The sequence below is a fragment of the Schistocerca serialis genome, chromosome 4, assembly GCF_023864345.2.
Source record: "Schistocerca serialis cubense isolate TAMUIC-IGC-003099 chromosome 4, iqSchSeri2.2, whole genome shotgun sequence".
Lineage (NCBI taxonomy): Eukaryota > Metazoa > Arthropoda > Insecta > Orthoptera > Acrididae > Schistocerca > Schistocerca serialis.
In genome coordinates this window covers 590,475,598-591,629,030 of record NC_064641.1, presented here as the reverse complement: position 1 = coordinate 591,629,030, position 1,153,433 = coordinate 590,475,598, and the positions used below count along the sequence as shown (strand labels likewise).

The window sequence follows — 1,153,433 nt, the reverse complement described above, 5'->3', positions numbered from 1 at the left end:
CCTCGCTCGGCCTAAGAGACCATAAACACTGTGTCAGACTGGAGAAGCTCAAAATTAAATTTGATACCTACGGTGCTACACACACCCAACAATAATGAAGACAAAGTAGTGGAATATATGTTCATAGAGATCACGTGAAATTCGGTCCACAAGCTACTCTGTGAGCTGCAGTCCTTAATATGGGAACGTAGGCTGGGATTCCAGTTAGTTCTCACTAGGCTTCAGTTTCAAATAATACTCTTTACTACTGCCAAGTAATTAACAGAGAACTGTACGAAAGATGGGGTTCGTCGTAGGTGCAAACCCAGAAAAGGTGAAAACTATCGTAACTGAGAATGTCGTGGTCCATCACAGTAGATGTAAACGTATTATTATAGCACCTGCCCCACCGTTAGTAGTATACAAAAAAGGCGTGCAGCATCGAGTCTCATCAAGGCCTGGTAGTAACACCTTGAGCGCTCAGACTGGGCACGATGTATCTGTTTTATTGGGTGAACCACTTGCAAATGCTGGTGCGTATTTCCTCTTTCGTGGTGAATGACAACAGTTGTGGGTTTGGTTACTCTTTCCATGAAGGCTATATGATTACAAAATGTTGAAAGTAAGTTGCTTCTTGCTAGAAGTTCTTTAAACGTCTGAACGATGCACGCATATTAAAAACGTAGCATGCCACTCTAAAGAATCAAAACAGGGAATACAATGACGAGCACACGTTTTTGTGTGATCAAAATATTTTTACCGATTTTAATCACAATATAATGTTCAGTAGTTTTGCACATAATATTTCACATTCATCCGCTTTGATAATCGTTCTTTATGGTTTCTTTCGTAAATCGTTGAATATTTAAAAACTGTCATTCAAGTCACATCTCAGCCTTACTTCCAGAAGACGATTATAATGTTATCTGTACATGTCAATTTCACATTTATACCATAAAAATTGCAATATTTATTTGATTGAAATACGCTATCACAGCAACAAAAAATAAGTCATAAATAGCACTGCTGTGTAAGGATGTCCGATCCTTCCATCAGTGCTTTATAGTGACAGCAAAGGAAAATTATGATGACAATGTATAAGATTATTTTTTGGTCCAGCATTGGTTAGATAAAGTGGGGGTAGAATTTCGCAGTATAAAATAATAGGGACGGTGCTGTATGTGTTACTTAAAGACACTTTCGCAATATTTAGATCATCCACAATGAAGTTCTCTCTTAGATTTTGCCACCCAGACTAAGAGGTCCTGCCTGACTGTAAAAAAAGAATTCGGTTTCTTGGAATCAGTCTCTGGTAAAATTAACTGAAAGTTTTTACTCCAGACCTCTTATGAAAAAAAAAAACAAAAAAAACTGAAGAACCACTTGGTGTATAATGTTAGCTATCTGGTGATCTAGTGGAGCTCAGAGTGATTAGTTAGAGAATTGGGCACCCTCTCCATAAAAAACTGAGTGTAGTTCTCATGGGTTGAGTTTGAAACATATTGTGCAACATCCGCACAGAGCCACAGACGAAAAAGAGACGTACGAACAGACCAAAAGAAAGTAGGTAAAAAAGTGGCAAACATCGTTGCCTCTACTTCCTGGGCTCCCTAATTCGATTCGTGGTCGAGTGAGACATTTTCTTCTCTCAGGGACTAGGTGTTGTGTTGTCCCTATAATTTCATCTCGCCTTCATCAACGAGGCCGAATTGGCGTCAAATAGAAAAATTGCAGCAGGTAGGCGAACTACCCCAGACGAGGTCTACAGGCCAATAATGCCATACAATTATTTTACCAAGTTATCCTTACTGAATTTTTTTACAGAGGAGAAGCTAAACATGTCAACTTCTGTGAAAAAAATGAAGAAATAAGAATGAGAGTAGAAGATAAAGAGAGAAAGAAGAGGGGGGGGGGGTTGAGAGGACGATGGAGTAGGAAGGAAGATTAAGAGATTTAAGGTCTGAAGCCCCGTCTTCGACGAAGTCATTAGGGACGGTTCACAAGCTCGGATTATCGATAGAGAAGCAACTCGGCCTGGTCCTTTGCAGACGAGCTGTCCTGGCATACAACATGAGCGATTTAGGGAAACAATGGAAAACTTAAATCTCGGTTTCCGTACTGGGATTTGAACCCCAGTCCACTGCTTTAAGCTACGCCACAAGAAGGGCTATAGAGACATTGGTAGAGACATGGAAGGAAAGAAAAAACAACCGAACGGACGTAGCGTAGTTCCTCTATAGTGTGACGTTGGGTACTGAGCGAATAAGTCTAAGGTGTTTTCGCTCCAGGGCCGCTTTTATTCCCCTATTATGACAGCGAGTAACAAGTTACCGCAACTACATGCATGGTGTAAAGCGCCACCTTTATGCAGATATCATGCACGTAACAACTGAACGCTAAACTCATGGCCCGATAAAGTAGTTCGCCAGTGGCGTTTTCAACGGCTTCATTATCACCTCTTCACCGTGAACAGATCTGAATTATCCGTAATCTAAGCAAAATGACGCCTCACTCAGAACCAACACAATTGCGAGACGCTGCAGCCATAGGTTCATGAATTTTGATGAACGGTTTAGTCCATATTGGACAAGCATCATCAGTTTAATAATAACACGACTCAGCACTATAACGGAAACATGGCGGTCCTGCCGCGCATACTCCAGCCAATTCTGCTAATGCACGTCTCTAGCCTATCTACATTGTTATAATTGCACGCCGAGTGCCGAATCAATTACGAGGCTATCTAAGCGAGACGCTAGTTGAATTATTTACTTTACACCATTCATGAACTCAACAGCGTGCGGCAGCAGGCGAACTTCTGCTGAAGCGGCGTTACTCTTCATCATGTTATTTAACACATCCTTCAGGATCTCTGTTATTGTCGATCGAAGGTTTACTGACTCTATGTTTCAACTGGCAAGAATAGTATTCTGATTACAAACTGTCCACGTCACATAAATAGCGGCAGTTAGACTACCATATCCATCCCTTCTCCCTTTCTCATACTTCCACGCTGTCAAGAATGTAAACCTGACATAAGGAAACCGACTTACTTTGGAAGGCCCAAAAAATAAATAAATAAATTCTCTTTTTCAAATATTATAATTTGCCACTCGTCAGTGACTTATCTACGGCAACGGCAGGTAACGAAGTTGTGTCCTCTACCGCACATCCATTCTAGACGTGCGTCAAACTTGACGTGGCCTCATTGTAACGAAAGTTAAATATCGACAAACATTTGCCTAAACTGTCCCATCCAAGCAGCTAGCTGAAGCCTAAAATACAATAACATACTTGTTTGCAGGCCCATCTTCCGCAGAACCTGTTGAAAACGATTATCAATGGTTTCTCCGTCTTACGCTTACTGCAATTTAATTAAAGAGAGTTTTTGCACCACATGCATTTCGCTTTTACTAACAAAGTCGTCTTCTGTGATTATTCTGCAAATTCGATACGTATCTTTACACATTTTCTGTTGTTTTAGATTAATAACATCTTTTTGTCTATAAAGTTGCTGTGCAGTTTACTTTCGTTGTTTCTTCCTCTTGTTTACATATTCTCCAAACCACTGCTTCTTCCCTCTGTGTCAGCAGAGGTTGATGTCGGAAGACTTAGTTTTATATACACATTTGGCAGATTTTGCCGCTGCACTTTCTCTTACGCTGCATTTGCATTATTTACACTTCACCTCATTCTTGGAGATCAAAATGAAATTACGTGTGTTCTCACTCAGCACATTATTACGCTGTTATGTCTGTTCGTTTGTTTTTATGTAGGTTGTGAGCATTTCCAAGCTGTGAAAATATACTTTTTTTTTTAAGTATAACTTGTGTGTGTGTGTATGGGGGTGAGGGGTGGATGGAGAAAGAGAGAGAGAGAGAGAGATTAGTAACTGGGGGAGGGTAGGCGGTGAATGTAAATTAATGAAAAGTCACACACACACACGTATATATATATATATATATATATAATCCATCTCCCTCCTCATCTCCCCCCCCCCCCCCCCAACACACACACTAATTGTAAATTAAAAAGAGCATATAGCTTCACAAGTTGGCTATCCTCACAGCGAGTACAAAAACAAACGAACAGACATAAACACTGCAGTTAAGTGCTGAGTAAGAACACACATAATTCCAGTTCGACTTCCAAAAGTCTTTCGACATCAACCAGTGCCGACAAAGAGGGAAGAAGCAGTAGTTTTAAGACTATGCAGACAAGAGGTAAGTGCACACCAACTTTATAAACAAAAATGCTGTTTTTTATATAAAACAACAAAAAATGTACAAACATATGTGTCCAGTTTGTAGACTTACCCCAGAAGATGCTTTATAAATAAAAGCGAAACGTGTCCGATACAAAACTCTCTTTCATTAAATTGTAGTAAGTTAAGACGGAGAAACAAATAATAACTAAAATACGATAACTGTTACCTGCCTTATTCCAGCGACCAAGATACATACAGCTGAAATCTTGAGAAGTTTCCTTGCCTGGATATTTCGACACAATCATACGATAATGGGAAAATCAGAGAAGTACACAAACCTTCCAGGGAAATATGGAAAACAAGAATAAAATAAGAGAAATTTTTTGAGCAAGTTATTTTCCATCACAAAAGAAACACCAAAAAATAGTGCTCAGTAAATAAACGTAAATCCACAAAATCAACTTTTTTTAATGCCGTGAGAAACAATACGCCTAAAAACTGCTAATCCCAAATAAAGCCTTTTTTTCCGGCATATTTTCGTATCTTCTCGACAGGTTTCTGTTACCATACGAAAAAAGGAAAAGAAGGCACAGAAATCTCGTAATAATTAATCAGCGGAGAAATGACATTCATACGCCGTTCACTTTCAAAACGCCGCCAATTTAAAGAGAAGGCAAACCACCGAGCTCTGCTCTACTTAAGTTCAGGGCTTGAATTAACCTTGAGTTAATGACCCTCTAAGCGACATTCTGCTGTCCCCTGCACATTCTCTCCTTCCACCTCTTTCTCCCCCCTCTCTCTCCTCTCACCCACCCCCCTTCTCTCCGCGGCTTTCTCTCTGCTGTTCTACCATCCCAGCTCTGGAAAGACGGATGTCTACTCACATACGCATAAGTAATCTAACTTTCTTGGCTGGAAATAACTTTCAGAAAATCTTCAGTAACAGAGCATATTCTCGTACGAAACGCTCTCTTGTAAGTTTAACAACGCTCACAACTTTATGGGAGATAAATAACTGAAACGAATGTACCTGCTCTTTTTTTTCAGTTACTAAATTAATTTTCTGTATCTGTGCGACTGACAACTGTCTTTTCCAGATTCCTTAAAACCAATGAGATATTTCGATAGTAGTATCTGGCATGCGTAGATATTAAGATCAGCAGCTGAAGAATCCAAAAGCAAAGGAAGCTCTTTGAGTAGAAATTACTTGCATTTAGCATTATGCTTTTGAAATGCAGTGGTCAAAAAAATTTGCTTAAAAACAAATGTAAGTACAAGCTGCACATGATGGTGTGTGCAATCTGATCTTCATTGATAAATAAGAATCTTTGCAGTCGAGATCGCGTGTTCGGATATTTTTATTTCCTCACTAACCATTTTCAACAGATATAGCTGTCATCTTCGGATTTTCTGGAAATAGTATGCACAGTAATATTATTTCCAGAAAAGCTGAAGATGACAGCGGGACCTGCCGAAACCGGTCATTGATGATAAAACATGCAATCTTGGATGCAAAAATTCTTATTTTCGAGCAAATGTACATATAACAACAAAATGACACTACACAAACTGTGTGAAATAGCTGTGTTTGGTTTCCACATGGGCGTTACAAAGCACCACCATTGCCCCATCAAATACTGGCGCGCCTACGATGAACAAGAATTCAACAACAGCGGACATGTTATTAAAGAAATTATGTAAAGTACATAGATCAAGATGCACTGCGTTCTAACGAAGCAGCCATTTGGGCAACGTTTGGATACACTTTGCCCTGTAGCACATCAGTAATGGGAAGTTTCTGCATATACCAAATAGCTTCAGCTGGTTTAGACAGTCATATTTTTAAAATCGAGTCATTTGTTGGAGATAAAAGGAAGAAGTTTAGGTGTTTACGTCCTGTCGAAAACGATGCCGTTAGTCTCGAAGAGGACGGAGATTGAAAACGGCCATGCTCACTTCACAGGAACCATCCTGGCTTTCGTGTTAATCGGTCTATGCAAACCACGGAAACCCTAAACTCTAAGTACTGAGGTCCGAACACCTTTCTTAGAGATTGGAAGTGCAGTTTTTGGTCACTGTGTCATCTCACTTTGTCTGTCTTATAGAGTAGAAAATATTTTATTGACATGCGCATTATGGACAGTAAATGAATTCCACCGACAAGGGATATTCGAATAGTAATGGATAATGTGGATGAATGTGCTGGGTAGTTTTAAGAACCCCTGTCCAAAACCTGATAGGCTTCATTATTAAGGAACAATAGGAGTATCTGTATCAGCGCAAAAGCTCTCAGCATCACGCGATTGTCATCCTTAGCACTTTAATATCCCAATGAAACAAAGGCTGCTAGAGGTCGGTCGACCGCGATATCGGCCCACTGATTCATTTCTCTCGTCATTTTTTTATGTGCGTTATAAATCAGCCTGTTACAGACATACGTATTAAGAAAATTCAATAATAAGCCACTGCCTATTAGTATCGTCACAGACTTGAAGAGGTGACGCTCAGTAGCAGATACACTGTAATCAACATGTTTGACGGGTGAGGTGTCAGTATGTTAACCATGTCCCGCCAAATTTTGTTAATGAAATGATTGAATGAACTTTTCCATTCTTTTATATATTTAAGTCCCGCATCCATCTGCACAAAATTAGAGATCTCAGCGATTTATTTGCAGTGGTAACAGGGAAATCAACATAAAACAGCATACAAATTTTAAGAAATAAAATGAATACAAATGTTGAGCAAAATGAAGCGCAGACAGTTACTATCGATGGACGCATCAAAGATGACAAAGAATTTCTTGACAGTCTCTCACCTTTTCCTCTTCGTCGCTTCTCCAGAAAAAGCCTCGACAGGGCATTAAAATAATTGCATCATTTGCTGACGTTTCTATCATGCCAAAAGACTGGAGTTATTAACAGATATTTCATCAAAGCGTTGTCCGCGACTTTGACTTGTTTGTAACACATAATTTTTTTCGTGTTGTAGTCCAACACGTCTGGAGCTACAACTCCATTTTAAAGGATTAAACTGGCGATTTTAGGCGTCACGTGTATCTCAAGACCTAATAACAAACTCATGCTGTAAAAAAATATAGCAACTGGTAAACTGAAGCAGATTTAAAGACGCAACAAGTCCTTGAAAATGGAGCTGTAGTTCCAAAAACAATTGGACTAAAACAGAAAAATAAAATATTTTGGCTGACAACAGCGCATTACTAACAAAAATATTTCCAACCTAAAAGACAATATAAGTTGCAGCTTACGTTATGAATACCGCCATTTGCTCAGGTATCCTAGTTTATTCCTAAAACTCCCAATAAAAATATATCTGAGTAAACAACCTGAAGACCTGCCACAACTGATGAATCAGTAAGTCAACCAGGCGATCGGACATCTACGAAAAAGAATGAATCGTGAAAATTGTTAAGGCTTTCGTGGCCACTTGTTGACAACTTGTCTGTTGGCCTCTTTCTTGCGTTCTTCAGCCGACGTATGTTAGACGATCTTTCTGACATGCGGGTGAAAGATCATAAAAGGAAATCGATGAATCGAGTTCTGTCGAGGCATGGCTATGAATGCCTCCACACACAGAGAGTGTTACGCGCAGCGTAGCAAATCAGAATGAAGATCGTAAAATTAAGACACACATGCACAAAGGAACGCGACTGAACTGTGTAATCGTAACAGAACTATTTGGAGGCTATCGACTTGTCCTCCTGCTGTAGATATCTAGTCGTACACACTTGTGTTCTGATTCATGGAACTGTAAGACCGGTTACTGAATAACAGTGACCGCCCGCAGGGAAAGGGCGCATGCGTCTTCTGGAGCCCTCATTAATATTTATTCTCCTTCAACGCGGTAGAAGGGGGAAGTAACATCACACATCTCTTTTCCAAATACCTGCAATTGTACCTCCACTTTCCTGCTATTTAATTTTTGTCAAAGGGTAAAAGGTAGAGAAGCGTAACATACAAAGATTTGTCACAACACAGTCACGCATCCTAAAATCCAGAAGAGGAACATAACTGAGGTAAAAAAATCAGACAAGACGAATATTGTTTGTTGATTGCGAAAATTTTCATCGAAACAAATTCACCTCCACTGTATTGTCACTATTACGAGCAAGAACTGCGAATTATGAAGAGATAAATAACAGATATTCGTTTCAAATCGAAAGCTGAATGGTATATTTTGAATTTAAAACATTTTTCCACCAATATTATGTAATTATTGATAATAACTTCTATTCTGTGTCACACTGTTTGGACTACTGAATCGTTTTCAAGTTGTCTGTCACAAATGTATGTCATATGGCATTCCAAGTTACGACAATCATAATTGTAAAAGAGCTCCATATGCGACAATCAAAAGTAGCATAATTATAATTTTTTATTTCATCCATCAGAAATAGTCGGTGAGAGACTGCGGCTGTAAAAACAATGGTTTTGTTTGTTTCTGCTTCCAGTCACTATTTTCTTTTATTTATTCTGTGTACGACGCGTTTCAGGAAATAGTACCCATTATCGAGTGCTTTGTTCTTGTCTTAAGACATTTTTTGCGTGATGTTTGTGATGTTTGAGTTGTTGCATTATTGTGGTGCCCTTGGATATCTCGTTTCCCTCTTATGCAGAAACTTACAAATATTTTATATCACTTACAGTTTTCTTCAGTATTTTCAGTACTCATTCGCAGAAAATGACAAACAAATGTCAGAATGCAAAAAAAAAAAAAAACGCACTTGACAATGGGAATTAATTCCGGAAATGAGTCATGCTTGAAATAAGTGAACGAACACGTAAGTGAGAGCAGCAAATGGTATTCTGTAACAAACAAAATCAAAATTAGTGTAGTCACGACTACACATAACCAATCGCATTTTTGTTTCGTGCGAAGGAGCAGAACTCTCAAAATCTTATAAATGGACAACAACACTCGTTTTCACTCGTGTTCGTGAACAGGCATTTTAAATAACTGTACAATTCTTCGCGGAACATTGTAACATTTATAGGGTATGGAATCATAACTGAGAACATTTGTTTGAAATATATAGATTGACCGAGAATAACCGACAAGTTGTTCAGAATAGGTTTCCTTCTACAAGTAAGATATAGGGAATATAAAAAAGTGTGGGTGGATACTTTCAATGGATGTACAACAAGCGCGAGTAGCTCTGAAATTCAGACCGTTCAAAGGAGAAAAGAGAAAGAATACCGTAACCCTACTCAAATAGAAGCAAGCAAAGGCAAATGATAGTTTTAATTCTGCTATTATGGCAGGTGTAGCAATACAGAATGTGCCAACTAGAAGCTATAGCATGAAAGCTCCAGTCTTACACGCTTTCTGACAAAAGCAAATTTGCATGGCTACTTATTAGGTATTTGTGAATAAGCTGTGTATGATATAGATCGGTTGTTACATATCTGGAGTATTCAGCTACGTGTGCATAACAGATAAATGCTTAAGAGCACTACTGCGACACTTTACATTTTCAAAACATCTGCAACCGTGAGCTAACTCTACTACAAATTACCTATGACGAAAAGTAATGAAGGGAATATAAATCATTAGTTTTGAGCCTACTAGTAACAGGTTGTGTCAGTTGGTTTGTCGTATAATCACCGAAGAAAATAGTTTCTTCGGTTTTGCAGGGCTTTGAAGAACCGAAACCGCAGCTAACAGTTTTTCTTCATATGTCTTACTATTTTAACGCTTGTTTACCGCAACCTACATATCAGTCCTGAGGCAGACGTATGAAATCACTTCTTTCTTTAGATTGTTATTCAGTGAACACATACAAAGACTGCAACTGTCACATTCTCGTTTTCTGGTTTTGTAGAACATCCTAATACCTTGTTCGAGTACTGCTGGTGCAACCAAATCACTGTGGCGGCCGATATGTTCATTCATTTATTATTTCACTTGTACACAAGTTAACATCCGTTCCTACTGCAAGGCTAAGTTTCAGAAACAGCGTCATTACTTAACATGTTGAAAGTATGAAGCCTTACCACAAGGAATTAAATACTGAAATTTGTCAGTATTGGAACTTGGTGAAAGTAGAAATACGTAATAGTTTACTTCGAAACTACAGATTTTAAAAAGAAATCTTCGTTGTGACGGAACGTAATCATGCAGGTACAATGCAATACAACTACCGTAATAGGCAAACTAGGCACTTGAGAGTAAATTTCATTAGTGATTAGAAAGCTGTAACTACGTTTTAATCGTCTGAGTTTTGTTGGGAGACAGCTACTCTCCAATAAACTTTGTGAGTTCGTTGCCTTCATTTATATTACGTAGATGATAGGAAATCACAGTTATTTTGTAGAAACTAACAGACAGCAAGTTTGTTTCGATGCACAGAAATTATTGAAGACGTATGAGAATTTTACTGCGACTGAAACACTAAGTGGACGCTATATATCATTCAAAATCTCATCTTCACCCCATTACACAACGAAGAAATTTCAAACCTCTCGTTAAGTCTCGTTGCTCTACATCATTATGGTAGGAAATATCTGTCGGGTTATATGGGGAAAAATTATAAACAGCTGGGAATGTATCATCACAGCTGTATGCGTTATTTTTTATAATTTTTTCAAAGGATTCAAGAGCCTTACAACATCTCGTAGGACCACTTATAAGATTGATATGAATTAGACCTTTGCAGACAAGACATACACTATCGATTGTACAAGACGATCACAGGGCTGAGGACCGGAAAGTCAACATTTTATCAGGCGACGATGTTTCAAAAAAAATTCAAGTGGCTCTGAGCGCTATGGGACTTACTGCTGAGGTCATCAGTCCCCTAGAACTTAGAACTACTTAAACCTAACCAACCTAAGGACATCACACACATCCATGCCCGAGGCAGGATTCGAACCTGCGACCGTAGCGGTCGCGCGGTTCCAGACTGTAGCGCCTAGAACCGCTCGGCCACTCCGGCCAGTGATGTTTCAAAAGACTCGCTATCTAATATGAAGTTCTTACCACACAAAAAATGTAGTTCCTGTAGATTGGTTTCTATGTTCAAACGTAGCAGCACCTCAATTCTGGTCAAAACTGTGCATTACAATATAAGCAACTGACGCACAATCGCGACGGGAACTCACCCTTGGCTCATTACATATCCTCTAAGGGCTCGTCATTAATGAAAATGTATACCATTAAGCCTATTCATAACATTTACATTTTCTTCTCTTCGATTAATATAATCAGAAAGCGATTCTTTGCTCAACAACAAAAGTCATTAACGAAGTGGAAGTATTATGCATAACGTCATTTTGTACTTTGTTTATTGACATATATGTTTGTCATAATTATTATAATTTTACATTTCCATTGCGCTGAACCACATTCCAATGATTTTAATCCACTCTATTCACAATTCATAATACACTTCATTTAAGAATGGCACTTATCAGCTCAAAATAAATACTGTATATTCCTGACAGTGTGCCAGAATGGGGCGATCTGCAGTTTAATTAAACTCAGAAGAAAAACTTCAAAAAGCCAGGATAACTAGTAAAGCATTTATTTCGGTTACCGTTTTTGGCAAGGCTACGTTAGAATATTCGGATCTTAAATTCTACAAATTCACTTAATCTCCTCCACTTGTGCTATGTATCGTATCACATGTGAAGTTCACGAAGACCACTGGATATCGGCACGTCAAATTTATAATAAAGAATATATACGATTCCAGTGATCTTCGTTATCTTCACATGCATATTCCTGATGTGACACGATACAGAGCACAGGTGGAGGGGCTTATGTGAATTCCCAGAGCCTGAGATTCGAAGAAGATGGTAGCGTAGCCTTACCGAAACCGGTTGTCGAAATAAATGCTTCACTAGCGATCTTGGCGTACTGAGATATTTCTTCTGAGTTCAAAATAAATACAATAAAAAATTAATATACATGTTGCACTTCTTTTTCCTAGTTTACTGGCGCAATCTTGTTTACCTTAATGGAAGGGTGGACCTGCTGGAAACGGTACGACTTTTCTTTCCTCAGTCTCACCAATCCAAATTGATTTGCCATTCAAAGCACAATTTGCACATATTTAATAAAATACGGCGTTCTGCGAACGAGAACAAATGTGATCGACAATTTTTCAATGAAATTTTTCTATGATGGCCTGTAGACTACAAAAACTACCCCTAATAGTGATCCAGTTTGACAATGAACATCTCGTTTTCTCATAAACAGAGATGAAGAGTGAAGTACGAGAAAAAAGCATCAAGGGTATCGACTGTTTCTTTATTCCAAGAACTTTTCGACTGAAAGCATTACACATACTGTTATAAAGAGTTATAAATTTCCTGAGACAGCCGAACTGGAATGGCAATATTTCCAATCACACTGCTGCCTTGCTTTAATTTTATTTATTCTTTCGATTATGTCATTCTCAGTATGGCTTTGTAATATGGTTACCGAGGCCTGGACAAGTTAAAAAAAAAATTAAATCTGGTGCAATGTACTTGTTTTCGGATTACATAATATTACCTTATCTATTACGTCCCTGCACAACCTTTTTTTAGTCCTTTTCTTTAATCATTAAATTTATTCTTTATAATTAATTTTGCACACAACCACTAATGTTTCGGGAGTGAAGTTCTCAAAATCTAGCTCTCTCCGTCAATCCTACACACAGTAAATATGCATGTAAAAAGCGCACAATGTCATAAAATTAAAACAAATAACGGGAACACCTGAGTCTCTGTTCCTTTCATTCGTGTTATGGCCTATTCACCAAAAATAGTAAAGAAACACTTTAAATGTATTATAAATTATAAAAAGGCGTCACTTAAAATTGATTTATAAAAGTTTTCTTAAATTTTTATTTATTTTTACGATTTATTTTGTTAGTTTCCCTTTAACAGTGGACTTCCTAAGCATCCCACATAAACTTGTACCTACTTCAGTAATAAGTTGACAAAACAGACGACTCATAGCTTTGTTAGTAGCAAGGATTCATTTTCCCTATTCTTATTACTGTTTTATTTCTTTATGAGTAAAAATTTAAAGACAATACGCTTTTTGCTTGTGAGATTTAGGGAGAATTTTACGTACAGAATCTGGATATAACCGCTACGTAGCTCTCAATGCGGAATATAACTGTTTCGATCTATACATTTATGGAGGGGTAGAATAAATAGCCCGTTTAGATTGGAAGAAACCGTTTTAGCGCATGAATGAGTACTTTAGTACTGCATAACTGCGGTGATGTCTTGCCGCGTACGTTGATCAAATTTAGTAGAAGAATCTGAGCAGCTTCCATCTATTTACTGCGCGTGAATCTCATTCGCTTTAACTATAGCGTCTAAATTAGGACTTCCACTGTTATAATTACCTTTAACTTCACAATTATCAATTATAATACTGAAATATTTGCGAACTGGTCGTATTTACTCGATGCGCTTCAGAGCCTTTTAAAGCTGGTAATTGACAACTTTCTAAAAAAAAAAAACTTAACGGTGGCACGATGGGGCAAGATTGCTAACCTTGACTAATTTGCAAAAATATCAGTTTCTTAAGATAAACATGTAGGCCTCCGCGGTCAGTGTCAAGCTGATTAAAATTTTGCTGGATGTGCTGTCTTATCAGATACTTAAAACGCTAAAGTACCGAAAGAACCGACAACTCCGCCGTTTTGCAGCGATCTGCCTCAGTGCATAATGAGATCGGTTTCCATCTAATAACCCCCAGAGTTTGATCCAAACAACTACAATGTGAAACCTGGCATGTCACTTTTGGGTAGAGTAAGAAATGCAAAAGTAATGAAACAACATACTGCAGCTAATGTGCCGACAGAAACTCATTCTACGAAGCAAAAATGAATTTGCACATAAAAAAGTCTAATGGAATTATAACAACACAAGAAATTCTAAAATGTTATTAAGTCGTACCCTTACTACTGCTTACGTTAGACGACAGAAAAAAAAACTGCAAATACTTTACGAGCGAAAAGATAGCACATTTGGTCGATATCCTGTTTGGTACAGAAGAATTACGTAAATGCCTCGGTTTCTTGCAGAAGCTGTACAAATATGTGGTAATTATGTGCTGCCGTTAGGTACGAGAAATAAGTGATACAGAACCGCACAATATGGTGTATGTGTACGCTATTCCTCCGAGGTTCTTCCAAGTATAATTTAGCGTTTTGAAGACTTTTACACCTCGCCATTCATTCTAGCAAATCTTTTGGGTTATTCTGTAGTGTTAAAGACTATAGAAAGCATAAGAGCACATTTTCAACCATTTTCCTTGTCTACACATAATAATTACAAAAATAATTTCGTAGAAGCGTTACTAAATAACTTTTGCAGCGTTTCTGTTACATCTAACTAAGAGTTTTCAACAAAATGTGCTGAGTGAGGGCTGGGAGGCATGTTTAAAATAATATTGAGAGGAACAATTTTTCCGATCGACATAATACAATATTAGAGTTTGTAACATGAAACTTTCTACCGTGTTTCGAATGCTGGAGGGAGGTACTTGACTTTTTTTGCCGGTTTCTTTTGAGTTAAAGAGTACGCTTCAGCCATTAACAAGACCTCGAATATTCTTTTCAGAAATTCGCATGGAAGATAGACGATATCATCAGAACAGGACCGCCCTCGAAAAGAGAAAGAAGATTAATGACAGGGAAGACGATAATTTGTCTGGATGACAATTAGCTGCTCATTAAGCCGCCATGAAAAGTACTGAGAACGGACTAAATTAAATCTCGTACAATGTAATGTGACGTAATTACTTTGCATTGGAGATCTCTTGAAGCTTCAAGAGCCCTCCGCTAGATGCTGCCACGAGCGTCCCTGGCGATGATAGCTTTCCGCACTTGCCGGTAGAGGGCAGACCAAGAGCCTCTCGGTGAGCGTCAATACTGTTACCACACGCAGCATTGCTTTTTAGCATAGACACCCATTTATTACTAAATGTGCCCGTGTTCCTTTAGGTGCCAGCTATCAAACTATTAAAAATGTACAAAGTGTTCAGTTGATTTATTCGTTCAAAAGCATCTGTATTAAAACCTTCGTTTTCTTGCTGTGCGGAGTCAGAAAAGAATCACCACTGTTGAGTTTTGTTGCTAACTTCGCCGCGAATACTCATTTTTTGTAAATTATAGAAAATATGATTCATAGATCTCTTAATATTCTGAAATACCCGAGCTCGTTCTTGGTGTTTCTCTCCGGTTTATCTACCGTCACCTAAAATTTAAACAAGGAGACGCGGATCGGCAGTGGCTTCTCTTGATAGAATAATATGATACCGAGTGGTTGAAAGAATGGAGTAACGTTTATTTCAGTTCTCATACACCATTTGACTGCAGAGCAAGAGAATGGTTTATGCTAACGCCATACAACTACCATTGACTTTGGACTAACTTTGATTCCATTAACGATTTGTGTGTATTTTAGTACCTTTCACTGTAAATGCTGCAAGTCTGTGTTTGGATTACGAAAAGATGAAAACTGCATAAAGAATCGAACGATGATAACATCTACATTTTGTATATTAATTAAATTCAGGATTTATATTTAACATAGTATTTTATATTAATTTTAAAATTCTAAGTTAAGACCTCTGGCGCAAAAGGCACACAAACCCTATGCTCGTTCCACTTACCATTTCAGACATCAGATATCGGAACATGAACAACTGCACCCTCCGGCAATAAGCTGCTATGTGCAACGACATAACAAGGTAAGAAGCGAGCCATGAGCAATATCGCTGATGAAGGTTAATGAAGTTGCGCTGCGTAGGTTCTGAAGTTTAAAATTTGCCGCTCAGAAATGAACAGGCGGAAAGATTATAAATTGGTACACACACAAGCCAGTGAATGTCTTTTCTTGCACGAACCGGACATGGTTAATGAGACCAGTCAGCCATGTCATACAAAACACGGGGGTAAGAACGTGTGACGCCTCAAGTGCAAGCAGGAACCAGCCTTCATTACAGTATACGACTGCATCAGTTTTATTGGCGAGCATTTCTAAGAAGAGCAGCGGGGATGTTACAATTTCTGTGGTGGCGGATTCTCAGATGAATGATTAATAGCTCATGAACACTTCCTTATATAATTTCATGAACTGGTTTTAGGGCGAGAATTTCCATTTTTTCCTTATTCGATTGCATCCTGTTTATTTCTGTACCGTGAAGCAAAAAATTAGGTTAATAACAGCTAGTTGGGGGTATTAAAATGTTAATCCAACGCTTCAGAAGGAGCAGAATTGATAATACCTCATGTTGTACATCTATTTATTTATTGCAATAACAGTCTAGGCCTGTTGTCTTGTTAGGTAATGCGGGATGAATAATAAAAATCGTATTTGTGCAAATAACCAAAACTGTGAGTCTATAAATCAACTGTCGAGTATTGAATTTCTTTATTGCAGCTAAATTACGACTAAATACCATTACATAAGATGATTCGGCTAAACAGTTTACCTCAAATATTTTCGGCACCCTTTAAGTTATCGTAATTCTGTTTCAGTCAAATTAATTGTGAGAAAGTACCTTATCACAGCTATATTAATTACAAAAATATAGGTACAAAGTTAATATTTTAAAATGGAACTGTAGTAGCTTCTGCTACTGGTATCACAATAATAAGAGACGGATTCAACAGCGATTCATCGTTCAAAACGCGATTACTAGTTACCGAGAAATTGCAACATTTATAACTTATATTTGTCGCTTTTGAACATGAAACCGACTGCTGTCTTACACGGATTCCTGATTCCATATCACAATAAGAAAAGACATCACCTAGGATGAGGAATAAACAGTGTGTGCCAACGCAGCATTGCCGGTGTTAAAGGGGCAGAGAGGAAATTTAGGTTTCATTCCGTTAGTATCGTTCACGGGTGTGGAGTGTTGGTTAGTTTGAAAAAATAAAGTAGATATGCTACTCCCTTATGAAGAATTCGTACCAGACAGGACTGACTGAGAAACTAGGGAAGATCCAAAGAAGAGAAGCACGTTTCGTTACAGGAATTTAGTAAGCAGTGGTGGATGTGGGGAGAGAGATGGCAGAATTTCGAGAGCAGACGATCTGGACGTGTGTCTACCAGAAAGAGTAAATTTGTAATACTCTGTATCATGAACTGATATATATATATATATATATATATATATATATATGATGACTTTTGAATATTATTAAGGTAAATATATCGTTTGTTTTCTATCAAAATCTTTCATTTGCTAACTATGCCTTTCAGTAGTTAGTGACTTCAGTAGTTAGGATCTTTTATTCAGCTGTCAGTATTGGCGCACGATTTCCGGTAAGCTTCTGTATGGGCTCGAATCTATCTGATTTTATATTTACGGTCTTTTCGCCAAATATACACAGGAGAAAGCACTACATGTGTTGACTCTTCTAGCAGCGCACGCTCTCTGAACTTTAACGGTTAAGCACAGTGGCAGACGCTGCAACAGAAGCGTTCTGCATCGTTCTTCTAGCGAACTATTCGCAAGTGGAACAGGAAAAAGGGAAGTAACAGTGGTACACAAACTACCCTCTGCCACACACTGCAATGGCTTGCGGAGTATAGATATAGATATAGATGTAGATGTAGATGTAAGGGACGTATAGAGAACAGTAGAGTTGTACGCTTAAAGATATCCCAACAGATGGTGTCGAACAAGAATGACACTTTTGCGAAAGTGCAAAATATGGTTACTGGAAAGATACTGGGATATTACGCAGAGGGTAAGGAACAAACCTGCAGCGAACAGAGATAGCGTGATAGATGTTCTGTCAGCTGTTGCTCATAATCCTCATGTTCCCGCCAGAGAATTTGAGTGTGGCTCTGGAATAAACCAGCCGAGTGTTGTTTGCGCGCAAACAGCTTCCATTCGTATCTCGGGTCGCATCACCAACAGGTTAGCCAGCGGGACTTCCGAAGAGACATGGAATTCTGATGCGACATTAGGACTGTAGATTCTTTCTTGAAACAGTTCCCTTTACTTTTACAAAGCACGAGAACCGGAATGTAAAAAGGAGCGAGCGGTAGGTTCCTACGCTGTCTAGAAGAGGCAGAGGCCATCTAGTGCTTTCAAAGCCAGTGCGATGAAGTGCTGGAGCTGAAATCGCTCGTGACTTCGGCAAACAGAAACATGGGGAAATTACACTTATTCCTGCATGAAACAAGTGTAAGTAGGCTGCTAAGGTTTTTATGGTGGTAACGCCACGTAGCACTCTGTATGAAAATCACTGTGTGCAGTCTGTGGCTGGTTTGCATTGTTGGAATATTTGCTATTGTAGTGTTGGGCAGTTGGATGTGAACAGCGCGTAGCGTTGCGCAGTTGGAGGTGAGCCGCCAGCAGTGGTGGATGTGGGGAGAGAGATGGCAGAATTTTGAGAGCGGACGATTTGGGCGTGTGCCTACCAGAAAGAGTAAATTTGTAATACTGGATATCATGAACTGATATATATATATATATATACATATATATATATATATATATATATATATATATGATGACTTTTGAACATTATTAAGGTAAATACATCGTTTGTTTTCTATCAAAATCTTTCATTTGCTAACTATGCTTATCAGTAGTTAGTGACTTCAGTAGTTAGGATCTTTTATTCAGCTGTCAGTATTGGCGCACGCTGTATTGCAGTAGTTTGAGTAACGAAGATTTTTGTGAGGTAAGTGATTCATGAAAGGTATAGGTTATTGTTAGTCAGGGCCATTCTTTCGTAGGGATTATTGAAAGTCAGATTGCGTTGCTCTAAAAAAATATTGCGTGTCAGTTTAGTGAATGTTTGAGTACGCTCAGTTTTGCTCAGCTGTTTGAAAATAAAATAACGTAGAGGTTTTCCAGCACTGTCATTTATAAAAATTTTCTAAGGGGAAAATTTTTCTAAGGGGATGTTTCACAAGTAATTGTTATTAATAAATATTTGCTAGCAAAAGTTGCTTTTTGCCATTCAGGAGTCTGCGGGTCATAAATACCATCGTTCAGTAATTTTACAATACCAGAAAAAGTTGATATTAATAAATAAAGGAATAATCTTGTGCGAACTATACAGGTTGTATTCTCAAGTTGCGCCATAGTCGGCAACCGTCGGTAGTATGGTTTTCGATCTAGTCATGCGCTAGACCATGCTCTCGTACCGTTAACAGTTACCTTAAAATCTGTGTGAACAAGTTCATTTTACGGTGATTTTAAATAAAAGCACCATAACGGCATCCTATGCAAAAATTACATGCACAGTAACTTCTTCCCTCTTCATTACGTGAAATATAGACGGTAGTATTGCACTTTCAGAATCCGACGGCGTTGCTACGGCTCTGCAAGAACACATAAAACTAAGAAAGCATCTCCACATAACAGGTAGGAAGCATTCCTAAGCAGCAACTCCGTAAGTCAGTTCAAGGACGGAATTATGGCAATACTCGGGTGGGAATGCTTAGCCAGTTACATTGTACGGCCCTTATACCACCATCTACGGACGCACTGGCTAAACTGAGACATTTCTGGAGGTTTAGTATTAGTGGGGGTTTCTTGCAATACGCGACGCTGTAGCGCTGAAATCTGCGCTTGCTGAGGCGGACTGCAAATCAGAAGTAATGGAATGTGAACATTTGATGTATGGTTATTGGAGACTACGTGGCTGGGCCCTACTTCTTAAAAAAACATTAACGCGTAAAAAATGCGCACAGTTTCGTACCGAAGCGCTACCGGCTCTCCTAGAGATAGTACCACTTGAAATATTCAGATGTGTTTCGTCTCAGCATTGTGGTGCCCAGCTCACTAATTGCTTGTGGCCAGGAAAGCGCTCACCCAGCTCTTTCGTGGTCGCTGGACCGGATGTGAAGGCGCAATCAGTTGGACTGATCGCCTGATTTGACGCCAATCGACTTCTTTGCCTGTGCTAAACTCAAAGATGAAATTTATGTCACATTATTCGAACTCGACACTCCCATGTAATAAAATGAACTTCCACAAAAGAGAGCAATCGGTTTCGTGTTAAAACCATAGAAACCGTAAGTTATAAATATTGAAATTACACAGGAACTAGTGATAAGATTTTGAGGGGTGAAGTACCGTTGGATTTCTCTCTTTTAGAACGGTAACATTGACAGCAAAAATTACTATAGTTTCATTTGCAAAAGTGAAATTGATACCAATATCTCTGTAATTAACACGTCATACAGCAGAGGAATTTTTCATGAATAATTTCTGTGAAAACAGAATTATGAGAGCTCTAACGGTTCAGAAAATATCTGAGCTAACGAGCTTAGCTGATACATGCTATACTTTGAGCTACTTTATACAGATGTGCCAAGTCACATAGCAATTACGACCTGATTTTCTTGAAGCTACTTGTACTGTGCCACTCGAAGTCTATATTAAACTAATCAAAGATGATTTATGACTACTCACTGAAACTATATTGCTCCATTGAGGCTACTGTTCGATTTTTCTGATCCATGTCACATCATCGAATCTGCTGAAAGCGCTTCCGCTGCAAACTGTTTCACCCTTTTATAAGCTCCCGTCTCCTTGGAGATTATATGTGTTAATTAATGATTATTATGTTACAATCCTCTTGTTGTAGTTGACTTCGTTCATTGTTAAATGCAATGGTGTGGTACTAACTGATGGAGACGCATTAAGAACTGGTAAAATTTAAGTTATTTCCTTTATCACACTGCACAAACATAAAATTATTCAAACTGTGTGCCACTACCATTAAACATAGAGGTAGATCCTTCGCAACGCAACCGCCTTTGGCTCACGCAGCCTACACCTCCCGCAGCCTCTCAACAACTGCCTCTGCTTGCGACTCTCTGCGCCACTTGGCATTGTCGCCCTCCAAAGAACAACCACTGACAGATACTACACACCAGTACCCTCACACTTTGAACGTCAAAGTTATCTCAGTATCTGATACATGGTCCCACAATGTTCGTCTAACAGACTGTCTCACATCTCGATGAGCCACAAAATAAAGACTGTCTGCATAGCAGCGTATTGATGTGTCACCAGTCAACGACACGAATCCCACTATTCCCGAAAATTACGGGCCAGGAGTCCGTGGGAGCAGAGATGGAGACCCGCCTGATAGCTTCCCAGATGTGTTTCATTGGAATTCAGAACAGGCAAATTTGGTACCCAAGAAATCAACATAAACTCACTCACCACAATGCTCCTCAAACCACTATAGCACGATTATGACCTTGTGGCTCAGAGACTTATCGTGCTGGAGGATGCTATCGCCTTCGGGGAGGATATCGAACGTGAAAGGATGCAGGTGGTCAACAATAATGCTTACTTGATCCGCAATTTTCAAGATGCCTTCGAGAACTGTCGCACGTCCGAAAGAATCCCAGGTGAATGTACCTATAGCATAATACTACTCCCATACTGGCGCAATGCATGTCTCGAGTCACCGTTCGCCTGGTTGATGATGTATGTGGGCACGACCATGACCTAGTGTAACCAGAAACGTGATTCATTCGACAGGTATCCAATGATCCACCACCCAGTATCGAGGATCCTGTGTCCTCTGCAGTCGTAACTGACGATGTCCTTGGGTCAACATGCGAACACGTAGTTATCGTCTGCTGTGGTGTGGTACAAAACGCTTTTAGGCTGCACCAGCATTGTACCCTCACAGATCGCCGCCTATCCTAATTTACAGAGTGAGCAAGCCTCCGTCTTCCACACTCCATGAGGCTTGGACATCTAACACTTACTTGTGGTTTCAGCACCCTTCGACCAGTTTCCACAGTTGCTCACGACAGTAGGATACGGATAGGCGACTAGCTTCGTCGTCTGTGAGATGTTCCTTTCCAGATGCCAGGTCATAACTGTTTCTCGTTTGTCAGTTTCCCCATTTCTGCGCCATATGGTCGGCAGAATTATCCCTTTTCGTCTCCACTTAAACGCTTACCCTAAGCAGCTAGCTTTGACGTGTACACAGACCGGATATTCAGTACTACGAGACGCTTTACCGTCGGCACACGTGACCATCTGGTTAACATAATTTTGCGCTCTCAGCGCTCTCCAACGGCAATTGTCGGCTTTATTTGACTTTCAAAACACAGTGTTTGATCACGGAAGGAGACGCGCGTAGAATTCATACGTTGGCTCTATTTAAACGTACGTTTCCTCCCTTGTCCATGCATTGGTCATGCTGTTAAGACTGTGGAAAACATAAATGAAAACTTCAACGCCAGCTGGCCATTATGGCCATGCGGTTCTAGGCGCTTCAGTTCGGAACCGCGCTGCTGCTACTGTCACAGGTTCGAATCCTGCCTCGGGCATGGATGTGTGTGCTGTCCTTAAGTTAGTTTGGTTTAAGTAGTTCTCAGTTCTAGGGGACTGATGACCTCAGTCCCATAGTGCTCAGATCCATTCGAACCATTTAACATCAAATATTAAAAAATTATTTCTGTTAATTTCATAATAAAATCCAACAATCTTTTAGAAAACCCGAATCTCCCACAAGTTTACCCTCTGTTCTATAACATGGCGCCTCTGCTGACAACGCTACCCTGAAAATCGGAAATGAGTGACCTTGTATTTCATGTTACGGTTAAAGGCTTTCATTATTAAATGGCATTAACTGACATTTAATTATAACAAAGTCTTCCAATAACGATGTGCTTTTCATTAATCTTCAATTTTGCCGTTGTCTTAAAACGGCTTACTTTCACAACATGCGAGTTACAACGCGAAAAAAAATTAAATGCGAAAATTCTTTAACCATCAATACCACGTTTCCTGCAATTTTATCATAACATATCGTACCAATGATGATTCTTTCTCGAGACATTCAATGTGCTGGTACTTAGAAATACCATATATTCTTAGAGTGTAAGGTGTAACGTAAGACCCACCGAATATCGGTTTCTACTGAACACGACAAGTAGAGTATGGCGTCTTGCTTTCTGCTTGTGACTTGCGGGCCGTTCTTGCTTCCTATTGGTTCACCTTGCCGAAATATTGCAGAACTCAATTTGTCTTTTAAGTGACGAAATGGCTCATCAACGTGAAATATCAACAAGTGACGTCACAAAACTCGTGGAGCGCCACGTCAACGTTAGCTATCTCGTTCCGTGTGTCGGCGGCTTTACCGCGTCACGTGCCTGCAACGCAACGAGACAGTGATCTCTCAGAAGCCAGTAGTCACAATTTTTTGGATCGTCATTGTGAGTTCCACAGTGGCGCGATGCCATCAGTCAACATCTCATCCTCACTTGAGTCATCAGGAGACATTTTTCCTGAAATTCCATATGAGATAGCGGCACTGTGCGGACGAATCTCTCATCCTCTTCTCTTATTAGTTAACTGTCACTGTTACGGCTGCCGTTATCGTTTGAAAGGTCACGTATATAGATTTTGTTATAAATTCCAGCTACATTTCTCTTTCTGCAACGGTAGCCAAAATTTGCTGGACCGCCATTGCAAGTGGACAGTGTCGACTTCTTAAAACTTGCTAGTCCTTCGTTCCTAATGGACTCTTGCTGACTGACTTGCTGGAGACCATTTGTGTTTTGATACAATTGTCATTTAATTGTATCTATATTGTTCGCCACAATATAAATCTCCGTCCCTTCATTTCGGACTAAACATACACAGTTGAAATGCAGTATATTTGTCACGTACGACGTGTGTTCATATGTGCCTACCATTATTTGTCCCGATTTTTTTAACATCTGCATCCACAAATTTATAAATCACTGTAAAGTAAAGGCAGAGGATGTATTTCATTGTGCTTTCTTCCTGTTCCATTCGTGTGTGGAGCATTGGAATGCTGTCAGCTCAAATTCTTTTGTACATCATGTAATCTTCTTCACGGTTCTCGATTCCTCACTCAAAATATTGAAAATTTGCAGATAGGCTATCTTCAAACGTCTGTCGGGTCAGGTTTTCCAGCATTTACGCGTGGGCGCTCTCTCGTTGATCAACAACTCTGTGACCATCCATGCAGTCCTCCTTTGTAGACATTCTTTATTTCTTACTGGTCCTACATGGTGTAGATCTCATATAGTGTAGCAATACTATAGGCTGGGTTGCACGAGAGTTTTAAGCGACCCCCTTTGTAGACTGTATTTTTTTAGTATACTTCCACTGAAAAGTACGCCATTAGCTTAACCTACGACTGAGCATGTGTGATCATTCCATTTTTTATTCCCACAAATTACTGCATTTAGATATTTTTATAAGAGTCGACCGAGGCCAGTTGTGACGCATTTCGTGTTGTAGTCACTGGTTATTACGCTTTTGCGTTTGTCAAAATGCTCAGGTTTACTTTTCTGAACATTAAAATCATGTAACCAACCTCTGCACCAACTTGTAACGTTGCAAAAATCTGATTGATATTTGTGCAGCTTGTTTCATTTGGTCTATCATTACAGATAATTGCATCATGTGCTAAATGCTTGAGATTACTGCTGACATTGTCTGCCAGGTCATTAGTATGCAATACTACTTACATGATACAACTAAAAATCGTCTGCTAGAATCCCTGGTGAAGTTATCACAGAATAAATGGAGAACTTCTGATGTGCGATTATTTTTAACGACAGAACAGGTAGCTATAGCTATTGTTCGTCTGGAGGATGGCTCGAGATATTTTTTTCGATGCGATCAAATGAATTATGTTCCTTGAGTGCTAAAGGTGAATCTCCAATTTTGATGTTAAGTTTAATTTCATTTTCGCTGTCCCTCCGTCAAATAGGTCCTGCAATTTCTTCTCAGTTTCCCACAGAATAGCCATATCATCAGCAAAACTCAGCCGCGCGGAGTGGCCGCTCGGTCTCAGGCGCTATGTCACGGATTGCTCGGCCCCTCCCGCCGGAGGTTCGATTCCTCCCTTGGGCATGGGTGTGTGTGTTGTTCTTAGCATAATTTAGTTTAAGTAGTGTGTAAGTCTAGGGGCCGATGACCTCAGCAGTTTGGTCCCTTAGAATTCACACACATATGAACAGAAAAACTTACCATTGATATCCTTTCACTCGAAATTTTAATCTCACTTCCGAATCCTTTTTCTATTTTCTTCGTTGCTTCCTCGATATAACGTTTCACGGCAGAGGAGAAAGAAAGAATCACTTATGCTCATTTTAATATGAGCTCCTCTCTCCCCGTATTTTATTTTTATTTTCTTAAAGCAGCTGATGGCGCCCTGAAAGATCTTCAACTTTCTTTTTTATTCTGTTGTGTGCTGCTCTGATCAGCAGTTTCCGCTGTCAAGCTGACTGTACGACGGCATTTATGTCCTTTCTATCTTCGAGATATTGTACTATATTATTATTTTTATTACTATTCATGTTTGGGCCCTGTACGACCATGCGATGTACGACAATGGGAATCTTCAGAGTTTTATTTCAGCTTTTCTTTTGTGCCCATATTACGTATTATTTCAGAATGAGCTGTTTTCGACTCTTCATACGAGGTTGTTGTGCTCTTCTTGACTTTTCCTGATAGGCTAGCGGTCCTATCACGAATTTTCTGTCTATTTTCTTCTCTTTGGCACATGAAATTATGGCTTTCCTGCTTCCTTCAGGTCTTCTTTCACTGCGCCGATCCATTTATTTCATTTTTACTTTTACTATGACTTACGTAAAAGTCCACAAGCTGTTTACTTATTCTGGTTCATCAGATTCTTTTATTATGCGAATAGAATTGTACTGACATTGTTGTTGTTGTTGTTGTGGGCTTCAGTTCTGAGACTGGTTTGATGCAGGTCTCCATGCTACTCTATCCTGTGCAAGCTTCTTCATCTCCCAGTATCTACTGCAGCCTACATCCTTCTGAATCTGCTTAGTGTATTCATCTCTTGGTCTCCCTCTACGATTTTTACCCTCCAATACTAAATTGGTGATCCCTTGATGCCTCAGAATATGCCCTACCAACCGATCCCTACTTCTAGTCAAGTTGTGCCACAAACTCCCCTTCTCCCCAATACTATTCAATACCTCCTCATTAGTTATGTGATCTACCCATCTAATCTTCAGCATTCTTCTGTAGCATCACATTTCGAAAGCTTCCATTCTCTTCTTGTCTAAACTATTTACCGTCCATGTTTCACTTCCATGCATGATCACACTCCATACAAATACTTTCAGAAACGACTTCCTGATACTTAAATCAATACTCGATGTTGACAAATTTCTCTTCCTCAGAAACGCTTTCCTTGCGACTGCCAGTCTACATTTTATATCCTCTCTACTTCGACCATCATCAGTTATTTTGCTCCCCAAATAGCAAAACTCCTTTACTACTTTAAGTGTCTCATTTTCTAATATAATTCCCTCAGCACCACCCGACTTAATTCGACTATATTCCACTATCCTCGTTTTGCTTTTGTTGATGTTCATCTTATACCCTCCTTTCAAGACACTGTCCATTTCTTTCAACTGCTCTTGCAAGTCCTTTGCTGTCTCTGACAGAATTACAATGTCATCGGCGAACCTCAAAGTTTTTATTTCTTCTCTATGGATTTTAATGCCTACTCCGAACTTTTCTTTTGTTTCCTTCACTGCTTGCTCAATATACAGATTGAATAACATCGGGGAGAGGCTACAACCCTGTCTAACTCTGTTCCCAACCACTGCTTCCCTTTCATGTCCCTCGACTCTTATAACTGCCATCTGGTTTCTGTACAAATTGTAAATAGCCTTTCGCTCCCTGTATTTTACCCCTGCCACCTTCAGAATTTGAAAGAGAGTATTTCATTCAACATTGTCTCTAAGTCTACAAATGCTTGAAACGTAGGTTTGCCTTTCCTTAATCTTTCTTCTAAGATAAGTCGTAGGGTCAGTATTGCCTCACGTGTTCCAACATTTCTACGGAATCCAAACTGATCTTCCCCGAGGTCGGCTTCTACCAGTTTTTCCATTCGTCTGTAAAGAATTCGTGTTAGTATTTTGCAGCTGTGACTTATAAAACTGATAGTTCGGTAATTTTCACATCTGTCAACACCTGCTTTCTTTGGGATTGGAATAATTATATTCTTCTTGAAGTCTTAGGGAGTTTCGCCTGTCTCATACATCTTGCTCACCAGGTGGTAGAGTTTTTGTGGCTCTCGCAAGGCTGTCAGTAGTTCTAATGGAATGTTGTCTACTCCCGGGGCCTTGTTTCGACTTAGGTCTTTCAGTGTTCTGTCAAACTCTTCACGCAGTATCATATCTCCCACTTCATCTTCATCTACATCCTCTTCCATTTCTATAATATTGTCCTCAAGAACATCGCCCCTGTATAGACCCTCTATATACTCCTTCCACCTTTCTGCTTTCCCTTCTTTGCTTAGAACTGGTTTTCCATTGTTACATTACAGAATAAATGTCGACGTACTTTCCCGTTCCCTGGCATGTGGATCAAAAAATTTCCTGATTTCTTTTAGTTCTCTGTTTGTGGATTTCTGAATTTCAACAATAACTCTCTTTCTGTTCAAATGTGTTTCAACCACGTAAAGACCCTGTAGTTCGGGGACTGTTGTTGTATATTATATTTACAGGGTGTTATGACTATAAGTGCAGATATTGTAACCACTGAATATGTATCCACTTCAGTTGTTAGTTGTTTTTCCGTCTACATCCGTCTTCCCAGAAAGACGCTACGTAAGTTACTATCTGATGTTTTCTGCTCAGTCGTAACTGCACCACTAAGCCGACAACACCTGTCAGTGTGGACTAACCATTTTGCGTCCGTGCACCCACACTTCAACATCTTACCTGATAATAAGCATTAATATCTTGCTCTTGCCACATGTACTTGGTGGTACTAGCCAACCTAAAAACATACTAATCCTAACAGCTACAATTATTAGTCCGCAAACGAAGTAAATACTGATGTAATATTGTTCAGTACACTATCCTCAATTACCAAGAAAATGTCTGCACTTATACCCCAACACTCTATATACTAACATCTTCAACGTTTGTAGCCCTGTCTTCCTTAGTTGCGTGTAATATTACGGTATACTGATAATTTTTACTTTATGGACCGTCTGACAGCAACTGAATGAAACACAATTTCATGCCATATGCGTTTCGCCTTTATTTTCTGCAAGGCATCTTCAGTGGCCTGGAATATGTACATATGTTTGCTATTTAGTTTACATTTTGGTCACTGTACCTATAGGTTATTAACAGTTCTGGTCGTTGGTTTCAACTTTTGTGCTGTCGGACGGTCCATAAAGTAAAAATTATCAATATACCGTAGCTCTGTATATTATTTTATGTTATATTTGCTCCAGTTACCAGACTGAATTAATTTTTATCTTCTTGTCCAAGAACAGGGATCCACCTCTGTACAGCTACACTGTCGATGACAAACCGTTGGAAACAGTATCTACTGTAAAAAATTTAGGAGTAACAATTCAGAGCGACCTTGAGTGGAATGAACACATGAAACAAATAGTGGGAAAAGCAGATGCCAGACTCAGATTCGTAGGAAGAATCTTAAGGAAGAGTAACTCATCCAAGAAGTAAGTGGCGTATAAGGCGCTTGTTCGACCGATTGTTGAGTGTTGTTCATCTGTCTGGGATCCCTACCTCGTCGGACTAATAGAAGAGATAGAGAAGATCCAACGACAAGCGGCGCCTTTCGTCACGGTATCGTTTAGAAGGCACGGCAGCATTACAGGCAGAGATGCTCAACAAACTTCATTGGCAGACGTTACAAGAGAGCCATTGTGCGTCACTGAGAGATTTACTATTGAAATTTGGGTAGATCACTTTTCGGGAAGAGTCGCACAACATATTACTTCCACTCACGTACGTCTCGCGTATTGACCACGAGGAGAAAATTCGAGAAATTACAGCCAATACAGAGGCTTACCGACAATCATTCTTCCCACGTACTATTCGTGAGTGAAAAACGATTGGAGGGATCAGTTAGTGGTACGACAGGTACCCACCACCACACACCATTACGTGGCTTGCGGAGTACGACGTAGATGAAGAAGAACTGTTTTAACCGAATATTAATTACAACATTAACAGCTTTCCAGCTAGCAATGTCTCCTTTGCTTTATTCCTGATATTAATTTGTACATATTGAAAATGAAGTGTTTTCATGTGTGCAGAGATTTCAACGTGCTTTTTACCTTGGTTTTAACTGTATGTGTAGTCTATACGTATTAATGTATTCATAATAAATTTTGCTAGTAGAGAGGTCGCTTTATCAGGTTTGTTCCTCGATCACTTGTTCTAAATATGGCTCGTTTTTGTCTTTGTGAGTCAGCGGTATCCGTACTTGAAGTGTCTTCACTGGTTCCCCTGGAGCTGTTTGAGGTTTCTTGTCTGTATTGTCTACATAGTCTTATGGATAGGTCACTTGCAGGAGTCTCTGTTTCCGTCCAGTTTTCTAGCGACTCTTCCTGAGTGTTTTCGTGTAAGGAATGCAGATGTCTTGCGTGATCTAGGATGTCATAGAGGAAGAGAGTGCGGTCTGGAGGCCCATATTCTCCGTTTGCACTTTCAGGCTTCTGAGGTCCCCACGATATGTCTCTATATGAAACAACCCAAATTCTCTTACCACTCTGTAAAAAATCTACGTATTACCAAAACTATGTACCCAAAAACTGTTATGCAACTTAAAAGCGTATGCTAACCTTTGACTAAAGAGAACATAATTTGAATTGAACTGTAACTGGTCTGAATACAACTTGTCTTTATTTTAAATGGGCAGCTCAAGTAAAACAATTATCTGGTTCTAATCAAAATTTCCATTTACCTCGCGTCTTTTTCAACATTGCTGCAGATTTCTCAAAAGCACAACAGCACAGCAAGCAGGAAGTATTAAGCTGGATTTCTGTTCTTAAATTAAATTTCAGAAATGTCTCTGAGCACTATGGGACTTAACATCCGAGGTCATCAGTCCCCTAGAACTTAGAAATACTTAAACCTAACTAACCTAAGGACATCACACACATCCATGCCCCAGGCAGGATTCGAACCTGCGACCGTAGCAGTCACGCAGTAAATAAAATTTCCAAACAATATTCAAACTGTTCGCATACCATATGGTAACATGTGGTAATGGGTAATGATGAATCTTCTTTAAACAGTGGGGCTGTGAGAGCAATTATTCCTACGAAATGATATTCCAAGTCAATAATTTTAGAATGAAGTATGCATTCAAACGGATAGAGTAAAATTACACGTGATCACACGTAACATTGGTCTGAACAATACCGTGGTTAAACAAAGTGAACAATGATTTGAAAAGGGTACAATGTTAACAGAGAATTTCTATAAAAACCAATGAGCTTAATCAGTTTCTTAATGCATAACTCAGGTAAGGAGGGTGGGGGGGGGGGGGGGTGGTCTTTCTCACAGCTCAACTCTGAGTAAGTTAACCAGCTGACAGTAATCACTCAGACAAACTAGCTGCGCAGTGCTGCAGACATCCATCAAACGTCTCTTCAAAAAATAATAACGATATTCAAAATTTGCATTCTTCTCGCTTTCCAATGTATACATCATATTCATCCGTGTTGTCCTTTACAACAAGGCTTTCTTCATCTAACAGATACAATTACAAGTCAACACAGCAATAGTGAATACGTCCATCACCTACCACATTTCAACTAAGAATGTATCAGGCTGCGCAGAGGGAAAGACTGTGTCACAAAATCACCAAACATCGTTTAACAGTAATATAACTTGCTCTCTCTCTGACGTGCACTCCGACAACTTACAAAAATCAAAATGCCTTGACCACCCTACAAGGATGGGGAAGGAAACATGCCGCGTCCTTTTCGACGGAACCATACTGGCATTTGCTTTAATCGGTTTGGGGAGTCCACGTAAAACCTTAAGCTGGACGGCCGGGCGGAGATCCGATACGCCGATTTCCCGAATGTGAGTCCATCATCTTATCTGTGCGCCACCTCCCTCGGTGGTCCAAGAGTAATTCTTCTGAACTATGGCGTATTATGGTTTATACCATATGGTTTAGACCATATTACACACATCAAAAACAGTTTTGCATCACCTCGGTTCCGAGAGTTCCGGAACCAGTATAGAGAAATGGAATCGAGATCAACATAAACATCATTTCTGCCCTTTTTATTGCTCATGAAAACCACACATTGCATGTTGTACCACCATACAGCGAGACCTTCAGCGGTGGTGGTCCAGATTGCTGTACACACCGGTACCTCTAATACCCAGTAGCACGTCATCTTGCATTGATACATGCCTGTATTCGTCGTGGCATACTATCCAGAGGTTCATCGAGGCACTGATGGTCCAGATTGTCTCACACCTTAACGGCGATTCGGCGTAGATTCATCAGAGTAGTTGGTGGGGCACGTCGTCCATAAAGAGCCCTTTTCAATCTATCCCTGGCATGTTCGATAGAGTTCATGTCTGGAGAACATGCTGGCCACTGCAGTCGTGTGAGCTCGTTATCCTGAAGGAAGTCAGTCACAAGATGTGCACGATGGGTGCGCGAATTGTCGTCCATGAAGACGAATGCCTCGCCAATATGCTGCCGATATGGTTGCACTATCGGTCGGAGGATGGCATTCACGTATCGTACAGCCGTTACGGTGCCTTTAATGACCACCAGTAGCGTACGTCGGCCACACATAATGACACCCCAAAACAGCAGGGAACCTCCAACTTGCTGCACTCGCTGGACAGTGTGTCTAAGGCGTTCAGCCTGACAGGGTTGCCTCCAAACACGTCTCCGAAGATTGTCTGGTTGAAGGCATATGCGACACTCATCGGTGAAGAGAACGTGATGCCAATCCTGAGCGATCCATTCGGCATGTTGTTGGGCCCATCTATGCCGCGCTGCATGGTGTCGTGGTTGCAAAGATGAACCTCGCCAAGGGCGTCGGGAGTGAAGTTGCGCATCATGCAGCCTATTGCGCACAGTTTGAGTCGTAACACCACGTCCTGTCGCTGCACGAAAAGCATTATTCAACATAGTGGCGTTGCTGTCAGGGTTCCTCCGAGCCATAATCCGTAGGTAGCAGTCATCCACTGCAGTAGTAGCCCTTGGGCGGCCTGAGCGAGGCATGTCATCGACAGTTCCTGTCTCTCTGTATCTCCTCCATGTCCGAACAACATCGCTTTGGTTCACTCCGAGACGCCTGTAACCTTCCCTTGTTGAGAGCCCTTCCTGGCACAAAGTAACAATGCGGACGCGATCGAACCGTGGTATTGACCGTCTAGGCATGGTTGAACTACAGACAACACGAGGGAACTGGTCTGCTGTCGGATCCCCTCCGTCTAATAGGCACTGCTCATGCATGGTTTTTTTTGTTATGGTTGTAGGGCGCAAAACTGCTACGGTCATTAGCGCCCGGCGCATGCATGGTTGTTTGCATCTATGGGCGGGTTAAGTAACTTCTTTGAACAGTCAAAGAGGCTGTGCCTGTGGTACAATATCCACAGTCAACGTATATCTTCAGGAGGTCTGGGAACCGGGGCGGAGCAAAACCTTTTTGATGTGTGTATTATTAAGTGAATTGCCACTTAAAATGGTGCCTAGTTTGCAGGGTAAGACTTTAGAACGAAAATTGGTCTATTCCCTTAAGATAATCACATTAAGAAAATGTTCTCCCAAAGCCTACAATCATTTGACAAAACAGTGTACTTTGTCCTGTTTTTGAACAAAGTTGGACGAAGCAATAAGAGCGTAGTTTGGGGAATTTGGAAGAGGTAAGCTTTACAGCTACAGCAGAATTATTTGAATCATTCGAGGTGGTATCTGTTCCTACCCTTCACAGTCGAATAAGTCACTATTCATCTGATGATGTGTTACTGCACTTCAGGTGATGGTGCCTCGCAGCTCGCTTGTAATGTGGAAGCAAGCAGTGTGGTACTACTTTCGCGTCGCTATGACTAAAAAGATTAATAAAAGAACCTTGACTTCTCATTATAACTGTTGCTTGTTACATGCGATGCAAGAAATTTGAAATTATGGGTGCAGCTTGAGCTGCCCGCAAGTAAAACATGTTTCTAAAACTCAGGAGATCAGGACTATACGGTATGGTATCCAGTGACGTGCTCTATTTGTTGAAATGCCAAGAAATAGATTACTATGCAGAGGGCTCGTATCCCAAGAAGTCAAAACAAGATCTGGAAGGTGATCCCTCAGTTATGATTGGATCCCATGCAGAATCTTACTCCACAGATCCTAAGAAAAAGAAGGAATGTAGCAAGAGACTTTCAAACCATTTGCTGTTACCGAAATTACTTCATTAGTGTGTTGTGTGGCCCCAAAAGAAAAAAGAAATGGAAGAGGTCGAAGTCAAAAAACACAAATTGGAGAATTTGTCAAAAAAATTGACTCAAGAACGAGAAAAGCTTTAAGCAACATCGGGAAAAAGAATAAGCCATTGAAGATGTGTAAACAAGGCTTATAAATAAGTGAATGTAGGCTTCCCCGGTGTATACTTCTGATAAAATCTTCTCGGGCTTCCATCAGTGTATCTGCGTCGAAAATCCGCGACGTTTCGATGAGTGTCACTCTCATCATCTTGTGGCTCAAGAAGATGATGAGAATGACACTCATCGAAACGTCGCGGATTTTCGACGCAGCTATCCGGATGGAAGCCCGAGAAGATTTCATCAACAAGGTTTAAAAATTGCTTTAAAAAACTATATGAAAAATCTGGATAGAACTGTGGTATAGAAGCGCAGATGACCTCGGCGTTGAGCGCCCACAAACTCCTGGGGGTTAACATGAGGTGAACCTGAGTGTTTGTGATCGTACAGGGTGAAACATGAGACTGCTCAGTTCCTATTGATAAGCGTCAGTCCATTGCTGTACTGGTACGCCTCATGTTTCATTCATAACTGATTTAAACTCATCACAATCTCAGTCCCGTCCGTCCGTGTCCGGTCAGGCATTCCTGGGAGCTTGGGCTCGCCTTACAGACGAGAAAGCGAGGGCGATGAACCGAAGCATCTACTCGCGGCAGGTATTGTATGGTCTAGGCGCCCAGAAGTCACACTCCCGCAGTTTTTCGCACTATGTGCCTGCGCAAAATGGGGCCCAGGCCTCTATTCAGAATAGTCGTATTAAGTGCCGTGACGACCACCTGCGCTCCTGCAGAATCTTGCTTTTTACAAGGCGTGCCATCTGGTCAAAACACGTTTCAAAAGAACTTTGTTCGTTGCTGACAAATCGTCTTCCTGGAACGCTGTGGAGGTGTCAGTTCGCCACAGATACTGATCTCTGCATTCCGTGAGAAGCGACACCAGCTGCCTTTTGTGGATTAAGTAAGTCTCACAATGCTTTTCCCGAGACATTGATGACTCGATCGATGATTTTTCATTCTTCTGGCGCAATCAGGCAATCACTGTGTGCCCAACGCAGATTTGTTTCTCCATAACTCTTTGTAAGATAGGTCTTCTAAGTCTTAACAATTGTCAATTTTCGTGTTCTCTGGATTTTTAAAGTTCGAGTAGATCTCGTGAGTGTTTCTTGTTCATGATTGTGTTGGGGAAATTTATAATGAATGGAGGTTAATGTAGACAAGTGTTTAATTTGGTAGTTATATGATCCCTCTGTTTGATATCTTTTGTTAGGCGCAGCATACGTTGCAAGTTGGTGATTCAGCAGTCGAATACTTTGTCTGTACCCTTGACGCTGGAAATTAGCAACGGCCCCTTGTGTTGCACTCTTGGGGTTTTGTGGATGAGATCTTACGTTTGCTTTTCTTCTAATTGGTTTGAATCAGCCCGCCACGAATATCTCTCCTGCGCTAATTTCTTAATCTCAAAATAGCACTTGCAACCCATGTCCTCAGTTATTTGGCGAATGTATTCAAAACACTGTCAGCCCTACAGTTCTTATGCTCTGCAGTTCCTTCTAGGACCATGATGTCATAATACGTGTCCTGTCACTCTGTCCCTTCTTCCTGTCAGTGTTTTCCATATGTTTCTTCCTTCTCCGATTCTGCAGAGAACCTCCGCGTTCCTTACCTTATCGGTCCACCTGATTTTAAATAATCTTCTGTAGCACCACATCTCTTCTGTTCCGGTTTTCTCGCAGTACATGTTTCATTAGCATACAATACTGTGTTCCAAACGTACATTTTCAGAAATTCCTTCCTCAGATTAAGGCCTATGTTTGATACTAGTAGAATTCTCTTGACCAGAAATGCCCTCCTTTGCTTATGCTAATCCGAATTTTATATCCCGTTTGCTTCGTTCGTCATGCTTAATTTTGCTTCCAGGGAAGAAGCATTCCTTCGTCTATTTCGTGACTCTCAATTTTGATGTTAAGTTTCTCGCCATTGACATCACCTTTGCTTTTCTCCGATTTACTCGCAATCCATATTCTGTACTAGAGTTGTAAAGCTACCGTGGGATATTGTAGACTGTGGTAATTTTCCTTGTAGATTTGGTCATTACCTGAATATTGGGCGAGTTGCGTACCTATGGGCCGTTTCCTCATAACGATCGCTTTCTTTACCTATGCGATGATTGTCTTACTAGATACTGCTTACTAGTACTGGAAGTAGTGAACCTTCTAGAAACTGAGTGAGGATATATGAAGGGCTACGTATCCTATGGAACATTTTTGTTCTTCATAGGTATTCTCCTGTCTACTACTAAATAATAAGCAGTATTTACAGAATAACTGAATTTTTCAATGTTTATTTAAGGTTTTATTCGAAAACTGTTGATTTTTAACGTGAAATGGAGGAATATTGTAGTAAAAATAAAGAAAAATACAAATTTATCATGTAGTGCTAGATAACGCACTTTTCTTCAAAAAATGTAAAATAAAAAAACTGCAAAACAAAAATATGTCAAACATCGCTTCAATACTTCGTCAAAGACATACCAAACATGTTTCTTTCATTCATAGACAACTTGGCATTTATCAATAATAAAGGAAGACTCTTGCCTTCGATCATGATTAAGAACACCTACTCAGTACAAAAGAACAACAATAAGTATATGTATTTATGTGCTTGCAAACTGTATGTGCATCAAGGCCCACAAGTTATACGACCAGCCGATTTTTAGTACTTATAAAATGCAACTTTGGTTCTGTACGGATATAAAATACACAAATGGACTAACGTTGAATGATGTGTTTCTCTCCCTACCATCTCTGCCAGCACTACTGGTAATACTAGCATTTACTACGTCTTTTATTTAATGTACCAAATCTACGGTTTTGGTAGCGCGCAGCTCTATTCTGTATTCATTATACTGTTCATTCAATACAATAGATCTTGTAACTCTCCTTCACATTCAGTGAGGATGGCAATGTTATCAGCGAATCTTATCGCTGATATCCTTTCACCTTGAATTTTGATCCCATTCTTGAAAGTTTTTGTATTTCCGCGATTGCTTCTTCGATGTATAGAGTCAACAGTAAAGGCGAAAAACTGCACTCCTGTCTTACGCTCTTTTTAATCCGAGCACTTCGTTCTTTATCTTCCAGTCTTATTGCTCCCCCTTGGCTATAGTACATATTGTATAGCGTTTCCATAATTAAAGTTACAATTTCAATACACTGTAGACAGAACCACTGCTCAGAATTACGTCAATATTGAAAGCGTGTTATTGACGAAGGGGGAAACGTCATGGAAAAACAATAACGAAAATTTTGACCTACAGATGGCGCTGTAAGTATACACACCACCAGACGCGTGGAAAACGGCTGTTCCTCAGTTTGAGTCCGAGACAGCCAACTTGCTTATTTCTAAGAAGGATGGCGCGCTGCTGGTAAGACTCTTTTACAAGAACGGTGACTGTGTATCAGTAGCCCTGCAGAAGTACCGGACACTTAACAGTATGAAAAAAGGAATTCCTCTGATGCCTGATAACAGCTGGAGAAAATGATTACAAAATTCGAAAATACAGGTTCATTTGGAGTGCAGTGTGGTAGAGGGAGGAAAGTAATTGATCTGACGTCTGTCGAAGATGTGGCCATATCATTGCAGGAGGGGTCAGGAGGGGTCGAGCGGTGTTGTACAAACGTGTAATATACGGGTAATTGGTCCAGTGTTAGACATACCTGCAGGCACGGTACATAAAATCCTACGAAACACCTTTCATTGCTATCCATACAATATCACCAACGTTCAGGAGTTGCTCCCTGCTGACCTGACTGCAAGACAAACGTTCGCTCTGGAACTTCTTCCTCTCATGTAAATGGTCAGTGAATGACCATGGAACATTCTGTGGAGAGACGAAGCCCATCTCCAAGGACATGTCAATACGCAGAATTGCAGAATATCGGCGATGGAAAACCCGCACGTGCATCAGCCGGTACCACTTCATTCTGCAATGGTACTTGTGTGCTGCGCGTTGTCGGCATGGTATTATTTCGAGGAGTTGAGTGCTGAAGATCCTGTTACCTGTAGCGTCACTGGTAAACGCTGTGAGAGGCCTTTACACTTGAGCGTCATTCCAATACTTCAACATCGTGGATGTGTGTGTAGGATCATGTTTGTGCATGGTGGCGTTCCTCCGCACATTGCACAGCCCGTGAAGTGGTTGCTGAAGAGCCATTTCGGAAATGCTAGAATTGGCAGCCGTCATTTCCCCGCAGCCTGGCCGTGTAGATTAACCGACCCTGATCCATGTCACTGAAAGACTTTGTGTTCAGTGTCCCAGTTACGAATGTAACTGAATTGGAGGCACGCATTGCGCAATGCATTCTGAACGTGACTTCTGAGACACTTCGATATTTTGTGGAACAAGCTGTTTCTCGATTTCAACTTGTTGGCGGTAAACGTTGAACAGCAAGTTGAATATTTCTTGCGCCAGTTCCCCCCCCCCCCCCCCCAACATTTGCTTTTAATCTATTTTTGGGTCTCAGTAAATTAAAAACCGATGTCACTTTGCTTTTTATGCGGTTTTTGTACTCAAGAAGATTAAAAAACATTTTTCCCATCCGATATGGTACGACCTTGCTATGGTGGATGTGCTTACCTAACAGTGCCAGAAATGTTGACTGCTGAATTTGGGTAGCCTATAGCGTACTCCTATTTTTCTCAGAATTTCGGACGTATTGCACCCTTTTACACAGTCGAACGCTTTTTCTAGGTCGACGAATGTTGTTAGAGTGTCTTGATTTTTCTACAACCTTGTTTTAATTATCAAACGCAACGTGAGAACTGCGTATCTGGTGTCTTTACCGTTCCCAAAGCCAAAATGAGCGTCATCTAACTGTTCCTCAATTTCCTTTTCCATTTTTCTGTTTATTACACTTGTCAGCACCACATCTCAAAAGCTTCGATTCTCTTCTGTTCCGGTTTTCCCACAGTCCATGTTTCACTACTATACAATGAGGCGCACATTCTCAAAAATTTCTTCCTAAAATTAAGGACCTAGTTTAATACTAGTAGCCTTCTCTTGACCAGTGCTTTTGCCAGTGCTAGTCTGCTTTTGATGTCCTCTTTGCTCCGTCCGACACGGGTTATTTTGCTGCCTAGGTAGTAGCATCCCTTAACTTCATCTACTTCGTGACCATCAATCCTGATGTTAAGTTTCTCGCTGTTATAATTTCTGCTCCTTTTCATTACTTTCGTCTTTCTTCAATTTACTCTCAATCGATATTCTGTACTCATTAGACTGTTAATTCCATTCAGATCATGTAATTCTTCTTCAGTTTCACTCAGGGTAGCAATGTCATCAGTGGATCGTATCACTGACATCCTTTCACCTTGAATTTTGAACCCACTCCAGAGTCAGCTTAAAGGGATGAGCTGTTAAGCTGATTATACTATAGGTGTTGCACTGATCTGCTCTCTCTAGTGAATACTATGAACGCAGTGTTAATTGTACAGGGAGGGAAGTGGACAACAACGATCCATATGACTGGAGATATTTCGACATTGTTGGTTTCGCAGAGGCAATACACCTGAGCTAAACACGTGAACTACCACGTGATCATAGAGGGAAGCCTCCGAAACACGTCGTAAACAAATAAAAAAACTTAATATTCAGTGAACGGTTACGCCGTGCTTTTGCCAATGTTTCCTGATCTCAGGCGCTGTGGTGTCCACTCCAACCACGCCCGCCCGCTGCCGCCGAGGCGCGCAGGCTTTCCCGAACTTACCAGACGACTTCTTCAACTGGGTGGCGTCACCCGCTGGGCCAAGATTGATGTGAGCGATTCCGTGAAGCGCCGACGTCTTGTCCCCTTTTTTTTCTCTATTTCTGTGTTTTTACGTAATACGTGGAAGCGGCCATTCGTCTTCGTCAGACCGACAATCGCCCGAGCCCCCCCGTCGATATTTCTTTGCGCTGGGAGGTGAACTGCAGGCGGTTCAGAGGGGCGTTTATCTCTCAGCCTTCGTATTGGCACGCGCATGCAGCTATGCGGCCGTCAGAGATGTGAAATGACGCAACAGAGCTGCGCGGAATGATGTAGTACAGTTTATGAAGGTTCCAGCGAGACAGGAGGAATGTTGGTCTCTGGAATGCGGCAGCTGGCTATCAACAGTCACTACAAAATAAAGACCTGACGGAAATGTTGCCATGTCAACAAGTTCAGCAGAATAAAAAAGCTATCGTAGCTAAAAGCATTGCGTTAACTACGCTGACGGAAAAAATCACAACACTAAAAAATAATTAATCTAGAGCAATGAAATCTCGCCAATACATTTGTCTAGTTAACATATTTAAGTGATTAACATCATAAGAGCACAGGTTAACGTAAGCGCGAGATAAGCGTTTGCAATTGTGACACGCTGCTACAATAATAACCGGTGTAACCACTAGAGTGTTGAATGCAGAAATGCAAACGTGCATGCATTGTGTAGTTCTGGCGCCGGATGTCAGCTTGTGCGATGGAGTTCCATCCTTGTTCCACTTGTCGCGCAATACGGTTAATGCTGTTTATGGACGACGCTGGAGTTGTCTGATTTTGTCCGATGTGTGCCCGTTTAGTTACAGATCTGGTGATCGAGCAGGCCAAGGCAACATACGACACGCTGGGTTACAAGAGCGGTATGTGAACCAGCGTTATCCTGCTGGAAATCTCCCCTCGAAAGCTGTTTATGAATGGCGGTAGTACAGGTCGAGTCGCCGGATTGAGATACAATTTTGAGGTCATTGTGCGTGGGATAGCCATGAGGGTGCTCCTGTTGTCATACGAAATCGCACCCCGAACCATAACTCTTGGCAAGGACCAGTGTGTCTAGCTCGCAGACGGGTTGGTTACAGGCACTCAGCTGGCCTCCTTCTAACCAACACACGGCCATCCCTGGCACCGAGACAGAACCAGCTTGCATTAGAAAACACGACAGAACTTGATGCTACCCTCCAATGAGCTCTCGCTTGACACAACTAAATTCGGAATGCTGGAGGTTTGAGGTCAGCGGAATACACGCTACTGGGCGTGTGGCTCAGAACTGCCCGTGAAGTAACCGACTTGTAACAGCTCGTTGTGCCACTGTGGTGGCAACTGCTGCTCAGATTGCTGCTGTAGATTGGGATGCGCACGGTGAACTTCCCTCTCGGTAGTGTCACGTGACCGATTGCAACCTAGTCTTCTTGTGACTGTACATACACGTGACCACTGCTGCCGGCAATCATGCACAGTGGCTACGTTCTACATCTACATCTACATTTATACTCCGCAAGCCACCCAACGGTGTGTGGCGGAGGGCACTTTACGTGCCACTGTCATTACCTCCCTTTCCCGTTCCAGTCGCGTATGGTTCGCGGGAAGAACGACTGACGGAAGGCCTCCGTGCGCGCTCGAATCTCTCCAATTTTACATTCGTGATCTCCTCGAGAGGTATAAGTAGGGGAAGCAATATATTCGATACCTCATCCAGAAACGCACCCTCTCGAAAGCTACACCACGATGCAGAGCGCCTCTCTTGCAGAGTCTGCCACTTGAGTTTGCTAAACATCTCCGTAACGCTATCACGCTTACCAAATAACCCTGTGACGAAACGCGCCGCTCCTCTTTGGATCTTCTCTATCTCCTCTGTCAACCCGATGTGGCACGGATCCCACACAGATGATCAATACTCAAGTATAGGTCGAACGAGTGTTTTGTAAGCCACCTCGAGTGTTGATGGACTACATTTTCTAAGCCAATACCGCCAAGTCTTCCCGCAGCATCGTAGAACGTACATGCAGTTTCTCGTAGCCCTATTACATGACTTCTTTCAAACTCAGTGTGTTGTTGATTATGGCGTTTTTATCGCCTTAAAGGCATTCTTGACTAACATCAACTCACCACGTCCAATCTCAAAGGTAACTAACGCTCATGACCATTACAGCGTGTATTTGAAGCAAATATAATGTGCACTCTCTTAGTGGCGCTATTAGCGCCACTCTTATGCGACTGGCGCGAAAGCTGAATAGACATCATCCTGCAAATGTGGAAACGCGTCTACCAACTTCCGTTTACGTCGCGCAACTCCTTCTTGGTGCTGCGATTTTCTTCCTTCAGTATGTTTCCGATAAATTTTCCCATTTAAAAAAGATAACTAAAGTAGTCTTCGCTCTGAATATTTGCTTTCTAATCCACGATACCTTATTAGGCACGGACCTGTTACAGGAGTTCTCTAGCCAGTGAAGCGCTCATATAGCCATTGATAGAGTGACGTGCAACTCAACGTGTAATTCGAATTGCAGTGTAATTTAGGTTTTCTGACCTTCATTGCCAGAAGTAAACATCACATTAAACGACTTTTTTTACACCGGCCGGTGTGGCCGAGCGATTCTAGGCGCTTCAGTCTGGAACCGCGCGACCGCTACGACCGCAGGTTCGAATCCTGCCTCGGGCATGGATGTGTGTCATGTTCTTAGGTTAGTTAGTTTTAAGTAGTTCTAAGTTCTAGGGGACTGATGACCTCAGATGTTAAGTCCCATAGTGCTCAGGGCCATTTCAACCGTTTGAACTTTTTTACACTTTTGGATATTGTAACTTTTCTGACTACAAATCAATAATAAGTTGATACGTTGAAATATTGTGAACTATAACTACTAAACTGAATTGGTTTTCTGTCATTAGCAACTTGTGTGTGTCTGTGTTGTAATACTGCACAATGCAAATGGTGTAGCTGCAAAACGGTGTCTGATAAAATGATTCGTCAAACTATCTGAAATTGTTTAGCTGTATTTGAATAAACCTTTACCAAAATAATCATAAAACTCAACACGGTATGCTAAAGAACCTGTACTGTAAAGTTCTGCGTTGTGCAATGCAATGAACAGTGCTTAAATACGTGAAGTTACAGTACGTGACTTGCAATTCTTACACACAAGACTAACAGAATAAAAATGCTACAGAAATTACAAAACTAATTTTTGAATAATGAGTGACCACAGTGTTTCAGTAAAGAGTGCCCTGTCATTTTACGTAAGCAACTGACTACATAAAATTCCAAACGTTGGATAATACACCCGAAAATGTAACACTGCACAATAAGAATGAGTCTGCCTGACAGGAAATGTAATTTCAACTCAGTTTCATCTAATATGGACCTTATATTAATTCTGAAATGCAATCATTAAGTTAAACTTAACAGAAGAGATTGCAATAATATTTCTTTATTAACTGGTTTCGGCTTATCTACAAGCCATCTTCAGAATATTTGCCCCCCTATAGCTGTTCCTGGCGGCTCGTCTGATTTCTTGTGATCACTAGCCGAAACCAGTTTATAAACAAATATTATTGCGATCTCCACTGTTTATTTTAACTTAATAATTGCATCAGGTCACTGCTCTCCACAGACTGAGTTGTCAAAATGTATGTGCAATACTTAACTGAATGATCTTACTAGCTTCTGACTATGAAGTAAAACTGTCCCTGACTGATTTTCATGGCTTACCTATGAGAACTGAAGCTCGGTAGTGCTCGATGTGATGAACATAAGGATACGGCGCAGCAACAAAACCAGCTAAAGAAAAGGATACCTCGCTCAGTGCAATGCAAGGACACGCAACTATTCTAAACAGATCATGCTTTGCCTCTGGTTAGGCCGGCCAGGGTGGTACAGTCTGGAACCGAGCGACCGCTATGATCGCAGGTTCGAATCCTGCCTCGGGCATGGATGTGTGTGATGTCCTTAGGTTAGTTAAGTTTAAGTAGTTCTAAGTTCTAGGGGACTGATGACCTCAGATGTTAAGTTCCATAGTGTTCAGAGCCATTTGAACCATTTTGCTCTGGTTACTGTGTTCCGCCCAGTGCAATGCAGCACTGCTGGAAAACAAATTTTCTTGAGAAGACGGTGAATTCAAATCTATTAAATGATTGAAAAGACACTGGCGTTCAAAAACTATATTGAAACTCTAACTTCTTAACAAATGTGACCATCTTCACAAAAAGTTGCATTACGTTGCCATGAGATTAGCTACTGAAACGATAAACGAGAGGTAAACCTACAGCTTCTGAGTGCAAGCCAAGTGAACTAATAACTTTACTTAATCACGTCTGAGCAATGAAACTAAGTGTTTATTCATCGTTTAAGTAGGTGGTACACAGGACCGATCCTCGAATATTTTACCACACGAACGACATACTACTGCCTGCCCCCTCCTCTCCAGAGATTAGTTTCCTTTCCTTGGGGTTTTACCCATTTACTTTACTCATGTCGTAGATAAAATAATTTTCCTCCCCACCCCACCAGTAGCTGAACAGTAGTGTTCACGCTTTTAATGTAGTGGACTTATGTTCGATTTCTGCTGTCGGGTCGGCACCAATTTAATGTTACGTACCTATCGCTGGAATGGTGCCAGATGAAACTAGTTGCCCCAGGCTGTGAGCCACACGAGATCTATCACATATTTTAATTACCTGCATAGTCAGACCGCAGACGGCGATCTGTAAACTTGATTGTTGCAGATTTGGTGAAAAACCTTAATTTGGCCAGGATTACAATGCAGAGAAGACTGATTACAATCGTACAAACCATTAAACGGTCACCTTGAAACCGAAAAACAACCTTGTGGTGCCAGAATGAGATTTTAACTCTGCAGCGGTGTGTGCGCTGATATGAAACTTCCTGGCGGATTAAAACTGTGTGCCGGACCGAGACTCGAACTCGGGACCTTTGCCTTTCGCGGGCAAGTGCTCTACCAGGGGCGTGATTTGTGCTTGGGTAGCTCAGTTGGTAGAGCACTTGCCCGCGAAAGGCAAAGATCCCAAGTTCGCGTCTCGGTCCGGCACACAGTTTTAATCTACCAGGAAGTTTCAAACTTCTCGTGCTAAATCGAGGGAATAAGTGAGACACTTTGTCAATATATTATTACATCCATAAAGGAAACGTAACAGTCGTATTTACAAGTAGTTGAAAACCTGGTATTGCCCTGGTATTTAAAAAAATGGCTCTGAGCACTATGGGACTTAACTTCTGAGGTCATCAGTCCCCTAGACTTTGAACTACTTAAACCTAACCTAAGGACATCAAACACATCCATGCCCGAGGCAGGATTCGAACCTGCGACCGTATCGACCGCGCGGTTGCAGACTGTAGCGCCTAGAACCGCTCGGCCACCTCGGCCGGCCCTGGTATTTATGTACAGCTGTGCCAAACACTTCATTCGCATGGAACTTATGTTTGATTTATAAAGCTTCCTTTTATACAACATTTAAGGTAGTATGATTGAGATATGAACGAAGAGCTTTTTTGCTTCACTAACGGAGGAGAGCGATCTGGGACTGGCCGTGCGATAAACAACTAAATCCAGGCACGCAACACGTAGCGTCTGGCCTTGTGCTTTGTTTATCGTCACCGCATGACATAACTCCGTCCGAACAGGTCTCGGAAAACCTAACGGTACCGACCGACCGCCGTGTCATCATCAGCCAATAGGCGTCACCACATGCAGATATTGAGGGGCATGTAGTCAGCACACAACTCTCCCAGCCGTAGTCACCTTTCGTGACCAGAGGCGCTGCTCCTCAATCAAGTACACTACGTCATCAAAAGTATCCGGACACTTAGCTGAAAATGACTTACAAGTTCCTGGCGCCCTCCATCGGTAATGCTGGAATTCAACATGGTGTTGGCCCACCATTAGCCTTGATGACAGCTTCCACTCTTGGGGAATGGCAGCCCATTCTTCATGGAATGCTGCACTGAGGAGAGGAATCGATGTCAGTCGGTGAGGCCTGGAGCGAAGTCGGCGATCCAAAACATCCCAAAGGTGTTCTATAGGATTCAGGTCAGGATTCTGTGCAGGCCAGTTCGTTACAGGGATCTTATTGTCGTGTAACCACTCCGCCACAGGCCGTGCATTATGAACAAATGCTCGATTGTGTTGAAAGATGCAATCCCCATCCCCTAATTGTTCTTCAACAGTGGGAAGCAAGATGGTGCTTAAAATGTCAATGTAGGTCTGTGCTGTAATAGCGCCACGTAAAACAACAAGGGGTGCAAACCCCTTCATGAAATGATGACAAATGGGTGTCGAAATATGTTAGGGTAAACAGAAAAAAATAGATTATGTTGCAAAACATAATGTATTTTTTCTTTACTCTAACATATTAAAAAAACTATTATATAAACTGGTAGTGGGGCAGGTGATGTTTGGTTTGTATTTTGCCAAATAACGTACTTTTTTTCTCTTTGCCCTTACATATTTCAACACCTGTTTGTCATCTTCTATGGGATTAAGTTTGTGAAGTGTATCATACAAAATTCATGGCTGTTGTTCTGTTACAAACTAACAACATCAGTGCCTGTACAAAGTCCCAATTTCTTCACGCTTCATTTTTTTTGCTCAGTCCAATCTAGCCACTATCAAGAATGATGATGATGAAATGATGAGGACAACACAAACACCCAGTCCCCGGGCAGAGAAAAATCCCCATCCCGGCCGGGAATCGAACCCGGGACCCCGTGATCCAGGGGCAGGTAGTGGGGCAAAGAGAACCCCGGTGAGAATATTTGGATGGACATTTCAATATACGGCATTTGTTTTACAATCAAGGAAAAGCAAAAACTACAGTTGCCAGTATCGACGGATGGAAACACTATTTTATATTTAATTCTGGGAAAACACCTTCCAAAAAAATATGAAAGTGTATTTTCTATTGCAAGTGAACTGAGAAGAGTCAATGAATTTCTCTACATGAGCAAGGAAAGAAGATTGCAATCGTGTCTTGTATTGTGACGGCTACTTTGGCCATCTCGTAAATTTCCCTCCAAGTTTGGTATAGATGCAAGTACGAGATGTTCACAAAAGGCACCTAAAGTGACGTGTAAATAAAAGTGTTGTCATTATTTTCAGTCATTAACGTAGAGTTACCAGCTGCTGGACCCGTTGTCGTAAACATGGCTGTTAGAGAGCGATGTTATTATAAAGTTTTACTTAGTCGCGCCTGTCCCCCCGTTCGGAAGACGGGGGAAGTTGCAGAGCCGGCCGCCCTTCTTTATCCGTGCAGCTGGCAGCTGGCGACATCTAGCCGTGGCCCCACAAACTCACTCCGGCCGAGCATCACCCCGCGAGCTGATAAATATTCACAGCTCAGAACTGTTCAGCAGCAAGAAATTCGCTCCAAATAAACTCTTTATTCCTGAAGACCTCTTCCTCTTCTCGCGGAATGGGCTGCCGAGAATTTTAATTCGTCTTCCACGAGATGCAGTTATCTTGCGGCTAAGAAGTCGTTTCCGGCAGCTCGGATCTTAATGAGCGCACTGCGACATCGTAAAGTGTCGCTTTTACCGCGGTTAATTGTCTGCTGGGTAATTTTCTCAATTACTCGTAATGCAGGCGCGGAAATTTACCGGCCACCTGTGGCTACGTTTAATCTACGCGTTAAGGCCTCTTTTCCTCCGCTCGACGAGCAAACTGCGGACTGTCGTCGCCTTTTGTCTCCGCTTAAATGGAGTTGGAATCGTCGTAAAGCGTCTTCGCGGAGCGCTTAACCGACTTCCATTACAGGTGGCGAGACAATTTGCGGTAATTAAGCTCAATTTGTCTTGCCCCACACCAGACTGATTAGATGCCAGGAGGATCTTAATAGTTTACTCCGATAAACTTTCTACGGTTCTTGCAGGTGCTCTGTTGTATGCTGAGAAAAACTTAACTCTTCTCTAACGTAAGTTGCAGATGTTCTGGGTGCGATCTGGTCTTGGGTGATTAATAAGAATTTTTGGAGCCAAGATCGCGAGTTGAAATATCGTTAATTCCTCAACGACCGATTTCGATTGACTGTAGCAGTCATCTTCTGGAAACAATATTACTTTGCATGAATCGCACAACCATAACGAGAACTCACTCCATTTGAAAACGCAAAGATGAAAAATTGGTTTGACAAATTCATAAAACAGAATAAATCAAAAATCCATTGCACCCCCAATGTGCCTCGGAGCACGTAAATTTTAAGGCGTTTTCGCACATGCAGGCTAAATCATCCAAACGCCATTTAAGATTGACCTGCTGGTCGCGGTTTTAACTGGATACACAGTTAGGTATTTTGAAAATACATCAAAAAGAGCTACCATATACTTGCGCACTCCTCTTGCTCTTGGGAGCGGGCCGCAATCGTCGACACATACGATTACAGTATCAAGTGGTTTCTTTGGAATGGTGAGGTGTAGCAGTCCCTTACTACCTTGACTATTAGGTTTTGCCTTCTGACATGTTACACACTTTTTTAAAAATTCGTTGTACTCTCCTTCCGAAGGTGACAGCTAGACTGTCGTAACCGGTCAGAAATTCTTATTTCCTTAACAGCTCCCCTCACACCACGAGACTATGTGAAAGGTTTCAAAATATATGGTTCAAATGGCTCTAAGAACTATGGGACTTAACATCTGAGGTCCTCAGTCCCCTAGACTTAGAACTACTGAAACCTAACTAACCTAAGGACATCACACACATCCATGTCCGAGGCAGGATTCGAACCTGCGACCGTAGCAGTCGCGCGCTTCCGGACTGAAGCGCCTAGAACCGCTCGGCCACCGCGGCCGGCTCAGTGTTTTCCACATATTTCTTTCGATTCTGCGCAGAACCTCCCCTTTCCTTACCTTATCAGTCCACCTAATTTTCAACATTCTTCTGTAGCACCACATCTCACATGCTTCGATCCTCCTCTGTTCCAGTTTTCCCACAGTCCATGTTTCACTACTATACAATGAGCTGCTCCAAACGCAAATTCTTACAAATTTCTACCTCAAATTGAGGCCAGTGTTCGATACTATAATAGTAGACTTCTCTTGGCCAGGAATGCCCTTTTTGCCAGTGCTAGTCTGCTTTTGATGTCCTCTTTGCTCCGTCGGTCATGGGTTATTTTGCTGCCTAGGTATTAAAATTCCTTAACTTAATCTACTTCGTGACCACCAAACCATAATATAAAGTTTCCCGCTGTTATCATTTCTGTTGCTTCTCAATACTTTCGTCTTTCTTCGATTTACACTCAGTCCGTGTTCTGTTCTCGTGATATTGTTCATTCCATTCAGTAGTAGATCATGTAATTCTTCTTCACTTTCTTTCAGGATAGCAATGTCAGCAGCGAATCGTATCATTATATCTTTTCACCTTGAATTTTAACCCCATTTCTGAATCTTTCTTTTATTTCCCTTATTACTTTTTCTATGTATAGATTGAACAGTAGGGGCGTAATACTACTTCCGTGTCTTACACTCTTTTTAATCCTTCGTTCTTGGTCGTCCACTGTTATTATTCCCTGTTGGCTATTGTACACATTGTATATTTCCCGTCTCTCCCTATAGCTTACCCTTATTTTTCTTAGAATTCCGAACACCTTGCGTCATTTTTACTGTCGAACGCTTTTTCCAAGTCGACAAATCCGACGAACGTTCTTGATGTTTCTTTAATCTTGCTTCCATTATCAAACGCAACGTCCGAATTGCATCTCTGGAGCATTTACCGTCCCTAAAGCCAAACTGATCGTCATCTAGCGCATCCTCAATTTTCTTTTCCATTCTTCTCTATATTATTCTTGTCAGCAACTTGGATGCATGAGCTGTTAAGCTGATTGTGCGATAATTCTCACACTTGTCAGCTCTTGCAGTCTTCGGAATGTTGTGGATGATATTTTTCCGAAAGTAGTATCGTATGTCGCCAGACTCATACATTCTACATGCCAACGTGAATAGTCGTTTTTCCTGCCACTTTCCCCAATGATTTTAGAAATTCTGATGGAATGGTATATATCCGCCTTATTTGATCTTAAGTCCTACTAAGCTCTTTTAAATACTGATTATACTGTATCCTCTATCTCTTCTAAATCGACTCGCGTTTCTTCTTCTATCACATCAGACAAATCTTCCCCCTCATAGACCCTTTCAACGAATTCTTTCCACCTATCCGCTCTCTCCTCTGCATTTAACACTGCAATTCTCGTTGCACCCTTAATGTTACCGCCATTGCTTTTAATGTCACCGAAAGTTGTTTTGACTTTCTTGTATGCTGAATCAGTCCTTCGGACTATCTTTTCTTTTTGGATTTCTTTACATTTTTCATGCAGCCATTTCGTCTTAGCCTCCCTGCACTTCCTATTTATTTCATTCCACAGCGACTTGTATTTCTGTATTCCTGTGTTTCCCGGAACGTTTTTGTACTATCTTCTTTCATCGATCAACTGAATTATTTCTTCTGTTACCCGTGATTTCTTCACAGTTACCTTTTCTAAACCTATGTTTTTCTTTATAGCTTCCGCGATGGCCCTTTTTAGACATGTCCATTCCTCTTCAGTTGTACTGTCTACTGAGCAATTATTTATTGCTGTATCTATAGCCTTGGAGAACGTCAAGCGTATCTCTCGCCATTCCTCAGTACTTCTGTATCGCACTTCTTTGCATATTCATTCTTCCTGAATAATGTCTTAAACTTCGGCCTACTCTTCATCACTACTACCTTACGATCTGAGTCTATGTCTGCTCTTGGGTACGCCTTACAGTCCAGTATCTGATTTCGGAATTTCTGTACGACCGTTATGGAATCTAGCTGAAAATTTCCCATATGACCCGGCCTTTTCCAAGTATACTTCCTCCTCTTGTGATTCTTGAACAGAGTAGTCGCTATTACTATCTGAAATTTATTACAGAATTCGATTAGTCTTTCTCATTGCTTGTCCCAAGCACATATTCTCCTGTAACCTTTTCTTGTACTCCTTCCCCTACAACTGCATTCCAGTACCCCATGATTATTAGATTTTCATCTCTTTTTACGTATTGTATTACCCTTTCCATATCCTTATATGCTTTCTCTATCTCTCCATTTTCAGCTTGCGACGTCGGCTTTATTACCTGAACTATCGTTGTCGGTGTTGGTTTGCTGTAAATTCTGATCAGAGCGAACCTATCTCTGAACTGTTGACAGTAACACACTCTCTGCCCTACGTTCCTATTCATAGGGAATCCTACTCCAGTTATACCATTTTCTGTTGCTGTTGATATTATCATATACTCATCTGACCAGAAATCATTTTCTTCTTGCCATTTCACCTCACTGATCCCTACTATGACTAGACTGAGTCTTTGCATTTCCCTTTCCATATTTTATAGTTTCGCTACCAAGTAGAAGCTTCTGACATTCCCACCCCGAACGCTATCCTTTTGTTATTTATTCAATCTTTTACTCATGGTCAACTCCCCCTTGGCAGTTCCCTCCCTGAGATCCGAATGGGAGGAGTATTCCGGAATCTTTTGCCAATGGTGAGGTCATCATGACACTTTTCAATTGCAGGCCACATGTCCTGTGGATACACGTTACTTGTCTTTAATACAGTGGTTTCCATTGCCTTCTGCATCCTCACGCCGTTGATAATTGCTGATTCCTCGGCCTTTAGGGGTAGTTTCTCACTCCTAGGACAAGAGAGTGCCCTGAACCTCTGTCCACTCCTCCACCCTCTTGACAAGGCCGTTGGCACAATGAGGGTGACTTCTTATGCCGAAAGTCTTCGGCTGCCAATGCTGATTATTAATCAAAATTTAAACAGTGGGAGGACGACTCACTGTAATTAATACCTTCAGTGGCTTCCGTATTCAACAGTACGGTAAAATCCCTGCAGTATGCTTTTGCATCACACTTAGCTCACTCTGAAAAATTACCCTGTGTTTAAGTTAGGAATTTTCATCATTCCTGCTTATAATTAGAATACTATACTCATTTGAGAACGGGAGCATTTTAGCTCTCCGTCTGGTCACCTTAGAAACTTGAGGTAGTGCTGGAGTTTTACCAAGTATTATTTCATTTTCTTTAAAAATTAAATGACATTCGAAACTATACTGTTTCTCTGTTCGTCTCTTTTTACGTCTGAACTGCAACTGCTCACATCATTGCAGGTTAGTTGGACCAGCTGGCTGGCCAGTGCTGTCCAAGTTTAATGCGCCGGTAAGGCTGTTGTCCTGCATTATTGCGCAGTCTATGTGCGCGTAACACAGCATAAAACGTATCCTTACAATCGTACTTGACTGTACCGGGTACAGCTTGGCTTCCGCTCCACGTGAAACGAATTCCAATGAGACTGAAGCAAAGGCGGAAGAATGCGTGGCATAATGTTTGTATCAGGTTTATTATTATGATGAACAGAGTATAGTCTACAAGTGCCATTGCTCCATTGCTTACTACCACAGGTCCCCAGGAAATTTAGATGAATGTCTTCCATATTATAATACTGCCCTCGCGCCTGCGTCCGTAGCGTGGTGCATTTATCGGGCAGGCGTTCGACTGGATGAGACGCATACGGACACAACCATTGGCGGCCGGCCGTGGTGGCCGAGCAGTTCTAGGCGCTGCAGCCCGGAACCGCGCGACTGTTAACTGTCGCAGGTTCGAATCCTGCCTTGGACATGGATCTGTCTGATGTCCTGGGTTAGTAAGGTTTAAGCAGTTCTAAGTTCTAGGGGACTGACGGCCTCAGATGTTAAGTCCCATAGTGCTCAGAGCCATTTGAACCATTTTCGAACAACCACTGGCCTAGTGTATAAAAAGGTGATGCGTCTGTTACGCACGGATCAGTCTCGATGATCCGTTGCCCACTGCAATTCCAAATTGTTGGGTCACAAATGTCTCCTTCTAGGAAGCCCCACATCCAACAATGTACGCTGAGCGGTGCACACCGAATCACTATATGCCTGCACCAGCACTGTGCTCTGCATTGTCAGATTAATCACATCTGCCACAGATTACCGTCTACCCTATTCTGCAGACCGGGAAAACCCTCGACATTCACGTTCTGGGATGAGACGAGGACGTCCAACACATTAGCACCTACTTGCGTTTTCACCGCCTTTCAACCACTTTCCGCAGCTGCTCACAACAGCAGGACGCGAGCAAGTGACCAGCTTCGCCATTTCCGAGATGTTCATTCACAGCCGTCAGGCAGTAACAATCTTTATTTTATAAAAATCATTTATGTCGGTGGATTTGGGATACGTATCATCGCTAGAACGGTTCCGTGCTTCCTTATTACACGGTCCTGACCGTCGCATATGTTCGACGCTAACGCGCGATAACCATTCACAAACGTCGGGTGACAGCACTGGCAGGGGAGGGTATAGAAAGTGTTTCGGGGGACGCGGAAAACAGTGCAGTCGTTGTCTGACTTTCAAAAAGGCGTGATCATTGCTTTTCGGGGCAAGGGTGGAAGTATTTCCGAAACGGTTAAGTCCGTAAACTATTTACGTACCGCTGTTGTTAAAGTATACCGTGTATAGCAAACTGACGCTATCCAAAATCGGCGACGAGGCAACTGTGGCGCACCGTGGGCCGTAGATGGTTCAAATGGCTCTGAGCACTATGGGACTTAACATCTATGGTCATCAGTCCCCTAGAACTTAGAACTACTTAAACCTAACTAACCTAAGGACAGCATACAACACCCAGCCATTACGAGGCAGAGAAAATCCCTGACCCCGCCGGGAATCGAACCCAGGATGGGCCGTAGATGACAGGGCTGAACGACGACTGCGGAGATGCGTACAGTCAAACAAACGTGCAGCTGGTGAGCAACTGACCGCCCAGATGAACAAAGTGGCAGCGTCTTCGCAACGACCGTTCAACGAACGTTGCTGAGTAGGGGGCCTCCTTAGCAGGCGCCTGGTTCATGCACCCATGATGAGTGCTGTTCATCGACGACGAAGGTTGGAATTTTCACGTCAGTATCGCAATTGGTCGTCCACTGAGTGCCAAGAAGTGGCCTTTTCAAATGACAGATGATCGCTGTACAAAAATGTTCAAATGTGTGTGAAATCTTATGGGACTTAACGGCTAAGGTCATCAGTCCCTAAGCTTACACACTACTTAACCTAAATTATCCTAAGGTCAAACACACACATCCATGTCCGAGGGAGGACTCGAACCTCCGCCAAGACCAGCCGCACAGTCCATGACTGCGGCGCACTGGACCGCTCGGCTAATCCCGCGCGGCTATCGCTGTACAGCGCGAGACGTCTGAAAGCAAACGCACTGGGACAAACGTCGGAAGGTTCAAAGCAGGAGGAGGTATATCTGGGGGAATGTTTCCGTGACATTCCTGGGTGATCACGTCATTCTGGAAATCACAATGGATCAACAAAGGTATCTGGCCTTGGGGCCATGTCCACCCCTAAGTGTTCCACTGCACGATGGCATCTACCAGCAGGACAATGCGACGCATCACACAGCTAGCAGTGTGCGTGTGTCGTGGAGGACCAGGACGAGTTTACCGTGCTCCCCTGGCCACCAAACTCTCCACCTTTAAACCCCAACGAGAATCTGCGGAACCAGCTCGACCAGGCTGCTCGCACATGGGTCCTCAATCGAGAGACACACGCATCTGCCCACGGCACTGCAGTCGGCGTGTCCCCACACCCCTGTCGCTCCCTCGCAGAACCTCACTAACTCTCTTGCTGCGCGTCTCGCAGTGGTCCGTGCTGCAAAAGGTGGCTTTTGATAGGTGGTCACACTGCTATTTTGTCACAAAATTACATTTTGAGCCTGTGGTTGGGTACAAAATATAGGTTCACTCTTAACACAGAAGATTACAGCAACCAGCCAATTTTTACCATGCTATATATTTATTTATGCATTTAAACAGCGCCGCTACCGGTTTCTAACCGATAGGTTCATCTTCAGACGGCTAGTTCACGTTTTACGTTACATTTCGTGTTTTGTTTCCCCACCTGATGAAACTTCCTTGGGGTGCTAAAGCCAATAAAAAAAAGAAAAATGGAAATGAGCGTACTGCATTGTGGGCGGAGAGTTCCCCGTTGGGGAAGTTCGCCCACCGAGGGCAAGTACTTATGGCATTCGGCACCACATTGGGTGACTTGCACGTCGGAGATGAAATGACGATGAGGACAACACAAGACTCAGTCCCTGGGTGGAGTAAATCTCTTGCCCCTGCCGGGAATAGAACCCGGGCCTCTTGGCGTGGCCTTCCGCCGCGCTGACCACTCAGCTAACGAGGCCGGACTTTGCCAATGAGGAATCCGCGCCATTGCGTTCCAGTGTTGGTTGCTTATCATCTTGCAGCCTCGAGAACTGTATAATGCACTTTTGTGTGTATATATATGCACATAATGTAACGCACCACTCACACACTTATATGTTTCATGTAATGAAACTCACACACTTAAAAATTTCATCACATGGAGGTAATGCCTCCATGTGATGAAACTTCTATGTGTGTGAGTGGTGCGTTAGATTATGCGCATATATATACACACAAAAAAGTGCATTATACAAGAGATGCTATTGGCCTGTTAAGAACTATAGGGGAAAGATATATGTGAAAAGGTAGAGAAATCTTCGCTGTTTTTATAGATTTAGAAAAGGCTTTTGACAGAGTTCAGTGGAACAAGCTGATGGATACTTTGAAGAGGAAAGGAATAGATAGGAAAGATAGACTACTGCTATAGAATCTGTATAGGATAAGGACTGGAAATGAAATGTCGGAAGCAAGCAACATTGGACGAGGTGTTAGACAAGATTGTTGCCTTTCCCCACTGTTGTTTAACACATACCTTTAAGAGATTATTGCGAAAGGCTTAGATGGGAAAAGAGGAATATGTATTGGTGGCAAGAGGACAGAATGTATAAGATTTGCTGATGGCATGGTATTAGTGGCAGAAACTGAGCGGACCGTGAATAACATGCTGAAACATCTGAATGAAGCTTGTCTGGAATATGGGATGCAAATAAACGCAGCAAAAACAACGAATATGGTCATCAGTACAAGACGCAGACTGTCCAATATTAAAATAGGGCAATCTACCATTAGCCAATTAAGTGCATTTAAATACCTTGGAAGTACAATAACTGAAGAGTTGAGATGTCACCAAGAGGTGAACACTCGAATTGCCATAGCGAAGGAGGCATTCAACAGAAAGAGGAGGTTCATATGTGGCAAGTTAGATAAAGGTGTAAGGAAAAGGCTTGGCAAATGTTTTGTCTGGAGTGTGGCACTATGTGGGGTAGAAACATGGACGTTGAGAGGAGAGGATGAAAAAAGATTAGAAGCATTTGAGCATAATGTGGAGCAAAATGGAGAGAATAAGCTGGATGGAAAGAATGAGTAATGAAAGAGTATTGCAAAGCGTCGGTGAGAGAAGATGTCTGCAGAAGGTTGTAAGTGAAAAGAAAAAGAATTGGTGGAGACATTCATTGAGAAGGGAGTGTTTGCTAGCAGATGCTTTGGAAGGATTGGTTTATGGGACAAGACTGAGAGAACTACCATGTAAAAACCTGCCTTTTTGCAGAACACTGATGATGATGATACAGTTTTCGATGGTGCAAGATGATAAGCAACCTGCACTGGAACGTAATGGCGCGGATTCTTCATTGGCATCACCACCACAGGAAGTTTCGTCAGGTGGGGAAACAAATACGAAATGTAACGTAAAACGTGAGCTAGCCGTCTGAAGAGGAACCTATCGGTTCGAAACCGCTAACGGCGCTGTTTAAATAAATAAATAGCATTGTAAAAAGTGGCTGGGTGCTGTAATCTTCTGTGTAAGAGTCAACCTATAGGTGATCACATTAATGTGACTGGGCTGTGTATATGTGCTTTCCTTAACGCATTAAGGACCTGCGGCATTCATTTTCGCTGTGGGAACTCTCCAAAATATTTTGGCTCATCAATGTACAGAGTTGAGTGCGGAGAACAGATATTGGCTATGTTTGCTGTTTTTCTTTATTTTATTTTTTGTTTCAGCCGATACGCAAAGAAGATAACATGGACAACATTTGTCGTTAGAGAGTTATATGGATCATGGGTATGAATGATGTTATTCGGTAGTCGTTAATTTGATACGCTTCGTTGGAATTCTGTAGTGCGAAAGTCCTAAATTGCAATCGGATTTCAGACTGAGCCCCCCGAGCAATAAACCGAAACATAATACGACATTCACCATTGCCGAGGGTAGAGAGAAATACGCCCCACCTGTTCCAACGCATTCATCGAATCTCGTGTTCGCTGTGTCGGAGCCGCATTTATAGCGATAGAGGACGGATGCTGCCACTAAATCTGCGTCACTGCTCTGAGTTACAAACGCATAGCTCTCTGTCCTCTGATACAGATCTGTAGCAGAGCAGGGTTCCCCATTCTGCAAAAGCATCAAAGGGAATCTTTTTCAGCACGATGAGCTTAGTGACATATTTATTGTATTTTAGTGCCGCCATTTTCTAAACTCAGTGCAAAAGTATAGTGTTCTCTGCTGGTGAAGCGTTTCTTACTAGACACTCTAACTGTTTGAAGTTTCAGATCTCGCTCCATAATATTCATCTATCGTTGCAAAAAAATACATTGTTTTACAGGTACATACGTAGATAAGGTTGCTTAGCCATGTATAGCTTGACCTCCCTGTCTAAATTTTCCACATCTATGTGGACATAATTCCAAGAGCTTACTTACTGTGCTCAAATAATGTATGGAAATGCAGCTTTGTAACGTTCGAGATACCGACCTTCACTTCAACAGTGCGGAAACCGGATGACAACCCACAACGTATGCAGTTCGCTGTGGACGTTCTTCACCGTTTAGAGGAAGGTGGACATTTTCTAAAGAACCTAGCATTTTCTGACAAAGCATCATTCCTCGTGCATGGTAACGTAAACAAACACAATGTTCGCATCTGGGGCACAACCAGTTTGCATGATGTGACAGAAGAGCTACGTGACACCCGAAAGTGAATGCGTGGTGCCAAGTGATAAGTCATCGCATTGTGGAACCATTAATTCCCCCCCCCCCCCCAGTTAATCGTAAGAATTACCTTGATATGCTGGTTCTGTTTGCGTTAGCACACCCGTATGACCGCCAAGACACAATCGTTTTCCAAGAAGGCGGTGCACCGCCACATTGGACACAGGCTGTGCGAGATGTTCTAAACTATGTGGTTCCAGATCGCTGGATTGATAGCGGTTGTCCAAAGCCCTGGCCTCCTAAGTCGCCTGACATTATACCGATGGACTTCTTTCTATGGAGGTACGTCAAGGACAGAGTCTGCTAAACGCCTGTCAACTGCATCAACAGAACAGAATCGTTGCCGCCATTGCCATAGCCCGAGTGTGGACAGAGCTTGAATACAAACTGGATGCCGTGCATATCACCGAAGGTGCGCATGTTGGAATTGACTGAGTGGAACAAAAACTTGTAAGGTAGTGTGTCACATAATCCTTACATGGTGTGAATATCTTAATGCTGTAACAAGTTAACGTTGTATCGTAACTTTTGAAACACCCAGTACTGCCGATTTATTCACGTTAGAATGATAAGTTTGATGTTGATACTCCCTTGCCTTATTAACACCCAGTTGACGAAGTGTCCTCTTAACATGGACAATGCTTTGTGTATTTTGAGCTGAAGGTGGTAGGTAACGGTAGAAACTAGTTATCAGATTTCCTTGCCTAATAATGATTTTACAAGAATTATCAACAATTATCGAAATTACTAATCGTGTCTCCATAGTGACAATATCAGGTAGCTGCAAGTAACAGCATTATTCCCAGATGCCGTAACACGTGTCCTATCTTCCTGCCCTTTTTTATCGTTAGTATTTTCCAAATATTCTGTTCGTCCTCGGTTCCGCGGCAATTAAAATCTCATATTCGGTGAATGGATTGAAGAAAAAGAAGGTAATAGGTTGTCTCGTTGACAGCGTGATAGTCAGAGACGGGACACAATCCTGGATTACGAAAGGATAGATAAGGAACTCGGCCTTGCCCTTTTCAAAGGAACCATCCCGGTATATGTCTGGAGTGATTTAGAGAAATCACGAAAAATCCAATCTGAGTGACCGGACGGGGATTTGAACCATCGCTCTCCCGAATGCGAGTACTGCGTGAGAATTACTGCACCACCTCGTCTTGTGAATGGATTCGGTAAGATTTTTCATCGTGAAAACATTAACTCCGAGGACCTGAGATACACAGGGTGATTCCATGATGATGTATCAATCTTTTAGGGATGACGGAGTGAGGTAAATGTATCAATATGAGGTAAGGGACCCCGGTCCACAAACGAGTGACTCAAAATATAACAGAAAACCGTTCTGGTACCATTGACAGTGCAATTCATGTACCGGTACTGTCGTTAGGATTGTAGAGGTATGCACTAAAACATGAAAAGAACGTCTAGTAAATACGGACTCTGAAACGCACAGCGTAAGACGTATGAGCACTTGCTCATCCTCGCTACTGTGAAACACACGTCCTCTACTGAACAAGTGCCCGCTATTGGAACGACTTTGGCTTGGGCGCATGATTTTCGACTCGGTCGATTCCAGCCCACAGTGGCTGACATCAGATTGAGACATTTATCCTCCTCCACTCCTACATCTCCTTCACACCATGGAATCATCCTGTGAAAGAAAAAACGTAACTAGCTGACACTGTTGGGAACGGTTGACATGTAGTAAATAGCGGTAGAAGAAGAAAATCGTTTTACGATAGTTGTTCTTTTGGACGGTGCGAGATACGGAAACCCTTTCAAGGAACGAGTCTTTTCCGCGCTTTTCTGTCCTTCGAGTGAATATTAGCGTACAGAAGCTCGTATGCTTTCGTAGTAGACAGTATCGGCAGCCCTTCGTTAGTATAGTGTCTGAAACGGTGTAAGATGCGGGGACCCAGGAGTGATAAACAACTGGGCCCAGACTCAGTAGAAAAATTAAACAATTTTATTTCAGCATCATGAATTTACATCAAGCACACACTGGCAACCCGAGCACCTTTATTAAAGCAATACAGTTACTGCACTGCAACGTCCCCAAAATCAAAATATTACAAAGACGCTGCTAAGGAACAATATGACAATGCAGAGACGCCAATAAGTGACAATTTCAAGTATTCATTCGAATACGGTACGCCAGAAAACAGGTAGTACCACTTAAAAATTTAAAAAAATATATAATTAAGATAAGATAGTTCAGACGCGCCAGTAAGTGATAGAATCAAAAATTATTTCAATTATCTCAAAAAACAAGTAATGCAAGAAAGCTCAGAGGTGCCAGTAACAGATCTGATAGGGAGACATCCAAACCAGTGTTTAAACCGCTGCTGATTAAAGCATCAGCTTAACATTAAAATTTATTTAAAACTTCAGACACTTAAGCATACAGTTTAACACCAAAACTATTTAAAATGGTGCCAATAATTGAATGGGAAGTCGCTATTAACGAAGTACTTTACAGACGCCAATATATGGTTTGGCCTAAAAACCTTCAAGAAAATTTACAAAAACCAAGTTGGACAATGCAAAGCAAAAAATTGTTTTAAAAAGGCCAATTATAAGATAGTTTCACATCAACAGACCTGGAAGGCCAAATTAAGCAATCTAATATTAAAATCTGTTTTATTGTGCCAGCAATAAGGAAACTGTACCGTTCCATCAGTTTAAACTTTTAGTACAAACAACTTCGAATGACGCAGATTACATTACAAACACGGATTCATACCAACGAAAAACGCCAAGGCCTCACTCAGGAATTTTTCCCAGCTGGCAGTTACATTTGACACGGTCGCACCTCTAGTTTTACGCAGGTGGAATAAGAACATTTAAGTTTTAGAGCTCTAAAATAAAAGAAAAAACAATGTTACCACACGTATAATAGGACCTTAAAAACAATGACATATCATTTGAAACAAGGAGAAATTTTAGCATATGCAACATTTCTGAACTGCCCAAATAAACTCAGCCACGAATAAACAGTTACTGCACGGCGCCTTTTCCTGGAAAGCACGTATTTAAGCATGTTTATGGCAAAATACCGGCTAGTTGGTGGGGTAGTTACGGGCGCATTCAAATCCCAAAAAACACACGCAAGTTATCGTTGGCAGGTCCATAGCAGTTTGTGTATACAGCATGAATGGGGTACCCGAACTCGCATGACAGCCAAAAAGTCCATTCGCCTTTGGTACAGCTCAGTTATCGTGCAATACTGCAGATAGGTGCTCACCATTAATTTCCGTTGTATGAGGCTGATAACTGCCACACAACCTCACAGTGGGTAAACCTCCACGTAGTACTGTCTTGGCGGTATTAAAATCTAGCTCCAGCATATCGCATGTTCCACAACGGCCATGGAGATGGCCGTAAGAAGCGACTACTTTACATGTGTCTACCCACCACGTAGCTACCTCCAAACAGTAAAAGGTCGCCTACCAAAACCAACACTGGCCACAGTCCTGGGCCACCTTCACGTGTTGCGGCTGCTAGCAGACTCGTCCCTCTGTACTGCTCAAGCCCTCCTCTCTCTTCCTGGTCTCGTCTTACCGTCAGCAACAGCGCCCGTCGCGGTGTATCAAAGAGCTCCACGTTAAAGCACCGCCGCCATCTTACCCAAAATATACCTAAGACGAGAGTCCTGATGTAAGTATATGATTAAGAGCTACTGTGTGAAACGGAACGCTTGGTAGTGTCTTTCAAATTTGGTATTTTTTTGATTTCATTCGTTCTTTGAGTTTTTTCGAGAACTAGAGTTACATACACTAACTCTCATGTATCAGTGTCATTGTTGTGAGGCTTAAATTAATGAGCTACAATTGAAAATTTGCGGTTGAACCCCTCTACCATACTCCACATCTACAAATCCTTAATCTATCCCATCGTCTGTTATGACAGTCCTCCTGTATATCCACTCCCCCCAAATTCTATAAGTCCCTCCAGATCCTCGAGCGCCATGCTCTCCACCTCGCCTTCTGTAAACACCTCCCGTCCCCCACGCAGATCCTCTATGACCTGATTCCTTTCCCCCATCTACTTCTTTTCCTCGAACATATCCACGTCCTCTGCACCTCCTGCTGCCTTGATCCCCCTAATCCGCTGGTTGCTTATCGCCTCTCCAACCCCCACCCTCTGCCGTGCCTTCACCGTTGTGTCCACCCTATCCTCCACCTCTATGCCCTTCATCTCCTTTCCAAAGGTGGCTTCTGTCGACCCCCCCTCCCGGATGATATTCTTTCTCCCTCCAGTTATCCGTCCTACCAACTCTGATCCTCACCTCCCCCTCCTTCCTTTGTCCTTTTCCTGGGTTCCCCCCCATCCCCCATTCCATCCTTATTTTTCCCCTCATAACCTCTCTCTGCCTCTCTTCTCTCCATTGAGTCCTTTTGCATTCCCCTCCTCTGCCTTTCCCCACTCCCTCTCGTGTCTGCCCTGCCCCCCCTCCCCTATGAGTCCCCTCCCTCTGTCGGCTCCTCACCCCCCCACTTCGTTTTTCCTCTCCTTCCCCCCTTTTTCCCCATCATCTGTCCAGGTTCCACCCCCCCCCCCCATCTGCCCTTGTCTGTGGTGTATCATCTTCGTGCCAACTTTTTAGTGCAGTGTTTTAAGTGAGTGTTAAGTGTTGTGCGTCTTTTCCGAAGTGTTGCGAACAGAAATCTTACTGTCGCTGGGTGTGATTTTTATACCTCTTTTTTTAATTGTCTGTCTACTTCCTGTGTATTTTATTAGCATCGCCAACTCTTTGTTTTATGTTTTAACTTCGACAATTTTCCGCCATTTTACAATTTAAGTCACCATTTTTATTGCCTGCTTTTATTGTTATTATCTTCTTCTTCTGTTTTAAAATTCTGTAGGCTGAAGAGCGGCGTACTAAGCTGCTGCCAGTCCGCCACCTTAAACTCAATAAAGGAAAAAAAATTGAAAACTTTGCCGAGGGGTGCTTACTGTAGCCACGATGCTGCATTTGTGCAGAAAGATCACTATACAGTACTTACCCACGGTCAGTCCTTCAAGTTCGTTCTTGTTCTGTTTCTGAAGTAATCAGCCTATTTTACCTACCACTGATTTTTATATCTCTGTTAATAATAAATTTTCTTATCGCTCACCGGTTCCACTGTAATGGTGATTTACGAAGTAAGGAAGCAACCTACTGCATATGATTTACGCTGAGGTGACAAAAGCCATGGGACAGCGAATGCACATAATTATGCAGATGGCGGTAGTATAGCGTACACAAGGCATAAAAGCGGAGCTGTCATTTGCATTCCGGTGATTCATGTGAAAAGGTTTCAGACGTGGTTATAGCCGCACAAGGGCAATTAACAGACTTTGAACGTGGAATGAAAGTTGGATATTGCATTTCGGTAATCGTTAGGACACACAATATCCCGAGGCTCACAGTGTCAAGAGTTTGCTGAGAATACCAAATTTAAGTTATTACCTCTCACTAAGGACAACGCAGTGGCCGATGGCCTTCAATTAACGACCGAGAGTAGCGGCGTTTGCTTGGAGTTGTTAGTGCTAATAGACAACCAACATTGCGCGGAATGGCCGCAGAAATCAATGTGGGACATACGATGAACATATCTGTTAGGAGAGTGGGGTGAAATTTGGTGTTAATGGGCTATGGTAGCAGACGACCGACCTCAATGCCTTTGCTGTTAAATACGACATCGCCTGCAGCGCCTCTCGTGGGCTCGTGACCGGTTGGACGCTAGACGACTGGAAAACCGTGGTCTGGCCATATGAGATCCGGTTCCAGTTGGTATGAGGTGATAGTAGGGTTCGAGTCTGGCGCACATCCCACGGAGCAGTGGACCCAAGTTGTCAGCAAGGCATTGAGCAAGGTGGTGGTGGCTCCATAATGGTGCTGGTTCTGTTAATATAATATGGACTGGGTCCTCTTATCCAGCTCAACCGATCGTTGACTGAAAATGGCTACGTTCGGCTAATTGGAGACCATTTTCAGCCATTAATAGACTTCAAGTTCCCAAACAACGATGTCATGACAGCCAACCACAACTGTACACGCTTCCTTTGAAGAACAGTCTAGACAGTTCGAGCGAATGATTTCGCAACCCAGATCGCTCGACATTAATCCCATCGAACATTAATGGGACTTAATCGTGCACAACATCCAGGGCCAACAATACTTTCCCAATAATCGACGGCAACAGAGGCAGCATGGCTCAATATTTCTGCAGCGAAGTTCCAACGGCTTGTTGAGTCCATGCCATGTAGAGTTGCAACACTACGGTGGACAATAGGAGGTCCCACAGATTACCTCAGTGTGTATTGCAGAGTTGTTGTTGTTGTTGTTGTGGTCTTCAGTCCTGAGACTGGTTTGATGCAGCTCTCCATGCTACTCTATCCTGTGCAAGCTTCTTCATCTCCCAGTGCCTACTGGAACCTACATCTTTCTGAATCTGTTTAAATCTATACTCGAAGTTAACAAATTTCTCTTCTTCAGAAACGCTTTCCTTGCCATTGCCAGTCTACATTTTATATCCTCTCTACTTCGACCATCATCACTTATTTTGCTCCCCAAATAGCAAAACTCCTTTACTACTTTACGTGTCACATTTCCTAATCTAATTCCCTCAGCATCATCCGACTTAATTCGACTACATTCCATTATCCTCGTTTTGCTTTTGTTGATGTTTATCTAGTACCCCCCTTTCAAGACACTGTCCTTTCCGTTCAAATGCTCTTCCAAGCCCTTTGCTGTCTCTGACAGAATTACAATGTCATCGGCGAACCTCAAAGTTTTTATTTCTTCTCCATGGATTTTAATGCCTACTCCGAACTTTTCTTTTGGTTCCTTTAATGCTTGCTCAATATACAGATCGAATAGCATCGGGGAGAGGCTACAACCCTGTCTCACTCCCTTCCCAACCACTGCTTCCCTTTCATGTCCCTCGACTATTATAACTGCCATCTGGTGTCTATACAAACTGTAAATAGCCTTTCGCTCCCTGTATTTGACCCCTGCCACCTTCAGAATTTGAAAGAGAGTATTCCAGTCAACATTGTCAAAAGCTTTCTCTAAGTCTACAAATGCAAGAAACGTAGGTTTGCCTTTCCTTAATCTTTCTTCTAACATAAGCCGTAGGGTGAGTATTGCCTCACGTGTTCCAATATTTCTACGGAATCCAAACTGATCTTCTCCGAGGTCGGCTTCTACCAGTTTTTCCATTCGTTTGTAAAGAATTCCCGTTAGTATTTTTCAGCTGTGACTTGTTAAACTGATAGTTCGGTAATTTTCACATCTGTCAACACCTGCTTTCTTTGGGATTGGAATAATTATATTCTTCTTGAAGTCTTAGGGAATTTCGCCTGTCTCATACATCTTGCTCACCAGATGGTAGAGTTTTTGTGGCTCTCCCAAGGCCGTCAGTAGTTCTAATGGAATGTTGTCTACTCCCGGGGCCTTGTTTCGACTTAGGTCTTTCAGTGCTCTGTCAATCTCTTCACGCAGTATCATATCTCCCATTTCATCGTCATCTACATCCTCTTCCATTTCCAGAATATTGTCCTCAAGAACATCGACCCAGTTACAGAGTTACAGCAAGTTAAAACATATAACCATAATCACTTACCAGGTACTTGATGTCAAAATTTTATGAAAACATGATGCAAATGCCTTTCTTGCTCTAGAGGTCTCTGCACCATCGCGGCGTACGCCGTGGCGGGGCGCGCCTCCTGGCCCACGTCTAGTGTGAGGGCGCCACAGGGGAACACGTGGTCCCAGCGGCCAATAGCGGCGCTCCCGATCATGCACTGCCTCTCGCTCAGCCAGTCAGTCTAATCTTTGCGTGCGTCTCTTGACATATCGCCTCGACAACAGACAGCGTGTTTACCGTTCTTTGTTTTCGTTACTAGTGGGAGTCTTGGATTCCTTTGGTTGTCTCTGTCACGCCGTTGTTTCTTACGTGTTGTCGTCGTAAGGTCACGCTGGATCGTCCGTCGTTGTTTCGTGTCCGTCCTTTCGGTCGTTTGTTTGTTCGCTTTCTTGGCCACCCCGCGACCGTTCCGGTCGCGATTACCAACAGTCGCATACCGTCCGTCATTAGAGCTGGGCCGGCCGGAGTGGCCGAGCGGCTCTAGGCGCTACAGTCTGGAACCGCGCGACAGCTACGGTCGCAGGTTCGAATCCTGCCTCGGGCATGGATGTGTGTGATGTCCTTAGGTTAGTTAGGTTTAAGTAGTTCTAAGTTCTAGGGGACTGATGACCTCAGAAGTTAAGTCCCATAGTGCTAAGAGCCACTTGAACCATTTGAATTAGAGCTGGAACGGCCACTAGTGGGCGTTAGGGACCACATTGTTTACGACTGTTCTATTTTGTAACAGAAGGTGCCAAGGGACAGTGCTTGGTGCATGCAGTGAAATCGGCCACAGCCCGCTGACAGACTGAAGCTGCGTTGGTCACATTCCATAGGCTTCAAGCTGCTGGTCTGTACTGACGCTCTGGATGACTGCTGAGACTCGTCTCATGTCGCTGGCGGTATCTGAAAGGTCCGACGCTGACGCGGCACCAGAGACGTGTGTCCTCGCCAAACCGTCGTAAACCCTGCCCAGGTCGCTGGATCCTTAGTTGGTGCTGTACGCATCAGCAACAGGCTGAGGTTTTGAGGTCTGTTCGAAACTCGTAATACACTTTCTTGCGAAACGAAAAGACGAAAGTAACTTTCCCATGTGTGTCACTGCTAAGAAACGTTGCTTGGTGAAACTTGAACCACACGTACAAAGAACATCTACAACAGAGCACAGATGTTAACTGTGAGAAATACGAAATGAGATGAAAAGAAATAACACGTCTATTCAAAGACATTAATTACAGCGAAGTCATCGCAATTTACGATGGTCTCCTGGACATTATGAAAGATGGACATGGCTCTTCAAATGGTTCAAATGGCTCTGAGCCCTATGGGACTCAACTGCTGTGGTCATCAGTCCCCTAGAACTTAGAACTACTTAAACCTAACGAACCTAAGGACATCACACACATCCATGCCCGAGGCAGGATTCGAACCTGCGACCGTAGCAGTCGCACGGTTCCGGACTGTACGCCTAGAACCGCGAGACCACCGCGGCCGGCGGCTCTTAATAGGGCGTGTGGTCACGACAGACGACAATGCATGGTCTCCAAAGCCCCATGCAAGCCATAAGGTTGATAAGTAGTTGTTGAGGTAGAACGTTCCATTCCTGAATTAGCGAGGTTGACAACCGTTGGATGGTTACCGGTGCATGTGCAGTACATCTCCGCAACAGGTCCGACACGTGCTCCACGCGAGTTAAGTCACGCAGTCAGCAACATCGGCTGTTGGTAAGCTCAAATCTCTCTATATTCCTCGTCATTTTGCGAGGTATTCTCAGGAGGGAGTATCGTGTTTGTTCACTCTTCTTGGAACGTGTGGTCTCGGAATTTTTACAGAAAACTACACCTTGATGCACAGCGTATACAACAGAACTTGAGCCGGCCGTTGTGGCCGAGCGGTTCTAGGCGCTACAGTCTGGAATCGCGCGAATGCTTTGGTCGCAGGTTCGAATCCTGAATCGTGAATGGATGTGTGTGATGTCCTTAGGTAAGTTAGGTTTAAGTAGTTCTAAGTTCTAGGGGACTGATGATCTCAGAAGTTAAGTCCCATAGTGCTCAGAGCCATTTCAACCATTTTGAACAGAACTTGACAGAGCATCTCCGTGATGCTTTCACACATACTAAATGAACCTGCCACGAAACATGTTTACTCTTCTTTGTATCTTATCTATTTCATCATTTTCCTGTTTGGTTAGGGTCTCAGACCTACAAGTAACGCCGGTGGAACGATGGTTTCCTCGTCCCGAATATATCAACTGTATTGAGTATTGTAAACTTCATCCTGGTGAACTATCTTTTTGATGAACTATACAATACATTTGTGGCATTGGGGTATGGCTGAAGTTGCTTTTGCAGCCGAAGATTTCTATCCGTTAAGAATGGGACGCTGTGTTTTGTTTGCTACGTCTCCGAGAGAAACATTTAGCTGTTTAGAGGAAGAATAATCCTTCTCAACGCCTTATGCAAAAGGGAAGGATGAGTTTAGTACACTATGTACACTCCGCTACACACTGAACGGTGGTTTGCGAAGTAAAGATGTAAATGTATCATGCTTTATACGGCAATCTATTTCGTCTCTCTCTCTCTCTCTCTCTCTCTCTCTCTCTCTCTCTCTCTCTCTCTCTGTATCTCTATGTTTCTTTTCTTCCTGTTTTCTTTTTATTTTAAGAAAGTAATTTTGCTCATTTCCACGCTTCCTCTGTGAGATTATGACTTCATGCAACCCCCTTAGGAAAGGGCATTAGGGGAGTAGAAGACGCAGGACGAAGGAAACGCCAGTAACGCTCAACCAGAATGTATGTTCTTCCTCATCATATAATTTCACTCTCGAATAATTTGGAACAATTCTTTATTTGAATGAAGAAGCTACGGCAGATGTACACTATCTCACCAAAAGTATCCTAAACGCCCATAAGCGGACATTATTGTTATTCACGTATGGGCCCAAGAGGACCACGCGAGGCACAATCAGTCACTGTCGCTTTTCATGGTTGGCCTTCCTTTGCGTCCAAATTTGTTTCATCCTTTCACAATGAAGTCTCTTTCTTTCGTCAGAACACGGTGTTACAGTCCGTTTTCTAATTTCCCTCCGACCAACTTTCCAATCAAATATCTTTTGTCTGAATGTTTTTCTGTCTGTAACGTCTGCCTGAGTTATACCGGCTACTTTAAGATCCACCTTAATCGCAGCGACCCATTTAATTGGCTCAGTTTTGGTCTTACTTTTACTTTCGTAGAATTCTTCTATTTTTTTTTTTGTCAACCTAGTGGGTGCCATTCTTTTAATGTGCCCGTAAAATTTAAGTCTTCGGTTTCTCATATCACCATGTATTGCGTGTATTCTTCTCCATCAGTAATTTTGGGGCCTAATATTTTTCTAACAGTCTTTCTTTCTTTTCTTTGAATTTCTTCAATATCCCTCTTTCTGTTTAAAATTTAAGTTTCTACTCCATCAAGACATTCAGGTTTAGTTACAATGCCGTAATTGCTAAGTTTACTGAATTTAGAGAATGAGTTTTTGTCATAAATATTTTGTGTTAATCTGAATGCAGCTGCCATTTTTTGACAACGAACTTCGTTTGCAACTTTTTCCAGACCGTTTTCTTGCATGAATTCCCCTATTTAAATTGAGAAACCATTTTCATTTTTCCATATTTCGTGTTCAAAAAGTTTGGTCCTTATTTCTTGCATGTCATATATTCCGTTTTTATTTATTTGGTTACACGTCAAGTTCCGTAGGACTAAACAGAGGAGCAAATCTCCAAGGTCATGGAACGTGTCAGTACATGAAATTACAACATAATAGTAATAACAGATAAAAATAAATATTTATGAACCCGAAAAAGTCATTGCGTAAGTTTAAGTAAACGCAATCAATAGTACAACAAGAATCAGCTTAATTTTTCAAAGAACGCCTCGACAGAACAGAAGGAGGAAACTCTTTAGTTTCGATTTGAAAGCGCGTGGATTACTGCTAAGGTTTTTGAATTAGAGTGGTAGCTTATTGAAAATGGATGCAACAGTATGCTGCACACCTTTCTGCACAAGAGTTAAGGAAGTCCGATCCAAATGCAGGTTTGTTTTGTAGCGAGTATTAACTAAGTGAAAACTGCTTATTCTTGGGAATAAGCTAATATTGTTAACAAGAAATGACAGTAAGAAATATATATATTGAGAGGCCAATGTCAAAATACCAAGACTTGTGAACAGGGGTCGACAAGAGGTTCGTGAACTTACATCACTTATTGCTCGAACCGCTCGTTTCTGACCCAAGAATATCCTTTTATAATAGGAAGAATTACCCCAAAATATAATACCATATGACACAGGCGAATGAAAATAAGCAAAGTAGACTAATTTTCATGTCGAACGATCACTCACTTCAGATACCGTTCGAATAGTAAAGATCCTGAATGTGGGCTTTCCACAGCTTTTTATCTATCTGAACCCTTAGAAATTTGAGCTGTTCAGTTTCACTAATCATATGCCCATTCTGTGAAATTAAAACGTCAGGTTTTGTTGAATTGTGTGTTGGAAACTGTAAAAACTGAGTCTTACTATGATTTAGCTTTAACTTATTTTCTACAAGCCATGAACTTAGGTCATGAACTGCACTATTTGAAACCGAGCCAGTGTTGCACACAACATCCTTTACTACCAAGCTAGTGTCATCAGCAAACAGAAATATTTTAGAGTTACTCGTAATACTAGAGGGCATATCATTTATATAAATGAAAAACAGTAGTGGCCCCAACACTGATCCCTGGGGCACCCCCCACTTGACCGTACCACACACAGACCATACATCACAGCCATTCTCAACATTGTGAATAATGATCTTTTGCTGTCTGTTGCTAAAGTAAGAGGTGAACCAATTGTGAGCTATTCCCCGTATTCCATAATGGTCCAACTTCTGGAGCAATATTTTCTGATCAACACCATCAAATGCCTTAGCTAAATCAAAAAATATGCCTAGCGTTCGAAACCTTCTGTTTAACCCATCCAGTACCTCACAGAGATAAGAAAATATAGCATTATCAGTGGTTAAACGGCTTTTAAAGCCAATCTGTACATTTGATAGCAAATCGTGTGATATAAAATAATCAATTATCCTTACATACACAGCCTTTTCAATAACTTTAGCAAACACTGATGCCATTGAAATAGATCTAAAATCATCTACATTATCCCTTTCTCCCTTTTTATAAAGCAGCTTTGCTACTCAGTACCTTAATGGCCCAGGAAACTGACCGTTGTATTTCGAATGATATTTGTAGTCCTGCTTTCTCCGCAACTTCTTTAAGAATTTCAGTTTGTTTTTGAGATGTGATAATACACCTATTTAAAATTGACAGATCATCTGCGAGGGCGAAGCAATAAGTGGGCATTAATACAGAGCGTGCCACATTTGACTTTTATGAATGCTTAAACTCTCCTGGGAAAAGTTTCAACGATGTATCTAAAAGTCTGTGGAGAAATGACAGCCCATTCTTCCCCAAAAGCCGAGACAGGAGACATTGTAAAGTTGAAGGCTGGGGTCTGGAGCGAAGTCGACGTTCTAACCGACCCCAAAGTGTTCCATTTGGCGCAGGCTGGAAATCTGGGCAGGCCAATCCATTTCAGCAATGTTATCGTCTACAAATGATTGTCTCGCGCATGCTGGTTTATGCCAGGGTGCATTGTCATGTTGCTACAATCATCGTCTCCAAGCTGTTCCTCCAGTGTAGGCAGTACACAGCGCTGTAAAATGTGTTCATATCCTTCCGCATTCAGCTTTTTCTTAAACACAATCAGGGAGCCACACCCAAACAACGAAAGGCATCTCTTTACCGCAACGCCACCTCCTCTGTACTTCACTGTAGGCCGAGCCGAGTGGCCGCGTGGTTAGAGGCGCCATGTCACGGATTGCGCAGCTCCTCCCGCCGGAGGTTCGAGTCATCCCTCGGGCAGGTGTGTGTGTGTGTTGTTCTTAGCATAAGTTAGTTTCAGTAGTGTGTAAGTCTCGGGACTGATAATCTCAGCAGTTTAGTGCCTTAGGAATTCACACACATTTGAACATTTGAGCACTACACGTGATGGCAGGTCACGTTCTCCAGGCATTCACCAGACCCACACCCTTCCATCGGATTGGCACAGGGTATAGCGTGATTCACCACTCCAAATCACTCGCTTCCAGTCATCCACTGTCCATTGGCGTCGCTCTTTACACCACCTCAAGAGTCGTTTGGCATTGGCTACAAAAATGTAGGTTCGATGAACCCTCTGCCAGGCACTTAAATGTGATTTGCAGAGTATCCATGTAGCTGTAGATGTAGATGTGTGGATTATGAGGATCTGCTAGCCCACTGTACCACATTCTTTTTAGCTCCCTACGCACAGTCATTACGCTAGCCAGACTGATAACAGCTCTTCGAAACTAGTAAGTCTTCTCACTGATTTCTTGCGCTTCTATACAACCGCCTTCCGTAATGTTCGACGGTCCCTGGCCTTGTTTTGGCTGTGGTTGTTCCTTCGCGTTTCCAGTTCATAATCACATCAACAACAGCCAACCTGGGCAACCTTAGAAGGGTTGAAATGTCCATGGTGGATCTATTAGTCTGGTGACATCCAATGACTAGTCCGCGTCCGAAATTATGAGTGGCGTTCAAAAATAAATGAGCCAGAGTCATAATTACAGAAACCAGTACCTATACTTTAGAATTATTGACCCTGGCTGTTGACACACTTGTCCCACTGTGACACAAGGCGGTGTATGGCTGTCTCATAAAATTCCCGGGGCTGCGTTGTTAATCAGTACAGCTTGACATGGTCGTCCGATGTGAATCGTTTGCCCCTCAGAGCTGACGTTCTTCTTTGACCAAGATGGCCCCCTTTTGATTCACTTCCAGCAGCACGGTACAACAGTGAATGCCCAGCACTACTCGCAAACGTTGACCACCCTTCGCTAAGCGATCAAATCAAGACGACCAGGCAATCTCACTCATGGGGGCATTCTGCTCCACGACAATGCAAAGCCTCATACGGCCAACACAGTCGCGGCACTCCTGCAGAAATTCAAATGGGAGGTTCTCGGTCACCCTCCATACAGTTCGGACTTTTCTCCCTGTGATTACGCCTTTTTTGGTCCCCTTCGCAGTCGTGATTCATGAGAATACATTTGCACCGATCCACGATTTCTACTATCATATAACTTCGCTTGAATCACCGCTCTTTTCCTCAACATCTACTTGAGATTAATGTTTACGCTTCGCAGGCATGTGAGTGTGGTCCAGAGTCGGAAGCTGATGTGAACCGCATCGTGTTTGTGTGTTCCAAATTTGAGTGCGAACGGTTGTACCTCCTGAAGACGCTGCTGCGTATGGGCTAACACATTCCTCAATAGGCTACTTGTCTTTCATTCCCCAAAGAGATTAGCCTTTATAAAGTGTTAAGTTCCTTAAGAGTACTGGGCACAGCCTGTAGGTTTTAATTGTGTACATTTTCTGTTTTTCTGTCTTATTTCTGAAGATATTTCAGGAATAGTGTGAACTGTAATTCAACATAATTTAACTACCTCTTAGCTAATTGTTTGCAAAAGTATAGTGGACACAGCTTTGACGTTAAGAGATTTTTCTACCCGTAAATATACATTTCTGTATTCTTTTATTCAATTCTATGTACATTGTAGCTATGTGTTATAGATGGATAAATCGAGATGCTACTCGGAAGGCCAAATAAATAAAAAAGAATTGTTAGGAGAGTCGAAGCCGTTTCTCTCTGTCAGCAGGATTTCCGCCTATGCAATGTTGACCATTTCATTCGATGCCAAGCAATGTTCTATCTCCAGAGGTGTGTGTGTTCTCCTTTTAACCTGCCCATGCTTGCCTGTTCACCAGTCAGGCAAGCTGCCACATATCAGCAGAACGGGCAGACTGATTTACTCCCATGCACGCTAATCCATGCCTAATCTGAGCAGGCTAAAGGAACCTGGCTTGCCTGCCAGTCTTCCCGCTGTGCTACGCTACGTAGCAGTTTATTCTGCACGCTTTCATTGTAGTGTTGTGTGTAGGGTTCTGAAATTGATGAAAAGTATTTTTTTTTAACCGAGTATCAGAAGACGAGGCTCAGTGAAATATTTGTTCACTTTGGGTGTATTTAATCCAGAAAACGGTGGATTTTCTTTGTCCTTTTCGATGTATTGCTTCTCTTTTTATTTCGATATGAACGGTTTTCTCTGCAGTTTCACCCTCTTTTGACTAGTACTGGATATTCTCAATTCTAACCATAGCCAGGTCACCTCTAATACATATTTTCTATGGCAAGCAGAACCATCTCCGAAAGCCGAGATCCTTTGGACCTAATAATTTGAATATGTATATTATACTGCAACGCATACTAAGTAACGTTTTGGAAGTCTAGTTTCCTGTGACCTTAGAGTCTTTCAGCTAAATACAGAATGACTCCAGTTATACCAATTTTAATTACTTTTTCCAGGATGTGTATTGCGAGTTCCCTGAATTCATTCTACGAGGTGCCATCCAAAATTTTCGGGACTGGTACTACCATCTGTTGAAAACCTTACCTTTGGACTAATGGTCAACATCACCCTCGAAGTAGTTCCCATCCGCACGTACACACCGCTCCCGGTGCTTCTGGCAGTGGCGAAACGTTTTCTGGAAGTCCTATTCTTTGAGGCTGTTTATCACTACCAGCGATGCTTCTTGAATCCTCTCTAGAGTGTCGAACCGACGGACTTCCAACTTGAATTTCAGTTCTGAGGATCGCGCGAAGTCGCAAAGTGCCAAATCCGGCGAGTACGGTGGGTGGGGTGCAGCCGCCATGTTGTTTTTTTTCCAAAAAGGTCCTGGTGAGCAAGGACGTGTGTCAGGGCGCGTTGTCGTGATGGAGCAGCCAGTTCCCTTGACGCCAAAGTTCGGGCCGTCGTCGCCGCACGTTTTCAGGCAGTCATCTCAAAAGGTCACAGTAGTACACGGAATTCACTGTTTCGTTGGGTGGGACGAATTCTTTTTGTACAATTCCCTTGGTATCAAAGAAAACGATGATCATGTTCTTCACTTTGCTCTTCACCTAGCTCGTTTTTTTTTTTTTTTTTTTGGGTCTTGGAGAGCCCGACCTCTTCCACTGGGACGATTGTTGCTTTGTCTCTGTGTCATAACCGCAAATCCAGGTCTCGTCGCCAGTGATAACCCGTGACAAGAAGGCTGGATCATGAGATGCGGTCTGATGAAGGTCCGGGCACACTTCATTCAACACGCTGTGCCTTCTGATCGGCAGTCTAGATCCTTGGCACAAATTTTGCGGCGACACTATGCATGCCCAATTCATCAGTCAATATTCGTTGACATGTCCCATAACCAATGCCCACTTCATCCGCAAGGTCTTTAATGGTTCTACGTCGATCCGCACGTTGTCTATCTAACTCATTCTAAATTCCCCAAATGTATTTTAGAAAACACGAAGTTTGTTGTCTGTTATTCTAAAAGGTATATGCCTCAGGTAAGAAGCTTTTCTTTCATACTGAGCTTTCTTTGCATTATGCTGCGTACCACCACAATGTGGTTTGTAATATCCACTGAGCCATTATTTTTTTTCTATTTTAATCACTGTTCGCCTAAATTTAGAAAGCTTATATACTGCTAAATGGCCTCAAGTCCTTAGCACTCATTTCCACATACTTGTCAACCATTAAATTTTTATCATCTTTCAAAATATTTATGGAGCGACTAAACTGCTGATCAAATTTTCAAACATGTCGTGACGTACTCGTGGTTCCCAAATGAGGTTTTAGTAACTTTCTACACAGTTTTCATTATGAGAGAGCTACCGATTTATTTGAAGCTTCCCCGCAAATACACTACAGCTTTTACCATCCTGGACTTGAGCTCTGCTGGCCGGAGTGGCCGAGCGGTTCTAAGCGCTACAGTCTGGAACAGCGCGACCACTAGATCGAATCCTGCCTCGGGCATGGATGTGTGTGATGTCCTTAGGTTAGTTAGGTTTAAGTAGTTCTCAGTTCTAGGGGACTGATGACCTCAGAAGTTAAGTCCCATAGTGCTCACAGCCATTTGAATCATTTTGAACTTTAGCTCTGTTTCGTGACTGGTATATATTCAACAACTCTTAATTTCTCCTCAATCTCGCTTACGTTTGGTTCGTTCGTTTTGCTGCTCCCACCGTTACGATGCCTGGCTAGTCACATTGGATTGACAGTGCAACGTATTGTCAGGTGTCTCAGGCTGAACAGGTCCAGTGAAGCTTGCCAGGCTTGGTGAAACCCAAAGTGGCCTGCCTTAACCAGTGTGCTTCAGCACACACGCACTCTTGGGTTTCCGTTGCAGCAGGTTCAGCTGCTTCAGTGGTTGCGGCGGAGGTGGGGGCAATCAGGCTATATGCAGAATTTGTGCACCTCTGTCCGTCTTCGAATTCCGGCGTCGTCACGCACCCTGTAGAGCCGAGGCAGGGTCAGCCGCGAAATGTATGTTTGCGCAGCTGCTGCCTTAGTACGGGCCGTGTCTATCACGGCACACATTTCGTGCTACACACTGAAAACACCGCACCACAGTACCGTAGCGTGTCGCCAGAAGGGGAAAAGCAAAATGACGAGGTGAGTGTCATACAGTAGTTCGTTCCCTGTCTATGAAGGATAACAGTTGTGAAACAGTCCACTCTTATTTTGTGTAAGTGTACTGAAATAATACACCATAGTAATGACACGTTGGTTATGAGGCGCAGACGATACCAGTGCGGTCAAATAAATTTGAACGACGAAGAATGAAGTGGCGTATCATCTGGCTGTGAAGAATCGGTAATTGCTGCTTAAGTGGAGGTTCTGCTGCGTGAAGTGTATCACAGCCCAGAAGATGATCGGAAAAGACAAAAATGTCAAGGGGCAGTTCTCAACGTCTTCCACGACAGTTTGAAGGTGGAAAAGTTCACGGCTCGCTGAGTTCCGCGACTTGTCACACTCACTGAAAAACACCCCGAACCGAGGCAGCAAGAAAATTGTCGCCACTGTGTCCGGCTAACGCAGATGACTTCTTAACGCGTGATGGACGAGTGCTGGACACGTCACTGAGACTCCGAGACGAAGCAGTAAAGCAGTGGGGTGGAGACAAAAGACTAGAAGTGCGCTTCGGTCACGCAACGAAATTATTTTTACAAAAGGCGTTCAAAAGTTTTGCACAGTCCTCTCTAAATTTTTTATTTTTTTTCAGGAGGAGATTGGAATTTTTTGTGAACATACTCGGAACATTTAGCTATAAATTTTTCCTACACAATGTAGCCTCCATCAGCTGTGACGCATCTTGCCCAACGCTCTTTCCACGATGTAAATGCACTTTAGTAAAATTCTGGGAATTGACTTTTACACCATCGCTTGATATAGGAAATAAGGTCTTTCTCACTATCAAATGTTTTACCGCGCAGGCCAGCCTTCAGACGACCAAAGAGGTAGAAATCAGACGGAGCCAAGTCCGGACTGTAGGGAGGATGAGGAACAGTTTTCCGACCCATTTTCCTGATATTCTCCCCCATCATAAGGGCTGTATGGGGTTTGGCATTGTCATGGTGTAGTCTGATGAGCTGACCCTAAAGCTGTGTTCTGTAGGTCTTGATGACACGTCGCAGCTTGTCCAGCGACAAACAGTAACGGTCTCGGTTAACTGTAGAGCCAGGTTCCCAAAAGTCAATGAAAATGACACCACACTGATCGCAGAAGAAGGAGGCCATCACCTTTCGGCCTTTCACCATCGTGGGTTGTCCAGTAGAGAGAAATCACCTTTTTTTAAGCCCCTGCAACCACCGTTGGATACTGCTGCGATCCACTGTGTCCTCCCCAGAAATAGGGAGCAACTTCCTGTGAATCGATGTGGCAGAGTCATCGCCAGTCTTGAAGGGGAACCCCAGCACCCACCGTTGTCGCAACGTGACATCTATTTCACGGTCCATCATGGCTCACACGTAAATAAAAGAATATACTTTCATATACCAACTCATAGCTAAATGTTCCAAGTATGTTCACAAAAAATTTCATTCTCCTACTGCAAAAAATAAAAAAATTGGAGACGACTGTCCAAAACTTTTTGAACGCCCTTTGTAAAAGATCATTATTTTCTTGTACCAGTTCCCGCATTGTCGCAGCGTCAACTATGCTAAGGTCGCATTTGGCAAGGTTGGTTTATGGGGTGGCTGGATGCCCTCAGTCCTCCGAGACGGACTAAGTGCACCCCAACTTTGCCTGTAGTGTTATTCATATGGCCGAGCGGCTCTAAGCGCTTCAGTCCGGAGCCGCGCTGCTGCCACGGTCGCAAGTTTGAATCCTGCCTCGGGCATGGATGTGTGTGACGTCCTTAGGTTAGTTAGGTTTAAGTAGTTCTAAGACTAGGAAACTGATGACCTCAGATGTTAAGTCCCATAGCGCTTAGAGCCATTTGTTATTCATGTGAAAATTAGCGAAAGTTCTCCAAATGTTTGTGAGTCATGTAACTGGGGCAGGACTTTGGTAGCAGACAGGTATTCACCTGTTGGGATGTGGGAAGACGCCTAAGGTTGGCCGCCACACCGACCCTTGTCGTTAATCCGCCAGGCGGATTTGATTCGCGGCCGGCGTACCTCCCCGTCCCGGAAGCGGGACTTTAACACGCAAGGCTATCCGGGCGGATCAGAAGATCACTACCATTATCACTATTTCATAAGATTGTAATAGTGAGTACATAAATGGCCAGTAATAATTTTTAATACTACCGTTAAGACGTGGCACAGTGTGCTGGACGTTACAGCTTGGGAAACGAATGAATGAACATCATCTTAATCACATAGTCCATAGTATACCATGCATGTATTACAGTGAAATTAAATATACGTCACATACGTTTAAGTATCTCATGCAAATGCCTTATCCTAATAGTAAATATTCCCGCAGTGGAGAAATTGCTTCATTATTCAGTCAGCAACAGGCAAAGGAACTAATTGCCATAGCCGGCCGGAGTGGCCGTGACGTTCTATTCACTACATTCTGGAGCCGAGCTACCGCTACGGTCGCAGGTCCGAATCCTGCCTCGGGCGTGGATGTGTGTGATGTCCTTAGGTTAGTTAGTTTTAAGTAGTTCTAAGTCTAGGGGACTGATGACCACAGATGTTAAGTGGCATAGTGCTCAGAGCCATTTGAACCTTTTGAACCAACTAATTGCCATAGTGAGCGAGCAGTGTTATTTTTATTGTTAGACTTTTATGAGTGACAGTGGCCTTATGCAAAGTATTGGCAGCCTGAAGTCTTCAGATTCTGCGAGTCCAGAAATAGGGAGTCCAGCAATCACCTGATTTACATACTACGTATAGTGCACACGTTTTAAGTTGATTGATTTAAAATGGGGGGAGGGGGGGGGGGTGCAGATTAAGAGCGAAGCAAGTGTGGGCAGGGAGATGAACGGTGCAGAGGAGGAATGTTCTGCAACAAGTGTACCAATAGTCTCATTGACTCATTAGTTTGTGGTTTCATAAAACATCTACAAAAACAAAACATAATTTGTCTTTTGTAGTTTTGAAAATAAAAGTGTTCAAGGAAAATTCTTTTTCATTGTAAAGTTTACTTGGGCTCTAATGTTGATGATGGTGGTGGTGGGGGGGGGGGGGGGGGCATTTGCACTCAGAGAGACTGGAAACATCTGGAGTAAAGGAAGCTGTGGTAACATATGGATTCACCTCTGCCGAAAAAGGCGAAGACTCAACCATCATCCCGCAAGAAAATGCTCACTGATTTTCGAGCTGGTGTTAACAGATTATTCTCGTAAGGGATTAACCGTCACAAGAGCACACTAAACGGAATGTCTTGACGAAGCTACAGGTGGGTGTAAAGACGTAGCGTCGTTGGGAGCTGGTCAGGCTATTATATTTCCTGCACAACGACACACCTACTCATTCTGCACATGACAGTCACACATGCTGCTCCGTTGTACTATCAAATTTTGCCTCGGCCCCCTTCTATTTTGCTGACATAGTACCTCTTTCCTCGGATGAAGATGCCATTGCGTGGCAGGCAGTTCCAAGATGATTAAGAAGTGATTGTCGTTGGGGAACGTATCCTGCACAGCCCGAACAGTGACTTCCACAATCAAGGTGTCTACATTCATCGACGGCGAAAATTTGTCGCATTGAAGAGTGGATGTGCAGAGATGGACTACTACCAAGTTTTATGACACACATTGATTATTTTGTGGTTATTATTGAATCTGTATGAATATCTTTCGGCTTGGTATTTTTCAGACCTCTTATACAGCAGTTAGGGCAGTGATTCCCAACCTTACTGAGTTACTGTCGTGCTGTCAGTTAGTTCATTTACCTGTTACGAGGAGAATAACGAAGCAATTTCTGGTCCATTGCGGGAACTACTTACAACTCGACGAAGGTATTTTCATGACATATTTAAGTATCTGTAATGTATATCTTTCAATTTTACTGTCATAGATGCATGGTACAAAATAGAAAGAATGTATGTCATGGGTCAACTATGCGAGGAAGATGTTGTTCATACATTTGTTTCACAATCTGTAAGCTCCATCACACTGTGTCACGTGTTAGATTTTGAAAAAAAAATTACAGTCTGAAGAAGTAGTGATAATAGTATTGACATTTTAAAAATAATTTAGTTTCGTGATGGAAAGAAAATCGAAACCTCTTTTTCCACCCCTCCGAAAATTTCATTTTACGTGTCAGGGATAATAACGCCGGGGCTGGAAACCACTGAGTTAAGGGACGGAATGTACACTTGAAAAACAAGGAAAAGTGGGTTGACCGCAATAGATGTTTTGGAAGTACTGTTAGTTGGACTGTCTAGTATTCGTCTTCACGACAGTGGAAAACGAAAAGTAATTTACGGTAACGAGATCAACAGACGGTTTCCGATTGTTGAAATGCCGTGAAATCTGGAGCCACACCCACACCTAAAAATTGGCGTTGCAGTTTGGGGATACCCATCTCACTTTGCCTGGGAGCTATGAATAATTCCACAGGATGCCAGCTGTCCGTAATGAGACGACTGTCGGCGGGGTATTAAACATCCGAACCATCTCCGTCTCTAGCCGCAGCGCCGCGACTGCAGAGAAGAATTGCGACATCAAGCAGAAGACGGACCGCAGTTCCAGCCACTCCACAACACACACACACACACACACACACACACAGAGGGCGCGACCCCTGCGTGGCGAGAGGCCGCCTGTGCTGGTGTTTCTGTTTTTCCTTAATGACCCGGAGCGGCACAGCGCCGAGCGGCGGAAAGTTTGCGGCAGATGGGGGAGGGAAGGGGGGGGGGGGGCAAATTGGCGCGGGCGGGTGGCCATTATCGCGTCGAGTGTTGCGCAAACAGCGCCGGGCCCACCCGCCTTTAATTCGTCATTTGCCACCCGAAGGGCGTCCCGGCAGGAACTCTCACACCGTTTAGCAAACTTATAATGACTGCGCTCGTCCGCGCCATCTTTCCTTCTTTTTCTTTCCTTTTTTTTTACGTCCTCATGAATTCGTGCGAAAGAGATACAGTCGTTTTTCTGTATATTTCTTGGCTCCATTCTCGCTTTCGTTCGGCGCATTCACATAGCTCGGAAGTTACCTGAAGGACCGTGCCGTCGCAACGGAGCGTTATCGCAAATACTTCTGACGTCATTCTCGTTCCAACAGTGATATCTCACTACTACCAGGGTTGTTGTTGTTGTTGTTGTGGTCTTCAGTCCTGAGACTGGTTTGATGCAGCTCTCCACGCTACTCTATCCTGTGCAAGCTTCTTCATCTCCCAGTACCTACTGCAACCTCCATCCTTCTGAATCTGCTTAGTGTTTTCATCTCTTGGTCTCCCTCTACGATTTTCACCCTCCACGCTGCCCTCCAATGCTAAATTTGTGGTCCCATAATGCCTCAGAACATGTCCAACCAACCGATCCCTTCCTCTAGTCAAGTTGTGCCACAAACCCCTCTTCTCTCCAATCCTATTCAGTACCTCCTCATTAGTTATGTGATCTACCCATCTAATCTTCAGCATTCTTCTGTAGCACCACATTTCGAAAGCTTCTATTCTCTTCTTGTCCAAACTAGTTATCGTCCATGTTTCACTTCCATACATGGCTACACTCCATACATATACTTTCAGAAACGACTTCCTCACACTTATATCTATATTCGATGTTAACAAATTTCTCTTCTTCAGAAGCCGGCTGGTGTGGCCGTGCGGTTCTAGGCGCTTCAGTCTGGCACCGCGTGACCGCTACGGTCGCAGGTTCGAATCCTGCCTTGGGCATGGATGTGTGTGATGTCCTTAGGTTAGTTAGGTTTAATTAGTTCTAAGTTCTAGGCGACTGATGACCTCAGACGTTAAGTCGCATAGTGCTCAGAGCCATTTCTTCTTCAGAAACGCTTTCCTTGCCATTGCCAGTCTACATTTTATATCCTCTCTACTTCGACCATCATCAGTTATTTTGCTCCCCAAATAGCAAAACTCCTTTACTGCTTTAAGTGTCTCATTTCCTAATCTAATTCCCTCAGCATCACCCGACTTAATTCGACTACATTCCATTATCCTCGTTTTGCTTTTGTTGATGTTCATCTTATATCCTCCTTTTAAGACACTCTCCATTCCGTTCAACTGCTCTTCCAAGTCCTAGTATATTCTTATTTCCCTCAGTTATCATCACGCACTTTAGTGAAATATGTTTTACTTATTCTTATACGTGCAAATAAATGCAGGAGGTTCAAATGGTTCAAATGGCTCTGAGCGCTATGGTACTTAACATCTGAGGTCATCAGTCCCCTAGAACTTAGAACTACTTAAACCTAACTAACATAAGGACAGCACACACATCCATGTCCGAGGCAGGATTCGAACCTGCGAACGTAGCGGTCGTGCGGTTCCAGACTGAAGCACCTAGAGCTGCTCGGCCACACCGGCCGGCTAAATGCAGGAGGTATAGAGCATCAAAACAAATATACACTGAGGTGACAGAAGTCATAGGATAGAGGATATGCACATATTCAGATGATGGTAGTATCGCGTACACAAGGTATAAAAGCGCAGTGCATTGGCGCAGCTGTCATTTGTATTCAGGTGATTCATGGAAAAAGTTTCCGGCAAGATTACGGCGGCACGACGGGAATTAACAGATTTCGAAAGTAGAATTCTAGTTCGAGCTAGATGCATGAGACATTTCAGATCGGAAATCGCTAGAGAATTCAATATTACGAGACCCACAGCGTTAGGAGTGTGCCAAGAATACAAAATTTCAAGCATTACCTCTCATCACGGACAATGCAGTGGCCGACGGCCTTCTTTTAACGACCGAGAGCAGCGGCGTTTGAGCAGTAATGTCAGCACTAACATATAAGCAGCACTGCGTGAAATAACCACAGTGATCGGTGTGGGACGTACGACGAACGTATCTTAGGATAGTGCGGTGAAATCTGGTGTTAATGATCTATGGCAGCAGACGACCGTCGCGAGTACCTTTGCTAACAGCACGGCATCATCTGCTGCGCCTCTTCTGGGCTCGTGATCTCATGGATTGGACTCTAGGCGAGTGGAAGACCATCGCCTGGTCAGATGAGTCCAGATTTCAGTTGTCAAGAGATGATAGTAGCATTCGAGTGTGCCATAGGAGCCACGGATACAAGTTGTCTTCAAGGCATTGTGCAAGCTGGTGATGGCTCCATAAGGTTCAGGGCTGTGTTTACATGAAATGGACTGGGTTCTGTGGTCCAGCTGAACCGATCACTGATTGAAATGGTTATTTTCGGCTACTTGGAGATCATTTTCAGGCATTGATGGACTTCATGTTCCCAAACAACGATGTCATGTTACCCAACTACAGCTGTTTGCATTCCTTTGAAGAACATTCTTAACAATTCGAGTGAATATTTGGCCATCCGTATAGCCCGATCGAGCATTTATGGGACATAATCGAGAGGGCAGTTCGTGCTCTACGTCCTGTAACCGGAAACATTTTCAAAATTATGGACTACTGCAATATTTCTGCAGGGGCCTTCCAAAGACTTGTTGAGCATCGAGTTGCTGCATTACGCCCGGAAAAAGGAAGTCCGTCACGATATTAGGATGTATCCCATGTGATTTGCCACCTCAATGTATTTCCATGTGGTCCCTGACACCAGTTTCTGATGCTAGGGACGATTTGTGGAGAAGGCAGTTTAGCGTGTTAATTGCAGCAGCGCCATTCACAGAAAGTGCTCGAATGCGCAACCATTGGCCTTTATGCCCCCAGTAAATCGTCTGAGAATTGATTGTCGTGCCCGTTCGAAGGTTCCTGGCATGTCCACAATGGTACCAGCAGCAACGGCAACACTAGCGACGAAGTCTGCTTCTCTTTCCACAACCGTTTCATAACTAGCTTCTTCATACTACCCCAGAGGACAGGTGACCTGAGTGGCCAGGCCACAGAGCTACCTCGGCCTATCCATTGATTTCTGAAAGTGGCTCTCAGATGATTCCCCACAGCAGTGTTGTAATGGGCTGGCGCCCCATCGTTCTCGAGGTACAGCCTTTGTCTAACATTCAGAGACACGTCCTCCAGTGTTTCTGGCAACACACTTGCCACGAAGATGCGTCCGTTGAGACAGAATGGGAAGAATGCACGGTCCAGTCAGCCTATCACCGAGAATGCCAGCTCGCACATCAACACCGAATTGCTGTTGATGAGCACGAGATCGAGTAACTCATGAATGCTGGAACAGCCTTCACGAGTAAACAATGCCTCGTACAGAACCTCGGCCGGAAATAAGCGGTGCCGGGGAGTCTGCTGTAAAAACCATTTGTTCGACCTGCACGCGTTGGGGAAAATCTTCAGTTGCTGGAGCTGCGACGCGCTGAAGGTGGAAAGGATGAAGCTGCTGGTCGTGTAACACATTCCACACGACGCTATGTCTGACGCCAAGGATGAACAATGCGTCGTGCACTTGCAGACTGAGTGTCCCCAACATACCGCAGAATCTCGTCTTCCATTTCGGGAGTTGGCGCTGTTCGATTTCGATGTATATCATGCGTACTTGCACAGCAAGTGTCTGTTTCACGTAGCAGGCGATGCAGAATGTCGAATTTTTGGTGTTGTGGAAATCATCGGTTGGGAAAGCGCTGTCGATAACTCATTGCAGACCGTCCATTCGCATTCACAGACCCGTGTACCAGATGTCTGTCAGCCGTTTCAATGTACGTAAACAGCTCCATGATCACTAGTGTTGTCACAAGGCGATGATGGCTGCGACTGAATCAGAGTGTTTACAAGGAAGTCACTGTTGTGACAAGGTGGTGTTGCTTGGGAATGAATCGGTGAGTTTCCAGGCAGACCTCAGAGCCAACCATTCGTACACAGAGCAATTTTGTATGTCAATACACATTCTCAGGCAGCGACACCGACACAACATCTTACGTCAGTACCACCAACAAAATGTTCCATAACACTACAGTTTCCCTCCGGAGACCATGTGTTCCTGGTCGAAATATGTTACTGACGATGTTCTTTACCTTCTGTTTTAAATTGAGAGAACTGTTTCGAAACACCGTATTTATAGAGAGTGGAACAGCTAAAGTAGGCTGCTTTTCTTTCAGTTGCAGCCGACAGCGTGCGGAATATCTGACATAAGCAAGTAATTTTCAGCGTTGTAGCTGCCTAATTTGAGACCAGCTACGTTTTATTAAATGGAATCATATACGTTTTTCTATGAAATTAGAAAGAGCTTCGAAGAGCAGTTAGAGAGAGCGAGCGAGAGAGAGAGAGAAAGAGAGAAAGAGAGAGAGAGAGAGATAGAGAGAGAGAGAAAGAGGCAGAGACGTAAGAAGAAGAAGGAGAAGAAGACAGTGGTGACATTTTGGAAGTCTCATTTAAATACTAAAACATGGATTTTTGTAAATAAACATGGTTTTGTGGTCAATGCTTGCGAAACTAGGGGGTCTGCTTATACAAGATGAGTTCCGTGTTATTCGCGGCCGTGCCCGCATCACCTTTTAATATGGGACACCCCGCTTTCATCAATATGTCGAATGGGTTGTTGTTTATCAATGACTTGAAGCACGGGAGAGTCTCAGGATAGCATAAAATTATGTTGTGGACAAGATTTATATCACGTGTAGATGCGCCGAAATTGGCGTGAAAACGGCAGTGGTTTTGGTAAAAGCCTTTATAGAGGCAGAGTGATTTTTTTTGCCTTCTTATAACAAAATGAAGAGTCCAAACTGTTGAGGATAGGGAGTTCGTGTCAAGACCGTTAACAAATACTATATCAACATATTTCCAGAAATGTATACTGTACCACCTAAATGTACTAATACGCCACTAAATATTGCTGCGTATTCCACATTTTACATTCCTAACAGTGACGAGTTGGGTGCTACATCTGTTTTGTAGTAGCAGTAAATCACTCAACTTCAATGCAACTCCGCACACGTGCCTACTGCACCCTTTCAAAAGTTTCAGGCTGGTCGCGAATAATTTCACAGGCTTTCACAACACAGTTCCATTCGCACGTACACCTACGAACCATTTAAGCATCTCCACAAAATTACATCTATTATTTGTGGCTGAAACGATCCGTATCCGCAACCTGCATGTACCATAGTTTGGGCGCACACAACGAGATAAATACAATTATCATTTATAAGCTTGCATGGGGTCGACAGAGTTTGACGTGAGGTAGCGGAATGACCCAGCAGCTTGAATTCATCCAACATAAAATAAAGCTCAACTGTCGTGAGACTTCACTAGTCAAATTTACAAAGAACTTGGCATTATGAGCCCACTCATCAGTATGACACTGCATCCCTTCTGACCTGAATGCGTGCACCGGTTCGGTTTGGAAGGGCGTCATAACACCGTTATATCCTTTCCTGAGATAAGCTGGTCCATAGCTGTTTGTTACTGGTCATGATACCCTGAATACTGGCGCAAGCACGGAACTGACGTCGAAGCTGACCTACCACATGTTCTATCGGTGACAGATCCCCGAACCTTGCTGGCCACGGAAGTGCCTGGCATACAATTCATAGAGACATTTGTCATGCGTGGATGAGCATTGTTGTGTTGAAAATTGGACCCAAGATATTGTCGCACGACCAATAACGCTGGAGGAAAGAAGATGCCCTTGACGTATCGTTGTGCTGTCCAAGTTCTCTTAGTCGCTACCTGCCGACGGTGATATGAAGCCATACCCAATGGCCCCCAACCCCATGTCGCAAAGAGTAATACCACTGTGCTTTCTAAAACACTGGAAGAATGAGGCCTCTCCTCAGGACGCCGCCATTATCGCTGACTTTGGTCATCCAGTGAAGTCCAAAATCACGACTCAACGCTGAATGCCACGCGATGCCATTCTCCAGCAGTTCTAGCTTAATGGTCAAGGTACCACTCCAAACGCAGCCGTTTATATTGTGATGTTAAGGGCAGCCAACGCTTGGGGAGGTAATTCTCTAGCCCAGATGCTCTGCTGGGTGTCCACTATTTGTGCTTGCATGGTAAGCGCATGTGGGGTAGAGTTATTACGCTGTGCATAGTGGGCGGTACGGCGAACCTCCCTTGTGGTGATCATACGCTGACGACCAGATCTTTGACCACCAATATGTCTGCCCTAACGTTCTCGTGCAGTCCAATAACGGGTCACTACCACATCTGGACTCCCACAGAGCTGGATATAGCGCGATTCGAGGAGCCGGCCAAATGGAGGCCCACAGTGAAGCCCCTTTCAAATTCTGTCGAGTGCTGATAATGTTGACTCACACGAGTAAGCAGCATCTCTATGTCGTTCACTCAATACAGTGTTGCTCACGCCCCTTGTATAACCTAGCAGTCGTGCTAACAAAACTAAACACGAACATCACTAATGATGTCTGACGGCCATTCTCCCTGCCACAGAGAATTGCACTCGTATAATCATTTACATATCTCCCAATAGTGTGAAAGCATACAAAGTTACACTGACATCCGAACATGTCTTCTGGGTGCTTCCCTAGCTTTGTCTCTCTAAAAAGAAGTCGTCAAGTGCGTTTACCAGTTTTCCGGTAGATATTTCAACTTCATTTTTGCAATGTGTAACTGTAGTCAGACGAAGCAAATACTGGTCATAACATGTGTTATGCAACGCCCAGAGTCAACAGAAAGCATCTGGTAGTTTCCCATTACAAACGAAATAATATTTAAAGCGGTATTTTACGTGGCCATTAGATTGCTTTAGTGCGATTACGGTTTTATCTTTATTTATTAGCTGGGTGAATAAACTGCGAAGAATGAGCAGTACTCCAGCGGCGAGTGAGCAGCGCTGCCCCACACTGTCTTCTAGCGCCATACAGCAGCGCTACTCACTCACTGCTGGAGTGCTGTTCATTCCTCGGCTTCCATTGTCCCTCTTAATACGTATCGACAAAACGAATATTGCACTAAGTTGATCTGATAAATCCTATGAAGAATTCCAGGCCATGTAGTTGTGATACCACATATTCTGTTAAAAGGTCTAGGTAAAGATTTGCAGTTACTGATGTCTCGACGAGGAAAGTCGATCCCTGATCCGGTTACACATAATCCCACATCGTACATTCAACTTTGGACTTTCTCGCTGACGCTCGCGAGAAGCGTGGGAGTTTTATGATTGTGCGTGTTCAGATTTCCTGAAGGATGGAAGTTTGCCTCGTCACTGAAACAAATTCGGTTGAGGATTGTTTCAATGGCAGACATCCGCTGCAGCATATTAACTATTTTCGTCCCGCTTAATCATTCGGCTCCAGCATTCATAACAACTGCACTGCGTACAGTCGCAAATTTTCATATAGGACGTTTTTTGCACTGTTGAACGTGATAGCCATACGGAAACACCTTCCGGGAGAATAGTAGACAGTTGCTTTTACTCCGTCAGTGTTCCTTAGCTCCTCTTGCCCGGCCACTCCTCCGATTGTCGAAAACCTTCTTTATAAATTTCTTGTTCCATACACGAACTAGTGAGGGCGACAGAGAATCTCTTCTGGATTTCGTTTCGAAGTTTCACTGAACGCACATCCAGTTTTGTTTTAAGAAGCTAAGGTACACACTTTATTTTCTCTTGAAGGATTGGCCATTGTGTATGATTTCACAGTATGTTGTCATTCAGGAGGGCACCTGAAACACAAAAATGCACAGTGGTAAAATTTTTTGATAGCCAATGAGTGCATAGTACAGATCTGACGGGGACAACAAATCTGTTACCTTCTTAATAAACCTTTAAAATTATAAAGTGATTTTATGGACACACCGTAAATCTTATTTTGACGTGAGTATCATATCCTTCTTGTGTGTTGTAGCTGTCAAAATTTCGGAGTTTAGGATAGTAAAAGTGATTTAACGTCTCTCTCCTTTCTCTTTTCAGCTGTGTAGTGGCATGGGGGAAAGCATTTGCCGTGTTCGAGTAGAGATCCACAAGCGATGGCAGTCAGCAGTTCTCGTGATGGGGCACTCCCACCGCACGAGGTGGGCCAGAGATGCGGGTTGCGGCAGCCAAAGGCCACACGGCTCAACACTTCGGCCGTGAAGCACTGTACATCAGTAGAGGTTTGTTTTATACTGTTTCTTTACCGCCTCATTGTGCTGCTTTCTGCGAGCAAAACACTGATGTTCTAATATTACTGCCTGATGCTATGTTCTTCTACAACTGTGCAACACATTTGGCGAATTTACTTTTAGACTTAAGCTCTGACTTCCTACTGCTTTGCACAAGAAATCATTTAGGAGGTAAGCGACAATTTTAAAGCATTTACCAAATATTGTGCCTTGATCGGAACTTTTAGCTCTCTCTTAATCTGTAATGGTTCAAATGGCTCTGAGCACTATGGGTTCAAATGGTTCAAATGGCTCTGAGCACTATGGGACTTAACATCTATGGTCATCAGTCCCCTAGAACTTAGAACTACTTAAACCTAACTAACCTAAGGACATCACACAACACCCAGTCATCACGAGGCTTTCAATCTGTAACTTAAGACACATTTCGATAGCACACCTATGTTATAACGGCAGATGGATGCTACATTAAGAGCGGTAGACTGAAATTAGCTACCTACCGAGGTGGCGTTGTGGTTAACACACTGGAATCGCATGCTAGAGGATGATGGTTCAAATCTCCACCCGGTCATGCACATTTAGGTTTTCCGTTACATCCCTAAACTGTTCCAGGCAAATGCTGGGATGGTTCTTTTGAAACGGTTGTAGCGATTCCTACTCATCCCTCATTAATTATCTAATTAAGATGAGATATGGACATGCTAACTGCGCAAGTTGTTCTTTGCACATTGTTGCATGTGGAGGTCTATGTTGAGCAATTCGTGAGCAAACTCCGGCGTTTTACTCGAATCGTCTCCCTCTATAGCTGTCTTGGTTATCCTCACTGAATTTCTTCTTCGTCTGTCGCAGGTTCTACCTTCCATTCACTAAATGCGAATCTTTCGAGTATCGTGTAGGAATATTTAATACTGCGACAATGAAAGTTCAAAATAGTGGGACGCCATCTGAATTTTATTGTTTTTATCTTAAAAACAATAAAGAGCGCCGGCCGCTGTGGCCGAGCGGTTCTAGGCGCTTCAGTCCGGAACAGCGTGACCGCTACGGTCGCAGGTTCGAAGCCTGTCCCGGACATGGATGTGTGTGATGTCCTTAGGTTAGTTAGGTTTAAGTAGTTCTAAGTTATAGGGAACTAATGACCTCAGATGTTAAGTCCCATAGTGCTCAGAGCCCTTTGAATTCGAGAACCACAATAAAATGTCACAGCTGTTATCACACGAGTTTGTCGACATGTAAAAACCGCACAAGAAGTGATTATATAGTGTAGGTGATATTAATTTCATTGCTGTCATTACCTTTGTAACAACGTACTTATGCACATACATCACTGTTTCAGTACGATAATGTACTGATAGTCCTATAAGGGTCTTAACTTATGCCAGTATATTTTATGTATTTGTCTTTTTCATCATCTCATTCTATATTCGTTGTTTCGCACGGTGTGTTTCTGTTAGTAATTTCAATGTGCTTACGCTTAGTGGCTGTTCAGACCATCAAGTGTACATGTCTATGGGCGCATGCGCCTCAGGAGTTGTTTTCCTGGTATCTACGCTCTCCTCTCTTCCTCAGTCGGCTTGTAGCTGCTAACAACGTCTGTTATTTTAAGAAATTGGTTTTACTGATGTGAGCCCTTGATTGTAGGGGCCTTAATTTTTACACATGGACATACAGACCGTTGCCGACACATGACATGTAGGGACAGCATTACTGACTGATTTCTGTTGTGAAGTTTGTAAGTACTACCTGCATAATGTTGGCATATACCATGTCGTTTGTGATGTTCTTACACTTGTCGTAGAAAGTATTTTCTGTTTGAAACGTTAGCCATGGCGTTTTCATTATAAGTTATGTTATCGCATTATATGCAGGTTTGTCCCCCTGGGGAATTCTGGTCAAAATCTGTCGAAATCATGGTAAAGGTTATTTGAAAACCACCGTTTACTGGCCAGCCGGGGTGGCCGAGCGGTTCTAGGCGCTACAGTCTGGAACCGCGCGACCGCTACGGTCGCAGGTTCGAATCCTGCCTCGGGCATGGATGTGTGTGATGTCCTTAGGTTCGTTAGGTTTAAGTAGTTTTAAGTTCTAGGGGACTGATGACCTCAGCAAAAAAAATGGTTCAAATGGCTCTGAGCACTATGGGACTTAACTTCTGTGGTCATCAGTCCCCTAGAACTTAGAACTACTTAAACCTAACTAACCTAAGGTCATCACACACATCCATGCCCGAGGCAGGATTCGAACCTGCGACCGTACCAGTCGCGCGGTTCCGGACTGACCGCCTTAACCGCGAGACCACCGCGGCCGGCTGACCTCAGCAGTTAAGTCCCATAGTGCTCAGAGTCATTTGAACCGTTTACTGCAACTGGTTTGCTGTTTATTATACCTGCTGTTTTATAACCGTTGCTGCATTGCAGCCATGTTCAAATTGTTTTAAGTAAAAAATCAGTTTTTTGGTAAATAATGTAACATCCTCCGCACACGCACATCACCTGTCGAAATACTAATTCCAAAGTGTGCTTACGAACGTGTTCAGGGCTAGCAGACTTCGTAAGGTGATATGAATAAATTGTGAGACTGTTGCCAGCGCGCCAAGCTGATTAAGGAGTTACCAAAAAGTAGCTCACGAACGAGGTCGACTCGTTTCTGTGAGGAGCAGAGTTCAGATCCACGGTGGACCATCCAAACTTTGTTTTTGTTTTCGTAAATCACTCAGTTGAATGCTGGGATAGTTCCTATGCTCCTTTCCGTCTCACATCCTCGTCCACGTGAGCTAGTAGTGTGTCTCAAATAACCCACATGTCGAGTGGACGTTGACGCTAATCTTCCTCTTAAAACAGACATGGAAAACATGTTAGTCCATTGCATTTTCTCCGCAATGAATACTTCGTTTTTAAGAGCAAAATTGCACCATATTAATATTAAAAAATGGCGTATACGTGCAAAATAGGAGAGCTGATGGTATTTTCAACGTATAATTCTGCATACTCTCGCAATAGTTGAAATACTACACTAGATAACGTCGATACTATGGGGTATTATAGCTCCACTAGCTATGAAAGTTTACAACCAAACAATTGAATGTGGTTTGGTTGATTTGTTTTTTGTCCATTCACTATTTTGTAAAAAAATGGCTCTGAGCACTATGGGACTTAACTACTGTGGTCATCAGTCCCCTAGAACTTAGAACTACTTAAACCTAACTAACCTAAGGACATCACACACATCCATACCCGAGGCAGGATTCGAACCTGCGACTGTAGCGCCTAGAACCGCTCAGCCACCCCGGCCGGCTGTATTTTGTAGCCAGCCAGGTGTAGCTACACGTTTGTCTTTCTTCATTTTTATCCTAGTCACAATCAAAAATTTTGTTTCACGATCATTGCAAATCGTCTGTGTCTCTCTTAGGCTTGGTTTTTGTCTGTTGCTAAAAAGAAGAAAAAAATCTATGAAAATCTCCAGCGTGTGTCTGTTCATTTGTACAGGGTAACTAACATTTCATGGCCTATTCACGATAGAAAACAAGTACATGATATGATTAACCCGCATAACTCTTTTATACTACGATGTCTGAAGTAACTACAAATATTACGAGTATTATAAATATCTTTAAGGTGTCAAAAGTTATTTCAGTTGACAAAGGTTAAGCGCCTAAACCCGTTTATCGCTTCAGATCTCGGCAGATAAAGTTACGAGTGTTAATAACGCAAGAACTATCCACACATTTAGCACCATCACTGATCGAAAACTTTGGTACGACGACTTGCTTCGAATTAAATAGCCTGTGAAGGTCCAGCCTGCATGGGTCTCTGCAACCTACCACAGGAAAGGGAACAAAACGAACACAGTACTCTATAAAACATAGACTGTGATTTATCTGAAGTCGAAAGTGTATGATTTAATCAGCTTGATAGAACTGAAAGGCAACGGCCTTACCGAAGTGGTTACACCAGTTCCCGTGAGATCACCGAAGCTAAGCGCTGTCGGGCGTGGTCGGCACTTGGATGGGTGACCATCCAGGACGCCATGCGCTGTTGCCATTTTTCGGGGCCCACTCAGCCTCGTAATGCCAGTTGAGGAGCTAGTCGACCGAATTGTAGCGGCTTCGGTCAAGAATACCAACATAACGACCGGGAGAGCGGTGTGCTGACCCAACGCCCCTCCTATCCGCATCCTTTCCTAAGGATGATACGGCGGTCGGATGGTCCCGGTAGGCCACTCGTGGCCTGAAGACGGAGTGCTTTGATAGAACTGAAAAACATACATTAACGGCATTTCTGCGGAAAAATAGATGCTTCTCAAACACACGGTTCCCCAGAGTCTAGTATTTAGACTTGTTGACCTCCAGCGTGGCGATCACGAGCAACACCGACTCAAAGGAAGGCCTCGGCGCTTGTTGGTGACGTCACGTCAGCTAGGCACGGCGAACGCCAGGTCTGTTCCAGGCAGAAACGCCTGGGCGTGCTTATCTCTATAACTCTCTTATTTTTGGACAAAATGTTTGGTATTGTTTTGGATTCTGCAGTTTTATTTAGATGAAAGATTTTATTACTATCGTGAATCTACAAATGAAGATCATTGTTCTATATTACTGAGTCCTGTCGAAACAAACGTAGATGAATATGAGAAGACGCTTTGCCCCATTGCAAGCTTCGGAAATTTTACATTCTAGTAACTATATTTACTTGATCCATTTTGCTATCGAAACTTACCCCAACCCCGTTACAATGAACTCGTTTCTTTTATTTATTTTCGTTTGACATCGTCACTGGAAATGTGAACTAATTTACATGTGTAAATGTCCAACTGTTGCCAGTCATTAGATTACAGTCGTTTTCAAAGAAAGGAATTCTAAACAGGAAACAAAATAGCTTCATACATCGAAAATACTGCTGAGCTTAAACTTTTTTTAACACGCACATTAGAAAAGATAAATATTCCCCCCCTCTTGCAACTGAAAGGAGAAAGTTTATAGGATAAAACAATTTTATTTGATAAAACAAGTGTCTCTCTTTCGCCTCTTCTTCTGTCCCTCACCCCCTCCCTCAACGTGTAAAATCGCAAGATATTTCATTAACATTCAGTGCTCCTCACCCCATAGTCAACCAAGATACCTAAAGAAGAGACCAATATGTTCATAGTTTCTAGTAAAAGCAACCCAGTACAAACGTAACTTCCTCAGATTTACAGATAAGGTAAAGAAGCACGAATTCTGTTGCTGCTGGACCATGAAGTTGTTTTTGTGTGTCAATCCTTAAAACAGGTGGAAATTTAAGTTCAGGAGAACACTATTTGTTAAGAAGTGTAATGAATTGCACGATTAATTGATTGCAGAAATCTCTCAGAACAATGTGTGTTGGTCAACTACCGCCAATAGTTTCACATTTTCCTGTGTCAGGGAGGGAGACACCACCATTATGAGTATGCCTGAAACAGACCTGGCGTTCGCCGTGCCTAGCTGACGTGACGTCACGAACAAGCGCCGAGGCCTTCCTTTCAGTCGGTGTTGTCACTATACGGCGGACACTGCCGCGCCGCAGCCGGCGGGCCCTCAGTGCCGCCCCGCTGACGTCAGCTGGTGCCGGCCGCCGTGCGCTGACCTGCGCTGCGCGTCGCCGCGGGCGCGGACGCCGCCGGCCGCCCACAATGCCTGGCGCCATCTTGTGTGCGCCCCGGCGTATTGATCTCGCGCCGCCGTGACGTCATACGTGCTGTGGTGTGCTGCGCCGCGGCACGACTTGCTGGACCCTCGGTGCTGCGGCCTCTCGCGCTCCGGAATGCCTCGGCGCGCACCGCACATTTATCCCCCCGCGGAACTTCCTGCCGTTCCAACTTACCCATCATCCTAATCGATATTAATTTGTGACCTTGTTCTAGAAGTGGCTGTGCCACTCACCTTACAGGCAATCTTCTGAATTTTTTATCATTTATTTGTCGTATTTCAGTTTCATCCTTGCAATTGCTAAGAAAAGTATTTATTTTAGCAGAGCGTTTCGTCTCATTCATTTCAAACATCGTCAGGAGTAGCATTTTGATCTGATTTCCGCTGCATCTCGAAGTATTGTCTGTATATCTATTTTCCAGATATTCTATCTCTTGGCATATATGTTCGTGGTCTACTTTAACCTTTGCTTGCACCTCTCTAGATATAAAACACCACAAAATATCTACATCTACATACATACTCCGCAATCCACCACACGGTGAGTGGCGGAGGGTACCTTGTACCACAACTAGCATCTTCTCTCCCTTTCCACCCCCAAACAGAACGAGGGAAAAATGTACAAGCCCTAATCTCTCTTATCTTATCTTTGTGGTCTTTCCGCGAAATATAAGTTGGCGACAGTAAAATTGTACTGCAGTCAGCCTCAAATGCTGGTTCTCTAAATTTCCTCAGTAGCGATTCACGAAAAGAACGCCTCCTTTCCTCCAGAGACTCCCACCCGAGTTCCTGAAGCATTTCCGCGACATTCGCTTGATGATCAGACCTACCAGTAACAAATCTAGCAGCCCGCCTCTGAATTGCTTCTATGTCCTCCCTCAATCCGACCTGATAAGATTCCCAAACGCTCGAGCAGTACTCAAGAATAGGTCGTATTAGTGTTTTATAAGCGGTCTCCTTTACAGATGTACCACATCTTCCCAAAATTCTACCAATGAACCGAAGACGACTATCCGCCTTCCCTTCAACTGCCATTACATGCTTGTCCCACTTCATATCGCTCTGCAATTTTACGCCCAAAAACGTTTCTACGTTCTGATGGCTAAATATAGAGGATGGTTATGATTAAAATTACTATACTTGACACTGCCGCCACGGAATACGAACGATCGTAGGACGATGAAAGTTTGAGGAAGCACTTCCAAGAACACGCGGAAGGGAAATAACGAATAAACCCTTGAAAGGAACAAGTTTTAAATTCCACATGGGAGGGTGACGATTTTTATCTGTGTGCAATGTTTACGTTCCAGGATACAAACGTTGCTCAGTGTGACGATCATCTACATCCACGACAGCCTGGAACCGTGCTACAGATACCATTTCATAGAATATTCAGCTTTCGTGTCACAGTTCATGCACTACTTCAAGATCGCACATTTGCAGAGTTATCAGCTACGGCAACAGTAACTTCTTCAACAATCTGTGGCACAATTGGCCGTCGGTCCCTCCCAGGGGCAATTGCCGCCCAGAGTGGCCGAGCGGTTCTAGGCGCTTCAGTCTGGAACAGCGCGACCGCTACGGTCGCAGGTTCGAATCCTGCCTCGGGCATGGATGTTTGTGATGTCCTTAGGTTAGTTAGGTTTAAGTAAATCTAAGTTCTAGGGGACTGATGACCTCAGAAGTTAAGCTCCATAGTGCTCAGAGCCATTTTAAACAGGAGCAATTCCCAAATCAGCAGTTAATTCGAACTTCCGAATCATGTTCTTCAATGCCGGTGGTGAAAGAAGATATCTCCGTATAGCTTTAATGTGACGGTACTCGAGAAGGGCAGCAGTGCTGTCGCTGTTGTTTTGATAAAACAGGTTTACAAGTAAGGCTGTGCTCGCTAAAGATGTCTATTTAGATGTAAAATAGGGCCTTAAGTCTCTAAGCTTGCCAGTTGAAGTACATTTATAAATAAATAAATACAAATAACCCAAGTAACGTAGATATTCTATTATTTCATAAGTAGTTTAGATGCAAGAAACAATTTGACAAAGCCGGCCGCGGTGGTCTCGCGGTTCTAGGCGCGCAGTCAGGAACCGTGCGACTGCTACGGTCGCAGGTTCGAATCCTGCCTCGGGCATGGATGTGTGTGATGTCCTTAGGTTAGTTAGGTTTAAGTAGTTCTAAGTTCTAGGGGACTGATAACCACAGCAGTTGAGTCCCATAGTGCTCAGAGCCATTTGAACCATTTGAACAATTTGACAATTGTGAAATTTTCACTCTGCAGAAGAGTGCGAGCTGATGTGAAACTTCCTCGCAGATTAAAACTATGTGCCGCACCGAGACTCGAATTCGGGTCCTTTGCCTTTCGAGGGCAAGTGCTCTACCCAAGGAGCTACCCAAGCACGGCTCGCGACACATCCCCACAGCCTTACCTCCGCCCGTGCCTCCTCTCCTACCTTCCAAACTTCACGGAAGTTCTCCTTGCCCGAGAAATGCAACGGTCCGGAGTTCTAGTCTCATCCGGCACACAGGTTTAAGTTATCATGAAGTTTCATGTTGGATATATGAAAAGAAGTAATACGTGTTTAACAAGTAACTTCTAGTTAATCGGCCGCTATTCAACGACAGGGTAAAAAAAAGAAAAAAAAGGAATTTCAGGGTTTTTCATTAGGAATGGAGCACAAGCTTCGGTAGAACAGGATGGAAAAGAAAATCAGCCGTGTCCCTTTCAGGGGAACCATATAAGGATTCAGCTTTATCGACAGGAAACACGGAAGGTTGGTGGGTATCTGAGAGTTCACTGTTTGCACCACCTCGCTCTTTATACTTATCGGATTTCAGTACTTCTTCAAACAAGAGGGATGCTGCTGTCTCCTATGTTTGGAGAGGAAAGATTGTTGGGAAGCACAATTTAACCATTAAACACAAGATGATGGCTGGAAACTGGTCAGTGTCAGTTCTCTTTCCTTGAACTTAAGGATCTTTACGGCCTGTAGCTTGCTACAAGATCAACCAAGCGTTAAAAAGCGTCGTATCACTGTACTCGTTCCTTTATAAACATTATATAGTTGTGTTGAAAACCAAGTTCCATTCGAAAAGCATCCTGTCCTTTGCTTCCTATCGCTTGTCGAAACCTCGTTTCCATATCTTTAACTAGTTCTGCAATTTTAAAACTGTTCGCATTTAATATGACTCCCTGTGTATCACTAAAGAGTTGGGAAAGATTGGATTTTCTGTTGTTCGAATATGTTAACATAATTTTTTAAGAGAACTTTTAAATATAGTGTTGTTTACAGTCTAAAACCGTACTGAGAATCCTACTTAATTAACAGAAGCTAGGCTGGCGTGTCTCTTTCTCTTTCTTTTCTCGTTTTCATCTTTCATTCTCTACCCAAGTTAGCTGGTCCGGCCATAGAGGGCGTTAATTTTATCAAATACCAATGAGCTGGGAGCAGGGCAATTGGATTTTTAAGTGAGAATACTTGAGAGGCGATTACCAGTTCCAGCTTCTGCCTAACAACCAAGTGCAATCCTTAAAAATCTCGCTCGGACAGTGGGCTGGGAGCTGTTTTGCATTTGCTGTTAGGTGTCTTTTGGCATTTGTTATGCATCTGAGGTGCAGCTTGGTGTATGTACTTTGTGGCGTGCGTATCCCTTGTGCGTTGCCTATAATCCATTCATCTGCTCCTTATGCAAGAGGGTACAAAATTAAAGTTTCCGGTTCTAAAATATCTCTTGTTGAAAATTGCTATTAATTTACTGAAGGAGTTAGTATGGCGTACACCTGGTTATTAGACCCAGCTAGTTGAGTGAAATCTCGTCGTCCCAGCGCCAGCGAATGTTAAAGGACGCCCAGCGTCGCCGGGAAATATCAGCAAACATTTTGTCTGTAACAAAAATTTTTCCTTACGACGTGATGTGTTAACCCTACACGTTCGATGCAGTGACTTTGTTATAAGCGCGTCTCTTCTAAGAGTCGCCAGATCAACTTTCTCTGGTGACTTGGTGGAAAATTGCAATTTGGTTTTTGTGTAGTGTAGCTGCAGTCAGCCCAAACAGCGCTCGTAACCTCAGTCATGCAACGCGCAAGTGTCGACAGAATGCGCCGGTTTGTTTCCCGTTAGAAAAAAAAAATATTTATACGTCGAATTTTACGTGCCCATTCGATAGAGCGTTCCCAGACTACAGTGGGATATTTGTTTTTTCTATATGTGTTAATAGGGACAATAAAACACGACGGATAATGAGTACTCCAATAGCGCCTCAATAGCGCTGCACGCTTGGCGGTAGTAATCAGGGCGGGTCGGATGGTGCTGTCCCTGCTGGAGTACCGGTTATTTATCGATATTTACTGTCCCTGTTTATATATATCGATAACATGAATATCGCACGAGACTAATGTGGGATCGCTGTATCAAATGGGCTCGTAAAATTCCATTTCAAAAATCATATTGTTTGTAATGGGAAACAAACGGACACCTTCCGCCGACACTGAGCGACGCATGATGGATATGATGTGGTATTTGTTTGGGATGACTCAATCTACAGAGTGCAAAAACGAAATTGCAAATATCTACTGAAATACTAGAGAAAGTATATTTTGTGTGCGTGAGAAAGTTCCTGGACGTGCGACGAGCTCAACACGGACTGGGATGTACGAACTGAAGAGCTGGTGTTTACTTTTTGCACGTCATATCGATTACTTACTCGACATCGACAGACAGAAACGTTTATTTTCTTAGGAAAAAGATCTACGTTGATGAGTCACATAATTCGGTACTGCCAGAAGAGATAGTCAGGATGCCGAGAACTGAGCTGGAAGCTTCGAGCTTACGTGAATTTATCCAGACTGCACCGGTTTTCTTGAAAATTTTCACATAATTTTGCACGGAATTCGTTTCGTGTTTAACATTAAAATATTTTATTTTCACAAAATTCCAACATGACACACGGCCGACACTCTTTACAGTTGCTCTTAGGGATCAGTTTCATGGGTTATTTGCTGCAAGATGAAACGGTCGTAGTAATCTTATGACGAACTCGATAAAGAGATTCAATGACGATGGGATTTTTTTCTTTTTTCATCTTTGGATCTCCATATTTAGGATAATTCAGACAGAAAATTCTATTTGGTAGCATTTTTGTAGACGCTTAGGATGTACTCCAACCTCATTCGCTACCACTTCGTTTGCTGTAGTTCACGATATCGTTGCGCAGTATGACGTCAACATCGTGCTCGACTTTCAGTTAAAAGTGTGTGAAGATGAGTGCCATGAAATCTAACCTACATCTACATCTACATTAATACTCTGCAAGCCATCCAACGGTGTGCGGTGGAGGGCACTTTACGTGCCACTGTCATTACCTCCCTTTCCTGTTCCAGTCGCGTACGGTTCGCGGGAAGAACGACTGCCGGAAAGCCTCCGTGCGCGCTCGAATCTCTCTAATTTTACATTCGTGATCTCCCCGGGAGATATAAGTAGGGGGAAGCAATATATTCGATACCTCATCCAGAAACGCACCTTCTCGAAACCTCGACAGCAAGCTACACCGCGATGCAGAGCGCCTCTCTTGCAGAGTCTGCCACTTGAGTTTGTTAAACATCTCCGTAACGCTATCACGCTTACCAAATAACCCTGTGACGAAACGCGCCGCTCTTCTTTGGATCTTCTGTATCTCCTCTGTCAACCCGCCTTCGTATGGGTCCCTCACTGATCAAGTAGAGGTCGAGCGAGTGTTTTGTAAGCCACCTCCTTTGTTGATGGACTATATTTTCTAAGGACTCTCCCAATGAACCTCAACCTGGCACCCGTCTTACCAACAATTAATTTTATATGATCATTCCACTTCAAATCGTTCAGTACGCTTACTCCCAGATACTTTACAGAAGTAACTGCTACCAGTGTTTGTCCCGCTATCATATAATTATACAATAAAGGATCCTTCTTTCTATGTATTCGCTTAGTTGGTTGTTGATTTCTTTAATGTAAGAATTAATGTGTGAATAGTGACTGTCTACTTTGTGTGTACTTCCGAGACTCTGCCGGCAGGTGTATGACGGTTTGTCGCGAAATACCCTCTGCTGCAGTGCAAGGGACGGAAGGGCTAGGATGGGAGTCGGCGTGGGACCGGGCCCAGACGGACTGGTCCCTCGCGAGTGTATGTGTGAGTGCGTGTGTGTGTGAGAGAGAGAGAGAGACGGCTGTGCAAAGCAGGCGCAGCTGCCGGCGACCGTGCATTGTTTGCAAGAAATTCGTCTCGCGCCTGCGCGCGCTTCTCACCTGCGCGGCCCTTCATATGCAGATGCGCCTCCCTGCTCCCGGCCTGCCCTGCACCAACGCCAAACCGTGGAGCTCGCCTTCTGCTGCCGGCCCCTTGCGGAGGCCAAACAGCCTTGGCGGTTCGACGTGCTTCGCGAAAGACATCCACCACATTTCACTGTCTATAGGTTATAAGTACACTACTGGCCATTAAAATTGCTACACCAAGAAGAAATACAGATGATAAACGGGTATTCATTGGACAAATATATTATACTAGAACTGACATGTGATTACATTTTTACTCAATTTGGGTTATTAGATCCTGAGAAATCAGCACCCAGAACAACCACATTGGATGGCGTGTATAGGCACAGCTGCCCATGCAGCTTCAACACGATACCACAGTTTATCAAGAGTAGTGACCGGGTATTGTGAAGAGCCAGTTGCTCGGTCACCATTGACCAGACCTTTTCAATTGGTGAGAGATCTGGAGGATGTGCAGGCCAGGACAGCAGTCGAACATTTTCTGTATCCAGAAAGGCCCGTACAGGACCTGCAACATGCGGTCGTGCATTATCCTGCTGAAATATAGGGTTTCGCAGGGATCGAATGAAGGGTAGAGCCACGGGTCGTAACACATCTGAAATGTAACGTCCAATGTTCAAAGTGCCGTCAATGCGAACAAGAGGTGACCGAGACGTGTAACAGATGGCACCCCAAACCATCACGCCGGATGATACGCCAGTATGGCGACGACTAATACACGCTTCCAATGTGCGTTCACTGCGATGTCGCCAGACACGGATGCGACCAACCTGATGCTATAAACAGAACCTGGATCCATCCGAAAAAATGATGTTTTGCAATTCGTGCACCCAGGTTCGTCGTTGAGTAAACCATCGCAGGCGCTCCTGTCTGTAATGCAGCGTCAAGGGTAACCGCAGCCACGGTCTCCGAGCTGATAGTCCATGCTGCTGCAAACGTCGTCGAACTGTTCACGCAGTTGGTTGTTGTCTTGCAAACGTCCCCATCTGTTGACTCAGGGATCGAGACGTGGCTGCACGATCCGTTACAGCCATGCGGGTAAGATGCCTGTCATCTCGACTGCTAGTGATACGAGGCCGTTGGGATCCATCACGGCGTTCCGTATTACCCTCATGAACTCACCCATTCCATATTCTGCAAACAGTCATTGGATCTCGATCAACGCGAGCGGCAATGTCGCGATACGAGAAAACCGCAATCGGGATAGGCTATAATCCGACCTTTATCAAAGTCGGAAACGTGATAGTACGCATTTCTCCTCCTTACACAAGGCATCACAACAACGTTTCACCAGGTTGACGCCGGTCAACTGCTGTCTGTGTATGAGAAATCGGTTGGAAACTTTCCTCATGGCAGCACGTTGTAGGTGTCGCCACCGGCGCCAAGCTTGTGTGAATGCTCTGAAAAGCTAATCATTTGCATATCACAGCATCTTCTTCCTGTCGGTTAAATTTCGCGTCTGTAGCACGTCATCTTCGTGGTGTAGCAATTTTAATGGCCAGTAGTGTACATAATGGCCTGGTTATGATCAAATATGACGCACTACCCCACCACGGTACTAATGCACTTGGCCTCCCATGGCCGTTACCGGAAACGAGCGGTCACATCATAGTAAAGGAAAAAACTCATCAATTTTTAGCATGTCGTAGAAGTCCGGTCAATTTGTCTGGTCTTTAAAACAGCAGAGCACATTCTGATCGGCTTCAAGCGCACAGGTAAACACACGATCAGACCAAAGCGCTCTCTCTCCCAGATGCAAAAATATTATGGTCAACTAATATACACTGAAATGCCAAAGAAACTGGTACAGGAATGCGTACTCAAATACAGAGATACGTAAACAGTCAGAATACGTCGCTGCGGTCGTTAACGCCTATATAAAACAACAAGTGTCTAGCGCAGTTTCTAGATCGGATTCTGCTGCTACGATGGCAGGTTATCAACACTTAAGTGAGTGTGAACGTGGTGTTATAGTCGGCTCACGATCAGAGGGACACAGCATCTCCGAGGTAGCTATGAAGTGGGGATTTTCCCGTTCAACCATTTCACGACCATGTATGTCAGAAATCCGGTGAAACATCAAATTTACGACATCGATGCGGCTGGGAAAAGGTCCTGCAAGAATGGGACCAACGACGACTCGAGGCTCGGTCAACGTGACAGAAGTGCAACCCTTCCGCAAATTGCTGCAGATTTCAATGCTGGGCCATCAACAACTGTCAGCATGCGAACCATTCAACGGAACATGATCGATAGAGGCTGTCAGAGCCGAAGGACCACTCGTTTACACTTGATGACTGCACGACACAAAGCTTTACGTCTCGCCTCGGCTCTTCAACTCCGACATTGGACTGTTGATGACTGGAAACATGTTGCCTGATCGGACGAGTCTCGTTTAAAACTGTACCGAGTGGATGGACGTGTCGGGTATGGAGATAACCTCACGAATCCATGGACTCTGCACGTCAACAGGAAACTGCACAAGCTGGTGGAGGCTCTGTAATGGTGTGGGGCGTGTGCCGTTGGAGTGATACGGGACCTCTGTTACGTCTAGATACGACTGACAAGTGACACGTACGTAAGGATCCTGTCTGAACACCTGCATCAATTCACGTCCATTGTGCATTCCGACGTACTTGGGCAATTCCAGCAGGACAATGCGACACCCCATATGTCCAGATTGCTACAGATTGGCTCCAGGGACACTCTTCTGAGTTTAAACGCTTCCTCTGGCCACCAAACTCTCCAGACATGAACATTATTGAGCATATCTAGGATGTCTTGCAGTGTGCTGTTCTGAAGAGATCTCCACCCTCTCGTGCTTTTACGGATTTATGGACTGCCCTGCAGGATTCATGGTGTCAGTTCCCTCCATCACTACTTCAGAAATTAGTCGAGCTCATGTCACATCGTGTTGCGGCACTTCTGCGTGGTCGCGGGGGCCACACACGACAACAGGCAGGTGTACCAGTCTCTTTGGCTCTTTAAGTGCATGTCATAAAGACCTCTGTTTGACAAAAGCAGCTCCCTTTTAGGTCAATGTACTTCCGCACTGCGTCAATTTTATCTCTGAAATGCGACTCTGGGAAGTTTAAAAGATGCCTTTCAACAACTGCCATACCCTCCAGAGCTTTGATCAGTACACTGCAGGAGAGCAAACAATGAAATTTTACTTATTATATGTGTACAGCATAATGGGAAGAATGTATGATTAAATTTTTACGTGTTTTGGGGCGCACATAAGGCGAAATTTAGTAAGTTAACACAGAGACGCAATCTCATGCAGAAACAGTGGTTTTAATCCGGCTGGGAATCTAATCGAGGTTGAATGACAGATTCTCTTCGTCACCTGTGTTGCTTCACCACTGTGCCAAATGTCATCAAAGTAGTGGCTGGAGACTGATATGGCGCCAGTCTCTTGGCGACGCATAACCAGGTGTTTTAAGTGGCTGAATGATCTAAGAAAGTGCTAGGCAGAGTTCACTTCGAAGCGGGACCTATCACTGAAGACAATTCTACTTCAGTCAACTAGATTTCAGGCCCCAATGTCCAGCGAATACGTGTTTGAAGACCCCCTGGACACCAGTGGAACACCAACCTCCCATATAACCCGACAACCGCGATTGATGTTCTGAGTTGCCATTTCATTTCACAGCACGACCTATTTGGTTATCGCTCACAGCGCCCCTACAGCGCAGCCGTTCGTCGTCGATATTCTGTGCCCCATTTTGTTACCCTTCATGGCAAGCCATCCTGGGCTTAGGTTTTAGCAAGATAATACCTACCCGCTCACAGCGAGAGTTTCTACTGCTTTTTTTCCGTACTTGCCAAACTCTACCTCGACCAGCAAGTTCGCCGGTCCTCTCCCCAACTGAGAATGAATGGAGCATTATGGGCAAGACCTCGGGATAATGACGATCCAAAGCTCCAATTGATCAGATCTCTCAGGAGAACATTCAACAACTCTATTTATGCCAAGCCGAATTTCTGCTGGCAAAAGAGCAGGGGATGGACCAGTGCGTTATTGACTTCCTCAGTTTGTAAGGCTCTTTCTCTTGAATAAATCATCCAGTTTTCTGAAATTGTAATCATTTGTTTGTCTGTACACGTACGACAAGTCTGCCGATATCCGTCCCATTTGGAGAATTCCTTCGTGCCGCGTGTCTTTTCCTAGGGATTACAACAGCTGCTCTCCTTGGGACCTCTTTGTGTGTTAGAGTTTATAATGGCTGCTCTCCAAATTACATGCTATGTAATCGTTTTGTGTACCCAGTGGCACTGCATACCACCGCGCCAGGTGCTGCGCCTTTATGGGAATGGCGTATGCAATCTCGCAACGTTCGTTCTGTTCTGCCCTGTGCACAACGATACGTACATCGTCACGTCTGAAACTACGACGCAGAGCGACTCCTGCCTTCAATATTGGCGCTGGGTGCACCACTGTCCGCTCGCTTCTCCCTCCTACCGCCTCACGGGAAGCCGTCACATGCCGTATTGACAGTCCATTGTGCTCCTCACTGCGCTGTATTGTCCACGTGGATACTCGCCTTGCTGCAAACAAGCCCTTCCCTGGCTCAAATAGCCTGACATGTCTGTAAGATGCTCAAATAGCCTGACAAGTCTGTAAGATGCCTTTCCTTAATCTATTTTCTAAGATAAGTCGTAGGGTCAGTATTGCATCTACATCTACATCCATACTCCGCAAGCCACCTGACGGTGTGTGGCGGAGGGTACCCTGAGTACCTCTATCGGTTCTCCCTTCTATTCCAGTCTCGTATTGTTCGTGGAAAGAAGGATTGTCGGTATGCTTCTGTGTTGGCTCTAATCTCTCTGATTTTATCCTCATGGTCTCTTCGCGAGACATACGTAGGAGGGAGCAATATACTGCTTGACTCTTCGGTGAAGGTATGTTCTCGAAGCTTTAACAAAAGTCCGTACCGAGATACTGAGCGTCTCTCCTGCAGAGTCTTCCACTGGAGTTTATCTATCATCTCCGTAACGCTTTCGCGATTACTAAATGATCCTGTAACGAAGCGCGCTGCTCTCCGTTGGATCTTCTCTATCTCTTCTATCAACCCTATCTAGTACGGATCCCACACTGCTGAGCAGTATTCAAGCAGTGGGCGAACAAGCCTACTGTAACCTACTTCCTTTGTTTTCGGATTGCATTTCCTTAGGATTCTTCCAATGAATCTCAGTCTGGCATCTGCTTTACCAACGATCAACTTTATATGATCATTCCATTTTAAATCACTCCTAATACGTACTCCCAGATAATTTATGGAATTAACTGCTTCCAGTTGCTGACCTGCTATTTTGTAGCTAAATGATAAGGGATCTATCTTTCTATGTATTCGCAGCACATTACACTTGCCTACATTGAGATTCAATTGCCATTCCCTGCACCATGCGTCAATTCGCTGCAGATCCTCCTGCATTTCAGTACAATTTTGCATTGTTACAACCTCTCGATACACCACAGCATCATCTGCAAAAAGCCTCAGTGAACTTCCGATGTCATCCACCAGGTCATTTATGTATATTGTGAATAGCAACGGTCCTATGACACTCCCCTGCGACACACCTGAAATCACTCTTACTTTGGAAGACTTCTCTCCATTGAGAATGACATGCTGCGTTCTGTTATCTAGGAACTCTTCAAACCAATCACACAATTGGTCTGATAGTCCATATGCTCTTACTTTGTTTTGTTCATTAAACGACTGTGGGGAACTGTATCGAACGCCTTGCGGAAGTCAAGAAACACGGCATCTACCTGGGAACCCGTGTCTATGGCCCTCTGAGTCTCGTGGACGAATACCGCGAGCTGGGTTTCACACGACCGTCTTTTTCGAAACCCATGCTGATTCCTACAGAGTAGATTTCTAGTCTCCAGAAAAGTCATTATATTCGAACATAATACGTGTTCCAAAATTCTACAACCGATCGACGTTAGAGATATAGGTCTATAGTTCTGCACATCTGTTCGACGTCCCTTCTTGAAAACGGGGATGACCTGTGCCCTTTTCCAATCCTTTGGAACGCTACGCTCTTCTAGAGATCTACGGTACACGTGTTCCAAAATTTCTGCGGCTTCTACCAGTTTTTCCATTCGTCTGTAAAGAATTCGCGTTAGTATTTTGCAACTGTGCCTTATTAAACTGATAGTTCGGTTATTTTCACATCTGTCAACACCTGCTTTCTTTGGGATTGGAATAATTATAGCCTTCTTGAAGTCTGAGGGTTTTTCGCCCGTCATACATCTTGCTCACCAGATGGTAGAGTTTTGTCAGGACTGGCTCTCTTAATGCGGTCAGTAGTTCCCCGGGGCCTTGTTTAAACTCAGGTCTTTCAGTGGTCTGTCAAACTCTTCACGCAGTATCGTACTGGAACTATAACTTACCGCAAAAAAGGGGATCACCAGACCTGTTAATTACAGTTTCTGGCGAGAGATATGTCGTAGAGGGACCTGTCCCGAATACCTGGCTAATGCCTTTTCATGAGATGCCCTATAGTTTACTATAGGAAACTGATGTTGAAGTTTTATGGCTTCACTTCCATACCCGCAGCGTTGAGCATTCTGCGATCAAGTGAGTGTAGCACAGCGGCTACGGTTCTCGGCTACCACGCTGACGGTAGGGGTTCAAATTTTGAACGTATATGTGACGTAAAATTATTAATTTCATCAACAAAGCAATCATTATAGCAAAATTTCTTCAAATGTATATTCCCTTGTTGTTGCAGACTCGTCCTATTCAGTAAACTTGCATGAATTTCTATGCTAGAATGAAATTCCGGAGATATTTGTCGTACAAGAATTTAAACAACCTGTGTTTTCCGGTATAGTTTTCTATGAAATCCATGTGCCAGCAACGCAACAGCTTTCATTAAATGTGCAAGGTGCTCTACGAATTTGTGTTTCGGTTGCTGCTGCGACAAGTTCCATCCGGGATATTGTTTTAAAAAGTGACACGATTCTGTAAACTATTCTGTAACAAATGGAATACCCACTTAAAGTTTGCTGTAACGGTTGATTTGTTATTGAAATTACTACGGCGAAAATGACTAGTTTTGATTAAATTTGCGTGACATACACTATTTAATGATATAATGTACGGTAAAATTGGAAAATAAAAATTATATGAGCAAGATTTGAACCCATACCGTTAGCCTGGTAGCCGTGAACCGCAGCGTTACACTTCTCTCGCCTGGTCAAAACGTAATTAACTTTTCAGGCACAGCAAGTGCAACATAAAACTTCAACTTAGATTTCCTGGGAACTAGGGGTCGTCACAAGAAAAGCAGCTGGCTACGTACTAGGGACAGGTCCCCTTACAACGTACCTAACACTCCACGCTACACACGCGCCGCTGGTCTCCACAATGAATACCGCCTTGAAACCCTCAAGGAAGTATTCAAAAAACACGTCACACGACTATGCAGGAACTCGAGAAACTCGGACAATCCTTTTATCCTTACTCTGGGAAACCATGATCACAACCATAGGTGGAAGCATAAGCGGCCAAAGGCACTACTAGCTAGGGCATAACCATCTATGGCAAGCTAACATACACCAACAAGCGACAAACATCGGCAAGCCGCTGCATATCAGCAACGTTGACTGGATAAACCAGCTGCTATTAAAGCTGCAGCAGGGAAACCGACGAGCTCGCCCACTGACGCACAAACAAATCACCAACATCAGCCTACACTTTGCATCTGATATATGACCTATCGGACACAAGACGATGATGAACCTAACTGTTACAGGTATGCTGACGCTGACCGAGATATCAACACGGGCACCCAGCGGCAGACGCCGAGTAACAGCACCGCACGTCACAGGTATCGACATGCATGATACCCACTACTAACAAAGCCTACCCTTCCATGATCTGTCGCAGGCAGAGAGACATACACTACTGCTCTTACTACCTGACGATTTTAACTACCGCCTACATGTTTATCGTACGCCTATTAGAGGCCACATTAAAGTAAAGTAAGGTAAAGTAGAGTTAAACAAATGTTTACCAACGGTGATTTATCGTTTCTTGTTGAGTTACCAGTAGAATTTTTATACCATACTACTGTACCTCTGTGTACCCTGTGTTACATTTTCATCTTGTTTACGCGTTTCAGTAAACTGTGGTTGTAAGTCTTTTTTTACTTCGGAATTAGTTCTTTGTTAAGCCTACGTTACTTCGTACCAGTCCGCAGCTCGTGGTCGTGCGGTAGCGTTCTCGCTTCCCGCGCCCGGGTTCCCGGGTTCGATTCCCGGCGGGGTCAGAGATTTTCTCCGTCCCGTGATGACTGGGTGTTGTGTGCTGCCCTTACGTTAGTTAGGTTTAAGTAGTTCTAAGTTCCAGGGGACTGATGACCATAGATGGTAAGTCCCATAGTGCTCAGAGCCATTTGAACCATTTTGAACTTTGTACCAGGGTACGACTCAGACTAATACCTACTCTGAATTGTCACAAATAACTGTAATATACCTTTTACCGTGTTCAGACGGCTGTACGGCAGTGTCCCGAAAGCCAATAAATAGAGAAAAAGTGCATTTAAGTCGTATGGCATGGAGGGCTAGGAGACCCTGAAGAGCAAGCTCAGCCGCCGCCTAATTAGAAAACGTCATTCCTATCCGCCGCGCCTGCAGGCATCTTTTCGTCGAGAAGTATATGCTTTGTGTGGGGAAGTGTGTCTGTTGAGTGTAGAGGGACATAGCTACTCCTCTTGAAAAGCACGAAAGGGGTCGCCGATCATAACGCTCCTATCGGACGGACGGATCGTCGTTAACAGCGACACTGCGGAGAGGTTTGACGTCCGGGACAGTGGCACAGCCGGCCTGAGTGGCCGTGCGGTTCTAGGCGCTACAGTCTGGAGCCGAGCGACCGCTACGGTCGCAGGTTCGAATCCTGCCTCGGGCATGGATGTGTGTGGTGTCCTTAGGTTAGTTAGGTTTAATCAGCTCTAAGTTCTAGGCGACTGATGACCTCAGAATTTAAGTCGCATGGTGCTCAGAGCCATTTGAACCATTTGAACAGTGGCACAAAGACTGGTGATAAGAAACTCTGCGGCACCGCTTCTCCTCCCCTTGCCGTCCAAATATCGGCAGTGCAAATTTCTTTCGTCCTAAGGATTCGCACCGGCTTACCTCCGAGTCGAGCGCCAGCACACAGGTTTGCGTTAGCGACCTCGGCTACGGAGACACGTCAATAGCACATTGACCATTTTTTAAAGGAAAATATTAACTTTGTCCTTCTGCGCTACCCCCTGCCTCAGAATGAGAGGTAAATAAAGTTAATGGACTCTCAAAAGTGCGGCATGAATTTGTTGTTGTTGTTGTGGTCTTCAGTCCTGAGACTGGTTTGATGCAGCTCTCCATGCTACTCTATCCTGTGCAAGCTTTTTCATCTCCCAGTACCTACTGCAACCTACATCCTTCTGAATCTGCTTAGTGTATTCATCTCTTGGTCTCCCTCTACGATTTTTACCCTCCACACTGCCCTCCAATACTAAATTGGTGATCCCTTGATGCCTCAGAACATGTCCTACCAACCGATCCCTTCTTCTGGTCAAGTTGTGCCACAAACTTCTCTTCTCCCCAATCCTATTCAATACTTCCTCATTAGTTATGTGATCTACCCATCTAATCTTCAGCATTCTTCTGTAGCACCACATTTCGAAAGCTTCTATTCTCTTCTTGTCCAAACTATTTATCGTCCATGTTTCACTTCCATACATGGCTACACTCCATACGAATACTTTCAGAAATGACTTCCTGACACTTAAATCTATACTCGATGTTAACAAATTTCTCTTCTTCAGAAACGCTTTCCTTGCCACTGCCAGCCTACATTTTATATCCTCTCTACTTCGACCATCATCAGTTATTTTGCTCCCCAAATAGCAAAACTCCTTTACTACTTTAAGTGCCTCATTTCCTAATCTAATTCCCTCAGCATCACCCGACTTGATTAGACTACATTCCATTATCCTTGTTTTGCTTTTGTTGATGTTCATCTTATATCCTCCTTTGAAGACACTGTCCATTCCATTCAACTGCTCTTCCAAGTCCTTTGCTGTCTCTGACAGAATTACAATGTCATCGGCGAACCTCAAAGTTTTTATTTCTTCTCCATGGATTTTAATACCTACTCCGAATTTTTCTTTTGTTTCCTTCACTGCTTGCTCAATATACAGATTGAACAACATCGGGGAGAGGCTACAACCCTGTCTTACTCCCTTCCCAACCACTGCTTCCCTTTCATGTCCCTCGACTCTTATAACTGCCATCTGCTTTCTGTACAAATTGTAAATAGCCTTTCGCTCCCTGTATTTTACCCCTGCCACCTTTAGAATTTGAAAGAGAGTATTCCAGTCAACATTGTCAAAAGCTTTCTCTAAGTCTACAAATGCTAGAAACGTAGGTTTGCCTTTCCTTAATCTTTCTTCTAAGATAAGTCGTAAGGTCAGTATTGCCTCACGTGTTCCAGTGTTTCTACGGAATCCAAACTGATCTTCCCCGAGGTTGGCTTCTACTAGTTTTTCCATTCGTCTGTAAAGAATTCGTGTTAGTATTTTGCAGCTGTGACTTATTAAGCTGATAGTTCGGTAATTTTCACATCTGTCAACACCTGCTTTCTTTGGGATTGGAATTATTATATTCTTCTTGAAGTCTGAGGGTATTTCGCCTGTTTCATACATCTTGCTCACCAGATGGTAGAGTTTTGTCAGGACTGGCTCTCCCACAGCCGTCAGTAGTTCCAATGGAATATTGTCTACTCCGGGGGCCTTGTTTCGACTCAGGTCTTTCAGTGCTCTGTCAAACTCTTCACGCAGTATCATATCTCCCATTTCATCTTCATCTACATCCTCTTCCATTTCCATAATATTGTCCTCAAGTACATCGCCCTTGTATAGACCCTCTATATACTCCTTCCACCTTTCTGCTTTCCCTTCTTTGCTTAGAACTGGGTTTCCATCTGAGCTCTTGATATTCATACAAGTCGTTCTCTTATCTCCAAAGGTCTCTTTAATTTTCCTGTAGGCGGTATCTATCTTACCCCTAGTGAGATAGGCCTCTACATCCTTACATTTGTCCTCTAGCCATCCCTGCTTAGCCATTTTGCACTTCCTGTCGATCTCATTTTTCAGACGTTTGTATTCCTTTTTGCCTGTTTCACTTACTGCATTTTTATATTTTCTCCTTTCATCAATTAAATTCAATATTTCTTCTGTTACCCAAGGATTTCTACTAGCCCTAGGCTTTTTACCTACTTGATCCTCTGCTGCCTTCACTACTTCATCCCTCAAAGCTACCCATTCTTCTTCTACTGTATTTATTTCCCCCATTCCTGTCAATTGCTCCCTTATGCTCTCCCTGAATCTCTGTACAACCTCTGGTTCTTTTAGTTTATCCAGGTCCCATCTCCTTAAATTCCCACCTTTTTGCAGTTTCTTCAGTTTTAATCTACAGGTCATAACCAATAGATTGTGGTCAGAGTCCACATCTGCCCCTGGAAATGTCTTACAATTTAAAACCTGGTTCCTAAATCTCTGTCTTACCATTATATAATCTATCTGATACCTTTTAGTATCTCCAGGGTTCTTCCATGTATACAACCTTCTTTCATGATTCTTAAACCAAGTGTTAGTTATGATTATGTTGTGCTCTGTGCAAAATTCGACCAGGCGGCTTCCTCTTTCATTTCTGTCCCCCAATCCATATTCACCTACTACGTTTCCTTCTCTCCCTGTTCCTACACTCGAATTCCAGTCACCCATGACTATTAAATTTTCGTCTCCCTTCACAATCTGAATAATTTCTTTTATTTCATCATACATTTCTTCAACTTCTTCGTCATCTGCAGAGCTAGTTGGCATATAAACTTGTACTACTGTAGTAGGCGTGGGCTTCGTATCTATCTTGGCCACAATAATGCGATCACTATGCTGTTTGTAGTAGCTTACCCGCATTCCTATTTTCCTATTCATTATTAAACCTACTCCTGCATTACCCCTATTTGATTTTGTGTTTATAACCCTGTAGTCACCTGACCAGAAGTCTTGTTCCTCCTGCCACCGAACTTCACTAATTCCCACTATATCTAACTTCAACCTATCCATTTCCCTTTTTAAATTTTCTAACCTACCTGCCCGATTAAGGGATCTGACATTCCACGCTCCGATCCGTAGAACGCCAGTTTTCTTTCTCCTGATAACGACATCCTCTTGAGTAGTCCCCGCCCGGAGATCCGAATGGGGGACTATTTTACCTCCGGAATATTTTACCCAAGAGGACGCCATCATCATGTAATCATACAGTAAAGCTGCATGCCCTCGGGAAAAATTACGGCTGTAGTTTCCCCTTGCTTTCAGCCGTTCGCAGTACCAGCACAGCAAGGCCGTTTTGGTTATTGTTACAAGGCCAGATCAGTCAATCATCCAGACTGTTGCCCCTGCAACTACTGAAAAGGCTGCTGCCCCTCTTCAGGAACCACACGTTTGTCTGGCCTCTCAACAGATACCCCTCCGTTGTGGTTGCACCTACGGTACGGCTATCTGTATCTCTGAGGCACGCAAGCCTCCCCACCAACGGCTACGGCATGAATTTAACAATTAAAAAATACTGCAGTTTAAAACAGTAGAGCAGCCACGACATGGAGGCAACACCCATTGAGGACGGATGATTTTACTTAGAAGTGCGCAATTTAGTGCGTCACAGGAAAGTTCCCTACTTTTATACAAGGATTTACCTTATAGAAATCCACTCTCTTGTGGTTTATTTGCCTATGTGCGTGGTATTAGGCCACTGATTTGGCTGGCAGAAGTCGTTGCTTGGGAACGGAAACCGATCAGATCCGCACAGTTTTAATTTCAAAACATTGAGGGGTGTGGGGGCCTCGGATGCTTGGTTTAAAAGTAGTTAACGAAAGGACATTAATTATGTCCGGCAGTTCGTATCCGAAGATTCCGCCGCCTAACTCGCCTATTTTTGTTGTAACACATGGAAACCATAACGCAAATGGTTAAGAGACAAGGTAATGGCTTGGATCAATAACGGAGCCGACACAACAAATAGATTCAAACAATCCTTATCGATCAAATACACTAACAACTACGAAACCTACACCTTCTCGGCTTGAGCTCCAAACGACAAAAAGCGGTAACGTAAGGAGAAGATAAAAAAGCACTTCCCCTCCACTTATCTCACTGGCTTTGCATTCACCAGTTTTACAACTTGTGGAAGTTGTGTTAAATGCAATCTTTGAACATACAGCGAATACGTTTTGCACGAACATATTTCTCTCTTTACAGGCGAAATATGTTTTTCTTATTACACAGCATTACATTGCCATTTATGAGAATGAAAAGTAGAGTAAAAAATAAACGATAATAGGAAACACTTCAGTTCCTAAAATGTATCTGTAAAAGGACTCCAAAGCTGTAAATCTGTTACTGCATCTTCGAGTGAATGGAAATGCTTATTCGTCGTGTTAATATTTTAACTGCATTATACAATAAGTGTCCTCAAAGCGCTTAGTGTCATGAAAATTGAGTAGCGATTGACACATATTAACGTATTTCGTATAGGTGTTAAAAATTCTGCAAATGTATTCTTTACACAGCTACTAGGAGAACAGCGACTTTGACAACAAGCTGCTGCTTTTTCAATTATCCTGCATAGGTGCGTCTTTATACCGCACCTCTCTTAATATTTACATAACAGAAGGTGCGGCGCGAATGGAGCTGCAGATACGCACAGATCGGCGGGCGCAGCCTGGGGAAGACGCGGCACTCGTTCCAGGAAACGGGGGGAGGAACAGGGGAGCCGGGACCTCCCCCAAAGGCGCCATTATTACTGTGCCAAACCGTCGGGGATCTTCACACCGAGGGAGCAGATCGATACATCGCACATCACACGGACGCACACAAACAACGGCCCACGCCCACCAGACGTAACACATTCTGTTACACTTGCCATTAACACGTTGGACTACTCAAAAAGGACTGAGGTTTTTAAGTTGTCGGGTTACTCGGAGAGAAAGCAGCTGTGAAGACTGTTTGGAATTGTATCTAGTCGAACTTAAGATACTCTTCACACACAGGCCAATGAGCTATATGAGAAAAAACTTTCTACGGCGTCATGCGAAATGTGTTCAAAAAGTAAGGGAAATTTTGTAATTGGACATGTTGTATTGGACCGATCGTGCTTTTTCATTCTTGTATTGGTAGCAATATCTGGAGAGTGCCTCTACAGTGTTAGTTATATCACATATTAAGCCTGCTGTCAGCTGTAAAAATATTCTATGTATTTTGGTAATATCTGCGGTTATTTATGTCGTATAAACATTAAATTTTGCTTTAAGAATGGAATACAGTGCAGCAAAGTTTTAGAAATATTAAATACTTTTATTCCTTTCTCAAGTAAAGATCTGCTGCCTGTTATTACATAGCACTCGTGCATTGTGTGATTTTACATGTTATATTATACAAATTCAGTTTTATTACATTTTTTTGTTGAAAATTTTGCACCACAGGGTGGTCGGAAATTCCCGTTACAAACTTCTAGGACTTGTAGAAGGTAGTGAGTACGTAATATTTTGAATAGGAACACATGTCCGGAAACGTACCGTTTTCGTGCTGCAGCCGTTTGAAAACATGTTTGCTAGGTAGGTTTGCAACAGGATAGTCATATTGGTGGGTGCTTACGTCAGATGGGCTGATGTCATTTGACATCCTATCCTACCTCACTGACCTGGTTGAGCCTCATTCACGCGTCTGTCAGTGTTGGAGCAACATGGCTGAGTACAAGTTTGCAGGAAACACCTACATTGATCTTCCTGAAAGGCGAAGCTCCCGGCAATGGAAGAGATGTTCGTCGCCTTTATCAAGGTAGTTCTCCACAACTTCAGACTACATCGCGTACCTTTTGCGCCAAAGTCACGCTGCGATTTCGAGGAAGGGTATCTTCACCAGCAACAGGCGTGACTGTGGCGCTCCAGGGCGGCCCCCTACGCCCGAACTGGAAGAGGCCTTAGTGCATCACGTTGATGAGAACCCGTCAACAAGTACACCAGCAGTGTCATAGTCTATTAACGAGCGTAACTGTAAAACAAGTGATTTACTGGATCACGCCCAGTCAACTACTTGTAAAAATGGTCGCAGTAGCAACACGTTTTCAAATGATTGTACCACGGAAATGGTACGTTTCTGAACAAGGGTTCCTCCCCAATACAAGTCCAGAAGTTTGTAACGGTAATTTCCGACCACCCTGTATATATAATAAGTACAAATGCATATATACACTTTTATTTAAACTTATTGCTAACTTAGACATTGGCGGCCGCGGTGGCCGTGCGGTTGTAGGCGCTGCAGTCCGGAACCGCGGGACTGCTACGGTCGCAGGTTCGAATCCTGCCTCGGGCATGGATGTGTGTGATGTCTTTAGGTTAGTTAGGTTTAAGTAGTTCTAAGTTCTAGGGTACTGACGACCTAAGATGTTAATCCCATAGTGCTCACAGCCATTTGAACTTAGATATTGATAATAAATAATATACGTAATAGGTTATGGATTTATTTTAAATTAAAATTAAAAGTCGATTTCATGGAAGAAACAAGAGATGGCAATTTGACTTGGATGTGATGTGACAATTCTTCCCTTTATACCTTCTGCGTGTAGGGTTACGTTTGTTACATATGTTGTCTTCACAGTGGTGATAATTTAATGTGTTGATTAGTTAGTTAGTAGTTAGTTAAATACTCCTTTCGTTAAGTATGCTATGACCAATACAAGCGCTTACGGGGTAGTATAAGTATTTCGAGGAGAGGCACGAATATGTTGAAGATGGCGAACGCCCTAGGTGCCCCAGCACATCATCAACAGATGGTCGCCGGATCACAGTTAGAGAAATTGGTGTATCAGTTGTCTCATGGCATAAATTTTATCGGATGTTTTGGGCATGAAAAGTGGAACATCAGTATTTTTTTCTAAATTCAGGCATAAACTTTGGCAAACACAGTTCGGTCATGAGTCTCTAAATGAAGTCAACAACTATGCAGAACCACTGAGACGTATTATAACATGGGATTATGGATCGATGTCGCCGGATGCTGTGACCGAGCGGTTCTAGGCGGTTGAGTCCGGAACGGCGCTGCTGCTACGGTAGCAGGTTCGAATCCTGCCTCGGGCATGGATGTGTGTGATGTCCTTAGGTTAGTTAGGTTTAAGTAGTTCTAAGTCTAGGGGACTGGTGACCTCAAATGTTAAGTCCCATAGTGCTTAGAGCCATTTGAACCATTTTGATACGATGTCGATTCTGAGGAGCAATTGTCCTAGTGGAAGCACTCTGAGTCACTCAGACCGAAAAAAGCTTGACAAGTGCTCGATGGTGGGCTTCGATATTAATGGCAAGGTACGCCATGAATTCTTGTCACAAGGCCCGACCATCAGAAGGGAGTGTTACAAAGCCTTTTGCATGAAACAATCCAAGAAAAGCGCCTGGATTAGTGGCGAAATAATTCATGCATGGTTCCTGCACAACGGTAATGTACCCGCCCTTACTTCGTTACTCGTTCTTGATTTTTTGGTCAAAAGCAATACAGTAATGGTCCCGCAGCCTCCGCAGTCAGTTTGTTCCTGCGAATTTGTACGACGTTCCTGCATATGAAAGTACCGTACAGACTGTATGTTCATGTGAGGGTTAGTTCTACGTAGAGAAACGATATCATCATCAGACCTTTCACTAGCTGAATCTGGACTACCTTGACGGGCAAAATAAATACCTGGGAGCTGAGCCACCCAGTGTAAGGCTTCGTTGTGTTTCCATGAAACAGACAGACTCAACTCAGGAAACGAATCTAACGCCATCTGTTGTAGAGATTCCCATGGCAGCCGCCAGTTTCTGAAAACGTACGAATCTGAAAATCCGATACACTATAAAACACAGAATTAAATTTACAAAATACAAAGCAGTCCAGGCCACTGAAATTGTTTTACATGGTGACCGAATGAGTTTTATCACAGTTGTGCTTTCTGAAAGGGTAGTGTATAGACTGTAAATAAAAGCACATTAACAGGTTCGTTTGTTAACTATAGAGCATGCGAAGAATTGCCGATATTCCGTTCTGAGATGCTTCAAATGTTACTGGTTTTTTTTAAACAATAGATACATATTTCACCAGCTGCGGCCTTATCACTTTAGGAAATGGTGTAGAAAAGATCCGAGGATGGTCATTACTGACTGAAACCGGTCATCGTCAAAAGAATTGATATTGTGATCAAAGACTGGAATAAAAAACATTTGAGATACATATTTACCTATTAACCCTATTATGAAATAAAACAGAAAATGTATTTGACACGTTCATACGATGCCCATGTTGGTGTGTTCCTTGACTTCCAGAAGGCATCCTATACAGTTATGTACTGTTGTTTATCGCAAAAACTCGAGGTTACAGAGTACTGACTGAGATTTATAACTACAATCAGGACTTCCCAGAGGTATAACGCCAAACTTCGTCCTTAATGGGACGAAATGATCAGATGGAAAAGTGATTTCAGGAGTACAGTAGAGTCCGTTATTGTTTACAGTATTGTAGATGCTCTGGAGGGTAGTATAGGAAGCTGTTCGCAAGCGGTGCTATTGCCTGTATGAAGCCTGTAATGCCAGAAGACTGTAGCGAAGCGCGCGAAGTTCTGCAAAGGGTCTACATCTACATCTACATTTATACTCCGCAAGCCACCCAACGGTGTGTGGCGGAGGGCACTTTAGGTGTCACTGTCATTACCTTCCTTTCCTATTCCAGTCGCGTATGGTTCGCGGGAAGAACGACTGTCTGAAAGCCTCCGTGCGCGCTCTAATCTCTCTAATTTTACATTCGTGATCTCCTCGGGAGGTATAAGTAGGGGGAAGCAATATATTCGATACCTCATCCAGAAACGCACCCTCTCGAAACCTGGCGAGCAAGCTACACCGCGATGCAGAGCGCCTCTCTTGCAGAGTCTGCCACTTGAGTTTATTAAACATCTCCGTAGCGCTATCACGGTTACCAAATAACCCTGTGACGAAACGCGCCGCTCTTCTTTGGATCTTCTCTATCTCCTCCGTCAGACCGATCTGGTACGGATCCCACACTGATGAGCAATACTCAAGTATAGGTCGAACGAGTGTTTTGTAAGCCACCTCCTTTGTTGATGGACTACATTTTCTAAGCACTCTCCCAATGAATCTCAACCTGGTACCCGCCTTACCAACAATTAATTTTATATGATCATTCCACGTCAAATCGTTCCGCACGCATACTCCCAGATATTTTACAGAAGTAACTGCTACCAGTGTTTGTTCCGCTATCATATAATCATACAATAAAGGATCCTTCTTTCTATGTATTCGCAATACATTACATTTGTCTATGTTAAGGGTCAGTTGCCACTCCCTGCACCAAGTGCCTATCCGCTGCAGATCTTCCTGCATTTCGCTACAATTTTCTAATGCTGCAACTTCTCTGTATACTACAGCATCATCCGCGAAAAGCCGCATGGAACTTCCGACACTATCTACTAGGTCATTTATATATATTGTGAAAAGCAATGGTCCCATAACACTCCCCTGTGGCACGCCAGAGGTTACTTTAAGGTCTGTAGACGTCTCTCCATTGATAACAACATGCTGTGTTCTGTTTGCTAAAAACTCTTCAATCCAGCCACACAGCTGGTCTGATATTCCGTAGGCTCTTACTTTGTTTATCAGGCGACAGTGCGGAACTGTATCGAACGCCTTCCGGAAGTCAAGAAAAATAGCATCTACCTGGGAGCCTGTATCTAATATTTTCTGGGTCTCATAAACAAATAAAGCGAGTTGGGTCTCACACGATCGCTGTTTCCGGAATCCATGTTGATTCCTACATAGTAGATTCTGGGTTTCCAAAAACGACATGATACTCGAGGAAAAAACATGTTCTAAAATTTTACAACAGATCGACGTCAGAGATATAGATCTATAGTTTTGCGCAACTGCTCGACGACCCTTCTTGAAGACTGGGACTATCTGTGCTCTTTTCCAATCATTTGGAACCCTCCGTTCCTCTAGAGACTTGCGGTACACGGCTGTTAGAAGGGGGGCAAGTTCTTTCGCGATGATTATTGCAGAGTCATGCAGTTGTCCTGAACGTAAATAAATTTAACATATGGCTCATAAACAGGCAAAAAGATCCATCACACCACTAGCGACAAATCACTGGAAACATTACCGAGTCCCAAATATCTAGGAGTAACCATTCGGAATAAACTCATAAAACTTGTTAGTAAAAGCTCATGGCAGGCTGTAATTCATTGGATGAATCTTAAAGAAATATACTACGTACACAAAAGAAGTGCCTGCTACTACTCTCGACTTTTTAGAGTGGCTTGTTAATCTGGGATGATGTAACAAGGAAGATGGAATGAAGACTGGCACGTTCGTTACAAGTACGTTTAGTAAGCGCAAAAGGGTTACAGAGGTGCCCAACAAACTCCAACGCAGGCGCTGCAAGGGAGGCATTGTGTATCACGCAGAAATTTAATGTCGAAATTCCTAGAGCGTACGTTTTAGGAAGAGTTAAAGGGGTAGCCCTCTTTGAACGCGTGAGAAATAGTTGATTTTCGTAATCTTTTAAGTAAAATAAAAAGTAATACTCTCTTTAAGAAATCATTTTGTATCCACATCGGGCTCTCCTTGTAACATCTACACCAGATGCATGGAACCCTTGGAGCCGTATCGTTGGTCATCAGCGAGAATTCCCAAACCCTCCAACTGGACAAGTACGAAAATAGTTTTGTATAAGTCATTTTCATTATATTTTCTATCTGTATACATACGACAATAGGAAAGTAATTCTAACAAAACGATGTGTTGAAACAAATGGTATTTTCTTTGCCTGCTAAATCGAGACAAAAGTGTGCACCAGAAATAGACTTTTGACAATATCACAAAACGGCTACATACACTGATAGAGAATTCTATTTAGTGAGCCGACATCAAAATCCGATCAAAATTGCATGTACCGTTCTCAAGTTATGTTTCCCTCCAAAAAGTGCTTAATGATTTGGGTTACATTTATTGTAGTTAAGTAAAACATACTTCTAGTGAGCGATGACTGGACCATACAGCAATCTTCCCAGATCCAAAAGGAGAGCCTCTCCCGTCTCCTTCGTGCCCCTGTTGGCCCTGCGGGCCTCTTTGGCAGCTTCTGTCATCCGCTGTTCTGCTCGCTCGATGCGCTTTTCCTCCACTTCTGTGCAGAATTTGTAACTGAGTGGTCCGATCTCAAGTTCGAGCACGTATGATTTCCTTAACGTCTGTTAGGCTGTTGTTGCAATTACATGTTGTCTGTTTTCTCCGACTGTGAATGGTTCTCGGAGAGCCTTTTTCACAAATCGCTTTGTACCTCAATAACGGTGTTTCTGGGAAAGCTGAGATGAACACTAGAATAAATTAGATATCCCACAAAACATTTTAAGCCAAAAGAAAAATTAGATTTTTTGAAATTTTGAAAGACAACTGCCCCTAAAAGAAAAATATTGTTTCCTCACATTTACTCCTCACGAAATGTCCTCGGTGAAAAAATCAGAGAAATCGGAGCTTAGAAGAGGGCTCACGGGCAATAATTTTCTCTGGCACACTTGTAAAGAGGTAACATGTATTGAAAGAAGGTCCAAAATCACTACTGAGGAAACGGCATTTTGGTGATGACGAGGCTTTAACTTCGAGACTGGTTGTGACTCAATATCCGCCGTCTGACACTAAAAGTGATGCACCCAGGTGACGTGGTCAGATGTCAATGTAAATTCATACATGTACACGCCATGGGCGGTTGCAGTTACAATTCTGTGTGACATAGCCACCAGAAAGCGCTAGTGTTTGTTTGTGTTCACGGTTGATAGTAGGCCTGGTAGCTTGCTTAAGGGGCGTGAGGAGCGTTAAATATTGAGGGATCACTAAGAAATGACACGGAGATGCCGCGTACTCGTTTGGAACTTTGTTATCATCCCTTGAAAGAATTTGAAAGGGCGACAAGAAGGGCATCCGACCACTCCTTAAACTAACCATCCCAAATGCGTTATTAAGCATGCCGATCCTACGCAAGAAACGAAGACGATTGAGCCGTTGCCAAGCATTTACAAATGTTCGATTCCATTTCACGGCAAGTTACAAGTAACGGTACTCTTGTAGAATTGTGACCACTTTACAGCAGTGGAGATAATACAGGGTGACAATTATTGACTATATGAGAAAAAGTAAATTAGTTACAAAATACGGCGTGCACACACTTTATTGAAATTGTAAACGGCACTACGTATATCCGGATGTGGTTATGACAGGTTCGATATGCCTGCCATCGTTGGTGATGATGTGGCGCAGAGGAATGGCGAAATTCTGACTGATCCGGTGAAGTGTTGGAGTATCGATGCGGTCGACGACCTCATGAATGCCTGTTTTCAGCTCGGCAATGGTTTTGAGATTATTTACGTATGCCTTGTCTTTAATATAGCCCCATAAAAAGGAGTCGCATGTGTTCAGATCCGGAGAATATCGCACCCAATCGAGGTCCATACCAGTGGCGTCTGGGTATTCCAGAGCCAGAATGCGATCCCCAAAGTGCTCCTCCAGAATATCAATCACTTCCCCGCTTCGATGGGGTAAAGCTCCGTCTTGCATGAGCCACATCTTGTCGAAATCAGGGTCACTTTGGATAATGAGTACGCAATCATCTTCCAAAACCTTCAACGTATCCTTCTGTAGTCACCGTACCATCAACGAATATCGCACTGATTATTCCGTGACTTGACATTGCACACCACACACACCCGTTGAGGATGAAGAGACATCTCGATCACGAAGTACGGATTCTCAGTCTCCCAAAAGCGCCAATTTTGCTTATTGACGAACCCACATTAATAAAAGTGAGCTTCGTTGCTAAACCAAACAACAAAGCACATACTAATTCCCGTCATGCGCCGCGGCCAACCGCGCATTTTCAACGTCCTAACGCAAACCGTTCAGAAGTTATGAGGATTTTATTGCATATAGTTCAATAATTGGCACGCTGTAGCTGTAACTACGACACAAGTAACATAACGCCCAACTTGTGTTATGCACGTGCCTTTATGAGCTTCATCACACTTGTGTCAGTTGTCACAGCTATTGCCTCCATTGCCATAAAGTACAACATAACCCTATTTATATCTGTGGCTTGACAAGAGATTGGATATCTGTAAAGGTCTGGGAATGGCGTAATGGCGGAATTGCAACATCAGAATGAAAACTACTACCTTAAGCGGAAAATCAAGTCCTTAAAACAATTCATACAGACTGCAGATCAATAATATCAGAATTCAAGAGGGTATACCATGCGATAAATTTTTTTCCTGATTTTTATTGGCTTAAAATGTACCTTAGAGAATCAATTTTTAAGATTAATTCATAAAAAGTGTGCGATAAATAAAATATGTTAAACCCGCGATTTACTGTTTGGGTCTGGCGCATCCGAGTTCTCGAATGCAGTCAATTTAATACTATAAGAGTTATCGAGGAGGTAGTGGTCCTGTTAGTTTCGGATAGTATCTCGGAGGGCATCAGTATCAACTGAAATACTATTCTCAACTAGATTAATCTTCATACATGATCCATTTAAGGGTAAACAGTCTGAAAGCACGTACTTGTCATTTCTCTTGTTTTTATATTTTTTATGAAGTAAAATGTGAGTGCTTGAAAATGACAAACAAACTAAACGTATTTATACGGATAGGAAAGTTTCGAAAAGTAATCCCAGTAGTGCAAAGAATGCTTCGATTGCTAATAGAAAGCCAGTTAATCGACATAGTTCCATCAAAACGAGAGTATTTAGACATGGGGAGGGGGGAGGGGGGGGGGGGAAGGCCAACCGTGTGGTACTGGCATTGGCGATTAGAGGTTCGTTTAATATTAAGAATCACAAATTGAAACTTCAAACGACTGTTTTTGGAAAAGCACATTCTTCACGTTGGTGGGAGCTATAACTAATGAAATACACACGCAATTGCAGTATAGCTTCGTCTAACATGTGAGTCGGCGTTTATTCTACTGTAGTCCGTAGGAGTTTTGCGATATATTTTAATTTCGATTTTTTGTGCGCGTTTTAACAACGACTTCCTTTGTTGAAAAAATTGACTTTTATTTCAGAATGCCGTCATTTTGTTAAAAACTATTCTTTAAAACATCCCTACGTACTATGTTAGACAATATCATCAGTTGCAAAGCAGTTTTTGAAATTTTGTTCTAAGCTGAAAATTTTGACTTTCAGAGCTATCATTGACCACCTCCGCACTCTTCGAAGGCCTTTCGTCGGTGTCGTGTAGTGTCTTCCAGAACATGTTCTTTATTCAAAAAATACGTAATACGGTCTTAAGAGTATACAATAACAGTCTAAAGTCAGTTTTGTAATCTGTCATTTTATTGAATAAAATCACGAACATCAGTCCCAAAATCGAGCTTCATCCTGGTCTGTCCCCTTAATGATTTTAGTGTATGTTTCCATTTATACCTATTTCTGGCATGCTTCACAAACTTCGGCAAAGATGCACCCAACGTTTCCGAAACGTTCACAGTTGTTTGGCCATCCAGTGTTACGGTAGATGCAACTGCCGAAAGAAACCGCAACCAGACTTCGTGAACAGCCCCCGCCGTGGGCTTCACCAGGGAGGCAGCAGACAGGTTTCCCCGTGGAACGTCGAAAGCGCGCGCTGGGAAGCTGGCGGCACGCATCAATCTCGTAATGACGGGTAAGCAAAAACTTGAGCTGCTCCGAAAAGCAATCACTGGTACCGTCGGAACACGCCCAGCCACAAAGAGGCCCGGTGATTAATAAGGTACACCGACAAAAAGAAGAGCTAAACTCCACGAAAAAATACTCTCCATCTATCGATTAATGCGGCAACACCAAAAGGAGCAGTGAACGCCGCAGCTCTGTCTCCCACATGCAGATAAATTTAATTTATGGCTTAGCGCGTCAGCTCCGCCGGCAGTGTGGCGGATCGCGCCGCAGGCACGCCCGTAATGAGCTCTTAGCGAAGCTGTCAGTGTACCGCGATATCGGCAGGCGTCCAGCCTCTGAAAATAGGGGCGTGCCACGTGTGTTACGGCTTGTCTGGCTCCGCGACGGCGGCATACAATTAGTTTCACTTCAGCCAGGAAGTCACTCAATGCTTCCTAGTATTGCTTCAACCCCTCTCCTGGCACCTCTTTAGATAGTGAACGACTTGAACTATCGTCATCTACACCTACATCTACATACATACTCCGCAATCCACCATACGGTGCGTTGATGAGGGTACCTCGTACCACAACTAGCATCTTCTCTCCCTGTTCCACTCCCAAACAGAACGAGGGAAAAATGACTGCCTATATGCCTCTGTACGAGCCCTAATCTCTCTTATCTTATCTTTGTGGTCTTTCCGCGAAATATAAGTTGGCGACGGTAAAATTGTACTGCAGTCAGCCTCAAATGCTGGTTCTCTAAATTTCCTCAGTAGCGATTCACGAAAAGAACGCCTCCTTTCCTCCAGAGACTCCCACCCGAGTTCCTGAAGCATTTCCGTGACATTCGCTTGATGATCAGACCTACCAGTAACAAATCTAGCAGCCCGCCTCTGAATTGCTTCCATGTCCTCCCTCAATCCGACCTGATAAGATTCCCAAACGCTCGAGCAGTACTCAAGAATAGGTCGTATTAGTGTTTTATAAGCGGTCTCCTTTACAGATGTACCACATCTTCCCAAAATTCTACCAATGAACCGAAGACGACTATCCGCCTTCCCCACAATTGCCATTACATGCTTGTACCACTTCATATCGCTCTGCAATGTTACGCCCAAATATTTATACGACGGGACTGTGTCAAACGCTACACTACAAATGGAGTATTTAAATATTACGGGATTCTTTTTCCCATTCACCTGCATTAATTTACATTTATCTATATTTAGAGTTAGCTGCCATTCTTTACACCAATAACAAAACCTGTCCAAGTCATCTTGTATCCTCCTACAGTCACTCAACGACGACACCTTCCCGTACACTACAGCATCATCAGAAAACAGCCGCACATTGATATCCACGCTATCCAAAAGATCATTTATGTACATAGAAAACAACAGCGGACCTACCACACTTCCCTGGGGCACTCCAGATGATACCCTCACCTCCGATGAACACTCACCATCGAGGACAACGTACTGGGTTCTATTACTTAAGAAGTCTTCGAGCCACTCACATCTTTGGGAACCAATCCCATATGCTCGTACCTTAGTTAGGAGTCTGCAGTGGGGCACCGAGTCAAACGCTTTCCGGAAGTCGAGGAATATGGCATCCGTCTGATATCCTTTATCCATGGTTCGCAAGACATCATGTGAAAAAAGGGCGAGTTGCGTTTCGGAGGAGCGATGCTTTCTAAAGCCGTGCTGAAGCATGGACAGCAGCTTCTCTGTCTCAAGGAAATTCATTATATTCGTCATGTCACGGACTCCGCAGCCCCTCCCGCCGGAGGTTCGAGTCCTCCCTCAGGCATGGGTGTGTGTGTTGTTCTTAGCATAGGTTAGTTTAAGTAGTGTGTAAGTCTAGGGACCGATGACGTAAGCAGTTTGGTCCCTTAGGAACTCACACAAATTTGAACATTTTTGACTTGAACTATGAAGTTACAGCAGTTTCGCAATCGTCACAAATACCGAAATAATATTCTGTTGTGTGATCAACGGTCGTGATTTCTTTTTTTGTCCACCGTGAAACCGTAGGGACTGTGATGATGGAGAAGGAATTTCATTTTTCAGCGGTGTTGCTCATCCCTTGAGAACAAGCATATAGCGAAGTGCGCTTTTGCATACTCTGGCTAGGTGGTCTACATCTACGTGATTACTCTGCTATTCACAATAAAGTGCCTGTCAGAGGGTTCAATGAACCACCTTCAAGCTGTCTCTCTGCCGTTCCACTCTCGAACGGCACGCGAGAAAAACAAGCACTTAAATTTTTCTGTGCGAGCCCTGATTTCTCTTATTTTATCGTGATGATCATTTCTCCCTATGTAGGTGGGTGCCAACAGAATGTCTTCGCAGTCGGAGGAGAAAACTACTGATTGAAATTTAATGACAAGATCCCGTCGCAACGAAAAACGCCTTTGTTTTAATGATTGCCACTCCAATCCACGTGTCATGTCTGTGACACTATCTCCCCTATTTCGCGATAATACAAAACGAGCTGCCCTTCTTTGTACTTTTTCGATGTCATCCGTCAGTCCCACCTGATGCGGATCCCACACCGCACAGCAATACTCCAGAATTGGGCGGGCAAGCGTGGTGTAAGCAGTCTCTTTAGTAGACTTGTTGCACTTTCTAAGTGTTCTGCCAATGAATCGCAGTCTTTGGTTTGCTCTACCCACAATATTATCTATGTTATCCAATTTAGGTTATTTGTAATTGTAATCCCTAAGTATTTAGTTGAATTTAAAGCCTTCAGATTTGTGTGACTTATCGCGTAATCTTAATGTAGCTGATTGCTTTTAGTACTCATGTGAACAACTTCACACTTTTCCTTTCTCAGCGTCAATAGATACATTTCGCATCATGCAGATATCTTATCTAAATGATGTTACAAGTCGTCTTGATCATCTGATGACTTTAAAAGACACTAAATGACAGCATCATCTGCAAACAATCTAAGACGGCTACTCAGATTGTCTCCTACGTCTTTAATATAGATCAGGAACAATAGAGGGCTTGTAACACTTCCTTGGGGAACGCCGGTTATTACTTCTGTTTTAATCGATGACTTTCCGTCTCTTACTACGAACTGTGACGTTTCTGACAGGAAATCACGAATCCAGTCGCACAACTGCGGCGGTACTCCGTAGGCACGCAGTTTGATTAGAAGACTCTTGTGAGGAACGGTGTCGAAAGCCTTCTGGAAATCTAAAAATATGGAATCAATTTGACATCCCATGTCGATAGCACTTTTTACTTCATGAGTATAAAGAGCTAGTTATGTTTCACAAGAACGATATTTTCTGAAACCGTGCTGACTATGTGTCAATAAATCGTTTTCTTCGAGACACTTCATAATGTTCGATTACAGTATGTGTTCCAAAACCCTACTGCAAATCGACGTTAGTGATATAGGCGTGTAATTCAGCGGATTACTCCTACTTCCCTTTTTGGGTATTGGTGTGACTTGAGCAATTTTCCAATCTTCAGGTATGGATCTTTGGTTCAAATGGTTCAAATGGCTCTAAGCACTATGGGACTTAACATCTGAGGTCATCAGTCCCCTAGACTTACAACTACTTAAACCTAACTAAACCTAAGGACATCACACACATCCATGCCCGAGGCAGGATTCGAACCTGCGACCGTAGCAGCAGCGCGGTTCCGGACTCAAGAGCCTAGAACAGCTCGGCCACCGCGGCCGGCTATGGATCTTTCTGTGAGCGTGTGGTTGCATATAATTGCTAAATATGGAGCTATTTTATCAGCGTACTCTGAGAGGAAGCTGACTGGTATACAACGTGGACCGGAGGCCTTGCCTTTATTAAGTGATTTAAGCTGCTTCGTTACTTCAAGGATATCTACTTCTGTGTTTCTCATCTTGGCAGTTGTTCTTGATTCGAATTCAGGAATATTTACTTCGTCTTCTTTGGTGAAGAAGTTTCGGAAAACCGTGTTTAATAACTCTGCTTTAGTGGCATTGTCATCAGTGACTTCACCATTGCTATCGCGCAGTGAAGGTATTGATTGCGTCTTGCCACTGGTGTGTTTTATGTATGACCAGAATCTCTGTGGGCTTTCTTCCACATTTCGACACAGAATTTCGTTGTGGACGTTATTAAAAGCATCTCGCATTGAAGTACGCGCCATATTTAGAACTTCTGTAAAACTTTGCCAATCTTGGGGATTTTGTGTTCTTTTAAATTTGGTATGTTTTTTGCGCTTCTTCTGCAACAGCGATCTGACCCGTTTTGTGTACCATTGGGGATCAGTACCAACAGTTATTAATTTATGTGGTATATCTCTCTCAATTGCTGTCGATACTATCTCTTTGAAAACATTCCACAACTTTTCTACACTTACATGATCAGGAAGGAGTGAAGACTGTCTCTTAAAAAGTCGTTAAGAGCATTTTTATCAGCTTTTTTCAATAGATATACTTTGCGTTTCTTTTTTGTGGTTGTAGGTGTTACGGTATCCAGCCTAGCAGCAACTGCTTTGTGGTCGCTAATCCCTGTATTCGTCACAATACTCAATATTTGTCCAGGATTATTTGTTGCTAAAAGGTCAAGTATGCTTTCGCAATCATTTACTTTTCGTAAAATTAGGGGTGAGCCGTGCCGGTTGGCATCGATCAATCTATCGCTGTAGCGGGCCACGATCTTTGGTGGTTCTTCACGCAAGGACGTTTAACCAGTACGAAGGTTGACAGAATTGGCGGGCCGAAGGAGCACATGCAGGGCGTGAGGCCAGTTTACGTACGCTGTCTGGAGCTGATAGCAAACGGCTTTTGCAGAACGCGGACCTCGTTCCGCGAAGACGGCGTGTTTGGTTGGCTGTAGTGGCGATGGGACTCTGAAAACCTGCCTGCGCCGAGCGGGTGGAGATTCTCAGTGGCATTTCGCTACCGATTCACCAAATATTTTGGTGAGATTCTTTCTGTTGCTTCTGCGCCTTGCTTTGTTCAGATTGTACCGTTGTGAATAGTTTCTCCTTACCCGTTGGTCTGCTGTGCTTGCAGTTTCTGGGTGTTCGCTCCGACAAAAATAAAGTTTACCTTAATGGAATCAACTCTGATTTATTACGACGCCTAGAGACAGAGACAACTGTGCCACCCATCGGACAATAAAGTTAGAGCTTCGCCATCGTCGGCCGCCCCAGCTACCTGCCGATATACACTATGTGAGCAAAAGTATCCCGACACCCCCAAAAACATACGTTTATCGTATTAGGTGCAGTGTGCTGCCACCTGCTGCCAGGTGCACCATGTCAGCGAACTCAGTAGTCATTAGACATCGTGAGAGAGCAGAATGTGGCGCTCTGCAGAACTCATGGATAGGTGATTGGGAGTCACTTGTGTTGTAGGTCTGTACGCGAGATTCCCACACTCCTAAACATCGGTAGGTCCACTGTTTCCGATGTGATAGTGAAGTGGAAATGTGAAGGGACACGTACAGCACAAAAGTGTAGAGGCCGACCTCTGTCGGCCGGCCAGGGTGGCCGATCGGTTCTAGGCGCTACAGTCTGGAACCGCGCGACCGCTACGGTGGCAGGTTCGAATCTTGCCTCGGGCATAGATGTGTGTGATGTCCTTAGGTTAGTTAGGTTTAAGTAGTTCTAAGTTCTAGGGGACTGATGACATCAGAAGTTAAGTCCCATAGTGCTCAGAGCCATTTGAACCGACTTCTGTTGACTGACAGAGGCCGCAGACAATTGAAGAGGGTCGTAATGTGTAATAGGCAGACATCTATCCAGATCATCACACAGGAATTCCATACTGCATCAGGATCCACTGAAAGTACTATGACAGTTAGTCGGGAGGTGAGAAATCTTGGATTTCATTGTCGAGCGGCTGTTCATAAGCCACACATCACGCCGGTAAATGCCAAACGACGCCTCGCTTGGTGTAAGAAGCGTAAACATTGGACGACTGAACAGTGGAAAAACGTTGTGTGGAGTGACGAATCACGGTACACGATGTGGTGATCCGATGGGCGGTGTGGGTATGGCGAATGCCCGGTGAACGTCATCTGTCAGTGTGTGTAGTGCCAACAGTAAAATTTCGGAGGCGGTGGTGTTTGGTATGGCCGTGTTTTTCATGGAGGGGGCTTGCACTCCTTGTGTTTTGCGTGGAACAATCACAGCACAGACCTACATTGATGTTTTAAGCACCCTCTTGCTTCCCATCGTTGAAGAGCAATTTGGGGATGGCGATTGCATCTTTCAACACGATCGAGCACCTGTTCATAATGCACGGCCTGTGGCGGAGTGGTTACACTACAATAACATCCCTGTAATGGACTGGCCTGCACAGAGTGCTGATCTGAATCCTATAGAACGTCTTTGGGATGTTTTGGAACGCCGACTTGGTGCCAGGCCTCAACGACCGACATCGATACCTCTCCTCAGTGCAGCACTCCGTGGAGAATGGGCTGCTATTCCGCAAGAAACCTTCCAGCACCTGATTGAACGTATGCCTGCGAGAGTGGAAGCTGTTATCAAGGCTATGGGTGGGTCGTCGCCATATTGAATTCCAACATTACCGATGGAGGGCGCCACGAACTTTTAACTCATTTTCAGCCAGGCGTCCGGATACTTTTGATCACTTAGTGTATGTATCCGTGCTGCCGTGTGTCCGTCCTACCATTGTCATCCGAATATTTATGTTGCCACCGAAACGTCATCCCTTGTACGACCAATAGTTCCACTTTGTGGTCGTGTGATTTTAACGTGGCCGACGCTGATTCTATACCGTGCTAAGTTGGTTCCCTGAGTCCCTGTTCAGCAGATTAGTCGAGCTACGAATTTTCATCGCTTCTTAAATAACGCTATCACAGTCCGAAGGCGTTGACAGGATAATTTTGTTGGTCTTGTACTCCACACAATGTTCTGTATTGAGAAAAAGATCGACCACTGCGGATTTCTCTCTCATAGCTGTCTCTCTCGCTACTGATCAGGTTATTTGCGCTACTGGTTGCCCGTTTCGGTACGTTTACGTATTCAACGCACCTGAAGATGTCGGTCAGATGCACCGGTGAAATATTGTGGATATTTCACATCGACACATGACGTCTCGCCTTAGAACCATGTTTACGATTAGTCTGTCCTGAATGCCTCAAGCAAAACAATGTGATCTTTTATTTTTAATTATACTAAAAATAAAAAAACAGATTAAACATGCCTACGTATACGTCGCGCATGATAGTGTGTCCGATGCGCAGTGGCCAGTTTTCGTCCAGAGTTCAACTGTTTGTTCACAAGGGAAAGCCTATAAGCACTTGCAACCTTTCGGCCGGTCAACGATGACAGAATCGACGCTCATGCCCTGCAATCTTTTTCAAACGATTTTACGGAAAGCATTCAGTAAAAAAATCATTTTTGTTTTACTTGTAGCTTTGTATTTCAGGTTCATTATGATGTGCCCATTATATCGTTATAGCTATTGTGATATTTACGTGGAAGTAAGACACTGCGCGAAATTTGAAGAGGTTTGCAATGAAAAATACGGGTCGCTATGATTTTGCGTCTGGTGCATACTACTTAATGTGTTACTGCGTAAGAAATTTAGCTAACATATTGAATTTTTCTTTAGACTTGGTTGGAGGTCTCTGTCTGCCACCAATATCGAGAAAATTGATCTGACGTAGCGCAGTCATTTCCGATCGCACCGCGCCAGCGATGAAGCAAGAGTGAGATATCCACAACATTCCTCATATTTCATAAACGGTTTGAGATATCGAAATGAGATTTTGGAAAATCATAGCACATAGAGAGGAGGGTATTTTTCCGTATCGTTATCATGCAAAACTTCACTACCTTACCGTGTTATTCCACTAACTACAGACTTTTTCGATGAAAGAATGTAATTTTTAAGGGCCACCGATAGCTGTTGAAGCGAGAAATGATATGAGATTTGGAACAACATATGTGACGTCATTACACGTTTATTTTGCACCGAGGATGTGCTTTTTCATAAGATGCTGACCTTACTTTTTGTCATTTCCTCGTTTATTAAAATCAATAAACCACTGTTTCAGAATGCTATCGCAATTGCGTCTGCACAACATGTTAGTGTGGTTCAAATGGCTCTAAGCACTATGGGACTTAACATCTGAGGTCATCTGTCCCCTAGACTTAGAACTACGTAAACCTAACTAACCTAAGGACGTCACACACATCCATGCCCGAGGCAGGATTCGAATTTGCGACCGTAGCAGCAGTGCGGTTCCGGACTGAAGCGCCTAGAACCGTTCGGCCACAGTGGCTGGCCATGTTACTGAGATGAGGCTGTGTAAACTCCGCTGAGTTTTGGCAAAAGAAGCAAATTTTAACCTGGCAGAAAGAGAAGTGTGCAGGTTTCACTCAAAATTCCCCACTCGTGACTCTTTTCTGGAAGTTACAAACGGTTAACAAGCCAGATGAAAATAAATCGTTGCATTTTCGACGGAATTCAGTTTAGATACTAACCAAAGAAGAGGCGACAGATCTTTTGCAATAGTCACCAGGCAAGTGTGGGCGTGGAGGGGCGCCGCTTAATATTACGAAAGATGTGAGTGTAGGCTTGAGTTTAGAACGGCACTTCACCTACAGCGCTCTGGGTGACCCCCACCACTGCTGCTCTCTCCGCACTTCTCCAGCCGACTGTGCATCTAGCGGCCAAGGCATTCTGCGCGCACTGTACTATGTGCACAGCCAGTCCCAAGCATGAATAAAATGCCAAGGGATGTTATTATTACAAAACGGCAGGCAAACCCACGGCTAACGCAATCAGTTCTGCACCGTGGTATTTCCGGCCAGAGCCTACCCCACAGTTGCCGATTCCTTGGATGGTCGGCAATGACACGGCTCAAATATCTGTGGCCCGAAACATCACGTTCATGTCACCAGTCGCGAAGTCCCTTTTGGCTCACGATGGTAACCTCCGCATCGCAACCCCCTCAGATTTAGTTATAAGTTGGCACAGTGGATAGGCCTTGAAAAACTGAACACAGATCAATCGAGAAAACAGGAAGAAGCTGTGTGGAACTATGAAAAAAATAAGCAAAATATACAAACTGAGTAGTCCATGCGCAAGATAGGCAACATCAAGGATAGTGTGAACTCAGGAACGCCGTGGTCCCGTGGTTAGCGTGAGCAGCTACGCAACGCGAGGTCCTAGGTTCAAGTCTTCTCTCGAGTGAGAAGTTAACTTTCTTTATTTTCGCAAAGTTATGATCTGCCCGTTCGTTCATTGACGTCTCTGTTCACTGTAATAAGTTTAGCGTCTGTGTTTTGCGACCGCACCGCAAAACCGCGCGATTAGTAGACGAAAGGACGTGCCTCTCCAATGGGAACCGAAAACATTTGATCGCAAGGTCATAGGTCAACCGATTCCTTCACAGGAAAACATGTCTGATATATTCTATACGACACTGGTGACGGCATGTGCGTCACATGACAAGAATATGTTGTCGACCCACCTAACTTGTACACTTGGCGAATGCGTAAAAAGATTCTTCTACCTTGCCCGATTTAGGTTTCCGTTCGCTGTAGTCGACTGACGTCGTGTGTTTCGATGTTCGTTTAGGTGTAGCGTCCCCATACTACGGCGCAGTTACCTCGTATCGGACGAACGGACGGACAGATAATAATTGTCTGAAAATAAAAAATTAAACTTGTCACTCGAGGGAATACTTGAACCAAGGACATCTCGTTCCGTAGCTGCTCACGCTAACCACGGGACCACGGCGCTCCTGAGTTCATACTATCCTTGATGTTGCTTATCTTGCACATGGACTACTCAGTTTGTATATTTTGCTTATTTTTTTCGTAGTTCCACACAAGTTCTTCCTGATTTCTCGATTGATCTGTGTTCAGTTATTCAAGGCCTATCCACAGTGCCAACTTATAACTATATCTGAGGGGGTTGCGATGGGGGGGTTTCCTTGTGAGTAGACATGGAGTCGTCCTGGACGATCTGCAACGAGGATAAATCCTCGCCCCTACCCTGGGCTGAACCTCTGGGGCCAGAGTCTAATTCTCTTCCCGCTAGAATCCCACAGCTGATAGGTACTTGAATAAAGTCGTATTTCAGAGCTGTCAAGAGCTGCTGATGAAATAATTCTGTATCAATTATCGTTTCTACCATCCGATCATCTTCAGGTATAAAATAATTTACGACAGCCTGCACTGCACATTATTACTATACCGGTTTAAAAATAAAATAGAAGCCATTCTACGTCAGTGCCATGAATAGTAAAATAATTTTACGATACGTTCAAGTTCGGTAGCCAGTAAAAAATTTACTGGTCAGATGGCGAATCTCATATATGAGTTTTTTTACGATGCAGCGCATCACAGACAGTGCTCCTGTCGTAACGACCTTAATTTGTGAAACTGTGAAAGCGTACAGTCTGCGCAGAATCCAGGTAGCTAGCAACTCGTGCGAGTGAGGGTGGGACGTGAAGAGAGAGGTAGGGGATGGGAATAGGATGGGGGCGGGCAACCAGTGCGCCGTGCGAGCAGACGCGTGAACGAGAACGTAAAATAAGAGGCTTCCAGCGGGAGAAAGGAGCCACAGTAAAAACAAAATAAGCGGGACGCGGCGGCCGAGGAAATGAGATACAGGCGGCGCGGCGCGCGAAATGGAATGAGTGGGAGCGCCGCGCCGCGCGGGCGCCGCCCTGGGATTACCATAATAAACAAGGCAGCCGCAGGTGGCCGCGACCGCCCGCGGGCTGCGCGCACTTTGCGCGTCTTCGCTGCGCGCCTTACCGCTGCGGCTCCCCAACTACGCAGTGGACAGTCACCGTTGTCACCCACCAGCACCCAGAGTCACCGCTGTATGGCAATGAGAGCTGGAAGCAGACCGGTGGAATTACACTACTGGCCATTAAAATTGCTACACCAAGAAGAAATGCAGATGATAAACGGGTATTCATTGGACAAATATGTTATACTAGAACTGACATGTGATTACATTTTCACGCAATTTGGGTGCATAGATCCTGAGAAATCAGTTCCCAGAATAACCACCTCTGGCCGTAATAACGGCCTTGATACGCCTGGGCATTGAGTCAAACAGAGCTTGGATGGCGTGTACAGGTACAGCTGCCCATGCAGTTTCAACACGATACCACAGTTCATCAAGAGTAGTGAATGGCGTATTGTGACGAGCCAGTTGCTCGGCCACCATTGACCAGACGCTTTCAATTGGTGAGAGATCTGGGGAATGTGCTGGCCAGGGCAGTAGTCGGACATTTTCTGCATCCATAAAGGCCCGTACAGGACCTGCAACATGCGGTCGGGCATTATCCTGCTGAAATGAGGGGTTTCGCAGTGATCGAATGAAGGGTAGAGCCACGGGTCGTAACACATCTGAAATGTAACGTCCAATGTTCAAAGTGCCGTCAATGCGAACAAGAGGTGACCGAGACGTGTAACCAATGGCACCCCATACCATCACGCCGGGAGATACGCCAGTATGGCGATGACGAATACACGCTTCCAATGTGCGTTCACCACGATGTTGCTAAACACGGATGTGACCATCATGATGCTGTAAACAGAACCTGGATTCATCCGAAAAAATGAAGTTTTGCCGTTCGTGCACCCAGGTTCGTCGTTGAGTACACCATCGCAGGCGCTCCTGTCTGTGATGTAGCGTCAAGGATAACCGCAGCCACGGTCTCCGACCTGATAGTCCATGCTGCTGCAAACGTCGTCGAACTGTTCGTGCAGATGGTTGTTGTCTTGCAAACGTCCCCATCTGTTGACTCAGGGATCGAGACGTGGCTGCACGATCCGTTACAGCCATGCCCATAAGATGCCTGTCATCTCGACTGCTATTGATTCGATGCCGTTGGGATCCAGCACGGCGTTCCTTATTACCCTCCTGAAACCACCGATTCCATATTCTGCTAGCAGTCATTGGATCTCGACCAACGCGAGCAGCAATGTCGCGGTACGATAAACAGCAATAGCGGTAGGCTACAATCCGACCTCTATCAAAGTCGGAATCGTGATGGTACGCACTTCTCCTCGTTACACGAGGCATCACTACGACGTTTCACCAGGCAACACCGGGCAACTGCTGTTTGTGTATGAGAAATCGGTTGGAAACTTTCCTCGTCAGCACGTTGTAGGCGTCACCACCGGCGCCAACCTTGTGTGAATGCTCTAAAAAGTTAATCATTTGGATATCACAGCATCTTCTCCCTGTCGGTTAAATTTCGCGTCTCTAGCACGTTATCTTCATGGTGTAGCAATTTTAATGGCCAGTAGTGTACAAGCTCAGCTGATATAAGTGATGGCATACCTTCTAACATCGCCTCGGATCTCTTTTTGCCCGGTGTAGTGCAGAAAATCGACGTGGCATGGACTCAAAAAGTCGATAAGAGTCCCTGGAGAAGTACTGAGTCATGATGCCTCTATAACCGTCAGTATGTACGAAAGTGTTTCTGGTGAAGAATTTTGTGCACGAACTGACCTCTCGAATATGTCCCATAAATGTTCGCTGAAATTACTGTCGGGCGATGTGGGTGACAAAACCATTTGCTAGAATCGTCCGTAATATTCTTAAAACTCATCTCCAACAGCTGTGGCCCGATGACATGGTGCATGGTGATCCATAAGAATTTCATCATTGTTTGGGATCATGAATGCCATGGAAATGGAAATCTACATCTACATCTACGTGATTGCTCTGTTATTCACAGTAAAATGCCTGGCTAAAAATGGCTCTGAGCACTATGGGCCTCAACATCTTAGGTCATAAGTCCCCTAGAACTTAGAACTACTTAAACCTAACTAACCTAAGGACATCACACACACCCATGCCCGAGGCAGGATTCGAACCTGCGACCGTAGCAGCCCCGCGGTTCCGGACTGCAGCGCCAGAACCGCTAGACCACCGCGGCCGGCAAAAGTGCCTGGCAGAGGGTTCAATGAACCACCTTCATGCTGTCTCTCTATCGTTCCACTCTTGAACGGCACGAGGGAAAAAACGAGCACTTAAATTTTTCTGTGCGAGCCCTGATTTCTCTTGTTTTATCATGATGATCATTTTTCCCTATGTAGGTGGGAGACAACACGATGTTTTCGCAATCTGAGGAGAAAACTGGTGATTGAAATTTCATGAGAAGGTCCCGTCCCACCGAAAAACGCCTTTGTTTTAATGATTGCCACTCCAATTCACGGATCATGTCTGAGACACTATCTCCCCTATTACGCGATAATACAAAACGATCGGCCCTTCTTTGTACTTTTTCGATGTCATACTTCAGTCCCACCTGATGCGGATCCCACACCGCACAGCAATACTCCAGAATAGGGTTGACAAACGTACTGTAAGCAGTCTCTTTGGTAGACCTGTTGCACCTTCTAAGTGTTCTGCCAATGAATCGCAGTCTTTGGTTGGCTCTACCCACAATATTATCTATGTGATCGTTCCACTTTAGGTTATTTGTAATTATAATCGCTAAGTATTTAGTTGAATTTACAGGCCTCAGATTTGTGAGACTTACCGCGTAATCGAAATTTAGCGGATTTCTTTTAGTACTCATGTGAATAACTTCGCACTTTTCTTTATTCAGGGTCAATTGTCACTTTTCGCACCATAAAGATATCTTATCTAAATCATTTTGCAAGTCGTTTTGATCATCTGATGACATTACATGACGGTAAATGACAGCGTCATCTGCAAACAATCGAAGACGGCTACTCACATTGTCTACTATGTCGTTAATATAGATCACGAACAGTAGAGGGCCTGTAACACTTTCTTGGGGACGCCGGATATTACTTCTGTTTTACTTAATGACTTTCCGTCTATTACTACGAACTGTGAACTTTTTGACAGGAAATCACGAATCCAGTCGCACAACTGGGGCGATACTACGCAGGCACGGAGTTTGATTAGAAGACCCTTGTGAGGAACGGTGTCGAAAGCCTTCTGGAAATATAAAAATATGGAATAAATTTGACATCCCCTGTCGATAGCACTTATTACTTCATGAATATAAAGAGCTAGTTGTGTTTCACAAGAACGATATTTTCTGAATGAGTGCTGACTATGTGTCGATAAATCGTTTTCTTCGAGGTACTTCATAATGTTGGAATACAGTATATGTTCTAAAACTCTACTGGAAATCGACGTTAGTGATATAGGTCTGTAATTCAGCGGATTACTCCTACTTCCCTTTTTGGGTATTGGTGTGACTTGAGCAATGTTCCAGTCTTTAGGTACGAATCTTTCTGTGAGCGAGTGGTTTTATATAATTGCTAAATGTGGAGCTATTTTATCAGCATACTCTGAGAGGAACCTGACTGGTATAGAATCTGGACCGGAGCCTTGCCTTTATTAAGTGATTTAAGCTGCTTTGTTACACCGAGTATATCTACTTCTATGTTTCTCATCTTGGCAATTGTTCTTGATTGGATTTCAGGAATATTTACTTCGTCTTCTTTGATGAAGGAGTTTCGGAAAACAGTTTGGCGTCATTGGTAGGGAGGCGCATTACGGGGCAAGTCGGGCCGCCTTGGTGCAGATCTTATTACATTCGACGTCACATTGGGCGACATGCGCGCCGAATGGGGATGAAATGATGATGAAAACAACACAACACTCAATCCCTGAGCGGAGAAAATCTCCGACCCAGCCGGGAATTTAACCCGGGCCCGTAGGACGGCAATCAGTCACGCTGACCATTCAGCTACCGGGACGGACATGAAGTCCACGAATGATTGCAGGTCTCAAAGAAGCTGAATATAACCATTTTCAGTGAATGAGCGGTTCAGTTGGACCAGGGATTGCCACATGACAGCGGGTGGCTTACACATAAATGCTCCATTTGTTGAAAGAAAATGTACAAATCGCTAGTGCCACTTTAGTATATCATTATTAGAAAAAGGGAAAACGACTATTGGAGAATATCGACATGCCACGACTGTGATTTATGGCTCAAAATAAGTAGGTTTGAAATCACATTCGTTTTTTGTAGGGGATCCTTGATATTTTGAAAGATGCAACCGAGGTGACCAATTCGAGCGATTCCTTTGTTTCACAATACGATGTACAGTTTCCAGTAAGACAATAGATTTTTATAAATGATTTGTATTTAGAACATATTCTCACAATTCTTCATCTATATAAAACTTTCATTGTCTTGTTTAAGCTGGCCGGGGTGGCCGAGCGGTTCTAGGCGCTACAGTCTGGAACCGCGCGACCGCTACGGTCGCAGGTTCGAATCCTGCCTCGGGCATGGGCGTGTGTGATGTCCTTAGGTTAGTTACGTTTAAGTAGTTCTAAGTTCTAGGGACTGATGATCTCAGAAGTTAAGTCCCATAGCGCTCAGAGCCATTTGAACCATTTTTGTCTTGTTTAATTCGTCCGTTTGAAACCATATTAAAATTTAAACTTTTGCCGCCTGCAGAAACCTGCTGCCTTCGACCGTGGCACAGCTCGCCATGCACTAAAGCCGGTCCTGGTTGCTATTGTGACTGTTCCTGTACCGTTCGGAAGGTCTTCCATGACGTTGTTTATAAACATGCACACAGTTACCATGAGCGCTACCTACAGGTAGAATGGCACACTAGAATGGACTACAGTATTTCAGACGAAAGTAAAGCAGCAGCAGGGACGCAGTACAGACGTCTATGGAACAGTAAATTATACTGCTACTCGACGTATCCCTTTTCCTTTTCCACTCGCCAGTGGAGCAAGGGAAAACCCACGGCCTTTTTGCTTCGGTACGAATCTCATTTCTGTTGTCGTCATAGTCATCATGCGAGACGTATGTTGCTAGCAATAGGATCGTTCTGCAGTCTTTCACAAATGCCTATTCTCTCAATACTTTTCCGTTCCGTGGGGGCACCATCGTCTTCCCTCCTGTGATTACCGTTATAGTTCACGATGTATCTCCGTAATACTCAATTATCGACCCTACCAGTTACAAATCTTGGAATATGCCTCTGAACTGCTTTGAAGAAGTCTTCCTGCAGTATCGCGCATCGACACCACCCCATTAGTACCGCGAAATTGGTAACGGAATTGCAGGTTTCAGTCTGATCCTGATAGCAGTCAAGTTGGATCTGGCGGACCCAATGGTGCGCGCCTACTGAGCCACGAGTCCAGCGGCTCTGAACTATGAGCGCCATCTGCCGCGCCAATGTAGGATGGCCGGCGGCAGCTACTCACCTTACTCGCACTTCTAGCCTCTTTGTTGTGACACCACGCTCATGCTTACTACAGGGAGCTTCATTCTTGTGGTGGACATTGAGAACTGGACTTCATTTCTTGCTGCCTTATTTGTAATGAGTCATCGTACACTTAGAGAAACGTAAGTAAATCTGTTTACTGTGTTAACTTTTCGCTGACCATTTCCGCCCCTGTCCAGCTTTCTTACGACGACAGTTGCCACACCACAGTGTAGCCCTCCTCTCCTTACCGTTGTGTATGAAGTCGTACACAACACTTCCTTTAATCCGATGTGCTAGGGATCCCAAACATCCGAGCAGTATTCAAGAATAGTTCACCCTAGCGCTCGATACGCAGCCCCCTTAAGCGATAAGCTGCCCTTTGCCACAATTCTTACAATAAACCAAAGTCGACCACTAGCCGGACTTAAAACTGGTATTAAGTGCTCGTCCCATTTCAACTCACTTTACAACGCTGCCGCCGGCCGAAGTGGCCGTGCGGTTAAAGGCGCTGCAGTCTGGAACCGCAAGACCGCTACGGTCGCAGGTTCGAATCCTGCCTCGGGCATGGATGTTTGTGATGTCCTTAGGTTAGTTAGGTTTAACTAGTTCTAAGTTCTAGGGGACTAATGACCTCAGCAGTTGAGTCCCATAGTGCTCAGAGCCATTTTACAACGCTGCCCTTGGATATTTAATCGACATGGCTGTGCCAAATATCACTGTATTGATTTTCCTACTTATCTGTGTTAAGTTTTTCCAATTTAAAGGAAGCTGCCATTCATCACGCCAAACAGAAATACTATCCAAGCTATTCTGTATCCTTCTATAGTCACTTAAAAAAACACTTTCCAGTACACTATAGCGTCATCAGTAAGAAGTCACATATTGCTGCTTACTCTTTACAGATGTTTCCCAATTCCTATTGCAGGCTTCTAGGAATTGTGGAGGTGACTTGTCTGGAGATGTGGCGTTTGGATGTCTAATAAGTCGGAAGATCGAATCACTCTCAAATCTCCCGCTTCACGGTACACACAAGCGGAAACATCACCTCTGACCTGAGTGCTCAACTGGAGTCCATGACATGAGCAGTGTTTCTAGCACTCGTCGTCGGATTTACTCTACACGGCGAAGGACGTCCTCTCCGAGGTCGAGAGTGCGGTTCGTCCATGCAGCACCTCAACCATCCTCCTATTTGCAAATGTATCATTTTCTTGCAGCCTTGTAGTCGGACGAAAATGCTATGTTATGTTAGATTTACAACAGGACTGGCTACGGCGCCTCTTCCCAATCAGCGTGCTTACCACGATGTGGGAGATTTGAAAGTGATCTGATCTGAAGACTTATTTTATATCAAAACGGCACATCTCCGGTCATGAGTTAACTATCAAAAATCTACCAAATGCACTCTACAGCCTTTAGAAATCTGTAATAAGATCTGTGAAACACCTTAGTAGAGAAAAAGAGCGATCCTATCACACGTCACTAGCACACTACTGACGATACCATCCATAACAACGTATTGGGTTCCATTACTTAAAAAAGTCTTCGACCCACTCACATCTGACAAACAGTTCCTTATGCTCCGATCTTCGTTAGTAGTCTGTGGTGAGTCACTGTGTCGAACGACTTCTATTTAGTGGCCAGGCGCACGCATGATGAGGGCAAATTCAAAAATGAGTAAAGAATCGCATCAAGGGCGACGAAGTGGAATTTGTATTCTTTACTGTGTCACTACCTACTCGGTCCAAATTGCGTGCGCCGCGTTGTTTCCCGTTGCTGACTCGGCCCGTACTGTGAGTAACTAGAGCCGTTTCATTGCTCGTTACCCACTCGGACACCTGTGACGAACTGTTGGATAACGAAAGCTACCAACTCGATCCAAGTTGAGCATGAATTTCCCTCGAAAAAGACGACACTAACTTACGGAATACCGAGTCGGTAGAATACTCTTTACTTAGTAACGAATACATATGATTTGCGACAGGCGTAGCTGGAACTGACTCAGTTGAACCTCAGCGGAACTCCACTGATACCTAGAACTATGCTCTCTGCTGCGATTTCTTGCGCGACCCCTCCCGCTTGAGGATCGAGTCCCCCCTCCCCCCCCCCCCCCGGGCATGTATGTGTGTGTTGTTCTTAGCGTAAGTTAGTTTAAGTAGTGTGTAAGTCTAGGGACCGATGACCTCAGCACACACATTTGAACATTTTCTACTGCAATTTCGACAGCGGCTTCAGTATACGCGACAGAAGATTCACAACAGCAAACACGAGGATTCAGGTGGTCACCCGGATTTCATCAGATCAAGATCCGTGTTAGTTGTGGGTCAGGTTTGATGATTCTACCCTGACCATTGCCATTCACTTCTAGACATGTAACCACGCGCACTGCCTCACTGAATGGTTCCACTTCCAAAGAAACACGATCCTGACGTGCATCATAGCACTTTGCGTTGGATTCCAACCAAACAGATAAAAAAAAAATCTTCTATGGATCGAAACCTTTCACAGACATTTCTTCTTCCGTGAATGTATGAGGAGTGTCTTGTTCCTGAGTAACATTTCTCGCCTAGTAATACTAACGTCTGCCCCTCGTGGAGTTGTTGCTGTTGTTGACGTTGTCTTTACTCGAATAGCGGTTTGATTCAGCTGTCCACTATAGTCTATTCGTTGCAAGTTTTTCATCTCTTCATTCCTAAAACCTACCTCCACTTAAACCTCCTTACTGGTGCCTTGACCTCCCTCCACAGTTTTAACTCCAATACTTGACATCATTATCGGTGGTTGCTTGATACCTTTGGATGTGTCCTTTCAATCTATCCGTTCCATAAGACGAGTTGTGCCGCAATTCTCTTTTCCGCCTGATTCTATTCAGCATCTAATCGTTAGTTAGTCGAGCAATGTATCTCAACCTCAACCGTCTTCCATTACATACCATTTCAAAAGCTTCTATTCTCTTGTCTGTACTGTTTAATGTCCACGTTTCGCTTCCATATGACGGAAAACCCCAGGAAACACTTTCAGAAACGGGGACTGATGACCTCAGATGTTAAGTCTCATAGTGCTTAAAGCCATTTGAACCATTTGAACTTTCGTAAAATATTTGTTAAAGCTTAAATTTGCATTCGATGTTGACACACTCATCTTTTTTCAAGATTTGCTTCCTCTTGTCATTCTTCATTTTATATTCTGTTTACTTTTGCTGTCAGTTATTTTTCTGTCCAAGCATCAAAACTAGTCTACTACTCTCCGTATCTCATTTCCTAATCTAGTTCCGTCAGGATCGCCTGACCTAATTCAGCTACACACCATTGCAGTTATTTTATATTTATTGATCTTCACCTCATAACTTGCTTCCAAGACACTATACATTCCATTCAACTGATATTTCAAAATCTTTGACATCATCATTATATCGTCGACGTATTTCTTGTCCTTGAACTTCATTTCCTTTTCTCAGTTTCTCCTTGAGTTTCCTTTACCAGATTTGTTAACGTGTGGCATAGATCAAAACCCTGTCTCACTCTCTCTCTCTCATGTTCTTGGTATCTTATTGTTACAGTTTGGTTTCTGTGCAAGTTGTGCCATATCCCTGATAACTTCAGAGTATCGATGATTGTGTTTTAGTCAACACTGAGAAAAATGGTTCAAATGGCTCTGAGCACTATGGGACTTAACTTCTAAGGTCATCAGTCCCCTAGAACTTAGAACTACTTAAACCTAACGAACCTAAGGACATCACACACATCCATGCCCGAGGCAGGGTTCGAACCTGCGACCGTAGCGGTCGCGCGGTTCCAGACTGTAGCGCCTAGAACCGCTCGGCCACACCGGCCGGCTCAACACTGACAGAAGACTTTTCTAAATACCCTTCCTTTAGTGCTCAATTCTAGGACTGATTGATATCCTTCCTTTAATACTCAATCCGAGGCCTGGGTTGGAAACAATTCTCCTATCTTCAGGTCCTTCATTCTGTAGTTCGCTTTTACAAGGATATCGGATACTTCATTGTATAAAATTTTAAGAACAAGAAAGTAACAAGATTTATGTTTACGCTTAGAGGCGCACCTACTAGTCTAATTTGATAAGGATGCGACAGATAGTCTCCTGTGACCTTGTAGTAGTAAAAATCCCGACATTTGCCTGAAGTAATTTAGGAAAACCACGGACAACTTAAATCAGGATGGTCGGATGAAGATCGAATCTCCATCCTCGGAAATATAGGGCCTGTCTTTTTATAACAGTGCTATGTCATTTGGTTTATCCCTAGAGTGGAATACTGTTTTGCAAAGACGTTATTTAATAATGTAAAAGGCAAATGTTACACTGTTCATTCGTTTCTCACACCCAGTCACTGCACACACTACACACACTATCTACACATGATTTATAATTTCATCTACATACCTCACTCTCCTTCCTCTATCTCTAATTCCATTGTCCACAGCTCGTGGTCTCGCGGTCGCGTTCTCTCGTTCCGAGCACGGGGTCCCGGGTTCGATTCCCGGCGGGGTCAGAGATTTTCACCCGCCTCGAGATGTCCTCATCATTTCATCATCATGCATGAAAGTGGCGAGTTTGGGCTGAGCAAAGGTTGGGAATTTGTACGGGCGCTGCTAACCGAGCAGTTGAGCACCCCACAAACCAAAAATCATCGTCATCATCTATTTCCATTGACATACGCACCTGTCATTGCTTTTACGATTCGTTTATTTACAATACATGACTAATAATACGAACTCTTATTTTTACGATGGTTTTGAATAAACTCCTGTTCTCTCCCATTGTTTCAAGGCCGACGTCATTCATGAACTTACCAGCACATTTCATTTTCAGATCATAAAAGAACTTAGTCTTTTTCTTTCCTCAGCCCTGTTTGATTAGTCAGATTTTTTTCTATATACGAGGGCAGTTCAATAAGTAATGCAACACATTTTTTCCTGAAACAGGGGTTGTTTTATTCAGCATTGAAATACACCAGGTTATTCCCCAATCTTTTAGCTACACAACACTATTTTTCAACGTAATCTCCATTCAATGCTACGGCCTTACGCCACCTTGAAATGAGGGCCTGTAAGCCTGCACGGTACCATTCCACTGGTCGATGTCGGAGCCAACGTCGTACTGCATCAATAACTTCTTCATCATCCGCGTAGTGCCTCCCACGGATTGCGTCCTTCATTGGGCCAAACATATGGAAATCCGACGGTGCGAGATCGGGGCTGTAGGGTGCATGAGGAAGAACAGTCCACTGAAGTTTTGTGAGCTCCTCTCGGGTGCGAAGACTTGTGTGAGGTCTTGCGTTGTCATGAAGAAGGAGAAGTTCGTTCAGATTTTTGTGCCTACGAACACGCTGAAGTCGTTTCTTCAATTTCTGAAGAGTAGCACAATACACTTCAGAGTTGATCGTTTGACCATGGGGAAGGACATCGAACAGAATAACCCCTTCAGCGTCCCAGAAGACTGTAACCATGACTTTACCGGCTGAGGGTATGGCTTTAAACTTTTTCTTGGTAGGGGAGTGGGTGTGGCGCCACTCCATTGATTGCCGTTTTGTTTCAGGTTCGAAGTGATGAACCCACGTTTCATCGCCTGTAACAAACTTTGACAAGAAATTGTCACCCTCAGCCACATGACGAGCAAGCAATTCCGCACAGATGGTTCTCCTTTGCTCTTTATGGTGTTCGGTTAGACAACGAGGGACCCAGTGGGAACAAACCTTTGAATATCCCAACTGGTGAACAATTGTGACAGCACTACCAACAGAGATGTCAAGTTGAGCACTGAGTTGTTTGATGGTGATCCGTCGATCATCTCGAACGAGTGTGCTCGCACGCTCCGCCATTGCAGGAGTCACAGCTGTGCACGGCCGGCCCGCACGCGGGAGATCAGACAGTCTTGCTTGATCTTGCGGCGATGATGACACACGCTTTGCCCAACGACTCACCGTGCTTTTGTCCACTGCCAGATCACCGTAGACATTCTGCAAGCGCCTATGAATATCTGAGATGCCCTGGTTTTCCGCCAAAAGAAACTCGATCACTGCCCGTTGTTTGCAACGCACATCCGTTACAGACGCCATTTTAACAGCTCCGTACAGCGCTGCCACCTGTCGGAAGACAATGAAACTATACGAGACGAAGCGGGAATGTTTGAAAATATTCCACAAGAAATTTCCAGTTTTTTCAACCAAAATTGGCCGAGAAAAAAAATGTGTTGCATTACTTATTGAACTGCCCTCGTACAAATGGTACAAATGTGGGTTTGTTTTTCTTCAACCTATCTTCTATTATAAAACGCGGGATAACAGAATCCATTCTCAGTATCACGGAACAGTCCTTGATGGCAGCTTGCCTCGGCTTTTCTTTAAAACTGCACCTTTCACCCCGTGCTAAACTGTGTGTGATTTAAACGGTGCGGACGCGGGTGCATTCTCCGCGCGCAGTTCCCCACAGCTTGAGCTTCCGGCACCGCGCAGTGTCCGGCGCCAGGCGCCATTCTGCCCGGTAACGGCCTCACCCCAGACCCCAAGCGCCGTCATCCCACGTACTGCGCATCTCGCTTCTACTCACATTACAACTCCGCTGCTCTGCAGTACAGACCATACTTCCAGGGACGACTACAGAGGTTCCGAGACAGTAATAATGTTTAGGGTGTTGACAAACATACGCTACCATTCACAATAGAAGGGGATATTGTTTAACAAAGAAATGGTTTCGGGTTTCTGCCCATCTTCAGATGGGTTACATTCACCTACATGGTTCCATAGTCGCTGGTCGCTGTGACCGAGCGCTTCTATGCGCTTCAGTCCGGAACCGCGCTGCTGCTACGGTCGCAGGTTCGAATCCTGCCTCGGGCATGGATATGTGTGATGTTCTTAGGTTAGTTAAGTTTAGGTAGTTCTAAGTCTAGGGGACTGATGACCTCAGACGATAAGTCCCATAGTGCTTAGAGCCATTTGAACCATTTTTTTTTCCATACTCATTGCAGGAGATCACTGTTTAAATTGAAAAGTAAATAACTGGTGATGACCAAATAGACAGAAATGAAGCATCTGGAAGTGGCTAAGCGACATGTGTTGTACAATTTTACAGCACTTATATACAGCTGGTGTATCTATATCGTTTACACATTACATTTATCACTTTTTTACAAAAATATTTCTGCTTTTACATGTTAACTATATATTAGTCACCATACTAATTATTAGTTCTTACATACTGTATTTTTGATAAAGTAGTGACACTTTAAATGCACATGCACTCACAGCATCCAGAGTGTTTACACAGGACAACAGAGGTTACATACTTATATGGATATGGTGTCTGTTCTTTCGGACTTGTCCGAAAGACACCATATCCATATAAGTGTATAATTCTGGCAACACCGGCCATGACCTACTTCTTCTGTGCGGATGCACACATATTCCCCGAACTCTTACAGGACTTGGTAAGGATGTCTTCCACGAGTAATGAGTGTGTTGGGGTGGGACACTACGAATGTAGCGTGTGGACAAATAAGGTGGGAATGTGGGTCTCGCGGGAGGCATGCGCGAGATAGTCCCTGCAGTCGCGCTATCCTCTGTGCCCTCGGTGGCTCAGACGGATAGAGCGTCTGTTATGTAAGCAGGAGATCCCGGCTTCGGGGCCCGGTCGGGGCACACATTTTCACCTGTCCCCGTTGATATATATCAACACCCGTTAGCAGCTGAAAGAATCAATTCAATTCTAATTTCGTAACAGAGATTAAGGAGCTTACGTCTAAGAAGTCCAGAGACGTTAACACATACAGATGGATGACAGATGTTGCAAATTATGGGAATGAAATTGTTACTTAATTGTGGAACCACTCTGTCTTTTACAATATCTAAAAGTATTGCTGGTAAGTTATATAAGGTTAAGTAGACATGGTCCTTTTTCGCAAAAATTGCTAGTTGCGAGGGGACAGTCAGTTCTATTGTGGCTTCTAGCGGTTATTACTCTACACCGTATAAAGGAACAGTTACGGAGTCTAGCTGCATTTATTATGGAAAAAATACAGTCATAATGTTTACCGCTTGTACACGTGATAATTTCCTGAGTAGTACTATCATGAAGACAATAGTGTCCTCATCCCGAAGATTTTATATGTGCTCCTCTCGATAGTGAAAGTTCTACAATTGAGCAATATCCAGCTAAACGACGTTAAGAGCTGCAAATGATTCAAAATTTCTCTTGCGTGTTTATGTCACGTCTAGGAGCGGTGGGATTTTTATCCTATAATAGGCATTTTCTATAAGCAAGCTGTCATTATCTGAAAAAATGAAAGGTTTCATCAGTGTTTCCCAACGCCGAAACATAGAAAGTGGTTACGTTTCAGACCAACATATTCTGGTTGTCTGCCGTCATCGTTCAGTGACACGCGACCGTGATAATTTAATAAAAATTCATACGCTAAAATAATACAGAAATTGAGTTAATCGGACTATGACACTGATGAAGATACGTTCTTAGTCTGTCAATAGAAAGATTAACGAAAGAGCACAAATAAAGCTCGAATTGTTTGGTCAGTGAACATTGCGACTCTAACCGTCTGAAAAGCGGTCTGTGTTAACATAAAGAGAACATATAGTACACGAAATACGATTTCAAATAGGTGTGTTACCTGAGCTTAAGAAATAAAACCTATTAAATAGTTAGTCCTCGACTTATTATTCCGTAAGCGACAGTACAAATAACCTACGTGGTGCTTCTGTAACGACCCGACAGAGAAACATGACTGAGTAAGGAAGTGACAAACGAAAAAGAATTTTGACAAAACACTGTGAAGTGCATATATCTAGCCTCTCAGTATTCTAAGTCAAAAATATACATTGGTATTCAAAATCTTCACATTTTCGCATCACACACACAGAAAAAGAAATTAATTGTTCTGTAAATTTTAAATTGTGATTTAAAAAGAAACGATATATCGCCCCCTCGAATGCTAGAAGTTAGTGTTATCAACAACGCTTACTTCGATCATTCATTTATATCTTATTTGGGGAACAGAGTTAAATATTTTAGCATATGATGGGATCTTGATCGAATTAACTGTCACAAACTAATATTTTAACTGTAGCCTCGCTAATCGGGCGATAGACCATGTAACACTGTGCTTAAAAACTGGATCGAGGCCTTCGGATCACATCTTTGATCCATTACAAAATTTTGCTTTAAATCGATACAAAGATTAATCATGCAGTCAACGAACATAGATGAACGTTTAGAATTCGTATTATTTTTTACAAATTTAATTTCGATGCTTTTGCTGCATATGCTGTGTTCAGTGTGTTGATAAACAGATAAACAATCGGTGTAGGAATTTCTTCCGCGTGTGACAATATTCTCTTTTACAAAGAGAATATTATTGACATTTTGTTGTTTGACGGCTTGGAGTGCGTAGCGTCTGGTTCGGTGAGTACTGCTGGAAAGGCGACGCCATGGGACGTCGGTCGTCGATGACCCACGACGAATCAGCAGGAATATGGACGCTGAGGCTGGTGATATAGCCGATGGTCGGAAACATCAGGTCGGATTTGCAGATGTTCTCAGCAAGTCTTGTTGCGCAACTCATCAAGAGTGAATATGTAACAAAAATGGTTCAAAAAATGGTTCAAATGGCTCTGAACACTATGCGACTTAACTTCTGAGGTCATCAGTCCCCTAGAACTTAGAACTACTTAAACCTAACTAACCTAAGGACATCACACGCATCCATGCCGGAGGCAGGGTTCGAACCCGCGACCGTAGCGGTCACGCGGTTCCAGACTGAAGCGCCTAGAGCCGCTCGGCCACTCCGAACATGTAACATTAAATGCGCAGTATCAGAGCTACGTAATAACAAAATCATTGTAGGCTGCCCTAAGGTCTTTGTCAATAAAGTTAAAACATTTAAAATTATTGCTTATTTACGAAACGTTTATGTGATCTGTGTGTTTTGGGGACTTCCGTCTCTCTTTTATTTTTAGCTTATAAGCGTGCTTCCAGACGACGACCCAGAGCATTATTTCAGAAGTTTAACTGTCCCTCTCGGGTATACTCTTCAGCGAATAATTTATTTCCATAAACATTCATAACAAGCACTCAATAAGCGTCTTCGTTGAGCATTTATATCATGTTCTTGCACAGTCGTCAATTGGAACGTTCAAACTTCTAATAGTTACACAGAACTACCATATACTCGACGACAGTTAAATATGCTGCACTGATCGTTGTTGCGCTCCGCCATAACAGTCGCTGGACCGTAACTGCAGCAACCGCGTTCTCTCGCTTATGAGTTCGGAAACGTCAGTGCTCCACAAGTCGTGCAGTATTTTCACCAGTCAGAGACTGTCCATGGATTAACTTCACGATAACGTCACCCTTCCAGTTTGTCTGAGGTAAGTGTACTTTCACGGGCACCTTCTTGTCTTTTTAAAGTTTTGCCGTTCATTACAACACTCAGAGAGCACTCGAATGAGCGTTCGGATCTACTGAAGCACGGGATACAACCCGACGGTTTGACTAATGACGTCATACGTTGCTCACAGATATTAACGTCTTTACTTTCAAGCCATAGATAATAAATCGGTTGTCTGCTGCGGATAAGTGCCATCATTGTACATTAAAAAAATTGAATGTGGTTTTAAAAGACAGCGCTAGATATTGCGTAATTTTTTTCCGTTTGCATAGATTTAAATAATTCGTTGTCTGAAATTCATTCGGTACTTAATTTTATTCATAGTGAGTTTGAGATAATTTGAACTAATAGTTTTTTATTTTAGGAGAATTTTTAGTTTTTCATTTTCGTTTGCAGGTACGGATTTGTCTATTCCAATGAATCTGGATGATTTAAAGGAGGCTATGGGCGTAGACATGATGGCCACGATGGGATTTTTACAAATATGTGGTCTTGTTGCCGATTACGTTCGATGTCGTGAGTGCGGCGAACATATTCGCCTGACAAGTGTGTCTTCTCGCTGTACTCACGACCTATTCGTATGGCGCTGCAGCAAAGATCGGTTGTGGCGGTCCATTAGACGGGGAACATGGTACGAGAAATCTAAGCTCGCCTTGAGGGATATCAAAAAATTACATACTGTTGGTGTTTGAGGTATCCTGTGTGGCAGCGTGTGCATGTATGTCGTGTGAGTGAGCGTACAGTCGTAGTAGATTGGTACTCTTTTTGTGGGGAAGTTTGTGGGGAATATTTTAAGTATATGGGGCCATTGGGGGGCCCGGGTGTTATAGTCGAAATCTACGAGTCGCATTTTGGCAAAAGGAAGTACAACAGCGGGGGAACCTCCGGTAGGATTATGGGTTTTGGGGGCTGTAGTTTCAGGTCAAGAATGTGACGATGTAGTTTTTAAAGTAGTTCAAAGGAAGTTTTGGTCACATTAATTGAAGATCATGTTGCAGAGGGTTCCGTAGTGATTTCAGATGGTTTTTCTTCATATAGTGATTTGGGAAATAGGAGTTATCAGCACCTTGTTGTTAATCACAATATTGAATTCAGATCTTTATCCACTGGGGCTTGTACAAATAGCATAGAAGGTTATTGGTCAGCTATAAAATCTGTTGTAAGGAGGGGAAAACGTCGGATTTCGACACTACAGAGTCACTTAGATGAATATTCATGGAGGCGTAGTGTACCCGATACATATTGCCCGTTTAAGTGTTTTCTTAGGCGTGTTGGGCAAATGTATTGTCCAAAATTTGTTAATTAATTTCAGATTGGGATGGGGTGAGGGGTGAATGTGTGTGTGTGTGTTTTCGTAATGTTGTGTTTCTTGTGTCTCTGGATATGTGTTTTTTGTTGATGTCTTTCTAGGTGAGCTTCGGTTTTCTTGCGGAGGAGTTCTGTGTGGTAAGTTCAGTTTTTTATTTTTTTGTTTTACTGCATTTGTCTATTTTGACGTATTTCGTTGTTGTATAACACCGTTACGTTTGTTTTCGTCAACTGCAGTACGTAATACAAATTTTGCAGCTGTTGCTCTTCTTCCCTTTCCCAGCACTAGTATCAGCACAATTTTTCCAGTCTATACTAGCACTACTAAAGGCGAAAAGACCGACACACGTAAGATGTGTATCCCGTACTTCAGTTGACGCATAAAGGTCAGCTGAAGTATGGGATACTGGTACTACCTACACGAAAAGAGCGATATATGAAACAAAGATGTGATTTACCTATATAGGTCAACTGAAGGGCAGGATACAAATGCTATTTATGGCGCTATTTTTCGTCTTCCTTAGCACTAGTATCCCATTCTTCAATTGACATACATAGGTCAATTGAAGTACAGAATTCGCATGTTATAAATGTCGTTATTTCCCATTCGCTAGTACAATTTTTGTATTCTTCAGTTGAACTGTATAGCTCAACTAAAGAACGGGATACAAATTTCACTGGTGTTAGTTTTCTTGTAGTTGCTAGCAAGACTATAACTATCAGTCGATACTATTAGCACCCAAGGCAAAAAAAAGAAAAACTTGTACCCCATACTAAAGTACGGGATACAAATTTTATGTTTGTTGTCTTCTTGCGCCTTCGCATTTGTATCCCGTACTTCAGGTACAATGTAACGTACGTCGATTTCCTCGTTTACGTTAGCAGTATATATACATAGATCAACTGTTGTATGGGATACAAATATTATGTACGTAGATCTTTCCGCCGTAGGTAGTAGTGCTATCTACGTAAGAATAGACTATTAGTGGTAGCGGAGGCGAAAGAAACAACACATGTAAAATTTGTATCAAATGGTTCAAATGGCTCTGAGCACTATGGGACTTAACTTCTGAGGTCATCAGTCCCCTAGAACTTAGAACTACTTAAACCTAACTAACCTAAGGACATCACACACATTTATGCCCGAGGTAGGATTCGAACCTGCGACCGTAGCGGTCGCGCGGTTCCAGACTGCAGCGCCTAGAACCGCTCGGCCACTCCGGCCGGCTAAAATTTGTATCCCGTACTTCAGTTACCCTATATAGTTCAATTGAAAGACAGGATATTAATGCTAACGAAAACGAAGAAATCGACGTACGTTAAATTTGTATCCCTTACTGCAGTTAACCTATACAGCTCGACTGATGTTCAAGATACAACGCATATATATGTGATTTGAGGTACTCTATGCTACCGCTGCTACTATCCCCTATTTTTCCCTTTATTTTCCACAGAACTAATAGGACACGAACAATCTATATTCTTATTAAGGTCGAAATATTACTCGCCTTGATATATGTCTTCCATTTTTTTCCTCTCCTGTATTCCTTTGTTTCAGAACACTCCTCTCAGCTGTTACATCTGTGTAATAAATGATCTCTGGCAAATTCTGACGTCATTGGTCAAAGCCCATGGGTTGTGTCCCGTTCTTCAGTAGGCCTGAGCGTCCTACTTTATGAGCTTCCGTAAAGATGAGCACTTATTTAGCTACTTCAAGTACTCGTTAACGCTTATTTCGCATTTGCTTTTACGTAGAATGATTCGTCTTGCACTTATTTCCACGCATGTATTTGCCTAGTGACCTTCAAATGGAATCGAAAATTGTCTCTTTTTGCTTCAAGGATAGTAAATTCTTCTTTACAGATGGTTTAATTAACATATGACTTTTGCAAAATTCACTCGTGTGCAAATCTTTTCTTAATTATTTTCTGCATGGCCGTGTCGAATTACATATTGAACACATTGGCCTAGAACTTGCAGATAAAAGTATTCTTTTTTTAAAATCAAGCACACTTATTGATAATGAAGACATCATTGTCTCAACTAGGAACCGAAAATCCAAGAACATTCCTAAGTAAAACGGAACGTGCAGCAGAGAAAAGCTCCATCTTCATGAAACGAAATGCATCTGAAATTGCAAGAAAAAATATGTCTGACATAAGTATTGTTAAACATATACTAGACAACTCATGGCCCATTACTGAACACAGTACCATGACATTGAATCATCTCAAAAAAGGGGAAAACGTATACTCATTAGTAACTATATACGTTGCAAACCATCAATCTTAGATTATACAGAACAGAGAAGTATAAGAATATGGACAATTACAAATAGAATAGGTTTGTTCATTCTCTCAACACTAAAATGACCCGCTTTGAATTCCCTCTTGTATTAATGGCTCCAATAGGACGAGCCACTTATTTACAACATTTCGAATCTCCAGTGTGCCTATGAAATAAGACATTATTATGTAGACCTGTCTTATAATGTCGTGACAATTTATTAGGTGACTTCAAAGTCAGATATCGTTTCAGGTCTGCATTTTGCAACGCCTCCTTCTTGCGACACATCTCTGAACAATACTGCCTATGTGTCAAGTCTTTCATCAACAGTACCTTGAAATCTGACTCGTGATCAACAAGCTCTGTGGACTCGGGCAACCACTGTGGTAAACATGATAGCACACTTTGCAGTCACATTTTCCTTATTGTTTACATGAATAAGCTCAAAATCTTATTCTTATAAAGACAGTGACCATCGTGGAGGTCATGGATGAAGTAGTTTACAACTTAATAAAAAACGTAATGACTGATGGTCATGTATACCTTGACACGTTTAAACATAATAATTGCATTTTTTTGAATGCCCACATGAAGGCTATGGTTATACAGGGTGGTCCCGAATTCATGGTACAAACTTTAATGGTAGGTACAGGACATTGTAACAAGGATTTATTGTATAGGAATGTATAGTCGCAGGTGACGCGGTGAGGCGTAAACAGGGGAAAGAGAAATGGAGTGATCGGTTGGTGTCACTGCCGGTAGAGGGCAGTAGATGAACATGATGTATCGCAGTAGGGACAAGCGCCATTCACAATTGTGCTGCCGTAGACGATGGGTGACTTTACGTATGCAGAAAAAGCAGACATGCATTACATGTACGGCCGTGCAAATGGTAACGCCAGAGCTGCGTTACGAATGTATCGCGCGGAGTATCCTAATCGACGAATGCCGGATCATAGAATTTTTCAACGGTTACATCGTCAACTTTGTGAAACAGGTACGTTCGACGTCAACAGACATGACGCTGGTCGATTAAGAGCTGTACGCACTCCAAGACTGGAAGAACGCATCTTGAACATAGTGGCTGATAGACCCGAGTCAAGCACAAGAACTGTTGCGCGTGACGTACATGTGAGTCATCAGACTGTATGCAGAGTGTTAAATGAAAATCGCTTACACCCCTTCCATTTTCAAAAAGTACAAGCATTGAATCCGGCAGATTATCCTCTTCGCGTGAACTTCTGCCAGTGGTTGTTGCAGCAATGTGCGTTGCAGCCGGATTTCGTAGGTCATGTGCTATTTACAGATGAAGCGACATTTTCACGCGAGGGTGTCTTTAATGCGCACAATTCCCATGTGTGGGCAACAGATAATCCACATGCAACGCGTCCACATGCGTATCAACAACGTTTCGGTATTAATGTGTGGGCTGGTATTGTGAACGACTTTTTGATTGGGCCATACTTACTACCCACGCGACTCTGTGGCGAAAGCTATCTTATTTTTCTGCAAGAAGTGTTACCAGAACTGCTGCAAGATGTTCCGCTCGCCATTCGTAACCGCATGTGGTTTCAGCACGATGGAGCGCCAGCACACTTCAGCACTGCTGTACGGAATTACCTGAATGCCACGTTTGGTGCTAGATGGATTGGGCGTGGTGGACCAGTCCCTTGGCCACCCCGATCTCCTGATTTCTCTTGCCTCGATTACTTTTTATGGGGACATCTTAAGAGTCTTGTTTATGAGACTCCAGTTGACTCAGATGAGGATCTCGTTGCTCGCATATCTGTAGCTGCTGCAGGTGTGCGTGAAATACCAGGCATCTTTGAACGTGTACGCCAATCGCTGCACCGACGCTGTCAAGCGTGTATCGCTCATGGTGGACGCAATTTTGAACACTTACTGTAAACATGACACTTGTCAACAACGATTTCAATAAAATCTTTCGTTTTCCTTTCGGCCGTTATTTCCCCTGTTTACGCCTCACCGCGTCACCTGGGACTATACATTCCTATACAATATATCCTTGTTACAATGTCCTGCACCTACCATTAAAGTTTGTACCATGAATTCGGGACCACCCTGTATAACAGTAACTACAGTCTTATTACCATATTTTACAACTTCAGGTCCAGAACAGGACGTATCAGCGGCTGTACAAATGTATTTGGTCATATATGGGTAGTATACGATTTTTTACGAAACTGAAACATGCCTGATTTGATCAAACGCTGCCTGATATTCCACTGACCAAAATCAGGTGGTATTTTTATGTAATAATTTTGGGTACAATACCAGTTTGTGAGGCGTTGATATTATCTTTACCGAATTTAGATTTTTCTCGGTTAACAGATACTCTTGAGTTAAAAAATTTTTTCATTACCTTTTCTAATAATTCTGAACGTTCTTCCCAAGTAGGACTAGCTATCAGTAAATCATCTACATACAATGTGACCGGGTTTACATTTCAGGGCCAAGTACTGTATCTAGAGATGTTATAAAAGACTTCAGAACTCACATTTACCCCAAAAGGGAACACTTGAAACTGATAACTGCAGCTTGAGAAGATAAAAGCTTAATAATTTTGTTAACTATCGGTAAGTGCTACCTTCCAATACGAATATTAGATATCTATCCTATCACAGAATTTCTGCACCTGTTCTTTTAGTATTTCAGACCTAGTTCTTACTGGGACCATGATGCTTATATACGTAACTCTAGCATCTAGGACTAAATGGACATATCCTTCAGCCTTAGTACACTGAAATTTCTGCTTGTCTGTGCAATATAAATTGAACTGTAATTCTGACATGCCAGTTGGAAAATACGAGATATGCTGTGTTTATCTCTGTTGGAACTGATTGTCCGTAGCTTTCTCTATACTGAGTTATCTGTTCTGTATCCTACTTCAGTCCTTGTTCTGTAAGTATGTCGCCCGTCTTGTGGGCTGCTTGGTTGTTGTAAGTGTAAGCGTACTATCTGCATGTTGTTCTGGGTGCTTTCCGTTCATGTCTGCGTTCTTTGTGTCTGTGCTTATATGTTAGTGGTGATCTGTTTATTTTGGTGTGCTAGGTGGTCCTTCCATTTCCGTTTTAATTTTGTAATTCAGTTCGTCTATAGCATTTCTGTCACACTCGTTCTCTACAGCTATTTGTTGTCTGTTTGTATGGTTCTTAATGCCGTTTATCTCTGTAGACAGAGGGTACATTTCAACTGAAGAACGATTTGGTTAATATTTATAGGAAAACCATCAGTTTTTCCATTAACAAAATACCGTTCTGAGGAGGTGATGAAATATCTCCTTCGTAGTCGAACTCTTTAGCATCCAGCCAGTTTAGAAAGCTCGAGTAGTATTCGCCAGATCATACTTTACCGTTTGCAAGATAATTAGTAAGAACGATCGTTGTTGTGTCTCTGAAAACACTAATCATAATTTTCCGGGAAATGATTTCTTTTTTTCAGGATGATCACCAACTTCCAGCCGCTGCCATCGTTGTTGTTTCACTTATGGCGAAAAGTGACGGACAGACGTCCCATCAACAGCAACAAGCCAGCGCATAAAATTAATATAACTCTTGTCCAAATCCTTGATACGCTGTCGAGAAATTTATCTTCGCACAGGCTTTACATGAGCACTCGACTAGTGAGTCACCTTCATACACCATTTGAATTTTTAATTCTTCTTTACCTTATTACGCCTTTGGTATCAGCGCTTTCCTGGACTTGTAATGACAGATCACTGATCTCATGTTGTGTTCTGTCTCGATGTTTTCATCCATGTTCGATTTTTTAGAACGTCCTTCGAATGGAGCATGTCGAGTGGAATTACAGCCACGTTTAAATTCATCGTTAACTGCTGAAGAGGCAAGAACAGATTCCCTAGATAATCTGCATTACCGTTGCAAAGAAATCGTTAAAAACAAAGAATTTTGTATCGTTATGGCATTCTAGTTCATCTGCTTGAAAAAAACACACGCCGTATCTCGTGTAATGTCCACAACAATAAAGTTAATTAAATTCAGCTAATAAAGAAGGTTATCGACAGTCTTTTTTTACCATGAACCGAATACGAAAGGAACAGAAACAGGAGAAAGTTAACCTGGTACACTATACAGGGTGAGTCACCTAACATTACCTCTGGATATATTTCGTAAACCACATCAAATACTGACGAATCGATTCCACAGACCGAACGTGAGGAGAGGGGCTAGCGCAACTGGTTAATAGAAACCATAAAAAAATGCACGGAAGTATGTTTTTTAACACAAACCTACGTTTTTTAAATGGAACCCCGTTAGTTTTGTTAGCACATCTGAACATATATACAAATACGTAGTCAGTGCCGTTTGTTGCATTGTAAAATGTTAATTACATCCGGAGATATTGTAAGCTAAAGTTGACGCTTGAGTACCACTCCTCCGCTGTTCGATCGTGTGTATCGGAGAGCATCGAATTACGTAGGGATCCAAAGGGAACGGTGATGGACCTTAGGTACAGAAGAGACTGGAACAACACATTACGTCCACATGCTAACACCTTTTTATTGGTCTTTTTCACTGACGCACATGTACATTACCATGAGGGGTGAGGTAAACGTACACACGTGGTTTCCATTTTCAATTATGGAGTGGAATAGAGTGTGTCCCGACATGTCAGGCCAATAGATGTCCTAATGGTTCCCATGCTTTCCGTTAGTTGCATGAGAATTCTGTAATGCTTTCTGAAAGAAGCCCACGGTCGAATACTTTCCATAGCCTTCTCCATCGGAGCTAATGAACACAATGTCGACAGCATACTGAAGAATAATTTTCCTTTTTGTTTCGTTGCTATTTGTATTTCGAGCGATGTTCCAATAATTAGGACTGTAGACTTTCATTGCCACACCATATCATTCAATGTGACTTCGTGTTAGGAATTCTAATCGTCTCTGAAAATCGTAGTCGAGCAAAATCTGCGAAGACCATTGTCTATTGTGTATCGAACCGGGGACCTAGAAACGACGGAGAGGCTTCGTCCCCGCCATATCCTTCAGTGTTCATAACCCCACAAAAGGCTACAGCAGTCCACTCACCTCACCGCCGCCCACACCGAACCCAGGGTTACTGTGCGGTTCGGCCCCCAGTGGACCTCCCTCCCCCCATCCCCAACCTCTCATACCAAACAAGTGTAACCTCAAATGTTTGTGTGGTAGAATAGTGGTATCGATAGTTACGATGACACAACGTAGATCCGCTCTGCTAGGTTGGCACTACAAGAGACACCGACGACAGCACCCTCTAGCCAGTGCTGTCGAGGTCTACGAGCTACGCAGCTGCTTCTCCCAATTTGATCAGTGCAGCCAGCCAGGACACTTCGCTTCAGCATCGCACCTACGTACAAAGCTATGTAATCGTTTATCACCTTGTTTTTGCACCAGTAAACCACGTTCTTGCAGTACCGACTTGTATTACCTTTTCCCGTTCCTATCCACGCGCCGCCTCCCAGGCCGGATACAAAAGAGTAATTATAGTGTACGCATATGTGCAGACAGTTTTTGCGCAGCAATCGCCGACATAGTGTATCTGAGGCGGAATAAGGGGAACCAGCCAGCATTCGCCGAGGCAGATGGAAAACCGCCTTAAAACCATCCACAGGCTTGCCGGTACACCGGACCTCGACACTAATCCGCCGGGCGGATTCGCGCCGGGGACCGGTACGCCTTCCCGATCGGGAAGCAGCGCGTTAGAAAGCGCGGCTAGCCGGACGGGCGCGAAGACCAGTAGCTGGCTAAATTCTGCGAACGAAAATTTACAATCTTATATCTCATGCCAATGGAATGCAAATAATTTGTTACGAACCACAATATTACAGGCATTAAATATCAGCGACTGCGGAATTTCGAGCTATTAAGTGTGGACAAGAAATTTTATTTGTTAATAAAATAAAATTACGCTGTGACATTGTACCAGTACAGCAGTCACATGAGAAATACAACGACGTCATAGAATGAGTCGTAAGTTGAAGATCCGAACGAGCTCTCGTCCAATCGTTATTCCGAGCAGCTTATTCTGCTATGCTGCCTAAGGTGTAAGACGTCCCTTTCCGCGCTCAGAACAGCGAAACCAGTGTAGTGGTGAGCGATCGTCAAGTTTCAGTATAGAAGCCGGACAATAAATCCGCGTCGTTATGTTTTGATGAGCTCGCATGACAAGCTATTGCTGCCTGGTACTACGCACAGAGAACTTTATGCGAGAAGAAAATACAGTTTTATGAGCTATGTTAGGTGCCGGGCCGGCGACCGGTTTTATAGGCAGTTTTAAGGCCCCGAAAGGCGACCGGTCTTATAGCTACTGCAGGGTCCCCACTCCCCTACCCCCTACCCCCTCCCCACCTCATCCACCCCTTTCTATTGCCCAAGGCTCTTAGACATACACTGCTAGAATTCAGAGAAATGGATGTGACTTAACTGAAATTCAAAGGAAACGAACACTCACATTACGAGACCCTTGAGGAAAATCTTCCACCTATGACGTCAAAAGGAAGCCAGAATTATCTCTGAGGAGGCTTCCACTCCGTCCCACAAAATAATTACTTATGCACACAATACATCGACGCTTCAGAGAGAATGCCAAACCGTACACTAGTTAGACCGTTAAACGTAGTAAGGACATTATTCACTGGGAACTCTATCACCCTTATCATGAAAGAATCTAAGAAAGTAAAATTATCTTCTTGTAGAAATAGTAAACAACTGCAATAGTAATAGTAATCAGCTTCAAATTGGAAAGTTTATCAAAATCCCTCTACCATGGTTTCAACGTTTATAAAAACATATTCTTCAGCAGGAAAAACAGGCAACTGGATTATGTGGTGCGACAAAAGTACGTTAAAACATAGCCGAAAGGCTTCAGTCAAATATCAGATTTCTCTAGCTGTACTTTGGTGAGGAAACGCCATATAACATCAACGATGTTATGCATGTTTTAATTTATTATGGAGATGAAATTTTCTATTTGACTGACGCCTTTCGGCTATGTTTTAACTTACCTCTGCCACAACATGTAATCCAGTTGTCTATTTTAATAACTTTTTATTATTTTCGACATTCCGTCATTTTCGGACGCTATAAAATACAACACAAAACATGTATCAAAAGATATGAAACAACGTACATTTCTTCATTGATTAAAGGCATAGCATAATGGGTAGAATATGGCTTTCTAGTTTACCAGTGTTATTTCAGTCGTACAAAATTTTTCAGTAGATATATTTTATATGACTGACACAATACTTGTAAGCTAGAAATCCATATTCTACTCATTACACTATGATATAATCAATGGTGAAGTGTAGCTTGTTTTCATATGTTCTGATAACAGTTTTGTGTTGTATTTTATAGCCTCTGAAAATGACGGAATGTCGTAACTCGTAACGTGATTTTCGAAATAGTAAAAAGTGTGGTCAAGACATCAGAATGTTATTAAAGTGTATCCAAATGGCTGCTACGTCTCATAGGATTTTGATGCAAACTGCACCAGTTGTCTATATTTCCTTCTGGAGTAGACGTTTTTATAAACGGTGTAAGGTGCCAGGACATGGGAACTTACACGTTTGCTTACCAACATTAATATTAATAATAAAGGGACTGGCAAGGGCATCAGATCATGACTCTATTGAATTATGATAAATATGAGGCACTCTCGAGCAGTATTCCTACATGTCTGCCACTAACTTAAGGCCTTGGTGAAAAGTGTCGGAAGTTGAGAGTTGTGGAATATAAAGTCTGCAGATGGCCGTAACTCGCCGGGCCGCTTTGGGCGGCAGGTAGCGGTCACCGGAAACGCGGGACAATACGGCGCTTCTGGGGGTAGCACGGCATCCGGAGCCACCTGTGCTGGGCAACACGTGTCGAAGAGGCGAATTTCGTTTGCCTAGGGGCGTTATGACCCACTCGATCATTGGGTAGACCTCAGAAATGCCGTTGGAGGGATTTCGGCGATGATAGAGCGTTCGACATTGGCCGAAACAGAGTATTCTTCCGCCGCGTTTTCGTGCGCGTGTGAGACTGGAGAATTATGGAGAGAGTGGACTTTGCCTTCAGCCATCGAGCGGTACGGACTTGCAGACGGCATCTTGGCCATCGTCTTCGAAGGGAGATATACGGTCTGTATCGCAGCACTGCACCAACGCGTGTTCCGTGCAGAGTTCTGCGATTAGAGCTCTTTGTGGGCTCAGCACCGAGATTTTCACCAACGCTTAACCACTTCCAACAACTTACCTAATATTCTTGATCTGGTAGTTATCCTTGCGAGGTGCCGACTATTTATCAACGCAGCTGCCGGTAATAGGGGCGCGTAATCGCAAATTGTTAATGTGCCATTCTCAGGAGTGTGTGGGTGGACAAAGAAATTCGCATTTTTTGTGAATTTTGTCAGTTGTGGGGATATCAAATTAAAATGCCAGTATTACAATCGAATTATCGACTTCATTGTACTTGATGACTGGGTGTTGTGTGATGTCCTTAGGTTAGTTAGGTTTAAGTAGTTCTAAGTTCTAGGGAACTGATGACCACAGATGTTAAGTGCCATAGTGCTCAGAGCCATTTGAACTTCATTGTAGCTGGCATTTACCCTGTCCCAGTAAGCTTTACATGTACTCTAATCACTGCACAGCTTTCCCAGACGGGAAGGAAAGAAGGTTTGCGGTCTTCTATGTCAGAGACGGACAAATAAGTTTACAACGGTGAAGCCACGGTAAAGGGGTTTCGATGAACCTTCTAATATGCAACTGACTGACTGTCTACTATTTCTACAAGAAGATTTCATTCTACGTTTGTTGCTTCAGCAATGTACAAAGTTTTAAGTAATGTTAGAAGTTCGTCGCACATAAACTAAACACCTGAAGGATACTGATCACTTGGGTAAAGGAAGAGGTCTATGACCGCCCTTACTAGGAGGCATCCATTCTGGTCTGGAACTGCCAAAAAACGGGCCAACTTAAAAATATATATTGCTTAGCGAAAAAGTTGCTAATTAACAGTTGATTAAATTTACATAACTATTTGTAACGTATTCCCACGACGACGAGATTGAGACACAAATTAGATAGCGTTATCCGTTAGGTACGGAAGCGCTCATGAATATCTCTGTGTGAAGGTAACTGACCGTTAAGACCATTCACGTAATGGCAACTTACCAATTTTGTATAAGGGTCGGATCGAGAAAGTTTCCGTTCGAAGGCTATACACCAATAAGACAAAACCACCGTGAGCGCAGAGGCAACCATCCCACCAAGGCACTACGCTGAAAACATTGGAGTGGTAAAACACCGTACCCTGATGCGTGAAGAGGACCATAACCACCGGCTGGACATCCTCGTCCGACAGGCATCGTCGGCCCTTCAAGGCCTTTTTCAAGGGACCGAATGAGCGATAAACGCATTGGGAGAGATCTCGACTATAGGGTGGTTACTCGAGTGTCTCCCAATGGAGTTGGCGTAGCTTCTGACCTCTCCCAGAGTGACCTGCGTCCTGTGTCAAATCGCGACCAACATGGAACTTGCTGCACCACTCCACAACGGCAGTTGTCGACAGACGAGCTGCCCCATAGGCATTCTTCATTCTCCGATGGATGTCTACCTGTGCTTCCTCTTCGGCAACCAAGAAAAGTCCTGATCCTGCTTTGCCGCGTTTGGTAATTACGTTGCCATAGTTCAAGTTTTAGCATTTATCGAGCGCACATTGGAAAGACACAAATGCCACACTAATAACTTGCCTACATTTCGGTGCTTCTATACCCGCATCGGAGTTGCACTATGTTGCATACACGCTGAAGCAACGACCTCAAACGGGAACTTTTTGATCGCACCTTGTAGAAACGGCTGTAAGCACTATGGGACTTAGCACCTGAGGTTGCCAGTCCCCTGGACTTAGAACTACTTAAACCTAACTAACTTAAGGACATCACGCACATCCATGCCCGAGGCAGGATTCTAACCTGCGACCGTAGCAGCAGCGCGGTTCTGGACTGAAGCTCTTAGAACCGATTGGCCACGGCGGCCGGGATTGCACCTTGTCTCCGAACGCACTTGTAAAATTGATCTTTTGGGAAACAGAAAATAGTGGCAACCATGGCATTATCCTGGGTCAAGTCTTTAAACAGGACCCAACAGGACACTCACCATAATGTTTCTCAGTCTTCTAGAGTAGGCAAGACGTAAAGCTCGCTCCGTGTAGTCTGCGTTGACGTCAATGAACCTCGTGATAGATGTCATGTTGGCGAGAGTTAGACACCGACGGCACACTCGCACAAAGCAGTTCTAACAACATGTAAGATATGTCTTGATATTTGTTGTTCGCAAAAATTAAAATTACTTTCATAATTTACGTCACCGGTAGATCCGAAGGAGCCCCGCACTCTGTACACGGTGGCAAGTTACCGCCTACGACCTAAGTAGCAAATCGGCATGTTCATGACACTTTTCTCTGCGTGCAGTTCTCTCCTTCTCACTGTCTAGCTCCTTTCAAGGGCTTGACATCTTCTCAAGCATCAGAAGATATTCATTTCGTAACCTGCTCTTGACTGTTACCTTTATTAATCTGTGATACTTAGTAATCAAACTAGTGCAGACTTTTCTCTGATTTCGGTGCAAATTACCTACTGCTTACGTGAAATATGCACAATATGGTCAATACTATTCAGTTATTAGATTACATTTGCTCCCTTCCCGTTGTACCAATTGTGGTGTGGCCCTTCTCGTTCACCCACATCCTCATGATTAACCTCGAGTAACCAATGTGGGAGGATAGGGCTTGTTTCACAGCAGCAAAGTTACACAGAAAGAACATATTTTCTTAGGTTTCACTTGTTAAAGGAACTGGTGATTAGAGTGGATAAACCACCACAACCATTTGCTGCGTATTGAATGTTACCAACGTTCGATGCGAACATACATGGGAATGACCCGCACATCTCATATCCACATAACCAACATGGTACACAAGAACGACCGGTACAGCTCAGAATCTAAACAAGCATAAGTCAGGCAGTTTCGCCTTTACCTTAGAGATGCTACATGGGCAGGAGAAACGAACAACAACGACCACTGCTAGTACTACCTACGGCGTCTAGCTGAAGAACCTCCAAAATCCTGCGATCAGTAAAACCCCAGGGCTAGTTAATTATACCGGTGCTTGACAACGTCGTCCGACTATGTGTTGCCCATTCAACTGTTTTACCATCAAAGACATAAAATTTGACTTTTATGCCTGCTAATGTATCAGATCTTCCACTCCGTACACTTTCCTTGTCCTCGGAGCAATGGAAGAGAAAGAGGAAAAAGAACCACTTCTGGTCGAACGAAGACATTACCAAAGTTTTAAGTTCTGATAAATAGTAACGTCTCGTAATCGACAATATTAGCTCATATTAAGGACTTTTAGGTACGATGCAATACCACTAGTCTTCTTTGTTACTTAGGATGACGCACAAAAAAGTAAATGGACCTGTCTCTGGACCACAGAGAGGGGAGTCAGCGGCGTGAGCCGGTGCCTACATGGACCTTAGTGCTACTTATGATGCAATAAACTACTAACGTGTAAAGTTTACCAAGCAAGGAAGGCTTATCGTTTTATGACACGCTGGAGCACCTATGTTGCATTGACGTGCGCTGCAGTGCAAGTGGGGATTGAACCGTGCCGTGAAATGGCAGTTTCATGCCACAGTATACAAGAGAGAAATGGTAGGTTGCGATGCACACAGCTCTGACTGAGACAAGAAATCCATGATTCAGCAAATATTAAAAAGTGATGGCTAAAGCATGCAGTGTGTGTGTGTGTGTGGGGGGGGGGGGGGGGGATGGGGAGGGGGGAAGCGATTGGCTGGCACTGGTTACTACGAGCTGACTTAGCACAATGTGCCATCTACCCAGGTACCTCTCTTATTTCTCTGGGAGACATACTATTTTTCCCTCATTGCAGCCGGTCGCTGTGACCGAGCGGTTCTGGGCGCTTCAGTCCGGAACCGCGCTGCTGCTACGGTAGCAGGTTCGAAATCTGCCTCGGGCATGGATGTGTGTGATGTCCTTAGGTTAGTTAGGTTTAAGTACCTCTAAGTCTAGGGGACTGATGACCTCAGATGTTAAGTCCCATAGTGCTTAGAGCCACTTGAACCTCATTGCAGGTTGGTCATTGCATATTGGTATCAGTCTACAAAAGGTGTTCAACAAATATTGCAACTTTTTTCCTCAGCCGATTTGGGTTTAAAAAATTCCGAATTTGTAGTGAAGCTTCGTGGAATATTCCTGCTTCAGCCCGTATGGTTTCATGAAGCTGCGATCTTTGGCGGTGCTACAAATAGCCTTCAAAATGTCGTCTGTAATGGAGCTGCGTTCCAAACAGAGAGCTATCATTGACTTTGTTTAGGCGGAAAAGTAGAGCATCACAGATGTTCATAGGCGCTTTCAAAATGTCTAAGGGATCCTAGCAGTAAACAAAAGCTCGGCGAATCGTTGGGAGAGGCGTCTGTCATCATCGAAACAAGATCGCTCAAACTTGTCCGATTTGCCGCGTGCCGGCCGATCACATAAAAGCTGTGATCCCTGCAATGTGGAAATGTGCAAACATTCTCATTCGAAGCGATGGATGGATCACAATCAAACATCTCGCTGCACAGCTGGATGCCTCTGTTGGTGATGCTGACCAGTTGGGGTATTCAAAGGTGCGTGTCCGCTGTGTTCCTCACCACCTAACAAAGACCATAAAGAGCAACGAAAGACCATCTCATCGCAATTAGTTGCATGTTACGAGGCTGATCGTGACAATTTTTTGTCAAACATCCGCACGGGCTATGAAACCGTTTCATCAACTCGAACTGGAAACAAAACCGCAATCCATGGATTGGTCCCACACCACACCACCTTTCGTCTTCCATCTGCGTGCTGCAATGAAGAATGCATTTCGTGGGAAACACTACGTGGATGTGTGGAGGCAATAGGTGCAACAAAATGTTGTCTCCGACGGTCATCTAGTTGAGTGGTACCATGCGGACATATAGGCTCTCCGACTAAGATGGCGTAAAGCCGTCGCATTGAACGGAGACTGTGTTGAAAAATAGGATTTTGTAGCGAAACCAGCGGGGAATAATATGGTGTAATGGAATCCTGAATAAAACCAATCTGCGTTCAGAAAAAAATGAGTTGCATTACTTATTGAACGCCTTTCATATGTAGAGGGTGATTTTTTTTTTTACCGTGTACAAACTCTAGGGATTGATCGACGAGAGAATACGCAACAAAAAAGGTCTAGTGATCTTATGTCCGGAAATGCATGGTTTTCATGCTAGAGACCATTTATACAGTCATTCATTGTTACAGGGATCGCGGTCTAATGCGCATTGGACAATGCAGTCCAGGCTGCGTCCGAACAGTGTCAAAGGCAGCATAAACACTCTGCTCAAGTATCTCCACATCTGGAATGGTTCCGTAACCAGAAATTGCACGGGTTGAGATCGCGTGAACGAACAGGCCATGCAACCCCCGACCCCTCGTTCGATCCATCGACCAGGGAAGACGCTATTGAGATACGTCCGACATTAACGGCGAAGTGGTCTGGAGCACAATCATGTAGCGGCCACATAACCCTTCGAATCATCAATGGCACTTCTTCCAGCAGGGGAGGCAAAGTTACCGGCAAGAAACACCGATAGTTCCGGACTGTTCGACGACGTGGGAGGAAGACTGGTCCCGAAAGGCGACAGTCAGTTATCCCAGACCACACATTCCGGCTGCTCCGATGCTGATGATGTTCTGTCACCATACCATGGGGGTTCTGCATACTATACCACAGATGACTGTTATAAAAGTTTTAAGATACCACTCCGCGTAAAGTGGCCTCATCCTGTGAGTAGGATGAATGACAAAAATCCCTGAATCGTGGTTGCCTGGTGAAGAAACAAATGAAAAAACCGCTTCCGAGAATGTCCCACATGGTCACTTTCTTACCCTGTACTGACGGGGCAGCTGCCTGGTACTGACGCGGCGGCTGCCTTCCACAGTGTTAGTGACATTTTCCTCCAAGTCTGATGTCCGAACATTTCGGGTTCGTCCTTCATGATTTCCTGCTTCCTGAAACGACCCTGTCCCAGACAAACGGCGAATCACTGTGCAGCCGCGCGGGATTAGCGCTGCAGTCATGGACCTTAGCAGTTAAGTCCCATAAGATTTCACACACATTTGAACATTTTTTTGAAACACTGTACAAACATTGAATGCTCTGGTTGTTGTCGGCGGGGTATGTCTCCTGATATAACCACACTGCCTGCTGCCCGTTGCCATTTGCCTTTCCTTCGAGTTCTCGATTCGAATACGGAACCATTGTGTACAACTCTGTACCACGTCGACACCAAGGTGAGTCAGCAAGAGAAGTGAATCGGACACAACAATACCAATTATATGGCAGGAGAGGGCGCTAGGGCATGCCGTATGAGGAACAGTACCACCGTCTGGGAGGAAACCCCACATACTCTAACTGTGCCTGCGTGGTACAGCGGGTATTAGACCGCAGTCTCTGTAACAAAGTATGATTGAACAGATAGTCTCTAGCATGGTAACCATGGATTTCCGAACATAAGTTCATTACACCTTTTCTGTCCCGTATCCTCTCCTTCCCTAGAATTTGTACACGGTGGAAACAAATCGCCCTGTATAACCCTGTATAAGCATTCGCACTAAGGCATTGCACACTAAAGCTATGTTCATATAGAAGTGACAAAGCTATGTTTGTAGCTACATGATGGCAAAGCGAAGTTCGAAATATATTTTTTATTATATTATTTTACATTATTGATGCATTATTATAATCCTTATATCGATGTATTGTAATTTGTAGGTGCATCTGAACACGAAGGGAGCGCGCGCGGCCCATAGTGCACGTGAAATGTGGTCAGGGAGCGGGCGGCGGACGCCGGGCCCACCGCCATAGGTGTGTCGGTCGTAACCTTTGTGTGTGGGATCAATAGCGGCCGCGATTCAAGTTGATAGGCCCAGATGCTGCGCCGCGCAGCACCGCGCCGCGATTCTTCCGCTGCAGAGTCACAGGTGGAGCGCGCGCCGTTGGCCGGGGTGCCGGCAGCCAGTTGTCAGCTCTGGCGTCTGTGGGTCGATCGCTCTCAGTGGACTAACTCGAGCTGTCACTGCACTAAAGGCTACGGCAACGTGGTCATTCAGCGTCGGAAAGAACGATTGAAATAACGTATGACACCAGTGTCTTCGGTCTTACATCGCGGATTTAAACACCCATCAGGCGTTCGTAATTAGTTTTTTATTTGATGATGATGAGGTTCCATACTCTGAGGTGCGTAGGGGACGATGCGGGAGACCCACACCGCGGAGGTCCTAGCGGAGGTGGTTTGCCATTGCCTTCCTCCTACCGTAATGGGGATGAATGATGATGAGGAAGACGACACAACACCCAGTCATCTCGAGGCAGGGAAATATCCCTGACCCCACCGGGAATCGAAGCCGGGACCTGGTGCCCGGGAAGCGAGAACGCTACCGCAAGACCACGAACTGAGGACAGTTTTTAATTTAGGGGCGACTAGACACTTCAACAAGAACAACAAACAACGGGATTAGCATTGCCACAACTTAACAAATAGCATCTAGTCCCCTAATGTTACATCAATGCCCGTTCCCAACTGGCCATGATTGATTGGCTAATGGAGATGGATGCCTTCAATAACTGCTTGCTTACACAACATTACTGATTTACGTAATTTATTAATAATAGTTCACTGAAAAAGAAGTCTTAAAACACTTCATAGAAAGGCTGGTTAAATAAATATTCCATTGATTAATCGAGTAATAAATTATCAACCACCGGCCGCAGTGGCCGAGCGGTTCTAGGCGCTACAGTCTGGAAACGCACGACCGCTACGGTCGCAGGTTCGAATCCTGCCTCGGGCATGGTTGTGTGTGATGTCCTTACGTAAATTAAGTTTAAGTAGTTCTAAGTTCTAGGGGACTGATGACCTCAGAAGTTGAGTCCCATCGTGCTCAGAGCGATTTGAACCATATTTTCTTTTTTTTAAAATTCTCAACCAATAACAGTAGCAAACAACTTAACTTCCAAATAAAAACTTACAGAATCATAATGGTAGAAAGGTACCTTACAAACTTCAGAATTCACGTTCATTTTACACGCAAATATAAAAACATATCCAAAACTCACAGTTGGCATATTTGCCAAATTCCAGTATTTACAACCCGCTGAATTACAGCGCAGAACTGACGATTTCAAATCTGTCCAATGAGTAATCCTGATAACTGAAAATTATGTTCACAAATAAGAAATATAATAACTTTATGACAACGCCCATCTGGCATTGGCCATACTTTTACACAATTGTAAATTCCGTTGAAAAGTGACAGTTACTTCTCAATCTCCACACGGTTAAGTAAACTAACACCGCAGAAGTCACTGAACGTTAATACACGTACCGTATTCCACTGCTTTCTTCTCCAATATCATGACATCCTTATTGTGGGCGAACATGCTACAGCACAGCGTGTTCAGATTGAGCCCATTCTGTCTTGTTTATCTGCCGTGGCAAAACATCCACAAACGGCATCGGCCACAGCTTGCCGTAAATTGCGTCCCTACAATTGCAGAGCCCACGGCTTATCGTTCCACAGCAGCGTTGAATTCCCAAACGTCTCGGATTCACCCTCAGTTCATTACCACAGTGTCAAAGTTATAAATGCACAATTCGGAGCATCCGGACCTCAACACACTGCCTTCTGTCCTTCTCGCTCGGTACTCTACAACCCTCCTCTCCTGGCCGCTAGAGGGCCACTCGCCGCCAGCTCGGCGCCCCAGGATCTCTGGCGGGGCCAATATCGACCATAACACTCGCGGCCGGAACACAATCGTGCCGAAAATCAGCACACAGGATATTTGAAGACTGAGTAGTTGTGTTTCCACAGAATTACGTCAGGGAATTGTAGAGAAGATTTTTCCAGTCTTTTTTGCGTTGTATATGCAGCGGCGCATGTGGTTTGAAGATGACACGGCGGCCGGTCGGTACCATTGGGCCTTCACGGCCTGTTCGGGCGAAGTTTAGTTTTAGGTTTTGGGTTGTATAGCTGAATCTTGCCTGCTGCTAGGGAGAAATGTACTTCCACATTTCCTTCTCAAACGAAAGTGCCTTCCAGCCGGTTCCCCCAACTTACGAGTGTGCTTTATTTTATTGTGACAATATTGGTGAACCGTTGCGCGATCGGTAGGTTGCGCCACAGTCTCTACTAGAACACCTAAGCCTTAAGAGGGCGTGGTTTCGCGTGGAGATTGGAGGCACGAGGGGAGTGACAGTGAGACCGGGAAAGCGAAACGTTTCGTTCGCGGTGGGGCGACCGAGCTGGAACCAGGCGGTTGATGGCTGGTACAAGTTCGGTAGTTAATTGTCATAGGCTTTGAACGCAGCAACCGACCGACCGGACCTGGAGGCGGGCGGGGGACCGACGCTGTATTGAAGTTCCGTGTCGTCTCCACGTTGTCCTCCATGGATAGTTGTACGGGTGTGTCCGGCAAGCTTTAGATTTGGTGTATCGGTTCCGAGTGAGACGAACATCGGCAGTATCCATAGCTACACTACTGGACATTAAGATTGCTACACCAAGAAGAAATGCAGATGATAAACGGGTATTCATTGGACAAATATATTATACTAGAACTGACATGTGATTACATTTTCACGTAATTTGGGTGCATAGATCCTGAGAAATGAGTAACCAGAACAACCACCTGTCGCCGTAATAACGGCCTTGATACGACTGGGCATTGAGTCAAACAGAGCTTGGATGGCGTGTACAGGTACAGCTGCCCATGCAGCTTCAACACGATACCACAGTTCATCAAGAGTAGTGACTGGCGTATTGTGACGAGCCAGTTGCTCGGCCACCATTGACCAGACGTTCTCAGTTGGTGAGAGATCTGAAGAATTTCCTGGCCAGGGCAGCAGTCGAACATTTTCTGTATCCAAAAAGGCCCGTACAGGATCTGCAACATGCGGTCGTGCATTGTCCTGCTGAAATGTAGGGTTTCGCAGGGATCGAATGAAGGGTAGAGCCACGGGTCGTAACACATCTGAAATGTAACGTCCACTGTTCAAAGTGCCGTCAATGCGAACAAGAGGTGACCGAGACGTGTAACCAACGGCTCCCCATAGTATCACGGCGGGTGATACGCCATTATGCCGATGACGAGTACACGCTTCCAATATGCGTTCACCGCGATGTCGTCAAACACGAATGCGACCAACATGATGCTGTAAATAGAACATGGATTCATCCGAAAAAAATGACGTTTTGCCATTCGTGGACCCAGGTTCGTCCTTGAGTACACCATCGCAGGCGCTCCTGTCTGTGATGCAGAGTCAAGGTTAACCGCAGCCATGGTCTCCGAGCTGATAGTCGGTGCTGCTGCAAACGTCGTCGAACTGTTCGTGCAGATGGTTGTTGTCTTGCAAACGTCCCCATCTGTTGACTCAGGGATCGAGACGTGGCTGCACGATCCGTTACAGACATGCAGATGAGATACCTGTCATCTCGACTGCTAGTGATACGAGGCCGTTGGGATCCAGCACGGCGTTCCGTGTTACCCTCTCGAACCCATCGATTCCATGTTCTGCTAACAGTCGTTGGATCTCGACCAACGCGAGCAGCAATGTCGCGATACGATAAACCGCAATCGCGATAGGCTACAATCCGACCTTTATCGAAGTCGAAAACGTGATGGTACGCATTTCTCCTCCTTACACGAGGCATCACAACAACGTTTCACCAGGCAACGCCGATCAACTGCTGTTTGTGTATGAGAAATCGGTTGGAAACTTTCTTCAAGTCAGCGCGTTGTAGGTGTCGCCAACGGCGCCAACCTTGTGTGAATGCTCTGAGAAGCTAATCATTTGCATCTCACAGCATCTTCTTCCTGTCGGTTAAATTTCGCGTCTGTCGCACGTCATCTTCGTGGTGTAGCAATTTTAATGGCCAGTAGTGTATAATTGCCGTTTCCTGTACCAGTGCTGTGACTGCTTGGATCGGTGGTCGTCTTGTTGTTTGTTAGAGGTTCAAGACCCGTTCCATATTAGACTTCTGGTTACTAACACCGCTAGGCAGGAAGGTTGTGCGTCCTCTCGTACAAAACCACTGAATTTGTTTCTTTATTTAATGGTACAATCTGTGTGCTATTTTCTGTAAGGCGTCAGATTTGTGGAGGCGCGCATTTAAATTACTGCATGTACTATTACTGCAGCGCACAATTTCGTCTGTTGTCTCACTGGGTCTTTACACTATCAAGTTTGAAGTTTTTCTTTCTTTTTTTTTTACTGTTCGTAAGGCTGGGCATATTAATATTAAGAATAAAGTCTCTCTCCGTAAGGACTTTATTTTGCGCTGTGCTACTGTCTTATACGTGGCTGTGATGTTGTTCAAAAGGTTATTTTCTACGTGCTGTTAGTCATGGGTTCGTTAGGCGACCGAACGCGTTAGCTTGGTGTTTAGTGCACCGCTCCGCGTGGTGGTTACTTGTTTACCCCTCGCCCACGCGGCGCGAGTTTGGTACAATTTTGGTTGTTAGTCGAACTTTCTGCACGGTAACTATGTTTCACCGTAGGCTGACTCACAAGTATCGTTCGCGGCGGAGGTTCGAGTCCTCCCGGGCATGGGTGTGTGTGTTTATCCTTAGGATAATTTAGGTGAAGTAGTGTGTAAGCTTAGGGACTGATGACTTTAGCAGTTAAGTCCCATAAGATTTCACACACATTTGAACAGTTTTGAACAAGTATCGTTGATTTGACTCCTTATTTACTTGTTTCCTTGTTGCTGTAGTGTTGACACTCGTGCGGCGGCATTCGGACTGTAGTAAAGGTCTGGCGCAATTCCTCTGCTAAATTCTGCGTTTCTCTGTTAATTAGGCTACCATTTGTGTTCCTTCTGGTGAGACTTGGTTGAAATCTGCGTGGCTGATAGATCAGGCACAGCCTCCGAAAGCGGAACCAAGTCCGCGTCCGACCGAACGGCCAACCGGGTGCAGGTTGTCCTCCACCACTTAATCTCTCAGAGTCCACTACGTCTTGCCAAGACGGAGTTGTGTAACACGTCGGCGTATTTATTTGTGTCTTAAGACTTGCGTACCTACTGCAGTTTTCTTTTTGATTTGTTTGTTACTTCTGTTTCATCCAAATTGTTGAAGTGTTACCCGGCTAATTTATCAGTTGAGTAATTACTAGATCTATTTACTTTAATGTGTTTACGCAGGTGTGGCTCGGCCAACTGAATGGTTATTGATCTTACTCCTTGTATGCAGGCCGACCGCAGTGTCCGAGCGGTTCTAGGCACTTCAGTCCGGAACCGCGCTGCTGCTACGGTCGCAGGTTCGAATCCTGCCTCGGGCATGGCTGTGTGTGATGTCCTTAGGTTAGTTAGGTTTATGAAGTTCTAAGTAAAGGGGACTGATGACCTCAGATGTTAAGTCCCATAGTGCTTAGAGCCATTTGATTTGAACCTTGTATGCATTGTCAGTTTTTGAACTGGCCAAACACTAGAAGATGTAAGATGTTTTAATTTCATGAAGATTCTCAGGAGATACTTGTACCATTTATGACGCAATAATAAACACCAATTTTGTATGGCTATTTGTTTTACGTGCCTTGCGCACCTTCGCTATCCAGCCGTATAGTAATGTTCTCATGTGGTGCGTGTTTTCGGAGCGTACTTCTATTTTGCATTCTAAATCTTAAAGTTTCTTTCAGGAAAATTTTGTAACTATTTTCTTGTACTGCTGCACTTTTTATTATTGTGTTAAATCTGTTTGCTGTTAATCAGTCTGGTACGCTTTTGTGATTGTAGATTATTTTGTTTCTTAGTAGTCAGTGCAATTGGAGATATTTTCCAATATATATTTAATAAACCTTGCTTAGTTCGTTCTGTTAAAATAAAATTCACAACACGAATGATGTTCAATCTCCCTTTGGCCTTGTCTCCTACGATAGATAGCCTGATGCGGGTACCACCTACTAATTGGATTGCAAGATTTTGAGAAACACTTTCCATTACGATATAAATCTGTTGATAAATGTCAGAGAAGCAGTCCAAAGTTTGGAGGTTCGATCTCGGATTTATCCTGGCTATCAAAACTTCTTCTTCTCTCTCGTGTGTCTACAATCTAAAATGTGACTATGCAATTTTGAAACGAATCTTTGGCCTGTTGGCTGCTTTATACACTTTTGGTCTTCGCGTCACCAGCGATGACTGGAAGGAAAAGGATAGAACGTAGTGCCGGCACTTAGCTACTGATGCAACTTGTTGACGAAATCGCGGTTATGAACAGCTTTTCGTACAGTTGACGCTCCGATGACGGAGGTCGAAGCGCCAACATGGACCAAAATCAGTCCTTCTGGTCCGGAAAATTTCAGGTGACTGAAAGACAGCTCTGTAGTAACCAGTTAGTTATCAGGAAGAAAGATTTTGTTTCAGGGCGGGTAATCAGTGGCATTCCTGTTTCCTATGTACATATAGTCTGTAAGCCACTCTCCAGTGCGTGCCAGAGGGTACTTCATGTACCACTTCACTTCAGAAATGGTTCCAATGGCTCTTAGGCACTATGGGACTTAACATCTGATGTCATCAATCCCATAGTCTTAGGACTACTTAAATCTAACTAACCTAAGGACATCACACACATCCATGACCGAGGCAGGATTCGAACCTGCGATCGTAGCAGCCTCTTGGTTCCGGACTGAAGCGCCTAGAACCACTCGACCACAGCGGCCGGCACTTCACTTCTCTCGCTTTCCAGTAACGGACGGTGTGCGGTAAGGACGATTCTTGGTAACTCTCCGTGTTAGCTCGTATCTCTCTAATCTCTCATACGAGATCTATTCGCGAGCTGCGCTGATTGCCACTTCTACGAACCTCCGCTCTCGGAATTTTAACAGTAAACGACACTGTGACGCACAGCGCCTCCCACTTGTAACGTGTCTCACTGCCGAGACGCTTTCGTGCTTACTAAAAGAAGCTGTGGCGAATCGCTCTGAAGTTCCTTGTATCTCGTCTATTTCCTCTATCAATCGGATTCCAGACTGACAGCAACACTCAAGTATTGGCCCAACGACGGTTTTACAAGCTGCTTCCTTCGTGAGTTGACAACACTTCCTGAGTGTTCTTCTATTGAATCTCAGTCTGGCATCTGATTTACCTGTGAGTATCTGTGGTCATGCTGCTCTAAATTGCTCCGTAAGCATACTCCCAGATAGTTAACTGACATCACTGCTTCAAGCGATTTTTCTACAATCGTCTATTCATACAGTTATGAATCTTTATGCCTATTTATGCTCAATACGCCAATTCCTCAACAACGTACCGATCTTCTACAGGTCTTCCTGCAATTCGTTACAACTTACTAACGCCGCGATTTCTCTATATACAGGGCGAATCACGTAAAACATTGACACCCCTTTGATATCGTAAACACAAATATCGAAACGAGATCTTTGCCCAACAATGGTACGCAAAGGAGCTTGTACTTTTGTCTGTGATAAAGAGTCTTAACTCTTCCATCGATCGAGGTATTGAAACATATATGTTTTATTACATAGCCTGTTAAATTTTAACACTATCCGAAAGCGCTTCAAAACAAGAGTACGGTGATATGATGGTTGTTAATTTTAACGTTGAAAGTCGTGGCAAAAGAACCCGAGGAATATTCTAAAACTGGAATCGGCTACGGCGCTATAAACACTCTCATGTCATGCTAGGCCGTTGTATCGAGTCTTTAGACTTGTCTGCACTGCAGAACTAACAGGAACTGTGTCATCTATTCGCAGGTCATTTCTGCTCCAACATTCCTTACGTGCAGATATGTACACCAATGAGGAGGAGTTAGACATGCTACTTTTATGCTGCGAATGTCAAAGAAATTCTCTCGAAACGGTCCGGCGGTATAGAGAAGTCTATCCCAATCGAAGTTGTCCATCCAGCCAGACACTTGCAGGAATTATTAAGTCACTATTACGAACAGGAAGCTTCAACGTCAGAGTACGAGGATGAAGATTCCAACTGCAGAGCACATGAAGAAGCTGTTCTGGTTACGATGTTTATCTGTCCGCATGGAGGCATGAGACGTATTACCAAGGAATGTGGGGTCAGCCACACGATTGTCATGTGCATATTACATCGACATAAATTCCACCTTTATCATCTGTCACTACATCGTCGAGGTCTACGAGAAAGATAGGCCGCGGCGCGAACGTCACGGAGTTAGGCCGAGCTCGGTCGCTCGCTCAACTCAGCAGAAAAACTGTGTTTCTACACCTGTTGACTCGTAAATGTGTGTATGTACAAACGAGAAATGCATCTTCTACTGGAATCCACTAATATGAAATCTTGCTGTTATTAGTCTTACAATGATAGAAAGTGAATAGGCCAACTAATAATTTGTTACGGCTGTACTGGTGTACAATAAAATGAAAATCATCTCAAAATGTTTATCACTTGCATAAGACACCACATTTTGTATGAAATGAGGACTGTTAGGCAGAAGAGACTAAATGCTACAAACAAACCGTTATACCATTTATGAGCTGCGCCGAGTGGCCGCGCTGTTTTAGGCATGATGTCTCGGATTGCGCGGCCCCTCCCGCCGGAGGTTCGAGTCCCCCTTCGGGCATGGATGTGTGTGTTGTTCTTAGCATAAGTTTGTTTAAGTTAGTTTAAGTAGTGTGTAAATGTAGGGACCGATGACCTCGACAGTTTAGTCCCTTAGGAATTCACACACATTTGAAACATTTGTGTCGAGAATTGATATTAAATTTTGCTGTACGACTAGCAATCAGTAAGAGTTCATAATACCAGATGCAAGTAGAAGACGCAATTTTCGTTAGTTCGTACACGCCAAGTTGCGAGTTAACAGGTTCAGAAACAGATTCTGCCTGCTGAGTAGAGCGAGCGAGCGAGCTCAGGCCTACCTTCGTGCCGTACGCGCCGCGGTCTGTCTTCCTCGCAGGCCCCGGAACGTCCTCTAGAATTTTGTCGGTTTGCTCTGCATCGCCTGGTAGACGATCCGACGTTTGTCCAAACTATGGGCTTTATCGGCGAAGCACCATTTACGAGCCGGCCGGAGTGGCCGAGCGGTTCTGGGCGCTACAGTCAGGAACCGCGCGACCACTTCGGTCGCAGGTCCGAATCCTTCCTCGGGCATGGATGTGTGTGATGTCCTTAGGTTAGTTAGGTTTAAGTAGTTCTAAGTTCTAGGGGACTGGTGACCTCGTATTTTAAGTCCCTTAATGCTCAGAGCCATTTGAGCAATTTTTGAACCACTTACGAGGAGAGGCAATGTAAATTTAGGTAACATACACCACTGGGCAGCGTAAAATCCGCATTGGCTTCATGAAGTACAACACCAACGACCGTGGAGCACACACGTGCGTCGTATAGAAAATTCCATTGTGGGACCTTACTTGATTCCAGGGGTGATATATGAAAATATTTAAGCAAAATTTCTTACGAAATTTCTACCCATCCTGCAAGAAGTGGTGCCACAGGATAAACGATAGTGCGTGTGATCCCAACACGACCGCTGTCCAGCTTACTCTTAGCATGTTACAAGGAACTCAGGTGCTTCGTGTAGTTCAGGTGTAACAGGAGACTCGTTTGGTATCTTGTCAATGAGAGTTACGTTTCAGAACAAGGTGTTTGGTTTGAGAATGGGCGAGTCAGTTCGAAACCGGTAACACCTGCAGCATTAAACCGTATATTCATGCAGCTGAGACGGACAAAACAGAAATTTATCAGACGTTCCTCATCTACAATTACGATCAGTTTCTAGTCAAAACTTCCACAGAGTCATGTTCTGAAAGAATGTTTTGTTTCTTCACTAGACAGTGCCACAGGTTACCTCAGAGTCATAACACACACACACACACACACACACACACACACACACACACACACATACACACACACACACACACACACACACCTACATCAACACGTCATTTAAACACATGTAAATCTACCTGATTATTGAGGATTAAATCTTTCTAACCCATTGTGGATATAATAAACAGTGACTGGTAACACTAAATTTGTTGGTTCATTCGACTTTATATTTCATCCTAAAACGTCATTGATCATAAGGCTGCAACAATTTTAAGAAGTATCGTGTTTCGTCCTTAGCTGCCTCAAATTCTTCGTTTCATCGAAGTATTGGATGAGATATATATTTAACTGCCATTTCTCATGAATACAACGGTCACAGAAAGTTAATTTGCCATTAATGAGCCACCATAAAGCATCTCTGTATATAACTTCAGTACACTGAAGACCTCTATGAGGGTAAGGACTTGTCTGATGGCGTGGTAGAAAAGAAGTAGGAGTAGATAGGTAAGAGATAGGGGATCCAATGTTAGACAGAATTTAAAACAGTTTTGGAGGACTTGAAATCAAATAAGGCAGAAGGCATAGATAACATTCTATCGGGATTTGTAAAATCACTGGGGGAAAGGGCAACGAAACGACTGTTCACATTGGCGTGTAGAATGTATGAGACTGGCGATATACGATCTGGCTTTCTAAAAACAAACGTCATAGACACAACTCCGGAGATAGCTAGAGCGGACTAGTGCGAGAATTATCGCTTGGTGAGATTGACAGCTCATGCACTCAAGTTGCTGACAGGAATAACACACGGAAGAATGGAAAAGAAAATGTAGCATGTGTTAGTTCACGATCAGTTTGGCTTTAGGAACGGTAAAGACACCAGAGAGAAGTTCTGACGCTGCGGTTGATACTGACAACAAGAGTGAAGAAAAATCAAGACCCGTTCATAGAATTTGTCGACCTGGAAAAGCTTTCGAAAAAGTCAAATGATGGAAGATGTTCGAAATTTTGAGAAAATATGGCTAAGCTACAGGGAAAGACGGGTAATATACAATATTTACAAGAACCGAGAGGGAAAAATAAGAGTGAGAGACCAAGAACGAAGCAAGACAGGGGTTGTAGTCTTTCGCCCCTACTGACCAATCGATACGATAAAGAAGCAATGACGGAAATAAAAGAAAGATTCAAGAGGGAGATTAAAAATCAGAGTGAAAGGATATCAAAGATAAGATTCGCTGATGACATTGCTGTCCTCAGTGGAAGTGAAGAAGATTTACAGGATCTGTTGAGTGGAATGAGAAGCCAAACGTATACAGAATATGGACTGAGAGTAAACCGAAGAAAAAAGAAAGTAACAAGAAGCAGCAGAGATGAGAACAGAGAGGAACTTGACAACAGGACTGATGGTGACGAAGTAGATGACGTTAAGGAATCCTACCTCGGCAGCAATATATCGTATAACGGACGGAGCAAGGAATACTTAAAACGTAGACTAGCATTGCCAAAAACGGCATCCCCGGCCAAGAGAAGTCTAAGACCTTAATTTCAGGAAGAAATTTGTTATATATGAATATAGTAACTGTTCTCGAAAGAACAGATATGACTGATGACCGTGCAGCTTCTCAAGAATAAATGATCATTAACTGAAACCCTCAGCTCTTGAGTGGAAGGGCAAATATCTATTAGATTATGTTACGTATGTAGATTGTGGACAGTTGGGAACGTGGGTCTCACGGGAAGTGTGCAAGGGATAAGTCCCTGCAGTCGCGCTATTCATCTGTGTCCTCGGTGGCTCAGATTCCCGGTACGGTAGCTCAGCGTGTTCGGTCAGTCGGCTGGTTGGCCTGCGTAATAAAAAAACTGAGTTGAAGGATCAACAAACGAACTTTAACGGCTGTCATGTGACGTCCGCAACGGCCAAACACAACGATAAAAAAAAATGGATAGAGCGTCTGCCATGTAAGCAGGAGATCCCAGGTTCGAGACCCGGTGGGGACACACAATTGCAGCTGTCTCCATCGAGGTATATCAACAACACCTATCGGCAGCTGAGGGTTTCAATTAATGATCAGAAATTTCTTATAATGTACGTTTGGAGCATAGCAGTGTATGGTAGTGAAACATGGACTGTGGGAAAACCGGAACAGAAGAGAATCGAAGCATTTGAGATGTGCTACGGACGAAATTTGAAAATTAGGTGGATTGATAAGTTAAGGAATGAGGAGGTTCTCCGCAGAATCGGCGTGGAAGGGAATATATGGAAAAAGTCAAATGATGGATGCTGTTCGAAATTTTGAAAAAATATGGCTAATATGTGAAGTTTTGAAGGTAGGAGACGAGGTACTGGCGGGTCGTGAGTCGTGATTGGGTAGCTCAGTCGGTAGAGCATTTGCCCGCGAAAGGCAAAGGTCCCGAGTTCGAGTCTCGATCCGGCACACAGTTTTAATCTGCCAGGAAGTTTCATATCAGCGCACACTCCGCTGCAGAGTGAAAATCTCATTCTCCATTTTCATTGTCAGATGCTTGGTACAGCGAATGGCAGTTACTGTCATACTGGCCGTGCAGTGATACTACCGCTACGTAGGGCTGCTACATCAAATTTGGGCGTCCAGTGACTAAAACCCTGGCGTCGCTTCACCTCTTCGTATCGGTTTAGCGGAGCCCAGGTACTGCTAAGACAGCGTGCTGACGTTGTCAGGCGGCAGCGACAGCCAGCTGAGGCTAGTGCAGGGGTCTTGCAGGCAGGAGCGACTGCGCTTGCGAGGAGAACACGGCAAGTGCCATAACTTAATTTACCAAAAACTTCTTTCAGTGGAAAATGGATTAAAATAAGCGAACACGTGTCTCGGCTTATCCGTAGATGCTCGACCGCTTCTGAGAAAACGATGTTCAAAACTGCGTGTCTCCCGTGTGTCACCCTGTAGCACATCTGTTAAGACGTAACGGAATAACTTCCATGGTACTGGAGGGAGCTGTAAAGGGAAGACATAGATTGGAATATATTCGGCTAGTGATTGAGGACATAGGTTGCAAGTGCTGCTCTGTGATGAACAACTCCGGGCAACGTTTACAGTGTTAGCTCGTGACAATCGCTCTCGGAGAGCCTCTCTCCCTTGACTCGAACCGTCGTACCCTGATAACGTGTACAGCAAGAGCGCCGTGCAGTGCAGGTGGGCGCGGCGTGTGGCCTGCAGCCGGCCTGGCCGGCTATCCTCACGTTCGGCGCGGCGAGGGGCCCTCCTTATCTGCGCAGCGGGGCGTCGCGTGCGGGCACGCCGCTGCCCGCCTGTGTGGTCCGCGCGTCCAGCCCGGCTATCAGCCGCGAGCTGCCGTCGCCGCCGCCGCGAATCGCAACGAGCCGTCCAGCCGCCGACAGCGCTTCCTGAGTCGGCGGGCGTCCCGGGCCGCTGACCTCGCCACCGGCTGCCAACCACCAGCGTCCTGCACGCCGCCCACATGGTCCATGTGTAAACTGCAGGAGTCGCCCTTGTAGTGTCTGCGAGGCATGCTCCACTACAACCGGTGATAGGGCTTTTAACCAGTAAGCCCTCGATTCTTTATCTGCGCTGCACAGATGAGGAAGGCGCCACTCTGAAAGTGGGGGAGACACTGTTAGCTGCCAGCCGGGGTGGCCGAGCGGTTCTAGGCGCTACAGTCTGGAACCACGCGACCGCTACGGTGGCAGGTTCGAATCCTGCCTCGGGCACGGATATGTTGTAAGACGTCGTGGTCTCCTGACCTTCATTGCTTACATATTCCGCCCTCACAATCATATTCCGCACATCAAGACGCTTCATTCGAACCCAAACTGGATAAGATGAAGTCGATGTTGTGCGAATTCATGTAAACGATATGCAAATAACTAATAAATCGCAAGTGCGCACCGTGGTTGAAATACTCGAGGCTGGCGTGCACACACACACACATTCGAGACACGACGGTCATAAATGCTTTTAGTTCAGGAGAGGCAAACACCGCACGCCAGGACGCCGGTCCCTTCAGATGTTTTCACAGGGAGCTATCTATGTCGGCCGGCGGCCGCCCGTGGAGCGGACAGCGTGTACCCAAGTGAAAGGGGGAACGACCCCGTGTTCGACTTACAAGCAAATTCCACTACATTGTGTGGGAGCGCTCAACCTACACATTCTTTACAAATATAACTCGCAGTTTCAGAGATTTTCACAGGGAGACAGCAAATGCCAAACGCCGATGCTACAGATTTCCGGATTGGTCCCCTTAAACGAAACGTCATTCTCCCATTTTTGAAGAACAATGCTGATTGGCAGACGATATTTCTAACGCCTTGAGCTGTAGGAGTAATGGAAGAGACCAAAAGATATACCCCTTCACGTCTGGCGTGGAGAGGGGCCGTTCTGTTGTCAATCTTGGAGCGAGAACACGTAACGAGAGCGTGCGCGCTCGTACGTGTACTCAAAGAGCGAGGAACAAGTCTCTCCTCAGTACTTCACTGGGAGAGCACCTCTGTCGAGAGCGAATCGGAGTGCGACTCTATATTGAGTCCTTGCGATTAAGCATTGTTCACTGTGTTGGCCACCACACTTATTGTGCGGTGTGAACGGACAGAATTACAGTTAAACGCCTGCGAGCGAATTTTTGAGTGGCATCGCGGTGGACTGTTTATCTGACAGGTGTACCTCGCCAATAGTTAGACTAGGGGCGAATAGGAGTCCTTGACTTCATCAAGGTGTAGGGAGAGTTTGATTGGCGAAGGTCAATTAAGATAGAACCAGAGTTATCTTATTTGTCAGCAGCGAGCGGTGCAGACAGCAGTCATTGCAACTTACGGTATTGTGAGCTACAGCTCTTGCGAGCCCCATATTTCCTCCACAACAGTACACTTCACTGCATTTCACACGTGACAGCCTCGACTGTACCTAGCAACATTCTAACGGATAATTATTCAAGTTGAGCAGGCGCGGATCTCAGCCATTCTGCCAAGTCAATATCAATCTTAAACTTTGTATAGAAATTTCATTAGCGAATCCTATCCTAGAGAGGTAACTTCACATTCCGAAAAGAACGTGGAAATAACGTGTTCAGTTCATAACTAAATGTGCCATTGTGATTTCTCAGAATTTTTACAAAATAAATAATAATTTTCGTTAGTTTCATGTTTTTCTTACACTAGTTAGCACTACTCCAGTACCCAAGTATCCCACTAGTTACGTAAGGAATTTTGTGAAATTTTGTGTCATTTCCTTACAGTGGACGACTCCAGAAGATATTTATTGCTGAAAGTTTTTCAAGCATTTCTCTTTAGAATGTTAGGAGCGTCTGTCTGACTTCTGTAGTAGTGTGGGGGTGGAAATTGCATCTTGCAGTAGCCACAGGGTAAAGGGTACATCTCAGATTAATTCATTGCGCAGAACAACAGAATAGCACTTAGCTTAGTTAGGTTTAAGTTGTTCTAAGTTCCAAGGGACTGATGACGTCAGGAGTTAATTCCCATAGTGCTCAGAGCCATTTGAACCATTTTGAGCCACTGTCAGCTTCGGCCGCATGTCGTCTGTCTGCAAGAATCGAACACCCTCCCATATATGAAGCAGCTCCGAGCTTCTGATTAATTTACAAATGAGTTGATGTGCTAAACATTTCAAATTAACCATGTAAGCGGCCAAAAGTTTAGGAAAGGTTTGAAATTACGCTTATTGTTGGAAGTCGCTAAGTTGTCTCATTCTCAAATATTGAATGAATGAAGCCCGTGTACTTACGCGCCATCAGTTACGCTGCCTCAGGATGAACACACAGTTTTTAACTGTAATACTTGTCTTATTGTGATAAACTTTCAACATAAGAATGTATCTTAGATTATGACAGCATTTTAAATTGTTCAATTCGGTCAATAGTTACGCGGAATGTTGAAAAATCAAATTTTTGTTGCCCCTGGAAGCTCCTACATAGATAACTTGTCACCATAATGGATTCCGGCATAACACTCAGTAATACCGATGGAGTTGGGAAGGAAGTTACGTACTTTGTCGGGCGAAAGTGTTAGTGATTCTTGAGTCGATCTCTGACTACTCCTCGGTTCACACCTTCTGTCGTATCTGTAGGTCGACCGCTTTCTTCTTGATCCATTTCTGCCAACATTATCGAATAATGGCATCGCTCCTATTCATCTACACCTACATCTACATCCATACTCCGCAAGCCACCTGACAGTGTGTGGCGGAGGGTACACTGGGTACCTCTATCGGTTCTTCCTTCTATTCCAGTCTCCTATTGTTCATGGAAAGAAATGTTGGCGGTATGCCTCTGTGTGGGCTCTAATCTCTCTGATTTTATCCTCATGGTCTCTTCGGGAGATACACGTAGGAGGGAGCAATATACTGCTTGACTCCTCGGTGAAGGTATGTTCTCGAAACTTCAACAAAAGCCCGTATCGAGCTACTGAGCGTCTCTCCTTCAGAGTCTTCCACTGGAGTTTATCTGTCATCTCCGTAACACTTTCGCGATTACAAAATGATCCTGAAACGAAGCGCGCTGCTCTCCATTGGATCTTCTCTGTCTCTTCTATCAACCCCATCTCGTACGGATCCCACACCGGTGAGCAATACTCAAGCAGTGGGCGAAAAAATGTACTGTAACCTACTTCCTTTGTTTTCGGACTGCATTTCCTTAGGATTCTTCCAATGAATCTCAGTCTGGCATCTGCTTTACTGATGATTAATTTTATATGGTCATTCCATTTTAAATCACTCCTAATGTCTACTCCCAGATAATTTATGGACTTAACTGCTCCCAGTTGCTGACCTGCAAAATTGTAGCTAAATGATAAAAGATCTTTGTTTCTATGTATTCGCAGCCCATTACACTTGTCTACATTGAGAGTCAATTCCCATTCCATGCACCATGCGTCAATTCGTTGCAGATCCTTCTGCATTTCAGTACAATTTTCCACTGTTACAACCTCTCGATATACCACAGCACCATCCGCAAAAATCCTCAGTGAACTTCCGATGTTATCCATAAGGTCATTTATATATGTTGTGAATAGCAACGGCACACCTGAAATCACTCTTCCTTCGGAAGACTTCTCTCCATTGAGAATGACATGCTGCGTTCTGCTATCTAGAAACTCTTCAATCCAATGACACAATTGGTCTGATAGTCCATATGCTCTTACTTCGTTCATTAAACGACTGTGGGGAACTGTATCGAACGCCTTGCGGAAGTCAAGAAACACGGCATCAACCTGGGAACCCGTGTCTATGGCCCTCTGAGTCTCGTGGACGAATAGCGTGAGCTGGGTTTCACACGATCGTTTTTTTCGAAACCCATGCTTACTCCTGCAGAGTAGATTTCTAGTCGCCAGAAAAGTCATTATACTCGAACATAATACGTATTCCAAAATTCTACAACTGATCGACGTTAGAGATATAGGTCTATAGTTCTGCACGTCTGTTCGACGTCCCTTCTTGAAAACGGGGATGACATGTGCCCTTTTCCAATCCTTTGAAACGCTACGCTCTTCTAGAGACCTACGGTACACGGCTGCAAGAAGGGGGGGGGGGGGGGGGGCAAATTCCTTCGCGTACTCTGTGTGAAATCGAACTGGTATCCCATCAGGTCCAGCGGCCTTTCCTCTTTTGAGTGATTTTAATTGTTTTTCTGTCCCTCTGTCATCTATTTCGATATAGCGGCCTTTCCTCTTTTAAGTGATTTTAATTGTTTTTCTGTCCGTCTGTCATCTATTTCGATATCTACCATTTTGTCACCTGTGTGACCATCTAGGGAAGGAACTACAGTGCAGTCTTCCTCTGTGAAACAGCCTTGGAAAAAGACATTTAGTACTTCGGCCTTTAGTCTGTCATCCTCTGTTTCAGTACCATTTTGATCACAGAGTGTCTGGACATTTTGCTTGATCCACCTACCGCTTTGACATAAGACCAAATTTTCTTACGATTTTGTGCCAAGTCAGTACATAGAACTTTACTTTCGAATTCATTGAACGCCTCTCGCATAGCCCTCCTCACACTACATTTCGCTTCGCGTAATTTTTGTTTGTCTGCAAGGCTTTGGCTACGTTTATGTTTGCTGTGAAGTTCCCTTTCCTTCCGCAGCACTTTTGTAACTCGGTTTTTGTACCACGGTGGCTCTTTTCAATCTCTTACGATCTTGCTTGGCACATACTCATCTAATGCATACTGTACGATGGTTCTGAACTTTGTCCACTGATCCTCAACAGTATCTGTACTTGAGACAATACTTTTGTGTTGAGCCGTCAAGTACTCTGAAATCTGCTTTTTGTCACTTTTGCTAAACAGAAAAAAACTTCCTACCTTTTTTAATATTTCTGTTTACGGCTGAAATCATCGATGCAGTAACCGCTTTATGATCGTTGAATCCCTGTTCGGGTCTGTTTGTCACCAGAAGGTGTAATATGTTATCGCCACGAGTCGGTTATTTGTTTAACTGCTCAAGATAGTTTTCAGATACTGCACTTAAAAAAATTTCACTGGATTCTTTGTCCCTGCCACCCGTTATAAACGTTTGAGTCTCCCAGTCTATATCCGGCAAATTAAAATCTTCACCCAGAACTATAACATGGTCTGGAAATCTACTCGAAATATTTTCCAAATTTTCCTTAAGGTGCCCTACCACAACAGCTGCTGAGCCAGGGGGCCTATAGAGACATCCAATTACCATGTTCAAATGAGCGATTCGCCGATTATTCCAACTAGCTTCTTTGAGCCCAACTAACACGTGTTCCCTCAAATCCTGACATCTGCGAATATCGTTCACCCCCCTGTCTGCGAGACATAGTTACTGTCCAACTCAGAGGAGTATCGATATGTCCCCCACGCCCTTTCTTATCCTTGCCAGCTGCGTTGTGGAAATGTGCTGCAGTGTCACACATTCATCCGACGGCGGCCAAAGTTTACAGTTTTGCATTTCCCGTCGATACCTGTGTGACTATCAATTTATAACCAATTACATATCTCCTTCGTGGCGTGTCGTTTGTTTTGACTTAAACTATATAAAGTACGATGAAAAAGTTTCCGTTCGAGGGCCACACTAAGCCATTGCCTACATGTCGGTGCTTATATATCCTTATCGGAATCGCGGTGGGTTGCGTACTTTATTCGTTGCAGCGTCTCCCTGAAACGGGTCTTTTTTATCGCTCCTCATATCCTCACATGATCAGTCAAATATTGTAGTACGTAAAGCAATCGATAACTAAGACTCAGAACTTCACTGTCTTTCAGCACTTCGCTACAATTTTATTACTTGCGATTCATCCGTAAATCTTGTACAGTAACGGTCGTGCGGCAAAAGCCACTCACGCAACTGTCGATTACTCTCCTATTATACTGGGGTAAAGAGTTGTAACTGCTAGAAAACCTTCAAACCTCCAACAGAGCTAGTCCAATACTTGGTAAGATCGCATTTAGCTCACTAGCCGACTGTACGGAAACATTTCTAACGCCTTAAAGGAAATTTGCATCAGTGCGGTGCCACGCCGTTATTTGTTGTCTTCTGCATCTTATTGACGAACAGAACGAGTTAAGTTTTACTGCCGGCTCTGTGGCCGAGCGGTTCTAGGCGCTTCAGTCCGGAACCGCGATGCTGCTACGATCGCAGGTTCAAACCTGCCTCGGGCATGTGTGTGTGTGATGTCCTCAGGTTAGTTAGGTTTAAGTAGTTCTAAGTCTAGGGGACTGATGACCTCAGATGTTAAGTCTCATAGTGTTTAGAGCCATTTGAACAATCTTTTTTCTTTCTTTCTTTTTTTTTTTTTTCTTTTACGACAATTGCTTGCGAAATCTATATCGATCGCTACAGAAGTGATTTTCGGTCTGCAATAAAGTAGTAATACTTGAACATAAAACACCGCAGTTCTACAAGAAAATGACTTCTGTGTGCCCTTTAGTTACATGCATCTGCTCACGGGAACCCCTCCTCAAACCGGGAAAACAACGCGCCTTTATCATTTCGATTCGCAGCTCCAGCGACGTACCACAGACTGCTGTCAGAAGCCTTTCTTCTACTAGCCGATATACGTGTTCCATGGTTTGAGACAGTACACTTACATCAGATAACGTAAGGATTCAAACCACATCCGGCCATTCAGACGTCGGTTTGCCGTTTTTTCCCTAAACAGACTGGCTGGATTTCATTCTTCGTTATGCACTAACCTGCTTGAGATTCTTTCCTGTTGACCTCATCGGTGACGGAATATTAATCGTTTCACTTCTTTTCTTCTTTCTACTGGCTGAATGATGTTGAATTCCACTATCATTTTTCTTGGTGTATGTTATTTAACATTCATGAAGTGGCTGAAAAGAAGGATTGTAATACGATTTTCTCCACTGCAACCATTTCAGAGGGAGAATGCAGCATTTCAACCTCTTCTGATAAATGACCGATGGATAGTGGATTTTTATCCGTTCACTGATTTTTTTAGTACCGAGATTTCTTAGGGGTTTTCTCCAGTTTCCCATATATGTTACTGTTTTTGAACTTAGAACTACTTAAACCTAACTAACCTAATGACAGCAGACAACACCCAGTCATCACGAGGCAGAGAATATCCCTGACCCCGCCGGGAATCGAACCCGGGAACCCGAAAATGGTACTCATGAACGAAATATTGCCAGCAGTGCCATGAGCTTTGAAGTGTTTTCGGAATATAGGCAAACAGAAAAAAACGTATGTGCTCAACTGCTTCGTAAATGAAAGAACAATTTCGATAATTACGACTGCAATCTTGCATAACTACTGCTGAACATTCGAGACTCATAACTCTAATAAAATGAATATGACTTCGTTGTAAGAAATTTAATGTAGTTGAATTTTGTTCTGGGTGCGGTTTTACTGGAGGCCACTGTTTTCGACTTATTTAAGAAAAACGAGTTTGAAGAATACTTGTGTACGTTTTTCTTGAATAATTCGAGAATTACAGCTTCTAGTGGAAACGTATTACACAATTTAACTACATTAAATTTCCTACAAAAATGTCCTGTTAATTTTTTTCAGTCGGATTAGTAGTTCGTGTGTAGCATGTGAGAGAAGATTAAAATCTCGCTCATGGTTTTTGAAGGTGTTGTGGGTTGCATAAGACCCACATGTAGGGGCAACTCAATTACTCTGTGTACAAGACGTTCCAGGAGTGTAAAGTATCGACCACTTTCCGAATGCACACAAGTGCATTTGTAACTTGTGAAACTTTATTTACCACACCTTTCACCTATGTAATGTAGTGTAGCGAACCCACAGATTCTGTCGAAAGCGGCTAGTGGGTGGCTGAACTGTAAACTACGCAGAGCTGAGTAACTTCGATAATCTGTGTTCGTGTAACAGTCTCGCCCACTCGGAATTGAGCATATTCGCTCACTTCACTTTCAATGCGCCACGAGTGATTTTCGGGCGCGTTGCCCATCCACCAAAAAACGTTTTACTATCGTATCAGCAAGGACAGGAATCCGCTAAACCTGCGGGTAAGTTACACAACCATACATCTTAGCATGTATAATTGAGAGGATATGTCTCCAGTCACGGGAGGAGGGGAAATCCTTTTAACCATTACCAGTTTCTACACATATACCTTTCACCGTTAATAACTCCTAAGAAAAATTCCTTTTAAATGAACCAAAGCTTCAAAAACTGAAATCATTATAAATTTATGCTTACGGACGAGCTGTTTTATCGCAGTAACATTTGTACAATGAATACAAGGGAGAAGTTGAGATACAGCCAGCCTTTTTATTGCCACTGAGAACTGTCAATACAAAAAGGCTAGACCATTTAGAACGATTATGATAAATTCTACTTGATGTATAAAAAATTATCCAATTTCCTCAGTACTGAACAGATGCGGAAAAACCATCCCGTAGCAGCACATCTCGAATAAGCAAGGATGTAAAAGGCTCCTATATTGGATACTCATTAAAAAATATACACAGTATCCTTCTATAAAATAACATTTGCGAACCCAAACCAGTAATTCGACATGCTGTACGATGTACCTAAATTGGTTCCCACGTGCCATATACAGCGTGTCCCAGCTGTCTTGTCCACCCAAAGTATCTCTGGAACAATAACAGCTATTAGAAAACGACTTTCACCGGTATCAATTCAGGGCTGGGGCCCATGAATGTACATATTTGGAAACATTCTAAAACGAAAGCATATGTGTTTTTTAACACAAACTTATGTTTTTTTAAATGGACCTCCTATATTTTTTCTTCAGCAATCCATAGCATGACAAAGCACATACACAATGGCGTTGATTGCATCGCAATATTCCCATTACATCCCGAGATATTAAGACGCGAAGTTGACGCTTGAAACACCCGACATGGGCTGCTAGCGCACGTCCTGAGGCTCAGGCGTGAACCCCATGCTGCCCGTAATCGCGATGTGATTGACATGCGTAATCACATTTCCATACTTATCAAGAGGTCCGAAACGAATAATACGGTCTGCTGCCATCCTGCATTAACGTCGTACATTCCAGCAGGTATTTATCCCATAGGCTAGGGGTGATGCGGTTCTGTAACATATCTGTGTACCGCAACGTTAGTCACAAAGTTAACTTCGCTTATCGTTAATCCGTTACTAAAAAGGTAATGCCGTTCAACGTTAAAACTTTGCTTTACTGTAGATCTAGCGCAAGTGGCAGTTAATCATTCACTCGTAATAGTAAAATTCATGTTGATGGTTTTAGTGAAACGAGCAAGTGGACTAAAAGCTTTCCCGCTGTTTAGGTAAAAATGTTTTGATTTGGGAAGTTCAGGTAGGACATAGAAGATGAATGTAAACATGTTTAACCAATTAGTTTTATTATCACATAATTATCAATGTTATGTTTATCTAATGCGTTAAATGACAAATTGTTGCAAACACATGTTTCTTAACATCACTGGGTAAAATGGCCCTTTGTAGAAACTTCCACTGTGACACCAGCACTACATACTAAACATAGCGTTCACGTCTCATGCTCAAAGTGATGCCCATTGGCTTGCATACATAGGGTCACTCTGCGGATGAAGGATGCCCTACTTCGTGCTACTGTTTCCTCTTTGATGGCTGTACAAGCATCAATAATGCGTTGCTTCATGTCCTCTGGTGTTGTTGGTTCATGTTGGTAAACAGCATCCTTCACTGCTCCCAAAAGAAAATAATCCAGCGGTGTAAGGTCCGGAGATCGGGCAGGCCACCTAACAGGGCCACCTCGTCCAATCCACCTACCAGGGAACTTACGGTTCAGAAGTCGTCGTGCTCGTAAGGCGTTATGTGCAGGGCATTCGTCATGCTGATACCACATGACCATTCTCCGGTTCAGAGGTACGGTGTCCAAGAGAACAGGAAGATTGTGTCGTATAAATCTGGAGTATTGTCTGCCATTTTGGATGTCATTTATAAAGAAAGGTCCGATAATGGTATCTCCAATAATCCCACACCAAACATTAACTTTCCACGGACGTTGATGCTCTACCTGACGGAGCCATTTGGATTGTCTGCGGACCAATAATGCATATTCCTCATATTGACAGTTCCTTTGTTGGAGAATGATGCCTCGTCGGTAAAGAGAACACCTGCAAAAAAATTTGGATTAGTCAGAAGTTTTTGCTGAGCCCACCGACAAAATGTTACCCTATTGCGGAAGTCATTTCCATGAAGATCCTGGTGTAAATGAACATGGTAAGGATGAAATTTATGACGTTTAAGAATACGCTGTGCACTTGATTTCGACACACCAACTTCACGTTCAATTTGACGTGTGCTGATTTGAGGATTCACAGCTATGGTAGCGAACACAGCAACTTCAGCACGTTCATCTGTGCGTGCTCTAGGACGATCTCGAGGTCTTGGATTTAAGCTTCCCGTTTCACGTAGACGAGATGTGAGACGACCAAACATCCGGCGCGAAGGCGATGGCTTGTCAGGGAATCGTCTTCTGTACAGTCGTTCTGCCTGAACAGCATTTCGTCTACCTACAACAGGGTACAGTACAGGTATGTAGAGTAGGGTAGAAAACAGACATATTAACATTAATAATCATAATGTTCGCTAACAGAACTACCAATAAACAACGTATTTCCCGTCAACGTACATTCTCCATAGATCAGCAGCATTTCTACCATATCTTCATGTGTGTACATTATACTGTACAGTATAAGATCCAAAACACAACGTTTATTCACAATGTGTACTACCTCCGTGCCGTCACTAGATTACTCTGATGCACGACTACACTGGCAAGCGGTGTACTGCACGCCAAAGCAACAACAAATGGGATACTCGGAGGGTGGTGGAGTACAGGAGTTTGCATGTGTCGCAAATCATAAACAAGGCGAAATGGTAACTGTGGCAGTAGTGGGAACTACGTTGGACACTTGACTAGGTAGAGACAGGCCCTGCGCGACAGGCACAATGGCTCATATAACGCATTAGATAAACCTTATTTTGGGTGAGCAGGATAAATTAGACAACCTGACGGGTGTACTCCGATCGGTACTGGTTCATATTGTGTACGTAGATACGTAAAACGTGCAAGAGGGAAACCATTATGTGCTTATGAGAGTTGATGGCAGCAGATCGTATTATTCGTTTCGGACCTCTTGATAAGTATGGAGGTGTGATTACACATGTCAATCACATTACGATTACGGGCAGCATGGGGTTCACGCCTGAGCCTCAGGACGTGCGCTAGCAGCGCATGTTGGGTGTTTCAAGCGTCAAATTCGCGTCTTAATATCTCGGGATGTAATGAGAATATTGCGATGCAATCAACGCCATTGTATATGTGCTTTGTCATGCTATGGATTGCTGAAGGAAAAATATAGGAGGTCCATTTAAAAAAAACATAAGTTTGTGTTAAAAACGCATATGCTTTCGTTTTAGAATGTTTCCAAATATGTACATTCATGGGCCCCAGCCCTACATTGATACCGGTGAAAGTCGTTTTCCAATAGCTGTTATTGTTCCAGAGATATTTTGGGTGCACAAGATAGCTGGGACACCTTGTATGCAACACAACCATCCTTACCAAAGTTTCTCGTGTTAAACATCTACTGATGAAGGGCTGCAGAGCGGTTCTAGTCGCTTCAGTCCGGAACCGCGAGGCTGCTACGGTCGCAGTTTGAAATCCTGCCTCAGGCATGGATGTGTGTGATGTAGTTAGGTTTAAGTAGTTCTAAGTCTAGGAGACTGATGACCTCAGATTTTAAGCCCCGTAGTGCTTAGAGCCATCTGAACCGTTTTTTAAAGGGTTGTATTAAAGTTTGAAATATTATGGTGAATTTTTTTGTCTTTGTAACGTGTCGTATCGTTTGTAGTTTTTAATACCTTAATTCTCAAACCTAGGACCATCGTTTATTCTTAATTCTACAGGGCGAGCAAAATAAAACTAGGCCAAGAAGTACTTGATGCACCTTAATGTAGGCAACCCAGCTCACACCTTCTGCACTTAGGTAAGTTGGGTTGCCTGTCTTTAGGTGCATGAAATATTTCCTGGGCTAGTTTTATTTTGCTCATCTCATACTTGCACTACATATTTACTTACATTAGTAATCTACATCATGTGTTAATGGTTACCTAACCTTTTTCGTGTTTCATCCTTACCTGCAGGGATAAAGTTTTTTTATTATTATTCCTTTTTCGGTTTCAGCCATCTGTAGTGCAAATATATGTGGAAATTTGTGGTAAGGACTATGGAACCAAACTGCTGAGGTCATCGGTCCCGAGGCTTATGCACTACTTAGTATAACTTAAACTAATTTACGCTAAGGACAACACACACACCCCTGCCCAAGGGAGGACTCGAACCTCCGACGGGCGGAGCCGCGCAAAGCGTGACAAGGCGCCCGAGACCGCACTGAGATCACAAGAGATATCGTGTGAGAAGGCAGTGGACAGGTGTAACTTACTAGTCGGTCAAGAAAATTAAGAAGTTCAAAAAATTAAAAATATTATACATTGTCAAGATGATGTGTTGAATTTTCCTGAACATTTTATTCTGTAAAATGTTGGAGTCTGCTATAACCATAGGTTATATGAAAAGTATTTTTAAGATGTTGACAAAATGAGATGAACCACTATGCTGATGTAATGTCTTCTTGTTTCCACTTACTCTTCTTACGTATATGTACTACGATGTAAGATACGGTATGCTTTGTAAGTTGCTTACAAAAGGGTGTTAACTGGTTGTTTGGATGCCGTGGTTACGTTTGTTTAAAAAAAATTTCTATACAGTCTTACATTCTACCGTAGGTCATACCCAAAATTGTTCATGACTTCATGTTTCCCACTTCTCCTCTTTATTTTGCCATTGTGACAACAGTACGAAGGTGATTTAAAATTGTAGAGCGCTCTTTTGTTCTGGTAGTCACGGGAGTCTTTGACGGTGTATTCATTGCTGAGGATCACATGTTACATCAGTTTTGTTAAGTGCTACGCTACAGAAATGCTGCGCGCTATATAGCGCCTGATTAATAGAGGAATGGAGAAGATAGCTTGTGGCATGATGACTGATAACATTTGATCCGATTTCACATTATACAGGTTCTCATTATACTATAGATGTTGAGTACTACATTTATCTTTTTTTTGTAACGACTTATTTGCCTTATTTTGGTCTTGTGCTATATGTAGACACCCGAAGACATCTGATAATGACTGAAACTGATCGACTGATAAACTGATTAACATAGCTGCGTACAACCATAGTTTTTTAACTGTTCTTACAAGTTATAAATCATCGCCTTCTTAAAATAATGTCTCTGAAAATATTTTAGAAATTTTGTTGTTTCAGAAAGTTTGGGTACATGGTCATATAACCTTCTACTTAATAATATTGTCAGTAACCTTAATAGCTTCGAAGATGTACAGTGCAATTCAGATGATACATGCGAGTCTTTCTGACTCTTACTGTATAATCGAATAACTTTTTCTGTCTACGTAAGTCCACTTTTCTTCATATATCAGGATTGGTCATAACATAAATGATAAAAAAAGTTGTGGTTTTCTTTCTGTGTTTACATTACTGTGATTCTAATTTGTGTAATCATCGAGCGAAAGATTCCTTTCTTCGTAGCAAAGACGTACAACTTTCGAAGGAGGAACACCTATGGCTCAAGCCATAGGAAATACAGTTGTGAGGCACGCGCTCAGAGTTAATTCCTGACGACGTCAGCAACAGCAACAGCTTGTCTAAGCTCTGTCTTGCGAAAATCATTCATTTCTGTAGATACATATGTCAGAGCAAAAAAGGTAAATATCATTACCTATAGAAGTCCTACACTAATGATCAAGAGTATTAAAGGTTATCGTAAAAATGACTGCTCTATAGGTTCCCGTAAAAACGACTGCTCTGTATGAAGCGAACACTTCGCTGAATGCGGTGGCGCAAAATTGGAGTATTAGTTGCTGTCGTTCCTGGTGAACTAATTATACTTTCATTACATGTATGATTAAAACATCGTGTTACAAATAACGTTTGCTGCATGTATAGAGACTTTCAATTGACCGAGAGCTGAAAAAAGAACTGGTACCGTATTTTAATTTAGACTTTATTAAACGAGGTTTTTTATTGTTCTGACATGTTATTGAAATTGTTCCCTTGTAAAAAAGTTAATAACGAACTTTGAGTGGCTGTTGTCCGTTCTCAGTGTGTCGTCACCAGTGATCACCAATTCTGATTTAAACGTAATGTACTGCCGCTACATCGAGATAAATTATGCAAGAGCCTACAAGCCTAGGAATTCATATAAGATGTATCACGTGTCAAGACGGCAATTACTCGACAAACAATCTGGTATCGTACGTTGGGATAAAGAATGAGTCTTAACTACACGGCTGAGAATAAACCTTTCTGTCTGCACTGTCATTGATGCGTTCCTTGATGCTCAGTCGGTTAGGGGACTGCAGTCGTGCAGAAAAAGTCAGGGTTCGAATACCGATCGAGTGCACAGTTTTAGTAGTCAGGGAGTGACATTCTGAAGTGTTAATAAGTTGTGTGTGCACCTCGTCTTCCGCTGATACCATATGTTGTCGAGAGTTTCTAAAACGGAGAAGTCATCTTTTGCTCTGCTTGACGTTCTCGCTGATCGACAGCAATTCTGTCTTACATGCGAAGGTTACTTCTTGGGGATTTTCTTGTTACATGCGTATTAAGAGAATGGAGAAACTCCAGAAATACTGATACTACACACGTGCTTCGTTAAATTATTTCATACGAATTCCTTGATAGATCTTTCAACAACATGACGATCGTTTTCCATTTATACAACCTACCTTGTAGAAATGACTTAAATACTGAAGAAACCGGACGTTTTGAATGCTCAAAAGCATCATCTTCCACGAATTCCTTGGCTGCGTGATTTCACCAAATCATTATTTTGAAATCAAGCGATTTAGAAACATCGCATGATACCTTGATATAAACTGAAAAGCATCGCTAAAAAGATTTGGAATTTTACCGCCTCTGCAAACTCGGGCAAATTCCCTTCACAGTAACCGCTAGGTGTTGGTGTGCTGTTAACAGCCAGAGGGGCCGTGTAGGAGATGTTCAGTTTAAATGCAGCGTACATCTCCTAGAACTAAATCACGTAATTTTGTCGTGGGCGCAATGCCACTTGTGCCAACTGAGATACCGAAGCAAGTCCGTTATCTTTAAATGGAATCACGTACATTTTAACGTCATTCGAAAGCTCTTGAAAATAACGGTTCCGTGGTAAGTAACGCTTGTTTGTGATGGCGTTGAAATTTTTCGCAAAAACATCCGAAAGATGCACTCGACTGGGAAGGCAATAACGCCAAATAGTACTCTTATGGCAGTTTCTGTCGTTTTATAAAGCCATTCTACTACTAAATACACTCCTGGAAATGGAAAAAAGAACACATTGACACCGGTGTGTCAGACCCACCATACTTGCTCCGGACACTGCGAGAGGGCTGTACAAGCAATGATCACACGCACGGCACAGCGGACACACCAGGAACCGCGGTGTTGGCCGTCGAATGGCGCTAGCTGCGCAGCATTTGTGCACCGCCGCCGTCAGTGTCAGCCAGTTTGTCGTGGCATACAGAGCTCCATCGCAGTCTCTAACACTGGTAGCATGCCGCGACAGCGTGGACGTGAACCGTATGTGCAGTTGACGGACTTTGAGCGAGGGCGTATAGTGGGCATGCGGGAGGCCGGGTGGACGTACCGCCGAATTGCTCAACACGTGGGGCGTGAGGTCTCCACAGTACATCGATGTTGTCGCCAGTGGTCGGCGGAAGGTGCACGTGCCCGTCGACCTGGGACCGGACCGCAGCGACGCACGGATGCACACCAAGACCGTAGGATCCTACGCAGTGCCGTAGGGGACCGCACCGCCACTTCCCAGCAAATTAGGGACACTGTTGCTCCTGGGGTATCGGCGAGGACCATTCGCAACCGTCTCCATGAAGCTGGGCTACGGTCCCGCACACCGTTAGGCCGTCTTCCGCTCACGCCCCAACATCGTGCAGCCCGCCTCCAGTGGTGTCGCGACAGGCGTGAATGGAGGGACGAATGGAGACGTGTCGTCTTCAGCGATGAGAGTCGCTTCTGCCTTGGTGCCAATCATGGTCGTATGCGTGTTTGGCGCCGTGCAGGTGAGCGCCACAATCAGGACTGCATACGACCGAGGCACACAGGGCCAACACCCGGCATCATGGTGTGGGGAGCGATCTCCTACACTGGCCGTACACCACTGGTGATCGTCGAGGGGACACTGAATAGTGCACGGTACATCCAAACCGTCATCGAACCCATCGTTCTACCATTCCTAGACCGGCAAGGGAACTTGCTGCTCCAACAGGGCAATGCACGTCCGCATGTATCCCGTGCCACCCAACGTGCTCTAGAAGGTGTAAGTCAACTACCCTGGCCAGCAAGATCTCCGGATCTGTCCCCCATTGAGCATGTTGGGGACTGGATGAAGCGTCGTCTCACGTGATCTGCACGTCCAGCACGAACGCTGGTCCAACTGAGGCGCCAGGTGGAAATGGCATGGCAAGCCGTTCCACAGGACTACATCCAGCATCTCTACGAATGAATAGCAGCCTGCATTGCTGCGAAAGGTGGATATACACTGTACTAGTGCCGACATTGTGCATGCTCTGTTGCCTGTGTCTATGTGCCTGTGGTTCTGTCAGTGTGATCATGTGATGTATCTGACCCCAGGAATGTGTCAATAAAGTTTCGCCTTTCTGGGACAATGAATTCACGGTGTTCTTATTTCAATTTCCAGGAGTGTAGTTCCTGCAAAAAGCGTTCCCTAAAGTAAGACCTGTACTCACATGTAAAACACATCTTCTAAGCCCCTTCTGCTGTGCTAAAAGTAACGTATAATTCAATTTATAATAATCGTTGCTTACCGTGTTTCCATGTCGTATAAATTAGTGCCAATAGTTGTCGAAAGCCGTTGAAAAAGTAAACCGTTTCATAAAAAAAATATTCTTACCTCAAAATCTCGATTGCTGCAAGAGTTAAGAGAAATAAATATACAACAAAATTACGTTCACTTTGCCTACTATCACCTGCCGAAATCTTCGTTTCGATGTCTTGAGCAGGTCACGTAACAAAAAGGGTGCAGGTTTTAGGTGATTCGCTCTGCCAACAACACTGTGTATATATTTTTTCTTTTACGAAGATGAGCTTCTTTTCAGACAAAAATAGCGAAAGAATTGGTTCGTTCTCGGATATGAAATGTGAAAGACAAGCTCCGATTATATAAAGGAAACAAATTTAAAGACAATGTTACAGAAAGAGAAGATGAGGTGACCGAAGATGAGATGGGAGATACGATATTGCTAGAGGAATCTGAAGGCGGACTGAAAGACCAAAGTCGAAACAAGTTCCCTGGAGTAGAGATTTCTTCATAATTATTGAGATCCTTGGGAGAGACGGCCATGATAAAACCACTCCATCTTACATATCAGACGGGCGCAATACCACCAGACTTTAAGTGAATGTAATAATTGCTAATTCAAAGACAGCAGTTACTGAGAGGTGTGAATATTGCCGAAACATAAGTTTAACAAGTCATGCCGCAAAACACTGTCACGAATTATTTGCAGAGGAGTGCAAACACTGGTAGAAGCCGACCTGGAGAAAGGTTATTTTGGACACCGGAAAAATGTAGGAGCGCATGACAGTATCCTCACTTCAGGGGCGGATTTAGAATATTTTTCTGGCCGCGGGAGGGGGGCTGGGAGAGGGGGCATAAGCTTTCACACGTCAATAATTATCCATGTCATGGTAGAGAACGATGTATCAGTTTATCATATGTCGCAGGTCTGTTCCGATACTCCGTAAGCTCGTACTGCTTTCATTAAACGGCAATGCGGGAGTGTTGCTTGGGATTGGGCGACAGAGTTCGTGTAAAAGGGAAACAGTCGGTTGGATTCAGTTCAGTGAGAGAGAATCTTGACCTAAATATATTGTCCACAAACACTACGAGAACTTTACGGGTTCTGAATTTATTCAGAAAACAGTATCAACTTCTGATACACAGTGATGAGCCAAAACATTACGATCAACTAGTTAAAAGCTTATTAGTCCACTTCTGGAACGCAGTTGAACAGTGATTCTGCGTACTACAGATCCAACAAGTACTTGATAGGTTTCCAGAGGTTTGTGCGCGAGATGCCTACGCACAAGCCATACACTTCCAGTAATTTATGGGAAGTTGGTTTGTGGGAGCAGAGATGGCACTAAGTAGCGTCCTAGCTGGGTTTCATCGCGATCAGATAAGCCTAATTTGATGGCCAAGACATCAACGTGAGTTCGCTAATCATGCTCCTCAAACCATTGCAGCACGATTCTGGCCTTGTGACAAGGGCAGTTATCCCGCCATCGCTATTGAGGAAGACATCAGGCATAAGGGGCTACAGGTGGTCCCTAATAATCTTCACGTAGTCCACAGCTGTAATGGTGCCTTCAATTACTACCGCAGGTCTCGTGGAAGCCCAGGTAGATGTCCCCCATAAAATAATTCTGCTCCCATCGGCCTGCCTCCATGGCTCGCTGCATGTTTTGTGCAGCCGTTCGCCCAGATAGCGGTATATCTGGACGAAAACATTGACTTGGTTCAATAATAAACGGGATTCATCGGACCAGGCGATGCGATTCCATCGATCTGGGGTCCAATCTCGATGACCCCTTGCCCACTGTAATCATAATTATTACTACACTACTGCCCATTAAAATTACTACACAAAGAAGAAATGCAGATGATAAACGGGTATTCATTGGACAAATATGTTATACTGGAACTGAAATGTGATTTCATTATCATACAATTTGAGTTCATAGATCCTGAGAAATCACTACCCAGAACAACCACCTCTGGCCGTAATAACGGCCTTGATACGCCTGCGAACAAGAGGTGACCGAGACGTGTAACCGAGGGCACCCCATACCATCACGGCGAGTGATTCGCCAGTATGGCGATGACGAGTACACGCTTCCAATGTGCGTTCACCGCGATGTCGTCAAACACGAATGCGACCAACACGATGCTGTAAATAGAACCTGGACTCATCCGAAAAAATGGCGTTTTGCCATTCGTGCAACCAGGTTCGTCGTTGAGTACATCATCGCGGGCGCTCCTGTCTATGATGCAGCGTCAAGGGTAACCGCAGCCATGGTCTCCGAGCTGATAGTCCATGCTGCTGCAAACGTCGTCGAACTGTTCGTGCAGATGTTTGTTGTCTTGCTAACGTCCCCATCTGTTAACTCTGGAATCAAGACGTGACTGCACGACCCGTTACAGTCATGTGGATAAGATGCCTGTTATCTCAACTGCTAGTGATACGAGTCCGTTGGTATCCAGCACGGCGTTCCGTATTACCCTTCTGAACCCACCGATTCCATATTCTGCTAACAGTCATTGGATCTCGACCAACGCGAGCAGCAATGTCGCGATACGATAAATCGCAATCGCGACAGGCAACAATCCGACCTTTATCAAAGTCGGAAACGTGATGGTACGCATTTCTTCTCCTCACACCAGGCATCACAACAATGTGTCATCAGGCAACGCCGGTCAACTGCTGTTTGTGTATGAGAAATCGATTGGAAACTTTCCTCGTCAGCATGTTGTAGGTGGCGCCACCGGCGCCAACCTAGTGTGAATGCTGTGAAAAGCTAATCATTTGCATATCACAGCATCTTCTTCCTGTCGGTTAAATTTCGCGTCTCTAGCACTTCATCTTCGTGGTGTAGCAATTTTAATGGCCAGTAGTGTATTATTACAGGATTAACCAATACAAAGATTAATTTATAACATCTTATTGTATTCCTGTTATCCTCCGCCTAGCCTCTTTATCCAGCGCATCTTCCTTAACGATGCTGCGATGTCTCATTACTCCGCTTATGTGGGCTGTCCAAGAAAGTCGTGGTCTTCCGCGCTTATGTCTGCCTGGTGGTTTCCATTCATAAACATTCTTTGGCCACCGATGATCTGGCATTCTCATCAAGTGTCTGTACCATTTTAATGATTTTCTTTCTATTCTATCAATCACTGTATCATTTGCCCTCATTACTTCATCATTAGTTTTTCTTTCGATTCTTGATATTCTGGCACTCCTACGCAAATAATACATTTCCACAGCTATTAGCTTTCTTTCGAGATCCGCATTTAATATCCATAGTTCTGATCCATAGCATAGCACTGATTCAACCATTATCTCACCTACTCTTTTCTTATTGCTCTTGGAAATATTCTTATCTGACCAAAAAGAATTCATACACCCTAACGCTTTTCGGCTTTGCTGTATTCTATATTTTACTTCTGTATGGCCTAATCCATTTTTATCAATATGTGTCCCGAGATATTTAAATATCTCTACCTGTCTCATAAATGCTTTGTCATTGATGCCTACTTCAAATTTGATATCACTATTGACCACCAGATACTCTGTTTTTGTTAGACTCATTTGTAGCCCCCATCTGTCGTATCCTGATATAACTGCCTTACCATGAATTCAAGGTCATAATCATCTTGTGCTATAACAGCTTGATCGTCAGCAAAACTTAACGAAAATATTTGTACGTTGTTGACAGTGATTCCCATTCCTGTGCAGCTGTTCTTCCAATTTCGGAGAGCCACTTCTACATATAAATTGAACAAGATGGCTGACATACTGCAACCTTGTCGCAGCCTTTAGTGAAATTAAAGGTTCTGATAATTTTGAACCTCGTTTAATATGTACCACATTATCTCTCTACATTTCAATAACAATGTGTAAGAGGTGATCATCCGTACCTATATCTTTCATAGCTTCCCACAGCTTAGATCTAGGGACTGTATCGTAAACTTCTGCTAAATCTACAAAGGCAGTGTGTAGCTCCTTCCCTACTGCTATAAATTTCCCCATTAGTTGTTGTAAAATAAATAGCTTATCTGTACATGATCTGTTCTGCCTAAACCCGCCCTGGTCTTCCCCAATATGGTGGCCAACATTTTGTCTAATTCTTTCAGACATTATCTTGCCAAATAAGCGACTAATTGTAGAGTTGACGCTAATGCCTCTATAGCAGCTTGTGTCTTTTCTATTCCCTTTCTTGAAAATAGAAATCATATATGACTTTCTCCATTCTGAGGAAATTTCAATCCTTTTACAACAGTTGTTCATCAGGCAGGTTATTCGTTTCTTCAGATATCTTCCTCCAGGCTTCAATTATTCAAAAGGAATGTTTCCTGGACCAGGTGATCGTCCATTCTTCATTTTAATTTATGCTCAGTTCACTTCCTCTATTGTAATGTTTGTATCTCGATCAGTTACTTCCATCTTCTCTTCATTCCCTTGCGTGTAATATGGCCTATCTTCTGTCAAAAGGTCTGCATAGTGCTTTTTCCATTCTTTTAAGGGAAAAAGGTTGTCTACTGCTTTGTTTACTTGTGTTTTCTTCGTACTGGTAATTGTCGTCCACACATCTGTTGTTTCTGAGCCACTTATTGGACTCTCAGTTTCTCTACAATTCTGTTCCCACATCTTGTTCTTTTCTAATTTAATTCTGTTTCTTAATTCGTAATTTATTTTCTGGTAGTTTTGCCTGTCCTGTAGTGATTTAGTTGATTACCATTTTTTGTAGAGATTTTTCTTTTCCCTAATCAACATCTTCAGGCCATCAGACATCCATGGAGGTTTCCGTTTACCTAGACTCTTACTCTCAGTCCCTAGTGCTTTTCAGTATTTTCATATTCTACTTCAACATTGTCATCTCCTGGAATCGCTTTTAGTTCATTTTCTAATCTACGTTGAAATAAATCCTTGATGCTGAACTGCTTCGGGACAAAGAGCTTATACTTTGCCTGCTCTAATTTCTCATGATTTCTGTGGTCAGCCACTCGTCCAGTTGTTGATGGTTTTCTCCTAAATGGGCATGTCAGCTTTTCTAAAAGTAAGTAATGATCACACACACAGTTGGCTCCCCGCATATAATCATGACTAACGATGTTGTTGGGTCGACATGGGAACACATAGGGATCCTCTATTGCGGAACACAAAGTTCTGCACTGTACGCAGAACGGTGCGCTTCAAAATACTTGTGCCTGCGACAGCATTGTACCCTGTCGTCAGACCTGCCGCAGATATACATCTTCATCTACAACCATACTCCGCAAGACACTTGACGGTGTGTGGCGGAGGGTATCTTGAGTACCTCTATCGGTTTTCCCTGCATTCCAGTCTCGTACTGTTCGTGGAAAGAAAGATTGTCGGTAAGCCTCTGTGTGGGCTCTAATCTCTCTGATTTTATCCTCATGGTCTCTTCGCGAGATATACGGAGGAGGGAGCAATATACTGCCTGACTCGTCGGTGAAGGTATGTTCTTGAAACTTCAACAAAAGACCGTACCGAGCTACTGAGCGTCTCTCTTGCAGAGTCTTCCACTGGAGTTTATATATCATCCCCGTAACGCTTTCGCGTTTACTAAATGATCCTGTAACGAAGCGCGCTGCTCTCCGTTGGATCTTCTCTATCAACCCTATCTGGTACAGATCCCACACCGGTGAGCAGTATTCAAGCAGTGGGCGAACAAGTGTACTGTAACCTACTTGCTCTGTTTTCGGACTGCATTTCCTTAGGATTCTTTCAATGAATCCCAGTCTGGCATCTACTTTACCGACGATTAATTTTATATTGCCATTCCATTTTAAATCACTCCTAATGTCTACTCCCAGATAATTTATGGAATTAACTGCTTCCAGTTGCTGACCTGCTAAATTGTAGCTAAATGATAAAGGATCTTTCTTTCTATGTATTCGCAGCCCATTACACTTGTCTACATTGAGAGTCAATTCCCATCCCATGCACCATGCGTCAATTCGTTGCAAATCCTTCTGCATTTCAGTACAATTTTCCGTTGTTACAACCTCTCCATATACCACAGCATCATCCGCAAAAAGCCTCAGTGAACTTCCGATGTTATCCACAAGGTCATTTATATATATATATATATTGTGAATAGCAACGGCACACCTGAAATCACTCTTACTTCTGAAGACTTCTCTCCATTGAGAATGGCATGCTGCGTTCTGCTATCTAGGAACTCATCAATCCAATCACACAAATTGGTCTGATAGTCCATATGCTCTTACTTTGTTCATTAAACGACTGTGGGGAACTGTATCGAACGCTTTGCGGAAGTCAAGAAACACGGCATCTACATCTACATCTACATTGATACTCCGCAAGCCACCCAACGGTGTGTGGCGGAGGGCACTTTACGTGCCACTGTCATTACCTCCCTTTCCTGTTCCAGTCGCGTATGGTTCGCGGGAAGAACGACTGTCTGAAAGCCTCCGTGCGCGCTCTAATCTCTCTAATTTTACATTCGTGATCTCCTCGGGAGGTATAAGTAGGGGGAAGCAATATATTCGATACCTCATCCAGAAACGCACCCTCTCGAAACCTGGACAGCAAGCTACACCGCGATGCAGAGCGCCTCTCTTGCAGAGTCTGCCACTTGAGTTTATTAAACATCTCCGTAACGCTATCACGGTTACCAAATAACCCGGTGACGAAACGCGCCGCTCTTCTTTGGATCTTTTCTATCTCCTCCGTCAACCCGACCTGGTACGGATCCCACACTGATGAGCAATACTCAAGTATAGGTCGAACGAGTGTTTTGAAAGCCACCTCCTTTGTTGATGGACTACATTTTCTAAGCACTCTCCCAATGAATCTCAACCTGGTACCCGCCTTACCAACAATTAATTTTATATGATCATTCCACTTCAAATCGTTCCGTACGCATACTCCCAGATATTTTACAGAAGTAACTGCTACCAGTGTTTGTTCCGCTATCATATAATCATACAATAAAGGATCCTTCTTTCTATGTATTCGCAATACATTACATTTGTCTATGTTAAGGGTCAGTTGCCACTCCCTGCACCAAGTGCCTATCCGCTGCAGATCTTCCTGTATTTCGCTACAATTTTCTAATGCAGCAACTTCTCTGTATACTACAGCATCATCCGCGAAAAGCCGCATGGAACTTCCGACACTATCTACTAAGTCATTTATATATATTGTGAAAAGCAATGGTCCCATAACACTCCCCTGTGGCACGCCAGAGGTTACTTTGACGTCTGTAGACGTCTCTCCATTGATAACAACATGCTGTGTTCTGTTTGCTAAAAACTCTTCAATCCAGCCACACAGCTGGTCTGATATTCCGTAGGCTCTTACTTTGTTTATCAGGCGACAGTGCGGAACTGTATCGAACGCCTTCCGGAAGTCAAGAAAAATAGCATCTACCTGGGAGCCTGTGTCTAATATTTTCTGGGTCTCATGAACAAATAAGGCGAGTTGGGTCTCACACGATCGCTGTTTCCGGAATCCATGTTGATTCCTACATAGTAGATTCTGGGTTTCCAGAAATGACATGATACGCGAGCAAAAAACATGTTCTAAAATTCTACAAGAGATCGACGTAAGAGATATAGGTCTATAGTTTTGCGCATCTGCTCGACGACCCTTCTTGAAGACTGGGACTATCTGTGCTCTTTTCCAATCATTTGGAACCCTCCGTTCCTCTAGAGACTTGCGGTACACGGCTGTTAGAAGGGGGGCAAGTTCTTTCGCGTACTCTGTGTAGAATCGAATTGGTATCCCGTCAGGTCCAGTGGACTTTCCTCTATTGAGTGATTCCAGTTGCTTTTCTATTCCTTGGACACTTATTTCGATGTCAGCCATTTTTTCGTTTGTGCGAGGATTTAGAGAAGGAACTGCAGTGCGGTCTTCCTCTGTGAAACAGCTTTGGAAAAAGGTGTTTAGTATTTCAGCTTTACGCGTGTCATCCTCTGTTTCAATGCCATCATCATCCCGTAGTGTCTGGATATGCTGTTTCGAGCCACTTACTGATTTAACGTAAGACCAGAACTTCCTAGGATTTTCTGTCAAGTCGGTACATAGAATTTTACTTTCGAATTCAATGAACGCTTCATGCATAGCCCTCCTTACGCTAACTTTGACATCGTTTAGCTTCTGTTTGTCTGAGAGGTTTTGGCTGCGTTTAAACTTGGAGTGGAGCTCTCTTTGCTTTCGCAGTAGTTTCCTAACTTTGTTGTTGTACCACGGTGGGTTTTCCCCGTCCCTCACAGTTTTACTCGGCACGTACCTGTCTAAAACGCATTTTACGATTGCCTTGAACTTTTGCCATAAACACTCAACATTGTCAGTGTCGGAACAGAAATTTTCGTTTTGATCTGTTAGGTAGTCTGAAATCTGCCTTCTATTACTCTTGCTAAACAGATAAACCTTCCTCGCTTTTTTTATATTCCTATTAACTTCCATATTCAGGGATGCTGCAACGGCCTTATGATCACTGATTCCCTGTTCTGTACATACAGAGTCGAAAAGTTCGGGTCTGTTTGTTATCAGTAGGTCCAAGATGTTATCTCCACGAGTCGGTTCTCTGTTTAATTGCTCGAGGTAATTTTCGGATAGTGCACTCAGTATAATGTCACTCGATGCTCTGTCCCTACCACCCGTCCTAAACATCTGAGTGTCCCAGTCTATATCTGGTAAATTGAAATCTCCACCTAAGACTATAACATGCTGAGAAAATTTATGTGAAATGTATTCCAAATTTTCTCTCAGTTGTTCTGCCACTAATGCTGCTGAGTCGGGAGGTCGGTAAAAGGAGCCAATTATTAACCTAGTTCGGTTGTTTAGTGTAACCTCCACCCATAATAATTCACAGGAACTATCCACTTCTACTTCACTACAGGATAAACTACTACTAACAGCGACGAACACTCCACCACCGGTTGCATGCAATCTATCCTTTCTAAACACCGTCTGTACCTTTGTAAAAATTTCGGCAGAATTTATCTCTGGCTTAAGCCAGCTTTCTGTACCTATAACCTGGGAACCCGTGTTTATGGCCCTGTGAGTCTCATGTACGAATAGCGCAAGTTGGGTTTCACACGATCGTTTTTTTCGAAACACATGCTGATTCCTACAGAGTAGATTTCTTGTCTCCAGAAAAGTCATTATACTCGGACATAATACGTGTTCCAAAATTCTACAACTGATCGACGTTAGAGATATAGGTCTATAGTTCTGTTCGACGTTCCTTCTTGAAAACGGGGATGACCTGGGCCCTTTTCCAATCTTTTGGAACGCTACACTCTTCTAGAGACCTACGGTACACCGCTGCAAGAAGGGAGCCAAATTCCTTCGCGTACTCTATGTAAAATCGAACTAGTATCCCAACAGGTCACCTATCCTGCTTTAGAGAGCGGGCAAACCTCCGATACCTGTGTTCTGTGGTGAGATATGGACGTCTAACTTCTTGTCGCCTACTCGTGGTTTCAGCATTCTTCAACCACTCTCCACGGATGCTCGCGACAGCAGTACCCGAACAGCCGACCGGCTTCGCCGTTTCCGAGATGTTCGCTCCCATGCTATGGGCCACAACAATCTGGCATTCTTCGAAATCGCTTAAATCGGCTGATTTCCGCTTTTTTGCCTGTTATTGATTTCCATTTCAGCTCTATTCCGCTCATACACTTCTCTTAGCCCGCCATGTTCCCTCAGCACCCCCAGACAACGTACAACCTCGCGGCGGGCCGTCGTTGTAACGCTTTAGCTCATCAGTGTATTCAATCCAAAACAGTTGTGCCCACGAAAAGACCAAGTATTTACACAGACTGACAAAATGAAACTGTCAATATGAAATGAGTCAGCGTTCACTACACAACACGCTGAAATCTCTAGATAAACAACTAGGATTCCATCAGCTGCGCTGTTCATAACTCTGCTTAGCCCCGTCCGGAGCCGGCCGATGTGACCGTACGGTTCAGGCGCTTCAGTCTGGAACCGCGTGACAACTACGGTCGCAGGTTCGAATCCTGCCTCGGGCATCGATGTGTGTGATGTCCTTAGGTTAGTTAGGTTTAATTAGTTCTAAGTTCTAGGCGACTGGTGACCTCAGAAGTTAAGTCGCATAGTGCTCAGAGCCATTTGAACCAACCCTGCCCGGTTACACTCTTCGGCTGCTGATACCACTGCCAACTTCCTGCTTTGACTGCAACAGACCTCTCCCAGTGTCCTAATTCAGAGTTTTATTCGGGTTTCAGCTTCGTGCCTGACAATCCCTGACATAACGTGTTGTCTCATTGGCTCTAATTGTGCATGGTCCGCCCCCGGTAGCTGAGTGGTCAGCACGACAGAATGTCAATCCTAAGGGCCCGGGTTCGATTCCCGCTTGGGTCGGAGATTTTCTCCGCTCAGGGACTGGGTGTTGTGTTGTCCTAATCATCATCATTTCATCCCCATCGACGCGCAAGTCGGCTAAGTGGCGTCAAATCGAAAGACTTGCACCCGACGAACGGGCTACCCGACGGGCGGCCCTAGTCACACGACATTGTGCACTATCCTTTGGAGGCCGAATGGAGGAAGGTAGGCGTCTGCCGTTGGATCATTTCTCAGGCCTGCTATAGGTTTGTCATGACCTATAGTTGCCCCTTACGAAGACTGATTACTTTTATCCCCCCCTTTCGCTCGCTCCTTATCAGCAGTTATTTCACTCTTATTTTTACACCTTATTTTATGTAACCTCCCTCCAAGGTCTGTCTGTTGTCGTGCCTAGGTGGCCAGTACCCTTGTCTTGTAAGTTTCCCTTTATGTTTCGAACTCACAAGACTTGCCATTTCCTGTGTGTACTACAGTAGCAAGAGGAGTGGTTTTGTGGAAGAGAACCTGTTAACAAAGAATATAAATATAGATGTACGGAAATCTTTATGAAGGTATTTGTCTCGAGGGCAGCCTTATACGGAAGTGAAAGATGAACGATGAGCAGTTCAGACCAAAAGGTAATAGAAAGTTTTGAAATGCGGTCCCACAGATGAATGTTGATGATTAGGTGGGTAGATCGAGACACTATTTGAAAGATACTGAAACGAATTCGGGGGAAGAAAATAAATTTATGGTACAACTTGGCTAAAAAATGGGCTAGGCAGATAGGAGGCATTGATGAATTCTCAATTTGCTAATGGAGGCAAGAGTGTTTGTGTATGTGAGGGCGGGAAAACAAGGTATGACCACAATAAGTGGGTTCAAATATAAGTTGGTTAGCACTGTGTTGCGAATGTGAACATTGTCGTGAAACAAGACTTTAAAATTAGTGGAATCCTCAATTTAATGTAATGAAAACTAATCTAATTAAATGCCAACAATTGTGTACTCAGTAAAAATTATTTAACTAAAGCTCAGTATCGAACTGCGTTATGAAAATTACGTGACATGACTTGAAATGTACGCAAAATTAAAATACTGGTCAACTCAGAAGAAAAATAACTGTTAGAAATTAACTACACTGTTCACTGTAAATTAATCTGCTGACTTAGCACATCACCTGATAATTCTGACTTCGAACTGTTTCCTCATAAGAATGCAAAGTGAGATCTGCCCTCAAATATGGCGCTGCGGTCGGAACCGCCTTTATAAGACAACAATAGTCTGGTGCAGTTCGATTGGTTACTGCTGCTACAATGGCAGGTTATCAAGATTTACGTGAGTTTGAACGTGGTGTTATAGTCGGCGTACGAGCGATGGGACACAACATCTCCGAGGCAGCGATGATTTTGGGCTATTCCCATACAGAAGTGCAACTCTTCCGCAAATTGCTGCAGATTTCAATGCCATCAACAAGTGTCAGCGTGCGAACCATTCAACGAAACATCATCGATATGGGCTTTTCGAGCCGAAGACCCATTTGTGTACCCTTGATGACTGCTCGACACAAGGCTTTACGTCTCGCCTAGGCCCTTAGCACTGTCATTGGACTGTTGATGACTGGAAACATATTGCCTCGAGGGTCGATTCCCGTTTCAAATTGTATCGAGCGGATGGACATGTACTGTTATGGAGACAACCTCATGAATCCATGGACCCTGCATGTCAGCAGGTGACTGTTCAAGCAGGTGGAGGCTCTGTAATGGTGTGGACCGTGTGCAGTTGGAGTGATATGGAACCCCTGATACGTCTAGATAAGGCTCTGACAGGTTATACGTAAGTAAGCTTACTGTCTGATCACCTGTATCCATTCATGTTCGTTATCCATTCTGTCGGACTGGGGCAATTCCAGCAGGACAATGCGACACCCCATACGTCCAGAATTGCTGCAGAGTGGCTCCAGGGACACTCTTCTGAATTTAAACACTTCCACTGGCCACCAAACTTCCCAGACATGAACATTAGTGAGCATATCTTGAATACCTTGCGACGTGCTGTTCAGAAAAGATCTCAATCCCCTCGTACTCTTACGGATTTATGGACAGCCCTGCTGGATTCATGGTGTCAATTCCCTCCAGCACTACTTGAGACATTAGTCGAGTCTATGTCACGTCGTGCTGCAGCACTTCTGCGTGCTCGAGGAGTCCCTATGCGATATTAGTCAGGTGTACCAGTTTCTTTGGCTCTTCAGTGTAAAATAACTTACCTGATACTCAGCATGTTGTTTTGAGTGTGGTGTAGTGAGGTTCTCCGAATCAAAAAGAAATGAGCAAATGAAGCGGGTAAAAAATAAAATGAAATAAAAAACAAGCTACTTTCTACGAAGTTGGTTTTTTTTTTTTTTTTCAGAAACAATCTGTTGTTTGGCTCCATGTGACGTAAGGTGCAATGCACAAACGACAAAATATTCAAAACTTTACTAAGGATGATGAAGGAGGGTTTTACTTAAAAAGAAATTGTTCTTGAAAAATTGAACTCTGATTATTGTCTAAAAAGCCTGTACAACATAACAAGACCCTAACAATTGCGAAATTCTATCAGTACAACGATTACAGGCGTTCTAATCAGTTGCATTATTTGTGATATAATGAAAACAAAGACAGCAAATTAACACTTACTATAAATTAATTAGTTATCTGAGAGGTAAAAATTTCCTTCAGTTAGTAGTTCTGCACGCATTGGTTACCTTGAAGAATTCCTCCAAAAAGTCTTCCCCATCAATTAGAAGCAATAAATTAACAAATAAATGTCGTTTGAGTAGGGCCTTCCGTCGGGTAGACTGTTCGCCTGGTGCAACTCTTTCGATTTGACGCAACTTCGGCGACTTGCGCGTCGATGAGGATGAAATGTTTATGTTTAGGACAACACAACACCCAGTCCCTGAGCGGAGAAAATCTCTGACCAGCTGGGAATCGAACCCGGGCCCTTAGGATTGACATTCTGTCACACTGACAACTATTTTTTTTAATCATTGTGTTTTGTCGTTCCGGACGTCACATGACACCCGTTCAATTTCGTTTGTTGATCCTTCCACTCAGTTTTTTTTTTTTACAGAGGCCAACCAGTTCTCGCTGAGCTACCGTGCCGGCGACCACTCAGCTACCGGGGGCGGACAATAGAAGCAATAACATACGTTTAGAAACAAGTTCAAAATGGCTCTGAGCACTATGCGACTTAACTGCTGAGGTCATCAGTCGCCTAGAACTTAGAACTAATTAAATCTAACCAACCTAAGGTCATCACACACATCCATGCCCGAGGCAGGATTCGAATCTGCGACCGGAGCGGTCGCTCGGTTCCAGACTGTAGCGCCTAGAACCGCACGGCCACTCCGGCCGGCTTAGAAACAAGTTTTCGTCTCTATAATGATTTCAGATAATTTCTCTCACACAAACATATATCAAATCACTTTCTCAATAAACTCAACTGCTGGCTGCTGTGCCTGAAATAAGAATGCCCCATCGCTAGACAACTGACTGGTGACCAAGCGCACTAAAGGTTACATTCCGCACTCAAGGACCTTATTCACTACTCGTTTTGTTCCAGTACAGAAAAGTTGGATTTTTTCAATGGCACAGAGTATATGAAAAGCTTACAAGATGAAGAGCCTTGCGCTGAACAGACTGATTTGGACAACTGCGTCAAACCAGTCCTCGGACCGAATACTGCACTGACAAGCCCAAACTCGGATATGTCCTACGCCGTAATCAATACTGAAAGGATAATTCCACTTTACGATCCCTTAAAGACGGCGGGAAGGAAAACGGGTGGAAGGTAGAGTGGACATAATAACAAGCAAATAAAGTGTAAAAAGGCAATTCGCGAAGTATTGGAGTTGAAAGTGAAAACGTGGTGCTGATTTGAGCCATATTTTGGTCGCGCCGCCGTAAGTGATGAGCGCGCTTTGACCTGATGATGGGCGGCCGCTGCGAAACGCCCCCTTTGTCGGGTGGCGGCTCAGCCGCTGCCGGGGCTGCTCCCGCGCCGCCGCTATCTCGGCCGGCGACTCATCCATCACGCCGTAACGACTCGCACAGTGCCTGCGCCTGCCGCCTCCCCCGCAAAAACCCCGCAGATTGCAGCTCCCGGTCCCGCCCGCTCGATACGCCGGCGTCTCCTTCTTTCAGAGCACGTACGTGCTGCTGCTGCTCCGCGCCTTTAAAATATAATGCGCCGTTTGCTCTTCCTGTCCCGTTAACACTGGAGCAGGGTGAGGTGACCACACTGCCTGTGGGACTTACCACCTGCAGCGTTGTCGCACCTTCTTATCTTCTTCCGCGAAAGCATCTAAAGGAGATTCTCATCTATCGTAACCATTGTCAGCAGTAGTTTCTTCCATGAGGTAGTTGCTATGAGGAGACGATGCTAATGAGCTAAGCGATACCATCAAATTATTAAGCACTCGGTGCATCTTTAATATAGAGACGTATCACAGTTGTTTATTTACATTCGAAGAAGATATCGCAATGTGACTAAGGCGAGAGATAGAGAGAGAGAGAGACAGTTAATACAGCGCACGACCCAATGTGTCGCAGTACTCAAAGACGAAACGTGGTAGTACCCTGGTTATGGAACTGGACTCGCATTCGGGAGAGTCGGGGTTCAAGTCCGCGTCCGGCCATTCAGTTCTAGGTTTTCCGTGGTTTTCCTCCATCCCTAAGGTAAATATCGCAATGAATACCGCAATTCGGTTCCTTTCAGAGTATGTAGATGCAGTAGCTCCATACTTAACAATTATATACAAGATCCGTAGCCAATGACTGGAAAGTTGCACAGGTCACACCAATATTCAACAAAGGCTATAGGAGTAATCCACTAAATTACAGGTCCATATCGTTAATGCCGATATGCATCGATATGCAGAAGGATTTTGAGACATACATCGTGTTCGAACATTATGAATTACCTCGAAGAGAACAGTCTATTGACACATAGTCAAAACACGTATTTAGAAAACATCGTTCTTACGAAATACAACTAGCTCTAGCGCTATCGACAAGGAATTTCAAATTGATTCCGTATTTCTAGGTTTCCAAAAGGATTATAACACCGTCCCTCACAAAGGGCTTGTAATTAAATCGCGTGCTTATGGACTATAGTCTTAGTTATGCGACTAGATTCGTGATTTCCTGTCAAAGAGGTCACTGTTCGTAGTAACTGACGGAAAGTCATCGAGTAAAAGAGAAGTGATTTCTTGCGTTCTCCAAAATAGTGCTATAGGCCCTCTGCTTTTTTTTATTTATATAAACGATTTAGGAGACAATGTGAGCAGCCGTCTTTGGTTGTTTGCAGATGCTGTCGTTTATCGTTTAGTGAAATCAACAGAAGATCAAAACAAATTGCAAAACGATTTAGAAAAGATATCTGTATGGTGCGAAAACTGGCAATTTACCCTAAATAATGAAACATGTGAGGTCATCCACAAGTGAGCTAAAAGGAATCCCTTAAACTTCGGTTGAACGATAAATCAGTCAAATCTAAAAGGCGTCAATTCAACTAAATACCTAGGAATTACAATTGCGAACAGCTAAAACTGGAAAAACACACAGAAGCCAAAGACCGCGTCTTATTGGCAGAACACTTAGAAGATGTAACACCCGAGATATAAGGGAGAGAGTGTCACGGACATGATACTGGGTTTGGGATGGATATCATTTAAAAGCAAGGCGTTTCTCGTTGCGGTGGAATCTTCTCACGAAACTTCATTCACCAACTTTCCCCCCGAACACGAAAATATTTCGTTGATACCGATCTACATAGAGAGGAAACACCGTCATAATAAAATAAGGGAAATCAGAATTACACGGATAGGTGTAGGTGTTCGTTCCTTCCATGCGCTGTTCGAGTATGGAACAATAGAGAATTATTGTGAAGGTGCTTCGATGAAGCCTCTGCCAGGCATTTTAAGTGTGATGTACAGAGGATCCAAGTAGATGTTGATATAGATGTTGATATTTACTTCCGTACCGAACCCAACAATTAACTTTGTGCAACAAACTAAGTGATCTGAAACACCAGTTTCCCTAAAGCATCACCATTATGTTCGCATCAGAAAATGTAACAACTCACGGAATAACCATGGACTTTTTTAAAAGACTGTAACGTGCAGATTAAGTAGAGAAACAATTAATATCTGCAAAGAGACTGTAATAAGCTGATTTAATAATCTAACTGCACTGAGATCTTCTGTAGCGTATCACACATTGTTTCTAGGGCGAAAGTGTCACATCAGCTTTTAGCGTGTTTGTTGGGTGTATAGCTGTAGCTGTGGCTGGAGTTTCCGTCGTCTCCCCTGAGTTAATACAGATGGAACAGATGGAAGATACGGCCTTCAGAGTTGTACTAACTATTATTGTTCCCTAGCAGATCACTTACCTGCAGATCATCTCCCAGGCGTCGGACTATTATCTTACATCAAGTGTTTCTCCGCCTACTAAATAATATATTAACAGAAAGGGAAGCTACAGGCCAGTGAAAGTCAATATAGTACAGCAAGGCATCTGTTTATAAATGGAGACGTAAATGAGAGGTATCCCTGCAACAAGTTTCAAAAATGGTTCAAGTGGCTCTAAGCACTATGGGACTTAACTTCCGATGTCATCAGTCCCCTAGAACTTAGAACTACTAAAACCTAACTAACCTAAGGACATCACAGACATCCATGCCCGACGCAGGATTCGAACCTGCGGCCGTCGCTGCAGCGCGGTTCCGAACTGAAGCGCCGAGAACCGCTCGGTCACAGCGGCCGGCTGCAACAAGTTTCCTAAACTGTAACTCACAATAATGCAGCCGCTTGGCGAGCAGTGTACTTGCTGTAGGGCAGATCAAAATATCTAAAGGTCACACGAACAATAACGTCTTCAGAATAAAGACCAGTCTCTAGAGAGAGCATGGAGAAGAATTAACGTGAATCACTATGGACTATGGGTCTAGAATGCAGTCTCAGTGTCAGGGGTCGAACAATAGAACCTCGCATTCTACGTGACTTGCAGCGCCTTTATCTCGTAGTGCCTACGTGGCGGCAGCACGGTCGCAGCCGCAGTAATTGCGGCGTTCTTCGTAATTCTAAACATCAAGAGCAGCTCGCAGATGGCTAACACAAGACTGCTTCGATGGTAATGGTAGACGACACTTGCCACAAAATGGCGGTGACTGCAGCACGACGAACCTCGTGATGTCGACACCTTCAGAAACTGCAATGGAATGCATGGAAAGCTGCTCTCCAGGGTAGTTAAAGACTAAGGCGCCGCGCGGAGGAACTGCGCGGTTTGAGGCGCCATGTCACGGATTGCACGGCCTTCCCGCCGAAGGTTCGAGTCCTCCACGAGCACGGATGTGCGTGCTGTTCTTAGCATAAGTTAGTTTAAGTAGTGTGTAAGTCTAGGAACCGATGACATTAGCAGTTTGGTCCCTTAGGAATTCACACATTTGAAAGACTTAGGCGATAAACTACAATGGACCTCCGCAGTATGCGGAAATGTCCTTGAAACCAACCTAACAGGAGTTGGAAGTATAACGTCCCTGCTGTTCTGGCCGACTGGAGCGGCTAAGTTCCTGCCTTCAAGTTGGGTGGGCTGAACAGGCGCGGATTCCCAGAACGCGGGAGACTTCCTATGTCACGGCGTGGCTTCAACGACGATTGGGAATAATGGCCAGGAAACCAAGCTAGATTTCGCCTAGATTTCGCCACCGTGGGCGTTTTCTATATTATATAAACGCGGAAAGCCAAAATTAGCCCCCTCCCCCCTCACCCCCCCCCCCCCCAACCAATGATCTCCTATGTAGACAATACCTCGGTAGTGTCTGATGGCCTGGGAAAATTAGTTTAGTAGGATTAAATGCGTAATTAAAATTGACAAGTCATTTAATTAACTGACCGGTTTGGTATCAATTCACTCGGAATTTTATTGGGAATTAGAATCTGTGATCAGAATTAAAGGTTTAATTTAATATTCTCTCTTCCTTTGTGGTGGTGACTGGTCTGGACGGAGGCTGTGGCTTCGCAACGTACGTTATGTGTTTGACAAAATCACTCCGTTACAAGCTTTTTGGACAGACTTTTCCTTTTGCAATTTAGAAGATAACTTCACAGTGCCGCTTTGAAATGCTTTACCTTTTCTATGGTATATATAGGTAGCTACAAGCATCCGCATGTGGTAAAACACTATGCCAGACTCTTCAAATAATCTTAAACAATTGTATTTAGAAACAACAATTCCACAAACAACCCATGTTGGTACTTCGAGCATAGAGCCAAACAATATGAACTGAAATTTTATAATTAAAATATCCAGGAGAGCAACAGCCACTGGGCTTTATAATTTTACAAAAACTAAAAACTAAGTTATAAAGGTGCAATTCAAATTGCTTTTACACATTCACTAATCTATAAAACAGAGTTCTGTACAGCCCAGAGGCTCGTAAGAATTTATTAACAACCAAAAAAGGAAGACTAGTTACTTACGCAACATGAAATGGATGGCGGCCGTACATGTTTACAGTGAAGGATAGTTCATCTAATTAAACAACATGAATGCCGCAAAATGCCGATGAAAATTTACAACAAGCAAAAGCGAACATCACATGTTTCTGATTTATTTCAGTTTACTTGATATACCACTCTGCGTAATATTCAAGAACAAAAGACCACAGCCAATGTCCTAAGTTACTTAAACCAAACTCGGCCAAGTTTTACTAAACTCGACAACACTTGACGCTATAAACACGACCAAGGCATTAAAAAAATATCACAGCAGTTTGTTAATGGAACATTAAAATCACTTGACCTCAACATAAAGTTTTTAATTTAAAATCGTTTCTTATATTATCAAAGTTTTAATAAACGGGAAAGACAGATTGTTTAACGGCAGGTTGCTTAGACCACCAGCGCCTGACGGTCACGGCATATTAAGAAACCGCAATTGGTACAAAATCTACTGGTCCACAAAGGACCTTTGCCACCTAAACTTAGTTCAGAACAATAACAGCTCAGAACTCTATAACAAAAGGCACAAGTGTAAATACAAACACCACATATCGGAAAGCAGTTATGCATTTATCATCAGAGGTATCCTTGTGACAATTTACTGCGCATGAAATTGAAAGTAACTCGCTCGCTAATGAACTCCGCTCAACTGACTGCTAAATGATAAATCTTTGATAGAAAACGCGGCGATCTTGGCCTGCTCACACTAAAACGCGAAAGTGACAGTACATGTGCCTGCAGCTCAATATTAACTGTACATGTATTTTAACCCAAACACTGACACGTTAGGAAGGCAGACATTAACATGTCATACCAAGACTTAAATAGTAAATTTAGTATATCAGTTAAAGAATAAACTCCCGCGGACGATCGATATTAAGCATAACCACAATCAGGGTATCCCCTTTGAGCCCAGCGTAACGTAACTCTATTTAAAGCAGTTAGAAACGGAAGCTCACCACTCATCCGAACAGACTGAGAGAATGAACGTAGCCACCAAGGATTCGCAGCACACTGCGGTACTTGCTCCCCACACCGCGTCTTCCCGTCTAACGTGTGCTCGCCTCTCGCTGATTCTGCACTGTTAGGCTCGCTGTCTGACCATACCCGTCAAAATCAGTATGGGCGTGGCAGCGTTCACGTGAGCACCGATTCTGACTTAATTGCCCGTCGTTCTCGAAGAGCCAAAAGCTCTCCTTCGCACTCATCCACAGCCTTCAATTTGTCTCTTCCCCTCGCGTGCTCCATGTCGACGCACTTGCAGGAAGCACAAGTGCCGCGCAAGCCGTGGTGGGTGGCGCCGTATCGTTGCATGGTTTGTACACCTAAAGCACATGCACAAATGCAAAACAGCGAGATTTTCCAAAGTAACAGCAATTATTACTCATTATAAAACGATATACAGGGTGTCCCAGCTATCTTGTCCACCCAAAATATCTCTGGAACAATAACAGCTATTGGGAAACGACTTTCACCGGTATCAATGTAGGGCTGGGGCCCATAAATGTACATATTTAGAAACATTCTAAAACGAAAGTATATGTGTTTTTAAACACAAACTTCTGTTTTTTTTAAATGGACCTCCTATATTTTTTCTTCAGCAATCCATAGCATGACAAAGCACATACACAATGGCGTTGATTGCATCGCAATATTCCCATTACATCCCGAGATATTAAGACGCGAAGTTGACGCTTGAAACACCCGACATGCGCTGCTAGCGCACGTCCTGAGCCTCAGGCGTGAACCCCATGCTGCCCGTAATCGCAATGTGATTGACATGCGTAATCACACTTCCATACTTATCAAGAGGTCCGAAACGAATAATACGGTCTGCTGCGATTACGGGCAGCATGGTGTTCACGCCTGAGCCTCAGGACGTGCGCTAGCAGCGCATGTCGGGTGTTTGAAGCGTCAACTTCGCGTCTCAATATCTCGGGATGTAATGGGAATATTGCGATGCAATCAACGCCATTGTGTATGTGCTTTGTCATGCTATGGATTGCTGAAGAAAATATATAGGAGGTCCATTTAAAAAGACATAAGTTTGTGTTTAAAAACACATATGCTTTCGTTTTAGAATGTTTCCAAATATGTACATTCATGGGCCCCAGCCCTACATTGATACCGGTGAAAGTCGTTTTCCAATAGCTGTTATTGTTCCAGAGATATTTTGGGTGGACAAGATAGCTGGGACACCCTGTATATGCTCAAAGATCTCAAAAACAAATTACCATTACACCCACATCCTGTTAAATTATTACTTAACTCTATAAGATCCTCTCCCCCCCCCCCCCCCCCCCCCCATGAACCATGGACCTTGCCGTTGGTGGGGAGGCTTGCGTGCCTCAGCGATACAGATAGCCGTACCGTAGGTGCAACCACAACGGAGGGGTATCTGTTGAGAGGCCAGACAAACGTGTGGTTCCTGAAGAGGGGCAGCAGCCTTTTCAGTAGTTGCAAGGGCAACAGTCTGGATGATTGACTGATCTGGCCTTGTAGCAATAACCAAAACGGCCTTGCTGTGCTGGTACTGCGAACGGCTGAAAGCAAGGGGAAACTACAGCCGTAATTTTTCCCGAGGGCATGCAGCTTTACTGTATGATTAAATGATGATGGCGTCCTCTTGCGTAAAACATTCCGGAGGTAAAATAGTCCCCCATTCGGATCTCCGGGCGGGGACTACTCAGGAGGATGTCGTTATCAGGAGAAAGAAAACTGGCCTTCTACGGATCGGAGCGTGGAATGTCAGATCCCTTAATCGGGCAGGTAGGTTAGAAAATTTAAAAAGGGAAATGGATAGGTTGAAGTTAGATCTAGTGGGAATTAGTGAAGTTCGGTGGCAGGAGGAACAAGACTTCTGGTCAGGTGACTACAGGGTTATAAACACAAAATCAAATAGGGGTAATGCAGGAGTAGGTCTAATAATGAATAGGAAAATAGGAATGCGGGTAAGCTACTACAAACAGCATAGTGAACGCATTATTGTGGCCAAGATAGATACGAAGCCCACACCTACTACAGTAGTACAAGTTTATATGCCAACTAGCTCTGCAGATGACGAAGAAATGAAATAAAAGAAATTATTCAGATAGTGAAGGGAGACGAAAATTTAATAGTCATGGGTGACTGGAATTCGAGTGTAGGAAAAGGGAGAGAAGGAAACATAGTAGGTGAATATGGATTGGGGCTAAGAAATGAAAGAGGAAGCCGCCTGCTAGAATTTTGCACAGAGCACAACTTAATCATAGCTAACGCTTGGTTTAAGAATCATGAAAGAAGGTTGTATACATGGAAGAACCCTGGAGATTCTAAAAGGTATCAGATAGATTACATAATGGTAAGACAGAGATTTAGGAACCAGGTTTTAAATTTTAAGACATTTCCAGGGGCAGATGTGGACTCTGACCACAATCTATTGGTTATGACCTGTAGATTAAAACTGAAGAAACTGCAAAAAGGTGGGAATTTAAGGAGATGGGACGTGGATAAACTGAAAGAACCAGAGGTTGTACAGAGTTTCAGGGAGAGCATAAGGGAACAATTGACAGGAATGGGGGAAAGAAATACAGTAGAAGAAGAATGGGTAGCTTTGAGGTATGAAGTAGTGAAGGCAGCAGAGGATCAAGTAGGTAAAAAGACGAGGGCTAGTATAAATCCTTGGGTAACAGAAGAAATATTGAATTTAATTGATGAAAGGAGAAAATATAAAAACGCAGTAAATGAAGCAGGCAAAAAGGAATACAAACGTCTCAAAAAAGAGATCGACAGGAAGTGCAAAATGGCTAAGCAGGGATGGCTAGAGGACAAATGTAAGGATGTAGAGGCTTATCTCACTAGGGGTAAGATAGATACTGCCTACAGGAAAATTAAAGAGACCTTTGGAGATAAGAGAACGACTTGTATGAATATCAAGAGCTCAGATGGAAACCCAGTTCTAAGCAAAGAAGGGAAAGCAGAAAGGTGGAAGGAGTATATAGAGGGTCTATACAAGGGCGATGTGCTTGAGGACAATATTATGGAAATGGAAGAGGATGTAGATGAAGATGAAATGGGAGATACGATACTGCGTGAAGAGTTTGACAGACCACTGAAAGACCTGAGTCGAAACAAGGCCCCCGGAGTAGACAACATTCCATTGGATCTACTGACGGCCTTGGGAGAGCCAGTCCTGACAAAACTCTACCATCTGGTGAGCAAGATGTATGAAACAGGCGAAATACCCTCCAACTTCAAGAAGAATATAATAATTCCAATCCCAAACAAAGCAGGTGTTGACAGATGTGAAAATTACCGAACTTTCAGTTTAATAAGTCACAGCTGCAAAATACTAACACGAATTCTTTACAGACGAATGGAAAAACTAGTAGAAGCCAACCTCGGGGAAGATCAGTTTGGATTCCGTAGAAACACTGGAACACGTGAGGCAATACTGACCTCACGACTTATCTTAGAAGAAAGATTAAGGAAAGGCAAACCTACGTTTCTAGCATTTGTAGACTTAGAGAAAGCTTTTGATAATGTTGACTGGAATACTCTCTTTCAAATTCTAAAGGTGGCAGGGGTAAAATACAGGGAGCGAAAGGCTATTTACAATTTGTACAGAAACCAGATGGCAGTTATAAGAGTCGAGGGACATGAAAGGGAAGCAGTGATTGGGAAGGGAGTAAGACAGGGTTGTAGCCTCTCCCCGATGTTGTTCAATCTGTATATTGAGCAAGCAATAAAGGAAACAAAAGAAAAATTCAGAGTAGGTATTAAAATCCATGGAGAAGAAATAAAAACTTTGAGGTTCGCCGATGACATTGTAATTCTGTTAGAGACAGCAAAGGACTCGGAAGAGCAGTTGAATGGAATGGACAGTGTCTTGAAAGGAGGATATGAGATGAACATCAACAAAAGCAAAACGAGGAGAATGGAATGTAGTCGAATTAAATCGGGTGATGCTGAGGGAATTAGATTAGGAAATGAAACACTTAAAGTAGTAAAGGAATTTTGCTATTTGGGGAGCAAAATAACTGATGATGGTCGAAGTAGAGAGGATATAAAATGTAGACTGGCAATGGCAAGGAAAGCTTTTCTGAAAAAGAGACATTTGTTAACATCGAGTATAGATTTAAGTGTCAGGAAGTCATTTCTGAAAGTATTTGTATGGAGTGTAGCCATGTATGGAAGTGAAACGTGGACGATAAATAGTTTGGACAAGAAGAGAATAGAAGCATTCGAAATGTGGTGCTACAGAAGAATGCTGAAAATTAGATGGGTAGATCACATAACTAATGAGGAAGTATTGAACATGATTGGGGAGAAGAGAAGTTTGTGGCACAACTTGACCAGAAGACGGGATCGTTTGGTAGGACATGTTCTGAGGCATCAAGGTATCACCAATTTAGTATTGGAGGGCAGCGTGGAGGGTAAAAATTGTAGAGGGAGACCAAGAGATGAATACACTAAGCAGATTCAGAACGATGTAGATTGCAGTAGGTACTGGGAGATGAAGAAGCTTGCACAGGATAGAGCAGCATGGAGAGCTGCATCAAACCAGTGTCAGGACTGAAGACCACAACAACAACAACAACAACAACATAAGATCTTCTGACTATTCCACACATATCTGATACAAATTTCAAGAAGACTCTCTTATATACACTCACGAGCTAAAAAACCTGGTACACCTGCCTAATATCGTGGAGGGCCTCCGCGAGCACGCAGAAGTGCCGCAACATGACGTGACATGGACTCGACTAATGTCTGAAGTACTGCTGGAGGGAACTGACACCATTAACCCTGCAGGGCTGTCCATAAATCTGCAACAGCACGAGGAGGTGGAGATCTCTTCTGAACAGCACGTTACAAGGCATCTCATATGGTTCAAATGGCTCTGAGCACTATGGGACTTAACATCTATGGTCATCAGTCCCCTAGAACTTAGAACTACTTAAACCTAAGTAACCTATGGACATCACACAACACCCAGTCATCACGAGGCAGAGAAAATGGTTCAAATGGCTCTGAGCACTATGGGACTCAACTGCTGTGGTCATAAGTCCCCTAGAACTTAGAACTACTTAAACCTGACTAACCTAAGGACATCACACACATCCATGCCCGAGGCAGGATTCGAACCTGCGACCGTAGCGGTCGTGCGGTTCCGGACTGTAGCGCCTTTAACCGCTCGGCCACTCCGGCCGCCAGGCAGAGAAAATCCCTGACCCCGCCGGGAATCGAACCCGGGCGCGGGAAGCGAGAACGCCACCGCACGACCACGACAAGGCATCTCAGATATGGTCAATAATGTACATGTTTGGGGAGTTTGGTGGCCAGCGGCCAAGTGTTTAAACTCAGAATAGTGTTCCTGGAACCCCTCTGTAGCAAATTTTGGACGTGAGGGGTGTCGAAGTGTCCTGATGGAATTTCCCAAGTCCGTCGGAATGCACAATGGACAGGAATGGATGCATGTGACCAGACAGTATGCTTACCTACGTGTCACCTGTGAGAGTCGTATCTAGACGTATCAGGCGTCTCATATCACTGCACCTGCACACGCTCCACACCATTACAGAGCCTTCACCAGCTTGAACAGTCCCCTGCTGAGATGCAGGGTCCATGGAATCATGAGGTGTCTCCATATTCGTACACGTCAATCCGCTTGATACAATTTGAAACGAGACTCGTCCGACGGGCCAACATGTTTTCAGTCATCAACAGGACAGTGTCGGTGTTGATGGGTCCAGACGAGGAATAAACTCTATGTCGTGCAGTCATCAAGTGAACAAGAGTGGGCCTTCGGCTCCGAAAGCCCATGTCGATGATGTTTCGATCAAGGGTTCGCACGCTGACATTTGTTGATGGCCCAGCACTGAAATCTGCAGCAAATTGAGGAAGTGTTGCACTCCTGTCACGTTGAACGATTCTCTTCAGTTGTCGTTGGTCACGTTCTTGCAGGATCTTTTTCCGGCTGCAGCGCCGTCAGAGATTTGATGTTTAACCGGATTCCTGATATCACGGTACACTCGTGGAATGGTCGTACGGGAACGTCCCCACTTCATCGTCACCTCGGAGATGCTGTGTCCCATAGCTCGTGCGCCGACTATAATCTTGATAACCTGCCATTGTAGCAACAGTAACCGATCTAACAACTGCGCCAGAGACTTGTTGTCTTATATAGTCGTTGCCGACCGCGGAGCCGTATTCTGCCTGTTTATGTATCTCTGTCTTTGAATACGCATGCCTATATCAGTTTGTTTGGCGCTTCACTGTAGTTAATATTATTCAATACCTTGGAATAAAACAGCTGAATTAATAATTGTCCTGTCACACTAATGTGACCACCTGTCAGAAGCCCGAATAACAACGTTTTGCAGCGAGGACTGCTGCGAGACGTGTATGAAGACAGTTAATGAGATTCTGGAAGATACCGACAGGGACATGGAGCCGTGTTGGCTCCGACGCCGCGGCCAGCGACGCTATGTTTTGAGGATCCATGACGCGAACAGGCGGATCGAGGTGGTCCCACAGATTCTCGATTGAGTTTAAATCCGTGGAGTTTGGTGGCCAAGAGAGTTCGGTGAATTCTTCCCGGTGCTCTTCGAACCACGCACGTACCCTGTGAACTATGAGACCAATTTTTTTGTCCTGCCGAGGAAAAACTAACTGAATGTAGGGATGGACATGGTCCTCTGGGATAGATGCTTACTTGTGTTGTTCCATTCCGCCTTCCAGAATAACGAGACCACCCAGGGAACCCATGCAAACGTTCCCCAGACCATAATACTCTCTCCTCGTTGCAAGGTGTTTGCTTTCAGACGTTTCATGGCGTAAACACCAAGGACCATCTACCCAGTGGAGCACAAGGAGTGATTTACCTGAAAAGAACACCTGTCACCACCCAGTGGACGTCCAGTTGCGGTACTTAGGTGCAAATTTCAGACTTCGTCCCCGATGAACAGCAGTCAGCACGGGTGCATGAACCAGAGGCCTGCTGCAACGGCCCTTACATCTACATCTAAATATCCACGTATATATTCCGCTAGCCACCAAGCGGTGTGTGGCGGAGCGGAGGGCACAGTTTGTGAGAAAGTATTATTCTCTTCCCCCCCCCCCCCCCCTTCCCAATCCTCTGTTCCACTTGCGGATCGTGCGAGAGAAAAACGACTTTGAAAGTTGGTGGTAATAATATATGCTCTACATTCTCGGAATTTAGTGAGCAGCTCCTTCCCTTTAGCGCGTCGTCTATCTGCAAGTGTGTCCCACTTCAAACTTTCTATGAGATTTGTAACGCTCTCGCGATGGCTGAATGTACCAGTCACGAATCTTGCCGCTCTTCTTTGAACCTTCTCAATCTCTTGACTCAGACCCAACTGGTAAGGGTCCATACAGACGAACAATACTCTAACACTGGACGAACTAACGTATTGTAAGCACTTTCCTTTGTTGAAGGACTGCATCCCATCCGGATTCTACCAATAAACCGCAGTGTAGATTTCGCCTTGTGTAATCTGATCATTCCATTTGAGATCAAAAACGTTCAAATGTGTGTGAAATCTTATGGGACTTAACTGCTAATGTCATCAGTCCCTAAGCTTACACACTACTTAACCTAAATTATCCTAAGGACAAACACACACACCCATGCCCGAGGGAGGACTTGAAACTCCGCCGGGACCAGCTGCACAGTTCGTGACTGCAACGCCTTTGACCCCTCGGCTAATCCCGCGCGGCCCATTTGAGATCATTTCGAATAGTCACACTCAGATACTTGACGGATGTTACCGCTTCCAAAGACTGGGCGTTCATTTTGTACTCGTATATCAATGGGGATTTCCGCCTTGTTATACGCAGTACGTTACACTTACTAATATTGAGCGATAACTGCCAGTCATTACACCACGCGTTTATTTTCTGTAAATCCTCATTGATTTGTTCACAACTTTCGTGTGATACTACTTTCCTGAGACTACAGCATCATCAGCAGTCTAATGCCGCTGTCAATACCAACAACCAGATCGTTTATGTAAATCGTAAAAAGCAGGGGACCTATTACGCTGCCCTGGGGCACACGTGAAGTTACGCTTGTTTCTGTTGAAGTCACCCCATTCAGGACGACATACTACTCCCTTTCTGTTAGAAAACTTTCTATCCACCCGAATAAGTCATGGGATAGACCGTAAGCGCTCAGTTTTGTGGAGCAAGCGACAGTGCGGATCTGAGCCGAACGCCTTTCGAAAGTCGAGAAATATGGCATCAAACTGGGAGCCGGTATCTAGAGCCAGTTGTATGTCATGCACAAAGAGGGCCAGCTGTGTCTCGCAAGACCGCTGTTTCCTAAAACCGTACTGGTTTCTGCAAAAAAAAGATTCAAATGGCTCTGAGCACTATGGGACTTAACTTCTGAGATCATCAGTCCCCTAGAACGTAGAACTACTTAAACTTAGCTAACCTAAGGACATCACACACATCCATGCCCGAGGCAGGATTCGAACCTGCGACCGTAGTGATCGCACGGTTCCAGACTGTAGCGCCTAGAACCACTCGGCCACTCCAGCCGGCCTGGTTTCTGCAGATAAGCTTCTCAGAGTCTAGAAAGGTCATTATGTCTGAACACAAAATATGTCCCATGATTCTACAACAAATCGAAGTCAGTGAAATTGGCCGGTAATTGTGTGCAACGTACGTTGAACGGTCGTTGAGAAGACACTGTTGTTAGCTCATTGTTTCATCTAGGCAGCCCGTCGCTCAAGAGTTGCACGTCTGTTCGCCCGTACACATCTCCACAGTCGCCTTTCACCCGTGTCATCCATAACCAGTAGTGTACCACAGTTCCCTGGGAGCCGGTTTCGGGTTGCCTCATGTTGCACGGTACACTTTATCCGTGGCGGCATGCAAACAGCTTACAAATTTAGCCATTTCAGAGATTCTTCCACCCTTGGCCACTTCCGCGTTACGACAACGACTGCGGTGTTTTAGCGTGCCTCCGACATGCCTTATATACCGTCCATTGCTAGCGCCGCCCCTATCGTCCTATCGTCTGTGGGTGGTTGTTGCACATTGACGTCGAACATAGGCGGCGCTCACAGTGTGATTGCACCGTATACAGACCTATGCAACAGATTAGCATTTCAATGTAACTGCAGATGCTTGACGGATGTTACCGCTTCCAATGACTGGGCGTTTATTTTGTACTCGAAGTACAGTGTAGTAGAGTGTGTAAGTAGAGATCAGGTAGAAAGTCTCTGATTCAGAAACTGCATTTCAGCGTTGGTGATTTGTAGAAAGTCTGCAATGCCTCAGGTAAACAAGAGAAAAGTCTACCTGTCGTTATCAGAAATGGACAGCGACAGGATCGTACAAAGATAAATATCTTTGTACCTGATAATGACGAAACAGCCGATAACCGGTTGGTGAAGTAAATACACTCCTGGAAATGGAAAAAAGAACACATTGACACCGGTGTGTCAGACCCACCATACTTGCTCCGGACACTGCGAGAGGGCTGTACAAGCAATGATCACACGCACGGCACAGCGGACACACCAGGAACCGCGGTGTTGGCCGTCGAATGGCGCTAGCTGCGCAGCATTTGTGCACCGCCGCCGTCAGTGTCAGCCAGTTTGCCGTGGCATACGGAGCTCCATCGCAGTCTTTAACACTGGTAGCATGCCGCGACAGCGTGGACGTGAACCGTATGTGCAGTTGACGGACTTTGAGCGAGGGCGTATAGTGGGCATGCGGGAGGCCGGGTGGACGTACCGCCGAATTGCTCAACACGTGGGGCGTGAGGTCTCCACAGTACATCGATGTTGTCGCCAGTGGTCGGCGGAAGGTGCACGTGCCCGTCGACCTGGGACCGGACCGCAGCGACGCACGGATGCACGCCAAGACCGTAGGATCCTAGGCAGTGCCGTAGGGGACCGCACCGCCACTTCCCAGCAAATTAGGGACTCTGTTTCTCCTGGGGTATCGGCGAGGACCATTCGCAACCGTCTCCATGAAGCTGGGCTACGGTCCCTCACACCGTTAGGCCGTCTTCCGCTCACGCCCCAACATCGTGCAGCCCGCCTCCAGTGGTGTCGCGACAGGCGTGAATGGAGGGACGAATGGAGACGTGTCGTCTTCAGCGATGAGAGTCGCTTCTGCCTTGGTGCCAATGATGGTCGTATGCGTGTTTGGTGCCGTGCAGGTGAGCGCCACAATCAGGACTGCATACGACCGAGGCACACAGGGCCAACACCCGGCATCATGGTGTGGGGAGTGATCTCCTACACTGGCCGTACACCACTGGTGATCGTCGAGGCGACACTGAATAGTGCACGGTACATCCAAACCGTCATCGAACCCATCGTTCTACCATTCCTAGACCGGCAAGGGAACTTGCTGTTCCAACAGGACAATGCACGTCCGCATGTATCCCGTGCCATCCAACGTGCTCTAGAAGGTGTAAGTCACCTACCCTGGCCAGCAAGATCTCCGGATCTGTCCCCCATTGAGCATGTTTGGGACTGGATGAAGCGTCGTCTCACGCGGTCTGCACGTCCAGCACGAACGCTGGTCCAACTGAGGCGCCAGGTGGAAATGGCATGGCAAGCCGTTCCACAGGACTACATCCAGCATCTCTACGATCGTCTCCATGGGAGAATAGCAGCCTGCATTGCTGCGAAAGGTGGATATACACTATACTAGTGCCGACATTGTGAATGCTCTGTTGCCTGTGTCTATGTGCCTGTGGTTCTGTCAGTATGATCATGTGATGTATCTGACCCCAGGAATGTGTCAATTAAGTTTCCCCTTCCTGGGACAATGAATTCACGGTGTTCTTATTTCCATTTCCAGGAGTGTATTAGTAGTGTAGAATATTACAATAGTGTTGTGTTTTTTCATTCATAATGTAAATGAAATTAATTACATTTCCAAGTTTTGTTTGTTCAAATCCTCCTTTAAATTTCACGGTGGATGGAAAGCGAGACCATTCACCTTGCTGTTCAGTGGACCTCGCCCCGCTTAGAGAGAGTAGACGACTGCAGCAACATCGTAGGCAACCAGCGCAACAAGGGAGCAACGCTTTGCTGTCTCCCTCAAACTGATTACTTGTTCGTGATGTGTGTACAAATACTCGTTAGCATTTCGGGTCGCATGCTGACAGTTTCGTTATCGGAAAGAGGGCAACACACAACGCTAGATGTAAAACGTTTCTTAGTTTTCCTGTACTCCACGTGCATCCAAGAGGCGTCTCTTGCGCTTAGAGATACAAAGAATGGAGAGTGCATTAGCTTCCATAATAAGTCTAAGATCCACACTAATCTCTAGCGCTACTGCGGACGTTCGACATACGGAAGTTATCTAAATATGGAATGAATTTGCAAGTTGGAACTACACTACTGGCCATTAAAATTTCTACACCACGAAGATGACGTGCTACAGACGCGAAACTTAACCGACAGGAAGAACTTGCTGTGATATGCAAATGATTAGCTTTTCAGAGCATTCACAAAAAGGTTGGCGCCGGTGACGACACCTACAACGTGCTCACATGAGCAAAGTTTCCAACCGATTTCTCATACACAAACAGCAGTTGACCGGCGTTGCATGGTGAAACGTTGTTGTGATGCCTCGTGTAAGGAGAAGAAATGCGTACCATCACGTTTTCGACTTTGATAAAGGTCGGATTGTAGCCTATCGCGATTGCGGTTTATCGTATCGCGACATTGCTGCTCGCGTTGGTCGAGATCCAACGACTGTTAGCAGAATATGGAATCGGTGGGATCAGGAGGGTAATACGGAACGCCGTGCTGGATCCCAACGGCCTCGTATCACTAGCAGTCGAAATGACAGGCATCTTAACCGCATGGATGTAACGGATCGTGCAGCCACGTCTCGATCCCTGAGTCGACAGATGGGGACGTTTGCAAGACAACAACCGTCTGCACGAACAGTTCGACGACGTTTGCAGCAGCATGGACTATCAGCTCGGAGACCATGGCTGCGGTTACCCTTGACGCTGCATCACAGACAGGAGCGCGTGCGATGGTGTACTCAACGACGAACCTGGGTGCACGAATGCCAAACGTCATTTTTTCGGATGAGTCCAGGTTCTGTTTACAGCATCATGATGATCGCATCCGTGTTTGGCGACATCACGGTGAATGCACTTTGGAAGCGTGTATTGGTCATCGCCATAGTGCCGTATCACCCGGCGCGATGGTATGGGGTGCCATTGGTTGCACGTCTAGGTCACCTCTTGTTCGCATTGACGGCAGTTTGAACAGTGGACGTTACATTTCAGATGTGTTACGACCCGTGGCTCTACCCTTCATTCGATCCCTGCGAAACCCTAGATTTCAGCAGGATAATGCACGACCGCATGTTGCAGGTCTTGTACGGGCCTTTCTGGAGACAGAAAATGTTTGACTGCTGCACTGGCCAGCACGTTCTTCAGATCTTTCACCAACTGAAAAACGTCTGGTCAATGGAGGCCGAGCAACTGGCTCATCACAACACGCCAGTGACTACTCTTAATGACCTGTGGTATCGTGTTGAAGCTGCATGGGCAGCCGTACCTGTACACGCCATCCAAGCTGTGTTTGACTGAATGCCCAGGCGTATCAACGCCGTTATTATGGCCAGATATGTTTGTTATGGGTACTGATTTCTCAGGATCTATGCACCCAAATTGCGTGAAAATGCAATCACATCTCAGTTCTAATATAATATATTTGTCTAATGACTACCCGTTTATCATCTGCATTTTTTCTTGGTGTAGCAATTTTAATGGCCAGTTGTGTATTATGGCGAGTCAAAATGATATGACCATTTGCTTAATAGGGTGTTGGTCCACCTTTAAACAACGCAAAAAAGCAGAGATTACGCATGGAATACATCCGACAACTCCTTGGTTGGTATCAGGAGATATGTGGTATGTGGCGCAAGAGTACTACGCTCAGGTCATGTAATTCTCGGAAACTTCGGGCCAGTGGTACGTGGGCGCGGAGCTACCGCCTGATAGCGTCCTAGATGTGTTCCAGTGGTTCTGATCAAATGACTTTCTTGGCTAAGACATCAAAATGAGTTTACTATAAAGCTCCTAAAACTACCGTACCACGATTCTGAACGACAGTTATCCTGTTGGAAATGTCATCGCCAATGGGGAAGATATCACGCATGGACGACGGTAATGTTACATTGTGCATGTTGGTTCCTTCGATTGCTACCACAGTTGAATGCTCCCCATTGTATATACTGCCCCCAGCCTGCGTGGGTGGCGCTGTGTACGTTTCGATCAGTCATTTGCATGGATGACAACGTATTGACACATGACCGCCGACCTAATGTAACAATAAGCGTGATTTATCCAATCAGGCGACACGCTTCCACTTATCCACAATCCAGTTTTGATGATCAAGTGTCCACTGCAGCGACAATTGACGATGTCGTTGGGTCAACACGGGAACACCGTACGAGTTGCCTGGATGGAGCCCCGTGTCCAAAAATGTGCACTAAACGGTGTGTTCCGAAAAACTTGTGCCTACAGCAGCATTGTACTCTGTCGTCATATCTGATACAAATCGCCACCTATCACTTTCTACAGAAACCTCCGACCTCCTCGGTCCGCTGAGCGTGGACGTCCAACTCCTGGTCGCCTACTCGTGTTTACCATCCTTCAAACAATGTCCTTACTTTATCATGACAGTATCATGCTAACGGCAGACCAGCTCTCCGCTTCTGAGCCACAGAACCGTAACAATCAGCCCTTATATAAGGTGCGACGACCAAAGAGCCATTCTTTCAGTACTGATGCACTCCAAGTTCGATCTCTTATGCTGTAGAATCCGTGGGACGTCACTGATATTGGTCTGTAATTCTGAACAACCATCTTACTTTTTTTGTAAAGAAGAGTGACCTGCGTTTTTAAGCTTTTTTCTGTCTGCTGTTACAACACGACACAAACTGACGAGAGACTCGTCGGAAAATTTCGAGTCTTTCATTGACTTTCCATCCGTGTAGATGAAAAGTTCATTGTAGCTTGCCTTTAACTGGAACGGACTTCATGAGCTGATAGCGTAATAGCTTATTGGCTAGTTTTTCTGGTCCACGTAATGACACATTTTGCTATTTTCCACTAGGCTGGTTCAAATGGTTCAAATAGCTCTGAGCACTATGGGACTTAACATCTGAGGTCATCAGTTCCCTAGAACTTAGAACTACTTAATTCTAATTAACCTAAGGATATCACACACATCCATGCCCGAGGCAGGATTCGAACCTGCGACCGTAGCGGTCGCGCGGTTCCAGACTGAAGCGCCTAGAACCGCTCGCCACTTCGGCTGGCTACTATACTGGTAGTCCAAGACTGCATGTGGTAGTTACCCCTGTTGTCACACCGCATTACGTCAATTGGACATCTCCGCGTGTGAAAAATACTTATTAAATATACCGCTCCGGGTTTTCCGTGTGTTCAAATTTTGTATATGCCGCAATATTGCATAAAGTTATCTTATGACACACCCACAATAAACTAACTAACATTATTATCGATCATGACAAAGTGCCTAACTGTAATGGTTTTTGGTGACGTTACTGATTGTACTAATGTGATTTCAAAATTTGCCGAAATTAGTCATCACTGTGCAAACAATAATTGCGATCTTGGGAAATAAAGTGTTCGTATAAGAAATCTTCAAATTTGGAAAGATTTTGTTCAGCCCAATTAGACATTTAGGTAACCATTCGTTGAACACCCTGGAACGTAATTAATGACGTCTTTATAGTATGTCTGAGAAGGCTCCTCATCCCTAATTCAAAACATTACGAAGTATATTATATAATGGAGTCTTTACAGATAAAAAGTATGTCTCGAGTGGCTCATTTTATCGAGCATCTCAGTTGCGTTTCGAAAGATTCCTCAGAACTTGTGCTTAGTTCTTTGCTGGTCTTAAACTGACGTTGAACCGCATGGGACATTTTTATTCCACACAGTGAATTATCTGGCATTGGAAGTTCCGGCCTTCGTAATGGTCAATCTAGTTGGGATGGTTTTAGGTACGCAGCCTTTCACACTGACCTATTCAAAAGCATGTTGCATTTTGCTTCCTGTGAAGCAGGCTTGCTTTACGAGGTGGAGGCCTCACGAAAGCGATCTCTAAACCTGTTCCTTATCTCTCTCATTGTTTATCCTGTCAGCGGACGTTGGTCCACTCGCTTTCATACCACTGTAGATGTGTCTGCTCACTTCAGCTACAGCTTCACAACACAAACAATTCAGAACTGAAATAAAAAAAATACAACTGTAACAACAGTGCTCTCCAGAACCTCCGTAGTAGTAGTACTAGCAAAAAACTATTAGTTTCCCCAATTGTACAAATTCAGAAGGGACATCCTGCAAACTGAGTCTTACAAATGTTTATTTGAAACAGCATTAATACTTGCAGTCACTAATAATGTAGAATTCCAAATTCACAACTTGTGTGGATATACTTACCACGAGGTAGCTGCTTGCCCAGGTTTGTCGGTCTATAGATCTATTTTTTTTTTGTTAGAGTCTTTTTAATTTTACAAATAACGAACCAAAAGTTTGTGGAATCTTCGTTTATTTGGCTTCCAGGCATAAACAGTAGAACACGTGAGATGCACTCAGCTATCTCGCTGCATCAGTGTTTCCACCTTCACATTAGGCAAAAACAATGCAGCGTCGTCTAAAAAAAAATATCAGCAATTTTATCTGTCAAAGCGTCTGCTTGCTTCATCCGTCCATATCAGGCTATTATTCTGTGGCCTTAATGCCATCTCCGTTGCATCAGAGGTGTCCGAGGACAAAATTACGACGTGTCTTATGTATCAAATTAAGTTGCACGTAATTTAAAGCTATGCTGATCGCCTGTTTCATGAATAATTCAGTGCATCTAAATTACGTTTGAAATGGCTCACAAACTGCCGGTTCCGTTCGCATTTAAAACATCGTCTTTAAAAAAGCTAGTTATCAGAATTATGACCTCGTACTTCGACTGAAACACCTCAGTTGCTTCAAAACCTTTTTCTTAATAAAAGTTAATAAGAGTGGTGCACTGATACCAGGATGAGCTGTCTTAGTTCAAGAAAGCTATCTGCCACGAAACGTATCCTACTTCCGAGAATAAGAGATGTCTCTGACTTCCAGTACTTGTAAGTAAAATTGATAATAATTTCTGATAGACAGACCAAATACGATAACTTGAACCATAGCAAGAAAGCTGATAAAAAGTAAATATAGATAAAATCACCGATATGGAAACAGGCAGTTAACTGGTAGCAAATTTCTGTAATGGCCGAAAGTGTTCTATTGCACGAGAACCAACTTTAATTACGCGAAATTTGCGGTTATGCTTTACAAAGGTACTTTCGTCTGCAGGCCGCGAGTTTTCAATTAACCTTAGACTGACTAAAAGCGCGGATAACACGTAAGCAGTACACGGTAACACGTACGTAGAGGGCTGTTGTGTGTTCCTAGATTTACCAGTTAACGCTGGTTCTTGAAATTTTGTAATTTCTTTCTCGGGATAGCATGAGTCTATCTTCGAGCGTCCGCCTATTCAGTTTGTTCAGCATCTCCGTGACGCTCTCCCATGGGCCAAACACACCTGTGGCCATTCGTGCTGCCTTTCTTTGCTTACATTCATTATTCCCTGTTTATTCTATTTGGTATGGGTACCACACACTGGAGCAAATATTCCAGGAATGGTCACACAAGTGTTTTGCAAACAATCCCCATTTCAGACTGGCTGTATTTCCTTGGCGTTCTACCAACGAACCGATATCTACTATCTGCTTTACCTGTGACTGTTTTATGGAATCGTTCCATTTCACATCCCATCATCATTTATTGCATTAACGGAATTTAAGGCCTACAGCAGAAGAACAAAAGAAATAACCGCACTACAAATAAAAAAAATCACACTGTCAAAAATACAAAAGTACTCATTACAAAACACGTGATAACAAAGGAAATTAGTCACAATAGGGGGGATATCTACTGCAGATGGTAGTCCATCGTTGCTAGTCTCCAGCTCCATCTCCCACCGCTGTCGGCTCCAGTTATTTAAGGATTCTTAATACTCGTTCCATTCACCGCATTCTTGGACGTCCCCTGAGCGTTTTCCAGCAGGTTGAGAACGGTTTGGGAGGGCTCTATTGGCTCGAAGATTGTGGACACTGTAGCCTTTTTTGCTCTAATATTCGGCCAATGCGTGGCTGTCATGGCTGCTGGTGCAGGTCTTCTTGCGTTCTTCGTTCCCATTTCCCCTATAAGGTATTGTAGACGGATCCATAGGTCTTTCGAAGTACCTTCTTCTCAGAGGCACAGGTTGCTTCTTCTGCTGTAGCTGATGTCGGCGAGGTTTCAAAGCCATATAAATATACCGGCTGTATTAGTGTCATGTACAGTTGGATTATGTTCTTCTGAGGTATCGGACGTGATTTGAATAAACTTTTCGGACAACAGAACAAACGATTAGCATTTATTATTCGTTGAGCATTTCTTTCACTACTTCATTTTTATTAGTCAGTACGGTTCCCAGGTACTTGAATTCCGAACTCGTTCTAAGCAATGCTTGTTAATAACAATGCCAGAGAGGAGAGATGGATGACGTGATAAAACGAGATATTTGGTTTTATCATCATTCACCAGCAGCCCAATTTTCTTCGCATTATGGAGAATTCAGGCTCTGTCAGTGGATGTTCGTTCCAGCGTGTCGCCAAGAATCAGAACATCGTCAGTAAACGCCAGAATTGTCTGCTACCACATCTCCATTTCTTTGATTCGATCAGTGTCACGGTTTACTTCTGCCAAGGCTTGAATAGTAGTGGCGCCGTCGTATCTCCTTGCCTCGGTCGATTTCGAATACTGAATGGTGGCTGTAGCTGATTGCCGAACAGTACTTGACAAGTTGATTGAGAGCAGCAAGCTGCAATTAGGTGGATGTATATACACTGAAGGAAAAAAGATCCCAACACAAGCAGGAGCTATGTGAGATAAACAAAAGTTGGTAGGGTGTTTCTATAGTGAATCTGAAAGATGACGTCTATTCAAACTTTACCCCAGTCACATAAGAGAGGCGCTAGTAGCGCCATGATGAGGATGTAAATCAGGTTTTCTTAAAAAACGCGCTGTAACGGTAGTGAGCTTTAGTTAATTTTGAAATTGGACATAGTGAGTTGACTTTTTTTTTCCTTTATAGCGGGCTGGCAGCAGCGTAATATGCTGCTCTACAGCCTACAGAAAAGTTAAAAAACATAATGAGAATATAAACAAACAAGAGAAAAGGCGATAAAACGTTTAAATTATTAAAAAATGCAAAATGGCTGAAAGTTGTGGAATTTAAAATATAAAAACATTGTGGCGACGATGAGGATGAAGACACACAATAAGTACACAGGCACAATTAAAAAACAAGGCGATAGTCTGGTTTCTGTTCGCATGAGATAAAAAACACACGAGCGACAGTATGGTGGCTGTTCACAACACTGACAGGGGAAGCACAACACTCACTTAAATCAGCACTATACAGGTGACACAGTGGCAGATGGAGGGGGGGGGGGTGAGGACCCGGACGGATGAGGGGAAAGAGGGGGGAGAAGGGGAAAAGAAAAACGGGGGAGCCGATGGAGGGAGAGGGCATAGCAAAGAGTGGGAGGCCGAACACGAGAAGGAGTGGGAAAGGCAGTGGAGGGGAGAGCAAAAAGGACTAAGGAGAGAGAAGGGAGGCAGAGAGAGGGTAGGTGGGGAAAAAACAGGATGGAACTGGGGGCAGAGGGAGTCTGGGAAAAGGACAGAGGAAAGGAGGGGGAGGTGAGGGTCAGAGTTGATAGTAGGGATAAATGGAGGGAAAGAGGACATCATCCAGGAGGGGGAGTAGACGGAAGCGACCTTTGCAAAGGAGATGAAGGGTGTGGAGGTGAAGGGTAGGGGGGACACAACAAGTTGCAGCAGAGGGTGGGTGTTGGAGAGGAGAGGAGCAGAGAGGAGAGGAGCAACCAGGGGATGAGGGGGATCAAGGCAGCAGGAGGTGTAGAGGATGTGGATATGTTGGAGGAAAAGGTGCAGATGAGGGAAAGGAATCAAGTCATAGAGCATCTGCGTGGGGGATGGGAGGCATATACAGAGGGTGAGGCAGAGTGCATGGCGCTCAAGGATCTGGAGGGACTTATAGAATTTGGGGGGGGGGGGCGGATATCCAGGCAGGACTGGCATAACAGAGGATGGGACGGATCATGGATTTGTAGGTGTAGAGGATGGTAAAGGGGTTCAACGCCAACCGTAGAGAGGAGTTTGAGGCATCTGAGGCGGTTGTGGGCTTTCGATTGCATAGAGCTGAGGTGAGGGATCCAGGTGAGGTGACGGTCAATTGTGAGGCCAAGGTAGGGGAGGGTGGGTGAGCTTGATGTTAGCCAAGAACGCCTTTAAAACAATGAAGAACAGAGTTTGAACGAGAGCGTGTAAGAGGGCTAGGAGTAGCTGGATGTTCCCTCCACGATACTGCACAAAGACTTGGCAGGAATGTAGGCACTGTACATGACTGCTGGCAGCGGTGGTAATGGCGAGACTGCACAGTCGCAAGAAGACCAGGCTTCGGACGGCCACGTAGCTCTGCAGAGAGGGAAGGCCACCGTGTTCGGCGTATCGCTATGGCGCATTGTACTGTGTATGCAGCAGCAATTCGAGCAGCAGATGGCACCACAGTGACACAACGAACTGTTACAAAACAGTTACTTCAAGAACAGCTGCATTGTGCATTCTACTGACTCCAAACCACCATTATTTGCAACTTTAGTGGTGTCAAGCGAGAGCTCATTGGCTGGCGGAGTGGAGATCTGTTGTGTTTTCTGATGAAAGCCGGTTCTGTCTGGGTGCCAGTGGTGGTCGTGTGTTGGTTAGGAGGAGACCCGGTCAGCTCCTGCAAGCAACCAGTCTGCATGCCAGACACACACTTGGAGCTATTGTCTGGTGTGTGATTTCGTATGACCACTGGAGAACTCTAGAGGTTATAAAAAAAAAAAATGGTTCAAATGGCTCTCACAAGGGAACCTCCCCATCGCACCCCCCTCAGATTTAGTCATAAGTTGGCACAGTGCATAGGCCTTTAAAAACTGAACACAGATCAATCGAGAAAACAGGAAGAAGTTGTGTGAAACTATGAAAAAAATAAGCAAAATATACAAACTGAGTAGTCAATGCGCAAGATAGGCAACTTTAAGGATACTATCAGCCTAGGAGCGCCGTGGTCCCGTGGTTAGCGTGAGCAGCTGTGGAACGAAAGGTCCTTGGTTCAAATCTTCCCTCGAGTGAAAAGTTTACTTTTTTATTTTCGCAAAGTTATGATCTGTCCGTTCGTTCAGTCACATCTCTGTTCACCGTAATAAGTTTAGTGTCTGTGTTTTGCGACCGCACCGCAAAACCGTGCGATTCTATACGAGACTGGTGACGCCATGTGCGTCACATAACAGGAATATGTTGTCGACCTACCTAACTTGTACACTTGGCGAATGGGTAAAAAGATTCTTCTACCTTGCCCGATTTAGGTTTTCTTGTGGATGTGATAATCACTCCCAAAAAAGTGATGCTAACATAAGAGTTTGTCACATAAACTACAACAAATGAATACAACAAGTTTCACTGTCGCACAGTTTTCCCTGTGCTCTGTCAAAACATATGTTTCTAACGTTTTCAAATTTTTCCGTTTAGGTGTAGCGTCCCCATACTACGGCGCAGTTACCTTGCATCGGACGAACGGACGGACAGATAATAATTGTCTGAAAATAAAAAATAAAACTTTTCTCCCGAGGGAAGACTTGAACCAAGGATCTCTCGTTCCCCAGCTGCTCACACTAACCACGCGACCACGGCGCTCCTGGGCACACAGTTCCCTTGATGTTGCATATCTTGCACATGGACTACTCAGTTTGTATATTTTGCTTATTTTTTTAATAGTTCCACACAACTTCTTCCTGTTTTCTCGATTGATCTGTGTTCAGTTTTTCAAGGCCTATCCACTGTGCCAACTTATAACTAAATCTTAGGGGGGTGCGATGGGGAGGTTCCCTTGTTAACACTATGGGACTTACCATGTAAGGTCATCAGTCCCCTAGAACTTAGAACTACTTAAACCTAACTAACCTAAGGACATCACACACATCCATGCCCGAGGCAAGACTCGAACCTGCGACCGTAGCAGTCGTGGGGTTCCGGACTGAAGCGCCTAGAACCGCACGGCCACCGCGGCCGGCAGAGGTTATCCCACGCACCTTGATTGCAAGTTTGCACGGCAGTCTGGTGACTGCACCTGTTCTGCTGCTATCCATGAGCAGCATTCCATGCGGTGTTTTCCAACACATATCGCTGTCGTATCCCAAGATGCTCTGCAGACTGTCGACATGTTGCTCTGGCATACTCGATCACCAGACCTGTCTCCGGAGAATCGACCAGGTATGGGACAACTCCATTGTCATCAACAAACAGCAGTAACCGTCCCTGTACTGATCGACCAAGTGCAACAGACATGGAATCCCCTCCCAAAAACTGACATCTGTCACCTGTACGACACAATGCATGCGCGTTTGCATGGTTGCCTTACACCGTGTATTAATGTACCAGCATTTCACACTTGCAATGGCTTCTCTCGTGCTTACGTTAACCTATAATCTTGCAATATCTGTAATATTAATCACTTACATATTGTGGTGTCACCGCCAGACACCACACTTGCTAGGTGGTAGCTTTAAATCGGCCGCGGTCCATTAGTACATGTCGGACCCGCGTGTCGCCACTGTGTGATCGCAGACCGAGCGCCACCACAAGGCAGGTCTCGAGATACGGAATAGCACTCGCCCCAGTTGTACGGACGACATTGCTAGCGACTACACTGACGAAGCATCGCTCATTAGCCGAGCAGATAGTTAGAATAGCCTTCAGCTAAGTCCATGGCTACGACCTAGCAAGGCGCCATTAGCCTTACATAGCAATTGATAATTATCGTCTAAAGCATGTCTCAACAAGAACGATGTATACAACAAGGATGGATTAAAGTTAAGTATTCCAAAAGCACCGCACTTTTCTTTAGAGCATTCATTGAGCGTCCTGTTTCAGACTTCCAGATATTCTGCGTGAGATTATAGCTTGCATATCGGCCCCCTCAAAATAACACTGTGTCGGCACTTCTGTCGACACATCACATATTTTACCTAGACAAAAGTATTCCCGAAATTTCATTACTCTACATTAATTATTTCTTGGTATTGGGATTTTTTCCTGTCAGTGTATATCACAACACGTAACGTAGACATTTCAGTTTGCTTTAAAAGTACTAACGGCATCGCTTTTAAGAGAATGAATCTTTCACTCTGCAGCCAAGCTGCGCTGTCCTGAAACCTGCGGACTGAGCCGTGCTGCGGCTCGCGTTGGTGCCGTTGCTAGGTTGGCATCGTTTAGTTGGTATAGTTACGGTTGTCGTCTTCTTCTTGTGTTCACTGGCGCCACTCCGTTTGCAAGCGTTGTCTGTCCGCTACTGGCAGCAACGGCGGTTATCGATATCTAGTAACGGTGGTACTATCTTTGGGGCGACGTTGTTGTGTTTCCGTGTGGTGTGAGTCGGCAGTTCTGTTTGGGGACGGACGAGCAGCCAAGTCCACACAGCGCGCGAACACGCCGGGACCACTGGGGGCACGCATGCACTGCCGGATGGAAGGATGGTAGTCGCGAGGACTACAGCCTTGTTGTCAACTGGACCCAGGAAGTTTAAGTTGAGTGAGCCTTAAATCAAGTAGTGAAACCTCCACCATTGTGAGATCTCGCCATTCGATTGCACGTTGCTGCTCGCAGTGACGCCGAGACGAAGAGCAGCGAGTCGAGCGTTTGGGGAAGGCGAACCTAATTAGCCTTCCTCCACTTCTTATTATTAATTATTGCATTCCATATGTTATTCTTTGTGAAGTTCAACTAGTGGTATTTTTCCTGCCTAGTGGCCGCTAACGCCCCAGTTACCTGTCCTACAGTCATGGACTGTGCGACTAATCCCGGTGGAGGTTCGAGTCCTTCCTCGGGCATGGGTGTGAGTGTTTGTCCTTAGGACAATTTAGGTTAAGTAGTGTGTAAGGTTAGGGACTGATGACCTTAGCAGTTAAGTCCCATAAGATTTGACACACATTTGAACATTTTACCCGCCCTGGAGCTTAGTGTATGTTATGCAGTGAACTGTTCCTCGCCTTGCCGCTGCTGTCCGGTAAGGCGTGTAGTTCGACAGCTTCCTTGACTTGTGGGCCGGGTGGTGCATTTTTCTTTTTTTTTTTTTCCTGTTCTGGTAGTAGTGGTTCCTTTCTGCTTCCGAATGCTCTAAAACCTGGAGTCTGAAGGCGTAGTGCTGACCGCCGGTACCGGCTTGAGTGTGTTATTACATTGTTACGTTGGTCATCGGACGTTAGGCAGATTCGGCAACCGATTACTGGTCATGCGTTTAAACTACCACTAGTCTGAGTTACCATCTCGTGAAGTGAATGCAACTCTTGGCTGCCTGTCTCATTGCTTGTGAAGTTTTGAGGGACTTTCCCACGTCGATCCTTGGGGCAACGTCTGCGCCCTCGCCCCCCCCCCCCCTTTCTCCTTGGTTTGGTCAGATTTGATAATTGCCTCTTTTTAACTTTTATAACTGTAATTTCAAGTCTGAAGATGCTTAACTGGTTCTTAAAAGATTGCTATTCAGTCCCTCAGCGGTGAAACAGTTTTTAAATTATTACTATTGGGGCCTTCAGCCAAGAAATAGTTGAATTTGTTGTCATTAAGGCCTTCAGCCGTCTGTGTTACTTGTCTTAAAATTTAAATTAGATAATTGTATTCTAGCAGTGAGATTTTGATAATTGTTCTTTTAAAAATATTTTAATAACTGTAATTGCAGGTTGAAGAAGTTAACTGGTTTTTAAAAGATTGCTATTCAGGTCTTAAGTCGTGAAACAGTTTTTAAATTATTACTGTTGGGGCCTTCAGCTGAGAAATTGTTTGAATTTGTTGTCATTAAGGCCTTCAGCCGTGGATGTTACTTGTTTTAAAATTTTATTTAGACAGTTGTATTCTAGCAGTCAGATTTTGATGACTGTTCTTTTAAAAATATTTTAATAACTGTAATTGCAGGTTGAAGAAGTTTTAACTGGTTCTTAAGATTGCTACTCAGGACTTCAGCCGTGAAACAGTTTTTAAATTATCACTATTGCGTGCCTTCAGCTGAGAAATAGTTTCGAATTTGTTGTCGTTAAGGCCTTCAGCCGTAGAACACTTCTTAATTTATTGTCACCTTTTATTTGTTGTTGTTTCCAAATAAAGTGTACGTGATTGAAAAATAAACTAACCAACAGTAATTGATTACGGCCCCGTCCACAATCGTAGCCCAATCCTGCCTTCCTTGGTACCAGGTCTCACGGACAGCTTAAAGCTGTGTGCCAGATTGGTACTAGACCCTGAAAGTTCGCCTTTGCCAGAAGTGCCGCTCCCAGTACGATCAACGTCTACAGCCTCCCGTTTCGTCATACATTTTGAATGTGTTAGAAAGTAACATCTGTTACACAACTGTAAACAACCACTGTTGTTCCTTCACTCATCACGAGATTTCACAGCGAACAGTAGCAAGTGACGAGTGCGCACGTGGAAGTAAATAAAGAATTAAGAATCGATGTAAGGACGGGCCTCCACGGTGCTGCCCGATGCATCTGCTAAATCCGGAGCGCAGCGGCGGGAAGAGGCAGGGCAGGGATTTGCGTCCGAATGAATAAGTAAGGCGCGGCGTGTTTATCTTCGCAGATGGCCCTCGCTTCCTTCCGCAGAGCAGAGCGCCGCCCGCAACGGCCGTGATCAATAGGCCGCGCGTCGCGGGCACAGCGCGCCAGACTCTGCTCGCAGAATCGCCTTTGTACGCTCTTCCGCCACTAATTCCGACAGAGTGCGCCGAGCGCCTCAATCCGCCCCAGTGGCACTGCCTTCCAACTCGTGGACTGCCGAGATTTTTTTTTTTTTTAATAACAGAGACAGTGACCAAATGCCGACATCGCAGTTGGCGTCAAATATCGCGAGACAATGTTGTTATTGTTGTGGTCTTCAGTCCTGAGACTGGTTTGATGCAGCTCTCCATGCTACTCTATCCTCTGCAAGCTTCTTCATCTCCCAGCACCTACTGCAACCTACGTCCTTCTGAATCTGCTTAGTGTATTCTTCGCTTGGTCTCCCTCTAAGATTTTTACCATCCACGCTGCCCTTCAATACTAAATTCGTGATCCCTTGATGCTCAGAACATGTCCTACCAACTGATCCCTTCTTCTAGTCAAGTTGGGCCACAAACTCCTCTTCCCCCCAATGCTATTCAATACCTCCTCATTAGTTATGTTATCTACCCATCTAATCTTCAGCATTCTTTTGTAGCACCACATTTCGAAAGCTTCTATTCTCTTCTTGTCCAAACTATTTATCGTCCACGTTTCACTTCCATACATGGCTACACTCCATACAAATACTTTCATAAACGGCTTCCTGACACTTAAATCTATGCTCGATGTTAACAAATTTCTCTTCTTCAGAAACGCTTTCCTTGCTATTGCCAGTCTGCATTTTATATCCTCTCTACTTCGACCATCGCGAGTCATTTTGCTCCCGAAATAGCAAAACCCATTTACTACTATAAGCGTTTCATTTCCTAATCTAATTCTCTCAGCATCACCCGATTTAATTCGACTACATTCCATTATCCTTGTTTTGCTTTTGTTGATGTTCATCTTATATCCTGTTTTCAAGACACTGTCCGTTCCGTTCAGCTGCTCTTCCAGGTCCTTTGCTGTCTCTGACAGAATTACAATGTCATCGGCGAACCTCAAAGTTTTATTTCTTCTCTATGGATTTTAATTCCTACTTCAAATTTTTCCTTTGTTCCCTTCACTGCTTGCTCAATATACAGATTGAATAACATCGGGGATAGACTACAACCCTGTCTCACTCACTTCCCGACCACCGCTTCCCTTTCATGCCACTGCAATCTGCTTTCTGTATAAATTGTAAATAGCCTTTCGCGAGACAATAGACACAAAAAGACACTGACAGAAAAAACAAAATCACAAAACCAAAAAACATTTAATGTAGAGTAATGAATGGATGATGCTGGAGTTGTCATCAGTCCCTAAGCTTACACACTACTTAACCTAAATTATCCTAAGGACAAACACACACACTCCCATGGCCGAGGGAGGGCTCGAACCTCCCCCGGGACCAGCCGCACAGTCCGTGACTGCAGCGCCCATAGACCGCTCGGCTAATTCCGCGCGGCTTTTGCATTCAGGGTGCATGGGACAACCACGGGAGTTTCTTCGTGTCTTGTGAAAGCGCATCCCAGAGTATAACCCCAGGTGTAAGTCGAGTGTGTCTAGCACACAGACAGGTTGGGTGCAGGCCTCCATCCAACCAACACAGGGTGCTTGACACCACTGAAGTCGCAGATGGCGTTGGCTTGGGATCAGTGGAACGCAGGCTTCAGGGTGTCTGGTTCGGAGCTGTCCTTGAACAGTTCACCACAGAGCCAACTGTTGCTCAGATTGCTGCTGCAAATGCAGTACGATGCACCAGAGCCGTACACCTAACACGACGGTGGTGTCAACATCCAGCTTCTCGTAGCCCTATTACAGGACCTCGTTCAAATTCAGTGAGGTTTGGACGATGGGATTCTTGACAAACATCAACTTACCACGTCCAATCTCAAAGGTGTCTAACTGTCAGTGTGTACTTAAAGCAAACCTGATTTGCCTCACTCCTATGCGACTGGCCGGAAATCTGGATAGACATCATCTTTTTGATGTAGAAACACGTCTACCAAATTCCGTTTATGCCGCACAACTCCTTCTTGGTACCGCGATTTTTTTCTGTCATTGTAAATCAAAACACACAATTCACACTTTGGAATGTGTGCCAGAGCGAGCTGGGTTGTGTTGGGAGCGATAAGGTGCTAGAGCACAATAACAATAAATATTCAGTTTAAACAAACAGAATTTATTAATTAATACTGCTGCACAATTTATAACTGAACAATGCCAGTGGACATCGGCCAAGTACGAATTTAAGAAAAGAGTTAAGATCAAAATCCAAAAACTCTTCACTGAACGGAAACAAGAATACAGTATGTAAAAGAAAAAACAAACAGTTCCATGAAGATCGCAGGGACTCAGGTTATAAATCAGAACACCACAACACAGTATCAACAATGTATCTCGAATTTTCTGTTACACAGGAGGGCAAGCGTTTACACGAGACACACAAACTAAATCAGTCTATCTAGGCCTCAGCGTACGTGTAATGTTTCAAGAACTGAACTCAACATGTAAACTGCATTTTTGGGAAAGAAGTGAGCCCTTTCGCCCTCAAAAGAATCAATTTTTCCCAGAGGATGGAATAATCCTGCACCGACTTTCTCTTGCGCCTCTACGATGGCGGTGAGACGGTGAGAATCGTGATGCTCAGCCTTGAAATCATACAGCTCTCGTATAGCTAGGTGGGGAAAACGTTTCACACGTACTAAATAGACACAAAAAGGCTTCATGAAGTGGCATAAAGAGCGTCAGTGAAACCAGGGAATGATTCCACATCCCCACAAGCAGGCGCTAGTGATGCAGTGTAGCGCGACTAAGAGAAAGGTTGCCTACCCACAGGCACCTAGGAGTCAGTCAATGGTTGTCTCTGTACAGGTACAGTTGTAAAGTGCTCAACAAAGGTACGCATGTAGCATCGATGTTGTTACTGAACTGGGGGTCTTAGAAGGACCCTTTGTCGTTTTAGTTACACATGTGTTTATGTTGCAACTTCCTGTACCCGCGCCACAAGAGAATGTGAAACAGAAGGGCTTAAAATGTGTAAATACTCTTTGCTACTTCGGATCATGTTAAAATTTCGTCGAATAGTTCCACCCTGTATACCAGAGCAAAACTTGTAGTGATGCTACATTTCAAAGCGGTCATATCATGTCAGAGAGGCCGCAGGACTTCAATGACCTTAGGGAAAGTCTGAATCGTCTGAGGGGTGTCAGCAATCTCAAAGTTTGTCGAGAACGTCGATCTGTTATTAATCGCACTGTCACCATCATTTCTGACTCCGAAATGTCCGTTAAACGAACGCCCTAAGGGAAGGAGTGGTTTCATTCACGACATTTATGCCACCTCCTGAGGCCTTTTCGGGTCAGCTCTGAGCGGTGGCGTGACTGAAATGTTTTTCTCATCCACCCGTAAGAAAAAAGCGGCAGTTCTGAAGTCCATCGCAGAGGCGCCAAGAGCAGAGATGAGATGTGGGTAAGGGGGGGGGGGGGTGAGAGGGAGGGGGGACTACTGACTCGACTATAGTGGCGTTGCCAATGTGTTATCATTAACCCACCATAAGCATTACGTGAACTTCAGAATTCTGGTCTTTTTTCGCATGTGTCGGCACCTTGCTCTTTGGAGCGTCGTCGAACCCTAGGTTAACATCGCAGGGCGGCGGCACGCTTTTGGACCATTTCAGAGGAAGGTTGTACGCACCTTTGGCCCAAACTTCAAACTTCTGCTTCGCAATGACGTAAAACGACGGTGTTCCAAAAAAAATCAGCCTTCAATTCTTTTTCTCAGTCCATAAATACTCATCTGTTTACGAATGTTGTTTTTCACTAGCTGCGTGATGAATTTCCATGACCTAAGTACAATTCCTTGGAGTCATCGTCGACTGCTCAAAAATAAACTTTCTACTGGAATTAAGCCTCACAGCTTATACTTACGTATAGTGTGCTATATCTATTAGTAGAGAAAAATATTTGCTTAGACTGTTTCCCTTCCTACTTAGTGCTGCTCAAAACGAATCTCCTTCTTTAAAGTAGCAAGTTAGTTACTGCACCTAAGGAGAATTTTTCTGCCACCGATACACTGTTACACAGGGTCATAAAAGGAGTGCATAGTAATCTGTGGCGCCTAGAATCTATATGAGTTTACCGATAGGTTACAAATCAATCTACTGTTTTGTGTCTACATTTAGCAGCGGGAGTACAGACTAAAAAAATACCAATTACAAGATATTGTCGACGCCTGCTTTCCAGACTGTCTGAAGAAGAGGGTTACTATTTAATGAATTTTGGTTATTTAGTGTTCAGTCTGAATATAACGACGCTCAAGTTTTAAGAAGAATACGTCTGTCGTCAGTAATAGTTTTCAGTAAAATTAGACAATGTATTCAGTCTCAACACTCATTTTCTTTTCGCAAAAGAATGCTTTAATTTTCGATTCAGCGTTACAGAAGGCCATTCACTAAATGTCTAAAATCAATCTTTTGACAGTACATTTTGTATGAATTTAAGCACAATAAAAACTCCGTATGCTGACGAGCAGCGTTAGTCTATTAGGAAACGAAACGAAAAGTGTGATGGTGCCGGCAGACTTCCAGTGGTTCAGTGGTCGCATTCCTCCAGGTAGGCGGGCTACGGCTTCACCGGGAGGAACTTGAGGCGCAATTCCTTCAGCACAGCCTCCTGGATGAAGTTCACATCCTCTGGGGGGCAGTAGTTGTCCTCACTGCACCTGCGAGCAGAGACGTGCGAATGGATGTCAGCAGGGCTTATGTCCAAACGAACACAAGTATTTAAATGCTAAGTGCATGGAAAATAACGCAAAATATGCTTCAGGTAACGTGTGTTCTACGAATTAGCAACGTCCATAACCATCAGAAGCTGTTCGGCCCTGCGGCAATGCCCCTCGTGATCTTTCCTCTTTGGCTCATGGAATGAAGGCTTCCACCTGTTGACTTCATTGCTGGTGAATCTTCCGAGTTGTTTGGTCGACTGTCGGCAAGGCTCAGGGAAACCAGGAGCACCTCCGAAGGTGTCCAACGCAGCTCTGGACGAAACATCAGGAACAATCCAGATTTATGGACCACGACCATACAACACAGAAGATTCACCAGTAACTTTCATCTCTGGTTCCACGCATTTATTGCCAATACTAAGTATCCAAATACAGCGTAACGAGTATAAGCGCAGTTGTTTCTATTGCCTACTGAGGAAGGTGTACTGGACAACATTACATACACTATTGGCCATTAAAATTGCTACACCACGAAGATGACATGCTACAGATGCGAAATTTAACCGGCAGGAAGAAGATGCTGTGATATGCAAATGATTAGCTTTTCAGAGCATTCACACAAGGTTGGCGTCGGTGGCGACACCTACAACGTGCTCACATGAGCAAAGTTTCCAACCGATTTATCATACACAAACAGCAGTTGACCGGCGTTGACTGGTGAAACGTTGTTGTGATGCCTCGTGTAAAGAGGAGAAATGCGCACCATCACGTTTCCGACTCTGATAATGGTCGGATTGTAGCCTATCACGATTGCGGTTTATCGTATCGCGACATTGCAGCTCGCGTTGGTCGAGAGCCAATGACTGTTAGCAGAATATGGAATCGGTGGGTTCAGGAGGGTAATACGGAACGCCGTGCTGGATCCCATCGGCCTCGTATCACTAACAGTCAGGATGACAGGCATCTTATCCGCATGGCTGTAACGGATCGTGCAGCCACGTCTCGATACCTGAGTCAACAGATGGGGACGTTTGCAAGACAACAACCGTCTGCACGAACAGTTCGACGACGTTTGCAGCAGCGTGGACTATCAGCTCGGAGACCATGGCTGCGGTTACCCTTGACGCTGCATCACAGACAGGAGCGCCTGCGATGGGGTACTCAACGACGAACCTGGGTGCACGAATGGCAAAACGTCATTTTTTCGGATGAATCCAGGTTATGTTTACAGCATCATGATGGTCGCATCCTTGTTTGGCGACATCGCGGTGAACGCACGTTGGAAGCATGCATTCGTCATCGCCATACTGGCGTATCACTCGGCGTGATGGTATGGGATGCCACTGGTTACACGCCTCGGCACCTCTTGTTCGCACTGACGGCACTTTGAACAGTGGACATTACATTTCAGATACGTTACGACCCGTGGCTCTACCCTTCATTCGATCCCTGCGAAACCCTACATTTCAGCAGGATAATGCACGACCGCATGCTGCAGGTCCAGTACGGGCCTTTCTGGATACAGAAAATGTTCGACTGCTGCCCTTGCCATCACATTCTCCAGATCTCTCACCAACTGAAAACGTCTGGTCAATGGTGACCGAGCAACTGGACCGTCACAATATGCCAGTCACTACTCTTGATGATCTTTGGTATCGTGTTGAAGGTGCATGAGCAGCTGTGTCTGTACACGCCATCCAAGCTCTGTTTGACTCAATGCTCAGGCGTATCAAGACCGTAATTACGGACAGAGGTGATTGTTCTGGGTACTGATTTCTCAGTATCTATGCGCCTAAATTGTGTGAAAAAGTAATCACATGTCAGTTCTAGTATAATATATTTGTCCAATGAATACTCGTTTATCATCTGCATTTCTTCTTGGTGTAGCAATTTTAATGGCCAGTAGCGTAAATATTCACATTTGTTGACTAATTTTATAGCTATTACAACTCGTATGTTTTTAGATAGGGTAGTACTTCCAAGCACATGCGGCAGGACTAAGCCATCAACGCTTACTTCTGTGATGTTACACCAGGCACGGTTAACAGACACGAAATTTTATATCACATATTGTATAGATGATAATCCAGAAAAGAAAGCTTTTTTTAGTCTATAATTGTAGGTTTGTATTATTCAATCTATTTTCTATGATACATCGTACAGTCTGTATTGCCCATCGTTTCTATGAATGAGAAAACTGAATCTGCTACCTGCCCTAGCCACTGTTTTCTATCCATAGATACCTGCTCGGAGTAGAAAAATGCTATCCTCGTCCCCAAATGCACTTCTCGCATCTGCCTCCGCAAGTCATTTTTTTCCATATCTTAAGCTATGTATACTGAGATATTGTAAACCACTTCTACCCGTTTGATTCGCTGGAAGTCTGACGCTAAACTTGCATCTGGCCTGAATTCTCGTCTACTTAAATCTGAGTCCTAATTTTCAATCCATATACTTGAAATGTAGAGACAGATTATGAACACTTTTTAATACAGTATAGTCTGTCTAATTCTTGATGCATTCCTTAGCTTGCAACTTCCTGTGATCCTTCCGGCAGAATATTTCCTCAGAACTGATAAGTCAAATGAAGTTGTGCTATGTTCTTTCGCTCCATTTTCCATATGGTATGAATGCACATATTTTGAATCTACTCGTGCAGTTCGTTTATCGAAAGCACATAACCTCAAATTACACAGGTCTGCGACAGAAAAATTGTTTCAAATTTATTAAGGGATTTTTATATAGTTTTCAACGCTGATTTCGGGAAAAATAGTGAAAAAATTCTATCACTTACAGTTATTTCACAAACTGCTTGTCTAGTTTAAGCTTTTTTCGATATTTCAGCACTCTAGTGAGTTTGTATATTGGTTTTTAGGATCATCATAAACAGTTATTTAGCCGTTTTTATACTATATATACGTAAAATACAGAGTAATTAGGAGAAACCAGCAGTACTTTCATATCAGTGCCTGTCTGTCGCGCTGCCCCTTCCCCCACCATCACCAAGAAGTGAGCTTCTGCTCTTGTCCTTCAGTTCACAGTACCTCTTCATTCTGTGCTATTCACGTGTTGTTGTTACTAGAAAGTATTGTTACTAGAAAGTAATGACTGTTTTCTTGTGTTGTGAATTTGTTTTATGGACAATGGCTACCAGAGGTTGTATAAACGTGCCAGATTGCTTCTGCTGCATTTGTGATAACTCTACCGTTAAAAAGCAACAAAGAAACATTTACGATTTTGTTGAAAAAGTGTATTTCGCCAATTTTTGTATAAAGTTAGGCGATCAAGATAAGCCTTGGGCCCCACACATAGTTTGTTCAGTGTGTGTTGAAGAACTGAGGCAATGGTTTCGATGTAAAAAGCAGTTCTTACGTTTTGGAATACCAATGGTTCAGAGGGAGCCCAGATATCATAGTGATGACTGCTATTTTTTATCTTGCAACGTACGAGGTTTCAATCTGAAAAACAAAAAGGATATTTCTTACCCTAACATTCAATCAGCCATTCGCCCTGTTCCTCATAGACCTGAAGTACCAATACCCTCTCTTCCAGACTTATGATCACGAGCCATTGGCTCAGCAAGGTGATAGTGAAGAAGACAGAGATTGCTATGATCCTGGCGCAACCGACCCCATTCCATTCTCACGATCTGAACTGAACGATTTAGTTAGAGACCTAGGCCTTTCTAAAGAATCGGCAGAAGTTTTAGGATGTAGATTGAAAGATAAACATATGTTGGCTCCTGGCACATCCTTTTCTTGGTATCAATCAAGGGAAAAGGAGTTTGTATCTTTCGTCTCTCAAGAAGGTGACTTGGTGTTTTGCAGCGATGGTTCAAAATGGCTCTGAGCGCTATGGGACTTAACATCTGAGGTCATCAGTCCCCTAGAATTAGAACTACTTAAACCTAACTAACCTAAGGACATCACACACATCCATGCCCGAGGCAGGATTCGAACCTGCGACCGTTGGACGGTCGCGCGGTTCCAGACTGAAGCGCCTAGAACCGCTCGGCCACTTCTTCGCTGTGATGTTCCTGGACTTACGGCACGTTTCAAAATAGAATATGCTTTTTAGTGATTCTTCAGAAAGAAGCCTTAAAGCAAGACTTCTACACAATGGCAATAAGTATGCTTCTATACCAGTTGGACACTCGCTTCACTTAAAAAAATGTTACGAAAACCTTGAACTAGTTTTAAGCAAACTCTGCTATTCAGACCGCAATTGGACACTATTTGGCGATTTAAAAGTGATTTCAATGCTGTTTAGTCAACAAAGTGGATATACAAAGCCCCCTTTCTTTCTCTGTGAATGGGACAGTAGAGACAGAAAGCAACACTACATAATAAAAGCTTGGCCCTTGAGAAAAACCTTACAGGTGGGAGTTAAAAATGTTGAGAGGAAAAGCCTCGTGGATTCCAAAAAGGTGTTACTTCCACCACTTCACATTAAGTTGGGGTTGATGAAACAATTTGTTAAGGCATTGCTAAAAGAAGGGGAGTGTTTAAGATATCTTTGTGGACAGTATCCTGGTTTATCCGAGGCAAAGCTAAAGGAAGGAATCTTTGTTGAACCAGACATTAGAAAACTAATGACAGATCCCAACTTTGTGGACAAATGGAAACAAAAGAAAAGGCAGCATGGACATCTTTTAAATTAGTAGTTACCGGTTTCCTAGGAAACAAAAGAGATCCAGACTACAAGAAAATCGTCGCAGACTTGCTCGACAACTTTAAGAAGCTGGGCTGTAACATGAGCATTAAAATTCACATTCTCCACTCACTTTTTGACTATTTCCCTGCAAACCTTGGTGATGTGAGTGAAGAGCATGGCGAATGATTCCACCAAGACATCAAAGAAATGGAAAGAAGATATCAAGGAAGATCGAATGTCAACATGATAGCGGACTACTGCTGGATGATAAAAAGAGATGATCCTCAATGAGTCCACAGCCGGAATAGCAATAAAAGAAACTTCGACAGACAGCGAAAGCGTTATTATAAGGACTTATGAGCTTAAAGAGAAACGAAAGTGTACTGGAAATGTAGTTTAAAACATGATTTATAAATAAAATAAAATTTTAAAACGTTGGAAAAAATGTGATAAATTGCTTAAATTTTGTTATTATACCCAAAAATACTCCCTTTTTGTGAGAAAACCTGACGCGATAGAAAAAAAAATGGATTGCATTTTTGAAATCAACCCTGAAAAGTACATAAAAGTCAGTTATCAAATTTCAAACCACTTTCAAAAAATATTTTTGTGCAGACCTGTGTTATTTTAAAGTGCAACACTTCCCAACGTAATAAGCATTGCACTGCCTACTCGTAAATATGTTGAAGAGAAACATTGATAGCATCGCTGATTTTATACCGAATATGAGACATGCGATACACGAAAAGGAGAGAGGCCGTGAAGTAAGTATTGTAATGGATGCAGTGGTCTAGGATGGCCTTCATGTGGATTTGTGGCAGCTTTCGTAATTACGTAAGTGACCTCTATTGAGGCTGACGTAAGGCGGCTCGTAAGAGCGGAAGCAGGATGTAGGTATTGTTGTGGAGAAAATGAAGAAATCGCCGTTGTGCCATCTTTAGATCGTGCAGACCCCATCTACGATCTGTCCTCTCCAGGACACTCTACGTTGAAACCATGACAGCAGAATTCAGTCCAAAATGAGTTACAATAATGGCTTAAACAGTAATTATCATTACTATCGGTCGGTTGTATTCGAAAAATAGAAGCAAATCAATATTAATTGATACTATCCTTTTAACAACAAAGAAATTGGTACTGTTGATTCCCATGGGTGTATATGACGATAACCGCATGGCACAGGCATTTATCCACAGAGTCAAAGTTCTACGGATATCCGAAACGCCCCGAGCATATGCGCAGCTGTCTATCGTCCCAGAGAGACACAAGCAACTCCGGCACCCGTCTAGTGCTGTTCAAGGACTTTGGCTCTACTAAGAAAGTCTGCAACGGCGGGGGAGGGGGGGGGGCAGGGTCAAACGGCTGGACATGGCGATATGGAATATTTTTCATATTTAATGGCAACTTGTAAGTAGCCATAAAAAATTTTCACATCCGACCTTGTTAAAATCCGGCCTAGTGACTTATAAATCATTTTCTTGAAATAAAAACACGTGACTACACTATATTTTTTTCCTGAGTTTGGGGGAGGTGGGGTGGGTACCTCCTCCCCCCTCTCTTTGCCACTGGTTGTGGGCGCACTTGATGTCGTTGCGTATCTGAGTAACGAGTATTCCAGTAGACTCGATGTACCTCCACTTATTTTGGCGCGCTACGGTTTCCGCCGTACGAAAAATGTCCGGCTTTTTATTAACACACAGCGTTAGAGAGTCGTTTTAACCGTGCTATGGCTGATGGCTAACTGGAGGGGCGCCGTTTCGATTCTGGGCATAGTCGGAAATTATCTCCGTTCGGGGACAGGATGTTGTGTTGTCCTTACATTCGTACCGTCATAAGTGACATTCCACTGTTGAAATGACTGTATGACCACATACAGAAAACCAATAAACAAATGAAAACTGGCCAGAACACAGCTACTGCCGTATGGCGGGAGAGTCTACGTCGCCGTGCCTTGCCGCCGAGCGATGTGGCGCAGTCGTTAGCACACTGGACTCGCAGTCGGGAAGACGACGATTCATATTCCCGTCCGGCCATCCAAATTACAGTTTCCTATAGTTTTTTTTTAAATTCCATCCAGGGAAATGCCGGGATGGTTTCTTTGAAAAGGGCGCAGCCGATTATCATCCCCCATTCTTTCGTAATCCCGAGCTTGTGCTCCTTCTCTGATGACCGTGCTCTCTATCGGACGTTCAGCTCTAAACAAGCATCTGTGCTGGCCATTTTCACAGCAGCTCTCTATTAATTACAGTAGTTCGAAACGCCTTTTCTAGATTGCCCATTAAGGTTTTTATTTATCTTGTGTACCCAGACGCGTTACGCCTTAGTTACGAGCCATCTTCAGTGGGTGTCTGTGAAAATAGGAGTTAAAGTGATGTATTTTGAAAACAGTGACCAAAAGAAAACTGCCAACTTTCAAGCAGTTTGCCACGTGAGAGAAAGCTGTTTGGCTCCGAAATAATGAATCAGACGCTGATCTAACACCCACGAAAGATGGCTTGCAACCAAGGCGAAATGCGTCTGGCTGCACAAGATAAACAAAAAAAACTTAATGCGCGACATACAAAAGACGTTTTTATTTGGGACTGCTGTAACTGTAATCTTCCTTCCGTGCCTTGCCGCTGCATGGGCCGGCCGCCGTGCGGCAGAACTGCCGTGTCTCTCTATAGTGGCCTACGTGAAAACAACGGCGTGGAGATTCATTGCATCCTCGCTTTTTGTCATTTATGCTAATACAGCCATGGTGACCGTTCGTCAGTATGTAGAAGAGAAAAATATGTTCAGGTAACAGAACACACGTGAAATGGCGCATTCGAGAGTACGGTTAACCAACAACATGTTTTCTTTATTGTCATTTTGTCATTATATTCTCTCAACTTGATAGGTTATTTGTAATGGGTACGTCAGAAATAACATTCACTATCTAAATTGCCCCTTTCTGGAACCTGCGTTGTACTGTTTATTATTTACAGAATTCTAGCCTATTTCGGCAAATGATTGTCTCTCACTCTACTCAAGCTGAAGATTTAGCACTGCCGAACACTAGGAGAAACACTATCGCTTTAGTTAACACTGCATTGTTTAGTTGAGCTGTTGTTCACAGAAAATTGTACCATTTTCCTGTCGTGGCGGCGGTTTAGTTGAGCTGTTGTTCACAGAAAATTGTACCATTTTCCTGTCGTGGCGGCGGTTCCGACGTTGTTTTGCAATCTTTGTGGATGTGAATATTGGTAGGACATTGCCGAAACAGAGTACCCGATCTTTGCATTGTAGCTTCCTTGTGCTGCCCTTAACGAGCTGCAGTAAGGGACAATTCCAACAGCCAGCACACTACAAATATGGCTTCAGTATTACTGCCCGATACCAGTCTCCAGTTCATACAAGAACAGCCCCCTCGGCTCAACAATAGGTTTGCATTTCACCCGTGAAAGCGAGCTGAGACTTTATTCAGTTTTAAACCGTAGAGAGACTGTAGTAGAGTATGAAGAGTGTAGTACTGTAGGTATATTCACGTATACTTCTATGGACCCAAATGCAGGAGAAATACAAGTACCAATTTATGGGCTGAAGAGAGGGAAAAAAGGTGAGATTCCGAGGTTTAAAAGTATTTGAACCTTCTGAAATTATACGGTTCTTAAACAACGCAACCCCACACGAAATATAGCTATGAGATCTGTGGTCCATCTGATATGGCTGCAAGATAACGTGTCAAAACACGGAGATGAGGACCATTTCAGTTCAGTCTTAGGCTGTTAAGAGTTGGTTGCAACTACGGTGTTGTCGAGTATTGAAAGCGGGGCAAGACTTAACGAGCACCGCAGCGATACCGTACAGCATCACGAGGGGCCAATGAAATGCTAGGAAGCCGGCCGAAGTGGCCGTGCGGTTCTAGGCGCTGCAGTCTGGAACCGCGAGACCGCTACGGTCGCAGGTTCGAATCCTGCCTCTGGCATGGATGTGTGTGATGTCCTTAGGTTAGTTAGGTTTAATTAGTTCTAAGTTCTAGGGGACTAATGACCTCAGAAGTTGAGTCCCATAGTGCTCAGAGCCATTTGAACCATTTGAAATGCTAGGAAGAAGTCGCGCCTCCCGTAGTTCCGAGGCGCCACCGTCGCCCCTCTGCCCTGAAATATGCCCTGAAATAGCACTGCCAGAGGCCAGGTGGGCAGTACTGTCCACTTCCAGGAAGATTCTGTCGTATTAACGTCGTCGTGCTGCCAACTCGCCTGAAGAGCCCGCATCAACCGATGGGCACTTCAGTCCGGAACCGCGCTGCTTCTAAGGTTGCAGGTTCGAATCCTGCCTAGGGCATGGATGTGTGTGATGTCCTTAGGTTAGTTAGGTTTAATTAGTTCTAAGTTCTAGGGGAATGATGACCTCAGATATTAAGTCCCATAGTGCTTACAGCATTTGAACCAACCGTTGGGGAGTGAAGAGACTCTTCCGTCTCCGGCGAACTGTGCCTATGCGCCAACGCTATCAAAACTAAGTCAACAAGTGTCTACGAGCTTGTGTTCTCTAGTGACTGTAGAGAAGTGATGGTACGGCCATTCTGCACTTGTATCAAATCGTGGCTCATTTAATGTTCGCACAAACAAAGTTGACACTCGGTGCAGTGACTGTTGAGAGCGACTGTAAATGGGAAATAGGTTTACGAGACGCTCGCATCAGCCATAACACCGAAGTCAACTTTGTTTGCGCGTATGTGACTGTTTTCTGAACAGGAAGTGTACGTGTGCGCTTTCATAGCAACAGCTGAGCCGGTGGAGCAAAGATAAGTTTGTTGTAAATAAAGAATTGCTTATGTGGAGTGTTCTAAGTCGTTGTATTACGAGGGTCATACCAAAAGAAATGCACACAATTTTTTTTTTAAATCCATCTTTTATTCTACATGTTTGAAAGTCTTACAGTGTGTAGATACATCCCTTAGGTACAATATTTTCGTTTCTCCACATAATTTCCATCCGTCTCAACTGCCTTACGCCATCTTGGAACCAGCGCCTGCATACCCGCATGGTAAAATTCTGGACCAACCTGTTGGAGCCACTGTTTGGCAGCGTGCACAAGGGAGTCATCACCTTCAAACCTTGTTCCAAAAAAAGAGTCTTTCAGTTTCCCAAAGAGATGGTAGTCACATGAAGCCCGGTCAGGACTGTAAGGCGGGTGTTTCAGTGTTGTCCATCCGAGGTTTGTGATCGCTTCCATGGGTTTTTGACTGACATGTGGCCGTGCATTGTCGTGCAACAGCAAAACAACCTGCTTTTGCCGATGTGGTTGAACACGACTCAGTTGAGCTTGAAGTTTCTTCAGTGTCGTCACATATGCATCAGAATTTATGGTGTTCCACTGGGCATGATGTCCACAAGCAAGAGTCCTTCGGAATCGAAAAACACTGTAGCCATAACTTGTCCTGCAGAAGGTGCGGTTTTTTTTTTTTCCTTGGGTGAATTGATGCCTTTTCGTCTCTGGTGTAAAATGATGGAGCCATGTTTCATCACCTGTCACAATTCTTCCAAGAAATCCATCCCCACCATTCTCGTACTGTTCCAAAAGTTCGCTGCATACCGTTTTCCTTGTTTCTTTGTGAGCCACTGTCAACATCCCGGGAACCCACCTGGCACAAACCTTTTTTAACACCAACACTTTCAGTATTCTGCAGACACTTTCTTCCCCTATCCCAACGTAGCGTGACAATTCGTTCACTGTGATGCGTCTGTCAGCAGTCACCAATTCGTTAACTCTCTGGACATTGTCTGGAGTGTGCGCAGTACGAGGCCTGCCGCTGCGAGGACAATCCTCAATATTGCCGTGCCCGCTTTCATCACGTAACCTGCTTGCCCACAGACTAACTGTACTGCGATCGACAGCATTATCTCTATACACCTTTTCCAACCTCTTGTGGATGTTTCCCACTGTCTCGTTTTCACAGCACGGGAATTCTATGACAGCAAGTTGCTTCTGACGAACGTCAAGTGTAGCAGCCATCTTGAAGACATGCTGTGCTGGCGCCACTCACGGGAACAGGTTGAACTAAGTTTTAAAACAAGCGGGAAGGATGTAAAACTTTCACACATGCAGAATGAAAACTGTATTTTACAAAAATAGTGTGCATTTCTTTTGGAGTGACTCTCATATTTAATAGCCACCTCAGTTTCCAAGAAGTCGGACACAACACTAACGCCAAATTGATGGTTGTTTCAGAAAGTTTCCCACACACAAATTCATACTAATGATATAAAATATGTACTTTAGATTTTCAAATGAAATATGCCTACCTTTACAGCATAACAGTTATCAACACTGCAAGAGACTGGGTAACCACAAAACGTTTAAGATACTTTCTGCTTTGTGTACTTGCTACCAAATTTATTTCTCGGGGCACGACGCGTTTCAAAGTCAGTTGATCAGCTCTCTCAACAATGACACGTTTGGAATCTTGTCCCCTCTTGGACAAATTTCTGCGGACCCCAACGCACACGTGTTGCTCTTCTGCCGAAGATATGTATAGCTTTAGTCACACCCGCCGTCCTTTAATGGACAACGAGCATTCCTCGATACGTAGTAAACGCAGGTTACCTGCCGCGCGGCGCGTTCCTGGAGTGGACAGCCGCCTGCGTGCATAGACCGCGCGCGGTGCCTGCTGGGTAATGGAACGCACTGCGTGTGGCGCGCGTGCGGGGGGACAGCCGGGAGAGCCCGGCGCAGTCGCAGAAGCTGCAGAGGCGCTCGCCGCCACAAAGGCTGCAGCCAGCCCAGATTAAACAGCTGGCGGGCTCCGTTTGATGTCGCCTCGCCTCGCCATTATTTAAATTTCCCTGCCGGCTTGCTCAAGGACTTCTTTCTGTCCACCCTGTTCTGACGCGTTTCTGCACGTTTACGGAGCACCTTTTGCTGAACGATTTGTCATCAAATTAATGACCAACGCTACAAATCCCGTTCTTGCATTACCTATCTCTAGAAGATGAAGAATAACTCTCCACATTAGCCATGTTCAGCATTCCGGCGATAAATTATGCTGGTGCGTAAGTTCGAAGCGATTTTTTTTACATGTTGGTATTCCCGTTCCTATGGGTTATTTACCGATTGTCCCTTTGTTCCCTCTTGCTCTATGAGTTGTCATTTTGTCATTTGGAGATAGTTAGTGGAGCTGTGCAGGCTAGAAAATGGAGTGCCAAATGGAGGAATCGGAACATTTCCGACATATTGTTCTGTTAGGTTCAAATGGCTCTAAGCACTATGGGACTTAACATCTGAGGTCATCAGTCCCCTAGACTTAGAACTACTTAAACCTAAAGACATCACACACATCCATGCCCGAGGCAGGATTCGAACCTACGACCGTAGCAGCCGCCTGGTTCTGAACTGAAGTGCCTAGAGCCACTCGGACACAGCGGCCGGCTGTTTGAGTTCAATAGAGGGACGACAGCAGTGGAGGCAGCCAGAAACATTTGCGCCATATATGGGGATAATGCCATTGGACAGAGCACGGCAAGAAAATGGCTTTCTCCTTCTAAGGAGGATCGTTTTGACGTTAGTGACTCTCCCCGTTCAGGAAGACCTTTGGGGTTTGACGAAGATCGTTTAAACGCATTAATCCACAATGATTCATGTCCGTGTACTCTAGAACTGGCAAATGTGGTGAAAGCATGCTCTAACACCCAAACCTCGAGATGTTAGACACTGGAATCGGTACCAAACGTTATATGTCGATAGGGTATCAACCAAAACTCCGATTTTGTTCGCACTATGTGCTCTGGTCCAGCAGAACGGACGTAGACGTTAATTAAAAGCAACGCCGTAACTATGGAGAACAGGAAAAGCTTAACTGTAAGTAACACATACGTATAGCTTCTGCGGCGAAGTTGGCAGAGCGTTAGGTCGTAGTACCAAGGCTCATGGGTTCATACCTCAATCATGACAATATTTTTACTATACTGTGTGTGAAAGTGTTATATGGGATTATTAATACTGCCGCACAAATGATGCAATTATATATTTATTCTACTGTTCCGATTGTTTACGTTTATTCTGTGAAACCACAAATTGACTAGCTGCATCATCACGAGTGGTGTCTGTTCTGTCGCATATGTCCGTCAGGACACCACACATATCTATACAAATGTACTCTAAAAGTTTGCTGCTTTCAATTAGCGAATAGAAAGCAGACTGCGATACGAACATTGCTACAAACTCGGAAAAACGCTTTTACACGTCAGGAAAAGTTCTTCCATATAAGAGTGTAACGCGCAAATAGTTAAAACAAATTGTTATCATAAGGGATTTCAACGAACGATCTACGGTATGACGACGTCACGCTATATGAACTCCCCCAAGCGATATCTAGAAAGTATCACTCACAAATATACATTACTGGCCATTAAAATTGCTACACCAAGAAGAAATGCAGATGATAAACGGGTATTCATTGTACAAATATATTATACTAGAACTGACATGTGATTACATTTTCACGCAATTTGTGTGCATAGATCCTGAGAAATCAGTACCCAGAACAACCACCTCTGGCCGTAATAACGGCCTTGATACGCCTGGGCAATAAGTCAAACAGAGCTTGGATGGCGCGTACAGGTACGGCTGCCCATGCAGCTTCAACACGATACCACAGGTCATTAAGAGTAGTGACTGGCGTATTGTGACGAGCCAGTTGCTCGGAAACCATTGACCAGACGTTTTCAGCTGCCTGAGTAACAGCACCAGGAGCTGGGTTGGGAAGTCATCCCGCATCCACCTTATGCATCTGATGTTGCGCCTTCAGATTTTCACCTATTCCGCTCTCCATCGAATAATCTCCAAGGAACTTCCTTTCTGGATGGCAATGCGGTCCGAAAATGTCTCGACGAGTACTTCGCCTCAAAACCAAGTAGTTTCTACAGTCGTGGAATCGAAAAGTTACCGCAGCAGTGGCAGACTGTTGGAAACGGTGAAGGAGAATATACGAGGGTCACTCCAAAAGAAATGCACACTATTTTTTTTTAAATCACTCTTTTATTCTACATGTTTGAAAGTTTTACAGTGTGTAGATACTTCCTTTAGGAACAATATTTTCATTTCTCCACATAATTTCCATCTCTCTCAACTGCCTTACGCCATCTTGGAACCAGCGCCTGTATACCCGTACAGTAAAATTCTGGACCAACCTGTTGGAGCCACTATTTGGCAGCGTGCACAAGGGAGTCATCATCTTCAAACCTTGATCGACGAAGAGAGACTTTCAGCTTCCCAAAGAGATGAGAGTCACATGGAGTCAGGTCAGGACTGTAAGGCGAGCGTTTCAGTGTCGTCCATCCGAGTTTTGTGATCGCCACTGTCAACATCCCGGGAACCCATCTGGCACAAACCTTTTTTAACACCAACACTTTCAGTATTCTGCAGACACTTTCTTCCCCTATCCCAACGTGGCGTGACAATTCGTTCACTGTGATGCGTCTGTCAGCAATCACCAATTCGTTAACTCTGCACATTGTCTGGAGTGTGTGCAGTACGAGGTCTGCGAGGACAATCCTCAATATTGCCGTGCTTGCTTTCATCACGTAACCTGCTAAACCACCGACTAAAAGTACTGCGATCGACAGCAGCATCTCCATACACCTTTTCAACCTCTTGTGGATGTTTCCCACTTTCTCGTTTTCACAGTACTGGAATTCTATGACAGCACGTTGCTTCTGACGAACGTCAAGTGTAGCAGCCACCTTGAAGACATGCTGTGACGGCGCCACTCACGGGAACAGGTTGAACTGAGTTTCAAAACAAGCGGGAAGGATGTAGCTACACACTGTAAAACTTTCACACATGTAGAATGAAAACTATATTTTTACAAAAGTAGTGTGCATTTCTTTTGGAGTGACCCTCGTATTATTACTGACTAAAGTCTCTGTTATGCGTATCTGTTGTGTTTATTAAACTTAGGTAAAATGATACGAACTTAATGAACGAATCTAAAAGTTCGATTGTGGCGTCCGAATTCTCCATGCCGCGCTGGCATTCATATTTACTTCTACACCTGCAGTCGTCCAGTACTTTACGGTGTGTCCTGGAAGGCATTTCGTAGAGAGGAAGGTACGCTAAACTGGACTCCTTCCGCCCTTCTTGGCTCTTGATTCTCCTTAACTCTAGTGGGACAAAGTACAAATAAAATACTTTACTGCTCTGTAGCGGAACGCAGAAAGCTCTCGCTTCACTTGTTGACAACGGAGAAACTTTTACATTGTGCTAAACTTGCTGTTTCTCCTAGATACTTGCGGGTAAGTCTTTCAAGCTATGTGCATCCTTGAAGGTAAGGTTTATGAATAATGTTTATAACTAAACCGTTTCATTTACATGGTTGTTTAAAAATGTATAGAGTTAACAAAATACAAGCTATAGTTGCGTAAACTAGGTTCTCCCCCCCCCCTCCCCCTCCCCCTCTTCATTGCTTGAACCTAACCCCTTATTTTTACATCTTTGAAGTCGGTCTGTAATTGGTACACCTTATTATTCTCTTCCAATTCTCTTTCAGATTCCAAGTGGATTATGAGGAAGGTTGTTCAAAGACAGTGGAAGCCCTCTAAAATGACTAAAGCTAGTGACACAGTTCAGAAGAGAAAGAAGAAAAGGAAGAAGGTAAGTAAACACTTCAATGTTCCCAAAAACAACACTAATGAGGTTGTGGAACATGAAGTACGGTACACGTATGGAAGCAGCAAAAAAAGAAGGCAGATCTACAGTTTTGGGTAAAGATCTTGAAGATGAGCTTGTTTAGTATTATCTTGCTATAGTAGTTTCTTTCTTTGGGCTGACTTGCAGCGATTTGTGAAAAATGCCTGAGGAATTGGCGAAGAGAAATAACATTAAATGCCCTTTTCAAATACGAAATTTCTGGGAAAAATGGGTTAGTATTTTTCTTAAACGCCACAAAACGGAACTGTCAGGAAGAAAGCCTGTAGGAACATTGTATATCAGGGCTCTTGGGTTCAGCATAGGAAAACATAGACGAATTCTATAATCTTCAGAAAGGTGTTTATTAAGTCTACTTTGAAACTAGATTGTGTTTACTCTTATTTAATACCATTTTCCAGTTATATTTAGTACCCTCTGATTATTTTTAGAAGTGGTTCGATTTTGGCAACTATTATTCAAACACGCTAACCACAAGGCTTTTGAAAAAAAATTTATAATAAATTTTAACTATACAAGTATTTTCTGAGAGCAAATGTAAATGCATCATAACATTAAAACTTAAGTATTAAATGCTTCTAAAACAAAATTTTTTTACTACTTTCTACATTTTTAAACTAAAAACAATATGAGTGTCCAGTATGGACCCTCCCCTCTACCACTGTGAATATCCCCCACCCCTTCCCCGCTCACCACCCAAACAAACACACCCTACCCTTTACCAGTCACAAATGGTGCGCAACAGGAACGAATATTGGTAGGCCCCTGTGTGAGTTACAACCGCTCTAAATTTACCTCCTTCGTCTTTTTCTGAGACATCTTCAGGAAGAAGCAATATGTTTCTTTCAATCTTCTGCGAAAAGTGGAGTCGGAAAGTAACTTCGAGCCGCTTTCGCGCCTGCTAAATAAAATAATCTGCTCCTTTTTAGATCTTATCTATTTCCTCCACCAATCCTACCTGCTAGGGTTCCAATACTCAAGTTGTCGTTCGAAAGAGGGTTTTTTAAGCTACCTCCATCATGGGTGGACAAAATTTCCCGAGGATTCTTACAATGTATCACATTCTAAACACTTGCTTGTTCTGCTATAAATATTGTATGGTAGTTTTACTGTAAATCGCTGCGTACGCAACATTTAACGCTATTTACTTTGTATCAGAGATCACGTATTTTAGATAGTGATGGTGCTATTACGCATTTAATCCTCAGTTCAGTGACATAGGTTGTGATCAGCTTAGCGTCAGGGTCGTCTTTGTACATGCCACTGCTTCAAAATCGTTCCCCAGTAAGGAAATCAGTTAATAAGGGGCTATTGGCCAATAACAAAGCAGTTCCTTTGAAAATTTGTAGTGAGAGCAATGTATTAATAATCAGCATTCTTAGCAACTGAGTACATGAACCCTTTATGCCAGTACCGAACTACGTGGCCCCTGGCCTCGCATTCCACAGTACGAAGGAACAAATTCTTGTCCATCGATCTAAAATTAAGTTTTCCGTTATTTTCCCAAATCGCCTGATGCAAAAGCAGGGACGTTTCCTTTAAAAGGTCACGACCGATTTCCTTCCCAGCTTCCCTCAGTCCTAGTTTGTTGTGCTATGTTTGTAACGATCTCAGCCGGCCGGAGTGGCCGTGCGGTTCTAGGCGCTACAGTCTGGAACCGCGTGAACGTTACGGTTGCAGGTTCGAATCCTGCCTCAGGCATGGATGTTTGTGATGTCCTTAGGTTAGAAAGGTTTAAGTAGTTCTAAGTTCTAGGGGACTTATGACCACAGCAGTTGAGTCCCATAGTGCTCAGAGCCATTTCAGCCATTTGTAACGATCTCGACGTCAACGGGACGTCAAACTAAATGCTACCACATTGTTCTTCTTTATTCAACATACACATATACATATACACATACACTGAGGTGGGATATCGATATGCGTATATACATATGGCGGTAGTATCGCTTACACAAGGAATACTAACGCAGTACTTGGCGGACCTGTACTTTGATGATTGATGTGAAAAGGTTTCCGTAGTGATGAGAGCCGCACAAAGGGAGTTAACACACTTTGAACGCGGAATGGTAGGTGGTGCTATAAGAATGGGACATTCCATTTCAGAAATTGTTAGGAAATTTAATATTCCTAGATCTGCAGTGTCAAGACTGTTCCGAAAATATCAGATATGAGGCATTACCTCTCACCACGGACACCACAGTGGCCTTAACTTAATGACAGAGCAATGGCGTTTGTGTAGATTTTTCAGTCCTAATAAACCAGCAACACTGCGCGAAATAGCCGTAGAAATCACTGTAGGACGTACGACGAACGTGGCTGGGACAGTGTGGGAAATTTGGCGTTAGCGGGCTATGGCAACAGACGACCGACACGAGTGCCTCCGCTAACAGCACGGCATCGCCAACAGCGCCTCTGCTGGGCTCGTGATAATATCTGTTGGCGTGGCCGGTCCAGATGAGTACTCATTACGGTTGGTAAGAGCTGATGGTAGGGTTCGAGTGTGGCGCAGGTCCCACGAAGTCACGGACCCAGCTTGTCAATAAGGCACCGAGCAAGCAGGTAGTGGCTCCGTAATGGTGTTGATTGTTGACTGGTAATGATCGCATTCGGCTACTTGGAAATCATTTGCAGCCATCTATGGACTTCATGTTCCCAATGCATGACAATATGCCGTGTCATAGGGCCCCAATTGTTCACGATTGGTTTAAAAATACATTCTGGACAGTTCGAGTAAATGATTTGGCCAACCATCGAACACTTATGAGACGTAATCGAGAAGTCAACGGGTCCACAAAATCCTGCAACACTTTCGCAATTATGGAAGGCTATAGAGGCAGCATGGCTCAGTGCTTTTGCAGGAATTTCCAACGACTTGTTGAGGCCATTCCCCATCGAGTTGTTGCCGCCGGGTAAAAGGAGATCTGACAAGATGTTAGGAGGTATCCCGTGAATATTAGGGGGCAGCCCGTGACTTCTGTCGCCTCAGTGTACACACAAGCACGCACGCCTAAGCTGCAGTCGCTGGTGCAGGGATTTATTTTCTCCATTTCTTGCTCCTGCTGAATATACAGGGTTATTACAAATGATTGAAGCGATTTCATAAATTCACTGTAGGTCCATTCATTGACACATGGTCACGACACACTACAGATACGTAGAAAAACTCGTAAAGTTTTGTTCGGCTGAAGCCGCACTTCAGGTTTCTGCCGCCAGAGCGCTCGAAAGCTCAGTGAGACAAAATGGCGACAGGAGCCGAGAAAGCGTATGTCGTGCTTGAAATGCACTCACATCAATCAGTCATAACAGTGCAACGACACTTCAGGACGAAGTTCAACAAAGATCCACCAACTGCTAAATCCATTCGGCGATGGTATGCGTAGTTTAAAGCTTCTGGATGCCTCTGTAAGGGGAAATCAACGGGTCGGCCTGCAGTGAGCGAAGAAACGGTTGAACGCGTGCGGGCAAGTTTCATGCGTAGCCCGCGGAAGTCGACGAATAAAGCAAGCAGGGAGCTAAACGTACCACAGCCGACGGTTTGGAAAATCTTACGGAAAAGGCTAAAGCAGAAGCATTTCTTAAACAGGAGATTGGAAAACCGATGGATCGGTCGTGGTGGAGATCATGATCAGCAATTCATGTCATGGCCTCCACGCTCTCCCGACTTAACCCCATGCGATTTCTTTCTCTGGGGTTATGTGAAAGATTCAGTGTTTAAACCTCCTCTACCAAGAAACGTGCCAGAACTGCGAGCTCGCATCAACGATGCTTTCGAACTCATTGATGGGGACATGCTGCGCCGAGTGTGGGAGAAACTTCATTATCGGCTTGATGTTTGCCGAATCACTAAAGGGGCACATATCGAACATTTGTAAATGCCTAAAAAAACTTTTTGAGTTTTTGTATGTGTGTGCAAAGCATTGTGAAAATATCTCAAATAATTAAGTCATTGTAGAGCTGTGAAATCGCTTCAATCATTTGTAATAACCCTGTACTTTTGTAGCACTCTGTCCCCTCCCGGGGCTGTGGTTCAAATGGCTCTGAGCACTCTGGGACTTAATATCTGAGGTCATCAGTCCCCTAGAACTTAGAACTACTTAAACCTAACTAACCTAAGGACATCACACGCATCCATGCCCGAGGCAAGATTCGAGCCTGCGACCGTAGCGGTCACGCGGTTCCAGACTGAAGCGCCTAGAACCGCTCGGCTACACCGGCCGGGCACCAGGGCTGTCCAGAGTATACTTCCAACACGTTATGGAAAACACTTGCAATCCTTGGAAATGCGCTCGCCCCTGATATCAGCATAATAGGTCCAGGTCACAACTCATTTAGAAGTATTGCGGAAAAAACGGACCATTATGTCGAGGTTGGGCGAAAGTCTCAATCCCCTTGGTACCGGTATCTGAAACCGACGGTAGCGTATACGATGTCCAAGGACGCAGCCAATAAATGATAAGTTATAAGGGTCCGCTAAATAAAGCTGGCAGCGAGAGTCTACGAGGCAAGCTAAGAAAATAACGGATGTGTTTTTGAAAGTATTATATTTACTCATCTACATCACTTGTATGGCATAAACAAACAAATAACACGTCATTTAACGCTAAACATAAAATACTATTGATTGCCGGCCGATGTGGCTGAGCGGTTCTAGGCACTTCAGTCCGGAACCGCGCTGCTGCTACGGTCTCAGGTTCGAATCCTGCCTCGGTCATGGATGTGTGTGATGTCCTTAGGTTGGTTAGGTTTAAGCAGTTCTAAGTCTAGGGGACTGAAGACCTCGGATGTTAAGTCCCATAGTGCTCAGAGCCATATGAACCATTTTTTGATAGGAAATACACTCCTGGAAATTGAAATAAGAACACCGTGAATTCATTGTCCCAGGAAGGGGAAACTTTATTGACACATTCCTGGGGTCAGATACATCACATGATCACACTGACAGAACCACAGGCACATAGACACAGGCAACAGAGCATGCACAATGTCGGCACTAGTACAGTGTATATCCACCTTTCGCAGCAATGCAGGCTGCTATTCTCCCATGGAGACGATCGTAGAGATGCTGGATGTAGTCCTGTGGAACGGCTTGCCATGCCATTTCCACCTGGCGCCTCAGTTGGACCAGCGTTCGTGCTGGACGTGCAGACCGCGTGAGACGACGCTTCATCCAGTCCCAAACATGCTCAATGGGGGACAGATCCGGAGATCTTGCTGGCCAGGGTAGTTGACTTACACCTTCTAGAGCACGTTGGGTGGCACGGGATACATGCGGACGTGCATTGTCCTGTTGGAACAGCAAGTTCCCTTGCCGGTCTAGGAATGGTAGAAAGATGGGTTCGATGACGGTTTGGATGTACCGTGCACTATTCAGTGTCCCCTCGACGATCACCAGTGGTGTACGGCCAGTGTAGGAGATCGCTCCCCACACCATGATGCCGGGTGTTGGCCCTGTGTGCCTCGGTCGTATGCAGTCCTGATTGTGGCGCTCACCTGCACGGCGCCAAACACGCATACGACCATCATTGGCACCAAGGCAGAAGCGACTCTCATCGCTGAAGACGACACGTCTCCATTCGTCCCTCCATTCACGCCTGTCGCGACACCACTAGAGGCGGGCTGCACGATGTTGGGACGTGAGCGGAAGACGGCCTAACGGTGTGCGGGACCTTAGCCCAGCTTCATGGAGACGGTTGCGAATGGTCCTCGCCGATACCCCAGGAGCAACAGTGTCCCTAATTTGCTGGGAAGTGGCGGTGCGGTCCCCTACGGCACTGCGTAGGATCCTACGGTCTTGGCGTGCATCCGTGCGTCACTGCGGTCCGGTCGCAGGTCGACGGGCACGTGCACCTTCCGCCGACCACTGGCGACAACATCGATGTACTGTGGAGACCTCACGCCCCACGTGTTGAGCAATTCGGCGGTACGTCCACCCGGCCTCCCGCATGCCCACTATACGCACTCGCTCAAAGTCCGTTAACTGCACATACGGTTCACGTCCACGCTGTCGCGGCATGCTACCAGTGTTAAAGACTGCGATGGAGCTCCGTATGCCACGGCAAACTGGCTGACACTGACGGCGGCGGTGCACAAATGCTGCGCAGCTAGCGCCATTCGATGGCCAACACCGCGGTTCCTGGTGTGTCCGCTGTGCCGTGCGTGTGATCATTGCTTGTACAGCCCTCTCGCAGTCTCCGGAGCAAGTCTGGTGGGTCTGACACACCGGTGTCAATGTGTTCTTTTTTCCATTTCCAGGAGTGTACATAAAACTTATCGTATCTCAAACGTCTGATAGTTATTCACTCAAAATATTTTTGTAGATAAGAGTACTCTGATGTATTTCTTGAGTACATGAAAAATATATTTACATTATTAATATCTTTATGATTTAACAGTCAAAAATTACTTTCTCATTTGATTCATCTCAGTAGTCAAAAAGAAAGGAAGAAAACATACGAAAAAAGCCCTTTTTATTCATATATCAGTAATGTTTTTAGTAAAATGTTAAGATGTGGAATAGAGGAAAAACATATCCATGGAAGAAATCTTTTCGAACACACAAAAACAACCAACAAAAAAATCTACTGATGCTTCTGAAAGTGGAAAATAAAATAAACTTACAAAATAATGTTATTCACCTTAGATGCCTTCTGAATAAGTTTTTTTGTTTAAAAATTGTACAGGGCGTTAGGAGTATAAGTGCAGATATTTTTATTGGCGACTGAGCACAGTGTACTGAAAAATATTACAGCGGAATTACTTCATTTACAGACTAATAATTATAGTAATTTGGAATAATATGTTTTTAGGTTGGTTAATGCTTAGTTTCCACTGGGCAACAGGTCAGATGTTGAAATGTGAACGCGCGGACGCAAAACGGGTAGGCTACACTGATGAACCAGAACTTTATGATCACCTGCTTAATAGTTGTTTTGTCCGTCTTTGGAACACTTATTCTGCGCCCCAGGGATTCGACAGTTTGTTGGTAGATTTGTGGGGATATGTGGCATTAGCTGTCTACACACAGGTGATGTAATTCGAATAAACAATGGACCGCTGATTTGCGATGTCGTCCGATAGCGACCCAGACTGGTTCCATAGGATTGACATCAGACGAATTTGGTTGCCGAGACTTCAACGTGAGTTCACTGTAATGTTCCTCAAACCGCTGTAGCACGGTTCTAGCTCCGAGACACGGACAGTTATGTTGCTGAAAGATGACATCGCCTTCGAGGAAGACATCAGGCATGATGGGATTAAGGCGATTCGCAGCCGTCAGTGTGACTTCGATTACTACCACAGGTCCCATGCAAGCGCAGAAGAATGTCTCCCGTAGCATAATACTGCTCCCACCAGCATGCATCTGTGGCACGCTGCACGTTCGAGCCGCCGTCCACCTCGATGGCGGCGTTTATGGAGACGAACATCGACCTAGTGTAGCAAAGCCGTGATTCACCCGAAGAGTCAACACGTTTCCATTGATCGACGGCTGGATGCCGATGGTTCCCTGCCCACCGCAGTCGTAACTGACGATGTCGTTGGGTCGACATGTGAACACGTAGGTGTGATCTGCTGCAGAGCACCATGTTCAAAATGTACAATGAACGGCGTGCTCCGAAACACTTGTGCGTGCCCCAGCATTGTGCTCTTTCGACAGAGATGCCACAGATCACAATCTGTTCCACTTTACGGAGCAGACAAGCTTCCGAAACCCACGTTCAGTGAGGAGCCGTGGACGTTCAACCATTTAGCGCCTAGTGGTAAGTTTCACTGTCCTTCTACCTCTTTCTGTAGATGCTCACGACCGTAGCAAATGAACATTCAACCAGCTTCGCCGTTTCAGAGACAGACGTTCAGAGACTCTGCCCAATAATAACGTGTCCTTTCTCAAAGTCGCTTATCCCTACGGATTTCGCCACTTGCGGTCAATATCTTCGCTAGAGTGATTTCCGTCCGTGTGTGCTCAGCTTACACACTTTCGTTACCACGTCACATGCCCGCAAAGCCACCAGGTGACGTCCAAAGTCGCGGGACAGTGTTCCTACTGTTTTGGTTTATCAGGGTATACTGACAGGCAGAAAGCATCGGGTAATAAATTATGTGACGTGCGTGCAGGAAGACTGTTAGATACAGGGGGAAAAAACAACTAACAGACTGGAGTAGGTATATATTAAGGTACCAATGATCTCAATATCTGCACTTATACCCATAACAACCTATACATCTAATCGTGTTAATGCACTTATTGCATTATTTTATTTACTACTATTTTTAATGCCGACTGGCATCATAAAACCTGAACAAATCTTCATGGCCTAGGACTGAGGTAGACTTCATCTTCACCCATTTGGACACATTACTGAGCAACCATGTCAACTGGCTTGCACAATCCGTTACATTAAGATTGTATGTTGTACTGATATGATGTGAGCTGTATTTTGGTAATGTTCTGTAAATATTTACATTAGTCACAACTGAAAAACAGCGCCGAAACCACCGCCGCACTAGGGACGCTGCGTAATTTACCGCCAACAGTCTGGCAATCACGGAAACCTAAGTTATGTGGTGCGTCCTAAAGCCTAGATTGATTCGTTGTACTTGGCAATGTTAAATCAGCGGTTTGTGAACATTACAGTCATAGGTGAGAATTCTATAACGAATAAGAAGTCGGCTACAGCGAGTTGATGATGTTAAGGAAATCTGCTACGTAGGCAGCAAAATAACCAATGACGGACGTAGCCAGGATGACATAAAAAGTAGACTAGCACTGGCATAAAGGGCGCTCCTGGCCAAGAGAAATCTACTAGCATCAAACATAGGCCTTAATTTGAGGAAGAAATTTCTGAGAGTGTACGTTTGAAGCAGAGCATTGTATGGTAGTGAAATATGGACTGTGGGGAAACCGAAACATAAGAGAATCAGAGCATTTGAGATATGGTGCTACAGAAGAATGATAAAAATCAGGTAGACTGATAAGGTAAGGAATAAGGATATTCTCCGCAGAGTCAGTGACGAAAGGAATATATGAAAAACACTGACAAGAAGAAGGGACAGGATGGTAAGACATATGGCCGGCCGGTGTGGCCGTGCGGTTCTATGCGCTTCAGTCTGGAACTGCGTGACCGCTACGGTCGCAGGTTCGAATTCTGCCTCGGGCATGGATGTGTGTGATGTCCTTAGGTTAGTTAGGTTTAAGTAGTTCTAAGTTCTAGCGGACTGATGACCCCAGATGTTAAGTCCCATAGTGCTCAGAGCCATTTGAACCATTTTTAAGACATATGGTAGGACGTCAGGGAATAACTTCCACCTCTTTGCTAAAGGGAGCTGTAGAGGGTACAAACTGAAGAGGAAAACAGAGACTGCGATACATTCAGCAAATAATTGGGGTCTTAGATTGCAAGTGCTGCTCTGTGTTTTTGATGAAGAGGTTGGCACAGGAGAGGAATTCGTGAAGACCACATCAAACCAGTCAGAAGACTAACGACTAAAAAGAAAAACGCAGTTTGCAAGATTCGATCATTAGATCGAATAATGAAATGATACGAAATGAAATGGGGGGAAAGAAGCAATTCGTGGCAAAACTTCACTAAAAGAAGGGATAGGTTGATAGGACGCACCCTAAGGCATCAAGAAATCGTCAATTTTGAAGTGGTACGTTGGTGGGAAAGATCGTAGAGGAAGACCAACGCTGGAATGCAGAGAGCAAGTTCAGATGGATGTACGCTGCAGCAGTGAAGCAGAGATGAAGAGACCTGCACAGACGTATTTTTCTTCGGTAGATTCTGTACTGGAGCATCCATGGTGTTCATTTAAAATGTCTTCACGGCCTTATTCGAAAAACTTATAGCATTCGTAAACCCTAGTTTCACTCTTAGCAGGCTCAGAAAAAGCTATATTTAACATTTCTAAAACTTAAAATCATTTTTAAATAGTATTCTGATCGATTTTTAAACAAAATAACTAATCACCGATACTGAGAAATTTTCGTATCTTTTTTTGGAGCTAACAATGGAGTAAATATTCGAACTGGTTAACTATGTACAGATATTTACGGACCTCTTTACCAACACAACAACGAAACATCACTCGAATCGAACTAATACAACACGTGAAATAGTGCACAAAAGTCCCAACACTTTTTGTAGACACCTCAGAAGAACACTCGCTTGGTATTGGGCTGGTGTTACTGTGTGCAGCAGGTGTGCCGCTTACAGCCATCGGCTGTCGGCCTCTGAGAGCCCGGACTACCAGCCGCCTGCCCCCGCAACCCGCCCCCACCGCCCGCGCCTTCCTCCAGCCGCCCCCGTGCCACTGCCAGCTGCTGCGACTCGCCCCGGCCAAGTTGTGCCAACAGCGCGGCCGCAAGTTGGCGCTCAGTTTAATTGAATTGTGGATTAGACCAACGTTTCGCCGCAGAGGCACAATCGGCTGCAAAGCGAGCCACATCGTGGCCGGAATCACGTGCGCTGAACGCGCAGCTTACGTACGTCTGAAAGCAGCCTGCATAATCCGCCCAACGCTGCAAACAGATTTTCTTCAAGCCGATCGCGACAACCCATTATCAGCAGCGTCCATCATCAGCTAATTGGATAATATCGCCCGTTAGCAATTACATTTCCGTCAGTCATTAGCGACCACTGTGTGGTTTATTATGCCTTTTATATTACTGTTGTTTTCACCTTTCATCCTGCGTCACTTAGAAAAGACTTAACACACCCACCTTTGCTATTTCACTACAAACTACTGCTAACGCATAAAGAGGGAAAGCTTTTTCTTGTTTTAGTTGTTTGCTGATTTCGTGCAGCTCTGCACGCTAGTTGGTCCTATGCAAATCTCATCTCTCCACAATTTTGGTAAACCGTGATCCAGTTGAATCTAGCTTCGGTTCGTCCCACGTACTATGTTTACCTACGATACTTCTCTCCATTACCAAATCAACTATTGTTTGAGGCCAGGAGGTCAACCTATCTCTAGTTTTAGTCAAGTTGTACCACACATTTCTTTTCTCCCCGATTCGATTCGGTACCACTTCAAAAAAAAAAAAAAAAGGATCAAATGGCTCTGAGCACTATGCGACTTAACTTCTGAGGTCACCAGTCCCCTAGAACTTAGAACTACTTAAACCTAACTAACCTAAGGACATCACACACATCCATGCCCGAGGCAGGATTCGAACCTGCGACCGTAGCAGTCCCGCGGTTCCGGACTGCAGCGCCTAGAACCGCACGACCACCACGGCCTGCGGTTTAAGTAGTTCTAAGTCCTAGGGGACTGATGATCATAGATGTTAAGTCCCATAGTGCTCAGAGCCATTTGAACCATTTCTACTGGTGTGAGCGCTTCAGTGACATTGCAGATCAGGGGAAATGAGTAACGAGGGATAGGGAGTGACTAAAAGAAGTCACAGAAAACTGACATTAATAACAGAGTTACAGTTTTTGTGGTTGCTGGGCTGATTAGTAACATTTCAGTGACATTTTGCACCTTACAGATGTGGACAGACAGGGGGGGGGGGGGCAATGTGAAGTAATAGAGTACGATGAATATTAGTTTCGACGCCATAGGTTTGGCCCCGTAGTAAACGTTCTTGCTATGCAGGCAAGACATAAAGACATAAAGTTTTAATCCATCAGACTGATTCAAAATGGCGCTCTCACCGTTACAGAGTGAAAAGCAAAGATTAAGCTACTAGTATTCCATTCTCCGTTGTTTCTTCCAGACATGCTAGTCCAGCAAATTAAGAGACCCTCTATGGATTCTAACGAGTGAGGCGTGTGTAAGAGTGAAATGGTTGCATGGCTCGGATGGCCAGGAGCCCCCACCTGGGGAAGTTCGCCTTTGAGTTGCGAGTCTTTTCAGTCGACACCATATTGGGCGACTTGTGTGTTGATGATTACGATGAGAACAACGCAACGCTCAGTCCCCGAGCGGAGAATATCTTCGACCCAGCCGGTTATCGAACTCGGGCCCGCATCATGGCATTCAGACACGCTGGTCACTCAGCTAAGGGGGCGGCCGTGGTGAGTGAGGGCGCGCAGTGGTTAAGACGCTGTATCCCCATTCGGAAGATTCGGGCCAGATTTATTTACGTTTTTCGTTATTTCACTAAATCGCTGTAGGTAAATGGCGGGGTGGTTGCTCTGAAAGCGCACAGCCGATTTCCATCCCTACCCATCCCCCGTCCGGGCTTGTTCTCCGTCTATAATGACCTCGTCGACGACGGTACGTTAAATTGTAATCTCCTTTCCTTCCTAATGTTAAATTTCTTAAGTAAGAGAGAGAGAGGTAATGACAGAAGCGAATCTGGGTTGTGGGGGCCGATCGCGCGTTTTACTTGTATAACAAGTCAATAAGAGAACTCCTAGCGAAAAACAAGATTTCGTGTTCAGATCCCGACTAAGCACACACCTTAAATCTGTCAGGAAGTTTCAGTCAGTTATATACTGTTATGGTATTTCAGTTGATCGATTTCGAATGAAACGCACATAGAAAAAGGCGTTTTAACAGAACTGTGCAGCAGTGCAAGTTGGCACGTGATTTACATTTGTAAGGTTCCTAATAAGTTTGAAAAACTATGAAAGTAAGTCCCAGTACGCCCTGGGTTAAGAAAAACATCCCCTCACATACAATATTTAGACTCGTGAAACGCGCAGGTGTTGCGGAGTACTACCTAGGCAGAGAAAAGCGCTACGTTAACAAAGAGCACTTCATCTCAGACTCAAGAGGAGTAAAAACCTAAGTGACAAACAAAAGCTGAAGGAAGCGAAAATGAGCGTAAGGAGAGCAACGAGTGACGCGTTCAATGATTTCGAAAGTAAGACGTTGCCAACCGACCTGAGTCAAAACCCTAAGAGATTTTGGTCATATGTGAAATCAGTAAGTGGGTCAGAATCATCTATTCATCCTCTCAGCGACCACACCGGCACAGAAACGGAAGATAACAGAGGGAAGGCTGAAATACTGACTTCGGTCTTCCGAAGTTGTTTCACCGCGAAAGATCATAACACTGTCCCTCCTTTCAATCGTCGTGCGAACGTCGAAATGACGGATATTGAGATAACCGATCGCGGAATTGAAAAGTAGCTACAACCGCTTAGTAGTGGAGAGGCTTCAGAAGATACCTATAAGATTCTATAAAGATTACGCGAAAGAACTTGCTCACCTTCTAGCAGTAATTTATCGTAGATCGCTTGAGCAACGAAAGGTACCTAACGACTGGAAAAAAGCGCAGGTCATTCCCGTTTCTAAGAAAGGCCGTAAGACAGATCCACGCAATTATCGACCTATATGTTTGACGTCAATGGTTTATGCTTAATGACGTTTTTGGAAATTGAACAGCTCCTCTGTAAAAATCAACATGGATTCAGCAGACAGAGACCCTGCGAAACTCAGCTCGCTCTCTTCCTCCATTAGATCCACAGCGCATAGGACAACGGCGCTCAGGCTGATGCCGTATTCCTTGATTTCAGGAATGCGTTTGACACCGTCCCGCATTGCCGTTTAGTGGAGAAAAAAAAAAAAAAAAAAAAACGAGATTGCGGAGTATCGGAGCAGACCTGCGATTGGATTCAAGACTTTCTTGCAAATAAAACTCAACACATTCCTCTTAACTGAACCAAATCGACAGATGTAAAGGTAATGTCCGGAGTACCACACGGAAGTGTGATAGGACCGTTGCTGTTCACAATACGTATAAATGATCTAGTAGAAAGGGTCGGATGCTCTTTAAGGCTATTCGTAGATGATGCAGTTGTTTATAACAAAGTAGCAACGCCAGAAGATAGTAAGAATTTGCGGAACGACCTGCAAAGAATTGATGTTGGTGCAGACTCTGGCAGTTGACCCAGAACGTAAATAAATGTAATACACTGCGCATACATAGCAAAAGAAATCCACTACTGTACAGTTACACTATTGATGACAAACAACTGGAGACAGCATCTGCCGTAAAATATCTGGGCGTAACTATCCAGAGCGACCTTAAGTGGAATGACTATATAAAACAGATAGTGGGTAAAGCAGACACCAGACTCAAATTCATCGGAAGAATGTCAAAGAAATGTAACTCATCCACGAAGGAAGTGGCTTATAAGGCGCGTGTTCGCCCGATTCTTGAGTATCGTTCATCTATCTGGGACCCCTATCAGGTAGAGCTGACAGAGGAGGTAGAGAAGATACAACGAAGAGCGGTGCGTTTCGTCACGGCATCGTTTAGCTGGCGAGAGAGCGTTACGGAGATGGTAAACAAACTCCACTGGCAGACGCTACGAGAGAGGTGGTGTGCATCACGGAGAGATTTACTATTGAAATTTCGAGACAGCTCTTTTCAGGAGGAGTCGGACAACATATTACTTCCTCCCATATACATCTCGCGTATTGACCACGAGGAGAAAATTCGAGATATTAGAGCCAATACAGAGGCTTACAGACAATCATTCTTCCCACGCACTATTCGCGAGTGGAACAGGGTAGGAGGGATCAGATAGTGGTACCGAAAGTACCTTCCACCACACACCATTAGGTGGCTTGCGGAGTATGATGTAGATGTAGAATGCTTACTTGGGGCAATGACTTTTAACGTTTTTTTTTTTGTTTTTTTTACGTCATTGTGAGTAACCGTATCAGACATGTTATCGCGTATGGAAATGTGTAATAGAATTTGGCTTACAATGCCGCAATCCCACGCAATGTGATCCTTTACCTTTATAAAGGGTAGGCAAAACATTTGAACAGTCTTGGTTTATTACTGTTCTGAACGTAAACAGCAACATGAGATTGATGCCCTGAAACATCTCTTTGCCTCCGCCAGTCAGTGTTGCCATTTACACCCGAGGCAGAAACAATGCAGCAGCATTTTTGAAACATATGTACGTCTGTCGTCTCCTAAAGCGTTTGCCAAGACCCTCACAACAGCAACCGCCCAACAAGCGGTACTGGCAAAAGGTGCTCCCTTCAGCTGAGACTGCAGCAATTATTCTAGTAGCCTGTGACGTCATTGCCATGGCGTCAGAAAAGGCCTACGTCAGAAATACGACATACAATATGAATCAAATTAAGTTTCGCGTGAATTTATGCTATGTTGACAGCTAACAACACAGATAGTATTTCAAAATGGCTCTGAGCACTATGCGATTTAACTTCTGAGGTCATCAGTCGCCTATAACTTAGAACTAATTAAACGTAACTAACCTAAGGACATCACACACATCCATGCCCGAGACAGGATTCGAACCTGCAACCGTAGCGGTCGCTCGGTTCCAGACTGTAGCGCCTAGAACCGCACGGCCACTCCGGCCGGCCACAGATAGTATTTCATTGCATCCAAATGGTACTGGGAGTCCCTCAGAAAATGCCGGTTCTGGTAGCATGCAAATTAAATTTATGATGTTCTGACTGATGCTGAAAAGGAGACGAAGGACTGAAAACATTCAAAAACAAAAATCAGTAGAAAAAATACAAATTAAATATCAACGATAATGTTACAGTTGTGTACATCGAAAATTATGTACATTATTACGTACATCGAACAAGTCTGTACAGTCAGAGGATTACAAAACTATTTCTGTGTCTCGATCACATATTTAAGTTATTAACATTGCAAGATCACAGGTGCCAGAAAAGTCGTAGTAAATATGAAATGCTGGTACATTAATAACCGGTATATCCGCTAGACTGTTAAACGAAAGCATGCCTCGGGCATGGATGTGTGTGATGTCCTTAGGTTAGTTAGGTTCAAGTAGTTCTAAGTTCTAGGGGACTGATGACCTCAGAAGTTAAGTCCCGTAGTGCTCAGAGCCATTTGAACCATTTTGTATTCGCAACACGGAAATAATGGGTAGTATTTCTCATTTCCTTGATTCATCTCGACTGAACATGCGTCGCACTCTCTAGAAAATCTAGTCACGTCAAAGGAGAAAAAGTATCGGAAACAAACCGTGCAGTCGGAAATTTTTGCACCTCAGAGTGAGAGTGCGTAATGAATAACACACTAAAACTCTCCACCAGCGGGCTGTGAGTGTCACTAGAAGGAACTACAGGGTATTTCTCAAAGCTACTTCAGTGAAGTTATTTTCTCCGCTCCCGGAAGAGATCTGTACAGGAAGCTGTTGTGCAGGATGATTACGAATCGATTTCCTCTCTAGCAGTGTAGTACACAGTGCGTTTCTTGCGTTAGTGTAACTGAAAAACACTGCGGTGACGAAAGTCATGGGATAATGATGTACACATATACGGATGACGGTAGTATCACGTACACAAGGAGTTGTCATTTGTACTAGGGTGATACATGTGAAAAGGTTTCCAACGTGACCATGGCCGTACGACGGACATTAACAGATTTTGAACGCGGAATGGTAGCTGGAGATAGACGCATGAGACGTTACCTTTCGGAAATCATTAGGGAATTTAGTATTGCGAGATCTACAGTGTGAAGGGCGTGCCGAGAATACCACACTTAAGGGATTACCTCTCACCACGGACAAGGCAGTGGCCGACGTCCTTCTGCGAATGACCGCAGCGGCGTTTGTGTAGATTTGTCAGTGCTAACAGACAAGCAACACTTCGTAAAACAACCGCAGACGTACGGCGAACGTATCCAATCGGACAGTGGAGCAAAATATGGCGTTAATGGGTTATAACAGCAGACGACCGAGGCGAGAGCCTATGCTAACAGCTCGACATCGTCTGCAGAGCCTTTCCTGGGCTCGTGACCATATCGTCTGGACCGTAGACGACTGGAAAATTATGGCCTGGCCAGATGAGTCCCGATTTCAGTTGGTGTCAGCTGAAGGTGGGATTCGAGTCAGGCGCTGATCCTACGAAGCCATGGACTCAAGTAGTCAACAAGGCACTTCCAAGCTGTTGGTGGCTCCATAATGATGTGGGCTGTGTTTACATGGACTAGACTGCGTCCTCTGGCGCGACTGCACCGATTATTGGCTGGAGATAGGTACGTTTGGCAAACTGGACATCATTTACAGCCATTGGTGGACTTCATGTTCCCAAACAACGACGGACATTTTATGGAACACAGCGCGTCATGTCACCTGCCCATTCGCGATTGGTTTGAAGAACATTCTGAACAGTTAGAACGAATGATTTGGTAACTCAAATCACCTGACATAAATCCTACTGGATATTTATGGGACGTAATCGAGAAGTCAGCTCGTGCACAAAATCATACACAGGCAAGACTTTCGCAATTATGGACGGCTAAGGTGGCAACATGGGTCAATATTCCTGCAGCGGACTTGTAACGGCTTTTTGAGTCCACGCTATGTCGAGCTGTTGCACCACGCCGTGCAAAAGGAGATCCGACACGACATTTGCAGGTATCTCACGACGTTTGTCACCCAGTGTATGTATTCCACGTAATGTTAACACCCCCAGGCAAGTCCCCACACAGCATCGCCACTGATTCATAAAGCGAGCTGCGGAGTTTCTGAATAACCTTGTGGAAAGCCCCGTAGTTGCTTTCTGTGATGTACTTACTGTCTTGGAACCCAGTGAAAGCTTTGGAATGCCATAAACGACAAGGGCAGGCGATGCACACGCACCAAAGTTCAGCTAGGTTGATATACTGTTTACTCAACAATGTTGCACAATATGTAATGTGTTTAAATTGCGACCACTACCTTCAGCTCAGGAATTGCGACGACTAAATTCAATTCTGGTGTAACATCTTTGTCGAGGATTCTGTCTAAGTCTAGCAAGTACATCAGGCATCGCACAAACGGAAAAAAAGAAAACAAAAAATATCCAGAGGGTTGAAGGTGGCCGTGCAATTTGACCTCCCCTTCCGATCTAATGCTGGGATATGTGGCATTCAGCATGTCACGTATATGCACGGAAAAATGTGCAGGTGTTTAGTTTCATTGCTTCCAACCGCATGTAGACATACACAGTGTACTGCAATATCCGATAAAAGTGTCCCGAGTTGTAGTAATGGCCGGCCGCGGTGGTCTCGCGGTTCTAGGCGCGCAGTCTGGAACCGGGCGACTGCTACGGTCGCAGGCTCGAATCCTGCCTCGGGCATGGATGTGTGTGATGTCCTTAGGTTAGTTAGGTTTAAGTAGTTCTAAGTTCTAGGGGACTGATGACCACAGCTGTTAAGTCCCATAGTGCTCAGAGCCATTTGAACCATTTTGTAGTAATGGATACCAGTACGGGATGTCAAACCTTATTCTTCATGGTGGTTGGAACTGCTGGGGATACTTTCAATGAGGAGTCTGCATGTCTGTGGAGTGTTGGCAGTCAATTCTTGAGGGAATCCAGAGAAGGTAGTGATGTTGGACATCACGTGCAAAGTTGACGTTGTAGCTCATTCCAAAATTCCAAAACTGTTCCAATGAGTTTACGTCATCACTCCGGGCAGACTAGATCATTTCAGGAATGTTCTTGTCCGCAACCCATTGGCACAAAGATGCAGCTTCATGGCAGGCTGCGCTATCGTGCTGATCCAACCATCGCCTCCAAATTGTTCCTATACTGTACTTAGTGCACAATGCTGTTAGATGTGTTTATATCCCTCTGCATTTAGTGTTTTCTTAAGCACAATAACGGGACCACACTCTCATCGCGAAAAATACTCCAATACCATAATACCAACTCCTCTGTACTTCCCTGTCCACACCAAACATAATGCCACGTAACGTACTCCAGGCACTCGCCAAACCCAAAACCTTCCGTCGGACTGCCACGTTTACAGCGTGATTCATCAGTCCAAACCACTCATTCCAAGTTGTTGTTTACACTGCCTCAAACGTTGCCTTACACTACATGCAGAAGTGTGTCGCTTATGAGAAGCTACTCGACCACCGTATCCCGTTTTTTCGACTCATTGTGTCAGATGAACTGCTAATAGTGTGGACTTTTACAGCCACTGTCCGTAATGCTCGATAGTTTCTGTCTGTCAGTACACGAGGTCCGCCTGGTCTTAGCTTGGCTGTTGTTGTTCCTTCGCCTTTCCGCTTCACGTTTGTATCATCACCAGTGACTTGGGACGCTTTAAAATGGTTTAAATAACGTTGAAGAATGTGTTACTGAGGTTACGTAAAATGAATAGTCCACGATCAAAGTTCTCCTTACTGGCCTCTTCTGATGTTACTTCTTTTCCACTCACAAAACAATACTCTGCACCTGATTTTATATTTGCCGGTCCGCCCCTCATGACATCTAGTGGTGAACTTCGCGTTATATACGGGTGTCCGGATACTTTTCATGAGATAGTGTGTTTTTTGCTGAACTTCAAGCGCATTTGTTTTGATTAACCTTGTTGTACTTGACATTTCAGAGCTTACAGTTGCTCAGGATTACTTCCAAGACCGAAAATCGCTATTCCAAAGTCGTTGCATTTTGACTCCTCTATCTCCCTTGACTTACAAATCGGAGAAGCCGATAGAGGAGTCAAAATGCAAAGACTTTGGAAATTAATTAATCCTGTATAATAATCCAAAAAAGGTCCTGTGGGACCAAAGATTCTAAGGAATAAGACCTGAATACACTACTCGCCATTAAAATTCCTACACCACGAAGATGTCGTGCTACAGACGCGAAATTAAACCGACAGGAAGAAGATGCTGTGATGTGCAAATGATTAGCTTTTCAGAGCATTCACACAAGGTTGGCGCCGGTGGCGACACCTACAACGTGCTGACTTGAAGAAAGTTTCAAACCGATTTCTCATACACAAACAGCAGTTGGTCGGCGTTGCCTGGTGAAACGTTGTTGTGATGTCTCGTGTAAGGAGAAGAAATGCGTAACATCACGTTTCCGACTTTGATAAAAGTCGGATTGTAGCCTATCGCGATTGCGGTTTATCGTATCGCGACATTGCTGCTCGCGTTGGTCGAGATCCAATGACTGTTAGCAGAATATGGAATCGGTGGGTTCAGGAGGGTAATACGCAACGCCGTGCTGGATCCCAACGGCCTCGTATCACTAGTAGTCGAGATGACAGGCATCTTATCCGCATGGCTGTAACGGATCGTGCAGCAACGTCTCGATCCCTGAGTCAGCAGATGGAGACATTTGCAAGACAACATCCATCTGCACGAACAGTTCGACGACGTTTGCAGCAGGATGCAGACCATGGCTGCGGTTACCCTTGACGCTGCATCACAGACAGGAGCGCCTGCGATGGTGTACTCAACGACGAACCTGGGTGCATGAATGGCAAAACGTCATTCTTTCGGATGAATCCAGGTTCTGTTTACAGCATCATGATGGTCGCATCCGTGTTTGGCGACATCGCGGTGCCGGCCGTTGCGGCCGTGCGGTTCTAGGCGCTTCAGTCTGGAACCGCGTGACCGCTACGGTCGCAGGTTCGAATCCTGCCTCGGGCATGGATGTGTGTGATGTCCTTAGGTTAATTAGGTTTCAGTAGTTCTAAGTTCTAGGGGACTGATGACCACAGATGTTAAGTCCCTTAGTGCTCAGAGCCATTTGAACCATTTTGACATCGCGGTGAACGCACATTGCAAGCGTGTATTCGTCATCGCTATACTGGCGTATCACCCGGCGCGATGGTATGGGGTGCCATTGGTTACACGTCTCGGTCACCTCTTGTTCGCATTGACGGCACTTTGAACAGTGGACGCTACATTTCAGTTGTGTTACGACCCGTGGCTCTAACCCTCATTCGATCCCTGCGAAACGCTATATTTCAGCTGGATAATGCACGGCCGCATGTTGCAATGCCTTTCTGGATACAGAAAATGTTGGACTGCTGCCCTGGCCAGCACATTCTCCAGATCTCTCACCAATTGAAAACGTCTGGTCAGTGGTGGCCGAGCAACTGGCTCGTCACAATACGCCAGTCACTACTCTTGAAGAAGTTTGGTATCGTGTTGAAGCTGCATGGGCAGCTGTACCTGTACACGCCATCCAAGCTCAGTTTGGCTCAATGCCCAGGCGTATCAAGGCGGTTATTACGGCCAGAGGTGGTTGTTCTGGGTACCGATTTCTCAGGATCTATGCACCCAAACTACGTGAAAATGTAATCACATGTCAGTTCTAGTGTAATATATTTGTCCAATGGATACCCGTGTATTATCTGCATTTCTTCTTGGTGTAGCAATTTTAATGGCCATTAGTGTACTATACAAGACTGATGATGGCACAAATATGCTGAAACTTGTTCGGGTATAAAAATAAATAGCTGTTTACACAACAGGCGGAGCTGAACTCCAGTTATTTAAGCAGTTTATATGCGCGCGAACGTAAAAGTGGTGCACGTGCATCCAGATGTACGCGCTCTTGAGCCGTGTCTCCGGCGGTGGATTTCGAGGAGTCGGCCCGCCAGGCGTGGAGGGCGCAGATCCGCGAGCGCTACCTGGCAGCATTGTGCGTATGCTAAGCGCGCAGTAATTCACGGCCAGCGAGAATGCCGCCAATATATCTCGCGCACGGATGGCCCGACAAGGATTTCGCCGTGATGGGTGCCCAGATAAGCGAGCCGTCTGCAAACACCCGATTCGTGCTTATTAATATGGCGGCGCGGTCCTCAGTCCTCGGGTGCAAAAAAAGAAAGGGGGAAAGTGTGGGGCGGAGTGTTGGGGACGCTGAGAAATTGTGCCGCGTCTCGAGCTGTGGGAACGCTTTCATGTTAATGCTGCCGGCTGTCTCACGCCGTACACGCTGCTTATGTAAGCGTTGCAACGGTGCTGGAAGCGACATTTGTGGAGGAGCGACAGCTGTAGTGTGGAAACTTGTTAGCTTTGCGCCTACATACTAACGCCTTCTTAAAAGTTCTCCCTCTTTCATAGAGCGGGGAAGAATGAGGCCGAAACACTACGACCCCTGGCAAGTAAACATTGGGTAAAATCTTGATCATCCCGCTTAGAAGCACATACTGGTCAAGGCAGTGAAGTGTGGTGCGGTGTGATGTGACGTGTGTGTGTGTGTGTGTGTGTGTGTGTGTGTGTGCGTGTGTGTGTGTCAGTCAGTTGCGTCGGAACAGAGTAGTGGGATGAGTCGACGAGGAGACACGACAGAAAGACAGAATGGAGTTATTGTAAGGGGCCGGCAAAAACATCTCCCGTATTTGGAGAGGCTACTATGCGAGTTTTGGCGGGGATACCGATGAGGATAATTCCAATCCCAAAGAAAGCAGGTGTTGACAGATGTGAAAATTACCGAACTATCAGCTTAATAAGTCACAGCTGCAAAATACTAACACGAATTCTTTACAGACGAATTGAAAAACTAGTAGAAGCCAACCTCGGGGAAGATCAGTTTGGATTCCGTAGAAACACTGGAACACGTGAGGCAATACTGAACTTACGACTTATCTTAGAAGAAAGATTAAGGAAAGGCAAACCTACGTTTCTAGCATTTGTAGACTTAGAGAAAGCTTTTGACAATGTTGACTGGAATACTCTCTTTCAAATTCTAAAGGTGGCAGGGGTAAAATACAGGGAGCGAAAGGCTATTTACAATTTGTACAGAAACCAGATGGCAGTTATAAGAGTCGAGGGACATGAAAGGGAAGCAGTGGTTGGGAAGGGAGTAAGACAGGGTTGTAGCCTCTCCCTGATGTTGTTCAATCTGTATATTGAGCAAGCAGTAAAGGAAACAAAAGAAAAATTCGGAGTAGGTATTAAAATCCATGGAGAAGAAATAAAAACTTTGAGGTTCCCCTATGACATTGTAATTCTGTCAGAGACAGCAAAGGACTTGGAAGAGCAGTTGAATGGAATGGACAGTTTCTTGAAAGGAGGATATAAGATGAACATCAACAAAAGCAAAACGAGGATAATGGAATGTAGTCGAATTCAATCGGGTGATGCTGAGGGAATTAGATTAGGAAATGAGACACTTAAAGTAGTAAAGGAGTTTTGCTATTTGGGGAGCAAAATTACTGATGATGGTCGAAGTAGAGAGGATATGAAATGTAGACTGGCAATGGCAAGGAAAGCGTTTCTGAAGAAGAGAAATTTGTTAACAACCAGTATTGATTTAAGTGTCAGGAAGTCATTTCTGAAAGTATTTGTATGGAGTGTAGCCATGTATGGAAGTGAAACATGGACGATAAATAGTTTGGACAAGAAGAGAATAGAAGCTTTCGAAATGTGGTGCTACAGAAGAATGCTAAAGATTAGATGGGTAGATCACATAACTAATGAGGAAGTATTGAATAGGACTGGGGAGAAGAGAAGTTTGTGGCACAACTTGACCAGAAGAAGGGATCGGTTGGTAGGACATGTTCTGAGGCATCAAGGGATCACCAATTTAGTATTGGAGGGCAGCGTGGAGGGTAAAAATCGTAGAGGGAGACCAAGAGATGAATACACTAAGCAGATTCAGAAGGATGCAGGTTGCAGTAGGTACTGGGAGATGAAGAAGCTTGCACAGGATAGAGTAGCATGGAGAGCTGCATCAAACCAGTCTCATGACTGAAGACCACAACAACAACAACCGATGAGGAGGAGACATCAGTCTAAAGCGGTTTACGTGCCATTTTCAGCAGGCGTAATGGCGTGGCGTGGTAAGCATCGTGCGTTTGTTGTGGAGAAATACATTCATGATGGTGATTATTTGATTACTACTTTGCGAACATTTCGCATTTCGTTTGAACTAGGCTGGCATGATTCTGCTCGGGATAGAAAAACTAAAGAAAGTTTGGGTATCAAAATTTAGAGCATCAGGATCTGCACTGTTAAGAAAATCTACTGACCTCGAACAGTAACGAAACTGGAAAATGTGGCGCGTGTAAGAGCGTCCGTCCAGCAATCTCCAAAATGGTCAGCACTTAAAAATTCAGCTGCCCTGGGACTGTCTGATAGGAGTTTAAGAATAATCCTGCACAGAGGTCTTCACATGTACCCACAGAAGCTGATGGTTACGCAAGAATTTTGAAACTCGCGGAGCTGTTTGTGAGGAAATACTTCAGAACAGCCCCCAAGCGCCATTTCGATGTATTCTGCTGAGGCTCAATTCCATATGTCAGATACTGTAAATAGACAAAATTTTCTCTACTGGGCAGCAGCAAACACTCAGGAACTTCACCAACGACCACTTCACAGCCATGACAGTTTGCTGCGTCGTTGTTGAATTTGCTGTTGGGGTCCATAGTTTTTCGAAGAAGATGGTGTAACGTTAATGATTCATTCAAATCGCTACTGACACACGATAGAGACCTTCCTCCGACATAAGTCAAAGCAGATTGTTTGGGACCATTAAGACCAAATAGTCTGGTTCCAACAAGACGATGTCACGGCGCACACTGGTTGGCATTCTTTGTAAATTTTGAGAAAGTTGTTTCCTGGACGTCTTCTACGTTCGCGAGGAGACGTCAGCTTGCCCCCAAGGCCACCCGATTTAACACCTTGCGATTCTTTTTCCCTTGGGGATACTTAAAGGCCTAAGAGTACAAACATCGCCCCGGAACCCTACACGTACTTGAGGAGGTAAACCCAGAAGTGGCTGCTATTCCACCGGAAAAGACTCGAAGAAAAAAATATTGTTCAAATGGTTCTGAGCAATATGGAATTTAACATCTGAGGTCATCAGTCACCTAGACTTAGAACTATTTAAACCTAACTAACCTAAGGACATCACACACATCCACGCCCGAGGCAGGATTCGAACCTGCGACCGTAGCAGCAGCGCGGTTCCGGACTGAAGAGCCTAGAAACGCTCGGTCACAGCGGCCGGCTGACTCGAAGAACTATGGAGAACTTCCAGAAAAGGCTTCGTCAATATGTCAACAACTGAGGACGACATTTACCCGATATAATTTTAAATCCAACTAATGAAAAATGGCACAGTATTTGTTGCTCACAAACAAAAGTATTTCCTCTGTATCTTCGTTTCTTTGTCACTACCTTTTGAAATACGGGAGGTCTTTTGTCGGACAGTGTATTTCAGAGTGTACGTTACTAATCTGTGAATGAAGTTTTCTGATTTGTTGACTTATCATCACTGACTGTCCAAAGGGTCTGCAAAGATCCTAATTGACGTGGACCGGAGACTAGTGCCCCATCTTGCCGGCGCCAGATGGTTTCAAATCCTACAGGAATTGCTGCTGTCAGTGAGTGAAGGTTAATTTCAACCAGTTCTCGAGCGAACTTTGGGAAAGAATTGCGTGCAGCGGATATCTGGAGTTGGGTACCCCTCAAAAGGCCAATACCCACAGCGGCACGTGAAGCTGCACGTCTTCAACAAACACAGAAACTGGACAGTAGCTGACTGGATGTACGTATTTTCCGACAAGCCCCAGTTTTACCTCTTTTCAAATGATGCGTGACGTCAAGGGTACAGAAGTATCAATGAGGCATTTAGCTCGAAGTGTGCGGAGTCGCAGGACACAACCTATACTTCAACTACGCGTTACCAATGGTAACGTTACCGGTCACAGTGCCGCTAAAGTTGAGTTACTAAATGAGCTTTCCCGAAATTACTCCACCAGACGAAGCAATTATTCCGGAATTTGAATCAAAAACAGATATCAACATGAGTAACTTGAAAGGGTACAGTACCGCCCGACATTGAAAATATGTACAACATTCGTCGTTATTCTTGTCAGAATAACATATTTTTTTGTAATAATAACTCAATTTCACTTATTACACCGAAGCCGGATACCAGTGTGGGAAAGAAGGACAATTTATTTATTTAACTGATCAAATGTGCACTCCCACAAAATAAATCCCTACTTCCAATTTGGTGAGATCTGCGAAATGAATGAATGTATGGTCGTCTGCTAACTGCAGGTGGTGAATGTGCAATATATGATCATGTTTGAGACGGTCCTTTGGTCACCTTTGGTGGAAGCAAAGAGATGAAATTTACCTGAGCTTTGAGCGCCTGAAATGTGGCTGACCAATACGGTAGCAAGGTGCTCCCCCACCTTGGAGTAGGTGCGAGATGACCTGAAGAACGACCATGTTTCAGCAGTCTGGCGCTGGATCTTGTGTTGGTAAGACTTGTCTTAGGTGTGCTCCGTAAAGACAAAAGAGTGGAGAGAATGGTATGCATGTGGAATACTTAAGAGTAGTTTGGAATAATTATTTCTCTATTTCAGGAACTTTTGGTGGGAGAATTAAATGACAGGCAGGTAATATTAAGGGGATCATAGTAATCTTCGGAAGTGACCAACGGTCACAATGAAACCACGTGTAGCAATAAGCTGAAATACTTGCGAGTGCTAGTACTAAGTTGAAATACTTCCGAGTGGTAAAGTTAAGCTGAATTACTGCCGTATGTACTATAAGTTGGAAATATTTAAGAAATGGCGTGTGCAGGACTTGAAATTAGAGACGAGCACTTCCACGTGGTGAGTTCTGTGTCAGTCTCAGTCTGTGTATGAGACAAAGGATAAAGAGAAGTACTCTTCCAAGGTATCAGTTGAGGACTCGCGTGTGTGACGAATATGATCTTAATATTACTTTGCGTGTTACGTTTCCGTGTGACGCTAGATTCAAACTCTAATACTCTGAGAGAGAAGCAAGGTGAGTCAGCCGTCTATCCAGCAACGCCACTTGGCTTGCATTGCACAGGAAGACGTGCATATATCCTCCAGAGTTCGTGGTAGGAAAGAAAAGTTACGAAGTGGGGCAGTGTCGTGTGAAACTGGGATGAATAGTAATTGAAGTGGGAAAGCTGAAAGTGAAGTAATTCTAACGTTGTGACTATTCTTTGTGACGTATTCTATGTTGCCAGTGTGATGTATTTCATGTAATTTAAGTATGTGTGGTTTGCATGGGAGAGTAGCAAGATAGGTTCAGAGGCAGTGGGTTATGCATGTTCCTTTTTGTACCGCTCGGTCTGGAGTAAATTTTCGTGATGATGGGTGTCAGAGTCGAAGTGTGAGATATAGCAAAAGATCCACCATCCTATCCAGAAAGTGCACTGTATCGTTAGATAATTACAAGAACATAAGATAGAGAATCCCCGATGTAAAGCCGTGCCCACTGGGCGGAGTTTCTCATGTGCAATTGTTGTATAAAATGTAATAGTGTGTTTAGGTTATCTTTGAATCATAATAGAATTTGTCGGAATAAAAAAGATAGTGAAAAGAAAAAAAATTGGTGGCCTTGTTCTTCGAATAGTGTGTAGTCATGATATCCAGAATTTATAGTGTGTTCGCCATTCATATTCAGTGCGATGTCCACGTGTTGATCAAAGCCGTTGGGTAAGAAAGAAAATGTGGTATTTCCAGAGCGTAGTGAACAATCAGAGTTGTGTAAATCCCTAATAGTCAGATGTGCGTTATCCGTTTCCGTTGCGCAATATTCAAACAGGAGATTAATTTGTAGCTTAATTGTGGGTACTAGAGCTCATAATCAGCCATTGATGTTAATCGAGAAATTAAAAAAAAAAAAAATCCACTCGCTTGGCAGACCACTCATCTTGCAGGCCTGACTGCTTGATGCCACAGTATGAGCAAGGCATGTGGGTGCCTCTCAAGCTTAGAAGTAGATATCCTTGGTGTAGCGAAGCAACTCAAATCACTTAATAAAGGAATGTCTTACGGTCCAAATTGTATACCAGTTAGGTTCTTTTCATGGTATGTTGACGTAATAGCCCCTTCTTAACTATCATGTATAAACTCTCGCTAAACGAAAGATCCGTACCTAAAGACTGGAAAGTACCACCAACACTCAAGAAAAGAAATAGGAGTAATCCGCGAAATTTCAGACCCTTGTCACTGTCTCGATTTGCAGTAGGAGTTAGGAACATATATTGGTGTTCCAACATTATGAATTAGCTATAAGAAAACGATCTATTGACACATATTCAAAATGGATTCAGAAAATATCGTTCCTGAGCAACACAAGTAACGCTTTACCCTCAAGAAGCAAAGAGTGTTGTCGACAGGGGATTATATATTTCTAGATTTCTAGAGGGCTCTTGATAGCGTTCCTCACAAACGGTTTCTTATCAAACTGTGTGCCTATGGAGTAAATTCTTAGCTGTGCGACTGGATCCGTGTCCTTTTCTGTCAGAAAGGTCTCAGTTCGTAGTAACTGACGGAAAATCATGGGGTAAAACTGAGGTGTTATCTGGCATTCATCAAGAAAGTGCTGCAGGCCCTCTGCTGTTCCTAATCTGTATAAATGATTTAGGAGACAATCTGAGGAGTCTTCTTAGATTTTTTGCAGCTGATGCTGTCATTTACTGCCTAGTAAAGTCATCAGAGCATCAAAACCAATCTCAGAATGATTTAGACAAAATATTTGTATGTTGACATAATAGCTTCATCCTTAACTAGCGCCCTACTGCATCTCGACTAGCTCGCTAAATATTTCGATATTTATCCCATAGAAAATAGCTATGACTACACTGGCGTGCAAAACTCAAGGACGAAAGTGACTTTCGCATTGTCGGAATCTAATTGAGTGATGCTTACAGTCTAAGTCTCAAATGTCAGAACTATTGGCGGGGAGTCCTATGTTTCACTCTCGAACGAACTGAAGGATACCGTTGTTCTTGTGGATTTCAGTCCGAAGAGAGGTTTGGTGCAGCTTTCCAAGTTAGCTTTAGTGACCTGTGCAAGCTTCTTCATCCGTGCATAACTATTGCAACTTACATTTATTTGACTCTGATTACTATAGTGAAACACTACATACGCTTCCATTCATAACCAAATTGACAATTCCTTGATGCCTCGGGATATACCTCTAAGTAGTTAGTGTCAACATTTTGCAACCATAAATTATTGAACTTTAGCTAAAACTTACCCATGTTGGAACAGGAATAATTATATTCTTCTTCAAGTCAGACGGTTTTCCCTTGTCTTCCTTATCTTGTATAACGGATGTAATAGTTCTACCACTTTATGTTCTCCCAAGAGTCTTAGTAATTCTGTGGGAATGTTGTTTACTCTTGAGGCATTGTTTCCAACTTGGTCTTTCAGTGCTCTGACAAAGTCTTCTCGTAGTCGATGTTCTCGTATTATTTTTCTCCTATTCCCTTTTCTGCTGTCGAATTCCAGTCCTTCGTCACAGTAAATTTTCATATCGCTTAAAACCACCACCTGCGAAAAAAAAGAAACAACAACAAGTAGTAAAGAAGAGAAATAAACTTAACAGGTTGAGAGGGTATGAGATGTTATTTCAGTGCTTACAAATTGGAATCAAATTTATGAAGCCCACTTGTCTGCACGACGTTGAACCCCCCCCCCCCCCCCCCCCCCCCCCCGCTGGACTTGATGGATGCACTGATTCGGTTGGGAAGGGAGTCATAAAGCAGTTGTATTCTCTTCCGAGGCAAGCAGGTTACAAATATTGCAGCTGGTCCTGGATATCATTGGGACGCAGTTGCAATCCGAAGGAAGGAAGGAAGATCAGAGCTTAAAAGTCCCGTCCGCAACTAAGTCATTGGAGACCGAGCACAAACTCATAAGGGAAGTTTCACAGCGTTTTTACGATCTCAAATTTGAATAACATACTAACTAATTGCGGAACGAAGGTGAACATTTTATACAAGGCACAACATTTATTCAAGTTTACGTACGAAATTCTGCATCTGACAAATGACGACCATTCGCGGCTACACAATACTCAAGGCCTTTCGCCCAGTTTTTCTACATCTACATCTAAATGGGTACTCTGCAAATCACATTTAAGTGCCTGGCAGAGGGTTCATCGAATCACCTTCAAAATTCTCTATTATTCCAATATCGTATACCGCGCGGAAAGAACGAACACCTATGTCTTTCAGTACGAGCTCTGATTTCCCCTATTTTACCGTTTCTCCCTATGCAGGTCAGTGTCAACAAAATATTTTGGCATTCGGAGGAGAAAGTTGGTGATTGGATTTTCGTGAGAAGATTCCGTCTCAACTAAAAACGCCTTTCTTCTAGTGATGTCCACCCAAATGCCGTATCATCAGCCGGCCGGAGTGGCCGAGCGGTTCTACGCGCTACAGTCTGGATCCGCGCGGCCGCTACGGTCGTAGGTTCGAATCCTGCCTCGGGCATGGATATGTGTGATGTCCCTGGGTCAGTTAGGTTTAAGTTGTTCTAAGTTCTAGGGGATTGATGACCTCAGAAGTTAAGTCCCATAGTGCTCAGAGCCATTCGAACCATTTTGAACCTGTACCACTTCTGTGACACTCTCTCCCATATTTCATGATAATACAAAACGTGCTGCCCTTCTTTGAACTTTTTCGATGTACTCCGTCAGTCCTATCTGGTAAAGATCCCGCCTAGAATCGCCATTCGACACAAGCGCACTTCGAAATTATGCGGATACCAAACGCTTCACGGAGAACTTGCAAGGTCTTGCTGGACGTGTGGCATTATCGCCGTCTTGTTGAAACGTGTTCGTAATGAGCGACGAGAGCTCGCCTGTAAACTGCTACGCACACGTTCTTTGTTCTCGGGAGCAGGGACGGTTTTCCGAGAGCCGGTGACTTTGAATTCGATGCCGGCGAACTTTCTTACCCAATTAAATATTGTTCCACGAGCAGAAAATTGATGTGGCGGCTGAATCTTGAAATTCTTACGAAAGACATGTTGCACGCGCACGACAAGATTCACCGTAGCGGAAACAGCACTACATCGCGAACGCACGACATTGCTTTGACCAGTGCTACATGTTTACTGACCTGTACCTGGGCACTGCTAATAGACGGCGCCATAGTCACCGTATCTTGTTTTTTGCGTGTTATTCAAATTTAAAATCGTCAAAATATTGTAAACACCGTGTATTACGGAGGGATGAGGAAGGAAAGTGAACCCCGACTTTAGAAAGGAACCGTCCCTGCATTTGCCTTAAATAATTTAGGTCACAGAAGACCTTCTTATGGATGTCCAGAGCAGGCTTCGAAAGTCGACCTCCTGAATACGTGTCTACTGTGGTAACCTCTGCACCACCTCACTTGGACTGACTCCCGAGCTGGGAAGCTGACTGTTCAAAATCAAATGGCTCTGAGCAGTATGGGACTTAATATCTAGGTCATTAGTCCCCTAGACTTAGAACTACTTAAACCTAACTAACCTAAGGACATCACACACGTCCGTGCCCGAGGCAGGATACGAACCTGCGACCTTAGCAGCAGCGCGGTCCCGGACTGAAGCGCCTACAGCCGCTCGGTCACAGCGGCCGGCAGCTGACTGTTCGCACGAGTGCTTCACACGTATACAGTTCGTGGAGACACGTACGGATAAGCATTGCCGGCCGGTGTGGCCGAGCGGTTCTAGGCGCTTGAACCTGGGACCGCGCAACCGCTACGGTCGTAGGTTCGAATCGTGCCTCGGGCATGGATGTGCGTGATGTCCTTAGGTTGGTTAGGTTTAAGTAGTTCTAAGTTCTAGGGGACTGATGATCTCAGATGTTTTTAAGTGCCATAGTGCTCAGAGCCATTTGAACCATTTTTTGATAAGCATTGTTCTGATGAAAACTGGCACCACGATACGTTTGCAAGAGAAATAACACTTTGGAATACAGAATGTACTTGACGTACCGTTGTGCTGACAGAGTTCGCTCAGATACTACCAGCCTGACCTAAAGGAATACGCAAGCGGTCCCCACTCCATGAAGCCAGGAGTGACGCCACCGTGTGTCTCCAAAAGCCTCGAAGAACAGGACCTCCCCCAGGTCGCTGCCGTATCCGCCGACGATAGTCATCCAGGACAGTGCAGGACGGAAATTAGTTGCTGAATGCAGCTTCGCCCCATTCATCGGCAGTCAACGCTTCCCAGTCGCAGCACCACCCGAAGCGCGGCCGTTTGTGTTGTGTTGTCGACGACTGCCTACGCATGGGACGGTAATTCTCCAGGCAGCTTCTGCTAGTCTCCGAACGGTGGTAAATAAATGTAAATGTCGTGTAACTAGGGCCTCCCGTCGGGTAGACCGTTCGCCGGGTGCAAGTCTTTCGAGTTGACGCCACTTCGGCTACTAGCTCGTCGATGGGGATGAAATGATGATGATTAGGACAACACAACACCCAGTCCTTGAGCGGAGAAAAATCTCCGGCACTGCCGGGAATCTAACTCGGGCCCTTAGGATTGACATTCTGTCGCACTGACCACTTTTTTTAATCTCATTTTGTTCTATATTGTTCGTTGTATTCGTTCATGGTGGACGTCCGCTGACACCCGTTCAGGTTGTTCGTTGATCCGTTCACTCAGTTTTTTTTTTTTTTTATTACAGAGGGTAGCTAAGCCCTCTGACCGAACACGCTGAGCTACCGTGCCGGACTGGGGGCAGACACCGGCCGGTCGATGGAACTCAGGTATTTGTTCTTGGGCAGTAAGCATAGATCTAAAGGGTTACGTTGTGTTTGGTGCAAAGTACAGTCATCCTCCATTGTTGTCGATCGAAACTTGACGGTGAGTAGGCCTGCCCTTACGTTCCCATACCACTGTTACCTGCAAATGCTTCACAAATCTGGATACTGCATGATTCAAAAAGTTGGCCAAATGGAAATCCACAATGGGACCCCTTTCAAACTCTGTCAGGCGTTGATAACGTTGTCTCACACGAGTAGGTCGCAGCATTTCCGTGTTCTTTATAGAATTCTTTCAACAATTGACACTGTTCACGCCCGTTATATACCCTACCAGGCCTGGTAACAACACTAAACACGAACGAGAATCTGACGGTTCCTTGCTTCGTGGTCTGCAGTATCTTACATTACTCTGTATATTTGAATATTAACAAAGTTACAGGCAAGGGTGGCCATTTCTTTCGGTAATTTATTGGAGAATCTAGTACGTCTCGTTTATATTCTACAGTTACTGAAGTTACAAGCCGGCCGCTGTGGCCGAGCGGTTCTAGGCGCTTCAGTCTGGAACCGCGCTGCTGCTACGGTCTGAGGTTCGAATCCTGCCTCGGGCATGGATGTGTGTGATGTCCTTAGGTTGCTTAGGTTTAAGGAGTTCTAAGTCTAGGGGACTGATGACCTCAGATGTTAAGTCCCATAGTGCTTAGAGTCATTTGAACCATTATATGGTACAAACTAGTGTCTGCCCTCTTCTGCATGTTCACGGGTGAAGAAGCAATAAAATGCAGACCGTTAAGCCAACGCAGAGTATCATTTTCTTATCACAATCCTACGATGCCTGCAGAATCTCTGGAACAGTTCTGAAGCGAATGCCAGGAAGCCAAAACCGAAGCGCCAATCCAACGAATGGCGTCGTTATGGGTCGCCGCGAAAGTCGAAAGTCCGTCAGAGTTCCAGAATGGTGAAAGTTATGGTGATTCTCGTGTACGACTGTGATGGTGTTACCCTGACACATTACATTTCTTTACGGCAGACCGTCAATGCACAGTATTATTGTTTGGTTTTAGAGAATCACCTGGAACCAACTTTGCGAAAGAAGCGGCGACACTTTCTGCGCAACCCATCCATCATTTTGTAGGACAATGAACGGGAGCAAACAGCGCAAGCTGTGGCTGTTCTGTACGGTCCATGGGACTAGGGAGTACTGTACCATCCACCATACTCCTCGGAGTTAAGGCCTTGTGACTTTGATTTGATTCCGAGGATGAAGGAAGCACTTCATGGCATTCATATCAGAACTGTTCCATAGATTTGACAGGTAGTAGACCGCTCCATTCGCACCATCAACAGAACAGGCTCTGCTAACGGTGTACTACGCCTTCCACATCGCTGGCAACGGGTTCTACGCAACGCTGGTGACTACTTTGAAGGACAGTAACAGGTGCAAACGTGTAACTCTTTTCTATCGGTTGTGAATAAATAGTTCCCGCTATTTAAGTTTCAACCCTCGTATCTATCTCCATAGCCTAACATCCAAATCATTCTGTACTGTCTCCAACCACAAGGACAAGAAAATTCTCAGTTTTAACTTGCCGTCTCACTCCTGTGCGCAGACATTCCCTTGCCAAGAAACTGATGACCTTAAATTCCACGTCACGTTTGATCTGAGTGTGGCCTTCCGAGTACGTATGTTGTGACCATCGTCGGGTAACGACAACACACACACACACACACACACACACACAAAACGCCCGGGAACACACACCAGACGAAAAATATAATCACACACGTAGGGGAATAGTAGAAGCTGCCAGACTCACGACAAAAAATGTTGTATTCCTCTACATAAAAAAGTACACGAGCTGTAAGTGGATCAACATGAAGAAGAAAACATATTTCGCTTCATAGAGGTTTGTTGTTGTTGTGGTCTTCAGTCCAGAGACTGGTTTGATGCAGCTCTCCATGCTACTCTATCCTGTGCAAGCTTCTTCATCTCCCAGTACCTACTGCATCCTACACCCTTCTGAATCTGCTTAGTGTATTCTTCGCTTGGTCTCCCTCTGCGATTTTTATCCTCCACGCTGCCCTCCAATACTAAATTGGTGATCCCTTGATGCCTCAGAACATGTCCTACCAACCGGTCCCTTCTTCTAGTCAAGTTGTTCCACAAATGTCTGTTCTCCCCAATTCTATTCAATACCTCCTCATTAGTTATGTGATCTACCCATCTAATCTTTAGCATTCTTCTGTAGTACCACATTTCGAAACCTTCTATTCTCTTCTTGTCCAAACTATATATCGTCCATGTTTCACTTCCATACATGGCTACACTCCATAAAATTACTTTCAGAAATGACTTCCTGACACTTAAATCTATACTCGATGTTAACAAATTTCTCTTCTTCAGAAACGCTTTCCTTGACATTGCCAGTCTACATTTTATATCCTCTCTACTTCGACCATCATCAGTTATTTTGCTCGCCAAATAGCAAAAATCTTTTACTACTTTAAGAGTCTCATTTCCTAATCTAATTCCCTCAGCATCACCCGACTTAATTCTTCTACATTTCATTATCCTTGTTTTGCTTTTGTTGATGTTCATCTTATATCCTCCTTTCAAGACACTATCCCTTCCGTTCAACTGCTCTTCCAAATCCTTTGCTGTCTCTGACAGAATTACAATGTCATCGGCGAACCTCAACGTTTTTATTTCTTCTCCATGGATTTTAATACCTACTCCGAATTTTTCTTTTGTTTCCTTTACTGCTTGCTCAATATACAGACTGATTCATGGAGGTACAGCGTATGAAAAACAAACAATTATGTGTAGAAGAACTTTAGAAAAAAGTGAGATAATATGATTTTGACGTTATTTAGTAATAGTTATTTAAAATATGATAACTGTTTGCTAATTTGGCAGAGTGATTTGTAAGAAAAATCATGTCGTTTACCGACGATCGAAAATTCTGTAAAATGGATCTAAATAAGACTCTTACTCCTGTCGTAAACGACGAGATGTAGGCTATATATTTCTTGTCAATATTGTTTTCACTGTTGCTCGGCTATTTCACGTTAATACTTTTTTGACAGTTGTGTTTATCGTTAGTTAAAAATTATATGCCAATTAGGCTGGCTATCCCACTCGACAAGGTAAGTTGCCCAGGAGAGTTTTCGCTTCACACGCACACACACACACACACACACACACACACACACACACACAGAGAGAGAGAGAGAGAGAGAGAGAGAGAGAGAGAGAATATTTGTGTCGCCTTACAAGCGCGTAGAAAGTGGTCAAAATGTAAAGGGAGGAAAAAGCAAGGAAGGAAAGGGGGTGACGTAGCCCCCGTTTAAAAAAGAAAAAAAAAGGAAGAGAGAAGAAAGAGCGCTTTGTGCAGCAAAAATTAGCGTTGGGACTGGGATGCCTGCCGGCGAGCCTAAATTGCATTAGGGCGGCGCGCTCGAGTTTAACAAGTGTTGATGCGGCGCGGAGGCGGCAGAGCCACCTGTTGAGCGGCGCCGCTAATTAATTTAATGTGCGCGTGCGCGGCTTAATGAGCAATCAGCGCCACTCCGCGTCCGGCGGCCGCGGCGGCAAGTCGGAGGCGCCGGGGAGCAGCGGTGGCGGCAGCCGCCTCCGCCGACATAACCTCAACGCGGCCTGCGCCCTTCGCCCTGGCCACGTCTGCGCTCTCCGCTGCCTCCAAAGGCCTTCCGCTACGATACACGTAAGCAGATCCAGTATTGTGATGCAAGTTTGCTTAGTGATACTTAGAACTGCGATTAACAGTTACGGTTTTTTGTGCCTCAGCTGTAAGATCATCATTGTATGTTCGTAACTGCTTTAGCTCTTGCCGAAACTAAGAGGGCAACAAGCTAAAAATTTACTGTGTTTACTTTAACGTAACAGAGTCGTTACGAGTTTCGAACATCAAAGCTTCATAATCAGGAGCTAGCGTAAGTTTCGTACTATGTCTTCTATATTCATATGTCGACTGTGGTGTGATGTTTCCTATCCACAGCTTCGTGCTGCTGTAATCAAATGCCAAGTGATCCGTTATACCTCTCTCCGAATCCATATTCCATCGTCGAACAACAGAATATACGAGACACGCTGCCGATCGTAAACCTCTCGCTGACGATAGACCTTTCGTGTTCGAAAAAGGCAACGACTCTTGTAATTTAAGATAAATGCAGTAAATAAAGTGGCTATTTGCTGTCTTAATTTGAGTAAGAAAGTATTCCTATCGTCAGTGACGTTGAGTTATCGACAAGACAGTGTTAACTATTTACTTCAGTAACAGATCTTTCTCGCTCGAAATAGGATTGAGTACCTGATGCATTATTGTAAGTGATGCAAGTAGGATTATTGTAGAGTTCTTGCTATCTGTAAGTAATGAACGATTCAGAGGCACGACACTAAATACGTACCTATTAATTACTGGTAGAGACAGCAGCAATGCTATTATTTGCCGTTAAGTTCGAAGTAAACCTCAAAATATATGGCGAGAAACATGCTGTCAAAGTGAATGACAGTGATGTAATCGCACTGTACTACACACTTTTGTTTTAAGAGCGCTGATTGTACTAAGCTAAATTCTGAAGTTCCATGTAGAAACGTTTTTTTAATCAAAATTGTCTTGACCGCATTTTGTGGTTATTTCACACTGGACTAGTTTCAGTCTAATGAGTTATCTTCAGAATCAGGATATTGTTGCGAAAGTTACACATCAAGTCGCTATCAAGCTCTCATCAAGGTTGCCGTTGATTATAAGCTAGCACTGTCAGCGCTATATGACGACTTGATGCGTTTCTTTCGTAACGACACCCTGGCTCTGACGATGACTCATTAGAGTCGAAACCAGTCAGCTGTCATGAATCCACAAAATATGATCAAGACAGTTGTGAATAGAAATTGGTATTATCCAAAATATAAGGAGCGATCACAAAGTTTCTGTTCGAAGGCTGCACAGTCTAAAATCTGTACGCTAGTCAGGCAAAATCGCAATGAGATTCGAGGCAATCATCCCAGGTTCAAATTACTCGTTTGATAAAACACCGTGTCGGGCTGCATGAAGAAGTTCGTAAGTTGCGGCTGGACCTCTTCGCCCGATGTGAATCGTCGACCCTTCATGGCCTTTTTTAGGAACGGAAGGCGTGATAATCGCACGGAGAAAGATGAGAAATATAAAGTGGGTGCTCGAATGTTTCCCACTTGGGCTGGCATAACGTCTGTTTTACGAAATTTGCGATACGGGGACGTACGAACTTGGTGTACCATTCCGGAACGGTGGTTTTCGAAAGACATGTTGTCCCAATCATATTTTTTATTCTCGGCTGGATGTCTGCAGCCGGCCGCGGTGACCGAGCGGTTCTGGGCGCTTCAGTCCAGAACCGCGCGACCGCTACGGTCGCAGGTTCGAATCCTGCCTCGGAAATGCATGTGTGTGATGTCCTTAGGTTACTTAGGTACAAGTAGTTCTACGTTCTAGGGGACTGATGACCTCAGATGTTAAGTCCCATAGTGCTCAGAGCCATTTGAACCATTTTTGGATGTCTGCAGGTGTTTGTCCTTCGGAACAAAAAAAAAAAAAAATTATAGCACGATGATCCTGTTTGGATGCATCTGGCTATAACATCGACGTAGTTCACGTTTCGGCATTTACCTCATGCTCTTCAGAAAAACACCAATGCTGCAGTAATCCCTTGTTTATACATCGGTGCTCTATCGGAGTGGTGTTGCTTTGCATATGCTGCAGCAGTGCCCTCAAACGGTAACTTTTTGATCGCTCCTTATAGATAGCTTGCTCTAATTTGACAACGTCAAATTTCATGTGTAAAACTTCGTTTTACTGTTTCATTAATCTTTACAATGGGCCTTACGGAGTTGGTTCAGCAGCGTGATAAAATACTGGAACAAGCAAATTTGCAAGGATTTTTGTTTCTGTACTTTGCGCCCAGCAGCTACAAGACGTAACGTCTCCGAGCCGGTGCGGGCCCAGAAGAAACGCGCGGGAGCTGCATCGGAGAGCCATTCCGGAGGGAAAGCAAACGTCGATATTTGCGAGCGAGGCGGTACTTGCTGGTCGCCCTGTGCCGCTGCTTACTGGAGCCCAAATTATATCAAGATAGAGGGGCTGAAGCGGGGCGGGGTGGGGGCGGAGAAATGTATTTCGCTGCTGATGCGGTTAGCGAGCGGGGGCGGGCGGCGGCGGAGGCGGCCGCCTGCACTTTCTGATCCCGCGGCGAAATATTACGGCGCGCGCTGAAAGACGCCAAATGGGATGCTGCCGGCGGCGCGGGCACAGTCGATACGCGCCGACCTCGGCGCCCACAGCCGGGGCCGGGCGCAGCGGCTGCAGCGCCTTCCCCCCCCCCCCCCCCGCCCCCCCCACTCCCCCCACCACCCACCCCCTGCCCATCACCGACTTCTCCAGAGTACCACTCTTACCTGCACCACGATTCCTTAAGCCACTGCATCGTGCAGTGGTAGAGGGTACAGACACACTCCGCACCTGTATCATTTCCGCCCTGTCCCTGCACTTTGGGTTGTACACTACTGGCCATTAAAATTGCTACACCACGAAGATTACGTGCTACAGACGCGAAAAGTAACCGACAGGAAGAAGATGCTGTGATATGCAAATGATTAGTGTTTCAGAGCATTCACACAAGGTTGGCGGCGGTGGCGACACCTACAACGTGCTGACACGAGGAAAGTTACCAACCGACACAAACAGCAGTTGACCGGCATTGCCTGGGGAAACGTTGTTTTGATGCCTCGTGTAAAGAGCAGGAGTGCGTACCATCACTTTTCCGACTTTGATAAAGGTCGGATTGTAGCCTATCGCGATTGCGATTTATCGTTTCGCGACATTGCTGCTCGCGTTGGTCGAGATCGAATGACTGTAAGCAGAATATGGAATCGGTGGGTTCAGGAGGGTAATACGGAACGCCGTGCTGAATCCCAAGGGCCTCGTATCACTAGCAGTCGAGATGACAGGCATCTTATCCGCATGGCTGCAACGGATCGTGCAGCCACGTCTCGATCCCTGAGTCAACAGATGCGGACGTTTGCAAGACAACAAACATCTGCACGAACAGTTCGACGACGTTTACAGCAGCATGGACTTTCATCTCGAAGACGGTGGCTGCGGTTACCCGTGACGCTGCATCACAGACAGGAGAGCCTGTGATGGTGTACTCGACGACGAACCTGGGTGCACGAATGGCAAAACGTCATTTTTTCGGATGAATCCAGGTTCTGTTTACAGCATCATGATGGTTGCATCCGTGTTTGGCGACATCGCGGTGAACGCACATTGGAAGCGTGTATTCGTCATCGCCATACTGGCGTATCACCCGGCGTGATGGTATGGGGTGCCATTGGTTACACGTCTCGGTCACCTCTTGTTCACATTGACGGCACTTTGAACAGTGGACGTTACATTTCAGATGTGTTACGACCCGTGGCTCCACCCTTCATTGCCGGCCGGAGTGGCCGTGCGGTTCTGGGCGCTGCAGTCTGGAGCCGAGCGACCGCTACGGTCGCAGGTTCGAATCCTGCCTCGGGCATGGATGTGTGTGATGTCCTTAGGTTAGTTAGGTTTCATTAGTTCTAAGTTCTAGGCGACTGATGACCTCAGACGTTAAGTCGCATAGTGCTCAGAACCATTTGAACCATTTGAACCACCCTTCATTCGATCCCTGCGAAACTCTACATTTCAGCAGGATAATGCACGACCGCATGTTGCAGGTTCTGTACGGGCCTTTCTGGATACAGAAAATGTTCGGCTGCTGCCCTGGCCAGATCTCTCACCAATTGTAAACGTCTGGTCAATGGTGGCCGAGCAACTGGCTCGGCACAATACGCCAGTCACTACTCTAGATTAACTGTGGTATCTTGTTGAAGCTGCATGGGCAGCTGTACCTGTACACGCCATCCAAGCTCTGTTTGGCTCAATGCCCAGGCGTATCAACGCCGTTATTACGTCCAGAGGTGGCTGTTCTGGGTACTGATTTCTCAGGATCTATGCACTCAAATTGCTTGAAAATGTAATCATATGTCAGTTCTAGTGTAATATATTTGTCCAATGAATACCCGTTTATCATCTGCATTTCTTCTTGGTGTAACATTTCTTCTTGGTGTAGCGAGTACTGTAATAGGCTTTTGGAAGATGCATTATCTGATAAGAAGCATCTCACCTATTAGTGGACATTATGACGGGTTGAACTCTGCTGGTCACATTTTCAGTAAGGAGTAAGAATGTCTGTGGACGAACGGCAGCCAATACTTCCACAAGAGTCGAAATGAGGAAAGACTGTGACGTTGGACGCTGTGCTCTGAAACGAAGTCAACGTTCTAACTCATCTCAAAGGTGTTCCATTGGGTACAGGACCGAGCCCTAGACAGGCCGGTCCATTTCAAGAATGTTATTGTCTAGAAATCATTGGCTCATAGGTGCTGGTTTATGACAGAGCGCATTTTCGTGCTCATACAAATAGTCATCGTCTCCGAACTGTTCCCCTACTGTACGCAATACACAGTGCCGTAAAATGAGTTCATATCTTTCGGCATTCAGCGTTTTCTTAAAGGCAAAAGGGGGGCCATACTCCACCACGAGCAACACTCTCATGCCGTAACACCAATTTCTCCGAACTTCACTGATCGCAAGTAAGGTTCTCCAAGTATTCGCGAAACCCGCACCTTCACATCTGATTGCTACACGTATAGTGCTATTCATCACATCAAATCACACATTTCAAGTCATCCACTGTGCAATGGCGTAGCTCTTCGCACCATCTCAAGCGTCGCTTAGCACTGACCGCAGAAAAGTGTGGCTTTTCAGGTGCAGTTCGACCACTGCACCCCATTCTTCTTACTTACCTGTGCAATGTAATTGTGTAGCTGGACTTCCGGTAGCGGTATCGAATTTATGAGTCACACCTTCCTCGATTTCGTGTGATTTTATACAACAATCCTTCGCAATGCTGGAAGGCTACTGTCCGTCATCATGCGAAGTCTGCCTGTCTTTGTTTAGCTGAGGTTGTTCCTTGGCGTTTCCACTTCACATTCACGACATCAATACGCTATTTGGGAAGCTTTACAAGGATTGAAATGTAATTTGTCCCTCAGGTGACATCCAATGGCTAGTCCACGTTCAAAGTCACCACGCTCTCCTGACCGACCCGTTCTGCTGTTGCAGTTTCTCTATTGACAACTCAGTACTCGCAGCCTTCTTTTATGCTGGCTGGTCCACCTCACGTGACATCTACTGGTCAGTTCTGTACTGCACAGGGATATCCGGATAGTTTTGATCAGACAGGTTGCAATGTGTTCAGCAGTATCAAATACCTGCAAAAAACGATCTATTGACACATACTTAGTCAACACGCATTCAGAAAGTATCGCTCTTTTTTCGCTCGGAGTAATGAATGCTATCCACAAGAGGGCCTTATGTTAAAGCCGTAGTTCTAGATTTCGAGAAGGCTTTTGCCACCATTCCTCACATGCAGCTTCCAATGATATTGCTTTACAATGGAGCACCATTTCGGCTGTGCAAATCGATTCATAATTTCCTGCCAGGAGGGTCGCCGTCCGTTCTGTCATTAAGTGAAACCGAAGTTATATATGAGGTGTCCGCCCCGATAGCTGAGTGGTCAGCGTGACGGATTGCCGTCTTACGGGTTCGATTCCCGGCTGGGTCGGGGATTTTCTCCGCTCACGGACTGGGTGTTGTGTTGTCTTCATCATCATTTCATCCCCATACGGCGAGCGAGTTGCCCAGTGTGGCGTCTAATGTAATAAGACCTGCACCAAGGCGGCGGGACCTGCCCCGTAAGGGAAACGCTCTGAGGTTCCCCAAAACTCTCCGCTGTTCTTAATCTAAATAAATGATTTAGGAGACAATCTCAGCGCCCCTCTTAGTTTGTTTGCCGTCCAATAAAGTCATAAGAAGATCAAATCAAATTACAAACTGATTGCATGAAAAGTGGAAACTGACCTGAGCACTAAAAACTGTAATGTCCCCAAAGTGTCTGCTAAAAGCAGTTCATTTAAATTTCGCTTTCACTAAGAACTATCGAAATTTGAAGGTTGTCAAGTAATAACTAATGACCAGCAACTGTCCAGGCCTGTGATGACGATCAACTTAATTGTGGAGAGTGCGAACCAAAATAGCTGAAAGTCGTAAGCAGATCTACTAAAGACACGGCCAACACTACGCTTCTCCGTCCTCCTCTCGACTATTGCTGCGCAGGATGGGATTCTTACGAAATAGGATTGACGGAGGACATTGAGAAAGTTCAAAGAAGTGTAGCAGTTTCTGTCAGAGACTTGGTAAGTGACCTGGGGTGACAGTCATCATAACAAAGGCGTTTTCCTCTCCGGCGGCAACTTTTCGTTAAACACAATAACAAACTTCCTCCTCCGAACAGCATCCTGAATTGCTGTTTCCCATCTGCTTACGGAGAAATGGTCATCGAGATGATACAAGAGAAACCAGACTTCGCACGGAAAGATTTAGGAGATCTCCTTGACAAGTGCTACCACGAGTGGAACTGTAGAGAAACTGCATTATTGTTAAGGCTTTCGTGGTCAGTTGCTGATAAATTTCCTTTCGACTTGTCTCGGGCTCTTCGGCCGACGTTTGTTTGAAGATTTTTCCGACGTTCCGCCACCACGAGGGGCTGACAACGTCAAAGCTTCACTCTCCAGTCCGCCACCAGCATTCGAGAGTGAAGCTTTAAGAATGTTAGCTACTCGTGCTGGAGAAACGTCGGAAAAATCGTCAAACAATCGCCAGCCGAAGAGCCCGAGAGAGAAGCCAATGAGTAGAGACATCGTCTGAAAATGGGTCTATGAACATTCTGCCCAACATCTGAGTGTGAACTGCAGAGTAACCGTGTAGATGTCGAATTTGTGGACAGCACATATACTGTCCATATCGCCGCCATATAAACCCGACTGTTACGACATTGTAACGAAGAGTAGAAAAAACTGAAAAGCATAGACGATTTTTGCATGAAATGGCAGCTTACAACGAACTTCGATAAATGTCACACATTGCGCATGTATAAGTGAAGAAATTTACTGCTATAAAATTATACTATTGCCAACAAATTGCTAGATACAATAGGTAGCGTACAATACCTAGGAATAACGATCCAGAACTACGTGAAGTGGAATAACCACATAAAACAAATTGCAGAAAAGGCAGATGCCGGGCTGACATTCATTAAGAGACTGGTATGGAAATAAGTGACTCATTGAACACTTGTTGGATAAATACTTGAGTGTTCACATCAGTTTGGGAAACTTGTATGGCATCCTCACCAGATTAGATTAACAGGAGAGATAGAGAAAGCTCAGAGCTTTTCATCACTGGATCGTTTACTTGAGGCGAGAGCACTACAAAGATAACCAACTCCAATGGCAGACGCTTAAAGAGAGGCATAGCGCATCACGGAGGTGTTTACTGTTGAAATTCCGAGAGCTTACGTTCCAGTCAGAGTCGCGAAACTTTGGTTGTAGGAGAGGGGACGGTGATGAGCAGATTGAACGGGCGTTGCAGTCACAACTAACTACAACTGAAGAAGAGGTTGAGACTGAGGAAGCATTAAAGCTAAGAACCGTTTATCTGTGTTTTGCTGGCCCACTCCCCAGAAAAATTAGAGACTCCTATGGAAACGTGTCATCCATTGCGTTTCGCTTGCATCAACTACGATAAAAAGATCTTCATTATAATGTTAAAGACGATCTAGGCCTCTAAAGGCCGGTGGCATATCATGTATAGAACATTCTGTTAGAACACTCGAGAACAGGTCCAATGAACATTAGCGACACATCAGATTAAAATAACAGAACAGATGAGCTATCATCGAACATTACCTCGTGTATGCTCATGAAATAAAATATGACGAGACCACCATCACTGTTCAAACACCAATTTTCGTAACCAAGCAATCAGTCGAAATAAATAAGCGGGAAAACAGAAGAAATGGAGGAGGAGGCTACAATTTAAGCAAGGCTAGGGATCCAGCAATTAATTTATTTATATCTCGTTTGCAATCTCCTTCATTAGAGCTCGAGAAGGCTGATAATTTGTTTCACGGAATGACAAAGTGGGCTCTGAAATACAAATGAGCTGCAAAAGGGGAGCGTCAAAGCACACAACGGGCGTCAGAAGTCGAAATCAGCTATAAATAGTCACACGACGCCAACACCACCTCATAGCCTGGTGAGAGTCCAAGCAGCGACTCCACGAAATAGAACAGCTTGCAGCAACTGAAGAAAACGACTGACCCGGTCGTCGAAAGACGCTGCGTAACAAAAACAGTGAAGCACCCAAATGACAGTCACATGCCAATCAACGTAACTTCATGCACATACCACACTTCAATCGGATATATACATTATGTGATCAAAAGTATCCGGACACCCCCAAAAACGTACGTTTTTAATATTATGTTGGACATCGTGAGAGAGCAGAGTGGGTGTCATTTGTGTCACTCATATGTACGCGAGATTTCCATACTCCTAAACATCCATAGGTCCACTGTTTCCGATGTGATAGTGAAGTGGAAAGGTGAAGGGACACGTACAGCACTAAAGCGTACAGGCCAATATCGTCTGTTTGCCGACAGGGACCACCGACAGTTGACGATGGTCGTAATGTGTAAATAGGCAGACATCTGTCACACAGGAACTCCAAACCTCATCAGGATCCACTGCATGTTCTATGACAGGTAGGCGGGAGGTGAGAAATCTTGGATTTCATGGTCGAGCGGCTGCTCAAAAGCCACACATCACTCCGGTAAATGCCAAACAACGCCTCGCTTGATGTAAGGACCATTGAACAGTGGAAAAACGTTGTGTGGAGTGACGAATCACGGTACTCAATGTAGCGATCCGATGGCAGGGTGTGGGTATGGGAAATGCCCGGTGAACGTCATCTGCCAGCGTGTGTAGTGCCCACAGTAAAATTTGGGGGCGGTCGTGTTATGATGTGGTCGTGTTTTTCATGAAGGCGGCTTGCACCCCTTGTTGTTTTGCGTGGCACTATCACAGCTTATGCCTACATTGACGCTGTAAGTACTTTCTTGCTTCCCACTGTTGAAGAGCAATTCGGGAATGGCGACTGCATCTTTTAACACGATCGAACACGTGTTTACAATGCACGGCCTGTGGTGGAGTGTTTACACGACAATACCATCCCTGTGATGGACTGGCCTTCACAGAGTCCTGACCTGAATCCTATAGAACACATAACCCCTGGAACCGTGAATTTTCACTTCATTACCTCCTCCCCTTGTGGGTGGTTCATTGTTTTCGTCATGCAGCTTATCTTGTACAATAATGGAATCAACAACCAGGCTGAACACAGAGAAGCAGGTAATTAATCAATAACGCTGAGAGATCGTAATGAGTTTCTATAAAGTTCGCTTGTGAGAGCTGATGATACGCCATCAGGTGCTAGGTGTCCCATTTTACTCCATATAAACGGCCCGCACATGACATCACATCCACCACATGTCTGAACTTTGTTCTGTTGGCACATAGACTGCATTACCTTATATGATTTCCAACTCACTTGCCCCCTGCCTTCGGCGTATATCGAAGTATACCGAGACTCGCCAGTCCAGGTGCTTCTAGGGTGTGATCGCGAAGTTCCTCCGACTTACTAATCGTGCGCTGTGACGTGTGATGAGAACAGCTATTTGTTTAGGACTGTAGCTACTACACCCCATATTAACGAGGTAGGTTTGGATGTTATGACTGTTCACCATTTGGTGCTAACCAACATCGAATTGGCAAGTGATTTTCTTCACTGTGGCCAGTCTATCGGCTGTTAAAATCCACGATACTCGACTACTACGCTGGCTTCGGTTTTCCCTGTACAGAGGTATTCACGGTATATCCGTCATAACGTGCCATGTTGAAATCCCAGTGGCTGCACGATCTCAGAGGCAGTGGTCTTTGCTTTGTAGATACGCGATTTGGGTACGACGAAGCGCGCTTATGTCGAATCCTTTGCGCTATCACACCCTGCTATGTTCCTCAGTTCTCACAGTCCCAAGTGGCATAAATGGATAGAACTTGACCCTGTTTGCGGGCAACAGATTTTAACAGACCGTCGGAAGTCCAAATCGATTTCCTGTCCTGTGGACCATCCCTTGAACGACGCTTGTAGGTTAATCATCGAATGCATAGAACCCATCTCTGTTGGAAAGATATACGAGAGCTGTTCGGACAGTATGGTCCAATCGGAAACGAAATAGAAACCACAATGAAAATCCGTTGAACATTTGCAGTGTCTCTAGTATGCCCGTCAATCGCTCTTTTCAGTTCTGTGCGCACAATCAACACTTAAAGATGTCCAGAGAGTGGTTTCTCCCGTCTAGAATGAGGGTTTCGTGAGAGATTTCGTCTGATGTCATGCAAACCACACAATGTACCTGTCATGTGTTTCCTTCTTCATGACAATTCTTGGCCGCACTCTGCAGGGGCAATGTAGATGATCCTGCAGCGTTTTCGATGGCAAGTGTTTGATCGCCAACCATACAGCCCGTAATTGGCTCCCCCTGAGTTTCACACCTGCCCAATTGAACCGCTGGCTACGAAGACAACATTTTGGCATAGACAACGATCTGTTTACAGCGTAGAGAATTGGTACACGTGACTTCCTTCCAAGACGAGAGTATAGGAAAGTTGGTACAGCGCTACGACAGATGTCTAAGTCGGACCGTGGACTGTGTGGAGTAGTAGCTGGAAGGTGTAGCTAACTGTTGGAAATAAAACATTTTTTATTATCACCGTGGTTTCCATTTCGCGTCCGATCGAACCTTACTTACCTAACAGCCCTCGTTCTGTCTTGCTGGTGTGAACTGCTGAGGCGGCATACACAGCTGAACCCAGCAGCAAAGTGGTCAGCATAACCAAGTGCCTCACAGGGGCCATGAATAAGTCCAATGCCTTCTACGGGAAGGGATATCCATTAGTGTGACGTCTGGATATGGGGGGAGCTCAACCTTGTCGCGATAAACAGGGAGCTACTTGAAGGACAATTTTTTCTTTCGAAAATAGACATAAATGGACAGCACAGAAAACACTTCGGTTTAAGCGGTAGTTGGGCCGAAAAACGAATCATTGGTACTGTGAATAATGTGGTAGGAAATCTAGCCTGTAAAAGATGCAGAAATTTCCCTACAAATAACCTTTTGCTCTTTTATTTGAAATCATACATGTGTTTTCAGGTGTCTCGCAATCCGACAGTAATTGTTTATTACCTCTATTCATAGACAGGTGAATGATTCACACTTGTTCTGTATACTAAAAAAAAAATAACTTACTTAATCCAAGTTAACCTTACTGCTCCAATAGGTCCCAAGTCTTGTCAACGACATATCAGTTATCTCCCTCAGAAATTTCGCTTCTAGTTATCAGACGTGCCCTCTTCGCTGTGCGTTTGTTGACCACTCACACTCTCTATTTGCAGGCCATTGGCATCCTCCCTCCAACCCTCCCCTCTTTACGTAGAATCTAAGAAGTGTCATTTTTACTGCCCCCATACTACTACCAGGTCGTGAATATGTGTTCCTGCAGACTTTCTGTAACGCGTTATCGTTAAACGTTTCAGAGCAGTCGCAGATGTCAACAAAAAGTTAGAGAAGTTACCATGTTAGTTACAGTTACACACGCTGTTGCAGGGGAATGTATGGATTTTGAACCACCGTCAGTAATATTCTGGTATTCTCCTGAGATTATTTAGAGAAGTTATGGATGGTCTAAAGTGAAATGAATGGACGCTGAAATATTGAACATACTAATACCACCCGCTGGCACTTCCCCATAAAGTCATCAAAATGGTTGGTATAAATAGCTCAGGGAAATCTGCATTCACCACAACTAATATTTCGTATTCATATTCATTGGCTTCGTAAAGTCACAACCTAAGTCCTACCCTCCAACCCAACCTAGGTCTGGGGCTACGCTGCAGAGCTGCCCGACACCAAAACCCACCTTTAAAAAAAAGAACAAAAAAAAAGTCGTTCTTTTCTGTCTGCGTTCGTATGACGTCACGCGCCACATCAACCACCCAAAAAATGTACGTAACAGACGTACATGACCACAAGTAACGAGAAGAAAGGGGGAGGGTAAAAATTTGCCCGTGCGACTTCCATATCGTTACCATATAGCAAATGCTAAGTTGCGCGAGGATAGTGAGGACAAAAAGTAGTGTAGCTCACATAAAACACGTTTGGGGCGAATTCAATGACATTGAACAACCCTCTCAGCGTGCTTTCTTATGTGTAAACAGAGCTGCATTGCTGTCTTCCGAAATCTTCGTCTTCTTTTCCTGTGTCTAGGGGACGTGAGATATGAGCGAGAGGTGGTGTTGCAGGTGTCGTCTATTTGGATGCAGTATTGCAGTCTCGCCTACAGTGAGTTACCAAGTCCTCCAAACACCCCTGGATCATATCGTAAAGCCTGGCAAGACTATACAAATCACTGTCTGTGTTCTTTAATTGCATCAATGGAAGTGATGTGCGTTTCACTTTTGAGATAACCCGAGACAGAAAATACCAGAGGATTGAGATCAGGCTATCTTGCAGGCCAAAGTACAAATTCTGCTCGACTGTTCTATTTCGGACCACATTGGCGCTTTAGAAATCGTTTTCCATCATCAGCAGACTGTTATGCTACCTCACAACGCATGTAGCACGTTCCCCAACTTTGAGCTTGGGCAACATCCCAAGCAACCGAGAGATTACCCGCCACAGAAACTGGAAGCACCCTCGTTCGTTTAGTTTTGTTGAAAGAATGTCTGCCGAAATGAAACGATAGCCTGTTACCCCGAAGTACACATTCAGTGTTATTCGTTACCGGACGATGGAGAGTATGTGTGCTTATTTGAAACTGAGCCCAACTGGCTGGGGTTCAAATCGACAATTTACATTTCAAATGTACATTCCCTGACACAAAAAGCGAAGCAAACAGAAGACCTGCTCGGGTATCAAAATAACTTCGTACACACGCACATCATCGGCGGGTAAATGATGATTAGAATTGCGATTGTCTGTAGTAGGTAGAAAGGACAGCAGAGAGCATTAGTGTTCCCGAAATGAAATTTTCGCTCTGAAGAGGAGTGTGCTCTGATATGAAACTTCCTGGTAGATTAAAACTGTGTGCGCGACCGAGACTCGAACTCAGGTCCAAGCTCAACTCATGACCTGTCCTCACAGCTCGACATCCCCCAGGCTATGGCTGTGGCTATTGCTATGCTACGTATCCTCAATGTCCTGTCTTCCAAGAGTGCTAGTCTTGCAGTTTTCGCAGGAGAAGTTCTGTGAAGTTCAGAAGGTGGGAGACGAGTAAGTGCAGCTTTGAGGATGGATCGTGAAGTGTGATTGGATAGCTCAGTCCGTAGAGCACTTGCCTCCGATAGGTCTCGGTCCAGCACACAGTTTTAATCTGCCAGGAAGATGCATTAGTGTTACTGGTGTCTAGTGTTGTTAGGAGGTCCGTGGACGTGGTCAACATTAGGTACTGCACTCAGCAGCACCGTGCTGGTCACGGAGATGCCGCCTTACTCGTATGAGATAGAGTACCTGACGCAGCTTGAAAAGTGCCAAATTGTGGACCTTCCATTGACGGTGTTGTCGAATCATGCAGTATCGCCGCGCAGAGTGGCCGCGCGGTTTGAGGCGTCATGTCACGGACTGCGCGGCCCCTCTCACCGGAAGGTCGAGTCATCTCTCGGGCATGGGGGTGTGTGTTGTACGTAGCATAAGTTAGTTTAAGTAGTCTAGGGACCGATGATCTAAGCAGTTTGGTCCCTTAGGAATTCACACATTTTTTTGAACGTGCAGTGTCCTGATGAAGGACATACTGTTGTGGTCACTGCATGAAAGAGTGATGGCATGCATTCCTGTCTCTGACTTCCAGTCGAACACGTCTGACCATCGCAAGGGAAGGGATTCCGGAAACAGCGATCGTGTGAGACCCAACTCGCTTTATTTATTCATGAGACCCAGAAACTATTAGATACAGGCTCCCAGGTAGATGCCATTTTCCTCGACTTCCGAAAGGCGTTCGATACAGTTCCGCACTGTCGCCTGATAAACAAAGTAAGAGCCTACGGAATATCAGACCGGCTGTGTGGCTGGATTGAAGAGATTTTAGCAAACAGAACACACCATGTTGTTCTCAATGGAGAGACGTCTACAGACGTTAAAGTAACGTTTGGCATGCCACAGGGGAGTGTTATTGGACCATTGCTTTTCACAATATATATAAATGACCTAGTAGATAGTGTCGGAAGTTCCATGCGGCTTTTCGCGGATGATGCTGTAGTATACAGAGAAGTTGCAGCATTAGAAAATTGCAGCGTAATGCAGGACGATCTGCAGCGGATAGGCAGTTGGTGCAGGGCATGGCAACTGACCCTTAACATAGACAAATGTAATGTATTGCGAATACGTAGAAAGAAGGATCCTCTATTGTATGATTATATGATAGCGGAACAAACACTGGTAGCAGTTAATTCTGTAAAATATCTGGGAGTATGCGTGCGGAACGATTTGAAGTGGAATGATCATTTAAAATTAATTGTTGGTAAGGTGCGTGCCAGGTTGGATTCTTTGGGAGAGTCCTTAGAAAATGTAGTCCATCAACAAAGGAGGTGGCTTACAAAACACTCGTTCGACCTATACTTGAGTATTGCTCATCAGTGTGGGATCCGTTCCAGGTCGGGTTGACAGAGGAGATAGAGAAGATCCAAAGAAGAGCGGCGCGTTTCGTCACAGGGTTATTTGGTAATCGTGATAGCGTTACGGAGATGTTTAACAAACTCAAGTGGCAAACTCTGCAAGAGAGGCGCTCTGCATCGTGGTGTAGCTTGCTGTCCAGATTTCGAGAGGGTGCGTTTCTGGATGAGGTATCGAATATATTGCTTCCCCCTACTTATACCTTCCGAGGAGATCACGAATGTAAAATTAGAGAGATTCGAGCGCGCACGGAGGCTTTCCGGCAGTCGTTCTTCTCGCTAACCGTACGCGACTGGAACAGGAAAGGGAGGTAATGACAGTGGCACGTAAAGTTCCCTCCGCCACATGCCACTGGGTGCCTTGCGGAGTATAAATGTAGATGTAGGTGTAAATTCCCTGTACTGTGCACCAAGCACGTGCCAACACCTCCACACCTGCGCCTGCTATCCGAGAAGAAGTAAAGGACTCCAACATTCTGTGTCATGACACACCATTGGTAGGATACAGACCAATGCATAGGCTACCGTTAGCACCACAACACGAGAGGCTGCGTTTGCAATGGTGGCGGTGCAACCAGCCATGGGCTGCTGATAAATGGCATCGTATTTTATTCAGCGTTGAATCACAGTTCTACACTACCTTGGATGGTCGTGGACCCGTTCTTCCAATGTTTTGTAGATGCACAGCGCTTTTGGTCCTTGTGTCATGGTATGAGGTGCCATCGGGTATGACTTCAGATGACAGCTGGGCGTGGCTCAGGGATCTCTGACGGCATGTAACGGACATCCTGCATCCTGATGTGTTACCTCTGATGCGACGGTACGGTGTGCAATTTTTCAACATGACAGTGCTCAACCATGCATGGCAATTGTCTCTATGACCATCTGTGACGTGCTCAAATGGCCAGCTAGATCCCCAGATTCGTCCCCTTTAGAATATGTATGGGACCACTACAGAAGTGTCAGGATCTTGGATGTCAAGCACCGGTTACAACAGATGTGGACCAGCTTGCCTCATGAAAAAAATGTAGCGGTTTTATGAGACCCTTCTCTACCGAATCAGTGCATGCATCCAGGTCAGAGCGGGTGCAGCATCATATCCATAGTTTGGCTCATACTGCTGAGTTCTCTCTAAATTGGACTATCTTGTAATCACTGAAATTACACCACAGTCTGTCAACCCGCGAAGTTTTACTTCGCTTCCTCCTCCTCTTGTGGGTGCTTCACATTTTTTGTCAGATTATGCATTTGCACAAAGACATCATTTCCAACCGAAGTGAGTGGCGGCTGCTAAACATACATTCGCAACTATTTCGCCAACGGCATTTCTGCGGACATGTTATTATTCATACGTTTCTGGTTCTGTCATTATATACTTCCAGCTCTACATCTACATATATACTCCGCTAGCCACCAAGCGGTGTGTGGAAGAGGGCACAAATCGCGCCAAAGTCATATTCCCCCCCCCCCCCCCCCCCCCTGTTCCACTCACGGATCGCGCGAGGCAATTGAACGCCTCAGTACGAGCTCTAATTTCGCTTATCACTGAATGGTGATAATTGCGCGATGTGAAAGTTGGTGGTAATAATATATGATCTACATCCTCGGAAAAGATCGCATTTCGGAATGTAGTGAGCAGCCCCTTCCATTTAGTGCGTAGTCTATCTGCAAGTGTGTCCCACTTCAGACTTTCTATGACATTTGTGACATTTGTAACACTCTCGCGATGGCTAAATGTACCAGTCACGAATCTTGCCGCTCTTCTTTGGACCTTCTCAATCTCCTGAATCAGACCCAACTGGTAAGGGTCCCCTACAGACGAACAATACTCTAAGACTGAACGAACTAACGTATTGTAAGCTATTTCCTTTGTTGAAGGACTGCAACGCTTCAGGATTCTACCAATAAACCGCAAACTAGAGTTTCTCTTACCCGTTACTTGTGTGATCCGATCATTCCATTTGAGATCATTTCGAATAGTTACACCCAGATACTTGACGGATTTTACCGCTTCCAAAGACTGGGCATTTATTTTGTACTCGTACATTAATGGGGATTTTCGCCTTGTTTTACGCATTAGGTTACACTTGAGAGATAACTGCCAGTCATTACACCACGCATTAATTTTCTGCAAATCCTCATTAATTTGTTCGCAACTTTCGTGTGATACTACTTTCTTGTACACTACAGCATTACCGGCAGTCTAATGTCGCTGTCAATACCATCAACCAGATCGTTTATGTAAATCGTAAAGCAGCGGACCTATTACGCTGCCCTGGGGCACACCTGAAGTTACGCTTGTTTCTGTTGAAGTCACCCCATTCAGGACGACATACTGCTCCCTGTCTGTTAGAAAACTTTCTATCCAACTGCGTATGTTATCGGATAGACCGTAAGCGCGCACTTTTTGGAGCAAGCAACAATGCGGAACGCCTTTCGAAAGTCGAGAAATATGGCATCAACCTGGGAGCCGATATATAGAGCCAGTTGTATATCATGCACAAAGAGGGCCAGCTGTGTGTCGCATGACCGCTGTTTCCTAAAACCGAGCTGGTTTCTGCAAATGAGCATGAGCTTCCCAGAGTCTAGAAAGGTCATTATGTCTGAATGCAAAATATGTTCCATGATTCTACAACAAATCGATGTCAGTGAAATTGGCCGGTAATTATATGATTCCGATTTTCTACCCTGTTTAAAGATTGCTATGACCTGGGCCTTCTTCCAGTCCCGTGGAACTTTCCGCTCTTCCAATGATCTCTTATAGATGATGGATAAGAATGGTGCTATTATTTGTAGGTATTAATTATAATACACCTTGGACAACTTGTCTTCTGCTAGTGGCATCCACGACAGGAGTTTGATGGAACTACAGTGACGACGGTAAGAGACAACGCATGCTGGTGTGGTGTGGGATGCCCGGCTGTGTCCCCCTAATGACTGGCGGTGGGAGTGGCCCAGCCTTGCCATTTCGCGAGCGCCTCCCCCGCCACGCCACGCACGCGGGGGAGGCCACGCAGGGTGGGCGGGCAGCCATTTTGTGCGTGAGTGCGTTAGGGTGGCCTGTGGGGTGCCGTGGGGTGGGTGGCGCCCACACAGGGGAGGGACCGCGGGCACGCCGCCCCCTCTCTCGTGCGAATCGCCTGCTGGAGGCACAAACAAAACCCTCATTTCGGTCATTCTTCTGTGTCGCACTAAACAGCCTTCGACTAGTAGCATAATAAAGAGCTGATAGTGTGTTTACGATTTTTTAACTGGACTGACATTCCATTTTGCGCACAGTGTTTTGACCACAGATCCAGTGGTCTTCTTCCGGTGCTGGGAGCTACAGCCTTTTACGAGGGGCGTTTGAAAAGTCCGTGCAAAGTCGGAGAGATGACACAACCGGCGCTTATTGAAGTCATTTTTTGTTAGTAGCATCTTTGGAATGAACTCACACCAAGTTTTAGCCATATTGGTCTATTTCTTGGTGTTTATCAGGAAAGTCGCGTGATTGTCAACAAATGGACGAAAAAGAATTTCGTGTGGTGATTAAACATTACTTTATGAAAGGCGAAACGCCTCAGGAGACTAAAGAGAAGCTTGATAAACAGTACGGTGACTCAGCACCTTCGATAAGAACAGTTTATAAGTGGTTTCAAAATTTTCGGAGTGGCCACATGGGCACAAGCGATGCTGAACGTTCTGGCCGGCCTGTGGAGGTTACGACTTCAGAAATTATTGATAAAATCCATGATATGGTGAGGGATGACAGAAGAGTTAAGGTGCGTGAGATTGCTGGTGCTGCGGACATCTCGAATGAACGGGTACATAATATTTTGCATAAACATTTGGGCATGTGAAAGCTATCCACAAGATGGGTTCCGCGATTGCTCATGCTTGACCAAAAACGGAATCGTGTGAAGAGTTGCAAGGATGGTTTGCAGCTGTTCAGGAAGAACCCGCAGGACTTTAAGCGACGTTTTGTCACTGTGGCTGAAACACAGATACATTACTATACTCCTGAGATCAGACAACAATCTAAACAATGGGTTACCAAGGGAGAATCTGCACCAAAAAAGGCGAAGACCATTCCTTCGCCCGGAAAGGTTAAAATAACGCTTATAAATTATATCTTTCCTCACAAAGTATTTGAGGTAGGAAGTTGAACTTTTTACAGATTATTTATTGGAATATGGGCTACAACTTAACACAGGGATTTTACAAAATTTTAGTTCAATTATTAAAGATGATTTTTTTTCATTGTAATGAAAATTCACAACATTTTTTTGCAATTTTTTATTTATATATTCAAAAATATACAGTTTTTTGGAAAAAGGCTGTGTTAAATTATGCAGAAGGTCCTGTGTAACATTTACTGAAAGTTTGAAACAAATATGTTTGGAAGATCCTTAGAAAACATGTAATTAGTATGAGAAAATAAAAGTTTTGGGAATCGAGCGACAAAGATTGGATTAACTTTTTAGTGCATTCCATTTATCTTCATCCTCTGCAAACTCCTCCTCCAGCTTCCTCTTGTTCCTCCTCCTGTTTACTCTTGCTTGTATTTCTAGACTCTTTACAGCCCTGTCTGCAGCCCGAAGGCGTTCCTTGTCTAAATGGTTCAAATGGCTCTGAGCACTATGGGACTTAACATCTATGGTCATCAGTCCCCTAGAACTTAGAACTACTTAAACCTAACTAACCTAAGCACAGCACACAACACCCAGCCATCACGAGGCAGAGAAAATCCCTGACCCCGCCGGGAATCGAACCCGGGAACCCGGGCGTGGGAAGCAAGAACGCAACCGCACGACCACGAGATGCGGGCCTTGTCTAAAGCAAGCATCGCTCGTTGTTGTGTTCGTAAATTTTGCTACCATTTTCTTCAGTTTCAGTTACTGCAACACTGTTCCAAAAGGTGGTCATGTATGAACACTTATCACATTTCAGTTGTATTTCACTAGCAAGTCCTACGTGCTTTATTATGGAGAGTTCCAGACCAACTTCACTACAATGAATACATCTTACACAGTTTGAAAAAATTCCTTTGAGAACCGACATATCAAATATTTCATTCACATCCGATTCGCCCATAAAACATTCATAGTTTTCACTCATTGAACCAAGCTTCTTCTGTAAAGTATTTTCTTTCCCACTTTGACTGCTATGGGCAGGTGTACTTGAGAGGTTAGGTTCACTCACTTCGTTATCGTCTTTATTGTTTACAGTAATAACAGAAACCTTTGGCTTTGCAACATTTCTCCTTTTCTTAAAAGCCTTCAGAGGATTTCTAATAACTTTACTTTTACTCATTATTGTACATCAACAAAACAGAGACTCAAGAAACAGAATTAATTACGAATATTTTCGCCGGCCGAAGTGGCCGTGCGGTTAAAGGCGCTGCAGTCTGGAACCGCAAGACCGCTACGGTCGCAGTTTCGAATCCTACTTCGGGCATGGATGTTTGTGATGTCCTTAGGTTAGTTAGGTTTAACTAGTTCTAAGTTCTAGGGGGCTAATGACCTCAGCAGTTGAGTCCCATAGTGCTCAGAGCCATTTGACCCAACGAATATTTTCGAGATAACGACAGAGTAAATAAACATGAAACAATCGACAATCACACCAGCGATATATATTGAACCATCACAGGTTAGCCACAACACATACTTTATCTCACATCACTAAAATGTACCTGATGAACACGGACGTTAATAATAACACCATTTGACAGCAGTTTAACAGCGCCACAGTGGGTCACGCCCATGTAGAACACATTTCAAAAAAAATTTAAAAATAGTTGTAGTCTTCGGAATTGAATAAATTATATATCTATTAAAAGGTAATAGTCTGCAGATTCAGAAAACGCAAAAAAGTAAAAATTGAACTTTTCATGATTTTGAGCCTTTCCGGAGCCCCTTAACGACGACGGCCGGTGTGCCGGCCAGCCTGGATGTGGTTTTTAGGCGATTTTCCACATCCCCACGCTCCGCCTCAGTTACACGCGTCGCAGACATTTGAAAACACGTCCGCACTATTTCACGATTTACACTAGACGCAGACAGCTCGGGTACACTAATTCCGTCCTGGGGGGTGCGGGGTGCGGCAGGAAGGGCATTCGGCCATCCCTAACGCTAACATTGCCAAATCCGTTGTAACCACGCCGACCCTGCGATCGCTGTGGAACTATGGCGTACGCGAAAGGAGAAGAATAAAAGTGTAGAATTTTAATAACGTATATTTTATTTAAAAAGCTACAAGATTTCAGTAAGAAATTCGTAGGCATTCCTTTTCAGCAAGCCCACATAGAGAGAGGTACATAATCTTTTGACTGCGGTAGCCGTTGCCTCGAAACGTACGGCGTCATATTTAATGCATATCGTTCCGCACTCACTGTAATACCTGAGTATGCGGCTTACTTGAGCACGAGGAGAGTCAGCAGCTCCTTCTGCAGAGTGAGACCGAACTGAGAGAGTTCAGCTGACTTTGGCTCGTATATCTGGAATGTTAGACGGCGCACAAGGAGTTTGTCTTTCGTGATGCGGGGATATCACGCCGTGTTACTCACATGTACAACTATGTGACGTATTGTTGGTGCCGCATCACTATTTACAGCTGACTTCGGCTTTTTCCGCTCGCTATGCCCTTCTTCGTGCTTTTATTTTCTTTTTCTTTGTTTCATACCTGCCGTTATTCCGCGAAATTTTCATCTCTTCGGTGTTTTCCAGCTCTCAGGGACGAAGCGGTCGGTGAGTTGTCGCTACATTGAGTGCCATATCCCACACCCTCTTGAAATTGTCAACACTATCCACGATTCCCTTATTCCTATATTTTTCTGCTTTCTTCGTTCTTCGTTTGCTGATCTTGCCGTATTATTTCCCGTGCTTCCTCTAACCACTCAAGTAAGTATCCACTTTGATACCTTCTGTAATGCTGTTACCCATTTCTGCTTGATTTCATTGCTCACATTCGACAAGACGTAATGACGAAGGTACTTAACGAAATGAATATGCATGAAACATGATTATGATTGTTATTATTATTTCTACAACATTGCTCTCTCGATTTTTATCGAAGCTCGAGGCTTCATTGTGAAAATCTTACAATTCATGCACGATTCAAAGTATTGGCCATCGCTGACCACTTCTTTCTCCCATCTATCGGGCAGTATGCGAATCTAGCGACGGAAGAATTGGGCGCCTTTTGAGGAGATCCATGTATCGATCCACTTTTGCACTTGTTAATAAGACCGGAAGTGATGATCTGCCAAACATTGTGCCATTGATCGAAAAAGGTGATAGTCAGTGGGAGGAATATCTAGAGAATACGGTGGGTGGGGTAGGAATTGCCATTGTAACGTTTCCAAGTATGTTTTGAGGGATTCTGCCACACGGGGTCTAGTATTCTCATGATGAAAAATCAGCTTTTCAAGTCTGTCGCTATATCTTGGCCGTTTGTCTTTCAAGTCTCGGCTGAAATGCATCAGTTGCTTTTGATAACGATCTCCTGTGAGTGTTCCCGTCGGTTTCAGTAGCTTCGAAAATCTCTCTTCCACCGCCAAGCCGGTCTTCGACGTCAAAATCTTAGTTCGTGGAGCGTTTAAATCATTTTCACTAACGGGTGCCTCGCGATAGGTGTTATCTCAGCCTCAGCCGCAGCTACTTCGTGTTAATGCAGAAAATTAAAATTCCCGCAAATGACGAGAATTAGCCTCGTAAGTTGACATATTCAGTTGAGAATAACTTTATGACGCAATAGCAAATGGACGATGGCATTCTGTTTCCAAACGCCTCAGCTTATTGTATGACACCGCCTGCACTATATATGGCGATACTACCATGTGTTGCAATACGGCGAAGCGAAGTTGTACACCTATTATTATTATTAGTTTTTGTTGTTAGTTTTTCTGTTGTTCTCATAATACATTTACCGTGACTTAGTGTGTATTTGTGGTTATATGTAAGAGAGGTCGCGAAGGCCATAATCCTGCAATGTGAAAAAAATACAGAAACAAATAAAAATTAAAGAAGTAACTAGAAGTAAGGAGGAGATCACAAGAGAACAAGTGAAATGGAAAACATAAATATTACTGTAACGATAACGAAATGGAAAAAATGTCGAAATCGTGTGGCGTTGTTGACTAGGAAACTCGACGTGGTGGGTTCAGCCGCTGGTCGGAAAGCGTGTTCTTCCACCGCCCACATTGGCCCATTTCTTTGTGGATATGTGAGATTGCGTCGTACGTGTATTAACGGAATGTGGTTGACTGTAATCATTGCCTGTAATTTTTTTGTCTTGTATGAGAATGTTGATGAGACAAGGGAGAGGATGAAACCCAGTGCCGGCAAATAGTCTGCTCCTCTCGAAGTGCACATTGGGGACCGCAGAGCTTAATGTATCCATCCGGCGGTCGGATCACTATCAACAGTGTCACACGCCCTCATTTCGTGAGACATTACGAAGATGTTTGGACTTTAATCAAGGACATTGGCGCAAAGACTGGCGATCAGGAACTTTGCTCCATCGCTCTTCACCTTTCCGGTCAAATACTGGCAGAGTAGATTTTATCGACCACAAGCACTCGATCTGTTGTACCTCCGAGACAAGCGCCACCGCATTCGAGCGCGCTAGCGACTTTGGGTACACAGGGAGGTTCCTCGGGATGACAGGTGGACGGCAGCTGAACCGAGGGCGTTCTTTGTTGGATTCTAAGAGATAATAAAAGATCAGATGGTTAACCTAATTGAAGGTGGGTATACAGATGACATAAATGATAATTAATTGGAACCCTCAGCTGCCGACAGGTGTTGTTGATATACTTCAATGGGGACAGCTCAAAATGTGTGCCCCGAGTGGGACTCGAACCCGGGATCTCTTGCTTACCTGGCAGTCGCTCTATCCATCTTTTTTTTCTGACTGCTTGTAGCTCTTTCACAGAAGGGATAAAAACGTCAGCGTGGGCAAGACTGGAACCGCGAACCAGAACAGACGCCCTTTCACAGGTCAGCGGGTTCCCACTTTTTTTAACACCCAGTCCCTGAGCGGAGAAAATCTCCGACCCAGCTGGGAATCGAACCCGGGACCTTAGGATTGACATTCTGTCACGCTGACCACTCAGCTACCAGGGCCGGACATCCATCTCAGCCACCGAGGACACACGTGAATAACGCGACTGCAGGGACTGATCCCTTGCATGCTTCCAGTGAGATGACATAAGAAGACATTCAGGAGCGTCTTGAATGCTTATAGCTTAAGGCTACAACTTATGGAATAGCTATGGCTGTGACGAGAAAATGATTCAAAGAAATGTTGTTTCCAAAGGCCTATCTGCCTGCTACCGAACATCACGTGAGAGAGATATTCTAAAAGCTGCACTCTAAGAAAAAAAAACTGGTCACAAATTGATATTCGTACAAGTATCGACGGAAAACGCAAAATTGTTAACTTTGAATCTGTGTGTGACGCTGCAGCGCGGTTTCACCGCACATCCCGCATGGGCAGTAAACAGGGGACGTTTTGGTACCGGGGCATAAAATCTTTGCGAATTTCATTCCGTGCACTCAACGGACATTAACTATGTCTCGCAGACAGGCACGTGAACAATGTACGTACATATCAACATTTGAAAGAGTGAGTGTAACTGGGCAAGAAGAATCTGGTTGGAGTAATCGACAATCGCTCAGCATTTGAGTAGGTGCAGTGCTGAGAGGGATGGGTGAATCACGTGGAACACGGCGTCAGTAAGGAAGCGGTCGACCTAGAGAAACGAGGAACGAGCAATCGTCAGAGAGTCACACATAGCCCCGGATTCCTCATCAATTCGTCACCATTAATCCGACGTGCAACTGGTGCTTCAGTCATTAGAGGAACCATTTAGAGGCGGCTCACAGAAACGGGGCTGAGCTCTGTACACCAAGAAGCCCGCCCTTTGCCGTGGTGTCGGGCATATTCTGCCCGGAATCTCATTGACCGGAGCAGAGTTGTCTTCAGTGATGAGCCCCGCTTCGAACTCAGCCCACATGACAAGCGAAGACGTGTCTGGAGACGCCACAGCCAGCGGTGGGTCACCAACCCCACTGTCACCCACCATACGGCCCGTCAAACAGGAGGGATGGTCTGAGGTGCCATTACAATTCATCCGCGCCACTGTCACAGTACAGCGGTACGCCAACGATATTCTAAGCCCCGTTCCGTTGCCTTTCATGGCAGACCATACTGGGCTTATATTTCAGCAAGATGTACCGACCCACATACGATGAGAGTTTCTACTGATTGTCTTTGGGCTTTCCAACCTTACCTTGGCCAGCAAGGTCTCCGGATCTCTCCCAAATTGAGAACGTTTGGAGCATTACGGGCAGGGCTCTTCAACTATTTCGAGATTTTCACGCTGTAACTCCGGAGAACAACCAACAAATCTCTCATTCAGTGCCAAGCCGAATAACTGCTTGCATAAGGGCCAGAGGTGTACCAGCGCCTTACTGACTTTCTCAGTTTGTGAAACTCTTTTTCTCAAATATATCATCCAATTTTTCGTCCGCCCCCGGAAGCTGAGTGGTAAGCGCGACAGAATGTCAATCCTAAGGGCCGGGGATCGATTCACGGCAGCGTCGGAGATTTTCTCCGCTCAGGGACTGGGTGTTGTATTGTCCTAATGGTCATCATTTCATCCCCATCGACGCGCAAGTCGACGACGTGGTGTCAAATCGAAAGACTTGTATCCGGCGAACGGCCTACCCGACGGGAGGCCCTAGTCACACGACATTTTTTATCCAGTTTTTCTGAAACTGTAATGATTTTGTTTTTGACTTAGAGTGTATAAATGCCAATCAAATGAAAACGAGACATAGTAAAAGTGCAAGTAAACTGTTTATTATTTCAATAAGTATTCACCGTTGGTGTTGGTACATCTATCGGTTAATGCCTCCATGGAATAATGTTGGCGGTTGCCTACGAAAGTCTGATTGCACCCAGCCGTGTACATCGTCCTCCGAAAGAAAACAGATGGTCACAAATGTCTCTTTTCGAAATACTGAAGGAGCGTAGGGAGAGATTTTGACTGTATGGGGGATGTGTAATGGCTTCCCAGCGAAACTTCTGTAGAATAAACAATCCGTCAACAGAAATGGCCGCCCGCATGTTGCCTAGGTTGTTTCGGATACGCTGCAGAAGTTTCGCCGGAAAGCCATTACACATCCTCCATGCAGTAACGATTTCCAAATTTTTGGAAAGAGAGACATTCGTGGCCGTCGATCTGCAATCACGGTTCCGTAGCAACTGCAAACATTTTTCCATGAAGACATTGAACCGTCTTGTCTCGCAGTGGAATAAATGTAGCCGCGCGGGATTAGCCGAGCGGTCAAAGACACTGCAGTCATGGACTGTGCGGCTCGTCCCGGTGGAGGTTCAAGTCCTCCCTCTGGCATGGGTGTGTGTGTTTGTCCTTAGGATAATTTAGGTTAAGTAGTGTATTAGCTTAGGGACTGATGACCTTAGCAGTTAAGCCCAATAAGATTTCACACACATTTGAACATTTTTTGGATAAATGTATTAACAGCTATAACGATTGCTTTTGAAATGATAAACAGCTGACTTACTATTTTTCCATCTGTCTAGTTTTAATCCAACTGCCCTTCATACTACAGCCACTAACATTTTTGCAACAGCGATAAAGGTATCTTCTGCGCCAGAATAGTGGCTCTGTATGACACAAATTCCGTCAAATAACTCTTTCGTATATAACTGGGAAGAAATTATGGAGTAGAAGTGTATCGGGTGTGGGGATTTTTTTGGCTGTCATTGCAGCCGTTTGAATGGCTTGCCGCCAAGAAGTTTACTCCACTCTCTGCACAGAGCAGAGTACGTAAGTGGAGACGACTTTAGCAACCAAAGCGTCTTCTTGTCACATTGCAATTAAAATGGTTTCTGCAGAAAAAATGGTTCAAATGGCTCTGAGCACTATGGGACTTAACATCTGAGGTCATCAGTCCCCTAGAACTTAGAACTACTCAAACCTAACTAACCGAAGGACATCACACACATTCATGCCCGAGGCAGGATTCGAACCTGCGACCGTAGCGGTCACGCGGTTCCAGACTGAAGCGCCTAGAACCGCACGGCCACAGCGGCCGGCGGTTTCTGCAGATGTAAGGTTTAGGTAGGATGCCTTATTTATCTAACATGTGTGAGCAATAACTTCTGTTAGATAGAAAATGTTCTCTGACCCTTCCCGGCAACTCAAGGCGGTTTTTTACTATGGCTGTGCCGGTGAGAGGTGACAGGACGTAGGCACTCCACGGCGTGTGTGTGCTATGTGTGTTGCCCTTTAATCCAGTCATCTGCTCAGCGTGAAAAAAGACTAAAAAATGGTAAAGTTCAGCGTTCTGATCCTAGACGCGCCAGCCGGCCGTGGTGGCCAAGCGGTTAAAGGCGCTACAGTCTGGAACCGCGCGGCCGCTACGGTCGCAGGTTCGAATCCTGCCTCGGGCATGGATGTGTGTGATGTCCTTAGGTTAGTTAGGTTTAAGGAGTTCTAAGTTCTAGGGGACTGATGACCTTAGAAGTTAAGTCCCATAGTGCTCAGAGCCATTTGAACCATTTGAACCTAGACGCGCCAATCAAGTATAACCGACGGCCATGTCGTCCTCTCCAATGGCGTCACTTGGAGGGGTATGGAGGGGCTTATGGCCAGCACAGCACTCTCCCGGTCGTTGTCGGGTTTCTTGACCTTGAAACCGATGTTAGCCGGTCGGGTACCTCTTAAAGTGGACTCATGTGGCTGAGTGCACCCCGTAGCAATCCTCCCATGAAGGAAAAGTCACTGGCATTAGCGAAAGTCGAATCCGGGTCCTCCGCATGACAGTCAACCACGCTTTCCATTCACCTAAGGAGGCGTTCGTAAAAGTAGGTAAGTCGAGCAAAATTAAAGTTGATGATTCGCTTCTAAAATATCTTTCTCCGCTGAGACAAACTCATTCCTAAGATATTCTAACTCAAATCACGCTATCAATTTGCTGGGATAGATAGTATGCAGCACACCACGTTAGAAGACCTTGCTAGATCCGTTTAATACGTTCGTCGCAGGGCCAGTGAATTCAATAAAAAAACGACTAGCGACGCCGGGAAACGTCAGCGACGAACTTGTCTCTAACAAAAGTGCTTCCTCATGAAATAATCTCTCGCTAGTCGACGTTGATGTAAAGATACATTGCTCAAATGTATTAGGGGAAAGTGATTTTGGGCGTCTGCCATATCCCACTGAGAAGTAATTGAGAACTGGTGTTACCAAATTATACCTCTATCTTTCACAAATTAAATACGCAACAAAACTTCATTATATCCTTGATCGTTTACGTGTAAAGAACTAAAATGCCCGACATCTGTCGAAAACAAAGTGGAAACAGTCATTCATGCTGTCATCTTGGGTTCTTTTCATTGGACTTTGAGAGGTTTAATAACGCGTATGCTCTCCGTGAGCGTTTATCATTGCCTGATACCTATGTGGCACACTCTGTATAAATCTATGGCGGTCACCCTGTGGTATCCGTTTCCTTTCTTCAATGAGAGGCTACGAGGTTCTTAGAGAGTCTATGTTGGAACAGTACGACAATGAATACATCTGTCAAGCATGACACCCATAAGCACGATAGGGTATAGGTCGGGACTCACCGCCGACCATTCCATCACATGGACGTCCAGGTTTCGCAAGACATCCCTGTCGATTCCCGCCACGTGGGACTTGGCATCAGAAGCAATTCAAGGCCACCACCGTATGCAGCAGCCACCACATGATCCAACAGTGTCTACTCGGTGTACCGCCTGGCGCTAAGGCTATACGGACAGTGACAAGATCCGTATGGCTGCCAACATTGAAGCCTCCCCGCAACATCGCAGAACCTTGACGGAATCTGCCGATTTCCTGGACAACATTTGGCAGGTATCGCTCACACCGATCTCCGTTCGCGAACACTACCATCATCCTGCGTCAGAGGATATCTGCGCTCGTCCATGAGTGACACGTTCCGCCACTGGCAATGATGCTAGCTGACATGGGAACGGCAGAACTGAAGACGAGCTGCAAGATGTTGGCGTGACAAGCGGGGTACTCGAACAATACCTCTCTGGGTCGTAAGGTCCTTTCATGTAACCTATTCTTTACAGTCTGATCGGACACTGCGGCTCCACAGGTTCTTCTGTGATCGTCTTGCACTGCTCTGGCGATATCCACGCGACGCCGCAACGCTTAGATGGACTGACATCAGTCTTCATGTGATTTTTTTTAACGCGTTAGCGACCTTGTCCAACGCGCATTGTTTACTGATCTGCCTCCCACTCGCGTGTCCATAACCTGTGGATGAGACAGAGATATTGGCATCTGCCGCAACACGGCCGTAAGTCAATCCCTTTTGGATGAAAAGATCTAGGTTGTATATTGCACTCCATTAAGATGTCGTAGTGCATGTGACTGACTGAATACCATGCCCACAAATGACAGCTGCTATCTGTGCAGCTCACTGTAAAACATTGGAACACAGGCCCTCAATTCCATCTGAGGGGTGGCCTGTTACCGTAACGCATAAAAAAGCCAATAGATGACGAATGATTTCCATTGCTGCCTACATCGAAAACGAAGATCTGAAGCCATGCAATAAAACCCGAGGTACAGCCTGTATCATAATAGATTTAGTATACCGGACCTTGATGCACGTTTTCCCCTAATGCTCCTGAACGATATACACTGACGGGAAAAAATGCGATACCAAGAAGGATTTGTGCCACATAAACAAAAGTTGGTTTCCGCGTTTCTACATCTGAAAGACGATGTCTGTTCAAATTTCGCACCACTCGCATAATAGTAATGCTAGTAACGCCACTGCGGGGATGCAAAACAGATTTGCTTTAAATACACACTGTAATGGTCGTGAACGTTAGTTACCTTCGAGACTGGACGTAGTGAACTGACGTCAGTCAAGAATCCCTTTGACGCGAAAAAGACGCCCTTATCAACACCTCACTGAGTTCGAACGAGGTTGTGTAACAGGGCTACGAGAAGGTGGCTGTTTCTCTTGCGATATTGAACAAAGATCTGGCAGGAACGTAGCCACTGTACAGGATTGCCTGCAGCGGTGGTCACGAGAATGTACGGTTTCAAGAAGACTGGGCTCTGTATGGCCAAGTGGCACTGATGAGAACTAAGGCCTTCGTGTTCGATGTATGGCTCTGGCACATCGTACTGCTTCTGCAGCAGCAATCTGAGCAGCGGTTGGCTCCGCAGTAACACAACGAACTGTTACAAAACGATTACTTCAGGGACACCTCAGAGCCAGACACCCTGTAGAGTTCATTCCACTGACCCAAGTCGCCACCATTTACAACGTCAGCGGAGTCAAGCGGGAGCTCACTGGGGAGTGGCATGGCGGTTTGCTTTGTTTTCTGATGAAAGGTGGTTCTGCTTCGGTGTCAGTGATGCCGTGTGTTGGTTAGAAGGAGGCGTGGAACCAGCCTGTCTGCATGCTAGACAGACTGGACATACACCTAGAGCTGTGTTCTGCAGAGCACTCTCTCTGTTATCCCGCGCACCCTGAATGGAAATCTGTACGTCAGTCTGGTGATTCGACCTGTTGTACTGCCATTCGAAAACAGCATTCCGGGGGGGGGGGGGGGGGGAGGAGGAACTGTTTTCCAAGAGGATAACGCCCGCCCACATACCGCTGTTATAACCCAACCTGCCCTACAGGGAGTCCACATGTTACCTTGGTCTGTTAGGTCACCAGATTTGTGTCCAGTCAAGCACATATTGGCCACAACTCCGGCGTCATTCACAAACATCATTAACCGTCCCTGTATTGACCGAGCAAGTGCAACATACACGAAACTCTGTTCCACAGCCGGACGGTGTGGCCGAGCGGTTCTAGGCGCTTCAGTCTGGAGCCGCACGACCGGTCGCAGGTTCGAATACTGCCTTGGGCATGGATGTGTGTGATATCATTAGGTTAGTTAGGTTAAAGTAGTACTAAGTTCTAGGGGACTGATGACCTCAGATGTTAAGTCCCATAGTGCTCAGAGCCATTTGAACGATTTTTCTGTTCCACAAACTGATATCCGGCACCTGTATGACACAATACATGCACGTTTGCATGCGTGCATTCAATATTCTGGCGATTACACAGGTTAGTTACAGTACGTACCAGCATTTCATATTTGGAATGGCTTACCTCGCGCTTACATTAACCTGTGACCTTGCAATGTTCATCACTTACGGGGAGGTTTACTATCTTTGGTCCGAAAATAGCATGTTCCGAGAATTTTTTTCTCTGGATGTATTATAGATACCAATGTCAAAATGTTTATTGGTATTTCCTGTACAAACTGGTATTTTTTCGACCGGAAATGTCGAAGAGCAAAGATGGAAGTGCCGTCTGATCGAAACAAAATTTCGATGTAGACCTCCAGGCGCGGTATGTCACAGGTCAGCCGGCTCGTCTGAAATCAAAATTGAGTTGTCGTTAGCGAACTAAATAAGATTCTTTACGAGTTGTACCTCACTTAAGTTATTTGAACCATAGGAAACAAAATGGCTGCCATTTGAAAAAATAGGGTTTTTTTCATCGATTTTTCGACTTCGTCGGCCAAGTAAAAATATATATAGTCGATGGATAGGAATAAAAGTGGTACAACTCCTAGACAATTTAGATAGCTTCGTTGGAAACAAAGAATCATGCCAATCGGTTCAGTAGATTTGAAGTTACCATACCGCGCGATAAAAAAAAATGTTATTTCGAGAAAAACGCGTTTGAAGTTTTGACTACATATAAATGCAATATTACGCAACGTACGTTCAATCTGATATTCCGATTCCATAAACTAATCCTTCCTCTTCCTCATAGAGGGCGTTCTGCTCGATCTGGGCCATCCTGCGCTGCTCCAGAGCCGCTGGTACGGCCGGTGACTAACGGTTTTCGGCCGCTTGAATCCGGTGGTCGTCCGAATGCTTGGCGAACTGCGTCGAATAGAGTCCCAGGGTGACATCCACTTTTGTTGTGGTCTTCAGAATTGCTGAGTACCCTTCGTTGAAGCTGCTCACTGCCAGAAAGGCCGCAATCTCCACAGTCTTCGCACCAGAGTAACAAATTCTTGGGGCGTAACTTCCAAACACACGCGTTCAAAATTTGAATTTTATGTGATTCCTCCCAAGCACCGGTACAATAACTCGTCCTGTGAAAGAAAAGAACTGGTGCGTGAAAAAGGCCGATTTCCGGGAGGTGCATTTTTTTTGTTCAACCGCGAATAACAAACATTTCCGTTCCGTATTCGGAAAAACTGTTTCAGGGGTGGATTCTAAACACTTTCATGGGTCCAAAAATGCAATTTAAAAAAATCGATGTTTTGAACAAAAGATATTAAACCCCCCCTTAAATACGTTACCTAGACAAATGTATTCCTGAAATTTCATTACTCTGCATTGATTATTTTTTGGTACTGCGACTTTTTTTCTCAGAAGTGTACTTTTTAACGTCATTCGAAATCTTCTGAGAATACGATGTGTAATGTCTCTCATGCATCTTAACTGCAGCTGTCTTTCGTAACTTGAGAACGAATCCTTACTTCTTTTTGTTGACAGGTGAGACAGCTGTTAACGTCACCAAGTCGCCTTAGGGAAACTGAAGCTGCCCGCCGTCGCCGCGCCGCGCCGCGCCGCGCCGCACGTGTCGTACACAGGAGATGGGGTGCGGAGGGAGTGGAGAAGAATGAGACGCGGCGGCGGCGGCGGCGGCGGCTCCTCCATCCTTGAGGCTGCCCGGCCGAGCGCTCTTTGTGCCAGGCGAGGCGGCCCGGGCGCGCCGATCAATACGGCGACGCCCCGCGAAGGCTGCGGCACCTGCCAGCACAAAAGTCGCTACACTTCTTCCTCTCCCGGCACCCTCGCCTCCACGGAGGCTGCGGCCTTCTCTCAGAAGCGCGCCGCGCTCCAGCTACTGTCACTACGGTGTCCGAGAATTCCCAACTGCCTCTAGAGTGAGCAGAGTTGACAAGTCGTGTTCTGCAAGAAACACAAAGCTGTACTGGCCTTTATTTCTACATCTACATCTACATCTACATGATTACTCTGCAATTCACATTTAAGTGCTTGGCAGAGGGTTCATCGAACCACAATCATACTATCTCTCTACCATTCCACTCCTGAACAGCGCGCGGGAGGAACGAACACCTAAACCTTTCTGTTCGAGCTCTGATTTCTCTTATTTTATTTTGATGATCATTCCTACCTATGTAGGTCGGGCTCGACAAAATATTTTCGCATTCGGAACAGGAAGTTGGTGACTGAAATTTCGTAAATAGATCCCGCCGCGACGAAAAACGTCTTTGCTTTAATGACTTCCATCCCAACTCGCGTATCATATCTGCCACACTCTCTCCCCTATTACGTGATAATACAAAACGAGCTGCCCTTTTTTGCACCCTTTCGATGTCCTCCGTCAATCCCACCTGGTAAGTATCCCACACCGCGCAGCAATATTCTAACAGAGGACGAACGAGTGTAGTGTAAGCTCTCTCTTTAGTGGACTTGTTGCAACTCCTAAGTGTCCTGGCAATGAAACGCAACCTTTGGCTCGCCTTCCCCACAATATTATCTATGTGGTCTTTCCAACTGAAGTTGTTCGTGATTTTAACACCCAGGTACTTAGTTGAATTGACAGCCTTGAGAATTGTACTATTTATCGAGTAATCGAATTCCAAGGGATTTCTTTTGGAACTCATGTGGATCACCTCACACTTTTCGTTATTTAGCGTCAACTGCCACCTGCCACACCATACAGCAATCTTTTCTAATTCGCTTTGCAACTGATACTGGTCTTCGGATGACCTTACTAGACGGTAAATTACAGCATCATCTGCGAACAACCTAAGAGAACTGCTCAGATTGTCACCCAGGTCATTTATATAGATCAGGAACAGTAGAGGTCCCAGGACGCTTCCATGGAGAACATCTGATATCACTTGAGTTTTACTCGATGATTTGCCGTCTATTACTACGAACTGCGACCTTCCTGACAGGAAATCACTAATCCAGTCGCACAACTGAGACGATACCCCATAGGCCCGCAGCTTGATTAGAAGTCGCTTGTGAGGAACGGTGTCAAAAGCTTTCCGGATATCTAGAAATACGGAATCAACTTGAGATCCCCTGTCGATAGCGGCCACTACTTCGTGCGAATAAAGAGCTAGCTGCGTTGCACAAGAACGATGTTTTCTGAAACCATGCTGATTACGTATCAATAGATCGTTCCCTTCGAGGTGATTCATAATGTTTGAATACAGCATATGCTCCAAAACCTTCTTAAACACTGGTGCGATCTGCGCAATTTTCCGATCTGTAGTTACAGATCTATCGGTGAGAGAGCGGTTGTATATGATTGCTAAGTAGGGAGCTATTGTATCAGCGTAATCTGAAAGGAACCTAATCGGTATACAATCTGGACCTGAAGACTTGCCCGTATCAAGCGATTTGAGTTGCTTCGCAACGCCTAAGGTATCTACTTCTAAGAAACTCATGCTAGCAGCTACTACCTATTTACCCAATGTTGTCTGGTTACTCATGTGTCCCAAACGTGCATTGCACACGACAATCTTCGTTCATAATGGCACCACGTGTTCCACATTTAAGCTTTGCGTGTCAACACTTTTCCACTACCACCCACACAAGTTTTGAAGGCCTAACATATCTGTGCTGGAATACGCTGAAGCGACAAAAGTCATGGGATAAGTCCTAATGCTTCCTTTTGCCCGGCGTATGCAGCAACTCTTCGTAGCATGGACTCAACAAGTCGTTAGTGCTCCCCTGCAGAACTACTGAGCCATGCTGCCTTCATAGCCGTCCACATTTGCGGAAGTCTGGCCAGTGTAGGATTTTGGGCACAAACTGACCTCTCGATTATGTCCCATAAATGCTCGATGGGTTTCATATGGGGCTATTTGGGTCGCCAAGCCAACGGCCTTGCCGCAGTGGTAACACCGGTTCCCGTCAGATCACCGAAGTTAAGCGCTGTTGGGCTGGGGCTAGCAAATGGATGGGTCACCATCCGTTCTGCCGAGCGCTGTTGGCAAGCGGGGTGCACTCAGCCCTTGTGAGGCAAACTGAGGAAATACTTGACTGAGAAGTAGCGGCTCCGGTCTCGTAAACTGACATACGGCCGGGAGAGCGGTGTGTTGACCTCATGCCCCTCCATATCCGCATCCAGTGATGCCTGTGGGCTGAGGATGACACGGCGGCCGGTCGGTACCGATGTGTCTTCATGGCCTGTTCGGACGGAGTTTACTTTTTATTTATGCGGGTAGCCAAATCATTCGTGCGAACTGTCCATAATTTTCTTTAAACTAATCGCTAACAGTTGTGGCCCGGTGCCCTAGCACAATGTCACACATAAAAATACCATCGTTGTCTGCGACATGAAATCCATGAATGGCTGAAAATTGTCTTCAGGTAGCAGAACATATCCATTCCCAATCAATGATCGGTTCAGCTGCGTCAAAGAACCCAGTCTATTCCATGTAAACACAACCCACAACAGCTCATGGAGCCTCCACCATCTTGCACAGTGCCTTGTTGACAACTTGGGTCCATGGCTTCGTGGGGTCTGCGTCACACTCTAACCGCACTATCAGGTCTTACCAAATGAGATCGGGACTTATCTGACCAGCCCGCGGTTTTGCACTCGTCTAGGGTCCAACAAGCCCAGGACAGACATTGAAGGCGATGTCGTATTGTTGGCAAAGTCATTCGCGTCGGCCGTCTGCTGCCGTAGCCCGTTAACACCAGATTTCTCCCCACTGTACTAACGGATACGTTAGTCTTACGTCCCACATTGATTTCTGCAGCTATTTCACGCACTGTTGTTTGTCTGTTAGCACTGACAACTCTACGCGAACGTCGCTGCTCTCGGTCGTTAAGTGAAGGCCGTCGGCCACTGCGTTGTCGGTGATGAGTAATGTCTGAATTTCAAAAAACTGGTTTAAATGGCTCTAAGCACTATGGGACTTAACATCTGAGGCCATCAGTCCCCTAGGACTCAGAACTACTTAAACCTAACTAACCTAAGGACATCACAAGCATCCATGCCCGAGGCAGGACTCGAACCTGCGACCGTAGCAGCAGCGGCGGCCGGCTGTCTGAAATTTGGTACTCTCGGCAATGCTCTTGATGCTACGGATTTCGGACTATTGAATTTCCTACCGATATCCGAAACGGAATGCGTCTATCTCCAACTACCATTCCGCGTTCAGAGTCTGTTAACTCCCGCCGTGTGGCCGTAGTCACTTCTGAAACCTTTTCGCATGAGTCACCTGAGTAAAAAAGACACATACGCCAATGCACCTTGTGTATGCGACACTACCGCCAATTCTATATGTGTATATAAGCATCCCATGACTTTTGTCTCCTCATTGTATACACATGTAGGGCCTATATCTATTTTTATACATAAAGAATATAGTCTCTTGGAACTTATGAAGGTATTAAGGATGAAATGCAGGGCGAAAAGTTAACTATGAGTTGAACGGAGATCAGACTGCAGTTAGAAAATTCGAAGGGCATTAAAGAGGACCAATAGCTGAAAAGAGGGTTAGTGACCAAACAGTTAAGGAAAGCAAGAAAAAAATCTGTGTGGGAATTAAAGTTCAGGGAGAAAAAATTAAAACTCTGACGTATGTCGATGACACAGTAATCCTGTCAGAGATGACAGAGGACTTTCAAGAATAGTTGAATGAAATGGATTGTGTCTTCAAAAAAAGTTAGAAGATTTATATCAGAAAAGAAAAACACGGGTAATGGATTATCGTCCATGACGAGCTAATTAGTATACGAAATGAGTTGACGATTTCTGCTATTCGGGCAGCGAAATAAATGATGATGGCCGGTGTAGAGAGGGTATAAAATCCAAACTGGGAATACCAGAAAAAGAGTTTGTGAAAGTTAGAAATATGTTACCATCGAATAAAAATTTAAATGCTACGAAGTCTTTTCTGAAGCTATTTGTCTGGAGTGTACCCCTGTACGGAAATGAAACGTAGACGGAGTACGGGCAAGAAGAATATGGAAATGAAAATGAAGTTCAATGCTTCTTGATAGAGCGTAGGGGAACGATGCGGGAGACCCGCACTGCCGTACTAGGCAAGGTCCTAGTGGAGGTGGTTTGCCGTTGCCTTCCTGCTATCGTAATGGGCATGAATGATGACGAAGACGACACAACAACACTCAGTCATTTCGGGGCAGGTGAAAATCCCTGACCCCGCCGGGAACCGAACCCGGCACCCCGTGCTCGGGAAGTGAGAATTCTACCGCGAGACCACGAGCGGCGGACAAAAATAATATAGATTTTGAAAAGTGGTGCTGCATAAGAATGCTGTAGATTAGGTGCGTAGATCGGATAGTTAAAGAGGAAGTACTCAGTTGAATTAGGCAGAAAAGAAAAAAATTTATGGTACGTCTAAAACAAGACATCGCTTTAAAGGACACGCCTTGAGGCATTAAGGAGTCGTCAGTCTGGTAATGGAGGGATGTATTCAGGATTAAATTTGCAGACGGAGACCAAAGAATGACTACAGTAAGTAAGTTCAAGTGGAAATAGGATGAAGTAGATATGGCGGAGATGAAGAGGCTTCACATAGGTTGTGTGGAGAGGTGCGGCAAACCAACCTTCGGACTGGCGATGATATGGAATGAGAAAATTACTGAGTCATAAATTGAGTAAAGGATGACGTATAAAGGCGTCAGAGTAACAATGCTTGAGTATATAAAGTGGAAAGACTATATGAAACCGACTGTAGTTAACACAGATGACAGGCTTAGATTCATTAGTAGTGTACGGAAAAATGGCATTTCATTAACATCTGTGCTTATGACACACTTTTAGAGCGTCTACTGAAATACAGATTAAGTGTGTGGTTCCGGAAGCCGAATTAAAATGAAGAGTCATCTAGATTATATAGGATGTTGGTTTTAATCTGGAACAATAAATATCTCAAAAATTCGGATCATATGAAAAAACTACCGGGATGAAAATTAGTATTTTGAAAGGGAACATCTGTCTGGGCTAAAACTGGTCACCTCGTAAAAGAGTCTACCCCCCCCCCCTCTCGGGGGTCACCTTGTTTTTCATATTGGCACCTCCCCTTTTTCAGAGCAGGTTCGAACTCTAAGACCTAGGGCTTATCCATTCGTGGTAGATGCCACTGTAATCGGCGCGAGAGCCACGGCGGTTGGACGGAAGAAAACACCGAATCAGTCACCCCGATGGTGATATTCGAGAGAGGACACGGAAATCAAGCATCCTGTTGATGGACGCACTCGCAAAAACCCACCCCGAAGGGAACAGAAAACTACGTTACGTTACATATAGTTGACTTGCCGGACTTGTAAATGGTTAAACGTAACAGTTTTACTATACAGTCAAGTTTTCAAAACTAAATTAAATTCTAAACGATAATGTCAACTGCTTAGGACAACCCATTTACCAATGTGATGGGGTTAGTGGGTGGGCAGCCCAGACAGATGTCCGCCTTGAAAACATTAATTTTTCATCTGGCACATTTTTTTCGTGCGGTGCGTATTTTTCGAGATATTTAGTTGTTCCGAGTTAAAACGAACACCCTGTATGAAGAAGGGCAGTCCGAATTACCACAGCTCTCTGGTGAGCGAGTGAAACAGAAATTCCGCAGACTCTCAACCGGCGGACACTCACGAAAACCGACATAATAAACTATTAAAACAAGATTATCTTCAGCTCGGAATCTACAGATATTCCTAAGCTGCAACAGTATTCTTTACGTTAACATTACGGTAATAACTTAGCTACACAGTGTGGTCAGAAACAGACTAGAAAACTCATATAGGAGTTGCAGAGTAGGGTGTGCTGAGAAACAACTGTTAAGAAAAAAATCGATACGTAGCGTCGTTTCCGAGTTCATTGCACTGAAGTTAGCTAATCAGGCCGTTGCGCGCAAATTCAAGCGGCCCGCCAGAAACGGTGTCGCCAGACGTGTTCTTGGATGGTTTCCTAAACCTGAACAAGAGAACGATACAAAAATTGGACATGCTACGGTAATAAGTATCGAATGTGAAGCAAAGTATGAGGAGTTTCGTGCGCTGTCATCTACGCATTGAGAACAAATTACACAGCCGCCTGAATCTGCGCATGTAACGGCGTCATTGGCCAACTTCTATGCTAATTAACGCGCAATCAGCGCTAAATATTGAACTTATTTTTAAACAATTATTTCATAGCACAACCTCCCCTTCAACACCCTTACAGTCTTCTCAGACCTGTTTCTGACCACCCTGCATAATCGGTCAACATGGAAGGAAAATTTAAAATGTGGTGCGGTTACTGCTTACGAAACAATTTCTCGATATGTACTATAGAACACAGTTTGCATTGCAAAGGAGTTTTTTCATAACGTAACCCTATAGATCACAAGTCTACCTTTGCGGAAGTTAAGCTGGTTGTAGCGCAACGAACTGTCAGTGGGTAGTCACTCTTCCCTCTGTGGGAAAGAAAATACAAAAATTCTATTAGAGCTTTAGACCTCCTTTCTTCTTCTTTTGCTAGTGCCTTGTCCCTCGCTTACGCAGGGTCGGCGTGGTTAGAACGGATTTGACAAGGTTAATTTTTAAGGGGTGGCCGGATACCCTTCCTGCCACCACCCCATAACACCTCCCCTGCCCCCAGGGACGGAATTAGTGTACCCCAGCTGTCTGCGTCGAGTGTAATTCATGGAATAACGCGAACGTGTGCAGATGTCTGCGAGTCGTGTAACTGAGGCGAATCGTGGGGACCAGCCCGGTATTCACCTAGCGGGATGTGGAACACCGCTTAAAAACCACATCCAGGCTGGCCGGACGGATTCGATCTGGGGCCGGCGCGCCTACCCGAGTCCAGGAAGCAGCACATTAGCGCTGTTACCCTGGCGGGTGAGCTTTAGACCTCCATTTCTCGTATTATGCGACGAAACATTCAGGAACATTACAAGGGGATTACAATTTTAAAAAAGGTAGGAGGTTTCTACTGGAGTTCCTCATAAGCAGACAAGCCCTTTAAAAGGAAATAGTGCAGTATCTTTGACTTGTGAGACCACATGACACATTTTGTGGTTCACCTGTCTGTGATCAATCACAGTGGTTAAGACACTGGCTTCAGATTACAGAGGACAACGATTCAAATCCCCATTCGAACATTCAAACATAAAACTAAATCTCCGTCGACGGGCCCTGCCATTCATTAACAACCGGCCGCCATGTCATACCTGCCAGTGACGTCATTAAGATGCGGTATGGAGTGGCACGGGGTCAGCATACAGCTCTCCCGGCCGTTTCCAGTCTGCCAGACTTTGAAGCCGCCATTACTGGATCAAGTAGCTCCTCAGTCGGCAACACGAGGCTGAGTGCATCCCTTTCCGGTCCTCCCACCAACAAAACAGCCGTGGTAGTGCGGGAAATCAAACCCATGTCTCCCAGTTCCGCATAGCAGTCATACACGCCATACATATAGATCACTGCAGACAGTTGCCAAGAATTTCCTCTGAGAGGCTCAGGGCCATTTCTATCCCTAAACCGAGACTGTGCTGCGTCACTAACGACTTGGTCGTCGACGGGTCGTTAGTTTCTAATCTCCCCTTTTTTTGTCCTTGCAAATCATTACAATGAATGTCATGTGTATAAATCCCCCATCAAGGTGTTTTGGTTAGTACTACACCCTCTATTACTTTATTAAGGACAACGATCTCTTTCCTGGCGCGGGTCGTGTTATTAGAGGTACAATAGTTTTTAATATGCAATTTTCACTGTCAATAATATTTATACCATTACTCAATTCAGTTGGCGAAGTATTGCCTTCAAAGTTGCGTGCTCTCATGACACCAATTACAGCATCACTCGAACACAGCGGACGGAGTTCTTGACCGCAACACTATTTCTTTCCTGTGACCAAGTACATACCTTACAGTACGAACTACCAAGTGTTGTTTACCTAGAAAGGGAATTTGCCGAAGAAATTTTCTCCTTGAACAGGCGTGATAGTTTGCTGCAATTAAATTTACTGACAATGACGAAGACAAAAGTCTGAAGGATTAAAACTGAGTTGGACGGTTTTGCACAAATTTAAAAGGGACACGATATGGAGGGTACCGAGATCAACTACCGGATCCGCGGCAGAAGACACGATAGTGCTGTGACTATAAGGAATACTAACTGAGCAAGACTTTACAGTTTTTGTGGATAGGGAGTAGGAATTCTAAGATAAATAATGCTCTAAAAGGGATTCGAGTGTAAGGGTACAATACTAAAAGAAAGAAATTTGTTGCCAAGAGGACAAAAAAAAATGGCTCTGAGCACTATGGGACTTAATATCTGAGGTCAGCAGTCCCCTAGAACTTAGAACTATTTAAACCTAACTAACCTAAGGACATCACACACATCCATGTCCGAGGCAGGATTCGAACCTGCGACCGTAGCGGTCACGCGGTTCCAGACTGTAGCGGCCACAGTTAAGTCATAGCAATCATCGAAACAACAGAGGACTAAAAACAGTTACATCAGGGGTTTCGTTAAAGCAACAGAGGCCTGAAAACAATTGTACCAGAGATATCACTACGGTTTCTGAACTTAATAATGATCTATACGTGTGGCTGTAATACCCAAACCTGGTTGTTGTATACTGTAATAAAGTTCTACATAGATGGTACTTATAGAACTGCGCAAACATTCGATTCTCTGTCCGTAGCTTTTGAAACAACTCTTAGAGGGCATAAAAAAGAACATTTTAATTTACATACATAGTCGTTAATGTGCACTGTATTGGAATTTCCCGAATGTGTACAAACGGCGATTTATCATTTGTTATTGTGTTACAAGCAGCATTTTCAGAGCAGTGTTACATTTTCGTCTTATTCACTGGTTTCAGTATACTGTGGTTGTAAGACTTGTTTTACGCCGGAATCAGTTTTCTGAATTGCCACAACAAACTGTAACATATTATTTACGATTAGATTCCACTTTTAGAGATGCTGACTGCTGCATTTCACCCGCTGTTCCAGACGGTCTTGGCCATTTTCTATTCCATTAATATCGGGTGATTCAGCGGGCTACCTGGGTGTTCGTCAAACTACGGACGTATCCGTGTAGCCGAGTGAGCACTCCTGCTGTGATCTCGGAAGATGGGAGTCTCCGCAACACATTCATCATTAAGATGTAGAAGTAAAGACAGCACATGGTCACCGAGAATATTGAAATGAACATGCTGTTCCACGTTCACGGTGACGTGAAACTGAGAACCCAAGTTATGGAATGAAATATACCCTCGAAACATCACAGGCACACTTCGGCCTGATGTACACCCTCCATCCACTGTGTGTTAATAACGTGATTGCGCCGTCGATGCGATCGACGCCTTTCAGAATTTGTAGTAGAGACAAAACTGTGGCGTCGTATTACGCTATACTCATACTTTCATATACTGTCCAATTTCCGTGTAGTTTAGCACATGGAAGACGGGCACCTTGATGTGTCGGTGCGAGCAATGGCCTTTCGTGAGGTACCTGACCCCAAATGTTCACTCCAAGCAGGTGCTCCCGCAATTTTCTCTCGGAAACGGCTTGAGATGGAGCTGCATTCGTTGCCAATGGAAATTTTTGTCGAGTTTCAAAGCAGTTATGAGGAAAAGGCAAGACACTACTTAGGGTATTTTTACGAACACTGTGGTTACACTGTGTTATATTGCAGTGAGTGGTAGACGATTTCTTATAGAACCGCTGGACAGTCCGTGTTGATACACCAGTGAATCAGGTAAGGAGCTCGCCCAGACACGAAAGCTGTTTTCCGCCGTTCTAGCACATTTCCACATCGAGCCGTCCTACTTTGCTGAGTCCATATAACCCACTAGCACATGCACTATCTCAAAAATGGTTCAAATGGCACTGAGCACTATGGGGCTTAACATCTGAGGTTATCAGCCTCCTAGAACTTAGAACTACTTAAAGCTAACTAACCTAAGGACAGCACACACATCCTTGCCCGAGGCAGGATTCGAACCTGCGACCGTATCGGTCGCAAGGTTCTAAACTGTAGCGCCTAGAACCGCTCGGCCACCCCGGCCGGCAAAACAAAGTTGACATTCTAAGTCATCCTAAATGTGTTCCAATGGGTTCAGAGAGGCCTTCCGGACAGCGCAGTCCATTTCACGAATGTTATTACCAAAATGTGTGTGAAATCTTAAGGGACTTAACTGCTGAGGTCATCATTTCCTAAGCTTACACACTACTTAACCTAAATTGTCCTAAGGACAAACACACACACCCATGCCCGAGGGAGGGCTCGATCCTCCGCCGGGACCAGCCGGAATGTTACTACCCCCAAACCATCGCCTCAGAGATGCTGCCTTACTGTCGTGCTGATACAAAGAATCATCGTCTCTGGTCTGTTCGTCTACTGTTCGCAGTGCACAGTGCTGTAAAGTGTGGTTCCGCCGCTCCGCGTTTACCGCTTTCATAAGCGCTGCAGGGGGACCGCACCGAAACCACGTAAAACTCGTCCATACATAAAGACGCTTGCACCGTACTTCACTGCTAGCATAACACATAATGGCAGATAATGTTCTCTGTCGGTCGTGGTCGGCACTTGGGTGACCATCCAGGCCGTCATGCGCTGTTGCCATTTTCCGGGGTGCACTCAGCCTCGTGATGCCAATAGAGTAGCTACTCGACCGAATAGTAGCGGTTTCGGTCAAGAATACCATCATAACCACCGAGAGAGCGGTGTGCTGACCCCACGCCCCTCCCGACCGCATCCTCCTCTGAGGATGACACGGCGGTCGGATGGTCCCGATGGGCCACTTGTGGCCTGTAGACGGAGTGGAGGAATCCACAAAATCCTTGCAACGGATTGTTATGGGATTGTCACAGGATACATTGTGATTCATCACTCGTTTGCGGTCAGCCACTGTGCAGTGACGTCGCTCTTCACAGTAGCTCAAGCGCTTAGCATTGACCACAGAAACGTGTGGCTCATGAGGAACTGCTCGACTATTCTACCCCGTTCCTTTTAACTCTCTGCGCACACTGATTGTACTAGTCAACTGCTGGCAGTACTCTGGAAGTCACGAATTATACCTTCTATTGATTTCATGCGATTTTTTTATAACCACCCTTCGTAATGCTCGACGGTCTCTGTCCAGCTCATGAAGTCCCGCCAAGTCTTCGTTTATCTGCGGTTGTTCCTTCATGTTTCCACGTCACGGTCACATCACGAACATTTGGGCACTTTTAGAAGAGTTGAAATGTCCCTAGCCGGCCGAAGTGGCCGTGCGGTTCTAGGCGCTGCAGTCTGGAACCACGAGGTTCGAATCCTGCCTCGGGCATGGATGTGTGTGATGTCCTTAGGTTAGTTAGATTTAACTAGTTCTACGTTCTAGGGGACTAATGACCACAGAAGTTGAGTCCCACAGTGCTCAGAGCCATTTGAACCATTTGAAATGTCCCTGTCGGATTTGTTACTCAGGTAACATCCAGTGGTATTCAATGTCACTGGGCTCTCTTGACCGACCCAGTCGGCTGTTACGCTTCTCTTCCGACAGCATAGTACTCCCTGCCGCGCGGGATTAGCCGAGCGGCCTCAGGCGCTGCAGTCATGGACTGTGCGGCTCTTCCCGGCGGAGGTTCGAGTCCTCCCTCGAGCATGGGTGTATGTGATTGTCCTTAGGATAATTTAGGTTAAGTAGTGTGTAAGCTTAGGGACTGATGACCTTAGCAGTTAAGTCCCATAAGACTTCACACACATTTGAACATTTTTGAAAATACTCCCTACGCCTCCTCTGACACATTTAGTGGCATTACATAGTGATGTCCGGATATTTTTGATCAGATATCTACACACCATTTCACTGCCACGAATTGCGCCAGTGATGGACGATCACTTGGTACCAGTTCTAGAACAACTACATCTCTGAAAAAAGATTTGAGAGGTTGACTAATATTCTGACGGATGAAATTATTTTGTGCAAGCTTCCACGTACACAGTCCAGTTGTGTTGCGGTGCTCGTCCGGTACGTCACACAGAAGACACTTGCAAGCCGAGAGCTGAGAGCCCGCCGTCTGTGTGTGTGTTGCAGTGGCAGCGACGTCCGACATCGCGGCGGCGGCGGCACCAGCTGTGGACGGCGGCCGCTCGCAGAAGTCTGCAGCCGCCGAGTCGACTCGCCTGGCCTCGCAGCCGCCATTGGCCGAGGAGCGCATTTCGCGATTGATGGCGGGCGGGCGCCGCGTCGCGGCTCCCGGAATCAATATGGGAGGCGGCGGGGGCGGATGGAAGCTGGAGGCGGGGGCGGCGGTGGCGGCAGCGTTGCGAACAATACCGCCCCTCGCTTTCTTTGTAGCGCCGGAATCAATCACACCGGCTGGCGGCAGATTCGCTCGATACACACCTGCCAGCCGCGCGTCTCCCGAGACGTCGGCACAGGCACCAAGCAGGGAAGCGACGGCGCTCTCCACGCTGCTCCAACTGCTCGGCCTAGACAAGTCGCGCTGCGCCCACGCGCTGCTCTTATGTTAGAAAACAGTCAACTGCAACTCCACTCCCCAGAAAAGCTGGTACTAGGATCGACACATTCGATACGAATCGTACCGAATCCACTAGCAAAGTCTTGTTTAACGACGCATAGTGCGAATCGAGAAAATTGTGGATGGTGTTACGAGATATTTTCAGAGTGCTTCAGTACAAAGGACTGCGGTACCTCCTTACAGGATAAGGCTCCAATTTCTTTTTATTTCGTTTGTTAAGCCAAGCTAAAATCCAACACAACTAAAAGAGGGATAATGGAATATAACAGAATTATATCATTTTTTTATCGAGCATGTTGGATATGGTTTTTCAGGGTCAGTGACTGTACTAGTTATATGGAAACAAGTAACAGCACGAGATGCATTTTTTTAAACAGAAACAGCCAGTCCAGATATCATCAGTTATTTATTTATTACACTACTGGCCATTAAAATTGCCACACCACGAACATGAGGTGCTACAGACGCGAAATTTAACCGACAGGAAGAAGATGCTGTGATATGCAAATGATTACCTTCTCAGAGCCAGAATGAGATTTTCACTCTGCAGCGGAGTGTGCGCTGATATGAAACTTCCTGGCAGATTAAAACTGTGTGCCGCACCGTGACTCGAAGTCGAGACCTATACCTTTCGCGGGCAAGTGATCTACCAACTGAATTACCCAAGCACGATTCACGCCCCATCCTCACAGCTTTACTTCCGCCAGTACCTCGTCTCCTACCTTCCAAACTTTACAGAAGCTCTCCTGCGAATCTTCAGATCAGCGCACACTCCGCTGCAGAGTGAAAATCTCATTCTGTAAACATCCCCTAGGCTGTGGCTAAGCCACGGGACGTGAGTCGTGTTTGGATAGCTCAGTTGGTAGAGCAGTTGCCCGCGAAAGGCAAAGGTCCTCAGTTCGAGCCTCGGTCCGGCACATAGTTTTAATCTGCCAGGAAGTTTCAGCTTCTCTGAGCATTCACACAAGGTTGGCGCCGGTTGCGACACCTACAACGTGCTGACATGAGGAAAGTTTCCAACCGATTTCTCATACACAAGCAGCAGTTGATCGCCAGCAGTTGATCGCCGTTGCCTGGTGAAACGTTGTTGTGATGCCTCGTGTAAGGAGGAGAAATGCGTACCATCACGTTTCCGACTTTGATAAAAGTCGGATTGTAGTCTATAGCGATTGCCGTTTATCGTATCGCGACATTGCTGCTCACGTTGGCCGAGATCCAATGGCTGTTAGCAGAATACGGAATCGGTGGGTTCAGGCGGGTAATGCGGAACGCCGTGCTGGATCCCAACGGCCTCGTATCACTAGGAGTCGAGATGACGGGCATCTTATCCGCGTGGCTGTAACGGATCGTGCAGCCACGTCTCGATCCCTGAGTCAACAGATGGGGACGTTTGCAAGACAACAATCATCTGCACCAACAGTTCGACGACGTTTGCAGCAGCATGGGATATCAGCTCGGAGACCATGGCTGCGGTTACCCTTGACGCTGCATCACAGACAGGAGCGCCTGCGATGGTGTAGTCAACGACGAACCTGGGTGCACGAATGGCAAAACGTCATTTTTTTCGGATGAATCCAGGTTTTGTTTACAGCATCATGATGGTCGCATCCGTGTTTGGCGACATCGCGGTGAACGCACATTGGAATCGTGTATTCGTCGTCGCCATACTGACGTATCGCCCAGCCTCATGGTATGGGGTGCCATTGGTTACTCGTCTCCGTCACCCCTTATTCGCATTGACGGCACTTTGAACAGTGGACGTTACGTTTCAGATGTGTTACGACCCGTGGCTCTACCCGTCATTCGATTCCTCCGAAACCCTACATTTCACTAGGATAATGCACGACCGTATGTTGCAGGTCCTGTACGAGCCTTTCTGGATACAGAAAATGTTCGACCGCTGTCCTGGCCAGCACATTCTCTAAATGGTTCAAATCGCTCTGAGCACTATGGGACTTAACTTCTCATGTCATCAGTCCCCTAGAACTTAGAACTACTTAAACCTAACTAACCTAAGGACATCACACACATCCATGCCCGAGGCAGGATTCGAACCTGCGACCGTAGCGGTCGCGCGGTTCCAGACTGTAGCGCCCATAACCGCTTGGCCACTCCGTCCGGCCACATTCTCTAGATCTCTCACCAATTGAAAACGTCTGGTCAATGGTGGCCGAGCAACTGGCTCGTCACAATACGCCAGTCACTACTCTTGATGAACTATGGTATCGTGTTCAAGCTGCATGGGCAGCTGTACCTGTATACTCCATCCAAGCCTTGTTTGACTAAATGCCCATGCGTATCAAGGTCGTTATTACGGCCAGAGGTGGTTGTTCTGGGTACTGATTTCTCAGGATCTATGCACTCAAATTGCGTGAAATGTAATCCCATGTCACTTTCAGTATAATATATTTGTCCAATGGATACCCGTTTATCATCTGCATTTCTTCTTGGCGTAGCAATTTTAATGGCCAGTAGTGTAATTTCGATAACCAGTTTCAATCTAAGTGGCCACGTCAAACCAGAACCTGCTTGATGATGTGTGGAGATGGTTAACAAAATTGCTGTGCACACCAAAGAGTACCAAGTCTAAACTACCTTCTTAAGATCAGAAGCTCCTAGATGATGTGTGGAACTGGTTCACCAGCCCGTGGTGCGCACCAAAATGTACCGCTCATGATGACATGTGGGGCCAGTACACAGTTCTGTTATATATACCAAAAAGTACCAAGGCTAAGCGACTATCTAAAGAACACAAGCCCTTTGATGAAGCGTGGACTCTGTTCCTGGATCCGCTGTGCGTATCAAAAAGTACCAACTCTTAGTGACTATTTAAAGAACACAAGCTCCTTAATGATGTGCGGATACAGTTCATGGATCTATTGTGTATACCAAAAAGTACCAAGTCCAAGTGACTATTTAAAGAATACAAGCTCCTTGATGATGTGTGAGGCCAGTTCACGGATCTGCTGTGCGCACCGAAAAGTACTAAGTGTAAGCTGCTATTTAAAGGACACAAGTTTCTTGATGACTTATGTAGTCGGTTCACAGATCGGCTGTGCGTGCCAAAAAGTACCAGTCGACTGACTTTTCGGCATGTACAGCAGCTCTGTGAATCGGTTCCATGCGTCATCAAAGAGTTCCTGGTCTGAAAGATGATCGCTTGGACTGTAACCAGTTTCCGGAATTAATAAATACTTAATTGTTTCGATCTGGACTGACTGATTCTGTTACACTGTTAAATACGATTACTGTCGCTCCGCTTTGGCATTATAAATTATTAGATGCAGTTTTGTTATCAGACGCCACGGCTAGCTTCAGCCACCAAGGCCATTTTCAAATGTTTACGAGCCTAGCGTCTTGTAGGTATGCAGACACACTCTGTGTACCCGCATGACGTTGGACTCATACAGCTGAAAATGGCCTCGGTGGGGGAAACTAGCCATTGTGTTTGAAAATAAAAATGGAGCCTCTGCTGCATCTGTCTCCAACGAGTTCAATCGGATGATGGTGATTAGATTACTATATCAGAAACTAGGAGTCTGTAGATGGGTTTCATTATTTGGGCAGCAAAGTAACAGTTGTTGGCCAAAGCGGAGAGGATGTAAAATACAGAATAGCAACAGCTAGAAGAGCATTTCTGAAAATGAGAAATTTGTAAACGTCTAACATATATTCTGACGTGAATCAAATGACCGTTATTAACAAATATTTGCTGACAAAAGTTTCCTTCTGCCACTCAGACATTAGGAGGAGTCTGCTGGTCATAAATACTATCTTTTAGTAATATTACAATGCCAGGAAACGACAGTAATGATAAATAAATGAATAACTTTGGCATAACCTAAGAGGTGTATCTTATATGAACTGTACCGATTGTACGCTCAGCTTACAGACCGTGCACCATACTCGGCAGCCGTCGATAGGATGCCTCTAGATTTAGTAATGTGGTAGATCAAGCTCTTGCACCATTAACTGTTAGCTTATAATCAGTGTGACCTAGTTCATTTTAGGGTGTATCTCAAATAAACGCACCCTGATGACAGCCTGTATAAGAATTATTTGCACAAAAAAAATCTTCTTCCCACGTCATTACAGTAAACATAGTAGTATTGTCTTTCAGAATCCGATGGCGGTGCTACAGCTCTGCAAGGGGTCATAAAACTACGAGAGCATCTCCACGTAACAGGTAGGAAGAATTCTTACCGGGCGTCTGAGTAGTTCAGTTCAAGGACGGACTGGTTTAATTATCGCAAAATTCGGATGGGAAAGCATGTCCAGTCACACTGTACGCCCCCTATACCACCATCTACGGACTCATCGGCTAAACTGAGACGTTTCTGGAGATTTAGTGCGAGTGGGGGGGGGGGGGGGGGGGGAGCTATAGCAAGGTACTAAGTCTGCAGCGTAGCCTTGTACAGAAGTTAAACGTGAAGAAAGAATAGTTCAGACAAGAAGAGGATAGAAACTTTTGAAATGTCGTACTAGCTAATGAAGAGGTGTTAAATGGAATTGGTGAAAAAAGAAATTTCTGGCACAACGTGAGCAAAAGGCAGGAAAAGTTGGTAGGACGCATCCTGAGGCATCAAGGCGTAGTCAGTTTGATAACGGAGGGAAGTAGAGGGAGCGGTGTACAGACTGTAAAGGGAGACCAAGGCTTGCCTGCAGTAAGCAGGGGCGAGTGGATGTGGTCTCACAGAGACGGGGAGACTGTCTCAGGCGAGTCTAGCGCGGAGAGCTGCATCAAACCAGTCTGTATCAGGTATCAGCAGTGTGGTCACAGGTATCCAGAGTGCCCACAAGCGAAACGGTGGACGATGATAAACACTTAACGATCGATGGCTTTTATGTTATGTGACGTACAGGTTTAATATTGGCCCGTAATTTGTTACCAGCTGTAAGACACATGAAGATCGAAAGAGAGTGTGAATAAAGAATTATTTATCATTAACTCTTGGGAACTGAAATACAACGTTCTTCATTTTCAAAGAAACTGTTCCCTTCAGGGCTGGCAACTTTCTATTGTAAGACACCAGGAGACCCATGCTAAACTTTTGCACTGCTATAGCTTCAGATAATGACAGTGTTTGGGATAAGTGTAGTAGTTGGGATGAGTGTAGTTGTGGGAACGAAGAGAAAACGTCTTTGAAAATGAACAGAACGCCGCGCGGGGCAGCCGCGCGATCTGAGGCACCTTGTCACGGTCCGTGCGGCTCCCCCCGTCGGAGATTCGAGTCCTCCCTTGGCCATGGGTGTGTGTGTTGCCCATAGCGTAAGTTAGTTTAAGTTAGATTAAATAGTGTGTAGGCTTAGGGACCGATGACCTCAGCAGTTTGGTCCCATAAGCCTTTACCACAAATTTGCAATTTTCCAATGAACCAAACGACGAGAAATGATAGTCAAGAAATTATGTCCTTGTATATCCACCTTCATGTGTCCAAAAATGTGTTTTGCATTCGGAATGTTTGTCCCTTCTTGTACGACTGTCAGTACGGTCACATAACCTATAACTTGTCCGCCCCAAGTAGCTGAGTGGTCAGCGCAATAGGATGTCAATCCTGCGGGCCCAGATTCGATTCCTGGCTCGGTCAGAAAGTTTCTCCGCTCGGGGGCTGGGTGTTTTGTTGTCCTAATCATCATCATTTCATCCCAATCGACGCGCAATTAGCCGAAGTGGCGTCAAATCGAAAGACTTGCACCCGGGGAACGGTCTACCCGACGGGAGGCCCTAGTCACATTTACCTATAACTTTAACTCGACAAACATGTTCAGTTAGAATAACCACGTTTGGCTGTAGCAGCTGTAGGTAAATCACAATTCAAGGTGCCGGCCGGAGTGGCTGAGCGGTTCTAGGCTCTACAGTCTGGAACCGCGCGACCGCTACGGTAGCAGGTTCGAATCCTGCTTCGGGCATGGATGTGTGTGATGTCCTTAGGTTAGTTTGGTTTAAGTAGTTCTAAGTTCTAGGGGACTGATGACCTCAGATGTTAAGTCCCATAGTGCTCAGAGCCATTTTTGAGAATAAGGGGTATTGACTTGAAAAATAATATGCTTGATCCGCTCTAGTTTTAATGTGGAAATCTGGGGCTCATATCATTGGGAAGTTATAAATGCACTATTAAATACTTCAAATAAAGAATACGTCTCATTACAAAAACCTAGAAAACGATTATTCATCTGCTAGTACTGCAGATTTTTCTGGTAGTTACAGAACGTGCGGTGTTTACGTATAGATTGTACCTTCATTACGAAGATTCTGTTTAAATACGTCTGCCACAGACATATCTATAGTGTGAAACTGTCCTCATAGATTAATGGCTTGACTGCGTGGTTTATGTTACGTGAGTATAACAGAAATTGGGAACAAGAAAGAGGGTCTGCTAATGCAGACATTTTTAGATCGACAATTTACGAATAGTTGCGAGACTACTGATGTTTTCAGAATACAATACCATCGTCGAAACCACAAGTGACCAAGAAAAATCCTAAACCTTTCCCGTTTTTCCTGTTCCTAAATTTGTACATTAAGTTCCTATTAATGCATTTATATAACTCATAACCTCACAAAAATCTCTGTCAACTCATTACACATTAACGAAGAACGGTTTACAGTTTATAATTGTTATCGTTGGTAAATAAGGAACGTTTGTTTCGAAATTTGCATCCACATCCTCGCTAAACACACACGCACACGAAACACTCGCAAACAGGCACGAATGTACACAAGCAACTGCATTTCTTCTGAAAGAGAAACTATAGAGTATCGATAGTAGTAAGCCAGTGTACATCATCTAAAAGGAATAGATAATGGAAGAGCAAGGGTGATATGCGATTATTAAAGTGGAAGAAATAGGAGTTGGAGGAAGAAGTGTGTGTGTGTGTGTGTGTGTGTGTGTGTGTGTGTGTGTGTGTGGGCGAGGGAGGGTGATAGATGACTTTTTTTTTTTTTTTTGGTACACGTATGTCATCAGAAGGCTAGCCGATAACACTGCTGCTGTGGACACAATGTATATAATCTATACTAATATACTTCAAAGAACGTTACTGGAGCTACCACTACATCTGCTGCCATGTCATGCAGAATAGCAGCATATCTATGTGTTAATTCTGCATTAATGTTCGATGCAATGAACAAACGCGCTTACTGCAGCAATCATCAGTTGTGAAATGGTTTCTTTTTCAGTGATGGAAAGTTAAGGGCCAGAAAAATTTCCTGGGGTTTAGCAGGGATCGATCTAAACTCTTTAGTCTTGTAATAACTGACACACAGGCCTACTACATGGCTGCGATTTAATACTCGCCTGACAGTAACAAGGCTTTAGAGAGGAATCTGCAGGTTTTAATATTCTTATGTTATGTACAGCTCATCCAATGATGAAACTCATAATTGTAACTACTAGTGTAATTCCGACAAATTGTGCTTCTGTGGGCTCAAAAGGCTTCCATAAACTAATAATGAAATAAAATCGTTTGTTGATATGTACGGTGCGACGAACCGCTGATTTCACCTGTCTTTCCTCTGCTGCAGTGGAGTGAGAGGGCGAATTTACTTTTTCCGGAAGAACGCGCCGGCCGCCATGGGAACACAAAACAGCGGCCGCTGATCATGCACTGACGTCAGCTGGACCGAGCGCGAGAGTTACGCATCTGAAATAGACTTTCCTCTCTCCTCCCACAGGCAAGTTACAACTCCGGTAGCGTCTCTCCACTGCACCAGCACAAAATACGAAATTAAAACTTCTTACACGTAATTTGCAACTTCTTAACGCAATTTCCGGCGAACGAGTGCTACCGAATTGGATTTCCTAATCGGTTTCGTACCTTTTTCTTTTCTTTTTTCTTCTGCTCTGGCCGCCGTTAAAGACGACAGTCGTTTTGGAGTGGAATGCGGTAACTGGAATGGGAGAGGGAAACTAAGTAATCAGTGCCTCCTTAATTCCATCAATTTTCGGGACAGAAAACAGACACGACCAAAGAGATAGATGTAACTGTTTTGTAAGTATTACTAGGAGGGAAGAGAACTGGTTTCGTGTAATACCAAGTTCTTGCCGAGTGCGGCGTTTTCGTTGGCTGTAATGGTTCCGCACGAAAGCGACTGTGCAAACAAGGGTACAAGATGCAAATGGAGACCAGATGATTTTAAGTTCACAAAAAGGAACGTGCACGCGCGAGCTTCTCTTCATCGTTGTAGAACGACAATGCTATCTGAGGGGCTATATTAATCACACATGAGTTCTAACCGCCCATCAGTGAGACAGTATAAAAACCTGGGGTATAAGCATATAGCCACAACTTCTAGTTCGACGCTGACATCTCATGCAGAACATTACTTAAAAGTAAGCAACCCATTTCGTAACTGCCCACTGCTTGACTCTTATTGTAACATATCCATCGGGTTGTACGGCTTACGTTGACGGGTCGTTAGGCCCAGAAAATTACGCAAAAGTAAGCAACCCATTTCGTAACTGCTCACTTCTTGACTCGGACTTTAACGTACCTATGAAGTTGTACTGCTTACGTCGACGGGGCGTTAGGCTCAAATTTTTCTCCTTATTATAGAATGTAAATTGTTTGTCGAATAATTAAGCATCATCACTAAAACTGCATGGTTTTAAACAGTATGTGTATGCCAAACGGGTGAATACGGTAATATAAAGCACTTCAGTTGAAGACAACGAAAATAATTCAACTTCTTAATAAAACGAAGCGAATACTAGGCCATCAGTATCATCAATGCATGCAACAAACTCATGACAGAATGAGATAAGGACACACATTCCGGACCAGCAACAATGAAAGGCGCGTTTCCGAAGCAGTATGGACACGGGAACATCGTGGTATAAGAAAAGACCAAAAGTAAGATGCCACAGCGGACTATTAAGGAGTTCTCCACACTGCGTTTCTGCGCTCACTTACGACTTTGCGTTTCGATACTGAGGAATTCCTCATTGTATGGGAATCAACTGACAATGGTATATAGATTAACCGTGTGACCTATTGCCATCTGCAATGTTAACAAATGATGTTCGCCTCAGAGTCAGGTCTAAATATCGCTTTCGGACACTGTTGTACATTAAATTTACACAATATGAAAAAAGCATATTGAAAATTATATATTAAATATACCCTTACGTACCCTAAATTCTAAAGCAACAGAAAATCACAAATATTTATTATACTCTCTTGTAACAAAAGTTTACAATATGGAAAACATAAGATATATGTTACGGAGTATTTTTAGTTAATCCAAACTCACAATGTCACTTCATACATTGCTTAACAGTGACACCCACTGTTCTCCACTCCAAAAAGTATGAATTTTGACAGAAGGGCCATTCTGCACAAAATAAAAAGCTTGAAAAAACACAGTGCGGGACGATAAAACCGCTAGGTGTAAGATGGACAAAATATAATGCCGGCTGCCTCTTGTCAAAACTACTTGTTTCATATCGAATGAAACGATAGAATTAAAAGACCGCTACATGCAGAGATGACTGCATGAACAATGTTCAAAAATTCAAATGTGTGTGAAATCTTATGGGGCTTAACTGCTAAGGTCATCAGTCCCTAAGCTTACAAACTACTTAACCTAATTTATCCTAAGGACAAACACACACACCCATGCCCGAGGGAGGACTCGAACCTCCGCCGGGACCAGCCGCATCAACAATGTTAACTTATAAACTTAAAGATGAAACTACAGAAACCATAACATCACAGCTACATGAGACACGACGCTCAAGGTCGAGAGACAGTGAGAGAGGGGGGAGGCAGTATCCTACAACTCGGTCAGTATTCCTTTAGTCCTATCACAGAGGGGAGCAGAAAACAGAGGGAATTACCTTACCTCCATGTGGGGCTGCGGAAAGGGAAGTAAATAAGCAGCATTTGCTTCGTGCTGTGTTGGAAACAATGTTTCGTTCTTCTTCGGAGCAACAATCTATGTCAACCGGCTTCCATGGTTAATGAACACTTAAATATTTGTTGTAAAGGTGATATGGATTTCCGATTCTTAAATACAGCTCTAAGGAACGACACAGAACAATGTGAACAATTGCACTAAAGCTGCTTCTTTGCCACTACACTGCTTATCCACGAAAGTTGTCAAAACACGAATCACGCAGACATTATTTATCCGAAGACTCCTGGATTATGCCGGTTACGATGTAGAGAGCCCATTAGTAAAGAAAAACCAAACAAATACAAGCGCTGGGATGTCAGAGTAAGTTAAAAGTCCTGTCCGCTTTTACGTGCATCTTTCGTGACCGTAAATGAAGTGACGGAAACCAGTAACGTTGAAAGACTAAGCAACGATCGAGTCATGAATTACGGTGGAAATCAGTCGTATGAAGTTGAAAGACTAAGCAACAATCGAGTCATGAATTACGGTGGAAATCAGTCGCATAAATCACTTTTATAGGAGACAGAATTAAGGTAGTTGTCACTGGTGACGATGGAGACGCAGCGTGACCCAGTTTAGCTGAAAATCTAAGGTACAACTTTCTATGTGTATGGGCTCCATTAATTATTTTCTGATGCCATCAGATTGCACAAACTAGACATCAATAACGTAGCACGGTGCTGACGTTGCTGAACGTAAGTTCTTATAACTCTACGTTCTGGGTGAGCTACCAAAACTATAAACGTCTTCTCATATTTCTGCATCCGTAGAATACACCGAAACATGGTTTCGTAAATATTATTGTACGCACATTTTGTATTTCATTGCTTGATTCGTACTTGCAACATTTACTTTATCAACCAAGATGTAGACAGACCTCGTAGCTTAATAAGAAAGCGGCGATGGAGACTTATTTTTCCATCAAGCAAGAATTGTTGGCAAAGGGAGTACGGTAATGTGTCGCTCGTTCTGATGTACAGTGAAAACTTCGTATAACAAAGTGGAAAATGTTACGAATGTAAAGGCTAAGGCTGCGGAAACACCGCAGACTGCGCTCCGTTAACCGAAGTTTACGTGGCAAAGCAGGACCCAACGACACAGCGCTAGCCGTTTAGGGCATCAGATTCACCACAGGTCCCACCTATTTTTGCGAAAACGTACATAATAGCAACGAAGAAAATTGTAGTTGCTTCTCTACCTAGATGGCTAAAACTTTAAAAACGTTGATCACGCCTCAAGTCACCCAGCCTTTTGCGTAGTTGTCGAAGACCTTGTTTCGGTGTCTGCAGCTCTTCCGGAAATTCAGGGTGCATCATGGTTAAGAGCGAAAGCTGATAAGGATAACGGAAGCTATGACTCTGCAAACGACCTATTTACGGGGTAGCTGCGAATATGTGGTTACGAACAACCAATGACCTCAGCATGAAACATTAATGTATTTAAAATGGAAACTTTTAGGTTACTTCCCGAATCTATTTTTACGAAGTACCACATCGTCGCAAAGAAAGACTGCGACCGAGGAAGCACAGAATTTGTTTCTTTAATGTCATTCGATAATCAAAAAAGTTGTCGATACATTTCAGTTCACAGTGGCCATTTTCAGGCCTCATTAGAACATACGAATTATCGCAGTGTAAATAAGTCCAACATCCACTGGCAAGCGATATAAAAAAAGCTAGGTATCGCCCAGCTCAACTATTATGCAAACTAGGCCATTCTGTTTGCATTACCTGACGATGACACTTCGGCTTATTTACGTTAGCATAATATTAGGGTTCGTATGTTTTAATCAGATCTGAAAATGGCCACTATGTATCGAAATCGATACAACAAGTTAAGCGATTAAGGAAGTAACTTCCCCTCTAACTGCGCTGAAATGTCACCCACGGACTACCTAAGCAAAAGATACAATACTACTATAGAACGTTCATGTTACAATTATCCGTTCTTTAGTACCTGTTACAGGACGTGTTCTACTTGTCGTCCTCACACTTGTATCAAACACCGCACTCATTTTTAAAACGAGTCACGAATTCTTTCAAACACCGTTGGATCATCTCGTAAATCTTGACAGTACTGAACGATCCTCTGCTCCACCTCTTCAAAGTTACCAGCGGGAGAGCTGTGCACTTTCTGAGATGACCCCAGATAGACTGAGGTCAGGTGATTGTGGAGGCCAAGGTAGATGGCCTGCTCCACCTTTCCATCTTGGGCTATACCGGCGCGTTGGATGTTGTCCTCATCAACAGTAAGACGTGCCGGTGCCCCAACATACATTCACCGCATGAGTGAAATTTTATCCCAATTAGGTGGAAATTTAACCGAAAAGTACTACTATAGCAGACACATTCGCCTCCAGAGAATGATATTTTAAATTATTATCATTTATTCTTCAGTCTGAGATGCACATTTTTGATTAGATTACATATTCCGATCACTCTGTGGACAATTTTCAGATCTGTGTAGTTTCGTCAGCAAACCGTCTCGTACAGTACTCAGACATGAGATTCTGAATAGAAGAGATGGGTTGCTGACATAGCTACATGGATCAGACGATAACCCAGAGTGATCGATAAGTATCATGTGCCTGAAAATGTGCAAGAGACTAAGGAGTAAATGATAATTATTTTAAACATTCCTACTCCATTTTACATTATCTTATACATTATTTTGCTCAGACAATTTTTCTGGCAGAGCACTACCCGATAAAGTGTTTTGGAAACAGGCTTTTCATAGCCTCTCTGCTCTTATTTTATTTATGTACCTTTCGTTCTTGCAACTAGTTTCGCGGTTGTAGCCCCATACTTCGAATAATCATCGGTTTTGTTATGACTAGTGACGATACTGGATTCTTGGCTGGCGGCTTGAGCGATGACACGAATGATTGCTCCCAAATGGGGGTGCAACCCCAAAATTAGTCACAAATAAATAAAGATATGTAAATAAAATTAAAACATCGTAAATATGGACATCTGTTTCCAAAACAAACATCTGAACTAACTAGGACAATACTTCATGCTAAAGTCAGTGCTGACTCGTAATCACACGTAATTATCTCACAAACTGCTAATTTGCTTCTATTATCACATTATTTCAACCTTTTTGTGCGAAAATAGCCGTCCAGGTTGTTCAAGGTATTTCTTTATTTATAATGACTTTTCGGCTACTGCCACAATCGGATCAACGCCTACAACTCGTAAAACAACGTTCAGTGTCAGTTGCCTAAGTGGACGCTTTTATTGCAACTGACGCTGAATGTTGTCTGACAGGTTTTCAGTTTCGACGTGTTGGTGGCACTATCCAAAACGACGCTATAAGCAAAGAAATGTACTAAGCGATGTAGACGGCTTTACTTACCAAAAAAAAAAAATCCACACGATCGCAGACTACGTCAGGAAATTTATTTCCTACCAACCCCATTTGCAAACGATTTCTATAGGATATTTGAATGATGCGCAAATTGCCAGTTGATGCTAAATAACGAAAAGTGTAAGGTTATCGACTTGAATGCTAAAAGGAATCCGTTAAACTTCGGTTACACTATGTATCAATCAAATCCAAAGACTGTATATTCAACTAAATACCTGGGAATTAGAATTATGAATAACTTAAATTGCAAAGAGAGTATAGAAAATGTTGTGGGGAAGGCGAACCAAAGACTCTGTTTTACTGGCAGAATACTTAGAAGATGCAACAGATCTACTAAAGAGAATGCCTACACTGCGCTTGACCGTCCTCTTTTGGCGACTGCTGCGCCTTGTGAGATCTACATCTACATCTACATGGATACTCTGCAAATCACATTTAAGTGCCTGGCAGAGTGTTCATCGAACCAACTTCACAATTCTCTATTATACCAATCTCGTATAGCGCGCGGAAAGAATGAACACCTATATCTTTCCGTACGAGCTCTGATTTCCCTTATTTTATCTTGGTGATCGTTCCTCCCTATGTAGGTCGGTGTCAACAAAATATTTTCGCATTCGGAGGAGAAAGTTGGTGATTGGAATTTCGTGGGAAGATTCCGTCGCAACGAAAAACGCCTTTTTTTAATGATGTCCAGCCCAAATCCCGTATCATTCCTGTGATACTCTCTCCCATATTTCGCGATAATACAAAACGTGCTGGCTTTCTTTGAACTTTTTGTACGTACTCCGTCAGTCCTATCGGGTAAAGATCCCACACCGCGCAGCAGTACTCTAAAAGAGGACGAACAAGCGTAGTGTAGGCAGTCTCTTTAGTAGGTCTGTTACATTTTGTAAATGCCCTGCCAATAAAACGCAAATCCTTACCAGATAGGATCAACGGACTACATCGAGAAATTTCAGAGTATGCTAGCACGTTTTGTATTATCGAGAAATAGGGGAGAAAGTGTAAGGGACATGATACAGGATTTCGGGTGGACATCATTAAGACAAAGGCGTTTCTTGTTGTGGCGGGATGTTCTCACGAAATTTTAATCTTCAAATTTTCCCTCCGAATGTGAAAATATGTAGTTGATACCGACCTACATAGGGAGAAAAGATTACCATAACAAAATAATGGAAATCAGAGCTTGCACGGAAAGATATAGGTGTTCGTGGAATGATCGTGTGAAGGTGTTTCGATGAACCCTTTACCAGGCATTTAAGTGTGAGTTTTGGACAACATGGTTGTGGAGAGCAGCAGCGATTAGTATGATTAATCAATAATTCAAGAACAGTCTTAGTCGCATTTATTATTGTTATAATTTATAATATAGTTTCCTGCCGTTATGTAGACAGGAGTGACACCACCAGCAGTCGACCAATACTTTAAACGCCCAGAAGATGACTCCTACGTCGGGTTGAAACCGATTGGCGGTATTATAACAATAATAAATTCGCCGGCCGGGGTGGCCAAGCGGTTAAAGGCGCTACAGTCTGGAACCGCGCGACCGCTGCGGTCGCAGGTTCGAATCCTGCCTCGGGCATGGATGTGTGTGATGTCCTTAGGTTAGTTAGGTTTAAGTACTTCTAAGTTCTAGGGGACTAATGACCTTAGAAGTTAAGTCCAAAAATGTGCTCAGAGCCATTTGAGCCAATAATAAATGCGATTAAGACTGTTATTGAATTATTGATTTAAGTGTGATTTGCGGAGTAGCAATATAGCTGTAGATGCAGATGCAGATGAATAGTAACTTGCACTCATGCCAGTTGTCACTGTTATTTGTGATATACCGTACGTACGAGGTTAACAAAATTCAAATGGTTCAAATGGCTCTGAGCACTATGCGACTTGACTTCTGAGGTCATCAGTCGCCTAGAACTTAGAACTAATTAAACCTAACTAACCTAAGGACATCACACACATCCATGCCCGAGGCAGGATTCGAAGCTGCGTCCGTAGCGGTCGCTCGGCTCCAGACTGTAGCGCCTAGAACCGCACGGCCACTCCGGCCGGCACGAGGTTAACAGCTGCTGCGACTCACCTTGTACACAGACTACCGTATGCCTGATGACAGGCGGCGCACTGCAGCCACTGTGATGAGGTTACGTGAGCGTATCCACCGGATCCCCGATCAGTCCCGCTCTGCCTCACGGAACGTGGTGCTCTCCAGCTCCGGAGTGTGTCACTGGAGCGAAGGCCCTTGACACAGTAGAAGTGGTAACAGAGACTCCCCGATGCACTCGACACTGTAGGACAGCCGGAGGCAGACTCGAGACTCGGCGGCAGGCGGCACGCAGCCGTCGACTGGCGCGGGGCGCGAACCGCGGCCGGCCGCCGCCATGTTCCTCTGCATCTGCATCTGCATACGGGCCCAAGGAGGAGGAGCCGCGCTGCGCCGCGCACACCCCGGCACGACCCCCCCAGCCCCGGCCCTTGTCTATAATAATATAAATACGCGGCCCTTTGTAGGCAGCGCGTCGGGGCTGAAAATATTGAAGAGGCCCCTCCAAATCGTGTCCGTCACGGACGCTCTTTGCATACAATTAGAAGCGGCGCCGCTGCATTCGTTATTTGCGAGCTGCCAACGGACGGCATACATTTCGGCGGCGGCGCCGGGACCAGATGGGATGGGGTGCCGACATGCCAAGCCGAGCCGTACCCTTCCGGTCCGACAGCCGCTGCCTGCTGGCTTCACTTCTTTCCCACACTTTGCTCTTCCTGTGCGCTACGCTTCCTCGGAACCATGCTCCAGCGCAAAAAACGCCGTAAGGATCCATCTAGGAAAATTTTGACAAACACAGCCCTCAGTCGCGAACATAATTAATTTGCAACCTAGGTTTCGGTGTCACAAGGGACACCTTCTTCGGACATAATTAAAACTAAATGTTACAGCATTACGTACCAAAAAATATCAAAGCTGCGGTCATACCTGACAGCATCAGATAGTCAGAATTAAAATAAAATGCAACAGAGGTGCAAGCCACTAGGGGCTGCCATGTGTCCTCTGCTACAGTCAACACAAAACTGAAACATCATGTGACTTGTGCGCCACGGCAACTTCAAGGCAATACGGCCCTCTGGTGGCTAATTGGTAAAACAAGCTATTTTGTAAACATCTCTCGTAACTGCAGAGAGGGAATTAAACAAACACCTGAACGGCGTACATGAAGTAATTACAATAGCGGGATACTGAATGATACAAAATACAACTAATGAATGACTGGCTCTGTTTTTCAAAATTTTGTATTATACAACAGTCGCTGACTGACAGCCATGTTAAAAACCTTTTTCATCTACGAATATCCCACTACACAGTCATTTTTTTTTCACATTCTTCTCTTCGTTTATTCTCTATCAGCTTATTGGGGTTGGACAAGAATAATGGAAAGAACTTCTCGAGAATTTATTTCACTGTGACTGCTTAGAAGCGGTGTAGTTTTAACCTGTGATTTGGTTATCTATTTTATTCCACAACCATATCAAGTGAATTCAAGAAGAATATAATAATCCCAGTTGCAGGGCAAGCAGACGTTGAAAGGTTTGAAAATTACCGAAAAATCAATTTAATAAGTCACGGGTGCAAGATACTAAAACGAATAATTGACAGAAGAATGGAAAAACTCGTAGAAGACGACTTCCGGGAAAGTCAGTTTGGATTCCCGAGAAATGTGGGCAATACTGACCCTACGACTTCTCCCTGTAGATAGGTTAAGGAAAGGCAAGCCTACGTTTATAGCATTTGTAGACGTAGAGAAAGTTTTCCACATTGCTAACTGGAATAACCTCTTTCAAATTCTAAAGGTGGAAGGGGTAAAATGCAGGGAAGCAAAGGTTATTTACAATTTGTACAGAAACCAGAGGGCAGTTATAAAAGTCGAGGGGCACTTAAGGGGAGCAGTGGTCGAGAAGGGAATCAGACAGGGTTATATCCTATCCCCGATGTTACTCAGTCTGTATATTGAGCAAATAGTAAAGGAAACAAAAGAAAAATTTGGAGTAGGAATTAAAGTCCAGTGAGAAGAAATAAAAACTAAGCGATTTGCCGATGACATTGCAATTTCGGCAGAGACAGCAAAGGACTTGGAAGAGCAGTTGAACGGAGTGGGACATAAGATGAACACCAACAAAAGCAAAACGAGGGTAATAGAATGTAGTCGGATTAAACCATGTGATACTGAGGGAATTATTTAGGAAATGAGACAGTTAAAGTAGTAAATGTGTTTTACTATTTGGGAAGTGAAATAACTGATGATGGTCGAAGTAGAGAGGATATAAAATGCAGACTGGCAATGGCAAGAAACGCGTTTCTGAAGAACAGAAATTTGTTAACGCCGAGTAGACATTTAGGTGTCCGGAAGTCCTTTCTGAAAGTATTTTATGCAGTGTATGGAAGTGAAACATCGACTGAAAACAGTTTAGACAAGAAGACAATAGAAGCTTTTGAAATGCGGTGCTACAGAAGAATGCTGAAGATTAGATGGGTAGATCACGTATCTAACGAGGAGGTACTGACCAGAATTCGGGAGAACAGAAATTTGTGGTACAACCTGACCAAAAGAAGGAATCGGTTGGTACGACACATTATGAGATACCAAGGGATCACTAATTTAGCACTGCAGGAAGACGTGGCCGGTTAAAAATCGTAGAGGGAGACCAAGAGATGAATGCAATAAACAGATCAGACGGATGTCGGTTGCAGTGGTTACTCGGAGATGAAAAGGCGTGCACAGGATAGAGTAGCGTGGAGAGCTGTAGCAAATCAGTCTTCAGACTGAAGACCACAACAACAACACAAAGTGAATTAGTCATGCTAATTGCCAGTAAATTAGCCTATTACTTTTGACAAAATTGGTTTATATTACCGAAGATACAGATATTGACGATGACTTGTGTTCTACTCAAGTCTAATGATACTTGTAACTCTTAAAAGTGACCTAAGGCCGAAATCTAGATCGTAGAATAAAACCTATTGTACAGTCAAATGTCGAGTATATCTCTCAACAAGTTTTATACGACTGAGGCTCCCCACCAAAGTGAAGTCGTTAGTTAGTGAGCTTGGCTTCTTCAACTCCATAAGCGCCAATTCGCCGAAATTCTCCGCACTGCCGCGACGTTTGGTCTGGTGCTTGTCGAGCGTACCGCCAACGTTCCTGAGCTCACGAATCAACCAAACCCGCAGATGATCTACAGATCTCTTCCGCACTGCGAGAAATGCGTGCTTGAGCGTAAATGGGGACGCTAGCCAACCCTGCAATTGGCGCTATTGTATTTAATCCACGAACGGAGCCTGTCCTGAATAAGTTTCAAGTGTCAGCCGTGGTCAGAACAGAGTTCTGCGTAGTTGTGAGTGCGTTGTGTTGTAGCAAAGTGGGCTGCAACGTGGGCAGTTCGTTGGTGCTCGTATGGTGTGAGCTTCCGTAAGCAACGGAGCCGAAGTGTCTGGTGTTTCAAGAGGCACCGCGTAGAAGATTTATGCCGCATACACGGAAAGTGGAAAAAACGCCAGGTCACAACCTTGATGAAAGTGTGTACTGAGTGATCGTGAGAGACTGTCATTGAAGATGATTGTGACGAAAAGTTAGCGGACGACAGTTGCAGAACTGAATGTCGCACACGCGAACCCTGTCAGCACCTAAACAACACGAAGGGGGCTCCGTTAGCACAGAATTGCAGTAAGATGGAATTCCAGAACCACTCACTAGTCGTGAAAATTCCCGTGACAGGGTACTTGGTGGCGAGGCCATAAGGCCTGGACTGCAGAGCAATGGAAGAAATTTGATCGTATGACTCTTATTTCACACAGTTTCCAGCTTCTGACAGAGTTAACGTTGCAAGAGTGAAACATGACGGGTGTTCGGTGATGATTAGGGCAGTCATATCGTGCTACTCCAAGGGCCCCATGTTTACTCTGCAAAGTCTCATTACTTTCAAGGATTATGTGACCAGTTCGGCTGATCAGGTCAAAGCCATGGAACAATGTTTGTGCCCTAGCGATGAAGCTGTGTTCCAAGACGACAGAGTCCCTGTCCACACAACTCACATCCTCCAGGACTGGTTTTTTAGCACGAGGATGAATTATTGCATCTTAGCCACCACGGCCACCAGATCTCAATATTATCGAGCTTTCGTGGTGCACATTGCAGAGAAGGGCGTGTGAAGTGGGGAAGTGACATCTGCTACTCAGACTTGAATTTTTGGGTTAAATTTAACCGAAAAATTTAAAACGTACTTGTAATCTGGTATATATACACACACATCAAAAAAATTTTTGCATGACCCCGGTTCCCAGAACTCCTGAAGACACACTTTGCCTGTGGATGTTGAATCACAGACACAGCCCCGTTGACTGTTGAGAGATGTCACTAAACCCGCCCAAAGATGTAAACAACCAGGCATGAGCAGAGCCTATTAGACGGAGGGGGTCCGACAGCAGATCAGTTCCAGTCATTCCACCAAGAAGGAGGTACACAGCTCATGTTTTCTGTAGTTCAACCATGCCTAGACTGTCAATACCGCGGTTCGATAGCGTCCGCACTGTTGCGTTGTGCCAGGAAGGGCTCTCAACAAGGGAAGCGTCGAGGGGTTTCGGAGTGAAACAAAGCGATGTTGTTCGGACATGGAGGAGATACAGAGAAACAGGAACTGTCGATGACTTGCCTCGCTCAGGCCGCCCAAGGGCTACTACTGCAGTAGATGACCGCTACCTATGGATTGTGGGTCGGAGGAACCCTGACAGCAACGTCACCATGTTGAATAATGCTTTTCGTGCAGCTGCAGAATGTCGAGTTACGACCCAAACTATGCACAACAGGCTGAATGATGCGCAACTTCATTCCCTATGTGAATGGCGAGGTCCATCTTTGCAACCACGACACCATGCAGCGCGGTACAGATGGGCCCAACAACACGCTGAATGGACCGCTCAGGATTGGCATCACGTTCTCTTCACCGATGAGTGTGCCATATGCCTTCAAACAGGCAATAGTCGGAGACGTGTTTGGAGGCAACCCGGTCAGGCTGAACGCCTTAGACACATTGTCCAGAGAAAGCAGCAAGGTGGAGGTTCCCTGTTGTTTCGGGGTGGCATTATGTGGGGCCGACGAACGCTGCTGGTGGTCATAGTAGGCGCCGTGATGTCTGTACGATACGTGAATGCCATCCTCGCGCCGATAGTGCAACCATATCGGCAGCATACTGGAGAGGCATTCGCCTTCATGGACGACAATTCGCGCCCATATCGTGCTCATCTTGTGAATGACTTCCTTCAGGAAAACGACATCGCTCGACTAGAGTGGCCAGCATGTTCTCCAGACATGAACCCCATCGAACATGCCTGGTATAGATTGAAAAGGGCTGTTTATAAGCGACGTGCCCCACCAACCACTCTGAGGGATCTAGGCCGAATCGCCCTTGAGAAGTTGGACAATGTCGACTAACAGTGCCTTGATAAATTTGTGGTTAGTATGCCACGACGAATACAGGCCTGCATTATTGCAAGAGAACGTGCTACTGGGTATTCGAGGCACGGGTGTGTACAGCAATCTGGACCACCACCTCTGAAGGTCTCACTGGATGGTGGTACAACATGCAATGTGTGGATTTGATGAGCAATAAAAAGGGAGGAAAAGATGTTTATGTTGACAGCTATTCCAATTGCCTGTACTGGTTCCGGAACTCTCTATACACACTACTGGCCATTAAAATTGCTACACCACGAAGATTACGCGCTAGAGACGCGAAATTTAACCGACAGGAAGAAGATGCTGTGATATGCAAATGATTAGCTTTTCAGACCATTCACACAAGGTTGACGCCGGTGGCGACACCTACAACGCGCTGGCAAGAGGAAAGTTTCCAACCGATTTCTCATACACAAGCAGCAGTTGACCGGCGTTGCCTGGTGAATCGTTGTTGTGATGCCTCGTATAAGGAGGAGAAATATGTACCATCACGTTTCCGACTTTGACAAAGGTCGGATTGTAGCCCATCGCGATTGTGGTTTATCGTATCGCGACATTGCTGCTCGCGTTGGTCGAGATCCAATGACTGTTAGCAGAATATGGAATCGGTGGGTTCAGGAGGGTACTACGGAACGCCGTGCTGGATCCCAACGGCCTCGTATCACTAGCAGTCGAGATGACAGGCATCTTATCCGCATGACTGTAACGGATCGTGCAGCCGCGTCTCGATCCCTGAGTCAACAAATGAGAACGTTTGCAAGACAACAACAATCTGCACGAACAGTTCGACGACGTTTGCGGCAGCATGGACTATGAGCTCGGAGACCATACATGCGGTTACCCTTGACGCTGCATCACAGACAGGAGCGCCTGCGATGGTGTACTCAACGACGAAACTGGGTGCACGAATGGCAAAACGTAATTTTTTCGGATGAATCCGGGATCTGTTTGCAGCATCATGATGGTCACATCCGTGGTTGGCGATATCGCGGTGAACGCACATTGGAAGCGTGTATTCGTCATCGCCATACTGGCTTATGAATCGGCGTGATAGTGTGGGGTGCCATTGGTTCCACGTCTCGGTCACCTCTTGTTCGCATTGACGGCACTTTAAACAGTAGACGTTACATTTCAGATGTGTTACCACCCGTGGCCCTACCCTTCATTCGATCCCTGCGAAACCCAACATTTCAGGAGGATAATTCACTCCGCATGTTGCAGGTCCTGTACGGGCCTTTCTGGATACAGAAAATGTTCGACTGCTGTCCTGGCCAGCACATTCTCTAAATAGTTCAAATCGCTCTGAGCACTATGGGACTTAACTTCTCATGTCATCAGTCCCCTAGAACTTAGAACTACTTAAACCTAACTAACCTAAGGACATCACACACATCCATGCCCGAGGCAGGATTCGAACCTGCGACCGTAGCGGTCGCGCGGTTCCAGACTGTAGCGCCTATAACCGCTTGCCGCGCGACTGCTACGGTCGCAGGTTCGAATCCTGCCTCGGGCATGGATGTGTGTGATGTCCTTAGGTTAGTTAGGTTTAAGTAGTTCTAAGTTCTAGGGGACTGATGACCACAGATGTTAAGTCCCATAGTGCTCAGAACCATTTGAACCATTTTTATAACCGCTTGGCCACTCCGGCCGGCCACATTCTCTAGATCTCTCACCAATTGAAAACGTCTGGTCAATAGTGGCCGAGCAACTGGCTCGTCACAATACGCCTGTCACTACTCTTGATGAACTGTGGTATCGTATTGAAGCTGCATGGGCAGCTGTACCTGTCCACGCCATCCAAGCTCTGTTTGACTCAACGCCCAGGCATATCAAGGCCGTTAATACGGCCAGAGGAGGTTGTTCTGTGTACTGATTTCTCAGGATCTATGCACCCAAATTAAATGAAAATGTAACCACATGTCAGTTCTAGTATAACATATTTGTCCAATGAATACCCGTTTATCATCTGCATTTCTTCTTGGTGTAGCAATATTAATGGCCAGTAGTGTACATATATTTTAAATTGTTATAATATTAAGTAACTGACTAATTTACAAGTTTTTCAAAAGATGGGGGTCATAAAGTACCCCCCTCCTTGGTATTCCGAGGGTTAAAACCGAAGCACAGTGCACAAGGCGGCGTCGCAGCGCAACTCAGCGCAGGTGTCTGGCTGCTTCCCACGGAGCAGTGCCCACGTGCGGCCCGCGGCCCGCCTAACGGTAGCCCGAGTCCCGGGTAAGACAAAAAGCCCCTCGTGAGGCAGCGGCGCCCCTCATCTGCATACACGTACCGCCACAGCTGCCGCCGCAGGCTTCTGCTCGGCTGCGAAATGTACGCCTGCCGCCGTTCCTACACACTGCGGAAGGTCCTCGAGGATCACCCCAGACTAATAACTTACCGCCATTTTTCACAAATGTGCACGGCTGTGCCGTAACTGCACATTTACGTTAAGCCCATATTATGCTGCTCCGTCCGCGAGTACAATCATTTATCCGAACAGATCCTCCTTTTGCAACATTCTACCTCGTTTCTTTTCAAAGTCAGCTTGTTTTTCTCTGCCACTAATCCCGCTTTCTGAGTTCCGCACCTGCTGAATCTGTGTTTGGAGCTGATGCTTGTTCTCTGGCTGGATATCGCACAGTCACTTTAAGCTTTGGGAACGAATTTACGGATGATGTCTGCCAAAGTCCAGCGTGTAGCTATCTAATTTAAAAGCTACATACGGTATCACTGGGGTTGGCCTAATAATTAAACAGTCCTTCGTATACAGGACATTGCCATGGTTCCAATTAGGCTGTTGATATACTCTCCGGGATGTGAGGTCGTGGTCCAAGAACTTTTCTGCTCCTTACGTTTCGTCCAGGACTTATTCACAATGATTCCTGTTAACGAAGTTATGATTTTCATAGCGGATATTTTTCCAGAAGATTTGACTGTTCTTTTCAGACATTGTCTTACATCAAGTCAGTTCCAGTGGGATAATGAATTTTATGAACAACTTGATGGAGTAGCAATGGGTAATCCATTAGGCCCTGCGATTGCCAATCTTTACATGGAGAAATTTGAACAATCAGCCCTAGACAAAGCTAATAACAAACCATCTCGTTGGTATCGATATGTAGATGACACATTTGTGGTTTGGTCCCATGGCAGAAAGGCCACCATTTGATTATCTAAATAAAATTCACCCAAAAATACAGTTTACCATGGAAATAGAAAAGGATAACAGAATATCTTTCTTGGATGTCTTAGTTATGAGACGGTCCGATAGAAGCTTGGAATATAAAGTTTTTCGGAAGGCAACACATATGGACGGATATTTACACAAAAATTCTAATCATCATCCACAACAAAAAAGAGGTGTCATAAAAAGTCTTGTCGATCGAGCGGAACGGATATGTACACCTGAACATTTGGATGCTGAAGTGAAACATCTGAAGCAGGCTTTTGAAAAAACGGCTACTCAAGAAAAGAGATAAATAGAATTTTGCGTCCAAGGAATAGAAGACCAAAAGATAAGAATGAACCACAACGACAGAAAAATACAGTAGTTCTCCCTTTTATTAAAAAAGTAACAGATCGGATCGGTAAGATTTTACGAAAACATGACATAAAACCTGTCTTTAAACCAACAAAGAAAATAAGTCAAGTACTACGATCTGTGAAAGATAAACGCCCTCCCCTGTCGACATGTGGTGTGTATAAAATAACATGTACCTGTGGTAAAGTTTATATTGGTACTACCAAAAGAAGCGTAAACACGCGACTGAAAGAGCATAAAAGTCTTTGTCGACTTGGAAAAATAGAAAAATCAGCTGTAGCGGAACATGCTCTTCAACCAGGCAACCACCAAGTGGAGTTTTCGGATACCGAAGTTTTATCTACAACGTTAAATTATTATCCACGGCTATATTGAGAAGCTATTGAAATTTATAAACATCACGATAGTTTTAATAGGAAAGAGGAGGCTATGAAACTTAGCGATATATGGACAGTGGCTCTACAAAATTGCTAACAATTTTTATCTTTGACAAGGTGGTAATCGATAGTCAACCTTATGGATTATCACTGCTCATCACGTGTCACCTGAACCACGCCCCCATTTCTCACAATATATAAGTCGCTCTCAGACACTCGACCAGTCAGTCGGCAAGACTCAACGGAGCAGCGCCTCTGAGGAAGTCCAGCGCAGTCCTGGAGGAAACGTAAGGAGCAGAAAAGTTCTTGGACCACGACCTCACACCCCAGAAAGTATATCAACAGCCATGTCATCCGGTCGTGAAAGCCTTCATTCTACAATCCAATTAGGCTGTTGCTTAATTCACAGTTGTTTACTTCATTACGTTTCGCACTATTCGGCAGTATACAGTGTGAGTCCAGAGGAAAGATACATGTTTCGTTCGAAACAAAAAGATTCATATGCACGGATGCCCTATTCCGAATGGTTTCCGAGGCGGAAAACACTTAATTTACATCGTTGTTACTTCCTGTATTATTCAAACATTGTAATTGTTTACAACGTACCACATTAGTATAGAGAAAGTCAAAACGAACTATTTGATAAAGGACACTTGTGGTCCATCAAGTCGGAAAACTACATTAAACTAGTCTACAAAAACTACCTAAGGTACAGTGTATGCGAGCCGCTCGAGAATTGCATCATTCTCGCGTTGTCTTCGCGCATACTGTTAGTTCTACAGAAAAAATGAACAGGGCCTCTTTCGTAGGAAATTTAATGTAGTTCAATTTTGTACTCCAACACGTTTTCGCTGGAGCGTGTGGTTTTCCAGTTATTCAAGAAAGACGTAAAAAACCGATATCAAGTGTTTTCTATCTAGGAAACCATTCGGAACAGTACATATGACGATAAGTTCTCTAATAAGAATAACTATCACCCCTCAAAGCACGTACCTTTCCTTCTGACTGAATGAACATAGTGCAGTCTATCGGCATATCCATTCGGCAGTAGACATTGTATATGCTCTCTCTCGCAGTTGTAAACTGAAAATGAGCACATATACTATCTATGAAGGGGATTGCGGTAAAGGTTGTTAAAATCATTTAACGGTATGGGAAGTATCTGCGTTGATACATGTATCCAACTGATACTGTGAGGTGATGATACGTCATTTATTACTTTGGACTAGAGATGGGCAAACTGGAACACCTAACTGTTTCGAAACAAATGAAACAGTACAATGTGATGTTTCGATACGCTGTTTCGAAACAGTGAAACAGTTTGTGTTTAGTAATCTAATAACCCCACACATTTTATCATCTTGAATGTCTACTCTATAAGTATGTCCATATAAACACAAATGAGGTGCGAGAGCGTTATGGGTATCGCAGAAAGCATGAAACTATCACTTAGGTGTCTTGGCAGTTTCGTACTTCCTGCAGCAAATGAGCTACTTTCGTGTCGTGTGACTTTCATAGTTTTCAATTGGCTGAGGACAGCCATAGCTGAAGACAGAAGAACCACCACGAACGGAACTGGAGGTGGGAGCAAACTGCAGAAACAACGGATATGCTACTGGGATTCCCATATTCTGTTAGTATGGGTAATATACCCATCCTGCTAATTTCCATTCACACAAAGGGAATCATTGTGGATAATAGGCACAGTGACTATAGACTCACAAATAACGCCAAATAATTCGAATAAATAACAAAATATAACAGAAAAAATTTTGTCTTTCAAGGTGTTTCGAACCGTTACTATAAATTCACCATGCTTCCCAGCCCTTCCCGTTCACCATTATAGTATAAGTGATACGTCAAACAGATTGCTAGCAATTATACCTACATCAAATTTATGTATATGTCTAATAACTGTCACTCTATGCCTTTTTTTATTCAAAATGTTGTAGGCTTACTTCCGTTTCTTAATGTGATTACTGTACATGAACAGAGAAGCATATGTTATAAAAAAGTGTAATTTAACTGAATGATTTTCACATATTTATTATTTTGAATGTGAATAGTAGGCGTTGTTTTATTGTTTGGTTAGTGTTTATAAAGCAGATGTTGTAACAGGACAGTCAGCTAGAAACGAAGCTTTATTTTCGGATATCTTAAGCTTCATGCTATTGCTTGTCAAAAAGATTTCGACACTCTTGAAAGTGTTTCATAAAGTGTTATGTTTTGTTTCAGTACCTGTGCCGAGCCCGAATCTCGTCCGACACAGAGCGGAATGAAACATCACTGTTTCGATACAATTAGTCCGTTCCAAACACAGGTGGACTGAAACAGCCTTATTTTGAAACAACGATACAGTTTCTGTGTCTGGCTCGAGATCGAATCTGGTCCGGTTATCCGAGACAGGGGCGGAATGAAACACCACTGTTTCGAAACAGTGAACCACAGCCGTTTCGAAACACTGAAACAGTTCCACGTATCGATACACTGTATCGAAACATAGATACAGTGGCCAAGTCTACTTTGAAATTTCTCATTTGGCTGATACTGATCTGATTGGGAACAAATGTCACGGATGACGTCTGCCAGTCAAGCGGGTAGCCATCTAATTTAAAAGCTACATACGGAATCATTCGGGTTGGCCTAATAATTAAATAGTCCTTGGTGTATAGAAAATTGTCATGGTTCCAATTTGGCTGTTGCTTAATTAACAGTTATTTACTTCATTATAATAATAATGATGATAATAGTAATAAAGCAAGCAACAGCCGACGTGGCACGGTGACAGTCATTTTAAGAATATGACGGATGTAATAACGCACACGAAGAAATGGTCGGTACAATGGTACGTTCACTCAACGATTACATCGGTATTTGACACGCCGCCTTGCTGTGAGTGGCAGAGGGCACTTTTTGTGTACCGATGTCGTCGTCCCCCCCCCCCCCCCCCTTCCCATCATTTTTGCTGATACAGTCGCGAAAGGTCTGCCGGATGAACGATTTTCGGTAAATATCCATGTGAGCTCCATCCAGTCGCTCTAATCTTTCCCTCGTGGTCCTTCCTTAGCGAGTTACAGACGGGAAGAAACAATTTACTGCTCGACTGTTCTTGTAACGTACGCTCTCGGAATTTGGACAGTAGACAACACCGTGACGCAGTTCGCCTCTCTTGTAAATTCTGCCACTGGAGTTCGATGATCATCACCATAGCGCTTTCCTGTTTAAGGAATGAACCTGTAACGAAACGTGCTGCTCTTCTTTGGATCTTCTCTATCAATAGTATCTGGTACGGAACGCAGATTGAAGAGTAACAATGAAGTATTTCTCGAAAAATGGTTTTGTGGGTGGTTTACAGTTCCTGAGGATTCTACCAACAAATATCAGTCAGGCCTCTGCTTTACCTTCGATTAGTTTTACGTAGTCGTTCTTCTTTAAAAGGTTCCATACGTAGATACGTGAAGCTAATCATGTACGATGACAGCCCGCAGTGGTCAAAAATTGTGCACAGATATGAAATTATCAAATCGGCTGCTAACCTGTACACACATCATCAATCAAACAAACGAGAAATCCTCATGAACCACATGCCATCGGTCTCTGATATTCCGATGCAAAGCGGGCTACGGGCGAGATGAGGCTTAGCGCTGTAATATACTCGAATGTGAGCAGTTAACTTTGGACTTATTTGTATTTGAAATAAATTTAAGTCACGACCGACGCATACGAAAAGGATTGGCCTGAATGGTACGAATTGTAATATTAGAAATGGGAGAACGTTGATGGCTCTCTCCCGTGGCCGAGAAAACTACTAGACGTCATGGATGGGGGAGTGGGCTGAAGGGGGAAGGAGAAGGAGAAGTACGCAATCGATTTAAATGTGCGAGAGATCGTGCCCGAAGACCATGATAGCCGGCCGGAGTGGCCGTGCGGTTCTGGGCGCTTCAGTCTGGAACCGAGCAACCGCTACGGTCGCAGGTTCGAATCCTGCCTCGGGCATGGACGTGTGTGATGTCCTTAGGTTAGTTAGGTTTAATTAGTTCTAAGTTCTAGGCGACTGATGGCCTCAGAAGTTAAGTCGCATAGTGCTCAGAGCCATTTTGAAGACCATGATACCTGCTTTCGATGTTGAATTTTTTTATTCGTTGTTGAGAATAATGCATCGGCCATTAATTGTGAAGCTTCGATAACAAATATTACAACAAATTTTACCATTATGGGCGCACTTAAGAAGTATAGGTGAAATGCGCACGGCGATACAATGGTGGATAGCTTCAGTAAATAACTGGTAACCAGATTTTTGTCGCTTTTAGCGAGGTGGAGTTGGCATCTCTGCGCTCGCCTGTGTTTAATATGTAACTGACAGAAGTTTCATTTTTTGTATGTCTGTTAGTTATTCTTCAGTGCTGTATCGACTAGAATCATGTGTCGCACAGTTCGCGAATTTCGAGATGGCAGAGTTAGAGGAGCAACACGTCTGCATTAAATTTTGTGTGAAACTCAAGAAAACCTGTACATAGACACACCAAATGATGCAGGAAGCCTACGGTGATGAGTGAATAAGCCGCACCCGTTTCACACGGTTTAAAAATGGCCGGACGTAAGCTGAAGGTGACCCTCGTTCAGGACACCCTTCGACGTCTACCGGCGATGCTCTTGTCATTAATGTCAACGAAATTGTGCACGCCAATCGAAGACTGACTTTCCGAGAAATTGCAAAAGAATGTAACATTTTAGTTCGATTATGTCATGAAATCCCGACACAGCGTCTTGGCATCGTGTTGCCGCCAAGTACGTCCCACTGCTCATGAGTCAAGACCAGAAAGAACTTCACCTCTAAATCTGTGAAGAGCTTTTGGAACTCGCAAATAAGACGTTTCTTAAGAAAATCGTAACTGGTGATAAGACGTGGGTCGACGGTTATGATGTTGAGACCAAATTTCAATCTTCACAATGGTTCGCGAAAGGTTCTTCAAGATAAAAATAAAGTTCCTCGGGTCAGGTCAACATCTGTTGGTGTAACAGATAGTGGGAGACATGAAACAGAATGACGATACAGACTGATTCGTAGTAAAAACAGGTAACAGACTCAGTTCATTGGTAGGATGCTGGGAAAACACTAAACAGTCTACAAAGGAGTTTCCCTACGGAGTTATCAAGCGAAACATCCCAAAATATTGTCCAAGTGTGACGGAGCCATACTAAGTACGACTAACAGGCGACATTGCACGTATACTAAGAACAGCAGCTCGAGGGGACGCTGGATTGTTTGATCCACGGGTGAGTGTCACGGAAACGTTGAGTAGGCTGAATTAGCAGTCGGGTGAAGATAGACATCACCTATCCCCTGAAATCTTGCTTACAAGGTTACGAGAACCATTATTAAGTGAGGACTGTAGGAATATACAACGGCATCCTACGTATTGTCCCTTTAGGTCTGCTACGAAAAGTTAAGGTTTATTACAGCACACACAGATATATTTGAACACTCAGTATGCGAATGGAGCGGGTAAGAACCCTAATACGCGGTAACCTCTCTTACGCGCTTCACGTTATGCGGATGTAGATGTCGAGAGGCAAAGAAGGGTGTCTACAACAACAAGAAGTAGCCTATAGTGGACTCACTGCGGTGATGATGCGTCAGTATAGGGGTACAGTTCCTGGTCACTAGCCGTCGTCCAAGCGTTCTGGGTAAAATTCTGAACCTCTACACAACGTGTAGAAAACATGGTGAGACTCGCTTGCGGACGGTTAACGGTTGACGGCTTCCTTGGTACTGCTCGAGAGAGGTGCAGCTATGCTGCTTGTTAGCACCGGTTTTCGCCGTTTCCCTTCTCTCTCTCGTGACGTCATCGACAACAGAAACACGACAGTCGCAGATACCTGTCAGACATCAGACAGCCACCTCAGCAATGCAGTAATGGTCCAAAACGTTAATCAGTTAACTGCAGCACTGCTATTCACGGGAGCAATAGACTTTAAGATCTACTGTCAGGCGTCTTATCCATGATATGTTATATTTCTTGTAAGTGAATGAATGTACGGTATAGGCTACTCATTGTAGGAAATATAAAAATATCACGGCTAGCGCAACCTTGGAAAAAGGTAATAATAGGACTCCAAACTAAACTCAACGATTCTGTGAAAATAAGCACGAGATTCGGATTGACGATTGCTTCGCCCTCTCTCTAAACGTCGATTCAGACCAGACATCACCGAACGGAACGGAACATCCAAAGAGCCCACAATACATTTCCAGATGCGGCATTTGCACAGGTCGTCAACAGAACGAAGCGGACGTAACGCCAACGACGGTGATAATAGGGTAAGAAAATTTGACGCTGTCAGATACGTTGACGTCGTCCGTTAACACAGAACGTTCACCTATTCTCGCTGCACTCACTCGCGTTATACGAGGGCATACTGCGAAGTAATGTCTCCGAATTTTTAATGTGAAAACTGTTAAAACTTTTTTTAATAAAACGAACGTTATTAACATTCTAGGTCCTTATTCTCCACGTCTACAAATTTATTTCTCAACATAGTCTCCCTGGCGACGAACATATTTCTTCCAACGAGAGACCAGTTTGTCGATACCGTCACAATAGAATGTTTGACTTCGTTGTCCAAACCACAACCCCGCGTCGGCTTGTATCGGTTCATCACTATCGAAGTGAAGTGTTCGAAGATGTGCTTTAAGTTTCGAAAACAGATAAAATCGGATGGATCCAAGTCAGAACTGTATGAAGGATAATCAGGGACAGTGAATCCAAGACGACGCACTGCTGCAGATGTCGGAGCTCTCGTGTGCGGTCTGGCATGATGTGCTGGAGAAGGGACTCTTCCACTTCGAAACTCGTTTACTTGTTACTCCCCACAGTTCGGAGCCCTCAAGCTACAGAGGACAGCAAATACGTAGACACGAACAATAAAAATGTAGAATGCTAATAACGTCCACAAAAAAAAATTAGAGGTTTCACCTTTCAGCGCGCCCTCGTAGTCGCGCATTTTTTCTAACACATTGCGGAGGTTGTTTGTAAACTTGATAATTTTCCTGCCAATGATCTCTCACAAAACAGATCAAACATCTGAAAGTGAAACAAAGGAAAATCCTGTACTGCGTATAAATAGACGAGAAAATCATTTTAATGAAGTTGTCAACTCTATTCAGATAGAAAAATACAGTTTTTTCGACGGTGTTTATGAGTTTGAAATGAAATAAGGCGCAGTCGGTGAAATGGGAAAGTATTACGTACTATAATGTAAAAACTTTTTGATACGTTTGTACGAATACGAGAAAAATAGATGTTGACCCTTTGAAACATTTGTACGACAATTTTTCGTCACTCTCAGTTTCCACGTGGGTGAAAAATTTACCATACGACTGTTGTCAATCACATCCAGTATAAATTTTGATTTTGCCGATAATGAACTCCATTGCCTTCACTTGTTACGTAATACTGATTGTATAGACCGACTTTATGTAAACATCCTCTTCCGGATCTCTCAACCAATGAAAACATCTGATCATGGGGAGACTGATACTCAATCACTTCACCATCTGATGAACTCTGACATATAGCTGAAGCATCACGGAATCACGCCATGTGTACTCTCTACTCACCTTCATATTTAATAATGAGTTATTCGTAATGTATACCGAAGAGCCAAAGAAACTGGTACACCTGCCTAATATCGTGTATGTTCCCGTCGAGCACGCAGAAGTGCCAAACCACGATGTGGCATGGACTCGACTAATGACTGAAGTAGTGCTGGTGGGAGTCGATACCATGGAACCTGTAGGCCAGCCCATAAATCCGTAAGAGTACGAGGGGGTCGAGATCTCTTCTGAACAGTAAGTCGCAGGGCATCCCAGATATGCTCAATAACGTTCATCTCTAGGGAGTTTGGTGCCCAGCGGAAGTTTTTAAACTCAGAAGAGTGCTCCTGGAGCCATTCTGTAGCAATTCTGGACATGTGGGGTGTCGCATTGTCCTGCTCGAATTGCCCAAGTCCGTCGGAATGCACAGTGGATATGAATGCACGCGGGTGATCAGACAAGATGCCCATGTACGTGTCACCTGTCAGAGCCGTAACAGGGCTTCCGTATCACTCCAACCACACACTCCCCAAAACTTTACAGAGCCTCCATCATCCTGAACAGTCCCCTGCTGCCATGCAGGGTCCATGGATTCATAAAGTAGTCTCCACACCCGTACATGTCGATTTGCTCGATACAACAAGGGTACACGAGTGGGCCTTCGGCTCCAAAGCCCATATCGATGATGTTTCGTTGAATGGATCGCGCGCTGACACTTGTCCATGGCCCAGCACTGAGATCTGCAGCAATTTGTGAAAGGGTTGCATATCTGTCACCTTGAACGATTCTCTTCAGTCGTCGTTAATCCCGTCCTATCAGGATCTTTTCCGGACGCAGAGATGTCGGAGATTTGATGTTTTACCGGATTCCTAATATTCACGGTACACTCGTCAAATGGTCGTACGGAAAAATCCCCACATCGTCGCTACCTCGAAGATGCTCTGCCCCATTGCTCGTGCGCCAACTATAACACCACGTTCAAACTCAGTTAAATCATGATAACCTGCCATAGTAGCAGCAGTAACCGATCTAACAACTGAACCAGACACTTGTTGTCTTATATCGGCGTTGCCGACGGCAGCGCCGTATTTTGACTGTTTACGCATATGCGCATTTGAATACGCATGCCTATACCAGTTTCTTTGGCGTTTTAGGGTGTAATGGTTATAAGTGCAGATATGTCTATTGGTGACTGAAGATGGTATATTGAACAACATTACATTAGTATTTACGGCACTGCAGACAAATAATTATAGCTACTGCAATTCGTATATTTTCAAATTGGTTGGAACCTCCAAGTATATGTGGCTACAGCAAGCCATTAATACTTCCTTTAACTTGGGGAGCAAGTCAGATGCTGACATGTGGGCATGTGAACGAAATACCATTAGTCTATGCTGACAGGCGTGGTGGTGCAGTTACGACCATGCAGACAACATCAAGTCGTAAAGATTGCGATGTGTTTATACGAAGACTGTTCGACGTAAATAAAAAAAAACAAAAAACAAAAAAAACAAAAAAAACCTCACTGATATATGTACAGTCGTGATCAAAAGTATACGAACGACCTGAATTGCATTTCGACTGATTCGCATGCAACCCACATAACGCAGCTGTCTAGCAGGTCCTCTAATCGCTCCTTGGTACAGTCGTTTGACTATTGAAAATGGTTCCAACAAGTCACCACTAGAAAACACTGCTCTGTATCGCAATAACTCAAGATGTAAAGTAATACCACGATACAACAAATATCAGGGAACGCCTTATCACAGATAGTACTGTCCTTAAGGCTTGTAAGCTCACATTTATTACAATAAATAACACACCTGAAATGTTACCACTCTCATTATTACGTCAGACAGGTAATGCACGTAGTAAGTTCGTCGTATTCATGATTTCCTCTTCAAAGTAACATACCGTACTTACTATTTAATACAAAAGACATTAAAAATTTAAGTTATTCACGAGCAGCTAGTTGAGAATATGTATGAACTTTAAACGACACGACGAACCGTCTCATTCTGCATATGGATTGAAACCCAGGTCTTGCAGACTAAGCAAATATTTCGTGACTGACGGATACTAACAGTCATTCTTGATTAGGCATACAGAGAGTGATATACCTCGATTTTAGACAGTATCATTTAGCAAATATCAACTTTAAATTACACAACGCAATCATTTTTAACGGACGCGAATTCCTACCCAGCACCTTTTGTCCCTGTTAATGAACTACGAGAGATGTTAAATATTGCTTCTTAACAAGTAACTTACTCGAAACGCTGTGAGGTAAAGCTTTGTGTTGGCCAGGGATTCGAACCCAGAACCTAATCGGATAGATATCGAAGCACAATCAACTGTGACATTTCGGATTTTCTCGGCAGTAGCTAGATATTTTAACTGAAATGACGAGACGAAACATTAATTTTTTCCTTCCCAGGACTCCAACCTGGCACCTATCACTGTTATATTCTAGAGAAATAACGTTAAATATGGGTTTGTAGCACCAGCAGCGACATGTGAGCATGTTTGAACTAGAAATAATATGACGAAGAGTTCAGTGCTGACTGGGAATAGAGCTCCACACATATCGTTGTTGACTACACACAAAGAGACGTCAGCTACCTAATTTTTCTCCACCAGCAGCTCGGAATAACATCTTGAACTTACAGTGATCTCGCAAATAGTTCTGTGTCTCACTGGGAGTCAAAAACGTCACATTTCGTTAGTGTTGACAACGAATGAAAATACATTAAAAATCAAAGCTATTATCCACCAGCAAATAGGTGTTCTCATGCTAGAGCTTGATAATACATAATGAAATCTTTAGTGCCGAGCCAGGATTCGAACCCATTCACGCGCAATATGTGAAGATGTTCCTTCCTGATGTGCACGGAATTAAGCCTCAAAGTTCACTTGATTTTATCTGTTCAAAAAATGGTTCAAATGGCTCTGAGCACTATGGGACTTAACATCTGTGGTCATCAGTCCCCTAGAACTTAGAACTACTTAAACCTAACTAACCTAAGGACATCACACACATCCATGCCCGAGGCAGGATTCGAACCTGCGACCGTAGCAGTCGCGCGTCTCCGGACTGAGCGCCTAGAACCGCGAGACCACCGCGGCCGGCGATTTTACCTGTCATTTCCATTGAATAATCTGAGTTATTATCGCTTGAGGTGTAACAAAAGATTGTAAATTTACAGTTTTCATCCCAGGAAAGTCGTTGCACGTGGAAATCGCAACTAATCTCGTCCTTTCATAGCTGTTTACGAGTTCTATCCACTATTGGCCTCGCAAGAGAAAGCTAAGTCACATACTTCGTCGCCAGCTCTGTGGCAACGTGCTGAACTGTGAAAAAGCATCCGTTATGGTTCGCAGTTTCAGTCTCAATGACTGTAGCGTTTTATCCCTTCTGTGAAAGAGCTACAGACAGTCAGATCAAGCATCGATAAGGAAATCGCAAGAAAATACTTTCGGCTCATAGTGCAATGGTGAAAAACTTACAATGCTGCACAACAGGTAACGCCTCTTTCCGCTGCTGACAAGCATTTTTCGGGTTTCTAGGAATACATAACTTTATTTATGAAATGCCACATTCGCATACCTCTTGAGTATAACACAGCATACCAATTAAACACAGACCCAATCAAAATCTAAGTGAGTAGTATTTTACTAATGCGTGTCGACAGAGGCACGCTTGTGTACAGATATTAAGTTTTATTAAAGCAGACTTTCGTCGTAAGATTATCGTGGGTAGTTTTATTTCATTTTTTATAATACAGTTCACAATTTTCGTTAGGTTTCCTTTAGTGTTGTTAAAACAATAGTAAACGTGAGAGAGAAATTAATCATCAACGATATATGCAAATTCTCTGATGTTATCTATAACAGTCTGAAGATGCACTTACAGTTTATTGATTACATGCATGTAGAAAACTTGTTCTGAGTTAAAGCTGTCAAACAAGGTTTGAAGAAGAATAAAATGCCACTACCAGACGACAACTAATGTAGATAATACTTTTCCGACGTATTTTGGCACGATGCTCTCTCCCCATACATAATACAAAAGTTTCGAGATGCATCTGCTGCCTGGCAGTCTATTAAACCTGAAAAGAACAAAATGTCGCAGAAGTTAGCCCTTTTTCCACATGCGAATATTTTGGGTTGAGAAGTGAAGGAAATTATGTTACAAGTTCCATTACATTGATAACTTCATCAGACAGTAGAACTGAGTTTTAAAAAATGTAGCACTGTATGTACTCGAACTCGTGACATCTTATCTACGGGTCGCGACACTTACCATTACACTGCTAACTGACGTATAGCTGCAACAGCTCCAGAACTCAAAAACAATTCCTCCAGAACTTCTGCATTCCACAGCGCTGTGAGATAATGCATATGGCCGGGTTTAGACTTCTGAGAGACAAACAGTTACACCTTTTCTTTTGCATTGCACGATGTTTTCAACAAACAGATAGCGCGATAGAGTAGCTCAAGTGGAAAGGAACACTTCCTATTTAAATTTCTTCATCCTACACTGTTGGCAGTTCTGTGTAGGTGGCAGTTACATGATTTTATTTTGGTGATTCCAAAACAGAGACGAATGTATGCACTGGGTAGCTGAGGCAGCTAGTTCATGGTGATTCGGTCAACCAAGTAAATGAATTTACTGAACATGCTGCAAATTACTACAGGGAGCCTGTGTGTCAGAATTCTCATCCAGTGTAGCCCAACGGCGTTACGACAGAAAAACGAGCCACAGAGAAGAGGTTTTGGTGGTCTGTTGGGCTGATGGTAGGTTCATATATATATGATCTGGGTTCTATTCCAACTTCGGTCAATGGTTTTTAGATAGGGAGAGACAGATTCCATTCTCTTCTGGCTACACCAACTGAAGAAGATATAATGGCATTGTGGTTTGAAATTCACATTAAAAATGATATTCCTTGTCTACCAAGTAGACGTTAGGTTGAACCACAACAAAGTCTAGAGTGGCGACGTGTAGAAACTCTATCACCAGTAATCTTTCTTATACTAGTTATTTATTTCTAGTGACGAAACAAACGCTATGTAGGCTCACAGGAACACTTATTCCATCTTTTATCTGAGCTTCTGTATGTCGATAAAATTGGTTCTGAACTGGGAATGCAACTCAGACCGCCCTTAACGCGGAATTTGATCCCTTCGTGACAATACAGCTCGGCTAAAATTTGTTGTTTGTTCAAAACTACAGATTCCTCAACATCTCCACATATTGCGCGTGAATGGGTTCGAATCCTTGCTCGGCACTAAAGATTTCATTACGTACTATCAAGCTGTAGCATGAGAACACCTATCTGCTGGTAGATAATAGTTTTGATTTTTAATGTATTTTCATTAGTTGTCAACACTAACGAAATGTAACGTTTTTGACTCCCAGTGAGACACAGAACTATTTGCGAGATCACTGTAAGTTCAAGATGTTATTCCGAGCTGCTGGTGGAGAAAAATTAGGTAGCTGACGTCTCTTTGTGTGTAGTCAACAACGATATGTATGGAGCTCTATTCCCAGTCAGCACTGAACTCTTCGTCATATTATTTCTAGTTCAAACATGCTCACATGTCGCTGCTGGTGCTACAAACCCATATTTAACGTTATTTTTCTCGAGAATATAACAGTGATAGGTGCCAGGTTGGAGTCCTGGGAAGGAAAAAATTAATGTTTCGTCTCGTCATTTCAGTTAAAACATCTAGCTACTGCCGAGAAAATCCGAAATGTCACAGTTGATTGTGCTTCGATATCTATCCGATTAGGTTCTGGGTTCGAATCCCTGGCCAACACAAAGCTTTACCTCACAGCATTTCGAGTAAGTTACTTGTTAAGAAGCAATATTTAACATCTCTCGTAGTTCATTAACAGGGACAAAAGGTGCTGGGTAGGAATTCGCGTCCGTTAAAAATGATTGTGTTATGTAATTTAAAGTTGATATTTGCTAACTGATACTGTCTAAAATAGAGGTATATCACTCCCTGTATGCCTAATCAGGAATGACTGTTAGTTTCCGTCAGTCACGAAATCTTTGCTTAGTCTGCATGACTTGAGTTTGAATCCATATGCAGAACGAGACGGTTCGTCATGTCATTTAAAGTTCATACATATTCTCAACTAGCTGCTCGTGAATAACTTAAATTTTTAATGTATTTTGTGTTAAATAGTAAGTACGGTATGTTATTTTGAAGAGGAAATCATGAATACGACGAACTTACTACGTGCATTACCTGTCTGACGTAATAATGAGAGTGGTAACATTTCAGGTATGTCATTTATTGTAATAAATGTGAGCTTACAAGTCTTAAGGACAGTACTATCTGTGATAAGGCGTTCCCTGATATTTGTTGTATCGTGGTATTACTTTACATCTTGAGTTATTGCGATACGGAGCAGTGTTTTCTAGTGGTGACTTGTTGGAACCATTTTCAATAGTCAAACGACTGTACCAAGGAGCGATTAGAGGACCTGCTAGACAGCTGCGTTATGTGGGTTGCATGCGAATCAGGCGAAATGCAATTTAGGTCGTTCGTATACTTTTGAGCACGACTGTACATATTAAGGCACCAATTTCATAAATATCTAAAATTAGAGCCGTTACACCCTATAAATGTAAGTTTGGTTATTTCTATCATTCCTGGTGTTGAAATTTTATGAAAGGTAAACAATCTGCAGGGAGGCACCAGTAAAGTTGTAACAGCCTGGTACATAGGCACTACACTCCATGAATATACCACATGAATACTGGCGCGCAGTACTTGATACATTTCAAATGACAGGGGAAGTCGATAATGAGAAGAGCGGTGCTGTGCACTGCGGAAGTGTTTGTAGACGTGTCGGCGCCCGCAGGACAGTCCATCGTCCACACACTGCTGCCCTGGGCTGAGCTGGGGGCCCCGGCGGCGAGATGGAACGCCCTTTGTGGGGCTGATGGACTCCTTTTGAGAGCGCCTGCTGCCAGTTAGCGCAGGCGCTGGGCCCATCAGCTGCCGTCTCCACCAGCTCTCGCCCGGGTCGCTGTCACTGCCACGTACGTAGAGAGTCGAAAATTATGGCAGCTATCAATAACGAGATGAAAAAGATCCCCATTTTTCGCCATTACTGATTACCTTGTCGTGGGAAACGTACCTGAAGCCAGATTAAGCCATCGTGGTCAAAGAATTTTACTTTCATTGCGTGGGATGTTCCCCTCTATAACTTTTTTTTAATATAAATGAAACAGCACAAGCATTTACTAGCAGTTAAATGTGAGCTGAAATTATGTGTCCTTAAAACAGAAACAACAAGTGTATTCATGATTACGACGATGGTCAGGGTCTGTACGTGAACATTTTTCTACACAGGGGACACATTCGTTTAGTGCCACCCCTCCCCTCCCCAATTTTCCAACACAAGCGATGTAATATTTGGAGCACCAGCGCCCCCTTCCCCTTTCCCCACCAGTCTTCCCACCCTCCCTCATACACTGCTTGGCGTTCCTTGGGCTCTTGGCAAGGAAGACCAAAATCTATTACGAGGTTCACTCCAAAAGAAATGCACACTATTTTTTTTAAATCCGTCTTTTATTCTACATGTTTGAAAGTTTTAGTGTGTAGATACATCCTTTAGGAACAATATTTTCATTTCTCCGCATAATTTCCCTCCCTCTCAACTGCGTTACGCCATCTTGGAACCAGCGCCTGTATACCTGCACAGTAAAATTCTGGACCAACCTGTTGGAGCCACGGTTTGGCAGCGTGTACAAGGGAGTCATCATTTTCAAACCTTCTTCCACGAAGAGAGTCTTTCAGTTTCCCAAAGAGATGTTAGTCACATGGAGCCAGGTCAGGACTGTAAGGCGTGTGTTTCAGTGTTGTCCATCCGAGGTTTGTGATCGCTTCCATGGTTTTTGACTGAATGTGGCGGTGCATTGTCGTGCAACAGCAAAAAACCTGCTTTTGCCGATGTGGTCGAACACGACTCGGTCGAGCTTGAAGTTTCTTCAGTGTCGTCACATATGCATCAGCATTTATGGTAGTTCCACTTGGCATGATGTCCACAAGCAAGAGTCCTTCGGAATCGAAAAACACCGTAGTCATAACTTTTCCAGCAGAAGGTGTGGTTTTGAATTTTTTTTTTCTTGGGTGAATTTGCATGATGCCACTCCATTGATTGCCTCTTCGTCTCTGGTGAAAAATGATGGAGCCACGTTTCATCAGCTGTCACAATTCTTCCAAGAAATTCATCTCCACCATTCTCGTACTGTTCCAAAAGTTTGCTGCCTACCGTTTTTCTTGTTTTTTTGTGATCCACTGTCAACATCCTGGGTACCCACCTGCCACAAACCTTTTTTAACGCCAACACTTTCAGTATTCTCAAACACTTTCTTCCGCTATCTCAACGTAGCGTGACAATTCCTTCATTGTGATGCGTCTGTCAGCAGTCACCAATTCGTTAACTCTCTGCACATTGTCTGGAGTGTGTGCAGTACGAGGCCTGCCGCTGCGAGGACAATCCTCAATATTGCCATGCCCGCTTTCATCACGTAACCTGCTTGCCCACCGACTAACCGTACTGCGATCGACAGCAGCATCTCCATACACCTTTTCCAACCTCTTGTGGATGTTTCCCAGTGTCTCGTTTTCACAGTACAGGAATTCTATGACAGCACGTTGCTTCTGACGAACGTCACGTGTAGCAGCCATCTTGAAGACGACGCCACTCACGGGAACAGGTTGAACTAAGTTTGAAAACAAGCGGGAAGGATGTTCAAAATGGTTCAAATGGCTCTGAGCACTATGGGACTCAACTGCTGAGGTCATTAGTCCCCTAGAACTTAGAACTAGTTAAACCTAACTAACCTAAGGACATCACAAACATCCATGCCCGAGGCAGGATTCGAACCTGCGACCGTAGCGATCTTGCTGTTCCAGACTGCAGCGCCTTTAACCGCACGGCCACTTCGGCCGGCGGGAAGGATGTATCTACACACTGTAAAACTTTCACACGTGCAGAATGAAAACTGTATTTTTACAAAAAAAATAATGTGTACTTCTTTTGGAGTGAGCCTCGTAGGTGTGGATTGTTTTCGCTACTATAAGTGGCATTCAAACGAAAACGAGACAGAGGGAAAAAGGTAAGTAAACTGTTTATTATTTGAAAAGTAATCGCCGTAACTGTTAATACATTTATCACAATGCTTTCATGGAAATATGTTTACGGTTGCCTAAGCTACCATGACTGTGCCCAGGCGCTCGCCTCTTCGCTCGAAGCAAATCGCCGGCCAGGGCAAATGTCTTTCTGCAGGGCTCTAAAAATTTGAAAATCGCAATCGGAGGGATCGGGAGCGTATGGAGCCTCTGTAAAGGCTTCCCAGCGAAACTTCTGCAGCGCAGTCGAAACAACCTTGGCAGCATGTGAGCGGGCATTATCATGCAACAGAATGTGCTGTCCGTCAACATTCCTGCTGGGACGTGATGGCGCGCTCCAATTTTTGCAAAGTGTCTACGTACCGCTGTGCGTTAATTGTGGTGTCATGTTCGAGAACGTCAATGAGCAGCGGGCTCTTGCAGTCAAAGAAAAATTGATCATGGCTTTCCCGGGGGTGGCGTCCCTGTTACTTCGATTTCACTGCGGAATTTCGCTGGGAAGCCCTACACATCCTCCATACATTCCCCAGCTCTCGCCATCCAATTTCCATATTTTTGGAGCCCTGAAGGAAGACATTCTTGGCCGTCGATTTCCTTCGGACGAAGAGGTCCACGCCTGGATATAATCATGGTTCCGTAGGCTAATGGCTCTGAGCACTATGGGACTTAACATCTTAGGTTATCAGTCCCCTAGAACTTAGAACTACTTAAGCCTAACTAACCTAAGGACATCACACACATCCATGCCCGAGGCAGAATTCGAACTTGCGACCGCAGCAGTCCAGCGGTTCCGGACTGCAGCGCCTAGAACCGCACGGCCACCGCGGCCGATTCCGTAGGCAACCACAAACATTTTACTATGAGGGTGTTATCGTCTTGTCTCATACTGCAGTATACGTAGTAACAGATATGGCTATTACTTTTGAAATACTAAGCAGTTTACTTACTTTTTCCCATCTGTCTCGTTTCCATTAGACTTTTCCTTATAATTATGATGACTCTGTGTAGAAATTCTCAGCTTGAAGCCCCAAGCGGGCTGGTTTAAGCCCCTGTAGGCAATACATCTCCTCACATTCTTTTGATAATGGAAGCATATATGTTCGTCGGAAATTTCCGAGACTGATTTTACTCCTGGACTATAAGCGATGTCAGCGCTGTAACTACGGTAGCAGCTTGAATTCAAATGGTTCAAATGGCTCTAAGCACTATGAGACTTAACATCTGAGGTCATCAGTCCCCTAGACTTAGAACTACTTAAACCTAACTAGCCTAACGACATCACACACATCCATGCCCGAGGCAGGATTCGAACCTGCTACCGTTGCAGCAGCGCGATTCCGGACTGAAGCACCTAGAACCGATCGGCTACAACGGCCGGCTTAAGTTCTGGAAACAGGTTAAAATCGGATAAGCAACACGTATGTATTCAGCCAGTCAGTAGTGAGCAGGTGGTGTTACGTAATGAACGTGCGATCGTAGCGTGTCAACCGTATCACTTCACAAATCACAATGGAGCAGTAATTAGATTTCACGTTTTATTCGGTAAAACGGCTACACATCTGAGTTCATGAAAAATGCTTTTATTGATAGTAGCTTAGGTCGTGAACGAGATTTTCAGTGGTTTACAAGTTTTAAAGGGTAGGTGTTCGAAAACAATTTAGAGAGCAGGACGTCCCACTTCAATGTCATCCGACGGAAACACTGCAAAAATTTGTGATCTTTTCAAAACTGACCATCGTCTTTCATGCACGGCTATCACTAAGGAATTGAACATCTCAATGCCATTGAAGTATATCGGGTCGATATTTCGATAGCTAGTGAGATGCGGGGGAGTTGAAAAGTGTGCACTCTCAGCTACAAGACTTAATTTCAAAAATTTGAATTGACACAGTTTCAGAGACATTACTGGCCTCATACACACATGAGACATAAAATAATATCTGTATGAGATCAATAAAGTCTCTGGAACCGTTTCATTTCACTTGTATAAGAACCTGCACCAGTGTTTCAGGGTGGATCCTCGATTTACGTTCGTTGCTGAGGTGCTATTCCAGAACATGGACAGCCTCAGCAGTTCTGATCGTATGTAAGGGGGAATTTAAAATGGTTGGGACGGCAGCGAGAATTTGGATCGAGGAGGCAGGTGTGCCAGGGTAATTCGTGCGGTTGTGTGAAGTGCAGTGCCAACGTCGGCACGGTAGCTCAGCGTGTTCGGTCAGAGGGTTAGCTACCCTCTGTAATAAAAAAACTGAGTGAACAGATCAACGAACAACTTGAACTGGTGTCATCGGACGTCCGCCATGAACAAATTCAATGGACAAGATAGTGCAAAATAAGATCAACAAAACAAAAAAAGAAAAGGTGGCTTAGTGGTTAACGCACCTGCCTAGGAAGCAGGAGACATGGGTTCGATTCCCGGCCTGGGTACATATTTTCACTCTCCGCTTCAGTCTATACACTTAAAGATTTGAAATTGGGCTGTGGGAGACACCGTTCTCAGGACACCTGATAGATCAGGAAGGAATCAGACCTGACCTGTACAAGCTGAGGTTTATATGAGGTTCTCTGATAAAGAAAAACATGTAACAATTAAGGAGACAATGATCTACATCTACATCCATACCCCGCAAGCCACCTGACGGTGTGTGTCGGAGGACACTTTGAGTACCTCTATCGGTTCTCCCTTCTATTCTAGTCTCATATTGTTGAATATCAGAATTAGACTCCAACTACGTTTGACAGTCACGAAGGTATAGTTTTATCGTATTTAGGGTTACATAAGCCTTTTTAAAGACGATGTTGTGCATTTATTTTAACTTTGTTATTGAATACAGAAAAGAAGTGCAGTATGTGTATACATGAAAGGACATATTAATGTACGCAGCAACTTATTTAGACTGTTGCAATAAAGCACAGTGATGCAGTGGTAAGAAGGGTGTATGTTCGGCACTGGCAACACTTATTAGCTCTGTGGGAGGTGCAAACGGTTGTAATGTACAAGGGCGCGCTGAAAAGTAATGCCTCAGAATATCTGTGTGATCTCTCTTAAAGCTTTTTAAATAAAATAAACATTATTAACATCCTACATCTTTATTCGTCATGTCTACATATTTATTTCTCAATATAACCACCCTGGCGACGAACGCAGTACTCCCAATGACAGACCAGTTTGTTGACACCATCACTGTAGAATGTTTGACTTTGTTGACAGGACCACAACCTCACTTCTGATTTTGCCGCTTCATCAGTATCAATTTTAAGTCGTTAAAGGTGGTCTTTAATTTATGGTTCAGAATGGTTCAAATGGCACTAAGCACTATGGGACTTAACATCTGAGGTCATCAGTCCCCTAGACTTAGAACTACTTAAACCTAACTAACCTAAGGACATCACACACGTCCATGCCCGAGGCAGGATTCGAACCTGCGACCGTAGCAGCAACGCGGTTCCGGACTGAAGCGCCTAGAACCGCTCGGCCACCGCGGCCGGGTTAAGTTCTAAAAACAGGTTAAAATCGGATGGCGCTAAGTCGATGCTGTATGGAGGATGATCGATGACATAAGATGTCGGATTGTTACAAATATAGCAGCGCTAGTGTGTGGTCTGTCGTTGTAATGCTGAAGGAGAGAGTGCTCCACAGCGGCAGATGATTGCTGATACGTAGAACATGAAGAATAAAGGTGTAGAAAGTAACGTTTGCTTTATTTAAAAAGCTTTAAGAGTTTTCACATGAAGAGTTTTGACGGATTACTTTGCAACACGGCCTCGTGTCTACTAGGAGGAGCCGGCCAGGGTGGCCGAGCGGTTCTAGGCGCTACAGTCTGGAACCGCGGGACCGCTACGGTCGCAGGTTCGAATCGTGCCTAGGGCATGGATGTTTGTGATGTCCTTAGTTTAGTTAGGTTTAAGTAGTTCTAAGTTCTAGGGGACTGATGACCTCAGAAGTTAAGTCCCATAGTGCTCAGAGCCACTTGAACCATTTTTGTAGGAGGAGATGACGGCGCGCCTTGCTTATTGCTTCCATTACACAAGGCGAGCTGAAGACGAGAGGGGGCAGCATTCAACCGTGGCAGCGGAGACAACCGGGCAGCGCGCGGCGATTGCCTATGACGGCGTTCGGAGGTTCGGGCAGCCCTGAAAGCGAGGAATGGAAAGGAAAGCTTCGAGCCATCAGTGGACGCCTTGCAGCGGGGCGCAGCGGATGACATCGATCAGCTGGTCCGCCGAACAGCGTGCTGCCTCATCGCCGTAATTACGCAGCACGCCGCCGTGCCAAACGGCCTGCGAGAAAGGTGGAACGGCAGCTCACAGGCGATGAAGTGTTTGTGCGTGTGCGGCCTCCCTGATACCACCTTGTGCGTAGTTTTCAGGGAAAAGACGTTCTACTGAATGCATAAACTCAGTGGAAATTCTTTATTGTGTTTCCATTCCAGCAATACCGTGTTTTTCAGTTTTCAAACTCTTAAATTTTGTCTTTAATGTATACTAAATTTTCCACTGTTAGACTGAAGAAGGCTGCTTAGAAAGGCACAGACTGATGCCTTTGCATATAATTCAAAATACTCCACTATTAATGTGAACCTTTTGTAAGTGTTGCTAATTTCATTGAAGTCTGTTTTTTCAATTTTGATTCTTTTGGCTTGTGCCCGTTTTCCCGCGGAGACGCAGGGTCGGCATGGTTAAATCGGAGGTGGTAATATGTTAATTTAGGGGTGGCCGGATGCCCTTCCTGCCTCTCTTGCAGCGTCTGACACTGGAGTTGGTTGACCATTACTATGAAGCTTTCTGTAACGAAACGTGCTTCTCTTCTTTGGATCTACTATATCCTCTGTATCAATCCTACCTGTATAGATTCCATACTACGAGCAATATTCAAGTATTGTCCGAACGAGTGTTTTGTAAGCTAGTTCTTTTCTTCATAAACTACATGTCCTCACGATTCTTCCGTCTCAGACATGCATCCGCCTTAAGTGCAATAGTTTTATGTTGTTACCAAAAACAAACGGTTCAAATGGCTCTGAGCACTATGGGACTTAACTTCTAAGGTCATCAGTCCCCTAAAACTTAGAACTAATTAAACCTGACTAACCTAAGGACATCACACACAACCATGCTCGAGGCAGGATTCGAACCTGCGACCGTAGCGGTCGCGAGGTTCGAGACTGTAGCGCCTAGAATCGCTCGGCCACCCCGGCCGGCTATGTTGTTACACTTTCGGTCGCTCCATACACATTTTCGTAGATAATGTGAGTAACTAACTGCTTCCAGAGAATGTTCTGCAATCGCGTAATCATGTAACAATTTCTTTCTGTCTACGATTATGCATTCACAATACGGTTACATTTATTTATGTTGAGGGTCAATCGTCCCAGCACCAAGCGTCGTTCCTCTGCAGCTCTTTCTGCATTTCGCTGTGATTTTCTAGCGTTGTGACTTCTCTGTAAGGGACAGTATCATCCGCGAAATGACTCGTGAAAGTAATGGTCGTATTACCCTAGCGTGGGGAACGCTCGGCGTTACTTCACGTCTGAAGACCTCTCTACGTTGAGAGTCCGACTCCGTAGGGCAGCGCCGGCCGGTGTGGCCGTGCGGTTCTAGGCGCGTCAGTCTGGATCCGCGAGACCGCTACCGTCGCAGGTTCGAATCCTGCATCGGGCATGGATGTGTGTGATGTCCTTAGGTTAGTTAGGTTTAATTAGTTCTAAGTTCTAGGCGACTGATGACCTCAGAAGTTAAGTCGCATAGTGCTCAGAGCAATTTGTACCATTTGAACCGTAGGGCAGCGATTGCGTTACCGTCTACCACGCAAGGGGGCCCGGGTTCGATTCACGGCAGGGGACTGGGTGTTGTGTGTACTTCATCATCATCATTGACACGCAAGTCGCCGAAGTGGCGTCTACTAAAAAGACTTGCAATACGGCGGCCGAACCCCGAAGGGGATATCCCGGCCAATAAATGCCATACGAACATTTCATTTTCTACGTTGAGAATGATATGCTGTCCTGTGAAGGACTCTTCAGTCCATTCACACACTTGGTGTAATATTCCGTACGCTCGTTCTTTTTTCATTAGGCGGTAGTGCAGAATTGTTTCGAGCACCTTCCGGAAGTAAACGTACATGGCACATGTGTGGGTGCCTGTATCTACTACATTCTGCGTCTCTGGGTCCTTTTCATAACTCATGTTGAAAACTACAGAGAAGATTTACAGTCTCGAGAAATGTCATAATATGCGAGCATAAAACGTGTTAAAAATTCTACAACAGACACTGATACAATACTTCGTAGGTAACTGAACCTTTTTGTATATGAATGCACGTAAAATATACAGGGTGGTCCGTAACAGCCTGAAAAGCTTTAAGGGAGAGAAATATTTCAGTCAATAAAATTCTTCTGGATTTGAGGCCGCATTGTCAACTATAAAATTCCGACGTTTCGGCGATTGTTGCAAGGCGCCTTCCTCAGGGTGTATTACTTGACTGTGACAATGGCCGCGGAAGCCTACGTTTACGTGAGAAATATTTGTTAGAAGAAAATTCCGTACGTTACGCCGTTTCCGAGTTATTAGCATTGAACTTACGCAACCAGGCTGCTGTACACACAAATTCAAGCGGCCCGCCAGATACAGATAATTGTCCAAATGGCTCTGAGCACTTTGGGACTTAAAATCTGAGGTCATCAGTCCCCTAGAACTTAGAACTATTTAAACGTAACTAACCTAAGGACATCACACACATCCATGCCCGAGGCAGGATTCGAACCTGCGACCGCAGCGGTCGCGCGGTTCCAGACTTTAGCGCCTAGAACCGCTCGGTCACTCCAGCCGGTTGTTCTTAAAGCATAGGTGACAGCGGACCAGATGACTCAGCCTCTGACTTCGGTTCGATCGGAACTACCGTCCCAGTTTTTTATCGCTCTCTTGTTCGGTTTTATGAAACCAAACGAAAAATACGTTTGGTGACAGTCTCTGGTGCGCCAATTAAATTTGCGCGCAACTGCCAGATTGGTAAACTTCAATGCGAATTAACTCAGAAACGGCGCAACGTACCACTTCTTTATTCTTAACAATTATTTCTCAGCACAACCTATCCCGGGACGCCCTTACAAACTTTTCAAAATGGTCCTGACCACCATGTATACCGTTGTAAAATCGGATATTTTTCCTCAAAAGAAAAATTTTGTAATTCGTGCGTAAGTTAATGGTACATCCTAAGTTTCTACCGTCATTCCTGTTGAAGATACGGTCTTGTGAAATTGGATGAATCCCTCTGAAACGTCCTGTCTTTCTCCGAGTTTCTTCAGTAAGTAGAAACAGGCTACGCACAAGCGGCTCCGTGGCTACACTGCGGAGAGCGTGCGTGGCGATGCGTGCCGCGTGGTTTTAACTGGGCCTCCCCTACACGCCCGTACGCTGCCGCCGCCACCCCTGTGTCTCCGGCCAGTGGCAGTCGCAGGCTAGAATTACTGCGCCTCATCTGCATGGCCCTGCGCGACAATGCGCCGTCTACCTGGCCAGAGACAATGCTATGCAAATCTCCACATTAAAAATATTACGCATAATAAGGGCGCGCCGTGACGGGGAGCCGGGCATAATGCACGCGCGCATGCGTAATGAGGCAGCGCGCCACCTCTCTCTTTGTGACAGGTTTTTCGGGGTCAGGCGGAAAGGGCCGAGACAAAGGGCGCGCGCCCTTCCGGGATTTGCATAGCGCCGCTGCCAGCCGGCTGCGAGAAGACGGCCGGGCTCCTCCGCCGCCGGACCGACTCCCCACAGCCAGAGGGCCAGAGATCCAAACGGCGGCCGGGTCAGCTGACGCCGCGGAGTAGCCGAGCGGTCGCGCATAGAGAGCCTGTATAGGGAGAGAGTGGACAACCGGACGATACGGCGGCCATTTTTCTGCCAAACTGCGCGCGGGACTTTTGAATGGCCAGTAATGGAGTAGTGGAGTACACACTCACCGAATCTAAAGCACAAGACAATATGGCGAAATCATTCGTTAAATTCCTTTCTTTACAAAAATGGCTCTGAGCACTTTGGGACTTAACTTCTGAGGTCATCAGTCCCCTAGAACTTAGAACTACTTAAACCTAACTAACCTAAGAACATCACGCACATCCATGCCCGAGGCAGGATTCGAACCTGCGACCGTAGCGGTCGTGCGGTTCCAGACTGTACCGCCTAGAACCGCTCGGCCACCTCGGCCGGCGCTTTCTTTACAGCTATAATGTACTCATAGTAGCCTACTACATACAGCACAGGAAAATTTGATACAGTGGCTGTAAAAATTATTCGATACTTGCATATATCTCCTTTAAATTTCGTTTACTAGACACATTGCAATGAAAGTAACGTAAATAAAAAAAATGTAGTGTATAGCAATTGTTTTGTATCGGAAGTGCATAACGCTAAAGATTTAACGTACCTGTATTACGTCAGATGAATGAAAGTCGTAAGCAGTTGTTAACTTGTGACATGCAAAAACTGTGAGGCGTATTAGTACTTCTTGTCACGTCTTCAAACTTTTTGCATGTCACAAGTAAACAACTGCTTACGACTTATAACAAACGAAAAAGATTACAAAAATCAGGTAATGTTAAATGTAGGCTACTGTGATAACGATCAAATATAACAAGAAAACTACCGTATCCCTTTTACCCCACAGTAAGTAGGCCTATTAAAAACTGTTTTGCCCGCAGCTCGTGGTCGTGCGGTAGCGTTCTCGCTTCCCACGCCAGTGTTCCCGGGTTCGATTCCCGACGGGGTCAGGGATTTTCTCTGCCTCGTGATGGCTGGGTGTTCTGTGATGTCCTTAGGTTAGTTAGGTTTAAGTAGTTCTAAGTTCTAGGGGACTGATGGCCACAGATGTTAAGTCCCATAGTGCTCAGAGCCATTTGAACCATTTGAAAAACTGTCTTCAAGAGTACCTACAATTATTTACTACGAATAATGTAACAGCAACCACGACAACCGCGGAAAACGTGCTTACAACTTGCCTACGTCAACAGTCAGGGAATAATACTGAAACCAAAATAATGCCTAGTGTTCTGATTCGGAACGAAATAAAGTTTGACGCTATAAAGTCGAATGAGCATGGCACAACAATTACGGGAACTTTCCGTTTCCAGCAAGGGCTGTCAGATATCAGCTTCAGAAAAGCTTGTGATGCAACCAGTATGCACGAACTGTTAAAGAAATAAGAGCTTAAAAATGCAGTAAATTGTAATAGGTCTACCTGTTTTGCGTGACTAAAGATATTTAAAAAAAACTGACACCTTAAAATCAGAGTTCTCTGAGCAAAGTGAAGAACCAAACATTTTTATAGGCGTAACTAAATAAATATTTCGGGTAAAATACATCATTAAGAAAGTTGTACCTGGACTTTATTACAAGAGTTACTCATTCCTTCCTGACTGGGCATTTCAGACTGCAACAAGAAGTTACATTATTTCAAATCGTATTTAAGATCGCAAACGCTAATTACGTACTGAAAACGATATACAACTTAATCAAACATGCATGCACAACGCATAACAAGTCTCTCAATAATTCAAGTACCTTTTAATCGTTTCCAAACGTCCTCTGAACTTCAATTCAACTCAAAAGCACGGCGAACATAGGAAGCGAGAGAGACGTTTGGCAGCAAAATGGCGCCAAAGCTAATCAACCAATCATGGGCAAGTTCACCTATGGCCACTCTGTATACAGGCTCTCTAGTCCCCCAGCGGGCTTCTCCGATGTCTTCTGTCGTCTTATAACCCAGCTAGACGTTATCACCAGTTTCGTAGACTTAATTAGAAGAACACAGAGATAATAGATTCGTACTTCCAGGCTGTAACAACTTAGTATTACTAGAAGAAATACGAGAACCAACTACTTTTCATATCCACTATCTGACCAAAGTATCCAGACACTTAATAGTCGACATTAATACTGGGTGTGCAGACCATTGCCGCTTCCGACGGCTTGAACTTTGCTGGGCACATTTTCAAAGAGGTGTCCGAATTAGGGCTGTTGATAAAATGTCGATGTAACGATATTTCTATGCACCGATATTTCAGAGCTACATCAGAAATGTAAGGACTATGGTATGAATACTAGCATCTCCCAAACGAAAGTAATGTCAGTGAGAAAGAGATACAAACGGATTGAGTGCCAAATATGAGGAACAAAGTTAGAACGGGTGGACGGTTTCAAGTACTTAGGATGTATATTCTCACAGGATGGCAACATAGTGAATGAACTGGAAGCGAGGTGTAGCAAAGCTAATGCAGTGAGCGCTCAGCTACGATCTACTCTATTCTGCAAGAAGGAAGTCAGTACCAAGACTAAGTTATCTGAGCACCGTTCAATCTTTCGACCAACTTTGTTGTATGGGAGCGAAAGCTGGGTGGATTCAGGTTACCTTATCAATAAGGTTGAGGTTCGCATATGAAAGTAGCTAGGATGATTGCAGGTACTAGTAGATGAGAACAATGGCAGGAGGGTGTCCACAATGAGGAAATCAAAGAAAAACTGGGAATGAACTCTATAGATGTAGCAGTCAGGGCGAACAGGCTTAGATGGTGGGGTCAAATTACACGCATGGGAGAAGAAAGGTTACCCAAGAGACTCATGAGTTCAGTAGTAGATGGTAGAAGTCGGGGTAGACCAAGGAGAAGGTACCTGGATCCGGTTAAGAATGATTTTGAAGTAATAGGCTTAACATCAGAAGAGGCACCAATGTTAGCACTGAATAGGGGATCATGGAGGAATTTTATAAGGGGGACTATGCTCCATACTGAACGCTGAAAGGCATAATCAGTCTTAAATGATGATGATGATGTTGATGATGACCTATATTTTTTCCAAAAATATATCGGCGATACTTCTGTCACCTATATGTCTATATCGAAATGGCAATGTCGAGTGTCGACATTTTTATTTGCAATTTTCGGTAGATGTTTGAGGTTATTCTTTTGAAATTGTAGTTGAACATAATTTTACTTTCACTGTGCGAAGGGGTCTTACTACTATTTGAGCTTTCATCACGTTCATTGTTTCTCTTTGATTATGTGAGGTTGTAAGTAGGCTGTTTAGGTTTTTATGTTGGTAACGCCACGTAGCGCTCTGTATGAAAATCCCTGACTGCGCTGTGGGCAGTCTGTGACTGGTTGAAATCATTGTTGGAATATTCGGTATTGTAGTGTTGGGCAGTTGGATGTGAACAGCAAGTAGTGTTGGGCAGTTGCAGGTGAGCCGCCAGGAGTGGTGGATGTGGGGAGAGAGATGTCAGAGTCTTGAGAGGTTACTATAAGCGGACGATCTGGACGTGTGCCCGCCAGAAAAAGGAAATTTGTAAAGATGGTTGTCATGAATTAATAGATATATATGATGACTTTTGAACATTATTAAGGTAAATACATTGTTTGTTCTCTATCAAAATCTTCTGCGGAGCTAAAGGTTCATTCCTGACAGTACCCGCAGAAATGACATGTAGCACTGCATGTGCACTGCCCATTCTGCTTGCAGAAAACACTCACTCACTGAACCAACCGTCTTACGAGTATTCACGTACTCTGAATATAGAATTTTTAATTAAACACCACTGTCGCATTATGATTAAGATCATGCCTGGCACTGTGCCAGTACTAACACTGTGTGTCAAGATACCGTAAGTAGACTTCTACTCTATATTATTTACGAAGGACACAATAAGGAACTGAAGGAACTGAACAACGGCCTAGCCAGTGTACGAGTTCATGTAGCGCGCAAATAATCAGAGAAGACAAGCTAACTCAATCAGAGTGGCCATTTGACGTTACTGCTGCCATCTTGCTCGCAATACGTCGCAATGGCGATTGTGGATGGGCGAATCATGACAATACATGTAACCTGTCAGCATGTCTTTTCAGCGTGGTGTAACACACCAATTTCTTAAATTTAGTATTTTGGCCTATTTTGACCCAGAACAGTCCGTTGATTGAGGGACAAGAAAAATAGCCTCGAGTCCAGTGATGGGTGCACCGTTGTCGGCGCTACTGTCTGTGCTGCCGAGTCAAAGGGAACAGCAACGTTGGTCGGTTAAGGCTGTGAAATATTCAGAGCATCCCAGGAATATGTTCGGAATGAAAATAAAACAAGTCCAAAGTGCTGTGCTATCATTCATATAATGGAAGAAATCCCAATATAGCATCAGAAAATATTTCTGTGTTACACATCTAAATGTTAATTGTTTGTGGTAATATTATTATGTACAATAACTTGTAAAGTCATTAATAAATATATGTTGTACAAAAAAATATTTATATGAATGTTGATTTTATTCAGAACTTCTCTTTATCCTCCTAAGTGTAGAAATCCCATAACAGAGCACGGTATATTTATTTGCGCGTTATATATAGATTCTTCTTATTCTCATGACTCCTTCGCTGGCAGTGAAATGGTCGAGGTCTTCAAACACACGTTCTCTTAATTGTCACACACTACTTCTCGCATACTAGTTCTCTTAAATTTGAAAACACCGATCCGTTACGATCCTAGCAGTACGTCCCTTCGTTCAGCGCCTACTACCATGCTTACTTTGGGGGGACTCCAAATGCTGGAGCACAGAATCGGCAGCAAAAACTTGTACTCTTTTTACTCCACAGAGGCACCACACTTTCGCAGAAGCCGAGTCTTCCTTCCGCCTTCCTTATAACAGACTTAACGCTGTCGTTCCATTCTCAGTGTGTTAGCTCGAATACTCTAACTGAAAATCACACAATCTTGAGTGGAAGCTACTTATCACTGGAGATACATGTCTATAATTCAGCTTGCTCTGACAGCTGTCACGAGCATTCTAATACATTTTTTCATTTTGTTTAAGAGTGATTTACAAAGAAATAAAATACACTAGAGTGCAGAAATTCAGGATGAAAATCTCGATGAAATTTGGGATATACATGGAGAGGACTGCTATAGTACACGAGGGTTGCACAGGTCACCCGCTTTACACAGCGACATACGGTCAACGCAGGGGGCTAAAACACCAAGAAGAATCGCTTCTCGGCTTTTGGCAAGATCAATGTGTAGTATTTGTGGCCCTTAAAAGGGCCGATTTGAGAACTGCTTTCAGTGATTAAATAAAGTACAATGACCAACAATACGACAATCTTCCAAAGAAGAGGGACCACTAGCCTTCACCCATAAGTGAATACTGGAATCGGAATTTGTCTTACAACGTCTACGACAAGACAAAGACAAACTCCCATGCGGTAAAAGGTAAGAACCCTCACTAGAAATAATAATCTCAGAAACAGGGATAGTACGGTAAGCTAGAATTTCCCCAGTTTCAAAGGATTCCAAACCTGCTCTTCCTGCATTGTTACAAGCAACGAAAGCTACAGTTATCCATCCGTTACCCAAACTGGAAGAAGAAGAAACTTTCATTAAAGAAAAATTTAACTTCGCACCACAAAATAAACTAGGTCCATTAAGAAGAACAAATTGAGTAGTTTTACCTACTCCTCTAAGTTCATTCTTTTTACCCTTCGCAGAAGATGTCGAAGCACCAAGAGTGCCGTCCACATTAACAAGTGATTTGTAAACCAGCATTCGCCGGCGGCGACGAAAACAACGTTTATGGATGTGTGCGTTGACCGTATGTCGCTGTGTAAAGCGGGTGACCTTGAGCGGGACTTGGCCGCAGAACAAGGCTGTTACGCAACACGGTCCCTAGTATTACTAGGACCCTGTTGCAGAATAATTCAGTTCCGGTTGCGCTACGGCGCTGATAACTGCCGCGTGACGTCCTATCAGTGGCGTCATCCGGTCCTGAGGCAGCTGCAGGCTCATTCGACTCGAGGCAGCCGCACGCTGCACATCGCCATGCCGTACAGGAGGAGAATGTATAGAAGAAGGAGCAGATTGCCAGTGTACAAGACAGTGGACACCTTTTCAATTACACCAAATGACAAAAACAATGTAACGAATGCGAAACGTTGCGTTTGTATTATTTGAAGTCTCCTGAGTTAGCGCGCCAAGTTTCCGTCACTTCCGACAGATAGCGTAGCTGCAGGACAGTTTCAAAATGGTGTCTGTAGATGATGTGCGTTACAAGAAACGTGCCGTCATTGAATTTGTCACTGCAGAGAAAGAAAGTGCGGGGAATACACACAAAAGCTTGTGCAAAGTCTATGGAGCATCTGCTGTCGACAGAACTATGGTTAGACGCTGGGCGGGGAGGGTGAGGTCATCAGAAGGCGGTTCGGCGGAGTTCTGCTATTTGCAGCGGTCCACGGCTGTAACACCTGACATGCTGCAGCGAGCTGATGTTGTTAGCCGCCATTAAGACATTTTGAGAAGGATGAGGAGGTGATTCACTCCGCCACCAGGACAAGGATTGGTAGCGACAGGGCATATACGCCCTTGTTTCGCGCTGGAGGAAAGCCGTAGAACGGGATGGAGATTGCGTGGGAAAATAGGGTGTCTAGATAAAACACCATTCTTTCGTGTGTGTAATTCTCATTATGTTCAATAAAGACTTAGTGAAGAAAAAAATGTGGTGCATCACTTTCTGGGCAAACCTTGTAGTATGGTTGGTAACTCGCTTTGTGCATTACGTCTTCCCACCTGTTGCATTATCGAACTTGATTGTTTTGGTGGTCCAAGTGCTATAGTGTTGGGAGGTGTAATGTTGCATGGGCGTACTCACATTGCCACCCGCGTCGCTCCCGCCAGTCAGCCCGCATGCTATTCGTTCTTTTCTTTCGTCAGGCGATTCAACTGACTCGATTTCCAGAAGGCTTTTGATATCGTTCCTCACAAGCGACTATTAATCAAATTGCGTGCATATGGAGTATCGTCTCAGTTGTGTGACTGGATTCGTGGTTTCCTTCCAGAGAGGTCACAGTTCGTAGTAACAGACAGTAAATCATCGCGTAGAACAGAAGTGACATCTAACGTTCCGCAAGGTAGTGTCATAGACCTTCTGCTGTTCCTGATTTACATAAATGATGTAAGTGATAATCTGATGATGTAATTTACCGTCTAGTAAAATCATCAGACGGTCAGTTCCAATTACAAAATGATCTAGAGAGAATTTCTGTTCGGTGCGAAAAGTGGCAATTGGCACTAAACAAAGAAAAGTGCGAGGTCATGCACATGAGTACTAAAAGAAATCCGATAAATTTTGGGTATACGATAAACCTCACAAATCTACGGGCAATCAATTCGACTAAATACCTAGGAATTACAATTACGGGCCACTTAAACTGGAAAGACCACATAGATGATATTGTGGGGAAGGCGTAACAAAGACTGCGCTTTGTTGGCAGAGCACTTAGAAGATGCGACAAACCGACTAAAGAGACAGCCTACATTACACTTGTCCATCCTCTGCTGGAATACTGCTGCGCGGTATGGGATTCTAACCCGGTAGGGTTGACGGAGGCCATCGAAAAAGTACAAAGAAGGGCACCCCGTTTCGTGTTATCGTGCAATAGGGGTGAGAGTGTCACTGATATGATACGAGAGTTAGGGTGGCGGTCACTGAAACAAAGGCTGTTTTCATTGCGGCGAGATCTATTTACGAAATTTCAATCACCAACTTTCTCTTCCGAATGCGAAAATATTTTATTGACACCCACCTACGTACAGAGAAATGATCATCATAATAAAATAAGAGAAATCAGAGCTCGAGTGGAAAGATATAGGTGTTCCTTTTTCTCATGCGCCATTCGAGAGTAGGATGGTAGAGTAGTAGTATGAAAATGGTTCGATGAAGCCTCTGCCAGGCACTTAAGTGTGAACTGCAGAGTAACCATGTAGATGTAGATGTAGAGAGTTATCGAGTAGTTGCACTTTCCTACGGTACCACGCGCGTGCACGTTACCGTATTTTAATTTGTGAGATTCTTCAATACAAGCAAACGAGCATAAACGCCCTTAATGACCGTGATTCTGTTATGTAAGTGTTGTCCGTTTGTCCTAGATTTGACTATCCTACTTTTCACACGCTATACAAAATATTTGCTTGTCTACCTGCATCTATTGCTGCACTAGAAAGAGGTTTTTCAACATTGCGGCGTACAAAGACATGGCTGAGATCGACAATGAAGGAGGATCGACTTAATGTTTTAGCTGTGTTGACATTGATTGTCCTATTGACGATGTAATTAACCAATAATCAGTTTAAATAAAATTTCCTTAAACTTTGCATGTGACTCGTTTTTTTTTATTGCGGTAAAAGTAAAGGTAGCTCAAGATATCTTTAGCGCCCCCACCTTGTGGTTTTTCTACAACCGCCACTGGGGCGTACTGACGTCTAAATTTTCGAACACGGAACAGTGACCAGTCTATGTTATTCTGACACTGTACTACTCCATCATGTGGAATGCCGTCCGTGGTGGTGACACACCCTGCTTTTGTAATGTCCATGGGACAATCGTGAATCGCGTTGACCTCAATGTACTTATTGACTTTGAATAAAAGTATCATTTCTGTGTTTGTCTCATTATGTATTTCCTTTTGTTCCCTTATGTAGTATGCTGTAGCACTTCTTGCTACTCCGACATAAACATTGCAACACCAAGAAATAATTGATTTAGAGTAATGAAACTTCAGGAATACATTTGCCGACGTTAGTCTGTGGGATGGCGTTCCATGACTGTTGCACTTGTTCGGTCGCTTCAGGTTTGGTTAATGCTGTTGTGTGGATGACGCTGGAGTTGTCGTCCGATGATGTCCCGTATGTTCTCAACTGGAGGCAGATCTGGTAATCGATCAGGTCAAGCCAACATATCGATAGTCTGTAGGGCATGTTGGTTACAACAGCGGTTCACGGGCGAGCGTTATCCTGTTGTAAAATACCTTGTGGAATGCTATTCATGAGCGGCAGCAGAACAGGTTGAATCACCAAACCGACAGAAAAGCCGGCCGCGGTGGTCTCGCGGTTCTAGGCGCGCAGTCCGGAACCGTGCGACTGCTACGGTCGCAGGTTCGAATTCTGCCTCGGGCATGGATGTGTGTGATGTCCTTAGGTTAGTTAGGTTTAAGTAGTTCTAAGTTCTAGGGGACTGATGACCACAGCAGTTGAGTCCCATAGTGCTCAGAGCCATTTGAGCCGACACAAAAATGTGCAGCCAAGGCCATCATCATCAGTTATCTGCTATATTAGCAGGTCCTTTCCCTCTCCATTTTCTGCGATCCATTGCTTCCTTCTTAAGGCTGCTGTATGTTGTACCGTCCATCATGTCATCCAGTATCTGGAATCTCTTCCTTCCTCGCTTCCTTTTCCCTTCTACATAACCTTCTAAAACTGTTTTTATCCGTCCGTCATTCTTTCTTAATATATGCCCAATCCAATTTCATTTTCTTCTCTTTATTACATCTAGTAACTGCCTTTTCTCTCCCACTCTTCCAGTACCTCTTCATTTTTTACTCTGTCCATCCAACTTATTCTTTCCATCTTCCGCCATGTCCAGATCTCAAAAGCCTCCAGCCTTTCTCTGTCTTTTTTCCTCATAGTCCATGTTTCAGCGCCATATAGAAGAACACTCCATACAAGACACTTTATGAGTCTCTTTCTGAGTTCTCTGTCCGTACCGCTGCAGAAGATTCTCCTTTTCTTATAAAACACCTCTTTTGCCATTGCTATCCTTGTTTTAATTTCTGTGGTGCACTTCCAGTCCGGCCCGCATCTCGTGGTCGTGCGGTAGCGTTCTCGCTTCCCACGCCCGGGTTCCCGGGTTCGATTCCCGGCGGGGTCAGGTATTTTCTCTGCCTCGTGATGGCTGGGTGTTGTGTGATGTCCTTAGGTTAGTTAGGTTTAAGTAGTTCTAAGTTCTAGGGGACTGATGACCATAGATGTTAAGTCCCATAGTGCTCAGAGCCACTTCCAGTCGGTGTCTATCCTGCTTCCAAGATACTTAAAATTTTGCACCTGTTCTAGTGTTTCTCCATTCAGCACAATTTTTATTTCCTTATTTCCTCCTATTGCCAATACTTTTGTTTTATTTGTGTTAATTTTCATTCCATATTTTTTTTCCGTTAGTTGCAATGGTGTCCACCAAATCCTGTAATTCTTTTTGCCCTGTGGCTAGAAGGACCATGTCATCAGCAAATCTCAAGCACCCTACTCTTCTTCCTCCAACTTCTACTCCTTTGTCATCTAATGAGCATTGGTCAATCATATTTTCCAAGTACAGGTTGAAAAGAGTAGGTGATAAACAGCATCCTTGTCTTACTCCTTTCCCTAGCCAAGGTGTATGGGATAATTATGGGAGTGCTCCTGCTGTCGTACGGTATCACACGCCAAACAATAACTCCAGGTCTAGATCCGACACGTATACCACGCAGACAGGTCGGCTGCAGGTCTTCAACTCACCTCCATCTAACCAACACACGGCCATCACTGGCACCGAGGCAGAACCATCTTCCATCAGAAAACACAACAGACTTCCACTGCACCCTCCAATCAGTTCGCGCTTCACGTTACTGAAGTCGCAAGTGGCGGTGGTTTGGGGTCAGTGGAATGTACGCTACAGGGCGTCTCGATCGGAGCTGTCCTTGGAGTCATCGAATTCATTGCGTCACTGTGGTGTCGATCGCTGCTCAAACAGCTGCTGCAGATGCAGTTTATGATGCGCTAGAGCCATACGCCGAACACGATGGTCTTCCCTCGCGGTAATGCCACGTGGCCGTCCGGAGCCCGGTCTTCTCGATACCGTACAGTCACGTGACCACCGCTGCAAGCAATCATGTGCAGTGGCTACGTTCCCGATAAATCTTTCTGCAGTATTGTAGAAGGAACATCCATCTTCTCACAGCCCTATCACACCACCGCGTTCCAACTCAGTGAGGTGTTGAAAAAGGCATCTCTGTCGCCTTAAAGGCACTCTTGACTGACATAAACTCACGCCACGTCCAATCTCAAAACTTTTGCAAACTCCTTCTCAGTTGCCGCTGTCCGCCTCTGGAACAAACTGCCCCTTACCTTGCGCAAAATTCGATCTCCTGCTGCTTTTAAGAAGAAGTTGAAGCATTTCCTACTATCATCCTCACAAAGTTCTCCACAAAATTAATGTACAAGGACAATCCCCTCATCTGTCAAATAGCAAAGCTAGCGTCTCCTATCTTGCTCCTGAGATGCCTTCCTCTTCATCTTTCTCTATTAGCCACGCAATCTTCTTTTCCTTTATATTTCCTTAATTATGTTTCATCATGTCTCTATTCTTCTCCTCCCTTCACCATGAGTCTCCCTCATACTCCCTGCTGCCGGCACTCCTATCTAAAATCTGTCTCTTCAGTAATGTCTAATTATAACAGTACTTGTGACCTAAGGATATAAATTCTATATGTATGTATTTTTCCGGGTGTACCTTTCAAATTTTTTATTTCACTTTTTGTACTAGATGTAGTTTAACATGCCTACTAAAACATATGAATGTAAAATAAGTAGAATGCCTGGTTAGATGTAAGAGAGGGCCTGATGGCCCTAATCTTGCCAGGTTAAATAAATCAATAAATAAAAAAATAAATAAAATAAATAAATAAATCTCAAAGTAAATGACGCTCGCGGCCGTTACAGCGTGTTTTTAAAGCATACCTGATTTGCATTCTTATAGTGGCACTACTAGTGCTACTCTTATGCGACTGGCGCGAAATATTAATAGATATTGTTGTGACTTGGCAAGACAGCCAAGCCACTATGAGGTAGCCGAAAGGCACGCGTTTAAGCTCACGCAGGCTGGCGTGACGTCTGTAACAGTTAAAGGAGTTGAGTCTAGTAAAGAAAGTACGTAGCTTCTGGAATACTTAACTTTAATCCATAATTGGTAAACATCGGTCTGACGGTACATGCATCACAAGATAAATAGCAAATGATAATGGCGCCTTGCTAGGTCGTAGCAAATGACGTAGCTGAAGGCTATGCTAACTATCGTCTCGGCAAATGAGAACGTAATTTGTCAGTGAACCATCGCTAGCAAAGTCGGCTGTACAACAGGGGCGAGTGCTAGGAAGTCTCTCTAGACCTGCCGTGTGGTGGCGCTCGGTCTGCAATCACTGCTAGTGGCGACACGCGGGTCCGACGTATACTACCGGACCGCGGCCGATTTAAAGGCTACCACCTAGCAAGTGTGGTGTCTGGCGGTGACACCACAGATATCATCTTTGAGATGTAGAAACTTTCTTTTATATCACTCAACTCCTTCTTTGTGCAGGGATTTTCTTTCCGTCAGAGTGTCTATGGTCCAAGTTTCATCGAGCTATGGCATTTGGTAGTGATACAGTATGCTGAAGTTACTTTCGTCCGTAAGTGGTTTCTTCTCATCGATTCTGTTACTGGACCCTCAGAAAATCTCTCAGGTTCTCAATGAAAATTTTAATGCGTTTCCAGTCGCCGTCTACCAGCTGTAGCCAGTAGGACGCCACTAGGACGCTCTTTCTGAAATGTTGGTGTCCGCCGGCCGGTGTGGCCGAGTGGTTCTAGGCGCTTCAGTCTGGAACCGCGCGACCGCTACGGTCCCACGTTCGAATCCTGCCTCGGGCATGGATGTGTGTCGTGTCCTTAGGTTAGTTAGGCTTAAGTAGTTCTAAACTGAACTGAAGGCGGAATATTTTCACCAGGAGCTTATGTACCCCATGCGTTTATTCCAGTACGCAATAAAAGTCTAAAATTTCCGTTTCAGCAGGTTGACAAGTTTAACAAATAACTGCTTGAGCAGCATTTTAACTTTGCATTGAGTTATTTCTGGGGTCTGCCACATACTGGAATAGGAAATGTATCTTAAGTTGTTAACACTAGTAAAGAGAAGAGATAAATTTTCTAGTAGGTAACACAGATTTATGTCAAAAATGAAAGAATAAGAAATTCTTTTTATTTACATCTCGCCAATTACACAGGTATTTCACTATATCTGAGCAGTCGGTTGTAGAAATCAAATTAACTGTGCTGCATATTTACCTTTACTACGGTAACGTGAGAGGGCAAGTATACAACAATACATCAGCGAACCACCTTTCCGTGTCATAGACTTCGTATCAAAAGTAAGCATGCATTTCTCCCTGAATTTAAGCATTTTCAATGTAAACATTGTATTGTGGCCCGTATATACCATCCGGGTCATGATATTTTGTAGTCTAAATACAGAGAAAAAGTTGCACTAGGGTAAAATGGACTTCCATTAATTAAGTGAGCTCAAAACAGTGGGAGGAGGGGACCGGCAAAATCTCATCAAATCTTATTTAAAGGGGTGGAGTGGGCAATGAAAATCTCAGGTCAGTTTTTTAATTCAGAGAATATTCATTATCATAATGGGTAACATTTTGTTTTATATAATTAATTCGGGGCATAGACAGTATGAAAGTGCCCATTAGTCTGTAGGCCTCTCTGAAGTGAAATGAATGCTTTAATGTGTGGAAGCCTAGGATGCTCCGATTGGAAAGAAGTCTCACCCAAATGTTAAATTTCATTTGAGGACTTTTCTGCCGCGCCGGTCGAAATCACCCATGTCAGTGAGTCATTCGTGATCACTGCGTGTCCGTCAGTGAGTCAGCCGTCATATTCTGAACGTTTGTAAGGCCCATGTTACTGTGTCCCACATGAATTTGTATCAAATCTTTTATAGTGCGTAAGTTAAGCAGCATACCGACAAATCAAAGTACGCATGCGAGCGAGAAGTTAAACGTTTGTGGAAGGAACCTAAGCTGAAATCACCAACAAGAATTCTCTTAGTGGTCACGTTAGTCTAGAGACTGAAAGCTACGTAATTATGTGGTTCAAAGGAAGGTACAAACGATGTTGCCATTCATCCATAAGGTAACAACTGTCCAATGACGTTTAATTTTTATATTATTTACCAATAAAAGGTTAGTATTTTAGGGATCCATCAAACGGTTAATACTATTTCTGCGGAACCTTTTTGTCTCTCTCTGTTCTGTCCGTCCAAATATTACTCAGAGTTGGAGTGTTTAAAATAAAGTATTTTAATCACGTGTTAAAAAAACTTTTCAATTCAACTTATAAATAAATCATGGTTTGACTAAAGCGTTTTAACCAGTGTTTAGAAGAGACAAAATGATTTTACAATTTACGTGTTTTTACCGGATTACAAGATGACTCTCACATAGGGGAGGGACAGGGGTGACCACTTCTCACCAAGTCTCGCCTACGGGAAGAGAGGAGTCCAGAGCAAAAACGCCTTCACGTAATTTGTTGACGTCTCCCTCACACATTGTGACCGCGAAAGACGTGAAAAAATATTCCGGAGCTGGCACAAATGGTAGCTTATGTATTTTCAGATTTCAGCTGAAGAAGGTCAATGACACAGGACGATTGATGTCTGGAAACGCGCGCACGGAGAATCTGCTGGTGATGGAATTCACGCATCGATTACACAAAGCTGCGCTGGTAGTGATTCCAGAAAGAAATCGTAAGAGAGCGCGCGTGTCGCGACTGCAGAGCCACCCTGCGGCCCCTCCGCGAACTGTCCGCGGAGTACCGCTTTGTACCGCCAAACTTGAAAAACACGGCAGATTATGTTTGCTTCGTAGCCACTTCCGAATGCCTGAAATACTCAGCAGGAAATTAAGAATTTAGAGAGTTTCATGAACTGTTAGCTTGTGTCTCCATCAAACGAGAAGTATTTGAAAAGCTATGCGCTGTTAGACTCCAGATGGACAATTCATATCCTCTTTGTGTGTGTGTTTATTGCTGACCTCGCAAGTACGATTGGGGGGAACTCCACCATTTCAGTTGTGCCATAAGTGGCTGTCATTTAGCATCTACAAATATCAAGGTGAAACCTTTTATTAGCAAGCACATACGAAGGAGTTTTTTTCTTCCTCGATGACTGACAACGATCAGTTATAGGAAGATTTGTCCTAGTGCTTGAGTGCTTGCTTAAGAATACCTACGTAGAAATCCTTGTTAAACGTTTCTCGAAGTTTCATGGTAGTAACCCTACATTCCAGGGCTCTTCCTGCTCTGTTCGACGTTTTTCATCGCTCACAGAAAAAAATCGTTGAAGAAAGGCAAATGTTCGTCACCAGCATGCAAAGGGAGAGCATTCTTTCCTAGTAACTGTACAGTAACGTACGCTTCTCAGGTTACGAAGGTATCAGCTGTGTGTGTTTCGATGAGGAGTAGATGGAACTAACGAATACAGTCTAATTCAGTTAGCAAATACACAAGTTGTCGTTCTTTCTCTCCCTTTCCTAAAGGTCAGAATTAAAGCTTTCACACTCATTATGCGATGAAACATGTACTGCACTTTTCGAGAACAGTATGTCTCCTTCTGAAGTCCGGTAAGACAGCTGTTAATTAATAACGCCTTCTGAAACCCAATCACCTTAATACCGTTATTAGCTAATAACAAGCTTTTCATACAGATGTGTACATGTGCCACACGTTAAACAGTGGTCCACGGGAATGAGTAATGGGCATGTAACAATCTCCCCCCCCCCCCCCTACTATTTGACAAAATGAAGGATTAGGAGAGACTGCAGTGAAGCATGGCTGTCATCTTATCTGAGAAGTAAATACGTGACTTCCCCTGCTAGATCGACATTTCTCTATCCATTTGCGTCTACAACAGCTGAAGGCTCACACAAAGAAAGAAACACGTAAATAAAAGGCTTATTATTAAGATCAAACCTACGGATGGACACGAGCAGTGGTGAGAATGCATAGCACTGCAGCTGTTAACTCAAAATTACATGAATTGACACGCATCCTTAGCGAGTTAGGAAAACCAGCAGATAAAGTACCCTGCTCCAGTCTTTCCTGATTCGAAATAATGCGACCTGGTACAGGTGCACAAACAAAGTAATTGATAGTCAAGAAGAACAGGCTACGCAACTGATTACTCGAACAACATTGTCTACTGTAAATCTGAAGAAACCCGGCCCTTCTTAGTAAATAACATAGAATAAGACTCTTACGAATCTTAAGACAGAGATTTTTCCCCAATGTTAATACGTATAGGATTTTTCAGGTATGGACAATGATTTGCCACAGACGCGATATAATATGTATTTTTATATACGTATACAAATGCTAAAATTGAAAATGTTACCTACAAATATGTAAATGTGTGTACGTCATGTTTCAGGTCAACTTTATGCAAATTCTGTGTAATATTGATAGAATGGAAAGTTCTACGGTTCAATAGGTTAAAATTTATCTTTGTAATTAACAATGAGGATGCAGACAGTTGACAGTCGGAGTTAAGAGAGGAGAGAGATGGACAAAGACATGGAAGTTTGCTGCCGGAGAAATGAGTGGTCTTTGTGGACGCGAAGAAGAATTTTGTGTAATGGATGGACGGGTAAGGTGTAGAGAGTGGTGAGTCAGAGGTGCTTTTTTGGCTAGATTTGTCTGAGAGTAATGAAGAATTTGCTGGAGACTCATCATGGCCTCGTTGTTGGAATTGTACTAGCAATTATAGTACCAGTTTTATGGATGTAAGCTATTCAGTACCCTGAAGGAACAGAACAAGAACGGATGGCTGTGTGAAGGAAATCGATGCAGAAGATCATCAAGAGCGTAGAAATCAAGACATAGGAAGAACAGGTATTGTGTGGGTTTTGTCAAAGAAGCTGGAGTACAACAATAGCAATGGCTGTCTGTGAAGATGATGTCAGCTATTTATTTGACCGAGAGAAGGACAAAGTCGATGAACTACAGCAGATTAGTGGGTTACGTAAATAGAAGAGGCGATTACGCGAAATTTGGTGTTACGGAAGACGAACATGAAACGAACCAGTGATTTTCAGAATAATTAATTTTTGGGGCCAAGCACTAACTTGTTTTGAGAGTGAGAATTCAACAAACAGACACCACACTACGTAAATAAAGTATCGCATAGATGTCCATTTTGCCCGCATCTCGTGGTCGTGCGGTAGCGTTTTCGCTTCCCACGCCCGGGTTCCCGGGTTCGATTCCCGGCGGGATCAGGGATTTTCTCTGCCTCGTGATGGCTGGGTGTTGTGTGCTGTCCTTAGGTTAGTTAGGTTTAAGTAGTTCTAAGTTCTAGGGGACTGATGACCATAGATGTTAAGTCCCATAGTGCTCAGAGCCATTTTTTTATGTCCATTTTTGTGAAAATTATCTTTTGAAGCAGCTTTTAGAAGGAGAATATTTTTTATAAGTTTCATCGCTTGAACTGAAGTCTCATTGTCATACTGCGAGCATCCGGGTCCAGCGAAAACATCTGCCGCACCACAGATCAGCGATCATCTTCCGTTGTCGCCACTGCTACCATCTCAGGTGAGAGGAATGACTTTACATCTCTGCCGCAGCCACTTTCATATCACAAGAGACGAGTGTGTGTATTTCATTGACAATATTTCTATACGTTTAGTAGTAAAGTGCACTGGTACTGTATTAGCTACTCCACAACTCAGTAATAAAAACTAAACACTTTCAGTTGTACAGGAAAAGCTTTAAAACCAGTGATAAAGTAAATATCAGCAAAACTCAAGATATCACTCGCAGCCAGATACATTGTATTCTTATATAAATTGAGGCAGATTTAGTTGCACCATGTGTTGAAATGAATGTTGTAATGATTCTGAAGACATTTCTTTGGGGTTAGTTTTTGACTATTGTTCATACCCAAGTGTTGTAAATACAATTACTTTGCGAGAATTGTTGATTGTCAATCACTTAACAAGTGCGCCAGAAGGTCGACAGGAAATGAGAGTATGGGAGGTTGCTGAGTTAACCTTCTATGGGATGAATGTATTGCAGTTCGCAAAATGGACAACGTCGCCAGTAAAGAAATGTTCAAAACAAACCGTTTACTTGCTCCATGAACACCCAATGAAACGTGTCACGCCACAGAGATCACAAAGGTTCGCACCATGAAGGTCGAAGATGAGCTCCTTGGGAGTTACAAACCATGTAGGAAGTTCAACTACGTATCCGCACATAACGGAATGCATATAGAATCATATGTGATGAGAACTGATGGAATGTGATGGCATGCAACAGAATGCGAAACAGCCTGTCGCGGAGCTTATCGTGAAATTGGCTATCCTTTAAGGCAGAGACGGGCAAACGTTGCACGCGGCTCGTGAGCGCACAGCGCTGCACGTGTGCTGCTCGCGTGCAATCGCCGAATGGGGCAGTGGCGACAGCCGGCAGGTTGCGGCAGTGTAGTACAAGGCTAAGCCGCGGACGTTGATGCGAAGCGACCACTACGTAGTGAACGTTGTATTTCAATGCAGAATGAATCAAGGAAACGGAGACGTGGAATTTGCTATCTTTTAAAAAGTAATGGGAGAATCATTTTTTCTTTGTGCAAAGACGCGAAATTTCGAAATGTTTAATATGTGGCAGTATTCTCGCTGGTCAGCGGAAGTTTAGAATTGAAGGCCATTATAATAAATTTCACAAGGACGAGTACAATTGACTGAGCTTAAGAAGAGCGACCTGACGATATTAGATGCATCTGTCCTAGTTGCCGTTGTCACGAGAGATCTGCGACTTTCTCTCGTCATGTCTCTCATCTAACTGATTTAACATTTTATGGAGCACTGTTTTCAATTTTTCAGGACGACAACAATAATAGCCCAGCGGTACGTGGAAGCTATAAAATTGCGCTTAGTATAGTGAGAGCTGGAAAACCATTTGCTGAATTAACAAGCCTCGGTTAAGAGCAAACATAAGTGATGAAAATTTACGTAACTGTTTACGTTTGTCTGTATGCAGAAATTTTGTTCCAGATATTAAACGTATTGTAAACTCCACCTGTGATAATTAAATAAAACGTATCGTAGTTAATAGGTACTCTTTCAAACCATGATTTATTTCAAGCACTCCTGCTAACCTTATTCCATCATTCATTAAGCAAGCTAGAAAAACAAAACGCATTACAGAGGAAGGAGTGGTCAGAAGTTATGGTGGGGAGGGGAGGTAAGCGGGAGGCCAGCTTGCCCCTGTGTGCACGCAGAACACCTGTTAACTGCACGCGTGCAAGTGCACCGCACACGTGCAGGATTCCTGACCGCCCCTGCTTTAAGGCGTAGTTGCTGATAGTGCCATAAAATGTTTTATAGGCATGGAAAAAGGAAACATCCAGAGGCTATATTTTTACAGTGGACCGGGTGGTATGAAATGCAATGTCAAACACTTTTCAGGAGGGATAGCCTACTCTAAAGGAGGGTGAATTTATACGCAGAGTAGGAATCAAGCAAAAGCAAGTTATTTTGACCAGCTATTGGCCAAAATCAGTGCTCATACCATAGCTGTAGTTCTCTTACGCCCATTTTCCCCCTGTTGCTTGTGTGACATAAATATTCCATACTGCCCTTGCAAGGACACGCACACGAGAAAGAAAAATAGGGGGTATTGCCTCACCTCCGACTCCTCGCAGGACAATAAACTAGCTTTCCAGTCAATTTACCATCCAGATTAACAGTCAATATAATTATATACGAATGCGTTAAGGCACTGATGTTCGTTGATCTTGATACAACTCTCTTCGTACCTCTAATTTCCAGGGTTTCTTTCACATTAATTTCCTCTTCAAATCCCGATTGGTCGAAGCTGAAAACAAATTCCTCCATGATGATGGCATAAGTTTGTTTATCTCATCTACAAATTTTCGGGCCGATTCCGCAGTTTGCAGTGCCTATCAAGTTGACGCTTTGTTTGAAATTTCGTTATGTTACGTCTTCCGATTCTGTAGCACTGTTTGAAGTTATGCAACCATCCACTGCTTCCCTTGAAATCACTGTAATCTATGTCGAACTTAATTTGATGTGCATATTGTAGCAGATTACTATCAAGCACACTTGTAACTAGTATCGAGTACCTTGAAACGAGCAAAACCAGTTTTCGTTACAAGTGCTCATTGTCCTCCCTTGAATATCCGGAGTTTGTCTTATGCACTACGCGGTCATATTGCTGTAGACTTATTCGAAGTCTGTTCATAATTATTATGCTACGGATGATCTTCCATGTACGTCTTGCATTCTGTGAATGTTTGTTTCACATACTTGGAACACCATATCTACGTGCAGTAATCGCTCCTGATGATGGTGAAACGTCCCCATAGAAAAATTAATGAATTACTGTGCTGGTAAACCCCTTACGTTATTTGATTTTCAAACAGCTGAGCAAAACTGAACGTACTCAGACATTTCTCTCTTTACTTATTCTAATCATCACTAAACTGACACACAATATATTTAGCGCAACGCAATCTGACTTTCAATAACCCCTTCAAAAGAATGGCCCTTTCTAACAATAACCTATACCTTTCATGAATCACTTACCTCACAAAAATCTTAGTTACTCGAACTACTGCAATACAGCGAGCGCCAATACTGCCAGCTAAATAAAAGATTCTAACTATTGAAGGCACTAACTGCTGATAGGCATTGTTAGCAAATGAAAGATTTTGATAGAGAACAAACAATTTATTTACCTTAATAGTGTTCGAAAGTCAACATATATATGTATCAGTTTATGACATCCATTCTTACAAATTTACTCTCTCTGATGGACGCACGTCCAGATCATCCGCTCTCAAAACTCCGCCATCTCACGCCCCACATCCACCACTGCTGGCAGCTCACCTCCAACTGCGCAACGCTACGCGCTGTTCACATCCAACTGCCCAACACTACAGTAGCGAATATTCCAACAATGCCAACCAGCCACAGACTGCACACAGCACAGCCAGTGATTTTCATACAGAGCACTATGTGGCGTTACCAATATAAAAACTTAAACAGCCTACTTACAATGGATAATTTCCGAAATGCGTCTTATGACCAGTAATGTCATCAGCCTTAACGAAGAACTACTGATTATTATAATAACGGTCGCCTGAAATGAAATGTCGCGTGACGAAGGCCTCCCGTCGGGTAGACCGGTTGCTTGATGCAAGTCTTTAGTTGACGCCACTTCGGCGACTTGCGTATCGATGAGGATGACATGATGATGACAACACAACACCCAGTCCCAGAGTGGAGAAAATCTCCGACCCAGCCGGAATAGGACCCGGGCCCCGCACATAGCATTGTGCCGCGCTGACCACTCAGCTATGGAGGCGAATCATGGTCGCCTGCCTCCTACATGACTTTATGTTACATTTATATCACTGAAATTAAAACATTCTCGAAAATATTGAAGTCCCTGGGACAGATATCTTGTCAGTATCAATGTCGATAACAGGCAGAAATGGTCGAGATTCTCGATTCTCGGAATGAATGAACTGTCTATGTACATAATTAAGTTTGTACAAAACCTCCAGTGCGCGAGTCCTCCGCGCACATGGTTCAAATGTCTCTGAGCACTATGGGACTTAACATCTGAGGTCATCAGTCCCCTAGAACTTAGAACTACTGAAACCCAACTCACTTAAGGACATCACACACATCCACGTCCGAGGCAGGATTCGAACATGCGACCGTAGCGGTGGTGCGGTTCCAGACTGAGGCGCCTAGAATCGCTCGGCCACAGCGGCCGGCTACGCGCACATGGCCAATTTTTTAAGTATCTTATGTGATCTCCAAGACTACAATGGAATCCTGCAGTGAAGCATACAGACGATCTACGAGTCTTACGATAAGTCGTTCCACGTTACTTCCCGCAACTGGTCAAGAGCTGTGCCGTAACTCGTACCCCTCCATACGGGCGGAAAGAATGAAAGGCGAACATGCCTCGTAAAATGTATCAAGGAACATATCTCAATCATCACAAACATTTGGTTTAAGTATTGTGAAAGAAGACTATGCATAGAAGAGAACTGAATTATGTAATGGCAAGGGAGATTTATAAACTAGTTTTCAAACTGCAAAACCTTTCCAGTGAGTGATGGTGTTTCTAACAATTATTTATTGGTTAGAAAGCGTTGGAAGAGGTTCGTCACCAGGATCCGGGAAACTGGAGGTACGAAATGATGATGAGCTGCATAGTAAAGCTGAAGAAATAGCATGAAGGTTTGAAATTAATGAGCTGGAACCGGGATAATTTACAGAATCAATGGTTGCTGAGAGTTTAAGGCAAAAATAGAATGACATAGAGGAAGTACAATAGAGCACAAAAGAAGACGAGTTGAAGTAGTAAAGTTAGACCGTGGGAATTAGCGAAGTTCGGTGCCAGGAGGGTTGGGTTGGGTTGATTTGGGGGAAGAGACCAAACAGTGAGGTCATCGGTCTCATCGGATTAGGGATGGATGGGAAAGGAAATCGGCCGTGCCCTGTCAAAGGAAACATCCCGGCATTTACCTGAAGCGATTTAGGGAAATCACGGGAAACCTAAATCAGGATGGCCGGACGCGAGATTGAACCGTCGTCTTCGCGAATGCTAATCCAGTGTGCTAACCACTGCGCCACCTCGCTCGGTAAAGTAGTAAAGCATTGGATAGCCAAGAAGATAAGACCGCACAGATATTCTTGAACAGCACGCCAGATTTAATTGACGGAAGGGGAAAATATGGAAACTATAATTTAACTAAAGTTCAGTCTTGGTCACAACGCTTATGTGTCAATAACATAGGTGACCGGTTTCAGTTATATTTATATAACTGTAGTTAAAGTAAGACGATTCTGCAACATCCATCAAAGATGCAATTGTGATGTAGGCGACTCGGTATAATCGATATATACCACAACTCCAAGGACTTTTACATCTTTGATTTAACTGGCACTGTAATAGTATTAAGGTTGCCCATAGAGGGCACAGCTATTACACATCGTAGTTTACCGTTTTTATCTAAAATATAAATAAGTTTTACACATACTATCTGTTAATCAGACATTTTAAATGAATCAATTTTATGTTATTAGTGTATTTCGTACTTTATACTTTAACGATAGCATCATATTATGAACGCTGATTGGCAGTTGTGAAGAAGTGTGAGAGGAAGTAGGCGGAGCCTTTGCATATTTAAGCTCATGCTCAGCACTCATAACCATCAGTTGACTACGTAGCAGCTGAGGAGAGCTCTGCTTACCATCCTCCAAGGAAGTCATGGGTGTAATAAGTTTTGTTTTATCTTGTTAAAATTTTGTCGTCATTAGACACTTTTCATTTTATTTTAAGATTGGTCTCTAGTATTTTCTAAAATTAATTCACAGGTCTGAAGATGGTTATATAAATATAACCGAAACCGGTCGCTTACGTTATTGAGACATAAGTGTTGTTCAAAAATGGTTCAAATGGCTCTGAGCACTATGGGACTTAACATCTGAGGTCATCAGTCCCCTAGAACTTAGAACTGCTTAAACCTAACTAACCTAAGGACATTACACACATCCATGCCCGAGGCAGGATTCGAAACTGCGACCGTAGCGGTCGCGCGGTTCCAGACTGAAGCGCCTAGAGCCGCTCGGCCACACCGGCCGGCATAAGTGTTGTGATCAAGACGGAACTTTAGTTAAAATATAATGCTTTATTGATCACTGTTTAAAAAAATGTTTACCAAAATTGAACAAATATGGAAACACTAGTGAAGCCAGAAGAGAAGAATACAGACGTCTTAAAAATGACATTGACAAAAAGTGCAAAATGGCTAAGCGGGAATAAGCAGATGAGGAACTGAAAGTGTAGAAGCATGCATGACTAAGCGAAAGGTGTGAAAGAAGAAGACGCCTCTTATATGAAAATTAAAGAAAACTTTGCGGTAAAGAAAAGCAGCTCTGATAATAAGCAAAGACGGAAAGGATGAAATTAAGTGTGAAGAGAATGTATAGAAGAGCTATACAAATGAGATGAACTTAGAAAGGGAAGTTAAATTACATGAGGATGAAATGGATGACGCGTTACTGCCAGGAGAATATCACAGAGCAGTGTGAGACGTAAGTCGAAACAAGGTACCTGCAGTAGACACTCTCTCTCTTTCCTCCCGAACAGACCATGAAGCCCCAAAAGTACCGACCGGCCGCCGTGTCGTCCTCAGCCCACAGGCGTTACTGGATGCGGATATTGAGGGGCATTGGTCAACACACCGCTCTCCCTGCCGTATGTCAGTTTCCGAGACCGGAGCCGGTACTTCTCAATCAAGTAACTCCTCAGTTTGCCTCACAAGGGCTGAGTGCACCCTGCTTGCCAACAGCGCTCGGCAGACCGGATGCTCACCCACCCAAGTGCTAGCCCAGCCCGACAGCGGTTAACTTCGGTGATCTGACGGGAACCGGTGTTACCACTGCGGCAGGGCCGTTGGCTTGCAATAGACTAGGTTACCTCAAAATTATTGTGACTCTTAAGGCAGCCACCTGTGACACGTAGGGGTGGGCAGAAATATCGAAATAACAAAAACACAACACATTTCCATGTCTAATGTGATGCGGAAACTCCATCGGCATTCCAAACCGAAACCAGTCATCTCAGAGTGATTAAATACAGATCCTGTATGGTTTTCAAGGGAATCTTATACCATCCTTCCTGCAAAATAGTGGCAAGTCCAGTTGACGATTATGCAGGTACATAGCGATCACACACCGTTCTTCCCAAAGTAGATCACGAAGGCTCAATAATGCCGAAATCTAGCGACTGTGGGCACCAGGGGAGATGTGGCAAAATATCCTTGTGCTCAGAGAAGCAGTCCTGGACGATACGAGCTATGTGAACATGAGCTCCATCGCCTTGAAATACAGCATCACCCTGGTCAAACATTATACCATGAGACGGACCTGTTCAACCAAAATGGTCACATAATCCTTGGCAGTAATGAGACCTTGCAGAGTAACCATGGGACTCGTGAAACGACACAATATGACTGCCCGCCCAAATCATCGCCTGCTTGCCGCCATGTTTCACTCTTTAGACGTAAACTCGGCCAAATGTTGGAAGCAGTGTACAAAAAGATTCCTTCAAGCAAATGACTTCAAAATGGCTCTGAGCACTATGGGACTTAACATCTATGGTCATCAGTCCCCTAGAACTTAGAACTACTTAAACCTAACTAACCTAAGGACAGCACACAACACCCAGTCATCACCAAATGACTTCCCCATTGCTCCGTAGTCCAAATGACTTTTTCCATTGGTACATAGTCCAGGTTTTCCTATCACGTGCATTTGCATCCGCTGATGACTGGTTTTAGAATTCCAGTTCGACCTGCAGTTCACTGCTTTTGGGACTCCCTTCATGTTGTTTTGATGCTAACAGGGTTTGCGAGTGCGACATTCAGTTCTGCAGTGACTTCTGCGGTTGTGGTCCAGGTATTTTTTGCCGTCAGTGACCGTCCAACACCATCACGCAACGCACGCTTTCACCCGCGTCGCGACTTAGCGGATTGTGTTTTTCCTCTTTCCCTGTAGGCAATATAAATCTTGGATATGGTGCCTCTTGAAACATCAAACCCTTCGGTTACCTTGTTTACAGATCTTGTGATTTTTTTAGATTAGGTTCCTCCCCACGGGAAACAAACCGTTGGCCTGAAAAATTACCAGTTCATGACACTGATGTAGGTGTGCCAACTGTAAAAATTGTTAGTTCGCCCAAACAGGTCATTCCAAAGGATTTAAATGTGCTAAATCTCGTGTTAGTAAATTGTCGATGTGTCTGCAGCAAGATCCCCGAGTTACTCTCCGAAATAAACAGTAGCAATGCCAATATTGTATTAAGTACCGAAAGCTGGTTGAAACCGCACATAAATAGCAGTGAAATTTTGAACTCTGATTGGACAATGTTTAGGAAGGATAGGACTGATGCTATGGGGGGTGGCGTGTTCATTGCAGTTAAAAGCTGTTTAAACGCAGTTGCGATCGACACTGGGTCGGACTGTGAAACAGTCTGCATAAAGCTGTCAATCAGACAAGGATTGACCACTGTATTAGGATGTTTTTATAGACCACCAGCATCCGCAACAAACGTCGCAGAACGTCTCAGGGAAGGTCTTGAGTACACAGGAAATAAATATCCAAATTATCCATTAGTTATAGGTGGAGCCTTTAATCTGGCTTCCACTGACTGGGAAAATTACACGTTTATCACAGGGGTCAGAAGGAAAGACTCGTGTGAAGTTATTCTAGGAGGGCTCTCAACATACAACCTTGAACAATTGCTTAGAAAACCAACTCGAGATGGGAACTATTAGATATCTTGGCCACAAACAGACCTGATCTTTTTGAGGAAGTTAATATATAAGAAAGTATTAGTAACCACAATGTCGTTGTGGCTTCTATGTCAGTGGAAGTTGCAAAGAAACGGCGTGTAGTTTTCTTGTTTGGGGAAGCAAATGAAGTGTCATTAATGAATATCTTCAGAGTCGGCTCCAAGCACTCACCGCGGGACACAAGGATATTGAGCATCTTTGGTCGGAATTTAAAGGTATTGTCCACCACGTGCTAGAGAAGTATGTGCCTAACAAAAATATAGGGGAAGGAACGGATCCACCGTGGTACAACAAACATATTAGGAAGTTGCTGAGAAAGCAGAGAATTTTGCACAGTCGTTTTAAACGTAGTCACTGCCCCGCTGACAAACAGAAATTATGCGAAAAGCTGTCGAAAGGTCATTGAGAGATTCTTTTAATGAATTTGAAAGCAATATTTTATCTGCAGATTCTAAAAATAAGCCCAAAAAATTTTGGTCGTACGTAAAATCTATGAACGCTACAAACAATTCAATACATTCTCTTGCCGACAGTACGGATAATGTAACGGATGATGATAAACAGAAGGCCGACATTCTAAACCTAGCTTTCAAAAATTCGTTTACGGCAGAGGATTGCAGCACCGTTACCCCTTTCAGTTATCGAACAAACACAAGGATGGATGACATAGTGTTTAGTGTATCTGGGATTGTAAAACAGTCAAGATCCTTAAACGCCACAAGGCATCTGGCCCAGACGGTATCCCTGTAAGGTTATATGTTACAAATGCTACAAATACAGCACCATTCTTATCCATCATCTATCAGAGATCAGTGGAATAGCGGAAAGTTCCACGGGACTGAAAGAAGGCCCAGGTCACAGCAATCTATAAAAAGGATAGAAAATCGGATACACATAATTACCGGCCAATTTCACTGACATCGATTTGTTGTAGAGTCATGGAACATATTTTGTGCTCAGACATAATGACTTTTCTAGACTCTGAGAAGCTCGTCTGCAGAAACCAGCACGGTTTTCCGGAAACAGCGGTCATACGAGACACAGCTGGCCCTGTTTGTGCATGATACACAACAGGCTCTAGATACCGGTTGCCAAATTGATGCCATATTTCCCGACTTTCGAAAGGCGTTCGACTCGGTTCCGCATTGTCGCCTGCTCCAAAAAGTGCGCGCTTACGGCCTACCCGATGACATATGCGGTTGGATAGAAAGTTTTCTGACAGACAGAGAGCAGTGTGTCGTCCTGAATGGGGTGACTTCAACAGAAACAAGCGTAAATTCAGGTGTGCCTCAGGGCAGCGTAAAAGGTCCGCTGATTTTTACGATTTACATAGACGATCTGGTTTATGGTATCGACAGCGGCCTTAGACTGTTTGCCGATGATGCTGTAGTCTACAGGAAAGTAGTATCACATGAAAGTTGTGAACAAATCAATGAGGATTTGCAGAAAATAAATGCTTGGTGTAATGACTGGCAGTTATCTCTCAATAGTAGTAAGCGTAACCTACTGCTTACAACAAGGCGAAAATCCCCATTGGTGTACGAGTACAAAATAAATGCCCAGTCTTTGGAAGCGGTAACATCCGTCAAGTATGTGTGGTGTGACTATTCGAAATGATCTCAAATGGAATGGTCAGATTACACAAGTAACGGGCAAGGCAAACTCTAGATTGAGGTTTATTGGTAGAATCTTGAAGCAAAGCAGTCTTTCAACAAAGGAAAATGCTTACAATACGTTAGTTAGTCCAGTCTTAGAGTACTGTTCGTCTGTATGGGACCCTTACCAGTTGGGTCTGATTCATGAGATTGAGAAGGTCCAAAGAAGAGCGGCAAGATTCGTGGCTGGTACATTTAGCCATCGCGGGAGCGTTACAAATCTCATAGAAAATTTGAAGTGGGACACACTTGCAGATAGACGACGCGCTAAACGGAAGGGGCTGCTCACTAAATTCCGAAATCCGATCTGCGCCGAGGATGTAGAGCATACATTATTACCATCAGCTTTCAAATCACGCAATGATCACAATTCAAAGATAGGGAAAATTAGAGCTCGTACTGAGACTTTCAGACAGACGTTTTTCCCTCGCGCGATCCGCGAGTGGAACAGTGAGGGGGAAATGTGACTTTGGAGCGAATTGTGTCCACCGCCACACACCGCTTGGTGGCTAGCGGAGTATATATGTAGATGCGGATGTAGAAGCGTGCACCATACGAACACGAACAATGCTTCCGCGTTCGAACGCAATTAGCATCAACATAAACAACTGCGCAAGACACTGTTCTGACGATTACTGTCGCTTGCAACGTATTGAGAACTTTGCACTGGTGCCGTTCGTGGTCAAATACAACAGCGCAATCTGCAGGCTTCGCTAGTATCTGTATTTATGGTCAAGCGTGCATTTCTCGTTGTGTTTCTGCGTTTTTGTCAATCCCCAATAGTTATACTCCTGGTACGCCGGGCAAAATATCCTCAGACTGAAATAAAATAACCCCAATTTCAAAGATGGCAGATGCTGAGAAATACGAATATTACGGGATTATTAGTTTAATAACTTACGGACACAAAATAGTAACACCAATGATGAAGCCATTATAAAAATTTATTTACGTATTGGAGACATCTACAATCCTCTAGTACTTCAATGGCCATATCATGTCCTTCATACACATATCCACCAATCTATTTACATGGGTGATTTCAACAGCCACCAGGAACAATGGAAGTATAGCTCCAACGACTCCAATGGAAGAGGTTTAGTTTCATGGACAGAAGAAAATCTCCGCCCAATTTTCCATGCCAAGGGCCGTTCCACATTTAGATCAAGTGCGTGGAGACAAGGGTACAGTCCGGATCTACATTGCCGGAAAAAATTATTTCACCCCTTTAGAGGTTTCCATTTCACTGAAGATCTATTGTTGCAACAGTGCATGTGGAGTACAAAAATTATTACATTTACAGATGAGTAGCATAAGCGGTTCTGAGGTACCAAGTATCGACCCTGCTGAAACTCCTATATTAGTGCCTGGTGTAGCCTCCACGAGCGGCAATGCAGGTGCTGTCTGTAACATCCAGTCGATAATACAGGTGGCCAGTACTATCCTGGGATACATTATGCCACACCTGTATATGTCCGAAAAAACAGACACCATATCCATATAAGTATATAGTTCTGGCAATACCTGCCATGACCTTCTTCTTCTGTGCGGATGCACACATATTACCCGAACTCTTACGGGACTTGGTATGAATGTCTTCCACGAGTAATGAGTGAGTTGCGGTGGGACACTACGAATGTAGTGTGTGGACATAAAAGGTGAGAATGTGGGTCTCGCGGGAGGCGTGCGCGAGAAAGTTCCTGCAGTCGCAGTGTCCTGTGTGTCCTCGGTGGCTCAGATGGATAGAGCAGAGCGCCTACCATGTAAGCAGGAGATCCTGGCTTCGAGTCCCGGTCGGGGTACACATTTTCACCTGTCACCTTTGATATATATATCAACGCCCTTCAGCAGCTTAAGGTGTTAATATAATTCTAATTTCGTTCTAGACGGCTGCAGGGCATCAACGGTGTCTGTTCTTTCGGACATGTCCATAAAGTATATCTTTCTATTTCAGCCAATTTCTGTTTAATAAGAGGAAGATAATTTTAAAATGATTACTAGTCTTGATGAATATTTTTGACGTGAATGAGCAATAAGTCTTACATTCAACGTTAAAAAACTGCAGTTTCAGGATATTTATCGTTGAACAAACAGTGTGTGCTACAGCATTATTGGGCAGATCAAAATACAAAAATTAAAAAAAATTTCACCTAGACCCAGAATCAAATTCACGAACTCGACTATTCTATCGCAAAACACTACCCTCCACACTAACAGAGCAGCACAGCCACAGATTACTGAATGAAAGTATATGTCATACACTTTCTTATAGTGATGCTAAACTGTCTTGGCACCCACTTTCCAAAGAAAACGTATGTGTCACAACATTTTAGGGGCCTTTTTCTGCTATTATTTTGATAACAATCACAAACTGTGGTATCCCAGGGCGTGAATTTTAATTCACTCTGTGTAATGGAGGCTGTGAATAGAAAACAAAATCCGCCTTTGAAAAAATGAAATATGTTAAAATATGGTATAACTAGGTTATCCACTGTGCGTTCACCCACATATGCATTCGACACATCTACTGAGCACTTCTCCCCCTCCTCCTCCTCCTCCCACTCTCTGCGTCCACCTCATCCTTCTATCCCTACCTGTGTCCTCCTCCTCACTTTATTCATCTCCTCCTACCTCTCTCTTTGTCTATTTCCTCCACCAACTCTCTCTGACCATATCTTTCTCCCCCCTCCCTCTGACTGTATACTCATCCCCCTCTCTCTTTCCATCTCTACCTTTCCTTCTTCCTTTCCCACCTGCGCATCATCCCTCTACACCTTCCATCTGCCTCATGCATCGCTCTCTGTCCATTTTCTGCTCCTTCCACTCTGTCCATCCCCTCCTCTATTTGTCTCAACTGATCCATTGTCATACCCATTGGCACACATGGCAATGTAGTCCCTGCAGTAATTTCATAAAGCATGCCAACACTACTCCCCCACACATCTGTCATGCAGGGCAGGCTACACATCGGGGACTTGAAAATCATTTATTTTCCCCTTATGTAGAGGCTGCCATACAAAGTAAGTTGATAAAGCAGACACACAGCACATCTGTCATAAAGGGTAGCCTGCATGTCAGGGCCTGGAAATACGGTTTTTTGCCAGTGACATGTAGACGGCCCTACAAAGCAGGTTGATTCGACAGACATATACTATCCCCACTCAACATGCCCGTCATACAAGGCAGCCTGATACCAACAGCTTGAAAAATAAACATTTTTTCCTATATCTCTGCTCCTATTGGAGCTAAGAGGTTATGAATACCACATTGCTGATACTCATGGCACTTGTCGTTTCTGTGCTAAATTTGGCTGAAATCGATCGAGGGATTTGGGAGGACATCACAGACATACTCACACAAAAATGGCTCTGAGCACTATGGGACTCAATATCTTAGGTCATCAGTCCCTTAGAACTTAGAACTACTTAAACCTAACTAACCTAAGGACATCACACACATCCATGCCTGAGGCAGGCCTCGAACCTGCGACCGTAGCAGCATTGGAAGTGAAATGTGGACAATGAACAGAATAGACAAAAAAAAAGAGTAGGAACTTTTGAAATGTGGAGTTAGTGCAGAACTGTGATGATTAGGTGGGTGGAGCAAATAACCAACAGAAAGGCAATGACTGGAATTGCAATGAAAATGGAGTTACAGCAAAGTTGACTAAAATAAGGGGTCAGTTGATAGGACACATTCTGAGTCATTAACGAACAGTCAGTTTTGTTATTCAGGGAAGTAGTATGTTTGTTTGTGTGTGTGTGTGTGTGTGTGTGTGTGTGTGTGTGTGTGTGTGTGCGCGCGCGCGCCCATGTGCAGACTGCATTAGAGTTTCATTGTCCCCATCTTCATTGTCCTGCAGTTCTGTGTTGTGTACACTGACACAGTTTTTTTTAATCTGGTTTAATTAAAAAAGGCAGTCGTAAATTATAATATTGGTAGGTTTGGAGAAAGCTTTTGAAACTGTCGGTTGCCACTCTCTCACCAAAACTGTGACTGTAGTGGGATAAAACATAGCAAGTGAATGGTTAGTTAAAAGTTACAGCAGAACCAAACTACACTTATAAGAATAAGAACTTCGAAGAGGGACCGTAGCTGAGAAGAGAATGAGAAATCTTTGGTGCCTATCCCCCATGTAATCCAATCGTTACGTTGAGCAAGCAATAAAAGAAACTAAAGAGAAATTTGAAAAATAATTGTAGTACAGGGAGAAGAAATAAAAATTTTAAAGTGTCCGATGACACTGTAATTGGCAGAGTGAGGAAAGGAGGAGAAAGATCAGTTAAGCAGAGTAGATAGCTTCTTGAAAGAAGGTTATCAGATGAATATCGACAGAAGTAAAACATTGGTAATGGGCTGTAGTCGAGTTCAATCAGGTGATGTTGAGGAAATTAGAGCAGCTAATGATACACTAAAAGTTGCAGTCGAGATTTGCTATTTGGAGTGCAAAATAACTGATGTGGGCTGAAGTAGAAAGGATATAAATGCATGCTTCCCGTAGGAGGAAAGACTTTTTCTGAAAGATAAATATGTTATCTTTCAGGACATGCTTAAAAGTAGTGCCTCTGAATTTTTATGTGGAAACTCTCCAAGCTTTCTCAATAAAACTAATATTTACAACATTCTATATCTTAATTTTTCAAGCTCACATACCAACAGCCGTCTGCCACTAGAGTGCTCCGATCTGTAGTGTGTAACACGATGGTGTGTAACGTAACTGTGTCAGTGAGTGAGAAACAACGTGCTGCAATCCATTATCGAGTATGAACAGTTCGTCCACACACTTTATTCTTCAGCATGACAGTACCAGACACATGAGCAATGCAATTCTGCAACAATCTGACACCTAGTATTCATTGCCATCAATCATCCGCCATATAGTTCTAACTTGTCCCCTCGTGATTGTCATTTGTTTCCATATATTAAAGAACGCCTTTGGGGACTCCACTTTGAAGTGATGAAGCAGTGCAAGCAGAGCTGAGTTTGTGGTTCGATCAACAAAGTCAAACAGTGTAGAGCGATGGCATCAACAAACTGGTGTTTCACTTGAAGAAGACTGTTCATTGTTAGGATGACTGACCAACTGACTGACTGACTCCGTCTGCATAGGACACGGCCAAACGGTACCGGCTGACAACCGTGTCATCCTCAGCCGACAGGCTTCACTGGGTGCAGATATGGAGGGGCATGTGGCCAGCACGCTAATTTCCTGGCCCTTGCCAGTTTCCGCGACCGGAGTCGCTACTTCTCAGTCAAGTAGCTCCTCAGTTTGCCTCACAAGTGCACCTCACGGCACTCGGCACACCTGGCAGCCACCAATCCAAGCGCTAGCCACGCCTGACAGCGTTCAGCTTCGGTGATCTGATGGCATCTGGTGTTACCATTGCACGGAGGCTACTGGCTCAGTATGTCTGTGGCGAAAAGTAAAGATTAAGACATGAAGAACAAAGACGTAGAATGTTAATAACGTTTGTTTTAATTAAAAAGCTTTAAGAGTTTGCACTTTCCAGTACGCCCTCATAATATGAATTGAAGTATTAAGAAATCTTTTCTGATAGTATTTGTCTGTAGTGCAGCCCATTCAGAAGTGAAACATGGACTATAAATAGTACATGCAAGATGAGATCATGAGCTATTTGATTGCTCTGAACAGAAGAACACTAAAAAGTAGATGGGTCCATTGGATAATTAACAGAGACACGCTGAATCGAATGGTGAAAGAGAGAAATCTGTGACGTATCTTGGCAAAAAAGTGATATGTTGATTAGGCGCATTCTGATCCACGGAGGAATCGTTAATTTGTTAATGGATGGGCATGCGAGAGGTAAAAGTTGTAGAGGGAGAGCAAGCCTTGGCTACAGAAAGCAGATTCAAAGGAAGTTGCGGTGGTTATGCGGAAATGGAAAAGCTTGCACGAGATAGAAGAGAGTGGAGAGCTGCATCAAAGCAGTCTTCAGAATGAAGACCACAACACCAGTGATGCATTTGCGACATGCGGGGGACTGTGTCGTATAAACTCCTGTTCGAACTCCACTTGGAAACAGTTTGTGGGAAAGTCATGAGCACTTTCATGCTCACAAGAATCACTTTTTCCCAGAATACAGGACTTCACTGCACCAACCGCAGGGACTGCTGAACATTCAGTTTCACTTCATTACGAAAACAATTCTTCACAAGTTGCATCATAAATTTCTATGGCCTTTGGATATATTCTTGCCAGTCCTCATTCCATTGCTCTAAAGTACCATAAGGATTCTACAAAAACTAAATAAACCTCACGCTAGCCACTTAACTGTATTGTGGCACGTTTGTTTCTTAGTAAATGTATTCACGAGGGTGGTTTGATAAGTCAGTAAATTTCCGTGAAAGAATGGAAAATTTTTGTTACGCCTTAATCGTTGGTGAAATTGATTATTCCAAGCATCCTAATAAAGAATTTTAAATCTTAGCAATGAACAACGTCCCCAAAGGCGTTCTTTAATTTATGGAAACAAACGACAATCACGTGGGGACAAGTTAGAACTATATGGCGGATGATTGATGGCAATGAATACTAGGTGTCAGTTCATTACTGACAGCCGTCTAGCTTGGTCAGTGTGACTGCGACTGAAAATGGAGAAAAAAGTTTCGTCCCATTTTTAAATATTTTAATTCGAAGGCTTTGGCAGCCTCACAAATCAAAACAGAATCGAATGACGCAGGTTCTGCACCATCATTTATTTTGGATTAATGAATTTAAATGAGGCTGGACAAGCACCGAAGACGAAGTCCGCTCCGGTGTTCTGTTGAGGTCACCACAAAGGAAACCATTGACAAAATCCATGTTACCGTAATTCAAGGCCAACGAAGAAGAATTTTTTTAATTGTGAGGTTGACAAGACTGTGGACATCTCAATTCAGCGTGTACACTCTATCTTGCACGGAGAATCGCCTACAAAGAAGCTGTGTGCGAGGTGGGTGCAGCGACTGCTCGTAGCGACCAAATGCGCATCCGCAGCAGCAATGGCTCTGAGCACTATGCGACTTAACTTCTGAGGTCATCAGTCGCCTAGAACTTAGAACTAAGTAAACCTAACGAACCTAAGGACATCACACACATCCATGCCCGAGGCAGGATTCGAACCTGCGACCGTAGCGGTCACGCGGTTCCAGACTGAAGCGCCTTTAACCGCACAGCCACAGCGGCCGGCCCGCAGCAGCATTTCAACACAACGTCAGGCTGTGTTTAATAGCAATTCGCAAGAATTTTTGACTTTTGATGAAGCCTGTACGTATTAGTACACACCAGAGTCAAAAAGACAGTCAAAACAATGGAAAAAGGCTGGTGAGAGCGAACAGAAAAGGGCAAAGACCATTTTTTCAGCTGTTAAGGTGATGGCCACAGTTTTTTTTTTTACAATTTCCAAGAAATAATCCTCATAGATTACTTGAATGAAGGCAGAACCACAACTGGAGCCTATTATGCTTCATCGCTGGATCGTTTGAAACTTGCGTTGGCTGAAGAAAAGCCAAGGAGGCTAAGCAAAAAAGTGCTTTTTCATCAGGATAATGCACCATCCCACACATCAGCAATAACAATGGCGAAAGTGCGTGAGTTAGGTTTCGAATTGGTTCCTCATCCTCACTATTAGCCAAACTGAGCCCAAAGTGACTTCTTCCATTTCCGAACTTGAAACTATGACCTGCTTGGAAAAAAATTTTCGTGAAATGAGGAAGTGATAGTTACAGACACCGAGCTCTTTGCAAAGTTTGATAGAATCTGTTTTTCTGATAGGATGAAAAACCTGGAGGATTGCTGGACCAAGCACATATCCCTCAAAGGAGAGAAGTGAAATGTGATATTTACGAAACTTGTTTTTGCTTTTTTACCATATATGTATTCAAAATGCTTCCTTTCCTACTTAAAGGTACTGAAAACCGTTTCCAAAGATTAAAAGAACACACTAACTACTGCATTAAGGGTAATTTTTCTGTCAGCTGTGCACAGTTACACTGCTTGATTATGAGGAACGTGTGTTGTAAGATATGTGGGGCACAGAATCAACCCGACTTTATCATTAGATAACAAACCACTCTATTACTAAGTGTGAAAATTTGTCACAGGTACGTCCAGATAAGACTGTATCAAGTGCAAGTTTTAGTCGGTTCTTGACTTCCGGAATTTCTAGAGATGAGGGTTACATTTATCGATGTTTCGTTGTATACTGTACCGTAGAGTACTGGTTTAGGAATAGTAAGGCTGTGGTCAGTAGTAGTTTCTAGATAAATTACACAACATACTCAGGCACAACATACCTTTACTTGTCACAAAAAAAGTACATTAATTTACGATTCTGCTTACAAAATACCATCACCAAATCCCCGTGACTTATATCTAACATCAGTCTTTTGATAGGAAAATGTATAAAATTATGCATGGTAAAAACTACTAATGCTGACTATAAGCGTCAACATCACACGAAACTAAATGAAAAATGGCGTGCTAGTGGATGTCTTCCAGTTGTTCACTGGTCTCCCTCCTCCAGGTAGGCGAGCTGCAGCTTGACTGGGGAGAACTTGAGGCGCAGTTCCTTCAGCACCGCCTCTTGAATGAAGTCCACGTCCTCTGGTGGGCAGTAGTCGTCCTCACTGGACCTGCGAACAGAGGTAACGGAACTGATGTCAGCGGGGCTTATCTTCACACGGACACAAATATTTAAACGCTAAGTGCATGTAACATAACACAAGATACGAGGTGCATTAAAAAAATAATGGGAATTTGTTTCTTGGGAAGAATTCTATTTATTCGACCATATCACGGATATCGCCCTCCAAGTAGTCCCCATTAGATTTTATATGGCAGAGGAGAAGGGATCGGTTGGTAAGACACATCCTGAGACATCAAGGGATCACCAATTTAGTACTGGAAGGAAGCGTGTAGGGTAAAAGTCGAAGAAGGAGACCAAGAGATGAATACAGTAAGCAGATTCAGAGGGATGTAGGTTGCAGTAGTTACTCGGAGAAGAAGAAGCTTGCACAGGATAGAGTAGCATGGGGAGCTGCATCAAACCAGTCTTCGGACTGAAGACCACAACAACAGATTTTATACACATATTCCAGTACTTTCTCCAAGCCTCGAAACACTTCCTGGACTAGATTCTGGTATAGCTTTAAACTCTCTCCTCGACGCATGTTTACTCTCATCTATGCTTGTAAACGATGGCCCTTCAAGGCATTCTTTAGTTTTGGGTACAGAAGAAAGCCACACGGGACCATTTCTGGCGAATACGAAGGCAGGGGCATAGTTACAATATTAGTTTTGGCCAGACATTAATGGACAAGCAGTATAGCAGCGAAAAAGCTAGGAACTGTTTCACCACAAAATAGATAACTCTTTTTGGAATTCTTACCGCAAACGGCGTTAAACTTGTAAGTGCTGTAAAAAAAAATGTCGTGTGACTAGGGCCTCCCGTCGGGTAGACGCCACTTCAGCGAATTTCGCGTCGATGGGGATGAAATGATGATGATTAGAACGACACAACACCCAGTCTCTGGGTGGAGAAAATCTCCGATCCAGCCGGGAATAGCACACAGCCGTAGCTGCAGCGGCTAAGAGAACACAGCCATGCAAGAATACCCACCCACCTCCCCAGGGGTCGGAACCCCTGCAACCCACGATAGATTATGATGTATAAACAATTAATTAATAGATCTAAAAGATAAGAATTTTAAATGATAATTAAAGTAGTCTTTAAAAAAAAATCTCACGAGATAGATAAGGATGGTTAAGATCTTTGAACTGATCAATAAAGTAAATGAATTGTACAAGAAAACATCCCAGAGTGCCCAGAGAGCATCCCAGAATCGCTTCTCGGCTTTTGGCAAGATCAATGTGTAGTATTATAAGATGTCGAGATGACCACTTGTCGTGTTTGGTCGTTGCGGACATCACATGACATCCATTAAAGTTCGTTTGCTGACCCTTCCACTCAGATTTTTTATTAGAGAGGCCAACCAGCTCTCTGACCGGACACGATGAGATACCGTGCCGGCTGTGTACTACTTCAAACGCAATAGTAAGGGGTGGTGGGTTGCAGAGTGGTGCAGCAGCTGTCGCCATAGAGAAGCTAGACATGGGCAGAAATGATTAGTGAAATGCAGTAAACAGAAGTTTTGCTTATCTTGTAGCTTCCTCTAAGAGTTGCAAAGAAATTTTACAAAAGGAAAAAAACAGCAGCAGTGTCCAGCTATTGCAAGAAGCAAAAGAGCGTTGTACAGTGTGAGGCTCCCGTTAGTAACACACGACCAAAGTGACGAGGACTGACTAAAACAGAAGACTGGGACTGAGAGTGGGCGGCATCCTACTAGTATATTGTGGCGGCAGAGGGCGCTCGTGCCGGCCGGAGTGGCCGAGCGGTTCTAGGCGCTACAGTCTGGAACCGCGCGACCGATACAGTCGCAGGTTCGAATCCTGCCTCGGGCATCGATGTGTGTGATGTCCTTGTTAGTTAGGTACTCGTATAAGCAGTTCTAAGTCTAGGGGACTGATGACTTCAGATGTGAAGTCCCATAGTGCTCAGAGCCATTTGAACCATTTGAAACATCATTGTTAACTTGACTCCATCAAGAACCGTTGTGCACAGCGACCGTTGATTGTAAGAAAGGAGAGGCAAACAGGTTTGTAGGCAGGACATATACACCTCTCAGAACATATGTTGACATGAACTGCCGCGAGTTTGTCGAGCTGTAACGAAAATGTTCTGAATATGGCTATTTATAGCCGAAACATAGATTCGCAGGTGTACTAAAAACTAATGGAACTGCGACTGACTGCTGCGTGCTTCTCCTTCCTTTCATATAGACACTCATGAGCAACTGGCATTCGTCGCTGCTTTTGATCGAAATTCAAGTATTCTGGAATAAATTTTATTGTCACACGTTTAATACCAACAACATACACGAAAATTTCATGGCACGAGCCGGCTGATACGTCAACATGATCAGCGACTTCTCTGATTTTATTTTCGCGAATGTTAATTATCACTTCTTTCACATTTTCCACGATTTCATCGGTTGTTAACGTGTTGGGGCGACCAGGATGCCCGCCCACCTCGGCTTCACGTCCTCTTCAAAATTCTCGTCTCACTTGTAAAATCTTGTTTTACTCTTAGCAGCCGACCACTGCGGCCGAGCGGTTCTAGGCGCTTCTGTGCGGAACCGGGCTGCTGCTACGGTCGCAGGTTCGAATCCTGCCTCGGGCATGGATGTGCGTGATGTCCTTAGGTTAGTTAGGTTTAAGTAGTTCTAAGTCTAGGGGACTGATGACCTCAGATGTTAAGTCCCATAGTGCTTAGAGCCATTTGAACCATACACTTAGCAAGCTCACAAAAAGCAATATTTAAAATTTCTAAAACTTCGTTGCGCTTTATTTTTTCCTTATAGAAATATTTAACAGAAATACTCAAATACTCTGATCCCTTTATCTTTTTTGTTCATCAGTCCACTGACTGGTTTCATGCGGTCCATCACGAATTACTCTCTTGTGCCGAACTCTTTCATCTCAGAGTAGCACTTGAAAACTACGTGCTAGATTATACGTAGGATGAACTCCAGTCTCTGTCTACCCTAACAGTTTAGCCTCTGGTACCACGAATGTACGTCTCTGACAACACACGTCCTATCATCCTGTCCCCTCTTATTGTCACTGTTTTTCATACGTTCCTTTCTTCGTCGATTCTCCAGAGAACCTCTCTCTTACTAGGCCATCCAATCTTCAGTATCCTTCTAGAGCACCAAATCTCTCCGCCTCTTTTTGTACTGTATTCCCACAGTCCATGTATCACTACCATACAATACTGTGCTCTAAACATACATTCCCAGAAATTCGTTCATATACTAAAGACGTGGCAGTGGTAAGTCTCTGTATTGCACACGCCAGAGTTTATAGAGCTGATAGGTGGTAACAATGAAGGAGAGAAGGAGTCAGGTTGAAACACACTGTACCCTTCCCACAAAAGTGACGCAACACAAAATTCTTCATTTTTCGGTTGTTACTATGACAGTATTGAAACAATACCTGATCAATTATCAAAAGTGTGTTTCTGTAGCTTCATAATTTGGCCATTAACGAACAGTTGCGTCACTTCAATTGTATGGAGAAGGAGCGTACTCCTAACTGCAACAGCGTTGCACTGTTAGTTGAGCAGTGAATTCCATACTGAACGAATCGTTGTTAAGTGCTCCAAAACTGTGTTATTTTTAGTTGTGTCGTTATTTTGGTTTGAAGTCATAAAAGCACTGTCATATTTCCCTTGCTAGACTTCAGTTAACCAATGTAAGCGTAGAACGCTTAAATAATTTAAAATATGCCAGTTTTGAAGACTCATTTCCGGGAATATGGAGTCATGTCTGTTTGAATGACTAGAGTAAAACGTTCCATTTATGTGCTTTGGTCGTAAAAAGTCCGTTATTTTCTAATTTAACCAGCGTTGGCCCTCCCACGTAAAACAGCACTGTTGACTTCAGTGTGAAATGTAATGTTTGCGATGATGTACTGTTGATGTTTTGAGCTGCTTCACTTTAGAAGAAATCTAACGTTCTCAGTTTTGTCGTTTTTGAAGAAGTAGATAGGATATTTAGATTGTGTCACTTTTTAAGAAAATACTCGTACATTTCCTTTCCTGTTCCCTTTTCACGCAGAATAATGAATGATGTTGTCATCAGGGCGTTCGCCTGTCACATTGGACAGTAATGCAGAGGATGGACATCCTGCTAATCTGGAATGTATTCAAGGGAAAGAAGTCCATGAAACAAATCCAAGTTATGAGGTAGCAAATGGAAGAACGTTATACAATACTTCATGAGCTACATTTTCACAGAACTACATCATCCTTAATGATACCCTATAATGAAATCGGATCGACTGTTGTTGCTACTAGTTCAGAAGGAAACAGAACTGACATTTTTGTTGTTGCATGTAGGTCAGAAGGTACTGTCCGCATGCGTCTGACAAAAATGAAAGGAAAACAACAATACTGTATTTCTCTAGTAGACTGTGGCCATACTGACGTATTAGATGATGACTCAATAGAAGATCGAAATTTTACTGTCAGTTCCTGTGACGTTTATAGGTCTGAAAGTACAGATGAAGGTAACTTCCTAACTGATGTCGAAACTGAGATGAAGAAAGGCAAGAAACAGAAACAGATTCTCGAAAATTGGGCAGTTAGAACAGCTAAAATAATGAGAAATTCTGGAAGAGCACGTATGGCGTCCTTAATGACAAAGGCAGAATATCCAGAAGAAAAGGGCCCCACCATGTGCAGCGAATTTAGACTACTGAATTGGGAAAAAATTAATGACGTTCAACAAGAAATATTTGATAGCTATTGGGATCATTCAGATTTACAGAGGCAATGGGGACATATAGCTGCATACGACGGGCCTGCTAAAACGAAGCATCGCTATTCAACCACACAAGAATTCATAAACTGAATACAGCGTTTTATTTTGAAATGAATGATACGCGTATTAGGGTTTTAAGTACATTTTTCAGGACAGTTATTGAAATAAACGATCGACCCATCCGAATGGATTTGATGAAGAAATCTGAAATCGAATCTGTTGAGGCTGAGAAAAGAGAAAATCATGAAAAACATCCCACATTAGATTCTGAAATAAAAGGCAGTGTAAGGAGTTTTGTTAATGCTATATACTATTTAAGGGCTCAGACTACTTTTGAATTTACTGAGTGCGGCAAAAGTTTGGCAGATTTCCATCACGACTATAAAGAACATCTTGAGAAGCAGTGTTTACCATTTGTTAATGCAGTAATGTTTAATCGCATATTCGGTGGTAAATAACATTTAATCGCATATTCAATCGTAAATTTAACACGTGTATTTATATTCTAAGAAAAGATCAGTGCGACAAATGTAAACTTTTAAAAGTGCAGATGACAAGTGCAAAAACATTTTGCTTGACTCTTATAATCAGCATCAAGAAGAGAAAATCTTTCCCATAAAGAGAAGGATGCTGATAAGTACAAACTAAATATCGCTGTTTATGACCTTCAGGCTATTATGTCGCTACCTGAAGGTATGGTTCAAATGGCTCTGAGCACTATGGGACTCAACTGCTGAGGTCATTAGTCCCCTAGAACTTAGAACTAGTTAAACCTAACTAACCTAAGGACATCACAAACATATATGCCCGAGGCAGGATTAGAACCTGCGACCGTAGCGGTCTTGCGGTTCCAGACTGCAGTGCCTTTAACCTGAAGGTATGGCTACAATGTTTTATTATAAGAGTACAATTTTACTGTTAGTGATCTCGTTGCAAACCAAGCCGAATTTTTTTTATCAGTAGGGATACAAGGAGCTGTGAAAATTGGAAGTTGCGTACTGCACTGTATAGCACTGCTAGATGAGAGAGCTGGAAACTCTGAGGATAAAGAGCTTATTTTCTGTTCAGATAAATGGTATGAACAGTGGAGGAATAAGTATCTTTCTGCAGTTACTGGCATGCTTTACATTAACAAAATAGTCATAGTATCACTTATTAATTTTTGATACAAGGGCATTCGCAGAATGAAGGCGACAATGTACGTTGCATAATTGAGAAAAGGTGAAAAGGCGTATGAAATCTAGGGCTATCTATGTGCCAGAACAGTGTGCTACATTAATCAGTAGGACAAAGAAGAGGGGAGCACTTACATCGTATACATCAATTGACTTAAGATGATTTTTATGACATGAAAGCTTTGCAGGAAGAGAGGGGTACGAGATTTAATCTGGGCATGGATAAGAAGAAACTGAAGTGGCATGTCTTTAAGGTATTAAATGTCAAAAGAGAAAGTGCCGATGCATTCTTTTATAAGGCTCTGTCTCAGGCTGATACTGATCTTCGGCCTGACATGGCTGCTTGTCCTGTTCCAGAGGTTGCCCCTCAGTCTGCAAGATCCGGGCAGTCGCAGAGGGTGGGCTTACTGGTAGTTGGGAGCTCCAACGTCAGGCGCGTAATGGGGCCCCTTAGGGAAATGGCAGCAAGAGAGGGGAAGAAAACCAATGTGCACTCCGTGTGCATACCGGGGGGAGTCATTCCAGATGTGGAAAGGGTCCTTCCGGATGCCATGAAGGGTACAGGGTGCACCCATCTGCAGGTGGTCGCTCATGTCGGCACCAATGATGTGTGTCGCTATGGATCGGAGGAAATCCTCTCTGGCTTCCGGCGGCTATCTGATTTGGTGAAGACTGCCAGTCTCGCTAGCGGGATGAAAGCAGAGCTCACCATCTGCAGCATCGTCGACAGGACTGACTGCGGACCTTTGGTACAGAGCCGAGTGGAGTGTCTGAATCAGAGGCTGAGACGGTTCTGCGACCGTGTGGGCTGCAGATTCCTCGACTTGCGCCATAGGGTGGTGGGGTTTCGGGTTCCGCTGGATAGGTCAGGAGTCCACTACACGCAACAAGCGGCTACACGGGTAGCAGGGGTTGTGTGGCGTGGGCTGGGCGGTTTTTTAGGTTAGATGGCCTTGGGCAAGTACAGAAAGGGCAACAGCCTCAACGGGTGCGGGGCAAAGTCAGGACATGCGGGGAACAAGCAGCAATCGGTATTCTAATTGTCAACTGTCGAAGCTGCGTTGGTAAAGTACCGGAACTTCAAGCGCTGATAGAAAGCACCGAAGCTGAAATCGTTATAGGTACAGAAAGCTGGCTTAAGCCAGAGATAAATTCTGCCGAAATTTTTACAAAGGTACAGACGGTGTTTAGAAAAGATAGATTGCATGCAACCGGTGGTGGAGTGTTCATCGCTGTTAGTAGTAGTTTATCCTGTAGTGAAGTAGAAGTGGATAGTTCCTGTGAATTATTATGGGTGGAGGTTACACTAAACAACCGAACTAGGTTAATAATTGGCTCCTTTTACCGACCTCCCGACTCAGCAGCATTAGTGGCAGAACAACTGAGAGAAAATTTGGAATACATTTCACATAAATTTTCTCAGCATGTTATAGTCTTAGGTGGAGATTTCAATTTACCAGATATAGACTGGGACACTCAGATGTTTAGGACGGGTGGTAGGGACAGAGCATCGAGTGACATTATACTGAGTGCACTATCCGAAAATTACCTCGAGCAATTAAACAGAGAACCGACTCGTGGAGATAACATATTGGACCTACTGATAACAAACAGACCCGAACTTTTCGAATCTGTATGTACAGAGCAGGGAATCAGTGATCATAAGGCCATTGCAGCATCCCTGAATATGGAAGTTAATAGGAATATAAAAAAAGGGAGGAAGGTTTATCTGTTTAGCAAGAGTAATAGAAGGCAGATTTCAGACTACCTAACAGATCAAAACGAAAATTTCTGTTCCGACACTGACAATGTTGAGTGTTTATGGAAAAAGTTCAAGGCAATCGTAAAATGCGTTTTAGACAGGTACGTGCCGAGTAAAACTGTGAGGGACGGGAAAAACCCACCGTGGTACAACAACAAAGTTAGGAAACTACTGCGAAAGCAAAGAGAGCTCCACTCCAAGTTTAAACGCAGCCAAAACCTCTCAGACAAACAGAAGCTAAACGATGTCAAAGTTAGCGTAAGGAGGGCTATGCGTGAAGCGTTCATTGAATTCGAAAGTAAAATTCTATGTACCGACTTGACAGAAAATCCTAGGAAGTTCTGGTCTTACGTTAAATCAGTAAGTGGCTCGAAACAGCATATCCAGACACTACGGAATGATGATGGCATTGAAACAGAGGATGACTCGCGTAAAGCTGAAATACTAAACACCTTTTTCCAAAGCTGTTTCACAGAGGAAGACCGCACTGCAGTTCCTTCTCTAAATCCTCGCACAAACGAAAAAATGGCTGACATCGAAATAAGTGTCCAAGGAATAGAAAAGCAACTGGAATCACTCAATAGAGGAAAGTCCACTGGACCTGACGGGATACCAATTCGATTCTACACAGAGTACGCGAAAGAACTTGCCCCCCTTCTAACAGCCGTGTACCGCAAGTCTCTAGAGGAACGGAGGGTTCCAAATGATTGGAAAAGAGCACAGATAGTCCCAGTCTTCAAGAAGGGTCGTCGAGCAGATGCGCAAAACTATAGACCTATATCTCTTACGTCGATCTCTTGTAGAATTTTAGAACATGTTTTTTGCTCGCGTATCATGTCATTTCTGGAAACCCAGAATCTACTATGTAGGAATCAACATGGATTCCGGAAACAGCGATCGTGTGAGACCCAACTCGCTTTATTTGTTCATGAGACCCAGAAAATATTAGATACAGGCTCCCAGGTAGATGCTATTTTTCTTGACTTCCGGAAGGCGTTCGATACAGTTCCGCACTGTCGCCAGATAAACAAAGTAAGAGCCTACGGAATATCAGACCAGCTGTGTGGCTGGATTGAAGAGTTTTTAGCAAACAGAACACAGCATGTTGTTATCAATGGAGAGACGTCTACAGACGTTAAAGTAACCTCTGGCGTGCCACAGGGGAGTGTTATGGGACCATTGCTTTTCACAATATATATAAATGACTTAGTAGATAGTGTCGGAAGTTCCATGCGGCTTTTCGCGGATGATGCTGTAGTATACAGAGAAGTTGCTGCATTAGAAAATTGTAGCGAAATACAGGAAGATCTGCAGCGGATAGGCACTTGGTGCAGGGAGTGGCAACTGACCCTTAACATAGACAAATGTAATGTATTGCGAATACATAGAAAGAAGGATCCTTTATTGTATGATTATATGATAGCGGAACAAACACTGGTAGCAGTTACTTCTGTAAAATATCTGGGAGTATGCGTACGGAACGATTTGAAGTGGAATGATCATATAAAACTAATTGTTGGTAAGGCGGGTACCAGGTTGAGATTCATTGGGAGAGTGCTTAGAAAATGTAGTCCATCAACAAAGGAGGTGGCTTACAAAACACTCGTTCGACCTATACTTGAGTATTGCTCATCAGTGTGGGATCCATACCAGGTCGGGTTGACGGAGGAGATAGAGAAGATCCAAAGAAGAGCGGCGCGTTTCGTCACTGGGTTATTTGGTAACCGTGATAGCGTTACGGAGATGTTTAATAAACTCAAGTGGCAGACTCTGCAAGAGAGGCGCTCTGCATCGCGGTGTAGCTTGCTCGCCAGGTTTCGAGAGGGTGCGTTTCTGGATGAGGTATCGAATATATTGCTTCCCCCTACTTATACTTCCCGAGGAGATCACGAATGTAAAATTAGAGAGATTAGAGCGCGCACGGAGGCTTTCAGACAGTCGTTCTTCCCGCGAACCATACGCGACTGGAACAGGAAAGGGAGGTAATGACAGTGGCACGTAAAGTGCCCTCCGCCACACACCGTTGGGTGGCTTGCGGAGTATCAATGTAGATGTAGATGTAGATGTAGACAAAGATACGAAGTTGAAGAGCGTTACTGTGCATAACTTGAATACTAGGCTTTTGAAGTCTTCGGAGATCTTTAGGCAGATTGTCAGCATGCCTTTAAGTGTTCATATATATAACACTGCATATATATAACATATATAACACTGCATTTTGCTCATTTGTTTGCTAGTCTCATGACTGTTTTCGTTTTCAGACGGGTTAAAGCTTACTCTAATCAGTTTCCTCTGCTTGAAATAAGAAGAAGTATATTCAATCTCATCGATAAAAACATCATTCCAAAGAATTATTATATTTCTTATTCTTAAGATGTTGAGTATTTGAACTGTTAATTATGATTCAGTCATTTTAGCGTCTCAAAACTGTTAGACTTTTATAAGGCTAAATGAAACTATCGTTTTACTTATTTATACCTCTGAATTTGTGAGAATTTTTTAAAAATATATCTAATTTACAGAAACGTATTGTGTTTCCAGCAATGGACGCAAAAACTTATTAGTCAAAATCTATCCTCCACAATGGATGACTTAATTAGAAATAAAAATTATTAATAAACATAAACTGAACATCAAAAGAGTCATACGTATATGTTTTATTCCAGAAATGTGACAGAACTCTAAATAATCACAGCTATCTCTGATCAAAGCACCAAAAGTGACACAATTAAAATAAAGGACAGTGCTTTAGGGTTCACACTGAAAATGACTGAAATAAATATGATCCTGGTTTTATATACATTCCCGTTAATCCTGATAAATTTGTTTGCCTTAATAATATTGCATTGTTACCAAAAATAGTTTTATTGATTAATCGAAAACCTGACTTTTGGGTTCTCACTTTTGTAGCATGCGTGCGATATGTAGATGAACGTGAAGTTTTACGATCCGAACTAGGAATCACGAAAAATTTGAATTTTTATTGAGCATAGTGATCCGGATTCATGGTAGCTGGCGGTGAACGAGAGAAACCATTGTCACGCAGTAAAACGTTTGTGCTCATAAACAAAAATGCAAGTTAGCATGGCGGTAATTAAGACTGAGGCGTCTGGAGCTCAGAAAGCCTGGTGTGATAATACTAACAGCGACCAAAAACGAAAATATGGTGTCGTTTCCGGGGCTGAACACCTCTCATCAGCTACAGCTTCGTGGAACAACCCAAGAGAAGGCAGAAGAGGAAAGAAAAAAAAAAGAGTCCCTCATACGATTACGGACTGTCGGAGTTACGACTTAGGAGAAAATAGCTCATGCATCAATATGAGAGCGTCTCCATTGGAGTCTCTCATTTAAGCCAGTACATATGAGAATCTTTAATATTCTTGTAATGAATGGTTTGATGTCATTGCAGCATAGAAATGTTAGCAGTGGGGGTTGGCAAGCCATTGTTTGGGAAGAGTGCAGCTGGTGTTGCAAGTGCGGCTGACATCTACTCCAGCCCTTATAGCAAAATAAGCTTTGTTTTCCTCATATTGAGGTAATAACATTTCATCATATAGAATCACACAGGCAGTGATAAAGTATATTTTTATTTGTGTCAGTCTTTTCAGATCTTGAGGAGGCTTTATGCCGCCCCCTAAAATAATCTACACAGAGTAAGATGGTGGCCGATAATGAGTAAAGCTTACCGCATGCGATGCACAGTCACTCCAATTCACGTCGGTAAGTAGAATACTGTGGCTAACTCAGTTTTTACTGCTCCAGTGTTAACGATTATATCGTTGGTGAGGACCACTTGATCGCGACGATGGGCTCAGGTTATTTTTATGTCTTGGGGAATATGGCGTTGTTAATCACCAGTAGAGCCTAAACTATCCCAGGGGTGTGGTTTTAAGACCCGCATGACAGAGAGCATAAATTATACCTGCACGCCGCACAGCATAGCACAGCTATGGCGACTTATAAGTCTAAATTCATACGTGAGTAATTTTTCCTTTTTTGTTAATATTTGCAACCATTTTTTTCAAGCTAGTAGTGTCGTGTTGATCGGAAGCAATTACGGTCGCGTGGGTTTGGTGGATTTTGTTAAACACAATTGAACACGGACTGGTCAACGAAGACGAGACTGATTTTTTTCGAAGATGTTCATTAGCCCATTTCAATATTTAGATGATCAATTTCAGAATACCCCCCCCCCCCCCCTACTTCAATGCACTTCTTATGGCGTCTCTGCAAGTCGTCGAACACCTGGTGAACGCCATTCTTTGTCAGGTCTTTGAGAACTGAGCCGCCTCACTTTTCTTCAGCTCTGCTTCAGAGTTCTCAAATCGAATGTCCTGAAGCTTTGCCTTTAGTGATGAGATTAAAAACGCAGGATGATAGATCTGGGCTAGAAGGCGAATTAAGTACACAGGTAATGATGAACTGAGCATGAAACTGTATGACTTGATTAGCAACGTGAGGCCACGCGTTGCCATGATGAAGTCACCAACCAATACGAGAAAGTTCTGGTCGTTTCCTCGCGATGTTCTTCCTCAGTTTAGCCAATACTGACGCGTAGTATGCTGCTGTGAAAGTAGTTTGCGTGGGAAATGCGCGCTTGTAAATCATTCCATGACAGCTAAAATTTGTCATCACCATCACTTTCCCTGCAAATGGAACAAGTTTCACCGAGTTTGTTATTGGAGTACCCGGTGATTTCCACACTGTGCTGGCTCTTTTTCCTTCAGGACCATAATAATGCAGTCACGACTCATCACCGGTGATAATGGATAAGCCGGTCGGAGTGGCCGAGCGGTTGTAGGCGCTACAGTCTGGAACCGCGCGACCGCTACGGTCGCAGGTTTGAATCCTGACTCGGGCATAGATGTGTGTGATGTCATTAGGTTAGTTAGGTTTAAGTAGTTCTAAGTTCTAGGGGACTGATGACCTCAGAGTGTTCACTTTATGTCTCTTCGTGTTTGGTTTGTTTACGTACATGCTGCCAACCTAACGAAGTATACACTGAAAACTAACGTCTATTCATTTCTGTTCTCTCCCTCTCTGTGTCTGTGGAATGTAAGAAAGTTTACATATAAGTCATTTAGAACGAGCTGCAGAAAGTTGAATATGAATGTAATAGTTGTCAGAGAGTGGCTAAAACTTTCGGTATTCAGTGGATTTGAGTTTTGGTTTAAATGTTTTGCGGAGGGGTTCATGGACGATTGCGTGGGTAGGGGACGGATGATATTATAATAATAATCCTCTGTTCGAGTTTTACGCTATTATTTTGTCTATTAATGTAAACAGTGAGTTATTTGTCTTGCGCACTTGATCAGTCAACAGGATTTTCTTTTCTGTTTTTTTTTATGTGGTAATTTTCTTGTAGCATTAGCAGATCGTTTTTATTGTTAATTTTAATTATTTTCATGTCTTCAACTCTAGAAGTTAGTTTGTGATTGTGTTCTCTTAGGTGTTCTGTAAATGTGGAGCAATTTTGTTCCATACTTGCAGGCTCTCATGTGTTCTCCCTTCTGACATGAAATGCTCTGTCTGCTTATCCTATGTATCTGCCATGAGAAGTGTTACACAGCAAGTGATATATATCTGCTTTCTGGTACATGTCTATGTCTTTTGTCAGGTTTGGCGTGCATTTTTGGATACAATTGTCTGTTGTGTACGCCTTATAAAGAAGGAAAACGAGCACTGAAAGTATCACAGTCTTTTCACGAACTTGGAAGGAATATCTCAATTCAGACACTTTGGCGAGCTGTTGCGCTAAATAATTAGAAGCAGGCGCAAACGCGTGTTTCGCTGTGAATGGATCGTTTAAACGGCACAAAGGCAGTCTAATCTTTTCTGGGCCTTCCTATCGACGCTTACCGGGTGCAGCGGCGCTGCCATGGGTGAGTAATGAATTAAGTCGAAGTCACTTTCTGTTGATCGTTTGCCAGCCGGAATGGCCGAGCGGCTCTAGGCGCTACAGTCTGGAACCGCGCGACCGCTACGGTCGCAGGTTCGAATCCTGCCTATGGATGCCTCTCTGCGCTAGGGATGCCTCTCTTTGTGTCCTCCGTAGAGAGTCCGTGCGATGTCATGGGCTTTCTGACGGTGGGCTTTGCGATCCGTGATGCGTCCGACCACAAATATTAGCCGTAGGTTTTTCAACGGTCAAAGGAAGCTGCAACAGCGGGGAAGGCTATTCTGAATAGAAATATACCTTCGCATTTTATCCACACTTAGGGACCGTTTTGCATGTAGCACATATTCATGCTTAAATGCTTTTTTGTTTTTTTATTCTTCCTTTTTTTACTTTTATCTTTTTTTTCTTTATACAATATTACAGCAGCAAATGATTAAACTTCTTGTCTTATATTACGGATTTTAATTTCTCATTCGTTTTTTGTAAGAAAATCGGAGAATTTAAACATGACCTTAAATCCTTATAGTGTCTTTTAGCCTTTTCTTAAGATCTGTATACCTTTCTCTTCTTTTTTTGAAGGGGAAGACCAATGGGATATTTTTAGTTTCAAATATAGCATTTACAGCTTCCTCCTTCAGCTTACACAGCAGACGAGTTAAGATTTCTATGCCAACCTTCGACAGAATTCGTGTTCCTGTGCCTCTCGTTAAAAACATTCCACGTTTCAGTTGGTATACTTGAATTTCCCATCAACTGATTCGTCATATACAATTTCATGACCTTCCTGCACAGGGAATTTCCTCCTTTATGACGATCCACCTTTATCAGCACTAGTTGGTGGAAGACATGCAACTGCAACAAAAATGAGGAGAAACATCGGAGTTCTTTTCTATCCCTGCATTCCTCCGTTAATGCCAGTTTTTGTATTGTCCTCCTCAGACAATGGTTAAAGGGATATATCGGGGAACACTGTTTCTATATATTTCATTGTAGCCATTTCAAAGTGTAGCACTACAGGTGCCAGCCAGGCATCTTATTTTTCATTCCATAAGAAAATCTTTCATATGTATTTTGACTTCTGTCTGGGAGCAAAGCAAATAAAACAAGAATTACCTTGATCTCTTCTTCTGTGCTTCCGATGTCAACGTGTATGATGTACAGCTGTGTGAATTGTCTTTAACATCTGTCAAATATTCCGCCCATAAGAAAAGTTCTATATTCACACAGGATCTTCTCTTCTTTGCAACAGAACATCGGAATTCTTTTGTCAGGAACAGACCGATCGTCAGTTCTCGAAAAAATTTTACCTGAAGTTAATTTCAAAAAGTCGTCACTCAGTCGAATCTCCAAACCAGTGCCGGGGTTGTGGGTTTTTTTTTTAGGAGGGAAACTTGCCATCGCATTTAGTGGTATGTTGGCCCAGTGGGTAGCCGTGAAAAACTGAAGACAGATCAAGCATGGAAACAGGAAGAAGGTGTACTGAACTGTGAAAAAAGAAGCAAAATTGAAACAGTGAACGGCCCAAGGCGAAGATGAGCAACATAGAGCGATGGCGTCGTGGTTATGTTGTCACAGTGTCGGACTGCGAGATGGGAGATACGTGATCAAATCCCCCTCGTGTCCCATTTTTTCCACAAAATTATGAACTATCCGTCTGATCATTGACGTGTCTGTTCGCTGTATTCAAATTTGTGTCTGTGTCATGGTGTAACGTTCGTCTGCAACGGCAAAGTGTAAGTAATGGGGCTCCAGACGTATGTAGCTTCTATTCGTTCAGAACAAGTACCAAGTACCACATGGGGACTCTTGTATTACGTTGTGGAAGTTTTGAATCTTGGATTCCTTTGTTGTAACATAATTCACACCCGTTTATTTGTTGTTTCTGTTTCTGTGAGCAGTCTATGCGGCATCTCGCCTGCTCTCACTATTCATCACATTTACTTGCGACGATAATATATTCTTACGGCATGATTCATATTCTATAACCACTGTATAGTATGACAATTGCCAAGACGGCAGAAGGAGAACAGACACATCAGTGATCGGACGGAAATTTCATAATTTCGTGAAAAAAAAAAAAAAATTGACACGAGCAAAATATGACTTTCATAGTGTCACCACATATGAAAGTGTGTGACTGTTTTCTAAATGTTTGCGATTTGTGTAACGGAAGCGGGACATGGGTACCAGCCTGGTATTCACATAGTCTGGTGTGGGAAACCACCTAACGACCTGAACCAGACTGTCCAGAACGCTGTCCCTTGTCGTTAATTTTTACGAAATATTCAGACAAGCATGTTATGTATCTTTAATGCATCTAATATATAAATATGTACGTAATATCTAACAGGAAGAAATTGTCATAAAAAATATTGACAAGTTCTTAGTCGACTTGCTTTAAATTTTTCCACGATACTCTAGTAAACGTTCAGACGGATATAGGCTCTATATCTTCTTAAATAACAACGTACTAGTTTTCTTTTAAACCGACTGCGAAGAAGAAAATGCTGTGTTGTGAAAATGAGATTTTTTGACACAGTCAGTTCTAGCAGGACATTTAAACCGCTAGACGAACTGTTTCTCCTACATACACTCTTCTTACTTGTGTATAATTTTAAGCAAAAGTTGTTTGCACAACTATGTATTGTTTTGTTTTTCACAGCAGTCGGTTTTAGCAGAAAATACGAAAGTTGTTTGTATGGCTTATAGCTTTATGATTAGAATACTGCTACGGAATCTGTATCGCGCCAAGTTTTGTAATCCTATCCGTATGCAGATTAAAACCATGCGAAATACTGTCTTTGAAGCTACTATCGTTACGGATCCAACAACTGGAGAGGTCTCTCTCAGTCGGCCGGGATGGCCGAGCGGTTCTAGGCGCTAAAGCCTGGAACCGCGCGACTGCTACGGTCGCAGGTTCGAATCCTGCCTCGGGCATGGATGTGTGTGATGTCCTTAGGTTAGTTAGGTTTAAGTAGTTCTAAGTTCTAGGGGACTGATGCCCTTAGAAGTTAAGTCCCATAGTGCTCAGAGCCAGTTCTCTCTCATACCCCGTATACCAGCGATACCAGCCGATTTACTCATCAGTTTTAAGCGACTACAATTCCCAATCAAGTTGTCGTTGGCTAAAACAACAAATAAGGCGCAAGAGGAGCGGGAGGGGGAAAGAAGGAAAGAGGGGATGGATGAAGAGGGAGGCGTACGGACATAGAGGAGCAGATGGAAAGAGAGAGAAAGGAGCAGGAGATGGACAGGGAGAGGGGGAAGTGATGATGGAGAGAGAGGGGGGGGGGGAGGAGAAGAAAATCAGGACTTATATTCCCATTCCCATACATATTTAGCAGTTACAAAACATTGGCGGGGTTCCTAGCGTATGCGGGGTTCCTAGCGTATATTGAGCCACTCTGTCTCTCTCCATATATATATATATATATATATATATATATAGAGAGAGAGAGAGAGAGAGAGAGAGAGAGAGAGAAAGAGAGAAGGAATGGCTCAGCTGAACAAGTATGGGGTAGGAACTGTCCCAGTATTTGCCTCAATTGATTTAGACGAATCATACAAAATTTGATGATCGGAAGTAGATTTGAATCCCAGTCAAACTCGATATAAGTACTCTTGCGTTAGCCACTGAGCCATTTCGTTAGCATGGCTGTCGACGTGACGCGAAATACTAAATCCTCCTTTGGAGAAGAGTGCTCTTGACACTGAAAATTAGTTATTTCTCATCCACACAAATTTGCCCCGAATTCTGCCCTCAATAGACTACCGCCTTACCCCGAAGACCTGGGCACACAAACGTGGGGAACAAGTTGAATGAGAAGCGGCAGGGAAATGGCAGTATCGATTTCCGCCGTTGTTAATGCAGGAGTTTGGCTACGTGCACTCACAATATCCTTGTTCGACAAAATATTGAAAGCAGCTCTTGTGTCGCCAGCGAGGGTTGCAACACGTTTCGGGCGCCCCCGTTCGTCCGTGCCTCAAAATTATGGCGGTGTTTCCGGGTGGCCGCGCGCGGCCCGCAGTTTCAGTTACACGCCGCCATAAATATTCAGCGCTATTGAGGCGCTGTTTGTATAAATATTTCATGACGGCCAGAAGTGCGCGCCATTGATCGCTGCGACAGGTGGCGAGCCCTGACCCCTGATCGCTACCTGCGCCACGCCGCCGGCTCACGCGCCGCCGAGCACGGCATCCAAGTGGCACCCGCCGGTTTCGTACCACCATCCAGCACGCCACACACCCGTAGAGCATAGTGATTAAAATTCTTCTGGGTGTTATGCCGCGTCATTGCTAAAAACTGACAACAATAATAAACTAAAAGCGACGTTTCGGCCGAATTGCAACGGCCTTCTTCAGGTTCTTACACGTAGAGCAATCTGGTGTCGTAGTAGAAGACACCAAAAGGAAAGCTGGAGATTTAAATTTCGTGTTTAAAAAATAATTCTTGCGGGAGAGACGTGCGAATATATAGACTAATGTCAGTAGTCAGAATATTATGACCACCGACCTACTATAACACACCCCTGCTTCCCAGAATTTGCGAAATTACAAGTTGACAATGACCGTGAATTATGAATTTTGTCCCGCGTCGGGATGAGGCATCCGAATCGGAAGTTAATAATGATTATTCCGCGGGAAACAGGAGACGTTATAACTTGATCGTTATTGAATGAGTAATTTCATTCAATAAAGATCGGTAAATGAAATAATTTGGAAATAAATTATGCCAGTGGAAATTTTGCCGAAACAAATGATTAAGTTGTGAAAGCAATTAAAAAATCGGTCGCCAGCTCAACTGATGAGCGACAGTACTGTTAAGTACGTGAATAATTGTGTCAAAAACAAATTTTACCTGTTTGTAGCGCAGCAGGTAGAACGGGAACTTTTACGTAAGTGCTGTGTCAGGCTCAGTAGTCATATAAAACAATGTCATAACACCCTTCACTTGAAACTTCCGGGCTGATAGGCCGTGGTCGAAGTATAAAACTGTCTCCTGACGTTTCGTCTCCGACTGCGGGAGACATCCTCGGAGGTAAAACGGCGAATTTATCCTAATTGCTAGTTAATTTTTAAGTTACTCATCTCCTCAGATCGAAAGATTGAAATATTTTCTTTATTACCATGCCGCAATTACTGTTTCAGAGGCAAAGTGATGTGATACAGCCTTGATTCACTCGCTATACTGCTACACTTTCATGTGGCCCTTAGGTTGTGGTGTATCGTAATTTCCTTGTCAACCTCCGACCTGTGAACCCGCACATCTAATTTTCTATGGTAAAATATAAGAGTTTAGCTTGGAATACGATCGTTATTGCTATTTCTAAAATTTGTTACCTATGGTGAAATTCATAGATGTGGCGTACCGTAAGCATTTAGCAGGAGAAAGGAATCTAAATTAGCGGCAATCAAAGCATTCACTGAAGTATAATGATAAAAATGCTGAATAAAGTCTTGATCCCTTCAGACAGATCCTTTGTTGGGATTTATCATCGCAAATCACATGGAAGCTACTATGTGTGGATCGAATCGGTCTGGCTGCTGTTGTATTAAATTCTAATGTCATGCTATCTGGCTGCGTGGGGTAGCCGTGCGGTCTGAGGCGTCTTGTCACGGTCCGCGCGGCTCCCCCCGTATGAGGCTCGAGTCCTCCCTCGGGCATGGGTGTGTGTGTTGTCCATAGGTTAAGTTAGTTTAAGCTAGATTAAGTAATGTGTAAGCTTAGGGAACGATGACCTAAGCAGTTTGGTTTCGTAAGATTCAACCACAAATTTACAATTTTTATTCAAGCTACCTGCCGCCACTTGTCAAGTGCGTTTGGAAAGTTTGAATGTCAAAAACTGTAATGCAGTATTTCCTGCCATTCATTATGTCTTGCCTTACCGAAGGTTCAATGTTCAGATAGAAGTTCCTTACGATCAAAGTTTGGCATAACGTTTCTCTGTGTCTTTTTCCCTCTCTCTCTTTCCTACCATTTACCCTTTCCTACTGAGTCAGTAGTTTTCAAGATATGTCAAATTTATTTGAGTTTCAAACTGTACCTGCCCATCTTTTCGCCACCGTCTTTAGTTAACCTAAGAGAGAGAAGTCGTTTGCGCCATCTGTCTGTGTGTTGTATTTTAACTACTTGTGTGTCGTATTCTCTGAGGCAGAGATGGAGGAACAACCCTGCATTTGGCTATACGAGGTGGAAAACCGCCTAAAATCCACACATGTCTGGCCGATGTACCAGAGTAACGGTCACTAATCCACCGTGCGAACTCCAACCTCGGCTGCGTCACCTCCCTGTCTCGAAAGGTACGGCGTTGCGCGTTATGCTATACGAAAAAAGGAAGAGTAGGGCTTAATGTCCCGTCGAGAACGAGGTCATTGGAGACGGAGCACAAGCTCGGATTGTGTCAAGGGTGGCGAAGCAAATTGGCCGTGCACTTTTAAAGGAACCATCCCGGAGCGAATTAGGGAAATTACGGAAAACCTAAATCAGGATGGTCGAAAGCAGATTTGAACCGCCACCCTCCCGAATGCGAGTCCATTGAGCTAACCAAGCTGCATTAGCGGGTTAGACTGTCAACGACTGTATGTTTTATGTAAAAGAATGCAGAGAAAGGAACGAAATTATTTATTTTCTCACGTTTCAGCATAGTACGAGGTTTATTCGGAAAGTAAGGACGATCGGTCGCGAAGTGGAAACCACAGTGAAAATCCGATGAAGTTTGCACAGGTGTATTGGGCAGTGTCTCTAGTACACCCGTCGATCGCGTTACGTCGTTCTTTTTAGTTCTGAGCACACAGAGAGCACATAAAGATACCTAGAACAATAGTGTCTCCCGCCAAGTACGTGGTCCTGGTGAGAAATTTCGCCTGAAGCTATATTACATAACCATCGTGCGGTTTCTTCTTCAAGACAATTCTCAGCCGCATTCTGTAGGGGCAATGAAGATGCTCCTGCATCGTTTTCAATTGGAAATTTCTGATTACTCACAATACAGCCCGTAATTGTCTCCCTCTGCGTTTCATCTGTGCTCACATGAACCGCTGGCTATGAAGACAACAGTTTGGCACAGACAACGAGCTGTAGGCCAGCGTAGAGAATTGGCGGATAGTACTGGAGGCTGCCTTCTATAACGAGAGTATTGGAAAGTTGGTACAACGATACGAGAAACGTCTAAGTCGAATCGGCGATTACGGAGATAAGTAGCTGGAAGCTGTAGCTAACTGTTGCAAACAAAACAGTTTTGATTTTCACTGTGATTTCCATTTTGCGACCTGCCGATCATTACTTTCCGAATAGCCCTCGTATATGTCGGTGTAAGACATTGTGGAAACGAATGCTCCAACCAGCTGCCATAAGGTAATACGTTTTTTCAGTATTTTACACGACTAGCCTGTTTCGCCTCATTGTCGTTTTTAAGTGACGTCTAGTTGGAAGTGACGACCATAATGCATATATAGCAAAGTCTTTCTGTCATGTCTCGGTAAATATAACACAGCCCTGGAAAAAAAATTGCCAAAGATATTCTAACACATTTAACATACACTCCTGGAAATTGAAATAAGAACACCGTGAATTCATTGTCCCAGGAAGGGGAAACTTTATTGACACATTCCTGGGGTCAGATACATCACATGCTCACACTGACAGAACCACAGGCACATAGACACAGGCAACAGAGCATGCACAATGTCGGCACTAGTACAGTGTATATCCACCTTTCGCAGTAATGCAGGCTGCTATTCTCCCATGGAGACGATCGTAGAAATGCTGGATGTAGTCCTGTGGAACGGCTTGCCATGCCATTTCCACCTGGCACCTCAGATGGACCAGCGTTCGTGCTGGACGTGCAGACCGCGTGAGACGACGCTTCATCCAGTCCCAAACATGCTCATTTGGGGACAGATCCGGAGATCTTGCTGGCCAGGGTAATTGACTTACACCTTCTAGAGCACGTTGGGTGGCACGGGATACATGCGGACGTGCATTGTCCTGTTGGAACAGCAAGTTCCCTTGCCGGTCTAGGAATGGTAGAACGATGGGTTCGATGACGGTTTGGATGTACCGTGCACTATTCAGTGTCCCCTCGACGATCACCAGTGGTGTACGGCCAGTGTAGGAGATCGCTCCCCACACCATGATGGCGGGTGTTGGCCCTGTGTGCCTCGGTCGTATGCAGTCCTGATTGTGGCGCTCACCTGCACGGCGCCAAACACGCATACGACCATCATTGGCACCAAGGCAGAAGCGACTCTCATCGCTGAAGACGACACGTCTCCATCCGTCCCTCCATTCACGCCTGTCGCGACACCACTGGAGGCGGGCTGCACGATGTTGGGGCGTGAGCGGAAGACGGCCTAACGGTGTGCGGGACCGTAGCCCAGCTTCATGGAGACGGTTGCGAATGGTCCTCGCCGATACCCCAGGAGCAACAGTGTCCCTAATTTGCTGGGAAGAAGCGGTGCGGTCCCCTACGGCACTGCGTAGGATCCTACGGTCTTGGCGTGCATCCGTGCGTCGCTGCGGTCCGGTCCCAGGTCGACGGGCACGTGCACCTTCCGCCGACCACTGGCGACAACATCGATGTACTGTGGAGACCTCACGCCCCACGTGTTGAGCAATTCGGCGGTACGTCCACCCGGCCTCCCGCATGCCCACTATACGCCCTCGCTCAAAGTCCGTCAACTGCACATACGGTTCACGTCCACGCTGTCGCGGCATGCTACCAGTGTTAAAGACTGCGATGGAGCTCCGTATGCCACGGCAAGCTGGCTGACACTGACGGCGGCGGTGCACAAATGCTGCGCAGCTAGCGCCATTCGACGGCCAACACCGCGGTTCCTGGTGTGTCCGCTGTGCCGTGCGTGTGATCATTGGTTGTACAGCCCTCTCGCAGTGTCCGGAGCAAGTATGGTGGGTCTGACACACCGGTGTCAATGTGTTCTTTTTTCCATTTCCAGGAGTGTATTTCAGAGGCCCTGAATCCGAATGTGGTTTTACTTTTCCCGAATTGGCTCTAGTTCTGAAGACATTTATGCTTTTGGATTTTTATTAAATGTTCCCATAGATACTGATTTTCCGTCAGTATCATTCATCTTTATTTTCATCTAACTTTTTACACTCTCGAATATTTTACAATTAAACATTCTATTAAATTCTTTAAAATTTACTTTGTATTTTTACTTTATCTGTTTCAGGAAAATATGAGTTCTTCACGAAGAAGATGAATAAAGAACCCCAATGTGTTCTGTTATATTTGCGGTGAATGTTGCCTATAGAAACAAAGAAGGCACATCTTGCATATTTTGGGATACAGCTTGGAGACCAAGATAGACCATGGGCTCCCCACACTGTTTGCAAAAATTGTGTGTAGTGTCTTCGACAGTGGAAAAATGCACAAAGAGAACATTTAAAATTCTATGCACCAATATTCTGGCGAGAGCCAGAAAACCATCACGATGCCTGTTACTTTTGTGTTGTACATGTCAAATGTTTCAGTCGATTCAAAGAAACGTAAATGAGAGCATCCACATTTACAATCAGCCAGGAGACCTCTGGCATACAGTGAAGAAGTTTCCATAACAGTGTTTACTAAACTACCTGAACTTGTAATGCCAGAATCTGAAGAACTACAGGATTTGGAATGCAAAATCAGCATCAGCAGTAGAAGTGAATACGAAGGGGAAATTTCGACACCTAAATTGTTCACTCAAGAGAAACTAAATGATCTGGTATAATATCTTTATTTGTCAAAGAATGGAGCAGAACTTCTGGCATCGAGGCTAAGGGGAAAAAACTGTCTTAGTCCAGAAGCGAAACTTTCAGTATACCGTTTAAGAGAAGCAGGTCTTCTGCAATACTTCAGCCAGGACTAACAATTTGTGTATTGCAGTAACATTCCCGGTTTATTCATTCAGATGGTATTACAGGAATATCAACGAAAATGCTGGCGGATTTTGGTAGACAGTTCCACCAGAATTCTGAACTGTGTATTGCTTCACAACGGTAACATCTTTGCGTACATTCCCATTGTCCACACAACAAAAGTGAGAGAGGAATATGATACTATCAAAATTATATTAAAAAACTAAAACCCCGCTTCGATTGCGAAAAAAGCACCTAGTGTTAAGTGTTAACCCAGGTTTTGGCGTAGATAACTACACCTTCTTCAGAACAACAATAAAACCCACAAGTGCCTAAGAAGACCTTTGTCAATGATTAAAAGAACACATCTGTGGTCATCAGTCCCCTAGAAATTAGAACTACTTAAACCTAACTAGCCTAAGGACATCACACACATCCATGCCCGAGGCAGGATTCGAACCTGCGACCGTAGCAGTCGCGCGGTTCCGGACTGAGCGCTTGAACCGCTAGACCACCGCGCCCGGCGCTTATGGGAAAGCAGAACAAATTATTGCAGCAAAATAACACGGTCTTTAAGGGAAAGTCTTACCGTAGGTGCACCTAACATCATTCAGGAGCCATTGGTTACGAGAAAGAAAATAATTCTCCTTCCACTGCATATAAAACTAGGACTGATGAAGCAGCTTGTCAGAGACCCAGATAAAGAAGGCAGTTGCTTCAAATACATATGAAGATTTTTTCCTGCACTAAGCACTGAAAATCTGAAAACACGTTTATTTTATTGGCCGCAGACTCGCAAACTCATGAATGATTCCAGCGTGACAAATTTCATGAAGGATTCAGAACTGCCGGCTTGGCGTATTTACATCTTAGTTATGAAAAACTTTTTGGGTAATCATAAGGCAGACAGGTACAATGAGGTTGTGCAAAACATGTTGATAGCCTTGAAGTAATTGGGTGTTAATACGAGCATCAAAGTGCATTTCCGCCACAGCCACTTATCAAGATTTCCAGATAACTTAGGCGATTACAGCGAGGAGCACGGGGAGATGTTCCACCAGAAAATCAAGACAAGAAGATATGAAGGCAGATGGGGCATACTTATGACAGCCCACCACTGTTCGTGCCTCCAACGCGATTGTCCTGAAGGCCAATACAGAAGAAAATCAAACCGGCATCGTTTCATGAAGGAGTAATTGCTGTAGCTTCACTGAAAGCAGGCATACAGTTTTGTCTGTTTGAAGTAATGCTACATAATTAGTTAGTTACAATGCTTAATTTGTCATTTTGGTGTTATTTGAGATAATAATCACGTGACGTGTGATCAGAATGCACCTACTTAGGCATGACATTGTCATATGTTTATATTCATCAATAAGTTTTAAACTGCCACAAAACGGGAGCCAATTTAGCATTCAGCAACACAAAGTGGTCCCAAAACCACTTAAAAATCATTGACAAAACGCATTGTTTAGCAGTGTAATAGTTCTTGTGGTTACGATCGTAAAAATACGTTTTTGTCAGATATTTTGACAGTTCGAAACTGAAATGTAAAAACCGAATTTCCGAAATATCTGCCAATAACGTATTTTACGTTTCGTTATCACAAGAACTATTATATTTACCGAAACATGACAGAAAGACTTTTCTGTAAATGCAATATGTGACAAAAAACATGAACCACATATATTAGCAGTCAATTTCCTGTTTGTGACACCTGATCTTGTCACACATACATGCTAAATCATCTTTAGTTCTGGAAATGCGGTGCATCTATACGTAAAATTCGAGTGTATTCGACAAAACGCTATAGACCTATATCGATTAAGAGTCTGAGATACGAGGAAACTGCTACAAAAAGCAAAAGGATTCATGACAGAACGAATGAAAGGCCACATTGATAAACGAAAGATCCACTAAACCCAATTGAGCATAAGGAGAGCAATGCAAGAAACGGTCAGTGGACCGATCTATCGAAAAATTACTAGAAGGTTTGGTTGGTCTCATACAATGGCAGTAAACCGATCAAGGTCACTATCCAGTCAGTCAGTGATGACAGCACAAGCCCCTAAATGACCGATATTAAGGTAAATGATCTCAAGATTAAAAAAAAGACAAGAAAAACGAAACACGGAGAGATTTGCCGTTGAAGATCTGAAAACATACGTTCCAAGAAAAGTCGGGCAACATATTTCTACAAACCTCACATATCTCAGTAAATTACCGTGTTGGTGCGATCTAATAAATTACAGTTACACAGAGGCTTATTGACAGCAGCGCAAGACAAGTCATCTCGCTATCTACATCTACATCTACAGCCATACTCCGCAAGCCACCTGACGGTGTGTGGCGGAGGGCTTTGGAGGCACACAAAACCTACACTGCATCCGAACTTTACAGTCAACTCTTCGAAACGCGCCAGGACTGATAAATATAAAACTTAGCGGCTGTTTACACCGTTTCTCCTATTTTAACAGTTTTAACAACGAAAAACCATAGGCCAAACTGTAAGCATTTCGAAAGCTGTTATTTGTGAAACAATTTGTAGCTCAATAAATGATGGTTGTGTTCGTAGCTGTGTGAGTATGTAAAAAAATAAAAAAGACGTTTTAGTGGACATAATATGTCTCGGCCACTCAGATCGAACTTCAGTCGACAATTTTTGTCTTTATTTTGTCAGTAGAGCTCCCACCAGAACGCTATTAGAATTCAGTTTCTCGTTGGGGGCTTACGGGCGCTCAAAGTGGAGGTCATCAGTGTCAGTTTCTCGTTGAAGAAGATAGAATAAAAGAAATTTATGATAGAAATATACTGCATTTAAGTATATGGTATCTTAACAGTACTGGGAATCGAACCCGGGTCCTCCAGATCGTAGCCATCTACGCTGGCCACTCGCCTTTGGAGGCACACAAAACCTACACAGCATCACAACTTTACAGTCAACTCTTCGAAACGCGTCAGGACTGTTAAATATAAAACTTAGCGCATGTTTACACCGTTTCTCCTATTTTAACAGTTTTAACAATGACTGCTTTGTGACATTACTATTAGATTGGCGCATAGGTTCGTAGCGTTTTTGTTTTGCATGTTGGTATTCCGGGTGCTATGGATTTATTTATCGATTGTCATTTTTTATTCATAGTTCACAGTCGCTATTTGAGTTTACATGTTGTCATTTTGTCGCTTGGAGACAGTGAACGGAGCTGTGCACGCTAGAAAATGAAGTGCCACGTGCAGGAATCGATAGATTTCCAACACATAACTTCAACAGAGGGGTGAAGCAGCGGAGGCAGCCAGAAATATTTGCGCCCTGTACGGCGATAATGCCACTGGATAGAGCACGACTGGGTGTTGTGTAATGTCCTTAGGTCAGTTAGATTTAAGTAGTTCTAAGTTCTAGGGCACTGATGACCATAGATGTTAAGTCCCATAGTCCTCAGAGCCATTTTTTGATAGAGCACGACAAGAAAATGGTTTTCTCATTTTAAGAAGGATAGTTTTGACATCAGTGACTCTGTAGGTTCAGGAAGAACTTCGTGGTTTGTTGAAGATCGTTTAAACGCATTAATCCACTACGATTCATGTCATTATACACGGTAACTGGCAAATGTGATGAACTGCGATCATTCTACCATCGCGCGACTTTTGTATGCAATGGGGAAGGTTCAAAAATCGGGTGGTTGGGTGTCACATCCTCTAAGCCAAAATCATAAAAATCAGAGAGTGTCCATACCTGCATCTCTGCTTGCTCGTTATCAATTAGCTCATGAAAAACAGCGACCATTTCTGTCCTGTATCGTTACTGGTGACGAGAAATGGTGTCTTTATGCTAACATAAGGAAAAGAAAGGAATGGTTGAGCCAAAACAAAGCAGCAGTTTCCCGTACAGTTGCGCGCAACCATAAAGGCTAATGTTATGCATCTGGTGGAGCAGCGACGGTGTGGTGTACTTGGAATTGCATCCCGGGGGTGTAACCGTCGCTGCTGACGTTTACTGTCTACAGCTGAGACCTGTGGTAGACACAGTCCGAGAACAACGACCAGGAAGACTGCGTGAAGTGATGCTACTCCACGAAACGTCCGCCCGCTTTCTCCTAGACTGTTAAACACTGAACGGGAGTTGGATTGGGAAGTCATTCCACATCTATCTTGCGCTCTCAGATTTTCATCTGTCCGCTCTCTATCGAAAAACGTTCGAGGAACTTCCTTCCTGGATGAAAATGCGTTCCGAACATGGCTCGATAAGTTCTTAGTCTCAGAACCACTCGTGGAATCGAAAGTTATCGCAGTGTTAGCACATTTTTATAAATAGTGAGGGAGAATATATTACTGATGACTAAAGTATCTTTTATGTGTATCTGATGCGTTCATTAAATTTACGGGAAAACGCTTCGAACTTGTGACCGACACAGTACATTCTGTAACGATTTTCCTTCTACCTCTGAAGCGTCATTTCGTTGCAAAATAGCTACGTACCCTATCCCGTACTCAGGATCAGTAGCTGTAATAGACATTCACTGAGGCCGCTAGCTTGTTTACAAGATTCTCAGCAGGAAGCATAACTCATACCTCGCAACCGATGTTAATCACTTGACAGGTATGAAATGTGTGAAGGAAGGCACTTTCTTTTAAAAATATTTCTTGTCTGATCGTTTGGTCCCATACGTCAGTCCACTATTATGCGATATCTACAACAGCCTCATTTCCAGATGCGGTAACACGCTGATAACTTTAATTACAAACCGCTCAAATAACAGCCGTTCTTTCACATCCGGGCAGAGTGCTAGTACTTCGAACATAACACATCTGAAAGTTATCTTCCCGCTAAATGCATCCTCCGAAACTTGTAATAATTAAAATTAGATAAGAAAATGACTACCATTTTAGTAATGTTGCATTATACGCCTCGTGCAGCTGTTCACGCGTATACAAAAATTTCTCCTGCGACCCACTCCAGACAAGTAGCTTGCCAGAAACCAGTTTGGCTTTTAAAAAACCAGATTAGTGCGATAGGACTCGCGCTGTGAGGGTTTCGTAGAAACTTAATTATATATACAGGTGATAATAATAATAATAATAATAACAATATCCAACCGGAGAAAGAAGACAAAGTTTCACGTGGAATCCGAACCACGTATTGTTTTCGTCAACTCTTCACATTGTCGAGAGGAGAAAGCTAGGTTACAACGAAGACTGAAAAGCGCTTTACCGATTCACTAACAGGACCTATATGTGAAACTTCCTGGCAGTTTAAAACTGTGTGCCGGACCGAGACTCGAACTCGGGACCTTTGCCTTTCGCGAGCAAGTGCTCTACCTAGGACCGATATGTAATAGGCTGTTCATCTGTAGGTTTGCGAGTATTTTCATTGCATTGAGTTAGAAGCTTAAATTTCTCACATTGCCACTTACTACCTGATATAACTCCACCCGTTCCTGTGAAAAAGGAGTCTTAATAGTCGGACAGACAGACAGACAAACCGACGAACAGAAAGCAAAACTATCATGTAAGAGTTCCGTTTCTGCCGACTGAGGCAAGAACCCTAAAAACACACAGATCAAGAGGCAGCCGGTTTTAAAAATTCTCTGGTAGTAACACAATGACTGTATATTGACTTTTGTATATATTGAGGACTACAGGAATTGATCACAATCGAGTATTTCAATACTATGGCATTCCATAAAGAGAAACAGCGCTATGCTAATTTTGATCCCCTTATTATTAGTTCGTTACATTTAACCTCACATTTAACGCCAGACCGTTAGTGTTAAATTAATATGACATTAGCTACCGAATAGAAATTGTTTGGCAAATAAATTTATTGTCAAGTGCTTGTATTCTTGAGACAAGTATATATCTGCGTCCGATAACTTGGTTTAGAGACTTTTACCACAGCAATCCCATAAGGTGGTAACATGGAACACGTCGATGAGAGACGTTAGTCAGCCATAAGCTAGGAGGAAAATTATACATCCTTGCATGCAGTTGACCAAACGCAAGACCCAAACTCTGACACTTCTCTAACTTCCAAGGTCGACATATTTCTAACAAATGTTACTCAGAGAACTTATATCGAAGACTGTTATTGGCTTAGGAGGAGAAAGTGAATCGAAGCGTGTCTGACTGATAGCTGTATCGGCAGCAACAAATCGTTCAAATGGCTCTGAGCGCTATGGGACTTAACTTCTGGGGTCATCAGTCCCCTAGAACTTAGAACTACTTAAACCTAACTAACCTAAGGACATCACACACAACCATGCCCGAGGCAGGATTCGAACCTGCTACCGTAGCGGTCGCGTGGTTCCAAACTGTAGCGCCTAGAACAGCTCGGCCACACCGGCCGGCCGGCAGCAACACCACCGCAGTATTGACAACGTATACAATTCGTAGCGAAACACATTTCATCAATATTAACAATGCTTTAAAAGGTTAAGACAACGATGGTCGCGAAAAAAAGAGTAAGATGATGAGACCTATGAAAAGCCGCAGCACAAAGACGTTACAATGTCGTATAAGCAATGTCGTGAGATGCGACAAGCAGGTAAGTAATACAAGAAAAACAAACACAAAAAGGAAAACGCTATGTTCCTGTTGAAGAGCAATTGGTAGAATGTTTGGTGATACTGCGAAATAAAGAACAATGTTTAGAGGCTTTCGAAATGTGGATCAGATAAAGGCAGAAGGCGTAAATTCTAAAGAAAAGATAAGAAATGAGATCATGTCTAGAAGGATGGATCACTAAAGATAAACAGCAAGGGTTATCAAGATTGGGAAAAGAAACTGGCACCGGCATCCCAAGAGAATAGAATGCTTAAGAATGCATTGGAACTAGCAGTTAGTGGACAAAGAGTTAAAAGAAGAACACACGCTAAAGGATAAAAAAAATGTGTGTGAAATCTTATGGGACGTAACTGCTAAGGTCATCAGTCCCTAAGCTTACACACTATTACACACTACTTAACTTAAATTATGCTAACGATAAACACACACACCCATGCCCGAGGGAGGACTCGAACCTCCGCCGGGACCAGCCGCACAGTCCATGACTGCAGCGCCCTAAAGGATATTAAGATAGCCTTATCATACTCCGAAACAAAGTCAGAATAACGCTGAGCTTACATCACAAGACCAGCCCTAAGAATAGGGTACTAAACGAAGTTATCAGCTGAGTTAGTAATGAAGAAGTTACAAAGAACTGGAGAGGTAACGTAATTGAAGTGACGTCAGAATAAATCAACACGGATAACATCATTATTCTACAGTCTGATGAAATTTTTATCAATATCGATCTTCAGACCTCTGTACACCACACTAGAAACAATATCGTTGCTGACGATGTGTACTAATTTCCCAACTCGTAATGAAGGCCTCCTGACTCCTAAATGAGAACAGAACCTGCAGACGAATTCTGCAGTTATTTCAATGAGATGGTTGTGGGTGTCCTTGCAAGATTCCATACTGCGTTAGTCAGCACCAAATGCAAAAATCTATGTTGTATATCATTTCCTGAACTATAAACTTCGTAGTCTAATCATACCTGTTATGATAAACGCATTCAGTAGTAGCGTGCTCTATTAAGGAATTCCTTAGCCCTTCATAACGAATTTTATTGAACACAAATTTATGGAGCGTCATGAGAAAAACGGCAAATATTTACAGCGTGAGGCAGTTAAGAAAACCTCCCATATTTCCAGAACTACTAAATACGAGGGTTAGAACTTAAATAGTGGCAACTATTTATTCACAACCTATACGAAAGAGTTACATGTTTGCACCTGTTACTGTCCTTCAAAGTAGTCACCAGAATTGTGTAGAACCCGCCGCCAGGGATGTGGAAGGCGTAGTACACCGTTAGCAGAGCCTGTTCTGTTGATTGTGCGAATGGAGCGGTCTACTGCCTTTAAAATCTCTGGAACAGTTCTGAAGCGAATGCCATGAATTGGTTTCCTCATCTTCAGAACCAAATCAAAGTCACAAGGACTTCAGTCCGGGGAGTAAGGTGGATGGTACAGTACTTCCCAGTCCCATCGACCGAACAGAGCAGCCACAGCTTGCGCTGTATGCGCCAGCGCATTGTCGTGCAAAATGATGTGTGGGTTGCGCAGAAAGTGTCTCTGCTCCTTTCTTAAAGCTGGTCGCAGGTGATGTCCCAAAAAAAAAAATCTTTGCGAAAGAAGCGGCGACACTTTCTGCGCAACCCACACATCATTTTGCACGACAATGAGCAGGCGCATACAGCGCAAGCTGTGGCTGCTCTGTTCGGTCGATGGGACTGGGAAGTACTGTAACATCCACCATACTCCCCGGACTTAGTACTTGTGACTTTGTTTTGATTCCGAAGATGAAGAAACTACTTCGTGGCATTCAGAACTGTTCCAGAGATTAGATAGGCAGTAGACCGCTCCATTCGCACAATCAACAGAACAGGCTCTGCTAACGGTGTACTACGCCTTCCACATCCCTGGCCGCGGGTTCTACACAATTCTGGTGACTACTTTGAAGGACAGTAACAGGTGCAAACATGTAACTCTTTCGTATAGGTTGTGAATAAATAGTTGCCACTATTTAAGTTCTAACCGTCGTATAGAGAGCTACGGCTTTCGTCAAGTTATATCGCACAACACGGGGATTTTTCTGAAGTTCGCAACCTACTCTAACATTTATAGCTGCGGAATTATGGCACCGACGTTTTTATGGAATTATACACCTTTTTCTGTGGTATTTGAAGGAGCGTTCGATGAAGACTTCATCTACATAACATGTATAGAACTTGATCAGTACTTATAAGATGGCAGCGCTGTAAACCGTTGTCCCATTGTCAGCATAAGAGGTCTACAAACATGTTGTCTGTGTGCCAAAGTGCCAAATGTAAGCAGACTCCCATCTTAACTCAGGCACGTTTCGTATGTTTCTTATTACACAGTCATATAAAATGCCCAAAATATTGACCTCGAGCACTAAAAAGTGCAGTAAAGTCGCATGGCAGGAATGGCAGGTTCAGCCGTCTAATTGGAAGTGATTTTCCCTATCCTTCGCGCACCTTTTCTTCGAGGAGTAGGGTGTGTGTGTAGAAGTGTATCTGTTCAGTGTCGATGACTTTACTGTGTGTGTGTGTGTGTGTGTGTGTGTGTGTGTGTGTGTGTAAGGAGTGGGGTGCTATGTTCGTGTTGGAGATGAGAGAAGGGAGGGCGTGAAACCCTGTGCCGGTAGGTAACATCTCCATCTGACGGACAGATCACCATCATTAGCGTCTCATGCCCTCATTTCATGAAACGCTGCGGAGAGATCCTATTGAATCCAGGACACTCGCGCGAAGACTGGCTATCAGGGATTATTCCACCGCCCATGCTGTCTCCTCTGCCGTAAAAGCAAAGAGAAAATTGTCAACAGCACGCTGCTTACCCGGGCGGTCACCCATCCAGTTACTGACCACGCCCGATGGTGCTTAACTTTGGTAATCTGACAGGGCTCCGGGTATCCACCCTCGGCATGACCGTTGACGCCTTGAGCATGGACAAATGCTATATAGCGATTCCGAACAGACAATACTGCTAGCTGAATTTGATCTAGACTTACAGCAGAGCAAGACCTTCTTAAACGGTATTTCAAGTGTTCTGGAATCTTCAGGGTTTCCTTGTAGTTATTTTGTTTTGATTATCCACAGACATAGAAATCCAGATGTGATACGTCTGGTGAGCATACAGCCGATATTATTTTTCTGACAGAGCCAAAGATCATCAAATCTTCCGCCAAGAAGGTCTATGCAGCATGGGCGGGACTTGTTGGTACCGTGTAGGTTGACTTATGTGCAAAGAGATGACTTCTTATAACTGCGGCAACATGTCTGTTACGAAATGTAGACACTTGTCGAAATTTAGAGTTCTATCAATGAAACAGGTACGAATGATCCAATTTTGAAAATCCCCCCGTCAGAGGTCGCGGTCGTTGTTCATCCACTTCTCCCAGGTAATGTGGATTTTCAGCTGACCAGTCTGAACACAGTGCATATCGCCAAGACTGATTTACCCAAGGTTTGTAAAACGTGCATCACACGTAAACAAAATCTTGCATAGAAATCCCGCGTAACCTGGAATGTTTCAGCAACACTATTCGGAGAATTACAACCGATCCTGGTCACTGCCGTACTCGCAGAACACTCCTATAGCTGATACCACACAAATTTAAACTGCATTGTAGTAACATGTGGATTGTGTGTTACCGATGCTAAAATGTTAGCTGCATTTCTCTCATCAGTTGCTGTTATTTTTCGTAGGAGTTTGTCTTCACACTTGCTTAAATAGAATTCATAATTATTTTCAAGGAACGACCGCTTTTCAGCCTACAAATGCATCCTCGCTCTACTAAAAGAGAACCGTACCTGCTTCCTCGACAGTCTTAAATCAACTTTTTCGACTGTCACACTCATTTTGGACGTCTGATCAGACTCGAGAGCAAGTTGTCCGATGGCTACAACCGGGGAGCACTGACTGATGAGCTCCAAGCGCACAGATAAACACGCGAGCCGAGCCTGAGTTACTTGTTTGCTCTCGTTTGGTACAGCAGGCATGCGTTTCTGGACCTCTTCTCCACATGTCTGGACAGTGGTTGCGATGCCGATATCTTGTCTCTATCTGATCAAGTTACACACATGTTAATTAGATTAAGTTCTCTCCCATTTCGGAAGGGGGAAGAGAACAAAGTCGATTTCATAATTCGACACCTGTAAATGACTTGCTTGCATACTTAAACTCTTCCAGATAGTCTGAATCTTCTCCTTGGGCTGCTGAAATGTTACCTGGATTTCTCTCACCAGTTGCTGTCATTATTTTTATTTTGTTTAATACTTCTTAAAGTTGACAGAGATCGTTTCTCTTGAATTGTTACCTGAGACTTGGATTGCAAAAAAAAAACTGGCTCTGACATTTCAGATCACAGTTTCTGAAGGTATTGCAACTCAAAAGTCTTCAAAAACTGTGTTTACTGATCACAGAATATCATAATGGGCACCTACTGCGTATACTGTACTTAACTGAGAGAAAAATCAAGACAGTTCGAATAGAAAAATATAAATTTTAGACCGCGTACTACACACAGGATACCAAGTTATTTGAGAAAGAATATTCTGATGAGATGAACTATCTGTTCACATAATTAAGGTAGCACGAGATCCTCGGTGGGCTCGTATTCGCAATTTTTCGGATTTTTTTTCTTAATATACGTCCTACACAGTTTATTTTCCTTATTTTTGTTACAATCAATAATTGTTTCCACTCTCCTGCTCTTCTCAGCACCTCTTCACTTTTCAATGTATCTATCCAAATTCTTTTTTCCTATGCTCCGTCACGTCCACATCTCAAATAGCCACCAGGTTTGCTGAATCCTTCTTCCTCATAGTCCACGTTGCAGAAACAATCAGGAGAGCAAGAATTTGTTTCTGCACGGCAAGTATTGACGCAGTGGTATCCATGACAAAACCGCCGCCAAGGCGTGAAGAAAACATGAATATGTCGTCATAATGAAAACATTTCTTTAAAAATAAATTGCATTCCTGCAGAGAAAATTGACAGATCTCTGACATCTGATCTGAAGGAATATGGAAGTGCTGCAAATTGCATCGAAAGTCTGCTTTATATGCAACTGAATAGTCAGTTGAGACTAAGGACCTATAATATAAGCCAACTTGTAAAAATCAACTTGTTAAGAAGGCTAGCTCTATAGAATATGATTACGCATATTCAAGAAGTTCCTAACGTATCACGAGATCTCTTAATGACTGTCCCAAAAATATCTCTTAGAAGAGAGAGAAGACAGCCGCGCGGAGTGGCCGCGCGGTCAGAGGCGCCATGTCACTGACTGCGCGGTCCCTCCCGCCGGAGGTTCGAGTCCTCCCTCGGGCATGAATGTGTGTGTGTGTTGTTCTTAGCATAAGTTACTTTAAGTAGTGTGTAAGTCTAGGGACCGATTACCTCTACAGTTTGGTCCCTTAGAAATTCACACACATTTGAACAGAGAAGACAGTTACTCTATCGGAAGAAAAAGCGCGAAGTGACTATGAAGGAGAGAGGGGGAAAAACAAATGCTAAGGAAGAAAGAATTAGAAGATTATTCCAGGACGCCTGAGTGAAAAAAGTTGGAAGAATAATAAGACATATTTCAAAACGATTAAAAAGATGATAAAGGATCTGATAATAGGAAGACTAAAGAGGATGGTTTTTATTCAACCACGAAGGAAGGTCGGATTTCGTTTTCGTTGCAAAAACGAGCCTACAACTCGTGTGCAGAAGCCGACAGTGAAAACGATGAATCAGTACTGATGTATGAATTCTGTAAGTAAATTAACTATTTACTTCTTTCTTATAATGTGTATTATCTGATTTTTTCGTATTTTACTTACCACATCGTGCCAAAAGGACGGAAAAATTTGCTTTAATCTCAACGTTGTTAATTAACAATCTCATTTCTCTAAAATCCTTGACAGCGACGTCCTAAAAGCTCTGTTGACCAAGATCTGCTCGAAACACAGCGAATATCCATCCTTCCCACTTCTTTCTTATTACGGTCTTCATCAGAGGACTGATTTGATGCAGTTCCCCACGTTGTATCCTGAACACAGTCACCTGAACCTGCTTACTGCAGTCGATCCTTTGTCTCATTCCACAATATTTATAACTGAAAATTCCGCCAATTACCAAATTGAATATTCCTGGATGCCTCAGGTCGTACCCTATCACCCTGTCTTCTTTTAGCAAAGTTATGCCACAAAATTGTTTCCGCCCCTATTCGATTCAGTGCGTCTTCATTAGTTATCCGATCTACTCACCTAATCTTTAGAATGAGTTTTCAAAAGTTTACATTCACTTCTTGTCTGTACTCTTTATCTTCCACGATTCACTTCAATCTGACGTTTCCAACCTAACAAATATTTTCAGGAAAGACTTTCTAGCGTTTAAATTTATATCAGATAACCCAGGGGACACAGCCTTCATGAAAGCAAATTCATTTCTGGGCAGAAGGGTTTGTGAGCTTCAATAGAGTCGAGGAGTATGCTGGCGCTACCGTATCTACAGCAGGGTCACCCAACTCGGACAGGCGTTGGCAGAGAAGCCAGACAATGTATGTCCCACAACATACGTACCTCCGCAGCCCTCACAAGGCGCCCACGCGAAATTAGAAATTGTTCCAAGCCACATTGGAGAAAAAGCTTGACGGAAACTCACACGACGAACTGAAAAAAAAAAGACTAGGACTTTAGTATATAATGTATATTAAACGTGGTGGAGGACCTGTGCAATAGAAAACTATCCGGAGGTGTTGGTATACGTATTTTGCTATGTTTTGAAGCCAACCTGATATTCAAACATAAATGAAATTGCAAGAGCCGTTATGGTTACAGACAGTCAAGACATGAGGAAGAGGTGCGTACTACCTACAAACGGGAATGATTCTTTGATGTTCCCTCTGGTCATTTAATTTTTCTCTTGCGGTTACACGCGACAAAACGGTTTATGTTACATTGACCTAATAATAAAACAGAGTCACATGATCATTAATCTACTTATGGGAGCGTTAATACCTCACACAAAATTATCGTGGGTGTGATCCACTGGGAAAGCACATGAGGCGAGAGAATTGGAAGTCCATCCATTCTAATAACTGGGGATAATGGCTCAAATAAACCGATAGAACCAGAAACAGCTGCATGGATCATCGTATTATGGATACGTGGAGGTTAATAACGCACCTAAGAGGAACCAAAGCCACCCATTTGGCGTTGGTATGAACAGTTCTTGAATACTGAAGATAGGAAAGTGAGAAGTTAAACAGCAGTCCATTCACAAACCAAGAATCAAAATCTCTGGGCAGGGACTGTTCAGGAGGACGTCGTTATCAGGAGAAAGAAAACTGGCGTTCTACGGATCGGAGCGTGGAATGTCAGTTTCCTTAACCGGGCAGGTAGATTAGAAAATTTAAAAAGGGAAATGGATAGGTTAAACTTAGATATAATGGGAATTAGTGAAGTTCGGTGGCAGGAGGTACAAGACTTCTGGTCAGGTGAATACAGGGTTATAAATACAAAATCAAATAGGGGTAATGCAGGAGTAGGTTTAATAATGAATAGGAAAATAGGAATGCGGCTAAGCTACTACTAACAGCATAGTGAACGCATTATTATGGCCAAGATAGATACGAAGCCCACGCCTACTACAGTAGCACAAGTTTATATGCCAACCAGCTCCGCAGATGACGAAGAGATTGATGAAAAGTATGATGAGATAAAAGAAAATATTCAGATAGTGAAGGGAGACAAAAATGTAATAGTCATGGGTGACTGGAACACGGTAGTAGGAAACGGAAGAGAAGGAAACGTAGTAGGTGAATATGGAATGGGAGTTAGGAATGAAAGAGGAAGCCGCCTGGTAGAATTTTGCACAGAGCATAACTTAATCATAGATGACACTTGGTTCAAGAATCATAAAAGAAGGTTGTATACATGGTAGAAGCCTGGAGATACTGGAAGGTCTCAGATATATTATATAATGGTAAGACAGAGATTCAGGAATCGGGTTTTAAATTGTAAGACATTTCCAGGGGCAGATGTGCACTCTGACCACAATCTGTTGGTTATGAACTATAGATTAAAACTGAAGAAACTGCAAAAAGGTGGGAATTTGAGGAGATGGGACCTGGATAAAATGAAAGAACCAGAGGTTGTAGAGAGCTTCAGGGAGAGCATTAGGGGACGATTGACAAGAATGGGGGAACGAAATACACTAGAAGAAGAATGGGTAGCTTTGAGAGACGAAATAGTGAAGGTAACAGAGGATCAAGTAGGTAAAAAGACGAGGGTTAGTAGAAATCCTTGGGTAACAGAAGAGATATTGAATTTAATTGATGAAAGGAGAAAATATAAAAATGCAGTAAATGAAGAAGCCAAAAAGTAATACAAACGTATCAAAAATGAGATCGACAGGAAGTGCAAAATGGCTAAGCAGGGATGGATAGAGGACAAATGTAAGGATGTAGAGGCGCATATCAGTAGGGGTAAGATAGATACTGCCTACAGGAAAATTAAAGACACCTTTGGAGAAAAGAGAACCACTTGTATGAATATCAAGAGCTCAGATGGAAACCCAGTTCTAAGCAAAGACGGGAAAGCAGAAAGGTGGAAGGAGTATAAGAGGGTCTATACAAGGGCGATGTTCTTCAGGATAATATTACAGAAATGGAAGAGAATGTAGATGAAGATGAAATAGGAGATATGATACTGGGTGAAGAGAGTGACAGAGCACTGAAAGACCTGAGTCGAAACAAGGCCCCGGGAGTAGACAACATTCCATTAGAACTACTGACAGCCGTGGAGAGCCAGGTCTAACAAAACTCTACCATCCGGTGAGCAAGATGTATGGGACAAGCGAAATACCCTCAGACATCAAGAAGAATATAATAATTCCAATCCCAAAGAAAGCAGGTGTTGACAGATGTGAAAATTACCGAACTATCAGTTTAATAAGTCACGGCTGCAAATTAGTAACAAGAATTCTTTACAGACGAATGGAAAAGCTGGTGGAAGCCGACCTCGGGGAAGACCAATCTGGATTTCATAGAAATGTTGAAACACGTGAGGCAACACTGACCCTACGACTTATCTTAGAAAATAGATTAAGGAAAGGCAAACTTACGTTTCTAGCATTTGTAGACTTAGAGAAAGCTTTTGACAATGTTGACTGGAATACTCTCTTTCAAACTCTGAAGGTGGCAGGGGTAAAATACAGGGAGCGAAAGGCTATTTACAATTTGTACAGAAACCAGATGGCAGTTATAAGATTCGAGGGGCATGAAAGGGAAGCAGGGGTTGGGGAGGCAATCTGTATATTGAGCAAGCAGTAAAGGAAACAAAAGAAAAATTCAGAGTAGGAATTAAAATCTATGGAGAAGAAATAAAATCTTTGAGGTTCGCCGACGACATCGTAATTCTGTCAGAGACAGCAAAGGACCTGGAAGAGGAGCTGAACGGAATGGACAGTGTCTTGAAAGGAGGATATAAGATGAATATCAACAAAAGCAAAACGAGGATAATGGAATGTAGCCGAATTAAATCGGGTGATGCTGCGGGAATTAGATTACGAAAGGAGACGCTTAAAGTAGCAGATGAGTTTTGCTATTTGCGGGGCAAAATAACTGATGATGGTCGAAGTAGAGAGGATGTAAAATGTAGACTGGCAATGGCAAGGAAAGCGTTTCTGAAGAAGAGAAATTTGTTAACATCGAGTATAGATTTAAGTGACAGGAAGTCGTTTCTGAAAGTATTTGTATGGAGTGTAGCCATGTATGGAAGTGAAACATGGACGATAAATGGTTTGGACAAGAAGAGAATAGAAGCTTTCGAAATGTGGCACTACAGAAGAATGCTGAAGGTTAGATGGGTAGATCACATAACTAATGAGGGGGTATTGAATAGAATTGGAGAGAATAGAAATTTGTGGCACAACTTGACTAGAAGAAGGGATCGGTTGGTAGGACATATTCTGAGGCATCAAGGGATCACCAATTTATTATTGGGGGGCAGCGTGGAGGGTAAAAATCGTAGAGGGAGACCAAGAGATGAATACACGAAACAGATTCAGAAGGATGTAGGTTGCAGTAGGTACTGGAAGACGAAGAACCTTGCAGAGGACAGAGAAGCATGGCGAGCTGCATCAAAGCAGTCGCTGGACTGAGGGCCACAACAGCAACAACAGCAACACGAACTCGCGTCTGAGAATGAAAGAGGCCTAATCGAAACTAACACACAACTCGCAGAGCAACGCTTACTATCAAGAAGTCGGGCCCTCTCAGAAGTCAGTACTGCCACTCTCAGGCACTGATTTCCCTGAAGTCCTTCAGCAGTGCTAGTAGTGCAGCTAACGTCAGAATTTTGAGCCTGCTGCGCTTAACGCTCGATGCTTGTGTCCTTTTACTTTAGTATTTAAAACGGGAATGTATTTCGTATTTCCTACCAGAGCTCGAATTAGGCTCGCCGTAAGAAGACTCGTATGTGTCCTAGCCAGTCACGCCTAACAAATGGATCTGCCGGTCAGGAGAGACACTATTTTCACTCCAGATCCGCTATACATTAAATTCTGAAGACTAGCCAATGAGGCAGATAGACGATGACATCTCGTCCTCCCCTCCTAGAGAAGTCGAGTGGGAGTTTCCACGACGTTTACTAGTGAGAGAACAAGACAAGGGGAAAAAAGAGTGCGTGTTTGCGCAACCGACTACATTAGCTCCTTTTTAGAAAATTTCCTATTGTTAAACTGGCCTCGATACTACAAAGAGTGTTTCTCATTCCGTTATTTAACCCCAAATGTGACCAAGTGTCTACCAAGAAGAGTTATTCCTTCGGCTCCGCCCCAATAGGTGTCTCCAGGCCGGACCGTGGGTTAAGCACCCATTATGTATTATACAATGAAGGTGGGCGCCACTATGGCTTGGTGTCTCCTCTCTGCGCCGTCCGCCAGTCAGACGCCCGTAGAAGGGCCGCACTTTCCGACTCACCTCACATCGTGCACATCGGACACGTGACTATGCTTCTTTTGCCCGAACGACTTCTCGTGCAGCCAGAGCGGCAAGGAGCTCCCTCCCATGACCGATCAGTTTCTCTTCCATAAGAGACTCACCGCAGCCATAGCCTATCTCAGGGCTGCAGCCAAAACCAAAATTAAATAATTAGCAAATTGAAACCTAAATTGAGCAAGGTAGACAAGGAAACCTATCTACATTACAATCAGAGGACTCGATGGGAAAATCTCATATACTGATCTTCTGCAATTACGTTGCTTTTCCCGCTCCGTTCCTATAACTATATTGCAGTGCTTGTGTTTTTACGACGTACTCTGGAATCTCCTTCAAACATGCATACAATATAATATTTCATAGCACGACAAGGCCGCGACAGTAACCATAAGTCTCTTCAGGTGCAGAAATCATAGCAGTTGTGCGGCTACAGGACGTAGACACACGGCTACATAAGGAAGTTCGGGTCGGTCCTGGAGGCGTGCCCGGATGGCCGAGGCGGTTAAGGTGACCGCTCTCTTAAAGCTGGAAATCCGGGTTCCAGTCTCGATCCGGCACAAATCTTCATTGTCACCAGTACAATGTGCAGCGGAGTCCGATGATATTCGCAGCTGCGAATGCATTTCTTGTTTTCCATTCGTATCAGAGGAGGCGGAAACTAAACAAGCAGTAAAGACTGCTCTCAGTTAGTGATCCAGCTGGCAGTTATCAGGATTCTTTCAGGGATAACAGAATGTGTAAACTTAATGACATGGAACTTCACAAAGATATTCAAAAAAAAGCTAGAAAAGATGAGATGTGATATATCAGTAATTACAGGAAAAAAAGCGAAAGAAACTATCGATCTAGGAAATTATACTACAATATATAGTGGGGTAGGACAATGCAGAAGACTCAAGTTTGAGTTGCCATAGCAATTAACAAAAACACTGAAGTACAGATTGGTAAGTTATACATGGATAAATGAAAGAAGATACATATAAAATGTAAGGTCTGTAGAACCGTTTATCCTGTATATCGGTGTATGCCGCAGAGGGAGGAGAAAGGAAATCGTTTTTTAAAGACTTACAGCAAACACTAGACAATATAAATAAGAAAGACTATATTGTAGCTGGTGAACACTACAATGCAAGAACGGGAAGGTAAAGGATAGATAATACAATTGGCTATGCTGGAGAAATTACGATCAGTAGCTATGGAATCTTGTTATGAGATTTTGCAACTTTCAACATCAGAGTCTTGAACTATTTCTACAAACACAAAGATATTCGCAAGTACACATTGTCCGCCTGAGAGTCTATAAATATGACTGACTATTTCCTAAATTGGAACTTTGTGGTAAGGTCTTCTGGGACCAAACTGCTGAGGTCATCGGACCCTAAGCCTACACACTACTTAATCTAACTTAAACTAACTTACTCTATGGATAACACATACATCCATGCCCGAGGGAGGACTCGAACCTCCGACGTGGGAAGCCGCACGGACCGTGACAGACCTCGAGGCTACCACGCGCGGCCACTGTATCCTACAAGACCAAAACCCTAGTTATATTGTTTGAGGAACGGCATTTATATAGAGGGTATAACGTAAATACCGGTCACTTACTAGTTGAAGTAAAAGCTACCTTAACGCAGAGATGGCATCAAATGCCCAAAAACCCTTAAAGATGCCAAGACAGATATATAAAATGTACTTACTAGAACATGTACTATCAAGATTCTATACCAAAGACGCCTAAACAATATAATGAGAAGATTTCCCGAAGCAGACAATACTGAACATGAACGGGAACAAATGAAAGCGTAACAGGAACTGCAGCCATTGACGCAATAGGTAAAATAGAGCAAAGGAAAGGGCACATCCGTTGGACAAAAGAAATGGAGATTGCGGCCAGAATAAAGAAAAAACTTTATATCAGATAATGCGACATCCACCTCAGGAGAATAAGGAAATGTATAAGAAGCAACTAGCACAGGTGAGAAAGGTAAGCAACAAGATTATATACCGACGAGGGCAGTTGCTGATTATGTGGATGGCCAATCACAGTGAAGACGAACTACTATGAGCTACATAAAATGTGTCAGATATAAACCTATCAATATCAATACAAAACACAAAAGCCATGGATTTCTACCGAAGCAGCTCGTGGTCGTGCGGTAGCGTTCTCGCTTCCCACGCCCGGGTTCCCGGGTTCGATTCCCGGCGGGGTCAGGGATTTTCTCTGCCTCGTGATGACTGGGTGTTGTGTGATGTCCTTAGGTTAGTTAGGTTTAAGTAGTTCTAAGTTCTAGGGGACTGATGACCATAGATGTTAAGTCCCGTAGTGCTCAGAGTCATTTGAACCATTTCTACCGGAAAAAACGGGTAAGCAAAAAATAATAAAAGAAAACAGGATCATAGAGCATGTACACTATGCGACCAAAGGTATCCGGACACATGGCTGAAAATGACTTACAAGTTCGTGGCGCCCTCCATCGGTAATGCTGGAATTCAGTATGGTGTTGGCCCACCATTAGCTTTGATGACAGCTTCCACTCTCGAAGGCATACGTTCAATCAGGTGCTGGAAGGTTTCTCAGAGAATTGCAGCCCATTCTTGACGGAGTGCCGCACTGAGGAGAGGTATCGATGTCGGTCGGTGAGACCTGGGAGACGGCCGCTGTGACCAAGCAATTCGAGGTGCTACAGTCTGGAACCGCGCTGCTGTTACGGTCGCAGGTTCGAATCATGTCTCGGGCATGGATGTGTGTGATGTCCTAGGTTAGTTAGGTTTACTTAGTTCTAAGTCTATGGGACTGATGACCTTAGATGTTAGTCCCATAGTGCTTAGAGCCATTTGAACCATCTTCTTTGAGGCCTGGGACGATGTCGGTGTTCCAAAACATCCAAAAGGTGTTCTATACGATTCAGGTCAGGAGTTTGTGCAGGCCAGTCCATTAAAGGGCTGTTATCGTCGTGTGAGCACTCCGTCACAAGCAGTGCATTATGAACAGGTGCTCGATCGTGTTGAAAGATGCAATAACCATTCCCGAATTGCTCTTCAACAGTGGGAAGCAAAAATATGCTTAAAACATCAATGTACGCCTGTGCTGCGATAGTGCCAAGCAAAGAAACAAGGTGTGCAAGTCCCCTCCATGAAAAACACGACCACACCATAACAACACCTCCTCCATATTTTACTGTTGCCACTACACACGCTGGCAGATGACATTCACCGGGCATTCGCAAATCCCACACCCTGCCACCGGGTCGCCACATTGTGTAACGTGAGTCGTCACTCCACACAACGGTTTTCCACTCTTCAATCGTCCAATGTTTACGATCCTTACACCAAGCCAGGCGTCGTTTGGAATTTACCGGCGTGATGTGTGGCTTATGAGCAGCCACTCGACCATGAAGGCCAACTTTTCTCACCTCCCGCCTAACTATCATAGTACTTGTAGTAGATCCTGATGCAGTTTGGAATTCCTGTGTGATGGTCTGGATAGATGTCTGCGTACTGCACATTACGACCCTCCTCAACTGTCGGCGGTCTCTGTCAGTCAACAGACTAGGTCGGCCTGTACGCTTTTGTGCTGCACGTGTCCCTTCACGTTTCCACTTCACTATCACATGTGGATCTAGACATGTTTAGGAGTGTGGAAATCTCATGCACAGACGTATGACACAAGTGACACCCAATCACCTGACCACGTTTGAAGTCCGTGAGTTCCGCAGAGTTCCCCATTCTGCTCTCTCACGATGTCTAATGACTACTAAAGTCTCTGATATGGAGTACCTGGCCGTAGGTGGCAGCAGAATGCACCTAATATGAAAAACGTATGTTTTGGGAGTGTCCGGATGCTTTTGATCGCATAGTGTAGTTAAATTTAAATTTTTAGGAGCCATGCCAACGAACAGAGGAGACCAGGAACAAAAAGTCAAAACTGAGAAGTATAATTACCTAAAGGGTACTATCAGAGAACCTTTCAAAAAAAAGTAGGCACATAAACTCGTATTAAACTAAAGTTATGTTGGTACCAACATTTCTATATGGGAATGTATCTAGGGTAATGAAAAAATAAAAGATAAAATAAGAATACAGGCCAACGAAATGAGGTCCCTCAGGAACATAGCAGGATATACAAAGTTAGATTATGAAAGAAATGTGGCTATTAGGCAGGAATTGAAAATATGTAATATAAACGAAGAGGTGGAAGAGAATAGTCAAAAATTAATATCCTATTTCTTGCGAATGGAGGAGTTATCACCACAATATTTTTGGCAATATGATCCGCCAGGTAAAAAATGCATTGGAAGACCAGCAAAAGGATGAAAGGATCAAACGTAGTTTTAAGAGCTCGAGCAAGGCTTAAAGCATGCAGAAGAAGAAAAAAAGAAGAAGATTAGAAATTAACGCTTCTCTCTTTTTTCAGAAAAGGTTTTCTTAGTATTGACAGCCTACACTTTACTCGTGCATCCTCCTTACTGCTGCCGTCCTCAGACATCTTGCTGCCCAAACAGCAAAACTCGTTACTAATTTTTGTGTTCGATTTTCTAGTGTAATTTCCTCAGAGTCGCTTGATTTAATTTGACTACACTCCGCTACCCTTGTTTCACTTTTACTGATGTTCATCCACTTCAATGCACTGTCTTTCGAAGTCCTATTCCGTCCCTGTCAGAACTACAGTGTCATCGACAAACCTTAAATATGTTGTTTCCTCTCCTTGAACTTCAATTTCTTTTTAAAATTTGACTTTGATTTTATTTACTACTTCCTCCGCATACTGAACAGCATGGCGGCTAGGCTAAGAACCTGTCTCATTCATTTCTTAGCTGCTGTCTTCTTCTCACATCCCTCGCCTCTTACAATGGCAGTCTCGTTTCTGCACAAGTGTCTGATGATCTATTGCTCCCTCTGTATTTTCTGTCTTACCTTCAGATTTTCAAATAGTGTATTCTACGGAATACAGTGGGAGGTTTTTTCTAAAACTACAGAAGCTATAAATGTAGCCACACTTTGATAACTATTCCAGTAGCTCCAAAGAAACCTTGGATGACAGAAGAAATACTTCAGTTGATTGATGAAAGGAGAAAGTACGAAAATGTTCACGGAAAGACTGGGATACACCGATATAAATCACTTAGAGATGAAGTAAGTGGGAAGAACAGGGCAGCCGAGAGGAAATGGCTGCAGGTAAAATGTGAAGAAGTGGAAACAGAAGTAATAGGCGGAAGGACTCACTCAGCATACAGAAAAGACAAAAACATCTTTAGGTGAAACTAAAGGCAAGGTTGTTAACATTAACCGTGCATTGGGAACTTCGCTGTTAAACGTAAAGGAAAGAGCGGATAGGTCGAAATAGTACACTGAAGGCCTCTAGAAGGTGGACAATTTGTCGGATGACTTGATAGAAGAAGAAACGGGAATCGATAAGGAAGAGTCAGAATTTAAAAAGAGCTCTGGAAGACTTGAGATTAAATAACGCAGAAGGTATAGATAACATTCCACTGAAATTTCTAACATCATTGGGGAATTGGCAACCAAACTATTAATTCAATTTAGTGTGCAGAATCTATGACACTGGTAACGTACCATCAAGGCTTTCAGAATAATATAATTCACACAATTCCGATAATAGCAATGGCAGATAGTGAGAAAACCATCGCACAATGAGAGTAACATCTCATGCATTCAAGTTGATGACAAGAATAATATACAGATGAATGGAAAAGAAAATTGAGGACCTGTTCGATGACGATCAGTTTGACTTTAGGAAAGGTAAAGGCATCATAGAGGCGGTTCTGACTCTGCGCTTGATAATGGAAGAAAGACTAAAGAAAAATCAAGATACGCTCATAGGATCTGTCGATCTAGAAAAAGCTATCGACAATATGAAATGGTGCAAGGGTTTCGAAATCGTGAGAAAAGTAGAAGTAAACTATAGGGAAAGATGGGTGTTGCACAGCATGAGAGTGAAGAAGAATTACAGGATCCGTTAAACGGAATAAACCATATGATGAGTGCGGAATATGGACTGAGGATGAACCGGAAAAAGATAAAAGTAATGGTTGGTTCAAATGGCTCTGAGCACTATGGGACTCAACTGCTGAGGTCATTAGTCCCCTAGAACTTAGAACTAGTTAAACCTAACTAACCTAAGGACATCACAAACATCCATGCCCGAGGCAGGATTCGAACCTGCGACCGTAGCGGTCTTGCGGTTCCAGACTGCAGCGCCTTTAACCGCACGGCTACTTCGGCCGGCTAAAAGTAATGGTAATTAGCAGAAATGAGAATAGCGAGAAACTGAACATGAAAATTGGTGATCACGAAGGTAGGCGAATTTAAAGAATACTGCTGCTTTAAAGCCAAATTACTAATGACTAACGAAGCAAGGAGGACATAAAAGGCAATTTATCAGACAAATAAAGCACTCCCGGCCGAAATAAGTTTTATGATGTCAAACACAGGCGTTAATTCGAAGAAGAAATTTTTAAGAATGTACGTTTGGAGCACAGAATCGTTTGAAGTGAATGATGAACAGTGGGAAAACCGGAATAGAAGAGAATCAAAACGTTCGAGATGTGGCGCTGCAGAAGAATGTTGAAAATCGGGTGGACTGATTAGATAAGGAATGAGGAGGTTGTCTGAAGAACAAATGGAGGCACTGAAAAGAAAGGGTAGGATGAAATGAATTGTTAAGGCATCAGGTAATAACTAGCGGGAACTTTGGAGGTTAAACATTGTTGGAGAAGACAAATATTGGATTAATACTTTTAGCACATACTGAGGACATAGGATTCAAGCACTGCCATGAAATGAAGAGATTGCCGCAGAGAGGGATTCGCGACGTGCCGCATCAAGCCATTCAGAAGACTGATGACTCAAGATGGAAAAGTTCTTATTATCAATAATTAGTTTCAGTTGAATGCGGTATACCTAAAGGACCTGTGGCGTCTCTTACTTTACATCTACATCTACACAGAGACTCTGCTATCTACCATACAGTGTAAAACAGGGGGTTCCTTGTACTACCGCTAGTCATTCCCTTTCCTGCCCCATCCGCAAATGGAGCGAGGGCAAAATGACTATCTCTACGCTTCCGTTGAAAGGGTACAGTACCGCACGACATTGAAAATAGGTACAACATACTTCATTATTTTGGTCAGAACAACACATTTTTTTGTAAAATAACTCAATTTCAATTAATACAGCGAAGCCGGATACCAGTGTGGGAAAGAATGACAATTTATTTATTTAACTGATCACATGTGCACTCCCTCAAAATAAATCCCTACATCCAGTTTGGTGAGATCTGTGAAATGAATGAATGTATGGTCGTCTGCTAACCGCAGATAGTGAATGTGAATATATGATCATCTTTGAGACGGTCCTTTGGCCACCTTTGGTGGGACCAAAGAGATGAAATTTACCTGAGCTTTGAGCGCCTGAAATGTGGCTGACCAATACGGTAGCAAGGTGCTCCCCCACTTGGGCAGAGATGCGAGAGGGCCTGAAGAATGGCCATGTTTCAGCACTCTGCCGCTGGACCTTGTGCTGTTAAGACCTGTCTTAGGTGTGCTCCGTAAAGACAAAAGAGTGGAGATATGGTATGCATGCGGAATACTTAAGAGTAGTTTGAAATAATAATTTCTCTATTTCAGGAACTTTTGTGGGGAGAATTAAATGTCAGGTAGGTAATATTAATGGGATCGTAGTAATCTTCGGAAGTGACCAACGGTCACAATGAAACCACGTGTAGCAATAAGTTGAAATACTTCCGTGTGCTTAAGTTAAGCTGAATTACTAGCGTGTGTACTATAAGTTGAAATATTTAAGAAATAGCGTCTGCAGGACTTGAAATTAGAGGCGAGTACTTCCACGTGGTGAGTACTGTGTGAGTCTCAATCTGTGTATGAGACAAAGGATAAAGAGAAGTACTTGTCCATGGTATCAGTTGAGGACTCGTGTGTATGATGAATATGTTCTTAATATTACTTTGCGTGATATGTTTCCATGTGATGCTGGATTCAAACTATAATACTCTGAGAGAGAAGCAAGGTGAGTCAGCCGTCTATCCAGCAACGCCACTTGGCTTGCATTGCACAGGAAGACGTGCATATATCTCCAGAGTTCATAGTAGGAAAGTAGAATTACGAAGTGGGGCAGTGTCGTGTGAAACTGGGATAAATATTAATTGAAGTGGGAAAGCTGAAAGTGATAATGTTGTGACTATTCCCTGTGTTGTATTTCATGTTGTAGTGTGGTGTATGTCATGTAATTTGAGTATGTGTGGTTTGCATGGGAGAGTAGCAAGGTAGTTTCAGAGGTAGTGGGTTATGCGTGTTCCTTTTGTACCGCTCGGTCTGGAGGAAAGTTTCGTGATGATGATTGTGAGAGTCGAAGTGTGAGATATAGCAAAAGATCCACCATCCTATCCAGAAAGTGCACTGTAGCGATAAATTATTACGAGACCATAAGGTAGAGAATCACCAATGTAAAGCCATGCCCACTGGCCGGAATTTCTCATGTGTTATTGTTGTAGGTTATAGAATTTGTGTGTTTAGGTTATAGAATTTATCGGAATAAATAAGATAGTGAAAAGAAAAAGATTGGTGGACTTTTCCTTCGAATTTTATGTTGTCATGACATCCAGAATTTATAATGTGTGCGGCACTCATATTCAGTGCGATGGCCAGGTGTTGATAAAAGCCGTTAAATAAAAAAAAGAAAATGTGGTATTGCCAGTGCGTAGTGAATAGTCAGAGTTCTGTAAATTACTGATAGTCAGAGGTACGTTTCCATTGCGTATTATTCATATAGGAAGATAATTTGTAACTTAATTGTGAGTACGAGAGTTCATGTTACTCGATAAATAAGAATGAATCCACTCGCTTGGCAGACCACTCATCTTGCAGGCCTGTCTGCTTGATGCCACAGTATGAGCAAGGCATGTGGGTGCCTCTCACCGTAAGACGCAGATTTCTCTTATATTGTCTTCGTGGTACTTGAGCGAAACGTAAATTGCCCTACCTTTCTGTTCATAATGAATCCTACTCCCGTTATATCATTTTCTTCTGCTGCTGATTTTACCTTTTTCTCCTCTGACCAGAAATCCTTGTCTTCGTTCAATTTCACTTCAGTGACCCCCATAGATTGAGCGTTAGTATTTCCCTTTTCAGATTTTCTAGCTTCTCTACCACATTCAAATTTCTGACAATCCACGCCCCGACTCGTAGAACGTTACCCATTCATTGGTTATTGAGACATTTTTTTATCGTCACCTCCCCCTTGGCATTCCTCTCCCGGGGATCCGAATGGGGAACTAGCCCGGAATCTTTTGCATAGACCATGTGTCCTGTGGATACGCACTGTGTGTCTTTAATGCAATGGTTTCCATTGATCATTGCTTATTTTTCCTCCTTTTAGGGGCAATTTGCCATCCCAAGTGCAGAACCTCCGTCCGTCTCTCCACCCTCTTTGACAAATACGTTGGCAGAACGAGGATGACTTCTCAGGCCGAAAGTCTCCGAGAGCCATTGCTGATTATTTTTATTCAAAATTTAAGCAGTAGCGAGGTTCGTACCCGTGACCTTGGACGTTTTGGTTACTAGTCAAAGACGCTATCGGTTTTTTTTATGGTAACAGGGGCAAACTGGGTAGGGGTCAATATACGAGGCCCGGCCACAAAGTTTGTGTCGCCAAACAGGAAGAAATGGAAGGATTAAATGACCACAGGAGAATACTCATTACTGATAGAAAATGAATCCGACTTCTCCATCTGTGATTTTAAGAAAGAAGGGATACGTGCTAAGTGCGAGAAAAAAAAGAAAGGGAGCAAACACAATGGAACACTTCTGACAACTTCCCACGCGGGGTCGATACTCCACGAACGTCGCCATCCTATCTTCATTGCATTTCTTCCTGTAATGTCGTGTAGGTACCGTTATCTGTTTAATCATGTACGTGTGGGTGTATCAAACTCATCTTCTGCCATGAATGATCCACCTGCGGTGCCGATAATGGAGGATGCTCTGCAAGAAGTTCGAAAAGTATCGGATGTATTTACGATTTTTCACAATAGCACAATGACGAGCGTTTAATAAATTCATTAAATGTATTCGCAATTGCGAATATGGACAACCATCAGCCGTTGAATGGAATGACAATTAAAATTTATTCTAGATCGATATACGAACCGGGATCTGCCGCTTATCGCCATCGGTCGCCTTACCATTTTTCTTTCTTTTTTTCCTTGCTCTCATTTTGTTCGCAATTCTTCGTTCTATTTGTTCGGGGCGGACGTCCCATGACGATTGTTCAAGTTCATCGTCGTTCCTTTAACTCAGTTTTTTATTAAAGAGGACGGCTAACCCTCTGACCGGACATGCTGAGCTAGAGTGCCGGCACCATTTGGCTATCCGTGCACGACTGACGGCCAGACCCAAATTTCAATATGTCGTCAACCATGCGTCTACGACCTGTATTCGTATATCCATTACGCGCAGGGTGTTTGTTAATGAATATCGGGGTTTTTACGCTTTATAATATTTATTATATTAAACTTACAGTTATAAATGATATGTCAAATGAAAGAGCAACTCAAACAATTTTACTAAGAACCTTATAAATGTTCAATGTGAGCACCATTTGTAACACGGCACACATCAAGTCTGTAACCGAGTTCTTCCCAAACGCTGATAAGTGCGTTTTCAGTGATTGTAGCGACAGCTGCTTCAATCCGGTTTCTTAATTCAGGGAGGTCTGCTGGTAGCGGAGGCACGTACACACGATCCTTGATGAAGCCCCAAAGGAAAAAATCGCATGGCGTTAGTTCGGGTGAACGTGGAGGCCATGCAAAGCAAGCCCTGTCATTGGGCCCCTTGCGGCCTATCCAGCGCTTGGGAAAATCTCGGATATAGACTTGATGTGTGCCACGTGACAAATGGTGCTCACAATGAACATTTATAAGGTTCTTGGTAAAACTGTTTGACTTGCTCTTTCATTTGACATATCTGTGTAAGTTTAATGTAATAAATATTACAAAGCGTTAAAACCCCGATATTCATTTATAAACACTCTGTATATTCCCGTACGGGTGAGGCATTTTAATTGAAAGTCGCTTTCCCTGTGCAGGCAGATAAATACGATATTGCAGTGCCTGTGTTACTCTGAATTACGATGCAATGTTCCTTTGTACGTACATGCATGCCCAAAGGAACTTTTCAGCGTAATTCAGAATACACAGGCACTAAAATATTGTGTCGTATCGTTTAAATTGTTCCAAACATTCGTTACACCTATGACAACACCTCCAAACAAATAATGAATCACATGGCCTCTGATCCACATGATGGCGTTATGTTTCGTCCTAAGGTAACACACATCGCCCTGGTTGAGGGGAGTGCGTCAATCGACAGAAGCGGGACTCCCGTAAACAGAGAGCCAAAATCTGACGCTCTCCCACTGGCCCAAAATGTAGCCGTTGTTCATCTGTATCCTGAACTTTGCAGTTGACGCATAAAGACAGTTAGTTAAGATGGGTTTTGTATGTACCGTATGTTAACCGGGGACCTAGGACCGATAGAGAGGCACCTTCCCCGCCGCAGCCGCAGTGCTCCACAACCCCACGACGACTACCGCAGTCCACTTCACCCCTCCGCCGCCCCACACCGAATCCAGGGTTATTGTGCGGTTCGGCACCCAGTGGACCCCCCCAGGAAACGTCTCACACGAGACGAGTGTAACCCCTATGTTTGCGTGGTAGAGTAATGGTGGTGTACGCGTACGTGGAAAACTCGTTTGCGCAGAAATCGCCGACATAGTGTAACTGAGGCGGATTAAGGGGTACCAGCCCGCATTCTCCGAGACAGATGGAAAACGCCTAAAAACCATCCACAGACTGGCCGGTTCACCGGACCTCGACACAAATCCGCCGGGCGGATTCGTGCCGGGGACCAGGCGCTCCTTCCCGCCAGGAAAGCCGTGCGTTAGACAGCACGGCCAACTGAGCGGGCTAAGATGGATACTATCAAATCTCTATCGGGAATCTGTTTTTCGTGCCAGGGGTACACGTGCGCTGTAACAGCTGTAAACAGCGGTCACTGACAACAGCGGCTACACGGGTAGCAGGGGTTGTGTGGCGTGGGCTGGGCGGTTTTTTAGGTTAGATGGCCTTGGGCAAGTGCAGAAAGGGCAACAGCCTCAACGGGTGCGGGGCAAAGTCAGGACATGCGGGGACCAAGCAGCAATCGGTATTGTAATTGTCAACTGTCGAAGCTGCGTTGGTAAAGTACCGGAACTTCAAGCGCTGATAGAAAGCACCGAAGCTGAAATCGTTATAGGTACAGAAAGTTGGCTTAAGCCAGAGATAAATTCTGCCGAAATTTTTACAAAGGTACAGACGGTGTTTAGAAAGGATAGATTGCATGCAACCGGTGGTGGAGTGTTCGTCGCTGTTAGTAGTAGTTTATCCTGTAGTGAAGTAGAAGTGGATAGTTCCTGTGAATTATTATGGGTGGAGGTTACACTAAACAACCGAACTAGGTTAATAACTGGCTCCTTTTACCGACCTCCCGACTCAGCAGCATTAGTGGCAGAACAACTGAGAGAAAATTTGGAATACATTTCACATAAATTTTCTCAGCATGTTATAGTCTTAGGTGGAGATTTCAATTTACCAGATATAGACTGGGACACTCAGATGTTTAGGACGGGTGGTAGGGACAGAGCATCGAGTGACATTATACTGAGTGCACTATCCGAAAATTACCTCGAGCAATTAAACAGAGAACCGAGTCGTGGAGATAACATCTTGGACCTACTGATAACAAACAGACCCGAACTTTTCGACTCTGTATGTACAGAACAGGGAATCAGTGATCATAAGGCCGTTGCAGCATCCCTGAATATGGAAGTTAATAGGAATATAAAAAAAGGGAGGAAGGTTTATCTGTTTAGCAAGAGTAATAGAAGGCATATTTCAGACTACCTAACAGATCAAAACGAAAATTTCTGTTCCGACACTGACAATGTTGAGTGTTTATGGAAAAAGTTCAAGGCAATCGTAAAATGCGTTTTAGACAGGTACGTGCCGAGTAAAACTGTGAGGGACGGGAAAAACCCACCGTGGTACAACAACAAAGTTAGGAAACTACTGCGAAAGCAAAGAGAGCTCCACTCCAAGTTTAAACGCAGCCAAAACCTCTCAGACAAACAGAAGCTAAACGATGTCAAAGTTAGCGTAAGGAGGGCTATGCGTGAAGCGTTCATTGAATTCGAAAGTAAAATTCTATGTACCGACTTGACAGAAAATCCTAGGAAGTTCTGGTCTTACGTTAAATCAGTAAGTGGCTCGAAACAGCATATGCAGACACTACGGGATGATGATGGCATTGAAACAGAGGATGACACGCGTAAAGCTGAAATACTAAACACCTTTTTCCAAAGCTGTTTCACAGAGGAAGACCGCACTGCAGTTCCTTCTCTAAATCCTCGCACAAACGAAAAAATGACTGACATCGAAATAAGTGTCCAAGGAATAGAAAAGCAACTGGAATCACTCAATAGAGGAAAGTCCACTGGACCTGACGGGATACCAATTCGATTCTACACAGAGTACGCGAAAGAACTTGCCCCCCTTCTAACAGCCGTGTACCGCAAGTCTCTAGAGGAACGGAGGGTTCCAAATGATTGGAAAAGAGCACAGATAGTCCCAGTCTTCAAGAAGGGTCGTCGAGCAGATGCGCAAAACTATAGACCTATATCTCTTACGTCGATCTCTTGTAGAATTTTAGAACATGTTTTTTGCTCGCGTATCATGTCATTTCTGGAAACCCAGAATCTACTATGTAGGAATCAACATGGATTCCGGAAACAGCGGTCGTGTGAGACCCAACTCGCCTTATTTGTTCATGAGACCCAGAAAATATTAGATACAGGCTCCCAGGTAGATGCTATTTTTCTTGACTTCCGGAAGGCGTTCGATACAGTTCCGCACTGTCGCCTGATAAACAAGGTAAGAGCCTACGGAATATCAGACCAGCTGTGTGGCTGGATTGAAGAGTTTTTAGCAAACAGAACACAGCATGTTGTTATCAATGGAGAGACGTCTACAGACGTTAAAGTAACCTCTGGCGTGCCACAGGGGAGTGTTATGGGACCATTGCTTTTCACAATATATATAAATGACTTAGTAGATAGTGTCGGAAGTTCCATGCGGCTTTTCGCGGATGATGCTGTAGTATACAGAGAAGTTGCAACATTAGAAAATTGTAGCGAAATGCAGGAAGATCTGCAGCGGATAGGCACTTGGTGCAGGGAGTGGCAACTGACCCTTAACATAGACAAATGTAATGTATTGCGAATACTTAGAAAGAAGGATCCTTTATTGTATGATTATATGATAGCGGAACAAACACTGGTAGCAGTTACTTCTGTAAAATATCTGGGAGTATGCGTGCGGAACGATCTGAAGTGGAATGATCATATAAAATTAATTGTTGGTAAGGCGGGTACCAGGTTGAGATTCATTGGGAGAGTGCTTAGAAAATGTAGTCCATCAACAAAGGAGGTGGCTTACAAAACACTCGTTCGACCTATACTTGAGTATTGCTCATCAGTGTGGGATCCGTACCAGGTCGGGTTGACGGAAGAGATTGAGAAGATCCAAAGAAGAGCGGCGCGTTTCGTTACCGGGTTATTTGGTAACCGTGATAGCGTTGCGGAGATGTTTAATAGACTCGAGTGGCGGACTCTGCAAGAGAGGCGCTCTGCATCGCGGTGTAACTTGCTCGCCAGGTTTCGAGAGGGTGCGTTTCTAGATGAGGTATCGAATATATTGCTTCCCCCTACTTATACCTCCCGAGGAGATCACGAATGTAAAATTAGAGAGATTAGAGCGCGCACGGAGGCTTTCAGACAGTCGTTCTTCCCGCGAACCATACGCGACTGGAACAGGAAAGGGAGGTAATGACAGTGGCACGTAAAGTGCCCTCCGCCACACACCGTTGGGTGGCTTGCGGAGTATCAATGTAGATGTAGATGTAGATGCAGCGGCACACGCACGTGGGTGCAGCGATACAGCCAGCCGCGAAACGCGGGCCCTACCTGGAGATGGTGACGATGGTGGGTTTGCCCGGGAGGCGGCCGAGCAGCGGCCGGAAGACGGCGGCGACCAGGCGCTCGATGTCTGGCCGCGTGGTGACGTGGTGCGGCAGCTCGGAGTCGTCGCAGGTGCAGCCGGCGTCGTGCACCATGGGCCAGTCCACCTGCTCGCCGGGGTACGCCTCGCGCACCGCCGCCACCAGCTCGCGCACCGCAGCCACTCTGCAACAGCGGCGCCGCCACCGTCAGATCCACTGCTGTGCAGCACTGTCTACACGCCACTCAAGAAAAGCATCGGAATTTACTTAACCATTAACAAACGTTGTAAGTCAGCTTGCGTCATGGTCACTATGTCTAAGTTGCGAAGAAAGTTGATCCTATGTGTAAGATGCGTGAAGCTCACTTTGAGTAAGAAAATGCTATCTGACACTGAAATCAACGTAAAAGATTGGGTCGTCACCAACTCTAGCCACACGACAAATACAGGATTTGGCTGAATCAGAAAATTAATTAATTTAATCATAAGAAATAATCATAAGAGAACGTTCATTGTACCATCACTCGTAAAGAATGGGATGTAGTTACTACATTACTGGCCATTAATATTGCTACAACAAGTACAAATGCAGATGATAAACGGGTATATTATACTAGAACTGACATGTGATTACATTTTCACGCAATTTGAGTGCATAGATCCCGAGAAATCAGTACCCACAACAACCACCTCTGGCCGTAATAACGGCCTTGATACGCCTTGGCACTGAGTCAAACAGAACTTGGATGGCCTGTACAGGTACAGCTGCCCGTGCAGCTTCAACACGATACCACAGTTCACCAACAGTAGTGACTGGCGTATTGTGACGAGCCAGTTGCTCTGCCACCATTGACCAGACATTTTCAATTGGTGAGAGATCTGGAGAATGCGCTGGCCAGGGCTGTAGCCGAACATTTTCTGTATCCAAAAAGGCCCGTACAGGACCTGCAACATGCGGCCGTGCATTATCCTGCTGAAATGTAGCGTTTAGCAGGGATCGAATGAAGGGTAGAGCCACGGGTCGTAACACATCTGAAATGTAACCTCCACTGTTCAAAGTGCCGTCAATGCCAACAAGAGGTGACCGAGACGTGTAACCAATAGCACCCCATACCATCACGCCGGGTGATACGCCAGTATGGCGATGACGAATACACGCTTCCAATGTGCGTTCAGCGCGATGTCGCCAATCACGGATGCGACCATCATGATGCAGTAAACAGAACCTGGATTCATCCGAAAAAATAACGTTTTCTCATTCGTGCACCCAGGTTCGTCGTTGAGTACACCATCGCAGGCGCTCCTGTCTGTGATGCAGCGTCAAGGGTAACCGCAGACATGGTCTCCGAGCTGATAGTCCATGCTGCTGCAAACGTCGTCGAACTGTTCGTGTAGATGGTTGTTGTCTTGCAAACGTCCCCACCTGTTGACTCAGGGATCTAGACGTGGCTTCACGATCCGTTACAGCCATGCGGATAAGATGCCATCTCGACTGCTACTGATACGAGGCCATTCGGATCTAGCACGACGCGAGCAGTAATGTCGCGATACGATAAACCGCAATCGCGATAGGCTACAATCCGACCTTTATCAAAGTCGGAAACGTGATGGTACGCATTTCTCCTCCTTATACGAGGCATCACAACAATGAGTCACCAGGCAACGCCGGTCAACTGCTGCTTGTGTATGAGAAATCGGTTGGAAACTTTCCTCATGTCAGCACGTTGTAGGTGTCGCCACCGCCGCCAACCTTGTGTGAATGCTCTGAAAAGCTAATCATTTGCATATCAACGCATCTTCTTCCTGTCGGTTAAATTTCGCGTCTGTAGCACGCCATCTTCGTGGTGTAGCATTTTTAATGGCCAGTAGTGTAGTTTGGTCCAGGCATTGTTCACGCGAATCAAATATTAAAATAAAGTAAATAATGCGTCTACACTGTGCATAAGAGCAGCTTGCAGCAGCGCTCCTGGAAACAACATCTAGTCTAAAGAATTTGTTTTAAATAAAAAGGGAACACTGATTAATGGACCTGTGCACATGGAAACGCTATGGATGGGCTAACAAGGCAACTACAAGGTAAATGGCGTAGGTAATAGAGACGTAACATTGGTACGCAGGATAAGATTGGTGGCAAAATTGTTTATTCCTGAAAACATTGATGTAATACATATACACAGCTCCTGTTGCCTGGTGACTAAGTACAATTTCTTGTGGAACGGTACACGATTCACAACACACTCGTATGCCCACGAGGTTTGCGGAGAGACAATTCCTACATTCGGTGGCCAAGTTTTGATCACATTATACCACGCAGCCGCGAACAATTAACATTTTTCAGAAGGCATATTTGAATAGACAAAGGGTGATGGCACTGGGCCAAAAAACTCTAATATTAAACCACGTGGATGGCTTCCAACGGACATAAGGTAAATGAGACAATGAAAATTCACGAAGAAGCAAAATTATTAAGATTCAGGGAAGATTAGAACGTACACAGACGCAATTGCAGGCAGACAAACACTTACACTGAACCGAGATCGCACTTCTTACATATGCAACACGTTTGTGTTACGTTCTTCTTACAGATCAAAGTGCATTACGAATCAAACTGAAAGTCTGCAGAAGCCTTGCATTCCTTGCTGCGACAAGGTTAAACAAGCTTTTTAACACGAGACGCGAGACTAAAAGCTAAAAGCTCTCCTCTCGCTACGCCACGCGGTTAAACCAACTCACCGTCCTTCGAAGAGAGCTCGGCTGCAGACCCTCGGCGCGCTGGAAGCAGACTGACCGTCTCACCCACTCCAACGTCTCACACGCGATTCCGTGGCCAGGAAAACCCAGAGATGAGGCTTCCGCCACCAACCTAACACCGGTAACTTTCACGCAAGGAGACCAAACCTCTTCGCCTACCTGAAAACTACAGGGGTTGGCCATTCTTTACGACTACTGCTCATTCTCTGCAGCAGACTAAACCACCGTATAGCAACATGAAACACACCCATATTCGCCGCGCGGGGTTAGCCGAGCGGTCTAGGGCGCTGCAGTCATTGACTATGCGACTGGTCCCGGCGGAGGTTCGAGTCCTCCCTCGGGCATGGGTGTGTGTGTGTTTGTCCTTAGGATAATTTAGGTTAAGTAGTGTGTAAACTTAGGGACTGATGACCTTAGTAGTTAAGTCCCATAAGATTTCACACACATTTGAACACACCCACATTCATTTGCTCACGCATGCCAGAGAGTTTTGTATCACTGGAAAGCAAATAAAATGATAGTGAAAGGGGTCTACAGGACCCTTTCAACGTTTACGATTAGTACTCTACCGGGCTGTCCAATTAGTTAGCTTGCATGTACCGCGATACTCCTAACATCGGTTTGGTCCAGAGTTCTCGAAGATATTCTCAGTTCGAATATAATCAAGTCCATTGAGACTGAGAAGCTTCTGTCCACAAATACGCACGGTTTCAGAAACCATCACTCGTGCGAAACTCAAACTGCCCTCTTTTCACATATCCCGCGAACTGTGGATGAAGGATAACAGGCAGATTCCACATTTCTAGATTTCCTAAAAGTGTTTGACACGCTGCGCCGCTGTCGACTGTTAACGAAGGTATGAGCATATGGAATAAGTTCCCAAATATGTGTGTGGCCCGAAGACTTCTTAAGTAGTAGAACTTAGTATGTTGTCCTCTACAGCGAGTACCCATCGGAGACAGGGACATCATCAGCAGTTCCCCACGAAAGTGTGAAAGAACCTTCTTTGCTGATGACGTTGCGGTGTACAGGAATAGGTCTTTGAGTGACTGTAGCCGGATAGAAGATGACTACTCGACACAGTCTGGTCGATGATTAAATACCTAGGTGTAAGGTTGCAAAGCGATATGAAATGGAAGGAGGGTGTAAGGTTTTTAGTGGTGAGATCAACTGGTCGACTTCAGTTTACTGGTTGGTTGGTTGGTTGGTTGTTTGGGGAAGGAGACCAGACAGCGTGGTCATCGGTCTCATCGGATTAGGGAAGAATGGGGAAGGAAGTCGGCCGTGCCCTTTCAGAGGAACCATCCCGGCATTTGCCTGGAGTGATTTAGGGAAATCACGGAAAACCTAAATCTGGGTGGCCGGACCCGGGATTGAACCATCGTCCTTCCGAATGCGAGTCCAGTGTCTAACCAGACTTCAGTTTACTGGAAGAATTTTGGGAAAGTGTGGTTCACCTGTAAAGGAGACGCACATAGGACACTAGTGTGACCTATTCTTGAGCACTGTTCGAGTATCTGGGATTCCTAACAGTTAAGATCAAAGGAAGATATGGAAACAATTGAGGCAGGTTGCTGGATTTTTTTATCGGTAGGTTCGATCAACACGCAGGTATTATGGAGACGCTTTGGAAACTCAAGTGGGAAACCCTGGAGGAAAGACGACGTTCTTTTCGAGGAACGCCACTGAGATAATTTAGAGAGCCGGCCATTGAAGCTCACTGCAGAACGATCATAATGCTGCCAACGTGCATTTCGCGTAAGGACCTACGAAAGCATGTAGACACTCGTTTTCCCTTCGCCCTATTTGCGAGTGGAACAGGAAAGGAAATGATTAGTAATGGCGCAACATACCGCCAACCACGGGCCATATCGTGGCTTGTGGAGTATGTAAGTGGATGTAGATAGGTGCGAAGCAAGGAGTAGTAACTGACTAAAAGAGAATCACAGAGCCATGCAGGCCGTCTCCATAGCTGAGTGGTCAGCGAGTCTGGCAGCTATGCAGAGGACACGGGTTCGATTCCTGGTACTGCCAGGGATTTTTTCCTTGGTGGGATGAGTGAGATGCACTCAGCTTCGTGATGCTTGAGAGAGAGATAGCGGCTCCAGGAACAAGACAGCCGACAACGGCTGGGAGGGCGGTGTGCCACCCCCACGCCTCTCCACCCTGCATCCACATGACCACATTGACAGTTCACGGGGCGATCAGTCGACCCCAATTGCCTTGTCTGAGCCAGATCGCGGAGCTTACGGTCCTTGTGCACGGGTACTGACACGTGCAATATACTCCTAAATACGAACTGTAGCAACTCCGGAGATCGCTCAGACGGATGATCTGGCACCTAACGTGCCTGAAGAGGGTTACAGTATCCCAGAATTTTTGCAGATTTTAAGAACAGGTAGATGGGTGGTGCGCATTGTTGGAGCGGCGTGGCGCTATTGGAGAACGTTAAACTTGCCGACACACAACGACTGCCGTTCATGCACGACGTTTTCTATACATCGTGCGACGGTACCTCACCACAACGTTTCATACGCTATCAATTGGTTTAGGATGTCCAGTAACATAGTCTTCCGTTCACCGTACCTGAAGCCGTGGGGATTTCTAGATACGGGGTCATTTAAAGGCATTGGTGTATGCCCAGCCCATCGACAGTGTGCTGGCGTTACAAGAGTGTGCGACCAATGGGTGTGATGCAGTCCAAATGGAGCCAGGCATGTTTGACAATGCGATTCACTGCGAAGAAGGGCTGAAGGATGTGTCAGGATGCATGATAACCACATGCTGCACTGCCTATAGTGTGCTTCTACGTAACAGGCAGATGGATATTAGAGGAGAGACTGGCCTCTATCTCAACAGGTATTGGTTTCCAGACACATCATTTCAGGAACTTTTCTTCATTTTGGACAGTACTACCTCCTGAAGTAATATGTGACACTTTTTTTAACTGCATGTCTAGTTAATTACTCGGTATCATCACGAAAGCGCTCTCAGCTCAAAGCCTTTCCAGAGTATCTGTGTCGATTAAAAACGGAGTGAAGTTTCCACTGCAGAATCCGAACATTCAGTTTCATTAAAACGAGAGATATGATATGGAGACATGGGAGGCTCCGAAAGATAATGGTATTTCAATACAAATTGTTATAGTCTTTTTTTCGTTTCCCGTTGTTCATTAGTTGCTTCAAAATTCATGGAAGTACATTTCGTCCAAGCAACTAAATAAAAGCCAGTTTGGTTTCTGCCATTCACGTTTCGTTTCTTTTATTTGTGAAGCACCTTCAGTGGCGATTTCCAGTGCTGTTAGTCCATATTTCCCCTTATGTGTGGCCCTGAAGATGTGTTCATTCAGTCCTGATTCTCCACCTGGCCGATTTGCGGCGTTTTTTCACCCATACTTACTACAAGACATCACTTGCAGTTTTAGTTTTGTGATATAATTAATTATTATTATATCACATTAATTATTATTACTGCTGAAGAAAAAATTATAAAATAAAGGAATACGCAAAATTATTTCCGTCGTTTTTTCACCCATACTTACTACAAGACATCAATTGCAGTTTTAGTTTTGTGATCTAATTAATTATTATTATATCTCATTAATTATTATTACAGTTGAAGAAAAAATTATAAAGTAAAGGAATACGCAAAATTATTTGTAGAATGTTTGAGAAAGAAGAATGAAGAATCAGGACTGAGAGAATTATAATTATTACAGCCTTGATGGATCCAATGAGTTTTTTTGATTCTGCGAACGCTTCCAGCAGTATACACAACTTCTCCAGGACATGGGAAAAACTACAGTATTAAATTTTAACTGACCAGCTGAAAATGCTCCTATCGGAATACAAAAATTGCGAACACGTTCCTGTTTATTTAAAAGACTGCTGAAAAAATGGAATACCAGATGCCTCATTCTATCCTCCTCAGCACCTTTTAAAGTAATCCCAAACATTTTGGTATACGAACATGTTAGCGCTCTTTATGACGTGCAGCTCACCTCTAAGTCCCACAATCTCCACTAACTATAACTCGCTCACACACATTGGTCCGTCCCTGTAAGTCTCTCACCCACTCACTCCTACTTGCCCATTACCACTCACCCGTTCAACCCAATCCATTGTCATTATGGACCTCTCCGACTATTTATGCACAATACGTTTCATTTACTAATGTTGAGAATCAACTATAACTGCCTGCAGCAGTCATCGATCCTTCGCACGTCTTTCTGCATTTCACTACAGTCTTTGTCTGTTGCAGACATTCTGTAGACAGTAGCATCATTTACGAACAGGCTCATGAAGCTTACAATATTGTCCACTAGCTTATGTATATGTGTCCCACACATTAACGATGCCATAACGCTTCCCTGGAGAACTCTCGACATTACCTCAACATATGTCCCTTTAAGAACAACGTGTTGAGTTCTGCTATGTAGTCCTGAAATCAGTCAAAAATCTGATTCTGTGCTATAGAACCTTTCATTTGGTCCACTAAGCGACAGTGAATCGAGCCCCTTCCAGAGGTCAAGGAACACGGAATCAAAGTGGGCGCCTTTGGTCTACGGTGCGCAGTTTTTCTTGGCCAAGCAACGCGGGCTGTGATTTCAAAGATTTCTGTTTACGGAATCCAGGATGGTTTTTGTGGACAGAATTTTATTTCTTCATCAATTTAATAATACTGCATGATTCTAGAATGGATTAATGTCAGCGCTATGGGCCTACATTGCCTGCATCTCTTCGAGAAACGTCATTTACGTGGGCTTCTTTTTCCGATCGAATTGGTACCCTTAGATACTCCAGCAAACTACGATGAATTTTTGATAGAAAGAAAGTAAATTCTTTCGCGTATCTCGGTAGAATCTCATCCAATGCAGACGTTTTTCCTCCATTGAGCGATAGTAGTTAAATTCGCATTTTTCGATCACTTACTCCAATATCTGCCGTTTAAGAGATCGCACTATGCTTGGGAAGAAGAATATTGTGTGAATTATTAACTCCAGCGGCAAAAGTGTTCCACAAGACCGAATTCATCATTTGAGCCTTTTCTTCCATTCCGGTACCACGACGTTCCCTAAATTCTGAATCGATTACTTTGGATGCTTGCTGACATTAAGCATGACCAAAACTTTTCTGGATTTTTCGTCGGATTCGATGTACAATGGGATAGGAATGATGATGGAAATAGGATCACATTTGAGGAAGTGGAGAAAATGGTCAATAGATTGCAGTGCAATAAAGCGGCTGGGGTGGATGAAATTAAGTCGGAACTCATCAAATACAGTGGAATGTCAGGTCTTACATGGCTACACAGGATAACTGAAATGGCGTGCGAGTCGGGACAGGTTCCATCAGACTGGACGAAAGCATCAGTCACACCAATCTTTAAACATGGAAACAGAAAAGGTTGTAACAACTACAGAGGTATCTCTTTAATCAGCGTTGTGGGTAAAATCTTCTCAAGTATTGTTGAAAGGAAAGTGCGAGTACTAGTTGAGGACAAATTGGATGAAAATCAGTGTGGGTTTAGACTACTTAGAGGTTGTCAGGACCAGAACTTTAGTTTACGGCAAATAATGGAGAAGTGTTACGACTGTAACAGGGAATTGTACAGTATCTATTCTTTATAGATCTAGAAAAGTCATATGCCTGGGTTCCTAGGAGGAAGTTCTTGTCTGTTCTACGAGATTATGGAATAGGAGGCAAACTGTTGCAAGCAATTAAAAGTCTTTACATAGATAGTCAGGCAGCAGTTAGAGTTGATGCTAAATTGAGTTCATGGTTCAGAGTAGTTTCAGGGATAAGACAAGGCTGCACCCTGTCTCCACTGTTGTTCATATTATCATATGTTTAAAAGAATAGACTGGCTGGGTGAGATTAAGATATGTGAACACAAAATAAGCAGCCTCGCATATGCGGATGACTTAGTGGTGATGGCAGATTCGATTGAAAGTTTTCAAAGTAATATTTCAGAGCTAGATAAGAAATGTAAAGACTATGGTATGAAGATTAGCATCTCCAAATCGAAAATAATGTCCGTGGGAAAGAGAGAAAAATGGATTGAGTGCCAAATAGGAGGAACAAAGTTAGAACAAGTGGACGGTTTCAAGTACTTAGGATGCATATTCTCACAGGATGGCAACATAGTGAAAGAAATGGAAGCGAGGTGTAGCAAAGCTAATGCAGTGAGCGCTCAGCTACGATCTATTCTCTTCTGCAAGAAGGAAGTCAGTACCAAGACTAAGTTATCTGAGCACCGTTCAATCTTTCACCCAACTTTGTTGTATGGGAGCGAAAGCTGGGTGGATTCAGGTTACCTTATCAATAAGGTTGAGGTTTGTTGTTGTTGTTGTTGTGGTCTTCAGTCCTGAGACTGGTTTGATGCAGCTCTCCATGCTACCCTATCCTCTGCAAGCTTCTTCATCTCCCAGTACTTACTGCAACCCACATCATTCTGAATCTGCTTAGTGTATTCATCTCTTGGTCTCCCTCTACGATTTTTACCCTCCACGCTGCCCTCCAATGCTAAATCTGTGATCCCTTGATGCCTCAGAACATGTCCTACTAACCGGTCCCTTCTTTTTGTCAAGTTGTGCCACATACTCCTCTTCTCCCCAATTCTGTTCAATACTTCATCATTAGTTATGTGATCTACCCATCTAATCTTCAGCATTCTTCTGTAGCACCACATTTCGAAAGCTTCTATTCTCTTCTTGTCCAAACTATTTATTGTCCATGTTTCACTTCCATACATGGCTGCACTCCATACAAATACTTTCAGAAACGACTTCCTGACACCTAAATCTATACTCGATGTTAACAAATTTCTCTTCTTCAGAAACGCTTTCCTTGCCATTGCCAGTCTACATTTTATATCTTCTCTACTTCGACCATCATCAGTTATTTTGCTCCCTAAATAGCAAAACTCCTTTACTACTTTAAGTGTCTCATTTCCTAATCTAATTCCCTCAGCATCACCCGACTTAATTCGACCACATTCCATTATCCTCGTTTTGCTGTTGTTGATGTTCATCTTATATCCTCCTTTCAAGACACTGTCCATTCCATTCAACCGCTCTTCCAAGTCCTTTGCTGTCTCTGATGGAATTACAATGTCATCGGCGAACCTCGAAGTTTTTATTTCTTCTCCATGGATTTTAATACCTACTCCGAATTTTTCTTTTGTTTGCTTCACTGCTTGCTCAATATACAGATTGAATAACATCGGGGAGAGGCTACAACCCTGTCTCACTCCCTTCCCAACCACTGCTTCCCTTTCATGCCCCTCGACTCTTATAACTGCCATCTGGTTTCTGTAAAAATTGTAAATAGCCTTTCGCTCCCTGTATTTTACCCCTGCCACCTTTAGAATTTGAAAGAGAGTATTCCAGTCAACATTGTCAAAAGCTTTCTCTAAGTCTACAAATGCTAGAAACGTAGGTTTGCCTTTCCTTAATCTTTCTTCTAAGATAAGTCGTAAGGTCAGTATTGCCTCACGTGTTCCAACATTTTTACGGAATCCAAACTGATCTTCCCCGAGGTCGGCATCTACCAGTTTTTCCATTCGTCTGTAAAGAATTCGCGTTAGTATTTTGCAGCTGTGACTTATTAAACTGATAGTTCGATAATTTTCACATCTGTCAACACCTGCTTTCTTTGGGATTGGAATTATTATATTCTTCTTGAAGTCTGAGGGTACTTCGCCTGTCTCATACATCTTGCTCACCAGATGGTAGAGTTTTGTCAGGACTGGCTCTCCCAAGGCCGTCAGTAGTTCTAATGGAATGTTGTCTACTCCCGGGGCTTTGTTTCGACTCAGGTCTTTCAGTGCTCTGTCAAACTCTTCACGCAGTATCGTATCTCCCATTTCATGTTCATCTACATCCTCTTCCATTTCCATAATATTGTCCTCAAGTACATCGCCCTTGTATAGACCCTCTATATACTCCTTCCACCTTTCTGTTAGACACTGGACTCGCATTCGGGAGGATGACGGTTCAATCCCGCGTCCGGCCATCCTGATTTAGGTTTTCCGTGATTTCCCTCAATCACTCCAGGCAAATGCCGGGATGGTTCCTCTGAAAGGGCACGGCCGACTTTCCTCTCTAATCCGATGAGACCGATGACCTTGCTGTCTGGTCTCCTTCCCCAAAAACAACCCAACAACCCCACCTTTCTGCTCTCCCTTCTTTGCTTAGAACTGGGTTTCCATCTGAGCTCTTGATATTCATACAAGAAGTTTTCTTTTCTCCAAAGGTCTCATTAATTTTCCTGTAGGCTGTATCTATCTTACCCCTAGTGAGATAAACCTCCAGATCCTTACATTTGTCCTCTAGCCATCCCTGCTTAGCCATTTTGCACTTCCTGTCGATCTCATTTTTGAGACGTTTGTATTCCTTTTTGCCTGCTTCATTTACTGCATTTTTATATTTTCTCCTTTCATCAATTTAGTTCAATATTTCTTCTGTTACCCAAGGAGTTCTACTAGCCCTCGTCTTTTTACCTACTTGATCGTCTGCTGCCTTCACTACTTCATTCATCAGAGCTACCCATTCTTCTTCTACAGTACTTCTTTCCCCCATTCCTGTCAATTGTTCCCTTATGCTCTCCCTGAAACTCTGTACAACCTCTGGTTCTTTCAGTTTATCCAGGTCCCATCTCCTTAAATTCCCACCTTTTTTCAGTTTCTTCAGTTTTAATCTACAGTTCATAACCAATAGATTGTGGTCAGAGTCCACATCTGCCCCTGGAAATGTCTTACAATTTAAAACCTGGTTCCTAAATCTCTGTCTGACCATTATATAATCTATCTGATACCTTCTAGTATCTCCAGGATTCTTCCATGTATACAACCTTCTTTCGTGATTCTTGAACCAAGTGTTAGCTATAATTAAGTTATGCTTTGTGCAAAACTCTACCAGGCGGCTTCCTCTTTCATTTCTTAGCCCCAATCCATTTTCAGCTACTATGTTTCCTTCTCTCCGTTTTCCTACTCTCGAATTCCAGTCACCCATGACTATTAAATTTTCGTCTCCTTTCGCTACCTGAATAATTTCTTTTATCTCATCATACATTGCTTCAATTTCTTCATCATCTGCAGAGCTAGTTGGCATATAAACTTGTACTACTGTAATGGGCGTGGGCTTCGTGTCTATCTTGGCCACAATAATGCGTTCACTATGCTGTTTGTAATAGCTTACCCGCACTCCTATTTTTCTATTCATTGTTAAACCTACTCCTGCATTACCCCTATTTGATTTTGTGTTTATAACCCTGTATTCACCTGACCAAAAGTCTTGTTCCTCCTGCCACCGAACTCCACTAATTCCCACTATATCTAACTTTAACCTATCCATTTCCCTTTTTAAATTTTCTAATCTACCTGCCCGGTTAAGGAATCTGACGTTCGACGCTCCGATCCGTAGAACGCCCGTTTTCTTTTTCCTGATAACGACGTCCTCTTGAGTAGTCCCTGTCCGGAGATCCGAATGGGGGACTATTTTACCTCCGGAATATTTTACCCAAGAGGACGCCATCATCATTTATCCATCCAGTAAAGCTGCATGCCCTCGGGAAAAATTAGGGCCGTAGTTTCCCCTTGCTTTCAGCCGTTCGCAGTACCAGCACAGCAAGGCCGTTTTGGTTAATGTTGCAAGGCCAGGTCAGCCAATCATACAGACTGTTACCCCTGCAACTACTGAAAAGGCTGCTGCCCCTCTTCAGGAACCACACGTTTGTCTGGCCTCTCTACAGATACCCCTCCGTTGTGGTTGCACCTACGGTACGGCCATCTGTATCGCTGAGGCACGCAAGCTTCCCCACCAACGGCAAGGTGCATGGTTCTTGGGGAAGGAGGTTGAGGTTACGGATTTGAAAGTAGCTACGATGATTGCAGGTACTAGTAGACGGGAACAATGGCAGGAGGGTGTCCACAATGAGGAAATCAAAGAAAAACTGGGAATGAACTCTATAGATGTAGCAGTCAGGGCAAACAGGCTTAGATGGTGGGGTCACGTTACACGCATGGGAGAAGCAAGGTTACCCAAGTGACTCATGGGTTCAGCAGTAGAGGGTAGGAGGAGTCGGGGCAGTCCAAGGAGAAGGTACCTGAATTCGGTTAAGAATGATTTTGAAGTAATAGGCTTAACATCAGAAGAGGCACCAATGTTAGCACTGAATAGGGGATCAGGGAGGAATTTTATAAAGGGGACTATGCTCCAGACTGAACGCTGAAAGGTATAATTAGTCTTAAATGATGTTGATAATGATGATGGTTAATGATGAACAGCAAGTAGCCTCTCGTGCCACTCACCACTGCAGCAGAGGCGTTGCTTATGACGTCACTAGGCTAGCCTCCACAAATGGGAAAGCTACAGGCCGGCGATAGGACAGCGCCCTGCCAGAACGGCGTCTCTCTGACACATCACAAAGACAATGAAGTCCGTGGATAAAAGCCAGATTTATGAGCGACACAAAAGCTAAGAAATGTGCTCCAAGCGTATTTGCCGCCCCGTGCTGTTTCATTGTGTCTCGTAATAAAAACACGCAGCCAGGCAGCTATTCATTGCGACATGAAGACGTTCCTCCGCGTTCCGGGAAAGACACGACGCGTGCGACACTCGCACAAAACGGGCCCGCGGCCGTCATTGTTCACGCAGCGGCTGGGCCGCCTGCGACACGAGAGGAGTAATGTCACACGGAGTTAGTCCCGTTACGGCGGGGAAATTACGGCAGGACAACGACGAGGACGCTACGGAGGAGTGCGAAAGACCGTCAGACAATGGCGGCGGAGACAAAGCGGGACAAAGCAGACCGCAGCGGCAATTACGGAAGCAGGTGACCGGCGGGCGGCGGGCGGCGCTCCGCCTAGACTTCCGGGATCAGCCGAGGTGACACCGGACCGCGCTGGACGACGTGATACCTCCTGCTGCCACTCGGCTGCCCGGATGTCGCTTTCCCACGCTGCCGGCCCAATTGTCCGCCGGACAGCTGTCCCTGCTGACGCCAACATTACCGCCGAGCGGAACTGCCGCCGTTTTGCTGCACGCTTCTTCCGCGTGTAGCAGGACGACGTGTGTCGCACAGGTCGGGCATCTAATCGACACAGACAAAAATTTAGTCATGCCAGCACCTTGTAAGAGGTCCATGACTAAGGAATTTATTGCTAGCGCACTCGAGCAGATGTAATTTCGATGGATTGCTCGCGCGCTGCCTGCCTCGGGCATGGATGTGTGTGATGTCCTTAGGTTAGTTAGGTTTAAGTAGTTCTAAGTTCTAGGGGACTGATGACCACAGATGTTAAGTCCCATAGTGCTCAGAGCCATTTGAACCAAACTTTTAATAATAATCTTTTTTATAAAATTAACTTTTGACAATCATTTCTCTGAATTTAAAGATTTTACTAATTTCTCCTATCCATGGTCACCGCGATTATCGTAAAGAAAAATCAGTTGTTTCTTTTTATACATGACAAATCTAGCGGCCAGCATTGCACTGGGCTGTGCCAAAAAATTTCTTATAGGAGCAGATATATACGCGTTAACCGGCGACTTCACTGAGGTAAGAATTTTCAGTTTATTCAGAATGATATTTAGGGCCATGACGCAGCACTGCTGACGTCCAAAATTTACCGGTTTACAGTCACAGTCAATTAATTATTGAAACGTTATATGTGAGTCACAATTTTATTCACAGGTTAGTCACATTTCATTATTCTGACGTTACGGAAGTAAACTGTTGGGAGGTTACAACCTTGCAACACCATCTCTACAGTCCGATTAAAATAACTGGACAGTTGATGTCTGTCACTTAAGTACACACTTGTGTTCGAAGTTGAGCGACTATCTATGTACATTGTAGAGTGACTGTCTATAGACATCTAGCTAGACAATGAATATAGACACTGCACATCAGTGGTTCCCAAATTTTCTTAGATTCTTAGTCATGACTGCAACCAGATATTAAACAGTAACCCCCCCCCCCCCCCCAATCCCACCCCACCCCACATTCCCCCTAATAACACTACCCGCACCTACACCAACTTTAGCTAGACTTCAGAACGAGAAAGACCTTCCTTTGAACACTTTTATTTTAGAAACAGTGAAAAATGAATGATATTTAGTTTTGTGGGTGTTTTATTAAGTCACAAACTAATGAGACAATTGGTAATACTTATGTCTACCAAACTTTTTATATTTCACTTGTTTCCTTATATCTGAGTTGTTTTCAGCAAGTGCACATCATAAATCACGCTCCAAATTCATTCAGTTACTTCTTTTAACAACTATATTGTTACTCATTTCTGGACTTTGCAATTACTTATTTTTGTTTTCACTGCTATCACAGCCAAATATCTAAAAAATCTACTGTATTACGAGTGCTAACGAGTCTACCTTCTCAGGTAAGTAAGCTAACAAGGAACATTGAACGTAGGCACTTGTTACAAAACATACTTCCTCTGCGCTACTACGAGGGTTACCCATAAAGTAACGCACCGCATTTTTTTCTTCAACAATTCTTTATTGAACACAATGAGAATTATTTACAAGAAGGAATCAAGATTTTAAACGTGGCTGAAAGAATGGTTTCTTTCTCTACATCCTGTTTTTCCATGCAATCTCCATCCCGTTCTATGGCCTTCCTCCAACGCGGAACTAGGGCGTGTATGCCCTGTCGGTACCAATCCTTACCCTGGTGGCGGAGCCAGGGATTCACTGTGTGAATCCTAGGTTGCTGTGGCACCGAAGTCACCAAAAGCGTGTCTCGAGTTTTGTTAATGCGTTGACATATGCTTCTGAATTACTCTCTTTTGCCTCTTGGCATCACATAAATGAGAATCACATCTTCACAGTCCCACAACACGGTGATCATTACCTTACTGGCGGAAGCAGTTGCTTCAAATTTCTTCGTCTCTGAAGAGTGGGAATGGCGCCATTCCATCGACTGTCGGTTTGTTTCTGGCGCAAAATGGTGAACCGACGTTCCATCATCTGTCACAATCCGGGACGGGAAGGCCACCCTACCCCCTCAGCGTCAAAACGTTGCAACAAATCAAGAGAAATGTTTTTTCTGTGCGATTTGTGATCCACCGTTTGACACCGCAGAACCCATTTTGCACATCCTTTCCAATATCGGAGAGTGCAGATAATTGCATCCACATTTCCTTTGCTGACTGAAAGACGCAGCGCCAACTGCCGTCTGTCCTCGCGAATGACAACATCAGCTCGCTGCAAGATGTCAGGTGTGACAGCCGTGGATGGTCTCCCCGACTGCTGCAAATCTTGGATCTGCACCGAGCCACCTTCTGATGACCTCACCCTCCGTGCCCAGCGACAGACTGTACTTCTGTCTACAGCAGATGATCCATGGACTTCGCACAAGCGTTTGTGAATGTTCCCCACAGTCTCTTTCTCTGAAGTGAGAAATTCAATGACGGCACGTTGCTTGGACATCACCTACAGACGCCATTTTGAAACTGTCCTGCAGCTACGCTATCTGTCGGAAGTGACGGAAACTTGGCGCGCCCACTCAGGAGACTTCAAATAATACATACGTAACGTTTCGCATTCGTAGCATTGTTTTCGGCTGAGAAAAAAAAATGCGGTGCATTACTTTCTGGAAACCTTCGTATTCTCCCTAGCGGCACATGCTTCACCTTCACCTCCATTTAAAAAGAACCAAGTTAAAAATGTGTGCACTGTACTTACTGTCTGTAAATCATTTGATTGATAGATTCCTTAATTATGAACTGACAGAAATTGGAAGACTTCAAATTCTTAATGCTTTGTGTCTGATCACTCATATAACAATTAATAATAATAATAACTGTAGTACTATGTACACCACTGCAGTAGCCATTACGTAGGGTGTCCCAAGAGTAATGGCCAATATTCAGGGTTACGACAGGAATGATCATTCGAAACCGAAAAGTGTAGTAAACATGGGCTCTAAAATGCATACCTTAAGAGCTATGAGCTTCATCTTCGATACTGTGAAAAAAATTCTTTTGTTGCAAGCTCCCTGTTTTCCATGTTTTGGGAGGAGGCAGTACGGATCAAAACATGAAAAAGTTGTTTAATACACATGGGCTACAGAGTATATAACTTAAGCATTATGGACACTCGCTCATAGGAGAGTTGTGTTTCACAGTAGCAGAGGTGAACCGGTGCTCATAGCTCGTAAGGTATGCACTTCACAGCCTGCGTTTACTGTACCTCTCAAAATATGGAAAGCAGAGGGCTTGACGTAGAAAAGATGTGTTCACAGTATCGAAGACGAAGAAGAGCTGATAGCTCTTACGGTATGCATTTTACAACCCATGTTTACAAGACTTTTTTGCACCAAATGACTGTGCCTGTCATAGCCATGAATGCTGGCCGTTCCTCCTGGGACACTCTGCATACTGTTGTCATGCTATCAATTAGTTTAATTATCTGTTTCGAAGTGAGCGATGAAGCAATTTGTGGTGTGTTGCCGAAACCATCTACAACTGGGAAAGATATTTCCATGAGATATTTTCAATATATTGTACAAAGCACAAAGTATGTGTGTAGTGGGTGGACTATGTGAGAAATCTATTATCTCCATAATGCTAGTAAATAAAAAAAATATAATTATTGACAACTGACATAGTCAATATTAATCTTACAAAACTGTAATAGTAGTAAAGATCTTTTAAAGAGAATTTAGTTTCATGACTGAATCTCAATGAAACTCTTTTGTTTTTACTCCCCAGAAAATTTCATTTTACTCCTCGGGGAGTAATTACCCCAGGTTGGGAACCGCTGGTCAAGACACTTTGTACCGAGTACACACTTGAATGCCTTGTACCTCGATATTTGCTAACTATGACTGACTTTGTAGGGATCGCGCCTTGCGCAAGAAATCAAAAGGGGATTACTATCGACTTTGAAAGTAGAAGCAATTCACCCATACTTAATATTTTTTGACCAGCTCTTTGATAACCGACTTCTTATTGTTGCAATTTTTATTTTCCGAATTACTTATTGTTGCAATTTTTATTTTCCGAATTACTAACTTCCCACAAACATGATGCTCCGTTGGCCACATCTCGATAAGTGACGTTTACCAATAATAAAAACAAAAGCAATAAAAAAAGACGATGCTTTTTCCAAGGCGCAAAGACAGTAACTGGGGACCATGTCTACCAACACGTCCACACTATCAATGGTGTGCAACATTGTCTGAGAATTGTGTCACGTCTCCCATTTCAAACGGGAGTCAGAAGTTCTGCGATTTCCTTGTAAAAGCGTCCAAAAGCGTGCAAGATATGTCTCTCAGTTGTCTACATACATAATCGCTCGATTGGCTATAGACAATGTCTAGAGACAAAAACTACTCGACTCTGTATACTAGTGTGTACAAGGCCCCACCGTAACAGTGTTGCCACATCAGCCTGCCGCTCGGCTAAAGACGACACGCGAACACGGAGGGTCACTACCCAAGTGCCGAAGTGCTGTTCAAATGGTTCAAATGGCTCTGAGCACTATGGGACTTAATCTGAGGCCGTCAACCCCCTAGACTTAGACTCTACTTAAACCTAACTAACCTAAGGACATCACACACATCCGAGGCAGGATTCGAACCTGCGACCGTAGCAGCCACGTGGTTCCGGAATGAGGAGCCTAGAACCGCTCGACCACAACGGCCGGTGGCCGAAATGCTGTTCACGTAACGCGGAACAATGTCGGAAGCGGCTGCCGTCAGTGTGATGTGAACGCGAGATGCTCTGTCCACAGGTGATTTTAAGTGACCAGCGACTACTTGCGGTAGACAACGCATTTTGTAGCCCTTGAAAATATCTGCACTCATGTCCTAACCTAACCACAACCTCGTGACGTGCGATGTACCCGAGAAAACGGTGGTCAACAACTTGCGGCAAAAGTATTAATCACGTAGGCTTTGTCCGTGGCAGTTTGTTAAAGCAAACCTCAACGAGAAATTAAAGATAGAAAAATTTCAGGTTCAGCACTAAACGCAAAACGGAAGTTCTCGTTTTCATCGGTTACCTAAAACCTCCCTCATACTGGCTATAGGAGCTGACGCGATACCAACCGATTAGCAGTCCTCGTTGGCACCCGGTAACAGATTATAGGTGACACGGGCATATTCCGAACGAAAAAATGAATGATAGAAAGAAAAAATAGGAGGAAATAAAAAAAGCCAATCCGATGATGAAAATAATAATAAGAATAGCTAATCTTATAAGATTTACAAATTAAAAAATTATATCACCTTACGAGACTGAGCCCACGACCTTCTGCATGTCAGGAATGTAACTTAACCATTGCACTACGGCATCACTTACCATTATGGTATTATATCAACTGCTCTACAAAACCAGTTGCATCGATGATTTGCTGCCCACAAAAAGTTTGGCATCATGCAATGTCGTATGAAGCTTATCTAATTCAGGCCAATCTCTGTGCTGATATGAATTGAATATGTAACATCGAATCGCGTCTTGTGAGAAAGGATCTGATAGTGTTTGTCTAATACTGTGTACGAAACATGTATAATTCGTTATCATAATTTTTCTGTGTGTTGTTTTTGAGGTGTCTGATGAAATGCGAAATAAAACGGCAAAACGCAGGACTCGGGTTCCAAACACATCAAGAATAAAAGCCGGACAAGGAACTGAAAGTAAAATGACGATTTGTTATGCCACTTTGGCCATGATGATGAGCGCTCTGATTGGAAGAAGACAGCTCCAACGCGCGAAGTGTCAACTATCAAATAGTTTTAATCAGATTCTGGTCTTGTTAGCGGCCGCTATTTGATGAGAAAGACAGTCCACAAATTTCGTCAAGTTTGGCGTATCCAGTTGAAGCCGCTCATTGATGATCAACTATCAATCTGCAGGTATGCCGATTGCTACATTTCACCCACTGTTCCAGACAGTCCAGATATTTTCTTTAGGATTTAAAATCGAGTGATTTAGATGACCAGCTGAGATGCGAAAGTGTTCGCCATACCAGGAGCGTGTGTGTGTAGCCCTCTGAAGCAACGTACACTACTGGCCATTAAAATTGCTACACCACGAAGATGATGTGCTACAGACGCGAAATTTAAACGACAGGAAGAAGATGCTGTCATATGCAAATGATTACCTTTTCAGAGCATTCACACAAGGTTGGCACCGGTGGCGACACCTACAACGTGCTGACATGAGGAAAGTTTCCAACCGATTTCTCACACACTAACAGCAGTTGACCGGCGTTGCCTGGTGAAACGTCGTTGTGATGCCTCGTGTAAGGAGCAGAAATGCGTACCATCACGTTTCCGACTTTGATAAAGGTTGGATTGTATCCTAACGCGATTGCGGTTTATCGTATCGTAACATTGCTGCTCGCGTTGGCCGAGATCCAGAATATGGAATCGGTGGGTTTAGGAGGGTAATACGGAACGGCGTGCTGGATCCCAACGGCCTCGTATCACTAGCAGTCGAGATGACAGGCATCTTATCTGCATGGGTGTAACGGATTGTGCAGCCACGCGTCGATCCCTGAGTCAACAGATGGGGACATTAGCAAGACAACAACCATCTGCACGAACAGTTCGTAAAATGTAATCACATGTCAGTTCTAGTATAATATATTTGTCCAATGAATACCCGTTTATCATCTACATTTCTTCTTGTTGTAGCAATTTTAATGGCCAGTAGTGTACTTTAGAAACTCGGCCTACGCGGAGCAGATGACTGGCCTATAGGCAACACACACTGTATACAAACGCAACTGAGTGCCTATACGGAAGTTTAGCTATTGGCTCTGAGCACTATGGAACTTAACATCTGAGGTCATCAGTCCCCCACAAACTAGAACTACTTAAACCTAACTAACCTAAGAACACCACATACATCCACGCTCGAGGCAGGATTCGAACCTGCGACCGTAGCGCTCGCGGGGTTCCAGACTGAAGCGCCTAGAACCGTTCGGTCACAACGGCCGGCGGGAAGTTTAGCGCCCCGTCGACAGGGTGATCATTAGAGACGGAATACAAGCTCTGATTATGAAAGAACCTGGATGAAATCGGTCGTACCCTTTTCAAAGAAATCACCCAAGGTTTTGCCTGGAGCGTTTTAGGGAAATCACGGAAAAAGTAAATCAGGATGGTCAGGTGGGGATTTAAACAGTCGTCCTCGCGAATGCGAATCCAGTCTGCTATCCATGGCGTCACCGCGCTCATTCTGACACCTCCCTGGTTGACAGTCAACTATTAAAGGCGACTAACGTCACCGGGAAAAGCAACCTCGAAGTTTCACGCAAGGGCTTTGAGATACCCTACACACCTGTACGATGTTCGAATATGACTACCCTGTTATGTTACCAAGTACGCACATTATTAATAAATTTATTGCATCGTAAAGCAACGATGCGTAGGTTCACGTATTCCACGGGCAGAGATATCTCACAACACTTTTGGGCTCGTAACTGTCGACTGAGTCGATTCCAGATCAGGCCTCCCCTCATCTCAAACTGATACATTTGCCCATCTCAATCTTCTTTGAAAGTTACATCCACCCCACAGAAACAAGCTTTACAGATTCAGGCGCTGAGCGCATATTAAATACGTGGAAGAATCGGTCAAAGTCTTCTTCTACTTAATAAGTACTTCACAACGTACAACCATTGCAAGAATGTTTGCAACCTTTACCAAACTGGTACCGGTTCAGAAAAACTGTCTTTGCGACTTGGATATACACTGTACAGCAGAATTAAAGGATCACGTTTTCGAAACCCTGTAGTTACCAACCATTGCGACGCTTAAGTCTCAAATTTGGCTCAAACGTGCGTACAACATTCCTCTGTAACGGTAAAAAAAGCGGTGCGCCCTGCGATGTCACCTTCTGGCTCGAGAGCCGGCCGGGGTGGCCGAGCGGTTCTAGGTGCTACAGTCTGGAACCGCGCGACCGCTACGGTCGCAGGTTCTAATCCTGCCTCGGGCATGGATGTGTGTTGTGTCCTTAGGTTAGTTAGGTTTTAGCAGTTCTAAGTTCTAGGGGACTGACGACCTCAGCACTTAAGTCCCATAGTGCTCAGAGCCATTTTTTTTCTGGCTCGAGAATGCTTCAAACAGCAAGGTGTCGACACGAGTGAAAAAAAGGCCACAGCTTAGAACTTCATGCGCGGTGTAAACTGAGTTCATGAGGTCACATTGACCCCAAATTTTACCAAAGTTTTGTCCAACGGCACTGTGGACGTGACACACAATCGGATGGTCGTCACACACCCTCTTACCAACATTTCACCCCTTCTTTCGAAGCCTCTGCGATCGACGTTAGAACTGCGACACCCAACACTGAAATCACATGGTTTTCTTATGGGTGGCTGAGAAAAACATTTCCCCTGTGGCGTTGATTCCTGCAGATTTCGAAGTCGAAAACGAGAGTTCGTAATGACCAACAGGTAGACGTTCTTGACTACCTTTAACACAGCTAACCCCCTCTGACGTACAACAATATCAGAAATTGAGTCCGCCTTGTTGCAAAACACCTTGTTATTCGTTTATTTCTTTATTTTCCCAAACTAGTTTCGGCGGCAAATATCACCATAAATCAGTGGGTTTTTTAATCTAAAACATGCACAAAATAACATAGTTATACAAACAAAATGGCACATTATTACATTTTTTATTTACGTCCCTGTGTGTGATGGGATAGTGGTTCTTTTGCGTGTGTGTGCTTTCTCTTCTGTGTCTGACACAGAGACATAATAAATGTAATAATGTGCCACTGTGTTTGTGTAACCATGCTATTTTCTGCATGTCTGACATTAAAAAACCCTCTGATGACGGTGATATTTGTCGTCGAAACTAGTTTGGAAGAATAAAGAAATAAACGAATAACAAGGTGTTTCGCATCAAGGCAGACTCCATTTCTGATATTGTTGTTTTTCTATGCAAACACGGACCAAATGGAAGAGTTCCAAGATAACATTATTGTCCCCTCTAACGTTTCAACCGTTCTCTATGGACATTGCGAAACTGCATCACATTAAACGTGATCTGACCCAATTCGAGCGCAGTGAAATCGCAATTTTTGCTGTAGTGTACATGTTTGAACCATTAGGGATCGTTCAACGTCATTTGACGGAATTTGAATGTGATACGAATTAACGAAGGGGGTTTATGCTTTTTCATTCCCCCCCATTTCGCGGTGTTCTGTATGCGTAATAAAAGGGGGGAGGGGGGAGGAGCTGAGTCAATGACACACGTATGAATAAAAAGGCAAAGGTCCTTATAACCCCCACTCCCAGTAACCTCGATGCCACCCACCCTTTGTTGAGCACCTTGGAAGTGTAAATGTACAGACAGACGCCGTGACGATAGTCCAAGGTGCCTGCAGACAGGATACGCTGCAGCTCTTTTGCTGCTACACTGCTGTTCTTGCGCCTAATGGGACATCCGGCATCGGAGTATGTCGAAAGGGTTGCCGGTCTGCAGGCACCTAGGGCTTCGCCAAGGGTTTTGATCATATACATCTACATCTACATCCATCCTCCGCAAGCCACCTGACGGTGTGTGGCGGAGGGTACCTTGGGTACCTCTATTCCAGTCTCGTATTGTTTGTGAAAAGGAGGATTGTCGGTATGCCTCTGTGTGGGCTCTAATCTCTCTGATTTTATCCTCATGGTCTCTTCGCGAGATATATGTAGGAGGGAGCAATATACTGCTTGACTCCTCGGTGAAGGTATGTTCTCGAAACTTCAACAAAAGCCCGTACCGAGCTACTGAGCGTCTCTCCTGCAGAGTCTTCCACTGGAGTTTATCTATCATCTCCGTAACGCTTTCGCGATTACTAAATGATCCTGTAACGAAGCGCGCTGCTCTCCGTTGTATCTTCTCTATCTCTTCTATCAACCCTATCTGGTACGTATCCCACACTACTGAGCAGTATTCAAGCAGTGGGCGAACAAGTGTACTGTAACCTACTTCCTTTGTTTTCGGACTGCATTTCTTTAGGATTCTTCCAACGAATCTCAGTCTGGCATCTGCTTTACAGACGATCAACTTTATATGATCATTCCATTTTAAATCACTCCTAATGCGTATTCCCAGATAATTTATGGAATTAACTGCTTCCAGTTGCTGACCTGCTATATTGTAGCTAAATGATAAAGGATCTTTCTTTCTATGTATTCGCAGCACATTACACTTGTCTACATTGAGATTCAATTGCCATTCCCTGCACCATGCGTCTATTCGCTGCAGATCCTCCTGCATTTCACTACAATTTTCCATTGTTACAACCTCTCGATATACCACAGCATCATCCGCAAAAAGCCTCAGTGAACTTCCGATGTTATTCACAAGGTCATTTATGTGTATTGTGAATAGCAACGGTCCTACGACACTCCCCTGCGGCATACCTGAAATCGCTCTTACTTCGGAAGACTTCTCTCCATTGAGAATGACATGCTGCGTTCTGTTATCTATGAACTCTTCAATCCAATCACACAATTGTTCTGATAGTCCATATGCTCTTACTTTGTTCATTAAACGACTGTAGGGAACTGTATCGAACGCCTTGCGGAAGTCAAGAAACAAGGCATCTACCTGGGAACCCGTGTCTATGGCCCTCTGAGTCTCGTGGACGAATAGCGCGAGCTGGGTTTCACACGATCGTCTTTTTCGAAACCCATGCTGATTCTTACAGAGTAGATTTCTAGTCTCCATAAAAGTCATTATACTCGAACATAATACGTGTTCCAAAATTCTACAACTGATCGACGTTAGAGATGTAGGTCTATAGTTCTGCATATCTGTTCGACGTCCCTTCTTGAAAACGGGGATGACCTGTGCCCTTTTCCAATCTTTTGGAACGCTACGCTCTTGTAGAGACCTACGGTACACCGCTGCAAGAAGGGGGGGGGGGGGGGGGGGCAAGTTCCTTCGCGTACTCTGTGTAAAATCGAACTGGTATCCCATCAGGTCCAGCGGCCTTTCCTCTTTTGAGCGATTTTAATTGTTTCCCTATCCCTCTGTCGTCTATTTCGACATCTACCATTTTGTCATCTGTGCGATAATCTAGAGAAGGAACTACAGTGCAGTCTTCCTCTGTGAAACAGCTTTGGAAAAAGAAAATTAGTATTTCGGTCTTTAGTCTGTCATCCTCAGTTTCAGTACCATTTTGGTCACAGAGTTTTGTTTTGTTTTTGTTTTGATCCACCTACCGCTTTGACATAAGACCAAATTTCTTAGGATTTTCTGCCAAGTATAGGTACAGGCCAAGTATAGGTACAGGCTGCGACTTGGGGGGTGGGGGATGGTGACAAGGGGGGGGGGCGGTTGCCGAACTGGCGGGTCTTAACAGGACCCTTCGCCGTTTAGTTAACGCGTGTGTTAATATCGCAACTCCTGTAATCACGCCACAGGAGGCCACACAATAGGAGCGGTGAAAAAGCAAAAGCACTCTCTGTAGCTTCGGATCAAGTTCAAACTGCGTCAAATGGTTTTGAACGGTGTCTACTGGTTCTAACATGAACACAAAAGCAAAAATCGTGGTCGCACTGCGCTCAAAATGGGTGCGATCACGTTCGATGGGCATGTACCCCACAACGTTCTTATGGAAGTGTTGAAACGCCCGAGGATGTCAGCAGTGTGAAAGGTTGTGAAAAACGTCTTCCTGCTGACATCGCACTGCGAACTGTTGTCTTCGACAGTGAAATGTGTGGAAATCAATACCTCCATGGAAAAGGTGGTTCCATTGACGCTTTTTATGTCACTCCCTCCCATCCCCCCACCTCTGCACCTTTGCATGCCACTTCTGAGCGGCGGTGTGCCTGGAATGTTTTCTTGGGTCACTCATAACAAAAAACGTAATTTCAACGCTGCGCGTCGGAGTTCTAACATCAATCGCAGAGGCGTCAAAAGAAGGGATGCAATACGGGTAAGATGTGATGACCTTCCGATCGTCATTGTTGGCATTGGGTAGAATTGTGGTAAAATTTGGTGTCAATGAGACGTCATTAATCCACTTTACAAGTCACAGGAACATCTGAGCTGTGGCCATTCTTCCGCTTGAGTCGACCCTTGTTGTTTGATACGTCGTCGAGCCAGAGGGTGAAGTCGCTGGGGGTCACGATTTTGCACGATTACAGAGGAAGGTTGTGCGCACATTTGAGCCAAATTTCAAACTTAAGCTTCGCAATAAGTGGAATTACGGGGTTTAGAAAAAGTAATCATTTAATTCAACTGCGCAGTGTATATAGCTAGGATGATTGATTAATATGCTGATATACACAGAATAGCCAAAGAAATTGGTACACCTCCATAATATCGTGTAGGGGGCCCCGAGAACGCGCAGAAGTGCCGCAACACGACGTGGTAAGGACTCGACAAATGTCTGAAGTAGTGCTGGAGAGAATTGACGCCATGAATCCTGCAGGGCTGTCCATAAATCCCTAAGAGTACGAGGGAGTGGAGATCTCTTATCAACAGCATGTTGCATGGCATCCTTGATATGCTCAATAATGTTCATGTCTGGGGAGTTCGGTGGGCGATGGAAGTGTTTCAACTCAGATGAGTGTTCATGGAGCGACTCTGTAGCAATTCTGGACGTGTGGCGTGTCGCTTTCTCCTGCTGGAATTGCCCCAGTCCGCCAGAATGCACAATGGACATGAATGGATGCAGGTGATCGGACACGATGGTTAATAACTTGTCACCAGTCGGAGTCGTATCTAGACGTGTCATGAGTCCCATATCTCTCCCACTGCACAAGCCCCATACCATTACAGAACCCCACCAGCCTGAGCAGTCCCTTGCTGACATGCAGCGTCCATGGATTCATGAGGTTGCCTCCATACCCGTACACGTCCATCCGCTCGAAACAATTTGAAACGAGACGACCAGGCAGCAAGTTTCCAGTCATCAACTGTCCAATGTCGGTGTTGACGGACGCTGACGAGGCGTGAAGCTTTGTGTCGTGGAGTCATCAAGAGTACACGAGAGGACCTTCGGCTCCGAAAGCCCATATCGATTATGTTTCGTTGAATGGTTCGCAAGCTGACACTTGTTGATGGCCCAGAATTGAAATCTGCAGAAATTTGCGGAAGGGTTGCGCTTCCGTCTCGTTGGATGATTGTCTTTTTGCGGCTGCAGTGACGCCGGAAATTTTATGATTTATCGTATTCCTTATATTCACGGTACACTCGTGAAATGGTCGTACGGGAAAATCGTCACTTCATCGCTACCTCGGAGATGATGTGTCCCGTTGTTCGTGCGCTGACTATAAAACCACGTTCAAACTCACATAAATCTTAATAACGTGCCATTGCAGCAGCTGTAACCGATTTAACAACTGCGCCAGACACTTGTTGTCTTACATAGGCGTTGCCGACCGCAGTGCCGTATTCTGCCTGTTTACATATCTCTGTATTTGAATACGTATGCCTGGACCGATGACCTCGCTGTCTGGTCTCCTCCCCCAAACAATGCAATCCAATCCTACGTATGCCTGTACAATATTTTTTGGCCCTTCATTGTATGAAGGTCGTTCAATAAGTAATGCGACACTTATTTCTGAAAGCAAGTAATTTTTATTTGAGATTGCAGTATACCATATTATTCCCCACTTCTTTGGCTCCGAAAACTTTGTTTTGCAACGTTACCTCCATTCAACGCGACGACCTTACGCCACATCACTGGGAGGGCCTGTGTGTCCACATGGAACCAGTCTACAGGTTGACGCCGGAGGCAACGTCTTGAAGCACCATTAACCTCTCCATCACCCACGTAAAGCTTCCTGCAAAGTGTATCCTTCATTGGGCCAGACTGGTTGCTCTTTACGGTCTTGTGTTAGGTGGCAGGAACCGAGCGGGCACACACGTTTGGATACCACAGCTGCTGGAAGAGTGTGCCAGCACTACCATGACAGACGTCGAGGCGGTCGCTGTGCCCGAGCGTTTCTAGGCGCTTCAGCCGGGAACCGCGCTGCTGCTACGGTCGCAGGTTCGAAACCTGCCTCGGGCATAGGTGTGTGTGATGTCCTTAGGCTTAAGTGGTTCTAAGTCTAGGGGACTGATGACCTCAGATGTTAAGTCCCATAGTGCTTAGAGCCATTTGAACCACAGACGTCGAGGTGTGCAGCGAGGTGTTTGTAATCTGTCGATCATCTAGAATAATAGTGTCTGCACGTTCCAACACTGCAAGTGTGTAGCCGGCTGGCAGTCGGGAGGTCTTCGCTCGAATTGGTGCGATGGCGACAGGCGCCTCGCCTAACGACTCTACGCGCTTTTGTTCTCTGAAATTTATCCATAGACATTCTGCAAGCGCCTGAATATCTGCGATGCTATGGTTTTGTGCCAAAAGAAACTCAATAAAAGAAAAAAAAGGCTCTGAGTCCTATGGGACTTAACTTCTGAGGCCATCAGTCCCCTAGAACTTAGCACTACTTAAACCTAACTAACCTAAGGACATCACACACATCCATGCCCGAGGCAGGATTCGAACCTACGACTGTAGCGGTCACGCAGTTCCAGACTGTAGCGCCTAGAACCGCTCGGCCAGTCCGGCAGGCCAATAAAAGCACTCTGCTTGGAATGCACCTTTCTTGAAGACGCCATTTTGAAGGCTACGCATAGCGCCCAACTTCATGAAACTGTAGGTGATATCCAACAGCTAATTCCGAATTTTTTCGACCGAAATTGGTACTTCTCTCAATGATTTGCAGACAGTTGAAAACATTTGTTGTTACACTTAGCTGATGTCGGATTTTTAAATATTTTGCAACTGCAAGGCCCAATTTGGTCGGAAGTGTTGCATGAAGGGACTATGGCCCACTATGGACTGCATACGGCGGCAACTGGAGAGAAAAAGGGTGGCCAGAGCTTTAGGCTTTAGTTGTGGGGGGGGGGGGGGGGATGCGGTCTCGGAACGGTATTTGAGTAGCGACGCTGTTGTGGCCGGCTTTGTGGGTGAGCTGCGGATGGCAGGCAGCTGGACCTGCGGCGGCGTCCGGCCGTGGGCGGGGCTAACGAGCCGGTGTTAACGACGCCGGCGCACGCACGGCGCGACAAGACGCGACGCGGCGCGGCGGAAAGCGTTTTCTCAGCTCCTCCGATAGCCATCGCCAGCGGCCCTCTGAAGTGTAAATTAATGCCCGCTTTATTTCGAGCTTAATAATTTGTAGGAGCTGTCCTCAGGTGCGATGCTGCGCCAGATAGCGGCCAGCCGGTCGGCCGCTTCCTGCGTCGTTAGCGCCGCGTCCGGAAGTCCGCCACCACAGCGCCACTAGCGGCTTGTCCACTGGGGCTGTTTCCTCGTCGCATTAACACTCACCTCATGCTGCTGTGTTCTCAGTTTTTTTAACATGTGCTGAATTGCATGCGAACCTGGAAGATGTGGAGTAGATAGTACATAGACTACTCCAGTGGGAAACCGACAAAATTGCAGTTATAATTACGAAAGGATGTCCACAGGGCTCAGTGAGTGGTCTAATTTTTGGGAATATTACACTTGACCTACTGTTAAAGACACATCTAGAGAGTTAATTCACTGATGGTGTCATTGCATACACTGATGAGATCGTGGTGACTGTATTCCGTGACTATAGTGAAAAGCAAGAGAGCCGAGCCTCTGATGCACTCCATTTGGTTCGCAATGGCGTTTACAGCAATTGCAATTACAAAAACACACATTCTACTTAAAAACAAGTTGTGAGAAATTCCACTACGCGGTTAGACAGTGTCTCCGTTCGGAGAAGTGAAAAGTTCAAATATTTTAAAGTTATTCTTTACGAAAAAGGGAATTCCTTAGCTCATGTTACGGATAGTAGTCAGAGAACTGTGATAGTTATGCAGGAGAATGTGACACTGTTTGCTAAGTTTTATTTATGCCCATCTTTTAAAGGAAAAGTGCACGAAAATAACACTACAAAGGAGCATGGAAAGAATCGATATGAAACCTCTCACTAAAATGAGCTTAAATGTTATTTAATGCGCACAAAAGTGTATAGGGGTGCAGGATGATAATTTCAAAAGCACAGTAATTTTTAAAAGTATTTTCATATTTTAAATTAATTCATCTAAAATGACAACAACACTGCCATTGATTGTATTTAGTGTTGACTTTCCATTATTGGTTAGTTTCGACTATTAAGTCAATCTGGAGTGGAAGTTCTCACCCCAGAGGAGAAGTCAGCAAGCTGTCCATCTACCAGCAAATGGCGCGCAAACCTAAGTCGGGGATGGCCAGACAGAGGGAGGAGGAGTAGACAAAGAGAGGGGTAGTGGAGATGGCCAGAGAGGGGGGATCAGGGCATGTATGGAGAGAGGGAAGAGGAGACGGACAGACAGGGGGCGCAGGATATGACCAGAGAGGTGGGGGAGTAGAAAATGGACATAGAGACAGAGAGGAGAAGATGGACAGAGTGGGGGAGCAGGCGATGGACAGAAATGGCACCGGGAGATGGTAAGGCAGGTGGAGGAGTAGGCAATGGACAAAGAGAAGGGGAGCAGAAGATGGACAGAAAGGTGATGTGAGGAGACAGACAGAGATGGGGAAGCAAGAGATAGACAGAGAGGGGGAGCAGAAGATGGACAGGGAGTTGGAGCAGAAATGGACAGAGAGGGGAAGCAGGAGATGGACAGAGAGGTGGAGAAGTAGGAAATAGACAAAGAGAAGAGGAAGAGGAGATGTACAGCATAGGAGGAGTTGGACAGAGATGGAGAGATACAGGAGATGACCAACGAGAGGCAAGAGTAGAAAATAGAGAAATGGAGGAGGAAATCAGTAGTGACTGGGGAAGGAGTAGATGGAAGGAGAGGAGGAGGAGGAGGAGGAGGAGGAGGAGGAGGACACAGATGAGAGGCAGTAGGAGATGTGTGCAATGTACGTGATATACCTCTACATTGGTGAAGCTGTGGGCAAAAAGCCATTACTTTATAACAAAGCATGTAGCCTGTGTGTGTATGTTCCACATATCTTCTTAAGAGCCTAGGTATATTTCGACCGAAGTTAGCAGACATCCCACTTATTGTCTGGAAAGAAATGCTGCTGTGGGCAATAGAACCACTAGGTTGGGGGGGGGGGGTTGAAATGAACCACTAGGTTGGTGGGGGAGGGGGGGGGGGTTGAAATGAAGACATAGTAGATGGACGGAGGGAAGTCGGAGAACATGTACCGAGAAAGGATGAAAGATGAGATGGACAAAGAGAGATGCATGGAGGAGATGAGTGCAATATATTCGACACACGCATACAAGGCCAAAGCCGTGGGTAAAAAACTAGTATTACAACATTTTGCAGTACTTCAAAAGTAGAACGTGTATGTATTTTTTGTTGCATGTGAGGCGACGAGATCTGGAAAACGTGGACGGATGCTTCGCGCAGTGTGTGATGACCCACGGCCGGATGCAGTGGCTAGTGTAATCGACGGCTGTCCAGCACAGAATGATGTCCGAGACACTGCCACATCTCCCGCGATGATTGTTGGGTTAAAAATAGTTTTCTAAAATTGGTTCAAACACACACTTATCGCCTGTGTTTTAAGTCAAGGAAACAGAAATTGTCACACAAGCCTGCGTAATGTGTTATATGTATCGTAATTAAAGCTGAAGTTCCGAGCATGTTATAGCGAAATCTGTGAACGTTTTGCTTAACGATAAGTGAATAAATCGATTTTTGAAGATAATTGAAGGTAACAGTGTGAGCGGTCACGTTCATCAAGAGAAATCCCGATATTTACCGAACGAGTATCCCAGAAGGAATGGCTAATATTCTGGGATATAACAAGAGTGATAAACCGAAGCAAACATGTTTAACACGCCGAAAATGTGTTCCGCAAGAGCTATGAGCTGTTCTTCACCTTCATTCTCTTCTACTCCAACCTCTTTGCTTTCCTTATTTTGGTAGGAGGCAATATGGACCAAAACAAGAAAACATCTAGTAAACATAGGCACTAAAATGCGTACCATAAGAGCCATGCGCACTCGTTCAGTAGAAGAGACCTGTTTCACAGCAGCGGAGATGAACGAGTGCTCATAGCTTTTAAGGTATGCATTTTAGAGTCCACATTTACTGGACCTTTTTGTTTTGTTTTGGTCCATAATACCACCCTAAAAATATGGAGAGCAAGGATCTTGCAGCGGAACAGATTTCTTAGACAGTATCGAAGATGAAGAGGTGATCGTTGCTCTCAAGGTATGCATTTCTGAGCCTACTTTTACTAGATTTTTTTGCTTGAAATGATTCTTTCTGGCATATCGCTGAATATTGGTCATTACTCGTGGGACAGCCTGTATATGAAGAAATATAGATTTTGTCTTTGGTCATATGTAACAAGAACGATTTGGTGTATATGAGAGAACACATATTCGAGTGTTAGTCAAAACAAGGGACTGTGGCTGATTTTTATGCCAACGACTTAATATTCTATATGGAAGTAATTTTTCATTTGAGATTCAGTAGTGAGAAATATTAATCTACGAGTTTAACCAAGCGCTTACGCTTCTAAACAATCTGAGACAAACTTGTCTTAGTAATCCGAAGACCAGTATCAGTTGCAAAGCGATTTAGAAAAGATTGCTTTATGGTGTGGCAGGTGGCAGTTGACGCTAAATAACGAAAAGTGTGAGGTGATCCACATGAGTTCCAAAAGAAATCCGTTGGAATTCGATTACTCGATAAATAGTACAATTCTCAAGGCTGTCATTTCAACTAAGTACCTGGGTGTTAAAATTACGAACAACTTCAGTTGGAAAGACCACATAGATAATATTGTGGGGAAGGCGAGCCAAAGGTTGCGTTTCATTGGCAGGACACTTAGGAGTTGCAACAAGCCCACTAAAGAGATAGCTTACACTACACTCGTTCGTCCTCTGTTAGAATATTGCTGCGCGGTGTGGGATCCTTACCAGGTGGGATTGACGGAGGACATCGAAAGGGTGCAAAAAAGGGCAGCTCGTTTTGTATTATCACGTAATAGGGGAGAGAGTGTGGCAGATATGATACGCGAGTTGGGATGGAAGTCATTAAAGCAAAGACGTTTTTCGTCGCGGCGGGATCTACTTACGAAATTTCAGTCACCAACTTTCTCTTCCGAATGCGAAAATATTTTGTTGAGCCCAACCTACATAGGTAGGAATGATCATCAAAATAAAATAAGAGAAACCAGAGCTCCAACAGAAAGGTTTAGGTGTTCGTTTTTCCCTCGCGCTGCTCGGGAGTGGAATGGTAGAGAGATAGTATGATTGTGGTTCGACGAACCCTCTGCCAAGCACTTAAATATGAATTGCAGAGTAATCATGTAGACGTAGATGTAAATGAACGTCAACACTGATCATAATTCAGGTGGACTTAGAACTGTTCATGAATACATCCTCCTCACAACACTTACGCATTGTCAAAGGAAAGAGATAACCAATCTAACTATTTTTTCTGAAAGCATTTTGGTTTTATTCAGGATTCCAATGCATTTTATTATTCTCCACTCTTTCGGCTACAAAACCCTATTTTTCGACGAACTCTCCGTTCAATGTGACGGCGTCGCGCCACGTTAGTGGGAGACCTGTATGCCCACATGACTACTCTAGTGGTGGACGCCCGAGCCAACGTCCTGCTGCATCAGTAACCTCCCACTTATCCACGTACTGCTTCCCGTAGAGTGCAGCCTTGATTGGACGAAACACATGGAAGTCGGGAAGTGCGAGATCCGGGCTGTAGGGTGGATGGAGAAGAACAGTCCAACGAAATTTTGTGAAACCCTCTCGGGTGCGCAGACTTGTGTGAAGCCATGCGTTGCCGTCGACGAGAAGAACTTCGTTTGAGTTTTTCTGGCGATGAACACGCTGATGTCGTCCCTTTCCTGAGGGTGCGGCAACACAATTCAGAGTTGATCGTTGCGTAGTGATGGAGGACATCAAACAGAATAATGCCTTCAGTGTTCCAGAAGACCGTCATCATGGCTTCACCGACTGAGGGTGCATCTTTGAAGTTTATCTTCGGAGGACAGATCGTGTGGCGCCACTTCACTGATTGCCGCCGTGTTTCCCCTTCGAAGTCATGAACTCATGTTTCATCAACTGTCACGCTGTTCGACAAAAATTTGTCACGACCAGCCTCGCAGCACGCAAGCAGTTCCGCGCCGATGGTCCTTCGTTGCTCTTTGCGGTCTTCTGTTAGGCGGTGAGGAACCAAGCACACACGCCTTTTGAGGCCCCCAACTTGTACACGAATGTGTCAGCACTACCAACAGAGACGTCCAGTTGTGCAGCGAGGTGTTTCTGATCCATCGATCATCAAGATTAAGAGTGTCCGCACGGTCCAACAATGAAGGAGTCACAGCTGTGTGCGGCCGGCCGGGACGCGGGAGATCAGACAAGTTTGCGCGAGAAGAAACTCAGTCACAACTCTCTGCTTGGAACCCACCTCCGTTACAGACACCATTTTGAAGGCTACATATAGCGTCGCCACCAATGCGAACTTCATGAAAATGTAGGGGGTGAAGGGATAATGTTCCACTGTGTTCCACAACAAATTCTGTAGTTTTTTCAACCGAAATTGTCCGAGAAAAAATGTGTTGCATTACGTATTAAACGCCCTTCGTATATGTCTTACTTTATTTTCAATTGATATCGGTGTGATTTTACACCATTCTCAGGTCCCTCTATGATACCACGAAATCGATTGCAAAAAAATAAGACCTATAAATACAACTGAAAGTATCATCCGTAAAAGCTGGCGTGTGTGTGAATTCCTAAGGGACCAAACTGCTTAGGTCATCTGTCACTACACTTACACACTACTTAAACTAACTTATGCTAAGAACAACACACACCCAAGCCCGAGTGAGGTCTCGAACCTCCATCGGGAGTGGTCGTGCAGTCCGTGACATGATGCCTCAAACCGCGCGGCCACTCCGCGCGGCAAAAGCTGTCGTCCCATTATTTATCGGAAGCTGGATGACTGGAGTATACCATCTCAAGTTTATGGCGTAAAAGTTGACATTTCAGACATTTTTGTACCTCTGTGACATCTGCCCGAAGCAAAGTAATAAAATAAAACGATGTTTGGAACTTCCTGGCAGATTAAAACTGCGTGCCGGACCGAGACTCGAACTCGGGACCTTTGCCGTTCGCGGGCAAGTGCTGTACCGTCTTAGGTACCCAAGCACGATTTATGAACCGTGCGCACAGCTTCAATTCTGCCAGTACCTCGTCTCCTACCTTCCAAACTTCACAGAAGCTCTTCTGCGAACCTTGCAGAAGCAGCACTTCCGGAGAAAAGGATATTGCGCAGAGATGGTTCAGCCACAGCCTGGGGGTAGTTTTCAGAATGAAATTTTCACTCTGCAGCGGAGTGTGCGCTAATATGAAACTTCCTTGCAGATTAATATTATGTGCCGGACCGAGACTCGAACTCGTGACCTTTGCCTTTCGCGGGCAAGTGCTCTACCAACTGAGCTACCCAAGCACGACTCACAATCCTTTCTCACAGTTTCAATTCTGCCAGCATCTCGTCTCCTACCGTCAAAACTTCACAGAAGCTCTTCTGCGAACCTTGCAGAATTAGCATTTCTGGAAGAAAGGATATTGGGGAGAGATGGCTTAGCCACAGCCTGGGGGATGTTTCCAGAATGAAATTTTCACTCTGCAGCGGAGTCTTCAAAGAAGAGATTTTGTGAAGTTTGGAAGGAAGGAGACCAAGTACTGGCACAACTGAAGCCGTGAGCGCGTGACGTGAGTCGTGCTTGGATAGCTAAGACGGTAGAGCACTTTCCCGCGAAAGGCAAAGGTCCGAGTTCGAGTCTCGGTCCGGCACACAGTTTTAATCTGCCAGGAAGTTTCATATCAGCGCACACTCCGCTACAGGGTGAAAATTTCATTCTGAAAATGGTGTTTAACTATGAATGTGCGTATTATTGACGCGGGGTCGCTTCTGTCGTGGAAACACTGTGGGTGACTACCCTATTCTCAAACGCTTTTCTGCGTTGATGCGGGCGTTCTCAGGACAAGCAGCCGTCTACGAATAATCTCCAACGCAAAGATATGCAAAATTAGTCGCGCTGCTGGCGTTGTGCGACGTATAGACGCGTCGGCCGCCCCTGAGAGCTGCAGGCTGGCAGGCAGGTAGGTAAGAGCGGCCCGCGCGGCTGCGATTGCGGAAGCGGCGCTCAGTCGCCCAGTGTTCTCCGGGAGGCGCGACACACGGCGGCGAGGCCTACCTGCATAATGAAGAAGGGCCGCTTATTAAGGGCCTGAATGAGCGCGTTCTTATGCAAATCCCCGACCGGTAACTCAAGACTTCCTCTGGCTATTCAATTAGCGGCCCTGGGAACGGCTTTGTGCGGGGCGCGTCTGCTCGCGGCCTTGGCAGTCGTGCCCCACATTCCGCGGCCGTCTGCTCCTGCTGCCGCCCGTTGACACAACGCTCAGCGCCGACCCTCAGCTGCGTACAGTTCTGCCGGTGCACCGTCGACGAGAAAAATAATTAGGAATCCCAGTTAGCAGAGCCAAAAGGAGAATTTCCAGAATGGAGCACTTTCATACAGGGCGATCCCGATTAATGTTTACAAATCATCGAGGCAACTTAGATGGCGCTGAGGCATGTAATTTAATACATGGGGCAGCAAATGTCGGGAAGTTTTCAAAATTGGATAACAAGTGTTGAACATGTGACGTTACAAGAAGACGTATCTCACGGCAGGTGCACCAGTCAGGCTTGTCTATCCTACCCTCGCTGGTAGGGTGCAGTGCTACACATCACTCCGCTAGGCTACTCTGTTTTCGGACACCTTTGGTAAATACGTTCTCTTCTAAACGTAAAAGTTACAAACTTATTGTCCTCGTTGCAACCAAACAAAACTTGTTATTATTTTGTGTTTCTTTCCTTTAATCCCTGTTTTTTACCGACTTTATTTAGTAAAGAACACGTAGGTACCGGCCGCTGTGACCGAGCGGCTCTAGGGGCTTCAGTCCGGAACCGCGCTGCTGCTACGGCCGCAGTTTCGAATCCTGCCTCGGGCATGGATGTGTGTGATGTCCTTAGGCTAGATAGGTTTAAGTAGTTCTAAGTCTATGGGACTGATGACCTCCCTTAGTACTTAGAGACATTTGAACCATTTGAACACGTAGGTCACTTACTGGTAGCGATGCAATTCGGAAACTTATACTAATTTGCTTGCGACGCAACACGGCAGGTTTTTGCTGTACTGTACTTTGCAGTTAGTAAAATAGTTGTAAATAAAATAATTCATCTAATTGCAAAGTAAACACGTAACTCTCTAACACTGTGAAAAAAAAATCAGCACTTCCTGCAAGATGTGAGACACGAACTCTAAGCCCCACGTACTGAAGTCGCGTACGTAGGCCCGAAGCCACACCGACGTGAGTATTTCACTTGGAGAAATGCATAATAACACACTGTGCCGACTTATAATGTATTTATTCACTAGCGTTTTCGAACATGGAGCATCTTCACAGTAGGAAAATATCTATTGTGACAACTTCACATGTCATACATATTATTTAACCAGAAAAGATACACCATTGCTGACTTTAAAACGTTAATATGACACTTAATGCCATCATATCGGCTTAAGCAAGCACAAAATATTTACAGATATTTTTCTACTATGAGGGTGGTCCATGATCAAAACCGGAGTTACACTGTGTTATCATGCATTTCTCCAAGTATATCGATGCTGCTGACAGTCGCTTGAAAAAATTTTTGCGAGTATTTCACTTGAGTTGGGATGATCAGGTAGAACAGACCGATTCCATCGCTGCACGTGCAGCCATGTACGTCATCTGGTGACGTCACAGTTTCAGCATTTGTCATCCACTTTCGGGATGTTTCCCGACATTGTGGCTCCATGTATCTTATATTAAATTGCTTGTATCAGCGTCATCTACTTCGCTTCGGGGATTTTAAACGACAATAAGAATCATCTTGTATTAAAACTATATATCTGCATGTGTACCAACATGCCTTACGACAGATATCTATGTGTCTCCATGCCCTCATTGACAGCTTGCAGCACATCTCAGAAGTTATGCATCGAAATACATGCCCAACACTTCTGCTCAATTAGTCTTGTAGCGACGTTAAGCCATAAGACGCTTGATCAATCCCCATAACGTCTACGCAGCCCAGCGGTTGGCACACGGGACTCGCATTTGGGAGTAGGACGGTTATTGCGATTTAGGCTTTCCGTGACTCCTCTAAACAGCTCCAGGCCTTAAAGGCCTCCTTTAAGTAAGATTTAGCCCTTTGTAGGTTCTATAGCAGCGGTCATCAAATAATTTTGTTCAAGAGCCAATACAGACATTGCGGGCGACACCTAGGGTCGCATATCTATCGACTTATTATTAACTGTTTGTTGTTGTTGTGGTCTTCAGTCCTGAGACTGGTTTGATGCACCTCTCCACGCTACTCTATCCTGTGCAAGCTTCTTCATCTCCCAGTAACTACTGCAACCTACATCCTTCTGAATCTGCTTAGTGTATTCATCTCTTGGTCTCCGATTTTTACCCTCCACGCTGCTCTCCAATATTAAATTGGTGATCCCTTGATGCCTCAGAACATGTCCTACCAACCGATCCCTTCTTCTAGTCAAGTTGTGCCACAAGCTTCTCTTCTCTCCAATCCTATTCAATACGTCCTCATTAGTTATGTGATCTACCCATCTAATCTTCAGCATTCTTCTGTAGCACCACATTTCAAAAGCTTCTATTCTCTTCTTGTCCAAACTATTTATCGTCCATGTTTCGCTTCCATACATGGCTACACTTCATACAAATACTTTCAGAAACGACTTCCTGGCACTTAAATCTACACTCAATGTTAACAAATTTCTCTTCTTCAGAAACGCTTTCCTTGCCATTGCCTGTCTACATTTTATATCCTCTCTACTTCGACCATCATCAGTTATTTTGCTCCCCAAATAGCAAAATTCCTTTACTACTTTGAGTGTCTCATTTCCTAATCTAATACCCTCAGCATCACCCGACTTAATTCGACTAAATTCCATTATCCTCGTTTTGCTTTTGTTGATGTTCATCTTATATCCTCCTTTCAAGACACTGTCCATTCCGTTCAACTGCTCTTCCAAGTCCTTTGTCTGTCTCTGACAGAATTACAATGTCATCGGCGAACCTCAAAGTTTTTATTTCTTCTACATGGATTTTAATACCTACTCCAAAACTTTCTTTTGTTTCCTTCACTGCTTACTCAATATACAGATTGAACTGGTAACCTACATAAATTACTATGTTATGAGCCACCAGTAGACTACATATGGTAAGGCCTGGATAAGTTGATCGCTGGCCCCAGGTACTGGTCGTTAAAAGCCGACATTGTTCGGAAAAATTCGTCTCGACTGTTCTGTTTCAAGCTGCTGCCACTGTCAATGCACTATAGTTGTTTCTGTGTAATTACTCGACGAAGGCTTGTTGCGTTTTCTATGTGAGCGAAAGATTAATAACAGTAACTGCGCTTATATATAAATGCTTTATGAAATAAGACACGATCATAAAAGTTTGCTAAATGTTTTAATGCCGTTTTTCTTCACTGATTGCACTGCGTTACAACAGTCTCAATTTAATTCCACATTCTTTTCTACAAATATGTACCGCACGTGACCGTCTCAGTAATGCGCATTCACGAATCCATGTTACTTCTCTTTGAGATTTATAACATAACAGCTGATCGGTACAAGGCACTCACACACCCATGAGTCGTCATGGCCAGAATACGAACAGCAAAACATCCCCCCTCTCACATCCTCTAAGGCAGCAATGGCCGCGCTACCTACCGCTTGCCTCTCAGGTAGGCGATCAATTTTAGCCTACTTAGCCCACCGCCGACTTCACCAACGTCTATTAACATTAAGTACATTTAAAATTTTACTGTCTCTGTAAGTATTTTCCTTTGTTACCGAGCATAGCCGACCGCTGTGGGCGAGCGGTTCTAGGCGCTTCAGTCCGGAACCGCGCGGCTGCTACGTTCGCAGTTACGAATCCTGCCTCGGGCATGGATGTGTGTGATGCCCTTAGGTAAATTAGGTTTACGTAGTTCTAAGTCTAGGGGAGTGATGACCTCAGATGTTAAGTCCCATAGTGCTTAGAGCCGTTTGAATCATTTTTATTGAGCATAAAAACAACACTCTTAACGTTAGTTAACGTTTTCGGATTCAGCTGTTACTTCATTCGGGCTACATGCGGCTCACGGCGCTCAGTTTCAAGACCACTGATCTACAGGGTTAGCACCCTCAAATCAGGGCCCTAGTTAACAGGGCACACCCTACACTAGTGTGTGAAGAGAACCCGATGCCACTGACCAGGTTCTATGCCTGCTGTTCCCTTTCTCACCTCCTCCACGCCCACGGTACTGGGATTTGTACAGTTATACAAACAAGACTTTCACAGAAAAAGTAGGGGCCTGGGAAGACTTTTGCAGAAAACACGATTTTCAAATAGATTTTCAAAATTAATACTAAGGAAAAATACAGACGTGAAATGCACATTGTAAGAAAAGACATAATAAAAACGTTTGTAACACAGTACTGGAATCAAGAATGTGTACGGTCCAATGTCTCTTGTCTTTTTAACTTGATGTTTCAGCACGCTCCTGCATCGGTGACAGCTGAGTCCACTTACTTTTGTACTTCGGAAAGTATGAGAAATACAGCCCGCACTGAAGGCAACACTATGTGTGACGCATTTGCGCCGCATTGTCGCTTTGAGAGTATGTCAACATTGTTTTGGGAGAAACCTAGCCAGCCTTTACTTAAATGGCATCCGACAGTAGAGACATATATTAAAGGAAAAATTTGGTGAAATTTGTGTCTATTTATCTCTGTGGTTAGGTCGTGTTGTGTTGACTCGCACTGAGTAGTGCGCCTTGTAATTTTGTCACGCCTAAACAGAAGTCCTCAAAAACTCGTCTTTTCCGGCAGAGAAATGGGGAAGGCTCCAATTTCACAACTAGCGGCAGAGTAATTTTTTTGACAAGGCTTAAAAAAACAAGTAAGTATACTCAGGTTACTTTTACCATCCCTTTTATCTGCCAAGCTTCTTGCTACTTCTCTTGCCTCGGATTTTCGAATCGATATTTAAAATAGTTTACTGGCATGCGTATCATATTCAACTAAAGCTAATTTTTCACATGACCACTTATTTACGTTGTAGTTTTTAGCGTTCTTTTGCTTTAAATTTAGGTAAGCCATGATAAAAAGTCACATTTCCTCCAACACAATGACTCCGCTACTCACATTATGAGCCTCACTAGGAAGAAGAACAAACAACAGCTTCAGCCATGAATTTGCTCTATGACAAGTAGTGCAGCTGACAGCTGTTGTTTGGACCTGTGTGAGGCGTTAGTGTCTGATAACGTGCCATGGAACGTGCTAAAGAACCATACATTTAAGGGCTTCCGGGAGAACAACGAGCGGCTGCAGTATACCAGATAAGGATGTTTAAAAAAATTTATTCGAAACACGCGTGTGAAAAGGCTATTGCTCATATTAGAACAGACATTGGTAAACACTATATCTGGCTTTTAGTCGACGAGACCGCTGCGTTGTAGATTTATAGCTAATGTTTTGGTGCGGAGATTAGATTTCACGGCAACAGGAAGACCCAACCTACTCTTGTGTAAAGAATGGGAGAAGACGAATCACAGTACTGTAGCCCCCACTGCAACGGATGCCCTGCGCATCCTATGGGCAGGAGTAGATAGGGACGAGAAATGTTTGTTGTTGATGACAGATTGTGCTGCCTATATGTTACAAGCGAGACAACACTGAAAGAGTTCTATCCTAGTGTGACCCACTGTACCTCCTTGCCCACTGCCTACACCGTCTACCATAAGAAGTCAGAAATAGTTTTCCTGAGGTTAACAGTGTCATTTACTTTGTTAAGCAAGTATTTGTCAAGCTACGACCCGCGTTCAGTCCTTTGAGGAAATAGCTCCAAACATTCCCCTCTCACCTGAATATATACTTACAAGTTGCTGCACCTGTCTCTTGGCAGCTTTATATTCTGCCGAACACTACCAAAAAGTCGGAGAGATGGTAGACACATTTGACCCTAGTGAATCAGATTTTATGAAAGAAGAATCTTACAACATCCATCAAAGTTACGATAGCAGTCATTTCTCAACTGTGACGGATATTCGAAGGAAAAAAAGAAAAGTTGCTGGTCCTATCCTTCATCAGTATGTTGGAGTTTCGTGGATCAGCTTCTATTGAAAATGCCAAAAAGGTCCTTAACAATAGCAAGAAGTTGCATCCTCGGCATTTCCAACTTCCAACATCCACCTGTTGCAAGCGCCAAGAATCAGCATCTCTATCACTGAAAGATGGTGTAGACGTGATCTCCGACGAGCAGATGTATCTGGAGGATCAATGAGAAGTGCGTGCATCACTAAATTAAGGAATCCTGGATATAAAAATATGAAGACAGTTTCCGTCATTATTCAGGGGGAGAAGATCGGATGTCGATTGCACTGTGGACCACGAGCAATTGCGTTGATGAAATATGCCTCACTGGTCTCTTGTGCTGTAGGGTGACCTTTCTCAGCGTACAGAAATGTACTGAGAGACAATGGAAAAAAGTTTCACCTTATAAAACTTAGAAACGTGGTTAACTGTGTACTGCAGTATAATTTTTTTGGAAATTTGTGGTAAGGTCTTATGGGAACAAACTACTGATGTCATCGGTCCCTAAGCTTACACACTACTTAATCTAACTTAAATTAACTTACGCTAAGGACAACACAAACACCTATGCCCGAGGGAGGACTCGAACCTCCGACGGGAGCAGCAGCGCGAACAGTGACAAGGCGCCTTATACGGCATGGCTACACCGCGCGGCTGTAGTACAAAATTTAATACAAAATTTCTTGTTAGTTGTAGGGTTAGGTCAAGGATTGTGTTCATACATAGGCACACATCTCAACTGTGTGTTTTTGTGCGAGTGACAAATGAAAAGAATTTTTTCAATGATAAACTTCTCATTAAAATAATATAGAAAATAATCGTAGTAATGGTAAATATCTTAACTATTTAGGCATATTTTCCAGTGCCGATACAAAGAATAGCTAACTGTTTACTTTCCACAAAGAACTGGAATAACTATGTCAAAATTGTAATAAAATTTTCTATGTTAATATTAGCGGTCATTACATTTTTCATTAAGGGCCTCCAGAAAGAGTGGCTAAAATCCATGTTACAAAAACCAAACACGCCTGGCCTTAATTGATGATTTGTCGTAGAAGAGTGAAGAGAGAGGTGCCCACACACACGGCTCTGACCCACATTCCCATGGGATCGGCAGACAAGTAAATCAGTTACGTCTTGTGCCAGCTGCTTCTGAATCTCAATTTTTTTTATTTACGCACATTATCACAAAGCTGCGTATCGCAATGTTTACTGGGGATGACTGTGATAGACGTGAGCCCGCGTTGTGTTTCTGTATTGTCGTTAAGCTGTGGGAAAATAGAACGTGGAATCTGGTGTTGACACCCAACCTATACTCGGCGATAAGGACCAATGGGCAAGTCACAATTAACGATAGTGTGATACTCTGATGCTGTGGCTCCGTAAAGGACTGTCAGTAAGTCTGATTCTTATTGGACATCAGGGCACTTTCTTGTATTTGCATTGTGCCACATCTATAAGGGTGGCATTTTCAGTATCAATAGAATTCGAACGAAAGATATTTGGATATCACCTTCACTTCATGGAGACAGGTTGCACTTTCAGTAGTACAGTTAACAGAGGTACTTTAGAGTGGCTCTTGCAACTGGATATTTGTTTTTCACTTCTGACCTCAAAGCAATAAATAACTTTGCTCTTAGAAGGTAAATTTCGACGTTTCGTGCAGATTGAGGAGGAAAAGTCTCTGTCTGTAACAATGGTAATTGTTACAAGCTCAAGTGACCCGCAGAAAACTGGAGCTTTGTAACATGAAGTTTGAATGAGAAGCATGCCACTTGGGAACAAGACTCTCTGGATACCTCCGCCAGTGGAAGACAATAGTTTCAATCCTACTTAAAGGTATTACTCCAATGTTGAGTTGCTGTAGATGTCTAGGAGAAAACTTACTGGTTTAAGAGTTCCAGAACGTAGTAGATAACAGAGTTCAGGTTGATGCCGTGATCTGTGACTCTCCTTCTAATTTCGAAGGAGAGACCGTCTCCAGCGCAATCGGGCATCGAAGTAATTCGATGGTGAAAGTTGAGAATTTAGGCCAGACGGGACTCGAAGCTGCATCTCCCGCTTAATGCTAGCGGTTGCCTTAACCGCCTCGGCCATCCGATCACGCTTCCCACCCGACTCAAATTCCGACGGAACAGACACCACACACATATATATTGTAAATCTCCTTCTTCTTCTTCTTCTTCTTCTTCTTCCTGATCTTACCTCGCATCTTGACAGAGTCGACATGTTAATTACCGGATCTGGCGGTGTTAATGGTAAAGGATAGCCCGATGTCATTCCTGTCGCCATCCTATTGCCCTCCTTCGCCTTCCCAGGACGCAATTGGTGAATCGCAACTGTCTGTCTAGTGTCACCACATGTGAAAGTGTGTGACTGTTTCCTACATGTTTGCGATTTGTGTAACTGAAGCGGGATGTAGGTACTAGCCTGGGATTCATCTAGTCGGGTGTGGGGAGCCACCTGCAAACTTCAACTAGGCTGGCCGCCACGCCGGCCATCGTCGTTAATCCACCGGGTAGATTCGATCCGAGACCGGCACGCCTCCCCGAATCCTGGAAGCGGCGTGCTAATACGCGCGACTACCAGTGTGGAAACCCTGTAATAGATTTCAAAAAGTCACCTGGGAAATAAAATTTGATCTTACGGAGTATCCGAACAGGTGTGCGATAGGTTGAAGACTTCCTGGAAATAAACAGTTACGCACGTCGTTCCAAATTTGGAAGACGCGTCTGACATTCCCCAAGATTGTGTACGAGTACCGTTACTGTTTGGATCTATGAGCACAGGTAATCTGTCGTATTACATGTGTAATCTCTGAGACTTTTCACAGGCGAGCGGGTGGTGATGTCGTTAGAACATCGTTGTGAAAAATTGATATTTGACCCATTCGTAAATAAATATAATTGGACAGGCGTAAATAGATGGAGTGACGCGACATCAGTTGACGATTGGGAATGAATCAGCCGTCATATCATGTCCTTGTGGTAACTTCCGAGCGACTTAAAGTGGAATACGTACATAAAATTAATTATAGAAACAGCAGCTGCCATACTGAGATGTATTCGAAGAATCTTAAGGAAATGCAATTCATCTATGTGCGAAGTGTCTTACAAAATACATGTTCAGCCCATTCTTGAGTGTTGTTCTGCAGTCTGAGAATATTATCTATAAGGATTAACAGGAGATTTAGAGACAATTAGCTGCGGTAAGGCTCAATGGCAGGGGCTGCAAGAAAGGCATTATGCTTAGCAGTGAGTCTTCCTCTCTCAAATTTCGAGAGCTCAGAATCCAATACGATTCAACAAACGTCCATCATAGATGTTGTGCAATGACCACGTCTGTTGAGTTAGAGATATTCGGACTTGCCGAAGGGATACAGACAGTCCTGCCTGAAATGTACCATTTTCATATATTAAATACCTTTCGCCACAAAACATATGTGGTAGATTTCGGAATACAAAATGTTCATGGAGATCGATAAGCACTGTCTTGAATACTGGTTGTGCAGCACATAATATCCATGTCTCACGTTTTATTTTGTACAGAGCGCAGAAAAAAAATTCCTTTTGTCTCAATTAGTAAAGCACATTTTTAAAATTTTAATGAATAGTTAATTGTTGTTAGCTGGCTAAATTTTATTATCCTTTTTGTACCATAAACTTATTTCGGAGTTATTGACATTTTCTTGTACAACCTGCAATAATAATACATAGTATAGATGTCGTCAATTAGATGGTATTTTATACAGAATATGTACAAAGCTATACTTACGTTAAGTTATTGATGACGACTGTACACACAGCATGTGTTTTGGTGGCTGTTTTCTTTCATTCTTATATTATGAACAAGTAGGTATTTTTCATAAGATTTGACACTTGGTTCTATTTTGACGGCTTGTTAACTTGATGTATATTTGTTGGCTTTCAGCTGTTATAACGAATTTATGTACGGCATTTTTATATGGTCGTAATTTTCTTGCTATCTTATGTTGTCAATAATTAGGTATTTTTCGTAAGACTTAACAGTTAGTTATATAACGACAGCTTTTTAGCTAGATCCAGAGATGCTGTATGGTTACATTTGTTTATCTGCATCATAGATACTGCTGTTGAGTTGTTATTTGTGTAATCTTTGGTGTATGCTGCAGTTTGGTTTACTGGTTCAAAATGCTAATAAAATTCTCCGAAACTATGTTTTAGGTCTGTTTGTTCGTTTAGAAATTTTTTTGGGTTGTTTTTATGTGTAGATAATTTTCCATTTCTTTTCGAATATTCATGCTGATTCCTTTAGGAATTTTGTGTAGTATCTGGATTACTGTTTCTATGTTTTCTGTTTTATGACTCTGCGGTTTTAGACATGTAAAGGATGTGAATGGATTAGAGTCAGAATATCTTTGTGTCTCCTATATCTGATGTAGAAGTTACGTCCCGTTTGTTCTATGTGATATTTTCCGCAGTTTCTGCAAGTAATTTTATATTCGTAATCCAGCTATTCTAAACGAAGAAACAGATGTAAAACAGATATCTGTCAGAAAACTATATTAGCAGTCTGAAGCAATCAACCAAATTACAAAATTCACCGAAGATTACACAAGCAACAACTCAAACCGCAGTAGCTACGATGTAGGTAAATAAATGAATAGATATAGCATCTCCGGATCAAGCTGTAAAACTATCAGCATAGAACCATCTATCAAATCTTACGAAATATACGTAATTATTGGCAGTATAACACTGTAAGAAAATTACGACCATATACAAGTCCAGTATATAAATATGTTATACCAATTTAAGTAAGTAAATCTGGATCAAGTTAACATAATGTCAAAACAGAACCAAGTGTCAAATCTTATGCAAAGTGTATACTGGTTCACAATATAAGACAGCAAGAAAATAGCGACCAGAAACAGATGCAGTATGTACATACGCTATGAGTAGCTTAACATAAGTATACCTTTCTACATATTCTACGTATAATACCATCAAATTGATGACATGTATATTATGAAAAAACTAGTAGAAGCCGACCTAGGGGAAGATCAGTTTGGATTCCGCAGAAATATTGGAACACATGAGGCAATACTGACCCTACGACTTATCTTAGAAGCTAGATTAAGGAAAGGCAAACCTACGTTTCTAGCATTTGTAGACTTAGAGAAAGCTTTTGACAATGTTGACTGGAATACTCTCTTTCAAATTCTGAAGGTGGCAGGGGTAAAATGCAGGGAGCGAAAGGCTATTTACAATTTGTATAGAAGCTAAATGGCAGTTATAAGAGTTGAGGGGCATGAAAGGGAAGCAGTGGTTGGGAAAGGACTGAGACAGGTTTGTAACCTCTCCCTGATGTTATTCAATCTGTATATTGAGCAAGCAGTGAAGGAAACAAAAGAAAAATTCGGAGTAGGTATTAAAATCAATGGAGAAGAAATAAAAACTCTGAGGTTTGCCGATGACATTGTAATTCTGTCAAAGACAGCAAAGGACTTTGAAGAGCAGTTGAACGGAATGGATAGTGTCTTGAAAGGAGGATATAAGATGAACATCAACAAAAGCAAAACGAGGATAATGGAATGTAGTCGAATTAAGTCGGGTGATGCTGAGGGTATTAGATCAGGAAATGAGACACTTAAAGTAGTAAAGGAGTTTTGCTATTTGGGGAGCAAAATAACTGATGATGGTCGAAGTAGAAAGGATATAAAATGTAGACTGGCAATGGGAAGGAAAGCGTTTCAGAAGAAGAGAAATTTGTTAACATCGAGTATAGATTTAAATGTCGGGAAGTCGTTTCTGAAAGTATTTGTATGGAGTGTAGCCATGTATGGAAGTGAAACATGGACGATAAATAGTTTGGACAAGAAGAGAATAGAAGCTTTCGAAATGTGGTGCTACAGAAGAATGCTGAAGATTAGATGGGTAGATCACATAACTAAGGAGGAGGTGTTGAAAAGGATTGGGGAGAAGTTTGTGGCACAACTTGACTAGAAGAAGGGATCGGTTGGTAGGACATGTTCTGAGGCATCAAGGGATCAACAATTTAGTATTGGAGGGCAGCGTGGAGGGTAAAAATCGTAGAGGGAGACCAAGAGATAAATACACCAAGCAGATTCAGAAGGATGTAGGTTGCAGTAGGTACTGGGAGATGAAGCTTGCACTGGATAGAGTAGCATGGAGAGCTGCATCAAACCAGTCTCTGGACTGAAGACCATAACAACAACAAGATATTATGTTCAAATGGTTCAAATGGCTCTGAGCACTATGGGACTCAACATCTTAGGTCATAAGTCCCCTAGAACTTAGAACTACTTAAACCTAACTAACCTAAGGACATCACACACACCCATGCCCGAGGCAGGATTCTAACCTGCGACCGTAGCAACATATTATGTATAATGATTGAAGTTGTATATGAAAATGGCAATAACGCCGAAATTAGCTTATGATACGAAAGAACAATAAACTTTAAACAGGTAACTGTTCATTAAAATGTCATACTGTGACCCATATTACGCTGCAGGTCCTACAAAAAAATTGTCTAGAGTTGTAGATTATGTTTCTGCCTAGCAACAATTTAACGTCTACGGCCATGCTTTTAAAATTCAAGCAGCCAGCATTACAAAGTGCCGTCCCTGTGAAGCGACACAGATGAGTGTAACATTAAATGTGGCGACGCGAAATAAAGGGCAGCGCTTCCGCAGAGGACGGCGCAGCCGGCAGAGGACGTACAGATGTCCGCGCGGCGTGTCTGCACAGCTGGAAGTCCGCCGCGTCGCATTATGTATTCCTGCGCCGCAAAAACACTGCAGTCTTTGTCGTTAAGTGCGTTTACAGTAGGGATGAAAGCGACACCCCCAGGCGGATGCGACCGGGCGACGCTCTGCCGGCTCGCCAGTTGCAAATGGCGCCCGTCCGGAACTGCTGCAGATTAATGGGCTGTGCGGCTGTAACTGGGCCTGCCTCTCTGGTATCACTAGTGGCGGATTGTCTCTATGCCGCTAGGAAACGACAGTAAAGACATACTGCCATAGAAAACTCTTGGCTTCCTGTTTTCTTAAACGTCCCACGAATCTTTATCCTAGGAATCATTTACTTCTGACATAATTCTTTCTTTTGAAATTGGAGCGTACACTAATCTTTTAAGAGGAGGAGGAGGAGATTAGTGTTTAACGTCCCATCGACAACGAGGTCATTAGAGACGGAGCACAAGCTCGGGCTAGGGAAGGATGGGGAAGGAAATCGGCCGTGCCCTTTCAAAGGAACCATCCCGGCATTTGCCTGAAGTGATATAGGGAAATCACGGAAAACCTAAATCAGGATGGCCGGACGCGGGATTGAACCGTCGTCCTTCCGAATGCGAGTTCAGTGTGAATCTTTTAAGAGGCGCAGGGCTTGTTGCGATATATTTTTAGGCCCTCGCCTTCTCTCTCTTACACTTTCCACTATTCTGTTTCTCGAGGTTTCCATTTCTCGTGACGAGAGAGCCGCATTATTACGAGCACCTTCACGAATTGACGACTTTAGCGAGTAATTCTTTAATTAATCAACTCGCACCCAATCCTAAGAAAACGCAAGTGTGTTCATTCCATCTGAAACATAAACAGGCTGACAGGAAACTTGAAATATTCTGGAATGGAGCTGCACTAGAATACTGTTCCCACCCCAAGGTATTTGGGTGTCACTCTCGACCGTACACTAACCTACAAGGAACATTGTCTGAAGCTGAAGCAGAAAGTATCCTCCAGAAACTGCCTTCTTCGGAAACTGGCGGAATCGAACTGGGGTACACATCCACAATTATTAAGAACAACAGCTCTTGCCTTATGCTATTCTGCAGGAGAGTACGCTAGCCGAGGTGGTACAATTCAGTACTTGCAAACCACGTTGATATAGCCTTAAATGACAGCTGTAGGATTGTTACAGGCTGCCTAAGGCTAACCCCCATGGACAAAGTTCAATGTATCGCTGGGATTGCTCCATGTGACATCAGAAGAGAGGCCGCCGCTAACATCGAGAGGCATAAATCAAATACAGTGACCTCACATCCACTCTTTGGACATCAACCTGCCAAGCCAAGACTGAAGTCCAGGAAGAGTTTCCTAACAACTTCACAGCCCTTAGAAGGATCAGCTGCGGCTACCCGACTCGCTAAGTGGAAAGAAAGATGCCAACACCTGTCAAACTGGATGACACCACAAGAAACCCTGCCGCCTGGCCACATGGAGAAGTGGGTCATCTGGAAGTCCTTGAACAGACTACGGACCGAAGTCGCAAGATCGAGGGACAATCTCCTTAAATGGAACTTCCAACTGCCAAATGCCAACACAACACTGTGCGAATGCGGTGAATTGCAGACAACCCGGCATCTCTTCAAATGTAACTTATGCCCAACCAGCTGTAGCATGAAGGACTTAACGTCTGCAGCACCCAATGCTATCAAAGTTGCCCAATTCTGGGTGAATACAGTATAGTTTTCTTTGTATGTATTGTATATGTGTTCATTTTAGTGTACCTCTGATACAAATAAAGAAAGAAGCGCGTAATTCATGAATCATTTCACGTGAGCACGTATGCACTGGAGGAGTTAGTATACTGTACGAAGGGACTCAATAGCGTCTCTCCTGTCACAGTCGTGTGTGAATAAACAGCTTTATCCGATTTGCAAAGAGGCTGTTGCGGAAGGTGGAGAAGCTAGTACAACGTCCATAGTCATACAGATTGTAGCTAAAGAATCTCGGCACGATATCTCTTGCACGTGAAAGAGAATACAGGTACGAGAACTCTTTTGAGTTTGAGGTACACACACCTGAAGACTTACACAGATGTAAATGGAAAGCATTGCACTATGAATTACCCTTTCAGATATTTATCAGATTTTGTGGAGATGTTCGTCACGTAACGGCTACCAAATGACTAAACTTTCATGCCATTCGCAACTGTTGCACATCGTCAACATCAGTACGAGTTGTGGGCAAATGAGCACGAATATGCACTTGTATTCGTTGTGTCCCTGAAGCAAACAATCTCCGAAAGTCGTCTTGAGGAATTTGTTGTCATTCCCCAACACATGTGTCATTTCATGAAGATTGCTTGTTGAAGGCTAGTATGAAATCTCATGCATCCGGGTTGCTGACCAGAATAATATCCAGAATAATTGAAAATAAAGATGAGGACTGACGATGATTAGTTTGGCTTTAGGAAAGGTAAAGTACTTCCGAGTACGTGTGGCAAGACTAAGCCGTTAATGCTTATTGTTCCCCTATGCAGCAGGTCAGATGCTGGAGGGTGGACGCGTGGATGCAAAACAGTTAGTTTAGACTGACAGGCGTAGTCCACTTAATGGTACAGTTACGACCGTGCAGAAAGCACCAGGTAGAAAATTATGTGACGTGTTTGCAGGAAGACTGTTAGACCCAGGGAAAAAACAACTAAAACACGAAAGTGGGTGCATATTAAAGTACCAATCATCACAATATCTTCACTTACACCACTTCTCTGTGCTAGTTATTTCTTCTCTGCGTCTAAAAGTCTTCCCGCAAACACGTACCATAATTTACTACCTGATGTTTTCTCCACAGTCGTAACTGCACGACTAAGCGGACTGTGCCGATCAGCCTAGAGTAACCGTTTCGTTTCCACGTTTCCACATTTCAGTATCTGACCTTCTGCCTAGGGAAAAATAAGCATTAATGGCTTGCTCTTGCCACACATACTTGGAGGTACTAACCAATTTAAAAACATATGGCTTGCAATACATATAATTATTAGTCCACGAAAGAAGTAAATACTAATGTAATGTTGTTCACCACGCGGTCCCCAATCACGAGTAAAACTATCTGCAATTATACCCCATGGAGACGAGGTGAATCACCAAAAACTGACACCGCAACTATCGCGGAAATAGAAAGTGCTATTGACGTGGGGTTTTCACAAAATGGACTGATAGTCAGGAGCTCGTATTGTTAGCCAATAACAGACTGTAACAGTACTTCGAAAGAGTATTTTTGTGCAAACATATACTTTTTAAATGGAACAATGCCCATTAAATTTAACAAACCAAAAGTATGGTAAATTAGAATGTCAGTTTGTTGCAAGAGTCTAGTGCGGTTCGTTTACGAGATACGGTATTTTGGAAAGTTCCCACATCGACACTTCTTGTGCCATTCAACCCGCGCAGTAGCCAGGTGCGGGTTTGTTATGTTTGCTTACAGTGTGCTTCTGCGTTCCTTGAATACACTGCGACTTGCTAGTGAGTTAGTGTGTGACAGCAGTAGGCCGTGAGTGGGCGATGGGATTTACCAATGCAGAAAAGGTCGATTTTCAGATGGCTGTGAATGCCTAAGGGACCGAACTACTGGGGTCATCGGTCCCTAAGTCTTACACTCTACTTAAGGGGCTCCGGAACGCCCTATACTTGCAATGTTAAAATAACGCTTATAAATTACATCTTTCCTCACAAAGTATTTGAGGTAGGAAGTTGAACTTTTTACAGATTATTTATTGGAATATGGGCTACAACTTAACACAGGGATTTTACAAAATTTTAGTTCAGTTATTAAAGATGATTTTTTTTTTCAATTGTAATGAAAATTCACAACATTTTTTTGCAATTTTTTATTTATATATTCAAAAATATACAGTTTTTTGGAAAAAGGCTGTGTTAAATTATGCAGAAGGTACTGTGTAACATTTACTGAAGGTTTGAAACAAATATGTTTGGAAGATCCTTAGAAAACATGTAATTAGTATGAGAAAATAAAAGTTTTGGGAATCGAGCGACAAAGATTGGATTAACTTTTTAGTGCATTCCAGGTCCATAGGATGGATTATCTTCATCCTCTGCAAACTCCTCCTCCAACATCCTCTTGTTCCTCCTCCTGTTTACTCTTGCTTGTATTTCTAGACTCTTTACAGCCCTGTCTGCAGCCCGAAGGCGTCCCTTGTCTAAAGCAAGCATCGCTCGTTGTTGTGTTCGTAGATTTTGCTACCTTTTTCTTCAGTTGCAGTTACTGCAACACTGTTCCAAAAGGTGGTCATGTATGAACACTTATCACATTTCAGTTGTATTTCACTAGCAAGTCCTACGTGCTTTATTATGGAGAGTTCCAGACCAACTTCACTACAATGAATACATCTTACACAGTTTGAAAAAATTCCTTTGAGAACCGACATATCAAATATTTCATTCACATCCGATTCGCCCATAAAACTTTCATAGTTTTCACTCATTGAACCAAGCTTCTTCTGTGAAGTATTTTCTTTCCCACTTTGACTGCTATGGGCAGGTGTACTCGAGAGGTTAGGTTCACTCACTTCGTTATCGTCTTTATTGTTTACAGTAATAACACATACCTTTGGCTTTGCAACATTTCTCCTTTTCTTAAAAGCCTTCAGAGGATTTCTGATAACTTTACTATTACTCATTATTATACTTCAACAAAACACAGACTCAAGAAACAGAATTAATTACGAATATTTTCGCCGGCCGAAGTGGCCGTGCGCTTAAGGGCGCTGCAGTCTGGAACCGCAAGACCGCTACGGTCGCAGGTTCGAATCCTGCCTCGGGCATGGATGTTTGTGATGTCCTTAGGTTAGTTAGGTTTAACTAGTTCTAAGTTCTAGGGGACTAATGACCTCAGCAGTTGAGTCCCATAGTGCTCAGAGCCATTTGACCCAACGAATATTTTCGAGATAACGACAGGGTAAATAAACATGAAACAATCGACAGTCACACCAGCGATATATATTGAACCATCACAGGTTAGCCACAACACATACTTTATCTCACATCACTAAAATGTACCTGATGAACACGGACGTTAATAATAACACCATTTGACAGCAGTTTAACAGCGCCACAGTGGGTCACGCCCATGTAGAACACATTTCAAAAAAAATTTAAAAATAGTTGTAGTCTTCGGAATTGAATAAATTATATATCTATTAAAAGGTAATAGTCTGCAGATTCAGAAAACGCAAAAAAGTAAAAATTGAACTTTCATGATTTTGAGCCTTTCCGGAGCCCCTTAAACTAGGTTACGCTAAGAACAACACACACACACACGCACACACTCACACACACACACACACACACACACACACACACACACACACCCATGCCCGAGGGAGAACTCGAACCTCCGGCGGGAGGGGCCGCGCGGTCCGTGACATGGCGCCCTAAACCGCGCGGCCACTCGGCGCGGCAGAAAAAGCCGACAGGCTCATGGTTTATGAAGAGTGTAGGAAGAATGCAGTTCGTTCTTGTACAGCGTATGCGGCAAGGCATCCAGTAGACGTCACCCTCTCGGCTATTGTTTATCAATCTCTTCAACCTGTCACTTGAAAGTGGTAGTGTAACACCTACACAACGGTACAGTAGGAAACAAGCGACAACAGAAGAGGAAGAAATTAATGGTCTTCCTTCTGCTGCAGTTCACTCGCACGTTAGCTCCCACGCAGTCGCACGAGGAGGTGGCGTGAGTCAGGCAAGAGTCCCATGCGTTCTCCACAGACATAGGTCCCGTCCCTATTACATCGCTCTCCTTCAAGAGCTGCACGGAAACGGTTATGAGAATCGTATTAACTTTAATACATGTGCATTAAGACAGGATATTCCCGATATACGATATTTCTTGTTGAGTGATGAAGCTACAGTTATACCAATAATGGCCAGGTATACCACCGCAACGTAACCAGACTGGAAGCGTGTATTTCCGCTGCGGGTGGTCATTCTGAACACAGTCTGTGATGGTTAATTGTCTCGTTACTGGTCAGAATCCACATAAATAGCGCATTCACTTGTGTTGTTGTTGAGTGTGTGCTACCACAGGTACTGTTAAAATGTCGGTGTGGGAACTTTTCAGAATTCAATATCTCGTAAACGACTCGAACTAGAAACCTGCAACAGACACCACTGACATTTTAATTTACCCTACTTTTCGTCTGTTAATGTCAATAGGCATTGTTCCATTTAAAAGACTGCATGTTTACTCAAAAATACCCTTCATAAGTATTATTTCAAGCTGTTGATTGGCTAACAATACAAGCACCTGACTACTAATCCATTCCGTGACAACCGCACATCAGTAGCACTTTCCGTTTCTGCTTTATTCGCGGTGCAAGTTTTAGGCTTTTCACACGATATATACATACATATTGTCTCAAGGTCTTTGCATCAAAAGTCCAGGGCTGAAAAATCACGGCATAGGGAATAAATTTTGTTACACAAAAAACGTTCACCGATGCTTCCTGGCAACGCAAGGCTTCCTTTAATATTCACCAGCCCTGGGACGACGATATTTCACCGACATAGCAGGGTCAACAAAGTGCGCCGCACACTACGTACCCTGTAAATTGATAAAGTAAATTTCAATAATCTGAAGAATGACTATCCCTAATCGGAGAAAGATATTGTAGAAGCAGATGAAGAACTTCGAAACCATTTCATACGGAGCAGATGAATGAAGTAAATGCAACACACAAGGGAGACTCGCTCCGCATATTGTCTATGCCCTGCCACCTCTCAGAGTCAGCGAATACTAAATGACGCCTAACACCCCCGGGGAGCGTCGGTGAACATTCTGTCTCGTACAGAAATCGTTCCCTATCACGTGATCCGTCTCCCACAGCCGTTTGATGAATTAACTTGAAACAGCCTCCATGTATGAACTGTTGTCAAGCAAAATAGCGACAACGTAACGATGGGGTAATCGAAACAAATAAAAAAGACAGGCTAAGGGTGTTGGTCCACTTGGTGCGTCCAGTATCTTTCAGTCATTAACGCGACTATTTTGGATGGGCCGCTGCCTGTTCAGTCGTCGCCTCTTGCATGTGGGCGGCGCTGTGCATCTACATTTTTTTATTTTATCTTCTGTAAAACCAAGTGCCGAACATAACTGAATTTTGGCACACTGCCGGTTTCTTTCTTCCCCGCGCTTTAATCACCGTTACATAACGTCAATTAAGGAGCACCTCTCGCAACAAAATTAATCTTAAGTACGAGAAGATCACATTGCTAGGAATCTGAACCCTTACTATATTGTACTAGTAGTTACCATTAATTTTCTGTTCGCTGCTTGAGTGAATACGAAGAAAGTAATGCAGATGGAGCATAGCTTTTGGCTAAATATAGGATGGACTTTAACTAATCGCATAAACTTTAAGATGACATTCAAGGGTGTTTGCCGAATGTTCGATAAAGCAATTCCGCGATGTAGAATGTTCCTATACAGTGTAATCTGATGTTAACGAGATGATCACGTAACGTCTCTTCGATAGTGACATTAGCACTTCGACACCCACAGTAAGCCGCTCAGTAATTCATTACTTTCATACTACTGGAACATCATGTATACAGAAACTGTACTTCAAAAGAATTTATACGATTCATTCATCACTTCCCAGGTGAAACAGGCGTACTTTTCTTGTGGAACTGTTCAGTGTACCGGCATGTTCTGTCATTGCATACAACACAACAAGTGTTCGAAATTCCGGCAGACGTGACAATACAGACTGCATTGTTGTTGTTGTTGTGGTCTTCAGTCCTGAGACTGGTTTGATGCAGCTCTCCATGCTACTCTATCCTGTGCAAGCTCCTTCATCTCCCAGTACCTACTGCAACCTACATCCTTCTGAATCTGCTTAGTGTATTCATCTCTTGGTCTCCCTCTACGATTTTTACCCTCCACGCTGCCCTCCAATGCTAAATTTGTGATCCCTTGATGCCTCAAAACATGTCCTACCAACCGATCCCTTCTTCTAGTCAAGTTGTGCCACAAACTTCTCTTCTCCCCAATCCTATTCAATATCTCCTCATTAGTTACGTGATCTACCCACCTTATCTTCAGCATTCTTCTGTAGCACCACATTTCGAAAGCTTCTATTCTCTTCTTGTCCAAACTGGTTATCGTCCATGTTTCACTTCCATACATGGCTATACTCCATACAAATACTTTCAGAAACGACTTCCTCACACTTAAATCTATACTCGATGTTAACAAATTTCTCTTCTTCAGAAACGATTTCCTTGCCATTGCCAGTCTACATTTTATATCCTCTCTACTTCGACCATCATCAGTTATTTTACTCCCTAAATAACAAAACTCCTTTACTACTTTAAGTGTCTCATTTCCTAATCTAATCCCCTCAGCATCACCCGATTTAATTTGACTACATTCCATTATCCTCGTTTTGCTTTTGTTGATGTTCATCTTATATCCTCCTTTCAAGACACTGTCCATTCCGTTCAACTGCTCTTCCAAGTCCTTTGCTGTCTCTGACAGAATTACAATGTCATCGGCGAACCTCAAAGTTTTTACTTCTTCTCCATGAATTTTAATACCTACTCCGAATTTTTCTTTTGTTTCCTTTACTGCTTGCTCAATATACAGATTGAATAACATCGGGGAGAGGCTACAACCCTGTCTCACTCCTTTCCCAACCACTGCTTCCCTTTCATGCCCCTCGACTCTTATAACTGCCATCTGGTTTCTGTACAAATTATAAATAGCCTTTCGCTCCCTGTATTTTACCCCTGCCACCTTCAGAATTTGAAAGAGAGTATTCCAGTTAACGTTGTCAAAAGCTTTCTCTAAGTCTACAAATGCTAGAAACGTAGGTTTGCCTTTTCTTAATCTTTCTTCTAAGATAAGTCGTAAGGTTAGTATTGCCTCACGTGTTCCAACATTTCTACGGAATCCAAACTGATCTTCCCCGAGGTCCGCTTCTACCAGTTTTTCCATTCGTCTGTAAAGAATTCGCGTTAGTACTTTGCAGCTGTGACTTATTAAACTGATAGTTCGGTAATTTTCACATCTGTCAACACCTGCTATGCAGACTGCATAGCGACGAATAACACAGAACAAAGTAAAATACACGCCATAGCACCCTACTCCCTGAAACAGTCCTACCTGTATTGTCCATGTGACTGTCAACTGGCGTTACCAGTTGCTTGGAGCAAAAGAGGAAGAAAACGATCTTTGCCGTCATATGTAGTGGCTGAGGGCGTCGTGATTCACGACAGCGTCAATTAATCCATCACTGCCCAAACAGCCATTTCTGTCGAAAACGTATCTAAGATATTGTGCTGATTATCCTGGTACCCTTTCATGCTGAAGACACATAAGCCTACCAACTGCTGGAGATGATCCTGCAAGAAATGTGTGAGATCAGGTCGAAAACACTTTTGATAGACGTCTCAATTCAGTCTCACCAGAAACCATGTATTTTAAACATGTAATATCTCTCAGATAATAATCTTTGAAGCTGACATCCACCCTGAATTTTAGAAACTGCGAGGGAACTGTATTGGTGGCAGCCAGAATGTCAGGTTTCTTTCTTCTCATAATTCCGAATTTGAACAAACTGCTTAAGGCTGTCATTGAGTAACTAAGTAATTGACCCTATGCAGTAACCAGACCACTGCTTAAACCTCTGTCTTCACCTTCAAATAAGAAATCTATAAACTTTTGGAAAGATTTCACTATAACAGCATCACCTCTGAGACAAAATGATACCAACTGAACAGGTAGCTTTTCGCCCTCATCGAAGCTGATCGGTAAAGTTATCTCATTACCAACTTTCAGTGAAGCAAGCTACCAAATAAACTGAAAACCTTAGTCGTGTTTATCGATATTACAGCATATGACACAGATTGGGGACAGGATATAACAGTAAAACTCTTGGAAGCGTGTGTGAGTGTGAAATCTTATGGCACTTAACTGCTAAGGTCATCAGTCCCTATGCTTACACACTACTTAACCTAAATGATCCTAAGGACAAGCACACACACCCATACCCGAGGGAGGACTCGAACCTCCGCCGGACCAGCCGCACAGTCCATGACTGCAGCGCCCTAGACCGCTCGGCTAATCCGGCGCGGCTTCTTGGAAGTGATCACCTGCAAATCTACTAGCCTTCTAATACTCGTAGGCGTTTTCAAGTGACCATGGTAACAGAATGAGCACTCAAATGAAGCTGCAATGATCTTTCGCAGGGACCTGTTCTGGCTCCATCGTCATTCAGTCTTCATACAGGTGATTGCTTTAAACCCTCGCACGGCAAGTTTGAATATACCGACTACTGGGCCCTGAGAGTATATTGCAAAGATGTAGAGGCAACTGATAACATCTTCAAGAAGGATCTAAAAGTTGTTGGGAGATACTTTCGCCATTGGACATCGCAGCCTAGTGCCACAAAGACAGAAGTCTCTACGTTGCACCGCAACAACGAGCTAGCCCTCAGCTCAGTATTCACTTTCAGAACAAACTACCGTCCCACAACCGACATCCAGAACAAGTAGGTATCACCTTGCACAAGTCACTGATCTTCAAGAATCATCTGTCAAACACAGATTTAGAGCTTAGAACTTGCATCAGCATCTTGCAGAGGCTTGCTGGTACTCCATGGGGATCTTCAGGCGACACGCTATAGATTTCAGCTTCAGGTCTAGTCTGTCTGGTAGCGGAGTTCTGTGCGCCAGTTTGGCTCAAGAGACTCACACTAATCGTATCAATGTCCAAATAAATCAAAGTATGCATCTTATAACAGACAAAGGTGACTCGAATCTATTGTCTGCCCACATTAAACAATATAGCTTCTCCCCATCCGCGACGAGACAAACCACTTATTAGAAAACTTCAAAACATCGAGAACAACTCTCTTCTACAAATCCACCAAGACATTCCAGATGATGAGAAAAACAGATTGCGCTCTAGCCATCCACCCCTAAAGAATGCAGCAATTCTGGATGAAAATAGGTTCAGTCTAACTGATCGCTGGAAATAGGAGTGAACTAAACAGGCACTTTCCGCTTTCCTTAATATTCCTTGCCTCGCTAGCACACCAGATTCGACAAGCCTCGCAAAATCTGGCCTCCCCTGAATGTAATTCGGACAAACTATGGTAGATACGCTGGATCGTTGTGTATACTGGAAAAAATAGATTCTACCAAGTGCGACCGTGGAGCTGCTAGGCAAATAGTTAAACATATAGTTGAAGATTGCACATACGCATTCTTCAAAAGGCCGCTCCGAATTCGTACATGTTTCTGATAAGGCGGTAGAAAATATCAACAATATGGACATTCTCCTGTACTCGTGTTTCGGTATTTTTGTGATTATATACATTTTATGTATTTATACACTCCTGGAAATGGAAAAAAGAACACATTGACACCGGTGTGTCAGACCCACCATACTTGCTCCGGACACTGCGAGAGGGCTGTACAAGCAATGATCACACGCACGGCACAGCGGACACACCAGGAACCGCGGTGTTGGCCGTTGAATGGCGCTAGCTGCGCAGCATTTGTGCACCGCCGCCGTCAGTGTCAGCCAGTTTGCCGTGGCATACGGAGCTCCATCGCAGTCTTTAACACTGGTAGCATGCCGCGACAGCGTGGACGTGAACCGTATGTGCAGTTGACGGACTTTGAGCGAGGGCGTATAGTGGGCATGCGGGAGGCCGGGTGGACGTACCGCCGAATTGCTCAACACGTGGGGCGTGAGGTCTCCACAGTACATCGATGTTGTCGCCAGTGGTCGGCGAAAGGTGCACGTGCCCGTCGACCTGGGACCGGACCGCAGCGACGCACGGATGCACGCCAAGACCGTAGGATCCTACGCAGTGCCGTAGGGGACCGCACCGCCACTTCCCAGCAAATTAGGGACACTGTTGCTCCTGGGGTATCGGCGAGGACCATTCGCAACCGTCTCCATGAAGCTGGGCTACGGTCCCGCACACCGTTAGGCCGTCTTCCGCTCACGCCCCAACATCGTGCAGCCCGCCTCCAGTGGTGTCGCGACAGGCGTGAATGGAGGGACGAATGGAGACGTGTCGTCTTCAGCGATGAGAGTCGCTTCTGCCTTGGTGCCAATGATGGTCGTATGCGTGTTTGGCGCCGTGCAGGCGAGCGCCACAATCAGGACTGCATACGACCGAGGCACACAGGGCCAACACCCGGCATCATGGTGTGGGGAGCGATCTCCTACACTGGCCGTACACCACTGGTGATCGTCGAGGGGACACTGAATAGTGCACGGTACATCCAAACCGTCATCGAACCCATCGTTCTACCATTCCTAGACCGGCAAGGGAACTTGCTGTTCCAACAGGACAATGCACGTCCGCATGTATCCCGTGCCACCCAACGTACTCTAGAAGGTGTAAGTCAACTACCCTGGCCAGCAAGATCTCCGGATCTGTCCCCCATTGAGCATGTTTGGGACTGGATGAAGCGTCGTCTCACGCGGTCTGCACGTCCAGCACGAACGCTGGTCCAACTGAGGCGCCAGGTGGAAATGGCATGGCAAGCCGTTCCACAGGACTACATCCACCATCTCTACGATCGTCTCCATGGGAGAATAGCAGCCTGCATTGCTGCGAAAGGTGGATATACACTGTATTAGTGCCGACATTGTGCATGGCCTGTTGCCTGTGTCTATGTGCCTGTGGGTCTGTCAGTGTGATCATGTGATGTATCTGACCCCAGGAATGTGTCAATAAAGTTTCCCCTTCCTGGGACAATGAATTCACGGTGTTCTTATTTCAATTTCCAGGAGTGTATATTTATTCTTTTCAGGGTTCCGTATTTCTTACAGGATCAATTTGTTGTCAATTTGTCTGTCCGTCTCTTAACACATCTTTTTAGCAGGAACGGTTTGAGTAGCAAGTTGCAGTTTATATCAAACACTAAGCTCTACGTTCTCTTGGCGTTGTTAAACTTTTAAGCTTCTAAGTCAAAGCAGTCAAAAGATACGGCCATTTACGTATTTTGATATTCGCAAACCCATAATCGAAACCTATAGATGAACTAACTGTATGTAAGTATACTTCTGTTTGTATTCTAGAATATTTAATTAATTCATGTGCTGTGCTACGCCACACGCTAAATAAATAAATAACAAGAAAATAATTATTAGTAATACCGAACGTCGAAACCAAAGTGGGGTAGACACTGCACAGAGCTGGACGCCTACGAATCTTTCACGTAGAGGATGTGATTCATTTTAAAATTTGTCTCTGTGTAAGATTCTCATAATGTTGACTGGAATACACCCTATGAAATTCTGAAAGTAGCAAGGATAATATACAGGCAGCTAGGGCTACCTTGCACTAAAATCAGATTGCACTTATAAAAGTCGAAGCACATGAAAAGGAGGCAGTGATTGAGAGGGAGTAAGACAGGGTTGCAGACTAACATCTATTTTATTTATTCTGTACATAAGGCAGGCGTAAAAATAAACCAAGAACAAATTTGTAAGCGAAATGATAGTTAAGGAAGAAAAATAAAATGTTCACAATCTGTCGATGAGATTGTAATTCTGTCAGAGACAGCTAAAGACATGGAAAATTAGATGAATGAAATGGATAGAGCTTTGAAAAGAGGTTTGAAGTTGAACACTAACAAAAGTAAGAACAACGGTAATGGAGTGTAGACTAATTAAATCAGGCGAAGTTGAATGAATTGCATTAGCAAATAAATTAAAACTAGCAAACGAATTTTGCTATTTGAGTACAAAAAGAGCTGACGATGCTCCGACTTAAAGAGGTTAAAAATGAAGACTTGCGATAGCAACAATTGTGTTTCTGATAAAGAGAAATCTGCTAACATCAGATATCAATTTCTGTGTTAGAAATCATTTCTGAAAGTATTTGTATGGACTATATCCATATATGGAAGAGAACAGTACAGACATGAAGAGAACAGACACTTTTGTAACGTAGTCTTATAGAAGAATGGTGAAGATTGTAGGAGTAATGAAGAGGTAATGGAATTGGAGAGAAAAGAGCTTTATATTTTATCTTGACTAAGAGACGGAAAAATCTGGTGCAATCTAAAGACATGAAAGAATATTTAATTTAGTGATGGGGGAAGTAAGCGAAGTTTAAAAACTGGAGATCCAGGTTTGACTACAGAGAGTAGGTTCAGATGTAAGTAGGTTGCGATAACTGTGGAGAGATGAAGAAGCCTGCACGGGACAGACTAGCATGCAGAGCTACATCAGACCAAATTTTGGACTGAATTCCTCAACGACAACAATAACGTTAACCTGCAGACTTTCATGGCAGTTGTCACTGAAGGTACAATATTCCAGGTTGATACATTGTGTCCTGCTCCCCTCCAGTTTCAGAAGTTCTAAGTTGGCAGGTTGTGTCCTGTTCCTCTCCAATTTCAGAAGATTCCAGCAGACAGGTAGAAACCTCTAGAGTGTAAGTAGGAACTGAAGAGGAACACGACGTAGCCTAACAACCTAGAAGATTTTTACATTCTGCAACAATAATCTTACTTTGTGTACAGAGTGATCCAAACCATTAAGACCAAAAGGGTGGACAAGGCAAACAGTGTGGAGAGTACTGCTGCACACAGTGCTCAATTATGTAAAATGTATTCATATCCTTCCATATTTAACGTCTTCTTAAGGAGACCACAACCCAGTCACGACAAACACCAGCACACCCTGGCACCACTTCAGCCGTACTTCACTGTCGGTAATACAAATGACGGCAAGTAACGTTAATCAGGCTCTCGCCAAACCCAAAACCTTCCATCAGATTCTCGCAGGGCACACGGCGATTCATCACTTCAAATCGCTAGTTTCGAGTCATCCATTGTACAGTAGCGTCGCTCTATACTCCACTTCCAACGTCGCTTAGCCCTGATTGCAGAAACATGTGGGTTCCTTTTAACTCGTTATGCACAGCCATTGAGCTAGTGAGCTTTACAATTCACGACTGATTCCTTCCATTGATTCCACGTGATTTATTAGCCTACAGAATATTGACGGTCCCTGCCTATCAGTACATGAAACCGAGTTCGCCGTGGATAAGCTGTGGTAGTTTCTTCGCTTTTCCACTTTACAATCACATCACTGTCGACTTGGACAGCTTCAGAAGGGTTGAAATGTCCCTGTCGGGTTTCTAGCCCAGGTGACATTCACATTCAATCTGACTGAGCTCTCCTGACCACCCGAAGTTTGCTGTCACTGCTCCCCTGATGACAACACAGCACTCCTCGCCTACTTCCATTGTGACGCGTCCGCCTCTGGTGACATCTAGTGGTCAATTCCGTATTACATTTAGGTGTCTGGACACTCTTGGTCAGATGGTGCATGCAAATCAGGAGCATTTCAGTGCAGCCACACGCAGTTCCGCCATAAACATTTTGTGTATTATGAGAGACTACATAGTAGCTATCTCAATGGAATTCATAATTCAATGTTGCTCGTTTTTGAAAAATTAATGTTTTACCTCCATGTAAGAGCGAGAGGGCCAGCCATGACAAAACTCTTCCACTTGATAAGCAAGAAGTATGATACAGGCGAAATACCCTCAGACTTCAAGAAGAATATAATAATTGAAATTTCAAAGTGTGACAAGTATGAAAATTACCGAGCAATCAGTTTAATAAGTCATGGTTGCAAAATACTAACACGTATTATTTACAGAAGAATGGAGAAACTGCCGCGCCGGATTAGCCGAGCGGTCTCAGGCGCTGCAGTCGTGGACTGCGCGGCTGATTCCGGCGGAGGTTCGAGTCCTCCCTCGGGCATGAGTGTGTGTGTTTGTCCTTAGGATAATTTAGGTTAAGTATTGTGTAAGCTTAGGGACCGGTGACCTTAGCAGTTAAGTCCCATAAGATTTCACACAAATTTGAACCTATATTTACGGCATTTGTAGACTTAGTGACACCTTTTGACAATGTTGACTGGAATACAATCTTTGAAATTCTGAGGGTAGCATGGGTAGAATACAGGGAGCGAAGGAGTATTTACAACTCGTACAGAAATCAGTTGGCAGTTTTAAGAGTCGAGGGGCATGAAAGGCAAGCAGTGGTTGAGAAGGGAGTGATACAGGGTTGTAGCCTATCCCTGATGTTATGCAATTTGTGCATTGAGCAAGCAGTAAAGGAAACAAAAAAAATGGTTCAAATGGCACTGAGCACTATGGGACTTAACATCTGAGGTCATCAGTCCCCTAGAACTTAGAGCTACTTAAACCTAACTAACCCAAGGATATCAAACACATCCATGCCCAAGGCAGGATTCGAAACTGCGACCGTAGCAGCAGCGCGGTTCCATACTGAAGCGCCTAGAACCGCTCGGTCACATCGGCCGGCCAGGAAACAAAAGAAAAATTTTGAGTACGAATCATGGAGAAGAAATAAAAACTTTGAGGTTTGCCAATGACACTCTAATTCTGTCAGATACAGCAAAGGACTTCGAAGAGCACTTGAACGGAAGGGACAGTGTCTTGAAAGGAGGATAGAAGATGAACATCAACACCAGGAAAACGAGGATAACTGAATGTACTCGAATTAATTCAGGTGATGCTGAGGGAATGAGTTAGGCAATGAGACACGGTAGCTAGTAAATGAGTTTTGCTATTTGGGCAGCAAAATAAGTGATGATGGCCGAAGTACAGTGGATGTAAAATTGTAGACTGTCAACGACAAGAAAAACTTTTCTGAAGAAGACAAATTTGTCAACATCGAGTATAGATTTAAAAGTCAGAAAATCTTTTCTGAAAGTATTTGTGTGGAGTGTGGCCATATATAGAAGTGAAACATGGGTTATAAACAGTTCAGATAAGAAGAGAATAGAATCTTTTGAAATGTGGTGCTGCAGAAAATGCTGAAGATTAGATGGGTAGGTCACGTAATTAATGAGGAGACACTGAATAGAAATGGGAATAAAAGAAATTTGTGGCACGACCTGACTAGAACAAAGGATCGGTTGGTAGGACACGTTCTGAGACATCAAGCGCTCACCAATTTAATCCTAAACAGAGAGTGGCAACATGTCCTTCATTCAGACGAGTCACCGTTCCAAGTAAAGCGTCACAATGGACATGTCCGTGTGTTGCCGCTCCGGAGAAGACGAGCTTTGTCAGAATGCATTCGTCACTGTTATCTGGCCCAGCACCTACCATGAAGGTATGAGGTTCAGTTGGGTACGCCACATGATCATTTCCGATTCGCATAACCCCGTCCTTTGGAAAGCAACCAGGGAAGCGTTGGAGTTAAAAATCGTAGAAGGAAACCAAGAGATGAATACAGTAACCAGATTCAGAAGCATGTAGGTTGCCGTAGTTACTCGGAGATAAGTAGGATTGCACACGATAGAGTAGCATGGAGGGTTGCAGAGGGTTGCACCAAATCAGTCTTCGGACTGAAGACCACAACAACAAGAAAAAGTAACGTCCACCAGCACGTCGGTGTTCGGCACCGGCTGGATCGTCGCCTATCTACATGGTGTTTTATTGTTGAGAGATAGTGGTGTTCCCTTCGGTTGGAATCTTATAACCATCTTCAGAAAATGGAATAGATGGGTCCCAAGCGCCACGCAAAATGTCATGCAGGATCTCAACGCCCCCAAGCGATAGCGCCGTGAAGAGCAGATAAGCAGTATTTTTTGTTCGGTCTTCCATGATGGCACAGACTCCCTACGTATGCAGGATCAGGAAACGGGCTTGTTTACATAAAGACAAGTATCTACAAGAACTGTCAACACGGCGACCATTGTTTGCGGCTTCCCTTTCCGTGGCACCACAGTGGTGCGCTCCAGCAGTGGTGCGCCCAGAGCCAGTACTGGACAGAGGCTGGCACCACGTCCTCCATTCAGAAAAGTCACCATTCCGCGTAGAGCGCCACGATGGACAAGTCCGTGTGTGGACGCTACGGTGAAGACGAGCTTTCTCAGAGTGCATTCGTCAGTCATCTGGACCAGCACCTAACATGAATGTATGAGGTTCCTTTGGGTACACTACATGATGAGTTCAGATTCGCATAGCCAATACTTTAGACAGCAAGTGTTTCATTTCTAATATGATGAGACCAGATAATGTGCCCTATCTTCGAGGTCTCTTCAGTATGTTTTCAAAAGGATAATCTAAGATCACATGATTTTCGTGCTTTCGTGACCCCCTCGATACTGTTGGCCTGTCCAACATTTTCTGGAGATCTCCTGCCCACTGAAGACATTTGGTCATCGGGTGTCGAGAGCCTCCCACTCTCCAACCACTGCGACTGATAAACCCTAGCACGGAGCTGAAGCACCGTGGAATGACGTACCTTGCAATCAAGCTCAGTTCAACTGGATGTGAACCCAGTTTGAGAGATGGCAGCTCTGTGCGTTAAATGCGGCGACCTGTATACCTCATCCGCATCCGTAGCCGAATGGTCAGCGCGGCTGGCTGCCATGTCGAGGCTCCGGTTCGATTCCCGACATGACATAGATTTTTCCTTGTTGAGAAGGCAGGTACAACGGTGTACTCAGCCTGGTGAGGCCAACTGAGAAACCACTCGACCGATTAGTAGCGCTTTAGAGGTCACGAAACCCGACAACGATCATGAGAGTAGTGTGCTGAGTACGTGCTCCCCATAGCGCATCCAGTGACGCCGTTGGAAGAATATGGCAATGTGGTGGTGGGGCCCCATGCGGAACTTTCCCACCTATCCTGTATACCATCATATTACGTACAAGTTTAATGTTCAAATGGTTCAAATGGCTCTGAGCACTATGGGACTCAACATATGAGGTGACCAGTCCCCTAGAACTTAGAACTACCTAAACTTAACTAACCTAAGGACATCACACACATCCATGCTCGAGGCAGGATTCCAACCTGCGACCGTAGCGGTAGCGCGGTACCAGACTGAAGCGCCTAGAACCGCTCGGCCACACCGGCCGGCACAAATTTAATAATATATTGTTTCTGCTATACTGTATGTGCTTAATAAGTAAAATTTAGTTATTTGCTAATGTTCTTAGTGTTGCAATCTTAATTATAAGCAGTGCAAATATTTACTTCCGACTACTAGTAGCCAGCCGCTGTGGCCGAGCGGTTCTAGGTGCTTCAGTCCGAGCTGCTGCTACGGTCGCAGGTTCGAATCCTGCTTCGGGCATGGATGTGTGTGATGTCCGTAGGTTAGTTAGGTTTAAGTAATTCTAAGTTCTAGGGAACTGATGACCTCAGATGTTAAGTGCCATAGTGTTCAGAGCCATTTGAACCTTTTTGACTATTAGAGTACCGAGGTCAAACTTTTGGAACATACTGTGCATCCGATGCGTCGTTATCAGTCGCTAACTATCAAACTATCACAACGAGTCTTGGCAGCTGATGCGGCTCATTTCCGCTTTGGGCCGCGAGCGGAGCGACGTCGAAGCGCTGCCACTCGGGACTCGGCCGTAATGACTTAATTCATGCAGAGTGCCTTACCCGTCCGACGTACTGGCAAAAAAATAGGAGCTTATTAAGCGCGCGCATACGCAGCGACGCCGAACCGTTTCAATTACAAAAGGCCGGAGCGCGCTAGAAAAAGCGGACGGGACCGGTAGCCTCCGCGGCTCTGCTGTGCCCGTTAGCTAGCGGGTCGAAATTAGGCGGGGCGGGCGCGCGCGCTGTGAGAAAGTATAGCATTTCCCTCGCCGCTGATGAGGCGGCCCGCGCGCAACAAAAGGCCGCGCGGGGGAAAAGGGCGGAAGGGTTGGAGCCGCCATGCAGATGAGGCAACTTGTTTTTGCTCGGCGCCGAACCTGGCCAGGGGGTCTTGAGAGAAAAGGCGAAATGTATGCGTATGCAAAGCGCCGAATCAGTTGTCTCACGGCGCGCTGCCGCTGCAGCGACGGACCGTTCGGCGGGCGCGAACGCGCATACAAGGAGGCCGCGCCGGAAGGGAAGGGCACGCGGGAGGGAGCCCGGACGAGCCGAGCTCGGCCGCGAGGACAAAACGCTCCGCGCCGCGCCGCCGCGGAAACACTGCTAGCAGCCCGCGGCCAGCCGGAGGCCGCAGGATCACTGCCGCCCCAGCGGACGCCGGCCGCCGACGCGTCGACTCCGCGCGCCGCCTCCGCCAACAGGTACCGCACTCGCCTGCGCGGGCGAGGCCAGCAGGGCACTTGTTGCTGGCTCGCGCTGACCCTCCGCTCTGCCGCGTCTTGCGTCGGCTTGCCCGTTGGTCGCACGTTTTTGTCTCGTATGAGTGCGTACGCTTCCACAGCCAGTGTCAATCTGAATAAAATCGTTTTGCGTGTTTGTCCGCATGCTTACGAAACACTGAAACGATTGTGATACTGACGTTTCGACCGTCTTCGCAGTGCTCCACTTCAGGGCGACTACACTGCTGAAGAGAACCTGTGGAACGATTTTAGCATTTCTTAACGACACAGACTAACACGGAAAAGGTTTTTATTGAAGTTCTGTATTTTATTTTGCCGGCCGCGGTGGCCGAGCGGTTCTAGGCGCTACAGTCTGGAACCACGCGACCGCTACGGTCGCAGGTTCGAATCTTACCTCGGGCATGGGTGTGAGTGATGTCCTTAGGTTAGTTAGGTTTAAGTAGTTCTAAGTTCTAGGGGACTGATGACCTCAGAAATTAAGTCCCATAGTGCTGAGAGCCATTTGAACCGTTTTTTTTTTTTTTTGTATTTTATTTTTATTTCCGTTGGATGTTTGACTTGTTAGAGGTATCCGGTTTGAGCGTTACGTCGACTTTGAATAGTAGGAAGGAAGATTAAGTCCATCTCGGAGCCACTAGAGACGGAACACGATCTCTGACTGGTAAAGAGGTTGCACGTTAGAAGGAACCATCCCAGAATTCGCTTTAAGTAGTGTAGGGTTCAAATGGCTCTGAGCACTATGGGACTTAACATCTGAGGTCATCAGTACCCTAGAACTTAGAACTACTTAAACCTAACTAACCTAAGGACGTCACGCACATCCATGCCCGAGGCAGGATTCGAACCTGCGACCGCAGCAGTCGCGCGGTTCCAGATTGAAGCGCCTACAACCGCACAGCCACAAGGGCCGGCTAGTGTAGAGAAAATGATGTACAGGGTCTCTCTCATAAGTGTCATCAGGCGCTTTTTCTTTAGTGTTTCGGCAGGTATTGCAATTTCGTTTTTGTTGTGTGTAGTTGGAGTCATCCCATACAAACAGTGCTCATCGTGTCTCTCACGTCGACGGAAATCGTCGGTTTGTTTCCCGTTACAAACAAAATGATTTTTAAAGCTGAATTTTACGTGTCCATTCACTAGAGCGGTCCCAGATTAGTCTAGTGGGATATTTGTGTTATTGACAAGCATTGCAAAAAACGAAGTGTAAGCTGTACTCCAGCAGCGATTGGGCAGCGCTGCTCCTGCATGGCGGCAACACTCAGCGACTCAGCGCGGATCAGCACAGTGCTGTCGCTGGTTATTCTTCGTGTTTTACTGTCCCTGTTGATAGATATCGACAGTGCGAACATCGCACTAGGGTGATTTGGGGCCGCTTTATTAAACTGGCACGTAGAATTCAGCTTTAAAAATAATTTTGTTTGTAACGGGAAACAGACACTGGGGGTCGCGTGAAAGACGTGATGAGCACTTTTTCCTTGTGATGACACCAGCTATACAGAGCAAAAACGAAAGTCCAAATATCTGCCGAAATACTCGAGGAAAAGCGCCTGGCGATTCTTAGGAGAGACATTCTGTACGTACAGGTTGGTGGGAAATTCCCGTTACGGACTTCTAGAGCTTGTAGAGGGCAGTGAGTACATCGTATTTCGAATAGGAACCCATGTCCGGAAACGTCACTCAACGAGACTACATAGCGTCAAAGTTATAGGCGCAGGTGTCTGTAGATGTACGTATACACGGGGTGATTCCGTGATGATGTCACAGACTTTCTAGGATGATGGAGAACGATAGATGTATTAATTTAAAGTAAGTATCCCTGTAACGGAAACGAACGAGTCGAAAGCTATAAACGAAAACCGTTCTGATACCTCTGACAGTTGAATATATGTACCAGTTCCTGTGTTGCGAAGAGTGTAGGATTGGTAACTTTCAGAGGTGGTAGTATGAACAAAAACAAGAAAAAATGTCCAATAAACGTGGGCTCTGAAGTGCGTACCTTAACAGCTATGAACACTTGCTCAATAGAGGAGATGTGTTTCATGTTAGTCAAGAGGAACGAATGGTCATAGCTTCTCATGTATGCAATTTAGAGCCCACGTTTGTTGGACATTTTTTCTCGTTTTTGTCTACTCTACCACCACTGAAAGTTACCAGCCCTACACTCTTCGCAACACAAGAAGCGGTACATGTATTCAACTGTCAGAGGTATCAGAACGGTTTTCGTTTATAACTTTCGACTCGTTCGTTTCCGGTACAGGGATCCTTACTTCAAGTTAATACATTTATCGTTCTCCATCATCCTAGAAAGTCTGTAACATCACGGAATCACCCCGTGTATACGTACATTTACAGACGCCCGCACCTATAACTTTGACCCTCTGTAGTCTCGTTAGATGACGTTTCCGGACATGGGTTCCTATTCAAAATACGATGTACTCACTCCCCTCTAAAAGTCCTAGAAGTCTGTAACGGGAATTTCCGACCACCCTGTATGTAATCTTCTCTATAAGAAGTACTAATTTTATTTTTTATTTTATTGCCGATCTAGCATCGGACGCACAACTCGCGTATGGTGCATGGGAAGAATGATTGTCGATAAAACTCCGTATGAGCTATAATTTTTTTTATGGCCATTTTGGTGACCTATGTGGGAGAAAGTAGTACGTTGCACAGCTCTTCTCACAACATATTCTCTCGATATTTCAAAAATAAACGCATCTCTTGAAGCCTTAGCCACTGTGGTTTGTGAGCATCCCCGTATCACTTTCCCATGGACTAAACGATCCCGTATGAAAATAAGCCGTTCTTCGATGCATATTCTCTATTTACTCTGTTAACAGAACCAGGTAAGGATCCTAGACTCATGAGCAATACTCAAAGATCGATCGGAGAAATGTTTGGTAAGCCACTTCGTTCGTGGGTGAATTACACTTCCTTATGATTCTTTCAATAAATCTGTGCCTGGAATCTGCTTTTCCAAGATTTTGTTTTATGTGATGATTCCACTGCAGGTCGCTCTCGATGGTCCTCCAAGGTATTTCACTACAGTCAGTAGCGTCTCGCTCTGTTGCGTCGCTGAACCTGAACAACTGAAGCGAGATTCGAGATGCTAATGGGAAACAGGTCGCGATCGGCGTGACGTCATTGGTCTAGTTCCACATACGAACGATGTTTTTTTATCAGTTTTCTGATTGCTTTGATGCGGCCCGCCGTGGATTCCTCTCCTGTGCGAAGCTATCCAGCTCAGTGAAGCGCTAGTGACCTACGTCCTCAATTATTTCCTTGATGTCTTCCAATCTCTGTTTTCCTCTACAGTTTTTACGCTCCCCATGTCCCTCTAGTACCACGCTAGTTATTCCCAGATGTCTTAATAGGAGTTCTATCATCCTTTTCTTCTTCTTGCCAGTGTATTCCATAAATTCCTTTCCTCTCCCATACTGCCGAGAGCCTCCTCAGTCCTCACCTTATCAGACCACCAGATTTTCAATAACCATCTGTAACACCACGTCTCAAGTGCTTGATTCTCTTCTGTATCAGTTTCTCACAGTCCATGTTTCATTACCATAGAATGCTGTGCTACAAACGTATATCCTTAGAAATTTCTTCCTCCAATTAAGGGCTACGTTTGATACTACTAGACTTCTTTTGGCCAGGGATGCCCATTTTGCCAGTACTAATATGCTTCTTATGTCCTCCTTGCTGCCTAGGTAGCAGGATTCCTCGACATCGTCTACTTCGTGATCCCGAGTTTGTATGGATTGCGATACCACTGGAGGCGAGCCCTGTCCTGAAATTTAAGAGAGATCAGGCGTGATCTCGGCTGGAAAAGCGTACCAACGTAGGCCTAGGAAGAAGAGAGGCTGAAGTTCACACACAGCTGACACTTGGTGCTGATACGTGATGATCTGCTACTCCAACACATTTCGTCGTAAAATATTTTTAAGTTGCGCTCCATAGCTCAGTGAAATTGTGTATGAGATAATCTTATACCACCATAAAAGCTGTTTTTAAGCGATACGTAATGTAATACCCTATGTTGAATGCTTTTACTGTTACAATCTTTTCAAGTTAACGCGTTTTGGCTTTATGCCGTGTTAAGAATCATATTACGAGGACACAATACACAGTACCTCCACAACAAATTCCAATGTACAAAATTGCTGTGGATTAATGCTTACTACAATGGACTTTGTTAATGAGATAGTATGTATCGGTTTCTTCTCGATGTGAATCTGAAGATGGTTTTAAGCCGAAACGCGTAAAATTGCATTCATTAACGTACTGCTGGCCGCGGTGGTCTAGCGGTTCTAGGCGCTCAGTCCGGAGCCGCGCGACTGCTACGGTCGCAGGTTCGAATCCTGCCTCGGGCATGGATGTGTGTGATGTCCTTAGGTTAGTTAGGTTTAAGTAGTTCTAAGTTCTAGGGGACTGGTGACCATAGATGTTAAGTCCCATAGTGCTCAGAGCCATTTGAGCATTAACGTACTTCACGCTGTCAGTTCAATAAATTCCGAAACCGAAATTTTTGCACGAGGAACAAGAGGTGCCATTGTTCGAACAAATATGTAACAATGTAGGCGGAGATCCCTTCACTAATAAAAATGGTTCAAATGGCTCTGAGCACTATGGGACTCAGCTTCTGAGGTCATCAGTCCCCTAGAACTTAGAACTACTTAAACCTAACTAGCCTAAGGACATCACAGACATCCATGCCCGAGGCAGGATTCGAACCTGCGACCGTAGCGGTCTCGCGGTTCTAGACTGTAGCGCCTAGAACCGCACGGCCACTACGGTGTGTGTGTGTGTGTGTGTGTGTGTGTGTGAGGGAGTGAGAGAGAGAGAGAGAGAGAGAGAGAGAGAGAGTTGATTAGCAATAACCTATTGCAAGATCTGAGACAGTGTATGTTTGTTCTTCGCCATTGTTTTCCCGTCCTCAGGCGTCAGTTTCTGATCAAAAGAGGAAAAAGTCATCGGGCACCTTTATATACCCCTGATTTTCCCCTCACAAGGCATCATGCTCTTTCCCAAACAGGCGTCAAGGTGAAGAATTTTGAGCACGTTGAACCGATTCAGTGGAACCTGAAGTCAACTGTGAACGGAATTACAAACGAACCTTTTTCTAACGTGTTTGACAGGTGTGGCAAGGGAAGGGACATACGTTGATAATTAATACGATACTGAATGGTCTTTAACATTACTTTGTACTGTAGTTCGAGGTAGTTCTGGAGCTTACAGAGACTACTGCAAATACTTTCTACATGACTACTTCATTACATTGCAACTGCTGGCAGGTGGCTTATACCACTTTCAGCTGTTAAATTCTGCCACATGATGAAAATGATGTTAAAACTTGTTTGAGAAGGGAGTACGATTCAACAGAAAGTAACAGTATTAGGTATCTGCTATGGTTTTTACATTATGTCTCCTATGCCTCCTGGGCTTGCCCGTCGTCTCTTGTATAAACACTAGAAGAACCACAAGTTACAATTTAAACCAGCCGCATGTCACAACATTGATATTTACTGCGCGCAGTCTTCCTGATACAGCCTTGCTGCTCACTGCACTTGACCTTGCTGCGGGAGCTTACACAGGAGACAAGTTGCACATATAAACTACAGGAGATAGAAAACCACTGGAGGTACATAATACAATTTGGTGACTCAGTTTTAGTAAAAAAATAAAAATAAAACTTCAGTTGCAAAAGACTGATATTTTTATTCTTGTCTACAAGATATACGTCATAAAATTTAACATACCTTTAGTAGGGGGAGGGAGGAGGGGAAGGGAGAGAAACGATTGCCTAAACTGGGGTCGCAGAAAGAAAACATTCAGATCTTATTCCGACGTTCAGTAATCGAAATCATCGCCTTCCAACACGCGTGGAGGACACTTTTGAGAGTACTTTTGTTTTTTGGATAAGTAAAAATCGAGGACGGAGTAGTAATGGAGACTGTCAGTTTATTTTTTGAAGTTCTGTCTGCTAAATGTACACACAGCATAACTGAAATTTCTCTGTTCTTACTTTCTTTCGAAACTTTCAGTGTTGCTCAAAGAGTTTTGAAGTTGTACGTAGTGCAACATAATAAGTTATTCGCTGGTCGGCAGTAAGGCCATTGTGACTGGGACGCCAGTCCAGTTAAGATGATGAAGGAGAAGGAGGGGGTACGAAGATGTCCAACAAATAATTGGAGAGGAACACAATTTGAGATTCACAGATTGATATTGGATTACAGTTTTATCGAATGAATGGTTCGAATGGCTCTGAGCACTATGGGACTTAACATCTCAGGTCATCAGACACATTCATGCCCGAGGCAGGATTCGAACCTGCGACCGTAGCGGTCGTGCGGTTCCAGACTGAAGCGCCTAGAACCGCTCGGCCACATCGGCCGGCACAGTTTTATCATCTAGCAATTTAGCTCCATGCTAGGAATAGTGATTAAGCGTTGCTTCACTCCATTAGAGGGGTAGACGTAGAGGTCATTGCAGACGAACAACAACTCACTTGCAGAATATGAGGAAAGTGACCGGCAGAATGAGTAATGGCGTTGCAGGTTGGAGGAAACATCCTGGCATTCACATGATCTGATCCAGGCGGAGATTCGCACGATACTCCTGTCGGATGCGAGTAGAGCTTATTAACCACTGAGCCACGTTGTCTGCATTTAATGTTCGTTAGCTGAGCCAGATTGCGATTTTCAAACGTTTGGAATGTAATAATCCATAGATCTGAAGATCATTGCTAAATGAATAACTTGGTAGATGAATTATCTACTAGGTTTTCTCACGCAAAGCGGAAGTGTGATTATCCTGTTACTGATTTCGATTACTGCAAAGCACGCAACAACAAGGCGGAGGACCGCCAGTACCCCACTGACGCACTCCCTTGTTCGGTTGCGAAATCCTTCGCTTCTGTCGGCTTCAGGTTTCCAATCCATTCGGAACATGAGTGATGTCTTTTATGCTCGTTGAAGGGAATAGAGAGTTTCGATACAAGAGTGAAGTTAGTGTCATTGGTCAAGGTACGCTGGTAGAAAACTCTCAGCAACTTTTGACATTTCATCTATAATCTACCATGTTACATGTGAAATCAGTTGAGAGGAGTTACGGGAGTAACTGTTAACGAATAACGTGAATTTGCTTAGCACTCATGTTTTGGGTTTTCTACGAGTATAATATTACTGAGAATGTTTGCTCCATTTCCGTATAATAAAACACTTGTGCTTAATTCATTGCAGAAGGTGGTAATGTAATTCATTATGTATTTTGACAGGTAATTTTCCACAGATTAGGTAAACTGTCACCCAACTAAAGATCGAAATAACTGGAACCGAGTTTAAGAAGTATCTCAAGTCTACACAACACCACACTTTTCCCTAAAGCCGACAGGAATGGTCCTTCCAGCAACATCGCGGACGCTTTCACTCACTGTCCTTATGTATTTAATAGAGTGGAACGATCGTAATGACATATATGTAGTCCAAACGTTAAATAATAACCTTCTTCCTCGTGGTCCTTCCAACAACATACGGGAGATTTCACTCATTGTCCTTATGCACTTAACAGAGTACTACGATCGTAATGAGCATATGTAGTCCAGACATTAAATAATAACCATCTTCCTCGTCCTCATGTGCAGAAGAAGGCGTAAGCACCACTGAACATGGCCATTGGGATGCTGTTTCGAAAGTATTTGCTCGATACTGCCTAGTTATTCTTTGCTCTCTTCCACATATACGTCTACTTCTATATCTATACTTGGCGAACCACTGCGAAGGGCATGGCAGAAGGTACGTCCCACTGTACCAGTTATTAGGCTTTTCCCCGTTTCATTCATTCATATATGGAGCTCGAAAAAAAAAAAAAGGTTGTTTAAATGCTGCTGTGCGTGCTGTAATTAATCTAATCTTATCCTCACGATCCCTGTGGGAGCGAAACGTAGTGGGTTGTAGCATATTTCGAGTCCTCATTTAAAGCCAGTTCTTGAAACTTTGTCAGTATACTTTCTCAGGATAGTTTTCGTTTGTCTTCAAAAGTCTGCAGTTTAGTTGTTTCACCATCTCAGTGAGACTCTCCCGCGAGACAAACAAACGTGTCACAATTCGCGCTGCCCTTCTCTGTATACGTTCAAAATCTCCTGCTCTCTTATCTAATGAGCTACATTCTATGATGGGTCGCACTAGTGATTTGCAAGCAGTCTCCTTTGGAGAGTGATTGCATTTCGAAAGTATTCTATCAATAAACCGAAGTGGGGCACAACTTGACGAGAAGAAGGGACCGGTTGGTAGGACATGTTCTGAGGCATCAAGGGATCACAAATTTGGCATTGGAGGGCAGCGTGGAGGGTAAAAATCGTAGAGGGAGACCAAAAGATGAATACACTAAGCAGATTCAGAAGGATGTAGGTTGCAGTAGGTACTGGGAGATGAGACTTGCACGGGATAGGGTAGCATGGAGAGCTGCATCAAACCAGTCTCAGGACTGAAGACCACAACAACAACAACAACAAACCGAAGTCTGGTATCACCTCTACTCACGACTGAGCCTATGTGATCGTACCACTTCATGTCCCTACTAAGTGGTACACCAAAGTATTTGTATAAGTTCAGAAGTTCCAACTGTGACTCATTAATACTGCATTCATAGGATACTACGTTTTCTCGTTCTGTGAAGTGTACAGTTTTCCTACTGTTTTGAACATTTAAATAAAGTTGCCAAACACCGCACCACTTTGAAATCTTTTCAAGGTCTGACTAAACATCAGTACAACTCCGTTCAAACTGTACTTCGTTATAGATAACTACATCGTCTGTGAAAAGTCTTCTACCTCCGATTCGCACGACATGAAACTGAGGACTACAAAGACTACAAAGTAACCTTGTTATTGACGAATTAGGCAAGGGAGGTACAGTACCAGTATACTGATCGCAATTTTAGGAGTGTTCAGTCTGTGGCAGGGCCGCAAGGTCGCATTATCTGTAGCAACCTGTCCTGGAGACTCTTCACTCTCTCTCTCCCTCTCCCCCCCCCCTATCTCTCTCTCTCTCTCTCTCTCTCTCTCTCTCTCTCTCTCTCTCTCTCTCTCTCTCTCTCCTCTCCCCCTTCTCTCTCCCTCCCTCTCTGACGCTTCGGAAAGACCTATATTTTTCAGTCACGAGACAGGACGTTTCATGTGACGTCTGTTGTTGTTGGCAACAATATGTTCCCACGTTAGTTGGAAAGTTTGCAGTTCAGAATTAAGTTTTTACTTTATAATTTTAGATAACATTATCAGATTGCACAGTCATTTATTGAAAATATGTATGACTCCAGTCAGCGTTAGCATAGCTATTCCAAGCATCATCTTCGTCATCCGGATGGTGAGAGGATGGCCTACTCCTAGAGTCCGAAACCGGTCATATCTTTAATAAATGACTGCTACCGAGACTGTTTTTTACAAATTTTGTAATTTATGTAGCAAGAACAAAAAGTCTCTCTATTTTATGTTCAGAATCACGGTTAGTTCTTAGCTAACGAATTGTACGAAAACATAAGTCAGAAGTCCAAAGCATTACATCCGTGTCAGTCCACGTGAACAGAAAATCTAGCAGAAAGTGAATTAGCAGCAAGTAAAGCAATCGAATGATTCACAATGCGGACAAATCCACCAACAATTGATTGAAAAGCTCTGGCTCTGAAAATTTCACCTTCCTTTGACCTTGCCAGTATTTGTGAGATACAACAAAAGGTTTGGAGACTGCCATTCAGACAGGAAATCCTTCTGTTTGGAAGGCTTCATCTATTACATTCCACAACTGCGACATGAATCGGGTGATCCGCTGATAAGTTGGAAAAAGCGCTTGCTGCATCCCGTCATACACTATTAACTCGTGATGCAGCGAGATCGTGGCCTTTCTTTCCATTCTCTGCCGCCCCGAGTGACAATGCTTAAGATGCAAGTTACTCAGATTGTTTCTTACAATGCTATACTCCAAACAATGAAACGAATATGAATATAACGATTTCATGATCCCCGCTTCTGTCAAAGATGAACTTTGGCCACCACTGGAAAGAGGTGTCAAGGTATAGAAAGTTTACCAGAAATACTTTTTTTCACACGCTAGGGATGGAGTCCTTACAAAACAAAAGAAGGAAAGTTAATGTAAACATATATCTGAGAATCTAACACTTTTGAGTTAATAGTTAAAGATAAATTAATTTGTAACAAATGTTTCAAGTGCCCTACCTTTGCTTCAGCGCACGCATGTACTCCTTGGATAATGGATATGTCTCGGATGATGTAGAACGATTTTGCAGTTTTCGTGACACGTTGATGGAGGGTCCATGTCTGAAGATTGTCTGCTGCATAAATCAGTTATTTCAAATGGCACCGTAGATAACAATCCGAATGAACGAGGTCGGGGTACAGTGCAGGTCATCTAACTAATCCCTCCCTACCTATTCGTTCGTCATGGCAGGTATCGTCTAGTGCATTTCGAGCTACGGGACGGATATGTGCTGCGCCACATCAAACGTAAACCACACGATTCCTTTTATTTGCAGGAATATATCCTTTAGTACGTCTGGGAGAGTTTGGAAGATGATCTGGGTGGGCATATGGACATACTCAAAAAGTCGCCGTTTCAGCTCACACATTAATTTTAAACTGCTGCTGGAGTGTTGCCTGAATTGTAAAATGATAATTTTCACGCACCCACAAATATAGTGGGAGTTTGTGCTGAAGAAAGAAAGTGGAGGACAGTTTTAAAATTTGTGATGAGTTGCATTCTCGATAACTTTGGAAAACAATCTTTCATTAGTAATTCAAAAACGAAGGATTAGCGGTCATGTGTTTTCTATATGTGAACTTTTCTCACTGCAGTATGAAGAATCCGCCCCCAACATTTTTGAGAAATATTTTTATACATTCTATATAAGTTAACAGAAAAGTGTGATAAACATCTTATTGGACAATGTGTATGCTTTAAGTTGAAAGCTTTACCTCCAATTCCGCGTAGACAGATTAAGTAGGTGCTTCTTTAGTAACACGTAGGCACGGTGCTGGGTTTTTCTACAGCGGTCCGACGTTTCTCATGCCGCGCGCTTATCCCAATGCGTATTCCGTCTGTCAGGTGTGAAACGCAGTTTTATGGAAACCTATGGCAAAGCCATGCACAATAACGATGAACTAATATGAGTAATTTAGTGAAGTTAGAAGAAAAAACAAAACAAATTCCGAACAGTGAACTAAGTATTGAGATACGCTGCTGAAAATTTATCTAATGACTCTGCACGGGGACCCAAAAGTCAGATTCGTATCTTACCAGAAGATAGCTAATGTCACAGGCTTCAGGTGTGACAGACACTCAAGCGTTAGGGTACTGCAGTCGTATTCAGCAGATGTGGGTTCAAATCCCTGTCATGCCATCACGTGTTACTCTCTCCGTGGGTGGCCTAGATCGCATAAGGAAAATGGTTCAGATGGCTCTGTCCACTATGGGACTTAACTTCTAAGGTCATCAGTCCCCTAGATCTTAGAACTACCGTAGCGGTCGCAAGGTTCCAGACTGTAGCGCCTAGAACCGCTCGGCCACCCCGGCCGACCGCACAAGCCATAAAAGCCTTGTTTTGACAGCGACAGGCCCCATTTCTTTTCATATCCTTGTCCAATCAGAGCTTGTTCTGATCTCTCTGATAATCCCATGTTCGTCGGGACGCTAAATTCTTATCTTCCTTTCTTTCTTTTTACATTCGAGCTGGCATGCACTCAGACCAAAGAGTAGTACTGTGGATGTAGTTCGCTGGTGGTACTGAGACGAATTTGCGAGAAATACTTTATTCAGAGAAAAATAATAAGTTGACTTGCGTGATCCATAATTACAGTTGACTGCTTTTCCAAAGACTCAGTATGTAATATTAACCAATAGTTTAACTAATACGCTATTGAACAAAACCATGTTTCGAGAAATCTGTAAAAACGTGTCTTATGTAGGCCATCAATCTATATTATGAAATAATTTTTTTTAATTACTAGCCTCACTGGTGGCTATAATTAGCCTAAAAATATGTACCAGCCTTTTGTTTACATGTTCACTAATTCAGCCTCGAGTCTTTCCTCCAAATAACTAAAATTAGCGTTTCAAGATGTACTTAAAGTATTAGCCAGTTTCCAGAATGCAGGAACATTTGATTTCTAGAGTGACAACTGCGTTATTATCTGGCGCGACCCCTTGCTTATTCAACATCATTTGAAAAGCAGTTCGTTCACTGAAGTTACTAAAAAATTGGGATACAAATCTAATCTCATGTTCATCTTTCAGCTCTAGCTTTGCCATTAAGGCTGATATACTGCGGCATATTTAGATATTTTGAATAATGACCTGTGTCTTCCAACACACAAGTAAAATACAGGAGGAAAGAACAATTTCTTAAAGGTATGTTGGCGTCCCGAAAAACGAGCTGTTCCCCTGTCGATATTGGAGAAAAAAATCTGAAATTCTGAATTTTTGTTGACATTGCGTTTCTTTGGCGTGTCCTAATGCTCATCTACCAGTCACTATAAAAGATAGTACAGATATAAAATTTGTAATGTATATATTTATATTTTCTATACTAAAACAGATCTAAATCAAGAACGAAACACATATCTAATTATACCGTAATAAAGTACAGGAGCTTTCATAAGTCCAAAGATATCCCGAAATCAAGTGTGACTTGAAGCGTAGGCAAGTTGGAACAATCAGGGAAAATACTGTAAGGTTGTGGTAGGAAGCGAATTACTGCAAAAATTTTTTACAACTGGAAATAGCTTTCACAGCTGATGTTCTACATTTTCTGGTATCTTAAAATAAAAGTGCTTACAAACGTTGAAAGATATCTGTTTCAAAAAGTATTTTGAACATCTGAATTCTGAGTTTAAACTGTTGATATTCAAGAAAACTTTTAAAAAAATTTTCTTTCTAGTATTCGTCGAAACTTTTAAAACATTTGAAAGCTGAATATCGTCAATGTCTTATACATTTAGAATAGCCTATCGTAAATATTTTGTGAATTTTTTAAATTAAATTTGACGTACTGCTCGAAGCACACGGCAATGTCGCTTGTATCTTGTGCAATTTCAACAGTGTATTGAAAAATTGTACTAAGCTAAGTGACGTGACGGTTAAGACACTGAACGCGCATTTGGGAGTGGGGTTCAAATCGCCATCCAACCACCTACATCTAAGTTTTCCACGGTTTCCATAAATGGGTAACGTCGAGTGGTGGGACACTGCTGCTATCCTTCCCCATTCTTGTCCGAGTTTGTGCTCCCTCTCTCTCTCTCTCTCTCTCTCTCGCTCTCTAATGACTTAGCCTTCGAAGGACGTTAAACCTTAATTAACCTTGCTTTCTTGGTGGGACTGTGGCTGCTCGAGATTGCACCGATATAACGAACTATTGAAAATACTGACATTAACTGATTCATATCAATATTTATACATAGATTTTATACTGCCCGCATCTCGTGGTCGTGCGCTAGCGTTCTCGCTTCCCACGCCCGGGTTCCCGGGTTCGATTCCCGGCGGGGTCAGGGATTTTCTCTGCCTCGTGATGGCTGGGTGTTGTGTGATGTCCTTAGGTTAGTTAGGTTTAAGTAGTTCTAAGTTCTAGGGGACTGATGACCATAGATGTTAAGTCCCATAGTGCTCAGAGCCATTTGAACCATTTTTTGTACTGCGAAGTTTCGTCAATAACGATATATTTGCCTAGTATATCGGGTTTTCATAATTCAACGCAGCGAAACCGATCATGTGAGTATAATCATCAGTGTTGTTTGCGGTTTTATTCAAGTTCAGTTTCTGAATTATATTTTCTAGATGTATACTTTTACAAGTTAGACTTGTTTACCTCGCGTTTGGTCAAATAAACTTCACAAAGGAAAGAGTATTGTGGTCTTCTTTTGAAAACCAATTTATTTGCCAAGATCGCTAATTCATCACAATTAATGAATTACTGGTTTCGTAAATAGGTACTGTCATCCTGAGATCCACAACACCGAGCAGTGGTAGTTACATCACACAATGCGTACACCATTCTGTCACATTAGGAATGTACAGTATACATATTGCACAGTCCTCATGTGACAGAGTGGTGTAAGCATTGTATAATGTAACTATCAATGCCCGGTTTTTTGGATCTGAGGATGGCAATACATATTGTCGAAACCAGTAATCCAGTAATTGTGCTATCATAGCGATCTTGGCAAATAAATTGGTTTTCAAAAGATGACTACAATATAAAATTATATATCACCTCCTGCACTGAATGATCATGTCAGGTGAGCATAAAGGAAAGAGTCTTTTGAGGAACGGGCATAACTGAAGAAAAGAGAAATAGTACTGACAATGAACCTGAAGCATTGAGGGATTAAGTGCGCGGGAGACAACAGAGCAAATATAAAAAAACAAAATACATCTTCAAAGGTGTAATAATAAAAAAAGATTGCACTCTCATTTCTGGATTAGTATTAGATAATTCTACGTATTTTGGATAATACCTGGTGAATTGCTGTTTAATGGTTAGGAAGCCAGACATCACCTCATGCAGTCTAGAAAATAGAAAAATAAACATTTTCTCATAATCGAATTCCAGTATTCTAAACTCTACGTGCTGCATTGCCTGTGTAGCACAGAACACGCTGTTAAATGAAGATACTTCTGGCACAGCTGATTTCAGTGTAACCAAGTTGCCTTTCTTCTACGTACATTTTCTACCAAAAATATGGAAGGTGCGAGACTTTGTACAGTGAGCATGCAAAGAATCATATTATGGCGACTGAATGCGAGAATTTTGTAATTTAAGTGCGTCTTTTTTAAATAGCTTCATAATCTTTTCGGTAATACACATCCTCTCCTCAAGACCTGTTCAAAAACATATCGCAGTGAGCCACTCACGTAAACACGACGTTATTGGAAACATAACACATACTGACCTTGAGTCTCATCTACTAGCACAAAATATAGGTAATCGGTTTAAGGTCTGGTCGACTTGCTGGAGTTGACGGTAAACCAATGGAAACACAAGTAAAATGTACACCAGTCAATCGGTTAATGTTCTGTAGTTCAAAATTTGTTTGAGTACAACATACAACAACAAACAAAATAAATAAATAAATAATAAAAAAAGTTTCAACACATCGTCAGGACTATGTAATTTAGAAAGTTTCTCCATCAAGGATAAATCTCACTTTTTTTATTCTGACCAATGTCACTGGCATTTATTGAGCGTATTACGAAATTAGCAATCTCTCTAATCTTCCATACTTGTTTCATGTATCTGTACAGCAATAGAAATACTTAATGAAGCTTCGTATTGTTAAGCTCATTTCACAGCATAATAGAAAACCAGTTATTACTTTATCTGACACCCAGTAAAGATAAGGAAATAAGACATTTAAATTATTTGATGAGTTTTGCTATTTGGGATGCAAAGTAATAGACGTTGGTCGAAGTGCAGCTATAGCGGATGTAAAAGGAAGAAGCAATAGCTAGAAAAGCTCCTGAAAAAGAGAAGCTTGTAAACATCGAATGTAAACTTAAATTTTGGTAAGTCTTTTCTCAAACTGTTTGTATGGAGTGTAACCTCGTACAGAAATGAAACGTAGACGATAAGCAGTTCAGACAAGAAGGGAATAGAAGCTGTCGTGGTGCTACAAAAGAATTTTGAACATTAAACTGATAGATCAAATAACGATATTGAATTGATTTAGGGAAAAACAGTTCTGTGACAAAATGTGACTAAAAGACGGAAACGGTTGATTGAACACATTCTAATTTTTTTCATTTCATTTTATATGTCATGTTCCGTAGGGCAAAATTGAGAAGCAAGTCTTCTTGCTGACAGAACAAGTCAGTACATGAAATTATAACAGAAGAGTAATAATACATAAAATGAAACACATATGATATCTAAGCAGACGACAAGCCATAAATTTAAAGAAACTTCATCAACAACGTAACACAGGAATTAGCTTAATTCTTTAAATTTTATCAGGAGTTCCTCGCCAGAATAGAAGGGCCATCAATGAATCGTCAATTTGGTAATGGAAGGCTGTGTGAGGGAAAAATTGTAGAGAGAGACCAAGACTTGAGTACAAAAAGCAGGTTCAACTGGATGTGGGTTGCACTGATTATGCGGAGATGAAGTGGCTTGTACAGGATAAACTATCGGCGAAAGCTGCATCAGACCAGTCTGCGGACTGAGGACAAACAACACAACAATAACCACTAAAATTACTTAGGATAGTATAAATCTGATAAACCGAGAAAATAAATCGACACTTTCGATACGTCGGGAAAATGCAATGATATTGTTTATGATTCTGGTAAATGCATCGATACTGTTTATAGATCTACAGAATAACGTCGATGTATGCATACCGATATTATTCATACAAAAATGCGATATTATTTATACAAAAAAATGCTACTTATCCCTGTATTTTTCCATTTTCAGGTGCAGCGCTGCGCTCACCACGTGCAGTATGTTCCCGCCGGCCGCGGTCTTTCGCTAGCGGTGAAGCCTTTATCCACGTTGGCAGACATTAAAACACTCGCGTTATAACCCACTGTGGTACGTTGAGTACGCTGGAGTTTTCGACGGTGCGCTTGCGCCTAGCCTAAATTTTCGGGGTAGAATTCGGCCCTCGTAATTCACTTTCCAATGACTAGGAACATAAAGGCTGATCATGACCAATTCCATTAAAAAATATTCTGTAATGTGTTTTATTCGTTCCTTGTACTACAATTTCTGACATAGTTAAATGGATTTCTGAGCTTTTTTTGTAAAATATTTCAACAATTAGAATTTAAAAAAAGTCGTGTTCCAAGTTGTCACATCTTGCATACCGTTAAATGTTAGCCATACATTCCCAGTATGAAATGTAAATTAATTCATTTTAAACTATGTCACTGCGTTACACTTTTGAATGTAACAAGCGATGGAATGTGTACTTGTGAATATTTTCAAGATTAACGGTTGAGAGCACCATGACTTTATACGAGTATTATTTATGTTATATTTGATACCCAAACACGCGTCACATCATGAAGCGAAGATTCATGCCGATTTGTAACGGCATTTGGTTATTACGTGCGCTACCTATGTAACTGTAAACGAAACAGGATTGACATACGAGTTGCAAGGCACCTATTAGTATCGCGGAAACAGCGAGATGTACTTGTAATTCTACGAAAAATAAGTAGCAATCGTTAGTCGTTGCAAATGTTAGCACCGGATCTACCGTCTACAGGATACTGCGCATTTAGGGCAGGGGATCCAGTTACAGTAACTTTGACTTAATCAAAAATAACCATGAACGAAAATCATAATACTGATACGGTTTTTTAACTTTAAACCACAAAATAATTGACCAAAGAAGCTTCTGGCCTTCATACGATGGTCGCATATTTCGACGATATTTTGACTGTTCACATTCCAGTCATTCTCAGGTAAGCCATCGGGGACTCCCGAAGATTTCAAAATGGTTCAAATGGCTCTGAGCACTATGGGACTTAACTTCTGTGGTCATCAGTCCCCTAGAACTTAGAACTACTTAAACCTAACTAACCTAAGGACATCACACACATCCATGCCCGAGGCAGGATTCGAACCTGCGACCGTAGCGGTCGCGCGGTTCCAGAGTGTAGCGCCTAGAATCGCTCGGCCACCCCGGCCGGCCACGAAGATTTCCTCCATTCCAGAAATTATTAGTGCGCTATGTGTTTTCTGGGCACGCGTTAAGATGTCATAGACCTTGCTTTCGAACTTCAACGTTGAGCGTGCCGAGTTGAATGCGCTACTGTACGCTCAGAAACGATGCGGCTTGTGCACACGGCACGTGTGTCCCAACGTGATATACGTGGTCGCAGCGCGCTCGGCGGCAGTTGTAGGCTGTAACCGGCTCGCATATACGTGTGGGCTTCAATTGCAAGCCAAATTGGCGTCTCACGACTCTGTGCTGAAGAGAGATGGCATCATCTGACGTAAGTGGCCTTATTCCATCTCACTCGTCTATCTTCAAACGCAAGTTCAGAATATCTGACATGCTAGATATTGCCCTGCACGTTCGCAAACAATTCCCAATGTGTTTTTTCCACGCTATGACGTTAGAAATTCGGCACGCTCAACTTCCGAATGCACGGCCCGTGTGCCGGCGGCTTTAGGATCGTGGTGACCTTCGGACCACACTATCTGAACGGCATCGCCTTCACTAGTGGAACTAAGGAACTCAACTGTTCTCAGTACGATAGTGCAGTGCCTGTGTTATTCTCAATTGCGATGCAAAGTTCCTTCGGAGATGCAAAGGGACTCTGCATCGCAGTTCAGAATAACACAGGCACTGCACTATCGTATTTATCCGCCGGCACTGGGTAAGTGACTTTCAAGTAAAATGCCTCACCTGTACGGTAATATTCATACTGGATGTACGAGTAAAAGTTGTGGACACATGGCTGACGAAATATGGCAGTTTTTGTCTGGCCGTGAGTCGTGCACGGATAGCCAAATGGTAAGGCAATACCTCACGATAAGCGGGGAATCCGGGTTCGAGTTCCCGTTAGACACAGATCTTCACTGTCGTCATTCCATTATACAGCTGATGGTTGTCCATATTCGCAGCTGCGAATACATTTCATGTACCACTGTTCTCAGGGTCACCGCTTGCCGTGGCCGTCGGCGAACTTTGCCGCCTTCGTTTGGAGCAAATCGCCGTATTGAAGTTGTTCCACGTATTATCCGACTCCTATACCCTACCACAGTTCGTTAGATTTTTCCGCCACGCGTATTTCCACGTCACGTATTCTGTAATAATGGGGTCCCAAAAAGACACTTCTGTGGCCAAGTTATTGTTTTATTGTACTTCTTTGGATGACCGGATGTGATACAATGTTCAGCAATAGCAGACTTATCTGACTGCAAAGGACGAGTGCAATGTTGATGTTCTGTGCAGCATTCTTCTAAGGTGCGCATGGAATGGACTACATAATCCTTACCACATTGGCAACGTAATTTGCAAATCTCAGCCCACCACAAGAACCAATCGTCCTTCGCGCGTCCCGGAAAATCTACAATCTTAGATGGTTGGCAGAAAACCGCTTTCAACTGAAATTTCCGGAGTCTTCTGGCTATCTTGAACGAAATATTGCCAACAAAAGGGAGACAAGCTAGACATATTTCCATATGAAGATGGTGCCTGTTCCTTCGGACATGTCCGAAAGAACAGATACCATCGGTGACCGTGCAGCTCTCTAGAATGAAATGATAATGAAATCAATACCCTAAGCTGTCGACAGGCGTTGATATACATCAATGGGGACAGTTGAAAATGGTATCCGTTCTTTCGGACATGTCCGAAAGAATAGATACCATCTTCATATAGTTAAGGCTAACCGGCCATTGACCTTCTTCTTCTGTGTGGATGCACACCCATTACCCAAATTCTTACGGGGCTAGGTAAGATTGTCTGCCGCGAGTAATGAGTGTAATGGGCAGGGGCACTACGAATGTGGTGTGTGGACATTATGTTGGGAATGTGGGTCTCACGGGGAACGTGCAAGAAATAATTCCCTTTAGTCTCACTATGCACTATGCCCTCGGTGGCTCAGATGGATAGAACTTCTGCCTGTATGCAGGAGATCCCGGGTTCGAGTCCCGGTCGTGGCACGCATTTTCAACTGTCCCCGTTGACGTATATCAACGCCTGTCGACACTTTAGGGTATTGATTTCATTATCTTTTCATTCTAGAGAGCTGCACGGTCACCGATGGTAAACTGAATGCCGGTGTAACCAAAACGTCCAGGTAAAGTAGACAAACATCCCCCCCCTCTTTCCACAGTTTTCATGAATGGAGTTGGAGTTGTGTAAAAACGCAATTAATTTATTTTCTGCATGAAGCCATACTACGATTGTCCATATACCTTAAAAATGCAATTGGTTTGAAGGCCACTGGTTCCAGAGGTCTCTCCTCAAAGTCCCCCATAAAAAGACTCACTCCAAGGGTGTAGGGAGGATGGTTATCGCTAAAACAACCGGCTTTCGGTTATATCATTTTTTCACGCCAGTTTAACCTGGTTGTTACAACTGACCAAAGTAACCGGTTTCTGGAATAATCTATTTTCGATTGTTTTCCCTATTACTTTCGGTAATAAACGTCGGAAGCGAACAAAGACTGAAAAATTATGACTGTCTGAGTTTCAAGGCACATAGAATCAAAATATTAAATTAAACAGACAAATGAAAAAAAAACTTGTCCGTCCACCGTTCGCTCCTTTTCTCGAAAAGTGATGTGTGACTGAATACTATAAAAAATCACCAGTTTTCTACCACTGATTCTAATTTTTTGAAACCCCGCTCAAAAATCGTGTTGTAATCGGGGATTATACCACTATTTGGGCATTACGGTTAGTCCGTGCTGAGATTGAAGAACACTTTTTTTTTTCATTTTAATTTGTCCACATTCAAGAGTTGCAAGCAGATAAAACCATACTGTGTAGATATACACAGCAGATCAGGTACTTTCTATTTTTATTCTATACTACGAATGAACTGTCATTAAGTTTTTAAGTTTAAGTGTAGTCTGTAGAAAGCTGAGTAGGTCACAAGGTAATAAATCATTTAGTGAATACGAAATAACTTTATTGTTCCAAAATGACGCGTTTCGATGTATGCAATCATCAGAAGATCCTGGCACTGAAGGTAACCAGTGGACCTCATAGTTACATGATATTAATGTAACGAACCTGAACAGAGTCTGTTCATGTTGGTTACGTCAGTATCATTCAGATATCAGGTCTACTGGTTACCGTCAGAGTCACGATTATCTGATGGTGGGAACGCGTCACTTTGGTTCAACAAAGACATTTTGTATTCACTAAATGATTTGTTACCTTGTGACCTACTCAGCTTTCTACAGACTAAATGTGTCACAGCTTTGTAATTTATTACTCTTACCATAATATCCTTCCCCTTTTCTTGGTTGGTTGAATGATTCGGAGGAGGGGACCAAATAGCGAGGTCATCGGTCTCATCGTATTAGGTACAGATGGGGAAGGAAGTCGGCCGTGCACTTTCAAAGGAACCATCCCGGCATTTGCCTGAAGCAGTTTAGGGAAATCACGGAAAACCTAAATCAGGGTGGCCGGACGGGGTTTGAACGTTCGTCCTCCCGAATACGAGTCCAGTGTGCTAACCACTGCGCCACCTCGCTCGGTCCTGTTTTCTTGTTTTATAAAAATTGCAGATAATTCCTTAATCGCTTAAAGCATAGGAAGCATTGTACTCCATTGCTACTACACTTCGTAGAAGTATTTCCAAACAAGAGTTGATGCCATTCTTCAATACAACGTATGCCAGACGGCCACAGCGCGAAATTACCGTATAGACTAGACTGAACCATGTCTTGCACACTGCATGTATGCGCGTACCTTAAACCACGACGCACGCCAAGGGGACATTACTAGAATTAAATTTTCACTCTAAACCGGAGTGTGCGCTGATATGAAAATTCCTGGCAGATTAAAACTGTGTGCCGGACCGAGACTCGAACTCGGGACCTTTGCCTATCACGGCAAGTGCTCTACCGACTGAGCTACCCAAGCACGACTCACGCCCCGTCCTACCGTTTTAGCGAAGCTGTATCAATTCTTACGCCATGTGTTTGTTGCTCGTTTCTGTTGGCTTTGTTATTAAAATAGCACTGAACGCTACCCATTTTCTATAATCACACAGTATTTCAAACCAGTATGCCAGCCGCTGTGGCCGAGCGGTTCTAGGCGCTTCATTCCGGAACCGCGCTGCTGCTACGGTCGCAGGTTCGAATCCTGCCTCAGGCATGGATGTGTGTGATGTCCTTAGGTTAGTTAGTTGTAAGTAGGTCTAAGTCTAGGGGACTGATGACCTCAGATGTTAAGTCTCATAGTGCTTAGAGCCATTTGAACCATTTCAAACCAGTGCAGATTTTATGAATAATCATTACTCATTTTTAAAAAAGGTTTATTTCAAAACAAAAATTTTTATCACACGTGCTGAAGCAAACTGATATTTCCGCTTTCTTGCTCGGTTATTGGAAAAATAACAAGTGTTGTACACTAGAGAATACAAATACCAAGAGATACCGGTTATTCGAAACGAAAATACCAGCATCGGTATTCACCGATTAGTTTATCACATCTGTACCAGGGAGATAGAGAACCACCCATGGTGATCCCATCAGTCTGTTCAAAACATTCTTGTTTGAACATCAACTAGGTTGGAGAAAGAATATATCATCTACATCTATATGGCTGCTCTGCAAATCACATTTAAGTGCCTGGCAGAGGGTTCATCGAACCACCTACACACTAATTCTCATCATTGCACTCTTGAACAGCGAGCGGGAAAAACGAACCCGTATGATGATCGTTACTCCCTATGCAGGTCGACGCCAACAAAATATTTTTGCATTCGGAGGAGGAAGCTGGTGACTGAAATTTTCGTGGGAAGATCCCGCCGCAAAGAGACACGCCTTTTTTTTTGAAGATGTCCACCCCAGATCCCGTATCTTGTCCGTGACACTCTCTCCCCTATTTATCGATAATACAAAGTGTGTTGCCCTTGTTTCAACTTTCTCGATGTACTCCGTTAATCCTGTCTGGTAAGGATGCCGCACCGCGCAGCAATACTGCAAAAGAGGACGCAGAAGCTTAGTGTAGGCAGTCTCTTTAGTACATCTGTTGCAGCTTCTAAGTGTTCTGTCAGTAAAACAATTTTTGGTTCGCTTTCTCCACAACAATTTCTATGTGTTCTTTCCAGTTTAAGTTGTTCGTAATTTTAATTCCCAGGTATTTAGTTGAATTTACCCTCTTTAGATTTGACTGATTTATTGTGTAGTGGACGTTTAATGGATTCCTTTTAGCACTCATGTGAATGACCTCACACTTCTCATTATTTAGGGTCAATTGCCATTTTTGCACCATACAGGTACCTTATCTACATCGTTTTGCAATTGGTTTTGATCTTCTGGTGAGTTTACTAGAAGATAAACGACAGCATCATCCGCAGACAACCTAAGACGGCTGCTCAGATTGTCTCCTAAATCGTTTACGTAGATACGGAGCAGCAAAGGGCCTGTAACACTACGTCTGGAAACGCTAGAAATCAGTTCTGTTTTACTCGATGACTTTCCGTCAGCTACAACCAACTGTACCCTCTTCGACAGGAAATCACGAATGCAGTCGTTTAACTGATACGATATTTCATAAGCACGCGATTTGATTACAAGCCGCTTGTGAGGTACGCTATCAAAAGCCTTCTGGAAATCCAGAAATATGGAATCAATCTGAAATTTTCTGTCGATAGCACTCAACAATTCGTAAGAGTAAAGAGCTAGTTGTGTTTCACAACAACGATGTTTTCTAAGTTCATGTTGACTATATGTCAGTAGACCGTTCTCTTCGAGGCAACTCATAATGTTCGAATACAATATAGATCCAAAATGCTGCTGCATATCGACTTTAATGATACGGGCCTGTAATTTAGTGGATTACTGTTATTGCCTTTCTCGAATATTGATGTGCCTGTGCAACTTTGCTGCACTGGCTGGCTAAAATTTATTCCGAATTAGTGTCAAAGAGCCAGGCTTGTATTAATGCGGATACCTGTGGATATGTCCACTACTGACGTCGCCACCCGCGCAGACTTGTGGCTACTATAGCTACAGCAGACCTCGCCGCTGCTAGCTACCTGTTGTAATTTGGACCGGCGCGCCAGGCGGCGACTGTAATTGCCAGCTCGGTATGCGGGCCCGCACTGTGACTAATTAACGGATATCCATCACGCTCACGTCGACAGCCAGGAAGGAAGCGACTCGCATTAACATGCAAATAATGATTCGTTTAAAAAGAACACCCTAATAATAGTGATTTTGCGCCCCACGGGCTGCATTACCATTAAACGTTCAGAATTCCATGAATGTCCGAAACGGTCAGCGCTCCTATAATAACGACTTAACATCTTTGCATAATCTCCGAATCATCAGGTATGCTTACGCTCCCTTTTGAAAAATGACGGGGGAATATAATTCACGGGATGTGCTGTAAAGGTAATTCGAGGGATTCTGTAATCATGATTCCATTATGAAGTGCCGTTTCCTTTAGGTCGTCATAACGACGGTTAGTGTACATCAACCACACAGGTTATTACCGTTTTTGGCTGTCGTTTCTGATTAATATTTTTATGTGAAACATCTTAGTACCGCAACAATAACAAGAAAAAGAATAAAAGCAAAAACCGTAAGTCGAAGTCACTGACTCGTGTGCACACAGTTATTGAAGAAACGACCACAGCATACGTCTGTTGTGACGCACAGAAATCATGGCAATAATAAGTCTATGTAGCACAATTGGGATATCACTCTCACAACACATCTTCCAAGAAAGCAATATACACAGGTCAAAACAAATGTTGCATCTCACTTGATTGAAATATTGGACATAATTAGGCAACAAAAATAATTTTGTTCTGCCAAGTCATTCATAAGAATACAAAAATAAATCAGATGAACACATTTCTACTTGATAAATACAAAAAATTACTTGAAATACCACTGCAAACACTACGGTTCTTTCTCACTGTTATCTTGCATAACTTATTATTAATGAACCAGTTTGCCCTCCTCGTAATTAGAGACACTTTTTAATGCGTTAGCCGTACTCCTTATCAAATTGTCCAGATAATCCTATGGGGTACTATCCCAGTCCTCTACAGCGCCTCTATGATGCACTGTAAAGCCTCTGATAGGACAGGGCAACTGAATACCGCTCGTTTTAGCACAGTCCATGCATTCTCAATGCAGCTGAGATCTGGAGAATATGGAGGCCATTTCATCCGACAGATTCTATGCTCCATTAAAAAGATGTTCACAAGATTGTGAGACATGTGGCGTGCGTTGTCGTCCATCAGCGTGGGTACTGCTCCAATATGATCACCAGATGGAGCCACAGCGCGTGCAAGGATGTCGTCCCCACACTTCACACCAGTCAACCTCTCATGTATTGGCACAACGGGTGTCCTGCGGTTATACGTGGTTCCATCCCAAAACATGACTGAACCGCTTTGATAAAGAAGCAGTTACGACACAGTTAGGTTGTAAACTTCGTCCTCGTTGCCACCACACACGAATATCAGTTTCGTCAGGGTGGAGACAGATACGGGTCTCATCAGAAAAGAGCGTTGTGTCCCACCGCTGCCTAATGGTTCCGTGTCCATGTGACCCGAGCCCCTCTCCGAACCCGATTTTACAGGAGGAGCCTTGAGAAGTCTTCCGGCACATAATCCCTGCTCGTGGGGTCTGCTTAGTATCGTTCGTTTCGACACTTGTACTCCTGTAGCTGTTTGGAACTGCCGCCGTAGACGAGTACCTTTGTGTTGAGGGATTTTGGTTGATGTTACACGCAGATGTCTCTGCTTACGGGGCAAGTACGGCCGCCTTGGTGCAGGTCGTATTACATTCGACGCCACATTAGGCGACCTGCGCGCCGGATGGGAATGAAATGACGATCAAGACAACCCAACACCCAGTCCCTGAGCGGAGAAAATCCCCGAACCAGCCGGGAATCGAACCCAGGCCCGTAAGACGGCAATCCGTCATGCTCACCACTCAGCTATCGGGGCGGACAATTTCCGCAGCAGTGTCTCTCGAAAAGAGAGCTCCGTAATGCTTGCTTGCTGATAGAGCGCTGTAACCTCATCGTTGGCATTCGCACACACACACACACACACACACACACACACACACACATACATACATACACACACATGTACTCGAACCTGCCGGTATCAAATCTATCAGAGCACGCTTCTGAATTCATTCGATCTCTTAAAATGGTTCAAATGGCTCTGAGCACTATGGGACTTAACATCTGAGGTCATCAGTCCCTAGAACTTAGAACTACTTAAACCTAACTAACCTAAGGACATCACACACACCCATGTCCGAGGCAGGATTCGAACCTGCGACCGGAGCGGTCGCGCGGTTCGAGACTGAAGCGCCTAGAACCGCTCGTCCACACTGGCCGGCGCGATGTCTTCCTTCAATCAGACCTTTTACTGTGTTACTGATCCCAAACACTCGAGCAGTATTCAAAGAATGTTTCAAAACGCCGTCTCTTCTAGACATGAACCATACTTTCCTAAAATTCTTCCAATAAACCGAAGTCAACAATTCGCCTTTTCTACTAATACCCTGAGTGCTCTTCGCTTTGCGATGTTACGCCTATCTCTTTAATCGATGTGACTGTATCAAGCGGCACACTACTAATGCTGTATTTGAACGTTACAGGATTGTTCTTTCTATTCATCCGCACTGACTTACATTTTTCTAAATTTAGAGCAAGCTGTCACTCTTCATATCAACTAGAAATTACGTCTAAGTCATCTCGTAACCTGCTACAATCGCCGAGCGGTTCTAGGCGCTACAGTCTGGTACCGCGCGACCGCTACGGTCGCAGGTTCGAATCCTGCCTCGGGCATGGATGTGTGTGATGTCATTAGGTTAGTTAGGTTTAAGTAGTTCTAAGTTCTAGGGGACTGATGACCTCAGAAGTTAAGTCCCATAGTGCTCAGAGCCATTTGAACCATTTGAACCTGCTACAGTCACTCAACGACGACACTTCCTCGTACACCACAGGGCCATTAGCAAACAGCCGCAAATTACTGTTCATCCTCTCCGTCAGATCACTTACGTATGCACACGGTGGCCAGAAACAACCTGAAAACTTTATAAAGGTGATGCAAGTAGGTTGCGCCGAGAAATAACTGTAAAGAAAAAATCGATACGTTGCACCTTTTCCGAGTTAAATAGCACTGGTGTTAGCCAATCAGGCCGTTGCGCGCAAATTCAAGCGTCCCACCAGAGACAGTGTCACGTAACGTGTTCCTCGTTTGGTTTCCTAAAACCATACAAGACAGTGATACAACGGTTGGGCATAGGACGGTAGAAGGGGTCGAATCCGAGCCAAAGGTTGAGTCGTTTCGTGAGCTATCATCTAATCTATGAGAACAGTTGACAATAATTATATACGGCGGACCGCTTGAATCTGCGCGCGCTGTGGCGTGATTGGCGAACTTCCATCCTAATTAACTCGGAAACGACGCAACGTATCGATTTTTTTTTCTGAACAATTACTTCTCAGCACAACCTCTCCTGCTACACACTTACAAGTTTTTCAGACTGTTTCTGACTACCTTGTGGAATAAGAGCGGTCTATCACACCTCCCTGAAACACTCCTGACAATACCCTTGTCTCTGAGAACACTCGCCGTCGAGGACGTCGTACTGGGTTCTGTAACTTCAGAAGCCACACATTCCTGGAAACCGGTTAGTCTGCACGGACCAGACCTTCGTAAACAGTCACCAGTGGGGAACCTAGTGAAAGGCTTCCCGGAAATCTAAGAATATGACTGCCTGTTGCTCTCCATCCATTGTTTTTAGGATATCACAAGAGAAAAGGACAAGCTGAATTTCGCACTAGCGATGCTTTCTAAATTCGTGCGGATCTATGGACAGAAACTTTTCTGTCCCAAGGAAATGTATTACCTTAGAACTCAGAATCTGCTAAAGAATTCTGAAGCAAACCGATGTTACCCAAAGTTGATCTGTAATTATGCGGATACGTCCTTTTACCTTTTTTATTTGCAGGACCCGCCTGTCCTTTAGTCTAGTCGCTTGGGACTTGGCAACTGGTGAGATATTCGCGAAGTAAACCATGTGATCAAAAGTATCTGGACACCTGGCTAAAAATGACTTCCAAGTTCGTGGCACCCTCCATCGGTAATGCTGGTAATCAGTAGGATGTTGGCCCACCCTTAGCCTGCATGACACCTTCCACTCTCGCAGCATACGTTCAGTCTGGAAGGTTTCTTGCGAAATGGCAGCCCATTCTTCACGGATTGCTGCACTGAGGAGAGGTATCGATGATACTCGGTGAGGCCTGGCATGAAAACGGCTTTGGAAAACATCCCACAGTTATTCTGTAGGATTCAGGCCAGGGCTCTGTGCAGGCCAGTCCATTACAGGGATGTTATTGTCGTGTAACCACTCCGCCACAGGCCATGCATTGTGAACAGGTGCACTATCGTGTTGAAAGATGCAATCGCCATCCCCTAATTGCTCTTCTACAGTGGGAAGAAAGAAGGCGCTTAAAACATCATGTAGGCCTGTGCTGTCATAGTGCCACACAAAACAACAAGCGGTGCAAGCCCCCTCCATAAAAATCACGGCCACCCCATAGCATCACCGCCTCCGAATTTTACTGTTGGCACTGCACACGCTGGCAGATGATGTCCTTCGGGCATTTGCCGTGCCCACACTCTGCCATCGGATCGCCACTCCACAAAACTTTTTCCACTGTTCAGTCGTCCAATGTTTACGCTCCTCACACCAAGAGAGGCGTCGTTTGGCATTTATTGGCGTGATGTGAGGCTTATGAGCAGCCGCTCCACCATGAAATCCAAGTTTTCTCACCTCCCCCCTGACTGTCATAGTACTTGCAGTGGATCCAGATACAGTTTGGAATTACTGTGAGATGGTCTGGATAGATGTCTGCCTGTTACACATTACGACCCTCTTCAACTGTCGGCGGTCTCTGTCAGTCAACAGACGAGGTCGGCCAGTACGCTTTTGTGCTGTGTGTGTCCCTTCTCGTTTCCACTTCACTCTCAGATCAGAAACAGTGGACTAGGGGTATTTAAGAGTATCGAAACCTCACGTACAGTCGTATGACACGAGTGACACCCAATCCTAACCACGTTAGAAGTCCGTGAGTTCCGCAGAGCGCCCCATTCTGCTCTCTCATGATGTATAATGACTACTGAGGTCGTTGACATGGAGCACCTGGCAGCAGGTGGCAGCACACTGCACCTAATATTAAGAACGTGTGTTTTTTTTGGGTATGTCGGGATACTTTTGATCACATAGTGTATGCAAGTTAAGTAAGGAGCCAACGCTGCAGGGCACTCCCTGTAAAACCGAATTTGGGTTCCATCTGGACCTGGGGACTTATTGTTTTCAACTGTTTCAGTTGCTTCATTACGCCACGGATGCCAGTTTCTATGTCTTTCATGTAAGAGTCTATGCGACAGTCAAACGACGGTATGCTTGTACGATCCTCCTGCGTAAATGACCTCTTAAATGTGAAATTTAAAACTAGCATTCCTTTTGCTCTTTTCTACTGTCACCCCAGACTGATTGACGAATTTCTAGATAGAAGAAGCCTCCTCTGTGACCGTTCTCTCTTTGTGTGAAGGGGTTGAACAAAAATACGGAAACACCGCAAGAAAAGCATGCTTGTACATAAATGCAGATGGTAACCACTCCTGCAGTATACACTACTGTATTTGACTTCGAGCAGCGCCCGTGCCATGCCCTCAATAGGCTACGTCAGTCGTTGTCAGAACAGTGTCCTGTGTCGTTGTGAGAGCATTATGTCGGAACTAAGTGAATTCGAATGTGGCTAAACTGTTCGTGCTCGTATCGTGATTGCTTCCGGAACCAGAAGACTTACAACGCATACAGGGAAAGCGGAAAAACGTTTCCCGCTAAATCACAACGCGCACCAAAGTGTGTGCTGGGTGATCGTGACACACTGTCGTTAAAGAGATCTGTGACAAAAGATAAGGGGACGACAGCTACAAGAGTCACTGCAGAACTGAATGCCGTACTCACGAACCCTGTCAGTGCCTAAACAGCACCAAGTGCGCACCATGAACAGGCAACGGTAGGGCGAGCTAGAATTACAAAACCAATCACCAATGAACCGAATGTCCGGAACAGTAAAACGTGGTACCAAAGCCATAAAACCTGGACTGTGGACCAATGGAAGAAATTCATTTGGTGGGATGATTCTTCCTTCATACTCTTTCCAACTTCTGGTGGACTTTACATCCCATGAGTGGCATGTGGTGGGTGTTCCGTGATGATTTGGGCAACCATACTGTGATACTCTATGGGGTCCATGGTTACTCTCGAAGATGGTACTCTCGAAGATGGTACCAAAGCCATAAAACCTGGACTGTGGACCAATGGAAGAAAGTCATTTGGTGGGATGATTCCTCCTTCATACTCTTTCCAACTTCTGGTGGACTTTACATCCCATGAGTGGCATGTGGTGGGTGTTCCGTGATGATTTGGGCAACCATACTGTGATACTCTATGGGGTCCATGGTTACTCTCGAAGATCGCATTCCTACCAAGGATAATGTGGCCATTTTGGGTGATCAGGTCCATCCCATGGTGTGGTGTTTAATCCCCGAGTGTTGATGCTGTGCTCCACGACGGCAGAACACCTGTTCACACATTTCGCATCGTCCAGGACTGGTTTTTTTGAGCACGAGAATGGGTTGTCGCATGTCCCCCGACCACTGAAGTCACCATATCTCTATATTATTGAGCCTTTGCCGTATACTTTGGAGAGAAGCTTGCTTGATTTCTATCCATCGCCATCGTTGTTTCCTGAACTTGTCATGTTTTGCAAGAAGATTAAATTGAAAACCGTTCCGGACCTGAATTCATCCACTCTGAGACGACTGGAGCTGTTTTGAATGTCAACGTGTATGTTGTGTTTTTGGTGTTTCCATATTTTTGTCGACTGTGTGTGTGTGTGTGTGTGTGTGTGTGTGTGTGTGTGTGTGTGTGTGTTTGTATGCGTGCTTTTTACTTTGTTTTTGTTTGTTAACCTTTATTTTTTCCCATTTCTTCCTCCAGTGACAAGTTTTTTCACCCCCATAGTAGTCTCTATGGCTGCGGAACAAATACATCTCCCTTCTTCTACTGCAGACAGTGAGCATGTCAGACACGGGAGGTGACAGAACAGAGTGTGGTAGGAAGGCAGACGCAGGGTCCGACTAGCGCGCGGCTTGCCCCCGCTCTCTCCTGTGGGAACATCTGCCGAGGCTGATGAGTTTCTAATGACGCGGGAACCCGCCGTACCTCAGAGCCGTTAATAACGCGTCATTTAAAAACACTCCTTCCAAAACAATGATTAGGTTCGTTCATTGCTCGTCCTTTTGTGCCTCGGCCCGAGGCTGTGGGAGAGAGAAGAGGCGGTCGCGCCGCAACGCCTGATTACTGTTTTGTGCGCCTCCGCCCACGCTTAGCTTAATCCCCGCTAGCGCCGCGCCTATGTTCTCCCAGCGAATGCTGTTGGAGCATGCCAGTCTTTGTGGACGAGCAGTGGGGAACGCCTCTTTCTATTCTGCGGCGGCGTCAACTACCATTCTGCTACTTTTCTCACAAGCTGAGCTACAGTGTGCTACGGACACCGTTAACTCTTAGGCAGAACAGAAAATTATGTGTAGGAATACCTATGCATAAGATCTGATTGCCTGACAAAAAAGTCAAGCATCTAGAAGGAGATGAGGGAACTAAATGAAACTCCATGGTTTGGGAAGATATGTGATGTTATTTCAGTGATTAAGAACCGAGTCTAACTTACAAAGAACTAGCCAGTAAGAGAACACATACCACTAAGAGATTGCCCCCCTTCTGGCGTGGATGCATGCAATGATTCGGTTTGCAAGGGTGTAGTAAAGCCGTTGTAGACTCTCCTGAGGCAAGCTACTCGCAACTGTTGTAACTGGTCCTGGATATCTTGGATACTGGCACTAGGGCGGAGTTACCGTCCGAGCTGATCCCCCACGTGTTCCATCGGGCACGGACGTGCGGCTCTTGATTTTTTTGGCCTCGGGAGCACCTACGTGATCAAAAGTATCCGGACACCCTCAAAAACATACGTTTTTCATATTAGGCGCATTGTGCTGCCACCTACTGCCAGGTGCTCCAAATCAGCGATCTCAGAAGTCATTAGACATCGTGAGAGAGCAGATGCTTGGAAACGGAAGGTATTGCACGCATGGCGTGGTCTGACCGCTCTCTCGGTTTGAATTCCATAGAGCATGAAAGGAGTTGTGCATCCCATACATGCTCTATGGAAATCAAATCGAGAGAGCGGTCAGACCACGCCATGCGTGCAATATCTTCCGTTTCCAAGGAAACTCATGCTCGACGAGGTAGAACATTAGCGTCCATCAGTACGAAATCTGGGCTCTTAGAACTACTGAACAACCGCATATTCAGTTCCAAGGTCTAATCACAATACCGGACAGCTGTTAAACGTTGCCGATTCATCCGTACATTTCATGAAGAAGTGTTCGATTGGACCGGCCGGGGTGACCGTGCGGTTCTAGGCGCTACAGTCCGGAACCGCGTGACCGCTACGGTCGCAGGTTCGAATCCTGCCTCGGGCATGAATGTGTGTGATGTCCTTAGGTTTAAGTAGTTCTAAGTTCTAGGGGACTGATGACCTTAGAAGTTAAGTCCCATAGTGCCCACACCATTACGGATCTTCCTCGATATCGATCTCTTTCCACAATGTTTGCGTTCCGAAATCGTGTTCCACATTCCCTCCAGGTGTGGGTCCGTCGAGAATCATTCTCCAGACCAAATCGGGACTCATCTGTGAAAAGAACATTGGCCCACTCTTCGACCGTCCACGTGGCAAATTAACGCTCCACTCAAGGCGTTCCCTTCTGTGAAAACGCGTCAAAGGTACTCATACAGTAGGTCTCCAACATTAAAGGTCACTCTGCCGAAGCTTTCTGTGCGCCGTTTGGCTCGATACAACACGTCAAATGGATAAAATGGTTCAAATGGCTCCAAGAACTATGGGACTTAACATCTGAGGTCATCAGTCCCCTAGACTTAGAACAACTTAAATCTAACTAACCTAAGGACATCACACACATCCATGCCTGAGGCAGGATTCGAACCTGCGACCGTAGTAGCAGCGCGGTTCCGGACTGAAGCGCCTAGAACCGCTCGGCCAGTCAAATGGATCCTGTGAGGCCAAACGCCAGTTGCTGTGCAGTACTGAGGCGGTACAGTTGTGCTCTTACAGCCAAATAACGTTCCTCTTTTTCTGGTGTCACACGTGGTCAGCCCTGTCCTTGTTTTCGGGATACAGTTTCGGTCTCCACAAATCGTCGCCACATCCGAGAAACAACAGAGCAATTCACATAAGGTCCACATCAGTTTACGACTGTCCTGCTTACATTCTTCCCATGGCCCTCCTCCGCAGAAGCACATTCTTTGTGCCATGCTGCAATGTCTGTGTACACAGCGACTGTGGATGTGGAACTACCACCCAAACACTACCCTGTTTGATAGGTGTCTTGACGTCATCACTGGCGTGGTTGTCGTTGACCAGAACACCATCTTCCGTGCAGAACACCATCGTGTGGACGTCTGTTGACAGTTCGCACTACTACGTCGTCAATTAGATGCAGGACGGGGAAACAGCGTTTTTTTGCTTTAATTTTTGACACCAGAGAATATTATGGTGCTTTATTATCTCGTCTCTAAGTTTTGCAGAGCAGCATACAATAATTTATAGAGATATTAATGAACTTTTGTCATGAAAAAAACATCAAAAACAGAAAAAAAGCCACCTGACTAACAACTCAAACAGTCAACGTCACTCAGTAGTAGGTCATACAGGGCTTTTGTACCTGCTCTCCATGGCAGCTACCATTTATTCTGTATGTTTGCGCTACTTCATACGGCTTCGTAACACTACGCCTAGATATTTAATTCGTTGATGCTAGGCACACTTGGTGTTTCTCCCAACAATTGCGTGAAGCGGCAGTATACTAAACATATATCCCCAAGAAGCACTGTTCATTATAAATCTGTCATCAACCAGTATGTTGGTTTGATTACCGTAGTGCTTTCAGAAAGTTCCTGGCAGATTAGAACTGTTCGACGAACTGCGACTCGAACCCCAGAACCTTGGCTTTCGCGGACAGTTCTCTTACCTACTGAGTTACCTGGGAACGGTTCACAAGCTGCCCCCGCAGCTTGACTTTGTCCAGCACCTCTCTTCCACCTTCCGAACTTTACAGAAGTTCTCCTACTGGAAGGTTTCCAAACAGTGCACACATCGCTGCAGAGTGATAGATTCAGTCTGGATAACAATCCCCGGGGCTGTGGCTAAGTCATTTCTCCGCAATATCCTCTCCTGCAGAAGTGCCATGGTATGCAGGAGAAATTGAGTGAAATTTGAATGGCATGATCCAGGTACTGGCGGAATTGTTGAAGACCAGTGCACGTCAAAGCGGGAGTAAAGTCCGTCACATATTTTTAGTACTCCAGGAAGTCTCACTAAAATGCTGCACTTGGCATAGTAATGACTAGTCTTTTACTGGCTTTTAAACTAATTTACCCGGCCAGTCGTAGGAGGACCGACAGCATAGCGTGTCCTCCGAAGCACGGTGAAGTTTGGCACTTATGGTAGCAGTTGATCTTTTCCAGAGGTGAACGTAGCTATAAGTGACGGAAAAAAATTTACTGGCATCGGCCAGGAACCGAATCGTAGCTCTCTGTAAGCTACATAATCCGCGAATATTCAGTAGGTGAAACTTCCTATGCATTTTTCTTGATATAATGATGTTGATGTCAGATTCGAGGCACTCAAAAATGTGACCATCAGCGTCTTAACTAGATATCCACATACACATCTCGTCGTTTGAACGATATCTTTTCTCACAAGCGAAATTGCTGCAGCGATTTCACAAGAACGGAAATAGCCAGATTTGTCCAGAGTGTCTAGCTATGGCTATACATATAGGTGACACTAAGGTATCAAAATCCACCAGTCGTTTGGAAAAAAAACATGTTTATTACACACTGCCAGTTTTACGGATGGCTGATTGCTTAAACAAAAAACAGGGGCCGGTCCCCAGTCATAACTCATTGGCTTCCTTTCGCTAACATAGTACGCCCGACGCTCAACAAAATCTTGAAATGCGTGTCATACTTAGGCCATTGTCAGCTAGGATAGTGGGCGGGTATCCAGCCAAGCAGTGGGTTGCTCCCTATGTCTGCATATGAAACACATGTAATTAAAAATACATTTTATCGGTAGTGGAATTCCACATACTACACATATTGGTGCATGAATCCACGGGAGGAGGAAACTAGTGACAATGGACAGGGCCCTGTTCTGAACTTGGAAAGTATTACTACCTTCTGTGTGACATGGGTCTCATTTATCCGGGACACCCTCTAGTATTCTCGCGAAAATTCGCTGAAAGCAATATTTAGATCTGCTTCCTGAAGAACATGTCTGTAAGAATAAATTGCTAAAGCAAATTACAGTTCACGTGGTGCCTCTACCAATAGTCCTCAACTAAAACACGGTGCAGCTGCCAGCCCGTGCCGTGTTGGTGCCCTCGCGGTAGCAAGACCGCCTTCTTTATACACCTCGTGACCTTTCCCTTCCCTTGCCTGCCGGGATGGAGCACGTGTTTCCCGCCTCAGCAGCGTCAATGGTGGCGCGAAGTTAAATAACGAAGGAACTCCCTCCCCCTTTGCAAATCTCTTACGAGACAAAAAACAGAAGGCAGCAGATTGAGGCGAGGCTTTGATTTCACTTCTCAGTGCTTGTTAAAGCAACCTCCGCGAAGGGCAATTTTTTCTCGTTACTGTCAATCAGACGCCTGCCGTAAACTGAAACAGGCTGCTGCTTATTACCCGGCTAGTTAAAGGAAGAAATGAAGAAATATAACACGGTCACTTTAAGATCCCCGTATGTAATTTAGGATGTAAAGCCGTCCCACCCTTCTGAGCTTAAAAGAAATGAAATGCGAAGGGACTCTCATCAGACACGTAATGATCTGAGCCGGGCGTGCAACGAGTTCGAAGAATGTCACCAGACATCAAGGGAAGGCAAGGGCAAACGATGCTCGGCTGTTGTAGTGGGGTTACCGTCCAACTGCCGTCCTCGTTGCAAGACGCCCGTCTTATTGGTCCTCCACATCTTCAACTGCGCAGTTCGTAACACTTGACGTCACGTCTGAGAGATAAACTGTTCGAATACCGAAGACAACTGTGCAATTCAGATAGGCCGTCCGCCTACGCGAGACTAAGTTACCTGACGATAAACTGTGCTGTTCTGCCCTTTAATCGTAGCAGTCACCTGAAACTAATCCCGTACCCATCATGACCTCAAAGGGAAAAATGCGCTTTTGACTTTTATTGAAGGTTACCGGAATCTTCTTGAACTCTGAGATAAAAAAATTTCACATTCCAATCGTCACAAAATAAAAGCTATCGCGTACAATGTTGTAATAGAAGAACTGTAACATCTGGAACCTAACACGAATAGTGACAGTCTAGTGAAGAAAATAAACAACTTCCGAAACGTTTTTCAGAAAGAAATAATCAATACAACAAACTGAGACCCTTCATTTTCCGTCACTCGTTGCCAATTTGTCGCCACGAACACTAGACGGAACGCCAGAGAAGGCAGAACGGAATTGGTAGAAAAACTGATCGTAGCTTACACACCTTCAGATACCTGTACAGATTTTGAACTGGGTGCATAGCCGCACGGTTGAATTTTAGGTGTATAGGCATCTCTACCGCCTCCTGACAAAGTGAAATATTTCATGCATCTATTAAATATACATTAGTAACAGTACGTAAAATCCGGCGACCCAGCGGGCCAATTAATAGGGCCACCTCTGCCGATCCACCGACCAGTGTAAACACGGTCTAATACATCCCGTGCTTCAATTGCGTAATGCCGTGGGCAGCCGTCATGCTGAAGCCACATAAGTTGTCGAACGTCCAGGACACCTTTCTGCAGTAGTACCGGTGGTTCCTATTCCAAAACAGTCCGATATTTTCGTCCATTCAACTTGCCGTCGATTAAATACGGACCAATGAGTTTGTTTCCCACGATGCCACATCATGTGTTAACCGACCAAAGACGCTGGTGGCCAACCTACCGTAACCAGTGGAAATTGCCTACACTCCAGTGATGCATGTTATGCCGGTTAACGCTACCATGGTTTGCGAATGTAGACTCATCGGAAAGCAGTACCTCGGAAAAGAATATGGGGGTCGTTTGCATTTGTTGACGTGCCCATCCGCAAATTATTACCCGGTTACGGAAATCAGTGCCATGAAGTTCTTGATGCAGTGGCATGTGCTATGGATGACACTTATGACGACGCAGTATCGAGACAATATTAACCACGGACATACCGAATTGCGGTGTAATTGCCGGGGGCTTATCTGTAAACTGTGGTACACTACCGCTGGTACAGCTATTACTTTAGCTTCTCCTGTAACACGTTTGCTTTTTCAGGTGTGTACGCTGCCATCTGGCGTGAAGGCGATCACAACCTTGTAAAAGAACAAACCAGAGCGGGCTTTCCCTGGAAAATACTCGGCATACAAGGCAACAGCAGCCTTAACAATCATCCTACATTTTCCGTTTGTTGTTGTGGTCTTCAGTCCAGAGACTGGTTTGATGCAGCTCTCCATGCTACTCTATCCTGCGCAAGCTTCTTCATCTCCCAGTACCTACGGCAACCTACATCCTTCTGAATCTGTACAGTGTATTCATCTCTTGGTCTCCCTCTACGATTTTTACCCTCCGCGCTGCCCTCCAGTACTAAATTGGTGATCCTTTGATGCCTCAGAATATGTCCTACAAACCAATCCCTTCTTCTAGTCAAGTTGTGCCAAAAACTCCTCTTCTCCTCATTCCTAGTCAGTACCCCCTCATTAGTTATGTGATCTACCCAACATTTTCCGTAACTCAGGATATTTTCCATTTTTTCTTCTGTGGTTGCAGCATTCATCCTCCACCTGCACGTCTGTTCTCCAAATGATAGGTAGATGCGCGCAGGCAACAAACACTGCGCTAGTATTGTAATGTTTAGAGCCGCTGTCTGTTCTACGCCTGCACGATACCTGAGTTCCTGTCGCAGTGTACTGCCTGTTATGATACATCGTAGTTTCCTACACGGCCACGGTGGCCCGTCGAGTAGCCGATACGTCGGAGGAATATAACGTTGCGAGTGGGGTTTCCAACTAGAATTTATGAAATACTGCCTTGTCACGACCTGGCAACATGGAAGTAGGGTCCCACGTGCTATTGGATATTCAAGGGTCATTGAATAGCATGTTGTAAATTATGTTCGTCCGATTACAGTGCCATCTGTGGCGAAACGAAGAAAATACTTCAGACAAAACGTACGTACATTTCATCGTACAATCGTAATCTGCAATAAAAAACGGGGATTCCCACTGAAGATTTCTAAGTTGCTCCCCCCCCCCCCCCCGCCCCCCTCCCACGCATGGGGTGGGGTGCAGGTCGATTGTGGTAACGTTCGATGTCCCCTCCGAGACAAACAAATTGGAATTATAGCTATTTTTTATTCGATGTATAGTTTCCGAGATATTTCAATGTCTTCAGTTAAAAGGAACACCCTGTAGCTGAGTTCACATGGAGCCTTCAGTGCACGAGTCCTGCTCTCACTCGGACAATGTGAGAAACATACCAGCCACCCTGAAAGATCACCCTAGTTGTTCTTATAGAGTAACGCGACAGCAGCCGCGTGTTAGCCTCCGTTGTTATCGATACGCAGCTCTTGGGACGCAGCTGTTATTAATGTGTAGACGCAGGGAGCCGCTGCCACAGTAATAATGATGCAAAAATCGCTTTCTCTCTGCGCTCGATCGTGCCAATTAATCCATTTTACCTTCGAGGACACCTTAGTTTTGACTCGTCTGAAAAAATTACATCATTTCGTGTTGCGTCACGAAATATTCTTGCCTTGTAAAATCAGGGATTGATACAATGTTTCGCGGAATTTCACATTTTGCCAGCAGATGATAAGAAGAAGGTTTATTCCATTAATTGGTCAAGGAAGCAGGCTTTGCCATGTTTCCTAAAAGTCGTACTTATTGAGTCATATACTACATCTGGTCGAGAAACTCTTCGCTAATTCTTTTTCACAAGGACATCATAACAGTACGTACTGTTTGGAAGAGACGGCAGAGCTGTTTACAGACATTCAGTCTAACTGTGTAGTCGTGCGACCAAGCCAAAATCTGTACAGAGCTCTGATAGTGCGAAGGCTACGTTTAGTTCTCTCGAAAGATTCCTTCCCCGTGCATGCGGCAGGGAAGAAGCTTGTCGTTATTATGGTCTGAAGTAGCTCGGTATCCTTCGTGCTCAGAGCATTTTTCCTAATATCCCTAACAATGTCTGTTGCGTTGTCCTACTTGCGTAAAAAATAAGTTGTCCCATAATTTCCGCTATTAGAACACATGCTTTTTCAACGCGTAACAAGGAGTAGCGACCACGGTATCTTAAATCTTAACCGCAACTGCCAACTGCCCTCTGTCTCAGACTCTTTGTTAACACGCGAAAGTTTCCACGGAGCCCTCCAAAACGGGCCCCTGGGGAGCATGTTATCTTGCAAAAGTGCATATCGGGGCAACACTTTACGCATCGCAGCACGTTAAAACAAGAGCAGCCTGTTTAGCTTTATCACAGTGTTCTGTCTCCCCGTCGTTAATTCAGGACTGCATGTTTGCAATAATTATATTGTTACGGCTACATCATCGTTGTATCTTATCGACAACTTTTACCATCACATAATACACACGCTAAGTATCGAGCAAGCGCAGAGAACACGTAGTAACAAGATGCTTAAGATGCGTTTTTCATTTTTTTCAGGTTGCTTATGAGTACAGGCAAACCTGCTTTACGCAGATAAGGCTACGGGCACTGTTCCCCAAGCAGCACTACGTGGAGCCGGGATTGCGTGGAGTTCTTATGTCTGTTCTTTAATATTATCTCTTATTTACCTGCCGCCGTTTCACATATCTGGCTGGTTCAAATGGCTCTGAGTACTATGGGACTTAACATCTGAGGTCATCAGTCCCCTAGAACTTAGAACTACTTAAACCTAACTAACCTAAGGACATCACACACATCCATGACCAAGTTCCAGACTGTAGCGCCTAGAACCGCTTGGCCACCCCGGTCGGCTTCACATATCTATTCTTAAAGAAAAATACATGAGTTTGGAAGTTGGAAATTATAAACTCCGATGTATTTTAAGGAGAAAACAAAATGAAGAGAGGAAAGAGTAGATGTATACGTCCCTTCACACACCACCTGGGGAAGAGAACTTGCTATTGAATTTTAAGTCTCTATGTAGTCCTACCCGTGTTAATATTACCCGCACGAACATCACGCCTATGAAAAACTCGATTTTTTTAGTCTTCACGGATCTAACTTATTTTTGTTTTGTCTGCCAGTGTGCTCGGTGTGTTAATGGTCCTTAGAATACAAATCAACTACTATTACTACTACTGGATTATTAACTAAACAAAATTTTGCGTGGCTTCGCAACACTATCCTTTCACTGCCTAATCTTACTAACTTATCTACAAATCTTCTGTAGCTATAGAAGACATAACAGACTAACCTAATTATTGCTCTGTTAATACGTGTTTGTGTAACGAAACGAGTTTTCCTTTAAGTAGTGTACCTATTAATCTCTGTATATTGCGTAATATCCATGATCGTGCAGTAGCAGCTTGACTAAAGTACACCTCAGGATTGAGTCATCCAAGAAATCAAGAAAGTCATTCCGTAATTGTAAATGAATTAGTTGAATGCTACCAAAGATGTATAGTATTATGCCGGGCTCACAATATTTTTGACAGAAGGAGTCGTGTATATGCTTAACGGCTGCTGCGTAGTATCATGTTATTTCAAACTACAATTCCGGCCACATCTGTAAAGCTAGTATCAAACAACAATACTTAAATACGTTTTTTACGTCTTTTAAAAATCTTAATCTCTAGGACCATCGCGAATAAAATCAGAACAATACCAAGGCATATCTGGAATTTCAGCACATAAATGACAAACCGTTCCTGTTTGAATGTTCACTTAAATCCATCGAGCGCACAATTTGAACTTTGTGAGAGATTTGAACGGTAAATAATCTAAAGGTTTAAACTATAGCTGTACGAAACCACAGAGTTCTAATTGTCGTTCCACAGTAATAAAAATCTTGCCTATGTTTTTAGACAGACATTGTTAACAATCATTGTTCTTACGTACGAATCGCGAATACATCACAGCAAGTAAACCTGAAAACCAGCAGCGGGTTGACCTGCGTCAGTACAATATGAAATGCTCTTATTAAAGACATGCAAGCTCTCGGAAAAGCATTTCCGCAGGGAATTTGGGGAGCTGTTTTACGTCACAGTAACGATTTCTACCGAATCTGACAATAAACGTGAATTAAAAGTTTTCCTCTATGACAGTTTTCTGACGTGATTGTATTCTACTGTGCCAGTAGGATAAGAAGCGAGTATTTGGCGCGGAATCTGATAAATATGAAGGTTGAAGTTGCACGGTTTAACTTATTTCTTCGCAACTTAAACATCAGGTAATTAGATTGAACCATTTCAGCGGCAACAGTCTAGCTCTTCAAATCCTTTCGGCTGTGTCTAGTTTACGGAAAGTTTTACTGAAAAGCATAACAAGCGTCATATTATTACTCTCCTGTTCCGAATGGCTGCCAAATAACGTTACTGTAAGTTGGTCTACATAGTCCTCACAGCGGCTAAACCTTTTCCTGTTTTTGCTATTGGTCAGGGAAGAACGCTGAGCGCTTTTTTGACCTAATCCTCGTTTTATTTAGCACTTTATGTCATGACTGTAAAAATTGTTGGTTCAAATGGCTCTGAGCACTATGGGACTTAACTGCTGAGGTCATCAGTCCCCTAGAACTTAGAACTACTTAAACCTAACTAACCTAAGGACATCACACACATCCATGCCCGAGGCAGGATTCGAACCTGCGACCGTAGCGGTCGCGCGGTTCCAGACTGTAGCGCCTAGAACCGCTCGGCCACACTGGCCGGCTGTCATGACTGTACAATAGTTTAGTTTGAGCTTCAAGGAAGGACATGAATGTGCATGCTCCTTTCCATGATTTCATTGCCCATTTTAATACATTGATATGCAGCAAGTGTCTGTGCCAGAAAGATTTTAAAATCTTAAAATCGTGTGTGTTTTAGTGCTTTAATAATAAAAAAACATTTTGTTGCAAATAACCATCAAAAGGTGCTAACGAAAGAGTTTTTCTATTATTATACAACTAACTTCAACCTTGAGTTCACCATAAGCCAGGTGATGTTGTTGTTGTGGTCTTCAGTCCTGAGACTGGTTTGATGTAGCTCTCCATACTCCTCTATCCTGTGCAAGCTTCTTCATCTCCCAGTACTTCCTGCAACCTACATCCTTCTGAATCTGCTTAGTGTATTCATCTCTTGGACTCCCTCTACGATTTTTACCCTCCACGCTGCCCTCCAATGCTAAATTTGTGATCCCTTGATGCCTCAAAACATGTCCTAGCAACCGGTCCCTTCTTCTTGTCAAGTCAAGCTCAAGGAAAAGGTCTTTTAAGTTTTTGTCACGGGTGAAGCGTCATTGACTCAAAAGACTGTTTGCGAGGGAATACTTAACTGTCACTAAGCATGCTGTTCATTTTCTGCAAAGGCGCTGATAAGCACTACGTCGAGTGCCCAATATCGTCACCATCGTCCCAATTCTTTGATGATTCAGATAAAAATAACAACGACAGTGAAACAAAATATTCACTTCTCTGCCTTCTGAAAAATGTCAAATTTTTTTTTTTTCGGCACATTCTACGCCTGCGGAAACATTTGAGGCTAACAGCTTTGGCGTTCAACCTTCATATACCGGGTGATCAAAAAGTCAGTATAAATTTGAAAACTGAATAAATCACGGAATAGTGTAGATAGAGAGGTACAAATTGACACACATGCTTAGAATGACATGGGGTTTTATTAGAACCAAAAAAATACTAAAGTTCAAAAAATGTCCGGCAGATGGCGCTTCATCTGATCAGAATAGCAATAATTAGCATAACGTAGTAAGACAAAGCAAAGATGATGTTCTTTATAGGAAATGCTCAATATGTCCACCATCATTCCTCAACAATAGCTGTAGTCGAGGAATAATGTTGTGAACAGCACTGTAAAGCATATCCGGAGTTATGGTGAGGCATTGGCGTCGGATGTTGTCTTTCAGCATCCCTAGAAATGTCGGTCGATCACGATACACTTGCGACTTCAGGTAATCCCAAAGCCAATAATCGCACGGTCTGAGGTCTGGGGACCTGGGAGGCCAAGCATGACGAAAGTGGCGGCTGAGCACACGATCATCACCAAACGACGCGCGCAAGAGATCTTTCACGTGTCTGGCAATACTTTTTTTTTTTTTTTGGGTTCTAATAAAACCCCATGTCATTCCAAGCATGTGTGTCAATTTTTACCTCCTATCTACATTATTCCGTGTTTTATTAAGTTTTTAAATTAATAGTGACTTTTTGATCACCCAGTAAATTTGTAGTAGAAGTAAGCCAGTTACAAGGGTCGTCATGCACATGAAGGCCCTTTGGAATAGAGCCTAAAATTCTGAAACGTCATACACCACTACGCGTCTACACACTTTATTTTTATTTATTTATTTATTTACTTATTTTTGGAACCTTGGAAAGCTCGAGGGACAAAACGGCTGCCTTATATTACTCTGATGTGTTGCGAGACCGTCTTGTTTGTCGCACTAAAATGACTCAAATTTTGACAACGGCGCATTTCTGTATGTTGCAGTGCAGGAGCGCGTCCATATGTGAGCGGCTGCTATGGCGCCGGGCGCCGCGACGCCGCCTCCCGCGGCGGGAGACGCCATTCGCCGAGCGCCGCGGCGCCCCACCCGCACTGCCGCCATGTTGTGCTGTGGCGACACGAGCCGAGCCCACGTGCGTGCAGCCTCAGTGACGGCATCATGGAGTCTGGCGCCGATCTCGACAGTCAGCTGATCGCACGAGACGTCACGCTCAGGGAAAACACGAGTTTTGAAGTCCCTCTGACCTCACACGTAAGTAGCTGCAGCTGAAGATATACCAGTATCGAGGTTGTAGATATGTGGCCCAAGGCGGTTGTTGGTGTTGTGGTATTCAGTCCGAACATCGGTTTGATACTGGCCTCCAAGTTAGTCAATCCATATGCAAGCCTCCTCATCTTCGAATAGCTACTGCCACTTACAACCATTGAACTTGCTCATTGTTTTCAGGCCTTTGTTTCCCTCTACAATTTTTAACCCTTCCTTTAGCAAGTTGACGATTCCTTGATGACTGAGGATATGTCCCACCAAGTAATCGTTCCTCTTAGACAATTTGTGCCACAAACTCCTTTTTGCTCCAATTTCACTTAGCACCTTCTCTTCGGTTATTCGATCTACCACGCCCTCTTCTCTCTCTAAAAATCCCTCTTCCCCCAAGCCGAATTAACCACAGTTCACTGTATTGTCAGACTGAGGATATCTCCATACCTCACGACGTGTCCTATCAACCAGTTGCTACCGGTATATCTGGAACCGCGCGACCACTACGGTCGCAGGTTCGAGTCCTGCCTCGGGCATGGATGTGTGTGATGTCCTTAGGTTAGTTAGGTTTAAGTAGTTCTAAGTTCTAGGGGACTGATGACCTCAGAAGTCCCATAGTGCTCAGAGCCATTTGAACCATTTTGGTACAGGTATGTTCGATTAACATTCGTGTATTACAGGAATGCTACGCCAATTAAAATAAGAATCCCTGTAGGATAGAAGACGTTCTTTTCGCGAAACTCTGTTGAGAAAGTTTGGAAAACTGGCATTTACGACAGAATGCAGAACAATCCTACTGGTGCCAAACTATATTGTGCGTAAAGGTCGCGAAGACAAGATAAGAGAAAGCAGGGCTCTTGCGCAAATTACTAACAGTAGCACGAGGTATTCATAAACTTGTACCGTGTGGTGGCTTGCGGAGTATGTATGTAGATGTAGATGAACAACTAATCCTAAGCATTCTTCTGTAGTACCACATTCCAAAGCTATATTCGCTTTATCGTCCACGTCTCACTTCTGTACAAGGCTGCGCCCCAAGTAAATACCTGCATAAAGACTTACTGACGCTTGAATTTATGTTAGATGTTAACACATTTATCTTTTCCTGAAACTCTTTGCTTGATATTTCTAGTCTGCATTCTATATCCTCTCTACTTCGGCTAGCGTTTGTTATTTTGCCGCACAACTGCAAAATCTCTTTACTATTCTTAGTGTCTTATTGTCTAATTTTATTTGCTCACCACCTCCTGATTTAATTCGACTACATTCCATTAAAAGTGTTTCACTTTTTATGTTCATCTTATAAACTCTTTTCAAGACACTATCTATTCCTTTCAACTGCTCTTACAAGTCCATTGGCGAACTTCCCACATGCTATAGCGGCTTGGGTCAGCAACTTCTGTTAATCAGTAGAACGAAAAACTAATCCAGAGTTACGAATTTTTACTTTTTATTCACTCAATGACTAGTTTCGGCCCGAGCTCAGTTTTCACTTCATCATAACACTGTCGAAAATGGCATTTCCGGAGATGTCAAAATGCAGGCATTTACTTGGGGCGTAGCCTTCTGTAGAAGTGAAACGAGGACGATAAAGAGAATATAGCTTTTCAAGATGGTACTACAGAAGGATGCTTATGATTAGATGTTCATCTACGTCTACATACATACTCCGCAAGTCACCACACGGTACAAGTTGGTGAATATAATTTGCGCAAGAGCCCTGCTTTCTCTTACCTTGTCTTCGCGATATACACTACTGGCCATTAAAACTGCTACACCACGAAGTGGACGAGCTACAGACGCGAAATTTAACCAACAGGAAGAAGATGCTGTGACATGCAAGTGGTTAGCTTTTCAGAGCTGGATCCCAACGGCGTCGTATCACTAGCAATCGAGATGATAGGCATCTTATCCGCATGGCTGTAACGGATCGTGCAGCCACGTCTCGATCCCTGAGTCAACAGATGGGAACGTTTGCAAGACAACACCTACAATGCGCTGACAGGAGGAAAGTTTCCAACCGACTTCTCATACACAAACAGCAGTTGACCGGCGTTGCCTGGTGAAAAGTTGTTGTGATGCCTCGTGTAAGGAGCAGAAATGCGTACCATCACGTTTCCGACTTTCATAAAGGTCGGATTGTAACCTAGCGTGATTGCGGTTTATCGTATCGCGACATCGCTGATCGCGTTGGTCGAGATCCAATGACTGTTATCAGAATATGGAATCAGTGGGTTCAGGAGGGTAATACGGAACGCCGTGCTGGATCCCAACGGCCTCGTATCACTAGCAATCGAGATGATAGGCATCTTATCCGCATGGCTATAACGGATCGTGAAGCCACGTCTCGATCCCTGAGTCAACAGATGGGAACGTTTGCAAGACAACAACCATCTGCACGAACAGTTCGACGACGTTTGCAGCAGCATGGACTATCAGCTCGGAGACCATGGCTGCAGTTACCCCTGACGCTGCATCACAGACAGGAGCGCCTGCGATGGTGTACCCAATGACGAACTCGGGTGCAAGAATGGCAAAACGTCATTTTTTCGGATGAATCCAGGTTCTGTTTACTGCAACATGATGGTCGCATCCGTGTTTGGCGACATCGCGGTGAACGCACATTGGAAGCGTGTATTCGTCATCGCCATTCTGGGGTATCACCCGGCGTGATGGTATGGGGTGCCATTGGTTACACATGTCGGTCACCTCTTGTTCGCATTGACGGCACTTTTGAACAGTGACGTTACAGTTCAGATGTGTTACGACCCGTAGCTCTACCCTTCATTCGATCCCTGCGAAACCCTATATTTCAGCAGGATAATGCTTGACCGCATGTTGCAGGTCCTGTACGGGCCTTTCTGGATACAGCAAATGTTCGACAGCTGCACTGGCCAGCACATTCTCCAGATCTCTCACCAACTGAAAACGTCTGGTCAATGGTGGCCGAGCAACTGGCCCGTCACGATACGGCAGTCACTACTCTGGATGAACTGTTGTATCGTGTTGCAGCTGCATGGGCAGCTGTACCTGTACACGCCATCCAAGCTCTGTTTGACTCAATACCCAGGAGTATCAAGGCCGTTATTACAGCAAGAGGTGGTTGTTCTGGGTAATGATTTCTCAGGATCTGTGCTTTCAAATTGCGTAAAAATTTAATCACATGTCAGTTCTAGTATAATATATTTCTCCAATGAATACCCGTTTATCATCTGCATTTCTTCTTGGTGTAGCAATTTTAATGGCCAGTAGTGTATTTTGGCGCCAGTAGGATCGTTCTGCAGTCTATCGCAAATGCCAGTTCTCCAAACTTTCTCAACAGAGTTGCGCGAAAAGAACTTCTTATATCCTACATGGATTCTCATTTTAATTGACATAGCATGTCCGTAAAACACGAATGTCGATCGAACATACCTATAGCAATTGACTGATAGGACACGCCGTGAGACATGCAAAAATTCTCAGTCTGGTAATACAGGGAACTGTGATTGATTCGGCTTGGGGGAAGAGGGATTTTTAGAGGGAGAACAGGGCGTGGTAGATCGAATAACCGAAGAGAAGGTGCTGAGTCAAATTGGAGCGAAAAACAGTTTCCGGCACAACTTGTCCAAGAGGAACGATTATTTGAGGGGACATATCCTCAATCATATGCAATGAACATTTACAGTGCATACAGATAACTGTATGCACTATGTTCGTTGCACATTTTTGACGTCTTCGGAAATGCCATTTTCGGCTATGTATGATGATTTGAAAATGGGACTGAAACTAGTGATCGAGTGAATAAAAATAAAAATTTGCAACTTTCGTCTCGTTTTTCGTTCTACTGAAGTCCTTAGGGTTTTCTAACAGTATTACAGTGTTATCGGCAAAAAGTCCAAGTTTATATTTCTCCGCCTTTCCAACTTTTTTCTAGTTTCTTTTCCTGGTTACCAATTGTACAGGTTGACTGACGATGGGGACAGGCTACAACCTTGTTTCACTCCCTTCTCAAATACTCCTTTTCCTTTCATATACCTCGACTCTTACAATTGAAATCTAGGTTCGGTACAGGTTGAAGACAACCTTTGAAAGAGTTTAAGGCTAGTCTGTGTGACTCAAAAGTGAGAGAATTTTTTTGGATCAATAAAAGAGCTCCTGAATAAGATGAGGCACCATAATAGGTCTGCCAACACAACGTATGAACAACGCGAATGAAAAACTTTACTTCATATATGTCTCAAAGAGCTTACTAATGCATTTCTGAGCGATATTTTCCAACTCCTATAGAAATATAGTTTCTGCAGTACCCATGAAATGCGTTGGTTTAGCTGCAGTCCATCGTTTCTCTACACTTTAGCGTGTAGTCCTCCCCTCTACTTTTTATGGGATCGTACTGCTCTCTCATTGCTTCATTACTCGCTTCGAAGTAGGTAAATGATTTAATTGACAGCACAATTCAACAGTAACCATATATGGGTTACTATAGTGGTGTACAAAGTATTATTATTATCATTATTATCATTACTATTACTGCTTGTGGCTGTGGTCAGACACAAAGCATTAACAGCTTGAAGTCTGCCAATTTCCTCCAGTTCAGAGGCAAGGAGTGCAGCAATGAAGTGATTTACGAATAGTAAGTATAGTGCACACATTTTAAATGGGGTTGCAGTGTGCAGATCAAACAAGTGCCGCGATGGAGAGGAGTACTGAAGGAGAAGCATGTTTTGTAACTAGTGTCTGCCCCACTGCAGGTAGTTAGCTTCCTTATCTGAAAGGGGTTGTGGGTAGCACTTGGTCAATCATTCTAACACACATATACACATATACAAAGAAACACACAAACTAAATTTCTTTCACCATTTTAAAAATAAAAGTGTTCCAAGAAAAGACTTTCATTCTACAGTTTACTTACGCGCTAAAGTTGGTGTCAATGTGGGGGAGGAGGTAGCAACAGACACCAGGGGGGGGGGGAGGGGGGGAAGGTACTAGCTAATGTGTGATTGCACTCAGGGGTAATGGTCTAAGAAAGGTTGAGATACACTGGTGTAGAGAGTGGTGCAGCAGTTGTCACCGCAGGACAGGTGAACAGAAGCAGAAATGATTAGGGAACAAAGGAGAAGGATTACTTAACTTGTATTTGTCCAAGCGTACAAAGACTGATTAGAAATAACGCAGCAAGAAATAGAGTCCAGCTCGTACAATAACAACAAGGATACGGCTCTCTGTACTAAAGCTGGGCCGGCCGGAGTGGCCGTGCGGTTCTAGGTGCTACAGTCTGGAACCGAGTGACCGCTACGGTCGCAGGTTCGAATCCTGCCTCGGGCATGGATGTGTGTGATGTCCTTAGGTTAGTTAGGTTTAATTAGTTCTAAGTTCTAGGCCACTGATGATCTCAGAAGTTAAGTCGCATAGTGCTCAGAGCCAGTTGAGCCAACTAAAGCTGGATTCGTGATTTCCTGTCAGAAAGGTCACAGGTCGTAGTAATAGACGGAAAGTCATCGAGTAAAACAGAAGTAACATCCGGCGTTCCTCAAGGAAGTGTTATAGGCCCTCTATTGTTCCTGATCTACATTAACGACATAGGAGACAATCTGAGTAGCCGTCTTAGATTGTTTACAGATGATGCTGTTATTTACCGTCTTGTAAAGTCATCAGATGATCAAAACGACTTGCAAGATGAGTAGGATAAGATGTCTGTATGGTGCGAAAAGTGACAATTGATCCTGAATAAGGAAAAGTGTGAAGTTATTCACATGAGTACTAAAACAAATCAGCTAAATTTTAATTACGCGATAAATCACACAAATCTGAAGGCTGTAAATTCAACTTAATACTTAGGTATTACAATTACAAATAACCTAAATTGGAACGATCACATAGATAATATTGTAGGTAGAGCCAACTAAAGACTGCGATTCATTGGCAGAACATTTAGAAGGTGCAACAGGTCTACTAAACAGACTGCTTACATCCCGCTTGTCCGCCCTATTCTGGAATATTACTGTAAGGTGTGGGATCCGCACCAGGTGGGACTGACGGATGACATTGAAAAAGTGCAAAGAAGGGCAGCTCGTTTTGTATTATCGCGAAACAGGGGAGATAGTGTCACACACATTATACGTGAATTGGAGTGGCAATCATTAAAACAAAGGCGTGTTTCGTTGCGACGGGATCTTCTCATGAAATTTCAAACACCAGTTTTCTCCTCTGATTGCGAAAACATTCTGCTGGCACCCACCTACATAGGTAGAAATGATCATCACGATAAAATGAGAGAACTCAGGGTCCGCATAGAAAAATTTAAGTGTTCGTTTTTCCCGCGTGCCGTTCGAGAGTGGAACGGTAGAGAGACAGCTTGAAGAAGGTGGTTCATTGAACCCTCTGCCAGGCACTTTATTGTGAATAGCAGAGTAATCACGTATATGTAGATGTAGAAAGCACGACCAATGGCGCAAGAACCCCGATTGCGTGGGGACTGCGTAGCGTCACGTAGCAAATTTTAGTTGTGGTAAGGTTTTATGGAACCAACCTGCTGAGGTCATCGGTCCCTAAGCTTACACAGTATTTAATCTAACTTAAAGTAACTTACGCTAAGGACGACCTCACACCCATGTCCGAGGGAGTACTCGAACCTCCGACGGGGGAAGCCGCGCGGACCACGCCCCAGACCTCGCGGCTACCCCGCGCGGCCGTCACGTAGCAAAGAGGCACCAAGTGCATGTGGGGTGTGTGGCTACTGCTGTTGTGTTGTGGTCTTCAATCCTGAGACTGGTTTGATGCAGCTCGCCATGCTACTCTATCCTGTGCAAGCTTCATCTCCCAGTACCTACTGCAGCCTACATCCTTCTGAATCTGCTTAGTGCATCTCTTGGTCTCCCTCTACTATTTTTACCCTCCACGCTGCCCTCTAATACTAAATTGGTGATCCCTCGATGTCTCAGAACATGTCCTACCAACCGATCCCTTCTTCTTGTCAAATTGTGCCACAAACTCCTCTTCTCCCCAACTCTATTCAATACCTCCTCACTAGTTATGTGATCTACCCATCTAATCTTCAGCATTCTTCTGTAGCACCACATTTCGAAAGCTTCTATTCTCTTCTTGTCCAAACTATTTATCGTCCATGTTTCACTTCCATACATGGTTACACTCCATACAAATACTTTCAGAAACGACTTCCTGACACGTAAATCAATACTCGATGTTAACAAATTTCTCTTCTTCAGAAACGCTTTCCTTGTCATTGCCAGTCTAAATTTTATGTCCTCTCTACTTCGACCATCATCAGTTATTTTGCTCCCCAATAGCAGAACTCCTTTACTACTTTAAGTGTCTCATTTCCTAATCTAATTCCCTCAGCATCACCCGACTTAATTCGACTACATTCCATTATCCTCGTTTTGCTTTTGTTGATGTTCATCTTATATCCTCCTTTCAAGACACTGTCCATTCCGTTCAACTGCTGGCTGTCCTATATTGGCGGCGGCAGAGGGCGCTTGTGGTACGGACCCGCTCGACAGTCGTGCACCATTGGGTCCGCCGGATCCCTCACAAGCACTATCGGCATCTGATGGAAACCTGCTATTCCGTTGCCAACTTCGAGACACTGGTTGTGTGGTATCGATAAGTGATACCAGACTGTTTATTTGACGCCTTATCGGTGACTTGTGCTTCGATGAAGATGAGATGAAAAGATCAAACCAACAGAAACAGCCAGACCTCGAGTGAAGAAAATCTCCGGCCCAGCTGAGAATCGAACCGGTGACTCCCCGATCTTGAAGCAGCGACGCTAACCACCGGACCACAATCTGCAGACTCGTCATCGGAAATCTAAGTCGAACGGCGGCGATCTGTTGCATCGCCACTTGCTGGCGCACCTGAGGCAGACAGATGACAGTCGCGAGTGCGTGCGGACGCCACAGCAACAACAAGGCGCAGCCCGGCGGGGGCAGGGCAGGGCTGACTAATAAGGCGGAGTGCCGGTGATGTATCGCTGGGCAGACAGCCCCCAATCTGCGAACCGGGCTCGCCCTCTATCGCTATCCGTCAGCCGGCGACATGCAGCGGGCGAAATCAGCTTAGCTCGCGAGTCCCCGCAAATTATGTTGTGAAGAAGAATGGCGTCCGAGTGTGAGTGTGTGTATGTGTGTGTGTGTGTGTGTGTGTGTGTGTGTGTGAGCGCTCTCGGCCGCCATCTCATTATGCCGAAACTTGTAACTGCCTCTTAATGCATTCCCTTCGCTGCCGAGGGATAAAGAGAAGGGAAAAGGAGGAAAAAATTCTTTGCGGAGCGGCAGGCGCCTATATATCTTCCCTCGGCTCCTTTCCTCTCCGTCTGCTCTCCCCTCCCCCAACCCACCTCCTCTCCCCCTCCCCCTCGTCCCCCCCCCACCCCCCACCCCACCAGGCCGGATTCGCGGAGTTTGCGGGGGAGGGGCGCGCGCCAGACGGCAGTATGCTGATTTTTAAGTCCTAATAAGATATTCAAGTTAGGGCCGCGCTCTCGTGTGCGTGTGTGTGTGCGAGCGCGCGCGAGCAGACGCGGGCCGGCGGCTACGGATTAATAAGACCGCCCGCTGCCTCGCTGCCGCTGGGCTCCACTGCGCGAGCAGCCGCAGCTGCCCACCGCCGAATCATCGCCTTTTCCTTTTTTCCCTTTGCCGGCTAAGAGGCCTCGCCGGTGCTCCCCGTGCTGATCAGATTAGCGTACTAACGCGGAGCTTCAGAAAAGCCTGTTTTCTGATCTCACAGAGGAGTGCGCCGCGCTTCTTTATAACCAATAACAGCAGCTTCCCCCTCACCGTGCCGGTGGTTTCTCTGCTCCAGCCACACAACACGCCTCCACTGTTGGCGTCGTCTATACCGTGTGAGCAAAGTAGGACGAACCCGCGCTTCGTGTAGTATTCGGCCATCACTGGCATTCGAGACACTCTCAACACAATGAACATTTGTGGGAACTTTCGTCAGCACTTCTAGGAACATAGACCTACCGTATTTTACGGACTATAAGTCACACTCTTTTGTTCGAAAATTTGCCTCCAAAATTAATAAAAAAGATGTCCAATGTTTGGTTTAAAGTTCCCACCAGTCTTTAAATTGGACATATATTCGATGCCGCAGGAAACCTATCTCTATCTGGCAACATTGGACTCAACTGGCAGCAGCAGTGCACCGATGCGACGAACATTAGTTGCGAGAATACACAATCTTGCTAACACTGACTCCCTACCGCCATGCCATCACCAACCCAGAACACTGTCTAGCCGATGATGCGCCTTTACAGTCTACAATGGCAATGAATCTGAACTGAAAGTGATTTGTGTTATCGGTAAAGTATTTTTGTTAGTAGCTAGTTTCGTAATGGAAAAAAATAACAGGTATTCGTATGATGCGGGCTATAAATTGAAGGTAATAGCATATACAGAAGCTGAGCGGCATTTCGGCCCTCCGTCAACAGATAAAACCTTGACGATTGGGGGACAAGTAAATCTTTTAGGAAGTGCGGCGTAAGTAACGCTCTCGGTAGCAGTGAAGATCATCTTATACACGAAGTGGGCAACAATGATGACGAAGCAGAAGAAGAACAAGAAGAAGAAGAAAGTTAAATGGCGACTTTCAGGGATTTTAAAGGTCAGTTCGGTTTTATGAACTAAGAATTTTTTTAGTCTGGCTTTGCAATCCAACAATGAAATCGGTAAAAATGTCATTTTTTACAAATACTGCTTAAAAATTAAGGTGAGTCTTATAGTTCGTAGCGTCTTATAGCCCGTAAAATACGGTATTACAAACTTAAATACATAGTATTGTTCTTACACAATAACATTTATTTTATAGCATTTTATGAGACGGCTTTCGGCTTTCTAGCCCTCCTCATAAGGAAACAACACGAACTTGACTTCTTAATTAAGAATAAAAAGTTTTAGTAAGGTTTGGAGGGTCATTCAATATGTCTACCTTTCCTCCTTTCCTTCATTGGCCGATAGGAGGTCTGTGATGAACTTTGGAGGCTAGTATGCACACAGGATCTTCCTGTAAAATTGAGACACTTGGGCTATGAATGTTAGGCTTTGAATTTTAAGATAAGGCAAAATTTGTCATGTAATATAGTTACGGTCATATAAATGGACACTCCACCCACCGACTGACAGTTAAGATTAGTTCGCAAAGCGCTTGTTTTGCTTCGCAACTCATTTTCAGTTTGGGTGTCGGTCGAAGACATAATAGCAACACTATTTGTCATTCTTGGTTGGCTTCGCCCCCTCACAGACCCAAAGGCACAAACCAGCACATCCTGAAAAATCTTCACTGCCATATTTCAGAAATATCTATTTAATTCCGATAATTTAATTACCCATGGCTCACACTGGTTCACACACACACACACACAAACACATTATATATACACTACTGGCCATTAAAATTGCTACACCAAGAAGAAATGCAGGTGATAAACGGGTATTCATTGGCCGAATATGCTATACTAGAACTGACATGTGATTACATTTCCACGCAATTAGGGTGCATAGGTCCTGAGAAATCAGTACCCAGAACAACCACCTCTGGCCGTAATAACGGCCTTGATACGCCTGGGCATTGAGTCAAACAGAGCTTGGATGGCGTGTACAGGCACAGCTGCCCATGCAGCTTCAACACGATAGCACAGTTCATCAAGAGTAGTGACTGGCGTACTGTGACGAGCCAGTTGCTCGGCCACCATTGACCAGACGTTTTCAGTTAGTGACAGATCTGGAGAATGTGCTGGCCAGTGCAGCAGTCGAACATTTCCTGTATCCAGAAAGGCCCCTACAGGACCTGAAACATGCGGTCGTGCATCACCCTGCTGAAATGTAGGGTTTCGAAGGGATCGAATGAAGGGTAGAGCCACGGGTGGTAACACATCTGAAATATAACGTCCACTGTTCAAAGTGCCGTCAATGCGAACAAGAGGTGACCGAGACGTGTAAACAATGGCACCCCAAACCATCACGCCGGGTGATACAACAGTATGGCGATGACGAATACACGCTTCCAATGTGCGTTCACCGCGATGTCGCCAAATACTGATGCGACCATCATGATGCTGTAAACAGAACCGGGATTCATCCGAAAAAATGACGTTTTGCCATTCGTGGACCCAGGTTCGTCGTTGAGTACACCATCGCAGGCGCTCCTGTCTGTGATGCAGCGTCAAGGGTAACTGCAGCCATGGTATCCGAGCTGATAGTCCATGCTGCTGCAAACGTCGTCGAACTGTTCGTGCAGATGGTTGTTGTCTTGCAAACGTTCCCATCTGTTGACTCAGGGATCGAGACGTGGCTTCACGATCCGTTATAGCCATGCAGATAAGATGCCTATCATCTCGATTGCTAGTGATACGAGGCCGTTGGGATCCAGCACGGCGTTCCGTATTAACCTCCTGAACCCACTGATTCCATATTCTGATAACAGTCGGTTAAATTTCGCGTCTGTAGCACGTCATCTTCGTAGTGTAGCAATTTTAATGCCCAGTAGTATATATATATATATATATATATATATATATATATATATATATATATATATATATATATATATAAAATTGTAATTGGATCTCGACCAACGCGAGCAACGATGTCGCGATACGATAAACCGCAATCACGCTAGGCTACAATCCGACCTTTATCAAAGTCGGAAACGTGATGGTACGCATTTCTGCTCCTTATATGAGGCATCACAACAACGTTTCACCAGGCAACGCCGGCCATCTGCTGTCTGTGTATGAGAGATCGGTTGGAAACTTTCCTGATGTCAGCACGTTGTAGATGTCGCCACCGGCGCCAACCTTGTGTGAATGCTCTGAAAAGCTAATCATCTGCATATCACAGCACCTTCTTCCTGTCGGTTAAATTTCGCGTCTGTAGCACGTCATCTTCGTAGTGCAGCAATTTTAATGCCCAGTAGTATATATATATATATATATATATATAATTGTAACACATAACACATATTTGAGAATGGAGGCTTTCTCGGCGAATCTCGATGATAAAATCTTCTCGGGTTGATAGCCGAGTCAATGTGTTGTTCTCCAGCAACGTTTCAGCAAGTTTCTTACTTGCCATCTTTGCAGAAGATGGCAAGTGAGAAACTTGCTGAAACGTTTCTGGAGAGCAACTCATTGACTCGGCTGTAAACCCGAGAAGATTTTATCATAACAAATATTGTCTTGAAAGAAGCACTGGCGAAATAAGGACGACCTAGCTCCCATATAGGTGGAGATATGTGCGAAAATGGTTGGTAACGCCAGACATCTCGACTGCCCTACACAAATAGTATGTTGTGCGAGTGGTCCTGGAGTGTCTTCCAGTGGGTATATTTGTGGATGGGCATGAATGAGCAGGGATAGTGGGAGCACGAGATCGACAGTCAGAGTGGGGGAGGAGGAGGTTAACTGAGAGAGAGGGAGAAGATGAAATAGGGGGGGGGGGGAAGGGATTGGCAAAGGGAGGAAGGAGGGTGAAATGGACAGAGAGAGGTTGGAGGATGAGATGGACAAAGAGAGCTGGTAGGAGGAGACCGACAGAGAGAGGGGGGAGTAGGAGACAGACAGAGAGAAGTAGTAGGAGGAGAAGGAGGTGAGAGAGGGGAGAGGGCAAGGTGAAGGAGGAGGATGAGATGGACAGATAGAGGCTAGAGGATGAGATACACACGGAGAGTTGGGAGGAGGAGATTGGCAGAGAGAGAGGGGGAGTAGAACAAAGAGAGGGGGCAGGAGACCTCAATATTATTGCGCCTTTGTGGTCTACTTTGTAGACAAATGTACGTGATGACTGTCCATCTCCATCATCGTTACCTGAACTTGCCACAAATCTGCAGGAAGAATGGTATTAGAATCTCTTTAAAAACGTATATAGAATTAGGATTTATCCATTCCGAGACGAATTGAAGCTGTTCCCTACATCGTATTGGGCATGATAATGTGTTGTGTCTGTGGTGTTTTTATATTTCAGTCCGCCCCTTGTAGGTGTCATTTGCACGCATACGCGGGTAAAGCCACGGGGCTACTTCATCTATAATATTCTCAAATAATTTTTATTACATTCTTCTTGGTTTTTAAGGATGACGCCCTCAGAAATTTTCTAGAGTTTCATAGCAGAAGCCTTCTCCAGTTGATTTATCTCCTTGTATTACGAGCAGGAATTCTTGTGAATGTGCATCCTAGGAACATTAGCTGTTCACTTTTGGTTAGGGGTTCCGCCTACCACGCACATCAAAAAAAGTTTTGCATCAGCCCAGTCCCCAGAACACCTGAAGATAAACGCTGACTGTGGACATTGTATCACAGACACAGTCCCTTTGACTGTTCAGAGATGTCACTAAACCCGCCCAAAGATGTAAACAACTATGCACGAGCAGATCCTATTAGACGGTGGGGGTCCGACAGCCGATCAGTTCCAGTCATTCCACCAGGAAGGAGGTACACGGCTCGTGTTGTCTGCAGTTCAACCATTCCGCGGTTCGATCGTGTCCGCATTGTTATTTTGTGCCAGGAAGGGCTCTCGGAACTGTCCAGGCGTCTCGGAGTGAACCAAAGCGATGTTGTTCGGACATGGAGGAGATACAAAGAGACAGGAACTGTCCATGACATGCCTCGCTCAGGGCGCCAAAGGGACTGTAGTCGATGACTGCTGCCCACGGATAATGGTTCGGAGGAACCGTGACAGCAATGCAACCTTGTTGAATAATGCTTTTTATGCAGCCACAGGACGTCGTGTTACTACTCAAACTGTGTGCAATAGGCTGCATGATGCGAAACTTCACTCCCGACGTCCATGGCGAGGTCCATCTTTGCAACCGCGACGCCATGCAGCGCGTTACAGATGGGCCCAACAATATGCCGAATGGACTGCTCAGGATTGGCATCACCGATGAGTGTCGCATATGCCTTCAACCAGACAATCATCGGAGACGTGTTTGGAGGCAACCCTGTCAGGCTGAATGCCTTAGACACTCTGTCGAGCGAGTGCAGTAAGGTGGAGGTTCCCTGATGTTTTTTTTTTGGGGGGGGGGGGGGGCATTATGTGGGGCGGACGTACGCCGCTGGTGGTCATGGAAGGCGCCGTAACGGCTGTACGATACGCGACTGCCATCCTCCGACCGATAGTGCAACCATATCGGCAGCGTAATGGCGAGGCATTCGTCTTCTTGGACGACAATTCGCGCCCCCCTCGTCCACATCTTGTGAATGACTTCCTTCAGGATAACGACATCGATCGACTAGAGTGGCCAGCATGTTCTCCAGACATGAACTCTATCGAACATGCCTGGGATGGATTGAAAAGGGCTGTTTATGGACGACGTAACCCACCACCCATTCTGAGGGATCTACGCCGAATCGCTGTTGAGGAGTGGGACAATCTGGATCAACAGTGCCTTGATGAACTTGTGGAAGGTATGCTACGACGAATACAGGCATGCCTCGATACAAGAGACGGGCTACTGGGTATTAGAGGTACCGGTATTAGTATTTAATCTAACGGTAGGTTTGACAGAAATTTGGACCACCACCTCTGAAGGTCTCGCTGTATTATGGTACATCATGCAACGTGTGGTTTTTGATGAGCAATAAAAAGTGTGAAAATGACGTTTATGTTGATCTGTATTCCAGTTTTCTGTACAGGTACCGGAACTCTCGGAACCGAAATTATGCAAAACTTTTTTTGATATGTGTATAATGTTAGTTCACAGAACAAGTGTTAAAATTTATGAACTTTTAGTATTTAATCTAGCGGTAGGTTTAACAGTTCCTTTTCCTTTAGTTTGTATAAATTCACATTTATACGGCATTTTAACATAGAAAATTCCGGATGAAGCTACTGATGTGTATGGCTACAAGTTTCTGAAATACTGAAAAGAAGAGAGGTAACACTAGCTACGCTACGACCTCCGCAAGTCATCATAAGCGTGGATGCAAAACGTCTGTGTTCAGCATATTGCATGCTATAATATCAGACTAGCAATTATGAACATAAAAACGGATCTCACGTATTTTACATAAGAATAATTATTAAATACCTCAGTACTAAGTCTAATGGAAAAACGCAGACGGTAGTCAAACGGAACTCTCAGACTGATTTTGGATGAGAAGACAATTTTTACATAAAGTTCAAGAAATTTCCATTTTCTGTATATATTGTCCTAACCTCGGGTCACGTATTCGACGAAAAAAAAATCCATGGCTGAACCGTCTCCCATTGAAACTACTGTGGACATATTGACATCCCTAGGAGATGTTGTGAACAACCAAAAATAGTGTGATTGTAAACAAAAGTGCCTATGTATAATTGCAGGAAAATAGACATGAGTCTGATTTCTTACTGTAAGAACATATAGTACGAGGTGTGGCTATAAAATAACGGGACTGATGCTGTCACAGGGTAAGCGGTAAAGATGAACGAGCAATTGTTGTGAATCGTGAAGCGTCAGCCGAATGCGGCATCTCGGGAGTCCAGAAAAATCAGTGTGGCTGTGACCTTCATTCGTGTACGAGCTGTTTTTTTGGTTTGCCGGCAAAATGATAAGTGCAGTAATAGAGCAACAAGTCGTGAAGTTTCATGTGAATCTTGGAAATACTCCTACTAATATCTATCTTTTACTAAAAGAGATGTACGGCGAAGGCTGTTTATCAAGTGCACGAGTTCTTGAGTGGTTCCAGCGTTTCCGCGATGACCGAGAAGACGGTGAAGATGACTCACGCTCTGGACGCCTTTCAACGTAAAAAAAGGATGAAAATATCGAAAATAGGTAATCTGATTCGATTAGACCGTCGGTTGAGTATTCAATCGATTGCTAATACTGCAGTAACTGACAAAGTAGGCAAATTTTACGCAACCCATTTAATATGAGAAAAGTGTGTGCGAGCTGGTGCCGAAACTTCTCACGATAGAACAAAAGGATGCTAGTGAAAATGTTTGTACTGACACTCTAAATACCATTGAAAATGATCCTTGTATCTTGGAAAGAGTGATAATATCTGATGAAACTTTGTTTTCCGCTTATAATCCAGATGCTAAGCGCCAGTCTAGGCACTGGAAGCGCCCAACTTTACAGAGAGCAAAGAAAACTCGAATGAGAAAATCAAGATTGAAAGCGATGGTTATCTTTTTTTCCGATATTCGTGGAATTGTGTATCGTCGCTGGGTTCCTGAAGGTCAAACTATTAACCAAAATTACTACCTTGAGTTTCTTGCTCAACTTCGTGAGACAATAAGAAAAAAACGACCCGAATTGTGGAAGGAAAAGTCCTGGGTTCTGCTTCAAGGCAACGCGTTGTCTGTCAAGAGTTTTCTAGCGAAGACTAACTGTTAGACTACCCACCTTATTCGCCTCACCTAGCACCATGTGACTTTTATCATTCCCCAAGGTCATATCTGCATTAAAAGGAACAAGACTTCAGTCCGTTGAAGCAGTGACAGAAAAAGCGGGGCCGTGGTGGCCGTGCGGTTCTAGGCACTTCAGTCCGGAACCGTGTGACTGCTACGGTCGCAGGTTCGAATCCTGCCTCGGGCATGGATGTGTGTGATGTCCTTAGGTTAGTTAGGTTTAAGTAGTTCTAAGTTCTAGGGGACTGATGACCTCAGATGTTGAGTCCCATAGTGCTCAGAGCCGTTTGAACTATTTTTAGAAAAAGCAGCACACGTCATCAAGGAGCTCACGGAGGGAGATTTCCAGCACTGTTTCTCTCAAAGGGACATTCGCACGGAGCGTTGTGGGGATAGAGAAGGGCAGTATATTGAAGGTGAAAATAACTAAATATGAGTGTCTTTTTGAAATGAAATGTCTTACACCAATGGTCCCTTTTTTTATTGCCACACCTCGCACGTTCCTTATATCACTTCAAGAGGGGTACGTAATACGAAATTATCCAGCTATAGAAATCACTCGGACCCTTATAACATTGACTTAGACGATACGGCAGCTTATTTCACACATTAGTTACTTTTTTTTAGATACAGCAGTTTAAACTTCAGCGGATCTACATCTACATTTATTCTCCGCAAGCCACCCAACGGTGTGTGGTGGAGGGCACTTTACGTGCCACTGTCATTACCTCCCTTTCCTGTTCCAGTCGCATATGGTTCGCGGGAAGAATGACTGCCGGAAAGCCTCCGTGTACGCTCGAATCTCTCTAATTTTACATTCGTGATCTCCTCGGGAGGTATAAGTAGGGGGAAGCAATATATTCGATATCTCATCCTGAAACGCACTCTCTCGAAACCTGGACAGCAAGCTACACCGCGATGCAGAGCGCCTCTCTTGCAGAGTCTGCCACTTGAGTTTGCTAAACATCTCCGTAACGCTATCACGCTTACCAAATAAACCTGTGACGAAACGCGCCGCTCTCCTTTGGATCTTCTCTATCTCTTCTGTCAACCCGACCTGGTACGGATCCCACACTGATGAGCAATACTCAAGTATAGGTCGAACGAGTCTTCTGTAAGCCACCTCCTTTGTTGATGGACTACACTTTCTAACGACTCTCCCAATGAATCTCAACCTGACACCCGCCTTACCAACAATTAATTTTATATGATCGTTCCACTTCAAATCGTTCCGCACGCATACTCCCAGATATTTTACAGAAGTAACTGCTACCAGTGTTTGTTCCGCTATCATATAATCATACAATAAAGGATCCTTCTTTCTATGTATGATATGAGGCAAGGACACGAAATTCTCTTTAGCTCATTGTAATAATCTGGACTTGTTTTTCTTAAAATAACGTTCTGCGTCCTTGGTTGATTAATAAGATACTGTTTTATCTATCGTGCGAGACCACGGCATATCTGATACTTTAATCCGTATAAAATATGTTGCTTTGTTTCTCCCGTAATAACACAGAAAGGAATTAAGGAGTAAAACGCCTGGGATGTGGGCGTTAAGCAGTAATTTCTGGAGGTAGGGCGCGCCCCCCCGATGCGAGCCCCTTGAATTATTCCCCTACAGTCGCGAGAGGCTGCTCTCCAGCTTACTCGTCACTTTGTGACGGCTCCAGCCGGGAATCAAGGCTGAATAAGCTACACGGGAGTTATGAAAATCTGAACTAATGTAATATCCAGCAATTACAGCTGCTAGCTGCTGCGTTGATGAATGGACACCACAAGGACATAAAGAAATCCAGTCATAGCCGATTGTTTGAGAATTGTTGCAGCTATTCCAGTTTATTTATTGTCGATCTCATTCTTTGCTGCCCTATAAATTAATTAGGAAGCGTCCCGTACCGTGTCCCATAAGAGGGATTGTGAATTAAATGAATGTGAATACTGATTTTACCGAATCAGAACTAGAACACGTGGGGACCTCATGAGAGAAACGATCTTCATGAATTATGTTTCCAGTACTTTTACAATAGAGGGCCTGTCCAATATGAAAAGAGTACAGTAACGTCAATAACACACAATTTCATAAACAATAATAGTAATAAAACAATATAGGCTCATCTGTCTTGAGCCACGTTAGCAAGTTCAAAGAGTTCCTCACAATGAAAGAATGGAAGAGATGATATTTGACTTAAGACCATGCACAACGTCCATCAACATTATAGGGCCGTCGTAAGTCTTTCTAGAAACAACTAGGTTTCTCAAGTGTGCAGTTGCACCTGAACGTGTTTACTTTAAGTCACTTGTTTGATGTATTCTATAACTTCATGTTTTGTTTCGTTGTACTGATACTTCTAACATACTTTTTTTAAAACTTTGCCAACGGTTTTTATTTAAAAAAGTGATTACTGCTCTTAGCATATAAAAGACAAAAAGAAAATTGTTTATCCCATGAACTAGAATAAAATAGCGAATTTTTGCTCCATCAACCTGAACTAGTTTCATTAATTTAAACTATTGTGGCAAGCACCTAATTCAATAGAGAACCCAGTTTTACCATGAAGTGTAAAGAAAGAAATAAAATTTATGGCTAAAATGGCTCTGAGCACTATGGGACTTAACTTCTAAGGTCATCAGTCCCCTAGAACTTAGGACTACTTAAACCTAACTAACCTAAGGACATCACACACATCCATGCCCGAGGCAGGATTCGAACCTGCGATCGTAGCGGTTCCGTCGTTCCAGACTGTAGCGCCTAGAACCGCTCGGCCACTCCGTTCGGCAATAAAATTTATAAATTTACACATAGACTCAGTGTATCTACCATACAGATATTCTTTGTCTTCCGTAAGTCGTCAATAATCCGCAAAAGTTTGTAATACTCCGATTTTCGTTGCTGTGTGCCAAGACGGAAGAAAATTAAGAACCAGTTAACATACATAATGAAAGTGTAATCTGAGGAAAATTCAGAGAAACAGGAGGAGAGCGATGGGGGAGGTGCTGAAGGGTAATGTTTCCATCGATTAACTCCAAGACACATGCTTGTTGTTTTTTGCCCTATACTTCAAGCAAAGAAAGTTCACTTTTAGTATAAGCAGGAAATACATAGAACTTGGTTTATGCGTGTATTTTAATTTTTGTCATATGTAATCGAAAAAATTCAGCATTCTGCAATTTTTTGATGCCCTTTGTCCTAGAAATTATATAAAAAGAACGAAACGTATCTAGTGAACTTATAAAGGAAACTAGTTTCCATTATTGCACATATCATTATGTTTAGTCATAACACTTTCCGATGATACAGTTTCTGTGACGCAGTCACTTTGTACGTAAAATTTTGGCGCTGATTTTTAATATTCGATTCGTTTGTGGTATTCGTAGAATTCCACCATGTTGTTCAGTATAGTGTTTTACACCTACTTCCTCAACTACATTAACCTCTTTGAAACAGTCTTCTGAATGCGTCACTGTTACATGCTGCCCACGTAGACGAGTCGTGCACTGACATTGCTTCTGTGAAGTACGCAGATAAAGGACGCTTCTTTAGAGAGACTCGTTACCAGAGATCTAACATGCTGTCCTACTCCATGGAACACTTCCACGGTAATTGTAGGAGCACTTAATTCCAAATTTACAGTCTTCTTACACGGCTATAATCTGAATGGTCTCAACTCCCACTGTCCATAACCTATAAGGGTGTAAAGCAATAATTAAACAGTGATCAAGGCTAAGACCAAGTAATATTTTCTGAAATATAGTGTTTCACTTAACCATAAACAAAATCACTCTGACAGTAGTTCACATCCTTTGTTACGTATTGTGAACGTAATACTCACGTAATACTTCCTCTGACACTACAAAAGTAAAAATGAAAACTCGTTAAAGAACAGAAAATGAAACTAATGACAACATCCTTGCGCCATATTCCGCACTACTAAAAAGTACGACTTCTGTACCTGTTGTAAGTGAAAACTGTTCAAAAACATATGCCATATACATTTCATTCTGATTCCATCGAGTTTAGTAAATATGATGAGGTCGCGAAACGCCGTATATTATACGTTATCGAATTTTTGTTGGAACGATGGATCACTTTGTCTCCTTGCGTGGAAGGGACTATGTGGGGCGTACATTTCTTAAATTAGAGACTGAATTTTAATAAAGGACTGCACCGAAGTCACCTCTGAGCACTTACTACACAATCCTCAATCATACTATAATGTTGGGCCGACATTATTACTAACTTCTGTGTAGGGTGCAAAAGTAGACCGTTGGTTAGCTCCAAAAGTAAAGCTGAGTCGTAACGAATAAGGTGTAACGTAGATCAAAGAAACCATTACGTAGTGCACTAGAGAAACAACGCGGAAAAATGTATCGCGTTTCACCATTAAACGTTAGTAGTATAATAATTCCAGAATTGTTGAAAAAATTACGACTCAGAGCTTTACTTATCCATCTCAAGCGTATTAAATGTAATTTTATAGTTTACTAATAGATGAAAAGGCATTTATTTGCACAGGACCGTACCAGTTTCTCCACATGTGAATTTTTTCAGCTGTTTGAAGTCTCGTACGATCGATATTTCACTTTCCTTATCACAAACCTGAATTAATAAATGCTAGCGAAAGTACGTTAAACGGAAATATTTCAGTATTTTATGTAGTTTTATTACATTCTGTTCACAGTTATCAGCATCTTGAAACCATTACGTTCGCCCCTCCCACACCATCCGATTTTTTTTTAAATTTTGTGTTTTATTAGCTGAATTCGGTCCCATTTGTACTTTTATGCACTGTTCTCGTAACGCTGCTTATTTCGAAAATCGGTATAGCTTCAAAATTATTTTTATTGGATATTATTACGCAAAATGTTTACGAAGCTCTCAGTAATTAGTGGCTCGTTTCTGGAAGCAGTCTCTTTGTCTCCCCGGACATAGGGAGTACTGTGACGTCACGGAGATTTAAAGTACATGCGAGCACGTTGCCTTAGAGGGGGTGGGGGGGTACCATGACTGAGAGTTTTCTGTGCTCAGTTGTAACAATCTACGTGTCTTTGTCTCTCTGCCATCTGCCAGCTTCAATATCTGTACATTGAACGTGCTCTGAACAAGCAGTTAGCCTGTAATGTATATAAAACAACACTCAGTTTGAAATCAAGTCTCATGAAATTTTATTAGACCTTTATTTTGACAATGTCCTAATTTAGAACACCCCTGACATTTCTTATATGAGAAACGTAAACATTCTGTTTCGGATAACAGTCTACTTATTTTCTTGAATCGCCCCAAATGGCTGTATCTATCTTTTTCTCAGACGCCCTCCAATGACCGTAATGTGAAGGACGTGTTAAATAACATTACCCAACGACAACAGAAAGAGGATAACAGCCTTTTAACAAAGTTCTGTTTGATCAAATTGCCTGATATACTAATAAACATTTTCTTTCTTCCATCGATTAGGAAACAAGAGGCTTCAGCAACCACTAACGGAGTAATTACCAATAAGCTCAGGACACTGCAACATCGGAAGCCACAGCGAGGCAGTGCAGTATGATGTCTGAACTCTAATCTGGCTAATAGGACTGCTATAAATGTGTAGTTTTAACAAACAGAATTGTTATTCGAAGGCGAGCTAGCTTACGTTTCGCTACTTGACGTTTCTAGTAGTTGCTGTAGACTGATGACGCGGAAATCACCTAGAATCATTTACTGAGGTATCCTATACAAATTTCCAGACGTTTCTTGGGAATATCCGTAGCAATTATTTCACTCAGAGTTTTAAATTGTAATAGAGATGATAAGAAAAAAATCATCATGTTAAAGACCGAGAACTACGATCATTGCTTGTTTTTGATCACATGAGCAGCGAGAAAAATACATTAAAAATATGAGATATGTTTCCATCATTACACATTATGTAATCGACTGTTTTATCTAATGGTAGAACCCACCACACGTGTGCCAAGGTATATAAGTGGTTTTACAAAGATTTTTTAAATTAAGCTAAACTTAATGTTGCTAACGATATTATTAGGCAGAAGTAAACAGAGTGATAACTAATGAATAGAAACAGTATCAGCAATTTCTTGCGAGAAGACACTTTATTTATGTTTACGAATAGAGAGAAATTGTAGTCAAATGACATAAGAACTTTGATAAGTAACTATATGCATAAATGATTTCATAAAAATTCTCGGTGGATGTCTGCAATTGATTCCTGTTGAAGTTTGTTGGTTACAAAGTAGTAGTACAACGAAATAACTGTTGAGAAACCCAGAAAGACCCAGAGAAAGGGAAAGGTTGAATAAGAGGCTGGTTATCACTCCACAGTGTAAATAAATGAGGTACACTGGAAAAGTCCCATATTATTTGAATATATCGAGGGTAAATTACTAGAATTATCTACTTTGGGCAAATATTAGAACTTATTATTATTGAAAACTATTTAAGATGAATCGGTCACTGCAATCTCGTAATGAAGAATAATAATGCAAGACTGCATTTCACGGGAGACATGAAGTTTGTAACTCGGTTGTGAAAGAAAGAACTTCTAAAATGTTCTTTCATTCATTGCTCTTACACATGGAAACACACTCAAGCATCAGTATGTTCTCATTGTATTTAGCCGGTAAGGTAATTATTCATCACTTTTAGAAGTAGGCCCCACATCGATATAATTTCGTACGTAACAGTGGATGTTGCTTCCCTACAAAATGGTTGTAGATATTCTATAATGTTTTCGTGGTTCATCGTTTGTATGCATCTATCACTCAAAGAAATAAACGTGTCACTAACTGACTAGTTGTAACTATTTTTACCTGTAATCATTTCGTAATTGTAATTGCGCTGTGTTAAATTAAACATGAAACAAATAAAAGCGACGATAGCAGAAAGTACAAATAAATCATTGTTTCGCACAGTCACAGTACACAAGCATATCCAGTATAGCCACAATTAACAATCAGCTGTTATCTGATATTTCAAATGTGAATGCAAACAAAAGGTTATTTCTCCAAAAATATAATTATATACTTCTAAATGTAATACAAACAGTAAAATTATATTTTACTTTCATCAAAGTACCCTCCCTTAGATTTAACGACTGCCTCACAAAGTCAGGTATGCTGTCAATTCGTTTCGTAGCTATTGCGAGTCCACATGATTCCACACATCCTTAACGACGTTCCACATATGTTCCTTGCTTGTTTTGTGAATTTTCCGGATGCGCCTTCACTTTATCCCAGATCATTTCAGTAGGGCTACAATAAGGGCTTTGAGACAGCCACGTCATATCTTTGAGTACCAGCTATTTTTCCTTCGAAGGAATGTATTTCTTACAGAACGCCGACAGACGTTCTGGGGCATTATCCTTTTGTAATGTGATCCCTTTCCTTTCCTTATTAAGCGCAATCCACATGGTATCATAAGATACTGAAGTATGCGTTGGTAGTGCTTCTAGCCGAGCGGTCTAAGGCGCTACAGTCATGGACTGTGCGGCTGGTCCTAGTGGAGGTTCGAGTCCTCCCTCGGGCATGGGTGTGTGTGTTTGTCCTTAGGATAATTTAGGTTAAGTAGTGTGTAAGCTTAGGGACTGATGACCTTAGCAGTTAAGTCCCATAAGATTTCACACACATTTGAACATTTTTTTTTTAGTGCTTCTATTTTCATAATGTCACCAACTCCATCTCCTGCAAAAACTCCCAGACCAAAATAGAACTCCACCGTGTTTAAAGCTGTAGGAAGAATGCACGGCTGGGCCATCCTTTCTCCTTCAGATCGACAAACAAATATCCTCCTTCTAGTACCAAAAATCTCAATCCATCTGTGAACAATACTTTATTTTAGTCTTCGTTCCACTTATTATATGTTTTCCAGTCCACTCGAGTGCCTTCTTTTTATATAGGGGCTTCACAAGGGATTTCCTCACTGCCACGCATCGTTTTACGCCGGAATCAGTCAACTTCCCTTTACTTTTGCAGCAAATACGTTTTTCTTGCTCGTTCTTATCAATTCTGTGCGAATTTGTGCAGCTGTTTTAAACATATTTCTAATAATAGTAATTCTGATGACTTTATCATCACTTTAATTGTCTAACAAGATCGTCCTAGTTGTGGTAGTTCCTTATTACTACTCTTCTGGCGGTGAACGGTCTACTGCACTCCCCCTCCAGACATGCCACATTGTTTCGCAATTCGAGGCGTAGATAAATCTCCTTGTCTGATTCCTGTAATTGCAGCACGTTTGCCTATCGATATTTCCACGATTGAAGCCATAATACCCGGCGGGGTCAGGGATTTTCTCTGCCTCGTGATGAGTGGCTGTTGTGTGCTGTCCTTAGGTTAGTTAGGTTTAAGTAGTTCTAAGTTCTAGGGGACTGATGACCATTGATGTTAAGTCCCATAGTGCTCAGAGCCATTTGAACCATTTGAATTTTTGAAGCCATAATAACGATGAGCACACTGTCAACTGTCACAAAGACCTGAAGTGAAGTAAACATACAGTACGTGTCGTACCACTGCTTGAAGTACACTGCAGACACCCCTCCACTATAGAGAACAACATGGCGGTATAGAATGGGCACACCAGTTCAGATCCTTTGCAAAATCAACCGTAGCCATGGTATTATATGGTATCTAAAGCGGGTGGGATGTCAGTTATTAGGTTTTTTGAAGTTAATGATGGGTAATATAAATCTACTTTAGTTTCAGTGGCGTTCATGGTACGATCTAGTTCCGTATATCTTGGTTCTGGTATATCTTATGAATACAACAAGAATGCGAACAACATGAAACATACAATATGAGCCAATACAACAACACGCTTCACAGGCAAGGTGAGAAGAGAGACGTAAATGAAAGTCCACCAGATAACGACAGTTCCCACATGTACGAGGGTTGGAACTTTAATAGTGACAACTATTTATTTACAGCTCGTACAAAATAGATACGTGTTTCAAAGTTTTACTGGCCTTCAAAGTAGTCACCAGAATTGTGTATAACCCGTTGCCAGCGATGTGGAAGGCGTAGGATACTCTTAGCAGTTCCAGTTGTGTTGACAGTTCGAGCGGCGCCGTCTATTGCCCGACTAATTTGTAGCAGGTGAAGCGAATGCCGTGAAGTGTTTCCTTCAGTTTAGAAATCGAGTTGAACTCACGAGGGCTTAAGTCAGGAGAGCGCAGTAGGTGGTATAGCACTTAGTAGCCTCATCAGTCAAACAAATCAGTAACAGCTTGCACTGTACGTGCTTGAGCATTGTCCTGCAAAATGATGGTCAGGTCCTGCAGAAAGTGTCTTCACTTCTGTCTCTAAGCTGGTCGTAGGATGTGTTCCAAAAATGAACCTCCGTACTGCGAGCGGTGGACATTTAGAAAAGACTGTGATATGACTGCAAAGACTGCTTGCAGAGGACGAGTTTAATTAAGCATGCTGATACTGTACGACCTGCGCAGCGTACAGCACCATCTATTTCGAAAAGTCTCTGTAACTTGTGTATAAAATTCTTACTGCTTTAATAATAAACAGGCCTTTTTTGCATTCGTCTATCGCTCTTAGTTTTCGAGATATTTAATTTTAAAATCAGGGACTCCTTTGCTAGATACCCTGTATTTTACACATGTTTCGTAAGTAGTTCTACAAATTGTCAGGTGCATCCTCTGTTTTGCCAAAATCCATGATGATGTATCTTGGTATTGTATACTGAGAATACTATCACTAGGCAATATTCTAGGCAGGTTTTTCGTTTGAGGTAGTCTAAAGAGCTACGCGAATGGAAGTTGAATGACTGGTAAAGATTCATTGGGAGTGATGAATCATGCTATACCCTGTGACAATACGATGGAAGGGTTTGGGTCTGGTGAATACCTGGCGGACGTCACCTGCCATGCGTAGTCCAACAGTAAAGTGCAAAGGACGTGGTGTTAGCGTATGGAATGTTTTCCGTAGCTAGAGCGCAGTTCTCTTATTGCGCTCAAGAAAGCGCTAAATGCGGAATGATATGAACACATTTTATAGTACTGCATACTGCGTACAATATAGGAACATTTCGGGGGCGATGATTGTATCAGCAACCTATCATAAAGCAGTATCTGTGAGGCACTGGTTTACGGACGATAACATTCCTGAAAAGGACTGGTCTGCCCAGACTCAAGACCTGAAACCAATTGAGAACCTTTCGGATGAGTTACAACGCCGACTTGTCTCCAGAACCCAATGCCCAACGTCAATACGTTCTCTGTTTCCGGCTCTTGAGGAAGAATGGGTTGCCATTCCTCCACATACATCCAGACAGCTTATTCAAACTACCTCTGGCAGAATTCAAGGGGTAATAAAGTCGAAGTGTGGACAGACCCCATATTAACGTCCAGTAACAGGCGCCTCGATATTTTATAGTGAGACACGGTATGTCCACATTACGGCAGGTATAACAGAGATATGCGAGTGCTGATCAGTGTCATTGTCGGTTTATGGACGTCGTTTGTTAGGGCCTCGGCAGGTACGTGCGCTGCGGCCGTATCTGCCGGCACTTCCTCGGGCTAGGAGAGCGCCTCCCCAGACCATTTCGCCAGCCTCCCTGCTTTTTTAATGTATTCAGCAGTTTCCATCACCCAAGTTGCGAACGTGGGGCCCGCAGGCGGGGGAGGCGGGGGGAGGAATGTTTGCCCCAGGCGCCGAGCACAAACAGGCGCGCACGCGAGCCCGCCGCCGCCACGGCCGCCAGAATGGAGTTATCGGAGGCGAGGCAATCCCGCCGCCGCAGACGTGCGTGGGGCGGCCAGCCACTCCCGTGCTCGAGATATCGAACTCGCGATCGATTCCCTCCGTGCGTAGCGCGCCCGCCGGCTCACAGACCGGGGCGGGGAATTGCGCCGAATGGCAATAAGCAGTGGGGGGGTCGACGGGCGGGAGCTGCGCTCGGGAAATTAGGGATCAAGGAATAAAATAGCAAGGGGGCGGCGCGGAGGGTGGAAAGACAGGCACGTCACCCCCACGGGGCGGCGGTGGGGCACAGAAAAGAACGCAGAAATAATGTCCGCCATCTTTGTGACGGGCCGGCGTAAGGGAAGCGGCCCGCGGGGGTGGGTGGGTGGGCACGTGAGCACGCGACGCATGTGCTCGGGTGGTGGGAGGGGGGTGGAGCGGAGCGCCCCTACCCCAAAAACAACAAGTCGGCCGCGAGCTGAGGGTCGCACGATCCTGTGGGACTCAGTAGGAAAACCCAGCTGCCGTGTACCTCGTAAATGTTGTCCCTCATTACACATAAGAAGGAAATGTGGGACTACCGGTATCTACACGTACATACACACAAATTATATACAATGTCTGCCCAAAAAGTGAAGCAACTATATGCAGAGAAGGAAACTGAATAAAACTTCAAGGACCGAGAAGGTTTGAAAGGTTATTTCAGCGATTACAAACTCACACCAAATTTACAAAGTATTTGGTAATGTGAGTATGACATTCCACCCCATCTAGCCTGGATGCATGCACTAATTCGATTAGGAAGTGTGTCATAAAGCCGCTGTATCCTTTCCAGAGACAAGCTGGTCGACAGCTGTTGCAGCTAGTACGTGATACCCTGAGTGCTGGCACTGTGCGGACTTGACGTACGAGATGCTGCCACATTCGTTCTATCAGGGACGGATCTAGGAATTTCGCTCGTACTTCATACACTTGCCACGTGTGGATGAGCATCGCGCTCTTCAAAAATTACACCATGTTACTGTTGCAGGGGGGTAACACACCTACATCTACATTTATACTCCGCAAGCCACCCAACAGTGTGTGGCGGAGGGCACTTTACGTGCCACTGTCATTACCTCCCTTTCCTGTTCCAGTCGCGTATGGTTAGCGGGAAGACCGACTGCCGGAAAGCCTCCGTGCCCGCTCGAATCTCTCTAATTTTACATTCGTGATCTCATCGGGAGGTATAAGTAGGGGGGAAGCAATATATTCGATATCTCATCCAGAAACGCACTCTCTCGAAACCTGGACAGCAAGCTACACCGCGATGCAGAGCGCCTCTCTTGCACAGTCTGCCACTTGAGTTTGCTAAACATCTCCGTAATGCTATCACGCTTACCAAATAAACCTGTGACGAAACGCGCCGCTCTCCTTTGGATCTTCTCTATCTCCTCTGTCAACCCGACCTGGTACGGGTCCCACACGGATGAGCAATACTCAAATATAGGTCGAACGAGTGTTTTGTAAGCCACCTCCTTTGTTGATGGACTACATTTTCTAAGGAGTCTCCCAATGAATCTCAACCTGGCACCCGCCTTACCAACAATTAATTTTATATGATCATTCCACTTCAGATCGTTCCGTACACATACTCCCAGACATTTTACAGAAGTAACTGCTACCAGTGTTTGTTCCGCTATCATATAATCATACAATAAAGGATCCTTCTTTCTATGTATTCGCAATACATTACATTTGTCTATGTTAAGGGTCAGTTGCCACTCCCGGCACCAAATGCCTATCCGCTGCAGATCTTCCTGCATTTCGCTGCAATTTTCTAATCCTGCATCTTCTTTGTGTACTACAGCATCATCTGCGGAAAGCCGCATGGAACTTCCGACACTATCTACTAGGTCATTTATATATATTGTGAAAAGAAATGGTCCCATAACACTCCCCTGTGGCACACCAGATGTTACTTTAAAGTCTGTAGACGTCTCTCCATTGAGAACAACATGCTGTGTTCTGTTTGCTAAAAACTCTTCAATCCAGCCACACAGCTGGTCTGATATTCCGTAGGCTCTTGCTTTGTTTATCAGGCGACAGTGCGGAACTGTATCGAACGCCTTTCGGAAGTCAAGAAAAATGGCATCTACCTGGGAGCCTGTATGTAATATTTTCTGGGTCTCATGAACAAACAAAGCGAGTTGGGTCTCACACGATCGCTGTTTCCGGAATCCATGTTGATTCCTACAGAGTAGATTCTGGGTTTCCAGGAATGACATTATACGCGGTTCTAAAATTCCACAACAGATCGATGTCAGAGACATAGGCCTATAGTTTTGCGCATCTGCTCGACGACCCTTCTTGAAAACTGGGACAACCTCTGCTCTTTTCCAATTATTTGGAACCTTCCGTTTCTCTAGAGACTTGCGATACACGGCTGTTAGAAGGGGGGCAAGTTCTTTCGCATACTCTGCGTAGAATCGAATTGGTATCCCGTCAGGTACAGTGGACCTTCCTCTGTTGATTGACTTCAGTTGCATGATGCAGGAAGTGCGTGACCTACTGATGTGCTTTCAGTCACTACTAGCCGTGACCTGAAACCATACCCGATGGCTCTCCACATGAGACCAAGAATAACATAGCTGTGTCTCTCCGAAACATTGGAAGGATGGGTCCTCTCCCCAGGTTGCGACCATACTCGCCGACGATGGTTATCCAGATTAGTGCAGAACGGCGATTCATCAGTGAACCTACCGTGACGCTATTCATCAACAGTCCACGCTTCTCAATCACGGCGCCACTCCATATACAACCGTTTGTGTTGGGCTGACAGCAGCCTACGCATGGGACTGAAATTCCCTATTCTGGATTATGTTAGTATCCAACTAAAGGGACGGGAAGACACAGAATGTTACTTGTGAAGTGAGTACGACGTGCTGGTGGTGGTCAGACGTCTTCGACCGGTGCCTTAATGGCCACAATCACATCCGAATGTTTCACAAATTTGGAAATTGCATGATCGACCACCCGGCCAAATGGAGACTCGCAATCATCACCTCTGGTGATGATGTTGTTTCACACTAGCACGCGGCCCCTCCACGTCCTTCATAGTGATCAGTCAACATATGAAGCTGTTCAAGGCGGTAGTGAGGAAAATTATACTGTACAGCTGCAGTGTTTGGAGTCATCAAGTAGTCACGACAACAGACATTGAACGAATTCAGAGATTCGCTGCTAGGGTCGTAACAGTTCGGTATAGCCCATACAAATTGTAACTGGAAAAGGCATCCTTGCAACAAAGACGAGTTCGCTCTCGCGAAAGCTTAGTGAATAAATTTAGAGAACCTATATATGAAGAAAAACTATGCGACCATTATGCTGTCACCATCGCGTAAGGATTATGAGAATAAGCCAACGAACATCTGGACACATACAAGGACAAACAAACATTTTCCCTTTGTTCAATACTAGAGCTGGACAACACAGAAAATCACGACCTGTGGTAAAGAATACCCTCTGCCATGCACCGCACATTGGCTTGCGGCAAAATGCTTAAATAACGAACTAACAATACTGTGGTGTCACCGCCAGACACCACACTTGCTAGGTGGTAGCCTTTAAATCGGCCGCGGTCCGTTAGTATACGTCGGAGCCGCGTGTCGCCACTATCAGTGATTGCAGACCGAGCGCCGCCACACGGCAGGTCTAGAGAGACTTCCTAGGACTCGCCCCAGTTGTACAACCGACTTTGCTAGCGATGGTTCCCTGACAAAATACGCTCTCATTTGCCGAGACGATAGTTAGCATAGCCTTCAGCTACGTCATTTGCTACGAACTAGCAAGGCGCCATTATCAGTTGCTATTGATATTGTAAAGAATGTACAGACAAGAGCGACGTTCAACATTAATGGATTAAAGTTAAGTATTACCACCATCTGCGTCCGTTTTTCTGGGTTCTGATTGCCTTGTCCTGTTCCAGACCTCACTCCAGCCTGCGTGAGCTTAAACGCGTGCCTTTCGGCTTCCTCTATTCATACGGGTTGGCTCTCCTGCCAGCCCACAACAAATACCTCCCTGCGAGTGAGGAGGGTTCCGTATAAAGCATTTTACGTGAAAGTTTCTCTGCGCAGAGATTCTTAATTCAAATTATATGAATGCGTGTTACATTCGGACATGTCCAAAAGGACAGATACCACGCATTTATACAATTTGATTGGCCTAGCTGGGTAATGGATCCACCTTCTTCAGTGCGGATGCACAGATACGTCCGACATCCTTTGGGAATCTCAGTGAGCGAATATGGAGGCGGAACCGCGCGACCGCTTCGGTCGCAGGTTCGAATCCAGCCTCGGACATGGATGTGTGCGATGTCCTTAGGTTATTTAGGTTTACGTAGTTCTAAGTTCAAGGGGACTGATGACCTCAGATGTTAAGTCCCATAGTGCTCAGAGCCATTTTGAATATAGGGGAAATTGACAGACACTGCGGATAAGTGGCGCTAGATGGGGATGTGGATCGGCCGTGAGTCCGCATAGTTGCGATAACGCTGCGTCCCGGACGGCGCAGTGGTAAACGCATGTGCCTAGCAAGAAGGAGATTCCGCGTTCCAATCACGGCCCGGTACCCATTTTCACTCGTGGCCGCTGATTCCGCGTAATGTCCCACTGCAGCTGACAGCAGAGATCACTCCCCTCCCTTTCCTTTCCTTTCTTCCTCTCTCCACCTCCAGTTCACATATAATTCTTAATTCAAGTCTTAACTGATAATCATCCTTCCACACGATAAAACTTACCGTTAAAATCGATAGTGTGGGTACGATGTACACTCTGCTTTCCACTGTACAGTGGCTTCCAGAGTACATAAATGTAGGTGTAGCTGTAGTAGATACACATCGGAAGAATTTGTACGGTGTATGGCATTTGAGCTTTCATCGTTAAACCATTTGTGTACGGAGCCAGAAGAAAATAACAGTTTGCTTCGAAAAATCAAAGGGCGTGAAAGGAAAGCAGTAGTTGGAAGGGAGCAAGAAAAGAATAGTAACTTATCTCGATGTTATTCAATGTGTAAATTGAGCAAGAAGTAAAGGAAACAAAGGAGAAGTTCGGAAAGTGTATTAGAGTTCAAGGAGAAAAAAGTAAAACTTTGATGGTTGCGATATCATCGTAATTCCATCAAAGATGGCAAAGAACTTGAAAAATCACATGAACGAAAGGGACAGTGTGCTGAAAAGAGGTAGTATTAGAAATATAAACAAAAGTAAAAGAAGGGTGATAGAATGTAGTCGAATTAAATCATGTGATGCTGAGGGAATGAGAGTTTTAACAGTGGAATTTTTCATGAAGGACTGTCGTTGGCGAAGTCTTGGAATAATTATTGAAGTTGCGATGTGTAAGCCCCTTTAGCAGAGAAAGCACTGTGTGAAAGTAGGAGGTCAGGAAACGGGTGTTTAGCAACGCGAGCTATTCTCGGCGAGGATTCTCATCTCTGTTCCTCCTATACAAGGCTAACGGCAAAGGGAAGGCTATAAGAACGAACGTCAATTGCTCGCTTCCGTCGGAAACTGACTCGATGGTGCAGTATACCAATAGGTTTTATGGGACTTCAGAGCAAACGATCCTGACTTCAGAAGATGTAGGAGACTTTCAGTCCACTGTTTTACTCATAAAGTATAGATAAAAACTAATAATAAATGTACACAAAATAAGTAACAAAAAAATTTCTAATAGAGATGCACCAATACAACTGTATTACCCAAAGCTTGTTGTTTGTTTCAGGTAACACCTGTCACCCTGCTGCCTCAACCCACACAGTTTTTTGTCGGTTGGAAGTTAAACAGCGCACCGATGGAAAAGAAAGCTGCAATATAATCTCGTACCCTGAATCATCGCAGCTACACAATATCCACACAGGCAATATAAATAACTGGAGTGTTTTTGCTGTACTGGTTAACTGAGGGGTTGAAAAAAGGAAAGATGTCGTAATACACCGTCCCTTCGTTCTTTCTTTCTTTTCTTTTTTTTACCTGTGGATCTTACAGCCATTGCCTGGCTTTTTAAGATTTATTACGATTTTACACGGCATTGTTACATTTATTTAAAACTTGTTATATGAAGAGTGAAAATGGAAAATGTTCTGAGTGCCAAATCTCACATTTGTCAGGAAAATAAAAAACAGAATTTCTCAATTTATACATAACTGATTTCCATCCAAAAATCGAGAATGTATTCTGATAGCACAGAATAGTGCTACTCACGGCACCACCGCAAAAAATAGTGAGACAAATTGGAAAATAAATACTTTATTAAGAACATTCTACGTGTACCAACAGGAAACTGCCTTTTCTAATTACCAAGAAGAAAGTTTTTACAAGTTGACATTTTGGAGACAGTGGCTGTGTACGAAACACACGTTGATCCTTACAAAGAAGAAAACAGCAACCAGTCACTGTTAACAGTGCTGTTTACAAACTGACTTTTCGCTTCTGTCTCGGGTACTTCGGCCGACGTTCGTCTGATGATTTTTCTGACGTTTCGCGAGCACGAGTGACTGTAATTGTCAAAGTTTAGCCCTCCACTGCTGGTGGTGGACTGTTTAATCACACAAATTTCGCCGTCACCGGTTTCGAACCGACAGATTCGTCTTCAGACGACTGTTCACGTTTATGTTTGTTGCTTTTTACATTACTTGTTAGCTGTTTTTTTTCCAACAACTAACGTAAACAACATAACAAATGTTACATATATGGCCGGCAGGAGTGGCCGTGCGGTTCTGGGCGCTACAGTCTGGAACCGAGCGACCGCTACGGTTGCAGGTTCGAATCCTGCCTCGGGCATTGATGTGTGTGATGTCTTTAGGTCGCATAGTGCTCAGAATCATTTGCGCCATTTTGTTACATGTATGAACCCGTTGGTTCGAAACCAGTAATGGCGCTATTAGTGTAAATAAAGTTGCTACCTCCTATTTTCTTCTTTGCAAGAATCAACGTGTATTAGAGCTCACGCCGTCTACCAACGCATGTGTGAAAGACTTTCTCCATGGTTTGACACCTGGACCAAGTCTAGGGACATTCAACAGAGTACCGAAAACACAATAGCACGTAAAATGCGTTTTATACGAAAATGGCGCTTCGCACCTTTTCCATTTTCACTTTTCATGCCTTTATGATGAAAGAAGTTTGTCAAATTAGTGAGAAATGTTTTATTTCATCTGGTTAATTATTGCAATAATTCCGTTTGCTGGTTTACATACAGCCGGCATGCTAAGAGAATGTGATTCTGTATCTCTTATTATAACTCTACAACCGTAACAGAAATTAATGTTTCACACTTCTATTCGATGGTTATGACTGAAGAATGATTAATGATTGAATCTCACACGAATTAAGGAACATACTATTTTTATTCGCTTAACTGTAAGGAATCGGGGCTTCCAAGGAATGTTCGGTGGCTGTCGTTGGTAATATTTCGCTGAGCACTACTGCGATCTATAGGGGTTTCGTGATCGATGGAACACGTATGTCCCACTAAAGTAATACGCAGTTTTGAGCGTTGGGACCTCTACATATCATATCCGTCTACTATTGCGATATAGCGCGGTGCTTTCGGAACTTAGAGAAAAATACTACGGACCACGGGATGGATACGTAGAAGGCTGTGAGCGATCAAACGAAGCGGCACAGTGCGTCTGTTTCGCGCAAATCACACCAAATCACCTTCTTCTCCATTCAAAGAATATCTAAAGTACCTATCTGTATTTTTTATATTTCAGAGACATTGTTTCCAAACATTACAGCACATCTGAGTAATTCGGCTGATTTGTACATAACTTGTATGTAGTGGGACGTATATGCCCCAGAAAACTTCATAAAATGTGGAAAACATTGGTGTGTGGTATGTCAAAGCCATCTTCAAATGTTATGTTGTCAACTTGTCTTCGATATTTCGTGTTTTCCATTGTCATCCGAATAAATGTGTCTTTGTACTGATTTGTTATATTTTTCCCATAACTGCCATCTTAATAAAACATTTCAAAATAAAAAAATTCTCTGAAAATTCTAGGTTCACATGAAAACGTGGATCTAGTTATGCGAACATCCGACAAAACTTTTTGGAAATAATTGTACAGGTCGCACGGTCAGTGTAACACTTATTACGTATTTCTCATTTTTGTATTTTCTTGTAATGTTCAAATACAGTTCATTGTGGCCTGCATGCAGCGCTTCATCAGAGGTTGTTTGTTGCCGTGAACCTAGTTCCAGCTGTCTAGGACGTTTCTTTCCTAACTTCTTTGTGGACTTTACTTCCGTAATGATTAAGTTACATTTCCAGACTCACCCCAAGTCTCTGCCATAACTAGATGGCGTCTTGCAGACCAACCTGGACCCGCACAACTGTAACCGTATAAGTATAAATTCCACTTTCTCCATAAAACCTACATGATACGATCTAACGCCCCAAAAATGCCCACTCTTTGACTGACCAAACCAGGCTAATTCTGCACCTGAACATACCAGATTCATTGCATTTTGTCGCACAGTATCGAAACAGGCGGCAAACTGGGTTTTCTCTGACGCAATTCATCAACAGATAAATGTTTCCTTGAATACTGTAATATGAAATGGCTTGACACGTACTCTGAATACGTACTAACACGAGGAAATATGTATGAGAAATTGTTTACACGAAAAGACGAGACCATATTGGGTAGGCAGCGGGCAGCTAGGTTTAAGAGATAGGGTACCACACCATGAATAAGCTCAATTCTTGAACAGGATATTTGCACAATTAATTTTACTAGCCGAGTAATCTACAGAAATGGCAAATTTTATCAACATGGAATTTCCTCAGAAACAAATCATAAGATTTAATAAACTCAGTTCATTTGTTATAGGATATTAGTTAAATTCATTAAATAACTTTTACTTTTGATCATTACAGATATATACTTCTCAAATAATTAAAAGCACAGACATTGACATAAAAAGCCCACTGGAGCATTGGAATAGTAATAAAATTAGTCAGGAAAACAAATGGTGGTGAAGTATAACACTCAGAGAGAGAGAGCATTTAAATCGTTAAAACAACAATTTAAATAAGTAGAAAGATTTTGCTATAAAAAGATAAGCTCTGATAACGTATAAAAGCAGAATATAAAAAAAGGTCCTTGTTATTAAATGCTGCTCAAACTATGTTCTGCTTTGGCACTCCCTAAATTATCACAATAACAAGAAAAATCAATAGTTATAAAAGACCACAGTGGAAGGAAAGAAAAAGAAAATTAAACATTAAACACGGTACTCAACAGTTAGCAGCTGATCCAGACAAGATCTGGCTACCATCAATCACACAAACGATAAAACAATAAACACACAAGGAAGGTAAATGTTCAGCGCCAATTTACCGGTGAGATCCGAAGTGATGATAGCAACAAGTTCTCACAGAATAATTTTCTACCGTGACCGTCCTGGACTAACGGATTCATAGTCTGCGATGTCGTGCACAAAACTTAATCCACTCAGTCTAGTTTCCTTCTCAAGGCGCTGCACCAAAGTAACAGTCGGGCCTGGACAGAAGGAACGTACCGGAATCAGACGCGCGCCAAGAAGAATTTACTCATTCGGCCACAACAAAGAAGAATGTGGCAATGTACAACGCATAGCCTATCACCAATGGTAGTGTTACAACTAGAGTTGCGCTCTACCGAAACTATGGTTCAGCAGTTTTGGTATACAACATAAATGACGTAATACATGGTAGGATTACCGGTACTATTGGTAGAATTGGTAGGGAAAGAAACATAAATGATCGTTTAAGAGAGAAAATGGGAACTGGCGACTTCTCTTTGCCTTTTGTTTTATTTATTTCTTCATTTATTTTGCACGTAATTAGAACCGCACATCATTCAGTGTTAGTCCATTGTATTTTTATATCCTTAAGAACACAAACTGCATTTTATAAATAATAAAAATTAGTTCACCGCATAACTTCTCGCTTTTATGTAACAAAGCAATTACTTTTGATGGAAGTACGGTTCACATACACAAACATTAAAAAGCATATAATTATTATTGTTATTTTGTACTCGACAGAACGTTCTTCATCACAGAGAAAGGCAAGAGTTTCGTATTGCTATTGATAAATGCGAAAGTTGTTTGTCAATAATAAAAAATGTTTCATATAATTTACACGAAGTACTGAAGCGATGTTTGGTCAGTATTTGTTTTTATTTTACTTTATTTTTTTTGTCAAGGAAGTGGCGTTTTCCAGCGCTGTTTGATAAATTTGTATTGTTTTCTTTATCTTTTCTACAATACCCCTCTGTTACACGTAACAAATCAACACTCTTCGAATAAAATCGGAATTAAACATTTACAGTTTCAGTTTTGCCATGAATACTGTTTATTCTTAGATAACGGACAGGAGGGTAACTATTTTGGTGGTTCTTTATGTATTGGTTTTTATATATTATGAAAAGTTTAAGTTCATGTTATTGTGCCTGCTTCACAACCGGAAAATTATTTACGTCAGTGATTCAGTTGTGGTGCTTCTCGCAGTTAGTTTCTCCACCACCGGGTTTTTATACTAAAAGATGCCACTTCTTACATGTTGCTATGTAACATCTAGAATAATATGTATGGTAACTCTGCATCTCAGGAATATAAACTTCTTTCCTATATGTGTTGTGTCGGATTGCAAGTCGCTGAAGTGGCGTCAACTCGAATAACTTGCACCAGGCGAACGGTCCAACCGGCGGGAGGACCTAGGCACGCGGCTTTTCCGTATACATTGATATCGATTTGATGAATTATTTTTACTTTTGTGCAAATGCAAGGCTGAGAAGATTCTCGCGATTTCGTCAAGCGAGGATCTAAAAAATTTACTGAACTCAGTTTACTCATATATAATCCAATATTGGAAATATTGATTACTTTTATTGTTGCAAAGGAAGAACCGCCCATCAAGAGAAATCTCCAACATTTACACTTTTTTACTTGTCAAAATTATCGAATATTAAGATATCTATTACGTCTCTGGGCCGTATCATTTAGAACAATGGCGCTGACCTCTGCACCAATGTTACCCTATAAAATTTGCACAAAGAAATTAATTTTACCGTTTCGTAGTTCATACAAAAACTGACAACACTTTTAAGTAATATTTGATTATATTTAGGTTAAATATTGCATGAAACACACGTTTTCGTGCCTTGTCACAAAATAGCTGCCAGCCGAGTGGTTCTAGGCGCTTGAGCCCGGAACCGCGCTGCTGCTACGGTCGCAGGTTCGAATCCTGCCTCGGGCATGGGTGTGTGTGCTGTCCTTAGGTTAGTTAGGTTTAAGTAGTTCTAAGTCTAGGGGACTGATGACCTCAGATGCCAAGGCCCATAGTGCTTAGAGCCATTTTTTTAATAAAATAACTTCTTACATTACGAAGAAACAAAAGAGAAGAGAGAGATCTTTTTGCAAAACAAACAGATATGCAGTTACATTCGCAGATCATATTAATTGATTACAGAGTCTTCGTTATTCTTCTGAGAAGAGATTATTTTATATTTCGTTACGACGTCAGTTATGGTATATTTACGAAGTTATTTGATACCATTTTTATCACATTATGTGGCGTACCGCCGCACTATGTAAAACAAAAGTGTTCTGTAGTTTACGTGGCCCTTTATATTTCCTCACTCAGTTTCTAAGCGGTTCACCTCTTACAGTTTTTAGGCGAATCTAGTAAGACACTGCTCGCATACGTAAAGAAAGCGATCGTTATGAGGTAACACCCGCTAGGTATGCAACACACCCAACATGCAAGTAACACGGGAACGACCTTAACTGTCAAAAGCTATTAGGAAAACGAACATACTCTGCGCTTACTTGTGGTAGCCTACAGTAGTTTTACAACTCTAGTCGCAGCTGACTCCAGCACACGACTGACTCGGCGAGCTCGGTCGCTCCGCATAAGTCGGCGTTGCGGCAAATGCTCCTTGTTGGCATGGAAAGTACGTTCTCACCAGTTAAGAAAAGATACACTGACATATACCGGGTGATCAAAAAGTCAGTTTAAATTTGAAAACTGAATAAATCATGGAATATTGTAGATAGAGAGGTACAAATTGACACACATGCTTGGAATGACATGGGGTTTTATTAGAACCAAAAAAAATACAAAAGTTAAAAAATGTCCGACAGATGGCGTTTCATCTAATCAGAATAGCAATAATTAGCAGATGATGTTCTTTGCAGGACATGCTCAATATGTCCACCATCATTCCTCAACAACAGCTGTAGTCGAGGAATAATGTTGTGAACAGCACTGTAAAGCATGTCCGGAGTTATGGTGAGGCATTGGCGTCGGATGTTGTCTTTCAGCATCCCTAGAGATGTCGGTCGATCACGATACACTTGCGACTTCAGGTAACCCCAAAGTCAATAATCGCACGGACTGAGGTCTGGGGACCTGGGAGGCCAAGCATGACGAAAGTGGCGGCTGAGCACACGATCATCACCAAACGACGCGCGCAAGAGATCTTTCACGCGTCTAGCAATATGGGGTGGAGCGCCATTCTGCATAAACATCGTACGTTCCAGCAGGTGTTTATCAGCCAGGCTGGGGATGATGCGATTCTGTAACATATCGGCGTACCTCTCACACGTCACGGTAGCAGTTACAAAACCAGAATCACGCATTTCCTCGAAGAAAAAAGGCCCGATAACGGCAGATGTGGTAAATCCAATTCATACCGTGACTTTCTCGTCGTGCAATGGAGTTTCCACGACAGTTCTATGATATTCGGTAGCCCAAATTCTGCAGTTGCGGGCGTTGACAGACCCTCGGAGCGTGAAATGAGCTTCGTCGGTCCAAAACACGTTACCCAACCAATCGTCATCTTCCGCCATCTTTTGAAACGCCCACACCGCAAATGCTCTCCGCTTCACTAAATAGCCAAGTAACAGTTCATGATGCCGATGGATTTTGTACGGATAGCATCGGAGAGTACGGCTAAGTACCAACCAAACAGTAGTGTATGGAATGCCGGTGGGACGTGCGACTGCACGAGCGCTGACTTCCCCGTGCATAGACGAACTCGCTACAGTCTCCATGTCTACCACTACGGGGTCTATCGCCTAAACAACCCGTGGCTTCGAACTTCGAAATCATTCTCGCCACAGCTGCATTTGTCAACGGACCTTAACCCGTTCGAATCCCTTTCCTATGGCGATAGGATCGTAACACTGAACTAGCACATTCCCCATTCTGATAATACAGCTTCACTAAAAGCGCCTTGTCGGGTAATGTTAACATGCTGCTTCTGCTGGCCCATCTGATTCTCTCTCTCATTACAGCTCCTTTTATACAAGATTGTCATGCGCAGTCACTGACGTTTTGCTGTCCAGCGTCATCTGTCGGACATTTTGTGAACTTTGTTTTCTTTTTGTTCTAATAAAACCCCATGTCATTCCAAGCATGTGTGTCAATTTTTACCTCTCTATCTACATTATTCCGTGGTTTATTAAGTTTTCAAATTTATGCTGACTTTTTGATCACCCGGTACTATCGATGCTGTCCATTCGCAAAGGTCAGTATTGAAATATGATTCGTCTGCAGATGAAGAAGAGTTTAGTGAGTTTTAGTGAGTCTTACGAATGATAAATTTTCAGTAAATGCACAACAGCATGCCAATTACAGTCAGTCAGTTGTTTCTAATTGTTTTGTATTCAACATCTGTGAACACATGCATGAGATGCGTCCTGATGATTCCGACTGGGTACAGAAACGCGACTGGAATACACTAAGTAATTCCCATCTGCTGATCAGTTTAGAAGCACACGTTTCTATGAAACGAGTTTCCACGCGATCTCCCCTGCAGACAGAGAACTAAAACGAAACCGTCTGTGTCGTCCTCCTCAGGAGAGAACCAGCTCTTCAATTACAAGGGAGGGCCCGGCCAGCCGGCGAGGGGCGCGGGAGATGTCAGAGAGAAAAGTCGACGTTATCGGCCGCTCAAAGGGCAACCACAGGCCGGCGTTTCTTCCTTCTCGCTCCATTTACTAAAAAACAAAATTACAGTTCTCTCATCCAGTATCCCGAGGGAGTTTGCCTTCCAGAGAGAAGAGAGAGAGAGAGAGAGAGGGGGGGGGGGGGGGAACAGGTCTTTTTCCGAACCGTCTGCAAATATAATAAGATTGATTTCTGATTAAATTCCAGCGAGTGTGGAAAGAAGCCATTCACAATTAGACGAGGAGACACAATTGGGATCACGACATAATTGAGTGAATAACTCGCCTTTTTCATGGAAAGTAACCGGAACTTTGGCTAGGAATTAATCTTTCCCCGGGGCCGTGGCGGGGACGTAATTACGTGAGTTTGCCGGCTGAATGGCAGCGAAAGGAGCACCGCGGCGTAGCGCAGCTCTGCGCAGGGTGGGCGACGCGCCCCGGGCTAATTAAATTACGTCCTGTTTAACGCGGCGCTCACTTAACCCAGTGGCCTGCCGGAAATATGGGCCCCAGACATTAATCGCGACGCGCTGCTCCGAGAAGTGCCTGCAGGCTCCTGCAACCCGGCTGGAGGTGTGGGCCCTTTAGGTGTCTGCTCGGTGTTAACACAGTGCCACTGAGGTTAAGCTGCTGCACCCTGCCTCGTTTGCGAGTGGGGGGGGGGGGGGGTGGAGGGGTGTTTACCGTTCTTCTTACCTTCCCAAATCGCTCCAGAAGTGTATACTGCTGGCAATCAAAATTGGAATGCCAGGATGAATAGCAAATAAAGGAATTTTACTTACTGCTCATGTAAAGTACAATGAGAAGCATACACGATTAAATTTTAACCTGATTTAGCGGCATATAGCGCATTTGTAAGAAGTAGTCAAATAAAAAACAAACAGACAAAAAGTAAGTAAACTTTATATTATTTCTAAAGTATACGCCGTAGCTGCTAATGTATTTACTCCATAGTGAGACAAGACGATCATTCCCTTAATGGAAAAATGTTTGTGGTTTCCTCGAGGCCCACTAGAAAGAGAGGCCACGGCGCGTACGTCAAAGCACGTGACACTACAGGTCTCACCAGTGTCAACAGCAGTCTCCGGCTGGTAGCGAGTAGCTATTGCAGACGAGTTTAACAATTCCTAACTGCACAAAAGCACTCGACAGCACACGATAAAGTTGAGACCACTAGTGGGTACTTTTTTACTGACGTATTAACTTCCAGCGCTCCCTGCATGGAGTCGAGCGTTCACGAAGTACGGAGGAGAATGCGCCTAGTGTGACATCACAAGGTCGTCGAGGGTCCCAACATCTCGTGGGCCACGGGTTCACTACGAACCCATGATTGTACCTTTTCTTCCGAAGGAAATCGACGACCACGAATTCTTCAGGGCTCCCAAAATATGGAAATTGCATCTGGAGAGACTGGAAGTGTAAGGAGGACGTGAAAGGGCTTTCCAACGAAACTTCTACAGTATAGTCGCAACAACCTGCTAACAAAATGCCCGCGCACATATTGCCAATGATGTTTTGAGTACGCTGCAGAAGTTCCGCTGGGAAGCCCTTACACATACTCCACACAGTACCGGTCTCTCCCCATGCGATTACCGTAACATTCGATCCCGCAAGGAAAGACATTTGTGACCGTTGCTTTGCTTGTGACGAAGAAGTACAAGCCAGGGTACAGTGATATTTCCGTAGGCTATGACAAACATATTTCCATTGCGGCACTGACCGCCCTGTCTCACAATGGGATAAATGTGTTATAAGTTATGGCAATTACTTTTGAAATAACAAACAGCTTACTTAATTTTTCCCCTTGACTCGTTTTCATTTTTACGGCCCCTTGTACTACACAGAAACGGCAACGGCCTTGCCGAAGTGGATACACCGGTTCCCGTGAGGTCACCGAAGTTAAGTGCTGTCGGGCGTGGTCGGCACTTGGATGGGTGACCATCCAGGCCCCCATGCGCTGTTACCATTTTTCGGGGTGCACTCAGCCTCGTGATGCCAATTGTTCCCGTGAGGTCACCGAAGTTAAGTGCTGTCGGGCGTGGTCGGCACTTGGATGGGTGACCATCCAGGCCCCCATGCGCTGTTACCATTTTTCGGGGTGCACTCAGCCTCGTGATGCCAATTGAGGAGCTACTCGACCGAATAGTAGCGGTTTCGGCCAAGAATACCATCATAACGACTGGGAGAGCGGTGTGCTGACCCCACACCCTTCCTATCCGCATCCTCCCTTGAGGATGACACGGCGGTCGTATGGTCCCGGTAGGCCACTCGTGGCCTGAAGACGGAGTGTTCTACACAGAGCCACCTCCTTTGACATCAACAGTGGTTCCAACGCGGTTGGGCATAGAGTGAAATGAGATTGAATGACTAATACGAGTACGTCTATATCTACATCACCTGCATCACCACTTCGCAAGCCACCTGATGGTGCGTGGCGGAGGGTGCCTCTAGTACCACTAACTAATCCTCCTTTCCCTGTCCCACCCGCGAATGGTTTACGGGGAGAATGACTCTCGGTAAGCCTCTACGTTACCTCCAATTTCTTGAATTTAATTATCGTGGTCATTTTACGAGATGTATGTGGGAGGAAGTAATACGTTGTCTGGCTCTTACCGTGCTGCTGCAACTCTCTGTCACACCATTAATCTTAGTGGCTGGTCAGTGGTGTCGAGCCAGTTTCTCGACAGTCTATAACCCTATGATTTTAGCGGTTGGGAGATCAGGAGAATGTACTGACCAGGGCAATAGTTGAACACGTCTTCTGTCGAGGAAGGTCAGAATACTTCGGGCGTTGCGTTATGTTGTTGAAAGATAACGGGATGGAGACCTCGGAGATCAAAGCCACTGGCCATAACACATCAGAAATGTAACAGCTACCGTGCAAAGCACTGGCTATGAGAACCAGAAGTGATCGTATCGCGTACTTGATCTCAAAGCATATGATCACACCAGGTGCTGTACTCATATAAAATCAATGTGACAACGTTCTCCTGTCTTGGAGGCTCCACACTAGCATACGTCCATTGGTACCGTACATAGAACCAAAATTCGTCTGAGGCGCTACTTCTGCGTCAAGAGTTGTCGTTTGGCCACGTCAAAGGAGGCTGCAACAATGGTAGTGTTGCTGACAACGCTTGGTTTTCTACGTGTAGTCGCATCGAACATAAGAATAACCGAACGCGGAATAGAAAAACCGCTACAGTCAGTTAGTAGTGGAACAGCTTCAGGACCAAATGAGATACCTATAAGATTATGCGAAGATTATGCTAAAGAACTTGCTTCCCTTCTAGCAGTAATTTATTCTAGAGCGCTCGAGCAAGTTTTTAAGGAGGGTCGTAGAAAGCTGTACACAATTACAGACCTATATCGTTGACGTCAATCTGTTGTAGAATTTTGGAACGTATTTTAAGCTCATGAATTATGACGTTTTTGGAGAATGAAAATCTCCTCAATAAAAATCGACATGGATTCCACAAAAGAAGATCCTGCGAAGCTCAGCTCGCTCTTTTCTTTCATGAGACCCAAAGCGCCGAAGACAACGGCGCTCATATTGATGCCGCCCTCCTTGACTTCAGGAAGGCATTTCACACTGTCCTGCACTGTCATTTAGTGAAAAAAAGGAGCTTATGGAGTATAGGACCAGATTCACGACTGGATTCAAGACTTCCTTGCAGATTGAACTCAACAGGTCGCTCTTAACTGAACAAAATCGACAAATGTAAAGGTAATTTCCGCAGTACCCCCAAGGAAGTGTGAAAGGATCGTTACTGTTTACAATATATGTAAATGATTGTTCCATAAAAGCACGGGAGAACTGCCGGATACCAGTAACGTCCTGCCACGATATTTCGGCGGAGAGTCTTCTGGCCATCTTCAGGTGAGTGCAGTGTAGTAGTACTGGGGAGTAAGCGCTGAGCTCCTTTATTTGACATTGCGCATGCGTTGCTCAGCGTGCGCGTTCATAACGGCTCCGTGCGCTGCGCCTCGCACCCTCCACTGTGAAAGCCTGGCGTATCGGTGTCAGGTCGATTTCCATCTTTATGCAGATAACTACGTCGACTACGAAGTTTCTCTATAACAGGATTCCAAGCAGAGTTTAGCTGATAACCGTTATCTCGATTGATGAGAGTCTCGTTGTCAGACAATCTTATTTCCACAGATTCATTGATAATCGAGCTCCAAAAGTTTGATGTATGGGCCAAAATTTTTGTGTCGTAGTAATTCATGGAATGGTCTGTGGAAATACAATGTTCGGCGATTGCGGACTTGGTGGGTTGGAGAAGGCGAGTATGCCGTTGATATTCCACAATGCGTTCCTGCACAGTTCGTGTTGTTTGCCCTATATATGATTTGCCGCAGTCACACGGAATTTTGTAAACACCTGATTTACGCAGGCCCAGGTCGTCTTTAACGGATCCCACCCGTGATGAAATTTTGGAAGGAGGGCGAAAGATGACTCTCACTTGATACTTTCTCAATATTCTGCCTATCTGTGAAGAAATATTCCCAATAAATGGTAGATAAACAGTCGATCTGAAGGCCTCTTCCTCTTCCTTGTTCCGTCGTTTGTAGGTCTTCATCACTCTGTTCACTTGCCTAGGTGAAAAGCCATTCTTCAAAAATACTTTTTGCAGGTGTTCCAGTTCCGCTTGAAGACTGTCGGCGTCAGAGATAGAATGGGCACGGTGGACCAAGGTTTTGAGAACGCCCATTGTTTTTGCTGGATGGTGGAAACTAGTAGCTTGTAGACACAGGTCTGTATGAGTGGGCTTTCTGTACACCGAGTGACCAAGTGTGCCATCACCCTTCCGTCGCACCAAGCGTCTAAAAATGGCAGACAACCATCTTTCTCTATCTCCATGGTCAACTTTATGTTTTCCTGTATGGAGTTCATGTGACGTAAAAATTCTTGGAGACGGTCCAGACCATGAGGCCACACTATAAAAGTGTCGTCAACGTACCGCCAAAATACTGTCGGTTTAAAAGTGGCAGAGACGAGTGCTCTCTCCCCAAAATCCTCCATAAAAAGATTGGCCAGACAAAGGACTCCCCATGGCGACACCGTCAGATTGTTCGTAAAATTCGTTGTTAAATATAAAATATGTAGAGGAGAGAGTGTGCTCAAACAACGCTGTAATGTCTGCACCAGAGGCACCTTTGTGAAAAGTGAAACCACATCAAGACTGACCAATAAGTCATTACTTTGCAGTTGTAGTGACTGAAGTCGATGTAGTAAATGATGTAGTAGAAAGCGTCGGATGCCCTTTAAGGCTGGTGGCACTTGATGCTGTTGTCTATAACAAAATAGCAACGCCAGAAGATACCAACGATTTGCAGAATGACCCCTATAGAACCGATGAATGGTGCAGGCTCTGGCATTGACCCTGAACTTAAATAAATATAACATATTACGCACACAGAGGAAAAGAAATCCATTACTGTAGAGCTACACTATTGATGACAAACGGCTGGAAACGGTATCTAACGTAAAGTATCGAGGAGTAACTGTCCAGAGCGACCTTATTCTGTCATGAGTTTTGTTACTGACAGTATTGTCTCATTCAGAAGAAACTGCCATGTTCATTCAGTGAACACTGGACGGAAGAAAGACATGCACTCGCATAACACTACTTAAGCGTGGCACAGAAGAGTGCACCATTTAGCAAGTTCCATTTTCCTTCTCTGTAATTCGTATTCTCTCTTACAGTTTTTCTCGTTTTATTTATTCTCTCGTTTGTAAATTTGCTAATCACCATTCTGTAAACTATGTACTGGCTCCTTCCATGACAGGGATCAGTGGCTCGTATGGTCGCACAAGTTAATAAATAAACCGAAAAGACTTTTGGTACCCGGAGAGATGAACTCTAAATAGACGGAAAGTTGCAGAAACAGTAAGAGGCCTACATGTAGAACAAACAGTAACAGACGATGTGGGAAGAATAATAGAGATCTGTGAAAAAATTCGCTCAAAATGATGAATGAATGATTTAAAAGTATGTAAATTCATCGATTCCAGTGGATGCAGCTAAGACGAAGATGAGTAACAGACTATATGGTAATTCGTCAGAAATAAGAAATCTTTGTGAAACATGTGTAAGTCCTAAGAGCTGCGTAGTGCAGCACCCAACATATGTATCTTTCCTTTTTACACAGACGAGTGACTTCAACGTAACGAAGCCAACAGAGCGTGTAAGATGTAACCTGAGAATCCTACTAGATGACTGAGTATGCTTTCTCTGCCTAACATCTGAAACGGAAAGTATACGTCAGTGTATACAACCAGTTTTGGTTTTTAATGCGAAAAACATTCAAAAATTGAGGTCTGCTCAGCGAACAGTGGCGAGATATGTGATGGAAATTGTTAGAAGAGACGGGAAAAGAAACAAGTGGGTCTGGTAATAGATAGGATTAAAAAACTTGAGTATGACTGTAATGAAAGCGAAATGGGAGGTGGGCGGGACGTATAGCCACTGGTATGTATGTTAGACTGGCGAAGGAAGTTCTTTGCAGATTTCAAGAATTAAGAAAAGATCTAAACGGCGACCAAATAGGAGATGAGTCACTGGTATTATAAAATAAACAGGAGCAAAATGATTGCGCAGCGCCTATAGCTGGAAATCGTAATGCGTGGAAAAATCTGGAAATGACCTTAATCCGGCAGTGGATGTCAAATTGCAGCTGCTTCTGATGACGATGATGAGTTCCCTTTTCTAACTTTCGAAGCGAAATCAGGATAACACAAATTAAAAGACTGTAAGCCGAGACCCACAATCAGAGACAAAGAATACATTCAGGTGTTTGGGTATAAATGGTGGAGGTGAAGACATCACAGCCTGTCGCCTGCACACGTGCGACTCGTTTCGTGAGCGCTGATGATACCGAGCAGGAGCCGACATTTCAGCGGAAAGGTTACTGGCGTGGTATTTGACGACATTCTGGCGACAGTTCGCCATTTTGTGGCGGACCTTCGTCCACTTCTATTCAAGAGAAAGACGAATGGGGGATGGTCCACACTCGCAAATCGAGATCTGAACATACAATGGTTTCTTTAAATAAAGGAAAAAAAGGGCAATTGCAATAGTGATCCAGTAAAATAAAAGGACAGAATACATGCCGTGACATAAACAAAGCATGGATGGTAAGCTCGATTTCGCAACATGGAGAATGTGTATATCATCTAAATGCGTGTACTCATCTGCCTCAGACTACTGTGGCACTGAGAGCTGTTATGTACGTAGAATCGCACTCACTGTCCGAGGAACAGACAGATACTTTCATTGATAGTACAGTCTGTATTGGCGTTAGTCGCGCTATAGCAGGTTCGCCCATCCACATCGCCGCTGCTAGACCCGCACCCGGGAGGTATTGGTTTCAGAACCCCGTTTGAGGATCCAGATTTGTTTCCAGTCCACAAGTCTCTTAAAGCAGCTGCAGAGATGGTCCCTTTTCTTTATCCAACGCTCTCAAATCCGATCGTGTGTAGCTTCTCTGATAACCCACTTGTCTCTTCTTTCCTCTTCAGAGTGAAAACTCAATACTGTTTATTTACTTTTGATTAATACATCTAAACACCTGCAATTATTGCTTGCACCCAATTCCGAAGCTACAAGACTCCATCTTGAGGCACATAATAGGGCTCTGAGCACTATGGGACTTAACATCTATGGTCATCAGTCCCCTAGATCTTAGAACTACTTAAACCTAACTAACCTAAGGACAGCACACAACACCCAGCCATCACGAGGCAGAGAAAATCCCTGACCCCGCCGGGAATCGAACCCGGGAACCCGGGCGTGGGAAGCGAGAACGCTACCGCACGACCACGAGATGCGGGCGGCACATAATGCTGTAACTGATGAACGAGGAGTGTTTTCGATTTTCCTTGTCACAAACAATATTAAAAAACTTCCACCATTTATCAACGTATCTCCCGCAACCGTATATACTTTTCACGACGCTGACGCCGTGATTTCGTGGCAGCTATTTTGCCCACTTAGAAAATCGTTGCTGCAGTAGCGGAACGTCTCGAGAATGTGCAATCATGTAGCGTCTTTCATCGTTGGAAAAAGCCAAGAACGGTCTGTCTTGCGCCACATATTGTTCTCATTGTGTGACAGATACATCTAGTCGTTTCTGTCCTCCTGTAAACAGTGCCAAATCTCTGGCTTCAGTGCTCGGAGCTCGGATGGAAGCACTGAGCGAGGTAGCGTGGTTCTTGGCACACTGGACTCGCATTCGGGAGAACAACGGTTCAAACCAACATCCGGCCATCCAGATTTAGGCTTTCCGTGATTTCCGTGAAATTACTGTATGCAAAAGACGTGATGATTCCTTCGAAAGGGCACGGCCGACTTCCTTCCCTATCCTTGATACATTCCGACCTGGTGGTTCGTCTCTAATGACCTCGATGTCGACAAGACGTCAAATCCCCACCTTCCTTCCCTCGTCTTCTTCTCAACGGTATCCCACTACCATATCAGAAAGCAATGAAGAACTTGGGTGTAACTTTGGATGAGCACCTCAACTGTCACCACATGCAGAAAGACTGCTTCTTGTGACAATGCTCTCCAACAGTTTTCCACAGGATTTGATTCGTAAACTTGTGCAATTGCTCATTCTGTCGAACTTCCACTATTGCGACGTAATCCAGCACAATACATATAGTGAAAAATCCTAGACGGTTGGAGCTAACCGTTAATATTTGTCTGCTTTACGCCTGCAACATCCGTCTATTTGACTATGACAGTTCTTAATACGCTCGATTCAGATGATTGCGGCTAGACTAGTTGTATAACACTGTCGTGTGCTATGTCTACTTCATCTGCTCTTAGGTACGCAAGCACCGCAGTAACTTACTTTAAAGATCAAGTACCTGTCATCTCATCATAGTCGGAACACAAGGTCTTACTTATCTAGTATGCTAACTGAATCCATCAACAAAACAAAACTCCACCATTGTTGCTGCTGGCCGCCGCTAGAACAACCACTCTGCACTCTCTGAACAGTTCGATACCCCTTTGCAATCAAGAACAACCTGAACAGTTTCTTCTGTCACGTTAATAAGTTTTCCCCGAAAAAATTATTGTATATTGCCAGTTTCCCCTGTCAAAGAGCAAAGCAAATTCTCCCATTTTTCCGCAGTTACGCTTTATTCTCGTTTCCTTTACCAAACAGTGACGCCTCTTTCTTTTCGTCAGCTTCATTGGTTCCCTCATTCATTCCTTCTCTCACAGCCAATGCTGCCAGCACTAGTAGTTATAATGTACTTGGCTGTAATTTGTCTGTTTTTTTCTGATTTTCATAAACGAATATAAAATATACCGATTTTTTCTGCTGTATCCATTACTGTTTCCAATGTTTGTGTTACAATTATCTCTAAATTGTGGATTCTGTATCTGGTGTAAGACCCGTTATCACATGTTTGTTGTAATGAATTTTAATGTAAATTACGTAGAATGAATGGTTGCATTAGGGCGTAATGGCTCTTATCTTGCCAGGATTAATAAATATATATGGTTGTTGTTGTCGTGGTCTTCAGTCCAGAGACTGGTTTGATGCAGCTCTCCATGCTACTCTATCCTGTGCAAGCTTCTTCATCTCCCAGTGCCTACTGTAACCTACATCCTTCTGAATCTGTTTAGTGTATTCATCTCTTGGTATCCCTCTACGATTTTTACCCTCCACGCTGCCCTCCAATACTGAATTGGTGAGCCCTTGATGCCTCAGAATATGTCCTACCAACCGATCCCTTCTTCTAGTCAAGTTGCGACACAAATTTCTCTTCTCCTCAATTCTATTCAATACCTCCACATGATCTACCCATCTAATTTTCAGCAGTCCTCTGTAGCACCACATTTCGAAAGCTTCTGTTCTCTTCTTATCTAAACTATTTATCGTCCACGTTTCACTTCCATACATGGCTACACTGCATACAAATACATTCAGAAACGACTTCCTGACACTTAATTTATATTCGATGTTAACAAATTTCTGTTCTTCAGGAACGCTTACCTTGCCATTGCCAGTCTACCTTTTATATCCTCTCTATTTCGACCATCATCAGTTATTTTGCTCCCTAAATACCAAAACTCATTTACTACTGTAAGTGTCTCATTTCCTAATCTAATTCCCTCAGCATCACCCGACTTAATTCGACTACATTCCATTATCCTCGTTTTGCTTTTGTTGGTGTTCATCTTATATCCTCGTTTCAAGACACTGTCCATTCCGTTCAGCTGCTCTTCCAGAATTACAACGTCATCGGCGAACCTCAAAGTTTTTGTTTCTTCTCCATGGATTTTAATACCTACTCCGAATTTTTCTTTTGTTTCCTTTACTGCTTGCTCAATATACAGATTGAATAACATCGGGGATACGCTACAGCTCCGTCTCACTCTCTTCCCAACCACTGCTTCCCTTTCATGCCCCTTCATGGTATTTCAACTGTTTTCTCTCACCGTTACGCACTTACCACCGTCCCACTCTGAGAAATTGAACTGTTTGCTTCGTTCATGTGCCACATAGAGATTACACATTGCTTAATTTATTTTGTTGTTCTGTGTAGCACTACCCGAGGTAATTCCATAGTTATTGAACGCTCAAAGGCAAGACAGGCGATTGAGAAGGAATCATCGTTTTCTATATCATCAGACTTTTCAAAGAAATGTTGCCAAAACATTTTATTTACTTATTGTAATGTTCCATATACCAGGCTCACGTTAAGTTACATTTATTGCACGCGCACGCTGACGCACGCACCCACTCACCATACCAGTACCAACGATCTGGCCATGTTCCAGTTCACTTATCTCCACCAAAATGCTCTGACGAGTACACGGAACACTATTCTGACCATGACTGACGCTTTCAACGTACTGAGGACATTACATAGGAGTCATTTGTTATCAAATACTACAGCGCCACCTGCAAGCTTCGGCTACGACATGCCGTTACGTTCAGTCATGCATTTCTCGTGGTGTTTCCATATTTTTGTACCCCAACTATCTTGTGACCATCTACAACAGGAAAATATTTTCTGGCATTTCTATGCTGAAAGGCAGTAATGCTCCACATGTGTTAAAAATAATGTTATTTCAACATTTTAATCCTAACTGTGATTATATTCTGCATGTAACATTAAGCTGGTCTTTCATCGAAGATTTCTGTAACATACTTACGTAACACAGCAGACGCATTTGTACGCTGGACAATTCTTCGCGACTGAAAGCGTTTTGTAGAACGGTAAAAATAAATACAGCACGATCACCAAAACCAAGTCTTTGTCGGAGGCTGATGCGCTCATTTTAAACAGAAAGAGAAACACTGAAGAAATACAAAGAGAGAAAGAAAACTAAGTTACACTGAAGATGAAACGTAAAGAATAAGAAGAAATGAAGAAACTGAAAGATATAACAGTCTTTATTTGTGTATGGAAAAATGCAAGCTAAAATTCTATTGGCATTTTGAAAGAATAGCACTGACCGAATTAACTAGAAAGGTTGTAAAATTCTATAAAAGTCGTAGTAAAGCTAAAAATGAAAGAACAAAGTGAATCGGTGCAGTAATAAAAGTCGTAAAGGGAGCAGGAATAACACAACCTGGTACACGAGGCAGAAAAATGTTTAGGCAAAAGCTTCACGACTGGCCCAGTGGGCCTGCCAGAAAAACCCAAGGATATCAGAAGATCTTGACGAGAGGAAAAGGGTCCGTTCTGAGAAAAGAAGACCTAAAGAAATACTCTGAAAATACCTTTGATGCACATCGAGAGGTCAAGTTGGGCCCGAACGTGAATAGCAAAAATAATAAAAACAAATATTCAATGTTATTGCATAGTACTTTACACTGTGAATCAAAGGAAATGGAAAATTAAGATGTTAGTGGGATATTAGCATAAATACCGCCTGTGCCACTAAGTAAGTAAAAAAAGGTCAAAGTTCGGCAAAATTTGCTTAATAGTTCCCATATAAAGCGCTATATTAAAAGTAATTTATGTTTTGTGACAGTGAAGTACCTTCAACGCTGAGTACAGCGCATTAATTATAGTTACGTAAGCCACCTGTACGCTTCATATGACGGTGAGCCTGAAATAGCAAGGGATAGGTTATGAAAGTAAATAAATTTTTATGTGACTAACTGCATCAGCTTTTCGTAATTATAAGTGATGGTTATTTCCTTTGTAATAAATGCAGTACGCAGATATATATATATTTAACTTGAGTTAAGTCCCTGTAACTGATTTACATGTTCTACATAAAAGAGAAATTGCATTCGCTCGAATGAGAATTTCCACAGTTAATCGTTTTCGTTCTCCCAAGTATTTTTATTTTCGTGAAAAATGCGATTTCCTACAATTCAGGAATGCAGTGTCTTTCCTCCGATCTGAAATATATCACTTCTAGCAACAGTTACTTCGATATTTACTGAAAAAGTACGAGAACATCTGAAAAAACAACTTCTCAATTGTTGATTTGTTATAGAGAGAGACGCCAGTTACAACAAGCAGTGAAGCTTACATCGTAAGATCAAATTAGTGCAAATATTGAAAAATACGATTCTGTTTTTCATTTAAATTTTCATGGACGTCTACTGATACCGTATACAATATACTTGATACGTTAAAGTAGAACCGAGTTTCCAAAACCGGTGTCCACCAGGAGTTAACTGACCGTCGTCATGCTGTAGTAGATTGTCGATGTCGGCGACTCCCGCTGGAACGTAAACAACCCGACGATTATCCAAAGGTTCCAATGGCTCTGAGCACTATGGGACTTAACATCTACGTTCATCAGTCCCCTAGAACTTAGAAATACTTAAACCTAACTAACCTATGGACAGCACACAACACCCAGTCATCACGAGGCAGAGAAAATCCCCGACGATTATCTAATGCAGTCTTTGCTCGTCAAGACGGTCGCTAATGAGACCACCCGGTTAAAGTTATTGTCGCAAAAAAGATTTTTGTATCAAGTACTGTACATTGTGAAAAAAAGAGAGCTACTCGCAGAAATAAAACTGTGCAGGATAGCTGTCATGGATAGCCCAATCAGTAGAGATCTCGTCCGCGATACGCAAAAGGTCCCAGTTTCGAATCAGGGTCCGGCATGCAGTTTTAATGAAATTTCAGTTTAATGAAATTTCAACTCAGCGCACACTCCGCTCCAGTGTGAAAATACCGTACTAGCAAAGGATGTCGTTGATTCCAGGGATTGTCCTTAGCCGGGAGTAGCATCCTTTATACATTCTATAGCGGTCGGAAAACAGGCCCTGCGTCTTGTCCGCGGAAGACCCCCAACCACCTGTTTACGTAGGTGTTGCCCCAAGGGAGGCTTACCGTAGAGTTTTCGTTTCTAGGAGAGCGCTAACTTAATGTCTCGATCCTCAGAGCAGTTCTTTGGGAACACGACAGTTTTGTGCAAGATGATTACCACATTTGTTACATGGCGACCACAAGCAAATGCGAAAACAATTTCTCAGGAACGCCTACAGTATGTGTAAAAGGATCCAATTAATTATGTGCTCTGATATGTTACTGTGGATAAGTTGTCAGTGAGCTACTTCATGTGAGAAACGAAAAAAATTCAGAGCAGTGGCAGAAAACCAGTCATCCTGCCCCAAAAAAGACGGAGTCTATAACGTCTGCTGCCAAATTTATGGTGTGTTTTTGTTGGAAGCAAAAAAAAATGGCTCTGAGCACTATGGAACTCAACTGCTGAGGTCATTAGTCCCCTAGAACTTAGAACTAGTTAAACCTAACTAACCTAAGGACATCACAAACATCCATGCCCGAGACAGGATTCGAACCTGCGACCGTAGCGGTCTTGCGGTTCCGGACTGCAGCGCCTTTAATCGCGCGGCCACTTCGGCCGGCCTTTGTTGGAAGCGAAAGATATTATTCTTATCATTTACTTTCTGAACTTTAGAACCGTAAGTGGGGAGAATACAGCACAAGTCTAATGAACCAACGCAATGAAAGAATAGATGACAAAAGATTAATCAATCATGTTAGAACAGGACAACGCAGCAGCCTACAAAGTAGTTTGATAATGGGAAGACTGAGGTTTTCAAGTATGGGCCGCTGGAAGAAGCACCTTGTTTAGCATATTTAGTATCCTCTGTCTTCCAATTACTTCCACGTCTAAACAAATTACTGTCTGGCAAATCTTTTGAGTGCAATGACGATGCTATGGCAGTGTGTATGCGACTTTTAAGGTCTCCCAACGTGGCACTTCGGGCATTGAATGTACTTGCTGGGAAAACACTGGACTAAATAACACAGTTTTAGTGTCAGATCGGAAATTTATTTATCCTTGTCTTCGTAATGTAATGTGCGTGCAACCTGACCCTCGGGCTGAGGTAGAGCTGGAAATTTAGCAAACTCGAGTTAAGAACCTGTTCTGTCAGGCTTTATGGAGCGTCTACGACGGTCTCCGTAAATCACTTCATTGATCTAGTGTCTTGTGCAATTAACAAGAATAATTTATGTCGCTGGTTGAGTGGAGATGGGATGCGCCATTTTTTCCCCGCCTATAGCGGCGTGCTACAAATAAAGAGAAACTTAGTCGACATCAGTAACGGAGTTACAATTTTATAAAACGTGTGTTTGCATATTATGTATCATTACACTCATTATTTGGCCACTTTGCACGTTAACAACATTAACGTAGATTACACTCGGTTACATTTGTTAATAGCGGTCGCCTAATCATGGGAGCAGTTGTAGTAAACAGAGTTCACAAATTGAAGTAGATTTCACAATTATCAGACTAACATGAAAAAGTGAAGCTAATTATGTGCGACTTTGATTGATATCATTAGGATGACTGACAAAAGAAAAAAAAAAGAGTTCTTCATCTGGCCAGCTCGTTTTTTTCCGATTAACAACAAAAATAACACAACGCCGCATCCTACCTGCACAAATGAAGCGGTTAAATGCGAGCTGCTCAGAATATGGACTGTGAAATGTTACTAATATGCTATCTACGATTCTTTGGGACGAAAGCCAGGAAGTGATTCCCTGAAGACCCTCTGTTCACCGTTCTCAGCACAAAGCTCAAACTCTTTTGGAGGGGCGACAGCATGTTTGTTGATAACGTGACGACATGTATGGCCTTGAAGCTTGAAACTGAGGGACTGCAGCTAAAAGTTTTCTGACATGGTGTACAAGTACGTATTTTACCATTATTATGTTTGTACAGATTCTGAATATTCTTTTACTGTTGGCGGACATAGCATATACAGTGTCTAGCAGAAGGGGCAATACACTGGACTGAACAGACAGAAACATTGTGGAGATGGTACGAATTTTCTCACTCTGAAAAGGAAAGGAAAAGTCGGTGTAACTGTTGACATCCATGTGAATACGTATTTGTCAAAGTTCAAGGGTGCACTTCAGGGCCAAGTTGTTTCCGTGGCCGCGCACAGGGATTTCAGCCAGGAAACCGTCGCTTCAAATTTGGGCAACCAGGCTATCCCGACTCGTACCTGGGAGCCTCCGAAATCTGCAACCGATGTCTCGAGGTAAGTTTTTCCGCCATGTCTGGACGATAAACAGAGATGTACTGGAATTCGCTTCCTTATCTGAGAACCTTCAACCACCTCCCAAGAGTTCTGAAAGGCGCCAATCAGTCCGCTTCTCATATAATTTTGATGGCTTTGCCTAATCAAGTTCGGCATAGAATCTTTTTCTCTACCTTCGTTCTCTAGTATTTTCCACCCTCACTCATACTTTCCGCACCAGAGAGGAAGGTCGCACTGGGAACATGGACTTGTGTGCATTTATTCTCATGCTAATTACAACTGACAGTCAGCACAACATGTACCTATTATCACCTGTCTAAACGTGGATGATTGCTCACTTCGATGATTGTGAGTGTAATAACCAATGCGTGCAACAAGGCCAATTCATGTGGAAGATATTGGTTTAGTGGTAACAGCCTGAGAATCAGTTCAACATTATTTTCCACGCCAACTCCGCGTCCCTATATCGTCACACGTGGCAGCACATCTCCAAGGGTGGAGCCTCGTGATTGGCTTTTCGAGTTCTAACATTGGGACGGAGACTTAAAAATTTCAGCCGTTGAACAGAATGGAAAATTTTAGCCCGTAAGAAGTAGGCGTTCCTCTCCCGTCTTCTCACTTGAGGAAATGCCTGCTCTTACGGCTGTAAGCATCTTGGTGATTGGTCAGTGCGTCCCCGCCAAGTTTGGTCACTCTTAGTACGCAGAGGTTTGGAAAGAAGTTACCGCAACACGGAAGAGGCCAGTCTCAGCAAGTAATCGCTGCCCCGTGATCAAGTAAATAGTGGTTTCGGATGGGAATCACCTCGATTTCGAGATAATTTTCTCCAGACACAGGAGAACTAACTCCATCGTTAGGAACAATGCGGAATTCTCGCAAGTCGTGATTCCTGTATAGTTTTATGTAAATTCAGATGGAACCGAATTCGGTGCTTAATTGGTCACGATGCACTTATTGTATAGCGTCCGCAAGTTAATTCTCATGATTCTTTTTGTTGTGAGTGATGATCTGACGGGATTCATTTATTAATGGAAAGTGATAAACCTTCCTTTTGAATCTTTGTGTGTGAGTAATTGTGCGTCCATGTTGCTTTCATTATGCCACCAGTCCTTGATGAATAATAATCTTGGTAGATTATGATCGTTTGTCTGCATGGAACCAGAGGATAGTATTTTTATGTGTGTTCCATTTAAATGCAATTTCAGGAGTACGCTCCATGTGTTAAATAAGTTTTTCATTACGCGTCTGCTCAGTTAGTTAAACTTCACCCCAACGTTCATGCAGGCACGTTTTCCCTCGTTCTGTAAAGTCTAACCACAATTGCCGTGTGAGAAAAAACTACTTAATATATACAGTTGGCGTGTGAGAGAAAATTAATTGCTGCATACAGTTAAGTCCAAATCCTGATAGATCATTCTGGAGTTCACTAATTAAAATTCCGTTTTGCAGGATTCTCTTTAGGATAGAGAAAAATTTAGGGAATTTCAGACGATTTGGCACTCAGGGCCGAGTAAGTAATGTTAAGCACAGTGTTTGTGCAGAGTCAGCGCTCGGTTACCCAAAGTCTTCGTTGTAGGGCAAAGTGGACTTTTTTATAAGACAAAGTTTACTTTTAGTTTCTGCTCCCGCGTTTATATAAGAACTAGAATTTTTCCTGTGGTTCCGCCCACATATGCATTCGACACTCATATCGAACACACCTCCTTGCACCCCTCTCTCTGTGTCCACCTCTTCCTGCCTCTGGCTGTTCACCCCATCCTCCTACTTCTGTCTGTCTCCCCATCCCCACTCTCTTCATTTCCTCCTTCTCCCTCTTTTTCCGTTTCTTCCACCCCTGTCTCTCCTGCCATATCTTTCTCCCCCCCCCCCTCTCTCTCTCTCCATCTCTGCCTGCTCTCCTCCATTTCCACCCACTCACTACCCCTCTACACCTTCCACCTGCCTCATGCAGCTCCCTTTCGTCCCCTCTGTCCATTTCCTTCTCCTTCTCACTCAGTCCATACCCTCCCCTCCTCCTCTATCCCTGTCGATCTGTTCCCAGCCATACTCATTGGCGCTTGCAGCCCCTGCAATACAATTAAATAAAGCAGGCCAATACGACTCACACAATATGCCTACCATGCAGGGCAGGTTACACGTCAGGGACTTGAAAATAATTTGCTCCTGACGGACAGGCCACCATGCAAAACAGGTCGATACAGCAGTCTGGCACTACCCAAGCATGCCTGTCATGCAGGGCACCGTACATGTGGGTCCCTGGTAAACTCTTTCTTACCCCTGGAATGTAGACTGCCCTGCAAAGTAAGTTGATTTGACAAGCCACTACTGCATTCACATGACAAGCATGCAGTGCAAGGTAGCTTATATACCAGGGGGTGGAGAAACACATTTTTTGCCTGTATCTCTGCTCTTATTGGAGCTAGAAGTTATAAACTCCACAGAACTGATACGCATGGGACATAGTACGTTTCGGAACAAGGCAGGATAAAAACCTTGATCCCAAACTTGGCAGGTTTATCTGGGGTATACATCCTGAACCAGCACATGCCTTTGTAACGAACGAGCATTTCGTTCAAAGTAACGTTTTCTGACGGAGCAAAATATGCATCGCAGCTGGAGACAAATATATATAGAATGGAATTTATGGCAGCAGGATTATATTGTGCTTTTCTTTCTTCCCTCGTATGGATGTTGTCAAATATGATAAAACGAGTCCAAAATCTGAACCTTTTCCATGACATAATTGCTCGAAAGATTTCTATTCCGGTCGCCTCTGTATTACAAAAGCCTTCGATACTGAGTTTACCGTCACGCAATGTTACAGCTAAGTAAAGTAGGCCGAAATATGTCTCTACGTCATCAAAACTTGTAGGCCTAGTTACATTTGGGTCACTTGTATATTTGTTTCGAACTGAATCAATACAGATATTGGTTGATTCAAAACTAAATGAATCAGAGAATTCTAAAACATATTGTTGTTCGTGGTCTTCAGTCCTGAGACTGGATTGATGCAGCTCTCCATGCTACTCTATCCTGTGCAAGGTTCTTCATCTCCCAGTACCTACTGCAATCTACATCCTTCTGAATCTGCTTAGTGTATCCATCTCTTGGTCTCCCTCTACGATATTTTCCCTCCACGCTGCCCTCCAATACTAAATTGGTGATCCCTGGATGCCTCAGAATATGTCCTACCAACCGATACCTTCTTCTAGTCACGATGTGCCACAAACTCCTCTTCCCCCCAATTCAATTCAATACCTCCTCATTAGTTATGTGATCTACCCATCTAATCTTCAGTATCCTTTGCTAAAACATAACAGCCATGATTCTAACCGTGAATGTACATTTATTGCAGCTTGAATGCTTCCAGGCAAAGGTATGGTAACTATGTTGTGACGTCTTGTTCGGACACTTTGTGGAAAACAAGTTTTTCTCCATTTAGTTGCTCCGTTCCTACCGTTATAAAATCGCATAGATGACGTACATGAACCAGTTATGGGAGATGTACTTGGATCAACAACAGCAGGTGCATCGGTGCTGGCAGAAGGCTGAACATCTTCCTCTTCACCTCCACTTATTTCGCTATTACTGTCCTGACCACTGTTTACTTCGAAGTCTGAGCCACCGTCAGAATCGTCTACATCACTCTCATCATCACATAAAATTCTGCAAATTTCTCTGTATGAAAGATTTTCTCCTACCACTTTAAATTGTAAACTATTGACAGTAATAATTCGGTTTTAGGACATCAAAAACAGTCCGCAAAGTAAGTCAATGGTAGATCTGCACCAAAACAAAAATGGGATCCCACTGGCAGAAATTAGTAACGTAAACGGTCGGGCTGGGTCTGATAGAAACGCGTGCTTTTTGGAAGACTGACAAACAGTGACTGAACAAAGCAGAACCTCATTCACGACTTCAGCGCATTCTCTCGGATGTTAGAGGAAAGTAGCAGAGTGCTCGAGTCAAATCAGCAACTATGTTGTTGTTGTGGTCTTCAGTCCTGAGACTGGTTTGATGCAGCTCTCCATGCTACTCTACCCTGTGCAAGCTTCTTCATCTCCCAGTACCTACTGCAGCCTACATCCTTCTGAATCTGCTTAGTGTATTCATTTCTTGGTCTCCCTCTACGATTTTTACCCTCCACGCTGCCCTCCAGTACCAAATTGGTGATCCCTTGATGCCTCAGAACATGTCCCACCAACCGATCCCTTCTTCTAGTCAAGCTGTGCCACAAACTTCTCTTCTCCCCAATTCTATTCAATACCTCCTCGTTAGTTATGTGATCTACCCATCTAATCTTCAGCATTCTTCTGTAGCACCACATTTCGAAAGCTTCTATTCTCTTCTTGTCCAAACTAGTTATCGTCCATGTTTCACTTCCATAAATGGCTACACTCAATACAAACACTTTCAGAAACGACTTCCTGACACTTAAATCTATACTCTCTTTTCCTCAGAAACGCTTTTCTTTCCATTGCCAGTCTACATTTTATATCCTCTCTACTTCGACCATCATCAGTTATTTTGCTCCCCAAATAGCAAAACTCCTTTACTACTTTAAGTGTCTCGTTTCCTAATCTAATTCCCTCAACATCACCCGATTTAATTCGACTACATTCCATTATCCTCGTTTTGCTTTTGTTGATGTTCATTTTATATCCTCCCTTCCATACACTATCCATTCCGTTCAACTACTCTTCGAAGTCCTTTGCTGTCTCTGACAGAATTACAATGTCATCGGCGAACCTCAAAGTTTTTATTTCTTCTCCATGGATTTTAATTCCTACTCTGATTTTTTTTTTTTTTTTTTTTTTTTTTGTTTCCTTCACTGCTTGCTCAATATACAGATTGAATAACATCGGGGAGAGGCTACAACCCTGTCTCACTCACTTCCCAACCACGGCTTCCCTTTCATGCCCCTCGACTCTTTATAACTGCCATCTGGTTTCTGTACAATTGTAACTAGCCTTAGGCCCTGTATTTTACCCCTGCCACCTTCAGAATTTGAAACAGAGTATTCCAGTCAACATTGTCAAAAGCTTTCTCTAAGTCTACAAATGCTAGAAACGTAGGTTTGTCTTCCCTTAATCTTTCTTCTAAGATAAGGCGTAAGGTCAGGATTGCCTCACGTGCTCCAACATTTCTACGGAATCAAAAATGATCTTCCCCGAGGTCGGCTTCTTTCAGTTTTCCATCATCACATAAAATTCTGTAAATTTCCCTGTATGAAAGATTTTCTCCTACCATTTTAAACTGTAAACTATTGACAATAATAATTCGGTTTAAGGACATCGAAAACAATCCGCAAAGTAACTCAATGGTAGACATATACCAAAAGAAAAATGGCATCGCACTGGCGGAAATTAGTAACGTAAACGGTCAGTCTGGGTCTGATAGAACCGCGTGCTTTTTGGAAGACTGACAAACAGTGACTGAACAGAGCAAAACCTCATTCACGACGTCAGCGCTTTCTCTCGGATGTTACAGGAAGCTAGCAGAGTGCTAGAGTCAAATCAGCAACTATAAAAATAAAAAAAGTCAGTTAAAAAAAAAAAAACTGCCGGCCGGAGTGGCCGAGTGGTTCTAGGCGCTGCAGTCTGGAACCGCGCGACCGCTACGGTCGCAGGTTAGAATCCTTCTTCGGGCATGGATATCTGTGCTGTCCTTAGTTAGGTTTAAGTAGTTCTAAGTTCTAGGGGACTGATGACCTCAGAAGTTAAGTCCCATAGTGGTCAGAGTCATTTGAACCATTTTTTCGAAAAAAAAAACCTAGTGATTCTCATAGGCCCAGCCCGACCGCTCTAGGGTTAAACACGCACACTTTTCATCAAAGACAAATTAAAATACTACACGAGAGGTTGTATGGATCTATTCTTTGTGCCTAGTCTTTAGTTGCGACCACCAAACGATCAGCGTCGAAAGGAAGCTTATAAGGTCGTCAGGCCGAAGTCGACCGCCTCACGCAGTGGAAGGCGACAGCAATTACGACGTCGCCCTCGGAGTGGGTGGGGAAAGCCGAGAGGAGCAAATCGTCCCCGGCGGCGCGGCGAGCACGAGTTAATTCCGGCAGCCGGCCGGCGGGATTCAATCGGCGGGAAGTCGACGCCAAACGAGGCGTCAGTGCCGGGCCGGCTCGTTACGCCTTCCTAGAATCCTAATTCCAGGCGGCCGGGAGCGCCCGTTGACACAGGCTCGCAGGTCGTTAACAGCTTAAGCTGCAATCTGCATAATTGATCGACAGCCGCCGAAGCGGGCCGAGACGCTGCCGGGATTACAATATGGAGGCCGCTTTGGCCCTCCTCATCGGAAATCGCGCCGGTGAGAGAGAATAAAGGGAAACGTAACGGGAAGAAAGCTTCTCTGGGCCTTCCTTCAGAGACGGCCTCTCCGACTGCAAATGGAAAAGTGAAGTCGTTAAAATTCATTTCTTTGTAGTCCCGTTAGCTCAAATCTGGCTTTGTCTTCCGAATATCTGATGCACCGTTCAGACTATCGGTTCTGAAATATGGTCGGAATATAATAACAACATTTTTGTTATGTTAAACGTACCGTCGATAACGAGGGCATTAGAGTGCTACGACTGAGGTATTATTGGACGATATTCTCTCGGAATTATTGTGGCACTGTGCAAGGAAACCACGAAAAATTTACGTCAGAACGACGCAACCGCGTTCGAGATACGTTTTCTTGATAAGGTGTGTTCTGCTTTCGGAAAAAGAGTCCATACTGAACACACTCCAAACACAATTCCTTAATACCACAAAGAATTATCCTTATATGGGTATGACATCACCGACCTTCCATGAAATAATGCCGCAGTTAAGTTTTTGGAGTCCCCAGTTTTGCTCCTGACGCTGGATACGTTAGCAGATAAAATGATTACTAGCAGAGAATCTTCGACACATTCCTAGATAGCCAAGAATTTCATCATCATTCATTCACCTGTGAAAATAGTGTTTGAGTTACGTGGTTATGGGTTAAATTACTTAAAGAAATACGTCATTCTACGTTTCTAATAGATTAATAATAAATATATCCAATCAATAAAAAATTCATATGAAGGTCCAATAGTATGGTCAAAGTAGGTAACCAAACTTTCCAAGAATTTTCTGTGAATGAGGTTCTAAGAGAAGGGTGGTCATTGGTACCAACTTCATTTAAGTATACTCGAAGGACTTTTGCAAACTTGGAAGAGGAAATGTCGTCTAATTGGAATCAGACTAGGACAAGAAATCATGTATACTCTTCGCCAATGGCCTAGTCCTGATAGCGGGAGACAAACATGACTCCAGTAGCATGTTAAGGAAACTGTACGAAGAATTTTCAAACTGGGGCCTTACACTAAACATAAAAAATACGGAATACGTGGTAGTGGGTGTAGATGGCCGAGAAGATTTTGATGCATGATTATGCAAAATTAAAAATGTCTGTATATGTAAATACTTGGGCGTAAATGTTACAACAAATGGAAGCACACAAAACATCATAAATGAAATCGGGCAAGGGAAAAGATTAATTGGTCAAATCAACTGCTTGCTATGAAGTGACAGAATTACAAAGAAAACGAACGTCTTGTTGTACACGTCAATCTCAGACAGCATCGCCATGTATGGCGCTGACATAAGGGAACCAACCAAAACGGAGAAAAATAAAATGATGTCCCTTAAGATGTATTTTTGGCGAAAAAACTGTCTCATCTGCAGAACGGAGGACGTCAGAAGCGAAAGAATATGGGGAATTATAAGAGAAAATCTAACTATTGTCAACGCCTTATATAGCAAAATATTAGCTTGATTGCTTCCCTCTAATGAATGGATAACCGATGGCCAAAACAAATCTATGGATACCAAGGGGGCGAAGGAAACGTGGAACACCATATAGGAGATGGATGCAAGATGTAGAAGATGTGATCAATTCAAGGGGCCTTCAGGAAGAAGATTGGTCAGAACAGGAAGCTAAGGAAGCTGAGAAGCGAAAGAGGACGACCGTCGTAAGAAATACCGCTTATTCACATACCAAGCTTTTTCTCGACTGCATTTTGAACGCTGAGCTGTCTTTTATTGTGTAATATCTACAAGTCAGCCACATGGCGAATGCTGTTTATCAAAGCTGGAACGCGAAAAATATGAGCTACATGTTGCAGAATAAAAGGCACTTATAACGTTCAGCTTCAGTCGACGAAGACGTATTGATTGAGATGAAAAAGTATCACATTAATTGAAGATGCTTGAAAGCCCGAAAATGTCCTATTCACAAATACAGAAACATAAAAGGTATTCACTCAAGTAATCGGACGTCAACTGTTCCAGAGGGTCCAATTTACAGTACACGAAGAGGCTGATACAGCCAGTATCATTGCTAGAATGAGTCCCCCTTCGTCTCTCGTCTGGCGATGGACTTCTCTTACGGTGTCAGGTGCCCCGACACTCCCAGGTGGCATTCGATCCCGCGGTGTGCAGTGGTCATAATGCTCTGGCTCATTACTGCGTGTGATAATACCCATTTCTCATCTCTTCTGAAAACCCTCAAGGATCAGCTCTTCCCTTATTCCTTGTTTATCATGACCATTTAGCTGCACCCATTTCTCAAGATAAATTAGTCTGTCTATAACAAACTGTTTTATATTTAATTTTTGTGAAAGGTATGAATTGCGGATCGCTGTCAAGCAAAGAGGGAGAATCGATGGTAGGCCTTCGATTATTCTGTAGTGTCACTGCCATGCAGTGCCGAACTCACGGAAGATGCTGGTCATAGAGCAGACGCTAGTGTTCAGAAGAACAAGTTGGCAGAAAGGACACACAGTGAAGTGGCGCTTATAGCCGTCGCTGTGGTTCTGCAGCTGGCGTGCGGCGCAGCTGTCTCTGGCCTGCTCGTGTCGCGTCACTCACGGCTAATGGCGATAACTGCCAGTCCTTCCGCGTGACGCAAAAACTGGCGCCAGCGACGGGAAGTTGCAACAGCAGGACGGAGCCATCAGCAGGCTGCGAAAAAATAGCGAGAGTCATTCCGCGCGGAAGTGACCACGGAGGAGCGAGACCGACGTCAACACTCCGTGAGAAGCAAAATGAAGTGTGTGAGGCATTAGACTCACAATGGGAAGCAGCGGGATTCAAAATACCGTATGACCACCAAGGTTTACGTGTTCCGTGTTTTCCTTTCTGTCTTGGCAGGCAAAATAGTTTACGTTTTGCAAGACCACTGTATAGTCATGTTTCAAAACTGACAGTAGTCGTATAGCACACTCCAAATTACTTTGGTTAATGCGGATTCGAGACAACACGGATAACTGAAAAACGCGGATAACCAAAAATACACGTTCTTTAAGGAAATTTCCACCGTTTGGCTGTTAATTGTTCATTTACCTTTAACACAGGTAAAACGGTAGGAAACCATGTATGCGGTTTGTCCCTTTCACTATCATTTTTTTTTAGAGTGAAACAATTAATGTATGGTTATTTTCATCAACTTCTTAAACAGATTAACAGTATGAATTAAATATTTCGCACCGTTTCGTCTTCCAGCGTGGGGACGAATGGAACATACACAGTTATTCATAAGTACCTTTGAGGTTTCAGAAGACGACTGTGGGATAAAACTACAAGACATACAGAAAACACACATAAATCGATGAATATAGAATCTTTCTAATTCTGTAAATAATACTCCCTCAATACGGAGATCGTTTGTGACGCAGCAAACGTCAGTACGCGCGTACAGTTCACTGACACGTACTGTCCGGGTAGGTGCGACTCCAATACGCTTTGCAAATCTGCCTATAGGGTTGCCTATCTGCAAGCACTAGCTAGCTCGACGCGACAGGAAGGATCGGAGCAGAAGGTTAGCAATATTAATCTTGAAGAGAGAACAACCTACAGGTCCAAGCTGTAATTATAAGAATTCTGCCAACCACAAGCAGGTTTCGCTTTACCGGTGGGACATTGGTACATACAGGGTGTGCAGCGAAGGTGTCCCTGATTCCAAAATTAAATATCTCGAAAACTAAGAGCGGTAGACGAGTGCAACAATCAGTACGTTTGTCGTGACATCTGTAAGAATTTTATGTAGAAGTTCTAAAAGCAGCTAAAAGATGGTGCTGTAATCGCAATTCCTAGTGCCTATATATAGTGCGCCGGAGCTCAGAGCGACAAGTTCCACAACTGAAACGTGAAAGGAGATTATTGTACCGAAGGAAGAGATTGAAATCATGTGTTCCACTGAATAAGGTGCTTTTCAGGTACTGCAATACCACAGACTAGAACACAATGCTACGATAACAAGGCGCAGTTTATAGAAACCGTTTAATGTTCCAAAAGGATCCAACGCATAAACCATTCAAAAGCTCTTCCCCAAATTCCAAAGGACAGGCATCGTGGCAGATCGTCTAGCGGGGAATGTAGACACCAGGCAACATCTACATCTACGTCTACATAGATACTCCGCAATCCACCGTAAGGCGCGTATCGGAAGGTACCCTGTACTATTACTTGTCATTTCCCATCCTGTTCCACTGAAAAATAGAGCGGGGGAAAAAGTATGAGCCGTAATTTCTCGTATCTTCGTGGTCCTTACAGGCAACAGAAGCGTTCGGCAGTCAGCTTCAAATGCGGTTCTCTAAATTATCTTAATAGTGTTTCCCGAAACGAACGCCGCCTTCCCTTCTGAATTTCCGAAGCATTTCCGTAACACTTACGTTTTGTTCGAACCTTCCAGTAACAAATCTAGCAGTCCGCCTCTGAATTTCTTCGATGTCTTCCTTCAGTCCGACTTGGTAAAGATCCCAAACACTCTAGCAGTACGCAAGAATATGTCGCACCAGCGTCCTGTATGCGATCCCAGTTACAAGTGAACCACTCTTTCCTAAAATTCTCCCAATGAACCGAAGTCCACCATTTGCCTTCCCTACCACAGTTTTCACATGCTGGTTGCACCTCATATCACTTTGCAACGTTTCGCCTAGATATTTAAACGACTCGACTGTCTCAAGCTGGACACTATTAATACTGTATCCGAATACTACAGGTTGGTTCTTCCGACTCATCGGCATTAATTTACATTTTTCCACATTTAGAGCTAGGTGCCATTCATCACAACAACTGGAAAAAAAAGTGCATATGTGTGTGAATTACTAATGGATCAAAATGCTGAGGTCACCGGTCCCTACACTTACACACTACTTAAACTAACTTATGCTAAGAACAACACACACACCCCTGCCCGAGGGAGGACTCTTCCGACAGGAGGGGCTCCGCAGTCCGTGACGTGGGGCCTCAAACCGTGCGGCCACTCCGAGCGGCCACCATCTGGAAATTTTGTCTAAGTCGTCTAGTATTTTCCTAGAGTCAGTCAACTTCGATACCTTACCGTCCACCACGGCATCATCATCAAACCACCGCAGACTGTTGCCCACCCTGTACGCCAAATCATTTATGTGTATAGAGAACAACTGCGGTCTTATCACACTTCCCTGGGGTACTGCCGGCTGGTGTGGCCGAGCGGTTCTAGGCACTTCAGTCTGGAACCGCGCGACCGCTACGGTCGCAGGTTCGAATCCTGCCTCGGGCATGGATCTGTGTGATAACCTTAGGTTAGTTAGGTTTAAGTATTTCTGAGTTCTAGGGGACTGATGACCTCAGATGTTAAGTCCCATAGTGCCCAGAGCCATTTGAACCATTTTGAACCCTGGGGTATTCCTGAAAATATCGTTACCGTTTCTGCAAGTACTGTGCAGGAGAAACTGGATTTAAGCGTTCCAGCTCACATAAAGTACTAAGTAGGATACCTACACATGTTTACATTCAAATTCCAAAGTCAGAAGGTCATACCTGTACGAGCTGCGTGAAAGAGTGCTTTCTCTCCGAACCAGATTCTCACAATGATAAATACTGAAGGATGCTGGCTACATCTGATTCACAGCCGATACACATTTCAACCTGAATGGAGCCGTCAATTTGGTATTCTGAAATTTCCCATGTGTGTGAAGAGAAACCACTGGATTCTCTCAAAGTTACTGTTTGAACTGCAGTATGCAGCGGAGGCGTTATTGGCTCTTCTTTCATGCAGGAAACGATCTCTAGTGAACGCAACGTTGTGACTTTGGAATAATTTGTCGCCACACAGTTAGTTTTGGACACCCGACGAGGCATCGACTGTTTCATCGCACCGAGCTTGCTGCAAATTTACTGGTGCAAGGATGGATTGGCCTCCATATTCGCCCGATACAACTCCATGTGCGTACTTTTTGTGGGGCACATTGAAATACACTACCTACCGGAACCATCGCACCACACCGGACGAAAAAAATGGCTCTGAGCACTAAGGGACTTAACTTCTGAGGTCATCAGTCCCCTAGAACTTAGAACTACTTAAACCTAAGTAACCTAAGGACAGCACACACATCCATGTCCGAGGCAGGATTCGAACCTGCGACCGTAGCGGTCGCGCGGTTCCAGACTGTAGCGCCTAGAACCGCTCGGCCACTCCGGCCGGCGCGCCGGACGAGCTTCAATCACCATTAGTGTAGCATCCAAACCGTTTTCCGCTGAGACACCACATGGTGTGATGGTCACTGTTCGTTTGCTCCACCTCCGTACTGCAAGCGGCGAACATTTCCAAAAGATTGCGATGTAACTGCAAGGACTGCTTGCGGAAGACGAGCTTAATTATGCACGCTGATACTGTACGAGCTGAACAGCGCACAGCAACATTTGTTAGGGGCTTTTCGAACTATTTAGAAATTTCTGGGTAAAATTCCTACAGCTTTCACAATAAAAACAACTTTTGTTGCACTCATCTATCGATCTTAGTTTCCGAGATATTTCGTTCTGAAATCAGTGTCTCCTTGCCTGGAAACATGTAACAATAACGTGCAGTAAATTCACAGATGGTGTCTGGTACGGAGCGGGGGGGGGGGGGGGGGCATACGTCCGAACGCTATTGAAACAATTATTGGAACAAGAAGAGCAATCTATGGATCTAACTTAAAAGATTCGACATGAATTCGGCACAGGTCTTTCTACGCAGCCCGCTTACTGTAGTGTTGACCTCAGGACGCTGGTCACGTGAAAGTACACCGTTAACAGTACGCCATCCTAGGCTGCGGACGTTGCGTCTTACAAGTGTCCGCTTTCCGCCTCGCGTTTCCCGACCGAGAGAACCTCAGAGACAAATATTTGGTGAGTCGAAGGCGCGAAGAACAGCCGTAATGGAATTTGCTCTGCACCGTGATTACACGGCGCGACCGCAGCCTCCAAATGGAAGACAAACAGAGATGACGGCTCGCTAATTGGTGGAGTGGGCGCTGCGAGGGGACACCGCGGCGTTTACACTGCCGTCCGTCCCGACAGGGCGGCGCCGCGGGCTGCCGCCGCACCTTCGCGAGTCGCCGCCAATGGACGCGGCCGGCGGCGCTCGGCCCGGAGTCCGCGTGTAGCTGTGGTCCTTGACCGCTGTCTTCTCTCTCCCAATTCATCGCAGTAGGCGTGTTATTTTAGGGTACATCAATTTCCAAGTATCACAGCTAACTTTCGGCGATAAAGTACAGGGTGACAATTATTGAACTACATGAAAAGAAAAATTAGTTACTAACTAAGGCGTACACTCACTTTATTCGCGATGCAAACGTGACTACACACATTCGGATTTAGGTTATGACATGTTCGATATGCTTGCCATAATTGGCGATGATGTGGCGCAGATGAATAGCGAAATTCTGCATAACCCGTTGTAGTGTGTCTTTAGCACAGCCCCACAAAAAGGAATCGCATATGTTCGGATCAGGAGAATACGGCGTCCAATCAAGGTCCATCCCGTGGTCTCTGGATAGCCCAGAGTCAGAAAGCGGTCCCCAAAGTGCTGCTCCAGGACATCAAACACTCTGCTGCTTCGATGGGGTCGAGCTCCGTCTTGCACGAACCACATCTTGTAGAAATCAGGGTCACTTTGCATTATGGGAATGAAATCATCTCTCCGAAACCTTCACGAACCGTTCGGTAGACACCGTGCGTCAAGGAATATCGCACTCATTATTCCGTGCCTGGACGTTGCAAACCACACAGTCACCCGTTGAGGGTGAAGAAACTTCTCGATGGCGAAATGCGTATTCTCAGTCCCCCAAATCCGCCAACATTGCTTATTGAGGCGCCAATTTTGCTTATTGACGAACCCATCCCAATGAAAGTAGGCTTCGTCACTAAACGAAACCGTGCATGCGCATACTAATTCTCATCATGTCACATCATGCCCCGGACCAACCGAGCAGTTTGAACGTCTTAACGCAAACCGTCCAGAAATTATGACTACTTTATTTCATATAGTTGAATAACTGGCACGCTGTAGCATAAAAACTAAGATTTTCGAAAATAGCGAGATATTCTGACATTACAAGCTAAATCTAAAACAGGTTATTTTTCAGTTGTTTGTGACATGGCCTGTCCATGTGGATGAACGTACGACCTGACCCGTATCACTGTAGTCTGGTAAAGGCGCACATTCGCATTGCTGATAATACCTACTATCACCAACAAACTCGACACGGTTTGTAACTCCGTCAGGTACAACCTACAAACCGTAGAACGTCGAATAAAACAAGAAACAAACGGAAAGCCCCTACACTAACGAAAAAAGTAGCAGAAAGGCTGGGTGCCCCGACGTACTGTACGTCCAAAAAACTGAAACACGTAACATTCCCTTCATTTGCAGTGTCACGAGGCCACATTCTGCAAACCTATGATCACAGATGGTTCAAATGCTTCAAATAGCTCTAAGCACTATCGGACTTAACTTCTGAGGTCATCAGTCCCCTAGACTTAGAACTCCTTAAACCTAACTAACCTAACGACATCACACACATCCATGCCCGAGGCAGGATTCGAACCTGCGACCGTAGCGGCAGCGCGGTTCCGGACGGAAGCGCCTAGAACCGCTCGGCCACAGCGGGCGGCCTAAGCAACAGGAAGACGTTTTTGACAGCCTTTGACACTGCTGATACACTTGGGTATTTTAGCCCTTCTCTAAGGACATTTTGGGCTCCATCTCCACTGAATGTGATGGCAGCCGTTTGGACGGCAACGTGACCGAAACCGTGGCTCTACTGAAAGGCTGGAACAACGAGGGATCGTTCAAAACCATTCGACGAATTTTGATCCGAAGCAGCAAAGGCTGTTTATGCTCTTTCGGCTCTACTATTTTGTGTCCGATTGTGGGACTGTGGTGTGATGGGAGGGGGAGGGATGGGAGGGATGGGAAGACAAAATTGACAAGTGTGTGAATAAAACGCCAGAGGGTTCCTCGAAGACTACCTCATTTCGGTAAAACTCTTGGTGGCAACCGTCCACTTTTACTGAGAGTTTTAAAAATGAACGTGCACAAAAATAGCCTGTAAAATATTCCGAGGCGCTTGCAGAGAGGAACTCGGACCGAAAGGGTGTCACAGGGTAGTCTACCTGCAGGTGCCTCGGTTTACTTTACATCTACATCATACCCTGCAAGCCACCTAATGGTGTGTGGCGGAGGGTACTTTCAGTACCACTATCTGATGCCTCCATCCCTGTTCCCCAGGCGAATAGTACGTGGTGAGAATGACCGCCGGTAACCCTCTATATTGGCTCTAATTCTCGAATTTTCTCCTCTTGGTCTGTATGCAAGATGTATGTGGGTGGGAAGTAATATGTTGTCCGACTCCTGAAAAGTGCTGTCCCGAAATTTCAATAGTAACTTTCTCCGTGATGCACAACGCTTCTCTTGTAACGTCTGCCATTGGAGTTTGTTTAGTATCTCCGTAGTGCTCTCTCGCCAGCTAAACGATCCCGTGGCGAAACGCGCCGCTCTTCGTTGGATCTTCTCTATCTCCTGTATCAGTCCTACCTGACAGCGATCCCAGATATATGAACAGTACTCAAGAATCGGGCGAAAAAGCGCCTTTACCGGTTACATGAAATGTATTCGCAGTTGCGAATATGAACTACCGTCACCAGAATAGAGTAATGACGACAGCGAAAATTTGTGTCGGACAGGGACTCCAACCTGGATTTCATGCTGATCGCGACTGTTCGCCTTACCATTAGGCTATCTGAGCACGTTTTACGGGCAGACCCAAGCTTTCACACGTCGTCAATCATGTGTCTGCACTCGTACATCCATCAGTCCATTACTGTACAGGGAGACATTTTACTTGAAAGTCGCTTGCCTGGTGTCGGCGAACAAATACGATAGCGCAGTGGCTGTGGTGTTCAGAAGTACGGTGCAGTCCGAAGGATCATTGCCTTTACTTCTGAGCAACACCGGCACTGCAATATCGTACGTTACCGACCGTTTTTGTAGACACTCATTTTTAAAATTCCCAGTGAAGGTGGGCAGATGCCGCCGAGGGTTTTGATGAACTGGGCTGTCTTAGAGGAACCCTTTGACGCTTCATTCACGCATGTGCCAATGACGCACCGCAATCCCACCCCGAACCCTGCGCCCTCTGTGGCCACGGTACAATCTTATGAAATAGTGATAACAGTAAAGATCTTTTAAAAATAATTTACTTTCCTTACACAAACATAATCAAACCCTTTTGTTTTTTATCTTCAGAAAATTTCATTTTACCCTTATAGGTAAACAGCAGCAGGTTGGAGACCGCTGTCGTACAGGAAGCGTGGTGCAATACATCCAAGAGGAATCCATATGTTAACAAATCTTCTCGCTCAGTAGCATGACATCTGCACTGAGTACCCTGTCCGTCTTACTTCAAACGCCCCTTTTGCATTTTCAGGATCGGGATATCTGCAGGAAACTGCAAAGAGACGGTTCGCCATACGTGCTGCCACAACTTTTTCAGAAATTTGGCACTGATAACGGCCGATTGCTCAACGCGACCTTCATTACGGACATTTAACAACCTTCTCTGAAGCGATGGAAGGTGCTATTCGTTGCATGCGTCAACCATATCCTATTTTTATAAAATTTACGTACAGGTTGCAGGTTCCACAATATGCACGACTCACACAGTATTTCCGCTTGATACACTGAATGGAGGTCGATTGCTCAACGCGACCTTCATTACGGACATTTAACAACCTTCTATGAAGCGATGGAAGGTGCTATTCGTTGCATGCGTCAGCCATATCCTATTTTTATAAAATTTACGTACAGGTTGCAGGTTCCACAATATGCACGACTCACACAGTATTTCCATATTTCGAAAACAGGAGAAGCAAACTGATTGTATCCAATTACATTAAGAGTGATCGTTTGGAGTTAGTCACAGCCAGGTGCAACACTGCGGGCTCCACGCGGAAACCAGTACTCCCAAAGGCGCTAGGCTGTGATCACCGCATGACGCTGCGGCCCGTTGCTCAGTCACTGTGACAGATAGTTTTAGCGGAGAATAAACTAGACGAGTTACGAGCGGCCTGGGATAGAAGTCCGCGAAATTCGTTACACCATTTAGTGTTTCAGTGTCAATCGCATCTGCTCGGAGAAAGTAACGGCATTGCAAAGATCAGTGGTCGTCCCATGCGGCCCGAATCAAGTACTCGTGCGGACCGCGTTTCGCAACCGTATTTTACAACAGTATCCATCTAGTAGGCCTATCTAACAGTCGAAAACAAAAACAGTTAACGTTAACAACTTCTTAACAGTGTCTTTTTCAGCTCTATAACAAACAAAAAAACCTGCAGAAACAGGAAATTAAGTTGACCGCTTATCCCAGAGGCAAAGCCTTGAGTAGGGCGGCCATTGGCGGGTTGGAGGATGTGAGAGGTGGGAAAGTTTTACTGTTTGCATCCCGGCGATGACAACTCATGGGTGTGTGTGTCTTGTACTGGTCAGTTATTACGGTACAAATCTCAAACGGAAGTAATACGGATTCGTGAATGCGCATTATTGAGAACGCCATCTTCAAATGCGTTGCGATTAGTAAAAAGGAATATGAAATTAAATGTAAGGCTATTGTTAAGCAATGCTATCAACTGAAGAAAAATCGGCGTTCAAACAATTAGCAAACATTCCTGATTGTGTCTCATTTCATAATGTATAGACACTGACGGAAGAAAAAACTCGCAACACCAAGAAGGAGCTACACGACGTACCGGTTGCGTAACAGTGGCGCTAGAAGCGCTAGAAGCGCCACTGTTATGCAACCGGTACGTCGTGAGAAAGTGAGGTTTGGTTTAAATACACGCTGTAACGTTCGAGAGCATTTGTTGCCTTTGAGATTGGACGTGGTGAGTTGCTGATAGCCAAGAATGTCCATAAGCCGACAAAGACCCCACTATCAACACCTCACTGAGTTTGAACGAGGTCGAGTAATAGGACGAAGAGAAAGTGGATGTTCCTTCTGCGATTTGTAGAAAGACTTGGCAGGAATGTAGCCACTGTCACTGATTGCTGGCAGCGGTGGTCATCAGAATGTACGGTCGCAAGAAGATCGGCATCCAGACGGCGACTTGGCACTACCGATGGACGACCATCGTGTTTGAGGTGGTGCTCTGGCGCATCGTACTGAATCTGTAGCAACAATTTGACCAGCAGTTGGCACCACAGCGACACAACGAACTGTTACAAATCGGTTACTTCACTGGCAACGCTGAGCCAGACACGCTGTAGCGTGTATTCCTCTGACCCCGAACCACCGCCATTTGCGAGTTCAGTGGTGTCAAGGGAGAACTCATTGGAGGGCACGGTGGAGAACTGTTGTGTTTTCTGATGAAAACTGGTTCTGCCTCTGTGCCAGTGGTGGTCGTGTGCTGGTCAGAAGGAGGCTAGTCGAGGGCCTGCAATCAGTCTGTCTACGTGCTGGACACACTGGTCCTACGTGTGGAGTTAAGGCCCGGTACGGGATTTCGTACGACAGCAGGAGTACTCTCGTGGTTATCCCAGGCACTCAGACTGAAAATTTGTACGTCAGTCTGGTGATCCGATCTGTTACGCTGCCACTCATGAACAGCATTCCAAGGGGTGTTTTCCAACAAGATGGCCTGCTCGATCACCAAGTCTATCTCCAGTCGAGCACATACGGGACATCGTCGGAAGATAATTCCAGCGTCATCCACACCCAGCAGTAACCGTCCCTGTGTCGACCGACCAAGTGTAACAGACACGGAGCTCCATTCCGGAAACTGACACCCGGCACCTGTACAACACTATGCATGCACGTCTGAATGTTTGCATTCAACGTTCTGGCAATTGCATCGATTATTAAGGTTATTAACGTACAGGAATTTCACATTTACAGTGGGCTATTTCGGAGTTACATTAACATGTAATCTTGCAATGTTAATCACTTAAATAGACCAATGTATCCCAGATATTTCATTACTCTACGTTAATTCTGTTTTGGTATGGTGATTTTTTTTTCGCCAGTGTATATATAAGTACAATTACTGTTGTTAATCTTCAACTCACACATACAACGCAACAGCCCTTCGTCAAATAATTACAGACACACCTTTGGAGTCGCTGATGGTGGCAGAGATCTGAAACAGAACAGTTGACACGAAGTGTTCCGAATGATACCAACTTTTAACGAGCAGTACTTGGGGGGCCAGCGACCAACTTATCCGACTCTTAGTATAAGTAGGCTGTTGGCAGCTCATAATAGTAATTTATTAAGGTTAGCAATTACTAAGAATCTCTGTACATATGCGGCTCGAGGTGCCACCCAACAACATCAGTATTGGCTCATGGGAAAACGGTTCGACGACCATTGGGTAGGTTGAACAATTAAGATACTGTTGCCCGACGTCAGTATTGCAACTGGCTGCTGCAATCTGTGCATGGAGAGAGATTCATATGAAACGCTCTTTTTCCTAATGACACATCGCTAAATTTACCAGGGTATGTGATGTAGAGGCCCAGAATGGGTTGCCTCTACAGTAGCACGGTTGCGTTGCGGTGGGTTGATGTCAAGTGGTGGCTCAGGAAAACGATATTAATAGCCACACGTTTTACTAGGAAGCAAGCTACAGCATCGCAGTGTCGTTTCGTAGCAGCAAGCCCCACTCAGCGCGTGTTAACAGTGTTAGACGGGCGGTGAAGAAGCAACAGGCGGTCAGCAGTCAGCTTACGACGGGCAGGAATGCTAACACAGGACGCCCCTGCAGCACAGGTACCATCCGGTCACGACTTTGCAGCTGAGTGCAGGGCGCGCCTGCAGAAACGGAAATTCGCCAAGGTTCTCGTAGAGGAATACAGTCCCCAATGGTGGCATCCAGCCTCGCGAGCGGAAGCGTTAAGTGACAGTTTGCCTGCATAAGGCCGATGGGCGTCTGCACGGCCCCCATCACGAACGACAGCCCACCTAAGCAGAAATCCAGCTGCAGCTGAAGTGAGCCCGAATGAGCCCCCCAGCTGGAAGACGCTAAGTCTACAGGAATGCACCTACAACCAAAAGTCGGTTCGTCGGTTATGGAGCTCAAGTCTCGTGGTGGCAGCCCGTAAAACCACATCGTCTCGTCGCCCGGCATGGACCTCCCCTTGTGGTTGGTGCTACCACACATCGATGCCTTTGGCTAAAAAGTGATTTATAAACGTCCGGGGCCCAGTACACCAAAACTAGGCGATGGCCAGGAGATGTGGCAACTGGCCTGTAATTTCTGTGGATGGCCCCGCCTTTCTCTGCTACATCGCCCCTGGTCAGCAATGTGGAAACCAGCTAGTGGTGTTGCTGCAACGCCGGCCGGAGTGGCCGAGCGGTTAAAGGCGCTACAGTCTGGAACCGCACGACCGCTACGGTCGCAGGTTCGAATCCTGCCTCGGACATGGATGTGTGTGATGTCCTTAGGTTAAGTTAGGTTTAAGTAGTTCTAAGTGAAACGTCCCCTTTGAACATGACTGTCCATAAACTGACACAAAATATTTTTAGCGCAACGCAATCTGACTTTCAATACTCCCTACAAAAGAGTGGCCCTGACTAACATTAACCTATACCTTTCACAAATCACTTACCTCACAAAAATCTTCGTTACTCGAACTACTGCAATACAGCAAGCGCCACTACTGCCAGCTAAATAAAAGATTCAAACTACGGAAGGCACTAACTACTGATAGGCATAGTTAGCAAATGAAAGATTTTAATAGAGAACAAACAATGTATTTACCTCAATAGTGTTGAAAAATCATAATATACATAGCAGTTCATGACATCCAGTCTTACAAATTTCAAAACTCCGCCATTTCTCTCCCCACATCCGCCACTGCTGGCGGCTCACCTCCAACTGCCCAACGCTATGGGCTGTTCACATCCAGCTGCCCAACACTACAATGGCAGACAACAATGCAAACTGGCCACAGACTGCACACAGCACAGCCAGTGATTTTCATACAGAGCGCTACGTAACGTTGCCAATAAGAAAACATAAACAGCCTACTTACATAAGTTCTAGGGGACTTATGACCACAGCAGTTGAGTCCCATAGTGCTCAGAGCCATTTGAACCATTTTTGTTGCTGCAACTAGTGCAACGACGTTGCAGTCCGCTCTGTGTCTACTGGCGTCCGCAGTCCGTTTGCAACAGATGTGGCAGTATAGCTATTTCACTCCGTATTACAGAAAAATCGTGGCGGCACTACAGTGAATTTGCTGAACAATCGAGGTTGAAATTCTGAAAATACTCATCAGTTACCTCGAGAGCCTCTGCGTGACGCAGAAACAGGGGTAACCAGTGCAACACAGTTTACTGAACCGATCTCTCTCGAACAAACTATTTCTTCTGATAAGTGTGATAACAATACATTACAACCTTGTCTAACGTTAAGTCCCACAGTTATTCCCTGCAAAACAGAATGACAGAATGACCTCCTGTAGGCGGGCTCCAACCGTCACATGACGCTCCGGTCTATGGTCTGAGCGGTATGACAGGGAGAACTGAACATAGAGCATACTGTAATCACGAGGCAGAATATTTGGTCCGGCAATGCGTCTATGACGTTATTACGAGCTGTTTTCGATGACAAAAAAATGGCTCTGAGCACTATGGGACTCAACATCTGAGGTCATCAGTCCCCTAGAGTTAGAACTACTTAAACCTAAGGACATCACCCACATCCATGCCCGAGGCAGGATTCGAACCTGCGACCGTAGCAGCAGCGCGGTTCCGGACTGGAGCGCCTAGAAGCGCTTAGCCACCGCGGCCGGCTTCCGATGACAGAAACTATCCTGTATGTAGCGCTACTAACCCTAACGAATTCGTCGATCTTCTTTCAGAGTCCGCTCCTAACACGTCTAGTATATTCTCTGCGAAAACAACACTGTTCGAGCAAGGGGCCGGAGCGTCATGCTGCATAGCTGCACGGGCACGGTTCCCGACACAACGCCGGAGACAAACCTTGCATAGTGCGGGAAATAACCTGCCTGCATTAGAAATCGATATCAAGTGGACGAAACAAGTGAAATTTGAGCCGTGCATGTGCTCGTATTGATTCCTGCCGCTCGCTGAACTACTTTGGTCTTCCGTTTCCTATCAACTAGCTCCCTGGTGTCTCTCAAGGGAGCAGCCGTGAGGCTCTTTGAAAGGATTTAATCGCACGAGAGGTGTTGTACTGCTAGCTGTTCTGGACGGTAAGTCGCTCACCGAGGTCGGACGCCTGGTCGCTGTGTTGTGACCGACGGTCATTTACCGTGAAGAGCTTTCCTACGGCACTGAAGAATCACAGCCTTTGTGGCTGCGGGCTGCGTCTTCGGAGTCAGCACAGTTTCCTTTTCTGCTGCCTTGATTGGTGAATGTCCTCCTGCCCGCGCTCCTTATTTCACCAAAGTCCGACGCAGAATCAAATGGTACGCACTGCATCTTATGTGTGATTAGGCGTTAGATGCGATTCGCGATCGCCCTTGTTCTTTTATTGACCACGCGTCACCAAAATTTGTTTTTGGTTTCTCGTCTCGTCTGTCTATCTTCCGCTACTCCTGTTGATAAAAACAGCCTGAGATTTACCGAAGACTGTTGTAAAACGGTGTATATCTACCCGGCTGTATTTAATAATACTGATTCTTTAAAACTGTTTGTGTGTTTTATTCTGAACGCTCAGGCGTTAAAACTGTTATAAAACTGTCAGCTGTCTGTTACCTTTAAAGCACTGATGTGTTTCATGGGCACAGTTTCTGTTGTTTTAAGTTTATAAGGCCAAGGTCAAAGAAGCGTGCGAAATGTTCAATTTATTCCTCTAGTATGATTTTAAGTTGTATCCTGCCTGTGCTTCAAAGGTAGAGCTGAACAAAACTACTGCGTGATGTGTGGGCTGAGCTCAAGTCAGTCATTTCATCTTGGCTAATGCATTCATTGTCAGCTGCCTTTTAATCACGCTTTAAGTTTGTTAATAATCTGTATGGCATTACTTAATGCCACTGAGGCAAAATAAATGAGTAAAAACTTCGTTCTTGGTATGCTCAACACCTTACCAGTCCCATATCCTTGCTCCCCGCCATTACAATATTGGTAGTGGGCAAAGGAAGGAGCAGCTATAAATTTTGTTGTACGAGGTCTGTTCAAAAAATTTCCAAACATTCGTAACTTCGCACCAATCTCGCATTTGAACGAAATGTTATTGGCATCCCTGCACACGCTTGTGTTTAATGTGTAAATACGGGAAGTTTCACTTTTCTATATCGATTAGTTATTGTTCAGTGCTGTATTGAGTAGAACGTTGTGCCGCACAGTTTGAGAATTTCGAGATGGCAGAGTCAGAGGAGCAACGTGTCTGCATTAAATTTTGCGTGAAACTCAAGAAAACCTTTACAAAGTTACACCAAATGATGCAGGAAGCCTACTGTGGTGAATGCTTAAGCCGTACTCGGTGTTATGAATGGTTCACACAATTTAAAAATCGATGGACGGAAGTTAAAGGTGACCCTCGTTCAGGACGCCCATCGAAGTCTACCGAAGACCTCATGTCAAGAACGTCAACGAAATTTCGGGTACCAATCGAAGACTGACTATCTGAGAGATTTCAGAACAATGTAACATTTCAGTTGGACAATGTCGTTAAATCCTGACAAAGCGTCTTGGATTGTATCGTGTTGCCGCTAAGTTTGTCCCACGCTCATGAGTCAAGACCAGACAACCTTCGCTTCGCAGTCTGTGAAGAGCTTTTGGATCGCTCAAATAAGAGCGAAATGCTCCTTAAGAGAACCATAATTGGTGATGAGACGTGGGTCTACGATTATAGTGTTGAGACCAAGGTAGAATCTTCGCAATGGGTCGGGAAAGTTTCTCCAAGACCGAAAAAAGCTCGTCAGATGAGGTCAAACGTCAAAGCCAGTCGATGGGACTATAATGACGTGTCGCGACGCCTGCGAGAAAATGTGAGAAGGAAACGGCCTTATATGCGGCGAGACAATTCATGGCTCTTGCATGATGATAACGCAGCCGCAGGTTCATCCCTGTTGGAGCGTGACTATTGCACAAAAAACGAAATCACTGTGCTGCCTCATCCTTCGTACTCTCCAGACCTGGCACCTGAGGACTCATTTTTTATTTCCAAAGCTGAAAACCCCGTCGAAAGGACGAAGATCTGCAACGATAGACGAGATAAAAAAAAAAATTCTCAGTCGGCGCTTGGCGAGATCCAGCACGAGGCGTTCCAAGACAGCTTCCGGTAGTAGTCACGGCGTTGGGAGCGGTGTACCAACTGTGCAGGAGAGTATTTCGAAGGATACCACGCACAAGTAAACGGTAAGTGCAGAAAAAATTTGTGCACTAAGTTTCGGAATTTTTTGAACAAACCTGGTACGTTAGCAGCGTTCGACACATTTGACAGCACCGTTCACAAAATACAGCAAAGAGTTCCTAGACTCAAGGATGTTATGTTTAATTAACAGTGTGTAGGAGAACTTACATGTACTGGGAACTGAAACAAAGGGACAGATGCTATAACTACTAGAGTAGCTCGAAATACCTATTCACGATAATAATTGCGAAAATATTACAAACATGCAAATGGGGATAGTAGAACTGGACTTTTAACGGTTTTGTAGATGTTTTTTTAATGTGCATCCAAAAGAATTGCTCTCCTCTCCTTCAGTGATAGCAAACGCAACAGGAATAATCATAAAATCTTCAAGCTCTCTAGTGGTTCACCTGGACCAGAACAAAGAGCAAATAACCGCTTAACAGCGTGTCTGACACGTCAAGTGCGCTGCACAGACATTGCCTCTGCAACAAAACAGTGTACAGCTTCAGCTAAGGGGCGGAGTCGCGCTCGGGGCCAACAGTTGACAAAAGAGGTCGTAGAATGGTGTGAAAGTACGAGTTGTGACGAGACTGCGAAAGGGGACACAAGTGAGCGATGGTAAATGAGATAAAGATGTATTGCCAACATAGCTAATATTATGATAGATGTTGTGTGTGTGTGTGTGTGTGTGTGTGTGTGTGTGTGTGTGTGTGTGTTTTCGTGAGATGATTCGGGCAGTGAAAGCCCGGTAATGACAGCCTTGAATCTCAAAGCGCGTTACGTGAATATTGCTGTAAACTGTGCTCGATGTTTCTAAGCTCTAACGATTGAATACTCCACCCGCAGCCTCACATATTTAAAAATGGCTAATAATGCCAGACGTAGATTACTTAGGAGGATTCAGGTGACGTACAGCGTGTCTGTTACGGATTCCGCATACTACATGGCGATGCGATGCTCGTATTCTACAGTACTGCTCGGGAGTATTGCTCGACCTGTTCTAGAGAAGTGCTACAGTATTTATGGCATTTACCAAGTAAGTCGGATATAAGACGCCAGACGAATTGAGTAAAACATTATTATGATCGTAACCTGTAAGTAGGCTGTTTAGCTTTTCTTATTGGTAACACCACGTAGCGCTCTGTATGAAAAATCACTGGCTGTGCTGTGTGCAGTCTGTGGCTAGTTTGCATTGTTGTCTGCCATTGTAGTGTTGGGCAGATGGATGTGAACAGCCCATTGCGTTGGGCAGTTGGTGGTGAGCCGCCAGCAGTGGTGGATGTGGGGAGAGAAATGGCGGAGTTTTGAAATTTGTAAGAGTGGATGTCATGAACTGCTATGTATATATGATTTTTCAACACTATTAAGGTAAATACATTGTTTTTTCTCTATCAAAATCTTTCATTTGCTAACTATGCCTATCAGTAGTTAGTGCCTTCAGTAGTTTGAATCTTTTATTTAGCTGGCAGTAGTGGCGCTCGCTGTATTGCAGTAGTTCGAGTAACGAAGATTTTTGGTGAGGTAAGTGATTTGTGAAAGGTATAGGTTATTGTTAGTCAGGGCCATTCTTTGTAGCGATTACTGAAAGTCAGATTGCTTTGCGCTAAAAAAATATTGTGTGTCAGTTTAAGCACAGTCCTTTATAATTGTTCTAAGGGGACGTTTCAAACCTGCCAGTAAAGCCCAAACGCAAAAGTAATGAAGATGTTGTCGGAACATAAATTCGTATCGTAAACAAGAAGATCGGCGATTCTCGCGAAACTATTTTCGAGAAATTTGTTAGGCATTGACTTATGGGGCATATTCCTGAAGGTAGAGGTTTATTTGGGGCTGTAGCCAGCTCAGTTTCTAGACAACGTTCGTGTGTGATGCTTACCGTAAGAACACAGGGCAAAAACAATTGTCGACCTCAAGAGATATCATGCTAATACCGCCCCTAGCAACGACAATGGCCTCACTTCAGCGAGAAAAGGAGTGCACAAGCTTTTCCAGGTACTCCATGGAGAGGCACCCACATGCCTTGCTCATACTGTGGCATCAAGCAGTCAGACCAGCAAGATGAGTGGTCTGCCATGCGAGTGGGCTCATTCTTATTTATCGAGTAACATGAACTCTAGTACTCACAATTAAGTTACAAGTTATTCTCCTGTTTGAATATTACGCAACGGGTACGGAAACGCACATCTGACTATTAGTAATTTACACAACTCTGACTGTCACTACGCACTGGCAATACCACTTTTTCTTTCTTATTTAACGGCTTTTATCAACACGTGGCCATCGCACTGAATATGAATGGCGCACACATTACAAATTCTGGATATCGTGACAACATACAATTCGAAGCAAAAGTCCACCAATCTTTTACTTCTCACTATCTTATTTATTCCGATAAAGTCTATAACCTAAACACACAAATTCTATAACCTACAACAATAACACATGAGAAATTCCGCCCAGGGGCATGGCTTTACAATGGTGATTCTCTATCTTATGGTCTCGTAATTATCTAACGCTACAGTGCACTTTCTGGATAGGATGGTGGATCTTTTGCTATATCTCACACTCCGACTCTCACAACCATCATCACGAAACTTTCCTCCAGACCGAGCGGTACAAAAGGAACATGCATAACCCACTACCTCTGAAACTACCTAGCTACTCTCCCATGCAAACCACACATACTTAAATTACATGACATACACCGCAACATGGAATACAACACAAGGAATAGTCACATTATAATCACATCACTTTCAGCTTTCCATCCTTCAATTAGTATTTATCCCAGTTTCACAGGACACTGCCCCACTTCGTAATTTTTCTTTCCTACTATGAACTCTGGAGGATATATGCACGTCTTCCTGTGCAGTGCAAGCCAAGTGGCGTTGCTGGATAGACGGCTGACTCACCTTGCTTCTCTCTCAGAGTACTATAGTTTGAATCAAGCGTCACACGGAAACATAACACGCAAAGTAATATTAAGAACATATTCATCACACACGCGAGTCCTCAACTGATACCATGGACGAGTACTTCTCTTTATCCTTTGTCTCATACACAGATTGAGACTCACATAGTACTCACCACGTGGAAGTACTCGTCTCTAATTTCAAGTCCTGCACACGCCATTTCTTAAATATTTCCAACTTATAGTACACGCGCTAGTAATTCAGCTTAACTTAAGCACTCGGAAGTATTTCAACTTATTGCTACACGTGGTTTCATTGTGACCGTTGGTCACTTCCGAATATTACTACGATCCCATTAATATTACCTGCCTGACATTTAATTCTCTCCACAAAAGTTCCTGAAATAGAGAAATTATTATTCCAAACTACTCTTAAGTATTTCACATGCATACCATGTCTCCACTCTTTTGTCTTCACGGAGCACACCTAAGACATGTCTTACCAACACTAGATCCAGCGGCAGAGTGCTGAAACATGGCCGTTCTTCAGGTCCTCCCGCACCTCTGCCGAAGTGGGGGAGCACCTTGCTACCGTATTGGTCAGCCACATTTCAGGCGCTCAAAGCTCTGGTAAATTTTATCTCTTTGGTTCCAACAAATGTGGCCAAAGGATCGTCTCAAAGATGATCATATATTCACATCCACTACCTGCGGTTAGCAGACGACCATACATTCATTCATTTCACAGATCTCACCAAACTGGATGTAGGGATTTATTTTGTGGGAGTGCACATGTGATCAATTAAATAAATAAATTGTCATTCTTTCCCACACTGGTATCCGGTTTCGCTGTATTAATTGAAATTGAGTTATTTTTACAAAAAATATGTTGTTCTGACAAGAATAATGAAGTATGTTGTACCTATTTTCAATGTCGGGCGGTACTGTACCCTTTCACCATATGCAGCTCAAGCCAGTTATTACTCAGCAGATCATGTAGAGTTACCAAATTTCATCCAGTTTTCCAAACAGTCCCACATACTTTCTGCGGAATTAAGATCAGGTGATCAGCAGGCCAGTACAGTTGTGACAGGACGCCTAAGTGTTCGTCAAACCAGGGAATTAAGCGTGCACTCTTGTAAATCGTGGAAAATGGGAGTATCCTCAAAAGTGCAATACTCGGCACCGAGCACTATGGGACTTAACATCTGAGATCATCAGTCCCCTAGAACTTAGAACTACTTAAACCTAACTAACCTAAGGACATCACACATACCCATGCCCGAGGCAGGGTTCGAACCTGCGACCGTAGCGGTCGCGCGGATCCAGACTGAAGCGCCTAGAACCGCTAGGCAACAACGGGCGGCTAGAATGTTGGAAATAAACGCCATAGTCTATGAGCACGGTATCTGAATGATTGGTACGAAAAATTTCTCCCAAAACATCACTAAACCACGACCTGCCTGAACTACGTCTTCTACAGGCTGAGCGTTGAACGCTTTTTATCCTCTGAAAAGACGCAAAATCGCGAGTCCTCGCACGACACCACACGCCTCATGTCAGCTACCGGCTACTCATTGAAGAAGCGCGGCTCTGTGTTGCGCTGTGATCAGTAGTCTTTTGACAGGTAACCTATTCCAAATGTCCATTTCGTACAGTTTCCTCCGCAGTCGTTGTGGGCAGTTTTCTCTATTCAGTTGGTAGCTGATGGCTGAAGATACAACATCGTTGCAACAGTCTGTGGAAACCGGTTCATAGATGCTGGCCATTGATGGAATCGTGTATACGTTTTGGGTAACCCCCTCAGCTTCGGTTGATATCTGAAGATTTATACTGAATCACCGAAACTGGTAGCCATACAATAAATAACATCGAAAGGAGGGCCGGCCGCGGTGGCCGAGCGGTTCTAGGGGCTTCAGTCCGGAACTGCGCGACAGCTACGGTCGCAGGTTCAAATCCTGCCTCGGGCATGGCTGTGTGTGATGTCCTTAGTTTAGTTAGGTTTAAGTAGTTCTACGTTCTAGGGGACTGATGACCTCAGATGTTAAGTCCCATAGTGCTCAGAGCCATTCGAAAGGACGGCTGTAGGTGTTCCATTTTATTAAATAAGTGAACGGCCTTCAATCAGCAGAATGGACATAACATAAACTTTCTGACTGTTGTCACGTCTCCACACTGACTCATCTCAATGCGCTGATTCCGGACAACCAGCGATCACACTGACACACCGCTTCACTGTAAGGATGGCGGCTATCGCTGAAACAGTCGCTTTTGGTTACACCTATTTAACCTGACTATTAAAACCACTCAAGACAACCAGTTTCTGAAATAACCGATTTTCGGTTTTTTTAGTGTTTTAGTTCCAGTAGTAAACGTAGACTTCGAAAAACCTTGAAAAAATTCTGAAGGTGGTGAAGAAGCAGGAGATCACGATCCATATGTGGTTGAAGCTGTGGCAGAAATCCGTCTCACTATGTCCAGAAAATATTGCGAAGATGAAGGAGATGGGATCGGCAAGAGAGAGAGAAGTTAACGTCTTTCGTGCAACATCACATTTGGATGGTATCAGTTCTTCACCGTGAAGCAACCATAAAAATTAAGGGTTCAGTTATTATCCCAAGTTTATAGCACGTCAGTAAAATTATAGCTACTTATCTCGATAGTCACCGATTCGACTTCGACGTTTCTCGTAGCGTTGTACCAACTTTCCAGTACCCTCGTTATAGAAGGCAGCGGCCAGCGCTTTCCGTCAATTTTCCACGCTGGCCTACAGCTCGTTGTCTGTGGTAAAATGTTGCCTTTATAGCCAGCTGTTCATGTGAGCAGAGATGAAACTCAGAGGGAAACAATTAAGTGCTGTATTGTGGGTAATCAAACATTTCCAATTGAAAACGATGCAGGAGCATCTTCACTGCCCCTGCAGAATGCGGCAGAGAATTATCTTGAAGAAGAAAACGCACGACAGTTATGTAATGTTGGCTGCATAGGTTCCGGCGAAATTTCTCTCCAGGACCTCGTACTTGGCGGGAGACACTATTGTTCTAGGTATCTTCATGTGCTCCCTGTGTGCTCAGAACTAAAAAGAACGGAGTAACGCGATGGACCGGCGTACTAGGGACACTGCCCAACACAACTGTGCAAAACGTCATCGGATTTTCACTGTGGTTTCCATTTCGCGACTGATCGTTCCTTACTTTCCGAATAACCCTCGTATATCAATCATATTTACTCTTATCTTCTCCTCCAAGGAACACTGTGGATGTTTTCTCCTTATAGGATGTCGCAAGTTTCTTGTGTCTCCTTCCATTTTTACAGCGGGAGGAGCTTTTACCTTTATTGTCTCTACACTTCGTGAAATACTTCCATAAATTAGGGATGTCCGAGGATGACAAAGAGTTACTATCGTGTAGACCAGCTGCGGGCAAGTCTTGCTCACTGAACGTATACGCGTACCGTCAAACAGCCTACGCCACACGGCACCAGGTACACCATTCTCTCTGCAGCGCTGTACCGATGTCGATGTAATGTATTTGTAGCTAGTTTCTAACTGTAGAAACAGTTACTGAAATAGTGCTGATTGCTTTTCCAAATTCTGTAACAATGAAATATTCCAAAGCAAGGGGAATTCGTTTTTCAAATGGCTCTGAGCACTATGGGACTTAACATCTGAGGTCATCAGTACTCTAGAACTTAGAACTACTTAAACCTAACTAGCCTAAGGACATCACAAACATCCATGCCTAAGGCAGGATTCGAACCTGCGACCGTAGCGGTCGCGCGGTTCCAGACAGAAGTGCCTAGAGCCGGCCGGCCGGCCGTTTTTGAAACAGATTTTATTTAAAACCCATCACATTTACCAGTAGTGCCTTCAGGTATGGCGAAGTACAGGTTTTTTACGCAGTCATTAACAAAAAATGAAAAAAAACTGTTGTAACCGAGACCAAATAAATACCGAAAAATACTGGTTGTTCATGACTAAAGAACCGGTATCGGTCCTAGCTGGTAGGTTTTCCCCATCCCTGCTTCCTTACTATGACGTACCTCAATGGTGGAGGCCCACCTGAGTGCCTAGTACCAAATCTACATCTACATCTACATAGATACTCCGCAAGCCACAGTACGGTGCGTGGCGGTGGGTACCCTGTACCACTATTTGCCATTTCCTTTACACATACAGCATGTACAGCGCTCCACAGCGACCAATGTGCTATTTTGAGGGAGACTAATATTTTGTCCGCTGAGCTTATAGCCATCATTTACAAAGCGTTTGCTTTCAGCGAAGTTCACCACGCAGGCGGTGTGTACTTGACGGGCAGCGCCAGAGCAGCTGAGCGCCGGGGTGCCGCGGCTGACCACGGAGGCAGGTCCCCGTGCGGAAGTGAGCTCCTCCGTGGCCGGCGGCGCCGGAAGCGGGCCGCGCCCCGCCCCGCCGCCATGCTTCAGGGCGTCGCCGGGGGCCAATGAGCGCGGCCGCGGCACCGCCAGCCGTCTGAAATTCGAGCGCAGTCCAACGGAACGGTCCGCCCCCCCGGTGGGGGCGCCTCGCCCCCTGCCCACTGCTCGGAACAATGCGCTCCTCAACACTGGGGGTCCGGTCCGCGGTGACGCGCCAAGGCCGAGGCGCAAACTGGCGTACACGTGGCGGCTGTGAGCGACCCAGATGGCTCCATGAACCGACGATGACATACGCTGGAAACCAGAAGCCGGTAGCAACACGACAATCACTACATCCACACTACTGGCCATTAAAATTGCTACACCAAGAACAAATGCAGATGATAATCGGGTATTCATTGGACAAATATATTATACTAGAACTGACATGCGATTACATTTTTACGCAATTTGATTGCATAGATCCTGAGAAATCAGTACCCAGAACAACCACCTCTGGCCGTAATAACGGCCTTGATGCACCTGGGCATTGAGTCATACAGAGCTTGAATGGCGTGTACAGGTACAGCGGCCCCTGCAGCTTCAACACGATATCACAGTTCATCAAGAGTAGTAACTGGCGTATTGTGACGAGCCAGTTGCTCGGCCACCATTGGTCAGACGTTTCCAGTTGGTGAGATATCTGGAGAATGTGCTGGCCAGGACAACAGTCGAACATTTTCTGTATCCAGAAGGGCCCGTACAGGACCTGCAACATGCGGTCGTGCATTATCCTGCTGAAATGTAGGGTTTTGCAGGGATCGAATGAAGGGTAGAGCCACGGATCGTAACAAATCTGAAATGTAACGTCCACTGTTCAAAGTGCCGTCAATGCGAACAAGAGGTGACCGAGACGTGTAACCAATGGCACCCCATACCATCACGCCGGGTGATACGCCAGTATGGCGATGACGAATACACGCTTCCAATGTGCGTTCACCGCGATGTCGCCAAACACGGAGGCGACCATCATGATGCTGTAAACAGAACCTGGATTTATCCCAAAAAATGACGTTTTGCCATTCGTGCACCCAGGTTCGTCGTTGAGAACACCATCGCAGGCGCTCCTGTCTGTGATGCAGCGTCAAGGGTAACCGCAGCCATGGTCTCCGAGCTGATAGTCCATGCTGCTGCAAACGTCGTCTGACAGTTCGTGCAGATGGTTGTTTTCTTGGAAACGTCCTCGTCTCTTGACTCGGGGATCGAGACGTGGCTGCACGAACCGTTACAGCCATCCCGGTAAGATGCCTGTCATCTCGACTGCTAGTGATACGAGGCCGTTGGGATCCAGCACGGCGTTCCGTATTACCCTCCTATACCCACCGATTCCATATTCTGCTAACAGTCACTGGATCTCGACCAACGCGAGCAGCAGTGCCGCGATACGATAAACCGCAATCGCGATAGGTTACAATCCGACCTTTATCAAAGTCGGAAACGTCATGGTACGCATTTCTCCTCCTTACATGATGCATCACAACAACGTTTCACCAGGCAACGGGCCGGCCGGAGTGGCCGTGCGGTTCTGGGCGCTACAGTCTGGAACCGAGCGACCGCTACGGTCGCAGGTTCGAATCCTGCCTCGGGCATGGGTGTGTGTGATGTTCTTAGGTTAGTTAGGTTTAATTAGTTCTAAGTTCTAGGCGACTGATGACCTCAGCAGTTAAGTCGCATAGTGCTCAGAGCCATTTGAACCAACCACGCAACGCCGGTCAACTGCTGTTTGTGTATGAAAAATCGGTTGGAAACTTTCCTCGTGTCCGCACGTTGTAGGTGTCGCCACCGGCGCCAACCTTGTGTGAATGCTCTGAAAAGCTAATCATTTGCATATCACAGCATCTTCTTCCTGTCGTTTAAGTTTCACGTCTGTAGCAGGTCATCTTGTTGGTGTAGCAATTTTAATGGTCGGTAGTGTAGTCTCTCTGGTCACCATAAGGTGTACGCCAAAGAATACTTATGTTCATTTCGAAGACTGGTTTGATGCAGTTTTCCACGGAAATCTGTCCTTCCAAGTAAGAGCGGATCAAAGGGTTCGTGGAGGGGACAGGTGGAGGGGGCGAGAGTGAGTCATGATGTCCCGCCTCCCTCTTCAGAAAAGCAGTTTACTAAAACCGTTTACATTTTTACATACGTCAATTTCTGATCTTCTTAGCAAACTTTTGGAGAACAGAGTAGCATGGAATGTAAGGCATTCCAGAAAATTACAAGATACTTTACAGTTCCTTGCCCACGTGGAGGGGCTTCCATCCTCACCGCCTGCGGAGAACATTCCAGACAGATAAAAATACAACCCACGTCGGAGATTCGAGTCCTCCCTCGGGCATGGGTGTGTGTGTCACCCTTGGCCAAAGTTAGTGTAAGTTAGACTAAATAGTGCGCAAGTTTAGGGACCGATGACTTCAGTAGTTTGGTCCCATAAGACCGTACCACAAATTTCCAACAAACAAAAGTACACAAGCACCAGCTGATCTTGTCTGCTGCCGACAGCAAATCCGACACGGTTCAAGTGCCCACAGGTAGGACAAGGGGCTGAGTAAGCCGAAACAGAAAGCGAAACAGCCCCCACTGCCTACAGATTAAGAAAAAAATTGCATTGAGCCCAACTTGTAGACCGTAGGCGGAAATGACTGAAAGAAACAACATTCCGCTACTTCTTTATTTATATACAGGGTGATTCACGAAGATATGCAAAATTTTAATATGTTATTCTAAAAGTAAACTAAAGAAAAAGACATATAAACGTATGTCCACAAATGTTTAGTTACGGAGTTACGGCTAATAAAAAATTTTGCCAGAAATTTAGCAACTTCGCTAATATGAAGCCATCACAAAACTGCACGAGGTCAAGGTAAAGCACGATTTCCATTTATTTTGTTGTTATGGGTCTGGTGAATCTGATAAAACATGTCCCAGACGTGCATCTGTAGTAGTTTTCCAGAACATCCAGAGAAGCAAAGATTATTATACAAGTAAATTTGTTTACTTTGCGTTAAAAATGTAGAATCGTTTATTTCATTGTTGGCAACCATTTTTGAGCATTGTGAAATTTTGTGTGTGTTGTACAACTTCTTTAACACTGAGCTTTGTTTTTTTCTGTTTTAAAATGAATTCGTGTGTGCTATGGTACTAATAAAAGCAGATTATCTGACACATTCATACAGTTTCAGTTAACCAGTTTCAGTTAACGTTATTACCATCATTTTTCCAAAATAAAATTATGTACAACTTCTGTTGAAAAATTTGTGCAATTGTCCGGAATTTAAAAAAACAAATTGGGCCAAGTAGTTGATAAATTAAAAATTTTACGTAATTACGTCTTTGCTTCTCTGGATGTTCTGGAGAACTGCTGCAGATACACGTCTGGGACATGTTTTATTAGATTCAACAGATCAATAACAACAAAATAAATGGAAATCGTGCTTTACTTTAACCTCGTGCAGTTTTGCGATGGCTTCATATTAGCGAGTTTGCTAAATTTCAGGAAAAATCTTTTATTAGCCGCTTGTGCAGAATCAGCGGCGGAATGAAAGTTGCTCTTGAACAATGGACTGACTTTGCGCAAATTCCAACTCACAAAATGATTTCTCTTGTATGGTAGTCGCTATGTTGTTACAAACAGACAACAGCGCATCTGCGTACTTTGAACATTCTTCTATCCAACGACAACTGCAATGATTTTCTATCGTTTTTAGTTTGTCTGTAATAAACAATTGAATTTTTTTCTTTTTTACTCACCCCGTATTTAAATGCTCGCATGATCATATTCTGCAGACCTATCTTCATGACCGCAATGTTAAATGAAATATTGTTAATGTCCAAAGCATACTTTTTTTCTTGTGTTAATTTTGATGCTGTCGGAACTGTGGGACTTTGTTGATGTTGGAGTTCTTAAAACAATTACATGACACATGTATATATCTTTTATTTGGACGAATGCTTTTCTAATGTTGTAGTTCTCTGAAATGGAATTTCTTGGAAGTTAAGTTAAAACGATATTCACTAATGCAAACAAATTATTATTATATAAATCACTTCATTGTTACCTTTATTGCAGTCGTTCGCATCTGTGGCTAGCTAAAAGTGGTGGTAATGGCCAGTTAGATTTAGGTCTACCTACATTAGAAAATTAATATTTAACTGATGTCTCACGATGTGTGTTATCAATTATTCCCTTCCTTTAAACACGGTATGCCATAAGTTTCTTTTTTTTTTTTCTTTTGCCAGTTCACTACCTGTACATTAATCACTCGCTCTATTCAATAACACCACATCCTCTTCTTGTCTGAATTGTTTGTCGTCCACGTTTCACTTCCCTATGAGGCTACACATCAAACAGCTTCAGAAAAAAACTTCCTAACATTTACACTTATATTCCGTATTGACAAATTTCTCTTTTAAAGAAACGTTTCTCTTGTTTATTTCAAGTATCTACTTGCTATTCTCGCTACGCTGGCAATCGTTAGCTATTCTGCAGCCCAAATTACAAAAATCACCCACTACTTATGGTGTCTCATTTCCTCAAATAATTCCCTCATCACCACGTGATGTATTTCGAAAACTTTACTTTGGTTGATATTCATATTCTAACGTCTTTCTAAGACGCTATCCATTCTGTTCAACTGCCCATCACAATCCTTCGCCGTCTCTGCCAGAATTATAATCTCCTCGACAAAACTCAACGTTTTTACTTCTCCTTCCTGAACTTTAATCCGCTTTCCACGTTTCTCTTCTGTTTCTTTTACTGCTTGTGCTATGCACAGATTAGATAACATTGGGATATTCCGCAAGCTCGCTGCCTTCTCAACTACTTCATCCCTCTCGGATCTTTCGACTCTTTAAATTGCAGTCTACATTCTGACAAGCTTTCGCTCCCTGTATTTTATCCCCGCTACCTTCACAATTTCAAAATTTGTATTTCAGACAACATTTGAAATCGAAAATAGTGTGAGTAGGCCCACATAGAGGCTACGGTCCCTCGACTATAAACAGCCAGATGGGTAGCGAAGTGGTGAGGCAGTGGTCTCGAGTTCTGGAGTACGCCTCGCCAGATTTGCATTCTCGTGGTTTTCAAACAGTGTGTGCGAATGTCGGGTTGGTTGTTCTGAAGAAGCCAAGGCCGATTACTTTCACCATTCTTCCCCATTCCATGCTTTGTGTCCGCCTCTAGTGACCCCGTTGTCGACGGGACGTTACATCTGGTTCTCCACTCTTTATTTTTCAAGTAAAAGCAAGAAATTAGAACCGGAAAGCGCTGAGTTTCTGAGTTATGAGACAGTCAATTACAGAGAACATCTCATATGCATTGCATCTTAACGGCGTGTTGATTGCCGATGAACTGTTGCAGGAGCTGTACTATTTTTAGCATGGTGATATTCTGGTACTCTATGAACCACTGCTGATATCGGTCCTCCTGTGCCATTCTTTATGTTTGTCTGAGCACACCTTAATGCTTATCATCCTGGTTACTAAATAGTAGAGGTAAACTAATTCCTTGATCTCCGAACTCAATTCACGCAACTGGAATCTTTACTGTGCAATTTCCTCGATCGTTCACTCAACATCAGTCAATAACGGATCGTCACTTGGCGCGCAAGTCAACGATGTATGTGACAGAATATCCGTCTCGATATTCTGAGTGATCGGGACGGCAGAATGCCATGCGAGGGTTCGTGGTTCGTTTCCCGGCGATGTCGGAGATTTTCTTCGTTCGCGGACTGGGTGTTGCACTGTCTTCTTCATCATTTCATCCTCATCGACAGGCAGGTCGCCGAAGCGGCGTCAAGTAGAAAGACTTGCAGCAGCAGGCGACATGTTTGCTCGACGGGAAGCCCTAGCCACAGCCACCCACCCACCCACCCACCCACCCACCCACCACACACACACACACACACACACACACACACACACACACACACACACACACACACACACACACACACACACACAAGCACACATATATATGTATGTACGTAACAGAAATGAGCAGACGTTAGTTTTCAGCATATACTTCTTTAGGGTGGCAAAATGTACCTGTACGTAAACAAACCAAACACGATGAGACGCACAGTGAATTAAAAATAGTAATGTCTATATTAGTGTTATGTCTATATTAGTGGCAGAAGACTGATAGCGCATCACAACAACGGCAAACAAAATAAAAAGTGGGAAGAAAAATGTTCTAAACACAAAAACATGCTTCTGTTTTGTAAATAGAGCGGTACTGCGACTACCATGTAACCAGATGAGAGGAAACACTGATGCCAACTAAAAACATGAAGAATCGTGAGTAATCACTTATTTACATAAATATCGAGAGGTGAACTGTTTTATAATCTACGAATAATAATATAAAAACAAAAATGTATGATAACTGTATCATTATATGTCCCACTGATGATGCCTTACAGTGGAAGTAGGCTTAACGCGTCTGGGAGAATAAAATAAAGTGCAGCAAGAGGAAGCGTTTTTTATTTACAAAATAAATATAAATGGCTGGTGAACACGAAAATTGCATCGCCCTCATGATTCTATAGTCATCTACTTAGACAACGAAACGGGGTGCCGTCGGGTACCCCATACATTAATCTTTGTTTTGCGTAAACGGTAATTCGGTCACTGAGCATAACGCTTCTGTCGTGTTAGAGACGACGGCTGTGCCCCATCTTCACAGTATCCTTGATCTTATCTTTCAACAATATAACTCAAGACCTCATGATGCCCTATTTTCCTGACCTACCTCGATACACACGGCGCTCGACTGTTGACTCCGCAGGCACGTTGGCAGGATGTCCTCCGTGTCGCCACGTCTTATCGTCCCCGGTCGGAAATAGTGAGCCCCATCTGTTTGCGTTTAGACTTATCTATGTGAGAGCGTAAGAACGTTTTCAAAATGTTTGCGATTCGTGGATTTGAGGGGGCGATGTGGGTTCCTTGCCGGATGCAGGAAACCGGGTAGAAACTACTGTACATCCGGGCTGGTAAATCCGGGCTGGCCTCCACACCGACCTTACTAGTCCCATCTGGATCCAGCAAGACAACCCGAATTCCGGAAGCGGTGTGTCCACGTGCACGATTATCCCGACGGACTCTTTTTTTTCTATACGACTATATAAAGACACGTCACTGTTTAACGTTGTTACCAAAAATCTCGAAAAGTAGTTCACTGATACACTTCAAATTTTTACTCAATATTCTAGTGATTATTCGTACAGACAAAGTCCATGTATCTGTTAATATATACAATACCTTGAAGACCCAGAGAAACTGCTACACCTGCCTAATATCGTGTAACCCCCCCCCCCCTCCCCCCCGCGAGCAAGCGAAGTGCCGCAACAGGACGTGGCATGGACTCGACTATGTCCTGGAGCTGCTCTGCAGCAATTCTGGACGTTTGGGGCGTCGCACTGTCCTGCTGGAAATCCCCAAGTCCGTCGGAATGCACAATGGACATGAATGGATGCAGACAGGATGCTTATGTAAGCGTCACCCGTCAGAGTCGTATCTAGACGTATCAGGGGTCCCATATCACTCCAACTGCACACGGCCCACACCATTACAGAGCTTCCACCGCTGCTGATATGCAGCGTCCATGGATTCATGAGGTTGTCTCCATATTCGTACACGTCCATCCGCTTGATACAATTTTAAACGAGAGTCGTCTGACCAGACAACATGTTCCCAGTCATCAACAGTCCAATGTTGGGCCCAGGCGAGGCGTAAAGCTTTGTATCGTGCACTCATCAAGGGTACACAAGTGGGCCTTCGGCTCCGCAAGCCCATTGAATGGTTCGCGCTTTGAGACTTGCTGATGGCCCAGCACTGAAATCTGCTGCAATTTGAGGAAGGGTTCAGTGCAGTCACGTTGAACGATTCTCTTCAGTCGTACTTGGTCCCGTTCTTGCAGGATCTTTTTCCGGCCGCAATAATGTCAGAGATTTCATGTTTTACCAGTTTCCTTATATTAACGGTACACTAGGGAAATGGTCGTACGGGAAAATCCCCAATTCATCGCTACCTCGGAGATGCTGTGTCCCATCGCTCGTCAGCCGACAGTAACACCAAGTTCAAACTCACTTAAATCTTGATAACCTGCAACTCTACAAGCCGTAACCGATCCAACAACTGCCCCAGACACTTTTTGCTTTATTTAGGCGTTGCCGACAGCAACTCTGTATTTGAATACGCATGCCTATATCAGTTTCTTTGGAGCTTTATTGTATATAAATAAACACTGAGGTGACAAAAGTCGTGGGATAGCGATATGCACATATATAGATGGTGGTAGTACCACGTACACAAGGTATAATATGGCAGTGCATCGGCGGAGCTGTCGTTACTCTCAGGTGATACATGAGAGAAGATTTCCGACGTGGTTATGGTTGTACGAGTGCATTAACACTTTGAACGCGGAAAGGTATTTGGAGCTAGACCGTGGAACATTCTATTTCTGAAATCGTCAGCGAATTCAATATTCTGAGATCCACGGTGTCAAGAGCGTACCGAGAATACAAAATTTCAGGCATTAACTCTCACCACGGACAATGTAGCGGCCAACGGCCTGCACTGAACAACCGATAGTAGTGGCGCTTGGGTAGAGTTGTCAATGCTAACAGATAAGCAACACTGCGTGGAATGACAGCAGAACCAGTTTGGGACGTACGAAGAACGAACCCGTTAGGAGAGTGCGGCAAAAATTGGCGTTAATGGGCTACGGCAGCCGATTACTCAAGCTAGTGCCTATGCTAACAGCACGGCATCGCCTGTACCGCCACTACTGGGCTCGTGGTCATATCGGTTGGGCCCCACACGACTGGAAAATCATGGTGCGGTCAGATGAGCCCCAATTTCGGTTGGTAAGATTGGTAAGAGCTATTGGTTCGAGAGTGCCCCCCCCCCCCCACACACAAACACTAACCAATGGACCCAAGTCTTCCCAATCAACCTGAAAGCTGGTGGTGGCTCAATAGTCGTGTGAGCTGTGTTTACATGGAATGAACTGGGTCCTCTGCTCCAACTGAACCGATCACTGACTCGAAATAATTGAGTTCGGCCACTTGGAAACCATATGCAGTCATTCATGGACTTCATGTTCCCAAACAACAATGGAATTTTTATGGATGACAATTCGCCGTGTCAGCGGACCACAATAGTTCACTAGTGGTTTGAAGGCCATTCGGGACAATTCAACTGAATAATTCGGTCACCCAGATCGTCCCACATGAATCCCATCTAACATTTATGGGAAATAATGGAGAGATTAGTTCGTGCACAATATCCCTCACCAGCAAGACTTTCGCTTTTATGGATGTTGCAGGGAGAGCTTGGTTCGCTTTTTCTGCCGGGGACTTCTAACGACTTGTTCAGTCTATGCCACATCGAGTTGCTGAGCAACCGCGGGCAAAAGGACGTCCGACACGGTAGTAGGAGGTACGTCATGACTTTTGTCAACTCAGTGTATATGCACGTAAGTACACTACTGGCCATTAGAACTGCTACACCAAGAAGAAATGCAGATGACAAACGGGTATTCACAGGACAAATATATTATACTAGAACTGACATGTTATTACATTTTCACGCAACTTGGGTGCATAGATCCTGAGAAATCAGTACCCAGAACAAACACCTCTGAGCGTAATAACGGCCTTGATACGCCTGGGAATTGAGTCAAACAGAACTTGGATGGTGTGTACAGGTACAGATGCAGCTTCAACACGATATCACAGTTGATCAAGAGTAGTAACTGGCATATTGTGACGAGCCAGTTGCTCGGCCACCATTGACCACACGTTTTCAATTGGTGAGAGATCTGGAGAATGTGCTGGCCAGGGCAGCAGTCGAACATTTTCTGTACCCAGAAAGGCCCGTACAGGACCTGCAACATGCGGTCGTGCATTATCCTGCTGAAATGTAGGGTTTCGCAGAGATCGAATTAAGGGTAGAGCCACGGGTCGTAACACATCTGAAATGTAACGTTCACTGTTCAAAGTGCCGTCAATGCGAACAAGAGGTGACCAAGCCGTGTAACCAATGGCACCCTATACCGTCACGCCGGGTGATACGCCAGTATGGCGATGACGAATACACGCTTCCAATGTGCGTTCACCGCGATGTCGCCAAACACGGATGCGACCATCATGATGCTGTAAACAGAACCTGGATTCAACCGAAGAAATTACGTTTCGCCATTCGTGCACCCAGGTTCGTCGTTGAGTATACCATCGCAGGCACTCCTGTCTGTGATGCAGCATCAAGGGTAACCGCAGCCATGGTCTCCGAGCTGATAGTCCATGCTGCTACAAACGTCGTCGAACTGTTCGTGCAGATGGTTGTTGTCTTGCAAACGTCGCCATCTGTTGACTCAGTGAACGAGACGTGACTGCACGATCCGTTACAGCCATGCGGATAAGATGCCTGTCATCTCGACTGCCAGTGATACGAGGCCATTGGGATCCAGCACGGCGTTCCGTATTTTTCTCCCGAACCCCCCCATTCCATATTCTGCTAACAGTCATTGGATCTCGACCAACGCGAGCAGCAACGTCGCGATACGACGAACCTCAATCCCAATAGGCTACAATCTGACCTTTATCAAAGTCGGAAACGTGACGGTACGCATTTCTCCTCCTTACACGAGGCATCACAACAACGTTTCACCAGGCAACGCCGGTCAACTGCTGTTTATGTATGAGAAATCGGTTGGAAACTTTCGTCACGTCAGCACGTTGTAGGTGTCGCCACCGGCGCCAACCTTGTGTGGATGCTCTGAATAGCTAATCGTTTGCATATCACATCGGTTAAATTTCGCGTCTGTAACACGTGATCTTCGTGGAGTAGCAATTTTAATGGCCAGTAGTGTAATATATCGTTATTTGCCGTCCTTCCCTGGGGCCACTGCAATGCGTTTCACAGTGGCTTGCAGAGTGTGTGTATACAGAGCGAGTCCCGGCGAGAGTATCTGCGGCGAGGAGAAAATGTTGTGATTACGGCTGGTGTTTGTTTTGGCAGCGGATGTGCGGCCTGGGCACAGAGCGCCCGCCGCTGGAGTCTAATAATTTATCTCGTCGGAGGGAACCGAACGCCGGAAATATGAGGCGGCCTCGTTTGGCGCTGGCTGGGACTGCGCGGCTGACGTCGCTGCGGGCTGCTGGGAGCTCGCCCCCCCCCCCCCTCCCCCGCACCCGCTCCCTGACAGGGCCGCCGGCGCACGCGTAACGAGCAAGAAAGATCCTTCAGAAAATACACTCGGCGCTCGCTGTGCAGCGGCGGATATTTCTGCCCGTTTTTTGTGTCCCGTGTGCTCATTAAATCCAGCAAGCAGACTCCCACCCTCCGCCTCGCCCTCTTACTCCGCCTCCTCCCGCTGCCGCTACTGCCGCCGCTACGACTCGCCCGCCTCTCACTGTCTGCGACGTTATTATTATTATTTTATTATACTTCTGTTTAACCAACAGAAAAATCTGCCGCTACCGGCGGAGAGAAATTTCATTTTGGAGAGGCTCGCGTATGAGCAGGCGGGCAGCTAAATTACGCGGGCCTCTTTCTGCTGCGCAGCTAACGAGCGGCGGCGGCGGCGGCGGCGGCGGCGGCGGCGGCGGCGCCCGCCCTCTCCAATTGTCTCGAGTCAAGCCTGATACCTGTTACCGCCTGACAACGCAGCCGACATTCTGCCAGCAATACCGCCATGAATATTTAACGACTACCCACCCTGATCCGTCTCGCTGATGAATTCAGGTACTACTGCGCGCTTAAGCGAAATTCGGTCAAGAGTAGGCTTTGTCTAAGAGAGCGTACTTATAAGTGTCAGTGTTGAGTGCACTTGACGGGAAACTTGAATCGGATAGCTTCTATAACCGTGCGTGTTCAAGCGCCGCTTGCTGGACGGGATAAAGCCAGCCTCGGATCTAACGCAGCAGCCTGCCTTTGGCAGGGTAGCGACAGGGATGTCTTGAGAATGAGATTTTCACTCTACAGCGGAGTGTGCGCTGATATGAAACTTCCTGGCAGATTAAAACTATGTGGCCGACCGAGACTCGAACTCGGAACCTTTGCCTTTCGGGGGCAAGTGCTGTACCAGAGGAGACGAGATACTGGCAGAAGTAAAGCTGTGAGGACCGGGCGTGAGTCGTGCTTCGGTAGCTCAGATGGTACAGCACTTGCCCGCGAAAGGCAAAGGTCCCGAGTTCGAGTCTCGGTCGGGCACACAGTTTTAATCTGCCAGGAAGTTTCAGGGATGTCTCGATTGCGCCCCATCCGCGGTGTTCGCCAGTGCTCCCAGTCTCTTTATATCTTCGCCGTTGCTTAGTGCTACGACAGTTGATACACCCGCAATGGCTCACGCATATCGAAAATCCACGATCAAGATCAGTTGTCAATCGGGCTGGCTATTCACGACACAGGGCTTTTGAAACTGAATTATTCCTCCGCGACGAAGTTCACCTCGACCCCAAGCACATAGCTGACATCCACGTATCTGTCACCATTAGCGTCGTATACGTCAAAATGACAAGCGGCGATGTCTGCCATGAAGTAGTGTCCCGGCGCCGTCTGTCACGAGGTGGTGTCCAGACATGCCAACGGCCTCATACGCCGACGGACACATAGGAGCGGTCACCGTCGATCACTCGGGAATCGGATTATTCTCGTCTTCGAGCTTCCGTTTGAAGTGCCACCTGACTGTCATTGGTGCCTTACAACCGTGCGGCGAAATGCTCAACCACAGAACCGAAAAATGGAATTCGCTCGCAGCATATCTGGTCCTTAATGGTGTCAGGAAGGTGAGGGTGGAGCTAACTACACACGTGCCGCCATATATCAACAACAATGACTGCGAGCAACAATAATTATGATGGACAGCCACAAACGTATTCTGGATGTGGCCACAAAGGACACGTCGGGTCGGCGTGTCCCCATCACGCAACTCCCACTGGGCAGTCAGTCGTAAGGTCATGCGACCACGACCCTCAACCCCACTTGCGATGCGGCAGTGACGTCAGTATCTTCGCCTGAAGAATGGTGGTCTCTATCTCCCAAGACGTCACGTTCCGATGCCACCCCGAGAACAAAAAATTTTGGAAATTTGTGGTAAGCCCTTATGGAACCAAACTGCAGAGGTCAACGGTCTCTAAGACTACACACTACTTAATCTAACATAAACTAACTTACGCTATGGACAACACACAAACACACACACACACACACACACACACACACACACACACACACACACACACACACACACACACACATGCCCGAGAGAAGATTCGAACCTCAGACGGGGGAGAAGCCGCACGGACCGTGACAAGAACAGATTTGAACAATGACATCCCGGAAGCGGAGCAACAGCCGGACGCTGTTCGACAGCAGTCACTGGGACATAGACGCTAAGATCGTGCCGACCCCTGCTTTCCTTTCGGAGGGAGATACGATACCAACACACCATCCGCACTCCGATTCTGAGTCACATGTCCACAAATATCACGCCCAGCGGAAGCATAATAACTGACATTGAACACCCCCCCTCCCCCCCCCCATCCGATGACTGTCTCTTGCGAACATCAACGGTGGAGCCGGCCGTGGTGGCCAAGCGGTTCTAGGCGCTTCAGTCTGGAAGTGCGCGACCGCTACGGTCGCAGGTTCGAATCCTGCCTCGGGCATGGATGTGTGTGATGTCCTTAGGTTAGTTAGGTTTAAGTAGTTCTAAGTTCTAGGGGACTGATGACCTCAGATGTTAAGTCCCATAGTGCTCAGAACTATTTGAACCATTTTGAATCAACCGTGGAAGATGGACCTCTTGCTGCCGCCGAGAGCAATGTGCAACTCGAGGCTACAAAGTACTCCACGGGCTTAAGAGGCCACGGCACTTGACATTCTACTCCCAGCCACGTCTCCCCACCCCGCCCCATGAGCTGCCCTCTGCAGCCGAACCCCTACCAGAGTCACCTCCGACTCTGCAATACGCCGTCAGGGACAATGAGTCCCCACACCAATGGCTGCCCATAACTCATGACCGGATGCTACCGAAGAGGCCGAGACGCCGGCAGGCAACAATGAAAAGCACCTCGTGCTATACAAGGACAATGACTGCCATAGTAGGAACCTGCACTTGCACCAAAGCTCATGGCTGGCCTTTGCGCCTTAGTGGAATTCAGGTAAACATAGCTGCGACCATCAATGTGAAGAACACATGCACTCGTCTTATGTAAGGTTGTTATAGGACATGTGAAATGCAGCTGACGTCGATATAGCTTTCCTCCAAGAGGTCAGTACAACAGCCTTCCCCGACAAATACGGTTATAACGAGTTTATCTCCCATACTTCACCCAGTGACAGCGGCGTCATGATACTCCTCAAGGAGGAACTACAGGCTGACGACGTGTTCTGTCTCCCCATTGCTAGAGGGATGGCGGTCTCAGTGCTTGGGGTGTGATTTATTTATGTCTACTCGCTGTCTGGTTCCACACGCTGCCAAGACCATGAGCGAATTTGTACTAAAGAAGATGCTCCCCTTTTTGAGGTCACACATGAAGGTATCGTTCTTGGCGGCAACTTTAACGGCTTCCTAACGCCAAAGGACCAGCTCCCGCAACAATCTCAGTGAGTCGAACTACGAGCTCTTGTTCAAGGACACTTGCGAACACTAGTGGACACTTGCGAACTTCTAAAAGAAGATTGTCACGGGTTCATTCATTATACGAGCCATTCATCCAGCCACATCGACTGGATGTATGTCTCTCGCCCCCTTATGCCCACGTTGCGAGATGCAGAGCTGTGGCCAACTGCCTTTACAGACCATAAGTCCTACAAAAGCGCTATCGCTCTTTGCCATCAGCAGGTGTGTTGAAGCCAAAGCCTCTTGAAGCTTAATACTGTTCATATGATTTCCCCTGGCTGTAAACTCGCCATTGAGGATACCTGGCTCTCCTGTGTGGCTGCGTAGAAGAATATCCCACAACGCTAGAGTGGTGCATTGATTGTGCCAAACTGATCATATGGGGCACCTTGATTGCATACAGTCGCAACGCCGCCGCGTGGAACCGGCAGTCATTCGACGTCTATTAGAATGTCTTACGTGACTACACTTCGATGCTGCCCTCACCAGAAACACAGAGAGTAATAAAACAGGGCCAAAGGACTGATCGTGGCACACATGCGTCGACAGTTAGAGGGTGTGGTCATTCGCACACGGACGCCTGACAGGCCGTCCACGTATCATGTTAGCAGAGAACGCCCAGGGCGCCTACGAGTGCTGATCCATGTCACTGATGCAGACGACGGGCGGTGCTTTTCTACTCAGCGAGGCACCAGCGCAGTCTTCAACGATCACTACACCACGCTCTTCTCAGCTCAAGACCTCGACCGACAGACGGTGGTGGAGGTCACACAGCAGATCTATGGTATGTTAACCCCCACCACGGCTGACCCCTTGATGACAGACGTTACTGAGTAGGAAGTGATTGACACCATTACTAACGGCAAGACCCATGGGTCAGTGGGCATGGACGGACACCCTTTGGAATTCTATAGAATATCCCAGTATTTACTCGCACTGCATTGGCAATCATCTGTCAACATCTCCTGTGCCTGGAGACGTCTATTCTACTTTTGTTAAACGGATGATCAGCCACATCCCGAAACTGAAAGGCGCAGGACAGATTAAAGATCGTCGCCTCTTAACACTTCTCAATTGTGACATGAATATATTCACCTGTATCTTGGCTGCACGAATCCGTCGGTCGCTGTCTTGCTTCATCTTTTACAGCCATGCATCGTTAGGAGGGCCAAATAATAACCAAGCGGCTTTGTGTAGATACCGCAGTATGATAGTCCTGGCAAAGACTTTCAATTTACTGGGTGCTCTGGCATCCCTGGAATTCATCCATGCCTTCAATCGAGTCGATCACACTTCCTTGACACTCGCTCTCTTGAACATGGGGTATCCGCAGCCCTCCATTACCGTAATCATACGCCTCCTTCAGGCCCGTTATCGGGCATCCTTTTATGCAGCCTTCGTTAGAAGATTACGAATATGATGTTCCGTGGAGTTACATTTTGATGTACAGCCTACTCCGACGATCTGGTGGTTGCGATTCGAAACGACGACGATGTCTCTGACGTACTGCACTGGCTCCATATGTACGGTATAGCATCAGGTTAATGTCGAAAAATCAGTCGTCGTGACTGCGAGGGCAGGTCCCTAACTAGTATCAGGCTGTATACGTGAACAAGTAAAAAAAATTCCCGGGTTTTTCCCGGATTTCCCGGTTAAAAATACACTTTCTCCCGGGTGACAGTATATTTTCCCTTATCAGTCCTTTGATTGGTTACGGTTTTATACACGGGCGTAAAATTACAGGGAGTACAATTTCCCGGTACTTTAGAAAAGAAACTCAGGGAAAAAGAGACGTATTGGATATAACTTTGATGTGCAGCAACATGTACGTTGCGTATTTTCGTATTACGAAAGTACACATTTGAATTCCACCAAACACCCCATGTTACTTTCTGTATCATTGAAATCGAGATTTCGATGCGCTTTTGTAAGCCGTTCGTATCTCATGTCACGTGATCTCGCCAGCCGATGACAGCTCTGAATAGAGCTTAGGACACGTGATGTAGTCAGCCAACAGCAACATCACTGCTAAGTAGCACGAACACACAAACAGGGAAAGTTAATAGTTTAAATTAATATACATAGTGCTGCTACGAAAAAAGCAAAGCTTTCACATATAATATTGGTCTCAAGCTGCAAGAGAAGCTAAGTTTTCGCATATACTGTTGACCTTTTTTGCGCATGTTACACTTTAAGATATATCACACAAATGTGCCAGTAAAATTTTTAATAATGACATTAATGTCTGATCTTCAGGGTTCAAAATTCTTCTAAATGGCTCGTCATCAAAGAGTTGATTTTGAAATGAGGGTCAAACGCTCTGTGATTTAAGTATTTCGTGGTACATTCTCATACATAGTTCAACTTACGTAAAAGGATATTTACTTTGAAAGTAACGCTTTTCAAACCACTATTCGCAATGTTTTCCAACGACCTGTTAGAAATAGGTTCGTTTCAGCAGTTTCCAGAGAGCGCAGATAACAGGCGACACCGCGCTTGGGTAGCTATCATGAATCCGGTATGTACGTACGTGTAAAACATTTAAAGATGATACATTATGTCATAAAAGAAACAAGACATCAGAGGACACTGCAAGAGCATCGGAATTTCGTGAACCATATTGAAATGAGCACATTTAAAGTGCATACTTAAAGGGCATATTCGTATGTCCAGATTCCCAATGAAGTAGACCTCGACCTGATATTAAACTTTTCAGTGTGGTTTTCGGGATGTAAATTTTCTTGGAGCACCAGTACTGTATTATATCACGTTTGGTTCTTCATTGTGGCGTAATGCCATACGTGCTAGAAAATGAAAACGTGCACTTGAAATGCAGCGAACAGTTGAAACTAGCCAGTAATGTGGAATAAAACATTTCGTTTCAAATACATTGACTGCCTCTGCGGAAAAGGTTAACAAAAGTAAAATTTCTTTAGCAAACAGACAAATATAACTTCATTGTTCCGCAAGGCGATTAATGCTTGACTGTCAGAAAGGTGGAAATAAAATAAAATCTGAAACTAATGACATATTTCAGCCTTCCGTAATTATGTGAATGTGTTTTAATTCACCTGATAGCTCCCGGCCACAGATACCAGTTTTGTTTTCATTTAACGTGAAAGTACAAGAAGGGGAAACAGCAAAATCACTAAATGTAAACACGGGTCACGTGGAGACTACCCACTATAACTCAGACTGCTCTGCGCATCAGCCCCGGATCTACGACATTTGCGAACCGGGTCAATACCAAAAAAATCAAATTTTCAGAATATGTTCATCTTTTAGCGCACATCTTTCTGAAAAGTCAAACATAAACAGGAAACGTAAGACATATTATTTGGTCTTAAGTACGCCAAAGTGCAGTGCCACGCCTCTTCATAAAGCATTTTTCTACCGCACGTCCAAACTATATTCAGGAGAGTGGAAATTGAAATGTCCTGTGGTGCCTCTCCTGCTTCCAGTCGGTCGGTTTGACAGCCTGCCCCTCTTTAAAAAAAATCTCGCAATTAATAGCGGATGGGATTATTTGTAATCGAGAGAACAAGAACTCTTCAGAAAATCTGAACTCTTTATGGCCTATTAGCCAATAACTTGCTGTTTTGTGTGACATAAAATTAAATATAGGATATATAAAACCAATACTATCAAGAGATAAGCAAGAAATTGCACATTTCTTCAAACCTTAGCTCTTAGCATTTTTTTCTCTCTAATCTTGCTACAGCTTTACATGGCGTGCTTTCCTTTCTGCGAAAGAATCTATTACCTCATCAAAGTTCGTGAAACGTTTTGCTACATGAAAAATCGAAATGTCGTTATCTAATAATGAAAAAGCTGTTATTATGGTTTCTCGATCTGATTACGTCTATTTTGTCACTGTCTGCTAGATAAAACAAAATAGGCCTTTCTAATATTGCAGCAATTTTGTAACACACACCAAATAAACGAGACTGTTTTGGCACAAATGGCCATTTTTATAACAAGACAGAATATAATCCACGAAGTACCAACATCAAATGCCTATTAGGCCTACTACAAGCAAAAAGCTTTATATTAGGAAATAGTTTCACATTTCATTCATACGCACCAGCATCTCAAGCATCAGATCGAAAAGTAGTATTACGAAATTTTTATATAAATTTAGAATCGTCTTATTCTTCAATAATTTGTGTGATGTCCCCGTTTCTTCTCCTTCCTCGTTTTAACAAACAATCTTGTCATCACAAATTCTGTAGCTATTGCTGCCACTGTCAAAATTTGTTCGCCGATTAACTTCACTAACACTGCCAGAATCGCAGGTTTAGTTATCCCGCGATTATTTTCCGGTTATGCGTATTACGTGCTCGAATAACACCTTATCCGCGTTACTTCCCGAATAGAATTTACGCTGCTGCTAGCCGGGGACTGTACTACCGGTCCTTACTAGTGTAGCAGCGATCTGGCCAAAAATTTTCTGTCAAAATTTCATTTTCTTGGATACACCGAGAAGATAATACGTAATCTTTCTTACCTGTTATTCCTGTCAGTCGTTTATTTCCATTCTAGTAGTCTGAATCTATGGATTTCGCTAGTAATTGTAACAACGCTTATCATTCGCAAACCCAATCAACCACATAATCAGAAAGCGACTGGCATTCATCCGTTCGGCTTTACTCCCTCAGCTCGTATAGCCCCCGTGTCCCCTTTTGTCTGCGGAAAGTTCATTTCTAGATGCGACGAGGATTCTCCTGACAGAGACATCACGTACACTATGCATGCACTCAAAAGTCAACTTATGATTCATTCAGAAATCAACTTAAAATGTGTTCAAAAATGTTCAAAGACCAACAGGGAAGCGTTTCAAAATCATATGAATAATCGCCAGACAAACGTGCGCTGGATGCTAGGCGCTTTGTGAAACAAGTTTTTTCCTCAAGAATATGAATTTGGAGCCCCCTTTTCCCGGTAGCATCTAGCTGCTTGCTGCCACTGCTTGCACAGCCAACAGCCACATTCCTGAAGCCAGAAGCGGGAGAATCTACTACTCAAACGTAACTCAACTGCGCATGCGCATGAGCCCGCGCATAGCTGCTAAAACAAATCGAATGTAAACAGTTGCGACTTCACGCTCATTGGAGGCAATTTGTTGTTATGAAGCACTCCATAGTCTTCCTAAAGCCTTTGACACATTTTCAGTTCGCAGAAGCTTGCATGATCGCTGTGTGTCGTTGTATATGGCGCATTTCGTTTGCAATTTAAGTCATTTTCGTTTTTTTCTCTCGTTTATGTTTTATTGTTGAAGTATTATTCTGCAGTAGCGGGATACAGCAATATCCTTTGTTAGAGTATCGGTTCTTACCAGTCAAAATTATAACAATTTAACTGAAAACTAAAACAATGAAAAATTCCCGGAGATCTAAAAATGTCCCGGGTTTTTCCCGGTTTTCTTCCGGATGAAAAAATTCTCAGGTTTTTCCCGTATCTCCCGGATGTCCCGGGTCGTATACACCCTGAGTATGCGTCGCACCCCACGCCCTCCAGCTTTGTGACACATTGAAGTGCTTGAGAATCGAAATCAGTCGCGGCATTCGCCGTGCAGCGGTCCATAACTATCGGCGCCTTCTCATTGTCGACCAACGGGTGTGAACCATGGGCATCATTCAATGAACGCACTTTGTCAACACCTACCTGGTTTCTCGTCTCGCTCAACTGCCCCAGGTCTTATCCATGCCAGTCACAATTGCGCTACGTTTGCTAGAAGCCTTCGGATCTTTCGTCACCACCGGCAAGATATTCGAGGTCAATTAAGAATCCCTTACCCTCCCCCTAATCGAGGGGGACTCGAGCTCGTGCGTGTCTATGACAGGGTGTTAGCCCTCTTCCTGAACACACATTTGAAGCTGTGAAGAACTTGCCCAAAAAGCCTAACAGGCTTCCTCTTGGAATATTTAAGGCACCGTCTCTCGCACCCCCGACGACGACACAAAATGACCCCCCCCCCCCCCCACATAAGCTCTCTTTGCAGCTAATTTAGCTATGTTCATCTAACTGCACCAGCAATGCATCATATGATGATGCGGGACATTTACCATGTCCTCTGAAGTGGTCGACCCTGAATGTCAGAGTCGAAACACCCACACGTTCAAGGGAAGGTCGTGTCGGTAACGACAAGGTTCAGCCTGATGGACACAGATATTCAGTCCACGTGGTATGTAATGGTCAACTGCAAAAAGGTCACACAATTATTACTGCACCAGAGTGACACTGCAGACTCATCCAATTGGACCGCCTGTGAAACGCTTTGTTGTGGAGAAGCGGATGGCGTCTGGCACCTGATTCGACAAATCCTGGCCTACTTTCTCCGAGTGGCGCCGGCACACACTGACCGCAGGCCCTCCTCTTCCCGGATGATACCTACTACTCTCGCTTAAAAACCAACGCAATCGCGTAGATCATTACCCATTTTGGAATGATACCAAAGACGTCTGGGACTTCTGCAGTCACTTGCAAGAAAGGAATACCAAAACTGTTCGCAACCTGAGGTATCAACAGTTCTATTCAAATTACGTAGCTAGTGCTCTCCACGACCCTCCGTGCAGCTGAAAACTCCCAGGTAGAAGACGACGTCCGTCCACAAACTGAAGACTCTGAACTTGCAGAACCACACTCTGGGGAACTAATAAGTCTTTCCGTGAAGACGCACCCGATAGGTCCAGCGTAGGATGCGCGACGCGGCAGGGATCGCTAACACCCAAACCTCCAGATGTCAGACACTCAGATCAGAACCAAACGTTGTATGTCGATAGTGTCAATCAAAACTCCGATTTAGTTCGTGCTATATGCTGTCTTCCTGTAGAACGTGCATAAACGGTAGTTAAAAGTAACACCAGGAAAACCCTATCTGTGAGTGCTAGTTCCGAAATCTCTCGTGGGCGAGTTGGTACAGCGTGCGGTCCTCGTAGTAACCGTCTCGCGTTCAGTCACTAATGGTGACTTTTTTCTCTGTTTACATGTCAAACTGTTACGTGGGAGAAAATTTTCCTGACACGTAAAAGGGTTCTTTTGGCAGCCTGATTTTTCTTCGTTGGTTGAACGTTATGTACTTATTATTGATCTTATTATTTTGTTTGTTATTACTACTATTAATCTTATTATTATTATCATAAGCCCCAACACACCACCACCACATATTATTATCAATACCTCCGCGCGTGTGATTCAATTGTTTCTTTATTTTTCTCTTCTGACTGTATATTTTGTGAAACTGCAAATGATCTCTATAGGTTTACTACTTTCAGAGAAACGAAGCGAAAGCAGACTGCCAAGAGGAAATTGCTGTAAACTCCAACCAGCACTTTTACATTTCATAAATGTGTTGTCGCATATAACACTTTCACGCATAATACAGTAAAAAAAGTCGTCTTGGGGTTTGAATCCAGAATCCTTTCTACGACTCTTCGATTAAACGCTCCATCAGCTTCTCCACGGAAGCTATACGTATTAATTACTCCCAGTTATGCTTTTCCTGTGCTCCACAGTTCTAGTGTCACTTTTAATTAACGTTTACGCCCGTTCTACTAGACGACAGCACATAGGTCGAACTAAATCGGAGTTTTGGTTGATACATTATGAACGCACATCGTTTGGTACCGATCTGAGTGTCTGACATCTGGAGGTTCGGGTGTAAGCGCCGCAGAGTTTCTCCCCAACTGGAGATGTTTTCTCTGTTTATTTCTTATTATTTCCTTTTCATTGTCGAGTTCCTTGGATTTTCGCCGTAAAAAGTACAAAAATAAAAAAAAAAAGAAATAAAAAAGAGGTAAGTAGGGGGAGTAGACTACTAAAAAAAATAAGGTCACCGGTTTAACGTCAAGGGTCGGTGCGGCAGCTACCATGAATGTGGTTTTTAGGCGGTTTCCCACATCCTAGTAGCTGAATACTAGGCTGTTACCCAAGTCCCGCATCAGCTACACGATTCTCAAACATTTAGAATACTTTCACACACTTTCACATGAAGAACATTGCACGCAGACAGTTACACCTTTCGTTCAGGGAAATAACGTAGTAGCGACAGGAAGGGCATCCGGCAGCCTTTAAACGTACTACGTCACCGTTAATAACCATGCCAACCTGCGCCGATGCGGGACACAGGCCTAAGATGAAGAAGATTGCCGCAGTGCACGAAGACACAAAGACCAAAAGTCTATGGTTGGTACTCAATTCTTTATTGGTATTCAGCTAAGAAAGGGTTTCTTTCCCAACTACGGAGATCGTATTTCAAGTGGATATAACCAATCAGAGCAACTTAACTAACAAAGGGACTGCTTTAAGTATGTCGCATTCATCGTCACATACTAAGATACTGCATAAAAAGGGTGACGTATCGTCACAAGGGAGTACACGTTTTGAGTTTCATGCAGAAACAGTTCTGCTACGGTTAGGACAAAAAGTGGATCACAGTCTGTGAGTAAAATGGTGCGGCAGCACGAAATGTACTCTAAAGCTGAAGCACGCGGTACAGTATGATTGCCGGCCGGAGTGGCCGAACGGTTCTAGGCGCTACAGCCTGGAACCGCGCGACCTCTACGGTCGCAGGTTCGAATCCTGCCTCGGGCATGGATGTGTGTGATGTCCTTAGGTTAGTTAGGTTTAAGTAGTTCTAAGTTCTAGGGGACTGATGACCTCAGTAGCTAAGTCCCATAGTCCTCAGAGCCATTTCAACCAATTGACAATGTGTAACTTATTTCTTGAAGTCCCCTTGTATTACATTAACTGTTGAGTCTACATAGTATTTCTCCCTTGTCTACGCGACGTCAACTGCCTGTCTGTCACGTGATTTGTCAAGATTTGGGGCGAGAGTATTCACGACTGACACGGTTTACTCAAAACTCCCTACTGATGGACAGCAATAGCAGTGAAGTCAGCAAAAGCAACTGAAGTAACATGAATATGCCTATCCCAAACAATCCTAACTTTTATACGGCGCGACCTCTCGTGTAGCGGCGGAAGACGAAACTGCAAAAAAAAAAAATGGCTCTGAGCACTATGGGACTTAACATCTATGGTCATCAGTCCCCTAGAACTTAGATCTACTTAAATCTACCTGTCCGCAGCTCGTGGTCGTGCGGTAGCGTTCTCGCTTCCCACGCCCGGGTTCCCGGGTTCGATTCCCGGCGGGGTCAGGGATTTTCTCTGCCTCGTGATGACTGGGTGTTGTGTGATGTCCTTAGGTTAGTTAGGTTTAGGTAGTTCTAAGTTCTAGGGGACTGATGACCATAGATGTTAAGTCCCATAATGCTCAGAGCCATTTGAACCATTTTAAACTTAACTAACCTAAGGACATCACACAACACCCAGTCATCACGAGGCAGAGAAAATCCCTGACCCCTCCGAGAATCGAACCCGGGAACCCGGGCGCGGGAAGCGAGAACGCTACCGACGAAACTGCAGTTCAGCTCACCCAGGATTAAAACACGACTGAAAACGTTACTCCCGCCTTTGTAGATGAGGTTGCTAAGGCACGCCAGTGCAGTGGCGCTCGACTCGGTGTTAAGATAATTCGAACTCTGGTGGTGGATGAAATTTTAATTGCCACTATTTGGCCAGTAAGGGCACACGAGGTGGTGGTGTAAAGTTTTACTGACAACCAGTCTTTACGACAATGTCCTGGATTAAACTCCAAGCCTCTCCGCAATGTCTCACTAAGCGAGCGCACGTGACACTGTTCATCTGCTTTCTGTCAGTCGGATGGGGACTTTGAAGCTGGCGACTCCTTTGGTGCTATTCGAAAAGAGCAGGCTATGTACCGGTACCGGGTTTCACCCTCTCCCTTCTCTGATTATGACAAACACAAACATTATACTACCTATCACGCATCCATTACACTCACCTACACTCTGCAAATACACAAGGAGAGGGGCCGATGTGCACCGACAAAGAACACCCTTTAATATCCTATCTGACAGGCGGCTGAACCCGCTCCGCGGGATATTCTAGCCAACAACGTCATACGACATTTACATTTCACTGCAGTGAAGGAAATCTAGCTAGGAACATTTACGGGAATGCTAGAAGTCAGTGCCGTAAGTGCGCAAGCCCACACGCCTACTCCTGCCAAAATTGTAGTCAGGTGTCATAAGGAAGCGAGAGAAGCAAAGAATAGAAAATCTCTCCTCATCACCAATGACGAATATTCTCCATCAGAATCAAAAGGATAAGGAGAAGTAAAACCGAAAGGAAGAGAGGAAAACAAAGCAGGATGTTCTAGAAGAGGCAAATTTCTTTCTCCGAGAAGGAAATTGCTCGTAGTTCTTCAGAAAACCTGGTCCTCGAAACTAAGCAAAACAAAAAAAAAAAATTGCACTCTCCCAGGGCGCATATGTGATTTTGAGGATGACTGGATATAATGTGATAAATATGAAGAATAGTTGCATGAGAGCTAAACGGATTATGAAGGCGAAGAACGTTATCTCTGTGATCAACGAATGCACACTCTCATGGACTTCTACGGGTAAGAGTAAGCAGTTCCCGCTTTCCTACTCTCGGAGTAGCATTGAGAAAGCATTTAGTTTAAACAATTATTAATATATATCAGATTAACTGACACATTCGCTTTTAAGTACTTACATTAGAATAAGAGATTAAACATATATCAGCATTTTTTTCTCAACTGATTATTGTTACCAGAAACTCCCTTATGAAAATATTGTAATGCAACACATGTGGAGGAAGTGAATAAAACACGTCGAAGGACACTGATGAACATTGTAATCTTACTTGTGAGTACTGGGATATTCAAATGTTCATCTTTGGCCTCCGAAACTGCCACAAGGTCGGGAAGCTGTGTAATAGGAAACACGTAGAGTACCTCTACAGAATCGAGTCCACTTGAAGGAATCCCGATTTTGGTACTTGTAGTTACACTTTGTCTGTAAATAAGTGGCTTGTTCCTGCCGGTTGTAATGATCAGATTATATGGTTTCCCCCTCCCCCTCATGTGAGGTAGTAAAGCAACGTCAATGCCGTAAGATGTTTGCTGAGTGATGAAATTAAGGCTGCAATGGGGCAAGTGACTTTATCAACGGTTTTCGAAAATTGTTTCACTTTGAGTAACGAGCTACCACACAGTATTTGAGTCCGCCAGGGGATGGAGTACCTAGTTTGAGGAGGGGTGAGCTGTGACTGCAATACAACAATGACTCGAGCAGCGGAGAATTTGCAGAACCTGCCGACGAGAAAAACGAAACATGAATTGTAATGCATCTGTTGTTGGCTTGTATTCTTCTGAGATCTCTAATTGCGCCAGGCCAGATTTATTAACATTGATATGGAACTTAAAATTGTTTTATTTGCATGGAACTTAGATTTCATGAGGCGCAATTATTGTAATTTAGGGTTACAGGTTGTACTTCGATTTTTAGTGTTCAGCCACCCACTAATTTCCTTTTATAAGTTGAGAAGACACAGTAAATATATGCAGATCTCATTTTGAATTCGTTATATTACAGTTCAGTTTCATTTTCTTTAAGGCATGAAAGGTGTTACAGGGTGCGATAATTATTCTTTGACTGTGCAGTTTATTCTTTGAAACTCATATTCGCCTAGAGTGGCCAAAGTTTTGTTATTGTAGGAATTACGTGAGCTGGGGCAGAGGCCCAAGTAGACTCAAAGTATTTATCTGTTGCAGATAAATGGGAACTTTTTCATGGGCAATTAATCTGCAACAGAGCTCTAAGAATTGTATCACTGTTGAATTTTAGCACTTGTGAACAGGAGTTTGAGACGCTTATCAGTTAAACTCAATCTTCAATGCTGTTAAAATAAGAGAACTTCCATAATGGCGACCCTGCCAGGATTCTACTTTCCATAAAGTGACTTTTTGAGGTGAAGGAGTGGCATAATTAGTGGCAGAACTGTGACATCGAGTTATATCTAAGATATTGTGTTGTAGCAGCTGACGATTTTTGTTGGACTGATGACGCTAGCTGTCCAGTGCTGAGCTACTCACAGTTCGATATCGACAGAAATGGCACAACAGATACATTTTCAAAATGCACTGTGAGCTTGCTCACTTTCTCTCGACAGTACAAAAGGTTTCCTGTTGTATCTTTTGGGCCTATAGCCTACCAGGAAGGGACACAGAACTGCCTCTATCACTCATGAGTCGAAGTGCAGGCAGTGGAACGGTAACAAGACAGTTTTCTCTAGGTTACATGCATCATGCACAAGGTCAATAAACATCTTGTCCTGTTTCACGGCTGTGGAAGACACAGCTTGGGCACCTACATCTCAATGTCTGTGACGGCAGTACCCATGTTCCTGAACATGGCTTATTCATGTGGCAGCTACACCACAGCAGAATAGCATGGTACGTTACAGTAAGTTTACAGTCATTAACTAAACAGTAACCTGCAGGCAGTGTTTAAGAAGAGGATGCTAAGGAAATGAATTTGTCTAATTTTTTTTCAAAGATCAGAATGTGGAGAGAAACAAAGTGATAAAATTGAATGTGACAAAGTGTCAGTTTAAAATAACAAGGAGTCCAATAGAAGCGGTTGTGAGTCAGGAGATGATAAAATTCTGAGTTGGGTCCAGGGTACATTATACAGATTAGACGCTAATACTGATAAATTAGTCTCTAATATTGACAAGTTAACTTCTAATACTATCAAATTACGCAAATGAAACTCTAATTACAGAGAACTGAAATTGATTTACAGTTTTAAACTTGTGAATTGAGAAGGGAGATAAAAATGTGTAACTAGCAAATTAAGAACAGAATTAAAATTTGAAGGAAGTCTATCAAAAAAAGAATATAAGGCTGAAACTAACCAATTACAACATGAACTATAAATAACTAAGCAAGTGGACATAATTAAGTGCCTTCAAAACTTTGAAAAAGTAGAACAAGAGTAGCAGAGATTTAGAATTAACACATGATCACAAACATAGTTTAAGTGCTGAAACGAACACCAATATAGCTAAGTTTTTAAAAAAGGAATGAGCTGAAGTTATCTTTAGAGTTAGAGATGAAATTTCTGACTTAAACGTTCATGTGAGGTTACGCATAAAAATGAGTTTTTGGCAATTGAAAAACTTTCTAGCAATCTAATTCGAGTTAAGTTCAAGTAGCTAAGCAGGTGGAGAAAAATGGAACAGAAGTGTGGATTATGAGCTAACGAGTTGAAATCCTGTGTAGATACTTCTTTTAGTAAGACTCAAGAAGTACAATCAGATGTTAAGGAATGAGTAGATGTAGTGGACACTAATAGACAGGGGATAGGCAAAATAATGTTATCAATGGTAGTAACGGGATGGTTGTGTTTGACAGTCATAACGCAGGTAAGGCACGTGTCGCGCTGGATTGAGCATGTTCAGTACGGACTAGGCATCAGTGCAGGCTGTTTACGCCGTAGTGCACACTTCGTATCTGCATTCAGAGGCCGAGGTCGACGTGCAATGAAAGACCCAACAAAGTTCCAAAGGGGACAGATCGTGGGGGCCCTATTAGCTGGAGCCATCAGCAACCAAGGCAACCAACTTACTGAATGCTTCAAGAGCAACTGTTTCAACAGTCGTGACAGCCTACACAAAACATGGAAAGACATCATCGCGTAAATGTAATAGTAGGCGCAAATCAAAACTAAATGACAGGAATCGCCGTACGCTAACACGAATTGTGACAAAACAACACAAAACTACGGCGGCTAAAGTGACTGCAGAGCTCAATAGCCGTCTTCGACACTCCGCATCTATCGACACTGTCCGCCAAGAAATCCATAAAGCGAATATTCGTGCGCGAGCTGCTATACCGAAATTATTAGTGACGACAACCAACGCAAATACCCGTAAAACATGGTGTCAGGAACATAAGTCCTGGACGGCTGATCAGTGGAAACTCGTCATATGATCAGATGAGTCAACGTTTTCGTTACGTCCAACATCGGGCCTGGTTTACGTCTAGAGAACGCAAAAAAAAAAAAAAAAAGCCTACAATCCTGATTGTTGCTTCCAACGGTTAAGCATGGAAGTGCAAGTGTGATGGTGTGGGCAGCCATATCATGGTATTCTGCTGGTCCCATCATTACTCTCAAAGGCCGTGTTACAGCCAACAGTCATGTGAGCATTTGGGGTGAGCAGGTGCACCCCATGATTCAAATGTTGATCCTCAGCAATGATGCCATATTTCAGGATGATAATGCACCCATTCACGCAGCCAAGACATTACAATCATGGTATGAGAAGCGTGCAACTAAACTGCAGCGTCTTCCCCGGATTTGAACATTATCGAACCCTTGTGGGTGGCATTGGAGGGCAGACACTGGAGCAGGTTTCCACTTCCCTCGTCATTACAGGAGTTAGAAGTGGTTGTGAACGAGGAGTGGGGTAACATTCCACTGGAGACTGTACAATCATTATATGACAGAATTCCAGGAGGAATGGCACCTGTATTACGGGCAAATGAGGGTCCAACCCCTTATTAATAAACCATTCCCAAGTAAGTACAGATACTCACGTTATTTTCCCTATCCACAGTATTTTGATAAGTTTCAGTCAGCTTTTAAAAACAACTTTCTGTGTCACAGTAAATGTACTGAAATTTATGATGATCACAAGTGTGATTATGAGAAAAATTTTAACATTAACGGGTACTTAGATGGATATTTAACTTCTGAACACTGCGAGAAAAATAAAAATGGGGATTTTGGTTACAGGGGGATATACTAAGGTGTGTTGTGCTGTTAAGTGTTACTACGATAATTATTTGGACATGAATGAGTATACAACAACTAAGGAATCAATATCTTGTACATAGTTTATTATGTCAATGCTGCTGGATGTAAAAGAGGTGGTTCTTGGTTAACCCATTAAGTACCAGTGTCCTATTTTGAGGACAGAGCACATATTTATTTATAAATACACAATAAATTATTAATTTGCAACTATTACTGTTCTACGTCATTTGTTGATGTTTTTATAACAAATGCATGCTTACAGGAAATTAAAAGCAATAAATACTACCATTAATTGATTATTGAATACTAAGGCACACTTTTCGTTATTACAGGTATTAACTTTATCGACAATTTAGTAATATTTTAAATATGTGGCAAAGATCTTTTTGTGATTATTTATAGTCAACAATGTGTCTTTTCAACTACACTATGGACGAAGTGGTCTGAAACAGTTTATCCGAGGCAAGCCTATTAGATTTGGCTAGAAGTTGTGGTCTCTTTGTGGAGCAAGTCTTTCAAATTTGATTTATACTGTGGAAAGGATCCAGAAGATACTGCAAGGGATGACCTACTGTTGGGAGCACATATTTATTTATAAATATACAATAAATTATTAATTCACAAGAAATAAATAGTTAAGACTTGAATACAGTTTAGTATGCTATACGATACTGTTAGATCCCAGCGTCCTATTTTGAGGATAGTCATTATATCAGCATGTATAAATATTCTTTGCCTATTTTTGTACTTATTGTGGTTCATACACTATGTACATTATGATTAAGGAACAAAAAACTCAATTTAAAAAAATTAATTTGGGACTTAATGGGTTAATATGTCAGCGATATGCAGTGTTGGCTAAGCAACCTAGATGTACAACATGTAATAGAAAGAACTGAATTATTACATGAGAACTATGAAGGAAAAATTTTAAAGTGTCTGTATTGTCTAGATCTGTGTGGAGGTAGCAGTTTTTCTTGACGAGGGCAGCAATAATAACTGTATGTATGGTATTTCTCTCAGTTACCACTGAAGTGATTGGAAAGACTTTTTTATTAGTTTACAAAGCTATTCGTTAATATTTATTTCATTAACCTGATGTAAGTTTACATTGAATATTTACTTAATTATTCATTTGGAATAGGAAGATATTGTTCAGAAGATTTACTTATAGTGAGTGTTGGTATTAGGGTTCAATGATTTTTAGACAGCTGTAGTAGAATCCTCAGCTTGATCTCTTATTATCACTGGATTGACACAATAGAGAGAATATTTAAAATTTATAGTAATGTCAGAGCATAAATGTGAATTTACATGAGATTCTTGCAGTCAATTTTCTGGAATTGCTTAATAAATAAACATGATATAATATAATACAATCTGGAAAATTAAGCAATCTTTAGCTGTCAAGATGGGACGAATTGTTTCTGTTACTAAGTATACTACTGATATTGTAAGTCGGTTTTATCAACATTGTTACACAGGTTGATTAAAGCAATAAGTAAGCAGGAAATATTATTGTATACAAAAAAAGATGTAGTAAATGATTTATTTCCACTGCCAAAGTTTAACATAATATGTTAAAATATATTTTCTGACAGAGTAGGGCAGTATACATGAGTACACTGTCAATACTGATGAATGCCTTTGATGTGGGAATATTAATATACAGGTTGTCCATTTTAACGGAAGACATTGACGTACCTCGAAAACTACACATCAGATAAAAAAAGTTATATTTCCAATTTGTTTTTATCGGAGCGGGACATCCAACGATATCACACTGGACTCGCCACACCACCCCGTGCGCGGTGGTGGAGGGCAACTTTGAAATCTTCAATAGGAACCCCCGTTTTTATTGCGGATTACGATTCTACAGCAAAAGCTACATACTTTTTTTCTAAAGCATTTTCTTCGTTTCGCCACAGATGGCGCTGCAGTCGGCGGAACATAAATGTGTACATAATCGTTATTTACGACATGCTACTCAACGGCTCTTGAATATCCAATAACAAGTGGGACTCCACTTCCATGGTGTGAATGTAGGGCAGGTCAGTATATCGTAACTTCTAATTGGAAACCCCTTTCACAACGTTGTATTCCTCCGAACATCGAACAGGGGCCTACTGGACGCGCAACTGTGGCCGTGGCTCGAGGCGAAAGGTACTCTACTTTTCCAATTAGAGTAAATGTTCAAATGTAGTAGCACCTATTTCAGTATACTTAGTGATGCGCTTTTCGCTGGCCGTGCATAGGACACATGCATATCTGCGGGAATGTCAGCACAGACATTTCTGATGGGGAACACCACGTCTTCACGTCCTGTCGACACTTGGTGGTATAGCTTATCTTTTGAATACCCCCACAGAAAGAAATCGGACGACGTCAAATCCGACGATTTAGCGGGCCAATTTTTAGCGCCACCTCTGCCGATCCGCCCATCAGTGATTCAGTTGTTTAAAGCGCTGGGCAGCAGTCATGCTGAAACCACATACATTTTCGAACGTCCAGGGCAACATTCTGCAATAGTAACGGTAGTTCTTATTCCAAAAACGTTCGATATTTGCATCCATTCAACGTGCAGTGGATAAAATACGGACCAGTGAGTTTGTTGCCCATGCTGCCACACCATACGTCAACCGATAAAAACGTTGATAGTCAACTTGTAAACAGTGGGGACTGTCTACACCCCGAGCGGTTCTAGGCGCTTCAGTCTGGAACTGCGCGACCACTACGGTCGCAGGTTCGAATCCTGCCTCGGGCATGGATGTGTATGATTTCGTTAGGTTAGTTAGGTTTAAGTAGTTCTAAGTTCTAGGGGACTGATGACCTCAGATGTTAAGTCCCATAGTGCTCAGAGCCATTTGATCTTTAAAAACTTGTTGTTGTACGTCATGTTCCGTTGTAGATGCATTATACCTGACTTGTTGACAACCCTGTGTGGAGTGTGCTACATATTACCGACTACAAAGTCAACGAGGTATGAATGATTCAGTCATAATGGAAAAAAGTTTTTCAAACGCCAGAAGATAACAGTCTTAACTATTAAAAACCGTCATCATAAATAAATAGTATTGAATGCGATCTTGGGTAGTAAATTTTTCTTGTTTCGCTTTTTCTTTTTCCTATTTTTTGGCAGTGTGTGTTGACATTCGCCGCCTACACCATTCAAATTCCTCACAATCGGCATTTCAACGAGTTGGAGAATTCTGCATACAATTCTCATTTCAACCTATCGAATTACCAATTGCTTGGTCCGCCAAAATATGCGCCGTTAAGTCAATTGGCCTCCGATCAAGTGGTGAACCAAGCGTTGCTCAACAATAACCTTTTTTTTCCTCTGGGCACCAGAAAAATTGCGCAACAATGTACCATGTGCATTGAAAACAAGAACAACTATATGAAAAAAAGATGTTATTACAAATTTCCTACTTTTGTTGTAAGATTTTATCAAGAACAGTTTATTGAATCACCTCAGTCAAGGTATAATTTCAAAGCAAGGTGGAGTTAGAGTCGTAACTAGGCTGGGGCAACCAGGCAATGTTCCGCGGCCGCAGAGAACAAGGGGCCTTCAGGCGTTCCAAGGAAAGAACAGAAAACTGAATGACTAAATGAAATGGAGAGGTGACTTCAAAAATACGTAAAATCGACGGGTCGGATGACCTTTTTTCTTAGCATTAGACTGACATATGCAATACAGGCGCCACTGCTGCTGAACATGACAGAACTTCACGACGTAGCGGTATTCGAAGAACCGATTGAAATTACAAGCTAAGTCCCGCGTGCGTGGATGGGTTGGCTAGAGCGATCGATAGCAGGTGATACTGCCTCGAAGATTGCCAGCGATATATCGCTGATGTGACCGGCCGTTAATGAACCTGTTGAGGACGGGACTACAATCCGATTAAAATTACTTGATAGTTGGCGTCTGTCACTTGCCGCTACAGTGCTGCCACATTCACTGGGCTACCGTTCGGTTATAGGCGACACACAAACACGACGAGTCACTTCACAACTGCTGTTAATTTGTAACGCGGAGCATTGTTAGAAACGGCCACCGCGAAGTATGACGGACGTTGGAGATGCTCTGGCGGCAAACTGATTGTAAATGACCAATGACTCAGCTGCGGCAGGTGACAAGTCTTTTAGTCCCCAATTTAACTTCATGTCTTAACTTAACCACAACCTCGTGATGTGCAATGTATCCGAAAAAACGAAGATCAGCAATCTGCGCCATAACTGAAACCACGATTGCTCTATCCACGGCGTTTAAGCCTAGCCTTCATGAGCAAACTCAAGACAGAAAAATTTCAGTTTCAGCGGTAAAAACAAACTGCAATTTCTCGCTCACACTGGCTACACGGGCTGCAGCGTTACCAATCGATGAGCAGTCCTGGTTAGCACTTGGTTACAACACAAGCAGATTCCAAACGAACAAAGAATGATTAGAAGAAAAATAAGAGCAAATAAAAAAAAGTCAGTACTACAATGAAAATGACGCGGCAAAGTATTAGAAATAAAAAAAAATATATTTAAACCAATTACCTGAATAGAAATAAGAATCAAAGTCTATTGATTAAATTTAGAAAAATAAAAAAAAGAAATTCGCTGCATTTGACGTCATTCGAACCTAGGACCTTCCAGACGTTAGGCTTATACACTAACCGCTAGGGTACACCACTACACTGCGCAACGGTGTTGTATTTATGACTCTGGTGACCCAGACGTAACGATTAATTGCAGCTTTCAAAAATTCGGCTCCACGCAATGTCGTACGAAGCTTATCTGATGTAAGCCTGTCTCTGTGATCATAATGACTGTATATGTGACGTTGAATCGTGTCTTGTGCGGAAGGATCTAGTAGTGTTTGGTAGTGCTGTGTATGAAACCTATATATTTCGTCAGGATCGTCGTCTGTGTGTGTGTGTGTGTGTGTGTGTGTGTGTGTGTGTGTGTGTGTGTATGGTTATCACTTGTCATGAAGGAAAAGGGCCAGATACATGATACGGGATCCAAATACATCAACAAAGAAAGTGGTACAAGTGGTAGTTTGGCAAAGACGATCGGTTCGGGCGTGACGTTGAGCACTCTGGTTAGAGGAAACCAGCTCCAACGCGTCAAGTGTTAACTAGCAAGTAATTTAAATCGGACTATAGTTGTGTAAAGGAGCAAGGGTTACACAACGGTGTAGGAGCTCATGTTCGAATGATACTTATTGCTGTAAATTACTTACCACCGGAATAAAACAAAGCGTCAAGCGATGAAGCCTTTAGTGTCACACCTACTTCGCACAGTACTGTTTGGTTGCTAAACTGGCTGCGACGTCTACCTATCCGCTGCTCACGAGACGAGAAACCACTAAAATACCTATCAAGTGCTAGAGAGACGAGAAACCCACAGAATTTGGATCGCACTGAAATGGGATTGACACAAAGACGGTAAATATAATTATTTCCAGCACGAGAAACATTCTCAAATCGCATTTCATTCCATTAACAGCCAAACTTTGTAAGACACCTAAGGCAAATTACTCTTGTGACAAAAATACATATTAATACATGAAATCCTTCTATAACGCGTTAGAAATCTTCTTTAAGAAATATTATTTCTTATGGAATGTGCATGGAACACGTGCGCTTCAAGACACCATGGTGATACACTAGACTGGTCGAAAATTACCTACGTCTGGGGATGTAGGCCTACGTGTAAGTACACTTAGCACGGGAACTTCGTAGGAGAATGCGCGATTTGTAGCAGTTCGATTTTCCTTTAATTACAGGATTTCTAAAATTCTCCAATACATACTGCTTCAGCCACGCTGTATTATACAATTTCGATGAATAGTTTCCAAAACAAAATTTCTCTGAGCATAACTGCCGTGCCCAAAATCTCCCAATTTATTACTCATATATGCCTTTGATATTTCATGTTGGACGTCCGCAGAAAGGTGCATTAAATTTGGCTCCTGTGTTTCGTTGGCCAGGAATTGGCAGAACTAGGATGTTGGTTGACAGCTTACCTTCTGGCTGCTATCACAGCCCTGTGATCTTCCTGCGTTTCACGGATTTCTTCTTTGCTGACTACGGACGGACACACTGGTGTTGCCCGCCAATAGCGTCATCTCAGACTGATGCTCGGAAACGGCATGGCCCATTGCAGGAATCTCTGTATTGTTGACAACTGCGTCACGTCGCGATTTGTTGTTTACACTTAGAACACATGCGGAAAATTATCTCCGCGTAATCAAGGAAACTATTCAGCAATCATAGTATCACGTAAATTGTGTCCGGCGATCTCCGAGGACAATGGGCTCATGGTAAACGGAGAAAAGAAAGGAAAACTTAAAATGGTAAGGAAAAGTGGAGAAGTTAGTAAAATCTGTTTGAGGCTTTCGCGACGTAGTAAGTGCCTGAATGGTTCACGGGCGCTGCGTCGGATGGAGTTGTGTAAACGGGACAATATTTCCACGAGGAAGCTGCTTGCCATCTTCAGGTGTTACTGACGTCAGTCCGCTGAAGTCTTTCGCTACTTTCATAATTTTAAAGGTAGTTCTGAAAATGTTTCAGACGCTGAACAGATACGAAATCATTCACTTCATTTACTCGGTGAATTAGTGGTAAGGGAGAAAATGTGGAGTGTCACACCACAGATTTAAGGGTTGGCGGTTCGATTTCCGGTTAGTTCTCAGTTTTTTATGTGTCGCTTTTCACTCATTTCATCTCTGCCAATGTTTGTCAAAGGCAAAAAACAAAAAAATGCTGAGTTGCACCGTGGTTCGAAATCCACTTTAAATGATAGGCCAACCTATAAATAACTCAGCGAATCAGTTCAAAGATCGGAGGAAAGCAATGACGTACCACGTTTCATAGGACCATGATTAGTAAAGAATTGTTGTGATCACTAACGTTCGGGTAGATCACACTCCTACCGCATAATGATCTTCGATATGCGTAAAAAGGTAAAGGTTAACTATTTACTCAGAACAAACATCACACTACATTAGAACTCGAACATTAGTTCACTGAACTTGTAGAGAGAAAATACTGAGGCCAGCACTATGACGAAGCGTCCGCATGAATGGTGTACAAGAAGGAATGAAGTCACAATTGAAATTTAGTCCTTACAGTCGCTGTAATGGCTAATAAACAAACAGCTGTGTATTTTGAAACAATTGACAATATCCCTTTTTCGTGATAACATGTCACTGCGGTACAGTTAAAAACTTTTCCCGTGAATACTGCCAAAACAACGCTAACGATACCAAATACAACGCATTGGGCTGGCAAATACGACGCCATTTATGCAATTATAAACAGCAGGAGAAGTAACGAAGGACATGACAAATATTATGCTTACGAGTAAGAAATAGAACAAAAGAGGTGTAGCAAAAGCGCCTAAAAACATATTTGAATCCTACAGGTGTGTTGTTCAGTGTAACACACTAAAATGCATCACTATAGCACTTGAAGCCCTGAAAACTGGAAGTATGGACGTTGTAACTTCGGTGCTGTCAGAAAGGATCATTCGACAAATATTCAGAATATGTGAAAATAGGCCGTCAACTGTAAATTTTCTAACAAAAGAAGAAAATCAGCAAGAAGCCCTTCGACGAGCTACACCAGGACGAGAGGCTGGCAGAGCCTGCAGGTGGATTTAGAATGATATTTCTCTTGCCCAGTGATTGCTAACATTTATTCTGGACGAAACAGAAGGCTTTGTTTTAAGAAATGAAATAAATTAGAGACGCATACATAATTAATTTTTCATATCTAACCCCTGAAAAGAAGTCCTTAAGGGGAGGTTTACTATCTTTTGGTTAAAAAAATCGATTTTTTAAAAATTGCCTTTTTGGATCCATAAAACTGTTTAGAATCCACCCCTGAAACTGTTTTTCCGAATACGGAACGGAAATGTTTGTTATTCGCGGTGGAACAAAAAAAATGAGTCTCCCGGAAACCGGCCTTTTTCACGCACCCGTTTTTTTTTTCTTTCGGAGGATGAGTTATTGTAACGGTCCTTGGGAGGAAACACACAAGATTCAAATGAAAGTTTGAACGCGTGTGTTTGGAAGTTAGGCCCCACTGGTGCGAAGACTGTGGAGATTGCGACTTTCCTGGCAGTGAGCAGCTTGAACGAAGGGTATTCAGCAATTCTGAAGACAATAACAACGATGGACGTCACCCTGGGACTCTATTCGACGCAGTTCGCCAAGCATTCGGACGACCACCGGATTCAAGCGGCCGAAAACCGCTTGTCACCGGCCGTACGGGCGGCTCTGGAGGAGCGCAGGATGACCCTGAACGAGCAAAACGCCCTCTATGAGGAAGAGGAGGGACTAGTTTATGGAGCCTGAATAGCAGATTGAACGAAAGTTGCATAATATTGCATTTATTTGTAGTCAAACATCAAACGAGTTTCCTCGAAATGACGTTTTTTTATAGAGCGGTATGGTAACATCAAATCTACTGAACCAATTGGCATCATTCTTTGTTTCCGACGAAGCTAATTAAATTGTTTAGCAGTTGTACCACTTTTATTCCGATCCATTAACTATAAATATTTTTACTTGTCCTACGAAATCGAAAAATTGATGAAAAAACCCTATTTTTTCAAATGGTCGCCATTTTGTTTCCTATGGGCCAAATAACTTAAGCGAGGTACAACTCCTAAAGAATCATATTTAGTGCGCTAACGTCAACTCAGTTTTGATTTCAGACGAGCCGGCTGACCTGTGACATACCGTGCGTGGAGGTCTGCATCGAAATTTTGTTTCGTTCCGACGGCACTTCCGCCTTTGCTCTTCCACATTTCCGATCGAAAAAATTCCAGTTTGTAGAGCCGATATCAATAAACATTTTGACGATATTGGACATTGATATCTATGAAACATCCTGATAAAAAAATTCTCAAGGAACATGCTTTTTTTGGGCCAAAGATAGTAAACCTCCCCTTAAAAATGAAGAACTTTAGTTTGTTTTACGAATCCTCATGACATTTCTCTTCTGTTTCCAGCACAGTAGATGTTGATAAGAACTTAACTTGCAGTATAAATATTGAAACTATCTGGTGCACAAGACTTAAAAGAGCTGATATGAATACACGCCGACGTATGCATAACCTTCCTGATTTACCTAGCGGAACGTACAACGGCTGGAAAATATGAGTTTTCAGGTTTCCAAGTTAAAATATTTAAACAATACGTATGCGCTACACCAAGTGAGAAACGTTTATGTGGCCTACGAATAGGAGGTCGACGGGCCGGAAGGTCACAGGATGGTTTAACTAGCGAGTGAGAGTTACGGGAATGTTGAAAAATCTCAATTTCAAAACTCGAAGCAATATGCCGTACGTCTCGCATGAATGTACTGTGAGAGACGCATGAGCAACGTTTTGTTGAGCTGAGAAAGGGCTGGGAACAGGGTGATGGTGAGCGGGAGGGGAATTTTCGTATGTTGCCCTGATGCCCCATGGCTTCAGTCCGGAACCGCCCTGCTGCTACGGTCGCAGGTTCGAATCCTGCATCGGGCATGGAAGTATGAGATGTCCTTAGGTCAGTTACGTTTAAGTAGTTCTAAGTCTAGGGCACTGATGACCTCAGATGTTAAGTCCCATAGTGCTTAGAGCCATTTGAACCGTTTGAGGCCCCATGATTGTAGTTACGTTCGTGGATGGAATACTATCGTGTAACATCATTACTAACATTCACACACGTAAGGTAAGTCGGGGGGAAGACGCAGGTTTGGGGAAGAGGCAAGCATCGTTAGAGTCAGTGCACAATCAACTGTGAATGGTCTGCTTATGAATGTCGCTATGTTCATCGGGTTTAATGGTTGTGACATTGAAAACCAAACAGTTTGACCGTTGTAAGTACACAGATAATAATATAGCGTTGTTGATTCTTAAGGTATGGCGACGGATTCATTAGATTAAACGTGATAATGCTGTGACATGTGTGTTGCGCACATCTTGGGCAGCACGTTCTAGCGTGAAACAATCATTATATGTAAATAGAAGGTGGAGGGGGGGCGAGCGGAGAGGGGGAGAAAGGAAAGGTAAGAGAAGGGATTACTTATGTCAGCTGCAGCAGGGTATCACGCGGGATCAGCGGAAAAGAGCGAAAATATGTACCGGACCTGTATTCGAACCCGGGATCTTCTAGTTACCAAGCACGTGCGTTAACCACTGCGCCATCCGGGACAGCAGTGTTAGCGCAACTGCGCGGACTATCTCAGTACGGCTCACGGGCGACCCACATTCCCACCAATCCGGAGCCGGTGCCCATTTCCACCACGCTCGCTACTCTGTTTGCTGCAGGATGTCAGACGTACTTGTGCATCAGCATTGCTCATCTAAGTGAATGAATTATATGAATGGGTGGTGTCTGTTATTTTGGATATGTCGTCAGTTTAGCGTAAATAATGCATAAACTGTACTAAGTTGATTAATAACCATATCAGAAATACATTGTTTATTTATTCGCAATTAGTTATTCATCATGCCTTAAAATAGATCATGGGGAGAACGTATGAGCGTAAAACTCAACGTGCCGCTTGGATCTGCAAAAGGCTTGTGGAGCAGTAAACAGTGGCTCAATGAAATTTTGGGATGCAGCAAAAACATTTGGAATACCATACAATACTTTAAAGCGGCGTCTTGAGACACCCAATTTTGTGAAAGGATCGCCCGGACCTTCAGGTTAGTGATGTTTATTCTTTAACAAAATGTTTGTGCTGTTTAAATGAAATCCATTTTACAATATTCTTTACCATTATTTGCAGGATGTCTCGCAACACAAAATGAGAAAAGTCTTGTTGAATACATTCAACGTTATTCAGTGTCTTCAGAAGACAGGTTTCCCAATTACCTGAGCGGACATCCGAAGCTTGGCCTTTTCGTTTGCCGAAAAGAATAATATAAACTATCGCTTCAACAAGAAACGAATATCTCAGGTTATGACCGATTGCATTCATTTCGGAGAAATCCTGAGGTAACTATGCGAAAAGCGCTGAGGATTTCGATAACAAGGGGATTTGGAATGAACCGCACCGAAATTTGAAATAGCTTCACTCTACTACAGCAAGTATGTGATGAAAATGGCTTTAAGGAGCTTCCAATCAAGATTTACAACGTGGATGAACGAAGCCTGCAGATGCGTAGCCTGCAGATGAATAACGATCCAGGAAATGTCTTTGCAAAGAAGGGTTCCCTTTATGTCCACCACGTCAAGTCAGCAAAGAACGATGAGACCATCACCGTAGTGGCACGTTGCAATGCAGAAGGGAGATTTGTACTTGCATACAGCATTTTTAAAGGTCAAAGAAAGAAGGCCGAGTTTGAAGATGATTTTCCACCGAGTTCCGTCGTTCAGATGAACAAAGCATGAGCGTATATCAACACAGATGTCTTCTTTCACTGGACCAACTTCGTCCCACTGAAAGATGCTGGGAAGGTGCTCCTTATTTTAGAATGTCACATATCACATTGTTGTGATGTTTCTGTACTGGATTTCGCATTCGAACATGAAGTGATGCTGCTTTACCTCCGAAGTCACACGACTCAGTGTCTGTAGGCACTGGACCGGTCGATCTTGAAGCCATTGAAGACATTCTGGCAGCGTGCCGTAAGCAACTGGATCCATTCAACCCAGGCCGCAGAATCACCACACTTCATTTCGGGTCTTTGCTGAGCTCTGCGTAGAATATGGCAGCAACTGCTGGAAATGACAGCAGGGTATTTTCTGCATGCGGAATTTATCCATGATACACAAAAAATTCCAGAACACGCGTTTGCCATTTCTGACAGTATGAAATGGAAGTTGGCTGTCAACCATGAGCTTAATGCTCCTCCGGCAGTAGCTACAACAAGCAGCAGCGGTGCCACAACTTCCTCCGCGGAAATTAGTGCTATCTCGAGACCGCAGACCCCCAAGCAAACTAGAAGACAGAAACAAACTGCGGAAGTCCTTACGGCGGTGGAGAAACCGGAGTTGTTGAGACGGAAGCCTGCTCGTCAACAAACAAAGGAGGAAAAATACCGCACAAGAGGAAGAGGGAGGACAGTTCATATTCACCATCCTCCCCTCCCGAGGAGAATAATATTTGTCTTGTGTGTAAGGGATATTTTTGTTACAAAAAAAGCCCAAACTGTGAATGGTTTCAACGTATAACATGCAAGAAATGGCTACATGAAATTTGCACTGCAATAAATGCAAAAAGAAAACAACAAAACAAATATATTTTTCCGCATTCCACCTTCCCCCCCCCCCCCCCCCCTCTTCACCCCACAATGAATTATAATGGACGTTGTGCACTGTACCCTTCGTGTTGAAATAAATTCTTTAATTTTGCACCGTGCGAGGTAGCCGCGTGGTCTTGTGCCTTGCCACGGTACGAGCCTGCCCCCCCCCCCCTTTCCGGGCGGTGGTTCGAGTCCTTCCTCGGGCATAGGTGTGTTGCCATTAGCGTAAGTTAGTTTAAGTTAGATTAAGTAGTGGTAAGTCTAGGGACCGATGAGCTCAGCAGTTGGACCCCATAGGAACTTACGACCATGGTTTAATTTTGTTCATCACAATTGTTATTTTAAGATACGTTGCGTCTTCCCCCACATTAACTGGTATCTTCCCCACATGGTGGGGGGACATGCCAGTTTTGTTGCCTTTCATGTATATGCATATTTCCCAGTTTGACATTTCGTTAACCTTCCTAATATATCAGTGATTAATAGTTTAAAACACAACCAGGGCGTCGATATGTTTGGTGTTTTCGTCCATCAAAAAATGGTTCAAATGGCTCTGAGCACTATTGGACTAAACATCTGAGGTCATCAGTGCCCTAGAACTTAGAACTACTTAAACCTAACTAAACTAAGGACATCACACACATCCATGCCCGAGGCAGGATTCGAACCTGCGACCCTATCGGTCGCGCGGTTCAAGACTGAAGCGCCTAGAACCGCTTGGCCACTGTGGCCGGCTTTCGTCTATCACCTATTTTTGCTAATACACGACGTTATTTCATCTTCCTCCGAGTTACCTTATATCTTTATTCACTGTACCATTTACTATCAATGTATCCTTTAAAAGCCGGCCGGAGTGGCCGAGCGATTCTAGGCGCTACAGTCTGGAACCGCGCGACCGCTACGGTCGCAGGTTCGAATCCTGCCTCAGGCATGGATGTGTGTGATGTCCTTAGGTTAGCTAGGTTTAAGTAGTTCTAAGTTCTAGGAGACTGATGACCTCAGAAGTTACGTCCCATAGTGCTCAGAGCCATTTGAACCACAGCGCTGTGTATTCATTTATCACGTCTTTTCCTCCACTATGGCTTTTTGTCTATGGTAATTTTCTTCTATTATATGTTTCTGTGGAGGGCAACTGCTGCATTTAATAATTTTTAAGCCTGCGTGTATGTCTGTTGGTCTGTGTCTCTTGTCATGAGAGGATTTGCCTAAGGCAGAACTGCATTTCCGTATTACATGTCAGGAAGCAGACGCGTGCGAGGAAAGAGCTGTGACCACAGAATGGGTATCGTTAAACGTCCGCCGCCATGGCGAGCTGTACAAGAATCCATCTCTCGCAGGAGGGCCTCGCTGGTGGCGTCGACCAGTGGACATCCGCAAGAGGCGATGAATGGCAGGGCGCTGGCCGGCGCGAAGTAAATGGCGGCGCGGCGAGGCGCCTAATGAGCGGCTGCGGGGCGTCTACGCCTGCGTCTGTAGCGACAGGAAGCCGACCCGTCCGCTGCCTCGTTAGGCCGTCGCTTCCCCGCTAATGGCCGCCCCGCCGCCAAAATAGCCGCTCTCATTTCCTACGCCCCCGCCGGGCTGCAGAGGAGACCCCGTGCGCAACGTGGCCCGAAAATAAACATCGGCAAGTGACTGTCGAAAATCTTTCGTGTAAGTTTCTACACCCTTAGCACGTCAAAATAAATTCTTGTGCGTTTGCAAAGCCCTAACCAAAAGCTCCCGAAATCTGAATAATGCGCAAATTGTTACGAGTACGCTGAAATACCGCTAGGTGCTTCTCCATTACGGATGTTCGACGATCGTCGATATTTACAAAATATCGATGACGCGAGATTAAACATCGAGATTTCAATATCGATACGAAAATCTTAAAACATAATAACGGCGACGTTAAAAAAAAATTTGACTTCGATGTCAAATTCGTTGTAGGCTACGTGCTACAACTGCCAATGATTTTCGAGTCATTTAATGGCTTACTTTTCTGTATAGAAAAGTACTTTTGTAAACAGTAAAGTAACCCCAGTAATTAATATATTGGCTATCGAAATATCTGGTATGCAAGCAGAACAGAGAATTGGAGAGGATGTGGAGAGTAATAGGATAACAAAAATCAAAAAGCGCTTTCTACCAACTGAACACGTTAACATTTTAACAATATCAAATTTGTAAATAATAGATTTCAGCTATCAGTCGTCCTTCGGAATTTTTTATTGGCAGATCTAGATTTCAGCTAGAAACTACCCATTCTCAACGCACTATCATTTTTGAGCAATGCATGTGATGTCTGTTGGTCGGGCTTCATCCACAGTTCATTGAATATTAATGTTTGCCCGACCAACAGGCATTACATGCATTGATAAAAAATGATAGTGTATTGAGAATGGCTAGTTTCTAGCTGAAGTCTAGATCTGCCAATAAAAAAATTCCAAAGGACGTGTGATAGCTGAAATCTACTATTTACAAGTCAAAATAACAGTCGCTGCGTGCAACAGCCTCTGATTGGAGGGTAACCTGATGAATATCAAATTTATGAAATTAAAAAAAATACGCACCAAACTTTTAGTGTCTATATGGCAACTTCCATTATACAGTTAACACAGACAAGTTTCGGCTGTGTATAACAATCATTTTCATATCGTTCACATCGTAAATGCAGGTGAAAATGCAGTGAACAGTATCAGTTGTGACAATGACGCAAAAACATGCATTCTTATTAAAAAAACAACTACACTAAGACACTACTGTTGTTAAAAGCACCATCAAGGCAAGCCAGGACGTAACCCATAATCTCGCGAGACACGGGTAAAAAAGAGAGGGGGAGCATTTGTTAAGTAAAATTGCATCAATCATCCATTATATGCATTTGTAATACAGCGAGAAAGCTTCAGACAACGGAAACAAGAATTAAAAACTGTTCCATGTTCCACATCATGGTTGACATAAGAGTAATCCATCATAACATACACAGAAAACAGCCATCGTTACGTTATACGTACTCGTTGTTGAGAGCAATAAAATGAAATCAGCCCAGCCCGACTGCTAAGACGTTCCCTTTCTAAGAATAACACTGTGTTACCGGTTTTACAAATGCATGTGATGGATGACTGATGCAATTTTACATATGCAGCTTCCCCTCCCCCCCCCCCCCCCCCCCCCGCCCATATCACTCTTTTACGTTTGTCTCGCAAGAGAACACATCATCAAAGAAAAAAAAGAACATAGTATTTCTTTCAAGAGGCTTTAGCATGCCCGAAGGGAATCAGAACCATCAAGTGTTAGCTTGGAGCTATTTAAAAGACTGCCGGTAATTAAAGGTAACAAGTCGACACATTACAGTACAGCAAGGAGTGAGCGTTATAAAATAACAAAAAAAAGAATAATTTGGAGAATGGAATAGAAACGGACCTGCAATCGCAGTTCGCTTTTTATCTGGAAGATAACCTTCTGCATCTTAAACAAGAGCCCTTTAGAAGTACGGAATCACCTCGCCGGCACTATTCAAGGCTACGAAATAATGCACGTAAATATTTGAGGTGTACACCACCAGCGTCAGCTTCAAACTGTTCTCGAAAGCAGGACATGCTTTCTGTTAACAACGTGGTACAGACTGAAAGAAAAACATCTCTCATATATGTTATTGTCAGAGCATGAAGACAAACAGTTGTAACAGATGATTATTAATTAATGGGTTACATGTACTCCTATATTGCAGTTGAAGCCATTCTATAAATTTCGCATGTAGCATCGATGCTAAAAACATCGACTTATTGGGTCGCTTATCATCAGCCTTAGATGTTGAAACGTCGATACAAAATCGAAATCAGCATCCATGATTTTCCAACATCGAACATCCCTACGCTCCATACACTGTGAAAAGTGGCTGCGAACTGAAATGTTTGGCTAGTTGTTGCTGTGCATTTTGCGAATCTAAATGGTTCAAATGGCTCTGAGCACTATGGGACTCAACTGCTAAGGTCATTAGTCCCCTAGAACTTAGAACTAGTTAAACCTAACTAACCTAAGGACATCACAAACATCCATGCCCGAGGCAGGATTCGAACCTGCGACCGTAGCGGTCTTGCGGTTCCAGACTGCAGCGCCTTTAACCGCACGGCCACTTCGGCCGGCTTTGCGAATCTCCTGTTTCCGTGACACTGTGATTTTACAATGGCTGACCTGAAAGAGAAGTGTATCTGCATAAACCTGTGTTTTCAGCTTGGGCAAACAGCTGCAGAAACGTAACAAATGTTTAAACAGGCTTTTTTGGAGGCAAAGCTTTATGTCAGAAACACACTCACGACTGGTACAAGCGTTTCAAAAACGCGCGAACATCGAATGATGACGACGGCTGTTGCGATCTACCATCAACTGGCATCAACCGAAAAGCTGTTTATAAAGTGGGGAATGCGATTCGGCAAGTTACAGACAGGCCATCCAAGACCTCTGCAACATCCTGGGAGTAAGTACGTGTTCCGCCAGAGGAACTGAAGACAAGAAATCTGCACCACAACCGCTTCAGGACTATCGAAAGCGTCGAAGTTTGCAGGGAATGAAACAACCGCTTCAGAACGATCCAGATATTCCTTCACTGCCTGTAGCTGGTGACGAATGTTGAGTTTATTGCTACTATACTGAAACTATACGGCAATAGCCGCGATGGAAGAGCAGTTGTTCATTTTGTCGAAAACACTCGGCAATTTTAAAGTTCTTGTTGATTCTTTTTTATATTTACGCTATTGTTCATAAAGAGTTCATCTCTCTTAGTAAGACGATCAAAAAGAGACCTGTCGCAATGTTGTAGAGAGTTTTGAGGAACGACGTGAGAAGATAACGTCTACAGGAGTTGTGTACTAACGACCACGTGCTCCACCGCGACCATGCGAGACCGCATATGGCCCGTATTATTCAGCAGTTTTTCACTAAAAACAAGATGACGGCTGTACCCCATTTCCCTACTCACCAGACTTAATAGAGAGTTGCGACTTATTTGTACTACTACTATCAAATTTGTGCATCTTGTATTAGGCGATACTTAGTGAAGTCAGTGCGAACTACGTATTTCTTGGAGACACATTGTCAGCTGTGAGTTCTGCGTGTTACGGAAAGTATGGCGAAGTGAATTACTGTTATAAGGTAAGTGGCAACGAAATGTTATATCTATGATGAATATTCGTGAAATAGCTTCAGCTTTCAGGCAGTAATAAATGTGTATTCGTTGTGGTTCGTTTGTAGGAATCTGACAAAGAAAAAGCTAACGACGTTGCCTGCAGTGTACCGCTATGAGTTTCCGATATTTTACGGGCGCAGTTTAAGAACCTTTCTTTAAAAATACATTTAACATTACTAGTGCCAAGTAATGTTTAGAAATGATGTGGTGAATTTTCTAATACGTTATTTCTCCTAAGTTATTAATAAAGTATTTTGTATTACAGTATGCGTTCGATGTTGCACACACAAAGAGATTTCCCCATAATTTTCAATGAGGAAGAAGCCAACAGCAGGCAAAAAATGGGTTATAGGTGTCGATACAAGAAACATCGACGAATCCAAGTGAAATGGTGGAAGCTGCAAGCGAAACTCATGACGGGTAGCCCATGCAGAAAAAAAAGGCTAACGGAAGCACAGTACTAACAAATCTAGAACTACAGTTTCACGAGTAAAAGGCAAGTGTTTGGAGATTCTGCAGAGAAGGTCAAATGTTCAAATGCGTGCGAAATCTTATGGGACTTAACTGCTAAGGTCATCAGTCCCTAGGCTTACACACTACTTAACCTAAATTATCCTAAGGACAAACACACACACCCATGCCCGAGGGAGGACTCGAACTTCCGCCGGGACCAGCCGCAACAGTCCATGACTGCAGCGCCTGAAGACCGCTCGGCTAATCCCGCGCGGCTGCAGAGAAGCCACCACAGAAACTCATTCGATTAATTCCACCTGGTGTAACCCCAGAGAATTTTCTTAAACATGTATATAAAACACAAGGAGATGTCTCAGCAACTGTCCACTCTGCTCCCCTTGCAAAGATAGAGAATTTAACTGTTAAATTAAAATCATATTTCCAATCGTGGAATCGCACTGCTTAAGTAATCACGAATTCTTCAATGATAGTAGTTACAGGCCTGTTAGCCAACCAGCTAAAAAGTCAATGATGAAATTAATTAGATAATAAGGTATTCCCCAAGCGACTGAAACTACGAAGGCTTGCCTGATTAAAGGACTATCGAAAGGTCGTGGCGGCGTAATTTCCATGTTCACCATAAATTAATTCAGAAAAATCACAAGATGGCGCAATTCCTGTAGAAGTTAGGGGCCGTTACTTTCAAATTCAAGCTGTAGCCAGGCTGACTTATGAGAACACCAGATCCGTCTGCGTTCCGAGAAATGGTGCCACTACATGTTCTCAGCGTGTGCGCCAAGAGGCCGAGCCGCCCCAAACTCTGAAATCAGCTACAGCTGTTTTACTGGCACGCCCCCCACCTCCTCTCCCCCACAGTCAAATTAGCGACAGAGACCTTTCTCTGTCGGTGAACGCACAGGCAGATGATCTCTAGTACCCATTTCTTAGCAAGTTCTTGTGTATTGTGTGTTAAAGGTGGGACCTAGAAACGACAGAGAGGCTTCGTTCGGCCGTAGCCCCCAGGGGTTCAAAACCCACAACAGGCTACAGCAGTCAACCCATTCCACCGCGCCCCACACCGAACCCAGGGTTACTGTGAGATTCGGCCCCCATTGGATCCCCCTTCTCATCCTCCTCCTCCTCCTCCCCCCCCCCCCCCCCCCCCCCTCTCCGGGAACGTCTCATACCTGACGAGTGTAACCCCAAATGTTTGCGTGGTAGAGTAATTATGGTGTACGCGTATGTCGAGACAGTGTTTGCACAGCAATCGTCGACATAGCGTAACTGAGGCTGAATAAGGGGAACCAGTCCGCATTCGCTGAGGTAGATGGAAAACCGCCTTGAAAACCATCCACAGGCTGGCCGGCACACCGGACCTCGACCCTAATCCGCCGGGCGGATTCGTGCCGGGGACCGGCACGCCTTCCCGCTCGGGAAGCAGCGCGTTACACTGCGCGGCTAGCCGACCAAGTTCTTGGTTGGCTTTACTTCGTTATTAGCAGTAGCGTGGGAGGTGCTGCCATTTTATTGTCGACTTCCATCACTTTGAAAGCAACCACGAATAGACTCAGCCAGCTTCAGTTGAAATGTTTCGTGGTTAGAATTCTCGGGGCAAGTTCGGTGGCGGTTATTATAAAAATTCACTGTTTACACCATGAGCGATTGGCATTACGATTCCAGAGTTGCTAACGTGGTACGTGTCGTGTACCACTTCACACACAACGGTAAGGAGAGGTGGACAACAGAGTGGTGCAGCAAATGTCGTTAAAGGAAAGCTGGACAAGAGCGGAAATGATTAGCGAAGTAGTTAACACAACAAACAGAAGATTTACTTAATTTGTATTTACCCCAGCATACGAAGAGTCATTACAAATAATGCAGCAAGAAATAAAGTCTTGCAGTCCATGTCAGCATGGATGAGGCTCTTTGAAGTAATCTTATTTTATCGAAAACTGACATTCTGAATCCGTGGCTGTGTACAAAATATATACTGGCTTTTACATACAAGATAACAGCAACCAGCCACTTTTTACAACGCTATTTATTTATTTAAATAGCGACGTTACCAGTGTCTAACCAACAGGTTCATCTTCAGACGGCTAGTTCACGTTAAGATACGTTTTACACTAGCTTTCACCTTAGCATCGTAAGAAGTGGTTGGCTGCTGTTATCTTCTATGTAAGAGTCAACCTATGCCTCTGAAGTGAGCACAGATGATGGTGTAGGAGCCACGGCTAAGTGGCATTTGCATAGCATCATGTAGCGAAGAGAGTTCAAGTGCGAGTGGGGTGAGTGGCTGCTGTCGGAGGACGGTCCTAGTCCAGAGCCGTGGCTCAGCGGACATGACGACTGGCTCCACCAGGTCCCACGTGACTGCTGTGGGCGTCTGAATGAAACTTGTAGTTCCGTTGTCAACTTGAAGACACCAGTAACGTGGTACCGATACGTGATACCACAGCGTCTTTCATAGCTGTCCCTGCCAATGTGTTCATATTATGTGACTCCTCACAGGTAACACCTTTCTTTCACGATTCTCATTTTCCAGAATTCATCTCAGTTTTTCCATATAGCGCTGTGGAGACCAGACGAGCTATCATCTTTTTTCATTTGTTTCTCACTTTTTTCTATGGATATTTTCTTGTCCTACGTACAGTAAGACAACCGCTCGTCACGTGACCCAAAACTGTGGTTGGTTAACTTCCTTTCTATGTAAAAAGAACACCTTGCATTTATCGTATTTTATGGGCAATATAACTGATTTACACTCCTGGAAATGGAAAAAAGAACACATTGACACCGGTGTGTCAGACCCACCATACTTGCTCCGGACACTGCGAGAGGGCTGTACAAGCAATGATCACACGCACGGCACAGCGGGCACACCAGGAACCGCGGTGTTGGCCGTCGAATGGCGCTAGCTGCGCAGCATTTGTGCACCGCCGCCGTCAGTGTCAGCCAGTTTGCCGTGGCATACGGAGCTCCATCGCAGTCTTTAACACTGGCAGCATGCCGCGACAGCGTGGACGTGAACCGTGTGTGCAGTTGACGGACTTTGAGCGAGGGCGTATAGTGGGCATGCGGGAGGCCGGGTGGACGTACCGCCGAATTGCTCAACACGTGGGGCGTGAGGTCTCCACAGTACATCGATGTTGTCGCCAGTGGTCGGCGGAAGGTGCACGTGCCCGTCGACCTGGGACCTGACCGCAGCGACGCACGGATGCACGCCAAGACCGTAGGATCCTACGCAGTGCCGTAGGGGACCGCACCGCCACTTCCCAGCAAATTAGGGACACTGTTGCTCCTGGGGTATCGGCGAGGACCATTCGCAACCGTCTCCATGAAGCTGGGCTACGGTCCCGCACACCGTTAGGCCGTCTTCCGCTCACGCCCCAACATCGTGCAGCCCGCCTCCAGTGGTGTCGCGACAGGCGTGAATGGAGGGACGAATGGAGACGTGTCGTCTTCAGCGATGAGAGTCGCTTCTGCCTTGGTGCCAATGATGGTCGTATGCGTGTTTGGCGCCGTGCAGGTGAGCGCCACAATCAGGACTGCATACGACCGAGGCACACAGGGCCAACACCCGGCATCATGGTGTGGGGAGCGATCTCCTACACTGGCCGTACACCACTGGTGATCGTCGAGGGGACACTGAATAGTGCACGGTACATCCAAACCGTCATCGAACCCATCGTTCTACCATTCCTAGACCGGCAAGGGAACTTGCTGTTCCAACAGGACAATGCACGTCCGCATGTATCCCGTGCCACCCAACGTGCTCTAGAAGGTGTAAGTCAACTACCCCGGCCAGCAAGATCTCCGGATCTGTCCCCCATTGAGCATGTTTGGGACTGGATGAAGCGTCGTCTCACGCGGTCTGCACGTCCAGCACGAACGCTGGTCCAACTGAGGCGCCAGGTGGAAATGGCATGGCAAGCCGTTCCACAGGACTACATCCAGCATCTCTACGATCGTCTCCATGGGAGAATAGCAGCCTGTATTGCTGCGAAAGGTGGATATACACTGTACTAGTGCCGACATTGTGCATGCTCTGTTGCCTGTGTCTATGTGCCTGTGGTTCTGTCAGTGTGATCATGTGATGTATCTGACCCCAGGAATGTGTCAATAAAGTTTCCCCTTCCTGGGACAATGAATTCACGGTGTTCTTATTTCAATTTCCAGGAGTGTATTTTCAATTCACCGTGTGTACAGGTCTGTAGCTGCCCTGAGCTGTGAGGACAAGCAAAATACAGCAATAGTAAGCGTCAAAAAGGATGTAAATGTAGTTATTTTACTGAAATATATAGCTAAAAGATTACATTGAAACAAAAATTCAATCCGGATGTTGCCCTAATATCCCAGTGTTGCAGATTAGTTGGAGCATTCATTTAGACTCGTGGCTGATTTCTGCTGGTAGCCACAGGGCACACAAAAGTAAAATAAAGGCAAAGTACACATTTAATCTAAACAACAACAACACTTGATGTAATCATATTTCCAATCAACATAAATTTTGTATTGTACGTAGGCTGTTTAGGTTTTTATCTTGGTAACGCCACTTAGCGCTCTGTATGAAAATCACTGACTCTGCGGTGTGCAGTCTGTGGTTGGTTGGCATTGTTGGAATATTTGCTATTGTAGTGTTGGGCAGTTGGATGCGAACAGCGCGTAGCGTGGCGCAGTTGGAGGTGAGCCGCCAGCAGTGGTGGATGTGGGGAGAGAGATGGCAGCGTTTTGAGAGCGGACGATCTCGACGTGTGTCCGTCAGAAAAAGGAAATTTGTAAGACTGGATGTCATGAACTGATATATATATAAGTTTTGAACATTATTAAGGTAAATACATTGTTTGTTCTCTGCCAAAATCTTTCATTTGCTAACTATGCCTATCAGTAGTTAGTGCCTTCAGTAGTTAGAATCTTTTATTTAGCTGACAGTATTGGCGCTGGCTGTATTGCAGTAGTTCGAGTAACGAAGATTTTTGTGAAGTAAGTGATTCATGAAAGGTATAAGTTATTGTTAGTCAGGACCATTCTTTTGTGGGGATTATTGGAAGTCAGATTGCGTTGCGCTAAAAATATTGTCTGTTAGTTTAGTGATGATCAGAATAAGTAAAGTGAGAAATGTCTGAGTACGTTCAGTTTTGCTCAGCTGTTTTAAAATCAAATAACGTAGAGGTTTTCCAGCACTGTCATTCTTAATATTTCTAAGGGGAAGTTTCAGTATGTACATGCTCTAGTAACAATAAAAGAAAAAAGCCATTGATGATGCTACAATTGCGGTGAAACATTTTCAGGAAAACATTAAAAAAATAAAAACGGTGTTTTTGCAAGAAGTCGAACCCTCCTTCTGTAAGCACGGGAATAGAGCTTAAAATTCTTTTACAATAATTTTTCTAAATATTTCTTACTTTCGAGCAGAAGATCCACTTCATATCATACCGTTTGTATCTCTTCCCCTTGCCCTTTGGCTCTGGCTCTGAACATTCTTTCATCACCTCCACCCCTTCTTCGACGTATACTCCTTAATTACAGATATCACCAGCGCCCAACAACTGGCTCAATTAACGAGTTACCACTTCCGTATACAAGTCGTGGGCTTCCCTCTTACTAGAAATTCCGTGGCGCATTTATGGCGACGTCATTCTGTACGCCCGCGGGCTGATATGCACTCGTAATTGGCCAATAAAAGCGAGTCTGCAGTTGCTCGTTACGCAGTTAAGAGCGCTGATGCTTCTCAACCAACCGCGGGACGTCCCATTTCCCCCACCCCTCTCCACCTCAGGCTCAGACCATCACAATGAAACCGGTTTTGTACGTAATGTTCTCTCCACTTTCTGTAGCTATAAAAGGGGTAATTTTTAGCTCCCTATTTGGTTAGCATTCTTGTCATTGGTCTCATTTATCATTATCGTATAAAAAAAGGAACCACAAATTGCAGATTAGTTGCTACTCTTACATCAATTGCCCTGAAATACGCAGGACCTACCACTTGTCGGAATTTCGAGGAACTGAATTTTATCGTCCGGAAGAAGCGGCTGAAGGGCTCCGAAAGGATGGAGAAGAAGGGAAAAACATTGAATTCCCATCGATGTCATTGCAGACGAAAGATTTGTTAAGCTGAACCAGCATGGGGAATGAAATCGCTCGTCGCCTTGTTACCGTCCAGTGCTTTGGGGGAATCACTAAAATATATATCTTAATGACTTTGGAATGATATCTGCTAAATGCTAATATCTTATATCAATAATTTTTTCGTTCTGAATTAGTTGCACTCACAAGTCATCATCAGTTTTACACAGCATTATAAATAGAGCACGGGAGAGTATTTTGTAAACATCACAGATGCAAGCCAGACACAAGAGCTCACCGCATTCAGCATCACGATTCTGGAAATACTTCAGTTCTTTGACATCAGGGCACTTATTTATAACATGAGCGTACATTTAATGTCAATGAACTGTTTTGCAAATCAATGAAGATCGAACCAGGGAGCTCCAGTGTCTCATTTCTGTGATGTCCACGAACTGCCCCTCATGCTATGTTTATAAGACTACGTAACCTGATGATGATCTATGACAGGTAATAGACACAAATAAAAAAGAAACATTGATATAGCTCTCAGTGTTTTCCAAGACGTCATTCCTTAATCATATGGGATCCGTGGAGCGCTACCTATGAAAAATATAAATCATAATCGCCGGATGGGGATTTGAATCCCGAAAACGGATGATGTATATTAATCAACGCACCACGTCTTTCAGCGTGCAAAAAAAAAGTTAGGCTTGCATAAAATCAGAAGTGTTAACCACTACTGTTTAATTTAGAATTACGTAACTGTTAGCTGGGCTTTTACGCATTACGGCGTTTTATAATAAATTCGTCTGCTTTCAAAGTATTATTAACAAAATGAAACTAGTAACAATCAGCCAGAATTAATCTTTCACTCTGGAGCGGTGTGTATACCGTTTCAAATCCCACGGAAGTTACAAATGTATGCCGGACTATGTCTCCAAAAGCCGTACTCGACAGTCGGTAAGCGTAATATCCATGATTGGAAAGGGAGCTTGTGCCTGCCACATAACGGCTAGTGCCATTTTGTCATACGTTTATGACCTTACACGTTGGGAACATTATGACTATGGTAATGCAGCGATGGTGACTATGTTACAATCGATATCGAGATTTGCAATAAATTACGGATTTTTACGACTGATTGCCATTCTTCTTTAAAACTGAATTTCAAACGGGTTTATTTTCTTCTTTAACATATTTAGCCCTGTCATAACAGAAACGCGCAGTGAGACAGGTGCGATGATCATGTTACACACACTACTCTCTAACCAATATGTAAGTAGTTGTTTTGCTTCTACACTCGCCGTGTGCCTCTTCTGTTATTATTTCCATGTGAGTTCCCGATCCAGCTTGGAATACGAATTCTTCGAGGCCACTAACATGAGTATGTAGTAATTTGAGGCGAGGAGCCAAGGGGAAGAGACGCACCTCATACCTATGGATATCGTTTCGTTACACGTCTTCACTAAACATCTACATCTACATTTATACACCGCAAGCCACCCAACGGTGTGTGGCGGAAGGCACTTTACGTGCCACTGTCATTACCTCCCTTTCCTGTTTCAGTCGCGTATGGTTCGAGGGAAGAACGACTGCCGGAAAGCCTCCGTGCGTGCTCGAGTCTCTCTATTTTTACATTCGTGATCTCCTCGGGAGGCATAAGTAGCGGGAAGCAATATATTCGATACCTCATCCAGAAACGCACCCTCTCGAAACCTGGACAGCAAGCTAGACCGCGATGCAGAGAGCCTCTCTTGCAGAGTCTGCCACTTGAGTTTGCTAAACATCTCCGTGACGCTACCACGCTTACCAAATAACCCTGTGACGAAACGCGCCGCTCTTCTTTGGATCTTCTCTATCTCCTCTGTCAACCCGACCTGGAACGGATCCCACACTGATGAGCAATACTCAAGAATAGGTCGAACGAGTGTTTTGTGAGCCACCTCCTTTGTTGATGGACTGCATTTTCTAAGGACTCTCCCAATGAATCTCACCCTGGCACCCGTCTTACCAACAGTTAATTATATATGATCATTCCACTTCAAATCGTACCGTACGCATACTACCAGATATTGTATCTTCGTCCTGAGCAAATTGTTGGTGGAAGGCGTGACGTGAAAACACAGAAATTTGAGATTGCCACTACTTTTTAACGCACCTGCAACCAGGACCGGCGCAATGGCAGGTGCCATGGGCAAAAGTCGTGTGACCATTTGGAGGGTGCTGCAGTAGTGCAACGTAAACGTGCAGCTTTTTCATAATGTGCAGGCACTAGGACCACTTTATCTTGCTCTTCATACTGCAGGAGAACAAAGATGATTGACACAGACTTTAGAGTCAGCTACGTCGAAAAACGTCTGAAATTGAACAAGGCATCATGATCCGATGAAACACTGTAAGATTCTTTAAAGAATTTGTGGTTGAATTTAACCTTCTTTTAACCAAATACGCCGTTGATCGCTCTACCGAAACAATTGCGTTGAGTAGATAGAGGAAGGCATAGGTCACACCCTTCCGAATGAAATTTAACAGAAGTGATCCAATAAACTACCTTTTATAAGGGGCGTTCAAAAAGAAACGAGCCGGAGGCATAATTACAGAAAGCTGTACCTGTATGTCAGAAGTATTGACCCTGGCTGTTGAGAAACAAGTGCCTCTGTGACACAAAGCGGTGAATGGCTGTCTCATAAAATGCCCGGGGCTGCGATGTTAGCCAGTTCCGCACGTACAGCTTGACGTCGTCATCCGATGTGAATCGTTTGCCCCTCAGAGCCTTTTTAAGGGGACAAAAAATGGCGTAATCACAGGGAGAGAAGTCCGGACTGTACGGAGGGTGACCGAGAACCTCCCATTTGAATTTCTGCAGGAGTGTCACAACTGTGTTGGCCGTGTGAGGCTTTGCATTGTCGTGGAGCAGAATGACCCCACAGGTGAGATTGCCTGGTCGTTTTAATTTGATCGCTTGGCGGTGGGTGGTCAAGGTTTGCGAATAACGCTGGGCATTCACTGTTGTCCCGCGCTGCAGGAAGTGTATCAGAAGGGGGCCATCTTGGTCAAAGAAGAACGACAGCGTAACCTTTCCTACATTCGTGTGGACGACGACGTTCAGCTGTATGTGCGGAATTGGTTAACATCGCAGTCACGGGAATTCTATGAGACACAGTGTCACAGTGTCACAGTGGGACAAGTGTCTCAACAAGCAGGGTCACTACTTCTAACATACAGCTACTGGTTTCTGTAATTATGCCTCAGGCTCGTTTCTTTTTGAACGCCCCTTATAAAATGGTTCAAATGGCTCTAAGCACTATGGGACTTAACATCTGAGGTCATCAGTCCTTAGACTTAGAACTACTTAAACCTAACTACACCTAAGGACATCACACACATCCATGCCCAAGGTAGGATGCGAACCTGCGACAGTAGCAGCAGCGCGGTTCCGGCCGAACTGATGCGCCTAGAACCGCTCGGTCACAGCGGCCGGCGCTCCTTATAAGATAATACGTGTTGACATTTATCTTTTGTAGAGTCTTAGAACATTTTCTCAGCCTAAATATAGTGACGTATCTCCAACAGAATAACCCCCATGCATGAAGCATACGGAACCCAACTCGCTCTTTTCATACACGATACTCTGGAAGTCATGGATTAAGGAGGTCAGACAGATACAGCATTTCTTAAGTTCCGAAAAGCATTTCACTCAGCAACAAAAATATTATCACGTATCGTATCGGACGCAATTTATGACTTCATTGAGGATTTCTTGGTACGGAGAACGACGGCGCAGCACATTATTTTGGACAGGAAGTCACCAAGAAGTATAAAAGTAACTTCAGGTGCTACCCGTGAAGGCGCTTGGGTCCTTTGTAATTCATATTGTATATTAATGACCTGGAAGACCAAAGCAATAGCAACTTCGGACGTTTTACCTCGGATACAGCCCGCCCCCGGTAGCTGACTGGTCAGCGTGACAGAAAGTCAATCCTAAGGGCCCGGACTCTATTCCCGGCTGGGTCGGAGATTTTCTCCGCTCAGGGACTGGGTGTTGTGTTGTCCTAATCATCTTCATTTCATCCCCATCGAAGCGCAAGTCGCCGAAGTGGTGTCAACACGAAAGACTGGCACCCGGCGAACGGTCTACCCGACGGGAGTTCCTAGTCACACGACCGCGGATACTGAAATACTATCTGAAAAAATCTGCAAAAACATTTAATAGATCCTGATAAGATTTCAAAGTGGTGTGAAGATTACATACTTGCTCTACACGTTCATGAACATGAAACCCTGCGTTTCCAGAGCGCAAAAACGTAGTATCGTATAAGCGCAGTATCAGTCAGTTAAGAATTTGCAGCAGTTAACTTGCACACTTTGTGGGAATATGAGATGGAATATTCACGTAGGCACAATCGCAGGCAAAGCAATTGTACACTTCGCTTCATTGCATCATTGTACAAAGGAGAGCGCTTACACTACGCTAGTGTGTTTTCCAAAGCCAGTAATTGTCTCGCGTTGCGACTCATACGACTCATACGTTTGAAATTAGGCTCAAAGGTGCCTACAACCTCCCTTTGTAGAGGTACAAAAGCGTGGCACCCTCGGGCTCGCCGACGATTCGAACTACAAGATGTCTTATCGACACACGCGAAACAAAGACAACAGTTCAGAAGTTCATGTGTGGTGTAAAGAGGGTTAACGATGTCACACCGGCTCCAAATTTCACGACAATTCTTCCCATCACTACGGTGGGCGTGTCACACGGTGGGAACATTGTCACTCCTCTTACTCACATTTTGACGCCTCTGTGATGGAGATCAGAAATGCGACGCCCGGCCTTGAGAACACGTAGTTACTGATGGCTGAGGAACACATTTCAGACACATCGCCGCGCAGAATCGACACTGACAGTACTCAGAAGGTGGCATGAATTGCGCAATGAAACCACCCCTTTCCCTTGGGGCATCCGGAGACAGCTACTTGAGAACACAGTGAGCGGGCCTTCGGAACCTCGAAGACTGTCACCCAAGTTTGGTTCAAATGGCTCTGAGCACTATAGGACTTAACAGCTGAGGCCACCAGTCCCCTAGAACTTAGAACTACTTAAATCTAACTAACCTAAGGACATCACACACATCCATGCTCGAGGCAGGATTCGAACCTGCGACCGTAGCGGTCGCGCGGTTCCGGAATGAAGCGCCTAGAACCACTCGGCCACCGCGGCCGGTGCACCCAAGTTTGGAGCGAAGCTTTTCTGTCGCAATTTGACAGTGAACACGGGTTCCGCCGGATTCCGTTTCCTTACATGACAATCTTTCCACGACCTCCCAACAGTTTGTACTGCTAGCTTGTATTTATGAAATAAGTGTAACTGAACCGATACAGAATCATGAAGAGATCTATACCACTCATTTTATATTGTAGATACAATATTTACAAATGCTACACAAAAACGACATTGCGGGTTGACTTATTGTAAGCTATTATTTTCTTTGTTTTTGACACAGTCACTTTTTATGATACAATCACTTTCAGAAGCTATGGGAGCCATTTGATCAACAAGTGTGCATGTGTTGACAACACATGAACACATATTCATCAAATACCGCTCATAGCATTGACGATGCCCACTGCAGGCAGAAACTGGCTATGATTGTATCATAAAAAATATGATTGTGTCCAAAATAAAATACCCTGATATTTCACAGTACAAAATACTTGAAATTGCTTATGGTGCTCTCTGCACATTCCTTTATGCGATTCTAACATCGATCACTAGCCCGAAAGACCGACCAAGGAAACATCGTGTGTTCCTAGGTAAACTATCCTCTAGGTCAGGGGAGGCCAAATAGTGGCCCGTGGGCCACATGCGGCCCGCAAACGAATTTTGTCAGGCCCGCCAAAGCATCCACAAAAAAAACGCCCTGAAGCGAGATTTCCTTCCTGTGTGCGACAGATTTCCACTAGGGCTGCACCGACAAAGTGCATGCACAGAGTGTAGATACTATTTGCGCGAACTGTGCTGACACTCGGCGCGTTGGCTGGCGGGAGCGACGGAACAGGCATTTCCAGTTCACGGTCACCGGGTGTTAACATGTTTGCGCAAACAGCACGATGCGCAATGTTTATTGGTTGATCTGGTTTATTTCCATTATGCCTGTGCAACAGTAAATATGTAAATTTCCAACTTTATGAAACGATGAACCCTCAGAAAAAAACGTAGAATCAGTGATGAAAGTTGTGTGTTTAATGAAGAATACACGGTTCCTGAAACGCGAAGTAATGTAATGAACGCAGTTATTTTAAAAGGCGCAGCTCTCCGCTACCCTTCGCTTCCACGAAGTGGCCTTCGAGATAAAAGAGCTGCCCACCTCTGCTCCAGACACAACATTCTCCCCTCATTTGGTCAGTGCCTGTAGAACTCGTGACATTCGGTCAGGAATGACCCAAGTTTCTAGCTCCTTTTGATATTGTAGGCTCCAGCAATGATTTCGTACGAGAGAGTGCGTGAAGGCAACAGTGTCTTTTGCCGCGCGGAATTAGCCGAGCGGTCTCAGGCGCTGCAGTCATGGACTGTGCGGCTGGTCCCGGCGAAGGTTCGAGTCCTCCCTCGGGCATGGGTGTGTGTGTTTCTCCATAGGATAATTTAGGTTAAGTTAGTGTGTAAGTTTAGGGACTGATGACCTTAGCAGTTAAGTCACATAAGATTTCACACACATTTGACCATTTTTTGAACAGTGTCTTGCATGCTGAAGGCGGTCCGAACTTGCCTCTCTTAAGTCCTTACTTTTCCCTGCGTAACGTCGTCCACACAGATACCCCCGGACTGGGTGGGACGTCCGTCTGCAGGAGTGCAGTGAGTGCGTGCTCTCGCCGTCCGCCTCTGCCGCACGCGACACGACTTTGGGCAGCGGCGCACTCCACTCCGCCGGCAGCCGCCCCCGCGTCCGCCTCCGCCGTCACCGCCCCCGCGTGGCGTGCTGAAACTTGCGTGCCCCCCCGGTTCCAGCTGTTCCCCACTACAGGTCCCGGTGCTCTCACGTCCAACATTCATGAGCCACCTGCTTAACCGCGCGCTGGAGTCAAAGTTCATCGTGCGTCAGCCAGCACCGCGCACGAACGGTTTCCCAACTCCCGTTTTGCGGAAAGATTTCGTAACCGCTTTATTACAGGTACAAGGGGACATCTGCTACACGAAATATTCATTCTCACAGAGGGGAGCCCTCTGCAACGACTGTCATACGCAAAGCAAACTGTTAATTAGGAATTTATTCTCTTCATTACGTACTATTCCAATAAAGGGTAATTCAGGTTTTTCCGGCAGCTGGGGAACGCTTGATTGTAACAGAGAAAGAAATTTGGACGGTTCTTTTGCACTACAATTTACTACGAGGGTAATTCCAAAAGTATTTTTTATAAGTACCGGGTGATCAAATAGTCAATATAAATTTGAAAACTGAATAAATCACGGAATAATGTAGATAGAGAGGTACAAATTGACACACATGCTTGAAATGACATCGGGTTTTACTAGAACCAAAAAAAAACAAAAGTTCAAAAATGTCCGACAATTGGCGCTTCATCTAATCAGAATAACTATAATTAGCATAACAAAGTAAGACAAAGCAAAGATGATCTTCTTTACAGGAAAAGCTCAGTATGTCCACCATCATTCCTCAACAATAGCTGTAGTCGAGGAATAATGTTGTGAACAGCACTGTAATGCATGTCCGGAGCTATGGTGAGGCATTGGCGTCGGATGTTGTCTTTCAGCATCCATAGACACGTCGGTCGATCACGACACACTTGCGACTTCAGGTAACCCCAAAGCCAATAATCGCACGGACTGAGGTCTGGGGGGCTGGGAGACCAAGCAGGCATCAACTCGTTGCCGCATGTCCTCAGTCAGCATGCGTGGCACCCATCTTGCGCACGGTAGTTCAATGTTTCCGTGCAACACACGATCATTACCAAACGACGCGCGCAAGAGATCTTTCACGCATCTGGCAATACTTTTTTTTATTCTAATAAAACCCCGTCTCATTCCAAGCATGTTTGTCAATTTTTACCTCTCTATCTACATTATTCCGTGGTTTATTAAGTTTTCAAATTTATACTGACTTTTTGATCACCCGGTACAAAGACCTGTTTATTTCTACAATGGTTTATATCACTTTACAGGTTGAAAATTTAGCTACTTTTCGATATAATCACCATTTCTGTCGATGCATTTTTGTAGACGTTGTGGCAGTTTTTGTACGCCCATGTCATACCGCCGCCATGCTGTTCAGAAAGTTGTGAACCTCGTCTTTCACCTCGTCGTCGGAGCTGAACCGCTTTCCGGCCAAATGCTCTTTTAACCTAGGGAACATGTGATAGACACTGGGCGCCGAGTCAGGACTATAGGGTGGGTGGGTGATTATGTTACACTGAAACTGTTGCAGGAGAGAAACGGTTTGCCGAGCGATGTGTGGGCGAGCGTTGTCATGGAGAATGTGTACGCCCTTGCTCAACATTCCTCTTCTCCGGTTCTGAATTGCCCGTTTGAGTTTTTTCAGAGTCTCACAGCACCTGTCAGCGTTAATTGTGGTCCCGGTTGGCATAAAGCCGACCAACAATACCCCTTCCCGATTCCAAAAAACGGTTGTCATCACTTTACCGACAGACTGTGTTTATTTGAATTTCCGCGGCTTTGGAGAAGAAGGATGCCGCCACTGGCGTGATTGTTGCTTGGTCTCTAGGTGTAAAGTGGCATGTCCAGGTTTCGTCAGCCGTGACCAATGAGTCCAAAAAGTTATCCTATTCGGCTGCAAGGCGGTGAAGAAATGCGCGGAAAACATCAACTCGTTGCCGCATGTCCTCAGTCAGCACGCGTGGCACCCATCTTGCCCACGGTAGTGCGAATACATAGAAAGAAAGATCCTTTATCATTTAGCTACAATATAGCAGGTCAGCAACTGGAAGCAGTTAATTCCATAAATTATCTGGGAGTACGCATTAGGAGTGATTTAAAATGGAATGATCATATAAAGTTGATTGTCGGTAAAGCAGATGTCAGACTGAGATTCATTGGAAGAATCCTAAGGAAATGCAATCCGAAAACAAAGGAAGTAGGTTACAGTACGCTTGTTCGCCCACTGCTTGAATACTGCTCAGCTGTGTGGGATCCGTACCAGGTAGGGTTGATAGAAGAGATAGAGAAGATCCAACGGAGAGCAGCGCGCTTCGTTACAGGATCATTTAGTAATCGCGAAAGCGTTACGGAGATTATAGATAAACTCCAGTGGAAGACTCTGCAGGAGAGGCGCTCAGTAGCTCGGTACGGGCCTTTGTTGAAGTTTCGAGAACATACCTTCACCGAGGAGTCAAGCAGTATATTGCTCCCTCCTACGTATATCTCACGAAGAGACCATGAGGATAAAATCAGAGAAATTAGAACCCACACAGAGGCATACCGACAATCCTTCTTTCCACGAACAATACGAGACTGGAATAGAAGTGAGAACCGATAGAGGTACTCAAGGTACCCTCCGCCACACACCGTCAGGTGGCTTGCAGAGTATGGATGTAAATGTAGATGTAGTTCAATGTTTCCGTTAAAATTCTGTGAGAGGTACTTCGGGTAACCTCAGGAACCAACGTGCAGAGATCATCCAGGGTGATCGCCGATCTTCACGCATGCTTTGCTCAACCTTCAACACTGTCTCCTCTGAAATAGACGGTCTCCCGCTCCTTTCTTCGTCGTGAATTTCGGTCCGACCAGCAGCAAACTCTCTACACCACATACGAACATTTTTGACATCCATGCACGACTCACCATACACTTCCATCAATTGGTGATGGATTTCAATCGGCGCAGTGCCCTTTGCGTTCAAAAACCGAATAACTGCGCGCAATTCGCACTTGGTGGTAACATCCAAAGGGAGCTCCATTCTCAACGACTGCCAAGCCAAGACTGAGCGCGTGAAACACTCTTCGTAACAGTGTGACCAACTGCCACACAAACAGAGTTCTGTAGTTATAAAAAAATAGGAGACTTACTTTTGGGATTACCCGCATAGTTTCTACAATGACTAGTAATAACGTGCACTACCGTGATTGCTAAAGTCGGCGACAGATTTTCCTATAATTGTGTCTTCACTTCCCCCAGATACTGCGGCAGCTTCCCAAACCTGCAGGTGCGCCGAGAACAGATCTCGAAGAGTCGCAGGAAAGATTGAAAGAATGGATAGAAAATATGAGTTGTAATGTATATCAATTTCTCTATCTAATTTAAATGTTCTTCTGTAATGTGTTAAAGAACAAAAAGGATTATTAAAATCGGGCGTGTAGCGCAGACTATTTTAGTGCGGCTCGTCGTACGATGATCAGCCAGTAAGCACTGCGAAACAAAGACGTAAAGAACGACGCAGCACAGCCGACCGAGGTTAGCATACTGGACACGCATTCGGGAGGACGACGGTTTAAATCCGCATCCGGTCATTCATAATTAGGTCTTTCGCCATTTACCTAAATCGCTACAGCCAAATGCCGGAATCCTTCCTTTGAAATGTCACAAGCTCGTGCTCCGTTCCAATGACCTAGTCGCCGACGGGGAGATAAACTCCAGTCTTCCTTCTTTAATACAGCCGGGTAGCAACTAAATCAGTGCCTCACGTGCGAGTATGAAACGAAATACGAGGTTGAGTCAACAAGTAAGTCGCAAACGCCAGAATATCGCATATAGTTTAAAATTTCGCACCTGTAGTATCTCTAATGTCGCGTGGAACAAAGCCGATACACAGTACTTCGCGACCAATGGTTCATGATTTTCAGTCAGACCAAGATGGCAGGTGTGCTACGAGCGTGTACCCGACTACAACAATGCAATTTAGGTGAGCCGAGGAAATGTCTGCAAAGTACGTCCATAGTTGAATTTGTTCCGTACATAGTTAGAACTGTATTTCATGGAAATTCGTGTTCAACTGGATACAGGAATTCAGCAAAGAACAAGAAAAGTCACAAACAAGGAGCGTCCTGGCCGTCCTGGTACATTGTTTCCACGCCTGGTGGTATTTCACTGCATCTACATCTACATCTGTGTAGATACTCCGCAAACCACGGTACCACTGAACGAGATTTTCACTCTGCAGCGGAGTGTGCGCTAATATGAAACTTCCTGGCAGATTAAAACTGTGTGCCGGACCGAGAGCTAGTTCTGCAAGGTTCGCAGGAGAGCTTCTGTAAAGTTTGGAAGGTAGGAGACGACGTACTGGCAGAACTAAAGCTGTGAGGACGGGGCGTGAGTCGTGCTTGGGTAGCTTAGATGATAGAGCACTTGCCTGCGAGAGACAAAGGTCCCGAGGTCGAGTCTCGGCCCTCTTTTAATCTGCCAGGAAGTTTCACGGTACCTCTACTTGTCATTTCGTTTCCTGTTGCACTGCAAACAGACCGGGGGAAAAACGCCTATCTATATGCCTCTGTATGTGCTCTAATTTCTCGTATTTTATCTTCATGGTCCTTAAGCGCAATGTTTGTTGGCTACAGTAGACTCGTTTGGCTGTCAGCTTCAAATGCCTGTTCTCTAAATTTTCTTAATAGTGTTTCTCGAAAAGAACATGGTCTTCGCTCCAGGGGTTCCCATTTGAGTTCCCGAAGCGTCCCCGTAACACTTACGTGTTGTTCAAATCTACTGGTAACATATCTAACAGACCGTCTCTGAATTGTCTTCCTTCAATCCGACCTGATACGGATACCAAACATTCGAACAGTGCTCAAGAATAGGTCCCACGATCGTCCTACATGCGGTCTCCTTTACAGGTGAACCACTGTTTCCTATAATTCTCCCAATAAACCGAAGTCGACCATTCGCCTTCCCTACCACGGTTCTCACATGGTCGTGCCATCTCATATCGCTTTGCAGCGTTACGCCCAGATACTTCCATTCATCAAACCAACTGGAATTTTTGTCTAAGTCGTCTTGTATCTTCTTACAGTCGCTCAACACCGACACCTTACTGTACATCACGGCATCATCAGCAAACAACCGCAGATTGCTGCCCCACCCTGTCCGCCAAATTATTTATGTATATAGAAAACAACAGCAGTCCTATCACACTTCCCTGGGGATTCCTGGTGATACCCTTGTCTCCGATGAACACTCACCGTCTATGATAACACACTAGGTTTTATGACTTAAGAATTCATCGAGTCACTAATTTATCTGTGAACTTATTCCATACGCTCGTACTCTGGTTAACAGTTTGCAATGGGGCACTGTGTCAAATGCTTTCCGGAAATCTAGAAATATGGAATCTGCCTGTTGCCCTTCATCCTTAGTTCTTAGTATATCATGTGAGAAAAGGGGAAGCTGAGTTTCGTACGAGCGATGTTTTCGTGGACGTAAGCTAATCCGTCTCAAGAAAGTTCATTATATTCTAACTGAGAAAATGTTCAAGGATTCCGCAGCAAACAGAAGTTAGGGATATTGATCTGTAATTTTCCGGGTCCGTTCTTTTAGCTTTCTTATATACTGGAGCCACCTGTGCTTTTTTCCAGTCGCTTGGACTTTGTCCTGGGCGAGAGATACACGATAAATGTAAGCTACGTAAGGGGCCAATGCTGCAGAGTTCTCTTTGTAAAATCGATCTGAGATTCCATCCGGACCTGGCGAGTTATTTGCTTTCAAATCTTTTGGTTTTTTCTCCCAGGACTCATCGATCTTAGGGTCTGCAGTAATTTAATGAATCAAATAAACAGGTTATATTTTGAGAGGCAGTTCGTTCGAAGAGAACGCTGCCACAAGAATTCTAGGCTGCAGTCTTGTCGAAGGCTGGGATAACTGTCTAAGTTTACAAGAGGAGTATGTTGAAAAGGAAAATAAATTTCAGGTTGATACACGAGGCTCTGGGAAGCAGTGAAGATTAAGAAGTCGGATAATTTCGGCAGAAGACGTGGAGGATTTAGTTTAAGTAAAGCTTGAGATCCATCGCTTAATTTGAGTAGGTCTACTCGGATATCCCATTTTCTCGGTGCATGGAAAGCTCTTCGTAGGCAGTTACAACGGAAACAATCACGAAACAATCACTTTTATACAAAGCCTTCCGTAACTTTCTGCATTCGCTGTTTGCCGGGATTTGGATGAAAAGCACCGAGCTATACAACAGCCCAGACTAACTCCACGTAGAGAATAAAAGAAGAAAAAAGAAGTGTCGTTGGAAACCAGGCAAAGATTAATCCACACACCTGAAGAAAAACCACTGCAGTGGCTGTCGAAATGCACTTAGGACAATGCAAACTAGCCAGGTCTGGAGATTATAGATTGTCATTTGCAAAAGCATTCTTTGCGGGGTGTGCTCCTGTTCTTAACATAGCCTAATGACAGTCCACAGAAGTCCGAAGCTTATTAAAATCATTTTATGTGTCCTTTGGGCACGCATTTTGATCAAGGACCCAATGTGAAACCACAATAGGCAAAACCTAGATTATAGATGAATAAGCATATGACTGGTTTCTACTAAACAGTGATAGGTTTAGTCTGACCGAGGTTCTTAAGCAATTCCAGACAAACAAAAAGTACTTGATAGTATGTAGGGATTTCATGACGTAAGTTACGCATGTCCCACGCGAAGGCCATTGCGCGACAAGAGTGGCGCATTGTCAGAAGAGAGCAGTTGTTCTGATTTGCCTGCAGTCACAGTTCTACTACGATACGGATAACAGGTTCATAGGCCGGCCGGAGTGGCAGACCGGTTCTACGGTCGCAGGTTCGAATCCTACCTCAGACATGGATGTGTTTGATGTCCTTAGGTTAGTTAGGCTTAAGTAGTTCTAAGTTCTAGGGGACTGATCACCTCAGAAGTTAAGTCCCATAGTGCTCAGAGCCATTTTGAACAGGTTCATAGGACTGTGGGAATGATATGACAAGGGAAATGGAAACGTACTCCAAAATTGAAGTAGGCGAGTCAGTGCGGTTCTCGTGAGCAAAACTGCAAACAGTTTCACCGGAAAATTCTGGTAGTATAAGGATTAAATGCAATTTCACGTCCAGCTGCAGTTAAACGGTGCTAACAATTTGACCAAGGCCGCACAGATATGGGTAATGTTCACTGGGATGGAAGGCCACCGACATCGAGTACAGAGGATTATGTATCCAGCCAGTCAACGAAGACCGTCTGGAAGGAAAGAGATCTTAAAACGATAAGGACGTTCAAACACCGGCTGTCCAATGGCTGCGCTACCAACGAGCGGATTTCTGTAGTCCAGAAACAGAACGATTGTTAGAACGTTCCGGCTGTTGTTTCGTATACTTAGTGACTGTTGGGAAATAGTGTCATGTATCTGTGCCACTTTGAAGTGTATTGAAGCATTTGATGAAAGTCTCTATGCCTGCCTAATAATGTGTAACTAATTTTTGAAGTCCCTTCGTAAATAATACACTACTGGCCATTAAAAATGCTACACCACGAAGATGTGCTACAGACGCAGAATTTAACCGACAGGGAGAAGATACTGTGATATGCAAACAAATAGCTTTCCAGAGCATTCACACAAGGTTGGCGCCGGTGGCGACACCTCCAACGTGCTGACATGAGGAAAGTTTCCAACCGATTTCTCACACACAAACAGCAGTTGACCGGCGTTGCCTGGTGAAACGTTGTTGTGATGTCTCGTGTAAGGAAGAGAAATGCGTACCATCTCGTTTCCGACTTCAATACAGGTCGGATTGTAACCTATAGCGATTGCAATTTATCGTATCGCGACATTGCTGCTCGCGTTGGTCGAGATCCAATGACTGTTAGCAGAATATGGAATCGGTGGGTTCAGGAGGGTAATAGGAACGCTGTGCTGGATCCCAACGGTCTCGTATCACTAGCAGTCGAGATGACAGGCATCCTATCCGCATGGCTGTAACGGATCGTGCAGCCACGTCTCGATCACTGAGTAAACAGATGGGGACGTTTGCAAGACAACAACCATCTGCACGAACAGTTCGACAACGTTTGCAGCAGCATGGACTATCAGCTCGGAAACCATGGCTGCGGTTACCCTTGACGCTGCGTCACGGACAGGAGCGCCTGCGATGGTGTACTCAACGACGAACCTGGGTGCACGAATGGCAAAACGTCATTTTTTCGGATGAACCCACGTTCTGTTTACAGCATCATGATGGTCGCATCCGTGTTTGGCGAGATCGCGGTGAACGCACATTGGAAGCGTGTATTCGTCATTCCGCGTCTGTAGCGTGCATTCACCCGGCGTGATAGTATGGGGTGCCATTGGTTACACGTCTCGGTCACCTCTTGTTCGCATTGACGGCACTTTGAACAGTGGACGTTACATTTCAGATGTGTTACGACCCGTGGCTCTACCCTTCATTCGATCCCTGCGAAACCCTACATTTCAGTAGGATAATGCACGACCGCATGTTGCAGGTCCTGTACGGGCCTTTCTGGAGACAGAAAATGTTCGACTGCTGCACTGGCCAGCACGTTCTTCAGATCTCTCACCAACTAAAAAACGTCTGGTCAATGGAGGCCGAGCAACTGGCTCGTCACAACACGCCAGTCACTTCTCTTGATGAAATGTGGTATCGTGTTGAAGCTGAATGGGCAGCTGTACCTGTACACGCCATCCAAGCTGTGTTTGACTGAATGCCCAGGCGTATCAAGGCCGTTATTATGGCCAGATATGTTTGTTATGTGTACTGATTTCTCAGGATCTATGCACCCAAATTGCGTGAAAATGCAATCACATCTCAGTTCTAATATAATATATTTGTCTAATGACTACCCGTTTATCATCTGCATTTTTTCTTGGTGTAGCAATTTTAATGGCCAGTTGTGTATATATATTATCGGTCCCTCACAGAATGTAGCACTATAGGTATAGTCCTTGAAACTCGGTTAAATATATCGTATTTTTATTATGTCGATATGTGAACAGGCGTGAATACACGAGAGAAAGCTTCTCGCCGGACAATACTGCAACAAGCGATTTTAGCGACACTGTATGTATGGAAAGAACCTTCAGTGCTGGTACACAGTAGGCATGTCAGCTGCGGCTGTGACTAAGAATATTTAAAGGACGAGAAGTTTACAGACTAAGTGACACAACTAAAATAAGCATTTCTTAGGAGTACTTTTAAAACAGACTTCTTTATGGTAAGCTTGTATTTATTTTGGCCTAGGAAGAACAGGAAATTAGCAACAGCAACCAAAAACGCTAAAAATGCAATTGAAATGATGAGACAAAGAATCCATCTTGCTAGTTCTATCTTTTCTTCCATTAGAAGCGACAAATCGGCAGCATCATTCTCGTGGCTTACATGTGTGTTGTGAAAAGTAACAATAAACCCGATCCTTCCCACTGATAAATCAGATTTCATTATGCTTAGATGAAGAAAGTATCGTTGCGCAGTCGTTGAGTCGGTAAGCGCTATACTACAAATCAAACGGTTCAGTTCCGCTTTTGAACAGCTATTTTTTTTGGGTATCACTCATTCATCTCTGGAAATCATATGTTATTGTGCAAAATGGCCAAGCTGTACCGCGGTACGGAGCCCGCCTTGAACCGGATAGGTCAGTTTTAAGCTCGTAAGACGACAAGCGTGTACCTGAAGCACCAGAACCATTCTGCTGGCAACAGTATTCATTTTTTTTTCCTGGAGAACACAGTGAAGTCCATGACTGGGAGTACTTCTCATTGTGCCTCATATACGAAAGATAAAAAGAAAAGGCCAAAAATGCAATTCGATCTTGCGAAATTGTTTCATCGCGAAAAATTGTAACACAGTAACCGGTGTCAATCATCATACGAAATTCGAAATGGCAGAGACTGAGGTAATCGATCGCGGAACAGAACAGCAATGCTACAATTCCTTACTAGTGGTAAGGCAGCAGGACCAGATGAAAAATAGAAATGAGCGTTTGGCGTCATTGGCCGGGAGGCCCCTTGCGGGGCAGGTCCGGTCGCCTTGGTGCAGGTCTTATTACATTCGACGCCACACTGGCCGACCTGCGCGCCGGATGGGGATGAAATGATGATGAAGACAACACAACACCCAGTTCCTGAACTGAAAAAATCCCCGCTCCAACCGGGAATAGAACCCGGGCCCCCAGCTATCGGGGCGGACAGGACCAGATGAGATAACTTGAAGCTTCTAGAAAGGTTATGCGAAACAACTTTCACTCCTTCCACCAGTAGTTCATCGCAGTTCGCAAGAGCACCGAGCTGGAAACAGTGGAAAGAAGCGAAGGTCACTCCCGTTTTGAAGAAAGTTTGTAGCACTCGTAATTATATGCCTATATCGTCAACGTCAATCTGCTGTAGAATTATGGAACATGTTTTATGCTCTTGAGGAACATAGATCTCCCTTATAGAAAATCAACAGGGATGCCGCGAACAGAGATCTTTAGAAAATCAGCTCGCTTTGTTCCTCCATGAGATCCACAGACACGGCGCTCAGGTTGATGCTACGTTCCTTGACTTCAGCAAGGCATTTGTCGCCATCCCGCACTGCCGTCAAGTGAAAAAAATACGAACCTATCGAGTATCGATCAGATTTGCGATTGGATTCAGCACTTCCTTGCAGACACAACTCAACATGTCGCTCTTAACGGAAGAAAATCTACAGATACAAAGGTAATTTCCGGAGTATCCCAAGGAAGTATGATAGACCCGTTATTGTTTTCAATGTATATGAATGATCTAAAAAGCGCCGGAAGCTCTTTAAGACTGTTTCCAGAGGATGCGGTTATCTATAAGACTGTAACAACTCCAGAAGACAGTGTCGATTTGGAAAATTACCTACAAAAGACTGATGAATGGTGCAGTCTCTGGCAGTCGAACCTGAACGTAAATAAATGAAACATGTTGAGCATCCATAGGAAAAGAAATCCAATGCTGTACAAGACCGACAAATTGCTGGAAACAGTATGTACCGTGAAATATCTAGGAGTAGCTACCCAGAATGACCGTACATCAAACGAGCACGTAAAACAAACAGTAGGATAAGCAGTAGCCAGACTGAGATCCACAGGAAGAATCTTAAGGAAATGTAACTCATCCATCAAGGAAGTGACATACAAGGCTCTTGTTCGACTGAGTACTGTTCATCAGTCTGGCAGCCTTACTACATAGGACAGATAGAAGACATGGGGAAGATCCAACACAGAGTGGCGCATTTTGTCACAGGATCGTTTAGCCTCAGCGAGAGCGTTACACAGATGATCAACGTACTCTAGTAGCAGAGAGGCGCTGTGAATCACGGAGAGGTTTACTGTTGAAGTTCCGAGAGAGTATTTTCGGGAATAGTTGGAAAAGAAACTACGTCCTAGCACATACGTCTCAGGATGAAAAAAATTTAAGAAATTAGAGCTAATACAGAGGCTTACCGAAAATCATTTTTCTCACGCGCCATTCGCGAGTGGAACAGGAAAGGGGGGGGGGGGGATTAGTTAGTTATAGTGAAGGTACCTTCCGCCACACACCGTCAGGTGGCTTGCGGAACTTGCGGATTATGGATGTAGATGTAGATTCTGTTTTAGGATAACGGCTGCCCGCATGTTGCCACCGTTGTTTCGACTACTCTGCAGAAGTTTCGCTGGGAAGCCCTTGCACATCCTCTATGCATTCCGATCCCTCCCTAAACGATATCTATATTCAAGGAACCCTGAAAAAAAAATCGTGGCCGCCGATTTGCTTCGGACGAATAGACGCACGCCTGGGTACAATCATGGTTCCGGATGCAACTGGAAACATTTTTCCACCAAGGTATTGATCGTCTTGTGTCACAGTGAGATGTTTATGATCTAATTCAAAGGAAAATGCGTTACAACCAAAGGCGCATAGGTTTACCATTACAGTAGCCGCTGAGGCGCCTTTCGAATTGTCAATTGCTCACAGTAGTCCAGTTACTGGAGTGGGGTTGTTTGTGGAAGGAGACGAGACAGCGAGGTCATCCAGTTACTGGATTGGTGGGCCTTGGACTACACTCTGTAATAGGCTTTCTAACGTGTACAGATAGCGATCCCACACTTGAAGGGTCGTATCTACCCTACGCTTCTTTGCTATAGCACAGCGCCATCGCTGACGGGGATGCCCTATAGTACTAGAAAGGACTGATTGGTTCCTGGAGACCGCTTGGCGCGGAGGAATGAGTAAGTCGAGTCGGAGCAAGCCTGCAGGACAGTCACAGCGCTTCCCGCAATTGTGCACAAAAGTGAACTATTTTATGGAAAGATTACAGAAAATCGCACCAGAGCTATCATGCGAGTAGGACTCATATGTTTGTGACCAAAGGGAGAATGTTGAAGCTCAGGATTAATTTCGTATCTGGGGAGTTGTTATATAATTAAATTGCGACCACACAGTAAGGATTCGGCTGTGATAAACTCACATAAGCTCGTGATAGATCAGTAACCATAACTGCAGTGTGAGTGCGCTGAGAACAAGTAGGGACGTGATACTTGAATTTAAAGTGGAATAAATTAACTGTGTGTACAAAATTATTCACAATATTACAACCTCTTCATTATTGTTGGAATATTGTGCAAAGGAATGAATTATAGAGTAGTACGGAAGATTAGATACGGCGTGCGCTATAGAATTGTGGTCAGAAGTTTAACTATTGGCGCGTGTACCTTGGGCTTACGTTCGCCCTGACTACTTATGACTGTCCGATACCGTATTCCTCAAACAGCCAGACAACAGGAAGTAATAATCATTAATGACAAAAGGAGGCTCGGCATTGGTGGCTGAGGTATAAAAATCTTTATTTCTGCTGCAAATCGATTTCAGTCACTGCGTGACCATCATCAGTGCTAGTATTAAAGACCTGTGGACTCACAAATATAAGGAGTAAACCTGCAATATCATACTGATACGTGCAGACATTGCAGATTTACTGTTTATATTTATGAGTCCGCAGGACTTCAGTACTAGCACTGCTGATGGCCATGTCAAGACTTAAATCGATTTGCAGCAAAGATTTATACTTCAACGACCAATGCTGACCCTCCTTTTGTTATTAACACTGGTATGATGGTCGTGGTGCATGCGATTCCTGATGGAGTCCCCATTAAAAAATAATAATAAACAACAGTAAAGTAGTCAATAGTATGGGGAGAGAGGCTTAAAAACAGCCTGACCGTCGAAGAGCCATCTATCGGTTCGTTCGTTACGCCGGGGACCTCACGGATGCTGCCGCTAGACGTCTGTACGGCTCAGCAGTGGCACGCGGAAAGTGGGACCGTCCAGTACCCCAACCCTCCCCGTGAGCCACGGAGCAGCCTTGGCGTCGCCTCTCTTTGACGGCGCTATTCGCGACTAATTTGGTTTTATGACAAGCACGGACACCGGCGGCGCCGTGTATTTTAATGAAACGCCAGTCCCGCGCCGAGGTAAATGTAATCAGACGGTAATGCTGGCTTAGACGGGCAGGTTGTTTATGGCGAGACATCTTGTTCACTATTTCACAGTCGGACGCGACTAATTGGGCCTCCGGAGACTCAATATTTTGTCAGTTGGCGGCTTGTTAGCAGGCGGGAGGGACCCCTCCTGCGGCCACGCCCAGCCGGGGAAGTTGCTCAAAAATAAATGAAGATTGACGAATTAAGGGTCCCCAGACGCCGCAGAGTCTAATAAGAGCTGCGGACAGCGTGTTCTACAAGATTCTGGCTCCCCCTCGCCTTCATCCTTTGCTCTCTGAAAGACCGCGGATATCTGAAATGTCAACAGCTAGTTAATCATGGCGGAGCTACGTAAAACTTACTTTCTTTCTTCCCTCAGCAAAATACGAGAGCCCTTATCTGCTTCGGACATGTCGCCAAGAGCTATGCACGTCGTGAATATCCCTTATATCAACTACCGTCTTAGAAGCTGAATAAATAAATAAGAAATAATATCTGAGCATAACCTGAAACCCAACAGCTTCAATAAATGTCACATATCTTTGAGGTTCACTGTAAAGAATTAGGCAGGTTAATTGTATACATAACAGCAACTACATACTAAATAGCGATGATTCCAGGTTGGTAAAGCGATTATTAGCGCCCTGTTCACATTCAGTACATCAAGGTGATGTAAAAATGGGAAAATGGAAGAAGTAAGCCGCACGGAATGGCCGCGCGGTTAGAGGCGCCATGTCACGGATTGCGCTGCCCCTCCCGCCGAAGGTTCGAGTCCTCCCTCGGAAATGAGTTGTATGTATTGTTATTAGCATAACTTAGTTTAAGTAGTGTGTATGTCGAGGGACCGATGGCCTCAGCAGTTTGTTCCCTTAGGGATTCACATACATTTGAATATTTGAAAAATTAAACGGTATACTTTACATTGTAGTTTTACATTGGTAAATATTGTAGTAAAGATGTTTCATGATTAAGTGCAAATCCTGTTTCATAATTCTGTAATTCTCGACTGTATACCTTTCCCCTAAAAGTAATTCTATTACACATATTTTAGGGAATGAACTTGTTAACGTCTGCAATCTATTATGTGGTCGTTACGTCACAAATTGTCCAATTGTTTTCTGATGGTGTAGGCAACTATCCGTGATAATTTACGGCGTACTTTTTCTTTTACATACAATTTGCGTAAACTTGGCCGTTCTGATTACTTGGTGTACACTACTTTGATGTTACATTTCTTGTGTTAATTTCAATGTTAAACGAAAGTGTGACCCTGTTACTTTAGTTGTAATTCACGTTAGACAGTGCAAACCGCCATCTGGTGGTACCTCTCAGCTCTGGTTTCCGTTATGTTCCAAATCCAGTCGTTTGTTCCTGTTTGCAGAAAATGTGGCTTCATATCACGAATCGGCAAGATGCGGCATGCATCTCTCGTTCGTGCCATGTGTACTCAAAGCTGTACATACTTTATGACAGAACACCTGGCATGTCATTGTAATGCCTCGATCTTTTTGGCAACACTTTTTGCTTATTAGACGTATGCATTATTAACTGCTAACATTGGATTCCATCCGTCCATATGAGCAGAACTTTATGAGAGTCATTATTTTATAGCATATAGTATGTTTCTCGTGTGACAGAGTCGTATAAGCACTGAAGGATGAGACTACCACTGCCCGGTTTTACGGGTGTGTAATTTTCATCACGCAGCTATTGTGTATGCTCAACTATATTTTTTTTATTTTTTGACTGTAAGACTGTAAGCTAGACATACTTTCTTTTTTTCTATCTGAGAATGGCAATAGATTTCACCGAAACTACTAATCCAGTAATTGTGTTAACGCAGTGATCTTGACAAATAAATTAGTTTTCGAAAGATGATTACAATATAAAATCATAGGTCGCCTCCTGCACTGAATGATCATGTCATGTAACCATATCTTACTACCTGCTCTGCTCTGGCAATTGTTTGTGCTGGAAAGTAGAGAATGCCGGCTGCTGAAGTTATTTCGTTATATTGGTAATCGAAATCACGCCAAGTTTAAACCTGTGAAGCTTGCACGTAATTCTCATTTTGAACAGAGTTTATTCTTGGCCCATTCATATATCCTTGGGACAATCTGACGGGTTTCTATATCAGTAGCTGGTCAATTGCAAAAAGTCTTGTCATTAATGTGCATCGTAAAGCGTTGGGCATTCATTTTTATTTCCAAATTGATTTTCTGTTGCATCTGCAGGACAACGTGCTAGATCTTACAAGACTCCTGTATATTATGAGCATAATATTGTGATCCGCTCCCCATCATGCAGTCCTAAGTGAGTGCAACACGTTGAAACAGCCGGCCGGCGTGGCCGAGAGGTTCTAGGCGCTTCAGTCTGGAACCGCGAGACCGCTACGGTCGCAGGTTCGAATCCTGCCTTGGGCATGGATGTGTGTGATGTCCTTAAGTTAGTTAGGTTTAAGTAGTTCTAAGTCCTAGGGGACTGATGACCTCAGATGTTAAGTCCCATAGTGCTCAGAGCCATTTGAGCCATTTTTTGAACACGTTGAAACAAAGCTGGATCTTCCCTACGAGATAAGCAATTTGCCCTGTCCATGAGCGGCGTGAGTCCATTTCAATTCCGAGAAATTTAGTTTGATTCTTCACTGTGAAAAGCTGATCATTTAATCTTGTGTGTGTTGGTCCCTGTGGAATCCTTCGCCTGACACAGTTAACAATGGTCGTCTTGAGAACTGAAAGCTGTGAGGCTTTAGACGCCAACTGAGACGTTGATGAATCCATTACTCTTCTCGCTTCTTCACAGCAGCATCAAGTGAGTATACACACATCATCAGGATACTGAAGTACCTGAGTTCTAGGCAGCTTGGTTCCTATGTGCGCTGGGTAAAAGTTAGACAGTAGTGGGCTTATAATCGATCTCTCTGGAAGTCCAACTGTAGCCTATGTTGGTCTTGGTCCTATAGTTTTTTACTTGAGAGAAAAATCCTTTTGCCATCGCTCGAGACGATTTCTAATTAATCGTTCATATGTTTTCACAGAGTGGTATAGGTCTGCATAAGGAAGAAGATAATGGATATGTCCCAGATTTGAGAAATGGCATACACAAACTCCTTCAAATCAGTAGGAACAATGAAACGTATATCCAGTATAAATCTTGGCTCAATCCACATTACACATCCCACACAGAGATGGTAGCATTCGAGGGTGACCTCATCTTGTTGACCAAAGTAAACATTGTCGCTGCTTCCGAAGAGTACTGCAATGGAGGCCCGCCCCCGGTAACTGAGTGGTATGCCAGCATTGTAGCTCAGCGTGTTCGGTCAGAGGGTTTAGTTACCCTCTGTAATAAAAAAAAGCTGAGTAAACGGATCAACGAACAACCTGAACGAGTGTCACCGGACGTCCGCCACGAACAAATTCAACGAAGTATATATATAGAACAAAAATGAGATCAACAAAAAAAATTAAAACGTTAAAAAAAAGTGGTCAGCGCTACAGAATGTCAATCCTAAGGGCCTGGGTTCGATTCATGGCTGGGTCGGAGATTTTCTCCGCTCAGGGACTGGGTGTTGTGTTTTCCTAATCATTATCATTTCATCCCCATCGAAGCGCAAGTCAGATCGAAAGATTTGCTCCCGGCGAGCGGTCTATCTGACGGGAGGCCCTAGTCACACGACATTTACATTTTAACTGCAATCGAGAAATGGAAAAACGACAGCTTGTGATCAAAATAACAACACTCGCTTTAACTACCAAAGTCTAAAGTGATAATAATAACGAGAATAAGGCAGAAAGACGGAGCAGCATATAGTATAGTTCCAAACAATAACGCTTCGGAAAAATACAAACAAGTAATTGGGAATAACTGCTGACCACGTTCAATGAATATAAACTGTGTGAGGCAGAAAAGTACGCAAAACCGGTAAATCTAAATTTCCGAGGCTCGACTGGGAATTGATGCAGGATGAATGAAGGGTATTTACGCTGTGTCTTTCAGAAGATACGGGACACAGTCTACATAGAAGAGGGCAGCGCTGCCTACGCCTCAGGCGCAAATGAGTAAGGTTAAGTTCTAGAAGAGGACAGGGCACATACAGTAAGAACTACGAAGGCTATTCGGAAATTAAGGAACGATAGGTCGCGAAATGGAAACCACAGTGAAAATCAAAACTGTTTTATTTGCAACGGTTAGCTACACATTCCTGCTACTTCTCTACACAGTCGCCGCTCAGATGTAGAAATCTGTCGTAGCGCTGTATCAACTTTCCAGTTCCCTCGTTATAGAAGACACCCGCCAGTGCTTTCGACAATTTTCTACTCTGGACTGCAGCTCGTTGTCTGTGTCAAAATATTGTCTTCATAACCAGCGGTTCATTTGAGCAGAGATGAACCTCAGTGGTAACCAATTACAGGTTGTATTGTGGTTGATCAAACACTTCCCATCGAAAACGCTGCAGCAGCATCTTCAATGCCCCTGCAGAGTGTGGCCGAGAATTGTAGTGTAGAACGAACCGCATGACAGTTTGTTATGTGGATTGCATAGCTTCAGGCGAAATCATTAGCCAGGCCCTCATACTTGGCGGGAGACGCTAATTTCTAGCCATCTTTACGTTCTCACTGTGAGCTCAGAACTGAAACGAGCGACATGGTGCGACCAACAGGCGTACAAGACACAGTGCTCAACGCATATGTGCAAAGCTTCATAAGATTTTCACTGTATTTCCCATTTCGCGACCGATCGTTCCTTATTTTCCGAATAAACCTCGTATGTTACGCTTTCGCCTTACATCACACAAATAGTTCCCAAGTAGACATAAATCCGCTATATGTGAATATAAGCGGACACACAGCTCCACTTGGCAATTAGTTTGTTTAGTAGATAGTGCCTCACGATAGTACATCACGACTCACCTACATTCGCCACTTTGAAGAGACAACTAGTACTGTAAAAGTGATTTCAATCATTGTTCACTCGATCTTTGAATGTATCCAGCGTAAACAGAGCGTTTTCGTTAAAGCAATTCAAGGTCCTATGGAATGCAGAGCAAGACAACAGCCCAAGCACACGCCGCCTTAGATGAACGCCCGCCATCAGTCACCTTTGCACTGCCGACGGCCAGTTCAAGACTTTAATGAGATCTGACAACCACTGCGAGACGCAAGACCACAATTCAGCAGCAGTTATCTGTCGATAAAATATTCAACACGTGATCTGAAATATACATATACACTTTCCAAGCTTAGTGAAAAACCACATCAACTGTAATGTTTTTGTTTTTCAATTTTTTAGTTTTGCTTAGTTGAGTCATCAGTCTTCTAGTCTTCTGACTGGTTTGATGAGTCCCGTCATGAATTCATCTCCTGTGCCACTCTTTTCATCTCAGAGTAGCAATTATTCATTGGGTGAACTCCAATCTCTGTCTTCCTTTACAGTTTTTACCCTCAACAGCTCCCTGTAGTACGGTGTGATGTCTTAACAGATGACCCACCATCCTGTCCCTACTTCTTGTCAGTTTTTCCATACATTTCTTTCCTAGCCAATTCTGCGGAGAACCTACTCATTCTTTACCTTTTGAGTCCACATTCTTCTGAAGCACCACATTTCAAATCCTTCGATTTTCTTCTGTTCTAGTTTCCTCACAGTCGATGTTTCACTACCACACAATGCTGTGCCCCAAACGTTCATTCTCAGACATTTCTTCCTCAAATTGAGATCTATGTTTGATTCTACTACACTTCTCTTGGCCAGGAAATCCAAAAACAATGATCACAAACATTCTGCCCAACCCTGATGGAAGTATGACGACCAGACGTGGCATGCTGCATGCAGTAAACTTCCCAGACAGGGTCTCTCCACGAGAGAGGTAAACACAGTACTTGGCATCTGTCGTGTGCGATTGTCGATTGTGCGATAATCGGTACAAGCAATGACAATACCTTAATTATAGAACTAATATTAAAGAAAAAAGCGTCACTACACCATTAATCAAAACAACTGAAAAATATATACGACCAAAGGTTAACAAAAAAATTATGCACAATAGCAAGAGAACAGGTGACAGCGCTTACACACGACTGCACCGCCATTTGACAAGTACGACAGTGACTGAATAATTTTAAAATAAAACTGCAAAGTAATTACGTAAAAATACAATATATCACGGACGGTAAATACGATCTAACAGAGCGATCATAAGTCACTAATAACTTAGTTACAAAAAAACGAATTGTCTCTGAACACATAAAACAACTATTAGTAAAATCACTTGCGGGATGTGTTAAACTTGTCACAGTTGTTGTCTGTGGAACAGAACAAATGCCGGAGTTACAGAAAACTGAATCTTCATCAGGTTTATGAAGCCATACGAGTTATTGTAAAATCGCTTGTGGAGGAATTAGATACAATAAATCAGAACCAGTAACTGTTATACTACAAAATAGTTATGACCGCCTAGTAAAATCAGTTACAACAAATAACGTGTTATCATTGAACATACAAACGAATTAAAAACCATAGGACGTAAGAGTTCTTGTCGTGTGTTTGTAACAAATTAAAAAAGACCTGCGTTGAAGTTTCTACACATGTGTACAATAAAAGAACAGACGCCAAAGCGTACATAAGGTTACACCGATGTTAAACAAATAAAAGCGTCTGAAACTGGTTACTCAAATGGTTATGAAGTAATTGTATACAACACAGTAAATAACACTAAAGGCGCTCACGCAGACTGACCGTGAGCTATGCATAGTCCTATAAACAGCGTTGTGCTTAAACATATACACTGAAAAGCCAAAGAAACTGCTACACCTGCCTAATATAGTGTAGAGCGAGCACGCAGAAGTGCAGCAGCACGACGTGTCATGGGCTCGACTAATGACTGAAGTAGTGCTGGAAGGAACTGACACCATGAATCCTGCAGAGGAGTCCATAAATCCGTAAGAGTACGACGGGGTGGAGATCTCTTCTGAACATCACGTTGCAAGGATCCCAGATATGTTCAATAATGTTCATATATGGGGGGTTTGGTGACCAACGGAAGTGTTTAAACTCAGAATACTGTTCCTAGAGTCACTCTATAGCAACTCTGGACGTGTGGGGTGTCACATTGTCCTGCTGGAATTGCCCAGTTCCATCAGAACTCACGGTAGACATGAATGGATGCAGGTGTTCAGACAGGAAGCTTACGTACGTGTCACCTGTCATGGCCGTATCTAGGCGTATCAAGGGTCCCATATCACTCCAACCGCACATGCCCCAAACCATTACAGAACCTCCACCAGTTACATGTCATGGTCGTATCTAGGCGTATCAAGGGCCCTCCAACTGCATATGCCCCACACCTTTACAGAACCTCCACCAGTTTGAACAGTCCCTGCTGACATGCAGGGTCCATGAATTCATGAGGTTGTCCCCATACCCGTATACGTCCATCCACTCAATACAATTTGAAACGAAACTCGACTAGGCAACATGTTTCCAGTCATCAACAGTCCAATGTCGGTGTTGACGGGTGCAGGCGAGGCATAAACCTTTCTGTCGTGAGGACATTAAGGGTAGACGAGTGGACCTTTGGCTCTGAAAGCCCATATCAATGATGTTTCGTTGAATGGTACGCACGCTGACACTTGTTGATGGCCAAGCAACGAAATCTGCAGCAATTCGCAGAAGGGTTGCACTTCTGTCACGTTGAACAATTCTCTTCAGTCGTCGTTGGTCCCGTTCTTGCAGGGTCTTTTTTCGGTCTCAGTGATGTCTGAGATTTTATGTTTCACTGGATTCCTGATATACACGGTATACTCGTGAAATGGTCGTAAGGGAAAATCCCCACTTCATCGCTACCTTGGAGATGCTGTGTCGCATCGCGCGTGCGCCGACAAACTCACTTAAATCTTGATAATCTGCCATTGTAGCAGCAGTAACCGATCTAACAATTGCGCCAGAGGCTTGTTCCCGTACATAGGCGTTGCCAACTGCAGCGACGCATTCTGCCTGTTTACATATTTCTGTATTTGAATACGCATACCTATACCAGATTTTTTGGAGCTTCAGTGCCTAAGGTTAAAGTAACTGGGATTACATATTTTATCGTACATAAATGCAGCAGAGTTAACACAACTAGATTTAACCGTCAACACATGACTCAAATTATGATCTTTACTTATTTTATCACAATAAATGGGTACTAATACAGGTGAAGTAGTTTTCATTAATTATGAAAAATAGAGTCAGTTGTGGTGGTCAACATGATCAAAATCATATGAAACGTCAAGTGCATCTCAGGCAGTTAGGTAAAACAACAGACAACAGATCTGTTCAGGAAGGAAGAAAGAGAAGAGCATCTTAGAACTTCGATGACATGTCTTCAGTCTTCACCGAATATTTTAGCCACATCTTGTTGGTATTCACGCATATTAATGTATAGTGCAATTAAATATAGCAATTTTCTCGTAGAGAATTTCAATAAGAAATAGAAAAAATTGTAGTATAACTCTGAAGGAATGTACTTCAGAACGTCTTGTGAAATGTAAACCATCCTTCATGGCCAGCCGCAGTGGCCGTGCGGTTAAAGGCGCTGCAGTCTGGAACCGCAAGGCCGCTACGGTCGCAGGTTCGAGTCCTGCCTCGGGCATGGATGTTTGTGATGTCCTTAGGTTAGTTAGGTTTAACTAGTTCTAAGTTCTAGGGGACTAATGACCTCAGCAGTTGAGTCCCATAGTGCTCAGAGCCATTTTTTGAACCATCCTTCATGTTGTGCCCTGACATCACACAACTGACTGCCCACTCCAGAGGCAACACGCTCATCCACGTAAAAGGGCTGTGCAGTCTTCCATTCAGCTGCACAGTCTTTTAATTACACGTTTATTTTCGAAAGGATGTGAGGTTTGTACGCTTAGTTAAACGTGCTTAGGTGAACTGCGACGAAAAAGTGGTGGTTAGTGAATACTGCAACTCGGTGAACATTTTTTTTATTATTTAGCGTGTGGCTAATACAGACATATCATAAAATTAAATTACATATACATATGTACATATTGATACACAAGAAACTTAAATTTGTCTTTACAACTGAATATCCAGTCCTTCAATCCAGCGCATTGCATCTGGAGTTGCTAGCAGGAAGTCCTCTTCAGCACAGTGATAGGCTCGAATCCCGCATTCACTGACAGTCTGGTGAACAGTGTGGTAAGGAGCCCCGCAGTCACAGGCTGGATTAGGCAGCTTCTTCCACTTAATGAGAGAATCCCTGCATCGACCATGGCTGGTACGGATTCTGTTGAGATTAGTCCAGGTCTTGCGTGGTAGGTCGAATCCACTTGGAAGTTTAGCACGTGAGAAGCTGTTATGCAGGCGCACATCTGTCACTGCTTCCCACCGACCTTTCCATTCTTCAGGGAGTTTGAAATCCTTAGCAACCACGTCAGCAGCATAGCACAGACTTCGATAGAGTGATTTCAGTCTCTTACGATTTAAAAGTGGCAGGTCGCTATGCATGGGTAGGTTAGAATTCCTGGAGATCTTGTGGCATTCTCTAATAAGGGCAGTACATCTGCGTAGATCAGGACGCATTATACTAGTTAACAGTGGAAGCCAATAAACTGGAGTAGATCTGATTGCGCCAGATATTATGCGCATTGTAGTATTCAGCTGCGTGCCAACGGGCCTTGTATGATGGCTGTTCATCCAAACAGGTGCACAGTACTCAGCACTTGAGTATACCAAGCCCAGAGCTGAAGATCGTAGGGTGGTTGCTGAAGATCCCCAGGTAGTACCGCATAGCTTATGGAGGATGTTGTTTCGAGTCCTCAACTTTTAAGCTAAGTTAAGAAGGTGTTGTTTGAAGCATAGTGTACGGCCCAGGATAACACCAAGATATTTTGGGTTCCAATTATGACGAAGAATGAACATGTAGTAGGACATTATAAAAGTGATGCTGGTGAAGAAACATTCTTCAACGACCAAATTTTCTTTTATTTGTAGGCTCTTCCATCGTGTTAAATACAAATGTATACATCTTGGCCTGATCTAATAATACTACTAATGATTCTACCCATTACAGATGCGTGGAATATGTTTTCAGGCAGAAGTAATGCCCTATGCTATTAAAATGATAAAAAAGACGAACTAGTCCGGTACACGGGGAATGAACGCAGTGAAGCACCATAGAATAATCGGCTCTGCACAGTTTACCAAAATTTTGAAGTCTTTCCTGGTCATGCAAGTGGCGAGCAAAGCAGGTCAGTATGAAACAGTAAGGTGTAGTGACTACAAGGAAGGACTGCCGATGTTGCATGTAATATGGCTATAAGACGGAGTTACCTGCTACACACCGTAAGAGCTGGATGTCTAGGACGCCAATGCAGCAAAATAAAATCATATGAAGAGAGGCTGATTACCACACAGAGCGGAGTAAGAAGGTATAAGTCACACACAAGATTAACTACTCAGTACACTGACTCTGTAAATCAGGTCCACCACCACTTGTGAAAGGTGAAGCTGAGACACCTTTAAGCTGTGACCAGAGCAGCCAGACGAGCTGACAGGTCAAGAAAAGTGCACCAGGTCATCTCATTTCCACTTCACAGTAGCAAAGCATATGTGCTGGCCATGTATAAATATTACTCCTGTTCTGGTGGATAAATCTCAACCTGGAGGTTGAGATTTATCCACCAGAACAGGAGTAATATTTATACATTGCCAGCACTACTCAGTACACTGACTCTGTAAATCAGGTCCACCACCACTTGTGAAAGGTGAAGCTGAGACACCTTTAAGCTGTGACCAGAGCAGCCAGACGAGCTGACAGGTCAAGAAAAGTGCACCAGGTCATCTCATTTCCACTTCACAGTAGCAAAGCATATGTGCTGGCCATGTATAAATATTACTCCTGTTCTGGTGGATAAATCTCAACCTGGAGGTTGGACCTATGAGAGTCCATCTCCCACTCGTCAAGCTATCTACAGTCGTTGATGAAAAACGAAGTCCCACCTGGGGAACACAGCGACCATTAGCGATAGCGCCACTGTCTGAGTCAACACTGATGGGAAGCTGCTGGCACCATCATACAGCGGGCCTACTGGTAGCATAACCAGACGGTCCGCCTTCATTTCCTGTCGATAGACTTCAATGCTGCTGACTGTTGACCTGTTACATGGCCGCAGTGTGACTACGCACGACTTTATTCACTTCGTGCAGAACTGGTGGTGACCCTTCTGTGCAGAGTCTTTGATACGACCAGGCGTGCCCTAGTCACCCATTTTCTGGTGCTACTAACAGCCGTGACTGAAGCCGATGACGCCACCCGCACAGCGTAGCCAGTAGCCTCGTGACGTCACAGAGTGCTGACGCCATTGCTTCTGCTGACTGGTGTCGGCATAAATCTGGCATGATGCACGTCCTCCGGCTCCGTTGATGGAGGCAACCTGAGAATCAAGATAACAGTGTATATCTAACCAATAAAGGTTTTCCTAGCACCTTTGGGACGTCCAACGGTGATCAACCCATTCCACACTGCACAGCTGCAACCAACAACATCAGAGGTCGAAACCCCAGCTCTACGGTAGAGCAGCAGAAACAGGAATGCTCGCAATTCTAGGCCGGCGCATTCCTCCGAGCTGTAAAGTAGCATCAAGTGCATATCTTTGGTATGTGGATGACTGGGATGAGTGTCTATGTAGTGTAGTATTTTATTTATGTTACTATGGACGAATAAAGAGAGAATGTGAAACGTAGTAGCAGTTCGTAACCAAGAGGGCCGCAGAGATTGACATCACCATCTGACGGACAGATCATTATCAACAGTGTCACGTGCCCTCACTTCATCAGACACTGTAGAGAGGTTTGGAATTTGATCCAGCACAAGGACTGGTCATCATGAAAGTTATGCTACCTACCACCTCTTCTTCCCTTGTCGGTCAAATACTGGCAGTCAAGATTTTCCACCACCAGGGATCGAAGTGGCTAATCTCCGAGTCGAGAGTCACCATTCAAGCGTGCTTTAGCGACTCGGCTACCTGGGTGGGTATTCAAATTCTTAGAGAAGCGAATATATTAGAGATTTAGCATAAATGAAAAATGTCTCTAACATCCCTCTATCGTTGCAGCCTGGTCCTACATTTACCAGTTAATGGCAAACTTTACATTTCCAGCACCACTGTAATTAGTAAAACTAAACCAACAACAATCAACAATGTGCAGATTCACATTTCTTTGCTAGAAGCTGCTGATGAAGAAATAGGGAGAATATGTAAGAAAACTGAAGAGAAAATATATATACTACATTTGATAGTTTATAGTTGATTGTAACGTCACATTATGGGAGTGATAGGAAGTCAGATTCGCTTGATGTTATGGCATGGGACAAAACACAAAGCTATTAACGAAAAATAATACTATTAAATCGACTGTATGACGTCTAATATGACGGGTGTGGGCAGCTACCTGCTATGAGTTAACCACTTTGGCGAACAATGTACGGGCTGTTTATTTTACCATGTTCATCATCTTCAATTACTTGAAGGTACAATGCTCATATAAGCTTAGTAAGAAACTCTTTTTACTTGGAACACCAGAGTTTGCGACCCACCGGCCACTAAGCACTTCCTAAATGATGAGCTGCTTTCAGATGTGCCGCCTAGAAATGCAGCAAGGAAATCAGTAGAACAGCAGCAGGACCAATGTGCGTCAGAGACAGGATGTGCATAGACCATCGTGGCTGAGTGACTGCATGTTCAAGCAAAGACTTGGTGCCCCAGGCACAAACCTACTGCGGGATTTCTTAGCAACGTGCCTAGTAAGCCATCAGGCCGCTTGTTGCATTGGCTTCCTTAACCAAATGTTGTTGCGTTTTTCAGAGTGAAGTGTGGTCTGATGCAGCTCTCCGGCTACTTTGTCATGTGGTCGTATATTCATAACAGCATTCCACAACCACCATCGACTTAAAGCTGCGCACTTTGTCTCACCCTACTATTTTCACTGCTCACACACTCCCTTCTGTATTACCACTCCCCTGAACTCTGCATTCTGAGCAGGATGTACGACAGCCTTTTTAAACAAAACGAACTTCATTGAAATTCTACACATTTATTCTTCATGTCTAAATATTTCTCAAAATAATAAATCTGAAGACGAACACATATCTCCGAACGAGAGACCACTTTGATGATACCGTCACCGTAGAATGTTTGACTTTTCTGACGGAGCCACAACCTCACCTCTGCTTGCACCGCTTCATTTCTATCGAAGTGAAGTCCTCGGAGGTGTTCTTTAAGCTTTGGAAACGGATGAAAATCGGATGAGGTCGAGTCAAGACTGTATGGAGCATGATCGATAACAGTGAACCCAAGGCGTCGGATTGTTGCGGATGTCGGAGCGCCTGTGTGCGGTCTGGCACTGAATGATGAAGGAGAGGCTGCTCCATGCGTGGACGACATTTTCGAATTTGAAACTCGATTATAGCGCACTGTTTCCCAAGCACCGATATATACACTACTGGACGTTAAAATTGCTACACCAAGAAGAAATGCAGATGATAAACGGGTATTCATTGGACAAATATATAATACTAGAACTGACATGTGATTACTTCTTCACGCAATTTGGGTGCATAGATCCTGAGAAATCAGTACCCAGAACAACCACCTCTGCCGTAATAACGGCCTTGATACGCCTGGGCATTGAGTCAAACAGAGCTTGGATGGCGTGTACAGGTACAGCTGCCCATGCAGCTTCAACACGATACCACAGTTCATCAAGAGTAGTGACTGCCGTATTGTGACGAGCCAGTTGCTCGGTCACCATTGACCAGACGTTTTCAACTGGTGAGAGATCTGGAGAATGTGCTGGCCAGGGCAGCAGTCGAACATTTTCTGTATCCAGAAAGGCCCGTACAGGACCTGCAACATGCGGTCGTGCATTATCCTGATGAAATGTAGGTTTCGCAGGGATCGAATGAAAGGTAGAGCCGGCCGGCCGAAGTGGCCGTGCGGTTAAAGGCGCTGCAGTCTGGAGCCGCAAGACCGCTACGGTCGCAGGTTCGAATCCTGCCTCGGGCATGGATGTTTGTGATGTCCTTAGGTTAGTTAGGTTTAACTAGTTCTAAGTTCTAGGGGACTAATGACCTCAGCAGTTGAGTCCCATAGTGCTCAGAGCCATTTGAACCAAAGGTAGAGCCACGGGTCGTAACACATCTGAAATGTAACGTCCACTGTTCGAAGTGCCATCAATGTGAACAAGAGGTAACCGACACGTGTAACCAATGGCACCCCATACCATCACGCTTCCAATGTGCGTTTACCGCGATGTTGCATAACACGGATTAGACCATCATGATGCTGTAAACAGAACCTGGATTTGTCCGAAAAAAATGACGTTTTGCCATTCGTGCACCCAGTTCGTCGTTGGGTACACCATCGCAGGCGCTTCTGTCTGTGATGCAGCGTTAAGGGTAACCGCAGCCATGGTTTCCGAGCTGATAGTCCATGCTGATGCAAACGTCGTCGAATTGTTCGTGCAGATGGTTGTTGTCTTGCAGGCGTCCCCATCTGTTGACTTAGGGATCGAGACGTGGCTGCACGATCCATTACAGCTATGCGGATACGATGCCTGTCATCTCGACTGCTAGTGATACGAGGTCGTTGGGATCCAGCACGGCGTTCCGTATTACCGTCGTGAACCCACCGATTCCATATTCTGCTAACAGTCATTGGATCTCGACCAACGCGAGCAGCAATGTCGCCATACGCTAAACGGCAATCGCGATAGGCTACAATCCGACCTTTATCGAAGTCGGACACGTGATGGTACGCATTTCTCCTCCTTACACGAGGCATCACAACAACGTTTCACCAGGCAACTCCGGTCAACTGCTGTTTGTGTATGAGAAATCGGTTGGAAACTTTCCTCATGTCAGCACGTTGTAGGTGTCGCCACCGGCGCCAACCTTGTGTGAATGATCTGGAAAGCTAATCATTTGCATATCACAGCATTTTCTTCCTGTCGGTTAAATTTCGCGTCTGTAGCACGTCATCTTCGTGGTGTAGCAATTTTAATGGCCAGTAGTGTAGTTACGTTACACGCTGCCATGTTACACGCTACAATTCGCAGCCTTCTAGCGGCAGAGCGCTGCAGACGTGTAGACGTGAAGAATAAAGGCGTATAATGCTAATAACGTTTGTCTTATTGAAAAATCTTTAAGAGTTTTCACGTAAATTCGGAGGCAATACTTTTCAGCACGCCCTCGTAGATAACCATTCGCCTACAATTCCACATACCCAATCTTCAACAAAGCAAAGTTCTGATCTACATGCATTTTAGCTTAGTGAATGTATTGCATGCAAGGGAGACTCGCTGTTAGGTCATTGCAATATTTTCCATTTGTTGGTTACTGCAGGCGACGCTCCCCCAAATGAATGACAGTGGAATTGCTGCGATTAAGTTGCTGGACTCGTATTCGATAATGAACGCGGATAAATATCTATGTGACCATGATGATTTAGTTTCTACGAGTTTCTCGCAAAACAATCGAGGAACCTGGAGGATGTCCCGCCACCAAGGCTACGTCCGGTACTCTCCCCCTCGCTCCTTCTATAATTTCTTCGATGCTAACACGACATGATAGTTACACGTCAGTCCGCTTCTTCACTATTCTCACCAAGGAAGCAGTCATAGATTTTACGCGCAGCGCACACTTTCTAAGTATTGTTTCGTGGATTTATTTGTTTGGGGAATGCAGCGACGAAAGAATGTAACATAGCGGGTAATGTAAGCTGTTTTTTTCTACAAACAATTCAAATTACTTTGGCATTATTTTAAAGAGAAATAAGTGGACATTCGAGGCGTGACATACATGCCAATGATCCGTAGGTTTTCATATTGTTTTATTCGTCTGTCGTCCACATTGTGTTGATCAGTTCCAGAAAGAATATATAAGACGATATTTACATTACAAAATCCGGAAAAGACTCGATTTTCTCACTGGGTAATAATTGTCTCCATCAGCATATCTTGCTATTGTCGTTGTATTCTGACAAAAGCTCTATCGCTGGAAGTGATGTTACTAGAGACTACCATACAGAGGCGAAATTAGTCTCAAGCCATAAGTTTTTCCCATTTTACGGAGTAGCCTATGTAGCCTATTCTCCCTACTGAAGTGGCTATACTAAAGCAATACTGTGTCAGCCGAGTAAACTTCAAAATGGTAGTTTATGTTTTACTGCGTCCACAGTCCTGCAACATTTTAAAAATTACAAGGTTTTTGGATTCTTTTCATATGTATTTATTTATTTACGACCAGACTCAAAATTTATCCCGTCAAATAACACACGTGGTGCCCGTACTGTCATCAGTAAGAGCGCAGATAACATGAATTCGAAAGTGATTATTATCTGCAGTGTTACTTATTCAGGTGACAAGGAATATTGTTTTGTTGTGCGTACAAAGTTCGTAAATATGGTTGAAACGAGGACGATGCCCTCTTAAACGAAATAAAAACGCACTGGCGAACCTCATTGCGAAATATTACTTGGGAATAGCATAGTAATGGAAATTTCAGTCGCAAATAAGTTAATATATTTAATAATGGTCCAGGTGATAAATGCTGTCAGTTCAAAATGATAACACCTTCGTCGCCGGCTAGGCCATCTGTATTAGAGAACCCCTATACAGTAATGCCCATTACATTCAAAGAGAAAATTTCTGATTTTTTTTTTCTGGCACTAAACGCGAGGACGAGAATGACGTATTGTGAGAGGTGGACCATTCGAGAAAGTATCTATGAGATACATGGTGGGGTCAGAGCAAAGGTGGAAGTGGAGGAGGTGGAGAAGGAGGAGGAAGAATTGATGATCTAGCCAGCTTATTTTGCTTTTTTCTGTTCCTTTGGAAGCTACATAAATACTGCTTATTGCTTGCTGACGTAATGCCCTTAGTAAACGTCGGCTTTGCCCTTTAGCGCCGAAGAATTTTCCTATTATTTATGGAAGAGTAACGCGGTGCCGGTGCCCCGCAGAGTCCGGACAGGTATGGAGCGCAGTATGTTTCCTCGGCCGCAGAACTGGAGCCTATTACGGGGCGGTAGTGGGCGTCATACCAGCCAGTATCAGGGGTCGCTGGACGCGTAGGCTTGCAGGGGAGAGGGGCGAAAAACGAAGCGCACGCGAGGGCCAATAGGGTGGCTGCAACGCTAAGAGTGCATATTGCCGCAACAGGAATTACGCAGTGGATGTAGGAAACTACATAATGTAATACTCTCATCATATAGGTGACAATTATTGAACTATATGAAAAAAAAGTAAGTTAGTTACAAACTACAGGATGCACACATTTCATTCAACAAGTTGTAAGACGTGTATATTTCTATTGTCTATTGTCAAACCACAATTTATGAAAGATGTTTATATTTTATTAATAGGATTAAATAGGAATAATTAATATTTGTCACGTTGGAAATAATTGTGGCAGCAGGGAATGTCTGCACCAAAGTATTGTTGGCAAGAGAGACCGCAAATTGATATAATTTTAAAAAGGGCGAGAGAGACCGCGTATGGATACATTTTAAGAAAAGAGCGGGAAAGACCGCGCATTGATACATTTTGTAATGGTAGCAGGGATTGTCTGCACACCAGAAACCATTGTTGGCAGGAGAGACCGCACTTTAGCATTCGTAGGAAGTCAGTAGTATGCGAGAAGTGAAGCGAGTCGGTAGCAGGTGTGAAGCGAGAGGTTGAGAGGAGCGGTGTGCCTGCCAGCCACTAGCTATGATTTACAAACGGATGTACAGAGACATCAGCTAACTATTATCATAAGAGGAACTAATATTATTGAATTATTTTCTTTGCGAAACTCAAGACTACTGAAGGTATGTTTGCGCAATGCTTGTTGTAAAAATGATTCAAATGGCTCTGAGCACTATGGGACTCAACTTCTGAGGTCATCAGTCCCCTAGAACTTAGAACTACTTAAACTAACTAACCTAAGGACATCACACACATCCATGCTCGAGGCAGGATTCGAACCTGCCCCCTAGCGGTCTCGCGGTTCCAGACTGCAGCGCCTAGAACCGCACGGCCACTCCGGCCGGCGCTACTTGTAAGATTATTGTAAAAAGTAAGTCCCATTTGAACGTTTCATTACCAGCAGTGAATATTTGAAGAAACGTTTTCAGAATATAATTAATTTTTGCCAGAGATGTTGCAGTACTGATTATAATCCATCCCAAAAACCATCAACGTAAAACTTTGCAAAAATTTTATTGCTGTCAAGAAAAAGTGTAACTATGAATTACGTAAGTTCAGTCAAATTAATTAAAGAATAACGTCAGCTTTGCTATTAAGGAATAACGTCAGCGTTGGTAATGAATACGGCCACTTATTATGACAGCCCACCAGCAGTTAATAGAGTATAGTAAACCAGAGTAAGTATATTCATGTCGCAGTTCGATGTAGCAGTCAGATGGCGATCCAGTAACAGTAAAAAAGGTAAGGAACAGTTTTGGGTTATTGCAGATAACGACTGAGGGCCACGACGACGACACATTCTATGTTCCGTCGAAATAATCAGAAAATCACTTTTAATAAGCAGCAAATAAATTTGTATGCGAAGATTGAGAAAGGGAATAAATTTCAAAGGGAAGACTTCATTTGTTATTATTAAGCAAGAGATAGAAATCCTAAGGAAAGGTTTCATATGTTATTGTCGAAGGGAAGGTTGCGTAAAAAGAAAAAAAAAGAGATAAAGAGGAGACGGGAAGGTTTCAATGTAAACTTCGCTACATTTATTCGGACTTAGGTTATGACACGTTCGATATGCCTGCCATCATTGACGATGATGTGCCGCAGACGTATAGAGAAATTTTGCACGACCCGCTGAAGTGTCGGAACATCGATGCTGCCAATGAATGGCTGTTTTCAGCTCAGCAATGGTTTTGGACTTATCTCTGTACACCTTGTCTTTAATACAGCCCCACAAAAAGGAGTCGCATGTGTTCAGATCCGGACAATACGGCGGCCAATCGAGGCTCATGCCAGTGGCCTCTGGGTACACCAGAGCCAGAATTCGGTCCCCAAAGTGCTCCTCCAGGACATCAAACACTCTCCTGCATCGATGGGGTCGAACTCCGTCTTGCATGAACCGCATCTTCTCGAAATCAGCGTCACTTTGCAAAATGGGGATGAAATTATCTGCCAAAATCTTCACGTACCGTTCGGTAATCACCGTGCTATCGAGTGATATCGCACCTATTATTCCGTGATTGGACACTGCACGCCTCAGAATCGCCTGTTGAGGGTGAAGAGACTTTTCGATGCCGAAATGCAGATTCTCAGTCGCCAAATGAGCCAATTTTGCTTATTAACGAACCCATCCAAATGAGAGTGGGCTTCATCGCTAAACAAAACCATACAGCGCATACTAGTTCCCATCATCCCCCGCGGCCAACCGTGCAGTTTGAACGTCCTATCGCAAACCGTTTAGAAGGTATGACGATTTTATTTCATACAGTTCAATAATTGTCACTCTTTAGCATGTTATAAGACAGCGTAAGAAGAACACACAGGTGAGATGATTTGTGGTTAAAGGAAACGTATTGGTTGAAAGAAAAATCTTCTCAAACATTCAAACTAATGGTGAATCTTACAATCACCGATGGGCGTTGGGAACAGTGAGGAGATCTTACAATTCTGTCTTGGGCAGATCCTAACGAAGATGGGTTGCCATAAGCTGTTATGGAGGGGCAAGCGTCTATCTGTATCGTCAGGGCGACTGTGGTGAATACTTATCTAGCGCAGTGTTGTGTCACAAAAACACTGGTCAAATGTAACAAGCACCATGCTATTACAGTGTAGTTCCGTTTCTTCTGGTGAGCCGTTTTCGCTGCAACTGTATATAAATATATACTATATATAATATACTACTCAAACACCATATGGATATGATGAATCACTCACTGTTTACAGTACGTCATTATATAAAAGACAAACATAGCAATAGATGATCACAAATCCCATTCTTCTCATTATATAAGGATATCTCAACGCACGGCCAGTAGCAAAGCAGCATTTGGTTTACAGATTTTGTGCTGATTCACCTTGCCATTCAAAGTAATAAGGTAAACATCCTCGACTTCAAGAATTACTATTTTCCTCGTTTTTCACGTAAGCCTTGGTTTATGCATGCGACAGCATGAGTAAATAGTACTTTTCAAAACTCCGAGCAAAAGAAAAAAAAAGGGGTTTTCCGGTGTTCATACTTTGGGTTCTATTGGTGATAAACAGAAAGATCGTCTTAGTGTCATTATCCTAGAAGACAGGGTCAAAGTGTGAAGATTACACAATTCCAACAAGTATGTTGGTTCTTCTTGCATTTGATGTGGTCTACGGTGGGAGGCACCATTAGTCCATTTACGGTTCCTCGAAAAACCGCAAAAATGTTTTTTACTATATTTTCTCTGTCACCAGCGGACCAAAATCCAGCCAAGAATTCCAAGACAGCTACGCGCAGCAAATGGCTGAAATTTTTACGGTATATTCCAAAGATCCGGTTCTCGAACAATGTTGAAATATTTTTTTATATCTTTACCCCCTCCCAAGATATAGAGGTTCAAAGTTACCCTACTTATACACGTAAAATCGGGTATGAGGCGAACTCTAAATAATAAATAACCGCATCAAATTTCTCAACTTTTAATGGTACAATTTCTAGGCATTTATCTAGAAGATCCATCTCACCGTTTTCAAAAATCTTTATCCTTTCTAGAGACACACACCAAAAACCTGTTTTTGGGATATCCAGTCGTGAATACTGAGCCAGGCTATGCACAGAAAATGCCTATAGCTTTTGCGATATATTCCTACGATTCCAATCTCGAACAGTCTTGAAAAATTTCTTCACTCTTTATCCGTTTCCGAGATGCAGAGGTTCAATGTTACCCTACCTGCACACGTAAAATACGCACGTAAAGTCCGGTGTGAGGCGAAAACGTAGTTTATAAAGTGAGGTAACATGGAGAAATTTGCTGTAAAGTGTCTACATTACCATCGGGGAACCCAATGTGATAATACTGAAGTACGTGCAATCTTTATTGCACGTAAAACACGGCCTGAGGTGTAAAATTAACTGTGCGTTAGTTCTGTTTCACATAAGTGAACTATCTACATTTAGTTGAACAGCTCATTTCTTTTCGTATGAGTTATATGCCCAGCTGCAGCAGGGAAAAGAAGGGAACCAGGGGAAAAGTGCTCCTTTCGGACCTCAAAAATTGCGAATGTATTCCCGTTTGTTTAAAAACTCCGACTGAACAGTGGAGTACCAACTGCCTCGTTCTACTTTCCTCAGTACCTTTAAAAATTTTCCAAAAAATTTCGGCGTGTGAACATATTCGCGTTTTTCATGCTGAGACAGAACAGTACTTTGACAGTGACAAAGAGGTGGAAAAGTAAGGAATACTGGACGATAGTAGACAGAAAGAGCGAAGAAGCCAACGGCAGTGTGAGAGAAAGAAAGGGCCACAGTGGCAGTGGAAGAAATTTACAGTGACAGAGCAGTGCTGGGAAAAAGAGTGCAGGAGGCAGCGGCAAGGGGTAGGAATAATGAAAAAGAGTGTCAGTGATAATGAGAAACAGAGCATATGACAACAACAACGTAGAAAAGAGAGATAATGACAGTGAGAAGATGATGATGATGATGATGATGTTTGGTTTTTGGAGCGGTCAACTGCGCGGTCATCAGCGCTCGTACAAAGTTCCTATTCGTGCACAGTCCAATTGTTTTCACAGTACCATCTAGCCACTGTCACGAATGATAAGGATGATGATGAAATGATGAGGACAACAGAAACACCCAACCTCCGGGTAGAGAAAAGCCCCAACCCGGCCGGGGACAGTGAGAAGAGAGAGCAGCAGTAGGAAGGAAGGAATGAGACAGTAACAGTAAGAGTGAGCGGAGACTGTAGCAGTAGGACAAAACGAAGGGGTAGGGGTAGTAGTAGTAGTAGTAGCAGTAGAGGGGTTTTTGGGCGCACGACAGAAAGGTCTTCAGCACCCGTTCAGTAACATAGTGAGACGGGTGTCAAGAAAAAAAACTCAGAACATTTATATAAAACGGAACATAAAACACGGGGAACAGTCATTGAAAAATATGTGCTCACCCACACCGAAGCGTAGGACGAAGGGGACTGTGGCTGTGAAATAAGGGGCAATGATGGAGACAAACAAAGAGAGAATGACAATGACTTGGGCTGAATGAGCGCGTGAGAAACGGCAACTGGGAGTGGATGGGTAGGTGCGAATTATAGCGGTGAAAAATTGTACTGAAATGCAGAAGGATCTGCAGCGAACTGGCGCATGGTGCAGGGAATGGCAATTGAATCTCAAATAAAGACAAGTGTAATGTGCTGCGAATACATAGAAAGAAAGAACCCTTATCATTTAGCTACCATATAGCAGGTCACCAACTGGAAGCAGTTAATTCCATAAATTATCTGGGAGTAGGCATTAGGAGTGATTTAAAATGGAATGATCATATAAAGTTGATCGTCGGTAAAGCAGATGCCAGACTGAGACTCATTGGAAGAACCCTAAGGAAATGCAATCCGAAAACAAATGAAGTAGGTTACAGTACGCTTGTTCGCTCACTGCTTGAATACTGCTAAGCTGTGTGGGATCCGTATCAGGTAGGGTTGATAGAAGAGATAGAGAAGATCCAACGGAGAGCAGCGCGCTTCGTTACAGGATCATTTAGTAATCGCGAAAGCGTTACGGAGATGACAGATAAAATCCAGTGGAAGACTCTGCAGGAGAGACGCTCAGTAGCTCGGTACGGGCTTTTGTTGAAGTTTCGAGAACATACCTTCACCGAGGAGTCAAGCAGTATATTGCTCCCTCCTACGTATATCTCGCGAAGAGACCATGAGGATAAAATCAGAGAGGTTAGAGCCCACACAGAGGCATACCGACAATCTTTCTTTCCACGAACAATACGAGACTGGAATAGAAGGGAGAACCGATAGAGGTACTCAAGGTACCCTCCGCCACACGCCGTCAGGTGGCTAGCGGAGTTTGGATGTAGATGTAGATGTGAGTGAGTTACAGTTAAGGGAACTTGCGGGAGTTTGAGGTATATCGCATGTTCAAAAAACCACGAATATGTTCACATGCCAAAATTTTTGGAAAAATTTTTTAAGGTGCTGAAGAAGGCAAATAAATTAGATGGTACCCCACTTTTCAGTCAGTCTTCTATGTAAACAGGAATATATTCGCATTTTTTGTTCTCCAATAGAATCATTTTTCTGCTGTATCTCTCCGAAGAGTCGTCAGGCGAATTTTCTCTCGTGTTTTGGCAGATATTTGCAATTTTGTTCTCGCAGTGTGTAGCTGGAGTCAGCCCAAACAAATACCGCTCTCCACGTCTTTCATGCGGCGTCCAGCGTCTACGAAATGCGTATGTTTCCCGATACAAACAAAATCTGATTTTTAAAGCGGAATTATATGTGATCGGTCTGCGTATGTTTCCCGTTACAAACAAAATCTGATTTTTAAAGCAGAATTATACGTGATCGGTCGAGACAGCGCTTTCAGATTAACGTAGTGCGCAATTCATTTCATTGATGTGTGTAAAAACGGAGAATAAAACACTAAGAATAGCCAGTACTCCACCAGGGACGGCACCGCCCCACCGCAAAGCAACAACGCCGCTCAGTCGCTGTTGGAGTTTCAAAAATTTCAGTTTTACTGTCCGTGTCAACCTTAGATTACTAAACCCAAGTAAAATTTACGATTTTAGTATGGTATAAAACAGGGCAATTTGTACTTAATTTGGTATGCAGCATAGCACTGGAGGTCTAATAATGGTACTTAACTAATGCGTAGCCTATAAATTATGACTCCCTTTGAATAAAATGTGGAACAGTGAAAGAAACGCACAGAAACAGATCGTACCAGCATTACATAAAATGTCGACTCACATGAAATCTTCAAAATACCTTCTTGGTTGCGTTTGCTTGGAATGTGCATTAAGTTGTAATTCTTAGACTCAAGTTGAACTAGGTAATGTTTACATGTACCTCATCGCTTGTGGTGAAATACGATAAAACATGTACTTCATGCACAATGGAGCCCCTCCTCGTTTTAGTGTTAATGATCGTAGGCTTCTAAATACCAGATTCCGTGACAGGTGAATGGGTAGAGGTGGATTAATTCCTTGGCCTCCACGTCTCCGGACCTAATCCCGTAGACTTTTATTTGTAGCAGTATTTGAAAGCTCTTGCGCGAGAAACCCAGTTTCAAGATGTACTGGGTCTTCGTGCCAGTATTGTGGAAGGCTGTGAAACAATTCGCAGTTCTGGGACTCAATATGACGGCGGGTTGATGCATGTAGACTTGTTGACGAAGAGCATTTCGAACATTTCATTAACTAAAGAGTTTCATACTGTGCTGATACGTTCTTTTTCTAAGTGTTTCCCAACATTAATGTGATTGTGAAGAAAAGTAGAAAATAAGCTGCATGATGGAAGTAAACTTTTTCCGGACCCACGTCCATTTCACATATTTTCTTCCTCTACGTGGGAGGAATATTTTCTAAAATTTTGGCCATACCTTTTTTTTTTTGCGCCCTGAATACGATCTTACGTCAACGCATAGTCAGCCAAAACAATGTGAAAGCAAAATTGAGTACAAAAACAAATGACACAGTATACACCGAAAGTAGCAGTTGATGTAATATTCCAGGACACCCACTTAGATGGCTTACCAAAGGGTGAAACGCGTCTGGGTGTATAAATAAAACAAAAAATTAACGTACAACGTGTAGAAGGCGATTTTCTTGAAAATCCATTGCAGCGGTTCCGTTTATGGAGATCAAAAAGGTTTGTATTGTAACAGTTTTTGATTATTGATAGGTGGCTTTCCTGGATCATTTAAGAGTTGTGAAGCACTGCCTGCAGTATGTATCAATAACGTAATTTGCCTTTATTTTAGAATGAACTCATTAACTGACGTACAATCTGTGTGTGAGTGTTCACCATTACATCTGGACCTATTGACGACCAAACTCCCACTAAAGTCTAATTCTAAAGCGGCATAACCTACAGGGATGTATGGGCAACGTTTTCAGCATAGGTTGAGCGATGGTCTATTGTCAAGCCTTGAGTGGAAAACGAAGAAAATAGTAGTTCTAGAAGTCCGGGAGATGTACTTCATTACGTTGAATAGTGAGATGATGCAGCATAAATCGAGAACTGAAATGCTACTCTTCTTTCCGATTCTCATATCTAAAAGTTATCTTGGCATTGTGAAGCTACACTTTGCGGACACAGCACTGATGGTGAACGCGGTGACGACTGCTTCGCTGCTTACAGTCAACACCGGCTTTCTGCTGCCTCAACCAAGAGGCGGTTACAAGACCGCCGTGGTCAGTAGTAAGTGCCTTTTAGGTGAGTGGATGAGGGTCCTCAATCTACTAACTTGTTTGATGCGAGCCGCCAGGATTTCTTCTTCATCTCGACGAGTTCCATCATTTTTTCTCTCCTCCTAGTTATCTTTTTTCCACATGTTCACTTTCTCGCCGATTCTGAGAAGACCCTCTTCATTTCTTGTCTGATAAACTTTCAGCATCTTTCTGTAACACAACGTTGCAAATGGTTCGAGTCTCTTCTTTTCTGCTTTTTACGTAGTCCGCGGATCACTTCCATACTATGATGTGATCAAGATCTAATTTGATACTAGCAGACTTGCTTTGTTGATGAATGCACTCTTTTTCTGAGCTAGTCGGCTCTTTATGTTCTCCTCGCCTCGCCCGTCATGTGTTACTTTACTTCCGAGGCGCACAATTCTTTCACTTCGAAGTCCCCAGTTTCATGTTACGTTTGTCGCCACTCTCATTTCTGCTACTCCACATTACTTGATTTACCCTTGAAACACGTATGTATTCATTACCAGCGATGGCGAGGCGTGACAGAATCTCTGGCCAGAGAGTTATTTATCGTTGCTAGTCTGCGCTTGACCGCGCGAGACGACAGTGCTAGCAGTTGCGCGTAGCGAGTCGGCAGGAGCAGTTGTACTCTGTCTGTAGGAGTAGTCAGTCGGCAGTAGTAGTAGCGAGTGGACGGTTGAACTGAGCAGAAGTCGGCATGCGTCGGCGGTGTGCTCTTTTCGCGACTCTGGTCACGATTCGGGACGATGAGTATGGTTGTAGAAGGTAAAGACGCAGCATTGCGCACATCTAATAATGTATGTTAATTGTAATTTAATTTGTTCAAAAAAATGCCCTAATAATAATTTTTTATAAAGTAAATCTTTTAAAGAAAAGTATTCATATCAATTTAAGGGGCTCCGGAACGCCCTATACTTGCAATGTTAAAATAACGCTTATAAATTACATCTTTCCTCACAAAGTATTTGAGGTAGGAAGTTGAACTTTTTACAGATTATTTATTGGAATATGGGCTACAACTTAACACAGGGATTTTACAAAATTTTAGTTCAGTTATTAAAGATGATTTTTTTTCAATTATAATGAAAATTCACAACATTTTTTTGCAATTTTTTATTTATATATTCAAAAATATACAGTTTTTTGAAAAAAGGCTGTGTTAAATTATGCAGAAGGTACAGTGTAACATTTACGGAAAGTTTGAAACAAATATGTTTGGAAGATCCTTAGAAAACATGTAATTAGTATGAGAAAATAAAAGTTTTGGGAATCGAGCGACAAAGATTGGATTAACTTTTTAGTGCATTCCAGGTCCATAGGATGGATTATCTTCATCCTCTGCAAACTCCTCCTCCAGCTTCCTCTTGTTCCTCCTCCTGTTTACTCTTGCTTGTATTTCTAGACTCTTTACAGCCCTGTCTGCAGCCCGAAGGCGTTCCTTGTCTAAAGCAAGCATCGCTCGTTGTTGTGTTCGTAGATTTTGCTACCATTTTCTTCAGTTGCAGTTACTGCAACACTGTTCCAAAAGGTGGTCATGTATGAACACTTATCACATTTCAGTTGTATTTCACTAGCAACTCCTACGTGCTTTATTATGGAGAGTTCCAGACCAACTTCACTACAATGAATACATCTTACACAGTTTGAAAAAATTCCTTTGAGAACCGACATATCAAATATTTCATTCACATCCGATTCGCCATAAAACATTCATAGTTTTCACTCATTGAACCGAGCTTCTTCTGTGAAGTATTTTCTTTCCCACTTTGACTGCTATGGGCAGGTGTACTTGAGAGATTAGGTTCACTCACTTGGTTATCGTCTTTATTGTTTACAGTAATAACACATACCTTTGGCTTTCCAACATTTCTCCTTTTCTTAAAAGCCTTCAGAGGATTTCTAATAACTTTACTTTTACTCATTATTATACTTCAATAAAACAGAGACTCAAGAAACAGAATTAATTACGAATATTTTCGAGATAACGACAGAGTAAATAAACATGAAACAATCGACAATCACACCAGCGATATATATTGAACCATCACAAGTTAGCCACAACACATACTTTATCTCACATCACTAAAATGTACCTGATGAACACGGACGTTAATAATAACACCATTTGACAGCAGTTTAACAGCGCCACAGTGGGTCACGCCCATGTGGAACACACTTCAAAAAAATTTAAAAATAGTTGTAGTCTTCGGAATTGAATAAATTATATATCTATTTAAAGGTAATAGTCTGCAGATTCAGAAAACGCAAAAAAGTAAAAATTGAACTTTTCATGATTTTGAGCCTTTCCGGAGCCCCTTAAAGAATTTTTCCATTCTTTTGAAGAAAAAGCATTCATTTTAAGTTAAAGTATTTTTCTTATGCATTCCCTCCAAGAATTAAAAAAAAAATATACGCCAGCATTGCACAAAGCTGTGTCGATAAATAAGAGCAGATATAGATGCAGTTTTTATTGAGGTAAGAATTTTTGCTTTTTTTTATTCAGAATACAGGGCCGAAGGTCAGCGCTGCTGCCCTTATAAAATTTATCAGACATGATTATTTCTGTTAGGAAGTTACATTTCCTTCATGGTTCATTATTAATTAGTATTGTTGTTGGTTTATGGTCAATCATCATTTATCAATTTTGTGGGGAGTTCACGCATGGTTCCATTTCACATATTTTATTAAACATTATTCTGTTGGGAGGTTACACTTAGCACAATTTCCACATTTATTTATTATTGTATTCGTGCGGGGAGGTTACACCCTTAATTCATATTCTGTGCTCATTAGATTTTTCGACCCGCTCATTAGGTCCCGTATTTCCTCCTCGCTTTCACTGAGGAAAACAATGTCATCAACGAATCTTATAATTATTATGCTTTCGCCCTTAATTTTCCATTAAACCATGACCTTTCTTTTATTTCCGAACCGAGCGATATGGCACAGTTGTGAGTACATTGGACTCGCATTCGGGAGGACAACGATTCAAGCCCGCGCCCGGCCATACTGATTTAGGTTTTTGCGCGATTTCCCTAAATCGGTCCAGGAAAACGTTAGGGTGGTTGCTTTGAAAGGGAACAGCCAATTTCCTTCTCCATCTTCGCCTAATCTGAGCTTGTGCTCTGTCTCTAATGATCTAGTTGTCGACGGAACGTCAAACACTGATCTCCACCTGCTCTTTATTTCCGACACCGTTCCTCCCAACATGCTGAACAGTAGGGAAGAAAGGCTGTATCCCTTTTGTACACCCGTTTTCATCCCAGCACTTCGCTCTTTTATTTTTTCAGTTTCCCCTTTTTCATTTTTCCCTCCACTTTATACATATTTTCCGGAGCTTACAGACATCTTGCGCCGTCTCACATGTCGGGAGCTTTTTCTAGATCCACTAAACCTATAAAAGTCTCAATTTTTCTTAACTCTTGCCTTCGTTATAAAGAGCAATGTTAGAACTGCCTCTCTAGTGCTTTAACTTTCCTTAAATCGAGATTAATCATCATCTGAGAGACCCCCAATTTTTCTTATTTTTAATAAGAAGAGATTGTGTAAATCATCAACAACATATCTGGAGTTTTCCCAAGAACATCGTTTATCATAGATGAATTCAAAAAAAATATGCAATGAGTTTGTAGTCGGGCTCTGACGTTTTTGATGGCCTTTAGCACATACACGCAAAATGACAGATCGTAATTCTCAACATGATAGCTGCAGTCATTACAGCTTTACGTCCACAGACAGCGCCTTAAGACAGCAGTCTTCATCTCGGATGTGCCTTCAAGCCATGCGCGCTATAAACGTTTACTTCTTTCCCTCAAAAATATCCCACGTGCCTGCGCTTTATAGTTCAGTTTTCTCCACTTTCCTACTCTCTGCAAGAAAACGATTCGATCGCCACGACCCATTTACCCGAATGGTTTTCGTTACATGACTGAACCATTTTGCGTTGAGGATTTCAACTGTAGTGACTGTTTAGCAGTCGCTTTCGAAACCTGACGTTCTCATTTTCCATTTAAGGATTCTTACAGCTCTGCAGTTTCCTTGCAGATTATTCACAGTTGTGTTGTTATCCCCTATATGCTACAGTCTCACAGACGCGTACAAACAGAATACGAAAGACCACTCCCTTTGTCGTGAAAACAGATCCTCATTCTTCCTGAAGACCAGTGTAAATCGCCGCTATCAACGTTGACGGTTGTCTCTGCGAACAAAGGATAAAATCTTGCCGGAAAATTGCAAATGATTGCGACATTGGAGAACAAATAAGCACATATCCGGAAGATGTCAGACACAATGTAACAGTGCATCTGGGCTCGACAGTTGCCTCAGTTCGGAGAGGAAGAGAGTCTACGAGTTTATCGAGGTATGCCATGTACAAATGGAGCCACTGGTCGATGATAGGATCCTGTAGACCCACAAAGCCACGGCGACTTTGATTGCTACGTTTCATCCACCGCTCCAAAGAGTCTGAGGCATTGTCGATGGGTTTGACAATCCCAAATGTAGCGTGTTAGTTGAGTCGCTATAGGGTACCTCAGCGTTCATCGAACCACGAACGTATGTGTGCAGTCGTGTGAAAAGAGATCTTGCTAGATCGCACACTTATCATTAAAATGAAGAAGAAAAAGTAAAACCCGATCATCGGAAATGTTGAAATAAACATCCTGGTTCATGTTGACGGAACGCTGAATGAGTGGGCCCAGGTCATGATATGAGAAACATGCCCAAAACATCACACAATCACCTCCAGTCCGAACTACACCCTTCACACACTACAGGTTAAAAGACTCCTTGGACCGCCAGAGCTATCGATGCATTGCATCATTTGTACTGAGACAAAATTACGACTCATCGGACCACGCGGCACGGATCATACTACAAGCCTAAGGTCAGTTACGGTCTACTTGCCGCGTTGTTTGGTCCACTGAAGATATGTAGCTTTATGTGCAGCTGTCAGCAATGGCGCTCCCCGAGTTACCCGACTCCAAACGTCAATTACGTCTAACTGCCTTCGTAATGTTCGTAAAAACCCATGAGATGAATCTGCGTAATCTGGTCGTCCAAGTCCTTTGCCATCTCTGTTACAATTATAATGTCATCGGCAACCCTTAATGTTCTTATTTGTTCTGCTTGACCTTCAGCTCCCTTTCCAGTTGGTCCCCTTATTGCTTGCTGAGTGCAGAGGTTGAAGGAGACCAGAGACAGCATCGTTTTCTTACCAACAACTGCTTCTCTTTAATTTTCATTACCATTCAAGAAATACCCTGCTACGTCGGTGCCATGACTCTCAACACGATATCTCTGACCAATCAACTATGATCTGAGAAAGGTGAGAATATATAGCACCACCTTTCTTTCCTCCCCTCCTCGGCTCCCACAGAAAGCTGACCACGGTAAACACTAGCCGTGTGCTTCAGACAGACAGCTGAATTCTTCAGATAGGCAGCCGAATTTCAAGCTTAGAGTGAAAAGGGCAATCCGTGTAAATGCTACGTGGGGACACAGGAGTAAGCATTTAATTTACGGTTTTCAGGGAATAGACAGGAATGGCCGGGCGTGCCCTGGTGACGTATGGCACGTGAGGCTGTATTTAGGCAGAAGACAAGCCGCTACCTCTCTCTGCCGTCCCGACTCGCTCTCCCCTTCCCCCTCCAAGTCAGTGTCGTGCCGATGGAGAGATTAATGGCCTTCCAGCCACCCGCCAACTGACCAATGCGTTCTCCCCCTCTAAAGAGCGGGCCATTACACGCACAGTTTGCCAATGAGAACTAATTATGTCCGCCACGTACCACACGCCTCCTTCTCTGGAGATTTTTCTCTCGTCGACTGCCTTTTAGGGCACCTAACGAGTGGATAACCTAAATCGCATACCACGGAAATATATCGAGCGTACGGCAGCAGTAGGTGGTGGTTTGAACCTGCCCAGTATCGACTGGAGAAACGACGCATACGTTATCGGCAGCTCTTGCGAAGTGTTACAAGATACATTGATAACTACGTCGAACAATTACACCGACAGCCTGTAGGCGAAAATAATGTGTAGGCCTAATGTCCACAAACACAACAGACCTTTTCGATAGCATAATCAATGAGAGAGTGATTAGTACCAATGATGCTACTGCAGTAACGACAATCATCGAAGATTAAAAACTTTATCAAGAAAGCTAGGAGGGTATTCGTGTTCGTCAGAGAGACTGTCATTAACAACGAACTTAAAAGAAAAGCCGGCAACATTCAGTTCAAATTCGGCAAACGCACCACAACAAATTTGGTAAACGCTGAAATATACTAGTGTGCAACAGTTACCGAGAAAAGTAACTTTCGTATGATGTGTCACAGCCAAGTTCAAAATGGCTCTGAGCACTATGGGACTTAACATCTCAGGTCATCAGTCCCCTAGAACTTAGAACTACTTAAACCTAACTAACCTAAGGACATCACACACATCCATGCCCGAGGCAGGATTCGAACCTGTGACCGTAGCGGTCGCGCGGTTCCAGACTGAAGCGCCTAGAACCGCTCGGCCACACAGTCAAGTAACACAACTCGATGGAACTTGGACAGTACTTAGAAGGAATTGCTGCAGTATAGTACAAAAGGTTTTTGAAAGAAGTACCCAATGAGACGAACATAAATGACACTTTTATTCAAAGACAATAATTACATCAAAGTCATCGATATTTATGGTGGTCTTATGTACATTACAAAATGCGGAACATAATTCTTAATAGGGTGTGTTATCGCCAGGACGGCAATGTATGCTCTGCAATGTACTCCCAAGCTGGCCATTAGATTGGTAAGGATTTCTTGAGGAAAGGCGTTCCACTTCTTCTCCAGCGCGGTTGACAGCTGCTGGCACTCGTTGGTGCGTGTGAACGAGCTGCAACACGTCTTTCCACTGCATCCTACACGTGCTCAATGGGGTTTATGTCGGGGGGACAGGTGGACCACTCTATTCGCTGAATGTGCTCTCGTTCCAAGAACTCCTGCGCTAGCGCTGTTCGATGTGATCGCGCTTTGTCATCCATAAAAATGAAGTCAGGGCCGAAATAACGTTGACTGGTGTATGTACTGTGTTCAAAGATTTGGAGGTCAGCTGCTCATGCCGTAACACCTGCACCTCCGAAACAATCATGTTCGATAATGTTACAAAGAAGAAGACAGCAACAAGCCACTATTAACACTGCTATTTATTTAAGTAAATAGCACCGTGACCGGTTTCGAACTGACAAGTTCATCATCAGACGGCTGTTCACAAAATTTACAAGATGAACTTCACATAATCGTCAGTTTTCGATTTTTATTCTTCCACTGTAACGAAATATCCTTGGCGTGTTGGTGCCATCGAAAATTCTGCGCAATTTTGTTGCGAAGTTGCAGCATTGTATTTTTCAAATACTGCAAAATATATGCAGCACTTATATGATTTGCACATCACCATATTGTGCAAAGCACCACACACACACACACTCACACACACACACACACACACACACACACACACACCCATCCACCCACACCCACACACACACACACACACACACACACACACACACACACATACCAAAAAGTATTTGCTATTCTTTCTAAGAATCAACCTACATTAATTGTAGACAGCCACGGTCTCACCATGTGAGTTTTAGACAAAATAGCATTCGCTAATGTTCCTGGGCGCATCACATGCCCTCGTCGGTCCTGTCCGTATGCTCTTGCCATCGTAGTAAATGGTGCAGCCGATGTGCCAGTATCAACGGAACACAACGTACTTGTCGTCGGCAAAAAGGCCATTTCCTTTCGGTTGCCATGCAACTGTGGAGACCTGAGACTGCGTGCACTGCAGTCCTGTTACGTGTTGTTGCGACGACTTCCGCTGTTTGACGTGGGTCATTTCTTGCCTGTTGCACAGTGTAGCGGTCATCTGCTGCTGTCGCTGATCGTAGTCAACAACTTTATCTCTTTCCGGCAGCAGTGCCTGTGATTCGGAACGCTCGCTACGCACGTGAAACAATGCTGTGAGTGATATCACATTTCTGGGATACACTCGTCACACTTCGTGCTCCTTCCCGTATCCAGATGATTCTTCCCAGTGTGAAGTCATCCAAATGTTGTCTCCGTCCATGTTTTCCCGGAGAACACCATGGCAGTGCAACGTAACTGCTTGCTGATTGGCACACACTGTCTTTTCGCGTTCCTTCTACCGCCTCTTGTTGCTGGACATCCCCATCTGGCGCTAAAGTCACGTCTGTCGCACGGTGTGTAACGTCCACCTTTCTGTGCACGACTGGGAGATCTCTGGCAACATTCCTCCGTAATTTCATTAATTTAATTTCATTCATGTCCAATTGAGCCGGTACGGCTCGTTATTTATATTTTGTTTTGTTTTTTCAAACCACCAAGCTTCTCAGTACTCGCCGTGATGTTGATAGCGAGATCGGATTGGAGTCTCTGGTCGCCGCTTATCTTCGGAGAGTTGGCTTCCCGCGCGCCGCGAAGCAGGCAGAACGAGGGAAAAGGGGGGTCGCGGAGGTGAGCGCTGACCGGTACCTGAGGATTGGCACAGGTGTCGGAGGGCAAGGCAGCTTGGTCGGTGGGCCCCGTGGAAGCGGTCAGTTGGGACGCAACGCCGTGGGCTCGAAGATCCCAGTGTGTAGAGGGCCGGTGTTGTCCCGATGGAGATCATTGTGTGGTCATTCAACAGCTGAGAAGTGATTTCTTGGTTCTGCCCTTGGATTCCGACGAAGAATTACGGCAAGTTTGGTGTATGAGGTGAATAATTCTAAAAAGGTGCACGTTGGTGGCTCGTATATAAGACTTGTGAGTGGTGTAAGCTTTGCTTCGGTACTGCAGTCTCCAGTTAGAGCGCTGCTTGGCAGGAGAGCGTTCAAATCGACAGTCATCTACTTAGCTGCTTTAAGGCAAATAAATGACTGTTTTGGATCGAATGTGGATATAAGTGAAAGACGGAATCATTGCTTGTCTTATTAAGAAACCTAATCGGCCCCTAGTGTATTAAACTTGTTATCTGCAGTTATAAGGATTAACTGACACTCTGGTAGTGTCCACGAGTGAACTTTGGAGGTACTGTTAAGCTTTTGTAGTAGGGGACAGATTGATTGTGGAGAATTTCAGTCGGAGGCTTATGAATTGTGTTAATTGCAGTTCACTTCTTATGGTATTTTACGGTTCCACTTGTCGTTGCCAAATCGCCGATAGTATCTTCATAATTTAGCTTGAGAAGTCATTCTGTGGTTTTCTGTGGCCCTCCCAAGAGTTTAAAGCCCCAAATATTTTGTTACTGACTTGCTGGGGTTGCCTTGCAATATTTCTTGATTTGTCTCTTGTCTATCCCATCGTACTGCTGTTTGGTGCGGTGCGGTATAGTCGAAGTGTTTAGTACTACCGCATCTACTCCCTCGCCCTTTTTAAGATTTGCGAGCCGCATCCACATCGACGTATAATTCTAGTATGCAAGCTGTGTAGGTTGGTTGCGCCCTGTTAACGTTTCATCCATCGTGGAAAATTCCCGTGCCGCATGTCACTCTGAAGGACAGCACGGTGCACAACAGCGCATGACCACGACGAAATCAAAAGATATGTATTGTATATTTTTTTAACGGATGTAGCGACTGCGCTTAAGAGTTGATTTGTGTTTTTTGGTTTTGAAAGGGAAAGTTTTACATACCTGGTTAATTATAACATTTATGCTTGATTATTGCTATAATTTGTTGGTGGTAGTATGCATCACATGTAAGGATGTTTTTGGTGTAAAGTTTTTAAAAGGAAGAAAAATATTTTGTGATACGGTGCGCATCGTAGAGGTTACGGGGTTTGAGTGTGCGTCGACAGTAATCAGATTTTATTGCATTTAAGTTGTTTTAATTAAAAATTTTGTGATCAATATTTTATTGCCTTTAGGGATAACTGGTCATATCTACCAAAATTTTGGTATTTCCATCTGGCGTTAGAATCTTGTATTTAACATTGCATTATACAATTTGTATATTTTTTTCCTTTGCTTCAAAAGGGATTTTGAGTTTTAAGCTTTGTAAATTGATTCTGAGACTTTTTCTTTGATCTGTTAAAATACTTCAGGAACTTTCATTAACAAACTATGTAGAGGATCTTGTTTATGGTAACGAATGGTCACTCACTATTTTAAAAACAAGTTTATAAAGTTGTAAAATTTTAAAGGTAAAAAAAAGGGCATTTATTAGAGAAACGATGTCTGCCCGTACCTCCACAACTCCCACGTATTCAAAACATTGGCCTTCGGGCGTTGTCTGATGTTTTGCCCCGTATCTATCCCAGCCAATGCCTGAGGGGCCGTGTCACCAATGAGTAGTTAATATGTTACGGTACTTTAGCTATCTCGCCCTATTTTACAGAGAAGTGTATATAAACCACGGTCGAGATAAAAACATATCAATTGAAGTCAGATGTCCCTTCGTTGAATGGTGCCAATCGCAGAACGTGGGGGAAACGGGGACCACTACACTCTCGGTACAAAAGGTAGAGCAAGGAAACTGACAGAGAAAACTCAATAGCAACTACTGCACACGTAAGAAGAGCTATGCATCAAACCTACGGTAATTTTCACGGTCAGAGCGCGGCGAATGTTCTGTCATAACCTCCTAGGAAGATGTGATCCTGAATAAAGGGGGAGGAGAACTTGCCATTCAGTATCAAGTGTCTTCGTCTTAGAATAGGGGTTGTTTTCATGACTGCTCTCTTTGCAGCGATGTGTGTGCTGTCTAAATGCTCCTGACACTTAAAACTGAATGCTACACCGGGACAGCATCTTGTCTGACCGACTGATCACTCCAGGCATTTATGTTCATTACATCCAGTCTTACAAATTTCCTTTTTCTGATGGACACATGTCCAGTTCGTCCGCTCTCAAAACTCTGCCATCTCTCTCCTCACATCCACCAGTGCTGGCGGCTCACGTCGAACTGAGCAACGCTACGCGTTGTTCACATCCAACTGCCCAACACTACAATAGCGAATATTCCAATAACGACAACCAACCACAGATTGCACACAGCACAGTCAGTGATTTTCATGCAGAGCCCTACGTGGCGTTACCAACATAAAAAACCTAAACAGCCTACTTACAGGGATTACGAAGATAAGATACGAGAAATTATACCTCGCTCTGTTTGCGAGTGAAACAGCAGAGGAAATGACAGTAGTACAGGGTACCCTCCGCCATGCACCCTACGGTGGCATGCGTACTATGTTTGTAGATGTAGATGTAGATTCTGGCCTTATGACATGGACATTTCTCCTGCTGGAACATGCCATCGTTGTGGGAGGAGTCACCAAACTTGAAGGGATTCATACAGTTCGCAGTGATGTTCACGTAGTCCACAATTGTCGTGGTGCATTCGAGCATTGCCACAGGTCCCAAGGAAGCCCAGGTGAATGCCTTCCATAGCATAAGACTGCTCCCACCGGTTGAATGCGTGTTGCGGTAAATGTTTCGAATAGCTCCTATCCTACCTGACGTTGTATACGAACATCAGATATCGACTTTATGTAACAAGAAATGCCATTCATACGACTAGGCTACATATTTCCATTGATCCATGGTCCCCTCTCGATGATCCCATGTCCACTGTAATTGTAACTGATCATGTCGCACCGGCCGCGGTGGTCTAGCGGTTCTAGGCGCGCAGTTCGGAACCGCGCGACTGCTACGGTCGCAGGTTCGAATCCTGCCTCGGGCATGGATGTGTGTGATGTCCTTAGGTTAGTTAGGTTTAAGTAGTTCTAAGTTCTAGGGGACTGATGACCACAGTAGTTAAGTCCCATAGTGCTCAGAGCCATTGATCATGTCGTTGGGAAACACGTAGAGATCATCTGCTGAGGAGCCCAATGTTCAAAAAGGTGCGCTGAACTGCGTCCTCTGAAACGTTTGGGCTGTCACCAACATTCACTCTGATGTCACATCTGCCACAAGTCGGCAGCTACACCGCTGTACAGAGCGCGTCAGGAGTGGACCTCCAACACACTGTTGCCTACTCGTGGGTTCACCGTCCTTCGTTGCTCACGACAGCAGCAACTGACTGCTGTCCCATAAGAATCAGCCCTCTGTCTAAGTGGCTTATGTCCGTAGAATTTACCATTTGTGCCTCCTATCGTCGCTGGCATTATTCCCCATTCGTCTCTGCTCTGTTTATCTAGTTTCTTTGCCGCGTCAAGTGCCCGAGACACCACTAGTTGACGTTCAATCTCGTAATGGTCATAATTTTTGGATTTTCAGTGTATGTACGTAGGCTAAAACCTCTTAAAAGGCTTATAGTGACTGTGTAAGTCACAGTACTTTCTGATGCAAATAGTGCTGATTCTATGATTCAACTTACTTAAACTAGGATAAATAAGTTTCATGTCGCTATACCGCTCGCACGAAAAGCACAGGTGAATTTACAGCGACGCTGGTCACAGTTTCACCTCTTCTTCCTCGTCCTCCTACTGCTACTATTACAACTATTACAGAAATTGCAGTACCTAATTATAAATGACACTCATATTCTTTGAAACAAAAGCCGAGTTTTTACATTTTGAACAGCATTTCTGCAGTCCTGAAAACAACTTTTTACTCAGTAAATAACACGTTAAACATACGATTTAAACAGTGACTGGTAACAGTAAACTTCTTCTTTCATTTAATAAACATATGATTGTTTAGCAGATGTAGTTTCGAAAGCAGGTCCTCTAGAAAAGGAAATACAGGCAAATAACGAAGTCCTCGGGGAGCAGGCGTTGCAGCTATCTTGTCATCCTTGGGCTGTCTTTCCATCCTTGGAAGTTTACTCGCAAACTTTTAGTTCTTATTCTAAATTTTAGCACTCATTCAGTTCGCTGACGTTACTACCCTCGACGAGCTAAAAGATAATTGTACGAAGAAAAGAAGAAGAGGGCTACAGTACACAGCTAATCACTTAAACTGAGCAACAATGAATCTCATGCAATCTGAAGGTGGTGGTGGGAGAAAGGAAAGGAAAGGGCACGAACTATTGATGTCAACTGCACTGGAATTTTATACGTAATCAGCGCGAACCCGGTTATCTCCTGCTTATTAGGCTGCTGCGTTAGCCATAGCAACATCCGGACGCAGTGGTATGGTAAGTGCGCGGATTATCTCGGCGCGACTCCCAGCGGAATCACGCCCCCACCGAGCGCCACCCATCTGCAGCCCCTTCCATGTCCGCGCTCGCTACTTTGAGATTCCCGCAGGAGTTCGAAGGTAATCGTGCACCTGTGCCGAGATAGTCCGCGCAACTACTAAACATACTGTGTCCAGATGTCGCAGTGGTTAATGCAACTGCCTAGTAAGCGGGAGATCCTGGGTTCGAATTCTCGTCCAGCAAATATTTTCACTAGTCGCCACTGATTCCACATAGAATCCCGACGGAGTTGATATCATAAGTTCCTTGCCTTTCCTCTGCTTTCTCCCCTCTACACCTTCAAATTACATAGTACGTATCACAGCTGCAGATTCTGTGTGGTGTCTGTTCTTTTGAACATGTCTTAAAGAACAGACACTATGCATTCACATAATCTTCTACCAAAATACGAGAAATTACAACACGTAAAGAGGCACAAAATCATTTTTCCCACACTTCATTCGCAAGTGGGACAGGGAAGTTAATGACATTAATCGCACGAGACACATTCAGCCATATAGTGCGCTGTGTTCAAGAAATACTCTGAAATATTACTGAAATGCCGTGTTAAATTATTTCGAAATTTATGTTTCCTCCGCCTTTGTTGATTTCAGTTTGGAGTCGCAAGTAAGTGCCTGTATCTTTTTATGCCTATATCTTGCTTCGAACTCAATAAGGAAGCGCTGAAACAACGAATTACTTCTATCCTTCAAGATTGTAAGTTTCGGTGCTGCTGAGGACCATAAATACATCGATGTAGTTAATAGCACACACCGTTTCAGAACTGAACAAGACATTAGCCGTCTGTAGATGCAGGAAGGTGATATTAGTGCACGCTTCTGCCGCTTGAGGGCGATGGGAGGCTGCGTTACTATGGCGACGCGTCAAGTAGTACCAGCGACAGCCGCTAGGAAGCGCTACTAGTAGGCTGAAGCAGGGAATGCGGACAAGCCAGAGCGGCGCCTGGCACGAGGTTGCGTGGGACCGAAGCGTTACTGCAGTTCACAAATATAAGTGTAGTGACTATCTAAACACAATTCTCGCTTTCCAGGCTTGATAAAAATATTAAGTGTGACCTGCTGTTGCTAACGCAAGAGTTTTCTTTTTAGGTTTAACTTCATGTCGCTGAGAAACGATGTATACGAGTAGCTGGTTTGAAACTGTGCTTAAGACCCATGATGAGCGAAACACACCTCCACATTATTTTAATTACAAGGAACTGCACGATAAATTAATTTCCAGCCCTTTCACTCACCATTTCAATGAACAACATTCACGTTCCAAGCAACATCTAAAAAACCATGAGTTTTTTATTTTACTTTCCAAGATTATTTTACTTCTTTAGAGTTGGTCGACTAGCATTGGAAGTTTTGTTTTAATTGTTCAGAAATCTCACAGGAATTAATATGTTCTGTTCCTGTCTATTAATGACATTTTTTGTTTAATTTCACAGTGTTTCACAGTTTCTTCACACTTTCCTTCACGGCAATCGAACAAAAATGAAAGTGAATAATTACGCTACCACTGTACGAGACTTAACTTCTTTAGTGAAAATAGTCAGACTTGTATTTAACAGTAGCACAAGTTTGTGAGATAAGCATCCGTAGCCTTTGAACTCAATTGGCAATATGCAATAACTATTAACAACAATTACTCTGGCGCTGCACTTTGCCAGGTCAGGTTTTAAAAACATTTGCAATATATTTACAAAAAATGTTCAGTCTGACCAATCACATAAAATCTATCTCGGCACATTATATCTCTTCACCCTCCTATCTATCCAAAAAAGAATTGTGATTTCACTCCTCTAGCTGCGTGCTTCGGTACTGTACGGAGGGATTTCAATGTGTTCGATGAATGCAGACATGTGCCTCCTAGCTAACCAAAAATTAATTACGTAACTTTATTTTTTCGAGTTGTGAATAAAAACTTTGTGATTGCCCGTTGTGGATGGCTATACAGGGCGTTAATGAGAACTGTTTAGGCGGCCGGTGTGGCCGAGCGGTTCTAGGCGCTTCATTCTGGAACCGCGCGACCGCTTCGGTCGCAGGTTCGAATCCTGCCTCAGGCATGGATGTGTGTGATGTCCTTAGGTTAGTTAGGTTGAAGTAGTTCTAAGTCTGGGGGACTGATGACCTCAGATGTTAAGTATCATAGTGCTCAGAGCCATTTGAACCATTTGAAGAACTGTTTACATCACATCTACATCTACATGATTACTCTGTAATTCACAATTAAGTACTTGGCTGCGGATTCATCGAACCACCTTTAAGCTACTTCTCTGCCGTTCCACTCTCGAACATTGCGCTTGAAAAACGAACACTTAAATCTTTCCGAGGGCACTCTGATTTCTCATATTTTATTCTGATTTTCATTTCTCCCCACGTAAGTGGCCGCCAAAATTTTTTCACACTCTGACGAGAAAGTTGGTGACTGAATTTTCATGAGAAGGTTCTGCAGCAGAGAAAAACGCCTTTGTTTTAATGACTGCCACCCCAATTCGTTTATGATATCCGTAGCACTTTCTCCCCTGCTTTGCGATAATACAAAACGAGCTGCCCATCTTTGACCTTTTTCGGTGTCTCCTCTCAATCCTATCTGATGTGGATCCCACACTGCACAGAAATACTCCAGAAGAGAGCAGTCTAGTGTAGAGTAGGCAGTCTCTTTAGTAAACCTGTTACATTTTCTAAGTGTTCTACAGTCTTTGTTTTGCTATCCCGACAACATTATCTACGTGATGGCTCCAATTTAAATTATTCGTAATTGTAATTCCTAAGTATTTAGTTGAGTTTACAGCCTTTGGAAATTTGTAGTAAGGACCATGGGACCAAAGTGCTGACGTCATCGGTCCCTAGGATTACACACTACTTAATCGACCTTAAATTAACTTACGCTAAGGATAACACACACATCCATCCCCGAGGGAGGACTCGAACCGTGATAATGTGCCCTAGACCGAGCTGCTACCTCGTGCGGGTAGCCTTTAGATTTTTGTGACACATCGTATAATTGAAATTAAACGGATTTATTTTAGTGCTCATATGGAGTCAATTCTCACTTTTTGCACCATACAGATACCTGATCTAAAACATTTTGCTATTCTTTCTGATCATCTGATGACATTACATGACGGTAAATGACAGCATTGCCTGCTCAAATTGTCTCCTAAGTCGTTTACGTAGATCAGGAAGAATATAGGGCCTTTAACACTTCCTTGGCAAACGCCAGATATTACTTCTGTTTTACTCGGTGATTTTCTGTCAGTTATTACGATCTGTGACCTTTCTGATAGGAAATCACGAATCCAGTCACACAAGTGAGACGATATTCCACAGGCACGCAATTTAATTAGAAGTCGCTTGTGAGGAACGGTGTCAAAAGCCTTCTGGAAATCTTTCAATACGGAATCAATTTGACGTCCTCTGTAGACAACACTCATTACATCGTGACATTAAAGAAATAGTTGTGCTTTACAAGAACGGTACTTTCAGTACCCGTTTTGGCTATTTGTCAATAAATTGTTTTCTTCGAGGAGATTCATAATGTTCGAGCACAGTTTATGTTCCAGAATCCTACTGTAAATCGACATAAGAGATATGAGTCTGTAATTCAGCGGATTCCTCCTATTTCCCTTTTTGGGTATTGGTGTGACTTGCGCAACATATCAGTCTCCGGGTACGGATATTACTACGAGCGAGCGATTGTATGTGATTGCTAAGTACGGAGCATTCAGCATACCCTGAAAGGCACCTGTCTGGCTCCACAATGGTGCACGACAATTCGAAACGAACTAATTGATGTAAGACACTTTTGTTCTATCAAACTGGGAAATACCGTCAAATTGATCTGTCAAATGCCTTCTTGAAGTCAAGGAACACAGCACCGACCTGACGGCGATGCGCTTTTAATCATGGAGGAATAGAGCGAGTTTAATTTCGCAAGATCTCTCTTTGCGGAATTTTTGTTGATTTTTTTAGAGCAGATGTTCGTTCTCCAAAAACGTCTTAATACATTAACATAAAACATGTTCTATAATCCTACAACAGATTTACGTCAACGATATAGTCCTATAATTATGTACATCTGTCCTACGACCCTTCCTGAAAACAGGAATGACCTGCGCTTTTTTTCCAGTCTCTAGGCACCTACTCCTGCGATCAACGATAAACTGCTGCTAAAAGGGAGCAAGTTCTTTCGCATAATCTCTGCAGATTCTTACAGATATTTCATCTGGTCATGATGTCTTTCCACTACAAAGCGAATGTAATTGTTTTTCTATTCCGTGACCAGTTCTCTCAATATCTACCATTTCGAAGTCCATACGATGACGGAAAGAGGGACCGTGTTACAGTTACGTAAGATCGAATTCAGCATTTGGGCTTTCTCTCTGTCATTTTCCGTTTCGGTGCCATTATGATCACTGAGTGATTGAATAGGTAATCGGTATCGCTAACTGATTTTACGTCAGACCCAAACCTCTTTCATTTTTTAGTCAGATGAGTTGCCAAAATTTTAATTTCACAGTAATTGAACGTTTGTCTCACTGCTCTCTTTATTCTCATTTTCGCTTCGATCAGAATTTGTTTTTCAGCTACATCTGGAGTCTGTAATGAAGTTCTCTTTGTTTACGTAGAAGTTTCTTAACTCGGCTATTAAACCATGGTGGGTCTCTCTATCACTTAAAATCTTACTCGGATCATACTTGTCTAAGGCATATTGAACGATTTTCAAGATTTTTTTTTTTTCATATGTGCTCCTCGTCTTCGCTCCTAGCACTGATTACTTAATGTAGAGTACTCACTCCGTCTTCAGGCCACGAGTGGCCTACCGGGACCATCCGACCGCCGTGTCATCCTCCGTGGAGGATGCGGATACGAGGGGCGTGGGGTCAGCACACCGCTCTCCCGGTCGTTATGATGGTATTCTTGACCGAAGCCGCTACTATTCGGTCGAGTAGCTCCTCAGTTGGCATCACGAGGCTGAGTGCAACCCGAAAAATGGCAACAGTGCATGGCGGCCTGGATGGTCACCCATCCAATTGCCGACCACGCCCGACAGCGCTTAACTTCGGTGATCTCACGGGAACCGGTGTAACCACTGCGGCAAGGCCGTTGCCATGTTGAGTACTCAGATACTCTACAATTTGAATCCTGTCGCTCTTGCTAAGAAAAAAATATTTTCTTACTTTTCTTGACGTTCCTTGTAGTGCCTGTAGCCATAGACACCCTCCTCTACGTTAAGTGGTACGAGAAGTTTAAGTCTGTTTTTTGCTAAGAGGTCTAAGAGGTTACCTTCACGATTTGCTTCTTTAACCATTTTATCGAAATAATTTTCGGACAAGACATTCAAAACAATGCCACACGGACCCACGTCTATGGCACCAGATTTGACAGCATCGCTCTCCCAATCTATACCTGGAAAGCTGAAGTCATCCGCTATTACAACGGTATGATCAGGAATCTTATTCACGAAATTGTCCAAGACCTGCGTGAAGCGATCTGCGGCTACAGCTTCCGACGCAGGCGAACTATAAAAGGATACGATTACCATTTTTGACAGATCTTTGATGCTTAAATCACCCACATTAATTCCCGTTCGGAATCCTTGATAACTTCCCTAGATATCATGGAATTCTTTGCTACAAAAAACACACTGCCACCACTGGCGACTAAACTATCTTTACGATAAATCAGAATTTAAGATACCGCTGCTACTCACTTCCGGTTTCAACCAAGTTTCTGTTCCTAATACTATTTGAGACTTATAACCCTCAACAAGCGATACTAACTCTGTGACATTACAATGGTTTAGTAATATGTTAATCCATAAAAGCACAGAACTTTGGTAGTAAGAAGGCTAGACGAACAAAACGATTTAACTTATTAAATGAAAAGACAGACGTGTCCAAGGGACATTTCTGGGTCCACTTCAGACTAATCTCCTTAATGGTCACCGAGAGAGGTGGCGCAGTGGTTAGCACACTGGACTCGCATTCGGGTGGACGACGGTTCAATCCCGCGTCGGGCCATTCTGATTTAAGTTTTCCGTGATTTCCCTAAATCGCTTCAGGCAAATGCCGGGATGGTTCCTTTGAAGGGACACAGCCGACTTGCTTGCCTAATCGGATGAGACCGATGACCTCGCAGTTTGGTCTCCTCCCCGAAATCAACCCCCCCCCCCTCCCCCCCACCTTAATGGTCACTAAGCTTAAATGTTTCATGTTGGTTATTCTGTATGGCACAATATCGGTTTTTAGGATTTGCTAGGATTTGACATACGAGTATAAACGTTCAAATATTGTACTTAGACAGCAGCAGCATTGGGGGTTGGGATATATCTTACATCAGGGCCGGCCAAACGCTGCACAGTGTGCAGACGTGCGGAAGTGCTGCACATGTGCGCACGTGTGCGACAGGGAGCGACAGCGACATCTGTTATTAGACATGTGTCCTAAATGAACGGCGACGGCTCCACTTCCCTGTTTATGTGGTACATGCAAGAGGAAAATTGGTCATTAAACCGATTGTTTCAATGTATACTTACATTTAGGGTTTTTTTTTTTAATGTGTGAAGGGCTACGCTCAGCTGAAGTCGATAAAACATAACATTCATCTAACTGTCGGTTATTATGCAGATTTCAGACGGAACTGATGAAAGGTATAGCAATAATGGTATTGAAATAACAGGTGATCATCGAGAGGTCTGCGGTTATGATTCTGTTCAGAGGTCAGTGAGACAGAAATTATGTGGGTGTAACTGAGAGCACCGAGAATTAGTTATAGAAAACCTTGCATTAGTTTAATGTTATTTGAAATCGTGAATAAGGTTCGTTAGAAGTCGCTAAGTGCTCTCTTTCTTAAATACTAGCTCAAAAACATAACGCGTATTTACGTGCCGTCAGTCAAGCTGCATTAATAAAAACCCACGGTTGTTAACTGTATTACATGTCTTACTGGGTTAAACTGTTAACATAAAAGTAAATGTCTCAATGAGTAGACTGTGACAGTATTTTAAATGTTTAATACGCGAAATACCTTCCTATGGTTGGCTTGTAAGCTGTGGAAAGAGCACTATAATGCGCCGGTACAGAGTATCCCAGCAAGTGGATAAAGCGACATCTGTGCGTAGAAACATGCACTACATGAACACTGACGGCTGCGTCGTGCACGCTGTGACCCGGAAGTTGCACACGTGCAGGAACACCGCACGCGTGCAGAACTTCTGGCCGGCCCTGTCTTACATGATAGTAGAATCTTTGATAGTGTGAAGTATGAGGGCCGGTGCCTTTTGTTAATAACTGAGTTTTGCGGTAGTCTGTTGTACATGACATGTGCAAGGTAGAATTTTATATATTTGACGATGCATGCTTGCTATTGGCTTTTTACTTATGACAAAGTCTAATATACACTACTGGCCATTAAAATTGCTGCACCACGAAGATGACTTGCTACAGACGCGAAATTTAAGCGACAGGAGGAAGATGCTGTGATATGCAAATGATTAGCTTTTCAGAGCATTCACACAAGGTTGGCCCCGGTGGCGACACCTACAACGTGCTGACATAAGGTAAGTTTCCAACCGATTTCTCATACAGAAACAGCAGTTGACCGGCGTTGCCTGGTGAAACGTTGTCGTGATGCCTCGTGTAAGGAGGAGGAATGCGTACCATCACGCTTCCAACTTTGATAAAGGTCGGATTGTAGCCTATCGCGATTGCGGTTTATCGTGTCGCGACATTGCTGCTCGCGTTGGTAGAGATTCAATGACTGTGTAAGGTGTCCGGCAAATCCAACACCTTCCATGAAAACCCTGACATGATAAGCAAATCCAGTAGTATGTCACATAGCTCCGAATAAATCGTGACATTCAATTAACCAAAGTAATACGAGTAACGAGTGAGCAAATGGAATACCACAGACTAACACAAGAATGCCTAAATGCATGTCATACCTTCCCACCGTGAGACAGACGCAGTTCCGAGGGGAGAAACGAGAACAGAAGCCGAGAGCAGAACCATGTTAAGCTGGAAGGCCCTACGATAAGGGACGGACGGACACCCACGTCGCCAGCTAACTGCTAGGACCACACCACCTGCAAGTTTTAGCGTGAGACTTTTTCGCGTCTCTGTTACGTTGCAAACTTTAAAAATATTACCCCACCACGAAAAGTATAACGTTTCTCATTGGATAGACAGAATTTTTGTAGGCAGAGCTTAAGGTTAACATTGAGATCCTGATTGGTCAGATAAAAACACAGCCAGATAGTTTTTTTTTAACCAACTTTGGTAAATTGTAGTAAGGAGAATTTAGACGGGAGTTGCTTCGGAGACGGCGAGGTGAGCGGAGCTGTGCTGCCCGCCGCCACCTGACGAACACCGACAAGGTAATGAACGCACGCGGTGCCGCATAACAGCGCATAAAGCTTCACTCAGAACTGCAGAAGTCTCATCTGTTACACCCCCTTTTTGCGTAATACTAGTGTCGATCGTCAATTAAAGCTCATGGTGTTCACATTTGCCACTTGAAGTAAAAATCTGAAACTCGATGATTTTTCTGTTATATAGTTATTGAGAAGCCACTTCAGCCAATGCAATTTACGACAAGTTAGATAAGTAATTAAAGATAGTTGAGGGTCACTGTAGACCATTTTGATAGTTTTCTCTTTTGTGAAACTTAATTTAAACCTAAATTATAGGTGTGATATGGTATAGGTCATCCTTCGATCCATTGTAGAACTTGGAAACCCATTCAGGGAATATTCGTTCACATTTTTGTTGAACGCAGTTGGTTTTTACCATCCTGTATTAAAACATTTCCTTTTATCAATAGTGCAATTTATAAACAATATTTTGTGAGTAGAATAAAATTTCCAATGCTAAATTTAAATGCTTTTTCGACGTTATTTTACCACCTAACTAAAAAATAGGAAAGCCTTGAACCCCTTCCACTAAATTTAGTTAGTATTAAGATTCTTTTACAGGGAGTGCAGTGGAGCTGACGCTGAAATCATTAAGTATTTGGTTATATAATTGCTAGTCTCACTGAACTCTTCTGAATTCTACATGTCATGTGTGGTCTGACGTCTCCTTACCAGCAACAGGTCCCAGGTTCAAACTAGTCAATTCCCTAAAAAACACGCTCAGAGCGTCGTTGCGCGAAAGTGGTAGGGAGGCATGACTTAGAACAAACAGCCACCACGCAGAATATGTTTAGAACTGTTAGCAGATTATTGAATCGGTGGGTTCAGGAGCGTCATACGGAACGCCGTATCCCAACGGCCTCGTATCACTAGCATTCGAGATGACCGGCATCTTATCCGCATGGCTGTAACGGATCGTGCAGCCACGTCTCTATCCCTGAGTCAACAGATGGGGACGTTTGCAAGACAACAACCATTTGCACGAACAGTTCGATGACTTTTGCAGCAGCATGGACTATCAGCTCAGATACCATGGCTGCGGTTACCCTTGACGCTGCGTCACAGATAGGAGCGCCTGCGATGGTGTACTGAACGACGAACCTGGGTGCACGAATGGCAAAACGTCATTTTTTCGGATGAATCCAGTTTCTCTTTACAGCATCATGATGGTCGCATCCGTGTTTGGCGACATCGCAAAGAACGCACATTGGAAGAATTGGCTGCTCCTTACAAATTAACTTGATAGCATCACTAAAGGGTTGAGGAATTCCAACAAAACCTAGCGTGTATTCGTCGCCGCCATACTGGCGTATCACCCGGCATGATGGTATGGGGTGCCATTGATTACACGTCTCGGTCACCTCTTGTTCGCATTGACGGCACTTTGAACAGTGGACGTTACATTTCAGATGTGTTACGACCCTTCATTCGATCCCTGCGAAATCCTACATTTCAGCAGGATAATGCGCGACCGCATGTTGCAGGTCCTGTACGGGCCTTTCTGGATACAGAAATTGTTTGACTGCTGCCCTGGCCAGCACATTCTCCAGATCTCTCACCAATTGAAAACGTCTGGTCAATGGTTGCCGAGCAACTGCCTCGTCACAATACGCCAGTCACTACTCTTGATGAACTGTGGTACCGTGTTGAAGCTGCATGGGCAGCTGTACCTGAACACGCCATTCAAGCTCTCTCTGACTCAATGCCCAGGCGCATCAAGGCCGTTATTACGGCCAGAGGTGGTTGTTCTGGGTACTGATTTCTCAGGATCTGTGCACCCAAACTGAGTGAAAATGTAATCACATGTCAGTTCTAGTATAATATATTTGTCTAATGAATACCCGTTTATCATATGCATTTCATCTTGGTGTAGCAATTTTAATGACCCGTAGTGTATATTAACTTTAAGATAAGTAATAGTACAGAGCAATACACACACATTTACAAGGTTGTCTGTATGTTTAGTTATGAGATGTAATCTCTATGTCCAGTGGCCGCTCGTTGCCGGATGCAAGTCTTTTTATGTGGTGCCATTTAGGCGACTGATGCGTCGGTGATGAAACAATGAAGAAGACATCACAACACCCAGTCCCTGAGTGGAGAAAACCTCCAACCGGGCCGGGAATCGAACTCGGGCCCCTTCGGTAGGCATTCAGCCACATTGACCCCTCAGCTACCGAGGCGGGCATGTGATGTAATGATTTGTTTTATAGAACGTGACAATGAGGTAATATAGTCTTGAAGCATTTTATGGTAAATAAATCACGCATTTTCGACAACTGGTGTGGTATGTTCTTAGTACTTATTCGTGATACAGTTTTACGATGTTTCCCCACAGACAACCAGATGTAAAATCTGTCAGCACCCCTAGTTCTGCAAGACTGCAGATCTTTAATTGGCGGATTAATACTTTGTACCGGACAAGGTCACAGATTCACAACCTTGCCTTTCGCGTATTCTCTCATCGTCTGAGCTATACAGGCATGAGATACGACACGCCCTCGCAGCTAAAATTGTAGTCGTATGCTTCTTATAAACTTGACAGAAGCTCTGATGCATACGTTTCTGGACTACAGCTGTTGGAAGAAACGATAACACAGAGAAATGTCGTTAGTGGTTTTTTCATTATTGCTGACTTTCCAGCAGAGTCTGACAGATAAAAATGAGTGGTGCATTGGGGCGCGAATCTTGCCTTGCACGGACCATTCTCTAACTGAATGAACAATCCAGGGACGTGTCACGGCGTGGGTAATGATTTCCCAAGCATTTATTGGAATCATAGGGTTGTTAGGTGGGGTAGGAGAGAGGCTGGAAGAGAGAAAAGGTTGGCAACTACACACTGTTTGACGAAGAATCCGAATTACGATGCTGCAAACGGCATCTGAACTCCTCAAAATGTTTAGTGCGATGAAGACAGAAAAGGTGCTAGCACCAACAGGAAATATTCACATAACTAATCCGGGACTAATTTAACAGAGTTAATGAATCGTTTATGTTTTATTTATTGCAAACGTAATGAGGTCTACGGTTTATCGCTCAAGGAAAGAATTTGGAATAAATTATTGCTTATTGATAAACAATACTGGTTTCTTGTCGTGACCTGCTCTAATGCTCTAGTTTTCTTAACTCAGGAGAAAAAGAAAACAGCAATAGCTAATGGAAATATAACGTAACTCACACTAAAGTTGGGCATCACATAAAATCACCATGTCCAAATGGGCGGTACTGCAATCCACTTGTCTCATAGGACATAACAGACAAGTACATCTTTGAGCGTAGGACACCTGCTGGTGTCGGGGTAGAGGGAGGTGGGCATTGGGGGAGGGGGAGACATGGGGTGGAGAGAGAGAGAGGGGGGGAGGAGGGAGAAAAAAGACAGCAGAGAAAAGGGGTGACTGGTCACATTTTATTTTCCTTTCTTGTTGACAATTCGAGATAACTAGTAATCATGTGTCCAGCATCCAGAGCCGGCCGCTGTGGCTGAGCGTTTCTGGGCGCTTCAGTCCGGAACCACGCTGCTGCTACGGTCGCAGATTCGAATCCTGCCTCGGGCATGGATGTATGTGCTGTCCTTAGGGTAGATAGGTTTAAGTAGTTGTAAGTCTAGGGGACTGATGACCTCAGATGTTAAGTCTCATAGTGCTTAGAGCCATTTGAACCATTTTTCCAGCATCCAGATGGTTCAACCAAGCACGTCGAAGGCTATACTGACAGTGATTACCATATACAGGATGTTAGGTGTATAAGTTCAGATATTTCTAGTGATGACTGAGAACAGTGTATCGAACAACATTACACCAGTATTTATTACATTTGCAGACTAATAGTTACAGCTATTATGAGTAGTACTTTTCGGATTGGTTAGTATCTACAGGTACACTGGCACAAACAAGCCATTAAATTGTATTTTCCCCTACCCAGGAGGTCGGCATTTCAACTGTGAATGCATAGGGGGAAAGGAATAATCTACAGTGACAGGCGTAGACCAATTCGCAGTGCAGTTAAGATCTAACAGGAAACATCGGGTGGTAAATAAGATAATGTGTTTGCAGGAAGACTTTTAGAAGCAGTAATGAAAAAACTCACACAGTGAAGTTGGCACACATTAAGTTTCTAATGATCACAGTATCTGCACGTAAACCCTTAACGCCTTGTATATTTGTTGTTTTGAACTCAATAGAAGGGAACCGCTACCCAACATCAACTACACTCTACCCATGTAACAAATAGTTAGAGAGTTGTCATTCGGCACTGTGACCAGAAGGCACCAAGAAGGTGCCACACACGCGAGGCACGGAAAACACTGAAGCTATTAGTCGATCGTCAAAGGAAGAAGCTACCTGCAGTCCACACGCAAGTACACGAGCCGTAGATGTGGCGAGAAACTGGAACTCGCTATTATCCCTCCAACACAAACATGTCCCACAGCAGTACCCTTGGATGATTCATCACCTGTACTTCGGGTAGTCCGAGCGGAATTCAAAGAGGAAGCTTCACCCTAGTACGGTACGCCAAGCAACTTTTAGTGAAAGCTGCACTACATTCCAATGTGACACAGATACATGAACTATTTTCCAATATAGTCACCAAGTCTCCGTTCGTCTGGTATCATACTATTATATTTCTTTGACAACGAAATATGATCAAATATTCGTCAAATTTGTTGGACAAAGAGCTTTGACTTGGCGAAAAAACGGGGTACTACACTGTCGTCATATTTTTCATCAAATTTCAAGATGGCAGACACATCCTGTAATTACGCGCTACAGTTGCTAGTATCACAATTGCACTGTGTGTGTATTTGGAAGAAAAGTGGCGGAAATAGAAGGAAACATACTTGGATAAAGCCATAGGTATTTCGGCGAGATAGTAAAAGCATTCAGCAAAGTTTGTTACGAGAGGAGGGCGTTAAGTCTTACGTATAAGTTATTTATGAATGTATGAGAGTGTATTAGAGTACTTGCTCAGTGAAGTGGCTTCTCATATTACAAAACAGAATACTCTCTTGAGAAATGCTATATGTGCAGAAGACAGGCAAACTGTGACACTGGGATTTCTTGATGCAAGACAGAGCTACCGGTTGCATATTTATTACCAGATAAATCGCCAGAGCTACTGTAGTTTGCAACACAGCACTGGAACATCACATTGCACATTAACCAAAATAATTCCAGAAACGTGTGAAGCGATTTATAAGGCAAGGAAGGAGGAATATGTAAAAAAAATGTTTAGCACACTATATGGGCAACAAGACCTATTTTTATTTTTGAATAATTTAATTAATGGAATTAGTGTCCCAACAACTTCAGAATTAATAAAAAGTACGAAACAGATTAGGCGCTTTTTAACTTGTGGCATCCAGAGTTCAAAAATAAACAATGTAGAATGGAAAGTTAAGAAGTATTTTTTTTTATTTTAGAGTTGACCACATCCTCTATTCCGGCTTGCTGAAAAGCTGCCTGGATGTTTCCAGATGTAAAGGTGGATGGCTGGGCTGTGATTGTGGACATGAAGTCGCCTGCAGCATATTCCACCTGCCCATCAACACACAATTAATAGCATCCACTGTGCCCTTTGGTCACCTCCCACCCTAGTCGAAGCACGCTCATAAAAAAAAAAAAGAAAAAAAGAGAGAGAGTCGAATGAATACACCAACTTGAAGCCATCTTTACAAGCATATTACAGAGACGTCAAATAGCTGTAGCGACTCCAGCGCTCCAAGCGGTTACATTTCACAGTGCAATGAACAGAAGACGAACGACTTTTAATATCAAATCTACGGCGAGGCCCAAGATTTGATCATATTTATTTGACGACAAGCGAGATTTGACAATGTTCCCTAAAACACTATCAAATTTCTTTGACATAAATATTTGACATATCAACTTAGACAAAGAAATATGATAGTGTGATACCGGCCCTACCAACGGTTCTACTATTTGTTGAATTCCTCGATGACTGGTCACAGAGCCATTCGAGAGCCGCTGTTTGAACTTCCTCATCACTGAAAGATCACTTTTGCCCCATACGTTCTTTCAGCTTATCGAAAACATGGAAATCGCATGGTTCAAGATTTACACTTCCCGATGAGCATCATGCATGCCTGTGCGGCGTTGGTCAGATTACTGGCACCGTTTACTGTGGCTGGACACGATTTTTATATGGTCCACTCACCGCCAGAGTTTCACAGTGAATCTGTGTTTAGTTGTTTTCCACACAAGAATCGTATTGTCCTGCGGACTCCACCTTTGGAGTACGTTTCCAGTTGTCACGCCATTTCAGTCTCATACTGTGATGCACCTGATATCCGTATCACAACAGAACTGTGTCAGCAGGGTACCCGGAACATGTGGTCTTCTGACAATGCGCGACTGTTGTTAGCCAATGAGCGTGGAACGACATGTGTAGCTTACTTGCTCAAGTCCCTCTGATTGATTCTGCAGACTACATCCTTGGTGGATACGAACTTCGTTATTTCAGTGTACTACGGAATGATTTCGTGCTGCAAGGTGGCATTGCTTGATCACCCAGTACTCTTCCCATGGGCGATATCTTCATCACTAAACAATGCGGTACACAGGGTGATCAGTTCGATCTCTCGAACTGAATCACCCATAGCTTCTTTCCAATGCGCTTGCGTGGTATGGCTAAATTTGTATTTCTCAACTCCATACCGCTGTCCTACTGAAAATAAGCTGTGCAAAAAGAGCTGCATTCACAAACCGCTGTTGTATGTGCTGAATATTCCTCGGTAGTATCGTGTACTGCAACGACGATAGCTAACAGACGAGTCCAATTTCTTATACACCTCAAACATCTTCTGCATTAAATGTAACTCTTTGTTTGAACTGAATTCCCATGTTTTACTATACCATCACATGTCTTGCACACTACCCGCAAGTTTTTATTATATTTTTCCTGCTATTTAACAAAATTAGTCTATCTCCCCGTAGCTTTTAAGTATCATAGTGTATAGACGTCCGACCATTATGGGGCTTCTAGCGCACCAAAGTCATACATCCTTCCCTCATCTCGCTGTGTCAACAACTGTTCTGCACTGTTCTTCGACATTGTCATACCTTACTTTGCACCCACCGGCCAGCTACCACGTGGGCCTATCTCTTGAAGTATCTGAGAGGTTTTCTCTGCAGGACCGCAAGCATTAAGATAAATGGCTTTCTCAACGCTGGATAATGTACGCAGTGTTTCCTGCTCTTTCAGGTGCAAATCAGTGGGCTGCCAACGTCCTCTCACGTGCGATTTTCTTTTAACACGTGAAGTCAAACACAAACACAATGTTTTAATGACTTTACGACTAAACAGAAACTGAAGTGCCAAATACGACCGTGACAGACCCAAATTCACATCCAGTGCCTATGCAACCTGTTTAATAAGTTGTGGACGCCATCATCAAGTTAAACGAGAGGCTGGGACATTCGCCGCAGCTCCCAGTGGTATCATTAGGCAATGCTAAAAATTTCCAGATTCGTGTCGCGCATCAGATTCTACTAATCCGCTCACATTCCAGTGATCAAGCCAAACCTCCTACAGACCATTCTAGGTACGTAACGAATAAAGCTTAATAGCGATTAGTACCGCAAAACCTCCGCTTCCGTCAAATTATTTTACTGTCTCAACAATGTGCAAACTACTCTCCGCAGCCTTTTACACGAAAAGACTACAAATACCCCTTTTTCGTTTGTGGCTAACATCTGACTAAGAACATTACCCTTTGTGCTTTGTGTGCAGTCCTAACGCATCGACTGCACACCGACCACCGCAACGCCGCCAAACGGCATCAAGAAGGAGCTGACCCGCGCGACAATGGAAAGAGCGGGCAGCGCCATACCTCCAGGAGATCAGAGTTCAGCGCCCCCTGTCAATGCTCATTTAACCAGCCGCCCATCGCTGGTCTACCCTGTTCGGCCGCAGACTGTTACGTTAGGACCACCCCCCAGCCCATGTTAAAAGATAGAGCCCTCCAGAAGAACACTACAGATCTTACGATAACGCTAAAAGGACCACACCAGCTGCAAGTTTTAGCGTGAGACTTTTTCGCTTCTCTGTTACGTTGCAAACTTTAAAAACATTGCCCCACCACGAAAAGTATAACGTTTCTCATTGGATAGACAGAATTTTTGTAGGCGGAGCTTAAGGTTAGCATTGGTCAGATGAAAACACAGCCAGATAGTTTTTCTTTAAGCCAACTTCGGTAAATTGTAGTAAGGAGAACTTAGACGGGAGTTGCTTCGGAGACGGCGAGGTGAGCGGAGCTGTGCTGCTCGCCGTCCCCTGACGAACACCGACAAGGTAATGAACGCACGCGATGCCGCATAACAGCGCATAAAGCTTCACTCAGAACTGCAGAAGTCTCATCTGTTACACCCCCTTTTTGCGTAATACTAGTGTCGATCGTCAATTAAAGCTCATGGTGTTCACATTTGCCACTTGAAGTAAAAATCTGAAACGCGATGATTTTTCTGTTACATAGTTATTGAGAAGCCACATCAGCCACTGTAATTTACGACAAGTTAGATAAGTAATTAAAGATAATTGAGGGTCACTGTAGACCATTTTGATAGTTTTCTCTTTTGTGAAACTTAATTTAAACCTAGATTATAGATGTGATATGGCATAGGTCATCCTTCGATCCATTGTAGAACTTGGAAACCCATTCAGGGAATATTCGTTCACATTTTTGTTGAACGCAGTTGGTTTTTAGCATCCTGTATTAAAACATTTCCTTTTATCAATAGTGCAATTTATAAACAATGTTTTGCGAGTAGATAAAAATTTCCAATGGTAAACTTAACTGCTTTTTCGACGTTATTTTACCAGATAACTAAAAATAGGAAAGCCTTGAACCCCTTCCACTAAATTTAGTTAGTATTAAGATTCTTTTACAGGGAGTGCAGTGGAGCTGACACTGAAATCATTAAGTATTTGGTTACATCATCGCTAGTCTCACTGAACTCTTCTGAATTCTACATGTCATGTGTGGTCTGACGTCTCCTTACCACCAACAGGTCCCAGGTTCAAACTAGTCAATTCCCTAAAAAACACGCTCAGAGCGTCGTTGCGCGAAAGTGGTAGGGAGACACGATATAGAACAAACAGACACCACGCAGAATGTTTAGAAAATGGCGACCCTGCCAGGATGGTAAAATACCATGATTGAAGGTCGACCACATGCCTAACTAGGTCAGAAAAATATCTTGTTGAAAAATTTTCATAGTAAATATTTTTTTTTCCAGAAGTTTTAAATACTCTAAAACAGTAGCTGCAGCGATAGATAGTAAGAAAGTGTCAGAGACAATAGCATAATTAAGTTGTGAATTTTAATATTGTTAGAATTAAGTTTTCTCCTCAATGCAAGCGCACAGGTGGCGGATACATCGTTGACAAGTTGGTTCTGACCCAACAAGTAAGTGAATGGATTGTCAGTCTTGGTAGTGTCAAGTCGTGTGAACAAAAAGTTTATGAAACGCGTGAGATCGTATGAGCGCATGTTGACGCGAAGTAGGGCGCGTGAATTGCTTTTAAAACAGAAAATAAGGGACTCGGAAAGATTAGCAATGGCAGATCGAGACCTTGACCGAATTGAGGTAGAGACCCAGCATTAAAATGGACAGAGAATAGAGGACAGTGCAACAGACGATGCAGTATCGCGAGAAATAGGACATATAACGAACCATAACGAGGATAATGTACGTCAAGGCATAGAAAACGTAAGTCAGCATACGACAGAGGAGCAGGAAAGTAGAGAGACAGTCGATGAGGATTCTAACTTGCGTCTTGAATACGTAGAACCCATAGTACAAGTAATCAGAGCTCCCTCACCACAGAGTACAAGTAATGCAAGCAGAAACGTGTCACAGCACAGTTCAATGCAATCGGTTGCAAACCAACACTTGGGCGAAAACACAGAGCGTAGGACGTCGGAAGAAAACGCAAAAGGACCCACCAATCTGGCAGAATTATTACAATTAATGACGGAAACCATGACAAGACAAAATAAAGAAATTGAGAAACAAATTAAAATTCAGAATGCAGAAATGACGAAACAAAATGCAGAAACGACGAAACAAATTGCAGAAACCACGAGAAAAATGCGTGAGATTAAAGAACAAAACAAAAAAATTCAGTTACACCTAAGTCATATTGAAGACGAGGAAAAAGAATCTCGAGAACTGATAGGAAACTTAATAACAGGTCACAATCAATTGAGAACAGACATTGATAAGGTACAAGCGGACGTACAAACATTGCGTAATGACATTCAGGACGAGATCAAAACATTACGTAACAACACCCAGGGAGAAGTCAAGAAACTAGAGAAACAGATAAACGAAATTACTAGACAAGCAGCAGGTACAGCGCGCGACATTGTTGAAAACAGTGTGTTACACAAACGTATCACGAAAGCAGCGCTGAAAAGATATGATATGATAACCGCATAGTCAAAATAGACGCGCAAACGAAGCGACAGTTTCAGAAATTGCGAACAGAGTTGTTGCAAACCACTGAAGAGCGTAGTGAACAGGATCGAACAAGCACAGAGTCTGTAACTACATCCGTATCTGTAACAGCACCGGAAAAACAAGCAATTAACGAAGATATTACACATTTGCGATTCCAACGGCCTCGTATCACTAGCATGACCGGCATCTTATCCGCATGGCTGTAACGGATCGTGCAGCCACGTCTCGATCCCTGAGTCAACAGATGGGGACGTTTGCAAGACAACAACCATCTGTACGAACAGTTCGACGACTTTTGCAGCAGCATGGACTATCAGCTCGGATACCATGGCTGCGGTTACCCTTGACGCTGCGTCACAGATAGGAGCGCCTGCGATGGTGTACTGAACGACGAACCTGGGTGCACGAATGGCAAAACGTCATTTTTTCGGATGAATAAAGTTTCTCTTTACAGCATCATGATGGTCGCATCCGTGTTTGGCGACATCGCAAAGAACGCACATTGGAAGCGTGTATTCGTCGCCGCCATACTGGCGTATCACCCGGCATGATGGTATGGGGTGCCATTGATTACACGTCTCGGTCACCTCTTGTTCGCATTGACGGCACTTTGAACAGTGGACGTTACATTTCAGATGTGTTACGACCCTTCATTCGATCCCTGCGAAATCCTACATTTCAGCAGGATAATGCGCGACCGCATGTTGCAGGTCCTGTACGGGCCTTTCTGGATACAGAAATTGTTCGACTGCTGCCCTGGCCAGCACATTCTCCAGATCTCTCACCAATTGAAAACGTCTGGTCAATGGTGGCCGAGCAACTGGCTCGTCACAATACGCCAGTCACTACTTTTGATGAACTGTGGTACCGTGTTGAAGCTGCATGGGCAGCTGTACCTGAACACGCCATCCAAGCTCTCTCTGACTCAATGCCCAGGCGCATCAAGGCCGTTACTACGGCCAGAGGTGGTTGTTCCGGTTACTGGTTCTCAGGATCTATGCACCCAAACTGCGTGAAAATGTAATCACATGTCAGTGTTAGTATAATATATTTGTCTAATGAATACCCGTTTATCATATGCATTTCATCTTGGTGTAGCAATTTTAATGACCCGTAGTGAATATTAACTTTAAGATAAGTAATAGTACAGAGCAATACACACACATTTACAAGGTTGTCTGTATGTTTAGTTATGAGATGTAATCTCTATGTCCAGTGGCCGCTCGTTGCCGGATGCAAGTCTTTTTATGTGGTGCCATTTAGGCGACTGATGCGTCGGTGATGAAACAATGAAGAAGACAGCACAACACCCAGTCCCTGAGTGGAGAAAACCTCCAACCGGGCCGGGAATCGAATTTGTTTTATAGAACATGACAATGAGGTAATATAGTCTTGAAGCATTTTATGGTAAATAAATCACGCATTTTCGACAACTGGTGTGGTATGTTCTTAGTACTTATTCGTGATACAGTTTTACGATGTTTCCCCACAGACAACCAGATGTAAAATCTGTCAGCACCCCTAGTTCTGCAAGACTGCAGATCTTTAATTGGCGGATTAATACTGTGTACCGGACAAGGTCACAGATCCACAACCTTGCCTTTCGCGTATTCTCTCATCGTCCGAGCTATACAGGCATGAGATACGACACGCCCTCGCAGCTAAAATTGTAGTCGTATGCTTCTTATAAACTTGACAGAAGCTCTGATGCATACGTTTCCGGACTACAGCTGTTGGAAGAAACGATAACACAGAGAAATGTCGTTAGGGGATTTTTCATTATTGTTCACTTTCCAGCAGAGTCTGTGCTTTTAAATACTTCTGACACATAAAAATGAGTGGTGCATCGGGGCGCGAATCTTGCCTTGCACGGACCATTCTCTAACTGAATGAACAATCCAGGGACGTGTCACGGCGTGGATAATGATTTCCCAAGCATTTATTGGAATCATAGGGTTGTTAGGTGGGGTAGGAGAGAGGCTGGAAGAGAGAAAAGGTTGGCAACTACACACTGTTCGACGAAGAATCCGAATTACGATGCTGCAAACGGTATCTGAACTCCTCAAAATGTTTAGTGCGATGAAGACAGAAAAGGTGCTAGCACCAACAGGAAATATTCACATAACTAATCCGGGACTAATTTAACAGAGTTAATGAATCGTTTTTGTTTTATTTATTGCAAACGTAATGAGGTCTACGGTTTATCGCTCAAGGAAAGAATTTGGAATAAATTATTGCTTATTGATAAACAATACTGGTTTGTTGTCGTGACCTGCTCTAATGCTCTCGTTCTCTTAACTTAGGAGAAAAAGGAAAACAGCAATAGCTAATGAAAATATAACGTAACTCACACTAAAGTTGGGCATCACATAAAATCACCATGTCCAAATGGGCGGTACTGCAATCCACTTGTCTCATAGGACATAACAGACAAGTACATCTTTGAGCGAAGGACACTTGCTAGTGTCGGGGTAGAGGGAGGTGGGCATTGAGGGAGGGGGAGACATGGGGTGGAGAGAGAGAGAGAGGGGGGGGGGAGGGAGAAAAAAGACAGCAGAGAAAAGGGGTGACTGGTAACATTTTATTTTCCTTTCTTGTTGACAATTCGAGATAACTAGTAATCATGTGTCCAGCACGCTGTGGCTGAGCGTTTCTGGGCGCTTCAGTCCGGAACCACGCTGCTGCTACGGTCGCAGATTCGAATCCTGCCTCGGGCATGGATGTGTGTGATGTTCTTAGGGTAGATAGGTTTAAGTAGTTGTAAGTCTAGGGGACTGATGACCTCAGATGTTAAGTCTCATAGTGCTTAGAGCCATTTGAACCATTTTTCCAGCATCCAGACCGTTCAACCAAGCATGTCGAAGGCTATACTGACAGTGATTACCATATACAGGATGTTAGGTGTATAAGTTCAGATATTTCTAGTGATGACTGAGAACAGTGTATCGAACAACATTACACCAGTATTTATTACATTTGCAGACTAATAGTTACAGCTATTATGAGCAGTACTTTTCGGATTGGTTAGTATCTACAGGTACACTGGCACAAACAAGCCATTAAATTTTATTTTCCCCTATCCAGGAGGTCGGCATTTCAAATGTGAATGCATAGGGGGAAAGGAATAATCTACAGTGATAGGCGTAGACCAATTCGCAGTGCAGTTAAGATCTAACAGGAAACATCGGGTGGTAAATTAGATAATGTGTTTGCAGGAAGACTTTTAGAAGCAGTAATGAAAAAACTCACACAGTGAAGTTGGCACACATTAAGTTTCTAATGATCACAGTATCTGTACGTAAACCCTTAACGCCTTGTATATTTGTTGTTTTGAACTCAATAGAAGGGGACCGCTACCCAACATCAGCTACACTGTACCCATGTAACAAATCGTTGGAGAGTTGTCATTCGGCACTGTGACCAGAAGGCACCAAGAAGGTGCCACACACGCGAGGCACGGAAAACACTGAAGCTATTAGTCGATCGTCAAAGGAAGAAGCTACCTGCAGTCCACACGCAAGTACACGAGCCGTAGATGTGGCGAGAAACTGGAACTCGCTATTATCCCTCCAACACAAACATGTCCCACAGCAGTACCCTTGGATGATTCATCACCTGTACTTCGGGTAGTCCGAGCGGAATTCAAAGAGGAAGCTTCACCCTAGTACGGTACGCCAAGCAACTTTTAGTGAAAGCTGCACTACATTCCAATGTGACACAGATACATGAACTATTTTCCAATACAGTCACCAAGTCTCCGTTCGTCTGGTATCATACTATTATATTTCTTTGACAACGAAATATGATCAAATATTCGTCAAATTTGTTTGACAAAGAGCTTTGACTTGGCGAAAAAACGGGGTACTACACTGTCGTCATATTTTTCATCAAATTTCAAGATGGCAGACACATCCTGTAATTACGCGCTACAGTTGCTAGTATCACAATTGCACTGTGTGTGTATTTGGAAGAGAAGTGGCGGAAATAGAAGGAAACATACTTGGATAAAGCCATAGGTATTTCGGCGAGATAGTAAAAGCATTCAGCAAAGTTTGTTACGAGAGGAGGGCGTTAAGTCTTACGTATAAGTTATTTATGAATGTATGAGAGTGTATTAGAGTACTTGCTCAGTGAAGTGGCTTCTCATATTACAAAACAGAATACTCTCTTGAGAAATGCTATATGTGCAGAAGACAGGCAAACTGTGACACTGGGATTTCTTGATGCAAGACAGAGCTACCGGTTGCATATTTATTACCAGATAAATCGCCAGAGCTACTGTAGTTTGCAACACAGCACTGGAACATCACATTGCACATTAACCAAAATAATTCCAGAAACGTGTGAAGCGATTTATAAAGCAAGGAAGGAGGAATATGTAAAAAAAATGTTTAGCACACTATATGGGCAACAAGACCTATTTTTATTTTTGAATAATTTAATTATTGGAATTAGTGTTCCAACAACTTCAGAATTAATAAAAAGTACGAAACAGATTAGGCGCTTTTTAACTTGTGGCATCCAGAGTTCAAAAATAAACAAAGTAGAATGGAAAGCTAAGAAATATTTTTTTTTATTTTAGAGTTGACCACATCCTCTATTCCGGCTTGCTGAAAAGCTGCCTGGATGTTTCCAGATGTAAAGTTGGATGGCTGGGCTGTGATTGTGGACATGAAGTCGCCTGCAGCATATTCCACCTGCCCATCAACACACAATTAATAGCATCCACTGTGCCCTTTGGTCACCTCCCACCCTAGTCGAAGCACGCTCATAAAAAAAAGAAAAAAGAGAGAGAGTTGAATGAACACACCAACTTGAAGCCATCTTTACAGGCACATTACAGAGACGTGAAATAGCTGTAGCGACTCCAGCGCTCCAAGCGGTTACATTTCACAGTGCAATGAACAGAAGACGAACGACATTTAAGATCAAATCTACGGCGAGGCCCAAGATTTGATCATATTTATTTGACGACAAGCGAGATTTGACAATGTTCCCTAATACACTATCAAATTTCTTTGACATAAATATTTGACATATCAACTTAGACAAAGAAATATGATAGTGTGATACCGGCCCTACCAACGGTTCTACTATTTGTTGAATTCCTCGATGACTGGTCACAGAGCCATTCGAGAGCCGCTGTTTGAACTTCCTCATCACTGAAAGATCACTTTTGCCCCATACGTTCTTTCAGCTTATCGAAAACATGGAAATCGCATGGTTCAAGATTTACACTTACCGATGAGCATCATGCATGCCTGTGCGGCGTTGGTCAGATTACTGGCACCGTTTACTGTGGCTGGACACGATTTTTGTGTGGCCCACTCACCGCCAGAGTTTCACAGTGAATCTGTGTTTAGTTGTTTTGCACACAAGAATCGTATTGTCCTGCGGACTCCACCTTTGGAGTACGTTTCCAGTTGTCACGCCATTTCAGTCTCATACTGTGATGCACCTGTTATCCGTGTCACAACAGAACTGTGTCAGCAGGGTACCCGGAACATGTGGTCTTCTGACAATGCGCGACTGTTGTTAGCCAATGAGCGTGGAACGACATGTGTAGCTTACTTGCTCAAGTCCCTCTGATTGATTCTGCAGACTACATCCTTGGTGGAAACGAACTTCGCTATTTCAGTGTACTACGGAATGATTTCGTGCTGCAAGGTGGCATTGCTTGATCACCCAGTACTCTTCCCATGGATGATGTCTTCATCACTAAACAATGCGGTACACAGGGTGATCAGTTCGATCTCTCGTATTGAATCACCCATAGCTTCTTTCCAATGCGCTTGCGTGGTATGGCTAAATTTGTATTTCTCAACTCCATACCGCTGTCCTACTGAAAATAAGCTGTGCAAAAAGAGCTGCATTCACAAACCGCTGTAGTATGTGCTGAATATTCCTCGGTAGTATCGTGTACTGCAACGACGATAGCTAACAGACGAGTCCAATTTCTTATACACCTCAAACATCTTCTGCATTAAATGTAACTCTTTGTTTGAACTGAATTCCCATGTTTTACTATACCATCACATGTCTTGCACACTACCCGCAAGTTTTTATTATATTTTTCCTGCTATTTAACAAAATTAGTGTATCTCCCCGTAGCTTTTAAGTATCATATTGTATAGACGTCCGACCATTATGAGGCTTCTAGCGCACCAAAGTCATACATCCTTCCCTCATCTCGCTGCGTCAACAACTGTTCTCCACTGTTCTTCGACATTGTCATACCTTACTTCGCACCCACCGGCCAGCTACCACGTGGGCCTATCTCTTGAAGCATCTGAGAGGTTTTCTCTGCAGGACCGCAAGCATTAAGATAAATGGCTTTCTCGACGCTGGATAATGTATGCAGTGTTTCCTGCTCTTTCAGGTGCAAATCAGTGGGCTGCCAACGTCCTCTCACGTGCGATTTTCTTTTAACACGTGAAGTCAAACTCAAACACAATGTTTTAATGACTTTACGACTAAACATAAACTGAAGTGCCAAATACGACCGTGACAGACCCAAATTCACATCCAGTGCCTATGCAACCAGTTTAATAAGTTGTGGACGCCATCATCAAGCTAAACGAGAGGCTGGGACATTCGCCGCAGCTCCCAGTGGTATCATTAGGCAATGCTAAAAATTTCCAGATTCGTGTCGCGGATCAGATTCTACTAATCCGCTCACATTCCAGTGATCAAGCCAAACCTCCTACAGACCATTCTAGGTACGTAACGAATAAAGCTTAATAGCGATTAGTACCGCAAAACCTCCGCTTCCGTCAAATTATTTTACGTCTCAACAATGTGCAAACTACTCTCCGCAGCCTTTTACACGAAAAGACTACAAATACCCCTTTTTCTTTTGTGGCTAACATCTGACTAAGAACATTACCCTTTGTGCTTTCTGTGCAGTCCTAACGCATCGACTGCACACCGACCACCGCAACGCCGCCAAACGGCATCAAGAAGGAGCTGACCCGCGCGACAATGGAAAGAGGGGACAGCGCCATACCTCCAGGAGGTCAGAGTTCAGCGCCCCCTGTCAATGCTCATTTAACCAGCCGCCCATCGCTGGTCTACCCTGTTCGGCCGCAGACTTCGAGACCACCAGTACTGCCGCGCGGGGTAGCCGTGCGGGTTGAGGCGTCTTGTCATGGTTCGTGCGGATCCTCCCGTCGGAGGTTCGACTCCTCCCTCGGGCATTGGTATGTGTGTTGTTCTTAGCATAAGTTAGTTTACCTTAGATTAAGTAGTATTGTGTGAGCCTAGGAACCGATGACCTCAGAAGTTTGGTCCCACAGGTCCTTACCACAAATATCCAAATTTTTGCAATGAGTAATAGAAAGCCGATATTTAACCTGCATTGTGCGTGTAGTAATAGTGAAAAGTACTTGCATGTAGTAGGCACAGGAAGCAAGTTAAGTTATGTTTATTTTTGTGTTAGCAGAAGAGCCAACACCGTGTTACGAGTGGAGGCCGAAGTGCACGCGTTTTAGCTCACGCAGGCTGGCGTGAGGAGGGAAGAACTATACTGACGTGACGTCTGGAACATGACAAGGAATAATTCAGAAAGCGGACGCAATTAGTTTCATACTTAACTTTAATCCATTAATGATGTACATCGCTCTTGACGGTACGTGATTCACAATATTATCTGTTCAGAATACATTCTTGAAGTAATTATAGTAATTGAATATGGCGCCTTGCAAGGTCGTAGCAAATGACGTAGCTGAAGGCTATGCTAAACTGTCGTCTCTCCAAATGAGAGCGTGTGTAGACAGTGAACCATCGCTAGCAAAGTCGGCTGCACAACTGGGGCGAGTGCTAGGGATTCTCTCTAGACTAGACCTGCCGTGTGGCGGCGCTCGGTCTGCAATCACTGATAGCGGCGACACGCGGGTCCGACGTATATTAACGGACCGCGGCCGATTTAAAGGCTACCATCTAGCAAGCGTGGTGTCTGGCGGTGACACCACATTTATTTTATTCTTAGGAATAAAGTGATCAGTTAATCTTCAAGTGTTATGTACAGAATATTTTGGATTCCTGCCATCGGCTATCGCAATTTCTCTCCTTCCTTCTTTGTGTCGGTGCTGACTCTCACAGTAGCCAACACAACACCTTCCACCAAGTCGACACTAAAACACCACACACCGCAGGAAGTCTCTGCTACAGCCATCGCTCTTCCGGACACAGTGTCGATCACTGCATGGAATGATACAGTATCGTTTCAGTAACAAAATTCTCCACTAGCCATCACTTAGCTTCGAAACTCACAGTGACTTTTTGTTTATTTATTTCTGTTGAACGTACATGTTTTGAACTTCGGTGCTGCCATTAGGTTGGTCTTTGCTTAATGCCGCGTTTGCTCTTTAGTTTTCGTTGCATATCACTTCCTCGTCGTGATGGATTCTATGAAGGGCTCTTTCGAGAGACCATAGTGCTTACTTACCAAACACCCAAATAATTTTAATCAGAAGGTCGTGTGTGTGAAACTAAATGGCATCTGGGTTCCGGTGCTGAAGAACATGTGTACCAGTCTTCCGCCAAAACGGTGACAGCCACAGCGGATGACAAGAACCGACGGCGGCCAATTGTGCTCGAGAATCGGACCTCGGCAAAGCTACAAATCCCCTTAAAGATGTCTGCAGAAGGGGACGAAGCGTTGGGTTCCAACAAGAAATTCACCCGACCACTTCATAATAGCCAGGAATATTTTAATAAGCATGATTATTTCTTCATACCTTCCTATTTCTGCACAGTTAGCTTGGTCCTTATGGTCGATTTATTGAAATCTGCCCTCCATCGTCGAACTCCCAAAATCCCTGCTCAGGATGTCGAAATATATCCTCCAGGTAGGGAAGTTCTATACGATTCGTTCCGAAGAGGCATGTAACCGCAACAGCAATTCCTAAATGTAGAATTCAATTCTCATTGCATCTAAGCTCTCTCATAATCATCACAATCATCAGACACTAAAGACAATGCCTTCTTGATGCAGCCGTCATTTCCTAACCTTCGCCATCTTCACCATTTGGTTGTAGCTGCTGCCTTTCGTCCCACTGGATCTTTTCGGCCTGTGTATTGATTTGATATTTTCCTAGTTTTTATGAAACATGTCGAATTAGGTACTCAATCAATTTAGTTTTTCTCGTATCTGTCTTATTAAACAATATCCTTTTCTCTTTCATTTCGTTTAGTATTTGTTTATTAAACGTCCTTTCAGTCCAAGTTGTTTTTGTGGCTCCTCCGTAACCACATCTCTAAACTTTATTATACCCTATTAAATTTATTCTTCTTCTGAATTCTTCAACCTGTAAAGCCTTAATATTCTCCAAAGAACAATCGTAGGTGTTACTGAAGAGTGTTTAATGGTGTGTCATCTTACTTAGGTTAATGGTCAATAGTACTAGTCCTGTCTTTTATGTACTCTCGCAATCAGACTTGCACCTACTGTAACTGATTTTGTATTGTGAGTATTGATGCTCGATGTATCGTGGATATTGTATATTATTGCCGCCAACAGTTCGGACCAACACAGACGCACCATAACCGTATCTTGAAGACGTACAAACAAACAAAAAATTACCACAATTCATCTGATGACTGCACTTTTTAGCACGATGTACATAGAAATCGTAATGTACAATATGGCACATCCGCTAGTTAAAGGAAGATGAGAGTATGTCCCTCCACTAGCATCGAAAGTAATAAATGTATAGGTATCCAAGTGTTGAATAAATCATGTTCGTATCAAGTTAATCGTTAGTCATGGTCCCTATAACACACAGCACACTAGGAGACGTTATATGGTAATATATAAAACAAATACATGAAAGCGCAACGACAGAAAGTGCAAAGAAATTTAATCGCATTTTTCTTACTTCAATCACACGTGTCTACGCGCAGTCTGCGTCGTTTTGGGTCATTGTTTACTGACTTAAGCGTAAATGTTAAATTATAAAAGCTCTTGCAAAATATTCACAAAACATAAAAATGGTTCAAATGGCTCTGAGCACTATGGGACTTAACATCTGAGGTCATCAGTCACCTAGAACTTAGAACTACTTAAACCAAACTAACCTAAGGACATCACACACATCCATGCCCGAGGCAGGATTCGAACCTGCGACCGTAGCAGTTGCGCGGTTCCGGACTGTAGCGACTAGAACCGCTCGGCCACAAAACATAGCTAGTAGGTTCGGAAACATGTATGGGCCGGACGAAAATAAATAATTGTGATTTGAGTAGGGTATAATTCCTATGCCAATTTTTGTTTGCAGGCATAAAAAACACGCTACAATAGCATAATGATGGTTGCTAAACAAATCAAAAGTTACTTTATGCATGTATGAGAAAGAGGATAATAATAGACATTTTTAAATATAATTCATTATGCCTTACCGGCAAAGGAAAAACATGCAAGTGCATGAAGAAATTGTAATTTATACTCGGATGTGTGTTCGTTAATAAGCAAACAGAGCTAAGAGAGAAGACTTCCTGCATAATTTCCAGGCACTGCTACTGATAATCCGCGATGTATTTTGTAGCTCTTATCTGACAGAATTACCAGGCGAGTGCCTTGTACATGCCATAACGAAAGAAAGAACTAGAGGCTGGACGGTCTGACAAGAACAAGAGAGCGGCGCAGTTTGTGTTTCTCTGCTGCCGACTCCAGGAACACGGAAAGAGGCAGCGTGCTGATGGCCTCGTCGCCAGTGTGCAGCCAGCCTTGCCGTCTCCAGCCGTGTCTCTGGACGTTGTCGCCGCCGTCGCGTGACTGTAATCGCTCGATAAACTTGGCAAAAAATTGGAAGTTACAGCTTCTCCGAGTCCCTCATCTTGCACGAAACATCGCCTGGTGTTCTTAGTTTCTGCTCGTGGATGGTGCTCCTCCCCAGGAAATAACATGATTGCTGGCACAACACTGTGACTGCGGATTTGAACCATCGTATACCACTTTTCATTTCAATAAGTAGCAACGTGACCGCCAGAAACGAGCAAATCTTGGGATAAAGTTTTGTAGTTTAGTTATATCTGTGACGACGTTCTTGTACAACACATACACCGAAGCGGTCTTCTGCCCACTTTTGTTATCATTCAAGACGTTGATTTTTGTTAGTGCCACATCTTCTCGGTTACCGAAAGGTCTACCGTCTTGGCTATACCTATGCATAACACTAAATATTTCTCCAGCTTATTATCCATTTCAGCTATAAGACTATGGAACAAAGTACGCTCTGTCCTGCATTTATCTAAAACCACATTTAAGAAGAGATTAAGGTGTTATCACTGACATGATTTTTCTTTCAGCATGCTCCAGCTATTTTCATCCTGTTAGCCAATGAATGTCTCTGTCGCATGCTTTTCTCATACCTACGTATTTCTGTTTTCTTCCTTCCATCTCATAAGCTAACCGCACTGTTTCTCTCTGAGCAGTCAACTTCTTCTCCAAACATAATTTCTTTTGTTGTACTGCCTTACCCTTCTGTTAGATGACAAGAACGATGAACGTAAGAACGATACTGCTGAACATAATGTTAATGTGATTTACATTCTTAAATTCAATATATTTATTATTATTATTATTACCACTCAGTTCCAATTTTCCATTTACACTGCATGCTGTAATATTGATTCAGTAATTACGATTCGTTATATTTAAGAAATGTAGATGTAAGGTGAAATAAAAGCATAAAGAAGTAAGTAGAAAGGGCGATCAAAAAGTTTTCGTTTGAGGGAGTTGCTGTAGCGTTTGAGTAACGTACTTCGATGCGGCTATATAACCATCAACATGCAACAAGGGATTAGTGTGGCATTCCTTTCTTTCCGAGGTGCGTGCGGTAAATGGCGACGTTATTATCAAACGCTTCCAAGGAGGACCAACGTGTTGTTATTCTTTTCTTGCTACCGAAGGTCAAATACCGACAGACATCCATCGGGTGATGAAGAATGTGTATGAGGCAGCTTGTCTGTCGAAAACCATCGTTGTGAAGTGGTGCTCCGTAGGGTGCTGCCTCTTCATGATAACGCACGTCCCGTGTGACAGCTTACCGCAGCTCACAACAAGCCAGCTTGACTATCAATAATCTTTTCTCTGAATAAAGGGTCGTTGCCCAGGTAGGGCTAAGTGCCGGAAAATCTTCGACCCCAATCCTTAGCTGACTGCGCGATTCGTAAACAATAATACGGACGTCCCCTAGACTTAGAACTACTTAAACCTAAGTAACCTAAGGACATCACACACATCCATGACCGAGGCAGGATATTGAACCTGCGACCATAGCAACAGCACAGTTCCGGACTGAAGCGCCTAGGGACGTGTCAAAGTCCGTAGTAATTTTTATATATGTGTACAAGCGATAAGTCAGTACAAAGTAGGAGAATAAGCTGACACGAAAGCTCGTAAGAGGGTAGTTTCTTAACTTGTCCCAGAGTCGGTAATGATGTTACATGTTGCCAAAAAAGAGCAACAAACGTAAAACCCATTTGGATGTGTATCACCGACTCTGAAATATATATATGACTAATATCTGCTCGCACCGTATGGTCGTCTGTGAAGTAGCAGTGCGGACATCTCTGGTTATATTCGTGAACTTTGAGGCATATACATAATACTGATAAATCTTCTCTGGAAATTATCCGAGTACTATGTCCATTTCGGACGATTCGACAAGTTTCTTATTTGCCATCTTCGCCGGAAGGCAAGTATTTACTTTTTCAGTTCAAAATGGTTCAAGTGGCTCTGAGCACTATGCGACTTAACTTCTGAGGTCATCAGTCGCCTAGAACTTAGAACTAATTAAACCTAACTAACCTAAGGACATCACACACATCCATGCCCGAGGCAGGATTCGAACCTGCGACCGTAACGGCCGCCCGGTTCCAGATTGTAGCGCCTAGAACCGCACGGCCACTCCGGCCGGGGTTTTTCAGTTAAACGTACGTATGTCTAGCAGCGATATCTACAAAAATATCGTTTACGACATGTAAACTGCCTGAAACATGATAGCTCATCTCAGAAGGAAGTAACACCTGGTCGCTTACAACCGGTCTCGGGAGCACCTTTACCTAGCGTAATGAAGTTGTTTGTCAGGAGCAAATGAGCTGTTAGCACTGGATGCTTTAATTTATGGAGAGTAACAATCTTATCCTCTATTGATATAATGCAAGTCCTTTAACTCTCCCAGTTTTTTAAATAACTAAACTTCAATAATATCCTTGTTTTAATCTTAAATTCCGTATAAATGCGTAAGAAACAGCTTTGGATTAGAAGTAAACAGTAATTTTCGCAGTTTTCCTGTATAATTTGAGACAGAGATAGTAGCTGATCGTTTTCTTTGTCAACAGTAGGAAACTTTTATAAATGAAATACCAGACAAAACAATAAATACTCCCTTAAAAAAACATACTGATCGCTTTGAAAGACTGTAGATAATGTAGGCCTGGTGACAGGTGCTCATGTGAACCTCCATCGCTGACGCAGTTCGTGACAGTTAGGTGATGTGTATTTGCCTGTCGTTTATAATGAATGTACGCCATAAATGTGGCGATGTTGTGAGTATCACAATGGCAGAAATGAGCTATCCTATTTCGACGTAACAATTACCAGACCGAGAATTAAGTTACCGATGTGTTGGAGTATCAACAGGGACAGTCCCACGTCTCTACAAGGAATGGAGTACCAGTCGCACACGTGTAGCGCCTCCTAAGAACAGCAAGTGTAAATAGACCCTGACCGAGACGCAATGGGGACGAGTGTCACGCAGTGACGGTGACAGTTTCAAACCCAACAGAAATTGTTGCTGCCAATGTACGAAAGTCCAACTGAACCAATTTCCGAGTGAACATTGCTAATCGGGTACGTTATAAAAAGCTAGTTGCTCACAGCGGCAACTATGGCTGCACGTCTTCAGCCGGCCACACAACACAGAAACTCGACAGCAGCTGAACTAGACGCACGTAGTCTGGCCCGACGAGTCCTGTTGTTGCCTGTATTGGTTCAAATGGTTCGAATGGCTCTGAGTACTATGGAACTTAACATATGAGGTCATCAGTTCCCTAGAACTGAGAACTACTTAAACCTAACTAACCTAAGGACATCACACACATCCACGCCCGAGGCAGGATTCGAACCTGCGACCGTAGCGGTCGCGCGGTTCCAGACTGAAGCGCCTAGAACCGCTCGGCCACTCCGGCCGGCTGTTGCCTGTATTCAATTGGTGCTAGCCGTCCAGCGCACCGGCGTCCCAATGAGGCGCTTACCCCGCCATGTGTGGGGGGAGTAGTTCATATCGCAGGTTATTCTGTGGGGTTTGGAGAGTTTTTCGTGATTTCGTTACTTAGGACCGCCCATTCAAATAACAGTGGTGACTAACTGTTACCCTTTCTTCTACAGGTTTATGGTGAGTATGCTTTCTAACCTCTCGTCTTCCGAGATGACAACAGCTATTTTCACAGTATTGCATCCGTACATTCCTGGTTTGACGTACTCGCACGTTCAGGCACCCTATCGCATTTCGACAAATCCGCTTAACCGCCCGATTTAAATCCCAGAGAAAATTTCTGCGACTATTTGTAACACCAGGTGAAACATATAGTCAATATGCCCTCCATCAGGCAGGTCTATGGCAATAATTAACGAGATACTTCAGCTGGACACAGAATACCTAAACAATTTCGGCGGGTTGGGGACTTTCATCAAGACAAGGCGCAGTGTCACATGGTATTAACGTGGGGCGAGTGATCTTTTATCAGGTTTGTTTGGTTATGCACTTCATCACTTGTTACTGTGCGGCAGGAACTGCCTCTGACGCATCCAAGAGGATGCGTTGACAGCTAATGAAGTATTATTAATCCATATTGGAATCTCAGTTTGTTCAAAATCTTAAATCTCCGAAAGTTCTTCACCGATTGCTCCGAATGTTAGACCAACGTTGCATTCGAATACGCGCCTGTTTTCATATACCTGTTTTTAAACTTATGTAATGTATACATACGTTTGTGATGTACACTCATGCTCATAAATTAAGGATAATACTGATACACGGGGAAACAACGCTCTGATGGGCGGTTTGTGGGTTTAAATCACCTCGGGGTATCACCATGCAGTGTATTTGACCTGCAGTCGTCGCACGGTGGCGCTGTTAGCAGTCCACATACGCAGAGGTGTGTTGGTGCATGTCAGAGTACGGTGCAGCGAGTAAGTGTGCAGACTTTTTCGGACGTGCTAGTGGTGACTGTGTGTTGAAAATGCCTCAAAAGGCACATATTGATGACGTTATGAGGGGTAGAATACTAGGGCGACTGGAGGCTGGTCATGCCCGCATCTCGTGGTCGTGCGGTAGCGTTCTCGCTTCCCACGCCCGGGTTCCCGGGTTCGATTCCCGGCGGGGTCAGGGATTTTCTCTGCCTCGTGATGGCTGGGTGTTGCGTGCTGTCCTTAGGTTAGTTAGGTTTAAGTAGTTCTAAGTTCTAGGGGACTGATGACCATAGATGTTAAGTCCCATAGTGCTCAGAACCATTTTTTTTGAGGCTGGTCAAACACAACAGGTCGTGGCACGGGCCCTCCGTGTGCCACAAAGTGTGATCTCAAGATTATGGCAACGATTCCAGCAGACAGGAAACGTGTCCAGGCGCTACAGTACGGGACATCCACAGTGTACAACACCACAAGAAGACAGATATCTCACCATCAGCGACCGCAGACGGCCACGGAGTACTGCAGGTAGCCTTGCTCGGGACCTTGCCGCAGCCACTCGAACAGTTGTCTCCAGACACACAGTCTACAGACGACTGAACAGACATGGTTTATTCGCCCGGAGACCTGCAAGGTGCATTCCACTGACCACTGGTAACAGTAGAGCCAGTAAAGCGTGGTGTCAAGAACACAATATATGGTCATTGGAACAGTAGTCCTAGGTTATGTTCATGGACGAGTCCAGGTATAGTCTGAACAGTGATTTTCGCCGGGTATTCATCTGGCATGAACAAGGAACCAGATACCAATCCCTTAATGTCCTTGAAAGGGACCTGTATGGAGGTCGTGGTTTGATGGTGTAGGGTGGGATTATGATTGGTGCACGTACTCACCTACATGTCTTTGAGAGAGGAACTGTAACAGGTCAGGTGCATCGGGACGTCATTTTGCAACAGTATGTCCGCCTTTTCAGGGGTGCAGTGGGTCCCATCTCCTTCCTGATGGATGATAACGCACGGCCCCACCGAGCTGCCATCGTAGAGGAGTACCTTGAAACAGAAGATATCAGGGGAGTGGAGTGGCCTGCCTGTTCTCCAGACCTAAACCCCATCAAGCACGTCTGGGATGCTCTCGGTCGACGTATCGCTGCGCGTCTTCAAACCCCTACGACACTTCAGGAGCTCCAACAGGCACTGGTGCAAGAATGGGAGGCTATACCCCAGCAGCTGCTCGACCACCTGACCCAGAGTATGCCAACCCGTTGTGCGGCCTGTGTACGTGTGCATGGTGATCATATCCCATATCAATGTCGGGGTACATGCGCAGGAAACAGTGACTTTCTGTAGCACTTGTTTCGGGACGGTTTTCTCAACTTATCACCAATACCGTGGACTTACAGATCTGTGTCGTGTGTGTTTCCTATGTGCCTATGCTATTAGCGCCAGCTTTGTATAGTGCCACGTTGTGTGGCACCACATTCTGCAATTATCCTTAATTTATGAGCATGAGTGTATAAAAGGGAAACGTTATTACTCATAATCTCGCTAATTTCTTCACCGATTTACTTCAGATTTTTACGCAATATTCTAATAAACATCCTGACGGACATAGACTATATATTTTTAATATACATAATAGTGAACTATTGTTAGCAAACAGGAAAGCTGTATTTCTGGCTTATCGGATTATGATTGCTACAGAATCTGCATTTGGAATAACAATAAACAAGTCTAAATGTCAGAGACCAGCAGGAAAAGGAGATGGACAGAAGGGTGGGAGGAAATGGAGAAAGAAAGCGGAAAGGAGGAGATGGGCAGGAGGAGACATAGAGAGACGGGAAAGAGAACATGGACGTAGAAAGGAGGGAGGAGAGGATGTCAGAGAGGGAAAGAGAGGGGCCAGGTGGAGACAGAGAGAGAGAGAGAGAGAGAGAGAGAGAGAGAGAGAGAGAGAGAGAGATTGAGAGAGAGAGAGAGAGAGAGAGAGAGAGGGTGAAGGAGAAGATGGATAGAGAAAAGTAAGGAGACGTCATGGAGGGAAAGAGAGTGACACTAGAGGGAGAGGAGAAGGTGGACAGTGAGAGGGGGAGGAGGTGACGGACAGCCAGGGGAGGGAGGAGGATGAAATGGACGAAGAGAGATGGAGGAAGAGATGGATAGAGACAGGGGAGAGAAGGAGATTGGGGCTTATACCCAACTCCCACACCTATTAGAAAAAGGCGTGCTTCCTCTTCTCTTTCGTTCCCATTTAACCGGACGGAGCCACAGAAACGCGTGCCGGGAACAGCTGGTACAACGATAAAAATATAAACAAATTTCTCCCTGTTCTAGAGCGTAAACCTTACTCTTTTGGCATTGCATAAGGCTGCCCTAGCGAAGAGCACAAATACAAGCAGTTATTTCATGGAACATGGAATCAAATAGGCACCCTAGTTCAGCCACCAACACAGCTGGTTATGAACTGCGGCCTCCGGGATTTAGTGGCTGGCACCCATGGATACTCTAACGAATATCACAGCACCGACTCTCAGGTGGTGCATACTATTTTTTTTGTTATGGTATGGTTTCAAACCGACTTACCGGTACATCTCGAAATACGCGAAACTTGTGTTCCCCTAGGTTCCGCGGAATCGCCGCGCATACCGAATTCGTGTGAACTGAGAGTAATTTTAAATGTAAAATACAGGGTTAGGCTCTTGTTTACTCACAAATTATTATGTATAAAACAGCAGTTTTTCTCAGTCTTTGTACCAAAAATAACTTATCTTTTTAACGAGGAGCATTTTAATGCAATATTTATACACTTAAAAATTTATCACTAAAACACACAATAGTTCACTAACGACATTATTCCATCTCCATTGAGCTATCAGCCTGCTCTTGTCACAACCTTTTATAGTACCCTAGGGTTTTGAGAATGGTAGATCATAAGGGGCAGTAATTTGCAATCCGCTGCAGCGTTTCCTTCGAAAAGAAGGTTGCATCGGTCCTTTGAAGCCTTATATGCAGGTTACATTTCTTCACCAAAAATGAACGTTCGGCTAGGCATCGGTTTTCAAACTAAACCCATTTCATCAAAACCATTTCCTTAAACCTCTTTTTAAATTCCTCGGCTCCAACTTCGGTTGCCATAGCTGCATCTCCTGTCGTTCTGATGTTGTGAAAGCCAAAACGAGGTCTGAAGCAATCAAACCAAATTGAGCTGGTCGATAAAGGTGCTGGATCGTCCTCTTCTTTCGTTAAATCTGCATGCAAGGTCTTAGATATGAAGAGCAGCTCCAAAGAGAGACGTGTGTTGTTTGTCGAGCGCTCAGTCCAATCGCTTAGCATTTTCTTCCATTCTTTCCATTGTCACCGTGCAAAACTGGGTCAGTTGGACAGTGAGCAGTTTTTCGACATGATTCCACATTACCACGAAAAGTTCTCTAGTGGATTCATTAAGTCCCAAAGCAATCTGTATCAACAATACGCATACTTTCCTCATAGCGATCCAAAGCTCTCCCTTTATTTTTAATGAATATGACCTCTGTACACGCTTCTTTCCTTCGACAGGCACACTTCCCTTCCTTTTACCCGACATTATAAATACAGACACTGTCAAGTGCAACTTCACAGCTTTGCTAACCTGGACTGACCACTCATCTCTTGACAAATACGACAGAAAACGCGCGTTAAGATGCGCGAAGGCATTACTGCTTCTCCGTACAGGGGACAGATGGTAACACTGGACTTAGAGCAAAAACTGAGTTTATACGAAAACACGGATACCGAATAAGTGTATAAATTAGTCTACCTGTGCATGACTTGTTCTATATTTGTAATCGGCAAATTACTATAAAATATGTGGCAAGGGTACTTCAGAGCAGTACGCTTTGAGGTTTCTCTTCATTCCATTGGCTTGACAAATAAGTTCTGTCCTAGGCATAGTCTCACAAAACGCGATGCGCTCATATTCAGATTTTCAGGTTGTTTCATGTGGTCAATAAATGAATGAAATGATTAGATTTTGAGTAACATGTTTGTTTCATTATTGCTCACATACTCATTGTGAGAGATTCAGCAACAATGTTGATATTTCAAATTATCCTTAATTTTTCCATCGCAGCTGCACATTTATTTTAACACGTTTTAATTAAATCGCTTCCTTGTATGTCTGTCTGTTCAGCAATTCTTTTCAGGTGATTTAAAAAAAGAAACTTCTCGATGAGCTAGAAACTTTAAACTTTAAACATAGCTCAGAAGTGGATGACAATGCCATATTAACTGCATCGGAATACTGAAAAACCCCTCATGTCCCTTTTTTGACGAATTTGAGTTATTTATGATTTTGTACTTTAAACATATAGGCCGACCATGATACAGAGAACCCACATGTGTTTTGGCATTTTCTGTGTTGTTATGCAGCTACATCAAAGAGAAACCCCCCCATGGAAAATAGAAATGGGCTTTCTTAAAATTTTATGTTGTCAGTACCGTTTTAAACAGAGATAATAATCGATATGTGCTTATAAATGACAAAAAAATGCGTGACGTAAGGCGATTTCCAAGATTCCTACCAAAAAATGAAATCATTCAGAATTTCTGCAGTGACATATACAAATGGCCAACATGTATTCATGAATCAACCATATGTGGAGCATAATTCCAAAGAGAATGGAAAATAGGCATGATTTAACTGATTTTAGTCCATATTAACAACAAAGTAGTAATTAATGATTTATGTTTATATTTTACAAACTACTGAAAAAGCTCACGTTTAATAAATAAATTTTAACTTAACGTCAAGGAAACATTTCACAACCATCTACAGTGCATTGGCATTCTTTTCCCTGCTTTCATTTTAACTAAAACTGAGAAGAAAACCAGAGTTTCAACGTAATCTTAAGACACGCAACGCTTCTTGCATCTCCTGGATAGTTTTTTTGACATGTGGGGTTTCTCAAAACTCAACTAGCTTTCTTGTCTGTGTGATCCGCCTAGCTCCTATGGGGGTGGAGAAAAAAAGGGCTCGAAGCACTTGACATCTCAGATACCGCCAGAACTAGCGTGCTGTGTGAATAGCATCAGAATGCGTTCCAGGCAGTATGCTCGGCACTCGGTGATTACCGCTAGACGGCACTGCTGCATCTGCGAAGGCTAGTATTGCGTCTGCAGCGATGTCCTCGCGGCGCTGCAGGGTTACATCTACCTTGCCATCCAATTAGAGCTCTCGGCTGCACTATAAAGCTAGCCGCGCCGTGGCTCTGCCTGTAGTTGTGTATTCGCTGCTGTCTCACTCACTGCACACCTTCAGTTTGGTCTCATATTTCTCTAAGGCTTAGGGTTGCCACTCTTGGATTACTCGTTTGAACTTTGTTACTATACCTTGGTGTCTCTGTTGTCCGTTTTTCTCTTGTTGTTGCCCTCCTGTTCACATTGCTCCTGGCGGACCATGGCCGGTCGGCCAGTCTCTGCTGTTTTTCGAGTCATTCCCGACCCTTGCAGACTTTGGTCAAAGTAGTTAGTAACAACAAAATAACCGCATCATAATGTTCTAAATCTACTTTTGCATCTACATACACATTCCGCAAGCCACCATAAGGTGCGTGACGAAGGGTACCCTGTACCACTAATTGTCATTTCCCCTTTTCTCGCATCTTATCTTCGTGGTCCTTAAGCGCGATGTACGTTGGCCGGAGCAGAATCGTTCGGCAGTCAGTTTCAAACGCCGGTTCTGTAAATTTTCTTAGTAGTGTTTCCCGAAAAGAATGCCGCCTTCCCCTAAGGGAGTCTCATTTGAGTCCCGAAGCATCTCCGTAACACATAAGGTTTGTTCGAACCTACCGGTAACAAATCTAGCAGCTCTCCTCTGAATTTCTTCGATGACTTCCTTCAACCCGACCTGCTAAGGATCCCAAACACTCGGTCAGTACTCAAGAGCAGGTCGCACCATCGTCCCATATGCGGTCTCCTTTACAGGAAAACCACTCTTTCCTAAAACTCTCCCAGTGAACCAAAGTCGACTATTTGCCTTCCCTACCACGGTTTTCACATGCGCGTTCCATCTCATATCGCTTTGCAACGCTATGCCCAGATATTTAAGCAACTTGACTATGTCAAACTGGACACTGGTAATACTGTATCCTAACATTACAGATTTGTTCTTCCTACTCACCTGCACTAACTTAAATTTCCCCACATTTAGGGCTAGCTGCCATTCATCAAATCAACTGGAAATTTTGTCTAAGTCATCTTGTATCTTCCTACAGTCACTCAACTTCGACACCTTACCGTACACCGCGGCATCAGCAGCCAACAATCGCAGACTGCTGCCCTCCCGTCCGCAAAATCATTTATACATGTAGAGAACAACAGCGATTTAAAATAAGTTGAGAAATTTCACGAACAAAACACTAAAAAACAGAAAATAGTAATTGATTTAAAAACAGATTTTGAATATACCACTTCTTAAACTGGACTAAAAAGCATAAAAATCATCTTAGAGCCCATATAGGTTCTTAACCACATACAAATAGTTCTGAAAATTTGTGACAGCGAAATTTTAATAGCTAAGCAAACACTTTTAACATTTATAACGAAAAACGTGGGCTCTTGCAATGGATAATATTTAGTAGGTCAACTATTCATACAACAATTACGTTTTACATGCGCGCCATGTTTTTTATTATAAATCTTACAAGTATTTCCACATCTATTGAAAATTTACTATGCCGGCCGCGGTGGCCGTGCGGTTCTAGCGCTGCAGTCCGGAACCGCGGGGCTGCTACGGTCGCAGGTTCGAATCCTGCCTCGGGCATGGATGTGTGTGATGTCCTTAGGTTAGTTAGGTTTAAGTAGTTCTAAGTTCTAGGGGACTGATGACCTAAGATGTTAAGTCCCATAGTGCTCAGAGCCATTTGAAAATTTACTATCATAAATTTTTCAGAAGTATTTGTATGGGGGTAGGAGAAATTATTGTATGCTTTTCAGTTTGATTTAAATACGTATTCTATTAAAAATTCATTTTTATTTAAATAAGTATTTATGATATGACTAGTTACCAAATAGATAACCAAACATGAAATTTATTACAATTCCCCCTCCCCTCCCCCCTTTTCTCCTGGCTCCGCCAGTTACCTACTTAAGCTGTAGTCCACAATAGCATACCACAATACTGTCATACGCACTTCCATGTGGACACGTTGAATTGTTTAACAAACTGCAAGGGTAAACATAACTGTTTGCTGCAACACTTTTCTACTTATTCCAAACTAATGAAAAGAACATAATTATTTTTTTACTTTGTTTTCACTTAAAAGCTGATTCCTGCACGTGGTCCCATGCACAGTTACCTGGTTTACAAATTCAGGCACTGAACTGAACGTCAGCACTCCAGAAGCAATTCAGTAATCAACACGATTAATAGAGAAAGGACTTTTTCAGAGCCAAGACTGATCGCCATCTCAGTCTGTACTGGAAGTCTTACATCCAACATGAAAGAATTATTAAATCAGATGTGTCAAGAGTAGAGTTACAATTTAGTACGCATTCAGGAAACTCACGGTGATTTGACTTTTCGTCGTCCCGAAATCAAATCGATGGCCCACGCGTAACTGCTTTAAACAAAAAAAACAGTATGGTTCCAGAGGCCTTTTCACGTCTCAAACATCTATTATATATGTACGAGGACTGAAGCAACGAATGAAAATTTGTACCAAGGCCGTGGTTCGAAACTGGGTCTCCTGCTATTCGAGTTTAGAGGGAATACCAAGAGGACTAAGGTGTGAATGGGAATTTGGATTTAGGAGGGGAGCTTGCTAGACTTGTCCGTGCAGTTCTGTAAGGCCACTGTGCCAGGGTGGTGGCATCGTTAGCGCATCCGCCTAGTAAATAGGAGACCAGGGTTCGAATCCCGGCCTCGGTACAAATTTTCATTGTCGTTTTTTTTATGGAACCAAACAGCTGAGGTCATCGGTCCCTAAGCTTACACACTATTTAATCTAACATAAACTAACTTACGCTAAGCACAACACATACACCCATGCCTGAGGGAGGACTCGAACCTCCGACAGGGGGAACCGCGCGAACCGTGACAATGCCCCACAGACCGCGCGGCTACCCCGGGCGGCATTGTTGCTTCAGTCTGCATATGAATAAAAGTAGCTTCCTTCATGCCGATGATCTGGCATTAGCGAGTCAACGGCAATCTTTCGAAGTTGTTGAAACCCACCTAACAGACACATTGAGAGTGTCTATTACTCTAACAATCAACTTCGTTCAATCCCAGGTAAAACCCAACTGTGTGCACTTCATTTCAAGCTCAATCAGCCATGTTGCAAACTTAACATCACATGGCAAGGGATACAATTTGTAAATACAGCCAGTCCATCCCAAATATGTGGGAGGCACTGTGGACCGTACTGTGACTCACAAGCAGCAATGCGAGAGTACGAGACTGAAGCTGGAAGCCAGGAAAAACATCCTCCGTAAGATCACTGGTAGTATGCGTCGCTCTCGACCACTGACACTGAGAATGACGGCTCTAGCACCATGTTACAGGACTGCAGAGTATACGTGCCCAGTCTGGTACAGATCAACCCTCGCAAACGAAGACCACAAGGTGCTAAACGTAACGTGTAAGCTTACTACAGGATGTTTGAAACCTACGCCACTTGTGAAACTCTACCGGCTCGCAGGCATAGTGCCGCCAGATATTCGTTGTTAAGTAGCTGTCAATACGGAGAGAACGTATCACGAAAACCATCCATTATATGGTGATATGTCTTCGGTTATTATCGATATGTGAACTCACGTGCTAGGATTCGGCAGTGCAGGGTGCAAACTGCCTGCGACACCAACACACTCAACAAAAAACCGTTATACAAGGTAGTGTACGCCTTTTACAACATTAAACCAACAAACTGTTAGTTACAGTAACTGTAACTCTCTATTATCTCAGCACTTTGGTAAATATAATTGAGAAAGTACTCCGTCTTCAAGCCACAAGCGGCCCATCGGGACCATCCGACCGCCGTGTCATCCTCACCTCTGAGGATGCGGATAGGAGGGGCGTGTATTCAGCACACCGCACTCCCGGTCGTTACGATTGTTTTCTTTGATCGGAGCCGCTACTATTCGGTCGAGTAGCTCCTCAGTTGGCATCACGAGGCTGAGTGCACCCCGAAAAATGGCATCAGCGCATGGCGGCCCGGATGGTCGACCATCTAAGTGCCAGCCACGCCCGACAGCGCTTAACTTCGGTGATCTCACGGGAACCGGTGTATCCACTGCAGCAAGGCCGTTGCCAAATATAATTGAGAGCACCAATTCTAATTAATTAAGATGCAAATGATGTAAATTTCCTACAGCAAATATATATGTTCCAAGTAGAGGCGCCTGTTTTACCATGGGACGGTGCACAGTTCACTTATGCAGAAGAAACCGGTCATATTTATATTTTAATTAGGATCACCTAACTTGGACCATTGTAGGAAAAGAGAATACCAACGTAAGCTTTAACGTATGAGTTTCAAAAATGGTTCAAATGGCTCTGAGCACTATGCGACTTAACTTCTGAGGTCATCAGTCACCTAGAACTTAGAATTAATTAAACCTAACTAACCTAAGGACATCACACACAGCCATGCCCGAGGCAGGATTCGAACCTGCGACCGTAGTGGTCGCTCGGCTCCAGACTGTAGCGCCTAGAACCGCACGGCCACTCCGGCCGGCTAACGTATGAGTTTATTTCCTCAAATTCGTATCATGATTAAATGATTTATAATTACTTATTTGAATTACTTATTTGAACAAAAAGTTGAATACCAATTCACGTAATTATGACAAATAGGACTGCTTACTTGAAGCATGTATCTCAAATGAACGAAGCTCAAATGGGACAGAATACACCGTCAACAACACGTTATAACACGGGACCTACTCACTGTACGAGTACCAAACATGGTAGCATTAATGTCCAGAGTATGCGGTAGACGATTTCCATGCGTTACAACGCCACCGTCCAGTTCCTACTATGGCCATTAGGTGTCGTGGTCAGTCACCGTGATTCATAGTCTCATACTACTCGCAGTGCACTTGTTGACGTGTCAACATGAGCTTGGACAAATGGAGGAGGGCATAATCACCTGGTACATCAATATAAATGGAAGATTGCGACGGAACCGCGATCGACTTTCCAAATCGGTGCAGCTCGCAACCGCAAGTTAAAAACGGATGGAAGATGCTTGTACCTGAAGTTACTGAAGAAGCAGCACATGTCGCAGAACAGACCCCATAGATTGTGAGCTGCACAGAGCACCTGCAGAGCTAACACTAAAAGCGACACCTACTCGACTGCTACAGTAGCAGGTTCGAATCCTGCCTGGGACATGGATGTGTGTGATGTCCTTAGGTTTAAGTAGTTCTAGGTCTAGGGGACTGATACCTCAGATGTTAAGCCCCATAGTACTTAGAGCCATTTGAACATTTTTAAAGGGAACAGGAAGAAGACGTATACGCCGGTCAGATGCAGGATATAACACTGCGTGGAGAATTTGACACAACACTGAAAGACACGATCACATAGATAATGTGATGAAACCGAACCGAAGACTGCGATTTATTGGCAGTACACTTAGGAGATGCAGCAGGTTTACTAAAGAGATGGCCTACAGTATTGATGCGTGGTGTGCGATCCGCATCAGGTAGGATTGACGGAGGACATCGACAAAGTTCAAAGAAGGGCAGCCCCTTTATATTATCGCGAAACAGGAGGGAGTGTGCCACGGATTTTTTACGCGAATTACGGTGGCAATAATTAAAACAAAGGCATTTTTCATTAAAAAGTAAAAACATAATAAACATTCATTTCTTTCTTAACAATGTGATAAACATAACAGAAATATTAGGTAAATAATGATTTTTTTTAATTTTGAGCTTTTCCTCATTACAGAGGCTTATCTCCAACATAATAATTTACTCGGAAATTATTATACAAAGAATAAACGTTCTTAAACTACATTTTCAAAATATTCCTCCAGGTGTTTCGATCTTGTGTGTCCTCTTACTCTGCGCTCATTCTCCTCATTGTGTGCAGTTCATTTTGGAGCCAGGTGGTCATAGGTCGTCCTCTTCTTCTTCTCCCCTCCGGTTCCCACTCCAGGATCAATTTTGGTATTCCGGCATCCCCCATTCGTCGTACATGGCTGTACCACTGTAATTTATTCCTATTCATTACGTCATATATTCTTTCATTTATTTTCATTCTCATTATTTCGGTGTTCCTTATCTTCTCTTTCCTGAAGAGTCTTGCCGATCTTCTCCAGAAGTCCATCTGTAGAGCTTGTAATTTTTTTTATTATGCTTCAGGTTAATTGTCCAGGTCACCGTTCCATACAGAGCTACACTCTGTAATATAGATTTGTAAATTAATATTTCAGTTCTGCTCACAATATTCCTGCTCCATAAGACGGCGTTAAGCATCCCAATGACCTTCCGTCCGCTGTTCTTGTGTGGTCTTCAGTCCTGAGACTGGTTTAATGCAGCTCTCCATTCTGCTCTATACTGTGCAAGCTTCTTCGTCTCGCAGAACCTACTGCAACCTACATCCTTCTGAATCTGCTTAGTGTATTCATCTCTTGGGCTCCCTCTATGATTTTTACCCTCCACACTGCCCTCCAATGCTAAATTTGTGATCCCCTGATGCCTCAGAACATGTCCTACCAACCGATCCCTTCTTCTAGTCAAGTTGTGCCACAAATTCCTCTTCTCCCCAATTCTATTCAATACCTCCTCATTAGCTATGTGATCTACCCATCTAATCTGCAGCATTCTTCTGTAGCACCACATTTCGAAAGCTTCTATTATCTTCTTGTCCAAACTATTGCCGGCCGAAGTGGCCGTGCGGTTAAAGGCGCTGCAGTCTGGAACCGCAAGACCGCTACGGTCGCAGGTTCGAGTCCTGCCTCGGGCATGGATGTTTGTGATGTCCTTACGTTAGTTAGGTTTAACTAGTTCTAAGTTCTAGGGGACTAATGACCTCAGCAGTTGAGTCCCATAGTGCTCAGAGCCATTTGAACCAACCAGTCTATTTATCGCCCATGTTTTACTTCCATACACGGCTACACTCCATACAAATAGTTTCAGAAATGACTTCCTGACACTTAAATCAATACTCGATGTAAACAAATTTCTCTTCTTCAGAAACGCTTTTCTTGCCATTGCCAGTCTACATTTTATATCCTCTCTACTTCGACCATCATCAGTTATTTTGCTCACCAAATAGCAAAACTCCTTTACTACTTTAAGTGTCTCATTTCCTAATCTAATTCCCTGAGCATCACCTGGTTTAATTAGACTACATTCCATTACCCTCGTTTTGCTTTTGTTGATGTTCATCTTATATCCTCCTTTCAAGACACTGTCCATTCCGTTCAAGTGCTCTTCCAAGTCCTTTGGAGTCTCTGACAGAATTACAATGTCATTGGCGAACCTCAAAGTTTTTATTTCTTCCCCATGGATTTTAATGCCTACTCCGAACTTTTCTTTTGTTTCCTTTACTGCTTGCTCAATATACAGATTGAATAACATCGGAGAGAGGCTACAACCCTGTCTCACTCCCTTCCCAACCACTGCTTCCCTTTTGTGCCCCTCGACTCTTAAAACTGCCATCTGCTTTCTGTACAAATTGTAAATAGCCTTTCGCTCCCTGTATTTTACCCCTGCCACCTTCAGAATTTTAAAGAGAGTATTTCAGTCAACATTGTCAAAAGCTTTCTCCAAGTCTACAAATGCTAGAAACGTAGGTTTGCCTTTCCGTCCGCTACTAATTCTTTTATTGATTTCTGTCTCTGATTTTCCCTCGATTTCTAAAATGGATCCCAAATAACAGAAGGTGTTTATCTTTTCGTTTTTCTTTCCTTCAATGTATAGCTCATATGAATCATTAGTCAAATATTCTGTTTTTTGGTAATTAATCTTGAAACCCCAAGTTTTGTATGCTATTGCTAGTTGATTGCCTCGGAAAAACTGGAAATAATTATTTCTACAGATATTAACAACACGTGTGCAAATTGAAGAGTCTGTAAAATATGGGACGAAAATTTTATTGACAAGTGAAGCGCACTTTTTTGTAAGAAGCGTTTACTGCGGTTTGACGGAGCGGCCGCAGCACTGGACACGGAGCGACCAGCGGCACGTAATGAGCGCCCTGAGGAACTCCGTCCAAGGGCCAATTAGGCGGGCAGCGCGAGGGCCAGGAATGCTGGCTACCTGCGGGCGCAGGGGCCTCACGCTCAACCCTTCCCTTCCCTTCCCATCCCTTCGCTTTCGTTGCCCTCCGCCGAGACGCTATCTCGCATTCCCTGACGGCGCGGTGGGCCACGTTGCCACGACACTCCCACTCCTGAGGGCCGGAAACGCAGCATCCTGCGGTGGGCCACGGCCTGCAGCGACGACGCGAGCTTCCGACCCCGAGAGAGCTCACCAGCAGCTGCTAGCGGAGGCTGCCATGCTGCCACAAGTGTCAAAGGCTCCGCTCTGTTGACAACGGTGTACCGCTTACCGATACGTTCCGAACTACGAAAGGATCAAAGTAGAGAGGCGTTTGTCAATTACGTATTTGAAATATACTGGATATAACGGGCATAAGGGAAAATATTTTTATAAATGGTACCTTAATATGTAACAGTCAGTCTGTTGGTTGTTTTCTCTCATTGTAGAACCGTCTTCCCACGAGCACCACAAAAATGTTGCGTCCTGATGTTTTCTGCATGGTCATCCTACAGTACTAAGTGGACTACACCTGTCAGCATGGACTAAGCAGCTTATGTGCACATGTTTACAAAAAAAAAATGGCTCTGGGACTTAACTTCTAATGTTATCAGTCCCCTAGAACTTAGAACTACTTAAACCTAACTAACCTAAGGACATCACACACATCCAAGCCCGAGGCAGGATTCGAACCTGCGACCGGAGCGGTCGCGCGGTTCCAGACTGTAGCGCCTAGAACCGCTCGGCCACCTCGGCCGGCCGCACATGTTTACAGTTCAACATCTGACCTGCTGCGCAGGGAAAAATGAACATTAATGGCTTCCTCTTGCCACATGCACGTGGAAGTACTAATAAACCTAAAAAGATACGACTTGTAATAGCTATAACTGTTAGTCCGCAACCGACGTAAATACTGGTGTAATGTTATTCAGTAACTGCCCTCATTCACCAATAGAAATATCTGCATTTCTACTTGTTACACCCTGTATGGCTCAAATGGCTCTGAGCACTATGGGACTTACCATCTGAGGTCATCAGTCCCCCAGAACTTAGAACTATTTAAACCTAACTAACCTAAGGACATCACACACATCCATGCCCGAGGCAGGATTCGAACCTGCGACAGTAGCGGTCGCGCGGTTCCAGACTGAAGCGCCTAGAACCGCTCGGCGACAACGGCCGGCACACGCTGTATACAGAATAGTCCATTGATAGTGACCGGGCCAAATATCTCACGAAATAAGCGCCAAACTAAAAACTACAAAGAACGAAACTTGTCTAGCTTGAAGGGGGAACCGAGATGGCGCAATGATTGGTCCGCTAGATGGCGCTGCCATAGGTCAAACGGACATCAACTGCGTTTTTTTGTTTTTTTTTTTTTAATAGGCCGCAGCTCTGCATGAAATATTACATATTCATGTAGTACGTAAAGAAATATGAGTGCTTTAGTTGGACCGTTTTTTTCGCTTTGTGATAGATGGCGCTGTAATAGTCACAAACGTATAAGTACGTGGTATCACGTAACATTCCGCCAGTGCGGACGGTATTTGCTTCGTGATACATTACCCGTGTTAAAATGAACCGTTGACCAGTTGCGGAAAAGGTCGATATCGTATTGATGTATGGCTCTTGTGATCAAATTGCCCAACGGGCGTGTGCTATGTATGCTGCTCGGTATCCTGGACGACATCATCCAAGTGTCCGGACCGTTCGCCGGATAGTTACGTTATTTAAGGAAACAGGAAGTGTTCAGCCACATGTGAAACGTCAACCACGACCTGCAACAAATGATGATGCCCAAGTAGGTGTTTTAGCTGCTGTCGCGGCTAATCCGCACATCAGTAGCAGACAAACTGCGTGAGAATCGGTAATCTCAAAAACGTAGGTGTTGAGAATGCTACATCAACATCGATTGCATCCGTACCATATTTCTATGCACCAGGAATTGCATGGCGACGACTTTGAACGTCGTGTACAGTTCTGCCACTGGGCACAAGAGAAATTACGGGACGATGACAGATTTTTTGCACGCGTTCTATTCAGCGACGAAGCGTCATTCACCAACAACGGTAACGTAAACCGGCATAATATGCACTATTGGGCAACGTAAAATCCACGATCGCTGCGACAAGTGGAACATCTGCGACCTTGGCGGGTTAATGTATGGTGCGGCATTGTGGGAGGGAGGATAATTGGCCCCTATTCTATTGATGGCAATCTAAATGGTGCAATGTATGCTGATTTCCTACGTAATTTTCTACCGATGTTGCTACAAGATGTTTCACTGCATGACAGAATGGCGATGTACTTTCAACATGATAGATGTCACAAAGGTACATGTATCACATTGGAACAACCGAATTTTAATTTTAAAAACCTACCTGTTACCAACGGTTCGTCTAAAATTTTTAGCTCTGTACGTTTGTGACCCTTACAGCGCCATCTATCACAAAGCGAAAATAGTGGCCCAATTAAAACATTCATATTTCTTTACGTACTACACGAATATGTAATAAAAAATGGGGGTTCCTATTTAAAAAAACGCAGTTGATATCCGTTTGACCTATGGCAGCGCCATCTAGTGGGCCAACCATAGCGCCAACTGGTTTCCCCCTTCAAGCTAGACAAGTTTCGTTCTTTGTAGTTTTTTCGTTTTATGCTTATTTCGTGAGATATTTGGCTTGGTCACGATCATACAGGGGTGGAGAATGGTTGTCGGTACACACATACAAACGTCCCTCGCCGCGTCACTCCCCCAACGGTATACATACAAGTGTCGAGTAGGTCTTGCTGTTTGTCTCCACCTCACGTCAGAACAACTCACTCGTAAGCTTGCTTCGGAGCACAGACACGTCACCTGCGATTTTTGCATACAGTAAGCATAGCGGCACAGTATTCATTTGAAGAACAACAAGATATGGTTTTTGTTTATGGACTAGCCGACGTTAACGAGCCTGAAGCTCGACGGTTGTATGAGGAACGGTACCCAGCAAGGCGCCTGCCACACACGTAAACGTTTACAGCAATTCACCGGCGACTTTGGGAAACACGCTCGTTAGCAGGATATGATGGTGATGCTGTAAAACGTCGAACAGTGTGTCAGCAGTGCGCAAGTAGCAGCAATACTGCATCTATTACGCAATCTTGTATTTTAATAACCGTTTAAATTTTGTGTCGAATTTTTTGTGCTCTCTGTAGATTAGTTCAGACGTTCTTTGCACAACAGTTTTTAGCATGGATAGGGACTGCAATTACTGTGTTCGGATGCAGGCTGAGTTGGCATCCCTTCGCTCCCAGCTTCAGGCAGTGTTGGCTTCGGTCACACAGCTTGAGGCTGCTGCCAATGGGCATCACTTTGGGGTCTGGATGGGGGTTTGTCGGGGACTGCCAGCTCGTCCCACGCATCCCCCGATCGGACTACGACTGCGGCTGCCCGGGATACTGCCCACATTGAGGCTGATCCCTCACCTGTGGTAGAGTGGGAGGTCGTCTCGAGGTGTGGCAGGGGGCGAAAGACATTCCGGAGGACTGAACGGAAGGCCTCTCCAGTTTGTCTGACGAGCCGGTTTCAGGCTCTGTCTCAGGCTGATACTGATCTTCGGCCGGACATGGCTGCTTGTCCTGTTCCAGAGGTTGCCCCTCAGTCTGCAAGATCCGGGCGGTCGCAGAGGGTGGGCTTACTGGTAGTTGGGAGCTCCAACGTCATGCGCGTAATGGGGCCGCTTAGGGATATGGCAGCAAGAGAGGGGAAGAAAACCAATGTGCACTCCGTGTGCATACCGGGAGGAGTCATTCCAGATGTGGAAAGGGTCCTTCCGGATGCCATGAAGGGTACAGGGTGCACCCACCTGCAGGTGGTCGCTCATGTCGGCACCAATGATGTGTGTCGCTATGGATCGGAGGAAATCCTCTCTGGCTTCCGGCAGCTATCTGATTTGGTGAAGACTGCCAGTCTCGCTAGCGGGATGAAAGCAGAGCTCACCATCTGCAGCATCGTCGACAGGACTGACTGCGGACCTTTGGTACAGAGCCGAGTGGAGGGTCTGAATTAGAGGCTGAGACGGTTCTGCGACCGTGTGGGCTGCAGATTCCTCGACTTGCGCCATAGGGTGGTGGGGTTTAAGGTTTCGCTGGATAGGTCAGGAGTCCACTACACGCAGCAAGCGGCTACAAGGGTAGCAGGGGTTGTGTGGCGTGGACTGGGCGGTTTTTAGGTTAGATGGCCTCGGGCAAGTACAGAAAGGGCAACAGCCTCAAAGGGTGAGGGGCAAAGTCAGGACATGTGGGGACCAAGCAGCAATCGATATTGTAATTGTAAACTGTCGAAGCTGCATTGGTAAAGAACCGGAACTTCAAGTGCTGATAGAAAGCACCGACGCTGAAATCGTTATAGGTACAGAAAGCTGGCTGAAGCCAGAGATAAATTCTGCCGAAATTTTTACAAAGGCACAGACGCTGTTTAGAAAGGATAGATTGCATGCAACCGGTGGTGGCGTGTTTGTCGCTGTTAGTAGTAGTTTATCCTGTAGTTGAGTAGAAGTGGATAGTTCCTGTGAATTATCATGGGTGGAGGTTACACTCAACAACCGAGCTAGGTTAATAGTTGGCTCCTTTTACCGACCTCCCGACTCAGCAGCATTAGTTGCAGAACAACTGAGAGAAAATTTGGAATACATTTCACATAAATTTTCTCAGCATGTTATAGTCTTAGGTGGAGATTTCAATTTACCAGATATAGACTGGGACAGTCAGATGTTTAGGACGGGTGGTAGGGACAGAGCATCGAGTGACATTATACTGACTGCACTATCCGAAAATTACCTCGAGTAATTAAACAGAGAACCGACTCGTGGAGATAACATCTTGGACCTACTGATAACAAACAGTCCCGAACTTTTCGACTCTGTAAGTGCAGAACAGGGAATTAGTGATCATAATGCCGTTGCAGCATCCCTGAATATGGAAGTTAATAAGAATATAAAAAAAGGGAGGAAGGTTTATCTGTTTAGCAAGAGTAATAGAAGGCAGATTTCAGACTACCTAACAGATCAAAACGAAAATTTCTGTTCCGACACTGACAATGTTGAGTGTTTATGGAAAAAGTTCAAGGCATTCGTAAAATGCGTTTTAGACAGGTACGTGCCGAGTAAAACTGTGAGGGACGGGAAAAACCCACCGTGGTTCAACAACAAAGTTAGGAAACTACTGCGAAAGCAAAGAGAGCTTAACTCCAAGTTTAAACGCAGCCAAAACCTCTCAGACAAACAGAAGCTAAACGATGTCAAAGTAAGCGTAAGGAGGGCTATGCGTGAAGCGTTCAGTGAATTCGAAAGTAAAATTCTATGTACCGACTTGACAGAAAATCCTAGGAAGTTCTGGTCTTACGTTAAATCAGTAAATGGCTCGAAACAGCATATCCAGACACTCCGGGATGATGATGGCATTGAAACAGAGGATGACACGCGTGAAGCTGAAACACTAAACACCTTTTTCCAAAGCTGTTTCACAGAGGAAGACCGCACTGCAGTTCCTTCTCTAAATCCTCGCACAAACGAAAAAATGGCTGACATCGAAATAAGTGTCCTAGGAATAGAAAAGCAACTGGAATCACTCAACAGAGGAAAGTCCACTGGACTTGACGGCATACCAATTCGATTCTACACAGAGTACGAGAAAGAACTTGCCCCTCTTCTAACAGCATTGTACCGCAAGTCTCTAGAGGAACGGAAGGTTCCAAATGATTGGAAAAGAGCATAGGTAGTCCCAGTCTTCAAGAAGGGTCGTCGAGCAGATGCGCAAAACTATAGACCTATATCTCTGACGTCGATCTGATGTAGAATTTTAGAACATGTTTTTTGCTCGCGTATCATGCCGTTTTTGGAAACCCAGAATCTACTCTCTAGGAATCAACATGGATTCCGGAAACAGCGATCGTGTGAGACCCAACTCGCTTTATTTGTTCATGAGACGCAGAAAATATTAGATACAAGCTCCCAGGTACATGCCATTTTCTACATGCCATTTTCCTTGACTTCCGGAAGGCGTCCGATACAGTTCCGCACTGTCGCCTGATAAACGAAGTAAGAGCCTACGGAATATCAGACCAGCTGTGTGGCTGGATTGAAGAGTTTTTAGCAAACAGAACACAGCATTTCTTTCTCAATGGAGAAACGTCTACAGACGTTAAAGTAAGCCCTGGCGTGCCACAGGGGAGTGTTATGGGACCATTGCTTTTCACAATATATATAAATGACCTAGTAGATAGTGTCGGAAGTTCTATGCGGCTTTTCGCGGATGATGCTGTAGTATACAGAGAAGTTGCAGCATTAGAAAATTGTAGCGAAATGCAGGAAGATCTGCAGCGGATAGGCACTTGGTGCAGGGAGTGGCAACTGTCCCTTAACATAGACAAATGTATTGCGAATACATAGAAAGAAGGATCCTTTATTGTATGATTATATGATAGCGGAACAAACACTGGTAGCAGTTACATCTGTAAAATATCTGGGAGTATGCGTGCGGAACGATTTGAAGTGAAATGATCATATAAAATTAATTGTTGGTAAGGTGGGTACCAGGTTGAGATTCATTGGGAGAGTCCTTAGAAAATGTAGTCCATCAACAAAGGAGGTGGCTTACAAAACACTCGTTCGACCTATACTTGAGTATTGCTCATCAGTGTGGGATCCGTACCAGATCGGGTTGACGGAGGAGATAGAGAAGATCCAAAGAAGAGCGGCGCGTTTCGTCACAGGGTTATTTGGTAACCGTGATAGCGTTACGGAATGTTTAGCAAACTCAAGTGGCAGACTCTGCAAGAGAGGCGCTCTGCATCGCGATGTAGCTTGCTCGCCAGGTTTCGAGAGGGTGCGTTTCTGGATGAGGTATCGAATATATTGCTTCCCCCTACTTATACCTCCCGAGGAGATCACGAATGTAAAATTAGAGAGATTCGAGCGCCCACGTAGGCTTTCAGACAGTCGTTCTTCCCGCGAACCATACGCGATCGGAACAGAAAAGGGAGGTAATGACAGTGGCACGTAAAGTGCCCTCCGCCACACACCGTTGGGTGGCTTGCGGAGTGTAAATGTAGATGTAGATGTAGATGCTGAATTTGAAGAGACTGTTATCGAGCGCCTCGAGGAAGCACCTACGACAAGTACTCGAGCGGCTGGACAAGAAATGGGGGGTCACTCATCGGTCAGTTTGGGCGTTTTTGAGGGATTTAGTTTCCACCCTGTCCAACACCTAAATCCTGTGGTTTATTATCAACACAGGCTATGGTTTTTCCGTTGGTTTCTGCGACGTGTTGCACGAGATCCCCCCTTCGCCGCCATTTTGTTGTTTACCGACGAGTGCACCTTCCATCGGGATGGCCTTTACAACACTCGAAAAGTTCATTAATGGGCAAGGGGAAATCCTCACGTCACGTACGTCCACGGACACCAGGAACGATTTTTGCTCAACATTTGGGCAAGCATTGTGGGTGACTATCTGATTGGGCCGCTCTGTCTACATCCTCGACTTACAGGGGCAAATTACCTTCATTTATGCAAGAAACTCTACCCAGCCTCTGGAAGATGTTCCCCTGGACATACGGCTACGCATGTGGTTGCAGCATGATGGGGCGCCCGCACGTAACAGTCGTGCTATGCACGGATATTTAAATGAACACTTCGATGGCCGGGTAATCGGCAGAGGTGCTCGTAGGACGTGGCCCCACGATCACCAGACCTCACGGACTTTTCCCTATGGGATTCTTCTAGGTTCTAGTTCGCCCACCCGGACGCGAACCACCTAGAAAAGAAGAGGAACATACCGCCAGTCAGTTCATGCCAATGCCAGGAATCTTTGAAAGAGTTGGGCAAAACACTGTTCGACGTTACCAGGCTTGTGTCGCGTCAGACGGTCGCCAGTTCGAGCATCTGCTTTAAGCAAACAATGTGCTACCTACAAGACACAATTTGTAAAAGACTCTGTAAGCGAACTAACAGCTGTTGACGGGTTTGTTCCCGGCACGCCTTATCAGGAAACTGCAGTGGATGTGTCGGGACTCCGGCGGATTGGCCCCCAGAGTGGAAGGCTTGCGCGCCACCATCGAGCGTGCGGGCCGCGTTGGATACACCGCGATCTCCGGCAGGCAAAGCATTCGCGGTCATGAGTTGTCCTGAACATCCGGCAACAGGGCAATCCCGCGGCCAGTCGGAGCGTAGTTTAAAAACTGTGCGCTGTCGACCTACACAACATTAGTAATTTTGGTTCCTATTGGCATTAGCTGTCTAGGGTTAAAATTTCGTGCCAAAATTTTTCTCCGTCCCTTACAGGGTGTCCATAATTAAAGTTCCAGTTTCAAATGGCTCTGAGCACTATGAGACTTAAAATCTGAGGTCATCAGACCCCTAGAAATTAGAACTACTTAAACCTAACTAACCTAAGGTCATCACACACATCCATGCCCGAGGCAGGATTCGAACCTGCGACCGTAGCAGTCGCGCGGTTCTGGACTGAACCTAGAACCGCTCGGCCACAGCGGCTGGCGTTCCAGTTTCAAAAGGCTGTTGAAGAGAACCACTGCTCAGAATGACGTCAAATGTAAACAGCATATTATTGATGCAAAGGGAAACGTCACGGAAAAATAATGAAAATTTGACCATTAGATTCCCCTATAAGGGTCAGAATATGCACATCAACAGACACGCAGCATGCTGCTGTTCCTCAGTTTGCATCTGAGACGCTTAGCAAGACCGTCTCCACGTAGCGTCACGTGCTGCTGTTGAAGCTCTTTTAGAAAAACTTTGATTGCGCAACAGTAGTACTGCAGAAGTTCCGGACACTCGAGGGTATGAGAAAAGGCATTGATCCGATGTCTCTTAGGATCTGGGAAAACGATCACAAAATCTGAGAAGACGGGTTCTTTTGAAGTGCAATATGGCAGAGGGAGGAAAGCAGTTGATCCGACATATGTCGAAGATGGGGCCACAGCATCGCAGGAGGGGTCGGGCGGTGGTGTGCAGACAGGCAGTGCAAGGGGAATTGCCTGAAGTTTGGACATGCCTCCGATTGAGGTGCATAAAATCCTATAAAACGGTCTGCACTGCTATTCACACTAAATCAGCCACGTTCAGGAGCTGCTTCCAGCTCACTTGCCAGCAAAACAAACGTCCGCTCTGGCATTTCTTGCTCGCACGGAAGTGGACAATGAACGACCTTGGAACATTCTGTGGAAAGACGAAGCCCGTCTCCAAGGAAATGTCAATACGCAAAATTGCAAAATATGGGCGACGGAAAATCCCCACGCACACCAACCATTATCACTTTATTGTGCAAAGGCGGCTCTGTGGTACGGGTTGACGGCATCGTTTATCGTAGGACCAGTCCTGCAAGTCTTGTTACCTGCACTGTCACAGTAAAATCTGTGGGATTCTTTTGTGCACAAACGTCATTCCAGCCCTTCAACTGAATGGATGTGAGGATAGGATCAATTTTATGCAAGATGTCACTCCTCCACACACCGCACAGCCAGTGAGGCGGCTGCTGCAGAGGCATTTCGGAAATGCGAGTATTATCAGCCGTCATTTCCCTACGGCACTGCTGTCCAGATCACCTGACCTTAACCCATGCTGCGTCTGGCTGTGGAGTCATCTGAAAGGTGTAGTGTTCAGTGCTCTAGTTACGAACCTAGCTGAATTGAAGCTAAGCATCGCTCAACGCTTTCTGGACGTGACACCGCGAGACACACTGATCTGTTGTGGAACATGCTGTTTCTCGATTTCAACTTGTGGAAGAGAACGGTGGCCACATATTGATGACGGAACGAGGTGGCGCAGAGGCTAGCACACTGGACTCGCATTCTTGAGGACGACGGTGCAATCCCGCGTCCGGCCATTCTGATTTAGGTTATCCGTCATTTCCCTAAATCGCTTCAGGAAAATGCCGAGATGGTTCGTTTGAAAGGACACGGGCGACTTCCTTCCCCATCCTTCCTTAATCCGATGAGACCGATGACCTCGCAAAATTTCAGATATCCTTGCAAAAAATTTAAACTCTCTTAATTACAGACCTGCATTTTGTAATACCTACAGCATATCAAAATTTTTATTCAATAGCAAAAGCAAACTGCAGTCACTGGCACAGAGTGAAATAATGTAACGTGCAAGCACGGTGGGAAAGTGTGTATCGATCAGTCTGGCAGAACTGTGGCAATTGGGTTTTCTTGACATGATAGAAGCTGGAGACTAGGAAGTAAAGATTCAACTTTCGCCGATCACCTTTTAATAGAATACCACTCATAAGACGTAGAGTGTTAAGCTTTACATTCTGTTAAGAAAATATGACTCTACTGCAAATACTGGAAATCAACAGACATATGACAGAAAACGCCAGCTTAATAATGAAGGGCCGGCCTTTGTGGCCGAGCGGTTCTAGCCGCTCAGTCCGGAACCGTGTGACTGTTACGGTCGCCGATTCGAATCCTGCCTCGGGCATGGATGTGTGTGATGTCCTTAGGTTAGTTAGGTTTAAGTAGTTCTAAGTTCTAGGGGACTGATGACCACAGATGTTAAGTCCCACAGTGCTCACAGCCATTTGAACCGATATTGAAGGACCAAACTAATTTTCCCATTTCCCCTCCATTAAATTAAATTTTAGTTACAAATAATAGGTTAAAATCGTAAATTCAACTTCATTTTTCATCATTTGTTAACTGTATCTCCACACAAAAACTACATTTCCTTTTTTAGTTAATGTAACTGTGTGCGTGTGACAAAAAATTTAATGCTTTCTTACGTGAACATTCTACATGACATCATCTTTCTACCTTTTGTATGTCCTGTATAAATAATATCAGTAATTCCCACGTCATTTTATTTGTGTTTGCGACATTTATTTGTTGCCTGAAATGTTCTAAGAATCCGAAAGTTGGTTAGTAACCAAACACATACAATTTTGGAGAATATTAGGAAGTGTTTCCTACCATTATTTTTTTATGTTTCCTATGACTTAAGTCTTATTACCTGTTCTGTTTGAATCGAAGTTCGCAGATATGTAGGTGATGCAAAAGGTGTTTTGTGAAACTTGTTTTGGATAACAGCACTACATTATCATGTCTAAGTAATCATTGCAGCGTGTAAACGGCATCTAATGGATAACTTATTCCATAAGTTCGCTGATTTTCATCAAAAATTGTTCAAGCAGCGTCTCTCCGTCACTGACGACACTCTGACATAAATTTTCGAAGTTGCTGGGCGTACCTAAACACCAGTACTCCTCAGGTGCACCGCAATTCTACGTGCACAATTTTAGTTTCAAAAATGGTTCAAATGGCTCTGAGCACTATGGGACTTAACTGCTGTGGTCATCAGTCTCCTAGAACTCAGAACTACTTAAACCTAACTAACCGAAGGACATCACACACATCCATGCCCGAGGCAGGATTCGAACCTGCGACCGTAGCAGTTACGCGGCTCCAGACTGTAGCGCCTAGAACCGCACGGCCACTCAGCCGGCCAATTTTAGTTTCGGTAATTACTGGGCCGTGGGGAGCGCAACGTGTGGATGTGTGTGATGTCCTTAGGTTAGTTAGGTTTAAGTAGTTCTAAGTTCTAGGGGACTGATGACCTCAGAAGTTAAGTCCCATAGTGCTCAGAGCCATTTGAACCGTCCTTTACTGCTTCGTCACTGAATTACATGGAGGAGAGGCTGCAACACTAACTCCCTCCTCAGCTACTGATCAGTTTCATGTCCTGCAGTCATAACTGCAGTCTGACTTCTGCAGAAATTATAGATAACCCACTATCCCTGTATTTTAACCCTGCTATCCTCAAAATTTGTTACAGTGTATCACAGCCAAGATTGTCAAACCGTTTTTCTAAATCTACAAATGCTATAACTTTAGGTCTGCCATTTTTACATTTATCGTCTGAGATAAGTATTGTCTCACTAGTTTCTACATGTCTCAGAAACTTATACTGATGTTCCTCAAGGTTTCTACCAGATATTTTCCATTCTTCTGTAAAGAATTGGTATTTTACCTTGCAACCATGACACTGATGATTCGTAACATTCAAACCTGTCGGCACCTACCTGTTTCCGTGACGTTATCTTTCAACAAGATAACGCAGGACCGTATTTAGATGAAGAGAATGTTCGGCTGTTGCCCTTTCTGCCGACCTCTCACCTACTGAAAACATCTGGTCACGTGCTGCCCAAAAACTGGCACAGCATTAAGACTGATGAACTCCGGCATAGAGATAAAGCAGAAAACAAATGACGTACGCGTACCTGTCATCCAAGCTCAGTTCGACTTAACACCCCACCGGCCCACAGCTGCCTGAGGTGGTAGCTTTGTCTATTGTATTTTGCACCCTGTGCACCCGCAGATTTTATCACATACACTTCTTACTACACTCATGCTCATAAATTAAGTATAATGCTGATACATGGTGAAACAACGCTTGGTCGGCGGTTTGCCGGTTTAAATCACCTCGGCGTATGACCATGCGGTGCATTTGACCTGCGGTCTCGCACGGTGGCGCTGGCAGCAGTCCACATGGTTGTGGTGCATACCAGACTACGATGCAGCGAGTAAGTGTGCAGACGTTTTCAGACGTGCTAATGGGTGACTGTGTGTTGAAAATGGCTCAAAGAAAACATATTGATGACGTTACGAGGGGTAGAATACTTGGGCGACTGGAGGCTGGTCAAACACAGCAGGTCGTAGCATGGGCCCTCCGTGTGCCACAAAGTGTGATCTCAAGATTATGGCAATGATTCCAGCAAACAGGAAAAGTGTCCAGGCGCTACAGTACGGGACGGCCACCGTGTAGAACACCACAAGAAGACCAATACCTCACCATCAGCACCCGCAGACAGCCACGGAGTACTGCAGGTAGCCTTGGTCGGGACCTAACCGCAACCACTGGAACCTTTGTCTCCAGACACACAGTCTACAGACGACTGAACAGACATGGTCACAGGAGAGCCCGTAAAGCGTGGTGTCAAGAACACAGTACATGCTCATTGGAACAGTGGTCCCAGGTTATGTTTACGGACGAGTCCAGGTATAGTCTGAACAGTGATTCTCACCGGGTTTTCATCTGGCGTGAACCAGGAACCAGATACCAACACCTTAATGTCCCTAAAAGGGACCTGTATAGAGGTCGTGGTTTGATGGTGTGGGGTGGGATTACGATTGGTGCACGTACACCCCTGCATGTCTTTGACAGAGGAACTGTAACAGGTCAGGTCTATCGGGAAGTCAAAAAAATGGTTCAAATTGTTCAGAGCACTACGGGACTTAACATCTGAGGTCATCAGTCCTTTAGAACTACTTAAACCTAACTATCCTAAAGACATCACACACATCCATGCCCGAGGCAGGATTCGAACCTGCGACCCTGGCGGTCGCGCGGTTCCAGACTGAAGCGCGTAGAACCGCTCGGCCACATTGGCCGGCCGGACGTCATTTTGCACCAGTATGCCCGTCTTTTCAGGGGTGCAGTGGATCGCACCTTCCTCCTGATGGATGATAATGCACGGCCCCACCTAGCTGTCATCGTGGAGAAGTACCTTGAAACAGAAGACGTCAGGCGAATGGAGTGCCCTGCCTGTTCTCCAGACCTAAACCCCATCGAGCACGTCTGGGATGCTCTCGGTCGACGTATCGCTGCACGTCTTCAAACCCCTAGGACACTTCAGGAGCTTCGACAGGCACTGGTGCAAGAATGGGAGGCTATACGCCAGCAGCTGCTCGACCACCTCATCCAGAGTATGCCAATCCGTTGTGCGGCCTGTGTACGTGTGCATGGTGATCATATCCCATATTGATGTCGGGGTACACGCGCAGGAAGCAGTGGCGTTTTCTAATACATGAGTTTCGAGAAGGTTTTCTCAACTTATCAGCGATACCGTGGACTTACAGATCTGTGTCGTGTGTGTTCCCTATGTGCCTATGGTATTAGCGCCAATTTTGTGTAGTGCCCAGTTTATGTGGCACCACATTCTGCAATTATCCTTGATTTATGAGCAAGAGTTTATAATCTACACGCGCAATAAGTAAAAAGATCTTTATTTATTATCCTTTCTGGTATTGCAAATTTTACGACCACCAGTGTAGTAGCTGCAGCAGCGAAGATTATCGGAGAGCTTGCTTCCGCACATCGCGACTACAGTAAAACCCAGAAGGCTGTCAAAATAGAGGACAGCAGACAGCGTCGCATCAAACAGCTACAGGCGGCAGTCGCGAGGAGCGGCATTTGTGATGCAGAAACTTGGCCCCCGCCGGCGGCGCCCGACCGGCTGCGGAATTCCATCAGCCGTCATGTCTGCGCGCCACGTGTGCACGTGACACAATGCACAATGTAGCGAGCATTTCATTTCCAGCGCGCGCGACGCGTCTCCCCCTGCAGCCGCTACCGGCGCCGACGCTGCCGCTGCCCGCCCCCGACAAAATCGATTTTCTACCCGAGAAGTTGATTTTGTGCGTCTTCGCCACATGACGCTGCCGTCTTCGCGAACGGAGACGCCGGCGGCGCCGGAAGTCGTACCAGACGTGGCTGACAGCCAGGCGTCCTCGGTTCGACGCGGCTGCCAAGCGCGAAGTAAAGTACATACACCGTCCTCCGGGGTGGGTGCGGGGGGTGGGGTGGGGGGGGGGGGGGTGGAGGGAGAACTGTGTGCGCGCCGCTGATAAGAACGTAAGGCCGTTGGCGGTGAACATCCCTGCCTGCTCTCGCTCCTATTTCGTCTCCTTCCTTTCCTTCCATCGCTCCCTCGCTCCATCGCAAAACATGTACGCTTGTGCACAAGGTGAAAGACATGTCATGTGATACAAAATAATGACTACTCCCATAAGTAGTGATTGTTAAGTCCTGAAACCTCCAAGCTATCCAAACAGTATGATCCTTATGTCCCAACATATACACTCCTGGAAATTGAAATAAGAACACCGTGAATTCATTGTCCCAGGAAGGGGAAACTTTATTGACACATTCCTGGGGTCAGATACATCACATGATCACACTGACAGAACCACAGGCACATAGACACAGGCAACAGAGCATGCACAATGTCGGCACTAGTACAGTGTATATCCACCTTTCGCAGCAATGCAGGCTGCTATTCTCCCATGGAGACGATCGTAGAGATGCTGGATGTAGTCCTGTGGAACGGCTTGCCATGCCATTTCCACCTGGCGCCTCAGTTGGACCAGCGTTCGTGCTGGACGTGCAGACCGCGTGAGACGACGCTTCATCCAGTCCCAAACATGCTCAATGGGGGACAGATCAGGAGATCTTGCTGGCCAGGGTAGTTGACTTACACCTTCTAGAGCACGTTGGGTGGCACGGGATACATGCGGACGTGCATTGTCCTGTTGGAACAGCAAGTTCCCTTGCCGGTCTAGGAATGGTAGAACGATGGGTTCGATGACGGTTTGGATGTACCGTGCACTATTCAGTGTCCCCTCGACGATCACCAGTGGTGTACGGCCAGTGTAGGAGATCGCTCCCCACACCATGATGCCGGGTGTTGGCCCTGTGTGCCTCGGTCATATGCAGTCCTGATTGTGGCGCTCACCTGCACGGCGCCAAACACGCATACGACCATCATTGGCACCAAGGCAGAAGCGACTCTCATCGCTGAAGACGACACGTCTCCATTCGTCCCTCCATTCACGCCTGTCGCGACACCACTGGAGGCGGGCTGCACGATGTTGGGGCGTGAACGGAAGACGGCCTAACGGTGTGCGGGACCGTAGCCCAGCTTCATGGAGACGGTTGCGAATGGTCCTCGCCGATACCCCAGGAGCAACAGTGTCCCTAATTTGCTGGGAAGTGGCGGTGCGGTCCCCTACGGCACTGCGTAGGATCCTACGGTCTTGGCGTGCATCCGTGCGTCGCTGCGGTCCGGTCCCAGGTCGACGGGCACGTGCACCTTCCGCCGACCACTGGCGACAACATCGATGTACTGTGGAGACCTCACGCCCCACGTGTTGAGCAATTCGGCGGACGTCCACCCGGCCTCCCGCATGCCCACTATACGCCCTCGCTCAAAGTCCGTCAACTGCACATACGGTTCACGTCCACGCTGTCGCGGCATGCTACCAGTGTTAAAGACTGCGATGGAGCTCCGTATGCCACGGCAAACTGGCTGACACTGACGGCGGCGGTGCACAAATGCTGCGCAGCTAGCGCCATTCGACGGCCAACACCGCGGTTCCTGGTGTGTCCGCTGTGCCGTGCGTGTGATCATTGCTTGTACAGCCCTCTCGCAGTGTCCGGAGCAAGTATGGTGGGTCTGACACACCGGTGTCAACGTGTTCTTTTTTCCATTTCCAGGAGTGTAATTTGGAAACACACACACACACACACACACACACACACACACACACACACACACGAACCTTCGTAATCCTGCATAACTCCGAAAAGGGGCTTCGATAAATTAATATTTGAATATTACAAAGTGAGTACTGATTTGTAGATGTAGAGAACCAAACTGAACAGGTGTTAGCTTTCTGCTTACAGCATCCAGCTGCGCAATGAAAATGTCTCCTCAGTTCTGTAAGTGTTGACCTTGAATATAGGGAATCAGTAAACCATAATACTAAGGAGCGAGAAGAATCTGCACGATACCTAGTAAGCATCAATCGTCGTTGCAGCAGCCGTAGATTTCTTTTGTCTGGACCTGGAATTTTATAGCACAAATAAAGGCTACTTGTTACTAATGAACCGGCCGCTGTGGCCGAGCAGTCCCAGCCGCTTCAGTTTGGAACCGCGCGACGGCTACGGTCGCAGGTTCGAATCCTGCTTCGGGCATGGATGTGTGTGATGTCCTTAGATTAGTTAGGTTTAAGTAGTTCTAAGTTCTAGGGGACTGATGGCCTCAGATGTTAAGTACCATAGTGCTTAGAACCATCTGAACCATTTGTTACTGATGTCCTGTGTGGCTGATTTCCGATACCCTAGAACATTCATGGATCGCGAAGCGAGTCTACGATATTCAGTAAGACGGCAGCAGTCTAACGAGGCATGTTATTATGCATTTATAACAAAGAATGACTGGATTTAGATAGAAATAATTCCGGGAGGAATAGTTTTATAACTATAAATATTGTTACCAAACACAGATAAATGATTCGAAAGCCAACATGGCTACTCATAGCAACAGGTACAGGAGTTAATCTTACGGCAGGTAATCGCAACATACGTTCCCAGCACACAATTTTGAACAAAGCAAACACTATCTCATAATTCAGGAGAAGGTGACGACTTTGAATTTACAGCACAGAGAACTGATAAGATAACATAATACGCTATTGCCAGTTTCCATTCAATCCTATATGAGCAACCTACAGTTTCCATTTTATTTCGTGCATGCACATTGTTCCGTTCCTACTAGCGAAATAAAACGAAGCAACACCAAACAGCCGTATCATTTTAACTAAACTCAGTCGTGGCCTCACCCAATTCCTTATTCATTGTAGAACCTCCACAACTGCACAGATCGCTACCAAAACAATGCCATTTTCGCTCAAAATAGGACTCGACGTACTAGCATCTAACAGAAACCGGAACAGAACACAGAATGGCGAACATTCCTTCAAACCACGCACGCCAAGGCTCCCAATAGATTTAAAAAAAAACTGACCATAAAAGACGTGAAATCGCTACAGCGAACATGCAAAGAGATTGCTCACAGTCAATTAATCGAAAATGGCCGTAGCGGATACGCGTAAAGTAAAGGAAAAATAAACGTTGCGATGTATTAACAGCAAAACACGACGGCAAGAAATGAGACTTGCGAATGAACAGGCAATTTTTAAAGGCATTTCAGGAGGAATGTTAAATACTGCACACCGTTTGATCATTTTGTGCCTCCACAGCTGGATGTAAATGCTAATAACACCGCTAAAGCTGTATTTGAAGTACGCTTACAGCGCAACGACTGATTTAGTTTCAAATGAACACCTCCAGGTGAACGGAAGTTCCCCTACCTGGACTTTGTCCAGCTTTTTATGTTCCCTGCATGTACTAATGCCTGTGCTTGTGCCAAGCGGTCGGTGAAGTGTTGCAGAGTCTCGTTCTGTGTCCAGGATATGCCCTTTACCGTTATGTGTGGAGACACGTGTTATGTTCGAGTATAATGACTTTTTTGGAGACTAGAAATCTACTCTGCAGGATTCAGCATGGGTTTCGAAAAAGACGATCGTGTGAAACCCACGAGACTCAGAGGGCCATAGTCACGGGTTCCCAGGTAGATGCCGTGTTTCTTGACTTCCGCAGGGCGTTTGATACAGTTCCCCATAGTCGTTTAATGAACAAAGTAAGAACATATGGACTACCAGACCAATTGTGTTATTCGATTGAAGAGTTCCTAGATAACATAACGCAGCATGTCATTCTCAATGGAGAGAAGTCTTCCGAAGTAAGAGTGATTTCAGGAGTGCGGCAGGGGAGTGTCGTGGGACCGTTGCTGTTCACAATATATATAAATGACCTTGTGGATAACATCGGAAGTTTGCTGAAGCTTTTTGCAGATGATGCTGTAGTATATCTAGAGGTTGTAATAATGAAAAATTGTACTGAAATGCAGTAGGATCTGCAACGAATTGACGCATGGTGCAGGGAATGGCAATTGAATCTCAATGTAGACAAGTGTAATGCGCTGCGAATACACAGAAAGAAAGATCCTTTATCATTTAGCTACAGTATAGCAGGTCAGCAACTGGAAGCAGTTAATTCCATAAATTATCTGGGAGTAGGCATTAGGAGTGATTTAAAATCGAATGACCATATAAAATTAATCGTCGGTAAAGCAGATGCCAGACTGAGATTTATTGGAAAAATCCTAAGGAAATGCAATCCGAAAACAAATGAAGTAGGTTACAGTACACTTGTTCGCCCACTGCTTGAATACTGCTCACCGGTGTGGGGTCCGTACCAGGTAGGGTTGATAGAGAAGATCCAACGGAGAGCAGCGCGCTTCGTTACAGGATCATTTAGTAATCGTGAAAGCATTACGGAGATGATAGATAAACTCCAGTGGAAGACACTGCAAGAGAGACGCTCAGTAGCTCGGTACGGGCTTTTTTTGAAGTTTCAAGAACATACCTTCACCGAGGAGTCAAGCAGTATATTGCTCACTTCTACGTATATCTAGCGAAGAGACCAGAGGATAAAATCAGAGAGACTGGAGCCCACACAGAGGCATACCGACAATCTTTCTTTCCACAAACACACCGTCAGGTGGCTTGCGGGGTATGGATGTAGATGTAAATGTGGATATAGACATTTCTGAGTCATGACACCTCAACATTTCCGTCACTTCGTGGGAATTATTTACGAAGACTGACCTGAACTTCCGGTCACCTGCGGATGTTCATTTAGAGCGAAACCGGTTGTAGAGAAATATAAGGTTCCTAAAATATAGCTGAGATGGTTTTTATTAATGTTTAAATATATTTCAAAATGAAATGTTTTTGAAGGTAAGCCGCACAGCAGCTGAGCAGGTTTCTAAATATGAGTCAATCACTCTTCACGAAGATTTACTCTCGCTGACCAGGAAAAGCCCCAAACCCAGAAGACCTGCGTATGAAGAACAAGTCCAAATGCTCTCCGCTGGGTTCAACGGCGACGCTGAGTGTAAGCGTGAGTGACACGCCACGGGAACCCAGCTCCACGAACTTACTGAGAACCCAACTGTTAAAGTTTGTCATCTTAAGAGAGGTGTGGGTACAACTTAACGGATACCGGGCTGAAAAAGATATGTGCAAACAGCACAAGTGCGGCTTAGGCAATGACACCATGTGTGACTGTCGTGACATTCGTACAAAAAGCCACCTTGTAAACGAGTCCTAGCATATATTTCCCTGTTAGAATCATGATCCTACACGAAGCATCCAACGAGGCGCTCCACTGGATTAAGTCTTCGACATCAGCGCGTAGTCTCGGCCGTTTCAAATGGTTCAAATGGCTCTCAGCACTATGGGACTTAACATCTGTGGTCGTCAGTCCCCTAGAACTTAGAACTACTTAAACCTAACTAAACTAAGGACATTACACACATCCATGCCCGAGGCAGGATTCGAACCTGCGACCGTAGCAGTCGCGCAGTTCCGGACTGAGCGCCTAGAACCGCTAGACCACCGCGGCCGGCGTTTCAAATTATATAGTGTAAATAGATGCATATGTGTGTTTTTGTTGAAATGAGTACTGGATTTGTTGTAACTCATGCATACGATAATAGCAATTTCGCGAGGTATTTGTGGGAGAAAGTGGTATGTAGCCCGCCTTGTTTTGGAATGTATGCTCTCGAAATTTCGACTCTGTACTTCTCCCCGATACATAACGCCTCTCTTGTAGTTTCCGCCACTGAATATTGCTGAGCATCTCCGTAAAACTCAGGCGCTTATTAAACGATCACTCGACGAAGCATTTCGCTCTTCGTTAGATCTGCTAAGGATCGCAAACTGATGAGCAGTACTCAAGAATCGGCCTTACGACTGTTTTCTAGGCTACTTTTTTTCGTGGATCGAACCATATTTCCTTAAGACATTCCCAATAACACCCAGATTGGCTGCTAATCGTCCCTACAACTGGCTTCATATGGCCACTCCGCTTTAGGTCTCTGGGCGGTGACTCCTAGATACACTCATGCTCATAAATTAAGGGTAATGCTGATAAATGGTGAAACAACGCTCTGGTGGGCGGTCTGCGGGTTTAAATCACCTCGAAGTATGACCATGCGGTGCATTTGACCTGCGGTCGTCGCGCGGTGGCGCTGGCAGCAGTCCACATACGCAGAGGTGCGTTGGTTAATGTCAGAGTACGGTGCAGCGAGTAAGTGTGCAGACGTTTTCGGGTGTACTAATGGTGACTGTGTGTTGAAAATGGCTCAAAGAACACATATTGATGACGTTATGAGGGGTAGAATACCAGGGCGACTGGAGGCTGGTCAAACACAGCAGGTCGTAGCACGGGCCCTCCGTGTGCCACGAAGTGTGATCTCAAGATTATGGCTACGATTCCAGCAGACAGGAAACGTGCACCAAACCTCCATTCGTCTCATCTTCCCCAAAGTTGTATTGGAGCATTCTAGCTCAGGTCTTTTATGTATTTAAAAATTATGACTGTTTTGGGTAGAAGATTAGGAAAACAACCGTCACATTTCTTACCTGCTGAAAACTGATCGTTAAGTATGGCAACAACTGTCTCAGAGATTTTTTGAGTCTTCTCTCGTTTAATCCACTTATGAACACATTGTTTTATGTGTCTATGCTCTAGAATTACATGACCATGCATTATCACGATGATAAAACAGAGTTTTCCTATGGCACTAATTACTGTATATTCAGTACAAATTCTTACGAGAAAGTATTTGTTTTTGAACTGCAACTGTATTACAGAAATGTAAAACAGCATTATAATTTCGTCATCAACAGAAAATGAACATTTTTCATTTGTATTTGAAGCCTGACAGGTACTGTCTGTGATCTATCTTTCTGTGTAAAATAAATTCGTAGATAACGTTAAACAAAAATTTTTTTGATCTTGTTGAAGCGACTGAAATTGTTCATTTAAAAATGGATTGCTAAAATAATGTTTACGCATCTATCAACATCAGTAGGGCATTGTAACCTCCATAGACAATGTGACTACGCCAGTACAGTGCCTTTCGACTTAAAGCTAGATGATTCGAATATCGACGGTAGGAGAAAGAAAATCATCATCATTATCTGGCCGGCAAAGGGTAGGTACATTGGAGGCGAGCGGTTTCTGATCACCAGATACGTTGGCACTACCTTGGATTAATATTCAAACTGGTCCGAAGTATCTAATGCAGTGAGGCATACGACACGGAGTAGAGTACGCCTTGTCTAAGTTCCAGAACAAGACATTCTTTCTTCCCTTCTGTCTCATTGACTCTTCAAGTAACCGCCAACTGTTAAAATACCTGATGCTGAAACCTAATAATATGAATGTATTTATTTTTTTTCGAGATATGTGGTCACGAGGAAATTTTCAAATCAAGTAGTTTTACGCACTCCCTTTCCACGTGTTATATAAATTGGACTCTCTCTGTGTAAGCAATGCAATAACTTTCCATATACGTTTATTTCCAAAGGACAAAGAGAGACTATTACATTAAATGGAAGACTTCCTGCAGAAGCCTCCATACCTGGAAGCCGCCATACTTACGTTGTTGTATACGCTGATAAGTACTGAGCTGTCCTCATTCGGCGTCTTGAAGGTCACCACTTGGTAGCACGTGCAGTTTCCTTTATTTTCAGCAGCTGTATGTAGAAGTTCAACGTGATCGATCAGCTTTTGTTCAACGTAATTTAACGTGCGACAGCACTACGTGTTCCTAAATACTGCTCTCTGTTTTAAGTTGATAGCAAAGGTAAGGATGTGACCATGTAAAAAAATATTTTTAGGTGAAATATAAGTAAACGATGGTACAGCTATATAACACAGATTTCTTTTCTATGACATTGTGTCATTACGTTGTCAATAGTCAGTCAACAAAGGATGATGAAATACCGACTAACAACTCATTTCTATTTCAGAGTATCATTTTTATTTTCCTATGACCTTGCTGAATGCTTAGTTAAGTATGTTGTACCCTTGGTCAAATTCGGTACTTCTGAGACGATTCGAGTTTGAAAGTTGTCACAATTGAATTCGTTGGCAACATTCAGGTAAAGTAATGCTGCATTCTCATATGATATCACAGGGTTATCAAATATGGTTTCTCTACAGTGTTTGTTGGTAGCTTACGCAGTGATACTAAAAGGACTGAAAAAGCGTGTCGAACCAGAATTACTTCTTTCTGTATCATTCCACAATAGTTAACGAGGATTTCACACACTGGAAGACGTTGCATCTGTAAAAAAATACATAGTACATACAGTGGTTCGGAATCCACATTAAATCCTTGCAACAATGAAACGTATACAGATTACATTTAACGTGAATGAATTTATTTTTATTTGCCAACAACATAAGGACTTAAGTAAGCATTCTTCAAACCTATTGAGCATCTAATACCACACACTGTTTCGATTCCCAGTTGACAGTTTTATAAAGAGAATGTAAAGAATTCCATTTACACATGAATGCGTGTCACTAACGTGTTCGTAATCATAGTGCCTGGGAATGTGTGTGTTGCATACATGACTAACTATTTCAGTGTCTAGAACTGTCAGATGCACTTTTTATCTCTTTCATGATGGCAATCGAGAATTACTGTTGTCCCGCTATATAAAATAATTAAGTTATAGCCCACTTTGCATAATGTACTGTAAGTGTTAGCATTCGTATTTGAATGTTAATTCACTGTCAAACCACAGGAAGGATGCTGACTGTCAAACCACTTTTAATTTTTTATATTTTGTTTACAATTTTTTGATATCCTATTTCCGCCGTATCTTGTTCATTTGAAACCATGGTTGAAGCTGTGTACTCCACATATAGATACAACTTGTAAAATACTTCAGAAAACGGAAAATATTGCCGAGTTAACTATCAATGACCTTTTAATAGACACATACACTGAATTCTGTACTGTATTTCTAATCAGTCGAATCATGCAAAGCCCACAGAGAGACATAATTGTTTTTTCCTACTGAAATAGAGGGATAGACAAAAATTTGTAAACACCAGAAACACGAGACGTTACCTTGTCTAATACGGTGCAGACAACCCGTTGTCATTCAAAACAGCTTCCAGCCATCTTGGAATGTAGAGTTTTCAAGAGAATCTTATACAGTTTTTCCTGCAAAATAGTGTTAAGTTCAGATAACGATGACGGCAGTGAATAGTGATCACGCACCCACCTCTCCAAAGCAGAGCACAGAGGCTCAATGATATTGAGTGTGATGCTCACCGAACCAGTCCTGAATTATGTGAGCTCTGTAAACGGGGACTCTGTCGTCTTCGAACATCATTGGCGAATAAACATTGTACCAGGGAACAGAGCTCATCAGCGAAAATAGTCACATATCCCTTCACAGTAATCCGACCTTGCAAGGTAAGCAGTGGTGATGCAGTGGTTAGCATACCATACTCGTATCCGGGAGTCTGCAGCTCGTGGTCTAGTGGATAGCGTTGCTGCCTCTGGATCACGGGGTCCAGGGTTAGATTCACGGCCAAGTTGGGGATTTCTTCTGCCAGGAGACAGGGTATTTGTGTTGCCCTCATCATCATCATCATCATCATCATCATTCGTGACAGTGGCTAGATTGGACTGTGAAAAAACTGGGACTTTGTACGGGCGCTGATGACCGAGCAGCTGCCGGCAGGTATGGCCGATCGGTTCTAGGCGCTTCAGTCTGGAACCGTGCGACTGCTACGTTCGCAGGTTCGAATCCTGCCTCGGACATGGATGTGTGTGATGTCCTTAGGTTAGTTAGATTTAAGTAGTTCTAAGTTCTAGGGGACTGATGACCTCAGATGTTAAGTCCAATAGTTCTCAGAGCCGTTTGAACCATTCGCACCGCGCAGTTGAGCGCTCCACAAACCGAACACCATCATCAACACATTTGGGAGGACGACGGTTCACACCTGCCTCCGGCTATCCTAAGTTAGGTTTTCCGTGGTTCCCCTAAGTCACTTCAGGCATATGTCGGGATGGTTCCTTTGAAAGGGCACGGCCGACTTCCTTCCCATCCTCCCGTAATCCTATGGAACCGATGACCTCGCTGTTTGGTTCAAAATGGTCCAAATGGCTCTGTGCACTATGGGACTTAACATCTGTGATCATCAGTCCCCTAGAACTTAGAACTACTTAAACCTAACTAACCTACGGACATCACACACATCCATGCCCGAGGCAGGATTCGAACCTGCGACCGTAGCAGTCACGCGGTTCCAGACTAAAGCGCCTAGAACCGCACGGTCACACAGGCCGGCCTCGCTGTTTGATCCCCTCCTCCGAATCAATCAACCAACCGACCGACCAGACAATGCACGGGGCACAGGCAATACCACGAGTGGTAGCTGCCTAAATCATCACCAAATCCCTACCTGTACCACTCTTGGGACATAAACACGGTCAGAAGTAGGAAACTGTGTGCGTCAACAGTCATCCGACCAAATGAAATTCTTCCATTGCTCCATAAATCAGGTCTTATGGCTTATGGTTTTCCAGTTAGGGGCATTTGCGTCACTGATGAGTGGGCTTACAATTCCAGCACACCCTACACTCCCATGCTCAAGGAGCTCCCGTCGTGTTGTGTCAGTGGTCACAGGGCTCGCGAGTGCGACGTTCAGTTGTGCAGTGACCCTTACAGCTGTCGTCCTCTTATTTTTTGTCACAATCCTCTTCAATGACCGTTTATCGCGAACACTCAACATACACTTTCGTGCGCATTGTGACTTATCGCTGTACGCGATATAAATATGTGATACAGCGCCCGTTAAACACCAAACACTTTGAATACCTTGGTTTTGAAGTATCCACTATAGTACCACCAACAATTCTGTCAAGTTCGAATTCACTTTGCTCCGACATAATGCACTCACAACAACACAAAACACTGCCCTAACCATGACTGACACTTGCAACGTAATGAGGACATTTCACAGGTGCCGTTCGTGGTCAGATACAACAGCGGAACCTACAGGCTTGGCTAGCATTTACATTCCTGTTCAAGTAAACATTCCTCTAGATGTTTCCACATTTTTGTCCAACTCATGTATATATTCCACTCGCAATTAAATAAGATGAGAATGAGAATGAGAAATGTCTATTCACAAATGTCACATCAAATGATATACTCGTAACTTACCGACTTTGTTTTGTAACGTAGGTATATGTGTTGAAACTGAAAAGGAAGTATCTGTGTGGCAAATGTTAGAGCAAGGGGCTGTACAGTTTCTCATTACGTCTGTTATATCATCGTCGTAGAAAGAGGAAGAATGTTTCCGGGTAGAATGGGATACCAAAAATAATAACTTATGCTTATACATCGTATCATATTTACCATAACATGGGGATCCTGAAAACACTCAAAAAAGACTTCATACAGATGGGTTAAAGATGTTGAGAGGATCAATAAGGGTAAAAAATGATTACACTGAGTCCAAAAAGATATTTATTAACAATGCGGTTACATGTCACGTTTACTGGCTTAGAAACAGTTTATTCAGCTTGGATAGTACATGGAAGACGTTACTATTTTTGGAAACTGCGTTTAGTGTTGTAGTACATTAATGCATAATTACTACAGGAGTATTCAAGAAAAGGGGATTAAAGATGAAGGTGATCAGCCATAGCATATAAAAACATCTGTTGGCTGAACATCGACATGAAATGCATCGAAAGCGCCATTATTCTATGACGGGATCGTGTTATAAAGCAAAATTTATTTAATAAGCTACCACTGGCACTATTTCATCATAGTAATTAACTTGGATGATTTCACGCGTACCATCTAAACAGCTGTTCATACATTCATCTCCAATCCTTCATTATGAAATCCCTGCAACATGCTGTAACAAAAGTCCTAAACATGCTACTGACTTACTTTATATAAAAACCTGTTTTGAATCGTACGTAGTACGGATCATCAATACTTTTCTTACATAACAAAGTTCCAGAGCATACCTACCAAGCCATATACATACCTTATTCCAGGCTGGTGCCGCTTAAATACTTTCACACTCATGTTACAGGAGTTGCTGTTCCACATGAAGTTAATATACGTTCAGTAATCAGCAGTTATTGAAATGCAGCTAGAAATGGTTACTACACTGGCACGTTCTCTGTCATCTCTGGGGAGATGACAGAAATGGAATTTGAAACAAAGAGGTTTATGCACTCATACCATTTATTTCGAATTGTTTTCCAGACATGGAGCTTACACTTTTTGTGAAAACTACGTTAGTTGAATAACAATAAAAGGTACCGTTGACCACTATGCGATAAAAATAAACGGTTTTTTAAGTAACATAAATGTCACAGGTGAACTGTTTATCCGCTAGGATTCCTGAAGGCTTTGATGTTACTGATGCTCAGAGACGGTTTTCGCACTGAAAAGGGATGACTTTTTCATCAACGTCTCTAAAACAACATTCTTCAAACCGCCGATGAAGAATGTTGTTTTAGAGATGTTGCGAGAAAAGTCATTTATTTATGTTAATCCACAACTGGCAACTGCATGCAAATGATTGCCTAACGTACTCAAAGCGACCAAGTTTTCCACGAATAATGGCAGCAACTTCAGCCAAACGGGCAACTAGCTATTCTGGAGTGTCCATCGATGATGCCAGAAGATTCATTGAAAGAATCCTCAGCAAATGTAGTCCATCAACAAAGGAAATAGCTTACAAAACGCTCTTTCGATCAGTACTTGAACATTGGATGTCAGTAAGAGAATCTTACCAGATAGGACTGATAGTGGAAATAGAGAGGATCCAAAGAAGAGTAGCACGTTTCGTTACAGATTCATTTAGTAAGTACGAAAGCGTCACGGAGACGCACAGCCATATCCAGTGGCAGACCCTGCAGAAGAGGCGTTTTGCATCACGAAATAGCCCACTGTTAAATTTTTGAGAGCGTACGTTCCTACAACAGCCAACCAATGTAGCGCTTTCTCCTTAGTGTATCTCGCAAAAAGACCATCAAGATTAAATCAGAGAGATTCGAACCCATACGGCGGCTTACCAGCAATAGTTGTTGGCGCGAACCACATGCGACTGGCACAGGAAAAGGGGGAAGTGATAGTGTTACACAAAGTACCCTCCGCCACACACCGAAAGGTGGCTTGCGGAGTACAGATGTAGATGGAGACATCTCGCACACCAAACGCTTCATGCATTCAGGTAAACGGACGAGAGCAACATCTCAAAAAACAATATTCAATACATGTCAGTTTGAAAAGCGCCTGAACATCACTAACATTATATCCTACATGGATCACTTGCAGACACATCGTGCATCTTGACAGTTTTGCCACGTACAAAATTATTTCTTTTTATTTCCTGCAAACTAAAGTTTTCCATACGTAGTTTTTTTATACCCAATATGTATAAGGCAACTTCTCAAACCCAAGATCCAAAATCGGTGGACCGGTCGTGTCGGTATCGTTACCTAGCCACCACATTCTCCAGGTCCAACACACTTAGCTTACTGCTTGCAGGGTTGGATACACACAGGAGTTAACAGAGGAAAGGTATTCGCAAGGTGGAACCTCTCGGTTTATCACGAACAGCTGTCACCATGAAGGAAAGTAGAAATGCATGATAACTCCACAAATGCACTCCGTCTTCAGGCCGTGTCATCCTCAAGGCATGGGGTCAGCACACCGCTCTCCCGGTCGTTATCATGGTATTCTTGACCGAAGCCGCTACTATTCGGTCCAGTAGCTCCTCGATTAGCATCACGAGGCTGAGTGCACCCCGAAAAATGGCAACAGTGCATGGCGGCTGGATGGTCACCCATCCAAGTGCCGGCCACGCCCAACAGCGCTCAACTTCGATGATCTCACGGGAACCGTTGTATCCACTGCGGCAAGGCCGTTGCCATAACTCCACAAATGGATTTTCAAAATGGTTACAGTATGAGAATTGAGTGTGAACTATTGAAAATATGTTACGAACAGTTTTAGATTTACTACCTAAAGAATGAACAACAATAATTAGGCAAAATACACGAAATTCCGTCGAAGGAGAGCGACGTATTTGATTTCAGACATAACATATTCTTTATACCACGAAGTTCTACAATGGCCACCTTCGCATGTTATTGGTCATAGTCGGGATTTGGTGAAGAAGACTTTCATTATACTTAACGACAGAAATGAAGGACTTACGTAAGTATAGCGCAAACATCTCGCAGCCGAAAACGAGTAAGCAGATTACTACGTAATGGTGCTCTGAGCCGCCCGGGGTGCGTTCTCTCTCCTGAGCTAACGGCCAGTGGTCGTAAACTCCTCGCTAGCGAAAGTGCAGCGTCGTGAACCTTGTGAAATATGTATGATAAGCGAATCGCACCTATCTTCCTTTTCTTACGATGACCTTACTTTGTTTTAAACTTGATTCTATTACCTTAGTGGTTTGCACTTTGTATTTATGCGTAACGAATAACTGTCAGATTTTTTTCTGCCTTGGTGTATTTTATAGTTTTTACGTTCAAAGGTACGCTGTAGACATGACGCATGAATTTAAAGCAAAGACTAGGGGAAGCAAAGCTCATTTGCTTATACATGTATATTTCCCTGAGTTCTGTTATTATGTGTAATTTGACAACGCATGTAATGAACGTTTTGTTCATCAAATGCTGCCCACGATCAGTAGCACTCAAACAAGGCTAATGAAGGCCAAAGCCGGTTATGATTGTGTGATAGAATATCACTGTGTCTGAAATGAAAGGCCCTTCACAAGTAATAACGCCACAATAAATAGCAGTATAAAACAATTTCATAACGGTCATAAGAAATTCAATGCTTTACTTCAGAAACTGTCTGAAATAGATTATCCTTTTTATCAGTGATTCAGCTAGAATATTTCTGTCCCTTATCGAAATAATGATATTTCCTACTGCGAAACTTTGAATAGAGCTGTGAGCTCAAGGTAAGGCACTGGACCGTTATTTGAAAGGAATGAAGTTCAAATCTCCATTTCTGCATCCTACATTCGTTTTTTCCGCCATTGGTCTAAATCAAGATACGGTTCTCCACAAGCAGTCACCACAGTTACTTGCTCTAAAAACTGCACCAATTAGAATACTTGTGCCTCGTAAAGGAAAGGTGTTTAGTCGGTGCGAATAAATATGCCTGTTTCTGTTCGACGTACAACATATTCTCGGTCCTGTTGGCGCGCCAAATTAGAATAAAAACTTGAGATTTTTTTGTAATCTGGTGCTTCAAGAAATCGAGCATACTGACTAAAATCGTTCGGGTTTCCTGAGGCAAAAGATTGAAAGTATGCCACTTGTCGAAACGTTGCAAACTCTCTACACTGCGAACCAGCCACAAATGCGAGAGCGTTTCATCATTAGTAAGCGTGGGGGAGGTCTATGTTTACATAGACCGAGAATATTTTATACAAGATGTCGTCGCATGGAAACGTCGTTTTCAAAAACACGTCACATTTTACTGTTTTGAGTTTATTTTTACTTCCACGAGGGTTCCTTGAACTGTCAATGGCTGATTCCATGCTCCAGCCTCGCATAACTGAGCTATAAATTGCGCGGAAGACATGTATTCACGTCGCCCTGCAGAATGTATATTACAATGGTCTCTACAGCACAAAACAATGAATTTGTTTACTTGCGACACTTCGGTTTTTGGTGTCATCTGGGATCATATTTTCGGGGCAACTCCGTTTAATACAGTATTTACATCGCAGGAACATATATTCTGTTTTGAGATTTGTGCCTGGCAACAAGAACATATTTAAAAGCAGCAGCAGTGTACGTTACGTGAAGACAAGAGCTATGAAAAATCTTCCAAGTTGTAAGCACACCCTGAACTACTGGTCAAAAGAAGTGTGCAACACACTCCAAACAGCAACAGCTCCTCTCACAGGCTGTTTGTGACAAATGGTCCAGAAATGCTACTATTCAAATGAAGAGCACATGAAGGATAGTCAGAGAAAACCTCTACGTATTCAACGTACCTTCACAATATCCTGTAACCAGAGTCAATCATTGATCCTTCTGAAGAACACGTTTTTAAAGACGTCAAAATGTAGGTCAAAGGTTTTTCAATAACTATCGCAAGCGATTTGGCTGTGTTTTTTTACATATTCCTGTACGAAGAGTGCATTACAGTTGCCGCATCCAGCCATGTTCAAGATTTTAAAGCTTGGGATCAAAACTTATGATTTAAAAAAAGTCGTCAATTATGCATCCAGTACAGTATATAACATAAGAAAAATTGTAAAGCCTTTTGTATGTTTTGACGAGTCTCCAGTACATCAAGTCAAAGACTTGAAATTTTATGTTGTGAAGCAATAAACTTCTGTTCTACTCATATACGGGCTGCGTGTTACAGTTCTACGTTACTAAAATGTGTTGAAAAGTACGAAACCTGTTAATATAACGTCTTATCGGGTACCTGATCCAGTACGGACTTTTTTTCGTAGTTTCCGGAACTAATTCTAGGTATGTGCTGGGATGATACTGAAAGTTCATGACATTACTTCTCCCCCTTTACTTGTTTGTTATAAATATTTGCGAACTAAAGAACATTGTTATGGATAAGTTCACCACCACCACCACCACCACCACAACCCCACCACAACCAAAAATAACAACAACATAATTAATATTGAACCAAATTAAACTCACTACAATGAAATGATTGTAGAGTTGATGGTCACGACGTCGATGAAGATGCAATTATGTAAAATCATAGGCGGAAATATGATGAAAATGAATGTTCGAGTCGCACTCGAACAGCCTAATGGTTAATGCAAATGCTCGCGAAATGCACGAAATCCGGGTTTGAGTCTCAGTCCGACAAAATTTAACTACCGCGACATTTATAAAATGATTACTACTGTTTTCATGTTTGAATTTCGTGGTTCAGTACTTTGTCTTTTCGCGGCCGGCTCGTACAGCGTAAGATGCAGTGCGTCAACTTTCAAGGCGTGGAGATGGGCCAGACCTGGATCGAATACGCGAGGCATCTTAACGGCTGTGGGCTGGTAAAGCGACCAGACTGGTTTTTAGGCAGTTTTCCACACTCATATAGGCAAATGCTGGGCTGGTTTCTAAATTCCGCCTCAACAGAATACGATACATTAACAGTTAAGAGACAAATTCTGAAAAAGTGAGTCCTGTACTAGACAGGACTAACACTACGAAGAGGAAGAAGACGAAAAACAATTTTTTTCGTTCCGTAGTTTCTGGATGTTTTACGACATATTGAAGGACCTTGAGACATTGACACCAAAGTCGACATGGAGAAAAGAAATCATTAAGATGTCTGTGAGACATTATATTCCAATCAACTTTGATGGAAACACATTGGGAGAGGGTGGAGTTCACGGCCGCTCAACGGCGATGTTACCAGCGGCTGGCGCAGTAGTAAGACACTGGACTGGTATTCGGGCCAAATCTCCGTACGATTATCCAGGTTTTGATTTTCGTCTCATGGCAACGGCATTATCGGTACGATGGACCGCAATCTACCTTCCTCTTTTTCCAAACCCACGAACCTCAGGATTCCATTACCTCAGCTGTAACCTTAACAGACCGCCAATCTAAGAGCTTTAGGGGCCTCACACAAGGGCAATATCGCATGCAATCGGCCGTCAAGTTTCGACCCCACAACACGCAAGCGATCTACAAGCAACTGCAGCATTATTTCATAAATGGTAATGTGTTGTGAAGATTTGCTATAGTAAGTGAACTGATACGCTGAGCAGCAGTGGCAAATGATCTCCGTAAGTCTACTAATACTTGAAAAACAAATATGTAAAAGTGACAAAGAGGAACGAGAAACAAAATCGTGCAGAGGATACAAATATTTGGGAACAATAATAAATAACTTTGAAACATGTGTCAAGGGTATTATTTCCAGAATAGCAATGGAGAAGAGAGCTACAAGACCTTTGCACAGGATGATATGGAGTAGTAACATTCGGCAGAACACTAAGAAAAAAATATTTCACATTTAACAGTGTGGTAGAATAAATAGATCTATATCGAACTGAGATGTGCCTCGAGAATGAAAAGTTAAGGAGAAAATTAGAATAGTCAAATGGACGATACGAGAAGTTGTCCGCAGGTGACGAGGCAAGATAAGATACGAAATGAGGAGGTATGATGGCGAACGGAGATAACTAGCTCCATAGCAAAAACGTTTGAGAATAGAGTGCTTCTGTGACACAGGCAAAAATGAAGATTGCCTGACAATAGGTGGAGAAGAATGATTTTAAACTGGTAGTCGGCCGGGAATGTAGAGGGTGGCTAGCGCTAAGATGGGAAAACACGTACGGGAAGCAATGGAGGACAGATATCTAAGACCCGATGACTGAAGCTAACGAAAGAGAACTCTGGGGATCGAAAATGGGTAACTCCTAGGTGGAAACGCCGAAGATGAAGATAAGACTAGATAGGAAGGAGAATTTTGATTTAAGAAACTTGTTCTGGAACGCTATTCTTGGGTGCTGTAGGGTAAGTTGCAGAATAAAATATACTGAATACATTAAACTGACCCGAAGTATGTTGCGCTCATCTTTTCAGTCTGTATTTCGTAAATAAATTTTAAAATCCTCAATTTGGAAAAAAATGTTACCTACAGATAGAGATAAATGTAGATAAATGTGTCAATACCCTACTACACGCAGATGATTAAATAATAATACAAGAAAATGAAAATAATCTTGGAAGAGCCGTGTATCATCTTAATTTGTTGGCTTCAAAATGTTACATGAAAATCTCCACTATTAAAACAAAAGTTGTGGAAGTCAAGGGAAAATCCCTTACAAGATCTAAAGTTGTAGTAAATTACGTAATACTGGATCAGGTAACCTACTTTCGGTGTGCCGGCTGTGACATAGGACGAAATTTCGAACATGAAATTGATAACAACGCCCTAAAATCTAAAGAAATCTGTGCAACAGTTATAAATACGCTACAAACACAATCCGTGGAAGAGAGACAGAAGAAGATCTTCAAAATCAGGCAGTACCTACTATGTTCTATGGATCTGAGACATGTTTTCTCACGCATAAGCAAATGAGCAGGATCCAGGTTACGGAAATGAGATTTCTGCGTAGTTTAAAGGGTGCAATAGAGAAGATAGCTTCATAAATGAAGACATTATGAGTGAATTAAAAGTTGATTCAAAGCACAAGAAAAGAGATGCCTAAATAGAAACAACTGATGGGAACATGTAGATAGAATGCCTGGAAATATACTAGCAAAACAAATTCTTGACTGTAGTCAAGATGGGCCGTAGGAAAGGAATAGAAAAATACTTTTTTGGGTTAGATTCAATGATAGAGGTGCCGTGCGTAGTAATTATTTTAACAATTTTCTTTTTAAGGATGCCATCCACTATGCCAGGTTCATATTCTTTATTAACTACTATCGTTTTGAGTAAATTAATTTCTTCATTGAATTTTTATTTCGAGAGTGGATTAGAAGTAGCTCTATCAATAGCAGAGTGAAAGAAAGCGTTTTTATGAGATTGTGGGTGCATGGAAGACGCAGGTACGATCTGATCAGTCCATGTTTCTTTACGAAAAACATTGAATGAGATGTTATTTTGTTCTACTGTAAGCGATAAATCAAGAAATTTTACTTGGCCGGCCTCGTTTTCGAATTTGATGGTGAAAGATATTTTTTCATGAAGTTCATTAAAGAGATCGTAAATACGGTCAATGCCATCAGCAGATCCCTTGTAGATGACTTAGGGCCCACCTCCTATCAGATGCAATGCCTTCTTCGTAATTAATACAACTGTATCGTTGCTTTTTCTATCAATAACCATTTGAAAAAAAATTTCATTCATAATTTATAATTGACTCGTCCCCCTTTGGAAAATTCTGGCGTGTATAAGAATTTCAGCGACACCTGCTCTTCTTACTACACAGGACAAACAGAATGTGCCTTTTCAACCAGATAACAAGAACATCTTCTAAGAAAAACTGGCACTAGCACCCAAAATTCGTCTTTTGCGGACCACCTTCTGATTACAGGTCACGCGGCTAAAGCTGTTCACAATAGCAACATTTTGCACCTCTAGAAGAAAGGGCGTAGATTAGGTATTCTCCAAGAATTAGAAATTTTTAAACATCTTTCTCAGAAATGGCAGCTACAATTACGTAATAAAAGCTTCTTCAACGGTATACAGCCATTACTTGTTATTTGATTTCGGGTTTCCTCGTGCAATTACCGAAATGTTTTTTTCCACCTAAGAAAATTCATAATTTTCGTTTATTAAATGCTTTATTTTGGCTGCATTTCATGTTATATCGTTTTCTACAGGCTGTGTCATTCAGCCCTCTTTGTATCTTCTATAATGGTGTTTTCATCCTTTAAACTGTACTTCTAAGCTCTGAGTAGACAAAATGTCACCTTATCTGATGCTGTCAAACAAAGTATTACCTTTTACGTCATGTACTGCATACTGTTCATCGTAATATTCGTCTGTCTTTATTTGAATGTTAAGTAGCCAATCTGTACTTGCAGCTACTAGATGACACTCTTGGATTAATGTTCACCAGCCCGCAATTGTTAACGGGGGCCCCTCAGCTTGTTACTACCTGTGGCTTTATATGTGTGAAAAACCCGGAGTGGCTCGAATTCCATGTACTCTTTTTTAAATTTTTGTGACTTAAGCCTTATCGCTTGGTATTTGTCTTATACGTGACATGTAAGTACTGTTTCTTTCTTGTACTGTTAGTTAGTACTTACACTTCTTTCCAAAAAAATTTCCCATGATTTTGTACTTATGTTATAGGCCAATTTTAATATTTAATTTCTGATAAGGCACTCGTAGCAGTGTCGAAACCTGGTCAAGAGACTTAAATTTTGTGACCGAGGACTGTAATTGCTTTATTTTGTCAACGGTCGCTGACTACGCAGCCTTGTTTAAAACATTAATAATTGGGCTGAATGTTTCAGAAATGGCTCAAAATTGCCAGCTGGCGACCAGTATGTTGTAACATTGCATGAATTTCTACAAGCTTTCAAAATACTGGAACTTCCTAGCAGGTTAAATCTGTTTGTCTGACCGAGATTCGATCCCGAGACCTTTGCTTCTCGCTGGCAAGTGCTCTCCAGGAAAAACAACGGTATCGAGTTCGAGTCTCAGTCTGACAAACAATTTTAATCTGCCAGGAAGTTTTATATCAGCGCACACTCCACTGCAGAATGAAAATTTCACTCCGCCTGCAAGGTCGCCTCTCAGATTGGTATATCTTCCCCTACGATTAATACACTACTGGCCATTAAAATTGCTACATCAAGAAGAAATGCAGATGACAAACGGGCATTCATTGGACAAATATATTATACTACAACTGACATGTGATTACATTTTCACGCAATTTGGGTGCATAGATACTGAGAAATCAGTACCCAGAACAACCACCTCTGGCCGTAATAACGGCCTTGATACGCCTGGGCATTGACTCAAACAGAACTTGGATGGCGTGTACAGGTACAGCTGCCCATGCAGCTTCAACACGATACCACTGTTCATCAAGAGTAGTGACTGGCGTATTGTGACGAGCCAGTTGCTCGCCCACCATTGACCAGACGTTTTCAATTGGTGAGAGATCAGGAGAATGTGTTGGCCAGGGCAGCAGTCGAACATTTTCTGTATCCAGAAAGGCCCGTACAGGATCTGCAACATGCGGTCGTGCATTATCCTGCTGAAATGTAGGGTTTAGCAGGGATCGAATGAAGGGTAGAGCCACGAGTCGTAAGACATCTGAAATGTAACGTCCACTGTTCAAAGTGCCGTCAATGCGAGTAAGAGGTGACCGAGACGTGTAACCAATACCATCACGCAGGATGCAACGCCAGTATGGCGATGACGATTACACGCTTCCAAGGTGCGTTCACCGCGATGTCGCCAACCTCGGATACGACCATCATGATGCTATAAACAGAACCTGGATTCATCCGAAAAAATGACGTTTTGCCATTCGTGCACCCAGGTTCGTCGTTGAGTACACCATCGCAGGCGCTCCTGCCTGTGATGCATCGTCAAGCGTAACCGCAGCCATCGTCTCCGAGCTGATAGTCCATGCTGCTGCAAACGTCGTCGAACTGTTCGTGTAGGTGGTTGTTGTCTTGCAAACGCCCCATCTGTTACTCAGGGATCGAGACGTGGTTGCACGATCCGTTACAGCCATGCGGATAAGATGCCTGTCATCTCGACTGCTAGTGATACGAGGCCGTTGGGATCTAGCACGACGTTCCGTATTACCCTCCTGAACCCATCGATTCCGTATTCTGCTAACAGTCATTGGACCTCGACCAACGCGAGCAGGAATGTCGCGATTCGATAAACCGCAATCGCGATAGGCTACTATCCGACCTTTATCAAAGTCGGAAACGTGATGGTACGGACTTCTCCTCCTTACACGGGGCATCACAACAACGTTTCACCAGGCAACGGCGGTCAACTGCTGCTTGTGTATGAGAAATCGGTTGGAAACTTTCCTCGTGTCTGCACGTTGTAGGTGTCGCCACCGGCGCCAACCTTGTGTGAATGCGCTGAAAAGCTAATCATTTGCATATCACAGCATCTTCTTCCTGTCGGTTAAATTTCGCGTCTGTAGCACGTCATCTTCGTGGTGTAGCAATTTTAATGACCGGTAGTGTAACTGGACGAGCGGATCGCAGATAGGCATGCATACTGTCCATACGTAGCCAACTGATCGCATGCGATTTATCAGATTGCTTGGGAACTGCGAGTGATCAGCGATCGATCGCTGCTATCTGTGATTTTGCCACACACGTACGATCTACGGACAGACTGCACGACCTGTTAGTGGATTTCTGCGATGTGTCGCTCGTGCGTGTTTAGAAAGGGTGCGGAGGGGAGGGGGGGGGGGGGGGGGGGTAGCTCTAAGAAACTGTCCGGCGCGCGCACGACGGGGGACTGCGGCCATTCCAGGGCCGCCAACTGCACGCACGGCGCGCCACGATTGATGGCAGCGCCACTCCCAGACGCGGAGCGCGAATAATTGAATTAATTTCGGAGATACTGGATCCCGCGCAGGAAGGACTCGACCCTTCCCCGCCGCGGTACAATGCGGCCGACGGGAGCACCGAAAAGGGTTAGGAAGGTACGGCAGGGCAGAGCGCGTATTCAAATAGCGGCCGTTTGCATAGGTTTCATTATGCGGTATTGTGCGTCCAGGTAGCTCGGCCGCGAACCCGCGCCTGCCGTCGTACGTCGAGCAGTTAATTTTTTAAAAGCCCGGGGTGCGCGCTTTAGGGTTGCCCTCGCACTTGGCAAGAGGAGATCACCCGGGCCGCCTCGCCACTGCCGTCCCAGAGCAGTTTACAAGCCGGCTCTGCTCTGTCTGCTCGTCCGCCTGTTTGAGCAATCTTGACGCGCACTCGACTCTTCGGTGCTGCCCGGTCGCAAAAAAGAAGCGGCCCGTGGGGTGCGGGGTAGCATCGCCGACCTCCGCTCAAATATTGACAGGCGCGACCAGTCCGTGATCCGGTACAAGCGCGTGAGTGCTTCACTCGAAAGGGCACAATGATGCAGACACCGGGTCATGCAGCTGAACGCGCTACTTGCTGCATTACCGGCTTGGAGATCATAGTAACAAGTCGCGAAATGCAGCCAAACGCGAAAATATCATAAACCTTCAGTTAGCCCATTAAAAAATAAAGTGAAATAATAAATTTTCTGTTAGTAGAACATTTCATAGGTGACAGTCTACGGCTGTTAAGTACCGGGTGGTCAAAAAGTCAGTATAAATTTGAAAACTGAAGAAATCACGGAATAATGTAGATAGAGAGGTACAAATTGACACACATGCTTGGAATGACATGGGGTTTTATTAGAACCAAAAACATACAAAATTTCAAAACTGTCCGACAGATGGCGCTTCATCAGATCAGAATAGCAATAATTAGCATAACAAAGTAAGACAAAGCAAAGATGATGTTCTTTACAGATAATGCTCAATATGTCCACCATCATTCCTCAACAACAGCTGTAGTCGAGGAATAATGTTGTGAACAGCACTGTAAAGCATGTCCGGAGTTATGATGAGGCATTGGCGTCGGATGTTGTCTTTCAGCATACCTAGAGATGTCGCTCGATCACCATACATTTGCGACTTCAGGTAACCCCAAAGCCAATAATCGCACGGACTGAGGTCTGGAGACCTGGGAGGCCAAGCATGGCGAAAGTGGCGGCTGAGCACACGATCATCACCACACGACGCGCGCAAGAGATCTTTCACGCGTCTAGCAATACTTTGTTTTTTTTTTGGGTTCTAATAAAACCCTATGTCATTCCAAGCATGTGTGTCAATTTTTACCTCTGTATCTACATTATTCCGTGGTTTACTAAGTTTTCAAATTTATACAGACTTTTTGATCACCAGGTATTTTGAGAAAAGCATATTCGTGCTGTCAGCAGTATAGCTGTATACGTGTTCTCTAGCGGTTTGTTATAACAGCCACCCTCACAGAAGAAAAACAGTATACAGTACACCAGATTCGGTTATAACGACCATCCTCGCAGAAGAAAATCAGTATACCGTTTTTTTTCCCTCCTGCGAAGATGGTTGTTATTACTGAAACCGGTAAATAATAAATACACACCTTGACAGCTGACGGCAGAGATATGCTCTTTTTCGAAATTTCTTGGTAATTTGCATCCCATGTCCACAGTCGTGGTACACACTATAAAACCAACATTACAGTAAGGTCAACCGTAGGGTAACACTAGAGTAGCAAAAGCAGTAATTGGTTACTTAAATAAAAAAGATTTTAACATAACACCTTTTAAATCAGACTACAGCGTACAAAATAATTTCTCCCACCACCAAACAGATTTCTAACCCCCACACATAGCTGAAAATTTGTGCTTGTGAACTTTTAATAGTTATGACAATGCTTGAACAAAAAACGTATCGCACATACCATACATAATAGAGACATCAACAGTTCACCTTCTATCTATTACCTGTTGCATGCGCCTCACATTTTACCTTGTAAATCTTACAACTATTTTCATACACCTTAAAAATCGACAAGTGCAAATTTTCCGGGCTCTCTGTATAGTGTTATGAATCTGTACCGGTCTACGAGAAATTATTTTATACCTTTTAGTGAATTTAAAAACGCGATATATTAAGAATTTAATTCATTTAAATAATTATTTTCTGATTTTGAGTCTTTTGTGCGAACTTTCGAGTTGTATTTTAATCATTTGACGAAATTATATATTTCATTTAAATAATCATGGCATACTTTGCTCAACGACGTCTATGTCGCATACATTGCAAGCATGTCCTCGTCCTTTCCTCTCTCTGTCTATCTCCTCTTTACCCCCCTCTTTTCTTCGCCATGCCCGTGCGCGCACATACCGCCTGGAACGCCTGATCCTTCCCACACAACACTACAGTCCTGAAGGACACCCAAGATATCGGGCGTTATCAATCTTTATCACCCCAACCTCCACCCTTACCGAACACACCGACCACAAAAGCGAGATTAATATTGCACATACCGACACGAAAGCGAGACAACATTACATTGTCACTTCTGAGGAATATTTAAAATTTCAAGTTATTAGCCCACCGAGTAGTTTATTTAAAATCAATTTCTAAGTTATACTGAACAGACAGACATGCCTAACAAGAAAGTATTAAAATGCCGCAGCACGTTAATAAAATGGAGTTATCACACGGTAATTCGTTATTGGCAGCGGTGGGAACTGCTGGCCGATGCTGATGACTTCTTTGGCTGTCTGTCTGGCTTGGCACAGCTGTAATATTACTGCTATTGCCACAAGGAGTTACCATGCGATGACTTTATCAATGTTCTGTGCATCTTCCTTCCAGCTCCCCTACCAGTTAACCATATTACTGTTGAGCAGGCATTTCGTTGTCTACAGTTGTAACCTATCAAAAAATTAATTTCTTAACTTTAGTTTTTCGGTGTGATAACTAAACCTTAATGATCACCCTGCATACTACATCATTTACATCGTCATCTTAATTCACCTTCTCCGTCGCGGCGCTCTGGTTTTCCGAGCTGAAAATACGCAGAGTTTAAGTATGTAACCCAGAACACCAATTTATCTCAGAATCTGATGAAGGCAGCCGATGGCAGTATCTTGTTTGAAGCGGTAAACAATTTCTAACAGCTTACACACTGACTTCCATAAATCGATAAGGTATTGTCCCGAGGACACGACGTCATCATTGTTTATAGCTTATGGTAGTGACAGCTTCTAAAACCGTATAAATCAGATTATTCATCTACATCTATACTTCGCCATTCAATATGAAATTCATCGCAACAGTAGTGCAGTCTTGTGTTCGCAGCTCCTACAGGAGCGATACGTTGGGGGGGTCGTACTCCTAGAGTCTTCAATGCTGATTCCTGCAAATTCTTAAAATAGGCTGTCGTGAAAACGTTGGCGTCTGTCTTCCAGAATCAGAGTCTGCGATTATACGTGCTTAAAATATTATTAGGAAGTAGCAAGAATTTCTTTTAAAAATAATAGTGTTTGATGTTGCCTGCCACGATATTTACTCATGTAATTTACTTTACGCGTTTAATGTCTACTTCTTTATTTTTCTGTTTTTAATACTCACAAATGAGTACTAAAAACAGATAATCAAGAGTAAGTTTCTTCGCACCGGCACATTCAAAGTTCCTGAAGTAACTAGAACGGTGCAGCAGGTATCACACACTAAGCGAGGCATTTAATCTGCTTGACTGTTAAGGTCCTATGTAACGTCTTTCAGGGGCAACAGAAGTTGAATATTCGAATTATTGACCGATTTTAAAAATTTTAAACGCTGTCATAATCTACTCATTAAGAGGTATAATCTTAAGTTAGGGGCTTAACACAGTACAACAAGTGTTACAGTTAGAAACTGAGTATGTCATGAGGAAGTGTAGCTTGTGGCGCGCAAATTATGCAGATTATTTTCATTCACAACATTAGAATGAGAGCACATAGCAACTTCCAACAAACTTGATGCATAATGTCAAACGTTTACGAAACATTGACACCTCCCACAAAATGATGGGCGCATGAGAACAATGGTTGGACGCTGTAAATATGGTAAAAATACGGATGGGCTAATGAGTGGTGGTTCACATAGGAACAAGGCGATGGAAGGTGGGGTTGAGGGGGGGGGGGGGGTATAAGTACGTTGAAAACCGCATTAGGTGGGTCATGGTGCCGTAAATAGGGCATAGCTCATACGAGTGGCAGATGTACTCACTGATCGATGTTTTATGTGTAACTATATGGGGTCCACGATGTGGCCTCGAACGGGCGCGCCTGTGTATAAAATTCGCCACCAAAAATAAAATGATTTTGCACGGTTCCATTGTTGTTTCACAAGTGCAAACCCATACCTATTCCTTCATTATTGCTTCACGTAACACAGAGATAAATTGTGTTCTCATATTTCCAAGTGTGCAGGAGTAAAATAAAACACAAAGCGAGCTAGGCGAGAAAAAAATTAGGATCCGTGTAAAAAAAATGACCCAGATTACGAAATAGAAACAAAATCCCACATTGAGGCATTTGCCTACGAGATAGTTAGTTGAAATGGCTCTGACCACTATGGGACTTAACATCTGAGGTCATCAGTCCCCTAGAACTTAGAACTACTTAAACCTAACTAACCTAAGGACAACACACACATCCATGCCCGAGGCAGGATTCGAACCTGCGACCGTAGCAGTCGCGCGGTTCCGGACTGAAGCGCCTGGAACTGCTCGGCCACCGCAGCTGGCCATATAATTAGTGATCGAATAAGCAGCTGGCTGGGATCTCATGCAACTGCACTGCTTAATGCTTCGATTGGGGTCAGTAATGTCTCTATGTCACATGTCCTTGGCAACAGAGTGTTACAGTGAATTTTTTTATTATTGTTTAATAAAACAGTGGTTTACCTTATATTATGTAATGTTATTTTCTCGTTGTATAAATAAACTAAGGCTAAACTGTCATTTTGATCATACAAGTCCACCTCTATAGCTGAGTGGTCAGCCCTGCGGTCTGTCACGCCGAGGGGTACAGGTTCGATTCCCGCTGGGTCGCCGGCCGGAGTGGCCGAGCGGTTCTAGGCGCTACAGTCTGGAACCGCGTGACCGCTACGGTCGCAGGTTCGAATCCTGCCTCGGGCATGGGTGTGTGTGATGTCCTTAGGTTAGTTAGGTTTAAGTAGTTCTAAGTTCTAGGGGACTGATGACCTCAGCAGTTAAGTCCCATAGTGCTCAGAGCCATTTGAACCGGCTGGGTCGGAGATTTTCTCCGCTCGGGGACTGGGTGTTGTGTTGTCCTCATTACCATTTCGTCATCATCAGTGGAAGGCAACGGGAAACCATCACTGGAATCACTTCCCTCGACACTCATGCAGTAGACCTCTCTGACGAGGCTTCCCCCAAGACAAAACCTGCCGTAAGGCAGAACACAAAGTTACATATCCCGCTCGAGCGATATGTAACTATATAGGGCCCATGATACGTCTATTATATCAATTGTTTGCCAACAGTACCACAGACACGTCCAGCAATTTCAGTAACACAACGCTCTTAAACTAAATTCGAATGGTTTGAGTAAAACAATGATATGAGTGCTATTGTGTATTAGTAAGGTAATACCAGAGTGCAGTTTGCGTACAAAAGAGGTTGTTTACAATATGTTTGCACTACAATGCTGTTCACGTCTGTGGGGTCGAAGTCAGTTACAACGCGGCAAACCGAGCGTATACGAATGTTCTTTGGTGTTTTTAATACGCAGGTATGAAATATATAAGCAGCGTGATACTGAACATTGGGAATGATACTATAAGACATCCTTTATGGGAGACAATCCCTTGGTGAGTAGCGAAAAGGGGTAATAAACATACATACGGAAATTCAAGATTTTTATTCTGGCTATAATTTTATTTATATCATTCAACAGAATGTACTGTACATTCCAGTAGACAACATGGCGTTGTTCTTTGCCAGAATGTGGCACAGATACAGGTATTTTCAATATACCTTACATATCACCAGAGATCAGTGCATTCGCACGACGCCTTATGGACAAGGCGTATCTGCCTGATAACTACGTCTTCGCAGGAAGGGTGCCTTAAGCGGCACGGTCATGTGGTTGTTACAGTTTGGTCTACTCAAGATCCATTCTCTAGTACCAAACAGCAGCGCATCGTCCATTGGAATGACAAAACGGCCTCTGGGATGGAAACCATACTTTTCCGAACATACGTCCATTACACTTCATTCGTTCCTTAGTTCATCACGGATCCTCTCTAAGGTCCATTTTACACGGGAGCCTTTTTGGTCAAAACAGACTACTAGCCGCGGGTGCGACTCACGTGCCTGTAAGTAAATCAGTCGCCAGCCAAGTCGCGAGTAGCTTAGTGACGTAAGTGATCAATTTAGTGCGCTGAATGCAGATGCTAAAATCTTGAGTTGGCTGCGCATGCGCGCTAACGGGGCACGTGGTTGTGTCTGCTAACATCGGAAGTTAACGTATTCTCGCCATTCTCATGTTATAGTAATGGATTTTGTGCTTTTACGTCTTCCTAGCCTTGAACTTATTGATTGGTCTGTCTTCTTAGTAAGGTAACAGGAGAATTTGACGTATTTACTACTAGTTTTCCCCCAAGACAGAGCGTACCTGAAAGCAAAAAGGTACCATTTAGGTTTTACAATAACTAGCAAAAGAAAAAATCTATTATGTGCATAAATAAAAACGTAAATAGATGAAACATCTTTATAAGGTAAACGGTTTTAACAGTGTAAAAAAGAAAATTATTCAACGAAAACAGTAGTTATCTAGGTTATTTGGCAGTTTGAAAGGAAACAAAATTAATAAAGTAAAATGGCGCTATTTACTGCCTTGTAAATATTCTCTGGTGTCTTTGTACGTGTATATTTTTCGATAAAATGAATGATGTTATTTTGAAATGTTGGTCCGACACTTATCCTGCTATTTCACTTTTCAGAGTGGAAAATTTACCGCACGACCTTTGACAAGAACATCCAATATGAATTTTATGTTGTCATTCATAAATTCCGTTGTTACTGACAGTCCATAAATTATGTTATTAAATTTTAACTTTTTGTAAGAAGCACTGATTAGGCTACTTTGGCGCTGAAATGTAAACAAAGGCCATCACTCGCGACAGGTCAGACTTGGTACAGGGACAATACGCCAGACGCGTTTTATTACACTCAGATGCCACGAGTAGCTAGGTAAGACACCGAAGTCGCTCATGAAGAAGGACCTAAATGAAGAAAACATTTTAAAACCACCGTAGGCTATCAGTTTTAGTAGGCAAGATGTCTCTGTTTGCACTATGCATATAAATCACATTACTGACAAGTTTCGGCCTTTGGTTATTTCCATATTTATAGCTTCGTACCGTGTGTATGGAGTTAAAAATCTGTTTCGTGTTATCTGGGGACAGACACAGCAAGAGAGAAGTCTAAAATATGACACACACGCATCACCAACGCTGTCAGTTTGAAAATGGCCATTGGCCGAAACTGACCAGTAATATGATTTCTATAGGGTGAGCCGCCTGCGCCTACTGATGTCGTTTTGTGCAACCCACAATGTTACAGCTAGCCTTCATAAACCAAGGACGAGATTTTCATATTCTCTAGCTCGTCTCAGCACCCACCCGTCAGGATACCTAGTACACTGTTCACGACACACCCTCCTACCATTATAGAAATATTTACGACTTCACGAATTATTTCCCGCAGTCGACATTGACTGGCCTTACTATGCCATCTGGCCGAGCGGTTCTAGGCGCTACAGTTCGGAACCATGCGACCGTTACGGTCGCAGGTTCGAATCCTGCCTCGGGCATGGATGTCTGTGATGTCCTTAGGTTATTTAGCTTTAAGTAGTTCTAATTTCTAGGGGACTGATGACCTCAGAAGTTAAGTCACATAGTGCTCAGAGCAATTTGAACTTTTTTTTTTTTTACTATGCCATCGGCTCAAGGGAGTATCTAAAAATTCTGAAACTGACGATTGTGTATATTTTACCTAAAAGTTTTGTGAATTTTAACAGTATAAAATAAACAATTACAATTTTGTATTCGTGAGCCCTTCTGAATACAGAGCTACTGTGCTTGTAAAGATTAAGTTTAGATGGAATTGTCGAAGTACCAGTGATTAGTTTTAGCGTAACGTTCACAGAAGTCATTTTTCGTTTATTACCCTCACCGCCATGTTTAAATTAATAATGATGACGAAGCTGCGTCATTTTTCTTTCATTGCTCTCACAGGTACGTTGAAATTAAAAATTTTAACGAAGCTGCCGACAATGTTGGTGTCGCAATAGGCCACTCAACCAAGAACAAAAAAAGGTCGAATGTCGGGAACAGTTCGATAGTTGGAAATTTTTGTACAGTGGTAGCAGGCAGTGCCACTAACCACATACTAGAAATTCTGAGTGGTGAGGTTTGAGTGTGGGGTGGAAGTGCGTTTCAGGGTCACTTTTGTATGTTTTTGTTGAATAACTGGAAAACCGTGGCCTCCAATGAAAACATATCCCAGTGCACAATTGTAACTACATTAAATTTACTACAAACAGGTCCTGTTCATGTGTTCTGCAGGACTAACAGTGTGCGTGTAACAAGCGAGAAAATATGAAACGTCTTGAGCATGGTTTATGAAGGCGAGCTATAACGCTGCGGGTTGTGTGCTACGACAGCGGTATGGGCAGGTCAATCATTCTGTATATATTGTGAAATGCAGGCATCTTGCATAATAAGGCTGACAGCCTACTGTGGTTTTAAAATGGTTTCACCATCTAGACGCTACACTGAGGCTGTGTGGATCAGTACACGAAGAAATTAATGGGCCTTGATTGTGTTCCAAATCATCCTATACGCTACTACCCGGTAAAACAGGTCAGTATGAGGAATCTGGTAAGTGTGAAGACATGGGTGTTGCGGGAGAGGGTGAGGCGGGGGAAAGCGCGGGGGTGGGTGAGGGGAGGGGGCGGAAACAAGGTGCGACAATTGTCCCCTCCTCCACTTCGAAAAACTGATCTTCAAAAACTGGAATACATGTTGGCAAAAGTATCAGTTCAGTAAAAGTTCGAAAATATGCGCGCCATACAGAAAATTACTTGTAGCAAGTGTAGTGTGAGCCATTTGTCATGAAATCTGAAAACTATTTCCCCATTCACCCCGACCCTAGCTCAGAACCTGTAGGTGCAAGACAGACGCGCGAAGTACTGCCCGCGAGTCCATGTCAGTGAGCAACTGAGGGTCGAGATGGCCGTTAACTGGCGAGGTCGCAGTAATGACTGGCCCGTGGCCGCGCTTAGGGTGGCAGCGCGCTCCGAGGGAGGGTTGTGTGGGTGGGGGCGGGCGGTGGATTCAGGAGGTGGGTGGAGGGGGGAGGGGAGGGGGCGCCACCGACGCCGCCAGCCGGCGCCGCCATGTTGGCGCCTGCGCGGTACCTACGGCCTCGCCGACGGGGGTTCGCGCGACGCCCGCCAAACGGCCGGCTGGTATTTAAAACGTCTCGAGTTAACTAGGCCAGACCGAGCACCACCTCTAGGACACTGTGCACCGCTTCGATGACCGGCTCCCTACAAGACAACGGGAAAGGGACAGCGCGGCGTCGCCGGCCCCGGGCGACGTCGACGCTAAGGGCGAGGACGCGCGCAAGCGCAGCCTGCTTCTTTTCTTCTTCTACTTCTTCCTCCTCCTCCTCCGTCTTCCTCCTCCGCTCCCCCGTCTCCCGACGCGCGTCGGTGTGCGCCTGTGTGCGTGTGTCGCCCCGTGTCGGTACGCACACGCCAGGCGCTGGCGCCCAGCGTCCCGACGCCCAGCGCCGCCGCCATTCCAGCGCCGTCCGCCCGCCGGGAAACTTCTTCCTCTTCCTGCTCTCTCCTCCGACCGGGGAGCCAATTGCGCGATGCGGTCCGTCCGAGGTGAGTCACTGTAGAAACAGAGCCACTACTCCCGCCCTTCGTTTTACTTGCTAGTTTTCAACCTCGGCCTCGTCTTACCGTCGCAGTCACTGTGTCAGCAGCGAACGCCGTCACTCGCACCTACCGGCGAGCGGCAGCCCGGTTGCCGGCAACTGCTCTGACGCAGGGCCGCACGGGTCTCGCCCGCGCCTCGAAGACAGGCTGCTCCACCCGGCGCTACTGTGTGACTGGCTGAAACTCACAGACCCCGCTCGTACGCTTTTCTGTATATCCACAAGCTTAAATACATGTTAATTTTCCAGTAATGTAACGAAATATCTCTGCCTCTTACTGAGCATAGGGAGAAACGTCCTCCTCCTTGTTTGGAAACACTCTCGCTCTACCGCGTTAGCAGTCTTATATTTTAGAAGTAGGATTTCCTCTCTCAGATATTTTTAACTGCGCTGTGTAGATGCAGACGAAGGTAGGTTGGCGTGCTGGCCCATTTGACCAGGGCACAGTGGCAGTACTGGAGCAGCGCGCCTCCGCGGGCGGCCACGTGGTGCCGGTCTAATGGGGGACGTGCAAATTAGCGGCGGGGCGGCGCGCATGCGCGTAGCCTCTTAACAGCAATTAGCGCGGGCGGCGCGGCGCTCCTGACCTCGGGCTCGGTCGGACCTCGCCAGTCTGCCGGCCGCAGCCGCAGGCGACGAGCTTCATTTGTCTCGCTACCTGCCGCGCCGCGCTCGCTGTAAACTACGTTCGTGTCCATAGTCCATCTTGTGAAACCGCTCAACTAGACGGCTTGCTACATTACATCCCGCAACATCTATACACGAGCGTTTCACAACTGCGACTCAAATGCCGTATATAGCCAAAAAAATTCCGTTATCAGTTGCTGGATGGACATATTGTAGCTGAATCTCAACATGTGGTGGCATAGTCTTATTTAATGGCCTGTAGCCGGCGTCATGCTGCTTTAGGAAATATAGCTTTCGCTTGATCTATAGCGTACTGCTTTGCTGCTTTTCGTTGTTTTGGTATTTAGATAGAATAAGCAAGCCGCATTTATTATTTCTACGTGTCACATCACAACGTAGAATTTCGGAAGTTGGCTGCTGTAGATTGCAAGCTTCACAAGTAACGCAGACTATAGTTAACTGCACTCTCTCTTTAAGAGGTTCATCTCCATATTCACTCCACACAACCTGACAAACTATTAAACATCTTTAATACTTCTTTGACAAGAGAACACACATTTTTTGCGTAATCCAGACGTACTACTTTCACAACCTGACGCTGCAACAGTTACCGACGACCATGAAGAAACGCATCGGATTCCGTTTCTTGTTGTACTACCTTATTTCTGACTGTTACTGATGCAATATATGTAATAAAAATACAAACGAGCCGCTGCCTATTTCTTGCGATACAATAACTTTTTAATTCTGGTATTTAAACCCTTCTTGCTGTGACGCTAATCAGATATTACTTACTACGGGCAGAATATAAATCTGTCTACTCCAATCCGTTTTTCATGTGTTTATGAGGCATCAATAGCGTGTTAATTATCAATTTCGTCTTTACTTCTCTGTGCATGCTAACGGTTGTGCATTAATTTGAAGTCGTGTAGAGAACACTCCGCAAAACAAAAGTTACGTGGGTTCTAGAAAGTTGGCCGACGTAACAAAAAATAAATGGTTACATTAACAAAGATCAAAAAATTTTTTACATTAACAAAGATGAAGCATTGCGTAAATACTCCGTTAATTACGACTAAACATTGAGACGTTATGCATCTGCAGAAAAGCGTTCGTTACTGGTTTCATTCACAAACACATTCCGAGCATTTCTATTCCATTTTTAAACATTACTACACATTAGCAGTAGACTATATGGGCGAAAGCAGCATCAGAAGCTGTTACGGTTTAGTAATTTCGGATAAGGGTAGGTAAGAACCTATCTTACCAACGAAATTTGATTTTTATTATACGGATCACGCCGCTTCTCGGCTTCTAATTCTTTACGACATTTTCACCATAGCAATTTCGGAAGTTCACTTTAAAGTATATCTAATTTTCTACATTACACAACCTGACGAATATTCTACTGCCTCTGCATAGATTTCATGTGTTGCACACAATACGTACTTTTAGAAAGACAACGAACAGTAAGACGTTTATTTTTTTACTATGGCGTAACTGCAACTAAAGTAAGTCCTGTTGTCCATAATTTCAGTAATGGTGAGGGATATAGTTACTCGAATGTTAAAAACTTATCTACAGGCGCGTCATTACTAAATTGTATGAAGCCAGCGGTTTGTATACAGTAGGGAATACATACCCTTGCACCGAAAACATGTGAACTACAGTGTAAAAACACAGGATTTGGCAAACATACAGTAGAACATTAGTTCCTTTTTCGGTGAGACATGTTTCCCTAGAACTTCCTAAATATGTTTAACCGAGCATCGTATGGTTCTTTCGTTAAGACCATGTTCTATCTATTTCACTTTGCTTGATGAAGCTATTTCACTGTCATACATGAAGACGGAACATACACAAGCAATTTAAGATTAGTGAGGGACATACTACGGTGAGCAAGAGGGCCTAAAGAGGAATCACACCGTTATTACGACGTAACTTTATAATTGTGTCAATAATTTGTTCTCTTACAAGTTTTAAATTGACGTTTTGGCTTTAATTAGTTTTATGCAGAGATCGCAGACATAGTACTTGCAGTTGAATTTACTGAACCGACTTCCCTATATGCTGCCTTATTCGATGACAATGTTTTTCATTAACTTACTTCTTACTTCATATAATAAAAATTGCATTTGTGAATATTTTATCACTATTATCAATCAAAAATATGTGTCACGAAGCGCAGAATCGGCTGTGTAAGTTAAAACGATTGGTGTAACAGATTTAGCACCCCAGCGCAACTTCGCTTCCTCATTTTCGGTTTCTGAGAATTTTGTTAAATTACGTTGTTATAAATTTCCTGAGGTAACCTAAATCGAATACAGGCTTTCAGGAAAAAGACGAGTACCATGTTGAATTTCATTCGGTTTAGGGTTAGGTGAAGCATAAAATGGCTGAACAAGATGTATACACCAACTATAAAAATAACGCCAATGAAAATATCCGAAGACAAATAATATAACACAAAAAAGAAACTAAGCGTTTCTATCTTAGGCACCAAAGAAAGCATATATTTTTTGACTCGGAAACTCGACTAGAAGAAAGGAATGGTATGCGCATGCAAAAGGAGGAGAATCATCATGTCCATTCGTTGTTTTTCAACAGTGTTCTAATTCAGTTCCTCTTCAACGGAATGACAGTTTTGTTCCCATGAAATTTTTTGCAAGATAGTGAAATGTGTTCCGCGATGTTTAATGATAAAAATTGTTTATGAAGCGCCTGTCTATGAAACATTTGGAAGAATAACAAATAACACATTCACGTATCACGGCCTGTGTCTTGCCAGTCCCCACGAGACACTTCAGTGGCTCTACGGATAATACAAGTCAAACTGAACATTCAGCAACGAAAACAAAAACAAAAAATCTGATCTTGCAATCACTACAAATGGAAACTTATATGTATAATTTCAATTGTAGTTTTTTACGTAAGAAATAAATTTTAAGAATAGACTGCTCCTTCTATTTAAAATACGATGAATAATGACGTGTCCAATTAGACGTTAACGAGAAGACTATGAACGGTGGGATACGGTGGGGCTGTTGAAAGCCAGAAAATACGTTATTTTCATGTGGGGTGTCACGCTAAAACTAGCCTCTCTTGGTTCATGATGTCATCATTGCTTGCTGCTCAGGTTACAGCCACACCATTAAAACCAGTTACAAAACAATATTACTATGTCGCAAAGAGTTTCACGCCTTCACGACTGCAAGGAAATAGTCTCTTGCAACCTAAAGTGACTACTACGTAATCCACAGGTTTTCTTCCGAAGGGATGTCCTGTGATGAACTGTATGAACTGTTCAACTCAAAGAGCTCTCTTATAAAACTACGGATGAACAACCTTAGCAATCGATTATACAGTTAATGTGTTACAACTAGTAAAGTCATACGAAATACCAAGGAGCAACAGTATAAAAATGTGAAGTGGAACGATCACATGGAATTAGTTCTGGGCAAATGGTAGGCTTAAATCATCTAATCTGCACTGCCTCCATGGAATAGAGCGCTTACATAACATTTATTCTGGAATACTGCTCGAATGGGAGAACTGTAGACTCTAATCGAGTACAACTAGCATAGTTCATCGAACGAATATGGGGCACGGGCTTATTTCACACGCGGGAAATACGTAGTTGCAGAATATCTGGAAAGAAAACTTAAACTTTTCTCACTTTAACAACGATACATTGCTAAAACACTCATTAACTTATTTTGAGGATGATATCTAAGAATATTCTTCAGCCTCCAGACATAGCTCGTGTAGACAAAATTCGACTCATAACTCGCACAGATGCCTAGAAGTAGCCCTATTTCCTAAAATCCGTGATATGTACGCGAGGGTACCTTCGAAACACACTCAGTGATTTGCCAGCCATACGCAGAAACACAGATATGATTGATCCTTTGTTTCAGTTAGTTCCATGTTTAAAGCTACAATCAAGCACGGTCCAAAGCTTGCGCAGTCTGTTATGAAAATGCTCTCAATTGGTAACTAGGCAAGCATTTCGGCCTCTGGACACTTTCGTCTAACGACTCTCTTTTTGGTAAAGTTCCTATCTAGTTTTTTGCTGTTTCCTTCTCCGACAGACCTTAAAGACCAGTCCAGATTAGGGGTCATGACAAACAGGAGATGTAGCATTTATGAGCTACTTCTGGTATTATCTACAGAAACCAGAAGAAAATTTCTACGTCATGAGAGTAGTATCGAATTTTTCTAGAAATCAGTGGCTTCCGAAATCTCAAGGAAGGAAGGAAGATTATTGTTTGACGTCTCGTCAACAGAGAAGTCATCAGAGATGGAGCATCAAAGACGGAGCGTCACCTCTGAATGTTTCAAGGACGGTGAAGAAAACCAGCGGTGCCCTTTTGGAGGAATCATACCAGCATTTGCCTGGAGCGATTTAAGGGAAACATGGGAAACCAAGATCTGGATAGGCGAACGCGGATTTGAACAGTTGTGCCCCGAATTCTAGTCCATTACGCCATCTAGCTCGCTTCCGAAATCTCCTGATTTTTGTTTGCTTGGTGCTACATTCTGAACGGAAACGTAGGTAAAATGGCAGTGGCGAACGTAAGAATGGCTGTCTTGCAGACGCCGCGTCTTACAGAAATGACTACACTGTATGGCAGTTTTTCCAGATACACATGCTGCATGCTCTTGTTGCTCTACACGTAACATCAAGTTACCATTCCGCCATTTGACTAGAAAGGGCGGAACTCAATGTACAGCTTGGTGCGTGGCCGTTACTCGCCACAAAAAATGAAACCCGTGGGACACGGATGGTTGCGCGGGTGACTAACGTAGCGGCCATGACTAGCAGAAAGCTACTGGCGCCAGTTAACAGAGTGCAGTCTAAACGCACGTCAAGTCCACAGCGAAAGCTGCTTTGTGCGCCTTCTCGTTAAATATTTACAAACGATCTGGATCATGTGGGACAGTTACGCCTTGTTGACAACGAATAATATCCGTGCGACATTTTACATGTCCGCCATGCATGCTCTGGAAGCACTCGCAGAACGGAGTTATATCGGCAACGAAAACTACGGGGAAATTTTCCATTGACGTAAGCAGGAAAAAATCTGTCGTATTGCCTACATGTCGTGCACACCAGACAATGTTGGTTAACCAGATAAACCCTCGATACTGATTGTATCCGACGGATTGCGACGCAGGTTTTTTCTACATTACATCGAAAGAGACAGAAATCAATTGCTAGCCTTACAAATGCATTTAGCTGTCTCAAGTACACCAACAGATAATGATAATAAATCTCCTGAGTCGTAAAGACTAGTAGCTATAAAAATGACTTGAAACACAATGGCAGGTATTTCAGTTTCTATAAAAACGAAAAAAAATAAATGTAGCAAATAATTTTTTCCATTAAGTTATTTACGGCTGCAGGTAACTACTGGAAATCATTCAGCATGACCTGAAAGAACGGCGTAGAAGCTGCAACACGCAACGAGAGTTCAAATTGTAGCTCGCCCAAGCGAAGTGTATGTCTTGTAGAGAGAGCGACGATGCAGGAATTATTTAAATGCTGCGAGTCTATTGCGTCTTTGTTCCTCATTTTCCCGTTTTGCTCCTCCAAAGAGAATAATAAAATAATTTCCTTATTACATTTCCTATGACTACTCAAATACGAAGCAGCCAATATTTAGTTTCGCATCATCAAAAATAGCAGCCCATATTTAGTTTCATTAACATCAAAAATAAGCTAGAGATCTGAGGAAACAGGAAACACAATGTACTGACCCTTCTGCGGCGTCTCAAACGTCTACCAGCGATAAGTCAAAACGCCATTATTCATATCTTTGAAGGCTTTCTTTTACTGTTTACATCTCGTATCTTGTATTTAACTAGTGAAGCCTTTATGAAGAACGCAAGTGTTATAAGATCACCGACACTTATTATCGATATGCAGTTCTAGAATGACAGCTGTTAAGTGCGGTGCTACGACTCTTGATAAAACATGATCTAGGGAACATCAGTCACACGGTGTGTCCCTGTAGTTATGCGGTGATTTCAGTTTATAACCAACTAACAAGGGAACCTCCCCATCGCACCCCCCTCAGATTTAGTTATAAGTTGGCACAGTGGATACGCCTTGAAAAACTGAACACAGATCAATTGAGAAAACAGGAAGAAGTTGTGTGGAACTATGAAAAAATAAGCAAAATATACAAACTGAGTAGTTCATGGCAAGATAGGCAACATTAAGGACGCTGGGGCCGCAGCAGCGCCGTGGTCTCGTGGTAACGTGAGCAGCTGCTGAACGAAAGGTTCTTGGTTCAAATCTTACATCGAGTGAAAACTTTAATTTTTTATTTTCTGTTTATGTGACAAACTCTTATGTTTTCATCACTTTTTTGGGAGTGATTATCAAATCCACAAGAAAACCTAAATCGAGCAAGGTAGAAGAATATGTTTACCCATTCGCCAAGTGTACAAGTTAGGTGGGTCGACAACATATTCCTGTCATATGACGCACATGCTGTCACCAGTGTCGTATAGAATATATCAGATGTGTTTTCCTGTGGAGGAATCGGTTGACCTATGACCTTGCGATCAAATCTTTTCGGTTCCGATTGGAGAGGCACGTCCATTCGTCTACTAATCGCACGGTTTTGCGATGCGGTCGCAAAACACAGACACTAAACTTATTACAGTGAACAGAGACGTCAATGAACGAACGGACAGATAATAACTATGCAAAAATAAAGAAAGTAAAATTTTCACTCGTGGGAAGACTTGAACCAAGGACCTCTCCTTCTGCAGCTGCTCACTCTACCACGGGACCACGGCGCTCCTGAGCTCATGGTCTCCTTTATGTTGCCTATGTGGCGAAGACTGATGACCAGTTTGTATATTTTGCTTATTTTTTCATAGTTCCACACAACTTCTTCCTGTTTTCTCAATTGATCTGTGTTTAGTTTATCAAGGCCTATCTACTGTGCCAAGTTATAACTAAATCTGAGGGGGGTGCGATGGGGAGGTTCCCTTGTAAGAAATTTCATAGCTGTCTATCTATTGCCTTTCCAAATACCTGCGTCGGAGATAAAAACCGCAACTGGCATGCATCGTTATATGGATTTTTTTATTGAAACACACATTTCCGTGTAAGTTAACTAAGAGGAACGATGCACTTTTCGCGGACTGAACATATCCTATGCTTTTTTCCAACATTAAGCTATTCTTGTCGCATTATGCTCATGCATTTAACAGAAGCCTATAGTAAGATTTGAGGAATGATGAGTGTGGCTTGGAAGGCACGGAGGCAAGTGAAACGTGCGCTGCGAACGAAAGAGAATGAAAGTAACAAGATAATTCGATGAAGCCCATGTTCCGCGTCAAACGAAAAATACTGATATCCATGTCTAAAATACTGTTATCTTTCTTTTGCCCACGCATCTTGCTAGTGCAACGTTTAAAAACAAAAACACACAGCAGTACCTCAGAAGATGGTGTGAGTAACAAGATAACGCAAGATACAGAAGATGATACAACAGCATGCTGAAAAGGTTTCACTACTTAGTCCAAGACACTGACAGGAATCTGGTGAAGGAAAGTCTTGTTCTATAGCCAATATACTCCCCCCCCCCCCCCACCACCACCAGCAGCAGCAGCAGCAGCACCACCACCACCACCCAAAAAAAAAAAGGCAAATACACAGACAATAACTGTTTGTATCACATTTCACACTACAGCATTCACAGAATTGTTTGACAGATTGCTCTCCACCTAGACTTTATCTGTTTTGCTGCTTACAGAAGATAGCTACTAACAACTTTGCAAGGTACAGCTAACTCAACACTATTTAAAAAATGGAATCAGTAATAATTTGAGTAATTAGTCCATTTTTCATGCAGTGCACATTTTAGAAAAGAAAGCGAAAATAAAAATGAAACATAGGTTAGGCAGTCGAAGTAACTGTGACACTGAAATTATTCCTGATCGTAACACGATTTTATCAGTTTCTCTTAATGACTGTGGAAATTCACGATGATCTCGCATCGAACATTACGTTTCACTATTCCCACAAATGTTGTAAAAAATTATTTAACTTTAGCTAATGGTATCACTTTACTTGAAAAGTGAATGAACTACTGATGCCTCAGCAGAACAAAACAAAGCACACGGCATATACAGTACACATCACAACCCATTTTGAGAGAAAAGGGAAGTTTCAATTCACCTACAATGCAGTACAGAGATCAATAAGTAAGTGTTAATGAACTTAAAGAAAACGATATTCTTTGACGTATCGTGCATGCAGGTTTGTATAAGTCTGTGGAGTCGAGTGATCGCTCCCGTACTTGGAACATGCACTGAGCCACAAGGCAGAACATTCTAATTTTCAATACTCTAATTGTTACTAGTCGAGCAAGAAGGAGCACTTAATCGAGCAAAATGATGCAATAAGGCAATAGTTCTAACTGTGTTCCCAACTCTCAGTTCTTCACACAATGTCCTGCAGCACTATCGGAAACTTGTCACTGCCAGTATGACGAGATCAGTGCTGTTAATCGCACCACAATGGGAATGGTGAGCCTGCAAGACCCGGAATGTAACAACTGGCAACAGCGACTGAAAATTAGAAACCGCTGTAACCTGGCCTATTACTATACTTCGCACAACACGTTTCGAAGGACTACACCTCCATCATCAGATGGTTTCATAAAGCATTTATGTAATATATATATATATATATATATATGTACGACTTTTGGGTAAACTAAGGCACTGTCATTGAGCGGTCACAAGTCCAATCGTATTTACACAACACTTTCTAAACACTGAACCGAAGAAAGGTGGCGTATGAGGATCTCTGAAACGCGTAGTGCGAAGTATTAATAAATGTGACTTGTTACAGCAGTTTGTGTTTTTCAATCGGTATACATAACGGTCACAGTCGAGCCTCCTAAAATGTTAAATTTTTGCACTTGAAGTGGACAGTAGCATGCAAAGACGTGCTACACTAATTGGCATTACCGTGCGGCGGCAGAAAGAAGAGTCTACACTACTCGTGCGTCGTCCGGCAGTAAGCTACCAAAGCGTGCTGCGGCTGCGCTGTCCAAGGATACACAGGTAGCAGCGGTGGCGGCGAGGGAGCGACTGAAGAGAGGCAGCCAGCCAGCGAGCGAGGAAGCGGCGCCGCACGGCAACGCACGCCGCCGAGTGCCTTGTAAACATGTAGACTAGGTCAGCCAGGGGTTGAAACACACGCCGCCCGCCGGGGGTGACGGAGCGCCCGCCGGTGGAGGGGGTAGCCGCCGGGAGGGGCGCCCGTTTAAAATAATAATAATATTACGCACCCAAAAAAAAATTTCTTTGCACGCAGCCTGTCTACCGGCCCTCCCTCCCCTCGCAGTACTCTCTCTCTTCTTCCCGCCAAAACGGCGCACCTCTCCCCCTCCCGTACATATATTATTTCTTATGAATACGCTTAAGCTCGGCCCGCTATTGATATACGTTATGTGTTTACCGAGATATGCATGATAAAGCGGGCAGGGAACCCTTTCGCCGCTGCCATGCTCCACTGGCAAGGAAAAATGCGTTTCATTATGGCATCACGCACAAAAGCGGACCCTGCGAAGATGAGCCGTAGTTAACCTTGGTGTTTTGTGCGGCGGTCCCTGCACGAGAAAGACGGCGTGCGGCGAGCGGCGAGCTGGGGCCGGGAGAAGCGCCAGCCACGCCGTCTGGCGTCGCACGCCGGAACTCGGCCCCCACCTCACCCCTTCCACGTTACCCCGCACTGCAGACCTAGCTGTACTTCCCAGCCTCGCACCCAGGTACAAGTTTCTGGGGTCAGGGAAGTCTTTCAGCAAAATAGTCAGTGGTCTCTGTATTTAGCTTGATTTCTAACCGCCATTTATCTGTGCATCTATACCGCACTGAAGATATTTGCACTTTAGTGCATATATCTCGACGGTAAAATTTTTCCATTCACTCCTGCTACCGCTTGTTGACAACAGTTAAGAAAAATGGTTCAAATGGCTATGAGCACTATGGGACTTAACATCTGAGGTCATCAGTCCCCGAGAACTTAGAGCTACTAAAACTGACTAACCTGAGGACATCACGCACATCCATGCCCAAGGCAGGAGTCTAACCTGCGACCGTAGCGGTCGCGCGGTTCTGGACTGAAGCGCCTAGAACCGCTCAGCCACACCGGCCGACTGACAACAGTAATGTCCACTTTCCTTGTCGCTCTCAATCTTGCTTCCACTGTTGTTCGGGTCCATCTCATGTTTGTTTATCCGACAGCGTTACCCGAACGTTAACAGTGATACACACCAATATGGACATGTTTACAGATAAAGTATTGTCCTATTTGCGCCTTGTGCATGGGTTTACTGAGCGCAACAGAAAAGAGACCCAACGGCGCAATACTGAATGGTTTCTTTGGCGAGAACAATCACATCTCAGTACTTTAGCGTCTGAGGTTTGTTGCATTACTCTGTATTTCGTGCTGTGAGGTTTGGTGATAGCATATTACACACTTTTTAACTGTGGTGAAAGTATGCACACAGAAGTGAGACCACGGGTCCCTTATTTGGTATTATTATTTCCTTCATGATGTATGTTGCGATTGAGTGGCTAACAGAAATAACAACACCTTTCAGTGTGTCACTCTTTACTTACATTCGCTACGCGTTTCCATGATAACACACTCTTAAAGCGGATTCGATCTTTTTTCCATTCCGAATTGCATTGTGGCAGCCAGTGATGGGACGTCAAGGTTAAATGTCCTATTTCATACGTAACAAAAATGAAACGCACACTCTATACCGACTGCCACTGTTCGACACATGTGCTCTATTCAAATACAACAATGTCGTGCTGCTCTTGGGTGACTAGCACACTTCACTCACACGTGGAAGATGACAACCAAATTCTTGTCTGGAAACACAGTTCAAATGGCTCTGAGCACTATGGGACTTAACTTCTGAGGTCATCAGTCCCCTGGAACTTAGAACTACTTAAACCTAACAAACCTAAGGACATCACACACATCCACGCCCGAGGCAGGATTCGAACCTGCGACCGTAGCGGTCGCGCGGTTCCAGACTGTATGATACACATTAAAACGAACGTATTTATAATGGCACGACCATCCAATCGCGAAGAAAATCTAAATAAACAATGTACGACACTGAAAACTGTTTGTTTGTGGAAGTCTCTCACGTTGTTTCATGGTTGTTTGCAATGATAACACGCTGAAGTGCTTATCGGTCGAGCAACGGATTCGCAGTTACAAGCTCTTAAATTCGGTTCGCAGTCCAATCGATCTGCCCGACAATCGATCTGCCCGACAAACAGTAGGTTCTCCACTACACTCACAGTTAATATGCAGTTTTTCTCAAAGGAGAACCCGTTGATACGTGCATTCCTCTGTCTTTCTCTCTCTCTGTCACACATACACACACACACACACACACACACACACACACACACACACACACACACACACACACACACCCATACAAATATTCTACCAAACACCCTCACGAACGATAAGGAAAATGCTCTCGCTTCTCTCATAGGGGAAGGATGGAGGGAAGCAAATCGACTTTTTATGAAGCGGATATAAACTTCCTTCATACTGTATGCGAGTCCAGTGTGCTAGCCACGGCATCATCCCGCTCAGTCTGGCAGTGGACTTGTCAAGAAGGTGTGCTCTGTGAGAAGAACATCCAAGATCACGCGCAGTGAGAACGCTGAAGAAGGAAAATCGTCCCAGATAACTTAAAAATGAAGCGGGAAAATCATCACAAATGTAAAAGATATTAGGAGCAGAAACAACAGGAGACTACTTGAGGGTGGAAATGGCCCACATATCAACTGATGCAGACACATAATTATTTAGTAAATGGTGAAAACCGTAGCTTCCGTACAATTTATGCTGTTGACGGCTGCGTCAACGGATTACTATACCAGTCGACTGGGCGACGTTTGGGTGAAACACCAGATTGCTTCACTGAGTTGATTCATATCACGGGTAGGATGCCTGCCTTCCTCCAACCTGTGGCTTAACCAACCAGCTACAAGGGGAACTACATTTTACCATGGAATTCATCATTTAACATTCTGTACACACACAAATAATCAGAGGGGAATGAAGCAGCACGTGACGACAAAAGTGGATCCTTTGTCCAACTATCGATCGATCCCTGAACGTCTGGATATCCTGACAGTTAATCACCCGCCATGCCACGAACATAAAAAAGTTGAACTCTAATTTTACTGTTGGAGGTCCTATAGTGAAAGGAGAGAACAGTTTTTAATCTCATACGTTTTTGTAGGCTTTTGTGAGAATAGCACAATAAGGAACCATTCGAATATCTAGCTGCCTCTCGAAAACAGCTGAGAAATCGACGTTTTTATACAGACCCACCACGAATCGAACTCTGAAGTTTTTGGATTGCATGCTTAAATCTGCTGGTCAACCACGCGATGCAAATTTAATTGAACGATAATTTAATTTATGTTGGGAGATCCTACAGCGACAGGTGAGAGAATTTTGTTTTCTTGCGATTCGACGCGGTTTAATCAAAATGTTCAAATGTGTGTGAAATCTTATGGGACTTAACTGCTAAGGTCATTAGTCCCTAAGCTTACACACTACTTAACCTAAATTATCCGAAGGACAAACACACACACCCATGCCCGAGGGAAAACTCGAACCACCGCCGGGACCAGCCGCACAGGCCATGACAGCAGCGCCCCAGACCGCTCGGCTAATCCCGCGAGGCGCGGTTTAATCGCATTTATAAGAACAGCAGAGTGACTTGCCACTGGAGTGTCTAATTGTCCCTTGGAAAAAAAGTTAAGAATTGACGTTCAAATCGAATTACTGCACGGCCCTTTCTCCTGGAGCGCTGTGAAAGGAACTCAAGTGCGCAAAGTTTCGCCATCTGCACTGCAGTTAGAGGAGTAAACATACAGTTGGCAACGGAGACAGTCAAATAGGACCGTAGGAAGCCACAGCAGAGTCTAGCGGTGAGCACCGCGCGAGACGCTGGCTCGGCAGCCTCCAGGGCAGCGCAGGTAGAAGACGCTCCCCAACCCGACCGGCGTGGCCCCTATTACACCCCACTTTGCGCCCCTGTAACATCCGTGCGCTATTGTGTCTTAAGGGCGTACTCCATGTGACAGTAACCGGCGCCCTCGCTTTATTTATAGATATTACTACAACAACGCGAGCGCGGCTTGCGTACCGCGCGAGTTTTTCCACCATTTCTTTGTATAAATACTATCTCTCTCTCTCTGTCCCTCTCTAGCTTGCTTCATACTTTTTTTTCCACTATCGAAAACCGTCTCGACTCTTTGTGTTGATCGTTGGCTTCCTTTGTCGGCGACGACGCGGCTTTTGTGCTGCGTGTGATTACACGAACCAACCCTTCGAAAGGGTTATTTTATGCAATAAATCACGATGCTGAAAGCGAGAAGAAGCGCACCGCTGCACACGATGTCCCTTTGCAGTCTCTCTCTCTCGTTCTCTTCCCCCCTCCTCTAACCCCCGCCCCCCTCTCTGTCTCTCCCTCTCTCTAGCCATCACACACATACATACAGGCACGTACGACGAACAGAAAAGAAAGAGAGAGGCACCGTTCTCGACGCCGCATTTTTTCCTGCTGTAATGCAAACGAATACATCTTCTTTTGTTGGCTGACATTCTTTATTTTCCAAAAATAAAAAAGCGCGGAGTGGCGGCGTGCATGCTCGGCGCGGCGCACGTTGTGAGGCAGAAAGGGTTATTTTGCATGTTGCGATATATTTCACACTCCATCTACATTAAAGGCTTGCAGGGCCGCTGGCGCGTGGACTCGAAATATTGTGCAGCAGCGGCAGCGCCGGCGGCAGTCGTAGCGGGAACAAACACACGTGCTGTGCGGAGGCGGTTGGCCGCCAGCGCCCCGCCACGGCCGATGCCGCTGCCGCTGCCAGCGCGTTATTCCGGCTCGCCGGGCGCTCTCGCACGACGCCTCATTACACATTTCGCAGCCGCTTTGCGGCGGCAATGCGCCCTTATTTATGAGCCGGACAGACTGGCTGGCGCTCGCGATCGGCGCAGGCGGCCCGTCGCGAGCACGCGTGTCTGCCGGGCGTCGCGTGACCTACTCGTACTGGCACGGATGTTGCCACTCGCAACGCAAAATTAGCGTCCATTTCCTCGAAAAAAAAAAAAATCTAAAAAACAGAGGTCGAGTTCCAGAATAAATATTTATATTGTGCAGCGTACCGCCTGAAGGTACAGGGAAAACACTCCAGATAAGAATCATGCGACCTGCCGTTGGAGACTTTTCACATCGCGAGTGGTGCTGCAGGTCCCTGGTTTCACAGTGAATGTCGCTGAGGGACCGTCGATGTCAGGGAAAATGGCACATTCCGTACATCTACATCTACACTTTTACTCCGCAAGCCACCCAATGGTGCGTGGCGGAGGGCACTTTACGTGCCACTGTCATTACCTCGCTTTCCTGTTCCAGCCGCGTATGGTTCGCGGGAAGAACGACTGCGGGAAAGCCTCCGTGCGCGCTCGAATCTCTCTCATTTTACATTCGTGATCACCTCGGGAGGTATAAGTAGGGGGAAGCAATATATTTGATACCTCATCCAGAAACGCACCCTCTCGAAACCTAGACAGTAAGCTACACCGCGATGCAGAGCGCCTCTCTTGCAGAGTTTGCTAAACATCTCCGTAACGCTATCACGCTTACCAAATAACCCTGTGACGAAACGTGCCGCTCTTCTTTGGATCTTCTCTGTCTCCTCTGTCAACCCGACTGGTGCGGATCCCACAGTGATGAGCAATACTCAAGCATACGTCGATTCGAAATTGTTCAATTGGCTCTGAGCAGTATGGGACTTAACAGCTGAGGTCATCACTCCGCTAGAAATTAGAAGTACTTAAACCTAACTAACCTGAGGACATCACACACATCCATGCCGGAGGCAGGATTCGAGCCTGCGACCGTAGCAGTCGCGCGGTTCCGGCTTGAAGCGCCTAGAACCGCTCAGCCACCGCGGCCGGCATCGATTCGAGTTAAGGGGGAATACCGAGTGGACTGAGGCATGAATGGGAATTTGGACTGAAGAGGGTGTCGTGCCACGGTAGTTCAAGCAGTTGTGCGAGACCAGTGTGCCAGGCTGGCGCAGTGGATAGCGCATCTGCTTACTGAGGAGGAGAACCGGTTCGAATCCCGGCCATGGTATAAATCTGCATTCGTTGCTTCGGTCTGCGTATACAGGGTATCCCAGAAAAAACATCGATGAATTTTGGGGACAGGTTCCTCACGCCAAAACAAGAAAAATATATCTAATAAACAAGGTTCCAAAGCGCGTACCTTACGAGATATGAGCGCTTGTTCATATTAGATGGTATGAAACACATTTCTTCAACTACAAGCTCTTTACTTTTCATATTTTGGGTAGCGGTAGTGTTGACTAAAACAAGAAAATAATTTCTTGTAAACATGGGCACTAAAATGCGTACATTAAGATCTGAGCACTTCTTCAGTTAAAGACACATGTTTCACACTAGCGAAGATGAACAAGTGCTCGCAGCTCTTCAAGTATACATTTTAGGCCGTATGTTTACTAGACATATTTTCTTTGTTTCAGTAAATACTTCTTCTTTCCAAAATATGGAAAGCAAAGGCCTGTTATGGATGTCTGTTTCATAGTATCGAAGATGCTGCATCCGTTTTCGATAAGCTACCACAAGGATTCAAAAATCTTAGCAGTAATCCACGCGCTTTCGAATCGAAACTGAAGAGTTTCCTCGTGGGTCAGTTCTTCTGTTCAGTTGGTTGGTTTGTGGGGGTTGAAGGGACCGGACAATAAAGGCCATCGGTTCCGATCGTCGTAACGAGACGACAGAATGTGATGACACCGAGCGAGGTGGCGCAGTGGTTAGCACACTGGACTCGCATTCTGAAGGACGACGGGTCTGCTGCAGCCCAGTCGTGCCCGAAACATTTGCTTATTGCAGGAGCACCTTCCGTGGCATGTCTGAATCAGTGTACTTAGTGAAATCCTCGCAGGCAACACAAGTGGGAGCAAGAATGAATGTTTAAACACTTTTCGTAAGCACAATGAAAAATAAGTATCTTTAATCCCCCCTTTCACGATACTTTCATCCCCTGCACTGTAATTATTCATAATGGTTTGTGAGCCAAGTTATTTAAACTTCAGAGACCTTACAACAAGCGGTACTCAATTTAAATCCGCAGTCAGTGTCACATGCTGACATAGAGCGTGACGAAACTGTTTTTCATCTATTAATTCTCTTTCAGAACACAGACTGCGGACTGAGACACATACCTGCACTCTGCAAGGTGTGCTGTGCGGTCTGCAGTAGTCATTTCAAACACGTAGATACTGATGAAATTCAAAAGACAGAATGAAAAGTATGGAGGAAAATAAACGGTCCAAATCATACTTCAGAAGAGATATAAAGACTAAGGGCAAATGAAGACAGTGAAAAATATTAGAATCAGGGTTTAAAAGAGCTGAGGACCTACGATCAAATAAGGCACATGGAATACACAACATTCCACCTGAATTTCTAAAGTCATTGGTTGGACGGGTGGGGAGGGGGGGGGGGGATGTTACGGATGTTGCGACCAAACAGCAATTCACATTGCTGTGTAGAACGTATGAGTCTCGCGATATACTATCAGACTTTCGGAAAAATTTCATCCATCCAGTTCCGAAGACAGCAAGAGCGTGTAAGTGCGAGATCAGCTTAACAGCTCACGCATCCAAGTTGCTGACGAGAATAATATACAGAAAAATGGAAAACAAAATCGAGGATCTGTTAGATGACGATCAGTTTGGCCGTAAGAAAGGTTACCAGAGAGGCAGTCATGAGGTTGTGCTTGGTAATGGAAGCAAGACTGAAGAAAAATCGTGACACGTACTTACGATTTGCCGACGTAGAAAAAGTGATTTATATGTTCGACATTGTGAGGAAAGTGGAGAAAGCCACAGGAAAAGATGGGTAAACTTCAATATGTACAAGGACCAAGAGACACAATAAGATTGAAAGACCAAGAACGAAGTTCTCGGATTAAAACAAATGTAACGCAGGGATGCAGTATTTCACCCCTACTGTTCACTCTATACATTGAAAAAGCAAGAAATGAAACAAAACTCAGTGTGAAAGTATTTCAATGATAAGATTCACTGACGACGACGCTATCGTCAGCGAAATTGATTAACGATGAATGGAATGAAGAGTCTGATGAGTACAGAATATGAATCGACAGTGAACCGAAATAAGGCAAAAGTAATGAGAAGATACAGAAATGACAATAAGGATAAATAAAAATTGCCATGTACGACGTAGAGGAAGTTACAAGATTCCGCTATCTTGGAAGCTGATTAACACGGTCATGTCGATTAATTATTTAGGCGAACCGTTGCTAAACGGTATCAAATGGAACGAATACGTAAAGATAGCTACATAAAAACAGAATGGTCGACTATTGCTTATTAGGAGAATTTTTGGAAAATATAGCTCATCTATAAAGGAGATCGCTTACAGAACATTATGCGACGAATTTTTGGGTACCCCCGAGTGATTGGGATGCCCACCAGTAATGACCAAAGGAAGACATCAGAACAATTCAGAGTCGTGATGTTAGCTCTGTTTGGTAGAGGATACGGTCAAGACGTGACTTTTACGAATTTCTTTGGTAAAATCAAACAGGAATCCGTGGACGGAATAAGTTCTTTTCTTGGAACACTTTTGAGAGAAAATTAGACAAACGGAATCCGCATCTGATTGCATATCGATTCTGCTGACGCCAACGTGCGTTTAGCATTAAGAGTCACGAAGCCAAGATAAGAGAAATTAGGGCTTGTACGGAGGCATGCAGGCAGTCGTTTTTTCCTCGCTTCATTGCACGTGGAACAGGAAAGGAAATGACTAGTAACCTGCTGTCATGCACCATACGGTGGCTTGTGGAGTATGTAGATGTAGATGTACTGTGTGGGAGTATGTAGAGCCAGACGAAGACTTGACGATAGTAAACAGGTCCAAATGGGTGTTGGTTGCAGTATTTATCCACAGAGGAAGACGCTAGCTTAGGATATACTAATGCGACACAAGTCGGTGGTGCCTCCTAATATCGTATCGGACCTCCTTTTGCGCGGGTAGTGCAGCAACTCGACTTGTTGTGGACTCAACAAGTCATTGGAAATCCCCTGCACAGATCTTGACCCATGCTGCTACTACAACCGTCCAAGATCGCGAAAGCACCAACTGACCTCTCGGTTACGTCTCATAAATGTTCGATGGGATACATGTCGGCAGATCTGGGTGGCCAAATCATTGGCTCGAGTTTTCCAGAATGTTTTTCAAACCGGTCTCGAACAATTGTGACACGGCGCATTGTCATACACAAAAATTCCATCGCTGTTTGGGAACATAAAGTCCATGAATAGTTGAAAATGGTCTCCAAGTACTCGAAAACAAACATTTCCGGTCCATCACCGGTTCAGTTGGACCAGAGGACCTAGTACGTTCCTTGTAAATACAACCCACACCATTATGGGGTCTCTACCAGCCCACCCAGTTCCTTGTTGACATCTACATCTACATCTACATTTATACTCCGCAAGCCACCCAACGGTGTGTGGCGGGAGGGCACTTTACGTGCCACTGTCATTACCTCCCTTTCCTGTTCCAGTCGCGTATGGTTCGCGGGAAGAACGACTGCCGGAAAGCCTCCGTGCGCGCTCGAATCTCTCTAATTTTCATTCGTGATCTCCTCGGGAGGTATAAGTAGGGGGAAGCAATATATTCGATACCTCATCCAGAAACGCACCCTCTCGAAACCTGGACAGCAAGCTACACCGCGATGCAGAGCGCCTCTCTTGCAGAGTCTGCCACTTGAGTTTGCTAAACATCTCCGTAACGCTATCACGCTTACGAAATAACCTTGTGACGAAACGCGCCGCTCTCCTTTGGATCTTCTCTATCTCCTCCGCCAACCCGATCTGGTACGGATCCCACACTGATGAGCAATACTCAAGTATAGGTCGAACGAGTGTGTTGTAAGCTATCTCCTTTGTTGATGGACGACATTTTCTAAGGGCTCTCCCAATGAATCTCAACCTGGTACCCGCCTTACCAACAATTAATTTTATATGATCATTCCACTCCAAATCATTCCGCACGCATACTCCCAGATATTTTACAGAAGTAACTGCTAGCAGTGTTTGTTCCGCTATCATATTATCATCCAATAAAGGATCCTTCTTTCTATGTAATCACAATACATTACGTTTGTCTATGTTAAGGGTCAGTCGCCACTCCCCGCACCAAGTGCCTATCCGTTGCAGATCTTCCTGCACTTCGCTGCGATTTTCTAATGCTGCAACAGCTTCGGTCCATAGTTTCGTGGGTTCGCACCACACTCCAATCCTACGATCAGCTCATACCAACTGAAATCTGGACTCATCTGACCAGACCACGGTTTTTCAATACTCTAGGGCCAACCGATGTGGTCATGAGGCCAGAAGAGGAGCTGGAGGCGATGCAGTGCTGTTAGCAAATACTGTCGGGTCGGTCACTTGCTGACAAAGCTGTTGTTCGGCTCAACTTTCATTACCGCCAGGTTTCGCTGCACTCTCGAAGGAGATACGTTCGTCGTACGCCCTACATTGATTTCTGCGATTATTTCACGCAATGTTGCTTGTCTGTTGGCACTGACAACTCTAAGCAAACACCGCTGATGTCGGTCGTTACGTGAAGACCGTCAGCCACTGCATTGTTCGAGATGGAGGGTAACGCCTGATATTTAGTATTCTCGGCACGGCCTTGACACTGTGGATCCCGGAATGTTGAATTCCTAACGATTTTCTAAATGGAATGTCCTATGCGTCTAGCTACAGCTACCATTCCGCGTTCAAAGTCTGTTGATTCCCGTTGTGCTGCCAGAATCACATCGGAATCCTTTTCACTTGAATCACCCGAGTACAAATGACACCTTCACTAATGCGCCGCTCTATTATACCTTGTGTACGCGATACTACTGCGGTCTGTACACGTACATATCGCTGTCCCATGATTTTTGTCACAGTGTAGACTAGCATGAACCGCTGCATCAGAACAGTCTTCGGACTGAAGACCAAGAAAAATGTTCAAATGTGTGTGAAATTTTAAGGGACTTAACTGCTAAGGTCATCAGTCCATAAGCTTACACACTACTTAACCTAAATTATCCTAAGGACGATTAGACACACCCATGCCCGAGGGAGGACTCGAAGCTCCGCTGGGACCAGCCGCACAGTACATGACTGCAGCGCCCTAGACCGCTCTTTTTGTTGTTGATCTCATTTTTTTCTATATCGTTCGTTGAATTCGTTGGTGGCGGACGTCCGATGACACTCGTACAGGTTGTTCGTTGATCCGTTTACTCAGTTTTTTTATTACAGAGGGTAGCTAAACCCTCTGACCGAACACGCTGAGCTACCGTGCCGGCAGACCGCTCGGCTAATTCCGCGCGGCAACTGAAGACCGTAGCAAGTCATACGAAACTATCAAATTTATTCCTCACAAGTCTTTTGAAAATGTGTATGTTTTCCTGTTCCTTCTTTTGTCTCAGGCAAGTACAACGACGTCATTAGATGCGGAGATCTCGCAGACTAAAAAAGCCCAGAAAAACAAAACGCTAAGGGACATTCCAAAATTCGAATTTTTTAAAAAAGAATGCTGCCGCAAAGCGAGGTGGATTAGGTTGTACGTGAGGCTGAGGCACGAGCCTCGCGAATACGTCGTGCACGGATTAGTGGCGCGTGTCAGCCTGGAGCCCCGGGGAGCACGTGTGTGCCCGGGACGTCAGCGCGCGCCCTGCGAGGCAGGGGTGGAGGAGGAGGTAGGCCTGATTACAGGGGCAGCGGACGCAGCTCTCTCATCGCTTCCGCCCTCTCCTGCTGCCTCAGTCCCGACCGGCGCAGTCGACACGAGGCCTCATTTGGGACCTCAGTGTCTCTGCGTCGCCCGAGTCGTCACGGGAAAAGAAAGTTACTGCCAACGACATACGCGTTTTACATTCCTAACGCAACCACACACACAGTCCACAATAAACGAGATGAAAATAAGCCCGCAGCAAAAGATGTCCTTCAATTATCTTCGTTCCAAGGCCTCTCTTACGTGCTGCTGGATGCTTTTCAAATTCCGCTTCTTTTACTGCCGTTAACATTGTGTAGCAGTCTCTATTCTTTCATTTCCCTCGTGAACTTTCTTTTCCCCACCCGCCAGGGTAGTCGAGAGCGCTAACGTGCTGTTTCCTGGACTCGGGTAGGCGCGCCGGCCCCGGATCGCATCCGCCCGACGGATTAACGAGGACGGCCGGTGTGCAGGCCAGCCTGGATGTGGTTTTTAGGTGGTTTTCCAAATCCTACTAGGTGAATACCGCGCTGGTCCCCACGTCCCGCCTCAGTTACGTCGCAGACATTTGAAACACATTCACACTATTTCACGATTTCCACTCGACGCAGACAGCTGGGGTACACTAATTCCGACCTGGGGGGTACGGGGTGGCGGCAGGAAGGACATCCGGCCACCCCTTACATTTAAACATGCCAAATCCGTACTTAACCATGCCGACCCAGCGCAGAATGCGGGATCACGGCGGTAGCAAAAGAAAGAGAAGAAGAAGTAAACTTTCTTTTCCCATTATCACTGTTGTGTTCACTTTGTTCCCAATGTACTGTTACTAAATTTATAGCCTGACTGTGAAGAGTGATGATGTCAGATTCCATCTTGACAGCTTAGCTGATGACAGGAACGAACGCTGGACATTGGAAGTGGAACCCTTGAAATTAGTCGCAAAGAATAGAACAAACATAAATAAAATAAAAACATTAAAGTGTACTTGAGAGTCTGCTACTTAAAAATATGGACAGAGTTGTTTCATTTTTCATACAAGCAACCTCATACTTTCTTTCCCTGATAAAGTTTTTGTCCGTGCTCTTTCAAGCGTCATGTACCAGTAACTGATGTACAAAACTGTACAAGATTTTCCGTAATCATCTGCTCAGCCGTCAGTGCACCTAACGACCAATCTGAGTAGTAAATCTCGGCCGTAACTTTGCCTGAAGAAGTTGTATAAAGGAAATGACGGATACAGTTTAACGTCCCGTCGATGTTGAGATCACTAAGGACAGAACCGTATCTCAACCTGGGCGACGATAAGCGGTCTTATTCCAGGAACCATCCGGCATTTGCCTCAATGTAATCTAAGGAAATGTCTAGTGTTAAAAGGACTGCTTAAATAATCCAAATACAATGCAGAACCACAAGCACTGACAGCAACACAAATAAAATACAATTCCATTGAACAACATTAGACCAGTCACCTTAGACACATGATGGACAAATGCAAATTATTCTACGGGTTCTCCCAACTAATTCCATCTCGGTATCCAGTGGTGTCTCATACACAAGCGACTTTAGATATCCCCATAGGAAATAAACAAGGGGATTCAGGTCAGGTGACCTCGCAGACCATGCAATTGGATCTCCCCCTCCAATCCAGTGACCAGAAAGTACAACAGTGAGACGGTTGTGGACATCCACACTGAAGTGAGGCGGTGCACCGTCATCTCGTATCCACATCTCTCCCCAACAGCCAAGGATACGTTCTCCAACAACTCAGGCAGAATTATTTGCACGAATCTCATGTGCAGATGGCCATTCAGACGTCCAAGTGGAAGATATGACCCGATGAGATTGTCGCCAACAATGCCAGCCCAGATATCACAGTTAAGTACTTGATTGTATGACTCTACTGTAGCTTGATACACCGGAGTCACCTTATGCACAAGTAAAGTAAACAAGGCATGCATCATGGCTTCCTAGTAATCAGGCTCAAGTTTGCTTCCACATCTCGTTAAGCTGGCTTCTCCGACTCCAGGTTCCCTATCTTAAATTGTTCAGTGGAGCATTCTCTACGCCCTGTTACATTTCTGTATGCTCCTACGGAAACACCATGAATAGGAAACGAACAGCAAAGCTCACACTTATCCCGAGCCAGGATTCGAACATATGACCTCTGCTTCATGAGACAGGGATGCTACTACAAAGAAATTTATAACACAGAGTTTCACTACATCGACAAAAATCCCGTTGAAGCAAAGGAGCAAAACCTCAGGCTGTGTCAACTACAGACTATTCCCTTACACAGTAAATTACTAGCAACTCCGTGTATGGATCGAGTGTCTCACCCACTTCGATATATTTTACTTTTGTGTTTACTGTTGTACTGTTTGCGTCGATAATCTCATGTAGAGGCAGTAACGCCAATTCTTACTGCAGAACTGCTAGAAAGTCTTGCACAGTGATTGTTAGAACCCCACGTGACGCAGTCTGTCTCCCTAGTGAATCCCATATATGCTGTATGGGATTCAAATAGGGAGAGCGAGCAGGCCACGCCACGCGTGTAATACCTTCGGCTTCCAAGAAAACATCAGCCACCCGTGCTCTATGAGGTCGACCATTATGTGGGCAACAACACTTCGCAAGAACCGCACACAAGGTTCCAAAATCTCGTCACCATACCTGACAGCAGTTAAACCTCGCCAATTCACCGGCACAGTTTCATAAAGAGGCGATCTAGTAGTCAACATAATCACTGCCCCCATTATTAGGGATACTCCTCGATCACAGTCACTTTCCACAATGTTTGGGTCCCAAAATCGTGTTCCATATTACCTCCAGATGGAAATCCGTCGAGAATCATTCTCCAGACCAAATCGGGACTCATCTGAGGAGAGAACATTGGCCCACTCTTCGACCGTCCATGTGGCATGTTGACGGCTCCAATCTAGACGTTCACTTCTGTGAAGACGCGTCAGAGGCATACATACATACAGCAGGTCTCCGACAATAAAGGCCAATCTGCCGAAGCCTTCTGTACACCGTCTGCCTCGAATCAACACATCCATGCTGCGACGTTAGGTGCCAGTTGCTATGAGGTACCGTCGTGCCCCTTACAGCCAAATAACAATCTTCTCTTCCTGATGCCACACGTGGTCACTCCTGCCCCGGTCTTTGGCACACAGGTTTGCCACCTGTAGCCTTTCCCCACATCCAAGAAACAACAGAACGATTCACATTAGGCCACTGAGCCACATCAGTTTGCGACTATCCTGCTTCCATTCTTCATATGGCACTCCACAGCAGACACTCTGGTAGGCATCTTCTCTGCACCGTCTCTGATAGTGTACACAGCGATTGTGGATGTGTAACTATTAGGCAAACACTACCCCGTTTGATAGGTGCCCTGACTTCATTGGTGCCGTGGTTGTCTGCTAACTGGAATGCCATCTTCCGTGCAGAACTCGATCGTACGAACATCTGTTGACAGTTTGTATGATTACATCGTGAATTAGACACAGGACGGGGAAATAGCAATTTCTTGGTTTAATTTTGGACACCAGTGTAGTTTTCTCCCGAGGCGTATATATAAGTAAACTGTCGTGAATTCAGTTCCTCTTTTTTACTTTTTTAATCATCAGTCTTCTGACTGGTTTGATACAGCTCGCTATCAATCCCTCTCTTGCGCCAACCTCATCATCTCAGAGTAGCATATGCACCCAACCTCCTCAATTATTTGCTGGATGTATTCCAATGCCTGTCTTTCAATACTGGTTTCACCCACTACAGCAATCTCTAGTACCATGGAGGTTACTCCCCGATCGCTTAACAGACGTCCATCGAGCGAGGTGACGCAGTGGTTAGCACACTGGACTCGCATCGGGAGGACGACATTCAAACCTGCGTCCGGCCATCCGAATTTAGATTTTCCGCGATTTCCCTAAATCGCTTCAGGCTAATCCCGGCATGGTTCCTTTGCAAGGAAACGGCCGATCTCCTTCCCCACCCTTCCCTCATTCGGTGGGAACGATGAGCTCGCTGTTTGGTTCCCTCCCATAAATCAACCAACCAACCTTAACGCATGTGCTATTGTTCTGTCCCTCCTTCTTGTCAGTGTTTTCCCAATGTTCCTTTCTTCGCCGATTCTTCAGAGGATCTCCTCATTCAAAAATGGTTCAAATGGCTCTGAGCACCACATCACACACATCCATGCCCGAGGCAGGATTCGAACCTGCAACTGTAGCAGTCACGCGGTTCCGGACTGAAGCGCCTAGAACCGCACGGCCACCACGGCCGGATCTCCTCATTCCTTAACTTATCAGACCAGTTATCAGTTGCACTGATTATATGCTGTGAAATGCTTCTTTTAATAAAGAATGAACAATGCAGATGATATTGTTTCACAAATTACCTTGAAAATGTTAGCCGCTGAGATAATATACATTATTTCGGTAGCCAGTGCATGTGTTGAATGATTACTGAAAATATTCAACAGGACGAGCACACAGTTGAATGTCATAGGCATATTATTTACTCAGTTTTGGTTGTTTCTTTGTAGTTAGAGGGATCACATTGACATTTGTCGATTTTTTCTTCTTTTTAGATCTATAAGATTTCTTGGAGGTAGTATACTTCCATGGCATACGAAGTTCTCACTGAACGTGTAGTGAACCGCAGGGAAGAGGTTCCAGAAGATAATGGAGAAGATTCAGAATTTGGAGACGACATTCGTGCAGATGATGTAGTTACTATTTCTACAGTTTTAAACATTATTACAATTACTGATGGTAGTCTGGGTAACACAGTGTGAGACGACCTAATGGGCGGTACGTCTAGTACAGATACGGGAGGTACACACAGTACACTGTTTGCCTCTGCTTGAAGCATTTCATAAAAGTCGGGAAACCGAAGTGTCTAGAAGTGTGGATTTCCATCCAAGGGTGTCAGCTCCTATCCTTTGGGAAATGTCTTCCTCCTGACGGCACGCTTTTCATAACAGAAGCTGATACTGATAACTTCTTTCAGATTTTTTCAGACCTTTTCAGCATAGATTTTGTGCTTCTGATTCATTAGTAGGCCTATAAAAATTTATCATGCCATCTCTCATGATGGAGTTAAGAAAACGTAGTAAATTTCTAATCCCAAACAGTACGGCGGCCGGGGTGGCCGAGCGGTTCTAGGCGCTACAGTCTGGAACCGCGCGACCGCTACGGTCACAGGTTCGAATCCTGCCTCGGGCATGAGTGTGTGTGATGGCCTTAGGTTAGTTAGGTTTAAGTAGTTCTAGGTTCTAGGGGACAGATGACCTCAGCAGTTAAGTCCCATAGTGCTCAGAGCCATTTGAACCATTTTTTTGAACCAAACAGTACACACTGACATGTATTTCATCGATATGGTTGATAATACATCTTATCACTTAAAGGTTTTAAGTGAGTCGATGGTTAAGATTTGAGACAGGGAGCGTTACAACAAAGTACTTTATCATTGAGCAAGTACTTAACGTTCGACCGAGCGAGGTGGCGCAGTGGTTAGACACTGGACTCGTATTCGGGAGGACGACGGTTCAATCCCGTGTCCGGCCATCCTGATTTAGGTTTTCCGCGATTTACCTAAATCGCTTCAGGCTAATGCCGGCATGGTTCCTTTCAAAGGGCACGGCCGACTTCCTTCCCCGTCCTTCCCTAATCCGATGAGACCGATGATCTCGGTGTCTGGTCTCCTTCCCCAAAACAACCAACCAACTTAACTTTCACACGTCATAAAATGAAGACGATAATATGTTTTATATGACAAATCTGTCGCAGACTACGTAGCTATTACGCAGTGGGAGACAGATACGATATTGCTGTGCCTGTATCGTTAAGAAGAACGGCGCAAAGTTCCTTCGGACGTGCAGACACTGCGGCAAATACGGTTTTTATGAAATACATGAAATGTGTTCGCAGTTGCGAATATGAACAGCCATCAGCTGCTCATACAGGGCAGCGATTGTCAATTGTAATGCTCTCCCCTGTACGGGAATTACATAACGTGTGTACGACTACTGGTTGTGACGCAGGAACGACGACATATGGACGTTAGTGTGTGACCATAAGTCGTGCACGGTTAAAGCGACCGCTTGCGTAAAGCGGGGAATGTGGGCTCGAACCCACCTGTTTGGCTCAATGAAGGATGCAATCCGCTCGTAGCAGTACATGGATGATGGTGAGGTCATTGATGCAGCAAGACGTTGCCTCCGACGTCGACCAGCAGAGCTGTACGACGCGGGCATAAGCTCCTCCGAGTGACATGGCATAAGGCCGTCGCTTTGAACGGAGATTACGTTGAAAATAAGGTTTTGTAGCCAAAAGAGTGGGAAGTAATATGGTGCAACTTAATCCGGCACAAATTTTCATTGCCGTCATTCCGTTATGCAACTGCGAATACATTTCATGTACAGCGAGAGACGGCTGCGCTGTCAGCTGTCGGCGCGGCGGTCAGCGGGAAGCAGTGGCCGGAGGCTGCCGGTGAATGGCCCGGCCGCAGGCAGCGGGGGCGGCGGGGGCGGGGGCGTGCCGGCGCGCCGTGCCCCAGTTTCGGCGCAAGACAGCGCCGCCGGCCTAATTTGCAGCCGCCGAGAGCCGCCTCGTGGCGCAACAAGTGTGCGCTCGCTAATTTGGGCGAGAGAGAGTGAGCGAGCAGCGCTGCTGTGAATGAGCGGCCGGCGGCTAGGTGGGGGCGGCTAGGTGGGGGCGGCGGGGGCGGCGGCGCGCCTGCGCACGAGCTGGCTCGCCGTCTGAGGCGAGGCGCCTCGCCCGTAATTAGACGGCGCTCGATAAGACTCCAGTCAGCTGTTCGCCCCGACGAAGCACTGCACCGGACTCCGTGCATAACATCCTGCGGACTGACTTCAGCGAGAGCAGTGTGAGATGATCTCTAGTGAAAATTTCGCATTACATTAATAAATAATACGAGGGGCATTCAAAAAGTAATGTAACACTTTTTTTCTCAGCCCTTTTCAATTGTCAAGTCCTTGGACGTCATCATAGCAACAAGGTCGCGCAGACCTGTCCGATCTCCCATGTGCCGGCTGACCCTTAGAAAATTGAAGCAACAATGTCAGCGCGTGCGTCACCAGAAGAATGCAGATGTAGTTCTCCTTCTTCATGAGAACGCAAGGTATCACATAAATTGCGGTCCCGAGAGGAGCTCTACCCTACAGCACGGATCTCTCCATCTTCCACCTGTGTGACTCAGTGAAGGATGCGTCCACTGGTAGCAGTACGTGGGTGTCCGCCCCCGGCAACTGAGTGGTCAGCGTGACAGAATGTCAATCGTAAGGGCCCGGGTTCGATCCCCGGCTGGGTCGGAGATTTTCTCCGCTCAGGGACGGGTGTTGTGTTGTCCTAATCATCATTATTTCATCCCCATTGACGCGCAAGTCGTCGAAGTGGCGTCAAATCGAAGGACTTGCACCCCACGAACGCTCTACCTGACGGGAGGCCTTAGTCACATGACATAAAGAAAAAAAAGAACGTGGATCATGGTGAGATTATTGATGCAGCAAGACGTTGGTTCCGACGTCGACCAGTACAGTTGTACCACGCGGGCATAAGATCGTCCGAGTGAGATGGCGTAAGGCCGTCGCATTGAACGGAGATTATGTTGAAAATAGGGTTCTGTAGCCAAAAGAATGGGAAGTAATATGGTGCAACTTAATCCTGAATGTGTTTCAGCAAAAAATGTGTTCCGCTACTTATTGAGCATCCCTCGCGTTTTTTTCCTCAGAACCGAACGACCGCCGTCTTCCTCTGCCAATGGTGTCATCGGATGCGGTATGCAGAGGCGTGGATTCAGTACACCACTCTCCCGGCCGATACCTGCTTCCTTGGCCTTGGGACGGCTACTCCTCATTCTAATAGCTTTTCACTTGGCCTCACGAGGCTGAGTGCACCCATGTCAGTCGTCCACCAAGGAAAAAACTCAAGTAGTACCGAGAATCGAACTCGGGTCCTCCGTGTATAGTAGTGGTCAGGAAGGCTGCCTATAGAGCTACTTTTTTAAAAACAACGTGAAACTTCCCTTCTGAAACAGAATGGTAGCACATGACAACTTTTCGTGTGTTGAGGGATGTCCTCTCCTATTTTTAGTTTTGTTTCCGACCCACTTATTTTGGCGTGTAGCCACTCCGCTAAGAGGCATTTGGAATTAGGAATTTGAAATCTCGGGGCCAATCAAAGGACTCATTTGAGCCATGTAATCACATACCCAGAAGAACCAATACGTTCCAGTCGCGAATGTCACTACAACTTGTAATACTACTCTACGGCGTCGTTTAGGCCCTACAAATGGTAACACAATATCAACAACATCTCAGAGTGCAGGAAAAACACAACAACAGGCGTTTTAGCAACAACACGTTTCGGATTTTATTGAAGTCACATCTTTTTTCAGCTGCACAGATCGGCTGTCAAATCACTGCAGGATGCTCATTTTTATCTGACATAACGCCTGCACTGGACTCGATATGTTCCACATTCACAGAATATTTTTATTTTTCGTGTGACGAAAACTAATACAAATGCACAACATTTGTGGACGAATACACAAGCAAAAGCTCGAACATTCTTACAGTTCCATATCTAGTTCGCTGAACCAATCGATCGCTTCATCCGATGCCTGGTGAATGTTGCTTCTTTGTACACTCGACGAAGACAGTCAGCAACGATATGGTGGATTGACTGCAAGGGGGCACCAATGTCACAGTTTGCAGAATTACCCTAGCCCCACATCTGCCTTCGAATCTGTTCCATGATCCTCCACTGACGTCTGGGGAGATCGAATCCTTCTATCAGCATGGAAGGGTTGTCAACTAGATGTTTGTTCGCTACTGACGATTGCTCTCACTGGACTTTCCGCGTATGGACGACACTGAAAGCGGACCGAACAAAAGGTTGTTTGCTGTGCGCCACGGCTGTTCATTGATTCCAAGCGTTGGTATTCTGCTTGTGCAATATCTTGATGAATGGGTAGCTGGGATACAGCGTATATCACAATCAACACGGATGAAAGGGTATGACAGTAAATACGGCCTCAAAAGCAAGCAGTTTGCGAGTTAACTGCGACTAGTTATAACCCAGCACTGACGTCTTCACGAAGTTTTATCCCAATTCGTGAAAATAAATCTGAAATGTTAAGTTTTCGATTGACCCGACCTAATTGGGCTGAAATTGGAATATCGAGGAGTCACTCAAGGAAAGTCGTTCTCCTGTACAGACTACGGTTTGTTTTCCAGCTATCAACTTTATTTCGTAATTCAGTGATCAGTAACCAACCGTAAGCAGAACCTGACGTTGGCCTTTTACCACAACGTCAGTGTTCCTCGCCACTGAATATTTCTGTGATACGTTTTTTGATTGTATTGCTTGATATTCACTTTTTTGGGAGGTTTGTTGAGCCACAGCCGTTCTTCGGCCAGTTTCAATGCATTGCTTGTCGTTTCCTGCTTAGTTTCTACACAAAGATCAGTATTTTCCAACTGAAAAAGGTGGGACTTTTATGTGTCGTTACCAAACGGCTATTCCTCGCCATCTGATGTTTCTCAGATATGAGGCTTAGCGAGAATCATATACTGTTTATTAATTTAGTAATGTTTGCACATCTACATGCGCCCTTCGCCACTTTTCTTTCAACTTTATGGTGTCACCTCCAAGCTTGACTGTCTTTAGTTCCACTGTTTTAAGTACAACACTCAATTACACAATTCATGTCTAAATTTCGGACATGGAATATGGAAGTATGCTGTACTGGTTCCGTACAGACTGATACCGCTAGAACTTCATTCATCTCCAAATATGTCCTTACAGAACGGAGAAAATAGGAATAATTGCGATAATGGTTCCAATGGCTCTGAGCACTATGGGACTTAACATCTGAGGTCATCAGTCCCCTAGAACTTAGAACTACTTAAACCTAACTAACCTAAGGACATCACACACATCCATACCCGAGGCAGGATTCGAACCTGCGACCGTAGCGGTCTCGCGGTTCCAGACTGTGGCGCCTAGAACCGCTCGGCCACTAATGTGGAATTGTCCTGACCGACTTTCAGATATCTGACACCCAATTTGAAGCTGAGAAAACATTACGAAATTACTAAACTGAAGAAACAACGTATTTTCTAATTGCATTTCGAAGAAATAGTCATCCACAGTCACGTAACTTTCTGTTCCACAGCCGCGCGAGGTAGCCGCGTGGTCTAAGGGCCTTGTAACGGCCCGTGCAGCTCCCTCCGTTGGAGGTTCGAGTCCTCCCTCGGGCATTCGTGGGTATGTGTGTGTCGTCCATAGCGTAAGTTAGTTTAAATTAGATTAAGTGGTGTGTAGGCATAGGGACCGCTGACCTAAGTAGTTTGGTACCATAAGACCTTACCACAAATTTCCGAATTTTCTGTTCCGTTTCGACACTGAAATATCCATTCAGGGCAGTACTTCATCGAACGCTTCAGTTCTGTATATGCAACTGTGATTTTTTTGAGGAGTGCTTGAAAATAAAAATGAATGCGAGGTGACGTTTTAGTCATTGTGGAATTAAAATGAGTAGTCAGAAACTACATAATATATTCGCTGTTTCCATACAGCTATACGAAGTTTCCAATGTGAGAACAACGGTGGATAACACAAACGAGCTGTGAGCATTTCACTTCTGGTCGTCGTGTCTAACAACGTGGCACACAGTTCTACTGCTTTCCATACCAGCAGTTCGCGCTGGGACGAGAGCAGCAGACGGGTTGGCTGTCAATCGCTGTCTTCGGAAATCGAAAATCGAAGCGCCCAAATTTCGTTTGCCCCTGTCAGAGGGACTGCTGACGCCGCTGCTCAGCGGTGACAGAAAAAGCTGTGATTCTTTTTATTCATTTCTTCTTGCTGCAGAAAATCATTTGCATTCACTCGGTCTCCCACGTCATTCATCTTTTACCGATATTACGAGAAATAAGAATGATTTAACAAACAATGTACGAAAAGACTTAACTAACGAACAGAAGCTGATGACCAAAAATATTTCATGAAAAAATTATTCGTTGAGGAAATGCGATAGGCAATGATCTTATACTTAAGAATTCAAAGAATCTGTTCCATAATCGTCACTGAGCGCTTGGTAGAGGGCGTCCAGCGAAGGGGTCCCTGACTTCAAAATTAAAAATCTTGAAAACTAAGACTGATAGACGAGTGCAACAGACGGTATGTTTATTGGGAAAGCTGTAAGAATTTCACACAGAAGCTTCGAATTAATGATGGCGCTTTAATCGCAATACGTAGCGCCTATAAACAGTGGGCCGCAGCTCATAGTGCTCAATTCTACCGTTGAAACGTGGAAGGAGGTTAGAGCACCTAAGGAATAGGTTGAAATAATGCGTTCCATTGAGTAATGTATTATTCTGGTACCAGAATACCACCGACAGTCCTGCGGCCAAATGGCACAGTTTTCAAACACAATTTTTTTCTAATGAACAGGCAGCATTGCTGAGATCTAGTGGGGAATGTTGGCCCCAAGTGAACTGTAGTTACTCCTAATTATGTCGCCACTTTTTCTGGGATTATTTAGCAAAATTCAAGGAACTGGGAATTGCACCGGGGCTGGTTTCTTGAAGCTTTCCAGGTCGCAGAAATAACTGAGACAGAACCTACATATGTCTCCACTCAAAATCCAAAGCCACAACCTGTACAAGCTGTGCGAGAGAGGGCTGACTTTGTGAACCAGATCCTCATAATGGAAATGCCGTGTGGCTAGGGCCTCGCGTCGGGTAGACCGTTAGCCTGGCGCAAGTCTTTCGATTTGCCGCCACTGCGGCGTCTTCCGTGTCGATGGGGATGAAATGATGATAAGGACAACACAATACCCAGTCCCTGAAAGGAGAAAATCCCCGACCCATCCGAGAATCGAACCCAGGCCGTTAGGTATGACATTTAGTCGCGCTGACCTCTCAGCTACCAGGGGCGGACAACCTCATAATGACTGATAACGAAGGATTTGATGGTGGCTGCTTCTGGTTCACAGATGAAGCAAACTCCCACCTGAATAGAGTCGTGAATAAGGAAAAATGGCGATTTTATGGTTTTGAAAATCCCGCTTTGTGTGAAGCGAAACCACTGCATTCTTCCAAAGTTACTGTTTGGTTTGCGATATGCAGCAGAGGTATTACGGGCCTTTCTTTTCATGCGAGAAACGATCACAGTGAACGTTACGTTGCGGTTTTGGAACAGTGTGTCGCCACACAGCTAGCGTTGGAGGATCGACCAGGCACCAAGTGGTTCGTGCAAGATGGGGGCAGACCACATAGCACCGGTGTTTCACTTCCTTGATGAATTCTTCAGGAACAGAGTCATTGCGTTGGATTATTGAAAATGTACTGACTCAGGGATGGACTGGTCTGCAAATGCGCCAGATATGACTTCTCGTTACTACTTTTCTGTGGGGCACAGCGAAATACGCTGTCCACCGGAACCATCCATCCGCGGTGGACGAGCTCGTATCGGCGATCTGTGTGGCATCTGAATCCACTTCCATTGAGATATTACAATACGTGGTGGCAAATTTCTTTGTTCGTTTGCGCCACCTCCGTACTGTCACTGGTGGACATTTCAGAATGATGGCGATTTGATTGCAATGACTGTTTGCAGAGAACGAGTTAAGTATACATCCTGATACTGTATGAGCTGTACAGCGTACAGCGACAGCTATTAGCAGTTCAAAAATGGTTCAAATGGCTCTGAGCACTATGGGACTTAACTCCTAAGGTCATCAGTCCCTTAGAACTTAAACCTAACTAACCTAAGGACGTCACACACATCCATGCCCGAGGCAGGATTCGAACCTGCTGCCGTAGCGGTCGCGCCGTTCCAGACTGTAGCGCCTAGAACCGCTCGTCCACTCAGGCCGGCTATTAGCAGTTTTCGAATTATTTCGAAACTTTTGTATAACTTGTGTACAAAATTCTTATATCTTTCACCTTTGCTGAACATGTGCTCATAGGAGGACAGAAATATCTAACATACATAGAAGTGCTACATATAGATAAAAAAAAAAAGCCAGAAAGCTCAGCCTGCTAGAAGCACTTGAAATTAACAAACACGTAGCCCTAAATCCCCAGCTGGTTCTAAATCACCAATTGCAACTGAGCACATTACCACTCTTAAACTTTACACAATAAAGTAAACCCGCTACTAACCACAAAGTGTCCCAATAGTAAACAAATTCACACCCCAATATAATTTAATATCCCTTATGTGTTTACATTCCTAACTGTAACTCAACTGTAACAATGTAATATTTGGCATATATTAATCCACAATTTTTCTAATAACAAAATTTAACCCCCAAAGAAAACATCGCTGTTGTACAACCAACAATTAGTGTCCAGTGCAGCTGTTAACAACAAATACAAAAAAATTGTAATTTTGTAATAATGTGTATTCTAAATAATTCTAATTGTTGTCATACATGGTAACAATAAAATGTGATTTATTAAGTTAAAGAACATTTTTACAGAACAAAAAGTCGAAAGACCCATTTGACAATTCCAAATACAATACCACAACTAAAGATCATATGTAAGTGCGTTGTATCTTAATCCAGAATGTTTGGTTCGTAAGAACACAAGCTCTTTGTAAACAATAGCCAGTAGTTATCCGAAAATGGCCTAATAAGCCGAAAACTAGTTCATACAAATAGAAATCAGTAGTACAAAAAACTGCCTAAGTGTTATTCAACCCACAATATGGAATTTTTCTATCAACAAGCGACGGAAGAATCCATAAATAAGAATAATCATCCCTTTTGTTGCACTCGTTTATCGGTTTTACTTTTCAAGATATTTAACATTGAAATCAGGGATTCCTTCGCTGGATATCTTCTACAGTGCAGCAGTACTTTTGCCAAGAGTGTTGTAGTAGAGTTCGTGGTTTATCAATACCGTTGGCCGACCTGTTATGACGTTCCAAGCACGAGAGACTACGACGTATCACTTCACAAGGTAGGGTTTGTTTGCAAGGGTAGCTGTGGTGATATAGAGAAACAGATATACAAACGCCCTACCGGTACACAGCCTACTTCTCTCAAGCAATAACAATGGAACCCTTTAATGTCTTAGTACGTACGGCTCATCATCAGTCACGTCGCATGGCTTCACATCATGAGACACTGCCGAGAGGTTTGCATCTGCGGTGGCTGCGCAGAGTTAAACGTTGGAACTGGCATCGGGGATTACCAGGTTCCAAATAGTCTCACCATACTAATTTAGGCTTTCCAATGAAACTTCCTGGCAGATCGACACTGACTCGAAACTGAGCCCTTTGGCTTTCCCGTGCAAGAGCTCCGCCTGCTGAGCTGTCCAAGCACGACTTGCGATCCGTCCTCATAACTTCACTTCTGCCTGTACCTCTCCTCCCGCAAAGTACGCTGGAGACTTCCTTGAAGCATGAAAGGCTGCAGAAGGACCAAAATTTTAATCTGCCAGGAAGTTTGAAATCGGCGCCCACTCCGCTGCAGAGTGAAAATTCAATTTAGGCCTCCCATTCCTCAAAAAAAAAAAAAAAAAAAAAAAAAAAAAAAAAAGACACTAGATGGTCAAGATTTTTTTCGACGAAAAAGAAACAGATAAATTCCTTCTCTATAATTCAACTGTGCGAGCACGGTCCCGCCGCGGCTAAAGCAGCGGAGTTCCAGCATGGAGGTACGGGGTTCAAATCCTTACTCAGCCTCCTCAATCGACAAAAGTGGATGCCACGATGGTTGCTTCCCATCCTTGTCCTGTCTGGCGTTGAGTTCCGTCTCTACAGACTTTAAATCGTTATCTTCTATCCTTCTTTCTTCCACCAGCCTCGATGTAGAGGAGGTATTCAACACAATCTACCTAAGAAACTGTGATAATATGTCATCGCTCTCACTTGCTTTCTAAGAGGAAGTACTTTCGTTGCAGCAGGCTACTGCTACAGCATCACAGATATTGCTGATGTTATTCACCTGCCACAAAGTAATGAGTACGCTTCCTCTTTTGCGTTTCATTTCTTCAGGTAGAGATCGGGATGGGCGATCATCTGCACTTACGAATAATGTAGCTTCCAGTATAGAACTCAACATTGTTTATTTATAATTTCCGTAATTACATTCAAAAATGGCTCTGAGCACTTTGGGACTTAACATCTCAGGTCATCAGTCCCCTAGAACTTAGAACTACTTAAACCTAACAAACCTAAGGACATCACACACATCCATGCCCGAGGCAGGATTCGAACCTGCGACTGTAGCGGTCGCGGGGTTCCAGACTGAAACGCCTAGAACCGCTCGGCCACCAACAATTACATTCAGCCATCTACGTCGTATGTATACAATTCCATCTTCAGACGTCCACATGGCTGTCCAAATGAAACGTGCTTGACTCTATGACACTGTGCAATTCAAATAGTGGACTTGTAAAAGATGCGGTGTGCGAGGAGACAATTCAAGAAGACACTAGCAACGTGGTTTGTAAAAAGTGGTTCTTTGACTGTTTTTCGCAGTATAAAACTCACACGGAAAACGTTTCATGCACAGTGAGACAGACAGCCAGGTGCGGAAGGTGTAAGCTGGGTTGCTTATGCTGAGGTGCGTGAAACATTTTTCCTGACCGGTCTGATACTGGCCACTGTGCATATTAAAGGCATCTCAATGGGTTTTCTGGAAAGGATGTTTTGTTTTGATATGTGATACTAAGAGATTCGAAACAGTTAAGAGCATAAATGAAATGTGGATAAAATTTTACGGTTACTGGTTTGTTCTGCCAAAAATCTGCGGTACCTCTCACATGGTCGTATATTTTATCAGGACGGGTGAACGACTGTAACATTTTATTCACGTAAAAATTATGATGTCAACTGTATTTATAAATATTAATTTTAAAAACGAAACCGCGTGAGATGTCTTTAACATAAAAGAAGGAAAAAATAAATATTGTACTGCAGCAAGAAAAAGGAGTTCGAGTTCACAAAAGAAATCTTTATACATTCACTGCGGAAAATGGCGACGTCAATAAATTTGTCATGTGCTCGCTACGTACTGCATGGTCGAACGATTTGGACAGCGATATGGACCTCTGATAATGGAATTACACAGCAGCGAAATCGATAGCGAAATCTAAACAGGAACATCATGAATAAAGATAGCTATAGGCTAGACAGGATAGAGGTTCTTGTTAAAAAAATAATGGGTGCAACACAAACCACAGATAGTTGAAAAATGAGAAATAAAACGGAGACCTACCAAAACAACTCTGCCTAATCGCTGAGAACGGGCTGACGAAGTAAATACTCCTGTATTTCTGTAAAACTAAGTTAACAATGCCATGGATTACAGAAATAAGAAAAGAACTTGAAAGTAACAGCCTCAAGGGACTGGGAATAACTAGAAGAAACTTTTTTCAACAATAAAATACTAAATTTGGAAGGTTTCCAAGGCAGAATAAGTAAGAAATCGGGAAAAAAAACATGAACAGAAGAAAAGACAAGGTAAGGAAATAACAGAAAAGTAGGAAACAACAAAGAAACCAAACGTTTTCTCGTGATTCTATCTGGTCAGTAAGAAGAAAAAGACAGATAAGTAGTTTATTCGATACATACAGGGTGATCAAAAAGTCAGTATAAATTTGAACACTTAATGAACCACGGAATAATGTACATAGAGAGTTAAAATTGACACACATGCTTGGAATGACATGGGGTTTTATTAGATCAAAAAAACAAACGAAGTTCACTAAATGTCCGACAGATGGCGTGTGAAAGGTCTCTTGCGCGCGTCGTTTGGTGATGATCGTGTGCTCAGCCGCCACTTTCGCCATGATTGGCCTCCCAGGTCCCCAGACCTCAGTCCGTGCGGTTATTGGCTCTGGAGTTACCTGAAGTCGTAAGTGTATCGTGATCGACCGACATCTCTAGGGATGCTGAAAGACAACATCCGACGCCAATGCCTCACCATAAATCCAGACATGCTTTACAGTGCTGTTCACAACATTATTCGTCGACTACAGCTATTGTTGAAGAATGATGATGGACATATTGAGCATTTCCTGTAAAGAACATTATCTTTGCTTTGTCTTACTTTGTTATGCTTATTATTGCTATGCTGATCAGATGAAGCGCTATCTGTCGGACATTTTTTGAAGTTTTGTAATTTTTTGGTTCTAATAAAACCCCATGTCATTCGAAGCATGTGTGTCAATTTGTAGCTCTCTATCTACATTATTCCGTGATTTATTGTTTTCAAATTTATACTGACTTTTTGATCACCCGGTATATGATTAACAAACTTTCTGTCCTTTGACTTCGAGGTAGACAGACCGTGAAACATTAGTTCCATAAAATGACCGCTGCACCACTGATGTGAGAACGTATTAACTTCGCATATCCCCCCATATAAATACTTCTCACTTCCCTCCCAGAATTACTGGAACAACACACTGGGATACGGTAGGTAGTCGCGTCAGCATCTTGTTGTCGTTGGGCCCCTAACCACCGAGTGTGATCGCGATTCTCTCGATCGGCAAATTTCTCCGCCGCCGGTAGGAAACAGAGACGAAAACCTGAACGGCTGACAAGTGGATTATCCGGCAGTTTGCTCCCCCCTAGCGCGACATTAAATTAGAAGTCTCGTGGAAGGCAAATTTGCGCTCGCGCCACAGTCGCAGCCGGAGCTGGCGCTGCGTTTGTTCCGTGTCGGCGCGGCCCGCGGGGAGTTATTGTATTGGGAGATATCGACTGGGGCGGCGGTAGCGGCGGCCATCGCGCGCGACACACGCGGGGATGTGGTTGCCATGGCGATGTGACGTCAGGCGCCGCACCGCGGGGGAGGGAAGGGGACGGCGTCAACCTGCATCACGGTGCGCCGGCAGCGGGGGTGGGGCGTCGGTGGGGGGCGGGTGGGGGGGGTGGGGGAGGCGAGCGCCGGGGCTGCGGGCCTGGCCGGGGAACGGTCGCGTCATGCTTGCACTCGCCAACTCGCTTTTCACATCAAACAAGCACGCTGACGACCTGTGGAGAAGCACTCTGTTTTCGATTCACTCTTATCATCACGTCATTACATATGTAACAAATCTGTTCGAGTGATAGTTTGGTCGAGTGAAGTGTGTGCCTAACGATGAGGGCAGCAAACCGGAGGAAAACAAATCAAAATATTCGGCTACCCACGGTAAAGGATAATGGAATATCATGCGCAATCTCTTACAACACATTTTATTTTCTTCTTCAAAATGCCGACTGCGATCAGATCATATTCTATCTCATGTAGTACCAAAAACACATCGTTGTTGTTCCAGTCACACGCTTAGCTCATCTGAGTTACATAGCAGACATACGTACCAATATTAACAGAATAATACGAATGAGGGCCGGCCGGAGTGACCGAGCGGTTCTATGCGCTACAGTCTGGAACCGCGCGACCGCTACGGTCGCAGGTTCGAATCCTGCCTCGGGCATGGATGTGAGTGATGTCCTAGGGTTAGTTAGGTTTCAGTAGTTCTAAGTTCTAGGGGACTGATGACCTCAGTAGTTAAGTCTCATAGTGTCAGTTTCATGAAACGACTTAATCCAGTATTTGATCACAAAGGCAACATTCAAATGAAAAATCTGTGGTGAAGAATTCGTGTACAAAGTGTGCACAGCTTTCACTCGTTTTGCAAGTGAACACCGGAATCGCAAGGCTCTATAAACTCAACTACGGTTTTTTTTTTAAGTATCTGCAATTCTGGTTAGGGTTCCTATCTCACACTCGAACAAAACCGAGCGAAGAAACATACAGTTTCATTTTTTTTAAAGTCTGCAGGTTTGCGGGTGATTTAATGCCGTCCTTTACTTCTGTACTTCAAAAAAATTAATTTTTTTGATGTCGTCCTGCATCTCTCACTAATTTGTGGTAACATTTCACTAGTGTCACACCATACGTACTGCTTGCCGTAGTGTTTGTTTGCCAATACAATACTACCCCCCCCCCCCCCCACACCTTTTCGTCTAGCGCCAAGATTCTCTGATTGTTTACCGACCCAATAATCTGTCTTCCTCATAAAGGTTGCAGTTGTTACCAGAATTCACTGCTCGCCTATTCTTTTCAGGATCTCTTCAATTCGCACTTCAAATGGTTCAAATGACTCTGAGCGCTATGGGACTTAACTGCTGTGGTCATCAGTCCCCCCGAACTTGGAACTACTTAAACCTAACTAACCTAAGGACATCACACACATCCATACCCGAGGCAGGATTCGAACCTGCGACGTAGCGGTCGCGCGGTTACAGACTGAAGCGCCTAGAACCGCTCGGCCACCCCGACCGGCAATTCGCACTTCACCTGTCTGCTTAGTTTTGGACGTCCTTCTGGAGACGCGTCCTTGAAATACTTCCAGTTTATTCCTTTCCCCCTTCCCTATTGCGAATATCACATTTTTCGTGTACAGCAGGTGTGGCCTGAGATTAATGAATAATGCGCTAAAACAATGGCACATTGTGAGCCTCTTTTTTACATTGTAGGGTCTCAGTGTCGGTATCAAACAACTCTGTGCTGTTTTATTTTCTCGCTGTCGCCTACATTGGTATGTGCCGCTCTATAGGTTCGAGTGTTTACGTTGGAATCAGTCTCAAACTATTACGTTAACTGGATTCCATAACGGAGTTTACGTTCATGTCAAGATAACTATAAATGAGCACTGGAGAAGGAGGGAGGTTCAACGCGACGTTGACCACGAGGTTGTTAGAGATGGGACGCAAGTTCGGATTGGGGAAGAACGAGAAAAGTATGAGCTGCGTCGTTTCCAAGGAATTTCTACATTGTTTACCTTAAGCGATTTAGGGAAACCATGAAACATCTATGACCGAACTGAGACTTCTACCGCCCTACCTTCAACCCCCCGCCCCCCCCTCTGCCCCATCACCAAATGAGTGTTCAGTGTCTTCATCACTGCTCCACCTCGCTCGATTCAGGGGTAAGAGTTTGTGCAAGTCTATCGAGTTCTTCTGGACAGTATATAAATAAAGTCGAGATGGTGAAGGAATACATGTCTAGTGCCAACTAACCAGCATCAAAGCCATCACGGATCAAAAACTAAACGTCAGTAGATGGGATTATCAATCTATTCATCCATCCTTCTGTTGCCGGCCGAAGTGGCCGAGCGGTTAAAGGCTATACAGTCTGGAACCGCACGACCGCGACGGTCGCAAGGTTCGAATCCTGCCTCGGGCATGGATGTGTGTGATGTCCTTAGGTTAGTTAGATTTAAGTAGTTCTAAGTTCTAGGGGACTTATGACCACAGCAGTTGAGTCCCATAGTGCTCAGAGCCATTTGAACCATTTCATCCATCCTTCTGTTACTCTTCAAGGACGAACGACGACAAAGGATTACGGTCGCACCTTACGCGATACAGACGATGTTTCGTAATGCCGAACGCCGCGCGGGGTAGCCGCGGGGTCTTAGGCGTCTTGTCACGGTTCGCGCGGGTCTCCCCGTCGAAGGTTCGACTCCTTAGCGTAAATTAGTTTAAGTTACATTAATTAGTGTGTAAGCCCAGGGACCGATGACCTCAGCAGTTTGGTCCCATAGAACCTTATCACAAATTTCCAAAAAATGCCGAACGAACGTGTAGCCAATGGCAAATAGTAAAAAATAGACAGATCAGTCGAAAACCTCGTGGATTAGCTGCTGAATTGTGTTTTGGTCCACATTTGTCCACGTTCGGAACGCTACACAGCAGCGACAGTGCCTGGCAAGGATTCGACAAAGTCTTTGAGATGTTTCCGGAAGTTTCTGGCATCACATCCACGTGCTAGTTTCGCAGTTCACGTGCTCTACGGGGGGATGATTTGTGGACGCCAATCTGGCGCTCAGTAACGTTCCAGAGGTGTTACATCGTTCAGAAAAGGTGAATTTGGTAGCCAAGAAATCAAAGTGAGGTCACTGCCACACTTCTTAAACCACTGTAGCACAATTCTGGCCTTGTGACACTGACAGTTATCCTGCTGGAAGACACCGTCGCCGTCGGCGAAGAGATCAACCATAAAGGGAGCAAGTGGTCAGACACTATGTTGACGTAGACCACAGATGTCAGTCTCCCTTCAAGTCCACGGGAATGTCCCCCATACCACACTATTGCACCCAATGGCCTGCGTCCGTGGCGACGTGAATGTTTCGAGAAATCGTGTGCCTGAATGACGGCCTATCAGGACACTACCATCGACCTCGCGTAAAGTGATTCATCAGACCTCGCGACACGTTTCCATTGATCCACGGTCCAATCTCGATGATACTGTGATAACAGGAACTGTAATTGCCTATGTCGTTGACCCAATATGGGAACATTTAGGGGTACTGTGCTGTGGAGCCCCCTGTTGAAAATGTGTGTTGAACAGTGTGCTCCAAAATACTAGTGCCTGCACCAGCATTGTACTTTGTCATCAGATCTGCCACAGATCGCCGATTTACTTCTTTACACAGAGGGAAAGTCTCCGAATTCCAAGTTTTGTGATGAGGCGTGGATATCCACCCTTTCTCGCTTGCTCGTCGTTTCACAGTCCTTCAAATACTTTCCACGTACGCTCACTACAGCGTCGATCTAGACGCTTGGGATATTCCATTACGGAAATCGTTAGGGAATTCAGCATTCCGAGATCCACAGTGTTAAGAGTGTGCCGAGAATACCAAATTTCGGGCATTACCTCTCATCAAGGACAACGCAGTGGCCGACGACTTTCGCTTAACGACCGAGAGCAGCGGCGTTAGTTTAGAGTTGTTAGTGCTAAGAGACAAACAAAAATTCGTGAAATAACAGCAAAAAGCAACGATGGACGTACGATCAGTGTATCCCTTAGAACAGTGCAAGGCAATGCGGCGTTAATAGCACGACATCGCCTGCACGCTTCTCCTTGGCTCGCGACCATATCGGTTGGACCCTAGACCACTCGAAAAACCTGGCCTGGTCAGACGAGTCTGATTTCAGTTGGTGAGACCGCTACGGTCGCAGGTTCGATTCCTGCCTCGGGTATGGATGTGTGTGATGTCCTTATGTTAGTTAGGTTTAAGTAGTCCTAGTTCTAGGGGACTGATGACCTCAGAACTTAAGTCCCATAGCGCTCAGAGCCATTTTTCAGTTGGTCAGAGCTGATAGTAGAGTTCGAGTAGGGCGCAGACCCCACGAAACCATGGACCCAAGTTGTCAACAAGGCACTGTGCAAGCTAGTGGTGGCTCCATAATGGGTGAACTGTATTCACATGGAATGGACTGGGTTCTTTGGTTGATGTGAACCACTCATTGGCTGGAAATGGTTATGTTCGACTACTTGAAGACCATTTGCGGCCATTTACGCACTTCATGTTCCCAAACAGCGGCGGAATTATTGTGAATGACAGTGCGCCTTGTCACCGGGACACACTTGTTCGCAATTGGTTTGAAGAACATTCTGGACAAAATCTGAGTGAATGATTTGGCCACCCGGATCGCCCGACGTGAACCAATAGAACATTTGTGGGATATAATCGAGAGGTCGGTTTGTACACAGAATCGTGTACCGGCAACACTTTCGCAACTATGGACGGCTATAGAGGCAGCAAGGCTCAACATGTATGCAGTGGGCTTTCAGCGACTTGTTCAGTCCACGCCACGTCGAGTTGCTGCACAACGCCGAGCAAAAGGAGGCTCCACACGATAATAGGTGGTACTACATCACTTTCGTCTCCTCAGTGCATACAATTTTCCCTTACCGCGCCAAGTGCCCACAATGCCACCAGATGGAGTCTCATATCACGTTGGACAGTGGTGAGAATGTTTGGGTTGAGCAGCGGCGATCTGAAAAAAATTCGCTAGTTCTAGACATCGATTCGGTGGTGAAACTCAAATACAAAGTTTGACCATTATAGACTGATTACTTTTGCTCTGCACTTTTTACTGTTCTGATGATAAAATTATTTTCAACGTTCCGTAACGAAGTAACAGATTCTCAGGCGCTTTTACGGGAGCGTTATTTGTAACCTACACCGTCTGTGAGATAGAGAACAATTTTACAGCCAAAACTGTCATATGCAAGAAGATAAATGTTTATCCGCAGTCGCCTTTCCAAATTTGTATATCGTTAAGAACATGTTTACCTCGGAATTGCCAGAGTTCCTAAGGTCCCATAGCTGCTGTTTATTAGCAGTCATTGTATCGTGGGGGAGACCGGATTATGTGTACATAAAGCAGATGAACGCCGAGCTTAAGAGGTGGGGGAGGCGAGCAAATACTGGCACATGCTTCCGCTGTTAGCACCGATACTGCGTGCGCCGTGCTCGCAGGGTCAAGTACACGCTGCCCTGTTCTTGCGGAGTTACGACGCGTTCTCGTGTCGGCGAAAATTTCATTACATAATTTCCTTAAACAGCCGCCTTAACGCAGTTTTTATTACAGTCTGTAACGGCATTTACAGCTTACGACATTTTATGGGGCACAGGGAGGTTTATAAAACGTTAAGTTCTAACTTCTACGCAAAGTAGGAAGTCGCACCCACTTATCGTGACGGAAGATAATTTTAAAGACGCCGAACAGATGAAGGGTGATGATGGGAAAATACCAGCCCTAAATAGCGTCAGTGACACCTAATTTTACAAAGAAATTAATCTTTCTCGGCCAGGTATAACATTATGGAACGAATTCTGCGATATTTGGAGCCAAAATAATGAGCTTCTACTTATTAAATATTATGTGATTAGATCTTAAACATTCGCAAAAAAAACGAAGAAGGATATATCTGTGCGATTATATTGAATTCGACAATGACACACGTGAACCTCTGAACACCCCTTAAATTAAATGTATTGTGATGTAGTGAATGCCCCGTGTAAACCAAAGATATGAAGTGATCTTCAGAACAAACAGACTGATGGCTTATCCCACTTTACGTCTCCAGGATCCGATTGTGCCATTTCTACACTGTACAAGTCTGAAAAGATGTTGCCGGCCGGAGTGGCCGTGCGGTTCTAGGCGCTGCTGCAGTCTGGAACCGCGCGACCGATACGGTGGCAGGTTCGAATCCTGCCTCGGCCATGGATGTGTGTGATGCTCTTAGGTTAGTTTGCTTTAATTAGTTCTAAGTGCTAGGCGACTGATAACCTCAGAAGTTAAGTTCCATATGGCTTAGAGCCATTTGAAAAGATGGGCTCAAATGGCTCTGAGCACTATGGGACTTAACATCTATGGTCATCAGTCCCCTAGAACTTAGAACTACTTAAACCTAACCAACCTAAGGACATCACACAACACTCAGTCATCACGAGGCAGAGAAAATCCCTGACCCCGCCGGGAATCGAAGCCGGGAACCCGGGCGCGGGATTTGAAAAGATATTCCCACTAAAACAGACCTAAGGTCGACTCATTAAGACACTCTAGTTACCAAGTTTAAATTCGCACGATAAGTGGTTCTGAAACGAGACAAATCTTCTCGGAGTCTGGCGATAAGAACCGACCTCAGCAACCAATTAAGCAATCTGACCACTGCTTGAACATCGTGCTTTACTAGGCGTGCTCCTGTTGGATGTACAAATTGTTGTGTCTAGGCAAGACAGCCTAGACACAACGGGAGGAAACCGAAAGGCACGCGCTTAAACTCACGCAGGCTGGCGTGAGGTCTGAAACAGGATACGTAATGAATGCTATAAAGAAAAGTACGTAGTTTCTGGAATACTTAACTTTAATCCATAATTGTAGAACATCGCTCTTGATGATACATGCTTCATAATATTAGTTAGCAATTGAATACGGCGCCTTGCTAGGTCGTAGCAAATGTAGCTGAAGGCTATGCTAACTATCGTCTCGGCAAATGAGAGCGTATTTGTCAGTCATCCATCTCTGGCTAAGTCGGCTGTACAACTGGGGCGAATGCTAGTACGTCTGTCTAGACCTGCCGTGTGGTGGCGCTCGGTCTGCGATCACTGACAGTGGCGACACGCGGGTCCAACGTATGCTACCGGACCGCGGCCGATTTAAAAGCTACCACCTAGCAAGTGTGGTGTCTGGCGGTGACACCACACAAATCTCGTTCAATAAATAATGCAACACAATTTTTTGTCGGCACATACCTACTGCTAAGAGTCAGTATTTGTGGACAGTATCAGTCATCACCACCTGTCGTCTATCAAGCCGGGGAACAGCTCAAACAGGCCTACAAAAGATACCTAAGCTATAGAATACACGCGCCGTCCTAGAATTTTGCTAAATAACTAACGGAAATGCGGCTAGGGTGGTGTTGATAATCACCAATGTTTCAACAGTAACACACCCTGCAATTTTCAATACAAAACTGCAGTTTTGACTTGAAAATGGCAGGGTGTTTTAGTGTCGATATATCAGCGGTTGTTGACGACGCCACCCCGCTGCATTCCCGCCAATCATTCAAAAATCTTTTGTTCTTCCACAGCATAATTGATGTTTCTGTAAATTTTACCTCAAAATTTTGTGACTTTTAGCAGCACAAAAATTAGTAATTATCCTTTTTCTTTGTATTGCCATCTTACTACGAAACTACTGTGCTTACTTGAGGATTACTTTTAGAGTGAATTGAAAACATAATTCGTTTTTGCATGGTATTTATTTCTTTCATTGCCCTCATGGGACGGCTTAAATTAATTTACTCAGTCCGAACAGGCCTCGTAAAAACCATACAGTACCGACCGACCGCCATGTCATCCTCAACCGATAGGCGTCACGGGTTGCGGGTATGGAGTGGAGGGTCATGTGGCCGTCAGACCGCTCTCCCGGATGTTGTCAGTTATCGTGATCGGAGTTGCTACTTCTCAGTTAAGTAGCTCCTCAGTTCGCCTCGCAGAGGCTGAGTGCATCCCAACTGCCAACAGCGAGCGGCAGACCTTGACGGTTACCCATCCAAGTGCTGGCCAAGACCAACAGCGATTGACTCCCGGGAACTGACGAGAACCGGTGTTACCGCTGCCGCAACGCTGTTAGCCTTAGATTAATAATGTGAACGCAACTGGGCCGGTGGTTTAAGAGAGCGAGAGGATATTGAAAATCTCGCGCGGGGCACATGGGCTGCAGTTTAAGTGGCTTCTTTATGCTAATTTGGGGCTGTTTACCGGCTTCATAGTCCGCAAATATCGTTTGCCTTGACTTCCCCTATACCACTGTGGCGCATGAAAACAGTTATGTTTGCGTCCTGTGTATATTAACGACTCTAAAAAAATGAGATATTATTTATTGAACGACCATCCTAATATCCAATTGTCATTCACTGAATGGGAAATTAGCTCGTCCAGAAAGTTAATGTAGGCCTCTAGAGCGTGCAATCAGGCACACCGTATTGCTAGCACTTATCACGTAAGTATTACCTCTTCGTATCAAGCGAGAGGCAATAGTTTTAAGGTCAATAGAGTTTTGAACAACTAATCTTGAGATTGATAATCTGACAACAAATCTAGGCCATAACTAAATGTTAGTATCTGCTCATTCATCAACGTTTTACTCATATTCCTTAACTAATTGATTCAGCCGCCCATAACTATGGGTTTTACGCAACCTGCAATCCCTTTAAAAACCACATGTGAGATTTTCATATTCTCTCACTCGCTACGTGCAAACTATTAGTCCTAAAGAATAAATGAACAGCATCGTTTCGTAGGAAATTTTGTTACGCTTAAGCTGAAATCTTAGCTAAATCTTATACTAGGACAAGTTTTCGCTGGAGGCTACACTTTTCAAGTTATTCAAGAAAAACACATTTGAAGATCACTTCCGTAATTTTTTCTTGAATAATTCGAAAACTAGAAACTATAGCGAAAACGTATCCCAGTACAAATTTAACTACATTGAAATTCCTACAATAAGGTCCCATTCCGTGCGCAGCTAACGAGAGAATATGAAAATCTTGCCCGTCGTATTTGAGCGCGTTGCAGGTTGCATAACACCGATTGGTTGGGGCATCTGAATCTCCAATATATGTGAACAGATTTTGTATTGCGGAAATAGCAGACAGAGAACGTCGCTTTCGTGAGGCGGCTGCAGTTGGCGTTGTGAAGGGGGCCACATAGCTGGGTGGCAACAGCCTCTGTGACGTATGCAAAGCGCGTCTAATTGTGATGTAAAGCAGCGCGCCGATGGCTGCGCGCGGAACTACGCCAAGCGCCTGTCTTCTTGTTTCGAACTGCACTGTGTATACTGTGGAGAGCGCCTGGCAGCGACGAAATAAACCTGTCAGCAACGGCGGTGGTCATGAACTGGCTTCGAATTTTCTTCGCGGGTCCTAGCCAAATGGGCAACTATTTCCAGACTTTTTTTCGTATTATATTCCCGTGTAAATCAGATTACCCAATTCAGAATAATACAGCAGATGCTCGGAATTTTCCTTGTTTTAACGTACAGCTCGTACTCTTGACAAATGTGAGAATTAGAGAATGACTGTTAGTGTCAAACCTAGAAGTTTACGATGACGGAAGTCAGAAAACTTGAGTTCTACTTCCGACCGACGCATCTACCTCAGTGGGAAGCTTTGACTCAGTGCAGTTAGTTTACCGCCTCAGCAACGTTGAGGGTATGGGATGAAAATGTATGTAACGGAAAATAATGACCTCATCCTTGCTGGAGTAAGCATTCCAACTTTACCTAGAACTGATTTATTGAAACAACGAACATAGCCAACGAAATTAAAATGAACAGAAAGGTTATTTGAATGTCGCAACTTCTGAAAGCCTCTTTGAGACATTTCGTTCCATCATCACAGGAGGTTGGTGAGATAGCATCACTTCCATTTGTAACGGCGGTGGTATATAATTATGAGAGAAGCCAAGTACCCGTACTTCAGCTCGTCTTGTTCCCCTTTATTCACTTCAAATGAACATTCATATAAAAATATGTGTGGTTATATATTTCTGAAAGTTTTAACGACTTGGAGGAAAACGTTAAAAAATATTATTTTCTATTTTTAGTTTATAAATTGGTGAGGGCACTTTAAGAAACAAGAATGAACTCCATATGAGTATCTACATCTACATCCATACTCCGCAAGCCACCTGACGGTGTGTGGCGGAGGGTACCTTGAGTACCTCTATCGGTTCTCCCTTCTATTCCAGTCTCGTATTGTTCGTGGAAAGAAGAATTGTCGGTATGCCTCTGTGTGGGCTCTAATCTCTCTGATTTTATCCTCATGGTCTCTTCGCGAGATATACGTAGGAGGGAGCAATTTACTGCTTGACTCTTCGGTGAAGGTATGTTCTCGAAACTTTGACAAAAGCCCGTACCGAGCTACTGAGCGTCTCTCCTGCAGAGTCTTCGACTGGAGTTTATCTATCATCTCCGTAACGCTTTCGCGATTACTAAATGATCCTGTAACGAAGCGCGCTGCTCTCCGTTGGATCTTCTCTATATCTTCTATCAGCCCTATCTGGTACGGATCCCACACTGCTGAGCAGTATTCAAGCAGTGTGTCGTCTACGTTCGACTATTAAAAAAAATGAACTAGTCACTGCAAGGATCGTGGTACAAGCGTTGGTTGACCATTTTTCAATCGGCTGCAAGTGTTGTGGGTTGGCAGGAGAGCCAACACCGGGTTACAAGAGGAAGCTGAAAGGCACGCGTTTTAGCTCACGCAGGGCGCAAGAAGACGATGGCCTCGCGCTTCAAAATAATGTAAGGTGAGCGGCCGCAGAACAAATTAACCACTTCAAGTCACAAGCAGAGAACGTGAACTTCAAGAACTTCACAGAAGAAACACAAACAGTTCGTAGTGCATGCCTTATGAGAATTTCCCATTTTGTGATTTAAAGACGTAAACTGAAAATCCAGGATCATCCTTGAATTCACAAAATAAGACCAAATATTTCCGACAGGCACTTAAAACGACGAGTCCCACAGTTACATTAAAGTTTCCAGTAGTATCATAAAAATGTGGGGAAGATTTTCCACCAACAGAGCTAGAAATTCGTGAAGTCATCAAAATACTCTAAACAACAAAGCAAATGGCGAAGACTACATTACAAAAGAATTATTGAAAAGGTCAGAACCAAAAATTATTAGTGATCTTCACTTGCTTTTTGAAAACATTTGTATAACAGGGAAGATTTCAGGAGAATTGAGAATAGAATTAATCCACTCCCTACATAAAAATAAAGGCAAACAAAAGCCAGCAGCTACAAAAGATTTTTTTAAAAAAAGAACTTATGCAGAACAGAGTGGAAGAAGCTTTAGGCAAACAACTGGTAGAATATCAGGGTGGTATCCAAAAGCGAAGATCCTGCACAGAACAGATTTCAACTTAAAATTAATAATTTAGCATAAAACGTTGTCCAGCGCTTGGTTCTGTAGATAGAGAAACAATAGGTAAAATCATTAAAAATTTTTGTATTAAAACAAAATAAATAAACATAATTCATGGAACTTTGATATGACGAAGGCTATTCACCGTTACTTTTTAACTACGTATTAGAAAACAATATCACGAGATGGGACTTGGAGCTAAGAAGCCGCGAAACCGAACCAAAAATTCTCGGACGGAAAACAAATGGCATTTGGGTAAACTGCCTGAAATTTACGTAAAATTTTGCAGTAATTTCGGAAACAGCTGCTGCTTTTGGCAAATAGCGAATGCAGCTGGTGACATAATTTCAGTTGAAAAACAAGATAATAAATGTACCAAAATATATACAAACACAAGTATCTAAAATAGAGCGAATTAGTAAATTTTAATATCTTGGAGAAACTACACTGCAGAAGAAACAAGAAACGTTTCCAATAGATGGAAGAATTAATAAAATTGAGAAAGTGTTTACGGTTTGACAAATAAAAATCTGTAACAAGAAATGCATGTTTAGAAACGAACTACGACATTATACCAGAGTAGTAAGACCAGAAAGCTGACATGCATTTGAATGCTTATTGATGAACTATAAGCTAGACAGGGCGAAAGTACTTGAGAGACGGATTATTAGAAAAATAATGTGCGCAATACAGACTAAAAATGTCGAAAATATAAAAAGCAACGAGAAGATCCACGAAATATAGAGAAAATAACAAAAGTAATGGCAAAGCGATGACTAACCTTCTTTGGACACCTCTAACGAATTAGATCTCTGTGGATCAAATATTCCTATATTTCTGGAAAAAGAAATCGACAGTAGCATGGGTTACAGAAATAAGATAAAGAAACTAGAAAGAAACAACATCTACGAAAAAATGCAACAAAAAAGTTTATAAGGATAAACCACTAAATTTAGAAGGCTTTCAAGGCAGGAGAATATAGAAACTGGAAACAGCATGAGCAGAAGAAAGAAAAGCACAACATGATGAGCAGATGAAAGAGCACTGAAAAAACGGTAAACAACAAACAAAGAAGAGGAGCTGACTTTGTTACATGATCCTTGTTTGTCAATACGAAGACAAAAAGTGAGTTGATGATTAACGCCTAACAAGTACCAAATCAGCTAGAATTAAAATAATTACGTGAATTTGTAGGCTCAGACAGCTGCGTTCTCAGCATATGAATTTTACGAAGATGAAAAAAATGAAGTACGTGATTTCTGGTGAAACGGCGGTAGATTTTTTAAGTATCTGAGATACCCTCCAAAAAGTGTTTAAAAAATCTATTGCCAGGCCAGTTCTTCTACTTAGGGATAAATTATAGATATTCGAAAAAATAACTTTAAGTAAGATATAAAGTGCAGAAATTAAACTTCCAACAAGAAGAAGAGGTTCATCAGGATTAAGCCACATGAGAGATGAATCATTACTACAGGAGATGGAAATGGAACGAATTGAATGCAGTTTAAGTAAATACGGCAACATCTGGAATGAACAAGAACGAGGAACCGGGCCTGGAGTAGCTCTAAAGGCCATGGCTTTGATGCTGATGATGGGGTGGTATAGGTGATGGAAGGGGGAAAGGGGAGTAAGAGTGTACCGTCTGTATTATTAGCGAGGGGGCACTAGTCCAGTTGCGCAGAACGGGAGGTACATATTTGCCGTCGCCTTACTAAAAAGATAACAACAACATTTGGCTTTATTAACTAAGTTACAACCACATGTGGGTATCAAACGAAATTTCTGACAGGACTGAGGATATCTTGGTATGGAGGAGACAGAAACTCGGATGGACAGTTATTGACAGTGATGAAGTAATATGAGGAATGCCCCAGAGGAGTGTGTCCAGATGTTTGCCGTTTATGTTATGTATTAGTGATCTCACAGACAATAACAAGACTAATCTCAGGATTTTTGCGTATGATACGATCTATAATGAAGCAACATCTGAAAAAAGGTGCGCAAACAATCAGCCGGGTGTTGAGAAGATTTCGAAGTGATGCAAAGATTGTCAGCTTGCATTAAATGGCCAGGAAAGCAAGCTTTGAACGTAACAATTTGTAGGAATATCAAACGGAATGACTGCAAAGGCTCAGTCGTAGGTAAAGCAGATGGTAGACCTCGGCTGACTGGTAAGATGTTGACAAAATATATTGATTCTTCAGAGGATATTGCATACAAAAGGCTTGTGAATCCATCGTAAAATATTGTTCGAGTGTGCGAGAGCCATTACAGATATTATTAACAGGAGATACTGAACGTATACAAAGAAGGCCAGCACGAATGCTGACAGGTTTGTCTGACTCATCGGAGAGTATCACTGAGATGTTGAAAAACACGAAGAGTCAGACGCCAAGTTTCCCCCAGAAAGCTGACTTTCAAAGTTGCAGTAATCTGTATGAACTGTTACCCTCTACGTATTTGTCCGTAGGATTCGCAAAGACAAGATCCGGCTAATTGCATCCAACACAGAGGCAGTTAAGCTATCATTCTTGTCGTGCTCACCAGCCCAGACAGACGCGCACGTTAGCACGCCGATTGCGGGATTCGCGGAGCCGCCCCAGCCCCGACCGAATGCTTCCGGCTGAATAATGACGAGAGGCGGTGTGACGGCCAGACTGGTTGTGGGTTTTAGGCGGTTTCCCACATCCGAATAGGTGACTATTGGAATGGTACACATGTCCCGCCTCAGCTACACAATTCGCAACATTTCGAAAAGGTCCACACATTTTCGCGTGGTATAAAAGTAGACGCAGACAGACTGGGTACACAAATTCTGCCCCAACCTGCCGTATCCAGATCGATATGCCGACCTTGAGAAGATGCGGGATAAGATCAGAAAACAGAACAAGACTCTTCCCGTGCAACATATGCGGATGGAATGGGAAGGAACCTCGGTACACAGTACGATGAGAAGTACCCTTTGCCGTACATTTCGCAATGGTTCGCAGAGTGTAGATGTAGTTGTACGAGGGGCGTTCAGTACGTAATGCAACACATTGTTTTCACCGCCTATTTCGGTTGAAAATATGAAGAATTTGTTGTGAGGCATCGTGGAATATTCCAGCTTCAGCCCCTATAGTTCCATGAACTTCAGATAGGTGGCGGCGCTACACATTGCCTTCAAAATGGCGTCGTAGCATTGTTTATTTTTGCGGGAAACCAGAGCATCGCAGATGTTCATAGGCGTCTCCAGAATGTCTATGGAGACCTGGGAGGGAACAAAATCACGGTGAGTCGTTGAGCGGGACACCAGTCATCACGGCAACTAGGTTACGCAGAGCTGTCTGATCTCCCGCGTACCGGCCGGCTGTACCCAGCCGTGACTCTTGCAATGTTGGAACGTGCGGACGCTCCCACCCTAGGTGATCGGCGGATCACAATAAAAAAAAAATGGTTCAAATGGCTCTGAGCACTGTGGGACTTAACATCTGAGGTCATCAGTCCCCCTGAACTTAGAACTACTTGAACCTAACTAACCTAAGGACATCACACACATCCATGACCGAGACAGGATTCGAACCTGCGACCGTAGCAGTCGCGCGGTTCTGGACCGAAGCGCCTAGAACCGGTCGGCCAACGCGGCGGCGGATCACAATCAAACACGTCGCTGCTGAACTGGACGTCTGTGTTGGTAGTGCTGACAAACTCGTCCACCAGATGGGCTACACAAAGGTGTGGGCCCACTGGATTCCTCGCTGTCTAACAGAAGACCATAAAGAGCTTCCATCTGTCTCGCCCAATAAAGGATGCACTCCACGGGAAGCAGTAGATGGATGATGCGGAGGTTATTGATGTAGCCGATGTCGACCAGTAGAGTGGTATCGGTGCACAGGTCATCCCAGTAAGGTGATGTAAGGTCATCGTATAGAACGGCGATTATGCTTTTGTTAGGCTTTTGTAGGTAAGAGAGGTGAGAGTAAGAAAATAAAATTGGGTTCGTTACTTATTGTAGGAGTAGGTATTAAAATCCATAGAGAAGAAATATAAATTTGAGGTTCGCCGATGACATTGCAATTCTGTCAGAAACAGCAAAGGACTTGGAAGAGCAGTTGAACGGAATGGAGAGTGTCTTGAAAGGAGGATATAAGATGAACATCAACAAAAGCAAAACAAGGATAATGGAATGTAGTCAAATTAAATCGGGTGATGCTGAAGGAATTAGATTAGGAAATGAGACACTTAAAGCAGTAAAGGAGTTTTGCTATTTGGGGAGCAAAATAACTGATGATGGTCGAAGTAGAGAGGATATAAAATGTAGACTGGCAATGGCAAGGAAAGCGTTTCTGAAGAAGAGAAATTTGTTAACATCGAGTATTGATTTAAATGTCAGGAAGTCGTTTCTGAAAGTATTTGTATGGAGTGTAGCCATGTATGGAAGTGAAACATGGACGATAAATAGTTTGGACAAGAAGAGAATAGAGGCTTTCGAAATGTAGTGCTACAGAAGAATGCTGAAGGTTAGATGGGTAGATCACATAACTAATGAGGAGGTATTGAATAGAATTGGGGAGAAGGGCAGTTTGTGGCACAACTTGACTAGAAGAAGGGATCGGTTGGTAGGACATGTTCTGAGGCATCAAGGGATCACCAATTTAGTACTGGAGGGCAGCGTGGAGGGTAAAAATGGTAGAGGGAGACCAAGAAATGAATACACTAAACAGATTCAGAAGGATGTAGGCTGCAGTAGGTACTGGGAGATGAAGAAGCTTGCACAGGATAGAGTAGCATGGAGAGATGCATCAAACCAGTCTCAGGACTGAAGACCACAACAACAACAACAACAACAACAACAACAACAACTTATTGAGAGTCCTTCGTAGATGGATGAATGGCTAGGAAATTTCCATCCAGCCAATATGATGCGTATCGAAAGTATTGAAGCCTATCGGTGAAGAATACGACTGTAGTGATTGCGACATCTCGGCCGGCAGTGTTGAGTGTAGCGACTAGGTGACCGCGCCGGGCCAGTCGCCAACGGCTGGTAGGCGACGCGATCTCAGCCAGCCGCATGCGGCGGTAGCGCGTGGCCCACGGGTGGTGACGTCTACCCGGGGACGCCAAAAGCGGCACAGTTCTAGCCTCCTCAGCTGCAAACAGCCGAAACGGATTTAAATATGCGCAAGACAAAACGGCGGGGACGCGACGGGCCCGGCCCAGAAAGGAGGACAGCAGAAAAGCCGGCGCGGCGCGACAGGGGCGCGTTTTTGTCGCTAACGAGGCCGGCGCATTTGAATACGCTACCTGGGCCGCTGCTTTACATCACAATTAGGCGCGCTTTGCATACGCGCAACGGCTGGCGCTGTCGTGTCGCCGTAGCCGCTGCAGGTGTGCACCGGGCCCAGCGCGACCCTTCCGCAGATTCCGACACGGCGCGGCACAGCACGCCGAGCAAAAGCCACGCCGGGCTCTGCAGTCTGCACTTTCCTAGGCTCAACACTCCGCTACGTCCGCTCGGTACCTGCGCGGTGAGCGTGGCGGGTTGACAAGCGAAGGATCGGAGAATTTCTCTGCTCGGGGACTGAGTGTTGTGTCATCCCTACGATCGTATCGTCGTAATTGGCATTACTATTGGGATGGCTGCATGGGCACGGCCCGAAATCCAATAAACTGAAAAATAATCTCGGCAAGCAACTCTGCCTGTTTGGGAGGAACGTGGTTTTGCTTCAGGCAGTGCCAAAGGCCGCATATTGGACGTGGAATTGCTCTTACAATCTATGCTTTGTAAATGAGAACTCACAATCCCCCTACCAGCATCACTTCTGCCACTGCCTCCCACCTACTTTCCAAAATTCGCAACACTTGAGTAATTTTTTCGTGATATTTATCTTGCGGGTTCTTAGTCCAGTAAGGTATATACCAGCTTTTCTGCTAAGTTGGAGAAGTTGAGAGGTAAATTTAGTTGAAGTTGTGAGGCGGGTCGGTGTCATGAGCTTTGGAACATTTGGATCTGGGAAGCACAGAAAACGATGCCGGCCGGTGTGGACGAGCGGTTCTAGGCGCTTCAGTCTGGAACGGCGCGACCGCTACGGTCGCAGGTTCGAATCCTGCCTCGAGCATGGATGTGTGTGATGTCCGTAGGTTAGTTAGGTTTAAGTAGTTCTAAGTTCTAGGGGACTAATGACCTCCGATGTTAAGTCCCATAGTGCTCAGAGCCATTTGAACCATTTTCGAAAGCCGCAGTCGCAAATCGCTTGACGAAGGACTTAGAGAATTTCGTGAATAAGTTTCCTGATCATACCGTTGTAATAGCAGATGACTTCAGCTTGCCAGGTATAGATTGGGAGAGCGATACTGTCAAAACTAGTGCTATAGACGTGGATCCATGTGATATTGTTCTGAATGTCTTGTACGATAATTATTTCGATCAAATGGTTAAAGAACCAAATGGTGAAGGTAACGTCTTAGACCCCCTAACAAGAAACAGACTTAAACTTCTCGAACCACTTAACGTAGAGGAGGGTATCTATGACTACAGGTACGACAAGGAACGTCAAGAGAGGTAGGAAAATATTTTTTCTTGGCAAGAGTGACAGAATTCAAATTGCAGAGTATCTGAGTACTCAACATTAAATAATGAGTGCTAGGAATGAAGATGAGGAGCACATATGGAAGAAAGTCCCATAGTGCTCAGAGCCATTTGAACCATTTTTGAAATGAATTTTCAGAGAGCATGTTTCCGCTGTATTAAGCTTCGCGCACAATCTTACTGATTAAGATGATTTTTCACAAAGATATTGCGCTTATGTCGCAAAATATTACACAGAGTAATTACAATGTGCGTGCTTACACGCTTAAGTTGCTTTCGGTAGTTTGGTGACATACTCAGTTAGATCTTCAGAGAATCCGAAAATTTCTATGTTCCTACATTCTCCTATCTGTGTGTGTGTGTGTGTGTGTGTGTGTGTGTGTGTGTGTGTGTTTGCGTGGCGGGGGCGGGGGGGGGGGGGCTGGGGGGAGGGGGGTAGACGTAATCGATAAATTTCGATGCTACATAGGAATCCTTGTTGTAGAACGGGTATTATCGGCCGTCAACTGTCGATCCAGTACTATCGTTCACCAGCAAAGCACGAGATTATGTCCCAGTTTTTGTGGCACTTCCTGAGTGTATCGTGATCATTCACTCCAGTAACCCGTAATTATTTGCGCGGTAATTTCCCTCTATTAATTTAAATCTCGTCACTCTGATCTCTATGTTCCCTTTTTCCGTGTCAGTATAAGGTCTTTAGGCACCTTATTTGTGGATTCTCCGCCCAATTTTGAGCTAATAACGACGTGATTACCAAAAAAGCTTCCAACACTGGGTAACGGGGACCCGTTCTTTTTATATACACACGCGAGACGGGCTGCGCGAGCGTATGCTTCGTGGGCTATCTGCATATGAAGGGGCCTCCGAGTCCCGAAACGCACGTTGGCCGGAGGGGCTTTCTCCAGGCATCGGGCACCGTTTGACGTGGAGTGCTCTTGTCCGCCGCTGTAAGCCGCTTCGGGGAGCTGTAGCGCTCAACGCAGGCCACTGCTGGCGGCTGTTTGCATACTAAAGTAAGTGGCTTACCAGTTGAATTTGGACCACTGAGGGACCGTTTTATTAGCTCGTGAGCGAAATACTGGGCGCGAAGTTGGAAAAAGAACGCTGGCTGCTAAACTAACACCTGCCCACCGCAAAGCCATGTAAACAGAATGCGGGAGACGGCGACACACATCTGCGTCCAGGTTAATGCTGTGTTCTTGGACTTCAGGAGGGCATCTGACAGAGTTCTGTACTGCGAAAAAAAGTACGAGCTTGCCGACTATCGCACCAGATTTCTGACTGCATTCAGGACGTCCTTGCAGACAGAACTCAGACATGTAGCTCTTAAGAGAACAGAATCAGCAGACGTAAAGGTAATTTCAGGAGCGGCTACCCCGAGGAAGTGTGATGCGTCCATTACTGTTTACAGTATATATGATTGATCTAGTGTACATCGTAGGAGGCCTTTTGCAGATGATGTGGGTTTCTATAAGGTGGTAGCAACCCCAGAACAGTGGCGAAATGCGGGAACACCAGCAGAGGATTGATGATTGATGGCCGGCCGCTGTGGCCGAGTGGTTCTAGGCACCTCAGTTCGGAACCCCGCGGCTGCTACGGTCGCAGGTTTGAATCGTGCCTCTGGCATGGATGTGTGTGATGTTCTTAGGTTAGTTGGGTTTAAGTAGTTCTCAGTCTAGGGGACTGATGACCTTAGATGTTAAGTCCTATAGTACTTAGAGCCATTTGAACCATTTTGATGATCGATGCGCCGCGCGGGATTAGCCGAGCGGTCTCGGGCGCTGCAGTCATGGACTGTGCGGCTGGTCCCGGCGGAGGTTCGAGTCCTCCCTCGGGCATGGGTGTTTGTGTTTGTCATTAGGATAATTTAGGTTAAGTAGTGTGTAAGCTTATGGACTGATGACCTTAGCATTTAAGTCCCATAAGATTTCACACAGATTTGAACTTTTTTTTTTTTTTAATGATTGATGCACAAAGTGGCAGTTGACCCTCAACGTAAATAAATTTAACATGTTGCGCATAAATAGACGAAGATATCCGATACAATGTCGGTGAGAAACCACTGGAAACAGTAAGTACCGTAAAATACCTAGAGGGGTGGGTTATCCATCTAGGCTATCCGTCCACGCTAGCCAAATCGATCCAAAACTCTGTGTGTCACATTGTCTACGCCCCTATTGCTTGCAACATTACTTGGATTCCCCCAACAGCGTTAATGGCACAAACGTGTTCATCGTTGGTATTATCGTCGTTTTTCCAGCCTAGGAAGTAATACATATTTTACAATTTTAGTATTTTATCTAACCTCAGCAACTGTAGTCGTATATAATGAAATAGTAAGCAACATTTGTATAAAATAAATTTAATTTGATTATCAATTTCGGGCACTTAGTGCCCCTCTTTAAAAAGAAAGCGGTAGGTATAAGCTTCTGAAGAAGGGCACTAAGTGATGGAACCGGTAAAGAAATTAATTTCCCTTATACAACTGGTTGTTTATTGTTTCCTTATGTTATTTTACAATGTCAGTTCATTCAGAGTTGCATAAATTGCACAACACCGTAAAACACAGACACTGCAAAATAGCATAATCCTCATGGGTGAGTAAGTTACAGACTGCCAATGTAGAATCTACCTGTCGGCACACGTGTCCACTCAGTACAAGTTCTTACGTGTCCAATGAAGAATATGTATGACATAGTTGATCCACATGTACATTCAAGAATCACCTGAGAACGCCCTGTGAGCGTAAATAGGCCTAAAGCAAAACTAAATTTTTTTAAAAAAATTTGAAAAAACTGTTTGCAGTCTCAGTGGAATCATGACCTTAAACGTCAACATAGCAGTTAATTTATTGGGGGAAAAGCGGCTATGGTATTACAAAGTTAAGAACTAACTAATACCATACTTGACAGAATCTTACCGAAGTGATGATCAGTCTGCAAAAATCTACATCTCATTCCCAAGATCATAGAAATTGTCTAGGCCTGTTTGGAACATCGGATGAAACGTATCAGTAAACATCCCTGCTGTTTGGTAGTTCTACGGCATCCAGCTATCAATGGACGGCTTCGGCTTTATATGGCATATTTTAAGACCCTAACTTAGGCAAATTATCGAGATTACCGCTTCATTTTGATGTCTCCTGAAGGTTATTAACTTTTTAGACCAGTATTAGTAAAATGATTTGTAGTGTAATCACAGTCATTCTTTTGACCAGAGAATTTCTAATTATAAATTGTGAAATATCCCAATAACTACGTGGACGTGTGCGAGGCTTTTTCCAGGACCGAGCGACACTAACCTAAAAATTCTTCGAGGATCTCTTCTTTGGTCCTATCCTTGTGCGCCTCTCATTCCCACAGAAAATACAGAGAGTCAGGACTAGAGTCTACAAACATTTTTTCGTATTTCAATACCTATTACGGTCTATAACATTATTTGTTCACTGTGAAACAGCAACTGTGTAAATATGAAGAGGTTGAGAAATTAGCCAACTATTTGCAAACAATGGTTTATTAGCCCTTGACCTAGATTTCGATATGTGTAAAAATATCTTCTTCAGAAATAGTGGACCATTATGTGAGGCAACAAGGCCCACTATTTTAACAAATATCGAGGCCTAGGTTAAGGGCTAATAAACTTCTGTTTGCAACTGGTTGGCTGATTTTTCAACCTCTTCTGATTTGTTCAAGATTTTACACAGCAGCTCAAACATTTTTATGTATGTCGATGCAGTTCTGTGTCGGCACCGTTTGTATCTCGACAAACATCGAAATGGTACTCCCTTCACGCCACATGTTCACTATCACGAGAAGTGTTATGTCCTCTACTGCAGCGTAGATCGATTGTCTCAAATCCACCTGACCTCGAACCCCTGTTCTGTAAACAATGCCTTGATAAACCCTCATGCACTGAAATCCAACGGAGTGAGATCGGGAGACCGAGGGGCCAGGCGGTGCTCCCCCGTGCCGTGCGATTCGGCGTTCAGGAAATGTCTTGTAGAAAAAAGTGTTAAGATTCCCATGAACCGAGAGGCCAGGCAATGGGGCCCCTCCCTTCCGACCCAACGTTCAGGAAAAGTTTCATGGAGAAATTTTGGAACGTCCCCTTGAACCGAGGGGGCCAGGCAATGGGACATCACCTCCAATCGAAATTTCAAACAGCGTCTCTTGGAGAAATGTGCTAACATCCACATGATAGTAGGGTGGGGCATCGTCCTGCTGGAAAATAACTTCGTGGGCGTGGGGTCGTCTGTGAAGCTGCATAGTTCGCCAACATGTCGAGATAGGTGTGCCCTGAATGGTGAGGATCACATCTTGAAGAGTATTTCTATCAACTGAGTATTTACAAAACAACATAACATGTCGAGTTCATTCCTTATAAGGGATTCGTTTGTGTGTACCTCTGTAATGAAATGAGCGTATGACATTGTTGGCCGGGAGGCCCCATGCGGGGGAGTTCGGCCGCCGTATTGCAAGTCCTTTTTAGTTGACGCCACTTCGGCGACTTGCCGGTCAATGATGATGAAAATGATGACGAAGGACACACAACACCCAGTCGCCTGCCGGGAATCAAACCCGGGCCCCCAGCGTGACAAGCGGAATTGCTACCGCTACACTACGGAGGCGGACTGTGTACCTCTGGACTATGTCCCTGATAAACCCTCATGCACTGAAATCCAGCGGAGAGAGATCGGGAGACCGAGGGGACCAGGCGGTGGTTCCCGCCCCCCCTCTCCTCCCCTTCCGATTCAATGTGCAGAGGATGTCTTGTAGAAAAAAAGTGTTAACATTCCCATGAACCGAGGCGCTAGGCAGTGGGACCCCTCCCTTCCGATCCAACGTTCAGGAAAAGTCTCGCGGAGAAATGTGGTAACGCACCCTTGAACCGAGAGGGCCAGGCAGTGGGGCACCACCTCCGATCTAAAGTTCAGACAACGTCTCTTCGAGAAATGTGGTAACATCCACATGATAGTAGGGTGTGGCATCGTCCTCCTGGAAAATGATGTCGTGAGCGGGCGGGAGGGCGGGGGGTCGTCAGTGAAGCTGCGTAGTTCACCAACATGTCGAGATAGGTGTGCCCTAAATGGTGAGGATCACATCTTGGGGAGGGTCTCTATCAACTGCGTATTTACAAAACAACATAACATGTCGAGTTATAAGGATTCGTTCGTGTGTACCCTGGACTGAGATACTGGTTGATGAGATACGGAGCAGCCGGACGGCCAGGAAACGTTTTGTCGAGGCGGCTGGCCACATGCCTGAGGCGGCGGGAGCCACATGCTGGTGCGGCCCGTGGGAAAGCTCGGCTGCGCCGTCATTACGCGGAGCCTCGCAATTACGGCGAGGAGCCAGGCCACGCGAGCGCCATATGGCACTCAGCGGCGCGGCCGGCCGGGCGCCCACGTGGGACCGGAGCGGCGGTAGCGTAGCGCGCACGCACGGCGGCCGCCGCAATCTCGGCCGCGGCTACTGTCCGTCTGGCGCGACAAAAGAACCGCAGCCCTGTTACCGGCCTAACAACAGGCCCCCCACACAACAATAATAATAATAAAAGAAAGCTCGTCCCTCAGACTCGGCGACAGACCACAAGACTGTCCCGTCCCTCTGCCGCATACAATTTTTTGTACGGAAGAGCACCGGGGAGAGGGTTGGCATTCACATTTGGCATTCCGTTACTGCGTGACACGGCAGACTGTGCGTGGTACTGTCACGAAAGCTTTTCCCGCGAAGGAAATTGTAAGCGATTTCCGCGAGCACCTTAGACTAGGGTTTGGATGTAAACACGCAAAATTTCCAGAATGTTTAGTTGGTTCGTGATGGGGAAACAGGGGTAGGGAGCCTAGTTACGTAGCTTCCAGTCAAAAAATATAAATTTGAAAAGGTCCGTCTTGATCAGACACAACTGTACATTTCATTACTACCGGTTTCGGCCATTACCAGATTATAAAAATATTCTGATGTAGGCATCAATGTCAAAATCTATATACCTAGGTACAGATAGGTCATGCTAGCGTCATTTGCCAGAAATATCAGGAATCTCTGCCATCTTTAACCCTAAATTGGACATGATTGCGGACTCATTTACAAACTTCATGTCTTCAGCTGATACAAGAGATGTTGTTGTTGTGGTCTTCAGTCCAGAGACTGGTTTGATGCAGCTCTGCATGCTACTCTATCCTGTGCAAGCTTCTTCATCTCCCAGTACCTATTGCAACCTACATCTTTCTGAATCTGTTTAGTGTATTCATCTCTTGTTCTCTCTCTACGATTTTTACCCTCCACGCTGCCCTCCAATATTAATTTGGTGATCCCTTGATACCCTACAAACCGATCCCTTCTTCTAGTCAAGTTGTGCCACAAACTCCTCTTCTCCCAAATTCTATTCAGTACCTCCTCATTAGTTATGTGATCTACCCATCTAATCTTCAGCATTCTTATGTAGCACCACATTTCGAAAGCTTCTATTCTCTTCTTGTCTAAACTACTGATCGTCCATGTTTCACTTCCATACATGGCTACACTCCATACAAATACTTTCAGAAACGACTTCCTGAGACTTAAATCTGTACTTGATGTTAACAAATTTCTCTTCCTCAGAAAAGCTTACCTTGCCATTGCCAGTCTCCATTTTACATCCTCTCTACTTCGACCATCATCAGTTATTTTGCTCCCCAAATAGCAAAACTCATTTACTACTTTAAGCGTCTCATTTCCTAATCTAATTCCCGCAGCATCGCCCGATTTAATTCGACTACATTCCATTATCCTCATTTTGCTTTTGTAGATGTTCCTCTTATATCCTCCTTTCAAGACACTGTCCATTTCGTTCAGCTGCTGTTCCAGGTCCTTTGCTGTCCCTGACAGAATTACAATGTCATCGGCGAACCTCAAAATGTTTATTTCTTCTCCATGAAATTTCATTCCTACTCCTAATTATTCTTTTGTTTCCTTTACTGCTTGCTCAATATACAGATTGAATAACATCGGGGATAGGCTACAATCCTGTCTCACTCCCTTCCGAACCACTGCTTCCCTTTCATGCCCCTCGACTCTTACAACTACCATCTGGTTTCTGTACAAATTGTAAATAGCCTTTCGCTCCCTGCATTTTACCCCTGCGACCTTAAGCCAAAATAATTACCAATATCCAGACTGTGATTTAGTTGATCGAAGTCCAACGTTTATGGATCACAGGCATATAATGTTCCCTGACGCCTCGCAGTCACGCTAAGCGTCCTTTAGTGTTCGCCGTCCCTCAGAAGACGAAATTTCCCGAACTACCAGACTACTAAACGAGTGTGCTGCATACTATGTACCACAGTAAACTGACAGAGTGATTCTCAAGCAGACTTAAGTGTCTACAACCACACAGATATATTGCGGAAGCGAATCAGGAAGTTTAATTTTGCTAGACCTACACACTTTCGGACAGGGCAGGTAACTGGAGTACAGGCAACACACAAGACACACGCACGCTGCAGAGTGCCTACGCCCTGCCACCTCTCTTGGACATACGTGTTGTCTCGATGAGTGTTAGTCAACCTGGTTCCTTCTGCCGGCTAGTGGGCGTTTCAGTTTTCTTGGTGGGCGATAGGTCGTGGGGATATTAAAAACACTTTCATTAGGTTTTCATGAAATGTATTTGCTAAGTAATTATTTTGTATGCTTTTAACTTGTTGTAAGTCTCGTTTATAAATTTTATAAAGAAAAGCTACTTCCTTATTTTATAAACCACTATTACTCTGGAGCAGTTGGGTGGTTAGAAAATTTTATTACTGACAGCAACGCAAATGTAGCCAGTGTGTAAAAAAAAATTGACTGTGCTTGTAGACATTTAGTGTAGGGCACATCGAACATTTTTGCGAAAGGTAAATAAAAACTTGGATCCTAAAAATGTTCAAATGTGTGTGAAATCTTATGGGACTTAACTGCTGAGGTCATCAGTCCCTACCCTTAGGCACTACTTAACCTAAATTATGACCATGGCTGCAGCGCCTTTAACCGCTCGGCTAACCCCGCGCAGCACTTGGATCCTAAACACAGTCGTAAAACACTGGTCCAAAGTGGTACATTCATGCACATAAACTATATGTCGTATAAAATCGGGTGACTGGAAAACAAAAACATTTTAAGGCAATGTATAAGTTAAAAATTATCCAAGTTTCTGTATTTGTTAATGTAGAAGACATAAACTTCCGCAGTCAGATGAATCTGTTTGAAGCACCATAGATAGCTGCCAGGGCTGTAGCTTTTTCAACCCACCGAAGTCTGGTCATTATCGCCATGTGGATAGATAAGGACTGATCTAGTATTTTCGTTAGATGAATTGCCACATCCTTTAGTTGATTGCCGGAGAGAGGCTCCATTTTTTCATCAGTCACACAATACATCGACTCTTAAGAAATGGAAATTCCAAGTATAGAAAGTTTACTCCACTCACATGTACCGGGAATCAGTTAATATAAATTCAAATTTACGTTCAGATAACGTTGTACCAGTCCAGTCTACATATATATTGGCCACGACATCTTGGTAGAGGATTGTCGCAGTGTCTGTGTGTTTATGGGTTGCATTTTTTCATATGACTTGTCAAGCCAATGGTAGCACGGCATCTCTTGCCGCAATTGTCACAAGTTTATCTGGCTGCTGAGGCAGGAGCAGTGGTAGCAATGCGAAGCTTTTTCTGCCTTAATCTGTCTAACAAGCCTTCATTGTACTTCGACATTCCAGATGATATATCATCACGCCACTCTGATCTCATGCTAGCCCGTGCCTCCCATCTGTTTGTGTCGATTCCAAAGCTCTCCATATCTCGTTTACAGGAGTCCTTGAACCTCAATACAGGAGGTCTTTTGGCTATAGAGATCTCTCCAAGCATCACCTCACGTGGTAATCTGTCAGGATCCATACGGTGGACGTGTCCCAGCCAGCGGAGTCGTCTGCTTCAATATAGCTGAAATACTGTTGCAGTCAGTTTTAGATAGCACTGCTTCGTTGGTCACTCGGTCCTTCCACGTTACTCTGAGGATGGATGTCAGGCACCGCATGTGGAAAGCATTAAGGCGACGTTCTTGTTTGGCATAGGTAATCCATGTTTCCGATGCATACAAAAGGATGCTGAGGACGCAAGTTTGATATACAAGAATTTTGGTAATCAAAGGGAGTTTGTTGTTTTTCCAAACACGTGTAGAGAGTTTGCCAAAAGTTGTCGCAGCTCTTCCAATGCGAGCATCAATTTCCTTGTTAACAGACATGTTTGATTCTATAGTCGATCCAAGATAGCAGTAGCTGTGTTAATCCCAGCAGAGAGGAGGGGGAACTGAATAGTTCGGGGAGGGGGACGCAGATGGTGGGGTGGGGGCGGGGGGGGGGGGGAGGGAGGGAGAAAGAGAGAGAACAGTGTTTGTTGACCAGCAGTGGGTTAAGGCCTTGCCAGAATAGCACCAACCGCCCCACAGCGCGGTAACCGGGCCGGAAAGGGCGAAAACGCTCGCGGCAAATGAAATGGGAAATTAAAAGACATTACTCGTGGCAGCGGCGCTGCGCGCTGCGCCTGACGGCGACTCGAGCACGCGCAATTAGCGTCGCGAGTATATCACTTTAACGGCCGCCCTTCATCTGGCCCGCGTTTCTGCCAGAAACGTCCCGCCATAAAAAACTGCCCTTTTACAACGCGTGTAAACAATTTGTCTCGTTTCCGGGTCGAGAGCGCGCCCGGATGACGCCAAACGGCGTTTTAAGTCTGCGCCCAAATGAGCCGTTGAAAACGTAATTCACGGCGGAGCGGCGCGAAGGGCGTAAAACAACGCCGAGGCCGGGCTAATGGGCGAGCGAAAGCCGCGCCGGAGGAACGGGCCAGCTCGGCTTTACGGTGCGCCTGTTAATTGCCGACGGGAGACCGAACGGGCGCTCTTCCGGAGTCACTTTACTGGTGGCCGGCGGCCGCGGCCACGGGTGAGGATTTTGCTCCGCCCGTCAAAGGAGACCTCTCACTCTGTGGCTAATTAAGACGTGACGGCGGGGGGCTAGCTAGCTAGCCGCAGCGGCCAGCACATCCACCACAAAAACTCGCCGGCTGGCGTGGCGGTGGGTTTCGACCGTCCACCGACACCTGTGTTCCCCACAAACACCTGCGACCGCAACAGTTTTAGGAGCGAGCTGTGGCGATTCGGATCTTTTAGATTTTGCGGTTCTGAGCCCAATAAAGAGATCAAATCTCATTTTCTGAACCAGGCGCAGATCCAGGATGGGGAAAGAGGGGGTGGGGAGGGGGGGGGGCAGGCCGCAGTCACGACACCCCTACCCCCCTTCCCAAAAAATGGTTCAAATGGCTCTGAGCACTATGGTCATCAGCCCCCTAGAACTTCGAACTACTTAAATCTAACTAACCTAAGGACATCACACAACACCCAGTCATCACGAGGCAGAGAAAATACCTGACCCCGCCGGGAATCGAACCCGGGAACCCGGGCGTGGGAAGCGAGAACGCTACCGCACGACCACGAGCTGCGTACCCCCCTTCCCAAAATATATATTATACACTGAAAAACTTGAGTCGAAACAAGGCCCCGGGAGTAGACAACATTCCATTAGGACTACTGACAGCCTTGAGAGAGCCAGTCCTGACAAAACTCTACCATCTGGTGAGCAAGATGTATGAGACAGGCGAAATACCCTCAGACTTCAAGAAGAATATAGTAATTCCAATCCCAAAGAAAGCAGGTGCTGACAGATGTGAAAATAACCGAACTATCAGTTTTATAAGTCACAGCTGCAAAATACGAACTCCAATTCTTTACAGACGCATGGAAAAACTGGTAGAAGCCGACCTCGGGGAAGATCAGTTTGGATTCCGTAGAAATGTTGGAACACGTGAGGCAATACTGACCCTACAACTTATCTTGGAAGAAAGATTAAGGAAAGGCAAACCTACATTTCTAGCATTTGTAGACTTAGAGAAAGCTTTTGACAATGTTAACTGGAATACTCTCGGTTTCAAATTCTGAAGGTGGCAGGTGTAAAATACAGGGAGCGAAAGGCTATTTACAATTTGTACAGAAACCAGATGGCAGTTATAAGAGTCGAGGGGCATGAAAGGGAAGCAGTGGTTGGGAAAGGAGTGAGACAGGGTTGTAGCCTCTCATCGATGTTATTCAATCTGTATATTAAGCAAGCAGTAAAGGAAACAAAAGAAAAATTCGGAGTAGGTATTAAAATCCATGGAGAAGAAATAAAAACTTTGAGTTTCGCTGATGACATTGTAATTCTGTCAGAGACACCAAGGGACTTGGAAGAGCAGTTTAAAGGAATGTTTATAGTGTCTTAAAAGGCGGATATAAGATGAACTTCAACAAAAGCAAAACGAGGATAATGGAATGTAGTCGAATTAAGTCGGGTGATGCTGAGGGAATTAGATTAGGAAATGAGACACTTAAAGTAGTAAAGGAGTTTTGCTATTTGGGGAGCAAAATAACTGATGATGGTCGAAGTAGAGAGGATGTAAAATGGAGACTGGCAATGGCAAGGAAAGCGTTTCTGAAGAAGAGAAATTTGTTAACATCGAGTATAGATTTAAGTGTCAGGAAGTCGTTTCTGAAAGCATTTGTATGGAGTGCAGTCATGTATGGAAGTGAAACATGGACGATAAATAGTTTAGACAAGAAGAGAATAGAAGCTTTCGAAATGTGGTGCTACAGAAGAATGCTAAAGATTAGATGGGTAGATCACATAACTAATGAGGAGGTACTGAATAGAAGTGGGGAGAAGAGGAGTTTGTGGCACAACTTGACAAAAAGAAGGGACTAGTTGGTAGGACATGGACTGAGGCATCAAGGGATCACCAATTTAGTACTGGAGGGCAGCGTGGAGAGTAAAAATCGTAGAGGGAGACCAAGAGATGAATACGCTAAGCAGATTCAGAACGATGTAGGTTGCAGTAAGTACTGGGAGATGAAGAGGCTTGCACAGAATAGAGTAGTATGGAGAGCTGCATCAAACCAGTCTCAGGACTGAAGACCACAACAACAACAACAACAACAACACATTTATATCAATGCGAGGTGTTGAGGTTTCGGACAGGATCGAAAGTGCAGGCACTACGCATTCATGTAATAGAGTCGCCTCCATGGTCTTTGAATCCACCGCCTTCATTGCGAATGCACGCACGACATACTGTGGGAATTTCAAAGTAGCAAGCTTGGACGGGGACTGTGGATAGGTTGCGCATGGTGAGAAAGTGGGTCGACCGAGGGGCATACCGAGATAGTTCTGCGCAGTTGTGATAAACAACGTGTCCAGGTGACGCTGTGGTTAACGCAACTGCCAAGTAAGCAGGAGATCCCGGGTTCGAATCCTGCTCAAGCACGCATTCTGCAAAAAGTCACTCTGTAGCTGACATCATGCCTTCTCCGCCCCCCCCCCCCCTCCCGTCAACCGTCAACTTACAGAACAAATATTTTGCATATACAAGCTTCCAAATTTTACAGCCAGCTTTCGAAGAATACAGTAGCATTACAACTGAGAGTCTCAAAAATGGTAAATAATCAGTAAATTCCCAGCTACATTTAACAAAGTGTACTTTTCATATGCTTGTGTGAGGTCCTGCCCACTTCGATGGGCTTACGACACGTTCAGCAGCATTCCACACATTCCTTTGCTGACGATACCTGCAGTCATCAACAAACTCAAGACGGTTTAGAAACGAGAAACCCACAAGTAGAGCCGACAAGTCACAGGAGGTTGTATAAGGAAAGACAGAAGGGAGAAACAGCCTCCAGTAAAAGAAAAAAAATATAGAGACGATGATTCTTCATCGTCTCCGGTGTAGTTCGCACCTGATGAGATGGCAACGTGGTCGCTTGCCGAAATATGGCGCCCATTGGGTAAAGACACCCAGCCGTTCCCCTGTGTACTATTTCGTCGAAGTTGTGTAAAAGTTTGTTCCTAATACAGTTCTGAAATCAGCTACGTGACACATGTCCTCAAAGCCTATTCAGATGCTAAATTTCTCTGAATGGCACTTTCTCTACTAAAACCGTACCATACGTGGTAGCATGGGTCACCACACGAAATATTTCCGCGCGTGGGAGGGGGGAAAGGACACCGAGGCAGACAGTAACAAACTGTAGCTATCTTCTACAACAGTACTGTCCAATCCCGGTACAAAACGCTGGTTCAGCGCAAGAAATCAGCCCAGGGGAGAAGGGGGGGCGGGGGGAGGGGGGGTGGGGGCGGCAGGCGGCGTGTGGAGGGGGGGAGAGGTTTGTACAGCAGACAGTAACAAAGCCCACTGTTTACTTCCGGAGCAGTACCCTGGGGTTCCGCACCTGTTCTGAACTTCGAGACGACTTGAACTTACGACCTAGCCAAATGGCCAATCGATATGTATCTGAACACACACGAGATGTGTTCAGAAAGGTTGATAAACGTGTCTGAAAAGAATCTGTGTAGCGTTAGCCATATCGTATATTGAGTCTGTCAGCTGTTAAATACAGCTATATATAACTGCAGAGAATACAAAAGAATTTTACGCACTTTATAGGCGTCCTATACGACTACTCTCGGTCACACGGGCAATACTTAAGCGATAGTCCAGAATCCACATCAGAACAGATTGTGAAACATTTGCAGAGTCACTCGCACAGAAGCATGCCCATTTAGAGTTTTGGAACTGTTTTCGCCAGAGGAGGAACACACACAAGGACCGTCAGATAAAGCCGTGAAAATAAATCCATGGATGTCAATCCGGCATATTTAGGTGGCCAAGATAAGCAAACGTCGTAAGGGCAAGTAGTAGCGATCCAGCCGGCCGGTATGGCCGTGCGGTTCTAGGCGCTTCAGTCTGGAACCGCGTGACCGTTACGGTCGCAGGTTAGAATCCCGCCTCGGGCATGGATATGTATGATGTCCTTAGGTTAGTTAGGTTTCAACAGTTCTAAGTTCTAGGGGACTGGTAACCACAGATGTTGAGTCCCATAGTGCTCAGAGACATTTGAACCAACCATTTAGTACCGATCCAAAGTTTTGGAAGATGTCGGTTTAAAAACTTAACAACCTTCATGTCCCATTGTGGGTGTGCTCCATCCTGCTGAGCGGTGGCACCTTTATCAGGCTGTGCCATCAACTATCCCTAAAGCATGTCCAGGTAAACACTTGTCGAAATGTTTATCACAGTGGAGGAAAACAGTACGTATACGTTTTGCACTGACTTCGCACATAACACACTGCAACTCTTATCGATGTATCGATGTATGAATTAGTTATAACGATGTTCATTTTGAGTTACTCTACATACTCAAAACTGATGATAGTGGGAAAGCAGATTCTAGAAGCTAGGCGTGCGAAAAGGGCGAGCAAGTGCGGTTGGTGCAACGGTAGCAGAAGCGCCCCTCTTTTAATAGCTGCAACCTCAAATACCGCGGCTGGAGGGGTGAAAGGGTGCGCCCGAGGTATAGCCAGAGCGACTCGGACGGGCGTGAAGCCCAGCCAGCTGCCGGGCTCCCGCTGCCGGGTCTGCAGCGCATGCTCCGCAACGGCCAGCCCTGCCGCTACTGGGCAGCACACACTGCGTTTCTGCAGAATATGCAACCCGTCCATCCGGCGTAGACGCGAATCTTGCCAGCTGACTGTGCAGTTTCGAGGATCTCGCCATGAAAGACGCGAAAAAAACGATTAGGTCTGGCTTGTAAACGATGAATTAAATTGTAAATAAAAATATGGCGTTTCAGTCTTTGATCGCTATTCTTTATTTTGAATTACCGGTTTCGGGCTAGCTGCCCATCTTCAGATCATATATTGCAGTTACAGAGTAACTTGTCAGTACAGAACAATCGGTTCTGTACTGAACAATCGGTACTGTACTGACAAGTTACTCTGTAACTGCAATATATGATCTGAAGATGGGCAGCTAGCCCGAATCCGGTAATTGAAAATAAAGAATAGCGATCAAAGACTGAAACGCCATATTTTTATTTAATGAACGATCGCGGAATTCCCATTAAGACAATCATGTCTAGTTTTGATGAATTAAATTCTGTTCATGGTTTAGGATTCACATTTGCTGTCGATCTAGAAAACATAACAGCTGTAGTCACTAAAGCTGTCTGCAGAAGTCATCGATCGGTACTGAACATTCTCTTGGAATGAAACAGGCAGGCTGCAAGACGCCGTCACTTCTCCTCATCCTCTCTGTATCATCCCATGTCACAATACACTAATGGCTCAAATCTGACAACTACACTACTAAGTAAAAATTCAGCGCGGGTGTTTCCGTAAGAGTGTGCAAAAATTTAACAGGACATAGAGGATACTCCACTGCACAATTTGAGATAGGGAACCCGGGATTGGAAACGCCAACTTACAGGGTGTTTCAAAAATGACCGGTATATTTGAAACGGCAATAAAAACTAAACGAGCAGCGATAGAAATACACCGTTTGTTGCAATATGCTTGGGACAACAGTACATTTTCAGGCAGACAAACTTTCGAAATTACAGTAGTTACAATTGTCAACAACAGATGGCGCTGCGGTCTGGGAAACTCTATAGTACGATATTTTCCACATATCCACCATGCGTAGCAATAATATGGCGTAGTCTCTGAATGAAATTACCCGAAACCTTTCACAACGTGTCTGGCGGAATGGCTTCACATGCAGATGAGATGTACTGCTTCAGCTGTTCAATTGTTTCTGGATTCTGGCGGTACACCTGGTCTTTCACGTGTCCCCAAAGAAAGAAGTCACAGGGGTTCATGTCTGGCGAATAGGGAGGCCAATCCACGCCGCCTCCTGTATGTTTCGGATAGCCCAAAGCAATCACACGATCATCGAAATATTCATTCAGGAAATTAAAGACGTCGGCCGTGCGATGTGGCCGGGCACCATCTTGCATAAACCACGAGGTGTTCGCAGTGTCGTCTAAGGCAGTTTGTACCGCCACAAATTCACGAAGAATGTCCAGATAGCGTGATGCAGTAATCGTTTCGGATCTGAAAAATGGGCCAATGATTCCTTTGGAAGAAATGGCGGCCCAGACCAGTACTTTTTGAGGATGCAGGGACGATGGGACTGCAACATGGGGCTTTTCGGTTCCCCATATGCGCCAGTTCTGTTTATTGACAAAGCCGTCCAGGTAAAAATAAGCTTCGTCAGTAAACCAAATGCTGCCCACATGCATATCGCCGTCATCAATCCTGTACACTATATCGTTAGCGAATGTCTCTCGTGCAGCAATGGTAGCGGCGCTGAGGGGTTGCCGCGTTTGAATTTTGTATGGATAGAGGTGTAAACTCTGGCGCATGAGACGATACGTGGACGTTGGCGTCATTTGGACCGCAGCTGCAACACGGCGAACGGAAACCCGAGGCCGCTGGTGGATCACCTGCTGCACTAGCTGCGCGTTGCCCTCTGTGGTTGCCGTACGTGGTCGTCCTACCTTTCCAGCACGTTCATCCGTCACGTTCCCAGTCCGTTGAAATTTTTCAAACGGATCCTTTATTGTATCGCTTTTCGGTCCTTTGGTTACATTAAACCTCCGTTGAAAACTTCGTCTTGTTGCAACAACACTGTGTTCTAGACGGTGGAATTCCAACACCAGAAAAATCCTCTGTTCTAAGGAATAAACCATGTTGTCCACAGCACTCTTGCACGTTGTGAACAGCACACGCTTACAGCAGAAAGACGACGTACAGAATGGCGCACCCACAGACTGCGTTGTCTTCTATATCTTTCACATCACTTGCAGCGCCATCGGTTGTTGAAAATTGTAACTACTGTAATTTCGAAAGTTTGTCCGCCTGAAAATGTACTGTTGTCCCAAGCATATTGCAACAAACGGTGTATTTCTATCGCTGCTCGTTTAGTTTTTATTGCCGTTTCAAATATACCGGTCATTTTTGAAACACCCTGTAAGAAGATAATAGAAATAAGATCTCATTACTGTGTACTTTTTTATTTACATTAGAAAAACTGCAAATACCATCATTGACACAATGAACGTACTGCTTGTACTGTATCTTACAAAATGAGCCCAGACTGACGGCCATCAACGTCAATGCAAGTCTGAAATCTGCGAACAAGATTCTGACTCACCCTGTCAAATATCCCTGGTGTGTTTCGAATCGCATCACAGGCAGTGGCAATACTGGCAACTAATTCCATCTCCGTATCGAATGGCGTCTCATAAACGAGTGATTTTGGCCCCAGAGGAAATAATCAAGTGGATCAGGTCAGGTAACGTCGCAGGCCATGGAACTGGACCTCCCCTTCCAATACAGCGACCAGGAAATACTATACCGATACTGGCCCTGAGCACTATGGGACTTCTGAGGTCATCATTTCCCTAGAACTTAGAACTACTTAAATGTAGCTAACCTAAGGACATCACACACATCCATTCCCGAAGCAGGATTCGAACCTGCGACGTGGCGGTCGCGCGGTTCCAGACTGTAGCGCCTAGAACCGCTCGACCACTGCGGCCGGCACTATACCGATACTGCACCATCGTATTGTACTGTACGTCTTTGATTAGCACTAAATAATGATTGGGTCTGTCGTTGATTCATAGCATGGTACAATGTAAATACGATATTACAAGGTCAGCTTATGGACAAGCAAAGCAACAAGACCACCATCATGACTTCCTGGTGATCAGGCTCGTCGTGCTTTGTTTCCTTGCAGGAAATAAACAATGTACATGTAGAGCAGCACATTACGTGTAAACGTGTACGCATGTTAGTTGCGAATATGCTGGAAAACAGCACTGCTAAACAAAGCGCTGGACAAGTTCACTTCCGTACTTCCTTAAGCTGATTTCTCCGACCACAGGTTCCCTGTCTCAATTTGTTCAGTGCAACATTCTCTATGTCCTTTTACATTTTTGCACGCCCTTACGGAAACACCCTGTAGATACGACACACGTTTAACAAGTACTACTAACTGCCGGCTGAAAAATATGATGTAACATAAGCAATGTGAAGACACTGCTTGAAAATTAAGCGTACATATGTTTAATGAAGTGCAAGGTTAAGGACATATATAAGGGATCATTCCACCGATGGATCACAATGGTAAAATTCATCCGTTTGGTCCTGCTGCGTGAAGATGGCCGTAACTCCCTGCTGCGCATTCTCGTCCATTAGCAAACGTCGACTCTTGAAGACTTTTTTATGGGAACGATCAGGACTATAAGGTGGATGCTCGAGTGTCTCCCTCTTGGTTTAGCGTAACTTGTGCGTTACATTTACGATATGAGGACGTGGATTATCGCAAAGCAGCAGCAGCCGTTGGAACACCATCCCACAATGGTAGTTTTAGACAGACATGCTGTCCTATACATATTGTTCACCATCGGATGGATGTCTAACAGTGTTTGTCCTTCGGCAGTCAAGGAAAAAAAAAATTGTTCAAATGGCTCTGAGCACTATGGGACTTATCAGCTATGGTCATCAGCCCCCTAGAACTTAGAACTACTTAAACCTAACTAACCTAAGGACATCACACAACACCCAGTCATCACGAGGCAGAGAAAATCCCTGACCCCGCCGGGAATCGAACCCGGGAACCAGGGCGTGGGAAGCGATAACGCTACCGCACGACCACGAGCTGCGGACGCAGTCAAGAAAAGAATAACACAACGATGCTCCTGTTTCAATGCATTTCGTAATAACATCGGTGTAGTTCACGTTTCCGCATTTACCGCACGTCGGAAGACAGGAATGTCATACTGATCCCTTTCCTACATGTCGGTGATTACATACCCGCATCGAAGCTGCGCTACGTTGTGTATACACTGCAGCAGGGTCATAAAACGGAAACTTTTTGATCGCCCTTTAAATAAAAGGTGCTCCAAAATTCGTGTTATAGGCTTCTAGTAATGCAGTCTTCAAACTTTTTTTGTATTTAAACCGCACATCTCCGGACGTAGGTATCATGTCAAAACTGTATCTACTAAGGAGGCCCTTCTACAACTCTTAGAAGCCTCTAATATCAGTTGTGAAATACCTTGTGTAATGAGCTAGCATCAAAAACTCTTGTTCGCCAGTGTGTTAACAAGGCCGTGAAAATAAATAACGGACACTAAAATCCCTCGCCACTACCACAACAAAGACGCAGCGATAAAACAATGGCCTTCATTTTGGAAAGACTCGGACCTAGATATCGACTGGCTCATCCTGATTTGTATTTCCCTAATTTATTTTAGACGTACTGCAGGGGACAGCTTCCAATGGAAACTAATTTCACCATTATTTTTCAAAGTCAGGTGGTTTTATTGTCTGCGACCTTGCTACTTTAAACCTGCGTCATCACAGAAACATACGATGAATGGATTGTCTGTGTAGACAGAACAGGTATATTCAGAATCCACACACTAAATGCAATTACTTTATGCGTTTACTTAGCACGTTACTGTATAGATGTACTTTACGAAATGTAATACACTAAGGTATAAAGACAAAAAACTGACAGTAGGCAGCTGGTAACCTGTTTTTATTACTAGAGAGGAAATACAAACCAATCAGTCGACAATATCGTTTGCCTTAGTCCGATGAACTAATAAGTAGAGATCTGGCCTAACTTTCTGGATTCATTGCTAGTTTAAGTACTGGTTTGAGATTCATTGACACTTTACCAGTGAAAGGCAGATTCAAGTGTCAGTGACGTGATCTTTACGGACGGACTACACGATTGAAAATAGTATGGCGTACGGTGATTCTTTTAAGAGACTTGTGAAAACCATAGGACACCTAAATTTGGGTGTCCGGACGGAGATTTGAACTGGTTCAAAACGTTTCAAATGGTTCTAAGGACTATGGGACTTAACATCTGAGGTCATCAGTTTCCTATACTTAGAAGTACGTAAACTTAACTAACCTAAGGACAGCACACACTTCCATGCCCGAGGCAGGATTCGAACCTGCGACCGTAGCAGCAGCGCGGTTCCGGACTGAAGCGCCTAGAACCGCTCGGTCACAGCGGCCGGCTTTGAACGTATTTCCTCAAATACGAGTCTAGTATCTTATCACGCTTTTACTGAAGAGTCTGTTCCCGTTTACGTATCGCTTCATTAATTCTGTTGTCTTTGGCAAGCAGGTCGCCAGGTCCAGATGGAATCCCAAATCAGTTTGAAAAATTCTTGAGGTTATGGTTTCGAAAACTTTTCGGTGTGGTTTGCTACTGAAAGATTGACATTGGCCCTTAATTAGCCAGCATTGCGAATCCCTCGCACAGCGTAACGTTTCAAGCGAAAGGAAAAAAATAAAAGCACAGGTGAAAAATGGTTCAAATGGCTCTGAGCACTATGGGACTTAACTTCTAAGGTCATCAGTCCCCTAGAACTTAGAACTACTTAAATCTAACTAACCTAAGGACATCACACACATCCATGCCCGAGGCAGGATGCGAACCTGCGACCGTAGCGGTCGCGCGGTTCCAGACTGTAGCGCCTAGTCTACAAAGCACAGGTGACTCCTATCTATAAGAAAAAAGGGAAAGAAAAGAACAGGCCTGTGCTATTACAAAAAAGTATCCCTAAGATCTCAGAATTCTTGAACACATACTGAATTCGAATATAACAAATTTCCTTGAGACAGGAAAGGTTCTGCCACAAATCTACACTGATATAGAAAGCATAAATCGGGCGAATTTCAGCTTGCCCTTTCCTCACTTGATGTCCTTTTGGGTGGAAAGCAACAGGCAGATTCAATATTGCTAGATTTCCGGGAAGCGTTAGACACGGTACCCCACTGCGGACTGTTGATGGAGGTCCACGCATACGGTTTAGGTTCCGTGGCACATGAGTGGCTCGAAGACTTCTTAAGTAATACGGTGTCGTCCTCGCCGGCGAATTTTCGTCAGAGACAAGGGTATCGTCGGGAGTGCTCCAGGGAAATGCGACAGGAACGCTCCTGTTCTCTATGTTCACAAATGATCTGACGGGCAGGGTGTACAGCATTAGTAGGGTGCTGCTTGGCACAGTGATACGGAGTAAATACCTAGGCTTAACATTGCAAAGCGGTATGAAATGGAACGAGCACGTCACGTAGGGAAGGCGAATGCTCGACTTCGATTTACTGGGAGAATTTTGGAAAAGTGTAGCTAATCCATAAAGTAGACGGCTTATAGAACTCTAGTGCGACCCATTCTTGAGTACTGTCCTTGTGACTGGGATCCCTACCAGGTCAGATTAAAGGAAGACATTTAACAAATGCAGAGGCATGCCGCTAGATTTGTTACCGTTGAGTTCGATCAACATGCAATCTGGACGAACCTTTTGTCGCAAGGCACCATTGTGAAAATATAGAGAAATGGCATCTGACGCCATTTGCGGAACGATTGTACTGCCGCCAACGTATATTTTGCGTAAGGACCACGAAGATAAGTTGCGATAAATTAAGACTCATACGGACGCTTTTAGACAGTCGTTTTTCCCTCGCTCTGTTCGTGAGCAGAACAGGAAAAGAAATGACCAGTAGTGTCACGTGGTACCCTCCGCCATGCACCGTACGGTGGCTTGTGGAGTACGTATGTATATGTAGATGTAGAGTGAACGCTTGGTTTCCGAAGTTCCACTTCCTCTCAAGATCTTAGTGAATATCCTCATCTTCCCTTGCCATGTCCATGTGCCACGCTTATGCTGCGTCTTTCCCTCACTACTGCGGCCCAAACATTGACTGGAGATCAAAGAATAAAGCTTCCCGGCGCCTTTGCTACGGGCATCTTAGTCTGACGGCACTATACTCTGCAGTAGCTGTTTACCTGCGGCCCGTCTGGAGTGCGCGCAGTGTTCGACAGCGATACTCGAGTCGCGGAATCCAGCGGCCGGGCGAGACGCCAGCAGCTCCTGGAGGGAAGCGGCGAGTGGGAAGCGACGCCCCGCAGTAAATCCTCGGCTCGGGGGCGGAGGGTCGGCGGCTACATTTATCGGCGATCGCTGGGGCAGACAGCGGCGGGGGATGCGTGTTCCTTGTTAGGCGGGGACGTGGATCTGCACTCTGGCACGGTGCGGGAGGGGCCGCCAGATAAACCGGCAGCACGCCGCGCCGCGCTGCGCCGGCCTCTGGAGCGCCAGCCACACAGCCGCTGCCTGGTCCTCGCGTCCAGACTGCCCGTCTGGGACGCCTTCCCCAGCACCAGCTTTCCTTCCTAACGTGCAATCTTCATCATTTCCATTTGTTTCCAAGTGCTGCAGAGAGCCACTACAAAAATTTTCCAGCTAGCTCGGTCTTCTGAAAGGGTCCTGACTCTTGTTGTATCTTGCGACTAATCTTCATTTCCTTCTCCTCAAAGCAATGTATGGTGGTTGTGGTGGATCCACAGTAATACAATAGTGGTTTCATACATCTGGTAAAAATCCAAGAAAAAATATTTGCTTCGTAAATGACTCACCTTAATTCTCAACATAGTGTCCTTCGAAAGATATACATTGGTCCAGCGATCCGCCGGTTTTTACTCTATCGGAAAAAGAGGTTCTGTCATACTCAGTAAAACACTCGTTGACTGCAACTATCACTTCCTCATTTCATGAAAATTTCTTCGCAGCAAGACAAAGTTTCAAGTTAGGGAACAGGATGGAGTCACTCTTCGGTATGTCTGGTGAACAGGGTGGATGAGGAACCAATTCAAAGCCCAATTCATGCACTTCCGCCATTGATATCCTTTATGTGAGTGAAAGTGCATTATGCTGATCAAAGAGCATATTTTGCGTACCAACCTTCTTCGTCTTTTTTGAGCCAATGCAAGTTTGCAATGATCCAACAATGAAGCACAAAAGGGTCCAGTAATGGTTCTGCCGTTTTCAAGTAATCTATGAGGAACACTCCATGAGAATCCCCAAAAAAATACTGGCCATCACCTTACCAGCTGTCAAAATGGCCTTTGCCCCCTTCGGTGCACTTTAGACCAGTCTTTGCCCGTCGTTTCGACTGTCGTTTTGATTCTGGTGTGCCGGCCGCTGTGGCCGAGCGGTTCTAGGCGCTTCAGCCCGGAACTGCGCTGCTGCTACGGTCGCATGTTCGAATCCTGCCTCGGGCATGGATGTGTGTGAAGTCCTTAGGTTAGTTAGGTTTAAGTCTAGGGGGCTGATGACCTCAGATGTTAAGTCCCATAGTGCTTAGAGCCATTTTGTGATTCTGGTGTGTAATGATGGATGTAGGTTTCATCAACAGTCACAATTTGCTGCAAAACGTCTTGCGAATTGCGATTAAACATCGCGAGACATTGTCTTGAAATGTTGTACAAGATGAGCTTTTCCCCGACTTTGAGCAATCGCGGTACCCACCTCACACACAGCTTCTTCATAGCCAATTCTCCATGCAGGCTATTACGCACTGGCTCAGTTGAGACCCCTACGGTCTCAAAAATATCACGAATTTTTTTTCGGCAGTCTTGCATTACCATATCATAGGTTTTCTCAATGGTTTCCCCTGTGGTGACCTCAACTGGACAGCCGAAGCGCACTTCGTCTTCGGTGCTCATCCGCACCAATTTAAATTCATTAATCCAGAAGTAAATGGTCTTCAATGATGGTGCATTTCTGTTCTGACTTGTGCGACAGTTCAACCCTTCAAACTAAAATGAATGATAACAGCATGAAATTCTGTTTTCTCCATTTTCAATCGCAGACGGGACACTGACGAATTCGAACGGAAATGGAACCGCATAATATAGTCATAGGTCAACAGAAGACGCTGTAAAGGAGACGATAAGACTTGAAACTAAGCTGGAACCTCGAGACGTAACCAGGAAGAAGGATGTAAATTAGCACATCAACAATTACATTAGTGTCAGCAAGGAGTTAGTATATTGTGCGGTTCCATTTCCGTGACGAGAGACACAAACACGTGTTAACTTATTACAGCGCAACTCACGACTGTCCAGTTGCATCGATGTGCCGCTTGGACTAGAAGCACCTTATAGACCAAGGTGAAAGATATTGTGCCTACGCAAGACTGCAAGCTTCTCCCATCTTGCAAAGAAAATCAGTCTCATTACTTTATTATTCGCACCTCGTATATCTTCGGTTTCCATTGCGTCAGTGTTCCAGGAGATTATGTGTGACTGGTATTCCACAAAGGTTTACCTGTTTATTAAAAAGGTGGACCCGAAAGCTGTCTCGCACCGGCACTGGCGCTCACCGATAGATCTGTACCTACAGATTGGAAAATTGCGCAGGTCGCACCAGTGTTTAAGAAGGGTAGTAGGAGTAATCCATCGAACTACAGACCTATATCATTGACGTCGGTTTGCAGTAGGGTTTTGGAGCATATACTGTATTCCAACATTATGAATCACCTCGAAGGGAACGATCTATTGATACGTAATCAGCATGGTTTCAGAAAACATCGTTCTTGTGCAATGCAGCTAGCTCTTTATTTGCACGAAGTAATGGCCGCTATCGACAGGGGATCTCAAGTTGATTCCGTATTTCTGGATTTCCGGAAAGCTTTTGACACCGTTCCTCACAAGCGACTTCTAATCAAGCTGCGGGCCTATGGGGTATCGTCTCAGTCGTGCGACTGGATTCGTGATTTACTGTCAGGAAGGTCGCAGTTCGTAGTAATAGACGGCAAATCATCGAGTAAAACTGAAGTGATATCGGGTGTTCCCCAGGGAAGCGTCCTGGGACCTCTGCTGTTCCTGATCTATATAAATGACCTGGGTGACAATCTGAGCAGTTCTCGTAGGTTGTTCGCAGATGATGCTGTAGTTTATCGTCTAGTAAGGTCATCCGAAGACCAGTATCAGTCGCAAAGCGATTTAGAAAAGATTGCTGTATGGTGTGGCAGGTGGCAGTTGACGCTAAATAACGAAAAGTGTGAGGTGATCCACATGAGTTCCAAAAGAAATCCGTTGGAATTCGATTACTCGATAAATAGTACAATTCTCAAGGCTGTTAATTCAACTAAGTACCTGGGTGTTAAAATTACGAACAACTTCAGTTGGAAAGACCACATAGATAATATTGTGGGGAAGGCGAGCCAAAGATTGCGTTTCATTGGCAGGACACTTGGAAGATGCAACAAGTCCACTAAAGAGACAGCTTACACTACACTCGTTCGCCTTCTGTTAGAATATTGCTGCGCGGTATGGGATCCTTACGAGGTGGGATTGACGGAGGACATCGAAAGGGTGCAAAAAATGGCAGCTCGTTTTGTATTATCACGTAATAGGGGGGAGAGTGTGGCAGATATGATACGCGAGTTGGGATGGAAGTCATTAAAGCAAAGACGTTTTTCGTCGCGGCGGGATCTATTTACGAAATTTCAGTCACCAACTTTCTCTTCCGAATGCGAAAATATTTTGTTGAGCCCAACCTACATAGGTAGGAATGATCATCAAAATAAAATAAGAGAAATCAGAGCTCTAACAGAAAGGTTTAGGTGTTCGTTTTTCCCGCGCGCTGTTCGGGAGTGGAATGGTAGAGAGATAGCATGATTGTGGTTCGCTGAACACTCTGCCAAGTACTTAAATGTGAATTGCAGAGTAATCATGTAGATATAGATGTAGATGTCAACTCTACATGTACTGGCTTATCGGGGATGGCATGTAAAACGTCTAGTTAGGCACTGAATGGAGCCGTTGCGTTCAACGGATGAGCGCCGCGAGTAAGCCTGTAACCTGTGCCGTGACCTGCGCGGAAACGGCGGCATGTATTCTGTACTCTGCGATAAATGCGCGCCGAGTTTACTTTGGCGCTAAGTAAACAGCGGGCGGCGGCAGCGCTTTCGCAGAATTCGGCGCGCATGCGCCACGCGCCATGCGCCGCTGGAGAACTGAGCAAACAGAGAAGCGGCGCCCGGCAGAGAGGAGACGACGAATCTCGGCAGCGGCTCACGTGCCGCCTAACGAAGTCCCGCCCTTAAAACAATAAAGGAATGTTCCGCAGACGGCAACGCCAGCGGCGGCGGCAACCGCGTTACGCGATTTCTGCAGCCGGAGCCGCGCCCAATTTCCGCGCTGTCGCCGAATGCGAGGTACGAGCTACGAGCACGTGCAGGGCGCAGAATTCGTGGCCGCAGGTTGCAGAGTCGAGCGGCACGTGGCACTGCGAAATTCTGTCCTCCTTTCTTCGTGTTTTAACGAAAAGAATGGTGTGGAGGGCGGTCCACAGAATAGTGAATGGTTCGTATCAGCAAGAAAAACATCAGGTTCTGCGTTACCTGTTTAGGGGAATTGCGCACGAACATACAAAAAAATTTAAACAGATTTTCGACGAGCGCCGCACGCTGCATGGTTCTTCATGTGGACGTAGCAGACTTAAATCCCGCAAGAGATTTCTCACTAGTGAATTGAACGAGCCTCCGAAGGACTACCCTGCCAAACGAGAAATCCTCAGCGGCAGTACATCAAGCTGGAAGATATGGAGAACACTGAACCGTATCAGGCCGGCCGAAGTGGCCGTGCGTTTAAAGGCGCTGCAGTCTGGAACCGCAAGACCGCTCCGGTCGCAGGTTCGAATCCTGCCTCGGGCATGGATGTTTGTGATGTCCTTAGGTTAGTTAGGTTTAACTAGTTCTAAGTTCTAGGGGACTAATGACCTCAGCAGTTGAGTCCATTAGTGCTCAGAGCCATTTTTTGAACCGTATCAGAACAGGCGTAGCACCAGTTAAATCAAACCTAGTCAAATGGGGCTTCAAGGACGAAGGAGACAACAAATGCGACTGTGGTGAAGTTCAGGATATGGAACACCTTCTACAGTGTTCCATCTGCCCCACAAGGTATACCCTTGACGAACTATGGCTTTAGAAGAGAGAAACATTGGACTCGCCCCGACATTGGACTGAAAGGCTTTGAAACAAATCTCCGGACACGAAAAAGTAAAGTAAGTAGGGGATGTGCAAAGTATATCCTTAAACTCGGTTTGCTGCATAGCTCTAGAACATGCTCTGAGTTCGAATATAGTAAATTTCCTAGAGACCGGAAAGCTCTTGTCCACGAATCAGCACGGTTATAGAAAACATCTCTGGTATATAACTCAGCTTGCCATTTTTTCACATGATATGCTGCGAAGGGGATATCTAGATTTCCGAAAAGCATTTGACACGGTACTCCATTGTAGACCGCTAACCGATATACAACGGTACGGAATAGTTTCTCTGACATATGAGTGGCTCAGAGACTTCTTAAGTAATAGAACCCAGTACATTGTCCTCGACAACGATTGTTCATCAGAAAAAAGGGAGTCCCCAGGGAAGTGTGATAGCACCACTGTTGCTCTCTATATACATAAAAGATCTGGGGGACAGGGTGGGTAGCAAACTGCGGTTGCTTGCTGATGATGCTGTGTGCACGGGAAGGTGTTGAAGATGAGTGACTATAGCATGATACAAGATGTTTTACACAAAATTTCTAATTAGTGTGATGAATGTCAGCTGGCTCTAAATGTCGAAGAACCTAAGTTTGTGCGGATGAATGGAAGAAACAAACCCGTAGTCTTCGGACACAGAGTTATTAATGTCCTGCTTGACGCAGTCACTTCGTTTAAATATCTGGGCGTAACGTTGCAAGGCGATATGTAACGGAACGATAATTTGAGGATTTTGGTAGGGAGAACGAATGGTCGACTTCGGTTTATTGGGAGAATTTTATGAAAGTGTGGTTCATCTGTGCCAACGGCCTTGCCGCAGTGGTAACACCGGTTCCCGTCAGATCACCGAAGTTAAGCGCTGTCGGGCTGGGCTAGCACTTGGATGGGTGACCATCCGGTCTGCCGAGCGCTGTTGGCAAGTGGGGTGCACTCAGCCCTTGTGAGACAAACTGAGGAGATGTTTGATTGAGAAGTAGCGGCTCCGGTCTTGTAAACTGACATACGGCCGGGAGAGCGGTTTGCTGGTCACATATCCCTACGTATCCGCATCCAGTGGCGCCTGAGGGTTGAGGAGGACGCGGCAGCCGGTCGGTACCGTTGGGGCTTCCAAGGCCTCTTCGGACGGAGTTTAGTTTAGTTTTAGAGGTTCACCTGCAAGGCAGACAGCATTTAGGACGCCAATGCGACCTGTTCTTGAGTATTGCTCTATTTTAGATTAAAGAAAGTCATCGAAGCAATTCAGAGGCGGGCTGCTAGATTTGTTATCAGTAGGTTCGAACAACACTCAAATGGGAATTCCTGGAGAAAAGGCAAAGTTTTTTTTTCTTCTTTTTTTAGCAACACTGTAGAGAAAAATTTATGGAAATGGCATTTGAAGCTGAATGAACAAAGATTCTACTGCTGCCAACAAACATTTCGCGGATGGACCACGAAGATACGGTACAAGAAGTTATGGCTTGCCTCATACGGAGGCATACACAGTCGTTTTTCCCTCACTCTGTCTGAGAGTGGGAAAGGAAAGAAAACGAATATTAGTGGCATAGGTTACCCTCCGCCACGCACCGTACGGTGGTTTCCGGAGTATGTATGTAGATGAAAGTGACAGGACCCAGGATGATATTCTAGGAGTGAGTGGGGCATAGGGGGGGGGGGGGCGGGCGACACATCACCCCCTAAAAAAGGCATTTAAACGCTTTTATATATTTACGTGTATCAATTTCGAGATTTCTCAGCAAAGTGATCATGAAATTTAATAGTCTCGAAAATGGTAAGGCTACTAGAAAATTATAAGCTATGTTTAACACAGGATACTATCCAGTTGCCTGAGAGCATGCTCACATGGACAGGTTTGCGGACTGAGCGGCTGTAGAAAACATTCCAGTCAGGTAAGGGCGCATTTTCACAGGATGACCGTACCTGCTGCCGACGACAAACCGGATATGCTCCGTGAGTATAAAGGCAGAAGCGGCAAATTACGGGAAACTAAATAAGGCAAGACAGAAAGGGAATGAGCCAATACTACGAAAAAAGAAATAACAAAGACTTTCTCAAAAGGTGGGGGAAACGACCGAAACTAATTTACTCACTCGTGTAGCCACAGACTGAAGAACTGTCCTCACTGCTGTAGAGTTGACTGTAATATTGATAACTGTCAGTCCACGGACCGCCGTCGCAAGGCGTGTTTGAGAAGTTCGGCGAATGGTCTCAGAAATTAAGGGAAACAAGAGTTACCAACAAAATACCTTTACTGACCTTCACAGTTATCACCATGAGTTACAACACACTTCTGACATCAGCTACAAAGCTGTTGGAAACGCAGCAACCAGTTCTCGTGGAATCGCTCGAAGCACTGTGGTCACGCGTTGTTGGATATCCGCGTCATTACAGGAGAAGAGAGCTGGAAAGACCAAGCGACAGTCGGTGTCATGGTGTTCATCGTCTTCCCCACCTCCGTTGCAGCGTAAAGCGAAGGTCGCATCCCGAACTCTGCCTCGGACATGGCATTGATCTACATGTATATATACTGTTAAGTGACCTATGTACACAATACAATAACACATTAAGTCGCGGAGTTGATCAGTAAGAATGAAGAAAAGCGCAATATAATCCACTGCAATCGCCACAAGACAGGCGTTGTAAATCACGGAGAGATTTGCTGTTGACATTCTGATAGCGTAAGTTTTTTTATTTTTTTTTTATTCTGATTGCGTAGATTTGAAGAAGAGTCAGGCAACATATTACTTATGTCCAAACATGTCTCGTGAAATGAACGCCACAAGATAATCAGAGATATTAGAGCTCATAAGAAGTTTATCGACAGTCGTTCTTGTCACGCAACAATCACGAAAGGATTAAGGAACAGGTCATTGCTGTGGTGTGCGAACATAAAAGAAAAAAACGTGGACAAAATAATACCGATATATTTGCTGACGGTGTAACGGTTAGAACTAAAAAGACGATAGAAAGATTATGGGAATGGTTCGCAAAAAAAAGGAAAAGAAACAACCTTGGGCAAAAAGAAACCTTGGGCACCTTAATCCTGACAGATTAACCACAATTGTGATGCTTAGAAATAAAAAATCAGTAGAAAGATTACAATAGTGATTTGACAGTCGTTACAGACAATTGTTGAAGGATGAAGTTTAAGAAAATACTCGTCATTCAAGTGCGAAAGCTCAAGACGTCGTGTCCTTAATACCAATCAATAAAACCTTTTTATCTGCCGCTGTTTACCTACAGCACACAGTGGCTCCAGATGTAAGAGTCGTCGTCACTTTTCTTTGTTTCTAGACATCTTGTACGTCATTCACATTAAAGAGCCTCAGCACCTTATCATGTGACTCGGCGTGTCTGAGAGATAATCTGCAAGATCAGCGGAGGCTACTGCGCAGTTCAAGCAGGCCGTACGTCTGCACTGTTCCCTCCAGCAACCGCAGAGTTTGCACAGTCTTGGCCCTAGTCATCTGAACCTCAACTTGTTGCCATCATGACTACCACTGGTGATTCATATTTCAGTCATGTAAAAAACCAGCCGCGTATGATGTTTTTACAGAAAAAACTGCAACATCTAAAACCGATTCCTGATACCAAAATGTAGAAGACAGACAATCTTCGATATACTTTTCGGAAATAATTTAGAAAAAGACACAGCTGTAGCCACAGTACAAAATGCTTTGTCACTTTATGGTCACGAAACTACTGTTCGGACATCAGACACGCATGAACTTACAACGGAACAGATGAGAAAACTGAATGTAGCCCACAAACCTTCAGTCTAGATATCTGTGCAGACTTCGACTTGGACTGAAGGCGTACATGCCTCTTTAGAGCCAATAGTTACGCCGTAACTTTCATCAGAAGTTTATCTAAGAAACAGAATGCTATTCAGCCGCCGTGGCTTGGCAAAGTAATCAAAGCACAGTACTGTAGGAGATGCGCCAACCACTTTGGCGATGTCCCCCGTTTGCGTCCTGCAGCTTTCGGAAGGATATGATAAACGTTTCCAATTGTGCACAGCCGGCAGCGGCGACGCCTCCCGGCGGCAACAGGGATGACGGCGGGCGCGTCGCAGCCATAAGGCAGACGCGACTGGGCGTCTGGGTGCCGGCAGGAATTTTCATAAGCAAGCGCCACAGCCGACACTGCGGCGCCGGGCCCAGCGCTTCTCATTTTCGGGTTGGCGTGAAGGCAGGCGGAAACCGGAGCCTCCTGCCTCGCTCGTGGCCCTTGGCGTCCGGAAACACCAGTTCTACATCTATGAGCTACTGTCCAGCTCATCTGAACTTTGCGATACCGGATGTCGGCTCGATTCCGAAACGCAAAGATACGATGTGTGACGTCATATGTGGAAAAACAGAAAGACAATATTTCTTTTGGTCTGTATTAGCTTTTGGAATGTAGGTTGTGATGGAAGACTGGAAGACCAAGAAAACAGGATCTAAGACACGGATATAGTGTTTCGTCCCTACTGTTCAGTCAACACATCCACGAAGCAATGACGGAAATAAAAGAAAGGTTCAAGAGTGGGATTAGAATTCAAGGTTAAAACAGCATCAATGATAACATTCGCTGATGACGACAGCTGTCCTAACTGAAAATTAAGAAGAATTACAGGATTTGTTGAATGAAATGAACAGTCTAATGAGCACGGAATATGAACTGAGAATAAATCGAAGAAAGATGAATGAAATGAAAAGTAGCGGAAATGAGAACAGCGAGAAATTTAACATCAGAATTGGGGATCGCAAAATAGACGAAGTTAAGGAATTCTGTGACCTGGGCAGCAAAATAATTCATGATGGACGGAGGGAAGAGGGCATAAAAAGCGTACTAGCACCCGAGAAAAGGGATTTCCCGGCCAAGAGAAGCCTACAAGTATCAAACAAACGCCTTAATTTGAGGAAGAAATTTCTGAGAACACACGTTTTGGGCACAGCATTGTATGGCAGTGAACATGGACTGTGGGGAAATCTGAATAGAAGAGAATCGACGCGTTTGAGATGTGGTGCTACAGAATAATGTGAAAAATTAGATGGGCTGATAAGGTACTGAACTAGGTGATTCTTTGATGAATCGAAGAGGAAAGCAATATATGGAAAACACTGACAAGAAGAAGGGACAGGATTACAGGATATCTTAAGACATCTAGGAATAACCTCCATGGCCGGCCGGTATGGCCGAGCGGTTCTAGGCGCTTCAGACTGAAACCGCGCGACAGCTACGGTCGCAGGTTCGAATCCATCCTCGGGCATGGATGTGTGTGATGTCCTTAGGTTAGTTAGGTTTAAGTAGTTCTAAGTTCTAGGAGACTGATGACCTCAGATGTTAAGTCCCATTTTGAATAACCTCCATGGTACCGGAGAGGGAGCTCTAGAGGGTAAAAACTGTAGAGGAGCAGAGAGACTGGAATACACCCAACAAATAGCTGAGGATGTAGGTTGCAGGTGCTACTCTGAGGTGAAATGTTTGGCACGGGAGAGAAATTCGAGGCGGGCCTCATCGAAGTTGTCAGAAGACTTAACTCAGGAAAAGTTGTGGTGACAGACTGACCTGTAGCGTACTCCGAGATTGAGGTTACGTTGGGATCTGACAGTTTGGTTGTGAGTTGGTGAAGCCAACGAATTTGAATGGAAAATCATACATATACTGATCGCTAGTGGAGCCCGCTGTCTAGGTTAAATTTTGAGGTGATATTTTGGCTGTGAGTTAGTGAAAAGATATGCAATGCTTCAGTTCCAAGAATATGAATAGTTACAAGCATACAGAAATACAGCGTCATTGATGACATTTAAATTATTTTATTACTTCTGTGCAACTAACTCTGTTCACAGTATGTTTCGCAGACAGTATCCACATAAGCCGGCGAATGCACCTACACAAATATATTATTGTACGAACACAGTTCAAGAGATATGACGCCACAAACCCTGAGATGAGCGAAAAAGACCGTATCATGCATGAAGTACGAAGTTCATTTTTTTACTACTAAGAGATTCCTACAGTCGAGTCAGCTTGAGGAAATTCCTGACACCTGGCAGCGCTTTTGACAGCTTCCAACTGCGAAGCGCAAACGGATGTAGGCGCAAACAATAGCCATCTATAGAGCTTGAAGAGGCGTTGCTATAGAAACGTCTACAAAAACGCGTTGTAGACACGCGAAGTAGCTGTGCTCAGGACACAGATACTGTCCGGTATCTTTGTACGACTGTTTCATAATTTCAATGGTGTTCTCTCGGATACATGGAAATGAAGTTTTTCGATATCGCTCTTGTGCAACACAGCTAGCTCTTTATTCCCATGAAGTAATGAGTGCTTTTGATACCGTTCGTCACAAGCGACTATTACTCAAATAGCGTGCATATGGAGTATCGTCTCAGTTGTGCGACTGAATTCGTGATTTCCTCTCAGAGAGGTCACACTTCGTAGTGATAGACGGTAAATCATCGAGTAGAACAGAAGTGATATCTGGCAAGGTAGTGTCATAGGCCCTCTGCTGTTCCTGATTTATATAAATGATCTAGGTGATAATCAGAGCAGCCCCATTAGACTGTTTGTAGATGACGCTGTAATTTAGCGTCTAGTAAAATCATCAGACGATCAGTTCCAATTACTAAATGATCTAGAGAGAATTTCTGTTCGGTGCGAAAAGTGGCAATTGGCCCTAAACAAGGAAAAGTGCGAGGTCATCCACATGGGTACTAAAAGAAATCCGATAAATTTTGGGTATACGATAACTCGCAAAAATCTAACAGCTGTCGATTAAATACCTAGGAATTACAATTGCGAGCAACTTAAATTGGAAAGACCACATAGATAATATTGTGGGGAAGGCGAAACAAAGACTGCGCTTTGTTGGCAGAACACGTAGAAGACGAGACAAACCCACTAAAGAGAGAGCCTACATTACACTTTTCCGTCCTCTGCTAGAATATTGCTGCGCGGTGTGGGATCCTTACAAGGTAGGATTGACGGAGGACATCGAAAAAGTGCAAAGAAAGGCAGCTCGTTTCGTGTTATCGCGCAATGGACGTGAGAGTGTCACTGATATGATACGCGAGTTGGCGTGGCAGTCATTGAAACAAAGGCGGTTTTCTTTGCGCCGAGATCTATTTACGAAATTTCAATCACCAACTTTCTCTTCCGAATGCGTAAATATTTTGTTGACACCCACCTACGTAGGGAGAAATGATCATCATAATAAAATTAGGGAAATCAGAGCTCGAACGGAAAAATTTTGGTGTTCCTTTTTCCCACGCACTATTCGAGGGTTAAACGGTAGAGAAGTAGAATGAAAATGGTTCGATGAACCCTTTGCCAGGCACTTAAGTGTGAATTGCAGAGTAGCCATGTAGATGAAGTGTCGTGTGACGAGGGCCTCCCGTCGGGTAGACCGTTCGCCTGGTGCAAGTCTTTCGATTTGACGCCACTTCGGCGACTTGCGCGTCGATGGGGATGAAATGATGATGATTAGGACAACACAACACCCAGTCCCTGAGCGGAGAAAATCTCCGACCCAGCCGGGAATCGAACCCGGGCCCTTTCGATTGACAGTCGCGCTGACCACTCAGCTACCGGGGGCGGACAGCCATGTAGATGTAGGATGTAGATGTAATAGATGAAAAACAATTCGTCGCGCTCTCTATCAGCATGTGACACTGACTGCGGATTTGAGTCCCGCCTTTTGTAATGTGACACTTAAGTGTCAATTGCAGTGTAACCATGTAGATGTAGATATTACGGTATAGACACAGTTAATTTTTTGTTTTTGTTTCTAATAGAAAAATGTCAAAATGAATACCCGAGCAATGCCAGGTTAGTTATAAATAAAGTGAGAACGGAATTGTTGTCGGTGTCGCGCGCAAGGGAGTGGCGTGGTGTCCGCAGACCGTGCGTGGGTGTCGAGTACGGCGGAGCGCGCAGTGACTTGGGAGGCGGCGAACCGCGACGGCACCTGCGGCTGCCTCTGTCACACATCGACCACGACGAGCGGCGCGCATGCGCCGTGGCCAGCTCCAGCCCTGCGGCTCTGCTACCTGTGGGGACTTGGCCCGGTCCGCATGCTCTGCTGGACATCCACGGACCTTCAAGCGAAAATATCACATGCTCACATCAATACTAACAGTCGATTATCGATTGTTTCAGTATCGATAACCCACTGAAAAGAAACTCAGGATCAGGGTCTAGCCGTATGTCGTCAGAGTAGTTCCTCATAACTGCAAAGTCTGTGAAGGTACACATCTTCTTGAAGTAGCCACACGAGTATTCGCTTTTAATTATTTTGGGCGAAAAAGCTTTATCAACGGCCAGAACTTGAAAATCCTCCCGAATAAGTGTTCAATATTATGGACTCCACCACTGAGCAACTTCTCTCTGTTCAACCAGTGGATCTGCGAACGTGAATACGAAGTCCAATTTTTTTTTCTGCCGCAGTGCTGACTCTCTGAATCCAGAAATTAGCGTGAAATTGCATCCGCGTACGAGACCTAATCATGTTGATACAGAATTCCACTAGTAACTATCAAAAATGAGAGTTTCTTTCCGATAAGTGATAACTTAGGTGAGCTTCTAGAAAGTAGACATAATTTTAAATCTACGGCTCTAACGAGCATACACAAGTCTTTAAATTGTGCTCCACAATTTTCTTCATCTTTTACGAAAGACATTTTTGTACCATCAAAAGCTGCTATTTAATAGTAATACAGTATTAATGCACTAGGTTAAGAATTTCGTACACAGTTGGCATGAGTTACACGTGCATTTCACTAACGCACGTCACTTGACAATGTTAAAAAGTCAACATACTAAGTGAAAATAAAATTTCCATACCCTTTTATGCATGCGCGTGGTAGTTACGTATAAGTCCAACAATACCGCAACCACAATTTGGTAAGAAACACAGGCCCCGTTGGAGGAGAAGCATTCTTAGACGTTCAGAGTGTTGGACTTACCTGGAACAGCAAAAAATTAATTACTTTTAACACACATGCCAAATGATTTCTATGCAAGAAGTAGTACAAGTATTCATTCACAGACCCGTAACAAATAACAGAACTATATTTTCAACTCCAGTGACTAGATTTTAATACAAGAAATGAACTGTACTGCATGTACGTTTAATACTAAGCACATAATTTTTTCCATTCTAGTTGAACATCTAAGATTAGATTAGATGCAATTTTGTCCCTTAGATCCATGTGTAGGAGATCTTAAACGATGTAGAACATAACAAAAACGAGAACACGTAGCACATATTTACAGGAGATACACTTACGTTCCTTCCTAAGTCAAAATGGTTCTCATGGAAGTGGTATAAGTAAAAAAATCTGAAAAATATTTTCATTTAAGAGCTAATAACATAACTGTCATAACTGTATATATACAAGGTGATACAGTTGCCCCTACCGCTGAGTTTTATGCAAACCGCAATGCCCTCAAATATAACACACAAGATTTTCATATTCTCTCGTTCGTTAAGCACATACTATTAGCTCCATAGAAAAAGTTTTGTACTGGGGTGCGTTTTCGCTTCAGGCCGTAGTTTTCGAATTATTCAAGACAAACATTTGGAAGCGACATTGAAAAGCGTTTCTCTTGAATAACTCGGAAACTGTGGCCTCCAGTGAAAACGTATATCGGTACAAAATTTAACTGCTCTAAATACCCTACAAAAATGTCCTGTCCATTTTTTCTGCAGCAATAATAGTTTGCATGTAGCGAGCACGATCACATGAAAACCTTATGCGTGGTGTCTGAAGGCGTTGCAGGCGGCATAAAACTCAGTGGTAGGTGTAGCTGACTCACCTTGTATAGTACACTAAGGTGTATGTGGCTATTCGTAGGCGAATGTAGCCTTGCATCAAACTGAAAATCAGATTACAACATTTATTTACACTGACCACATTACTGCACTGAAGATGTGCAGGGAAGATTTTACATAATGCTTACGTTGTTTTACATCACCAATAATATACACATCAACTGGTTTTGCTAAGAAATTTGTTAATGGGGTAGAAGGAGATGGCCATCAACAAATCGTTTAGGTTCCTATTAGACTGAAATATATTAGTAGCTAAACTCTTTATGACTGCTTGACAAATTATTGAACGTGTGTGTTCCTGAAACAAAGTGCTGCTAGATCTTTAAGACGATTATTCTTATTTCTAATACTGATTCCATGAACTGAGCTGTTAGTTTTTAAAAGAGATATTTTATTTAGGAGAAAAGAATGAGTAAACCTGAAACAATATTCCTATTTAGAATGTTGTCTCGTAGACACTCAAAAAAGACCAAAAGAGAAGTAGTAGGTTAGAGAGTAAAGTTGATTATTGCTTGTGTCCTCCGGAGCAAACAGACAGAAATCTATCATAGCTAAAAAGTGATATAATTATCAGGAATAACTTTCTGCTCGCAATGGGGAATCTAGAGACGGAATACAAGCAACGGGCGAACCAGGATCGGACAGAAGAACCATCCGGCCATTCATCTCAAGCGATGTAGGAAACCCCTGAAAATTATTTCCGGATTTGAACCGACGTGTGCCAATACAGCATCTTAAGCTCTAGGTCACTTTACCCGGTGCAATAGTTCCAACATCAGAGAGAACACACACACACATAAGAATTACGGTGATGTATCGTTTAGTTTATGTTTGTGGTGAAACTTTTCGCTAACCAAAATCAGAAGAAACGATAATTGAGAAGAGGTTCAAAATGGTTCAAATGGCTCTGAGCATTATCGGACTTAACTTCTGAGGTCAGCAGTCCCCTAGAACTTAGAAGTACTTAAACCTAACTAACCTAAGGACATCACACACATCCATGCCCGAGGCAGGATTCGAACCTGCGAACGTAGCGGTCGCGCGGTTCCAGACTGTAGCGCCTAGAACCGCTCGGCCACTCCGGCCGGCAATGAGAAGAGGAAAGCTGCTTGTGCAACGAAGTTTCCGCTGTATCCTGTTCACAAATCAATTGAAACAAAATTGCAATGTCGTAGCAGTCCGGGATCTTACATTTACCACATTTTTCGAAATTTTCCACAATTTTCAGCACACACACTAAAAACCGCAATATAACTGCTCATATGTTCACAAGAGCTTTTCAGTACCACTAAAGCATTTAATTCAAATTAAAGAAATTTTCATACGTACTTCAGAACCTCGGGATACAAGGAAGCTTCGAACTATAAAACCATGGGAGAGTATTCGCCTATTGCATAGCACCACTTGCCAAAAACTTTGTCTTGACGCCAGTAACTATTTCTGAAGTATTATGGCGTTCACTGTACATTAAAAATATCTTTATGGTACATATAAAAAGTTAATTGACCTATGTCGATTCATGCACCGTACTTCTTTTAATGTCCTTTATGAACACAAGAAGCGCCACGTTCTCAGAGCACAGCCAAATTTACTAACTGTCGTACTTGTATGAAGTAATAATTAAAAAATGGTTCAAATGGCTCTGAGCACTATGGAACTTAACATCTGAGGTGATCAGTCCCCTAGAACCTAGAACTACTTAAACCTAACTAACCTAAGGACATCACACACATCCATGCCTGAAGCAGGATTCGAACCTGCGACCGTAGCGGTCGCGCGGTTCCGGACTGAAGCGCTTACAACCACTCGCCACAAGTAATAATCGAACCAGAATAAATGAGTTAGTAATTACAGTGACCGGAACACCAAACTATGTCCATTTAATAGAGTAGTAAAATATCATAGAAAATTTTACTTTCCGCGGTGCAGAAAACGTAGTTATTCACAATACTGTCTAATGCCATTTACTTATTTGTTCTGAATGAGGATTGCAGTACTTCAGCGTAAAATCTAGTATGCATCTCGAAACGTGCAAGCTGAGAGGCTGTGCCGTCCTCTACAAAGGGATGCGCCGCTTTACTCGACACGCCGGCGTGGCGCCTCGTGTCGCCATCTGTGACGTCACGTGATGGCGTAATAATTAAATTCCTGGCAGCGCCTGGCAAGTTAGGAGGAGCGCCTGGGGCGGCGGCGGCGGCGGCGGCAGCAGGGAAACTTGCCGCTGCGTGGCGGGGGCGGGGGGCGGGGGTGGGGATGTGTGTCAGCCATTGTCTTACGACGTCATTACCAGCTGGGCGGCGCGACGCTGCCAGCTGAGCGCCACGCAGCCGTCCCGACCCTGGCCCAGTTCCGCGGCGCGCGGCCAACCTCCCGCAACTAATTGGTGCAAGGTCGCTTCCGCGCGTTGCCCCCGCCTGCGCAATCACGTAGCTCCTAACATCACACTCCTGGACCCTGCCCGTCTTATAACACATCCAGAAGCTAGTGAAACAGTTTTATTAAACCGGACAATTGCAAATTCTTTTATGACTGTCCCAGTCCGTCTTTTATGCAATTGACTATTCTTTTTAACAACCAAATACACTACTGGCCATTAAAATTGCTACAACAAGAAGAAATGCAGATGATAAACGGGTATTCATTGGACAAATATATTATGCTAGAACTGACATGTGATTACATTTTCACACAATTTAGGTCCATAGATCCTGAGAAATCAGTACCCAGAACAACCACCTCTGGCCGTAATAACGGCCTTGATACGCCTGGGCATTGAGTCAAACAGATCTTGGATGGCGTGTAGAGGTACAGCTGCCCATGCAGCTTCAACACGATAACACAGTTCATCAAGAGTAGTGACTGGCGTATTGTGACGAGCCAGTTGCTCGGCCACCATTGACCAGACGTTTTCAATTGGTGAGAGATCTGCAGAATGTGCTGGCCAGAGCAGCAGTCGAACATTTTCTGTATCCAGAAAGGCCTCGTACAGGACCTGCAACATACGGTCGTGCATTATCCTGCTGAAATGTAGCGTTTCGCAGGGATCGAATGAAGGATAGAGCCACGGGTCGTAACACATCTGAAATGTAACGTCCACTGTTCAAAGTCCCGTCAATGCCAACAAGAGGTGACCGAGACGTGTAACCAATGGCACCCCATACCATCACGCCGGGTGATACGCCAGTATGGCGATGACGAATACACGCTTCCAATGTGCGTTCACCGCGATGTCGCCAAACACGGATGCGACCATCATGATGCGGTAAACAGAACCTGGATTCATCCGAAAAAAATTATGTTTTGCCATTCGTGGACCCAGGTTCATTGTTGAGTACACCATCGCAGGCGCTCCTGTCTGTGACGCAGTGTCAAGGGTAACCGCAGCCGTGGTCTCCGAGCTGATAGTTCATGATGCTGCAAACGTCGTCGATCTGTTCGTGCAGATGGTTGTTGTCTTGAAAACGTCCCCATCTGTTAACTCAGGAACTGAGATGTGGCTGCACGATCCGTTATAGTCATGCGGATAAGATGCCTGTCATCTCGACTGCTAGTGATACAAGGCCGCTGGGATCCAGCACTACGTTCCGTATTACCCTCCTGAACCCATCGATTCCATATTCTGTTAACAGTCATTGGATTTCGACCAACGCGAGCAGCAATGTCGCGATTCGATAAACCGCAATCGTGATAGTCTACAATCCGACCTTAGTAAAGTCGGAAACGTGATGGTACGCATTTCTCCTCCTTACACGAGGCATCATAACAACGTTTCACCAGGCAACGCCGGTCAACTGCTGTTTGTGTATGCGAAATCGGTTGGAAACTTTCCTCATGTCAGCACGTTGTAGGTGTCGCCACCGGCGCCGTCCTTGTGTGAATGCTCTGAAAAGCTAATCATTTGCATATCACAGCATCTTCTTCCTGTCGGTTAAATTTCGCATCTGTAGCCCGTCATCCTAGTTTTCACCACAGTCTTTGTTCAGTGCGATTGCCTCACGCCATCTGTATGCCCGCATGGTAACACACTACTGGTCGACGTCGGATCCAACATCTTGCTGCATCAAGAACCTCCCCATCACCCACGTACTGTTTCCCACATAGTGCATCATCCTTCATTGGGCCAAACAGATGGAAGTCGGAAGGTGCGAGATGTGGGCTGTTACTCCTACAACATTGCAAGAATCACGGCTGTGTGGTGGGGGACTGATGACCTTCGCTGTTTAGTCCCCCTTAAACATCCCAACAACCACCACCACCACGGCTGTGTGGGCCGGTCGGCACGCGGGAAGACGGACAGGTTTGCGCGACCTTGTTGCCGTGATGACAGGCGCTTCTCCCAACGGCTCACCGTGCTTTTGTTCGCTGACAGGTTTCCGTAGACAGTCTCCAAGCGCCTACGAGTATCTGCGATGTTCTGGCTTTCCTCCAAAGGAAACTCAATGACAGCCGTCTGCTTGGAACGTTCCTCCGCTACAGACATAATTTTAAAGGTCCCGTGCAGTGCCGCCACCTATCGAAATTTCGAATCCTGCCTCGGGCATGGGTGTGTGTGATGTCCTTAGGTTAGTTAGGTTTAAGTAGTTCTAAGTTCTAGGGGACTTATGACCTAAGATGTTGAGTCCCATAGTGCTCAGAGCCATTTGAACCATTTGAACCTATCGAAATTTCATGAAATTGTAGGAGCTAAGCGGGAATATTCAACGATGTCCCATAACAAATTCCGAATTTTTGCAACCGAAATAGGCCAAGAAAAAAATGTTTTTCTTTACGTATTGGAAGCCTCTCGCGGCTTCAAAACCAAGCGATGGAAAGTTTTTTTCCCGCTTGGGTATCTATCGTTATCGTCATGATTATCGTCACCAGCACCAACAACACTGTCAACATCTGAATGGATCTCTCACTCAGCGGCGGAATGCACGCGCATTAAAGCCTTTTCCCGGATTCTTTTCTTGCGCGGTCCTTGCTCTACCGACTTAGCTATCCAGGCACGATTCACGAAAAGCCCTAACTGTTGAAAGCAGGAGGAAGGTGCTGGTAGAGGTGAATCTTTGACTCAGACGTGGATAGCTGAGTCGGCAGAGCATACACCGCGGAAGAAATCGTTCCAGGTTCGAGAACCGGTGCGCCTCACAGTTTTCATCCGCACCGAAGTTCCACGAGTTTCACCATTATCGTCATCACCAATACCGCCATTTATTCCATGGGTTGTACTTGTACACTAGTTCTGATTTATCACTCACCATCTTGGTTGATCTTCCCAGATACCTTTATCCCTTCGTTTGGTATTCTGCAGTTCGAATTGGTAGACTCTGTCAGTTTTAAGGACACGATTGTGCCCCTTCTTTTTGCATAATTTTGTCACAAGTTTATCTTAGTAACTCGAATGCCCATACACAGTGTGCTCCAAACTTTTCCTGCCAAATTTATGCATATGGTAAGATACTAAACTGAGTGCTTTGATGTTAATAGTCTGACGCGAATATCTGTTTGCCCGTTGGGATAAACAACTTATACCTAGCAGCATCAACTTAACATCGTAGAATCCATTCCCAATCATAAAGCCAATTCTCAATGCATGCATTACGACATAATTCCTGGATAGCACTTAAGTCTGGGTTCCGAATTATTTTTCACCCTAGCTTGTACACTTTCGTGGTAGCGCGATCTAACTGCTACCTTAGCAGTTCTCTGTATTCTTGGAAGTATGCATTTTGGGTGCGAGTTGACTGGTATGTGTTGATGAGTCTTCTTCCGCAACATACAACGCATTCTGCTACAATTCTGTTGTGCGAATAGCTCGCTTTGACTTTAAAGAACCCTTTCTAGTTTCTATACAAAGCCTATGTTTGGTACTAGTGTTCTTTTAGCGAGAAATGCTTTATTTGTCGTTGAAAGTCTGCTTATCATATCTTACTCGCTTCGTTCGTTATGCGTTATTCTGCTTACAGTATAGCAAAATTTTGATTCAATTCACAGCTGTTATTATTTCAGCAACTGTGGTACATGCTTTTGGAAAATAAAGTTCAGAAGTTAGCTGCACAACTGAAATGCTTTAGTGTACTTAATCGGTTGCCAGAGGAATGTGTCATCTTCGGAAGTCTACAAAATTTGGTAAAATATAAATCACTAGAACGTGACCATATATGTTGATGTATGTAAAATATAAAAAGCATATTACAAAAAATTTACTCAATATATCTTATAATAAGGATACGAAAACGCCATTACTTTCTTCGTCAACGGAGCGTAATGCCAAGACTTGTCACAAAATTTACACAGTGTATGCGAGGTGATGATTGTAACCACAGGTTGATAGCTGTCAGCCTCGTCCCAAAGGTAGTGGTAAGCACATAGACCTGCCGCTACATCATCGTCCAATAGCTTTTAATAAAAAAAATTATATACCAGACTTCTAAAGATCCTTTAACCTACAATTTATATATACATTTGACTGGCGATTGAGCCTTTTTATCTAATGTGTAATGTCCTTTTTTGTCCGTCACACTTATACTTTTTATATACTTTTCTTTATGTTTCTCAAATATCTCCTGACGCACTACCTCGACTCTGTACATAAGTATGATTAATTCGCTCTAAGTTATCAATATGTAATTTTTAATGATCACATACACTATGCATTTTTTACGGAATGTCGCGGTATTACGCTTCATTGACGAAGATATTGACGTCTATTTATTCCTATTATAAGAAAATATTTTAAGTTTTTGTAATACGCTTCTTATACTTTACGTGCTTACATGGCCATGTTCTAATGACTTACATTTTGTCAAATCTCGTAGACTCATGAAGATGACAGACTGATCTGTTGAAGCCGGCTAAGCGCAATAAAATATTTCAATTGTGCAGATGAGGATTAAGGTTATTTCGAAAAACAAAACTGTAGGCGAGGGCTGACAGCTATATTACACTCGCACGCGCACACACACACACACACACACACACACACACACACACACACACACGAGCACGTATATATATAATTTCTCTAATATGTAGTTAGGTGGAGATGGTTAAAGTCTTAACAACACAGTAAGATACTTTCTACTTCAGGAATTGATGAGTAAGAGGATTACTTTAAATTACTCTGTACCCTCAATCTGATTATCACCTTGAGTTCTTTAAAATTTAGTATATATTTATTATAATTTATAATATAGGTGGCAAATTATATTATGTGACATAACTTTTAAGCAGTATGTACGACAACATTTCTAAGCCCATTGAAAATAATTTTCAGCTTCTCGCAAGAGGGAAACGGTATAATTACGTTTCCATTTTTAGTACTGGCATGCTGATATTTAAATGGCCTGAAAGATTTTAATAATATCACTTAAAATGACACTAATTACTTCACAATTTTTGTGCCTTTGTCAAAACTAAAATAGTATTACCAGAAGTAAGTTGAAACAGTATTTGTGAGCTATACCAGAAATCGCGAAACGTTCTGGCGAATTCACATGGAGAGGTAATATATGTGTATGTCATTCCACTGTTCACGAGAAGGAACGTGTAAAATTCTTGTAACACAATTACTCTCGGAGCGCAGGCTGGAGATAAAACACGCGGAAGACGTGACTGGAAAGGCTTTCGAAGTAGCGGTACTTCCTCTTGCTTCTCTGAACTGCCAAAAGCTGGAAATTTCACAGACGTCTATTTTTATTTCTTTAATTTAAAAAAGGTAAGACAATTGGTAAATTAAATTACGTTCTCTGTCCTTACCGAAATGATATAGTATGTCTTAGAATAGTATAAGCGAGCATACGCAACACGTGACCTTCTGGCCCTAATGATAAAGACGTATGGCGTACTTGAAGGGATTGCGGGTGAGTGGACTGTCATACTTTTTCTCGCGGTGTGACTCTTACGTGAAGCTGTCCAGTGTCCATGGCTGTGCCGGATGAGTGGTGAGTATAGTGTCACGCTGTATTCCTGACCATGGAGGTGGTAGACAGGGATGTGTGAAACCTGTATGCGACACAAGGTCGACTGCCAATAGAATGTTTTCCAGTGTCATTGTAGCATTTGCTACGACGCTTGGAAAGCATATCAGCGCCTTGGCGCACAGTCCAGTGACGAGTAACTGTTTGCCATCAAGATTCAGCTGACCAGGCAAAAACTAGTGACGAAATGCTTTACCAGCGAGAAGATGTTTATTTTAAAATAAAATCTATCGGTCGAGACCCTCTTCCAAGTGCAGAGCTAGCCTGTGAATGTGGGATTTTGCCTTACGATGTACCACAAAGAGAATTTAAAATAAAGAGACCACGCAGCTTTGTGTACATGAACATGACGTCTTTACGAATCTCAACACACAACATTTAATCCTGCAGCTAGTATTCAATAAGAAAATGAATATTTTAGATTGTCTGCATGATTTTATACCGCTGGCAGCTTTTATTTTTTCTTTATTCGTATACTACTGCACAATTGCGGTCTTAGACCATTTCAGGACTCTCTAAAAAATTCAGTGCTGGTACATTATGCCACAGTAGTCTCTGCCAAGTAGCCCTGTGTGAAAGGAGTATACTGTCACATCGAATACAGATATCGTCGTCTCATAAAATCAGTAACACCAATACCGTTAATACGATTACACATATTAAACGCACATATTGCCTCGTGCCATCGCACTTGACTTTCACGTTATGACTACAAAAGGGTGTCCGCAGCTCGTGGTCTTGCGGTAGCGTTCTCGCTTCCCGCCCACGGGGTCCCGGGTTCGATTCCCGGCGGGGCCAGGGATTTTCTCTGCCTCGTGATGACTGAGTGTTGTGTGTCTTTCATCATCATTTCATCCCCATCGACACGCAAGTCACCGAAGTGGTGTCAATTCGAAAGACTTGCACCAGGCGAGCGGTCTACCCGACGGGAGGCCCTAGCATTAACGTGTTATCGATACTGGTTTATGAAAACGGCGACACTTGCACTCACAAGCGCAGTGACAGTGTGCGGAGACTACTATGGCATAACGTACCATTGCTGAAATTTTACACAGGTACTTGAAAATTATCCAAGACCGAAATCGTTTAAGAGTGCACGAACAAAGATAAAGTAACGGCCGCAAGCGGTAGCAAATCATTCAAACAATTTGCCGCAGTTATGGACACAGGCTCAATGAACAATGTGTTGGAGCTATATGAGAGGTCCAGCAGTGAAACAGGCGATTTTGAAACCTCCACCAGCCATAAAAATTTATTCACAACGATATAAAAGAAACACAACTTGAATTTAAGATGTTGCAATTTAAAATCCCCGTCACTTGCAAATGACACCACATAGATGGCCGCCATTTTCTTTCACACACTTTTCAAGTCTTTTACGGCAGTTACAGATCACATCTTGTAGGACTGTCCCTTTGATTCTTCAGTTCCTGGATGATGCGTCGTGGGGAACACTTGACATATTAGTGGTCCCAGAGGATTACAGATATTGATGCTGGATATTTTACCAGATTCATCTGCTTCTCTCGCAGGGAGAATTGGAAAATTTTTATGCTTTGATAACCTACAACTTTTCAAGCTACGTGATATACACTCCTGGAAATTGAAATAAGAACACCGTGAATTCATTGTCCCAGGAAGGGGAAACTTTATTGACACATTCCTGGGGTCAGATACATCACATGATCACACAGACAGAACCACAGGCACATAGACACAGGCAACAGAACATGCAGCTATTCTCCCATGGAGACGATCGTAGAGATGCTGGATGTAGTCCTGTGGAACGGCTTGCCATGCCATTTCCACCTGGTGCCTCAGTTGGACCAGCGTTCGTGCTGGACGTGCAGACCGCGTGTGACGACGCTTCATCCAGTCCCAAACATGCTCAATGGGGGACAGATCCGGAGATCTTGCTGGCCAGGGTAGTTGACTTACACCTTCTAGAGCACGTTGGGTGGCACGGGATACATGCGGACGTGCATTGTCCTGTTGGAACAGCAAGTTCCATGCCGGTCTAGGAATGGTAGAACGATGGGTTCGATGACGGTTTGGATGTACCGTGCACTATTCAGTGTCCCCTCGACGATCACCAGTGGTGTACGGCCAGTGTAGGAGATCGCTCCCCACACCATGATGCCGGGTGTTGGCCCTGTGTGCCTCGGTCGTATGCAGTCGTGATTGTGGCGCTCACCTGCACGGCGCCAAACACGCATACGACCATCATTGGCACCAAGGCAGAAGCGACTCTCATCGCTGAAGACGACACGTCTCCATTCGTCCCTCCATTCACGCCTGTCGCGACACCACTGGAGGCGGGCTGCACGATGTTGGGGCGTGAGCGGAAGACGGCCTAACGGTGTGCAGGACCGTAGCCCAGCTTCATGGAGACGGTTGCGAATGGTCCTCGCCGATACCCCAGGAGCAACAGTGTCCCTAATTTGCTGGGAAGTGGCGGTGCGGTCCCCTACGGCACTGCGTAGGATGCTACGGTCTTGGCGTGCATCCGTGCGTCGCTGCGGTCCGGTCCCAGGTCGACGGGCACGTGCACCTTCCGCCGACCACTGGCGACAACATCGATGTACTGTGGAGACCTCACGCCCCACGTGTTGAGCAATTCGGCGGTACGTCCACCCGGCCTCCCGCATGCCCACTATACGCCCTCGCTCAAAGTCCGTCAACTGCACATACGGTTCACGTCCACGCTGTCGCGGCATGCTACCAGTGTTAAAGACTGCGATGGAGCTCCGTATGCCACGGCAAACTGGCTGACACTGACGGCGGCGGTGCACAAATGCTGCGCAGCTAGCGCCATTCGACGGCCCACACCGCGGTTCCTGGTGTGTCCGCTGTGCCGTGCGTGTGATCATTGCTTGTACAGCCCTCTCGCAGTGTCTGGAGCAAGTATGGTGGGTCTGACACACCGGTGTCAATGTGTTCTTTTTTCCATTTCCAGGAGTGTATTAGGTAAAGAGCAGAAGTGCGCCCCACATTCACAGACCACCCTCAACTTTAATTTCAATACGTACTTTGGGGAATGTATGCTAATACATTCTTTATTCAGTTGTAGGTGGCAGCAACTTTCATATCGCCCCAGCAATCTAATCTTCAACGAAATATGTCTGCGAATCAGTGAATATTTTTCTTCTTAAATTGGATACAAACCGAATCTTATTACACACGCTGGGAGAATGGTGCGACAGAGAGCAATTGAAGCGCAACGTACAGGCACCTCATCGGATGCCTCTGTACTTGATGACAGCGGCGCGTTTCGTCACAGGGTTATTTCGTAACCGTGATAGCGTTACGCAGATGTTTAACAGACTCAAGTGGCAGACTCTGCAAGAGAGGCGCTCTGCATCGCAGTGTAGCTTGCTCGCCAGGTTTCGAGAGGGTGCGTTTCTGGATGAGGTATCGAATATATTGCTTCCCCCTACTTATACCTCCCGAGGAGATCACGAACGTAAAATTAGACAGATTCGAGCGCTCACGGAGGCTTTCCGGCAGTCGTTCTTCCCGCGAACCGTACGCGACTGGAACAGAAAAGGGAGGTAATGACAGTGGCACGCAGAGTGCCCTCCGCCACACACCGTTGGGTGGCTTGCGGAGTATAAATGTAGATGTAGATGTAGAGTGCATTCGCCCAACACACACTGGCCTCAACACAGGCCTTATGGTCTGCGATGCAATAACTTGCAGCTCTCTTTCACCTTTGCTCTTGCAGGGCGGGACGCTAAGCAGCAGTTGGTATGTGTAGAATGTTCTCACATCTGCTCTTTTGCCGTCCTTGCAACAGGAAGGTGATGTGTTGCTCCAACAGGACAATGCTCGAAAAACTCAATTTGCTCTGCAAGACCTGCAGCACCTTCCTTGGTCATCTGTAATCATCTGTAACTGACTGGGTGCCAAAGTGAGCGCCTGCATTGTTGTCGGTGGAGGCTATAGCACGCACTAAAATGGGTGTTTCAGCATGGGTCGATATGTGGTACTCATCTAAATCTACGTCTACATCTACATGTACATACATACTCCGCAATCCACCATACGGTACGTGTCGGAGGGTACCTCGTACCACAACTAGCATCTTCTCTCCCTGTTCCCCTCCCAAACAGAACGAGGGAAAAATGACTGCCTATATGACTCTGTACGAGCCCTAGTCTCTCTTATCTTATCTTTGTAGTCTTCCCGCGAAATGTAAGCTGGCGGCAGTAAAATTGTACTGCAGTCAGCCTCAAATGCTGGTACTCTAAATTTCATCAGTAGCGATTCACGAAAAGAACGCCTCCTTTCCTCTAGAGACACCCACCCGAGTTCCTGAAGAATTTCCGTAGCACTCGCGTGATGATCAAACCTGCCAGTAACAAATCTAGCAGGCCGCCTCTGAATTGCTTCTATGTCCTCCCTCAATCCGACCTGATAGGGATCCCAAACGCTCGAGCAGTACTCAAGAATAGGTCGTATTAGTGTTTTATAAGCGGTCTCCTTTACAGATGGACCACGTCTTGCCAAAATTCTACCAATGAACCGAAGACGACTATCCGCCTTCCCCACAACTGCCATTACATGCTTGTTCCACTTCATATCGCTCTGCAATGTTACGCCCAAATATTTGGTTCAAATGGCTCTGAGCACTATGGGACTTAACTTCTAAGGTCATCAGTCCCCTAGAACTTAGAACTACTAAAACCTAACTAACGTAAGGACATCACACACATCGATGCCCGAGGCAGGTTTCGAACCTACGGCCGTAGCAGTCCCGCAGTTCCGGACTGCAGCGCCTAGAACCGCCCAAATATTTAATCGACGTGACTGTGTCAAGCGCTACACTGCTAATGGAGTATTCAAACATTACAGGATCCTTTTTCGTATTCATCTGCATCAATTTACATTTATCTATATTTAGAGTTAGCTGCCATTCTTTACACCAATCACAAATCCTGTCCGCCGGCCGCGGTGCTCTAGCGGTTAAGGCGCTCAGTCCGGACCCGCGCGACTGCTACGGTCGCAGGTTCGAATCCTCCCGCGGGCATGGATGTGTGTGATGTCCTTAGGTTAGTTAGGTTTAAGTAGTTCTAAGTTCTAGGGGACTGATGACCACAGATGTTAAGTCCCATAGTGCTCAGAGCCATTTGAACGATTTTGAACAAATCCTGTCCAAGTCAGGACAAGTCCAAGCCGAGCCGGGGTGACCGAGCGGTTCTAGGCGCTACAGTCTGGAACCGCGCGACTGCTACGGTCGCTGGTTCGAATCCTGCCTCAGGCATGGATGTGTGTGATGTCCTTAGGTTAGTTAGGTTTAAGTAGTTCTAAGTTGTAGGGGACTGATGACCTTAGAAGTTAAGTCCCATAGTGCTCAGAGCGATTTGAACCATTTTTGACAAGTCCAGAACCGCTTATGTTATTGGTCTGTAAACGTAATCGTTTCATATACTCCACATGCACTGTCGCAACAACAAATCTTGAGTGAATTGGACACCTCTAAATGGGTGTATTATCTATTTTTTTCCGGCAGTGTGTTAAAAGCAGCTCCCACTGCCACCACGAGGACTGATCTTAGTGCATTGATTCCACGCAGCGGACTGTCATATACACACCACTTCACTGCAATGAATTACGAGCCGGCCAGGGTGGCCGTGCGGTTCTAGGCGCTACAGTCTGGAACCGCGTGACCGCTACGGTCGTAGGTTCGAATCCTGCCTCGGGTATGGATATGTGTGATGTCCTTAGGTTAGTTAGGTTTAAGTAGTTCTAAGTTGTAGGGGACTGATGACCTTAGAAGTTAAGTCCCATAGTGCTCAGAGCGATTTGAACCATTTGAGCCATGAATTACGTCAGCGACGGAAGGTAGCGTGATATAGGGCGCCCTTTTAAAGAACTGGCCGATATTTAGTCCGGCCAGCTGGTGATCTAAGAGTACATTTCGGGAGCGAGGTAGCTTAGCCTCACCCTGTACAGACGACGCAGGTGGTGATGACGAGGCAGGTGTAATGATGACGCGGTAGGCGGCGCCCCCCGGGGCCCGGCGGTGCAGCGCCCGCAGAATTGGAAGCGCGACGGCGGACGGCGCTCTGCGCCGCGACGCGGCGACACCAAAATTGCGACGACGTCAGCAACGAGGCGGCGGCTCAGCGGGGGCCCGCAGCGCCCGCCCGCCTCCCTCCTTTCATGAATTTAAATTCAATTTTCGTGTACCGCTGCTGGCTGGCTGGCTGGTTCCTCTCTTTCTCCCAATACATCACCGGCGGCCACCTCAGCCCGTTCCGCTCCGCCTCGCCTCGCCTCGGCGCGGCTCTGCTCCTTGTTTATCAGCTTCCCAACACTTTATGATCGGCGCCGCTTAAGCGGGATTTCGGGCCGCCGCCGCCACACTCCTGTCTGCGAGCGGCCGCCTCTTCTGCAGGCAGTTTCTCCTGCTTCTCGCCTCCCCCCGTCCCGTGACCGTAAAGACCTTTATTGGCCTGACTAATAGTTCCGCCTCGGGGCCGGAAACCCCCTTTCTTTTTGCCTCGCGGAAGCGCTAAAGTGCATAAGAAAGGGGCACGCAGTGGAGAATCGCCCCCGCAAATGTGCTCGAGTGTGTCGCCCGAGTGTTGCGCCGACAGCCGAGCTAACAGTGGAGCAACAAAGCACGTCGTCCGTAATCTCTTCCTTCATTTTTTAAGCAGAATTTTACAGGGGTTGGACAAAAATATGGTAACATCGCCAGAAATGCGTGCTTAAAAATTGTAGATGCTAGTCAAGGATGCAAGTCGCGCTCTCGTGTTTGACCGTGCACGGCACCTTTGTAATGTCTTCAGTACGTTCCAAGAGTCAATCGTGATCAGAATAGTCTTCTGTGTAAGTATGAACACAGTATTTCGTAGCTAAGTGAACTAGAAAACTGAATTGGCAAAATGTGCGTGGTGCAAGGTGGGTGCTCCCCTAACCAAGGTAGGCGAAATGTTTGGTATTGCAAGAGGTGAAGTATAGAAGATTTACATGGCATACAACGTCCGCAGCTCGTGGTCTTGTGGTAGCGTTCTCGCTTCCCGAGCACGGGGTCCCGGGTTCGATTCCCGACGGGGTCAGCGATTTTCACCTGCCTCGAGATGACTGGGTGTTGTTGTGTCGTCTTCATCATCATCATTCATCCCCATTACGGTCGGAGGAAGGCAAACCACCCCCACTAGGACCTTGCCTAGTACGACGGTGCGGGTCTCCCGCATCGTTCCCCTACGCTCTGTCAAAAAGTATGGGGCTTCATCATCATTATCACAGCAAAAGCGAGAAAAAAATCACCCCCTAAGTCAGAAACTGTGAGTTGACCGTGATTCAAACTCACTGAAGAGTATTGTGACAGCCGGCCGGAGTGGCCGAACGGTTCTAGGCGCTACAGTCTGGAGCCACGCGAACGCTACGGTCGCAGGTTTGAATCCTGCCTCGTGCATGGACGTGTGTGATGCCCCTAGGTTAGTTAGGCTTAAGTAGTTCTAAGTTCTAGGGGACTGATGACCTCAGAATTCATGTCCCATAGTGCTCAGAGCCATTTGAACGAGTATTGTGACAAAAAATGGTACGACAGCTGCAAGTCCCATAGTGCTCAGAGCCATTTGAACCAGTATTGTGACAAAAAATGGTACGACAGCTGCAAACGTCACTGCAGATCTGAAAGTCTGAATATCACACTCACGAGTTCTGACAGCGCTAAAACAATTCGAAGGGAGCTTCATAAGCAAGGCACTGCAGAGAGACAGGAATTCCAAAACTACTCATTAGTGATGCAAATGACCGACCCATAAAACCTGCACCATGGAGCAATCGTAGAAAGTCATTTGGTTGGATGAGTCTTGTTGCTCTCTGTTTCCAATTTCTAGCCGAGTTTGCGCCCCAAAGGTGAAACAGGGTGAACGAGTTCGCTGTTAATTTTGGTATTCCATGGACCTCATGGCTACACTGCAAGGCCGCATTACTGCCATGAGTTAGGTGATCATTTTGGCGGATCAGATCCATCCTGTGGTACGAGAATAACGTTTCCCCCAATGGTGATGCTGTGTTCCCAGACGACAGGGCCCCTGTTCTCACAGCTAGTTCAGGACTGGTTTGGCGATCATGAGGATAAACCACCACATCTCACTTGACCACAACAATCACCAAATCTTAAAATTATTCAGTCCTTGTGGTCCACTTTGGAGAGATGCGTGCTTTATCGCTGTCCATCTCCAGCATCGTTACCTGAACTTACCACTGTTTTGCAGGAAGGACAGTCTAAGATTCCCTTCAAAACCATACAGGTCAATTCCGAGACGACTGAAAGCTGTTTTGAATAGCAACGGTTTTCCTGCGCCACATTAGATTATGTTGTGTTCTCGGTGTTTCCATGTCTTTCTCAAGCCACCGTATGTTTGTGGCCGTACCTTAAACAGTACTGTTCCATAAAGAACAGCGCCACAGCAAGACTTTTTTCTTGTACCTTCGTTATTAGTTTAGCGGTGATGACGCCAGGTTGCAGCATGCCAGTTTGGCCGATCTGAACATGAATGAGCGCTTGAGAATGCGGCTGCGAACCCATAAATAGCAGCGAAGACAGAAAAAAATACAATTTCGGCTTGGAACAGTTATTTACACTGAAGGACACTGTCGTATATGGACGTGACATTTGCAATAGCAACAGTTAAACGGGTAATTTGGTAGTTGTTCTGGTTTGCTATAACAAATACAGACGAGACGTGTCTACACAAAACATATGAATTTTGCGCCACCTGTTAATCAGCGGAAGTGTCTAGGCCTAGAATCAATGGGAGCAGGGAAACAAACACGAAGCATTATGAATCTAAATAATAATAATAATAATAATAACTGGTACTTTGGGTAAAGTAGCCGACGGAACAACTGGCCACGTCTCGAGCTGTTGCAGAGAGATAGTTCAGACCGGCTGTACGTAGAGAGAGACACAATTATGTGGCACCAATGTGGCACTGTAAGAGAGACCAAAATTACCGGAAAAGGTAAGAAACTGGTGACACCACAAGCTAGGAAAGGCTGTCGGAAACTAATATGCCAAATTACTGTGAGACTTCCGACTTGGAACAGATCGAATACTGGAACACAATAAACCAGACATCACAGCTGTGAAGAAAAGAGTGTGTGGTTCAAAATGGTTCAAATGGCTCTGAGCACTATGGGACTTAACATCTGTGGTCATCAGTCCCCTAGAACTTAGAACTACTTAAACCTAACTAACCTAAGGACATCACACACATCCATGCCCGAGGCAGGATTCGAACCTGCGACCGTAGCGGTCGCGCGGTTCCGGACTGAAGCGCTTAGAACCGCTCGGCACAAGTAATATTCGAACCAGAATAAATGAGTTAGTAACTACAGTGACCGGAACACCAAACTGTGTCCATTTAATCGAGTAGTAAAATATCATAGCGCCTAGAACCGCGAGAAGAGTGTGTGGTTCATTCGCATTGGCATCCGAGGTGATAACAGAATCAACGAGAAACAACTTGAAGAGCTTCCGAGATAGGACGGCTTGGAAATCGAACTACAGCGACTCTGCCATGAATCAGTGAAAGTCGTCCCAGTGATTTCCCGCACCTTCGGAACAGTGACAAAGGATGTATCTGGCAACTCGAAAAACGTTGGCATTAATGAAATATCCATCTGGCAAGGACAAAAAGCTACTCGACCGGGCTCTTCGCGAACTATCCGCCGAACATCAGGCAGACCTAGGCGCTAGGGAAATGTTCTACTAGTTATAAAATTCGAAATCCAGCGTAGCGAACGTATTTGCAGTGTTTGCTGTTAAAGTACCGTAACAGTAACAATAAAATAAAAATTGTAATAATAATAATAATAATAATAATAATAATAATAAAATATAACAATAGTAACTTTCCTGTGAAATAAAAAAAACAACCAAAATAAGGGCCATATACACGAAATTGCACATCTTTGCACATATGAAATCACAGCTGCCGTGACTCTACCCCATCTATTGTACCACGCTTGGAGCTTGTTTGGCAATACGTGCACAACGTGATCGAGAAATTGCTGTTGAAGAGTGGAACGGTGGCGAAATAGTCCAAAGGTGCTCCGGAAAACCCTTGTCCCCAGCTCGTGGTCGTGCGGTAGTGTTCTCGCTTCCCACGCCCGGGTTCCCGGGTTCGATTCCCGGCGGGGCCAGGGATTTTCTCTGCCTCGTGATGCCTCGGTGTTGTGTGATGTCCTTAGGTTAGTTAGGTTTAAGTAGTTCTAAGTTCTAGGGGACTGATGACCATGAATGTTAAGTCCCATAGTGCTCAGAGCCATTTTTGAAAAACCCTTACCCAGGTATTCCAGTATGAATTGCAGAGTAGTCCTGTAGCTGTAGATGTCTCCTTCTTCCTGGGCAGTACTCCTGACATGATCCAGGTAATTAGGACGGTTATTGTGAGCGCACACAGCAGATTCCATTTAGTCACATGGACGCTCAGTCGGTCTCACGTCAGGAGATACGGAAAGGTTTTCCGTTCTTGCCTCCTCGTGGGTGATGGGCGAGGTTGGTCGTGCATTATCGTCTTGGAAGAGTCGAAATGTTGACTGCAGAACTGGACAATATTATGTAAATGGGCGGGAGGGAAAGAAAAGGGTCCTGTTCGACATTGCGAAAACCTGAAACTACCACGACAACGCTGACAAGCGTCCGGAATGCGTAAGTGCTACCGGCCCAGGTTATGACTGTCCCACTCCCCCGCTGAGACCGTGGCGCCGCATGCCAGAGACGGGCATCGGTACACGGTCGCCACCTCACACTTCCGAGAGGGTCATCAGGCGTCAGACAAATGCTTTACTTCTCGCTTAAGGGGCTCCGGAACGCCCTATACTTGCAATGTTAAAATAACGCTTATAAATTACATCTTTCCTCACAAAGTATTTGAGGTAGGAAGTTGAACTTTTTACAGATTATTTATTGGAATATGGGCTACAACTTAACACAGGGATTTTACAAAATTTTTGTTCAGTTATTAAAGATGATTTTTTTTTCAATTGTAATGAAAATCCACAACATTTTTTTTGCAATTTTTTATTTATATATTCAAAAATATACAGTTTTTTGGAAAAAGGCTGTGTTAAATTATGCGGAAGGTACTGTGTAGCATTTACTGAAAGTTTGAAACAAATATGTTTGGAAGATCCTTAGAAAACATGTAATTAGTATGAGAAAATAAAAGTTTTGGGAATCGAGCGACAAAGATTGGATTAACTTTTTAGTGCATTCCAGGTCCATAGGATGGATTATCTTCATCCTCTGCAAACTCCTCCTCCAGCTTCCTCTTGTTCCTCCCCCTGTTTACTCTTGCTTGTATTTCTAGACTCTTTACAGCCCTGTCTGCAGCCCGAAGGCGTTCCTTGTCTAAAGCAAGCATCGCTCGTACCATGTTAGAACCTATCTTCATTCCCCTATTTCTAAATACCTTGCACCTTACAATGTTGCCATTATTGAAAGTCGCAACAGCATCATACACACCAAAGTGAAGTGTTTCTATTCCAACAAATACAGTCTTGGGGATTCTCGACTATATAACACTATTTACACTTTCATTGGGGTTTTGAGTTTTTCCGTGAATACACTTTTTCAACAGTTCAGGTGCTGCTAAGTCTCTGAAAATAGGTTTTATCACCTCCATTATTGCATGAGGCAGACTAAAATGTACCTGATGAACACGGACGTTAATAATAACACCATTTGACAGCAGTTTAACAGCGCCACAGTGGGTCACGCCCATGTAGAACACTTTTCAAAAAAAATTTAAAAATAGTTGTAGTCTTCGGAATTGAATAAATTATATATCTGTTAAAAGGTAATAGTCTGCAGATTCAGAAAACGCAAAATAGTAAAAATTGAACTTTTCATGATTTTGAGCCTTTCCGGAGCCCCTTAAGAGGACACTACGCCAGTGATCCACGTCAAAATCCAGGTGTTCCTCTGCCCACGTTCTTCAGTCACCAGTGGTAATGCCACTTCACAGCCTGATGTTTGAAGGCAGGAATCCGATGAGAAAATAAGGCTGCGATCCCGAACTTAGTAATGAGAATGAAAGATAAGTAAATAAAAGGAAAACATTCTAGTTATGGAACGTCTAATTTTAAAAGGAATGCTGGGAATATGTCTGTTGATCACAATGAACGTCTAAAGGACACGTTGGTCGTATGGAGACTGTTGCTTGCTGGGATGTCACAGCCGTCCCAATTCCTTGCAAAAAGACATCGTGCAGCTCTGTTACAACTCCTCGGATACTTAACAGTTATAATTTGCAGGCTGCAGTCATCAGCCAATGTTGTTGCCCGCGGGTGGCCAAGACAAGGTAGATCATCGAACACGCGGACCGTGTCAAGGTGCCTCATATCGCGCAGCTACTCCGCGCGGTCCCCTGCTAATTGCACTAATTGATGACCAGATAGTTTGGTGAGATTGTGTATAGTTAATTTTAAACTTGAACAGTCGCCTGTCATTTTGAACCTCGTAACAGAGCTATTTGTTCCCAACAAATAGGGCTATTGAGAGTAACTGGTTTCTTGTAAGAGTTAACCTGTGCTCACCAGTACTGTTTAAGCGACTAAGTTATATGAATCTGCAAAGTATTCAAGATTCAGGTGCTTATCAGTGCAGGTTCCGGGTTCTGTGAACCATCGTGAACCACACTTTTACGTTCACACCGTTACTGAGTTCAGCGAGAAAGCAATACACAGTGCTTCTTTCAGTAATGGGGGAACGCCGTTGCTAGGTGCTGATACGACGGATGAAATATGACGGCGAACGCGGAGCGCCGGCCCGCCGGCGGGCGCCAAGGCGTTCTGCGAGAACGCATATTTCATCCTCCGAAAGATGCGAGTGTGTTATTGGATCAAGAGAGCGCGCACATTCTGCCAAGTGGCGCACATACACCGTGGAAACGCGACAGCAAGTTATCGCCTCTCGCTTGCCACCTACTGTGTCCCACCGGCTCCTTCCTCTTCTTCACGGCGGAGTTTATTGCGGACCTTTATCCACTCACACGTTGCGATTCGGCGTGCTGCTGATTTTCGATTCCACATGTGTGATGAATGTGGAAGCACTTCGGCGCCTTAGGTTCGTGTAGGATTTGGATTAGTTATCTTAGGTGCACTGCACACAGAGGAAATGAAAGATCAAGAAAGTATTTTTGAGCAAAAATTTATAGTGAAAACCGTTAATAATAAAATAAATACGAGACATAAGTTTGTGGACAATACGAGAACATTCCTGGAGCAATATCAGTGAACCTACCACTGACAAACACAAGGGACTATCAAGAAGTTTCAGTTTGGCCATACTAATCCCCTGTCTACATGTCCACAGGGAGTCTCTCTTAAAAGTCGTCATGCGCCTTTTCTACGGTATTTTAACGGATATCTGCGATTTCAGCTGTCCCCATCGACGTATATCAACAACACCTGTCGGCAGCTGATGGTTTCAATTAATTATCATTTATTCTAGAGAAGCTGCACGGTCATCAATGGTATCTATTCTTTCGAGAACAGTTACTATCTTCATATATATATTTGCGATTTCGTTTTTGCGTTGGTTAGCTGATGTCAGCCCAGACAAGTAGTGCTTCTCACGTCTTTCATGCAAAACCCAATGTCGACGGTAAGTGTCGGTTTGTTTTCCGTCACAAACAAAATGATTTTTAATGCGGAATTTAACGTGACCATTGATGGAGCGGTCGCAGATTAGTCTTGTCGATATCCGTTTTATCGATATGTATTAACAGGGGCAGTAAAACGCAGTTCATCTGTACTGCAACAGCGACAGCACTGCCTTGGCCCGCGCTCACTGCTACCGCCAAGTATGTACAGCTCCTATGTCGTTGTTCGATCGTTGTTCATCTTCGAGTTTTACTGTCCCTCTTAATACATATCGATTGAACAGATATCGATTAGACTAATATGGGAGCCCTCTATCGAATGTGCACGTAAAATGCCGACTTAAAAATAATTTTGTTTGTAATAGGAAAGACAGAACAACATTCTGTGAAATTGAAAGCAAGACTGTTAACATTAAGAGCGCAACGGGAATTCCGCTGTTACATGCATAGGAGAGAGTGGATAGGTGGGGGTTGGGTTGGGTTGTTTGGGGAAGGAGACCAGACAGCGAGGTCATCGGTCTCATCGGATTAGGGAAGGATGGGGAAGGAAGTCGGCCGTGCCCTTTCAAAGGAACCATCCCGGCACTTGCCTGGAGCGATTTAGGGAAATCACGGAAAACCTAAATCAGGGTGGCCAGACGCTGGATTGAACCGTCGTCCTCCCGAATGCGAGGATAGGTGGAAAGAACACACTCAAGGCCACTACGAGGTCGAAGATTTGCCTCAGGTGATAGATGAAGAAACAGGAGTCGATTTAGAACAGACAGGGGATCCAGTATTAGAATCAGAATTTAGGAGAGCTTTGAAGGACTTAACATCAAATAAGGCAAAAGAGACTGATAACATTCCATCATAAGTTCTAAAATCATTGCGAGAAGTGGCAACAAAACGACTATTCACGTATCTAGAATTTATGAGTATGGCGACATACCATCTGACTTACGGAAAAATATCATCCACACAATTTCGAGGACTGGAAGAGCTGACAAGTGTGAGAATTATCGCAAAATCAGCTTAATAACTCATGCATCCAAGTTGCTGAAAAGAATAATATACAGAAGAATGGAAAAGAAAACTGAGGATGTGTTAGATGATGATCAGTTTGGCTTTAGGGAAAGTAAAGGCACCAGAGAGGTAATTCTGACGTCCCGGTTGATAATGAAAGCAATAATAAAGACAAATCAAGACACGTTCATAAGGATTTGTCGACCTGGAAAAACCGTTCGACAGCGTAAAATGGTGCAAGATGTTCGAAATTCTGAGAAAAATAGGAGTAAGCTATAGGGAGATACTGGTAATATCCGATATGTACAAGAGCCAAGAGGGAATAATAAGAGTGGGCGACCAAGAACGAAGTGCTCGGATTACAAAGGGTGTAAGACAGGGATGCAGTCTTTCGCCCATACTGTTCAATATGAACATCCAAGAAACAGTAATGGAAATAGAAGAAAGGTTCAGGAGTGAAATTAAAATTCAAGGTGAAAGGCTATCAATGATATAATTCGTTGATGACATCGCTGCCCTCAGTAAAAGTGAAGAAGAATTACATGATCTGCTGAATGGGGTGAACAGCCTAATGAGTACAGAGTATGGAATGAGAGTAAATCGGAGAAAGACGAAAGTAATGACAAGTAGCAGAAATAAGAAGACCAGAAACTAAACATAGGGGTGGATGCTCAGAAAGTAGATTAAGTTAAGGAATTCTACTGTCTAGGCAGCAAAATAACCAATGGCGGGTGTAGGAGGAGGACGTCAAAAGCAGACTAGCATTGGCAAAAAGGGCATTCCTGGCCACGAGAAGTCTACTCGTATCAAACATAGATCTTAATTTGAGGAAAAAATTTCTGAGAATGTACGTTTGGAGCACAGCACTGTATGGTAGTGAAACATGGACTGTGGGAAAACAGGAACAGAAGAGAATCGAAGCATTTGAAATGTGGTGCTATAGATGAATTTTGAAAATTAGGTGGATTGATGAGGCAAGGAACGAGGAAGTTCTACGTGGAATCCGAGAGGAAAGGAGTATGTGGGAAACACTTAAAGAGAATGGACAGGATGATGGGACATCTGTTAAGACATCAGAGAATGACTTCCATGGTACTAGAGGGAACTGTAGAGGGCAAAAACTATAGAGGAAGACAGAGATTGGAATACATCCAGCAAATAGTTGGGGAAGTATGTTGCAAGAGCTACTCTGAGATGAAGAGGTTGGCACAGGACAGGAATTCGTGGCGGGCTGCATCACACCAGTCAGAAGACTGATGATTCAAAAAAAAGAGAGAGAAGGAAACCGATGCTTTCTGTTGAAACTGGGCATCGCATGAAAGACGTGGCGAGCAGTAACTGTCTGAGCTGGCTACATCTACACAATGCAAAAAGAAAACTGCAAATATCTGCCGAAACACCAGAGAAAATCCGCCTGACGACGCTGAGGAGAGAGACCTCATCGAAGTCGCGCTGGGTTGTACGTACGCTGCAGCTGCGTCCTCAAAAGATAACTTTGTGATCGCCCGTTATACAAATATGCTAAAAAGCATAGTCGAATAAAACTAAAGAGTTAGTAAGATACTTGACAAACAGTGCCGTAACTAAGGAGGTGATCAGTTCGACAATTTTGTACATGCCCAATCGGAGATGTTTCATCACTGATATAACATCTTCTGTGAGCCTTTTACTTACCTACATTCATTGGAAACTTGGTATTATTTGATTTCAAAACTGCTGTTTCGGCTCTTCTAAAGCGGTACAGGAATTTATAGTTTGCCGGCCGCTGGTGGCCGAGCGGTTCTGGCGCTACAGTCTGGAACCGCGCGACCGCTACGGTCGCAGGTTCGAATCCTGCCTCGGGCATGGATGTGTGTGTTGTCCTTAGGTTAGTTAGGTTTCAGTAGTTCTAAGTTCTAGGGGGCTTATGACCTCAGCAGTTGAGTGCCATAGTGCTCAGAGCCATTTGAACCATTTTTTTTGAATTTATAGTTTGCCGAGTAATTTCCAGAGTCGTAACTTTCGCATGAATACCTGCGTCCTAGCGAGGAGGCGCAGTGGTTAGCACACTGGACTCACATTCGGGAGGACGACGGTTTAGACCCGCGCCCTGCCATCCTGGTTTGGGTTTACCGTGATTTCACTAAAAAGCTTCAGGAAAATTCCTATGTGGTTCCTTTGAAAGGGCACAGCCGACTTCCTTCTCCACCCTTCCCCAATCCGATGGGACCGATCACCTCACTGTTTGGTCCCCTCCGACAAATCAGTAGGAGGCAGGAATGGAATGCTTTTCCATTTATTCTGACATGAACCCGCCTGAGGATGCTAGGTGGCACGTGGAACTTCCAGTCCGTCATCGCAGGAAGCCTCCACCTCACAGCCTGGATAATCTCAGGACGTGTGGCCTCCAAGAGGGAAAGAGCCTTCAACAGTAGCGTCTCGATAACTCTTAGACAGTTTGCCAAGGAGGATCCGAGCGTGGTAAATACGCGGGGCGGAGTCACATCAGGAGAATGTGCTTCCACAGTCGTACAAAGGTGTGCGCTTTCTTAATTTTGATTCTTTTGTTATGATTTCATAGGTAAGCTATTATTATTTTCATTCATAAGGCTTGTTCTCACATTCTCTACTACCATTAATACAAGACCACATACTTTCTTTGATATGCAGGTGGTGCAAATAACTATTTATTATGTATTTACGATTTATCAGTATTTCTTATAGCAAGGTAGTAGAATATTATGTAGTAGAACGGACAGTTTAACATTTTAATCGTTGCACAGTAATTTTATAATCTTGATGTAGCGCAAATAGAGCACGACATCCTCCAACATTCTTGCCTGCACTCTTTTATAATTCCTGAATTTGTTACGTATGCACTTAGGGAAGCTGAACATAGCCCGTAAGAACTGATGTGTTGCTCTCAAACTACAACTGTAAAGCTATACACTTTCATACCTATCACATATGAGTTATACATCAGATATGTAAGATAAAAGGTTGCACGCCTTTTATTGCTTTAACGAGTGTGAAGATGTTCGAAATTTGAACTAAACCGGTGACCATTATTAACAGAAATGCGACAGTGGACTGCAGTGCAAATAATAGAACAACAATGAAGAACCGCGGATATCTTCACTTGACAGAATGTCACGCTTGCATATATTTTGTGCCTTCTGGAAGTCAAATACATTACCAAGGTGATGTATAGGTGATTTTTCTTCGTTCGTCTGTAATGTAAAGTGGGCTTCAGGATGTGACTTAGCCGTTCTCTTCATTATTCCTCTGAGAGCAACTAGTCCAGCATGAGCGTACGATTGTGGTGTCACGAGGCAACCGAGGAGCCGCCAGCAACCAGCCACAAGGGGCCAAAAATTCTGAAGATGGCTTTTACATAAGCCTAAACCGGTCAATAAACAAACATTGTGGCCCGCATCTCGTGGTCGTGCGGTAGCGTTCTCGCTTCCCACGCCCGGGTTCCCGGGTTCGATTCCCGGCGGGGTCAGGGATTTTCCCTGCCTCGTGATGGCTGGGTGTTGTGTGATGTCCTTAGGTTAGTTAGGTTTAAGTAGTTCTAAGTTCTAGGGGACTGATGACCATAGATGTTAAGTCCCATAGTGCTCAGAGCCATTTTGAACCAAACAAACATTGTTGCGATCTTGGCTGTTCATTCCAACTTAAATAGGCCAGCGAGATTAGGAGCAGAGTCTCTGTGGCCTATGGAAACCACGAGAAAGGTAGTAGCAGGCTGGAGCTTTGCGTTAGACACAGCAGCGAGGGTGGAAAGCTCAGTCGTTAAAAGCAATGCTCGTGAAAGAGCCAGAGATAGATACCCTAGCAGGCGCACAATTTATTTGTTTGTAAAGAAGTTCTATTACCGTGGACTCTACTTTAAAGAGTGAACAATAACAAACTTTACCCGTTACCAATTGAGCTACTGAGCGGTTGCTGACAGATATTACATCCTAATGGTATGACACACCCTGGTTCCTCATGTAGTCTGGAATCTTGGTCTGACGTCGGTTTTCATATCCGAAACCGGTTGGTTACCTCCAGTGTAAAGAAAGTACATTACCATTTTGACTGTCAGTTTTTTTTTATTTTTATATCGCTGAAAGGATGCGGAAACTTCAAAGTAGGAGGATGTCTCATCAACACAATCAAGTATGCAGACGACCTGGTAATGCTCGCCAAATATCAGAGACAGCTACAACACATGATGAACAATTTGGTGGAAACGGGAAGAAAGTACGGCATGGAAATCAACATCTAAAAATCAAAAGTGATGCGCATACCAAAACGTGAGAAACACTTAAAGATAACTGTTGACAATCGGGAACTGAAAAATGTGAATCAGTTCAAGTACCTGGGAAGTTTTATCACAAAAGATGCCCACTGCACCAACGAAATCCGAGCAATAATCGCCATCGACAAAGCTGCTTTCAACAAGAAGAGGACTCTGCTGAGCAGAAGTTGAATTTGGCCTGTATGGAGCAGAGACATGGACCATGAGAAAGAAGGAGAAAAAATACTTAGAGAGCTTTTAAATGTGGTGCTGGAGGAGAATGGAAAAGATCAAGTGGGCAGATCGCCTAAAAAATGACGATGTACTGCGAAGAGTAGGAGAGACGAGAAGTATTCTGCGTACAATTCTTCAGAAAAAGGCCAACTGGATTGGACATGTACTTAGACACGAGGGACTCATACATGATGTCATCGAAGGGAACTCAGAGGAAACTCAGGAGGAGAAAGAAGAAGAATTCAACATCTGAACGACATTAAAGATGGAAGGAGATACAACAGACTGAAGGAAGAAGCTGAAGGCAGGGAACAGTGGAATCAGAAATTCTCCGTGCGAAGACATGGATCTGCCACTAGGCAGAATACTACATAATAATAATAATCGCTGCCGGCCGCGGTGGTCTAGCGGTTCTAGGCGCGCAGTCCGGAACCGCGCGACTGCTACGGTCGCAGGTTCGAATCCTGCCTCGGGCATGGATGTGTGTGATGTCCTTAGGTTAGTTAGGTTTAATTAGTTCTAAGTTCTAGGGGACTGATGACCACAGTAGTTAAGTCCCATAGTGCTCAGAGCCATTTGAACCAATAATAATCGCTGAATTTCAATACGTTGAAAAATTTCTTGTCTTTCTTTATTTCGAAATGGGACTGACCAGGGCCTCCCGTCGTGTAGACCGTTCGCCGTGGGCAAGTCTTTCGATTTGACGCCACTTCTGAGACTTCCGCTTCGATGGGGATGAAATGATGATGATCAGAACACAACACAACACCCAGTCCCTGAGCGGAGAAAATCTCCGACCCAGGCGGGAATCGTACCCGGGCCCTTAGGATTGACATTCTGTCGCGTTGACCACTCAGCTACCGGGGGCGGACGAAATGGGACTGTTAAAGCGGGATTTGAGTCGCTACCTTTCAACCACAGAGTTCACTGGGTGCTACAACGCTTGTATGTATTTGGTAGAGGACACCTTGTGGTACAATGTGACCTGCGCGGTCTGCACGTCCAGCACGAACACTGGTCCAACTGAGGCGCCAGGTGGAAATGGCATGGCAAGCCGTTCCACAGGACTACATCCAGCATCTCTACGATCGTCTCCATGGGAGAATAGCAGCCTGCATTGCTGCGAAAGGTGGATATACACTGTACTAGTGCCGACATTGTGCATGCTCTGTTGGCTGTGTCTATGTGCCTGTGGTTCTGTCAGTGTGATCATGTGATGTATCTGACCCCAGGAATGTGTCAATAAAGTTTCCCCTTCCTGGGACAATGAATTCACGGTGTTCTTATTTCAATTTCCAGGAGTGTATTTACAAGGCCGTGCCGAAAAGTAATGCCTGCGAATGTTTAATCTTAAAACTCTTCAAGCTTTTTCAATAAAACAAACTTTATAGACATTCCACATCTTTATTCTTCATATCTACTTACTTGCAGCCCTCTGCCGCTAGAAGGCTCCGAATTGTAGTGTGGAACATGGTGGTGTGTAACATAACTACGTCGGTACGTGAGAAACATCGAGCTGTAGTCGAGCTACATGCAGCTTCATCAAGACGTTGTTGCCAGACCACACGCACGAGCGCTGCGACATCTGCAACAATCTGACGCGTTGGGTTCATTATCAACTACTATCTTCCATACAGTCCCGACTTGGCCCCATTCGATTTTCATCTGTTTGCAAATCTTAAAGAACACCACCGAGGACTTTACTTTCACAGTGACGAAGCGGTGCAAGGAGAGGCGAGGTTGTGGCTCCGCCAACAAAGTGAAACATTCTAGAGTGACGGTATCAACAAACTGTTCTCTTATTGGGAGAAATGTATTCGTCTCCTGGGTGACTACGTTGAGAAATACGTATGCAGACATGAGGATTGCAGATGTAGAATCTTCATAACGTTTCTTTTATTTCAAAAAAGTTTTACCAGTTTTCACATAAAAAAATTGGGAGACATTTCTTTTGAGCACGACCTCGTATTTGCCAGACTGGTATTCGGGCATATAGTACATTATCAGTGCCATATATGTGCATGTCAAAATCAAGCGACGTGTCTGGCGAGCATAAAATCTTTATGATGGTTAAAAATGATGTGGATCTCTGCGGTACAAGTTACAACTGTGACACCAACTGCGACCTAGTCGCACATACAAACAGTGGTCTGATCCAATACTGTCAAATGTTTTTTATTCCAGTCTTTGATCACAATATCATTTCTTTAGACGATGAACGGTTTCAGTCCGTAATGACCATCCTCACGCCTTATCACTTTAGGACATGGTGTAAAAAAGATCTGACGATGGTCATTACGGACTGAAACCGGTCATCGTCTAAAGAATTGGTATTGTGATCAAAGACTGGAATAAAAAACATTTTACAACTGCGAATCGCTAAACAGCCATATCTCGTGGTTGTATCGGGCGGTAGTGCCCAAAGGTCTGCGTACCGCAGAGGTACACATCATTTTTAACCATTACAAAGATTTTATGGTTGACAGACACCTCGTTTGATGTAGGCATACACAGCATATGCCACAAATGATGAGCTATATGCCCGAATACCGATCTAGCAAATAAATGCTTTTGAAGCGTAGCTTTATCAGAGAATTCAGTATCGACTACCATCAGCCTGTTACATTACGAATTTACCATAATCCTTGTACCATTACGGAAGAGGAATTTACCATGAGGTGTAGTCCTTCGTTACGGTGATATCGATGAAAGATGAACACTCCACTCTTTGCCGCGCAGGGTACTTTACATTTTTCCTTGGACAAACTCGGAGCATTGCCGAGGTATGGCACTAGAGAAGCAAGCTGTGTCGTCGGCCTCATAGCTTATAGGAGAGAGAGAGTCCAGCTGAAGTTGCGTGTGCACTTGGCGTCAGCTTGCTCGCCTGACGCTGAGCCGTACTACAAGGCCTAAGGAAATATTGTCAGCACGTCAAGGAAACCGTAAGAAGATGGAAGATGATATCGAATCTGTAGCCGGGGCGAGGCGGCGAGGGTGAGGACGAGGGCGCGGCCGACTGCGGGGGCGTGTGTGAGTGTGGGTGGGCGCACATGCACACACATGTAGGGTAGGGATACAAAATGAAATTCCCCCCTACATCCGAGCGCGAGCGCTACAGAAAATTGAAGTCCATGGGGGAAAGAAGGAAAAACGCCCGACGACAAAAAGGATGGCTGGAAACAAATTTATAATAGTCTCGGGGAGGACAGAGACGGCGAAAGAAAAAGAGAAAGAGAATAAAGAAACGGGAGAAGAGAGAGACACCGGGAGAGACAGACAGATAGACACACACACACATACGGACACGCTGGCGAGGCAGGAAGCGTCGAGAGAGAAGCCCTGCCAAAGCAGGCGCGCAGCCGTTCACGGGCATGTACTGTCGGCTGCCTGCCATTATTTTCATACAGAATTGAAGTTCCCGTACGGGCCTGTTGGAGGATAAAAGCTTAACAAGCCAGCAGTTGTTCACAGTGCTTTCTGCCCAAGTGCAGTCGGCGCTCAACCGGCCACCTAGGGCCGCACGGGGCCCACCAGCAGAGAAGAACAAGAGGACACTACCTGTCGTAGCCTGGTCCTCTGCCCGACAGCAGACCTCACAAATTAACTCAGTATCGCACACTCTCGCTCTATGAGAGACTCGTCGCTGTGTTTGTTTTGATAAGAATTGCTACGCTAATGGCAGACATTGCAGTCCCCTTTGATGTCACTGTGTTTAGTAGCTCTGTAGTAATATGTACCACGTCATATACTTACGTAAAGGAACGAGAGAGGCAATTATTATCGTAAAGAGAGAATAAAGGAAAACAAGAAACACTTTTGGCATTCGTAGGCCCTTACGAACCCTCTGACAATGTGGAATAATGTGGAAAAAGTTGTTCTCAATTCTGAATAGGACTAAGGGAAAATTCAGAGACAAATAATCTGAAGCAGCAGTTAAGTCTAAGAAGAAAGAAATGTAAAATCGAGGAAATAGGTTTACGCCGAAAAAATGAATGAAGCAGAGTTACTGTTATTCAAATTGTGTAGCGGAGAGGCCCTGAGCCGGCCGGGGTGACCGAGCGGTTCTAGGCGCTACAGTCTGGAACCGCGCGACCGCTACGGTCGCAGGTTCGAATCCCGCCACGGGCATGGATGTGTGTGATGTCCTTAGGTTAGTTAGATTTAAGTAGTTTTAAGTTCTAGGGGACTCATGACCTCAGAAGTTAAGTCCGGCAGTGCTCAGAACCGTTTGGAGAGGCCCTGAAGGAAGTAAAGTAAACTTTTCAGATGACGAAAATTATGCTGGTCTTACAAAATGGCTCTTACGAAAGTATGGAAGCAAGTCTTTGGTCTGTCGAACGCAATGACGAGCTCACTTCACACAGAATGCTGGTTACGCGTAAACGAAGCAAAGGTGGAAGTTATACGGAGTAGAAGAAACGAAAGCAGCAACTTGGTAGTCCTCAGTGCATATCGTAGGAGAAAAGATTGAGTTCACCTTCCTAAGAAGCAGTGCTACACAGGAGCATCGAAGGAAAATAGGTACCAAAAGCTGACTCGTGCAGGTGATAGAAGTTTTCTTCAACACCCTAGTGACGAACACATTTTTCCCATAGAGAGACCAGTTAGTTGATTTCGTCAGTGTATAATCTTTGACTTTGTTGAATGCTCACACGGCTTCATCAATGGGAGGTCCTCGACAGTATTCTTTAACTTTTGTAAACGGGTGTAAATCGAATGGGGCAAAGTCGGGACTGCATGGAGGATAATCTATGACAGTGAACCCAAGGCATCGGATTGTTTCAGATGTCGCAGCGCTCGTGTGTGGTCTGGCATTGTCATACTGAAGGATACGGTGCCCCATGTGTGTACAAAGGCTTCGACTTCGAAACTCGATTACAGCACGCTGTTTACCAAGCACTGACATAGCTACGTTGCACACCGCCATATTACACGCTACAATTCGGAGCGCCCTAGCAGCAGAGGGCTGAAAACATGTAGACATGAACAAAGATGTAGTATACTAACATAGTGGATAATTTCAGATAAGTTGTAAATACTTTAAATAGCATTGTTTCTTCATTACTACAAGTTTGTTTCACCAAACTGACTTTCAGTTAAAACGGTATGAAAGTCGGTTAAGATACACAGTACACTTACGTCAGGTTGGAGCAGCAGCCCATATTACATCAACGAGTAAAACGTCGATTGTTCATATTTTGTTAGATTGTTGTAAGTCACGTAAGATATACTTGTATGGAATTTATTTTCCGTGAAATATTTTTCACATTGAGAATGACAGTACATTCTCGTTGATGCTTTGTGTTTACTGTGTAATCTTTGGCTCTGAGCACTATGGGACTTAACATCAATGGTCATCAGTCCCCTAGAACTTAGAACTACTTAAACCTAACTAACCTAAGGACATCACACAACACCCAGTCATCACGAGGCAGAGAAAATGTAATCTTTGCTGCTAATCTGTGATGTTAGTTGTGTCTCACTGATGTCATAATTTTGTTATAAATTGTACCTATGATTATTTTTTCTTTTCGTTCACTGTGTGTGTTTTTATGCATTCTTGTTTTCCAAAATACCAATAAATTTTGTATACAAATTTTATGTTTAAGATCGATTTGTACCTTAAGAATTTCGTCTGGATGATTTTTTGTCTGGGCATATATTTGAAATTCTTCCAAGATGTTCACAGCATGTCCTTTTGGTATTTTGAGTATGTATCACTGATTCTTCGAAGATGATTATAGTATGTCCTTTCGGTATTTTGCTGACCACTTGTAATGGTAATGATATATATGCACAGAAAAAAATCATCCAAACGATATTCTTGATGAACAAATCGATCTTAAACATGAAAATTATCTAGAAAATGCTACTGACATTTTGGAAGACAAGAACGGATAAAAACTCCACAATAAACGAAAATAAAAAGTAATCATAAAGCCCAGTCATAAAAAATTATACTATCAATGAATCAAAACTAGCATCACTGACTAACAAAGCTTGCACTGTAAACATAATGCATGAACGATAATAAACTGCCATTCAACCTGTCAAAAGCATTTCGTGAAAAATAAATTCTGGACAAATAGAGATTAAGTGATTCATAACAATCTAACAAATGTAGACAATCAACAATTTAGTCACACATTCAACATGGGCGTCTATTCCAAATATACGCAAGTATTTATATAAACTGATCTTTATGTACAACTCCCGTAAACGTGAGTAGACTCACCAACGGTAACATCAACAGGTTTACTTGAGGATGGCGCTACAGCCGAAACAAGCTTGTAGTAAAGTAAAAACAATACTAAATACACCTTTTGCAGCTTTCCTGGAATTATTGATTATAAAATGTGATATTCTATTCTCCGCAGTGGGCCCGGCCAAAAAAAAAGTTAGTAACATTTATTTTATTTAAAAAGCGTTAAGAGTTTTAACATACAAAATACAGAGGTATTACTTTTAAAAAGACTCTCGTACTTAATATATGCTGCGGAAGATGGACATGAAAATAAATATACAATTTAAAACATGGCTGTTACTCAAAAACCGTATACTAGTTTTAACATAGGATTACACAGCCAACCGGTTGCACATAACTAGTGGGTGCATTGACCTAGGTTTCGACACCTACTAGAGGAGTCTTCATCAGAATGAAATTATGATAAATCCTATAAGATAATACACAGAAAATTGGATATGGCGATAACACACATTAACAAAAATTACAATTCTCATGGCGTACAAAGGTTACTTACGTAAAATTACATTGCTAAAATGCAAAGGTCAGAATTTAGAGCAGCTATGATCAAGTCAAAAGAGAAACAAAACGGTCTAGGCTTTGTCACGTGTACCCAGCTGGGACCAACATCAGACTGATCGGCCCAGTGGCTTACATTGCTGCTACGAAAACATTACGAGTTGCTCCGCCTATCAGGCGCGACACAATGATATGAGCTCATGTGAAACATTATAACAGAAATAACTGAAAAAACAACAGTTAATTTTTCAAAACATAATATAAAGAAAGAGAGGTTAATGTCTTTTTGAAACTACATAGCAGATTAAGTATACCAGAGCCATCTGTTAGGCCTTACAGAAATTACTGTTGCGTAAAGGACAGAATCATGTAGAAAAAAATTTACGAACAGCTGTACGATCCAGAAAATATTTGCATGAACGTAAGTTTCAGCACATATCTGCGAGATTCGGAGAAAATGATGTTTCGGAGCCAGAAGCAGCGAAAAATATAGTAAAAAATAGAAGAATCAAAATTCTGCGAGCAGTGAATTGAAACCAATGAAAAACTTTTGATACGTAGTTGTAACTGTTTATTGAAGATGAGGCTATCGTTCTTATAAATATGCTAGAAACCGCCAGCTCTTAGAGTACATCGAGTCTATGACCTTTCTTTTCTCTATAGAAAACTGAAATTTCTTCAGCGCATTTCGGTTTGTGTCCGGAAATTAGCAGATGATCAGCAAAACTGGAACTGCCTCTTTTTCCCGGTAAATTTTTCTTGTATCTGACACTAAAAGACTTTCCTGTTTGTCCTATATGGTAAACGGGCCACGTATCACACGAGATTTTACAGACTCCTGTAGCATGTATCGAAGCAACTGTGGACTTGAGATAGTGAATGAGAATTTTTTGCAAGTTATTGTCTTTTGACTTGAGCATAGCTGCTCTAAATTCTGACCTTTGATTTTTAGCAATGTAATTCTACGTAAGTAGCCTTTGTACGTCATGAAAATTGGTCGGCCGGAGTGGCCGAGCGGTTCTAGGCGCTACAGTCTGGAACCGCGCGACCGCTACGGTGGCAGGTTCGAATCCTGCCTAAGACATGGATGTGTGTGAAGTCCTTAGGTTAGTTATGTTTAATTAGTTCTAAGTTCTAGGGGACTTATGACCTCAGCAGTTGAGTCCCATGGTGCTCAGAGCCATGAAGATTGTCATATTGGTTAATGTGTTTTTGTCATACCTAATTTTCTACGTATTATTGTATAGGATTTATCACAATTTCCTTCTGTTGAAGATACCCCTAGTAGGTGTCGAAACCTAAGGCAATGTACCTAAAAGTCGGCTGTGTAATCCTATGTTGAAAATAAATATACTATATAAGTTCGTTTCGAAACCATTCAGAAGTTCTCGGCAATAAGTTACAAATAAAGCAATTATATCATTTCAAAGAGAAAATGTCAAAAATAAATCGTCAGAGAGCTCAAACCGATTTCTTCGTGAGTTTTTTTACTTCCGGGACCCTTTTCAGAAAGGACTGCTCTGGAACCGGAGAGCTGGCCTCGGACTGCGTACAATGACGTTACGCTCCATCGAGAAGGGCTAACACCTTCACCAAGTTCCACGGCTGCAGCTGGATTATTTAGAAGTGATAATTAAAACGTCGTGACTGTCCTTCGTAAAGCATTGTCGGCGCCTGACGCTACAGCGACAGCTATCCTCTAAAGCCGCGGAGAGATCGCGGGAGGCAGCTGAGAGCGCAGCGCCGCCCAAAGAGAGCGTCGCGTCGCCTCATTAGAAGTACGGCGTCGTCGTTGTCCGCCGAGGCGCCGGGCGGGCCGCGCCACCAATTATCGCGGTTAACGAGGAGACGGCGAGGCGTCGCGACGCGTCGCGCTGCATTGTGGGCGTCCCCCGCACAATGGACGCCGCCGCGCCCCGGTCAAAAGGCGGCAGCCGGCACCCGTTCGTAGCCGCCCTCCCCATTTAGCGGCCTTTCACTTTGGTTCCAAAGAAACTGGGCAGAAAATATTCTTTCAGACGCTCGCTGCTGTTGCTGCCGCCGTGACTCCCTTGTATTCAGATAATTCGCCGACCATCTCTCACACACTTTCTGAGGGTCTCTCTCCCAATCCCTCCTCCTCTTTTTTTTTCTATTTCTGCTTCGCCAGCTTCTTTATAGTCGCCTGCTGGGGCGACACACAGATAATACGGAGAGGAGAATTTCCAGATTTACTGACTGCTGCTGTAACAGGGCGTCTTCGTTAGCGTCTGTGCGATGTCCTAGAGTGGGGTTAAAATTCTCCACGAGGTGATCTGTCGGAGCCTCGACAAGTCGTTAAACTTCCCCGATCAAACAAGATTTGTGTCTCTTGTGCTGCGGTGATTACGAGAAACAAAAATGAGGGTTTTTTGGAGCGGTGGAATTGTAGTCGCAGTAAGTCACCAGACCTGTACAATGCCCAGCAGACGTTTAGGACACTCCAACCATACTTTCCTGTATACAGGTACGACTGAAATTGCTGGCGTGCAAAATAAAGAACGGATTATTGGAATTACCAATACGTCTGTTCTTGCAAGTTCAGCTTTTGGAGGCAGTTCTTGGATGGCTGTACCCATAGTCGCAGGTAGTCATGAAGATTTGCTATTTCAGTCAGAGACATCATTATATGGAAGACATTTAGGATATGTACAACCATGCAGGCCACGGAATGAAACTCTTTTTGTATTATTTAAAGACTTCTGGTGTAATATAGATTTCCTCTTCTTCTATTCCATAGTATTTGTCTCAATTAGTACGTGGTCTGCTTGTTTAATATTTGGCTAGATTTTCTTTATTATAAGACGCAATTAAAAAGTCTCAGTTTGAGAGCATTGCTACAGCACATATGTAACCCAACACGACACCGAGGCAGGTATTTGAGTAGCGACATGTAGGCAAGGGATCAGTGCAGCATTCGTGCCTTTCCAACATGCATGCAGTAAATGTGGCAATGTGAACTTGGCGATGTTGTTACCAAATGTGCCGCTGGGGTAGCCACGCGGTCTCAGGCGCCTTGCCACGGTTCGTGCGAAAAGTGGCAGTTGGCCCTAAATAACGAAATGTGTGAGGTCATCCACGTGAGTACTAAAAGGAACTCGTTAAACTTCGATTACACGATAAATCAGGCTAATCTAAAAGCCGTAAATTCAACTAAATACCTAGGTATTACAATTACGAGTACCTTATATTGGAAGGAACACATAGAAAATGTTGCGGGGAAGGCTAACCAAAGACTGCATTTTATTGGCAGGACACTTAGAAAATGTAACAGACCTACTAAGGAGACTGCCTGCACTACGCTTGTCCGTCCTCTTTTGGAATACTGCTGCGCGGTGCGGGATCCTTACCAGATAGGGCGGACGGAGTACATCGAAAAAGTTCATAGAAGGACAGCACGTTTTGTATTACCGCGAAATATGGGAGAGTGTGTCACAAAAACGACACAGGATTTGGGCTGGACATCATTAAAGGAAAGGCGTTTTTCATTGCGACGGAATCTTCTCACGAAATTCCAATCACCAACTTTCTCCTCCGAATGCGAAAATATTTTGTTGACACTGATCTACATAGGGAGGAACGGTCACCACGATAAAATAAGGGAAATCAGAGCTCGTACGGAAATATATAGGTGTTCATTCTCTCCGCGCGCTGTATGAGATTGGAATAATAGAGAATTGTTAAGGTGGTTCGATGAACTGGCAGGCACTTGAATGTGATTTGCAGAGTATCCTTGTAGATGCAAATGTAGATGTACAGACTGAACAGTAGCTGGCGAAAGACTACACCCGTGTCTTGTACCATTTTTAATCCGAGCACTTCATTCTTGGTCGTCCACTCTTATTATTCCCTCTTGTCTGTTGTACACGTTGTATATTACCCGTCTCTCCCTATAGCTTACCCCTATTTTTCTCAGAATTTCGAACATCTCGCACCATTTGACACTGTCGAGTGCTTTTTCCAGATCGACAAATCCTATGATCGTGTCTTGATTTTTCTTCATTCTTGCACCCATTATCAACTGCAACATCAGAACTCCGTCTCTGATGCCTTTACCTTTCCTAAAGCGAAATTGATCGTTATCTAATTGACAGTAACTCGTCCCTTCTTCATCTACATCTGCATTTATACTCCGCAAACCACCCAACGGTGTGTGGCGGAGGGCACTTTACGTGCCACTGTCATCACCTCCCTTTCCTGTTCCAGTTGCGTATGGATCGCGAGAAGAACGACTGCCGGAAAGCCTCCGTGCGCGCTCGAATCTCTCTAATTTTACATTCGTGATCTCCTCGGGAGGTATAAGTAGGGGGAAGCAATATATTCGATATCTCATCCAGAAACGCACCCTCTCGAAACGTGGACAGCAAGATACACCGCGATGCAGAGCGCATCTCTTGCAGTGTCTGCCACTTGAATTTGCTAAACGTCTCCGTAACGCTATCACGCTTGCCAAATAACCCTGTGACGAAACGCGTCGCTCTTCTTTGGACCTTCTTATCTCCTCTGTCAACCCGACCTGGTACGGATCGCACACTGATGAGCAATACTCAAGCATAGGTCGAACGAGTGTTTTGTAAGCCACCTCCTTTGTTGATGGACTACATTTTCTAAGGACTCTCCCAATGAATCTCAACCTGGCACCCGCCTCACCAACAATTAATTTTAAATGATCATTACACTCGAAATCGTTCCGTACGCATACTCCCAGATATTTTACAGAAGTAACTTCTACCAGTGTTTGTTCCGCTATCATATAATCATACAATAAAGGATCCTTCTTTCTATGTATTCGCAATATATTACATTTTTCTATGTTAAGGGTAAGATGCCACTCCCTGCACCAAGTGCCTATCCGCTGCAGACCTTCCTGCATTTTGCTGCAATTTTCTAATGCTGCAACTTCTCTGCATACTACAGCATCATATGCGAAAAGCCGCATGGAACTTCCGACACTATCTACTAGGTCATTTATATAGCAATGGTCCAATAACACTCCCCTGTGGCACGCCAGAGGTTACTTTAACGTCTGCAGACTTCTCTCCATTGAGAACAACATGCTGTGTTCTGTTTGCTAAAATTTCTTCAATCCAGCCACAGAGCTGGTCTGATATTCCGTACCCTCTTACTTTGTTTATCAGGCGACAGTGCGGAACTGTATCGAACGCTTTCCGGAAGTCAAGGAAAATAGCATCTACCTGGGAGCCTGTATCTAATATTGTCTGGGTCTCATGAACAAAGAAAGCGAGTTGGGTCTCACACGATCGCTGTTTCCGGAATCCACGTTGATTCCTACGAAGTAGATTCTGGGTTTCCAGAAATGACATGATACGCGAGCAAAAAACATGTTCTAAAATTCTACAACAGATCCGTTCCCACACCATACCATGGCTGACGACGAGACTACGCCAAATAATGAATAACTTAGACTCGCCATACACAAGGGCTAGTCACATTAATGTGGCCACCTGTCAAAAGTCTGAAAGACCATATTTTGCATAGCGGACTTGCAGGAAGAGAACTTTTAGAATACGGATCGTGACTTCACGAGTGCCCCTGGTGGAGAGAGAGGCAGGCAGCTGGATACCGGCCCACCGACCAGTGGCGCAGGGCACGCGCTAGTCGCTGGGAGCCGGCAGCGGGAGGCGGCGCGGGTTGAGGCCGGGGGTTCCCACAGAGATCGCGGTTACGCCGCTGCAGCCAGCCGTATGGATGGGCGAGATCCATCACGGGCGCGGCAGAATGCGGCGTAACGACGCGCAGGTAGTCCACAAAGGCGCGCGGGCAGATGCCGCGGCGGGCTCAGGTGAGGGGCGGCCACAGAGCGCCTCGCCGCCCTTATTAATCTCGGCCGGCGGTCCTCCCAGTCAAAATACTCACGCCCTCCCTGCAATCAGCGCGCAACGACCGCGCCGCGGAGCCAAGCTGTGAGTGAAACGTACTTCTGGCACAGATAAATGGCTCGCTGCGAGGAACAGATGTGTCCAAAGCTGCCCTTTTTCCCCTTCCGAGTGAGATGAGGCAGTGGTTGAAGCGGTGGGTTCATATCCCGGACAGATGGAGCTCAAAGCCTTTCCTGTTCGACTGGCAAAGAGAGCGAGGGAAAAACGACTGGCTATATGCCCCCATGTTGTTGTTGTGGTCTTCACTACAGAGACTGGTCTGATGCAGCTCTCCACGCTACTCTATCCTGTGCAAGCTTCTTCATCTCCCAGTACCTACTGCAACCTTCATCCTTCTGAATCTGTTTAGTGTATTCATCTCTTGGTCTCCCTCTATGATTTTTACCCTCCACGCTGTCCTCCAATACTAAATTGGTGCCGGCCTGAGTGGCCGAGCGGTTCAAGGCACTTCAGTCTGGAACCGCGTGACCGCTACGGTCGCAGGTTCGAATCCTGCCTCGGGCGTGGATGTGAGTGATGTCCTTAAGTTAGTTAGGTTTAAGTAGTTCTAAGTTCTAGGGGACTGATGACCTCAGATGTTAAGTCCCATAGTGCTCAGAGCCATTTGAACCATTTGAATACTTAGTCGAACCTTTCAGGATTGTTTTTTCCTATACAGCTGCATTAGCTTGTAATTTTCTTCATTTACAGCAAGCTGCTATTCATGACAGCAAATAGAAAATACTGTATCTTCCTACAGTCAATGACGACACCTTTCAGTACACTGCAGCAACATTAGCAACAGCCGCGGATTGCTGCGCACGGTGACCGCCAGATCATCCCTGTGTATAGAAAATAACCACAGTCCTATTACACTTCCCTGTGGCACTGCTGACGACACCCTTGTGTCTGATGAACATTCGCCGTCGAGGGCAACGTACTAGGATTTGTTTCTTAGGAAGTCTTCGAGCCCGTCACATATCTGGGAACCTACTCCCCACCCTCGTATCTCCGTAACAGTCTACAGTGGGACATAGAGTCAAATGCTTTTAGGAAATCTAGAAATATGGATTCTATCTTTTGTCCTTCATAGCTTGCAGGATATTACGTGAGAAAAGGGCAAGCTGAGTTTAGCGCAAGCGATGCTTTCTGAATCCGTTCTGATTCGTGGACATAAGACTTTCAGTCCCAAGAAAATTTACTATATTCGAAATGCGAATATTTTCAAGAATTCAGCAGTAAGGCGATGCTAAGGACACTGGTCTCTAATTTTGCCGTTCCGTTATTATCCTTTCTTATACAGGCTGATTACTACAGACAACCTATGAAGCATAGAAAAAACGTTGCGCATGTCTCTCGATAAAGGAAAGTTCAAAGACTTATGATCGAACAGACGCTACATCATACACTCAACGTGAGCGCCACGCATTGCTCGAGAAACACCGAAACGGTAGTCCATTTCATTCTATACACGAGTCGACAGATCCCTGTTTATTGAATCGACAGCATCAGTTATTCGATTTCTCAGCTCTTGAACAGTAACTGCCGTAGGTGTGACAATGATTCGCGCTTTTATGTATCTCCCCCCTCCCTTTCCCTCCCTCCCCCCCCCCCCCCCCCCCCCCCCACACACACACGTAGGGAAAAATCGCAAGGTGCCAAGTCTGCTGACCTGGCAGGCCAAAGCAACGAAAAAGACCTTGTCGCACACCTCTTCCAATCCAGCGTTGTGGAATGGTGTTGTTAAGATACCGCCGCACCTCATGCCTAACAATGAAATCATTGGAACTTCCGTAAAGTTGAGGAAACGATCAATTTCGCAGCATGTCCAGGTATGCCATACCTGCCACAGTTTCCTCCGCAAGAAGAAATGTTCATTAACTCTGTGAACAGAAACGGCGAAAAACACCATCAATTTCGGTGACTCTCCTTCACTTTCGACGACGACGCCACGATTTTGTGACCCTTAAAATTTTATATTGTGGCTGTTTACCCTACAGATGGAACGTCGTTTCGTCCAAAAAGATGAGTCGTCCGGAGAGTGTGTCCTCTGCATATCCTGGACAACTGAAATGCAAAATTCGTAGCTTATGTTATGGTCGCCGGGACGCAATTGCTGCAGTAATCGCAACTTGTAAAGCGTCATATGCAGGCCTCGTTTCAGAACAGAACACTGTTGATTGAGTAAGCTGAACTTACGACCAGTGCTCTTCCCTTAGTATATGCAACCAACATCCAAGAATTTTTGACACCAGTCATAAATCTGGTTGAGCAGAAGTGAATTCTTACTGGAACGACGGCGGCAAGCACGCTGTACTTGAACAATGGATTGACTTGGCGCAAATTCCAACGTGCAAAAAGATTTCTCTTGTGGTGTAGCCGCCATGTTGCTATGGAAAAACAACAGCGCTGCTGTGTCAAAACTTCCAACTTTGGGCTAACCAGTTTCTATCTTTTACACAGTGTGATCGGAAATTCCTGTTAAAACTTGTAGGACTTATAGAGGGAATAGAGTACATAACATTTTGAATAGGACCCCATGTCCGGAAACGTAACTCTTTCAGTTCAGATGTGTAACTCATCGACTTCTGCTTGAGGAAGTGAATTAGGCGTGACGCAGTACAATTATTAGGTAACAATTCGAAAGTAAACATAACGAAACCTCCATTTACCACTTATGCACATTTGTTTGTTTTAACACTTAAACATCACGTGTTTACATTACCCCAAAACAAAAAGGAATCCAGAATACTACACGTAAAGAACAGTAATGATGCATTACAACTTCTGGTGACTGTCTGACGTAGTACACGTCATCTCGTGTAACCTATTGACGATGCGAGGACAAGCAAGTCTAAGACTCTTATCTTTCCCTCCACAGACGTGGAGGCGTTACACATCTGAACTGAAACCGTCGTAGAACGGAAATGGTACATTTCCGAAAATGGATTCCTATTCAAACTACACTCCTGGAAATGGAAAAAAGAACACATTGTCACCGTTGTGTCAGACCCACCATACTTGCTCCGGACACTGCGAGAGGGCTGTACAAGCAATGATCACACGCACGGCACAGCGGACACACCAGGAACCGCGGTGTTGGCCGTCGAATGGCGCTAGCTGCGCAGCATTTGTGCACCGCCGCCGTCAGTGTCAGCCAGTTTGCCGTGGCATACGGAGCTCCATCGCAGTCTTTAACACTGGTAGCATGCCGCGACAGCGTGGACGTGAACCGTATGTGCAGTTGACGAACTTTGAGCGAGGGCGTATAGTGGGCATGCGGGAGGCCGGGTGGACGTACCGCCGAATTGCTCAACACGTGGGGCGTGAGGTCTCCACAAGACATCGATGTTGTCGCCAGTGGTCGGCGGAAGGTGCACGTGCCCGTCGACCTGGGACCGGACCGCAGCGGCGCACGGATGCACGCCAAGACCGTAGGATCCTACGCAGTGCCGTAGGGGACCGCACCGCCACTTCCCAGCAAATTAGGGACACTGTTGCTCCTGGGGTATCGGCGAGGACCATTCGCAACCGTCTCCATGAAGCTGGGCTATGGTCCCGCAAACCGTTAGGCCGTCTTCCGCTCACGCCCCAACATCGTGCAGCCCGCCTCCAGTGGTGTCGCGACAGGCGTGAATGGAGGGACGAATGGAGACGTGTCGTCTTCAGCGATGAGAGTCGCTTCTGCCTTGGTGCCAATGATGGTCGTATGCGTGTTTGGCGCCGTGCAGGTGAGCGCCACAATCAGGACTGCATACGACCGAGGCACACAGGGCCAACACCCGGCATCATGGTGTGGGGAGCGATCTCCTACACTGGCCGTACACCACTGGTGATCGTCGAGGGGACACTGAATAGTGCACGGTACATCCAAACCGTCATCGAACCCATCGTTCTACCATTCCTAGACCGGCAAGGGAACTTGCTGTTCCAACAGGACAATGCACGTCCGCATGTATCCCGTGCCACCCAACGTGCTCTAGAAGGTGTAAGTCAACTACCCTGGCCAGCAAGATCTCCGGATCTGTCCCCCATTGAGCATGTTTGGGACTGGATGAAGCGTCGTCTCACGCGGTCTGCACGTCCAGCACGAACGCTGGTCCAACTGAGGCGCCAGGTGGAAATGGCATGGCAAACCGCTCCACAGGACTACATCCAGCATCTCTACGATCGTCTCCATGGGAGAATAGCAGCCTGCATTGTTGCAAAAGGTGGATATGCACTGTACAAGTGCCAACATTGTGCATGCTCTGTTGCCTGTGTCTATGTGCCTGTGGTTCTGTCAGTGTGATCATGTGATGTATCTGACCCCAGGAATGTGTCAATAAAGTTTCCCCTTCCTGGGACAATGGATTCACGGTGTTCTTATTTCAATTTCCAGGAGTGTATTATGTACTCGCACCGTGCTCCAAGTTTGTAACGGCAATTTCTGTGCAACATATAGTTTGTCTGTAATAAGCAACAGAAATCTGTTTTTTTTTTTTCTTTTTGAACCATCCGATATACAGGAGTAACCTGCGCTTTTTTCCAGTCGTTTGTAACTTTGCGCTGAGCGAGGTATTCATGGTAAATACGAGCTGAGAGGCCAATGCCTTGAAGTACTCTTTGCAAGGCTGAATTAGGATTCCATCCGGACCAGTTGGGACTACGTGGGGTAACGGCTCTGCACTTTCTATTGCTGCTACACTGCTCTACACTTTTTCTCGATATGGGTCCCTCCGACCGGTTGTTCCGCGATACTGGAATTTTTACGATCGTTGGTATTATTGGAATTGGCTACAGAGAATTTTTCCGGGTTGTATGGTGGTGGTCCATGGAAATCTTCAATCCCTGACGTTTCGTCCAAGGCTACGTTGGACATCTCCGGAGGTGCTCCTTGTTGTGCTGAGTCTTCCAGACTGACGAGTCGGACGTTGCAGAGCGGCATAAATACTGTGGGAAGTGGGCGTGGTCTAGATTTCACGTGATAGCAGAGATAAACCTTGTCAGAGATAAAATTTTTAACTATCGATTATAGTACGTCAAAGATAAAAACTTCTCATCGATTCTGTAGCGCCACAGTCTACGTATCACTGAGTTTCATGGCTTCTCCTTTTCTATTAAAATTATCCCCATGTTTATACATTTCGATGGCTTCTCTATATAGCCGTGGATAATAGTTCGTCATAGTACATATAACTTCAGTTTCCGAAAATTTTACTACGTAATCACCTGATTGAAGAGCATGTTCCGCCACGGCTGATTTGTCTGTTTTCCCTAGTCGGCAAAGACTTTTAAGTTCCTTCAACCGGATATTCACCCTTTTCTTTGTAGTTCCAATGTATACCTTGCCACACGTAAGCGAAATCTTATATACACCACTTGCAGACAGAGGGGGACGTTTATCCTTAACGGAGCGAAGTGTTTGGTCAATTTTCTTACTTGGTCTGAAAATCTGTCGAACGTCATGTTTCCTTACAATCTTGCCAGTTTGATCCGTTACTTTTGATGAAGGGTAGAGAAACCTTGTTCTTCCATCGCTGCGTCCTTTCGTTGTCCTTAGGCCTCCTGTTATTCGGTCACAAAACCCTATTTATTTCCTTACTAGGGTACCCATTCTTCTCAAAAGCCTGCTTTAGATGTTTTACCTCTACGGTCAGGAGTTTCGGCGTACAAGTCCTTTTAGCTCTGTCCACTAGACTTTTAGTTACACCTCTTTTCTGTTGTGGATGATGATTGGAATCCTTATGTAAGTATCTGTCGGTATGTGTAGCCTTCCGAAAGACTTTATGTTTCACAGTGTTTAGGCCGCTCTTCGACGACCGACTCTTCAGTCGGGAAGACTCAGCGCAACCAGGAGCACCTCCGAAGACGTCCAACGTAGCCTTGGACGAAACGTTGCAACGTACGGGGGGTTTATTGTAAAATTATCGATATATTGAAAAATATCTATTGGTAGTCTTAGTCGACCATGAGTTGCTAGTTCTTATCTGACTTAAGTTGGTGCCCGCATCTCGTGGTCGTGCGGTAGTGTTCTCGCTTCCCACGCCGGGGTTCCCGGGTTCGATTCCCGGCGGGGTCAGGGATTTTGTCTGCCTCGTGATGGCTGGGTGTTGTGTGCTGTCCTTAGGTTAGTTAGGTTTAAGTAGTTCTAAGTTCTAGGGGACGTATGACCACAGCAGTTGAGTCCCATAGTGCTCAGAGCCATTTGAACCATTTGAACTTAAGTTGGCTCTGTTTAAACGCGCGGTTGTGCCCCCAGTATCATTTGCATCGAAATTATCTTTACACTCTAATTACTAAACAAAAATATGGTGACTGCTAGCTACGAAATCAATAATGCAGTGATTAGCATATGATACCAAATTAGGATTTATTCAGAAAACAGGATGAGAAATATATCTAGCTTAACATGACAATCCAATACAGTCGCTAACTTTACTAGCCTGTCATTGGCACAATGCATCCTATTTTCCTAACTAATTAAGTCAACACTGAACCCTCAAGTGACTCTATAGAAATTCTGCCTGAACGGACACAGAATCAAAGAGCTAGCGGAATACGAACTGATTTAGAATTACGGTGCCCTACTTTGGCTGATGATTGCTAGTATCACCGTAATTCTCCGTGACGATTACGACGGTTGGCCCAGCCAACGTCGTGAGGACGTGTTTCCCGTGAGCGAGCTTGGCTTTAATCTCCAACGTCGACGTGGTTTGCGTCCGTAAACTGCTGTACGCAAGTGTTCAATTGCGGAGTCCGTCACTAGTCAATACTCAAGCTACTTGCACATGTGCCAAGAGTAGTTGGTCGACTCAAGTGCGCGGCAGCAAAGGTACACTTCAGATTGCACATGAACACCACAAGTTAGCACAAATCTCCTTCTCTTCTCAGAGGAACAGATAATGCTACGTGTGTGGTGTCGTATGCTCTACACTATTCAGACTTGGAGAGTAACCACTGGACTCAATGCCGGTAACTTCTCTCCACGCTCTCCAAGCATGGCAGCCAGACACCGCGACTGCTCTCCTCCACAGCCGTCCCCAGAGTCCCTTCAGAGTTTTTGCAAACCTGGCCGTTCTTCGCCGCATGGATCCGTGAGCATTGGTAGCCAATCACGACACAGACTACCACGTATCCGTGCGCGTTTGTACCCAACCATGACACAGAATTCTCCCGCGGTTACTGTTGCCGCCCAACTTTTAATATGCATCTCTACGCGCTCTGCGCCAATCCCGTCACAGTCTTCCGCAAATTTTCCAATGTGGCGCGAAATCGTCTTTCTCTCTTTCGAATATAGCTCCTTCTCGCTTCTTGTTGTGATGGCCCAGCCTCTCCCAGCGTCTGTGGTGGTCTGAAGTGCCAGCCGACAAAGGGGTCCGGCCGGGGCCAACCCGTTAGTTTGACATGACATAAACACCTTCGTTAGGGGTTCCGGCCGTGTTCCAGCCTCTGAGCCCATCTCGTTAGTCTGACATGACACACACAACTTCCTTTTCTGTGTCCATTCTCTCCTACCGGTGGGCCAATTACCAATTATTATTCGGTGTATTAGTACTGATTTAGCATCATGTAAGGTGCAAGCTCTGCTACCTTACAACGTCAGGGATTGAAGAGTTCCATGGACCACCGTCATACAACCCGAAAAATTCTCAGCAGCTGAAACATCCGGTCGTGAAAGCCTTCATTGTATGATTATTGGAACTGTTCCTTCATGGAGTCGCAGTTACCAGAGAGTGACCTCTTCCTACTAATGCCAGGCATCGAGGATCACTTTCAGTAGAATGACGTCGTGGGTGACGGTGATAAGGGAAAGCGCAATGAGCAAAACTGTAACCGGGCGAGGAGCCGGGGGATGTACGGCGCGACGCGTCAGCTCGGCGGCGCTGCCACGGTCCCCGAATCATACATACAGAGTGGCGCACGCGTGGGGGGGAGGCGGCGCGCCAATATCCTTCAAGCGGCGGCGGAGGGCCTCACTCACATACGAGAGATAAAAAATGGAATGACGGCGCGGCGTGGGGGCGGTGGGGGCGGCGGGAGCGGTGGCAGAGCCCGGCTTTCTTCGGCGGAGGGGACTATATTGTGTCTGTATATTGGAAACACTGCGAGACACTCTGCTTACAAAAATGCTCCACTATTCTGAAACTGAGACGCGACCGCCTCGTCTCCGGCGCTGATGGCGGCGCCCGCGCGCATTTCTTTTTCATTTCGGCCTTACGTACGGGAGCAATACGGAGCCGGCGCGCTCGTATCCCGAGTGGCGGGTGACGCGTCGCGGCGAGAAATCTCGCCGGCCGAGCCCAAAGGGGTGATGCTTCGCGGCGACAGCTCATTCGCCTCCCGCATCTCGCGCGTCGTAAATTCCAGCTCTGGCACTTCATCGAGGCTGCGCCGCTCTGCGTGCTTCTGACAGCTGCACGCGGGTCTCGGATTTAACGTCCCGTCCAGTTAGACGTCCCACCGCCGTATTTAAGTTTGCTTGTTCTACCTGTCCTTAACGGAAGCAAGGAAATGTAGCGTCTCATATTAGTAAATATGAAACATCTGCCGAAATGAAAGTAGGGTAATACGACTCTGAATAGAAACTGCGATATGAACTTGAAGATAAGTTCAGCAGAAGGGTACTCAAGGGGTGAGGGAAAAGCCCTCTCACACAAGCGAATTTCTCGCCTTAAACGAGTACTCGTGGCAAGTCAGTTTACCGCAGCGTCCCTGACGTTTTATTCCTAAAACGAATCTCATCTACATCTACATATACCGGGAGATCAAAAAGTCAGTATAAATTTGAAAACTTAATAAACCACGGAATAATGTAGATACAGAGGTAAAAATTGACTCACATGCTTGGAATGACATGGGGTTTTATTATAACCAAAAAAAAACAAAGTTCACAAAATGTCCGACAGATGCGCGTCGTTTGGCGGTGATCGTGTGCTCAGCCCCACTTTCGTCATGCTTGGCCTCCCAGGTCCCCAGACCTCAGTCCGTGCCATTATTGGCTTTGGGGTTACCTGAAGTCGCAAGTGTATCGTGATCGACCGACATCTCTAGGGATACTGAAAGACAACATCCGACGCCAATGCCGCACCATAACTCCGGACATGCTTTACAGTGCTGTTCACAACATTATTCCTCGACTACAGCTATTGTTGAGGAATGATGGCGGACATATTGTGCATTTCCTGTAAAGAACATCATCTTTGCTTTCGTTTTACTTTGTTATGCTAATTATTGCTATTCTGATCAGATGAAGAGCCATCTGTCGGACATTTTTTGAACTTTTGTATTTTTCGGTTCTAATAAAACCCTATGTCATTCCAAGCATGTGTGTCAATTTGTACCTCTCTATCTACATTATTCCGTGATTTATTCAGTTTTCAAATTTATACTGACTTTTTGATAACCCGGTATGTATATATATGTAGTGACAATTATTGAACTGTGTGAAATAAAATCGTCATAACTTCTGATCAGTTTGCGTTAGGACGTTCAAACTGTACGGTTGGCCGAGGGGTATGATGGGAATGAGTATGCGATGTATGGTTTGGTTTAACGTCGAAACCCACTTTCACCTGGATGGGTTCGTCAATAAGCAAAATTGCCGCAGTTTGGCGACTGAGAATCCGCATTTCGCGATGGAGAAGTCTCTTCACCATCAACGGGTGACTGTATAGTGTCCAATTTCCAGTCACGGAATAATCGGTGCGGCATTCCTTCATCACATGGTGACTATCGAGCGGTACCTAAAGGTTTCGGAAGATGGTTTCATCCCCATTATCCAGAGTAACCCAGATTTCAACAATATCTGGTTCATGCAAGACGTAGCTCGATCCCTTCGTAAGAGGAGAGTGTTCGATGTCCTGGAGGAGCATTCTGGTCGGGGGTAGCCAGAGGCCACTGGCATCTGCGTCGATTGGCCGCCATATTCTCCGGATCTGAACACATACGACTCCATTTTGTGGGGCTGTATTAAAGACAAAGTGTACAGCAATAATCCCAAAACTATTGCTGAGCTGAAAACAACCATTCAGAAGGTCATAGACAGCCTCGATGTTCCTACTCTTCAGCAGCTCATGCAGAATTTCGATATTCGTCTGCGCTACATCACTGCCAATGATGACAGGCATATCAAACATGTCGTAATTTAAATCCGAATAGCTGCAGTGACGTTTACATACCAAATAAAGGGTGTACACGCCGCAGTTTGTAAATAATTTACGTTTTTTTTCATATAGTTCAATTACTGTCATCCTGTACATACTCTGAAAGTCACCGTGCAGTACCTGCCGGAGGATACCGTGTACCACTGGTCGTTCCCATTGCTGTTCAAGTAGCAAACGGACCGAGTGAAAAACTGTCTATATGCATCCGAGCTTTCCCTAGTTTCTCTTATCTTCTTGGTCTATATGTGAAATGTACGTTGGCGGCAGTGCGATCGTTCTGCTGCCACCTACAAATATCGGTTTTCCAAATTTTCTCAAGAGTGTTCCCCGAAAAGAACGTTTCCTTCCCTCCAAGAATTCCCATTCGAATTACCGAAGCATTTCCGAAATACAGTACTTGCGTATTGTTCGAACCTACCGGTAACAAATCTAGCAGCTGTCTTCCTTTAATCCGACCTGGTCGGCTCCCAAACCCTCCAGCAGTACTCAAGGATGGGCAGCACTAGTGTCCTATTTGCGGCCTCTTTTACACATGAACCACACGTCCCCAAAATTATCCCACTAAACTTAAAGCGACCATCGCCTTCCACACTACAATCCTGACACGCCCGATTCATGTCATATCGCTTTGCAACGTTACGCCGAGATACGTAACCGACGTAACTCTGTCAAACAGCATATTACTAATTCTGTATTCGAACATCACGGGTTTGTTTTTCCCACTCATTTAAATTAATTTCATTTTTTTCATATTTATAGGTAGCTGCCATTCATGACACCAACTAGAAATTTTTGTCTAAGTTGTCTTTATGTTCCTACAGTCACTCAACAACGACAACTCTCCTTTCACCACAGCATCATCAGCAAACAGTCGTAGATTGCTCTTCACCCTGCTCGCCAGATCATTTGTACATATAGAAAATAGCATCGGTCCCATAACTTTTCCCTTGCGCACTCTTGACGACACCCTTATCTATGATGGATACTCACCGTCGAGGATGATGTACTGGGTTCATGTGTTACGAGTGGTCCGTTTTCGTTAACAAGGCACCGCCAAAATTGCTTGTGGCATTGTCAAAGCCATCTGTCGTGCAGTTTGGCACGCGAACGGTAAAAGTGAGGTTGTGACGGAAGATTATTTTCACAAAGAAATCTAAGTCTAATAACAGAACGCAGGAGCAAGATGATAGTAGAGTTTATTAATGAGAAAAGCAAAATTCATAGTGAATGATCTTGACAAAGATTATATGGTAAATTCTCCACACTTCTTAGAACTGAAAGAAAAGGGACAGTTTCAACTAAACATTCTTAAGCGTCTAAATTTATCTGCTCGAGAAAATATATACTTACAAAGACATCAGATAACATTTAAAAGGTAGGAAGTAGCCCCGTTTTACCTTCTCCTTTCTTTTCGTTCTGTCAATAAACATTTAAAACTATTTTCTTGGTTAAACTGATCTAACGTTTTCACTGTTCATACAATTGCCATTAAAAATGTTTATCGAATTTACGTCCTTAGTAATGCAGAGTGTTGGTTTTTCCTCTGTGTATATATTTCAGGTATTGTAAAATGTCTACCTCTTTACCATCCTGTGGATGTAAGAGAAACGAACACAGTGTTCGACAAGTTTATTAATGCAGCTCTAGTATAACATGTCTCGCCCTGCCTTAATCGATTGCGATATCGCTTAAAGCACTTAATGAAGGCAAGTCTTTCCCTCCAGATAGCACACCAAACAGGTTCCTTTAAGACAACGCTGATACGATGGCCCGGCACTGAGCAGTCTATACAACGCTCGCACGACGAAAGATCCGTACCCAAGGGTTGGAAAATTGCACATGTCACACCAATAATCAAGAAAGATAATAGGAGTAATCCGCTGTATTATAGGTCTACATCAATGACATCGATTTGCTGTAGGATTTTGGAACATGTACTATGTTCGAACATGCGAATTACCTCGAAGGTAACGGTCTATTGATACATAGCATGGATTCAGAAAATGCGCTTCTTGTAAAACACAACTTGCTCTTTACTCGCACGAAGTAATGAGTGGTGTCGACAGGGGATCTCAGATTGCTTCCATACTTCTAGAAGGCTTCTGACACAGTTGCCCATAAGACACTTCTAATCAAATGGCGTGCCTATGGAGTATCGGTTCAGTTGTGGGATTGGCTCTCTGCCTCTCCTAATCTGTATAAATGATTTAGGATACAATCTGAGCGGCCCTCTTAGATTGTCTGCAGACGATTCTGTCATTTACCGTCTAGTAACACCATCAGAAGATCAAAACTAAAAGCAAAATGACTTAGACACGATACCTGAATGGTGCGAAAAGAGGTAACTGTCTCTCAAAATAAATCTTCTGTCAGCCACACGAGTACGAAAAGAAATCTGTCAAATATCGGTTCCACGATAAATCAAACAAATTTAAAAGCTGTCTGTTCTACTAAATACCTACGAATTACAATCGAAAAAAATTGGAATTGTCCCACAGAAAATGTTATTGGGAAGGCAAACCAGAGACTGTGTTTTATTGGCAGAACACTCAGAAGATGCAAGAGGTCTACCAAAGGGACTCCCTACATCACGCTTGTTCGTCCTCTGCTGCCGTATTTCTGAGCGGTACGCGATCGTTACCAGATAGGATGGAAGAAGGATATCTAAAAAGTACAAAGAAGGGCAACTAGTTTCGTATTAGCGCGAAACAGGGGAGAGTGTGTCACGGATATGAAGCGAATTGGGGTGGCAAACATTGAAACAAACCCGTTTGTAGTTTCCGTGCGATATTTTTATGAAATTTGAATCATCAACTTTTTTCTCTGAATGTGAAAGTATTTTATTGTCGCCAGTCTAAAAAAAGAGAAACGGTAATCGTACTACAATAAAAGAAATCAGAAATATGTAAGTGCTCATTTTTTCCACGCGCTGTTAGTGGAACGGTTGAGAAATAGTCTGCAGATGGTTCGATGAAACTTGTACCAGGCACTTCAGTGAAACTATTGCTGACGAGTCTTCCGGGGTATAAGACCGCGGTCAAAGAAACTTTTCAGTGCCTGGCCTTTCGTCCAGAGCTGCACTGGACATATTTGGAGGCGCTCCTGGCGATGCCCTCCTCTGGCAGCAAGTGAAGCAGTCGTATATAAGATTCGGTGCACATGTGGAAATGTCTACATAGGAACTACCAGGGGAAGCGAGAATGCAAGACTGAAAGAAAAGTCTTTGAGGACAAGGGAAAACTGAAAAATCAGCTGTAGCAGAGCAAGCTCTTCAGTCAGGAAATAATGAAGTGAAGTTTTCCGAACGCAAAATTTTATCTACTGCGACAAACTATTATCAAAGACTATATAGACAAGGCATCGAAATACATAAGCATACTGATAATTTTAACAGAAAAGACATCACAGCAGCTGAGAAAGAAAAGACATCACAGCAGCTGAGAAGAGAGCTCCACCTACCATCTTCGAAGGATGCCATGGGTCTGATGATGGACATGTCATATGACCGAAACCGGTCCCCTATGTTCTTGTAGCATACGTGGTGCGATCAAGACAATTTTAAAAAGAAAAATTTTTTAAAAATTTTTTATCGCTGTTCCAAAAATGTTTATTAAAAAAGAAAAGAAGAAGCCGTGAAACGCAGTGATATATGGACAGTGGCTGTGCAGAATCGACAGATAAGTTTTTATCCTTGAAAGGAGACAATCGAATCTCTGACAAAGATTATCTCTGCTGATCAAGTGTAAACTCGACCACGCTCACTTTACACAGTATTCATGTCGCTCTCCGACGTCCGACCCGTCAGTCGGTAAGACTCAGCTTCGCCAGGAGCACCTCCGAAGATGTCCAGCGCAGTCTTGGACGAAAAGTCAGGAACGATAAAGTTCCTTCGACCACAGCCATACAGCAACTACGACATCCCGTTGTGAAAGTCTTCAATGTATACTTCAGTGTAAATTAGAGAGTAGTCATGTTGATGTAGAAACGCCTCTGATTGGCGAATGGCGCTATCGGGTGGTATTCAACAGCTTCGTAAAACGCTTACAATCGTACCAAAGATGAGCAAATACAGGGTGGCGCAGGGGAACGGGAAATTTTGCACGTTACAGTTGGCAGCACTGTAGCGCCGGCAGATGTTCGACACTTTGCACAATTGATGTGAACGCATTGCCATTTAGTAATCATGGAGAATTGGACTGGTGCGGAACGTGCAGTAGCTGTGAGAGCGTTTTACAAAAATGGTGATAGTGCGACTGCCGCGCAGAGAACATTTCGACAGCATTACCAGCTTGGACGCCATGGACGTGTCCCATCTCCCCATGTGATTACAACGTGGGTGCGTAATTTTGAAGAAATAGGATCTGCCTTGAAAAAGAAACCTCCAGGTGGCATTCCAACGGTACGTACACCAGAGAACATTGTAGCTGCTAGAGCTGCAATCGAGAGAAGTCCTCGCCGCTCCGTTCGACAGCATGCATCTTCGCTAGGGATTAAGCGACGAAGCTTACAAAGAATACTGCACGAATTAGACTTCCATCCCTATAAGTTGCAGACTGTGCAACACTTACATGAACGAGACCCAGCGTCACGTACGGAGTTTAGTAGCCAGATATTGGCTAAAATCAACGAGGACGCGAATTTCCTTGGTAACTTATGGATATCAGACGAAGCCCATTTCCACCTGAACGGATTCGTGAACAAAGAGAATTTTCGTTATTGGGCACAGGACAATCCTTGTGAGTTTCACCAGCGACCACTACATAGCGCCAAGGTCACAATATGGTGTGCTGTATCATGTCATGGTGTTATCGGCCGTTATTTTTTTGAACGTGAGGATGGTAGTGCAGTGACAGTAACATCCGCTCGATATGTTCAAATGCATCAAACATTCTTTACACCGAGACCGTACGAGCTTAATCTTAACGTCGAAAACATGTGGTTTCAGCAGGACGGAGCCACGTCACACACTGCTCGACAATCGATGGCGGCAGTTCGTCAATTGTTTGGAAGACGCATTATTTCACGTAACGGTGACATTGCATAGCCTGCGAGATCCCCTGATCTTAGTGTGTGCGACTTCTTCCTGTGGGGATATCTTAAAGGCAGGGTGTACCGTACACGTCCTGCAACAATCCATGAACTGAAGGAGAACATTGAAAACGAAATCACTGCCATTCCCCAAGATTTGTTACAACGCGCATTCCAGAGTTTTCATAACAGGCTGTTAGAGTGTGAACGCCGAATGGGAGCACATCATTCCGATGTCATCTTTAAAAAGTAAAGAGACACTTTTGGACATTTTGGTTGTAAAGACATGCTGAATAATGGCATACTGAATACATTCACTTTCGTTAATAAATTACTAGTTTTATGGATTTATTCATGGAAATGACGTTATTTCGAAATTTCCCGTTTGCCTGCGCCACCCTGTACGTGACCCACTGGAGTACACTTCCGTTGTTAGACATGGCATAGCTCAGTGTCTAGCAGCAGGTCACACGCAGAGTGGTCTTCTTGCCGCGGCACGTTCTCCAACGGCGTTAAGAGCAGACGTGAGGCAGCGCCTGGTGTCTGCACGCTGCGGCGGGCCCCGCCGAAGCCCTGGTGGAGAGGCGACGCAGTGGAGAACAAAAAGCGCCGGCGGACGGCGCTGGCGGCTGTTGCGGTTTAAGCCCCGCCGCGGCGGCAGAAATAAGGAGACCGCCGCTATCGCTGAACCGTATTCCGCGTTCCGCCGGGCGAAATGCACCGGCGCGTAAAATCTGGAATTCTAATATCGCCCACAATAACGCAGTACATAAAAACGAAAATTCCTTTTCGGCGTCGCGCGCGCACGTATCAGGGCGGTCGCCATTACTCGTCCTAGGAAAGGCGGCACCGGCCCGCGTCGACGGCGAATTTATCACGGTCTCGCGAAATTGCGGGCCGTGCTTTTGACAAGGCGGGCGGTGCGTGCGGGTGCGATATGTCCGAGATATGTAAATAAGCAGCGGCGCGCGTCAAGTGCCGCGGGGGCGTTGCTAGGCAACCGCCTTCCAGGTGTGTGTATGTGTGTTGTGTGAGCCGACCCCGTGTCGATCTACACATCATTCTGGTATCGCGAGCGACTTCCAAATAACGCTTCACGCTCGCCTGCCTGGTAACATGTTTATGTGTGTGTGTGTGTGTGTGTGTTTTGGGCCGAACTCCCTTCGCGTGGATTACGCAAGACTGGACTTCAATATTCACAGTAGAAGAACGGGGGCCGATCGCTGACGAGGTGGGCAAATTATCCGTTGCGGCTCGGATGTCGTCTTGATTGGAGGAGCAGCGTACCGTGATGGATTCCGATCGGGAACCGGAAAATTGCCTCCTTAACGCTTTACCGGGCGGTTGTTTATCGGCTGAGACGGATACTAAATTGCCTTTTACGGAAGGCTGCGGTTTCATCTTAAGATGCTGGCTGCTGCTTTGGGGAGGATCCTCGCCAGCTTCCCAGCCTACCGACAGAACGCTCACAACGATTGTTCACCCACGTAGTAAATAAAGAAAGTGTGAAACTCGTCTGTGCTTCGACTATAATGCGAACTGCCTACATTTCTGATGTGCATAAACGCCGTCTGGATCAGTATTAGTTCTCTCACCCCGCATCGTGATTGCTAGAGCGCCCGCCAACGCCTGAAAGAATAGTTCTGTGGCCTTGCTTTCTCTCTCTCTCTCTCTCTCTCTCTCTCACACACACACACACACACACACACACACACACACACACACACAAAATGGTTCAAATGGCTCTGAGCACTATGAGACTCAACTGCTGTGGTCATCAGTCCCCTAGAACTTAGAACTACTTAAACCTAACTAACCTAAGAACATCACACACACCCATGCCCGAGGCAGGATTCGAACCTGCGACCGTAGCAGCAGCGCGGCTCCGGACTAGAGCGCCTAGAACCGCACGGCCACCGCGGCCGGCCACACACACACGCAGGAGCGCGATCGCATCTACAGGGTGAAAGGTATTTAAACCGACAAACTTTTGGGAGGTTGTAGGGGACATCAAAACAAATACTTTTCCCTAATGACATTTTTTCCTATGAGGATTATTTAAACCGGTGGAGGCCGTATTACGATCTTCAGTTGTTAGAGGGCGTATTACGCTCTTCAGTTGTAGGAAACTGCTGTCCACCAGTGTAGTAGTGCATTGTCTCTTTTTACTAATGGAGTGAAACACTTGGAGTGAATACACTGATATGGTTGGTGCGTACTACGTAGCGCAACACAACAGACGAGCTGCGCAGCTGGTTTATCAACAACAATACCCTAATCGCCGTATCCCGCATCATACGACCTTTGCTGCTGTGTACCAATGTCTACGTGAGACTGGATCATTTAGCAGATTACCTGGACAGGGACGCCGTCGCACGGTAAGAACGCTGCAATTTGAGAAAGCTGTCTTGGAGCATGTGGAGCGGGATCCTTCAATCAGCACTCGTGCAATTGCACATAAAATGGGGACGAATCAGACGAGTGTAAGAACAGTCCTTCGAGAGCAGTTGTTACGTTCATTTCACTTACAGCGTGTCCACAGCCTGGAACCAGTTGATTTTCCACCCAGAGCACAGTTTTCGCAGTGGTACCTGGAACAGTGTGAAATGCATCCTGCATTTCCATCGTCTGTGTTGTTTACCGATGAAGCAACGTTCGGGGTTGATGGAGTCTTCCACATGCACAATTCGCATGTTTAGAGTGAGGATAACCCACATGCCAAAGTTACTAGCGCTCTTCAAGTGCTGTTCTTTGTTAATGTGTGGGTCGGTGTTGTTGGGGACTGTTTAATGGGCTGAATCTGCTACCTATGCCATTAAATGGCAGGCACTATTACAATTTTCTCGCTAGAGCATTTCCAGAATTGCTGGGAAACGTCCCGCTCCCTACAAGACAACGCATGTGGTTCCAGCATGACGGGGCGCCGGCACATTTCAGTCGTCGTGTGCGTCGATTCCTAGACCGACGGTTCCCAGACACGTGGATTGACAGAGGCGGTCCTGTACCATGGCCTGCTCTATCCCCACTTTCTTGGGTGGGGAACAATTCAGGACACTCCTGATGTTTCTGCCCGTGTCAGACAGAACATGATCCGACAGTGTAACCTTTGTTTACGTGTCAATGGAGACATTTTCGAAACTCTACTGTAATTGAAATTGGGTTGTGTTAATGTGTTGTCTCTTGGTCATAAAAAATGGAAAAGTGTTTGCTGGTTGAATTAATTTGCCCCCAGAGAAATCTTCCTCTACCGGTTTAAATACTCCTCATAGGAAAAAATGACATTAGGGAAAAATATATGTTTTGATGTTTCCTACAACCTCCCAGAGTCTGTCGGTTTAAAAGCTTTCCACCCTGTATATATTTATTTATGTACGAGTATAACTTTATCCAAGTCCTGTACTCTGATTTAAAACAAGGTGTTGCGAAACACAATAGTATTCATATAAGGTATTCCTTAACCAAAAGTGAATTTCGATAACATGTAACCATACCTCGCCTTCTGATACTTCTAACCTGTCTCTAATAACGCTTTTTGGTACGACAAGTGAACCGGGGATAATGAAAGAAAATGGGAAACCTATCTAGAGTTATATCTCTTGCGTGGCTGGTTTCAATTCATCTTGATGGACACCCGCCGGAAGTGTGTCTGCCTCCGACTCTAGCATTGTCCAAAGAGTCACCTCATCACAGAGCAAGCGTGCGAAAATGGACACTTTTCGGTGCATACCCCTCGGCACCTAGATCTGTGTCGTGTGCTTGCATAGGCAGCTGTTCTTTTTCTGTACCTCGTTATTCTTTAGGTAAATGAACCTCGAACTTTTGCAGTGCGCCATACCAATCAAAAACACGTTACCCGAGGTTAGTGACACTGTACTAAGTTTCGATCGAACAAGGTACTTTTGTTCGTGCAGTATCAGATCGCACTGCATTAAACATTTAATTCCGAGACGAACCAAATTCCGGCTGAGCGAATCAGGTCAGCCGATTTGACAACCTATGGCACTGTGTACAGCCCGTCATTGGATTCACTAATAAGTGGTTCACGACATTCACGTGAAGGATACTGCATCGTTTTCTAATCCTGGATGAGGAACACAATGTGTAGAAAATAAAACCCGGCTAATTCACAGAAGACAGACGGGGATATTTTCTGACAAGAATCAGAAATTTTAAATTATAGGTAGGAAAAGACAGTACAATGCCTAAAAACATTTGCAGCAAGTACAACCACGAGTAGAGAAGCACTAGAGGACAAACATTCATCAACACGAAGCTTGTCCTGAATTACAACTATTTCATTAATGCGACTCTTTGCCTAAAGTGGAAGGCAGTTGAATTCGAATTCCTAGGTTCCTCCTACTAATTGTGATAGTCGATATTGTCTTATCCAATACGAAGTAAGATACATTTTCCTAAAAACGTGTTGGAGGAACAAGAAGGGACAATATTCTTAAACATCGTGCATACTTTTACTAAAATGTCTAAGAGCTCAACAACTCACATCAGAGTATGTACACATCGAGCGAGGTCTGAATAGACAGGCGTTTGATTTGGGGTGATACTAGTGGAGGTGATACTGCCCTCCCCTCCAACTTGAGAGTTGGTTTAATCTGCTATTTACATTAAACCAGCAGTTGAATACAGAATCCAAATTCTGTATGTGTGTAATGCATTGTTAGCGATAGAGGTTATTCAGTGGGAGAAAAAAAAATTTGAAGTAAAGTGGGATCGAACCCCTCAGTAGGATGAAACACTTCCCTCACTTGTGAAGATGAGGTTTCTTACGTGAAGAACTAAGCTCAGAGATAGTTCTATCACTCAGTTGGATTGCGCCTTCGAAAGTACAAAAAGGGAGAATATAAACACTGCCGAAATGTTTCGATCACAAATGTGTTGACAGAACCGATTCAACAGCACGCACGTATCAGTCAAATGGATTACAGAATAACAGGATAACAAATGAATCATATTAAAATTACCGAAGATGGAGAAAATAAGAGAAACGATCGACAGTTGAGAGGAAGACACACTACGGGCAGAAAGTTGAACGATTCTGATAGATCATTTCTCATAAACTTCCACCATAGACTGTTTCAGCTGGCAGGGATGTGTGAGGCGGGGGTGGAGAAGAAGACAAGTACGGGAAACTTTCAGATTACGGGAGACGAGTAAGAAAAACAAGTAGAATCGTTCGTATGGGATTGGAGAGGGCGAGGGGTTGTGCGAGCGGCGTCGGGAAAAAATCCCGGGATAAGCAACAGCCTGGAAGACACGGGTCTGCTGTCAGGGCAGACGCAACACCGACGATGCGTTGGGAGAGGAGGGGAGGGGAGGCGGTCCGGTGCATCTTATCGACTTAAAAGTTCGGATCGCCCCCGCATCAGGTTCGAGGGGGAACGACAGATCGCGGCGCATGTGCATTCGTTTCGCCATATCTCACGTGAACACCGAGTACAGTCAAGAACACCTCATGTTGTGGAGGAGGAGAGCGCTTTCTGCCGTCTACGTAGAGGTCATTAGAGATGAAGCACAATTCCGTTGGGTAAGCGGAATGAATCAGCCTCAGTTTTGTATAAGCAAGGAAGTAATTTAAGCGGCCGAATACACTTCCATCATTATAACTGCCGTAACATCTCAGTTGGTTCTCGAAATGGAATCCGCGGTTGATATTTTTGAGAGCACAACACATCGATTAGTTATGATAGCTACGTACGCGAAAAACGAAAATATTCATCTGAACAAAGGACTCCAGCATGTGACAAAGCTGCATGACAGCATCTGCAACAATTTCAAAGCAAGTTGCCCAACAAATTCGCTTTGACTTAATATCACACTACCATCTGCAGTATGTCTTTGTGGGGGTGGGGTAGAGTCAAACTACTCTACCGTTTCAGCGCATTGTTCAGAAATTCTTCACTCGATTGTCACTGTATTGGCTTCTCCCAGTCTCTGACAAAGCAAGGTACGTGCCAATACTTGTGCTGTTCAATAGCTTAATGTGCACTTACATAATGTTGATACATACCATGAACTGTTCATATGACTAGACACTGGTACTGCATACAGTTGACAAAATGCTAATGCGATCGTGGAAATGCGAATGTATGGTAAATTGAAAAGTGGTCAGCGCAGAAACTTAGTGCCGCAAATGTACACTGAGAAGACAATAGTCATGGGGTGTCTCCTAACATCGTGTCGGACTTGTCCGCCATAGTGCAGCACCCCGACGTGGCGTGGACCCAACAAGTCGTTGGCTGCCCCTCGCAGAAATATTGAGCCATGCTGCCTTTATACCAGTACGTAAATGCGAAAGTGTTAGCGGCCCAGGATTCTGTGCAACGAACTGAATGGCTCTGAGTACTATAACACTTAACTTCTGTGGTCCGCAGCGGCCGCGCGGTTCCAAACTGTAGCGCCTAGAACCACTTGGCCACTCCGGCCGGCGCAACGAACTGACCTCGTGATTATGTCCCTTAAACGTGCTATAGGATTTATGTCTGGCTGGCCAAATCATTTGCTCGAACTGTCCAGAAAGTTCTTCAAACCAATCGCGAACAACTGTGGCACGGTGACATGGCACACCGTCATCTATAAAAATTCCATTTTTATTTGGGGACATGAAGTCTACAAATGGCTTTCCAGTCAATGATCGGTTCAGTTGGACCAGAGACCTCAGTCCATGCCACATAAACACAGCCCACACCATTACCAAGGCACCACCAGCTTACTCAGTTCCTCATTGACAGCTTGGATCCATGACTTCGTGAGAAATGGGATCCTACCATCAACTCTTACCAACTGAAATCGGGACTCATCTGGCTAGGCCACGGTATCCCAGTCGTCTAGGGTCCAACCGATATAGTCAGGAGCTTAGGAGAGGTTCTGCAGGCCATGTCGTGCTGTTAGCAAAGACACTGGCGTCAGGTCGTCTGATACCGTAGCCGATTAACGCCGAATTTCACCGCACTGTTCTAATAGATACGTTCGACGTACTTCTCACACTGATTTCTACGCAATGTTGCTAAATAAATAAATCTCGTGTGACTAAGGCCTCCCGTCGGGTAGACCGTTCGCCGTTCGGCGACTTGCCCGTCGATGGGGATGAAATAATGATGATGATTATGACAATACAACACCTAATGCATGAGCGGAGAAAATCTCAGACCCAGCCGGGAATCGAACCCGGGCCCTTAGGATTGACATTATGTCGCGCTGACCACTCAGCAACCAGGGGCAGACCAATGTTGCTTGTCTGTTAGCACTGACAACTCCATGCGAACTCTACTGCTCTCAGCCGTTAAGAGAAAGTCTTCGGCCACTGCATTGTCCGTGGTGAGATGTAATGCCTGAAATTTTGCAATTTCGGCACACTCTTGACTCAGTGAATCTCGGAATATTGAATTCCCTAACGATTTGCGAAATGAAATATCCGATCTGTCCACCTATCATTCTGTGTTCAAAATCTTAATTCCCGTCGTGCGGCCATCACAACGTCGGAAACCTTTTCACACGAATCTCCCGAGTGCAATTTATACCTAGTGCACACGATACTACCGCCATCTGTATATGTGCATAACGTTATCCGATGACTTTCGTCACCTCAGTGTGTATGCAGGCATCACTTGTCAACTAGTTAAAAGGCAAAACAGGCCTGTAATGAATGTAAAAAAATGTTTAATTTCGACAGTTTTACAGTCCGCAATGAAATAATACAACAAAGTAATTTATGTTGTTGAGAAAAAAGAGCAATAGGTCCCAGATAACAGGGTTAAGACAACTTGAACAAAAACATAAACATATTCAATTACTAAGCGAAAAACATTGTCGTGCTGATACAAACAACGTCTCCGAAATGTTCCTCTGCTGTATACACTACACAATACTAAAAATGTGTTCAAATCCTTCCACACTGAGCATTTCCCGAAGTCCAATAACAAGACGACACCCTGTCCACGAGAAACGCCCACATATCGTAACATCACCTCCTCAATACTTGACTGTTTTCACTCTGCAGCCAGTCACCAAACCCGAACCCTTCCATCGGATTGCCACTGAGTATACTGTGATTCATAACTGCAAATCAGTCGTTTTCAGCCATCCACCGTCCAGTGACTTCGCTTTTTAGACTACTTGAAGCGTAGCTAAGGACTGACTACAGAAATGTGTGAATTGTGAGGAGCTGCTCCACCATTGTGCCCCTACTTCCCTACGAACTGTCATTGTGCTAGCTGTACTGCTGGTAACAGTCTGTAACTCACTTCCGCTCATTGCATGTGGTTTTCGTACAACAAACTTCCGCAAAGCTCGAGTGTTCCTGTGTGGCAGTACATGAGGTCTCTCCGGTCTTAGTTTAGTTCCGGTTGTTCCCTCACGTTTCCACTTCACAACCTCATCACCAACAGTCGACTGGGGCAGCTCAAGGAGCGTTGAAATGTCACTGATGGATCCCCTACTCAGGTGGTGTCCACTGACTAGTCCACACTCTAAGTCGCCGAATTGTACCCGCAGACCTATTGTGCTGTTACTGCTTTTCTTCTGACACCACCACACGCCCCGCCTCCTTTTACACTACTGGCCATTAAAATTGCTACACCAAGAAGAAATGCAGATGATAAACGGGTTTTCATTGGACAAATATATTATACTAGAACTGACATACGATTATATTTTCACGCAATTTCGGTGCATAGATCCTGTGAAATCAGTACCCAGAACAACCACCTCTGGCCGTAATAACGGCCTTCATACGCCTGAGCATTGATTCAAACAGAGCTTGGACGGCGTGTACAGGTATAGCTACTCATGCAGCTTCAACACGATACCACAGTTCATCAAGAGTGATGACTGGTGTATTGTGACGAGCCAGTTGCTCGTGCATAATTGACCAGACGTTTTCAATTGGTGAGAGATCTGGATAATGTGTTGGCCAGGGCAGCAGTCGAACATTTTCTGTATCCAGAAAGGTCCGTACAGGACCTGCAACATGCGGTTCTGCATTATCCTGCTGAAATGAAGGGTTTCGCAGGGATCGAATTAAGGGTACAGCCACAGGTCGTAACACATCTGAAATGTAACGTCCACTGTTCAAAGTGCCGTCAATGCGAACAAGAGGTGACCGAGACGTGTAACCAATGGCACCGCATACCATCACGCCGGGTGATACGCCAGTATGGCGATGACGAATACACGCTTCCAATGTGCGTTCACCGCGATGTCGCCAAACACAGATGCGACCATCATGATGCCGTAAACTGAACCTGGATTCATCCGAAAAAATGACGTTTTCCATTCGTGCACCCAGTTTCGTCACTGAGTACACCATCGCAGGCGCTCCTGTCTGTGATGCAGCGTCAAGGGTAACCGCAGCCATGGTCTCCGAGTTGATAGTCCATGCTGCTGCAAACGTCGTCGAACTGTTCGTGCAGATGATTGTTGTCTTGCAGACGTCCCAATCTGTTGACTCAGGGATCGAGACGTGGCTGCACGATCCGTTACAGCCATGCGGATAAGATGCGTGTCACCTCGACTGCTAGTGATACGAGGCCGTTGGGATCTAGCTCGACGTTACGTATTACCCTCCTGAACCCACCAGTTCCATATTCTACTAACAGTTATTGGACCTCGACCAACGCTAGCAGGAATGTCGCGATTCGATAAACCGCAATCGCGATAGGCTACTATCCGACCTTTATCAAAGTCGGAAATGTGATGGTACGCACTTCTCCTCCTTACGCGAGGCATCACAACAACGTTTCACCAGGCAACGCCGGTCAACTGCTGTTTGTGTATGAGAAATCGGTTGGAAACTTTCCTCATGTCAGCACGTTGTAGGTGTCGCCACCGGCGCTAACCTTGTGTGAATGCTCTGAAAAGCATATCACAGCATCTTCTTCCTGTCGGTTAAATTTCGCGTCTGTAGCACGTCATCTTTGTGGTTTAGCAATTTTAATGGCCAGTAGTGTATATTGGCGGGTCCGCAGCCCTTTACGTCTGGTGGTTAGTTCCGCATTACATACCGTGTCCGGATACTGTCGACCAGGGGAGCTGTAGGCGTAGATGTACACGTAGGAGGTCTAGAGGAAGTGAGCCTTCCTACGTACAGGGAACTGAACGAGCGTCCCCCAGGAGAAGACGGCGGAGCAGAGTTCCGGCGGCGCGCACCAAACGAAGCGGGCGAGCCCAGTACCTGCCGCGCCCCGCCTCGTCTCTTCCTTTGACGTGACGTGTTGCCCCGGCAACCGGCAACCGCCTTATATTTCTCTGCGGCTTCTTTCCTCCGGCTGATCGTATTATGCCTCGGGTTCGGTTCGCGTGCGGGCGCCCTCGCTCCTTTGCCGCGCGACCCCTTCCCCGGTTCGTTCGTTACTCGATATACGTCGGCTCTGGGGCGCGCCGCGCCGCGCAGCGCCTGTCAGAGGAAGATCCTCCGGGGTATCAACTTTCGCGCCGACCTCAGCGAACTCAATCCCGCAAACATCTATCTCGCCAGCCAATGAACAATCGGAATCAAAAATCTCGTGGGTGCTCATAAACGAGTCGGGTGCCCCTAACCGATGACGGAGCCGCATGCTCCAAACTCGCACTGAGTAACTTATCTAGAGGGGAAAAAAAAGGTCTCTTCAGCTAATACCGTGTGTTCTTCAGGGCTGGGAACTCAAAACAGGCATCAGTCAACCAAATTTTCATGAATGTGAACTGACATACTACGAGATGGCCGCCCGTAGTGGCCGAGCGATTCTAGGCGCTACAGTCTGGAACCGCGCGACCGCTACGGTCGCAGGTTCGAATCCTGCCTCGGGCATGGAAGTGTCTGATATCCTTAGGTTAGTTAGGTTTAAGTAGTTCTAAGTTCTAGGGGACTGATGACCTCAGATGCTAAGTCCCATAGCGCTCAGAGCCATTTTAACTATTTGAACTAGGAGATGATCAATGGCGGAGTGTTGTTTTCAGGTTCCAAATACCGAGCCAATTTAACATCCAAATCACTCCCCAAAAAATGTAAAGTACATATGGCAACTTCGGTCGTAATTCCTCTTTTGAAGAATCTGGCTACCTGCTGAAAATCTTATCTGACGCCGCTTTTTTTGTCGATCTCATTTTGTTCGTTATTGTTCGTTATGTTTTGTCGGGGCGGACGTCCCAAGACGCTTGTTCAAGTTCATCATTGACACATTAACTCAGTTTTTTATTACAGAGGGCAGCTAACCCTCTGACCGAACACACCGAGCTGCCGTGCCGACAACCGCTTCGGCGACTTGCGCGTCGATGATGATGAAAATGATGATCAGCACAACATACACACCCGGTCCGCAACGGAGAAAATCTGCGGCCGGGTCGGGAATCCAACCCGCAAGTCCAGGATCGAAATTCAGCAGCGCTAACCACAAGACTACTAGCTGCTAACATCAGTTCCCAACTAATCATGAACTAACGCTGAAAAATCCTGTTGATAGTCCTGTGTCATCAGACTTATATGTTGAGACTAGAAGCGCTTCTTTTAGTTTCTTAACACGTTCCGTTCGAATGCGTGTCGATATGACACTCCCAAATTAAAACTACATCCCGGAGCCGGCCGCGGTGGTCTCGCGGTTCTAGGCACGCAGTCCGGAACCGTGCGTCTGCTACGGTCGCAGGTTCGAATCCTGCCTCGGGCATGGATGTGTGTGATGTCCTTAGGTTAGTTAGGTTTAAGTAGTTCTAAGTTCTAGGGGACTGATGACCACAGCAGTTGAGTCCCATAGTGCTCAGAGCCATTTGAACCTACATCCCGGAATGTGTTCCCAAAACGCAATTACTCCTTACATGGACAACGTTCTACATCTACATGGGTACTCTTCAAACCACGCGCAAGAGCTTGGCAGAGGGTTCATCGAATCAAATGGCTCTGAGCACCATGGGACTTAGCATCTGAGGTCATCAGTCCCCTAGAACTTAGAACTACTTAAACCTAACTAACCTAAGGACATCACACACATCCATGCCCGAGGCAGGATTCGAACCTGTGACCGTAGCGGTCTCGCGGTTCCAGACTGAAGCGCCTAGAACCGCTCGGCCACTCCGGCCGGCTCACCGAATCACCTTCACACTAATTCTCTATTACTGCACTCTCGAATAGCGCGCGGAAAAAGCAAACACCTATGTCTCTCCGTGCGAGGTGTGGTGTCCCTTATTTTATTATGATTATCGTTCCTCCCTATGTAGGTAGGCGTCAATAAAATATTTTCGCATTCGGAGGAGAAAGTTGGTGATTGAAATTTCGTGATAAGCTCCCGCTGCAGCGAAAAACGGCTTTGTTTTAATGATTTCCACACCAAATCATGTATCCTGTCCGTGATCCAGTCTCCCCTATTTCTTCGTGATACAAAACGTGCTGTCCTTCTTTGAACTTTCTCGATGTACTCCGTTAATCCTATTTGGTAATAATATCACACAACGCAGCAGTACTCCATAGGAGGGCGGACAAGTGTATTGTAGGCAATATCTTTAGTAAATTTGTTGCATCCTCTCAGTGTTCTGACTACTTAAACAGTGTTTGGTTCTCCTTCCCCACAACACTTTCTACATGTTCTTTCCAATTTAAGTTGTTCGTACTTGCAAATTCCTAGGTAATTAGTTGAATTTACGGCCATTACTTTGATCGATTTATCGTGTAAGCGAAATTTAACGGATTCATTTTAACAGTCATGTGGATAACCTCAGACTTTTCATCATTTAGGGCCAACTGCCAATTTTTGTACAATACAGATATCTTATATAAATCGTTTTGAACCGAGTGAGGTGGCGCAGTGGTTAGCACACTGGACTCGCATTCGGAAGGACGACGGTTCAGTTCCGCGTCCGGCTATCCTAATTGAGGTTTTCCGTGATTTCCCTAAATCGCTGCAGGCAAATGGAGGGGTGGATCCTTTGAAAGGGCACGGCCGACTTCCTTCCCCATCCTTCCCTAATCCGATGAGAGCGATGACCTCGCTGTCTGGTCTCCTCCCCCAAACAACCCAACCCAAATAGTTTTGCAAATGGCTTTGATCTTCTGATGACTAGATGATAAACAACAGCATCCTTTGCAAACAACCTAAGAAGGCTGGTCTGATTGTCCCCTAAAGCGTTTATATAGATAAGGAATAGCAGAGAGCTTATAACACTATCTTGAGGAACGCCGGAAATCTTTTTTACTCGATGAATGTGCGTCAGTTACTACGAAATGTGACCTCTGTGACAGGAAATCACAAATTCAGTCGCATAACTGAGACGATATTCCATAAGAATGCAATTTGACTACAAGCTGCTTGTGAGTTACCGTGTTAAGAGCCCTTTGGACTTCTAGAAGTACGGAATCAAGTACGCCATCCACTTCACAGCCTGGTTGAAATCATCAGACTTTCTCTAGCTGTCTCCTAATTTTCCAAACGCCACAGCAGATGGGCTTGTTTGGCCTTGGTACAGTACGATACATATTGGCTCACTTGCTAGAGCATTGCCTGCACGGGCAAAGACTCGAATTCTCGTAGTAAAGACGGACAGAAATTCTGATATCTTTTGAACGGTGGAAACTAGAAGAAAGGTTAGTAGTATTCCACGAGAATTGTCTTGGGATTTCTTTACTTAAGTAAAGTTTAGAAGTTAAAATTAAACCAATAATAACTCACATTCGGACACAAAGGCAAACATTCTTCCCACGCTCAGTGACTGAATGGAACACAAAGTAGATTAACCTATATGTACCATGAGTAACTTACCTACAGTTGAAGGGATAGAAGACAGGAGAGGTACCCAATCATAGCGCTCAGAGAGTAATGCAAAGGAACTGTCTGCAGTCTTGCACTCTGCTAGCAGGATCTTACTTACTGGTCTTACGAGGTGCATTCAAGTTCTAAGGCCTCCGATTTTTTTTCTCCGGGCTGGAAAGAGATAGAAACATGCGCATTGTTTTAAAATGAGGCCGCGTTCATTGTCAATACGTCCCAGAGATGGCAGCACCGTACGGCAGATGGAATTTTACCGCCAGCGGCGAGAATGAGAACTGTTTTAAATACTTAAAATGGCGACGTTTTCCTTACTTGAACAGCATGCAATCATTCGTTTTCTGAATTTCCGTGGTGTGAAACCAATTGAAATTCATCGACAGTTGAAGGAGACATATGGTGATGGAGTTATGGATATGTCGAAAGTGCGCTCCTGGGTGCGACAGTTTAATGAAGGCAGAACATCGTGTGACAACAAACCGAAACAACCTCGGGCTCGCACAAGCCCGTCTGACATGATAGAGAAAGTGGGGAGAATTGTTTTGGGGATCGCCGAATGACTGTTGAACAGATCGCCTCCAGAGTTGGCATTTCTGTGGGTTCTGTGCACACAATCCTGCATGACGACCTGAAAATGCGAAAAGTGTCATCCAGGTGGGTGCCACGAATGCTGACGGACGACCACATGGCTGCCCGTGTGGCATGTTGCCAAGCAATGTTGACGCGCAACGACAACATGAATGGGACTTTCTTTTCGTCGGTTGTGACGATGAATGAGACGTGAATGCCATTTTTCAATCCAGAAACAAAGCACCAGTCAGCCCAATGGAAGCACACAGATTCACCGCCACCAAAAAAAATTCGGGTAACCGCCAGTGCTGAAAAAATGATGGTGTCCATGTTCTGGGACAGCGAGGGCGTAATCCTTACCCATTGCGTTGCAAAGTGCACTACGGTAACAGGTGGATCCTACGAAAATGTTTTGAAGAACAAATTCCTTCCTGCACTGCAATAAAAACGTCCGGGAAGGGCTGCGCGTGTGCTTTTTCACCAAGACAACGCACCCGCGCATCGAGCTAACGTTACGCAACAGTTTATTCGTGATAACAACTTTGAACTGATTCCTCCCTACTCACCTGACCTGGCTCCTAGTGACTTTTGACTTTTTCCAGCAATGAAAGACACTCTCCGTGGCCGCACATTCACCAGCCTCAGCGATTTTCCAGTGGTCAAAACAGACTCCTAAAGAAGCCTTCGCCGCTGCCATGGAATCATGGCGTCAGCGTTGTGGAAAATGTGTACGTCTGCAGGGCGATTACGTCGAGAAGTAACGCCAGTTTCATCGATTTCGGGTGAGTAGTTAATTAGAAAAAGAATCGGAGGCCTTACAACTTGAATACACCTCGTATAATACAATATTTTCTTACGATTCAGAGGCCCGGCCCAGTATCTGGAGGACTAGATTCAGGGTACCCGGCGAAGCGGGCACGACTTTATGTAGAAGGGAACCATAAAAAGCCGGCCGAAGTGGCCGAGCGGTTCTAGGCGCTACAGTCTGGAACCGCGCGACCTCTACGGTCGCAGGTTCGAATCCTGCCTCGGGCATGGATGTGTGTGATGTCCTTACGTTAGTTAGGTTTAAGTAGTTCTAGGGGACTGATGACCTTAGAAGTTAAGTCCCATAGTGCTCAGAGCCATTGAACCAACCATAAAAAAATGTTGCATCCGCAGTGACGCCTGTGGGTTCTTTCCCAACTACAGCGAACCAGTTATGAGATTGCACCCGATAATGCCAAGCCTGCGAAACGCGTCCTAAATTTATAAAATAACTGAAGTTAGCTGATTGGTTACGTTGCCTCTATTTAAATTTTAAACGGTCAGTCACGAAATCAGCCTACCAGATCCCCGTGTGTGTGAAATCTGGAGCTCCAGCACTCGATGCGTGTCCACTGCCAGACAGTCACTGTGGCGCAGGCAGTGCCTCGCGCAGCGCGTCTTGCGGATTAGCGCGCAGATGACGGATCAGCGCGAGCAAAGCGCGACAAGTGCACGCTAGGCGGCGGCCGGCGCTGATCCCGCGGCGCGGCGCGGCGCGGCGCGGGCGCGCGTTCAATCCTCGCAAGATGGATGACTCTCGACCGCAGCGCCATCTATCTCCGTCACGAGGCGCGGGCGCGCGATAACGCCGCCTCGCCGGGGCCCGCCCTGCCGGAATTTGAGCATCGGCGGGGAGTTTCCACGCACGCTATAACACCCTCGGGTCTGCGCTCCGAGGGGAAAAGGACGAGAGAGATAGAGGAAAGGACGAAAAAAGATACGTGGCGCACACGAAAATTCGCAGCTATGTCTACCGCCAAGGGCTGGCAGCCTCTGCGTCGCTTCAGCTTCGCGCATCCACAATACGTGAGACGAGTCGGCAATGATTACTGCGAGGCTGGAATTAAAAGGTCACTTGAGCAATCTAACAACGAGTATTTCTCACAGTGCCATACGTGGGCCATTTCTTTTACCAACACTTATTGTGTTGGTCCGCTTATATCAGCCGATAATGTGCCTTTTTCCTTTATCTGAGTAATGTGGCTATCCAACGGCCTCTTCGCAGTGGTAGCACCGGTTCCCGTCAGATCACCGAAGTTAGGCGCAATCGGGCTGGGCTAGCACTTAGATGGGTCACCACCCGGTCTGCCGAGCGCTGTTGGTGCCTTGTGGGGCAAACTGAGGAGCTACTACTAGCCGCGCGGGGTGGCCGCGCGATCCGAGGCGCCTTGTGATGGTCCATGCGGCTCCCTCCGTCGGAGGATCGAGTCCTCCCTCGGGCTTGGGTGCATGTGTTGTCCTTAACGTAAGGTAGTTTAAGTTAGGATAAGTAGTACGTAAGCTTAGGGACCGATGATGTCCACAGTTTGGTCCCATAAGACCTTACCACAAATTTCCAAATTTTGAGGAGCTACTTGATTGAGAAGTACCGGCTCGTATCTCGTAAAATGACATACGGGCGGCAGAGCAGTGTGCTGACAACATGCCCCTCCAAAAAATGGTTCAAATGGCTCTGAGCACTATGGGACTTAACATCTGAGGTCTTCAGTCCCCTAGAACTTAGAACTACTTAAACCTACCTAACCTAAGGACATCACACACATCCATGCCCGAGGCAGGATTCGAACCTGTGACCGTAGCGGTCGCGTGGTTCCAGACTGAAGCGCCTAGAGCCGCTCGGCCACAACGGCCGGCCATGCCCCTCCATATTTCCATTTATTGACGCCTGTGGGCTGAAGATGACACGGCAGCCGGTCGGTGCCGTGAAGGCCTGTTCGGGCGAAGTTTAGTTTTGGAGTACTATGGCTACAAAATATTGCTGAGCGGCAGAATTCAGCTACAAGTGGGGGACAAACCTTCCATTAATGTTTTTGAAAATTTGTTCAAATAATTTCGTACCGCTCTCAGCTGCCAATGTCATTTTGATTCAGCAGTTGTAGTGTTACACAGTCTCGGCGCTAAACCATTTGCAAGAACCTAAAATAGAAGTATCATATACACAAAGTATTACAATCAGTTAAGAATGTGAGATCTCAAGCCATGCTACGAAAATTATAACTCACTTCATAGAAGACTGTCTGGTACATTATAACACGTAGGATGATGTAGTGACAAAAGTTATTTGCAAATATACTAATTTATTTGATCTCAATCACTATGATTTAAGTTGGGTTTATATCGATTCACAATGACTTTAGAATGAGATTTTCACTCTGCAGCGGACTGTGCGCTGTTATGAAACTTTCCTGGTAGATTAAAATTGTGTGCCCGGCCGAGACTCGGACCCTTTGCCTTTCGCAGTCAAGTGCTCTACCATCTGAGCCACCCAAGCACTACTCACGTCCCGTCCTCACAGCTTTGCTAACACCAGTACCTCGTCTCCTACCTTCCAAACTTCACAGAAGCTCTCCTGCATACCTTGCAGAACTAGCACTCCTGGAAGAAAGGATATTGTGGAGACATGGTTTAGCCATGCAGAGTGAAAATCTCACTCTGGAAACATCCCCCAGGCTGTGGCTAAGCCATGTCTCTGCAATATCCTTTGTTCCAGGAGTGCTAGTTCTGCAAGGTATGCAGGAGAGCATCAGCGAAGTTTGGAGGGTAGGAGACGAGGTACTGGCAAGAATGAAGCTGTGGGGACGGGGCGTAAGTCGTGCTTGGGTAGCTCAGATGGTAGACCACTTGGCCGAGAAAGGCAAAGGTCCCAAGTTCGAGTCTCGGTCCGGCACACAGTTTCAATCTGCCAGGAAAGTTTCACAATAACTTCCGGCAGAATGCTAAATAGCAGTATGCTGACAGTTTCTGAGTTTTTATGGATCACCAACGTGATAATACTCAAATTAATGAAACCTTTATTGTTGCAGAAGGCACCTGAATGCTCTCTGGAAGACTGTAGATTGAGATTCGAAGTCCAGACAACCCAAAAAAACGCGCATGTACTGGATAGCATCAACTGTAGATCCCAGTACGATAAATAAGTAACACAAGTTTTGAAACAGACTACCAAATTGTGAGCTAACAAACGCTAAATGTGGCACTTATTTGAAACTCGCTTAAAGCGCAACAAGCTGCAGCCGTGCACCGAACAGCAAATCTCCTACGAACGAAAAACGAACAGTCGCCATGTGCTTGCTCAAAAATCGACACCTCCTCACTCCAAGCGAACCCCGGCTATACTGTCCTCACATTTCTCAAAATTGCCATATCATGGGAGGAAACTGCAAGGTTTGCCATAGTGACAACTGAAAATCTCCTTTCAAAATTATATTCTTTCACCGAAAAAGTGTAGTTACTGGAATAACACAGTAGATGAAGGTTTACGTAATAATGATATGGTAAAATGATCTCCTATTTGCGTGCTATCATTTGCCAAAATCCCATTTCGGTATCTGTTTATGAAATACGAAGAACGTTGTTGATATTTCACTATGGCTTTATCGCTGGTGCGGCGCGATCGCAAATGAATGTGTAACATCAGATCAATTTTATGAAGATTGGTGACAAATGGTTCAAATGGCTATGAGCACTATAGGACTTAACTTCTGAGGTCATCAGTCCCCTAGAACTTAGAACTACTTACACATAACTAACCTAAGGACGTCACACACACCCATGCCCGAGGCAGGATTCGAACCTGCAGCTGCACCGGTCGCACGGTTTCAGACTGTAGCGCCTAGAACCGTTCGGCCACCCCGACCGGCTCATCAGTGACAGATACCTCCACCCACATTTAAAGAAAAATTCAATATGTTAGCTAAATTTTATACAAAACAACATATTATGTAATATGCACCAAAAGCAAAAACATAGCGATATCTACTTTTCATTGCACACTTTTTCAAATTTCGCGCAGTGTATTACTTTAAAAAATATCACAATAACTATAACCATTAACAAAATGTTGGGCACATAATCATGAATCTGACATATAACGTTATAAGTAAAGGGGAAAATAAATTTTTTTTAGTGAATAGTTTCTGTAATATCGTTTGAGAGAACTTGCAGGGGCGCGCCTCGGTTCTGTCATCGCTGACCGGCCGCAAGGTGGAAAACACTTGCAGGCCTCCCCTTCCGAGCAAACGAATGAACTGGCCCAGCGCTTGGGACGAAAACTGAGCACTGCGCATGGGCCACCATATCCTGCGAAAGTTACACCACAACATCATTCCCAGGTACAACGTGTGCACCGAACTTGGTGATTGCGACATCGAACCTTATTTGTAGTATACCACAGTGCTAACCTTTTTTGCAAAGGACGAAAACAATTTGTCTGTAAACAACAGTGTTTGTGAAAACTGATTAATTTTCTTTTTTGTTTCTTTGGTTTTTAATGAGCGGGACAGTACGACATGTGACGTAATGGATCAATGCTAGTAAATTTGTTATAAAAATGGTCGCGTTACCAACATGTTTTAAATGGTTGTAGTAAGGAAACGATACGATTCAGAACGTGGGTTCCAATTCAAAATACACGACTGGCCACTAACATTTCTACACCAAGAAGAAATGCAGATGATAAACGGGTATTCACTGGACAAATATATTATACTAGAACTGAAGTGATTACATTTTCACGCCATTTCGGTGCATAGATCCTGAGAAATCAGTACCCAGAACATCCACCTCTGCCCGTAATAACGACCTTGATACGCCTGGGCATTGAGTCGAACAGAGCTTGGATGGCGTGTAGAGGTACAGCTGCCCATGCAGCTTCAACACGATACCACAGTTCATCAAGAGTAGTGAGTGGCGTATTGTGGCGAGCCAGTTGCTCCGCCACCATTGGCCAGACCTTTTCAATTGGTGAGAGATCTGGAGAATGTGCTGGCCAGAGCAACAGTCGAACATTTTCTGTATCCAGAAAGGCCCGTACAGGACCTGCAACATGCGGTCGTGCATTATCCTGCTGAAATGTAGGGTTTCGCAGGGATCGAATGAAGGGTAGAGCCACGGGTCGTAACACATCTGAAATATAACGTTCACTGTTCAAAGTGCCATCAATACGAACAAGAGGTGATCGAGACGTGCAACCAATGGCACCCCGTACCATTAGGCTGGGTGATACACCAGTATGGTGATGACGAATACACGCTTCCAATGTGCGTTCACCGAGATGTCGCCAGACACGGATGCGACCATCATGATGCTGAAAACAGAACCTGGATTCATCCGAAAAAATGACGTTTTGCCATTCGTGCAACCAGGTTCGTCGTCGAGTACACCATGGCCGGCGCTCCTGTCTGTGATGCAGCGTCAAGGGTAACCGCAGCCATCGTCTCCGAGCTGATAGTCCATGCTGCTGCAAACGTCGTCGAACTGTTCGTGTAGATGGTTGTTGTCTTGCAAACGCCCCATCTGTTACTCAGGGATCGAGACGTGGCTGCACGATCCGTTACAGCCATGCGGATAAGATGCCTGTCATCTCGACTGCTAGTGATACGAGGCCGTTGGGATCTAGCACGACGTTCCGTATTACCCTCCTGAACCCACCGATTCCATATTCTGCTAACAGTCATTGGATTTCGATCAACGCGAGCAGGAATGTCGCGATACGATAAACCGCAATAATGGTAGGGTACAATCTGACCTTTATCAAAGTCGGAAACGTGACGGTACGCATTTCTCCTCCTTACAACGTTTTACCAGGCAACGCCGGTCAACTGCTGTTTGTGTATGAGAAATCGGTTGGAAACTTTCCTCATGTCAGCACGTTGTAGGTGTCGCCACCGGCGCCCACCTTGTGCGAATGCCCTGTAAAGCTAATCATTTGCATATCATAGCATCTTCTTCCTGTCGGTTACATTTCGCGTCTGTAGTACATCTTCGTGGTGTAGCAATGTTAATGGCCAGTAGTGTATCATACACTCAGTCTCTTCTGAAAGTCCTGGAAGTTAGTAAGGGGTATTTTAGAGCCCCCTGTATAGACCATGCACAAGGCACTGAAATCGATGTTAATTAAAATACTTTGTGATCGATACAAACATAATTTATATTAGTTAACTCGAAATTATGTCATCTATGTGGCAGTGGGGCGATAGAACGTGTGATCTACGGCTGCGAGCCGAAGTGGGTGACATTTCGCCCTAGAGAAACGCTTCAGTTGTGCATTATCGCGTCGGCTGCCACTTCCGCCAGAGCGCGGCCCTTTCCCCGGTGTTTACCGGGCGTCGCGCCCGGCTGCAGAGGCGGCGGCCGCCTCCCGCGAATGCGCCGCCGCGGAGACGGAGAGCTAATTGAGGGGCCGGCGGGGGGCGGCGGAGGAGGCCGCCTTTCTGGATCTGGAGGCGGCGTCGCCGGCGGTGGCAGTAACGAGGTTGTTAGCGTGTGTCGCAGTTGTTACCCGCGCGCGCACAATGACGAGGCCAATAAGCCGGCGAGCTCGCGGTAATACCCGCAGGCGAGGCGGGCGCGCCATTACGGCGCCGAGGCACTCGCGGCCGCGGCTCGGGTCGCCGGCCGGCGCTGGCGCTGACTTCTCTCCTTATACTGCCGCTCGGGGCCCGTGCGTCGCTTTCGAAATCGCGATGCCGCTTCTCCCCTTAGTAGCTCGGCTTTCCCACCTGTTCGTTAGAAACTAGTTTACTCGAAGATATTGTATAGTGTACAAAGAAAGCAGTTGTCTTCGGCAGTCTTTTATTTTGCCATTAGGCGTTTTTTTAATTTTATTTGGCCTTTGAGAGCGTACTCAATTTAGCCATCGGCAACACACAGTGACAATGTACACATAATTGAATAAACAAATACAGAAATGCATATTTACAAGATCAAAAAGCTTAACTGTTACAGTTTTGTAGATAATGTTTTAAAAATGGAATTGAATTGGAAAATAATTTAAAGTGTCTTGGCTTACAATTTACACCAATTCTGAAATATCTTCATCAGCAAGACATGTTTATAATTTACATACACCATTAAAACCTACAGATTGTAGTCAGTACTCTTGATGAAGTTAACTATCACTTTATATAGACGAACGTCTTTAGTACACAAAAGAGAAGGAGCTGATTGAGGAAGATGGTAGCCCATACTCAGCAATGTCTTCAGAAAGACCAACCGTTCACGGTCAAATTTGGGGCACATAAATAAGATGTGGTTGACATCAGCTTCCGACTCAGGATCACACTCACATGCTGGTGAACTGCAAACGTTGATCCGATGTAGATGTTGTGGGAAAGAGGCATGATTGAAGCGGAGTCTTATGATGGTAGAAATCGCGGATCGGTCCAGATGTGTCCTAATGAACCACGGCTGTGAAGGAATCCGAGGTTGTAGCACTGCGTAATAACCGCCTTTTGTCTGTTGAAGAACGTTCCACATTTCCTGCCATTGTTGTCTTGCGTGATCCTTGACTTCACGTAAGTAGCCTGTATAAGGAAGGTGCAGATCCAGGACGGTGCCTAAGGTTGCCGCTTGTTTGGCTAATGCATCAACTTCATCATTATAGAGGATACCAGAGTGGGAAGGTATCCACAACAAATGGATCGTCCGGCCCGTGCGTGTGCTGCGAATATATTTAGATATCACATCCAAGATATAACTGTTGGTTGTTTTGTTCCATCGACTGTACTGAATGTTTTTAAGAACGCTTTGCGAGTCAGATACTATCAATATCTTGGGGAAGGAAGTGCTAGAGACAAACTTAAGTGCTTCCAAAACTGCCACTGTCTCCGCCGTAAAAATAGAAGTGCTCGTAGGCAGTTTGAAGGTTTTGCGGATCTGGATCTGAGGGCAAAAAAAAGCGCATCCTGTACACTCTTCTTGCGGAATTTTGGAGCCATCGGTATACACACAGAGAAAACCCGGCCATTGTGCTTGAACGAGACGATTGACGCCAACGTTGACATTAGTACTGTCAGGCAGGTCGTACTTAAATAATGGACTGGGATCTGGGAGCAGAGCGTTTGAGGATCATATTCAAAAACCAGTAGATGCGCTGAACGCCGTATAGAACGTATGACAGGTGACCAAGTGTCGAAGCTGGCACAAACGGCTGGCACTTTATTCCTTCTGTGGGACATTAGGCGCTCCCGCGGCTTACACCATCATCCACAGGTGTAACGTAAAGCACAGTGTAAACAAAAAGTATAGTGGACAGCACGTGAAACAAGAAGCAGTATGCCCCTTTTTTTCGACTCGTGTGTGTCCGAAGGAATATTGCTTTGTATTTCTTAATACCACAGCCTCTACTATTTGGTAATTAATCGCCAGTGCCAGGCCCTTGACTCTCAATAAATATGTCCTTCCTGGACGGAATGTACGAGTGCAGGTTGTGACACAAGGAAGATGACATATGGAAGTTTGGACCTCGTCGTGATTCGTGCACGGATAGCCGACGTCGTTTAGGCGACCGCTCGAATAAAGCGGGAAATCTGAGTTCGAGTCCTGGTCTGGGAACAATTTTCAAGTCGTCTGTTGTGGGCGAGCGGTTGTAGGCGCTTCAGTCCGGAACCGCGCGACTGCTACTGTCGCAGGTTCGAATCCTGCCTCAGGCATGGATGTTTATTTATTTTTTATTTATTTATTTATTGTTCCGTGGGACCAAATTAAGGAGAAATCTCCATGGTCATTGAACGAGTCAATACATGAAATTATAACACGATAGTAGAAACAGATAAAATTAAATATAAAAAACATATTCAGGCGACAAGTCGTAAGTTTAAATAAAGAAAATCAACAATGTAACACTGGAATTTGCTTAATTTTTTAGCTCTTCCAGGAGCTCCTCGACAGAATAGAAGGAGTGAGCCATGAGGAAACTCTTCAGTTTAGACTTAAAAGACTTTGGGCTACTGCTAAGATTTTTGAGATCTTGTGGTAGCTTATTAAAAATGGATGCAGCAGAATACTGCACTCCTTTCTGCACAAGAGTCAAGGAAATGCATTCCACATGCAGATTTGATTTCTGCCCAGTATTAACTGAGTGAAAGCTGCTAACTCTTGGGAATAGGGTAATATTGCTAACACGTGTGTGACGTCCTTAGGTTAGTTAGCTTTAAGTACATCTAAGTTCTAGGGGACTGATGACCTCAGATGTTAAGTCCCATAGTGCTCAGAACCATTTGAACCAATTTTCATTGCCGTCATTCTAATATACAAACGAAGGTGGTTTACATTCGCAACTGCGAATACATTTCCTGTAATCCAATGCGGATTGCGTGTTGTGTACTGACAAGAGCAGTCCTGCCGTACTAAGTCTGAACTGTAGTACACTGCAGTCTGTGTTCACAAGCTGAAGTACCAAAGTCGATCACCCCTAATCACATGGAGTTGTGCCCGGTGACGGAACTTCCACACATGATTTTCTCGTGTGCTCAAGGAATTAGAAGCAGCAGAGAAGCGGAAAGGTTGTACAGGTACAAATATCCGCATAGAAGACATCCGCTCACACCATGTTCCCAGGACTGTTCCAGCTATTAAGTGTAACACCGCACTGTACAACGACCGACACGGACGACGAACTACGCGGACTCCCGACTCAGAAGATGCAATGTTTGCTGGAGTGGACGAGTCGGTGGCAAGCAGAACTCTTATCAATTGCAGATGAAATGGCGAGTGTTACGGGAAATGCGGCCACACCATTACCATCCGCAAACAGAGCCTGCTTCGACTCCTGTTGGCTTTGGACCTGGAATCGTGTTCAGCCCATGGCTCTTGCAGCGCCTTACAGGGGGTCGTCTGTTTCCTGCGTATGTACGTGTCACGGATGAAGCTTGTTTCAGCACAGATGGAATGCTAAGTACTCGCAGTAGTCATGTTTCGGCCGATGGGCATCTCCACACTACAGTTGTGAAGAGACTTCAGCACAGGTTATCAGTCAACGTGTGGGCAGGCAGAATCAGTGATTACATAGTGGAGTTGTTTCACCTTCCTCCCTGCTGAAACGCACCAGTGTACACAGCGTGTACAAAAGACGTACTAACTACGTTCCTGTAACAAATCCCGCTTGTTATTCAACGGAAGTCCTATCTCACTTTGGACTGAGGGTTTGTGAAAACTTGGATGAGACCTTCTCTGAAAAGTGAATAAGCAGAGAAGATCCTATCTCTTCTCGTGAGGCCATGTGAAAAGTTTTGAATACAAGACACCTAGTTTCCTGCCGTTATGTAGACAGGAGTGACACCACCAGCAGTCGACCAACGGTGTAAACGCCCAGAAGATGACCCCTACGTCGGGTTGAAACCGGTTGGCGGTATAATAATAACAAATGCGATTGAGACTGTTTTTGAATAATTGATTAATCGTACTAATCGTTGCTTCATCTCCACAACCATATTGTCCAAAAACCTAGCGAGACTGATGAGGATCTTCTGGTAAGAATTTTCGCTGCCTGCGACAATGTTCAAACGACACCAGTGTTATTAGAGAGGGCACGACAACGATGATGCCATGTCTGCATTGACGCTGGGGGACTTCATTCTGAAAAACTGTCATAAATGTAACAACTTGTGAAACTTATGCAGGTACATGGAATTCATTATTACTGCACCAGAGACTTAGGATTTTCGGTCCCTTTGACATCCAGTTACGTGTGCCGTTACTAGCCCACCAGCAGGAGAAATTAACTGAGAATATTTGGGAATAATGGGGTCTGAGCACTATGGGACTTACCAACTAAGGTCATCAGTCCCCTAGAACTTAGAACTACTTAAACCCAACTAATCTAAGGATATCACACACATCCATGCCCGAGGCGGGATTCGAACCTGCGACCGTAGCGATCGCGCGGTTCCAGACTGAAGCGCCTAGAACCGCTCGGCTACAAAGGCCGGCTTGGGAATATTCATCGGGAATTCTATACACTGGTAGCTGAACAAAACTTCACGAGCCAAGATCGCTAAAGAGCATTTTGTTGAACGACCGTTTTCATGAATAATGTGCTGTAAAAATTCAAAATGCATAAGATCCGATAATGATAGCATTGCTCTGTCGAAACCAGTCACGCAATAATATGCTGTTTTAGCGATCTTGGCACGTGAAGTTTTCTTTAGTTACCATACACTGCAGATCGCTCCCAGACTGACTATGTCAGGAATACACAGGGGGATTTTTTCCACCGTGTACAACTTCTAGGGATTAATCGATCAGAGGATACGGAACAAAAAAAGGTCTAATGAACTTATGTCCGGAAACGCATGGTTTCTATGCTATAGACCGTTTATTCAGCCATACGTTGTTACAGCTACCGATGAACGAGCAGTCCATCCCATTGGTCCAGCTCGTCCGATCCATCGATCAGGAAAAACACGATTGAGATGCGTCGGCGTTAACGGTGGAGTGGAGCACCATCATGTAGCAGGCACATAACCCTTAGAATCACCAATGGCACTTTTTCCACCAGGGGCAGCGCAGTCATCCGCAAGACGGCCCGTTAGCATACGTGAAAGGAAGACCGGTCCCAGAATACGGTCGCCAGTTATTCCGATCCACACATTCCGGCTGCACAGATGCTGATGATTCGATGTCACCATACCACGGGGCTCAAATGGTTCAAATGGCTCTGAGCACTATAGGACTTAACATCTGAGGTCATCAGTCCCCTGGTACTTAGAACTACTTAAACCTAACTAACGTAAGGATATCACACACATCCATGCCCGAGGCAGGATTCGAACCTGCGACCGTAGCAGTCGCGCGGTTCCGGACTGAAGCGCCTAGAACCGCTCGGCCACCGCGGCCGGCTGGAAGTGAATCGGACGCAACATTACCAATTACTATGGCAGGACACGGCGCTAGGGCGTCACATATGAAGAACAGTACCATCTTTTAGGAGGAAACCATGCATATTATAGCTGTGACTGCATGGTACAGCGCGTATTAGACTGCAATCTCTGTAACCAAGTATGATCGAATAAATTGTCTCTAGCATGGAAATTTTCGTTTCCGGAACTAAGTTCATTAGATCTCTTTTGTACCGTATCCTCTCGCCGATCTATCCCTAGAGTTAGTACATGGTGGAAAAAGTCACCCAGTGTAATTCTGTATCTCGTGATCAGGATTCGGAAGTTGGCGCCCTTAGTTTGAACGTTGCGAGAAGCTACGGCGGAGCTTGAGTAGATTTTCGGTTATACTTTTCGACTTGGTTGTTCCCGGATTAGGGTGCCTGACCTTTCTCTACCACCCATGAAAGTTTGTAACCTCATCACGGGAATCATCTTGCACATCGCTACGACACTGAATGGGCGAGAGGTGAATGGTGCGGTCTGCTTCGAATCGCCGTGGCCTCCGCATAGAGGGGCACGTTAGCGCGTCCGAGCGCCGGGACGACCACTATGCGACCGTGACGGAGTGCGGCCGGCGGTCGCTTCGTCGGACCGGGCCGCCGGGCTCTCGGCACGCGAAATCAATTCCTCCCACCGCCCCCCACCACCCCCACCTCCCGAGGCACCGGCACCGGCACAGGCGCCGGCACCACACGGCTAAAACGAAATGCGTAGCCAAACGGAGCAATAAATTTGGCGCCCAAGTCCCGGGGATTGAAGGGGATTGCGCCCGGATAAATTGGAGTGTAAGTGCTATTCGGCGGAGGCGCTCACCGGCCGCGTCCGCCACGTGATGCGGAACCGATTGCCTCGGCTGGCTATAACTGAATACAGCACAATGTAGGACAAATAGCGCCGGATCCGCTCTCCAGGAGGACTGATTTAGGCGGCGCGCCTCCTCGCCGCACTGCATCAGCCGGCGATCCTTCTCCCGCCTCTCTCTCTCTCTCTCTCTCTCACGCTCTTTCTCGCTCGCTCTCTCTCTCTCGCCTTCCTTCCCGCTTTCTTCAGCACGGGAGACGGCCAGAATCAACACTTAACCCTGCTCCCTGCCGAAAAACCGACTTGGCGCCGCCGTCCTTTCAGACCGTCACTCACGCCGGCACCGCATCGCGTCTCACAATGAGCAACGAGGGCAGTTCGAATGAAAACAGTTCCGCGTTTCCTTTTTCCCGGAGGTGCTCACCTGTAGAATACAATCGGAATCAGTAAACAGTTACATCTGCGTCTACATATACATTCCGTAAGCCACCTTATGGTATATGGCGGAGGGTACCATGTTCATTACTGTCACTTCCTCTTCCGAGGGCTTAACTCAGGGGAGTGCAGTAGGTGGTATAGAAGCCCCATCGGTCAAACAAATCAGTAACACCTTGCACTGTACGTGCTTGAGCATTGTCCTGCAAAATGATGATCAGGTCCTGCAGAAAGTGTCATCAGTTCTGTCTCTAAGTCTCTAAGCAGGTCGTAGGTTGTGTTCCAAAAATGAACAGCACAGAGACAGAAGTGATGATAATTACTGCAGGACCTGACCATCATTTTGCAGGACAATGCTCAAGCACGTACAGTGCAAGCTGTTACTGATTTGTTTGACCGATGGGGCTGCTAAGTGCTATACCACCTACTGCACTCCCCTGAGCTAAGCCCTCGGGAGTTCAACTCGATTGCCAAACTGAAGGAAACTATTTACAGCATTCGCTTCAGTACTGCTACAAATTCGTCGGGCAATAGACCGCGCTGTCAACACAACGGGCACTGCTAAGAGTATCCTACGACTTCCTCATCGCTGGCAATGGGTTATATACACAATCCTGGTGGCTACTTTGAAGGTCAGTTAAACTTTGAAACACGTATCCATTTTGTACGAGCTGTAAATAAATAGTTGCCACTATTGAAGTTCCAACCCTCGAATATTGCAGACAGCAACATCTTGGCTGACTCTTTTATGAACTTACACTTTCAGAATTTTAACAGTATACCACTTCATCATGTACAGCGTCTCTCTAGTAGCGTCTGCCACTGAGATGAGTATCTCCGTGAGGTTTTAGCACTTGCTAAACAAAATGGTTCAAATGGCTCTGAGCACTATGGGACTTAACATCTGTGGTCATCAGTCCCCTAGAACTTAGAACTACTTAAACCTAACTAACCTAAGGACATCACACACATCCATGCCCGAGGCAGGATTCGAACCTGCGACCGTAGCAGTCGCGCGGTTCCGGACTGCGCGCCCAGAACCACTAGACCACCGCGGCCGGCCTTGCTAAACAAACCTGTCATATGTCGTGCAGTACTTCTTTGGATTTTCTCTATTATATCTATCAATCAGTTCCGCTAAGGAAACACAAGTAATGCTCTAGCAAAAGTTTTGTAAGCAACCTGTTCCGTTTGTGCACTACCTGAGGACTCTTCCAACGAATATCAGTCTGGAACTTGTCTTTACATCGATTCGTTTTATATGGTCATTCCATTTCAAATCGCTCCACACGCATACTCCCGCATATTGAATGGATGTGACTGTGCATAGTGATTTCTCTGCAATCGTGTAACGATTCAATAATAGGTATTACGCCTATTTATTCGTTCAGGGCTACATTCATTTATGTCGAGAGTCAACTGCGAATCTCTACAACCCGAACGTCGGTTCTCCGCAGGTCTACCCGCATTTCGCTTAAATTTTCTGACATTGAGACTTTCTGCGTACAACAGCAAGGTCCGTGAACGCCTCATGGAGCTTCTCAGCATTGATAAACATGCGTAATGGTCCTATAATACTCCTTTGGGTTGCGCCCGAAGTTACTCTAGCGTCTGAAGATTTCTCTTCGCTAAGAATGACGTACTGTATTTGCTACGCACTGCTCAGTCCAATCGCAGAGCTGTCTCTGATTCCATACACTCGTATTCTGTTCAGCAAGCAACAGAGCTGAACTGTATTGAACACTTGCATGAATGCGTGGTGTCTGTTCTTCCGGACATGTCGGAAAGAACAGACAACATGAGTTCGTATAATTGATTCGCCTCGATGGGCAATGGATCCACCTTCTTCAGCGCGGATGAACGAGTACGTCCGACCTCCTGTCGGACTCTACAAGGGGAGGCCACGACGTCTGGAACGCGGATTTACTACAAACTTTGTACACTCGTTGTACTCCATGAGCACAACAAAATGTGTAAGCAGTGGCGCGTACTTCTCAAGCGTTATCGAGGAAATCGCAAGATAATTTCGGTCTTCAAATATATATACCTGTGCGTGGCCATTTTTACCATGAAGCGGCTGCAGCCGAGCGGTGCCAGCACGGTAGCTCAGCGTGTTCCGTCAGAGCGTGAGCTACCCTTTATAATAATAATAAAAAATAAAAAAAACTGAGCGAATGGATCAGCGAACAAACTGAATGGCTGTCATCGGACGTCCGCCTTGAACAAATTCAACGAACAGTACAGAACAAATTTTTTTTTAAAGTTGTTGGCGTTCAAGGCGCTGGATCGCTGGATCGAGTTCCGTTCGTCACTTTTTTTTATTTTCAACACAGTCATTTTCTTTACTATGTATATTAAGATTGATATAATGGGAAAAATACATGTAATCGAATGAACTTTTATTAAATTTACAATGAACGCCAACCATAATATACAACATTAATGTTAATAGGCAAGCCTGAAGTTATTTCTACATCTTTCGATTACTCACAATCCAAGATAACATGCTGCTCCCTCCCAACCACGAAATTCTTAATCCATCCATATACCCCAAATGATGGCATTTTTGGACAGTCAAACGAGGAAAAAATCTTATCTCTTTGAGGAACCATCCCAACATTAACCTGGCGTGGCTTGAAGAATTCATGGGGCGCTTAAATCAGGACAAGCGTACATGGATTTTAATCCTGCACCTTATTAATACATTATCTTCACACTGCATCATCCCGATCGGTGGGCGACGAGAATTTAGGAAGGTAATTTTTCGACGAGGTGATCTGAAGCACTTGTTCAGCTGAAGGTAGACAGATCGTTGAACCGCTTCCAGACTCATCGAAACAACTATGCCGATACTGAACTGCATTAAGGAATCTAAAATAATTTTTGAGCCTCGAGCCTCTCTGACACGCCGTGAACCTCTGTGAGGATTTGGTGACAGCAGAACATTCCTTGGTGCTGCTTTGCACGTGTGATGCGCCTCTGATGTACGTGGGTATCTTGCACCCTGACGTTGAAAGAATCCAACGGTTCTAAAATCTGCTATGATGTATGTGATTTGGTGTTAATTTAACCACAGCGCCAATTAATAATCAACAGATTCCCACTCTTCCAGCTGTACTGATGTTCTGTTTTAATTTGTGGTAAGTTCCTATGGGACCAAACTGCTGAAGTAATAGGTCCCTAGGCGTACACACTAATTAATCTAACTTAAACAAACTTACGCCAAGGACAACACACACACCCACTCCCGAGGGAGGACTCGAACCTCCGACGGGGGGAGCCGCGCGAACTGCGGCAAGCCGCCCTAGACCTCACGGCTACCCCGCGCGGCGATGTTCTATTGAGACGCTTAGTACGTACAGCGATCTGATGTTCACTCAGTTATGTCTGATACACCAAACGTGAATGTCAGCCGGATATTCTCCCCCTCTGGAAGCAAACCAAGACTATTAATCGTTCGAGAGAAATGTAACTCCAAAGAAGAAGAAGAAGAAGAAAATAGACATTGATGTTCAAATTTAGTCATCACCAGCAATAATTCCCCGGTGCCCTGTTGTTATCTCTTCGGTTTCTTGTACGCGTATAGCTAGCATGTGTGTTTTGCTGTTTTCATGTGATCAGTGTATTAACAAATACTGTTTCGCTCGTAGTGTGATCGTACGTAGATTCAGATTGTGCGACAGGCAGGTGAAATAGGCGTTAGAACTCAGGTAAACGATCTATGGTCTGGAGCACGAGCTAGTCCGTGTCTGTCTATTCGCACGCTGACACTTGATGATGGCCCAGCATTGAAATCTGCAGCAATTTGCGGAAGGTTTGCGCTTTTGTCACGTTGAACGATTTTCTGCAGTCGTCTTTCGTCCCGTTCGTGCAGGATGTTTCTCCGACCGCAGCGATGTAGGAGATTTGCTTTTTTAACGGATTCCTGATATTCACGTACTCTCGTGAAATGATTGTACGGGTAGATCCCCACTTCATCGCTACCTCGGAGATGTTGTGTCCCAACCGTCGTGCGCCGACTGTAACACCACGTTCCAATTCACATAAATCTTAATAACGTGCTATTGTAGTAGCAGTAATAGTTCTAACAACTACGCAACCACTAGGTGTCTTATATAGGCATTGCCGACCGCAGTACCATATTGTGCCTGTTTACGTGGCTCTATACCAGCTTCTTTGGCGCTCCAGTGTATTTGCTTTCGCAGCAAAGACTGAATGAGTGCAGCTTAATAATTAACACAATCTATTTTCGATATCTGGTACAAAAAGTATCGACTGACTTAAGACCAGCACGATGATATTTCAAATTTTAAGACACAAGAGCAAATGACCACAATGTCGTCAACTTCATTAACACTGGGCATTACACAAAAAAAGCAAATGCGTGAAATGAATGAGCTCAATATGAAGCGGATGTTCGAAGTGGAGTAACCGGTTTTCTATTGCTTCCTAGCTGAATACCATTTGCTGCATATGTTGACAGCGTTGAAGTTCAAGCAACACGAACAAGCAATGTGTTATTAGAGACTCACTGAGACATCACGACGTGTTTAGAGGCCGCGCAAGCCGTATGTGCGCGGAGATTGTAATCAAATTCACAGTTGCTCCGCCCGTTACCGGTAGCCAGAGTCACCTAGTAGTTTTCGAAGAAATGATAACCACGCCTTTCGACGCCTAAAATTTCATGAAGGCGAAGGGGGAGGGGGAGGGAGTGGGACAGCGTTACTATAATATGTTAAACTTTCCATCTGATGGATGTGTGGGGTTCCATATAAAGCTGCAGCGAACGCTAGACATTGCTAGTCCCCATTGTCTTCTTCATGACTTATCACCGCTGTCACCATGCAGTTACTGGATATCTGAGGTCGTTGCAAGTAAGTTACGAGATAACCGGAAGTGTGGTCTTCTCCGTATCGGACGCTCGCTTCAACGTAAACAGCTGCACAGGTATATTAATAATGTTTTCATGGTTAACTTTGTTATAAAACAGTCAGACACTGCTGAATTCATGATAATTATACAGCCTGACGAAAAAGACATTGTCGGATGCCAATGTAACTTCGCACACATACACACCATCGCCGGTCTGTGATAGGTTGAGTGGCCACCAGAGTGCTTTTGTGTTGCTCGCAGTTAGTGTCGTCACCAGGCCTGGTATAGTATGGTATAAGAGGTGTGAACACAGACAAATGTTGAGTGATCACTTCGAAGGACACGGATATGTCATGTACAAGTATGAGACAGAGTTATCAGCCACAGTGGCCTCGCTGTGGGCCCCCATTTGGCTGGCTGATTGAGTGGCACAATTCCCCAATTTGTGGGACATTCCGATGTGACGATGGCTTCATGTTGGGCTGCACGAGAACGTGAGGCCAGGCATACCCGCCGTCAAGGGTCCGATGAACCAAGTCTAACACCACAAGAGAGGATCGCCGTTTCGTGCCCCAGGCACATCTTAACACCTACGCATCTGCGCTTGCCACTCGAGAACAAGTAATGGACTCTCTCCGCCATTTTGTGTGTCATCCGCACCATTAGTCGGCGACTAGCAGCAGCCGGACTAGGGAATTACTGTCCCACGCACAGACTGCCGTTAACACAACACAAAATACTGTATTTGGAGTGCCGGACGTAGTAGCCGAGCGGTTCTAGGCGGTACAGTCTGGAACCGCGCGACCGCTAGGGTCGCAGGTTCGAATCCTGCCTCGGGTATGGATGTGTGTGATGTCCGTAGGTTAATCAGGTTTAAGTAGTTCTAAGTTCTAGGGGACTGATGACCTTAGAAGTTAAGTCCCATAGTGCTCAGAGCCATTTTTGTATTTGGAGTGGCGCCATGATGGACAAGTATTAGTTTCTGATGGATGGTGCTTCACTGTGTTCAGTGACTAATCACGGTTCTGCACTACACCAGACATTATCGTTGGCGAGTATGTCCGCCACCGGGGAAGAGGTCCCATTTGTTCCACGTTTGGAGACGGCCATGATGTCTGAAGCCATTGTGTATGACTTTACGTCACGGACATCCTGTGTTACCTCTCATGTGACAGTTGACAGTGTCGCGACGTCATTCTTCAGTAGGACAATGCTCGTCCACACGTGGCGCGTGTCTCCATGGACTGTCTGCGTGATGTTGAAATATTCCCATAACTAACGAGATCCCCAGATTTGCCCCGATGGAACATATGTGGGATCATCTCGGTCAACTCGTCCCAGTTTCAGTACTCAGAATATTAAGGACCATTTATAACAGTGCTGGACCAACTTGCATCAGGAAAGGATACAACAGCTTTATGACACCCCACCCAACCGAATCAGTAGATGCATCCAGGACAGAGGAGGTGTAACGTGATACTAATACGTGGGCTCATACTGCCAACTTCTTTGTACATGTGACTCGATTTTGTAATCACTCAAATAACGACACATACTCTCTGAAGAAAAAAGGTTCAAATGGCTCTGAGCACTATGGGACTTAACATCTGAGGTCATCAGTCCCCTGGAACTTAGAACTACTTAAACCTAACTAAAATAAGGACATCACACACATCTATGCCCGAGGCAGGATTCGAACCTGCGACCGTAGCGGTCGCGCGGTTCCAGACTGTAGCGCCTAGAACCGCTCGGTCACAACGGCCGGCTACTCTCTGAACCCATTAAATTTCATTTCGTTTCCTCCTCTCCTTCTGGGGGCTTCACTTCTTCCGTCAAGTATATACAGGGTGGTACAAAAACTTTCAGGAAACATTCCTCACACACAAAGAAAGAAAATATGTTAATGTGGACATGTGTCTGGAAACGCTTACCTTTCATTTTAGAGCTCATTTTATTACTTCTCTTCAAATCACATTAATCATGGAATGGAGACAGACAGCAACAGAACGTACCAGCGTGACTTCAAACATTTTGTTACAGGAAATGTTCAAAATGTCCTCCGTTAGCGAGGATACATGCATCCATCCTCCGTCGCATGGAATCCCTGATGCGCTGATGCAGCCCTGGAGAATGGCGTATTGTATCACAGCCGTCCACAATACGAGCACGAAGAGTCTCTACATTTGGTATCGGAGTTGCGTAGACAGGAACTTTCAAATGCCCCCATAAATGAAAGTCAAGAGGGTTGAGGTCAGGAGAGCGTGGAGGCCATGGAATTGGTCCGCCTCTACCAATCCATCGGTCACCGAATCTGTTGTTGAGAAGCGTACGAACACTTCGACTGAAATGTGCAGGAGCTCCATCGTGCATGAACCACATGTTGTGTCGTACTTGTAAAGGCACATGTTCTAACAGCACAGGTAGTGTGTCCCGTATGAAATCATGATAACGTGTTCCATTGAGCGTAGGTGGAAGAAACTAAAATGAGATCTAACATGGAAATTAAGCGTTTCCGGACACATGTCCACATAACATCTTTTCTTTATTTGTGTGTGAGGAATGTTTCCTGAAAGTTTGGCCGTACCTTTTTGTAACACCCTGTGTATATATATATATATATATATATATATATATATATATATATGTATATATATATATATATATATATATATGTGTGTGTGTGTGTGTGTGTATGCATCCCAGATATTACTGTTCCTCAATAGTTTAAAAGAATGCTCAGGTAGGTACGCAGATGACAGACACAAACTCAGTTTTGATTCTTAACCCTTCCTTAACACTCGTGTAATCGAACGAAAAAGAGTAGGAACTGCATTCCATGTGAATTTCACGCATTTTAGGAGACTTCTGTAACAAAATGGAAATGATTAGAAAAACTCATGTTATTAGGTGTTATGAATCTAGCGTAAGAGAAAAGTGTCATTCCAACTAGTTAAATATCGCTGAAAAGGAGGTACAAAATAACAACTGGGAAACGCCTAGAAAGGAAGTAAAAGTAAAGATAAATAAGCTAAAATCATACTTACAAAATTATATGCGTTGTAGTTATCTCGGGGGTGACACTTATTTGTAGGCATTCGTCACGTCACATCTAAGCATATGCCCATTTACGAACGTTACAATGGTACTGATTTCAGGCAAGCATAGGTGAAGAAGAGGGGTAGAGAGGAACAACTACAGTGAAGTAATTACACCACAGTGGCGTGTTATGGCGAGCTCAGTGCTAAGGCCTGGTATCCAGAGAAATGTGTGGAAGTCAGTGAAACAGACTTAGAGAAGAGAATTTATATTAGTGGTGGGAATAAGTGTCAAAGGCAACCTCGTAGACCTGAAGCGAGTATGGAGTAAAGGGAGACTCGAGAATCATGAGGAAACTAGGACAGAGGGATGGATTATAGTAGACTGACGATGAGGAAGATTACATGCGATGCCCAAAATTTTCACTTTCTGTTTGAGTCTTGGCTGACTTCAGGTCCTCATAACTATAGTGTTAATGACTAATTATTATTTCACAAATCAGTTGACAAATTCTTCATTAACTCATTTGTGAAATATTTGCCATTTTAGAGAATAGGGTGCTCGGAAACAACAGTATTTTACAGTTACCTTTGTCCGCCATATTCAGATCACGGTTGCAGCATCAGAAGCCCCGTAACGCAGAGGCACTTCATCATATGGCAGCTAAACAGGTTACTGAAGAAGTAAACTCGTCATTGTCCCCCTATACAAAATAGAATAGTAACTTAAGCCTTTCAAGAACCCGTGAGCAGTAAATTCCTTTCGCTTCGTATTATGAAAGGAGAACAGCGATGTGGTAAAGATGGTGGAATCTGAGGGTGTTTTGTTAACAGATATTTTCAGCGACACTGAGCTCGAAAAAAACTGTCACTTCAGGTGCACATGGATATCCAGTCCGAGCTGCTTGTTTAGCCTTCTTGCGGATAATAATGCAGCTGGAGATCGTAATTTAAATGTACAAGGTGATAGCAGAGAGGAAAGATATGGCCGCTCAAATATTTCCAACCTATACCTAGTCAACTATTTGATCAGGCCCCACGTCAGACGTAGTCGGCAAGACAGAAAAGGGAAACGCGTGAAGGAACCGTGCAATCTCCTATGGGAGTGTGACCTAGAGACGTATTTACCTGTTAATGTCATTTTTGAGACGCAGACTTCCTACCAGGCATAAGCTCATGTTGCTGGACTCCTCACATGTGACTACAATCTTCGCGCATTAGCTCATGCATGCAATCCCCTACTCGCTATCAAGTCTCCCCCGTCAGCACTCGCACATCCCCACCCCGTCCAGTCTATAGGGAAAACGCGCCTTCGGGCTTTCTCGCAAGAGGGAACCCTCCTATAGGAATACGAACCACAAGTAAATGTAAGGAAGAACACAGCTCGTCCTTCGATTGGAAACACATTTCATGGTAAGTACATACAGAAAAACACACTCTAGCGCCATAAGGGAATAACAGAGCTATTTGCATGAAAACAACGGCTGAGATATTTTCATATAGATTACGACAGCACTGAGTGTATACATCAATTTCCTTTCTTTCTTTTCTCTTTTCTTGCAAATCTCAATCTTGGGAAACAGACACCCCCATCAGTGCGAAATGTAGCAAACTCGAGTGCTCCGTGGTATAATGGCAGTTACTGTTAAGATGTAGCAGCCATCCGCTGTTTATAATCACTGGAATGTACTAGAGTGCCAGTACCAAAAAGAAAAGCCGTGAGAATTATGAGAAGACGACTATATTTCTTCCTTTCGGTGCTGTGATGTATTAGGAGCACAGAGTGTATCATTCGGTTATCGCCGCTTAAAAGGCAAATGTGATGTCACTGTCTCGGAAGAAATTACTTTGATATTGTAACGATAGGTTCGATGGTCCCGGCGGAGGTTCGAGTCCTCCCTCGGGCATGGGTGTGTGCGTTTGTCCTTAGGATAAATTAGGTTGTGTGTAAGCTTAGGTTGGTTCAAATAGCTCTGAGCATCATCAGTCCCCTGGAACTTAGAACTACTTAAACCTAAGGACATCACACACATCCATGCTCGAGGCAGGATTCGAACCAGCGACCTTAGCGGTCGCGTGGTTCCAGACTGAAGCGCCTAGAACCGCTCGGCCACACCGACCGGTTGTAAGCTTAGGGACTGATGACCTTAGCAGTTAAGTCCCATAAGATTTCGCACACATTTGAACATTTTTTTGATAGGTTCGATCAACACGTGACTGTTGACGGAGCTGTTTCGTGAACTCAAATAGGAATCCCTGGAGGGAAAACAATGTTCTTCTCACGAAACAATATTGAGAAAATATAGAGAACAGGCATTTGCAGCTGACTGCAGAACGACTGCACTGCTGCCAACGTACATTTCGCGTAAGGACTTCGAAGGCAAGATAAGGGAAATTCTGGCTCATTCGGACGAATATTGATAGTCTTTTTTCCGTTCTTCCACTGCATGGGAGTAGAATCGGAAAGAAATTGGCTGGTAGTGGTGCATGGTAGCCTACAACTTACGCCGCAATGTCGCTTATAGAATATATATCTAAATGTAGACGTATAAATTTGCCAGCCTATCTTTAATTGAAAGTTAATCTCATACAGGATAATTCGTGTCAAATGAAAACGACCGTCTTTTACATTTAAGCCTATTAACCCAGAGAAATGTAGCAGCGGACCGAATATAGAGCCTTCTGGTACTTTAAGAAGACAATTAAGCACATACGTTTTTCTCCGTGTGGCTTTAATGAAACGTTAATCTCAGACAGCATATTTCGTAGAAGATGAGGGTGGCAGTCTTTTACACTTAAGCCCACTTATTTGGACTGTAGAATTAGGGCAAAAATAATGCCATGTGGTGTCTTCCATCTAAGGAGATAACAGGTGATATACAGTTGCTGGTGTGCCTTTAATGAAAAGTTACTCTCGGGCAGGATAACTGGTATAAACTGTGCGTGGTTGTCTTTTACATCAAAGCCCAGTTAAAGCACTGGACCAAATAAGGGATCTTGTAGTATCTTTCATCATAGAAGCGAACTGGCGGTATTCACTTGTCGGCTTATTTTTAATGAAATGTTGACCTTGGACGGGTATTTCGTGTGAAATGTGCTTGCTGGTCTTTCATAAAGCCCACTTACATAGACAAATGTAGTGTTGGACCAAAAATGGTGCCTTGTGGTATCTTCAATCTAACAAGGGAACCTCCCCATCGCACCCCCCTCAGATTTAGTTATAACTTGGCACAGTGGATAGGCCTTGAAAAACTGAACACAGATCAATCGAGAAAACAGGAAGAAGTTGTGTGGAACTACGAAAAAAATAAGCAAAATATACAAACTGAGTAGTCCATGTGCAAGATAGGCAATACCAAGGATTGTGTGAGCTCAGGAGCGCCGTGGTCCCGCGGTTAGCTTGAGCAGCTGCGGAACGAGAGTTCCTGGGTTCAAGTCTTCCCTCGAGTGAAAAGTTAAATTTTTTACTTTCAGACAATTATTATCTGTCCGTCCGTCCGTCCGATGCGAGGTAACTGCGCCGTAGTATGGGGACGCTACACCTAAACAAACATCGAAACACACGTCAGTCGACTACAGCGCACGGAAGAGAGAGTATTCCTGCTAACAAGGCTCCCTGGCTGGCAGTTGACTGTTCGCTACTTTGGACGAGAGTGCATTAAATACGTGAGATGTATTCCGTGGGGAATATGAATCCAGCAAAACACAGACACTAAACTTATTACAATGAACAGAGACGTCAATGAACGAACGGACAGATCATAACTTTGCGAAAATAAAGAAAGTAAACTTTTGACTCGAGGGAAGACTAGAACCAAGGACCTCTCATTCCGCAGCTGCTCACGCTAACCACGGGACCACGGTGCTCCTGAGCTCACACTCTCATTGATGTTGCCTATATTGCGCATGGATTACTCAGTTTGTATATTTTGCTTATTTTTTTTTTTTTTTTTCATAGTTCCACACAACTTCTTCCTGTACTCTCGATTGATCTGTGTTCAGTTTTTCAAGGCCTATCCACTGTGCCAACTTATAACTAAATCTGAGGGGGGTGCGATGGGGAGGTTCCCTTGTAAGTGGCTAACGGGTGATGTGCAGTTACTGGCGTGCCATTAATGGAACGTAATGTCGGACGGAATAACTGGTGTGAGCTGAGCTCGGCAGCCTTCGGCCGGGGCGAGCCGCAAGGCGCAGGTTGACGGAGGCGGTCCGCGGGTCCCGGGCGACATGGCGGCGCCCACACGTCGCTGCGAGATGTAGCATGTGTATTGATTGGAAGCTGTAGCGCCCTCCCCCCCCGCACCCGCTGCGCGCCCTACCTGACGCACAAGCACAAGCACACACGCACACGCACGCACGCGTGCGCGACACGCATTCCGGCTGCAGGGTGCGGCCGCCTCCGCATGCTGAATAGGAAGACAGGGGAAAAAAATTCCCTCCGTTTGCCTGTCCCCAGTTTCGCCCAGCACGCTTCGTATAGATGAACCTAATGCCTGAATTCGAGTAACAGAGAACACGTTCCCATTGATAAGGAAATCCCGGAGCTGTAAATAATCGTTTATGAAATATTACCGTTTCCACAGTTCTCACTAGGGGAGGCGTTTGGAACGCGGATTTACTGTAAACTTCATACACTCGTAGTATTCCATGAGGACAACAAAATGTGTAAGCAGTAGAAAATTGCAAGATAATTTGGGTCGTCGAATATACAGAGTGTTACAAAAAGGTACGGCCAAACTTTCAGGAAACATTCCTCACACACAAAGAAAGAAAATATGTTACGTGGACATGTGTCCGGAAACGCTTAATTTCCATGTCCACATAACATCTTTTCTTTCTTTGTGTGTGAGGAATGTTTCCTGAAAGTTTGGCCGTACCTTTTTGTAACACTCTGTATATCTGTGCGTGGCCATTTTAACCATGAAGCGACTGCAGCCGAGTGGTGACGGCACGGTAGCTCATCTTGTTCGGTCAGAGCGTTAGCTTCCCTTCCTAATAAAAAAACTGAGCCAACAGGTGAACGAACAAACTGAACGGGTGTCATCGGACGTCCGCCCTGAACAAATTCAGCGAACAATGTAAAACAATTCCAAACTATCGTCTGAAAGAGAGATTTTTTAAATTGTTAACAATGTTTGTTTTTCCACAGAAAACGATAAAAGACCTTGCGTATGCGGAAACTTAGCATTTATTCACTGGAGCTGGTGCCATTTAACTTTATGTTTTCCATGTTTTTACGAAAAATACCGTCCTGCAACTTGTACTCGTAATGTCGAAAGCGACATCTTTCGAAAGCCGTCAGTGCCGGTCAAAACTTGGAGGTAACAAGTTGTTTCGGGCTCCTTCCAGGTATAAGGGATTTCTCAAATCATGGACAAGCATACATTTTTAGTACCACTTTATGCATTTGGTCGTTTACTAGTCGACAGTTATGAATATTACATTATTTGTGATAATAAAAATTAGTAGACTGCCAAATAACATTGTAAAAATGGTTCAAATGGCTCTGAGAACTATGGGACTTAACATCTATGGTCATCTGTCCCCTAGAACTTCGAACTACTTAAACCTAACTAACCTAAGGACATCACACAACACCCAGTCATCACGAGGCAGAGAAAATCCCTGACCCCGCCGGGAATCGAACCCGGGAGTGGGAAGCGAGAACGCTACCGCACGACCACGAGCTGCGGACAATAACATTGTAAATTTAATAAAATTTCATCCGATTGCACGTACTTTCCCCATTATATCAGTTGTAATATAAATAATAAAGAAAATGACTGTGTTGAAAATAAAAAAAAAACTGACGAACGCAACTCGATCCAGCGGCTTGAACGCCAACCACTTAAAAAAAAATTTGTTCTGTATTGATCGTTGAATTTGTTCAGGGCGGACGTCCACTGACACCCATTCAGTTTGTCGGTGATCCGTTCGCTCAGTTTTTTTATTATAAAGGGTAGCTAACGCTCAGACCGAACACGCTTTTTTTTTTTAAAAAGATCTCATTTTGTTCGTATTTGTTCGTTGAATCTGATCGGAGCGGATGTCCTAAGACACCAAGTTCGTTGTTGATCTATTAACTCAGTTTTTTTATTACAGAGGGCAGCTAACCCTCTGACCGAACACGCTGAGCTACCGTGCCGGCACCAATCGGCTGCAGCCGCTTCATGGTTAAAATGGCCACGCGCGCGCGCGCGCGCCCACACACACACACACACACACACACACACACACAGGTTTGCAGTAAATCCGCCTTCCAAACATCGTGGCCTCCCCTTGTCAGATACAGCAGAGGCAAATAGCTAACGCGTAGATGGTACGGATCTGCTGCGTTTCCTTCAAAAGTTTTACTTTGTAAAGCGCGTGCAAGAGGATGCTTTTAGCCGCACAACACTTTTGCGAGTTGAGAAAAGTCATACTTCAGAGCCGACAATATTTTATTTCATTTGATACCACAGTAAAGACGCTGCCATACAAGGTGTTGTAAATAATTTTGTAATACCTGATAATGATCATACGATTGAACTCGGTAGTTAATAAAGATTTGTTGTACCAGTAGCTCTTGACGGTTCTGATGTAGGACTCTTTCTCAAGTACGAGCACTTCGGCAACACCTGCACATAACACTTTACATTTTCTCGAACACCGAAGCTATGAACTGTATAGGAACAAAACTGAACACACTGTATTATCACTAGAGTGCAGACATAAAAGTCATTCTCTTGGTGTGCAACGTCGATACTCGATGCAGAAGTTTCATTTTTTAGGATGTCCCTGCTGTTCCGAGAAACCAGTAACATTTGGTGTTTAATCCAAGTAACAGTTTATTTACCGTGATGGTTGCGCGTCCGTTATAAGATCGGTTTCGGTATATCTCACCTTCTTCAGACAGTCATGACTACATGAGTCGCTACAGTAGCGGCTGACGACAGATTTTACGAAGGAAAGGAAGTAAGTTATTTAAAAAGTTTACAAAATTGGCTCTGAGCACTATGGGACTTAATTTCTGAGGTCATCAGTCCCCTAGAACGTAGAACTACTTAAACCTAACTAACCTAAGGACATCACACACATCCATGCCCGAGGCAGAATTCGAACCTGCGACCAAGCGGTCGCGCGGTTCCAGACTGTAGCGCCTAGAACCGCTCGGCCACTCCGGCCGGCACACATTTACAATGTATATAAATGATCTTGTGGATAACATCGGAAACTTCATAACAGGGTTGTTTACAAGAAGGCAGCAGCGCCAGAAGACTGTACGAACAGGAGGAAGACCTGCGGAGGATTGATGATTGGTCCAGGGATCGAAGAAATCTAGAGTAACTACAGTTAAATACAATGAAATGACGCAAAATGGAATGACCACATAAAACAAGTGTACGAAAAGCAGACGCCAGGCTGAGATTCATAGGAAGAATCTTAATGATAAAGCAATTCATATACGAAAGAAATGGCTTACAAAACAATACTTGGACCGAATTTTGAATATTGTTGGTCATTCTGGGATAATTATCACGTTCGATTGATAGAAGAGATAAACAAGATCAAAGAAGAGCGGCGCGTTTCGTCACGTGTTCGTTTGGTACTCCAGTGCAGACGCTGAAAGAGAAGCATTGTGTATCACGGAAAGGCTTACTATTGAAAGTCCGAGAGAGTATGAATTACAACGTTGTACAAATGTTGATGCAAAAGCGTTAGCAAACCATGCCTCAAATTATTACGTCAACGAAGGAAAGAACATAAACTGATTTTAAGTTGTTCCTGCAGGACATTTTCTCCGTGCTAGGTTGATGTATTATCTGAACTGCTTTTTGGCGTAAATTAGAAAAATTAAACAGCAGAATTTTAATCCAAGTGAAACTCGGCATTTTTCGAGTCAACAAACAACACCAGAGATGAATAATTGGTAAGTGGCAGATAAACATCCCACAACCGAATGGTGACCGAACCAGAGACCTTCGGATTTATGGTCTAGAACATAACCACTGCAATACACAATTTTTAACTATTTATCATCATCACAAGCTTCAACATCTACCTATACATATCATCACCAGTGTGATTCCTCTCGTATTTGAGAATCGACACATTTGTCACGTTGGGCAGTTTTTGTTGCCTTACATATATAAAATACCCGTTATCTACCATCACAGAGTATTAACGTAGAGTAAAACACTTCAGTCAGTTATCGAGTCTATATTGTTCACAGAACGCTGTGTTGTGCTATAGAAATAACGTGTAACTGGCACAAGAAATATCCCCCAGAAAGAGATACCGTTAAATACATCTTTTAAGCGATGGAATCAGACTGCAGTGTCTTTGCTCAGCGTTATACTGTATATATAAACAATTACATACCTCTCCAATTATCGCTTATAAAATAATACTCTGCCATTTTATTAAGTATCACAGAAGTTAAATTTTTTGCTAGCTAAATCCTGTTTCAGGACATCAAAATCTTTGATGCACAAAAATAATTGTCGAGGATTGTAGAGTTATCTTAGATGTAGTAAAATTTGTAGTATACAAAGTGTATTTTTTCTCCAAGGTCCGATCGGTCGTGAAATTAAAACCACAGTGGAAATCTAATGAAGCTTTGCGCAGATCTGTTGCGCAGTACCTCTCGTATGTCTGTCGATAGCGTCATGTCGCACTTTTCAGTTCTGAGCGCACTGTGAGAAAATAAAGATACGTAAAACAACAGTGTCTCCCGCCAAGTGTAAAGTGAGTGCTGTCATCCGATTTGTTCATGCTGATGGGTTCCCCCTGATTTAATGCTGCCCACAGAACATAACTGTCATGCGTGACCGTAAACTGAGACAGTGGTGCACAAACTTTGAAGTAAGACATACAGATGTACGTCATGCACGCAGTCAGGGAACGAAGGGTGTGTCAACCAATGATATTGTTGAGGAAGTGTATCGGCCGATTCGAGAGAATCGTCTACGAAGGGCAATTCGGAAAAAGCGAAGAGGAATGTTGTCACCGGGCACTGTCATTCTTCATGACGATGCTCACCGCAGACAGCAGCTGTAACAAAGACGCTCCAGCAGCAATTTCGATTAGAAATGTTGGGATTGCTGAAGAATGGGATACAACCCGTTAGCGTTGTCAGAAGTTGCCAGACATGACGTATTGGACAGAATTAACAGCAAAGACGAATGCTGAGAAACGAAGGAATGAACGACAGAGGGAACAGATGGTAGGCATATATCACGTACATTCATGTTCCGAACATAACGTCTAGTATATCGCTTCTTTGAATCCTAGTATCCTATTCTTCAGTTGACCTATATAGCTCAACTGACGAATGCGTTTCTAATGCAAAAAGGAAAGAAAGAAACAGGGACAGAAGTAACGTTACATTTGACATAAGAGTTGTATCCCGAACATCGGTTGATCACGGTATAAAAATTTAACGTATGTCGACTTTTTCGCCTTCTTTAGCACTAGTATCCTATTCTTCAGTTGACCTATGTAGGTGAACTGAAGTATGGGATACAGCTGATATTAGTCCTTGCGAAGGCGAAAAGACCAACATAAATAAAATTTGTACTGCAGGATACTAATGCTAGCGAAGACGTAAAAAGGCGACATACATAAGACTTATAGATGGGTCAACTGAAGTATGGGATATAAATTTTTTTCGCCTTCGAAACTAATAGTATCGCCTGAAAATTATCATAGTACGTAGTACTAGCGACAGCGAAAAAACCTATGACAGTAAAATTTGTATCCCATATTTCAGTTGATCTATATTGGTTAACTGAGGCATAGGATACTAGCCCTAGCGAAGGGGAAAGTGGCGACCTACATAATATTTGTATCCCGTACTTCAGCTGACCCACATAGGTCAACTGAAGAACAGTTCAACTGGGTAAAGGATGCCAATGTCAAATTTTTCGGCTTTGCTAGCACTAGTATTCTAGACTTCAGTTGACCTATAGAGGTCAACTGGAGTACGGGATACAAATATTTGGTATATCGGTCTTTTCACCTTCGATAGTACTAGTATCGACTGAAAAATATCGTAGTAAGAATAGTGATAGCGATGGCAAAAAAAGCGACAACTGTAAAATTTGTATTCCGTGCAGCAGCTGGCGAACGCTTCCACATTTATAGGAACAGGTAAGTCCGTAACTACAAATGGCTCTGAGCACTATGGGACTTAACATCTGAGGTCATCAGTCCCCTAGAACTTAGAAATACTTAAACCTAACTAACCTAAGGACATCACATAAATCCACGCCCGAGGCAGGATTCGAACCTGCGACCGTAGCGGTCGCCGTAACTACAAACGAAAACCAAAATGCAAAAATTATCCAGGATGAAAAACAATTATTCCAAAATACCTCAAACTCGCTAAGAATGAAAATAAGTACCGATTGAATTGGGACGAACAAATGATTTAAATTAACACAAGCGACAGAAATCGTCACAACATCTAGCTGGTCTTTTAAAAATACACTCATTTATTTCAATTTACAATGATGACGTCTCGCCACAGAAGATAACCGATTTATTATCTATGGCTGTAAAATAAACACATTAACATCGATGAGCGAAGCATGATGTCGTTGGTCACAGCCAATCTGTTGTATCCCATTCTTCAGCTGACCCGAAGTGATTGATCACACACCATTAAGACCGGAACTGGCGTTCTCTGATTTTCATCTCTTTGCTCACACGAACCGCTGACTACGAGGACAGCATTTTGGCGTAGCCAAAGAGATGCTGACCATCTTAGAGAACTGGCGGAAACTACAGGAGGCTGCCTTCTATGACGAGGGTATCGGAAAGATGGTGCCACGCTACGACAAAGTCGGAGCGGCGACTATGTAGAGAATTAGGTGGAAGTTGCAGCCAAATGTTGCAAATAAAACATTTCAGATTTTCTTTGTGGCTTCCATTTCGTGACCGATGGGATCCTGAAATAAAAATGCCCTCTTACGGACTGAGTAGTGTAAAGAAGTAACTCATATCATTTCATGAATAGTTCGAGATGTAGTATAATTATAGCATACATATAATCCTTTTGTATCATTGGAGATACTGACGCATGTATCCCGTTTCTTAAAAATGGAACGGGATACGTTTTTAATGGTATTCCAAACCTCTTCAAAGGAAGAGTATAGTGTTATGACGCTTGTTAATCTTGGCATTAAAAATTTAATCAAAAGTATTGGATAAGTGTGCTGAAAGTAAAAGGCAAGAGGTGGAAATTGGCTATCACGGTGTAAACATGGCCCAGAAGGCCTCTATCATACCTGGCTGTGTCATCATATGAAGCAAGAATATAGGCCTACACTCCTAGGATCAAACGTATTTTCTCTCAGCCCTACTTTATAAGAGTTAGATAGAAGGTCAGCTACGGTTGGATTAAATGGAATTTTATGCAAACTCATAAGTTGTCAGCTGGGGCTCAGGAAAACCATTTCAAATGTGTGTGCATACTTTTTAAATGAGCTTTTGTGGAAACAAGTAATCAGTGGAAACATTTGATTCACCGACGGAGACTGGCATTAGGATAGTGACAGGACAACTGATTGGTTTTAACAACCGATTGGTCAATCGATTGTTTTTCTGTCAAGTTGGTTTTTTTTTTTTCAGCTGAATGAAACAACCAAGTTAAACTGATCTCTGCAGACATGTCAGCTATGTGAATGTTTTCATTCATTCTCAGAATTTCTTTCTTTCCATTCAATTTCAGACAACCGACTGATGCAAGTCTCTGGCAGTTACGGCAGTTAGGCCAATATAAATTTTTCCAGTCAGTCTCCGGGCTTGGGCGATTTCACTTACATACCTTTCCTGCCTTTTCGGTTATACATGATCAACTTTTCACAGACAAATAACGTATCTTATTTCAAGGAGAAAAAAATAATAGGCAGATTTCTAAAATTGAAGTGTTTTCAAATGGCTCTGAGCACTATGGGACTTAACTTCTCAGGTCATCAGTCCCCTAGAACTTAGAACTACTTAAACCTAATTAACCTACGGACATCACACACATCCATGCCCAAGGCAGAATTCGAACCTGCGACCGTAGCGGTCGCTCGGCTCCAGACTGTAGCGCCTAGAACCGCTCGGCTACCACGGCCGGCGAAGTGTTTTCAAAATTTGCATGTGTATCTACTTAAATACGAATTTTTCGAACTTCTAGCATTAAATATGGATTTTAGGTTAGTTTGAAGAGGTTAATAAACTGGTGCTACATTTTAAATTTATGTTTAAATGAATGATCAATTACGGTCTCACACTTCCTATCACCGATGATTCTATTTTGGTACATGCTGAGATAACATGAACAGAAAGCACGTAAAATACATTTTTTAAATTATTTAGCGACTTAATCACTTTCCTTTTAAGCATATACTGTCACTTGTCGGAAGTATTTTTTTGTGAGAAATAGTTATCACCAATTTTTAATTTTCTTTGAATTCCTTTAATTAAACTAGTATCGTCATCCTTGCAGGTACTGTATAGCTCACTGAATTTATCTTAAGGATCACTTTCTGTCCAGACATATGATGCCTTCCTTCCATTCTCTCACCACTCACCGTTCCAGCAGTCTGATCTAGACACAAAGTTCACCACTAAGAAAACTCCTGTTCATAAAGATAAAAGCCGGCCGCGGTGGTCTAGCGGTTCTAGGCGCGCAGTCCGGAACCGCGCGACTGCTACGGTCGCAGGTTCGAATCCTGCCTCGGGCATGGATGTGTGTGATGTCCTTAGGTTAGTTAGGTTTAAGTAGTTCTAAGTTCTAGGGGACTGATGACCACAGATGTTAAGTCCCATAGTGCTCAGAGCCATTTGAACCATAAAGATAAAAGAAAAACTGTTCTAAAAGCTAATTATTGGCATTGAATAGACAGCAGATATCGGAATGACGATAACAGTGGTGGCAGGTGATAGGTGACAACAGAGTGCTGTCAGCAATAACAATTTGACAATGGAGAAAAATCTTAAAGTTTTCGAGTCGCGTCAATTCCAAATAAATTTTCGAGCTTTCGATGGCTAGCTCCGCCATCGTCGTCAGGAGTAAACTGGAACTCACGCGGCTTGAAAACCGAGAAGATTTTATCCAGTCATGTCGCCGCGAAAGACTCCGAGGACATGATTTGTGTGTGTGTGAAATCTTATGGGACTTAACTGCTAAGGTCATCAGTCCCTAAGCTTACACACTACTTAGCCTAAATTATCCTAAGGACAAACACACACACACCCGTGCCCCAGGGAGGACTCGAACCTCCGCCGGGACCAGCCGCGAGGACATGATTTAACAGTGGCGAAGCGATCGGATACTTCCCCTAAGAACAGAATACGCTGGAATGCCTCAACTGTTTTCGTTCGGTTGTTCTCACACTCGCTTTACTCGAAAAACAAAGAATAATTACCCTGTGGATGAGTAAAACTAGAACAGAGTGAATAGACTTTTCATTCGGTTGTTCTAACAGACTGCTTTTATTCAAAAGAAAAAAATAAATTATTCAGCCGATACGTTAAACTACCACCGAATAAGTCGACATTTTTGCAACAGCCGACTGGATCGATTATTTTCATTCCGTTGTTCCCATCTCTACATCAGAGCCCCACTTGGCATTTACACTGGTATAGTCGACTGCGGCCGACTGGTAATATTATCACATTCATCGGACATTTTTCGGAATAATTTCAAGGCCAACATTACAAGCTTTGTATCGCTGTGTTCATCTTTTCAGAAGTTTTGGAACGTTGTTAAACATGTGTCTATAACACAATTTTCAGCAAACTACACATAATTCAGTTCCTCGGTTGATAGAGTTAAAGCCGGCCGCAGTAGCCGAGTGGTTCTAGGCGCTTCAGTCTGGAACCGCGCGACCGCTACGGTTGCAGGTTCGAATCCTGCCTCGGGCATGGATGTGTGTGATGTCCTTAGGTTAGTTAGGTTTAAGTAGTTCTAAGTTCTAGGGGACTGATGACCTTAGAAGTTAAGTCCCATAGTGCTCTGAGCCATTTGAACCATTTCGAATCGATATACGAAATGTTCCATGTTTCCCTGACATCGACGGTCATTTGATAGAGTTAAAGGGATTAAGTAATCAACAAAATTATGTGCCCCTCTGGGTACTATAACTTTAAACACGATGAGGCCGAGATATACCCGTGCTCCTCGAAGCTGAATTGAGAGCACTGCTTTTAGGATGGAACTGATAAAAAGGTACTAGATCGTCATAGATGAGAAGAGCCATTACTCAGAAACTGGCACGTGGCGCAGGACTTGACCACCTGTTACAGTTTCTAGAAATCGCGGCTTCTGGTATTAACACATCAGATTTAGAAAAAAAAAAATCTGACAGTGAGCACTACCACAGGCCACAAACGATAAAAAGCGCTCGGTTGCCGCCTCGCCGGCGATGGCGGAGGCGGCGACACGATGCTGCCTCTTTAGCGCGCGATACGGCCCGCTGATAGAATTTAATTCGGTCGATACACGGCCGATAACGTTTATTACGGCCATCACGCTTTTAAATGGATGTCGGAGCTTTATTAGGTATAAACTCGGCCGGCATTAAGGCTTATCTTGGAGGGCGCGTAAATTCTGGTCGTGAGCGCTGCTCGCGGCTGATGCGCCAGAGGAGTAAACGCAGCCGGCGACGCGCCGCCCGCGCCGACAAATTGCCGCTAACATTAACGGCGACGACTTTCATTGCGCCCTCGGCTCTCGAGTGGCGCACCCTCATCCCGACTCCCACCTCCTTGAGTGAACATTTCAATAGCGGAGCATACAGTCGGGTTCGTCGCGTTAACGAAAACGTCCCCATTAAGGCAGTGAGGATCCGTTTTTGCAGCTAAGGCCCTGTTAACCCAGTTGCTTGAGATTTTGTTTACCTCTTCCCTCACCACAATTCTCAGTCGAATCAATCGTACTAATGCTACTGAATATTCCACTAAATTACAGGCCCACATGCAGCAGGATTTTGGAACATACAGGGTTTACAAAACGGTACGGCCAAACTTTCAGGAAACATTCCTCACACACAAAGAAAGAAAATATGTTACGTGGACATGTGTCCGGAAACGCTTACTTTCCATGTTAGAGCTCATTTTATTACTTCTCTTCAAATCACATTAATCATGGAATGGAAACGCACAGCAACAGAACGTACCAGCGTGACTTCAAACACTTTGTTACAGGAAATGTTCAAAATGTCCTCCGTTAGCGAGGATACATGCATCCACCCTCCGTCGCATGGAATCCCTGATGCGCTGATGCAGCCCTGGAGAATGGCGTATTGTATCACAGCCGTCCACAATAAGAGCAAGAAGAGTCTCTATATTTGGTACCGGGGTTGTGTAGACAGGAGCTTTCAAATGCCCCCATAAATGAAAGTCAAGAGAGTTGAGGTCAGGAGAGCGTGGAGGCCATGGAATTGGTCCGCCTCTACCAATCCATCGGTCACCGAATCTGTTGTTGAGAGGCGTACGAACACTTCGACTGAAATGTGCAGGAGCTCCATCGTGCATGAGCCACATGTTGTGTCGTACTTGTAAAGGCACATGTTCTAACAGCACAGGTAGAGTATCCCGTAAAATCATGATAACGTGTTCCATTGAGCGTAGGTGGACGAAACTAAAATGAGCTCTAACATGGAAATTAAGCGTTTCGGGACACATGTCCACATAACATCTTTTCTTTATTTGTGTGTGAGGAATGTTTCCTGAAAGTTTGGCCGTACCTTTTTGTAACACCCTGTATAATGTCTTCAAACATTATGGACTACCTCGATGAAAACTGTCTATTGACACACAGTCAAGATGGGTTTAGAAAACATCGTTCCTGTGTAACACAACTAGCTCTATATTCACATGAAATGTTGAGTGCTATTGACAAGGGATTTCAGCTCGATTCCGTATTTCTGGATTTCCGGAAGGCTTTCGACACTGAACCGCACAAGCTGCTTCTAGTGAAATTGCGTGCTTATGGAATATCGTCTCAGTTATGCGACTGGATTCGTTATTTCCTGTCAGAGAGGTCACAGTTCATAGTAATTGACGGAAAGTCATCGAATAAAACAGAAGTAATTTCTGGCGTTCCCCACGCTAGTGTTATAGGCCCATTGCTGTTTCTTATCTATATAAACGATTTGGGAGACAATCTGAGCAGCCATCTTTGAAGATGACGCTGTCGTTTATCGACTAATAAAGTCGTCAGCGGATCAAAAAGTGTGAGGTCATCCACATGAGTGCTAAAAGGAATTCATTAAACATCGGTTACACAATAAATCAGTCTAATCTAAAAGCCGTAAATTCAACTAAATACCTAGGAATTACATTTACAAACAACTCAAATTGGAAAGAACACGTAGAAATTGTTGTAGGAAGGCTAACCAAAGACTGCGTTTTATTGGCAGGACACTTAGAAAATGTAACAGACCTACTAGGAGACTAGCTAGACTACGCTTGTCCGTCCTCTTTTAGAATACTGCTGCGCGGTGTGGGATCCTTCCCAGATAGGATTGACGGAGAAAATCGAAAAAGATCAAAGAAGGGAAGCACGTTTTGTATTATCGCGAAACGTGGGAAAGAGTGTCAGAGAAATGAGGCAGGATTTGGGCGTATTTCGTTGTGCGAGCGGAAATTATGTACAGGATAAATGTAACTGTCGTGTGACTAGGGCCTCCCGTCGGGTAGACCGTTCGCCGGGTGCAAGTCTTTCGATTTGAAGCCACTTCGGCGACTTGCGCGTCGATGGGGATGAGATGATGATGATTAGGACAACACAACACCCAGTCCCTGATCGGAGAAAATCTCCGACCCAGCCGGGAATCGAAGCCGAGCCCTTAAGACTGACATTCTGTCGCGCTGACCACTCGGCTACCGGGGGAGGTCATGTACAGGATGAGCGGCAGTTATCTTGCAAGATGAAAGTACTGGGTCAGTCTACGAAGATCGGTTCTTAAAGTGTCCTAAACAGAGATCGCCGAAGTTAATAATCACCAATTCTGTGCACGTTGTCACGAGTCAGGCAGACCTGTGACCTTTCTATACTATTGTACTCTAATCTGAAATTGATTCCTGCTTAGCAGTTTTCACTGTGCTCGGTATTCTGGGAATAAGTATGAATCTGCCACTTCATTCGTGGTGATCGCTTTTTCTCCTGCCCTCGCTACCTACTGCAATAGTGGGTGTAGTAGCTGATGACGATTAAACGCTGTTCGGAACACAACGAGAGGTTCTCGTCGCATGCCGGCTGCCGGGCTTCTCTCCTGCCGACGACCGGTCCTTGTCACCATGCTGCGGTTTCCGGCGCGCGTTCTCCCGGAGCGGGCGGCCGCTGTGGCTCGGTGTTGAGGGCCCCATTGTGTTCTTCACACGCGCTCTCTGGAGCCTCGCTCTCATTGAGCGAAAACAAAAGGTGTGCTGTTGTCGGGAGGTGACGGGTCGTACAGCAGTTGCGGAGCCCTTGCCGTGCCAACGTGGGAGCCACCGCTGCGGCTGTGCACCGCCACAGCACGCACTACTTTCGCCACGGCTTCTCTAGGAAACCAATCTAAAGGCGACGCTATAGGTCACCCTAACGCCTTCGAGTCACCTCGAATAGCTACACACGACGAGGGACACCTATGGTGAGGAGTATACAAGTAACCTAAAATCTAGTGAATTTCTACACAAGTAGTAAGTAAAATTTTCATCTTCCTGTAGGTATTAAAGCACAAGGTCAGTAGTAAAAGCAAAACAGTACCGGGGACTTTAATAAATGTTACTACGGCCCTGCCTGTTAGGACACGTGATGCACTGAATGAAACATTGTATCTAGAATTTGGTGCTTTTGTTTTAATTATGTTTCAAAGACAGTTTACATTCCAGAATGAGATTTTCACTCTGCAGCGGAGTGTGCGCTGATATGAAACTTCCTGGCAGATTAAAACTGTGTGCCCGACCGAGACTCGAACTCGGGACCTTTGCCTTTCGCGGGCAAGTGCTCTACCAACTGAGCTACCGAAGCACGACTCACGCCCGGTACTCACAGCTTTACTTCTGCCAGTACCTCGTCTCCTACCTTCCAAACTTTACAGAAGCTCTCCTGCGAACCTTGCAGAACTAGCACTCCTGAAAGAAAGGATATTGCGGAGACATGGCTTAGCCACTGCCTGGGGGATGTTTCCAGAATGAGATTTTCACTCTGCAGCGGAGTGTGCGCTGATATGAAACTTCCTGGCAGATTAAAACTGTGTCCCCGACCGAGACTCGAACTCGGGTCCTTTGCCTTTCGCGGGCAAGTGCTCTACCATCTGAGCTACCAAAGCGCACACTCCGCTGCAGAGTGAAAATCTCATTCTGTAAACATCCCCCAGGCTGTGGCTAAGCCATGTCTCCGCAATATCCTTTCTTTCAGGAGTGCTAGTTCTGCAAGGTTCTCAGGAGAGCTTCTGTAAAGTTTGGAAGGTAGGAGACGAGGTACTGGCAGAAGTAAAGCTGTGAGTACCGGGCGGCTGTCGAGACGAATCAAGTGATGTATAACAGTAAGGTCTTTGAAGGTCAACGAAAGTCACAAAGGTGGAATGAACGTCCATTTACAGAAGGCGTTCGAAGTGATGACCATTGGTATCAATGCAGTGTTGCGAACTTCTATCATGGATTGAGTGGTATTCCTTATCACTTCGGCACTTACCGAAACACATGCCCTGACAGTTCTCTCTCATATATCGTGCAAATAGTAAATATTCGCCAGAATATGGCGTAACTATCTAACGTGCCACTGACATGTAAACACCATTCGATGGTTTCGCAATACAACACTAATAAAATGGTTCAAATGGCTCTGAGCACTATGGGACTTAACATCTGTGGTCATCAGTCCCCTAGAACTTAGAACTACGTAAACCTAACTAACCTAAGGACATCACACACATCCATGCCCGAGGTAGGATTCGAACCCGCGACCGTAGCAGCCGCGCGGTTCCGGACTGAGCGCCTAGAACCGCTAGGCCACCGCGGCCGGACCTCTTTCGCAGTCAAAGAGATACAGTATTAGGGGTGCAATACTAAATTTATTGTTGTTATTATCGCCGCCTTCTCTTGTGCTTGGATCTGCTGCTGAGACGGGACTACTGGGTAAGAGGGTGCGCGGAAGGAGAGCGCGACCTCCTTAAGAGGACCTTGACTCAGTGCGACCGTTCCCTTCATTTAGCCCATCGCGCCGAGCCGAGGAAAGGCTCTCTCTGCGCCGTCTTCTTTAAAAATGTATTCAGACGATTAGAAGGTCGCGCGACCCGGAGAGGCTGGGGCCCGACGAAGACAGAAAACAAACTTCCGTTCTCCGCAAAATAAGGCGAGAGGCAGGAACCGGGGAGAGAGGGAAAGCCGGCAAGCACGGCGCGCCTTAAAGAGGACCGCTGATGAGGCTGCCGAGTAATAAGGAGAAGCAGGCAAAGTGTCCGCTTCTCCGTTATCGAGCAAGTCCACCAATGCCGCTACCGTGCGCCACTAACACAGTACGTAGGCAGCTGGCCTCCCTAACCCAGCTATCACGGACTGACGGCTGTCAGTACGTGTAGACTCCTAGAGAGTGTGTAACTAAAGTAGGTCATTCCAAAAATGCATTCCACACGTTTCGCGGAAACACTGTTTCTTATTCAGGATTTTCAAACTACACAGTCGAGCCACATTAACGTGAACACCGCCTATACAGGGTGTTACAAGAAGGTACGGCCAAACTTTCAGGAAACATTCCTCACACACAAAGAAAGAAAATTTGTTATGTGGACATGTGTCCGGAAATGCTTACTTTCCATGTTAGAGCTCATTTTATTACTTCTCTTCAAATCACATTAATCATGGAATGGAAACACACAGCAACAGAACGTACCAGCGTGACTTCAAACACTTTGTTACAGGAAATGTTCAAAATGTTCTCCGTTAGCGAGGATACATGCATCCACCCTCCGTCGCATGGAATCCCTGATGCGCTGATGCAGCCCTGGAGAATGGCGTATTGTATCACAGCCGTCCGCAATACGAGCACGAAGAGTCTCTACATTTGGTATCGGGGTTGCGTAGACAAGAGCTTTCAAATGCCCCCATAAATGAAAGTCAAGAGGGTTGAGGTCAGGAGAGCGTGGAGGCCACGGAATTGCTCCGCCTCCACCGATCCATCGGTCACCGAATCTGTTGTTGAGAAGCGTACGAACACTTCGACTGAAATGTGCAGGAGCTCCATCGTGCATGAACCACATGTTGTGTCGTACTTGTAAAGGCACACGTTCTAGCAGCACAGGTTTCGTGTGAAACCCAGCTAGCGCTATTCATCCACGAGACTCAGAGGGTCGTAGACACGGGTTCCCAGGTAGATGCCGTGTTTCTTGACTTCCGCAAGGCATTGGTGCAGTTCCCCGCAGTCGTTTAATGAACAAAGTAAGAGCGTATGGACTATCAGACCAGTTGTGTGATTGGATTGAAGAGTTCCTGGATTACAGAACGCAGCATGCCATTCTCAATGGAGAGAAGTCTTCCGAAGTAAGAGTGATTTCAGGTGTGCCGCATGGGAGTGTCGTAGGACCGTTGCTATTCACAACACATATAAATGACCTTGTGGATAACATCGGAGGTTCACTGAGGCTTTTTGCGGATGATGCTGAGGTATATCGAGAGGTTGTAACAATGGAAAATTGTACAGAAATGCAGGAGGACCTGCATCGAATTGACGCATGGTGCAGGAAATGGCAATTGAATCTCAATGTAGACAAGTGTAATGTGCTGCCAATACATAGAAACAAAGATCCTTTATCATTTAGCAACAATATAGCAGGTCAGCAACTGAAAGAAGTTAATTCCATAAATTATCTGGGAGTAGGCATTAGGAGTGATTTAAAATGCGGCCGAGCGGTTCTAGGCGTTACAGTCTGTAACCGCGCGACCGTTATGGCCGCAGGTTCGAATCTTGCCTCGGGCATGGATGTGTGTGATGTCCTTAGGTTAGTTAGGTTTAAGTAGTTCAAAAGCTGTAGGGGACTGATGACCTCAGAAATTAAGTCCCATAGTGCTCAGAGCCATTTGAACCATTTGACTTAAAATGGAATGACCATATAAAATTAATCGTCGGTAAAGCAGATGTCAGACTGAGATTCATTGGAAGAATCCTAAGGAAATGCAGTCCGAAAACAAAGGAAGTAGGTTACAGTACACTTGTTCGCCCACTGCTTGAATACCGCTCACTGGTGTGGGATCCGTAGCAGATAGGATTGATAGAAGACAGAGAGAAGATGCAACGGAGAGCAGCGCGCTTCGTTACAGGATCATTTAGTAATCGCGAAAGCGTTACGGAGATTATAGATAAACTCCAGTGGAAGACTCTGCAAGAGAGACGCTCAGTAGCTCGGTATGGGCTTTTGTTGAAGTTTCGAAACATACCTTCACCGAGGAGTCAAGCAGTATATTGCTCCCTCCTACGTATATCTCCCGAAGAGACCATGAGGATAAAATCAGAGACATTAGAGCCCACACAGAGGGATGCCGACAATCTTTCTTTCCACGAACAATACGAGACTGGAATCGAAGGGAGAACCGATAGAGGTACTCAAAGTACCCTGCGCCACACACCGTCAGGTGGCTTGCTGAGTGTAGATGTAGATATATTCAACGGCTACGTGCTAACCACCCACAGACGACAGGTGGCAACACTAGCACCCGAAAAATGGCGCAGTAGTTGTGATACTGCGGAAACGGAGCGATTTATCTCGCGTCCAAAAGGGAATGAGCGTTGGCTTTCGGTCGAAGGGTGGAAGCGTTTCCGAAACGGCTCAGTTTTCGAATTGTTCCGCGTGCAGCCGTGGTTAAAGAGTACCGTACGTGGCGGAATGGTTCAATCCAAAACCGGCGCTGAGGCAACTGTGGTTCATCACGAGCCATAGATGACAGGGCTAAAAGACAGCTGTTGAGGTGTCTAAGGGAGAATAGACGTGCAACTGTTGAGCAGCTAACCGCCCAGATGAACCAAAGGGCTAGCAACAGTGTCTCCTCAACGGCCGTCCAGCGAATGTTGCTGCGTATGGGCCTCTGGAGCAGGCGGCTCGTTCACGAACCAACACTGACTCCTGGTCATCGACGACGAAGGCTGGAATCTGCAGGTCAATAGCGCAACTGGACGTCCAGTGAGCGGCGACGAAGGGCCTTTTCAGATGAATCACGCTTTGTGCTCCATCTGACAGATGGCCTTTGGCGTGTGCGGTGTGAAATGAAAGCAGACACCCTGAGACAACCTTCTTAAAGTTCCAGGCCGGAGGGCATTCCCTGGGCAATTTCGTCATTCCGGAAATCAAAATCGATCAAGTATGCATCTATCCTTGGATACCACGTCCACCTCTACAAGGAGTTTGTTTGTCCTCGGCACGATGACATCTACCAACAGGACAATGCAACGTTTAAGACAGCTCGCGAAGTACGTGCGTGGTTCGAAGAGAAGCAGGATGCATTTACCGAACTCCCATGGCCACCAAACTCCCCGGATTTAAAGCCAGTCGCGAATCTGGAGGACCACCACGATCGAGCTATTCGTGCTGTGGAGCCTCAACTGAGAAACCAAGCGGTGAAATCGTCAGGTCTCCACGACCCCGTCGGCACCTTCGAGAAATCCGTTGACTCTCTTCCTGCACCTCTCGCAACGGTCTGCACTGCAAAAGGTGGTTACTCAAGATTTTGATGGGTTGATTAGTTTTGAATAATCCGTGTCATCAACGCCATGAGAATGAGCCCTTTTTTTTAGCTTTCTGGGCTCGCTTACACAATCTTCATCATCTTCAATATTTTTACTGTTATTATTATTATTTGAAAATGACCTCGGCTGGACCGTGCAAAGATTTATGATTTAATTCTCTGAGTTTCCAACCGTCGTCCGCGGTGAGGACGGTCGCTGCAACACCGCCGAAACATGGGATATTTAAGTACTGTAACATTTTAAGAATTTTTTTAACAGAAGGGTCACTTATAAGAATGTTATCTACATCTAGAACTACACCTATACTCTGCAAACCACTGTAAAGTGTGTGGCAGAGGGTACGTCCCGCCGGCCGGAGTGGCCAAGCGGTTCTAGGCGCTACAGTCTGGAACCGCGCGACCGTCACGGTCGCAGGTTCGAATCCTGCCTCGGGCATCGATGTGTGTGATGTCCTTAGGTTAGTTAGGTTTAAGTAGTTCTAAGTTCTAGGGGATTGATGATCTCAGAAGTCCCATAGTGCTCAGAGCCATTTGAACCACTTTTTTGGGTACATCCCATGGCACCAGTTACTAAGGCCTTCCCTCGTTCTATTCTCGTATGGAAAGCGGGAAGAATGATGGTATACGTGCCTCCGTGCACGCTGTAATTAATCTAATCTTTTCCTCGCGATCCCTACGGGAGCGATTCGTAGGGGGTTGTAGAATATTCCTAGAGTCATCATTAAAAACCATTTGAACCACTTTTTTGGGTACATCCCATGGCACCAGTTACTAAGGCCTTCCCTCGTTCTATTCTCGTATGGAAAGCGGGAAGAATGATGGTATACGTGCCTCCGTGCACGCTGTAATTAACCTAATCTTTTCCTCGCGATCCCTACGGGAGCGATTCGTAAGGGGTTGTAGAATATTCCTAGAGTCATCATTAAAAACCAGTTTTTGAAACTCCGTAAGTAGGCTTTATCCGGATAATTTACATCTTCAAAAGTCAGCCAGTCGGGCTTCCTGAGAATGTCTGTGACTGTCTCCCATGAGTCAAACAAACCTGAGACAATTAGTGTTGCCCATCTCTTTATAAGTACAATATATCCTGTTCGTCCTATTCGGTACGGGTCTCGAACACTTACTAATACTTTACTCTGAGCCGTACGAGCAGTTCGTAAGACCTCTCCTCTGTTGACTGACTGAATTTTCCCGGTATTTTACCACTCACCTGAAGTGTGCCACCTGATTTACCCGGGACAGAGGGTATGTGACGGTTCCATTTCTTATTCCTACAAAGCGTCACACCCATGTATGTATGAGTCTTCGGGTACTACGTTTCTTCGTATTATGAAGTGCACAATATTACACTTCTGAACATCTATTACAAGCTGCCAATCTTAGCACTACTTGGAAATTTGATCAAGACCTTATTGGGTATTTGTGGAAGAGGGGAAAAGTTACAGTACCTGTTGAATACACTCCTGGAAATGGAAAAAAGAACACATTGACACCGGTGTGTCAGACCCACCATACTTGCTCCGGACACTGCGAGAGGGCTGTACAAGCAATGATCACACGCACGGCACAACGGACACACCAGGAACCGCGATGTTGGCCGTCGAATGGCGCTAGCTGCGCAGCATTTGTGCACCGCCGCCGTCAGTGTCAGCCAGTTTGCCGTGGCATACGGAGCTCCATCGCAGTCTTTAACACTGGTAGCATGCCGCGACAGCGTGGACGTGAACCGTATGTGCAGTTGACGGACTTTGAACGAGGGCGTGTAGTGGGCATGCGGGAGGCCGGGTGGACGTACCGCCGAATTGCTCAACACGTGGGGCGTGAGGTCTCCACAGTACATCGATGTTGTCGCCAGTGGTCGGCGGAAGGTGCACGTGCTCGTCGACCTGGGACCGGACCGCAGCGACGCACGGATGCACGCCAAGACCGTAGGATCCTACGCAGTGCCGTAGGGGACCGCACCGCCACTTCCCAGCAAATTAGGGACACTGTTGCTCCTGGGGTATCGACGAGGACCATTCGCAACCGTCTCCATGAAGCTGGGCTACGGTCCCGCACACCGTTAGGCCGTCTTCCGCTCACGCCCCAACATCGTGCAGCCCGCCTCCAGTGGTGTCGCGACAGGCGTGAATGGAGGGACGAATGGAGACGTGTCGTCTTCAGCGATGAGAGTCGCTTCTGCCTTGGTGCCAATGATGGTCGTATGCGTGTTTGGCGCCGTGCAGGTGAGCGCCACAATCAGGACTGCATACGACCGAGGCACACAGGGCCAACACCCGGCATCATGGTGTGGGGAGCGATCTCCTACACTGGCCGTACACCACTGGTGATCGTCGATGGGACACTGAATAGTGCACGGTACATCCAAACCGTCATCGAACCCATCGTTCTATCATTCCTAGACCGGCAAGGGAACTTGCTGTTCCAACAGGACAATGCACGTCCGCATGTATCCCGTGCCACCCAACGTGCTCTAGAAGGTGTAAGTCAACTACCCTGGCCAGCAAGATCTCCGGATCTGTCCCCCATTGAGCATGTTTGGGACTGGATGAAGCATCGTCTCACGCGGTCTGCACGTCCAGCACGAACGCTGGTCCAACTGAGGCGCCAGGTGGAAATGGCATGGCAAGCCGTTCCACAGGACTACATCCAGCATCTCTACGATCGTCTCCATGGGAGAATAGCAGCCTGCATTGCTGCGAAAGGTGGATATACACTGTACTAGTGCCGACATTGTGCATGCTCTGTTGCCTGTGTCTATGTGCCTGTGGTTCTGTCAGTGTGATCATGTGATGTATCTGACCCCAGGAATGTGTCAATAAAGTTTCCCCTTCCTGGGACAATGAATTCACGGTGTTCTTTTTTCAATTTCCAGGAGTGTAGAAAGAACAATCTATAGAACACACACTATGGCTCGAAACTAAACCGAAAAAGGAAGCTAGTAATGAGGAACAGAAGGAATGAAATTAATGATAAACGTAACATTTAAACTGGGGCTCACAAAGTAGGAATTGTGTTTACTTGCAAGCCAAATAACTCAGGATGGACGAACGAAGTAAGACATAAGAAGCAATGTATCATAGGCAAACACAACATTTCTTGCAAGGAAACAAGTCTATTAGTACCAAAACGGTTCTTAATTCGAGGAATAAATTTTTGAGAACGTATGTTTGGAGTGCTGCATTATAAGGATCGCGCACTGTGGGAAATTCAAGTAAGAAGATAATCGAAGAGTCTGAAATGTGGTGCAATAGAAGGATGCTGGAAAGTCGGTGGATATGAGAAATAATTTTAACATTTTGTGGATGTAGGACCAGTAATTCTTTTTCATTTCATGAAGTGTTCATACAAATCTGTCAATGTTGCAGTACATATATTTTGGCGACTAGTTTCGAACCGACTGGTACATTCTAAAGCCAGAACGGCTGAGGCTGCACTGAAACTTGACTTGTATAGTGAGATTATGTATATTGTGACATTTATCCGCCGTCACTGTGTGACGCATGTATTACCAGTTGTAGATGGTTGGCATTAAAATCAGGTGCTTTCAGTGCAGCCCCAGTAGGTCAGGCTTGAGAATGAACCAGTCGATTCGAAAAACTCCCCAAAATATATTTACTGCTACTGTGACAGATTTGTTAACAAAGAATTCACGGAACAAATACGAAGGCTCTCTTCAGAATCAGCGGGGAGAAGAACACGTGGAAAACATTGACAAGAAGTCGCAATGGGTCATGAACGATGGCGTACTCGTTCCACATGAATCTATATTAACTTTGCTGAATAATTATCCCGTCGTGAGGTGTGTCTGGCATAGTTTGTAGATCAGTTACTGCTGCTACAGTGGCAAGTTATGGCAAGTTATCAAGATTTAAGTGAGTTTGAACGTGGTGTTATAGTCGGCGCACGAGTCATGGGGCACAGCATCTCAGAGATAGCGATGAAGTGGGGATATTCCCGTTCGACCATTTCACGTGTGTACCGTGAATACCAGGAATCCGGTAGAACATCAAAAATCCGACATCGCTGCGGCCTGAAAAAGATTCTGCATGAAAGGGACCAGCGACGACTGAAGAGAATCGTTCAACGTGACTAAAATGCAACCCTTCCTCACACTGCTGCAGATTTCACTGCTGGGCGATCAACAAGTGAAAGAGTGCGAACCATTCAAAGAAACTTCATCGATATGGGCTTTCGGAGCCGAAGGCCCACTCGTGTACCCTTGATGACTGCACGATACAAGGCTTTCCGCCTGGCCTGGGTCCGTCAGAATTGACACTGGAATTTTGATGACTGGAAACATGATGCCTGATCGGACGAGTCTCGTTTCAAATTGTATCGAGCGGATGGACGTGTACGGGTATGGAAACAACCTCGTGAATCCATGGACCCTGTATGTCAGCAGACTCTGTAATGGTGTAGGGCGGGTGCAGCTGGAGTGATATGGGACCCCTGATAGGTCTAGATACGACTCTGATAGGTGACACGTACGTAAGAATCTTGTCTGTGATTTCCCTAAATCGCCCCAGGAAAATGCCGGGATGGTTCGTTTGAAAGGGCACGGCCGACTTCCTTCCCCATCCTTCCCTAATCCGATGAGACCGATGACCTCGCTGTTTCGTCTCTGCTCCCAAACAACCCAACCCATCTTGTCTGATCATCTGCATCTGACGGTGTGGGCAGTTCCAACAGTACAGTGCGACACCCCAGAGTTGCTGGAGAGTGGTTCCAGCAACACTCTTCGAGTTTAAACACCTCCGATGGCCACCAAGCTCCCCAGACAAGAACATTATTGAACATATCTGGGATGCCTTGCAACACGCTGTTCAGCAGAGATCCACTTCGTACTCTTACGGATTTATGGACAGCAGTGCAGGATTCATTGTATCAACTCTTTCCATCGCTACTTCAGACGTTAGTCGAGTCCATACCACGTTGTTTTGCGGCACTTCTGCATGCCCGCAGGAGCCCTGCACGATATTAGACAAGTGTACCAGTTTCTGTGGCTCTTCAGTGTAAGAAATGTTTTAAGATGTGTAGGAATAACTTGCACGATAGTAGACATTCAAATGGTTCAAATGGCTCTGAGCACAATGGGACTTAACTGCTGAGGTCATCAGTCCCCTAGAACTTAGAACTATTTAAACCTAACTAACCTAAGGACATCACAAACATCCATGCCCAAGGCAGGATTAGCACCTGCGACCGTAGCGGCAGCGCGGTTCCAGACTGTAGCGCCTAGAAGCCCTCGGTCACTTCGGCCGGCAACAAGATAGTAAAGGCAGCCGTAGAGTGTAAAGAAATAATGTAGGACGTTGGGTGCAAGTACTACGCTGAGATGAACAAGTTGGCACAGCAGAGGAATTCTTCAGAAGAGTGACGACTCTCCCCCCTCCCCCCCCCCCTCCCAAAAAAAATGGTGCGACTGTATACTCAGAAATTTAATGTGATAAATCAGGCTCCCGCGGGATTTCTGACATCTGTCTTCAAGAGTCTCTCAGCTCACATTTTTTTCAGAATTTTCGTGAAGCTTTGCCGTGAGTCAGTTTGCAAAGGCAATGGGACACTTCCCGTGTAAAGGTAGCACTATTTCGGCTGCTCTTCCTACTTTCTTTCTTCTGTATGCGTACGCCATCCGCTGGGCACGCATATTTCAGGCGAGCCTGTTGTTGACAGTGATGGCTGTTGGGCCTCGCTGTATTCCGACGTCTGAGACGGCGTCCCTGCTGGGGCGCCCCCACCGGCGCCGCAGCCCTCTCTCTCCCCTCGGGCTCGCCGGCCGGCCGCGTGTGTGCGAGCAATCAGCGTGATGGCGGTCGCCGGCGAGCTGTCCGCGGGGCCGGACCGCCGGCGCACAATGGACGCAATCTGGAGCCGCCGGCAAATTGTGCGCGCCGCCCCGCGCCGTCCCAAACATCCGCCGCGCCCCCACCGCCTCCGCTCCGCCCCGCCTTTCCCTCTGCCTCCAGCCGCCGTCGCCGCCGTCGCCGCCGCCGCCGCCGCCGCCGCCCCCGCGACCATAAAGATAGATTCAGTTCGCCCCCGAGATTAAATTTTCTCCGATTGGGTTCGCCAACGACGTTCATTTCTCTCCATTCTCCGCCGTGCCCCGAGATGCACCCTGTCGGAAGACCACGCGCGCGTTCTTCCGCCGCTACCTGCAGCCTCTCCGCTGTGTACTGGCAGAGTGCTTCGCTGCCGAATGTCGCTTTCGACATCCGTCGAGAGCAGTTTCACTGGGTAGTACGCTGTTACTTGTTAATGGGATTCTAGTGATGAACCAAATGATCGTGACCACATTTGAAACGCAATACACCAGTGATTCTGTTTAGCATGGTACCGGGAAGTCCTTGGTATGGACTAGGGCATCCATGACTTCCATCGAATTTGGATTAGGCGAACCTGGTGGCCAAGACATCGACGTGGATTGCTGACATGCTGCAAAAACCAATGTAGCACGTTTCTGGCATTGCGACGCAGACAGTTGTCCTGTTGGAAGACAGCACCGCCAACAGAAAAGGCCGCTTATGAAACACTAATACGACCTATTCTTGAGTACTGCTCGAGCGTTTGGGATCCCTACCAGGTCGGATTGAGGGAGGACATAGAAGCAATTCAGAGGCGGGCTGCTAGATTTGTTACTGGTAGGTTTGATCATCACGCGAGTGTTACGGAAATGCTTCAGGAACTCGGGTGGGAGTCTCTAGAGGAAAGGAGGCCGCCTTTTCGTGAATCGCTACTGATGAAATTTACAGAACCAGCATTTGAGGCTGACTGCAGTACAATTTTACTGCCGCCAGCTTACATTTCACGGAAAGACCACAAAGATAAGATAAGAGAGATTAGGGCTCGTACAGAGGCATATAGGCAGTCATTTTTCCCTCGTTCTGTTTGGGAGTGGGACAGGGAGAGAAGATGCTAGTTGTGGTATGAGGTACCCTCCGCCACGCATCGTATGGTGGATTGCGGAGTATGTATGTAGATGTAGATGTAGAATGGGCATGAAGAGATGTAGATGGCCTGCAATACTGTTCACGTGCTTCAGAACTGTGATGTTTCCCTCGTTTACTACCACAGATCCCACTGAAGCCTCTGTTAATGTCTCCCATAGCATAATACTGCTCCCAGTAGTCAGTGTCCGTGGCACGGTACACGTTTCGAGCTCCTAGGTGGTGGTAGGTGGTGGCGTATCCGGAAACGACCATAGACTACAAGTAACAAGCAGCGTGATCCATCGCAGCAGGCGACAAGGTTGCATTGATCCTCGGTCTAGTCCCGATCATCCCGTTCCCACTGCAGTCCAAATTGACGACGCCGTTGGGTCAACGTACGAACACGTAGGGTCGTCTGTTGTGGAGCCTCTTGATCAATAATTTCTGCTGAACAGCGTGTGCCATACGATTTTCCCTGCACCAGCATTGCACTCCGTCGCCAGATCTGCCACACATTGCTGTCTGTCCTTTACAGGGCTGACATGTCTCCAACCTCCACGGTCTGCGAAGAGGGGTGGACTTCCGACTCTCGTACTTTATTTAAACATGAAATTTACACACATCAAAAAAAGGCTTTGCATCATCCCGGTTCCCAGAATTCCTGAAGATAGACGTTGACTGTGGATATTGTATCACAGACACAGTCCCTTTGACCAGAGGTGTCACTAAACCCCCCCAAAGTTGTAAACAACCATGTATGGATCAGCGCCTATTAAACGGAGGGTGTCCGACAGCCGATCAGTTCCAGTCATTCCGTCATGAAGGAGGTACACGACTCGTGTTGTCTGTAGTTCAACTGCAACTGCTGTGTTCGGATGCAGGCTGAGTTGGCATCCCTTCGCTCCCAGCTTCAGGCAGTGTTGGCTTCGGTCACACAGCTTGAGGCTGTTGCCAATGGGCATCACTGTGGGGGTCGGGATGGGGGTTTGTCGGGGACGGCCAGCTCGTCCCACGCATCCCCTGATCGGACTACGACTGTGGTTGCCCGGGATACTGCCCGCATTGAGGCTGATCCCTCACCTGTGGTAGAGTGGGAGGTCGTTTCAAGGTGTGGCAGGGGGCGAAAGACATTCCGGAGGGCTGAACGGAAAGCCTCTCCAGTTTGTCTGACGAACCGGTTTCAGGCTCTGTCTCAGGCTGATACTGATCTTCGGCCTGACATGGCTGCTTGTCCTGTTCCAGAGGTTGCCCCTCAGTCTGCAAGATCCGGGCAGTCGCAGAGGGTGGGCTTACTGGTAGTTGGGAGCTCCAACGTCAGGCGCGTAATGGGGCCCCTTAGGGAAATGGCAGCAAGAGAGGGGAAGAAAACCAATGTGCACTCCGTGTGCATACCGGGGGGAGTCATTCCAGATGTGGAAAGGGTCCTTCCGGATGCCATGAAGGGTACAGGGTGCACCCATCTGCAGGTGGTCGCTCATGTCGGCACCAATGATGTGTGTCGCTATGGATCGGAGGAAATCCTCTCTGGCTTCCGGCGGCTATCTGATTTGGTGAAGACTGCCAGTCTCGCTAGCGGGATGAAAGCAGAGCTCACCATCTGCAGCATCGTCGACAGGACTGACTGCGGACCTTTGGTACAGAGCCGAGTGGAGGGTCTGAATCAGAGGCTGAGACGGTTCTGCGACCGTGTGGGCTGCAGATTCCTCGACTTGCGCCATAGGGTGGTGGGGTTTCGGGTTCCGCTGGATAGGTCAGGAGTCCACTACACGCAACAAGCGGCTACACGGGTAGCAGGGGTTGTGTGGCGTGGGCTGGGCGGTTTTTTAGGTTAGATGGCCTTGGGCAAGTACAGAAAGGGCAACAGCCTCAACGGGTGTGGGGCAAAGTCAGGACATGCGGGGACCAAGCAGCAATCGGTATTGTAATTGTCAACTGTCGAAGCTGCGTTGGTAAAGTACCGGAACTTCAAGCGCTGATAGAAAGCACCGAAGCTGAAATCGTTATAGGTACAGAAAGCTGGCTTAAGCCAGAGATAAATTCTGCCGAAATTTTTACAAAGGTACAGACGGTGTTTAGAAAGGATAGATTGCATGCAACCGGTGGTGGAGTGTTCATCGCTGTTAGTAGTAGTTTATCCTGTAGTGAAGTAGAAGTGGATAGTTCCTGTGAATTATTATGGGTGGAGGTTACACTAAACAACCGAACTAGGTTAATAATTGGCTCCTTTTACCGACCTCCCGACTCAGCAGCATTAGTGGCAGAACAACTGAGAGAAAATTTGGAATACATTTCACATAAATTTTCTCAGCATGTTATAGTCTTAGGTGGAGATTTCAATTTACCAGATATAGACTGGGACACTCAGATGTTTAGGACGGGTGGTAGGGACAGAGCATCGAGTGACATTACACTGAGTGCACTATCCGAAAATTACCTCGAGCAATTAAACAGAGAACCGACTCGTGGAGATAACATATTGGACCTACTGATAACAAACAGACCCGAACTTTTCGAATCTGTATGTACAGAACAGGGAATCAGTGATCATAAGGCCGTTGCAGCATCCCTGAATATGGAAGTTAATAGGAATATAAAAAAAGGGAGGAAGGTTTATCTGTTTAGCAAGAGTAATAGAAGGCAGATTTCAGACTATCTAACAGATCAAAACGAAAATTTCTGTTCCGACACTGACAATGTTGAGTGTTTATGGAAAAAGTTCAAGGCAATCGTAAAATGCGTTTTAGACAGGTACGTGCCGAGTAAAACTGTGAGGGACGGGAAAAACCCACCGTGGTACAACAACAAAGTTAGGAAACTACTGCGAAAGCAAAGAGAGCTTCACTCCAAGTTTAAACGCAGCCAAAACCTCTCAGACAAACAGAAGCTAAACGATGTCAAAGTTAGCGTAAGGAGGGCTATGCGTGAAGCGTTCATTGAATTCGAAAGTAAAATTCTATGTACCGACTTGACAGAAAATCCTAGGAAGTTCTGGTCTTACGTTAAATCAGTAAGTGGCTCGAAACAGCATATCCAGACACTACGGGATGATGATGGCATTGAAACAGAGGATGACACGCGTAAAGCTGAAATACTAAACACCTTTTTCCAAAGCTGTTTCACAGAGGAAGACCGCACTGCAGTTCCTTCTCTAAATCCTCGCACAAACGAAAAAATGGCTGACATCGAAATAAGTGTCCAAGGAATAGAAAAGCAACTGGAATCACTCAATAGAGGAAAGTCCACTGGACCTGACGGGATACCAATTCGATTCTACACAGAGTACGCGAAAGAACTTGCCCCCCTTCTAACAGCCGTGTACCGCAAGTCTCTAGAGGAACGGAGGGTTCCAAATGATTGGAAAAGAGCACAGATAGTCCCAGTCTTCAAGAAGGGTCGTCGAGCAGATGCGCAAAACTATAGACCTATATCTCTTACGTCGATCTCTTGTAGAATTTTAGAACATGTTTTTTGCTCGCGTATCATGTCATTTCTGGAAACCCAGAATCTACTATGTAGGAATCAACATGGATTCCGGAAACAGCGATCGTGTGAGACCCAACTCGCCTTATTTGTTCATGAGACCCAGAAAATATTAGATACAGGCTCCCAGGTAGATGCTATTTTTCTTGACTTCCGGAAGGCGTTCGATACAGTTCCGCACTGTCGCCTGATAAGCAAAGTAAGAGCCTACGGAATATCAGACCAGCTGTGTGGCTGGATTGAGGAGTTTTTGGCAAACAGAACACAGCATGTTGTTATCAATGGAGAGACGTCTACAGACGTTAAAGTAACCTCTGGCGTGCCACAGGGGAGTGTTATGGGACCATTGCTTTTCACAATATATATAAATGACTTAGTAGATAGTGTCGGAAGTTCCATGCGGCTTTTCGCGGATGATGCTGTAGTATACAGAGAAGTTGCTGCATTAGAAAATTGTAGCGAAATACAGGAAGATCTGCAGCGGATAGGCACTTGGTGCAGGGAGTGGCAACTGACCCTTAACATAGACAAATGTAATGTATTGCGAATACATAGAAAGAAGGATCCTTTATTGTATGATTATATGATAGCGGAACAAACACTGGTAGCAGTTACTTCTGTAAAATATCTGGGAGTATGCGTACGGAACGATTTGAAGTGGAATGATCATATAAAACTAATTGTTGGTAAGGCGGGTACCAGGTTGAGATTCATTGGGAGAGTGCTTAGAAAATGTAGTCCATCAACAAAGGAGGTGGCTTACAAAACACTCGTTCGACCTATACTTGAGTATTGCTCATCAGTGTGGGATCCGTACCAGGTCGGGTTGACGGAGGAGATAGAGAAGATCCAAAGAAGAGCGGCGCGTTTCGTCACTGGGTTATTTGGTAACCGTGATAGCGTTACGGAGATGTTTAATAAACTCAAGTGGCAGACTCTGCAAGAGAGGCGCTCTGCATCGCGGTGTAGCTTGCTCGCCAGGTTTCGAGAGGGTGCGTTTCTGGATGAGGTATCGAATATATTGCTTCCCCCTACTTATACTTCCCGAGGAGATCACGAATGTAAAATTAGAGAGATTAGAGCGCGCACGGAGGCTTTCAGACAGTCGTTCTTCCCGCGAACCATACGCGACTGGAACAGGAAAGGGAGGTAATGACAGTGGCACGTAAAGTGCCCTCCGCCACACACCGTTGGGTGGCTTGCGGAGTATCAATGTAGATGTAGATGTAGATGCCTAGACAGTCAATACCGCGGTTCGATCGCGTCCGCATTGTTTCTTTGTGCCAGGAAGGGCTCTCAACAAGGGGACTGTCCAGGCGTCTCGGAGTGAACCAAAGCGATGTTGTTTGGAGATGGAGGAGATACAGACAGACAAGAACTGTCGATGTGCCTCGTTCAGGTCGCCCAATGGCTACTACTGCAGTGGATGACCGCTACCTACGGATTATGGCTCGGTGGAACCCTGACAGCAACGCCACGTGCAGCCACAGACGTCGTGTTACGACTCAAACTGTGCGCAATAGGCTGCATGATGCGCAACTTCACTCCCGACGACCATGGCGAGGTCCATCTTTGCAACCACGACACTATGCAGAGCGGTACAGATGGGCCCAACAACATGCCGAATGGACCGCTCACGATTGGCATCACTTTCTCTTTACTGATGGGTGTCCCATATACCTTCAACCAGACAATCGTCGGAGACGTGTTTGGAGGCAACCCGGTAAGGCTGAACGCCTTAGACACTCTGTACAGAGAGTGCAGCAAGGTGGATGTTCCCTGTTGTTTTGGGGTGGCATTATGTGAGGCCGACGTGCCACCAATCGCACGAAGACGTTAAAGGATGGAGAAAGATGAGTGAGATATTACAAACATCGAAAGGGCTTACACAGCTCTGCAGTAAGTTACCGACCTAATTGAATATATACAGGGTGAAGCATTTTAATCTATTTGCCAGAATATTTGGCGAAATACACATCGGATTTTTAAAAAAGTGGTAATAAACGTTGTTCACCTCGAAGAGGGACATCCATTAAAATAATTCTAGTGCCCCTTCCCCCGTCCCCCGTATAGGAGGGGGTGACTTATTGCAGATTTGGACTCTCAACGAAAAAATATCTAAGTTTTGTGTGAAACATTTCTTTCGTTTCATGACAGATGACGCTGTAATCGGCACACATGAATATGGGGTGACAATTGTTGCAAAACGGTAATACCTCACAAGAATAGACATTCGATTAGGAAAATCAAAGTACATTGTTTCATATTTGGGAAAATACTATCATGTGACCCCGTCTACTCTCCCGCAATGCATTCTTAGACTACATTTCGCGTTACCCAGGAACAATGACGTAGTCGAAGTAGTAATGTGTTCCCTTCGGAGAGCTTGATTTTGTTGAGTCCCTTTGCCTCTCACTATTTCGGGCGCTTGATTACTGTGAGCCTCTCACAAGTGTTTCAGTGAAGAAAACGTTCGAAATGTTGTCCGTTGTTTCCTAATGCACACTGCAACTCTGTGTCTGAATGACAATCCGACATGTATTAATGTCTCTGCGCTAATGTTTGCACTTTCGTTGCGAATTCGCTGCCGCATATTTCCGGGAGATGTTGGTAAATCTATGTAAACTCCCTCTTTTACTGTTTTAGCCATCCCCGTAGGAACAAAATCGGCAGAAGTCAAATCGGATAAAGGTGCGGGCCACATTCGAGAACCTCCTCGTCCAATCCATCGACCAGGATAGTTTCGATTCATCGTGGGCATCCATCGTGTTGAAACGACATATCCAGTCCCGTTTGAAGTGGAACATCGTCCAGTAGTATGCGTAAAACTTTAGCCACGATGTCGCTGTACATTTGACCAGTCAGATTACCTTCTATGAAGAATGGGCCAATTACCTGCGTACCTAAAATACCGCTGACAATCCATGGGCGTTGATGTTCACTTGCCTTACCCAGTGGGGATTCTCCACTGATATATAATGCATATTATGTCGAATCACTTGACCACGATTCGTAAAATTTGATTCACCGGAGGAAAGTATCTTTGAAATGAAATTATCGTTGGCTGTCAGTTGTTCCTGCATCCAGTTGCACAAAATCAGGCGATTGTGAAAATAGTGACCATGCAGTTCATGATGCAGCGATAAATTAAATTGATGCCATTTGTGTGCATGAAGTATGCGTAGAACACTTCTTTGAAAAATTCCTGAACCACGCGCAATTTGCCGAGAACTAATGTGAGGATTTGCAGCAACCGCAGCTAAAACATTCAGTCTGCTGTTTTCGTTTGTCACAGGCCGCGGTCGGATTCTTTCTTTAGGTTTAACTCCTCCCGTTTTAGTAAACAGGCGGGCAATACTGCGAAACGTCGTTGCAAAATGGCTCTGAGCACTATGCGACTTAACGTCTGAGGTCATCAGACGCCTAGAACTTAGAACTACTTAAACCTAACTAACCTAAGGACATCACACACATCCATGCCCGAGGCAGGATTCGAACCTGCGACCGTAGCGGTCGCTCGGCTCCAGACTGTAGCGCCTAGAACCGCTCGGCCACTCCTGCCGGCAAACGTCGATTCAGACGGGACTTTTCTATCGGGGAACAGAGTAGCATACCTTTGACGAGCTTTTTCAACATTTCTATTTGCCTCAAAGTACGCGAGAATGAATTGGAGCCTCTCTGCAATCGTTAACATCGTGGAACAATTGTGACGAGATGTGTACAAGCCGAATCATTGAAGTAACATGCACAATATGACCGCGAGCTGAGTACATGATGACGGTCATTCGATTGTGGGAGCATTATCAAAAACATCAAAAAGTAGTGCTGTTTCGCAACAAATGTCACCTCATTTCCATGTCGGCAGATCACAGCGCCATCTCTCATGAAACGAAAGAATTGTTTCACACAAAAGTTACATTCTTTTACACAGAGAATCCAAATCTGCAATAAAAAAACAGGGGTTCCTATTTAAGATTTCAAAGTTACTCCCCCCTCCGGTCTCGCCCCCGGGGTTGATGCGGAGGGGTCGGGCTTATGCCAACGAATGTCCCTCTTCGAGGTGAACAACATCTATTACCATCTCTTATTAGTCCGATGTGTATTTCGCCAAATATTCCTACAAACAGTTTTAAATACCTCACCCTGTTTATTCAGTATATACTGGAACGGCAGTATCAGTCAAGCTGAGGTATGGGCGCTCCTTTCTAACACGGTACTATCTACTCATTATTATTTACCGATGATCAAGTATTGATAGCACAAAGCAGACAGAATGTCAAAGTTATGATAAAGAAGTTAATCAAGGCATTTGAACGAGGCGGGCTTAGAATAAATATGAGCAACAGAATATGTAGCAGAGGGAGAAGTTCGAAGGGATATAGTGCCACCGCAAGAAACGATCAAAGCTGTAAACCAGTTTAAATACGTAGAATCTATTATCCATACCTCGAATTGCTGTGAAGCAGATGTGGAACGCAGGATCCGGCAGGCAAGGGAAAATGCTAAATGGAGTTCCGTGGAGCCCGGCGATATAAAAATAAACAAAGAAAAGGATTCTGCAGACAGTAGTGGAAAGTACTGGGTGATCAAAAGGTCAGTATCAATTGAAAACTGAATAAATCACGGAGTAATGTAGATAGAGAGGTACAAATTGACACACATGCTTGGAATGACACGGGGTTTTATTACAACCGAAAAATACAAACGTTCAAAAAAGGCCCGACAGATGGCGCTTCATCTGATCAGAATAGCAATAATTAGCATAACAAAGTAAGACAAAGCAAAGATGATGTTCTTTACAGGAAATGCTCAATATGTCCACCATCATTCCTCGACAATAGATGTAGTCGAGGAATAATGTTGTGAACAGCACTGTAAAGCATGTCCGGAGTTATGGTGCGGCATTGGCGTCGGATGTTGTCTTTCAGCATCCCTAGAGATGTCGGTCGATCACGATACACTTGTGACTTCAGGTAACCCCAAAGCCAATAATCGCACGGACTGAGGTCTGGGGACCTGGGAGTCCAAGCATGACGAAAGTGGCGGCTGAACACACGATCATCACCAAACGACGCGCGCAAGAGATCTTTCACGCGTCTAGCAATATGGGCTGGGTTTTTTTTTTTTTTTGTTCTAATAAAACCCCATGTCATTCCAAGCATATGTGTCAATTTTTACCTCTCTATCTACATTATTCCGTGGTTTATTAAATTTTCAAAGAAATACTGACTTTTTGATCACCCAGTATATTAACATACGGTGCAGAAGGATGGACCCTGTGGAGCGGCAAAGAGGCAGGATACAGGCTATAGAGATGGATAGAATAAGGAGGGCAGCCAGCATAGCCAGAACAGAGCAGAGAAGAAACGAGGAAATTAGGGAGACAATGGATATGGAACAACAAGGCATCCAAAGAACTGAGAATAGAGTTCTTCAATGGTATGGCCAGGTATGGCGAATGGAGCAAGGACGATGGTCAAAGCAGTCCTGGAATGGTCGCTGCCAGGAAGGAGCAAGCGTGAACGGCCGAGATTGACACGGGGAACTACACTAATTGCAATGATGAGGAACAGAGATATGAAAGAGGACGACGGCCATCACTGTGAAAGCTGGCGTTTGGGGATACAGGACAACTGCTGAAGAGTGGAGAAGCTCTTAAAAGTATTACAGTTGAAAATCCGAATCCCCTGTCAGGCCCAGTTAGATACCTCACATCTATCTACGAACTACCTGATCAGCAGTCCGCCCCCGGTAGCTGAATGGTCGATTGTCTGGCGTTACCAGACAATCTGTCCTGTCATGGTCGCCAGTTTAAATTAATTTTTTGGAGGGCATAATAGCCCATAAAAAAATTTAAAAAAAAGCCGGCACGGTAGCTCAGCGTGCTTGGTCAGAGGATTAGCTACCCTCTGTAATAAAAAAAAACTGAGTGAACGGGTCAACAAAGAACCTGTACGGCCGTCATCGGACGTCCGCCACGAACAAATTCATCGACCAATATAGAGCAAAATGAGATTAAAAAAAAAAAAAAGTGGTCAGTGCGATGGAATGTCAATCCTAAGGGCCCAGGTTCGATTCCCGTCTGGGTCGGAGATTTTCTTCGCTCAGGGACTGGGTGTTGTGTTGTCCTATTCATCATCATTTCATTCCCATCGACGCGCAAGTCGCCGAAGTGGCGTCAAATCGATAGACTTGCACCAGGCGAACGGCCTACCGGACGGGAGACCCTAGTCACACGACCTGATCAGCAAAGAATATAATGATTTTGCCTAGTTGTGTTAGCCCGTTGATCCAGTCGGAGAAATAAATTCGAGACGAGAATACGAGTTCACAGACATCGATGCGAGAGTTCGTAATACGACAATTACTGCACGCACGCCGAGTAGAAGCAGAAAAAGCGCGCTGGAAAATCCCGGTTTGGCTTCACAATCGAAGTATTTCGCCTGGATGTTGTATTCGTATGTGTGTGTGCGTGTATCCGGCCGGCGTGCGTGCCGCGCCAGCAGAATGAGGCGGGCTTCCGCTGCGGCTGCGTGTGTCGGCGGCAGCAACAGCGACAGCGCCGCTCGCGTATTTGTGAGGAGCGCGCCTTGCCGCGCCGCGCCGGTCGCGCTCTGGTTGGACCATTGATTGCATGGAAAATAATACACATCTTGCTTCCGCCGTATGCATTATGCAAACGGCGGAGTGCAGCGGCTTATGGCGGGAGCCCGCCAGCCCGCCCCATTCCGAGGAGTCTCCCAGAATCCGATTTATCCCGCAACGTTTCGTATAGTGGTCGAGAAGGCTGACTTCTCGGAGATATGTTTCGCTTTTACTACACTCTCTCGTCGAATGCGTTCTGAAGGTGTGTAGAGAGCAGTCCAAATGCTTCATCACGGGGGAGACCGTCCACGGTATACAGTCACTGCAAAGAAACTTCTAGAGAAACGTTCACTTCGGCACAATAGGTATAAAACAAAGCCCACAACCATATATGGATAGGTGCAGAATGACACGTGTTTGCTTCTCAAGAGAGCAAAACTTGACGCCATCGAAGGCTGAATCCTAACCAAAGATCTCTCACAAAACCCCCCCAAAAAAAAGTTCTGATCAGGTGTAAACGTCGTCAGTGGCACCAAATTTAGTGCCCATACACTCATGTATGACGCAGGAACTGAATGAGGGTAGCAAACCAAAAGCAGAGATGAAGCACTTCATTTTAGAATCTTTCTTTACAAAGAAAAATCTTTCAGTACCGCTCTAATTTAATTCTTGCACCACTGAAAAGTTAAGTTGTATACTTTTACCCGAGCCTTCGCCCGCTTACACGTACGTCACATACATTTCAGTCATCTCCTCCTCCTACCTGTCTCCTTCCATATTTTCCTCCCCCTCATTCTGTCCATCTACTTCTCCCCTCTCTGTCTGTCTATATTCTCCTCCCCTCTTTCTCTGTCCCTTTCATCCTCCCCTCTCACTATCCATCTCCTCCTATCCTCTCTGCTCAGCCATCCCTGTCTACATACATACCTTGATACTACCTGCACAACACACCAGTCATGTATAGCAGCCTAGATGCCAGGTGTTGCCCAATGTTTTCACCTCCTCCCTACAGGAGCTAGGTTGTTCTCATCCCACAGTACTACTTCCCACAGTCAGTCAGTTATCAATTGTTGGTGTGTGTGAGGACACATTAATATCACGTTTGTACGCAGTATTTCTTTTATGTTTGACATGCCGATTTCTAGTGATGGTAGCGACACTGACGTGTATATACATTCACAGTAGCGATGAAAAAGATGATGTAATGTTATGAAGCATATGAACCGACGATGGCAACACAGCTTTGCTGAAATCGGTTATCTAAATCTAAAATAGCGATCTTGACGTTTGAAAGTTTCTTCAGAGACTGATGTAGCACTGGTAAGTAGTACAAAAACAGAATTAGTAACAATGATGCAAAATTATTATAAAAGTATTAAAAAATCGTGTCAATAAATAAAAGACCGAGTATCTGATCATCAGTAAGAAAGTCCGAAGTTGCATATCTTTGACTGGAGATGAATTTTCTTTCAAGAGAGTTGACCACTTCGAATAATTAGTGAGTCTTTTTAGTGACAACTATAGAATGGATACAGAAGTAAATGCCCATCCAGTAACAGTGAACAAAACGATTTTTAGTTAAGGTGTTAATTCACTAAGTGCTAACTTCGAAATTCGCTTCCATCAATCAACTACTATAGTGATAACATAATACTTATGTGGAGCATTAATATTCAGAGTGAAACATGATGAAAAGAAGTTAATAATCGAAAGAAAGATACTAAGGAAAATTTCTGGTCCTCTATCTCATGGAAATAACATCGATAGGAGGATAAGAAAAAATGAAGAATTACGAGAGCTGTACAAATGCCGCAATGTCATCGAAGTCCTAAAGAAAAGAATATTGACTGGGCTCACCATATAGCAAGAGTGACAGAGACTAGACTTCCTAGAATAGCATCCTACACGAAAGTAGATGTTCAAATGGTTCAAATGGCTCTGAGCACTATGCGACTCAACATCTTAGGTCATAAGTCCCCTAGAACTTAGAACTACTTAAACCTAACTAACCTAAGGACATCACACACACCCATGCCCGAGGCAGGATTCGAACCTGCGACCGTAGCAGTCCCGCGGTTCCGGACTGCAGCGCCAGAACCGCACGGCCACCGCGGCAGGCAAAGTAGAAGTAAAAAGAGAAAAAGCAAGATCCAAAAATAGGTGGAGATATAACATTTGGGAAGACACATCTAGGATGAACATCGACACCAAATAGACTAACAGTGCAAGCTTATGTCTGATAATGCCCTTGCCACATGTAAAGCAAATTAGAGTATATCATGAAAATAATGGAAAATCTATGATGACATGGCCATTTAACATTTTTAATTTTGGATATTTGCATGTACTGACATGTATACTCGCAGTGTCGCATGATTTTATCCGACAAGTAATTAGTACTGCGGACAGGCACGGTATATACGCGTGCATTCGCAGCCGCCCACACTTCTAGCTGTCGCCTTCCTAGACATGTTGTAATATTTCACACTATTTGTTTTGATTATCCCAGCAAACATTTATAGACTTTCATTAGAGCTGACCACAGTAGCTTCGTAGAAAGAAAAATTGCTTTTCCTGTGGCATTGATAATTAATGGCGAGCCCAAGTCCAGGACCGAGCGTAGCAAAAGTTTCGGCTTTCGTGAGCGATGTCGCCAACCGATGGTAGTCTTCGATTTGGTGGTTTTTAATTCGAAGTCCCATGGTGAACAAAAGTGTCAGTACACCGAATTTGGCAGATAATGAGCGGACTCCACCTCTTGGAAGCCAGTAGACTGGCAACCACAAAAAAATCTTTTTTGAATAACGAAAATAAGTTACCATCGACAAATTGATCCATCCAGTTCCTGTGACAAGTGGTTGAACCAGGCGAACGGATCTCTGTCGAGAAGACACATCATATTACGACCATCAAGACAGCTCGTAGACGGATGACATTAGAAAAGAGTAAATTTGGAAGAAAGAAAGATTTAAGTGCCTAGAAACGTGGATAAAAACTGGTGTAACATAAAAGAGTTTCAATCAAACAGACCAGGATTTTCCATCCAACACACTGAATTTAAAACTTTTATCCATTATGGAAGTCTACTTCAATACCGGCATGTAACAAGCAAGAATAAAAGCACTAAATTTAATTTCAGTATCAAGAAATGTCACTTTTAACCTTATTTTTCGTGATAATGAATGTTACTTACACCCATAGCTATATTTACTATTATTCAAGGTCAGTGTGCAACTTTCGAAAATGCAAATATTGACCAAAGAAAATCTCTGCCCCAACGCTAAATTTTGGAACATTAAGTTAAGACACAGTCTTTGGTTTGTTTACATTCCGTAAAGCACGAGGTAGTTGTTACCTGTTACAAAGTTTGTGTAGTGATTTGCGCAACAGGATTAATGCAATAGATTCAAATAACCTAAAGCAATGCCATCAAGTCGATCTTATCAAGTAAATAACAGCAGATACTTGGCCACATTCAGTGCTCACCTGTTAAGATTTTTGCTCTGCAGAGTTAGCCGGCCGAGGTGGTCGAGCGGTTCTAGGCGCTACAGTCTGGAAGCGCATGACCGCTACGGTCGCAGGTTCGACTCCTGCCTCGGGCATGGGTGTGTGTGATATCCTTAGGTTAGTTAGGTATAAGTAGTTCTAAGTTCTAGGGGACGTATGACCTCAGAAGTTAAGTCCCATAGTGCTCAGAGCCATTTGAACCTTTTTTTTCTGCACAGCTACAGACGCCTCTCTCAACGCCACAAACAGTCACTAAGAAATGTATACCATCGCGATAATGAGTCGCTAGATAACGTGAACATCGTCAATGATAAAAAGAAATTCTACCATCACAAAAGCCGATTGGTTGCCGTCATTTCTGAAAAGCTGTACTGAATTTAGTTAAGTCGGTTGCGCTCACTGTCGTAGCTTCGCAGCAGGTGTGTGAGGAACAACAATAACTAGTTTTGGGTTTATGGAGCGAGGTGGTGCAGTCGTTAACACGCTGGACTCATATTCGGAAGGACCAGGGTTCAGATACGCCTCCGGCCATGCAGTCATAGGTTTTCCGTTATCTCCCTTAATCGCCGCAGGCAAATGCCGTGAGGTCTCACTGAAAAGGCAAGGCCCTGAAACCGAGCTTGTGCTCCGTCTCTAATGACGTCGATATCGACGGGTCATTAAACCCGAATCTTCCTTCCTTCCTGTTGTTTTGGGCTACTATAACAGAGAGCGCCACCGCTGCCATCATCTTACAGCCTGAGATATTTTGAAGCTAGGATGTCTCTGTCATACACGAGAAGCAGTATTTGTGCGTGTGTCTGTGTGTTTGCAGTGACAGATCAGATGGGCAGCTGTGGGAACCACCAGTGACTTGGCAGCATATGGCCTCCGCGCAGGTTCCGAGACACGTATTCAGAATAAAAGGAGCGCCATCTCCCCTTCCGGTTCCGCGTGAGATGGCGAGATTACCACTTGCAACGCGGGAGTGGCCACAAAAACTAAATGACCGGTATCAGCTGGCCTCTCTGTGCGCTCGTAATTCGTGGCGAGATCTGGTGCTCTTTTTTCCCGGCCACGTCCATTACGGGCGCCGGGGGAAGTGCGGCTCGAGGGCGGTACACCCCTGGGCCGCCTCCCCGCGTGTTTTGTGCGGCGGAATTTACGGTCGGCGCGTCTCTCGTGTAGGCTGCGCTGGCGAGGACGTTTTTCCCTGGGAACGTTGTGGTCAGCCGTAAATAAACTACTTCATTACGGCGCGAGGGCCCCTCGTAAAGGCACGGGTTGGCTGAGCCAGGTGCTCCGCGGCGGCCGGGACACTGCTCCTACTTGCGTGCCGTTGCTGCCGGCGCCGCCGCCGCTGCTGCTGCGTCCCACGACACTGCCACCTTCCGTGCTTGCGTTGCGTGTTTCCTCGGGGTGGTGAGAGCACATGTGCTCGGATTGCACCTGACATACAGAGCACTTGTACTAACGCTGTTCGATAACCCAAAACACTACTTTTCACATGTGTCACCATAGCCATCTACGCATTTGCTGCAGCGAAAGCAATATCCTGCTTACTGCACTCGTGAAGGGGAGCAGGTGCTGAATGCAGGCAGAGTTTTTTAGCTACTAAAAAAAATTACACTGATGGCCATTAGAATTGCAACGCCATGAAGGCAATGCCAAACTGGAGTGAAGTGTACTGGATGTATGGATACGCAAAACAATCGCGTTTCAGCGTAATTGCACAAAGTAGGTAGGAGTAGCGAAACTACATTTTGCATGCAGTGTGGTCAGAAACGGTCTGAAAAGCCCCTAAGGGTGTTTCAGCGTAACCTGCGCTGTTAAAATGATGGTGAGGACAACACAACACCCAGTCCCTGAGCGGAGAAAATCTCCTGTCCCAGCCGGGAATCGAACTTGGACCCCTTGGCGTGGCATTCCGGCGCGCTGACCACTCAGCTAACGTGGGCGGGCCGGGGTGACAGAAGCGCTCGGGTTCAGATTTAAGTTCGAGGTACAGTACCTGCAGACGATTCACATCCTTAAAAACAGGAGCAAATTTCATTTAAACGTCTGAATGGTATCAATACTGGCTTTAACATTATATCTTCGAATTTTGTGTGGGACTGGTAAAATACGCTGAGCTAATAACACGGTAGCCATATTTAACAAAGACTGCACAACAGTTGTGTTTAATAACAATTGTGGAGACATCCCATAACAATTGTCTCCGGTAAACATTGATAATGCAGTGTCAGTATCAAGCTAAATCTTTACATCAGTTCTTTTCCCGTCTCAGGTGAGTGAAGACATAGAAGTATATACTACAGTGCGCAACTTCTCCTATACCGAATGAAAATTTGTCCATCATTCGAGAAGAGTGGAAAAGAACTTGCGCTATGCATCTATCCGTTCACTTGAAACGCCCCCGCGATCTGTTAGTTGAGGAAGAGCCTTGCAGCTCACTCACGTCTTCAACAATAATCTTGTTCAGAAAAAAATCGATACGTTGCGCCATTTCCGAATTAACGTTGAAGTTAGCCAATCGGCCGTTGCACGTGCAAATTAAAGCGACCCTCCAGATTCAATTAGTGCCAGTTGTTCTCACAGTGTAGATGACAGCGCATGAGACTGCTCAGCCTTTGGCTCGGGTTCGATCCTTACTACCACCCCATGTCCAATTTTCGTATCTCTCTCTTGTTCGGTTTTAGAGAACCAACGAAGCACACGTTTGGCGACACTGTGTCAGTGGGCAGCATGAATTTGCACGTGCAACGGCTGACTGCCCAACTTAAATGCTAATTAACTCGGAAACAGCGCAACGTATAATTTTTTTTTTTTTTTCCTTAACATTCATATCTGTTTCTATCACCCCGCATGAGCAGAGCACAGGCGAACGGGCAATCATAGAAACGACAATAGGGATCGCACATGGGGAAATCCACTGAAATAAGCGACTCTGACAAAATGCAGATTGTTATGGCTGGGAGCCATCTCGGAAAAGGCGAAATCGTCGTCTGTTCGCGTGCTCTTGTTGGGAGCTTTTATGGTAAGTGTTCGAAGGATGACGAACGCACAACTAGGTGACAAGGTGCTGGACGTACACGCCTTGTCGCAGAACGTGCAGGTCGGAGGCTTGGCCACTCTGTAAAGAAGGAGATGTGACAATCTGTGGCGTAGGGGGCGACAGAGTACAATGTTCGTGATGGTACACGCGTTTAAAAAACAGCACGCCATTCAGTGCACATTGTTGACCATGTGGCTCCGTAGCAGATGATCCCTACATATTTGCTTGTGGATAAAAGGAATCTCAATTGCGATTTTAGGGGGCATGAAACCTTCGACACTGGACTGTGGATCAATGGAAAACTATCGCCTATTCAGATAATCATGTTTCTTGTTACATCATGCCGACTATTGTGTTCAGATACAACTGGACAAAGTGGACATGGGCCGATAGTAAGGATGGAAGCCAAGCCAAAGGCAGAGCAAGCAGCCTCGTGCGCTGTCATCTCCGATATGAGAACAACTGACAATAATTGTAACTGGTAACCCGCAATGGCCTGATTCGTTAACTTCGGTGCTAATTAATTCGGAAACGGCGCAATGTACCGAATTTTTTCTTAACAATTATTTATCAGCGCAACCTACAATGCATCACGCTTGCAAGCTTTTCAGACTGTTACTGACCACGTCAAACAGCACGCATCGCACTTCAACCGCGACAGCATCGCGGCCAATAAAGTCTGCTGTTTTTCTTTCCCCGATGCTGCAACTCCTGTTGGTCGGGATCCCACAACTGTCGTGGGAGTATGGAATCAACGTTTTCTAAAAGGGCATACCCAAAACTATCTAAGACCTTAACGACCTCACGCAACTAGCGCCCGAGAGGACTCTGTTCACTCTGCCGTGCAGGATCGTACAGCCACAAGAGTACCTTGTTTCACGAAATGGCGTAGTTTATAGCAACACAAGCATCCAGTTAAATAAAATAAACTAACGTAATTATCACTGCAACAATTTCCTTGTTCAGTGCATCCACACCATCATGCGTCTATGAACCACTTCCCTCACCTTACCATATCTTACCACTGCAATTGCTGAATTTTTATAAAGCTATTTTTAATTTTGAAAAGTTGTTAACATGTGTGAAAATCATATCACTCTAATGACAACAACTATAATCTCTGCCGAATTAGATATTGCTTTCGTGACTACAGAAATTTATCAATAAATAAAGAGAGGATTACTTTCCACCTACAAAGTCTCCACCTCTTAAGTATTGTTGACAGTAACTCTTTTCCAGCATCCGCCTATTTAACTATGACTTAATTCTTGCTGATAATTATTTAGATAGTTACTTTGCAGATTTTGTAGGTTATACAATGACTACGCCTATTCGTCTTCATGGAGTTCCCGCGATAAAATAGTGTCTCTAGACTTCTTTCCTTTATTTCCATATCACCGGCACGAGGCCGGATGCCCATTTTCCGGTCTATACAAAACTTTTTTCATACCTATAATTACTGCAAATTACAAATGGTTTAAAATTTAAGTTTAGAAAGCTTCATGATTCTTAAGGAATTACTTATAATACAAATTAGTGCAACATATAATTTGTTACACCTATAGAGCAGCTGTCTAATTTGGAACTGAAACTTCACTGTTATATCTAGCCATACACTATCCTGCTGCAGCTTTATAATTTTTGTTTTGTTTTAAGAAACCTGATTGATGCACCACGTACAGCGCTGAAAAACGCCTTCTATTTGCAGAGGGGGGACTGACGTAATTCATAAGAAATACTCCTAAGTATAGCATAAAAAACTCATGTAGAAAATATTTTAATACTATTACACTCCACATCAGTGTATGGCTGGCTAGTAATGACTAAGAAGTTTCAATTCCACATTCGACAGTTTACTGTGCAGCTGTAACAAATGGTATGTTGTACAAATTTATATTATAATTTTTTCTTAAGAATAATGAAGCTTTCTAAACTTAAATATTAAACCATTTCTAATTTTCACCGGTTATAATTATGAAAAAAAATGGCAATAGGTCTGAAGATGGGCAGCTGGCCCGAAGCCGGTCATATGGAAATAAGGAAAGCGATATGGAGACTGAATCTGGGCACACAATGACTGTTTGTTTCTTCTTTTATCTGTTGAGACTCTGAAGATGAGAAACTGGCTGGTAGAAACCGGGTATGGCACTGTGAAATGATAATGTGATTGTGTCGTAAAAAGTATATAAAAAATAAAAGGAGTGAGTAGCCTGGTCTCCAAGACTGTTTGTCATTTGTCCATATAAGCTATCGTGTTTCGACTGCCCATGATCACAGTGTGAAGCGGACCGATTGTTGGGTGTACGAACGCGGACTGCCCATTGTGTATACAAGGAATGACGAACCACTCACTTCCATGTCACAGGTCTTAGAAACAGTGGCCATCCTAATCGAAAGGAAACGGGGATGAGTATCAGGCCATGTCGCTGACAGTTAATTTCAAACGGTACAAAATGGCTCTGAGGACTGTGGGACTAAACATCTGAGGTCATCAGTCCCCTAGAACTTAGAACTACTTAAACCTAACTGACATAAGAACATCACACACATCCATGCCCGAGGCAGGATTCGAACCTGCCACCGTATCGGTCGCGCGGTTCCGGACTGAAACGCCTAGAACCGCTTGACCATCGCGGCCGGCTCAAACGGGACATCCACTGCTACTGTCAGGGAATGCAAATCCATTTCATCCAGTTCCCCAGTGAATATTGCGGAGGGATCTGCATTTAATAAGTCCGGTACCTTCCAAAAGGTCACTGCACACGTCGTCTTCAGTGGGCCAAGCAACATAGAACAGTGGACAGTAGCTAACCGGAAGCGTTTATTGCATTCCGACTAGCCGCATTTTTATCTCTTTTTTAAAGGAGATAATTCAAGCCGCAAAGTGCGCCGAAGGTTCTAAGATTGTTTTTACGTGTTTATTGTACCATGACTTGGTAGCATTCATGTATGTTATCATGAACATGAACCAGAATGTGTATGTCTCCATTGTCCGTGACCAAGTGCTGGTCTTTTTTCGGATCATGCCCCCTCTTCCAAGATAAACTACAGGCATATTCACAGAGATAAACACATATGTATCGGGTTTAATGAACACTCAGGCACCCTACCACATCTCGACAGACCTGATACACCACCTGACCTTAATCCTACAGGAAATTTCTGGTGCTATTTGGAACAGCGGATAAAACGTGACAATCAGCATTGTTGCAATTTAGTAGTTCTGCTACAGCCAATCATCAGTGGGCGGCTTCAGCTGGATATCGGATACCTGAAGGAACTTGTCGACTAGAGAGTCGGTTTTGGTCAATATCAAGGCTAGACGCGGTGTTAGACTCATGCCTCGTGGAGGATGAGTAATTTTTTTGTGTTCAGTATGCTTACACACAGTCCCGTCACATAAATGTGACCACTGCTTACTACGTTCGACATCATCGAGCAATAACGACTCACAGGAGGCGGGCGACAGCACTAGCAATAAAGAGTATATAAAACGTGTCGAGAGAACGCGAAAAACAGTGCAGCCGTTGTCGTAATGCGGAAACAGAGCGATATATCTGATGTCCAAAAGGGCATAGTGGCTTTCAGGCCAAGGGTGGAAGCATTGCCCCACGGGATTAGCCGAGCGGTCTCAGGCGCTGCAGTCACGGACTGTGCAGCTGGTTCCTGCGGAGGTTCGAGTCCTCCGTCGGGCATGGGTGTGTGTGTGTTTGTCCTTAGGATAATTTAGGTTACGTAGTGTGTAAGCTTAGGGACTAACGAACTTAGCAGTTAAGTCCCATAAGATTTCACACACACATTTGAACATTTGAACGTGGAAGCATTTTCGAAACGTCTAAGTTTGTAAACTGTTCGCATGCTGCCGTTGTTAAAGCGTACTGTGTGTGGCAAAATAGCGCTATAGAAAGCGGCACCGAGGCAACTGCGGTGTACCACGAGCCACAGATGACAAGGGTGAACGACAGCTGCGGAGATGTGTACGGGAGAACAGACGTGCAACCGTTAAACAACCGAATGCCCATATGAAACAAGGGGCTACCAATAGCGTCTTCTCAACGACCATTCAGCAAATGTTGCTGCAACAGGTGCCTGGTTCATGCACCCATGCTGACCGCTATTCACCGGCGACGAAGGCTGAAATTTGCACCCCAGTACCGCAACTGGATGTCCACTGCGTGGCTGCGTGGTGACAGATGACCTCTTCAGATGAATCACGTTTTGTGCTCCATCTGACAGATGGCCGTTGGCGTGTGTGGTTTGAACCGTCTGAAAGCAAACACCCTGCATTACTTATGGTCTGTGGAATGTTTTCGTGCCATTCCCTCGGTGACCTTATCATTCTGCAAGGCACAATGGATCAACACAAGTATGCATCTATCCTTGGGGACCATGTCCACCCTTGCATGCAGTTTGTTTTTTCCTCGGCAGGATGGCATCTACCAATAGGACAACGCAACGTGTCACACAGCTCGCAGTGTAAGTACGTGATTCGAAGACCATGAGAATGAGTTTACCATACTCCCCTGGCCACCAAACTCCCCGGATCTAAACCCAACATGGAATCTGTGGGACCACTGCAATCGGTCTGTTTTCGTCATGGATCCTCAGCCAAGATGACCGCGGCACTGGACTCGGTATGGCTCCACATTCCTTCCACAACCTCTTTGACCCTGTTCCTGCACGTCTCGCAGTGGTCCGTTGTTATTCAGGCTTTTCACAGGTGGTCACATCACTTTCATTGGATAGTGTGTGTGGTGTCGCCGCCAGACACCACACTTGCTAGGTGGTAGCCTTTAAATCGGCCGCGGTCCGTTAGTATACGTCGGACGAGACTCCCTAGCACTCGCCCCAGTTGTACAGCCGACTTTGCTAGCGATGGTTCACTGTCTACATACGCTCTCATTTGCAGAGGCGACAGTTTAGCATAGCCTTCAGCTACGTCATGTGCTACGACTTAACAAGGCGCCGTATTCAGTTACTATTATTACTATCTTCGAGAATGTATTCTGAACAGATATTGTGAATCATGTACCGTCAAGAGCGACGTTCATCATTAATGGATTGAAGTTAAGTGTCAAACTAATTACGTCCGCTTTCTGAATTCTCATTCCTTGTTATTTTCCAGCCCTCACGTCAGTATAGTTCTTCCCTCCTCACGCCAGCCTGCGTGAGCTAAAATGCGTGCGTTTCGGCCTCCACTCGTAACACGGTTTTGGCTCTTCTGCTAACACAAAAGTGTGTAACCGATGCCACATGGTTTTTAATCAGGATTTCACAATGCGTCTGTCGTCTCTCAATGAAACGGTTATGGTTACGGGCGAAACTCCCATTGTCTCTCTCATTCCTGCAAAGGAGGTAACGCGCAATTTATCTCGGCAGGATCAAATCTAGAGCGATATCCAGATAAGAAGCTACTCGGTTGTAACAGCGGGATCACAGAAATAGCCACGATCCTGAGGAGGCGGTCAGTCAGAGGCCGACGTGAGGAAGAGCAGTGGGTGGGCGGGTGGGCGGTTATCAGATGCGGTGAGAGCGAGAGTGAAGGCGGGGGCGGGGCGGCCAGCTGGCCGTCGGCCGCCGGCCGCCACCTGGCGCCGTTCCCACACGCCCGCGCCTTCCTTCCTCCGCCTCCACCTACGCCCACGCCGTCCCCGGCGAGCAGCATCCGCGCCGGAAGACGTGCACCTGAGGACGGCGCGCCTCAGCTCTCCGGCACGTCTGTCCCAACGCAGTTGTCAGCACACACGCTGCTCAGTGTCATAGCTGGCGCCAAAGAGCGTTTCGATCACGAAGAACGAGGTATAGTCAGAGGGAGCCTCAGTCCTGAGTGCAACAACACGGAGTTTCTTATTGTCCAGTTCACTCAGTGGCTCAGTGCGGGACGCGAATATCGTAACAAAATATAAGTACTCCTAAAGATGAGCGTACCGCTCAAAATAAAGCTACGTCCCAAAATACTTGTAAGTTAACCACACGTACTCTAAGTCTCCCTCCCCTCCTTCCTGCCTCCAATTCAGTACCATTTCTTGCTTTTAAAAAAAGTATTTTTGTTTGCTCACGTTCCATCTACATATCTCACAAGAATACCGGTCGATCTCAGCTTACGAGACCTTCTGAGGAAAGCAAGTGTCTAAATCATTTTCTCTAAAACCCATTACTGCAAAATCATTTTCTAGTTTTAAAAGAGAGGAAATAACTATTTAAACCAGATTTCAAGTCTTCATTCTACATCTACATACATGCTCTGCAAGGCATTGTGTGGTACATGATAGAGGATACCATTCACCACTGACAGTCATATCCTTTCCTGTCCCACTCGCAAATGGAGTGATGGAAAATCAATTGCCTTTAGCAGTTATTAGGGTTTAGGTACACATATTATCCTACTGGGTACTTTATTTTTCTCTCCATTTTTCTTCCCACAAGCACATCACATAATTTGCATCCTCCACGGTCATAACTGTGCCTTGAAGTACACTACGCGTGTCGGTATAGACTGACCGTTCAGCGCCCACACGTCCACACCTCAGTACTGGCCTGCTGCCCAGGGGAAAATAAATATTAATGTCTTGGTTGTGTTGCGTTTCGTTTGAGGTACTAACCAATCTAAACACATACATTCGTAATAGCTATAATTATTAGTCCGCAAATGAAGTAAATTGTGATGTAATTTTGTTCAGTACAAGGTCCTGTTATCAAAAGACATATCTGCACATGTAGCTCTAACATCCTGTATGCTTCCACGTGAGACCTGATTTCTCTTAGCTTGTCCTCGCGGCCCTTACCCGAAACTCAGCGTGACGGATTGTCAATCCTCTGGGCCCGGGTTCGACTCCCGGTTGGGTAGGGGAATTTCCTCCGCCCAGGGACTGGGTGTTGTGCTGTCCTCATCATCATCCCATCATCCTCCTCGACTGCAGTTCGCCGAAGTGGCGTCAGATTGAAAGACCGGCACCCAGCGAACGGTCTGCCCGCGGGGGACCCTAGCCAAACGACTACATAAATAACTCGAAACTTATTTCGGTGGCAGTATGATTGTTCTGCGGTTTGTCATAAATGTAAACTTTCCCAGTAGTGAAATTACATGACAGATTAAAATGTGTGTTCGAGAGGAACCTGAACCTGTCATTACACTACTAATTTCGACAAGGTTTTCATGAAATGACAGTACGCCATGAAACGAGTATTTTTCTCTGTGGTTAATGGTAGTTTTTATACGTTACAATACAGAAGCAAATAAGATTAATAAATGGATGTAGACGCCTTTGGCACTGATATAGAGTTGGTCAATGGACCCCTAAACTTAGTTGCAGTTTTTAACATAGTGTTAAAGACGTCTTGCCAGAAAGTGCGAATACAGTGTCGTTAACCTTTGCGAGTACAGTGTTACCAGTAGTTTTACCAGAGAAGGAGCCAAACTGGCAGTAGTGCAAATGTAGACGGCAACAAGCATATGTTGAGTTCCAACGAAATTTTTCATTCAAATTACTGACCCAAATGAACTGTTGTGTACCACAATAATCAACATACCTGTTCGACAGATTATGTAAATTAAGTAAACAAAGATATTTACAAGACCGTTTAGTTCTGGGCCGCCGGCCGCGGTGGTCTCGCGGTTCTAGGCGCGCCATCCGGAACCACGCGACTGCTACGGTCGCAGGTTCGAATCCTGCCTCGGGCATGGATGTGTGTGATGTCCTTAGGTTGGTTAGGTTTAAGTAGTTCTAAGTTCTAGGGGACTGATGACCACAGCTGTTAAGTCCCATAGTGCTCAGAGGCATTTGAACCATTATTAGTTCTGGGCCGCTCATGAGACCTCTAGTAATGAACAATGAAATACGTGTGGTACAAAACTACATGGCAAATATTAGTTTTAGAACAGACGATAAGGTAATTCCAACTGAATATTAAAAAGTCAGTTGAGGAAAAAAATATTCACAACACATGCTGTAGTAGAGAGAGATGTTATGGACTCATAGAAGTGCAAAACTTGTTAAGTAACAGATGTTTTGTGATACCTGCAAACTTTCCTTTAAAGCTTCAAATCAGAGAGGCGTTCCAAGCTTGTTATCTGCCACGCTCTTGTGAGCAGAGATCGCACTTCGCTACTGTAATCCTGTTCTGTGCAGCTGAGAAGAAATCTCAACCCACATATTTCTTGAAGATAACCTAATCAGTCTAACACGCGTGGCAGAAGCAAAAAAGTAATCTGCTCATACGAAGATGTCGATATTCTAGAAAAATATACAGATCCTTTCGTGTTGTAACATTGACCCGGACCTGCACTCAAGAAATTATTGAAGTTAGTGCAATAAAGGTTTCCAGGTGTCGAGAATATTCATGGTTCTCTGTAAGCGCGATCGACGAAGATATCCAGGGGTTATCACTGCTACTATTATATCGTGCAACATCTGGTCTGTTGAATGTCTTTCGATTGAGCACTACTTCGTTGACTTGTTGGTCAGTGTCGCTGCTTACATGCTCACATAGCTCCTCATTTGTCCTGAATGGACTAAGTGAATCACGTTCCGGTCTTTCTCAACACAAAAACAAGAAAAACAACCATGTCGGTACTGTGAACCGAGTGGCATCAGTCGCTGACTGTTTAGGTTATGACCTCACTGCGTTGCGAAGGCGGCTTTGATATCACAGGCACGAACTGAGGGAGTTACGTCGTATTGAAATATTATACCAAGAGGACTCCGAAGGAAGGGTACAGTTTGGTGGTAGGGATCTCAATATAATCGACCGTTATACGTTGAGTGTGCCCTCTAGAACAACTGAAACGTCAAGGAGTTTCCAGGTTGAAGTAATTCCATTTCTCTAGTATACTGCAGTCATTAATTCCTAACAAGACAATGTCCAGTTAAGAGATGATCCGAACGTTCGCAATTTCTGCTGAGAACAGTACTCCAGTTTTGTTCCTCCACAAAGCAGGGTATGGAACACACTCTCTCCTATAGTGCCTGTGAACGACTGTAGCATCTGACATACTTTTCTGATCACCGTGCACGTTACGCTAGAGCGTTAATCCTGCTTTCTTTTATTTGCAGTTAATGTTATTGCACTGACGCCGGGCGCTTCTCTGCGGAATGATCGCACCTTAAACGTTTGTCGAGCGATTAATCTCAACGAAACATGAATCGTAATTTTTATAATTCTTAAAAGCGGAAGGTCAAGCAGTTCATACGACTCAATTCGGTATCTTCCGTCACTTCGCTTGTTAAAGCGCTGAAAGAGCGATGTATACTGCATCCCTGAGTAATGGGATCGGCACATGTTAAGTTCCTAAATTACTCAAGATGCTGTTGGGTCCAATTCTGAAAGAGGATTACAACTCTCGCAAAGTTTTCTTTTGGTTACATTTGTGGGTGGAAAGAGTGATGACAAAACAGCCGATGTACGATTTGTTCAAAGTCTTTAAATTTGATTTATACTCATATTGATTGTATGAACTTTTTGACTGAATAGAGCGGCTTGTCTCCCGTAACTGCTTCAGGTATTTGAATAGCACTCGAGAGACCAAAAGTATTGGCTACCGAAACGCAAGAACGGGCTGTACAGTCGGCGTTAATGAGCCTTAGAAGCAACAGGTAGGACATGGGATCTGGCTGGCGGCAGTGACTGGTGTCTATCAGCAGAACCCTATCGACAAGAACGAATTAACTAAGCTGGGGCTTTCTGTTCAAAGTAGTAAAATTAACACTTTCTGATGCGCAAAGTAACGATTGCAGGAAGCGACTGAAGAGACCTTACGCACTGACTACGAATGAAACACAGAACAAATCTGAGACAGAATATAGAGCCTTTCCGAAGCATGCACGTTGCAATATAGAAGGTGCTTCTCTGTAAAAGTGGCTGCGTTCCTCGTTCATGCACCGATAAAAAGTACACCAACAAGTCAAATTATTACGAGCACTGTTCACTGCGAGACTGAATGCCGCCTGGCGTGCTGAGGGCACACCATGAGTAGAGGAAAAAGCGAGTATACGGGCTGCTAGGGGTGTAAGTGCAGATATTGAGATCATTTGTACCTTTATATGCACTCACTTCAGTATGTTAGTTCCCCCCCACCCCCTCTCTCTCTCTCACTCTCTCTCTGCTTCTAAACAGTCTTCTGCACGGTAGAAACTGCCCCACTAAGTGGACTACGCCTGCCAGTATAGACTAACTGTTTTGCGTCCATGCGTTAACGCTTCAACATCTGACGTGCTGCACAGACGAAAAAAGCTTGCTCTTGCCACATGTACTTGGAAGTACCAAGCAACCTAAACACTTACTTTCTCCAAATAGCTATAATTATTAGTCTGCAAATTAAATAAATACGGACGTAATGCTGTTCGATACACTGACCTCACTCACCAACAAAAATATCTACACGTACACCGTAACACTCTGTGTAAGTTGAGAAGAGAAGAGTGAAGAATCATTCTAGCGATTATACGGGCCTCAAAAGATGAAAACGCGGAAGCGATTTTGATAAAGGGCAGATTGTTATTGCCCGGCACCTAGAAATAAGCATCCCGCTGAAGCTGCTAGAGCGTTCGCAGCTACTATTGTAAGCACAAGTGGTAGAAGGCTCGTAAAACCATAGGTAAGCGACGTGTAGTTGTGCGTCCACGACTCACCCCAGAACCTGGACGCCTGAGGCTTGCTCGAATTGCAAAGCACGTTAGGCGGCAACTTGTAACAGATATGACGACGGACTACAACGCTGGTGCACGCACAAGTGTTACGGATCGCACCGTGCAGCACACGTTGTTGAATATGGAGGTCCGCGTCAGAGGACATCCATCTGTTCACATTCTGACCCAATTACGACTGCAGTAGGCACGATATCATCGAGACTGGACCTTGGACAAGCCGAAACGTGTCGCCTGGTCGGGTGAATCATTTTCCTTGTTACACCAGGTCGATGGCTGTGGCAGACAGGCTGCCAAGCAGGCGAATAGCTGTTCGAAACATTAACCGTGTCACTACACACATTGGAGGGAGAAGTATTACGCTAATGGAGACATTCACCGGGGCTCCCATGCGACTTGTATTAGTAATTGAAGGTACTATGGCAGCTGAGGACTGTAAGAACATTACTGTGAACCACTTGCATGATTCATGTCTTCCGCGACTGCGGTATCATCTTCCAGCAGGATAACTGCCAGTATCACAAGGCAGTATCCTCCTGAAACGTATTGAAGAGCGGGATAACGAACTCAGTTCGATGTCAAGGTCATTAAAGAACCGCTTGATCTGAAACCGATGGAACACATCTGGAACCTAATCGGGCGCTAGTTTTGCTCTGCAACCCACCAGCCCATAATTTATGGGAATTGAGAGACCTGTGCATAGACATACACCTCCAGCAGCCTACCGAGGACTTATCGAAACTATGCCACTCAATCTCTGCTGCACTGCGTTCCAAAGGCGGACCAACACGCTATTAAGTAAGTGCTCAATATTTTTTTAGGCGTCAGCGTACTTTCAGCGGAAGGAGGTACAGCAGCGCAGAGAAAAAATGCTAGATACTGCTGAGAACTTCCTCGTGTTAACTTACCATAGGATACCTACTGTGAAACATATTTTTACAAATATGGAAGTGAGAAAATCGAGTAGTATTTGGAAGGAAGCCTTCAGATTTTTGTTCTATCATCCAGAGCTACATTTCCATGATATCATGAATCACTTAAGGTTAATGTCAAGGTACAATGCAGGAAGAGGTGAAGAGGATCTAGTGTTGGTGAGGGACTGGCAGCCGACTCTCGCCGTAAATAAATTATTTTCCATCTTGAGCCCTTTTTGTTTTTTTTAATTACTGCTTTATGCTTTTAAACTTAAGGCATCACTAGAATCACATTAAAAGAAAGTTAAAACACCATGTCTTCTCAAAGTGCTATGTAGGGTAAACCTACCTAACTCCGTGACTTACTATATTTCGGATAGCAGACACATTCTTCGTCCCTAAGGAAGTTCCAACCGTTCTTAACGAATGGCAGGAATGTCTTCACACGCGATAGACATTTTGTGCGGGAATTAACGCTGCGTACGAAACACGTAGTTTATTGTTTGTTGCGTGGAGGAAAATACGTCGTTTGCCGCGCTGATCGCGTAATACAAGTTCATTAATGTGACTTGTTCAGGTATTAGTCGGACACTTATAAACAACTGTATTATCAATGGAACATAGTTATAACGATCGTTATTAAAGTTCGATTTAAATGCCTTATTACGGAATCATTCGCTTACGAAAACGCAAACAACTCTCGAGTTTTGTCTCCGTTTCAGAAAAAATGGCTCCAGCTCTAAGCAAATGTTGCGAAGAAGGACAAGCCAAAACTCGGTTGCACGAGCAAGAGAAGATAATATTATTCCACTGATGACCTTTGTGGGGAATTTCAGGTTTTGGAAGAAAAGTTGGTCCATATACAAAGATGATAAACATTTCTCTGTTCCGTGGAATACTTTAAAAGACTGTGTAGACCACAGCGATGATGACAAAGACAATGTGACCACTGGCAAAATGGCTAGACAGTTTGCTCTGACAAGTGAACTGGAAGTTCAGTTAGTTAATTTCATAACACAAATGCAGGAAATACGTTTCGGCCTGCACTTTAACCGAATAACCACTAACTGTTGTAGCGCAGTGCAATCAGTGTCTAAAGGAAAACAAATGTCAAAGAACAAAAGACATGGTAACATCTGCGCTACTTGTAGAGATAGCTACAGCTTTGGAAAGAGTAAAAGTGCCTCGATTCGGTTTTGTTTTGTCTGCGATGGTTTCATGAAAGTTGTCAATCGATCGATTCACCTGATGCTACTGTATTTATGTTTAATATTTGTGCAAATGATAGTGACAGTGACACCTAAGCTGGAAACGAATGGGACGTGCGTTAAGTGAGCTTTAACAGTGCAAAAGAAAATTCTCACGTAATTAAGCGCATTATCACGGAGTTAAGTATGTAGTATCACAGAATTAGACACGCTATAACGATATTAGGTAACAAGCCCACTTCGTTTCTACATTTTTTAATTTCAATAGTTTTTCATTTCTTAATTTTCTTTATCATGAGATAATGGAGCAATGTATTGGTCTCTTACGTGTAAAATATACAATTTCTAGATTGAATACTTGTTTTGCTTTTTCATTTATAATAATTAATATCACTAAGTAAGTTAGGTTTACCCTATAACTGTACCATGTATTGTATTAATTGTATAGCGAGGCAGCCTGTCGTATGTAAAACAAATTGCGGTAGTTCCCAATAACACCTCCTAATGATCACACTTTGCATTGTTTAAGACTGGCTGCTCCGCTATACATGGTACGATTGTACAAGGGAATTTGATGAAACACGGTGCATCGGAGTTCTTTAAACGTGATTCTTATGATGGTTTATGCCAAAACGCGTAAAAAGTATAGTTTAAAAAAATAAAAAGCGATCAAACTCAAAATTATACAAACTAGAGACAATGATCCGGCCAATGATGGTGGACTCGCATAATTATTTTATAGAGTACATGAATGGAACGCATTGCGCAGTGCGTGCATGTGTGTGTGTGTGTGTGTGTGTGTGTGTGAGAGAGAGAGAGAGAGAGAGAGAGAGAGAGAGAGAGAGAGAGTGTGTGTGAGTGTGTGTGTGTGAGAGAGAGAGAGAGAGAGAGAGAGAGAGAGAGAGAGAGAGTTAGTTTTTGACCTTGAGCATGTGATGAGATAGAAAGACTCAGAATCTTGTATATGCTGCAGACTACTGTATGAAGTACATATCAGGGGAGACTTAACATGTTGTCTGATGTAATATTCCCTGTTAGTCCTATTTGGCATAGATCTCCTTCGCTTAGGCAATATTCTAAGATGGAACGTAAAAGTGATGTGTAAGCAGTCTCCTTTGTTGACTGTATTTTTCAGTACCTTTAAATGAAGCGATGTCTACCATCTGCCTTGTCTACCATTCAGCCTATGTGATTTCTCCATTTTCATATCCCTACAAATTGTTACACACATGTGTTTGTACTAGTTGACTAATTCTAATCGTGGATCATTGACAAAGGACACTATTTTTGTTCGGATTGTGAGGTGCATAACTTTACGTTTCTGTACATGTAAAACAAGTTTCCTTTCTTTGCTCCACTTTGAAATTTTATCTAGAGGATTGAGTATTTCTGCAGCTTTTTTCAGACAGTACCCCATTACAGATAACTGTCTGAGATCTGAGATTACTATTACTACTGTCTGTCAGATCATTAACATGCAACAGAGTACACCATAACGAAAAGAACTTTTATATTATTGTACGGAAATCTGTCATCAGATTCGCAAGTGTGCACAACAGTTCTGCTCGTGCTTAAAGATAAGCTTCCGCCCAAGTTACGGGTTAAGAATGCCTTCGAATCCTGTAGAGTACAAGCACATATTTGTAAAGTCCCCGGCGTATTTATACAACGTGAAGTAACTCCCACACTTTAACATGACAAGGGGTCGCTTTAGGAGTCTTCAGCGATAAAAGTTGTACACGTAGTGTACGCCGATTAGATACGAGTAACAGATAGTGCAACACAAAAGTGTTCGTTTGAGGAAGGTAAATAAGGAGAGCTCCGAGGTCGATAAGACGGGCAGCTGATCAAACATGCTGAGCCCGCAATGCTGCATAAAATATGAGCGGCGCTTCCTCACGCAGGTGACGCGTGTTCAGCGTGAGGAGAGGAGAGGAGCCAGCCCGCGTGTCGGCGCGGACTCGTCAATGTTTCAGCCGGCCCCGCCAAAACTAAGGGAAACAACAATAAAAAATAACATCCAATAACTCGAGTGTAATGGCGGACGAAAGTTCTTTGATTACAGCGTGGGGCGCCGGCCGAATCATTCTGAAGTTTGTGGGAACCGGCTAGGCCGCGGCCAGAACAATTTTCTGGCCATTTGCGAACGGAAAAGGAGGGCAGCCTAAAGCGATGTTTAAAATATAAGCTGAGATACAATGCGAGAATTCTACTTTCTTTCCCCCTCAAGGCTTTCGGCCCTCAAATAATTTAGCCATTATCCTCGTATCCATCACAAGTTTTAACGCTGTACTTCGGGGGAAGTATTCGAAACCGGGCAGGACTGCTAACCGCGGAGTAAAACTTGGGCAGAAGAGATCAATAACCACGCCGCCGTTTCGAGAAGTTTACTAGACACAACATATAAGCCTTCTTGAAAGTAAAAAAGAACAATCTTCGTCTAACACTGTTACTTCTCCCAGGCATTCACAGCTATGAAAGTTAAAATGTTGAAACGCATGACTCCACACGTTCACATCATGGCGAGCATTAATTTTTTTCTTCACAAGCAAATGAGGTAAATCACGTGATAAACAATAAGCGCTGGTCTCTTACTGATACAAGACATGTGATTTGTGACTGATGGACTATGTATTCGAAGTCTCATTATTCAACAACGCCGGTATACGAATTTACAGACAGAACTATCCCCCAAAGTGTGCATAATTTTGGAAAAGATTTGATTGTGTCTTCAGAAACCGATAGCACTTCTGTTTCACTTACTTTAGCGGACCAGGTGAAACAAAGTTAAAGAGAACAACCGAAACCCAGAAAACCACACATACTCAATACAACACCGTATGTCTTCATGATCTCAATAGCGCTGCCATGCGGTTCATTACAACATGCTACAGTAATGATGCACGTATCATAACGATACATTAGTAATAAGGCACATGTTTAAAGAATAAGTCAGTCCGGAACCGCGCGACTGCTACGGTCGCAGGTTCGAATCCTGCCTCGGGCATGGATGTGTGTGATGTGCTTAGGTTAGTTAGGTTTAAGTAGTTCTAAGTTCTAGGGGACTGATGACCACAGATGTTAAGTCCCATAGTGCTCAGAGTCATTTTTTGAAAGAATAAGTCAATAATAATACTACATCAAAGTCTAATTATTCGATCGTTTTGAAATCTCGAAACACATGTAAGCAAAGATACACCTGAAAATTTGAGCTTCAGTATTTACGTATCTTGCGCAATCCTAAAATTGAACAAATGTACTCAACAATTTTCTTCAGCTTACACGAAATACCGTGTACAATAACAGGTATAACGAAAGAAGATGTCAGATGCGATATCCATAGCTACATGTTATAAATAACTGCTGATAACTTCGGCGTTGAGCGCCCGTAAGCTCCTAATAAATAACTTGACATTTACGCTAAAAATAAACGGTTCTAATTTATCTCCTTATTCTTTTCTAAATGAACATCAGGACTGACAAAGATCTTTTCAGTCGCATATGCCACATGTGTGATACTAAACTAAACGAAATTAGAAGATTAATAAATACCTACTTTGCTCTATGAATGCGGAAATAGGAACCTCAAGAAGAGAGATGAAAAAAGAATAGAAGCATATAGAATAAGCTTCCTTAGATAGTTGGTTGGATTTACTTTAATGGAAAAAGAGAAATACTGACGTTATAGCTTAAGAGGATGTACAAAATATAATTGACAGAATAAAACAATATCGGATAAGATGGAACAACAACTAAAACAATGTAAACGAAGAGGTTAAAGATTGTTAGGAAAACCAGTGCAAAGATGGTTTGACCAATTTTGGAGGAGACGGTTTGGACAAAAATGCCTAGTCCATCATGTAGATGATGATGATGATGATGATCATGCTGATGATTACGATTATGATGAATAAATACGAAATAAGTAACCATACCGGCATGTATAAGCAAAAATTGACTACGTCACTTAAATCTCTTCGCAGAAGTAAGTGTGCAAATGCGGCGTAACGTAAGCATCAGCTTCAAGAGATTGGTTCAAATGGCTCTGAGCACTATGGGACTTAACATCTGAGGTCATCAGTCCCCTAGAACTTAGAACTACTTAAACCTAACTAACCTAAGGACAATCACAGACATCCATGCCCGGGGCAGGATTCGAACCTGCGACCGTAGTGGTCGCGCGGTTCCAGACTAAAGCGCCTAGAACCGCTCGGCCACACTGGCCGGCGCTTCAAGAGAGACGAAAGGAAATAGCAGTGCAAGTAAAATAGGTGACAAAGGGAAACAATAAAAATTTACGATACGGCTGAACTATTCGTTCATTATATGATCACGACACAGAAAGTGTCACTTCCTCAAGAGGACTAAAAAAGTAAACAGTAAACACATCCATGGCATACCGAGTGTGGCACATTTCTGCTTATGAGATTTTGGAAATAAATAGTGCTACTGAGAACTATGAGCTTCAAAGCTAAACTTAAAATTAAAAGAAAGAAAGAAAGAAAGAAAGAAAGAAAGAAAAGGCGTTATTTTCAGGGTTGCCACTATTACGATAAACAGAAATTTCCAATGCATTACAGTACACCGAAAATTTTCTGTTGTCAACAGAACTTGCTAAAGTGGGTATTGAAACTGAGATAATCAGCCTTGCTAGAAACACACTGAACAGAAAATTTCAAATAGATATATATTCGGCAATGAGAACAAATGACTGAAAATATGACTAATTTAAAGGTAAATCAAGACATTTACAACATAAAAATAAACATTTCTAGCAAAAGGTATGTTCTTTTAAAGTAACTACAAGATTCAAAAAATTACTTACTTCTGAACATCTGAAAAAAAATCTGCCGATTAGCTTAGACAACAGTATTTAGTTACGCTACATCTCCCTGCTTCTTCCGAAGTTAATTAAACGCAACAGCAAATGCCAAAACCTTCAGATGTCACTCACAGAATTAATTTACTTCTGTTAAAAAAGGGTACAATCACACACATGTAAAAAACAAGTATGCGTAGACCTGTATGCGTTCTTATTTGTGGTTACAATTCCTCGACGCCACCATTCCCCAGTGAAAAGTATCTAGCGTGCAGAGCAAAGGCGCGATATTCTGTTGAGCTGTCGAATGAAGAGAAATAAGTAATGCGCTTGTCGTCCATGTCGAACAAATTCTAAAAAACGTGAAAGTACACTGGAAATTAATCACCACAGGAAGCAAAGAAAGACAAGACGAGAGGACCAATGGTAGAAGGAACAATGAAAAGTACACATGTAGGTGGCGTAGCATGCAGCTGACAGTTACCGGCGTGTATAAATGAAATTCGCATCGGTAACGAGTAACATACAACTTTGTGAGTATGCAGCTACGAAGTATTTTCTCGGGTTATTAAGTAATTTCAGAAAATAAGACTCGTTATTAATTTCTGATTGCTAAATTTTTAAAATATTGCTGTTTCCGTGAGCAGGTGGTTCGCGTTATTGGAAAGCGAGCAAGTTTAGCAACGAGATTCTGTTCTAGCCTGGAGCATGATCATGATGAGTGTGTCCATCTAGTAACAAGACACGGCTGGTTCTGAACCTCGTTAGTTACTCGAGTCACGGTCAAGGAATGCGCAAATGACAAGCCTTAAAATTGATGGTTCAACTTCGCCGAAGTGAGTTTAATTATTACACTAGACCGGCCGGCACCAATTTAACTTCTCAGATTTCACAAAACACACAAAGTGGATTTAATAACAGGGCGAGTTGAAGGTGACCCAAGTGAGAGCCAGTTGCGCCGGTCCGGACCAGTGACCGGTGGAGGGTGACGTCACAGGTTGAGCTAGCACCGCGCCGGGTAGGGCAACAAAAAACGATGTTCCTCCGGTGCCGCCGCCACCGCCGCCTCCTCCTCCGCTGCGTCGCAGCTGACCGTTCCGCGGAGGGCCTCCGACGCCGTCCGCTGGTCGAGGACTCGATCCGCCAGTGGCAGGACGCCGCCAGATTGCAGTCGGCGCAGAGACTGCGCCGCGCGAGACTGTCCTCGGATCGCATCTCCCATAAAAAGCATCCATCATGCACCGCTAGCCACCGCATTAACCCCGGGAGCCTCATTTTCCTAACCCTTTCGGGGCAGGGAGGAAGACTTTTTTACCCCTCTGCGACCACCCCTACATCGCTACCCTCGGAGCGCCCGCTCTCTCTCTCTCTGTCTCGCTCTTCCTGTCCCTTTTTGCCCCATCCAGACTACCCCTTTGAAGGCAGAGAGCACAGGGGGTTGTGGAAGGCAACACAAAGGCCCCCGGAACATGATTTGTGTGCCATCTGCATAACCTCGGCGCGGCCCGGCCATATGCAGAGCAGCGGCTGCCCTCACCCCATTGACGCCGGCCGGCCGGCCAGGTAAAAAGCGGCGCAGGTAAGCAGCACGGCCCGGCGCGGCGCGGCGCCATGGGAAAAGTCGTTGCGCGTCTCGTGTGTCGCGCCACGCAGCCGACCCTCCGCTACTCCTCGCGGCAGGTTCGCCTCCGGCACCAGTTCTTACATCCACTGTCGCAGTCTTTCACTCAAAACTCTGTGACACGTACGAGCCTTAACAACAGTGTGCACATGGCCACCTCGTCCTGTTTCCGAAATACACTGATGAGCCGAAACATTATGACCACTGCCCACCGCCCCGATGGATGCCACTTGGTGACGTTGCGAGCACGTGACGCGGTAACAAACGTATGTAAGCGGAGCAGACACGTACGGGGGAACGCACTGCAAATCGGTAAATCCATTGAGATATGCGACTTTGACAAAGGACTGCGAACGAGTATCTCGAAAACGGCGAAGCTGGTCAAATGTTCGCCAGCCGTTGTCACCGAGCGGTTCTAGGCGCTTCAGTCTGGAACCGCGCTACCGCTACGGTCGTAGGTTCGAATCCTGCCTCGGGCATGGATGTGTGTGATGTCCTTATGTTAGTTAGGTTTAAGTAGTTCTAAGTTCTAGGGGACTGATGATGGTTCAAATGGCTCTGAGCACTATGCGACTTAACTTCTGAGGTCATCAGTCGCCTAGAACTTAGAACTACTTAAACCTAACTAACCTAAGGACATCACACAGATCCAAGCCCGAGGCAGGATTCGAACCTGCGACCGTAGCGGTCCCTCGGTTCCAGACTGAAGCGCCTAGAACCGCACGGCCACTCCGACCGGCGGGACTGATGACCTCAGATGTTAAGTCCCATAGTGCTCAGAGCCATTTGAACCATTTGACACTTCGAAGAACGAGGAGTTCAGAGGCATGTCTGCTCCATAAAATAGTATAGATCGCGATCTGTGGCATCTCAGCCGAAAGTGCACAATGTTGGTGCACGCACAGGTGTTTCGCAGCACATCGTTCGTCGTACATTGTTAAACACGAAGCTCCACAGCAGGCTACCCCTACGTGTTCACATGTTGACCCAGGCGACATGATCAATTAAGATTGCAGTGGGCACGGGACCATTGCGATGCGACCTTCAATCAATGGAGACGTGTCGGCTTTTCGGGTGAATCACATTTTTGATGTATTAGGTCGATGGGCGTCTCAACAAACGCCGTCATCGCTCGTCATGCAGCGCACCACGGACGCAGGCTGGTGGGAGCAGTATTACGCTATGGGAGACATTCTTCGGCGATTGCGTGGGACCTGTGGTAGTAATCGAAGACACGCTGACAGCTGTAAACTACCTGCATCCATTCATGCTTGATACCTTCCCCATCAATGCCATCTTTCAGCAGCATAATTGTCCACGTATAGGAGCCAGAACCGTGCTTCGGTGGTCTGAGGAGCGTTATAGTGAACTCACGTTGATGCCTCGGCGACCAAATGCGCCTAATGTAAATCCTAAGGAATCCATCTGGATCGTTATCGGGCGCCATCACAGCGTTGTAAGCAAATCGGAGCCCTGTTATTTACGCGAATTACGTCACATGTACTTAGGCATCTAATGTCACGTTCCTCCACAAACCTACCAACAAACCATCGAATTCTCGATTCGCAAAATGAGTGATGCATTTCGTTCCAAAGACGAACAAACAAGCTACACTCCTGGAAATGGAAAAAAGAACACATTGACACCGGTGTGTCAGACCCACCATACTTGCTCCGGACACTGCGACAGGGCTGTACAAGCAATGATCACACGCACGGCACAGCGGACACACCAGGAACCGCGGTGTTGGCCGTCGAATGGCGCTAGCTGCGCAGCATTTGTGCACCGCCGCCGTCAGTGTCAGCCAGTTTGCCGTGGCATATGGAGCTCCATCGCAGTCTTTAACACTGGTAGCATGCCGCGACAGCGTGGACGTGAACCGTATGTGCAGTTGACGGACTTTGAGCGAGGGCGTATAGTGGGCATGCGGGAGGCCGGGTGGACGTACCGCCGAATTGCTCAACACGTGGGGCGTGAGGTCTCCACAGTACATCGATGTTGTCGCCAGTGGTCGGCGGAAGGTGCACGTGCCCGTCGACCTGGGACCGGACCGCAGCGACGCACGGATGCACGCCAAGACCGTAGGATCCTACGCAGTGCCGTAGGGGACCGCACCGCCACTTCCCAGCAAATTAGGGACACTGTTGCTCCTGGGGTATCGGCGAGGACCATTCGCAACCGTCTCCATGAAGCTGGGCTACGGTCCCGCACACCGTTAGGCCGTCTTCCGCTCACGCCCCAACATCGTGCAGCCCGCCTCCAGTGGTGTCGCGACAGGCGTGAATGGAGGGACGAATGGAGACGTGTCGTCTTCAGCGATGAGAGTCGCTTCTGCCTTGGTGCCAATGATGGTCGTATGCGTGTTTGACGCCGTGCAGGTGAGCGCCACAATCAGGACTGCATACGACCGAAGCACACAGGGCCAACACCCGGCATCATGGTGTGGGGAGCGATCTCCTACACTGGCCGTACACCACTGGTGATCGTCGAGGGGACACTGAATAGTGCACGGTACATCCAAACCGTCATCGAACCCATCGTTCTACCATTCCTAGACCGGCAAGGGAACTTGCAGTTCCAACAGGACAATACACGTCCGCATGTATCCCGTGCCACCCAACGTGCTCTAGAAGGTGTAAGTCAACTACCCTGGCCAGCAAGATCTCCGGATCTGTCCCCCATTGAGCATGTTTGGGACTGGATGAAGCGTCGTCTCACGCGGTCTGCACGTCCAGCACGAACGCTGGTCCAACTGAGGCGCCAGGTGGAAATGGCATGGCAAGCCGTTCCACAGGACTACATCCAGCATCTCTACGATCGTCTCCATGGGAGAATAGCAGCCTGCATTGCTGCGAAAGGTGGATATACACTGTACTAGTGCCGACATTGTGCATGCTCTGTTGCCTGTGTTTATGTGCCTGTGGTTCTGTCAGTGTGATCATGTGATGTATCTGACCCCAGGAATGTGTCAATAAAGTTTCCCCTTCCTGGGACAAGGAATTCACGGTGTTCTTATTTCAATTTCCAGGAGTGTATTTAGCAAATGATCATAACGTTTCGGCCTGTCAGCGTACATATCTCTACATCTACGAGGGTGTACTGAAAAGCAATGTCTCTGAATACTTTTGTGGAAACTCTTAAAGCTTTTTAAATACAAATAATGTTATTAACATTCTACACAGTTGGCGAGAAGGCCCCATACCCGCTAGTATCCAAGGCAAATTGATCTAATTTGTTTTAGCACAATACTTACACTTTAAGTGTAAAAAACGCACTAGTGATCTGGTTCATCACTGTTCTTCAGTAGTAACTGTGGACTGAGACACAAGCAACACTTCCATACCTGTAGAGGCTTGCGTGGCGTCTACATCTACGGAAACATTCCATAAAGCGCTGTAGGATGCACGGCAGACGGTACCCCATACCATTGTTAACCACTCCTTTTCCTGTTTCAGTCGAAAATCGAGAGAGGGTAAAACGCAATGTTGCCACTCTCGCTTTCTTCCCTGGCAATGTTTTTATTTGGCAACTCAAAACAGTTACAGCGTTCGTATTCCAGTGAATACGACGCCGGAATCTTATTCGGGAAGAGCGAAGTTCAAATCCATAACTGCTCAGCTTGAGTAAGTACTGACGTCAGTGAAGAATGAAGACAGTGTGCAGGCAACACACATTCAGCACTTTAAACAGTGCTACGGCAATTGTGTCGCAGCTTTAGGAGTTTGTTGCCTTCATTTGTGTGGCTGAGTTCACACTGCGCTTGTTGGTCTGTTACGTGCGCCTAAAGACAAAGGTTAGAGAGGCCGACTTCCATGGTTTTGGGGTAGCGTCGGCGCCTCGTAATGAATAGGTTATTAGTTTGAAGTCTGTGCAGACATGGGAGTGAGTTTACAGCGTTTATCGAGTTTAGCGAGAGGAGAATCAAATAATGTGAACGGCCACGTGTATATGTGTGTGTATGTGTGTGTATGTGTGTGTGTGTGTGTGTGTGTGTGTGTTGTGGGTATTGTATACTAGGTAAAATGAACGAACTATTAGGAATGAGAAAATGGCTCTGAGCACTTTGGAACTTAACTTCTGAGGTCATCAGTCCCCTAGAACTTAGAACTACTTAAACCTAACTAGCCTATGGACATCACACACATCCATGCCCGAGGCAGGATTCGAACCTGCGACCGTAGCAGTCGCGCGGTTCCAGACTGTAGCGCCTACAACCGCTCGGCCACAGCGGCCGGCTAGGAATGAGACTTCTAAAGCATGTCTGAGCTAGCAAAATGGATATATCCGCTAGACTATGATGTGAGCATCCTTATAAATGCACACAACTTCAGAACTGCAAGAAATACCTGAATCCTGCCAAAAAATTTAAGAGGCAGTTCAAAAGAGATATCCTGAATTAAAGCGTAGGTCAATGAATGTCGTTTGTAAAAATTTAAACGGAACACAAGGTGATGCATGCGAAGTGAAGAACTCGATCGACAAAATTCCTGAGGTTGTTCAGGTATACTTACAGAGTATTTTGGCTCAAGGAACTCGTGGAATCCGGTAGCTTGTTACAGAGTAATAATGTAACTATGATTTATTCTGTTTGCTACGCCACTTACCTTTGTGTTTTATCGAAATACGCTCACAAGAGTTTATAGTAAGCAATCGTAGTATGTACAACAGGAAACACAGAGTGAGGCACGAACAGTTCTGGAGAAACAATCCCGATACAGAGTCGAGCAGTACTGAATGTAAGATTAAGCACTAACGTTAAAGTGGGGAGTGCCGTCAACAGCAAGAGCACGTTTGTTTGCAAACAAGACACACAGTGCATTCGTTGGCCTTTCCACTTCTGTGCAGATATTTTCAGTGCAATACAGATACAAAGGTAAAGCGCGGCAAGAAATGAAACTAAATGTAATTTGTAACAATGCAATGGAGAGAACGGGAACCTCATACCAAACTACTCCGAAAATATTCCTGAACCACATCCGAGATTTCTTCGCTGTTGCCAGAACTCACGCTGTACATTCAGAAGCACAGCAGACACAATAGAAACCCCTGCGTCGAATAACGTCCATGTCGGCTGAGCCCTAACCTCACTTCCTCCTTTTAGAATAGCTCAATTGTGGTTTCATAAGCATCAGATCAATTTTTAGCATTCAACGCCTGGGCCATTGGCATTGCCTTTGAATACAGCAGATAGCTTTGAATGTAAACGTTTCAGTTGTGTAAGCGAAGGCGGTAGTCTGCTTTTAATCGACGTGAGTAATTCTGGGGACGACCGCAGAGTAACAGGTAGGTCGACGGAACGACGAAATCCCAGGTCGGGCGGAGGCGTTAAATCGAAAGGTTTTTAAAAAAGGAGCACAGAGAAGCGGAGATTACACTGGATGGTGAAGTCGGGACGACCGCCGATACGTTATGGGAGTTAGATTAAGACGTTCGCACGGAGAGCAATGTCTTCCGCCGCGCGCAGCCTCATTACGCCGCAATTACCATAATGAAAACACGGAGGGCGGCCATTACGGCGGCGGCGATCTGCCGTTGTCAGCGGCGGTCAGCGGCTGCCCCGCAATTACGGCGCCGCGGCCATCTGCCCAGTGTGGCCAGGGTGGGCGGTGCGCGATGGCGCCGCGCGATTGCCGGCCCTCGTCCGGCAAGCAAAAGGGGCGGAGCCGCAGGCACAGCAGCATTCACACTCGCGAGGAGAAGACGGCAAGTGCCATAATCTGGTTTCTGGCCACCCTCGCTCAGTGAAAGAGACGTCAAAATAAGCTAACAAGTGTCTCGGCTTATCCGTAGATACTTGACCATGTCTGAAAAAACGACGCCGCCCGGGGAGTCCGAGCGGTTCTAGGCGCTACAGTCTGGAACCGCACGACCGCTACGGTCGCAGGTTCGAATCCGGTCTCGGGCATGGATGTGTGTTATGTCCTTAAGTTAGTTAGGTTTAAGTAGTTCTAAGTTCTAGGGGACTGATGACCTCAGAAGTCCCATAGTGCTCAGAGCCATTTGAACCATTTTTTTGAAAAAACGACAGTCAAAGTTCTTGAGGTATTTTCCAGGTATCGTATGAGTTTTTTACCGCGTGACAACCTCAGACGAAACGGTGGCACGGCTTCTTCATTTTGCGTCCCGTGTTCGAAACCCGAATATTACTTTTACTTCTGGATTTCATTCATATACCGTGTCTGTATAATATTACTACACGAATGTGTACCAGTGTATATTGATGTAATATCTGTCTACTACTTGTATGCTAGATGAATGAATTAAAAAAGAAGGACGACAAAATTATTTGAAGCTGTTTCCGGTGAAATTAGTCTAGAGTATCTTGATCCATAATGTCCGCAGCTCGGGATCACGCGGTCCCGGGTTCGATTCCCGGTCGGGTTGGCGATTTTCGCTGCCTGGGGACTGGGTGTTTGTGTTGTCCTCATCATTTCATCATCATCCTCATCGTTCGTAACTGTGGCTAGATTAGACTGTGGAAAAAATTGGACTATGAGCAAATTGGGACTTTGTACGTTCGCTGAAGACCGCGCAGTTGAGCGCTCCACAAATCAGACATCATTATCATCATCTTCATTCATAATAAGTTGCAAGCGCTAGTTTTCGGGAAGTGATCCGTGACGCATACTTTGACAACCAGTGATGGTGGTGTTTCTTTCCCGAGTGACATTCACGCGAAGAAATGTAGCTGCGGCAAACCTTCGTGCGGTGCTCTTGGCGTTCGGAATGTCTGTGTTTCAAATGTTTCTAGGATCGGTATCATCC

General features: G+C 44.2%; 2 protein-coding genes and 4 pseudogenes across 2 annotated transcripts; 4 read left to right on the top strand and 2 right to left on the bottom strand.

Moving 5' to 3' along the window:
* The first annotated feature begins 92,315 nt into the window (after window positions 1-92,315).
* Window positions 92,316-92,433, top strand: LOC126476106 (5S ribosomal RNA; annotated as a pseudogene).
* A 206,909-nt stretch (window positions 92,434-299,342) lies between these two features.
* On the top strand, window positions 299,343-635,419 carry LOC126474624 (uncharacterized). Its single transcript, XM_050102103.1, has 4 exons — window positions 299,343-299,367; window positions 300,080-300,248; window positions 600,142-600,409; window positions 633,210-635,419. Exons 1-4 carry the CDS (start codon window positions 299,343-299,345, stop codon window positions 633,300-633,302), a joined length of 555 nt encoding a protein of 184 aa, XP_049958060.1. The 3' UTR covers window positions 633,303-635,419.
* On the top strand, window positions 335,247-335,365 carry LOC126475939 (5S ribosomal RNA; annotated as a pseudogene).
* Window positions 419,327-419,444, bottom strand: LOC126476347 (5S ribosomal RNA; annotated as a pseudogene).
* On the bottom strand, window positions 431,275-905,896 carry LOC126475344 (UPF0489 protein C5orf22 homolog). Its single transcript, XM_050103151.1, has 3 exons — window positions 905,781-905,896; window positions 487,722-487,940; window positions 431,275-431,628 (listed from the first exon to the last, which is right to left on the bottom strand). The coding sequence occupies exons 2-3, from the start codon at window positions 487,868-487,870 to the stop codon at window positions 431,499-431,501; spliced, it is 279 nt and encodes a 92-aa protein (XP_049959108.1). The 5' UTR covers window positions 487,871-487,940; window positions 905,781-905,896; the 3' UTR covers window positions 431,275-431,498.
* A 75,246-nt stretch (window positions 905,897-981,142) lies between these two features.
* On the top strand, window positions 981,143-981,260 carry LOC126475856 (5S ribosomal RNA; annotated as a pseudogene).
* The last annotated feature ends 172,173 nt before the right edge of the window (window positions 981,261-1,153,433 follow it).

Coding starts and splice junctions, on each gene's coding strand:
- LOC126475344 (XM_050103151.1), bottom strand. CDS start 487,870: ATGGTGCACGACGCCGGCTGCACCTGCGACGACTCCGAGCTGCCGCAC. Junction 431,629..487,721: donor ACCATCGTCACCATCTCCAG/GTAGGGCCCGCG, acceptor CTCTGTTCGCAG/GTCCAGTGAGGACGACTACT.
- LOC126474624 (XM_050102103.1), top strand. CDS start 299,343: ATGTGTAGAAGAACTTTAGAAAAAA. Junction 300,249..600,141: donor GGCCTTCCGCTACGATACAC/GTAAGCAGATCC, acceptor TGTATGTTGCAG/TGCAGGAGCGCGTCCATATG. Junction 600,410..633,209: donor AAGTCCCTCTGACCTCACAC/GTAAGTAGCTGC, acceptor TGTTTGTTTCAG/GTAACACCTGTCACCCTGCT.